This window comes from Phalacrocorax aristotelis, chromosome 1 (genome assembly GCF_949628215.1).
Source record: "Phalacrocorax aristotelis chromosome 1, bGulAri2.1, whole genome shotgun sequence".
Taxonomy (NCBI): domain Eukaryota; kingdom Metazoa; phylum Chordata; class Aves; order Suliformes; family Phalacrocoracidae; genus Phalacrocorax; species Phalacrocorax aristotelis.
The window spans coordinates 138,187,613-139,031,951 of record NC_134276.1 but is presented as its reverse complement, the minus strand read 5'-3'; the positions used below and the strand labels follow the sequence as shown (position 1 = coordinate 139,031,951).

At 41.2% G+C, this 844,339-nt stretch overlaps 7 protein-coding genes and 4 long non-coding RNA genes across 12 annotated transcripts; 7 read left to right on the top strand and 4 right to left on the bottom strand.

Moving 5' to 3' along the window:
- Positions 1 to 6,913: 6,913 nt before the first annotated feature.
- On the bottom strand, positions 6,914 to 19,088 carry GPR19 (G protein-coupled receptor 19). Its single transcript, XM_075081976.1, has 2 exons — positions 18,852 to 19,088; positions 6,914 to 8,308 (listed from the first exon to the last, which is right to left on the bottom strand). The coding sequence occupies exon 2, from the start codon at positions 8,286 to 8,288 to the stop codon at positions 7,044 to 7,046; it is 1,245 nt and encodes a 414-aa protein (XP_074938077.1). The 5' UTR covers positions 8,289 to 8,308; positions 18,852 to 19,088; the 3' UTR covers positions 6,914 to 7,043.
- Positions 19,089 to 29,758: 10,670 nt separating this feature from the next.
- Positions 29,759 to 37,704, top strand: LOC142065638 (uncharacterized). Its single transcript, XR_012663462.1, has 4 exons — positions 29,759 to 29,855; positions 34,561 to 34,654; positions 35,236 to 37,052; positions 37,550 to 37,704. It is a non-coding gene; the product is annotated as an uncharacterized LOC142065638 (long non-coding RNA).
- Positions 37,705 to 40,655: 2,951 nt separating this feature from the next.
- On the top strand, positions 40,656 to 54,881 carry LOC142065633 (uncharacterized). The gene is made up of 3 exons (XR_012663461.1): positions 40,656 to 50,696; positions 51,109 to 51,258; positions 52,861 to 54,881. It is a non-coding gene; the product is annotated as an uncharacterized LOC142065633 (long non-coding RNA).
- Positions 54,882 to 58,691: 3,810 nt separating this feature from the next.
- LOC142065628 (cyclin-dependent kinase inhibitor 1-like) lies at positions 58,692 to 67,728 on the bottom strand. Of its 2 annotated transcripts, XM_075111940.1 has the most exons (4): positions 67,593 to 67,699; positions 66,205 to 66,417; positions 63,157 to 63,599; positions 58,692 to 59,083 (listed from the first exon to the last, which is right to left on the bottom strand). In XM_075111940.1, exons 2-4 carry the CDS (start codon positions 66,207 to 66,209, stop codon positions 59,016 to 59,018), a joined length of 516 nt encoding a protein of 171 aa, XP_074968041.1. In that variant the 5' UTR covers positions 66,210 to 66,417; positions 67,593 to 67,699; the 3' UTR covers positions 58,692 to 59,015. The 2 variants fall into 2 exon arrangements, with proteins under 2 accessions (XP_074968041.1, XP_074968030.1); XM_075111929.1 differs by lacking the exon at positions 66,205 to 66,417 and having other exon boundaries at positions 67,593 to 67,728.
- A 60,489-nt stretch (positions 67,729 to 128,217) lies between these two features.
- Positions 128,218 to 132,601, top strand: CDKN1B (cyclin dependent kinase inhibitor 1B). Its single transcript, XM_075111908.1, has 3 exons — positions 128,218 to 129,270; positions 129,876 to 130,006; positions 131,315 to 132,601. The coding sequence occupies exons 1-2, from the start codon at positions 128,796 to 128,798 to the stop codon at positions 129,995 to 129,997; spliced, it is 597 nt and encodes a 198-aa protein (XP_074968009.1). The 5' UTR covers positions 128,218 to 128,795; the 3' UTR covers positions 129,998 to 130,006; positions 131,315 to 132,601.
- Positions 132,602 to 135,191: 2,590 nt separating this feature from the next.
- Positions 135,192 to 136,980, top strand: LOC142065623 (uncharacterized). Its single transcript, XR_012663458.1, has 2 exons — positions 135,192 to 135,900; positions 135,986 to 136,980. It is a non-coding gene; the product is annotated as an uncharacterized LOC142065623 (long non-coding RNA).
- Positions 136,981 to 191,282: 54,302 nt separating this feature from the next.
- On the bottom strand, positions 191,283 to 707,506 carry LOC142065609 (potassium voltage-gated channel subfamily KQT member 1-like). The gene is made up of 17 exons (XM_075111896.1): positions 707,419 to 707,506; positions 705,302 to 705,870; positions 677,381 to 677,471; positions 655,837 to 655,963; positions 649,825 to 649,903; positions 646,868 to 646,964; positions 641,919 to 642,059; positions 634,886 to 634,996; positions 633,730 to 633,825; positions 632,717 to 632,845; positions 630,105 to 630,267; positions 601,438 to 601,552; positions 408,307 to 408,382; positions 404,695 to 404,789; positions 403,662 to 403,702; positions 394,688 to 394,749; positions 191,283 to 192,595 (listed from the first exon to the last, which is right to left on the bottom strand). Exons 2-17 carry the CDS (start codon positions 705,682 to 705,684, stop codon positions 192,440 to 192,442), a joined length of 1,962 nt encoding a protein of 653 aa, XP_074967997.1. The 5' UTR covers positions 705,685 to 705,870; positions 707,419 to 707,506; the 3' UTR covers positions 191,283 to 192,439.
- A 10,160-nt stretch (positions 707,507 to 717,666) lies between these two features.
- MRPS35 (mitochondrial ribosomal protein S35) lies at positions 717,667 to 743,387 on the top strand. The gene is made up of 8 exons (XM_075111871.1): positions 717,667 to 718,287; positions 719,753 to 719,796; positions 721,013 to 721,180; positions 721,588 to 721,648; positions 724,847 to 724,986; positions 729,637 to 729,746; positions 731,471 to 731,540; positions 742,884 to 743,387. The coding sequence occupies exons 1-8, from the start codon at positions 718,134 to 718,136 to the stop codon at positions 743,160 to 743,162; spliced, it is 1,026 nt and encodes a 341-aa protein (XP_074967972.1). The 5' UTR covers positions 717,667 to 718,133; the 3' UTR covers positions 743,163 to 743,387.
- A 7,971-nt stretch (positions 743,388 to 751,358) lies between these two features.
- Positions 751,359 to 758,904, bottom strand: MANSC4 (MANSC domain containing 4). Its single transcript, XM_075111883.1, has 3 exons — positions 758,615 to 758,904; positions 753,784 to 753,913; positions 751,359 to 752,773 (listed from the first exon to the last, which is right to left on the bottom strand). Exons 1-3 carry the CDS (start codon positions 758,841 to 758,843, stop codon positions 752,080 to 752,082), a joined length of 1,053 nt encoding a protein of 350 aa, XP_074967984.1. The 5' UTR covers positions 758,844 to 758,904; the 3' UTR covers positions 751,359 to 752,079.
- Positions 758,905 to 769,254: 10,350 nt separating this feature from the next.
- On the top strand, positions 769,255 to 784,251 carry KLHL42 (kelch like family member 42). Its single transcript, XM_075111857.1, has 3 exons — positions 769,255 to 770,516; positions 777,745 to 777,938; positions 781,864 to 784,251. The coding sequence occupies exons 1-3, from the start codon at positions 769,624 to 769,626 to the stop codon at positions 782,313 to 782,315; spliced, it is 1,539 nt and encodes a 512-aa protein (XP_074967958.1). The 5' UTR covers positions 769,255 to 769,623; the 3' UTR covers positions 782,316 to 784,251.
- Positions 784,252 to 807,903: 23,652 nt separating this feature from the next.
- LOC142052172 (uncharacterized) lies at positions 807,904 to 821,501 on the top strand. Its single transcript, XR_012658748.1, has 5 exons — positions 807,904 to 809,479; positions 811,625 to 811,844; positions 812,014 to 812,101; positions 818,887 to 818,967; positions 820,917 to 821,501. It is a non-coding gene; the product is annotated as an uncharacterized LOC142052172 (long non-coding RNA).
- The last annotated feature ends 22,838 nt before the right edge of the window (positions 821,502 to 844,339 follow it).

Here is an 844,339-nt window from a genome sequence, read left to right as displayed (position 1 = left end):
ACGATGACGTCAAATACCTGAAATATAGTACTCAAATATATTTTAAAAGTGTTCAGTAGTATGAATAGATTTTTTTTTAATGGAGGAAAGAGATAATTATTTCCCTTGAAGACAAAACTCCAAATGCTTTGTTACCCTGATAGGAATTTCTCGTGACAGTTGACATGATCAACAAGCAGGAAATGGTCCTTGAAGACACAACTAGGTAACTTGGCCATCAAAACCAATGTCTGGCTGTCAGAAGCTGGCTAGTAATAGTGTTAGGAGTTGTGGGTGGCAGCCCCTGCCACTTGTCGGGGGTGATGAACAGTGGTGCAGAGTAGTGGTGAAAAGGCAACGTGTCTATCGTTGCACCCAGGACTGGAGCGCTCTCGTGGGATGTAGAGAGGTGCTGTTGTAGGTTCAAGAGCAATCTGTGGAGAGCCACCCCTTTCCATACCACTCTTCATTGAAGAGTTTTGGAATAGCTCTTTATATGTCTGTTTTCTGGCCTATACTGTGGTGGCTGCCTTCTGTTGGTGTCCTACGGTTATGCACGGTTTAGCTCGAAAACTCAGTGCTTTCTGCCATAGGCTGGTGCTGACAGCACAGCTCCTGGTATGAGGGCCAAGGGCCACATCCCCAAAAGCCCTCTTCTTAAGGGAAAAATTTGCAACCTCAAGCCTTCATTCTGAGAAAGATGCCCTGGATTGACAAGAAAGACTAATTCAATAACATGGCAAGAGCTGTTTCAGAGTCTGCAGAAAGCCTGACAGCAAATCAGCTCCCAGCAGTGCTGTGAGTTAATTAGAAACTTGGGGCTACTCCTGCTGCATTTATAGGTAACTGGTAAATAATCTGAAATCTTGATAACTCTGGATATCACTGAATCATGTTCCTTCCTGTTTTTGGATCAATATGGAGAGGGACATATGGCAGTGGAGAGGGTAAATCTCCAGGGCTGAAAAGAAGTGCTGTAGTGCCTTTGGAAATAAGATGGGGTAATTACATCCATCCATATGTGGCCTCTGCTGTCTAGCTCTACAGTGCCTCAAAAAAATTGGAGTTCCTTGGTTGGTCCCTCCTCCCCAAACCATGGAAACAAAAGCACCTCTTACTCTTACTTGTAGATGCACTAGAAAAGCTAGTGTCTGGCTAGGCATGAGATGAGGACAAATTAAATTATTTGGTGATGTAATTTTTTTTTTCCCTAATCCTCTGCAAATGTAGGACCAAACCAAGACCTGGTCTAAAATGGAACACACAGGAATTACTGCTATCTGAATTTTATCCAGAGACTGGTTTCATGAGAAGACTGAAAGAAGACTTTCTGTGTGTTAGCAGCAGTGTAGAACAAATCTGTGTTTTAGTTCAGACTGCTCACCAGAAGGTGACATTTATGTAACAATCTTCCAGTAGGTGTGTTATGTTTTACTAGAAGCCAGTTCAAATAAAGCCAATGTAATCTATAATGGCCTATTCCACAACACTTGCTAGGATGAAAAGAGCCAACTAATAAAGACATATTAACTTACAGAATCACTTAGGGGGCTAATAACCCTTCTTTTGAGCATATGGGTCTGGCTTTAATAAATGTTAAATCTGCTTTTTGTTCTTTTAAACAGGAAGGATCTGATATTGAGAAAGGCTGAGCACTCAGAATTTCAGCTAAAATCGGTGGCGTGTGTTCAACACCTTGGAAAACCAACTCCTAAATCAATGTCAATTAATTCTGAATTCAAACTGGTTGAGCTGACAGTTGACTGGAAAAACTCGGGGGATTCTTAACTGGGCATATGGAAACTCTTAAGTCCAATTATGGGTGATAGCCACCTCTCTATCACCTCCAGGAAGCTGGCTGGAAAATAAGTTCAAGTAGTGTGTGTCTCTGCTTCTTACTACCCCCCATCCCTCAACTGGAAATGTTAAAAATATGTTTAACCAAAAATCCAGCTTTCTGCTGAAATAAAAAGAGGGGAGGGGGAGGGGGCATAATAATTTGACAATTTGTAGTAGCAATTCTCAAGTGCAGGCTACTTAATACCAAAAGTAAACAGCAGTGATAGAATTTCCACTTAATGGGTGTCTGCATAAATGGTAAAAAAAAAAGTTTAATGTTTGGCACTGTATCATAGAAATAGAAAACATAGAAAACATTTGAGAGTAAAGGGCAGGTGGGCTAGAGATCCAGGAGTCCTCCCTCGCAGAACTGCCCCTTTGCAGATGGGGTTGAGATATGTTTGTGAACAGGGAGGTTTTGTTTGCTCAGTGCCAAACCTGCCCTAATAACTTCTGCCCATGTCTGCACACCGGTTTCTTCCTCACTACAGACATGCTCACGGACATGCACATGTACCCATGCAGGAGCAGTGGTCAGCATCCCCGGCACCTAAGCAGCCTTTCTGGGTCCAGGGGTGTCTGCCTCAAGAACTGTGTGAAACTCCAGGGGCAGCCGCTGGCTATTTCCACGTTAAATTGTGTTTCTTCAAGGTGCCTTTTTCTGAGCGGCGTTGCTTGCTTTAGGCCTAAAATTCCCTCACCCCTCATTCATTTTGTTTTTGTGTTAGATACATCACTAAAACGATCTGTTGGCAATGAGGATCTGTGAGGGAGCGCGGAGAGATTTGTTTATTTTGATCAGGCAAATCCCCAAGGGTTTCCCATGTCTTGCTTGGATAAGGCATGATCTTCCTCCTGTGTCTCTGGCACCTCTGGGGCTTTGGCAGGCAGGGAGGTACCTGGCAGTTGGTGCTATCAAACCCATCCATCACTTTCTTACAATGATGGAAGGAGTGTAAAAGGTTTCTCCTTGCTCTGGTGCCAGGTCAGCACTTGTCAGTTTCCAAAGTCAACTCTAAGCATGGAGCCACTGCCATTTCAACTGTCAAGCTGCCAAATACTTTCCATCTTCAGCATTGTTGTACCATGGTGTCTTCTTCAGCTCTTACAGCAAAAGCACCAAACTGCCAGTGGCTGGGGATCGCCTGAAGGGCTGGAGCTGTCAGGGCAGCTGGGAGAGCAGGGGAGCAGCCTTTCCTCAGGCACCTCTCCCAGAAGCACAGTCTTCACCAAGACATGAAACAGGTCACAGCTGATGGGATAAGGGCTAGAGAGGATTTGCAGGACTTAGGAAAAAGGGAAAGGAAGGAGCTAGGATCAGCCCCAATGTACAGGCATATCACTGCTCCTTTCACTTGTGCAGTGTGGTGAAGACTGGCTTTTCAGACCAAGGGTTCTGTCAGCTAGCTGGCAATTTAAGCAGTGGGTTTCTTTTGATTGTTCTGGAATTTTTTTTTAACCATACTGAAAGCAGCATCATATGGAAGTAGAAATCAGGAACGTTTATCAGTGTAACTGCATAAATGGACAGCTGTACAGGCAAATTACTCCAAGTTCAAACGCAGCTTATGTTACTAAGAATGTGTTTTTACCAGAATAGTTTCGGATAAAAGAAGCTATACAAGCAGAGTCACGCTTACTCTGACACAGCTGTGACTGGGCTTTTACTGATATGGAAAGGTAGTTTAAGAAAGGCAGCCTCCAGACTTCACGCGTAGTCGTGAGGCTGGTTAGGCCCATGGTTTCAGGGCAGAACTGCCAGCTGTTTCAGCCCAGGGACGTTGTGTCCCTAGCTGTTATGTCGTGAAGTCCTGGACTTTTCCTGCCAGCTTGTATAGTTTTACGGCTTCTTGGAGGTGGGGAAATGCAGTTGAGTTCACAAGAGGGAAAATTGCACAGAAATCTGTGGTTTCACACCTGCTGGTATGTTCTTTGGGTTTTGTATGTGAAATGACGTCTGGCAGACTGCAGGAGTGCAGCATGGTGCTAGCGCCTTAGGGGTGGACTGCCTCTCTCCTTCCCGTCCTTGTCAGCAATGGAGCAAGCCTGAAGGCAGCAGCCCCTGCACGTGGTGGCTGCAGCAATATTTTCCTTCATGATCTGTAATGGTCTCAGACCTGCTCCTTACCAGAGGGCTGGAAGCTGGCTGTGCACAGGCAACATCCACTGGAACATCTTTGGGGTCCAATTGTACAAGGACTCACTGCCTACAGCCTCTCTGAATACACCTCAACAAGACAGTGACTGTTACGGCTTGTGCTGTCTGTGATGCCCAGGTAACAAGGCTGCCTCATGCACTCCCATTCACGTAGACTTGAAGGAACCAGTGTCCTGGGTCCTTCTGGACTCAGACCTCATGGTTACCGTGGGTAACCATGACCCTGTGGTCCTCTGCGACCTTAGGACTCATCCTGTTCAGTCCTGTTTCTTTAATAAAACTACTAACCAGAAGAACAACTGTTGGGTTTCAGTCTTGCAACCCAATGTTAAGAATAACATTGCAAAGTTTACCTGGCCTGCTTACCTAGACCTGATTTTATTGTGTCAGAGGTAATTAAGTGGCAAAGAAAAACTAAGCATACAGTGATGTTTCAGGGAGAAACAACGTGCTCAGAACAGGAACCACACAAAAAATATTGTTCGTGTCTCATTTTCAAGGTCCTCTCTCCTCCCAGTTCATGGGAATTTTTGCTAATGGCAAAATATGGAGAAATATCAGATCCTTATTTAATGGGGATTTCTGAATTTGTGAAATACATACCAGAAGCGTTCCTGCAGTCAGTAAGGGTTCTTACAGCTATACTTTGTGTGGTAGAGGAGGAGGAAGGAGGTTTTCTACCATACATGCAGGAGTATTTCTCAACAAAAGAGTTTCCCCACCCACATTGCCAACATGAGGGTCTCTTCAGAGGATGTCAGCTTGGTGTTCCACCTCATGTGTGCTTCTGCTCCCTGCTGACAGGAAAGGGAGATGCTCAAGCGTGTTTAATACACCCTGTAGTACTTGCTGTTCCTGTTCTATTAACTTTCATTACTGCAGCACTTTCAGGCCCCAGGCCCCAACAGGAACCCAGCTGTGCCACATCTGCTCTGAAAGCAGAAGAAAAGGCTAATCCTCCTCTGAGGAGGTTGTGGCTGAGGATGTCTCTTCCAAACATACAGCGGGGAGCTTGAGATTTTGAAAGAGGAGCATGTGGAGGGATAGCTGACACCTGCATGCTGTCTTCTATTGCCTAGTGCAACACCCGAGATCAAAGAGTCCACAGCGCTTTTAGGATGACTTGAGTGTGAAATGCCTGCTGGTAGTCTGGACTTGAGGATGCTTGGTCATGCTCTGGCAGCTACGTCAGGGTGCTCCAAGGAGAACCTGGTCTGGAGCCGGTTGTGTGCAAGAAATTGCTGATTAGGATGAGACTCTTCAGTATAGCTGCACAGAGAGACTGGCACAGAGAGAGTGGGTGGGGATCAACTATTCACCATCTACTGACTTTGTCAGGCCTAGTTGAGAAGCAAATAGAGAATAGGAAGAAAGTGCTTAAGATCCTCAACTGAAAATAGGATAAATCCTTGATTCCCAGGCAAAACTCTCCTGAAATCCACTCAAATGGGGCCTGAGCAAGCAGTGTGGGGCTGCTTGTCCTGTCTTTGAGATTTTGTGAAGAGGCCCATTCTGAACCTGCTCTGGATTTACTGAATGGCACCACTTTTTGGGAGCTACCCTGGGAAGAGTGCTAATTCTTAGCAGCAACAGCTAGGGGTTGGAAGGAGGTGTCAGGAGACCTCTCTGTAGCTTCCCTGCTTCTTATGCTCTGTCCTCAAGCACCCGCTGATGGCTGCGTTCAGTGATAGGATACTGGGATGGACAGACCTCTGGTCTAAAACCTGTGTTACTCTCCTGTTGATGTTGTAAGAATACAAAACTAGAAACCTTCCTGGGTGACGGGTACAGCACCTGGGCTGGACCTTCCACAGATCCAGCTCAAGGGAGGACATTGATACAGCAGCTCAAGGGTAGTTCACCAAAGAAACACTAGTGCTGACCTCACTTTGTGGATAAATATTTACCTGCGATTTCTGAGGGTGTGCTACTGTTTTTTCTGGGCAATAATATGGGAATTAAGAAAATAAATCATTATTCCACAGGTAAACCAAGTCCAGTTCTTATTAAAGAGGTTGATAATGGGTGGGGGGGAAGTCTGTCTGTTTCAGGAGCCACGGTCGGTCCTTTTGGGTCCTTTTCTCCCTGCGCTGGCAGAGCAACAGCAGCAGGAGCGGGCTCCACTGCAGCCACAATGTCCTGCCAGCTTGTCTCCTGCGGGGCACCAATTGGGGACCTATTAACACATGCAGCCGTGGAGGATGCTGTCAGGCGAGCATGTGACTGCAGAGCTCCTTTTCCTGCTCCTGTTTGGGATCAACAACTACTTGCTGCAGGTGCCACAGCTGTCCCTCGGGAGGGACTCAGGCCAGGAGGCACAGTAAATTTAAGAGGTGAGGAGGCCCTGGGTGCCTGGTACAGCAGTGGCCCCTTTTGATCAGCAGGTCTTCTCCCAGGTGGTGCCCACCCCTGGCTTGCTGGTGGCCGCAGCAGGCTGGGTGTAGAAGCAGCTCGAGAGGATGGGTGGAGGGCAAGACCAAGGTGAGGACTTTGGCCATTTGCACCATGAGACCTCTGGAGGGGTGCCGCACTGAAGACGCAAAAGCATTCAGCAGTGGCCTGATGCTGACCTTTCTGGGGCAGTGGGAATATTACCACTGATGGTGGGCTCAGAATGATGCCAGCGGTGCCCACGTATGGACATCTTGCCTGTGGGGTCTGAAAAAGAAGGGAAACCCCAGGGCAAAAGTATTCCTAAGGATATAAAGAAAGGAAGTATAGATGTCTTTGCGTGGCTTTGCATTTACACAGGGCAGCCAATGTACAAGGATCAAAAAGAGCAGTGTTTTTCCTTTCCCTTTCTCCCCTACACACAGGGAGCTTGAGAGCTTTTCTGTTCTGTAAAAAAATGATGCTCGTGATTCAGGGAGAGTAGTTCCGAAAACCAGAATGTAACTGAAATGAAATAGACTGGACACATCAAAATCAAGGCATTTAATAAAATAAACCATTTTATTTTCATCCCTAAAAGTTGTGTTAAAAATATGGAACTGTAGATAGGCTCAAAACGGAGAGAAAGCTTCTTGCTCTGGGGGTACGTTGTAATTTTTCAAAGCAATGAAGGCAACTAGACAAAGGTATTTGGGGGATTGGACTGAATAGGCCAGGCAAGCTTTTTTTCCTTGGCTTCTCTGTTAAAAGCATCATAGATAGATTCTTTGGTGACAGTTTTGGCCGGAGCTGGGATTTCTGCGATCCCAACGTGATTTTTTTTGGCTATCCTGGAGCTGGTGGTGATGGTGTATGCATTGCTTCTGTAGCATTTCATGGCAGACATGCAAAAAGTTTCTTGCATGCCCCTTCTGAAGTTGGCATTATACACAGAGTAGAGGGCTGGCTTAGAGGCTGAAGAGCTGAAAGAGATCCAGGTGATGGCCAGGAAAACCAAGGAGCTCTTTCTGTAGTCTGTTTCCTGTGGGTGCCACAGCTGTACCACATAAAAAGGGAGCCAGGACAGGAGGAACACGGTGTTTAACATTAAGAACATCTTGATGGTTTTCACTTTTGTTCTTGGGACAATATTCATTGTCCTCCTGACAGTCATGCCACCGGTGCCTATTCTCCAAATGTACTTGACGACCTTCTGGTAGAAGAAGATAATGAGGATGGATGGGATCAAAAACAGCACCAAGAGGTGGATGATACCATAGATGGCTCCTTCCCAAGAATCGGGGAGAAAAAAGTTGCAGTGGTCATCACTGTTGGAGCCATAGAAGAAGAAAATGGGTGATGCAAAGGCAGCATCAAAAAGCCAAGAGGCCAGAATCATTTTCTTGGCTTTTTCTCTTGACACTTTGAAGCTCAGCGGGTAGACGATAGTGTAGAACCGATCCACACATATGGAGAGGAGCACGTATATCTGGACTCCCGGGGTGAGGTACTGTATGTACCTTATCAGCTTGCACATTACATTCCCCAGCATCCACCTGCCGTAGGTGAATTGGAGCAGCACGAAGGGCACGCTTGCCACACTGAGGAGAAGGTCTGCACAAGCCATGGAAACAACAAAGTAGTTGGTGGTGGACTGTGTCCTCCTGCTCCTGTGGATTACTAAGCAAACAAGGGAGTTTCCAAAGACAGAAACTAGCCACAGCGCTCCCAAAAGCACGCTGGCTGCTGCAATTTCCTCCGGCCTCAGTTCATAGTGCAAGACAGTGTGGTTCCTGCTTGAGCTGGGTCCTGTGGGTGACGCCATCATCTCATAGCCAGAAGTGGGGGTGGAGGTTTCAGGGTAGCTCCTGTTGTGCAGCAGGAGCAGTAAGGTAGGGAGGACAAAAGGACCGCTGCTGTTATCCATGCTGTGGGCAAACATGGCCACGACTTTTCCTCAGGCTGCATAAAGAGAGAAGAGAAAAGGCTCTATTTAACGAGACTGTGTGAAAAACCTACCTTGACCAATGAAAGACAGTACATCTAGGTAGTAGATTACTACTTGAAGTAGTGGATTTCAGAGAAAGGTTCGGAGATATATGGTGAGAGTAGCTGGTGCAGCAGAGGCCATTAAGCTGTTGTGCAGATTTTTATTAACGGCCTGACTCTTTTAGGATAGGCATTTCTGTCCTCTGAAGGATAAATGTCCCTTTCACAGATAGAGGCTGAGGTGCAGGTTCAGCAGTGCTGGTGACCTGCAGAACTGCATGGGCACAGTATAACCCCTTGGTCCCAGAAATGAGCTGCACTTCCCGGTGTCCATGGCAGTTGCAAAAAACTAGACCACCAGTGTCCCTGCTCACTTGACTTGGGATGAATCTGTCAAGTAGATAGACAAAGGAGGTGTTCCTTAGACCGAGAGGTGGAATGGGAAGCAATATCTTCCATGTTGACAGCATCTTTGCTGATAAGGATACTAGCAGCCAAACCCTGCTCCCATCCAATCATTAGCAACGTTGGTGTTAGTATCTCTAGTTTCCCTGAATCTTTTTGTTTCTGGACATAATTTTGGAAGGTAAGCGAGGCCTGGGTTTGAACGCGAAGGCAAGATTTGCCCAGTGGCAGGACTGGCACCAAGCTGGGTGGGCGCTTCTCACCATGAATCCTCCTCAGCCTTTCCAGAATGAGAAAATTTTCACGAGAGCTGGACGTTGTATAACTTAAAGAGTCTCTCCTGAACATCAATGCTGTCCCCTCACGTTACAGGTGCCTCGTTAGTCACCTGCCCCATGAAAGGTAGCATTTCCCTCTGTCACCCTGAGAACAAGGTGGCACAAGACCCTCCCCCCCAGACCTGCAGGACAGTTTTTATCAATGGCTGAGTTCTGATGTAGAAGGAAAACTCTGGGGGAGAAGGAGGGAAATGCCCTCAGGCAGCTGGGAGGTAGGAGGAGCTTTTTGACTTCCAGCAGTTGAGCCTAGTGTGTTGGTTGAACTGTCACTAGACACAACTGCTGTCAGCTGTTGAGGATCTCTATGCTCTGGAGAAAATCCGGGGAGAGGGTCAGTGTCCTTACCTTGGTCAAGGACCTCCCAAGCAGCAAGTCTGACTCTTCAGAGCTCAACCTGTGGAGTGTAGCTTATCCTCCACTGACCTGAGTGCTCTGCAGGTCTGTGGGTGACCCGAGGGGCAGCTGAAGGGTTGCCATGAGCAACTGACAACAACAGAACAGAGTAACAGGCTGCCCAGGGAGCGTGTGGAGTCTCCTTCCCTGGTGACATTCAAAACCCGCCTGGATGCTGTCCTGTGCCCCCTGTTCTAGGTGTCCCCGCTCAAGCAGGGGGGTTAGACAAGATGATCTCCAGAGGTCTCTTCCAACCCCTACCAGTCTGTGACTCTGTAACACACCACATTGAACCTCTGCCCCCAGCTCTGCCACGAGGAGGCCCTTGCTCAGCTCTGGGAAGGGACCAGTCACCTTGCCTTGGCCTTGGGGTGTGTCAAATTTCTGAGCTCAGGAGTTCTCTGTTGGCATGAGCTGTGGGTTTGCAGGGGTGCAGGCGTTGCCAGATGAGGCCAAGCCCTGTTCTTAAATGTGAATGTCTCAGCTCACATTCCCCCACTCGCTCCTTTTTCCATTCAAGTAGGTCCCCTTCTTTGTTTCCCGGAGCCTTGTGGCCCTTCGTCCTTGCCATCACCTGCACAGACATTGCCTTGCCTGGGCATTGATAGCACGGCCTTCCTGGCTCTGAGGCCGGGTAGTGAATGTCACCAAATTGGTGAGGCCGAGGCAAAAAGAAGAGGTTAGGACTGGGTTTAAAGGGGATTATGGCTCTGTTAGCTGCCAAACAGCTCCCCGTTCCAGATGGACAGTAGTTGAACCTGGGAGCTCTCAGTGTTTACCTCTCTAAAGTAGCACAGAGCAGGCATCCATCGTGGACTCCCATTGCTGTCTACACCACCCCTCCTTTAATGCTAACACAGTCTGTAATCTGTCTATGTTTGAGACGGTGTTTTTCACGTGCCTGGATGCTTGAGTGACCTTTGTATTTCTGAGCAAGCACCAAAACAGAGCTTCTGAGATGAAATTGTAGCTGGTCTTTTGTTTTGGGTTTGGTACACAGCTCAGTATGTGATAGCTATGACCTCCTGTTTTAACGAGGAGTGAGACAAGAATGGCTATCTTGCTCAACAGTGCTTGCAGTCTTGGATTTAGCTACATGGTTGGGTTGGTCCTAGGCTATCACCGGGATAAAATGTAAAAATGCTTAATATTAGTGCCTATGTATGTAGAAACACTGTGCAGGGGTCTGATGCTCCGAAAAGTGTCCTGTCAATCATGGTGTTGACATACAAAGCCTCTTACTCATTAGAAATATAAAGTCTGTTTCTGTGGGTATATTTTGTGAATGCTTAACTGCAGAATCTTTATACTGTGCAAGATAAAGCTGGATCTAATTAATGACCAGAAGATCAAAAAGTTCTTCCTAGAAGCCAGATGTATAAGTTCAAAAAGCCACCACCATCCTCCTGCGCTTTCCAAGTGATCCAAATTCCCAGCTTTGCTTTCTGTGTGGGGTTTTTTTTTCAGTGTTTTGCTGATGCATTTTGCTCTGTCTACTCTAACTCTGCATCTATTGCCAATTGCTTTCTCCTTGCTGCCTCCTTGGAGGGGAGCCTGAAAGCGCAAAGCTGCTAGATGAATTTGGGAACTTGCTCCTTGCGCTGTTTTGCATGTCATCTTCTATAATGCAATGCAAAAAAATAGTCAGATGTGGAAGAGGAAAATTGCCTTATGTGGTTAGGGATTTTTTTTTCCTCTCTAGCTTTTTAGACCCTGTACTCATTAGTTGTGCTTAAGATAACATCGCGTGTTTCACATGGACAGGCTTGGTGTAGAGTCAGCTCCACAGCACAGACATAAATTTAGTTTGCTTGAAAGTGCAGTGTGTTTGACCATGTGGCACAGCTGCACGGACACAGCCAGTCTGCGTAGCCACAGCCGGGCTGCCACAGGACCCTGCTGTGCCTCTCCTCCGTGCCTTGCACTGTGCCCAGCCGCGGGCTCTGCATCATTGGAAAGTGGGTCAATGTGTGAATCCCCAATGCTGCTCCCAAAGTAGCTCACCTTATTTAGCAGCCCTTGCATGCAGGTAGTGTCTGGGAGCCGAACACATGGCTCAGGTTAAGTAGGACTCATAGCTGAAGCAGTCTGAGGCTAGTAACAAGTGGGTTTGTTTCAGCGGGGTGTGTTAAGCTAAGAATTTTGCATGGCACCCTCCTGTCAAAGTAACATTCAGAGACATCGGTAGTGAGACCCAGAAGTGGGTGTCATGGTGGTTGAGTTGTCAACTGCCTGCAAGGGGCACCATCTGCCCCTCGTCCTGTCTTCTGCTGGAGGGCTGTGCAGTGCTGCCCAGCCTGGCCTTTGCTGTCCCTTCATCCTTAGCTGCTTTCCCTCAAAATTTTCTTAGTAGTACATGATTCCTGGTGTCTCAGACAAGTCCTGTTTGCCTTTCCCCACCCTCTGTCGGGTAGATCTGCTCCTTTGGAGATACCGTGCCATCATCAGCCGTCTGCAGGGTATTTGGGCTGCTGTCTCCGGCAGAGTGGCAGGATTAATTGACAGTACAACCTGCTAAATTACATGTTAGAATTATCTGTAATAGATTAGTACATGTGGAGCCTATTAACCAGATAGAAAAGAAGATTATGGGCTAATTTTCTTCCTTAACTTCCCTTCTTGCCATGCAGAAGTATGTGCCATTTAAAAACAGCCAACTGCACAAATTAAGCTCAGTAGAAGAATAACCAGATGAAATCCCTTGACTGATATTGAAGAGTAGTGGAAGTCAGGTACAAGAATGAACTGACCTTTAAAGTATTCAGACTTGCTAACACTGTTCTCATGATATTTCTCCTGGTAAGCCAAATCTGCTGTCCATGCCTTTTCAGACCTGAGACATTTAGTTATGCAGGTGAGTAAACCCAAAAATAATTACAGGGTTGTAGCACTCAATTAGTACTTTTTTCTGTTGCATTTTGCCTAGAAGTCAGCCCAACCACTGTTTACCAGAGAACGCAGGTAATCTGCAAACAGAGTCATAGAACCATTTAGGTTGTAAAAGACCCTTAAGATCATCAAGTCCAACACTAAACCATGTCCCTAAGCACCACATCTACACATCTTTTAAATACCTACAGGGATGGTAAAACAAAAGTGGCACCAAACACAGGTGCAAGTAATACTACATTTTGTGATTCTTTCTTCATTAGAAAAATCCAAAGTCCTTCAGCCCACTGCCCACAAGATCCAGGTGAAAATATAAGTGCAATAATAGGGACTTTAACTACCCTGAGCATAGGGTTGCTCTGGTTGAACAGCAATTACTTGTTTTATTTTTTTAAAAAGTAAATGCTTTCTGATTAACCAATGTGCTCTGAGAGTCCGGCATTCCTAGTCATAGAGAATTTTTTAATTTTTCCTTCTAATGGACCAGAAGCTGATCTCTGTTCAACCCTATTTTTCCTAGGTGGCACTGAGATCAGGATTGTGCCTTGATTTAGCACTAAGAACTTCAGTGTCTATGGTCTGGCATATCTTTTTCTTCTGTGAGCAAGTCTGTTTTTTATAGTGGAGACTTAAACCTCTGCATTATGAGTAATGCTCCTAATGGCAACATGAGCGTGAAAAGCTCAGCATACGCACCTCTCTGTATGGGTCTAGGATGAAAATAACTAGAGATTCTGTATCTTGCTACATTATGACTCTCCAGTTCCCATGTCCCTGTTTGCTGCATCATTCACTGAAATATGATTTAAGTGTTAGTGAACTGTTCAATCTGCAAATATCAGATCCATAAGAAAATAGCGATGAGCTCTTTAGTCTCCCTCTGCCTTGCAGGTCAATAAGCAGGTATTAGAAACACAAAAAGTAAAAATTACATACAGCAAATATGTGAGGCCTAATGACATTTTCATTTAACAAAAATGCTTTTGTTGGATTTTCGCTTCAAACCTATACAACACTGAGCTGAGTGAAAGGACACCTCCTAGGAATTGTGAGTATCCATGGATGCAGCAATGCCAAAAATCTCGCTTTTTCTTTTGAACATTTCAGAATCCTTTTAGGACTTTGTATTTAAGTCCTTCAAGGACTTCCTGTATTTCTGTTTAAACCCCTAAATTTTGTGCATTTGCTTGGAAAAAAAAAGGGCATGTGAAATGACTCATAATCATCAAAGAGGGATTTCCTGGTGCCACAGTTCTTATTTTATGGACCTCAATTTGCAGTTTGAAGACCCAAACACTCCATTCTCAGGGACATCTCTTTGGGTTGATAACAAGGGAAACATATTCTTACTAACTCTCCAAAACAGATCTGTTAGAGAAGAAGTACTTGATCCACGAGAACTTCATAAAATCACTGCCATGTTTACTTTGCTGTTGCATAAAGCCCATATGGCATATTTACTATGTGCTTGCATGTTTGTTGTCCTGTCTAGAAATGTAGTGTCCATTGCAATTTGGAAGAGTAAAACCTAATAAGATTCACAAAGGAATGCAATAAATGGCTTTTAAAATGTTTAATCAAAAGAATAATATTTTTCCCAAACAACTGTTTTTAAGGATTTAAAAGCTAGCTAAAGAAACAGGTAATCGTACATTGCTTAACCTAGCACTAGCAGAAGGTCTTTTTTTATTGAACATATTTTACCTCTCTTCATCATAACTGCAAAACAATAGGCAAGCTTTGGCCCAGCAAATTATTTCGAAGACATTAGACTGGTCATTTACTCCATAAGCTTCCCTCTCTGAAGAATATCTCAGGAATAGCTGCCAGACTGGAAGAAGAATGCTTCATCTAACTGAGTTTAATCAACATTAGAAGTGGTGGTAAATTGAACGAGAATAGGAGGGCTTTTGTCAGAGTGTAAGATGCTAGAAGGTGACATTCATCCCTGCTTAAATTCAAATTAACTCCCCTGTGCGTGCATCGTCTCAATTTCGTAATCCTTCTATAGAAGACCACAGAGTCTTTTAACCTCTCTGTGTTTCTTGCTATGCAGAGATGTCTGGGTACATATTGAGGCCATTTAGTACTTCTGCTTCCAGTGGAGGAATGCGGATACACATGCTTTTGTAAGCACACGGATTCCCTGCCAGTTCTTTTCTCTGGTCTAGTGCTCATAAAAATGCTCAGCTATTCTCCCTGTTCCTCTTACGAAGCCTTTCTATTATCTGGGCGGCTCTTCTAAGCAAAGCCTGAAAATCTCTTGGGGTGAAGTGTGTTCTTCCTCGCTCTCTTCATTCCAGTGCATGGGGATAGAAGACATCTGCCACTCTTTAATCAGGAGAATGAAATGCTTTGAATGCAATAAAACTTTTAAGATCCATACCCATATTTCATACATTGCTGCCTGCTCCCTGGCTCTACCCGGCTGGTGGAGATTCCTGTTCTGCAGCATGGGTAGCTAAAGATGACTTGACTAGAAGTGTGGATAGGCTCTTTCATGGATGAAGCTCTCAGTGCCAGTGTGGTCTCAGATCAACTTATCGTAAAAGCTTCTGAATTGGACAGATGATGTAAGTCAATGTACGTTATTGTATCTTGTATCAGCATCTGAGAGCCTAGCCTGTATTGCAGTGTGGGGGCCATGGGAGTAGGAAATATGGAAGGTATCAAATAAAGGAAGGAAATGCTCTTAATTTCCAGACATCTAAAGGATATATGGTACACTCGGCTACTGCATGAGCATGAGTCTAAACAAAATTTTTCTGCTGTATGCTTGAGGAAAGTAAGGGCAGCTATACAGTGTCTTTGTCATCAACCTTTGTTGACTCTTCATGTTCTTTCCTGCTTATTTTAACGAGGTATTAAAGATGAGAACAAGGACATAGTAGTGCAACACTTGCTGAGATTGGGGACAATTTATATTTCTTGTAGTGATTGCTTGAGGAGGAATCCTTTTTCAGCTTTACCCTATTAACTGAGCTTAGTAAGTGGTGAGCCACGCAATAACTAACTAGGCCAAGAACAAGGTCCATCTATTGCTTCTGGGTCTATCAGCTCACATCTGGAGTAACTACCCTGGCTGCAGACCTGTAGCACTGGGTCTGAGGCCTGGCCTAGGGTAAATCCATGGGGCATGATTTTGATGAACATTCAGGGTTCAAAACCACGGGTTCTCTGTTGGCAGTGGGAAGGAGTCCTTACAGTAACCATGGCTTCCACTTGTACCCAACACCATGCTCTGGTTCAGGGACAGATAGTGATAAAATATGAGCTAGATTTGTGCTCACCACTACCCAGTTAGACACCCTCACCTCATCAGCATCTGCAGAGTGAGGGACCAGCTGTAACTCTCTTCAACTACAGCTTATGCTGAAGCACGCATGCGGTTTGCAACCCTCAGATCTGTAGAGAGGATGACCTTTCTGAAGAGATAGGCAGGGTCACCTACAGTGCGAAATCAATCTTCCAGTGGCTGTTGGGTAGGGTCATCCGTAAGGCCCAGGGAGGACACAGCCTTCCTTCCACAGACCTGGGCTGTGCTGAATGAATTGCTGGGTTTGCCATGATCTTTGGACAGCCTGATTCTCCCATCTGTCTCCTCTGCTCTTGCCCATGGCCTAGTCTGGCTAATCATAGGAGACACATAGATCATGGTGCTCTGGCTACTACCTCGTGAGCATAATTAGCACAACACACTCTTCACAAAGGTACACAGTGGTTATGAGTCTCCTGTTACAGATGTAACTCTTCTCTGCCAAAGGAAAGACCCACAGAGTTTTAAGTGTCTCAGAGCTTTATTCTATCCTCCTGCTGCTGTGACTAGTAGGCAAAACTCTAGATTAGCACTGATCTAAAAATGATGGCAGAACTCAGATCTATGCCCAGTGTGACTGTGGGGGCATGAAAAAGTGGGAGCAAGGAGGAGAGGGACTGACCTAATTTCCAACTCTGCTGTCAAAATAGGTTCCACCTACTGGAGTTGTTCAAGAGCGTGGAGAAGCTTGAAATATACCTTTGCAGGCTGCCTACCTTCGTTAATGGGGACTGAGACTGTCCTTAAATATGGCTAGGCTGGACCCTTCCCTGATTCAGAGGTAAAAATAGATGATCTCTCCCACACACTTACATTAATTTTTGGCAACACCAGACCCTGCCCACAACACAGCACGCTCTTCTGCTTGACGTGAGGAACACAGACCTTACCAGGGCTGGTTTGCCATGGTGGGTGTTGACAGATAAGCTGTGGTGAATCTCTTGCTTGGCTGATTTCTCTGCCCATCTCTTGGAAATTCTCACCCTCTCCCTGCCGAGTATCCTCTCCCCCGCAAGGAAAACATGCCAGCAGCTTCAGTGAGAACTCCAGCAGCTTAGCTCACCCTCTCACTAGCAGTGAGCAAAGGTTCTCCTCCTAGGAGAACCTTAGGGTTGGTTTTTTGTTTGTTGCCACTATATGAAAACGTCATACAGAAATGAATTTTTGATATTAAATCTTGTAAGAGCTGCTTTCTCAGCACACAAGAAGTTAATATGGTAACAGGATCTTTGCACTGGGATGTGAGAATGCCTGTCAGATGGCTCTTGATGCTTTTCAGTAACACAGATCTAGTGCTCACATGACACGGGTCACCTGTGCCAGGCATAGTGACAGCGAGTGGGGTGGCACTGGTGGCTAATAATCACACCAGGGATATTGTTGCTAGAGATTGGAAGATGCTTCCAGGATGACTTGTTAGATAGGGATAAGAGGAGGAGACCTGAATGAGCAGTAGGAGAACATTCCCATGAGCCTCCATCAGAGGTTGTGGCCATTAGTGAAAGCATTTCGTAGTCTTCCTATAGTAACTTTCTTGGAGAAGCTGGGAGGGCTGAAGGCCATTCAAAGCCCATAGTCAGGCTGGAAATGCCTGACACAGAGATAATTACTGGAAGGGATCTCCCAGCTGAGCTAGGCTCAGGGAGGACAAAAGCAAGCTAGACAAAGCCACTGAGACAAGATGCTGGCCTGCTGATAACTCCACAATTGGAGATGTCTTCTTGGGCAAGGTGCCAGTTACAAGAACTGTGTTGGCTGCCTGTTCAGAGGGAGAGCCTAGGGAATAATGGGAGCTGCTGGAATGGAGACGTCCCAAACACATAAGCACTGTGTCATGTTTTGGTGCTGGGACAACTGTGTTTGTGGTGGGGAGTGGGGGAGCAGACTCTACTTGAGGGTATTGGGGGTTATTCTGCATTGTCTAGTTGAAATTGCTCTCTAAATTGTTAAATACCTGAGGGAGGATGCCTTGTGGGGCTGAAAAGGAAAATGCAGAGGGAGATTATATGGTGTGACCCAGATGGGAAAACTGGACTGCACAGCTCTTGCAAACAGAGACTTCACAGGAGAACTGCGGCGGAGTAAGACTCTGCAAGCTCTTACTTTAAGCTAAGGAGCAGAGCTCCCCAAACGTGTCTAAGGTATAGAAATTCCTCCCCTACTGACTCATCTGAGACCAGGATGTTTAAAATAAACTCATAAATCAAGCTTCCAAAAATCCGTATTTAGACACCCAAATAAAGATTAGCTTTTAAAGATGCCTATGGGTTGGCATCCAATTTTTCTGCAAACCAAGCCACTTGTTTAAGTGATTAACAGTGGCTTTGACAACAAATCTTCAAGAACCACATTTGAAAACCTTTGCCAGAAGGAATTGGCTATGAATCCTGCCTCATACACACAAATGGTCTTTTGAAAGCAGAAGGCAGTTTAACTTCTCCACTACTCTATGGAGCCAACATACTGTTTGACATGCTGGAAGCCAGCTTGATAAATGAAAAATATTGCTATGCATTCTTAGAGAGTATGTGCCTGAATTAGCAAAAACAGAATAGCCTTCTTGCCTCTGCCGGCTACAGATAAGCAAAGATTACTACACCTGTGGTGTTTCCCTAAGTAGCTGCATCCAGGCACCCACACAGAAAAAGGGAGACAATGCTTTCAGGAAGGATGATTTCAAATTAATGACTGAAAAATATAAAAGCAGCTGTTTTAGTGCAATTGCACAAGGAAGGAAGAAGCTGTTTGAATGTATCCAGAGAGAAAAAAACCCCGATGGGTAGATTGGTCTGCTCCATCTCAGTAAAAGTAATTTTCTGCTTCCATTGAACTGATGATACTGGGGGGATTGTTTTAAGACAAATAAGTGGCATAATTTAAAAACAATGAATATAGATAGACAGAATGTATATTTGTGCAGAAAATACAGATAGTTATTCTGCCGTAGTTCTACACACCTCTCTGCTTTCAGCAGAATCAGCTTAAAATTCAAGCCCCGCAGAGCATTGGTTTCTGAGGAATGAGTCCTCCTTGCTAAAACCCAAGGATTTTAAATGCACGTAAGTAAACACACAGGAGATAATTTATTGGAAAAGATCACGTCGCTTGTCTCTGCAAAGAGAACTATCCCTTTAGCCACAGCACTGTTCCGCACGGCAACTATCCATCCACATACCTGCTCCAAAGCATAATCCCAGAGGCGCCGGTCTCGTCCTTTCTCTGTTTGTAATCCCAAGTGAAGGCATCCCTGGGAAGGCGCCAACCACGCTGGAAACCACGCCGTATATTCACATCTGTAGCCGCCTCTGCCCGGATATTTGTCAATCTGGCTGAGGGGGAGGGATGGGGTATTCTACCCCTCTTCTTTGACGGAGGAAAAAATGACGTTTCGCAGCGTTGGCTGCTGCCACCAGTTTCTTTCTGTGTCATGTGGGATGCGGATCATGTGGCTGTCCCTCTCCAGGACCCAGCCGCCCCGGGTCCTCCCCTCCCCTCCTCCCCGCGCCCCGCGGGATGCCCGTCCCACGCCCCGCCGGGGACCGGCAGCACCACGGACAGCGGCGCCGCGCCCGCCCGCCCCCCGCAGCCCCGACGGGGCGGGCACCGGCTGCACCCCCCAAAACCCCGCCGGCGGCGGGGCCGCCCTCGCCCCCGGCCCGCTGCAGGGCCCCGGGGGTAGGAGCCCCGGGGGCAGGGGGGGCGGCCCGGGGGGCTGGGGAGGGGAGGCCCGGGGGCGGCCCCGGGGATAGTGGAGGGAGGCCCCGGGGGGCAGGGCCGCCCCTCGGCCTGCTGCGGGGTTCGGCTGCCGGCGCTGACGTCCTGGTTGCTATGGCGAGGTGCGGCTGCTACAGAGGATGCTTTTCTTCCAGGATGGTCGCCATGGGACCCTGCCAATTGAAAGAAACGGAGCGAATGAATAAGGGGAAGGAGGTGGAGAGAATATTTAATTAGCTTCCTCTGGGAATGTGTGGGGTTTTTTTTAGTTTTTTTATTTTTTTTTTCAAATTCCCATGTAGATACTGAAGCTCGTTAAGAAAAAAAGATAAATCAGACTGCCTGGTCCCCCGATTTAGCATTGGGCACTTTTTCCTGTTTGTTTGTTTTATGGGGAATGGCACTGACACTATTTCCTTATGTTCTCCGCCACATACACTTTATTAAGCATGGCAGAGTAAAAACAGCACTCCCCAAATCTCAGTGAGCAGTCTCTCACAAACATTGGTCCCACAGAAGTATAATGGCTCCATAAATTATATTACACTGTGAGTTTAAGGAAGGAATGTATCATTTTACTCCTGACAAACTTTCTGCCTGTGAGCTAACCAAGAAAATTGTTTGGCACATGGATTTCTGCTATATCAGGATTTCTCATTAGGTGCATGGGTAAACTGAACCAACAAAGGGGGATGCAAAGGCTGGGTATTATCCTTTAATTTCCCCTCATTTTTCAGTGGAGAACCCCAAGTATATTTTTATAATGTTTTCCTAGATGTCTTTAGAGCAGTAGAGGAAAAGTACAGTTACTTACTGAAAGCTACTTTCGAGGAAGACCATGGAAATAAACAATATTATTTTTTCAAGTAATTACTGCAGTGTAGTTTCATTTCTTATAGTTTATATTTTTAAGCTACGTTACATGCAGTGGAGCAGGTATCCTGGGAATCAAGTCAGAAATATGGAATAGCTTCTCTAATAAAGAATGGCTTGAATAGACTAGGACTGTTTTGCCTGGTTAGAAATGGGTAAGGCGTGAGCAGATTTGATGGAGTGAATGACATGGAGAGTGTGAATAGACTGTCCATCTTCTGACAGAACTTGGAAGAGGGCATCAGATGAAGGAACCTGGTTCAGAACATGCAGAAGTGGGGGTTTCATCGAAGTGTGGGTGTAGCTCTATGGGGCTCCTTGCCAATAGATGTTGTGGGTGGAGAATTTCATGTCAGTTTGAACAAATGCTTGGAAAAGTGCTAAATAGATCTAAACTATCCTAAATCAACAAGCCGCATCACTTTCAGAAAATCATCTGAGCTCAGAACTGTTGGAGGTTGGGAGAACTCTTGGAGAAAGTATTGTGCTGAGGTTCAGTGAAACTTATCTTTATAACCAAGACAATAACTTCATAAACTTCGGGGTGGGAGTAGGATTTTCCAACTACCTCTGCAATATATCCTTGCCGAGGTAGAGGATGGCTATGGTAATGGCAACTTGACCGTACACCAGCTTCATTTCCAGGTATCTCACACTGTGTATTTCAAACTTTGCTGATTTTTCCCAGCACGTTTCCTTTTTTTCCTCTTTTTCTCCCTGTGATTATCCATGTCAGAGAAAGATAATCTTACTTTTTGTCTTCTTTCAAACTTGGTTTCACTGACACTGAAGGAGTGTGAAGGAAGGTCACCTAACACCTGTGTTGATGAAGTGTTGAACAGGGACATGGAAACTGCTGGACTGACTTGCACAATTGTTCCTCTAGTTTAGGGATGCAGCCTTTGGCAGTGGTAAATGCACAATGTTTTGGAAAAAGGCATGAAAACCTGACAGTTGTTTTAGGAGTTCACTCTCTCTTTCTTGCCACATAGACATAAGGATCAGGGCTTGAAATATGTAGTGACATTAGTTTCTCATGAGCTTAGCTCGCATTATCTACTCTAGTGGCTGCTGAATTAATCAAGCCTTTATAAAATCCAGGTACATCAGGGATGAGGATGTACACCTCATTCAGCATTTCCAGGCAGTTGTTGTTCTTATTTGTAGCCTTGTTTCTCTGGTAAGATCTAAGTGTTTCTCAAGTTTGTCCTAAGTGACCCAGGTTATCCCAAATTTGATGTCAATGGTTGCCGGAGCCACAGCTGCTGTTGATCATTTAGAAGTGCTTTTGCAGGGCAAAGAAATTTTTGCTCAATGTCAATCTGTTTTGAATTGTGCATTTGTTTGACCAAAGCTAGAAGTAAATCTCAGATCCGTTTTTTGACACCTGTTGTGTTCCTGGTATTAAAGAATCTTTTATTCCTGTTGATGAATCCAGCAACAAACCTGGACAGACGCGGGTTCCCCAACTGACACCTTACTGGGGGTAAAAAGGGACTCTGTGCACTCAGTGCTAGAAAGTTTGCTTTAGTGAGTGCGGGGAGGCAGGAAAATAAACCATACAAAGAGATATGAGGTAATAGGTGTAAATCAAAATACATGGCATATTGTGCCTTCTGTGTATAGGGACCATTATGCCTGAGGTACACCACGTGGTGCATATGGAGTGTGTTTGTAGGATCAGGCAGTGGGAAAGCAGTTGTGATTTACACATGGGGCCAAACTCTGATCCATCATGAGACTTTCCATTTCATTTAGCAGGACCAGGCTCTGGAGCTCAGTAGACAAAGGTCACTAGCCCTGGGGGGCTGAAGGCAGCTGAAGTTGCACAAAAAAAAGTCAGTCTGAAATTCCTGCCTTGGTTGATGTCTCAGACAGGCAGTCTGGGATACATCATTTAACCTCTCTGGGCCAATTCTGCTCAGGAGCACTGCAGTAGCTTCAGGGTGACTCCACTGAAGCCACGTGGCAAAGCCCAACCTATTACCAGTTAAACGTATCTCCACTGGCTGCCCTAGAGCTGAACCTGGCTCAGGGATGTGAGACCTCAGTCCAGTACATGAATGACTCCACGTTCTCTAATGATGCTGCATTTCAGCCTGGTTTTGCCTGAGGGATGGACGAGTGACTTGGTATACCTCAGACAGGATCCCTCAGGGCTTTTGTGAATTGTGCCCCTAAAGGGTAGACCATCAAGGCTTGGATTTACGTTGGTTTTGTTTATTGTTTTCACTTGTTTAAATCCCAACAGTAGTTCAGAGAGTAGTGAGAAATGTCCCACAGCCTTGCATAGGTGTGCTTAAGCCCCCATAAGGTTCCTCAGCACAGACACACGAAGAGAAAGTGAAATTCTGGGCTAACAAGCTCTGGGTACATCTTATCTCTGCTTGGTGTGGGAAATAGTAAATTGCCCAGAGGAAATACAACTTGCTTTTACTTCTGTTCAGAAAAGTGGGGGAATGTCTGGGTTTCTGTTTAATCAAAGCTTAATATGAACTAGTTTTCTTTGTTTCCTCCCTAAGCATTTAATGCAAAGCAGCATTTGCTGGTCCTTGAAGTTAATATATTGTATTTTGCAGTCTAATAGCTGACATCTCATGTGACCTACATGTACCAAGTGCAGCTAGGATGAGTCAGGTTTCTGTGTCTGTGGCTGCCGTATCTTCTGCGTTCTTAAATTAATCCATATATTTGAAACAGGGGAGGACTGATGCTGAAGCCTTCATTCAGAAGCAGTGGTAAGATCTGTACCTGCTTTGAAGAGGAACTAATTTCCCTGGAGACACTGATCCTGTGCCTCTTATTTAGTGACAGTTTCCAATCACGTGGTGATGTCAAAGTTGGGTCAGCAGGATTGAGACGTTCCCAGGCATTCCCAGGCAATGCCAGTCAGGGAATCCTTAAACGAGGGACAGCACTGTAAAGGATGCTATGGCAAGCACAGGAAGCGTGGATAATCCAGTGCAAAGGAAAATGGAGTCACAATTTATTATTTTAATCTGATACACACTCCTGAATTTGAACATGATTTTTTATTTCCCCAAGACTGAATGGGAGATTTTTTTTTTGATTGTTTGGGTACCTACCTTCTACTTAGCAGAGCAAAAAAAGAGGTTTTACTTTCCTGCTGCAGATTAATTTTTTTTCTTTGAATTAGTGGAAAAGAGGTGATAGAAATGATCTATTGTAGACACAGTGAGTCAAAGAATCAGAGGTTAGTTTGGGGGCCTTGCGTAGACCAGAACTGGTGATGTAAGGTTGTCTTAAGCCAAACCAAATCAAACAAAACCAACAGCCCCCACTGAACCCCAAATCTATGAACTGCTTTGTTCCGCTTACCTTCAGGTAAGAAGAGTGGGCCTTGCAGGCTCTTCTTGGAAGATCTATCCCCATTATAAGGCAGGATTGGTTTCTCACAATGTTAACCCGGCTTTATAGCAGCATCATTTTGTTGGGCTGCAGAAATGTGAATTGGCTATATAACAACACTGTAAAATGTAATACTCCTCCTGAGAGCAAGCCTAATTTTATGGGGATATGGGAGGGGTGAGGAGGAGGTGGTCTTTAGCTGCTCTGGTACATGCTGTGGCTGCACACGCCCTTAGTCAGATCAGGGTCATGTCCAACCCCGAATGTGTGCTAAAGATTGGCACAACAGCACAGGTGTCTGCCCAGTTCAGTGTCATGGGCAGGTGCCCAAGGAGGACAGGTATTTAAACAAATAACCTCACTACAGAGCTGTCTCTTACAACACACAGACCCACTGGAGCTACAAAAGTATCCCCCCACATCCTGCTAAACAGTAGCCCTTAGTCCTCAGCATCTTTCACCCAGTGAAGTCTTTTGCATAAGCTTTTACCCAGTGATCCAAAAATTAACTAGGCATTCAGGAGACGAAGCCTTACGGGCAGGCAATGAAGGTAATTAGTTCCTTCAGTGCTGAAGTGCCTCCTGAAAATGAGTTGGCAGCTTTGCTTCCAACATAGGCTTACTATTTGAAGAGAGTAATGCTTAAATATATTTCCAAAATCTGGGCCAAATTCTGATGAGCTCTATCTTATGCTTGGGGAAACAGAAGGAAAAGGAAGTGAAATCGTAGATGTTGGTAGAGCTGTGAACTGAACCCTTGTCAACCTGGTCAATACAGAAACCATGCTTCTCACTTGGCCTAGGCAAATAAAGAAATAGGAGCTTTTACTTATGTGAATAATTACTAACATGAACTTCTGGAGTTTCCCCAGGAAGAAAATCTACACTGGAAAGATTCCTCATAAAAACACTCCCATAAGCATTTTTACATGTTCACATTTAACGCATTGGCTATTTTCAGACATGTTTTGTAACATCCTTGCCTTGTTATAGTCAGTGGCTTGTCTCTGCTTCAGTGAAGGAGGGCCAGGGGCTTCCCTACTCAGCTTGAACCCACATGAGGCCCCAATCCCCAATGACCTTCACATCTTACATACTTCTTTCTCATGCTTCCTTTTTAAACATGTAGACACTTGCCTGTGCTATGGTGGAGTTCGTTTAGCAAATCCAGTATATATTCTATATGCTCTAATTATCCTTGTTCACAGACCTCTCGTCAAGCCTGGCTAGCAACAATGTCTGGAAAATCAGGTCCATCTGTTCTCTCCAAAAGCTTCAATCAAAATGGCTTTAGCAAGGAAGCGCTACACACCCAAGAAGTGCTACAGGAACGCTTGCTTGCAGCCTGATGGCAGTCTCATTAAAATCAATAAAAAGATTCCCACTGACTTCAGTAGGGAAATAATTTCCTACCTTGGAATTGTCTGCTTGAGTTACGCAAAGGAAGAAAGGTCAGGCTTTATCTTAAAGTTATTTATATAAATAACTTATTAAAGGGTTAATAACTGATCACTCAATTCTTACAGACCCCAAAAGGTCAAAGGGTTGCTTACAACAACTGATAAAGCACCCTTGACTGATGTTCTCACAGCACCCATGATAAATGCTGCTGATATGCACATCATGCTTATCCATCAGTCTGCTATGAACTACTGAGCAATGCCGTATCGTTATAAATCTCGACTAGCACAACAAGTAACTTCTGTGTCAGAGGGCTGTGCACAAATTTTGGAAACTCAAGTCACTTTTGATGTCTGCAGAGTACTTGGTGGGTGGATTGAATGTTACTTCAGTTGTGAAGTATATTTCTGGGAGAATGTGAGATAGGAAGCCTTGTAACTGGAGCATAATGTGTTATTAGCAAGTCAACTTCTTTTCTGGCTTAGCTTTACCATTATTAAAAATCAAAAACAAAAACCAAAACCAAACAGTAACTGATTTAAAAAAAAATATATCAAAGGAATGACAAGCCCCAAGAATGGACACTGGGTCTTGCCAGATATTGGCTGCTGTTTCCCCTCACCTCTGAATTTGCTCCTAAAAATAAGCACGATGTTATTATGTATGTCTGTTATAAAAATGGCCGTAATCTGTCACTTACTAGGGACAGCAGATTTTCTTACTTGAACAGATATGGTAATTCCTTTTCCCCCACTGTGCAATAAACTCCGAGGTTATTTGTGAAGCAGTCCAGCCCTTAGCTTGAATCCTATCCTGCTGGGAAGAGCCTAAATGGAGTGACCCCTTTGAAGTGTCAGCAGTGGCGCTACTGGGCTTAGGCCCTTTGTCTTCCCTGGGCGAAGCACTGGCTGCATACCAAATCCCAGTGTCAAAGGGAGAATGGGGACACTGCTGATGCAGGATGCTGGGGGTGACTGGGAGGACACCAGCTGTGACTCTGTGCCAAGCTTGGTGGCAGTGAGGCTTCTGGAAGTGGTGGTAACCAGGATGACCCCTTCTGCTTTGTGGAACACGAGATGGATTTGGCAGGGAGACACTTGTGCCAGGATGCATATTCCTCTCTGAAACATCAGCTCAGCACCCAGTTCATTAATCCTTCCTGGGACAGGTTCAGGTTTTACTCCTTGAGCCACTTTCTGAAGGCTGTTAGGAGCTGGGAGAGCTCACAGAAGTGTGCAGCTCTTAGGAACAGCTCTAGCGGTGCCCTGGCAGCTCTTAACTTGCTTTGGAGAAGGATGGAGAAGGATGAACTTTACAGGGACTTCCACCTCTCCCCTATTTCCCCAACTGATTTTCACAGTCATGGCAGAGAAAATTCTTATATGCGTAAAACTGTATGAGAGAGAAATGTACTCCAAAGAGACCCAAAAAACAGTGGCCACAGGTGATTATTGTTATTTACTGTCTATAGTCAGCGTGCTTTTGGGACAGTGGTGTGCAAAGGGACCTGTTCTTTGTCCCAGCCTCCTGGCTGAGAGGGCTGCACCATGGTGAACTTGACTGGAGTGGTTTGTAAACCAGAAAAGAGGTGTTGCCTCCGCGCACCACAAATCTGCCAGGGCTGCACGTACACTTTCTTAGTGACACTCCGTCGTAACTTTTCACGCTTTCACCAAGGCAAAAACCAACAACAGTTTTGCTTCATTACGCTTTAAAAATGCTCCGTCCCTGAAGGATGAACTTGTCTGAGATCCCACAGCTGGCGCTTCGGAAAGCAGATCAATGCTGCCCTCCTGCGGCCCCGGGCTCTCCGTGCCGGGAGGAAGGCGCAGATGTCCATCAGCCTCTCCAGGTTTTTCTGCTCTGCGGGGAGAAGAGAGAGCCACCAGGCAGTCGGATTTCCACACTGGGGTTATTCACACGTCTTCCTATTCTCACACCTAAAGTAGGTGCCTGAGTGTGAAGCCCCACCTAGTAAATCAAAGAATAGTAGCATCTTAACAGGGCTGTTCATCATTGCCCTTTGGAGGAACTTGCCTTCTTCCCTTGAGTAGGTGGTGAACTCAAGACTGCCAATGCAGAGGCAGGAGCCTGAATAGCTGTGGTGCCAGCACCCTTTCTGGGCAATGACAGCACTAACCACAACCAGGCTTCCCTGAATCCCATTTTTTTTATCTGCAGTGCCTATTTAGGACTTCTCAGTGACCGGATATAGAAGGTGGTAGCTCTTCAAGAGGCCTTTCTGTCTCATTTATCTTTCTTGTTTCACACAGATACACTCATTTCTTGTACTAAGAATCTCCGGGCAACTGCTGATGACCTGTGTCTGCTGGGCACTGAGGGCTAAAGATTCCTGCACTGCTATAACAAGACCTCTATTAGGGACGATTTTTAGTGGAGGAATGTAGAGACAACAGCAGTTGCAGATTAAAGATGTGTGCTATGTCGGGTGACAGCTGGCAAGCTGGGGAGGTGGTGATGCATTAAACAGGGCTAAATTCGGTACTAAGTTTGTCTGGAGTAACTGCCCTTAAATAAGTACAGTAGCTTTGGACTGATTCTGTTTTATCAGAGAGCAAAAGTTGGCCTTGCAAATATGTGAAAAAGTACAACAGATGAAGAGTTTCAGGAAAAATTCAGTCAAGGCAGACTGAAATCCAACAGCTCCAATCAACCCTTTCTCCTCTTTTCTCATGGCATTTCTGGGGCTGGCTTCTTCCACTACGTTTCTCTATTTTTAGAGGTGGCTATGGATTTGATTTATAAAAGATGCTCAGACTCTGCTCTCATTTACACGTTGTATGGCTGCCTGTTTCAATGGAGTTCAGCTCTACTTGCTCTTATGTAGGCAAGAGAAAAAAAATATCACAACTGGGCTTCTTGTAGATGAGCATCAGGTGAACAAAGAGACATGCCTGCTTCAACAGAAACCTTGAATACCGTGGACAGAAAGACACCGGGATGACTTCTGTCCTCATAAGCAAATCCTGCTAACATCACTGGATCATGGGAATGCACATTTGAGGGCAGAACTTGTCGTCTCTTACGTCTTCCCCTCCCCCAACTTTGTAGTGGGGAAGGGGAGCCAAGAGTAACGAGGAATCACTACAGAGGGCAAGACTGTTATTGCAGGAGCAGGTTTTCTATTTTTTGACTTGATTTTAATGCTTATCAGATGTGAAGTTCATAGGAAGAATAATGAAGCCCAAGTGAGGTATTATTTATGCTGAGAAATGGCTGGGCATGTAAGTATGTCGGTGCTGAGGGACCATACTTGTAGCAGATTAAAATGTTTTATATACAGTTAGGATTATAGTTAAGGCTGGTTTAGGGTTGCCACCTTTGAAATAAAAATGGCATGTTAGCCACATGGCCACTGTGCATGATCTGTATGTGTGCATTGGCTTTAAAAGCAGTGAACAAATCTGTAACGCCCCAGCTCGCTGCTGGCAACCTTGTGCTGGGGCCATGAAATTAATTACTTGCCTCACCTCAGCAAGCCAGGTCTCACACTGCCCCGTCCTCCAGGGTCTGCATATTCTAGTGAAATTCAGCATGTGTTTCATGATGATGGTGCTATTTGTCTTCTTCCAAACCAGCATCATTCAGAAAAATATCTGCTGATATCACTGTCCCCAGCCTTGGTTTGCAAATTAACCAAAGTTTCACTGAAATTGATGGTGCTGCGCTGGTCTGTGCTAGCTGGTGCTCTGTAGCAATGAAGGTATGGGAATTTAAAAATTCTCAGGAAAGGAAAATTGAGTCAGATGTCTCCCCTGTTGTTAATACTGTCTGACCTTTTTTGCTGTGCATCCTCCTGAGTGTGATTTTGCATGTAAGCACTTCAGGGAAGAGGAGAGGAAGGAAGTATCCTTAATGGGCTCTTTTGTGAAATGAATTAGATTAGGTGACTGGGTGTTTTGCTGTAGAAGACTGTCGATTTAACACTGCAGACATTACTCTTTTAAAGTGTTTAGCCCTCCCTTAAACGATGAATTTATCTTAGAAAGGATTAAAAGGTAAGTATCCATTTATACCTTTTTTCCTTTGCCCCTGCATGGCCTAAATTCCTGGGTCAGGCTTTTACTGCAACCCTGAGAGTGCTAAAACCTCTCTTCCTATCTTTTAAAACAAATGCAGCCACAGGGTATCAGTAGCGGGGCAATAGGAAACTGCCATGTATTGTGAGACATGAGTTAATGTAGTAAGAGCTGGCAAAGCTGTCCTCTCACAGGCGGGGCGCTGGCTTGCTAGCAAAAGCACACCTGGCTATGGCACATACTGGTGCACAGCTGTCTCTTGGGGTTACCTTTCATGAGAGTTGCCTCTGGGTCATAGTGCTTATACCTGAGTGAGAGTTCTGCTCATTTAAGATTGAATCTTACCTTTCCACTTACACTGGATGGTATATTTTTCTGTAAGGTAACATGCTTGAAATCAGTATAGATGCATGTGGTCTGTTAGTTGCGAGTCTCCATAGATAGGAATGAGGAATAATTTTTTATTGGAAGGGTTTGACTGAAAATGTCTGTAGTGCTTCTGACATGACATAGGTTGGTCCCAAGACACCAAACGGTTGGGCTACCAAAATGTTGGGAATCAAAGAGAGATGGGCTCCTGGATGCTAATGTAAAGACACAGTCTTTGTAACACCAGATGCTACTTAAATGGTCTGTGTGTCAGTCATTATGCATAAAGTATAACAGCGCTTTTCCTATCTTACAGGGATGCTGAATCACTCCAACGTATGCACCCACTACCAGTGACTTGTGAACAACATCTTTGGCTGCGGTGCCTGGGAGCAGGGCATGGCTCTCATGAGGTAAGTAACTGGTGGTGGGACAGTGGTGTGAAGGGGAAAGGACTGTAACAGAGGTGTCTATGGGGGCCTTCAGGAAGAGGAGGACAGGCATGGAGGTCCTGCTGTTACAGAAGGGCAAGGATCTGTGTGTATATCAGCATGTCAGTCTTTCATGACTGTTTTAATTTGGACCCTGTGAGGCTGAACATGTGAGGTGCTCAGAGGTGGGAAGTGCTTCATTGCCAGCATTTGGCTCTGCTTGGCCCCTTGGCAGCCAGAAGCCATGTCCATCCTCTCCTTCTCTCCCTCCTTTCTTCACACAGTCATAGAATGGTTGAGGTTGGAAGGGACCTCTGGAGGTCAGCTGGTTTAACCCCCCTGCTAAAGCAAAGCCGCCTCGAGCAGGCTTCCCAGGGCTGTGTCCAGTCAAGTTTTCCTTATGTCCAAGGATGGAGACTCCAGAGCCTCCCCGGGCAACCTGGTATTGCCTCCTGCCCTCCTTCCCCAGCCCCTGTGCACTCCTTGCTTCAGTCAGTAGGTGTCAGTGAGCTCCAGCCAATGCTCCCAGGGCCACCAGCCTCTCTGCCTCCCGGGCATCCTGCGCGGAGAAAACCCTGGTGAAATCCAGAGGAAATATATGGCAAAAAGATGAGTGGAGGGGGGAGTGCAAGGACAGTAATGTGACACAGAGATGGAGCTTTGAGGAATTTCTCCTCGGTGAGTCACAGTAGCCTCATCGACACTGGCTGTGCTGTGGAAGGGAATTCTGTGACTGGTTAAAACATACAGAGCTCCTATATTTTTTAGTACTATGGACAAGACCACCCCCCCCCACCGCCAACCCCCAGCCCCCGTGTTTTAGACAAATTAATCCTGACTTTGCAAATAGAGTCTCGGGCATATGGCTTCATCTCATGGGCCTTGGTTTGCCTGGCTGTAAAATGAAGCTGCTAATAATGGCCCACTGGTGTCCCAGGGCTACGACACAAGTTACTTGTTTCACACCTGACTCAAAAAATTAAAATGTGGTAGGAATGGAGATATTATGCCCTGGGATGGGGCTGTTTGTCCACAATTAAGCATTGTTCTTACCTTCTTTGGATTGCCTTGCAAAAATGACAACTTTGCCAGCTTGTAAGGACAGCTGATATGTATAGTTAGGGAACAATGCTGCTTTTTATAAATGAGCTGTGAAGCCCATGGTGACTATCTTTTGAGATCTAGACTAAGTAATTGAATGGGTGCAAGTGTAATCAATTTGCCTTGCATAGCTGCTCTGCTCTGCTCTGGAGGTGGGTGCATGCAGCAGGGTGATCGATGTGTTTCGGTTGTGCAAAACCCAGTTTCTGAGGTCGTGAGTTAATGAAATGTCAGTGGCAGTGACAGATCAAGTAAGAGGTAGATGGGATTTTGTATCTGGCCCTGCCAGTGCTCTCCATGTTACTGGTGGGGAATCACGCTCAGCTGTGGCCGCCAGGAGATGAGCTCTGCGGTCTGGGCTAAAAGGAGCATTGAGAGCTTCTCAGCTCCTGCTCTCCAGGCAGGAGACAACTTTTGTATATGGTGAGTGAGGTGTTGTGACATGACATTCAAGCTAGTTACCCAAAGAGAACTGAACACAACTCAGCTTCTTTTTAACAACTTGCAGGAAGCCAAGGTCTGGCAGCCCTGGGAACAGGAGGTCTAAACACTCATTCAGTCTTTTGAATTAGGCATCACAGAAATATGTCTCTTACAGATGCCATGGTAGGTGGTCTAACTACAGACTTTAATCCTCCTGTGCCTCAGCTCCCTCTTTTTTAAGACACAGATAGGGATACTTTGCAGCCGTGCTGGCAGTATAAATATCTCAGGGACTGTGATATTTTCTGATATCTTGTTACTGTGGTGGCAAAACATATAGGCAGAACGTTACTATTTACTATTGACTTTCCAGTGCTGGCTTCTTAAACAAGAGAGTATATGTTTTGGAAACAGAGTGAAGGAGGGCTAAAGACAGAGGGGACTTGCTCAGCCTGGCTGTGGAGCATGAAATGGACAAAGAGGCTGCTCCCAATCTGCCTCTCTGGTTATGGAGCCATGTTGATGGATTTTTGGGGGAAACTTGTCCAGCTTACAGACAGGTGCTGCTACAGCACCAAGCTTTGAAGGTCTGGAGCTGAGGAACAGAGGTATCAGGAAGCCTGTCAAAAAATACCAGGAATTGTCATGTGCTGAAATAGCCTTTATAAAATAATAAAACATAGCATCTTCTGGAGATGTATCTTGACATTGCTGAGCATGACAGATGAGTATGGGACACAAAAACTTTGGGGTACTACAGCAGTGTTCTTACTGGCAACAGTGCTTTGGAGCTTTACTGTACTGTACTGTACCCTGTAGAAAGCATGTGATTAATCCACTTAACTTGTGGGCACCAAAAGCTTGACTTCAGTAAAGAAAGGATCTAATATGGGTTGGTCTTAATGCCTCAAGTGGATTTCCTGGCAACCCTAGGCATGAGATTTTTCTTACAGAGATTAGTTAGATTACTTGGCAAAAATGGAAATCAGAAGACCTGGTTACGGTTAAAGGAAGAAACAATGGAAGGGGTGATGTAACTGCAAGATTTTTCTTGGGGGGTGGGAAGATAAGAATGTATTCTGGGAGGTGGAAGACTGGAAGACAGGTATATATTTTTTTTTATATATATATATATTAGTGAGGAGAAAGGTCTGTGCTTTGAAAAGCCATGATATGAGAGGGAGGTAAATGGAGGATATGTAGAAATAGAAGGCTCTGAGACCGGGAGAGTACAGTTTTGAAGAAGATGTGTAGCAAAGTGAGGAGTAATGTAGCAGTGAGAAAAAACATGTCTACATATACAACAGGTGATTCTTAGTTTTTATTTAACATTTTCCTGGGATAACATGGGAAAAATCATAAAGGTGGTCCAAAATGAAACTGCCAGTTTATACAATGTTTCAGCTTCCAGCTGGGACAACACTTGTTTTGTCCTGCATCTGATAGAGAAGCCTCCAAAATCTGCCTTGAAACTGAGGTATCGTTTTATCCCTGTCCTGGTAATAGCATCTCTGTGGTTAACTGGAGGAGTGTTTGAGCAGTTGCTGGCAGTTCCTCAGCCCAGATGCTGAGGCTGACTGAGCTAGCATCCTTCAGCGAAACTGCACCAATGATTTTTAATAAGAGTTTGGAGACATGTAAGTGTTCATGGTATAGTATATACGCATGCACATACACATTTATCTGAAGAAAATTTTCCTCTGGAGTTGGTGCTGTCCTTTTCTGCACCTCCATCTCCTTCTCCAGTGGTGGAGCCGGGCAAGAGGTACTTCTCTGGCTCCTTCGTGGCCTGCCACCTGCCTAGAGGGTGAGATGAAGGTACAGGAGGTGTGAAGATTTTGGAAACCACCTCTCTATGCTGGATCCAGCAGACATCAGTTGTGGGGCAGGCTCAGCAGAGGGAGCCTTGGGTTCAGTTCTGGAGCTAAGGAAGAGACCAGACTTAATGCAGTTCAGAAAGCAAAGGTTGCTTTCCTTCTCCTTCATCTAGGACTCTGGTCTTGCTGCTCGGCCTGGGAATGGATAGGCAACATCACACGGTTCCCCTATGTGTGTGTATGTCTGAATATTTTGTGTTGCACATGCAGTTTACGAAGCACTTAGAGCCTGCCCCTGCGACACTGTGCTCCAAAACTCAGCTCTCCCACCACATCCCTGAGGTAGCTGTCATTCATCTGGCAAAAGGAAGCGACGGAGGAGGAGAGTTCCTTATAGAAGCAGTCTGCATTGTCCAGACTTGTTTGCTATTCAGTGTAGTTATAGTACTTTGAAACTGTCCAAATATCCTGCTGCCTGGCATTGGCTTCTCCACTGAAGAGCTGTGGTGTGCTGGCTGGGGAGGGGTGTGTGTCCCTTATACGGCAGCTCCCGAAAGGCCTCCTTGTGTTAAATATTAACTTATGGTTGCTGATCTTGCAGGTCATTTTACTGTATCTCCAGCTCTCTTGACACACAAGGAGAATATTTGGAGTGTAACGTAAATTTTCTATGCATGGCTGTTTCACTGTTAACTTTTTTGATTGAAAACTCAAGCCTTTGGCTTAATGAGTATTTTTAGAAAACGCCTGCTTTCCTAATAAAATATTTTTGGTCAAAACCTAACATCTTTTAACTTCCGTCTGAAAGGCTTTCATTTTTGTGACAGTCATTGTGTGAAAACATTTGCTCCAAAAGTTAACAGGTTTGGTTTTTTTTTCAACAACAGTTAGGATTTTATTTTGGAAACTTCCTGTTTTCCAAAGGGTTTTGTGTTTGAGCAGCCCATGTGCCCAGCCCTGATTCAACAAAAGCCATTCGTTTGCCTGGCCAAGAGGCAGAGGAGAAGATGGACAGCAGTGGTGCCTTTGTGGCTGCTCATTGTTCAGGACAGTAACTGGTAAACAAAGATGGCTTTAAAACAAAACCAGCAAAGATCGATTTTTTAATGACATATGTTGTCACCTGCTTCTTCATCCCAGAACTGCAAGGTCTTAAATATTTTCAGGTAGAGGTTGAGGGGTTTTTGTCACTTATGTGTCCATGACTTAACTGAGATGAAGCAGTTATTAAAAAGCTGTGTCAGCAGTGGGCAGGAGGTGAAGCTCTAGCCCAAGGCATCAGACATGACATTCCTGTGAGCCTCCTTTCTGCTTTCCTCAATTCTTACCTCTTTTTCTCTTTGCAGTGAATGAGGAGTCTGTCCCCTACAGGGTCCCAAATCGAGTTTTGATGCAGTAACCTTGCAACTTGAGCTAAAACTGGTTTGCCTGTTCCAGCAGGTAAGTGTGAAGAAAACAAGCCCTATTAGAAAATGTATTGGCCTGACTATGATTTTAAACACAGTTTGGCAGGTAATTTGATTCTCTTTAAAACACACCAGCTAGTAAAGACAAGCTTTAAAAGGGACTTGAGATTAATCTCAGCAAATTAACATGGTTTTAACATGTCCCTTTCCATCATTTATAAAGACCTGTTGGAGAACAGGCAATAGTGCTCTCTTATGGTGCTGGAGCACATGGGGCACTTCCCAGTCTCTGTCACCATCCCCTCTTGCAGAAACACAGAGTAATAAACCCATGGGACAGCTTGTGAGCCTCTATCTCATGTACAGATATGACCTAATTGAATAGGGGAGAGTTTCCACCCTTAAGTGAAAGCATCCATGCAAGTATGGCTGTTTTGATGGATTGATCTCCTTGCAGAGGTTTCACCCTTGATCAGCGCAAGTTACAGGCATGACCATCTCGGGCAACTGCTGTCCTGGGAGTAACCCACTCCAAAGCGCGGGTGGGAGGAAAGAGGGACCTTGAAGCCCCTGCCTGGTTTCCTCTAGAGTAATCCAATTTTGTTTTCCTCACAGGCATACCAGATGTCCTCACCTGACCATGGCAGTTTTCTGCATTTGAACTGGCCGAGCCTGTGGGCTAAAACCTGCATGGGTACTTTTACCTGGGCTGGCAGGTGGCTCATCCCCCAGACAGAGATGACTTTGTGGTGTTGCTTCCTGAATACGAAGAACTACCATGGACTTTTCCTACATAACATTTAAAGCCAGCACACTGAGTAAGGGTGTATGAGAAACAAGAAATACAGAGGGGTTGTTTAGATAAACAGCAGTGAACAGCATTTTTCCAAAGTGCCTCCCAGGTGACATGCTCCTTTGGCAGAGGAGCCAGCTGAGGCAAGGTACATCTCCGTCAGCCCTTCACACACCTGTGCTTCTCCTGCTCTTCTACCAATCCAGCTGACACGCAGCACAGGGATGCCTTTGAATTTCACCCATGCGAGTCCAAAAAATAAAGTTCTGTATGACTGACTTGGACAAATGTGCACCCTTGACTTGACCGCTGATGACTTACATATCCCCCTCATATGCCTGCACTGATGGGCAGACCCCCTGGGGCACTGTTGGCGTGCTGGTTGGCAGCACAGAGGCATCTGTTTAAGAGCGTGGTGCAGATGCATCATAGTTTATTTCTTGTAACAAACAACCGCAGACCTGTGTAGCATTTAATTAAGGCACACTAGCAAATTCTTCAAACAAAGAAGACCCTACAGGCAATGCCTGCAACAGATGGTGCTCAGTGTACCCAGTTAGGCCAGGGTTCAACCAGAGCTGGCGCAGAACCTGTATAGCCCTACTGCTTTGATGTGAAAAGCACACTAAGTGATGTGAGCTTGGGTCCAGGGCTATGGTAGTATGGTTATCCAGCTCCCAAACTGACCCATAAATGATAGTCATGTAGATGAGTTGCTGTTGGAAATCCTTGAGCTGCAGGAGATCAAATCACCTTCTGGTTCATGGAAAGTGTGAAGATGTGACCAACATTTCTAGGAGAAAGACAGGAGCATTTCAAGGTGAATAGCAGTGCATAACACCAGCTCAAATGCATTTCTTTAGCCACTCTGACTACCAAGGGTGAATAGGATGGGCTTGAACCAGGGAAATCAATATCCTCAGCTGCCTGCAGCAAGAGCAGCCCCACTGGGCACCCCGGAGGTCTGGCAGGGCTCTTTTTCAGCTCCCTACCTTGGTAGGGAGGGCCTAATGCTTTTGCTTAACCGATGTTCATAGTGTGCATCCCAGCTGGCTGAGGCCTGAGTGTACTGTGGGAGTATTTCACGGCATCAGCAAGGGAAAGGGGAACAGCTGGGAGGTGGATGCCACCTCTAAGGAGTGGTGGAGGGAAGCTGTGAGCTCTTGAGGGTGTTTGGCCAAGAGCCTGGTGGCTGCATTAAGTGTAGCCCTTGGTAGGCCATTTATCATAAACTGTGCAACCAGCCACTGATCAACAGCAATTACTGTTTTACAGCTTCCAAACAATGTTAGTTGCAGGCTGTGTTTGCTGTCATAATGTAAAAACCAGGCAGTTATAGGATGAAAAAAATACAGTCTTTGCAGGGATTTTGTGCTTTTCTTTTAAAGTTAACAGGTGTTCCTGGTCACCCTGCAAAACCACAGTGAAAATATCTGCATACCACTGAAATGAAGCAACTCCAAACCAACCCCTGTGAAGAAAATCCCATCCTCTGCTTTTGTTTTGTAGAAATGAATGGGCAAAAAAAGCTTCAACTATGGTTTTTCATAATGATAGAGCGGGAGCTTTCACCACCGTCCCAGTTTTGGACTGCATCTGACGCAGGCTCATGGAGACAGGGGACTGTTATTCGAGCTGTGTGAGTAATCTACAGCAAGTAACTGAATGGAAGTGTTTGGCCTTTTTTTCTGTTTGCAAACTATCTATGAGCCTGGCTGGATGTTCCTGAATGTGTTTGTTGTTTGAAATAATACTGTCCATAATTTATGTGAATAATCATTTATTTGTAGCTTGCCTACGAGCGTTTAGATAGTCAAAATGTCATTTCTGTTCCATGGTTACATGAGTGCAACTCTGAGATTTCCACCATGAGTACCCACAGCCAGTGGGTGGTAAATTCAGTTTCTGTAAAAACCTACTGAAGTATTTTCAGGAAATGTATGATCATCTGCAATATTGGGGCGGGGTGGGAAGAAGGGAGGGGAATGCAGTTAAATAACAGTTCTTTGTAAAGCATTAAAAAGTATTTCCTATGATTCTTTTTATGGCTAAATGGATAATTTAAGTTTTTATGGTTTGTAGTTGGGAACCACTCAATGAGAAATAAGTTTGCTTAGAAGATTTCTACTGACCCAGACACAGTTTCCTGGCCCTACAGCTCCAAAGGGGTGTCTGCGTGCCTTAGGACAGATCTGAACCACCTCCAGACTCCAGAAGCTGTATACTGAAATACTCAGGTCTCTGATTGTCAGAGGACTGCTCAAAGGTGAGAAGATGAGCTCGCCATTTGGTTTCTGAGCAGGGCTATCCCTGACATAAAGAATCACCCCAGCTGTCGGGTTGATGGTGTCCTCATCAGAGCCTGCTGCCTCATTTCTTCCCCCAGCCACAGGTTTGGGCACTCGCACTGCTGGCACGCCACTCAGCTCAGCTCAGCACAAATGACCGCAGCTCACTGCTGCTTCTTGCCAAGCTTTCAAGAGAAGAAAGTGTACCCTTTCTAGGAGGAACCCAGTGTACCAGGGACATTCCCTGTGTACTCATAGGGTCAAGGCAAAGACAAAGCAAAGGTCTCGCCTATGTGCCCTGCAAGCTACCAGATCTTGTGGGATGCACCCAGATCAGCTGGGCAGCCAAGTGGCTGTGGGGTTTTGTAACGTCATTGCCCTCCAAAAAGTTGGTATATACTCAGTGCCTAGAGCACTCCAACCTCTGCCCTGTTGCAGCCACTTGGCCAGTAGCATCTAAGCCAGGTCTCTGACAGCCAAGCTCTGCTGGCAGCTCCGCGAGGAGTTCCTGTGGCAGCAGTGCTGGACCATGGCCCATCTGCCCAGGCAGGACTAAGGGAGCTTACAGAGACTGGGATGGGCTAGGAATAGCTCTTGTGTTTGTTTTCATCCATAGCCTTTCAGTTACCTGGCATGGTTGGATGGTTTTGTGATAAGGACATCTTGAAGGATAAATTGCATAGGCGTATTAAGGAAGAAATAGTCAATACTATACCTGGACTAAGTGCCTCCACTCCCATTTGACATTTATTTTCAAGCAAAGAAGTAATAGTTTGCAAACAAAACAGTGTTTGAATCCATTTTGGATGTCTGAAAAATTTTCTGCTTCAATTTCTTTAATACAGGCTTGTTGTTTACCCATTGCATTCGGAAAGTAACATACTACAGAAAATTATTTTTTCTGCAAATATTTCCCAGCTCCTGAACCCTCTGTTTCCAAACAACTCTTCTCTGAACTACTGTGTGTGGGTAGGCATTTTCAAAATACTAGATCTCTTTTGGCACATCAAAGAGCAGTGTGGACTGCCAGCTTTCTATATCTGTCATGAAAACGCTACGCAGATCAGTTCTCAGAACTGAGGCTGCCCTCTGTCTTGCATGCCAGATATCCCCAGAGCAATACTTTCTGATAATTTATAACTTTCTCAAATGCTGTAATGTTCAATCAGTTTCACTTAAAATTTTCATTGCCATCTCATTATCTGTGGGCTGCTTAAGAAGCTAATGGACAGCAGGAGATCAGTAAATAATGGTTAAATCTGAAGTAGTGTGGACAAAGGTGTGGACTTGGTTTCAGGAGGTGAAACAGGCTGTGACCTTGTACAACTCACTTTTTACTCTTTCTGTTCCCAGCCTTTGTCTTTACCACTTAAAGCATAAAACTGTTGGGTTTCCTACAACAGATGAAGAAAAGAAAATTAAGCTTATTGGAATGGGAGGGGGAAGAAAAAAAATCCTGTTCTTTCTTTCACCCTTCCTGCTCTTTCCCCAGCATTTTGCTGGGCCCTTTCCTCCTCTTTCTTTGTCCAGCATCCCCTTCTGTTCTACATCTCATTGGGACTCCTTTACTGCCCCTCTCTTCCTCCTATACCTTTGTCTTGTTTTTCCTTTCCCAGGAAGGTTTTAGTGGAGGGGAGTAATCTGAGGTAGAAAGTATCTGCCCATGGACCTGTGACCAGTACAGGCTGAAAGGAGAGTTGCACTGCAGATGAGGCGCTTTTTTTGTGGAAAATGAAAACAAAAATAACTTTTTCTCATATTATTGACATTTTTCAGAGGGTGTTGCCATTGGTAGAGTGAACTAAAGCCAGAATTTAGGCTTTGGCTATTGAAATGTTTTGACAAAAATTTGCCAACCTCTAATTTATTTTTTTAATTCTCCAATTAAGGAAAAAAAAAAGATTATTTAAAAGAATCTTTCCCACACAGCTCCCACTCCCCCTGATTTTTTTTGTTTTTTTGGTCAAAGAACCAATTTTCCACTTGCACTAACTCAAGACAATCCTTTTGTTTCAGAACCTGCATTGCAATAACATTTAAAAAGGAGTCCAGAACTGGCTGATTTAATGCTTCACTCGTGACCGTTTGTACTCTTTTCATTTCACTTTACCTTTTTTGAGCTGCATTTGATGGGAAGTGTTTTATATGCTAACGTATCCCAGGCAGTCCACAATTGTCCTTTAATGTTGTGCCCTATCACTGAGCTGTAGCTAGCCAAGATACATCGTGTTGTCACCCCATTTCACAGCCAGCTAATAGCTGATGTATACATCATGTCTACAGCTACTGTGTGATCTGGACTGGCAGAGGAAAAAATCTTTTAAAATTATTCCCAGCCAGGTAGTCTGAATGACCACCTCTCGTTTAGGGCTCTATATGTTGTGTGTGGAGGGTAACAGAGGGTTGGGATTGATTTAGGCCTGAAGAAAAAATAGCATGAAAGGATGGTAGCAACATCCTTGACCACAAAACCAGTGTTTAAGTGGTGGGCAGATTCCCCAGACTTCACTCATTCCCCTCCTGCAAAGGAAATTAATTAATGTAACTTACTTACCTTCTGGTCTTTAAGTTATAAAAGGGCTTGGGGCCATGTTTAAAAGTGGATGCTGTAAAGGGTCTTGGTGGTCAGATGTCTCTCATGAAGTTGTTGAAAAGGCCTGGAGGGGACCCTTGGACACAGCGTTTCTGTGAGGGGGGGAAGATTTATTTAAAACCAGCATTGACTTGCACCGTAGACACGCTGCTGGTGTACAGCCCATCTGCCTCTGTTTGCCTTGCTTTATCACATTGTAAGTTGTGCTGGGCAGGCTCCCTTAGGCCATGTGCTCACACCTGGCCTGATTCGCATCTTTGGGCTCTACCTCAGCCTTAAAATACAGAGGTGATGCACATTCCTCAAGAAAGATAAAGGACATTGGTTCTGGGGAGGGTGGGATGCAGCTTTCTTGGTTGTAACCCTAAGGGATTTGGGGAGACCTGAAATGGTGCACAGCCCGAGACTGGGAAGCACAAGGATGCAGCAAGGATTGAGCAGGGTCTCCCTAGCAGCATGCTTTTAATAGCTGGTGATATTTAACAGCTGTTTTATCAAACTGGACTGAAACACCTCCAGCACAGTCCTCTCTACCCCAGTGGGTTAGAAAGAGTGCTTGAATGGAGCTGGAGAGAGGTTACAAAGCTTTACCCAGTTCTTAAGGCATTAAGTCACCTCCATTTTGAGCAAGGACAATTACACCTGTGTTGTTTTTATTAAGAAATGAATGGCAAAGACTGAACTGTCTGGTTGTCTTTAATGCTCTATGGCACTAAGTTGTAAGACCTTGTTTGTGATGATGCCACAATTAGGTCACCAGTAAGGTTAAATTCCACTTCTTGGGCGTGACAGAGACTTGGCCTGAGATGAGTACAGGGTCTGTCAGCATTCATAAAAAGGAGTTAATGATGCGGCAGGCAAAGTGGATATCTGCCTGCTTCCTTTTCCTTAATTAAGGGCAGTTGGTCACAGTGGGGCAACTCAGGCCAGGCTAGGAGGGTTAGCTACAGAATAAGGTTTGACTCTAATCCCTGCTGAGACTGACTGTGTTCCTTTCACAGTGGGTATAAAAGACCTAAGGAGATTTTGCGTGTATTCTAAAAATGTTGTCCATCCTTGCATTCTTAGGGTTTTGTGGTGTGATCTGGAAATATAATAAAAAGAGGCTCTGGGTGGCTTTGTGCTCCTGTGACTCTGAAGCAGCATTTAAACCCTACCTGATTCCAGTGTACTGTCACTGACTCTTGCAACATCATAAACTTTCTTAATATAAATCTAAAGATCAGAAACTTGTGTCTTAAGTTGTCACTGATTAGTTAGAGACACAGTCCTGGAGCAGAGTTTGAACAGGTGGACAGGATGGTCAAGACCAGGATGTTCAATAGTCCTTATGACTCTGTCTCCAGACTTTCTCTTCAGAGCCTGTCCCAGCATGGTTGTTCATCAAGTGGTCACTTAGGAAGTGCCCAGCATGGGAAGAATCAGGCTTAACTGCTCATGTTGCAATCTTCCCAGAGGATGTGTTTACACCTGGACAACAAGCTTTGTTATCCTTCTGGTCAAGATGAGTATTCACATTAGTGTCTGACAAGCAGGAGGGAGGGAATTCAGGAGAAGAAACATCTTCATCCAAGTCCAAAAGGCAAGGCTTTGTCTATGTAAGTGTGATCAGTTGCTCAGTGTTTGTTATTACTGAACAGCTAAATAAAAGGAGGAGTGCATTTTAACTTGTCCCCTCCCTCCTGAGAGCAGATGTAGGGATAAATCAGTACAGTTGGATGTGATGACAAACCAGAGGGCCAAGAAGGCATCAATGATATGAGACATGTTTACACAGCAAAGGAAGAGGTGTGATTTCCACATGTGCCAGCCTGAGCTATGAGAGCAGGGAAGGGATGGGCATTGGGCTTTGGTGTGTGGTTGGGATGGGAGTCAGCAGTCTTTCAAAGTATTGTGCTCTGTGCGGTTGCCTGAACTAAAGACTGCATGGCTCACCTTCACTCTCAGGGTTAACCATAAACTAGATAGGTTAGGCTATACAGACAAGATTTTATGTGTCTGCAGTCATATCTCCTATACCATCAGTTTTCAACTGCAGAGACAAGAAATCAAGGGCTGAAATGCTCTTCTTGAAGACCATCTCGATACTCTATGTTGGCATTTCATGACTGCAGAAACACTGCTGGGCTTGGCAGGACTGGCTTAAAACCAGCACTGCTTTAGGGCAGGATGAAGGTTCACTGACCAAATAGTGTGGAGGAAATCTTGGCTGTGCTTTAATTTATTGTCTTGCATTGCTAGTAAAGCTAGGTGCATAAATCATAATGATTAATAAATCTGTTAATCCTCCTTTTTTCCTATTTGCAAACTGTCTGAGCAATTTTCTCATCTGCATTTGTTATTCAGAATTTTTCACTGAGTAATTTCTGGAGAGAATTCTTGTGTTTTTATCTTGTCTGGGAAGTTATGTTGTATCTGACATTGGAGCTGTTTTCATTAGAGACATAAATCTTTCTTTTGTTGTTTCAGAATCACATTTCCCATGCTACCATTTGCAGTTACAGATATGAAACTTGCTTTCTTTGACGGCTCTTCAACATCCATTTATCATTGGCTCTTTCAGCTGCTGTTGAAATGCTAGTAAACTGTATCACCCTTACATTTGGGACTAAACACCATACACAGAAGCATGAATGTACTTGCACAGAAATTAAAAGAGTGAATGAGCTCACTCTTACTTCAACTTCACTTCTGTGAAGTTTCCTTTTATTGATAGAGTTGCTAAAATTTGTGCATATAGTCTGTATTTTGTCTGAGTACCAAATATTTACAACAGAAAGGTGAGGCCATCCGTGGGCTGTGTATGTCAAAGGCATGTGTCAAAGCATGTAGCATTACCATCACCCTTGCTATTTGCTCACCAGACACTAATGCGTCAATCCCTAATCAAAGTGGCCTGTACAGGCACAGAGTAGACCTGACAGACTTCTCCACTGACTAGAAAAGGCAGAAAGAAATAATTCATTACGGCAGTGATCCTTCAAATGGGGCATATGTAATACAGTCATTTGAGCAATACTGGCCCAGGTTCAGCAGGAGTAGTGGGGAACGAGGCTAACTGGACATCTGGTCCCCAGCTGGATGGCAGATGCTCCTTAGGGGCATCCCAGGAGACTGAGTCCCTGGAGATGGAGAGAAGGGAAAGCAGGTACCCATCTTTCTAGGCCAGTGCTCTAACCAACAGGGGTGTAAAAAGGAAGAGGGCAGGAAGGTGAATGTGGACCACTACTCTGTTCTGTACTTTAAAAGAAAGTGTTGGCCACGACGGCCTTTTGGAAGGAGGAGAATCCTGAAAAATATGCTCTGAGAATGGTTACTAGGTCAAGAGCCTCAGGGAAAAGAGGAGGAGAAATATTTTGTTCCTTGATCGTAACTCAGACACTAAGCTGCTCAGACGTCTCTGGGCATGCAGAAATGGAGATTACTTGTCTCTGGGATCAGGCTCCAGCTGAGAAAACGTTTCTCCAGGACACAGTTTTTGGAATTGGGTGCCCAAATTCCACTGAGGTCTCACTGGCTACAGCCTCTTTGACCTTGTCTGATGTAAGTGTAAGGCTTTGGAGCATGCTGCTCCAATGTGAGCAGAGCATTTTCTGTCATGAAAGGAGAGGCTGGGACAGAAAAACTGTTCACAGGAAAATGTCTTAGTGCAGGAATTTTACCACTGTTGCTGGGATAGTATATTTTAGTGTTGTAATAAAGGGGAAATTTTCTGACAAGCTTGAAGTCTAGAGCATTCACCTTGAATTAAGCAAAGGGTGGCAGTTGGTGGAATAAGAATATCTGAACTCAAAAGCAAGCCAATGCATGCATGCAAAAACATTTGGCAATTGTTTAGTGGAACAACGACAGCCTTAATAGCGCAGCATTAGGCAGAGGGCCAAGAGGCAAAAATATTTGTAAATAGGGTTTGCTAATTTTTTCCACTGGCAAACATAGCAAAAGAGGGAGGGGGGAATTAGTGCTCTGAAGAGTCAGGCCTGGGAGCACAGGTCTCTCTAGGTTTATGAACAGAATCCTGCTGTAATCCACATCCCAAATGCAAATAAGTTTCTCTGTGTGTGTCTGTGTATGCGTGTCTGCGTGTGTGCGCAGCAGAGGGATATAAAGAAGATGTGGTAAGGAGGCATTCCTCCAGTTCAGGAACAGGAGCTGCAGGATAATCAAAAATACAGAAGGAATCTTGCTCCTCCTCAGAAGGATGCCAAGGCCTAATCATGAAACCAATGCTGGGAGGTGATGCTGAATATTTCTGCTTATGGACCTGGCCTTTTGGAGGCTCTATCATATTGTTGATGTTTGGGAGCTGTCAGAGTGGTTGCATCTGTATCCCAGATCTCCTCCCTCCCCTTCACAGCTTCCTCCTGCTGTGACTGTACAAAGGAGTTGTCATCTTAGACATGTACTCTGAAGCACACTGAGATAAGATGATTTGGGAGATCTGTAGCAGAACCAGTCAGCAGCTGGGCCTACATTTACTCTCTTTCATGTTACTTGGAGTTGTCTCTTCCTCAACCCCTTTTCATTTAGAAAGAAAATACCCTGAGCAGATCCTATCTCTTCTGCGGCTGTTGCTGCTGCTCATACCTACATGGTGAACATGAGCTATGTGCTGCTGACAGAGGAATAGATGGAAGTCATGGGGGATGTCACTTCTGTAGAAATCAGTTTTTGATTACAAAATAGCAGATATCTTCTTCCAGTTTGTTTCTGGTCACAAACAGAAGTGAGTTTCACAGGAGTGAAAATTTTGGAAGGGCAGTCATTCTTCTCCTTTCTGACATTTGTGCATCAGATGATAAGACCTACCTTTGAGCCCACATTTTGCTCCTTGCCACAGTAAGAATAAACTTGACTGTGATACAAATTTACTGCAGCAAAGAGCAGGCCATAAGGATTTTTTTGAACTTACGCAATGGATGAATTGAATGACCTCCTCATACTGTTAATGTTTCTTCTTGACCTTGAAGCACAGTAACTCATCTCTCTCATCTGCACACATTTCATTATCCAAACAGGTGATACTTGTATCACAGTTGGATTTAAGCTGAAGGCTTTTGAGGTTCCCTTTTGAGGCAAAGCTTATCTATTTCAGATTGGCTTCAGCTTAGCCAAAACTGAAGCTTTGAATAATTTGTATCTAAATAGTGAAAAAAGGAGTCTTGCAACACACACTGTTCATGTGAATAATAGAAACCCTTACAAAAACCCAAAGGTGATTAATGATAAACCTCCTGTTAACATTTACCTGACAAAAAGAAATAAAAAGGCATATTAGAGGTGACAAGAAGGAACTAATGGGTGTTTTACACAAGTAATGTCAGAATTTCGGCAGTACTCTCTAAATCACTGACTGCCATTCTTCCTCCCTCTGAAATAATCTGAGCATGTATAAACTAAAAAAAGAAATGTTCAAGGGAGAGCTTGCACACCTAACAGCTTTTTCAGAGGGGACTGGGAGCAGAGTAAACACAAAATGTGTTAAGCTAAAGTTATCTCACGATAGGTAATAATATCCTGCTGGCATATTTAGTTTTTCTACAGAATGTTTTGCACGTCGAAGTTCTTACTTCCATGAGAGATAAGAAAATATGTGACTGTGTAGAAAAGCTTTGGGTGTCCATCCTATTTAAAACCAAACAATGTGCTGCTTCCTCACTGATGTACAGAAACGAGGAGTGGGTTCTTAGGACAATCAATCCTCTGAAATATTTTTTCACAGTCAGTTTGGTGAAGAGTCAAGCACAGATTTTTATGTCTCCTTTTTAACTTCTCTGCTGCATGCCTGGAGACTTCATGTTTTGCCCATCTGGTTGTGGGAGGTTGAACCAAATTCTCCCTCCAGGTCACTGATGCTGCGCTGCAGCTAACTACGTAGGTGAGCATGCAGCACCTTTGCGCTTTCCTGATTTTGGAGGGGATCTGGGAGCCATGCAGGAACTGTGCACGATAGCTGAAACACCTATGGTCTCCACCAGACGCCTCCTGATCCTCCTTTGACACGTTAGCCCTGGGCCAGTGAGGTGGTGATGTAGAATCAGTAGCAAGCCATCAAGTTTGGTCTGGGGGCTCTGCAGCCCATGTTTGCCTGAAGACTTGGGCTGCAGAAGCCTAGAACTTGGTCCTAGGAGTTAAAGAAGCCGTACTTATTTATTAATGCATTTAATAAATATTGAAAGAGCAAAAGGTCATGGGCTGACTCTCATGCGAAAGTTTTGCTCTTTGCAGAGTACAGAAGGTTGCTTACAGCGAGATTGAGAAGCAAGCCCCCCAGCTCACTGCTTTTGTGGCTTGTGACTGAATCCCACTAAAAACAACTTGTGATTTATTTCAGCTGCATAATAATATTACAAAGTAATAAAAATAAAGGCATATTTAATGATGTCCTTCCATTAAATGGTATGCCCTGGCTGTCTACCAATGGCTCTGCAGACCTACTGGCGCCTGTGTCAAGACTCTTTCTTTCACTGTGGGGAGAGACATTAAATACCACGATAGAGTCCTATGTACCACCAGGTTATGCTGCAGAATTCATTTCCATTAGGCAAGTAATTTTTTCCTTTTCTTGGCCATTGCAACTTTGTTATGCTAATAAATACGCTTGTGTAGTGGGACCCAATTTAAACAAAGACTTGACATAGTAACTTTGCTGGACACATCCAGAATGGGACATCTGGGTCTCATCACAGCCAAAGGTCTCTTCTCTCACCCTCTCATCTTCACAACATATCAGTGCTCTCAAGCACAGCTCTCTCGAAGTCTCCAGTATGCATTTGTTATTTTCATTATTAGCTGAAAAAAATCAGGCAATCCCTGTTCAGAAGGGGAAAGGAAGAAGGGTTTTCAGTTGCGCAGGGAACTGGAGAAAAAATGAGGAGGAGAGGAATTACAATGGTAGGACAAAAATCATTTATTGACATCTTCCTTCTCAAAGGATTCAGAAGCATTTTACAAACTGGATACAGATCAGTGCTCCAAAAAACAAAATGCTGCTATCTCTTGGGCAAAAGTACAGTGGCCATGCTTGTCCTCCTAGTGTACAATGCAATGCGTGTGGTGGATACTACCCCATACAGCAGTTCAGCAGAGGAGGGCTGAGCAGGCAGCATTACAGTCCACTGAGTCTCAAAAGCCTGTTTCTGTGAAAAGTGCAATGGTACTTGTTTGTTAGGATCTTCATTTTCTGCCCTTGCTGTGCTATTTGGGATAGGCTGGAAGTTGCTCTCAAGCAGCCAAACTGAAGTGAGCAGCTTTTCCCCATATGTACTACCACGTGCTGATTTGCTGCAGAAAAAAACCTGGAATTGCACGTGCTTTCACCCCACATCAGACCACACCACATCAGACCACACCACACCACACCACACCACACACCACACCACATCACATCACATCACATCATACCACACCACACCACACCACATCACATCACATCACACCACATCACATCAATCACAGCTGCTGTGTCCACCTTGGATAATACCCAGTAAACCGCAGTAAAGCTGCTCATGCTGCAGGGTCGGTCTACTTAACCCGCCTGCCACGTTCCTATCTAGGGACAGTGCAAGCAGCTAGGGAGATGCTGGAGTGCCTGGAGGTCAGAAACAAAGTGTTTGAGGGTAGTGGTGCTGCACTTCTCCTGCTTGAATAAATGCCAAATATTCTGAGGAGAGAGGCAGGGAAGAGGGCAGGCGAGGCAGCTGGATTCAGACACAAAACCTCAGCAGAGCTTCCAGGGTCTGGAGCTGCCATCAGGGGCTTGCAGTGTAGATGTTGTGCAGTGTGAGATTAAAGCTAACAACCAGGAGCAATACTGCCATGAAGGTCCTTAGTGCTATGTAAAGGGCTCGGTTCATCTCTGGCGCAGGGATCGTTTCCCACATAACGAATTACCAGCACCACTTTCTGTAGCGCTTGTGTTTTCCTTGACAGTTTCCCATCCAAGGATCCAGCAATGTTGACCTTGGTTAATTATTCCCAGAGGGAACATATACGCACAGCATCCTCCCACATGAAGCTGTTCTGCCAGATGAATCCCAACCTGTTCCAGAGGTGGAGGAAAAGGAACATGGGGGCAGAGAGAACAGCTCTGCCCACTTGCCGCTCTCTCTGAATGACCCTTTCCTGTATCATCTTGATTTCCCCATCAGACCTCGAACTATGATGCTCTATTTACTTGGCTGAAGAGCCAAATGAGTTTGGCATCTATCACTCTTCCATTTACAAATTAGTGGCCAATGCTGGATGTATTTATTTTTTTTATTCTCTTCTTGTAAGATACTGTTTGTTTAGTCACAGAAACAAAGCATGAATGATTACAGCAAGGTTTCTGCCAAGCATTTTTTATGCACTCCAGAGTGCCCCTTCTCATGCCATGATTGGATCCACTCATCAGTTGTGGAGACGTTTTGAGAGGGGGAAAAAATGTTCTTCAACGTGCTACTGTCTTCTGGCCCTTCTGCTCAGCGATGTTCCTGAGCGACAAGAATGTAACTTGGCTAGGCCAGGAAGCAAAGCCTCATGGCAGGCAGCCTAGGCTGCCTCTCCTAACAAACCCAAAGTGTTTACTGAATCTGTGCGCTTAACTGAGACTTCATGCTCTGTTGCTTGATTTCTCGTGACAGCTCACTATTAAATTAATCTGACATATTAGCCCAATGAGAATTTAATAACATATTACATAATTATTACATATTCTATAAAATAAATTATAAATGGACATACTATGTCATACAGAATTAACATGTTTTACACCAGCTTCCTTTGCAGCCATCCCCCAGTCACAGTGGTCTTGGTAAAGGGCTAAAATGGTAATAACGAAAACATGCTGAAGTAAAATGTTTAACAGTTGATTTTTCCTTATACCTCATAAATAAGGAAGGAGAAGGAGACGGAGAAGGAGAAGGAGAAGGAGAAGGAGGAGGAGAAGGAGAAGGAGAAGGAGAAGGAGGAGAGCCCAGCATTTTTCCCTTCCCACTTTGCATTTTACTGAAATTGCAGGTCTAGCCAGTTCTGTGACAAAAATACAAACAAACTCTGGAGAGCTGGGGGTGTCTGACTTAAGGAGATTGGCTGGCTAGGTGCAGGGCCTAACCTTTAATCTGCCTTGATCGCTCCTCCAGGATCTCTTTCAAAAGCTCTTTTTCTTCACTCTAATGTTCTGCCAATCATAATTTGTATTTCTGAACGCATGAAAGAACTGTTTCCTGTCTCCGGTGGAAAGAGGGAGGGAAAAAAAAGTATTTAAAGTCAAAACGAAATTTTTCTTTTAAAGCCTACTACAGGAAAACAAAAGTCGTTTCCATTACGGGCACAGTTCAGGCGTCTCTTTAAAAGCAGTCACACACAGGAGGTGTTAACAAGCCATGTGCATGGGGTTACATTCTGTTTTCCATTCAAGTGTCAGCTTCGCTAGCTTGCAATCGGAGGCAAATCAGTGATCCATGGCTGAGCACATCAGAAAGGTATGATGTAACGGGCTCTGCGCTCAATCCATCCTTCACACGGGCAGCAGAGCCCCGTCCCATCGAGTTAATCATTGACATGAGACATGAAAGAATCGCCTGGGCACTGACGCGGGAGGGGTCTCGGGAGGGGAGCACGTAACCCCCCCCAAGCTGAAGAGGTGGAAATTTTTCTCTCTTACCCGGCCACCGAAGTCTTGAGGAGGTGCTTGGCACTGCTGGGAAAAAGGCTCTTTGATGAGAATTGGATGCCAGCTCCCTGTTTGGAGGTGCTGGTTTATGTGTAGCAGCTCCCCACCACCACTCGGCTAATCTCTATTACATATCTACAGACAAAACAGCTACTTGGCATTGTGTTGCGGATGTCTGCAACTTTTGCCAGGACGTTGAACAGAGGCCAGGAACTTGGGTGGAGACAGGAGCCAGAAGGTCATCTGGGGTTGCTGCTCTTTGTTAGAGCTAAATAACGTTGCGAATGTATTAAGCCCCTTTCCATGCACTGATTTTTTTTTTTTTTCAATGCCTTCAATAGTCTTTTTTTTTTTTTTAACTGCACTGGATTCATGTACAAATATGCAAGGCAGAGCAGTTTGCTCATTTGCACTTAGCATGAAACCCTAAGTTTGAGGGTTTTTTAAAGAAAAAAGCACCAACATACTCACTGCAAGGGTTTGCTCTGTGAGAACAAGAACTTGGGTGCTTTGTCATTTCCTCTCTTTCAGACACTGATCAGACACTCACCTTCACGAAACTATCAGACAATCTCATTACTGTTCCCTAAGAGGAGAAGTTTAAAAGAACAACAAAAAAAAAAAGCTGGAGGTGGGCTGAAGCAAATTGTGGCATCTGGAATTGCAAAGTTGCTGCTGGATCCTACACCCCTGCTGAGCGCTGGTCACGCTGATGGAACACCCTGGTGGGGACTGAAAAATGCACGAGTAAGATTTGCACTTTATACAGCTGATGTTGTTGAATGAGTTCTGTGGCTGCATGGATGAATCTGCTTATTCTGACTTGAAAGATGTCAAAGTTTACATATATATTATTGAGTTGTTAGTGTGGATTTCCTCCATAAAACAGGCTGCAGATGAAAGCAGGTTAATACCTCAGTGACGTAAATTATGGTTTCTTCCCATGTCAAATTACAGCAAAATAGTTACAGACTGACATGGAGACAGTAAACAATTTGTTTTCAGGAAAGTCGTGTTATATTCTTCTTTTTGACACCATGGGAAGTGTATGGCTGGGTGAACACATGGAGTTCAGGGATTTGTGGCAGGTATTCTCTTCACTGGTGAGGCTGATGCTTCTGTGGCTGTAGACAAGTGACTGCTTCTTTTTTTTATTCAGGTATTCTTTTGTCCATGAACACATACTGTCTATTGAAATCTATCCATCCCCTGCTCCACTGCCTAGGGTACAAAAGCCATTGGGAGATGTGTTGTTGAGATTGACATCACCAGGCTTTTGGTGCTGGGAGACAACCCTATTCTGCTCCAGGTAGGACAATTTAGAGGTGAGCATCCTTATTTTGTTTTTCCTTCTGCCCATGTTTGTTGGCCAGTCTTTTCCCTGACAGATAGTGTGCAGTAAGACAGGAAAATCACAGCATGGCCCTACAACTTCACAGGTATTCTCCACAGTCACCTCTGCTGAGCATGGCCTGATGCGTTTGGGATGGGATGCAATCAAATGCCACTGGCCACCAGAAAATCTCACATTACCTCAGGTGTTTCCCAAGTTGCGTTCTGTGATGGATGCCCTCCTGGTCCTTGGCAGTGCTGGGCTAGCTTGTGACACATCCGTTGTAAGGCCCCTCTCTCAGGAAGAGCTTTGTGTTGCTTCCTTGGTATGTAAAAGGCAACGCCAGTGTACGTGTTACCCATCTGCTGCTCCAGTTCAGCCCTGGAACAGGACTCTTTCTATCAGGCAAAAAAGTCCTTGTGTATAAGATGCAAATACATATGTATCTCTAGATATTTATATATAGATATATGGATACGTATACATAATAAATAATAACATGTATAAACATTGTATTAATTAAATAATAAATACGTAGGTTTATCTATTTTTTCCCCAGACTCTTGCCGATGGAAGGTGTTGTAACATAAAATATTTTACTCATGGCTATGTTTATCCAGATATGGCACTGTTTTCCAGAGACATTATCTAATTCTGACATCTGAGAGACTCTTAGAATAAGATTTTGTGGTAACCACAAATAACAAAGGCAGAAAGATTGTGGAAAGGTAAAAAGGCTGATCTTCATTTGCAGCAGGGAAGTTAAAAATTCCCTGCAGTCTCAATCCTATGTCCCAACCCCTTTATGCTGCTTCGCTGTTTAGTAGGGCTTCTTTTTTTTTTTTTAAAGGACAAGACAAATTGTCTAGCCGCAAGAATTTAAACAATGCTTTTAATCTGAGTGAAGAAATGTGCTTGTACTGCTTGGCTGCCTTTAAAGTCTACTATTGCAATATCTCAGCAAAAGGTGCATTCATAGAAGGGGGAGCTGTAGCTTAATGAAGCTGCACTGTAAAGCTTATTTATCTCCACTGCACTAGATTTACAGTTCTCAATAATCCCCTTGCCATTTTTTTCGGCTGAGAAACCCTCAGAGGTGGTGCCTGCCATGGAGGCAGGGGGAGGTACACTGCTCTCCTGGCCCAAGCAGCACTGTCCCCACCATCCTGCAGCCAGACAAGCTAGCTGATAATTGATGTCGGTTTTGAAGTAACCTGTGTTTTAAGAAAAATGAAATTTCACTGCAGCTTTTGATTCTGAAACCACGAGGAAATGCACTGAACTGCACATTTTTCTTGAACAGAAATAAAATTTTACTCCCCAAGGGCTGGTGAGATCTTGATGCTCTTTTTACATGGTTCAAGCACCTAACATGAGCCTCCCCACCCTTTGTCTCCACCTCTATCTTTCCTCTCTTAGACCAACATACTATTTCACAGGGCCTTGATATTGCTAGTGAGATTTTGTGTGCACGTGTCTGTATGGCCACGATGCGGTGTACAAGTGAGTTGTATAAAAGGTTGTATAAAACCCTATGTAAGGACAAAGACTCAGACAGTGTGTCTTATTTCCCTTTAGGGGACACAGCACCAGATGCTGCTGCTGACAACAGCATCCCTGTGCTGCTTCGGGACCCAGCCTAGTGCCCCAACAGACTGGTGGGAGCAAAAGGGAGTCACCGGCGTTTCCCATTAACTTCTGGAGTTCCCTGCTTTCCTCAACATACCAAAATGTGCGTCTCAGGGTTCTCAGCTGTATGAAGAATTGGATATGTGGCTTGTAAGGTCAGAAAGGTTGGCTGTTCCTGGGTACACACGTTTTCTTAATGCACGTTTGGGAGGGTCAATGCACTGTGTCAGCAAAAACAGCTCCGCACACAGATATACATCCACATATTGGAAAGAAGGGAGACAGATGGTCTCTATTACCCCATGTAACCAAACGCAGGATGCAGATGATCCAAAACAATTAGAACGGGAGTTTTTCTATCAGAGTTTTGAAGAGATTTCATTCATCACATACTTAGTGGCATGGCTCCAGCTCCAAGGATATATCTGGGATGGGAATTTAAAAATATTCATAATAAAGTTTTTCTGCTCAGTATCATGTTATGATTTCGAAGTGTAAAATGCCTTGACTCTTTAAAACCAGAAGCAAGAGTTATGCACCACCCTGATCCTGTGAGTTTCCCTCTTCCAATGGGATCACAAGAGTGTTTCTCCACTTTCTTCATGCCAAGGACCACCTAAATTTTTAGGAAAATGAGTCAGCAGACCAGTTATATTACCGCTGCCACAACGTTTTCATTTACAGCAGCAAAACACCAGGCTGATATTTGCACATCTGTGTATTTTCTCCATTTTGCCTACTTGCTGCTATACTGTGAGAATGTGCCTGGTTTTCATTTTTGAAAATAGTTTTAATCGGTATGTGGATCCTCTCCTAAAGTTTCAGGGACCACTAGAGGTCCCCAGCCAGTGCTGCAAAACACTTGCCCAGGGCACCCCTTTCCAATCGCCAGTTTACCTTGGCCCACTGGCATTGCAGCAGGATGAATTACCGTCTTTGGCCTCTTGCTGATGTAACTGAGCGGGAAGAAATGTCACGTTCGTACCAAGCTGGGGAAAATATTCATTTAGCAGGTGCGTACGTGTTGGTTTTATCCCCTGACTGCTGAAGCTGCTCAGTGCTTTGGAATTCTCCTTGCCTTTAAGGAGGGGTTAATGGGCAGAGTGAAGGTTATTATCCTATAAACACAGATGATCACATGAACCTGCCACTTCTCAGCACCTCCTTATAAGAGAAAGGGATGAGTTTGGAAAAGATCATCTAGAAGAGGGACCTAGAGAATCAGACCTTTAAATCCATATTTAGTTCCTGAGCTGATTTTTCTTCAGAAGTGCTGCTCCTAAGTAACTCCTCCAGTTCAGTAGAAGTCATTGTAATGAAAAAGTCTGTGTGTATGGATGCCATATATTTTAAATCACTTCATCTCCTGTTAAAGCACAGCCACTTCTGGGTAACAACACGGCAGATGTTTAATATGTCATGTCACAGCAGCTCTCCATAGCAGATTTCAGCAGGACAGGAAGAATGCCATGAAACTGCAAGAAGGATTTAGTTAGGCGAGACACAATTACCAAAGTTGGACTATGTCCAGGACACTGGGGCAAACCCTCCTGCCTTTGCAAATTTGATTTTAACAACTTTAATTTTAAACACCTGATAGTCGTATTTCTTGCCAAAGGAACAGATTGCCAAAGGAAAGTAAGAGAGGCAGCATTTCCTAAGCAAAAAAAAAAAAAAAAAACTCTCAGAAAATGAAGAAAGGGGAAAAAAAAAGTTTCCTCCTATATGGTTTGTGACACCTCAGTGGGAAACCATGAAATATCCGCTGCAGAAACACATTTTCTGGGCTGTAGGTCATCTCAGCTTATATTACCCCACAGCCTTGAGCCAGTATTTTGTGCGTGGAAGTGATGAATTGTAGAACGTGGAACAGCACAAGGGGATCAGCCTACAAAGGCCAGGTCAGAGCAGTGCAGAAAGAAAACAAGAACATGCCTAAAAAGAAGAAAATTCGATTTCTTTTGCTATTAAAACATTTATGCACCAGAATTTATTGATGACATTGCAAATATCCACATCCAACAACCTAATGGTTCAACACACCGGCTTGCTTATGTGGAATTCAGCTGCATCTATGGCATTGCAACAAAACAAGCAAAGCCAAATGAATACCTGAAAGAAAGTACCTTGTATAACACAGACCCTCTGATAGATAGCTTCTCCAGGAAACCAATACTACCCTACAGAAGGGTACTTCAGAGTAGTTTGCAGAAGAGTTGCTTTAAGTAGAAAAAAGCTGTACTTGCATCAACCTGAAAATAACTGGAAGTACATGGAGAATCTCTTTTCCTCGCTTTTTCACCCAAGTGAAACAAGCTTCTCCAGTTGCTGCTGCAAGGAATTTAATGAAATAATTCATAACCGAGAGATTATTTCCATGTTTGTATGAAACATAAAACAAGCATTCTGGGACTTGCTCTGTACCATTTTCAGCTCAGGTTGTGTTGCACGTGGGACACATTTATCTCAGATGGAAAAAGTCTGAGCTACTGATTTCCCTAATGTATAGGCGGGTCACACCATGGTTATCAGCGGAAGCTAGGTTGTGGCTGTTGAGTAGTATATGGCCCTGAGTCACGCATGCAGCTTCTATTCAAAAAAGGGGAAGGAAGGAGGGCTCAGGTAGATGTAATTGTACCTACTTACCAGCATACTGAGGTTACAGGACGCTGCGGGTTCCTGATGCAGTCTCCCTTCTGCTGTGTACTCCTTACACAGCCACACAAGACCTTAAACCAGTTCTGCTACCCTGTCTTTAATGCCTGAACACATCCCCTTGCTTCTCATTATGATAAAGTGCTGTTTTGGGGTTTGATGGGCATCCACAGACCCCTGTAGCCCATCAAACTCACAGGTCAGCAAATAAGCCCTGAATGGCTTTGTTAGAGGATTAAATTTGGTATGTTCAACACACTGTTTATGCCCAGGGAATGAAGCAGACCAAAGCTTCAGTGTACTGCTTTTTCAATCAGGTCTGCTGCCTCATTTAAAGAATGGGAATATTTTAGACCCACCTACTATTAAAAAATATTATTATTACGGCTTTGCTACATACTGACATATCCCTTTGTGCATACTGTTTTAAACAAGAAAGTGCAATTCACAAGTTGAACATAAAGAACATAATGAAATAGTCCGTGTTTCACTGTTTCCTCATCAGCACGATAATGAAACACAGATATGCTTTATCTACCCTGGTGATGATGAAGCTCAGACACTAATCAGAGGTTTGTTGTTATTTTTGGCTGTCACACACACAAAAATACAGCGGAAACCATTTTTCTTTATCTTTTAAAACCCATGCATGTAGAAAGGAGGCAATGGCTTTACACAGTTATCTGCTTATCCATTTATTCTGTAAAATAAAAGGAGTAGTGCAAAACATCTCAGCCTCACTTCTCCTCTGGTGTAAATTAAGGTGGTTCCAGCACCCTGTACACCAGGGCAGGATTAGGCCCTCTGGTACAAATATATGAATTTCCCATTTCAAACACTGGTATGAAAACAGTATTTCTCTTTCCTCTGCCGCCTTCTGCGTTACCGTGTTACCTTCATCTCCAGTGTCCTGTCATTTCAGAAAACATTAACAAATCTGTAATCAGCAAGCAGAAAGAACCCACCTTGTCTATCAGCAGAAAACTCTTTTCTATCCTAGCATTGAGCTCCCAGTCACAATCACAGCTAATTAAGATGCTATAAACACGGACAGGCCGAATGCTCAGCCATGATCTCCACCCTTCAGTGTGAATATACTGAAATTCCACTCTAAGGCCAGTATCTGCATTGGTATCCAAAACCTGTTATTGATAATTTAAACAATTGTTTTACGAATTTCTATGACATTATAGCATCCTGATTACAAAACATTTAAGGCAGATACTTCCTTTTAAATGTACGCTTGAGCTCTGAGCTGCTTTAGAATTAATATGAAAAAAAAACCCAAAATCCTTTCTTGTTTATTTGTGACAGCAGTACATGGACAGTCATTATTTCTCCCAATAAAGAGAAGCACCCGTTCTCCCCTTAAAAGAAAAAGACCCTGCTACTTCACGATAGCCTCATGCATGGCAGACTTTAGGGCTTTTATGGACAGCTCGTGCAATCCTGGTCAGAAAGTAATTCTGCAAGTAACCATGCTACAAACCAAAAAGGTACACAGTGCCAGTGGTCTGCTTTAAAATCACAAACACATGGAGAGACAGTTGTGCAATTTTTCTTAATTAGAGAAAATCAAGACACTTTAAGAAAGAAAAATAGATTAGAATGTTTGAATCACAAGCAAAGTAAAAGTAAAACTAAACATACAAAAAGCCCAGTCCCACACCTTTATGCTACATCTCAACAGGCTGAAAAGTGTGTAACAGACTGGCCAGGCCCATAAACACACTGAAGACACTGCAAGCAGCAGTTGACAGGTTGGCCATCATCTTGCTTCCTTTGGGTAAAACTCCCTTTGACATCAGCTGGAGCAAGGCTGGTTCCTAACCCCTGTATGTAGCTGGAAACAGGGTCTGACCCTGCAATTCGCTGAGCATCTTTATCTCAGCATGCAGAAACACAGTAGAATCACTGCCTTGTGCCATGTGGGGGAAAATCAACTATTATTTATGTCTAAACACTTATAGCTCTTAACAGGAAAAAAAGAAACACACTAAACCCTCCTGATGTTGATGTAAAGCAGGGTATACGACTTGCTCGCACCACCTCTCATGCATACACCTGACACGCACATGAGCATGCTCATTTTTACCCAAGAAACACCTTGGTTTGTTTAGATTTGAGACAAAAAGCAGCAGTCCATCATCTCACGTCATTCTGAAAACCTGACATTTACAGAGCTCTTTCCAAATGAGCTCATTAAATACGGCATGCATCTTAAGGCCATATGCAGCAGCATAATTTAGAGCGTATATTTTATAGGTTTCTTTTTCTGGTTTATCTGCTGATTATTATGTGCTTAAAACCTCAATTATCCCAACTAGTTAGGGGAACAAGAAAGGGAAATAAAAAGTAGGTGACGGAAAAGTATATGTTAATAAATGCCATAGAAAAGCAATCCATACAACACCAAGGTTGTTGTATGTGTAATACTTCAGTGTTACTAATGCCCTTTCTCTTCTTATAGAAAGATGAGTAGTATGAATAAAAAGCACAAAACTGCAACTAAGCCATCTCCCTCATTGTTACTATGTTCTTACAAGCAGCAGGCATTTTAAAACACTGCAGACAAAAGCACAGCAGATTTTATCTTCCTTTTCACTGTACAAATTCACAGACCTAGATGGAACAGCGCAACCCAAAATAAAGGCTGGAGCTGGCCCAGCTGGTAACAGGAATGACTTGAAAGATACAAAAATATATCTGAAAATTTCTTTCCATAACATATAAGTTTAACTACCTAATGTTTAACTACCTAATCCTCGGGGTGGGGGGGGTGGGGGGGCGGGCAGAACTACAGAGTAAAATGGCTGCTTATATAAATGCAAATAATTGCAAATAATTTCAGCTTTCTCCATTTACATCCCAACAATATGTATGTTTGGTGCCCAAGTGCTGTTACTTATGCCCTGAATAGTTTCAAGCACAAAATTCTGTATCATAAAAAAAGTCACAGAAAGGGCTGGGAATTTTTTTTAGTGTGCCAGGCCTGTAAAACTGAGACGGTGAAACTCAGTGAGCCGACCCTGCTAAAACCAAAAAAGAGGGTACGTAAAGATGTGACAGTATCAAAGACCTCATCCATACAGTCACTTGTCCAAGCACACTATTACACATATACAGTTGTTTTAACTGTTTACTGCTTTCTCATGTACAGTGATTTTTTTAATGCACGTTAAACCGCTAGCGTTAGCCAACTTCTGTAGTGTCCAGAATTGCTTACCAGTGATTTTTAAGGCCAGCAATTTCTCATCAAAGTGATTCCAGTCGATTTGGCCTGACCCCATCCCAATGAAAGTATTTTCTGTTTTTACTGCTGCTGTCAGGAATACATCTCTGTGGGATGCCCCTAAGTGTCCGCTGCCTGCACACCTGGTTTTTGAAGGTGGAGGAAGCTTGGCAGATGTTTCCAGCCTCTCTGGTGCAGAGCAATCCTCTCCTTGCTTTCAAGAAGTTGACTCCTTTGCAGCAGCTTGCATATTCGCTTTGACTTGCTTCTTTGCCAAGTAGTAATCTGGAGAACAACACATATAAAGAATTAGCGCTACAACACTGAGAACGGCTGCTTTTCAAGAAATCTCTCAAATCTCTTTTTTGTGTTGAAGAAGTCATTTAGACTTCCCTGTGTCTCGTGAATAACAAAATTAATACCTTTAGCATGTTCCACATAAAGCTATGTAATACCAAGTAAAACAAAGGAAATGCAGTGGCTTTTATCCAGTTGAGATCAAAAGACTTTGTACCCTCTTATGCAAGCTGAGCAATGTGACATTTCACTCCAAATTTTAGATCCATGGCTGCAGTGCTTTCTAGGCGGAAATAGGGGTTTTTTTTCCTCCTTAAAAATAACGAAAAAATACTCTGCAAAATCAGATCTGAAGAACTATATATGTGGGACGCTTTTTTTCTGCTTACTAGATCAAACTGTGGGTTCATGGAGGACTGCATAAAACCTTGCACTACCACTGAATTTTAACTTTATTTGCTCAGAGAGTCAGCACCGTGGTCATGGGGAGAACACCCATTACAATTTCTAACATACAGGTGGCTGAATCTTTGTTTCAGGTGCAAATGTAGATCAACCTTAACTACAGAACCATGATTCAGAAACCATAGGAGCTTCCCTATAAGTTCCTTCTCTGCCTCCCAGCCTTGCACAAAAAACACATACTTTTTTTTCAGGTAAATAAGGCAGAATTCTTAGTTGAAATGGAAGCTAGATGCTTATTTAGAGTTCGTGGGATTTACCTGGCGTAAATTGTCTGTATTCATAGTAACAAATTCACTCCAATTTCTGTTGAGGATGTGGGCTCCATGCTATTTAAACCTCAGCTTTCTATATAGTCAAATTGGCAACACCTATTGAGTCCTAGCAGCATAAAGTCTTGCATTAATTTCAACGCAGAACATAATCAGTGGGATGACCGGAATTCTGTAGGCTTTCACAGCCAAGTTCATGCAAGGGGATTCCTGCAGCCCACTTCCTGAAGGACACGTCTGCATGGCACCATGGCACAGTGCGATGGAACGCAGTGGTACCTGAGCTAGCCCTAAGTTAAACTTCTGGAGTAGAACGTGATCCCAAGGAGAATATATTTTCCCAGGCAGGAGCATACACTGCTAACTCAGTAGAAAAGCAAATCCCACTATTACTATAACCTACTGTAATCTCTCAGTGGAACAGCAGAGGAAAGGAATAGCAGTAAGAAAAACAAGCTTATATTGCCAAATGTAATCCTTACTACTTATTTCTTCCATTTAAAAGACTTCTATATAGCTATCCTCCATTTTATTTTGGGAAAAGAAATGTATTAGGAATTATGCTTATTAGATTAAATTCAGAAAAGACAAAAAGTCAGTATTCCCATTTATGCCTGTGAAGTTTAGCAAGACCCCAACTGCTCAGATGCCCACATAATGGAGCCTAGTTTCAAAACTGATAGAGGTACTTAAAAGCCAGGGAGATGCAGATTCCCCAGAGCCACATTCAGATGGCCTCCATCTAAGCTACTGAACAGAGTCCAAGGAAATTGGCTGGTTTGCCTAAGGGACCCTAAAGACCACCTGCACTGGCATAATTAAGGTACTGAGGAGGATGCTGCCTGCAGCCTGTCAGTCAGAAAGCCTGGCCACAGGGACCTAGGACAGAAAGATTTCTGTTGCTTAAATATACCTACCTAAATACCTGATTTCCTTTCCACCCCATTTTCTCCCCAGCCATCTTGCGTGAGCTATCTCCTTCAGTAGTAGGACCAGCTAGTGAAAACATAAGGTTGTTACCAGTTCTCTCTCTTGGCATTTCGCTAGGAGGCAAGGATGTATGAATGCCTCCCAGGAGAGCCAAGGTCTAAGTGTATCAGACTGAGGCAAGCCAAAAAGTTTGGAAGAAAAAAAGAAAAAGGAGAAAGTGAAAAAGGCTTTTAGCCTGTATCTGAGCTGCTTTTAAACTTGAGGCTCACCCAGAAACAGAGCAGAACCACACTGGGTCCACAGTGAAAAAAAGAGAATGGAGACGGAGTAAGTCTACATAAAAGGGTTGGGAGATAGAATGGAAAATCTACTTTCATACTAGTTATCTCTCTGTGTATCTAAGGAGTCTAAGCAGGCAAACCTCTGCTCCTTCCACTCTGGAGGTGCCAATGCCCACAAAACCCCATGGTTGGTTTTTAATATATTGATACTTATTTAATGGGCCACAGCTGTCTTTGAAAGGCTAAATTATATGCACATTGCTGGATCTTAACGTAAAGCATCACAGGGGTGTTGTTGACTACAGCAGAAAACAGATAACTGGGTTCAAATCCAACCTCGGGTTCAAATCCAACCTCAGGTGCAAATCCAACCTCCTAAACTAGCCTTTCATTACAGGATAGCAGAAGATGAGAGAAGGGGTGGAACCATGGGGTCAGACCATATCAGCGGGCATCTCTTTTTCCCTGGCTCAGTTTTGCCTCAATTACTTCAGTAGTGCCCAGAGGGACAAGGCTGCTACAAGAGGAAAACTTCCAGTGCATCCTTTAGCTGGCAGCAAGATGTGTGTGTGTGCGCACGCCTGTGAGAGAAGGATTGAGAGATGGACTGATCTCCAAGCCTCACCGAGAGAGGAGAGTGCAAATGATTCTCCTGGCCCATCTCACACACCTAGATTCCTTGGGGAGAAGGGTACTGTTGTTAGACTAAAGTGTTTTCTCTTATAAAAACACATGTGGGAAAGTGCAGCGTGCATCGCGGTATTTTGGTTTCCACATCCCCTGATGAAATGTTTCTTGCCTGGGGAAAACAAAACAGAAGAAAAATATCCCCTGGAAATATCTGCATAATTTACTCCCACACACCTTGTGAGAGATTTACAATTGAACAGCAGTTCTCTCAAAACATCACAACATTGTGCTCTGAATTACACTTCTGTACTCCTACCTGTAAATTATACTGTTAATTAGTTAATGGCTGTAAAGTGCTTTGGAGAAGAAAAGAGCACTCATTAAATATCATTGTTCTGTACTCCAGTGTGCAATGTTCCACTGTTCGTTAATCTCCAACCTCTTCCTGAACCTCTCACTAGCAATTAAGTTATATACACTCAAATAGCAAATTGGTCTATTGTTTGACTTAACTGAGATCAACATCACCATTCAGAAAGTGTTTCCTGAAACTTTAGCTTCAATTATCTTCTAGGAAATTTCAAGCTGGTGTCTCACATCAAATTCCCAAAAGAAAATCCTTGTTCTACATCTTGAAAACCTCAGTCTTGGATAAACCAAAACCCCAATACAGACAAGGGAAATCTAATATATGGGATTAGATTTTTCAAACAAACTCAAATCCCATTGAGAAGAGAAAATGAGGGGCCAGATGTTCAGAAGAGCTTAGCATGCAGGATGCTGAGAACTTTGAAAAACTTAAAGCTCTTTTATGGGTGCTGAAACCCACTCCTTTGTACATCTGGCAGCAAGTCCTGATGAGAGGCATTGGAAAACCCAGCCCCTCCTGCCACCTGGCCAAGTTTAAGATCAATTTGCCCTTAAAATTCCTGGATGCCTTCACTGAGTATGATATCCAAGCTGAAGTTAGCAGGAGACCTGGCTGCTCTCTCTGGTTTCTGGTCTTCCTCCTAGGGCTCAGCTGGCTGAATGGCTTTCCATATTGCACTTGGGAAAGGGTGCACATGGCCAAACTTAAAAGCAAGCAAAAAGCCAGAAACTCCCATTCGATGGGCAACCCTGTTTTCCTGTTGGGTTCCTGCTTGAGAAATCACCTCAGTACTTTTCTTAGACTGCCTTTTTAAATGTCTAACTCTCCTAACCATCCCAACCACCCTTCTGCAAGAAGTGGTTGTTATCTTACTGCTCTGTGACAAGCCCTAAACAGAGCCCCTGAGGGCCAGGAGAGGGGTTGTGGCACAGCACCTTTGAAAAACACAAGCCCCAATACCCATCAATTTAGGGTGTGCCTTCCTCCTCCTGTAGATGCTTCTTTGAAAAGTTGCACTTTCTTAAAGCAAGACTGGTTTACGGGCCCACCAGAGAATTTCTAAGCAGTTGCTGGGACCAGGCTTGATCATCTGAGCCACACCAGGGTCTCACACACCTGTCAAAGACGTCTGTCGTCTTTTCTTCCCTTCCAAGATCCTCTTGCCCCCTGTTTTCTTGGAAGTCTTGGGTTTCTCAGTAAGCGCCACCTGGGCAAAGTGGCGATCCTTGTCCCCCATGCCCAGGGGGCAGTTCAAGTGCTGCAGTGGTCTCCGAGCATCTCCTACCATGCAGCTGTGGTAGAAGGTGGGCGCCTCATGGCCCTTGAGCTCCTCCCACTGCAGGAGCCCCTCCACTGGCATGTCCTGGAGGAAATCGAAGTTCCACTTCTGCTGGGCACCCTCGATGCTGTTGCGCAGCATGTGCTGGAAGTCCTGCCGCAGCTGCTCATGGTCTACAGGGCCAAAGAGGTTCCTCCGGGCATGGGTCATCTTCCCCAGGCTCTGCTCCATCCTTTCTCCCTGGTGCTGCTCTCTGGCGAGTGTATACAGCAGTGACTCCCTGCCAAGGACAGAGAGACCATCAGCTACCCTCTGCATGCTCAGTTTAGTGGGCACTGCACACTCTTTCAGGGGTGTGTGGCAGTAAACCTAGATACTTTTAATCCCACTACAGGAAATCTTGGCCTATTTTGAAAGAAATTTATCCCAATTTCTAGCCCAGAGTGAGAATTCCCATCTAGAGGATGTGTCTATAGAAGTATGGGGAAGTGTGAAAAGCCCCCACCTCTTCTGTGCACCCCTATTTCAGAGTACACTGAGTGAGGGCTTGCTCTAGGGGACAGAGATGCACGAGGAAGTGGACAACATCCCCTGAGGCAGTGCACCAAAATACAGAGAGCACAGAAGTGGTACTTGGAAAAAACGGCCGCGTGTATCACCTTAAACAAGGCAAAGGGCCTGAGAAAGAGAACTTCCATGACAATGAAGGGTGATGGCAATCAGTGAAGTACAGAAGACATGTTTGATTTTACAGTGAAGGTAGTATCTCTTTCCTGACTACTCTTACCATTTGTTTTGCAGTGTCAGCCAAGTTGGCAGCTAAAGATGATTAGAGCAATCACCGGTTTCTTGCCTGACATTTTCATTCCCTTTTCTTGAAGCAACTGCCTGAGAAATGGTCCCGGTCCCACACAAAAACACTGCCTTTCCTACAATGGCAAATCCCAGTCAGGCACCAGTACGTTGACTCCCCATTTGGCAGGCTGGCATAGGGACAGAAGAGGTGGGGTTTGCACCCTCCTCTGGAAGGTAAGGTGGAGACACGGCAAGACAGAAAATAGGGCATTTTGCAGATTTCATAGGCCAGAAGGGCATAAATATACCAAACATATTCACCCACTAATTCCTGCACCAGGTCTTTAATTTATCTAAGAGCTTGAAAATAGACCTTAAAGGTCATTCAATTCTTCTTCCGGATCCACAAAATTCAGCCCCTCTCACAAGCTCTGATGTGTGGCAGTGGACAGGCTGAAAAAAAAACCTCACAGAAACACCAGCAAACAGCCAAATTTTGGATTTGTTGCACTACTGAATTCTGAAGGGCATAAAGAGTTTGGGGACAGAGCTGAGAGAGGTCAACTCTTCATTTGGCTACAGACCATGCAGATAGTCAGAGCAGCAGAGCTCCTGCAGAACCTCAAGCTTCAGGCTTGGCCTCCAACATCCCAAAGGGTGCTTCAGCCGCAACAGACACAAACCCAGATGTGACTGGTATAATCACCCCCCCCGCATTATCTTTGCAGCGTTGTATCTAATCCACGTGAACTCTGAGCATCCCTCACAATCACACCCCAAGTGCCTACTCTGAAAATGTCACTTGGTGGCTCCAGTATCAAGAGCTTGTCAGCAACGGAGCAGTGTTGGCACTTAGATGGCCCTGCACATAGACTGCCACAGAAAACCCAGATACTGAGGGATGCGGCTACCTCCTCCTAGGTGAAAGCTGAGTGTCAGTTCTGCAGCTGATAACACACCTGAGCAGCAGAGGTCCAAAGAGGTGGACTGGCTCCTGCACCTGTTCATCAATCTTATTCCTTGCCCTCAGCAGCTCTGAACCAGTGTCCCCCAAATGCATGGCCCACAGCCACAGTTCACTGAACCAGAGAGCGCCAGGCCTGGGCTGCCCTTCTGGTGCATGATTGATTTCCAAATGTTGGGTGTGGTTCTCTGGAGGCTGATGTCTCCCATGGAGCTCCAGGAAGGGAAACAGAGTAGCCCTGTTTGGTCTCGGACATCATCTGGGGCTGATCATTAGGACTGATGGGACTACAGTGCCTCCTGGGCCCCAGCCAGGTTGCTCCGGTGGTACCACACCATGCCGTGTGGTTACACCAGTGCGTTTGGCACCACGTGGTTACACCAGCGTGTTTGTCGTGAGCCTTCAGCACTCAGCTGCCAACGACAGCAAAGCTGGCAGTTGCCCACCAGATGCTCCTCGCTCCCCGCACGACCTAGGAATGGTAGGAAAGCACTTTTCCTGAGGAAAAGCAGCTGAGAGCACAACAACAAGGATAATCCTCTAGGTGGCATCCAGAATCCCCAAACACAAAATTTTTCCTAGGGTTGCACAGAGCCTCACCCTTAGCTGTCACCATAGTTAACAGCAATCACACTTCCACTGCGTCTTTATCTGGTGCCAAGCCCTCAGCAGCTTAAACTGAGCTCACTCAAAGGCAATCAGGTCTTAGGAAAAGGCAAAAGGTCTTAGGAAAGGACACACAGCGCTTTGCAGGAATATTCCTCTTTCTTAGAAACCTTCCTCATACGTATAAGGAACCGACTGTTTGGTATCAGTGAACCAGCGTTAGGAAGAAAGAGGGTATTTAACAAACAACTATGGCCTTTCCTAATAGCATATTTTAATATCACACAGGAAAGAATTAGGAAAGACTCTGCCTTGCTCTGCTAATGATTATGGCTATTCCAGTGCAGCCTGCGAATCCAGTGCCTTGTCTTTAAGACTGTCTAATTCCAGGTGTTTCAAAGGAAGATAAAAAGTCAGCAGAGAGGATAATTATAGAATAACCTTTCCCTATGGAAAGTTTCCTCCTAATGCTTTTAATTATGTCATGAATCACAAATGTTTCTAACTCTTCTAAACTTACATCATGTGTATATACTGCCTGTTGCCGTTTCCATTATTTATGGTCGCATCCAGGGTGAAATCCTGGCCCTACTGAAGTCAGTGCAAGTTAACCGCATCAGAACCAGGATGCGGCCCCTCGCTTTTTCCAGGACTCCTTCCAGGTCTTGGCTCCAAAGCTGCACCGTCACTATTCCCACAGCTTAGTCTGAGTTGCATGGGTGTATTAAAACACCTGTAAAACGAGACCAAAATGTTTCTGAAATGCAAAAACATTATTGGAGGGTCCTTTCTTTCTTAAGCCATGATTTCTGTGCCACCTGAGCGCAAGCTGTGAGCCCCATTCTGTCAAGCTCATACCTATCCATACACGTGTCCCTACTGAGCCAAGACGATACAGGACAAATGCTGAAGGCTGGAGTTCTGCACCAGCAGCGGCCACTTCTGTTATCTCTCCAGTCCTGTGCTAGCTCTAACGAGTTGAGAAAAGAAACACAAACTTCCTAGGCAGATAAGTGCTTGCTTCTTGCATCAAACTTTCAGAGCATCAGAGGAACGTTATCTCACATTTCTGTATTTGCAATGTATGCATGAGTTAAAAAGAAAAAAGACAACAAGCAAGGGAATTAATGCTGTGGATATTTCATTTTCATTCTTTCAGTGAAGGTCTGTTTCCTAAACAATTCTGATACTGAAAGTTGCTAGTTGCTACACATCTCATTTTCAGATGCACAGCTTGCTTGTGGCAGGTGCTCAGGTACCTTTAACTCATCCTTTTCTAAAACCATAGCTGGAAAAAAGGTCTCTCCGTCCCTTCGGGTGCAAAGGGACCCACAGCCCCTGTCCCTGCCTTTAAATCCTTGCACCTCTTCTCTGCCTCCCCAGGCGCCGGCTGCCCTGGCAGCGCAGCCACCGTCTGTCCCCGGCACACACCCCCGTTGTGCGGAGGCGAAAGGGGTGGGGGGGGTGCGTATGTTGGGTGGGTGGGGGGTGTAGGTGTGCCTGCAAGAACGGGATTTATTAGTCGTAACCGTCAACAACAGATACCGAGTGCCCCGGCGGCGCCCATCGCGGTGCTGCCCCCGGCGGGGATCGGTCCCGGGCGGGCCCGCCCCGCGCACGGCGGAGGGGAACCGGGGGTGGGGGGGGGGACACGAAGGAGCCGTTCCCAGCAGCGGGGCTCTCCCCGGGGCCGGGGCTGGCAAGTCCCCGCCGTGCGCCGCCGGGAGGCTGCGGGGAGGGTGCTCCGCCCCTCGAGGCCGTCCTCCGTGCAACCGCGCCCCGCGTCTTGCTTACACCCCCGGAACCGGGGGCGGTGCGCACCCAACACCGAGCGGGACCAGCAATGTCGCCCTACGGGGCTGTCCCGCTCCCCCCCGGCCCCGGGCCTCCCGGCCGGAGATCACTTACATGCAGGGCGTCCCGAGTGCCGCCTCCCTGGCGGCAGCGGGGAGCGACGGGAGGCGGCCGGGCCGGGCGCCGCTGCCGCGGGGGGCCGCCGGGCTCATGGCGCGGCCCCGCCCCCGCCTCACGTGCCGCCGGGGCGGGGCGGGCGCCCCTCTCGGCGGCGGCGGCGCACGTGGCGCCGCAACGTGACGCGGCCGACGCGCGGCGGTCGCCGGGGGCGCGGGCGGCTGTGGCCGTCCCGCCGGCGGGGCGCGGAGCGGTGCTGCCAGGCCTGCGCCTCCGGGGGTGGGTGCAGAGAGCGGGGCTCCGGCCCCGGAGCCCGTCCCGCGGGCCCAGAGCGTTCCGAGGGACAGTCGGTCGTGGTCGTGGTCGTGGTCGTGGTCGGGGGGGGGGGGGGGGCACGACAGGTGCCCGAAGGACTGCCCCGCGTGAGGTGGCGGCGGTAGGGCAGCAGCACGGGCCGCTTGGCAGGGGTTTGGTGTTGAGCAGTTTGACAGCATCCCCTCCGTGGCAGATGGGGAGGTGCTGGGAGGATTTTGGCGGCGGCTGGGCTGGGGGCTGTTGAGGGTGTGGGCAGGCCGAGGCGCTACGGGGGCACCCTGAGCCCCATCAGGTGCGGGCGCCTAAGCCTAAGCTTGGGTGGGTGTAGGTGATGATGACTTTCGGTGCGTGCGTGGGTGGAGTTCATGTTCTGCATCAGTGGAGGTATGAAGAAAGTACCACGGTGGTGAATAGATCCTTGACAGTCGCGGCCAGATTTGGTCACATACATTTAGATAACATCTTAATCAACACTATATTTTCCTGACTTTTAGTAATCTTTCACATTTCTACGGAAATAAAGGGTTTCCATGTTTCAATTTCTCAGTTGCTCTCAGAAGACTTGTGAGGCAGGCTAAATAATCCTTGTGTGGGAAGGTAGGTCTCTATTACTTATTCAAATTTTCAGGTTATGATACCCAGGCAGAAGTGGGCAGGGGTTTTGTTAGAGTTGGGGGAACTCCATCTTTGGAGTTTCCATTTCTGAATTTGAAAGGCCTGCTTGTTTTTATTCTTCTGGGTTTCAAGGGCAGGAAGACAGGGAAGAACTGGAGAAGAGCTACAGTTTTCTTTAGTTTCTTTACAAACCAGGCAGAAAATAACATTTACAATCAGAAAGATAAAGATTTGGGCTGAGAAAGGGATAAAAACATTAATTCTATGAGAACATGACTGTTGTTAAATTCAGGCAGCGAGGCCCCTTTCCTCATCTTCCTCCACCGTAATGTATAAGATTTACACCGTGCTTTCATATTTCACCCCTGAGCATTATCCCTGCCAAGGCAATGCCAAAACTTTGTTCTATATCTCTCCTTTCAAAACTATCTTTAAACTCTTGTGGGGGAAACTGGACACGGCATTTTGCATTTCCATGTGCATCGTGACTGTCCCCAGGGCGGGACAGCTCTTGCAGCCAAAGCCAGCAGCGAGGAGGGGGGCAGAGCAGAGCCTGGTGATGTTCCTTCACATCTCCTTGCCACCCGCTGGTAGCACTGGCCACATCATCACCTTGTCTGCCTTTGGCTGAGGAGCTGGTGTGCTTAACCATGTGGTGTGGGGACCATGTTGAGCCTTTCCTACCAGAGGAAGCCACAGCTTTTTCCAGGCTCCATATAACTCTCCCTCAAGTCCCTCACAGCATCCTTACATGCCCCAACTTGCTGTCCCGCGTGCCCTTGGTGCACACCCAAACCCACCGACGGTGAACCATTGTACCCCAACATGGGGAACGACTGCACTGGGACAGTGTGATGGGAGATGGAGCATCAGGGGCCAGTGGAGGGCTGAAATCCCCGCTTCTGCCATCTCACCTGTGGAATGGGGAGATACTTTCTGCTCCATTTTCACTGCAGGTGCTCCTGCACTAGTCCAGAATTTCTGTGTTGAGGCTGCAAAAGGAGAGCTTTCTTTTTTAAGGTTTAACGGCAATTTCAGACGTTAAGAAAACCCGCCTCTGTCTATGTTGTTACATCTTGCAAAGTGTTTTTGGTTGTCCTTCATCTCTCAAGAAAGCCTTGCATTTTAGGCAATTTTTTCTTCAGATTGTTCCTTTGTCAAATCACAAACGATGAAACCGTGTGTTTTGCTGGCAACATTTGTTTTTATTGTAGTGGAGGTAATTTCCTACGGAAGTAGCAATACCATTTGTGTTAGGGCTCAGTCTGTTTCCCAGAAAACTGAACTGCTTGGAAACAGAATTATGGTTTTTCATACTGGATTTTGGGGGAGGAGGCGGGGAGGGGGGGAGCTCAAATTAATAATACAGTTTCTGGCATAGCTGTGTGTAATCATGTCCCTTATCTTAGGCACGTGGATATATTTGTGCCAAATGCTGTGAATCATCTTTTTAGCAGTTTCCAATCACGATCTGAGGTTTCATAAGATTATAAAGGCAATTTGTGTTTAAGCATCACCTCATCCTCAGGGTTCTGCTTTTGGTTTGCAACGTGCTTTTTACAGCAGATTACTCCCCGAAGGATTATTCTCCGAGTTAGGTTTGCCATCCATTCTGTATTCTGAGATCACTCGTGCTTTGATGTCTCTCGCTCTCAACATGATACGCAGTTACCGCCTTACAATTCATTGATTGCGGAAGACAACAGGATGACGCAAGGGCTTGCAGCAGAAAGAAGGCCATATCTATGTGTCTCCCAGTCATCTACTGGCTGCATCCTCCATATCCTTCGATCCATCGGGATCGGCGCTTTGAGATGTGACCCTGCCTTTGTAGTTCTAGATGGGAATAGTAGGTTAAGAAAGTCAGGAGCGCCAACACAGTAGATCTTTTCAAAGCTTATTTTTCTCTCAGTTGTGGTTTTGTAGAGTTCTGCAACTTCCTATTTTGGTGCATACCAATAAGATTTAAATAATAAAAAAATACAGTGTTTGTGTTCCTGGACATTGTGTGACAGCTTAAATGAAAAACTGAATTAAAATGAAGTGGGTTTGGTGGGAAAGGACTGTTAACTGAAGACAAGTGTGATAAATGTGAAGAGTGAGAGCTACGTTATTATTGTATCGGTTCTGGTCTCTGTGCAAAGCTAAGGGCTTGTATTTTCCGTAACTTGCAGTCTTCATGAAGTGCCAGTGACCCAAAAGACAAATTGCTGCACCACAACGCCAATGCTCTCTAATAGTGTGTGCCTTGAAAAATGTAATGAGTTCCTATTTTCAATTAACTCTATAAGTGAAAAGATAAATGGAGGCAGAAGAATCACTGCTCCGTTATCTATTCACCTGTTCACTGGAGATTAATTTTCAAATAGGCTTAGGAGTATTGACTATAACAAAAATCCCAGACATAAACACAGGAAAAATTAAGGGCTAGACAATCTTTCACACTCCATTTATCCTCTTACACTGCATTTAAAATTCAGTCACAGAAACTAGACCCTGTAAGATTTTGAGGACGTAGGAAAACTCTAGACTTTTTCCTCCCTCTCCACCCCAGAAAACAGGTCTTCCATTAGTTTTCATATCTGTAATGTTCCTCACCTGCTGAAACAAAGCTACTTTTACTTTCTGAAGAGAGAAAGATATTGTGTGTCATTTGGTTAGCATATAGAAAATACAGCTAAGTATATTTCTTAGCAAGTATACCCTATATTAGAGGTGGAGCAGTTACATGGCCTTTTGCCTGTTGACATATCCCTGAGCGGGGAGAGCAAGAACAAATATTGAAAAAGAAAGCATATGTATAAAACAAAGAAGGAGGTTACTGCTATAAATACCAAAAATACTCACGCAGATGTAACCTAGACGCTAGTGCAGGGAAAGCCGATACTGTGTGGAGGAAGGGAAAAATGGTTGGTTGTATGAAAAGGTGGTAAATGCAAAAGCATAGCTAGGAGCCTCTGTTTTGGGAGGGAGGTGGGGAGAGTCGTCTCTGCAGAGAGGAAAAAGAGGGTGGTTACTGTGGGTGCTCTTTGTGAAGAGAAGTGGTGGTGTAGGTGGCTTCAGCTCAGGGGGGAGTGACTGCCCATGAGATGGTCAGGACCCCTGAATTGCGGTTTGAGGTCCCCAGAGCTGCATGGGTGAGACAACCCTGTGCTCTACCTGGATTCAGTATTGCATGATGGAGGATGAGGAGGGCTGGCAGAGCAGGAGAAAAAGAGAAAGGATGGGTTTCCTATAGAGAAGTGTGGTATGAGCTGGCTGGTTGCTCTGTCGGCTCAGCACCCCAATCCTGCCAGTGTAGCACGGGCAGCTCAGGGGAGCGGTGATGTCCATCCTCACCCCTCCACGTTGGTGGAGAGGAGCTGGAGAAGGACTGGGATGGTCTATCTGCAAGAAGTTAAGGACAATGCGCTACCTTCCAGAGATGCTGACCCTCCAGGGCGGGTTTTCTGGGCACTGGCAGGATGCGGCAAAGCAGAATCTAGGTGAAAGACGTCAACCCAAATTGACATCTCTTACCCTCCTATGCTTCTTTGCTGGTGCTGCGCTTGTTGCTTCCTGGTGCCCTCCCACGCAGTCTTGCAGGTTGGGAGAGCCGGGGGGGAGTTCATACACCAACGGGAAAGGCAAGCAGAGAGTGCTGCCCATCACGAACCTGCTCGGCGCTCTCTGGTAGGACAGCTGAGAATCAGGCAAATGAAGGCAAAGGTGTGGGAGAATATGCTGTTCACTTCTGGCCGTGGGCACAGGGCTTACCTGTGACTGTGAGTGAAGTGGGTGCTTGGAGCTGTCCTGTGGCACCCCTCAATCAAATTTTGGCACTCAGTCTTTGGGCAGCAAAATTCAGTCATGCCTGCCGTTTGGCCAGTTTTTTCTCAAGTGACAAGCAGCAAGACTGCAAAATGAAGCTCTGTAAATCAGTAGTGTACTTCTGGAGAGGAGTTCTTGAGCTGTATGTTGTAATGTCATCTGCCTTTATTCACTCCCATGCAGAGGTGTCAAAGGAGTAAGCAGGAGATGGAAACACAGCACTCCTGGGTCTTTGCTTTTCTTCTCTTTCTCTTTTTGGGCAGCAGGTGCTATAGCTGATCTAAATCTAGGAATTACCTGTTACGTATACCATGCAATGTCGTAGCCATTGTCAGACCAAAGGGCATGTGCATCAGGAGCATATACGGTACCCAAAGAGGCGTGGGTGCCAATATCACCTGTTGCTCCTCAAAGCTGGTGGATACTGAGCCGCATGCTTAAAAGTGATTAGGGGTGGACTGCCAGACAAGCGGCCTGATCACTTAGGCCTTGTTTCTTCAGGAGACCAGGATAAAATGGGAATAGGGGAATGATGTCAGCTATAGTTTGCATGTTTTGTTCCTTTCTTAAAAATGTTTTTATTTTTAACCTGTATTTTCAATATTGTAATCCAGAATTTAACCCATTATTTAGGGTAGAAGCTACTGTGTGATGTTCCCAATGAGTTCTGGATGGTCTCACAGACCCAGGAGATATAGAGAAAATGAATTTATGTAAACTGGTTTCATAAAGAAAGCTTTTGGGATGTCTGCAAGTCTAATCATTACGGACATCCAAAGAGTCAGCACGTTTCTCACTAAACTGCAAAGGTCACTTTGGGACCAACAGCATCAAGTGGTAGAATGAAAGAAACTTTGCCGGACAGGTTTGGTCCCATGCTTGTGCTGTAGTGAAAGGTGGCCCACAGCTTCTGTCTGTTTCCAATCCCGCAGCCAAATTTGCCCGGAGAAGTTGTGGATACCCCATCCCTTGAACTGTTCAAGGTCAGGTTGGCTGGGGCAGGCTGATCTAGTAAAGGATGTCCCTGCCCGTGGCAGGGCGGTTGGACTAGATGATCTTCAAAGGTCCTTTCCAACCCAAACACTTCTGTGATTCTAAATATGACAGTATGTTTTTGCCTTTTTTTTCTACTTTCCCAAAACTGGTAGGAGCCGTAAGGATGTGGGAAGATCAAAGGGTTTCTGTAATTTTCTGTCAGAGGGACGCCAGTGCAACCAATGCTCTGCAAGTGTCAGAAGTGATGTACCTGCTTCTTAAGGATTTGAGTCCTTTGCCCACTCTCTTGTCCAGTGAGACGAGACACATGTGCTCTGTGGTGAGACTGAAACTATACATGCCTTGCCTGACCAGCTGGGTGCTGCCAGATCAGAGTACATGACTGAGCTCTGTTTGCCTTCTGCACTGGCACTTTAATTTGGTGTATTTCCTTTATTCAGCTGCCAGTTTTCACAAACTTGTGAAAACATCATTTGCTTTGATATTTCTTCCCTTCTACCAAACATGCCAACAGATTCTGAAGCTGTGACGGGAGGTTTGACAACAGGGTGGATGAGGATAAATCTTATTCGCTTTGGAGAGCAGGCAAAAATGGAAGCTGATTAAGAATGTGACAAATGCAGCATGTTATGGCTGTTATCTGCTCCCCATGCCTCCATTTTCTGATTCATCTTGTATATATGTATACGTGGGCATGAAGCCGTGAAAAATAGGATGGAAGTTAGAGTGTCTCAGTGTCTCTAATGTTTATCTGGGAGGCCTATGAGATCTGAGGAGCACAAGGTGGCTGAGGTCTCCCTACTGGGGACACGAGTGGTCATGGTTATCCTAGATTTACTGCTTACTCTCACAAACTGGGGTATGAACTTCTAGTGTATGACTCATTCCTGGTTACCTCTAGTCCATAAGTGCTAGTTTGCTTCCTGGCTTGGCTTTAGCATGGGCCAGATTGCACACTCTGAGGTGGTGCCCTGCTGTGGTTTGGGGGACCACGTGCCAAGGGTTGTTTCCGATTGGCACTGTGGATAGGAGTGTGTGAAGTTTGGTGCCTTCCATGCAACAGTTCTTCGGCCCTATCTCAATAGGCTTTTCACCCTCAAACACCTGTATGTGCTCTCATGCTACGCTGCAGGACGTGCAGCAGTTGCCACTTTGAACTGAAAAATTAATAAATCAGATCTTAAGAGTACCATATAGGGCTTAATGGGTACCTGGGGCCAAACGCTACACTGCGGGGATGCAAGAAGCATGTGCTGCTTGGCTTTGCAATCAGAGAATGGTCCCTGACCCTGTTTCACTTATCATTGTAGATTTTGCCTGTTGTCTCTTTTGTTAGCAATAAATGTGGGCTGCACATACTCCAAACTTCATTCAAAGCAAAATGAGGCTGTTCAACTATGATCATGGATTTGTAAGTCCAAAGCATGCTTCAGCAGAGAGTTACCTGTAGTAGCATAAAAAAGCCTATCTAAACGTTAATCAGTATATTTTTTTGGCAACTTCAACAGCTAAATAATTTTTCGGTTAAATAATAATTAAGGTGCTGCACAGGGCAATTTAGGCCAGCACTAATTATTTGAGTGCAGTTTTAAACCCTCAGCGATAAGAGTGCTTGGTGCCAGTGCCCTTTGGGGAGAAGTTGACTCATCATGAGGAAGGTGTGCTGGGCTGCAAGTTGCCTCTGGAAAGGCATTTACATGGGTAGGACTTCATGGTAGGCCTACATGAGAGAGCCTTGTGTGGGCTCTAAGTCAGACGTGAGCTGTGCATCTGTGTTAGCATGGTGCGGTGCAAACCAGAGGTGGTGGACGATGTCTTGCAGCAGAGTTTGTGCAGGGTGACCTGGCACCGGAGGTTTTTCACAGCTGTCTGAAAACTACAGAGAACAACTTGAGTTTTTAAGTATGGTGCAGATTCCCGAGGAAGAAATGAGCTTGACATGGAGTGGTGAACCTAGTCCCCTCCATCCTCTCCTCTGACCTAAAACTCTGGGAAATTTTCTCATTGTAGTTATTATCTAGTAATTACATGTTTTCCTACTTACTACACTTGGTGCCAAAAAGGCAAGGATCAGTGTTTGTTACACTGTAGAAAATATTCGTTAAAAATATGATGTCTTCCCCAGCATGGGGCCTGGGTTCAAAGTTGTTGGTCAGCGTTTGTGGCTCTTCTCACACGTCTGTCATTATGTCTGCAGTTAATAGCTGGTTGTATTTTAACAGAGTAGATGTGGTATCTCTCATGTATTGAGTTTCTGCTAAAAGGGCTCTTTACTATGTGGGATGGAGCAAAATGTGCCATATCAACATAGGAGACAGCCTAAACCCAGGAAAGGCCGTAGCTCAGAGACTGTACTGCACTCTGTCATTCACCATGACTTGCATTAAACCTCTGAGTGGCTTCGGAATGAAACTTAATTCCCCAAAGCTGGCGTGGATGGGATGGGTTGGCACAAAGGGGACTGGATGGGGAGAAGTACATGGTGAATAGGCGACCTGCTATTTCATACAAGCTAGGGACTGCGAGAGACAGAAGAGATCCAACATGACAGACCAACCTTTCCAATGTGGTGGTCTGCCTGGTGCCTTCAGCTGGGGACCACAGGGGCCGGCTTGGATGGTCACCTGGCATCGTCTGAGGCCTGAGAGTGAGGGAGGGAGCTCACAGTGCAGAACTTTGTTCTGGTTTGTGATTTTTTTTTTTTACCTGGTGATGGCACTCATTTTTGCTCAGTCGGAAGAGCAAACGTTTCTGTAACCTCCCTACCATCAAAGTTGCCCCAGGTCTCTCAAGTCTTTGAAAAAAGACCTGATACTCAGGGATGCATTGGGGCTTGAATTGGGCCAGTACTGACATCACTGGGAGAGGCTTTGGGCTAGCTCTGCTCAGTTTTGAAAAATCCCACCTTCAGTTTTGACCCAGCAGATTTTCCAGCAGTTTTGCTCATGCTCAGGACCAGGCGGGGGGCGTGGGGTGGCTGCTTTTGGTCACCGAGCTGCTTCCGTGGCTATGGCGGCTAGAGGGAGATCACAAGGGCTTGACGTCTGTGTGCCTCAGCACAGTGCCTGATGGGCAGCAGGTGAAAGAGCGGAGCTTTCCTCCCTGTGTAATGCTACGCAATTAGGTGCGCAGTGGGTGTTTTATGCCTTCCCCTGGAGCATCTGGCACTGATCACTGTCGGAGACAGGATGCTGGGCTGGATGAAGCATCGGTCTGCCCCGGTGTTGCAATGCCGACATTGCTGTCTCCCTGGTGGGCTAGCGTCCTGTGATATCCTTCCAGCTGGTAATGTGCCCAGGACAGAGTTTTAGCACCATCCACCACTCTAGCTGCTTGCAGCCTTGGTGTAGCATTACCAAAAATAAAGCTGTTTGAATGAAACAAGTGTTTGGAAACGAGCTGTCTCTCTCCCGCTCTCTTTCTTTCTCCCCCTGAGGGTGGCAGAGCATGCAGGAGCAGAGGGAGGAGAGGAACTTGGCAAACACTGACCAGGGCACAAGCCCTCCCTCTTTTCCCTTCTCCTCCTCCTTGGGGAAACACAAATGAACGCTTATGCTGCACAGAACATGCTTACCAAAAAAACACCCTAATGGCTTCATCTGCAAAAAGAGCCCTCAGGATCAGTTTCCCATCCCTTTACCCATCGCCTGACACATTGAAAGAGAAGAGTGTCAGGAGCCAAACACAACATTAATCAGATTAGGACCTTTCATGGGACTTCTTTATTTTTACTTCGGTTCCCCTGTTTCAGTTACTTACCTCATTTCTCCTGAACACCAGGGGCAATAGCCAAGACAATGGTCTGTAACATCCTTCACAGGGTAGATATTCTAGTCTCCAGCCCAAATGTTTAATCCTATTTCTGGTTAGCCCCGAGCTGAAGTGGTTAGCCAGCTGGCTGGACATCTCTTTGCACAGCTTATACTTTCATCAGGGGCTGAAGTGAGCCTGTACCGTCAAGCGAGGTGGCAGATTTTTTTATTCTGTTTTCACATTATGTGCTCTGAAACAGCTCAGCTGGGACAAGTTTAGTTTGGGGGCATGTGCATTGCTGCAGAAGTGTCAAGGAAGATTAAAAACAGGCACAGAAGTTTGACCCTTAGACTAACCCCCAGAAAATGCTAGGAGGGGAGCTCGTCTTGATGCTAGGTAGAAGGAGGTTAGAAACTGAGTGAAGACACCGTCTGCTGCCTTTTCATTCCTACTGTGTGTCTGGAGGTTACAGGCTGGGTATACGTGCTCTGTAGTAGAAGAGAGAAGCATAAGCCAATTTTTCCCCAAACAGAAAAAAAAAGGCACAACATTCAGCTAACTGTTCAGGCTGGAAAAGGTGATGGCAATGGTGGTGGAATCAGTTAATTAGCACAGGTATGCAATGGAAATGCCATACTGATGCTTCTTTCAGTGTTGTCCCTGAGCTCCCTGACCAACTGAGCAGAAGAGATGGATGGAAAATTATATCAGCATCATTTAGTTGAAAGGTGATGGGTGGGAGAAGGGAGTAAGGGGAGGTTAGACTAGCCTGCTAGCATTTCAAGTGTATTAAGGCAGAGGTAAAGCAGGGAGTGTTTCACATGGCACATCATGAGTAACGAGGAGCCAAAGACTGGGATATAGGACATGTAAAAGGAAAGTTTAGTCTCAGTTTCAGGAAAGATGTTCTGTCAGCTGTTACATTGTTGACTAGTTTCCCTGGGGAAATCACAAGGACAGGATTTTTTAAAACCACATGGTAAAAAAAATTCACAAGCAAAACCAGTGCCAAACTGGCCCCTGCATGAACAACCAAGGTCGCTTCCCTTCTTTTCTGCCCTCTGTGGTTCTTGCTCCCCAGCTAATTCCTCCCTGTTAACCCTTGTTTATATGAACAGCCACAGTGTCTCAGATGCCTGTTAACATGGCCTGTCTGCTCCCACTTGTCCCGCTTTCCTCCTGCTCTCTACTCTCCATTCTCCTTCCTACACTTGCTATCTTGTCCTCTCCCAGCCTGCTGCCTGCACCCATGGACTGAGCTGGGTCTCCTCCTGCTTCTGGTTCCATCTCTCCCCCAAATTTTTGTGAGCAGGGAGGACTGTGGTGTGCCATGTTCCCACAGTAGTGGGTCACTATCCAGGAGACACATTTTTTCATCCCTACAGCTCCATGCACCTGGCTAAGACTGGGGAAGACTGTTATCCACATTTTGCTTATATGAGGAAGCTGAGAGGCAGCCAAGAGAAGAGGTTTACTTGAAGTGGCACGCTCAGGCCAGGAATAGGCTGACTCAGTTCTCTGGTATCCCATCCCAAATCCTTTCCACTGGCCCATGGTTCCCGCACTCCTGTCTGACCTATCCGTCAGGAAAGTCCGTAATGTGAGAGCACTCCCAGCATGTGAGACAGTACAGAGGAAAAAACATCATACAGAGGGAGATTAGACTTAGGTGCGATGCTGGAAACTTCCCATTTGCCTCTGGATTAAGCATTTAAACCATTGTTGCCCTTTCTTTCAACAAATAAACAAGACAGATGTAGCATTATTTACCAAGTAAGGAAGTCTCTGTAAAACATTCCCCAGATTTGAAGTAATCAAGTTTTTCAATGGAATATAAAAAGAAAAAAAATTGGCACACAGCATCTTCTCTTAAGTCTAGGCAAGAGGCACACATTTATTTCCAGTAGCAGCACACTGCGTACTGACTGTAACTAGGTGAGAATGCTAAACAGACCCAGTTTCCCCGCTGGCGTCTGAAAACAGGGATAAATTCCTCCGCAGACAAAAGACAGATGGTGTGGGCATTGCTAAAATCCTGGCTTCCCAGAGTCAGAAAGCTATGCAAATTCAAAGGTTCAGAGTGTGAAAGATTGTTAATTAATTATTATCTTTATTGGGATGTTGTCATGCTTTGCCAGTGGCACTGAGGTCTGGCAGAAAGCTTAGCCCTACGGGCAGGCAGAGTATTTCTGTGATGGTCTTAATTTATCCTTCACTGGATGAATAATACACTGTTTCTCATGTGGGGTGAGGGAAGTCAGGCTGTTGTTATAGAGGTAAGGGATGCAGAAAACAGACTGGAGAAAGGAGTGGGCTTTTTGACAGCTATTGTCCTGATGCACTTGACTAATTTGTGGGGAGAGCAGGGGGATGTCTGAATGCAAAATTGTTGTGGGTCTGGTATTTTAATGTTGCATGATACGCTGCCTCTGCTGTGTGAGTGCTGCATCTCTGCCCCCGTACCTCACACTGAAGGTGCTCTGGTACAGATAATTTGGGTCAGGATGGCCACACATGCCACAGCATTTCATTGTGGGCTTAGAGCTCTCCATATTCATCCCATGGCTGCTGCTCTGCTGCTGTACGGAGTGCGCTCTGGGGTCTCTCCCTCGGTGCATGGTGGGAATCCCTACCTAGAAACAAAGGGATTCTGGATTCTGAGGGACAGGCGAGGGGACACTCAAAACTTCTCGTGTGGGATCCGGCTTCTGCATGAGTGTGGCACTGTCAGAGCACAGATCAAGCACCATTGAAGGGGCCATGATGGTGAATATGAACAGGTTGTTAAAAATGAAGCTGAGTCAGTGGGCAGAGTGGAAGTCTGACTGGTGGCCAGGCTAGGGAAAAAGGCAGACCAGAGGAGGATCAGTGAAAGCAGGAGCACAGCGGGAGAGTGGGTATAGAGATAGGAGATCTGGTTGTCTTCCTGGGAAACAGAGAGTGGAAGTGTGCTTTAGCTAACTGGGGGAAAAAAAGACCTGGAACAGGGAACCAGAAATACAGAAGACACAAAACAGGACAGTGCAGGAAGGGGCTTATCTGTATCGGTCTGCAAGAAATATCTGTCCAAGGAGCACAGCCCGCTCAAACCTCAAAGGCAACCAGAGTTTCCAATTCTCCCCTGCTGACAAGTCTCTGTGAAATCCAAGGGCAGCGTGTCCCATCTGGCTGTAGTACAGGGACATCTTTTCAAGTACCTGATGCATAACTTAGGTGACAGAGGTGTCCTGGGCATCAGTCTTGCTGATAAGCCAGTATGGTTTTGCCCAACCCTACCCTACTTGCCACTTTAGACTGTCACTCACCTCTGAACTTTGTCAGCCATGGTGTTTACATATCTAGTGCTTAATGTTGCTTTTAACAATGTGCATTGTCCTTGTGCAATGACACTGTGCATTCGCTTGTGTAGCTGGTTCTTGTCTCACGCTTCTCCACAGCTCAGAGTGCATCTCAGATAGTTCAGCACTGCAGGTTCTCTCCTGTAACCAACCCCATATAGAATCTGCCTTGACCCCATTCATGCAGCATGCGTATGTGAACCCATAAACATGGATTGCTGGGACCAGTAAGCAGCAGTGCATCCTGTGAAGGGATGTGCCAGACAGTGGGTGCAGCACTGCACCACAACTGAGATGTTTGTTGCTACCTGCAGGTGTGTTCCTGTCTTTGTGATGGATATTGTCTACCTCAACTTCAGGAAGGCTTTTGACACTGCCTTCCATAAGAACCTCATAGAGAAGCCGTTGAAATATGGGCTGGATGTGCAGACAGTGAGGTGGATTGAAAACTGGCTGAATGGCCAGGCCCACAGGGTGGTGACCACACACAAGAAGTTTAGTTGGAGGCCAGTAATTAGTGGAGTACCCCAGGGGTCAGTACTGTGCCCAAATCTGTACAACATAGTTGCTGATCAGGATGATGGGGCACAGTGTACCATTAGCAAGTTTGCAGATGACACCAAACTGGGAAGAATGGCTGATATGCCAGAGGGTCGTGATGCCATCCAGAGGGACTTGGACAGGCTGGAGAAATGGGTTGGCAGGAAACTTGTTCAGTTCAGCAAGGGGAAGTGCAAAGTCCTGCACCTGGGGAGGAACATCCTCATGCACCAGTATATGCTGGGGGCTGCACAGCTGGAAAGCAGCTATGCTGAAAAGGACCTGGTGGTCCTGGTGGACAACAAGTTGAACATGAGCCAACAATGTGCTTTGGCAGCTAAGAAGGCCAATGGTATCCTGGGCTGCATTAGGAGGAGTGTTGCCAGCAGGTTGAGGGAGGTGATCCTTTCTGTTTGTTCTGTGTGAGGTCACAACTGGAGTGCTATGTCTAGTTCTGGGCTCCCCGGTACAAGACATGGACATACTAGAAACAGTCCAGCTAAGGGGCACTAAAATGATGAAGGGACTGGAGCATCTTTTGAATAGTGCCCAAGGACAGGAAAAGGGGCAATGGGCACAGGTTGGAACACAGGAAGTTCCACCTCAATATGAGAAAAAACTTCTTTCCTGTGGGGGTGACAGAGCAGTGGAACAGGCTGCCCAGAGAGGTGGTGGGGTCTCCTTCCCTGGAGACATTCAAAACCTGCCTGGACGCGTTCCTGCTCTAGGTGTCCCTGCTCAAGCAGGGGGGGTCCTTGCTCAAGCAAGGACAAGATGATCTCCAGAGGTCCCTTCCAACCCCTACCATTCTGTGATTCTGTGATCTCTCCAATGAGGAAAGGGTGAGAGCTGGGACTGTTTAGCCTGGGGAGGGCTGAGGGGGAACCTTATAGATGTAGCTGAATGGAGGGTGCAAAGAGGAGCCTGGCTCCATCCAGGACCAGAGGCAATGGGCACAACCTGTGACAGAGGAGGGTCCATCTGAACATAAGGAAACACTGTTTTACTGTGACAGTGACTGAGCACTGGCCCAGGTTGTCCAGAGGGGTTGTGGAGTCTCCCTTCTTGGAAATATTCAAAAGCTGTCTGGACATGGTCCTGGGCAACTGGCCCTAGGTGGCCCTGCTTGAGCAGGGGGGGTTGGACCAGACAACCTCCAGAGGTCCCTGCCAACCTCAACCAGTCTTTGATTCTGTGGTTCCTGGGGCTCCCTCTTCTTTGCACACTTCCCTCCTGCACTTTAGTTTCGTGGCATCTTTGTAGCATGACCAGCTGGCCCTCTCCTCCCTCCTTTCCCATAACTGGACATGGCAGGCTGAAGGACTTGAGAGGCTCTGAGTATTGAGGAAGACACTTGAGAGGTCTGTAGTGCAGATAGTCAAGCACCAGCAAGTGCAAATGAATGTTTCCTGTTGCTTCTTTGTGTGGTCAGCAGTGTTTCTAGAAAGGTGCGTTTGACTTCTGTGTTGACTGATAAAGCAGCATCCAATCCTGTTAAGGGGCATATCTGAAAAACATTAATCAAACAGCCCAAGGTTGACTAACAAGGGCTTCCCAAAAGGCTTCAAAGTGCACATTTTTTATTATCATAAGTGTGACATAAATATTCCTTTGATCCTCCCAGATTTGTATTGTGATTTCTCCTTTACTTGATTTGAAACGAGCCTTTCTCTCATTTCTCATTAGTTCAGTTTTTTGCTAGTCCTGATATGTTATTTTACAGCGTACCAAAGTACTGAAAATTTATATGTGGCTCCAAAATTTGTACAGATTACAGGATGGGGAAGGAGGAGGGAGAAGAAAATACATTTTTTCACCACTTCTGCTTCTAATGCTGGAGGCTTCTTTCCAGTCAAAACAAGGCAATGTCAGGTTTACTTATCTTGGGGATCTTAAACATGTTGTGCTTCAATAGCCTGCAGGCAAGAGACCTCACCCTCTTGGTGCTGTGCTGAATAGAGGCTTGAGCCTGCTGACATTCTTGGAGCCTGATGATTGTTGCTCCACTCAAGAGCCTTTACAGCATCAAAACATTGGCTCATTTGCCACCTGCTCCCTCCCAACCTATAAAGGAGGGTTGTGGGTTACTGCTATGCATCAGTTTTGTGCAATGTGACTGCTGTGTCACATGTCATAGCTGTTTTCCTAGTTCTTTCCTTCGGTGTCCTAGAAGGCTTTTCGTTAGTCATCTAGCAGGGGGGAAAAAACCTTCAACCCTCTCTATTCACATTCTCATGGTGAATTTTCCAGCCTGGATTTTTTTAAGATGTAGGCTCTGGATCTCCACTTGAATTCTTTTGCAGTCATGAACAACCAGGTCAGGAAAACATGATTTGTCAAAAACGGGGCACTTGAGCTTCCAGGTTTGTGGCTCACTTCATTTCCTGGCAGACTGCGTAGCACTCCGTCTTGGCTCCATAGTGTGAGCTGTGGCTGCTCAGCATTTCTTGAAATTTGGGTCACTTACTCTTATGGGATCGAGAAACAGATTTAGATTCCTGGTTTGTAACCCTCTAACTTTAAAGAAACTCTCTTTGTTTCTTTTGTGGAGCACCTGACAGTGAACAGTCCCTGCTATTTGTAGCAAAATCATAAGAACAGGGTGAGAACCTGGAGGTCCCCTTGAAGCTCTTTGGAAATCCAGGGTATTTAAACTGAATTCTTCTTATCTCTCTCAAAGGGATCCTCAGCTGGTCTTCTGCATGAAACCATGGAATATTAATCTCCATGCTGTTCTGCATTTATTAGACACTCACGAGTCTATGGGGCCGGATGGGATCCACCTGAGAGTACTGAGGGAGCTGGCAGAGGAGCTCGCCAAGCCACTTTCCATCATTTACCAGCAGTCCTGGTTAACAGGGGAGGGCCCAGATGACTGGATGTGATGCCCATCTACAAGAATGGCTGGAAGGAGGATCTGGGGAACTACAGGCCTGTCAGCTTGACCTTGGTACCGGGGAAGGTTATGGAGCAGTTCATCTTGAGTGAGCTCACCAAGCATGTGCAGGACAACGAGGGGATCAGGCCCAGTCAGCATGGCTTCATGAAAGGCAGGTCCTGCCTGGCCAACCTGATCTCCTTCTGTGACAGGGTGACCCGCCTAGTGGATGAGGGAAAGGCTGTGGATGTTGTCTACCTGGACTTTAGCAAAGCCTTTGACACTGTCTCCCACAGCATCCTCCTAGAGAAGCTATCGGCTTATGGCTTGGGTGGGTGTACTCTTTGATGGATAAAAAACTGGATGGATGGCTGAGCCCAGAGAATTGTGAATGGAGTTAAATCCACTTGGGGGCGAGTCACGAGTGGGGTTCCCCAGGGCTCAGTGTTGGGGCCAGTCTTGTTTAATATCTTTATCAATGATCTGGATGAGGAGATTGAGTGCACCCGCAGTAAGTTTGCAGACGACACCAAGTTGGTGGTTGGGGGTGTCGATCTGCTCAAGGGTAGGAAGGCTCTGCAGAGGGACCTGGACAGGCTAGATCATTGGGCTGGAGCCAACTGTATGAGGTTTAACAAGGCCAAGTGCCAGATCCTGCACTTTTGTCACAAAACCCCCAGGAAACACTACAGGCTTGGGGAGGAGTGGTTGGAAAACTCCCTGGCAGAGAAGGACCTGGGGTTGCTGGTCGACAGCTGGCTGAACATGAGCCAGCAGTGTGCCCAGGTGGCCAAGAAAGCCAACAGCATCCTGGCTTAGTGTCAGGAATAGCGTGGCCAGCAGGAGTAGGAAAGTGATCGTGCCCCTGTACTCAGCACTGGTGAGGCTGCACCTTGAATATTGTGTTCAGGTTTTGGCCCCTCAGTACAAGAAGGACATTGAGATGCTGGAGCGTGTCCAAAGAAGGGCAACAAAGCTGGTGAAGGGTCTGGAGAACAAGTCTTATGAGGAAAGGTTGAGGGAACTGGGGTTGTTTAGTCTGGAGGAGGCTGAGGGAAGACCTTATGGCTCTCTACAACTGCCTGAAAGGAGGTTGTAGTGAGGTGGGTGTTGGTCTCTTCTCCCAGGCCATAAGCGATAGAACGAGAGGAAATGGCTTCTAGCTGCATCAGGGGAGGTTTAGATTGGATACTAGGAAAAATTTATTCACTGAAAGAGTGGTCAGGCATTGGAACAGGCTGCCCAGAGAGGTGGTAGAGTTACCATCCCTGGAGGTATTTAAAAGACATGTAGACGTGGCACTTCATGGCATGGTTTAGGAGACATGATAGTGTTTAGCTGATGGTTGGACTTGAGGATCCGAGAGGTCTTTTCCAACCTTAATGATTCTATGATTCTATGATTCTATACTCTTATGATTCCCTAATGCTATCTTAAGAGCTGGGGCTTGACAAGGAATTGTTAGCCAAAGACTTTGCTCTTCTCTCTCTCTTTCCAGTTTTCCTCCCAGCCCATCAGTGGCCATTTTGCTGGACAAGCAGATGTGCAAGGATACAGACACCCAGGCCTGAGGCAGGTCCTAAACTCTGCCCAGATCCTTGTTTGCCTCTCTGGTGGGCTGATTCCAGACTTTTACAGATGGCTGGTCATTAGAAATATTAAGTGTAGTACAAAAGGGGAGGCTGGGCTGGGCAAATCAGGGCCCTGGTAGTCTGTGGCTCAGTAGAGTATGGGTGTCCAACTCACTTAGGCTCCTTTTGGTAGTCCCAGCTGTGGAGTTTGAATCAGCTGGAGCTCCTTAACCATATAAGGTCCTGTTTGCACTTGCTGTGATATTAGGCTATTCTGGTTATTGCTATTATTAGTGCTGTGGCCGTCCCACAAGGTGATCAGCTCATGTCTGAGTCCTAGCAGTTGGCTGACATGGCCCTCAGAGGTGGCTTGGTTTCCCACAGGGACTCCCAGAGAGGTGCTGGGGAACTGACACCACAGTCTGTGGGGGCACAGGTCTGCAAAGAAAGCAGATTCACAGCATCCTTCTTTCCTTAGTTGACTCATTTGGGTGTCACAACACAGAAGTTGAGCTACGTAGCCAGAACTAAGGGGGAGTTTGTTCTTCCTGTTGCTGTTGTGATCCTACCTTTTGACCAAAGGTACTCTGTGTCTCTGTTTCCCTATTATTTCTTACATGTAATGCTTCGGCCCCTCTTACAACCCTTTTGTGTGGTTGGGATCTCCCCTGAGTTGGTCTTGGCTTCACCAACACCATACTCAAAGCTGCTGAGGTTTCAAAATAAACAGCAAAAGGAGAGAATTAATCTCTGAGTGGCAAAATTTGCCATTGGGTTTTGATTATCTTGGAACAAGTCATCCAGGCTGCTGGTTAGCACCATCACAAATTTCCAGGTTTCCCACCACACAACCAGTGCCTTTCTCCCCTCTCTGCATCCTCCCCCATTTTCTCCTGCTTTGTGCCCTTCCCAGTCCCTCTCAGTATCCAAGGCCTGACCAGGTGGTGCCACCCTGTTGTGGCAGCAGGACGGAGGCTGGGCAGGAGTGGATTAGGGGAGAGGAAGGTGCTGAGACCTGGTGCTGCTTGCTCAGCCAGACCAAGGGGTAGAAGTAGATTAGGGAAGCCAAGTCTTGTCTGTGGCATCTGTCTTTATGCCTGTGCTGCCCTTGCACTAGCCTGGCTGTGTTTGGAGTGTGGAAGCCATATAGCTGTGTTCATGCTGCACTGTGCCCCTGGGACAGCTTGCTTGGCCTGGTGTTAGCTCATGAAAACCCTGCAGAGCACTGCTGGGGTGTCTGTGTCCTTTTGTATTTTTCATTGCCCCCTCCCTGCATGTTTGCAACTCATGTAGGCTTGTATAACCATGGCTTCAGGTTTTTATTTATTTCTAAATTTTTTTTTTACACTTTATTTATAAAACCTGTTTCAGGTTTTTATTTAGAGAAAGATTTTGAAAAGTGTCTGAACCCTTGCCTTTATAACCTCTTTGGGTGACACATGCTCTTTGTGGCAGGAGTATGGTGGCCTCGCAGTGAAGGTGTTTCCCTTCAGCCTCACCACTGCACCGCATTAGCCCCACTGTGCCCTCTCATTGCCCATGTGATTGAGTGGGGACTGTGTCTCAGGGATGAGAGTGCTCACTGTCTCTTAAAACAGGGCGTATTGTAGGGGGAAAGGGAAAGAAAACCAGTAGTACTTACTTCCTCACCCTGCTAAGCCATGGCACCACAAAATACTCACCAGGAAATTTCCCATTAAACACTTGTGATCATGCAGGGATTTGTGTAGTTGGTGCAGGAAATGAACGGCAGGTGAGCATGTCTCAGCAGGAAACCTGCCCGGCTGGTGTAATGTAAGGACAGAACGCAAAGAGGAGTCCCAGCCCGCACTGATTTTCCCTTAGAAATATGTCCAGGATGGAAAACCAGCCATCTCCACAGCACAGCTTTTTTGCTGTAGAATTCCTTTCTCCGCCTTTGAGGTGAGTGCTTAGCAATCACAGTATGTTTGAGCACAATCAGTATTTCCAAACCAAGTCTCTCGTGTTAGGCTCTGAAATCCATCTGTGAACACCCATGCAAAAGATTATCTCCTTTTTGCCTACAGTCTGAGACCAGATAAGGCAGGGGTGGAAGGAGAGGTAATTCAATAACCCAATTCAATAAGATTTTGGGGGTTTGTGTGTGGTTTTTTTTTTAATTTAAAGTAATTTTAAAGCTTTTTTTGGAAATTCAGATTTCTTCATCCCTGCATGTATGGCTTTGCCCAGTCCTGGCTCCCCTGTGATCTGCTGGTTGGCTGTGCCTGTTGTGCCTGGAGTCCTGTGCCCTGCATTGCACTGAGGGTATCTCCGCATGTCCTGGAGCAGAGCCCTTTCGACTTGTGGTAACTGCCTAAGGACAGGCTTGTCTGCTTGGCCGTGCAAAACCTCCCCCTTCGCGGGCCTGGGAGAGGTTGTTTCAGGCTGCTGCAGGTGCTGGAGTGATTTGGAGGCACGGCCGCCACCCAGGCAGACAGGGAGCTGTGCCTGGACCCTGTCCACGTTATGCGGAGCAGAGCTAGCCAGTGTGCCAGCCTGCATGCCCACTGCTGTGTGCCAGCTCTACATTCTTCCTGCGGTTAACCAATTCCTCGCCAGCGAGGCTGAACCGCAGCTGGATCCCCTCATCTCCTGTCCTCCTTCCCAGGACAAGACTTGGTACTTGTGTGCATTAGAAACTGGGATGCAAATACGCATATGAACAGAATTTACCTGCAGCTCCAGAGGATCGTATGAACCTTCATTGTAAACACAAAATTAGTATAGATAAAAAGCAGTTAGCCTCTGAGAAATAAATGGGGGCTTCAAAACATCACATTGCTTTGGCTGTAAGCCTGCAATAAATTTGCTGGTAGTTTAGGACTTGTTCCTGAAGCAATATGTAATTTCTCTGTAGCCCATGTGGCTTCCCTAGAAAGACAGCCAACTTCTACAGCATACCAGCAATGCAAGAACAGCTGGCTTTTCTCTCCCTTCTGTGTAGCAAAAAACAATAAAGCAGCCCTCTTCCTCCCCCAGCTCCCAATGGGTGGGCACTAGGAATTAGTTCAAAAGCCTCTGAGCTTGTTATTTGGCAAGGCCTTCCCTCTGCCCCTTTAGGTTTTGAGGGAATGGGAAGGAGGAGAGAGACTGCTGGTTTTGCTGAGATGGGCCCTGTGGACGGGCGCCTGCCATGCCCCCTGTGGCATTCAGTTCCAAGGGGTGTTGTCCCAACCACCCAACTACCCCACCACATCTAGTAAAGCCCCAACCTCACGAAGCGTTCCTACAAATAAGCCAACTGGAGTATGCGAGTAGTCACCCTGATTTTGAGACTTGCGTGTTTAAACACAGGCAAGCTGCTAACGTGCTGGGCGGCTTTGGGGCCCGAACAGTAAGCTGTGTCCTGCAGGATGCTACGTGATGGTGACTCCCACTGGAGCCAGCGGCATTACCGGGAGCTTAGTGCTCTGAAGGATGGGTCTCTAGAGGTTGCTTCCCACTGCTGGGTTCACTCGAGAGACCCTGTTCAGACCCACTTGCACTTCCCTGAAGCCTCTAGCTCACACTGCAGTAACCATCCAGCCTAGCTGGAGCAGTGCAATGGGGACTCATGGCCAGGGACAACAAAGCAATAGGAAGCCCCTACATATTCTAACTTTAAGCACCAATTACTATACTATCCATTAGGGATACATTTTGATAAGCTAAAGCATTTACATGACTCAGTGGTAAAACATTTATGATCTGATGCCTTGGGAAAAGAAGGAAGACAATTTCAAAGTCTGAAGAGAAAGCTAACTTTTTATTAACACCCATCTTCGGGCTAGAATTGTATTTATTATCATATTAAATGATACTACTGTGTAATACTGTAGCACATAGCTGCTTAGAAATAGCTTTAAAGAAAAAAGAGCAAGTTACAGAGCCCAAAGTACAGATGTTCACCCAGCAGAAATAATCTTTCCTATGTGGAAGTCCATTGAGTTGAACACTTTTACATCTACTGACCTTCTGACTGTCTAAATTCACTAGCACAGAATTAAATAATAGCAATACGTTAGAATGCTTAAGCAGGTATTGAACTATATTTTAATTATTGTTGTTAGAAATTTGTGGTGGAAAGTGGCATAGAACCAGACCCCATTGCCTGAAATTGGTATGGCAGCTGTGGTTGCCAACAAGGTTTTTGAGAGTTAGGCACTCAGCTGTAATTCAGTGGGTCTGTGCCCCCAGCTCCCTGGCTTTGAGGCTTTAAATAGTTCATGTGTAACGTAGTGAAGCTGTAACAGCATTTGAATTCTAGGGCCTGCACTTTAATGACCAGCAGCAAGTACAATGATAGCTATAGTGAGTAATTTAATAGATCTGCAAAGATAAGTGCATATTGTTCACTAGAGACACATTATACATGGGTGTAATATTTTATTGCTATGGGTATTTTATAAAAATAAAGGTATATTGGCATAACTCGTTTCTACTGAAGTCCAGAGACTGTTTTCCTGGACATGGAAGACAGCAGCTTTTGGCCAGTGCTGACTGCTGCTGAAAATCCTACCAGAGGGAAAACACTTGTGCACACCCGCATCCAGCCACCCATCATTGTACGGGGTACTAAAGGCTTCGCTCCACACGAGGCCATTGCAGCTGAAGCAAGAGCATACCACATGCCGCTCTGGAGTTACTTGATGGATGACAAAAGTTAATTGGGGTTTTGGCATCACATCCATGGCTGCGATTGTGTCCATGACTTCAGAATGCACTGAGGAGCTTTGAAGTTGCAGGAATTGCCTTTTTATCTGACATGACAGAATTTCCTCATGCTCAGTGGAAAAAAAAGAGGAGAGCGCAGTGGACAGATGCACAGGCTGCTTTCCTCTTAATTCCTGATTTTGAGAAAATCTAATTTCTTCTGGAAATTAGACTGTCTCATTCAGAATATCAGGTTGTTTCATATTATCTGGTAACTTTTTCTGTGCTAAGAGCTGACCTATGCTTGTCAGTTAATGATTTGGTTCTATCTGAGCCCTATTCTTTAGTAGTCTGAGTTTGTCTTTTAAGCTCTGCTGCATAAACAGCAAGCTTTTCAGGGAGGGACAGAAGGTCTAGAGTTGCTGCAGTGGTCAGTGGGGAGCTCATGGAGGAAGCCACTGTGGATTATATCCTCTCAGATCTGAAGAAAAGGGACCAAATTCAGCAGCCATGTTAGTGATGCTGGAGGGAGCAATGTGTAGGTGCCAGATCAACACGCTCCCCATACTGGCACAGAAGATGATGGTTTGGGCATAGCTCTTCTGCTGTTGCAACAGGGACAGGGCTGCGTTTTGTATGTGCTGTGGAAAAAGCATTTGATAAATGGAGGAAAAACAGGGAGGAGGAATCTATTAGCTCCTGGATGACGAGTGTGCATGACAGAAGGGGTTGGGGTAGTCAGCTGCAACTGAGAGAGGAGGGAGAGAGATGAGTAGGCAGGAGGGTTTTGGAGGATGGAAAACACATTTTGTCTTAGCTATATCAAACCTGATTTGTCAAGAAGTGTACAACGGGCAGGTAGAGGCATGGGGCTGGCACTGAGAGATGGAGATGTGATGGGGAGACCCATGCATCTGTGGCCTGTCAGCCCCAGGAGGGCAGTTAAAGCTGGGAGAGCGAGGGGGCTGACCCCAAGGGATGGTGCAGGGCTGAGGGCAGGGCTGTGCTCCTCCAGTTGTCCTCTTCCAGCCCCTCTCTTTCTACCCCTGTGTCCATTCCCTCCAGCCTGGGGGGATCACTCCTGGTGCCCCCTTCTCAGCATTTGCCTGGGTCTCCACTACCTCTGCCTGTCCCCTGCCCACCACCGATGGGGCTGGGGGCGTTTGCCCAGCAGGCAGTGCTGCTTTTCAGGGAACTCTGCCACAGCATGAGGGTTCAGATTCTGGAAGCGATGTCTAATTCCCAGGGGTGGTGACAGGAGCTCAGGTTTCTTTGGGGGTGCTGGGTCTCCCCTTTTGGATGGGCTACGGGTAAAGGGGAACAGTCTAGAGCAGCCTGAGTGATTTGTTCAAAATCTCTCCCAATCTGAAATTGAATTAGCAGGAGATCTGCATTTTGTTTTGGTTGTTAAGTAGAAACAGCTGGGGTGAAAGGATGGAGGGGAATAAAAAGAAGCTGCTTAATCAGCTTTACTTTTGGGCAACTGCTTGGATATCTCCCCACAGGGCTGGGTTCCTGCTTCCCATACGCACCTACTAGCATGTCTTCCTGGAGTTCTTATTTTTCAGTTTCAAAATGTAGGTCAGCGATAGAGTGTAAGTCACAGCACACCGAAATATGTAGGTCAGGCAAATTGTACCAAGAAAAGAAAAAAAAAAAAGAACGAAATTTTACAACTGCTTCCAGCAGGAAAAGGCCACGCTGGGAATTGGGCTTTTCAATGGGATATCCTCTCCCAATCCAAGTGCCCCGGCTGGGACACCCGGCAGTTTGCGGCCAAGAATAACAGGAGGATCAGAGAAGGGGAAGAGGGGAGAAGGGGAGGGCAGGGGGTCTGATCAGCTCATATGACCCTCTGTTAGATACTTATGAAAAGGGCTGGTACGAGCTCATTTTTCATGAGTTTTAATCCCTCCTGCTTATGATGCTGAGCCAAGGGTTTTTCTGGAGAATCTGAGTCACAAGGCTTGCAGCTGGAAAGAGAGGATTGATAGCGGCAGCTCAGCAGGCACAACCATGTCTGGAGAGCTGGGAGGGGAGCAGCAAAGCCACTGGTTTTCAACAACAGCACAGTTGTCTTTGAAGGGACAGGGCAAGAGTGGGAGGAACACACCAAAAATATTAGAAAGGGGAAGAGAGTGGTTGTCCTTATGTCACTGCTCCTGCTGCTGCTCTCAGGAGCTCCTGGAGTAGAGGATTTTTATACACAGGGTTGTACATGTGTGCGTGCATGTAGGGGAAGTCTGCTTTGTGATTTCACGGTAGGCTTAGCTGGAGGCATGTTTGGGAGCAAGGAGATCTCTTATGAAGTTTTGTGTCCCAGCTGTTTGCCTGTCTTTGGTTTTATTTGGAAATCGAGGGAAATAAGAGGACTTTTTTTTTAATGTGTTTTCCCCCTTATTCCCTTAAAAAAAAAGTATTTATGAAGGGTGGAGTAAAGAAAGAGATTTGGGGGAGAAGAGGACTTGCCAACCACTGAGGCAGACGAGCTTCTCTCCTCATCTCCAGACCACAGAGTATTTTGTAGAGAGAGGGTTTTTCACTGGAGCTTGACTGGAGTCCTGTCCCTGTGCCAAGTCTGATATCTGAGCAGGAGAAGGGAGGAGCAGGAGGGATGCTTTTGCTCTGGCTCAGCCTCGGTGCATTCCCTCATGGTATGGGCTGGGCTTCCTTTAGGCAGGAGAGCATTAAAGCTGTTTGGTATAAAACACTAGGTTCTTTCCCAATTCCAGTTGGGTTTTTGTGTCTGTCAGTCAGTACTTCATTAGCATGTTTCGTAGCAGATGCTGATGAGGGACAAGAGCTGCCTATGTCCTGTTGACACCCCTCTGCCTGCTCTTTCTGTCCGACAGTCCAGAGCCTTATTTTCTATTATCCTTTTCCCAGGATAGGTGGCAAGCAAAGGCTATTGGCATATTTAAATCTTGTGAACTCTAACAGGAGTCACCTGCGTGTCTTCAGTATGTGAATGAGAAGAACGTCTCCTCGGATGTTAATCAGAACATGTGTCTTCTCAGTTCTTACTGCAGACTGATGTGTACAGCTGGCTCCTTTCTAATTAATTTTTAATTAAGGGATCTGATGAGGGATATCTCACACTGTGCCGGGAAAGGGCAGTTACACACTGGCACAGATCTTTCTAGACTAATCTCTGTGGTGAGCCCTGCTTACAGTAAATGAGTCCCTGACAGGTACAGCACTTGGCTTCTCTAGTCATGGTTGCATTACTGTCACCTGAGCAGTTTAGACAGAAACAGGAAAGCACTGGTTGCAGCCCTGTTAGGACGTTTTCTGGTTGCTTAATTCATTTCTGCCACTTCAAGGAATTTGAATTCATATGGAGGAAGGAATTTAATTGCCTATGCCATTTTAGCTGGTTAAACAAGGTAAACTCTAGGCTGCAGCCTGCCTTCATTTCAGGGCAGGATGTGGGAATGCTGTCAGTGTTTTTTCCACCCTGCTATCCAGGCAAAGGACGCCTGGGCTGGGAGGGTGCTGCCACCTCCTCCAGCAGGTCCAGGCAATCTGGACACCTGAAGGACCAGGACTGCAAAACAGCAAGCATCTGCGCTACAGTGTAGGCAGTCATAACGGCTGGACTACACACAACAGCCTCTTGGCTCTTCCCATGAGCCTGGCTCCTGCTCCTCAGCTCCTTGCCATCCCATGCCTGCACAGCTTACCTCCCCGAAGTACCCTCAGTCCTGCAACTCAGCTGTGGTGCTGTTCTTATCCTAGATCTTCCTCTCCATCCACACCTTACTATCACCTCTGAGCTTCCCCTATAACACTCCCAGCTCTGCCCTGTAGCCCCCTGCCTCCCCTTTCCTGGGCTTTGCATGTTCTCCTCTCTCCTTCCTACTCTTTTTCCCAGTCCTGGGTGCTTCACACAGGTTAGTCCATATCCCCAAACAGAGACCTGTGCTGTTCTCCTTCCTGCACTCTCCCAGTCCCCCATGGAGGTCCCCCATGGGACCCCATGCACCTCTGTGTGACCCTGCAGGCCTCTTACACTCTCCATTTTGAGCCCATCCACACCTCTGCTAGCCCCCCTGCACCCTCACCTGCATGACATCTCCCTTGCTGTTGCCATCGGGGCCTCCCCCATGACTTGTTCAGCACAATCCATGTCTGGTCTGCTGTTTCAGCCTCTTAGTTATGTTGACACAGGGACATTATAGTTTGCCTCCCTGGCAGAGTTTCTTGGGGTAAGGAAGCAGGTAGCGTTCACATGAAGAGCATTTCCCCAGGAGTGGAATAGCCAACATGCTCCAGCTAGAGCTGCTGGAGCTGTTACTTGGGGTTTCCCACTCTTTGGTTGACCTGAAGTTCCCAGCGCTAAGAAGGATAAAGTAGTATTTTTGCCAGTCTTGGAGCTTTTAAAAGCTTTTACAACTGAAGTTTTATCCCGCTCAGGATCCTGAACCAGCAGCCTGGTTATTTCACTCCGTGTTCCTCCTGAACCTGGAGCAAAGGTAACTGTGGCTGTGGAGCTTATTGACAGATATTTTGAATGAGCTGTCCCAAATATCAAGTCTCAAGAGCTGAAGCAGAGCTTTCACTCCCAGTCGCATCCTTACATAACTAAATACCTTTAAAATGTGGACTCAAATCACTTCTGAAAGTAGGACACCTAAATCCCTGAGAGATTGTTTGGAAATGTTTACTTGTGGTCTTTGCTAGGAGTCAGTGGCTAAATGAATCTGTCCTAAGATATGCAGATCTGATTCTCCTCTCAAGTCTGTTTTACAAGTCAGGGGAAAAGTGACCTGAAGGTGATGGACTCATACTGGTGTAAAGCTAAGGTAAAATGGAGTGAACATCCAAGCCTGCATCAATTTGCTTTGAGCTCCTGGCTTTGTATTAAAAAGTATAACAAGCAGAAATATAACGGAGAAAAGAAATGCAGATTCTTAAACTCTGAAGAAGCTAACAGCAATATGGGGAAAAAACCCCAAATGGTATTATCTGAATATCCTAAAAATGCATTAGAATTGAAGCCACTGTCACCAAGTAGTTTGGTGGTGTGTATATGCATTTGTATATTCATCTGCAAATATCCGTACCTTCCAATGCTGAGTGTGAAATGATGGTGTTGCATCGAGACTGGCTGTCATGATGCTCCAACCGCTTTTTTGACAGATCATCCTGAAAGGCCTGATTTTGAACTCTTAATTTTACCCAAGTGTCTTATGAATTTCAGTGGAACCAATCATGCACTTATAAATTAACCACAAATATATGTAAGTGTTGGCAAGCTTGAAGCCTAGTCATTTGCCATAAGGAATGAAATTGGTCAGGGGAATCGTATTCAAACCAGAATTAATAACAAGGAACAGCTATTTCACATCTGCTTCATACAAAGGTAGAAGAGTCCTACAATGCAAAGTTGTGGAGAATCAAGTTGATTTGACTTTCCTGTGTTTCACTAAATCAGGGCTTCTCAGGTATCTTCAAGAGCAGCGAGGAAATACCGTAAGATCGTGTGGCAGGGGTTGTCAAGTGCCTCCGGCAGTGTGATACAAGCAGTGATGTGTCGGTAGCTGGGAATCCTACCTTCTGGTGTGGCTCTTCCCAGCATTATCTATATGTCCTATAGATAATATACTATATAACATATACACCTATATGTAGTACCATTGTCACCTGCAGTTCATACATGGCATAATGGTATAGAAAGCCCCTGTTGTGCTACACTGCCTAAATGCACGAGCCATGTCCCTGGCTGTTGGGGAATGTGTGCCAATGGGTAAATGTCATGTCTGGGATCCTCTGCGCTGAACCTAACCTCATATCCTTCAAGTGTAGTAAATACTGATTTATACTGCTGTAAAAATGTGAAGAATTGGTTTGCTCATCCAAGGGCTGAAAATTTTAAGAAAACATGGTAATTGCAGTCAGCCTGGAAACACCATGATACAAACTTTCCTACAGCATTCTAGCATTTATAAAGCAAGTTTCCAGTTTATCACTGCAAATGGCTCTAACCTCTCTGGGTTTAAAAACAGCTTAGTTTAGCAGAGTTTAGATCAGAGATCTGCTATTTTACACCAACTGCTGAGGTAACTGTCAAAGTGGTAACTTTTTTCCAAATGCCAAAGAAATTAATGTTTGGTCAGAGTCCTGAACAAAGCTTTGGGTTGATTTGACATAAACCGGGTTAACTGAAACAGTTTAAGCAGTGAGTCTTTCCTGGTCTGTCTCCTTTAAGCTGGGATGTGTTTGGAACTGCTCGTGCTGACAGATAATCAGGCAGACCTGGGGGGCTGGCAGCTTTGGCAGGGGACTGAAGAGCAGCTGCGGACAGGCTGTCATAATCTCTTTAACAAGCATGGCTGCAGCTACAAGAGAACGTGTGTACTTAGCCTAAAGGCTGCAGTTATTTAAGTATCCAAATATGTAGATGGCAGCATTGCTATACAACTAGTTGGCCTCTTCAGCTGACTAAATAATGTCAGAAAAGTGGTCTGAAATTACTCCTGACATCCATACGTAAGGTGTAAGTCATGCTTATTTCTGCAGATACACAGACTCCTCGGGAGGTGTTTGTGAGAGGGCAGAAGACGTCAAGTGAGGAGAAACTTCTGTGATTTGCAACATGTTAGTGTGTAGCCTTCACCAAGGGGTCAGGGGAACCAAAAAGCTCAGCCAGAGAGTGATGCTACAGCTACGAGCTGCTCTCATCAGGCTGAGGGAGAGTCAAGATGGAGCCCACTTCTCTCTGTTTTTTGCCTCTTAGTAAAGAGGAAAACTCAATACTTCTTTCTCAGAGCAGCAGCCCACAGCCTCCCTCTCTGCCCAGCTAGGCATACCCTTTCTCTTAAACCTCTGCTGAAACTGTCTGTTAGACAGACCTTAAATCCAAACTCTTTTCTAACTGATGCAGAGATTAATTGTTCCATAGTAGAAATATCCTATCCTTTTTACATTTTTCTGTGGCTGCCCATGCCCTTCTCTTCCTGGCTTCCCCAGGACCACTCTCACCACGGGTTGACTCTGTCCTCCTGTCCTATTATATAACCTAACCTTGCACTCCTCCTTCTCCTGTCTTCACTCCCCTCCAGACTGCAGTTTGTCGCACAGCTAAAGTGAGCAGATATCGTAAGGTGTGTGACAGCAGCTGGCTCCTGGCATCTGTGATTGCTCGGATGTTAGAAACAAGCAGCCGCTGTCCTGTGGTGCCATCCTTCTTTACATTTCTCTGCATTGACCTCAGTTGGATTCTTCTGTTTTGGTCTGTCCTGAGTATTTCCCCACCAGGAGCTCCTGGGGGTCTAACTAGTAGTTGGAAAAGAGATTGAGAGTCTGTTAGCGCAGAATGCAAAGCAAAGAATTACACCCTTCACAGTGGAAACAGTGGTGTAAGAAAAAGTACTTCTTTTAGGCTTCTCATCCTGCAATAGTCACAAGATTGACCTTGTAAAGAGTATGTCTCTATAAACACTCATTTTTTTTGACAACAGCAAGACACAGAAACTCAAATTCACTTCTTAGCTCTCAGACAAGCTAGCTCTTTCTTTTCTTCTGTTTTCCCAGCTCTGAAAGGACTGAGAAGATACAGCCCCAGCTGCCTGCCATGCAACAGGGCTACAATGTAGGTGAGAATGGCCTGAAGCGATCTGCATGACTTCAGCTTGCGTTTCTATCCAGGGAGGTTGGGTGAAGTCTCCTTTCATGTTGCTGAGATGAGATCACCGGGTATGCAAGGTGTTAATTAACAGCCGCCTTAAACAATTTTGACATTTTTCCTTTATAAGGCAACAATATTGAAACCTCCTGGGTCTAATATTTCTCATCAGTATGAAAATTAGCTAAAAATGGGCATCTATTTTTTCTCTGCTGGCAGGTGGAATAACAGGTTGAGAGTGTAGCTGACAGGATGATGCTTAGATGCCATGCAAACAAAGTTTTGCTTGGAAGGGAGTTCAGGCTGTTACACATGAGATTTTTCAGTACTGTCCTATGGGAAACATGCTAGCCCGCTTCAGGGAGAGTGGGATGGTAAGGGGATGAAAGGATCTCACCAACAAAGGTGCTAGTGCCCAGGGAAGCTGGGAGTGGGGTGGGGAACCAGCTGGGAAATGAGTCTTTAGACTAGACTTCAGCCATCCTGTTTGCCTAAAGGAGCTTGGAGGAAGATCTGGCTCTTCCATGTTATGTGTAAATTCAGTAACTGGCAGCTTGTTTGCAAGTTAAAGGGATTTCTTGGTACCGGTGAAGGGAGTGATTACATGGTATTTCATATTTTCAGAACAATTACCCATCCTTTTTGCACGCACTGTTTGTAATGTATTTTGTGTTGTTTACAGCTCATCACTCAAAAGAGAGCAAGTTCCCGAGGGATGGAAGTAGAGGGGGAAGCAAAGGGGAGAACGATGTAAATAACTAAGTATTTCATATTCTTAGTAATCTAAAAGGCTAATCCTGGGCTACTTGGGGCAGAAATCCCATGATGTGAGGGGGAGTTTTGCTTCATCAGAGAAAACAGAGTTAGGATCTTCGATTTTATGTGAATAAATATATGGGGGAACTTCCACAATCAGCAGTGGGCATCGTAGAGCTGAGCAATTTTCTCTGTCAGGAAGATAATATCTAAATGGTCTAATTATAGCTACAGTTCAGCATCAAGGGAAATCCCCACCATTACTGTTTAGTAGCTGCTGCTGCAAAGTTTCAGGATCTGAACTATGACCTGCTTGTTAATTTATGTTTACTACAAGCCTGTCAAATTACAAACTTTACTGTTGGTGGAAAAAATCTTCCCTTGCTGACCCATCCCTTCTCTATCTTGTATTGAGAAAGTCTGCATTAGTAGCAGACTGAAGCTAGCCATTTCCATGAGCGCACCGGTGGCCTTGGGAAGCTAAGGATCACAGAAATACTGATGATTTTATTCATCCACTTGACATACAGAAAGTCTTGAGAGCTTCCTGGGGCACACAGACCTCTAGGCCATGTGTATGGCAACTCATTTAATGCCTCCATTGAGCTTTTCTTGCCTTCCTCAACTCCTCTTCCATGGGTGGGTCATTTCAGTAGTAATGCCTGAGAGTTTCCAAAGTGGGGTGAGCCACCTTACAAAGATGCCCAACTGCGTCTTTCCTTCACATATGAAAGAGCGAGTAGAAGCTGGGACATGGGGCATGAGGGCAGCCGAGACACTGTGTTAACCCTAGGAGAGGCGGTGACTCCAGCTGGATGCATAAACTCTGCTGAAACCATGATGCAGGAGATGCAGTCCAGCATAGCTTCCCCATCTCCCATGTCGGGCCTGCGCTTCAGGATCTGCCACATACTGCCTTTGGCACTTGTGCTGGAGGTGGCTGACTTGTTATTGAAAAAGAGCCTTTGTTTCAGATAGTTTGCAAATAGGGTCTCTTCAGATTACTTCAATGAGGTGCTGCCCATGTCTGGAAGGTTAATTCTCTTCTTTCTGTTGCTGCTCCTGTTGGGTGTGTGCTGCGATGCTGGAGTCAGAGCACCATAGGACCGGGATGCAGCCTTCACATGCAATATGTGTATATGGAACATGGTACATACAGTAAATAATCAAAGCAGATTCTGCTGCTGTCTTGTAATCACATGGGATGGGTTCCTAGTTAACCAGGTTGTTAGCAATGTCTGATGCAACCTAGGACATCCATTAAAAAAGCTATGTTAGTCTTGTTACAGAAGAATTAACTATTTGGCTGGTATAGCTAAGAAAACAGATTTCATTTTTTGTCACACATATAAATCCTTACTGAGGCCTTTAAATGAAGTGAATTAATTCCTTCCCCTAGCTGAAAAGTTTGCATGGAGAGGATTACAAAACTGGGAAAGGAAATATGTGCCAGAGCCCCAAACGATTTAGGAGATTGTTCATGTATACAATTCAGTTTCTTACATCTTAGATTTTGATCTAAACTCCTCCACTCTGCAGCCATCTTGGCCCGGACGGAAGCATCTTTATTTGACCTGCAAATTGGGTATTGCCTTTCCAGTTTTCCCCATAAATGCCCTCTTTTTCCAGCTGAAACATTTACCCAGGTGAAATCTGAGGACTTTGGACTAAGATCTCCCGATGCCTCTGAGCTTGGTCGGAGCAGTTGTTTGCTGCACATATGCTTGTGATTTGTGCAGTGCATATTCAGTAAGTTCAGTGTGTCAGAGATCTTCTGGGTGTGCTGCTCACAGTGTGTGCACACATACCTCTCAGCACAAATGTCCAAGCCTTAATCCAAGCTGCTTAATGGCTAACTCCTGCCTGAGCTCCAGCGGATTGAAAAATGAAGCGGAGTGGCGTGGATATTTCACAAAATGCAGTACATCTTGTTTTCAAACCCATCACCAATGGCAGCCTTCTCCGACAGTTCAGTGTTAGCACGCTGGACACCAAACTGGTTCAGATTTGTTTTAAGTCCAGAGGAACATTAAGTTTCAGGAGGACATCTCTTGTTAGAGCTATGCTGCTAAGTGCTGTAACTACCAAGCTACACTGCAGTGTTAATGTGCACCGGAGGATGCCAGATTCCTGCAGAAAAAGAGCAGGTAGAGCTGGTTTGTGTAGCCTAATCCTTAAGGCAGTTGCTGGCGAGGGAAAGCCCTTGATCTGGTCTCTGCTCCTGTGTATTACTTATACTTTACCTCTTATGTACTTTCTAATAAATTTTTGGTAGGTAAAAATCGGCCATCATCTTGGGGCTGGGATGAAGAGTATAGGATTCACCAGTCACTACCCCAGAGCACTATTTCAGTTCTCAGCTCTTTGATTGTTAAATGGATGTTTTGTGTTGACATAGCTGTTTCGGAGAGGAGAAGATGCATATCCAGAAAAGCTCACAGAGGCTGGTGATTAGACCATTTCTGAAGGTGCAATAGTTTTAACCCTGCCATAAAGACAACCTGGGCATCATATCTGGGAGGTGCACCTACCATTCCTGTTAGGGTCTACTGTACTCCTCGTTAGAAAAGGCAGTGGTGGCAGATGCCTCGCTGAGTGGAGGTCCTGACCTGGCGTAAGGGTATCATGTCTGTGCTGAGCAGATGCAGCAGATCAGCCTCCCAGCCCAGGCTCTGGAGCTTGGCTGGGCTTCAGGCGGGCACCTGGGGCTGCTCAGCTGCCTGTCAGGGCCTGGGATCTCCGCTTGCTAGCCAGAGCCCGAAATGTAGATCACTGAGGAGCTCAGCTGGTAGATAGTGGGGTAGGGGAAAGGGGGGATGCAGTGGTTTAAGATCCCAGTGCCTAAATTCTGTAAGCATTTTGGCCTACCCTGTCTTTTCTGGTATAAAGATTATACTATAGCTTTCATCTATAGCAGACTATATATTTCCTGTATGGATTGTTTTATGTCTTTTGAAAGTACTTGTCCTTCTAATTATTGATTCTAGATGATCACGCTATTTATCAAATGCATTGTGTAAGCATATATATACATATGCATGTACAAGGATGCATACACCCATGCATATATATATACTTGCATGTACATTAGTGCAAACACACGTGTCTATAAATTCACATGCACATCAGTGCAAACACACATGCATGTGTACATATACATGCACGTATACATATATAGGAGTAACTGGGAGTTACCAATTTAGGTTGTATCTTTTATTACTCATCAGTGGCTGATCAGCGCAGACTGAACGCTGGGGATATCCTCAGCTGAAGACGGCTTTCTGACAACAGAAATTCCCTGCACGCTGCCAAATACAATTTCCCCGGAAAGTGTCCTGCATTTTTCACCCCAGCAATCAATAACCTGTGGCCTGCTCCTATGGAGCACGTAACCATATTAGGGTTTTGTACTTCAGTTGCATTTGTATCTGCATTGGATTTAAAGTTTGCATGACCATGTGTAATGTCCAAGCAAACACAAAAGCGAATGGTATAAGCCCCACCTGGCCAGATTCAATATTCAACGCCTGTGTGAATAATGGCATTATTGTGTCAGGCAGAGCTTACAATGGAAATTCAGAGCAGCTACAGGTGGTTTGAAATCAAACAAAGAAAAGTCCGTTTACTCAGTGAGCTTACTAAAACATGGTTGCAATTCAGTATCAGCTGATGATCAGTTCTTTTAGATAAGCAGCCATCTGTCACCCACTATGTGCTTTCAGTAAACAAGAGTCCTCTGCAGGCAGCCCATGTGCCTTGGGATTCTCCCTGGATGCCTGCTCTGCTCTTCTCTTGAGGTATGGCCCTGCTTTCAGGCTTCCTGGAGAAGACCCCACAACACGTGCTGTGTGAGGAGTCAGGAGGATGGGGACTCCCCAGCCGAGTTGCATACCAGGTTTTGGTAGTGGAATGGAAATTATTTGACTTGGTTGAATCAGGACTCCCTGCTCTTGTTTCACTGGTATATGAGAACATCCACTCCTGTATAGCAAAAGCAAAGTGTGGTTTATCAGGCATGTATACCACGGACCTAAATATCAGAACTAGATCTCCCTCTTCAAACCATGACCTGGTCATGATGCACAGTTGTGGCATCATGTGGGTATAATGGCTCAGGTGCTTCAACCAAGCATGCGCTCCTGTGCTGCTGCTGAGCCATGCCAACCACTCCGGGCATGGTGGTGGAGAACCTTTAGCTAGAGGTAGCAGTGTGTGTGGGAGTACCTTGACCTGAAGCGAAAGTGATGGCAATAGGAGCAGCTGCTGATAGGGCTGCAGTATCCCTGATAAGGAACAGGGCTGTGCTCTGCAAGACACACATCAGGGCAGCCTGCTGCCCGGCTCTTCTGTGCCTTTTCCTCCAGCCCTGCCTCTTCTCTGCAGGTCCCAGCTCTCTACAGGTCTTCTTTGTCAGTGCCAGGGGGCTAAGCCTGTAGGCAGGCCCCGCTCCCCTTGCTATCCACCTGCTTGGCAATATTCTTTTCTCCCTCTCTCCCCATAACGAGGTGCCAAAGCGGGGCAGAACTGTGAGGCAAAAGTGCTGGGGGCTGGGATGTTGTGGGGCTGGCAAAGTACTGGTTTGTCCAAGAGATGATTCAAGAGCCCTGCTTACCCAGCAAGGTGCAGCTTCCACCATGACATGAAGTTTCCCAGGGACAGATCCTGGCCCCACGAAGAGCAGACTAAGTGGGGAGCAGAGGCTTAACTGAGGGAGGGGGAAAGACTGACCACTCCTTTCAGATCCCCCCCAGATCCCCTTGGCATTTCCTCCAGAAATCCTAACAGTATTCCTGTCCTTGGGGAACACAATGCTTTCCAAGTCTTCCTGTCCTGAAGAAGTTGAACACTACAGACACTTTGCACTGCTCAGCTTTACCACGTAATGTGATATTTGTTCCATGTTGAAAGTTGTGGTACTAATTTCACCAGCCAAATGACTCAGGACTGAGCAGAATGCCTCTGTGGTAGCTGATACTGCACTCAGAATTGCTTAGCCATATCATGTTTTCAGCTGATGGATTACTGCAGACCTTTCTCCATGCTTGTTATGTGGAATTTTAGGAACACAAGAGAAAGGTGCGGCCCAACCTCTGAGGTGTCTGCAGGTAGCCCCAGCACCTTCAGCCCCTGAGACCCACCTGCCACGAGCAAACTTGGATGGCCAGTGTGGAGCTGCGCACAGCTGTGCTGCCAACATGCAGCAGTATGGCGTAGTGGATCATGAGTAAAGGGTCTTAAGGCAGCCAGTGTGTTGGACCTGCTTAGTACTGATGGATTAGGAGGTAGTGGTTGATTTTCTGGATCACAGCTCCAGCAAAACGTTTTCCTCTTGGGCTGCCTGTGCCTAGTAGCTGCTCCAGGCAAAAACAAGATCTCACCTGTTGCTGAAGACATTTCCTGTGGCGCTTGCCTTATACCTCCTATTTTGTGATCCTGTCAGTCCACTGGGGTTCCTTTAAGAGTAGAAAATAATAAGTGCAAATCCAGAAGAACCTTTCAGCAAGGCACAAGTTCTCAGACAAGTCATCTCTGTTCGGGAAGATTGGCTTTATGCTGGTGAGTGCCTCACCCCGCACACAGCACTGTACTTTGCCCCTGTTACCTCCTACTTGGTGTAGAACAGAAGCCCAAAACCTGAACGAGATGCAGGGAGATAACAGAGCCAGCGTACAGTCCTGTACGAATGGGTTGATATAAAAAGTCAGTATCTACACTGGGAATTTCCACTGGTAGAGTCACTGAAGTCCTATTGTTTGTATGGTTATATGAGAGAAGCCTCCCTGTCTGCATTTGGAACTTGCCCTAATGCAGGTGCAGTGGACTGGGGGAGACAAATCTCTTGTGCAGGCAAGAGGAAGGAAGGCTTACCTGCAGGAGCATTAAATCTGGAGAGTCACTGGTTGACCTTGGACAAGTCACTTAGACATCTGAGTTTCTGTTCCCCGTGAGTGAATGGGTAAACAGGACTGCCCTACTTCACAGGAGTGTTGTCAAGATAAATATGGCAGAGGTGTGGGGGTGGCACAGCATGCCATAGAAAGGCCTAAAATCCAGTCACCGCACAACCCTTGCGTGCATCACAGTGCTTAGCTCTCCTACAGTGTCTTTCTTGTGTGAATTCCAAATGACCTACCAGGCATCACTTACTTTAACCTTCAGAATATTTCTGTTAGTTATTAGGACCCTTGTGTAGTGAAGATAATAGCAGGGCAATGACTTTCCAAAGAAAACAGGAGTGGATTCAGTTTTCCTGACTCTCACTGCTGTCCCTTAAACACAGGAACTGCCTTTCTTAAGCTTTGAAACCTTTGGTGTTTTGTTTCTTTTTGGTTGTTTGGGGTTATTTTTTGCTTATACCTTTTGAGAAGAGGGGAAACAGCCCAGGTAGAAGGGTTAGGCTCAAAGATATTATAAAGGACAGTACAGCTTTTCACCTTTAGGACTTTACTGCAGAGCTATCTCAGGCTCAAATCTAGTTGTCCCTAACCCCAAGGTTTCCCCATATAAGCCCCCCCACCAAGTGTGACAGTACCTTCAGCCCTGTCTGGCAGGTTCAGAGAGGCTGAGTTATTACTCTCATTTGCATGTATCCTACATATATGGAAGGTAAAAGCTTAATTACTAAAACGCCTATAGTGCTGCGCTGTCTTCCTTTAGTTTTCTGCTGCATGTGCAGAAAATCAGGCATATTCCCCTCCCATATGCCATGTAAAAAATAACAGAATATCTTAGTGTATTGTAGCATGAAGAACCATGGGCCAAACCCATAGAATCTGATTGACCCTTAGAGGAGAAAGAAGATTTGGGGACCCACAAGCCTTGAAAGGCTGTTAGAGGGAACATAGTCCTGGGAGAGTCCATGCACTGCCACAGAAACACAGAATCTGAGAACTGATGAGGATGAAAGACACCTCTGGAGATCATCTGGTCCAGCTGTCCTGCTCAGAGCAGGGTCAGCAAGAGCAGCTTATTCAGGGCCATGTCCAGTTGAGTTTTGAATATCTCAAAAGTTTATTAAAGATTTTTGACTTTTTAAAGTTTAAACTTTCATGCTTGAGCAAAACTAAATTGTATTACTTGAGTTACTTTTGCAGTGAATCCCTATCTTAATTTAAATTCAGCAGAGGATGACAATGGGCAAAATAGTTTTGGTATCTGACAGCTATTAGGAGACTACCGAGTGAATGTTGTTTGGTTTAACCTGGTCTCCAGTGAATAATTGATTAGGTGGGTTGACAATCCATGGAGTGGATGGGCAGGGAAAATAAATTATAACTTCATCCTAGACTTAAAGCCCTCACCGAGGATGGCAGTGGGATGGTGAGGTGAGCTGTACTGCATTCTCCCTGGGTACCCACCTGGGAAAGGTGGAGCAGACCCTAATGATGCTCCTCACTGGCAGCTCTCTCCAGGGCTGCAGTTACACAACATGTCACAAGGAGAAGAAAAACAAATGCTTTTTATATCTCCTCACCCATCTGCACTTCCTCCTTCGGGATCAGTACTGCAAACAAAATTATCAGAAGCATCAAGTTGGCAGTATTTTTAGTAAACAGCAAGAGGCTCATGTGAAGTTGTTCCTCCTTCTCCTTGTTCTTGTCCCCTATATATACAACAGATGGGAGAGTTTTCTGAGCAGAACCTTTTGAGGTTCCTCTATTTCTGCCTTCCAGACAAAACAGCTTGACTCTAACACTTCAGGCCTAAAGCCAACTGAAGAGACAACTGCTCTTTAGGTCAAGGGAATAATTTCCCTCCTGTGTGCTAAGTGCTTCGCCAGGTTAGGATTCCTGAAGTTCCAGGGATTGCCTTGCTGTTGGGTCATGAATAGCTCAATACACAATAGCTGGCAAAGAAAGATGAGGAAAGTCACAGGGGAATACAGGAAAAAAAAATAGAAAGTGTGTTTATTAATAAGGAATGTTCCCAAAGGTTTCAAATTATCCAAGAATAGGCACACACATTCCTAAGGACAGTGCAAATGTGGGTGGCAAGATCCTCCTGCTACTGTTTGGGGAGAAATGGGGAGGGAGGTGGAAAATAAATTGGAAAGTGTATTTTCATTCAGTTTTCTGGCTTGGCTTAAGCAAGGAAACAACTATTGACTTTTATCCTGCACCATGTCAAGAGCATTGCTGCTGACATCTGAGCTCAGAGACTGGTTTGCACTTTGCCATCAGCTGAGGTCTCCTCCTCAGCCACACTGAAGGGAAAATCTGGTTGGGCCGGTTCCTGCCTGGTGCTTCAGAAATACAGACTGCGTCAGTCCCTGCAACCTCTCTCTTCCTCTCTGTTTCCCCAAATCACTTTTTATTCTGGTTTGAGTTGCCACTTAAACAGCATCTCTGGTTTTATAATCGCATCTGCACACTCAGTCATAAGGTTCCTGATGAGGACGGTCACTGCTCGTGGCTGTCCCACCTTTATGACTGATTTTCCTCACCTTGTCCTTCCCGTTCCCCCACAGTTCAGAGTGACACCTAGTGCCTGGGACAACTCCTGCAGGGCTTTGCTCCTTTTCTCCTCTCTTATGCCACAGGCACATGCTTTATAGAAAGAAGTGCCATGTTTTGACCCAGAAATGTGGTACCTGGGAAGGGCACAGCCTTGGGCTGGAGGAATTTATCAAGACAGGCTGAAGGAGGACCTTACCTTGCAGCTCATTCTCATCTACTGTCCTACATCCAGCTCCCTTTGAAGCTGATGGCGAGCTTTCCCTGATCGTAATGCGAGTCAGGCTAGTGCTTAAATAAAATATTATTTCCTTTCCCTTTTGGTCATAGTTTTCAAGGTACATCTTCCTGCATTTCACCAGAAAGGTCTTCCAGAGTGAAATCTGTTTTATTTTGCGGAGGTGGTAGGTGTACATAAATAACGAACTTAGCCTGGGCTAAATTAATTATTGCTGTTTGCTGTATTTTTCATGTTCCCTTGTTTAATTGTTTTGAATAAAGCAAAACAAAAACAAAAAGTAATTACCCAGAATTTCCCCACATTTCACAAGCTTCCTTTTTGAGTCATTGTTTGTGTGCCCTCCCTGGGAACTTGGTTCTGATCTCTTCTGTTTTCTTGATGACGTGGTCTGAAATATTTTGAAATCTGCAGTGTAATTTAAACAAGGTATGTTTCTAGCCTTGCATTTGGTATCATAATAACTTTTAAAACATGGTATCACTGAATCTCTTGGGTAAATTCTGAAATTAATTTTTAATTTGTGAATTCTAGAAATTAGCATGGGTTTTTCAGGAAGGGACTATTTTGCATTCTTTTGAGATATTCTCCATGTACACTAATTAATTTTAAAAGAAATAAAGAAAAAAAGCCCTTTTTGTATGGGCAGAGAGGGCAGGAAGAGTTGTTTAGAGACTGCTCTTCTTTATGACTTTAACCTCCAAAGTTCTCAAAAGTGCTGTGCACTATGACCCTCACTTGTTCTTCTAATGACCATCCTTACATCAAGGGGTCTTGCAAAGAGGTCTTCAAAGAACAGTTATAAGTTTATAGAAACATAGAATCATGGAATCATTTAGGGTGGAAAAGACCCTTAAGATCATCAAGTCCAACTGTAAACCCAACTCTGCCAAGTCCACCACTAGACCATGTCCCTAAGCACCACGTCTACACGTCTTTTAAATATGCCTGGGGATGGTGACTCAACTACTTCCCTGGGCAGACTGTTCCAATGCTTGACAACCCTTTCAGTGAAGAAATTTTTCCTAATATCTGATCTAAACCTCCCCTGGCGTAACTTGAGGCCGTTTCGTCTTATCCAATCACTTGATACCTGGGAGAAGAGACTGACATCCACCTTGTTACAACCTTCTTTCAGGTAGTTGTAGAGAGTGATAAGGTCTCTTGTCCTTTTCTCCAGACTAAAAAACCCCAGTTCCCTTAGCTGCTCCTCATCAAACTTGTTCATATTATGAGGCTGCCTCTTTTCATGACACAAGTACTCCCCCTTGGCCCGTGAAAGAATTAGAAAGATCTCAGCCGTTCTTCCCATTCAGGGGCTCTGCAGGTTTGTTGTGAGCAGGGTGAATAGTAACAAACACAGGTATACTTGAAAATTATTGGTCAATCCTTGCTGAGTGAGATAGAAGCAATGCTGGGAAGAGCCCACAGTTGGAAAACAGGAGATACCCTTTGGAAAGATGTCTCTGTGTAAAGCTGGCAACAGATACTCTGACCTGATAGCCCCACTGGCACAGTGCTGTGGGAAGACAGATATACCAGAAGTGTCTTTTTTCTGACAGCGTTGGGCCGTTTGTTCTCCTTACTGCACACTCCTCTCAGTGCCTTGTTTCTTTCAATTTCTTTCCTGGGTGTGTTTTTATCATTGCAGCATCTTCCATGTTTTCCTCACTTGCAGTATGTGCCGTGTGTTGGACACTGCTCTGCTTCATGCTGTCCTCTGGGCAGGGTCTTCAGTGTCCACCCTGAGCAACCAGTGAGCCTCTGGAGGGCTTCATCCCTTCCTAAGGACTTCTGACCCAACAGCTCACAGTCATTTACTGGTGTGTGTGGTTATGTTTCTGGGCCATGGAGTGTTTCTTGGTTTCTTAGATTACTTTTCTGTCATTCAAACGCATTTATCACTCTGTTACATGAGTGCCTTCAAGGGATATTGTCAGCATCAGGCTAGCAATCAACCACAAGACAAGTGGTCATGACTTCTGGCTCTTCACGAAACCTGACAAGCCTAAATTATTGCAAGTCACATTCTGCTACTTTTTTTCATACTGATTTTTCATCCTGTATGAAATTTCTCGTAGTAAAGTACATCTGAACTTGTGTAAGGAAGGCAATCTAAGAATCTTTATGAACAGCCAAATTTTATCACTTTACTGTTAATCCCCCTCATTCAGACTGACAATAAATGCATGGTGAAGTATAGATTCTGGTAAGACAAACAGACAAAAAATTAGCTTATTTTGCTCCTAATTTTTTGTATGTATTATGGGTTGGTAGAGAGAGCACTTTAGATGACACAGCCCATGACATAGAGACATAAAGTGATTTATATTCCTATCCTAAATTCCTTGGCATTAACCTATGAAGCTTTAAGAAACAAGAGTGATACTTGGTCCCAGTGAGTCAATGAGAGTTTGCTCTTTGCAACGGCATTCTTTTTATCCTGCAGTTCAGCAATAAACTGATTTTCCAAGCTTACATTTTTTTCCCCCAAATCACTTTAACGACTTCATGAGTAGGGGTGGAGGGAGTGGTGGGGGTGCTTTAATTTAATACAGATTTGTGTTCTGTTTGGCTTTTATCAGATTCACTTTGAAATGGTGCAGATGAAATATCTTACAATATCTGAGTTTTCTTTCATTAATCGTATTTTACATTCACATAAAAATGGATCTTGCACTAAGTAGTTCATGTTTATGTGCACTGTAAAATTAACTGAGTAGTCACTCTACACATAAATAAAGTGTGTGTCTGTGACACAAATTAAAAACAAATCCCAAATACTTCAGGCCCTGTCTTAGTATCTTTTTTTGGTGTGCCTAACTGTGAAAGTCTTTTTAAACATGTTAGATTTGTCGCATGTCTGGTTATAGTTCTGTTTTCTCTGCAGAAGCCTTGCTACCTAAACGGGTTGGCAGAGGGGAGATCATGTTCAGACTTAGCACAAGACCTGTAAATGCAAAATATTAAAATGAACTTAAGGTGCACTGCAGTCTGAGTATAAAGCAGTCAGGAAAGATACTCAAGGTGGCTGTATCTTACCTTGCTCTGTTGTGAAGAGAGGCAGGTGCAGATTCAGGAGGAAGGGCAAGAGGTACAGCCACAGGAGGTTCATGATCTCCTTCCTCATCTGCCCAGCCCTCATGACAGGAAGAACTCACGCACTCCCAGCAAGGCCTCTTTGGCTTCTCAGCCCCTCTGGGCCAGATTTGGAGAGGCAAAGGCCAGACAGTGCCATGCCATGCCCTTCCTGGGTCTTCCCCTCCATCCTCAGAGCTGCACTGTGCACCTGCCCTCACCACAGGTGACCAGAGGTATCCCCCAGCCCTAACGCTTGGGAGCAAGGGAAGGAAGAATGGCTCCATCTTTCAACCAGAGTCACTGTTCCTGGGGCTGTATGTGCGCTTAAAGAGTATGGCAGTAGGTGAGCGGTGCTGAGCAGGGGTTGTGGGAGCCCACCCGGGAGCTGGGTGGTCTCTTGTGTGGTCAGTCTGATTTTGATGGATTCGCCATTTGACCAAAGGACACAAGAAGGAGTGCAAATGGCAAGAAAAATTATTAGGGTACAATATGAATAATTTAAGTAAATCGGTGATCCAAATAGGCAGACTAATGGGACAAAGGTTGAAATGTTAGGTTTCTAACCACTGCCATTTTTTTCATACAGTATTTGTGAGAGAGGAGGGAAGGTCCATGAGCTATCAATTGCTTTTACAATTAAGAGTACAGGCTGTGGTCAGAAGTGGTTCATTTTGGCTTGGCTGTGAGGAACAGGGATATGTGTAAAGGGTCAGGTAAGTGGGTGTCTGCCTGTACTTGTCAGTTATCACCACTGTTATCCCCCCAGGACTGGGCATATTGCCTCCCTGCCTCTGGCTCAATACCTAGTTGAAAGCCAGCCCTTCAAGTTGCAAGTCTATGGCACGCTCTGTGACCAAAATAAGAGTGAGTTGCGCAGGAGCGCTGGGCTGAGAAGAAGGTATGTAAAAACTGAAGAGTGGCAAGGAGCAGCTTAGGCTGAACGTGCAGCGTGGATACATTATTAGTGTCATTGTGGATAAACACAGAGTGATACATATGGCAAAAAATGGTCTTGCCTCGCACAGAAAACAATAGGCTAAGCACTCGTCGCTATTACAGAGAAACACAGTTATGGACTGTAATACAGGAAACCACCTCAGGGATCAGCAGGGGTCAAAGACCTTGTCTCATTTTAGGGACCACGTCAGAAATCTTCACTCTGCCCCTGTACAAATCTGTGGCATGCCCACATCCAAGAGCAGTTCTGCTCTTCCCACCTCAGAAAAGACGTGCAGAACTGGAAGATGTTCAGAGAAGGATAACAAAGGTGACCCAAGGCATGGGAAGGCTTATAAGCAACACTTAATTAAGCCAGCTCTTTTAAGCTTCCCTAATTCTTCAGCCTGGGAGAGGATTGATTGAGGACATCTATGACAGAAGCCTGTAAATTCAAGTAAGCCTTGGATGGGGTGGTTGTTTGCTGTCTTTTCCAGTACAAAGCAAAGAAGTTCTCAAGAGAAAAGTTCAGAATAACCAAGAGCGAGTGAGCGGTTCTTCCCATCAGCTGTAGTGAAGCCCTGGGACTCCTCGCCAGCAGATGTGGGTGTTAAAAGTTTACATAGGTTCAAGTGGTGACTGAACAAGTTTGAAGAAGGGAAATCCATCCTAGGTTTTTAAACACAAAACCACCAGGGAATTCCTGAATCTCAAACCATTAGAGTTTGGGAGAATACTCTTGGGAAATAGCATTATAGGCTTGTTCTTTTCATACATTATTCACTAGGCATTTGCTTTTAGCCAGTGTCAGAGACAGGAAATTGGGCGAGATGGACCTTTCAACTGACTTTACGCTCTCAGCCTCCCTACAGTAATCATCGGCATGCCAGTGTATAAACGTTTGCTAGGAATAGGAACATTCATCACAGGAAAATCCATCAGCCTTTAAAAACCAGAGTGCCCTGTAAAATTGGTGTAGATGGTCTCTTCAGTCTTCACCACCCCAAGACAGGAGGGTAGAGTGCATGTGAGTGTTTAATCGAAGTGGAATTATGGCAGGACGAGAATGGCAGAGTTGGCAGTTGGGTATTGAAATAAATGGATGATTATTCCTTTGCACGTTTAGGTGTTTGTTTAACTGGTTCCTTTTAGCATGCAACGGGGCTTGGTGGTATGATCTCAATACCCAAACTTATAAGTTCCCTGTGGAATTCCCTTTGATAAACACCCTGATTTATCTGAGGTACTGTATTTAAAAAAGAACACAAAACATAAAGAGTAAAATATGGCATGGAAGGTGCTCTCTCAGGTCCAAGTGAATCACCTCCCCTTAGAAAAGTGTTCTGATATTAGACTTATAGCCAACACTTTTGGTCAACTTGAATGAGCTCAGACCCGAATGAGTTCAGACTCATCCTTTCCAAGTGGGAGGTTTTCATCTGCCCTGGCAAATCCTATTGGAAATCAGGAGAATCTAGTGGCCTTGTAGCAACAGCCTTGTTCCCTCTGTGAATCTTTCTGACCATTCCTTAGCTAGATACCCCTAGCTCCTGATAGTGGAGGTGGAAAGATCTAATAAGCAAGTTAAGTCTTTCTGATGTGGGATGTCCAAGAAAATGGCTGCATCAGTTCCACACTGACACCAGTGATGGTCCCAATTTCTGCCCATTGCCACCATTTCTCTCTTATGCTTTTAAGCTTTCTGGAGGCAGTGTTAAGCGAATGCATCCTTCAAACATAATATTATAAGTCTACTTGCTGTCAGTGGCAAGTTGAGCATATGCACAATTGTTTTTCTTGATACTGAACTGAAGACTTTTATTCTGGGCTTAGGTATGGATCATAGCCTATTATACAGCCCCATCACAAATCAGGAGCAGAAATTTAGGCTCCTTCTTTTACAGGTAATCTAACCTATGTGAAAGTGCTGAATAGAGAAAGCCTGAGAGCTTGGTCCAACACCCTTAACCCCTGGCAAAACTTTTATTTTGTAATGGGACTCAGAGGAGAAATTATTCTAATAGGAGGTATGAAGGTAAATTAAACTAGGGATATTAATTTGGAGTGGGTGTAAATGGGTGTGACTCTTTTGAAATGGATGAAAATGCCCTCCCTTTTACCAAGTCTAGATTTGCTCCCGTCTCCCTCTCTGCACCCCTGGAAGAGCAGGTGCCCCGCTCAGCTCAGGCTGGGAGCCTGGGTGTGTGTCCTCAGCTGCCAGTCCTGCCCTTACCCTTTCTTTTTACCAAAACAAAAACAAGCCCAGAGGAATTTAAACCTGCTGTTTTTGTTCTGTTAACAAATACCAACTGCAAACCTGTTTTTCTTGCTCTCCTGATGGAGCGGGAAAGACAGTATATGGACAGGGAACAGAAGATGAGGGGCCGCATCAAGTTGATGTTTGCACTTATGGAGGTGGAGAAGGGAGGTTGGAAGGGTTAAACAGGCCTGGTTTTGAAAGCAGTGGAGAAAAGGAGCATGATGGCAAAAATATATTAAAAATAAAACTAAAACATAAAAAACTGGCGGCAAAGATGGACTTGGGCAAAAGCATTTCATGTGAAGAGTCATGCACACATATGGGATAAATTACCAAGAAAGGGCATGGAAACAAAACATCTTAAATGTATATTTAAAAGCAAAAGAGCAAGGGGGAGAAGAGACACAGGATGTTGCTAAAGAAACTTGATGAGAGAGACGGCATAGGAGCCAGCAGGAAATCGTAGCAAAATAGCTGCCAGCAAAAGGGCCGGTGGGGCTGATGGTATTCTGTTCCTCTTGTTTGTCGAAGACCTTTGTTGTACCTTTCCTGCTGGATTTAACATGGGTGCACCGTGCAGGGTGTATGCACCCGAGGACACGGAAGGAGAAGCGTGGGGGAAATGAGGTTGGAAAATGGAAAAGAGAAGCGAAACACCTGGTCCATCATTCAGCGAATCCCTGTGGACTGCAGAGCAGGAGGAAGAAGTAAGAGGAAGGGAGCAAGTACTTTTTGCAAAATACTCCTCTTGGCTGCCTCCCAAGAACTCCTATGGGAACCTAAGGTACTTTTGGCATGTGTGGTGCTAAAACAAGCCTTATCTAGACCACAAAAATTAGAGCTGCGTTGGTTATCTGCACCCCTTAACAAGGGTAGCTGCTGTACTTGGGACTCTTCTGGTTCATATATGTTCCTCTCCCCACGTTCCTCCATGCTTCCAGTGAGGTCTTCATTGTGGCTGCAGAAACAGTGCTGAACTTAAGTTTGTCCTTGTCTACACTTGCAGCTAATTCACATTCAGCCCTGGTTTAGCCACTTCTGTTGCTGACACCTGTTGTCAGCAGTGGGTAATTTCTTTTTTTAGGACAAGCCTACATTGCCCTGGAGCTCAAAAAGGGCCTTAAATTAGACTTAATTCTATTCAGATGTAGTTAGCAGTATTTAATTAGCACAGTCCTGAAGCAAAAGTCAGTCTATTCCTTGGATCACTGGAGTGCATTCTGGATACTTTCCATATTGCTGCAGGAGTCTGACCTTTATTTTTTTTATCTTTAGCCCAAGAAATGTGCTGGGGTTTTTCAAGCACTTTCAGAGTAGGGGCCACATCTTAATAGACAGATTCCTTTGCAGATGGCTTCCTGCTTGTTTGCAATTGCAAAACTTCACTGAGGCAATTACCATGATTGCAGACATGGGAATGTGACATTAGGAAAGCATTTAATGTATTCTCAGCATCTGTTACAGTACTGCTGCAAATGGAAACCACGGGGAGATGCCAGCACTATGGGTAGGACTCAACTTGCTTAACTTTGACTGACTAGAAGTTCACATCCAGCCTGAACTAGACATATAGGTACTCTCTGTAGACAGTGAACAGACACAGGCATATCCAGAGGGTGATTCATCTACCCTGAGTTGGTGTCCAAGGGAAGAGGGATGACTTGTCCTCTGATGGTGCTCCATTTTTGGGGAGAGTGAGTAGTTTAGACTAGTGATCCCATAATATGCAGCTAAAATTAGGTAACTTGAATCCTGTCCTCTGTGACCATGTGATTTTCACAGACCACTGGAAACTGCCCCAGAAATGATGAGCCAATGTTAATTGCACCTCCATGGACCGTTAGCTGACAAACTATGAGATCTTTTCCTTGCCAGAAGAGTTCAGCTTATTCCCAGAAAGTGATGCAGGAGCTGGAAAGAAGATACTCTACAGGAATAAGAAGAAAGGGGGGTGTATCAGCAATAATAGAGACAAACCCCAGCCTTCAGATTAAAAGCCTTAGCTGTGTAAACCAAGTAGAGAAGGATGCTCTAGGAGCTATTTGTTTTAACTTTTCTGCTTTTTCATTTAGTTTCTTGCCCATTTTCTCCATTGTTTCTATGGAGATGCCTACACTACATGGCTAGAACATCATCCTCCTTGAAACCATTCTTAAATGAAGTTTCAGACAAGACTACTGAACTGCTTACCGTAGAGTCTCTTAGTTCTCCTCTGGTGAAACATTTTCATTTTGCTTGACATAATTAAGTATGAGATCAAAGAAGTATACAGAGAGAATTAATAACATCTATATACATTTTAAAAATAACTAAATTTCAGGCCCTGAACCTGAAACAACCTCAAAAGATGATGAGGAAGCCCCAGGCTGGGTGACCCAGGAGAGTTTTTTGGGTGGGTTGCAGGTGGGATCTGAAATGGGGGTGCTGTATGAGCTCCATGCTGTGGGAGAGGATACAGCTGTGATTTGAAAAGATTGATTCCTCCTGATTTCTGGAAAGGAAGAGTTTGGGCATCTTTATGGCTGTGGGTCTTGAGAGGAAATAAGCATCTATATCCCCTGCAGCCCAGAGCTGGCTGCTGAAATGGCACAGACTCACCCGACCAAGCTGGGTATCCCAATAAGGCTGGCTACTGCAATGCAGCAAGGTTTTATCTCCCTCATTTCCTCCTCCAGTGGGCTTTGAGACTTGCAGAGAGCTTGGTGTTTGCTGCAGTTTCATGGTTTCCAGGAGAGCCTGCAGCAGCCACGGGTGGTGGCTACCACAGGCCTTGAGAGTGGCAGGACTTAGGCCAGAACTTTTAATTTCAGCCTTTCCTATTAATTATCTAGTTGGATCCTCACTCAGAGTCCTGGCTTCAGCGGACCTCTTCCTTACACGTCCACCCACAGCGTGGAGGGCAGTGGGATCCAGCAACCTTGCAGCTAGTGAAAACATCTCATTTGCTTTGGGGTATCTCCCTCTCTTGTTGCATGGAAATACCAGCTTGACTGCTGTCTACAACATGGTCTGCAGAGCAGGGGCCCATGGAAGCCAGCCAGGGACTGGGAATCCCCACCATGGCTGGGCACATAGGGCCACGCATGGATGCTGCAGTGGCCAAAGGAGTTGGTGCCTTCCCCTGCTCTACCGTCTATTAACCTGTGGGTCCTGCTGACATAGTTGTTGGTGGGGTTGCACTGTGAACCAGACCTGGGAGCTACATCAAAAATCAAAAATACCCTCTCTATTCCTCCTTTATTGCTAATTTAACCTGGGGCACTTCAGTGACCTAGCTCAAACTGTGGCTTGCCAAACAGCAGCATCCACTCCACTGAGGGAGAAGGTGAAATCAGGGTGAAAATGTTCAGCTGGAAATGGTGATGGTGGAGAAAATATGACATTGAAGCAGATCCTAAGAGTTTTGGGTTTTTTAAAGTAGCTCAGGCCTAGCTTTTAAGAAGTTAGCCTGAAGCTTGAACTAATGTGATTTGTTTCAAATCAGCTGTTAGGGGCAAATGTCCTGCTTCTTTGAATTTAAAGTATCTTTGAGTACTCTAAGTACTCAAAGTACTTTAAGTACTTTCGAGCCTTTGAGTACCTCAGTCTGTCTGGCAGGGGGAATCAGGCCCCTACAGATACTCTAATGGGGGACTGCCACAGAAATCATCCTGCTCACCTTCCCTCTTCCCCAAACCCTTGTTCCTCTTCGCTATCACAAGCATTAGCATGGTTGTGTGCTGAGACAGGTTGGGGAAATAGTCCTGGGGCTACTCCTGAGCTTAGTATCTTCTTTCCTTCCTTAGGAAAGACCACTTTTCAGCCCATTTCCCTCCTCCTCAGTTGTGAAAGTGCAACTGTTCACAGAAAAGCTTCAAAATCATCTGGATTATTCCTCCCCCACAATCTTTTTTTTCTTTCTTTCTTTCTTACTTCTCAGTTTCATTTTAAAGACCTTGCTTAAAATTGAGGTAGGAACAAGTGGTCAAGGGTGGAAACCTCTTAAATTGGCTTTGTGACATTGTAGTGAAGTTGTGAAAGGGATCATGTAGCAAACTGTAATGTTTAACCATGCTCTGCCAGGGCTGGGGCCAGGAGCTCAGCTGTGGGTGGCCGGGCTTTGGGGCTGGACACCATCCCTTTGCAGCCCACCTGAAGCTGAGGAGCGGTGCGTGCCTGTCTTCAGACCACATCATGCCATCCACTTCTCCTCCAGGTTTTTGGTGAGCTCTGTCAGGCTGTGGGGCATGCTGGCTTGTGACAACTCACTTATGCAATATAGGCTGTATCTGCTGGCTGCTGCCAGATTGTGGAAATCTGCAAATAATTGCAAAGTCTGCTGGCTTAATTGTATTTTGGTGTATTTCACAGATGGGTGAAGTCTTCCAGGCCGATATTTTCCAGAGTGACTTAGCAGTCTCCCAACTTTAAGGTGCCCGGTATGAGGCACCTTAAAAGCGATGGATTTCCGCAGATTTTTTTAAGAGAAGCACCCCCAAAAAGTAATCCAAACCATCAATCACACAGAAACCCCTTGCCCCAGAGACCTTGAGATGGGGGATCTTTTATGGTAGCTTGATGTAAGCCAAACTAAATTAATAAAAATAATACAAATATCTTAACAAATCATTTGTGCAGCAGAAAATCCATTGTGAATGTGTATGTGTGCAGGCATTTATACAGAAAGTATAATGAATAAACAGATATTTGTGCATTAAGGGAAGGAGGAAAAGAAAGACATTTTATTTCATGTGAGAGTCAGCTGTTGTTGTTATTTGTTTTTTTTAATAACGTACAAAATGTTACTGTGGAACAGTGTCCCTGTGTGCTCTGGCCCTTTTCCAGGCCTAGAGCTAAGTGCTTACTGGGGAAAAGAAAGCGTCGTACTTGACTTTCTGAAGTATAGGCTGTTATTGCTTGTTAAAAGCTGAAAAGCCAAAGAGTGAAATTACTTATTAATTAAATACAAACTCCAAAAAATTGTTCAGAAATAACCAGCCCCCGGAGCCCAAGCTACAGATGCCCGATATTTGAATGTACAAAAGAAAAACAGTTTATTAGCATTATCATCAGCTTTTTCTACCAATATTTGCAGGGAGACAAGACAGCTGTAGTAGATACTGCTCTCCCTGAAAGATTCCATTAAATCACCCTTGCAAAAATAAACAATTTGAAAGAAGAAATAAATGGCTATTGTAAAATGTAGTTAGAAGAGTCCACAGACGGGGTAGTACCAACCTAAAATCGATTCAATTAAATCAAAACAATTTTCACAGGCAGAAAAATTATGTAGCTACATGATCTTGCTGTAATTATTACTGAGAACGTGACCTTGGAAGCCTGCACAATTGTAATGAAGTTAAGGTGCCCTAGTGCTAAAGTCACTCTCAAAAACAGGACTTCAGCAGCTTCGAACCAAAGCTAGTTGGCTTTGTGGAGACTACCCAGATGCTTCTCCAGATCATATGTTCAGACTGAAGTCAACGCTTTGCTTGTGTCACCGAAGTGGACCTTGGTTCCCAGTGTGAGCACTTCTCACTATTTTGCTGTGTCGATTATTTTTTTGTCTTAAAGCTCGTGGTCCTGAAGCCATGCTACTGCTAGAGAGAGAGTTTTGAATCTTTCCAGTAGAATGAGTTTCTTTTACCTGTGGATAAGGAGGAAGTCTCAAAAAGCAGAAGACATTAAAAAGAACCCCAACACTTATTCTTTTGGAAACCTCAGCATTATTAAAACCCTGAAGCGACCTTGCACCCTCAGAGGTGTGTACTCATTAGAGCCCAGCCTCCACCTTCCCACTAGGCACCCTGAGAAGGCTTATTGCCAGCCATCTTCTAGAGCATTAGAGACAGGTTTTCAAAGGTATTTAGACACCTGAATGCCTTTGAGGAGTTGGCCCTGAGTTCTCAGAAGGCTTAATTTGGCCTGGTGGGTGGCTGACTAGTGTCTTTTGATTGCTGAGTGCTGAGAGTTGGGGTTTTTGTTTCTAACTCTGGGGCTGAGCAAACCAACCACAGCAGAATGAAGCAACCCAAAGGAAGGGTCTAGCAAGGTCTAATAGTTTGCTCTGAAGACTTGCAAGGAACATGTTAGAAAGGGGTCTCCACTGGCCTGAGAAGCTTTGGCTCCTCTCAGGTTCTTAAGGCTCTCTTGAAACAACGGGGTGCTGTAGGCTCAAAGTGTTCAGACACTTACAAGGCCAGATGAGGACCTAGATTAATTTTTGGTAGTTTTGGTTCTTTTGGAAGGGCAAAGGAGTTCCGAGAGGTTGCACATGGCTTGTGAGCACTGGAGACTACCAGGAACTGAAGAACTTACTTTAGGACCTCGTTATAGAGATCGGAAGAGCAGTTACTAAGTCAGACCATAGCTTTTGTGGCTTCTGTGATTTCCCACCTGTCTGTTGCAGACTTGGGCTGGGGGGCAACAGCAGAGAAGGAGAATTGCCTGGGCCTCTCATAGTATCAGCTATGTTTTGTCATTGTCATTCAAGTAAGCTATTAAATATGGACTACAATATTTGCAATTGTAACTTTGTCCTTTGCAAACATTTTGAGTGGAAGTTGTTCTCAAGAAACCTTTGAAACTAGAGATAGCAAGGTGATAAATCCTTAAAATGATGCTTTCAGGTACTTGTCTTTGAATAGATGTCCCCTTTAGCTGCTGGCAGCCAGAACAAAGGGGATAACCAGGCACCTTGTTAGAGTCAAAAAACGCAGCAGATTAGGCCTCTGCTCTGAGAAATGCCAGAGGGAAACCCAGAACACATGCTGGTAAATACAAGGGCTTTATTTTCCCATCTTTCTCATAAGCAACTGAAATCATGGCCCCAGTGCACTTTGCAATAGGCTGGCTTCAGTGAAATAGTTTTTGCCTTTTGGCTTGCCAGCTTTCTCTACTATTTTAGGCATGACTGGTTTAGATCAGCCATGAACGGGATTAGGAGCACTGATGGCAGCCCATTGGTAATTGGGCTCATCAGGCTCTTGCCCTGGCAGGACTACAGCTGGTGTGGATGGATGCTGGTAGAGCACTTCTGGAGAGGAGCAAGGAGTTGTAAGTTTGGCTACTGGCAACTGGGCTGCAAATTCTTAGAGGGGTGAGAAAAGGGGAGGATCCTTTTGAACCTGATATGCAGGTTGCTTATGAGAAGATGAACTTGGAGACAATTCTTGGGTTGTTTTTGTCCTAAGTGGTATCTCCCAAAAGACTGCGTTTGGTTCCAGTGTGGGGTCACTGGGATGACGTTTCTTTTGTCTTGAAGAGCTTGTCACGTACTTCATAATGATTTTCTTGTTGCCAGATGCTTGCAGAATCCACTTTCAATTTTTCTCTGTAACAACATCATGTTACTGTAGGTTAATGCCCTGGCTTTTGTATCCTGGTGCTGTACAATTCCCTTGCTGGGTTGAATAACACAAACAAGATGTGGTAAGCTTGAAATGTAATGGGTACTGTTATATTTGTAATTACCCTGGCACCTAGAGACCTTGAATGAGATTGAAGTCTCCCTGTACCCAGTACTGTACAAACACAGCGTTTCCAACAGCTTAAAGTCTAAACAGATAGGAAAAGCGTGAGGGGAGAAATGTAGGTGCCAAGAGTTGCAGCCATGTGCATAACATGACCCAGGGAAGCCAGAACCAGAACTCAGATCTGAAGCCCTGATAGTAATCAGTTACTTAATGCCATCATTTTGCTATGCGAGGTGGGTCATCTCCCTTAAAGGGTTTAAAAAGTAGCCAGACCAGTTCCTCTGTTTATATAAGGAAGATGTTTGTAGACCTCTTGATCCTAAAGCAATTAATATAGGCCTGGGGGGGGGGGAAGAAAAATAAGAAAAAAAAAGCTGGTCTAGATTCTCATGTAAATGGCACCCAGAATGCCTAAAATTGTTACAGATGCCGATGTTTTTGTGTCGGGTTATTTTTTCGGTGAGCGGCCTCTTTGTGGTCAATTTTAAGCATCACATTTACATAGTTCTGTATTTCTGAAAAAGCCTATTGCATAAAGTTGGGATCCTACCAAATGAAAACAAAACACAACACTAACGAAAAATAACAAGCTCTTCCAACAATGTCCAGTAACTGAGTTAGAGGTTAGTGCTGCATTTTGGAAAAAAAAAAAAAAACTCCAGGCACCATATGATTTCATGCACTAAAAACTTTAAACATTTCAGAGGAACATAACATATGACATAGGGTGTTTTTATTTAATGAATGGCTTTAAGAAATGGGGCCAGTGTCCCTTCTCACAGATGAACTTCTTGTGCCAAGAGCGTTGCTGTACAATGTGTCATCACTTGGGAACCTAAAGAATTGTACTTGAGAAAACATTGCTACAAAATATCATCCCCTTCCCAGAAAGGTTCACTTCAGGCTTTGTAGAAAAACAGAACAACTCATTTCCACTGAATATAATTCATCTGCTGAGAAACTTTCTTAAAGGTGTAGATCGTGGAGCAAGTGGCTGGAAAACTGTTTAATCTCATAGTAACAATAATAGTTCATCATTGTTATTACTACTAGCTCTTGCATCGTACTTTCTAAACTTAGCAGGCTTTATAAATACGAAGCAGTTAATCCTCACTGTACCCTGGGGAGGGGGTAAAGTCTTGTTGGATGCTTTATGGGGTCTGTGCAGAGGCGCACTCCTGGAGCTGGAGCTCCATGAAGTATTTCACAGAATCACAGAACGGTAGGGGTTGGAAGTGACCTCTGGAGATCATCTCGTCCAACCCCCCTGCTTGAGCAGGGACACCTAGAGCAGGGGACACAGCGCTGCCTCCAGGCAGGTTTTGAATATTTCCAGAGAAGGGGACCCCACAACCTCTCTGGGCAGCCTGTTCCACTGCTCTGTCACCCTCACAGTAAAGAAGGTTTTCCTCATATTGAGGTGGAACTTCCTGTGTTCTGATTTGTGCCCATGGCCCCTTGTCCTGTTGTTGGGCACCACTGAAAAGAGTCCGGCCCCATCCTCTTGATACCTGCCCTTCAAGTATTTATAAGCATTGCTAAGATCCCCTCTGAGTCTCCTCCAGGCTGAACAAACCCAGGTCTCTCAGCCTTTCCTCATAAGAGAGATGCTCCAGTCCCCTGATGAAATTTGTAGCTCTCCTCTGCACTGTCTCCAGTAGTTCCCTGTCTTTCTTGGACTGAGGTGCCCAGAACTGGACACAGGACTCCAGATGTGACCTCCCTAGGGGGGAGTAGAAGGGGAGGAAAACCTCCCTTGACCTGCTGGCCACACTGCTTTTAATGCATCCCAGGGTACCCTTGGCCTTCTTGGCCACGAGGGCACATTGCTGGCTCAGGGTCAGCTCACTGTTCACCAGCACTCCCAGGTCCTTCTCAGCAGAGCTGCTTTCCAGTAGTTCAGCCTCCAGCCTGTTACTGGTGGATGGGGTTGTTCCTCCCCAGGTGCAGGACCTTGCACTTGCTCTTGTTGAATTTCATGCGGTTCCCCTCGGCCCAGCCCTCCAGCCTGTCCAGGTCTTGCCAAATGGCAGCACAGCTTTCTGGTGTATCAGCCGCTCCTCCCAGCTTGGTATCATCAGCAAACTTGCTGAGTGTACCCTTGGTCCAAGTCATTGATGAATTGATGAATTTCGCCTGAGCGGGGCTTGTCTTCAGCCTGAGGTACAGCTGCCACCAAGGCAAGGACCTTTTGTTTTACCAGAAAGGTCAACCACACAGTGAACTAGAGGGCTTTGTCCAATTTACTTGTGCTTGAAAATATTTTATATGGTTAGCACTGTGATTGGGGGGAAAAAAGGGAAAGGGAAAGGAAAGGTGTTTAGCTGCCACAAGAAGCCTCTAGTTAAGATTCTTATGTCCAAAATTTGCTGCTCTAACAAAGTGGCAAGGGATATGTGATTAATTAAATGGGAAGTCTTACACAGATGGAGTTTTACTAGCTTGAAAATGCTTTTGTTCATATGGTGTGTTTTGTTTGGGAAAATTAGGCCAGTTTACAGCAAGTAATTGTTTTACTAATTTAAGCCCCATCTCCACAATGGGGCTAGGATGGCTCAACATAAGTGTGTGTGCATGTGTGTTTATTTTTTGGGACTGCATATGAACATCCTCTTCTTGTCCCTGGTGTGAAATGGAAGGGCTGATTACCCAGAAGGGTGAATTGCTGCTAGCTGTAGGAGACTCCCAGCCCCACCTGCATCAAGGGCAGTTTAAGCTCTCTCTCATCTTGTACTTCAGGCAAAATGAAAAAAAAAAACCCCCCAAAAAAAGTGGTCTGAGCCATAGCAGGAGATTCTTCCCTGAGATAAAATCAGGTTCCTTTAGAAGGACTGCTCCTTTAGCAAGTTGAGGGAAGGGTGGTGACAAGTGGAGAGCTCCAGAGAAAGAAGAATGAGTAACTTTGAGTGCTAATAATTTAACCTGCATCTTCCACAGACATAACTGTATAACCTGCCCTATGGCACGGTGAGAAGGTCCAACCCCTTGTGCTACTGCAGAGAAGGCAGTTCTGGCAGGTTACCTGCTTTTTAAAACAAATCCCAATAAGGACACCTCTAAGCTGTACCTGCAGCCAGCACCCTCTCAAGGGCTCAAAATCCCCTGAACTGGTTGTCACACCTTGACCCCATCCAAGGATTCTACAGGTGTGTGATGGGGCCCACATCCCTGGGCACAACTGCTCTCCACCTGCAGCAAGGGAAACAGAGAGCAGAGCCTGCAAAAGTGCAGGGCAGTAGGGATGAAAGTGGGGATCCTGCCTGTGGAGGCAGCCCGGGGCAAGGGGGATGCTGTCAGGAGGGAGGCCAGGTCCTGGTGCTGGCCTGATCTCTGTCCTTAGGCTCCCTCTAGAGTTTACATCAAATGAGCAAAAGGTCTTAAACTCCGCTTGGGCCTGTACCCTCTCTCCCGGGCGTGTGCAGCACACCTGCCTCCTGCCCGCACTGAGCCCTCCTGCCTGCAGCAAGGGGGTTGCAGGCAGGGCAGGCAGCAGGAGCGACTCCATGGCAGGGGTGCTGCCTGCTGAGCTGCTGCACCCTACCCCTGCAGTGAGTCAGGCAGAGTGGGGCTGGGGCCTCCTAGCCCCACTTCAGCACTGCTCCAGTGCTGGGCACTGCTGGATGACATCCCAGGGCCTTCATAAGCTAAAATGGCGCGGGCCTCCCTCCCCTCTGACAGCCTCTGCGGCTGATCCTCCCTGGGCCCTAATCCTGCCCAGAAGAGAAGGGCTCCTGTTAAGAACATTATGAGTATCCACACTGCACTCAGGTGAATTCTTGGGGCCTGCGCCTTAAACCTCATCATGGCCTCACCCCACATCTCTTGAGAAATTTAGCGTTTTGCCTGAAAAACTGGAGGTGTGGGGAAACAGCATCAACTCAGCAACAGCTGAGGTGGGTGAGAAGCAAACTTCCTCAAGCCTCTGACTTTCAGATGGGTCATGCCATGCCCCTGCTTCCTTCATCCTCAACTCTGGAAGATGCATTCTTTGGGAGCAGCTCAGGTATTATTCCCATTTCCCCCGGTATTTGCAAGGGAATATTGAAAATCCCAGACAACCCAGATGCTTTACATGTGCAGTTTAGATGTGCTTTGCTGGTTCACTTGACAACCTTATAAAGCACTGGGGAAGGAGGGTGGCCAAAATGAGGATGGGAAGCTTGCCTAAGTGGTTCTGGAGGAAAGAAAAACAGCGAGCAGCTCTGCCAGTGGAAAAGCCCAAACAAGAGAGCAGAGCGGGGTACTGGGAAGAGAGGGGACAGGGTGTTCAGAAGCCATTAGAGGAGCCAGGACATTCCTCGCACAAACCTCCCTATAAACACTCCTCCCTCCTTCGCGGTTCCCTCCTCCAAGTTTTGGTTGGGGTTTGGGCTTTTTTTTTCTGTTGTTGTTTGTTTTCTTTTCTTTCTCCAACCCTCTCTTCCGATCTTTGACTGGCTGCATCTTCAGCTTAAACGGCAACAGAGCCGAGGAAAAACTGGCTATTGCAGGCAAGAGCTTTGGGGTCGCTCTCAGAGCTCGCCCCCCTCCTTATCCTCATCCCCACCCCGCTGCGCGGCCGCGCAAACCCGCGCAACGCCTCCCCTCTGCCGCCCCGCTGCTGTGCCCCGCTTTCGCAAGACGATGGCGCTCTGATCTTTCCAGATCCTTACTCCAGAGCCCGCTAGTACTGGTTTTTTTTTTGGTTAGGTTTTTGTGTTGTGTTTTTTTTTTTTTTTTTTTTTTTCCACGTTTCGCTGCTACTACGGGCGGGCGCCTGCCTCTCTCACGATTTGCTGCAGCCATCGGGGGTGCCTGACTGTAAACAAAACACTTTAGATCATGGCAAGGTCGCTGCAGACACAGCCTTTTTCTCCTTTGCAGCCGCAGCGATTTAAGGTGGATTGCCGAGACCGCATGAAGTGTGTGTGGGGGGGGGAAGCCGAAAGGGTCGCGCTCCGTCCCCGCGGCCGCGGATGCTCCAGGGATGCGGATGCTCCCCCCACCCCGTCTTTAACTATTCCTTTTCAATATACTTGTACAGCATCCAGGGGGTTAGTCCCAGGCCCTTGTGCTAGAGGAGGTATAAACAGAACAAAACAGAAAAACAAGGTGGTTTCTGTCCTACAGTAACTTGTTTCTTCTTTTCCAAAGGCTGCAGATAAATCAGTGCTCTTTTCTACTGCAGCTGCGTTCCTGTTGCTGTTTACCTGCAGGGCATGCAGTCTTTTCCAGTATTTGGACCCCACGATATTTTTCCCCTGGTATGTGTTTCTACTCTGGTACAATGTCGTAATCCTCCCGACAAGGGGTTTGCCTTTCTTTTGTGGACTCAGGAGACAAGCAGTGACTACTGAAGGGCAGAGACTGGGAGATCCTCATCTAAGGAGTCACAGGTGGGACATTCAGCAGGTTACCATCAGGCAGGCTGCCATCAGCGGGGTGAGCCCTGGGCATCTTCGGTGAGCCCCCAGACATATTTTGCAGACCACTTTCTTAGCCTACAAAGACTCTCTTGTGTAGATCGATAAAACAAGCCAAGTGTCCCACACCTGACAGAGAAAGTGGAGCTAAGTTTGAAATGGCGCTTCCTTGCTAGTGGCTACGGAAGTCAAAGACAGGAAAGCCTGGAGAAACGAAGATGAAATCCTGCAAATAAAGCAGATGAATAGGCCCCGCTTTTCCAGCTGACACAGTTTTATCGTGGTCTTGCAACCTCAAAAAAAAGTCCCAGCTCCTGCAGACATGAGAATGTCAGCTTTAATTTTCTGTACATGAATTGCTAGGACTTGCAGTTGCTGATAAGAGTTGGAAAACAACTTCTGAGTGCTGAAAAACCCACCGAACAAATAAAAACAACATGGCTAATATTTTATTTCACCTTTGTGATTTTTAAGCCAATCTCATTTGTATTCTTCTTTTTCTGCCTGCCTGCATCATTTTTTTGAACTCGGGTCTGGTAATACTGAGATTACTCGGGTGAGTGGTGTTAGTGGAGGCCGGAGGCTACTACCTCAGGGCTGATGAAGACAAGTAGTCTGCTGTGGCCTGGGCTTGAGTGCTGTGTAATGGTTTTGTCCCCTCTCCAGTGTGTGCAGAGTTCAGTGTATCAGTTCACAAGAGCAACTGCAGCAAAGGTTTCAGTGGCCCATCAAAGCCATAGACCCCGAACCAGAGTTAGTCTGTGTGTGCAAGTACAGCACAGGGTAAAAGCTCCATGCCCTCAAGGCCAAATCAGTTGACTCTTCTTTTAGCCACTTAAACCCAGTTGGGTCGACACCCTGCCTTGTTGAGATGGCTTGTCACTGGTGTGCCCCCCCCCCCCCGAGGCAAAATTTGGAGGGGGTTACTCTGCTTGCAGAGGAGACCTGGCCAGACAGATTGGTGTGAAGAGCCTCCAGCTCTCCAAAGATTCAGGCCCTGGATCTGGGCTCCCGGAAAAGTCAAAAACTTCAGCACCTGAGAGCACCCGCAGTGTCCTGCTGTCCTGCAGGGCATTGAGGGGGCTGCCCTACATAGGGAGGGAAGATGGCTGTGGAAAGGGCCAGAGACAAGGAGGGTAGAGAGGAGGACACCGTGTCGCTCCTATCTCCACCGTACCTGCTGTGTCTATCCAAGGAAGTTGCTTAGAAAATCCCTGGCTCTGACTCTCGGCTCATCTAATCTTCCAAGCACACAAACAGGACAAACCCAAAAACTTTTGTTTTTTTCCCCTGCTTGCTGAGATCTGAAATCGTTGCAGAGGGTTTTTTTTAGAGCCATTTATTCACCTAGTCGTTTCTCTGCCGAGCAAGCAGCAAGAGATGATCCTCCCCTTCCCTGGGAGCCACCAGCCTGCCTCTGCAGCCAGCGGGGTCAGGGTGCTGGAGGGTCAGGGTGCCGATCTCCCCTAAATGTCCCAGGGGGACAGCTCCCCCACCCTCCTAGCCCCGAGCTTGCCCCCAACCCCGGACCTCAGGGGGCCGCATCGCCAGAGCCCAACCCTGGAAAATCGGACCGGTGGGAGACTCCTGTCACAGCAGTGAGTCAAAATGTATCCAACTGCCACCATTACTCAAGCCTCGCGGGCAAGCAACGGGATGGAGGGGGGTGATTATTCTGGGGGGCGGTGGGCACAAATCCCGCCGGGCCGGGGTTTTGCGGAGGGAGGCGGCGAGCGGGGAGCGCGGTGGTTTCCCACCCCTCTCGCTGCCATCGCTCCCGCTCCCCGTCCTCCGCGGCAGGACTCGGCTCGGCTCGGCTCGGCTCGGTTAGGCTGGGCTGGGCTAGGCTGGGCTGGGCTGGGCTGGGCTGGGCTGGGCTGGGAGGGGCGGCAGCCCGGCCCAGGCCACCTTTAGAGCCGGCGGCGGCGGCGAGGTAGGGCCGGGCCGACGGGGCGGCGCCCGCCGCCGTAACCAATGGCTCGGCCGGGCTGTTTAAATAGACTCGTCCTGTCAATCATTTTGTTCTTCGGCAGCCTCCCTTCAATCGCCATATTGGGCAACCGAGAAAAGGGCTCGTCTCCTCTTGTTTTTTTTCCCCCGTCTCGCTTTTACTACGCGGCGGCGGTGCAAGCGGCGGGAGCATCACCATCACCGGCGGCGGGGCAGCGCGGAGCAGGGGCCGCGGAGGGCAGCGCCGCTCCCGCCTGCGCGCTCCCGCCTGCGCGCTCCCCCCGCGCAGCGCTCCTCTACCCGCCCGGGGCTCCCCGGCGGCGGCGGCTCTCGGGGCTCACCCCCGGGACGGCGCTTATGCGAGGGCGCCTCCTCGCCCCTTCTCCGCGGGCCGAGGGCGAGCGGGGCCGAGGCGGGGCCGGAGAGCGGGGCAGCGCGGAGAGGAGGCGCGGAGCGAAGCCGCCGAGCGCCGAGAAATAAAAGGCGGAGAGGAGGAGGCGGCGGCGGCGGCGGCTGGCGGGGGGGAGAGCAGCGAGCAAAACAACCGCCGTCAGAAGAAAGAGGGTGGGGGGAGATGTCAAACGTCCGTATTTCTAATGGGAGCCCTACCCTGGAGCGCATGGAAGCCAGGCAGTCGGAGTACCCGAAGCCGTCAGCTTGCAGGAACCTCTTCGGGCCGGTGAATCACGAAGAGTTAAACAGGGACTTGAAGAAGCACCGCCAGGAGATGGAGGAGGCATGCCAGAGGAAGTGGAATTTCGATTTCCAGAATCACAAGCCGCTGGAAGGCAGGTACGAGTGGCAAGCCGTGGAGAAGGGGAGCTCGCCCGACTTCTACTTCAGACCCCCCAGGCTACTGAAAGCTGTCTGCAAGTCCGCCGGCCGCCAGAGCTTGGATGTAAACGGGAATTGCCAAACCGTGGTTTTTGTCGGTTCTCAGGGAATCTCAGAGGACACTCACTGTGTAGATCAAAAGACTGATGTTTCTGAAAATCAGACGGACTTTGCAGAGCAGTGCACTGGGCAGAGGAAAAGACCTGCCACCGACGGTAACGTATCCTCGCGAAAGCGGCGGCGCCTCTCTCTCCGCCGGCCCCGCTGGGGTGGGCGCCGGGGGCTCTCGGCCCCTTTCGCCCCTGCCACGCGTGACCGGACCGCGGTGGGCTGTGCCCCGCACGGCACCGGCTCGGTGTACCCCTCCACCCCCTCCCCGCGCTTCCTTTCGTCTAAAAAAGCCCGGGTGCTGTTTGCGGTCCCGGGGGAGGGGGGTCCCGCGTGAAATGGGAGCCGGGAGATGGTTTGCAAGGAAAAGCCCTCAAACGCAGGTCATCCCCCCGCGTCCCCTCGTCGCCGCTCTGCGGGGACCCGGCCTCCTGCCCAGGTGGGAGGAGGTTCGAAACGCTCACGAGAAGCACAAGACGGACAGGGATTTTAGCCGAAAACAGGAAACTTGGATCTCTTACCGAGAGAAAAGCCCATCTCCCCTCCCTCTGCCCGCTTTCACGTAGCCGATAGCTGACACGGGGATCCGGGAATAATCGCCCCCGGCCTCGTCTGCCTCCCCCCCCCCCCCCGATGGCAAGTAAACATCTGGAAGAAAAAAATTTTAATATCACTCTTTCCCCCCCACCTCGTTTTAATTTTCCCCTCCTAGATTCCTCTCCTCAAAATAAAAGAGCCAATACAACAGAAGAAGAGGTTTCAGAAGACTCCCCCAGTGCCAGTTCAGTGGAGCAAACACCCAAGAAATCAAGTCCAAGACGACAACAGACGTAAACCGTTTAGGTAGGTTCCCTTTAGGGTCTGGCATTAGGATGCAAATGAGGGAGAGAAAGGGTGGCCGAGAGGGTATCCCCCTTCTGTAAGGGGGGGGGGGGGGCTTCGGGCCCCTCAAGGCTTGCTGCGGGGTCTTTTCCCCGAGGAAGGCTGTCTTTCCCCGAGCGCTCGGGGATGAGTCTGTGGTGGAGGGTGAGGGTGGGACCAGCGGGGCTTGAAGAGAACAAGGGCGAAGCGCCGCGCCGGGCCCCGCAGTGTCCCCGGGCCGGGGCGGGGGGGGCTCCCGCCCCCCCCCCCCGCGGTGGGACGGGGACCGGCCCTGCTTTCCCTCCCTCCTTCGGGACCGGCACCGGGGCCAGGGAAGGCCCTTTCCCAAGGACCGTGCGGGTGGAGGGACGGCGTTTCAAACGCAGCTTGTGCATTATGTCAGATGACAAGGGGTTTCGGTGGGCTTCCAGTGTCCGTCCGTCCGCCCCCCACCCCCCAGATGCACCTACAATGTCGGCGGTGCCGTCGCACGTCGCGGCCGCCTCCCACCCCGAGAGAAATAAGTCAAGAGGCTGGGGCTAAGGGGAGTCCGGGCACTTTCTTTAAAATCCGAGCTAGGCAAGATTGGGTGTTTTCTTTTTTCTTTCTTCTGCCGCCCCCCCCCCCCCCCCCCCGGTTGTTTTGGTTTGGTTTTAGGCGCTGGCAAAGGGAAGAGAGCGGGTTAATGGGAGCTGGGTTGTGCTTTTTTTTTTTGCCTTTTTTTTTCCTCCCCTTCTTGTTGTTGTTTTGTTTTAAGGCGAGGGCTAGGGCGGAGGGAGTTGGTAAATTGCGCCGGCGGTTTGGGAGCCGAGGTTAGAAACGAGGTTTACAAACACGATTTGCGATTGTGCAGAAAGAGATTAAGCTGTAAAGCAGAAGTTGCAACAAATTAGTCCCGCTGGGGCGAGCCGTGGAGGAGCACGTCAGCATGCGTGGCTATGCAAATGCCGCTACTACCGCCCGCTTGTTTTGGGGGGGCGGGGGGACTGGGGGGGCAGCGGGCCGAGCCCCGGGCCGCAGAGGAGGGGTCCCGCCCCACTCCCCCCTTTTTACCCCCCGAGGGGCGAAGTGGGGGCGGGGAAGGGGGGGGCCTGGCGGCGCCTTCCCGGGCGTCCCGTTCCCGGCGGCCCCGCCCGGGCAGGGCCCGCCCGCCCCGGGGATGCGGTGTCGGTTTGAACCGGTTGCGCCGCGGATCGCGTTTCTTTCCGACGTTTTCTAATCGCTTTCTCTCCCTCCCCGTCTTCTTCTCCTCCCCCCGCCCCCCCCCCCCCCCCCACCTTCCCGTTGCAGAGCGGAGGATGTGCGTGTCCTCTCCTTCATCGGGTGCGGCGGGGGGCGATGAAGCGAGGAAGATGTAAAGTTGTAGTGGAAACTAGAATACATATCGCCGATCTCCGTGGGATGGAGGTCCTGTACAAGCACTGAAAAAACAACAGCGACAAAACAAAAACAGCAGCAACAGCAACAAAAAAAAAAAAAAGGCAAACAATAACACTAAAATTTTAGGCACTCTTAAAAGACCTGCCTCTAAAAGCATTGGATGTAGCATTGTGCAATTAGGTGTTTCCTTATTTGCTTCATTGTACTACCTGTGTATATAGTTTTTACCTTATGTAGCACATAAACCTTGTTGGGAGGGGGGAGGGAGTGGAAGAGGGTGGCCGATTGAAACTTGCTTTCACAATCTAGCAAGCAAAGAAATGTATGAAGAGAAGCAGTGTAGGTTTTTTATTACTTAAAGATGTATTGTCCCTTTAAGTGGGTCCACTGTGTTTTTCTTCTTTTTTTTTTTTTTTTTTTTTTTTAATGTACCATCGTGGTAACCCTGCTCCAAGCAGATTATTACAGGCCTCTTGTGAAATTTCTTCCTACTGCATTAAGCTGATGAGGTGGGAGCTGTGATGATTCCGTTATGTAGCAGCAAAAGTTCCCCCCCACACCTCAAATCCATATACTAGATTTGAATGCCTGTAAAAGTCGTGTAAAATCATCCTGTTGTTACGTTGCCTAATTTTCCTGGTTTGTTTTTTTGTTGTTTTGGTTTTTGTTGTTTTGGTTTTTTACCCTAATCTGAAGGGCTTTTGCTCTGAATCTTGAATATTGTTTTGTGATCTGACCCACTGCCCAAAGTGTTTGTGTGTGTGGGAAAAGGGATACTACATCTTTAAACAGTATTTCTACATTGCCTGTGTACCTGTATGTAAAAATAAAAAAAGTTTGAAGTGTACCTGTGTACATAACTCTGTAAAGACACTGAGAAATTATACTAACTTATTTATGTTAAAAGATTTTTTTTAATCTAGAAGACAATATTTTTTCCCCATAAAGCCAAATGGCCTGTTTTTGTGCATTTGTAAATGCTCTATTTGGTAGACTTTTTAGGGTTTTTTTTGTTTGGTTTTTTTTGCCCGGGTTTTTTTTTTCCTTTTTCTGATAATTAATATGGCTGTGCTTAAAGGATTGCAGACTGAGCCAATTTAATATTTTTTTTGTAAATGTTTGGAAAAAAGAAAAATCCAGATTGATATTGTTTCACATCAAGCAATCAATAAAGAAAACTGCCATATATAAGAAATATGTTCTTCATTAGTGTGTGTTTCAACCTCCCTCAGCCTGGCACAGGAGGAAATAAGGCTCCTTCAAGAATTAACAGCGAGTTTCCTTTGGGTATCTCTTCCTGTGTCTCCAGCGCAGGTGAAAGTGAGGAATGCAGCTCCTGCTCTTCAACCTTAGTGCCACGCTATCGTTTCTCCTTCCTGATAACTGGGAATGATGCGCCCTTTTAATGTAAAGAAGTGTGGAATTTCCTCTGTTATAATTTTTTTTTTTTTGTGGGTTTTTTTTGGGGCGGGGGAGGGGGGAGAAAAAACGTAGCTCGAGGGATTTCTCGCACTTGCTCGTTTGACTTGTAAGGCTTAAAACCCGAGCCTAAATCAGCACCCTCCTGGGCCGGACCGCTGCCAGTTCTTGACCAGAGAGCCGCCAAATCTCCGGGTTTGCCCCCTCCCAACTCCCCGGGACTGCTCGGGGAAGGCGCCGGTAACTTCCCCCCCCACACACACCCGGCGGCTTTGCGTGGAAACCCGGTGTATCTTCTCCCGCGGCGGCGTTTATGGCTAACAAAGATGGCGCCTCGCACACCCCTGTCCCAGCAGATGCTGGTGCAGGCACCGGCGGGGCAGCGGGCCCACCCCGCCACCCCCGACATCGGGGACCCGGGAGGGGCCGCCCCGCCGCGGCGTTACCCCCCCCCCCCCCCCCCGCCCAGTGCGCAGCGGCCTGGCGGGGACACGCGGAGGTCCGTCACGGGTGGGGAGACGGAATAGGAGTGGGAGGGCGCGGAGCCCTGGGCTGCTGATAGCCGTGTTGGGGGGCCGGGGGGGAGGCACGACTGTTCTGTTCCGCAGCCCCTCCATCGACGCGCCCCGGGGCGGGGTGCGGACGTGCCCCCTCGCTACCCTCCGTCCCCCCACCCGGGGCGATGCGGGAGGAGACGCGTTTTCATCCCTAGGGCTTACGAGAAATAAATAAATACGTAAATGACTGAAACGAGGGCGGGCGGGGGCGGGGGGCACAACACTGGGCGAGTCTCACAAAGCGCTCGCCCCGTCTCCCCCGCCCCCCCCCCCCCCGCGGTGCAACGCGATCCTGTTGTTTATCCCGGCCGCGCCTGGGTTCGCCCTCTAAAACCTCCCCGAAAACAGGGGTTTATGCTGGCCTGGCGCTGGGGGGTGGGGAAGGGGAGCGACACCCCCCGCCACCCCTGCGCCTCAACCTCGGCCCCCCTAGTCGGGCAGATGGCACCCCGGGGCCGGGGAACGGGAGCGGGCACGGTCAGTGTTTGCTATGGACTTTTCCTCCTCCGGCTGCAAAGGATCGCTGAACACCCTGCCTTCCGCCGTTCCCCAGTACGCTCCGGTATCCCGCCCCCCCTCCCCCAATTTGACGCCAGGCCGCCCCGGGATGGGGGTGTGTGTTGCGGGAGGTGTGTGCAATTCAGGCCGGTAAACCTGGAAAACCCTCGCCAAAATTTAAATTGGATTTATTTTTTTTTTTCCCCAGCACGAACAAAGTGATCACGATGGAAAATAAACAGCGGCGCCTCCCCGAGCCGGCCTATCCCCGCGGCCGGGGCGGGCGAAGCCTCCCCTCCCGCAGCCGCCGCGGGGCGGGGGGACGCGGGGAGGGGCCGGGGGGACCGGGGTTTGGATTTGCCCTCTCGGCGCTCACCCCGCTCCCGCGAGAGCGGCTGCAAAAGAAACCACCTTATTATTTTACATATATATACGTATATTCTTTTCTTGCCGGGGCAGGCGCGGCCGACCCGCCGCTCTCACCCGCGGCCGCGCCCGCCCCGATCGCCCCCCACCCCGGCTCCCCGCCCCCTCCCCGGGCCGCCGCCGGGGGCCTGCGCGGATCCGGCAGCGGAGAGGGGGGGGCGAGCCCCCCACCGCCCTGCCGGAGGGGGGGGCACGCTCAAGCCCGCCCCGCGGCCCCTTCCCGGGGCGGTGGGAGCGGCGGTGGGGAGAAGGGGGGTGCGTTATCCGACCGCCCCCCCCCCCCCACCGGCGTCGGGGCTTGTTGTTGCGGCGGGTCCCGGCGTCGGCGGAGCCCCGCGGGGAGAAGCGGCCCGCAGCGCCCGCGCCGTGGGGGGGTGGTTTAAGGCGGCGCGAGGCTGGGCCGGGCCGCGCCTCTGGCCTGCGCGGCGGGAAGAATTTTTAAAATTTTATTCCCTCCCCCTTCCTCCTCCTCCTCCTCCTCCTCGTCGCAGCGTTTCCTCCTCGGGCGGCGGGAGGCAACCTTGCCTCGCTCCTTCCCTCCGTCTGGCGCCGATCCCCGCGCCCGGAGGGGACGGGGGGGGGCGAGAAGAGGGCGTGGGGGTGGACGGCCGCGCTTGGTGCGCGCGGGGGGGTGGGGGTGGGGGTGGTGGTGGGTGGGTTGGCCCCGCCCCGCCCCGGCGCTGCACGGCGGGGCCCGCCCCGACTGATGCAATAGGCGCGGCCGCCCCGCGGGGCGCGCGGGCAGCCGCGGGAGCGCGCGCGGGGGGCCTCCCTCCGTCTCTCCCGCCGCCGGTCACACGTACACGCAGATGCGCGCGCGCATCCGCGCGCCCCTCCCCCCATCGCCAGCTGGCGCGCGGGCGCCATGCTCGCGCTCAGGGGTAGGCGCGCCGTCCACCCGCGCGCACGGGCGCGCGCGGTCGCCCGCGCTTCCCCAGGCGTGTGGGCACGCACATACCTGCATGCACGCACGCACGCACCCCGCGCGCACCCGCGTGCAGGGCGGCGCGGTGCCGCGGTGAGGAGGGGTGCGAGTCCTTCCCGCTCGCGGGGGGGCTGCGGTGCCGGGCCGGGGCCCGCCCCCACCCCACCGCGGGGCGCGACCCCAAGGCAGCGACACGGGGACCGCGGCAAAGGGGTCGTCGGTCCCAGCGTCCCCGCGTGCCGTGCCTGACGCGGGGTGGGGGCCGGCTGCCGCCCGTCCCCGTGGGCTCGCGGCCCGCCCCGGGGCGACAGGGGGTGGGTCACGGGGCGGGTGGGCCCGTGTAGCGTTCCGTGCCGCGTGGGCCTGGCACGCGGGTGTCGCCGCGCGGGCGGCTACGGGGCCCCCCCGACGGTGGGTGCCAGGGGTGGGGCAGCCGGGCAGAGCCGCAGGTGTCCCCTCTGCAGCCCCCGCTTCGCTGATTTTAAAAGTTCCGCGTTGGTTTTCTCCTGCTCTTACGTCACGCCGGGCGCTGGGCTGCCCCTCGCGGCGTGCGCAGGGTTGGGGGGCCCGGCCTCCCGCCGCTGGGCGCCCCCTGGGAAAGGGGAGAGCCCCACGGGGAAGCGGGATGTGGGACACACGGGGCACACGCTGGGCGGTGGGGACTGCACGAGGTCCGCTCGCCCTTCCGCGCGCCGCGTGTTCCCGTGGCGGAGGAGGAGGAGGAGGAGGAGGAGGGTATGACCGGTGCCGTTGCAGGAATATTCTGGACGTGAGTCTGGCCGTTTTTCACGAGGGACGTTTGGCTGGAAGAGACGGTGCTCACAATGTGGTGTCCTCGAAGTCGGCATTGACACCCACCGCGTTTGGGATGCGGAACGAGCCCGCTCGGCCTCGAACGGGGGGGTCAGCGGGAAGATGGGAGTTTTCCGACGTCCGAACCCATCCCTGCGCATGCGAGTGGGTGCAGCTGGAAGAGCCTGAAGAAACACTGAATTTCGTCATTCGCAAAAGGATACCTTCCACTTCAGAAATGTCAACGTGTTTTGTTTCAACACCTTCTTAGGGTGTTTTGATGTTTTCAACTTTTTGTTTTAAAATAACTTTTTTTAAAAAATTTAAAAAGCAGTCTACTATTTTCTCATTTGTTATTTCTTTTTCTTAAATACTCACCAAAACAAAATGTTGACAGTATAATGGCTTTACCAAAGTGCCTGATCTGCAGTAAAATAATTAGATTACATTGTACAAATGTTTTGCTCTGTCCCCAAATGAGATCTTTTCTGCTTTGATTTTACTGGAAAAACCTCGAACACGTTTACACTCTTTTTTAATTTTTATTTTTTACTCCACCTCTGATATTTCATTAACTTACTGAGCTGAAAAAAGCCATTTTTCACACCGGGCGGGTAGTATCTGCACTTGGGGTTTGCTGGGTTTTACCCAATCTTGGCCACCTCCTCCATCCAGGGAGCTTGTGTGCCTCTCCTCTCCCTGCCTGCTTTCTGCCTCGCCCACATCGGGCATTACAAGGTTCAAAATTAGGCAAAAACATAGAGGGAAACGTGTTTTTCTTATTTTTTTTTATTATTAAAATAAAAGTCTTAATTTGCTTTACTTAAAAGGCAAGCAAATGTATCATTTCCTGTAATAGAAAATCAATGATGATAATATAAATAGAAAAATAATACGGTAATATATAAGGACCACACAAAAAGTGCAACTGCCTAAAAATAAACCAGCGTTAGACTATCCTTTCTTTGTCTGCTTCTCCCTGAAGAGAACAAACCAAAACTGACGGCAGCTACAAAAATCCCCCTGAAGAAGGTTACTAGCGGTGCAAAACAAGCGCTAATAAATGAGAAGTGAAGGAGCGCTGCTCGCCGCGGAGCTCTGCCCCCTCTCCTCTCCCCTTGTCTTCTCCCTGCTCCGTGGGTGCGGGGGCACAGGGGCAGCAGCCCAGGTGCGGCGAGGTGCCTGGGCGTCCCCGGGACTCCCTGGGAGAAGAAAGCAAGAGGAAAAAGCCTCCGCTTAGCAACGTGGACAAAAAATGTCGCTGAGTTGAAAACGAAGTTGGGAGCTGGCCTGCGCCCAGCTCTGCCGTTGCAGGGTGCTCTGTGGTAGACGGGGACCTTTGTCACTTGTTACAGGGTCAGCTTCCAGCCCCAAGCTGCCACTGCAGCTTGTGAACAGCATCCCGGCCGCAGAGGGTTTACAGCCTGCAGCTCCCTGCACGGGAGCAGCGGTGTGGAAGTGCGGTAAGGTTCAGAGGAGTGGGCAGGTGGAAAGGACAGGGGCGAAACGCAGAGGTGCTGTCCTGCAGTCGGCATGCTTCCTCAAGTGGCTTTCCTTTTGCAGGGCACCTTCAGCTTCTCTAGGCCTAATCCGCAGTCAAGATGTGATCAAACTGAACTTGCCTTCTTTCTCAAGGAGCAGACGCGTGTTCACATATGTCTGTCTCCAACTGAGATATACTTGAGTTAAACAGATGCAGCTGGTTTGCCTTTTTTTTTGCTGCCCCGCCTCCCCCCCCCTCCCCCGCCAAGGGTACAGCTCTGCCTCCTGCCCATTCCCCACTGCTCCCGCATTCTGCCGTCCCTGGGGAACGGGGTTTGGGATAACCCCTCTGGACTCCCACTCTTCCCCAGCTGGGTCTGGCTGTGTGCACCCTCCCTGTCTTAATAAACCTTGCTATTCGGCAGGTTCTCTGTAAGCAAGGGGCACAAGCAGTTTGCTATTGAGGTGCTATAGGATCCCACGGGAGTCACCTCCCAGGGCTCTGGGGGTAGATCTTCGGCTCTGCGTTTCGTAGAAGGGAGCATTGCAGCTGCAGCTAACACATTATGTGGTGGGTTGTTGCAGCCAGTGACACCGGTCTTGGTGCCACTGCAGCAGAAGACACCAGTTCAATGGCCCAGCTAAGCCAAGCTGACCTGAGCGAGTGCTCGTGGCAGGCTGCGCTGGCGGGGGGGTGCTGCCTCTCGGCAGCTTGGCACCTGCCAGCCGGCGCTTGGGTGGAAGCACGGAGCAACACACCTTGTGGTTTAGTGTTCCCTATCCACAAGACAGGCTGTGCCAGTTCAGGCTTTTATACCTGGCCATCCTACTGCGCCTGCAGCTGTTTGGAGGAGCCAGCAGGCAGGAACATTAGTTTCATTCCAATTTTATCCTTGGCCTCACATCTGAGACTTCAAGCAAGGATTCCAGTCGTGGGCAGGCGCCCCATTTTGTGTGCTCCAGACGCTACTCCCACAAAGACCAAGCAGTCTTTTACATGGAGGCCAAAACCAACCTGGTTGCCTGATAAAGCCTTTCTGTCATGGCTGGCTCTACCCAGATTGAAACCAGGGACCTGCAAGTGTAGAAAGGGCTCCCTCTCACCCTCCTACCTGGGCAGGCTGGAAGAGCTCTGCAAGCAGGAAGCTGTGCCCCAGTAAGCACAGTTGCAGCTGTGGTCCTCACTTTCCTTGGAGAGAGAAGCTGGAGGTCTGGGACTGACCATACCGTAGATTTTTGCTGCCAGATGCAAAGCCTGAAATCAATGCTGTAAGCTTGGTCACCTGGTAGACCACAAACTTTTTTTTTTTTTTTTTCCTGGAGCGGTAAATTGTTCCCATCCGAGCTGCCGGTTTCCTGCTGTACTTATTTTATTCTGGTTGGGGACCAGGGATTAGAAGGGAGGACACATGTGCATGCAGTCAAATATAGATAGATATTTATTTATTTTTATTAGTTGGATTAGTGGAAGAGAGACCTCTACTGGCTCAGCTCGAAGAACTGCTGAGGTACCTCGGCCGCACGGCCGGCCACAGCCAAGGTCTGCTGCCAGTGTGATTTCTTGCTCGCTTTCACTTCACCTACTTTGGAAGTTTCCTCCTAGGTCACAGGCATTTGCCAAGGAAAGCTAAGAAGCAACCTTTCATGCTTTCCTTTCTTTTTTAAAAAACCCAACATGTAGGGAGTCACTCGGTTGCACCTGCTAGCAAATGAATTTGTGACAGTGCTCAATGTAGCAAGTAAAGTAGCTTATTTCCTTTAGGAGGGGATGAACCTTGGGCACTGAAGCATGGCAGAGAATTAGGGGCTTGTCAGTACTAGAGGACAAGGCAGCAGGGTCTTTTCATCCACTCCATTGATTTCAGGTGCCTTGTATCTCTTTCTGTTCTTCCTCCCAGCTGGCTGTGTAGTACTGCAATGAGGATGGCTTCCGAAACCATCTCCCTTGGCTCAGTGCTGTTTAGCATCTTGCCTCTGCGGTCAGGCAGCTGGGTAGATGTTGACTCCTACCTGGGCCGTACCTGGGGTCAATAATCAGTGGATGTGTATCTGGGCTGGGGAAATGTTAATATGTGGATTTTGTTTCTAGCAAAGCTATCTTTATCTCAATGCAAGTAATGCAGAAGAGGGTTTAGTGTTTGTGAACAGGTGGAGCTGGGTGAGCCATGGTTGTTTGTGGAATGTAAGGCCTTTAAGTCCTGAGCTGCCAGTCTGGCTGAAAGCAATGGAGGCAGCAGCTTCACAGATGAGTCTTTACTGCTCAAAGGACTTAGGCATCCCCTTCTTTCCTCATCCAGCCCACTCATTCCTGCCCCTGGCATTGCTAGTAAAGTTACATGAGGAACTGCATCAGGGAATGGATCTGGCAGAGATTTCCCACCTTCCCTTCTTTGTTTTTTTTTTTTTTTTTTTTTTAAGCTGGATCCATTTCTGGTCTAGTTCATCACGTGGCTGCACTAACAAACCGACCAGCACAGTGGGTGGCAATGAGCAAGCTGGCAGCGCTACCATGAAATCGCAGACTGCGAGCTGTTAGTGTCTTCCTTGTGATTTGCAGTAAAACAAAAAATAAAATGCTGTGTGGGATAACTGCCATCCATCCTACAGTGATGAGGCTTGCTAGAAGGTGATGGGCAATCTCTGGTACTGCAGCCAAGGGCTCTGCCTTCCAGCTTTCATTTCACATCTCTGGCCATCAGAATCAGCTCCACAAATGACCTGAGAGCTGCTTAGCTAGGGAAACAGAGGTTAGTGCTGATGGTCTGAAGTTTCCAGATTGTCTGCCAGTGGATCTCCATCATGGAGGTATTACAGAGAGAGACTGTGGAGACACATTTCTTTATTTTTTGTAGGAAAGTGACCTGGTGCACTGGATGCAAAGACAGAGGAAGGTGCAACAGTGGCTTGTGGAGCTGCAGGCCCTGTGTTCTTAATTGCCATCCCTGTGAAATCCTAACTTTCAGTGAGAAGCTCCTGTGATTGCTCCTGTCCCATGGCCATGCCCATGCCTCACTTGGCCCATGGATTGCTGTCGGTCTGTCTCCAGCTGTCACCCTCATCTGTGGTCTTGCATGGTGTAGGATCTTGGTAAAGGAGGGGGGGCACCACAGCCAGGCAGCCTTTTAGAAGCCCCTGAGCTGATGGACCTGTGAGAAGGTACAAGCTCTAGCTGTTACCTGGTGGACAGCTCTTCCCCCTGCATATCTTGGACAGCTCGATGTAGTAGGTGCTCTCACTGAACATTTCCTGACAGTTCTCTGTAGCAAAAGCACTTGCTTTCTTTCAAAAGACACTGGAAAAAGAAGTTGCTGTGTAGCTACCTTTTATGCCCTTTCCTTCCACCCTCCCTGTCTCTTCCCCTTTTACCGCTCACTGAGCAGTGAAAGCACCCACTGTTTTCCAGACATCAATTACCTCTTCTGCCTGGGGGGACCAAAGTTTCTTTTCTCTCTGGAGAGTGTTCTGGGTATTGGATTCTTGGCTTGCCTGGGTCCTGCTGTCCTCGTGAGCAGCTCCATCCTCCAAAAAAAGAGTGAAAGATTCACTGTGTGTTGTCCAGAAGTGTTTTGGGCAGGAGCTGGAACATGGGTCTCCTTGTTCCGAGATGAGTGTCCCAGATGCTAAGTACAGAAGCCTGTGGGTTTTTGTTTTTTTTTTTTTTCCTTTTTTTTCTTTCATCGTTCCTCTCTCTTTCCAGATCTTTGAGATCCCAGTGGAAAGAAAAGCTTGACAGACCTGATCAGTTCAGGTCCTAGGAGGTGCAAGGCTCCAAGCCCAGCTAAACTCACAGTGGCAAGTTAAGCCCTCTGCTTTGCTCATTTAAAATCTAACCTAAAAGCATGCCCCGGCTTTCTAGATCTTGCTGCACCTCACTCTCCCCTGATGCCGTTTACTTCCCTGTCTAATCTGTATTTGTCCCGCCTCATTTATTTGAAATAGCTCTCAGTGCCACCACATCGTGTCCTACCTGTCACTTTCACCTTAGAAGTGTGGTTCTGGTCTGAAAACAACAATGCTGATGGTATTTTACTTAGCTAATCTCTTTAGCACAAATAAGAAAGAGGGTCTCTGGGTTCTTTTCTTGGGCAACAATGGCGCAGTTTGCATGTCCCTCATTCATACCTAGTGGTTAGCGAGGGTGTGGCAGAGGGCTTTGCTGGCTGACCAGGTTGTATGGGTGGTTTAATGGGATTTAAGGAATCACTGCTACTTCTGGCCCATGTTTCTGATCTGAATGGCTTGGAATAGGAGAGCTACATGAAGCTCATGGCTTCTGTCTCTAAGTTCCAGGTGCTAGGTGGCTTGAACATCTATCTGTAAAGATTCTGAATTCCAGTCTGAGGATCATATTCAACCCCCTTGCTTTTCAGATAGAATCATAGGATCACAGAATAGTTTGGGTTGGAAAGAACCTTTAAATGTCATCTAGTCTAACCCCCCTGCCATGAGCAGGGACATCTTTCACTAGATCAAGGTGCTCAGACCTGCCCCCGTCCAACCTGACCTTGAATATTTCCGGGGATGGGGCATCAACAGGCTCTCTGGGCAACCTGTTCCAGTGTTTCACCACCCTCATCATAAACATTTTCAAATCCAGGGGAACTTGTAGGCTTGTCTGTCCAGGAGACAGAGGGTTTCTCAAGGGGCAGTCCAAGACCAAATGACAGAAATTCACCCAAGGAGAATCACAGACTTACTTCCTTCTGCTCTCCATTTAATGTATGCTTCCTGGTGCTGATTTCTCCAGCAAACATCCAGAAACACCTTAAAATAAAATGTGAAAGTAAAACAAGCCACTGAACACACAGATCTTTGCTGGGCAAGAGGATGAGAGTGAGCGAGCAAACCACATGTGACAGATATTAGGCATGTTACTGAATGCAATTCTGGAAGCTGCTCAGATGCTGTGGTCAGGTGGGTGGTATTACAAACCTATCTGGGCTAGAAAAGAGAAACATTTTTATAGTAAATGAAACATATCTGGTAAAGAAAGCACTAAGGGGTAATAAACATGCAGCAGAGAACTGCTGTTTGGGGAATTGCTTTTTGAGGTGAAGCTGTGGTGGCATGGTGCTTTGTAAGTAAATGCCCCATCACTTTAGAGTTAGGAAGGACAGGATGTGCTCGTGGCGGCTCTACTGAGTCAGGAAACAGGCACATGAAAGACAGAACTGCTCTACTTCAGAGTACAAACTGGGTACTACTACCACAACCACCTGCTTTTAACTGAACAGCCAGATACTTCTGAGTGGTTTTTTTTTTCCCAGTCACTGGACGTCCTGCACAGGCTTTGCATGAAACCCTGAATGAGCGTTGTCACTTTGAGTAAGAGTGCTTTGTGCTTGCCTTTCAGTTTGTCTCTTCATCTGCTAAACAGTTCAGTGCACTGGGTTCCTGTTTCTGCAAACTGTGTGCTTTTTTTAAAAGAAAAAATAAAAAGGTGAGCCAATGTTTTTCAACTGTGGAGAAATTATGGAGGATAAAACTGGTACACAAGTTGGTATTTTGTCTGAGGAGATGAAAAACTCTAATGTTCTGGAAATCCCTTGGCTGTTAGGCCTTCCCTGGTACAATCTCGGTGCTGAGGATGCTGTCATGCTCTCTGGGAAAGCTCTGTAAACCAAAAATGGTCTCTGTTCCCCCTGGCCCATTGGCAGCCTGATCAGAATGCCTCGATCTGAGTCTGTGAACCTTTGTGGTGATGAGACTCTTCATTAGGGCACTTATTTGCAGAATACAGGTCCTAATTTAGGTATACCATAAGAAAGGGTAGGAGAGTACAGGGAGAGAGATGGTGGGACTGTATGAATTTGAAGTCTCTGATGAAATGCAATATTTTCTTTTTGAACAGAGAACAAAACCAGGGTGAGGAAATTAAAAGAACACATATGAAACACATAATTTCTTTTTGTTTTGTGTTGTTTTTGAAGCCTGATAAATGTAAATTTTCCTCATATATGACAAACCCTTTTTGGGTCATGTGAGGCAGTGCACAGGATGGTGGAGTTTTTCCAGGCTGCCAGTATCTATCTCTCTCTGGAGATAGATACTTTATTGTCACATATGACCTTTCAGTAATACATGATGGTAACCCAGGGTGGCAATCTCAAAATACCAAAAGAAACTGGGGATACCTGAATTATGCTGAAGAATCTGAACACCTTTTTCTGCTTTTTTTACACCAGCCACAAAGAATTACAGCATTTCTTGGGTCAAATGATGGGCAAAAAATCAGTTTTTACTTTTTCATTAGTACCCCACCAAAGGTTGGATGCCTTTACAGGGTTGCTCAAAATTGACAGATGGCCATTGGTATTTTCTGTGGGATCTCAGTGGAGGTAAATAACACTCAATTTTTAGTCTACACTGAAATGGATTAGAAATGACAAATGGGCTTTTCCAAAGAAACTGTAAAGGTTTTTCTTCTTTAAGAAAATTTACAACCAACCTGCCCCCCACCCCCTTCCTCAAATTTGGGTTGCTTATCTCTGCAATCTGGGCCAGGGCCCCTCTGAAGACTTGCAGGAGCCAAGGCTGGGGGAGCCACTGATTCTCCACTTCACTGCAATTTGTTGCCTCTTTGAAGAGCAGCTGTTGCCTTTGAAGTGAACTTTTCTGGGCAAATGAGTATCAACAGATAGGGTGAGATTTTGGCTGCTGAAGGGCAGCAGCAAGTTCCCTTCACAGAGGGAACTCTCCTGGCAGAAGTCTTGCAAGATGGAGGTTCAGCTGCTCCACCAGCCACTTCTCACTGAAAATACACAACAAGTGGGGATGAAGCAGAAGCATAAGAGAGCTGCTCTGTGTTAACCTCCTCCTGGCCTGAAGTCCTGGGGAAGGGTCAACCTTGCTGCTCTCCTCAATCTTTTTGCTACCCCTCTGAGCTGATCTGGAGCTCAGGTAAAGGCAGAGTTTCAAGTCCAGGCTAATCTGCCTCCAGCATAGGATGTGGTGGCATGTTGCGTAGGTTTTGTCTGTGTTAGAGAGAGCTTATTAGGCAGGGCTGAGTCATTCCAGAGAAGCACTGAGTCCTGCAAATGCTCAGATGTCTTTTTATTATCCTTCTGCCACCTTTTGTTCCTAGTCTTTCTTTTCCTCATCCAGTAAGTCTTTTTATTCTCTGCAATATGTCCATATTTTCTCTACGCTCTTCATTCAACCCGCAACTGACCCCTGAATCCAAAACCGCTCTTGCTTGCGGTTTGTGCTAATGTTCAGGGCTGTTCCCTGTCACTCCTGAAGATCTAGCATGTGTCCTTTGTGCACCTGAGTGGCTGCCCCTGGCTGGGAGGGAGGTGGCACCATCGCTGCAGGTAAATCTACTAGAGACAGGGAGCCAGAGCCTGACCAGTCACGTCAGGTGCCTAAGTCCCAAATGTCTGTCCTTAAAACTGTCATCTGTCACCCATATCTGAAGGTGCCTCAAGTTCATCAGTAACTACTTCATGTATGATGATACTGAGGTGTCAAAGTCTGCCCAGAAGTACTGAGTGTGGCCGACTCGTTCCCGTGGGATCCTCCTGGAGGTATCCCTCTGTGTTACTCCTGGGAGATGCTGGACCAGGTAGGCCTGCTGCCTGCACCAAGCTATTGGAGACTCGTAGGGTGCTGCTGCTGCTGGCCTCCTCCTTAAAGAGCGCATGCAGGACTGGCTGGCTGCCTGCAAGGAGATGTCTGTCTACAGGCCTTAATGCTGAAGCAGGCAAGGTGACAGGCATACCTTTCTCATGAGGATTTATCTTTTACCCAGGCCAGGCACCTTCATCTTCCCTGTATTTGGGCTTTGCAGCTGCCACTGTAGGATGTTATTCCCCTTACGACTTAACGCGAGAGTCTAGGTACCTGGTTCAGCCATTGCAAATACTACTAGGGGGACAAAGAATGAGAATTCAGACACTCGGGCAGGGAAAGTGTCACTCTATTATTTAGTTTGGTAGGAGCATAAATTAATGAAAATATGGCTCTATAATATAAACTTTCAGGCAGGTTTGGGTATGGATGTATATGGCCATATATCATACACTTTGCTGTGTATGACAGCCCTTGGGAAAGTGAAACCTGGAACCTGCTGGGTGGCTTTACAGATTTTTGGGTTTGCTTTGTACAGGGCAATTGCTAAAACAGACTAGTTTGTGGATGTCAGGCAGTTCACACTACTGTGTTTTTATGCAGTGTTTCACAAGCACTAGACTAACAGAGAAACAAAGCAGTCTTCATGACCACTCAAATTTGTCTTGACTAAGCACACCATTGCTGAATAAAGTATATACGTATTGTTTTCAGACAGCTGTAATCCCTCTGCAGACTTTAGGGTAATTTAATCTCTTGACATGACTGTGCAACTCCTGTTATTTTTAGGCACATACATTAAGAGAAGAAAAGGTCCATTTAATCTGAAAACATATTAGCAAGTTTTCCTGCTTTCACAAATCTTAACCAGGTACCACAGGGAATAAACTGAAAGTCGTTAACATATGATTGCTATTTGATGGCCAGAATGAAGCAGTTTCATATCCACTCCTTACTGGCAGACACTGCAAAGCCAGTTGCTACTCTTGAAGGTCATATCAGCAAAGATTGAAAACTCATTGCAAATTGTGCAAAATCATACCCAGTTTCTTTGCTGACAGCAGCTGTCTGTAATCTGTATGTTCAGTGGACTGCTGGGCATGTGGGTGAGCTGGTGGGAATAAGGGAAGGGTCTGAAGTCCTCTCACATCGATGACGAAGGTGTTGTGTTAGTGCTCTCCCAGCTGCTGCCTGAGGATGCTGAACTTGGCTGGCTCCCACCCCTGGTGTTGCAGTCAGAGAATTGTCACTGCCTGCCCTCCTGCTCTCCCCCTCCTCCTCCTCCCAGCCTTCCAAGTCGCTCAGGACAAGTGACAATGGAGCCTGTCAGGCTACATGATGAAACTGGTGGCTGTGAACATGGTTCAGATGCTGGAGCTCAGGCTCTAAATCTCCCCTTTGGCACAGCAAGGAGCTCTTGTATGGAACACCGTGGTACTTGTGCAAAGCTGCTTCCTTCCCCACCTGTAAAGGAGAGATGGGGTTACTAAAATCAAAGCAGTTTCCTGAAGGAGTTGAGAATTTAGTTTCCTTCTCAATATTCCTAGAAGCGTTATCCAACAGGCATTGGGACATGTGATGAAAACCAAGAAGGGTGTTGTTCAGGCCTTGCCTGACTCTTTTGGGCTTAGCTTGGGTGGGAAGGTGAGGTTATGCATGGCAGGCTTAGCTCATGACTGCCCTTTTTGAGAATGAATGGGGGAGGGCAAAGGTGAGGGACAAAGTAAGAAAAAACCTTAAACTGCTATGTTTCATGGGGTGGACTGTTGCATCTACCAGGATATTGTTGATTGTTTGTTGAAAAGCCTTGCTAGCTGTGTTTGCTTTGGATACCACAAGTCACTGGGTCATGACAGGGACTGTGAGTCACTCTCCCCCTCGCAATGGAAAACATGGATTCATCACTGCGGTGCTGCGCTTCTTGCTCAGGCACACAGCAGGAAGGGCTGTGCTTTGGGAAAAGTGAAGGTGGCATAAGGCAGGAACAGTGGAGGCCTTCCCCTCCAAAGGGTGTAGGAAAGTGTTTCTGAAGTGCGTTTTGCTCTTCAGGCATCCATCCTTGGTTCTGGGGAGAGCTTTGTTGGAGCCTCGAAAAAGTGGTGTGCTGAAGTTCTTGAATTCTTGTGTGCTTGTGTTGCTGTGGATACAGGGCTCTATTTTTGTGCCTCCTGCCTAAGTTTTGACTGCATGTAGCAGTGCCTTAAATGCATTTTCAGGATCTGGGGTCCTGAGTAGCTCAAAGCATTGAAGTCGCATCTTCTGCAGTGTCCACAGGGGCTTAGAGCAGGCTGGTTGTGATGACGTTCCCTCTGCTGCCTCTTTGGCAGAACAAAACCAGGTGGTGGTTTTGTTCAGTTTATAGAGGAGTGATGCCTTTGTCAGTTAGAGAAGTTGCAGCTCCCTTCCTCTGGCTCACGTGGAGAAGCCCTCTGTAGAAGAGAAGAATAATGCCAATAGCCATTGGAGGCACTGGAGAGCTAGCACGCAGGTCAGCATGGACCTGCACTGCCAGGATACTAGTACTGATTTTGGCCCTGAATGCATAGAGCACACAAACCACCTTTGTCGCTTGGTTTTCCTTGGAGCACTCCAGATTTAACCCTTCATTTTCTTTCTGCTGGAAGCGTAGACCTGCGATGGCTCCAGACGCAAGCGTGGGTAAAGACTGTCACTGGGCATGCCTAGCAGGGGAGAAGAACCTCTGCGTTGGTGGTAAGCCATTAACTCCTTCCTTTACATCAGGGACAAGAAATTCTTCCCTTGCTGAGGGACAAATAAGCCTTTTGAGCACCTTTGGTCTGCCGCACATTAACACATGCCTTAGTGTTACGCAGTAAATGGTAGAATAATAAGAATACTGCGGTTACAGGCCATCTGAAATGAAGTTGTGGGCTGTACCTGTCCCCATGGGCTGCAGGCTCCTGTCTCCTGTGAAAGGGCATGGGGCTAGTAAAGAGGCTGTGTGTGGTAAGAGAATAGGTGTATTTAAGGAAATGGGGTTTAAATGAGAATTTAATTACTTGTTTTTGGCCTCATATCTGAGTCAGAATAACATGAAAACCTGAAATTAAGCACTTGTTGCATTCCAATACAGGAAAGAATGCCTCCAGTATTTGAAAATAATTCGAAGATAAATAGAATTAATATTTAACATATAAAAGAGGCGGCTAATGTTTTGACAGACAAGCCTCATCTTCAGAGCCAAGAACGTGCATTACCTAAAGGAGGAAAATCCTCATTTGTACTGAAGGTTGCCAGGAGTCATAATTAAAGAACAAAATTAGTAGAGGCGAGGATGGAATGAAGAGTAAAAAGATTGCTGCTTCTTAGATAACCATGCAGGCATTGCAGAAGGAGCACATAGAGTTTTGGTGATTTTTTTTCTCTTGATCTGTCCCTATGTCCATCAAAACATTCACTGCAGGTTCCCTTACATTAAAAATAAAATTAGAAATGTCCCACTGAGCAAGTTGTTCTGCCATAGGTAGAGATAGGCCTGCTTGCCCTCTATCGTGTAGAGTCTCTGATGTCTAATTAGGGGTGAGGTGTTTTTTTGCTAGTTTAGCAAGTCCGTCACTAGGGGCATCATTAAAATTTTTTTTCTCTCCTTTGCTACCCGCTTGCACAAAGCGTGAGGGTTCGTACTAACTTGGATACAACTGCCCCTCTGTCACATTTGATGGAAATTTCCTAAGAAGTTGAAAAGCTCCTGGGAGGGTGAAAGGGAAGGGCAGATAACTGGAGACATATGGACCCACCCACGCACTGTATGGTTGCATAAGGCTCATTGCTGCAGGAAACTAGCCTGAAATTGTGCAGAGATTGGACCCGTTTGTAGGAGATTTGTTGTTCTGATATTATTAATGCGGCACACCGGCAACAGTTACCCAGATGTTCCCAAAAGGCAGGGAAGAGCAGATAACAGCAGTGCCACGGCCAGAGAAACGGTTAACGGGGAAAGGAAAAATTGAGGTATTTTTCTGTTGGAGAAAAACAGTGTCTCACTTGGATATATAAAACACACAGCCTTCTCCACCTTATACGCCTTTCATAGCGGCAAATGTGTAAATCTTTTCTTCCAGAAAGGAATCCAGATGCTCACTTTAATTTGAGTGAAGATAAAATGGCCAAATTTTCTCTGCCTGGAACATCTGCAGAAATGCCACTGAGGGATTTTGGCTTGCTGTTTTAGATAGAAAATTGCAGAAGTCGTCCCAATATTTTCCTCTTTCGAGGTTGGACCAAAAATACATTCAGCAGTCATAAGCTGTGGCATATTAATAGAAAGATTTTCTCTATAAAATGTCCATTACTCCTAGATGCAGGTTTATACTACGTAAGCCACCATTTCAAAGGCTAAGGTCACCACCAAACATATCAGCCCACCGGGATATTGTAACACAGAAATTACAGAATCAATAGCACATGTTTTCCTCCTTTCTTTACCAATTAATGGATTTTTAAATTAGAGAGCTTGGATTATATTGTTTCAATCATGCTGGACGGGAACACCTGTCAGAGGAAGATGAAGCAAAAAAACTGTTTTCAAATAATCAGTAGAAGGCTAGTGTTTAAGATACATCAATTCTTTCCTGCGTAGCATTCAGCAAGTGCACAGGAGCACCAGCTGTAGTTACGGTTCTGCTTCATGCCTTTTGACAATATTATTAATTCTTTAGAAAAAAATGAATGTATGTACTACCAGAAGATATCCCAGCTTTTTTTTTTACTTCATCTCAGATTTGTAACATGCTTCCGTGCCAATGTACTTCCCCTCATAAAACCACCTCATTATCCTTTACCTCCTCCGTTCTTCTTGCAGATTCTGATTAGAGCATTCTTCTAATTTTGAATGGGACTAAGGCCAGAAGATGAGATAGTGCGTGATTTATATCAGTTGATGCGATATTTCCTGCTCTTGCCATGATGTTTTTGTATAAATTAGGTATTTCTTTGTCAAGATAATGGGAGTTTGCACCTGGCTCTGCTCTTCACACTAATTATTCTTCCTATCTATTTACTTACTAAAGTATAGATATTTTGGGCTGAATTGTGAAACTCAGTGGTCACTTGTAAGGATAGTCCCATTGAACTGTAGGCATACTTACTTGAATAGGGGCTTATCAGTGCAGCTTGGCTTAATTTCTGTTTGCTTGCAATAAATATCCAGAGCAGCATAAGCAATATTTCATGACGTTGATACCTGAACAGATCACATGAAAACACATTTTTAAAAGTGCACAGGAAAGATTCAAGCTTGTGCTTGACTCTCATTTTCATTCTGGAATTTCTTATTTGTTGTAGGCTTGGCTTTGTCACCTTCACTTTCTGCTTAGGATTTCTTGGATATACAGTTAACGTTCTTAAATTAGAAAAAGCAAAAGAGAAACTAAACTCCCCAAAGCGAACCATTTCTGGGTTTGTGTTATGTGAAGGACCTTCCCAACTCCCAGAATGATTTGCCAGCAATTTTCCCAGAACATATTTCTTTAAGGCAGCCAGAGAGATATCAGGGGCAGATTTCTCTGGGCTAGCCTCTCTCTGGAGCAATCCCTTGAAGGAAACCTACAACCCCGTAGGTTTTGCTATCAGCCGAGGTGAAACTCAGGGAACAGTTCTCATTCCAGAGGGACACATACGCTTAAGGAATAGTCCCATTCTTTTTTTTGAGTTCTTGTAGCAATGGTTGACCACCATTAATGGATGATATGCCGTACAATGCTTGACAAAAGCAGAGGACAAGCATATGAGTAGGAAGGAGGTTAATGGGCTTGGAGGCATTGCTTCTCTAGCAAAGGCTGGTTGGCAGCAACTGGCCTAGAGCTAGAAGCTTTTAGAGAACCCAGAGCTTGGGAAGACAGTCCCCTCATAGTTTGTCCGTCATTTCCCCCCATCCTGATTCAAATAAGACTTCTCCCTTCTTTCCATCATGGTCCAGGCTCATGGGTGAACCCCACTAGTGGAGTTTTCAAACTCTGAAAAGTCTCCCCTGAGCCTCTGGGAAGCTTATAATATGGCTGATTTAGACAAAATCACACAGGGGCAGCAGGAGGCCTGGTTTTGACTGCACAAATGCCATATTCCTTTTCCAGTGTGCAGAGCCATTGCAGGATCTCCCAAATAGCTCTTTTCATACGTATAGTCTGTAAAAGGGGCAAAATATGTTTTTCCCCTAGGCTTGTGCTGAGAAGTGACTGACTGAACCATTTTGCTGAAGATTTCCCAAAAACCACTTAGCCTGGGGCAGACAGCATTTATGGAGAAAATCCAGCCCAAACAGCTGAAATTTGGCAAAGTTGAATGCAAACTGGAACACATTCTTCTCATGGAGAAGTGTTGGGTGACCTCTGATAAGCAGAGTTCCCTGCTCCACCTAGCTGAGACACACAGGCAAAGTATGCAGTTTACCATCTGTACTTGTCAGCTTGGGTGTATGTACTCCAAACAGCAAATTTTATGTATAAAAATATACACCCTTCTCTATATACATGCTTCATAGCTCCCTGCTATGCAGGATTCCTGGCTGAAGATCAGTTGCATCACTCCCCTGATGTCATCCTGGCATATACTACCTCCAGCATTCTTCTCTGCCCGGGTGAACAGTATAGTCCAAGACTGTTTTTTCTCTCTTCCCCCCGCCCTCCGTGGTTGGTTGCTGCCACTGCAGAAAATCAAAGGCAGCCTCTCACATTTGTCTCTGTTTTTCATTTTGTTTTGCTACAGAAGTTAAAAAGAAAAGCTTTGGAAGGGCTTTCTTCAGCACAAGTGAGGAAGCAGCTGTTTACCATGAAAAAAACCCATAAGTTTGTTCTTCCTGAGCTAGGAAATAGCTGCCGTCGCCACCACTATGGTTTCTTTAGACATTTCTTGTGGCCTGGGAGATGACTTGCTCTGACACTGTGGCACACAAGGCTAGAGGACACACTGGGGTGGGGATGGGAGACTAGGCAAAGTCATGTGGCTGTGACTCACTGGAAGTTATTTTTCAAAACCTTTACTGAGACCGTATGTCCAAGAGTCCGTGCCAAGCCCTGTAAGAAATCTACCCTGTGTTATAGTTTCCTTGAAAGAAGAATGGAAGGAGCAAATGCTGTGGGAATGTTGGTCAGCAAAGCCTGTGAAGCTGGTGGCTATGCCACGAGGGTGGGACATTTTGCTGTTTGTGCAAAAGTCAAGAGAGCAAAACCACTGTAATCCACTATCAGTGTTGGCACACAGTTGAAAACTGCCTGTGTCCTTTTTTCTACATAAATGGTACTCGGCAAAGGCACCACAGGTGACCCTTGCACTGCATGTGCAGAGGCAGAAGGTCCCTGCAGGAGGTTTGGCAGGACAAAGGACTTTGGCAAGTCATTCTGGGAAATGGGCTTTACAAACATTTCCTCCTCTTTGCACAAGCAGAAACACAACTACACAGGAAGGGTTGCTCTCGTTTCCCAATTCATGCCCGCTTGCTTCCCCATCTGGGCATCAGTGCTGACGGGCTCCCACGCCTCTCTGCCCGTTGTCAGTGGGCTGTGGCGGTGTTACATGAGGGAGTGTTGAGCAGGCACCGACACAGAGGATATGTAAGAAGGTTGATCGTAGCAGTAACTGGATCTCATGGTGTTAGCCCATGATTGTGAGAGACAGGCATATCAGGAGTGAAAGGCAGATCAGACCTTTTTGGTGCCTGAGGCATTCACTTGCTGTGATTTTGTGACAGGCATTGCTTCGCTTCATGTGCTCATCCTCATGACAGTACTTTGAGGTCTTTATGTATAATGCAGGAGTACCATAAAACATAACCATTTGCCCCAGGGCATCGGGAGCCAGTTGCTTGCAATACTTCCAGGTCTGGTGAGGAGGATCTTGCCTTCCCTCACCATGGTCAGAGCATACTCTGTAGTATGGCCCCCACCCCAGCTGCCCAGGTTGGTCCCATCAGCCCTGCCTAGGACGACATGGCCTCTTTACTTGTCCTGGTCAAGTGTTACTGTAGAAGAATACTGGGCAGGGAGGCTGGGGCAGGAGGTACATACCTGCACTTGACATGTGTGGCCTAGTGTCATGGGTCTCCAAGCGTGTGTGGGACTGTGAAATCTGCATCAAGAGACGTGTAGGCATTTAAGGCATCTCCATATATCATGTTCTGCATGTGACCTCCATTCGGTGGTGCTTTGTGGCCTTGTATGGCAATGGGGAAGTCAGGGACCTGTCAGCCATGGTGGTGTGGGACCAGCTCTGAGGGCCAAAGACCTGTTGCCTGTAGGTTATTTTTGAGGCTGTGGAAGAAGTGTGTTGCTGGACAAGGATTTGAGGGCCAGTCTCATCTGCCCTAGGCTGGTGTTTTACCTGTAGCCTATTCTTCCTTCTTTCTTACAAGCAAGAAGCCTCTGCATGCAGTAGGGTATGACAGAAAGGGGGATACAAGCACACGTCTCAGAGACATGATTTGGTATAGTCTGATTTAGTAACTCCACCCCTGCCACACATGGAAGCAGGAAAACAAAGAGAACCAGCTGTTGTTTTATCTCGCTTTTCTTCTGCTCTGCCCATGGCTTTTCTCAGAAGATGCTCCCTGCACACCAGGCTCAGCAGAGGCAGCAGGTGCATTTCACCTTGAGGTCTAGTTACCTACCAAGTGGGAAAAACACTTGCCATTTTCCACTGAAAATGAGGTAGCAGTGCTAGACAGTGACTGCCACAAAAGTGTCATTGAGGGGCCTGGGATTGCTGTCCCTGCCGCACTTGGGTAGCACACAGCAGTGAAGACCACCTGTGGAGTGGTGTAAATCAGCCAGGCCCATGTAACCAACGTGAGCTGTGCTAGCTTACACCAGCTCAAAGTCCACCCCTGGAAGCAGCCACCCTGTAGCGCACACTCTAACATCCTTCAAGCAATCACTTGCACAAGGTATGGAAACATGCCATGTGAGGACTGTAGATACCTGCAAGCAGCATGGCTGGCATGACACTTCGTTTCATTTTCCAATTCATTTCCCTCTTAGCAAGGAAATCTTTCTCTTGAAACTGAAGTTTCACAATGAATGTACATTTACTGAGATAAGGTTTGTGGGAGAATTTTATTTCATATACTGCTGAAAATGCAGCTAGCTGAGCATATTTCTGAGTATTTCCTTTCTCTCTTCAGTGGGGGCAAGGGGGTGAAGTGTTAGATGTGGAAAAAACCCATAATGTAGTTACTTTCCCGCTGCCTCCCCCCCCCCTTCCCCCACCAGTCCTGGCAACAAGTCCTTGAAGGATGCAGAAATAACTGCATGCCAAGGGAACCCAGGAGACCAGGTTTGGGAAACCTAACCCAGAAGCCTTTTCTGGAGAAAGGAGAGAATACAGGAAGAAAAGGCTTTTACATAGGAAGTAACAAATTAGCAGGACCAGAAGACTGTCTGGAGGGAGGAAGCCGGGGGTGGGGGGGTGGGGGGGTGGGGTGGCTGGTGCATTTACAGGCTGCTCTAACAAGGTGCCGAACTTCCCAGGAAGCTGTCTGGGGCTAACCAGTGATCCCGCTGCAGCCATGCCTCCGGCTTGGAGACAGCCTGGGTGCACAAGGGATGATGCCCATTCCCTGCGGGCAGTTCACACTATCCTTCACTGGCTGGCCAGTTTACATCGCTGGGTAATTGGGAAGTGAAGTAGTTTCCTCCTTAGTTTCCCCTCCCCATGCGCCAGCAGCAAGGGTGGAAGTAGGGTGCTGGAGTCCTTCCTTTCTTCTTGGGGCTGGGATCCTGGACCTGTGGGCTCGGGCTGAGCCTCTACGGCCCTGGATGGAGAAGTAGCTGGGGACAAATGAGGAAGCGGTGGGTTGAGCAAAAACCTTGCACTACAGAAATCTTTTTTCCAGAAAACCGGGGAAGGGGGTGGGGCAGGGGCGGCAGGGCACCAGACGCCCCATTGCAGCAGCAATGTGTTTTCATTGTGATGCAAATGTTTTCATGTAATTTGGTTCAGGTTCAGGTTCACCCAGTTCTTGTGGCTAGAGCTGAAACCAGGATGTCTTCACTTTTGCTCACAGCTCTCAATGCTCTCCTCTCTTGCTGCGATCCCAGAGCTTGTTTTGCAACTTCCCTGGCTTCTTCCCTGTGTCTAGAGAGGTGCTGTTTGGTGGAGAACATCACCAACCTTAATCAGCTATGCAGTTGCCGTGCTCATCTCCCCCTCTCTGGTGGCTTTTTTTTCTCCAAATGGCTTTTTTTTCTCCAGAAAGTGCTGGTGAGATGTGTCTGGGAGCACATGGGTGTGCTATGATGCTATGAGGTTTTGAAAACTGGTTTAATTCAATCAGAGTCGCTCACACTAAAGTTAGGCTGACACTGTCTGTGGTGTCTGCAACCGTAGAAACCAGCCCCACAGAACCAGACTGAAATCGCTGAGACGCTGCCCTGTACACCAGTCCAGACAGCGTTGAAAATAGCAGCTTTACTTCTGGGAAACACGATGTACAGATGTGAACAGGAAATTTACTGCCTTCTTGCACAAAACTTGACTTCTCCTCACCCCCTGCTTGCAGTGAACCATAATGTTTAAGTCACCTCACTGTTATCCTGCGTGGGGTCTTTGTTCCTCACCTCTTCCACTTATGTTGACCTAGGTCTGCTTCTCTTGCTGCACAGACGGCATTAAACTCTGGGGCACAGGACAAAGGCAGGGCTTGGTCACTTCTCACCTGCCTCCTTTGGAGGGGCTAACTTTTGCTGCTGTCTAATGTGGATTAGTGGAGCTCCCCTCCAGTTCTGGGCCATGGGCAGTCACCTTAGTTGCTCTCTTCTAAATATAATTCTGTTCTGCTTTGTCCAGATTATAATGCTCCCTGGAATTCATTTTAAATGCAGGGCAGGGTCAGGGAGGCTTCAGGGGAGGCTCAGATGCTGTTAGGGCTAGGGCTGTTCTAAATGCGCTTCAGGCCCATTTTGTGGAATTGGCTGTTAAAATCATAGCAGTTTCCTGAACTGGCTATTAAAAAAATCACCTTCAGCAAGCTGAGGTCCCAGCAGCTCCTGCTGTCTCCCCTGGTACCCAGTCTCCCAGGCTGGACTCTGTGCATGACTCCCCTTCCCACCCACACCAGCTCAGACCTAAAAATCTCTGTCCCCATCAGTGGAGGGCCCAGTCCATGCTAGTTTTCCATCCTGGCCCTATCCTTCGTGCTTCATGGCTCTGGTGCTGACTGTGCTGGCTGCTCAACCTCATCAAGCCACTTTGGTACATTGAGGGGGGATGGCGCACAGTGGAAGGGGTGAAAATCTCGAAGTCTTGCATTTCAGAATCACCTCTTGCTTTGAAGGATCTGATCCTGCTTTATGGACTTCACACTCCTGTAAGGCAATTCGGTTTCCTTGCACTTAAATGCAGCTGCTTCCAGTGTGAACTATGGCAGCTGCTTTACACTGCACAGGAGAACGCTTTGGCAAAGGAGACCTAATACTTGTGCTTGGCTGAATCTGCGGAGGTAATTTAGGTAGAGGGAATGTAATTATTGGAGTTTGGCCAGGACACTGGGAGAAAACACCTGTACTCTTGTGACATGTGCCATGAGATAATCATTTGCAGCAAAGGAAAGTGTACACAGTAAAGCAGTAGCATTAGGTAGGTATTCTGGATGTGTGGCATGATGAGTAACATTCTGCCCTCTCCATCTGTAGTGAATGGGGTTTTAATTCTTCATACGTGACAATTGCATGAGCCAACCATTTCCTTTAACAGGCACTCACAGAAAGAGGTAGTGGTCTACTCTAATTTTGTAGGGTCCATGGGGAAGCTGTTGGTAAGTTCTCCTGAAATAACTCTGGTTTCCTGGGCTTTGGTTTCACATGTAATTAGAGAAAAAAGCAAAACTGGAATCTTAGATCTGTACAGCCTGAAACAGTAGGGGTGGAGGAACAGAGTTTCTTCATTAGGACTGGCTCTCTTCCACCCCATCCCAGCTGAGACCCTAGGAGGTAAGGGGCTGAGTTTGGGTTTTGAGGTGGGAGTGTTCAAGATCCTGAGGTTCCAGTGGATGTGGTGCAAGACAAGCTGGACCCCTGGCCAACCTGAGGCTGAAGTCATGACAACAGCTTCATTGGTTTCTCTTGTTTTGTGTCATCCCCAGCCCTTAAGCAGTCTCAAACCCAAATGATGTGAGAACTTTACGTTGTTGACCATCTTGGGCCCTTCACAGTTATTTTAAGGTCCGTTAGAGGTAAGGTTATAAGCTCATCAGAGAGGAAAACAATTAATTTTCATGCTGTATTTTGGCAGTGGCCAGCCTAAGAGGTGGTGAGATCTGTAACCTAACTCATGTGGATGTGACCCATATCACAGTACCAATGATAAATGACTGTAGCTGATATTGATCCCAAATTTGACAGGATTAGCTTTGCCTGACAGAATTAATTCTTGGAGCTGGACTTCTTCTCAAGGTGAACAGTAACATTAAATGATCTTTTAATAAGTTTAAAAAAACAGAAGGAAAACTCCTCCAGGCTCACTGCTGCCACTAAGAAAGCACTTAGCTTTTGGACTGGACCACAGAATTGCTGTGAGAATGAGCAACTGACTTTTTCTTATGGCAGAGGAAGTGCTGTTACTCAGAGGGCATGAGGATGCTACAGAAAGTGGCACTAGTTCTTGGAAACAGCACTACTGTTTTTTTTCCCCCAACAAATTGGAAAATTCAGGGGGATTTCCAAAGAGGAGAATTGTGGCTGTAAAGAATGGTGGCTGTTCCAAACAGATAAATCAATCTCCGAACACAGTGATCCTCAAGAGGTATCATGCTATTTTCACCCAGCTATTAGAGAGATAACTATTAACCCCAATGAGAAGGTTAAGAGGAAGTTCTTATGATAAAATATTTACAAACAGGAAAACCCCATGGACTGTCTTCTTAGTGCCTAAAGAAAAGTCCAATTCTGCTGGAGAGAGGTGAAAAGCATTCCTTAAAACAGGGGATGAGTCGTCAGGTTTGGTCCATTTTCTTCCCTTCAGCTCTTGAGACCTTCAAGTGTCAGGTGAGTAGGGGGCATCAGGAAGGGAGTCAGGGTGCAGGATCCCTGCTGCATGTGGAGACGTGACCCCATTGCTCTGTGCTGTCAGCTCACAACTGGTTGATTTTATCTTTGTTCCCTCTTAGGGCAACCTTGTCTAATGCCTGAAACACCCCAGAGGGGCAGGAAAGCAAGTGCGTTCTTCATGTTTGTCTAGAAAACGCTGAGCCATAGCAGCTCGGACCTTCAACGTTTCTTGGAAGCTGCTTTCTGTTTCCAAGACTGCTTGTTCTTGGTGATCTGCTACATATCTCTGAGGCACACATCTCCTGTGCTGTATGTAAATCTGCAGCAATACATCCTAGATTCCTGTAAGTTCATACGCCCCCCCCCCATTTGATTAATAGAAACCCTGAGTTCCTTTTTTAGCTTCCTCTGCTGACCACAACTCACGTCATGAGTTAAGTCCCGCCTGCCATGCTGCCTGCCAGTGTGTGTGCATATGGTCTGCAGAACATGAATGCAGCAAACCACTTCACAGCATTGTTGTTTTCTTTTGCGTCTTTTTTTTTCTTCTCTCAGTGGAAACTATTAAAGACTGACAGCCTTTGCTAATAAAATTCACACAGCTGCTGTTGCTGCAGATGAAATCCTAACACCACAATAGGGATTTCCAGGCATGGATGCCCCCTTGCAAAGTGCATTGAAGAGGGCAACACATTTCCAGAGCACGGAAAGCCATTGCAAAGACACGTCACTGTGTGTTTAGCCACCAAACCTGCGAATGAACTAGGCTGTAAGGCTGTTCTGTGCAATCAGTGCAGGCTTGCCATTTCTTCCCTCACCCCTATGCTGCCACTGAAGCTGCCCTTCCCCCAAGCACAGCTATGGTTTGGAGAAGTCAGATTCAGATGCCAATCCTGTCCTGAAGGTGGAGGTAATAGAGTTCACCAGAGGCTCACATTTGGCCTGTCAAGAGCTGGCCATTTGTCTCCTAACCTTCCAGTTGCCTGATAATGAGATATTGTAATGAGAGTGCTGACACTACAGCGTGGTTCTGCTACAGGGCAAAGGCAAGGGGGAAGACGACCTCCATTCTTGCTTTCCCCCTTCTCCTAAACAGAGTCAAAAATGCTGTTTAAAAAACCACATAGACATAAAAATTAGTTCACAGGTTCAACTGTGGATCCATCCAGAATGAGTGTTTGGGAGGAGTGGCTGGTCATACTAGAAAAAGAACATTTTCTGTTGGATCCAGCCATGTCAGGCTTGATAGTCTTTGTAGAGTGGCAGGCACCTCCTCTTATGCAGGAGTGTTTAAAGGGCAGAAGAAAGGTTGATTTCCATGGAAGTCTCAATTTCTGGATTCTCTTCCCCTTTTCAGTACAAGCCGACGTTTATCTGTAGGTTTCCAGAGGGCAAGTCACTTCTGAATTAGTACCTCTTGGTGCAAATATAGCCTGAGTAGCAACAGTAGAAACTTCATGTTATTCTGTCAGGGTACCCAAGCTGTCAATGTGCAGACATACCTGTAAGATTACCAAGCCACAGGACTTTCAGTTTTTGTGTGTAATAATTTGTGCCAATTGCAGTAGGGCTTCCTTTAGGTGGCTGCTGGTACTAAAAGAGTTGGGGCAGGAAGGTCTCTGTGGGAATGAGAGAAGCTGTTGCCCTATTTCAGGCCCACCAGAGCTTTTGCAGAGCCTCCCAGAACTTCACCATGGCTGGTGGACTGCTTGTTGCCCCAGGTGTGAGACATGGTCTGGCTGAGCCGCAAGGCAGGTCTGGATTTATGCTGGGTGCCCACTGCTTCTCGTGGCTTGCATTTTACTTTATCCTGGTGCCCAAAACCTTATTTCACCTGCTAGTGATGGAGCAAGAATGAGCAAAGGCCATTTGTAGTAACAACCTGGTTTTGGCAAATCAAGAGAAATGTGCTGCTTTGGTCTAGCATTTACCTGGGCCTGGTAATAGGTGTGAAAGTGTGAGGCGGTGTTGTCTTTCCTGATATTTTGCCTGCTTTTAGTGTTCTGGGGCTAAGAGCCCCTCCAGTCACCCTCTGGAGACAGCACCTGCCAAAGAGGCTGTACGCACTCTCTGCTGAGCCATTCAAAGCCCTTCAGAGTTGTCTTCTGGTTTTTCCCCCCCTAGTTTAATGCAGGTGGTTTACATGTCTCATTTTGCCAGAGGTGCCTATTTGCAAGAATAATTATTCGTTTGGAGCGTATTTGTAATTTTCTTCATAGTGCCCCTTTTCAGAAGAGTGCGGCACTCTGATGCAACTGGTGGAGCGTGTCTTGGCATCACTTAGGGGAAGGGATAGTCTTTAAAACACGTCCCTAGTCCTAAATATTTGTGCTGTTAAAAAATAACTCTAGGGAAAGAAATAAATATCCCCTCTTTCTCCTCAGTAGTGTTTCCTAATTATTTCAAAATCTGCTCCCAGAGCATTTTGCTCTGGTTGTTAGAAACCACACGTTCAGAAAGATGCTGCTGCTTAGGCTTAAGGCTTCTGCTCCTGAAACCCAGAAATGGGGTGTGCCAACTGGGGTCTGAGAGCGTGATCCTGCAGCTCTTGTTCACACAAAGATTTTAGTCTTGCACCTGTACAGGGTGCAGTGCAAACTCCTATCCCATTCAAGCATGATTTGAACAGGGCCTTATTCAAAGCTTGGCCTTTCACTGGGTTTATGGGTGAAGGGAAAAGAGGACTAAGTGAAAAGAAGTATTCATTGACTTCAGTGGGAGTAGGCTGTCTTGCTTGGCCAAAGAGTACTTGTTCCCCTAATGATCACCTGACTACTTGTGAAGTTCATTACCTGAGTTTGAGCTGGTCTGGATAGATCCTGTCACCATCTTCCATCCTTAGCACAAAAACCTCACGTATGACTTCAGAGCAGCTGTTATTTATTTACTTATTTATTTATGAGTGTGTTGGCCTGGTTCAGTAAAATTGGTTATTAAAAATTATAGCTGGCTCTAAGGTTGCCTGTTCAAAATTGCTCCCTGCAAGCACTGCCACTGCTGCTTTTTCACCAAGGAGATGGCCCACATTTTCTTCTCTTGGTGAATGGTTCCTCTGCTCCCCTAGCCTGCTCTGGTCTGAATGCAGAATTCTCTCCTCCAGCCTCCAGTCCCAGCTCCAGCACTCTGGGGCCATCGCAGGTTACTAGCCCAGCCTGCCCATGCCCAAGACCCTGACAGACCTGGATGTTTTGATTTCTAGGGCCCAGTTTCTGTTTTCCAAAGGACAGAGGGCTGCTCAGATCAAAACATCCAAGCTGAATGGAGAGATCTGCCACTTCTTAGGCCTCACTCTCCTATTGAAGAAGAGGGCAGAGGTTTATTGCATCTTCTTTTTAGCCTTTCAGACACAAGCTTCAGGCTGCTGACAAAGTGCTATTTGGCTTACAGCTAACCTGACAGAGCCCTGTATCTCTTATTTACAGCTGTACTCCTAATTAGTTAGCAACAAAAATACATAATAAAATACAGCTTGTACTCAGACGGTTTTTGGCTAAAGCTAGGCTGAGCTATAGTAAGGTAAAAAACCTCAAGACTCTAAGCCATGCTGAAGGTAAATCCCACAGAATACAGAAAATTGCCTCCACCCTGGGAAAATGAGAAATTTTAAGGTGTTCTCTGTGCAGAAAGCTCTGAAGGTAACACATCAGAGCCAAGATTAGACAAATACTCATAATGTGCACATAATGAAGCCTCTGGATATTGAACAGGCTGGAGCTTGAATCTTGCCCACTGTGGCAATGCCTGACTAAAATATATAGTTGTGATGGTGAAGTCAGAGAATGCTTTATTTTTAAAATACTACTTTAAGAGGAGATGTACATGTTTTACCATGTTTAAAAATAAATGCATGTGATATATCACCCTTGGTTTTACTGTTCTTCTATTTGTTTTGCTGCGTGTTTTCTAGGAGGGTGTAGTGAGTGCAGACGGACCCAAATGCTCATGCATGCTAACCTCACACTTCTGTTTTGTTTGGAGACCCACAGTAGGTTTCTGCTGGTAACATTCCAGACGTGTCCTATGGCTAGATATGTGCAATACAGCACAGGGCTGTGAGCATTCCTACCCATTTCTACTAAAACAGCTTTCTCCCATCTTGCTTGCTGTGAGTTGGCTTTCAGGACATATCAGACCTTGTTTTTGCCAACATGAAGTGCCCTCTTGAGTTTTATCCCATAGCCTCGCTGGGAGGGTGTTCATGGAGGCTGTCAGAAATCTGGTGTCGAGTCCTACTTCTGCCTCAGGGGACTTTGGCCAGTCTGCCTGGTGAATGTGGTGACACTTGGGCTTTTGGGTGCTTAAGCTGGTGCCTTGTGAGTCTGGCCCATGTTGCTGAGTCCAGCTCACCACCTTAAGAACAAATACCTTATTTCTGCTTGAGGCCCTGCAGAACATTGTCTAGGAGTTCGTGGGATGTGGTGATGTATTGTGGTCTCTTTTCTTCTTAATTAAAAAAAAAAAATTCTTTTTTTTTATTCAAGGATTTTCCAAAGTACAAGGAAAATAACCTTTTTTATTTTTTTCTTAGTTCTCTGGTGTGCTTAAGTGAGTCATGCTGATAGAGGAGCTCAAGGCCAGTGCCATATCAGATGCTTGCACTCAACATGAATGCTGCATGTCAATGCAACTTGTTGCTATGAATGAGACATATCCCCCCTTACAGGTGAGAAAAAAAAAAAGGTCATGAATATTCAGAAAAAAATATTTAAAAATCTTCTGCTGGCTAGATTTTTCCTGTAGCTGTTAAATGCAAGGACTCTTTTTTCTTTAGAAGTGACTATACTTCCTGAGCAGGGCCTCCAGGCACACCCCCATACAGATAATCATGCAGAGAGCTGGGATTGTTTGAGGTCTCCAGGTAGGAGAATCTTTTGCTTGGAAGATGCTGGGGCCAGGGCAGTCCAGCCGGACAGCAATCAGAAGTCATTTCCACCTGATGGCAAGCTCTGCAAGCCTGTGTGAAATAGCTTGGTTCTTCACAGATCGTTTTCTGTAGATTCAGTTTTCACACTGTGAAAGCTACAGTCAGTAATAGCAGTGTTTAGCACAGTTTGAGTTCTGGCTGGACCTGAAAGCAGAGCTTGCTGTCTTGCCTAAACCAGTGTTGGGCTGACAGAGTGCCTTTAGGGATGTCCTTTCTGGTGCAGAAGACAGCAGTAGTGTCAGACCAGAATCAGATGACATACTTGTGCCTGCCACAGTCTAACTCCAGCCTGCTCTGGCAGAGGAATAAAGATCAGCCTTGAGGGACTCCAATGCACCAACTTCCCTGTTTTATGTTTAGAGGAAAAAAAGAAAAGGACTCTCTGTGAAGTCTGGTGAAGTTGGCTGTTTCAGGACTAGCAGAAATGCTGCCCCCCCGTCCCCTTTTGAGCTTTAGCAGTTGCTGCGATTAGGGCAGAGATTTCACCCCTGATCTGGACAAGGTGCTGTGTAGGTATGAACACTGCCAAAACCAAAGCAAAGTTGCATGTAACTCGCTTTCCTCTGGATGAGGCCCAAGGGAGCAGGTGTGCTGTGAGGATGAGGAGATCTGTATGGGGAAAACCCCCCACTTACAGAGGAATAATACATGAGGAAATTAGAAAGTGAACAGAAGATTAATTACATTACAAGAAAGTTAGAAAAATGGCAAACCCAAAAGCAATTGGAGTATTTTTTCCTCCTTCTTTACAACAGCTATGTCACTATCTCTCCTTTCCTTCTCCACAGCAGTGTGTCCTCTGTGAGAGCTTCAGTGGCAGGCATCACATTTGAGGCAAAAAGACAGCTATCAAAGAGAAAGCCTAGAAATATCCTCTACAGACTATAAGATTTCAAAGGCAATGGAGAAAAGATGGTCCCCAGACCAGGCGATCAGGCATGGCTGGGCCAGGCCACCCAGGGAGCACATCCAAACTCCCTGCAGCTGGCCCAGAGCTGCCTCCAGTAGCTGCTTCCAAAAAGATGTATGAAAAAGGTGCAGACCTGATGTACCCATCCCACAGAGTGACTGCTTGTCCTAACAGGGATGCTTCTTGCAAGGTTTAGTTTTCCCCACCGATGTGGAGAAGCAGCAGCAGCTGGGCACAGGCATTTCTGCCTTTTGTCAGCCTCAGGCAGACATCGGCACTGAAGACCTTGTCCTGTGAGCTGGTGGTGATGCAGTATTCGTTAGAAATGGGAGGCTTTCAGGAAGGAGATGTTAAAAAAAATGGAGAAAACAACTTAAAACCCTAGTGGGAAAGGTTGCAGGAAGAAGCAGGGTCTTCCCCTGGGGAAACTTGCTTTGCCCTTTATAGTTTATAAGGCACGTTAGAGTGTTTCCTCTGCTGTAGCCCATTGACTGACTGCAGAAAATGCCCTCTCCTGCAGTGTAATGTGTCTATCCCCCTCGCAGCCCTCCCTGACCCTTCCCTGCCATCCTGCAAGTCCCCCACTCATGCACAGTGAGTATTCTGCATGGTTTTGGCCACTCTCCTTTCTGCTGTTTACCTGTGAACCTCTCCTTCTGCTGATTGCTACTGCCACCACCTCCCCTCTCTCTTTGCAGGAGGGCCCATAGCCACAGCCATAAGCATCTGCAAAGCAATGGCTGGTTCTTCCCCTCCTCTGCCCTTGGATTTGTGGGGTGTTAGTGTTTCCCATATCTCTGTGTGACCCAGGATGCCCAAGCGAATGAGGGGACATTGAGCCGGGACATTACCCACCTGGAGGGTTTGCACAGGTCCACAGTGCTGGCATGAGCTCCAGCTGCCAAAGCCATGCCACAATGCTATCTTTCCATCCCCTTCCACATTAGCTAATGTCCTGAGGCTTTGAAATCTGAGTCCAAACCATCGGTTATTGAGTACTGCTCCTGCTACAGCTGCTACTCCCGCCCCTTCCCCAGTCTTTTATTTCTTCTTCCTGGCATGAGCTTAGGTGGGCATGCATGACTTACGAGTTTTAATTTCCTGTGGGAAACATTTCTTATGGCCTGCAGGTAGGTGCTTTGTTATTTTTCCTCCCCTCCGCTGCCTCCCCCGTTTGGTCTTTCCTTACCTTTAGAGATTTTCTGTGCCCCTAACTGCCCCTTTTGAGATCCCGAACTCCTTTGAATCTCATTTATTCTGGGATGTAACTTGGCTGGTTTCAGTGGTGTTAGTGCTCATTCACATCTTGGATAAATGAGAGGAAAATGAAGAGTCTGTTTGCTGTGTTTTCCTTGGTAAGTGTAAAACAGCTTGTCCGTATTTGCAATAGGGAAACATTCAGTACCAGTGCATCCTTGCACACAGTCGTGCATTTAGTGGTCCATCTGCTATGGGAGACTCTAGATGGAGGGAGGGAGGTGAAATGACCTGACCAGTGAAAACTTCTAAATTATTATCTCCTGCTGAAGAAGAAAATAGGCTGTGGCTTGTGCCACCTGTGTCACAGATGACAGAGGCAGGGATGCACACACGACAGTGGTGCCACTGCCGGCCATCAGCAGGGCAGGATTGACATGATGAATGCAAGAGGGGTGACAGCACTCTGAGACTTGTGTTCTCCCAGCTTTGCACCAAGCCTGCAGGCTCAGGGATCAACAGGAGTGGAAGCTAGCTGTAAAAATAACTCTTTGGTGTTTTGCAGTCTCTGCTTTCATTTCATCCCTGTGCTCAGAGTCTTTTAGTTGGTTTGGACAGTCGATTTCCCCAATAGGCTGAGTCTTGACCTTCCAGAGGGGTCAGGGACAGTAAGCTGTAATGTGTCACTGGGCTGCAGTTACCAAAGGGGCAATCAATGGACACGTGGGCATGTGCGTGTATGTGTGTGCACTGCATGTTTGTATATCTGTGTGATTAAAAGAGAGGCATATGTATATATATACATACATACAGACACATCTATAAATATATATACATAGCTTGAGCTTTGAAATACATCTTTTCCCCACCCAAATTTTTCCATCTGGGATCCCAAATTATAATCCTTTTTCATTTCACTCCAACCCACAGATTCCCTTGGCCCTTAGGATGTAGGGTAGGACTTCAGAAAACCATCCTTCCCCAGGACTCTCATGGTCCACAAGTCCTTTAAACATCACTTGTAAAGAGAATTTGTAACCATGGCCATCTTCAACATGTGTCCTGCTGCCCGCAGAGTCCTTTCCAGCTGTCAGAAAGCTGAGCATGTGGGTGCTTAGGAGTCTTGATCTGTCTATCAGAGCCCTGACACTGACCCTGCAGCTATACTGATTGATTCTCCTGGCTCACCTCAGCATAGCACTGAGAAACCATGGCAGGTCTGTGCCACAGCCCGCACTGCTGGGGAGTGGTGGAAAAGGAGAACACAGCTCAGCAAGCAGCTCTGGCAACCTGCGGGGATGGGAGAGTCCAGCAGTGCAGCTGCTGAGGAGGTGAGAAGGGCAACATGTGTTGAACCTAACTGATGTTAAATCTGTTTCTTTATGCAGTCCTCTTCCTGACATCCCATATATTTAGCTGTATGGTGTTTTTTTTTAAGAACAGTTTGGAAACACCTGGCCTAGGTTGAGTAAAAGGCTTAAATGGCTGAGATTTCTAACCATTCACAGAACTCAGTACTTTGCATTAGGAAGAAATATGGAGGTTTTACTGAAAACTGAAGCTTTCCTTTTTCTTTTAAATTCTTCCTTGCTCATTTATTAACTGCCTCTGGCTTGGGTACCTGCACAGCCCCAAGTTGTGCTGTGCAGATGCTGTCTGTGCTCAGCAGCCCCATAAAAAACCTGATTTTCAAATGAGCCCGAGTGTCTGAGCAGGTTCCACTGGCTTCACCTTATTATCACAGGGCTCCTGCTCCAGTTAGACCCACCAACATCAAAGGCACTGCACAGATTCACACCAGATAAAAGCCTGGCCCACCCCTCTTGGGATACGCCCATTCCCTGCCCACATAATGCAGCTTTCCCACCTGGCCGGCTGTGGGGTACGGGGTAGGGTGGGACCACTGCTCAGCATGGCAGCCTTTGCCCCCATTCCCTCCCTGCTGGAGGCACCTAGAGACTCAAACGCTGCCTTCGCCCCGGGCCATGTCTACAAAGGCAATTTCACTTGCTGCCTTTTCCTTTACAGGCAGCAGCTGCTGATGCTGCCGTGGGTGCAGAGGTATGGGCCCGCTTGGCTGCCATTGCTCCTGCCAATGCTCTCTCTGCTGGGGGCCATCTGTGCAATAAATGACAAATACTGTGGACAGGCATAGTGGGATCTTTTTCTGCACCCATACAGTGTACAGGGACTTTTTGGACAGTAGCACTTTGCCTAGAGATCTGCAGGAATCCAGCATGAAGCATCTGAGTTCCTCTTTGTTCAGGCCCATTTTTTAACCTGTGGGGCAGATAATTCCCACAGTCCCAGTCCCTGGCTGTCTTGCATCCTCCCCATCTTCTGGAGTGAGGTGACTCGCTCTGCTGCTGGCTAAGCTGTAGTTGTTTTGGGGAAAACTGACAGCTTTGCTCTCTGGGTCTCCTTTCCTGGGCACAGGGCTTGCCTGGATGCAGTCTCCTAATTTTATTTAAGTAAATTGGTTTTAAAAGCCTGGACTGGTTTCCTGTGAAATGAAATCTCGAAAAAGAGTGGCTGCACCTTTTCCAAAAAGGCCCTGCTGTCAGCAAAATTCAGCTTGGAGTAGTGGGGCAGCATCTCTGTGTGGTATAACAGACTGCTGGAAAGGTACGAGCTTGCACAGCTTAGTTTATATAAATTGAACAGCATGTGCCAGCAAACTGCAGCCACACGAGAGAGCCCAAAAGGTTTGAAGTGTTGCAGAACAAAGCTACTTTTATGATTTATACACTTGCCAGACAACCATCAAATTCTTTGCTGAAACTGGAGCTTCCCTGGTAGCACCACGAGGGCTGGCTGGCCTGCGAGGAATTCTTGGCATCGGAGCAGCTGTCCCAGAGTGGTACAAAGGGCTTTGCCAGTGTGAGATGGAGCTATCAATAGGTTGTCTATCAGGGCAGGCAACAAATGGGCCACTGGTCTTGGCTTCCTCCGCCTCATCAGCCCCAGTGTATGTGATATACAGTGGTAACAACCCCTAGACAACTGTCATAACATTTCTGCACAAGGTGTGGTAGCCACTGAGAGCGGCCCCTGTGCTTCATAATGAGCTCTTGATAATCTGCTTGTGCAGAGCCAAGCGGCTGGAGCAAAGGGAGAAGCCTATGGGGTGAGATGCCCCTGTGCAGGCAGGCTTTGGGCTGCCCACGGGGTATGGCATGCACAGGGAGCAGGCGAGAGCTGGCCCCATGGGGCAGGACACTGGTGGCCACTGTTTCTGGTAGGGCAGGGCCAGCTGGTGTGTGGAGCGGTTGGTAGCGGCAGGGCATTCCTGTGGTCTGCCCCCTGGGAGCTGTAATCCAGGGACATGGTCTGGGAGTCAGGTGCTTACATGGTTTTGGTCATGTTGAAAGTTGTGTCAAGCTCTTAGCTTTGTTATACTTCTGTTTTCCTGAGTGCCCAATGAGGAGTCTCTTAGCTGTTACCTTGCTGAGGTGCTGTTTCCTCCTTTGTAAAGTTAGGATGATAGTATTTAATTGCTTTATAGCCAGATGAAGAATATTTTTGAAGGCAACAGGAAAGGTGAGGACTCGTGAAATTTTTCCCATTGAGTGAACTTTGGCCACCATGCCTACCTGGGTGTATGGCTTAATGGTAGGGGCTTATGTGTCAGTGCTTCATGGAGAGGGGTAAGAAACACTAGTTAGAGCCTTCAGCCCAAGGTCTCTTTGCTAGTGCTAAGCTTGTATGTGCTGAGACATTATTTATTTAGAGAACAGCTCTTATTGCTGCTGTTTTGCCAGAAAACATCCTCTGGTTTCCGCTGGCCTCTGAGCCTGCAGCATTAGAGATTATTTTCCACATTTGTTTGCACATTGCTGTCATTAATGCTTCCAGCAGAAGTCTGTGGGCACTAAAATGAGGAGGCAGGGCATGAAATCAATGGCGGGCAGGCAGAAGGATGTGGCGTGTGAAAGCCCTGCAGGAATGCATTTGAATATCACCATAGAAAATATTTCGGAGGTTTTGCAAATGTAAAGGTAGACAGCCATCGTGGGGGCTATCCCATTAGCTACTGTGGGTTGGCTGTTCAGATGGAAGTATTTCACCTGTAGTAAAGAGGCTGTGTCTGCTTGAAAAGTTTTACAGGGTGGGACTCCAACTGCAGGCTGACAGTATCCAGGTATCTCCTATACCCAGCAAACTGTCACTGGAGAGCACCAGACAAGTGCACAATGATGCTAATTTTACTTTGGGCATGGGCTTTAGTAAGCCTGGCCAGTTCCTTCCTCTAGTTTATTCCTACAAAGTGCTTGTCATCTGGGATTTCTGTATCAGCTGGAATGACTTTTTTTGCAGGACTGTGATGACAGTGATGCTCTGTAGTGGACAGGGGAGGGGGGGAAACCCATTCCAGAACAGAAACATGTCAGGTTGTTTTGGTATGGGGTGAAGCAGGGGGCTGGTCCCATTGAAATAATGGATTTTGGCTCAGACTCCCAGTTCTTCTGTTTTTAGGGAGAGGCAAAGAGGGAGGCCAGTTAACACATAGTTAAAGAATGGGTTCTTCCCATTGGGAACCCTTGGTTTTGCCCTCCTCACCCTGTTTATTCACAGGCAGCTGACTTGTCTTCTTCTTGGCTTTTTCTCTTCTCCCAGCTAATGCGGACTGGCCATCTCTTCCATTTAAACAAAATCCAGCAGTATTTTGATGCCAGGGAAAATACCAAAATGTTGCTCTGAAAGCCACAAAGGGTTCAATTATTTCCTGGAGACGATATGAAGCCTATTGAATTGCAAGAGATGGTTATCGGCTCTTACTTGTGGAGGAAAAGGGCTGGGAGTGAGTGGAACAGAAATCATTGTGCAGGCAGCTTTTGCCTGTGAAAGTCGTCCAGCTCATTTCATAAAATGAGGTTAAGCACAGAGTGCAGGAAGAGAAGAGGGGGACTGAAAATCTTGGCACTTTCTTATCCTTATCTCTTCTGCTCTGCACTGGGCCTGGGCTCCAGGGACTAATGGCTGTGTAAAACAGGAGCACACTCAGCTCTGGGGAGTGGGAGAGGCAGGGATGTCTCCTGTAGTACTCCACTGCTCCTCCTGGAAACCAGCAGCCTCTCAGTAGGGCAAAATGTGTTGACTGCAGGGATGAGAGGGAGCTAATTAGCTGTCTGGGCGTTTTATTAGGCGGAGGAGAAATGGCTGTTCTAGGAGAATAAGAGAGGAGGGCACCAGGAAGTAATTTTTGTGCCACTTTTTTTAGCCCACCTGCGTATTTTCCATAAGAGCTGAATTTTCTGATGGGAAGTGGGAGATATGTCTGGGACACCATTGGGGAATAATAAGTTCACCTAGCATGGGTTATACTGATGTGCCTGGTAGTAAACAGGAGGCATGTGGAAGCATGTGTGCATAATGCCTGTAGTACCGGACTGTCTTTGTGTGGGATTTCAAAATAGTTCAGAGACTTAATTGTGGTAAAAAAAAAAAAAGTAATCTTCGGTGTGTGGTATTGAGGAGCTGGAAGAAAGTGCGGTCTGCTCTTTGAGACAGACTCCTTAGCAAAGGCTGGGGAAGGAGAGTTGCATTCGTTTCACCAGTTAAAGCACCTGTATTTTGGCTATTCAGTCACAAAGTAGCTTCCCTCCTAGGCATTCAGGTTTTATAAATGGCATTTTTACAGTCAGCCAAAAATAGCATTTGTTAGGTAGCCCAGTAACAGAGTCTGGTACAAAGAGATCATAGCTTCTACAGAGAAGCCCAGATAAGAAACAGCTGATTCCAGAAGCATTGCCTGAGATAATCCTATTACAGCAGACAGTGGCCTCTCCAGGTCTCTTTAAGTTTGCTGCTGTTTTGTATTTTAAACAGGCAGGATTTTCAGCTTGCTGCATGGGAAGATACCTTTCTTTTTTAAGGAAGGAGGTGTAAAGCTGACTTTTGTGGTACATGTGCATAAGTACTTCTGTGTTGTAGCAGCTGTTGTGGTCACAGCAGGGTTAAGGAGAAAGAGGAAGGTTCCTTTGTGTGCCAATAGGTGGGGGTTTGAGCTCATTTTTCAAATTAAGAGTAAGTAAGGAGAGAAAGCAATACCCTGATAAAGAGTCCAATATGGTGGGAGAGTCCAAGAACAAGAGATGCTGGCTTGGCTCAGCCTCAAGGAGTTGTTCTTGCAGAGGAATGTGTGCAGGGTTGGAAAACAAAGCACGCCTCCACTCCCAGCATGGCTCTGAGGCCTGAAGAACTGCCCAAAGCAGTCAATGTCCCGGCCCAGAGGAGATGAAGCACTGATGCCGAAAGGGCTGGCTGCCCACGCTTACCCTCCATCACTTTTAGCGTTGCCCCAGTCCTGCAGAGAAACCCTCAGCTTTACTGTTCAGAAAACAGTGGCATCAGGTAATCCTGTCAATGTCAGCCCAGGGGGAAGCTTTTTAAACAAAACAGACACGTGTGTCCCAGTCTAGCCCTTGGTGAATACTGTAAGATGGTATTTCTCTTACCATACTCCCAGCACACTGCTGAGCTTGGCCACCAGACTGTAAGTCCATTGAGGTGTCCATGGTCATACTGAATCAGACGGGGTCCTGTCTCTAGGGTGCCAGGCTGAGGGGTCTGGTAAAATCCCTTCACATTATTTTGACCACCCACTGGAGATGGGTCTTCAGGAGCATCCCCAGGCTCTGGAGGTAGCTTTGTGCAGAAGCGTAATCTCCCCTGAAACCAGTACACTCTTCTGGCTATGTGGTTGCACATGCTTCTTTGTCTTGAAAGTTTGTAACATAATATCTGCAATTGTAGACATTTGTGTAAAGCCAATGTTTTAAGTTGGTCCATCACTCTGGTTTGGGTTAGCTAGAGCTAGCTCTAAGCACAGGTTTTCCTCCCCAGTCTGATCCAGTCCCCTGGATGTTTTTGTGAGAGGTCCCCAAGTGTCCGGACCTGCACTGTGGATTGTTAGTGGCAGTTTTAGGCTTGGGATGTATCTTTAAGCATTTTGTTGTTCACCAGAGAAAGCAGGGCATTTCTTGATTATGGAGATATCCATTCTTCATTTATCTTCCTACTTCAAGGCTTAATACAGCGAATGCTGAAAATGTATCAGTTGGTCTTCCAGCTGCCTGCCTCCCCACCCTCACTTCCTCCAGCTATTTGCTTTGAGTTATTTGCTCAGGATTTGTTTTCCCTCTGACTTTACAAGTTTGCCTTGCGCAGCAAAAAAACCTGCTATTTTGTTCTCTCTGGTATTTGGCAGGAAAACAAAAAGAGCACAAAGAAGAAAAGGATAATAATTGTTTTCTTCCCTGATGATTTAGCACACAAGTGGTCTTTTTAGTGCTACTCTTGCTGCTGTGTTAAAGCATCTTCCTTTCTTAGGCACACCAAGAGCTGCTGTGGAGAGAAGAAAACGGTGTCTCTTAACTGTGCTTTCCTGGGGCTGGCAGTGGGCTCTAAGCTGAGACCTGCCCATCCGCCTGGTGCTCGCTAGCGAGGCTCCCTCACATGTTATTTTGAACCAGGTGATGGAACTGGACAGAGCAGCTTTTGTGCAGAGTTTTGCAAAACTTGTCTCTTTGCTCTTCTACTCCAGTGGAAGTTGAAACAGGTGTGCTGGAGCCACTGTACTCATTGCATTTTTGTCTTTTTTTGTGGTTCATTTTCTCATGCGTTATTTATTTTATGACACTCCTTATCTCAGTTTGGGGGGTAACCTTCCTCTCCTCAGGACATACGTAACAGTTAGTGAAAGATCTCCAGTGGCTTCTTCCAAATAACTGGGGAAGGACTGGATTGAAAGCAGGGTTGGTAGTTCGTCCAGAAATGTATCCGAGCAGTTTGAGCCTGTAATTTGGGATGCATACTTTCTGGTTTTGGCCATGAGACTAGCCTCTCTCATGATATTTTTGTTTTCTCCTTCCACCCCCAGCTGAGAACAGGAGATGCACAGGGCACACCGGACGACAAGGCAATCCAGCAAGGCCAGTGAGATGAACTCTCCTAAGGGACTCTTCTGAGGGCTAGAAAGAAGCAGCCTGGGGGTACAGGCTATTTGCTTTCCTTTCTTTCTCTAATGCTTTCAGTCATTCCCTATCCCCTCCTGCTTGCATGAGAGAAAATGAAGAATCCCTCACCTTCCTCTTACTGCACAGCGGGTGGAAGAGACTTGCTCACAGACTGAAAGAAGAAGCAGGAAGAGGAAAATAAACAGCTGAGTCATTACTGCAAAAAAAAAAAAATCCTTCAGGAAAGGGGAGGACTGGAAGGGGCTGGCTATGAAACTTCAAGAGAAACCACAAATGTGGCAGTGGACATTTACAAAGGCAGTCCCTCTCCATCTGCGGAGAGAGAGCTACAATGGCTCCTACAGAGGACATGGTGGGTACCAGGCATCTCTTACCCAGGGACAGTGGCAGCATTCAGCAGGTTCCAGCTGCTGAGAAATATGTGGAAATTACATGCTGTAAGTCAGCTAAACAAACAAGGAGGAAAAATGGCTGAGTCAGAAAAAGTGGAGAATTAAGTTCAAATGCATTATTAACTGGAAAACTGCTTAACACAGCTGGAGATCCTATGGGCATGGGTAAACAAAAATATGAGGAAAGAACCAATTAAAGCACTAATTAGTCCTTTTAGGAAGTTGTCCAGGCCCATTAATGATAACCCTTAATTGTAAATCATGGAAGAGACAACTTATCTGTATTGCTGCTGCTGCTGCCTTGAGCATTAGTCCTCTGTGTGTGTGTCTTGCATTTTTGTGTCTATACACAAATCATCAACTTAAGAAACTACACACTTACCAGTGGCAAGTGCAGGTTAATGAAAAATTAGGGACTTGGTCTTCCAACTACCCTGTGGGTGGTTCACCGAAGAATGATGTACTGGGATAGAATTTATGCAGGTCCATTTTCTGAAAGGAGAGACTACCAAGTCTTCCCTTTCATTCCCGCAGCAGCAGAAATAAAGCAGCAGTGCTGGAGCCGGAACTGTTTGCAAGAGCTAAGCATTAAGTATTAATAACCAAGTAATTATCATACCAATAACTATAATGAAAAACACAAGGTAGTGTTTCCAGAAGATTATGCTTTGCAGAGATGGAAAGAGGTTTCGTTCAGCCCATTGCCCTGCCTCTAAGAATATAGTTTCCAGGCTGAGGAATTCAGCAATTACTGAACTGAACGTTCACTTGATCTTGGCCTCTGCAGCTCTGCCTTCACCAATAAAAGCAACTGTGGAATGAATAGGGTGAGGGAAAACGCCCATGTGCTTGCAAATAAGAACACCAGCCTCCTTGATTTCTATGTGGAGCTGTTTTTCTTTTCATATGCATCTAGAAGAAACCTTCACGTGTTTGTGTCTGGGACTATAAGGGCCTTCTGAAAATAATAGTTTTTCAAAGTATGGTAAATCTGAATAAGTATGTGCAAAGGGTCACTTCTCCTTCTTCTCAGAGACAATAAAACATCCACAACAAACAGATATATTATGAGGACACCAGACCCCTCTTATATGTTGGTGAAAATTATTTCAGACCATCATGTTGGCCCTCTGTGTTTTCCCAAATCTCAGATTCCTCAGTGTTCTCTGACGCAATAGGTTTTATACTCCAGAAACAAAAACAGGTTTGGGTTCCCATCCAAGCTGCTGGGCAGATTTTCATCAGTGCATGAACTAAAATGCATGTGGACCTTTGCATGCTCCCAGTTAGTTTGCAAACTCCAAGACAGGCAAGCAGCACCTTGCTTTAAATAGCTATACTGTCTGGAGTCCTGCTGTGAGAAAGTGAAAGGGACGCTTCGTTCATCTGATGATTGAGGCTTATTTGCCTCTTTTCGTGACAGTACAGCTGGTCTTCTAGGTCCTTCTGACATGTGAACCCCAAGCTAAACTGCACTGCATGTGCTTCAGTAGCCAAGTTGGCCACCCAAAGCCATGAAGTCTAGAGGTGTGCTTCAAAATAGTTTTCTTATGTTGCGTGGTGTCTTGAACTTTGTATCAAGTTCTGTGGAGTCCACCAGGACAAGAATTTTAGCCTGGATCTCACAGCTCTTTTGAGAGCTTTTTTGAATACATCTTTGCATTAATGTATTTGAAAAATCCTAAATATAAAAATGTTGCAAGTTTTGAAGCATAGCTACGAAGATGCATTTTTCACTACAAATTGGGAAGAAATATTGAATCCTCAGACTTTCCTCATATCTGATTTTTTTTTACCTGCTCCTTGATGTCTCCTCTGTAACACGCCCCTCACCTGGAATGACCATTACTGAGTAGAGCAGTCCTGACAGGGTTGCAATAATGGCCTTGCCTGGGAGCAACAGCTCCTGTTTTTGCTTTGCTCTACATCCACGTGCAAGGGAGCTAGACTCCTTATTCTGAACGTCCAGTTGAAACCAGGTGGAATAAGTCATCTCTCGAGAAGCGTCTGTCTGTCACTGGTGACTAAGACTGAGTGCTTAATTTAGAGCAGATGCTCAGCTTTTAAATAGATGGCTCAAATTAGGTGAGGCAAATCCCACCCAGAAGGAAAGTTTCTGATCAGCTGAAGCTTCTGCAGCACTATGGAAATGTGTGTTAAATTTTCCATTTTTGAGATTTTAAAAAATGTTGGGAAAATCAAATACCAAATGACTGTACAAATTATAATAGCCTGAAACAACCTTGCAAACCACTGGATCATTGAACAAAACATCTTATAGCTCCTATGTGGTGGAGATTCCTCTATTTGCTTTCGTTTCAAGATGCAGCTGCAATAACAAGGCATATGTGATTTTAATGTGACACCATAATCTGTCAACCCTGAGAACTAGGGAGCAGGCCCATATAAGATAACTAGCTCAACCTCACAATGATAAACATGTCAAGATACAAAAATCAGTTCTTCCCTTACAAATGAAAGAAAGATGTCATGTAACTGGAGATGTCATGCTATGCTGGGATGAGCAACATTCCCACAATTAATCATACCAAATACATTATGTAGTAGTTGTTGCTTGAAGACAAAGGAGGAATAAATACTCGTGTAAACATGCCAAATACGAACTCTCCACAGATGTTGATTGCTGTTCCATATTTAGCACAAAGCACAGCAGTACGTGGAAGATAAGCTCTACATCCAAGCAGAATGATAGCTCGGAAAAGGGCTTATGACTCTGTGGAGGCTGCAGGTAACATGGCTGGTGTCTTTTCTAGGGTCCTTAGGAAACTGGACATTAGGAGCTCCCCTATTGACAGGAAAAGAAAGTTTTTCATTTTCTTGAATTAGGACTGCATTTGGGGCTCTGGTGAACAAGAGATGTTTGGCTGACAATACAGTGGCTTAGAAACTGAAGGCGAGTTCAAAAGTTCCTAACAACACTTCCAAACAAGAACTTTGTGAATACAATGCAAAAGCGACCATGCATATTTGCTGGAATAAAAACCCGAATTAGCTTCAAGCTGGGTTTGTGATTCCTCCCTGACTTGTATGTTTACTTTTCATTAATATTGATTCCTTCTGACCTTCAAGTGCCTCTTCTTCATTGTACGTGCTCCACAGTGAATAGCTTACTGGCAATAATATTAATAGCAGCAGAAAATGTTAACAACAGAGACTACTTGCATGGAGAAATGTCACCTTGTGAATAATTTTTTTTTTCATCAGAAAGCCTCATTTGGGGACCAAAAATGATATACCGTGTGTCCTTGTATAGTGAAACTGACTGATATTGCATGAATTTTGATACCATAACAAATGGCTGACAAGCAGTGCAGAGACATACGATCCATCCTGAAAACGGCTCAGACATGAGATCGATGCATAAGATTAGGAAGCCATAACCTCTAGGTGACCCATATGGAAATGAGAGCAAGGCTAAATTCAGTGAGTAAAATGCTTGCTTAGGGCTAGCTGAGATGAAGAGGTTTTGCATTCATTTAATTTTTGCCTTCGATTTTTTTACTGCTTCTCTGTGATTTCCTTGTCAGCAGCAAAGCTTCCGTTCCCATCACCAGCAGTGATTTGGGAGCACGGTTGGAGAGTGCTCTGAAGACATTTCTTCCTTGGCATCTGCCAGGGTGTCTGTAGCTGTGTTGGTCCCTTCCAGTCCTTGGCCTCAGCTGCCCCTAGCACCTAGTAGCTGCCTCCCTCTGTCCTCATGGGAGAGACAGCTAGCCAATGGCAAAGGTTGCTTCATCCTCTGTTTCTGAAGCACAAAGGGATGCACTGCCTTTGGGGGCTGACGTTCTCCCCTAGGCGCAATCAGAACCTAGAGATCCAGCCTCCTGCCCTAGACACACTGCATACCTAGAGTTACCTGTAATATATCCAGGCCTTGATATTCCTTAGCTAACTGATTTCTGCTCTACAGGCTGGCCTGTTCAGTAAGTGAAATTATCCTAGAAGGAAAAAATGACTTTTGCTCTATGTTTTCCATGGGGACCTCTTGTAGAATAAGGAGCGTGGAACAGCTTACTGAGAAATAGCTGTACCAGGAGTCCCTCTGTCCTTCTTCCCAGGGTGAAATTTGGTTTTGTTTTTGTTTTAGTACTATGGAAAAAAATCCTCTTTCCATAAGAAGCAGCTAAACACAGAAATCTTTTGCAGTCCCCTCATAAAGCTGTAATAAAATTTGCATGAGAGAAGAATTTCTGCTTGTTTATTTGGTGCCCTTTATACCCCCTACTGCCTAGAGCTAGCACATCTGACAGCAATGATGGGCTGTGGATATGGGAATAACAGTGCTGTGAAATCTTCCCCAAAACGACAGTACTTGTGGTCTGATTTGTAAATGCAAATACCACAGTGATGGATTTGTAAATACAAATGCAACGGTATGTCATAGAAACTGACTATAGGATTTTAAAAAATTGAAGCTTAAGGTTAGACTCTTGTTGAACATGGAAATCCATACTAGGTGTGATTTTTTTTTTTTTGGAAGGTGTCAGGCCAAGAGACAAAGTATGATGGATGCCCCACTTCCTCGGGCTCCTCAGAAGAATCCTCACCCTCGGCTACAATAGCAGCTACTGTGAACTCAGGCGTTTAAAAATCATATCGCTGAAGATGTGGATGGAAGGCTGAGATTTTCCAGAGCCTTTAAGAAGTGGTCTACTAGGCTCTTAGATTCCTGTGTTATTAAGATACTTTTGAAGCTTTTACCCAGGAGAGAATAACTTTAGACACCCACTTTTGAGAATCTTAGCCAGAGGGAAAACAAACCACTGATAAAAGTTAGACAGAGTCTGTGTTTTGGAAATCTTCCCACAGTTATTTACACATCTGTGTATTATCTTGTATTGGTCACTGGTTTTTGTATGTGTATGTGTGGTTTGTTTGGGTGTTTTGGTTTTTTTTTACAGTGCACCACCTACCACAAACCTCAATTCAAATACAACCCAAACAACCAGGCAGTCACTAGCATGTTGGGACCCTATCCAGGGTGCACGTTTTGTAGAGGATGAGCACATATAATTATGGATGTTGTGCAGATGCACAACAGGCTGTCAAACTCTACCTGGCTCAGTTCTTATTGCATGGCAAGTCCACAGATGCTCTTTGAATACTGAAGGTGATGTGGTGAGTGCTCAGTAACAGAGACACCGAAGACAGCGAAGAAATCTGCTATTGCAGAGAAACTTGACTTTGACCTTTCCCCATAACTAAGCTTCTTTTTTTTTTTCTTCCTTTACATTCTTTCAAGAATTGTGAGGCCCCAGAGACTTGAGGGAAAATTCATACAGCTCAGGTCATTTTACCAGTCTGTGCAGCCGTTCAGTCAGTAATAAACACTCTAGCAGGGCAATGATTATTGGACTAGTAGGGGGCATTCTAGCCAGCAAGCCACATGAAAATGATAGACAGTTGCTGAAATCAAGAGAACTACAAAGCAAAGGAACAAAAGCATAAGTAAGTGAATCATTAGGCTGGGCTCAGAGACGTGACATACCAAGTGCTGTGCCTCCTATAAATTTGGTGAGTTGATGATTTACCATAGCAGGGCTTTTCAGTAAAGAAAATGAAAACTTCAGGAGGGCTCTTCAGTTCCAAGAAACAGCACCAAGAGAAACATACCCTTTGTGTCACAACAGCTGACTTGGTATTAAAAGCATTGATACCAGTGAATGAGCCTGGAAGAGGCTTCAGACTCTCTCATTCCTATTAGGGTTTAAAAGCACTGGTGCCAGATCCTGCAGTTCTTGCTCAAGCAAAGCTCCCATTGATGTGTTCTTAATCTGGAAAAAGTCAACATGGTTATTTATGGAGCTGTAGTGCCTAGGGGCTCTAATAAAAACTGTGCTAGACGTTGTACCTATATTTAGTAGCAGCCAGTTCATGTCTCATAGAACTTGTGGTCTGCATAGACAAGACTGATAAAGCAGATATAGGGTAGGAATTGCTGTTATTCCTGTTTTACAGATGGGGAGTGAGGGTTAGAGATTGCAGGGGGATTTTCAAAGCCACATTGTGATGTTGGATATTTATTTCCCATGCATTTTAAAGGGAACTGGACGTACAGATGCCTTGGTTGTGTTGAAAGGCTCAGCCAAACACAGGCATCCCAGTTTTGGCGGGATGACGGGAAGTCTGCGAGGGATGTGTAATTAGTTTAGATCTAGACATTCCAGGCCAGTCTGCTACGCCAAGGACATCCATTTTTGGAGAGAGTTTGCCTCAAGTTAGGGCTGCAGAATCCTGACCAATGGATAATGGCTGCCATCAATGTATGGATATAAGAACAAATAGGTAGAAAACAGATGGAGGCAAATGGAAACCCACAGAACCTTGATTGCTCTGACACCTCCTTTGTCTTTGGTGCATGTGGCTGCTGCTTCTTGCCTTTTGTGGAAGCCACTCAAAACCCACCAAGACTTGACTGCATGCAACTGGATAGCTAAATCCAGGCTGGTTAGCTGTAGAGAATGCTTTTAAGTGAAATTTGGCAGCTGTGCCCACAGCATCTAGGTCCATAGAAACCTAACCTGTCACAGGAATTTCCTGGCCAATGACAACCACCATGTTTTGGAAAGGGACCAACAAGGCAGAGGAGATCAGAAAGGGTTCAGAAAAAAGCTCACCAAGTGATCTGAAGCCTAGGAAATCTGCCTTACGTTGAGAGTTGTCAGAAGCTCTGTGTGTTTTACTCAAGGGAAGACTGCAAAGTGATTCAGTAGGAATGTCTGTATGGGCAGTGACTTTTGGAAAGAAGCAAGGTGATTTTTTTCTTAATTTATCTGACCCATCCCTATAAGATTCTGTGACCAAAAAGTGCCCCGGTCAAATTTGGGATAGGAAAAGGACACAAAATCTTATTTATTTTGAGAAAGCTTAATTTTGCCAATAGAACAATGAAGGGATCTGCAGTGAATTCTCCATTACTGAAAGATTTGACAGCAAACTTGAAACTTTTCTCAAAGCTGTAGCCTTAGCCAGGCAGAAGTGTACAGTTTGATCCAGGAGTTACTTTGTGCAGAGCAAAGGACAATGTTGTGTAAGAGTGAGGCAAGGTGGTCACTGCACTTTTAAACTTACTAGCTGGGAAAGTCAAATAGAAAAGGAATTTTATTGATACTGCCTAAAAAATTCCTGTAGTATTTCTTTTAAGGTTGCATATTTCTCGTCTTCATACAAAAGACTGCTTGGATTGGAGCTCTTGCAGTCTTGCAAATTTATTAGCCAGCCATTTCAGGCTAATGAAATCAGTCAACGTAATGGATACAACGCATACTTAAGTATAATCAGATTAAGAATGCAGGCTCTCTCCTAACTTTGGATGAGATCTGGAGGGGCCCCAAACAGGATTGTCTAATGTATTCAAGGTCACCGCAGGGCCCGATTTTCAAAAGCACTTAGTATGTGGCCATCCCTCTTGTGATATTTGTGTCCCAGCACAGGCCAGCATCCCCTGTGCTATGCTCTTTGGGAAAGGTGGTCTCATTCCCGGTCATAAGCCCTTAAGAAAGTGGTCCCATGATATACAGATGCTCTTTCCCAACGGGATTCAGCTCTTAGCAAAAATGTTGTGACTTAAGTCAGACAGTACTGTGCTTGCTTTTACTTGAATTTCCACATTTGAAGCTCTAGGTCTTTAAAGACTCATTCATTTCTAGTTCTAGATTGAATGGAAGTTTGTTTATATGTAAGTATTATATTTTTAAAAATCAGATAAAAATAAAAGCAGAATAATAGTAATAATAGAAGTCTGAGTTAGCCAAAAAGGGGATCAGATGCATATGACTGAAAGTAATGAATTATACTGGCTTGTGGATACAGAGCCACTGAATTTCCGTTTTACTGTGCATTTCACTGCTCCAAAAACATCCACTCTCTTTAGTGGATGAGCCCTTGATCTTAGACAAAATGAAAAGACTGTAACTTGTCCTTTTAATTCCTTTTTTCCCCTCTCCTAATGGATTATCTGGAAGATAGAAGAAGGGCAAAGGTTTACTGCAGGAAGAGAGGGGGGAAAAAAAAAACCAACAACCCCCAAAATACCCATCCAGCATCCCATGAATATCGAGGGACACGCAGGGACGCCGTGCACTGTCAGCTGCTGGGTTCCCCTCTGTTTGCCTCCTCCCCACCTGTTCCCAGGCCCCTCTGCAAGTGTGAGATGGGATTTCAGCAAGCAGCGTCCTGGGGGGGCGAGCTGGGGGTGGGGTGGGTTGGTGGGAGGCAAAGCACGGCCGGGGGGCTGACACATCCAGTATGAAATGTCCAGGTGCAGAGAGCAGGAAAAAAAAATAAAAAAAAAAAGAAGAAGAAGAAGAAAAAGAAAAGGCTCTCGTGCACGCACACACAAATCAATAAAAAGTGTAATGCATCTTTCTTTAATTAAATCCCACCCTTGAATTTGCCGGGCAGCCCGGTCCGGCGGCGACCTCTGCCCCCCTCTGTTTTGTTGACTGGCACAGCTGTTAGTAAATCACCTGCTGGTGCGGCTCTCCGGGGCTTTAAAGGTCATCTGTCAGCGGCTGCTGGGGAGAGATAAAGAAGAAAAACAGAACCAAAAGTCTAAAAAAAAAAAAAAGCACTTTATGAAAGCAAAGCCATTTGAGTGCTTTGTGTGCAACCTTTCCACTGTTTACCTTGCTGACACCTGGGAGTAGGGGGACTTTTAATTCATCCAATTCCCCCTACTCTTTTGTATGCATTTTTCCAAGTTTCCTGTTACTTTTATAATCCTTTTGTTTTAAGCTTTTCTTTCCTGCAGGGGAATCCATGACCCTGCTTCAGCAGCACTGCTGAGCCCCTGAGAACTGCACCCCCTGACGGGGGCGGTGATGCTGCTTGGTGGCGGGGAGTAGGGGATCCCCTGCCCCGTTGCCTCCCATCCCCACTCCCCTGCCCCCTGGCACCCGGTGCAGTGCTACAACATGGCTGGATGTGCAGGACGGTGGTGGTGAGAAGCACACAGAGCACGTTTCCCCTCTTGCTGGTGTTTGGCTGGCTGAGCTCAAGGCCATCTCACTGCCTCAATGCCACCCCCCTTTGCTTGGGAGCTGCTTTTAAGCTAAGGGGCTCTCCCCATTGGTGGTCACCTGAGCTATGCTGCAGCTGCATTGCAGCCATGGCTATGCCATGTACCCCACTGACAGTGAGCCTGACCTTCCTGGACTTCCCACCTTGACCTCCCTCCTCCTTCACCACTGTGGACTTGGCAGGTGATTTGGACTCTTGGTAGAACCCGCTTTGCTGGTCTTGCTTGAGTCCTGTGGGACCGGGTCCTCGTTGGTGAGACCATGGCCTCTGCTGGCCTTGTTATCACCCCAGGCATCTCCCCTCCTCACACAGAGCAGCCAGCTTTCATATCGCCTCACTCCCTGTTCCAGGTTACTTTAGGAGAAGCCAGAAGAAGCTATGCAACTTCAGCCTACTGTTTCATTTCCAGTGACCTGTGGCTCCAGGGCTGCAGTGTTTCTCCAAAGCAGTCATGTAGATAGGGACTGCTTATTGAAGGCCAAACACATTACTTCACCCAAACTGGGAGAGTGGGTTGTGTGGAGGGGGTGTACATGGAGCAGTTCTGTCCCAGAACATGAAAAGGCATGATTATCATTTAGGTGATTCCTTGCCACAAACCACTCCTTCAGATATTTATGCTTGAAGGGGTAAGCTGGTCTTATGCTTATTCAGTAGTTCTGCTGTCACCTTAATTTTCAGTTTCATGTAAAATGATGTATTTTTACAAAACAGGTAAATGCGCAAGACCCAGATAATTTGGGAGCTTTTTTTCCCACTTTGTAATTACTGATGTATTTTCAATAATTTTCCATTTTAATTCAGCACTGACCACTGACCACCTTCTTGGACTTTCATCCCAAGTCAGGCAGAATGTGCAGGTTCTGGTGCAATTTCAGTTTTTTTGCTTTAGGTTCATTAATGTATTAAACTCAAAGGGATCTTAGGGATCTGAGAACCCACGCAAAGCAATGCCATTCACAAAATTGATCACAGTCATTGGGCACCTCGATCATGTCTGTCTCTGTTTCCAAACCCACACGTTTTCTGTGGAATAAAAAGTACTATCTGCCATTGTAATATATGGGTTTTGCAGGCTCCAGTAAGGTTGGTGAAACTAGGTCTTCTTTTAGCCTACCAACTGTTTATTTAGACACATAGTAAGAGAGATCAAGCCAAATTCATCTGTGGTGTAAGTCCATTGACCTGGCTAGATTCATACTTGCATTGAATTTAACCTGCTTTGACCACAGAGCCATCAAGTGCATAAGCTCTCAGTGGTCTGTGTCTCTGCAGCAATGTTCATTCTTGTCCCTAATGCTCTCTCTTGTAAACCCTGCGGAGAGGAATGCCTGTAGGCTGTCAGCTGCAGCCCTGTGGACTAGATCTTGGCTGATGCTGAAGTTTATTGCTATTGCTTTTCTAATGCAATAGCTTTCCTAATCTGGAAGACTGGTTTAACTGAACTGTTGTGTGGGGAATAACATGATAACAGAGAGGAGAGGAAGCATCAGGACAGTAAAAGGAACATATGTGGCTCTGAGGATGGAGACTTTGTTGATCTCTTACAGCACTCTGCTAGTCTCTGACCAAAGCAGTAGCCTCCTGGGAGTTGGCCAACAGGGTTGCTGGAATCCAAGAGTGATGACACCCATGGTGTAGCCAAACTGAAGAATTTGGCACAGTATTGATGTGTCACAGGAGCTGTCCCTAGCTCTTCTTGGCCTCCTGACCTGCTATCAAACAAAGGGAAACTTGTACTTACAGTACCAACCATTAGAAGTAGAAAAGAGAAAAAAAAATCAGTAGTTGGCAGGATCATTTGTTTAGCTTGGAAGGAAGGAGCTGTTTAGTATTTCAGAAAGGGGAAAATTCTCAGCAGAGAAAACAAAAAGAATGAGGACACTCAATCAGGCAGTTGCTCTTCTGCTGCAGGAATAGTGCACGGGTGCTTCCCCTTCCCCCACACCTTGATGATACAAAACAGCCCCTCCACCATGAACACTAAGCTACTTGAAGGGCTCAAACGAGTAGGCGTGGGATCGCTCTATCTCTGCATCAGAAATGGTAAGAGATTCTCTCCATAAGGAGGACTGGGGTCATTTGGATCAAAGCTCAGGAACTACTTGCAAAGTCTCCCAGGTCACCAAACTTCAGGAGCAGAGTAGCTTCATGTTACACTGTAGGGTGATGACAAAGGGCAAGCTGTAGGCAGAGAGGAACCAACGCACTGTCTTTGCCTGTCAGAGACGAGTGAACTACTAGCTGGGCTAGCCTTAAGCAAATCATTGCTCACTTGACAAAGCAGAGATCAGGAGATGAGGCGAGAACCCACTCCTGTTCCTTCTGCTGCTCAGCAACTCTGAACACCTTGGCAGCAAATGGTACTTGTGGACATCCAGTGCTGTGCTGGTGTAAACATTTCCATCTCTCAAGGCATGCTTTATTGAGTGTTTCTTTCATCTTTTGGCAAAGAAAATGACCTCTTAGACCTTTTTGGTCAGGGTTGTCTATAACCTGTGAGTCAGCCAGAGGCTGTTTCTTTTGGAATACCAGGGACTTTGCTTCTCTGTAGCTCGGTCCTTAGGTAAAGTAGGTATAAAATGCTACTAGGCTATTTGACTATGTTTAGGCTTTCCTAACAACAGATGTGACAACCTAAGGTACACAGCAATAAAGAAGAAAAGCTCTATTTTAGCTATGCATAAGAAATGCTTGACAGGTATTTCTGAAATGTGAATATTCTTTCCCCTTTATGGCTGAGGTAAGTCTCAGGCAAATGCTTAGCAGGCATTGTTCTTGAAAATTATGATTTATTGGTTAAACAAAGACCAAACTTTGCTAGCCTGATTGGACAGATGAGCTACAGCAGTTACATTAATCACAGAGTTCAAAAATCCTCTTCCCTTTAGTGCTCGTGTCGTGTCTATCCCTTCCATGCAGTTCCATCCACCCCAGGGGGAGATCAAATAACATCATCAAGATGAGTTAAAATTCTGTTCACAAACCCACATGTACCAAATCCAAACCCCGAGACGAATGGGTGCTCAGCCAGGAATCTAAGCAGAGACATTGTACTTTTACGGAGTCATTCGGGAGCCAGTGTAAACCATAATAAGGGCTGAACACAACATAATGAGTATTTTGGCCAAACAGCTCATTGTAGGGAAGATGCTCTTTGCTGTTTTACTCTTTCGTGTCTGACAGACACTGTTTATTTTATGATGAGGAAAATGCAGGAGAGAGCACATGCACATCCCCAGCACCAACAACATGAATATAACCCAGAGCTTGGGGTTCTCTGGAGGTTAGGAAAGCATGAGGTGTGCAGTGGGAAACAGGATAATGACCATTAACAAGCGATTCAGAAAGTGACTTAGACCTTTTTCTCTCTTTTAGTGTTTAATATTTCCAGCTAGTTTTGAAGGTCCCTTGATTAAGAGGTTGCTTTGACTAAGAAAAGAGGTTGCTCTTCAGGCAGGCTGAGAGGAACTCAAACCTTTTTCTACCACCGAGACAGAATTGTACCATCTTGTTTAGTTTTCCTGGCTGGGCTCTGCTCAAGGTAGAAATCATGCCTGAGAGAGATCTGCATCCTGGCCCTTCACCATGCTTTTCTTAGGCCATTACAAGGATTTTACCATATACTCCTTCAGAATACTAAATAATGCAACTTTGCTGGTTGAGATTCTTCACCCTACAGCATTTTATTCCCTAAAACATGCTTTTATTTTTAGACACAGTTGATCAGACCATTTGGAAGAGAGTTGAACGAGCCCTGCCATTTAGGGCACATCCTAATACACATCCTAAATGTATTTATGAGTACAGACCCATCAGAACTTAGGTTTGAAACATCAGCAAGAAGAGAAAACTGTGCGAGGTACTGAAAAGAGGCACCAAAATACTCCTGCTTATTATCCTTAGCTACTGAGCTGGGAGCCAAGTCATGGCTCTACAGAGATGAAAGGGACTTTCAGCACAAGCTCCTCTGGTAATGCCAGGGCAAGGCAGGTGGATGGGAAACCTTCAGGACTACTAAATGGGCCCAAATCTGAAATGGAGAGCTGTGGCTGCAGTCTTTCTTACTTTTTACTCTCCAGAGATGGAGAGAGTCTTCCAGATGTGGCAGCAGACTTCTGATATGTGTCCTGTATCAGCTGTTTTGGGGGCACAGTTACCTTTTCGCAGGAATGAAAGCCCCCAGTTGATGAAAGCTGAACTTTTCATCTCCCTCACTGCTGCAGCCTTTTCCGTACACGGGACTTTAATCCCACACATCCCTTCAGAAATATTGTCATTAAAGATGTGGGTATACATTTTGAGATAAGATTGGCTCATGATAATATTACTGACTGTGTAATTATGGAAATGAGAAAATAATCCCCTCAGGCTTTATTGTAATGACTTTTAAGCATCTTGCATCATCATAGGCAGACAGCAGGCTTCAGGATGCCATGCATTATTAAAAGGAATGTGGAAAATCTTGTTTTGGTTGGTGTCGATGTCTCTAGTAAGGGAGGACCCCATGTTTCTTCACAGTGAAATAGGATCAGGTATAAAAACATGTCAGCTTTTTGAAAATAAATAGCTAATCTATACTTTTGTCTTTTGATGCATCGGTAAACTGTGTTCCTGACAGCCACCCCTGCAGATACTGTGGCCTTGAGAGACCTTGGCCGCCTGGTCTGTGTCTCTGTTTTGAATCAAAAGACAATGTGGGTTGGTTGCAGATCTGGATGCATGGTGCAGATAACTTCACTGGACCATGTTAATTCATGGTATTATTGTTATTTTACTGATGCAGAAGAGTTGCTGTAGGAATGAGCTTGCTGAATATACTCTTTGGTCAGCAGCTGTGTGTGTGCTGGACTCCCATCATGGAGAAATAAATAGGATGAACATCAGAACACTGCTGAAGCATTATAGCCTACTCAGTGCACTAGTATTAGCAGAAATGGAGATGAAAACACACACATGGGCTTCCCTAGGAATACTTTCTGTAATTTTACCTTATTTTAGAACCACTGCTGAGGGGGACCACTTGTTATCAGAGTCATTTTTAAAAAGGGTAATAAGGAGGACCCTGGGAACTACTGACCAGTCAGCCTCACCTCAGTGCCCAGTAAGATCATGGAACAGATCCTCCTGGAGGTTATGTCAAAGTATATGGAAGACAAAGAGGTGATTATAGACAGCCAACATGGCTTCAGCAAGGGCAAGTTGTGCCTGACTAAATCCAATGGCCTTCTATGTTGGAGTGACTGCATCAGTTGACAAGGGGAGAGCAACTGATGTCATCTACCTGGACTTCTGTAAGGCCTTTGGTACAGTCCCCCCCAACATTCTTACCTCTAAACTGGAGAGGTATGGGTTTGATGGATGGACTACTAGATGGATAAGGACTTGGCTGGATGGTTGCATCTAGTTTCAGTTAGCAGCTCAATGTCGAAATGGAAACCAGTGACAAGTGGTGTCCCTAAAGGGTCTCTCCTGAGACCAATACTATTTAACATCTTCATTAATGACATAGCCAGTGGGCTTGAGTGCACCCTCAGCATGTTTGCGAATTACACCAAGATGAGTGGTGCAGTTGATACACTTGAGGGAAGGTATGACATCCAGAGGGACCTTGACAGGTTTGAGGAGTGGGCCCATATGAACATCATGAAGTTCAACAAGGCCAAGTGCAAGGTCCTCCACCTGGGTCAGAGAAATCCCCAATACCAGTACAGATTAGAGGATGAATTGATTGAGAGTAGCCCCGTGGAGAAGGACTCGGGGATACTGGTGGATGAAAAATTGGATATGAGCCAGCAATGTGTGCTCGCAGCCCAGAAAGCCAATCCTATCATGCATCAAAAGAAGAATGGCCAGTAGGTCAAGGCAGATGATTCTGCCCTTCTACTCCACTCTCATGACACCCCACTTGGAGTACTCTGTCCAATTCTGGGACCCCCAGCACAAGAAGGACATGAACCTGTGAAAGTAGTTCCAGAGGAGTGCTGCAAAAATTGTCAGAGGGTTGGAATACCTCTCCTGTGAAGAAAGGCTGAGAGAATTGGGGTTGTTCAGCCTGGAGGAGAGAAGGTTCTGGGGAGACCTTACTGAGGCCTTTCAATACTAAAAGGAGGCCTATAAGACAGACAGAGAAGACTTTTTACCAGGGACTGTAGCGCCAGGACAAGGGGCAGTGGTTTTAAACTGAAAGATGGTAGATTTAGATTGGATATAAGGAAGACTTTTTTTTACGATGGGGGGTGGTGAGACACTGAAGAGGTTGCCCAGAGAAACTGTGGATGCCCCAACCTTGGAGGTGTTCAAAATCAGGTTGGACAGGGCTTTGAACAACCTGATCTAGCGAAAGATGATCCTGCCCATGGCAGGGGGTGTGAACTAGATGATCTTTAAGGTCCCTTCCAACCCAAACCATTCTGTGATTCTATGATTCTATGATACTCACAATTTTCAAAAAGATAACGCACAAGCGGAATTCTTCTTGTAAGTCCACCTTTGCTCTTTTCCTTTTAATAAACCTGTAGAGAAGTTAGTGTTTTGGACAAGACCTTTACTAACAATCTTCCAACTAGGATTTCACATAACTAGTTAAATGATGGCATACGTAGCAGTCAAACTTTCTTTTGCAGCCATGCTGCATGTTTATTCCCCGGAGGACTCCAGCATGTAACTGTAATCTCAGGCAAGTCAGGCAGGTGGATCAAGGCAGTCAACTGTGGGAGCACATAATCTTAATGAAGAATTTACTTTCTTTGCAATCACATACAAGACAAATTATGACAAGTTTCTTTTAGAAGGAACTGTTCTAGAAGTCACTTTTGGTGGTGTTTCTCCAAGAAATCCATGCTGCAGTTAGAGATAGAAGTAAGCAAATCTGACCGTTCTGCACCTGATGGTTTTCTGATATTGTTCCTTGATGGACTAGATCACCTCATGACTTCATAGGACTTGTGATTGCAAGATCCAAAACCTCAAGGTTTTGGCGTTTCCCGAAGCTCATCCCTATGCTTCTTCCCTGCTCTTTTCATTTCATTGCTGCATTCACAATAACCTAGATCTGATGCTGTTGCTACCTGCTTAGTGGATGGTGAGGCTGGACAAAAACCCATTGAGTAGAAGTCAGTTCATGCCTTGGGAAATCATAGGTTGTTGCTGAATGTTTGCTGATAACACATCTTGGTAGGGGGGCACTCAATATACTTACGACATACAAATGTATTGATATGCAGTCTGTTCACTGTGCAAAACCATCTCTGCTCAGAAGAAGGGTCAGGTAGTATTACCAGATGGTCTCATCAGTGCTACTCCTGAATACTTTACCCCTGGGCAATCAGAAAGATTTTGCTAGATGGCAACTCTTGTCTTAGCTGTGGGTGTGGAGATTTGCTTATGTAAAGCTAAGCTATGTTGCTTTTATTTTTTTACCATTAATCTCATCATATCGTGTGAAAATGGGTGTCTCCCACCATCCTTCTTCCTTCCTCACTGCAATTTGTTCAGGCCACACCCTTATCTCTCCATTGTGGCAATAGTGATGGTCGCAGTCACATGTTGATGGTGCTGTCTGAACATGTTATGCCACTCTGCTGTGTTCACAGTGGCCAGCCATAAACCGGGTGGCTGGCCAGCACTGCTGGATTTTCAAACCCTTAAAGGCTCAGGATCTGGGGAAAATTTGGCTTGTGGTTAAAAAAAGACACATGCACACACACTTGCACATATTCTTTTTTTCTGAAGGGCCCACTGTGGGCCTCTTTATCCTTTCCTCCCATCCACTCATCCCTTCTGACACTCTCTGTAGGTGAGACCACTTTTATTTTGTTTAAATGAATTTTCCAGGGAAGGGTTTTTATTGTGTTTTCCAGGCACTTCAGAGCTGTAGGTGTTACTGTATGTACAGTGCCTTAACACTTCTATTGAGAGTCATTGGTAAGTAAAATACCATTGCGTTCCTTGGTCCACAAAACAGTGACCAGGCATACCCATCACACGAACATCTACAGTGTACCAGAAGGAAGTTTCACCTTGTTTTGGACATAGAAGTCCCTGAGCCCTTCTGCTGAAAGCTGCATTATTTTTCTTCTGATACTCTGTGGCAAAAGGATCTCCAGGGAGGTTTATTTACCTGTGGCTGATGAAATGGCACTTACCTTTGGTGTCCAGTTGCCCGTTTAGCTCTGAGTGGCCAGAGTTAATGAGCTTATATGAAGGACCATTGCAGAAGCTCATGACCCTGACTGGAAGCCAGGAGCAACTCAATGCTCTGACAATGATTACTTACCATTTTCCCATGTTACATGCTGTATTTGGTCATGTTCAGTAACTCTGTAGTAATCACACATGATGGAATGGCAGCTTGTCAGCTGATTTAATTAAAACCACATTGCTTTTTTTTTTTTATTGCCTCTCACATCATTAATATTCTGTCTAAGACGCGCCTGCAATCTAAAGATTGGAATCAGTCTCATTGTGCTCTTTCCAAGCTTGAATTCCCAGACACACAAACCTGGGAAAGAGTTTTAAAGGGACAGGTAATAGTTAGAAACTAATTTGATTACATTGAAATGGACCAGTCATTGGTCCAAATAAATGCTTATTAAGGGACCAGTCTTTCAGGTTGCTTTTAAATGCAGTGCAGGCTTTGCTTCCATGGCTATGAGTGGGAATAGAATATATTTAGGATTTCCCAGGAATCAGGTCTTTGCTCTGCAGGCTTCTGCTCATTCAAATGGTTGGTTATGCAAATATATTAAAAAGACTTAAGTAAATAACACTGCACCCTTATAAGCTTGGTTTATTATTTACATATTTAGCAACAGAGTCGTATTGTCCCTTTTCTGGAGTGCCTGGCAAGGTCCATTTCAGAGTGAGAGCATAGCAGCCAGATATGCATTCGACATTACAAAGAAAAAAAAATCTATCATTTAAGATTATATACAGCAGTTTATTTAAACAGTGATTAACTTTCATCAGCAGTATGCGTATTTTTGTTTTCTTTAAGAAACCCTGCCATTCTCAATCACAGCTGCACTCCTCCTGCAGCTCCCTGTTACTCACTGACTTGAACGAAGCTTTACAGATATTTCACAGCCAATTACCATCCAGGTTTATTATGTTAAAATTAAGGCAACTGGAGTCAACAACCACTGCTGAATGAAGGTAAAAGCTTGAGAACATTTTGCATAACAGTCATCAGCGTAGCTGATAGCTATTACAGTGTTCTTGTGCAGTAAGCCTACGCAGATACTATCTCTCTTGCCTGTCTGTTCCAACATGCATCTCATCTCATTTGCAACCCTTTGCTTTAATTAGCTGAAGCCTTTGCTTCAGTCTTTCATATGTCAACCAGCCTGTGTACACTTCCATATTTTTAATCAGTAGCCTGTTGTCTTTACTTTGTCATTCGCACTAGCATATAAATCTGCCCTTCTTATGATCCTCACTGCTTGGTAGAAGTCAAAACATGCTGTTTAATTTTCCTGTTCACTGATTTCCATTTGTTTCATGTTCAAATGCTGGCTCTTTTCCCCCTTTTGGGCATGCTGTGAGCATTAAACTTAGTGATTAAATGCCAAAAAACCAGTCCTTTTCCCCTTCCATGCCCACAAATGGGTCATCCTAATCCTTACTTGGATGCTTACCTCAACAGCGTGCCCTGCGCGTGTGCAGTCAGCCTAAATGGGGCTAGCTGCCTGGGACCACCATAGGCTGACAAAGATTAGCTAACAATGGCTAATAAAACAGGTGCAAAACTTATGTGCTCTCTTAGGGTTGTGACTGGCTTTAGCTGCTTCTTCTCATTTTTTAATTTAATCTACTACAGCAGAATATTTTGTTTCACCCATGACACAGCTGAATCCTGGGACACCAAGACTTAAAAATAACCAGATGTAAAAGAATAGGAGGGTGGCATCTGGCTGTCCTCTGGCTTTCAGATTTTCTGGTTCACTGGGGGGGAATCTGAGGCTGTCTGTAGCTGTCTGACAGGTGTGGTGGCTGGCCCTGACATTTGTGCCAGTGGCTGATCCCCGAACTGAGCCTGGAGCGTGTTCAGGATGTCGTCTAGCTTCTGGTCCATCTGCATGACCTGTTAAGGAATCAGAAAGCAGACGAGGTGTCAAATGGTTGCACATGCTTCTGGTGAGAGGCTCTCTCTGGCCAAAAGCTCTGGGAGGATAAAGCCTGGCAGGGAGCATTAGTGTTTGAGGACCACTAGTTTCTTTGAGTTTTGTCTAGCCTGCTGCTCTAGGAAGGTTGAATGAAGCTACAGTCACAGGGAAGGGTGTAAAGCTATGTGAAGTGGCAGTAGAATGACAGGACATTGGTGGCCCGAGCACTTGACCGCTTGAGTCAGCCATTTTGTCTCCCAGCCTTTTCCCGGGGTTGCCAGCTTCTCTCGGTGATGATGCATCCTGCAAATATCTGCCCTGAAACTCTCTTTTGCTCTTTGGTTTATCGTGAGTGTTTTTTCCCACTACCTCTCCCAGTGCTTCACCACCCTTAGTTGTAGGACATCATGCTTTCCATTACTGTCTTGGGAAATGAAGCAGCTCCCCTCCCTTCACACTGTAAATAGATGCCTCTGTGATACATGTTACAGTCAGAGATCCTACCAGATATGGTGTTTATTCCCATGCATTGTTAAGAGGATAGCCTACTAAAAACCACATAATAACACCAATGACTTCATTAAAAAAAAGAACAACAGTTCTATAGGAAGCTTGACATGCTAATCCCTCCTCTCATTTCTTTTCTTTCCAGCTGAAATTTCTAAGGCATAGTCCTAAGGCAGAGGAGTCTTCTCTAGTTATTTTTTAAGCAGGGAAAGGCAAATCTGGATTTTTAAAGGGATGCTGCTTTTATATTTTCCACTGCTTTTTGAAATCTTGGCCTCTATCGAGGAGCCCCCAAGCAGGCATTATCCTGTTGTTCTGGTAAGGCTTGCCATCACTGCAAATGGCATCCTGCTCACCTTAGCATCAGCCAGTGGGATGGGCTGAGGACTGTTGACTGCTCTAGTTTGCTGTAAAGGCAAAACTGTGGCCAGCATCCTGTAAGCAACTGGGATCACTTCTAAGGATGCTTGAATACAGTGCAGCTTTGTGTAACAGATGAGCCCAAGAAAAATGAGCATTTTGAAGAACATTGGATGGTTCACTTTACAGTTATCTGCTGTGAAACTCTGAGCCTCTGAAAACTGTGATCTGTCCCAGTGGGTCTAATAAACTGATAGCAAACCTTTTAAAGTGATATCAGATCTAAACAGAGCTTTCAATAAGAAGGGAGTCAGAGAGAATGAGAGAATGAGAGAGAGAAGGATTCCAGCCTTTTTCTGTGCAATGATAACTTTGGAAATAGCCATTGGCAGCATGGACTGAAAGTTTAGCAGGATGAGATTGCTTTACAAACCAAAGCAAAGAAAGTCACCTTATCCACTTTCCCCTCCTCTGCCTTTTCTCACTCCAAGTGTCTGCTCCCCTGGGGGCCCCCCAAACGTCAAGGTACCAGGAGATTATTCAAGTTATATCATTTTGGCAACTGCTATTATTCTCTCCTATATACAACCTGCTGTGGGAAGGAGGAGTGGAGTATCTCTCCTACCTCATGAAGGAAGAGATGTGCTCATCTCTCTTTCATTTCTACTTTCATGACTACTGTCTTCTAGTAGAAAAGTCCCTCTTCCTGTCTCTTCTTTGGTGTGGGTGCGGGTTATCTGAGGCAATATTTTCAAGCAGCAAGGAAGGAGCATTTAGGGTAAGGGTTAGATAGTATAGCCCTTCACTACGATTTGTTCCTGAGTGCTTTCAGCTGCATGGCTGGTGCTGCCTGAGCAGTGACAAGGGTGGGCAGGGCAGGGTGTGTGGGCATGGGAGGATGGGGGCTGCTCATTGCAGCCCTGCCGGGTGCAGGGTGGTCGGTGCCAAGCCTGCCTTGGGATGAGTCACTGTCAAACAGCAACTTGAGTAAATATTGACACTCTTTAGTTGAGGGGAAGGTACCCTGGGAGAAGCTGTGTCCGACGGATGTGCAGGCACCACCCGGCCAGCCGGACCCCATGCCACCAGTAGTATCTTTGCCTTTTCCCTTATCTAATATGCTGCTAGGAAAGAGCAGTCGATGCTGCTGTGGAAGGTCTCTCTCTGTGGTGTGGTCACCAAGAGAAGCACTGACAGTGCTCTCATCTTGGGCACAACAGCTGCATATTCTGCTCAGCACTAAATTGGTTGGAAGTCTGGAAGCCACTAGTGATTTAAGGGTTAAGCAGCATGGAATTAATTTAAAAACCACAGCCTTTATTTTCTCCTCCATTCTTGAAAAGCCTGTTTGGCTGATGCTGGTAATGACTCAACAGAATCTTTCTTAAGCAGAAATGTTGCGCAGAGCAGAAACTAAAGCAGAACTAATACATTACAGTAGGGTAAAGAGAGGTGTAGGCAGGGAAATGGGATCAGGCAGATGAAAGACCTTTTGGGGCTTTCTTTTGTGAGGCTTTGTTGATTTTGATCTGCACACTTGATCTTAGATAAGCTACGCCTGCATATGCCATAATTTAAACTCGCTGTATTTCTCTGTATTTTGCCAACTCAGTGAAAGAATGTGATGGGGAATAATTTTATGCACTTTTCTTTCCAGGAGAGGAGGAGGGTGGAGAACGTAAATATTCATTTGTAGGGAGGGAAAAAGAGAAATTCATATATACGGGAGTAGATTACACTACACTTCCGTCACACCTTCCACTCAAGGATCTGCAAATATTTCTGAACATTAATAAACATAGCTGCTCATTTCTCCTGTGTCAGCTGTATATATGGGAGGGTTTTAATGGCCATTTTTGAGATTAGAAGCAGGACCCTGAAAAATTAAGTGACCCGTAAGAAGATCTCTTCTAATCCTTAGCTTTGTTGTATTTTATACACAGGATCAAGACACCACTTTCTGGCTTCAGATGCTCTAAAATATGTCTCACTTTGAACATGCAACTACGCTGGTAAAACTTTAGTCAGAAAGACAAATTCTTAAGTACCTTGTCGAATCGGAGCCTATTAAAAAGGGGTCAAATTTGGAGGCTGGTTAACTGTGATTAAGGAGTGACAAAAGGAGAGTTGTGGGCACTTCGAGGCTTGACTGAAGTCAGTAGGATGACTTGCAGGGTCAGAAGACTTTTCACATATATGAAGGTTTTTCACAAGAAAGTCCTGGTTTTAAGTTTCTCCAAACCCACCTAGCAGCAATTACTTTCCTTAAGCCCAAACGGAACAAGCTGCCGGTTTTGAGTAACACATCCAGGCAAGCACACGGGCAAAGGGTTAAATTGAGCAACATGTTTTTCGGCTGAGTAAAGTGAGAAGCCATCCAGGGCTGGCTGCAGAGTTTCCAGAGAGATATGATATGCCCCTCACAGGCTCGGTGGAGACAGGTGAGTTTGGCAGCTGTCCACGGGCAAATGGCAACAAAACTTCTGTTCTCCCACATCACAAAAGCACTCTGGAGACGATCTATAAAATTGTTAAAATGCTTTTATATCCTTTCAACTGCCCTGTAGAAAGGAGACTTGCAAAAGCAGTTTAAAATATTACACTGTTGTTATTGGGGCTATGAGGTGAGCTGAAGGAGTGTTGAAATGTACATTCATTTTAACATCCCCCTGTGAAAAGGCGCTGGACTCCATGGTGACATGCAGGACTGGCAGTCAAAGAAAATGTCTTCCAACCAGCTCCAGTGAGTCACAGCAAGCCCTGAAGGGGAACTGGGTCAGTCAACGTGTGGGACGCAGGGTGTCCCTGCCCTTCACCTTGAGCACCAGGTTTGCTTTTAATCCCCATGTGCTATTTGAGGTTGGTTTTGACCCTCTGTGAAAGCTGGTGTCTCAACTGTTTATCTAAATACCCCGGTTTACCTCAGCGAGCTCCTGCTGCAGAAGTGCCTTGTGTAGAAGGGGATCCTAGGAATGACAGCAGCATGGAGAGGGAAGGCTGGATCATGCTGGGGATTTGCCACATGCTGGACAGATTCCTAACTCCCCTGAGAGCTTTTTTCTGACATGTTTTGCACACACACCCACCATAAACAAAATGCATGTGCGGAAAACTCAGCTGGAGTAGCCACATAGTGTCCCCCAAATCCTCTCACTTTAAGCCAGAAAAACATCCCTCCCCTCAAGTTGTGCCTATCTTTTTAATATGACTTCTGGAGGCTGGGAAAGCCAGTATCAATTATGTGCACAACACACTGACTTGAACTATTTCCAGAGGAGTAGCTGAATGGGAAGATGGTCTGCTGGAGCACTGAAGTAAATCTGTAAACCCACAAGCATGCTCATATGTTGCTAAGTAGGTGGAGCTTTGTATCAAAAGCTAAATCCCATAAATCAAATAAAGTTGCTGTCACCTCCTTAAGGCTCTCCTCTCTCCCTGCCTGTAGTAGTCCTACACAAACTGATCAAAATGGCGGAGCTGTACAGCCTTTGCGCAGTTGTCTGCAACATGTCTGGGCTGCTGGTACCGGGATGCAGCACAAAATGGAAGAGGGAGAGAAGGCAGCCCAGAGTCGTGTTACTAATCAAAATGTCACAGCGCAACAATAAGTTCTGCTTTTGGTTAAGCTGGATTGACTTTGGCTTCCTGTTTGCCTCACTCAAGTGGGGAAAACTATGAAGCTGTGCCCACAGGACAGCCCAAGGTGTCATGGCAGGGGTGGAGGACTGTAACAGCCACTGCATTGTTGAGCCCCATCCCCTGCTATCAGAGTTGCTGTACGATGCATGCTTTAGATCTAGAAGCCCCACAAGACACCCAGGCTTCCTCTCCCTGACATGTAGCCCTCATCCCATAACAAACTGTGGACCTAAGCACAGATGACCAAGAGCCACCAAAGCACAATGGGCCACAGGACGTGAGCAAGGGCATTGCCAGAGTGTCTGCAAGGTGTTATGTGATGTTTTTCATCTGCCACTGCAAAGTCAACCACATCTGGGGCCAGAGCTGCCATGGCCAGCTGCCCCATTGCATGCAAACACAACATCCCAGCTCAGGGTTTCCAAACCATCAGAGTCCTAAGCTTAGCCCAGTGAACACCCCTTTTCTGGGCTGACAGGCTTACCACCACCTAGACATGCCCCCAGGACCCTGCCATTTCCTCTGTTTCCAGCAGGTCTCTGTTTGCTGCAGGTTCTGGTTCCCAAGGTAGCTAAAATGAAGCTGGATCCACTCACTGCAGCTCTTACAAAATGGTGGGTAGGATTTATTTTGTATGGAGAGAAGAGTGTATGTGAACCTTTGTCTGGCATGAGCTACTCTACCTGCACATACTTATTTCTCAATATTCTCAGCTTGTTATCTGTGATAGGTCACCCAAGGTCCAATTCATAGGAGCAAAAGGTATTAATTTAGTACAATCAGATGTGATTTAGTTGAACTAGTGCAATCCATTTTATGGATGCTTTCATTTCTGACTCATGTAACGTACTGATTTAGCTTAAGCTCATTGTCCAGAAATTCGTGCCGTTTTCTCATGTTGACCAGGTCTGTCACATTATTTTCCTTCTCATACCAGATGGTGGACTGATTTGATTAGATCCTGTAAAGCCTATGTTTAGCTTTATATGCACATCTGGTGTTGTAGCTTCTCTCTGCCTATAGTTACACCCAATTATTCAAACATACTAATTGCCTATCGTACGGTCTGAAGTCCGAACTGTTTATTTTAGGAATTGCTTTATATTTTAGCATGTTCCTGACTGGATTTATTGCTGTCCAGAGACTGCTGATTCTGGGAAGGGAAATCTTTTCTCTACAGCACTTCATGCAAAACTGCCTCCCTTTCACCTTGTGTGTCCCCATTAGAGAAGTTTCACTGAAGTGAAATGCTGAAGCCACTGAAGCATTTTTTTGCTTCCTTTTAGCGTGGTCAGACAATGTGAATGTTGATGTAGCCTGTTGGTGGCAGTCTGTGAGGAAGCAAATGGACATGCCAGCCATAGAGACCTCAACTAGTTTGCGGAGATTTCTCCTGTGCAAGGTGCGGCTGTAGTGCAGCCTCTGTGAACCTGGTCCGACAAAGTGCTTATGGATGTGAGTGCTTGAAGCATGTGATGAGTCTTGCTGAGGTCACCAAATATTTAAGTGCTTTGATGGACTGGAGCCAGAATGGTCAACAGTTTGCAAGACTATACCTTTAGGATAAGCTTTTGGAGTCCCCTAAAGTACTTATACACACATATGCACGGAAATATATCTGCACCATTTCTTAAGTCCCTGAGGAATGATAATTGGCATCTACCATGGCATCCTTCATGACATGACTTTGGCATTAATATTAGGAGAGAACTGGTGGTTTGTCTCTCCTCTTAAAACAGCAACAACAACAAGAGGGCTTTGATAAACAGGCTCCCATTAACTGACTGTTTTTTGGATGAGTTGTAACAGATTTGGAACTGGCCTGATTCCTAAAACAATGCTGTATCTCAAAGCAACGTTGCCAGGTGGCATGTACTCAGGGAAACATCTCACTGTGGTATGTCAATGTCTTGTAGCCAATTGACAGCACTCTCTGGCCCAACACTGAGCCGTGCAGCTCCTTCTTTGTTCTGCTGAGGGTGCAACTAGCACAGAAAGACCAGCTTCAGTCAATGAGAGCTTTTGCCACTAACCTCAGAGGTCAGGTAAACAAGTAGAAGCTACACAAAGCACGCTTCCGTGACAGCCTGTTGTTCTGGCAGACCCAATTCTCCAAGAACACCAAAAAATATATAAAGCACCAGACTGTCTTGTTTGACTTATTCTGCATACCCCTTAGCAGATATTGGTTGTTTATTTTCATTCCATGAAACTTATCTAGATAAGTCCACAATTTTCCACGCCTCCCTTCCTTTATCCCAAACATCCCCACCCATTCTTAGGTCAGGTGTTACAACCTTTGGTGGCCTAGAATATAGTAATCTTTATTTTAAGTATAGCTTCATTTGTTTTGGTTTCCATCTACCTTTCCTGTTTAAATGAAAACACAAAGGTCCATCCCTCTGCACTTTGTTCCTGGGGTATTTCCTGTCAGTACCCTTTTGGAAAGCATTATATTTTTATATTTCCTATGCCATGCTTGCACTGGTGAACCTCTGCAGTAAGACCTGTGGTTTTGGTTGCTGCTTCTGGTGTAAGATGCCACTTGCTTAATTGCTAAGCAACCCTCAAGAGTTCACCCCTGGGTTTCTAAAGCAGGCCTGGTCATCACACAGATTATGTTAGCAGTGTTACTGCTTCAGGTAAGGTGTGATTTTTTTTAAAAAATGAATCCTGGCTTCCTAAGTAAATGAGGTTTAGCTGATGATGTATCTACGTATATGTTGCCACAGCAGCTTTGGAGTAAGCTGCCCAGCTTCAGACACATTTGCCAGAGAGACAGAGCCCTTACAGATAAAAAGGTTGGACAGATTTCTGAAAGTCTGGCACTTGTGCAGAAGACAGACATCCAAATTAGTGCCTCATTGAAGGAAGGGCAGAAGAGGAAGGTGAACTGTATTATTAGACCCCAGAGAATCCACACAGGATGCCCTGACCACAGGAAAAGCTTTATTCAGCTCTTGCCCCTTATTAGCCTCGGATAATCAACCACAAAATACAGAGCCACAGGAAACCAGGCAGCATAATTTCTACTGCTCCCATAAGCACTTGTTTCTAGCTGAAGAAGTTCAAGCGGTGCCACACTTTGAGTGGACACAACCATAACTTTCCACAGCTACCATTATGCAGCAGCACTTGGCTGCTGGGTGTACTGTTACTACTGAGGGAGTTTGTCCCATTTTAGCTATATGCATATGCATCTGTGTGTCTGTTTCCAGCCAGTGCTTTGAAATGTTTGGTTTTTACCCCTCATTTTCCCCCAGTAAGTAAATCAGACTTTGCAGGGCCCCCTCTCTCTTGATTTACATACATAAAATACATAAATGGTTATTTTGGTTGTTGCAGGACATTTCATTCTTCACCCTCCTCCAGATCCTGCTCAGATCCTCCCTGTAATCTTGCCATCTCTCTTTGCGACATCGCTCTTCAGCCACACCCTGGATGACGCACTGCCATTTCTCAGCTCATTATATTGTGTGGCTACAAGTCCTTCTGCAAAACCAGCGTGGAAAGAAACAACACACAAAAATAACAAAGCTAGTCCAGCCTCAAAGGTGGATATGCAGCTACTGTGAGTCACACCTTAATTTCACAATAGAGCAAACTTATGCTCCAAGATGCTGATTAATTTAATTTTTAAATCTTTAAACAATACTGGACAGAGAGAAACAAGAAAAAGAAAATGCAGTACTGAGTATTTAAATGGTGCCAAAGAAATAAATGACCTTAGCCTTTCACTAGATGGCTGTGATAAGCTCAGCATTTTAGATGGGTGTGATGAACTCAGTATTTGTGCTTCACCTAAACATTTGAAGAGGTGGAATCAAGTTTTCTACATTCTGATTGTTTTGCCTTTACTTTTGCTTTTTTTGAGCTTTATTAAATCTCCTCCATGAGAACAAAATCTAACTCCACCAGCCTCATGGCTAGATAGGCTTGACCAGTTCCTGTAATGGGGAAGACACTTTGGGCTGTGCTGCAGCTGGGTTGTTTCTTTCAGCTTAGTTGCAAGGATTACTTACTGATACTGAAATCAGTGGGCAAATTCACTTAATTCAGGTCTGCTGACCTGACATCTAGCATCTAGTTAGCACAGCTGAGGAACTGTGTATGACAAGGTAACATTTATATGCCTTATGGCAAGCATTGATACACAGCTGCTCTCCATTGACACTCACACACAAAAGCTTTACTTCAAATTATCAGTCCATCTTTTCTTATAGATTGGCAAGAAAGGCAAAGAGAGAGGGAGAGGGAGTGTTATTATTGGGAGGAGCACAGGCATTATGGTGATGGTGATCTAGATAGTAAGACATGTAGGTACTAGAAAAGTTCCAGGCAGTTCTTGTAGGACTAGACCAGGACTTCATAAACCCAAGCTCCAGTCTACTCCCTAGCACAGCCTTCTTACATTGAGGACCTGTCACTTTCTGGATGAGTCTCACCAATATTTTGTTAACCACATGAATCAAACAATCTGCCATTTCTTATCTTTCTGGCATGAAATCACATGAAATTGTGTAGGTTTGCATCTTGGTACAAAATAGAAGACAGAGACCTACAAAAACTAAGAGCAATCCAAATGTTGACTGAAATGTTGGCTGTAGGAAGGAAGTAAGTTGTATTGGCAAAAAGAACAGTCCCTGTTAGAAGAGGACAGGAGGAGAGAAGATGGTGGTGCTCCTTTGTCTTTCCCACCATTGGCTCTGTGAGGATTGAAATGGACACGGCAGAGCAAACACAGGGCTGGATGTGTGGCACGGTGGTCATGCCAGGAAAAAAAATTTAATCAGGAAACAAAAGGATGATTGTCTAGGGATCAGAGGATGTCACTGGGAGGCCACCATCTGGGCTTCTATTTTCAGCTCTGTGAAAGAATTGTCATGCCATTTTAGCCAAACCCTGTAGCAAAACTAGGGTCTTTGTGCAGATTTGTGCCGATGTCAGGAAATCAAGCCTACAACATGCCTTTCGTTGTTCCAGGTGAACTTGTGCCTGGACATTCATTTTGATGTGCCCTATTTCAGTGAAAGTGATGAAGTAAGCTTGATAGGAGCCTAAGGGTCCTGTAAGGGTCTTGGAAAATGAAAACTGTACCTTTGTACTATGCACTGTTGAAAAGGGTATATGAAAACTACTGCCCTTATTTCTTCTCTACTCTGCATAGGACAAGTCTCTAGGTTCACCTTTGTGTAACAAATTCACTGAAACTCTCACACCCTTTGAAGGATGCCGCAAGACTTGCTTAACGCATGCAACGCAATTTGAGGAAGAAGCTACAGAAGCACAACATGGGGTTATGTATTTAAATCATGAGGATTACAAAACACCATTGTTTGCTCATTAAAACACAGAAACCCAGAGCAAGTAAAATATTATCAGACAGCGCTGATTGAGGGTGTAGCAGTTCATGATTCTTACTGATTCAAACATGCTTTGCTGAAACCTTTGGTTTTAGCCTGTCTGGCTTATCTGTCATTTGATGGATTTTACTAGCTTGCTTGTGTATACCGGACCTGATTAACAGCACTGCCACACACATATTTTTAATGAATTCTTGAAAAAGTCATGGCAAGTGGGTGGACACAGGACTGTCTGGTCTGGTTTTGCAGCTGCAGTGACCTGACATTGAGGGTGCCTGTCTGTCTGTTCAGTTATACCAAGCCACAGCATTTGGTCCCAGATCAGCAAAAGCCACAGGCATAAACTCTTCAGGAAAAGCAACTACACAGCAAGAAACGGTTTGTGACTTGAGCTGAGATTGATTAGCACCTGGAAGGGTCTGAGCAATACGTGGGGTGTGACAGCATAAATCAGTGCATAAACTGGCTATAGCTACAGTAACTGTGGATGCAGAACATCGGAAGAGATTGCAGGGAGAATGAATTTGACTGGATTTGTCTTTTCTCTCCTTCCCAAGCTAGAGAATGAATTGCACACTATGTTCTGTAGCTAGAGATGTCCATAGGCATTTAAAACACTGACTGAGAATAGAAGACTGTGTAAAGCAGATTTTCCAAATCCAGAATCTCAATGGTGGACATTTTCCATTTCTTTTGTGCTTGAAAAATAACAGAGAATTTTGAAAAATCAGCATGACTACATCCCCAGGGGAGACTCGAATAAAGCATTAATTAAAGTAAAGAAAGGGAGGTGTCTTATTTGAACTCTGCTGAGCTAGATGGATTACCTATGAAAGCTGGCAGTGACAGGACAGCTGTATGAAGAAGCCTGTGGCATAAGTACCGGTGTCTTATACAAACAACAGGAGACAGGGCAGGAGACGCAAAGCCATAATTGCCAGATAGATTTCTTCCTCATGAGGCACATGCTAAGTCAGCAGAAACCTGCTTCAGTTTTCTGTTGCAAGGCACTGCACTGTTAATTAATAAAAAAAAAGCCTCGGTTATACCTACTATCGCTTTTACAGCTCTTTAGCCTTATACTTCAGGGAATACTGCTGGGGAGAAGAATATTATAGATCTTGTTCAGAGAAACAATAATTTTTCTCTTGCATGTCTCTTCTTTTTCAGATATCATTGCAGAGAAAAAGCACAGCAATAAAACGGGACAAGTATTAACATGAACATTGAGGTCTAGGAATATGAGAATGGCCTGGTGAGATTTCACTGTCCCAGCATTTAGTAAAAAAATTTAAACTAGTGCTGCAGTTTAATTACCATTTTGGGTTACTGGCTTTTTTTGAGGTTCTAGAGGTAGAACTGGGAAGCCATGGAGGTCTTCATGCCACTTTCTGCTGTGGGGGAAACCAGATCTTTTTCAGGTCGATAAGCTAAAATTCTTTAATAAAGTAGGTACTTGTTGGGACTACTGCGAACCCAACAGATTTAATTGCTTAGCTTCACATCTATTTGCTTTTACATTGCTTTTACTCACCGTGAACTGACTTTGATCTACTAACTCAATATAATCTATAATAAGTCTAAGCCGTATTTAAAAATGCCTGGGTTATTTGTTGTTATGCAGTATTTCTCATCCCTTTAGAGCAAGCGTGTTTAACTCCATATGGAACTAGTTATCAGTGAGAAGGAAAACAAGATATCTATCTTTTTGTTAATTAATACTTTAGAAAGTTTTCACTTTCATGTTTTAATGCATATTAAAAATCCCAGCTGTGACTGCGTGGTTGCCTTTCTGCACCAGCAGAGTGTAAACCAAAAATGACCATCACCATGAATCCATGACATTGAGGCTCTGGTTTTGGCTGCCTGACCACTGTGCTTGGTTTCCTTCACTGCATGCCCAGCCCTGAAATCAGGATGAAAGAGCGTGCTTAAGCCCTGCTGCTGCTGAAAGGCATCGCCCTGCCCACCCCAGCTGCACCGGCCTGCTCTCCCTGTGCCATACAGGTCCACAGTCCAGCCTTGGCTGGACTCAGCAGCAAGCCCAGGAGAGCTGTGCAGCACAGCAAAGCCTACCCATGTAGGAGAGCTGCCTCCAACCTGGATCCCAGGGCCACAGATGCCTCCCCCTCTGTGCTTAAATGACTCTTTTACTACTTGCATGTTACACAGGAACGGGGGAAAAGCAAAAGCCCAAAGTGAACTGGGGTCATATGCTGTGCTCCAGCTGAGGCACTGTGTACCCCACAAAAAAACCTAGGGTTCTTCACCCTGCTTTCCCTTACCTCTGGTATAGTCAGCTGAAATGTCCACGGTAAGGCACACAACTGCTTTTGTCTCAGAATTTGAGCTAAGGTTTTAATTACTGATAATAAGGAAGTAGATTTTCTATCCTGCAAAAAGATTTACAATAAAATAAAAAAAATTCCTCCAGACCCCCAGACCATGCCAAACCTGCGTAAAAGCAAATAATTTCTTTGCCATGAAATCTGAATTTTTCCCTTAGTTGCTAATAATTTGCAGAAGACAAAATCAGTGTGAAATACATGTCCCCACAACTTTTCATCTTTAAAACCACTGAAATACCTCCATTCAAATCTTCACTTGGTTTTACTTATTTTTCCTAAAGAGTTCATCAAAATCAATATAATTTTCTGTAATACAGCAGAACCTGCAAATTTTGTGAGGGAAGAAGCAGTTAGATGTAAAAATCTCCTGCCAGCTCTAATTCAAACACTTGTGACTTAGCATACGCCAAAAGGGCACATGGTCTTGCACGGATGGACAGCATGGGAGCCCCAGGGGCCAGCCTCGCTTGCACAGCCCAGGGAGGAGTCTGGTAGACCTGCAAGCCAGGAGGTCTCTACTCCCCTGAGGTATTATGTGCTCTGGAAGGGGCACCAGGCCATAGCTGGCACTGTGCCGAGCCCTGTAAGGACAGGTTAATTTTGGTACTCCCCTCCTCTCCTGGTAATGGCGGGAGATGTCCACCCCTCCTCTCTCCTGGCCAGGGTAGCTGACATATGTTGTACTACCTGCCTGCTGCTCTTTATCACATGCAGGGAGTGGAAGTGCCTTGATTCAAAATAATTTTGTATGATGCATTTATTGGCAGCCAGCTATTTAAAAAACTCTCCTATACCCTGCTAGCCCCAGGTGGAGCCCCACATACATCCCCTGGGTGCAGGGCTTCCCCCAGTCTGCGGAGGCTGTTATTTTCCTTGCCTCTCTGATTTAGGCCCTTGTGCATGGTGTTGCCCCAGTTACCACCCTTGGGCGATTTGGCTGCATAAACATCATCACTATTTTGGGGCTGGTGCCCTTCACTTCTATCCCCAGCCCTTACAGGAGAGACAGAGGGGAGCAAAAGCCATGCGTACAAGGGGGTACCGGTGAAAGCTTGCATATCCATGCTGCCAGCCAAAACACCATGCCTTCCCCGCAGGCTCCTGCTCATCGTTTCCCTCCCAATGGCCTCCCCTGGGAACTCAGGTGAGCAGGGCGAGGGATTACTCAGCTGCAGGCGGTTGTGGTGCTGTACCCCAGGGCAGAGCAAACACCTTGGTACAGGATTTTGGACTCAGTTCTGTTTACCCGCAGCACTCGGGCACTGCTGGCAAATGCAGCAGTCTGAAATATCATTTTAAAGCTGGCCATGGCACTCATAAGTGGATCTGCACAGGCAGCCAGGGAAGGTGAAATCCTCTTGTTAGCCACAGGGCAGCATGGTGTGGCAATTAGTATGTTAAGCAGAGCTGAGAGAGACTTTTGTAATGAAAGCGAAATCTTGGCTGGCCCCCAAAATCTGCAAAGGTTCAAGAACCTTTCAGTAAACCTGGATTGAGCCTTGGCAGATTTATAATTTCAGGGAGGAACAGTTAAAAACACCCTGGTTTGTGCACGATTTTGAGCCCAGACCTGGCCACACTTGGCTCTTCGGGGGTTTTGCTTTGGGTTTTTTGCATACAAATCCAAAACACAATGTAGACTCAGCAGGGAGGAACTGATGCAAACCAAAACTGCTGAGTTTTGCACAGCTCTAATTATAATCTCTTCACAGTCCTGGTTTTATTTATTATTGTTTGTACTGTGGTAGCAGCGCGGGGCTCCAACCAGTTTCAGGGCCGCGCTGTGGTAGGTGTTGTAAAGGCAGAAGGAGGAGGCAGGATCCCTGGCCTGAAGAGTCTATAATCTAAATAAACAAAATATATAAAGAATGAAAGAAAGACATAAAACACGTAAGCAAAGTGATTAGGGGGTGTTGGCAAGACAACTCCTTTTTCTTAGCATATACCTCACCCACACATAAAATCGTGCCTATTTACTTTATAAACTCTTTGGGGTCAGGGCTGCATTTTACAAAATGCTGAGGGGGATGGATGTGACAAATGACTGGAGCAATGGAGCTGCTGGGGGTGGCAGCAGATCGGCAGCCCCCAGGGTGGCACCTCCAGATTTCGACAATGAGGGTGGTGGTGGGAGGCAGGTGATGGGGAGACGGGTGGGGCGGGGACAGAGGAGACAGACTCCCTAGCTTGGTCAGAAAAACCATTGCATGTACCACGATGACCTCAGACAAGTCACTGGACTACTCTGTGCTGCAGTTTCCTCCAGGGTTGAGCAGGACTAAAAATATTTCCCTATATGGCATAATTCTTCCTTGATATAAACTGCTTTGAGATACTCAGGTGAAAGGTGCTAGTGGAATGCAAAGATTTATTTTTCATAAACCTCCTCACATATTCTCGTCACTGCCAAGTCAAGGCCTGAAGCCAGGAATCTTAGAGATGCATATATCTCTCTCACTATATATATATCTATATATAAAAATACATTTATGAACGAGGCCAAGGTATATTTTTTGGAAACGAAGCCTGAAGTTAGATTTCCTAAATCTATATTAAGGGACTTCAATGAACAGCCAGATTTAAAATCAGGAGAGTTACTTCTTTAAATCTAGATTCAGGAGTCTAACTATAAGTACTTACTTGAAAATGTTTAGCCACAAGCTAGCTGGAAATTTCATATCTTAAATGAAGCTTTTAATGTCTGGGTTTTTTTTCTTCTAGGATTTAGGTGACCTAAATCCTAGGTGGGCCAGTTATTTTATCCCAATTATTCACCATTCTGCAACTATTAATTAAAACAAACAGGTCTCTGAAGCTATTTCTCACAACAGGGAAGATTTATATCTGAAACCGAAGCCTGGTTTTTCACTGCGTCTATTTTCTACACTGCGTAAACATCCAAGTTTGTTATTGCAGCAATCACCAGTGCAAGCTCTCAGAGCTCCTTGCCAGGCTTGTGATATTTATTGTTTGTTAAGTCCCAGCTCCTGGAGTGAAGGGATTAGATGAGAACCTCAGCTTGCAGTTAAAAAATGATATAACTTTGTGCTGGACCACAGGGCTGGTGAGAGAAATGGGAAAACATGAGCAGAATGTACAGTCAAGGCTCCAAACATCAGAAAGGCGGGCAAAAAAGAAAACCCCACATGTATTATTATTTTTAAAGCCTAAGGACTCTTAAACCAACCTCCCCCTTATAATTTGGAAGAGTGTGTGGGGGGGGGCCTGACTCATGGCTTCTGACTGCCAAAGCATGGCCATGGTGGGGTTTACTCATTGCCTTATGGCTGCCCGGAGGTTTCTCACCAAGGGGCTGCTCACCCCTCTGCTGAGCTGCATGTGTTTGTTATCACCTGGTATTGGGCTACTGCCACTTCTTTCCTTTTAAAACAACCTCACTGAGGCATTCGTTTTTGAAAATATCCTGTGCAAGGAATTACCCAGACTTGGCAAAGAGAGACAATAGGTCAATTTCTGGCCCTTCCAAATCTGACAGAATCCCTTTAGCTTTCAAAAAAAGAAGAAAAACAGAACTATTAAAAAGTCTCAGCTGCCAAATAGTAAGTCCATAACAATGTAAAGCAAATGTAAATATTATATGATGAAATGTATTTTTTTAAAAAGCCCTCTTTTCTCAGCAGTTAGATGGGCTTTATATACAATGGGAAGATTCATTCCTGAATGTAGCTCCAGTGCATGAAACAAACCTCTGTGTATCACAGTCTAAAAGATCTGTTTTACACGAAACAGCAACTGAGGCATCACCTTTGCCTTGGGAAAAGCTCATTCAGCCTCCTGATTTATGAAGGCTGTACTTCTCACTGCTCTGCTTCCCGCCCTGCCGTGCCCACAAACCCTCTAGGGAGAGGAGAAAAATATGTCTGCAGTGAAGGAACCTAGCTATTACCAGTGTAACTAAAGGACATTAATAATGGAAAACCAATGTGAAGAACACAACAAAAACACAAGCAGGAGAAAAATGAGAATGTTTGTGTGTGGAAAAATAGCTATACAAGGTTGCGGTTTAGGACATGCAAAGATCTGGTGTGCATTGTTCATCGGGCTATGGATGGGAGGCTGGGGACGCAAGCGGGGGCCTGTAGCCGGCTCTGGCCAGACCCTGCGCCTGCCCATGCCCAAAGGCATGGGAGTGAGCATGGAGAGCAACCCTCCTCTGCTTTCTCACCACTACAGCCCCGAGGAAAGGTCCTGTTGACAACCAGGGTAATGCCATGGGTGTTCTCTACCCTGTTTCTTCTCCGCATGGTGGGATCTGGGCTAGACATACTGGTATTGGTTCTAAATGAAGTACCTGCTTACTGGAGATTGGGTGCTTGAGAGGAAGGAAAGGATGGGAAGATGATACCAAAGCTTTAAACAAAACCTCATGACTGCAGTCATAGGTGAATTGTGCTGCTCAAAGAAAGCAAAGAACAAATCACCCTTGACCTCCCCTCTACCCTTGAATGGGTCCCTGCTGCAGAAGGTGCACTTGCCAGGTGCCTGCAATAGGTCTGCAAACCAGAATAATATTCAGCTCATTGCTGCTGGGAGTTGTCCTTCCCTTGCCACCGTGGGTGCTATCCGTAGCACACGGCAATAACCTCCGTACACCAAAGGCAGGGTGGATCCCAGAAGAGGCAGGAGGGAGGGACATGGACTTTTCAGCTGGCTGAATGTACGGTCTATAGCCTTATTGCAATTTATGTGGTCTACATTCATTTACATGGGTACAATTCATGCCTCTCTTTAGGGTGCAGTTAAACCTGAGTTCTAGTTCAAGGCGAGGCTTCAGGAATCAGGACAGTTCTAGACCAGCAACAGATGCAGGCAGTTACAGCTTAGAGGAGAGATAAATCTCCTCTTGCATGAGTGAATTAATGCCAGAATACCCTGAAATCCCACTATTTACCAACAAACCTTGAATTATGAATGTTTGTGAATCTCTACTGGGGCTGGGGTTAGGCATGCAATAATGAACCAGTATCGTCCTTTCTGTTTCACACATACTTCATGAGCTGGTAGCAGGCAAATGTTGGACACACTAGTGCTGTCAGCTGCCCCAGTACACTTCAGGAACATCATTCTTTCTATTCCTGCTGTTAATTCAGCAACACACCCTGCCAATAAACCATAGCAATAGATGTCTCACAGGTCATCATGACTACAGAAGAGCAGGCTGCGTGCCAACACCAGACAACTTAGCCACTGACCACAGATGCTCTGGGATAGCAAAATTCTCATGGGTAATGGCAGCCCCTCCTGAACTGACGTCTTCTCCCACTGAGGTGTCCTGGGGCTGAAGGGATAAGGCAAGCTTCCCATACTTCTGGAGCTGCAGCTGATCAACCCAAGGTTGCAGGCTGGTACAGTCCTACCATTTTGTGCTTGCTGTTCTGGTCCAGAACGAGTCAGCCCTGGGATGTCCACAGCTAGTAAAACCTATGTCAAGTGTCTTTGCTCTGCCATGTCTCAGCCTGCATAAGCTGTTAGGCAAGGCCCACCATTGTCTTAAGGTGACAAGGTAGGGCTGAAGTGGCCTCCAGACAAATCACCACACACCCAGCGCTCGTCTCCAGGGAGATATATGAAGCTAGAACAACCGGGTACCCACTGGAAGGAAAGATGTTAAACCAGAGCTTTCTGTTTTATTACTCTTCTGCAGATGGATCAAGGGAAAAAGGCAAGTATCCCACAATAACCTGGAAAAAACCTCAGTACAATGCTCGAGTCTGTGGGATGTACCCTCACAGAAAAGCCCATCACCTAATGCAGCCCCGTTGTTGGCACAATGGTGCAATTAAACTGAAGCACCATTTAAGACTTTGGAGGCTTAGGCTCAAGAATGCCATGCCCAGACAAATTCTGCTGTAAAGGCAAAGTCAAAGTGACTTAGGCAGATTTGTAGATTAAAATGGAAACGCCCTCACTGTACTGATTACTTATGCCATTTTATTTTGTCCTTCACTTTTGAAGAGAACTGTTGTGTGAGCGAACAGAGCTTCAGTTTTCTTGTTGAAACTCCTGACGCCACTGATCCTCCACTTACATGCAAAGCAAAGCTATGTGTAAGTCATAGGGTCAATTTGTTTACCTTGCCTGTGGCAAGAGCTGGGTTCATCAGGTTAATTTCAGTAGTTGCTAAAAGGTCTTGAAATTTTTTCTGCTGTCATATGGCTTTTGCCTTTTTTTCAAAGCAGGGGGTAACCATGGACTGTTCAAAACATAATGAAGTAAACAACATTTTTGTGCATCAAGCTCATCCTGCAAATTAATTCATTTGCATTTCTAACCCTTTCAAGTGAAGCAAAGTCATACAGATGTGAGCAGTCATTTAAGGATTTTAAGGGTTATGGTTCACATCATCCAAAATTGATTCCAGGACTACTCATTCACAGAAAAGGGAAAAATGAAGGTGGACATACTGGTGTGTTGGGAAAAATGGGGGATTTTTAATTAAAAAGAATTATTTTACAGCCGCTGCTATTTGTTTAAGTTCAAAGCCTCTGGGCACTTCCATGGTCCACACTGATCTGTTGTGAATTGCTTCTTTGTTGCTGGTTCTAGCACAGTTGATTTCATATTGCTGATTCATCTAATGGGTTTGGACTACTCTTGTTATCCTTTCAGATAATGGACCATTGAGCCTGCAAACAAGTTTGCTGTCTGCTTCCATCAGCTGATTTACTTCAGATTTCTAAAACTGAGTAGTTCTAGTTTTTGGCGTTTGTGCATATAGGAAAAGTGAGAATTTCAGGAAAACCAGAGCAGCGAAATACTCTTTTGGCCAACAAGCAGCACGTCTCAAATGCTGCTAATGAGAAGCAGTCCTGACTACAGGAATGAGTTAATCCTGAGATAAGTCTCTAAATAATTTGCCATTAACCATGGCTATTGATTCTGCTGCCTGGACTTAGGTGAAATTGCTATGTAAAAGAAACACAGTGGCAATAGCAACAAAGTACAGTGTTTTCTGGCAGACTCTGCAAGCCCCTTCAATGCAGGAAGCAATAGATTATAAACAAGTTTTATTTTAATCCCTGCAGGACATATTGTGAGAGTCCAAGAACAAGACCTATTTTTCTCAAGGCCCTCCAGAGAAAAAAGTTCTTGAGATCCCAATACAATATCAAAGAGATCAGTCAGTAAAGAAAAACTATCTGTTCCTGGCAAGACATCAAAACATTTCCCACAAGTTTATAGTTGTCCAACTGATCATCAAAGAAAAGAGTTTTGGTTGGGTTGGGGACTTTTTAGTGCCAAGAGGTGTTATTGATTCTGAGACGCTTGGTATTTTCAAGTATGCCAGCCAAAGGACTGCTGAGGGAACATAAATGGTCCTTAATATGTGAAATGTGTTATCTCTGGACTATTTTATGCATAAACTGGCCTTTTTGTGAGCAAAACATTTAGTGGCATGCCCAGTGCAGGCAGCTATAGTGCATGCAGAAGCTTCTATTTGCACATCCCACCATGCAAACAAAAAGTGAGCATAAATGTATGTCCTGTGAAAAAACCTGATGTCTAATTCTTAAAAGTATAAGTCCATTAATTTCTACTGTGCTCGCCATGAACACATCACAATGGTTTATTTTCACACTTTTTTAGGTAGGGAAATACCCTCGGAAGCAATGAGAGATTCAGTGGCAGAGATAATTTGTGGTTTAGCTGTGAAAGGATCCAGGACCCAGTTTTATAATCTCTCGTTTGTAATCCCATGAAGCAGAGGAGCGGAAGACACACAGGACACGATCTTCTTCTGCCATATGCAAATGCAGAAAAAAAGCCCTACTGTATATATCTATTTAACTGAAGCTTCCACAACATTAACTGTCCCACTGGATGAAGCTAAATTTCTAGCTATGCTAGTAAACGCTCTGGGTAGAAATGCATGTTTTAGCAAAAATGCAGTGCTTTTGCTGATCTAGCTTCTGCCAAATTGATGAAGAAAATAATAGTGAAACCATGTTTATGCCCATCTCAGCGGAGCTAACCAGAGCTTATGGCAGCAGCGGTTCTGGGAAGTGCTGACCTAAGGAAGCCAGCTTTCCTGTGGCACTGATGGCTTGATATGTGGGTTTTCTCTCTCTCTTTTCTTCTGTGTTTCCATCTCCTGCCCCTCTTGCTCTGAGGTCCCCAGGCCAATGACAAAGGGCTGATTGAGCGGCAGTGGCCAGGGGACAGCTGCAGGGGAGCAGCCCTGCTCCCTGTGCTGAGTCACCAGCAGCAAGGGACAAATGTAAATACCCCGCAGGCTTGCTCGTAGCCATCATGTGGGCTGGGCTGGGAGCTGGGGTTTCAAACTGAGTGGGGATTCAAAGAAAAGAAGCCAAAAGCAGGAAGGAGTCTTCTGGCTCTAAATTAAACCTTCATTTGGAAGGTCAGCTGCAAATGCTTCAGATCTCCTAGACAGTCATGAGGTCAAGCTGTGGCTGGGAAACCATCAGCCACAGCCAAGGCTGTGCAGGAAGGCTCGAGAATTCTCTCTGCTGAAGAGTGCTCCTGCCTGTGAGAAACGCAGTGTCTCTGGGAGGACAAGCACAAGTGGCAAATATGCCTTGATGTCAGTTTAGGATTTAACGCTGATGACGCTCTAAGGCCACTTCCCTCTTCACCCACAGCCTTGCCATCCAAGCTGAGACAATTTATAGTCCATATTTACACTTCACTTGGGCTAGCACTGTGTCTACCTCTCTGAGATGACCAAAGTGGTCACCTGAATGCTGATAATCCCCCAGCCAGAAAGGCTGCAGGTCCTTCTTGCTACCTCTCACACTCCCCCCACTTCCCTCTGACCCTCCCACAAGTCATCAGGGGAGCACCTCAGTTCCCATTAGGGCAAAACAAATGCTGTCTTAGCAATATACAGATGTTAATGAAACACCATATGAAGGCTGATGCTTGCATGTGACTTTGCAGAGCTGCTGGAGTGATTGTGACACTGTGGCTAGCTCTGCAGCAAACTCATTGCCACCGCAGCTTGCCTGTTGCCCTCTCGTCTGTTCCCCATAGACCTTAGTCCTGGTCCTTGTCCTTCCTGAGCTGGAAGTGCTGATGCTAAACGCCTCTTGACTTCTACACTGCTGTAGCCAGGTGCAAGCAAGCCCCAGCGCAGCTGCAGGGGACAAGCCCACAGGAAGGCAGCTCCCAGCACAGCTGGCCGGGCCACTGAGAAGGATCGACTGCTTTGTGCATGATGAGCTTCTGAGCCACCACCTGGTACAACCTGCCCTAAATATGTCCTAGACAAAATACCGGTGGTCCCAACATTCAAAACCTGTCACTTAAAGGTCATGCTTCTGTAGAAATGATGTCCTTAGTAAGGCTGCAGCCCATCTCACTTCAGAAGAGAGGAGATTTCAGAAAAGCTCAGCTCTGACAATGGGCAATGCTTACTTGAAGCGTTGCCAAAAATTTGATGAATTATTATTTTTGCAAATCTCCTCTGCCAGAGCTGCCCCATCATCCTCTTAAATGCAAATGTTTCTGTCATCTGTCACAAAGAGTGCTGCCATTTTGCTGCAGCGGTAGGAAGCCCAGGCTGTTGAGATAGGAGCCAGAGTTTGGCAGGAGATCTGTGTGAGCAGGGAGTGAAAAAAAATCCCAAGGTGGAAACAAGCCAGCAGGAAAATTACAGTGTACTGAGAAAGCAGCAGTGCAAAATTTATGATAGCAAGAGGGCAAGCCCTTTTCAAATGTCCGCCCTTACAAGAGTAAGGTAAAGGCAGATGATTTGCTGGGAAGTTAGACTGCTTGGTGTGAAAGCCAGTTCACGGTGGTCACTGCTGTTAGGCACGGCAGAGTGCTTTGTAAAATGGCATGAAGCAAATTCCAGCTTCCAGAGCAGAGCATGTAGTTTTGCAGATTGCTCTGCATGCCGACCCTCAAAACTGATTTTAACTGTATTTCATCCTTGGTGAGTCAACCTGCATTCCTCGTGACTGAATTCCTGGGAAATCAACACCATGGAGAAATTCAGCCAGTGATTTTCACAAAACCATTTCCTATGCAAACAATGTCTTTGCAAGGGACTTAATGAGATTTTATTTTGCTGCACAGTTTTGTTTTCATGTATGCTAGTCATTTGAAATGGTAAATTACCCAGCTCTGGCTATGCAATACTAAAATAATAGAAGGGTTGAAAAATTTTTCTGTAAATGGTTTTGACTGAATTATACTGCTTACTGATTTGTTTTTAGTGAAGTAAAAGGTATTCAGAATTTTCTACTTTCCTTTTAAAAACAAAGTGCAGTTAACACCCTAAATTTCCAGCCTTTGATTTTTTTAAAGCCTTTTACTGAAAGTCTGTTTATTTTAATCAAAGACTTTTCTAAGGAGTTAAAAACTTACAAGTTTTTCTTAAAAAGGAAGAAAATGAATAGAAAATTTATAAAAATAAGGGTCCTCTCCCCACTCTGCTGTCCCATTCATAATTACCATTTTTTAAAATCAGCTCAGCAACAATGGCAAATAAAACCCTGAATCCCAAGCATCTGTGGCTTAAACCAACAACATGCCATGACAAAGCGTGCAATTACACTAGATTTGTGCACTTTTTAAACAGGCAAAATCTCTTGGCCGTCTGCCATGTTTTATAAGGCAGGAGAGGGGTCCACGGACACCTCAAGGTGACTGCTGGGGGTCTGCCCAACCTCCCACCCACCTCGATGGGTGCAGGCTCAAGTTACTCGCCCTGCCTTTCCACTCGTGCTTTTAACACTTATGGCACATATATATATGATTTTTCTCATTTGCGTGGCTTAACAATGCAACTGGTTACAGTTGTCACATTTTTCGTCACAATTAAAAATGACATTTTTATTTGTCCAACAAAATTTTGAATGTGAATTAATCCTCCCCACCCCTGACCTGCATTCTCCATAACACAAATAATGTTTAGGATTCAATTCATACTCCACCAGGCGAATATAATCAAAGTCACTGCAGGCTCTAATGCTGGGGGCGGGGGAATGAACTCAAAACCAAAGGGAAAAACCCCAAAACAAGCTACTCCCCCACTCCCCCAGCCCTCTCCTGGGACAGAACAGAGCGTTTCATACCCCATTCATCCGGTTTGGCTGCAAGGGCTGGCCTGTGGCTTTGTGTGCAGGTACAGTGACCTGCTGCTGCTGCTGCTAAACAATCTGGGGGAGCCCCTGAGATTTTGGGGATGACAATCCCCTGGGAAGAGCAGATGGATGCCTTTCCCCAGCTCAGCCTAGCGGGACGGCTCCTCTCTGCCCTCGACCCGCGGTGGTGTTGCACGTCAGTGCACACCGGGGTTTGTGTGTGTGTGTATTACTAGGGAAGTATTAAAAAAAGAGAAAAAAAAAAAGGAAACATTTTCAGGGTCTACACAGAAAACAGCGCAAGAGTTGCTAGAGCAGTGTGCATACGCTCGAGAGGAATCCCTTTCAGTTCCTCTTTTCTTCAGCTTTATTTAAAAAGGGTTTGAAGGCTGGTTTAATTACGAAAACCAGCTCTCTAGACACCAAACAAAACGGCAGCCTAGCCTAAGTTGGCACCAGGACAGATGCATATTTTGCTCACTTCTCCATGCCAATCGGCTGTAGCTCATCCAGTATGTCAATCCAAGCTGGCTGTCTGAAATCCAAGTTTAGTGGCCTGAAAATATCCCAGTCCGGCTTTGTTTCATGTGGCAAACAGCTTGCTCAGTCTATTTCTTAAATGTTCAAAACAAAAATCAAAACCCAAAAAACCCCTGTTACTACATGTTATGGTAATAGCCTCTCTTTGCGTTTTACCCCACTGCAGGATTCCCCTTTTTTCTCTGTATACACTGACCATGAAACGCTGGCAAAATGCATTGCTTTTTAAAGATAGGTTTGATTCTGCAGGACGCTGAGCTCTGGTGAATGGGTTCGGAGTTAAGACTGAAATGACAGAGCCCTGTGACAAAAATGTTGGGGGTGTTTAGCTCTTGCGGCTCTGCCAGCTCCTCTGAGCTGCCTGGCCACCTCCTAGATTCATCTAAAAGCACTAGCAGCTACCTGCAGGAGCAGGCAGGGGTCAGGGACAGCAGCTTTGCAAAGCCTGGTCTGCTCAGTCTTTCTAGAGCCTGGCGGCTTCTTGGGGTTCAGTTACCCCCCTCCTCTTATAAGGTTTTACAGGACAATGTGCGTAAGGCAAGAATAGCAAGCACTATCAGGGAGGGTTTACCGTGATTTACCATTGATGCAAATTCCCTCCCCTCCCTTTCCCCCCTCTGCCATTTTAGTACAAATAAAGGGGCCCAGGCTCCCTAGTCAGCCAGTAGGATTGGGACTGCCAAAAGAAAACAAATCCAATGCGGGGAGGCTGCCCACAAAGCACAGCTTAGTCAGTATTGCGGAGATGAGAAAAAAACAAACAGCCTCCCGAATGCCAGTGATGGAATATGGTTTCCTCGATAATTAAATTCAAGCAAGGACTCATCTCGCCTGGTTTCCTACTGGCTATTTCCTCCCGAAGGAAATTGAATGTCTCTGGAAACCTGAAATTGGGTCTTTGCTCACCAGCTTTCTAAGCAGAAGGCAAAGGCTTTCCACAGGGCACGGCTAAACCCCGTGGAGTCAATTAACAAGTCAGTCATCTAGTTTCCACCTTTCCTGATAGCTTTGCAATTGACCCAGTGTTTACTGGTATATTTAAGCGATAGTAGAAAAGAAAAAAAGGTAGTTAGATAGAATGTGAAGAGTTGAAATAAATATGTAGCTTGTGAAAAAGAGGTTAAAATTGCCAGGTAGTCCAGAGAAATCCCTAGGAAATCAAGAAATATCCCCAGCTGTCACCTTTCTTCTCCCACCTTTCTAGTGAGAAGTTATATGATGTTCAAACAAAGGAAGAGCATGCTGCCTTTTAATTATCATACTTATGTGCTTTATATGCGCACTTCACATAGTGAAAGTGCTGGGCAAATATTAACTTTGAGTCACCTGAACAAAGAAACCTGGGAGGTGTGGGGAAGCAAAGGGGAGAAGAGGCTCAGTTCCAGCTATTTACCCCATCAGCCTGATTGTAAAAAAAGGTACCGTTGACTGTGGAGGTGAATTCACCTGTGCTAACAACACTGCAAAGTCACATGCACTACACTGCTGTGTGCTTTTTGCCCCAGAGCAATCCCTTGCTTTATATTCTCACTTAGAGACCCTAAGAACAGAAACTGTATAACTGCAAGCAGCCCCTGTCCATCTTGGTCTGCAGTATCTGGGCTTTTCTGTACATGCCTTTCCTTTTCCAAACTGCAAGGCAGGGAACCGGTGTGGGTATTGTATCTACCTCAGGGCAGCAGCTCTGTTAAACTTGGCAGGTTCAGTTAAAAGTGAATTGCTAGCAACAGGTGAGCAACTGTGCCCTGCCATGCCTGCGTGCACTGATGGGGATGGAGAAGTGCAGATGCAGCATCACTTGGGTAAACCCTGTCCCATTCCCTGAAAACAGAGCATTTCTGAGACTCGGATTATCTGTCCTGCTGTCTCACCGCAGCGGGGGGAGAGGGTTGTGGGGAGCAGGAGGGGAGGGCAACCCAAGAGGCTCTGGGAGGCATCGTGCATGCGCAGCCCAGGGGACCTGCCAACCCAGCCGTCCAGCAGAGCCTGGGGCAGAGAGGGCAGGGTTAATCCTGACCACAGCTCACACTTCCCCTTTCCCCTCCCCCAGCAAGAAGAAAGCGTATTTCCTGCAAGGGGATGACTTTGCAGTGCTCTGAGCAACTCTCCCAGTGGCCAGGGGATTTTCTAGGTATCTGGGCTGGGAGGCTTCGAAAGCATGTGTTTTTCCACTGAAAAGCACTCTCAGTACCTCGTGGGTTCACAGGCAGTTTAAATTGCTCCAGTGAGGAACATGCAGATTCATCAGGCTCTGTACTATCAGATTAGAATAACAGCACTGAAGATTAGGCTCCTAAAGGGCATCTGCCTGTTTGCAGGCAGTTATCAGGAAATGCACATCACCACATATATACACATGGGTGGATTGAGAAAAATGTCTGGTGGCTGGATGAGTCTGGGGGAGCTTTTACCTCTTGGGCTAGATGGCTTGTGATACACTGCCTGCTGAAACTCACAGGCATTTTATTCCTTCACTGCTTTCCAGCAAAAAGAGCAGCGGCATCTGATAGTTGAGGAGGAGGAGGAAGAGAGGAGAAGCAGAAGAGCGAAGAAAGGAGGAGAGGAAGATGGGCGTTATTTGCCAGTGAAATCTTAGCAGAGGGACTCAGTGTTATTTCACTGGAACTGGAAATTCTCCTCCCACCTTCAGAGAGGGGCTGGCAAAGACTGAGTGAGCGGAGATGAGCCCCGGGTGAGGAGGGGGGTGTTGTGTCGCTGCCTGGCAGTCCCGCTGGCCCAGTAAGGTGTAGGCAGCCTGGGTTTGGAGGACCAGTCCTTGTCAGCAGGAGGGTGGCAATGGAACCATGTCTCATGGAGAATGATGGGACCCTCAGAGCTCAAGATGCAGACCGATCTCCAACATAGAAACCATTTAGATACTAATCGGAAACAAAGGCAAAGGTAGCTTGCTGATCTGGGTGCAGAAATATACCTTTATTTACCAAGAGGCACAGACATCCAGAGGACAGAGAGGCTTGCCAAACCGAGGCTTTTTCTTTCTCAGCAATACCTGGCAATTTTTTTTTTGTCAGGGTGTTGTCCATCCACAAAGGCTGGCCCCCTTGTCTGCTCTCACATTTCCCCTAGGATTCAAATCTTAACACCTCTAAATGTAACTTGGCTTCCTTCCTAGAAGGAGCAGGGCTATGGGAAAGGGGTTGCACAGTGGCAACACCTTGGTTTGGCATGGAGAACAAACCTGCAAACCTTTTCAAGCCCAAACACCAGGGTGATGGGCATTTGCCATTATACATGAGTATATGAAGATGATGGGCAAGCTCAGCTGTCACCCATTGCAGGTGAGACAATGAAAACTCTGTATTGGGAGTGAATAAACAGTTTACTGTGGCTGAAACTAGTAATCTGCAACCCAAAAGTTAACAGATTTTCATTAAGGTCTCCAAAACCTAGAGGGGTTTTAGTTTTATTTTTTTGCTTGCTTTTCAGGAGCGTAACAAAAAAACCCCTCATGCATTTGGAGCACTCAAGCTGTAGAGCTTTTAGACTTTTCTCTGCAATCATATGGACAAGGAAGGTCCTTCTTATTTTGAAAGAAAGCTGAGATTCTTGCACAACCGCTTCCCCCAGGAGGTTGTGCCCTAGCCCCCACCTCCAATCCCAACCCCAGTCCACCACTGAGACTTGCAATTAAGTCTGTTGGCAATATAACTGTGATGGTTGGCAACCCAGTGTCACTGGAGGAGCTTCCACTCCTGTAGCTAAAGCATTTGGGCTCCCTCTCTATTTCACATCTGCACCGATGCAGAGGGCATAGTATTCCTTCTTCGTATAATAATATCTTATTTGCACAGTAATCTCAGCTGTGGAATGGAAATGTCTTCTCTGGCCCAAATTGTGAGCTGTTAAAAATCTGGCAGATCCCATGCTAGAGGTGGCTGCACTTCAGTGGTGGGAAAAGTGATTTTCATATTGTTCTGGCACGGTTCTTGTAAACTGAACTTCTCTAACACTTCTCTCTGAGATCCCTGGGAGTTTTGCTTTCTCTAGGCCTGCAGTGCGGGGCCATCAGTTTGTAAAACACTAGAAAAATGACTGAAAGGAATGCTGTAATGAGGTTTGTTTGTTAGAGATTTTTTTTTGACCTTTATCTTTGGTTTCCCTTGAGATAATCAGAATTGACTTCTGCATCTCACAAATCTTTTTCAAAATAAGCTGTGCTCAACGGGACACAACTCAGTTATACAGTTCTGCCACTTACATGCATTTTTGATTCATTTGCATGTGCAAATGGTTATTTCATTATGATTTTCTTGTGTAATTGATAATGACTTTACTAATTAGGTGTGCCACTGGGTGCAATTTAAAATAAGATCCTTTCCAAGGCTGAAGCTGACATTCAGCATGTAGACTTCATAAACCAACTTCAGCAGCTGTTTGCCCCCATTCCTGCACCTGTGGGCACTTATTTCTGCTTGCCACATTGTAGGCCCACGTAGATGTCTGTGTGGCTACACAGGAAACTGGTAGAGGAAACTGATGCAAGTGAAAGAGAATTCAGAAAACAAAAATGGTTATTCTTCAGCAGGATCAGTCCCCTGACCTGCTTCATTGCACAGTCCCACGAACAGCTGTGCTGGCACAGTGTAGAAGATGGTGCAAAGGAGGGACAAGGTGGCCAAGGCTTCCTCTGCTGCTGCCGCCTAGGAAAACACAGCCTGAGTTGCTTCTCAGATGTTCCTGTGATTAATTTCTGGTGGTCTGTTTGCAAGGTCTTTTCCAAGGAAAGATCTCACCATCAGTGACTTAACAGCATATCAGAAGTAAGCATTAATACACCTAGGCATGTCTGAGGGCTGCATCTCAGGCAGTCCTCAGGATGATGCCCTGTTCTGGGCCCTCAACAGGGTCTGGCAGAAAAAGGGAGATGAAAACCCCATGGCAGCCCGTTTCCTCTGGCTCTTGCTTGAGCAAGTTAGACCACCAATGCCATTAAGGACAGGTTGTCCTGTAATGGTGGCACACAGTAATTTCCTAGTTGCTGTGTGAGATCCACTGCATAACCTTGCAAGATCTTTTGGGAAAGCCATTTAGTTTCATCGAGCTTCTGCACTCCATCTTGTCCCTCTTCTTATACAGTTCCAGTGAGAAGCTGAGTTTTTGCTGGTATAATAATACTAAAGAAAAAAATAAACCCAAAGGAAATTAAACCACAAACAACTATATTCAAAAAACAAAGGGTCTGGCTGGTGCCCAAGAAAACAAGGAAATTTAAAGATAAAGCAAACTGTCCCTATTTCACCCTGTTGCGCCTGAGGATGGCTGGGGTTTCCAAAGAAGGCAAGCCGCGGCATGCCCTGCTCTGCCAGGGAGCGGCCAGCAAAGGGCCAAGCCCTCCGAGCAGACGAGCCGGACTTTCTCCCCGACTCCTTAATGGGAAAGTCATGTGGCAACATTGAAACCCAGACGTTGAAATCTAAAAGCCCTCGTAGCCATGCGTGCAGCTGGGGTGGATTAGGAATAAATGAAGCCCGGACTCACTGACAGGACGTGGAATGGGGAAGACTCGAACGGGATGCACTTCCTTTGAACTCGATGATGGGTGCCTAGCTCCCTGGGACTTCTGTCCGGCCAAGGACAAGGAGTGGTGACTAGCCAACCTGCAGCAGGGGATGCTGGTCATGGTCTGGGAAGGGTAGCCTGCATGTCTAAAAGCCAATGTCTTAAAATCAGGAAGCTCTGGAGTAGCTGAGGCTTCAGGTTTGATACCTTGTCAAGTCAGAGAAAGGAAAATGGAAAGTGGCAATGCCAGAGTTCTCTGGAGGTCTCCTATCCTGCAGCACCGCCATGGCTTACACCGGTGGCCCAGCCTCCCAAACTCAAGCGAGGGCTAACAGCAGGACAACCTGCCCAAGCCAACAGAGTCACTTTTGCTCGTGCTCAGCCTGAGGTGTCTTGCAGTGCTCAGAGGGCAGGCAGGGCAGGGGGGGAAAAATTAGCAAGGAACAAAATCCCAAATAAAGCAACTCACTTTGCATGATCATTTGTTAAGCAAATACTTGCCTTGATTAGCGTATTTGCCGGTTTCATTATGACGCTTGGCAGCATGGTCTGTGCTTGCAGTCCATGTTAATGACCCCTTTCAACCTTGTAACTTCTTGGAGGAACAAGTTGTCCCTTTTAAATTTTTATTCTTCTGTGATACCGGTTTTACTACTACCACAGGCCTCCAGAAACGCTAACTCTTATAATTTCGATTCATAAGTCATTGTTAATTTAGCAAAATCTATTTTATTTATTCTTGAATACTTTGAATATCAAAGGATTTCCTCTATCCTCCTTCTGAGCCTACGTGGCCGTGGTGAATTCCTGCGCTTTTATTCACAATGAAATTAAAAGACATAGGTGGTGGCCTTGAATGTGAAGATGTGCCAAACCATTGGGAAACAATATACCATACCCCCATCCATGACATCTGCATTCCTGAGAACGCTCCTTGCAGGTGCAAGTCCTAGTATAGAGTAAAATGCACGCATCTGATTTAGATATTAATTTTGCTCACTGAAATCTCATTAAACAAATGAGCTTCCTGCTTTTTTTTTAAATTTTATTTTCTCACTGTCACTTAAGTTTAGGCTCTACTGACTCCACTGTACTCACTTGGACCCCATCAATATTTTTTACCATGAAGTGAAAGGCAAGCAATAAAGCCACTGAATAACCAATCCTTTCAAACCTGCTATGTCTTAAAGATAGAAATTGTTTCCAAGTGATTAGAACATTTTGCTGACTTTTCTTTTTAATACAGTATGCCCTTTTCTACTCCAGGAATGAGAGATGGATTCAGGTCTAAGAGCTGACTTCATTTATAACCACATTTCTTAAACACAATTGGGTGCAAAGGCTACCATCTCCTTGCAGCTCCATTGGCAGAGCCAGATGCCCTGAAATCCCAAGCTTTTTGGCAGTTTGCAGGGGAGCTGGGAACCTAGAGGCTAGCTCTGAGGGAGCATTCATTGCTTTGAAAAACCAAGCTCCCCGCTAGGTTGCCAGCCAAGAACTACTGGGGAACCTTGACTCCCAAGTGGGGTGGGAACATGGGGAGCTGAATTGGGCCTCCCACGTCCCAGCTGACAGCCTTAATTTCAGACCTGTTGATTATTCTGGGGTCCGGCTTTCTTTTTTGACATGCAACATTTCAAAAGGTCCCTCAGTTTCAACTCAACATGAATAAGGGAAATTTGTGGAAGCTTGAAACAACTTGGCAGGATGGAAAAGCTCTTTCTCACCCATCTAAAGTCTTCTGTTTTCTCCTGGATGAAAGTAGTGGTTTTCAAGCTTATCTAAATTTTTCCCAGTGGAAGTGAAGACTCCGGCACAGTAAAGTCATGAGAATAGCTTGCTTTTCTCAGTTATCTTTTGTTGAGCCTTCAGGAGTTGTACACAGACCTCCCTGTGCTGGATACTGTTGAGCGAGAGGAACAAATGCTAATATCCATTAAGGGGACTCCTATGTTCAATTCCTCCCAGGGGGACTTTTTTACTGTGCTCTTCAAATGTCTAGATAAAGTTACTGCCAGATGTTTAAAACTACACCTTTTCTTATTTTGGCCTTAATGAATAAATGTACCTACCACTACCAGGAGAATCTGCAGCACCATTTTAAAGCCTCATTATTTGAGACCCTGATGTCCAGATTCTTACCTGTTCTTACCAGCTGCTAAATATGGACACCTTTTCCATCAATTCCTAATCATATGATTCACCGAAAGAGCGCAGTGCTTCCCAAGCCATTTGGCAACTGGGCCCTACTACATATTTTTCAGTGGTCAGATCACAATGCAGGAAGCTATTAGAGAGTTTGAACTGGATATACACACAGATAACGCTGCTAAAAAGTGCTTCCTCTTGAAAGTACTTGTGTCTGGTGCCACTATTTGCTAGATAGTTTGCAGTGCAAACTTTCTTGAAGTAAGCCTCCTTCCAAGCTCAGCCTATGTATGGAAGCTGGCATGGAGTCCTTGCTGCAGACAACTCAGTAGGGAGTGCGCACAGCTGTGTATATCACATCCCAACAAACAAACTTCAGCTACTTGCTAGCTAACCAGCCTGCCAGCAAACATCTCAACTGTATTTCCCAAAAAAAGGAAGAACTAACAGGATGGGATCTTCACATCTGTTTTACCCTGACATTAATACAACTGTCAGAGAGGCACCACTCCAATGTGTAAACTCTCCGCTTTGAGACAGAGCTCCAACTCACTTCATTCGTGGCTCTGACTCACCATCATGCAGTGCTTGACTGCCTCTACAACTGGGTGATGGCTGTCTGCTTGGGATAGGATTAGGCAACCACAGGTGGCACCACCTGCTGCGAAGCCCTCCCACTTGGGTTTCCTTTGCTAATGACTCCTAGCCATTTAAAAGCCTGCTCAGTTGCTGAAGGGGAAGTGGCCAACGGTACAATGGCCCTTGTAGTTGTTCAACAGTATCACTTGACTTTATCATTGACTGGCATTTGGCATAGCATGTAGGGCTGGATGCAAATGGTGCAAGCAGTTGGCAGAGCCTCTCCGGAAAGGTGTCAGGAAGAGTTACAGGTTTATGTTGATATATAACACAGAGCATAGCTTCCTCTTTGCCACAAAATCCACCCTTCAGACGGTGATGTGAACTTCTGCATGTTCTGTCACAGCCGCTACAGGTCAATGGGGTATGGCTTCTGCTTTTCTTTATTCCTGTGATTTCCTTATTGTGCTTTCTGGTCATTTGGATGAAGTACCTAATTAAGCATGTTTCCTGTAGGAGAGCCTAGAACCTCACTAGAGCAAAGATGCTACATGCTAAAAGTGCTGCTTTGCTACCTTGACCTGCAGCCTAAGGATTTAAGCCAATGGAGTCACCTATTGATAAACTCACCAACAAGGGCCACTGTCACTGTCGTTGCTTACCACAAGTCCCAGGCCCATTTTGAGCAAGGGAACTGGCTGTGGAGTCCACCGCTCCCAGGTGACGTCTCCAGAACCTGCAGCTCTGATGTCATTAGCGTCTTCTGTGATGATAGATGGGAATTGCTTATGGTATTTCTAAAAAATAAATCCCATGTGGCGGCTAATCTAAGATCTTAGAGTTTCATTACAAACCTCACCTGTATAGTCCACCCTCTGCACCCTTTCCCCTGCAATCTCTCAGAGCATACAAGAGATGGGAACCCACTAACCAGATCCCTTGAACCCTACACCTTACCTGCCTGGCTACTCTGCAATGGAATCTTGGTGTTCAGAGGATTGCTTGGTGAGCCTTTCGGTTTTATTCTGATGCACCTTCTTTGTATTTTTAACAGGGGCTCCACTGTGTCATGCAAATGAATGCTGTATGCTTGCTTCCTGGTATGCTCCATAGGCATGTGCTGTATGGTTCGGCTTTACTACCAAATAAATTAATTACAAAAATCAAAGTGGATGTGCCATCCTTTAGCCTATGCAAAATAGGTCACTACCACAGCTATCTGTCTTCTCAGGTCAGGCCAAACTATGAGCAATGTCAGAAAGCCAGGTATCTGTAGACAGATGACAAAGAAAAGCACAAAATCTGTTCTAGTATATGACTGGTCTCATTTCTTGTACCATGCCATCCCACAGTGTCAAGATTAAACCTGGTAAACCAGGGTTAACCTCTCTGCTGCTGGTGGCAAGGGCCCTTTGGTCCATTCCATGAGGAGGTCCATAGGCAAGGTATGGAGTACAAACACCTGAGAGTCCAACCTAGCTCCAGGGAACGGAGAAGCAGGTGTCCCACAGACTTCACTTGGAACAGGACTGACTGATAAATTTCTCTATATTCATAACTTCAAACTTAATCTTCAAGAAATTCAAGTGACTTTCACCCTACAGCCACAAAGTGAGAAGACTTTTCTAGTGCACATGAGTGCACACACACAAGTGGGAAACACTGTAGATATGACTTTTGCATCTAGTCCAAGGTAAGCAAGGGTTTGAAATTTTTGGAGGGCAATGTATGTTCATTTACAAATTCCAGAGGGTTCTTAAATGCTGAATATTAAGAACTCATTGTAATGCCAAAGTCCTTGCCGCATGAGTGGTTGGGCACCATTCTTCAGAGTCCATATTTTAGACAGTTTACTTGAGATCAATTGGATTTCAGGTAAGGCAACTGAGAACAACTGAATTTTGTCAAAACCCTACCTATTGCTTTTGCATTATTACATGTTGTTTGCAGTAATGACTGCTGTGTTCCGTACAAGTCCCTTTCTAAACACAAGGACATTTTGATTTACTAGCACACTTTTCTATGTGAGTCTAGAGATAGCTTCATCTTGTGGGGCTATTTTTCAGTTTTCTTCATTCCCTGAGAGCACATCCTCCAAAGCAAATGCTCAAAACTTAAAAATCTGATGACATTAAAATGCCCAGATTCATTTACTTCTCTGAATGTCATGCAGTGGAAAGACGAGACAGATTTTCTTGCCTCTGGCCTAGTCCTCTCTTTCTGATCTGAAGATGTCGGCATGGCTAAAACATCTTGGCTTGGCATTTGTTTTATCTCTTTCTTGCAAAGATACTGTTCTGAATAGTACTTTCTTTTTTGTGGTACCAAATAGCTGGATATTAAAAGGGAAAAATACTAGTGGAAGAGACATTTGTCTTTTCTGAAGAACAACAAACAGAACTAAATGTTGATCTACAGCCTCCAGCTGTCTAGTATACTAGCTGTCTGAGGTGCAGAACAGCCATCCTTTCTGTAGCCAACGTCCCAACATTCCCATGCATTTACACACTGGCATATCAAGCAACCTTGTTCACTTCAACGCTGATTCTTCAGATTACTCAGAAGTACCAAACAGAAGTTAACGAAAATAGTGGCAGTATTTGTCGTCCTTGATTCGGCTGTTCAGTTTCTTCTGCTGGTACATACAGGTTATTGTACTTGTCTGTACTGTAGGTTTTTTAAGGGTGCCACTAAATTAAAGTTGACAACTAATGTCGATCAGGGAGCCAAGAAGAGGGAGAAAAAGTTTCTTCTATGACGTAGCAGATTTAATTGCACAGAAACATTGCATGACTTTTGAGTGCTGATATCCTTAATGCTACATTAACATATTAATGTTCTTTCTTTAATAAAAAGAGTTAAAAACAAAGCCTTCCTTAAAACCCCTGCCACCCCTTTGCTATCCTGTAGTTCAAACCATACGAAAGGGAAACTTTGAGTTATGTAGCTTAATATGGCTATGTTGCACACCTCTAATAATAATTAAAAAGAAGTCAATGAGATTAAAAAAGTTAATAACTAGTCTTTTTTTTTCTTTGTTTTTCTTTTCTTTATTTATTTAACAAGCTGACACTCTCCTGAAATGACGTGGCAATCCCTTTTCTTCTGAATGAACTTACTAGGACCATCTCTTTGATCAGAAATGGCTGCACAGGAGCTCCTGATTGTGCAAGCACCCAGTGGTTAGGGCACCCACAGAGAAGGGATCAGTTTTATCCTTTGCCTGAGGGATGGAAACTTGCATCCCTAGTGGCAACTACACTCACAGCTAGGAAAGAAATTGTGCCCTCACTGACTCCAGCTAAATGCATCTTTCATTGCTGGTAGTCATGTGGAGTAGGCTGAGCAGAAAGGCTGGGAATGACTTTACTCTCTCAGGATAACCCAGCGAGTATGACACTTGGTGGAGAGAAATGTATGCCTGATCCCCCCAGGAGCTGAAGTCAGATCTCCTGTACCTGGAGGAATATACTACTTGTTAAAGCAGGAGTCATGCTACTGCTGTCACCCTCGGGGCTCTGAAGGAAAGCCATGATGACCACAGCATTTCATACAGAGCATCACTCAATGGGCTTGCTCAGAGACTGCTGAATGAATTAGGTAATTTGTGTGAAATATGTAGAAAAATGCCATGTCTGTGGTCATGATAGGGCTTAACTGTGAGACAGGCACTGAGCAGCACAGTCCTGTCAAGATGGGGCCACTGCTGGACATACCCTGAAGCACAGATATAAGTACCTTTGCAGACTTCTGTATACAAAGCTGTGGGTGCTGGGTCTCAGTTTTGAGTGGGAGGTGCTAAAGTCTTATTTTGGCTGCCTAAAGCCTTTTATATTTCTAGATACACCTACAAAAAGCCCATTTAAATCTACAGAAATAATGTTGTTAAGGACAAGGTCAGGCTGCTAGTACTACGCTGACCAGGGCTAGTATAGACAGGGTGCTCTGTATCAATGAAGAAGTGCTTAGACAAATGCAGGAGTTCAACCACAATGTCTACACCACCACCGGCAATCGCAGCAGCAGCCCCCTTTTATTTCTAGGATGTCCATATACCCTCCTACTTTCCATACTCCCATTTCCAGTAAGCCCGTGTAACCTTCCTTCTGCACAACCCCCTGCAAACTAGACCTCTAAATGCACATCCTTATCTCTCCAGCCACAAGCACCTCATTTCTCACGCCAACCATGTTCTCACACACCTGAAGCACACAGCAACTCTCAAACCTCTGCTCTGGTCCTGCCTCTTGGACGAGGTTCATAGTATCACTCTTGGAAAGAACAGCACTAGCACTGGCAGCAGTGAACCAGATGGGTGGTGCTTGGATGCCAGAAAACATTTTATATTTGTGTGTTCCTTAAAACTTGCAAACCAGCAGTTGGATATGTTTGCTACCCTTCCCTAACCCAGCCCTAAGAAGTGGTTTATGTACATATTAATAAGATGGCAATCAAGGGATGGGACTCCCAGTGCTAATGATGAAATCGCCCCAGGATCAAATGGTACTGGTTCCAACAGTGCCCAGGAGTGCAAGGCAGCAAATGAAGAGCAATGTGTTCAACCAAAATTAAAGAGCTGATGTAGACATGCTGATATATCCAGCCATTAATACTGGATAAACTCAGTGTAATGCCTTGTAAAATCTGTTTGTCACTTCCAGATGCTCGTGCTTGTAGCTAGTTACTAAGCTTGGGGAGCTCAGATGTAAATAATTAACATCCTAGCGCTGTTAACATTCCACTTTCTTTCATTCTGATGAAGCATCACATTGTAAAGCAGACAACAATGAAAAGCATGTCCATTTTCAAACTGTTTAAATATATTAATCATACAAGTCGGGATGGATTTTAATTAATCATTTTTAAACTTGTGTGTGTGGGAGGGATTAGCTGACAGAACTGTGCAATGTCACCGCCAAAAGTCCTGGCTCTTTTAATAACTGTGTATGAAATTAGAGGAAAAAAAAATCTTCAGCTTAGTGACCAGACCAAAATATATTTTTACAGCTGCCAAGGTACTCATTGAAGATATAAACCAGAATCTAAAGGGATCCCATGTATGTGGGTGTTGCATTAAGATATCCTACTTACAACAGCTCTAACATTAGTTTTGCTGGAGGCTGAACGGTGGAAGGGGAGGGCAAGGGCTTGGCAGTGGTTGCACTCTGGCCAGCGCTGTGTTAATACATCCAAACAAAATCATTTAGGGAGGCAAGTGTCATGTCACAAGTTGCTGTTCTATTTAGCGTCTGTGTAATGGCTATAAAGGGCTGGATTCCCTCCTGTGTTCCTCAGGTGGTGGGTGAGGCTGGGGCTGGCCTGCGAGGGATGCTTCTCCTGTGAGCAAGCACAGGGGCACACTGTGGTCTCTCAGCATCTGTCTCCCCCTCCCCACCCTACCCCAGTTAGTGCCGGTCAGATGAAGGGATAGGTGAGCTCTGCTGCAGTGATGCTCTCTCTATGCTATAAAACCTTTTAAGAAGTCTTTTCTACCCCCACAGTAGAAGTCTTTCAGTTGATAAAAAAATGAGTGGGCAGTCAGGAGCTCAGGCATAGGATAAAATTAAGTCTCACCACTTCGCTGGCGGGCTGGTGCAAGTTCAGTTTCAAGGGCTACAGGGAAACAGTGCAAAATTGAAACTCAGCACAGACAGAGCTCTGCTCATGCTTTTGCTAACTGAAAGCCAAATATATAAGGCAGTACCCAAACATATGATTTGGAAGTGACTTTGGGATGGTGAGAGCTGCCAAATTACCAGCACTGGGACCTGAAGCATCTTGTAAAGATTCTGCAACACCCCTGCACTATGGGGCTTCATAGTCAGCTTATGCTGATCTCAAACTGTGACAAAACAGAAGGAGGCTGTCCTGCTTTAGACCATGACGCAGCACCCTGTGAGGTCAGTGTGTTTACAGGACAGGAGCTTTGGTGAACAGGATGGCAGACCCAGTAACAGAATAAATGTCCCCATGTCTAGCCCAGTTGATCCCAAGGAGCTGTTCTCTGAGTAATGTTCCCCCAATATTTAACAACTATCTCATTTTTGTGCAGACTGATGTTGACTGTCCTATCCCCTGCAGTCCCCATTGCAAAACAGAAGATGGCCATCACTCTTTTAGGCCACACTGATGCTGTTCAAAATGATTGAAGTCACTATTGCATGCACAGAAGAGTTACCTTCTGTCTGCTGAAATCAATGCGGGCTTTAACAGCGGAAATACTTTGAAGTGTTGAAGCTGTTTGTCTTTTAGTAGCTGGACTTGATGCATTAACCTATTGCTCACAGGTCTCTCATCAAGTGGGCATGATTTTTAGGCAGTAACATTTTGTCCAAATCCAAACTTCAGTGAAAGATGTGACTTCCTATGATCTGGCCAAACACCTCCCAACTATAGAACGAATTTTCTTTTATTGAAGCATTTTCTTTCTTAGGGGCCATATTTCCTTTTCATTCTGCCATACAAGCTCCAAGAATGATCAAAGTCTGAAATGGAATCCCAGCTGAAAGTTGTTACAAGAAACTGGAGATAATAAAACAAATATTGTAAGACCCCTAATATGAGCAGCTCTCATAAAAAATGAGCAATTGGGAAATATCTTTGCAAGTCCTCTTTTAAGTTCATTTAGTACATCTATTACACAAGCTCTGAATATCTAATGTCATAATTCTCCAAAAGTACCATAATGCTGTTTCCACTTAGAGCTTTTCAGCAAATTTTGCAAATAAACAAATGGCTTCATGACATGTATTAAATTCAAACTGAGCAAGATGAAGATACCAGAGCAAAACAAAGTACACAATAAAAGAATAATCACAGATTATAAATCACAGTTTATAAATCACAGTTTATAAATCACAATTTATAAATTGCAGATTATAAATCATAATTGTCCTTCAAAATCTCCCACCCAGACTTTTGAATTTCTTTTCTGACGCTGATGGCCTAATCCATGTTCAAATTATCACTTGGCACTTGTAATAAATTCTTACGATGAATGCAAAAAGAAGTATTAGTTTGTTCTATTAATTGTGTTAGAAAAGGCTATGCAGCATTTGAAATATAACCTTTCAGATGAATGGAAATCAAATGTAGCCCTTTTCCTTTACAGTCTATTTCTCCTACATTTAACAAAAAAGTTCAAAGAAATAAGAAACGGCTCTGGGAGGGCAACTAGTATTGTAACATATTTTACTGGAGAAAGGAATAATTTGGATTTTTTTTTTCTGCAGATTGAATCTGAAGTGCATTTCAAAAATGGTCAGGAGCCATATGTCTGAAATCTTCAAGGAATATTAAGGCTAACAGGCTAAATGTCTGCCTCTGAGATGCTCTAGAGGATGCAGATTGGCTAAATGATGTCCAGCCTTTGAAAACCTGGATATACTCCAACTTGGTGCTTGGGGAAAAGGGCCTTAATGAGACTTTGGTATCTGAGTCTATTGTTCAACAGAACATCTTGAGCTGGGTAAAAGATGGATGTAATTTGTGAGGATCTAAACCTAAGGCAGCAGCTCTTGCCCTTATATGCACTGCTTCAAAGGCTTCCTGTGAAGCCTTGAAGATCAAGAAAAAGGGAAAGATCAAGGAGAAGGGAATGAACTATCTCAGTCTGACCTGCCCTTTGGCCAAGCTGTCTGGGAAGGTGGCATGTGGGGGTTTTTAAGCCATTCTGCTATCAAACCCAGCAAGGGAGCATGAGGTCCATGGACCAATGAGTTTGGGTGGTGTTGCCTCTGCCTCTGTCGGTCTCACCAGCTGCACCATCATGGGGACTGGAGGATTTGGGAGGTTAAGTGCTGCTGCTGCTGGGGAATTGCACTCTTTTTCCCCTACCCACTAAAACGGGAAAGGTGCTTGAAGGTTTACCTCTTTTTTTTACCATCTTGACTGGAAAGGAATGCCCAACTAGTAAAAGAAAATATAGGGCAGGAATCAGGACTAAAAAATAACTTGGAGAGACTCAGTTCAGGACAAATTCCTGGAAGTCCTCAGCTCTATCAATTTGCAAACTGTGAAAGGAAACAGCAAAAAATCTCTCTGTACAAATGTAGTCCATGGCTTTTAACGCTGACAGCAGAACATCACCACTGCTGGTGGTCCCAGCTGCATTCCTGCTGCCAGGGGAAAAGAGGAAGACTGAATGGCATAAGGAAAATTTAGTGCAATCTTCTGAAAGATGATTAGTTGGAACATATTACACAGTCTTGGCAAATACCTAAAATTCCCATCAGGCTGGATTTGATGAGGGGGCCACCTTGAGACTTAACAAGTTTATGAAGTCCTAAGAGATTTTTAGAAAGCATTATTAAGCCTTGGTGAAGACAAATATGGAAACAAAAAAGGCAGCTCTGCTCATGTCTCAGGATAGTCTTGCCTCCAAGAGTACACTGTTCCCGACTACCTTAAGTGTCTTTAGATTGTGCTGTTCTTTGTTTCTATTTAGCTTCACAATTGCTCCCAAAGTGAAAAGTTCTTCAGATGAAACAGAAAAACAGATTAGCAAGTTCTACCAACTGTGCAACATCCAGCCTTCTGAATTTGGACCAAGCCAAGAAACATAATGGAAATTTTTACCGTGTATGAAAACGGTTATCGTCACAACTTCAAAGCTACTCAACCAATTTTCTGTATGGTTAATCTGCTTTTTACATTTCACTAGTATACTCAAAATATATTGTCAGTATGTCCAACCATTTCAGTAAACATGCAGTGTTTGTGTTGGCATCTAAAGCAAAATTATACATTTGCTTGTTTGCGTTTTGAAGCACGAGTAAGCTAAGCCAGTTCTCCTGATACTCAAAAATGAACAGAATGAACACTTTTGATCCAATAAAATTTGATTGAGAGAGTTATGAGAAACTAAAAAGCTGTGTTCATAGATGATAAATGGAAATTGCATTCAGTGTTCATTGCTGTGATTTGCTAGTTGCATAACCATAATAAAACATCTTTAGCTAGCTTTGATGGAAGACGCAAGACTGTTAGTCCAATGGAGTCTGTGGGAATAACAAAAAGCCTTTGTCCCAGATGGGGAATGGTCTTCAGCATCCTTTCTAGACAGTACTGGCCCTCTAAACTAAACACACCTCTAGTCTAAAATCATTTATGCAACCATGGAAAGTAATGGAAATGAAGTTGCATGACCAAAAATCCTATCCTGCCCTGAGAAACCATTCTGAGAAAGCTCACTATCTAAAGGCAGCAATTACAGAAGTCTTGTCATAAAACAAATTAAATCTGGGCTTATGGTAGCCCCAGATGTGCCAGGCCTCTTGAAAAGAAAATGAGGGAGAAGGCAGGTTCTGTTTCCTTTAGGCACAAAACAACAACAGTGAATTATCCAGTACAGAGCTGTGAATCTTCCAGACCAGTTCACTGAAAGCCAGCATGGGAGTCTCTGCTGTCTTCTACAAGGTCCCTATGGGTCTTCCTTAAATGAACAAGAAAATGAGCCTTTAGTTTCACAATCCAGATTTCCCTTCCACAAGAGGATAGTTAAGAACTGTTCAGGTCATGTAGGCTGTATTTATTTTGCATTGCTGTTACAAGGAATGCTAGCATGGAGTGGGGGCTGTTGGGGTAGGTGCTGTGCAAGCAGAGGAGAAAAGTGCTGGTGCCTGCTGCAGGGTGATGGGGCAGTGCACAGCCCTACAGCTCTGGTGATTGATGTTCTTTTGTTCTGTCAAGGAAAGCCAGCTAGGTCTTGTTAGCATTTGGCCTTAGGAAGAAAGGGTTAATTGCCCCAGGTTTTGCCAGCTGGGGAGGCGCTGAGCCAACAGAAAACTGGGAGGGAAGCAGGACAACCAGCTCTTTGGAGTGGGAGGGGAAAGAGGCTGCCAGGCCTTGCTGTTTGTGTTTGTATTTGTTTTAAGTTCTGTTTTGAAATAAAACACATTATTACACCTCTGCAGACTACTGCATTTTATAAGCCAGCCCTGAAATACAGCCTCCGATCGTGCAGAAACAAAGTCTACAAAGGCGAAAGAAGATAGGCTGTGGTCTCAGCAGCTACTTGTGCTGGCTGGAGCAAGCATAAGTATCTGCATAAAAGCAAAACTAGGAAAACATCCATTTGATATACTTTCCAAACTGCAGCTTGATTCAGTCAAGGTTCTCTTCATGCTCAGCTCTTTTGTTTCAGTCCTACTACTGCTTGTTTTTCAAATTGACTATTTGTTGCAGGAATTTTGTTTTAATTTAGCAGGCAGCTGGAGCTTATTAAACACAATTTTCCACGGTAATATTTTATATCAGTACTTGGTAACGGCACACCTGTAAACACCCTCTATAACGAGCACCTTTAGGCACCGGTGGAATCTGCCTGCTGCAGTTGGCCTGGTGGGGATGCTGGGTAACAATGGCACAGTAGCTTAAGCCCCAGCTTTCTTCAATGCATTTTTTTCCCTGCTTCCTAATCTCTCCTGACATAATGTTGAAAGTTATTACTTAGCTGCATAAAGAAAACCATCTGTCAATTATTCACCTGCTTACATGTGGGACCAGGTACCCAGAAACTGTTACTGCAAGCCAAGGCAAATGCCCAGCTTCCAAGAAAGCAGAAATCCAATTTCAGTCATCTGATTCAACTATCTAGGGTAAGTCAATAAAAATCTGTTCTCTGTCAGAAAACAACTGAGATTGCTCCAAATACCATTTTTGACATCCAAGTCACGGCTGAGTAGCCCTTAAATTTCTTTTGAGAGCTTTTGGAAAATGAGATTTTTAGCAGCTGTAAGTATATAAGTGCACATCTTGCTGAACAGATGTATGGAGATTGTTTATGCTCATCTATGAAGTGTATCCTCCTCATGTTGTGTAATAAAAATGCTAACATCTGAGCTCCAGTCAGCATCCAGAGTGCTCTTGCCATAAGTTAAAAAATGTACTGCTTCTCCATTTTCCTGGCATGAAGACTGGACTCTTCAGAAGTACTTGGTGTCTGCTGAAGTTTGGTTCTGTTGGAGTCACTATGAGTTTAACAATAACTTCAGTGGAAGTAGACTCTGAATAGAGGGCTTTGGCTATGTGTGCCTTGACTAAAATGCCCCTTTATTTCCCCTTCCATCCTGCAAATAACAGGAACTACACCAAAGGTTTTGTGGGACTGCTCAGAAAGACCGTCTGGGAAAAAAGTCACTCTTGAAGAAACTTGTGCTTCCCTCTCTCATGACTTGTAGGCAGACTTTTGCTAATGTTACTTCACACTAGTTATTTTCTGCTGTGGTTGGTAGACCCACTTGAGGTCTGTGGATTTCTTATTGGGCTCCCTGGAGCTCTGGTAATTTCTAAGGAGAGGCTAGCAGTCCTGAAATAGAGTTGTCTAGATGGCTCTTTACTGACACCCTGGATACAACCAGGACTTCTTGTTTGAGGCTTGTGTGCTTGAATTTGCGGTAGCATAGTCTTTGGTAGATACTGCCCCCCCGGGTTCACAGTATCAGAAAAGGGCAGAAACCCAGTGTTTTAGACTGCCCTTGGTTAAAATTAAAAGGTATCTTATGATAAATAGAGATTCTGCCATTTAAAAATATGGCTCATGTTGTTAACATTTTCATTTTTGTTGTGATTTCTTTTTTTTTTTCCTCCGGTAATTTCTAAGGAGAGGCTAGCAGTCCTGAAATAGAGTTGTCTAGATGGCTCTTTACTGACACCCTGTATACAAACTGGGTAAATCTGGTCAGTTTGGTGGGAGTGCCTCATCTGAGACCTACTGAAAGAAGAAAAAGCCTAATTTCCAGGCAATTTATGCTATATATTAGCAGCAATATTGCCAGACGTGGGGAGGGTTAAAACACTTGCTAATGGATAATTCCAGGCATATGTTACTCACTTTCCTGCAGAAGGACTGAAAGCTTGAGGAATATATTTTCTCTGTCTCCCCACCTCCCCCACCCCCTCCAAACTGGATGGATTAATAGAACTGTTTCCTTGAATTGCTTACTTGCAAATCATAGCAGTTATAATGTGAACATCCAGAAATAATGTGCTAAAGATTTTGTAGAAGATAAACTCGGATTACGTCTGCTGTAAATAGGATTCAGGTAGCAGTGTGTCAGCTACTGGAATAACCGCGTTCTGTCCTTAACTTTGCAGATGATCTTTTATTTCTGGGTGTTCCATCTTTTCAAGAATAAAAAGAAGAGGAAAACAAAACACACTTAATGTTGGTTATAGGGAGATCAGTTAGGTCAGTGCTGAGCATTTTTTGAAATCCCAGACAATGGAAGCTAAAATGCTTATTGTGCTGGCTGGATAGGAAAAATGTGGAACCTATGAAGCCAGAAGCAAAATGGTCAGCTTAAGGCAGCATTATCAGCAGCTGCTTTTCAGTCTTAAATGGAAAGTGCTTTTTAAGGAGGTCTGTTGGGAATACTCCTACAACTAAGTGAACCCATAACAGCGTGCTGATGATGACTAAGTAAATGGAGATGGAGGAGGAGAGTTCAATGGCTCCCAGAGGAGTTGCCATATTTCTTTCCAGGATTTCTTGGGCAGAAGTATATATCTGAGCTGTTTGTGATGCCTTCATAAATAGTATGGTCCTTGTGAGACCTAGTACGCGTGCATTGTTCCAATGTTTCGGTGTGCGCAATGAGTCCAACACACTTGGCACACCTCAGGCTCAGTGGCTGTACTCGTAACACAGGGATAAGCCCTAGCACCTGATCATTCGTACTGTTAAATTGCTACCATGGTGCTGGCTCTGTTTGGGCCAACTGTTACCCTCCCAGATAATATGTGGTATGGAAACACTTCTCTCTGTTGGAGAGTAAAATAGGATGGGTGTTGAGCCCATTGGCGTAAGTGCAGGAGGATGGGCGCCATGCAGTTTTGTTTCATATTAAAAATATGATCACTGTGTACAGACTACAAAGCTGAGCTAGGATGCCTTTTGTTGCTCTACAGGGACCTGTCTGAGATGTGCAGTGGGGAATGTCCTAGACAGTTGAACAAAATCCTCAGATTTTCCTGGGACAGAAACAGAATATTTGAAGAATTTGCTTAAAGGATATTTCAGAATTTATAACTTTCTTTCAGCAGTTTTTTGACAGTTTTGCTAGCATCCTGTGTTGCTCTTCCATACAAAATGCTGCACAGTCAATGAATCAATGAAGAAATCATTGCCTTGCTACAACTTAAGCATAAACTCTACTTACAGCTTACAGTCCAGGTATGCTCAGATGTAACCATAGAGGCCAGTGAGATCTAGATCTTCCTCTCTTTGGCTCTTAAAAGACCTCTCCCATTCAGGACAGGTTTTCTCTAAACCCATTTTGTTGACAGCTTATAATTTCTTTTCCAGAATACTTAATTTTTACCTGCAGTGGGAGCAGCTTGACGGCACAGAGGACTATTGTCAGGGGCACACATGCTGCAAATGCCATTGCAGGCAAGTCAGCCCTTTCAAAGACATTTTTAAAATATCATCTCCACAGCTTGTGTGGCCATTTGTTAAAAACAAATGGCATTTGGGGAGTCTGGAAACCAGGAGCAGCCATTAGGTGGATCTAAAATATGTGTCATCTGTTTAGTGTTGTATCCCCTTACGCACTGTCTCTTCTCAGAAGGACAGTCCCTTGAGATTTGTGAGATCAGAGGGAAACAGGAGACCCATCTGCAACCTGCTGATTAGCCAGTCATCAACAGATTATCTTGTACAAAGGGACGAGGGTAAAGGGCTGAGGCCAGCTAAGTGCATATATGGTAGTGAAAGCACCAGTGACACAAAGATGGGAAAGACCAGATGATGTGACTTCTGGGGAGGGCACCTTTAAACAGACAGAAAAAGAAGGGTGGGATTTTGGGGTGAGTCACTCTGGAATACTTGGCATTGATATCAGATCAATGGGTTCAGGCTGGTCTTGCGGTTTCCTTTCTTTCTGGGCACGGATCTCCACAAGCCAGAGGAGCTGGTGGGTGTACAGTATTTGCAACTGCTTTATTTTCTCCGGGCTAAAAATACTCCGCAAACTTTGGTTTTATTTTCCATTCCTAACAGCTGAGCCCTGGTCTGGGGGGAATGAATGTGTTATCCCACTGTGAAAACATCTAAACAGGTGGAAAGGACAAGGGAGGGTAGAAAGGGAGGGTGGAGAGTCTGATTTTAGACAGAAATCCTGTTTCCTTTCTAAAGCAGAGTGAAGGTCCTGCAGGTCATTTTAAAATGAAAACTTGTATTCCCATTCTCATTTATTTGCTTATGTGAAAGTGCCTTGTGTTGGAAGACATCAGGAAGAAAATAGTTATGGAGACACTGTCAGAGGAAAGAGAAAATTGTGGCCACTGTGCTGCTGTTTCAGTCAGACCCAAGCATTCTGCCAATAAACTTCGCTTTTCACCTGTAACTTCTGTTATGCCAGCTGGAGCCCCCCCATTCAGCTTTACCAAAATGCTTTCTTTTATCTTCTTCTGAGAAAGCTCTTTATGAAAACTATCCCAGTTCTGAGACAGCTCTGTTGAAGCATCTCACTGCTGGCTGGTGGTGCTGTTTCTGTAGCCATCCCTGTGCCTCAGCACAGAAAAGGCTATCAAATAGGCTGAATTGCACTAAATGTTATATTTTCCATTTTTCAGTATGGAAATATTTTCCATTGAGAAGCATGATCCTGCCTGGTAAGACTCTCTTTATCCAAATCCTGTCTGGATTGCAAGTAAGTCTGCAAAGGCAAGGGCTAATGTACTAATCCATTCTGGTACTGTATGTCTTTATAGAAGCTTTTTTAGAAAAGAAAAGTAAGAATAAGGGTCCAGAGACTTGTACTATACAGAATGTAATCAATAAAGTTATTCAAAGTTTTACACAAAAGCACTCACACAGATCATTAGGGCAGAAACATTAATCCACTGAGGTTTAGAAATGAGGAATTTCTTAAGTAGCACCTGAGATTTTTTTTTTTCTCCTCTCCAAGTCTGTAGGGCTTTGTGGATTGTAAATCCTGCCAAAACACTTTTTCAAATAAATATAGCACAGGCAAAATAATAAAAAGAGGAGTAAAGGGAAGCCAAGCTGAAATCTGATAAACAGCCCCAAGATTTCAGACCTTTCAGGGGTCACTGACTATTGTCCCAAAGTCTCCCCTAAGTGATGGAAGTTATAATCATAAAGAGTAGGGAGGCAAGATGGTGCTGATGAGAAGAACAAAGCCATGCTGGTTTCACCTTTCCTACACCTGAGCCTTTGGCTAGGCTTTGAATTCCCTTTGACATACCTCTTACGATTTGTACTTTTTCTGCTTATCATCTAAACAAGGGCTGGCTACACATCCCACCTGCCCTTACTGAATGACAGGTTGGGGCTATGTGAGCCCTGGATTCGCCTTGCCTGTCCAACAACAGTTTTCTATCTTTCAGCAAAGGCAGCTAGGCTAGAGGAAGGCCAATGGGTCAAGCACGAAAGGGCGGGCGCTATTCCTCTGGCAGGCAAGCGCAGCTTGGAGCCTGGGCCTGCTATCAGATTAATAACACAGATAAGTGATGAGTTGGTCCACCAGCCCAGCCTCAAGACTGTGCCTGTGCAGCTGTGCAGGCATAGCCGCAGGTTAGGCATGAGCCCCACAAGGTGCTGCAGCTGCTTTCCAGCGCTTGGCACGAGGATGGCCTGGAAGAACATCCTGGAGGTAGGTACCAGGCTGAGGTAGTTCAATGACTATCAGTGGGGTGTAGCTGTCTGACAGAATGCTCTTGGCCAGGGATTTGGCCACAGAAAGGGCTTTCCTATGTGACAATTCAGGTGACACCAGATATGAGATGTCCTGGTGAGCTGTGATTCTTCCCATATCTGAAGAATGTGTGAGATTTACAAAGAAGCAGAGGGACTGTGGGGCTCTTGCAAAAGACAGCATCGAGACCATATATTGCTCCTGTGGCACCTTCTACCACTGTTCTCATTTGTGTGTCCTCTTTGGTCCAAAGCAGAGAGGGGACTGAGAGGTGGACTAGCATGTGTGAACTGTGTAATAAATGAATGAAAGGACACATCTAGTCCATATACTATACTCATATAACACAGACTGTTACACATACCACCTATACATTTATTGCACATATTTTATTTGCAGTAATTTTGGCATCAGACTGTGTGCTGATTTAAATTGTCTGTATTATGCCTGCACAGTAGGTCTGGTGGAGCTGTGATGTATGGTCCTTCCCCTCCACCTGGCCTCTACAGTGGAAACTTAGGTATCCTGCTGTTCCAGGTCAGTGGTTTTCAAACTGCTTGGTGAGGCTGGGTGCATGATCTACAGCTGTCTTGGACAGTCATATTAACCAAGAACTTGGAGATTCATTAGTTTTATGTGAGGCTAAATTCATGGTTGGGAGTGGCTGATCTGGTTTGCTTGGGGTGCCATATCTGCTTGAGGGTAAGGAAGAACGTGTGTGAGAGCTCCTCAGCGATTGCTTCTCCTTCATGTAAGCCACTGGAGCAAAAGCAAGTTGGCAAGTGAGTGTTCCTGCCTTCAGCAGGTAAATGGAGATCGTTATGATTCATTCAGATGCCTCAACAGGCACTTTCACTAATGGCCTTTAAAATGGTTCCAGAATAAGATCAAAAAAAGTACAGGCAGAACAACTGTTTGGTTGGGTCACCACCACCAGAAATATTTTTACTTCATTCTGATTACAAATACTGACAAATACTGAAAATATTGTGATGCAGGGTCCAATGGTCTAGACAGCACCCATGAACTAGAAGTCAAGGAAATGCAGTATGGTCAAAGCCTGGTGTAACTAGTCATTCAGGGACAGACCAGAAGCAAGTGGCTGAGAGAGTGGAGTGGAGAAAGATGACTGCAGAAAGAAAACGTGAGGAGGGAAAAAATTATTTTGCTGCCTGACTGCTGGTTTCAAGGTTAAAGAGAAACGATGAAATCAAAGCGCCCATTAATTCTAACTATTCTCTCTAACTTAGTTTGCTAATGCTGCAAAACCACTGGTTCACGTTTATCTAAAACTGAAAAAGCGTAATTCAAAGCCTGTTCAAAGAGAATAATGAGATAGCCTAGAAGACCATTACCTAAAAACCAGTTACAATTATATGTTATCTGTGTGGACTCAAGTTTTTATTAGCTTGCATTTGCCCTCCAGGGCATCAGACAAAGGCCATCTATTTGTTAGGCTTTGGAGGAGAGCTAAAATCAAGCTGTTTTGGACAGGGTTGAGGGCAGGACTCCCATATCTTTCTCTGGGATTTCCTAGAGAGATGTAAGCATGCGTGACTTATGCAGTGACTTTACCCTGTGCCTGTACTGGCACCAGTGATTTGCAAATGCATGGCTAGACTTCTCTGGGGTTTGTAGCTGTTCCTGTATGGGCTGTAGCTGTAGCTCTGACTTGGCTATAAGACTTACAATCTTACCCCAGACAAATGGGCAAAATTGTTTTTTTTCAGCTGAGCAAGATTTCTGGACAGAAAAATTGGGATCAGATGTGGGGAAAGCAGGAGGGGGGCTACTGTACCTCCTGTTGGTTAAATATCACTTGCTCTCGTGTGCTGGTGGCTGCCTGATAATTTTGTCTGAGTTGCATATATAATTGCTGTCAGAGTATGGCTTGCATACAGGCAGTGTAAATACGTTAAATCCGAGTACGTTCATAATACACTGGACAGTTGAAAGTTGCTGACTCTTACTTTGTCCATCATAAGCCCAGTCTCTCGCTCTGCAGCTGTGATTTAGTAACAGGGTTCTGTTTTGCAGTCTCAGATTACTAAGACTTTGAGTACAAAATTAATTCCTTACATAACTCAGTTGAAATTAATGGATGGATTGATTGATACTGATGATTTGATGTTATTCTATTAAACTGTTTCTGCAAAGACAGAAAAATGTGTGATGGTATGTTTATTTGTGTGCTGTGGAGCAAAAATTAAGAGAGTTGATTGGACTGTTTTATGAAAAAAAGGATAATAATATCTTGGCTGTCAGTACTCTCTTGTATCTTTATTGTCTTTGATTCTTTATGGCCTTTACTAGCTTCAGTGGACTTTGGATCAGACAGTTACTAATTCATCTTCAGATCTTTATGCAAATGACAATGGCAAGTTCACTGTGTTTGTGAATTCCTTAATTTTCTTGGAAGATTTTAAGTTTACATTGTACACCAAAGACCTAATGGTAAGTTCTGAGGATACTTCTATCGATCCTATAGAAGGGTCATTTATCAACCAGCTGATGTGTTTCCTTGCCAAACTGCTAGTATGAGGAAAAGTAAGTTGTGTGTGATGCTGTGTGTAATGTTTGGCAGCCATTGGCAAACAGTGGCTTTTCATAGACACTTATAAGAAAAGAACCATGTAAAATGTCTAGCAGAGGATGATGGCTAAAGACTAAAGTAAAGGATACTCAGAGAAGGAAAAACTGTTACTTCAGTGTCTAGTGCTAACATATCACATGTGAAAAAGTTCAAGGTTCCCCTTATTTAAGCTGTTTAGAACAAGTAGTGCTGCAGGGGTGGAGCACAGGAGGAGATATAAATCTCTTTTCATGCTCTCTAAGACTTGAAGAGAGCTCTGGAAGGAGGTCCTTGCAAAAAAGGTTTTAAGAAAAAAGGTGGAGAAATAACTGCTCTAGTCTGTATTCAGATCCAAAGTTTAAGGTCCATGGTGAATGAAGGCAACTCCTCTGACAGAGCTTTGCAGGTGACATGGAATTGTGTCACCATCCTGTCACCATGCTGAGCTGAAATCTTACATGCTCTGGCTGATGTGATCAAATAAATGTTTCTTCCATTTCATTGCTGCTTCTGTGAACATATCGAGGCACAGTCTCTGGGGTGAATGTAGAATTTTGCTCATTATTATTACAGATTATTACACTTCCCATGCCAGTCACTGGAAACCTGCCTGAAAAGACATAGATCCCTGAGAAGCAACAGCCAGAACCTGGATCCCAAAATACCCCTTAAAAGGCTGCATGATGGTAAGTGCTGGGTCATTCCGAAGCACTCCCAAGCCACGACTGTTATTTTTCTGTGCTAAAAATCATTAAAAAACTCTGAGAAGGAACACAAATAACAGGGATGAAAGCCTAATCTTTGTCAGAGATCCAGACACTGACTGTATTGTAGTTTCAGCATGGGCATGTGTCTGACAAAATCAAGGAGGCAGATAAAATGGGAGCACTCAATGTGATTGTGCAAAACAGGGATTTAACCCTTTTTCAGCCTAACCAGTTTCAGCCTGGACTGAATAGTGACTGTGTATTTTGTAAAGGAGGAGTTGTTTTTATTTTTGTTTTACAAAGAGCATTCAGATCAGCTGAGTTTGAGCCAATACTGAACACAGAGCTGCCAAATTTATCATTGACCAGAAAATTTGTATGGGGCCAAAGGAGGTTGGTACAGAGAGATTAGAAGCAGATTATCAGCATGTTTTTAGCTTTATCTGTTTCTAGAAGCAAATAATTAGCCTCAGACACAACCTCAACTTTAAATAAGTTTTAAAATATAAATTATTGGTGTAAAAAGACTGATAAAAGTTTGGGAACTATTATTTCTGCCAGAAGAAATGAATTCCCAGAAGAATTAATTTCAATCAATGTGGTTTCCATAGCACTGCTACATTTTTGCCAGGAAAAGCGGATTTCATGAAACTCATTTAATTCTTGAATTAAAATCCTTGGTGTAAACTGCCTGAAGAAAAAAAGGGGGAAAAGAGACAGTTCTGATGTCAGAAATTGGCTTATTTACCTTCTGGAGCTTTGTTAGGAAACTGAGAAAATTGCTGGTAATGGCTTTTTTTTAGGAGATAAAGTGGGTTGATTCATCCTGTTTTCTGAATTGCACATGACCCAAAAACCCCAACCGGAGCACAGCTGACTGGCTCCCAGCACAGTGCTGTGAAATGTTTGCTGCGTGGCCAGGGCTTATCTCACCCAAGGAGAGATTGTCACCCAGGGAAATAAGTGTAATGTAATTGAGAAATGGCATTTGTTTGTGCTAGTGTCATGTGTGGTCCTAAATGTTGGTCGCTGGTAACTTTGGAAATGAAGGGAACACCCATGGTTTGTCAGCACTGTCCAGGTTTCCTTATGATCTTCTTGACAGACTGGATATCTGATGTCACCTCTTCCAGCTTAAACAGCCTTGTGGAAAGCATTATAAGATTCTTTGCAACGATGGGGAAAAAGTGGTCTGATTTTAAACTGGAATGTTTACATGTTTTTTCAAAGCAATGAAGATTCAAGTAGTTCCCTTAAGCTCTGTTCCCTTATGTTGCTTTGAAAGCCTCAATTACAGAAATTAAGGATGTCTCTGGAGAGCAGGGAGAAGTCCTTTTTTCATATTTGAAAACTTACAAGCATTTACTGGAAAAATTAGGTTTTAAAAATATATTGTCCAATATCTCAACAAAGGCAAAGTGATAAAGATAAATGAGAAATGAAAGAAAATTTTGGACGCTGGGCTAGACATTACAGATGATTTTTATAGGACAAAATTTTATGCTGCTGGTACTCTTACATTGAATAATAAGAAAGCAGGCCTTCTCATCTACACGATGGGCTTTTTTTGCCAAACTTGAAAACTGCTGACTATGTCCAGCCTCCTCCTTCCCTGGGAAAACATCCTGCCCATACTATGTCTCCGGCACTGTTAAGTTTTCTTCTGCTTCCCCATGCGGGGTGTCCTCACCTGGTGAAATCTACATCGCCAGCTGAACACAAACCCTTAGGAGGCCAGACCAGAAGTCAAGACTGAGATCTTTGGTACCTCTGTGCCAAGAGATCATCTCTGATCTTCCCTTTTGCCAGGGAGAGCTGAAATCACCTTAAACGTCAGACCTTGCTGCAGGGGTAGAACTGGCAGATGTGGATGGGAACACCTCTGCTGCAGGAGATCCACAACCAGGGCTTTTAATTTCCCATATGACAGTGTAGCTCCCTGTCCCCCTCTGGCAGCCGGGTCATGTTTGGTGACTTATGACCTATCTACTGCTTCTTTCCTAGGCGGTTTTAGATCCAGAAGTTACAGGTTCAGTTGTTACCAAGAAATCCAGGACCATGCTATACCAAAAAAGGGCATTCTTCTCAATAAAATGCAAGTTAAAACCCCAACTCTCGAAGTCATGTCACAAACAAGAAGCCCCATGTTTTCACAATGGTGTCTTGATTTATCTACTCAGTGCCATCACGACTCTACTTCAGGGAAGATGACAGTTACATGCTTGGTGAGGTGAGGTAAGAGCGATGTATCAGCCCCACTGGCAGCTCCTACCAGAGAGCGGCTGCTGGCCTGGCAGGGTAGCAACTTCTGCAAGCGCACGGTGCCTGCTCGGATGGCGAGAGCTAACCTCACTGCCTCAGAGCATCCTAAAGAGAGAGGGCAACTGGTGCGAGCTGCACAGATGCTCAGTGTGGCTTCCCTGAGGCATGAAAATAAAATTGAATTTCGTAGTTATGGCAAAAATGTTTACAAATCTGTGCCCGAGTTGGGGGCGAAAAAATTGACACAAGTGGGGCCTGGCGTATGCCAAATATATGAGCTGTTCTAAAAGTACGATGTGTCATGGGCTCATTATTCATCAATGCTTCATCACACTGAGTTTATGGTGGCATTAAAACTGGAGAAAAAAAGACGTCATTTACATGAAACGCTGGAGACACTCCCTCCACCCTTTGATTCCTTCAGTAAGCTGGAAGGAGGTTTGTGTGCGCATGAGAAAGTGTGTTATACAATGCCAGCCTTTATTCTCTTCTTGAATTACTCATACTGTGCAGTATGTAGCAAAAAAAAAAAATGTTTGGGGCTTATTTTGCTCTTAAGAAATAACAGTGAAACACTGAAGCAAAGCTACAATGCAAGCGAATGCACTGGTCACTTCGGGGGTTTATTTTTCTAGTGTGTTTTTTTTGAATGCTAGTATCTCTTTCTGTGCTTCACGCTGAAGTTGTTACTTTCCTATGTACACAGGACAAACCAAATTCCTTCCCCAGCCCCCTAAGTCCTGACCTCGACAAAGGAATGACTGTTGTCCCACTGCAAAATGTTCTGCAGGCTGTTAAGCAACTGAGGTGGAAAGCACCGGCCCAACGAAGGGAGCTGGCATTGGGGAGGGAGCTGGAAATTTGGACCCACAGAAGTGTAAGGGATTGGGGCAAGGTGGAGAGCTCTGCATGAAAAAACAAATCTCATTGCAATGCAGTTGTCTAGCAGAGGACTTGCAAATTCAATAGGTGACCTCCTGCCCCAGGGTGTTGTGTTGTTTTTTTTTTTTAAAACCTTCTAGTTTTCGCTCCTGAGAAAAAAAAAAAGGTATATTTTTAAATCCCAGCCACCACATAGAGTGAGGAGGAATATGGGAGGCTGAGTTCAGTGGCCTTCGAACATGGCTATTGCATTGCTGCCTCACAGCCAGGGGACCATGTTCAAAGAGCGGCATGAGACCCACTGGAAGGACACAGAAGACAAAATGGGGAAGTGTGCGCCTGCACATTTACATCTCATGCTGACGTCCACCCTAAAGAATTCAGATGGGTGTGTTTTGACTGAGTCCTCTGGCCATCAGCTAAGGTTTTAAGATCATTTGATCACTCATTTTGGAGGCTGTTTAGTTTTTCAAAGTTTATTTCCTAATATAGGCAAAACAGCAACTTCCCCCCCCCTTTTTTTTTTTCATTTTTTATGAAGAGGGGAGAGCCAAATTTTACTACCTATTGCATTATCCATCTAAGGTTTCTTCAAGCCCATGCTCAAGCCCAACATAACACAATAGACTGGACTGGCTCCAGAGGAGTTTGTTTAGTCCCATATATAATTATTACCTTGTAAACAGGATGCACCTTTAAGTTATAATTTAAATATGATAAATGGGCCAAACCCAAGAGTTTTATTATCCCAGGACACAGTTATTACCAACTTAACAGGAAACACCTGTAACTTATTGTTATAATTAGAGATGGCTGAAAAAAGGGGAAATCATTTTGTGGAAAAAAAAAGAATCATTGAAGTTATTTTCATTCTGAAAGGTTCAAATGTGTCCATTTGGGCAGAATTTTATGTACCCTTTTTGTTAAAATCATGTTTTAATGTTCTCAGTTGCAGAGGACCTCTACACTTTTCCACTGAGAATTAGTTTTTAGCTAAAGAGTACTAAAACGAAATTTAAAGCCATGTAAATTTAAAGTCTGCTTGAAACAGTGATCAGAGGTTTTGTTTAATGAAAAATGTAACAGTGTGGGCAATTTGTTGGTCAATAAGTTTTGTTCCCTGAAAGAAGACTATTTTAAACTGAAATGAGAACATGTCAAGCTTTTCTGATAATTATTTTACTGGAAAGTGTCTTAAGTTCTTTCTACCCAAAGCTTTTCAGCCCATGTGCTCTGGTGGTGGCAGCTAAGCTGCCAGGAGATTGCTGCCTCCTGTCCCTCAATGCTGCCCCTCTGTCTGGGAGTCACAGTCCCCTTTGCTACACGGGCTGTGCTGCTTTTTTGACCATGCTCAAATGCACAGCGGCCAAAGTAAACTGAGTTAGGAAAGGTCTTCTGCTTAAATGTCATAGGCACGGGTCCTCAGCCTTTGTCACCGCAGCCTGACTGTCACCCTAAGTACTCAAAGTGGAGCTGGCTTCAACCCTCAGTCCTCACTCCAAGCCTTGTTCACAGACCCTGGTTTGGAAGCTGCTCCATGTCCTGTCAGTCAGTCTCATCCCTCATCTCGAACCCCGTTCAGAGTGGGAGTCTTATGGGAGGCAAGGGTGAAGAGAGAGATCATACGTTTTTTGCAAGGGGCAGGGACTAAAGGCCCATGAAATGACTTGGCAGCCAGGACTCAGACAGCGAGGAAAGCGGTCTCAGCAGCAGAGGCGTGAACTTTACTGCAGAAGTTTTTGGGATAGCCAGAGTGCATTGGTGAAAGGTGTGTGTATCACTAGTGTAGTCACTATCCGAGGGGGCTTTCCCAGTAACCCAGAGCTGACATGTTTTTTTCAGGAAGTGTTTCATTTCAGAAAGTTCTAGAAAATAATTTGAAGGTTTTTACTTTATGGGTTTGAAACTGTTATTGTTTTACTTGATGTACTACTACTGATGTCACGAGAGCTGAAATAGACTATTTTATTTTAAAATCATGAAGGGCATAGAAATTTATAATTCTCTTTTCCAGATTAAAATGTCTACTGTGTATGCTGTATGATAGACAGGCACAATATGCGTTGTCTCAATGTTGGTTTTAAATGTTGCTGCTGCGTTAATGTCCCATTGTCAGAAGTTTTTTACATGTATAACCACAAATATGCATGCATTTTGAATGACACCATTAGTCTAAACCTTACAGGGATGAAATGAAACGTTTAATGCAAATAGTTTTCCAGTACTTGAAATAAGGTTGCATTAGATTAAGGGAGCATTTCTAAATTAATTAGCATTGAAATTGTTAATGTTAAATGTTAATGTTAAAAGGGACCATCAGTCAGAACAGATTATCATAGCAGCAAACATTTTACTTCTGACTTTCTAGTGATATAGTTTTTAGTGCTGCAAAATTTTGAGTTTAATAATACTTTTTCCAGTAGGAAAACGGGTCATAGTTGGTGAACAGTTTCATGAAAGATGGTTTAAAATAATGGCATATGCCTGTAATGGATAGTTTTGAAAGTCTGTAAGTCTCAGTAGACTTCCATAGGCCTGGGTCACTTAAATATTGGACTGGAGCTACAAAGTCAGTAGAAGTCTCTACAAATGCTAACTGACATACACTGTCTATTCAATCTTCCTAGAATAGATTCGGAAGAGTGTATTTTATAAATGTACTTTTAATATAAAATGCATTACATTAATTTAAAGCAGGATGCTGTTTGCACAACAATATTTCTCCTTTTTACAATACTAACAGAAAGACAAAGACCAGAAAGCCAACCTGACTGGAAACTGTGGTAAACAGAAATGAAATTGAGTTATCTACATCCTTTACTTCTTGCCATATTAACTTGTCATTTCCCCTAAAATTTAGATTCGCCTCCTAAATGTGCAAAGGTGAAATGTCTTATTACTTGCTCTTGTTATATTATAATTACTGGCTTTTTAGTTTTGCTACAACTAAATGGTGAATAAGAGAAGTGACTCGAACACATGCTGCTTCTCTTTTCTCTGGTACCATCAGACTTTCCCATTGTGCATGCACAAGTAGGAGAGGACATGACTGAGTAATCAAAATGAGTCACTTTCTATCTTTAGTGAAATAACCCTCTGTTCAGCATTCCCCTTTGCCAAGTAGCAGGCAGCAATTGCAAGTAGGTAATTGCACTGCTAACACATGCCAAGGCTCAGATAAGAACCAATCTGGGTACACGCAGCGTATTAACAAATTCTCCAACCACTGACTCTGCAGAATAAGATTCAGCATTTTCATCCAAGATAATATGCTCTAATTAACCAGTGCACGGTACTTTACACTAAATACAGGGCTTGAATAGAACTTTGGGAATGGGATAATGGAGGCTTATTAGGTTAATAAAGAATCATGTGTTCCAAGGCTGACTTAAAAACACGATTAGACTTCCTTTAAAATAGGCCAAAGTATTTCAGATTTAATCAGTCCCCTGGAGGTTATTGAAATTATGAAATAGGTTTGGCAATCGATAAGTGACATCATTTATGCTGTTCAGAAAATGAAAATGCTCTAAAGAAACACCAGGAGCTTTGGTGGCTAAAAGCCACCTTAATATAACCTTAGACACTGGATGTTTTTTGTCCAGCATTTGGACAGAAAACATTTTATTACAAAAGTAAGAGCCAGTCTCTGATGCTGTATAAGATTTCTATAGCAGAAGGGAAGCTATATGTTATGCCATCTAGCTTTGCTAAGATTACTTGTTGCTGTTCCCTGGGAAGACTTCTCCTCTAGGTCTTTGACTTGAATTTAGAAGCCATCCAAAATGACTTTGCTGAGAAACCTCCTTCAGACTTAAGCGGTGCAGTGTATGTACTGGGATGAGGTTCGCTGGTTCACACTAGTTAAGTCTAGACATTCAGTCGGGACGCTTTGCTCAGAACAGGCAACTTCAGCTACTTGGATGAGTTAATGGCATCTTACAAAATTCTTTCATACCATTGTGCTCCTTTCTCATCAAACTTTGGAAACATTATGTAGTTGTTTCATATAGTTCCGTGGGCCAGTTTTGGATTCTCTGGTCTACAACTTTGAGTATCATAAGTGGTCCATCATCTGTGAACCACCGCTAAAGTGGTCTCCCTACTGGCCTATCCTTAAGCCCATGTGGCATCTACCTGACATCACTGGGGTGGCTTTGGGTGGCCAAAGACGTTGGGATGCAGATGGCCAGGCACAGGGAGCTGATTTCAAAGGCCTCTGCTAGATCTTTAGGACTTCCTGCATGGACAAAAAGTCTTTGAGGATTCAGTCCCATAGAATGTTAGGAATTTACTTTCACTCATCAACTTTCTCTCAGCAACTTGAAACAGTTGCTGGACTGGTTTGACATTTGACAACGTTGTCTGAATCCTTCCTTGAGTCTTTTATTGTGACTGGATGACACAGTAGCATACACAACATTAATTGCCTTTCTGTTTGTTCTTTTTGAGGGAGCGATTTCTCTTACACATACACCCTGAAGTGCATTTGCTATGCCATCAGTCTGTGCCATTATTCCTGCTTTTTATAATTTCAAATTCCTCTTAGCTGATTACATTGCAGCTGATGAGCCAAACACCCCAGGGCCTGATCATTAGGCAAAAATCTCACCTGAAATCAAAGGGAGTCACAGCCTAGAGGGTGGGACTGTCTGTCATGAATATTAAAAAAAATCATCAAAATGCATCATGGCATCATGTATGCGTAATCAAAAAAGCCAAACGTGTTTTAGCCTTTTTAGTGGAAATAATATTTAAAATGAAAAATACCGGAAGGGTGGGAACACATCTGAGGAAAGCGTCTGCAGGTAAAATTTGGCTCATGTGGCTAGTTTGGTACATTAACAGGGGATTATTTCTAGGGCTGGAGCTGGCAGGATTTAATCTTTCCTTTGCAGATCTCAGATTAATTTGAATTTTCTCACATTTTTAAACACCAAATATTCATCCAGCTTTTTTCAGTTTTTCTTCGCTTATCACCCATCTTCCTCCATTTTAGCTGAAATTAAGCTTAACTGACCCATAACTAATACTTGGAAGACTGTAACTCTCACTACCTGCAAACAAAATATCGTAAAACAGTCCAGCCTGACAATGCACAAACTGTGCTTTTCCTAAACCTCACAGTTATTCAGTGAGTATCACAGTATTTCATCGCTAGCTTCTCTAAAAAGTGTTAGACATAGTAAGTACATAGGACTCCCACATGCTTTGCACTGAACACTGATTTTACTGCGCATCATAAAATACAACTATTTATATAGTCAGATCAGTTCTGAAACCCCCAGCTAAGAGATATGCAGAAAATATGTGCAGAACAGACAGGCAGCACCTGAATACCAGGTGAATATTATCTGTGGATCCCTGCTTATCCCATTATGAGACATAGGTCTGAACAAAGCTGTCCTTAGTCAGGAAAGGCCATTAGGAAAAATATTTATTGAATTATGTACAATTTATGGAATTATGTTAATAACTTTCAAGCCAATAAGACTTACGTTTAATCATGCAGTGAGGTCTTGCTTTATATTGGCTGTACAGAATAATTAAGATAAAGCCCATAATTGTCTATTTACCTCAAATCACAGTGGAATTCAATAAGATAAGCAAGCAAATCTTGCTTTCATGTTCTGGAAGTCTGCTTCCTGCTTTAATGTGTATGTGCACTAGGAAACAGTTACTTAGGTATGTTTAGAAGGTCATCTGTCAGCCACTTTGTACATAAAACAAACAGATGTATAATATTTACCTAGAGAGGGGGTGAGTCCACCTGGCTTTTGCTGTTTTTCAAGGCACCAGAAAACATGGAGAAATATCACTGAGAGAAAACACTGACCTTGCTCGCCTTTTTAGGCAAAAAATCAGGTTTCTGCAGCCAAGTCATGCGTATTAACAATGAAGGCAAGGAAATTTTCCCTTTCCCTTCTCATTAATATGTGCTCAGTCATGTCAAGAACAAACACTTCTTTACGTATCTCTGTGGGTTGCCTCCTTAGGTCCCTGTGTTTTGCAGAGGACACTCATGAGGGATTAAGACTTTCATGTTCAGGCCAGTGGAGTGAGGCCAGTCCTGCTCAGCCAGGTCTGGAGGGGGTAGGTGGCTACATCTCGAGGCTGAGCTCCATAAGCTGATGCTAGCCCTGATCTGCTGCTACTCAAATTCTGTTCAAGGCACCCAAAAGGCCCTGGAAGTCTGTTCTGGCCACAAACGGCCAATGTGCCACTCATTTGTCACAAAAAGGTGAAAGGAAGAATTTATCTTCTTCAATGAGTTAAACACAATTTCAGCCCTAATCCTGTCACGGTTGGGCACACGTAACTCAGCACCTGTTTCTCCGGTAGGATTTTGGTCCCTTCCTCTTCAAGAAGACCAGGCATATAGTCACGATAGGAGAAGCCAGGTGAGCTGATGAAAATGAGGTTGTGGGTACCCCAGTGATACTGCATTTGCTCACATGCTGTGTCACCACCTCATGGCTGGATACTTTCCAGGATGACTTGCTTGGGTAACATAGCTCTTGCTTCTCTGGTTGCTGTTCTTACAGCCTGCAAGCTCTGCTGGACAAGTGATCCCTGCCCAATGCCAGAAGTGGGTCTGCTGAAGGGGGCAGAGCTGTAATAAGCAGGAATGGCCCTAGCCAGGAAAGAAGACAGGCCCTCAGATGAACAGCAGTAGATGGAGAGAGGAGGGAGAGTGAAGCAGTTTGGGGCATCAGATCTGGTGGCAAGGCTAATGACACAAATTGTTTCATGTAGGGATTTGGTGTGAGCACACTGGCTGCACCTGCCCAGGGCTGCTGTGGGAAAGGCCGGCATCAGCACCCCAGGGGTGATGTCAGTTCCCTGCCCTGCGTGCCCCAGGATGCTCACAGATCCTGCCCTGCGCCCTGGGTCCCTCCTGCTCAGCTCAGTGGGTTGTCCTGATGTCAGGGTCCAGGGGCTGGGAGAGGCCCCCGTGCAGACAACACTCACAGCACACTCCTACCACCCCTCCAAAGGACAATGACAGGCTTGCATATGAACTGTGGCAGTTTCATCTCAGAGAGCCTGATCTTAGTAGGTGTAAGGAGAAATGCACTCAAACTTAATCAAGACTTTTTGAGAGGCAAGATTTTACCCTTTTCCTGTCTGTAATTCTTCATCCTGACTCTTTTCAGCTGTGGCCAAGTCAAACATCCCTAAGATCCAAGACGGCTACATTCAGCAAAGCCACACGCAGCAACTTCTTAAAGATGCAACAAGCCTTTTGCCCCCTCTTTGTTGTGTGGCTACACTTGGGACCCCTTTTGTTTTTGAAAAGGTTTAGTTCTGCACATCTGGAACTGTGCGGTGCCCCACCAGGAAAGGAATACTTTTACGGCAAGTGTAAGAATAAATATTTACCAGAATTCATCTGTAACAACAGAACAGGAAAACTATTTAAAAACAACAACAACAATAAAGAAACCAGCCAAGAAATGATGGAGTGGTTAATCCCATTGGCCAGGCTGATCTATTTTTACACTAGGAATAACAAACAGATTTGCAATGAATTGTACTTATTATTTTAAATCCAGTAGCACTGAGGGCCCCTGTTCAAGAACGCCTGTCACTGACATGGCTTGGTTTTCAATCAAAAACTAAAGCATCGTTTTTATAGCATATAATGTCAATGTTCACAAAAGAACCAAGTAGTGAGGCTTCAACCCCACTGAAGTGAATTTAAAGGGTCCCAACTGACTTACACGGGAGTTGGACCAGGCCCCATAGCAACTGCTTATTCCCAAATACAATGTATTGCTGCTGCAAGTAGAGGCAAGCTTTAGGTTTATGTGATGATGATTAGATTTTAAATTTTACATGGGGAACAGATATATATTCTTGTTTGTTTTTCAGAACTGCTTTTAAGTTTTATGATAACCTTTTACTAGGCTCTAAGCTGACACTCTATAGATTAAGGGAGGAGTGAATGCCACTGGTGCCTCTGCCTAGAAACAGACTCGGCATTAATGGGTGCCTGTGTTTGGGTTGTACCAGGGTCAGAAACAACGAAGGAGCAATTGCTCCCTGGTTAGAGCCATTTTTCTGAAACCTCTCTGCAGCGAACAAGGGCTTGAAGAAGCAGATGCCTCCCAGGAGGGAGAAGGAGCCAGGAGTTCAAATCAGCATGTAAACCTCAGAAAGGCCTTCAGAGACAGAAGTCTTAGGGAGGATGGAAGGGGAAAGGAGCATACACCTTAGAGGAGGGTCATGCTAAATCTGCAAGAATCTCATCGTGAAACTCAAAGACAGAAACAGTAAGCCATGTAAATCTGAGGTGACCTGAAATCTTGAGAAGGCACTGGTGTAATACAGAAGGAACACTAGCCAGCAATCAGGGAAGAGCAGCAGAGTGTGACTAAGAAGTGTGCCTTAATTTAACCAGATCTGTACAGCCTTTATGTTGTTTTTAAGAAAAGAATAATGCATCACAGACCTTTTACAAGTTTTAAAGAGGATCTTGTTAAAGATTGAGAATATGACACAAGAAAAGGAGGAGGAGGTGGAACGCAGTACAGAAGATCAGATGGCTACCTAGCACGTCTTCTGTTTCCAGCAGCGGCCAGCAGCAGATGTTTATGGGAGAGTATAAAACTGAGGATGTGCAACATTATTCATTTCCGTGTTTGGCCTCCCATTTTAGGTAATCAACTCTTCAGGGACTTCCTGAGCTGGATGTTCCATATGGACAGTCATGTCCTACTGATACAGCTTTCCGGCGTGAATTTGTCCACTGTCTCTTTGAACCTATTCAGATACCACTCCCCTCACTGCCTCAGGGCAATAAGCTCTGCAAAGTTACTATATGATGCCCAATAAAACATAGAGCTTTTTTTCCCCCAACCTGCTAATGTCGTTTTTGGTGCTCTGTCACTTGTGTTGTAAAACTCAGTGACTGGTGGTTAACTGCTCTGTGTCTCTTCCTATTTATGAATATAGAAACTTCTCCCATATCTCCCCTCAATCATGTCTTTTCCAGATGGAGGGCTTCTAGTCTATGCTGCTTGTGTGGTGGGACCACACACACCTTTACTTATCCTTGGTGTTCTTTGCTCATCCTTCTCTAGTTCTCCAGTCTCCTGAAGTTGGTGGGGATCAGACCTGTGTATTGTAGTCAAGTCTTCAGAAAGGGTTTTTTTAGCTACTGATGAATCTGGGGATGTTGGCAGCAGTCTGATGGCTAAGATGGCAGAACCCGGAGGCTTAGTTTATAGTTGCTTCTATAAATTCCGAGGAAGCACTTGGCAGTTTCTCAGGTTGGAAATTTTTTTTTTGGGGAAAAAATTTGCTTGGAGACCCTAGACCTCCTTGATCAAGGTCCAAAATAATATGAAATGGAGCCCTTTCCAAAGAAGCCTAAAACACAAGGATTTGTCTCCCTGGAGAACCCGTGTAGAGCATAGTGAGGATGAGAGCTGTATCATTCTCAGATTCGTATGTGTGATCCTGGAATACACACAATATTTCAGACCGCATTAAAGGCCTCTGCTCCGGTTCTTCATTCCCCTGATTCTGTGCCTAAGGGTAGCTGCTAAAGAAAGAGTTGAGGCATATTCTAGGTCTCTTGTGATGTTTTCTTTCTTTTTACTGACTTTTAAAATTTCATCTGGAGTTGTGAAGTCTATGTAATTTTGCTCAAAACACCAGTAAGATAAGAAATAGGTCATCTTGATATACCTTATTTATGGTAAATTCTTTCCTTTCTCGGTAAACTCAAATTATCTTCTCAAGGATGAGCAAGTACAATTAAGGCCCCTTGAGCCTAAAGGTATTTTTGATTTCTTCAAGAAAAAAGTGTTCATGTGAGCTGAAGATAAAAATCACCTAAGGAATATAATAACATGTATATTTGAAAAATCCCAAATTCAATCTTTGGGTGATTGTGGAAAGACCTGTAAGACATACATTCTTAAAAAAATAAGGAATTAATAATTTTCAAACTAGGTATTTAAAAATAATCCACTGGCTGCTAAACACTTTTGACTTTTTTTAATATTTGGAGCGTAGCTATTAATTTACATAAAGAAGGCCGACAATTCAAATAATGGGAATACCACTCCTTCCCCACCCTTTTCAGATGATCCAGTGCCCCAGCCCTGTTTCCATTCAATTCTCTAAATTCTAATCTAAACCATTGACCGGATGCAGTGTGGAAAAAGTATCTTGAAATAAACAGGCTTCTATATTTATACACATTCTGCTGTACTTATGATAAACCTGATCAAGAAGATGCATGTTTCTGGAAATCAAATAATTTTTCACAGAAATAAAGATTAAAATAAAAGAAAAAGGCAATTCAGTGTTACGTCAGTGGTTGAAGGACAGAGGAGGGATGTAATCTGAATTTTGCTGAAAGGTTTCATAGGCTGTGGAAGAGCTCTGCAGGAGTAAAGCACAGAAACCTGGCACTAGCCTTCCAATAGTGGCAGAAGAACAGAGGATACACAGCGAATAAGCAAAAGCTGATGTAGTCTATTGAGGCTGGCATCTTTTTTCTTGCCACACTGACATATTAATCTGTCCCACCATCCTTTCCCTCCTACCTCCTAATGCTAGCCATGTCTCAATGAGTTTACCTGTCCTCTGGGGCTATGATGGCATATAATACTTTCTCTGTTGTGATCAGCGTTAATTACATGTTTTAATTGAGCGTACGGCTGCTCTGATGAAGGACACAGCCATACTGCAAGTTGGTGAGTAGCGGACCTGGTATTTGTGGCATTTATTTCAATGTAAATCAGCTACCTGAGTCACACCTACAGGGATAGAGTAGTTCGTAGGTGCTTTTTTGCAACCGTTTCTTTAGTTTCTCATTAAAACAAAGAGAGAAGAGCACTGGAAACAAAGCTTCATTCATTGTTAACCAGAATTTTGTCAGCATTATACAATTTTTTACTCACTCTTTATCATTTCAGACCAATAGAAAACGCTGAGCGGAAGGCTTATTACCTACTAAACCTTGTCTGAAACAGGAATTCCTGGCAATATGAAAATCATCCAAGGCAAATTTTACTGGTATGATATATTTAATATCCAGATTAAGTCAGTAGACATACTGACGAGGTATAATAAAAGCACTATAATTTTAAGGCTATTGCTGGTATCTTGACAATGTGATAAATGAGATCCCGTTTCATTTTGTGCAGCAATGTAACCTTACTGACTTCAGCAACAGTTAGTTGCATGAAAAATATTGCAGGGTAGAAACTGAGCCAATGTTAATGGATTTAGCCAAAATTAAGGTTATGCAACTGTGTGGCAATGCAGATTGCCTAGAAATGGAGAGCGCCAAAGAAACATAAAACAGTAGGACACTAAATCCATGCAAATGATTTATAAGGGGACTTTATTCCGTAACGAAATTATGTACCATTAACTGAATGGCTTCTTGCTGTTCCATTAAGTCCTAACTGTGGCCTGTTGTGTCTTGGTGATAGCCAGAAATGACTCTGCTGAAGTCAGCAGAATAACCTCTCTATGTAAGTGCTCCCTTAGAGTGAAGCAAAGACAGTGTGTTTATTTCTGAGCAGGACCAACTATGACATGGTACCTTTTACATATTGCTATAATGGTTCTTTTAGAGTTTTACAGCTATAATTTTTTGGCATGCCAAAGGGGGAATATAAGTTTTGTGATTTAATTTTCCATCTTCTGGTGTACTGCTTCTTAACCAGAAAGCAAACTAGCATGTTTTCAGCTTTGAGAACAGAGACTAATTTTGCCACCTCGGATTGCAGAAAGTAAAGCGGAGTTAAAAAAAAAAGATATTGTGTGTCTGAACTTGGGAAATATAAGAGGCAATAGACACACACAGAAGCAAGTAAGGCTATGTTCTATATACAGCCATATTTAGCACTGCGGATTCCTTAAAAGAGAGAAGACAAAAGATCTCAGCTCAAACCCAAACTTCTTTAGAAGTCAGCTGTTTCGGGACCAACCTCTTGAGACCTTTCAAGAAAAAAAGAAAAACATCCCCAACCAAAGAAAATGCAGTGAGAACCAGTCTTGGACACTATAATAGCACTGCCTTGAGATAGAAAGGTACTGGGGAGAAATAAGAAAGGTCACCACTCTTAGGGCTATATTTCCATGGGGTCCCAAAATTTTAAGTTTACCTTGACTAAAGCTTAAATCACTCTCAGATGACTTCTCCTGAGGAAAAGCATGGGTTAAAAGAGAATGGGAAAGCATAAACAAGTTGAATGTCACAGCCTGGTAAATAACAACAAGTAGTGGTCCTAAAGGAATGGCTGCGGATTTCAAGGAGACATGGACTCATGCAGGATGTGAGTAAGTCCCATAGACTTCCCACTATCTTTAAGTGGGCTCCCACTGACGTTGTTGGTATCCTGTGGTGAGAGAATAGAACCAATATTTTTAGATTTGTGTACGCTACATATTTTCTGGAGTTGTTACAACGCTAGTCTATTTTTAGTGGTTCGTATATTAAGTCGAAGAGCCTTTGCGTTGTGTTGTGTCATACACAGCGTGTGAATTTCCTGGAGCTCATATGTTCCTTTGATCCTACCAGCCACAATAGCAGCAGAACTGACTCATTGGGCACAACTACTTCTTCCTTAATAGGAGCTCCACAGGTAGGCAGAAATGTGCCAGACAGGGGATGGTAATGGCCATATTGACTCTGAGTCCGGCACTGACATAATGTCCACTGCAGATGGGAGAAATCTGAGCAATATCAGAGACATTGCAGATATTTTATGTGGTTGCCTTCCGATATTCTGTAGTAATACTGTCACTGTAGCCTGAGCATATTTTGCATACTTTGCAACTATAGTAATGTCACACTATTGTAATGATAAATATCTTGCTGGTTACAGCTCTCTGTGCTTATTGCATAGATGACAATGTTTATTAGATAGACTACAAGGCCTGATGCACATTTAGAACTCATAATTGAATGTATCTTGTCTAATAAGTTGACATAGAGAGGCCATGTCTAGGTGTTTTTTTCTGGTGTATGTTTTTAGGAAAGACTGAAGGTCAGTTTTCCTTTGTAAAGTTTCTTCGACTTTCCTATTATGATTTTTATTCAAAATAACAAAAATATGATGTTCTACTAAATCCATATTTTTCTTACTGCTTTCCTTTTCAATAGTGGACACTTAATTTGTGTTGTCAGCAACACATGCTAGCTGTTAGAAAATCCAAATAAAATTATACAATGCCTCATGACAGACATACCGTTTCCCCACTCCTCATTGCTATACACACAATTCTTCATGACAGCTGTTTAAGATACAGGGTACTGACTTTCTCCATAATGCCAGTATCTTATGTGTTTTTGCGAGAAAAATAACACAGTATTACTTTTAATTTTGAAAACATGGGGTAACTAAATTCTTATGTGGAATATTTTGAGAACAGTTATGTAAGTTTAATTTTATGCATTTCAACAGAATATATACAGTACTTTATTTAAGTTAGAGAACCACACAATGTATTTTAACAGATTTTTTTCACAATTTTCTGTACTGGCTCTTTAGACCAATCCCCTCAAAATAGCGTATCTCAAAGACTTTCATTAGTTTATGAAGCAACATGACTATTGTCTGAGAGGTATTTGCTTTTCTTGTCTCTCCATTTTCTTTTTTTTCTTGTCTCTCCATCCTTCACAGGTAGAAGCCTGTGCAATAATTTTTTTTTGTGTGTGTGCGTGTGTATATATTGCACTGCAAATTTTTATTAGTGAAAGAAGAGCTGAAGAAGAGCACTTCCTTATACTTGGAGCAGAAACTGGTGACATCTGAAGTAATGCAACACACTGAACTACAGTGCACAGACAGGAGGGCAGTAAGTTACACTGGTTCAAAGTATGTTTAAGATAACATTTTGGTTGGCTTGCAACAGCCACTCTGTGGCAGCCTGCAGGCTAAGAAAGGCTGGGCCTCATTAATACTTGGATGGGAGATCTCCAGACAGCGTTAAGATTTATTTCAGAAAGCTGCATTAGTGACTTTGTAGCTGGCACTTTGAATTGGTGCTGTCTAGCATGTTCATAGGGATAGAATATTGCAAGAAAGAAATGGTTGTATTTTCAACTAATTTACACAGTCTTTACTTCAGCATGAAAGAGAAAAGGCAGATCCATGAGATAAGAGTGAGTGTTCTAGCTCTTAAAATGCACTGTTGCTAGTTGTAAGTATAGAGGAGGTTTAACTGTAGCCATTCTTGGCCAAGCCTCTGCTTGGGTTCTTTCTGCCCATGAGTGTGGTTTCACATGGGGCTTGAGGCAATCTAAAACAGCATTGCTGCTGTGACAGGACTGGACCTGCTGTCCTCCACCACTTCCAGGCACATACTCTTTACTCTGGCCTACTCTGGCTGAAAGGCAACTCCACAAAACATAGAGGTAGTGCAGAAATGACCAGATGGGTCAATGAGGTGATACAGCTGCATGATTTAATGATGATAGCACAAGGGATGTGGTGGGGAGCCATGGCTGGGAGCAAGGCAGGGCTGTTCTACTGGCCACCCTCAAACAGTCTCAGGTGATTGCTAAAGTGGTAGCCTGCAATCGCTTGGTGGTTTGATTTTGAGAAGACATTCTGCTCATCCTGTCCCAGGCCTTCCTGTGCAGGGTTATTTCCATGAGCTGTCACACCCCCTCAAAGGATGGCTGCTGAGAGAATGAGTGACAGGGCTTTGTTTATCTTCTATGGAAATGGTGCTGGCCTTCCACAAAATAAAAGACCTAAAGCTTTCAACTGCCGTTGTCTCCACAGAATCCAAATCCACTGAGAGTAAAGAGCTCTCTTAAAATCTCCTGCAGCCTCTCTAAAGGCACCACAAAGAATACATGAGGCCCTGGTGCAATGTGAATATTTAGGTTGCCACCTAATTTTTTCAAAAGATGTCAGGCTCCCCAAATGCTGCATGATGCACAGGAGCTCTCTGCTGAGAGGCTTTTTCCTCCTTTGGGTTAATTTCTAGGGGAAAGTCTGAAGTGTCCCAACCTAATACTTGTCATCACAGTATGTGTGTATCTGTGCATACGTGTATGTACATATATGTATGCATAAACATAAACATGTACACACAAACTTTTCTGGCAAAAAAATGAGGGATGAGGTGTTAATTACAGAAGAAATTCTACCACTGTATGAAATTTAAAACTTAGTGTCTTATTCAGAATATTTTATTATTATTTTTGCTCTGCTTTGATAGATGGCAACTTCAACAAAAGGGAGGAAGAAAAGCCAGAGCTGTGCACCAGCCAGTGATGGGAATGGAAACATCTCTCTGTTCCTTCCAAATGTAATCTCCAGACCAGCCTTCCCTCATGCTGCTCTTTCAGGCAGTGATACATTGGAAAGCATTTCACAGCTTCAACTGTTTTTTCTATGTACAGGAGAGATTCCTGGTCTCAGCTGTGTAAATGTTTTAACTGAGATTCATGCTTGGCTATTCAGGTCATTGCTTTCTCTTCCGGCCCACACAGGCCAAAATGCATCTATATAAGCATAAAGTGTCCAAAATCAACACCGTATTTTTCACTTGAACACACCCATGGCACGTGGCTCACTCAAAGTACAGTGTACAATGCCAAGCAGTAGATTTGTATTTGCCTGATATGAACTTAGCAAGATTTATATAAAAAGATGCAATTGCCAGTCTGACTTGGCAGAAACCCTTTTCAAAGAAGGAACCCAAGGAAACCAAACTCTCCCTTCTATCTTAAGCGAGGACTAATCTAAAGTAGGAAGTGTTCTCAAAATATGTAATTTATATTCAGAATTACAATGCATTTCTTTCTGAATTCAAGTAACCCTCTAGCTCCTTTGATGGAAGAATAGAATAATTTTCCTTCTGCTGTTTTGACTTAATTGTATCAGGGTTTTAGGCACACCTTGAAACTCAACAGCAGTTAAATGATTAAAACACCTTCAGTTATAGAAAAACCTAGATAGCTCTAGGGACAAGTTTAATCAACGCACAAATTTGCAGGGATTGTGTTCCCACATGTTCTCATTCTGCCTGCAACTCTGCAATGTCAAATGGAGAGAATGAAACCCAAGGCACACCCTCCTGTGGTGCCAAGACTCTCCTTTTGTGACAATTCCCTAGAGGTTTCTTTCTAAAATTCAGTGTAATCATAAGACTTGAGTACTATTTTTACTGAATTTATAGGAACAGGTCATGAGGTTTTTTGTGATCCAAACTTGAGGACCTTCTGAACTCAGTGCCTAGGTATTTTGTTGTTTGGTATGTCCCCTGCAGGGTGAAAAAGGCCATGTTCTCAGCACCCAGGAACTGGTTCTGGTATTTCAGTAGCTAATTCACTGCCGCAAATACTTGTTGCTTGAGACTGCAAGGCTGAGTGATTGTTGTGCATGCAGAGAAGGGCTCCCAGACAAATGTTCATGAGGCCACTGTTTGCAGCTGGTTTGGCTCATGGGTTTCCCACAGTGCTAGACTCACAGACACTTGCCTTCTGGCATACCCAAGGAAGGCAGAAGGCTTTGTTACTGTCTGAGAGTCCTTGAGAAAGAGATAGCTCTGGCCTTGGTATAGGTGCATTTACCATTTTAAGTCTAAAAGAGTGTGTACGTAATAAAAATAACATAGTTCTTCTGCAGTTGATCTTGAAAAACAGGAGGAGGAGGGCTTCCATCTTTCCCTAAACTTGGGAAAACAACAAAAAAAGTGAAGGATCTAGAACTGGAAGATTGATTCAGCTACCTTAAACTATCTCCATTTATGTATCATTCTCATTGTCACCATTGTTGCAAACTCACCCTTCTCTTTGTCAGCTGCAGTCTATGGAGGGAGGCGCTGCCTATGAGCCTCACCACACAAGGACTTTCAACAGGTCTTGCCTAGACCATAGGAATGCTCTAACTGCTGAGCTATTTCATAAGTTTCACATCATCTTTTTCCAGCTTTGTAAACCTATAGCTGTGTTCTGTCTCTGTACTTTTTTTTCAAGAGCATTTTTCTCCACAGATTTGGGTCAAAGGTGGCAATAGTTCTGGGACAACAAAACTGCCATTTTCAGTAAATCAGTTTTGGCAGAGGAAAAAAAAATCAAGTATTTCTCTGCTTTTGTTCAGGGCAAATTTTCTCTGGCCACTAGATAGCCCAAACTGCAAAGGCGTTTGTGTGCATCACCGTAAGGAAACAAACTTCCTGCAGGAGGTAGAATAACATTTATTTGTGCTGAAAAATGCTTAATCAACCTCCTCCTGAAGGACACCATTGCTTACTGTGTACCTTCCCAGCTGCATCCATTACAAGTAGATATGCCTGCTTCAGGTGTCGTTAAAGGCAGGTGATTCACATAATGGGCCAGTTTAAAAGGTGGCTCACAGAAGACAAAAATCAAAACAATACAGATGTTGAAAATATGTTTTCCATAAGTTTTTTTTCCTCCCTAAAAATGATTACAGTTTTTATGCTGACATTTTAGGGCAACTGTCATATTGCTTCAACCCCTTCACTTAAAAATTGCCTCAATGTCTTCAATTCACTATGTATTTGTAACAAGATATATTAATATGGCTTTAATGCTGGGATGGCTTCAAAGTTGTATACCAGTGCAGATTACCAGACTGAATGAAAATTACATTGTGTTTCAATGCTTGTGTTGATGAAACACAAATCATTGTAAGGCCAAATATTGTAGTGTACTCAAATTCCACTTAGTTCTACTTGATTGCTTTCTTTTAATTTCCCATAGGTACCAGTTGCCACCTCTGCTCCAGAAAGATATAGTACCAGGACAATATGAAGTAACTACAGGATAGGTTAGAGCTATATGGTTAAGTCCCTTTCACTATTTTGGCTAGCTTAAGGGAAAGCATAAAGCCACCCAATGATGCATAAAGTAGAGGCCAGCTTGAATGAACAGGATCATTTTCATAGGCCAATTTGCTTCTGTGATGACCTGAATAGGCATGCTGCCTATGTACCCACAACTAGTTACAGAAGGGTTAGAAGAAGTGAAAAAAAGCAAGTGGTGGAAGCAACTGTTGCTGCAAGATGTTCTTGCCTGGCACTAGAACTGGCTGGGGACTTGCCTAGAAATAGGCCACACACTTCCTTAGTGTAGGACCTGGAGTGAAAGAAACACCTCCAGGTATTGCAACTGGATCCCTGGACATCGTTTCATCTGGTCAGTCAATATTTTCCTGAACTGGTTGGTTTGCCATGCTGTGCCTGCTATGCTTTCTCACCTTTTGGCCTTAGCTGGGTTCACCCCATTTTCCTCATGAGGGTTAATCCATTCCTGTTTCCCCCAGACATCTCACGTTGCACTAACAAGGTATTTTAAATTCTATCTGAATGTAAAGCTTCATATTGGAGTTTCTGAAGTAGAGAAGAAATGTATTTTTTTCTAAGTTTCCAGCCACATCCTATTAGTTTCTAGTCAGTATGTGTAATTCTGTCTTATAAGAAGTGGTGTAGCAAGTCACAGTACTAGTGTTTTCCGTATGGTAGCAACCAGTGATCTATAAACACTGTGCTGGATGCTGTGGAGACACTCTTTTGTCCTAAACATTTTACAGAGCCAAGATTAGTGAAGTGTAAAAGGAAACACAAACACCCTTTTTATTGATAGGAAATAAAAACTGAAGAGTCATTCAGAGCTTTTCCCAAGTTCAGATGGGAGGCCTGTGTCACAGCTCTAGCTCCCTCAATGACAGACCCATGCTCTAGTTACCAAAACTACCCTTCTCTTATTAAATCTTTAAATGTGGTGTCATCTTCTCCAGCACAGGCCATTACCAGATGCTTCCAGTCTGAATGATATAACTAAATAAATTTTCTTGTTAGATGTGCTAAAAAAGGATGCAAATCTTGTCTGACATCCTATAATTTTATAAATATATTCTGGTAATTTTGAATTGATAACCCTTTTAGAAGCATATAGTGAAGTGGTAATCTCAGGAGGCATGACTTGGTGGTAGCAGTAATGCAAGATATTTCAAGCCTGCACCCTGCTCGTTCCTACCCGCTGAACTGCACCAGCAAAACTCTTACTGATGTCCAGCTGTGAAGGAGGTCAGGGAATTTGGTAGATGCTCTCAAAACCATTTAAAAAAATATTAAAATAAGGCAATTTATTCTCCTAGAGGTAGGAATGACAGGTGTTATACTGGAAAACCTGAAGCCATGTTGCTGCTGAACACTCTCTACTCTGAAACCTCTGATGCAGAAAGGAAATGACAGGGAATTTCATTAAATATGTGTGTTATATATCCTGACCAACACTATACCCACAAAAAATAAGTGAATATGCATCTTGAAAACGATGAAATTGAAAAAGGTAAATCAAAAAGAAAGAGAAAATTCTAAGTCTACAGTAGCCTGGAGGTACTTATATAGTGCATGTGAGTAAAATATGTTAATTAATGAGGGTCAAGATATGCTTAAGGAGGAAGAAAGAAGACTATATCTGGTACAGAAAATAACACAGCCCACTCAACAAGCATTCACACTGTAAGCCTGAAGCAAATTCTAGAACTGCTGATAAAAAAGCCCATGAGAGTTGCCAGACATCTCAGCGCAGGAGATAAATCTGAGAAAGAAAATACAGCAGCACATTGTTACATGTAAGAATATCCCAGGTCCATCTATACATACATGCTGTATCTGACAGCATCCAAGAAGAGGCAATGAAAGGGTTTGTTTTTGCTCTTATATTTTCCCAGCAAACTGTGCCCAAAGGTTGTAACCACGTTGTCAGAGCACTTGCTACACATTGCTTTTGTTAATTTGTCTACATTACCATTTTGAACCTGTTTATGCATATTGAAACTATCTTGCAACAGTAGGTTCAATATGTTAGTCACAAACATAGTATTTCCTTTGATGAAGTTGATAACTGCTGTTTTCATTTGCTGTCCTGTATTTCTTGTACAATTGTAAGGATGTAATGGCCATTGCTCCTTCTTCTTCCATACGTTACGTTTGATCTGATGGACTCTCTCCAATGCCTCTTTTCTAGGTTGAAGAGTCCTGGTCTTCTCAATCAAGTTATACAGAAACCTCCCATGTTTTTGACCATTCCTGCTCCCCAGTTGCACTTTCTTTCTAGTTCTATCATAGTCTTTCTAGAACTGCATGCAAGATCTACAGTGTGGGGTCACCAGGGATTTATGTTACAGTATAATGCAATATATCTTCTCTTCACTTTTCATTTCTCTCCCAGTAATTCCTGAATGCCTCTTTCACTGTTGGCCTCAGATGGCTTTTTTAGAGAACTGTGGAAAAGAACTCCAAATTCTCCTCTGTGAATGCTAGCTGCTCATGCAGGGACTTCCCAGTACAGAAATTCTTAGGGTTCTTTCTCCTATTATTATGTGTTATTTTGCATTTACTGACTCTGAACTCATTCTACTATTTTATTACCCTGTCAAGTGAAGCTCTTCACAGTCATTATAGTTCTGGGTACCTTAAATAATTTTGTAGTAACAGAAGACTGCCACCCATAAAATGTTAAATAATCCTAAATTAGTGGCTTTTGTTGCCAGTAATTCTCTCACAAGAGAGAAAATTCTCATTAACATTTTGCTTACATGTCTATCACATTAAGGGTATAATCAAACAATCTGTCCTTTATATAATGCAGGGAAGGAACAGATAAACAGAAAAACAGACATACTGACAGAAGAACATGTCTGTACTAAGAATGGATTTGCCTATTGCAGCTCAAGTCTGGGTGAAATGAAATCAAACGCATAGAAGAGCCAAGGGTGTGAGTCAATTATATCAGCAAGTATTAGTGAACTCCAGGGATATCTTTCTCCACCTGCCATGAATGTTCAGAGGAGCTTGATGTGTCTAGAGCCCCCAGGGCATTGCTTTGGTCCATGCATACAGAACTGCTGCCCTGAACTGAGGACTTATCACCAATCTAATGATCCTCTTTAATTTGTAAGCCTACTTGCTGGACTCTTGTATTACCATTGCATCAGACAATAAACCTTTAACTATATAGCTGTGGCAATCTGTCAGTGATTCCACTCAGAAAATATTTAAGAGACTTTGTGTATGGTGTTTGCCTCTCACTCTTTTATGTAGTTAAAATACACAAGATTTATTCTCAGTTGTTGAACCAGCCCCCCTTTCTTATCTTCCTGACAACTACTTGCAACATCTGTCAATGCTTGTTTAGGAGTGCACCAAGACAAAAAGTGTGCTAGGATAATTAGTCTATGTACTCCATTGTCAGGACGGTCTTGTCTTGGCTTTGAAAAAATATATTCAATGAGAATAAGATAAAACCATGTGACTTTTTTATGGTTTAGAAAGTATATGTTGGCAAAGGCTTGTCTCTAACAAATGCTGTTTAATCTTTAAATAACATCAGGGGAAAACCCCATCATAACTCTTTTTAACTATTGTAAGACAATAACCTACTCTACCCAAATAACATATGGCATCTTTCTCATTTCAACCTGCAGTATATATCTTTGACAGACTTCAAAAAGTCCTCATAGTCACAGGGGGACAACACCAACAGATACAGAGCTCAGGAAAGTGAAATGAAAATTCTCCAGTTGTTTCAATGGGAACAGAACTTGTCAAAAGAAGGAAAAGGATAACACAATGGAATTTCAGCTGATGGGGATAGATGGTCCTTCTGCTGCCACAGAAAGCCTAATGTATCTGCTGTCAACTGCAGAAAGATGTATTTCCTTCAGGGCTTTTTGTTTTTGGGTTGGTGGTTTTAATTTTTATTTGAATACTTGTATGTTTAGGGACAGTTCTGTTTTAATGCCTACTTAGCATTGAAAAAACAAAGGGAACTTCCTTCATTTCCAGACTGAAAGAAAATTCAATGCACATTTTATTTTATTTTTTTTTTGAAAGCAGCTCATTAAACACGGTGAAAACTAGCAATTAAAAGCACAAATACAAGCAAGCAATTATTGTTGGGCATCACAAGAGCCCCAGTCCTGCACATATTTATGTGGCAAGTTCTGGGACTGCGTACAGAAATAACTGCAACTGACAGAGGTTACATACCTGAAGCATGTCTTTATATGGAAATATTTGCATGACCTGGGTGTTAATGCACATGTTTTCACAGAAGATGACATTTTTTCATCTATCTAAGGCTTGATTAAAATCCCACTGAAGTTGATTGGAAAGGGTCCACATGCCTGTAGAAGTCAAATCAAGTCCATAAGGAAAACTCACCACCCTCAGGCATTCAGGGCTGCACCAAGTATCCATTCTTTGGGTTGTCCTGTTTGGACAAATGTGTGTCTGATGGTGCTCAGGTAGCACTATCTATAGCCTGTAATCCAGTATAAATATTTCCACACTGGGTCTAAATAACTAATGCTGGGTGTGTTAAGCAATGTAGAGAGGTTATCTGCTTATGAATAGGCTGGGGGTGGTGGGGGGAGATGTGGTGTGGGGAGAAACAAGGGGAGACCAAATCACCCATCAGTATGGAGTCACTGCAGGGCCCTTACTTTGAGAGGTGAAAGGGAAGAGGCTGCCCATCACAGCTGCATCCAACTTTTACCCACGTTTGCATTTGCAAAGGTAACTTGGACATCTCTCCCATTACAAAGCGATCTGCAACACACATTTGCCTTTACCTTGTCTTTAAAGATCCAGATTTTCCCTTTTTCAGACTGACACATACGTACAGCTCTAGACAACCTTCCCTTCTTACAGGCAAAACCCACATAAGGAAAAACCACTGCAACTCACAACATCATGCTGAAAACTTATGCTGAACATAAGAGGCAAAACTGCTAATAATTATGGTTGCTCAGTAGGTATAAAATAATTCCTCCTCCTCCCCTTCCCTCCAATACCCTGAAGAATTAAAAAGAAGCACAAACACCACAGCGTAGTTTAGATGAAAATATTACTAGTTGAATTAAATATCTTGGATATTAAATTACTTGACTTAGCCATTTTGTTAATTGACTGTAAGGGAGACTTGCTCAGTACTTGGCCAGGGCAGATTTCTGCTCAGACTTGTAATCTGGGTGGCTGTGAAACCCCTGTGTATACTTAGATGTAAATATACACAAATAAAGGCATAATCATATTATAAAATCAGTGACTAAAAGTTTCAGGCCTTTGTGACTGAATAGCATCATGGGCTATCTGAGGCACCAGAAATGTCCCTGGTATTAACATGAAATGCTACAAAGTTGAAGTTATCCTAGCCACAGCAACATTACAACTACAAGATTTAGAACATTCCTGAAAAGGCTAGTATTACTGCTGGAGTCTTCTTTTGTGACACTTGGCATGATAGCACAGTACTGCTAGAAGCAGTAAAATCATCTGTGAGAGACCATGTCAAGGAGATCCTGAGTTCAGGGTAACAGTCTTCTCTTCTCTAGAAAAGACATTTGGATCTATAACAAGTGGGGGGCCATGGGGATCATCTGACCCATTCATGCAGGTCTGAACTTCCCTTTCCAGGGTCCCCAGGGATCCAAGCTCTATGGCACTGCAAAGCATTTTGATGGGATGCCGTATGTGTCAGACTGGTTCAGGAAGCTGCTGTGCACCTAAAACTAAAAAGGAAGTATTGCTTGTGCTTATGGACAAGAGTTCAGAGAAAAGGTTTATTTTCCAGTAAATAGAATACTCTGAAATATGCTGTCAATGTGTCCGTAATAACCATGTAATAACTCCTAATAGCCTTAAAGGTCCCGTGATATATTTTGCAGTTATAATGTGAGATACATGTCTATTTTGTGAAATGATTTACAATTTAAATAATTTTATAAAATAGTCTCAAGTGTGGAAGTAAGTGACTGCATGGTTCTGTAGAAATACACGTGTACAAAAATAATGCCAAATTTTGAGAAATTAATGAAACAGTAATTTTACTAAATGACTGGCTGAAACAATCATTTTGCAAAATGACTGGAAATTTTAGTCATTTTGCAAATGACTCATTTTGCAATGTGAATAAAGCATACTATGTGTTTGCAAGTGAATTTAATGCCCAAGAAAATGAGGGACTAACAAGCAATTGCTACTCCCTGGATTCACTCCCCAGCACTCTGAACTTCTCAGACCCAGCTCTAGTAATTCATCTGTCTCTTGACCTGAGCTGTCCCTGCTAGGTTAACTGCATGCTTGCTGGTAAGATGACTTTATGTTGGATGTTCACTAAACATAAGTCTGTAACTCTGTTTTACTTCTGCTCCAAGTAAATGTAAGAGCAGCTGTCTCAGGGCTGAGAGAGTGATATGGCTCCTTGACTCATTCTGCTAATCTGACCCAAATGTATCTGCAGTTTGAAAAATTGGCAGAATGTCCAAATGCCAAAAATTCTACAACTAAATATGCAAACAATTACCAGGCTTGTGCGAATGTGTGAGTGTGCGAGCCTGTGGGTGTACATGTGCATGCCCACAGCAAATCCACACCCACAGGGACTGCCATTAATCACTCTGGGATGTTTATTCCTGGCTCACGAGGATGCATTCAAAGAACAAATATTTGGTTTTGGAGTGCATTGAATGACATTTAAAAAAAATAATAATAGTGTTTCTTGAGGGAGGAGACCCCTGACAACCACACAATGGGTTTTTCTCCTCTATGGTGTTAAAAAGGCTGATTGGTCAAAACTACTGAAGATGACTGCCAAGCTGTAAACTGTGTGGGACAGAGACCATCTCTTCTTACACATGCACACAACATGCAGAATCCAGTTTATAACCAATGGCAAAGCCTTGGTTAAGGTCTTTTCCAGCAGCAGGGTCTTTAGCCGCCAGGCCTTTCCACTTGCCCTGTCCTCAGTCATGACACCAGCTTAGATGTCTTATGCCAGCTTGCTTAGTTCGTCAATTGATGACATTATAAATACAACACAGAACACATGGTGATCACCTGAGACCATTTATACTAGAAGTTTTGATTCTTGCTATCAGGCTAGTAAAAATAAACATACATCTGAAAATGAATACACACGTTGGCATCCACTGTGCAATTCCTCTGTAGCAGCCCAAAGAAGCCAGAAGCTACTTAGTGGAGGAAAAAAGCAAAAGGCTCAGCTATGCTCAGAGATACCTGCATTGTTCTTTGGAATCAGAGTATTAAATTCTGCATTCCCCTACCTCCTCATCGCTGCCCCACTGCAGCGTATCTCTTTCTTAATCTGCATCTAGTTGGAAAGTGCTCCTCAGAGCAGCATAGATGCATATGGGAATGGGCCAAGATTTATAGTAATGGGAGCAATGAAGAGTAGCCAGAGGCAGTAATCTTTTTGGCTTAGAACAGTTGTAGCTGGAAGGAGATGTTTGGCTGCCATCTTAGTTGCTTTTGTTTTGTTATTACATAAGCCCAAACACCAGGAAAATCCAACTATTATCTATATAGGAAGGAAAAAATAATTGAAGGTAATTGTTTATGCAAGGCTGGAAAAGAAGATGAGTTCAGATTTCTGAACCCTGTGTGATTTATGGTCCATGATGCTATGGCTATATTTCTCACATCTAATGACTGGTGATTGTCTCTTCACATGGTGGCCCAGCTCCCCAGAAGAAGGGTCCTGTTATTTTACTACTGTCAGATAGTCTCACCTCCCAGTTTTGTGTGAGATATGGTCAAGGGACCAACTGAAAGAGTGACCCTCAATCTCCTCTGACTGACATAATCTTCATATTGTGGAGCTTCTCATCTGACTGCACAATCAGAGAAAAGAATCAGGCTTCAGGTACGAACTCATAGAGGTTTTCTTTCAACAAAAGATATCCTTGACTCCCAAAATATCATCCCCCTCTTCTTGTTTAGTCCTTTTCTTCTAAGTCTACACTTACATTGTACCAAAAAACCCTCCTTTTTTTTGCAATGCCAAGCCACTAGGTTCTCAGATCCTGTCAGCACTGTACTGAGTTAAAAAAAAATAATCTGGAGACTGCCTACAATCAATATCCTTTACAGAAAGTAAAATGATTAGAGCAAATCTTTAAAAAAATCTGGTGAAACTTTTGTTATCCAAACACAGCTATGACTTGGTGAGTTTTCTGAAGCAAACCTATACTTGTGTGAGACACTCTGAACTAGAACATTAGTGCTATAAAGTGCCTTCCAAATATTTATTTTTAGGGAGAGGACAATCCAGGGTTAGGGGAGATTGCCTTCATGAAAATACAGTGGATAACACACCTCAAGCGGGAGTTAAACCAAACTTGATCAACTGTGAAATCCACTTCTATTCTTCTCAGCCTGAATTGTATTTTAAAATTTTATATATCACATCCATATGTAACGTACACACACAAAACCACACATATAGATTTGAGCATAACAGTAGATAGCCCATGTGTGTATACATAAACTTCTGTGTGCATAATAGCTGCTAAATAAAGAGAACTTTTGTCTGCTGATGTTAGCACATTGAGCTGGATATGAAATAATGATGATACAGCTAAAGCTGTAAAGGAGCAATTTCTTCAGAGCAAATTTACTCAACAGCTAGAAAAATGAATATACAACATTGAACAAACTGAAAACAGTCTCAACCTTTGTTGCTTCCCAACTGCCATGACAATATTTGGAAACCACCTATGAAACATACACAAGGACTGGCATCATTTCTTGGTTTTGCTGCTTACTTTTTCCAAAAAAAGGACCTTCAGACCAATGCACCTGGAGGACACCATACGCAGTAAAATAAGGAAAAAGGGAACTACTCAGAAATACTTGTTTGCCTCCAGCGCTAACAGGACTTCTTTGGGGATGTAAAAATTCAGTAATAATGACTAGCTGCCAGGGTAACCCAAATACAATAACCAGAATCCTTTTTCTAGCCTGTTATTTTATAATTTATCATAATGTTTAAATGCTCCTTCTCTTGGCTATTAAAAAATATTATTAAATGGAAGAAAGACTCTTCAGATGGCTTTGAGTTTTAATGCGTTTCACAGAACACGCAGTCAGAGTGGAACGAAGGTGCAAAAATCCTGCCAAGGGCTCAGTGAATGGATAAAGTGTTAGAGGTGATGTGTGTTTTCAGAAGACATTAGACAGTGTAATTTCAAAATTATGACAGGACACTCCCCCCTTTTCAATCTGAAGGCCAAGCGTTAAAAGTATATGGGCACACTATGCTGGACAGACTGCATCCTTAAAGTCTTATTGAGGTAAGATGTTCAAGGCATCACATGAATGGGAAAGGGCAGATGCTCAGCTTGGGCTCCTTGAGGTCACGTATTAAACCTGAACACATGTTTCTCTTCTTTAACTAAGTACTACCCAATGTCTTTCACAGCAAATGAGTATATGTTCCGACTTGTACACATTTCAGAGTTCTTATGCATCTTGCTTAAAAGCAAGGACATGAGTCCAAAACCAGGAGTCCCTTCTCTGACACTGACAATATTAGCTAAAAGTTGATGGAGCTACACCCATTTTAACCCTGATACAGGAGGGAAATCAGAAACTGTAGGAAGGAATGTGCTTAAATCCGTATTCTGTATTTGAAAATTTGGAAGACTGGTGAGGAAGGAGCAAAGCCAAAATCTAGATGATTGAGTTTGGCAAATGGTACAAATCCCAGCTCAAACCACTTGGGAGCTTTGGACACTCAAGTTCTGCTTCCAAATCTGTTGCTTGGCCTTGAGCAAATCTTGAATCTGGGGTGGATAAATAAATCACAATACCAAGAGAATAATTTTTTAGCTTCCCTTATATGCAGTGAGATTGTTTTTATATTCAGTCATTCTTGATACCTGCCTTGCAGACAGGATTTACAGTTGTCTGTTTCTTGGAAACTCCTTTGGCTGGCCATTGCACTTGCTGTTTCCTTTCTAGCCAGCAGGGAATGCTGGTGTATGGAAGTAACTATTCCTCTCCCTGTCGTATGCACAAATGGCTCTTCCTCAGTTAGGAAAGTTTAGAAAACATTCCCTGCACAATCTGGAATTTATTTATTTCTGGAACAGAGGTGTTCAGACAAAATGCCAAACTGGTTTTCATGTACAGAGTACTCTTACCTTAGTCTACCCTGCTTCGCTAGGGTTTCTAGCAGTCTTAAAGTAGGATGTCCTAGTTTACAGCACTTGCTACTAGTGCTTCAGCCAAGAAGGATCTTCATGCTGCAGTTGTAGCAAACCTAGCTTGTCTCCAGGCTGGAAGACATACTAGTCTTTGAGTTGCCAGCCTCTGTTCTTAAACATGTAAACGGTCCAAAGATCTCTCAGAACTTAACGTGATATGACAAAGCAAAGGTATTTATGTTCCATGATTATTTTCCCTTGTCAGACCCAGTAAGGATAGCATACAGATGTACTTTAAGACCTTCAGTATTCTCAAGAGAGAAGGCCCTTTTGGCAGGCATCCTTACTTTTTCAATAAACATAAGGTTTTTCTAGGTTTTAATTTATAGCACTGAAAGTTAGTATCTTTTCCATTCTGTAGTTGATGATACTGAAAGCTGGAAGTTAATAGTACCATAAAAAAACCCTAAAGCCTTGTTTCCAAAACCTGTACACATTCTTTATACTTGTTGAATCAGAGGACATTTGGGAGCAGATTCTCCAAAGTAACCGAGCTCCAAGATAAATTTCCATGGGGACATTCTCTACTTTGCACTCAAAAACCACAATCCCCAAGCAAAATGTTGCCCCACATTTACTGCACACCCAGGAGTACTAAATCGAAATGTCTGCCAGAAGAGAGAGGAAGGATGATACTGTGTTTAGGCTGCAGTTGCAAACCTGCTGGGAGATAAAGGAGGCAGTGCAGCTGTGGCAGAGAATTTTATCTGACTTGACTTCCCAGATCATAAACCTGCTGTTCTTGAGGGGCATCCTCATCCCTTGACAACCATTCACAAGCCTCTGGCAAGCACTAGCATAGGGATCACTGCCAATATCTACAACAGCAAAGGTTATAGATTGACAGTTTGGCAAGGAGTGCAGCATGGCAGAGTTTCTGCCACCCTGGGGTTTTGTGCCTCTGCCTCACCTGTAGGTACTCCAAATGCCCAAGGAAAAGTGAACCAAATGAGTATTCAGACTCTCAAATCTTGTGCAAGATGCAATATTATGAGACAGGTGGTATGGCTGCTACACAGGCCATGTAACAGGGGAGGCAGCAGGTTGTGTGCCATCAGCAAGGACGTGCTGCAGCTGGAAGCAGAGAGCACATTGTGTCCTGGGACTCTTGAGTCTGGGGTCCCACCAGGTGTCAGGCACTCCAGCTGTAATGCCACAGGGCCATCATGCCTATCTAATATATGCATATGTACACACACCTATACAAACCACATACTAGATCCAGCCAGTGACTGAATTTTTGTAGAGTCCAACCATCAACCTGGTAACAGAAGACACTGACTGGGATGGTGAGCTATACTACAGAGCTGCACATGGATAGAATTATACCTATCCATGGTGGGACATAAGAAAAATGTCAACTGTGTGAGAGTTTTGACTTATATTTAACAGGCTGAGCTCAGACAGACAGATGAGCTTCTGCTCTTCTCTTTGAGTCTGCCACTACCTGTGGTAGGAGTGGCTGATCCACACATCAACTGCTGTGGTTCAAGCAGCTGAAGACCCTCTGAATTTAACTCAGCTGCTTTTGTGAATCAACAAGCTATGCATGAGCCTACAAAGGTCTGAGCATCTGGTGCTGTGCGCTGATCCTTACGTTGCTGGTTGGGAAAGTAGTTGCTTTAAGGGAGTAATTTCAGCTGACCCTCATCAAATTTGCAGATGACACCAAACTGGGAGGACCAGCTGATACACCAGAGTGTTGTCCTGCCATCCAGAGGGACTTGGACAGGCTGGAGAAACGGGCTGGCAGGAACTTTGTGCAGTTCAACAAGGGGAAGTGCAAAGTCCTTCACCTGGGGAGGAACAACTCCATGCACCCATAGATGCTGGGGGCTGCACAGCTGGAAAGCAGTTTTGCAGAAAAGGACCTGAGGGTCCTGGTGGACAACAAGTTGAACATGAGCCAACAATATGCTTTGGCAGCTAAGAAGGCCAAGGGTATCCTGGGCTGCATTAGGAGGGGTGTTGCCAGCCGGTTGAAGGAGGCGATCATTTCCCTTTATTCAGCATTGGTGAGGCCATGCCAGGAGTACTGTGTCCAGCTCTGGGCTCCCCAGTACAAGAAAGACATGAACATGCTAGAAACAGTCCAGCTAAGGGCCACTAAAGTGATTAAGGGACTGGAGCATCTACCCTATGAGGACAGGCTGAAAGAGCTGGGGCTGTTTAGCCGAGATAAGGGAAGTGTCATGGGGATCTTATCAATGTATATGAATACCTGGAGGTGTGTAAAGAGGACAGAGCCAGCCTCTTTTCAGAGCTGCCCAGTGACAGGACCAGAGGCAATGGGCACAACCTGAAACACAGGACAGTCCATCTGAACATCAGGAAACAATTTTTTTACTGTGAGGGTGATCAAGCACTGGCCCAGAGGGGTGGTGGAGTCTCCTTTCTTGGAAATATTTGAAAGCCATCTGGAAATGGTCCTAGGTAGCCATCACAAGATGGCCCTGGCTGAGCAAGAAGGTGGACCAGATGACCTCCTGAGGTCCCTGCCAACCTCAGCCATTCTGTGATTCTGTGATCCTGTATTACAGTGCTGCATCACATATTTTGCAAACTGCATTCTGGGTATTCTTTCACTGAAGCATTGACCCTTACAACTCAGTGTGTTCAAAATACACCTCAGCTGAATGAAATGTCATGAAAAATGCTCTCCAGTGCCACTCACAAGCTGCCAACATGTAGGAACATTTTAGTCTGGTGTTGAATGACAGCTCGCTGTTGCTGCTCCAGTGGGTAGCTCTGTCTCTCTCCACAGAGAAGTGAAGCAGACCCATGCAGGACATCCTACCTTCTCCACTGCTGATGATCAGATATGAGGCCAAATATAAAGGCCAGCTGCTAATGACAAAATATGAAGGCCAAGTGCAAGGTCCTGCACCTGGGTTGTGGCAATCCCCAATATCAGTACAGACTGGGTGATAAATTGTTTGAAAGCAGCCCTGTAGGGAAGGACTTGAGAATATTGGTGTATGTAAAATTGGATATGAGCCAGAAATGTGTGCTTACAGCCTAGAAACACTGGTCTGCATAGAAAGAAGTGTGGCCAGCAGGTTGAGGGAGGTGATTCACCCCCTCTGCTCTTGTGAGACCCCACCTGGAGGACTGCATCCAGCTCTGGGGCCCCCAGCACAAGACAGACACGGACCTGTTAGAGCATTTCCAGAGAAGGGCCACAAAAATAATCAGAGGGCTGGAACACCTCTCCTATGAGAAAAGGCTGAGAGAGTTGGGGCTGTTCAGCATGGAGAAGTCTCCTGGGAGACCTTATTGTGGCCTTTCACTATACAAAAGGGACTTATAAGAAAGAGTGAGACATGCTTTTTAACAGGGCCTGTAGTGGCAGGAAAAGGGACAATGGTTTTAAACTTAAAGAGGGTATATTTAGACTGTACATAAGGAAGAAATTTTTTTTTTTTATGATGGGGATTGGTGAGACATTGGAACAGGTTGCCCACAGAAGTTGTGGATGCCCCATCCTTGGATGTGTTCAGGGTCAGGTTGGATGGGGCTTTGAGCAACCTCATCTAGTGAAAGACGCCCCTGCCCATGGCAGGGGGGTTGAACTAGATGATTTTTAAGGGACCCTTCCAAGCCAACCATTCTATGATTCTGTCTCTTTGATATCAAAAGTTTTGCTTTGTGACTGAATAGTCATAACAAAAACTCAACCAGTTTCACTATTAGCTAAGAACCTTGCTCTTGGTTTCAGTGTTGGCTCTGCTTTTTTCTGAAACTCCTCACATTGTCTGGGAAGAAAGCCAAACAGCATTGAAAGATCTGTTTATGACAAGACAGAGCTATTTATCAGCTTTGTAACACAGGGTACCAGGACACATGCTGTCCTGATGTTTCATTCCCTGCACTGTTTCCCCTCTGACCCTCCATCCTATCACTGACAGTCCTCCCTGGGACTTCTGTAGCACCTGCCCTGCCACAGCCGCGGGGGACCAACTTTCCTACATGCGGGCTACTTTCCTCTCTTTTTGCAGACTTCCCACCAACAATGGCAGATCTGTAAGTGCTAGATATGCAGGTTTCACAGGAGCTAAGGCTGGACTCATCCTGCCACAGAGAAGCTGTGACTCAAAAGCAAAAAATATGTTTGGGTTTTTTTTAATTTCTCTGAATAGGCCACATTTGCACAGACAAGCAATGACCCAGAAAGAATATAATGATTGCTATTAAATATTGCTGTTTTTTAAACACTAAGCTCCTATCCTGATGAAGGCAGATAGGCAGAGATAAGGCTAAAGAGCAGTTCCTGTGGAACTGCGGTCTTAATTTTTATAATAGGATACTGTGGAAAGAAGTGTTGTTCTTAGAAACCTAGTTTATCTGGGAAATTTCAGCTTGCAGCTGAAATATTACTTTCATGATCCGTACATATGGATATTTATGAATGGTTCTTAAGGGATACTTTTTGTTTCCAAGCCAGTGTTTGGTGACATTTAAAATTATAATAGCAGCATTATGAGGAATAACCTGGTCCAAGAACCCTTTGGAGCCATGAGCACACGTAGCTCATCAGCATCAGCACGTAGCAATAGCTCTTCCATTCACCAGCGTGTGCAGACTCTGCACAAAATGTCATGGACGAAGCTGCACAGCGGCATTGCTACCACATTAGCTGGGCTGCCTGGGCTGCTGTTCCTCTGCTGTTTCATGTCCTCACTGAGCAGACAGCAGTCTTTTTCCATGCCTGTGGAGAGAACTCCTCTCAGAGATCATAAACCTCCCTGGTGCAGCTAAAATTTTGCAGCAGCTTTGCACCCCGATGCTCCCCTGCCCTCAGAAAAAAGTACCTTATCCAACAGCTGAGCATTGCTGACCCCCCGTGTCTAGCTTTCAGTGGGGAACACCTGAAAAGTTCAGTATCTTTTATGCCAGGTAATCAGCCTCCAGTATACTCTGCACACATCCATCAGGACCATGGCTGAGTGCCTCGTGTGTAGCTTCCAACAGTGAGACTCTCCCTATATCTTTTTTCTCTTTCCTTCTTTTTTCTTTGTCTACTTTCCAGGAACTGTCTGAAGTCTTTCCAGACTGACTTTACCCAACTTCAGCTCTGATCTGACTCTTTTCTCTTTTCTTTTCTTTTCTTTTCTTTTCTTTTCTTTTCTTTTCTTTTCTTTTCTTTTCTTTTCTTTTCTTTTCTTTTCTTTTCTTTTCTTTTCTTTTCTTTTCTTTTCTTTTCTTTTCTTTTCTTTTCTTTTCTTATTTCATTATTTAATTTCATTTCATTTCATTTCATTTCATTTTTTTTCCATGGGCAGCCTCACTTGAACCTCCCTGCAGCTTAACGGCTAAGTCTGATGACTTGCAGCATCCCCGGGGAGCTGATTCAGTCAGCCTCTGTCTGTGGGTCTCTTCAAAGAGCTCCAGCTCAGAGCTACAGCAAACTGGCAGCTTGTTCTGCTTTTAAATACATAACCGAACAAAATGAATTTCAGCTCAGGAGAGCTGGTAGGGTGGTGAGCAAAGGACTGGATTTGCGAGGGAAGTGGTGCAAGAGAGGGGAGAAGTGTCTTGAAAAATATCCTGGCAAAATCCACCGATATATTACAGGGAGTGACCTGAGGTGGGAAGTGCAATCTGCAAGGTACTGAGATTGTGAATTTTGTAATGAAATAGGGGAACTTTAAAATTTTCGTTTGGTTTTACTTGAAATTAGTTGTTTTGCTTTGGTATGTTTATCGCTTTAAAGCCCTCATACCCTTGTTTTTAACAAAGTATGGCTTGGGTTTTTTTTTAAAGGTCGTCTTGGAGTAAAAGAAAGTTTCATTTCAGGATTCATGAAACACAACAGTTCAGTTTTCCATATACAACACGTTTCCATTTTTTAAAATGTTGAATTGCTTTTTCTTGATATTTTCAAAACCCTTCCCTCATTACTTTTGCTGGGACAGATTCCTAAATTTAAGTGGATTCATGAACAGTTTTAATTTCTCCAAAACTGTGTGGTTGGATTTACTATCTGTCAAACATAGGAGCCATATGGTGCCAACAGACCTTGTGTAGAAGAGCAGTCTCATGGCTAAGCCATCACCCTGGGATTCAAGAGGCCTGGGTACAGCTTCTGACTCTGCCAACTGACTTCATGTTGGCCTTTACCCAAGGCTAAATTCTTAAAGGTATTTTGGCAGGTTTTTTTAAAAAAGGTGCCAAAAAAGGCTAGGCATCTTATACACACACTGACATAATTTCCTGATAACTACAGCTAGTGAAAACGCTGGGATGATGTAGGATGGTATAGCTTCCCTTACTCTTCTTTGCTGTGTTGTGTTATGGGGCAAACAGGGTGCAAACAGGTCACCCAGGGGAGCTGCCAGACTCTGGATCTGGCACCCAGATCAATAACAGGCAATTCTAACTCGTCCTGGATCAGCTTATTACAATTAGTTGCTACACGGCAAACTGGCAGCCCAGAGCACTAATTAAGATGATAGCATAGAAAAAAACCATGGAGCTGCAGAAGATATTACATAATTTAGAAATGTTTTGGGGAAGTGAATCCAAACCAGAGCTAAGGAAAGGCCAAAACCCCAGAGCGAGGTTTCCGTAAGTCTCCCTGGCTTGGGATCTGCTTGGGAGAGCACTGGCAATCTTCATTCCAGCCAGATTCTCCTCATTCTCCCTGAGATACTGTACTCCTGGGTCACCCTGTGGCACAAATAATTAACCCATCAGAGCAATTACTTATATCCAGATAGTTCTGGGATGGACTTTTTATACCCTAAAAATTAAAGATTGTGGTTGCTCTGAAGGAAGGCACACTCACTGTTACTGTGCAGGTGGGGAAGGTGAGGGAACTGTTAGAAAAGACATTTGTCCAGGATAACACTCAGCAGCAGTACAGGGAAGAGACTGTCACATGACACCAAAATTATTTTTTTCTCTGTTTTTGACCTTGCATTTTGGCTCTTGGTGATATTCTACACCTTTGTGAGCTCCTCAGAGCTCGAAGTGCCCTGTTGGTATGCTCCCATTGCAGAGATATAACCACAGGTACAGACACATCCAAACTATCCTAAAGCTGCCCCACTCACCACTGCAAGTGGAGTGGCAGGGGCACAAAGTTCAGGGAGCACTAAGTGTAAAGGTCTGCTGGAGGAAGAGGCAGTGGGTCTTGGACAAGGTCACAAATTTAGCTTAAAATTAGTTCAGATGCTGCAATCACATCTCTAGATTACACCTTAGGCATAACTGCTTGCACTTTACTGACTTGTTCAAAGCACTATACTGATACATATTACTATACCCATACACTACCTTATATACAGGTTTTGTGAATTCATTGTCCAAAGTGATAGCCTGACTTTTGCATTGGTATTGAACCTCATCTGCAGTTCCTGGGAATTAAAAATTAAAGGATGTGAAGAGATGATTAATATGGCTGAGCTCTGAAAAGCTGGAATTTGCAGAGCTGACAAAATGCATACCCTCTTCATGCAAAACTCCCTTGTTGAATCAGTTACACTCACTTATGAATTATCTTCATTGTTAAGAACTCTTGATGATATTTTTGCTCAATTATAGTAACCAAGATACTAAAAGTTCCCATCTTTGTAAATGACATCACATCTTTCTTAAATCAAGAACTTTAATGTGAGTCTTCCACACCTTGGGGAGATGCTGCACCAGTTTCGCCCTCCTATGGCACAAAGCTCATGCTGCGGCACGAGTAACCCGGAGATGCCCGTGCCATCTCTGCCAGGCAGAACTTGCTCTCTTCAGCAGAAATCTTTCCCTGGACTTGGTGAAATCTTCCCCAATAAAGTTGCTGCCAGTGATAAATTCCAACAAAAGATCACGTTTGTGGTAAGACAGTGTTTTATCAAGCAAAGCATCTTTTGCTGAAAAATTCTTTACCTGTTCCCGCCTTGTCACTGCCCACCCTTACAGTCCTCTGGCTCTGCGGAGGTGGGAACGGGTATGCCACAAATTCACTCCTCTGCTCCAGCTGCAACCCCCGCCTAGGGGTTACTGTACAGGTGCACATAGCTGCACCCTCCTCCAGCACAGAATGGGGGGATATTTCAGCAGGGAGGCTTATAGAGGTGCAATTCCCTGCCCAGTGCCTGTGCCTTCACTGATCTTTTTTCTCTTCACCATGCTTTACAAGCAGCAAGGTAAAGGCACTGCCCATATAAAACACTAAACTCCCATGCAGCCGTAAAAAAAAAAAAACTTAAGACATGAATTTTTAAGTGGAGTTTCCTATAAAGCATTTAAGAAAGGATCACTGGAGGATGTATCCCATGTATACACAGGAGTGCTAGGGTGCTTGAGCGTGAGTTCATAAAATAAATACCTTTGTGAACAGTGTCTGAGAAAGTGTCATCCTAAGAAACCCTCCTGGGTCAGACACTTGATGTCTTTGCTGACACTGCATCTGTTTGACCAGTTCTGTAAATAAGAAGATGAATTCTGTTTTCAGCCTGTTAACTTTTCACAAGCAGCCAGTTCTTACTGAAAATGCTCACAAACTCTCCTCCCATAAAATGAACATAACAAATGAAGCATGTCTCTACTCTGACAGGGGAGTGGACCACACTGTCATACAAAGTGTAATTTTTTAACTCCAGAAAGAATTGAGAGAAAAGCATAAGTAGAAATGAAAGACTCTGAACCGTACAGAATCATCTGCACGTGAACAATAAAAACAAGCAAGTACTGTGCGTTTTGGAAATGGGAGGTGCAAGCCTGAGGGTTGTTTGTGCATTAACTTGTCATAGTGGCTTTACAAGTGTGTGCCTGCCTGTTTATTCATGGATGCAGCAAGAACGGTGTGCTTTCCACAGCAGACTCTGTACTGCAAGAAAGAAATATAACTCACAAATAAGTAGTATTGCATGGAGACAAAACACCCATCAAAAAACTGTGGGAACTTTGGTGTCTTTATAAAACATGTTTTGATGGAGAAAGACGTGTATAACAACAAAGCCATCTTACTGGTATAAGTATTTAACATTTCTCCTAATTCCATTAACACTTTAATTCTTCCAGGAAGAAAGGCTGGCAAAGTTCATTTGGTTTTAATTAGAGGGGTGAAGTAATAGGTGGCTAGGGTTTGCAAATCAGTTGAGTTGTTTTGAGAAACCAGTTCACAAAATTTTTTTCTTATGATTTGTTCTCTTATAAAAAAACCAAGAAAACAAAAGAAAATCTATTTAAGATAAGTTCCCTACCTTAAATGAGGTTTGTGGTAAATATTAGGGATGTAAGTGGAAATTCAGGTGTACTAGGAATAATAATTTTAAAATTGTGTTTCTCTGTCTCAAGTTTACATTCAGACTTTACGACCTCTTTCCAACGCATGCCTTCAGTGCCTATTACCACAATATGCTCTTCTCAAATACAGGCCTGTTAAACTGACAGGGAAAACAAGTAGTCACCCACCCCATGATTTTCCTTAGTGTGGATTTTTCACACTGTGTGAGCTGAAAGCTGGGTTTTAGGAAGAGAGAAAGTGTTTGTTTTGCTGTTTGGGACCTAGTCGCCTGAGCAAAAAGAAGCCGAAATTCGGATTCATTGCACTGGTCACAAAGGCGGCCATAAAGTGATTTTTACTAGAGTTCAACTCTTGGTCAATGAGATTCATGTTTGCATATATATCACTGAGCCATGGGGGTCCTGCAGCAGGTGTTCTGTGGGGAAACATTCAGCACTACAGTGCCACCTGTGCCCATAAAGTCATCACCTACCACCTGAGACAGGGGCAGAAGCGCTGTGGGTCGCAGAGCCTCTGTTGTTCAGGCACCGCTGCACGGTCAGGGGTTGGGCTCTTTTGAGGGGCGAGCTGGTTGGGAAGGATTAATGGCAGAATTACTCTTTCCCCTTCTCAGGGCAACAAATGGCAGTGATACGCTTCTCTCCTCACCCCTGCCAGCCCTGCTCGGAGACAATAGACAGATTTGGCTACAGCTGGCTGGCGAGTCAACATAAAACTGAACACCTGTGGACCAAATATGCACAGCTGCAGTGTGCCAGGGCTGAAATATCTATTGTGCAAGCTATGCACGTGCTGCCTGTGAGCGCCTGTGAAATGATGCAAGTTCAAAGATGGAGCCATTGGGGGTGGGGAAAGATAGGTTCCACCAGAACCCAGTTTTCTGCTTTTACTCAAGTGCCCCCAAAAGATTTTTTGCATCAGAGAGTATTTTTAAGAGCTGTGCAATATATGGATGAAACCACTAAGAGCACTTATCAGACTATAAGCCTGAAGAATTAAATGTCTGCTGAGGACACACTTGGTCATAGTTTGCAGTGTTGTTGAATTCATTTTTTGTTTTATCTCTGTGATTCACAGAGAGTGATTCACAAGAACAATTAATTCATGTAATGGCTTATTCTGTTACTGAATAGATAAAGAAAATACTTAGGGAATTATTAAGTTGCTTCTTGTGAATTAATTTCTGTACTGTACTCTCAATATGTAAAATAACATATACCTATTATTAGCCACAGCAAGTGAGTGTAATGCAGAATCTTATGGGCAGATACTTCATGGTGCTGCTCATGTTCATGAACCATTTAGATCTGTTTAGACCTTTCTTCTTACCCAAGGTTACAGAAGCTTTAGCAAATTAAGAAGTGGCCTTTTCCAAATTTGAAATACTAAATTGTTTTAATTTGTTATCATGGATAGGAGATGACTACTTTACTGAAATTTATTTGAAGCTCTCTGAGAAAACATCACCATCCAGAAATCTCCCTTGGAGATTTCAGGTCAGGCAGAACATTGGAGGATGAGCTCTTGAATTAAGAAATGAGGATAGCAGCAGCTGCATCCTGAAAATGTAATTCCAGAATATTTATACTCGTAAAAATTACATGTTTGCTAGATGCGTGGTCCAATTTGACTGGCTAAGCACTTTGGCCTCAGACCTTCTTTTAATTTTATGTGAAGGCCACTTCAGAGACTCCTTCACCCATGTTACCAGGTGTACAAAGATATTTGCACACAAGTTTAATTACTTCTAGAGATATGCTCAGTGTTCCCAGTTCTTCTGGAGAGTCCTTAGGAAATAGGACAGTCAAAACAGGCCATCACCTCCAGAACAGTTTATTCTGTCAGCCTTTGTTCTTAGGGATGCTTGGGAATATCCAGGGAATAGGCTTGGAGGTTTGCCGGCATTCCCGTGGACCCTGTGATATCTTGCTGTGAGTGTGAGTCTTGTGCCCCAGGAAAATGCCAGAGAAAAGGCATGGGACAGATGAATTGTCTTAGTGACTACATATGTCCCATGAATGCTGACTGGACACTGTGGAACTGTTTTTATACTGTTACTTCAGACCCTTAAATAAGTTGGATGGACCAGCAACTGCTCCAGGGCACAAGCGTGAGCACAGCTATACTTTTTTCCTGGTGGAAATTGACTGTGGGTCTTCTAAATTTTTAAGTTAGTATGAAAATGAAAACAATTTTGTGGGTTTATTTCTTTTTTCATCTTTTTTTAATTTTTTTTTTTCTGGAGAAAATGTCCGTAAAGCTATTTTTCAAGGTGGAAGTTTATACTTTCGAAAAAAAAGAAATTCAGAACTTGAACTTAGCATGACAAGGTGCTTTGGAGTGTCTGTGTTTATTATGTTTTCCACATGGCAGTGTGGCATTTCTGGCTTCTGGGAAGCTGGCACTTCTGAAAACCAGACACCCTTGTTTGTCTCACAAACCAGTCAACAGCATAAGCGAAATCACTATTTAGACAATGTACCCCTACACTGATACGAATTAAACCTCTAAAATGGAGATCCTACGCCACTTTATGAAAGCTATTAAATGGGTGTTGACTTTTTTACGCTTACAGGGAAATGGATGGAGGCCACCAAACTAATTTTCCAAAGGCTACTACAAATCCTCCAGTCAGTAAAAACTTTCAGTCATCCATGGCTGGATTTGAACTGGCAACCCCTTTGTAAAAACTGCTGTATCCCTTCGTCACTCAACCAATCCCGCTCTCCTCAGTTTTTACAGTCAGCAGGTGTGTGTGTAGGAGAGACTGTGGTCTCTCATTTCATTTGTTTCTCCTAATTTATTATATGATATCAGTTAGGCAGGCTTCATAAAGTTGGAGGCCAGGAGGGACAACTAGATCATCTACCCTGACCTCCTGTGTAGCACAGACCATTAAGTTTCACCTGGACACCAGTATATTAAGGTCAAAGACGAAAGTGAGATTACAGCACTTCAGTGTGCCACAGATGGAAAACAGGAGAGATGAAAAGTCACCGCTGCTCAAGACCTCTGCAGTCTCAAAGAAGAAGAGAGTTGAGAGAATTTAAACTGATACCAGTGGACAAATCAAACTCTGTCATGTAGAAAGAAGGGGGAGTCCCCAGTTCAAAAACAATGAAGCAATAAAATCAAAAGCGAGAGCCAAACAGCAGCCAGAAACTTCTGCCAACCTGCCCCAGGGGAAAATAATATTTTAAGTCTAGATATGGTGATCAGCAGAGCCCTGGATATCACAAGAAGGAACAGCAACAGGAATGTAGGAAATAAAACTCTGCCATCACAAGATTGCTCTTTCCCTCTCCCTTCAAGCTTCTGAGGAAGGCAAAAAGGAAAAAGGCTGCCTTGCATGGCTAACATTAGAATTGCTTTTTAGAGAGGTTTGTAAGGGCACCCAAAAGATGTTGGGCATGTGACGTTGAGAAGTGATGAGTGTAATGTCATTTCAAGATGGGAAGCTAAAGCATGGGGAAAACCAATACTCAGAACAAGCTTTGACGCTAGGGCAGCTCTCTTGATCTCCGACTCTCCTGACTAGGAAACAACTGACTAACAAGGATCATGCATGGAATTAACTTGCTGTCAGGGCAGGGAACGGGGCAGCATAATAGTTTTGTTTTGTTGGTTTTATTCCATCAGGGCAAAAGCATCACTGGAGAAAAGCCACTCCAAGCTCCATAGTTTTTAACAACCTAAGAATAGGGCAAGACACAAGCATTGCAAGCAAAGACAAAGATCAAAGCAATATTTGGTGGACTTCAGTTGTTTCTTTCAACTGTGAAAAAGTTTTAGGGAGAAAACATATGAGTGGTGTCTTCTCTGGAATTATTAGGTGAAATATTAGCGTTTTTCAACATGTCAAAATTCTCAGCAATCACCTTCCTGCCAATTTTATTCTTCCATTTTCATATTAAAAGGCCACATGGCTCAGCAGCACTGTCTGTTGCTGCCAAACAGCATGGTGTGACTTCACTTCTGCAGCTGATTTTACTGATTTTAATAGGATTTCTCAAGCAAGTAAAATTGCACGCATAGTTAGGTATTTTTTCAGATTTAGATTAAGGCTTTGCCTTTGCAGAGAGTGAGTCTGTCTGTCTTACGTTTGCATTTGCCTTGTGCTTCCTTCAGTTAATCCACTGAAGGAAAAAGTCCAGTGGCACTTCAAGAAGTAAACCCACAGTATATGGGGGGTATTGAGTAAGTATATTCAAAGAAGTGAAGAGTACATATATGTTTTCTATATATATGTTGGATGGCTTGTTCATGCAGGTGTCTGAACAGTCACGTGCTAGGGAGGCGAGTCCTACCGATCAGTATGTCCACTAGCCCTGAATGATCTTTCATCCAATATTTCCAAGTTTCCCCTTCTGTCCATTTTCTGAATATCATGGATATAAGGAACAGAACTATCTCCTGTCATTGTCTATCTAACACATGTCTCTTTGCATCAACTTCACGGAAAATACACTCTTGTGGACAACATCATGGACACCATCAGCCACTAACTCTTGTATACTGAATAACTACAAGGAAGAAAAAGCCCGTATTATTAGAAGGGGTGTGTGTGTGTGTGTGTGTGAGAAACAAGAACACCAGAAAATGCTGCCATAAACTGAAGATTTTACAAGATTCTGGATCTAAGTATAAAACCAAGTTTTCTTGTGTAATGATGTCACCTGCACATACAAAGAGATTCATACAGTCCCTTTGCACCAAACCCTCCCTTCATATTTTTGTATGCACCACAGAGACTTTGGGCTCTCTCCACAAGCAACGGGAAGGAGGGAAAAAATTAATAGAGCTGTGGGGAGAGACTGGAAGGGAAAGCAAAAAATGCCGAAGGTTATTTAAAAAAAAAAACTAAAAGAGAAGGATGCAAAGTACTGGAAAAAGTGTCTAGAAGGAAAAAGTGTAGAAGTGGAAAGGAAAGAGGAAATTCAGCAAAATATGTACAAGTCAGAGACCAGCAAGCCAGGTTTTCAGCTGCAGTAAGCCAGTCAAGCTCCACTAAAGTCAGTGGAGCTGAAATGATTTCTAGCAACTGAGGATCTATCTCATTTTGTTACATTAAGGAAATAAAGAGCAGGAAATTTACTTTATAAGGAAGCTAGAACTCATGAATTAAATGTGTCTTAGCTGGCTCCCAGAAAAATTCAGCCAGAATGCTGCTAAGGCCCACTATTCTATAAATGCTATCCAATTAGACTTGTTATATTTTAGAAATCTTGGTGTTCATACACTCCGGGTGGACCCTGAGGATGCCCAAGAAGATCCAAAAGTGAAGTCTGGGGTTCTGGATGCATCCAAATACATCAGGGAATATCTGAAGGCAGATTGGGATTTGCCCACTGCGTCTACACATTCAACACGGGTCGCCCAACTTTTCCTAAGCCTTCATGTTTGAATTGCACAGTCCTTGAGTTTATCACAGCAGGCAGAGTAGGCAGCAACACATGCAGTAAATCACAGCTTCTTGTTAACAATTGCCATGCCACACCATCAGAAAGTTTTAGAGTTGCTAGCCCAGCATTGGAGGACAGGTCTATTTGATTTAACACAGAACAAATCATAAATCAAACAAAACAAACACCCATAATAAAGCCTCATGTAATGCTGCCCTTCCTGAAAAGCTGGAATAGTCAAGGCTAAAGCCAGCTGTTACTTTTGGGGTGGCTGGGATGATTCCAGAGTCCCCCTCCCACATGCAGTCTCTCTTGCTGCACTGTGGCAGCCCTCCATCCATCTGGAAACGCTCTGAAGTTCGGAGGAAGCTCGAGAGGAGCAATATACAGTGTTCCTTCTCACAGCCTAGGGAGCTGTGCCAGGGACCAAGTTCAAGACCTGAACAATGCCCTGCTTGGCTAGTCGTTTGGATAGAAAAATTAATTTACAGCCGAATTGTGGAGGAGGGGCCAAATTCCAAAGAGCACTGAAGTCTCTGGAAGCTTGGCTGAAAAATTAGTAGCACTGCCGCAGCAGCTGAGATTTCTACTTGTTGCAAACAGCAGGAAAACTTGATGGCCACGTACACAGGTAGCCCAAACTGACCTGCACATCACACTGTAAGCTGTCACTGCAGGCACCAAGTGGGAACAGTGTGCAGTGCAGCTTTTCACCATGACTACAGTGAAGGTTAGTTCTCCTTGCCAATCTCAGTGGTGGGTGTTTAAAATTAAGAAAACACTGAGATGCTAGGAGCTGTAGTGCATTATGTCTGACTGTAACATGGGGAAATGCTTCTTCACATTAAACATGAGAATGGTTGCAAGTAGGTCTTTTCCTGGAGGCTGAGTGAAAATTCTCCAGCTCCTGGAGAAGAGCCAGTATTTTTCCCAGGTAAGCAGGAGTGCCCGGTACCACCATGTACCACATCTACGTTTCCGTGTCTCACCGACTCCTTCATGCCAGCACATTTAGACAGTAGAAGGATTGCTGAATTGCTACACTCAGGAAAAAGCCTGCACCAGTCTGGAGTAAGGGGAACCCTCCAGCACTGGTTTTAGTACTTCTGAAGTCGACTGTGACACCCAGCCCTCTACAATGAGACTGTGGCCACTGTGACATGAAGCACTGGGAGCAATGGAAGCGGAAGATGTTGAAGACACTTCCCTAAAGCAAGGTGAAACGTTAATGATTTTCAGGGGGAAAACAAGAGCTGTTTTAACAACATCCCCCCACCCCCTTTGGGATTTTAGAAAGGCACAACCTTGATCACAGGCCTATTTATACTGTGTCCAGTGAATATTTCTCAAGAACTTTCACAAGCTTTATTTCACAGTTTTACCTAGATTCTCTGTTACCTTAGAGAAGATACACCTTTTGGCAATAAAATACAGCACAATACATGTTGCAAATTTAATCTGACTTTCCATGTTTTGGGATAAAAAAAAGGTTTTGAATCTGCCAAAAGTAAAAAACCCCAACACATTCTTGTCTACTAAAAATAGATCCTGCCTCACTCATTACTCCCAAAAGGTGGGAGGCTGCGCACGCAGCTATCACTTGCAAAAGGTGTGCCAAGCCTATTCAAAGGAAGTGGCTCATGAAATAAAACTTTAAAGCTAAAAAGCTAAAAATAAAACTTCAGTTCTTCTCAAGTGTCTGGCTTAATATTCTCTGTTATTCTTCTTATTCTGATGATTCTTCCTGTTATTTGTACAGCTGAGCCAACGTTTCCAGGCAATTCACAAAGTTACTCAGAAAGCTCAAGTGGGACATGAGGTATTATAAACTGTAATTTTGATTCTCATTTACACTATAGTTTAATTTATATGCAATTTTAAAGTCTCTTTACATTCAAAGAGGTGTGAAGGTGCTTTTTTGTAACAGTATCAGAGGTTTTCTATATGTATCACTATCCTATTATTACTAATTTAATTATAATGTCTCCTAATCAAGTTTTGGGGTTTTCCAGGAAGAACTCAATTCTTAATAAATTCCACAGAAATCAATGGAATAATAAAAAAAATTATTTTGGCCACTCCTGTTTTAATAATTTTTCTACCATGTGAAAGAAAACCTGAAGAGTGATATAGTGCAAATTAGGTGATTTAAAACGGGTTATTTCTGAAGCGTATATGCAGGAATGCTACCGACTTTTGTAGCCTTGCGTAAAAAAAAGTTCTCAGTGGTAGTGATTCATGGTATAATTCACTATTTAATCATATTTCTCTCAGGTAAAGATAAGATTATTAAAAGACTATTCAGCATAAAGGCAAGATATTTCTCCTTCAGAAACTGTAGGTTTTTTAAGGTCAGTCTTTTAAGTAGAAGTATAGTTGCAAAGTTAATCCAAACCCCTTCTCATTACCCATGACCCTCGCACACCTGGTTTCAGTTGACCAGAGTATCAGTTACTCTCTTGCCTTTCCTAACAATTGGGAAAAACACAGGAAAATAATGTTTAATATAATGATATATATATTCTTGTAAATAAAATAATTTCATTCCATGTAAAGTATTTTTCTACTTCAACACTGCACTGTATTTTATGCTAAAACTTTACTATAGATTAAAAAAGGGAGATACTTGAAACCGAGTAACACTTCTTTTCTGTCCAATTTTCATAAGCATCATTTTACTTCTCTGCCTTCTGCTCCATTCTTTGTCTTCCCCCCCAGCTCCACTGTTTCCTGGCTGTTGCAAGTGTACATTCTCTTAACATGAGAATCTCTCTTAGTGAAAGCTCATGAAGATTTTTCTAACTAACTATTATTATTTTCCTAGGGATAGATCAGGTCCAAGGAGCATGCCGGTACATGTGGAGGTGCCATATACTTGAAGGGAATCATAGGCTGAATTGAGCTCACCCCATATAATCCACTAACATATTCGTTGTAAGGGATGACATAATTTAAAATGGGCTTTTGGTACTTGGAGCAGGGCTGATTCAGAGCATGCTGAAATCAGTAGGAGTATCTCTACTGACTGCAGTGATCTTACGATCAAGTCCTTTAATACCATCTGTAGAAGACAATTTCAAGGCATTCCTTCCATTTAAAAAAACTCGCGAACCCTCTGGTACACAGCAAGGCTTTTAAGAAGCCTGCATATATCCAGTGGGCATGTCAGCCTACCTGCTCACTACATGTTCCAAAGCCCTGCAAATCGCCCTCAGTGGTTGTCTAAGAAATATAATAGTCATTGCAACATTTTGACAGCTGAATGCAGAGACTCCTTGAGTCAATAAAGTATTGCTGATGTGCCAGAGGCTGAAAAGCCTTTGCTTCACTTTGACTTTTTATTCCTACCAAATTGCCATTCACATTTCAGCAAAATTAAATATCCTTATGTTTAGGTGCCAGCAACTGATGGGAGCAGTAAAAGAAGTTAATTGAAAGCTATTGGCTGCAATACTTAAGCAAGATTAAAAAAAAAATGAAAAGAAAAAAATATCATGGGTTCCTAAAAGTCCTATAGCTGTGAGACAGAGTTACTTAGAACTATAAAATATAAAAAACCTCATACTCTATTCTTGGGATGTTCCATGTATTGACTCTTTTTTCCAGTTAAACTACTTTTTTTGACTTTATAGCAGTCTTTCAAAATCACAGTTTATGTCAGGTGGCTCCTGATACTGTACAGTTTACTGTTCTTACTTTTCTCTCTCTCACATGAACTAGTGCAGGGCCAGGTATTGGCCTTTAGTGTATATTGGTTTGGTATATAACCTTACCCACAGTGAGAATGTTCTTCCCTCCCAAGTATTCTTGTTTGTAGAACAGCTGATGGATCCCCTTGGAAGAAAAGGACACAGGGCCAGGCCCAGAGCTGTGCATAATCTCTATATAAGCAGCAGGCAGAGGAGGAGGGAGATATGGGGCAGCCTTGTGGGGACTGCAGCTGGGGAGAGGTACATATGGCTTTCACCAGCACTGATGCTTCCTTCTGGCTCATTGCATCTGGCATGTAGGATGGAGGCACTGGAGAAAAGCCATAGTGCTGTGGGGGGAAAATGTGAAGCACATGGGAAGAAGGAAGGAGAAACTAACTGGGTAGAAGGAAGAACAAAGTGCCTCTAGCCCCCTCCCAGTAAACTGGGAACTGTCAGGCCTTGAAGGTCCTATAATTAGCAGTGTGTAGGTGGGCTGCTGCACCCTTGTGGAGCACCTCTGAAGCTGATTGTGCCCAGCCAAGTCCAGGGTCCAAGCCCCAACTCTGCAGTCCACTAGACTAAATGTTTAACTCAGGAGAGTTAAACTCTCTATGTCCACCAGCAAAAGGTTGCAAGATCAGGTCCAAATAAAGCAATATTACCAGAAATAGTTTTAAACTACATGGGAGGAATGGGAGCAGGGAAGACTGCAGAATGGGAAGGAAAAGAAGATGGGACCTTAATCTGTGTCCAAACCCATGAAGTTCTGCAGTATCCCACAGAAGTTGAGCAGTGGGTGACGGCTTCCAGGCCTTTCTCTATTTTTTTTGCTTACTGCTGTGTGCCCCATGGCTAAGGAAGACGCTCATGCTAATGGAGCCACCTCTTGTCTCTGCTCTGTGCTTTTGCCTGCCTCTTAATACCACCTCTTTGCCACTACAGGGGATTGAAACAAAAATAATTTCTAAATCAAACTTAATTTAGTATGGATACTATTTCTTTCTTTCTTGTACTTTACTAATCACAAACTCAGCTGGAGTTGATTCTTCCTTCTTCTCTACATGTATAAGACTGTACATTTGGGCTTTTCCTGTAAGGTCCACCTTGCAGAGCCAGGCTGGTCCTTACAGGTCCTACTACTCCTAGTCTGTCTTTGACGCTAGTCAGCATCAAAATTTTCTGAGGAGAGCTCCAGAAATGCTCAGAAGGGCAGCCGTGCTCTGGGTTTTCTGTTCCTTTCGCTTCTTAGTTCTGTCTACAGAAATTACATCTCGCCACGTACTTACACTAATCCCATCTTTGAGGAGTGCTAAATTCTCACCTCAACCGCTTCCTACAGCCACAAAGCCTGTAGTCTAACTACATACCCTGTGAGAAAGTGTTTCCTTTTATCGGTTTTGAATATGCTGTTTTTCAGTTTCATTGTTTCCTTTTTCTAATATTTTTAGATAGAATCCCATTCTGAGCAAATAAATTAAGTGCCCCAAATCAGCTCTTCACTAACAACATGCACACAGACTGAAGAAAGATTTCCCTCTTTCTCCTCTGGGGCTTTCTTGGTATTTTAAGCGGTAAGTTCAAAACTGAATTTTGGGTGCCTGGTGGGTGCTTTGTGCTCATACAATCTGGACTATGTAAAAGGTAGTGGTTTTGTTGTTTGTTTTTTTTTTTTGTTTTGTTTTGTTTTGTGTTTTGTTTTGTTGGTTATTATTATTATTAATTCAGTACTTGGCTAACTGAACAGAGTAGAAACAGGTACCTGACACGGGATGCACTGATCTCACTTTTAGCCACTTCTCTGTAATATTCGGGTTTATATGAACACTGCAAATACTTGAGAGCCTCTTTGGCCTCCATACAGCGAAGACACCTAGCTAAATTGGTGGTGAAAAAACCACAAGAATTTGCAACTTTTGGAACAGAAACAGCCAGAGAAATAAGCTTTTCATGTACTGAAAGCTTTGATGCTGTCAAGCCTCAACTCACTCAGCATATGCAGCACCAGATGCATCAGCCCTGTGTTTGCATGGCCAAGTGGCTGCCCAGCTGGGTTATTTCTTATGGGCGGTTCTTCCTGGTGCTGGGCAGCCTTGCAGCGTAGCTTTAGCTCTACTTTGGGCCTTGCATGGCCACATTTTGCTCCAGATGGTTGTTACTGGAGCTGAAAAGCAGCAAACCCTAGTCGCTTATCCCTTCTGCCTGTCCCACCTTTCGCTAGGTTAGAAAATCGTGGGTGGATGGGGGTGACAAAGGACCTCTTTGCTGGCTCTGGGCCACCCTGAGGGGGATGGTTACACTGTCTTTCTGTCTGCATTGAGTGCTCCGGGCTAGGTAAAAGAGCCATAAAAACTACCCACTGAACAGATGCATGGTTTCAGAAATGTCACCTTCCTTCTCACTTCTCCCTTCCTACACAGAACTGATAAAGTCAAACCAGAGGTTAGTAAACATTGTGACAGGCACATAAAGTGTGCAGAGCTTGTGCAATGGCCACATGGCATAATTAAGCTCCTTGTGAAAGACATGTAGCATTACACATGAAAAATATTATGAACATTCTGTATTCACTGTCATAAAAATAAACATACTGTGAGTAGTTGAGCCAGTTGTGTTACCGTTATGTAGTTTGCTATTATAATCTAAGACATGTCTGTCGCCACAACTGGGGCTTGCTGCTGATGGACTTGCTAAGCTGGGCGTTGCAGAAATACTGATTTCTGTTTGATGGGTATTCAGTTTGATGGTAGTTCAAGCTTTCTTTGGACTGGGCTGCTGCTAAGCAGTTGTTGGGGTTTTTTGTTTGTTTTTAAGGAAGAATTAAAGCCTGGTTTCACTACAAATTATTAGGCAAAGCTGGTTCTGAATTCTGGGCAATGTGATCTCCAAAATCTCCCAAAAGCCACTGCAATTCCTATGTGTAATACAGGGTTTTCATTAAAATGTAATAGGTTTCTTCAACAATAGTTGCCAGAAGACGTGCAGTTTCAAGGAAGAATCATAGATCGTATGTCTCCAAGAAAGGACAGGGCAAAGAGATTTAACGCTAAAACTTTCTCCGATCTCCATGTGAGCTGGTTACCATTTTAGCTGTGATATAATCTGTTAAAACCCTATATTAAAGTATTAAGGGCACATCTCAATGAGACACCAATGGAAGTTAGCCAACTTACTACATAATTCTATTTAAAAATTATCATGAATATTTATCTAGCTGTATTCCTATAGCTCCCAAGAGTCGAAGACTATTTGATATCTTTCTGGTATATGCATTGAAATATGTCCAGTACTACACTAAGAGTTAAGATGGATAAGCTTGCTACTTTAAGGTAAATTCAGGTGTGAACTTGCAGCATTACTGTAATTGTTGTGCACATGTGGCAGCTTGTTTAGCTGTCCATATGTCAAATTACTAAAGATCAGTCTAATTAAGTGAAGCACTTTTCCAAAAAACAAATATAAACTGCATTATCCTGTATACAGAATCAGCAGCCACAATGGATTTGCAAAATTATCTAAACAGCTCATTTACAAAGAAACAAAAAGATAATTTCTTAATTCAATATAATTCCTTTCAACGAAGTTTGTTTTAAATAACGAGTTATGCTCCTTCAATTACACTGCTACCTACTTCCCTTTCTGACCCCCGCAAAGACAGGCTTAGGTCTGGATGGACTACTCTTGGGATTATGAGAGAAAAAAACCCACCTTTTATCAAGATGGGTTCCTTAAGAGACTGTACAGGAAAGGGGGACAGGAAAGAGGAATTGACCATCTGTGACAATGGAAAAGAAAAGCTTTATATTATAAATCAAGGAGCGAGGGCTGGAGGAGATATATGTGGTCTCCATACCTCATCCTAGTCCACAGGGCACACATTATAAAGAGTATTACAGTAGCTGAAAGAACAAGGAAGAACAGATGGACAGAGCATAAAGATGAGAACAACATCCAGGCAGATGATAGTAATAGGTACAGTCAATGGGAAGTAGAAATGAAATTTTGTACAGAAAGGACAGGACGTATCTTGAAATGAAGAAGCCAGAACATCTGGTGCAGGACATCAGACATATTGCAGGAGTAACCCAGACCTGGTCTAACTATGGTCGGACTAAGGGTTATGATCAAAACATAGTTGCTGGAAGTACTTGCTGTTCCACAAAAACACTTGTAATGACAAAAGCCACGAGTAACCCTGTATATTAACAGAGAGATAGCACTGATAAACGGAAACAAAACTGTGACTATCTGGTCACCATCATTTCAAATGAGAAAAAAAAATGGGCTACAGGCTGGGGTCATATTTTGGTATGAATAAAGTTCTATGTGATGCTAGTAGAGACAGAAACATTTCCAAGCATTGCACTATGTTGAGATACTGTAAAATTCCAGAAATATGTAGGAGAACAAATTCTACCAATAATGTCAGAGACCAGAGGTTCCTGGCAGGGGTACTTGACAAGTATTTTTTCACTGCTACTCTTGTGGAACGAACACAAGGAAATGTTATCTTAGATTCAGTTTTGGTGAGTACTTGAGGAAACACTAGCCAAACTATTCAGAGAAGTAACCTTAGCTTGAATGCTCATGATTCAATCCACCTTAAACTTAGGAGAAGAAAACCAAAAATAAAACTGTAATGAAGGAAAAACTTCAGTGAGCTTAGGGAAACAGTTAGTGACACAGACTGGTCTGATTATTTCTAGAATTTGAATGTGGAGGAAACCCAGACTATCTTTGAATGAAGGTACACAAAGTTATCTGGAACTTGTGTCAGACTGGTGTTTGGAGAAGGATTTCACAGCTAATCCTATCTCAAAACAGGATAGCAGAAATAATAAGAGATGCTCCTAATATGAAGAAAAGGATCCATCTTCAGAAAAGATCTGTCAAAGAAAACTACATCTTACAACTAGAGAAATGTAGGGCTATTGTGAAAACTTCCAAGTCCACTTCTTTCAGAAAATTTTACCACCTTAAAACAAATTGCAGAGAGCTCCTCACCCATATAAAGAGAAAAGAGAAAAGGGAAAATAAGTAAAAACCTTCTGTGCTTAAAAATGAAGTAGATATACAATATAAAAGAATAAACCCTTTGCCAGATTTTTCAGTAAGTACAATGGCATCAGCCACAGTGCAGGAGGGGAAATCGCGCACAGATTCGGACAGCATAAAGAACATGGATGTATTTTCTAAATTTGCATGATTACTGTGTTTCTGCCTTTCAGTATGGTATATTGGATACAGAAATGGGTTAAAGTCTTGTCTTGGGCTGAAAGACAAGAAGTCTGGAGATATTTGAACCTCCTTATTTTACTTGGATTGGGACAGACCAGCACATTACCCAATAGAAAACACTTTTCTTCAGAGAAAATGGCAGCACCATCCATTTGACATTACCTTTCAACAGTGTATACCTAGAATATGGATAAAAGGAGTCACCCAAAAGACAAGTTACTTAAGGTGAGCGTGAGAAGAGCTAGACAAGAACACACAGAGAGGCATGCACACAGTGGACCCTGGCTAGGCTGGAGTCTGCTGGAGATAGATGCTGACACTTGTTTTGGGGGTTTTCAAGGCCCACGATCAGTCCTCTGATGCATAAAGACCTTGCTAAGATGGTTTCTCACTTGAGAACTGTGTATCTTTACCAGATGGCCAACAAATGTAAATCTATGGCAGAAAAGTTTTCTGGCCTAGCCGCAACATCATTCTGACTGCTGCTCTGTCCTGAGGAGCCTGCATCAACTTGGATATCCCTCTGGTGGGGCTATGGAAACAGCATGCTGTGACAGTCACAGCAGAAGTTGTCAGCCAGCCTCATATGTACTGAAAGCTGCAGGCAACTTCAAGAGTTACCCGAGGAGGTTGATTCAGGGCTGGGGTCAAGAGAAAGAAGCGTCTTTGTCACAAATGCACAATAGGGATTACCACATCGGAGGTGAAAGCAAAAACATTCCTGTGCTCTAGTGAAAGGATTAGCTTTTGGACTGATCTCTTCAACTATTTTCATGAATGGTCTTGGCATAATGATAGGAATGCACAGGAACGCATTCATCAAAATTGTGATGAGAATTTGGGATATTGCCAGTACAGCAAAGGATCAAACTGTCATACATGAAGAACTGAACTTACTATTAGAATAAAAGAAGTGTAGTAGGTCATGCACTTATGAACTAATGATAGCTGTTTCCGGAAAAAGCTGGGAACTCTTCAGCTGGAAATAGCCCAGGAAACCTTGAAAATGCTGGTCAATACAGCATGACGGGGAGCCATGGTGTGAGGCAGCTATGAAAAAGATTTCTGTAATCCCACGATAACTATTTCCACTCAAAATAGGAAAGTGTTAGTATGGCTGTAGAGGGCAGGGGCAACTTCTTCCGGAAAACCTTGTACTGTTCTATTCACCCATGCTTAAAAGGGAGGAATTCGAAGTGGGACAAACACACACTCTCATTAACGATGCAGTTTCTATGTGATGGTGAGCTGAGCTGAGTCCCACTTGGTCTCACACCCTTTCTTGTGTTCAGGCAACTTTGTGGTGAATGACAAGAAGAGAGGAAAAAGCTTTTGATATTACTCTTATAAGAGTTGAGGATGTAGTTCTTGTAGAACATGTCATACTTAAAGTAATGTTATTTAATTTCCTTTAAAGAATTTAAATATATAAATGTATTTTTAGGGATATTTAGCTCCCATTATTTTGGTAAGAACTTCAGGTGTTCAAAATATTAAATACTAAAAAAGCATCTTAACTGGCATTTTCCCAAACCTGCTCAGCAGTTGAAACCATGGGCAAACTGTCAAAGAGCTGCACTTCCACCAAAGAACAGAAAACGCTTGGGTTTCCAGAAATGCCCTGTACCTCCCAGGCTTTCTCTTCAGATGGAGATGGAACACTGGGAAGAATTGAGTAGGGACAACCTCTGACACTCTGGCCACTTTAGACAGCTGTGTTAAGTGTGCCTTTATGCAAATCTGGCCCTTCATTACTACGAAGGCCTGCATGGGAACTCCTGGATGCTGATTTCTTATGAATATTTGGTGATTTAGTGGATCGTCTGGGTTAATAAAAGCATCAGTAGTCCTTAAGCAGGGCTCACATGATGTCTGCCTTCATATGACACACAGTCACGTGTGCACAAATAAATCATGCATCAGTGAGGCTGAATATTGCAGCACTACAGATGAGAACAGTTCAGTAAAATCTGTCCACAAAGAAGACTCGCAAGGATTTCTGCCCGGGATATTTACACTTGCATTAAGAAAAAGTGTAATAAGGTTAATGCCCAAATCCATGTAGGAACTTAAGCATTCTGAGTCCTTTGATTAGCAGTATGGGTGGGAACGGGGTGCTCATGCTCCCTACAGTATATGGAGAGCATACTGGGTTACAGCTCAGCATATTGATGTATTGAAGAGTACCAATCCTAGTTCTCTGAGCATGGTCCCTATCCCCTGGGCACTCCTTGCCTGAGTAGAGGCCATGAGGGCCCTGGTGCTAGGATGCCATTCAAAATTGCCCAAACTGTCAGGGACAATGCTGGAAGAATTCATACTCCAGATATGACTTCTCATGAAGAGCACCTCAAAAGCTGAGCAGGAGTCATTGCTACCAAACACAAATCAGGTTTGGGAGAATCTCTCTTTTATGAGATGTGAGGGTGGTAGAAGAGTTGGTCAAGAACTGGCAGGGCTGTGATCGGTACTCCTTCAATCTGCTGCCTTTGAGGATTGTCCACTGCCTCACACCATGCAAGAGCAAGGGGGCATGAAATTAAATAATTGGTTTGCAGCACAGAAAGGTGGCAGGCAGTTAGACTGTGGCCTAGCTGGACCTTTGGTCTGCTCTAGGACTGCCATTCTCATGTTCCTTTGGAGGATAATTAAGCTAACTCACCACAAAGAAACAGTCAAAACTGTCTCTATCTCCTAGCTATTCAGAGATAAACTCCTTTTCTTTCCTAGAAAAAATTAGGCTGTATGGATAAATATGAACTTCAGACAATCAATAACATTGACACATTAATGGGAGACTTTTAATAACAATTAGTATGAGTAAAACAGTCACTTATAATGACTTCTAACTTCTTCAGAGGAATACACACATGCAAAAATTTAGACAGATTTTTGTCCCTAAAAGTAGGCTCCTACAGGTAGGCTCCTAATTCCATATTTAAGCATTTAAACAAGAACCCAACTATTTCTATTTTCTTCTGCCCAGTAAGTGGTCAGCTGCAACCTGTATTAATAAAGTCTGGTCTGTACTAGTAAAGTGTGGATGATTCTTGCCCCCTTAAGAATATCCCATAGTTAAAAGAATGGTTTATATTCCTCAAACTTGGAGAACACAGAGATTTCAAAGTCTAGACAATACCTTCTAACCTGGAGATGGACAATGAGCAAGGAGGAAAAAATAGATGGACATGAGTTATATTGCAGAAAAAAAGTTAGATGTCTTTTTATCCTTTAAAGCTGATGATGACTCAGCTGTTTTCTTCTCAAGGTATGGAATAAAGCTGCTGCTTTAATACTGATTAGTTGTGTACAACTTGCTTTCTTTAGCCAGATTGCGTATGTGAATGTATCCATGGAAAATAAACCACTCCTACAAATGAAATATATGTTTATAGAGTTGATGTTATCATATGCTTCATAAGTAGCGAACCATGCGAACAAGCACTGACAAGATAAAACAAGTGTCCATAAAAATGTTTGGCCTGGGAACACTCTGCTTCTGAATTTAAAAGCTACCTATTGTCACAGCACTGGACACAAACTTTCTGAAGCAGCACCAGCCACGCTTTCAAGACCACCATTAAGCACCCATGTTAATGACTGAATTTTTCAAGACAGTGCAACTCCAGTGCAAGCACTTGAGTAAATGCTGAGCTCTTTGCAAATCCTGACAACAAGCAGGAGATGCTAGGTGTTGGGTAACTTGAAAGTCTGGCTGTGGCTTAAAAGATAAGCAAAGATCATATACAAATTTAGTCCAATTTATTGGTTTTAAACATTTGGAATCGTAGGTCTGTATGTGAACATTAGTATGCGAGCATCCAGAATACCTTCCTCCTCAGAGACATTTTGTAGGTGCAATGATGGGTGTGTAAAGAATAAAGAAAACCAGTCTGGCTTGCTTGTAGATGCTCTGTTAGATTTTTTTTTAACTCCCTTGTTTGTGCTTTTCCTACTTTCAGACTGTAACATTTAAACACTAGACAGCTCTGAAATATGCACGTTGAGTCACAGTAAAGTTACCCCACATTTGCTGACCCATGCAATTTCTTTACCTTAAGCCATTTATTGTACTTAATGGAGGCTTCTACATAGCAACTGTGATCCAAGCTGGCAAAAGTTTCAGGTGCTGGACTACATCGTGATACGATAGCCTAAGTGCCTCCCTGCTGATGTAGCTTAAAGCAGGGTTTTCTCTAACACAGAGAGAACTTTGTTTCAGAGCCCTCTCAGAGTCACTCCTGTAGATATTAAGCATGGTAGTGTAAGCCTACAGCATGCCTGAGACTCAGCTAGAGGACTACTGTATAAACAATGGTAACAGTAATGCTATATGTTAGATACAACACCTGGTACTGCAACAGGCCTATTCCCATTTTGTACGTGTAGACTAAGCAGGCTGCTGTAATCTGAGAAGAAACATCTGGTTCACAAGCTTTCACTCGTTCTTTTCTAAACTGAGAAAAGCCCCAACCCCAAGTCCCTCCAAAATCCCACCCCTTCAAATGCCCTCAGAAATGTCCAATAATTATCCGCCTTTTCCAAATTAGCAAAGTATCACTTGGTTGTGATTAAGCTCATTTCAAACCTGTTCCTCAGGAAATGTCACTATTAAATTCCAAGCAATTCTTTGGGTGAATCCACTTAGCATACAATAATAGAAAAATACATTTGTCCAGGTGCTTTCTTGGCAGAACCCGACATTCAAGCCTGTTTATTCTTTCCACTGTCTCCCAAACCCCCTTCAGATTTTGTTATTCCGCAATCCTCCAGGTTGCCCTGTCTCCTCCTCATGCAAGAGATGGCTGAAAGGAGCATGGATCAGAGCCATAAAATTATTCCAAATATGGCCTTTGTTTTCTTATTTTGCAGCTGACCCACATGCATTGTAAAACAGACTCTTTCATAACCACTACCCCATTAAAAAGATATTTAGAGCCCCAAATACTCTGCATGTAGATGTAATTTATTCTTTTGTTCACACGCTTGTTTATTAATCAACATTGTGCAAGGTGTTGTATAAAGCACAAAGCAGAACATGCTATTTTCTTCAAAGGTCTTGCAGTCTAAGCAGACAGGCAAAGATCAGAAACAAATACTACAGCCCATAAAACGCTGGAAATTATGTCCACAGCTTCCAAAGTAACTTACACTTCTGTGTATTTGATTTTAAAAATGGCTCTGTATTGTGTTTCATCATTTTCAGGGGGTGGGGATGGGATGACTGGCAGGTGCTGAAAATTAGGTGCATATAGGAAGTCTTGAGCAGAACCATGAAAAACAAATGTGCCCCAAATACTTGATCACTTTTAAAATCTTGATACTGGAATTTTTTATTTCTTTGTAGATATTTTGAGCTTCATTTGCCATTTTGATAATAGGTGTTCACAGTACTTTTATTATATGGGTTGATACCTGTAGAGTTCTCAAAAGAAATAAGCTTTATCCAGAAGCAGTTTTTATTACAAATTAGCTTCCTCTCAACCCAAAAGTCAATGCGAAAAAGGTTTACACATAGTTTTTTCACCTTTGAGTTTGAAGATGACTTTGGCAATGGCCAGAGTGTCCAATAAAAAGGAACTTGCTACAGAACACAGGAGCACACCAGTAGAGAGATACAGAGAGGAGAATAATATGATCTTATCAATCATGAAACTAGGATTTTATACTTGGGTAACAGTACAGATCTTAAAGTCTGAGCCACTGGGCTTGCCTCTTATCTGCTATATATTTTATTCTACCTCTTACCTCATTTACCACTGAATCACTTCAGAGCAACCTCTCTCTCCAGGTTACAGTTGTATCAGATTAGGACATCTGCTTCACATTGCAGAATTCATATTCATGATAGGTTTTTATTAATAATACTCTTTCCTGAATTGAATTCAAGTAATTGTATCTGGCAAGACAATACAGCATCTCTTCCTTCTGTTTTTCATTTAATTAATTTGTACTGTGGACAAAATCTTATGTGTAAAAAACCCTTTCCTCCGATAGTTTTGCATGACTAATGCAGGCAGCGCTTTGCCCTACAAAAGCAGCAATAATACAAATGACTTTTCATGCTTTCAATCCTCAGAGCAACACACAAACATGTCATATCTATTCCTTTACAATGGAAATGTGACTTTCCTGTCCTCCACGACAACTGAAAAACCACTGGACTTAAAACAACATAAGGGACCATTTTAGAACACAGGCCATTTTTAATAACATTTTTTCTTTGCTTGGTTTAAAAATCTTGTAAACTCCAAAACCAAATGGATATTTAAGGAGAGATCTATTTAGAGGAGTACTCTAAACTCCCTCTCATGTGTAAAAGTGCCCAGCCCGGTCATCCAGATGTCATGCCAGGCCTACAGCGTAAATACATGCTGATGATGCTGGAGATCCTTGGCATTTCTAATGTTGGAAATATAAGAAGAGATGATACTGGAAAGAAAATCAAAGAAAGAAATCCTCTTACAGATAGTTTTCAGACCTTCACTCTGCACAATACAACATTTAAGGGAGCACACAACCATTGAAAAAAGAGTATTTTGCAGTTTAAGCAGAAACTGTTCCGTACCATGGAAAAAACTGTGATCATTGTGCTCGAAAAGTGATTTGCTGCTTCACAGAACAGTTCTCTCCCTAATCCTTTACTAGGAAATATGTTTTCAGGGCTAGAACTACATAGAAATGTATTATGTGCACTAACAGATTGTCTGTCTACAGGCAAGCTGGACATTGTTCTTCACAGCAGAAAAAGCACAGAATTTAAAATCTGGATTCCTAAATTAAATACTCATAGTTGTTTGCTTGTCAAAATAGTTTGCTTTCCTGACAGGCTGACCAGGCAGCAGTTCCTACTGATTTTTAAAAGCTCAGGCCTCCTTCATTTAGCAACTTTGATATAAAATTAGAAAGCTAACTTTAGATACCCGGGTTGGAAAATGTTGGTGGCTGGTAAATATGATTACATGTCAGAGAGTGCAATTAAAGTTCCAAGGAAATAATTGGTATGTTATACATACCTCTATCTATCTATCGTGCTCTACTTACACACCCATACACCCCTGACTACTACCCCTAACACATGAAATTAGCACTGGGACCATGAAATACATCTGCCTTCACTTAACTCTGGCCCATTCTTTCTGAATGAAGTTAGCTACCTAAGCATACTTCTTGACTATCTACTTGCCTTGAAATTGGAAAATAAGTGATATGTCATGTTATTTTGCCCATTCTTGGTTACCTCACTGAGAAGGTCCCCACCCATCTTGGCACCATCTTTTCAAGACAGGAAGCACAAAATTGTGACCACATAGGGTAAAGGTGGTGCCCCAACAAAGCCACAAGGACTCTAAATTTAAGCCTGCCATAAAAGCTTTGAAAATGATGACACACAAAGAAGGAGAAACTATGGAGAATGAAACACCTTAATTTTGAAAAACCACAATGATCCACCCAGCACTTTTAGAGCTTTGAGCTCTGAGGAATGAATTAACCACAGAGTTTTTAACCTACCAAACACAGGCACTCATTCTTTGTAACTTTGCAGCTGTGTAAAACGGCATGGATGTGTCTTTCAAACATAGAGTGGACTCTCAACATGTCTAGGTCTGTTTAAAAAAAAACCTCAAACCCCACATTTACAGTCCAGTAGGCTGGGCACCTGCTTCAACATATGCCTGGGATTCCCAAAGGTGAACTGGTGACCATTCATTCTGGAATGCAAAATTCAGGATACCATACTGGTACCTGACTTAGAAAGCCCAGAGCACCCTTGTTCTCAATAAAACTGTTCTGCACTACTTCATCTTGAGTTTGGGTTGCCCCAGAAAAGGCATCTGAAATCAGCAGTGTAAAAATCTTGGCCTGGAGTTTGTGATTTCAAAACTCTGTGGGTTGGTCATGTTCCACAGAAAGGCGCTGACATTGTATTTACCTGTGACTGTAATTAAATCCATTTATTGCATCATATGTTATTCATTTGTATTCATTAGTCAATTAATGTTATTAATTAAGTGTTCTTTGGGCTTCACTTTCATTTGAATAACACTCTTTAAAGGACAAGCAAATGGTATGAGGTGCCTTCTCAAACATGATGGTACCCAGAACCAGTGGTGAGTGGAAAACTGTTATGTATATTAAGCTAAGCTATTCCCTGAATTAGGGAAATGCTGACTAGTGCTTCCTCTGAAGGTGTGTTTTTGGGGAAACTTTGTGTGCTGGTGAATGTGAATCTCAAATTAAATTGAAAATAAAACCCTACTCTCTGGAATCTACTTCTCCTCAAATCAGTCACAGTCTAGTCACTGCTTTCCTTGGAGCAACACTGTGTGTGTTTTAGTTTTGGATTTGGTTGGTTTTTTGCATGTGCTCAAACGACAGAGTAAAATTACAGGAATACTGGGACAGAGGAAATTCAAATGGAAATAAAACATGTGGCATGGCCAAGACACAGTTTACAGCCATCTGCAGGTTACTGCACTTGCTCTTACAGCCAGGATTTGCCAAGGAGCCTGAGGCATGTATTTGCTGAAAAAAAAACCAAGCCCACGTCCTGGAGCTGTACAAAGTATTTAAAAGTCTCAGCACAGAATCATTCAGAAGTTTGCTACAAACATCAATTCTGTGTTCCTAGCAACTCTGAATCCAAGTTTTGAGGTGATTTTGGTTATATACAAGAGGGAGCATCATTGGGCTAGGACCCAGAGGCACCCTGAACCTCAGCGATGGGGAGCAGACTCTCCCAGGGAGGTGTGCTGTGGTGTAACTGGGAGCCACAGTGCTGGTCTCATCTTCCTGCCTGCTGCACCCTCTCCCCCTGGCATGCTTTACCTCCTGCTCAGTGTAGCTCGTCTGAGGTGGGAGAGCTTTTCTTGTCCAGTCCTCTGCTGCTCAGGCAGGCCCCAGCAGGTTACTAGGTCCCTTCAAGGCAGGACCCCAACCCAATGAGTGAGCGAGGCACTTCTGGGTGAGTCAGATGCTGAGGATGACTATAACACCGGGTGTGCCTGGGGATTACAGCACACACCAGGCAGGTAGGCAAAGCTGGCCAGCAAAGCACAGTGGCTACACCCGCTGCATCAGGCCATGGGGAGGGGAAGACGCTGCGGTGCAGGTGCAATGCATGGCTTTGTGCACCAACATGCATGAAGCAGGAGCCAGATGTGTGAATCTAGCCTGGCTTGCTGTTGAACTTGACTACCTAGGCAGGAGAGAAACTCCTCTACATACTGAAAAGCACCTTAAAACTGGATTCTAATATTTTTAAAGGGCTTTTTCTTTCCATTAAGCAGTCAGCTTTATTCCTTCTGATAAGACTAACTTTGGTTTTAACACTATATGCTTTAGAGAGAGACTGGATCTAAAACTGACTGAAAAATCCAACTTTATGGAAGACAAAACTCTAGTAGATATCACAGAAAAAATTTGAGGATTTAATTCTAGCTCTCTCCATCTGCTCAAAACCTTTTCCTCAACAATTGTCACCATTTTACCGAAATAAACAGGGAAAACCCTAGTCCACAAGTTTAAAAGAGATTTTTGCATGTGTACCTGTGTATATGCCTGTTCAAACAAATGTTTTAAAGCAAATGACATTCAGGACCTACATTTATTACTGGCACGTGATGTTACTCCATCTGTCACTCTGACAACAGAAGCAGGACCTCTAATCCATTACAATCTCAAGACATCATCAATTTACTCAAATTACTTTAAAGTGCCATTTTTCATAGGAATGAGATGTGGGGGATATAATTTAGTAGTCAAGAAGGTTGAAGGAGTCTTGTGGTTGCAATCAGCCTACTACACTACGGGATTTGTCGAACTGTAGAGGAGAAGGCAAGCCCAATTCTGCCGGAGCCAGAGATAGGCTTTTGAAAAGATGGACAGGAGCATGGACAGGGCTCCCAATACAGCGATCTCATCACCAAGACACTTTATCTCTGCTTGAGATAATAAAGGGAGGACATGGTGGCTTATTTTGCTTACTTTCAAATTTGGGACACTGTTGCTTCTTTAAGGCATTTTGGTTCCCCAGGAGATGCTCACTACAGAGGCAGCTTTGTACTCCTCAGGGGACATGACAGAGAGGCAACCCACCAGAAGCCTTACAGGAGAGTGTAGTTTGCCACTGCTCCCTGCTCTGCCTCGATGCCTGACTTCACAGGAGGAAAGAAGGAGCTACAAGAGGGCACATTGCCTGGCCTTGAAAGGAGATTTCCTGTATGGAAATGTTGTGCGTAGCCTGACTTCGCTGGTTGCTAATTGAAGGGGAACATACAAATAGGCAGGCACACTCACACAGATGTTCTTAAGGGAACCTTTACACACCCCTCTTCTTTATTCTAAAAACACATTTCCACTCTTCACCTTTCAATTATGGAAAAGTTCTCATTTCTCTGACCTCAGTAAAGAAATATATTCCAAGACTGAAATGCTGAGTCTTCTCTGGTGAGGAGGGGTTAGCTGAACCTTATACACCATCCTGGAGACGGACTGTTTTTCCTCTGTGCAGTTTCTAAAGGCAGGGTATACTATTAAGAGGCTTGTCTGCAGACATAAGGGCAATAATCTGACTGGAGCCAGTCAGTCCATGACCTTAAGTGCACCATTTAAAAACCACACCTCAAGCCTTGCCCTCATTCTTACTCCACCCTCTGCAAAGCAAATCATACCACTCCAGTTTCATAACTCTGGGAGGCTATTTACCCACTTTGGGTATGTTGCCATCAGCAGCTTTTGGGTGAACTGAGTTAGACATTGTGGGATAGCTTTAAGACAAAAATCTTTCTTCTGACTTCTCTTTCAGCGTTACCTTGAGTCCCTCTCCTTGCTTTTCACATTTCCCTTTCCTAGCTTGACGGCATGGCTGAATGAGTTTGTATGGAGTTTATCAAGAATAGCATTATGACTAACATATTTTCATGGGTCGCAGAACAACTTATATCAATCCAGCTAATTAGCTGTTTTCTGTGGAACTTGTTTTTTACACGAAATATTTATTCAGTTTTCTTATCTACTGGAACTTGTGATGTGCAGACAAAGGCATACCACAAAGCGATGCGTTATGAAAACCACAAGCCACTGATCTTTATTTGTTCACAAAAACATTTAAAATTAATCTCCTAAGGGATAAAAAAGACAGAGAGCGAACTGAAAGAAGATGAAGATAAGGCAGGCTGAAAGAGACAGAACAAAGCTTTGCCCAACATCTGGATCTGGCACCTCACCCTACAGACAGATATCTAAATTCTACTTTCAGCTTTTTTGTTACATTACTGGAATTTTAGGCTGACTCTTGTCCATTTCCTGGTGGCTCCGAGATGCCACAACCTGTCTGATGACACTCATTTTTCTGCCAAGTAAATTTCTATCAGGCTTTGTCAGGCTGTCCTCTGTAACAGCCCCTCCATGCTGTTGGCAGTGGGCTGTGAATCACAGAGCGTACCTGCATGGCAGGGCTGGAGAGCTGGAAGGTCACCCAACTCACCCCTTGCCCAAGGCAGGTTAGCTGCATCCCTCTTCTGCCTGGTACATGTTTATCAAGCCTATTCTAAAAGATCTCTGCAACCCTCAGGTAATCTAGTCCAGGTCTTCATTTTCTCTCTCATTGGAAAGTGAAGAATATTTTAGCTGAATATTACTTGCCCCAGTTTATCTTGCCTAGTATGCAAATAGTGAACAGAGCACCCTTTTCCTCCTTTTAGCTGTCTTCTATGTATTAATGGCAGCATGCCCTTCCTTCAGTCTTCCCCTTTCAGACTACATTACCAAATAAAATTTATATTTTTTGCAGGCTATTTCTCTAAAACTTTTGATTATACCCTCTGCTCTCCTCTGCTTTCTCCAATATGCCAAACTACAGCACCCACGACAACACTCAAACCCTGATCTAAGGATTTACGAGTGCTAGAAGAACTAGAGTAGAATTATATCACATGTCAGTCAAGCTCTACTGCTGGTTACACATCCCAGGCTGGCATTTGACTGTGCTGAAAACCATGGTATTGCTAGCATTGTGTTCAGTCTGGATCCAGTACGTCAGTTGCAAGCTTTTCTCTGCAGAGCTGCTGCCTTGCTAATTCATTCCCATTCCTCATGCCTGCAGCTAATTACTGCTAAGTGTAGTTTCTGGCACTTGTTATTGAAATGTATCTATTTTTTCAGCTCATTCCTATATCTTATCATGATCAATTTGAATTCTAATCCTGTCCTTCAGCCCACTTGCTGTCCCTCCCAAATTCTCCCTTGCAAATGCGAGAAGTGTGTTCTCCTCCTCCAACACCAAGATCATTAATACAAACACTGCATGGTTTAGGACCTCTTTGAGCTCACCAAATAATTTTCCACTGGATACAGTTTTTCACCTAGATTTACAGCCACCCCTTCACAGACATCTCCAGGCCACATTTCCTTTGCCATGTTGATGAGAACAGTCTGCTGGACAGAGTCGAAAGACTTGCTTATCTGCTACTTGTCCTCCGGGCATACAGTTTGAAGCCAGCATCAGGCCCCATGAGTTAACATATGGGACCGAAAACCACTGCTGCTGCTATCACTCGCTTTGGGTGCTGCCCTTTAAGGAGCTCAGCCAAACCATAAAAGCAGAGCCTTTGTGTTTCAGCACACTGCAAAACAAGTCTCAGAAGGCACACATGAAATCAAACCAGTTTCTACCTTTAGGCTGGTTTTGGATTGCAAACAAGAAGCCAAAATTCAGCCCTCAGTGGACAGTGGTGTGCATTTCCCACTGTCACTGGAGGGGGGAATTATGCAAATATTTCCGGGCTGAATTTGGACACTTTGCTCTATGATGCTGAGAACTGATATGATCCTGAAAAACTCATTATCCGGCACCTGGGGCCACTGAGCTCCAATTGTTCTGGAAAAAGGATGTTTCTTGGGGTTGGCTTACATGTTCCTTCATCTGTCTCACTTTTGATTAGAAATTTTGCTACAAAAATTTAAAAATACTATTCTAAAAGAACTGCCTCCATTTGAAATGCTATAGACATTTTACTAGTTGCAGATTTTCTTTAATTTTTTTTTTTTATTTTTTTGCCCTTTACTGCAACAAAATTTCTACGGATTTTGAAAGAGATTTTGTCAGAAGGACTAATATGTTATCCAGATCTTGCAAATAAGACTTTATTATTTTGTTCAGCCCCTGGCTTGCCGTTTATCTCAGTGGAATTCCCACCTGCTTCTTCCAGGTGCTGCCAACACAGATTCGTAGGAGCTCTATTAACTTTTAAAGTGCCAGTTAACGTCGTTCTAAAAGGCCGCTTGTTTTCATCTTACTGCCATCAGTCGAAAAAAAGCAGCACTCCTCTTTTCAGCAGCTCATTAAATCTTATTAAAATACATGCCTGCAAAATAGGTAAATTAACTCCACAAATCCGCTGTGACAGTGTCCAGCCTGCCAGCCATTCTTTCCTTTTGTTTTTCCTTTTTTCTCTCTTTTCTTCCTTTCTTTTCTTTTAGTAGTGAGCTACCAAACTGGTAAGAATGGATACATAATTGCCGCTCTCTCGCTCTCTTTCCTCTCAGCTTCATTTAAGTTGAGACTTTATTAATTCATGCAAAAGAGATTTGATCCTTCACTCCCTACATAAGGGTGACTCCACTGACATTTTCCTTTATAAAGGAAATAAATAGAGGAAAATTAAGGCCTATCTTTAGGCAAAGTATTTCTGTTAAACCTAGCTAATATATGCTAAATGTTTTTAGGTAATTTCACTTTCTTTCACTTTTCTCACATATAGATAGGTATTGCATATGTGTCAGCCAGCAGAACATTCACAAAAGAGCAGCTTGCGTGTCTCTAGTTTGCAAAGAACAAATAAGAACCACTGATTTCCAAAGCAGAAGTTCTGATAAGAGTAGCTGATCAAGTGAAATACAGATGGAATAAAAGACTGCCATCTGCCTTCCTGTTTTAATTTTTGTGGTAAATTCTGAGAGCCTGTATCTCTTATTTATGCATATACACACATATGAATCATAGCCCCAGGGCGAATGGGGAGTACATGAGCATTATTAATTTGATAAAACAAAACAAAACATGAAAAGAAAAATAATTCCTTGCGTTATTTTTAAAGGGACCTTTATCTTTTGTTTGAACTTCAAACAGAGCTAATGCCAAGTAACCCAACCTTAATTTACCATGAAAGGCACTAATATCCAGTCCTTCACAGAAATGATCAACAATCAGCGTTCCCTGCAGGATCTTTGCAACAGTCAGTGGAGATTCATCATTGCTCTTTCTTAGTTCTGAATATGCTTTACAATCCATTATTCATCTTATGTCCTCTACCTCAACGGCTTCTCATCATTATCTCTGAAGAGGGAACCAAGATGAGAAACATAATTTCTACATATTCATTACTTTACAACTGTCAATGTCTCTTGTGACTCCCTTGAGCAAAAGAGCGCTCCACTCATCACTAGTTTGCTCAGACCATTCGTACCTCCTAAAATATTATTACTACCTAGCACTTGCTCAGTTAAAGTTCAGGCTTATCAGAAGAGGAGAGAAAATAATGGGGGGCACCTGGGTTCAACACCAGTGTGAGCACCAGTGCTGGCAAAAAAGCTCCACGATTGAGAGTCTTGGTCATGCTGTTGTCCAGCTCCCCACTCATACTGGCACCGCATCTAGCTCCTCTGCCATCTCCTGTCTGGACTAGGGACCTTCCTCTGGGCACAGCTATGATTTAGAGGAGCAGGGAATTGTCTCTCCATCACATAGTAGCTGCTTTCCATAACTGAATCATGGCGGGTCTGCTTGGCCTAACTTTATTTCTGTCACTGCCTATACTTCGGTTACACCAATTCCCCGATTAAAAGGAGAAAAAGACCACATCTGAGGGCAACCTTTTGCAAGCTTCTTATGAAATGGCACCCAGCAAAGTGGTAACTGAGGATGAGTAAGAAATCTGGAACTGGATTAAATACCAAGTACCTCATGGGTAACTGAGATACTGAGCTTAGTTGAAGGGAATGAACATCTCTCCCACTAGAAGAGCACAGCAGTCTGTTATTGCTTTTAATCTTTAACTTCCGAATGTAACTAAGATTACAGACCAAACTGCACAATCTTTCCTTAGATTTCAAATTAAGCAGTTCATGTTTCAAGCTATTCTCTTTGCCATGTCCGGTGCACAAAGGTCTTTCCTGGTAGCTGCTGTGGGTGGGTGTAACCAAGTAAGCAAGACGAGAAATAGGGGCTCTGGCTTACTGTGCTGTTTAAACTCCAACTTTAATTGTATCTGGTTGCCGAGATGCACGTAGCTTTTTAAAACTGTAAATAGAGGCTGGCTGCTCAAACAGTAGCTGCAGAAGCCTGCTGACAATTTCATCTGGTGACAGGAGCTAGTTTCAAAGAAGATTAGTCACTGCTATTGAGAATATTCATTGAGAACTCACTCTTTCTGACTGCAGATTACAAAGGTTTACTGGCAGTCCTGCTAACCTAAACAGACTGGGGTCGTTTTAACCATCCAGTTGCAGAAGTTCTCTAATGTCTTCTGGACCCAATTTACTACCAGCTTCTTTTAGCTGCAACAAGTTGCAGAAAGGAATACGACTCTTTTAAGACTGGTTTTAGCCAAGAAAACTATGCTAAGGAAGAGCTACATCATACATTAACTGGGATTTCCATTCAGTTCTAATTAGGCTGCATAAAAATGTCTCCAAACATATTTAACTTGTGTGCAGTGGCATAATGTTCAAGGCTTAAAATTTTAATTTATGGGTTTGGGTGAGTGCCTGATACTTCTAATGTTTAATGAATCTGTCCTCACTTGGCAAATTGCCATTGGTGATCATAGAGTTTGTGCATGCCCCTAGGTATTTATATCTGTAAAATTGATAGTGTGTGAAATGTTTTATATTTGACAAAACATGGCTGTTTTATTTTCTTCTGAAATGACATAATTACTCCTGCAGGATATGTGGTCAGTTGAAGATTTGCAATTTTTCATATTAAAGAGTTCTATATATTATTTCTGACAACCAATGTTTTATTTTTGTGACAGATTCAGAGTCTGTTTAGTTAGTGGCTGTATTTTGTTTAAGTTTCACACTGGAAACTCTCTGGGACAGAGGCTATCTTTGTGTTGTAACACAATTGAAAAAATAACTTTTAAAACTCTGTAAAAATGGGGTTTTCCATTAATTGTACAGAGATGATTTGCGAAAACACGCAAAGAAATTAAGTGAGGTGGCACAGAAGCTAGTAAGCGTAAACACAACAAAAAAATCTGTTAGTCTAAGTCTAAAAAGAAAGGAGCAAGAGACAACAAAAAGCTTGTGGATGTTAATTTGAAAAAAAAAAGGAGGAAAATCCTTTTGTTATTCAAGCAGGTCTTTTAAAATATCTTTATTTTTCCTTTCAAATACCACTGATGACATACTTAAGTAAAATTTCTACTCCCTTGCCAATAACTACTTAAAAACTACAGTGCTAAAATAAGGCAGGAGGACAAAATCAGGCAGGTATGCTTATATGAAAATGAAACCAATCTAAAGTCCTCTGGATACAGTCTGAGAGTTCAACACTGGTACAACAATAAGTCTTTTGAAGGCCTCCCAATTCAGCTACAGTTAAGAAAAATGATGGTGTTGTCAACCCCTCTGTAGTGCTCTGGCTTTTGTGAGATGGGCCACCATAAAAATTCAAAGCACCTACACTTTCAGTGTCTGCTCAGGTTCATCCAGCTGTAAAAGTAAACTTGTTCATGTCCCTTCTAACATAGTCGCACTGACAAATCTAGCGAATCCAAGAGTTATTCTCTGTGCACTAAGCAGTCTCCCTTGTATGCTCTAAGGAAGGAAAACAATAATTTAAAGGAGACACCGTTTAGAAATGGTATCTAGCAGGCTCTTTTTTTCATCAGGGCTGCTAATCCTTACACAAGGCTAGTCTGGGCTTGTCTGTGAATAATCAGCAGGTAAAAGGGCTAACTTGTTCAGATGCTAATGTACAGCAACAGTGAGTTACATTACAGAAAATACCAGCTCAGTGTCCACAGCGCCTGTTATTTTTGCTATGCTGAATCTCCTGTGTGAAACAGAGCAGAAAATAATAGGTAGTGTCCCTCACTTGTTGTCCTCTTAAGAGTGTCAGGAAAGGTCTTATAAATCAAAGGTTTAGAGCTGGTTTTTGTAACAACTCTGTTTGCCTTCCTCTTTAATACACTACTTCCTAAGTATGATAGAGCCCTGGATATTTTTAACAACTTCTTTCTCCTACATCTTCCTTCTCCTCCATAGCTCCCATTCTCCAGGAATCCTCCATCCTTCTGGCTGAAGGACTCTCAAATTTGCTCAGAGCCTAGCAGTCCTTTTTGGAGGTCAGTTTGAGGGAGCACTGCTGCCTGATGTGAATGAAATTCCAGCCAGCTACATAGGCTGAGCAGACTAAGCTCACTGGCCTCACATGTGTGGGCATAAAAGCTTCTCTAAAGGAACAAAGCAACATTCATCAGCTTAGATCAGTCCTGATAACACATTTTCCTATGGATTAGGACTTTTATGGAAGAAGTTTGGTTTGTTAAGATGGAGACAGTTTGCAGGGATATGGTGGCTCCAGATAAATTTTTGAAAAATCCAAGCAGGTTTTTTGACCAACATGTTTACCAGTTGGCTTGACACCCTGTCAAGGGTGCCTGTTTACTGTTGCTCTCATCCTGGCCAAATCTGTTGCATCATTTGCTACCTCTCTTCTTGGAGGTTGTTCTTAAATTTCCATTCAATAGAAGTTAGCATTTTTTTCTTTCTGTTATGACCTGCAGCAATTTTTCCTCCTAAAGTTATTTCCTTTCCCCTGCTGCAAACCTGTCTGCACCATTCTACTTTTGACTTTGTCTGAAAGTTACTTTGCATCAACCTTACTGTGCTTGTGGTCCCATATCACAGCTTATGCTTGGAGCTTTCCAGCTTCAATTTTATTTCAAAGTTCTCTGTTCCCAGAACACCTCATACTTCACTTCAGTATTTAGCAAAGGTGTAAATTCTTCCTGAACCTTTAGGATTCAGAATACCTGAAATTAAGATTGTGAACGTAACAACATCTGTCCACTAAAGTCAATATTCTGATCTAATTTGGCCTCTTTACCTTTTAAATCTTTCTTCTTACACAAGTTCAAGTATTTGAGTTAAGGTTTCACTTAGACCAACACAAAAAGGATGGGGATTATTTGGCCTAACAGCTATAAATTGTTTATTTGACCCACGGTGCCAGCTTGGTTACCTTGGCAGACTAGAGACCCATTTTGGCACTGCAAAATTTGGCACTGTAAAAATTGTATAACATTTTCAACCTCTGAGACAGTTTGACAGTTTAAGCAGAGCTCAGAGATACTGATAGCACACACAGAAAGGGAAAATTTCTAGTTGTTTCTGTTCACTCACTAAATAAATGACTTAAAACTTGAAGGCTTTTTGTCAGATCAAAATTTCACCTAAGCTAAATAATTACGTGCAAGAGGAATATAAGGGAAAGAATGTATATAAACAGACATGATTGGCATGACAGCTTGAAAGAATCCTTCAGTATGTTCACAAAAGCACATGCAGACAGAAAAACATGTGCACGTGCAGACATACGTGCATATGCACGCATACACTTCTTCAGGCTTCAACTGTCACACACATTTGTTTGAGGTTTTATGGGTCTCAGAAAATGCTACAAAATCAAATAAGAATACAGTGGAGAGATTAATATTTTTCAGATATTATTTTCCTGAAGTGATACATTCACTTTCTGAATCAACATGCTTTCATTCCCAAGGGCCTATTATGAAGAGGGGGAAGAAGGGGAAGGAAAAAAAAAAAAGTAGAGAAAAGGCAGTGAAGACTCCAGTACTACTAACTTAATTTGAAACTGTATGATAGTCAAATTGTTCACACATATTTCTGTGCAAATTAGACCAAAAAAGAAACAGCAAATACACTGGAATAAGGATTGTTTGTTAAACTCTAAAGAGTGGCTGCACTGTTGTGTCTCTCATAAACTCCTCTGACATAAAATAGCTTGTGTTCCTGGAATATTTCAGATTAGTAAGAGGTTTCACTGCTGAGCACAGCTTTTTTTTTTCTCCTCTTTTTTTTCTCTTCCCTCCCCCCTCTTTCTTTTTGAGTCTGACGATAGGATAAAACCTCAGTGATTAGCTTCGTTGCCGGCAACAAGCCTGATTCTTTAATGTAGCTGCTCTGCTCCTTAGCTTTGTTTTCATTATTATTTGCATTGTGCAGCAGATGACTAAGAGATAGTCAAAAGATCAAAGGTTTCCTTTGATGGTTTATATCACGGATCCCTGCTGTATTAAAAAGGATCTCAGGTCAGGACATTCTTGTTCACACGCAGATCTGAACAAGGGGCTGCACGGGGTGATCAAACTGGATGAAGGCTGAGCACATCCATCAAAGGGCTGACCACATTTGCCCAAACAGAAGAGGAGGTTCTACCTCCATAACCATGACATTAACTAGTGACAGATGTCTCCCCGTGGCTGCTGCTTTGATGTGTCAGGACTAAGGAGAACCAGAGAACACGGAAAGGTTACACTTTCCACATTACTCTAGAACTGTTTTATTTTTTAAAAAAAATCTTAATTCGTAACAAGCAATTTCTAATATCAAAGGGCTTTTGTTCTTTACAGGAGAACACAGATAGGCCCATCTTGCATAACCAAGCCACACGTGTGTCAGGTCACAATATGTATCTCGTACACATTGCATTTAATCTTGCAAACATTTAGAAAACAATAATAAACTAGTCATTGCAGTGCCTCTGTGAAGTAAAGTACTATCAGGCACAGAGGGAGATGGAGATATTGAGACAAAAGGAAGGCCTAGTCTACAGAAGGTGGACCGTTGCAGCTTGTCCACTGCCATATTTAAAAATCCTGGCTGCAGGCTAAAGTGATTTTATGTGTTTCTTTGTGAGAGAGGGCGATGATATTTTTATACCAATTAGGATATATCAGGCAAAGATTGCTTTTGCAGCAGGCCTGTCAAAACCTCTGCACTAAGCACGATACTTGTTTAATGAGTGTCGGCACTCCTCTCTTGCTGGATGTCTCACCAGTGTGCAGAACAGAGGGACGGTCACTCTCCTCCGTGACCCATTTGCCAGATATAGGAGCCTGCCCTGATTTGTAAAACAACTGCACAGATGCATCTTGGTCACAATTTCACAAAGCAGGGAAGAGACTGTGGCCTGAACGGTGTCAAGAGGCCTTGTATGAGGCCAAGGAAATCTCGAGCAAAAGAGAGCCTACCCCAGTGCTAGGTACGGTCATTTCCCTACCCTGCAGCCCAGAGCAACATTTCCTCCAGGACACGATTTGCATGCTGCTGGGTTTCCCTTCACGTCAATGAAGGTGCCATTTTTTCCTGCACTGAAGAGACATTTACTTGGAAGGGGTGCCCAAACAACCTACACCAGTTTCCTGAGTAAAATAGAAAAAAGCAACAACAAAACCCCACTTTTTAAACCAGGCAATTTTTGTTTACATTAGGGCTCTTGCCGGGGTAAGTGCTGTCAAAAATAACCTCATGCCTCTAAAGAATATTAATCTGTCATCAAAAGCTTAAGTGTGGACTCACCCTAAATTTTACACACCATCTCCAGCTGTCATTACTTGCAACAGCAGTATGGCTACACCTCAAGGGGTAGGATTCAGGTCTGAAAATGTCACATGAAGAGAGGTTTCTAACCTGAAGTAAGTGTTGAAGATACCTGCCTTCTGTTAGTAAGGCATCTCTCACGTAGCAGTGAGCTCATGGCACTTCCGACGAACAGTTAATTTTGCCTAGCCTACCATCTGTGTTATGATGCTACAGAGGAATCCCTGTAGACAAATTTCACTCAGATATTGAGACATCAAATGTTAAGCAAAATGAAACCCACCATAAGGCACAATGGCTTTTCACTGCGCAGCTGATGTCAGAGCTGGGATTTTTAGAAGGAATCTTAGCTTGTGGTTTTGTATTCCTTCAACAGTTCTCACTCAGATCACCCTAAATTGGTCTCCTTATCAGAAATCCACCGAGCTGATTTCATGTTCAAGTAGTATGCATCTGACAGTATCTTTGAGATGGCTTGTTCAATTGCATTACATTCCGTGCCTTTAAAAAAAACCGGTAACTCCTCCCCAACCCTTGATGTAGTCAGCTGATGCAAAACTCTGAAAATCATAGAGGAAGTTTAAATAGAAAGCCCATTGCTGCGTAGATTTGTAGGAGTACGTATAAGAAGGCAAATGTTCTTAAAAATGTGAAAAAGCAACCTTCTCCATCTATCATCAGAGCCAGCTTCTCCTACTGGACAAGGTGGGATACAAAGCAGCAGAAACCTCATGATATCTGTGTGCTTATGAAGTAAAGGAAAAATTCAACTCTTAAGCTATAGATCGCTTAAGGGAGCCTTTACACTAATATCAATATTACCTGGATTAGCCCCATAGTTACTTAACTTAAATTCCAAAAACTTGACAGGCTTATAGCCCAGGTTTTAGCTGTCCTCCTCTCCACTGAGAAACTACCAGACATCATAACACATTTTTTCCTCTCTTCTCACAACATCAGATATCCAGTTCCAGTAACAGAGAGTTATTTCTCTATCAGTTCCAGTCTTTGGCTAGTGGAAAGGGAGATGAGATTCTGTTTTGTTACCGGTGGACTTTTGCATACAGTGAGGCAATTTGAGATGAAAATGATCATGATTTGATATGAAAGGGGCATTTGCACAAAGTGCCTTGCTTTCCAAAATGATAACTTTTTTCATGCCAGTTAGGAATCGTGTTTTGAAACACTTATTCACAGCACTGAGTGCTCATGTAATAGTTTTAGTGGTGGTAGTGTAGATATTTGTAAATTGGGAAAAAAACCCCACAGTTTAGTCTTGAAGTCGTTTTTTAAAGGACTGTGTGTTGCAGGTCTCCTACTCAATTTCTCATCTAAAATGGAAGCATTTTCTTGATGACTTAATCTACTAGAAATTTTTGGATTAATATTTTCTATTTGCTGATGATGTATTATGAAAAGTAATAAGGCTTGTAAGCAGTATTCTTGTACACACTATTCTCATGAGCTGCTTTTTTTGATGAATGCAGGCGCCAGAGTTACACTGCTGCTTGCGGAGGGAATGCCTGGCAAAAATGTGAGGGCAAAAGCACATTTGTGTATGTACAGGCTATGTCCCAGCCTGTCAACGACTTGATATAACATGCAAATAGGTGCCAGTACATCTATCATTCTGTTTATTGTCTTTACTCACTTTCAGTTTGACTTCTCATACAATTCTGGCTCTAAGCAGTTGATAAACACCATTGGACTACTGGATTTTGATTCCCACCAACATCACATCTTTATCTTTTGGAAAGGTTGATGAAATACAAACAGTATAAGAAAAACTTTACTGGCAAAGGCCTCTGTGTCTTGCTACACTAGAGCAATGTACTATGGTTGCTTTGTATCTGTTGCCCAAAGTTTGTTTGAGTGACAGTCTGACAAATGGTCTTTTTAGCACTGAAACTTAAACAAGGAGTGGATTGAGTAAAATTGCAACCTGGACTGACTCAAAATGACATATCAGGACCATTTTTCAGTGGTCAGTTTCCTGATGGTTGAATTAACTGCAGTTTTATCTTTCTCTGTATTAGCTGTTTTACCTCACTTTCACCAAATTGCTTTCTTATCATCGTAAACACTACTGAATTACTGTAAACTGCCAAACTGGCAGAACTCTGCTATCCAGCCCATGGGTGCAATCACTGGATTTTCCTCTCTCAGTTGTCTATTGAATTTGAAATCAACTCAAGAGAAACAAGCCAACAAAACCATATTTTATCTTGAATTGCACAAACTGTTACATATAGCAACAACTCTATTTTCATGTGCCTGGGTATGAATTTCGTTGCCAAATATATCCCAGACAAATACATGACAGCAAAATAGCTTTGTTCAATCTTTTGGCAGGTTTAGGTGGGTTATAAAAGCAAATACATTTCTGTGCATGCCTCTCCATTCGCTTTGTTGTTCCCGAGATGACATCCAGAGGAGACTGAAGGAAAGGACTTTGACATGGATATGTTGGAGGGTCTTGCACTTGCTCTTTTCTGAGGGTCATAAGTCTCACAAGTGTGAGAGGGCAGGATATATGATTCCGCAAGTTAGGGATGAACTATGTCTTAATAATTTCCTATTTCAAGGGAAATACAAGGCAAGATCCATCAAAGGATTTCACTGGTCAGTAACATGTGAGGGAAAAAAACCCTAAAAAACAGATTGAGGAGTCCAAAGTCAGCCCCATAGCTTCTAAGGAATGCAACAAAATGTCTGAATTTTGAAAGGCCTGAAATTGTTAGCCTTTCATCCTTAATTTCTTTGCAGGAAATGGCAGGGTCGTTCAGCTCAGGAGACAGAAAACCAGTGTCTAAAATTTATCTTGCCTTCTCAGTGGCTAAAAGTCACCACTGCACTAACTTTGTGCCAGTACACATGCATTGGTTTTCTGATAATCACAGACTTTTAAGAACTAAACCCATTTGCCACTGCTGTTACTGGAACACAGAGAAAGACAGAGATGCGTCAAGACAGCCTGAAAAGCATGCTGTGATGATTTCACTGCATGCTCCTGTGCCCATCAAAACCTTTCTCCTGAAGAACTCCAGATTTTCCCAAATTGTCCCTTTCAAAGGCAAAACAAGCCATAAAAGCAACTAGAAGACCAAACTCTTTGTGTTGACTGGAAGCTGTCAGTTTTTAGGAAATAGCAGTCTGTGACCCCAGCTTCAATTCATTTCACTTGGCTTTAGCTGGAACACTGCTTCTGGCCTTTTCCCTTGTTACAGAAGCTCAGAGCTAAAAGAAAAACATGTGTCCACAGGAAAAGATCAATTTTACTTTGGTCAATAATGTACTGGGACCTGGCAGGAATAACTAAGCAGGTGTGTGTGGATATGATTCATAAGCAGCTTACAAGAAGCTATCATTAAATGTGTAATAATAACACAGTGCTAGCAAAATGAGACAAGTAGATCAGTCAAGGATACAGGATTTATAGACTAGTGCTTGTTGTAATGTCCTTGAACTATGCTTTCTAGGTTGACTCTCCAACAATCTCATATTTGTACTGGCAGTTCTGTCATATGGTGCCCACATTTTCCTGGGATCTGAAAATACAAAGTCACCATAAAACCTTGAGTAGTGAATGGGACAGGATGTTCTACACCCACAATTTGATATTTATCAGTGATCACTGGGACCAGAGAGGAAGTGGTTATTGAGAAACAGGGCTGCCTGGGCTGCTGATCTCCACTTGGATTACAGTGCTTGTGACCTGCAGAGTCTTTTTCAACAGGTTTGTGAGTCATCAGCAAACAAAAGAATTAGAAAGAGGTCTTGTTCCTGTGAGGGGCTTGTCCCCAGAGATAGCAGAGTGGGACTGTGGATCCTACACAGACTGCCTTCTTTGCAACACTTCACAATGATTCTTCCTGTTCATTTTCTAGCAGTACCTGGTTTTGAGCAACAGAAACTAAAATCCAGCTGGTATGGATCAATTGAGTGTTAGTAAAGCTGTGACCTCGGTAGACATTAATATACCTCCTTAGTAAATTTCCAGGTGTATCTCTTTATACCAGTAGAAGTTAAAACTGTGTTTAAAAATGAACCTATGTATAAGCATTCAACTTACCTGCTGTGGTTCAAGTAGGAAAGGTTTAATATCATTTGCTTAGACTGTTTTCTTTCTAAATATGTAGCCTTCTGAGCTGTCCCGTATCAGCTTTTGAAACATACAGAAAAAAAATAGCATTTTCTTATTATACTGATTTTAGGATGCAGGCATTTCATTGAGCTTCCTTGCTTTCAAAAGTGGGGGCTCTGAATGCAAGCCCCACTGAGGGGCCTGGCCACCTGGGAACAAGGTGGGCATGGTATGGTACAGCCATGCAGCCTTGGATCAGCTTGTCAGGAGGAAGTGCCCAACCCCCTTTGCCCAGGAGCTGCACTTACCCTCAGGTCCTCACCCAGGGTCTTTGCCTGAGCTGAGCTGCGCCTTTACTGTGGTGCTGCAGCTATCCCCACTCCTGATGCTTCCTGAAACCTGCTCACTTCTACTTCCCTTTCTAGTCTCAAGTGTGCAGCTAATTAAACTATGGTTGTGCTAGAATTGGACTTCAACTGCTTTGCAGAGCAATCAAATCATATACTCCACAAACTGACATTTCTGTCTGCACTGCCACGTTCGTTCAGTGACATCTCCTGATCTCTCGTGTAGGCTGCTGGTTTCAAACCTTCACTGTCAGAACTTTTTCTCCCGCTGACTTACATACTTAAGCAACTGTCCCCTCACCTGCCACCCTGAGACATTTGTTTCAACCTCCTTGTCATTCCCTGGATTGGTCCTTCTCGCCCCGCTACCCACTGTGCACAACTAATAAACCAAGAAAATCATCACAGCTTCATATCTATTTCCTTCCATGGAAGCCTCACATCCATTGGAGAAGACTGTGCATCTCTCTATTGAGACCTGAAATCAGTGAGAAAGACCACAATGTTGTTTTCTAAGGTGACTTAAATGAAAAATTAATTTCATGCTTTGAGAGTTAAAAAGAAAAAAAGCATGACCCAGCCACCCAAGTTGCAACTCTGCCAGCATACTGTGGACATACCTTCAGAAAACTTCTCTGAGGGGGGTCAACCATGTGGTGGGGGTCAAGCCACCGTAGACCCACCTGAATTCATCTGCTTATTTAACATAATGGAAATTGGACTGGATGCAGAACAAGATAAAGTGCTCTGGTCTTTATGTCATTTCTGCCATACACCTTGCATGGAGCAAGATCAAAAAGTAACTGTTGATAAGTGGGAAGGGTAGAAATAGTGGTACTATACAATTTTTAGACCCCAGTAACGTGAAAGGAAATTTTGAATTCTTCTCTTTTTCTTTTCTTTTCTGGAAAGATGTCCACATGAACGGTTCAGATAAGGATGAACATTAAAAACAATGAGAAATCTGTACCATTTAACTTGCCTGACTGGGAGAGCTGTGGCTTAAGCCAGGCATCTGGGTCTGTGCTAGACGGTTGGGATTTATGTCAGCTGTCTGGTCTAGAGCTGCACTGGGACCACAAAAGGTTCCCTGTTTTGAAGTGTGAGGACTGAAGGCTCCCCACAGCAACACGGATGGGGCTGCAGGGGTTGTGGAGAGTGGTTCCAGGCAGACCCAAAACAGAGACAGCACGTAAGAATCTATGTGGGTTATCAGAGAAAATAAAACAGCTGGAAGGATCTTAAGGGTATAAATGATTTCTAGATTACTGCAATGGCTAAACAAGTATTTTGTGACTCAAGAAAGGCTGGGAAAGACAACCAACTTCCAGAACTTGGATACCCATCTCAGGTTTTGGGTAAAACTCTCCCCAGAATAAGGAGCCATCATAATACATATTCATTTCAATATGCACATCTCCCTCTAACAGGCAGAGTCTCTAGAGCTTCTTTGAAAAAACCCAGGGTTATAAGGTTAATTCCCTTAAAAAAGCTTTTGTTAAAGAAAAAGGAGAAGATCCTGTAGGATCTAAAAGACAAGCTATGATTTGGCCAGAAGTTCCAAGTATCAGAAAAGTACATTTTCTCAACGATGCATGTGTGGCAGCCTCCAGTTTAACCACATCTTTGGCAGCCCTAGCTAACCTATGAAAGCATATTCATCCCTTGGATATGATAGCGGGGTTTCCCGGAGAAGGATAGAGTGATAATTCATCTGTTTGACACTAAAAAAAAAATGCCTGTATGCACTATTAGCCAAATTATTGTCCCATTTAACCGTTTCTTCATGGTTTTGGCATTTTGTGCATATTTCTTTGTCCTATGTGTATTATATCTGACTAGTTTTCAATGGGTTGGAAGTTACTTCGCTTTTCCTTTAGTACCTGTGCATCCAAAACCCAGGGAGTTTACTAACTCTTCTGCATTCTTTCATGCCTCTGTGTAGACTTTCGTGCTGCAAGTACTGAGGGCAAACCCTCTTCTAGTGTAGGAGTAACAGTCCCTGGAGACGCACTGCAGCTAATGAGGTACGGCATGTAACAGTGGCAACAGAGCCCATCTTAGATCTTGAAATACAGCCTGTGGTCTGCTGAACAGAATGCTAATTTGTTGTATGCCTGAAAAAAAATTGAATGAACTCTGTAGGATCTATCAGACACAGTGAAAGCATCACCAAAAGATAACATCTACTTTCCACAGGCTGGTTGTTAAAGCATCTCTTTTAAGGTATCCACACTTTAGGTCCCCAGCACAATGTCATGTGATGTTGTACCAATAGTCTTTGTTGGTTTCTGCATTATCTCAAGAATATCTATCTTTTTTTTTTTTTTTTTTTTCTTTTTAAATACACATCTCAAAACAGTTGTCTCAAAGCCTGGAAAATATCAGAAGTGAAAATACAAAGTTTCTCTTCCATTGTGCCTACGTAAATTCACAGACTTCTGTAGTTTCAGATTATACTTTTTTGAAGACAGTTCTTACATTTGTCTTCAGAATGACAGCTCATTATTTCCTCTCATCTCACAAGTACATTAGCCCCTGACTTAGCTACACTTTCAGGATGAGACAGGGAAAAAGTTTGGAGAAGTAAATTAAAAAATGATAGAGCAAGATTATTACTTCCGTTTATCCATCTAGAACATCCTGAGAGGATGACAAAAGGTCTTGGAAGTCCATTAATTTAAAGTTGGCAGTATTTTCTTGGTGGAAACATACATATGAATAGAGAAAAAAATACGATAAAATGATTAATTAATCACTTTTTGTAACTACCTTAAGACTTGACAAGATTTTGTGCTAGTGCAACATTTCACCTGCTTGTGAGAATCCCATGAGAAATAAAAAATGTACCAGAAGGGAGATGGTAAGCTTAGACGCAGCTGCATAGATTGTTGTATTTTGAGCAAACATGGTTCAGAAATCAATAAGGGATAAACTCTGTGACTCCTCATCCTTACTGCAGACCATAAGCCAAAATCAAAACAAAATGAACTTGATGGATGCAAAAAGTTCCACCCAGAGTGTTTTAAAACACTGGGGACAATTTCAGAGCTGTAGAGTTTTGTGGGCATCTATGCGGTGACTTTCTGGCTCAATAAATTATGCCCTATAAATAATCCAGTTTAAAACTTAAAATGCCAGCCTAATGCTATATAACCAACCTAATTTAAAAGTCTATTTGTAATAACTTTGTAACTGAGTGTTTTTTCATTAAGAAATTGATTTAAATGTGATTTATAAGCATTCTAACTCAGAGCCAACATGTTTTTATTTTGTTTGACTGAATTCATGTTAGAGGTCAACTAATTCTGATGAAATTAAAGTAACTGTAGTTTTGAGTGACAGCATCTATATGGGATCATGCAGTTTAGCTTCAATGCATTTTAATCCACTTTCATACTTCTTGTTAATTTGCATTATTTTTCCTCAGGGTCTAAGTAGGTAAACCCTAAATACAATTCTAAAGGTATTTATGCAGAATCTGTGATTTATCTCAGATTTCCCTAGAGAACTGGGGGGGTGACACAGATTCAGAACACTTACTCTCAAATCAGAGAAAGGCAGAGGAGGGAGATCTCTGTGTCTGGTTTTGGCATAGAAGAGGAGCTATGTTTTCACTGTCCTGCCTTTTATTTGCTACTAGCATTTTTTTCTCCTTGCAGCTGAAGCCCCTAACAAAAGGGAAAGAATGAAATGAGACAAAAAAGCATCTGCTCTGCATGGAATTGGGCCAGTCCAGTCAAGTTTAAAGACTCTGAATCATTTGAGGGGTATGAGACTGGCAATTTACTAATGACTACAACTTATTAAAAAGGCATGAAAAGCTCCCTAATTATATATTTGGATGCTAAGTATCCATTCTCAGCTTCAGAGACAGCATGACTTTCTCTTCCAGTCTTGTTGCAGACCACACATTAAAGAAAACAGGCATCATAAATGGTCAGGTGTTTTAGATGCTACGAACTAAAATACTGTAAAAGAGTTAACCAAACTCTTACTTGAGGCTTTAGGGTACTCTCTGGCTTAACTTTTATTGAAGGCTAAAATATTTTGGTCACCTTACAGTATATCCATTTATAAATATTTAGCAAATATCCCTGAAATTGCCATATATCCTAAATCTTTCAAAAGCAACACAGTACATTAATCCCAGCCACCTTTTCTGCCCTACCAGACTAAGATCACTGGATCATTAGTTTTAAACACCTATATTACACTGGAAAACTCAAACAAATCCTGAAAAGCTTAAGGACATGAAGTCAGACATTCAAAAGTTTGGAAGTGCCAGAGTTAATGTTGACCACAGCCTTAACTCAGCTTCCTTGTGGTATTAATTATGAGGGAGTCTTTAATTATATGATCATATGCTCTTTTTTTCCACAGGAACCCTGCCTCATTTAGCGCAAAAGTTCAACAGGGCTCATCGGATGGAAATCTATTTACAATTCCTATTGTACAAATTACTCAGTGCCTTTATTTACTGCATATCATCCAAAGCCAGCACTAAAGAGAAAATTATTCATTTCCTCACAAGTGTTTTTGTCCTCAAATAATGTATTCAACTAGCATCAGACTGCTCCACAAACATTCTTGAATTTATCTGCAAAAGACACCCTTGAAAGATTAAACTAGTGTTATTACAGGTCCCAGTCTTCCAGGGTTTACCCTTTTCCCCCTCCACCCATGAAGTAAAGCCAGTATCTTCTGGAAGTGATGGAATCATTGTGCATGCACTGTACAGCTAAATTGTACAAAACTGCACATTGCACAAAGTCCAGTATAACCTGCATGTGTTGGGTTTGCAGTGTGTGAGCAAACCACCTGCCTAGCACAGAGATACAAAACAGCTCTTTTCAGACATATCCAACCTGAGGCAGAGCACAGAGGCCCCCCTTGCAGTGCACTAATTTTCTCCATTTTACAGGAAAGGAAATGATGCAGATAATCACACTGTTGTGAGGAAAGGAGAGTCTATTTAGTGCATTGTTACTGGTTACAAAATTTAAAATCCAAAAAATCCCCACCAAGCAAGCACACAATTAAAATCAACAGCTGTCTCTGCAGCAAGCATTTAAATACAACATATGTGTAAAACCCAAGCAAAATAAAGCTGATACTGTATTTTTATATCAACAGCTCTACAGCTGTATGAATACTTACTATACACCTCTTTCTTTTGCTAAAGCAAGTGTCAGGTAACAGCAACTCCTTATGAAAACTACTAATCCTGTGTGTAAAACTCACATAAACCTGGTTCTGTTCTGTGGATGGGCATGTACTGACCGACACTTCCAAGGAAGAGGGAGAGACAAGATTTCTGTGGCCAGCCATTCACATGAGTATCACCCAAAGCACAACCAATATTTCACCACATTTGGAAACAGTATGAATGGGACCCATCTCATGTAACCTCAGCCATCTGGAATATAGGTTCTAGCTGAAGTTATCCTTCCAGATTCCTTCCATCATCAGGGGGCATGGGAGCTTCCCAGGAATGCTTCAGCCTACCTGTACTAGCTTAAATGCAGGCTATGCTACAACCAGCTAAATTGTACGAAATGCAGTCTGTACAAGTGGACGACAGTCAATTAAATTAGGATCTGAAAAGTGTTTGTTGGCTTTTTTAAAACTACAGAATAGTCAGTGCCTAAATTGCATACAATCCAGAAGAGCCCAGCTCTCCTACAGTGTGATTCCATTCATGAAGATGATGGTGACACCACCAAGGCTATTTGCTGCAGCATCATTTACCTTTAAAGTCTCCCATCAAATGCCAAGCCAGGCACACTTAAATCCTCAGATGAGGCTGCAAGCGCAATTTGAAGCAGGGTGGTTGCACTACTACTTTATTTCAGTTATAGCAAAAAAAGAAAAAAGACTTTAGCAAGGAGGTCCTGAGTAACTGAGCCTTTCCTTGCCACAGGAGTGGCCACATTACATAAAACCAACAAAATCTGATACAATACTGAAAAAAGATTACTCTACACAGGAATAAAATCACTCAATGTCATAACCTCTTCCCTCAACACACACATCTCTAAGGATTCCTACAGCCTCTTCCACAGAGGCATCTTGGGAGATGGAAAAGGAAGAGTAGATGGGTAACTGGCAGGCAGTACTCCTAAGGATGGTTGGACTCAATGATCCTAGATTCCAACCTTAATGATTCTATGATTCTAATTCTGTCAGAAAATCTGTCACTGAAGTTCAAGCATTTTGCACACAGTCTGCAGACATTTTCAGTTTTCCCAGAAAATCTAGACCTTGGCAGCCATAGAAGACACATGACACAGAGGTGGAGCAATGAGATGGGGCTGAGTTCCAGCTTAGCACCTCCGAGTAGAGAGGGGTCAAATAAAAAAACCCAAAATCATTCACGTACGGCCAGGCACAATCTAAAGACCACACTCATTTTCTGGAGAATGCTTCAATAAACTTGAATGAAAGCCATATACTATTAAACCAACAGAGGCATAAACATGAAGTTCTGTTTCAGCTGATAGAAGGACAATGAAGGAATAATAGTACAACTCACAAGTGTTGTAGGGAAAAAGGCTAAAGATTATGAAGGTATTTTTATTCTTGGCTGACACTTCTATCAACCCAAGCCAAAAATCACAAGAAAAAGAATAGCTGCTTTCCTTTATCCACATAAAAGGATTCTGTGCTGAGCAGCACTTAAGAAAAATGATCAGATTGTGATTATATAACCCTAGCGTGAACTTGGTGACCAGTATAGTCATGTCAAATTAGGATGCATTATTCAAGCAGCAGGAAAGGATGAAAGTGTTTACCATCAGATATAAAAACCCCTGCGTTTCCCTTTCTTCTAACCTGTTCTCTGCTTTTTCCTTTGCTGGCTATGTTGGTGGGCTGGCTCACCAACTCTGTACCAGCTCTCCTTCAAAAACAGAGAAATTATCAGTAACAGATGGTGATAGTATCTAAAAAGAAAAGGAAAGACACCCAGCCATTATTTCTCCCACCTGCTTTTACCAGAATCTTCCACCTTCTCCCCCGTCAGGAAGCTGGCTTATTTCTTGCTCCTCTTGTCCCCGGACCTCTACCTGTTCTTTCCTCTTTTCCTTTATAACAGGGTCCCCATTCTGATTTTTTGCCAGAGGCTCTTCACCTGACCCCATTCTCTCCTTATCATACTTTTTAAACTTATTTTCATTAAAATGCATAGGATTGTGCCCATCAATATCTAGACCACACCTTGCCACTTGTTTTTTTTTTTTTGTTAATCAGACTCTAAAAAATTAAAAGGCAATGAAATGGAAGAAATAAATGACATTGAGTTGCACGGATGAAACATAAGATGAGGCTAAAGCTGTCATAAGCAATATAAGTTTTTAGATGCATTTTAACTATGTCTAATTAGTATAATACAAAGCAACTGTTATATTACTCAGGTGTACTTTGGGCACAGCCTTTCTTACTGCCTGAAAATTACTGACCATATAATGACAGCTAGCAAGTTTAATTTCTTGATCGCTTTACAGCTTTGGAAACCAACAAAATTTAAGCCCCCAAACCCCACAAAACCAAAGTGCAGAAACCAGCTTTGGTATTACTAAATGGACCACCACAGCACTTGTTTACATCCCATATGAATTTATCTTATACAGTTTTTACCCTCCATCTGAAATTCAGAGTTAAGGTTTTGGAAAATTTAGTTAAATACTTTCAACAATATTTAATTCCTCTGTCAAGACAGTTAAGATTGCCTGTTTCCTTTTCTTAATCAGTTGTTAACAATGAAATACAGAAGAAATAGTTATCTGCCTTGACACTATGGAATTACATGTTGACATGTGCACACAGGCACATGGAGATACCAACACATACAAAGAGGAAAATTACCTTTTCACCTACCTTTTTGTAGTAGGGACTTGTCAGTAGAAATAAGCTTTTCAGGATTTGGGGAAATATGTTACTCAGACTATATGATTGCTTAATTCTAGAAGTGAGACGAAAGACTTTCCATTGCACAGACCAGCTCCCTCTTGGATGCCTTTAAAAGATTCACTGGCTTACCATTAATATATGACAGAAGTCACATAACAAATTGCATCCCTTTTGAGGATAAATAATGCAGTGAACTGGGGCCATCATCGTGTTACCAGACAGCTGAAGCCATAGTCCTGTTAAGAATATTGCAATACAACCTTAGCATTTCATTACAAATAATCTTATTTTACCTCTATTTACTTCTTGGAATCATACATCCAGAAATCAGAACCACCAAAACAGAAGGGTATTGCTGGGGATGAAACAGCATTCACTCTTCATCTCCTCTGCACTAATTCATGCACTCACCCTAACTGTCCAGCTTCCTTCTGTGTATTCTCAAGGGAAAAAAAGGGCTTTCTTCAGGGAATGATTTAGAGCACTCAGCTTAAGTTCCTGCTCAAAATGATTGTGCCCTGTCCTTGGTCTCTGGCAGGAGTCTTGGCTCTTCACTCATACACCCTCTCTGTTGGCACAGCATGCCTATTCCAAGAGGAAAAGGGACGTGTGGGGCAACAGAGTTAAAGAACATGGGGCACACAGTCATCCTGCATAGTTTTGAAAGATGGGGATGCTTACAGGCAAACCCACCCCCTCTTAAGTCTGAATATGAAATTGTTTCTTTTGAGAGGAAACCTACCTACCCCTGAATTATTCAGAATCCTTTCTGCACACCAACATTTAACATTGCAGTACATATTTCTCTTTTTAACAACAACAGTAGAAACTGGCAACTATTCCTTTAGCCAGAAACAGTCTGTCATCTGTTTGGAAGACATTTCTCCTTCATGCATGCTCTTGTGTTGTTTCCTCTCTATTCTATAGAAGCTCTTTCTGCAGCCAGCTTCAGAGGGAAATCACTCCCCACCAGTGACAGAACAGAGTGCAACACAATTTCAAGGAGCGAGCCTGAGCATTTCTAGCTGGAGAGGTAGTCCCTTATTGGCCAGGCCTAAAGAAAATCTTACGTACAATCTCACGCTTCTCCCTCCCACCTTCCTTTTTTTTTTTTTTGTTTTTGAATTTGCAATGTTTTTCTTGGCACCCCCTGAGGTTCCACCAGACTGACAGCTGAGCAGCACCTCACTAATGTATTACCTGATTACATTAACTGCTTTCACATGTGGAATTTTGCACATCCAATATTCTACCAGTGACAGTAACAAATAGGGTATTAATTAACAACACAGTGATTAGAGACTTAGGATTCCGACATCTGTAATAAATGTTCCAAAGATAGTGTCCTTGCATAGGGGAACTGTAAATCAGGGTGCTTGCAAAATGAGCTCTGCTCTTTCTCAGCTCATTGCCATTTGCTGAGTACTAACGAAGTTAACAAGGCAGAGCTGAAGCATTTGAATCAACCTTTACTTTTTCAGTGGACTTAATGAATCATGAGCAGACCATTCATATCATGTGTTTTGCAGCAATAAGGGGAAGTTGATTAAGCAGTTTACTTACCCCACAGTGTATGAAAGTCATAGTATATCAGAGGGAACCCAATCAGTTACATGAGAAATGTTTTTATTTCCGTCTCAACATCCAGTTTGATTATCTCATTATGTTTCACAACACTTTGTCTAACTTAGCAATTTGCTTTTAGACCATTTCTTTCTTCCTTTGTTGCTCACTGTTAAAAAACAGTGACAGGTCAGAGGGAAATTCCTTCTCCAATAGGCCTTCAGTTCAAAGATGAAGTTGATTAAAATGTCATATATGTAACAAGAATATTGGCATTCAGTCAAAATCTGACAAATTAGTTATGGCTTGTCTAATCCACATTCAACTATAAAACATGATTTACCAAATACCCTCACCTAACAAATGGTATTGGATTTCTTACCAAATCCCCTCCACTTGACACTCTCATAATATACAAACATACATGGATTTAATTTTTTAATTTCCTTCCTGATAGAATATTTCAACCTGTTAATGTATACACAAATCCTGGTAATCCTGAAAACTGTTTGGGCTTTATTTTCCTTTCAAATTATATTCTCTCTAATTTTTTCCAGTTTTCTTTATGTTACACACAACTTTGTGCATGGATTTACAAGAGCAGGCAAATAATGAAAATAGCACATTGTCTCAAAGAAAATAGTGGGAATAGGCAGAAGACCAAGACTGTAAAAAGATATTTTAAAAATCAAAGTTATTAACATTCTAGTGGTTCTTAAAGTTCCCTGGAGAAATGGCTAAAATGGACTCCCTATCATGCCAGTTGGCAATGGGTAGGGACACTTACAGAGAGATATTTCAGAAACTTTTGGTTTCTAGTCCTTCTACCAGGTGAAGACTGTATGAATCCTGGAATTATAATCTTATAGAAAAACAAGTGCCTTTGCAGGCAAAACTAAAGCTAGAATGCATCTGATAGGGCCACTTTTGGATTTGTGTCCTATATACAGTGGAGATATGAAACTCAATCTGTGACATTAATGGCATCAGTGGTGCTGCTTAATCCTATGGAACAGGCAGAGATTGTTTGAATGCACTTGCTAAGGTCTTGACCTTTATCTTGTTACAATAAAGTTTGCTAACCAAAGGCATCTCATTTCTCTATGTATTATATTAAACTAGATACGTATTCATTTCCTGTCAGGTGATATCAGAACCAAGAATGTGTGACAAGCAAAAAGTACCTCTTTTTTTCCCAGAAATTCTGGTCTTTTTTAGTGCTACTGATTTTCAAAGGAAAAAATAACCATCACACATCACACTATTTTTCAAGCCAAACCATGCTTGAAAACATTTTTTTTCTCTCAGGACAAACACCTTGTGCCTGATGCCGGGACCAGCTATATCCCAGAAGACATGTTCTTTTGTACAAAATGAAAAAAGACATAGTAATTTGAGCAGTCATTTGGAGAAATCTGTTTAAGGCACTAATACATTTGGACTGAAATAAGAAAGCAAGCTATGAAAATGGGTGTAGCAGAGAATGTGTCTTGCTGTAGCCATTTCTGCTGACAGCGCCCCTAGCATGTACATACCAAACCGAAGACAACGGAAGGTACTAAGAGTTAACAATTGAACTGTGACTAAACAATAGGTTTGCTGAGGAAGTTGACTAAAGTTTGAGATAAGTCCTTCTCCAAATGTCTCTTCAGCAGGCAGATGTTTAGCAACTGGAAAAATCCTAGACACAAAATAACCAGACAGGAAGCTACGGGTGAGGGAAGAAAGGGAGCGAGAAGAACAGGGGTTCTCTGTGAGGAGGGCAGAGAGGCTTGGATTACATGAAGTGCCTGCTAAAGTTAAGCTTAGCCAGAACATATCCATAGTTCAGAAGTCAAAAGAGTGCTGCAGAATAAAGATCGTGGGCAATCTATCCAAATAATGCTGTTGGGCAGGTAGAAAAATGAAGCAATCATCCTCTATAGTATGTTATTTCTATGCCACAGAGAGATAACAATAATATTTCAGAGATTTGGGCACAGCCTGTCTGCTCATCATCAGCTATGGCCAGTCAGGTGTCCCTGAAAAGGGATATTAGGCAGAGAAGCACACCTGCACTTCTGGAACAGGACATGTTTAAGCTCCTGGGGATACTTGGAGTCCAAATCAGTCTGAGCATCTAAGACAAACTGTCCTTGGCTGCAAGTGCCCATTTCCAGGAAGCGATAACACAGAGGACACTCTGCCAAGGAAATGTGCCTGAGAAGCTAAGTAAAGAACCAGTGCTAACAGCTTAATGTGCTTCAGGGGAACTGATGGCACAGGCCTGTCCTTGGTAGCACTGGGAGCACAGATTTTGAATAGCAAGCAGTGAGGCCAAGGAAGTTGAGGATCTATGAGCAGTGATAACTCAAGAAAAGTATTTGTGAGAAGCAGAAGTTCTCATTTCTTTGATTTTGATGCCAGTAGACCTGAAGATTTCTTGCCTATCCCGGTGTGAGAAATGGCTTCATGGGTGGCAGACAATATGTTGTCTATCTGAGAGACACTAATCACTGCCAGGTTCTAGCTGAGTTCCTACCTGCACCAATATTCTCTAATCTGAGAATGAAAAATATAACCTGGTATTCCTGTCCTTGACAGATCAGTCACTCCCAGCTTAGAGTACAGAGGCTTGAGACCCAACAGCATAATGAGTGGCCAAGAAAGTAGGCTATGTCAGCTCTGCATCAACATTGTCTCACTTGCTCTTCAGCAACAATAAATCACCTGTCACTGCCTCCATCTCTCTTGAACCACATGTTCCTAATGATTTTCTTCCTTTGTCTCTTCCCCCCTTTGATGGCAGTGTTAATATTTTTTTTCAATGCTCCTGTTCCATTGGTGCTTCCTTTATATACTCTCCAGCGCTTTTCTTTACTACCACCATTCACTCCTCTTTTTCCCGGTTGCTGATTGCCATTGTTGCATTCTGCTCTTCCTGACTCAACCTGCCACTGCTACTGCCAGCTCTGCAGATCTTTGTCTCAGAAAACATCCAAAATACACACAGCCCTCTTTCAAATGTTATGCTCTCTTTGCATTTGGGTCGTCTTCTGACATATAGTTCTCTTTTTTCTGGGTTGTTACATCCATTCAATGCAAAATGACTGTCATGTTAAAAAATTATCTCATCTCAGAATCTGAGCCATTTCAGGATAAAAATGAAATAAGGAAGAAAACAGCTTGAGGTCCCAGGAGTCATAGCAGGCCAACAGCTTAAACAGAAGCCTCATTTTTGCACTGTGTGCTCTTTGTTCGTCCTTAAACTCCATGGGGCAAACTCCCTGATGTGGGTGAAACACAGTACCTCATGACTGGCAGGTCAGAACATCCTCCCCAAGAGTGCACCACACCCACAGAAGTGGACAGCTGTCAAGTCACCTCTCAGAAGCAGCCCGAATAACATCTTAGATTTAGGCCAGTGTTTTCCAACTGTGTGTCATGACCCCATATGGGCTGGGGTCAAGACAGGGTTCACATAGGGTCACAGTGTTAGAAAAAGCTAAAGAAATATTTAAGCTTTGGGATTTCTGTTCAGTTTTCTCCCAGTTGGTGGGGGGGGAAGGGAAGGAGTGGAGGAGCTGCACACAAATAGATGATCCAAGGAGGCTGACTGTTTCAGAAATTCTGGCTTGAAATATTGGGTATTCTGCACTTGAGAGAAATAAAATGGTTCTGTGGCTCATGTACAGGGGGAATGCTTTCTCTATGCATTTTTTTTTCCAATTTTCTTTTTTGTAACATATTAGTTTGAAACTAGCCAGAAGCCTGGAAAGGTTTCAGTAACCTTAGAAGAGAGAGTAGCAAACAAATACAAGAGACATCAGCATGAGCATCCTGGTAATAGTACTCAGCTTTCATCAGAAGATTTTGAAAGGATTCTCAACAGTGAAAGCATTTATACTTCCAGTAAAGTAAAAGCAGGTTTTCATTATCCACGTTTAACAGTGGAGTACCTGGATAGGTGACTTGCTCTATGTCATGCAAAATTCTGTGGCAGAGTTGAAAGCTGAGTACAAAACCAAAACCTTAATTAAGTTAATGCCCTCGCCGCAGGACTATTCTGTGCTCAGAGTCCTGAAAAATGCATCTTCAATCATATCAATATCACCAGCACCTATGTAATTAGAATTGTGCAATTACAGGAGCATTGCAACAGACCTTGGGGTCATGGAAGGTGTGAGAGGGTTTAATCCAGTGGCTGATTTTTTTTGATCTTACACAAATAATACAGATACAGCCATAGATAGTGATTTGCCAATATGATTTCATCCCTAAAGGGAATACCTGTAAAATCTTGCCCACACTTGATTATAAAGATCAAATTTGGTGGCTGCTTTTCGTCCTTCAGGAGTAGGATGGCAGTCAGACAAGCAATGTCGTTATAGATATTATGGTTCCTACTAATAGCAATAGTAGTGAAATTGCCAGAGGTCTTCCTTACATAGGCCACCCTGCAGCCCCTCAGCTGGTTACTATAGCTTTTGCTAACCTGAGATAGATTGAAATATGGGAACTGACGTATGATGTTTGGGAGCCATCTTACAGCAGTGAAGCCAAGCAGGGTTTGTGAGCAGCTCCAGCATGGCCTTCCTTGTGTGCACAACCCAGAGCAAGATGTGTAGCATGGACCTTGTCTATGAGAAGACAAAACCTCCTCAGCTTGAACTTGAGTAACCTGCAATGGCAGCAAGACTTATCCGTATAGGATCAGCTCACCGTGACTGCAACTCCTTGGAGCAGAGACAACCAACACCAGAATGAGCCTGCATTGATTATGTTTTACAAGTCAAGATACTTTCAGTTAGCTGATATTTGGCACTGATTCATCAACCCAGCTGCTGGCACAATTCTGTTTTCTTGTGTAGATAAGAACTTGGCCTCACCCATTACAGACTGATTTGTTAGCTGGGAAAAGATCATGTATTGCTTTCACATCATTGCTTTAGCTATCCTTGGATAAACTGCTATGCAATTTAATAGTTGATAGTTTTCTGCCTTCAGTATTCTCTTGATATCTGCATTCTATATACTTTCCTACTTACTTTAAATATTTCCTTATTTACTTTAAAATATTTTAAAAAGTGAAAATTTGTAGTAATTTTCTTTGTGCCATTTCCTAGCGATGAAATGAAACTTGCAAGTGTCTTTGTATCTAAGAATAAGCCTTTTACAAACAAACAGATTCTCTGACTGTTTTCCCCCTTGAGTTTGGGAAGCTCACCTGTTTACAATCATCACCTCTGTTTCTGCAGGGGATGATTGGGAAGTCTGGGACTTTCAAAAATATATTTATGCATGTGCTGAGTGGGTGGAGTAGGAATGGATGCAGAATGGGAACATTTTAATTCCAGAGCCCTTAGAAAACTGTTAATAGGATGATGAAAGCTTGATCTCACAGATCTGTTACACTCTACTGGGCTACCTTGCACGCTTTCTTTGTGTATGGCAATTATTAAGTCCCATCAAAATATGTGTAAAGTTTTGACCTGCTAGAAGCAAAATTACCTTTCTTTGCCTAGACAAGTACAATGATAAAGGTGCTTAAAAATACCTGCCTAGAGACACTCTAGACTCCCTTGGCATCTAAGATCTCTTATCCTGGTAGACATTACACAGGTTGCATCAAAGACCTGTGCCCTTCTGGAAAAGAGGCTAGAGACCAGCTGAGGTGTCCTAGGGCATCTTCAATGGCACTACAAACAGTTGTTTCTGTGGTAACCAAATCCCACATATATTTTTCTTGGGGTTTTTCCTTTTTCTTTTTAATAACAGAATGAAAAATATTATGACTCTTCATTCCATCATTGTAGGCACTTGTGTGTGTGTGTACATTTATAAACAACATTAGGGCATTGCACAGCAGCAGCAGCTTAAAGAAAAATGATGGCAAGTAACACAGGCTTGCCTGGCAATAGAGAAAATCACTGGACTTCTTAACTGTTCATTTTCCAAGATCTGGATCTTTTTAAATGTGAAAGTTTGTTTAGAATGTGTAATATCAAGAGCTAGGTGTTTGAAAAGGACTTAATGTTGAGTTGTAACTAACTGTTTGTTCTGGAAGGTACTAGTAACATATATATAGGTATATAAGTATATAATTTGATGTATTTATATATATACATTACATATATTTAAATGTGGCAGCTCATCAGCAGAGTCAACTGAGTTGTACTCCTCTTCTAGAAGGGGGAGTATGGGTAAGCACAAGCTCAAAGCTTCTGTTAAATATCATACCTAGGTAGTCAAGGCAGGGAAAAGTATAGCACAGGAATATAGAGACGGCAGGGACTAAAAGTAACACTCTCAGCTCACACCACTCTCTCTTCTGTGACTATGTAGGAAATCTCTAGTGTTACTCAGCTGCACACCACTGTGCTTCAGAAATCTGCAGCCAGAACAAGAGAGAACTCCAGAGGTGCAGATCGTTACCTTCTGAGATACAGAAGCAACTTGAAGACCACTCCTAATGCTGCATGATATACAACATGGTAACAACATGTGGTTGTAGGGAGCCATGGATTGGATAAAATACATAAGACTGGATAAAATACATAATGGTTTCTAGACAGAGTAGTGAGTGGAATTACTTCAGGTTTTCTTTAGGTTTCTACGCAAAATCGTATTTTGAGGGAGATCTTGGCTCAGCACTTCTTTATTTTCCTTCTTCTGGAAGGAAAAGGCAGCTCAACTATCTTTGCTGGAATCCAAACAGGATCTAAAACAATGAATGACCAATTTTCCAGATGGGCTAATGGTTTTCTATGTTCCCTACCTACTTGATATACTCACAGGAACTGCACCAAGAAGCAGGATCCTGGTGATATCCTGGCCCCAGTGAAATCTAGGCAAAAGTTGTATAAGGCGGAGATATCAAAGGTAATCTCAAATTGTTTGAACAATGAAAGGATCTCCAAACTCAAGTATATTGTAAAATCTGACTTCATGCAGCTGTAAATGGGAGAAATAAAGAGTAGATGTACTCACTTGACAGAAGATAGAGGTTTTTTGAAAGGTCTGAGAGCCTCATTTCTGCAAAAGGCAGAACTAATACAACTAATACAATTATAAACACAGAAAAAAAGGCCTCTCAAACTGTTCTAGCCAAAGCCACACGTTTAAAATGCATTACAATGGGTGTTAGACTCAACCAGTAATTATCTGGGTCTATGCAATAAATAAATAATGACTTTAATTACAAATCTGTGATAGAACCCATGGAAGGAACAGAAGAATGATATCTGGAGCTAATTAATGCTCAAAAATTAACAAACAAGAGAAAGATAAACAGAATGAGATCATCTTGAAGTACTATGAGGAGCTAAACTGTGGTGTATTCCCTAGGCAGGGTTGAAAACAGTGACAGATCTACAGCAGTTTTCCTGGGAATGACAAGATTTTTGAAGGGCATATGAAACACATATTGCATAAACCTTCCTGATACCTAATTCCAAAGAGCTCAGTGCCAGGTATGGTGATTTAAAATCGCTCAGTTTCCTCACGTCAGCAGAATTCTCATAAATGTAGGCATGCCCAATATGTTGACTGTGTGATTTCATATAAAACCACGATTGTCCTCATGCTCCAAGACTGTAAACAAGAGTTATATAAATGGCACAATTTCATGCAATGTTTTATCTGAAGCAGCTGGCAGCTGTGGACTGACACACACCAGCACATCTATCAAGGACTCTAAGCCTTTTCAAATACAGGACCTGCATTACAGAAAATAAAACTATTTTACACCTAAAATTATCTCTGTCTTCTCAGCTCTGTCCTTTGATTAGTCTGAGCAAGCACTATGTCTTGTACTGTAAAGCATACTAGTAGGCATCATTGTGATAGCACAGCTATCAAAAGGCGTTGACCAAGTCAGGTAGTACCTGTCAGCAGTGTGTCTGTCTCTCAGCAATGAATGTGGCTCTGGTGAGAGACATTAAATTGACACCTTGCCTCTATTAATCAACAGAACAGGGAGTAAAGAGATATAGACAGCATTCATCCACAGTCTAATCTGCACCACCTCTGGCAATGACAATGCTCACCAAAGTCTCAGGGAAGTCTACCCCAATTTCAGCGACTCTTGGCTTGTTCTGCAGTCACTCAGTTGTTAAGTCCTACTGCTGGAAATGGCAACAAGGGTACCAGGTGTGAGGGTGGTTTTTCATACCGTCCTGCAGACGCAGGCCCAACAGGAACTCAAACGAAGATGTGACTGCTAAATAATTAATTTCAGATAGTATCCTCTAGCCCATTGCATTTCCATAGGCTTAATCTGACAACTAAAAGGCATTGATGCTTGAAGGTTTGTCCATTTGTTTCCAGGTACCCCAATACGCCATACTGCTTTCTCTCTCCCCCTTTTTATTCTACTTAATGTATCACCCATGGTTACAGTTAATATCTTAGCAGAGACAAGCCCAAATATTGCAGATTGCTTTAATGTTAAAGCTGGCTCCATTGTGAATGCTTGAGGTTACTAATAAAAAATTCTAAGCCAAGTAAGCCAATAAAATGTTGTTTAATTTGAGTAACCTAAAACTAAGCTCAAAACACAAAGAAGGGAGATTCCTTTCTCTCCTCCATAAAACTGTTCCACAGTTGTACTATCAAGGCAGATAAAGGGAACATATTTCAATCCCTATGTCTTTAGTCCAGCAGCTCTTATTTTTTTCTTATGGAGAAAACACAAGTGAACCTTTAATATCAGCCAAATCCAGCCATGAGGCAGCACAAGAAACTCTGGTTCATACTGCTGTCTTAGCATAACTTATAAATAAAAAATCAGATCAATTTTCCAAAGGTCAACCTCCCAACTGTCAAATCCATGGATGACAGAACCAGAAAAAGGCCTTTCCACAGAACTTTGACAAATATCAACAATAGTTAATATGAAAATATCTATTATTGTAAAGAAAATGCAATAAAACACAGGTGAGCTGGTTGTTCACTAAAATATTTCACAAGCTGTTCTTCAGACCTTGTTTATGTCTCATTTCCATGCCTGTTAGAAACTTAAAAATGAATGAGGAAGAAAGTGTGGTAAAGTTTCAGAGCATTAAAGCAAAAAAGCCCTAATGACAGCTAAGGCTGTGTGATAACTGTGCAGGCGTTGCATGGTCTGTCATGTTTTGTCCAAGACAGAACCAACACCTAACAGAAGAGGAAACTGGGGCAGCGCTGGGGAAAGCCTAGAAGTAGCAGCTATACAGAACTTAAGAGTTTCCCTGAGTTTCACTCTTTTTTCTTGTATGGCTAAACCCATAGCTGATGTAAATCACCTCCTCAGGGGAAGAGCAAGCATCACAGTACTTTAGCCTCGTGGCAGAGTCAAGCTCTTGCAGCAGAGCAAAGTGAAATTTGTATAATGCTGGTTTCACAACTCATTCTGCCACAGTGGACTTCTGGTTTTTTAAGTCAACTGATCTTTCTGTACCTTGTTTTCTGTTTGAAATATGCACAGGATAGCTTTAGCTCCTAGAAGTAAAATCAGGAAAATCTATCTGTAAGATTTCTGACACTACCTAATTCTAGGCAAGAGAAGCAGATGAGACTTGCATAAATCATCGGTAGGAATGCTGACTAGAAATGGGCCTTGGAGGGGGCTTTCTTCCTCAGGCAGAACTGCCATTTGCACAGCACAGTCTTGGCTTGACTACTTTTCTTTGGGGCTTCACATTGCTGGGCTATTACATTCCTAGTCCTGGCTCTCTTCCATAATAGAAATAGTTGATCATGCATAATTTGCAAAAGTACATCATGGTTTAGTCTTCCTGTCTACTAGGAACAGTGTTTGGCAAGCAAAAAGATCTGGAGATGAGGATCTCTGGATTGTGCGAATATGCACACATGCGCCGAAAGAGGAAGGGGCTTCAGAAAACGTCAGCGCTTGGGAGTAACTTCTGGAAAGATTTCCAGGACTTGGAATCTGTCGTGATTAAAACCAGTTGTTCTCTTTCTTATCTTCTGTCAAACTTGAGAAGTGTAATGACAGCTCTTAAAGATCGCACTCTCCAAGGATTGGGAATGCTCAGGGCGGCACGTGAGCCAGAGAGAGCGAGGGAGATAAAAAAAAATCAGGGGTGAAAGTTCCCTTCTGCATATCACAGAAATGTGGGCATGCTTTGCCAACTAACAATATAAAAATGTATCATCCTTGAATATACTTGGCTTTAGAGTGAAAATCTAAAAGGCATCTATTGATATAAACATCACAAATATCTCACTGTCCTCCAAAATGAACTTTTTTTGGCTCATACTGTGAAACGTCAGCTTAGAAAATAAGAGTGCTCTGTTGTGGTAGCCTTTGATTGTCATATGTGTATATGCATCACACACACACACACACACACTTACACACAAACAAATCTGTTTAGCGACAGCGTCCGAAACAAGGTCTTTAGAAAGGTTACCACTCCACCATATGTAGGACTTTGATTTATAGTTATATTTTTCACAGCATGACACACATTGTTGGTGGACTGAGGCTGTGATAAAATCGTAGAGGTGTAACGTTTCACTGGCTGGATGGTAAAGAGCCGAGTCAGAGAGAGTGTAATGCGAGTCGAGAGCTGCACTCCAAATGAATGAACTTGTATTGTGGATCTGGTTACAGCCGGCACACTGCCCTAATCCATCAACAGCAAGTTCACTTACAAACCAGCCTTTGTTTTTAATCCATGAGCCTTTTGGGATTCACTATAATCAAATGACCAATCAGAGGAACACATAAGAGGAAAAAAAGTTGCTACAGTGAAGTTTACTCTCAGCCACAAACTCTCCCTCAAAACCCTCCAGGTAACACAGATAACAGTATAGTGCACAGCATTAAGCTTACATGCATTAAAAACTCAGTGAGTTGAAAGTTAAGGCATGGCAAACCAGATCTTGTTACTTTCTGGGGGTGCTTCTCTGAGGCTCGAGAAGGCTTTGATTTCAAACCACGTGTGCTCGCGGCACAGACACAGATTAGTGGTGGAAGACAGCCATGGGGATTACGATTGCTACAGCTCACTTTGAGTTTTCTCTTGTTTTGAACGAATGAAAAGAACATCCTGGATTTTGCAATTAAAATGTGTCAAGCTGAAATAACATATGTTTCTTGGCAAGCGCATGATATTAAGCCTTGGGGTGTGTCTATGCATACATAAACAAATACTTTTATTTGAAAAGGTGTATGTGTGTGCTTTATTCTTTTCAGTTTAGCATAAAGTATAAACGAAGAGCAAACTTTAGGCTACTTGTACTTGCAGTAGACTAGACCAAACATCCACCACTACCCAAGAGCCCACATTAGGATGGCAGACACAGCCGTAAAAATGGAACTGGGGACAGACTGCAGCTCCCATGTTAATACGATAATAGGTTTTCTACTCTCACACTATAACTCTGGGCTACCTGGGCCACCCTATCTAGTTACTGTCCCCTGCAGTCCCTCAAGATGGACCCAGAAGACGAGGAGGTGCAATGTGGCTAACTCAGCACCATATGGCTGAGGTCTTCAATGTGTGTGTGTGCATGCGGCGGCGGGGGGCCACAGGGGTGGCAGGCGGAAGGTGGCAAGACGCACACACCATGCCATTAAAGGAGTGACAGATGGTGATGAAAGTGCCATAAAACCGTAAGCACTGACAGCTCACGGCCGCGACTGAAGCAGCTGCTGAGGTATCATGTTGTAAACAGCCCCCCGTTGGGTCACCCCCCTTGCAGTGCCTATCACAGAAACTGTCATCTCTTGCAAACGCTGTCCTGTCCTGCCACAAACCCACCTCACCCACGTCTCCCTCCGGCAGGGGATGCCATGGGGTGAAAGGCAGTTGAAGGAGAGAGATTGTGAGAGGCTTACGGTGGGACTGGAAGAAACACTTGCACGCCAGGCAATCTGAGATGAAGAAGAAAATGGGAAAACACCCACAAGGTCCCCCATGCATGGGGGAGCATGGGAAGGATGTTGGTGCCACCAAGCAGTCATTACACATTTCTTGGTAATCCTCGCCAGCCTAGTATCCCAGCAGCACAACCTGACTTTATGTGTGGAAGGTCTCACATGCAAGAGCATGTGGCCAGCTCCTTCCTAGTGATGGACCAGCTGAGGACCATAAGCCCTCGGCCTTTAAGTCTGCTGTCCAGCTACGGTGAGCTCCCAGCCTCCTTCAGAGACTTTCACCAGACCTTATGCAACCTCTTTTTACATTTCATTCCCATCATGCTAAAAAGAGCAACTTACAGTGTTTCCTCTATATTGAAACTCTGGATGGCCAGAACCTTGGAAATGAGCTCTCTGCTCTTAGGAAGCTCTGCCTTTAACCTGTAAGGAAGCTGAGATACCACAGCCTCTTCTCAGGAAAAACAATATTGGAGACCAATGCTCTTGTAAGCTCACCTCACACATCTTTTTTTTCTTTCCTTTTCATTTTTTTTTTTTTATGTACATACACACACTCGAGCAGGGCGGCTGTAACACCACATAATTTCTGCTCGAAATTCCTGAGTCCCGTTCCACTCACCTAGGTAGCTTTGGCAGAAGTGGTGAGCTTTGATGCACAGAGGGACACAGAAAGGGGACAGATCAGTTACTTCTCATGTTTGATTTTTCCATACTGTTGGTATGGCTGCCCTTAGGGTAGGGAGCCAGCAGGGCCCTCTAGGAGCATTTGGGGTCACTCCTTTCAGAGCAGCCTTGGAGACTGTCCAGCACAGAGCCCCGTGGCACAGCTACATCCTGCTGGGACTCCCACTGGGGGGCATCTCTGTGGACTGCAGTCCATGTGAGGACACTGTCCCACCATCTTTAAGTGTGTATCAGACCGAGCTGTGTCTGGTTTTGTCAGTCCAAACACAATCTCTGTGATCTCCAGCTTCCGGCAGAGAAAGTGGTGCATCCAGAGAATCTTGGGTGTCTATATTGGCTTTTTTCTGGCATTAGCTGACTGCTTAATACTAGAGCAACGCATAGGTGCAGGGTTTTACTTAACTCATCACAGTATCTACACACTCAGTGCAAGACATTTGGTCATGGCTGCTGGCCTGGAAAGCTGCCCTCTTCTGTGATGTATGGACCCCAGAAGTCTTGCTCTACAGGATCTACCTTGGAATGCTGCTGTGAAGAAATGAGGTAGTCAGCTACTGTAGCTCTGCTTGCCGGACCAAACATAGATCCATGGGACTATTTCATATTACTGTGAGCCTCCCAAATGTGCATGTGTTAGGGGTTTGGGGGTGTTAGTTTAAGGACTATGACAGCATCCCAACCCTGATTAATCCTGCATAACTTGAAACACTTAGGTACCTAATTTGCTTTGTTTTCAGTGAGAAGGCAGGAGAGTCACTCCTGTCATACATGGCCTGAACTGCCTGCAGCAGGTGCCCCTTACTAGCCCAGTTTGAGCCCTGTTGAAGACAGATACATAGAGAGTGCCTGTTTTCCTCTATGCACCGGGAAAGGAACCAGGAGCTGTGGAAACACTGTACAACAAGCAGCATAGTCTGCTGGAAAACTTTAGCTGGACAACTTGTCATATGTTCTCACCCAAATAAAAACTTAAAAATGTGCTGACTTCAAAAGAAATAGTAAGATATTGTATTTTTTAAAATATTTTTCATTTCAGGAAGTAATTTCTTACCAGCTGGGTTTTGATTTTTCTTATTTTTTATTCTTTCATGACATAGTAGGAATAATGTACTAACAACATGCCATTAAAACAGTTCAACAAGTTTATTTTAAGTCTTTTTTTCTGAAGTAAGCTTTAGTATGTAATGCTGGGGAAAACATCTTGTCTCCTTTCTTGACCCATTTGATGTAATAAATAGACTTGAAACATAGATCAAAGTACAGCTTTGGGGTGTTGGGAACTGGTCAAATGATGACCACAGATACATTTTAATGCACAATTTTATTTTGCCTCACTCCCTGCTTCTCACTCTGCTTCTTACCTATGCTGGAACTCTTGAGAAAAGTCCTTTCACCCTGGTGTGCCCTTCCTTTCCTTATATTCACTTCATCTGGACTCTGTACAGATTAGCAGTTTATTCCAGCTTCCCTTTGGAGGGAAATCTACACGTCAAGCCTGAAGTCAATTTCCATTCGTACCAGAAGGAGTTCAGCTGCAGCAAAGCCCTGTCCAAGGCACTGTCTTTTTTAGCAGCACCAATAAGCCCACGCAAATCTCCATGTGGCTGTTCCTTAGAAAGCATCCAGTATTTGGGCTCAGTCATTCAAAGCCACTTGCATCGTGTGTCAGTCTGCCAAGAGACACACTCACAGTCTTTTCACCACTGAGTCTCTTGCAATCTGCTTGAGTGTGCCTCTCTTCTCTTCTATGTCCATGTCTTCCTTTGGACAAAGGTTTTCAAACTTTGCCAGTGTATGGACCACTTTTTTTTTTTTTTGTGTGGGTGTGGACTTCTGCGTAAAGAATTTAAGTTTCCTGACTACATACTTAGCATTCACCACTAGCTTCTGTGACCACCTTATAAGTCATCTATGGAGCCACAGATCACAAGCTGAAACCCACTGTTGTGCGGTACTTAGATACTTATATCAATACTTAGTTATGAAAATGGTACTTATCTAGGAAAACATAGATAATCATGCTGCAATGTTACAAATATTCACAATTTTCAACACCTCTGCTCCCTCCTGAACCATGATGTCACTACGAGTATCTGTTTTCCTTGAAATAAGCACAGAGAAAGCTCTTATGAGTGCTGAGGGGCTTTTCCAACATGAACTGAGTACCCTTCAACACTAAAAGACTTTATAGAAAGCAGAGTAATTCCTCTACCCTTTCCCCTCATCTAGCTTCCTCTAAGTGTGTTCATTTTAAAATATCGTGCCTTTGGATTGGGTTAGGCTTCACAATACTGGAGTAGCAAATGAGAAAGCAGAAAAAAGTTTCAGTGTCACCATCACCATCAGGATATTGCAAATGGTCTGTCATCTACTGGAAAATAAGACTGAAGCTACATGGTGGCAATGAAAAGACACAGCCCGAGTGACAGTGCAGGCAGACATCAATTCTTCAAGTGTTTCCTGTCATGAATCCAGACATCTGGCAGAGAAACACTGAACACTGATTTAGTATCTTAAAAAACACATGAATATGTTACTAGAAGCTTAGACTTACAAAATGGATTTTTAAATCCCCTTTAAAAATTTGTTGGTTTTTTTTTTTTCTTAATTCATTTCTTGTTTTATTGAATCTTTTGGATTTATCATATTGTATGCTCGTGCATTGTCTGAACACATCAGATACATCATCTGCTTAGCTAGATTAGGAAAATACACATATATTTGACTTACGGTTAAATATCATCACAGAGCCTAAGAGAATGCAGCTAATTACACAAACCTGTGTTTCCTTGTGCATAGGAATAGACCCTCAGTTTGAAAAAAACCCTAATATTTTGCTAAGGTAAGAAAACTGAAATCAGATAGTGTTGGTTTATTACCATATTATAGATAAACATGGACTACTAGAACATTTTAACACTGATCCAGCCCAGCAACCCTTTACTCATACAGGCTCTGTGTGTAAGCTTAGGCCCTTAAATGGTTGAACTATTCTTAGAATTATGTGGTGAATACCCAGGAATGTTCATGGGCAGAATATTAAGGACAGAAGATGGCCCTAGCAGTGCTTGGCAAAGGGAGATGGGATTTACAGAAAACTTGTTTTGATACTATTGACTCCTAACTACTGCCTTCTGATGCTGCCCCAACATATAAAATTAGCATTAAACTTGCATTCCAGATGAATGACAGGGAATGAACAGCAACAGGGATTTGAGTTAAAGCCTATGGAACTATATTCAAGCCCCGGATCTGGCCAGGTTTAAAACCAGGCTGGATCTCTTTAGCTAGGAATTCCCTGGCTCTGAGAAGCTCTCTAGCCACTTCCTAAACAATATCCTTCCTCTTTAATTGCTTTATAGGAAACGCAACATACCTGGTCCAAGTGCTATTTGTGGCTGGCACAATTACCACTGGATGCCACAAAGATGCTTTAGAACTGCAGCCATATTACATAGACATCTGACTTTGAGGATTCTCCTTTTAAATACACTCAAGTGAACACAGGAATTCTTTACAAATCTTGCCCTACAGTTATGCTTGCTTGCTATCACCAAAGCAAGAGAGAAGCTTAGCCAAGCAAAATAAATACAGTATTTAAGGAAAAAAAAAAAAAGGAAAACAAAATACTCCTACAGCTATCCTAAAAAACTAATCCAATGTTACATTACAGTGTAAAGTGGAGCCATGTGTAAATAATTACCGCAACCGTATATTAATTTATATTGTTTAACAGCTATAAGAAGTGTCTAAGCTGCAATAGCATATCAGTGTATTTTGGGAACGGATGGCAGGTATTTATGCACTGTTGTACAGCTTTGTGACTACCAGACTGTATATTTCTACCAGAATATTATTTGTTTCCCAGTAAGAATGAGCCTTTCCTGAACTTGCTTTTAAATCATTGTAATTACCACCGCACTAAGTTAAACAATGCCTTTTGCAAGCTAGAGATGAAGAATTACTCTGTTTTTGTATTAGTGAGATACTTGACCTACCATTTTGCAGCCTTTCTGGGCTGGAACAGAGCAGCTATTAAAATAGCACCACATAAATATGCGATACTTTGAGGGCAGAATCTCAGGACTTCCTCCTCCTCCCCCCCCCCAACCCACAACAAAACCCAACCTACCAAACAAAACCACATCATCCATTTAAAAAGAGAGGGAAGGTAGGCTGCATTTTTGTGATCTGAGTAAAAGAACCAGCAACTACCACTGCTGGGAGGGGTAACGAGTGGTCTTCAGCAATCACAGCCGACAGGGTTCTCTTTACATCTCTTTAGCCCCAGAGCACCATGTAAGGGTATTGACTTAGGAGTGACACAGAGGGAATAGTGCCACCTACTGAAGTAATTATTTTTAGCACTCTAATTTCTTGACCTAGGCTCTTTTCAGCTAAGGTCTAAAGATACTGCAGCATCAATAAGGTATTCATTGTGTTAAATAGCTCCTCTTCCTCCCTAATTTTTTCAGGGACTGAAAATAGCATTGCAAAAAACCCCACAAACCCAACCCCCAGAACTCCTCCAGAACAACCAATAGACTGCCACCAAACTAATTATCGTAAAGCTGTTAATTCAAGAAATGAAACTTTGGCATGAGGGTGTCTTTAAGCCTAGGGAGACATTGAAGCTACATCAGAATTTTAGATCGGCTCTGATTCTATTTACATGAATGAAGAAACTCAAAATGATTTTGGTGGGAGCAAGTTCGCTCCGTGGTTTTCTTCCAGGCTTACTTATTTAGTGTTGGACCAATAGCCTTGAGCTACAAATTTGAAATTAGATGCTACAGGGACTGGAGACGGCTTTAAATATCCTGACCTAAAAAGCTGAGGTTACTTTTTAATATCTTTGTCTCTTTTTTTTTTTTTTTAGGTAGGATAAACACAACTTTTTCTAAAGCATGGTGATAAAAAAAAATCCCCCTTCCCCATATCAATGAACACGTATAATAATGCCAGGCTAGAGAACAGCACTTTCTCTTTTGAGCAGGTAGAAGAAATACACCAATGACCTGTACTCAGATATTGATTAGTGTTGCTACTCGCTGCCAAACAGCCATGTGGAGTCACGTTACTGGCAGCTACTTATCAGCAATGAGTGAAGTGGTCCCTACAGTTTCCCTTAACTACTGCATAGACTTAAATAGTTAATGCCTACAAAGAGTGGTGAGAGGCTTGTTAAGAATGCTCTAGGAACACAGTCACATAACAGTCATGCCATGTGCTGTAAACCGAATTTACCAGTAGAATTATTAATAAACAACCAAAGTCATAAATAGCAACAATAAAATGTTGCAATTCAAAAGTCATCTCAAGCGTCTTCTACAGAAGATCTAACCAGCTCTGGATGCTGTTTCTGCCGACCTATCAGTAATTTTATTGCTGCAAAGGCAATGCAGTGTGTCATACCATGATAGATTTGGGCTTTTCTGACATCCAGCTGCTTACTGTTATTGTTGGCTGTTGCTGAAGTACTGGAGATGATACAGGTGTTCTGTGCTAGGGAGAAATCTGGGATAAGCACAGGGTCAGGATATGTCTGCTTTGGTGAGTGAGAGCAAGCAGTCAGATGGTACAGAGAAAAAGGTCAAACAGGCTTCTTTTTGGTCTGCTTCAAGATTAATGGAGGACTATTCTATCAGACTCTTCCTAGTTAAACAGAGAGGATGATCTATAAATAGCAATCTCTGTTAGCTGCTTGGTTGGTTTTTATCTTATTTTTGCTGATCAGTTGAATGACTCCAACCTACTCAGACTGATCACTCACGCCAAAACTATTAGTATATATGTAGTTGTATGTTTCACAAGCTTAAAGCTAGTACCCATGTCTAGCTCTTAGTTATGAGTCATCCATGGTCTACAGATGGGCAAACTGAGGTGTTGACCAACTCACCATTGCTTCATCTTTAGATGAATAAATTTGTCCAAGGCTATATGTTAAGTCTGGGAGAGAGCCTTAGTCAGGACACAAGTGCTTCTCAATCTGAGAAGAATGTTTGAATGCAATTGAGCCGACAGGATAGTTCCTGCTAAACACAAACTCAGGTGAGTGGTATCTCTTTCCAGTATCAAGGAAGCAATACAAAGCTAATCCCATGCCTCTGTTTTTATAAAAATACTTGACAAATATAATGAGTAAATAAACAGCTGCCTCTGAGTTATTTACAGTGCTGTTAACTGGTATTTAGGCTTCAAAATTGATCACCAGAGTCAACAAAGGGTTGAACAAACATATCCGTGGTTAAGTATTTGTATTGAGATTAAGTACACATATACGACTGTGAACGCATGTGTTCAGCCAAACTATTGAGCTTAATTATGAAGAGACATCAGACTGCATCAAATGGTTGTTAGTTAAAAAGCAAACAAATTGTTCATGCAACTAACTCGTACTTGTCCTCATCTCCTTGAATCTAATCTAAATGCTTATTTGAGACTCTTATCAATACTTTATATATAGTTTTGACCTGATCATTTTTAATGAGTTGCTTTTGGTTTCTCCATTTTAAATTCTTCCCCCTCTACCAGTGGTATCTTGTCTAAGGCCTTAGTATCCTTTGAAAGGAGTAGTTCAATACCAAAGGTCCCCTCCCCACACCCCAATGCCCTGTGGAAAATAAAAAGGAAATAGTCAGTGTACATCCTTGCTGGAGCTCCGCTTGACCTCAGGCGAGTAGCATCAGGAAAAAAATCAAGGCCTTTATCTATTCCAGGCTTAATTTTTCATTTTGCAAATAAATTTAACACCAGAAGTGCTTCAGGGGCTCAATTTGCTCCTCTGCAGGAGTGCAGAATGCAAGTGAGCATGTGTTCTCATGGGTGGATACTACAACTTTTCAGTAGGGAACTGAATAAACAACTGAGCCAGAAATAACCCAGTGGTAAACCCAAATGAAGGCAAACAGTTTGTCTTTTGCATTTCTGTTTACCTTTTTAAACTGCCTTTTTCAAAACCTTCAGGGAGCCATAACAACCTGAGATCTGTTTTTTTCACAGTACATCCACCATCCAGGAACAGAAATACCAGGAGAAGATCAATTCTTGCAGTATTGGGCTTTACAAATCACTCCCCTTAGACATTTCAAAATGACTCTGAAAACAAGTCAGTCCAAATGTGAATTTGTGCACCTCTTGGCATATGAAGCTTTTACACATAAGGCAGTATCTTGTTTGGAACAAACAGGTGTATTACACCATTAGGAAACTTGGAGCAACATTGCACTAGAAAACTTTTTTATTCCTTTCCATCTGCCCTCAGAGAGATACATGATTTGGGTCAAGTGGGGGTTAGAAGGGCAGATTCTCCACTAGGTTAATCTAGATTCCCAAACTCCAATGACTTTGTGGTAAAGGCAGACAGAGTGTGAAGAGGAAATGCCTGCTTGCCTTCTGCCTACATCTGCCAAACAGCAAGCAAACAGCCCTGGCAGGCTTCGGTGCCTGCACCTCCTTTGTAGTCTCCTGACACCACCTGGGGTCCAGTCTAGATTGTCAGCAACCAATGTTTACTTCCTTCTGGTAGATTTTTACATAGTCTACTTGAAAAGCTTTTGCAATCCAGGTTTGACTAGTGTCCCTCTGGAGTTAGTAACAAAATGTACCTCCTACTGCTTATTATGGCTTTGGACTACAGCAGGAGCTGGTCAGGGGCAGAATGTGGTTTTCCTGTGCTGCAAGACAGCAGCCTGTGTAGAGGGCAGGGGGTCAGTCCTACTGACATTTCCTACTCTGTGGGTATCACTAACTCTGTTAGTACCCCTGGTACTAACATGGTAACCTTGCTGGCTGTCTCACCACTGAGGCCAGGCGCTGGACCCTTCCCATGCAGCCTTCCCAGGGAGCAGAGCAAGAGGGTGGGGAAGCTCACAGTGCCTGAGTCAGTTCTATTTCTGAAAAAGAAAAAAAAGCACCTCATTTTCTGCGGCTGCTAGTCTAGTACCTTTTGTCAGCACTGAACTTTCATGGGATGAAAAAAGAGATTAAAACCAAAATAATTCTTCTGCTCTGGGTAAGAGATTTCAGGTGCAGGGGTTTGTGTCCCGAATAACAAGCTACTTGACTAGAGGCTGCTTTTTAACAATGCCATGTTCTTATATTCAAAAAAAAACCCAAGCTGCATGCACTGTAGCTACACACCCTGTTTCACTCCGGGTCTATTTTAACAGGGTTTTAAAGCTATTTCACCTGAGTGCCTGCTGATTAGCATGCTGAGTTTTTTAAACCAATCCATTGAATTCACTTCCTTTCTGCGTCCCCTGTGCCCATTCACCTATAGAAATATATAGACAAACAAGGCCACAGGTGCAGAAAATTGGGCCTTTCCTGCTGTTTATTACAATGTTGACCTCAGGGATCTGCTGAGGGGTGGTGGGGAGAAGGAAAGAAAGAGAAGAAATACACGCTTTGCAATAGGATACTGCTAAAATCCTACCTTCCTTTTCTTGCAAAGTTATAAAGAAAGCCTCCTAGCTGCCAACAAACACAGACATCAAATTATTAGGAGGTGGAGGGGAGGCAAGGCTGTTTCTTTCGCATCTGTGAAGGGATTTTGGATGAATTGCTGCCACCAGAAAGCCTGCTCTTCCCTCAGCCCCCCTCCTTCTCAGCAGTTTGCCTTCTGGTTATTCTCGGGCACAAGAATTTGCTCTGCCCTGTGGTCACCCAGCCTGCTGCCTGGTTTCAGTCACACAAGCATGGGAAGAAAGGGCCACCTGCTTGCCATATCAGTGAGGTGGCTTGTGCTGAAAAGGCAAGCCTGGAGAGGTCTCCTCTTGAAAACACATGGCCCCTGTCCAAAACTGGACTGCCCCATGCTAGTGACTGCGCTGCCTGAGGGCAGCCCTTGTTCCCCTCCAGGAGCAGAGGTCCCCAGATGAAGTGACCTTTGCCCACAGGAAGAGTTTAAACCTTTCTTGATGTAAACTGGAACAACTGCTGAGCGGGTCAGATGTTAAAAATCACTTTGCTGACTGGATAGGTACGGTGAGTGGGTTAATGCCACCTAGTACTTACCCGGGGGTCACCCTTTACTTTGTTCAAAGCTAAGGCAAAGCAGCACACAGGAGCTGCAGCTGGAGATGGATGTGCTGGAATGTGTGTACAAAAGTTTAGCTTCCTTCTCTGTCTATGTAGGTGTTTTGGGACAATTTCAATGGCCTAAAAATTCTGCTTGATCTCAGTGGATTACATGAATGCTTCTGGTAAGGGCTAGACCCTGACTGAAAGAGCCTACAGTTGATTTAAAAATCAGAGACCATGGATGGGAGAAAGGATGCAGTATTCCCAAAATTATTAATGTGGATTTGATGTGCAGAGAGAATCAGCAGCTTGTTAGAGGTGGACCAAAAGTCCTTCTCACCTGCAAACTGGACTCATTTCTACTCAGTTCCAGTTCAGTGCCTTAATCAGATGACTGCTTTTCCTCAAAGCAAAGTGCTTCTCCTCAGGCTTACACAGATTTAGATTGAAATTGCCAAGGCTGTTTAGGTGCTTAGGCCCTCTGGAAACCAATGTGTGTCTGGTCAGACTGACTTGGAGGTAAAGGCTACTGCTTTGGTTAGTGAAGATAGGCACTCTGTGTTTTGCTGTACATCTAAGGTACAAAGCTGACCTACAGCAAGTAACCCACTCCCCCAAAGCCTGCTCTGAATTTAATCCGTCCTGTTTTCATAGGCACTTTAAAACATGTATGAAGGTTTAGAACAGGGGGACACTTTTTATGTGCCTATTTAGGAATATCAATGGGGGTTAATTTATTTTGTTGAATTTGGTGCCAAAAAAACCCTCTGAGAAACCTGGACTGTAAATCCTAAGCCGAAGCACTTTGAAGCACATTGCAAAATCTGACCAAAGAAGTCCAGATAGCAGCTTGTGTAAGCCTTGCGTAAGGCTGGTTTTTGGTGGGCAGTGATGACTATGTCATGGCTATGATGATCTCAGCTCCTGAGTCACAAGCAGAGCTTTCTCATTGGTTGCTAACTGATATTACACTTTATCAGTAATAATTGGGAAAGACTGAGAGCATGGCCCTGCACTTTTATGACTTCTTTCCTCTCTCAGCACCATATTTCAGGGCATGACTAGTCACAGGGCCTTTGGCCTGATGCTTTACTATCCTGCCAGCAGCCTGCAGTACAGCCATTCCACAGAAACGCTTACCTAATCCTTTGCCTTTAATAACTGGGACCGAAAATGCTAGATAACAAACTCAGTTAACACAACCAAGGACAGCTGGCAGAGGATGGGTTTCAAACAGTTTGAACTCCCTTGGGGCAATGTAGAGGCACCCACCTTAATACTCATGATGGCTGGACCAGAAAACTAACCTACTCTCATTCAAGGTGCACAGTCTCCTATTACAATGCCTGTGGAGACTGATGTCTATATTCTTTGTCAAGGGCAGACCTACACCTCTGTTTGAGTCCAGCTTCACCTAAGGACACAAGCTGGTGGTGAAGCACAACCATAGGGTGAGCTTGATGGAGTACTGAAGACAGAAAAGGAATGACCTACTGGGGCCACCGAGGGACCATAGCACTGGGTGACCACAGAGGCCCTGCTAAGAGCTGTCACAAGGATGGATGACATCTGTGGGCATTTTGAATTCAGGTTATCCTTATTTTGTGCGAAATGCTTCCCACCACATCATGGGCATCTATTTCCAAGGCACTCTGCAGCCACAGATAAATGCCTGCAAGATATTTTCATTTCCATTTGTTTCCTTTTCCTGACGTATGTCTTAGAATACAGGTCCCGAAATTTTAAGACTAACAATGTCAGTATGCCATAGGTGGTGTCAATTACTACTTTATGCCTTCCTGGCCTTGGAGATACTCACATATTAAGAGATGTGTTTAAAATCCAGTAAAATACATAAAAGTTGTAAGAGTTCCCCTCCGTCCCCTCATGTTCACTTTGATGAGCTAACCAAAAACCATAGTTTGTCCCTGAGTCTGAGTTATGAATTTAGATCATATTAATTAACAAACCTCAGGCTGTGAAAATTAAGCAAGTCTTTTCGGTAATATAGACAGGACTTAACGTTGACTCCCGATATGAAATTCAGCTTAGCCTTTTTTCATGTAAAACCAACTTTCTGCATTTCTCTTTTTCATTTGTTCAATTTTCTGAATTGGAATCATTACTGTAACTGAAAAAAGCATGTTAAAAAACCAGTTATTACAAATAAACAACCTGGAACTTTCATTCTAGAATTCATCACTTCATAAACCGTACATCATAAATCCAGCCATTCTGGGCCAAACACATGCTCCATGTAACCCAGTATTCTGTCTGTTACCATGATTAATAGCGGAAAGCATAAAAGAAGATAAAATTGATCTTTTCCCCTGCTGTACCCTCCCACCTTCTAGTAATCAGTGGTTTACAGGCCTAAAATGTTGTGTTGTAATAACAGAAATGTAATGCTTCCAATAAATCAAAATAAAATTGCTGTTCACTTACATTAAGCCACTCAGTCTGATTTTATTACAGTATCTGTTTTTCAAAATTTTGTTTAATTTTTAGAAGCAAATGTATATCTTTATTCCCACTCCAGAGAAGTAAGATGGAAATATTCCATTCAAATTACAGTACCCAGGAAGAAGGAAGCTGGAAAAGAATCCTTAACTAGAGACATGACCCAGTCCATCAAAGTGGGGGGACCTGTCAATTTGCTCCCATCCTGCCATGCAGAAACTACCTGGACGTTAGAATCTTTTATCCCCCCCCCCCCCCCCTTTTTTCCCTGAGGGTCTCTCTGGGTTGTTTAACATTCTTTCCTTACTCTCCTTCCTTCTTGCTCCTTGTTATTAATTGTATTTTTTATTCCCACTGCCTCTCTTCTCAGTTACTTCTTAAGAGAATGGAAATACAAACCCAAATTAAAACTTCAAACCTATAGATACACATTCGATTAGAAAATATGCAGGGATTACCCTCACCCCAAGTCCTTTTTAAATGCTTCTGTAAACAAACATGCCTGTTTAAAGAGTTTGTTTCTCTATCAATCTGTGAAAAGTTAATACAATTTTGTGCCATTTTTGTTTTAGAAACAGCCCTGTAAAAATACCATATGGTCCACAGAGGCCTGCCCTTATAACCCCAATAAATACAAATCACCGTAGAACTTATCATTGTAACTTCAAATATGTAGCTAATGTTGTAATCTCAAAAATCCTTCACAAAAAGAAAACAAACCAGCTCCTTTTAAACCTCTGACTTGTTCCTCTTGACTTCAGCTATTTGTTCAATGTTTCAAGAACACTAAATAAATGTGCCGGAAATACTTATCATTTCTGAGTCACCCCCTTGCTATTCTGGATCCCAGACTCTTCACTTTAGTGACTATCTTACAAAGATTGATGTGATTCATTCTTTTTGTTTCTTTCATTTCAGTTTTGTCTTCAGCATATGTCTGGAGGGTCTCCTATTATCAATGCTGCCTAATTCTGGCTAATGTTTCTTGATAATTCATTTCTCATCTTCCTATCACAGGCTCTTTCAGCCATTCTGTTTTGTACCTTTTCTAACCCTGAAACATTAGTATTATTAATGGCACACAACACTGTATATTATATCCAGCTTATGCCTGGTGTCAGGGTAGTTTTTCCTGTTATTTATATTCTGTGTATATACACCTATCAACAAAGTTTAAATGATATATGTTGCAGAAGAACATTACCTTACCTCACCTCCTCTGTAATATATGGCAATTAATTTGTCCTTCACTGCTTATTTATATATATGTATTTCAGTCAACCAGAATCTTCCTTAATTCCTTGTGATTTATAATAAAACAGAATAATAAGCTTCAAGCAAAAAATCTGTTCTCTGAATGCAAAAAAAAAGGTACTCTGGGTATTATGGATACAGTGGGAAATGTGATCAAACTGTATCATTTTATTATTTATCAACAGTAAAGTTGGGTGATACGCACTTGACTAGTGAGTATCTAGAGCTGTCTTCATGTCAGGAGACACAGTGGAAAGCAGCCTGATTTCCAATATCACATTAAACTCTGGTTGTGAACAACTGCTCTTTCAGAGATGCTCAAGAGTTTAGTTTTAAAAGTGAGAAGCAGTTTTGGTGCCTCCCTTTCTGAGGTATCTGAATGGTGTCTTATTTTCAGAACATATTTTTTCCTGTCAAGGAGTTCCAACGTAGAAATGTCAAAATAAAAAGCAGCAAAAATCAAATAGTTGCTTTTGAATAATTTCAGTCTTCACGGCTCCTCTCTCTTCTTGACGTTTGGGTGGATGGCAAAGAAAACCAATACTGTACATGGTATTTTCAAGGACAGGATCTTGGTCCTACTCTTTTTCTGGTTTTAATTCTCCTTTTGGAGTGGATCAGCAACAGTAGAAATCAAACAACAGTAGCATAACAAGCTATGCCTTGCTCTTCCCAAGGACCAACTGACTCCTGCCTCTCTTTTAGGCTTGTCTTTACCCTTGCACCTCTTCAACTGTTGGATTTGTTTCAGAGAGACAAAACAACATAAATGTAACAAAATTTGCACGAAAAATGCTTGTGCTTCTTTTCCCTTCATTTCCAGGGAGTGCTGCACTAGCACCACGAATGACAGAAAAAACAACACTGACATGCATTTGAGAATCTGTTTTGTGAGTGCTTCTGCCCTCATCCAGCTGAAAAATGGAAACAGTGCCAGATGATTCGGTGAATAAATGCCATTTTAAAAAAGGGCTCTTTGGGATCAACCCACACAATAAACAGTTCTAAAAGCTGGCTGTAGGATAAATCAGAAGACTGTATATACATATAAAGAAATCACACGAGTAGGAAATGATCAGAGTAGTTCATTGCAATGCTACAGGCTGCAAGATTCAGTCTCTGGAGGCTTTTGGGAGAATTCCTGGGTAGTCTGAATGCTACATGCCTCTCTCTGCACCTCCATCATGTTACTCGTGCAAAAAGCACGCCCACACTGATGTTCAGCGTGAAAAAATGCTGTGCCAAAGATTGTGTAAGTGCTGAGGGAAGGACTGGTGAGGCTTGCTTAATACTACTTTTGTCTCTGTTCTTGGAGCTGTCCTGAGTAGAGCTCTTAAGGCATGACGCAGCCCAGACTCCTAACCTTAATGTGTTAAATACATTGTCCACTTTGAATTGTTCACTTAGCTCCAGCAAATGCCTTGTATTTTTTCCTGTCTGAGTACAATTAAAATTGCAGGATATTTGCCAGACAGGCTGAGGCTCTTTCACCACTCTAAGCATCCCTTTGCAGTATTGTGAAGAAAGATCAAACAAATTCACTCTTAGTTTCACCTATAAATTATGTATTTTAACTGGCTTTACAGGTCTGTTTGGAGGTAGCTTAATACACAGACACATGTAGCAAGCCATACAATATCTGTGTCAGACTGCAGTCACTCACAAAGAAATCATAAAGGAAAACGGGGCTACAGTGAATGAAATTACCAGTGAGCTAAATATGGCATATGATAACAAATAAAACTAACATAAAATAAGAAATGGCTACTCAAGAATAGGAAAAAACCCCGTTCCTCATGCCCTCTTGTATGCCCTCATGTCATGCAAGTCTTAATGTTTTTTACAGGTGGCATACCACCAGGTATGCATAGGAATACATGAGAACAACAAACATGCAGCTTTCTTGCAAACTAACTGCAGATGTCTCTAATTATCAAAATCTGACATACAGCTGATTATATTCCAGGGAGTCTCTTGAGTAAGGACGTCTAAAAAAGCCTCTTTGTGTTCACTTCATTTATGGATCCAAAAACAGCTACCTAGGGTAAAGATGTCCTGGACACAGAAAATAAATAGATAAATAAAGAAAGAAAGAAAGAAGGAAAGAAAAATTAATTTGTGCAGAGGCGAGAACAATATGCTTCGTAAAGGTATCAGTTCTGAAAGCATTTAAGAAGTTATTTCCCTGGTAAGTTCATACTCAAATTTTTGTACACTGATATTTGTGACCTTGTGCAAAAGAAAAAGACCCTAACTATCCTATATACATCTATTCAATTGTAGCCTATTGTAAGAAACAGAAGCAGAACATAAACAATTTATATTTTACCAATAGAATCCCTGAGACAAAGTGGATAATACCTTTTTAAATACATTACAGGATGCAACTTGCATTATTTTTTCTCACCATATACCTACCTCCTCTCCTGACTTTCAGGACAAAAATTTGAAAGATCACTTTTGCCCTACCAGCTTATGACCAAGTGCGCTCCTTAGTCAAAAAGTACTGCGAAACCTTTTCTGTTGGTGCTGAATTGCAGCTATGTTATTTAGTGTAGTTCCTGTCCTGTTCTTTTCTCAATATACATTTCTTTGCTCACAACTTGGCCTGTACTGTTTCTATTAAATTAGAAGCAGTTTTGGTTTCTCTGAAACTAAATCCTCTAGTGCTATAAAGCAGTGTGCCTACATATGACAACAAATACAGTAGGGGCCCTACTATTTGAAAGGTTTTTTTTAACATAACACCCTAAAGTCACTGTTAATGCGTTTTATGAAAAGTCCATTTAGAAAACATATGAAATTGGCAATTCAGGAAAAAAAAAAGTTGTCTGGACAATTTACTTGCATCAAATCCCACTCTAACAGGTGCAAAGCATTAACTCAGTATCTTTTTATAGATTCCCATATGGGTGAGCAAGTCCCAGAATAGTTTTGTATCTGCCTGCATTTGCACTTTCAACACATTCTTTTTAGTTGTCTGCTTACTCCTCTCTGGGTTTGTTTTCTGAAAACTACCTCAGCAAAACAGGCAAGAATTTAAGAGCAGGGATTTTTCCCCCCTTACATTTTTTGGAAACTGTAATTTTAGCACTTGCATATGTGAACTTATGTGACACAACTGCACCTGTACACAAGCAAGAAACTAAAACATGTAAATTAGTCTGCCCAAGAAAGTACAATTCACCAACACAGCTCGGACAGAAAATCCTTCAGAGTGACTGCACAGATTTTAAGTTATCTGTCAAATAACACAAACATCTTAGAAAATGACAATTAAGAACTATTTTGTGTTCTGGAAACCCGAGGAATTTCTTCTGTTTTTTAAAAACCATATCTTCAGATCTATCGCTTATTTGTTAAAAGAAAATCCCCCACGATACGGCTGCGAGGCGTGTCTACAAAAGGAAGTTTAGTGCCCCTTCCCCAGCTTCCTCTTCCTCTATACATTCCTGGTCTCTGTTTTCCTATAAGCTGCTCTCTTCTCTCTCGAAAGACCCTCTGCCTCTGCCTCTGATATCACCTGGACTTATATATTACAGAAGGGTACCTTTGATTACTCCTCTAGCAGATTATCTGTGCAAGTTACCGTTTCGCCAGTCACAACTGAGATTACTATGGCAGCAGACAGTACTTATCTATGATTAAAAATAGGATTTGTTTCTGTAGAAGTTGTCCTAATACATACTTTTGGTGGGAATGAAAAATTCTGGCCCTGCAAAGCCTTCATGTGACAAGGGCACCCCAAAGCCAGTGAGAATGGCGCGTGCGAACAGCTCGCAGGGTCAGGCGCGCATGTGGCTGCTACCGGCTTGGGGTTGCTGCAAGTCAAAGTCCATCCTGAAGTACTTAGCAGGGACGGTGTTAAGCAGCTCTATTTCAAGGTCCTGTCGTGAAAGCATCTCAAACTTTTGTATGTTTGTGACCATGTTTACAGGCTAGTGGAAATATATCGGCTGGACATATCAGTGCGCTGCTGAAGGAAACGGCTTCCTGTGCACTTCTCATGCCTCTCGCCACTCCTGCTGGCTCCTGGGGATTGCCTGGTTATTCCTCATGTGTGTGGTTGTGGCTGGGGGGACTGGTCCTGTACCCATCAGGATAGGTGCTGTACAGATAAAGAACAAAAAGGCTATTTCTTAATCTGAAGAGTTAATTGTCTGGTATTTTTATCTGCTTGGCTAGTCCCTTGAATCTTTATACCGTAGTGTCGCAGTAAAGTGAATGCTAAATTTATGACATTACAATCGTCAGTAGCGAAGCAGACAGCTAAACTGTCCGATGGGAGTAAGGAGAAGGTGAATATGGAGAGAAAGGAAAAGAGCTCCACAGTAGAGCTTGCCTCTCATTCCCAAACGCGAACCTTAAAAGCAACACGGTATTTCTTGGCTTGTCAAAAAAAAAAAAAATTTGTGCAAACCAGGACTGAGCTTCAGGTGAAATGCCTTCGTTCCCTGCCAGCTGGAAGGAGAAGTTATTCGGAGGGAAGATAAGGAAGTGATAATCTGCTGCTTGTATACAATCCATGAACGACTACTTTCTTTAACAAAGAAAAACCCCACATGTGAGTAATATTCCCTTTGCCTAAGGATTCCATATACTGTAACTATTTGTTTGCCTTTTTTTTTTTTTTAACAACTCCCTTTTCTGCTCCTTGTGCTGTGCAGTAAATGCCACCACTAATGAGATAATATCAGCATGTTTGAGAGCAGACTGACCCTGCTGTTTTCAAACAGTTTCAACTTCTCGACAGTCAGGAGCCTGCCTAATGTTTTGTGGCTGCCTCTGGTCATTGACATGGTACAAACTGCCTTATCTCCCTGTGGGAGGGAGGTCATTGCCAAACCCACGGCTACTTGATGGGGGAAGAAGGCAGTCTACAGTGATTCAAACACATAGCCTGAGCCAAGCAGAGGGCTTATAACAAATAGCCAAAAATAGCTCCAGTCTGAATGTGTTTCAGTTTTTCTCTGTATGTCAACAGATGACATGCATTGTCACGGCACTGTGTATGATTCAAGAGGCTCACTTTAGTATTTTACAGTAAAAACCCATTGTTTAGGATTTCTGCAACTTGGGCGCTTTCTCAGAGATCCTTCTCTACTTTTTGAAAAGCCCTTCCAATGACCCTTTTTTCTGTCAATGCAGAGCTCAGCTCACAAATGAATTGTTCTATTTTTATCTCCAATATTGCACTTCCTTCCAGAGTGCTCGTAGGACGATGCCGTGCATTTGGCCACCAGCTCTTGCCAAGTTCCCCAACGACTCCCTCACCGGGCCCAGGATTAGCAGGAAAGTGTAGAGAGTAGCAGTTCAAGCAGTGTTATCCCTCTCCCCTCTCCCCATTAGGACTGCTGGTGTAGAGCATTTATTTGTGAGATCGGATAGCCACCAAACTAGGGTAATGTCTGTGAAGCTGACTGTTTGGGATGTCACACAAATGAGCCCAGGAGAATTTGTGGCTTATGGATGCAGGGAGCACTGAATCTATTGCACACGTAAACTAGAGCTGGCCTATGTTTCCCAGGAAACCAGTTTATCCAGAGCTCCTCCGACTTTGCCTACACTTGGCAAGGTTCATCTGCCTGTGACTTCCCAGCTCCATATGTGAGCAGTATGACTCAAATGCCAAATTTCTTCCCAGGATCTACCTTTAACATGACTTTCTAGAGCATCGGGCAAGGTCTCAGATACATATTGCCCACCCCCTCATCGGGCTGCTTCTGGTGCTGCTCAGCCCCTCAGCTCTTTATGGGAACAGAGGGTCCCACTGTAGGACTCTTCAGAGAGCACAGGGACCTTCAGCATGAGTTAGGATGGCACAATAAGACCCTCCTTCTTGCATTTTGTCATGTGTTAGTAGAGTGCCTTGCTGCATAACTGGGGCTCTGATGTACTCTGCTGTACATTGAAGCAATATGCTAGAGTAAAAGTTGCTTCTGACCTCCGTATAAGGGAGATATTGACATTATGGACAACAAAAGCAGATCAAAACTTGTTGCAACTGTCAACTTTTGTATATGGCATCAGACCATGGACACTACTATATTGTTTAAGGCTGAAGTCTGCTCTTCCATTTAACTTCTTCCATTTAACTCACCTGGAGGTATACATTATTACCCAGGGACATACACTGATCACATGTACAAGAATTTTTAATCTCTTAGTCTATCTGGAAAGCTTGGACTACAAAATTGCACCTTAACTGATTTTTTCCCTCCCTTGTTACATTTCAGTTGGTTTTCCCAGGAGCTGAATACCTATGACGTTCACTGCTTCAGCAACTGGAAACTAGTTATGAATGGAAACATTTATTATGAAAATAACAAAACAAAACAACAAAAGCAACTATTCACACCAAATTACATGGAGTTTATAGAATAGGGTTATCATCACTGCAAAGGATGCGTGCTTTGCAAGCACCAAGAATTTCACGTGTGCCATGCCTGCAGCAGTTAAAGGAAGGGACCCTCACTTTATAGATACAGCACTGGGGTACAGAGAAATTAACAGACCTGCTCATGGTATTCTTCTCTCTTTCTAGATCTCTCTCTAGTCATAATCCACCTGCTTTGACCAAAAGTCATTAATTTTCTCTTATGACACTAATTCAAAGGAATTATTATGCATCATTCAAAGGAAGAGAAACAAGCCAGTGCGAGGCCACAGGATGGGTGTGGAACAGGGCGGTGGTGTCAAGGACTAGGGGAGTGCAGGTCCAAATCACTGCTCCGGTGCTGACCCTGTTTGCCTGCAGGCCAGTCACTTGGGGTTGCTAGAAAATGGGGATCATAGTAATCCTGTACCTCACCACCTCTTGTAAGGGTGCTTAGAGCTAAAATAAAGGGTGCAGGTACATGTTCACACCACAGCCCTGGCTATCTCTGCTGGTGTTTCCTGGCACACCCATCCCTGGGACTGAGGCTCCTCGTGCTGGTGCAGGACACCTGCGAAGTGGGACTCTGAGAGGAAGCCTAAGGCTGTGTGTTTCCTGCTGGGGAGGAACAGCAAAACAGTTTTGAGTCAGCTGTGGGCAGGGAGTTGCCTGTTTGTAGCACCGCACCAGTAGCTGCTGCTCGGTGGTTCACAGTGCTCATGGCCTTGCTGGGGAAACCCTACCAGCAGCTCCAGCCCACCATGGCAGAGAGGCACTTTCTGCTCTCCAGGGAGGGAGAGCTCCATCTTTGCAATATTTTTACCTTGCTCTTTGCCAAGCATATATTGTTGCCTTGGGGAGTGGTGCTTTAGTTCCCCCTTTCCCACTGGTGTTGCTTTTCTTGAATCTCGTAATTTAGGGTCAGGCTCAAGAAAATATCTGCCTACCTGTTACAGTGGAGAAACTCAAGCCCTGAATAAAAGACTAAATATAGGACCAGGAGTCCTCTGTGCTGAAATTTACTGAATCCCCCATAATCTACAGCAAAAAAACCCAAACATTAAATTGTCATGAGCAAAAAAGCAGTATTGTCAATTCACATTTCTCAGGGACTCAGATGAAACCCATGTCTCAGCGCAGACAGATGTACACCCAGGATGACTGCATTCTTCCTTTGGGTAACGTTCAAATGTTTTCTTTTCACTAGTGTGTCCTGTGCAGAGATCTTGCTGAAGGGACACTGATTTTTAAAAAGCCAACATTTTATTTTGAAAGTTTTCTTCTTTTCTCCATCTTTGTACCAAAAATAGATTGTTTCCCTCCACAAAAGTAAGTGGGAAATACCACAAAGAGTAATAAGGCACAACAACCTTTTCAGTATGACTGGCAAAGAGTAGTCTTTACTGCTCTTCAGAGGTACAGTAGTACCAGCTGATGAGATGATTGCAACCCATAAGAAAATAACAGCCTAGGCAGAAATTTATCCTCCTGTTTAAAGAATTCAAGTAAACCACTCTCATAAATAGCTTTTAAATCACATTTATGTTAACAAAATGACAAGTTTATGTCAAATCTCAAGTCAGAGCTCATCACAAATAAACAGGAGGAATTTAAAAAACCCCATCAGTAGAATCAAGGCTGAAATAACATGATGGCAGAGACCTAAATAAATGTACTTCACAATACATTCTTCTTTGAAAGAGAGAGAAAGAGAGCAAGAGAGAGTGCAAACTACGCATTTAATGTGTTCTTAAGCAACTGTAACAGCATAGTAAGAGCCTGTATTTTTTCTGGCACAGCCCTCTGTCATAATCCCATTGCATACTTTCAGATGTATTTTTAAATTGTTCAGCTTCTGTCAACAGATTCATTCAGGGCTGTGCTATTTAAAAGGTGAATGCAAAACTCACAGAGCTTGTGACGTCCGCTCTGACTGACACATCTATAATGAAGGATCACTAAATGACCCCTTTCCAAGTGAAAAGAAAATTAGAAATAACTGATACCAAAAAAGGAAGACAGTCCCTGTATTTATCCCCAGCATGCCAAGATGGTACCAAATATACTTTAAGACTCATTTCCATTAAAAAGATACTGACCAAAAAAAATTAAAAAAGTGTTTACCTTGCCTGACTTTGCATGGGTAAACATTCCTGCATCCAATGTAAGGAGCTATATTTAGAAATGTATCCTTACCAGGAAACTAAGTAGGCTTCAGTGAAACTAAAAAAGTCCCAGGCCTAACTCTGTCACCAGTGAGATGGATGAATTCAATAGAAGCTCCACCTGCCTTGCTGAGCTCAAAGCCAGACCCAGAAACAGCACCCGCTCTCATCCCCACTGTGGGGTAAATCCTCCCTTCCAGGCTGCACAGATAGAGGAGGGCTTCTAAAGCCATATGAAGCCATACCAATTATTTTAAAAGGAACAGCATTATTGAAAAAATGTTATACAAGCAGTGGTAAACCTCAGTGGTTTGGGTTTCAGACAACAGAAAATCCCTTTGACAAGTAGTAAACACACTAAAAATAGTACTTGCTTCTTTTAAAAGTTGGCTTAAAATCGTTCTCTTTGCTTTTTGTATTTTGTTTTGCAGTTTCATATGAAGGTGCCCAGAAATCTTTCACCAGCAATAAAAATGATGAAGGTCTTATTCTGCAGCCTGGTGTGGAGCCTAATGCAAATAGAGAAGATCATACGACTACTAAGTGAGGACCACATCTCAAGAGCAAAAGTCTGGCCTGTGAGGAGTGCCTACATCTCATAGTGAGATTTTGATGCACCAAACGTATCTGGAAACAGAGAAATACTAACTTTAATGCCCTGAGCAACCAAGACGTAAAGGATAAGGATTACTTAGACTACAATGCTCTTTAACTCATCTCAGCAGTAACTTGTCCAGGACAGGCTGTGACCATATTCTGAATTACTTCCATCTGGTTAAATACTGCCATCCCCCGGGCACCCTTCCCCTCCACGTCTCAGCTACCACTGTGAAGACATCAGTCTCTGCTAAATAGAGAGAGAAAGTGTCTCTCTTTCTACACCAGGCATGAGGAATAGGACTGATCTCATCTCCTCTACACTTTAGATAGACATCTAGACTCCCTTAGCAGTCAATGGAGAGAAACGAGTACTTCCTGTGTCAGACATGTGCTTTAGGATGAATTATACCTCAAAAATTTGACTTTTTTCTACACTGACAATACAGGGAGGTAGCTCAGACTTAAATTTACATTTGATAAATTCTATCCTATGTTGGCTAATTCCCTGCCTTGCTCCATTAGAGGATGCCATCTGCAAAATCACTATAATCTGGATTTATTAGGTGCTCAGGTTGTGTATGAAAACAACACCTGTCCTGTATCAACTGTAGAAGCCTAGCCAAGTCACTTCACTGGCTTTTCTGGGTGTAAAACTTACCTCACCTTGCTCCTTCAGCTTTGGTGGTAAGGGAAAAACTGTTCCTCTCTTGAGGCGACTGATCACACATTTGCAATAGCCCCCAAAATCTAGCTTCTGGGTAGTTGTAGTAGAAAACTCGGTTTCTACACCTCCCTTCTGCTGCCAGTGGCTTAAAGGAACATGACTTGTGCACTCTTTAAAATACTCCTTTCTTTGCATCCTGCTACCCCCGGCTTTCAGGCCCAGATGGCGATCCCCAGAAGAATGAATGGCCCTTTTTCCTCACCAGGCTTGGCAATCTCCAGCCATCTTCGAGACTAGGAGAACTGTTATAAAGTGCAGGTTAATGTATGCTTCTGAAAAACTTTTCTCATTTGGAACATATATTAGTAAGTACATTTACTTAAATTTCCTATATGTTTCAAAGTTTGGCATAAGTTGCCCTCATTTTCCTTTCACTTTGAAGTTTTTTTTTTTTTTTTAATAAATTCTGTAATTTTGAGAAGAGTTTCCGTTTCATTTTGACTTAGCAGGCATTCCACCACAGCAAGGGATTCTGTGATCCTAATCTTCTAATTTAGTTACTGAGTATCTCCAAAGTATACTTGTATTTCATTGCTGTATCTCCAGTATAGCTATAGCTATACTTAGTTACCCCGTATCTAAAATCTGATGTGTTCTTTAGTTTTCAGTTCATTAGGGTTCCCTTTAGCTTTTCTACAGAAACAAAAGCAATGTTTCCACAGTCATAAAAGTAGTCGCTGGGGGGACAAAAAGCCTTTGAACATTTGGCACAGTAGTTTGTTTTTTAATATTCTCCTTGTGCATAAATTTAAAAGAAAAATATACTGTTTATAGGAGCCTTCAGCTAAGAAAGTAAACAAAGCTTCTTTTAAATGTGCAGCTCCTCAGGCAGCTATAATGAAGATTACGGAACAAGGATGAGAACATACTAACGTTATATTTACTGTGCAGTGGGCAATCATACATTTTGAATAAACAACGGAATTACCATAAAAGCCAAGATCAGCGCCTCTATGGGATGCCTGGTGTCATGGTCTGACTTTCCCTGAACGCTGAAAATACTTTGGAAATAACACTGGTTTCAACTACTGCATGCGATGGCTGTAAAATACAAAACCTCAAGCAGCCATTTTATATGAATTTTCACCCCAAAACAGAAAATCTGAAGAAATCTGTCTAGAAACAAACCATTACCCTTCTTAACCAAGACTGATCAGTCCTATGTGACACGTTTGCCTGCCGAATTTCATTCAAATTTCCTTTACATTTTGTATGAACAGACACAGACTTTTGTTATCCAAGATACCAAAAGTGGCATGGAAAGATAAGAACTGAAGGGGAATAAAACATGAAAATAATTGCAATGGATTTTAGATTTCTGAAGGAAAAACTTGGAATGAATGCTAGATATGCTCTATTGGAGGCTCTCCACTATTTTACTAATTAGTACTTTATTTATACAAAATCTCACAACATATCTGTTGGAAATATATTCTTTTTTAATGCATTGTCATTAGCTTGAAAAGAAGAAATGACACAGAAAACTGGGTATACAGCTCTGACCTTCTATCTTTCTGTCTGGGTGTCACAAATTGTGAGCCAGAGAGTCAGAGTCCCACTTGTCTTGCCTCTCTTTGGAGTCCATTAGTCTTCCATCCCTCCCCACCAGCTTACTTATTAGGGTATAAATTAGATACAGGTTTCCTTTCCCTAGACCAGAGTCCCAGGGTCTCCCACCTTCTCCCTGAGTACTCTAAGCCCTGAAGTTATCTTCAAAACATGTACGTTGCCTCCCCCAGTTATGCCTTGAAAGAAAACGGCCCTGGCTGTTTTTTAGTATTGAGCTTAGAGTTGTTGCTTTGTGGGAGGTATTCTCCAAGGACTCTGCTGGCACAGACCACAGGGGCTTGAGGGATGGGGAAGCCTCTTCCTCCATGAATCCCAAGTGATTTTAGGCATATGAGAGATACCTAGATGTTCAGCCTGGCTGAGGCAGCACTGCTGTCAGCTATATACAGTAGCAGAATTTTGGGCATCTGAGTAAATTCTCATAATCAAATCTAGATGCTCTTGGTAAAATGTTTGGTCTGCCCTATTGGGTTACGTACTTACCTCTGCAGACCTTATGGTCTGGATGAATTGAACTCACCGTTAGCCCTAGACCATTGCCCTTTTTCAGATGGGGATGTTGAATGACTTGCCTATAGAAGAAAAGGTGAGGGACAGAAGCAGTAGAGGAAATCATTGTCTCCTGCTGCCAGCTTTCTGAATGACTACTGGTGTGTAGCTTTTGTCATGTATTCTCCTTCATAAGGAAATAAGGAAGGGCCCATGCTGAGACATCTGAATGTATATCTTCTGGTGGAGTAACATACTAGCCTTAAAGTTGTTTCAACTTTCCTCCTCATCTAGCAGTTACTGAAGCACAAACATGTAATCATGGGAAATGCTATAATTAACCATAAATCTCTGGTCCACACAAAAAGGGTACAGAGCTTTCATTTCTATGTGACTGAAAGGCTGGAACAAGAGCACAACTATTAGAGAATCTACCTTTGAGTCAATTTCTGTCAGTGTGCTGTGCTTGCTTTTTTTGGTCTAACCCACAAATTTGTACCTGTATGGTTAGCCAAAAACTGTACATTATTTACCAACATCAGCATTAAAACTCAAGGATCTGGCAATGCTCCACCTTGGAACTAAAGAGCTGATGCTGTATGCTTACCTTAAGAAACATCACCATTATGGCTGAGAACACTGCTCTTTGTATAACTCCACATATATGAAGTTGAGATCAGGTAGAGATTTCTTGAAGTTTTTTACTTTTTCATCCATGAAATTGTTTTGGGCTTGTGTGAAATTGAGTATTCTCAAACACAAGGCCTGATTTTGCAAAGCATTTCGCACCTCATTTCCCAGTGAGGTATCTACTGAGGTTACTTTAAAGCCCTCCTTTGCCATAGCATATGAACAATCGAATATTTTGAAGAAAATATAACAATAACAGTATCATTTTCTTCCTGCATGTTTTACCACAGGCAGACTGCAGGAGAAATGCTGATTGTAGCAAAGCTCTGGTTTTGCTATAATTCAAGTGGAAAAGCCCTAAAATTTAGGCTGAAACATGGCTGATTTTTAAGTCCCTTAAAAAAAAACTTGAGGCTTACTTATTTAGCTCACACTGCAATTTGCTAGCATCATGGACAAGGCTGAAATAATCTGAGTAGGGTGCTCCCAAAATCCAGTCTTCACTCCAAATGAATTCACCTCTTGTCCTGCCTTCAAAGGGGCAGATTTGACTTGTGTTGTGATTATGCTGAATGTTCCTGGGTTTCAAATCATGGCTCCCCTGTTCCTTACCTGACCTCATTCATTCCAGCTGTTGGAAAATTAATGATAAAACTGTTATGGGAGACACTTAGTGTTTGAACATCCTCAGTCTAAATCAGGTTGCAGTGTATATAAACACAACACGGGGGTAAGGTTTCCAGCCAGCCTTTTGCGACAGATCCTGCGTGGTTCCAGTGACCTTGGAAGGTGAGCTGCAGCCAGTCCCAGAAAGCTCAATAAAAGCATAAGTGATGAACCTCAGGCAGAGAGCTACAACCAACTCCTGCTCAGGAAGCTGGGGTTTTGCTGGGGAGAAGTAATACATTTGAAAGACGAAAGTAAAGTACACGTGTGAATGCTCACTGGAAGACTGTTGGGGTGGGGGAATTGTGAGGAGGAGGCAGTGTACAGGGTGGTGTAAAAATACAGAGGAAAGTAGCCCTAGGGAGGGATTTTTGGGGTTGGAAAGCAGGAACGCAAAAGAGGTGGTGGGAGAGAAACTGGAGGAAGACAAAGTGGCTGGCAAACTCAGCAAGTGCAAGAAGCCTGCCAGTGGTGCATTCTCCCCTTGTAAGCATGCTAAGATCTAAGAGAGATGACAGGGAAAAGGGAAACTGTCTGAACTCCGAGAAATACTGAGATAAGAGATACATTGCTCCTGCATCAGGCAGAGCGCTGACTGCAATGAAAGGGAAGGAATGGCTAAAGTATCTTTTTCTATATTCTATTAAAATACTCCTCTGACCTTGTTTAAAATGCAGGAAATTTGCTGTCAAAAACCCAAAGCAAAACAAAACCAAATGCAGATTCAAGCTCACCTGCTGATAGCACATGCAGTCATGGAGCATCAGGCTCAGTAAAACCTACTGCAGTGACCTCATCTGGTGAGCATGCTGGTAATTCCCAGGGACTGTGACTTTCCAGGGGGTCACAGTTAAGGTTCTGTTGGTATGTGCCAGGACTCATCATTTTCTGTTTTCTCAGAGGTTTGAGTTTTGCTGAGCAAGGCATTTTGGAAAGGCATGTGAAACCACCAGGCAATTTTAACTGTGTTAACAAAGTTTTTTTTGGTCATTGAATTAGCTTATAGAGGACTTGTTTTACCTGTGTCAGACTGTGTGCTGGAGAGGAGTTGCAGAGGGTAAACTGTATTTCTGAGGGAAACTCTCTTGGGCTGAAGCACTCTGTGGAATACTAGAAATTGAACTGTGTGATAAAGATAGTTTACAGAAGAGTTCAAGGTGGGTGAGTGCAACTGCAGGTTTCTGTACCTGTCCATCCATTCTTCCATTTGGTTTTGTGGAGGAGGAGAAATCCATAGATAGAGAGGATCTCAGAACTGTCTTGACCATAGTTTTATACATAGAAATCTTAGATATTCACTGTGAACTCAGGCTAGCTGCATATTTTCTGAACAGGAAATTTACAGATATTATATCCCCCAGACGCCCATAAGCTTCGCATGAGTATGTCATCTTTAGAGGAGCATGAAGAATCATTGGCTAAACTTATCTGCAACCTGGTTAACAATTTTGTTAAAATGGCCTAGTCAGTTGTCTTTTTGATTAGGGCATGGTCCTCAAATACAAAAAGTCTGACCCAGCAAAATCTTTTTAAACGGAATCTTTTTTTTTTTTTTTTTTTTTTGTTTCAGACAGTCTTCTGGATTACAAAAAAAAACAAAGAGCTGTTTTGATTATACTGGTCTGGTTCTACTTTAGGGAGTTGCTTTAGCTGCTGAGCTATATACTACCTTGACTGGAGTTCCTTCACCCTTCACCACACTTTTACATTCATTGCTCTGTTCTTCAGAGACAGCTTTCAGTTACAGAGTGTGAAGTTGAGGTACCTTGTCTTTGACAGGCATATCCTGAACTTATGAGAAATTTTAGTCTCATGGCATTTACAGGCCTCTTTTTTTTGTCTTGTGGGCATTTTTTTCAAAGAGAAACAGGATCCCACATCTGGGTCAGATAAAAAGATGTCTCACGGAGAGGTGATGGCACTGTTAGTGGACAGTTGTAAGGGATGACCTGGCTGTGGCAGAAATTTCATTCTAAATCCATCATGTGGCAGCTAGGCTGATGGTCCGAGGCATGGAGAGGCATGAGACATATGTCTGATTTTGAGAAAATGCTAAATAATGTGCTCTAGCTACCCATAAACTATCTAATCCTGCAAAACTCTTCTACCTGATTATCTATGTGACACTGACTTCCACAGATGAGAGTATGTTTATTTGGGGAAATAAAGAATATCCTTAAGCTGCCTTTAACTTTCCTTCTTATTTCTTTGGATAACCCACTCAATCTGTAAAAGCATACAACTAATTACCTAAATGTATTTGATTTGATGGTATTATTTGTTTGGGTTTTTTTAAAGATCATTTAATTATGCTTCCAGGCACAAGAGTCTACTTCTCAAAAAACATGAAATTCAGTCTTGCTGCTGTCCCCTAACCAAGCTAGAAATCCAAGTTACAGAAATAAGCTCTTCAGCTATAGAGGCATAGGAACAGAAAAAGTACTCGTGTGAAATCATGCCACAAAATTTCTTACAACCGGACATATACAAGTAAAAATTAAGCAACTTTTACAGTAATATACACACCGAATAAATCAGAAAATGAACTAGAAATGGAACTTGACTTACTACAGAAAGTAGATACTCTATGTCTCTATATATTTATAGCTACACACCTAGAATATATATTTAGCAAAATTATGTCTTACCAGAAGAAAGTGCTGACAGTCATCTCAACTTGAGATGTCTATTAAAAACTCAGAGAGAGAGAGAGAAAGAAAGCACAGTTCTGACAAAGTACTGAGCACAAGATTTCTCAACTGCTTTTGCCATGTTGTCCATGAGGTTAAGATCCTGGGATTATGTGTATTTATAGTGTTGGTTTACTATAATGAAAAATGTTACTCTTTGGGTGAATCAGAGTATTTTTCACTTACGCCAGCCACATGTACAGACAATTAGCGCAAAAAAAAAAAAAAAAGTTTGGGAACTTTACCTCCACCCAGTTCTCATCAAATCTTAACATATCATTTTTGTTTTTTCCTGCAGATGGTTAAGGAGAGACAAGTGTCCTTTCTTTGCAGTTCCTGCCTGTTACACTGTACTGCCTCAGTCCTATTTCTTTTCCTCAGTAGGAAAAACTTGTAATACTCTTCAGCACTAATACATCTCCACTGGCTGCATCAGTAATGGAATCTGAAACCCAAGAAGGTGAAGACTTGTGTTACACAACACTGCACACCATGCATGCTACCAGACTTGCACTGGGGAGGGGAACATGCAGCCATATTTTTTCCAGGACGTGCCTCTGCCAGAAAATGACACCATGCTAGGACACACGAAGAAATAAAGCAACAAACAGTCTTTGGAGCTTGGTTACAGACAAGGTGGCTAGGTTGCATCCCGTTTGATGTCAGCTATGTGAAAGCTGGATGTCTAATTTAAACCAGTCATCTGGGCTTTTTCTACAGTTAATAGAAAGAGAGGTACCTCAAAGGGAGACCTGCCTTATTAATTTCTGGATAGGCTGAACAGCATTTCCAAGGAAACACTCATGCTCAATCAACCAGTTTAACTGAGACTTCTCACAGTTTGCTGTGAAACCTTTAACAGCCGTTTGCAGGAGCTCAGCTCCGTCAGCTGTGGCCAGGAGCCTCCACAGACCAGCCAGGCTTCTCGGCTCTGACCTCACCCAGGTGAGAGCCAAGCTCTAGCCCCCAGTTGGGTTCAAACAGATGCAAACTGCTCTGTATAGGTCATTTCCCTGAAGCACATTTAAATACCTGGAAATAGTATTCAGCAGTTTTAAATATCTGTAATTTTTCAGACTGATAACATCTATCATACACACAAGATAAAACACCTACTTATCCCCAAATCTAACTTTTTGCAGTTACACCACTGAAATCTGAAGAGTTAGCTCTATGCATGCAAAAAGGCTAAACAGTCATTTTGCAAATATACCTGATCTCCCTACACCCTTTGCAAACACAAAAGTTATTTTCCAGGGGCTGTCATATTCACTAAACACTTAAATTTCAAGCTACTTCTTTTGGCAAAGGTCAGTAATAGCCAAAATGTTTGCACGCAACAGCATAATTTCTCCCAAGATTTGGAGTCTGCCTTTGGAAAGGGCAACAATTTTTCCCCTCTGTATAAGGGACACTTCTGAAAATTTGGGGTCAAACAGATTTGTTACTATGATCAAAGCTGAAACTGGCAATTCTGACAGCTTTATTGAGCAGAATGTATCTTGCTACTAGCAAAGGGTTTTATGGGTGAAATTAGAATCTCAGAAAATATGCCTTTATGCAGCCCATAAAGGAGAGAGTCCAAACGAAAATACTCCTTTGATATTAAACACACATAAAGCCTTATGCTGCTTGCTGCGTGATGGCCTGAAGACCATAGAGAAGATAAAAATCAACAGCTGGAAAGCATCCTGTCTTCCTGCAAGGCTCTCCATCCTACATAAGCATGGTCAGGAAAGGGACTAAGGTGATGCTTTATTAAAACCCCTAGAAAACATAGAAGATACTGTTGGAAGGTAATTCTGCTGTTTGCAGCAGTCATTTACACTCCCTGTTTCCCTTCTGCTTGGAGAATGAAGAATACAGCTGCAGCAGAAGTGTTGGCTGAACTGTGGCACCTCGAGAAGCTGTGGGGTCATTTAAGAATGAGGAACAAAATATTGGAATTTTCTGGAGAAAATGTTAGTGAGATGGCCAGGAGCCAGCACAGAGGCTTCTCAAGTTGGACACTCAGTTACCCCGATCTGTCCTCAGAGCCCAGGGATGCAGACTAGCCCATGTCTTTGCACAGCAAAACCATCCTAAAGATTTACCACCGACGCTATTTCAGTGTTGATGCTTTGGAGACATTTCTCTCTCTCCTGTATGCCACCCCAGAGTGGGAATATCAAAAAGTGTAGCCATCTACCTAGTAAGTTTGCAACCAGCATGAGTACAAGTTCTAAAGTGATTCAGACAGACTATATTGACACAGCCCTACTGACTACCGGACCTGAAGACCATATTTTTCCTACCCATATGTATAAATCTGGTTGAAAAAGAATTTAGTTCCCTTCTTTTATTGTCTTTTAATTCAGACACTGACAGACCAGTGAAATATCCTGTTTTGCCTTTTGATGTCATCCTTGTTGCTTGTTGGGGATCGAGATTAATGTTCTAAAGGGGCCATGGGCGCACACCACAGCCCAATGAACCAGGAACATCAGAACAAATGCCTCTGGGAAGGAAATGAATGAAACCACTGCTCAGAGAATCAATCGATATTTTCCAAGAGACAAAAAAAAAACCCCCAAAACACCAAAAAGACATCTCTCAAACAGGAAACTAAAAAGACAAGTTCATGGTATTCTGAGGTAAAAACCATGAATAGAGGGCAAGTCTGTCTTTTAGCACAAGCATCATAATGAAGAACTCTGAGTCAGAAGAGCTATCCTCTCCTCCCAATCTCTTTAAATGACAAAATTGTGTGCAAGTCAAATTCTGCAGGAAAGTACACCTGTGTTGCCATAAACTTGTAAGTAAGTGCAGAGAATTTCCTGCTTTGCTCTTGGAAACCCCGTCATTTGTCATCTAAAGAGCACATGGGAGGCTTGTTTCCCTTCCTTCTAGTTTTATGTGGGATTTGGTTGAGGTATGTACAAAATTTTCCAGGCTCTTTACACCAGAAGTCTTTGACCAAGTTCCAGCTGACTCCTTTCGTTTAAAATGCTTCCCCTCCTGTATCTGTTTGGAGTTTGCTGTGGTTTCCCTGCCTGTTCCCAGAGTTTCTGGAGAGTGCCTGGCCATAGCTTGTCATCTGGCAGACATTGGTGTGAATTCACCTGCTAGAAGAGGTATTAACCGTCTTTAGAGTTGCAGAGACTGTCATTTTTAAATGGGATTTTTTTCCAAAATCACTGGAGATTTCCATCGGAACATTAGGGTTTTTTCCATACTGGATGATTGCAATAGAAATATAATGTTCCCACACATGCTCAAATAAAGTCATCTGCCTTATGTATCCTTCTGAGCCTTCACAAAATGACACATCTTATGGCAAGCACATGAAAGAATATTTTGGCATTTATTCTTGACATGAATTCAGTTGTTGTGTGAGAAGAGCTGAGAGTTAACACCTTTGCTGAGCTGTCAGAAAACACCCCAACAACCCCCATCACAAAAATCCAACCAAGAAACCATTGTTTATTGTCCAAAATGCAGCGCTGGCAGCCACGTGCCCCCGCCAGTCATGGTTAGTTCGTTGCATGTTTTCTGAGAGATATGTACAGTGCCCCTATTCTTTAGCATTTGTCACAAAAGTTTAACATTGTTAAAAGGATGCTAGAAAATCCTTTCCTCCTTCTGGTCTCTGTCTCCATGTCACTGTTAAAGAAATCCAAATGAACACCAACATTTTTAACTGAAAAGCAAGACAAATAATAATGATAAATCTAAACCAAACCCAAAACATCAAAAAGTGAAGAAGCAAAATGTCACTACCGCATCCATAGTTTTTATTCCCAAATGGAAAGTGGCGAAAGGGGAATTTAATTACCACCATTGATATTACAGTCAACCTGCTCAAGCGCTATTTCAGCTGTATGCGGCTATGGAAGAGAAAAAAAAAGGGCATGATATACTAAATGAGATGTTAAATAATATGCATTAAACAAACCAGCTTCACACAGAGACATGCAGTCTGACAAGGGGGCCCATTTAAGCAAGCCAAAAGGTAGGGGGAAAAAAAATCAAAAGATCTGCTGCATATTTTTCCAGTTTATTTTTCCTTTTTTTTCCTCTCTGCACTAACAGTTTTTAAGAGGCCAAAGATATTCAAAGTGAAATGTCACCATTCTCACAAGCTTAAATAAACTATTTATTAGAGGTAGTCTAAGTACCCTAGAGAAATTTATTTGCCCTGGCAATAATATTTATAAATGACCTATGAAATATTATGACATTGTACCAGTAGCAGAGCAGTTTAGTTCCAATCGGCAAGTGCACTTAGAGGGGGGGAAATATTTCTTTGCAGGGCCAGCAAAGTGTGGAGGCAACGCTTGGGAGAAGATGAAAATGCCCTCAGTACAGTCTTTTCTTTGACATTGGTAATAAATAAATATAAAAGCAATAAATAAATAAATCATTCAGCTCTAAAACAGATGCAGTCATTTTACGGTCCCCATCAATTGAGTCTCTGCTGCTTGTAATGGAGAGGTCTAAATGCAACGTGGCTGAAACAGGGAACCGGGTTCCTCAGCCACAGGACGGTGAAGGCTGTGAGACTACCAGAGGGGGAACACAGGTACCTATTGAACATACAGAGGCATGGGCAGCTCTTTACATTTTTTTTTTTTTTTGACCAATGTACTGAGGCAGGAACGACAACAGAAACCCAGCAATTAGGTATTCCGACAGAACTGCTATTTTAAGAACAAAAACTTCATTAATGGTTTGGGGCTGGAGGGTGGGGAGGGTTTAAAGGTAAAACTCGTGTGTGCAGACAAATATGTAAAATTTACATATATGTAAATATATGTAATATTTAAATGCTAATAAATGCCACACTTGAACACTTCTCCCAAATGACATAGAAGCCAAAATCTGTTTTGCTGTAAACTGTGAAGCTATTTTAAAACATAGCTTATGTTGGTGATGAGATATTTGTCCTCCACTACAGGACAGATGAAAACTTAGCTTAAAAAACACCCCAACAAACAAAAACAACAACAAAAAAATGGAAAACAGCTTATATTTTAATTTTTATTCCCAGTGAAGAAAAAGTTAAAAGTAGTAACTGTGGCACAAACACAAATATCTCCTTGAGATTTAAACACAGAAACCATTTTTTGTGAGATCAACAGACGTCATGTAGAAACTATGTTTCCAAACATGAACTCACTGAAACTACAAATATAAGGTCAATCCGTTTATGCTTCTTTTAATCTACATATAATTAATTAGTTCACTTCCTCTACTGCCCTATTCTGCATTACAGTATCCCCCCATAAAATCTGTATTACTTTGTATAAATGCTATTCCACAGTACCAGACTAGCAATTGTTGTGAATGCTTATGTGTTCATTCCAAGATTTCACTGTAGGTATCTCATACATGTAAGCCATGCAGGTTGAGATTCTTAGTTTTCAGATGAATAGTAACTTTCACAGATACATTCAGTAAAATTCTACTTAGAATTCTTTATGAAAGCAAGAAGGTTGAATATGGAGAAAAGAAACAAAGGAAAATAATTTGAATGGCACCCGTACGACATGTAAAAAATTTATTTTTAAAATACCAAATCTGGTCTCTGTACAGTCCTCAATATTATATACCTAAAAGATTATATCTAAAGAAAGCTGGACCAGAAAGAAAGTACCTGTAAAGTGGATGCTGAATTCTGTGATTTCCCTCTTACCTCATGTTTGCTTTATTCCAACTCTATTGTGATTATGCTGCAGAGGCATAAGAGCGACAGAATAGTACAAAAAGCCCACAAACCCCAGCCCCTTCAGTACGTCTATCACAGGCTGTTAGACCAGTGCAGTAGATTTCAAACAACACAGTTTTAAGTTTCCTTTATGCTTTGTTTTTGACCTGGATTTTGGCTTTTTTTTTCACTGATCTCTAGTTCTTTGTACACAAAATTTTAATATACAAAAACTAGAAAGCCTTGCTGCGATGTGGTTAGAAGCAGGTCCCAACAATGTGCAGATCATGGGGTGTGTCATGATTTTCAGCTCGACAAGTACATCAAGCCTTAGCTCCTCTAGGGAGTGGCCCTGCACATGAACCTCTACAAACTTGGCCCATGTTTCCTGTTTATAACCGAATAAGGTGTCTTTTGCCTAGTTTGCAAAACAAGCACAGAACTACCCACTGCTAATCTTTAACGTGCACTTCCCAGTCACACTTCTCACACTGCACAGCTATCTGCTCTTCTGTGGTTATTTGTCAGTGCCATGTAAAGTGTAAGGAGGCGGGTATAGAAGAACTGGTTTTCTCTCCAGAAATAATGACCAGTGAAAATACAGAAAGCAAAGTATGAGACCAGGCATTCAGCATTATGGGACTGCCTACAAAATTTCATTGGGATTCTTCTTGTTTGACTCCTTGCCTTTGAGCACTTCTGCTAAACCCCTGTGAGCATTCAGGATTTTCTCTGCTTGAGGTCTAGATGCTCTCATGTAACCACAAATCAGACTATGGGACAACCCATAAGGTTGATCCCACGAGGAGGAGATGTGCAATGACCTGGTAAACTATTTTTCACCCTGTACCTGCAGCCCCAGAGCAGAAGGCTTTGCAGGAAAGGTGTCAACTGCCCACATCCAACACTCATGGATGCTGGCCATGGGAAGACATCAGCTGTGTGCTTTTGAACACCAGCATCATCCCTATTTCGGAGCTGTGCTGGTGAGTTCTGGCTACCTGCAGGTGCCTCCTGGCCAAGCTATGTGCTGGGGATGAAACAGGGAGCAGTTATGACATGGGGGGAAAATTGCTGCCCAGTATGGCACCTGCAATGCAGAACTAGGACCTTTCTCCTGCTGCTTGATGTCAAATACTGATGTCAGTGGTCAGTGATTTAGAGATCAGACCGGCAGGTCTGGAGCTCGGCAGAAGCCTCAACACAGTCCCATAAATGGACAAGACTTAGGCCAGGTTAGGGGGGAACTTGAGGTGAAGTTTCAAGAGTCCAGCTCAACATATGTGAGACTTGAGAGGTCCCTCCCTAGCCCAGACCAAGGGACAGTCAACAAAAGAGCAAAGATCTATTTGCTCTGGAAAACAACAGGCTTTTTCGGCTAAAAACATTTCAACAGATCAATAGTAATCCCCTCTCAACTTTATCTTCAAGAGATAAAATTGTGTCCCTCAGTTTCCTTCCTTTCTTCTTACCCTCCCCTCCTCCCCTCATTAATCTTAACTTGCTGCCTAGCATCCTTCACGTCTTTGTGCCGGGGCTGTGCGCAGCTAGGAGGTACATGTACACCGTTAAAACGAAGAAATGAAAAAGAATCATAAATGTAGGCTGATATATTAAAAGGTGCAATACAAGATCTATTTTGTTCATTGCTGAATCCAGCTTGGTCCACTCTCCTGCTTATTCTAGTTAAATGCACATGTCAACATATAAAAAGTTATTTCAGACTGCAGCATTTCATTACCCGAGCCAAGCCAAATGAACACAGGAATAGAAACAGCACATACGCCAAGGAAAATGAACTTTTTTTTCCTCCTACTGTGACATTTTTGGAGGCAGCCAATTATACATTAAAAAAATCATGAATGAGCAGTGTAATTTTGGAGCCATAACTTAAAGTGAAGTATTCCTTTAAATACGAAATTAATATAATCATGACATTTTAACAGTTTTTCATGGTTCTGCATTCTTCTACGAGGACTCATTCTAAGTAAACCTATATGCTATATAAAAAGACCACAATAATCTTTTCCCACTAGTAAAATTGCTACTCTTATGAGTGTTACATATATAGGAGTTTTTACATACATAAACAGAATGTGGTCACTTGTGGGATCTATAGATTACATTGGGGGCATATTAAGGGAGTAATGCATATGCCAAATTTGTTGGCGTGTTTTACAGTGTCTAGATTTTTCTATCCTGTGCTATTTTGTACATTTCCTGCCCTGACATAAATGACCTCATTAGCAAGAAATTCTAATAAGTATTCATAAGAGTTTTTTTATTTCAAAATCTGAACTTTGCTGGCTACAGCTTGCTTCTATTTTGTGACCTCCCTCTGTATGTGTAGCCCTGGAGGGGAAGGAGAGAGGAGAAAAGGAAAATAAAATGAAACAAAATTCTGCTCACACAAGGGAGTTTTCTGCTGAATGACATAACCGTTACTCCCGTCAGCCTGAGCTATGGTCAGACTGCCCAACCATCTAGCAAAATTAAGTAAATGCAGAAAAGATATTTTGGGAATTGAAAATTACCTTCCAAATACAAGCAGTTTATTTTTGCCTTCCGAGCCAAAGAAGGAGAACACACAGCAGCATATAGAGTACTCTATTCCCTACATATTAAGGTTGTGTTAGCTTTATAGCAGTTCCTGTCACCATTCAGTATCTTACCCCCCAAGGAGATATGTTTTACCACTGGATCAGAAGCCTATTTCTGCAATCCCAACTCAGGGTAAAACTGCTTTGCAACTCCAGGACCTGACCCACTTGTAGCATTCCTTACAGTTTACCCTGTAGCTGGGGCTGGAAATAAATGTTGCTCCTAACATCGGAAACACTGTTTTGTTTTTTTCCTGTGGATAGTGAGCTCAGAACATGCTACAGAAGGAGAGCTGGGAGCTCCTAGCAAAAGCTCCAGTCAGTAACAATATTCAGTATTCACAGAGAGTTGAAGGTGCTTTTTAGACTCTAAAAAATGGAGGCTGAAATGCAAAAAAATGTAAAAGATAATAAGAAAAAAAGATGTAGAGGCAAAACCTGAAAATATAGATCAGAGCTACATATATCTATGTATACACATCTGTATAACTGCACACCCAATTAACATATACAATAACCACACCCATTAAAATGCTGATTAAGGTAGAGTCATGCAAGACTGCAGGACCAGGCTCAAATGGAATCTGGCCTGAAGCATGATTTGGAGGTCAGGCTCCAAAATTCTCCAGGAAAATCTAATTTGTTTGTAGTTTCTAAATCCAGCAAGAGTGACTCCATGTTTCGCTTCCATCCTTCTCTGTCAAACTACCATTTCCCCAACCTCATGTTCCTGCCCAGACCTCATCTTCCAGCCATCTCCCCAGCCTCAAAATTGTCCGTCCCCGCACTTCACACACCCTGTTACCCTGGAGCAGTTGCCCACTGTACTACTTTAATGATGAGGGTGAATGGACAGGTCAGAGCTAAGGCGGGGGGGGGGTGGGGGGGGGGGCGAAATGCATATCCTCAGGGCATTAGTGTGGTCTTGTCTACCTAGCCATTAATTTCTGAAAATGGATATCCTGTTTATATGGTAATCATAAATTTGGCTTTATGGTGAGCATACTCTTTGGATATACTCCTTCTGCCCTTCAGAAAAAGGTTTCTCAGTGGCTTGCCCAAACTAATTTTAGGTATGTGTGGTGGTGCTGGGGAAAGACTGCTGTGCTTCAGTTTCTGGGTACTTATCAAGGACCATCCTCCTTCTATGGTACTACAGATTTTTGAAACAAAAGCAGAGGAAACAGCTATTTCTTCTGTTTGATTGCAAATACTGAGGCAAACTGAACACTGCCAAAGATGTTAATGCTCTTTGCTTGGCACCCACTAAATCTTGTTATAGGTTACAGGTTTAGCCTTTTACAGGCAAGAAGACTTGCTGCTTGTGGCTTCAGAAACTCTTCAGATACAAACAGCGACAAGTTGTGCAAAGCATGTAAAGGCTGCAGCCGCTAATCACCTTGAAAATCAGTAACAAAACTAACATTAATAGGCAGCTCATGGGAAGGCAAAGTAGGAAATTTAAAGACAGTTGATGTGTTTTGAGTTGCTACGAAAGAACATGGGCTTCTGCTGCCTCCTAGGGTATGTCTTCATGGCAGTGCCTGCTGCCTGAATGATACCTGAACTCATGTTAGACTTCCAAACCGCAGTGCAGCTGGCAATGTACTTACGGTGACGGAGGGGCCAGAGTGCTCTAGTAGTAAGCATTTACTTGGCCTTTCAGCTGGCTTTTCTGCCTCCCCTGGACGGTGTGTAGCAATATATGTCAGTGTCTGCTAGAGCTATTTACAATCCGTACAACTAGACTGTCTTAAAAAGCCTGGTATTTTAAATGCACAATATATATTTTATGTTCCTCTTATCTCTCCTTTGAGTTTTGAGGCATCAGGATTCCTGCTTTTCATGTTTATCTCCACAGTGAGGGCTAGAAATTAGCAATTTTAAGAATTCTCACATAACTGCGTGTCTCCAGATACTGAAGCCTTAGGAAACACACAGAAAAGTAGACGACCTGTGTTATTATCGCAGTTTCTACTCTTGAAGAGGCAGGGAAGCTGTATGAGCCAGGTCCTGAATCCAGATGATGATGTGATCAGACATTTAACCTGACCTGGCAGCAGACAGCATGGCTCTGTACTAGCCCACATTTTAAATGACACTGTTTTGGCCACTTTCTGTACCTGTTAAAATTGCTTTACATGCCATTATTGTATATTTCACTTCTTGAAAAAAACCCAATCCTTTTTATGCCAGTTATAGCCTCCTAATTTTGTTAGCATTTTTCAGAAGAGAAAATATGACAGAATTTTCAGTACTTCTAGTCATCAGGTTTTAAAAACACTGAGGCACAAGACACTGCCATGTTCCATGTGTGCACTTTTAACTGTGGGCTGCAGGTCTCAAACAAACACAGAACTGCCAATTTGGTACTTAATGATGCCCCTTAAACATGAGCAAAGCCTGCCAGCACATTTTTAGTTATTATTTCTTCATCTACAAGCTACATGATACTACTAGAGAAGTGTGCTAGGCCCAGAGTAGAGATGGTGGGGTGCTGCAGTGACTAAATAACCTCCTGAGGTCCCCTCCAAGCTGAACTATCCTACGATCTTAAGATATTTTATTGCACCACAACTATGGAATTGAGAACACCAGCTATGGCCTAATGCAATAGCAGATAGTTTACTTCATGGGCAGAGACAAGCATTTTAAGTTCAAAGAAGGATTAAAGGAGAGATGTTTAGGATTGCCTAGAACACAGAAGGGCAATAGACTCTTAAAGAAGCTGCATTTGAGACTGTGAGGAATACCTCTAGATGCTGAGTGATATATTTCTAGGTAAGGTATTTATACATCTCTTTGTATGATAGTATCCGAGTACCTTATAGTAACTGAAGTAGCAAAATATTTTTTTACGGGGGGGGGGACTATGCCTTGTTTGCATTTGCGCTGAGGTTCTCTGGCAGAACACCCCGGGTTTCTGAAGCCGGAGCTCAGTGTGTGAGCCAACAGACCATGCTTCCTTTCTTTCAGTCTATTCACAGTCATAGCCGTACCACACAAAGCCAGTTTAACCAGCAGAAAAACACTTGCTGATAATAAAAGAAGCACCGTTCTTCAATTACAAGACCATGTGTAAATCCCTAGATAAATTGCTTAGCTATGTAGTATTATTTAATTGTATTCTGACATTGCATAAAAATGCACTCGAGGATCAAGCTTGTAATGAACTGTGCCTGCGTGTTCAGAAGAGATCTGAGGTACTCTATGCCACTGCACCTCCTCAGACTTAGAACCCAGACCCCTTCTCCTGGTCTTGGAGGACTGCAGGGTGTAACACACACACTGACTTACATGTGTTTTACTAAAAAACACCAGTACTGAAATCACAACCAAACTTCTAAACAAGAAAAATATTAATATGATTTATCAACATTATTTACTAGTAAGAAAAGTAATTACATTGTAGAAGTGAGTATATATTACTGATCTGCTCACACTTTTCCTGCTACATAAAATTTAAAGCTATGTGCAGCAAATAACAATCTGGTGGTAAATATAGGGAGAAAAGTATTTCTCAGTTTCTTGACATTTTATATCTCTCTCCTGTACCTCATAAGACTTTATATGAAGTTCTGTGTATGAATTTACTGTTCAGTGAAAATTTTCTTCCCCATATACAGCCAACATGTCAGAGCAGGTTGCCACAGTACTCCAGTGTATCTTGGTGGGGTTTTTCTTTTATTTTTCTTCTACAGAGTGTCATCCTGTAACTTGCCTTGTACAGCAGTATTCTTCATGCTGCTTATTATCGATAATCCTTTGCAAACACCCAGAGAGAAGTTATAGCAATCTAGACTCAATGTATTCTTCTAGTCCATCCCTTAGCATCCAATACTGGCCATCGGCAGCAACAGAACAGCTCCAGGACTAAACAGATGTTTGCTCTGACTCAGCATCGCAGTTCTTGCATGAAACATAAATCCAACTGCTAGTCCAGTAATCATTTGAATCATATAAATCCGGGGTTTTCCAGTGTACTTCCCCTGATCAAGAGGAACTGGAGGTCAATATTACATGACATTCAAATAATATTAAAACTGCCCTTTAAATTACTGACCTGAAAAAATGTGGTAGGTGAAATAACCACAGTAATTCTGAAGGAAGGGGAAGGAAAATTACTCATTTTACTATAGGAAAATTTCTCTGTGTTCTCTGTGAATTCTTTGTGATGCTGGAATCTCTTTCATTCAGAAACAGAATGAAATAATGAAAATTTTAAACATATTAATTAGAAATATATCAGTTCAATGGAAATTCTCAGAAAAATCAGTGTCTTTCACCCCAATTCTGATTTTCATAAAGTCGCTCTGAAGTGGAAAATTGGAAATACTTTCTTTCAGTATACAATTTAAAATACAGTTCCACAGAGTGTGACACCTTTCCAAAAAATGTTCCATCGGAAACAAATTGTCATTTTCAGATGGAGAAACATTCCAAAGGAAAATTCTCAACTTCTCTGTAGGAAGGGCAGCACTTGCAGCATGCAGCAATAACCAACTAAGAACAGCTACAAAATCTATTTTTGAATATAGCTTCCTAGATTAAATTGTTTAACATCTGCAACAACTGAAGGCAATAAAAGCTGTTCAAATAAAATTTATTTCCATCAGAAAATATCAATTTTTAAAAATCCGAACAAGAATTTTTAAAAAGCTGTTCAAAAGAAGAGACAGGTTTAATGACTTTATAATATATAATTTTTTTTTCATTTGATCAGGATAGAAGCATTCTTTAAATACTCCATTTTCACATTTTGTTTTGGGGTCCAGGATGACTTATCATTTAGAACTTTATGTTAATTTAGAATGACCTATTAAAAATTATAGAAGGTAGAAGCAAAATACTTATAGCTGATTTGATTTCTGTTCTTTGGAAGTTCAGGTCAAGGCTCCTTGTGGGAGGATTTGACTTTTTATTTAAAAAAAAATATTGTCAACACCTCCCAGATACACTTGAGGTAAAAATATACTTTTTCACCCAGCATCATAAGCAACAGAACTAACAGAGCTTTGTTTCCTATACATTTGTGGCTGGACTCACTGGCACCTGAGAAGAGCCACACTCACACTGCAGCCTTTTCTTCTGGGAGCAGGGGGATAAACAGAGTGCCTGTCCCCTACCCTGGCACTTATTTTCTCTAAAACTTACAAGAAATCAACATCTCTATGCTCATGACCCCCTTCTCATTTTCGGTTAAAACCAGCTGTGATGCTTAGAAGGTTTTGGTGGAGAACAGGAAGAGACAGGCTCCCTCAACCACAGCCTTTTTGGTCAGTGCTGCTATTTCCAGGACCTTTTCCCTGCAAGTTAAACAGCCCAGGTGCATCAATACGGGTTAGATTTCCAACATTGTAACAGCCTGTGAAAGATGCCCTTCCCCAAAGGCTCCATTATTTACCAGGAGCCCTAAATCACTGCACTGTTTCTATCTTCCTTGGTATTCACAGTTAATCTGTGTGCTCGCCTCAAGGACTGTTAGTGTAAAGCAGAACATCTTCTGCAAGCGACTCTCCTTGTTTCTTATTAAAGGTAAGCTAGCTGCAAACTGATTCCTGGCTGCTACGCAGCACATGGCTGTGAGCCCCTCCCTCCCTTCACCCCAACATGCTCCAAGGTGTCATGGGCAGGGTTTGCTGGGTGGTTTTGGTTCCGCCAGAAGAGTTTCTGCCAAGAGAGCAGAAAAGCAACTAGATTGCACCAATTGCCTAATCACAGCAATCCTTGAGACTGCTATAAATGAGATCAAACTCTTCAAGCTGGATCCTAATCAACAGTCAGTGCAATCACTGGGGAGCAGACACTGCCATCTGCATGCTCATTTATTGGGCTTTGGAATTATTTAACGTTTGATTTATGGTGGTGAATTGCATCCTGGCAAACATTCACTATGTGAAACTCTTTGCTCCCTCACCCATTAAAAATCAGGGCCTGATCCATGTGAAAGCCTCCTGCTGAGTTTACTGTGTTTTGGATCAGGCCTCTGGGTCTCAAGACTGGCAGATAATATTCCATTTCTGTCCAACTTTCTTTCTCAAATTTAGAAGAAGCTCAAGTGTTTTCCATCAACATTTTTATATTTACTTTTGGGAGAATCTTCACAGTGGGTCAGGTTACTGTGATATAGAAAGGATGACCCACACTGACATATAAATTTTCCAAAAAATCTCAGCCTAAGGCAGACATCTGCCTTGGAGAATTTCAGCCCAGATAGCTAAAGGTTGGCAAAGATGTAAGCAACTGAAAATAGAGGTCTATAATGGAAAGTGGTGTAGAACCTTAATAATAGGAGGGTGCTACCAAGTACCACATATGATAAGGCTCCATAACAAGAACCATAAGGGAAGAATTCAGGCAGGTTTCTTTCAGATATGCTTCAGAATATATGATCTATCTCTTCTTTTCTTTTGCTTGAAAGGCATATCCAAGTTAGCTCTTATTTTTGCCTGATCCTTCAGACATTAGCATGACAACCAGGCAGCTCAAAACCAGCCTTTCCCTCTCAACTGTATTAAGCAAGGTTTATCTGAGAGGCATAAAACCATCGCTGAAAGTCAAAAGAAGTCTGGGCTGTGATAGTTCCTCTCTGCATTGAGAAGTCAGCTAGCAAAGTAGAAAACCTGCGCGGCTGAGATCTAAGCTGTTAAATCAACAATACTTGGTTTTCAGATTAAAAACCTGTGTTGACATTTCAGTACAAGAACGCATGCACAACTTCAGTTCTATGGTACCCTAAATCCCAGCACACCACGAAGATTCATTTGGACATAATAGATGAAAAACATGATTTCACTCAGATTAATTCTGAACTTTTTAAGTCTCTATTTCTGCTTTCACCTCATCTCTGTCAATTCACTCCTGTTGAGCAGGATGTGAAGACATGAGCTGGAATCTTGTTTAAAGCCATGCAAGAAATTTGCTGCAATTTACACCTGCATAAATCCTGACTAACTCCATTGGCATAAATGGAAGCACAATCTGGCTTGAAGCATCAAGCATACTTTTTTTTTTTTTAATTAGGCAACAGCTTAAAAATAAAAATCTAATGACTTCATGGGTATTGTGCAGAATCAATGGATTTGTGCTGGACTGTTCTGGAGTAAATGAGATCAGGCTTTGCCTATGTTTACTGGCATCCCATACCAAATACACATTCATAGCATCTCTCCCTGTGAACCTCCTGTCCATCTCCTTGAACTGGACATGGCACGCTCCAAGAACACATGCAACACGGAATACACCTTCTTCACAAGAGATATACTAGTAACTACAAGTCACATCAGCTATATTAGTTATTGACACACACATATCGGTGTTGAGAAAAGGTATTCCAAAAATGAGCAGTGTTCATGCATGTTTGCAAAACACAGAGGGCCAGGATGAAATGTATTTTCTATTTACAAGAAGGAATGGCCACACAACTTGGAAAGCTACTTTTAAGAACTATAATCCTGTTTTAGTAGCTAAGAAAATCCACATAACGTCCATTTGCAAAAAGCCTTCTGAAAAGCTTTATATTATGGAATGACTCAATCTTTAAGGAACTGGGGGCAAACAACCCACAAACACCTTAGTGCCAAAATATGTTTTTGTTAACAAATGCATTTGTTGGGTTTATTTCAGACATATTCTTGAAACCTCAAAAATGTAGCGCGCTCATTTTGCAACTGACTCATTGTGCACCAATTTTCAGCTTTTTCCCTTGTTTTTTTTAATGCAGTTCAGTTATGCCCATCACCCCACCCGCAAATTAGGGTTTTATAATGGAAATTCTGACAGGGCCTTCACTATGGTGGTGCTTGCAGGCACTGTCATGATAAATAATTTACTATTTAATTACTCCTGATGTAATCACAGCAGGAGTCAGATTCACTAACATCCATCTCTCCATTGTTATCCAGGAGGAATAAGATGGTAGGGAAATACCACTCTTCTCTGAGCCCATCTTTTTAGCTCCCAACTTTAAAATGAGTGTTTAAATTGGTAAAGAGAGAGTTTACCACCACAATCCAACCTCTACGTTTGTTTATGTTGGACAACACTTTTGTCCTGGCTTGCATTACTCAGATGGATAAAGCTCAGAAGGGTTCTGCTTTACTGCCCTGTTTTCCCTTAGTGTTTCTGCATTTTTTAAATGCTACCAAATGGTTGCTTTTGGCTCCCAGCATTATCACATGTTGTCTATAAGTATGGAAATAGTTATGGTAATATGAACGTAAATCATAACTGTAAATACCACATAAAGAAGACTGCCATATAATTATAAAAATACCTAATAGATTTCTTTTTCAAAGACAACACAGCTGTCCCTTCTAACCTTTCATTTGTAGATTCTTTTCTCTCCTGTTTTTATTTATAGTTTGCCATGCAGTTTGACATAGCACACCACGGTTTTTGTTTCTAATTTTGAAAAGAAAAGAAAAAGAAAGAATACTCATTTCATCATAAAGAAGCATTAGTTTACAATTTTGAAAAGAAACTAACACCAGCTCTAGCACATCATCTTGGAACCAATCTCCCTCTTAATACATTTCAAAAGAATCTGTCAATGGCTACATACCACAACTTAAAATTAAACCCTGCCGTCAAACTAAAGGAAGGGTCGGCCAAATGGCACATATCACGTGTTGGGAAATAAGCCCCATTCTTTCTCTAAACATCTCAGTGTTTTTGTGAAAAGAACCACACTACGTTATTACACTGACCACAACAAAACAAGATTTTTATACCCTACTCGGGGAAAAACAGGTTGAAAACTGTTATGGGTAAACTTACACTCTGCAACATGCCATATTAATGAAAGGAGTGAAGCCTTACACAGCACTGATGTTGCCAAAAAGGGTTTTACATATTGTCTGGAAACTGCCACTGTGCATTTTATACCTTTCTAGTCAGCTTTGCAATGCTTAAAAGCAAAGTGATACAAGTGTATTTCAACTCTGCTTTATGTTGGACTTACATGGTGCTTCATCCTACACAAACTTGTTCTTACCTCTTCCTTGTTACCTTAAACTTACATATGGAGCCCGGATAGTCACAAAAGAGAGGCTGCAGACAATGCTGCTCATGCCACATGAATGGAAGACTGTTATCTTTGAATCTTTGAAACATTTTTGCCTCAAACCTTTTATCTATCACTAAGCAACCACTTCAGAGATCTGTGCCTATGCTCTTTGACACAGCAAATCCCACATTTTAACTCAAATAGTAGCAAAAGTCTCAAGGGAATGCAGTTCATCCTAACCCTCAAAATGTGTGCTTCTCTCTCTCTCTCTCTCTCTCTAAATTTATAAAAAGAGTAATTATGGCTTTATGCAGGACAACGCACAGCTCTGAATGGGTGAATTACATTCTGATTCACTTTCAGAGAAACAACTAAAATGAACTGGAAAATGCTGGTAGGAAAGATCAGTCTGGGCTAGAGGTGTACTAATAGCTTCTTGATACAGATTTTTAAGCAGATGAAATGTTCAAATCCACATTGCTTTTTTATCAGTCTACACCAACTGGCCTTTGTCCAAAAATGTGTCATTTTATCAGATGTGTCGCTCAGCTGGGGGGCTGCCATGACTATACTGGGCGACTGAATGTTAAAATAATTTCTCCAGGGGAAAGAGGCTGATCCCAAAGGTTTTCTAGTTCCAAGGGGGCGATCATTTTTCACCACCCACTGAAGCCTGATGTCAGACATGCCCTTGCTTCATTTATTCTCATCAGAGGTTGAAACCCAGCTTGTCCTTCCTGACTCCAATATTGTTTCACAATTGGGCACATAGCAGCTACTACACAGTGAACTGTTAAAGCAGGAGAGCCCATGAGACATGGGAAAATAGTTTAGGGGAAGCTGTTTGACAGCAGGATGCGGTCGTTTCTATTGTCCCACTAAAATAGAGATATCTGGGAAGCTTAACTTTGTTTTCACTATGTAAACACATGTATTTTAGCCTAATGTGCCAAAAAGATGCAAATAAAAAGAAAAAACAAACCACCAAATCCATACCACCGAAACCCCGAACAAACCAACACAACAAATGTTTGCCCTATTTGTGCACTGTGTCTACTTTCTTAGCAGGAATATGAGACTGAAGCCCTGTACACTTAAAAGAATGTTAATTTGTACTGAAAGAACAAATGCCCTGGGTTTCATCAGGCTCTGGGTTTTTAGTTTGCATTTGTAGTTTGGTCTGAGAACAAAAGGGAAGCTGCAATGATTGAATGTCTTTTATAGAATCATCTTATGAAAATATCTTGACATATTTTTATTCCCTTCTATGTATTTTCTCCAGAACAATACGTAGAGAGATAGAAATCACCAGTTCCCATACAATATGTGGTCAGTTAAAGCACTACAGTTTAACTCTTCAAACAAAATAGCAGCTAGGTCTTGCCCACACTAATGGCTTGCACTTGTGCCAACTATATTTAGATTATGCTTAAATGAAGTTACGATGGCTATACCATTGGGTTTTTTTAACTTGCATGACTGTTGTTCCGAGAACATTGTTGTGAATCCCTGCTACAGGCTGGTTGCCACGTGCTTACAATAGACATTTAACATGAGAGGGCGAAACCATGTGGCTTCATCCTCTCTAAGCATTTACATTGCGGCAGTATGGATGAAAATGAAAACCTCTGTGAATCAGAGAGAGTTTAGTTTGCTAGTGGGTTTAAGCTGTAAAGGCAGAGCATAAGCAGATATCTGCAACAGAAATCATTCACTGCAGCATTTACTGCATCCACTGGCATCTCCTGTAACGTTCCTCTTCTTACACCAAGTTACCTCTGCAGTACGCTAATTAAGGATTTGAAATAAAAAGTTATCAAATCCACTGCATATTGTGCTAAAGATGAACCAATGACAGACATATTAATAACTTTGTGACACTCTCTTCTTCACAAATATAGAGCAGTCAGGAGACCATGAACAACTGCTTCCAGAGTATTCACGATGCTAGCAATATTTCTCACGCAATATAATCTGTTATTACAAATACTTTTATTGCTAAATTCTCAAGTCTGTATTGTGGGTTTCTCTATATATGCATATTCAAAAATCTGAATGAACTAATGATGTGAATTTACAGAATATACAGGGGCTGGAGAGCAATATAACCCTTTCAAAGTGAATTAAGGTAATCTGAACAAAAGCCATTTTCACTTTGAATGACTGTGCCTGCAAAAGGAACCAATCCACTTTAAAAGTTAACTCAGATAGTTTGTCTTTATCTGTGAGGCTGATTCTCTGACATGGTCTGATAAAGCTAAAAGTCAAAGAAAATCTGTCCTTTGACATCATAGCATCATATATTTCCAGTGTTGTCCTAGCAATGCTCATTAGATATTAGGAATTGTATTAGTTTGATTTTGGGTTTTTTTGGCAAGATGCACAGTTGTTAAGAATAATGACAGTTTCCTTCCTCTTTCCTTCTCACCTCACTTCCCCAGAAAAAAAGTGAAAAGAAAATTTGCATGACAAATTTGGGTAAAAAGAGGATACGAATAGACAACAGATATGTTAAAAGCAAATGGACTTTTGTCCCAAATGTTACATCATACCACATACCAAAGCTACTGCGCTGCTACCGTCCACAGAAAGCACACTGTTCTAGGGACACCAGTTTTTAGGGGTAGGTAAGACAGCTGACCAAAAATCTATTAGAGAAACAGATTCCTAGTTTTAAGCAAACTTCTGGTTTTTTTAATCATTTGAGTGGGAAAACCTCTTGAGGATGTTTGGAATAGGTCTAAAACAATAGAGCCTCACTGAGTTTTAGCCTTTAGGCGTACTTCTAAGCAACTCTAATTAATAACAAAGATGAACATATTCTTGGAAAGAAGACAGCAGGGGAGGGGCAGAATGGATGCAAAGATGACTGCAGAGGGGAAAAATGCAGTAAACATTAAAGAACCTCAAGATTATTGACTGAGATATCAACTGTTGCTATTTACAAAGACTCCTGATACTAGCCTTTATGTTTAACTCACTAATTTTTGTATGACAAACACCTTGTCAGTTCACAGTACTTATCTACAAGGTGTGTGATTTGGCTTCGACATGAAAGTAGTCTCTTAAAATCCAGAACCAAATCTGTCTGGCAGGTAAATGGTTAATGCTGAACAACATGTACATGATACTTCATCAACTCCCTTACAAAAATTAGGATATTATTCTTTATTATGGTGGTGCCCTGTAATTCTAAAGTAAATCGTGCCAAGATACCATCTTGCACATCTGTAGATCAGATATCATTACTGAGAAAAAAAAAAGCTTTCAAGCACTTACCTTGTCCTCTAGCCGGATCAGTCTGGCTCCTACAGTGTAGTATCCTTTGTCTACCCCTTTTTCTAAATAAAGAAGAATAAAAATGGAACATTCATTAGGTGGAGAATAAGCCCAAACTAAGAATTATTTCTATGGTATTTAAAGCAAAAATGAAACCGGTAATAGTAGGGTAGTATAAATAACATGAACATAATAAGAAAGAATTTCTTCATGGTATACAGAAATGAAAGAGGGTGGTTAGAGAGAATGGAATTAGTTTGTCTAATTGACAAGATTAAGTTAGTCTAAAGGGCAACCTGGACCTTGGTAGAGGTAGTCTGTGGACACGAAGGACTATAGATACTGTCTGAGGTAACTTGATTCTTTGTTTAATTATCTTAATTAACTGCATGTAGTTAGATGGAACAGGCATGCTCCTTTGGCATACCCCTCATTTTGAATATTATTGACATGAGAAATATACACCTTCTATACATAAAGAAGCCAGAATAGTTTTCAGCTGAGGTTGTAGATGTAGGAGGCAGCACTACCCAGGGTTTTGAGGGCTGGAATGGCAGACATCTACCTCCTCTCTATAAATAAGTGATGCTTGGAACAGCCTTTGCATCTTGATCCTCATTTTCCTTCCTAGCCTTCATGACACCTGGTTATTAAAATCCAGTTACACAACTTGTTTCACTCACACACTGCAAATGGTGGGATTAGGAGCCAAGTTTGAAAACTGTGTAGAGTGGGGTCTATTCTTTGTGTTTATGTGGTCAATTGCAAAGGAATGCCATAGTTTTAGGGTGTTATTTCACAAGGAATGAAGCACAGAACCACATGTATTCTGAGCTGGGAGAAAATATTCACAGGAAAAAAGCCACTCCCTAATACTGAAGTAACTTAGAAGCCTATGTCAATAGAAATTGGACACATTTTTCTCTACTAAACTATATTTCCAATACAGGGCTGGAGTAATTACTCCGTGTTTGTTCCATAAATTTTTCCACTTTTATGAGCGGTTGAGCTATTTAAGTCAATTTTGCTTAGGGCATGAGCACAATGTGAAGGTCTTACTGGAAGGCAGGCTGAGATGTGAATTTACAGTGCCTCACCATCCCCAGTAACTGCCTGTATGTGTACTCATTCTGCAGGGAACTCACATTCTTTACATCTCAGTGGATGGTACTTGCTTTACCATTACCATTAGCAGTGTGTATGTTTGCTAATGTAATATGTTTAGTGATGTATTTGCACCAAAGCTCATCTCAGGGTAACTTGTACTGTATGTACCACAACCTTAGAGAAAGACTTTAGCAAAAGGCAATGCTGGCAAGAGCATCTTCTTGCTTTCCTTCTCCTCTACAGACCACCTAGAATATTAAAAAGGTCTTGGACCCTTGGCAGCTCTGCACAGGCATTAGAAAGGAGAAGAGTGTCATCAGAGAACCTGCAGGAGTAAATACCGTAAGGCGAGAAATTCAAAGATTGTTCAAGGGCCAGAAAATAAATGACACAGCTTAGCTCATACATGTGTGCTGTTCATCATTTATTACCTCACAACCACAGAAACCTCTTAAAATATAAGTGGACGAGGCTCCAGTTTACCTATGTATTCATCTCTGCCTAAAATGAAATAATTGACTCTCCAGTCTACTTTCTAGTTAGTAAATCTGTAGACACTTACCTTTCAAAGATACATCAGAAAAAACCATGCCTTTCAGGATTTCTAAATTGAGATGATTTGAACAGCAGTGGCTAAGTAGTGTTTTTGTTTAGGTCTAAAACCAAAAATCCCCCAAACCTGAAGAATATTCCAATAAGCTTTATTTAAAAAAAAATAAATTCCTCACCAGCTCTAATTACATCAATATAATCACCGAGACATCCCAAAACAATCAAACCAAGTTAATAATGTTTCCTATTTTAGTTATTCTCAAATGTGGTATGGAACAGAAAGCAAGAAAATAGGAAGCAGATAAGCAGTAAGAAGCTATTTTGTGGCATGTGGCACTCCTATCAGATGAAGTGAAAAGAATGATATACATACATATATCTGTGTCATGTCCACCCCTTTATTGGCAAGTAGGCTGTATAAGTCACAAAAGGCTGCAGTCTCTCCCATTTCTTATTAGCCTCCACTTAAAACAGCATTCAGTTCTAATTTACAAGCATTTTCCTCTAATAAAGAACATCTTTAAAAGTAAATGGGGTGTGTATACAATGTGCAGAGCATTGTAGTAAGAAGGGTGTGCAGAAGTTGAGATAACATTGCTCTAGTACATTTGCATTCTATCTCATGTTCATGCTTTCTCTCTTGCATTTCTTCAAGATATATGATTTTAGACTTCCCACATTAGATTATTTGGTTTTACATAGTTGAAAAAAGATTGCACGGCTAACTATTAATCTGAAATGTCTTAATTTTTACATTCTTAGCTTTGCAATCCAAAACAACTTTCTTTTGGTACTGAGTTCTGTCTGTGCTTTGTGTTGATCTGCAATAAAACAGATAGACCGGCTAAGCGTTCCAGTAACAGTGTACATACATGTGAAAGATTCAGACACAAAGGAAACATGTATGACTACCATGAAAGGAGGCACAATTAATTATAACTGGATGAAAATACATATGGACAAATTTTAGCTCAGAAGAAAAAGGCGTATCTTTAAACAAGCTTATATCTCATGGTTGGATACAAAACCATCATTTTACATACTTAGACTTGAATATGAAAAAACACTAGTATATAAGCAATAGGCATTATACTTCAGGAGACAATAATTCTTGGATCATCTAGTCCATTTCTCACCTTTATTAATATACAAATTTCTTCCCTGAAAGTCTTTGCCTTCCTGAGTATACATACCATACTACTTTCAAAACAACATGATCCTGTATTTATTTCCTAGTATTTTCACAAAGATGGCCCTTCTCTTTTTCTAGTGAACAACAAGAGCTGCCTCCTGTAAAAAAAATTGAAAATTTTTATGTATTCCCCAAGAGAAAACAAGAAAGGCCATCCCCAACCTTTTCCCCAAATGGAAGCATATGATCTAAATGACATATTACTTGTCATTCAAGTGTGTTTTCTTTTGCAAAAAACAGCAATTACCATCTGAAATGAGCAAAGCAAATGAGGTATAGCACCATAATCTTAATTTTTTTACTCAGTGTGCTCCATCTCATCAGAATATACCAAACTTTTAAGAAAATATATTATTTTTTGTTAGAAAAATACTTATGGGGAGCATTAGGACAGTGAATAAATTGCAGACAGATGGTCTGAAAATTATAAAAGCTGGAAATGATCTACTCTGTTTTTACAGAGTAAGAGTCCTTGATTCTTACTTTTATGGTGTATACACCTAGAAGGGAACTATCAAACATTTAAAAATTTATCTGAAAGCCAGCAATTCTTTTAAGCAGAAAATGAAAAATTTGAGCATTGTGACACCTAGGATACTCCAGATTGCTAAAGGCACCTCAAAACCTTGGCAAATTATGTGAAGTTCACTGCTGGGACTACAGAAAACAGAACAGCACAAGAAATACCACTACCTTCTTTTGCCTAACTCAATGCAACTACAGCCTTCTGGATCTGTATTTGTTCCACTTTTGTAAAAGTGCTATGTAGGGAAAACTGTGATAAGCTTACGGCAAGATCTAGATTCTTAGGTTTATAAACCAGGTGTGCTTCTGAAAATGCAAGTCAGGATTGCCCTTTTAAACCCTGGATCCATAAGATCGAAAATAACGAAGTTGCCCTAGGCATCATGACTTTTGACTTCAGTCTCTTTTCTTGTCAGCCAGAGCCTTTTACAACTGATAGGTTGTAAAGGTTGTAAAGACATAGTCCTAGATCAGGCCCTTGTGATTTCCCTTGGACAACCTAAAGAAAATTAAAAGAGTAAACTACCAAAATATTTTAGTTTAGGAGGCTGTACTGCAACACAGAAAACTCTGTGATAAAGCTAACTGCTGAAGGTTCTACAGTATAGATTGAAAGTAGACATTTCTGGCTTTTTCATGTTGCAAAAACCTAGCTGCAGTGAGCAACTTGCCAGGTAAAAGATGCACAATCACCTTCCAACAAATAAAGCCACGTTAAACAAAAGGCCCGTCTACCTACCTGCTTCATTTATCCAGCCTCTGAGATGACACAATTTACTTAAGTGATTCATGAGGAATAATACAATCAAGTTATTAGAGAGAAGCCATATACACTGAATCTGGTATGAACTACATCCCACTTCTGCCCTTCCTCCAGAAAGTACTGATGGCAGGATTTAGACACACTATCATTACACTATGTATAAAACAATTAATATACCAAATCCAAAATGAAATGCAAGCTTATATATTAGCTTTTTATTAAGAATGTGTTCAACACTGTTCAGAGGACCTGATGAACAATAAATTAGCTGCAGTTTCCAAGCCCTCGAAGTAGGATATGTGTGGTATTTCTGCTGGCTCTTTGCATTGAGGTAGATCAACCTCAGTAATGAAATGAACTTTCAGAGACAAGATTGTGAAGACCTGATGGCTACAGAAAATGTCCTAAGTGTTTTTTTTTTTTTACCATGTTCCCATGGATTTTGTCTCCAGGAACTGTGGAATAAATAACTTCCTGCAGGAATATGGCTACCTCTCTTTTCAAATATTAATTGATTTTAAAAGGTAAAAAATAAACTAAGCGTATTTATTATGCTTTAAATGATATTGTGACCCAATTTCTTGTTAACAGCTGGGAAGGAAATAGCATCAGGAAGCTTAGGGGACATTTAATGGGGAAAAAAGCAAACAATGGAACTGTCAAAATTTTACAAGAAAGCCTTTTTTCTCCAGGGATTCCCACCTGTGTTATGCACACCCAAGAGGTTCAAATGAACTGTGGATAAACATCAGCCTTTTGCGTACTTTTCTGAGTCCAAACACTGGATCTTTTGTTTTACCTTGGCATTATTCTTCACCTTTGCCCCTGAAGTCTCAAAAAATTGCATTCAAAAGCAATTAACTCCATCATGTGTACTGAAGGTCAAGTATTACCCTCTTCTTATTTGCGTAAGTATCTGCTTTGTTAATTAAATAAATTTTATTAACATGTGCTTTGTCTCTATATCAACACTTTCAATTATTAAGGGTTTTATTTACTATTACAGGAATCTTTGTTTCATCTTACAAAATTGTGTTACCTGGAACACTGAGAGGACTTTCAATGAAACTAAGACACAGTCTTCTGGGTATACTTATAAAAATGGGATTCAAGTCTTTGGAAAATTTATTCATTATCTTAATGTTTTTAAATACACTCCTGATACTAGGAGTTCCAAAGAAAGCTAGTAAAGTCCAAGACCAAAACAAGCAGAAGAGGGAGATTCCTCACAATATGTGTATGTGAAACTTAAATCACAAAAATTCTTGGCACAAAATACCATGGATGTTAAAAGTTTAAAAGGGAAACTAGGCAAGTTTGTTGAGGACAAACCAGTTAGGACTACTAAATACACAGAAACTATGTCAGGAAGTCTCTGATCTGCAAATGGCTGAAAGCTTACAGGAAGGTTAGAGGCTTATGCATGCCCTTTTTTTATACATTTCCCAAAGCACCTTGCTTTTGGCTCCGTCGGAGTCAGGACTGGTCTGACCCAGCATGGCTTTTATTCTGTTCTTGTATCCTTATCTTGTTTTAACACAGCTTTTAGTGCTTTTTATCTCTGAGAAACTAACTTGAAAAATAACAATAATTGCTTCCAGTTAATTCAGATTCTGAACCTTTTATGACATCATTCACTTTTGAAAGGTAATAATACTATAGACACACTGCAATTACTTCATATAATATTATCAAAGTTGAGAACGGAGTTTCAGTTACAGCCTAATCCAAAACCCACCGAGGCCACTGGAAAGACTCCCATCCATTTCAATGGGCTTGGAATAAGACCTTAAGATTCTTTCAATGGAAGCATAATAAAACAGGAAAAAAAAAAAAAGGAGCTGGAAAGAAAAATTCTTCTCATATTTTTCTCCTTGGCGGTTTAATTTTCTTTGCATTGTCATTTCTCTTTTGCTTGTCATCAATACAAAAATAACACAGTCGGAGGAAACACCCATATTGTTTACATATGAGATTTTTAGCAATGCCTTTGAACTGGAAAAATATCATACTGAAAATACATTTTCCATGTCGAATAAGCCATCCATTCTGAGGTAAATTCAGGAAGAACTCTTTTTCCAAAGGAGGAGAACAGTGCAAGAGTCTGTTTCTACCCAAAACAGACCAATACTATCACCACTCATCACTGTTCAACACTTGATTATTGGTGGGTTGGATAATTGTGGGACTAATCATAAACTAACTGTATTTTTAGTTCTGCAGACCATTTATCTGGAACCACTTATCTTATTTTTGGATTGTGGAGGGTTTAGATAAAATAACTGCTAGATCAAATAACTTTTGGTTTTGGTCTTGCAAACCCATAACTGAGCTTACCAGGTTTTGCACCCCTAACAACCATTTTGCCTTTCCCAGCCAGTATTTATTCAGTCCATTTGTGGGCAGAGCCATATGTCTTTCAAGAGGTATGACTTTGTAGAGTTGGCATGCTGTGGAGGCAGACAACATTCTTTGCAGGGCCATCACGCTTTTGCATAAAAGAGCTGTCTCAAAGCAGCTATTCAGCAGAAATCTTGCAAGAAAAGACTAGCAAGGGAAGCTAGCTGCATAGACACGGATGCCATAATCTTCTCCAGAGCACCAATTAGGGCTTTCCCAAATACGGCTGAAGTCCTATGATGCTCTCCACAGCAAGACTATCCATCACGAATTCTGAAGATGAGCCCAATCCAACTTATCTTACCTCTGGAAGACAGTGGGGTTTTTTCCACATATTAAGTCAAAGCAAGAATTTTTGATAAAAAATGATAATGAATGATAAAAAGCATGTGGCAGATTTTGACTTGAACTTTTTCTCCCCTTAATCATCTAGGGCTGTATTTGCAGGCTATCTCTCCAGAACGTGGCTGGTACAGCAAGTTGCTGTGTAACCTCGTGCCTACAGCTAGATCACTCACATTGCTTCTGTCGTCCAATGTTCTAGTGTAGGCTTTGCATATGAGTTGCCCAGGACTGAATCAATCACGGACACAACCCCACGGCTCTTCCTCAGTACTATAGACTCTTTTCAACACTTGAACACTTCAAACACTTGTTCAAATCCACAGACCCACCTAAGATCCTTCCAATGGTTGCTATGACCCTTTTGGCCCAAGATTTTTTGACACTAAACTTTCTGAACATCTTCAGCTTCCCAAGCTTCTCAGAGCATTATTTCACAATTAACTTCTTTGCAGCCAACACTTCTAATTATTCCTCACCTCTGAAACAAGAAGTTGTTTCATAAAAAGCGCCTCTAACACTAGTCTTTTTGAGCACAAATTACAGTTCTAATTCGGCAATGTTACATGTGAAATAAAATAATACGTTCTTGGAGGTAAGCAAAGTTTTTCCATAAATTTAGCTTGCACATTGTGGAACGAATTCCCAAGCATAAATATTTATAGATGTATTCAAGCTGACAGATTATTTTCCTGTCGTCCAAAACCAGCCCAGCTACAGGGAAAAAGGATTGTACTACTGAGCGTTCCACAGCAACCAGATGGTAAAAATGAGTTTTGAGAGATGCTCCTCATTCTGATGGTATAAACCATTTTAACCACTGATAATACGGCATTTTTTTAAAGGCTCTAAAATAACTCTGGCACCCCCAGTTACACTTATGCCCGGAAGTGGTCAAAGTCACTTGAGGATATGAGACTTTAGCTCCTAAGTAATTTTTGAGCTTGTAGGGACAGAGAATGAGATGGGACCTATGGAAATTTGTAGTCAATCTCTTGAACTCCTTTCAGTCATTTCAATACAAGCATTCAGGTTTCTGATCTCCATAATTATCACCACAAGGTTTTCCCAGAATCCCACCCAGAATCCTGTGCATGGACAGAGATTTCCCTCCCGGCCATACATTTTCAGCTTAAATGTACACAAACATTTGTTTTTCTGTTTCCACTGTCCTTTCCTTTACGTATTTCTTTTGCCTCACAGGTAATTACTCTTCTTGCGGAATTAACAGACAACCATTTCCAGCCATTTGTTTTGCTGTGTTAAAAACAAAAAACTTCTGTTTCTCACTAATAGAATAGGTTCTCCTTTTCCCCAGTCATCCTAGTATTTGTCTGCTATTTCATTGCAGTTAGTCTTTCCTAAAGACGTGGAATCAAATTTTTGCACAATGTTGCCTTACCTGAGTTGTGTGCAAAGACACGTGTACTTCCCTGTGTGTCTGAAAGTCTCTCTCCTCATCCTAGGATCAGACTAACCTTTTCGTTGATATATCACAGCATTTTCTTACATTCAGTCGGCATTTGCTTACAATTAATTAGCAGACTAGGCCTTTCTTTTTCTCAGACATGTCAGACTGGTCACCACTATTAGCATGTAGGAGATTTTTTTTTGTTAGTTTCCCTGTGCCTGATCTTGCATTTTTTATTATTGAATTTCATACCATCATCACTCTAGCGTTCAAGGCTACCCAAGTCATTCCTGAATGATACCCTTGATCTTCATCTGAGCTTTCCAAAACTGAAATCCATAGGTTGCTCAGAAAGGAAGATAATTTTTTAAGTGGAACCAACATTTATTCTAACTCCAGCACAGAAGATTTAGAAAGAATATTTTTGTGGAAAAATTGCCATCAATATGTTTCCAACTCGTTGTACACTGATCCACATTTTTAACATGTATTCTTAATTTCCATTTACTCCACTACCACCTGAATGCAAGGTATTAATCTTTCCACAGTCGTTCCAGGGCTTATTAACAGAATTATATATTCATGCATAATTGGCTGGATTACAAATCCATATTACTTTAGCTGTGGGTATTTTCACAAACTTACGAAGCTAATAATTTTTCATAAAATGTAGTCACCATACCTGGAAGGAAAAGGCCTGGCTTTCCCAAGGAATGGTCCAATCTGAAAAGCAAACAGAGAATTACCAGCAGTGCAATTACCAAGTAACTTAGACTTTGTTGCTAGGAAAAACATAGGAGTATAATTTACATGAGAATTTACAGTAGCTTTAAACCTAAAGCAAAGCAAGTAAAAACATGAGACTAGCATCATTTTCTGCACATACAATCAGCAGTTTAGTTCTTTAGATTTTTTTTCCAAAATCATACCATATTATTATTGTTATTTTCGTGAGTACTAATGTTTTATTTCTTAGACTTTCATGTTGTAAATAAAACATAGCTATCCTGTGTCATATGTAATCTAATAACAAAGACTATACAAACAAGATGGCTTCTTAATAACATTTGCAACTATTCTTTGAATCTCATGCAGGCAGATTTAATAACTGTATATGTTGACACAGTAGATTCCATTGAACAGGATTTTTTTTTTCATTTCGTTTAAGGGCAGAGGAGTTCAGTCTGGTGTCCCAGTCCACAATGTTAATTTGTAAAGAGAAAAAGTGCTTGGTACTGAAACAGAATAGAATAGTTTTGTGGCAAAATATTTCAGCTGTGATCCCCAAACTTGGAGGAAGCATGTGCATGGAGGAATGTGGGAAGGGAAAAGTTCCAGGTAGAGAGGGGAGCACAAGTGAACCAGATTTCTCTCAACTGTAGAGAAGTACAGAGAGGGGACAGGAAAGTAAATAATTATTTGAAGTTTTCCTTTTCTAAGGAGAGGGCAGAAAAGCTCACTTCATACTACAAGCTTCACAGCATGCACCTGAATTTTTTTTTTTTTAATTTCACTTAGAGGAGGAAGAGAGGATAAAGGAGTTGTAAACTCAGTCATAAAAAGGGTTAAAAATTACTCCAAGTTAAATCCTCTAGATATTGTGCTCCCTGTTGTGCTTGCAATTTTGGACAATTACTGTTCATTAAGTACACATCTCCCCTAAAGCCAGCTGGCACCAGAGAAATCAAATATTTCATGAAGTAGACAGGGCCTACCTTCTTTGAAGTTCTTTTATCCGAACCATCATATTGAGGTGTCCTTGTGAGTACTGCTCAATCACATCGCGTACGTCATATGGTTTCCGAGCTTGCTGTGAAAGGAGTCATACATGAGACTGAAAGGTAAGTATAGTTTAAACTTGATTGTTATTTCAGACAGGCCTTCATTCTGTCTTTTATCTTCCAGAGGTCATTTGCTTGCCATTTTGCAAAGGTTGTTGCAATGACTAAAAAACATGTAGGCATTGTAGGAGTGCATATTTATTGTGGAGATGGAGCCAAATGATTCCCATTACTGTCAGTTAGAGTCATGTCTTCATGTTACTTCATACTGAGCAAAATATTAGACCTTCACAGTGTATTTAAAGAACACAAAATCATATATATATAATTTATCTAAGACTATCAGGTGCAATATTTCTTGGCTCATTCCAAAACCATATGTTATTCATAATTTCAGAGGACTGAGCCACAGAGATAGGCCCAATTCATAATATTTGGACCCAGAATCAAATTCCTCTAAAGACTAAAGATGCCTGGTGACAGAAATATTATTGCTTAAGTAACTGGGAGGACAGATGCTTTGCATAAGTCTGAAGACTGCTGCATGTAGATATTGTTTGCACTTCTTTGCCTTTAATGATACCTATGAGGTCAGAAAAAAAGGTGCAATTCAAATAAATAAAAAGGGACAGATAAAAAATGCAAGAGAGCTAAAAAACTGCCATCTGCCCAGCTTTATTCCCATTCTAATGAGAATCTAGGTGCTTCTGCCAAGCTCTGGTTTCTTGCTATATCTACTAAAGCATAAAGCGTTGTCATTATGAGAAGTGCCACACGGTAAAATTTTATCAAGTAAAATTAATGTGTGTGTGTGTCAGAATAAATGCAAACTATGTCCTTTTAAAAACACCAGCATTTTCAGAGCTATAGAAAACCCTATGGGAACTGTGGGGCAAGATGTCTCCTTTTTGGCTCTGACTCAGAAAAGTAGAAAAAATAAGAAAGGTAAACTGCAAATCTAGTAATTGGAAATTACTGAAACCAGCTCATTAGTCATCTTCTTGTCTGTTTCCACTCTGTCACAGCTTCAGCCAGAGCCATTAGCATGCACCACTGCACACATGCATTGAACACCTACAGTATGTGCTGGAGTCATGCTTGGAAGGCAGCCACAGGATCCTAGAAATTTCAAATGAAAGCATGGAACTGGAATGGAAACAAATCCTGTGAAATGAATGAAAAAGCAAAAGCTTTTAGTGATAAAATGCCTTCCTTGTGCTCAGCCGTCAGCACTTACCTGCATTATTACTTTCAGAAGAGTTCATGGCTTTGGTAGTGTGTGTGTGTGTGTACATTTGTGTGCATTTATGAGAAGAGATACTTTGTGGGGGAGGGAGGTTTCAGCTTTCAGTTTATCGCCTTTTTTTTTTTTTGCCTTCTCCAGCTTCACATTTTTGCAGACGCTGACACATCACTATTTCTGGCCAGAAAAGCAGTCTATTGTCTTCACCCAGAGAAACAGTGCCAGTATCACTCTTTAGATTGACTAGCAGGGGTGCTTTGAGAGCATTTTGGCTAAATCCTCTGTCCTCTCCTTTGGACACTCTATTTAAACACGATGCATGGCGCAGAGCCTAGATGTGCTGGGGATTTTTCCCCACCTCCCTCCCCTGTCCCCCACAGGCTACTATGTACATAATTAATTCTACTCATTCCCAGTGGAATTTCCTTTTTTCCTCAAAAGAAGTCCTCTATCTGTTGTCCCTTTTACCAAATCATCAGCTCTGAATCTTATAGCTGCAAAGTACTGTACACTGCAGTCTTCCTGAGTCCTCTCTAAAGCATAGTAAAAATATAGTTCCAACTTTCACCATTTTTCTCTCCTTTTTTCCCATAAAGCTTTAGATCTGAGCATCTTATGTCCTGCCAAACTTTGGCACAATCTCTTGTCATGTTTTTATTAGGAAATGCTAGTACAATACAACATGAGGCAGGAGGTAATGGACTTCCAGGGAGGTTTGGTAAATGCAGAACTTGAAGAACTTCTTTAACTTTCATTCTGTCCATAATCCCAAATCCTGGCCATTTGGGCTCAGGATTCTACACCCAGCGTGCTTAGAACTCCTAATACAAAACTCAAAATAGTATTACCCAGCTTTGAACTTCCAAAATCTAATTAGCATGGGGAGCCCTATAAGCTATATTTCACAGTCCCAAGAAAGAAAAAATGGAATTCCACCTCCTTCTTCCCTGTCACTAACACCAACTCCCAGAATCCTCTCCACAGACTGATCAAGTTCAGTTTTTAAGGTTTGGCATGACTGCCATTGGCTGACAGATTCAGTACATTAGGTCTCTAGTGGTTTGAAATATCCTAACTTTTATCCTTACTTATTTATGTACTGATTATATTTTTCTTTTTTCTTTTTTTTAATTTTGCCTAGTGTTGATCTCCCTGGTGTATTTACAATAAAACCCTGCTCTCCTGTTGTTTGCCGAGTTAAACAAACTAACTTCTCCTAGTCTTCTTTCATAAAGTATGGTCACCTGAAGATTCATTTCTGCTTGAGCTTGGGAAATGTATGTGCTATTCTGTCTGCCCTAATTCAGAGTCTTCCAAGTGCTGTGAGCTTATCTCAGACTTCTCTCCCTTGCAATTAAGTGCTCAGCTCTAGTCTTGCTTGAAATTTAGGTTATAGCTTTATCTTTTTAAAACCTCTTCAGAAGGATTATGAAAGTTGACTGTCTTGGACAAAAAAGCATGCACCTTCAGATGGAAATAACAAGGGCTTTGAAAATCAGGCCAGAAGTTAATTGTTCATTTCCACAGCATCACTAGCACATGGGCGATGAGAATGATGATACCAGAATCACATTCCAAACAAGTTTTATCATAACGGGCCTTAGTATACGGGCAAGATAAGACAGTTTTTCCAATGCAGCACATTTAGTTTGAAGCCTTTGTAACCTGATTGAGAACTTTAACTTAAGACTTCATAAATACAGCAAATTTCTAGAGCACAGATGCTCCACAATTTTATAAAACATGGCCTCTCTACGATGCCCCATTCTAGGAAACAAATTTGGAAATGTGAGCCACAAATGTGAAAGCAACTTTACACAGCATAGAACTCCTCAGTAAGGTCTACTGATCTGTTAGCAGTACATAGCATGCAGTTAGTTGAACATTCTCTAACCAGTCATTAGATGATCAGTATAGAGAGTAACAGTATTTTAGTAGACACTCCAACAGAGTCTTTTCTTCACTTCTAGTAGATGGGTAAGTAGTTTATATATTGGTCAGTGTAGTAAAACAAGCAAACAGAACCCCAACAAAACAAATGCAGTAAAAAAGAGAAGTGAAAAAAACCTACACAGACTCCATAAATTCAGAAAGTTTTTGTATTGTAATACACCCATTGGTAGTTGATAGTTTTGCTCATGCTATGAAAAAAATCCACATCCTCTCAGTATGAGGCCGAGAGCCTAAACACTACCTTTGACTTATTACAACCACATGCACAAAGACAAGTTCACTCTCAGAGCACCTGCAATGTCATATACTTAAGCTTACAAATTGTACTTATGGTTAATGGTGCTGCTTACCTGAAATTTTCTTCTGGCTACAAAATACTGCATTCTCCTGATGACTTTTACAGCTGTTCGATGTGCTTCAGTTAATCTGTGAAGAAAGAGAAACATAGACATACGCCAGTGGGAGGAAAAAAATAATAGGAAAAATATCTTAATGGAAGATGTTTACTCTAAGCACCAAAATCTACAAATATGTTTTATTTCCACAATGCTACAAAATAGTAGCATAACACACTGTGTGTGCATGTGTATTTTGTTCTATTGCTTTATCCTCTTGAATATTGTGGTTGTAAGTATAAAAAAATGATAAGTGAGACAATGAAAGCAGGTGTACAAAGATAATACGTGTGGAGGGGATTAGACAGGATTACTGTCAATGAATACAACTGGCATCAGTTTGAAGAATGTGAAATGTTTTTAGAACCATGACTGCATTCCTTATTTTGCATTTATTGAGTGTTTGCCCATGAGCTCTATTGCACAGAAATTAAGTCCTTTAAAAAATACTTTGAATTCTCTAGGAAGGAAAGAAAAATTGGAGTATCACATCTTAAAAATAAAATAAAATGAACAAAACACACCCTCCCAGTATACGTGTGTGTGTGCATGTGGCTGTCTGTATTGGTATTCAAACTCAAAACCGGACATATTATAACCTAGAAATACCGCTTCACCTAGAGGATACTCTATTTTTAGAACATTAATTGTGCCACTTTGCTGGCAATTAATTACCACACCCTCTTATTTATGGTGAATTTTGGAGGAGCAGAGAGGAAGAAGAAATATGGGAATTATAAGAAAAGTATTTTATTTAAGGACTGACTCCTTCCCCATAGACTTCTTCATTCATTTAAAACAACTAAACTAAAGAAAACAAAATTTTCCTTCGAAGGAAGCCACATTGTTAGGAAATCTATGTTCTATACAGACATCATCTTTGACATGTGATGATAACCCTAGGAAAGCTTGCCAGCAAGTTTCACAAGTCTCCTGAAAACACAATCTGCTGCCTCTTCCCAGTGTGTCTGACTGAGGAAAAGGAAGTATTGGCTAGGCCACCTATTTGGATGCCACAGTTTAGAGATAAAGTCTTTAAAAAGTGGAAAGATTACAGTGCATTATTTCAAAGTGAAATAAATAAAAGCTAAATGAATGGGGACTGTATTTAAGAACTAACATAATTTTTCATTCTTATAATTTCTCTTTGATAAAATTAGTGCTTCTGATTGAGTAAGAGACTACAGCCATGGGAACAGGATTTTTAAAATAAGCTTTCGGTAGCTTTTTCTCACTCTTTCAAGTCCCACTTTAATATCAAATACATGCACGAGTACGTGTGAAACTCAGGTGTTTATACTACATATATCCTCACACTTCATGTATCTATGTATATTCATGCACATATCCATACATATACACTCACACATACAAACACACAGAAGACAATGCAGGATGAGTACAATTCAAGAACCATCGTTGTACACTGTCAACAGCACTGCTAAGTATGAATCTGCATTTGTGTAAGTCCATCAAAGGGATTTCAGAAATGTCACTGACAGACTACCAGTAGTTTACCCTACAGGACCTTTATTATGGTATAAGAAAAGCTCTTGGCTTGACACCTGGGGCCCCAGCTGAGCTCCTGTGGTTGGTGGCTAGAAGGAGGACAACATTCTGCTTGTAAATGGCACATGCTTGGTAGAAAAATCTCTGTCTGTCAGCCTGCACAAGTAATATATATACTTCTATCACCAGAAAGGAATCACAATTTAAAGTGTAGTGTTTAGCCCACCTGCTTTGTGAACCAGTTAAGATAAAAGCTTGACATTATCTCCTAGCTCTAAATTATGTGAGACTTCATATATACTTAGCAGTTTTTTTTTAAAGTAACCCATACGAGATGGTTCATGCATTGTTTAAACAGCCTCAAATAGATAAGCTTAAAGAAGTCAGAGATGGAAACAAACCAAGACAGTAATTTCCTCCTATTTCCCCTCCTTCAGCAGAAAGGAGGGCTACAGAACTTTTTCCAATGTGTTATCAAGTTTAAGCATCCAAACCCCTGAGGCTGACTGTCAGAAATTGAGGCACAGTTGAACAGGTCTCATTTTTAGAGAGAGAAGTTATTTATTTGTGAAACACAGCGAAGAAAACCACCTGACTATAATTCCAAGGCACATGATACTGGCTTGTTCCAACTGGCAAAATTCACACCCATCTCACTGGGAGCAAATTTTGAAAAAGAAGTTACTGTTCAGATTTGATGGTCACTAGCATTAAACTGAGGGACAGAAATACATGAAACCTGGCTTTAATGGAAAAAAGTGTGAAAAGTTGCAAATCCACAGGCTAAGATATGTGGATGTGTTTTCTTAATTGCCTCAATAAATCCATAAAAAGCATAGCAGCTCTAAATGACAGAGAGCAGCTCTAGGTGAGTTGAACTCCCTGCTCTGTATAGTAAGCAGAGCTATCCTCCTGAGAGGGGCTTGTGGCAGCGTGGCTGACAAACATTTTTAGAGGTTTTAGCTGATTTTCATAGTTTCCTAGCACTGATGTCCAGAATGGATAATTACAGCTATCATTGGCCAGGTTACATTTATCCCTGTACTTAGCCCAATACAGTTATACTGCTAAGCCTTATATTTTAGCCCAAAACCTTGGATTAGGCAAAACCCTTTCAGCCTTGAGGGTGTCAGTCTGTTACATGCCAGACGCATACAACAGGAGAGAACAAAAGGCCAGAGATGCTTTAGGTCGTTTTAGTAATGCTCGATAGAAACGCAACATTGCTTGCAGTGAATCTACTAGATATTTTGAGACATGCAACCCATGAAGCAACAACCCAGGGAGGTTGCGGTGGACACCATACTTGCACACTCTTTCCATGTGGCATTATCTATGGACAAAAGACAAAAACAGACAGACCTTCACAGGTATTATGGTGTCTAACTCCCATGGAGGTGAAGATTTAACTACTTTCATAGATCTAGCTCCCAAATGAAATCAGCAGGACCTGAGCTCTTGCTCTAAGTAGGAACAAGGGTGGGTGGGTGACCACACCTCTTCCCCTATGAAAGCAGCCAAGTTCTCCTGCCTCTGTCCAGGAGAGGGCAGTGGCACACACACACACGGAGATGCTTTCCAGTACATTAAAAAATTATTTAAATTGTTTAAAAGCTTTACCCACATCAAGCACAAACCCTAGACCTCATAAAGATGGGGTCCACGCTGAGATGGGGTGTTACTGTTGGGTGGGTTGGTTTTTGCATATATTTTGCTCAAAAGAATATGATTAGAGTTTTATTGACAGACAATAGTGTACTTTCCGATCTTTTAATCTAAACAACAGGTAAGAAGGTTTTGTTAAAAACTTCCCTTGAAAGACTGTAAAGGAGAAAAAAATGGCATTTGAACAGAAGCGACCATGGTTTTGGAAAGTTATAAGCACACAAAAAAATTAACAATGGAAGCTTGTAACATCTGTAACTATAATGGATGTAATGAAATGTCTACTGAAATAACATACACTTGGATCCATAAATGATATTGACATCATCTATAACTACGTCTTCAAGTAGGACCCGTTTGCAAAACAGCATGTGTTCCTTACCTCTCTGTTAACTGATTGCTCAGCAGGATGCTCCATTTTAAAAGCAGTCAAACCTATCCTTAATTACAATGAGTCTTTCCTAGTTTGGCTTACGGACTCCTGGGCTGTCATATCACTGTGGTAGGGCAGGGAAAAAGAGGAGCAGGCGGAAGGCCTGGAACATATAAGTTAACAAGCAGTCCCCATCCTGATCCGATGTTGAGTAACTCTCCAGCAACTATCCTAGATGGTGAGGGGGGAAAGGGGCCCCTCTTTGCTGGCTGACTTGACCTTTCTCTCTGCAGGTATTGAGTATGCCTACGGGGCTGCAGAGCATGGCGGGATGGCTGTGTGCCAAGGAGGCACTGCAGCCCCAGGTTTGGTCCTCTGCTCGTGGCTCAGAGAACACTGTGAGAAGTCACTACTTTTAGCTTAAAACACTTGGATGCATTTAAGACTACTTTTTTTTTTTTTTTTTTTCCAGAAAGGCAGTAGCCTAAGCCAAAGCCAAACATTTTCAGTTGAAAATAATTGAACTAGAGGAAGAAAGAGCGATGATCAAATCCAAAGCAACTCCGGGAACTATCCACAGGGATATTTTTTTTATTTTATTTTTATATACCACTCTCTTGTTAAAAGCTTGTGTTGGCCAGTTCAGACCTACTCTTTTTCTTCTTCTTTTGTAAGGAGTCTGATAACTTTCAGCTTAATGTGCCTTGGAACAGCCAGGGAATATTTTAAGCAAAAAACCAGATATGGAAATGGAGCCTAAACTCAAGCAAAGTTACAACTAGTCCAGGCCATGCTGAGGCACAGCTCAAGTCTCCAAACAAGTCTGTTATCAGTGTGATGCACCTTTCAGTCCAGAAGCATTTTTTAATCATTAGAGTTCACTTCAGTGTAGAGACAAGGGGAAGGACTTTATTCAGGCTGTGCTGCAGGATGGCTGCAGATAGTGGAACGTGCATTCCAGGCTGGTTTTCTTGCTGTTTATTCAGGTGTGGTGAATTAGAAGAGTTATTCAGTGTAACGTAACTACTTTGATCATGAACTGTGGAAAATAAAGGCCACTTCAGCAAGGTCAATTATAGCTCTCTATCCCAATTTGCAAAACTAGTTTGAGGATACATGCTTCAAGCACTTGGATTACTGCTGAGCTTCATTCATTTGTTACGTTTTGATTGCTTATGTCGTGGTATAACCCCAGCAGGCAGCTAAGCCCAACACAGCCACTCACTCACTCCTCTCCGGTGAGATGGGGGAGAGAATCGGAAGAGTAAAAGTGAAAAAACTCGTGGGTTGAGATAAAAACATCCTAATAGGTAAAGCAAAATCTGCACACACAACCAAAGCAAAACACGGAATTCATTCACTACTTCCCATCTGCAGGCAGGTGTTTGGCCATCTCCAGGAAAGCAGGGCTCCATCATGTGTAACGGTTAGACGTGTTGGGAAGGCAAACACCATTGTTCCGAACATTTTCCCCCCTCCTTCCTGCAGCTTTATATGCTGAGTATGATGTCATATGGTGTGGAATATCCCTTTGGTCACAGAATCACAGAATGGTAGGGGTTGGCAGGGACCTCTGGAGATCATCTCATCCAACCCCTCTGCTTGAGCAGGGATACCTAGAGCAGTGGGCACAGGACTGGATCCAGGCAGATTTTGAATATTTCCAGAGAAGGAGACTCCAAAACCTCTCTGGGCAGCCTGCTCCAGTGCTCCGTCACCCTCAAAGTAAAGAAGTGTTTTATCATGTTTAAGTGGAACTTCCTGTGTTCTAACTTGTGCCCATTGCCCTTGTCCTGTCGTTGGGCACCACTGAAAAGAGTCTGGCCCCATCCTCTTGACACCCAGCCTTTAGATATTTATAAGCATTGCTAAGATCCCCCTTAAGTCTTCTCTGTCCAGGCTGAACAAACCCAGGTCTTTCAGCCTTTCCACATAAGACAGATGCTCCAGCCCCCGATCCTCTTCGTAGCTCTCCACTGGAACTTTGGTTTGCAGTCATAACTTTAATTTTTCTCATGTAGAATTATCTCAAATGGACTGATATTTTATTAGGTAAAATATAAAACAAGCTTTATTTGCACTGAAAGCATTACCAGAATCAATACATGAAATACAGGAAATGTTGGCATCACAGGGTACTTTTTGTCTCCATATACATGTAGCATGGGCTGCTCACTTTCAGAGGTGAGATTTTTCATTAAACTGCAGATTCCCACTGTTACTGGAGTACAATATTTAGCATCAATGAATATCAGCTATATTCAGATGTAGCTAAACTGTGTAATTATCTTGTCATATGGCTAGCAATCACCAGTAAGTTACGGGGGAGGAGAAATGTGGGAAAACAGAAATCATAAGTGACATAAAATTACTGAGTTTATTACAGACAGGTGCAGCAGTTAGCCCATATGCCGTCACACACACTATGTGGACCTTCTACTGATGGAGGCAAGTGGTGGAGAGAGATGGCTCACATCACAAGAACCATAAAGGAAAAAAATGTTATTTAATGTGTTTCAAATACTGAGGGAAGTTACAATGTCCAAATGAAAAAAAACCCATCTTCATACCAATAAGTGAAAATAAACTTAGCATTGCCTTCAGCTAAGCAAAGCCAGACAAAATGCATCGAGTTTTTTAAACCACTCAAGAGGAGGTTGCAGCTTGAATCTAACATAGAAACACCTGGAAATGTCAGGTGATGATTCTGATTCCAGAGCTCACCCCAAGCCGGGAGCAGCAGCAAGGTACAACATAAATATAACAGAAAAGGTTTCCAGTCTTGTAACATTTCATCAACGCTTTGTGAGGAACAGACACTTCTGGAGAATTTCTACCACTTACATAATAGAAATTGCATAAAATGCCATTTGCACTGAAATCTGAGACAACGTTTCAGATAATGTTTGCACAACTTTATTTTTCCCTTTATTCCTAATCACAATCCCACTTTAAACCTCCCCGATCTTTGTTCTAACCATATCCTTACCTGAACGTTTTCTTTTCAAGCCCATGTTTGTCTCAAAATTATAAGTAAATTAGGATTGGCTTCTCTCAAAACAGAGTAGCCTGGAGGCCTATTTGGCTTCACCAAGCTCTGCTGACAGCCTCCATTTATTAGGGAATGCTGCAGATTTTGCAAGTCCCTTCTCAGCAGGTATAGTCCCAGGCAAAGTAGGAAAGAGTACAGAAGTGACATGTTCGGGGCTGGCTGGGGGACTGCATTCTGGCATCTGTTTCTTTTGATGAAGACTCTGTGGCATTTGCTATCTCCATCCATCCATCCCCATATATGCTGCTGCCTCTCTGAATTCATTCCAGAATGAAATTGCCTCTGCTTCTACTTGCCTCTCTAACCTTGTCTTCCCTGAAGTGAATGAGAAAGCAAGCAGATTTCCTACAGCAGTGCTCCTAGGGATTGGGGCAGGGAAGACAGGTTGTGCAGGGACAGAGGAACAGCTCTGAGGAGAAACTGTTGGAAGAGGAAGAGCTAGGACATCATTTATAGGGAGCAAATGGCAAGACAACATATTGGCAGAGGAAACACCACTGGGAGAAGTAGCAGCGCAGGGTGTCTTCTTGATGTTGTCCATGCACAGAATAAAAAAAGTAGAAAGCTCATGCAAATAATCAGAGGTAGATGTAACCTGCTCACTGAATGTGATTTAATGAGGAAGAAAGCCCCTTGAACTTTGAGTTATTTTTCTCAACCCTAGACAGTTGGAGTTTTCAGTTACAAGTTTGTTCTGTAATATTACAAAGTGGGTTTATTGAGAAAGTGGGAGAAAAGCTCTGTGTTAGTCCCTTGCTAATTAAAATGCATAATTAAAATGAGTAATTAAGTTTACTACAGAATGCTCTTGTGTCTGGGAGCCCAACTGCCCTTGAAAAACAATTCATCTGCTGAACTGTCTCTGAGAACTAAAGTAACCATTGGTTATTTTGGTTACATCTTTCCTCTATGTTTTGTTGGCAGCAAAATAAAAGTGCCTGGTCTCTTTTCTGCCATTTTATTTCTTCCATTCTTCCTGCAGTGTCAGAACAAACAAGATTATGTCATAGGGAAGGCTTTTCAGTGTGGAAATACAAACAAAGATAGATTTTCTTTTTTTTGTTCTTTTCTCCTTTTCTTTTTTTTTTCCCCCTCCCTGAGCAAACAGCTTCTAGAAATTGCCACAGTAACTTCCTGTATTAGCACTGTACCATGACTACTACTCGTCCTGAGATAGGTGAAATGCTCTTCCCTCCACACCAATTCTCTTTTGCTTAGAAAACAGACTCCAGCCACAACGACATTCTTGGGAGGTGGACAAATGCTGACAGATAATGACATGTTTTTACCCCACATATTACAACAGTCACTGATCCTAGCAGATAAAGGTATTTTTCACTTCTCTCTTCTTAAGACTTAGTCTTTGTCAACTCACCTTTTAAAAAATGCCAACAGAACTGAATGCCTAGCTAAAATGCACGGCAGAGACAGCCACCACCAAGTCCAAACAACTTCCCAGAAAAGATTCCAGCCTTTCTGGAATCTGAATAGCCTTCACAGCGGTGCAGGGGGAACTAGAATGGTACAACCATATTCGATAGGCTCTGGTTTGCTCACTTTAAAAAGTGCCACTACCCAAATTAATGAACTTTAAGACTTCATTTTCCTCTTCACCGTATTCAGCATTTATGGGAACAACATGGTGTTGTTAATATACACCGATGACTGAACGCTGTATTTATGCCTCAATGATTTTCTGTCATGAGAATATAATGCCTGGCAAAGACTGATTCTCTGAAATACCAGTTTGTTTGGGGTCATTAATCTTAATTCCTATCTTGCCTGAATAGGAACTGGGTACCAGTCAAGTCAGGGAATAGTTCTGAGAATTAAAACTTCAATGGCTTTTGGGCTGCCCAAGGCTTTACATGTCTTCTAAAAAATAAGTAATTAATTAATCTGCACCAAGTACTTGGGAGAGGCCCTGTGCAACTGAGCAAAATTATTCGTGTGGTTTTTCAAAACAAAAAACAGTGGCTTTTGGCAGGATCTTTCCTTAGTAGCTCTTGTGATTTAGTAGTTACAGCAGGGGCTATGGAAACACAACTCCTGGGTTCTTGAATTGATTGATTTAACTGGCCTCTGTCTCTCTGAGTGATCTTGTGCAAGTCCTTTTACCTGGCTATGCTCTGGTTTACATATCAAAGAAGAAAGTACAAAACCTAAGTCATGAAAGTGTCATGAAGCTTACTTCACTGAGGATTTTAAGGCAATTTGTGGTCCTAAATGAAGATGCGTTTTATTTATAGAATGAATCAGCAGAAAAAAAAGTGACAATCTGTTTTTCCCTTAATGATGACAGAGAACAAGGGAGACTGATCTGCAGGCTTGGGGTAAACTGTCATGTCACTGTCCCCTGAGCAGAGACTATTTTCCAAAGCATTCTCCCCTCTCCACCTTCACAACCTCTGCTCCTCCTCTCCTGAGCAATCAGTTTAGGAATTAGTTCCCCATTCACCAGATACTCAGCAATGCAAGACATCCACAGCATCTGAAGCCAAACAGGATCATTAGATCATGAACGTGACCTGCTCAACAGTGCAGGGGATTGCATTTCACACAGCTGCCCTTGCCCTGAGCCAAAAACCTTGTGTAGGACTAAAGTAACTTTCCAGAAAGGCATCTGGCCTTGATATAAAGACCTTTATATACTGTTAAAAAGTGCGTTATTTTTTATTTAAATTTGTCAGTATTCAGCTTCTAGGCTCCTCTCTCCAACTGAAGCGGCAGCAATTTTAGCCTTTTCCAGCCCTGTTTTTCTCCCAGGGACCTTCAGCAGTGCCAGATGCACTCCCTCTGGCCTGGCAGGGAGACCAGGCTCTGGTGTAGGGAAGAGAGACTACTGCTTTCTGGGGAATTTCGAGGAGAGACTGAAATCCTAAAACATTTTTATCATTATTTTTCTGCCTATAGTTTAAGTCATGCTATCAGTAATTACAAAGATTCACAATGGAAATGCTTAGGCTGGCAGGAATGGAGAATGAATGGGAAGGTCTGCACGTGGAAGCATCAGAAAGGGAAAAACAGCACAAAAGGCCCTCTGAGGATAGCAGGTGCTATCAACATCACCACATATTTTTGAGCAGCTTTTGAAGATACCCAACTCAGGAACACCAAGAAACAGGTACAGTCAGGAACTGCCTCCGCCTAGACTGAAAAAGGACTCCAGCTACTAAGAGGTGATGGTGGAAAAAGACAGAACAGGGCTGGAGTTTTAAGACACCCTAGTGAGGATGCAGAGTACAGAGAATAAATCCTAATGATTGACAGGGGTGGGAGAGCAGGAGTGGTAGAAGATCCTGATCACTGTCAGCTCCCGAAGGCAAAAAAGGTTCAGTGGCACCTGGTTGCCATCCTGAGGAGATCCCAGCAGACACGATGAAGACTCAGTAGAGCATTACTTGGCCCTCCATGCAACTGCAAGAAATCCTGAGCAGCCTACCTGGATATGTGCAGCTGGGACACAGGCATGGTGGACAGACTGCTTGGGTACACACACCTTTGTATTTGTGAGTATGTGATTATGACAAAGCGAATCAGGGGAACTAGCAATTTTAAAATAAAATCACCTTGCCCTCGCCTAATGCTTGTATTGAGTTTTGGTACACATCAATCAGTTTATGCCAGCAGAAAAGATTCTTGAAGGCTAGCTCTAAAACTGACTTACTATCTGATCACCTTCAAATTTGCCTTTCAAAGGTCTTGTCGAAACCACATATATTTTCACAATGGCTTCACAAACTCCCATCAGCAAGTCACAGACCGCTTTTGAGCTCCAACACCAGTTTCTAAAAGCCCATGTGCCAATAAAGGTTATTGCCTTGCCATTAGAGGAACTGGCATTTCAAAACCAGACAAAAATAATGATCTTCCTTTTTTTAAAATTTTAGCATCCATAAACTATTTTGCAGACAGCAGTGGTCGTACTCACAGAACCACACAGGGAACTTATGTGGTCAGAGAGTTGTTATTTTTCCACACTGTATTTCACATAAGAACATGCATAAAAATCTTACAGGCCTCACTTGAGTAATACTGAAAATATGCAGTGCTTATCAATAGTTTACTGCAGAAATAAGTATCTTGCTAAAAGTTGCAAGCATCACTTGTGCAAAACTATACCGAAACCAGAAGTTTTGCTGAGCTACTTATTTCAAGAGATTTCAGTTGCTCATTGAGAAACTACTTTCTGTTCAGAGACAGTGCATTTTTTCTTTACCTTCAGGAAAAGATGCTATCTTTAGCTCAGCCAGTGGATGAACAGAAGGAAAGTGTTCGTATACCAATTGCTTGTGACTTACTATTAAAGAACAGGAAAAATTCTTTTTTCAAAGTGAGGAAATCTATGTCTTCATGCTCTGGGGAATTCTGATTTTCCTGTCTTTGTTTCCATCCTAACTCACAGGAAAAATATTTTAAAAGTCATTATGAAACAAAAGATATTTGAAAGCATTTGAACCTGAAATGATAATATGTTTCATTTTGTCCCATTTTAATACACATTTGTTTCCAAAAAGGAAATACTTTATCCTCTTATAAAATTAATGCATTTTATCTGGTTTATGCCCTTTTTCCTCCCAGCAACTGGGACTCTACCCTGAAGACATATACTCTACACTGCATAATCTAGAGAAGAATGAACCATGCCTTAGTGAAGATGTAAACTGGTTTGCAGGGTACTATTAAGAACAGTACATCCATGCTATGAATCTGAAGAAACAGCAGACCATGCTGGGCCGATCCAGTTCAAATACCGGTACGGACTTAACTTTGACAATTTTCCAGTAATCACAGTGTTCTGAACCGTTCCTGCAACAAATTAATTTTCTTTTAATGCCTTCTGTTATAAAATCAAGTTAGTGAAACACCCTCTCCCCCTCAAAGTTTTCTCATGGAAAAACTCCATTTTGAAGAACTTTTTTCCACTTGAAAGATCATCAGCTCTGTGTTCACTGAAAGTTATTAGCAAATGAAGATCTGAGAGAAGCCACAGATATCCATACAGTATTGAGTACCTATGAGGTGATGTAATTATCAGGATAATAGCTATTAGTATCAGTGCTTCAAAGTCTCAGCCTTTTGGGTTTTTATTTTTTTTGTGCTTTGTTTGGGTTTTTTTAATTGGGCCTTGAGGATGCCAGTACTGCAATCAAAAGTGTTTCTAAATCAAAAGTGTTTCTAAATCAAAAGTGTTTCTAAATAATTATGCACTCACTTGGGTGGCTAGCCACCTGAATTACTGTAATTAGAACACTTAATACAAGCAATTAATTATGTCAGCAATGCTGAAGGCTGTTTTTAAGGTCTAGATACAGAAATATGTTCAAACAACATCAACCACCCCCCACCCCCCAAAAAAAAGCGAAAAGGTATCTTTATTTTATTTGACACATTTCCACTGATTGTTCTCTGACAACAATCTGAGAACTCCTCTTGGAAGTTCTGTGTAAGAATTAAATAAAAACTGGGAATGATACTATCAAGACTCCCACTGAAGTGGAACTTACTGGTTTTTATCCAAGGAACAGACATATAGATGTCACCTCAAATTAGCTTTATCTTGCCTTTGAGCAATTGGCTTCATTCTAGATCTGAAGGAACTTACTGCAGAGATGAGGCAGCAGCTCAAGTATTCACATACTGAAGCCCAAAATTTCAGTGCTCAAAAATGTGAAATAGGTCATGATGATCTGTCTATTTGAAGATGAAATAAGGACATGTTCCTTCTCTTCCAATATATTTCTGTTATGCAGAAGTTTTCCAGTATCCTCCCATCCTCCAAGAAGTCCTCACAATATTGAACTGGCCTGATAATGAATTACAGGCTTAGTTTCCTAAAAGTTCATAAACCTATAAACTTCAACCACATTCCAGAAGAGCCTGACACAATTTATTTTTGTGCTTAGAAATTATGCAAAAAGAAATTATGCAAAATCTGAGGTTTGGCATGGATTTGAAGTCAAACCACTTGAAACGCTGTAATTTAAAGTGAATTTACTTTGACAATTACAGTTTGCCCAAACCTGAAACTCAAAGCAAACCTCAGGGCAGAAGTGTAAACCAGAGCAGATAGAAATCAACAAACATTTACAGAACACTCCATGAATCAAAGATACCTAACTTCACATGACATGAAGGAGAGGCTGACAAACCAGAAATCAGACAGGAACATTTTTTGAACACAATCTACTTCGTTCGTATTTAACAAAACAACAGTTCTTCTCTCCTACTACCAGCCTTCTCAACCATGAAGCCCCACCAATCTCAGGTTTAAGATCTTCTCCCCATCTTAAAATTCATATTATCACCACTTCAATCTTTGTCTTTCTCAAATTTTCAAGCCTCATGCTGTGAGAATTATAGACAAATAAAGCCATTTTATACTACCCCAAAACACCTTTAAATTGTTCTCAGTAGGATAATCATATGTGCCTAACAACCTGGTGAACCAGTTGAGTCTGAGTGATAGCTGATAATTTCCCTGAATTATATAGTGTCACAAGTGATAATCAACTTAACCCAATACTATCACTTATCTGAAGCAAAATACCTTTCTTCAAGGGAACAGATCCAGGCAACTAGTTCATAAATACCAGGGTGGGTTTTTTCTTCTTTTTTTATGTGGCAATTTTGGTCAAAGACCTGCACAGTTTCAAGTACAGAGTCTTTAAAGCAGCTCCTTCTCTGTTACAAACAGGGGGAGTGCTTGTCTCCCCAGCGCATCGGTGGAAATGTTCACTTTGATCCACAGCACAATGCAGTCCGCTCCGTTCCTGGCTACCAAAACTGGCCATGTACACCCTAATACCATACACTACTCAGGCCTCTCAACTTACACAGAATATGCAGAGAGCTAAGGACAGAATCAAAAGCCAATTTTTAGTATTCGCAAGGATTAATGGGAAATAAGAAAATAGCTCTTCAAAACCAGCATGCATGCATATTTGTACATTAGGATATGTCTATGCTACAGCTGTTATTAGCTCCTATGCATTGTTACTCTAAAAACCATTCATGACAAAATAAGCAATATTCTGCTCAGGACATTTATTAGAATTGAATTGCATGTTTTCAATGCATCGTGAGTTTTATAAAATAACATGTGTGATCTCACAATTATTTGCAAATTCAGAATTTAAGAAACTGGGATCTAGCAGGGAAAATATTCACAGAACCGTAAAAGATGATTTTTATCTAACAACCAACACCTAAAATACCCATCCACCTAGGATTTATTTAATGTCCTTCTTTAGATCTCTTATTTCTAACACACTCTTCCTTCTCCTATTTCTTCCTAACTTACAGGGAAGAGAGCATTGGCACCTGAGGCTCTACTATTCTTCTCTCAGCTAGGCTTGCCCCACTTTGCACGGAATAACTAAATATTCACCAAGACAAAGAATGTAATCAACTCTCCAGCCTTGTGGTTAAGGCATTCACTGGCAGATGGGAGAAGGCTGTTTAAGCCCCTGTGTCCGTGGGTGTTCCCTTTAGGAATGGAAGGGCATGAATGGGATGCTGGGTCTTGGCCTCCACACCCAGAATATTCTGTGATGTGGTGGTGGGGCATGCCTCTGGGGACGAACATGCTCAGATCCCTGAAAACTGGGGGAAGAATTGAACATAAGCCTCTCACAATGTGGATCCATCATGATATTAAATGGTAGAAGACCTTCATTTCTAGAAGCTTTGTAATCCTAATCTGCTGCTATTTTTGCATGTCTGCAGGAGAAGGAAGAGTTTTTTGAGTCAAATAAAGACTTGAATTCAACAGGAAACACATTTTGTGAAAAAAAAAAAAAATTTGAAAAATGTTCATTTTCATTCAAAATGAATATTTTTTTCAAATATTTGGATCAGAAGCTGCAACAGATAAAAAAATCAATTTTCAGCTGAGCTCTGGTGGACATATGAAGTCAAGTATCACCAAAACCAGTTTATACTAAGCAACTGCAAACTAACCATTAATCTAAATGATGTGATAAATTGTCTGTGACAGTCTTTAAATCAAGACTGCAGCATCCTTTTGAAGACTGTATTCCTGGCTGACCAGAGTGCAACACCAGTCTATGTTATATGAAGACCTAAGATGGTTTAAAAAAATAAAATGCATTCAAACATTGAGTTTGTGAACACAGTGTGGAGATGCTTCCTTCTGGCTTAGAGACTCTGGAGGAATTAATGTCTGCCTGACATGACAGAAGTGTTCAGAAATTGAAGTTTTCAGAAAGCTGCAGTGATGACATTTTCGTCCAAAGCAACTCCCACAAACTTGTGTTTCTATATGAGGCATCCTGAGGGGTCACAGCTATTACAGACTATGGAGACTCCTGAAAACTCTTTTTGTATTGCCAAGATACTGGAAATCCCCAAGAAGTTTTAAAATATATAATATCTCTGCATATTGTTTCTCAAATATCTCAGGTCACATTGTGGAACTGCAGTTTTCCATTCCTGGCAGCCACAGCATTAAACCCTGAAAGTGCTTACACACCTACACACCTCTCCTATACCTTCAAAAACAGATTTTAAATGGAAGTGGCTAGAGAACAGGAACTAGCTACCTTTCCAAATGACTGATGAGAAATACCTGCATAGGCTAAGATCCAATCAGAATTAGTGAAGGGTTTGATCCTGCAAACCCACATCAGAATAATTCTATACATGAGTTACTTCACTGAACTACGTGGGCTGCAGGCAGGTATCAAGCTATGTTCAAAATTAAGGCTTGCAAAATGGTACCTTAATTATGCAATTACAAGTGGTGTTGAGGGAAAATTCTTCAATTATTTATCTTCACTATTTCTGCCTGTCTCCAAAGTGGGACAAATGTTGTCAAGAATGTATGTTGCCAGCAGTACATACTGCTCTGTCATGCCTCAGCTGCTGAACACAGATATGATCCTGCACCTGAGTAAGGACTACAGAATCTCTCAAGGAGTAATAGGCAGCTGGCATCATCCTACAGGATTCTTACTGCTCCACCTTTTCAGCTATAACTTGCTGATCTATATTATATATATACACATTTTTTTCACAAGAAAACCAGCCATTTTGGAGACACACATATATGTATATAATTTACGATATGTATTAAGTGTATTTATTTAAGCTGAACCATTTGGTAACTTTCAGAAAATAATTAAATATGAATTAAAGTATAGGTATAGTTCTGGGTTCTGAACATAAATATGCAAAAATACAAACCTGATTTATAAGCTCAAAATAATCTCAACAGTGATTCAGCTATAGCTTTAATAGCATGAAAATTACTAATTTAAGGTCAAGAGTAATTTAGTTTTGACTGACTTGGCAATCCTTTGTTCTCTGGGTCATGTAAGTGTTGAGTAAATGATAAACCTGTAATTCTATCCTGAGGTCAAGGGACTTCAGAATTGATTTGATATATTGGTCTCCTGGAAAGTTCTTCCAAGGCCAGTACCCCTTAAACTGTGTTTATGAGTTGACTGCATTAATAACTAATAGAGTCATATAATAGTAGCAGAGGTGAAATTAACCCTTTCAAAGAAAAGTATGCTTAAATGCCAGATTTTTAAATGACGGAAAGAAAAATCAGATATATCTGTGAGAAGCCAATTTTCTACAGAGTATTAAAAAAATAACATGAATGTAAAAAGGCTTGGATACCTGATTTCAGGAGCAAAATCAGACTACGTTCATGAACATTATTTGGGATAATCCTAGGTTTGTGAAGCAAAACCTATTACTTGATATCTTACGTGGAGGGGAAATAAACAAACCAGCAACTACTCTGAGAAATTATGTCAGAAGCATAAATACATTAAAAAAAAATCAGCAACTGCTCATTTAATGAAGGCTTTGCTCTGTCCCCTAATATATGCCATTAGAAAACAGAGATGGGAAGTAAACTGAGACCTTTTCCATACAAGATTTAAGTACGCATTATAGCAGCACTTATTAATTTTGAACTTTTCAATATTTCCAAATGAAAGTCATGACACTACTAAAAAAAAAATACACTGTAAAGCCCAAACACATGGCATGGACTATTCTTTCGTCACCAGGCAAACATTAAAGTTAATGGTCCTCAAAGTGTTTAGGGTTATTTCTTTTGCTCAACGTCACAGTCCTGAACTCATTAGTAAGAAGTATATTCAGATTAGCCTGTTCAATTCTGACTTAAAAGAAACCCAACAGTAATCACAATCTGAAATCTTGAAATCATTATGAATAACCTAGTGTTACCCTCAAGCAGTCCTGTGAAAAATTAGAACTAGGCCTCCCCCACCTCCAAGACTGTAGATTTAATGTGATTATGAGTATCTCCTGGTATCTGTGGAGTACCAGGAAGTGTTTGTCCTGGACAGCCCTTGGCTATCTCCTACCCCTGCTTCCAAATTCCTAGCAAGAGCACTAACTTTGCTGTATGCTTTTTTGTATTTACAGTAATTCAGTAATTCCTGTCTAAAAATCCAACGGTTGGTTAGATTAATGATCAATAAACACACACCAAGGTTAAAGAAATATCAGCATTGGAATTAAAACTGCAACAGCTCTTACCACAATGGATGACAGTATTTGACCTGGTCACACAGTAGGAACCAATTTGCAAAGAAGGAATCATAGCTGCGTGGTAAATAACACAGGAACATACCCAAAGACCACTGAGTGCCACAGAATACACTAAAGCAGCCTTTCTTTTGCAATTTCAAGGGACCTTTGACCGGGTTTTTAATGGATATTAAAAACCCAAGCCAAAATTCAGACGGGTGTTTCACGATCAGCTTAGGTCAAGCTTTGACCATGCTTCCTGACAGGAGGCAGTCTTGCTCCCTGCGTAGTCAGCAGATCTTACTGCCTGCTTGCACCTGGGACCTCACAGCTGCACAGTGACTCATGTCAGGCCATTGGTTTGCCAGAAAACTAAACCTGAAGGGAAGGAAAAAAAGAGCATTTTCTGTTGGATAAGTTCCCTGAGCAAAATCACCTTCGCAGGGCAGGTGAGAGCAGCAGATGGTAGGGGACAGAGAGCGGAAGGAGGAAGAGGTAGTTTGAAGTAGCTCAGATGTAGACCAGTTCAAGCTGTCAAGACATGTACCCACATTCCTAGCACTCAAGGTCCACCTGCCAAGCTTGGTGACAAAGCTTTTTTGTGTCCAAAAGTGCATTTCCAGACAGGGTAATTACATAAAAAGAATACTAGCACATAACAACACCCTCCTAACTGACTGGCTAGCCCTAATCAGTATCATTTTATGAAGGCCACCACTGTTACAGGGCCTTGAGGAACCTAAGAGACCTTAGTGGTCCTGACCAGCCTCATCTGTGTCTCCTCTCATCCCTGCCCATGGGCTCTGGAGCCCCATTTCAGTCCCAACCCTGCCACCTTGCCAGAGTTATGCTGTAGGTGCATTTGTTTCTGGTCCTGTCTCCTGGATGGACCTGACCTACATTGTAGCTTTGTCCCCAGCCCCGACTCTGACCCCATTTCCTTCAGGTCTTGGGCTCCTTCCTTGCCTATGGCTGTCAGTGGACCCATCATTAGCCCCCAGATCTGCCCACTGTTTGGACCCTGAGGGTCTACCCCCTGTTGGTGAGGTCACTGGTCACTCTGGAGCCAGCCATGGGTCCCCACTCACCCTCCCTTAGGGAGCAGCCAGACTTACTGCTCTGTGACACACTATACTAGTACAACCCAATTGAGTTGTAAGATGGAAGGACAGGAAATTTTTATGGCTTGGCTTTGTTAACCCATTGTTCTTACTCTTTTTTTCATAGAGCCATGGTCCTGGTCATTCTCAGTCATCTACTAGTTATGTACTAGAGTTATGTTAAAACTCCACCAAAACTTCTTTTTTTTTTTTTTTTCTTTCCTTTAAGAAAGGCAGTTGCCTTTCCCCTCCTCAGGCTCATTAAGCCAATTCACTGCACTGACCTGGCAGAAACAGTTCATAGGTTTTGTCAGACTGCTCTTGGGCTGATGTCGCTATCTGGATTGGCTCTGAACAATATCACACGATGATCAGTAGAGGAGGGAGGAAAGAGGTGTGCAGCTGGAGCGGGACCTGCCCCTGTCAGTAGCAGTGAGATGTTATGTTGGCTCAGTCTCAAACTGACTTATTACTTCAGCTCAGTGACTCTGCACACTACAACAGGCACTTGACAGCTTGTGAAAAAACAGGTGAAGCTTGGCAGGTTTGAGAACCAAGTGCTGTGTTGTAACTGCATCTGGCAGGGAAGGAGGACAAATTAGCAGCAAAATCAGCCTGCACTGATTTGAGAATGAGGGTACTTGAACTGCCTGTCTGTAAACTCACTTAACTAAGTATTATTTACATTACATATAAATGTAAGCTAGGACTCATCTCCTTGTGTGGACTCAGGGCTGCTGGCAGGCTTCTAGGTGAACATTAGAGGAACTTAAATTCAGGTTTTGGTTTTAACAACATCAGCAGGAGGTGGGTGAAGGCTTGAACCAAGGACTCAGAGCTGGGTTTAACTTGCATTGCAAACCTCCCCTCAAATACCCAGTGAGTAGCAGCCTATGACTGTTCCCTGTAAAAAGCAAGAAGTTTGAACAGATTATGTGTGGGACAGATTTAGTGAGTAAAGGCTATCTCCTGTAACACACAGAGTTCCTATAGTTGCAGTCATTGTGACATTATCTAATCTCCATCAAACGTATCTTAGTCCTGTATTGGGGTTTCTTGGTTTATCAGTACTACAAAATAAAATTTCTGGTTTTTAACATTTATCAGTTGCATTTTAAATGAAAGCTGTTTTCTTGGAGATACTGAAAGAAACTTCTCTCTTCTCCCATTTTAGATACTATATACTGTATGGAGAGTATATGCTGTATTGTATATTTTCTATAAAAACATTACATTTTTAACTTCCCTGGGACCATGTATATAAATATTTGTACATGAAATTATACGATAGGCTTTGAAATTTATGCCTTACATTTCTGTTAATGTTCTAAAAATATTTGTTCAGGCAAATGAAATTGCAGTAAAATATTTTACTACGGATCAGTCAAAGGTTCTCACAACTTTATCTTCCTAAAAAACAATATTTCAGGCTATAAAACAGAGTTCCATTTCAGGTATCTAAAAGGTAAATTTAACCAGCTTGATTACATTAATACCAAGTAGTTTAACTTTTTTTTAAACACTGAGGTTTACGGTGAAATAAAGTCAAGATGTAAGCATTTTTTTCTTACATATATGATTTAATTATGTTTTCTAGAAACTCATACTGTTGGAGGCAAGTTGCCCAGGTGGTATATGGGGGGTTATGGGCATATTTCCTATTTCCGTTAACAATAATGAGAGCAGGGTGTGTTGCCGAGCACACAAAGCTTCAAGTATACAAATTGTTAATAAATCTGACTCCTCAGAAAACAGAAAATTAATGCTGTACTCAGAATGATGTGTGGTCCTAGATATATTTTCAAACATACTCCTTCGGGTGTCCCAACACCTTAATCACAAGCTCGGCAGCCATCTGGTGACTCCCAGTGGCTTACCACCCACCGTGGAAGCCTCCTGGAGAGCTGAATAAGAGCACCACCATTTCTGCTTGCACAAAAGTCTCTTTAATGTCAGTAATTTTGCCTCAGGAAGGTTCCAAACAGCCCCCAAATCATACGTGCAATATCAACAGTTTCCCTAGGCAGTGCACAGGGAGAAAAACCTGTGTGTCTTCATGAAAAGCTTTTTTTCTTACCCCTCTTCCTTCCCTTCCTTCTCTAAATCCCCACCAAAAGACCTATGGTCAGGTGACTTTGAATCCCTACCAGCTCACACTTAGTTTTACCACATGCTCAGCATACCTGCAGACACCTCTTTAGCAAACCTCACACCTAACTCGCAGCATTTTGTTCTGCTTGGCTGAATCCCAGATCCCAGCTCCCGCAAGAGTGCACTCCTCACCATACGTCTGCAGCTCCAGCTCCCTACCCTATTCACATTGGCTGGCCACGACCACCTCCAAATGCCAGTTGCCAAAGCTTGTTCCCTAGTCGTCTCTGCAGGTCTGCTCTGCAGAAATCCCTCACATCTGGTTGCTAATCTCCCTTCAAAGGTGTCAGTGCTGCAGACACTAAGTAGCCACCCAGTGGCAAGTGGATGTTTCAGATAATGGGTGCTGGGGGAACAGCACAGAGAAATTCATGGTCTGTGGGCATCGACTCAAATTTAGGAATTTACACCAGCAATTTACTAATCCCCATGAATCTTTCAGATGTGCCCAAATACTTTTTCCTCTCACAGCATTAGCATGTTGCCCAGCAGATGCAAGTAGTTTTTCCTAGGTAATATGAAGCCGACATATTCCCTGCACACACACCCCCAACGTATGTTAAAGGGATTTTATTTTGTTATGTTTATGCCCCTGGGAAATACTTAGTGGGGATGCATCTTTGTCAGGAGAATGTGGAGGCATAAAGATAGAAAGAGGTGCAGGGTTAAGAAGGAGGGACTACAACCACCTGACAAAGTAAACTAGACCAACTCTGAGGTAAAGAGGATAGACTGGGATAAGGAACCAGCAACAGGGAAGACACAAAAAGTATCTGGAGAAAATCCAGGGAAAGAAGCTGGGGGAGGGGAGTGAAAGCAGTTGGTAGAAAAATTTTTTATATAGTATGTGTCTGCACCTCGTCTGATGTTGGCCCACATAACAGTCCTACAACTAAAGTCTTAAATCGAGGATAAGATGCCACAGTGTCATTACTGTTAGGGTATTTTTTGGTTTATTGAACAAGGAACACATTCCAGAATTAAAAATAATTGCAAAAAGTTTTAAAAATAATATTAGGGTGGCAGCATCAGTCAAGAAAGATTAGGAAATGCCATGTGTTAGGTACCTTCACAAATGCAGTTTAAGCCTCTATGCATATACATTATAACAGGATTGCTTGAGTTGTTAGAATGAGTGAAAATATATTCAGGTATTACCTATTGCACTGTATTCTGCAGAGAATGGAGAAAGTTCACATGTTACAATGTATTCATTAATACGGTCTCCTTTACCTGATTTAGCTTGCCTTTTGCAATAAATTTCAGGTGACTGCAATTTTTGTGTTTTTGTGTAAAGAAAATACAGTCCAGTAAAATAGCGTCACAGTAGGGAAGCCTCAGTTATTTTATTAATTTAAAATATGGGTCACTGCACACCCATCAAAATAATCCTAAGCCAAACAGACTGCCCATCCTTACAGCTGAAGAAAGGTGGTAGGAAAATTAACTGCCTGGGTTGAACTAACAAAGGCAGGAGACTGAAACACTTAAAGATGGACTAACCACATAGTTCAACTACTTCAGCTTCTAGTTCAGCTTCTAGTTCAACTAGCTTCAGCTCTCAAGGAAAATCTGAAGCAACCAAGGGTGTGCCTTTCTTCATACATGGGGATACATTGCAGAGTCAGCTCCAAGAAAACTGAAAACTTTGTGTTTTAAAAGTCTGAACTAACGTGCACATGGGAAATTCAATGTAAGATGAAACTCTGGACCAAATTGACAGTGAGGCTAGCAATTTAGATAAATGTCTGTGCAACTTTCCCAGTGATCTTGGCTACTTTAGGTTTCCTCCACCCTCAAAGGCCTTATTTTTGTGCAAAAAGCTGAACACAAACTAAATGAACAACAACAGAAGTTGCAATGAACTACAGATGATATACTTTCCCAGTACATAAAAAGCCAAAAGCATTGAAGAAGCAACTTAGTACAAAGGCTTTCTATTCATGCAACATAAATTGTAGATGTTGTTTAGACATGCAGAAGTCAGGTAGATCAACTCAGAGTCCCCAGAGAAACTTAACTTCAGGGATTTGTGTTTTTTTTTTTTTTAATATATGTGTGCTCATAGTTTGCAAAGGTAAGCCATGGTATGAAATGGAGACGGATTTGTGTCAGAAATTTAGAATATAAACTTCTAACTTCCTCAGATGTTAAGGGTCAGATCCATGGTAGCAAATCAGGATAGGACACAGATACAGAAGGTAAAAGTTTCCTGAAAAATGCAACAAGACAGCCAAGTTTAGAGTTGCTGTGGAAACCCTACTGCTGGAACTTCTGAGTTTGGTGCCTTTTGACTTCTTGATCATAAGGTTTCACTAAAGGAGTGTTTGCATTGAATATATTTTCTTTTCCTTCTTTTTGCAGATGGATTTGCATGAGAATGGTATCTTGGTTTCCTGGGATTCCATCTGCTCCCACTGCTTGTTGCTCACCTGAAGCCATAATCCTCTGTGTGAGACTTCACAAATGGCTATTGTGGACATAATTAATGGCTTCAGGTGGGGAACAGTTACCAGAGTAAGATGAACTCTTCAGATAAAAAAGGTCTCATTTTCATGCAAACTTACTTGATAATAAAGAATGAGAGAGGGGAAAAAAGCGAACAGAATACATGGCAGTGACAGAAGTGTTTCTAAAGACAATGTTCTGAAGTTTTTAACTAGAAAACTTCCTGCTTACATGGGAAGCTGCCACACCAGCAACATCTCATAAGTTAGTGAATGGGGAAGACTGCAACTGGTAGACAGCATACCCTTCTCCCTCTATGTCAGGTTTATAAATCTGCTACATAGGTATGGCACCTCTTATGCAACATGTTTTCGAGTCCCTAAAGATAGGGTAAGGAACATCGGTAAGCCTACCAGAACTCAGAAATGTGAGCTGTGCCAGCGCTTTCTCTAAACTGCCAAAGAAAAATGTTGTGGGTCTACCCAGCAAGTGAAGCTGAAGGACTTGCCTTCAGTTTGCAGCTCTCTCTCAGACATTCTTTATAAACAAAAAAGGGCAAAGGAAAAACATGGGTTAAGCTGCTTGTAGGTGCTGTGTTGAAAGAACGGGTAACATTAAACTCCCTCAGAATTAGACAATGTTCTGCCAAAGCTATAAAAAAAGTGAGAATGAAGTGGCTTAGCCACCACTAAAACCAGAATTGTACAATCATCCAGGTTAGAAGTACAGTTCAATCCCTTGTTAGTACAGGGCTAATGTCAAAGTTAGGTCAGGTTGCTCAAATTTTGACAGTCTTTGGTACAGAATCTCCAGTTATCAGGTACTAGAAATACCAGAGGCCCAGCAGGCAGGCAAGCTGTTTTCCAGTATCACATAAACGAGCTGAAAATCATTAGATACATGCAAAATTATCTACAGCCTGTGCAATATCATAGCACACTACACAATCCCAGTAAAAATAACACTCTCCTTAACTCCCAGCCAGGATTCTTTTAGAGAACCAACAAAAGAGCAAATGGCATTCTCCCTGTGAACAACATAATCTTACTGGGGATGCTAAGGGATATCGAACACGGTTCAAAATCAGATAATATAAATTACTTCAGTTAGCACTGCAACTTAGATACATTCAGGTCTTTCACAGTTCAGGACATCCTAAAACAAATAACTCTTCCACCTGACCAAAATAGTACCACTGGCCACATCTGTATGCAGGGAGTTTAGAGCAAGGATAGAAGGACACATTACTCAGTCAGCAGCATTATCTGGAAATTGTGCAACAGGCACGAGCAGTGGCAAAACATTATCTTTAAGAAACAGTAATTTACAAAAGAAAGGCTTCCCTTTTGATGAAGCTGGACTTTTATGAAAAAAACGGATGCCACTTTTACAGTTTCTTAACATTAATATACAAGACCAGGGAGCAGCTCTGTGACAAGCAAATCATGAGCACACCATACACAAATGCAGGTAAGGGCAACATTGCAACCATAAATGTTCTTAAACACTTCAATCACCATATGAGAGGTGTATGTAAGAGATTTTGGCAGGGCATCAGAAAGACCAGCTTCTTTCCCAAAAACTATTAATGAACTGTTTTGTGACCTCAGGCAAAATCACTTCAGTGCTCCTTGCTTCTGCTTCCTTTCCTACTGGGTCTATTTAGACTAGGAGTGCTTTAGGGATGGGGACTGTCTCTCACTTTCTATTTACACAGTGTCTAGCACAGCGAGCCCTGATCTTGCATGAGATCTATAGAAGCTATTGCATTACAAAAAATAACTAGTAACAATGAAGATGTAACCAAATTAGACAAATATGAAAGGGATTAGATTTAGTCATGAGAAGCTTTACTGGACCTTTTACTAAAGAGTCTATTACAACGGTCAATTTTAATGCACAGTTAATACAGCAGGCAAAACCAACAATGAAAATGTATGTAAGCGAACACTTATACAAACTGAAAGTTGATGATCGACGCTGCATCTGTTAAAGGGACCTACAGTTAGCCTGTTATAGCTGATTTTTGTTATATGTGATATAGAAGATTTTAAAAATTATTTTCAAAATGGGAAGATGTTTAACAGATTTGAGAGGCAGAAAGCAGTTATCAGTGATTGTGCCTGTTAGTGACATTTCACCCGGTTGGCCCTCATAATGACACCGATAATACGGGTTTTATTAACCCTTATCTTCAAGAGGATCCCCGTTATCTTTCAAGCTCTAGTGAATTTTGCGTAATGACTCCTCACCATTATCCTGGATTTCTTTTCAAAAGGGGTTCCCATTTCAGTCCTGTATGAACTACTCATCTGCTGAAGTCCATGAGAATTTTGTTGTTGACTCCACCAGAATTTTTAGCTCCTTCCCAGGGATGCTTCTAAGAAGAAGGAAGAATCTACTGATGCCTGGAGAACCATTCATTTATTTTTATATGTCAAGGAAAAAAGCAGTCTCAGAAGGTGGTAGCAGGTAGGAAGCAAACAGATTAACTGGCCTTACTGGAAATATTTGTACTTTCTTCCTAAAATACATTTTAGGATGGTACGATTTAGTATACAAACTAATATCACTTGAAATGAGAGGTAAAGAATGTTATCTCTGGTATTTCTCTATGGGGAACATTTCTGGAGACACCTTATACCTGGAACAGTCTACTCCATTTCAAAGGCAAGGGTTTCCTCTTTAGAAGTAACCTGTGCTAATGGATGCAAACCGAGCAAGGCAGCAAAATCACTTTGATCTCTCTTTCAAAATGTTTTTGGAATTTATCCATTGCCAGGGAATGAGTTTCTTCTCCTGGAAAGTGCTGAACCCTTGTATTAATTATACCCCTTGATCAACAAAGCTAAATCTTAACATTTTAGGCTTACAATATGATTTGTATTGATACAGTACCCAAATATTCCTTTACGATCTAAATAGTCCAAAGATTTTAAGGTCCTTTTCTATTCTATTTTAATTCAGAGAGTTATCAACAGGAGGACTTCAGTCCCTAACATTAGTCACCTCTATCTCTAAGTAAGTTTTATAAACAAGAAACTGTGAAGAAACTGCACAATTAACTGGGCACAAAATTTTTAAGAATACCATACTTCATGTCAAAAGTTACAAAAAAAGTGTTTTTATGTTTGTACAATGGAGTGTATCTGAGTAGATATTTGAAATGCTGGATATCTGCAGCTTTAATACTATTAGACGATTTACCCACGGACAAAGTTCTGCATAATTTCAGTTAAAAATAACTAGAACACAGAGAGATTCAAGTCTGAAATACTTCGGACTTTTAATACAGTTTGATGAGGAAGTTTATATTCCTTACTATATGGAATTCTAAAATCTTAGGGAAACAAACTTTAAAATACCCCACTATTTGGAATTTGTTTGGTTTATATTTTTTCATTAGAACCAATTATTTTTCTTGTACTGCTGTTTTGCCTGTATTTACACAAGCCAGAACTGAAGAGCTCCATTCAGTGAGCTTTTTATCTTTGTAAAATCTCTTGGTATAAATATTTTTCCCACAGATTTAATCTAGTACGGTGAATTTTTATGGACTTAATAAAAGAACAAAAGAAATAAGGAACAATGCAAATTTCAGAGGCAACTGACAGCACATTATAATACCTTGCACTAAAACAATTGCTTTGTATCCTTTGAAAAGCCAGTGAAAATCAGATGGTATTAAAAAAATTATAGCCAACAATGCAGATGCAAGAATATGAACTGTTGAGTCTGGTCTCTTATTTTTTATGGTTTACAAAGGTCAAACTGAGCCCAAAAAGGCAAGCGCACAATATGAAGCATTGTACTAACAGTTTAAAAGGTGAGAATTCAGTTATGTTTTATCTTGGTTTTGCTTTCTAGTCTTAAAGCTATTGTTATTAGCTTGTAACCCATGTATAATAACAAATACTCATCCAAGAGATATATTAATAATAATAAATACAGGATTACACAATAATGTGATTAATCCAATAAAGAAACAAACTATAACTATCCAATACACTGTGTATAATTACTTAAAAAGAAAGTAGAGTAATTAAATTATATATTTTAAACATTACCAGATATATGACCAAGTCACATAACATACATCAGGATGAAGATCTGACTTTCCCTGTTCTTGATTCAGATTTTTGACAATAGCATTACGCAAACGCAGAGTTTGACTTCAGATCTGAATTTTGCTGAAAAGAGTAGATAGTGAGTAATGAACTGACTGAGCCCATTTTGAAGTATCACATAGACTGAGCTTTCTGATCTTGATGAATGATTTGGATGATATTTAAACTACATTTTATTATTTGATCTGGATGGATGAAGTCACATTTATTCAACCTAGACTGAATGTAACTAATAGGTCTTCTCAAAGATGTAATGTCGCCCAAGCACTGGCCAGACGACTGACTGGTAGAAGTAAACCAGCCTGTGGCTTATTTCTGAATTGTCACATTTACACCTTTGAGCTAAACACCCTATTTACCATGTTTGCTGAACAGGAAGGTAAATTCTAAGAAATGTCTACATGAATAATTAGGCACTATCAGACATGAATGTTTAAGGAATTTGTATTTGGGAAAAAAACATGGCAAAGTAAGCTCTCAGTGTTAGGACTGTAACAAAAAAAAAAAAAAAGAATATGAATAAACCAGAAAGCAATATTATATTTCTTACTGTTTCAGAAAAAATAGGAAGTAGAAACAACGTGAGGTGCAATATTTGCATTTTTTAATGACTAGAGCCAACATTTCTCAGAGAGTGGCTGAGTACCTCCTTCACAATAACTGACATCAGGAAAACAAAGACAGAAACCTCACATCTTCTGCTAGCTAATGTTGCACAAAAGGCACTATTACCAAAACACCCCCCCATCTCCAATGGGTGGGAAGTAGGACTACTACTGGATTTGCCGTTGCCCGCTGTGCATGCCACCGCTTCCCGATGTGTGCAAGGGGAAACTTGCTTGTTCTAATCAAAGACAGGACCACTAGTGCTGCGTGCACACAGTCTCCTAGCACCGACACATGTTGACTTCAACTGCAGAACGCCTTTCTACGACACTGTAGAGACACTTGACTTCCTATTGGGGAAGTGCAGCTTTCTTTCCTAACAATGGGCCAACTGGTTTTCATAACGGAGATAAACGCTCCCTGCTGTGAATTGTAATAGAAAAACATGTCAAACAACCAACAATAAAAAGAAGCACAGCCAAAAGACTGGCTTTTCCTGTTTTTATGTGCAGCACAGAGGAAACTAAGCATGTGAACCGCACTTGGCTCCTTACAAGTCAAAATATCACTTCTTTTAAATGAGAAGAGGAAAAATGCAACTCATTTCTGACCCTTTTTTCACTCTGAAGTGCAGACATGAAAACTGAACCCATTAGCACTTATTTGCCAGAGGTTATTATAAAACGTCTGAATGTGAAAGTCAGATGCTTTATTAAAAAAAGAGGAATGGTTATTCAGTTAGGAATTTTCCACCCCTTAAAAGCTGTTATAGTTATGAGTGATAAGGACATCCAACTGCCATTCTGACGATCCCATGATATTCCCTAGTTTTATGTTCTCTGCTTTTGCTGAACAAAAGATTACTTGCTTAAAACCCCCTCCTCTTCCACCCCATCATCTGTTCACTTTCGCCTGCCATGCATGATTCTCTTCTTCATTGTCTTACTTTTTCCCCGACTGCCTTTTATAGCCCGCTAGTTTGATTTTGACGTCTCATTAATTAGTTCTGCGAAATCGCACTGTAAGCCTTCAATGAAAATCATTGTTTCTACACCCTCACCTTTGTCGTGTTTGCAATGTATCTTTCCCTTTCTTGCTGTCCTCCTCACCTGCTTAAAACTGGGAGAAGCCAACAATGAGGACTTTTCAGTGAGCATGGATTATTCTGTGAATTAGTGGTTAATATTAGATCTTCGCACTTTGGGTTAGAAGTATTTAACTTCTAAGCATTACAAGGAACACCAGAGCACACACAGGAAATGTGATACCTCCAGGTCTCAAAAGACTTAACTGAACATGCCTAGACTAACTACAGAACATGGTTATTTGGATGCATCTGACTCGCTACACCTATAGAATGACTATTTGCTTGGGATCTGAGGAACTTCTAAGCCACAGGTGCTGGGAAGCTGAGCAAGTACCAGTGTGTGCCTCTTCTCTTATTTTTCTCAAAGAATTGACATCACTGGCAGGTGACCAGGCTGGATGGACTTCTGATCCTGTATGTTCTTAGGGCTTCAGCAGTCTTGTTGCTGTGAATCCTGCTGGTGAGAGATGGTGATAAAAGGGCTAAATCCTCTTAGATGCCTCTGATGTCTAGCTTTTCAGCCAGTCTGTGTGGTACCTTTTGTTAGCTGTGACTCTACTACAATAAGCCTATTGCTGTTTGATTTTAAATCAAGCATTTCAAAAAGGCAAAAATAACAGTGACTTCATCTAATGTTGCTGTTTGTGTACTACATTTTAGGTTTAACACTCCCTTGCTCCACATATAAAGCCAGCACCTCACACCTGGAAGTTGCTGTTATCTTAATCATGAACCCTAAACCTCCTAGAGTGTAAGGGATTCCTTATTCACTCACATGGCGGATGCCTGTGCTCTGGGAACAGAAGGCGCTGGACTCTGTCTGTGTTTATAAATATGACATTCTGGACAAGCGCAAATTGTAAGATTAGGAACAATAGATTAGAGAATGCAAGATGTTTGTTACTGTAATAAGGATGATTAGACTGTGGCTGGGTTGTGAGTGGAATGGGAGAGGTCACGGAAAAAGCAAGAGAGAAGAGTCAGAACAAGAGGCCTCAAATGTGTGGTTATCAGGAAGGCTGCTTCCACCCTGCTCTGGTTTCTGTTAATAAGACCACAGATTCGAACTCATCTGAGGACTCTGAAATATAAATGCATTAAGGTACATTAGCTACTATGGCTATAAAGAACCTTAGAGTCACGACATTATCAGATACGCAGGACAAAGAACAGATTCTCAGAGCAGCCGGAGAAAGCAAACAATTAGTTACAAGAATAGCCTGCCCACATGTTGTTCTTCCCTGACCTGAGCCTGATACCAAAAATTCAAAAGATATATATTAGATTTTAAGATGCTCCTAACCAAGGCAGATGCTGCAACTCACTTCCATTTGATATAGAATGAAGTATTCTACAAAGGACAGTCATACACTGTTTGTGCAGGGTGTGGTGAAAAAAAGAAATACTACTACACCTGGAAGCTTAATGATAATCAAGAACTCTGTGGCACTGGAAAAAAACCAGGAAAACGAGCAAATGCTGGAGGATCTCTTGAGCCAATATACTTGGGCTGTGGTGGGAAGGGGGAGAAAAAGGGGAAAGAATAAAGCATAATTTATAGACGGCTGAAATTCTCTCTTCAAGTAACCGCTATCAAATATTCCATATGGAATTTTAGAATTGATGTGATATTTAGAACAATATTTTTGCATCATTAGATCAAATATTAAAGACCGCAAGTATTCTGAGTAGGCCCACCTGCTCTCACAGTTATATTGATCAATATTAACTACCTTTTTGTTCACATACCAGATTCCTGACCTTTGGAATGAAAAAGAAACACACACTGTCTTTCTGAGGGTTTATATCATATCAGAGAGGCAGTGAGTGATATGCTGTAATGGTTGGATAGTTTCCATCTGCCATTAATGAAGAGAGAGAAGAGGGGTTTTTTTTTCCAGGCAGAAATGAAGACTTTTTTTTGTTCCTAGTGATTGTCAGTCCTTATTACCACATTTTACTGAATTGAGGCCAAACGCATGAGCTGTGAGTAACGGTATCAGTTGGAAGGATGTCATCATCTATACCATGAAATTTAGTTTGCAATTTTTAAATTCAGTAAATAGATGTAAACAAACACTCCTCTGCAAAGGAGTGGAAATAATCAGCTAGCTGTACTACATTATACTTGAGAACAGAAACGGAAATTTAGTGAGAATAAAGAGGAGGAGAACTGGCTAATTTGGGTTGTCAATTCTTGAATGCCTGCAAAGAGGAAAACTGAGACTTGAGATTTTTTAAACGTATCAAACTCTTAACAGACAAATTTAAGCACCTGCTTAGGACTTTTTTATTAAGAAATCTTAAAGCTGAGGGTAGTAGAGAAGTTTACCAATACAGGTTGCCCAGGAGTCCCTTTCTGCCAGAACTTGCCAGCAATGTATATGCCAGAGTTGAAATTAAGTGTGATATTGGTGCAGCCTCCACACGTGGGTATGTTCCACAGTACATGACCGATGACCATGCCACAAACACTGCTGCTGGACAAAAGAAAGAAGCGCCCTTTAACCTGCTGTGAAACTAGGCTAGGTTTATGCTCTGCAGAGCTGGTCCATGCAAGTCATGACAAGCTCTGGCTACTGAAATATAGCACTGAGGCTTAATATTGCCCATTTTAATCACTTGCATACCTCTTAGTAGCAATTAAATTTTGAGTCATGCTTGCAGAGATTTTTCTTTCCCTTCCCATGTTTGAACTACTTCACTAAACGTAGCGTAAAAACGTACCTAAAAAGATAAAAAGGAAAGAGAGAGCTCCTAGAGACAAATGAATCATGTGGAGTCACTTATTCAGGCCCAGATCTGCTCACTCCCAGATTCAAGACATGAATGACATCACTGCCTTCAATGGCACTTCTTGCAAACCTAGACTGATGTTTCATGGATAGAGGCCTAAGCCTCGTAACTATAAATTCCCTACTCATATGAATAAAAGACTTCTGAGCTAAAATAAATAAAGGATCCTGTATATTCATAAATATTTTCCTCTTTTTTATTAGACACTTTTTTAATGACTGTCTTAACTGTGAAATAGCTCTGATGATTAATACTGTCCTGAGAAGAGTGATTCCAATGGATATGACTAGTTCTGTTACAAAACATGCTTGTTAAATGTTGGAAATGACATAAAATATTTAAAAAATATGTTATAATTTTTTACAAAAGCCATGTACAATATGTGACCTTATTTTACTGCATATGTACTCCTTTTTCATTATTTCTTATTTAAAATCTCAGTCTGTCAGAGTTGTGGTTCTATACCAATCTCGTAACTGTGCAGTAACACTGTCTGTATTTTGTTTCTTTTCACAGAGGAACCACAGAAAAAATGTATTGACTATGCAGTGACACACAGTTGCCATGCCTTTGTGTTCATTCACATTAATTATCTAAGCTCTATACTATCTCCTGTTACATGTATGTTTGCATTCTACTGTTTTCATCTCAGATGTGCTAAAAAAGTGCAGAATCTGTTGATATCTGTGCTGCAGGGACTACCTACAGCCCAGGGATACAGTCTGTAGTTCAGCAAAACACTTAAGGACAAGAATAACCTCTTTGTTACTCAGCAAAGCAATTTATTTAAGTATGCAGGTGAGCATTATGCTAAAAATGAATGGAATGATTATTACTTGGTGCTGAAACTGTGTTTGATAGTGTTTCTTGCCTAGGCAATCAGGGAATTAAATGATGACCCTGTAGCTTTAGCTATAGTTAAAACTGTTGATGAAAAATTACAAAGAAAACAGAGTAGTTTTCTCAGCCCTACTTTCTTCAGAATGGTGAGCATAATAAACTGTGCTGTTACAGCAGACACAAACAATTGAACGAAAATATGTGTGTATACCATTTTGTGTGTTCAAACTCAGAGACACACTTAATATTTCAGCTATGTTTATAAAACTGGCATTTTACAGCATCAACCTGGTGATTATAAATGCATATTTAGCTTATTTAAACCAGTCCCTCGTTAACACCACATTCAATAACAGAATCCCTGTATTTAATTGCACACGTCAGTAAAAATGTGAATGCATTAGAAGTATTCCTTTTTCAGTGTTGTTAATATCTATTTCCATCAGAGATTGCCCCTCTTTTTGCTCCTCTGAACATAGGTCTGTCTCTGAAAGAAAGGTGAGCAGTCAAGTGACTTTCCATTTTCAGTCTTACTTCTATCATAGACTCATAGAATCACAGAATGCTTTGGGGTGGAAGGGACTTTTAGAGGTCATCTAGTCCAACCCCTCTGCAGTGAGCTGGGACATCTTCAACTAGATCAGGTTGCTCAGAGCCCTGTCCTACCTGGCCTTGAATGTTTCTAGGTAGTGGCCTCCACAACCTCTCTGGGCAACCTGTTCCAGCACTTCATCACCTGCATTGTAAAATATTTGTTCCTTATATCCAGTCTAAATCTACCCTCCTGTAGTTTCAAACCATTACCCCTTCTCCTGTCTGTTGCAAGAGGCCTTGCTAAAAAGATCGCCCCCATTTTTCCCATTGTGCCCCTTTAAGTACTGGAAGGCTGCTATAAGGTCTCCCCAGAGCCTTCTCTTCTCCAGGCTGAACAACCCCAATTCTCTCAGCCTGTCCTCACAGAAGAGGTGCTCCAGGCCTCGGATCATTTTTGTGGCCCTTGTCTGGACCCGCTCCAACAGGTCTGTGTCCTCCTTGTGTTGAGGGCTCCAGAGCTGGACGCAGCACTCCAGGTGGGGTCTCACCAGAGCAGAGGGGCAGAATCACCTCCCTCAACCTGCTGGCCACATTTCTTTTGATGCAGCCCAGGATACGGTTGGCTTTCTGGGCTGCAAGTGCACAATGTTGGCTTATGTCCAGCTTTTTGTCCACCAGTACCCCCAAGTCCTTCTCTGCAGGGCTGCTCTCAATCCCTTCATCCCTCAGCCTGTGTTGGAATTGGGGGTTGCAAATTGCAGGACCTTGTACTTGGCCTCGTTGAACCTCATGAAGTCCTCACAGGCCCACCTCTCCAGCTTGTCCAGGTCTCTCTGGATGACATCCCATCCTTCTGACATGTCAACTGCACCGCTCAGCTTGGTCTCATCTCCAAACTTGCTGAGGGTGCACTTAATCCCACTATCGATGTCACTGATGAAGATATTAAACAGTACTGGTCCCAGTATGGAAGCTTGAGGGACACCACTCGTCATGGGTCTCCATCTGGACATCAAGCCATTGACCACTACCCTCTGGATGCAACCATCCAACAATTCCTTATCCACCGAACAGTCCATCCATCAAATCCGTATCTCTCCAGTTTAGAGAGAAGGATATTGTGGGGGACCATGTCAAAGGCCTTACAGAAGTCCAGATAGATGACATCCTTAGCTCTTCCCTTGTCCACTGATGTAGTCACATGGTCGGTTTTGCCATCCTACATGTCAGCCCACACACTCAGTCTTCTGGGTGTGGGAGAAGTTTCCAACACCACTGTTCACCAATATTTGCACTCTGTGAGAGATTCTTTACAGGTTATTGGGATCCAATCTCACCTGCTGTATACAGTCTTAAGCCATGCTTGTTTCAGAGAGATGAGTCAAGCTGTGCCTAAGCATTCCTTCTGCAAGTATAGGATTGTACATGGGCAAAAGCGAAAGAGTCCCATGTAAAGACAGGGCTCAAATACCAGATACCCTCCAGGATAAATCTGTATGGCTCATGCCTCTTCAGAGTAGATTCAGTAATGAGCAAAAGGGATGTGACTTTTTTATTGCTGTGAGTTATCACCAGAGGGATTCTGAGAAGCAAAGGGATCTGGATGGATGTAAGTGAAGTGAGGAGGATGGGAGCATGATGGAACAGAAAGGAGGTAATCAGCCTGAAAGAAGCAGATCATGCAAAAAAGAGTTGTTTTTGTAAAGAGGAATAAGCAAGTATAGGAAAGGCAAGAAAAGCTGTAAGAAACATTATGTAGGTATTTTTATCTTGAAGGTGAAGGAATTTGCACTGAAGTCTGCAGGAAAGCAGAAGCAAGAACTTCAAGTATTTATCGCATGGTTTAAGCCATGAGAGTTGAGGGGACTGTAAATATTTTGATGAGCAAGGAGCAAAGTGAATTATAAAGAATATGTCACCATATTAGACAACTGCAGTGGGAGTACTTCTAAACCAAGTATGCTCCTTTTGACATATGGCTATGCCTAAAAAAAGGCCTGCTCCTAGAGCCCCTCACATTTTTACATGTAACGGTTCATTTGAAGTGCATCGAGGAATATCTACCACACTACCACATTTCTTCAGTTGCCACCTCAATGAAATATTTCGGTGGGACCCTGTATACTGTTATACTTAATATTGTTACAGGACCTGGAGCCCTCCTCAGCCAGAAAATTGGGCCCTTGTACTAGGGTCTAGCAAAGCATTTCAGCTAGTGGGCTGGACATTTGCAGTGCAAGGGTTTATTGTTAATGGCAGTGGGTAGGAAAGAAAGGGAGGGAAACAATTCCTCCCCGTGCACAATGCAAACCAGAAAATCTATGGAATAAAAACTCAGATACATCCCTGAAACAGGACAGATCAGACAAATCTAGTTTTTCCTCTGTATCTTTTTTTTTTAATCTAAACTTACAGAAATAATTTATTCCTAGTGCTAAGGGCACTAACTTAGTAACTTGAGATAAAATACTGTGTTTAGATTTGCTCACAAATGAGCAGAGAATATTTTACAATACCTATTCCAACAGAGTAGTAATCTCAAAAATATCTTCTCGCTGTTCTAATGATGCTGTTACTATTTTATATTTATGCTAGTTTCCTTAAAGCAGATTGTTCACAAAATATTTAATGTCCCTATTCTCATGAAACTTGGATTTCAGTATTTTAAGAATGATAGGATACAACCCCTTTTAACACCTTAATGGATAAGTAAATACCTAATATGTAGTATAATATGTAATTTTCAGTAGACATATACCAACTATGAAGTTGTAGTTCTTTTTCCTTTTTATTCCTTATTATTCACATTAAATAAAATGTTTTGGAGGTAAATGTTTGCTACTGAACAAAGACAGAATCAGTACCATCTAGGAGAGTTTACTACAAAACTTGAATATTTCCCAAACTGTTTTTATCTCAGGGGAAGGCGGTAAAGGGGCGAAGCAATTTAACCAGCTCTGGACCTAACCATACAATTCTTAACTTTATTTCTTTTTGATTACATTCTTCCCAGAAGCAAATTTCTCATTTTATTTTGATGAGCAGCTCAGGCTAATATTCACAAGCTCCTGGTATTGCTGGAAGAAAATCTTCCTACAAGAAGAGGTAAACTTTATGCTCCCTTTAACATATGTTACTGAAAAGTACAATGACCCCATTTAAGTACACGTGGGTAACCTCGTAAATAGTGCAAACACATTATTGTAAGAGTTAGCAGATTACAGCCTGATACCCAAGACCTCAGTCTGTTTATTAGCTATTGCTCTGAGCCCCGAGGGAATCTAAACAGCGACTTCTTCTCCTGTTGTCTGCAGACTTTGTGGAGTCTCTTTAGCCTGGGAGTTTGGTAAACCCAAACCTCCCAAGATCTTTTGAAAGCTCAGTTTTTCTTTGTCTTTAAATCAGCAATTATGTAACAATACAAAATCTGATCACTGTTGTATTTTGTGATATTACCTCTCTCTCCCATAAATAAAATGCCACTTTAAGACTGTGGAGGAGCAGGCTTTAGAAATAATTATCTCCTGTATTTAGGGGTAAATAGAGCACTCTTTAAAGAGGAGGAGTAATGGTATTTCAGCTAAAGCAAGGCAGGCTCTTCTGCACAACTTTCTCCCACGCATCCCTGCCTATGCCAATGACCTGTTTCACCTCCTGTTATTGCAGTCCTGGGCCTCTGCGTAACTCTGCCAAAACACCTCAGTCCTGACCTGTGACGCCCTTTGCTATTCCAGACCTGGGGCACCCAAAAGGTTCTTCCAAGACCTCCTTTCTGACCTGCACCGAGCTCCCTAAAATTTCTCTCTCCGAGCCGCAGATTTGCGCAAAGGCTGCTCCAGTGCCCTGCAGTACCTCCTGCTATCTTTGCAGTCCTGGGCCCCTCTGTAGCTCTGTAAATAAGCCTCCATCCTGACCTGCAGCAACCCTTGCTATTAGGATCCAGGGGTCTCTTCTGAGTAGAGCCTGCCAATCATTCCACACCACTGCCTAGGGGGACTGGGGGGATTTTTTTTTCTCGGTTTTTTTGGTAGTGGTGTAGGATGGAGAGAGGGAGGGAGAGGGAAAGGGCTGTTTTTAAAGCTTAATAAAATCAATGAAGAATTTAAAGAATACAGTTTAACACGTTATGAAAACAAAGGCTTTGCTCTGGTTCACTGCAGCAAAAGCACGTGAAATGACACTTTTCTACTTGTGGGAACACAACATGGACTGAATTAGAAGGAAAAAGCACATAGGAAAGGATTAGTGAGAACAAATCAAAGATCCTGATAGACAAAAGCAAAACGTAAATTTCTTTGTGTGTAACTGGAGGTGCAGCCTTGCACAGCTCAGCTCTGCTTCCTCGTGGCATTTGCTACCGATTTCCTGCGTTCAACATTTTTGCTCTCCCCCATCTTTTCATATCCTTGCTCATGTGGGCCGTAACCCAGCAAAAGCTGATGTGCACTGAGTCTCCCTGAGTTCAAGGGGATTGGTTCACATATCTAACATTACTCATGAGCAAAAAGACCCCCAAATTTTGAGGACTCAAACCATGAAGTTTTTGAGATAGAGATTTGTAAGTTTTGCCTGTAGAATTTTATACAAAAAGACGCTTCAACAGTAATACTATCCTTGAATTGTATTAATGTACAAGATGTCAAACTTTAAATGCATACATCTAATTTTAGCAATGAGATAACTCTTGTACTCTATAGTTTAGGATGGACATGTGGCTTTTTTGTAAATACAATCTTAAAATCTTAGCTCTCGATCTGGATTTTTCTCTCCTCTGATCTGTATCAGCATGTAGAATACTTATTTTGTGTCCATTTCTTACAGATGTAGCATCCTCTGTTCTTGTTTGTGAAACAATGCAGTTTTTACACACCCTCACTCTCCCCCTCCCCCGCAACTCATTCTCAATGCTTTTGGTTTCTTCATATCGCCAGGAAAATTTGTTTGCTGATAGTTGGGGTTTAGGGTGTATTTTTTTGTTTGGTATTTTGTTTTTTTCTAGGTTTTTTTTTTGTTTTTTGATTTTTTTTATCTTTAACTGTGTGTGTTGAGGAAGAGAGATGAAAGTTGTAACTTGTTTTGAGTTATTTCAGAATTCATTAAATGTACTTCCCAGATTTATGTCAAGACTGGTAGTTTGAGATTACTATGATACATTTGCTGACTGGTCTACTTGATGACTTGCTGGAAGCATCATTTCATAGTTCAGGTAACAGCTACAAATCATTAGAGACAAAAATGTTTATTCAGAAATTTCAAGGATTTCTAGGATAACTCTAGAGTCCACAACATGAAGCACTGGGTGGGAAGTCATTTTAGATGTATCAATATTGCTGGCCTGAGCAAAAAAAGAAAAACATTTCATGTCCCTGTGAAATTACTTTTTAAAATAAAACTTACATATATTTCTAAATAGTAACCTGTTCAAAATTTAAGTAAAAACATTCATGTTAGTACTGATAAAATTAATTAATCAAAATCTTAAAGAAATACTATTTTTCACTTTTAATTTGGCCAAAAGAAATGAATTCAACCTGATTTCAGGAACAATTTAAATCCAACCAAAAGACATGTAATCTGAAATATTTAATCAGACACAGCTACAGGTGATATTCCCAGTACTTAGACCGTAATTCTAGCTTTGGCCTAGGTTCAATTTGAGTTCACAGGTCATGTGCATTGAAACCTCAGGGTCCCACATAAATCATCACTGAAAAAAATGGCCTCTGTCAGTCATTACTGAACACTAATTTGTTCCACCCTCAAATCCTGCTCTGCAGTGATTGTCTGGGGAAAGCAGACAGTCATTTTCCCCATCTGCTCCACATGTGAAATTGTCTTTCCAAGTGTGATCAGACCCACGATGATCCAGTGGCACCTGAGAAGCCTCCAGTCTGTCCCAAGGAAGAATCAGAAGAGAGATGTTCATAGGACCGCCAATCACGACAGGCAGCTATATAAAGACGTATGCTCAGCCATATTCAGAAGAGGGACCTTAATAACTTCATAGTGCTGCAACTGTTTTGAACCCTGGCCATCGGTGAGGAAGGGCAACACCACAAAAACAGAACATGATACGAAAAGACAATTTTCTAGATGTGAAATTTCTGAGACTTTCTGACTATATCTTGATCAATTCTAACCTCCATGTTTCATTTTCAACTACCATATATGACAGCGTTGGGTTTTTTTGAGCAAAATATAACCCTGATTAGCTTGCATTGGGCTTTAAAAGGAAAATAGAACTGACACAGAAAGATTATTTTTTAAATGTATTGTAGGTAGGGGAAAATAAACTCATTAAAAGAACCTCAATTCTTTATTGCATAAAGCCCTAAAAAATTAAATGCAGAGACAGACACAACACATTGTCATGCATTACAAATGAATTCTGTTAAAAAGGCCTAGTTAAATGAAATACACTTACCACATCCTAAACAGTGTTTAGAGATGGCAAGAAACCAAAACAGATCTCAGACCAGATAGGAGATATTTACGGCATATATTCTGAAACACAATCCTTCAAATTCCCAGGTTTAGATTTTCATTTTACAACCAGAGGCCCAAACACGACAGAGTAACAAGGATCTAAGCTACAGCAGGAGAGCCCAGAAGGAATTCTAGCAAAGCCAGCTAACATACCTCCAGGAGGAATGGATGATTTTTAGCCCCAGTGACCTGGCTGCTGGTGTTTTGTATGCTGCTCCTCACCACAACAAGCCCAGCAACCCTGGGCACATTTAATCAACTTTCTGAGACAGTTTCAGGGAGCTGGACCCTGGGTTATATTAAATCCTTTCTGTGTGACGCAAAGAAGTATGGTTTCTCACGTTCCCTCCTCCCTTCCTCCTGTATTATCAGGTACTACCCGACCCTTAGTATGTAAACCAAAGAAAATGAATAAAATTGAACCCTGCTTTTACTCAGCCGGTTTTGATGAGGATTCTATTTGCTAGAAAACGTCCTCTGTGCCCCAAATCTTCTCATGGTGGTCTCATGAGCTTGACACTGACCGTTGATTTGCACAGCACTCACTGAAATGGCTCTACCTCATTTCTGCTGCAGGAAGAGCAGCAAACCCACAGATCACAGCAGGGACTGGAGAGAGGCTTTGCCCACTGGGAGCTGTGGTTTCTGCAGGCCGCACTACCACATTACCAAAGACAAGACCCCAAGTAACTTAATCTACTTTATGCAGATTTGATGCATTTCTAAGGTCCCAGGAATTTAGTAAATGTAAGGCTTCAATAGTGGAAAAATGTGAGCATCTCCCAAGACTTATGTTTCACAACTCACGTAAGGGGAAAACAATAAAGATATATTACTATTATAGGTGCATCTGAAGAAGAAATGTGACTTGACAGATGTTCATCACAACATTAACTTCCCAAGGTCTTAAATATCTCTTGCGTTACCTTCCAGAAGCGCACAGTGAGAATGTAGGTACAGAAATGTGCAGGCTAGTTTTTAAACAGGCTAATGATGCCTTTACTTTCCTCACCAGGGTTTGTAGCAGCTGTAACATAAACCTTATTGAGCACAATCAACATGGGAGGAGAGGATGGGGGAAGGGAAGGGGAAAATCAGTCGTGCTAGGGATTGTGTGACTAAAATAAGGTATTGAATTTCTGGTTTTCACAATGAAACACTCCAGGACAAATGAGGTGCTGAAGCAGGATTTATAATTCATTGAGTAATAGGATTTTGTACTGTTTAGCAGGATTAGGCATGTTAAAGAAAGACCTATTTATTTCACTCTGACAATGGATGAGAAAAGTGTATAGTGTTCTTTGTTGTTATTTTAAGCAATTTACAGGATTACTTAGTAATGGAGGCCCTGTGCTCCCCCTATCTGCAATGTGTCACAGTAATGGTGATACTTGTATAATTGCAGTTTTCTCCATACAGTTTCAGAATCACAGCAGTTGAGGGATCAGAGGTGTGAAGGTTGGTGGAGGGGAGGAGGGAGGGAAAGGAGGGATGTCAGGGGAGAAAAAGTAGAAACCAATTAAAACACTCCCTTATTAGGACCATGACCTCAGTGACCTCAGCCCTCCAAGTCTTTGGGACAGCATGTTCTGTGACTTAATGGTTTATTTCAGGGGTTTTTTGCTAAAATGCTGACTGTGCTTTCTCCAATGATGTCTGCCATTGTCATGGCAAGGGACTGAAATCTCTCTTGCAAAGTGGCTGGGGGGAGGAAGAAGCTGTTTTTCACTAGCACTTAGGATGGGATTTCCTGTTACAGACATTATTATTTTGTTCCTTCCTGCTCCTCTCTTAAAAGAAAAAAAAAGGCAAAACAAAAAAGCTGTACAGCTTTCTTACTTTTTACTTTCTTAATATTCTATGGTTTTTATGCAATTGTTTACTTCTGTTGGCAAATGTGGGAACAAAACTATCCAAGCCAAACATCCAAGCTACGGTTTCAGAGCAAGAGGCATGCGCAAAGAAAGCGCGACTTTTCCCAGCAGTGTTCATTCTAAAGTACATGCATGAAATAGCAGCTCGTGTCAGGAAAGCACTCAGGTCAGGGAAGAGAAGCTGAAAGCCAGATTATTCCTTGGGAATCTGAAATGCAGCTTAATTAAACCAGTATAATAGTGTTTTTCAAAACATTACAGTCTTTTTCATAACAAAGTTGTTAACCATGGCCATTTTCTTTCTCAACTTAAAACACCTAAGGCAGTTTCAAAAATGAAATCCTTTCTTTCCAGAAACTCAGATGGCCAAGCTATACCCCCAATTAATTTAAAGAATTCCTCTGAAAATCTGCAGAGGTTGCATAATGCACAGCTCTAGGTAATTTTGACCCAGAAAATAAGCCCCAGTGGCACGATCACTTTGCTCTCAAAACCCTAGAGCTCTGCTGTGTGCAACAGAACAACAAGTTTCCTTCTGGCAACCCCATTATTAACTGAAGAAACTGGGAAACTAGGTGCCTAAATTGGGATGACTTTCTATTTAACACTGAATTATAAATATAATATGCAGAAAATGAAAATCTGCTTTATATTCTTCCTAGTAGATGAAACATCAGTCTATATACAGCAGGAAAACACGGAAGATAACAACAATCTTCAAAATGTTTGCCACAAGCTCATTTACTGGACTGAGGTGTTCTCAACATTTAACTATTGATACATCTTCTGCTTGTGGAACAGAATGCCAACTGCAATGGATACCTACCTAATTTCCTTTCTACCTAAAAGAACAGGAAAACAGATTAAAAAATCCTCCAAAGAACAGAGGAAATTTTATGCATGTACCTCTTTGAAGCGGCACCTGCAGAAAGTGATTACGTTCTCATGGTCTCCACAGAAAGAACTGAATTACTCACTGGACTTGTAGCAGCAATAACAAACATCTGCAAGTTCAGTTCTTCTCACAATTTGAAAGCAGATATTAAGTATTTGACAAAGCTAATCATCATGTGGCAGAATTAATTATGAAACAGTCTCTTGAAAATTGGTCATTAGTACAGGCAGAGACGAAACAGAGGGGGGTCAATAATCTAACAAAATGGTCATTAGCAGCAGTTTAATACTTGGATTTGACTGAATTCTTGATAGGCTCCAAAACAATAGGTTACCCAGCAACGAATAATAAAAATAAGGTCATAAAAATATATTCATGCTATCTGGCAACAAACGCTAATTCAGAAGACAGGACAAATTATTTTGGACCACAGCATTGATGGTCAGAATCATATTTTCTGCTCAGAAAATGTTTTACTGAGATGTGAGACCCTCTTTCAAAGAGGAATTATGCCTCAGAGAATTCCTGGGAAGTGAATGTGGCAAATCTTAAAAGTAGTCTTTATGCTACCTGTGACATAAAAAAGTAGATGGAATATTGCAGAAAAAAGCAAATTTGGGCACTCATTCTGAATATGCTTGTTTACAAGCATGAGATTAGGCCTCTGAAGTGACTAATAAACACTTTTTCTTGTGACTTCATGGAGAGTCGCATGTTACTTCATGACTTTCTTAGAATCCCATGCCACTGGCAGCAAGGGATTATGTAAGAATTAGTGCGTTCATTAGCGGAAATGTCCAGTTCCCAGGGCTCTAGAAAAACTTGTGGGCACAACGTCTGAGATTCAAAACCTGGAATGAAATGTGGAAGAATTTAAAATTAATCATAATAATGTAACGCTTTGTGATTTTTGAGGTTTCTGGCTTGCAGTTTTGGAATCTCTTGGAATGGCAGTATTGGCTGAACTTTTGGCTGTGCTGCTCATTAGATAAAATAAAAGGTATATAAGTAAATTATGAGAGACAGAAGAGCTGCAATTATTTACTTATTTATGTTTCTGTGCATCAACTTCAAATTATATTTAGAGCCCAAACTAAAACACAGCCCCACCATGTCATATTTTGTTAAACAGTATAGTTAAAATGTCAATTTAGAAGTCGTACTATGAGATTAGATTTTTAGACTTCAGAGTTTTAATCTACTTCAACATGTGGAAAACTATTATTACTCTATGCTTGATGTTCTGAGAAATGTCCACATGTCATGCTGTTTTATATTGACCCATTTTGACCAGTGAATAAAAACAGTTAATGAGCAGACAACCAAATCCATCAAAATTATGTTTAAAAATAACCCTAAACAATTATTCACTTTAGCCCCATTTATTCTGTCAGTGGTTTGCGCTCAAAAGCAGACTGAGAGATCACATCTGAAATGTATTTCAAACCAGTTGTTCGGAAAAGTAATTATCAACGACACAGACGTGTTCCATCACCTACAAAATAACGTAAGAACTCTGTGAAATGTGCTTTGAGGAGGGGTAAGGTGATTTTACATAGAGGACTTAATCAGAAATGAGCTGATGTATGTATGTTAGGCAACTACACCGGCAATCTATTCAGTCATGGTGTTTCCTTTTATTGTGTTTTATATTATTATATCTGGAACTATGTTTTAATGCACTGATTCTTTAACTTGCATTATATTATGATACTTTGGATAGCTATTTTATTTAAAAGATAGTTTGGGTTACCAGCCCATGAAACATTGTTCCCCCTACTGATACACATATCGTCAGCAATCCAAAGCCTTACAAACCAACCTTCCCAGGATCAGAAGACAGACACTGTTAGAGGTTTTTAAATTAACTAGTTTAGAACTAATTTTTGCACCTTCTACCTTTAGGCTTGTTGAGTTGATATCACCTTTTTCAGGATTTTTTTCCCTACCACCATTTTACCTGAAATATATTTGAAAAGACAACAAAAGCTGAAGCTACAATCTAACCTATTTATGCCCAGTATTCCCAATTTCTACCCATGTATTTGCTTCATAGAATATCAAATAACGCCCAAGTCATAGTGAAAGTACAAAACAATCATGCACCACAGTGCAAAGCAGCCTAAGCTCTGGAGCCTTTTAAATCAGTGATTTTCAGCCTGTGATAACGCAAGTACTTCACTGTCCCTGAACTACTTCTAAAGAATCTGTAAAGGAAAGAAAGCCTATTATCAGCAAATTTGAACTTACTATGCAGAGCTCTGCCTCTCCACTGGAACAAAGCACCAAGCAAACAAAACCCCATACTCTCGAGTGTCTGTAAAACCATTGGGAATGAAAACTACTGTGTCAGATTAGATTTGGATCTGAAATGAAAACTAATGCATGGCTTTGCACTCTTCACCTTCCTCTGGAGACTGTAAATCTAATCCATTAAGACAAATATCGTTGAAACAAATTATATGGAGGTCTTATAAATAGTTTTTCTATTTTAGAAAAGTAGTATCTTCAGTTGCCCTAAGTCAAATCTCAGCCACAGAAGCAGATTACATTATTTTACTAGCACACAGCATGTAATCAACGTATGCAGGATTTGGCCAGAAAAGATTCTGCTATTCTTATGCAGCATGTGGTAAGATTTTTCAGTGTATCCTGGAGTAAGTAACCCACAAACCATTGTTGAGCTTAGTGAAGCTCAGTATCAAACACTTCTTTTTTAATGATAAAACAAGAATGAAATATGGTGCAAACAAATGAAGAATGACTGCAAATGTTTCAATTAGTTCTGCTTAGATAATGTAACACTCATACTCCTCTGAGCCATGAGCCCCCAAGGACTAGTTCTGATAGATACAAGTTGCAGTACTTGTTCAAAATATTTGCTAAAAAAATAGTGTTTCAGTTCTGCAGACTCAAAACACCTGTCTGTACAGTCAAAGCAAATGCATTACAAACTAAAATCTACTGCAAGGCGCCATGAGATTAAAATGCTGATTCAGGAAAGTGTCTTTAGTTGTAGGAGTAAACCAGGACAGGCTTTTGAAAAGAACATTGAACAGATCTTAGAATAAAAGGAAAATATACTTTAAATATGGATATTAGGAAGGTATTTGTTATTAAATAGCTGCTATCTTCTTTCAAAAGATGAAAAATATTAGCTTTCCACTGCTGTTACATGTGATTTAAAGCCTGACAGTGATCCAAAGGATATATAAATTCTCTATCCCACTACTGAGGAAAGGAATGAAAAGTTGTGACACAGCCATGGTAAAAGAGCATAATCACACATGTGCAATTTGCTGTGACAACATGGTAATGCGTGTCCTACATGCCGTACAGCGGAGCTGGTAGTTCTGCAACAGAGGCAGTGTTATTTTATCTTATTCAAATACTGCAATGTCAAGAAAATTGTAATAGGAAAAGACTCAGTTCTGTGATGCCTTGAACACCTTAACTCTGTCAGAGTCTGGTCTGGGTCGGCATAACTTTGATAGGCAATTAATGTCATAAAGAGTGGGCAGCCCTGGAATTGCAATAATACACTCATGAGTCAATTCCTTTTCTGTGAAACAGAGTTAATATTTACTCTCTTGTGTCGTTTATCAGATTACACTCTTTGGTTTTCCATTATGCCTACCACAATTACACCTCGGTGTCCAGTAACTCAAACAATAAACAATCTAATATGATCCCTATTAAAGGGCATGTATTTATTATACTTTTTTTTCCACTGGTTACACAGTAGAGTTTGTTTAGAAGTGAACACGTGAGTACCTATGCACAGCCGAAACAGCACTTCTCCCAAAACCCAGTGACATGTGTTTGTTCTTTCCACCCCTTGGAAACCTGAAGTAGGATATTTTTTCTAATGACAGATGACCCACAGCTTCCAGACATCAAGTTTCTTTACGATGTCAGCTTAGGTACTCAACATCATTAGTCATTTTTAAAAATGTTAGTCCTTTTCTCTGTGGCACTGGATGTAGATGAGTCCACCCAGGAAGAAATCTGATTCCTTGTTTAAATTAAATACACCGTGTTTCTGCAGTGATGACACTGAATACTGGGCTGACCTTCCTAAATGTAACAAACGCTTATCCATTTAGTAAAATGTAATGCTTTGACCTTCTTTCCCATCAGGAATCATTATTTCTTATTAGCCGACCAAGAGACATTTCTGTCAACTAGCATTTAAAGGAAAAGATTTGAAGAAAACTGCTGCACTTTTGATATGACTGGATATTATAGCCTCTAGAAAAGACAGAATGCCATACATCCCAAAAAACACACAGTTCCTACTTCACAGAGTTTATAGAGGTAACACTACAAACTGGACTGCGTGACAATGTTACTTACAAGAACAGAAAAAAAGATTTTATGACCTGAGACAAGTTTTCTGGCTTTGCCAAGGACAGCATTCATGCATCATAAAGACTGCACTCCTTCCAATGAAATAATCAACATACCTGATTCAAATGCTATAATCGCTGTTACTGCTTTCTCTTTTTTATGTGTAAATAATTGAAACTTTACGGTGGGTTTTTTTGTGGAAAGGAGGTAGTACAATTTCAAGTACCACTTTGAGGAAAAATACTGTACTATAGCGTTATAGCAGATGTAAGCTACTGTTTAAAATAATTCAATATAGAAATTTGTACCAAAGTACAGGCATTAAGAACAGGAAATAGAAAGGGTATGGTTATAAAATATCACTTTTATTGCTTCTGATTTATTCCTAACTCTGACTGTATTCTTTTTTTCCTAAAATGCAGAAAACGCTTGTGTAATTCTGGCCTATATTTCTGTTGGGGATGAATATCAGAGAGACCCATTCTTACTACTTTTCACAATGTAACTAATCTGGCTGAGGATCTATTATTTTTACTGAAATACTTACATGCATACAAGCCTTCATATAAGCATAATTGTACCACTGTAAAGGTTCCTTGTACTGTTAAAGTGGTAATTCCCTTACATGCCTATGAACGTGCACGTATCTTTAAATCTACATGAGGATTGTTTTTACTAATTTACTATATCAGCCAAGTTAAACTACTTGACCGTATGAATTGGGACCATTGTTTCCTCCAATTTCATGGTATCAAACTAAATAGTCATGGGAGTGAGAGAATGAATTCATATGTAACTTCTCAGTGACTGTTCTGAGCACTACTCTTCCACCCCTCCAGATTATTTTTACATGTGTGGTACTGCACTGAATATACCTTCCTGATACTGGGCTGCTTTTCATTTCAGGCTTTAAGCACTAGTGTTATTGTACTAAATTCAATTTATAGAGCTATGGACATGAATATTGCCAGGGCTAATGTGCCAAGCTAACAAGCAACATGTGACAGATTTTAGTCACATTGCACAGTGCAGATCTAGCAGTGAATGTGATATGAGAACCTGTACAGAATGGAAAACTGAATTTTGTATTTTGCAATTACCAGAAAGTCCAGTTGAAGAAACATCCAGCAGGAACAGAAAGATGTGGAATGATACGCTCTTTTTTTCTTATTATTTTTCTCCCGAACACTTCTAGACCTTTTTTCCTCAGCTAATGGTACAACAATAATTTTTAGAGCTGTATTTATCAGAAATGACAATTAGCACGTTGCATTCTTTTAATGCTGTCCAAACATAGTAGTAGTGAACTACTAATTTAAATGGAGCAAAAAGTTTGAGACTTTTTTGTTGGTAATTATTTTCTGGTTTTAAATAAAGCAATTATAAATGTGCGCATTGAACCTTTTGCCAGCTTTATTTTACGTGTGTGCATGGTTTGAAATGCAGTAAGAGCTCATATGGTGTCTCTGAACTGAGGAATAGCAAGAGCTCTTTGGGGGTATTACTTTAGAAACTTGCAGGGGTCATATGAACTACCCACATAGCACTAAGTGTTGTTCCACAGCAGCATCTACCAGTCCCCTTTTGGTGTGAAGACAAGGATGGATGGAACAGTGAAGCAAGAGATACAATGGGTGTATAATTCTGCCCTCCAAAATTGACTACAGAATCTTTCCAGCATTGTCCCTTATCCTAAAGGATGTATTTTCCCAATGTGCCAAAGAGCAAACTCAAAACCATGTATCCTCGGGCTATCAGTTCTACACCTGAGCACCACCTTCTTTTGACTTGGTTCAGCAAAACTAGAAACCTTTTGGCAGTCTGCTTTGCACTTCAAATAGCACAGTCTCTTTGTCTCCGTAATCTGTTTCACAGTCTGGAGGTTAGGTGCTGACAGACTTGACAAGTTAGGGTTTGCCCTGTCTGCTGATGCAGCAGGGAGCTGGTTTTGTGTGCTTAGATGTGCTATCCTGGAGATATGACCACATTTAATGTTACTCAGAAGGAATGCAGGGAGATACTTCTCTGTCACCTAAAGCCATTTAAAGCTTGGCAGATACAAACCTTCTTGCAGTTGCTTGGTTCTAAACTATTCCTTCACTGTTGCTTACATCTCCAAAACAAAGCCAGATGATCCATCCTACAAACCTGTCTTGTTACATGTGGGCACATTTTTCTGATAAGGTAAATTACAGAACAAAGGGAAATGCATTGCTTCAGCCCTCCCTCCCCCCTTTAATTATCAGTGGCTGGAGACACAATTAATTTTGGAATTAAGACTGTCTGCTTTCATAAAAACATATCCTTCCTTGTCTGGCTATGCTTCTTTTTTTTTTGCTCAAGCTATGTTAGTAATTATCTTCTGGGTCACCTCTCAGTTGTCAATAGGCTGTCTGTGTGCAGCGCTGTTTCTGCAGTGTTTATAACAACAGGCTGTTTGTGGCACAGTGTGGCACAGCCAGGAAGCTGCCTGAGTGAGGGACAAAAAGAAAAAAATCAAAATACTTCAACAGGGCTGCACAGGCTGATATTACGGGATAATTACAGATAACATACAATCTGATAACGTCTTTAAAACACAGGGCCTCCTAATAATGATAATACTTTAAGCAATTGTTTCAAGCCTCGAATGTGCCATAATTATAAAAACCAAAACCCCACCTCTGAGTTAACTAAATCCCTGGCTAAAGTGCATGCATTTCACAAGCTTCAAACAAGCTGTAGAAAATGCCATCACCACCCACCCTGCATGATTGTAAGGGAAGGCATATAGAAAATTTGGGAATGTATGGTGACACAGACATGGATAAAACTGTGTCATCTAGAATGGGGATTTCCTTTTGCTAAAATGTACTGTGTTGATAACTTTGGAGATTGGAGTTCCCCCCATAAAATCTCTGCTCAGACTGGAAGGAACCACACCTAAGGCAGGTGGTGATAGGATAATTTTGTCTTCATATGGTTGACTTTGGCCCTTGACAGTGCCTGCAAGGCTAACTGTCACAGTAGCCTGGCCCTGAAAAGAAGATCCAAAAATGAAGACTGGGACTGGAATCATAATAATCTGTTCAAGTAAACTGGTGGTGTGTTGTAAATTGGTAACATGAGATAGACTTAGCCCAGGATGCTATCAATGAAAATATAATAACCCACTACCACCAGCCAGCCAATCCCTTTCCCTCTTGTTTTAACCTCAGAAATGCCACTGCTATATCCTAATTGTGCCTCTCTGAATTATACCTTCAGTGGCAGTCTTCTACCTTTGAATCTGGACAGGGGAAGGAACATTTTCAGAAGAGATACAAAGAAAAAGCCATCTTTGTCATGCTGCAGCTAGAAGCAAATGAAAATTCGTCTTCTAGAAAATGAGCACTTGGCTGGCCTAGGAATCCTGTGCATTTCTGAGTCAGGGTTCCTGTCAGCCAGCACATGCTCTCTTACCAGACTACAGTATCAAAATATCCTTCTTCAGTTTCAGTTTGCAATACAGTGATTAAGTGTAGTTCACCTGTGTGTAATGCAAAGTTTCTAGAAATACTGGCTTGTTCAATGCTGCTCATGATTTTATAATCTTGTTTTGCATCCTTTGCGCTTCTTCATATTTGAATTTCTACAAGGCCGTCTAATGAACCACTTCAGTACTGACAGCTCCGTTTTAAAGTGATGAGTTTCTCTTTCTCTTAGATGCTTATGTGCTGCAAACAACTCAAGGGCAAGCTAAAAACATAAAGGAATATGGTAATACAAATGTATCTACCGTCCTGCTTCAGAAGGATCAGATTATTTACCTTCCATAGAACTTGTGTTTACTTTCGGAGATAATCCATGCAACAGGCACCCCCCCTTGCAAACATGGCAGGTCGAGCCATCTGACTGTGGCACCTGGAGCTTGGTACCCTAAGTGACAGCCGGCACAGAGGAATTGCCAGAATAAGGCTGGAGTGTTATGGCAATACAAGCAATAAAGCAAACAAATAATTTGCGTTCCAGCTTCCCACACCATCCTTTTAGTTGCGGAATTTCAGTCCGTTCTTGTGTTCTCAGTGATTTATGTTACTTATAGTCTGGCTATTGTCAAAGGGGAGAGCGTGTGTGTGTGCATTTGTGTACATACTGCAGTGAGAACTTCATTAAAGTTCAGCAACAGAGAGCTGAAGGTGACCTTGTGTGGCTGAAAACAAGTTTGGGGTTACCGCAGGGCAGACTGGAGTGAGCAGAGAGCACCTCCATCAGCATAACCCAGTCTGGCCTGGGTGCTGTCAGGTCCATTACCCGAAAGGTGTTATACGACTCATGGTGATTACATATAGCACTGTTCATGATAATGTAAAAACTGTAAGTAAAGTTATTGTCTTCATATGGGGTTTGATATACTGATTCTTGACTCTACATTGTGGCCAACATCTTTCAGGATAATTTTCTCTTTATTTATCCTTCCAGCTATTCATCTATTCTAATCTGCCAAAATAAACCCACTATTATTCAGTTTCCTTTAAAAAGTACACAGCTTTCAGTTCTAGCTCTAGCTAACAATAATCATATTTACCTGCATACATTAAGGAATTTTACAAAATTTGTACGTGTTATTATCTCAATTTTGCAAGTGAAAAAAGAGGTTACAAAACTTTTCCCAGAACAGGGTTAGAACAAGGTCAAATGTAGAAGTAAGCTGTCTGCCTGTCTGCATGTGATATAACCTCTTGACCACAGTAATGCTATTTTCTAAAGATACAGCAACATGTATACTGACAAGAATGTAAAAAACTCGGAACAGTATTAAGTACAACAGCAAATTCACATATCTCTGAAAAAACTCATCACAGGAAGAGTGATGACTCCCTGATCTATGAGATGTATTTTCTTTTTAAACTTTCCCACCAAGGAATGCCTATGCTGGCAAAGATGACTGATGGTGCCATTAGTACCTCTACTTATAGATCTGCCCTGTGACAAAGTCAGATTACGAAGTGATTAAAAGACTGAAAACTAATTATATTTTACAGGAACTATCTTCTGAGAACCTATTCAAATGAGAAATGTTTTAATTTTCCTCAAACAACACATGTTAAACTGCTGAAAACACTGAATATATTTTAATATTTTTTTAAAATAAAGTGGCAGACCTAACTGTAAAAGCCAAAACCAGCAAGCAGGAAGAAGGGCTAAATATATTATAGTGAGAAGGCCTAAGAAACACAGATGATTAGAAGGACATATGCCACACACAAGCTCCTGCATATAAAGCACATGCAAAAAGCTAGAAGAATTATGAAAAAATGCAGTTTCATAAGAGTCTTATGAACACTTGAAGTAATTTGTGATGGAAGAAACATTGCTACAAATGTGAGATGGAAAGAGAGATTATCCTTCAGTGTAGAGGTCTATGCAGACTCACTGAAGGAACATATAAACCAAAGGACAAAGTGTGGTGAGCACATGGTAATGTGTGTTCGGGGGAAGGGAGGCAGATGGCCAGAAATAATTTACCAAAGGCCAGCAAGAACAGACAAGTCTCAGTAGAGGATCTGGTAAATGCACATCAAACAGACATTCTGGAAGTATTGGTGAAGTTAATCCAACAGTATCTCGAGGGTAACTGTACTCTACATTTTCATTTGTGGTGGTTTTAGAACCCAACGGGCAGTGAAAACCAGGTACAGAACACATGTTTTGTAGTAAAATGCCCATGCTGTAACTGCATTGCAACACTAGTAAAAGAGCATGGGAAAATTTGAACAGGAGTTTGCCTTGAGAAGGAAAGGCTCGGGGGATCTTATCAATGTGTATACATACCTGATGGGAGGGTATAAAGAAAGTGAAGCCACAGCCTTCCCAGTGGTTACCCATGAAGGGATGAGAGACAATGGGCCCAAACTGAAATACAGGGTAGTCCATTTCGACACAAGGAAAAGCTTTTTTACTGTAAGGCTGGTTGAACATCAGCACAGGTTGCTTGAAGAGGTTGTGGAGTCTCCATCCTTGGTGATATTCACAACCCAAGTGGAGAAGGCCCTGAGCAGCCTCCCTAACTCATTCTGCTTTGAATGGAGGTTGGACTAGATTATCTTCTGAAGTTTCTTCCAGCTACAATGATTTGGTGTTGTCTGAATGAAGTGTGGATCTGAGGTAACTATTCAAATAGGAGTCTCATGAGACAGCTGAATTTGACATTTCCATAAGAAGTATCATGGAATTTTTAGGTACCCTACAAATTCAAGGACTCCATTCAGAATCTATCCAACAGGAGCATCTGAAGCAGGTTGTTTCATCCAGTAACCTAATGAATGGGGGCTGCCTTACCAAAATAAAACATTCCACCTCATTCAACCCCCAGTTTCCACAGCACTGCTCTTCTCTCCTAAGCCTATTAACCTTGCTAACAATATGACATAGTTACACTGTAAGTAATGCATAGCCCATCTGGGGTCCCCAACATAAGACAGACATGGACCTCCTTGAGAGGGTCCAAAGGAGGGCCACAAAGTTGATCAGGGGGCTGGAACATCTCCCCTATAAGGGCAGGCTGAAAGAGTTGGTGTTGTTCAGCCTGGAGAAGAGAAGGCTCTGGGGACATCTTATAGCAGCCTTCCAGTACTTAAAAGCAGCCTACAGGAAAGATGGGGAGAGGCTTTTTATCAAGCAGCGTAGTGATAGGACAAGGGTAACAGTTTTAAACTGAAAGTGGGTAGATTTAGATTAGATATTAGGAAGAAATTCTTTACTGTGACAGTGGTGAGGCACTGGAAGAGGTTGCCCAGAGAAGTTGTGGATGTGACCTCCCTGGAAGTGTTTGAGGCTAGGTTGGACGGGGCTTTGAGCAACCTCATCTAGTGGAAGGTGTCCCTGCCCATGGCAGGAGTGTTGGAACTAGATGATCTTTAAGGTCCCTTCCAACCCAAACAAGTCTGTGATTCTATGATTCTATTCTATGGCCTCTGTGGAGTCCATTGTCCCTTGACACTCACCAACCATTCAAATCAAAGCAAAGAAAGAATAACTTTTCAATAAAGGAGCATGCATAAATGTATGAAACAATGACACAATAATATAGTAAATAATTCCATCTTCCTGCCTCTCTAAAAATTGAACATTGCCATCACAAACCTTACTAAGTTTCTTTACAAAAGGCATTATTTTATAATATTTTCAGATTTATAATTTAAGCTTACTTTTTGAGGCCAGTGAGTCAGTGCTGACTTTCTGAGTTGCCATTCACCCATCTTCTTCTAACCATTTCCCTGAATTCAGCTGAACCAGGACCATCTTTGTCATTAACTTTGAAATGAAGATTCCACTTGATTTTTATGAATGTGCAGTTATAACATTGAACAAATCTTTGCCTTGAATCCCAATCTAAACTTTCTGAAGGAAAAAATATTGCAGAAATTACTAGAATACGCTGCTGTCAAAAAGCTTCTTTACCAGAATTGTGATACTCCATTTCATTTTTGATTTTGCACTTGCAATCAGTAGTAACCTTGCTTCCCAAAAACCTATCTGCAAGAAGGCAGTGGTGACATATCAAAACTACCTTGCCTTGAACTGTGCCTAACAGACAAACTAAAGATAGCTGGCATAGAGTGCAAATGGTTCTAAAAATGACATAGAGAAAAAAACTCTCTCCACATCCCTGAGTAATTGTACACACGTGTATAATTCCCGAAGTGCTTACCATTGCAATGTAATCACTTTCCAGTTGCTTTCAATGATATAGTTCTCTTGCTAATCATTCCAACCTGAAATTATTACCTTGGTGGATGGTCATTTGTCTGCTGCTATTAAAACCTTCATTTATAGCTGTAAACTACCTTCATTAACTAGAGTACTCCAACTCCCTAATGAAAACTGTGTGGTGTCTTGGTTAATCAAGTCTTACACTTTGTAGTTAAGACATTAAAGTGTAAAAAAACTGTAAAACAAATATGCAAAAAATGCATTCCGCTAGGTCAGCACTAAAAGAAAAGAAGTAAAATGAAGATTGCTTAATGAAAACAGTCATGCTTAACGTACAGCATTTTCTATTGCTTCATACCTCAAAATAAATGCAAGCTTATAAATGCCAAGCTGAAATGGAATAATGTCTTGCCTTAAAATTTGAGCATAATTAGCCCAAGGCAGAAGAAACATTTGTGCAGATTCCTCCTGCAACTGACCATTAGCTCTCATTATATCAGGCTGTCTTCTAGGCCTTGTAGCAGACCAATGGAAGACAATCAGGGAAAAGGTTTACTTCACTGAGAGTGCCTGCCAATGCAAGTCTGGATTTATTTTCATAGAACAGCACAGGTTATTTAAATTCCAGCACAGTAAGATGTCAAATGTTGACAGGGCAGGTCAAAGAAGTCAATCAAACAAAATGTAGGTGGAAATGGGCACTTTCAAAAAAAAAGAGAGAGGAAGAGTTTTACTGTGAGCAGCAATCATGGCAGCATTAAATAGTTTTGTTTTCCAAAATACTGTATTTGCTAATGTACAGAAACACATTTCACAAAGTACATTTTTTAGTGATAGAGATAGGCAGAGGAGGAAAAAAATTACTTTCACAAATAATTTCACTAAAGTATCTGACTCACCTGTGGTAACAAGGAACCACATCTAATTGCCTAAGGTGTTTCTTCTGATGAATAAAATACAATACAACAGCTCTTTTCATATGGGCAAAACTATTTGTTCTCTGTTATTCCAGTTATATACTCACAGCAATGACAGATTCTTGGAAACAGAGTTGAAAAAATGTAATCAAGTTCTATGACAACATTTAAAGCAAAGGATACTGATTTGCCTGGCTAAGCGGGACTATAAATTCCCAACCTACAAGAGAGGAAAACACTTCTGCAGCACCAAGTCCCATGCAGTGAGGAACTACCTGGACACAGGAGAGATTCTCTGTGACTGGAGGGTCTATCTACACATAACTGAAATACAGTTTCTGATATTTAAAGTGCTAGGATATATAAGTGATTTAGACTTTGAACATGAAGATCAGCTCAAAGAATGGAAGGCAAGTCCAGTGAAAGAGGCTTTAGCTCCACGGGTGTATGAAAGTATGGAAGAACAGTTACTATGCCACATCTACAGGTCCAAGCTGGAGTATCTGAGCCTTGAATACATGGAGAACAATGAGCAAAGCAATCCAGTATTTTACAAAACTCAGCAAAGTTACACAATTATCAGAGATAGGAATGAATTTCAGAGCCAAATGCAATTGCACGAGATGTGAAGGAAAAACTACAATGCAATCATTCAAGCAGCAGTTTGGCCAGGCCACCAGGATTAACACCTTCAGCTTCTGCAAATACATCATGGGAACTTTAAGCACCACAAGCACTCAGCTCTTTGTTTTCATCTCTTGGGCAAACATCCTACTTTGTGAGTCAACAGCAGAGTTTTTAATAAATCAAGTATACCTATACTGTCTTCTAGAAGACCAATAAACAAGATTTGCAATAGTTAATCCTAGATGTTATCAAAGGAGTTTCAGTTCAGTTCAATCCTTTTAATTTGCAACCTTTGGCATTCAGCCAAATAGTTGTGACTTAATAGGATCTGCAAGTTAAAATTAAAATCCTGCATGCCTGTCTGTTTCAGTTCTTATCCCACACTTCCTCTTTGGGCAAAACACTCCATTATTAGTGCTGTATCCAGAGCCTGTGTTTTGTCTCTGGTCTCCTTTAAACTTGTGGCAACCCCCATTTAACAAAGACCCAAACATACTACAGTATAGCTATTTGGGAATAGTTATATATTCTTTAAGTTTCAAAAAACTTTGGTTCAGGACATAAGAAGCAAAAATGAGACAATGCGCAGGCTCAGCAGACATAGAGACAGAGCCTTGGAGATACACGGAAGACATTGTATGCCTGAATACAATAAAAAGGACCTTAGAGGAAGCATAGGGCTGAAAGGTTCAATTTAGATAATTTTTTTTGCTTAAGATATTTAATTCCCTTAGTTCAAATTATGAATGTAGGGGATTCCGATACCTGTTCAACCAACGGATTAGAAATAATGAACTGCTGTGTTTGTATGTTATTTTTACTACATTGAAAGGAAACAATTTATGTTAAGTAGCATAGGCCAGCACTTAAAAAAAAAATACTTATATGCACTCTAACTACTGAGGACAACTCTGAAAGATGTTAGAGGTAATCATTTCAATCAGAGATCAACTGTGAATTTTTCCTTCACTCTTTTATTTACATTCCTTTTCTTCTTTCAGGGTTTTTTATTTCCTTCATCTTTTTTCTCCCTCACGTTTCTATTCAAACAAGATGGCAAAATATTTTAAACAATAAAATGTGTAGCAAATTCAGTATCTGGCAGTTCCTTGCCAATTTGTACAATGAATACACACTGTGTTTTCTACTGCATCCTCAAGGCTTTGCAGACTTGGGAATCACTCTGCATTTGTAAACCAATAAAAATAAATATACATGTACTTAAAAAAAGGATACAATTGCTCTCAGAAGAGCTTAAAACCAAAATACTTCCCTGCTTTATACTCTCCAGTAAACAAAACAAAGATCAAAGTTATAAACTGAGAAATGCTGAGACTGGTGTTTCCAGAAATTTGCTGTTGCATAGTTCTTACATACATCTGTAACATTTATCATTCCCTATGGACGCTGTAAAAGAAAAAGTTCAGCAAATGTGTTAGAAACTCCTATTTTAAGATGTTCATACTTCATATGCCTCTGTTGATAACAAAACAATAGGGGTAAGATAATAAGTATTTATCCTTGATTACTTTTCTGCTTTAGTGGAGTGCTCCCACTGTGATCTGCACAAGACATTTCACAAGACATTTATCTACAAGAGAAAGGAACAGAAAGAAATTCAGGCAGAGTGATTAAACCTGATGTCTCCTTTCTACAGACACGTGCACGGGCTTAATCAATCTGACGCCAGCAGTCTCCACTTTCACATTGCCTGCTGGCTTCATGCCTGACAGATTCCACCTACTGTACATCTTTGTAGGCAGAATAAAGATGTAAGATAAAGAAAGCAAAGTGAGCCAGCAGAGAAGACTGCATAAATTGCATGCCACTACTCTAAGCTGCATGAGGCTCTGATCCCTGCGACTCTTGCTGTCTCAGCCACCCTGCAGTGCAAAGAGTGTTCATGAAGAGTATATGTTTGCTCTTGAAAGCCAAAGCTTGCAAAAATTTAGGCTTACTTTGTTTTTTCCCAAACTGTGGATGGTAATGCTTTCAACATTAAAGGGCCTGCCTCCCCTAAGCATTGAGTTGTCCATCTACACATACTACACTAGTCAAATAGGAAACATATTGCCGTAATGGAGGTTCTTATGAAAATTTACCAATTCATCTTAAACACACTGACACAAGAGGACTTTTTTAAGCAGCACCTGTTAGGCTTGCTATATGAAAGCAATGACTGTTTCAGCCCAGAATTTTCCTAAGGGGCAAGACCTAAACAAAAACCTGTAAGTAAATCTCCAGCATTCCCTCTCCCCAGTGAAAAATGTCAACAACACTGCAATTTGAAATTCAGGAAGAAAAACAGCTGACATAATAAATTGCTCCTGGCTTTTTGTGTCCTTGCTGAGGGTAATAATGGGTTCTCCCCTAAATACAAACATCCCTTGAGGATGAAATGCTAGGACAGTAAATATTATGTTTTAAGAGGAGAAGAGGCAGACCTGTCAGCTGTCTTAAACTGAAATCTGGGGAAAAATCCCATTTCTTTCTCCTACCCATGTATAACAATATTTCAGTGCTCAAGTGAGGGGCCATATTTGTGCATAAGATGAAAAGAAAGGCACTGAAGAAAATTAAAGGCTGTGGGAAACTTTAAATAGCTCAGATAATATGTTCTGGGATCCAAAAAGCAAAGAGCTTCTAGTTTTAGATTTAAAACCTAGAAAGTTACAGTAATAAAAAAATTCCAAGAGTAAGAATAAGAGATGAGTAAGAAAATTGCAACAGTAAGAGAAATTCCAAATGTGTATCTAAAATTAAAAATTATTCCTTTATAATGACATAAATTACAGAGGTCTGTTTCATCAATTGCAATAAATCTCATTATTATCACTGTATTACAAGTCTGTTGGGGAAAAAAACAGACAACAACAGATCAGAGACCAAGCTATTAAAGGTCAGCCATGCTCCCAGTGGTATGGGCCAGTATTGGGGAATTCTAATTTGCTAAAAGTCTATGGTAAAGATTGTAATAAAATACCAAATGAGAAAAGTTCTCTTCAAATAGATATGTAATAAATTGTAAATAACTTCTGTATAGGTGTAAATTTCCCTTTTGCTTCATGGGAAGAGATGGTTATGTGAATGGCATCTAAGCTGGATGATAAACATATGGAGTGTCCTTAATTCAGGAAAATCAGGATAAAGAAAAAGGCTTGTGAGAATTATAGACCTTCACAAACAATCCTGGTATAAAAGAGATCATTCACTCAAACGCAGGAGAAGAAAGATAAGAACAACAGGGTGTCTTGACCCCAGCATTTTAATAGTGGTCATATGGAAAGAGCCAGATGGACAATCCTGTCCTAACAAAACCAAACAATAGGTTCATTTGAATTCTGTCTGTTAAGACTTTAAAAAAAGTTTAAAAGGACAACGTCAAAGCGGGTACTGTAGACCTGAAAAATAGACATCACGTCATCCATATCCCTGTGTTCTGCTCTCGTGAGCTGGCAATCAAGACGATTCTTGTAAATACAAGTATTCTTCCTGTACTCATAGTGGAGAGAGGACAGACATGCCCATAAGAATACTACATATAGACATCTTTCGTTGGGATGTCTCTCCACTGCCACAGCCAACTCAAGCATCCTCTGAGACAAAATTATCAGTGTCTTTTTAAATGTAGCTTTTTGGAGTACTAGTGTTTTTTTCTCATACTTTCAAAACTATGCCATTTTTAATAAAATATTATGATCACCCATTAGAGTTGAGTGATGTATGTTCCAGCAGTCTAAAGAAAGCATGAAGGCAAAACATTTCACCTAAAATATTCTGAATGCCAAGTGATGCTATATGTAAATAGGAAATACAGCCAGATATATTCATAGCACATGGTCTGCCAGGATATTTCCCAGGTCTCTTTTGAATCTTTTGGACACTGAGCAATTTTAAAACATAAAAAAACACCACAAAAAAAAACCCACCCACAAAAAAACCCCCACAAATAAAATCCACCAAAAAAACCCCAAACAAAACCGCAAAAAACAAACCCCATAAAAATAGGGAAATCATGCTTTCCCCTACTTTTTTTCCTAAGTCTTAGTTGACAGCTGAGTCCTACAAGTTACAAACTCCTATTTCTGCCTGAACCTGCCGTTGAGTAACAGTCCTGGATCTGAGACACTGGAATCTGTTACCCATAAAATGACTGTACTAATGATATAGATCCAATTCAGAATTGCCACAGCTGGGTCAAGAGGGAAATCACAAGCACAAAAAGCAAGAGAACTCCAAGTTTCCACTGACGTTTTCAATAATTAGATGAACAGAAAGCTAAAATCTTCAAAAACAAACAAACCCATTTCTGTTTAAAGAATGATACTGTCATCTTGTTAACAGACCTTCAAGATACTAATTGTGTGTAAGGGGGAGGAAAGATTATTTTCTTTCTAGTCAAGAATTGGGGAGTCAATATTGCTGGGGCTGCTTAGAAGTAATCATTACACTCATCCTTCTGCTTTCTTTAAGGTTTATTTCCACAGGACCACGGACTTCACAGACCTACTGCCCTTTGCACCTGAGACACGCTTTTATCCACTATACTTTTTGGTGGTCAAGCCTTTCTGTAACAGGCTCAAGACAGGATGGAAAAGGCAAAGTCCCTCCTCTGAATACCTCCAATCCCTCCTCTGTGGAATCAAGGCACTTTCACTCAGATCTGTGTCACATCACAGCAGCCAGGATTTACATCTGGCATGTCTGAAAGGTTTCTTGGGTATGAAAATCCTTCTTTAAAAAGAATGAATAAAAAGGAGGGAGAAAGAAAGCTCACTGAACAGTAGAAACAAACTACCTAAGCAAAACAGGCTCAAGGCTGAGGCATGTGATTTAATTGGGGATGTATTTAGGCTAACAGGAAATGCCACTGATAAGAAGTTAAGGACTAAATGGACTATGTCTTCTAAGGGGTTTCAAATTCTTTGATGAGCCTATAAGGCAGAAGTCCTCTAACAGTCTGTGCTGCAACCAGAGTTAATTATGGATTTATATATGTGGAGAAAAGGTTTGATAGTTATCTGTAATAAGCCTAAATTGGAGAGAGACAACCTGAGGTCAGAGAAGTTATTAGTCTGCCACAAAGAACTTGCAGTGAATCCAGGAAAATGAGAGGGGGAAGAAAAAAAAACCCACCCCGAAACACCAAACCCAATCCCCCCTCCTTCCCAAATTGAGGTAACACTGCCTTCATCACCCTCACTTCCCAGCTGACATGCAAAAATCAAGGCTTTCCCTTTCTACGGTATCTGTTAAATTTACTTTACCTTTTCCATGCAAAATACTTTAACAATCACTCTGTTACCATGCTGTCACGAAGTCACAAATAAAGTGGTCAGCTGAAAATGTAGCTGATTTCTGGAAAACAGGAATTTTTTTTGGATATCACCTTGTTCCAAAGATGAAGATGGTCTTCCTCACATACAGAGAAAAAGTGTGGTTGGAGACCCAAAGCAACTCTTCTCACCCAAGCAAACCAGCCAGTTTGCTACCTGGCTGAGCTTCTGCAGCTCTGCCAGAGGTTGGAGGTTATGGTTTCAAAGAGTTCCAGCTCTGACAGAAAAGTGCTAGAAAAGCTCTGTAGGTAGAGGACTAAATGCCAGTTTTCTATGTTGTGATAAACATGAGGTATTTAAGAATGAACAAATTATTTGCCCCGGGGCTCTCTAACTTAATTTGCTGTATGAATGTTAAATTGAATTAAAAATCTTGCTTTTCCAAACAGTTACTTTACTGCATTTTCAAAGATGCAGTTTGATCAGCTGACTTTGATTTCAGCAGAGGCCTACATTATATACATTGTACCTGCCAAACCTTCACCAAAAAAAAATATTTAAGTGCCTGTTCTAAAAGGGGAAAAAAAGTTCAGTCTTCCTGGCTTCAAATGTTTGATACTCTGCACATTCTGAAGTATCATTCACTTGCACACTGAGAGTTTTTAAATCCAAGCAGCATTCACAAATTTCACGCAAAGGCCTGAGAATACACAGATCCCAATCTGGAACCACACAACCCTTTCTGCTTACAAACTCCAACCCATCGCACCACAGGAACTAAGCGTGGGTCTGAGGCTTGCCTGATAGCACCAAGGGGTTTTCTGAGACATGCTGATGTGTCAGCCACGTGCAAGTGCATGGTTGCTTCTGTTGTAGGAGCTGCACTTGATGGAGCCCCTGCATGGATGAAAATTTTTGTCTATGAACTTTGAAGAGAGATGTGATGGGTAGTTATCAAGGGAGGAAGTTAAACGAAAATAGTAACAAAATTTCTGGGTTATTTGACCTGATATCTCCTTTGTGAGTTTGGACAACTGTTTTTAAAAGGTTGCCCAGCACAAAGCAGCGAATACCTTCAACGATACAGATGTAACAACACAGATGGTATTAAATACTCTTTTGATGTACAGCATTATTTCTGTTTCCAGATCTCACTAACTTTATTTTATGTCTGGTTTCTCCTTGAAACTCCAGTTCTTGATGTCATATAATTGCCTTTATGAAATCCTAAAAAAGGCTGAAGATCAAATAATACACATGCCTAGCAAAGTGCGTGCCACACACAGGGGGTGCCCACAGATACTAGTTACTTCTGCCCAGCCTCTCAGCTGTTAGCGTGCAGATCAGCTCTAATCCAAAAGCTCTTTGACCAATGTAAAGCTGTAAAGGACTGCACAATCCTGGCAACATGGTAGGGCTCACAGGCTGGGCTCAACACCGTTCTTGCAATCCAGTGTATTGCATGTAGAAACTGCCCTACTTTCTACCACTACTTACAGTGACGAGTGCTCAGATCACATTGTGATTTTTGTAGAGTAATATTACTGCAAAATTCTGAAGCATCAAGCTTAGGTGATCTCTGAACATTCAGGCAGTACTAGGGCCAAATTCTTTCTCTTGCCTAACTAAAGAGAAACTTGGTGAGGCAGCTTTGTGCCATGCTGAGCTTAGGGCTGTTTATGTTAACTACTGCCGCGCCATGGGAACTGGACTCCGCCTGTGTGTCCACCACTACAGAAATGTGATCACTATGACTCATTCTGTCCACTTTGTCTGTCCTGCATCTGTCCACAAGGACCTTAATTATTGCTAACTGGAAGGAGTGGTTTGGTCAGAAAGTACAGGGGAGCAGAGGATAAAGTTTTCCTTTGCAGATCCCTACTAGTTGCTCTTCAGAGTTTTCCTTTCCGAAGAGAAAAGTGGTGCTCCTCTCTTTCCCTTTTAGTGAAGGCCACGATTTCAATTTAAGTTATGAGTGGGATAAAATATATCTTTAAATAAGCAGGTGAGCAGAAATATCTGAAAAGTCTGGTTTTATGGATCAAAAGTTCCAGAGCAGTGACACTGCAAGATTATGTACTTCCATTAGAAACATGTGTGCTGAATGTTAGGCAAAATACCACCAGATACTTAAAAACAACCATTCATATTAAGGTCATTAAGCTAAACAAGGATGCTTACTAAAGACACCATTCCCAACATGAAAGAGCGGGGTTTTTTGGTGTGTTTTCATTTTCCTGTGACTAGCTGTTTATATAATGAGGGAGAACTTTTCATTTCAGGAAATATCTAGGTCTATATAAAATCTTAATCTGAGACTCATATTAAGTGTTGCTTTCATCTGTCACTAACAGTTATACCAAGTTTTGTACAAATCTATTTTTAAAACTTGTAATTCTTATAATTGATAGTATTAAATAGCATTTAAAATGCAGACAATTTAAGGCCTTTCACATTTCTCGTGAAAGATATGGTAAGAACAAATAAATATCTGCTTCAATCTTTGACTTAGAAAAATCAATGCCAATGTAGGTGTGTTCTGCTGCATTTTGGACTGTGACACTTCTTTTTTGGATGAAAGAGATGCCAGCTGGACTACAAAGGCACTTAACATATTTGTAAAGACATACGGGTTTTTTGTTCCAGGAACCAACACCATATTTTTACTGTGCTAAACACAAGCATATAAAATGTTGCTTCTGATCTTTTTGCTGGATCTCTATTTCAAAACTCACCTGAGTACTTCCAGTATCCACTTCTAACACTCAACCGCAGTAACGGAACAAGTGCAACTCAGAAGGAGGATATTTCAGCCAAACAATCTGCGCTATTTCCTGAAGCAATTAATACTTCCTTCATGATTTCTTAGTCACATAACGATCAGGCTTAGCCTTACTTAGCTTATGATACCTGATAAGCCACAGCAAATGGCACAGTAGTGATGTTAGATAAAGAAACTCTTCCTCTCTTTGTAAGTTTTTTGGTGCAATGATTTCCTTTCCTTTAATTTATCAATAGCTACATAGGAAAAGAGCAAAGAAGAGCAACAAGAAGTGTTTTGCAGCTGAGTGAGAATGGAAACTCTTAACCTCTAGCATACTGTTCTGGAAAAAGTATATACCAACTACAACCAGGCTTGTAATAAATGTACAACAGCACCAATAGAAGGAGATAGTGACTACTGTTATGGTAAACCAGAAATGCTAAAAAGTAGCATGCACAAAAAATGAGAACAGAGTAAAATTTACACATGAATTTACAGAGCTTATTTGCCTCTGTGCTACCATACACAGTTGTCTCATTTAATTCAGAAAAAAGTCAGAGTACAGCTGGTGAGTCAAGTCTCTGACCTCACTTAAAACTTCAAGCTAATCTTGTGATTATGGTATTTCCTTATGACTGTTCTAATTTGTGAGTTATGATATTATGATTTTGCTATTTAAAGCTGTCCTTTCAAAACATGTCTTTGGATTAACTATAATATATAAGCATTTGTTCAGATTTAGGAAATGCCTTTGCAAGTATAACCAAGCAGATTATTTCTTGCAGATATAAATGTTAATTAAAAAAAGTTACCTATAATCCAGCTCATCATAAGAATGAACACAAAATGACAGGCATGAAAATTGGCATAGAGAGAGAAAATTTATGATTAAGATTGCCTGGTATTTACCATTACAATATCTTAATTTTATTTCCTTGTAATTTTGCCAACTTTGCAAAAATTATACAAGAGTTTCTGAGAATTTCAGGAGAAAACAAGCATTTATGTCCATGTAACAAACAAAAGTACTTAAAAAAAGATCCCCCTGCCCAGTCAGCAACAGTGTCAGTCAAAAGATCGAATAATCTAATCTGCTTTAAAGCAAAAAGCCAATGCTTGACAGAGGCTTCACACTTCTGTCAGCAATGTTCTGTTCGCTATTCCCAAGAAATCACACAAATCTGATCCATCTATAAGTCTCTGAGAGATCTGAGTTTACAGTTGCTCAGCAGAGGTTTCTTACAGCTTGACAGTGATAAAGATAAATCAGTAGAATATTCTAGTGGATATTTTTTATGATTAAAAATACATTAATTGGCTTCTAGATAATGTTCTAGCTATTGGAACATTAGGAAATGACAGGGCTTTTATGATGCCTACAGGAGAGCCAACCACGACTTTTATTGCGAGAACTTCTCCTGGTCAAACATACCAGTTCACAGTGGCTACACAATCACTTCCCAAAATAGGCACAACCTACTTCACAGCACCTCAGTAAGTCTGAATGGCTCATATTAAGCTAACTGCTGATTTTCTTTGTTTCATAAAGGATCACTGCTTCAGAAATCCTCCAGTGAATCACAGAACAATTATTGTTTGGAAGGGATGCAGACAGGTCATCTAATCCAGCCTCCTGGTCGAAGCAGGGCCAGTTTAGACCAGATAGGTCAGAGCTGTGTTTGATCAAGTTTTGTGTATCTCCAGGGACAGAGATTCCATGCTCTCTGTGATCAGCTGTCCCGGTGTCTGCTCACCCTCATGATGAAAAAACATTTCCCTATATCTATCTAGCATTTCCCATTGCCCATCTTGGATCTGTTGCTTCCTGTTCTGTCACTTTATGGCTCTGAGATGAAGTCTTCTCTACACCCTCCCATCAGGTGGCTGTAGACAGCAATACGGTTTCCCCTGAGCCTTCTCTTCTAAAGGCTGAACAAACCCAATTCTCCAGTGTCTTACGTGTCATGTACTCCAGTCCCATAAACATCGTGGTGGTACTCGGCCACAGGAAAAGGGACCAGCATACCTCAATGCTCTCATATCTTACAAAATCATTTTTATATTGCAATTGTTTCTGTGGCATGTCTTAGTGGCATAGGTGGATCTTAGAAACACCTTTCAAAGGCATCATTATTCAGTATTACACAGTAGAAAGTACAAGCTGTAATACTGAGAACAATGCACTCACAAACAACATACGCCTCCTACATTTGAGCAGGCAACTGAGGCACACAGATCATGCAGATGAATCTTCACCCAGCATGAGATCAGAAAAACAGCACTAGCTGCAGATGGAGAATCCGTAACTTAAGGGAAACATCCTAACACAGAAGAAACTTTTACAGCACACTATGCTGTTTTGGATTTATCAGATACGGAATAGAGCTGTATATAGATACCACAACAGATATACAGGTATACAAGAATCTTTTTAGAAATAGGCAAAGAGTCTATAAAAACCCAATTATTCGCTATTGCTTGTACTCACAAAACTAACCTTCACTAATGTGGCTTAACCACACACGATCACACAGCTCAATCACATCAAAGCTTCCTGTATACGCAACCATTCCCTGCACCATATCTCAGAAATCAACAGTAATATGAGCTATCTACTAATGGCCCAGGTAGTGCACTCAGTCACAACAATACAACATATCTATTACGTTACCATTAATAATTACCTAATTTGTTTTGTGGATAGAAATCTGTATTTTAACCTTCCTATAAAATCTCATAAACAAGCAAACTTCCCTTAAGTTATTCATATTTAGCAGCTGTGCTGCTGAAGATCTTAGGAGTTCCACACATTGAGCTCTCCATGAAAAAAAAACACCAACAAACCAAAAACACAATAAAAATACCCACTGGAGAAACCATCCCTGTTTTATTCTAAAATACAAATGCAGTTCTGAAATTTAAACCAGATTTTAGTTTATGAGGAATGGAAACAAAATGGTGCTTATTAGCAGTTTGTTCACTTGTTATGATGTTACCAGCATCTCCCCAGGACAGGAATAATTAACAGTAGGACACTCATTTCCAAGTGCTCTGTACTTCAATAAAGCCTGGAGCCTTTAAAATATCCAAAATCTTCATTATTATATTCCTCTCTTTCTTCTAGGTAATTGATGTTAAGACTGTAACAAAATGATCACAGTTGCTTAATTACTGTCCAATTTTAGGAAAAAGCTTCATCAGTATTTATGCATTTTAATATTATGCTGAACCTTTTAAGATCACCTTCAACTTCATGTAATTTGCCAGCTGCAGCATGACAAATGTCACAATCAGGCCAGCATTATAACACAGAATTAGCGGTATCTATATTTGATTTTAAAATTCTCCTCTAAATACAAATTTTAATGAACATGCCAGAGCCATTTATTTTTTCATTATCAATGATTCAGAATTACAGCTTTAAAATGTTGAGGTCAAAAGACTGTGTATTGCTTCCTATAGAAATTCAAACAGAATTTTTTTCTCTAGTTACACATGACATTGACACACAATATTTCCAGCAGTCACCTTTATACAAATAGTTTTGGCCATACATTTCAATGAATTTATCTAGGCCATTAGGAGCTAGCTCATATTACTGTTAATTTCCAAGCTATAGAGTAGAGAAATGTTAGGCATTTAAGAAGCTTAAATGCTTAATAGTTTATTCTTTCACAATTCAGTATTTTGTCAATTATTGCATGCAGTTTTAATCCCTTTAGTGATACCATGCTCTTAATGAAAAATCATTTAAGCCTGTTGAACTGCATATTGAATTTTTCCTGATGGAGGTCACAATTCAGTACTCTCCTTGTACTTTTTTCTCTTTATCAAAGGTAGTCCAGCCATACAACTCCTAATGCATCTAGTTTTCACTGACTGTGCACTTCCTAGGGAATGGAATGTGAAGTATTTGGGGGTTTCTTGCCCCTGGAAGTACGATAAGAATCTCCAGTTTCCCTGCTGGAAATCAGCGAGTTTTCAAAAAGAAAGTATGATGTAAACAATATGTTACTTCTAGGGGCCTGTTCCACTGTTACATACAAGGATGCACCTTCTGTTAACAGTGTGTTAAAAGTGTGGTTCCAGCATTGCAATAGAGCAAGTTCTCTAGATTAGGCAACCTATACCTGCCACACAGCCAAAATGATGGGCACGCAACCACACAGGGCTGCAATATGAAGAACTACCCCGAAAGCTGGAAGTCAGGAGACCTCTGGAGGTTTCCAGTCCCACCTCTCATTCAAATTACATCAAGCTGCTTGGGGCCTTGCTCACTTGAGATATGAATATCTCTAGGGATGGAGTTTACACATCTTTTTGGACGCCTGCCCCAGTGCTTAATCACCCTCAAAGTGAAGAGCTTTTTCCTTCCGCGTATTTGGAAATTCCCTTGGCTGCAAGTGGTGTCTGCTGCATCTTAGTCTTTTGTTGTGCATCTCCAAGAAGTGTTTGGCTCTACATACACAGCGATTTCTCTTACTGTCCTGAACAACTGCTGGTCAGCAGTAAAAATGGCCATTTCATACCTAATGCTGTTTAAGTTACTTCAAGACAGTCAACAGATGTGTATGCTATAAAATGTGATATTCAGTGATATTTGCACTATAGTCATGAAACCCAGATGCTACAACCCATGAGGTTACCCTGGGCTGAGATTCGGAGTTGAGATCAAATCACTGGATTCAGACACTACTTGGACTGAAAGCTCATTCCCTTTAAATCAAATTTCTCAAAAGGCTATTTTTTAATAAAACAATTCTGTGAAATTAGCTTGGTTAAAAAGTAACCCTGCTTAAATGTAACTTCCTTTGACAGAGGAGTATGTGGAGGTCATATATAGATATCTCTTGCTAAACCTGTGTGTGCTTGAGGGGTGTGAACAGTAAGAGTTTCCATAGTAGTTGAAGAATGACATAACTACTTATTATGAGCATCAACAGTGTAGGCAGATACAGCAACGTCACTTTTGCATGCCTCAGAAAAGGAACTGCCAGTGTACCAGTCTGAATACAAACTAAAACTTCATTCAGAGTAAGGGATGCCAGACCCACTGTCAGCTTCATTTTAGCTGATCTTCAGTCCCTTCCATTACTGTTTACTTATTTTTAGGAAATATAAGTCTTCAGTAAGATGTCCTTTAGCTTCTTCACTTAACAGATGTATTTCTATCATTCCATCCATGTCTTGTTTTGTATACATAGTAATGAGAGGTCGTAAGTGCACTATAAAACAGAGCCATCAGGTCAGGAGGCCTTGAACAAAGGCAAATATTGCTAAAGGCAACATATCCTTAACTGCTAAGTGAGGGGAACTAGAAAAACACCACGTTGTCCTAATCAGAATATTTTTGCCTCCAACAGCTGGAACTTTTCAACTGAAGTATTACTGGAAGAGAGTGGTATAGTAATGTTTTTATCAATTTACATGGATAGCTACTCTTACAAGCCATGATTAGGCTGTTGCAGTGTAGGTGTGCTGGCAAGAGGATTAGTGGAAGCAGCTGGTATTTGGAAAAGACACATGCCTGTGGACAGCTGTTTGAGTCAGACATTTCAGTCTCTTTAGCTGGTCTATACCAGATTTGCCTTTTTTTAAAAAACAAACAAACAAACAAAAACAAACAGTGGTTTCTGTCAATGTTAAAAAAAAATCAAAATTACAGTAAACTGTGATAGTTAATTAGATCAAGCAAGAACTGACTATAATGAATGGTTAAAGCACAGTTTATCTTCAGGAATGCTTAGTTACCCTAGAAGAAAAAAAGAAAAGAATATTGTATTCTTTCTGTTTCTATCCAAGTATGTTTTCTGGAGAATCAAGCTATGTTGCTGTCTCCTACAGCAGATGCATTTTTCTTAGGAATTTAGATGTATATTTAATTTTAAACATGAGATATTTTCCAGACAATTATAAATCAGGCACCCAATCAATAATTTAAAAAACAAAAAAACCCCAAAAGATACCATTTATATATAGCATTTATAATCTTTGAAACACTGTAGCCACAGAATATCTTACCCTAAAAACACAAAAAGCAGGCAAGATTGTGATCTTCTGATCTGCAGTGCTAATCTCAGATCATGCATATACCTTCTTGTTCCTGTATAAAGGTCCAAAAGATGTTTTGCACATTTCCATCACAACTCTGAGCTATAAGTCTAAGTCTCCATTCCTAAGGCCTACCAAAAGCTGTGTTGAAGATCCATTTTGATTACATAATCTCAAAGAGCAATCCATTACTGCAAGCGTATTCTTCTTCAAATATGCGATTATGTGATTCTCTCTGGGATGAACTCGGCAGTGGAAATCAGTGTATTTAACTTCATTACTCTAGTCATGACTGAACATCTTTCTAAAGTCAGCATCAAGGTCTACTCATATGTCAAGACCACAGTATTTAGCTGTGGTTAGAGTACTATACTAAATTACTGCTTTGTGGCATAGCTGAAATTTGCTTTGACATTTTGAGAGAGAAAGATCACACCCTTATGTAGAAAACCATTTCATGATCCACTTAAGGACTTAAGATGGTTAAAATTTTTGTCCTATCATAGCCACAGATCAAATATCAAAACCACACACACTATATGAAGGAAGAAGGCCAGCAGTTTAATTAGGTTATGTTCTGAGACTGCCACTAGGATGCATGTGCAATGTGATTTCAGCTTGACCTTTTCCGAAGGAAGTCATGACACTGAACTCACTGAGAACTCACAGCGAGTTCACAACAGAAGGAAAACAGTATCAAAGTCCACTTGCTTTATTCAGCAATGCAAAGTAATGTAATTTACTGGAAGTGTTAGGAATTTTAGCAGGACAATCCTGAGAGCCCTTGTAAAAGACAGTTCTGAACTATTGGCTCTTAAGGAATCTCAGTACTGTAACAAGTTAGAAGACTAGCCAACCCACAATGATATGGCAATCATAACTCTAGACTTATTCACAAAAAATAAATTTTAGACTACATTCATATCACCTTGTGTAGGTGGTTAATTTAGGTATCACGGCAACCAAGATTTAGGCACTCAGCCCCAGCGAGGTATTTCAAAGAAATGCTCAAAACAGTCTGGAGATGTTTCATCACCTTTGACAGATAGTACCCAGGCATTTGCCACAGGGGCTGAGTCTAGCAGCTCACTCAATACCGAATGGGATATTCTTGAACTGATTACCATATCTTCTTGTATGACAAACACCTATTCTAAACATCTGCTGATTCTCACAAATTCTTAAAATAACATAAAGCCATTAGATTCTGGTAGGGGAGCCAATGCCAGAGTTTCAGCAAGTTCTGAAGATTATCATTATTGGTACTTCCACCAGCTAGCTGCACCAGTCTGGCTAGGAATACCACATGAAAGCTTTGTCCCCCTGCCAGTTATGCAGGACAGCCTGATGCTTAGATGTATGTGAAGTGGACCACAACCTACTCAGTAGAACCACTGTAGTTCATTCATTGCAGAGATACCATCCAGCAGTGACCAAGCCCTGAAGGGAAAGACGCCTGTTTTTTGTCCAGTTTCCTCCACTGTCTCTTTGGAGCTACTTATATAAGACCTGTGGGAGGTGACATTGATCTAACTGGCCCAGATCCAGCAGTGACTTAGCAGCAGCCACAGCCACAGCAACATTAAATTCACCTCTTTATTTTACTTCTGGTGTACAAAGATTTATTTATGCCTACTCATGTTTAGAATAAAATGAGACCTTTAGCATGAAAACCAAAGACAAAAAAAGAGAGAAATGTTCTATTTTTTTAAACCTTTAACTACAAACACACACCAGCAAGTTTGTTGTGTTTCTGTGATTATCCTGAGAAGCAATGTCTATGTTCCAGTATGTTTTCCCAAGCATCTGTATTGTAAAGATGCTTCCTTTGAATACACACACAGAGAGATCAGAAGGGCTGCTCCAGCATTCCCATGGGAAAGTTTAAACTTGTGAAACAAATGTTTTCATTGGCTGTGCTAAATTGCAGTTTAATTTTTTTTAAACCAAGTGCAATTTACAACCCACATTATTACTGCTATTTTGTCAAAAATATGTGTATTCAAGAGAGTAAAAATGGAATTGGTCCTAAGGGTTTGTAGTTAATGGCTGAGGGACATACAGCAGCATTGTTATTTGTTCACAGATGGATAGCTATAGCACTTAGTCTAAATGCTAGCAGTGGTTAAATGTTTAAACAAACAACTTCTAGAAGTAATTGACTGTTCAATCGCTTTTACTTCTGGATAATATCAACTCTCTCATTTCCAGTATTTTTGCCTTTTGTTCACAGACCCTGCTGGTACAGGATTCGTTCTTCTCCTTAGAAGTCCTGAGGCACTTGTATCCATTATCATCAGTCAGCCTAATAATTTTTTTTAGCTTTGATGGCAACCTATATTATCATATTAAAGTATCATCTCCATTTTGTACACCATCATGTGAATACCGGTGTTTATTCGTGTCTTTCTTAGAAAGAAAACAATATGATGCTTGAAAGGTTAACCTAATTTTTAGCCCTGTGTCCTAAGAAAATTAAAGTGATCATACATTCTGCAAAATTTTACATCTTTGTTGGTTTCCATCTTAGTATGTCTGAGATAGACTTTTAAAACCAGTTATGTTTCGTTCTAATAAACTTAATGAAAGTAAAAGGCAAAGAAGATAAAAAAGAGCCCCCATTAGTGGTGCCCCATGAACAGGAAAGACTGCAATATAAGCTCCCTTTTAATTAGACACTAGAGAATCCTGGCACACAAGAGGCTCTGTAAATATTCCAGCTGTGGGAAAAGCTTCAATTGGAACTTAGATTTTACTGGACATCAGAGAGTCTAACCATGAAACTCAAATCCATAGGAAACCAGGCTTCATTAGTTTCACTACTCACAGGCAATACGTTAATAAGTAGAGATTTATCAGAGATTAATTCTGTTTTATTCCAATTCATGTGTATATGCAAATATCAATAAATACAATCAGCACACACAGAGCCTGCAGGAGATACTGTCTGTTTGCAAGAACAAAGCACTACAAATTTGGAAACTTTGGCACTCTTCCTGATTCTTTCACCAGGCTTCAATGTGTGATCTCAGGAAAAAATCAAACATTCCCATGGGTCAGGCTTCCTTTATCCATATATGTTTATGTTTACACAGTACTTTCTGATTCCCAGCTAAAAGGTGCTCTATGAAAGAGAGGAAGTTCAGAAGTGCTGCTAATATGACGTTGCTCATTTTCCTACCAAACACACCTGACTCTCAGATGTCTGTACGATAACATTAATTGTTATTTCTAGAGTAACTTAGCTGCTTCTGCTATAGGCCTTCCCAAATACAAAACAAAACAATAACAAAAAACAAACAAACAAAGCCCCAAACAACAACAACAACAAAACCGTTTTCCCACTCAAGTCTCTTCCTCTCAGGTTTCCCCTTTGGTTGACCCGTATGCCAGAATATTTGAATCCCAAGGTCCTTCCTATCCAGCTTTGTTTGCCGCTGCTCTATGTCCACCAACTGCAGGCACACTAACCTCCAGCAGTTCACATCCTCCAAGCCCAGACTCCCTCCAGCCCATAGTCCTTAGTGTCTCAAGACCCTGGTCTCACCAAACCATGCACTTCTTGTCTACCTCTTTGACCTCTCCCAGCCTGGGAGTCCCTTGTATTTCCCTTATTCCTTGTATTTCCCTTATTCCCACCCAGTTCTTTTCCTCCCCCTTCTTCCTCCTCCTCCCATGGCAGCTGTGCCTGTTATTTCAGAATCCAGTCCAGCACACCAAGAGAGCCACCGCTGCTAGATAAGGATAGAATGCAGCTTCTTCCTCATACCATTTCCATCCTTGATAGCCACAACATCTCTATGGGAATGTGCAGCAGCCTCACAGTGCCCACTGGCATCCTTTCTGCACCTGGGGAGGCATTTAGTTCCTGACAGTCACCAAGGCAGTTGGCCCTGCTTTGTACACAGCCAGATAATGGAAGCAGACGATTTGTACCTACGGACTTTTGGTTAGCCAAAGGCCCCCTCCTAGGTGAAATGGTAGCTTTTAAACTGGCATATTCTGACAAAACAGCAGTTTAAATGAGTTCAGACACCAGCATCTTGTTTAACTAGGACTGCTGCCTTTGCTGCCATGGCCAAAAGCACTGGTTAGAAACTTTTAAGAGATGTCTAGTGGACTGAAAGCCACACTAAGCCTAAAAAGTTGCACTTCTGGCACGCTTCTTTCCAGCAATAGCTGAAATAAATGGAAGGTGCCAGCTCTCCCCATCCTGTAACTCTCTGCTATATGCAAGTAAAGGAAGACGCACATTAAATCACCTCTCAGACATCCCCAGAATGCAAAAAAATCTATAGGCTGCAGACGCATGTGCCAGAACCTCCTGGTCCTTTTTCTCCCCCTCTAGGTATCTGAAAGCATTGATTCATCAAGACACAGAGCTTCCCATTTTGGTTTCCAGACTGAGAAAGGACTCATTATATTTGACACACTTTCAGTTGACCATGCTATGTCAGCGAGAAAGGTTATCAGAGGCAAATTTATTGTCTATGCTAAAAGGCAAAGGTCACAGTGAATGCACCAGAAGACCATTATTATTTGAAGGATACATCATGTGACCCCTACATTACCTGTCAATCAAGTAATGTTTTAAATGACACAGGAATCAGGTTGTAAAAGAAAGCAAATAGTGTTTTCGGTGTTTTGCCTTAAACCATCAATTGCTCTTCAACAATGCCCTTCAAACTACAGCAGCTAAACTGAATCATACTTAGTGCCGCTGTATATTTATAATAAAATAGTGGAGTTTAACTTGGAAACAGAATATTATGGGATGGAATAAGGTTTCAAGCCTCTCTGTAGTTCCATCTGAGTCATATATACCTTACAAAAAACCCTTACAAACAAAAGAAAGGATGGAAATGTTGGTGCCGTGAACTAGAAGATTAAAGGAAAATAAGAAAGTTGGAAAGGCAACTAGATAATTTTATTTTCAAATTTAATCTGTTATGTGGAGTTCATAACTTCCTTACAGAATGTGTCCTGGATCTAAAACAAAGGCTTAACTCCTTTGCCAAATGTTTATAGATTTTTTTTTAAAAAAAGATATTATCTCTGGATTCTTAACAGTGTTGCTATAATTCAAGTCTTCTAAAGTCTACCTTAGTTGGGAGTTTAATGATCAAATGAGTAACTGAAATGCAAGCAAAGTTTAGTTCAAAAATTAAAGTCAATGTAATTGGCAAAAAGAACTTTCAGATTGTCCTTGGTGAGGGCAATTTATCAAAATGTCCTTTTTTTTATCCTTCTTTCATCACAGTCAATTATTGGAAAGAGTTCACTGGGAGGAAGAAAGTCTTTGGAGTTTGAAATGCCATATGGACTTGATTTCAGTTATTGGGCCTTGGCACCACTATACAGACGGGTAAAAACAGAAATAAGGGGGTTAAGTTCATTTTTTAATTAGCGATACAATTAATTCTCCTTCTTCTCTTCTCACAAAACACTATCCTAAAAAACTTGGGGAGAATGCAGGCACAACCAGAGTATGTGCACAAACATGGAGACACTTAATGTGGCGTGAATGTGGACTTACTCCACATGGCATTTAGCTCTGTGACACTCAACACAGTAGATCTATCACATCCCATGTCTGCCCAGTTTATTGTAGGGCTGTCACCAGTACCCCTGTTTCAAACAAGGGACTACACTTTCACTGGCTCATGTCTTAAGATAGCATGTCTCATGTTGCTTCAAATGACAAGAAGAGTTCTTCATAAAAATCAAAGAAGTTGGACTTTGGAGTGAAAGGAATGATTCTGTGATTACTTTGAAAACATACTGAATTTTAATGTTTAGATAATACTTGAGAGTAGAAATATGTGATTTTTTTTTTGCTGTGAGGTGCTTGCAGATGAACATTTAAAATTGTACCTTTTGTTGCGCTTCTTAATAAATGCAATGCTTCACAATTTTTACATTATTATTAAAGAACAAAATTATTTTAAAATGCCTGCATCTTGCAACTTGTGTGACCAACACAAGAACAAATAATCCAAATCAAAGAATAGAAGGAAAAAGAGTTCAATAAATATTGTTCTCAAACTACCAAAGGGTAATTATAATGAACCATTAAACTAACAATATTACAACAGTATCATTTTTAAACAGACTGGCAAAAGGATAAGTTACAAGATAAACCCTTGTTATTGCAACTTCTATTTTTTTTTTCTTGTTCTTTTTTTAAAGCTGTAGTCAAAATTTGCCTCTGGAGTATCTCCAGGTAAGGCAAGAGAATTACAGCAGGGGGTATATTTAAGTTTTTGGCAAGTGATCCTTTCAAAAGTCATAATGTGACAACAGGAGTTTTACAAAGCTAAATCATTTTATGTCTGGAATGCCTTTCTCTACCAATCTTTCCAACCCCAGTGAGGAGACCTACCCAACTAAAGTGTAATGCCATTTAACAGACTATAAAAGCGTAACAGTGTATTAAAAGCCACATAGACAACTTTTACTATAAAGGCAGAAAATTATACAAGAGCCAGATGAAAATAACTCTGTTAAAAAAAAAAAAAAAAAGTATTTTTAGAATTGTTTTCTTAAAGGATCTGCTGAGGCAGCTGTCCAAGAGGAATAAATTCTATATCTCAAGAATCACTGAAGCAAAGGTTTTACCCTGCCAATCAAAGCTGCGATACTCTAACCCTTTTAAAATTAATGCCATCTCAAAACTCTTAAAAAAGCAGGTCTTGGATATCTTAAAACATCTCTTTGTGCTAAAGACTTTTTTCTTAAAGGCCAATTTTAAAATCAAACCACTAGCTTTTTTTCAGGGAGCCAACATAAAGAAGGCAGAGGGGTAATTTGATCATAGCTATTCAACTCAGTGAGGTAAGTGTGCTTTCTCAGCTCTCTCCAGTGCAGTGGTGGAGCCGAGCTGCAAGCCCAACTAAGAAAGAATTACAATAAGGGAGCCTTGTGGTCACCAGGGCATATGTACTGCCTTTGAGAGGTCATCCCAGGATACACATGGGTGAAGTCCCTGCAAACTACACAGCTGGAAGAGGGATTTCTGCAGCACTGACACACAGTTTTCCATGGGAAGGGTGTGGTCAAGGATAACACCATGTTTCTTAAGTTAGCTCACTGGTTCTCGGCATAACCCTTTCAAAAAGTGGGAAGAGGCAGCAAGAGAAAACCAGCAGACTCACTCCTACTTCCCTTCCTCTGTCCTTTCAAACCCCACCTCTCTCTTGCACAGTTCTGTAACTATTCCACTATCATCATAACATCAATTTATAACCTACACCAAACAAGAAGCCAGGAAATAGGCTTAGTGGCACGTCCACTTTGTCTGCCTGTTTTACAGGCACCATCAATAGGCTTTCATAATTAACAGGAAGTGTTTCAGTGTTATGACTATGACAGAAAAAGCAAGGGTTTACCTAAAGTAACATTGGCAAAGCCACTACTAATGTAGTGCATAGTCATTTAATGAAGTAATCTCTACACCATCATGGCGTTTTTCTGTTTGCCCCGAGACTGACGTCTGACCTCAGCAGCCACCAGAGAGGAAAACAAAAAGTCCATGACAACATGGCTAAAAACATACAAAACCCAACTGTTTGTGTTGGTCTTTTATTGACAAAGGTTACACTGCAGCTGACTTCCACTACAGAAGTTATAACAACAAACCAAACATAACCTAGACACAGGCTAAATGGATGTTATGACAGAGTAATGGAACTGAATAATGACTTTAACAGTTCATCAAAATTATTCTTTCTGGCAGTGGTAATATATCTGCCCAACTCCAGGCTAATGTTATGATTTTGTATTGTTGGCTATTTGTGAATTGCCTATCATTACCGTGTGAACAAAAGCCACAGTCTTTCCAGTGTAATGGGTAAGTACCCTGCCCACTGATAGCTCTTTGTATAAAACTGATAATTGATGTGTTGAAATGTTCCCAAAGCCCTTCATTATATTTTACTGCACAGGGCCAACAGATAATCAGAGGAGAATTTTAGCAAACCCCAAGAAGCCTGCTGGGGCAGCAAGTGCTAATGTAATTTTTTACCACAATATTTATTACCACAATTTTACCGCAATAAATACACCCTCCACCCCAAGTTCCTCTGGTAAGCACATGCAGTAAAAGGAACATACAACTTCTTTTTCACACAACTCTTCTGTTGCTTTAGAATAATTAATCAAATAAAAGGTTCCAGAGCTCAGCTAATGAAAATCTGTACCCTACATTTGCTTTGGCAGTTGGACACCAATATTATGTTACTAAAGCAATTGAACTTTAATACAAAGTGAGTGAACTGAGGGAATCATGCTAAAAGATGAAAGATGAGAGGAACAAAATGGTGTTAAATTTTCACAACATGATTAGAGAGATATACTGTTTTGCCCTTCTTTTCAGGAAGGTCTGCAGATTTCTGTATCAATATGAGACCACCTGTGTGGAAATAAACGTAATGCAGAAGTGCTTACAAACTAACGTTTCATCTCCATCTTATCCAGCTATGTTTTTCTTCACAAAAGCTGCTGCTTTGACTTAACCACATGTAATTAATTTTTATTTGATATGACTTAATGAGATAATTCAGGTTACTTCCTAATCTGGATTCACTACATGTGTCATCCCAGGCATCATCATCCAAACTGCAGATTTTGTGGCATTACCATAACTACTAGGCACATGTACAATACAAGAATAGGAACTGCATTGGAAGAGTGCAATAGTAGGCTATAAAGTAAGTGGTGGATTGTTGGCTGAAGGAAAAACCTCAGCTGACTCTCTACCTCACAGCTATGCTAACCATGCTGTACAAAAAATTTAACGTCCATTGTCATTGCTCAAACTTCCTTTCTACACTGAGAAGTTTTGGTATTTCAAACCTGCATCAATATACCTTAAGGAGACTGTTGCTTGTGTCAGGTAAAGCTTATCTATTTCTTCTATCTCACACTTTTAAGGTCATCTTGGATACCAAGGAAACTGGGAAAAATTAAAATTTTGGACGGACAGTTTCTGGAGGCCAAAGGCAGTTTTACTTGTGTTTCTATCACTACCAATATTCACATATTTAAATAATTTTTAAACAAAAGCATCTATTTCAATGTATTGAGCAAACAAAGAACACTTCAGATGAGTTAGCCTCAACATTAAAAATATATTTCCCATTGACATAGAGGAGGTCCAGTTCAGATCCTATTTAGGTTAGGGTTTCTACATTTCTCATAATAAATTCCAGTTGTGTAACCCCATGATGCACTACAAAGATGACTGGTTAAAGGGAAAACTGTTATTTTATGGCAGAAATAGTCCTCTGGTCAGCTCCAAGTTCAGGAGACATAGGGAGCTTGAATTTCAGGCCTCAGAGAGAAACATGCTGGTTGGAAAATGCAGGTATAGCAAGTTGTTTTAAAATTAAGTGTTTGCAACTCATTCAACTAAATTCTAATGTGCACCAAACTGACCTGAAACAATAGACTGCAATTTGGGTTTCCTGCTATGTTTTGGCAGTTCTTCAGTCTCTCATATGGAAAAAGTGGACTTTATAGACATTGGATTTTCTACCAGACAATGATTCTCCAACAGGTCCTGTCAGTAACTGAAATGTATTCAGTATTTCAGTGTATAAAATACACTTTGTCCACCCTCACTTCCTTCCCCCCCCCAAAAAAAAAAAAAAAAAAGAAAGAAAAAGCAATACTGACATAAGTGTAAAATGCATCTAAATTACACTAGATATCACATGGCTCCCTTGGATTTCTCAGTTCTATTTTTAAGTTCCCCCATAATTTCTTCCTTTTGTTACCTAGCAGACACAGACAATGAGTGGTCCTAAACAATCATTCATCAGGCTGTGGCTTGAAGGAAATTCACCAGACATCCACACAGAATTTATTCTTCTTCTGGAAATATTTTCATTTTTCTGGACACCTCACAAAGGACAGCCCTGTATCACAGGTTAGCCTGAAAACTGGAAATACGGTTGGCCATGAAGAAACATGACCAATGAGCTAATCAGTATCAGTTTACTGTTAACCTTTGCTTGGTGGGGGTAGAGAGGATCTGGCCTTGACTAGCTCATAAACCGAGTCCAGCTCATTAATATATGTAATAACCCACAGAAAATGTGACTATGACAGTACACACACTGTTACATACATGTAGACTATTAATTCTTTTAATTTGTGGTGTAATGGGGCATTGGAAGCTCAGCTTCCCAAGCAGTAAGACAGCCTTCAAAATACGAAGCAAATGCAAATGTCACTACAAGGTTTATTTCTTGCATCCATTGATTAAATGAAGTCTGTGTAAGTAAATACCCAACTCCTAGAGCACTAGCTCTAAATCCTGCTGACAATTTGTAGCAGTGGAATTAATTGTTTCACTGCCTACAGATAACTCTGGTTGCAGGTGGAAAGATGGCAGCAATCTAGCACACAGAGGCTTAAGTAAAGAAAAAAGAAGTTATACTTCTCTTTCCCTGTGCCTCCACTTCTACATAGAGGTTTAAAGTAACTTTTGCCCAAAAACAGCAGAGAAAAAGGACGTTCACCTCATTCACATTACCAAAAATCTATCAATAGTAAAAATTATAAAATAACAGAATCAAAACAGCCTCACCTATCATGTAGGCAGTTCAAAGCACTCGCTAGCATCTCCTTAACAGTAAAATCCCTGAGCTTAACCCAGATGTCCACTACATGGCAGCTGAGTCTCTGCAACACAGTAGCTCGGAAGAGGCTGGAAGCCGAAGTTTCAGCTTGGTTGCAAAGACAGCATAACAACAAACATTTAAGATTTAGTTATTATGCCAGTATTCCAGGAAGAAGTGAAATATAAAATCCTTTAAGTAATTTTTTATCTTCTCTAAAGTGAGATTTAGGCTTCATCTCAAATTATCTTTAAAAATCTTTTTAAACTTCTTTTACTTCAACACCCTTACTAGACTTTATATCCAGCTTGCCTAACCCAAGGGAGAAATGTCCTAAGCCAATGCATTTATATGAAAATATTATGGTTGAGTAGCCCAGTTTCCCAGTGATATAAATTGGCAGTAGCAGTTGTGATTTTTGGAAATTTTAATTAAAAAAAAAAAAGTTTTATTGTGCCAAAAGACCTTAGGCATGGAATTATAAAACAGATTTAGCGGTCTGAGGAAGCGCTGGTCATATAAGTGGAAACAGCACATTATACCAGTAGAGCTTGAAAACAAGCCATTTGCAGGATAATTTCTGTACGAGTGAGATGTTTCACATTAAGAAGGGAGAGTGGAAGATTATCTTCTATCTCAAGACACTACAGCACAGGTCATTTCAAAGGCTTTCAGATACTCCTTTGAGAGGAGTACACCTGGCATTGTCCCACTGATGCCAGTACACATAGAAACAAGCAGTTACTGCATGTTAGTGCCCATGGGCAGAGAAAATGAGAAAATTATGCCCAAGGGCTTGAAAAAACATCATTGATGTGAGGTATTTTGATTACTGAGTGCCCACCTGGATACTCTCAAAACATGGCATGGCATATGAAATCAGCATATTCCTAAAGGCTGTGAAGCTTCACAACAAGGGCACATTATGACACAGAAGTATGCTTCTGAAGTAACTTGTCTTAAAGCACAGCCCTGCCTAGCAAGTAATACTCTGTAATGTGGCAGAAAGAAAAAGTTCTTTGTACAGGGTGGATATACTAAGAAAAATGAAACCCCCCCACAAAGAACAGGCAGCAGAGTGTTGAGCTGGTTCTGCCAACACTTTCCACTCATAGTGACTTCCCTACCAAATGTCTGACAGGTTTTAAAATAAAAAAAAATTAAAACAAATAATTAAAAAAAAAAGACTAACATCCATTGGAACAAAATCTGGATATCTGTGAAACAGAAACACGAAATAGCTAAGCCAGAGAGAGAGAAGCAAAAAAGGTTCTCCCCGATGCACTGTATTCTTGCTCCATTCCCAGGTTTAATGAAATCGGTGACTTTGAGTGGCAGCAAACTCTACCCATTCCCCTCTGATTACTAGGGAGATTGGTCATGACAGCATCTGCTCCTTGCTCCTCATCACAGTCTGTCTCCAGGCATAGACAAGTCTCTCTTGCCAAAACTCCCTCTTGTCATATCCCATGAGCTCTCAGACTTCAACATGCTCATTAGCTTGAAGAAACACAACACAAACCAAACCAAACAGTTCCTGTTTGCCACTAAAGAAGTAAGCTACAGTTTGCACCTCCCAGGCAGTCTTTATCTTTCTGGAACACAAGAGAGGATTCAAATGACTGTGGACTTCAGCTGTGTGAAACAGGAAGAAACCTCCCCTCTGGCAATTCAAACCACATGTTCCTAGTTGGCTAAATTGCCTTTCAATAGGGAGGAAAGCTCTTTACCATTTATTCTCTTTCCCTTATCCTTCTTCTTTTCATTTAAGGGAAGAAGAGCTTCAACAAGAGTTGAAACATTATATTTCTTTGTCATGCAAATAAATAAGTTTTTGAGGCCAAGTTGAATGCAAAGGTGCCAGGACTGCACTGGCTGGAGTAATGAATATCTTCCTCCTTCAAGTGTTCTTCCACGCACGCACCTGCTTTGTGAGATTTGGGACTCCCCTGTGTGCCAGCTGGGCAGCACCAACAAACATACAGGCAGGCAGGTTATACTCAGTACCCCAAGACATTCAGGTTGAATGTGTTATGAGTAGACAACTTCTTGCATCTGTTTTTTTTGTTTGTTTGTTTTGGTTTAGTTTTTTGGTGTGCTGTGGTTTGGTGGTTTTTGGTTCTTTTTCTTTTTTTGAGGGGGGACTGGTTGGTTGGTTGTTTTAAACTGTCCAGTCACAACACTTATTAGGAACCTGAAACTGCAGCATTGAAATAAATGGGAATTTGATCATAAGCTTCAAAGAAGACTGATTGGGACATGGTAGCTACTAGGAATTATATGTTAATACACATTCATATATAAAAGCACCTCCCTCAAGGGAGTACTGTGGCATCAAATCCAAGCCTTTCAGAAACGAGTAAACATCCCTTAAGAATATGCATTGCAATACAACCTGAGGCATTTGAAAAATACAAGTAATTCTGCAATTAAAGACTGGGTGACACACATGAGGTTGGACATAATGTGAATCTCCAACTTCTGAATTATTATATTTGAACCACTGATGCCCTTTTAATGCCAGATTTGATATGCAATAACTGTGCATTTTCCATCTCCATGCGTATGAAAACATTTGTAAAACACACACGAATAACATTAGCTTGATGCAGCTGCCCAGATTTACTGCACAAATAAAAAGTTCAAGTCATGCAGTAAGGAGATATCTGGAAGAATTTAAAACTAAAAGAATTTTTTCACTCCATGCAAGAGAATGGGTTTATGCAAAATGAGGTGTATGGAAAAAGTCTTTTTAAGAAATATAGCATTTTTATGTATTTGTACAGTGCTGACTACAATCGATACTGTAGTACAGTGCACCAATGTTAGAGCAAATAAGATTTACGGAAACAATAGAACATAACAGAAACAATAAATCGTATCTGAGTCAAATATGTTTTGTATTACACAATGTGCTCAAGCGATATAAAGTTTTCACTTCAAATACAGCATTTCCGGGCAATATGCTGAAAAGAAATGCACAGCAGTTATAAGCACATAACTACATTAAAAAATGGCTATCAGATCCCACAGCAATTCTGAGAACGAGCTGAGAATCCTGGGAGGACACACTATGCCACTACAAAAAAGACTCAAGTACAGACAATTGATTTCTCTCATGTGAGTCTCTGCAGAGCTTCTACAATGCAAAAGCTTATTTGAAAACAGAACCAAAAATGGGTTCAAGAAATACTTCTCATACAAGTTACTTGTATGAAAAAGAAATCATAATAAGGACAACTTCAAAAATGCCTAGTGAAACTGAGAAATTAGTAGGTGGCATACTGGAAGAATGACTTTGAAGTACTAAAGTGGAATATATAGAAATTCCTTTGGAATTCTTCATTGGTTTTTGCTCCCAGTCTGCAAGCAAAATTCTCAGGGACTTGGACAAAAGGTGTGACACAGGCTGCAGATGTCAGGTCCTTGTGACAGGACTGTATTGGTTCACTGAGCATCAAAAGAAACTTCTGTTTGGTGATAGCAGCTCTAGCCCTGCCATTACTTAATATAGGGAATTGGACACCCTCCCCCTATTATACAAAATGTGTGTAACAACAAAGGGTCTATCGTGTTTTCAAAAGAACTAATCCGACGTGTTAGATAACGTTACACTTAGATGCCTGTAACCTAGACTATACAGCGTGAACTTGAAGACTAAAGCATGTGGCAGTGAAATAAGCAGTTTTGACTTAGAAGTGCTGTCAGGCTAAGACACTGAGCTTATTATTCACTCGTAGTAAAGTGCCTGATTTGGCACTCATGGTACTGAAAATGTATCACCAGGTTTCATGCATATGCCTAACAAGTGGAGAAAATAATACATTATTTAAATGGGAATTCAATTCAGAAGGAAGACATCATCTACATTGATAGGGGGGGAAAAAAACCACAAAACAAACCACTGTTCCTCAGTGACAACAGGCTTTATTAGCGGCTTAACATGTGACCTTTCCAAGGCTTTTGCCTCTCTTAATCAACTTCACCTTGAAAAGGAACAGGCAGTCACACGAGAGGAAAATGTACATCATTTACTGTGCATTCAAAGGTAAAAGCATGTATTATTACAAACTAAGAAACATGAAGCTTTGAAAAGGACCCACTGCTTGCTTTTGTTCCCATATTTAGCCAAAACCAAACAACATTCAAGAGAAAGACCAACTCTCCCATGAGAATTCAACCTTTTCAATGCCTTTGGAAAGATCATGTTTGAGGGCACCCATCTGGGCCAGGGTGATATACACTGGGCACAGGACGGTGAATTGCCCAAACTCCTTTGCAATATGGCTGACCAACATGGGGAGGTATGTGATGTTCTGCAAGTCCTCACTGCTGGACTTCCTTGGGAGAATGACCACGGGGACTGCAGCAGGACAAACTGGAGGCAATGAAAGCTTCTTGGTGTCTGACCACCCACAGGTGTCTCAGCACTGTGAGCAGCAGCTGCCCAAGAAACACTGTTTGAAAGGCTCTGGCCAGAAGGGGTTTTAGCTGCTGGAGCTGCCACGAATATCACTTTGCAGCAATGACACTGCTGAGCTACCACAACCACTAATTCCTGCTGAGATAGTAGCACTTCCTGCTGAGCTATGTTCTCTTGACTGAGGTAAGTAGAAAGTATTTTTCTCCTTACTGTTAGGTCAGATGCAATGAACGTGCAAGGCTGGAAGTTGCCATTTGGAATTTGTGTGAAGTATAAATGATGAAATTTGCTTTTTATTGCAACAGAGTAAATAACTTAGGTGGAGAGGTGAAACATCTGTTTTCAAAGTGTAATACCAGTGCCGAAAATGAGACTCCAATATCCTTACACTTTGAAGAAGAAAATGGGTTTTGAGACAGTACTGATAAAAGCAATTGCCATGCCCAATTCCTGGAGACCCTCAACTTGCCATGTCATTTTGGTTTTGCTTGTATTCCCACCCTACTTGGTTTTCAGTGAACTAACCATCAATGGAAGCATATGTGGATTAGGCAAATATAAGCAGAAAAAGAGTTTACCTCTTAATTTGTGAAATCTATTTTGCATTCAAATATGTTTAATTTTATTTGGATTAAGAATTACCTAAATGAAGCAATTTGGTCCTGTAGTTTTCCAAGTTGGTTATGGTTGGCCATGGCTATGGCATGCAAACATGCTAGGTTCACATGTTATAACTGGATTAAACTGATCTTTTAGAAAACAGGAAGGTTGGACTTTTAAATTCTATTATATTTCTTAATATGTTTTAAGAGAAGGATGGTTGTTCTCTGAACGAGTTATTTTTTAAAAGCTGTCCACAATTTTCCTATTGCTTCTTTTCTTTAATGACATCATTACCCAGCCCCAAATAATTAAAAAACAAACAAACACCCCAAACCCAGAACAACATAATCACTTTCCTTCTTCCAAAACAAGGTCTTTTGTTTGGGTGCTTCCAGGCCATCAAAATTCTTTTTGCCATGGTTCTGTGGTAAAATACCACAAGCACCACCATGATTTAGCTAGCAACTCAGTATCATTCAAAGGAAAAAAGGAAAACTTCTGTCTCTGAGGTTTGACACTCCTTAAATCAAGATCTGCAAGGGAAAGTAGTTATCTTTATGCTGTGTCATTAATTTATAATATTGGTATTAAAAATTAATTTATAGTATTATTCCTGGGTAGGCATGAATTGGTGAAATACTGATGATAGATATACTCCTAGTGAAAATCAGAACAGTTCAGTGAACAGCAACTGAAGTAAATATTAAATAGTTCATTGCAGAGGATAACATTCAGTGCAGTACAATGCTATTGAATAAATTTATCTCAAATAAAATCCCTTATGCTAATCTCAGTTAATTTGCAGATCTGTTAGGCACAGAAGGTGATGTCAGTACAAATATCTAGAGCCTGAAATCTTTATTCTTTGGTGGCTATTATTAATTTGTCAGACATATCTGCTAAGTACACACTGAAAAATTAAACAACAAAATATAGAAAACAGTCAAAAGGCACTGTCTGTCTAAATATATTTACTAATGCCATTTCAAATGAGTCATGAAAGAAAAACAAATAAACACACACATTGAATCAATAAAAGTAGTTAAGGCATTTTCTTGGTTTTTTTCTAGATCACTGGTGAGAACATCATAAACCCTCTTTGATTCTTTTGAGACCATCATTCACAGCAGTACTCAAAAAGTAACAAATCATTCCCAGAGGGAAGCTCCCCTGCACATCTTTCTACACGAATTTTGCATCTTGTTTGTGTCTTCATGTAAGACAAAACTAAAGTAAAATATATTGCTAAATATGATGACAGAACTTTTTCCAAGATGTTTTGAAATCTGTTACCCGTTAATTAAGTTTCAACGTTTTTGCTGGCACCAAACTCTGGATGTTGTGCTAATATATAACTGTCATAATTTTATTTCAAGAAGCTCCAGTCAGCAATGCCACATCTAGTAGTACTGGAGGTAACATGAAATAGGTGTTATACCAAAACTAGGTTTTAAATTGTCTGACTAAAAATACTTTGCCACCAAGGAACTCAATTTTCCATATCTTTTGACAGTATATGGCAACAGCGATACTGGATAGAGAAGACCCATATAAAGACTGGGCACTTAAACTCTGGATATCAGAAATACTTACATTTTTTAAGAGTCTGGATTGAACGATACTATTTTAAAAGCCTGGGTATTTAGGGGTTTTCCTGTGTGCTAGATGGACTAAAAAGAAATAAAATAAAATAAATCCTACATTCCTTCTGCAATTCATAAGTAGACAGCTTTCTTCATTCATCACTTAAAAAATGCTAAAAGCAATTTCAGGATTTTAATGGGTTTCAAAGGAGATTTAAAGACAAATAATATATGCCACTAAACATCCAGACATACGGTAGCACAGGTTAGACACAAACAACGAGCCTGAGTTTCAGAAAGGATATTGATTTTCCAGCTTCAGTCATGAGTCAGATTGCACACTGAGAATCATTTGTTCTTGGGGTTTGATTATTGCTCAGACTGCCTTCCTTAGTGTTTCTGCTTTGGAAGTCACACGATTACTGACAGGAATGGGACACTAGCCCAGAGAGACCCCTGTTTTGAATTTGTGAGGCAAAATATCTGTATTCTTATTTGGCTGGGAGAAGAGAAGAAAGGCCAAAGTATACATTTTTAGTAGTGTTTGAATGAATATCTACTAGAAAACCCACAGCGGGGCTGCTAGGAGGGGAAGCCACAACCAGAATTCAAAGGGTATAGGTGGGTAAACAAATGAAAGGAACTCTTTCCCATTTCCTGAAATATGTAAAGCTGAGGGAGAGGAAATCAACATACTAAGAGCACAGAAGTGAGCATATGAATTTTTAATCTATGACTGATCACTGCAGTGTACCACTGCTGCTGTCACAGAAAAGGCACCGCATGAGAAGAACACGTGGAGAGACATCCAGCAGGGGTTGATGGTAGGCCTCAACTTTTTCATTCAGAACAGCTTAATGGCACAACAACTTTGAGAAACACTAGTTTAAACAGTAATCTACTCTCTCAAAAAAGATAATGTTTCACCAGCCCAGACAAAAAGTACCTATTTCTTTGCTCACCTGTCATTGTGTAGCTTTAAAATAAAACCCAAAACCCTCCGCACACAAAAACCCACAAAGCAGAATTGCATATTGCGTACACATGTCAGGAAGAGGTGGCATGATTACCAGATGTTTAGGTCCATCTTAGTAATCAGACACCATGCAGACTTGAATAATAGGTAAAAAACTATTTTCCCCATAATGACATATGCTTCCTTGAAAGACGACAGATCAGCCCAGCTTTGGTGAAAGTGATTCATCACTTTATAATGACAAAGTAGAAACCTCATGAGGAACACGCTGCTCCCCTGTTCTTTACTTTTGCATGGGTGAATAACAAAGTGGCATCAATTAATTATTAATTACAAAGATCTTTTTACATGTGGGATGGTAAATTACTGTGCTTTGCTAACAATAGTTAATTTGTTTCTGAGCAAGACTTCTGAAATATTTGAGTAATTTTCTTCATGTTATATACAAAGAAGAGAGAGTAATTGTCCAGATGTTTCCTTGGGTTTTGTTCTCTCTTTCTCACATAATAAAAATCTTTCAGCACATTTTTTTTTCCCAATAAACCCACAGTCCATCTGTTATACTTTGTTGGAGACATAAAACAGCACTACATGTGTGTTACAATCATCCTAAAAAGTAAATCTTCACCATTTTCTTTTACAAATAAGGTGAAAGATTCCATTTTTATTTGTTAGGTAATATCTTGATATGTTGCCCTTTGCCCTAAAACACTAGCTCTGTTCACTAATACATTCACCTTTGCTTCTAAAGTCACGGGCTAAAATATTCAAAATCCCAAGTCAAACAATCAAGTATTTCTGTCTCTTTCACAGCAGAAACTCTGGAAAAATACACCAGAGCAAGTCTTTAACAGTTATCTCCTATTTAAAGGAGCACAACTCCTTTAGAACAGTTCAGAACTTATCTATCTCAGGATGTCAGGAGTAAAGTGAATAACGTCAGAGTGCATTTTTATTTCTGTATGTATTACAAGAAGCATTTGTTCTGTAAACTGAGCAAGTGAAAACACTGGTTGAAACATAAGAAGTGTCAAATCCTACCTCCTAGACTGCTGCTACAAAATGACAACCCTGATGCAGAACTGATAAGGAATTTTTTAGCCGTAGCCATGGAAAATTGGAAGTTTTAAAGCTTGGTTTCCAAACATAATTTTGGGAAACAAAATTATAAAGCTATATTGACTTTTCCTTCAGTTGATAATATAAAATTAAAATAAATTCCCAGAAATCTCTTTCATCTCTAGTCCTTCAAAGTCCCACATCAAATAAAAACAGGAGAACATTTAATAAAATTGGAAGGTAAGACCACATCAAGAAGACCTATGTCAGCAGATGTGTTGTAGTCAGAACTTTCACAGATTTGAAGGAAGCCTTTATGTAACAACAACATTCTGACTAGGTGATGAGACTTGAAGTGGGTTCTAATATTTGTTGGATTATTTCAGGGCCATCAAGGTTTACTAAGTCTCAAACAGGTTTCACACAGGGCTAAGTCAAAATGGCTAACAGTTTGCAAGAGCTTTGATGAATCTTTTTCAGAGGGCATTTCAGGGTTTCCTCAAGTTGTGCAAGAATCAACAATCTTTGTTAAGCCATGTGATAAATGGAGTAACACTGTGAAGACGGCTGGTGTGAGACATCACCAGTGTTCCCCAGCTGAACAGCCTTCACCGAAAGCAAGGTACAAAGTCTGCCAAACTTAATGGCAAGAACTGCTGAAAGTAACCTGTGAAGATGTGGAGGGAAACTGCATCAGGAGACTCATGGAAGGGGGTGATGCTAGACAGGGATTTGAGGCCAAAGGTATGAATATGTACTGCATCAATTTTTGGGGCTCAGCAAAGGAAAACTTTGATAAACTTGAGTTCAAGAGAGGGTCAGTTGGAGAGGGGTGGGGAGAAGGTGTCATTTGAGAAGAAGGGAGGGAATAGGCCTCCTGCCCAAGGTCCTTAAGTCATTACCAGAAGTGGATGCTTAGAACCTAGTTTCTCCAAGAAAAAGCTGTCCAAAAGGTGTGGGGGAGGCTGACTGTAGTGACCAAAGAGAAGGTGTGAGTATCAGTAGCTGGCAAATGCATGGTGTTGGGGAAATGTCAGGAGCAGGTACTGGCCAGGAAGATGCAGAATTACTTAGCAGCTGCAGTTGATGTGGGAGACTGAATGGAAAACTTCACTGGGAGCAGACTTCTGGCAAGCTGTGGGTCAAGTAACTGGAAGAAAAAAGGCAGCAGCTATATGATATATAAGGTTCAAGGTGAGAATGAAATGGGACTACTAAGGGCCACCTCTTCAAACCTACACCTTTAACTGGGACCTTGAGTCACAGCTGGGTATAGGCACACATGTCCTGTAGGAACACATAAGAGAGAAGAATTCTGGGTACTTGATTTTTCCCCTTTTATGCTGTTGAAAATGCATGGACCTGGGCTTGCTCATCAAATGAGAAAAGCCAGCCTTTCCCATACACAAGGAATACGGTACTCTCCCTAAAATAACAAACCATGCTCATCTAAGTAAAACAAACCATATGTATTAATTAGTAAAAAATAACAAAAGATCATTTGTTTAAATGTTTATATAAACACTATTTCATGTGTGCCAAAAAGATCATAAAAATACAGTTAACTTTAAAAAGCACTTCAAAGGATAGGTAATGAGCGAGCTATAATCCATAGCCATTCTTGTCCAAGATGAAACACGGAGGTATTATAATGGCTCCTTGTTTTTCCAGCTGTTGCTTGCAGAAACTTGGAGTCTATAGACTATTTGTAAGAGGCTAGGAAGTGTCATAAAGGAAAGCAAATGCATCTATGCTGTGCATATTTGTGAAACTTCTAAAGAGGTTTGCATACTCACTGGAAAATGTTTAGAACCTGTAAACTAAAAGATGTTGAAAAACCACTACTCATGTCACCATTTTCTGGAAATCTGGTGGTAACCAGCTCTTGGAAAGTGAGAACACTGTTTCAGAAGGGCATTTGTTTTCCTGGAAAGGCATGGAGCAGCATAAGGAACAAGGCAGGAGAAGAGATTAAAAAAACTTGCTTCCTCCTTGCAAGCACCGAGCTCCTCCTTTTCTTCTTAGGAGGCAGAAATGAAGAAAGGGTGAGAAAATGAGAAAGCAGGATAAAGCTCAGCCAAAGTCCAGAGACCAAAATTCATATGTAGCTTAATGCTCAGGCTCATTCTCCTTCCTTTGGAGACTTAGCCCTTCGGACTCATCATGATGTGTTTTAAATGGCAATGTCAGCACATTATATCTACTCAAGACAACACCACAATGCAAACACTGCAACCTCATATCAAGATGCCAGACTGACCATGACCACTTTGTGTCACTCAGCATTTCTAATCAACTCAGCCAGTTGTCAATTTTTTCAAGGCTGAGTACTATTGCACATTTGAACATTAAAAAAAAAAACAACCAAACCCACAACCAAAAACCAAACCAACCAAAACACTGGCCCAGAAGTTTCAGTGAGGTATGTTATCTTTTAAAGTAACAAAGGCTATCATTCACATTCCCCCTCTTATCACTGTAAGCTAGTTATTATCTCAGCCAGCATGTGCTGAAATAAAATAATCTTCACTCACAAAGGAAAGAACAGAGAAAGAAATAAATGCATTTTTCTGATAAAGGCATTTAAAATGACAAATGTCAACTGTTAATGTCTGTACTGCTGCCCAAATTCCCAAGGTGGCACAGAAATCTTCATTTATGTATACAGACACAAGTTCAATCTTTTCATGTTATTATAGAACCAACATCATATAAAAGTTTATGAAAAAAAAGCAGCTGAAAGCTAGATATTGCCATCTCTGTAATCTCACACTGGCTTTTGGCATCTCTGAAGGGATACTGTAACACTAGCTTTTTAATAATGCTTAATAAACATTTACCAACTTCTATTATAAATGGTGGGTACCATATGCAGGTCTGGGTGCGGTCGTTCTTTATAGCAACTCACCATATGGTATCCCTATGAATGTGGCCCTGATAAAAGTAATCTATTGAACCTGAATGACTTACTCTGCTGCTGTAGTATTAAATTACTTTCCTTCCTCTTCCCCCATTCACTTGCACCAGGAGTAAAGTTGATTCACCTGTCTATCTCATGCTGCAGCTACCATGTTCTCCAGCTGCTTGTATCACCAGCATTTAATAGACTCTTACATTATTCTACTTGCATTTGGTTTGCAGAGCGTGAGCAGAGAAAGGAAAAAAATATGTGGGTTGGTGTTTAAAGGATCAAACTAAAGGACTAAATCCTATGCCCTTCTCTCAGCTGCCACTACTATAAGGAGGCTACAAAACTTTTACCTGACTAAAGATTGCTGGGTCAGAGTGAATGATTAGAATTCAATCACCACTGCATTTTTCCATTTCCTTTTGTGTGTGTAGAGCATCTGATTTTACTGAAGAGGCACAATCAGGTGCTGCATCTGCCCTGAGATCATTGAAAGTGAACAGAGAAACAAACAAATGAACTCTCCATATATGATCTATTTGTAGAGCAGGTAACCTACTCCCCTTAAATTGGAGCTTACATACAACTACATGAAAACCACCTGTTTCATGGACAGTGTCTCTAATAAAGGCTCAATTCCTGCTTTGTGTCTCCCACATTCTCCTTTCCATTGTAACAACTTGTTACCTTTGGAGCTTTCCGTCAGCCAAGATACACTACCATTGAGGCTGGTCTGGACCTACATATGTTTCTTGGGGACCATATGCCTGTACTGACTTGACTGGCTGGCTCCTATCAGACTGTTTAATAGCCACATTTTGCTTTTTGTTCTGTGGAGACCTTACCTTCAAGGTCCCTTTTCCACCAGTGGCAGACCTACACAAAACATGCAAGACCATAGTTATATGTCTGTGAGTTTTGGCTGAAATTTACCATGAGGTCAAAGTTTTGAGGAGAAAATACTAACAGACAAAACACAGTGATCTCACCTAAGACTTATTGCCCTAGGAAGGCAGGCTAAAAGATAATTATATTAATAGTGGCCCAGTATATATTACCTGGGTGTGTGTATCCTTTCCTCCCTAATTTTTCCCACTAGCTTTCTCAAAGAATGTTACCAAAAATGTTTGATATTAAAATATACACAAATAAAATAAATCACTTGATAATAAGTTTATAAATAGTTTTATCAAAATCTTTTAGAAGACAAAAGAAAATCTATCAGTCTAAAGCCTCTTCTAAACTATGAGAAAAAGCTTAAACCATAAAGAGATAAAAAAGTTCAGGTATCCAGGTACCTCAATACCATATATTATTAATAATAAAATTAACAATGTGTAATCACTGATTGCAATTACATAGACATGGTGGGATACTTCACATGACTGGAATGCTTTCATGGATGGCTACATACTTTTAAAGAAAGAGTCCAACAAGGTGAGGTGGGAGAGTTGCTCTTTATGTGAGGGAGCAACTGGAATGTATCAAGCTTTGCCTAGGGGTGGAGGAAGAACGAGTTGAGAGCTTATGGGTAAAAATTAAGGGGCAGGCAAATATAGGTGATACTTTGTGGGCATTTCCTACAGGCCATCTGATCAGAAAGAGGAAGTTGGTGAGGCATTCTACAGACAGCTGGAAGTGGCCTCATAATTGCTGGACCTGGTTCTCACAGGGGACCTCAACCACCCTGATATTTGCTGGAAAAGCAACACGGTGAGGCATGCAGTCCAGGAGGTTGCTGCAGAGCATCAAGGATAACTTTTTGACACGGGGGTGGAGGAACCAATGAGGCAAGATGTGCTGCTGAACCTTATACTAACAAACAAAGAAGGTCTGGTTGAGGATATGAGGGTTAGGGGTAGCCTTGGCTGCCGTGACCATGAGATGGTGGAGTTCAGGATCGTGTGTGGTAGAAGCAGGGCAACAAGTAGGATTACAACCCTGGACTTCAGGAGAGCTAACTTTGGCCTCTTCAAAGACCTGCTTGGAGGAATCCCATGGGTTAGGGTTCTAGAAGGTAGGGGGATCCAAAAGAGCTGGTCAATATTCAACTACCACTTCCTCCAAGCTCAAGATAGGTGTATCCCTAAAAAGGGACTGGCCACTTGGGAGGAATATAGGAATGTTGACAGGGTTTGCAGAGTTGCAATGAGGAAGTTCAAGGCCCACTTGGAACTAAATCTGGCAAGGGATGTCAAGGATAACAAGAGGGGCTTCTTCAAATACATCAGTAGTAAAAGAAAGACTGGGGAAACTGTGGGCCCGCTGCTGAATGAGGTGGGTGCCCTAGTGATGCAGGATGCAGAGAAGGCAGAGTTACTTCTTTACTTCAGTCTTTACTGCTAAGGCTGGTCCTCAGGCTTCCCAGCCCCCAGAGGAGAGAGAGAAAATCTGGAGAAAGGAAGACTTCCCCTTGATTAAGGAGTATTGGGTTAGAGATTATTTAGGCAAACTGGATCCTCACAAATCCATGGGCCCCAATGGGATGCAACCACAAGTGCTGAGGGAGCTGGTGGATGCTGTTGCTAAGCCAATCTCCATCATCTTTGGAAGGTCCTGGAAGACAGGAGAGGTGCCCAAGGACTGGAGGAAAGCAAATGTCACCCCAATCTTCAAAAAGGGAAAGGAGGACCCAGGAAACTATAGGCCAGTCAGCCTCACTTCCATCCTGGAAAGGTGATGGAACAGTTCATTCTGGAGGTCATCTATGGGCATGTAGAGGAAAAGCAGGTTATCAGAAGTAGTCAACATAAATTCACCAAGGGAAGATAATGCTTGACCAACCTGATAGCCTTCTATGATGACATGACTGGCTGGGTAGATGAAGGGAGAGCAGCGGATGTTATTTACATCAACTTCAGCAAGGCTTTTGACACTGTCACCCATAACATCCTCACAAGTAAGCTTAGGAAGTGTGGGTTAGATGAGTGGACAGTGAGGTAGATTGAGAACTGTCTGAACAGCAGAGCTCAGAGGGTCGTGATCAATGGGGCAGAGTCTGGTCAGAGGCCTGTAACTAGTGGTGTTCCCCAGGAGTCTGTGCTGGGTCCAGTCCTGTTCAACATATTCATCAATGACCTGGATGAAGGGACAGAGTGTAACCTCAGCAAGTTTGCTGATGATACCAAGCTGGGAGAAGGGGCTGATACACCAGAAGGCTGTGCTGCCATTTGGTGAGACCTGGACAGGCTGGAGAGCTGGGCCGAGGGGAACCTCATGAAATTCAACAAAACGAAGCGTAAGGTCCTCCACCTCTGGAGGAACAACCCCATGCACCAGTACAGGTTGGGGGCTGACCTGCTGGAAAGCAGCTCTGCTGAGAAGGATCTGGGAGTGCTATAGGACAGCAAGTTGACCCTGAGCCAGCAATGTGACCTTGTGGCCAAGAAGGCCAATGGTATTCTGGGGTGCATTGCAAGAAGCATGGCCAGCAAGTTGAGAAAGGTTATTCTCCTGCTCTACTCCACCCTAGTGAGGACACATCTGGAGTACTGCATCTAGTTCTGGGCTCCCCATTTCAAGAAAGACAGGGAACTGCTAGAGAAAGTCCAGCAGAGAGCTACAAATTTCATCAGGGGGTGGAGCATCTCTCTCATGAGGAAAGGTTGAAACACCTGGGTTTGTTCAGCCTGGACAAGAGAAGACTGAAGGGGGATCTTAGCAATGCTTATAAATATCTAAAGGGTGGGTGTCAAGAGGATGGGGCCAGACTCTTTTCAGTGGTGCCCAACAACAGGATAAGGGGCAATGGGCACAAGTTGGAACTCAGGAACTTCCACCTGAATATGAGGAAAAACTTCTTTACTGTGAGGGTGCAGAGCAGTGGCACAGGCTGCCCAGAGAGGTTGTGGAGTCTCCTTCCCTGGAAATATTCAAAATCTGCCTGGACACAGTCCTGTGGACCCTGCTCTAGGTGTACCTGCTCAAGCAGAGGGGTTGGACGAGATCATCTCCAGAGGTCCCTTCCAACCCCTACCATTCTGTGATCTGTGTGATACATAATAGCTGTATCATTGTTGTTCCCAGTATTTTTTTCCCTCTACCCACTAAGTCATACCATGTTCAGTCTCAGGTCCTGAACTTTTAAACATTTTAGTGTATAATTTTATCTAGCCAGAGGTTCCAATGAAATCAGTGAAGCCTTTCACAGTAGCAAATCTATGCATGTGGTTGGATGCCTGCAAGATGAGGGGCTTAGATAATGAGCATTTTATGGCAGTAACTTTGTACTATTTGGACTGCTCAGCCACTAGCATACTTTTGGGCCCTGCAAGATGTTAATCTAAGCATATATTAAAAGATACTGGGGAACCAGTGTCCAGATGACCAGGAAATTTTAGTTAACCAAATTATAAATATAAGACTTTTAGAACCATCACACCAGTCACATTACTTACAAGTCAGAACCCTTTCTCTGGTCTCTGCCTTGTTTGCATGGCTAATAACTTCTGGGCTGAGATCACTTCTTTGTACAATATGCAATATCAGTCACTAAACATAACATTAGCAAAACCAATTAGTATGTACTAGTGGAAATTATTCTGTATATACAACCTTCTTGTGAACAATTCAATAAGTATTTGATATGTGTGTCACTGATACATCATCACTCTTTTGGGTTTTAGGTTCAGAGCAAAAGATAACTTTTCGTATCTGTGCAGGTTTAATACAATAAGCTCTTGCCTAGTATGCAGACTTCAATATTTTTATAGTACACTAAAAACAAATAGTAATAAGACCTTTTTTCTTACAGATATAATATTTTTAGAGGAAAATGTCTTGCTGGACTATATAAAAGTTACAAAGAGCTGTCAGATCCCATAGAAAGGCTGCCTGCTGAATCCAATGACTTGATTGCTACTGAATTCCATGGGGCAAGATATCACATAAAGAAGTTAGCAGAAGTAATGCAGTGTGTCTGACTATTGCTTTGTATCTTAAAAAGGAAAAGAACAAGAAGAAACACAATCACGAGGCAAAAAACATGAAATGATTCCTACTGGCTGAGCAACATAACCATGCATGTACATAGATAAGAGAACAAAATACATAGCATACGGAAGACGGCAGTGAAGCTGACTGTGATCTCCAAGTGCCTGTCCCAGTATAAAAGGACTTCGAATTGTTTGCATTCGTGGTGGGCAAAGTGATACAACAAAAAGCGGCAGAAATTTTGGAAACTACCTGACAAAGGATCCTTTTTGCTGAACAAGCAGAAGCAACAGTGGGAATTTTTGCCACTTAAATTCTGCCATGTGGATGCAGGCGAAGTCTCACACTAGAAATAAAGACAAGGCATGCATGGGAAACAGAGAGGCCGCTGATGAGGGGAAAAAAGTGCTGAGCCACTGCTGTTTTAGCCAGAGCACTGACTGCAGAATTGTCCCTGGGAAGTTTGACTGCTGTTTTTGCTATCTTTATTCTGAGCAAACAGGAACTGAGTATATTGTATATTCAGGGTAATAGCTACATGATCCATGTAGGACGAACAATGCACTACAGACGCTGCACTGATTCCTCTGTTCACATGAGGAAAAGGGGCAAGGAGAGAAGTGCTATATGAGTGTTCATAGATATTAACTGCTTTCCCTGTGCTCTGCTAGCAGCACACAGTGTGACTGCTCAATTTATGCCAGTGGTACTAACATTATGGCAGGGCTCATACACAGAATAACTATGATGAAAACTGTTAGGGATGCTGCAGATTGCGTCCAGGATGTGTACTCTGGTCCCTTCAACATTCTGTGGTTTGTTAACACAATTAGACAGTTGAAAAAGAATAGGCAAGAAAGAGAGTTTCATCCACAGTAGAAATTAATTAACAGGTTATTGCATTTATTGTGGGCTTTTTCCCATGCTACAGTGCTATGTTCAGAGAATCTCCTCCACATTCCCTAATGCAGTAGGCTTTCTGCATGACTAAACTCAGAGAGATCTTTCTATCTTGCTTGGACCAAGAATTTTAGTTTTCAATTTGTCCAGCTTTAATGCAGATATGGATAAAAGAAAACACAAGAGAAAAAGAGCACTGCCTTCAAGACTTCACTACAAAGCACCAGTATGGATTAATACACATGCACAATAATAGTATAGCTGCTTGCAGCATTCATATGCATGTTGTTGATTTATCATATTAGAGATGAAAGCCAAGAACACATCAAAATCACTCGATACCGGTTTGATGTAGTGCACAGCATGAGCTAGTTTTCCCATTCTCTAGGCATTCCTTAGCAAAAGAGGAACTCCATGTAGTTTAACACCTCCTTCCTTCTCCTCTATCTTGCCTAATATGACAATGAATGAATGAAACAAATATGAAAAATCGTCTTTCCAGCCTCTCTTATTCCACTTCTAGAAATGCGGCAAAACTGAGTCATGCAGATGAAAAAAAGATTACCCCCTGGCACAGGACACCTTAGAAATTCGTCATTAAAATTAAAAGAGATTGACAGATTATCTCAGCCAGACTTTGAGGACATCCCTAGTGTCCTCTGCCAGACTTAGGAAGCTTAACTGAAGTTGCAATACAGTGACAAAGACTCAGATGTTTCTCACTCTAGTGGGAGCAACAGCTGCACTATTTGGTCCCAGACTTCTGCTCTCCCCAAATAAGGTAAGTTAGAACGGACAAAAAGATATAACTATTTTTCACTGCCCAAGACTCCAGGTCTGCAAAATCTTGAACTCCAACAGTGAGACTTGCTCAGTTCCCCAGTTAATTTTCACTGTCTTTTCATCTTTTCAGTGAAACCATGTGGCAAACTCTGCTGTGATCTACCAACCAGCTGACTTTGCCTCGGGTGAATATCAAAAGGGACAGAAGCTATGTTACGGCACTGTGGATAGAAAATATGATCCTGCGATACTGAAATAGAGGTACCAGGGCCTAGCAAGGAAAGTCCTGTCCATTGCCTGCCACGTGTCGTTTGCTACACTTCGCCTTTGAGACTTGCACACTAGGTTACAGAGGCCTGAGAGTTTGAGCTCTAAGAGAGATCTTCCTTTGATTTTGTGAGGGGTGAAACTCTGAATGCTCAAAGAGAAACTGGCCCATGCAACTCTGCACCAGAGCCCTAGCACAGGACAAGGGAATTTGAATAAGCCGTTAGTTGAATACTGAACTGCTTTTACTGTTATTCAGACATAACACAGCAGAAGACCCGATACAAAAAGCATATTCACAATAACCGGGCAGCAATCAATAACATTTATTTAAGATCAATGAATCATAAAATCCAGCAGTCTTTGGAATTCTGCCTCCCCCTGAAAGAAGTATTACACTTTGTGTCTCCCATTCAGTACATGTACTGTTTCATTGCAGCCCATTGTGCCTGCTGCACACGGTAACAACTTGTTACTGCCCGAGATGAATGGACACGCATCTTTTTTATTTATGTACTTCAAAGAAATGTAATGGTTTGAAAGGAGCACGGTATCCAAGGATTTTAGGCAACTAAACTAGCACCTAATTAAAGTTAATGAAAGAACCATCCAAAGCCAATCAAGGCCTAAAGTGGACTGTGAGAATCTAAAGGTACATGAAGATGTCCAGCACAAGCCTTTCAGCATTTTGAAACACCTGAAAGAAAAATAACATTAGCATATGTCTCCTACTTCTATCTTCTGCCCAATAGTCTCTCTCTTCTAGACGGCTATAAACTAGAAGGGGAGAAAGAGCAGTTTGGAATGGATTTGGGTAATATCACCCTCAGCTTGATGCCTGTAACTAATTCCTACCTGCTGTTTTTAAAATGGAGCTTGATGACATGCAGTCAGCTAAAAAGCATGCATGACAGCATTTTTGGCTCAATAAAGAAACTAGCTGTAGAAAAGAAAAGGGAAAAAAACCCCACGAGTAGTTTTCAACTGTATCACAGCACAGATTCAATTCACCACATCAGTCTTAGTATAAGACCAAGGGAAGAGGAAGGATGAGTCAAAAGAGGATAAGATGAGTCTGCTCTTTTCAGCAACCACATGCTTAGTTTCACGTCAATCACTTTGGATCTGCACTATCAGCATGCTTCCTAAAGCCTTTCTATTGACATAAATACAATAGTACAGCTAGACATGAAATTAAAAACAACCATCAATTGTTTTAAATAGAGAAGAAAGCTTAGTGAGAAGCGAGTTATTTAAAACATTGATTATAGGGAGAAATAAATAAGAGAAAAAATCTGTGCTGTAGTTTGCACAGCAGACCCCACTACAAAGGAAGAAACTGAATAGGAAATAAACACCTGCTGTAAAACAATTTTGTCAATTCTTCCTCTGATTACATGGTTATAAGCTTTCCTTTTCTTTTTCAAGTATAAGCCATTTGGGGTAGATTTTTTCTTTTACTGTGTGTAGATTCTTCTTTTACTGTGTGTTTCAATAATTCTTGACTCTGATAGGAGTATACCATATGACTCATGTTCTCATTATACACAAACCTCAAAAGCGTTTTTCAAAATTATTTTTTGACACCTAAACAAATTCAAAAACTGAAATGAAACTCTGAGTAAATTTAGTATAAATAAAATATAATCCTAAAAAAATCATTGTAGATGGACTTGAAATAGATTGAAGAACCCCAGAAGAGCTACTCAATATCAAAACACAGCAACTATTGTAGGAATAAATAATTCCATCATTCATTGCTAAGTGAATAATAGCCTATTAGTTGTCCATATCCCTTTTGTAAGGTTCAGAGTGGAAAAGTTTGGCTTTATTTTGAAAATTTCCATGAAACGCATTGCAGATATGTATTTTTGGTTTTTCTCTTCTTCGTTTTCACACTTTCCCACACCATACTAAATAAAATGAGTGCTACCCAGGCTGTGATCTCCCACACTTTCCCAGACCCCCATCCCTCTCCCAAATATTCAAAACTTCCACAACTAGTTTTCTTCTGCAGTACTTCTGCTGCAGGCCTACCCCTCCACATGCCTAGGAAATAATGAACAAAGAGGAATACAAACCAATTTTTGCAAAACCTGTTGGCAATACAAACAGAACACAAAGTTTCCAGGCTCAGAAGTCACAAGTCAATTTTGTGAAAGAAGTAGGAAGAGTGTTTGAATTCACATGCTCTTTTGAAAGTTCTATAAATCAGATCTACTCAATTGCTTTACCTTTTTAATTATTGGTTGAATGGAATTTACAAAAATAAACACCCAACTTCCAACCAAAGTCACAGGAAATCCATCAGTACATCCTAGTTTTCAGCCTCTCTCTAGTTTCCAATTCAGGGACAGTATGAATTTCATGGTTAAAGACAGAGGGATGGGAATGAGTAGAGTTCCACTTTACTCCTACCTTTACTAAATTCCAACTACCTGTTTATGTTACTCCTTAGCCACAGAACTTCCTAAAACTACAATATTTAAAACGCACATTAATGTTGTAGTGGCATAGAGGTACTCTACTTCAAAAATAAAACAGCCTAGTAAGCATAATAGTAAACCACAGTATACAGTTTCAAAACACACGGAGATTTATCCCATAATGTAAATGATTTACATAACAACACATATTTAAATTAAAATACACAAACATTTAAACAGATATTTAAACTTTATTTACATTATGTAAGTATTCATAATATTCAACAGAAAGCACAGATATGATGCAAATAAGCAGGAGGGATTTAGATGTACAGTAATTGCTAGTGGTATGCAGGATGCTGTATTATTTCTGTATGTTTTAAATTAGGTTTATTTAAAACAATCTGTTGTTTAATGAATATTTTTCTCTGTAGAGTAGTATTAGCATTCCCATTTGCTGACTGCTCTTTTCAGTCAGCTGAGCCAAATAAAAAAAGCAGCATTCCTTATTTATAGGTCCATATAAAGGAAATACCTCAATGCTGTATCAGCATATTGGGCAAAACCACAGGTAATGATCAGTAAACAGACCTCAGAAAAAACACTCTAAACACTCTAAAGCCAGTGAAGTATACTAAACCAGCCACAAGATTGATCTGAAGTCTTAGAAGTAGTCAGGACCTAGAAAGGCGAGAAAGCTACTAGCACTGGTGTCAGGTTCAGCACTGACAGGGGACTTGGGTTTTCTCAATGGCCATGGCAACAACACTTTGAAAATGAAACTTCTCAGAAGGCATCAGAAAGTCCACCACCGGTCACGGACATGGGTTGTAGAAGTCAATCCCTAAAAGCTTGATTCGGGAATCGATTTGGGAATCGATGCTTTAGAGGGACAAGACTTTTGCTTATTGATCTCAGCGTTTATCTTTTGAAGTTAGACCCACGCAACTACAGTCAGTTTGGCTTGTACTGCTTATTCTATCCCAAAATTTTGGGCTTGAAATTGCTCTGTGCTTTCCCCCACCAACCTCTGCACAAACACAGAAAACGTACAAGATGCAGGGGAAGCAGAAGCCTGAGAAACACCAGAAAGCACTCATTCTTCACTGGAGCAGTCCTCACAGAACAACAGAACAGGTCTGTCAAGCTGGTCAGGGATAGTGGATCGTGTTACACAGTTATATTTCTCCATTGCACTCAGGCATACTACAAATTGCTGCCTTCCACTCACCTAAGTAGGTAACCAAGAACATCTGTGGAAAATTCACAACTAAAAGCCTGAAACTAAGGTTTTTTTTGTCAGTAGCACATTATAATCAACTTCTTTCTAAATAACATTCAAGATCTGAAAGCAAATTAAAGATGCTGTTGTGATGTCACTTAAATATACCATAAGCTGAAAGAGGCACATAATTAGATTCAGAACAAACCTGTAAGTTTTGATGGTAACAGTACACCTCCCTTAAACTAAAATTTTAAATGTAAAATAACTTTCCAAAATTATTCCTTCTATTAAAATATTACAGTATTTGGCATGAAGATAGATACTTTCTGTTCTGTTACACATCACGTGAAGAATGGAAGCTGCATTTCTGTCTTGTTTTGTTTAAAGTGCCAACTATATTGCACTCTGCTCACACCTGATACACAAAGCACACTGGTTTCATACTTTTTGTATTGTGAGATGTAAAAGCATGAGCCATGGTTTTGCAAATTGCTTTGTGTTCAGAAGATCTACAGATAGTGGATACCTTTTTACAAGCTTCCAAAGACCCTCATGACACCATCGTACATCATTATAAATCTGACACAGCTCTTATTCCTCAACAAATTTAGTTTTATTTCTGAGGGGAAAGAAAACTACCTTCTGGGTCAGACTTGGCTCAAAGTGATTAGTGAACAGACACTAAATTGGCAACCTCAGTCTTGCACAGCTCCAGCAGCAAGAACTCAGAGAATAAATATGTGTGTCCTGAAGTGGTGCCAGGTCAAGCTGGGTTTAAGTTGGCATGAAAATGAGAGAGAAGTTGTACATCTAAAGGTGCTTTCTTCAAGAATAAAAGCTGAATATGACCAGTTGGATAAAAAACCTGATATATCCATTGACCAGAGCGTGAAATTACTCTGTACTAACAACAATGAAAAGTATCTTGGATACATATGAAAAAAATATTTCTTCCTCAGGACTGCAAGTGTTAAAGCAAAACTGCGTTTCACAGTTATAAGTTAAGAACACATACAGCAGACTGCTTCCAGTACCCTGGCACACACATTCAGTTATAGTATTACAAATTCCTAACTTGCCTAACATCTTCAATATATTTATGTCTTGGTTGTATCAGCAGGGTAATCATCCCTGCCTTACTAATGGCGCTGTTTAAGGAATCCTGGCATACATTTCTTTAGTAATAAGCACTTTATTTTGTCAATTACTTCACTTAAAAAAAAAATCTTAGCTCTCCAAGATTTGCTTATTTTTAGAAAGCATGAAAATTAAATTAACAACTCTACCTTATATAAATTCTTTTATCTGCTTGGAAAAAGTGCTAGTCCAAACTGTTGCACCATTTATGTGTCCCAGGTTTGCCTTCAACTGTCTGTGGTTTGCATATTTGGACTCATGATATTTTTACTGCACTTTTCTTTGTCAATGCCAACTGTAAGCTATTTTCTTTGGTCAGCTGGGTACTCTGACCAACAAATCCCCCTTCTTCTAGTACCAGCGAGATAGCTGTCAGTTAGAGGTTTGGCACGCTTAAGACTCTGCTTCACTACCCAAGATCCCAGAAAAATAAAAGATATAGAGACAGGCCCATAAATCATATGAAGAAAGAAAACATTTGTATTATACTAGGAGCCCAATAACACTGCTGAACTTAAGGATCTGGCAGCCTTTATGTTACAATTTTCAGAGGCCATAAACATTCACACTGGACTGAAACTTGGCATGAAGTGATGCCATTTGACTGATCCATATTTTAGCCTCAATTCTGTTTCTCATTCAAAGGCAGTGATGGTACATAGCACTGTCTATTCATAACAGATTTGTGAGCTTTGTGCCACTGCTACAGCAAACCCTAGTGGCTAGTTAAAAGCAGAGCTCTGGGGAAAGGAGTTGTTATACTCATGTAAGGAAAATTACTGTGATTTGCTGCAGACTTTGCCATCCTCTCTACACAAAAAACAACCCTAAACCAAACAACCTCCACACAACTTCTCTTCCCTCTAGATGGACTCACATGTAACAGCATGCGCTAAATCAAATTCTGGTCATGTCCTGTTAAGCTTTACAAAGTGCTATTTTTACCAGCCTCTGATTAACTCTAACCTACTCCATGAGGGTGGTAGTGACTATCAAGATATAGATGCCCCTCTAATATATAGTGCAGCACATGCAAACTAATAGACCCACATTACAGTTTTTGGAAAGTTAAGCAGGGATTTCTTTACAAGATGCTTGGCAGGACCCTGTTTCTACTACAATCATTCAGTGTACTTCAAAGGCACGGGAATACAGACTGCTCAACACTGCAGACTCATCACAAAATGCATAGCCTGCCTCATTTTTAACAAGTATGATTTTTCTGAAAGTGATCTTGGCTCCATTCTTTCTAACTATGAAGATTTCTGAAGCTCAGTGAGACTACGTTTTAAGGTAAAAGTGACCTCAGGGACAGCTATTCCCCAAACTTCTGATAACTAGGATTTATTCCAAAATCAAAAGTGGCAAATGATTAGTTTTTCTGCCTTTTTCTGCCAACAGACCAATTTCACCACTGTAGTCTAAAGAACAATTTCTAAAAACTAAAAAGCTTCAAGTCAAAGATAACCTTACCAAAGGCATTAGTTGGCTGTACGAAAGTCTAAACTGAGATGTTCATAAGTCTGTACAAGTCGATATACCAGGGCCATCAGATTCAACATATTGTAATCAAGATTGACATTCTACCCTGAGACCTGGAATATGGGGAAAAAGACAAATAGCTGATTATGTACCGAACAATATACTTTTACCCCAAGAGGTCTAAGACTTCCAGCTACCTCCTACCAAACAGCTCCATTTTGTCAGCTTGATGCTTCTCTGTGGTATTATCTTAACGGACTTCAAAACAAAACTAAAATTTCTATTGCTCTGTGTGAATCAGACATCTGCATTCAATATGCCAAATATGCCTTCCTGTTCTCTAGCAAGAAACCAAAACTAGATCATTAAACAAGTTGTTTACGCTTCTGAAGGTTGAGGTCAGAGATAGATCTTCACAATATACCTGCATCCAGCATTTACAGTGAAGGCGAGGCCTTTTTGACTGAGCAAATGGAATTCAGGTCATTTCACAGTGAGTTGTAGTTTAGGATTATATTGTGCACATAGTTCACCATTAAATTGATCCTTAAAAATACCTACTCTCTAATCAAGCGTAGGGGGGAAAAATCTGCAGCTGAAAAGAAGAATAATACCCTGCTTTTCCCAGAACATCTTAGTACATCATTTGGTGGCGTTAGAAGGTGGAAGAAGCAAGAAATTAATATCCAGTTAGATATCACTAGAGGTATCAAATGAGATGTGGAGGTTTGAAGAAAATTAAGAAAATACCTAAAATGCATGCATAATTCTAGGGTGTGGCTATTTGGAGTGGAAGGATGTTTCCTAGAAAGCAGAGAGAAAAAGTAGAGACATGCTAAGACAAACTTGGCTTCAGTGATAACTTTAACGTCTTCCAGGATGTCAGTCCAATGTCCTGGAAGCAACTCAGGATTAAGAGAGAACTAGTCCCAACATAAGAAAGTCTAGGTTGAGAGATAAGGCTTAAGGAACAACCTCAACAAAATATTTTAGAGAGAAAAATCACCACACTGTAATGTAAATCAGAAAGTGGCAAGCAAAAAATTACCCGTGGCTGGATGATAAGATAATTTACTACAAGACTGGTAGTTCGTTCTTGGCATAAGTAACTGAAGCCTTCATTTCACACCAATGCTACGAAATTAATGCATCAATATTAACTAATATATTAATGAAGCTTGACTAAGCTTTCATTACACTGAATAAAAATGGGTTTAGCTTGATTCAGCAACTACACATCACACATTTGCAGCCCTTCATGGACTTACCTTGGAACCTGACTTCCAAAGACAAGGTATCAACTCATAGACTGTGGCAGTAAAACCTTTGGAGACTGGTTCAAAAAAACCATATTAAGCTATAAGCTTTCTCGATCTGTCTAACCATTTGGAGTTTAAAGATGTCCCTTATGAAATGCAGGACTACACTTGTTAACTGCCAGAGCAGAAACACCTTGGGGAGGGATGAGATGGGAGATGGCAAAAAGTGCTAATACATGAAAGGAAGGTGGATTTCAGAGAGGGTTGTCATTCCTTTTTTTTCAATCTTAAGAATTTGGGTTCAGATTCTGATTGATAAAAAGCTATATTTTGAAATATTTTTTCTGCCAATAAAGAGAATGTACAATAGTATAGTTATGTATATATGTACAAAGAGAAGAATACCTCTCCCAGTACAACATATGACTCTGTGTGTGTTATGGTCTTAAGCACTTTGCAATGGACTGAAGCAAAGGTTTCAAACTTAACTTTCTATTCCCTTGCTTTTGAAAGTTTAAGCACCTATTCTTTACTTTTGCAAATTATTAATTTGCAAATTATTAATATTTACAGTTTGACTAAAGGTTAGTTTACTAATGTTGGGTTTGGTGCCAGAATTTTATAAACAGTTAAGTCCTTTGCTTGCTAACATACAAGTTACAGAATCACAGAATCCCAGGTTGGAAGGGACCTCAGGGATCATCTAGTACAACCTTTCTAGGAAGAGCACAGTCTAGACAAGATGGCCCAGCACCCTGTCCAGATGACTCCTGAAGGTGTCCAGCGTGGCCAAGTCAACCACTTCCCTGGGGAGATTATTCCAATGGGTGACTGTCCTCAGTGTGAAAAATTTCCCTCTGGTGTCCAATCAGAATCTCCCCAAGAGCAATTTGTGTCCATTCTCCCTTGACCTCTCCATGTGACTCCATGTAAAAAGGGAGTCTCCATCTTCTTTATAACTACCCCTTAAGTACTGGTATAAGGTGATGAGATCCCCTCTGTCTCTCCATTTCTCAAGGCTGAACAAACCCAGCCTATCCTCATATGGCAGGCTTCCCAGTCCTTTGATCATCTTGGTGACCCTTTCTGGACCCCTTCCAGCCTGTCCACATCCTTTTTGTAGAGCGGGGACCAGAACTGTACACAGTACTCCAGGTGTGGCCTGACAAGCGCTGAGTAGAGCGGGATGATGACTTCTTTATCTCCGCTGGCAATGCCCTTTTTGATGCAACCCAGCATCCTGTTGGCCTTCTTGGCCACAGCAGCACACCTTTCGCTCATGTTGAGCTTCCTGTCCACCAGGACCCCCAGGTCCCTTTCCACAGATCTGCTCTCCAGCCAGGTGGATCCCAGTCTGTGCTGCACTCCCAGATTATGTTTTCCCAGGTGCATGATCTTACACTTGTCCTTGTTGAACTTCATAAGGTTCTTGCTGGCCCACTCTTCCAGCCTATCCAGATCTCCCTGCAGAGCAGCTCTCCCTTCTGGAGTGTCTACTTCCCCACTCAACTTGGTGTCATCAGCAAAATTCATCAGGCTACACTTGTTCCCGTTATCCAGATCACTTATAAAGATGTTTAATAACATTGGGCCCAATATCAATCCCTGGGGGACTCCACTAGTGACAGGTTGCCAGTTTGAGAAAGATCTATTTACCACCACCCTTTGGGTGCGGCCTGTCAGCCAGTTCCCCACCCACCGCACAGACCACTTGTCTAGGCCATAACAGATCAGTTTCTTCAGGAGGAGACTGTGGGGGACCATATCAAAGGCCTTGGAGAAGTCCAGGTAAACAAAGTCCAGGTAAAAAAAGTTCAACACCTTTTTGTTGTAGAGTATGGTTTAACCGGATTAAAAAGAATAAGGCTTTCCTTCAGGAACCAAGGTTCCCTTTTATAAACCAATAATACATGACAATAGCCTTTTCACACACTGAAATCTTAGTGGAGGTTTTGTAACACCACTGTCCACAACACACAATGATGCTTCGCAATGGCTGCAGACATTCCTAACAATCTACCCTATATTTTAAGTACAATTTAAAATAAAATGTATTTTATTTGTGATTTCTACCTCATATTGAGATTCAGAACATGATTCAGACTGTGTGAAATATATCTTCCCCCATTTATTAGAAGAAACTAGACGGGAATCGAATAGTAATATATTGAACAGCTTGCCCAGAATAGTGTATGACTTACAAATAGCCATGATATATAAGAGGAGTTACATGAGTTTAAATACACCACTAAAATCTTTCATCTTAGAACTCAATAAGCAGATTACTAGAAGTTTGGGTTTTTTCCCAAACAAGGAAGCTTGAGGTAATGCCAGGGATTAACTGAAGCAAGCAGAAAATGAGGAGAATAACAGATGTGTCATGAGACATTATATGCAAATATGTAGACCTGGCCAGCCATGTGGTCATATTCTGTGGTGGCAACCCTAAGAATTAGAGGACGGGTTCCAAGGTGTCAAAGACATCTTTTTCATATTGCAAGCTACACACAAATCAGCTTGTTTCAGCTTTAAACCCAGTGCATGGGACTGGGCTGCAGAAAGCTGCAACTTCTTAGAGCTGAGGACTCAACAACAGAACTCACTGCCACTGCAGTCCCAGCTTGTCGTCTCTCCTCTGCTCCATGATGACATGTGGCATCAGAGTCAATGGCTGATGAAAGGATTCACCAGCCACCTACATATGGGTATGCAGCACCACAGAGCAGGGGAGAGTATGTCATCCTTTCATGTAAAGGTTTGAGATTACTGCTTACTCTGTTTTTTCTTACATGAGGAAAAACAGTTTGCCTTTCATACTAGAAAACTGTGATTGGATGCTGTTATTTGGAGTAACTCATTATCTGGAGCTCTGGAGAATGATTGACTGATTGTCAGAAAGGGAGATTTGAAGAAAGGTAACCATATGTTCAGAAGACAAAAGAGATTTATCATCTGTCTCCCCAAAGGAGGCCAAACTAAGGTTATTGAGTCTGCACAGAAAGTCAAATAATCGCAGTGACATAAAAACTGACTTAATTTTACAAAGGACACAGAAGACTATGCTTGTTACCCATTAAGTGAAGTAAGCTGTTACATACAAAACACTCAAAAGAAACTCTGTCTAGTTCTATAAAACAGAAGAGGATTGTAAGGTGAAATATGGACAGAAGTGTTCTAATGGCAAATCCAAAAATGTCCCCAAAATTCTAGATTGAGAGATTTAACTTTTAAAGTCTATTTCATGCCCTGCCACCTGAAACAATACTTCCATGCTAAGTCATGATTTTCAGCAAGCAAAAGACAATGAAGAAATATGAAGCTGACTGGGCTAATTCCACCTTCTAAGTTGAAATGAATAAAAAATGACCCACAAACCATCTGTAACACAGAATATTAGTCCACTAAACTGATTAGTTACTTTTTAAAAAGTCTTAGCTCTTCTTTTAATCTTGCTCCCCCTTTAAAAAGGAAAAAAAAAAAACCACAAAAAAACAAAACCCCAACCAAACAAAAACCCTTAAAACATTATTAACATATGGCATGGAAATAATCTTACTATATAAATAGACTTTAATCTTACTATATAAATAGACCTCTACATTAAAAACTAGTGAATCTAATGATTTCTCTACCAGGACATATGTTGTTAACTTAGAGTACAGTGGGGAGGGTGGGCACCAGCAAGGAAACCTCTGGCACCTAGCTACTGAAGCGAGTGGGGAAAAGGAAGGTTAAAAGAGCTGACAATAACATTCTCACCCACAAGAAAAAGAGACCGGACAGACTACATGTTTTGGCCGCTAAGAGAGGAATTAAAAATGACTTCCTAAAACAAAGGAAAAATAATATATATATATATATAGGTGTGGAAACTGTGTAGGTAATGAAATGTGTATTCCCACATACTTCAAGATACTTATTTGTCTGACCTTGAACTGTTCTAGTTTGCTCCTGCTTAGCCAAAAGAGGCAGGAAATCTTCTGGCATTAATATTTTCTTTGTGGATATTTTTGTGCACATTTCAGGAAGAAACAATACTGTAAAAACAGACTCATCATGGCAGAAAACTGGTTGAAAGTTTTTCAGCTATTCTGCAGATAGCCAACAATTTGGCACACAGTATGTATTACATTGAGTGGTGTAATGAAGCCTGATGACAGAACAAGCCTAAAAGACTAGCAGTTAGCTAGAGACTTAAATCAGTACACACCTATTGGTGAAAAACCAAGCTCCTGTTGGCTTCTGCTGAAGTTTTTACAGCTGTAGTTTGAGCTTGCTTTGGTGTTACTTAAAAACAGTTTCCTTTTGTGTGGTTTTAATTGCTATGAAACCTCCAAAATCTTGCCTACCGTGTCTATACAAATATAAAATACACCAGATATCTCTCCCCAATTACCTGTTGTCCAAACAGGCAGTAGATACCTCCTCAGGTCAGAATGGCTACATTTTCCTTTGATTTAGCCTGTTAAGTCCTTGTCTAAACCCACAGCACAGCAACTTGATACACTGTAGTGGCAGCCAGCCTCTGACCCTTGAGCCACATAGGGCGTTGAGCAGTTGAACCACCCCTCCTGGACTGGAGCTGTGGTGGCTCCTGAGTAACCCACAACCCTCATGCATTCAAAGGTGAGCTACCACTAATCTAAGACTGACATCCTGGGTGCACACCCAGCCAGTCCTGGCCAACAGTGGAGCACTGAAATCCTGGGGTGGCAAATGTAATTTCTCACCCATGAAATGCTCTTCAACACTTCCAAAGTACATGGCATGCATCATATGGTCCTCAGCTATACAAAGAATATGTGCTTGTAGTTCCAGGAAGATTGGCTTTGGCCACCGTTGGGATAAAGTAACATGTTGCACGGGAGACAACAGGTAGCAATGGGATTGCTTTTAATAAAGAAGTACTTCACAATGGAAGAAAGAATGTGGTAGAAAAATAGCAAGTGGCAAATGTTTAGGTGTTTCCATTACAATGATGTGAAACCAATACAGCCATCACTGCCATTGCAGAGAATGCAGCACACACTATGAAAGAGAATAAAAGGCAGTACTGAAAGTATACCATATACTATAGGTATTCTATTTATATTCCTCCACTAGACACCTTTTTTCCTTTTTGGACCAGCTCCCTGGAGTGTAATGCCACACATTTCTGGGAAGCTGATACTAGCACTTGCTAAGTCTTTGACAGAAAGCACTAGTCAAGAATTTACCAGGTGTCCTAGGATGCAACAAAAAAGTGTCAAAATGTAATAAAAAAAGCCAGGAGTAAAAAGTTAGGTGACAGCTAAGCATAAAAAGGAGGAGTTGTTCAGGAATGGATAAGAGTCCAGAATGGGAAAGCAGAGAAAATACATAGCTAAATTTTTTCCTTTAAAACAGGCAAACCCCCCCACTTCAGACTGATTTATTCCAACCATTTCTATTAGACAAACTGAAGCCACGTGGCTTCAGAACTGGGCCTTTTACATTTTTCAGGGTCATCATGATGAGATTCCTCCAATGTAGTTTTTGGTGGCACTTTAAAATGAGCACTGGAGGGAACGAATCAGCCTAAGAGGGGCCCCACTCTGAAACCCAGATACAGCTGGGTGGTCTGTGTCTGCCTCTGTTGTCTTAGGATGACACTGATGACTGATATGCTCCTGTGGATGGGTGGGTGGGTGTCTTACCACAGGGCTCCCAGTTGCTGGAATAAAACACAGTCTAGTCTAGCACTGGAAATAAAGCATTCATGAACTACTTCCTCACTGTATGTAACAACTCTGTCTTCAGTAAAGCCATGAGCATCTACAGCTACCTATGGCCTCCATTCATGGCAGTTCAATTGCCTTTTCTGAAAAACTGCATAAATGCACAGAATTTCAAAACATTCATGGTTAGATGATTAATAATTTCTGAACATAAGGTATCTGAGAAAGAGCAGAGAAAAAAAAACTTTACGTTTCAAAAGCCTATGCAAAAGCCAGCCAAAATCCCAATTAACAATATTTTTTGCACTAGTGTCATCCCATCTTGGACTTGGTTAGGGCTTTGGAAACATATATAATGTATCCCCTTTTCCTAAGGCAAAAGGCTTTATACAAATGGCATTTCTGATATATAGCCTCCCTCAGCCTCCTTTCAAAGATCTTCAGTTCAGTCTGTTTTAGAGCATCTCCTATGATCAGAAAGTTTCTCGTGAGATTTCTGCCAAATCCATCTTGCTATAGTGTAAGCCATATTTTAAATCCTGTCTGTCAAGGAAACTGAGTGTATATCAGTTCCTTTCCTGTTATACAAGTTTTGTGTATATTCTAAAAACGTCATAGTCACTGTCAAGCTTCCCTTCTCTAGGTAGAAGAACAGGTTTCTCACAGGTCATATTGTCTAGCTTGCTGATCATTTTCATTGCTCTCCATTAGAGTCTTTCTTAGTCTGTTCATTTTTCTCTTGAAACATGCTGCCCAAAACTGGACACAGTACTCCCACTGAGGCTTTATGGGATTACTTTATGAGTCTGGAAAGTTATGTTCCTGTTTATACATCTCAAGATGCTATTTGCTTTCTTGCAATAGCATGACATTGCTGACTAATGCTTTGCTTGTGTACTGAAATAACATCTCTACCCTTTCCTATAAAGCTGCTCCTGTTCCCCATCCTGTACCTGTGCCCTTCATCATTCTTGCATTTGAGCCTTAGCATACTGCGGTGTACTTGTCCCTAATAGTTTTAATTTTGTTTTTTTTCCTTAATAATTTTCCCTATTTTACAAGACAATTTGATCTTAACTCATAGTCTGCCCTACCCACAGCAACCTACTCTCAGAGTATGATTTCCTAAGCAGTTTTGCAGACCTACACAACAGTACCCTTCTGTGGATCACATTTCATGAGCTTATCTACGTCACAAGAGACGATGTCATATGTAAGTGGGGTTAAGATCAGGAGGTTGTATTGTTCCTTCTGTTGAAAGCAAACCACTGGGTCTTTTTCTGAAGAGGGGTGCTCTTTCCTTGATGACACTGAAACAGTTTGAATCTCAGACAGCTCTTTTCCCTCACTGATGTACAAGCCGCGCACCATTGCTCTTTGCACATTTGCATTGGATACCGGGAGAAGTGCCATTTTGACAAAGTCCTAACTCATTTTGTTGGATGCTTATTGCTATTTGTCCACTGTTGCTTTTGCAAAATTGCAATTCAGCTTTGAATGAAAGATTTTTGCACCACTAAAACTAATTAGCACTGACAGTGATGAACAATGGTTTTGTTATCACTGACATACATTTCTAACTGCATTGCCTCAATTAAACTGCTGATGTCATACACAACACTAAATAAAAGTGGCCTGAATTTCAAAGAACTGATGTAAAGACCTGGTAGGCTTATTTCAGAGCAGATGGAAATGTAACAAAAGAGTACATAAGCGTTGGCAGAAAATTGGATGGGATTCACATCACGCTGCTTTTACCCAGCAGAGTATGTATGCCTATGGCATACATAAGAAAATGATGTATTTGTTTTTCAGGAGGTAAAATAAATAGGTAATTTATTATCCCACTGCTAACACTAGGATTTTTAAGAGGTCATGCTCTCTTCTTATATATGGTCACAAAATGAATATATACATATCTGCTGGAAGCCTTTTCTAAAGTATTCTCAACAAAACAAAAACTTTTAAGAAGAATGACAAATTTTTGAGTAGTCATGCACTGGCATAGTGTGACTGCTTTGCATTCCTTTGCCCATTTCAGCAGTCAAAACCTTTTAGAATTAAAAATTTATGAAAGTAAAAGTCAGTCAGCTTTTTAAAAGAAGCCAAATGTGCTATTGTAAAGTAACTGCAACTGTGGGAATGTATTTCTGCATTCCATACTTAAAAAACATTCACTACCCAGGAAATATTACCATTTTCTTAATTAAATAAAGAAGTATGGGTATGAAAGGTAGACCCACCATTCACTTGTGCCATGTAATCATGCTTGGAATAAAAACTATACTGTAGTATGAAAGCTGTAATAAAAACAGCCACCTTTGATGACAAAACCTGAATTCTAGCAGACAGCTTCATTTCTAAAAATAGATAGCTGTATCTCCATATGCAGCACAAAGAATCCCTAGACAGAGTGTTTCTAACCAGTATTTGACCATAAAGTTTCAGATTTCAAACACCGTTCCCTTTGCTACCTCTCCGGGGTCCTTCAATTTTAATGTCAGAGCTGTCACTTGCCTACAACTGGCCACAAGGACCTTTCATTTTGCTGAAAATAAAAATGAAATCATAGCATATTTTTAACCAGTATGTACAAAGACACACTTTTGTTTTGTGAGACCTGATATTTTTGCAAGGCTGTAAACCATAGCATACCAAAGTGAAGACGACTCATTGCTAATGCTTGTTCAGGAGCCAGACAAAAATTACAGGTAAAGTAAAAAACCTAAAGAAGCTGAAGAAAAAGAGGGTTTAATTATTCCCAACACCTTCCCCTAAAATCAGTTGATTAATCAGCATTTTGTGTGTCATAAATGCAAGGAAAAAATAGAGTTCAAAACTGAAGGCATAGGTATTAAAAATTAGTTTAAACTTCAAGCCACGATCACAGTTAGGAAACTTTGAATTGTTGCACAGTGTATTGTTTTAAGAAAAGTGATTAAAGGAAATTAAAGAAGAACTTGAATGCATATTTAAAATGCAAAAGTAAAGATAAAACCACTTATGCTTTTATTTGCAAGCTCAAAACCAGAGTTACCTAGTTTTCAAGTGCATCAACTTAGTTTGCGAGTTTGTAAAAGCTTAGAAGCCTATTTAAATCAGCTTAAAATGAAAAGAAAAATTCAATTTTTCATTTTCAGGAAAAAAAAAATCCTTAAAATTTAAACAGATATACCAGGAAAAGAAATAAGCAGTCACTTTACTCTCTAGACATAGGTGCCTCTTTCATCCAGCTGGCATGCTGACTACATTCATATATTGATATATGACTTAACTGTATCACATATTAATTTAACATCGAACTGCTACAGTTGAGAGCTGGCTGAAATCACAATCGGATTCCAGACAGATGCAGTTCAAAAAAATTTAATTCAACATTTTCTGCACAACCAATGAACTCTGGCCTATTTTGACTTAAACAGCAGGTATTTGAAATTAATAATCTACTATGAAAATAGTCTTAACTGAAGGAGCAGTCAGTGGCCTTGATCTTTGGGTATTAATTTTGATTTGCATACTCAATTTTCAAATTTCCAAACTGCAGCAGAACTTTGAAGGCAGAGTTCTGTCTCTTTGTTCAGACTCTTATCCACTTCCCCTTTTGCAAACACATAATTTTACTAGAGAATTTAACACAAAAAACTCAGGAAACATCACAGTTAATTTCATCACACCATCCTAAATCTCTCTTCTTGTACATATGTAGTATAAGGCAGCCTTAATTTCACGGTCATGTATCTCAAATGCAATATGTTGGATTGGAAAGGAATGCTTTTCCTTTCTTGGCTTAGTTGCATGGATATACAGATTGCTTTTTCCCTTTTTTGTTTCCCTAAAGGACTTAGGACTGCTAATTATGGCAGATGCTAAATTACAAACTTATGCCAAGCAGCAAATGGATGTGGCACGAAATAAAGACCCCAAAAAAGTGTTACATGACTGATGGCGTTACATTAATACAGGATGGTGATGAGAGGAAGCAAACTGCTGGTATGTTATTGTGAATGTATAAATTGCTGCATGCATGTATAGCAGCTTTAAGAACATCTTATATCCAAATTCTAGTAACAAGGAAATTTTCTGTAATCAACAGCACAAGTTATAAGAACTAATCCTCAGAGATGTAAATATCCAAATGGAATTTAACTCTAAAAATAAATACAGCATCAACTTGGAGCATATTCACTTTATGAACTGTACAATGCACTACAAATGTGCAGTGGTAAAGCTTATTTTTCCAGGAATTTTAAGATTCTTTCCCATTTTACCTATCAGGCTTTTCAGACCCAGGCATATAGTTCCACAATAAATTAGTCAGGACTTACGGGGAAGGACCTGTAACAGACAGGCTTCTATTCGTTAATATTTGGCTGGGGCAGGATATATATATATGTCCTGCCTTAAATGCCATGTATTTGATTTAGCCCAAAGAAGACTTACAGAACTCACAACTCTCAACAAAGAACAGAGTTCAGCTGTCTGAATTCCTGCAATGCTGAAACTGGGGGCCAACCATAGACATGAGTAGAAGATCAGTTTAAAAGAAATTTTTAAAACCTTCATTACAAGAGGAAGGTGAACTCCTGAAACGTGCTGCTGCATGAGGCTGTGGAGGCCCAAAGTATCAGAAGGTTCAAAGACAGATTACATAAAATAGACAGATACTAAAGACACTTAAAAAAAACCCCAAACATTACTAAAAAGACAGGATGCACCTTTCTAACATTTTTAATTCAGCAGTTCTGAATGGTGGGGGAACACAAAGCCAAAGGACCACAGAAAGCGGCCAAGATAATTGTGTGCTGTCTAAATAGCTCCTATTGCTGTTGCTGTTGCTTTTGCCTTTCTCAGGAGACCATGTGAGTCTGGCTGGTCTGACCTACCAGGGAATTTCTAATGTTATGTACTCATTACTGGTATCCTTCATCAAAAAGGAGCAGAATACTGAAGGGCACCTTGGAGACTTCAGGTTTCTCTTTCTCCTTAGAGGACCAAGGCTCAATTGCCAATGACAACATGGCCTTTATCTTTTACCTGCGCTGTATGTGAGTTGTTACAAAATTATCCATTCTTCTATTGTCTCTTGATACCAGCCTTCAGAAACATTGGTGTCTTTACTCCAGGTGTGAATCAACAATGGGGTAAATGAATTTGAGCAACCCTAGTGGCCCCACCAGCAAGTCATCCAGTTTAGCTAGACGGAAGAAAAGCTGGGCAACTGCAGATCCTGATGTTGGAAGGATGGGTCCATACCCTCAACTAAAGGATGAAAATTTTTAGTGGTCTACTGGGGTACCAGATGATAGAAGAGGTTACAGCAGAAAATGCAAAAAATTAATTAGGGATTTTAAAAGATCACCTAAAAAGCATCCTTAACACCATTCACCTCTCCTTCCCCTCACCAACAGGATGTAGTAAGGCTGAAGTTGAGAAGGGGAAGGACTTAGTATCATGAGGTGTTTCTTCCTTACTGTAGAAGCTCTTGGGTGGGAAATCACATCTGACAAAACTATGAAATTTCTGGCTTCAGTCAGTTGCACATACCTGGACCTTGCCCTGCTCTGTTAGAAGATAAAGCCACAAGAGACAGGATTGCATGCACATACGGAAAAGGCAGTTCTGCAAAACTCTTGTCCTTTGAGTCTTTTCTTGATGTTCTGAATTTTAACTCCTGATTTTCCTTTGTTCACTGACTCCTAGCTACTGCTCCCCACCATGACTTTCTACACTTAATGATGAGCAAAGCAAAATAATTTTTAAGGATTAAGCACAGTAAATGTCCCAATCAACAATTCAAGAGGACATATTTGTGCACAGATTATCTCTGTGTCATGCACACATTCACTCACTTTTTTTCTGCCTCCGGCAGGTCATCATTTACTCCTGCCATTCAGTTCAGGAGAATGTTTCTTCTTCTTTATTGGAGCTGGATATGGGGATTGGGTAAGGCTAAACAATAAAAAACACTTGCAGAGGAAGCCAAGAAAATAGCAACTCTATAACTATTGTAAGAATGTGCAATCTTATGTGCAATAAAATGAAGAAAGAATAGGGGCAGAGGGAGGCAATGACCTGTACCATATGATTACCAGCTGGAAGAGAGTGTCAATCCAGAATGGTCTGTTGGAAAACAGCTTCCAACAACACTGTTGCATTGAATTTATAGTTATGTATTCAAGGCACACTTACCCTAGGAAATCATTGCAGTAACATTTAGAAAGGTCTCCTTTGGGAAAATCCTTACTGTACCCACAAATACATATTATATTATTTAAGATCACAAATATCTGTAAGCAGTGACACAAATGAGTAATTGCAGAAAGTCTCAACTGTTGCTTTTGGTATGAACACTATGAACTGAATGTAATCTAATTTCACTCCTACTGTTTTGTAATATGCTCACAGCCCTGATTAGTGCTGAGTGACCTGACATGCTTCAGCATTCGTGAAATTTCTAGTATAATGATTCACTTCTGAATGTTTCTGAGTTAGCTTTACTGCCCGTTTGACTAAAAAATACATGTATTGCTTGTGTGCAAAGCCTTTAAATAGCTTACCCTCCCTATAAACAGATTTTGAACATTTTCAAAAAGGAAACAACACTCCCCTCTTAACTGCTCACTATTCTGTTTTCTCATGATTGATTTTAAGTATTTATCAATAATTTTTTAGTGTGCTCTGCCAGTAGGTGGAAGTTCTGGCTTTCAACCTCTCTGTCTGATAAAGGAACTGAAACCAGGCCTCCTGCTTCATGGATGTTTTAATCAATAATCTATCATATAAAAAGCAGGTACCTTTTTATTCTCTTTCAATAGAAAAATGAGTATCACAGAATCTTAGGTTGGAAGGGACCTCAGGGATCATCTAGTCCAACTATCCAGTAGGCTGACTATCCTTCTGAAAACTTATCTTTTAGCATTTGATTGTAAAAGATTATTCCAGACTGTGTCTGGCTGAAAAGAAATATATTCTTGTACATCAGAGTTAGGCCCAACAGGGTCTTAGGATACAAGTTTACGCCTTGCCTTGCTCAGTCATATCTTCTTTCCAAGCGGCTGGATGTTATGAATCTTATTCTGAGCCACTAAACTTTTCCTGTTCTCCTAGGGTGAGTAAGCTGGCCATCAGCCCTAGAGCACCACCTATTTCCTCTAGAGACCAAAGCTTGGATAATTTGTCAGAAGAGGCTGCCCTCAGTACTGCCTCTGCTTTCCTCCCCAACCATTTCAAGTGGAATTCAGTCAAAACTTACTTATTTATCCACAGCATGAAATTCCTCCTTTGCATTTTTTTAAAACCAATCACTATTTCTCAAGGCACTGGTTTTCTTCACAAGGAAAAAGCAGCACTTTTTTCACCAACAATGCAAAGACACTGTCCCCCACAGGAGATACTCTCTTTGCAATATACTCTGTTGTCCAGCATTTTGTACACAACATCTACTTAGTTTCACTGGAAAATTACTTTCTGCATTATATAATCTCATTACCACAATATTTTTCATATTCTAAGTAAAAGTAACAATGAAATAAAATAAAATTGTTCAGATGAATTTTACATTTTATTTTCTTCCATCTAAATGCAGTTAAAGACTCATCCCAGAATACAAAATGGAATGTATATATACTGATAGAAAATATTTTATTCCATATATGTGGAAATCTCTGACAGCCCTCATTTATTATTCAGTAGATGAAAGAATAAAGAAGAACCTGGGAAAGGATAGGGAAAAGTATTATTACTGCACTGTTTTGTAAAATTAACTATTTCAAGCTGCTTAACCTTAGCTCAGAATACTCTGTCGGACTGGTGCTCTTATGAAGAGGAATCTGCTGCAAATTAAAATCTTGTCTGCTGCTTTTGAAAATGAAAAACTTGAGAATACTTATAAAGTGGAGCCACCTTCTTTCCCCTTTTATTGATTTGAAAATGAGTCACATTTCAAATGCTTATTCCCATGTGTCATCCAGAGAAGACCACCCAAAGTTATTACATTTTGAGCAAACTTTCAGTTCTTCAAACCTTCAGTAGTCCTCTGCACTCATCCCCTCATGACCTGGTCTATTTGGCTCTCAAACACAAGTGTTAAGCAGGACAAAAAGCCACATGCCCCAGCTTCTTTAAAAAGACAAAAGGAAAGGGAAAAAGCCCCTGTAATCTCAAGGTGCATTTCTTAAAAAAGATTGGTAAGGAAGATAAGGATTTCCACTAAAACGAACACCCCCACCCCTGAAAAAAAAAAAAAAAAAAGTAGTCCAGCATCATAAGCCCTGCTACACTGACAGAGGCTGCAGGCTTCAGCTTTAACTAATCTTAACAGGTGGTATAACTGTGATGCAGTAACCTTTCCAATTAACAGAGATCATCAGGTGACATGGGAATTAAATCTTAACGTTTAAGCGCTTGCAAAACTGCAGTTACATCTCATTCCTGGTTATTACTATTTTCAAAATACATGCACGACAACCAGGCAGTTAAGAGGAGTCAGACTTTCAAAAACACAACTAAAATACTACATTCCACTATACTGTGTTTTTGTTTCCAATAAATGTCTACAAAGTATTCCCAAACTTGCTCAGACCAAGTAAAGGATTTGTTTATGTTTTCTGCTTTCCCACTAGGACATACACTGAACTCCCAGTAAATGCATCAAAAGCCATCTCCTCTTTTTGTTGAGTTTTCTTCTTGACTCAGGTTTTCCTATTTGCTTACATTAGGGATAGCAGTTTAAAACAGATTTGGTACTTGAGAACTGTTGCACAGGGAAAACCTCTTAAAACACAGAACAAATTACTGGTTAGTAATTCCTGAAGTGCAAGTAAGTTATTCATTTGATAACACTCCTCTTTCATCTAATACATTTGTCATGTTTATACCGGCCTTTTAGTTCTAAATGCTGTTTATAGTAAGCCAAGAAACAAAGCTGTGTGCATTTTATTCCTTTAGATTCAAAGAATTTAGCAGATGGAAATTTTAAAGATTTTTGATCTGGAACATTATGTCTTCCCAAAATGGGATTGTTAGGATTTTTCTCTCTACTGTGACATGAGAAACTAGTATTTCACTACTTGCTTCAGGTAACCTAGCAGAAATCAGACAGAATCTCTATACCAGAAAACCACAGATGTTAGAAATCAAAAAGTGCTACTGTGAAACTTAAATCACAACACTGTAAATGAAGCACTGCTCACTACTGAGGACACACATCCTCATTACCCAGCTACCTTTTTTAAGTCACAGAGTTTAGAAGGGATCTCAACGTCGCAGATCTTTTGTTTCAAGTTAAAAGAAACATTTACAAAATAAAATTCAAATATAAAGCAGTCTTCCTCTCAGTTTCCAGAAAAATATGCTATTCTTATGCTAATCTTAAAACTCAGTTCACTCCAAAATCATGTATTACTCTTTAAATCTTCTTACATCAATATTATTTTTTTCTGTATCATACATGATACAGAACAAAGCAGCATACCCCACATCATTCACAGAAATCCAATTTGAATTACATCTGCTACAAGGCATAAATAATGATGGCAAGAGGCAGTATACCTTTTTCATGAGACAATTTTTGAATTTATGGGAACATGAAACAGGGTGTACACTCACTTGCAAATAAAACCTTCCTTCCTACCCTGACGGCGGATCACACAGAAAACTACACTTTTAACATACAAGGAAAGGAACATCACTGAATGTTGTAGTGGGAGCATAATAATCAATCTGGCTTTTTATTTCTTAAATGAAAATACAGGAAATAAAGGTGCAGAAGAAAATAGACTCTGAATATTTTGAGGCAGTATTTAAACAGGAGATCTTGTGATCCTGCCACAAGATCTTTAATAAACTGATATATGTAGTTCCAAATGACATCAAAAGAATGTACAAAAACTAGAAAAGGAATTGAGCAGCAAGATAGGGATGAGAATGGGTAATGGAAATTGTTTGTGTATAAAAAGTGAAAACAGAGACTAGAAAACCACACACTTCCTTACCTGGAAAGAAAGATTATGAGAGGAATATGATAGGTGTATATGAAATCATAGGCAGTCTTGAGAAAGCAGAACAGCAACAATTATTCAGTACACATACATGACATCACAGAGCAGCCAGTGAAATTGTCAAGCAATGGTTCAACAGGGTTGTGGAAGTCATTGCCATGACTGTTTTGGAGAGGCTCAAATAGAAATGGAACACAAAGGGCAAATTTCAGAAAATAGCTCCAGTAGTAACATCAACCACTATTACTCAGATACAAACTCTGGCTCTGGCAGTGAGCCATGAATTGCTAACACCAGAAGCAGTACAGGGGGAAGGATAACTTTTTACTCTCCCTGCTTCTTCTTTGTTTTCCTAGGGGCCAGTTCCTGGTCATATTTGGAGGCAGCATACTGGGTTAGCGGGGCCTTTGGTTTGATCCATTAGGACCATACCTATGTTCTTAAATAGCAAGGTTCTTTATAAGTTTAGGCCCACAACAAAATGCTCTTTTGAAACTCAAAGAAAAGGAATACCCGTTCCGCTTCCCACACCATCCATAAGCAAATCAAGTGCATGTTCTTGATAGGGAGAACACCAAGGTATGGGTGACACAGGAATGCAATAGTGCATCATGCTAAGCAGCCAAGCTTTCTCTGTGGTTTTCCTGAAGAACGGGCTTATTCAGATATGCCAGTATCAGAAAGAGCATTTAGCTTAAACATTGGCTGATCCTTGCTCCACATGCAACTGTTTAATTGGAATGAAATCTCAATCAACTGACAACCTGCTAAAACATGTTCATATTTTGTTCGACATATTTGGAAGGCTTGGCCCTCTAATGGGTTATTTAATCTATCTCTGTATAACACATTTAGGCAAGACTGATATGACTGTCCATAAACCTTTCTTCCCTAATATGTTTCATGTGTTGGTTCACATGCACACCTTCACTGTTGATGATTCCTGCTGTGAGCATAGCTAGTTTATCTGTTGCATAACTATTTTTAGTTTTTCTCAGTCTAATCTAAAATATGTCTGGTACTGAGTGGGGGGAAGAGAGTCTATATATCTACATTGGTTATAACACTTTAATTTATGAATTCCTAAGTGATCACTCAGAAAAACTGAGAATCAACTCTACAATCTATTATCACCACCAAAAATGATAATATGAAACAAGTGCTTATTACATTTTGCTTAAAATGTGATGAAAAACATGCACATTTCAATCATTGCCTGAAGAGAGTACTATTTAGATAGGACCACTAGGATGTGGCTTAGTACAACTATTAATGAAAATTCAATGCAAAAAATCATAAATCTAAACATTATCAAATACCTATCTGTTAGTCCTATGGGCAACTAATTTGCTCTCGGTTCTTGAAAATAAAATTGGATTCATGTAACCAAACTTCTGTGCCTGTCTCCACAGGCCAATAGTAGAATCCCAGTCCAATTTGTTAAATTCTTCAAGACGCATCGCTTAACAGGCCAGATAAAACAATCTGAGACACTGTTTTGAAAAATTACCGTGAACAAGTGTCTTAGATGCATGTGCTTTCAGAAAGAACACTTATCCACTTGAAGGCTTTCTTTCCTACTCCCTTGTGTAAGCTTGAAGAAAGTTTTACTCATTTGCCATCCTGTCCTATATGACAATCTCTCTGTGTCATGGCAACAGTCCTGCATTTATGGGACTGTCTGCAGTTCTGCCTGCAGGAGAAGTGCCCCTTGACCCTATGGGACAGAAAGAGATTTGTAGATCTCAGTCTTCATGGACTTTAAACTCGTTTCTACAGCTGGTTTACTGTAGAGCTAGCTTTACTTGCAAAAAAAAAAAAAATTTCTCTGAAGTCCAGTGCATGATTAATGGCCTTTAGTTTTAGCTTCTTGCCCCATGATCTCCTCCCCTCCCCTGTGCCCCACATCACTTGCTGCAGCCTAGTTTTAAAATATTCTAGAAGATTCATTTTTCCTCTACAACACAGTTGATAAAACTTTAATTCCCTCTTTTTATGTTACAGGAGAAAGCACTCGCCAAAACACACATATCGTTTTTATGTCTTACACATTCTGTATTGAGCTTCCAAGTTGGAGAAGAATAGCTTGGCATGGCTAGTGATACACATCCAAACAGAATGACAATGTGCAAGAAACTTTTCACACTTTCCAAAACCGCTTTACAACTCAATCCTTTGAAAAAACTCATCAGAAACGTCAAGTAATCACCAAACAATGTAATGCCAGAAATACCATATCAAATTTGTGGTCTTGCAGGCTTAATAAAAGTTCATTTAAATGGACAGCACTATACACTCATAAAGTAATAAAATCGACTGAAAATATAGAGAACTGAAAATGAACTGAACAGCATTTTCCACACTTGTTTATACTGAATAACTTCCATTGTTGTTTTCCAAGAAGGTCATACATAACCATGACCTCAGAATTCAGTGTAAAGCTGACATTTTAATATAGGTTGAATGGGATAAATTAACTATACATGAAATGTAATGGACTAAAAGTACTCCAAAGAGGACAATGCTTGAACTGTTTAACAACTTATCAGTCAACATTTTAACCTTTTATATTAAGGCTACCATAAATAATGCCTTATCAGCTAATGCTATATCTCTGCAACAGGCAGCGTTTTCCCATTAATATCCCTCTAAAAAATATTAGAACAATACTTATTTGGCAACTAATTTATAGATGCTAAACTTAGGTTAGATAAAAGAGGCAATGAACTACTTTACTGAGAGAAACTGAAATCTGAAATAAAGTTTTTTTAAATGCTATCATAAAAACAAAAATGATAGTAATAGAAAACCAAGACACATCATTTCAAGTCGATGTTAACTTGATGTGTACTTGGAAATGACAACTTGTGTAAAGACAAAATTATCTGTGGCAACTGATTTCACTTTATCCAAGTAGAACTGAAAAGGAATAAACTCAAGTAATCTAGCAAAAGAGCAGGCAAATTTTGATGACATGCTAAGTGGAAATTTGAAAATTTCCAAGTAAACTCAAAAATTCTAAAGCAGACTTAGTTTGGCATAGAAAAAAAATGAGCCAGTCTCTAGCTCCCTGCCAGCCACCAGCAATCTCAACCTAAAAAAAAGTCCTACTTTAAGCTTGGCAATACAAAGCATGAGGTGCCTTGTAAACACAGGTAATGTGTTGAATGGTTTGAAACACATTTCTGTCAGAACTTCATACACTTCAGCATACTAATGACAACATTCACAATAGCATTGTCATTCTGGACTTGTAAGCAAACTAATTTTGAAAAAGCTCATAATTCTCAAAGCATGGACTCCCACAACTTTCTGAAAACAGGACACTCAATACACACCTCAAGTTAAAAATCTTATAATTATAAGCAATGAAAATATTTAAACATTTGCAACTGTCTTGGCTTAAACAGACAACAATTTTGTTTTAATTACTCTATATTTTAGTCACTTTATTTACTTATCATAATATAGTGTAAGTTCAACCACACACGGTACATCAAAGACCATGTAAGAGAATCAGTTATTGCAGGACATTTCTATTTAGCCACTTAAAAGTAACTTGCTCATGTTGTAAACTCTCAGGAACCTATTTCAAGCTTGACTTGTCTGTTCCTGAAAAATTTTCTGTAACAACCCATCTGTTGTTACTTCAGAAAATCTATTACTCTGAAGCAGACGGGGGCAAGAGGGAGGAAACAGATCATCTCAGAAGGAAAAATTGCAGAGTTTCCTGGTGTTTCCCAACTTCCTTCTCAAGTAGCTGAATCAGAAATTGGAAGAGGTTTTTGCTATGTAAGAGCCTAAGTGTACAACCTTTAGTCAGAAGAACATGTTAAATCACATGTACATCAGTGGGCCATTTGTGAAAATAATTTCACCATATGAGAAAGCTCAACTGAGGAAAACATATTCTCTTACCATAACTCAAACAAAAGCTAACATTTAAATGCATAAATCCCATTTCTGAATTGGAACCTAATCAGGATAGAGGCCTAAATCATATTGTCAAAACAAGTTTTTAATAGCACTCATTTTAAAACTCAAGCAAAAATGAGTTTCTGGTTTAATGGAGAGCAGATTCTATTAAAAAAAAAAAAGAAAAAGAGGTTCTGCATAACCATTTCTTTAGTAAAATATACAAAAGTTATTTGTTTGGGTTGGCTTTAGTTTATTTACATTTTCTTCAGGAATTGACTTCAACAATCTTATACGACACATTGTTGTACAACTACTATTGAAATGGATTAGAAAAACAAATCCTTTATTATAATACTAATGTTTTCTTTGCTTCTTTCTGGATTTTTTCATGTAAGTTAGTGAAAAATGTACCACTGATATCTAAAAGCTGGTGAGTTACATATGGAAATACTTCCACACTTCAAGTTGGAAAGCGACTTCCAATTTAAACTAGTAAATTAAAAATCTAGCTCAGCCTTTCACATTCAGGAACCGTAGTGTATTGCCTGACCGAGGAGTGAAACATCAAATCATTACACACACTTATTAAGGAATGCTAAGTTCAGCATAGAGTACTCTCATTTGTACTTCCATTTATTTACAATTTTACGGTAAAATCATCAAGCGTTCCTGAATTCACTTACAGAAGGAATGTAGTAGAAAGCTAAAAATAAGAGTGCCTGCAAAGGAAGCTTATTCAGGAGTAGTTCACTGAGAATAATTCCATGGACAGATAGGAATCTCCAAGGAGCCTGTTTACTCATGCAGATTGTCCTGCTGTTATATGCAAGCAAAAGAGTTATGGAATCTGACTGAAATTCCTTTTGGAAGATATTGAGAATTAAACTATCCTGCGGTGGTAATTAGTAGACATTGAAATTTGATGGAAATGACAAGTACAACTCTGTAGACATCGTTTCTGCCTTGAAATATGAAAAAAAAAGGGAAAGTTCAGAAATAATTCTCAGTTTCAAGGAGAATGTCAACACTGTCAACATTTAACATCAGTATAATTAACTCCACATGCAGGAACTACCCAGGAAAGATCCTTGTGGAGTTGGGGGGGGAAGAAATATTCCAACGCAATTGCACCAAATCTTTGGTTGAGATAGCTGAGCGTTATTGCAAAATAAACCACATTAATCACTGCTGTGCAGAAAACTCTGTGCAATTCACTTCAGAAAATATGAGCAGTGGCTTTAAAGGTTATCTTTTACACTAAACTAAATGTTATAACAGTCTTTCCAGCCATTAGGACTCAACCTTTGGCAAGCTAATATGCAAGCACATAACATTTGCAATATGAGAGAAAAATCCCACAGAAACACTGATTTCTACAAACCCTTACCTTCTTTTTCTACACAGCTTACACACACGCCAGCCTCTGAACAGAACAAGCATATGAACTTGAGTTAACTTTAAGAAATATTCTCAAAGGTTTCCTTGTATGTTCTAATACACATTTTAGGCCTTCATAATCACAAATATGATAGTCTGATTACCAATACCCACCAATAGTACACTAGAGATGCACACTTTAGGCAAATGCTACACAGCAATCCACCTCTGCCAAAACACCACTCTCTATTTTCATATGGATTAGACAACTGTACAGTTAACCCTTTATCTGATTTCATTCCAACTGACTGTATTCATTCCCAAATCACCCATCAGCTTCCTTGGATAAAATATACATTCCCCCCAACTGTCTCTTTTTCCTCATGAAGGACAAATGAATAATCATAGAATCATAGAATCATTAAGGTTGGAAAAGACCCTTAAGATCATCAAGTCCAACCGCTAACCTATCACTGCCAAGTCCACCACTAAACCATATCCTCAAGCACCACATCTACCCTTCTTTTAAATACTTCCAAGGATGAAGACTCCACCACCTCCCTGGGCAGCCTGTTCCAATGCCTGACAACCCTTTCGGTGAAGAAGTTTTTCCTAATATCCAAACTAAACTTCCCCTGGCTCAGCTTGAGGCCATTTCCTCTCATCCTATTGCTTGTTACTAGGGAGAAGAGTCCAACCCCCGCCTCGCTACAACCTCCTTTCAGGTAGTTGTAGAGAGAGATAAGGTCTCCCCTCAGCCTCCTCTTCTCCAGACTAAACAACCCCAACTCCCTCAGCCGCTCCTCATAAGACCTGCTCTCTAGACCCTTCACCAACTTTGTTACCCTTCTCTGGACACACTCCAGCACCTCAATGTCCCTCTTGCAGTGAGGGGCCCAAAACTGCACACAGTACTCGAGGTGCAGCCTCACCAGTGCCGAATACAGGGGCACGATCACTTCCCTACTCCTGCTGGCCACACTATGCCTGATACAAGCCAGGATGCCATTGGCCTTCTTGGCCGCCTGAGCGTACTGCCAGCTCATGTTCAGCTGGCTGTCAACCAACACCTTTTCCTCTAGGGAGCTTTCCAGCCACTCCTCCCCAAGCCTGTAGCGTTGCGTGGGGTAGTTGTGACCCAAGTGCAGGACCCGGCATTTAGCCTTGTTGAATCTCATACTGTTGGCTCCGGCCCAATGATCCATCCTGTCCAGGTCCCTCTGTAGGGCCTTCATGCCCTCCAGCAGATTGACACTTCCTCCCAGCTTAGTGTCATCTGCAAAGTTACTGAGGGTGCACTCAATCCCCTCATCCAGATCATCAATGAAGATATTGAACAGGACCGGCCTCAAAACTGAGCCCTGGGGAACACCACTCATGACTGGCCGCCAACTAGATTTGACTCCATTCACCACCACTCTCTGGGCTCGGCCGTCCAGCCAGTTTTTAACCCAGGGCAGAGCACACTTGTTCAACCCGTGAGCAGCCAGCTTCTCCAGGAGAATGCTGTGGGAGACAGTGTCAAAGGCCTTACTAAAGTCCAAGTAGACAATGTCCACAGCCTTCCCCTCATCCACTAAGTGGGTCACCTTATCATAGAAGACCAGGTTAGTGAGGTATGACCTCCCTTTCATAAACCCATGCTGTCTGAGCCCGATCACCTGGTTGTCCCGCACATGCCGTGTAATGGCATTCAAGATGATCTGCTCCATGACCTTTCCCGGCACCGAGGTCAGGCTGACAGGCCTGCAGTTCCCTGGATCCTCCTTCTGACCCTTCTTGTAGAGGGGTGTCACATTTGCTAGTTTCCAGTCATCTGGGACCTCCCTGGTTGACCAGGACTGCTGATAAATGATGGAGAGTGGCTTGGCGAGCAGACAATTGTAACACAGCTACTTTAAACCATAGTGACAACCTGTAGTGATTTATTTATGCTTTAAAGACAGTTCCAATCTCTTTTACTCACAAATGCTACACACTGGGGAAAATAATACCTAATACTATAATCATTCCTACTTCTTGGCCAGTATGCATATAAAAGATGGACAACAACATCTGTATAAAGTATGTATTCAGATCAGATTAACAAAAATACTAATATTAATTAAAAGAAAAATAAAATAAAAATAAAATCAAATTAACTAAAATAAAATTAAAATAGAAAAAAATAATTAAAATAAAAATAAAATTAAAATAAGTTATTTAATGTAAATGAAAATTAAACTATTAATTAAAATTATATTAATTAAAATTAAAATACTTAATTAGATAGGAAAATTTATAATGCAAAAAAGAAACGCAAGTAAAGATAAGATGTAGGAGCGTAACAGAGGTGACAAAACTTTTTTGGAAAAAAAACTCCAGTTAAGTTATAGCTTTTTTTCCTCCATGTCTGTCTTTCAAAGATGGAAGTGTCTTCTGCCAGCATACACATCCATTCTAGGATCATGCAAAGGAAAAGCTTTTTGTGACAACAGCGCCCCTGCAGGCTCATAATGCCGCTAGGATTTGGGTGTACCGTTGATAGGAGGGGCAGCACAGGGAGGGATGAGACCTCTCCTATCCACTCCGGTTTAAGTATCCCTATGTCAGATCTCATAATGTGGGACTGTTCCCATGATGTGGACCTGCCTGGACGGGGAAGAGACAGCTTAGCTCATCATCCACATGCAGCCTGATTCATCTCCTCTCTGCAGCCCTTCATTTGGGAAGAGACAGAGAGAAACTGCAGAACTGCATAGCAGCTGGAGGGCTAAGTTGTGTCAGTGGTCCAGAAAATGAGGCTAAGCCCTCTTTTCATCCATCCTGCATCAGAATAATCTGCACTTAGACGCAAAGACAAATTGGGGACATCTGCTTGGATGTATTTCCAACATTCCAGACTAACAGGAAAAAATTTTCCCGTTGGTAAACTCTGTAACTGATAGGAATGTTATCAAGTCTAGAAACTCAAAATCTGCCTTAGAAAGAAAAAAAAAAGGACTTGTAGTGTGATGTAGGAGGACATGTAAGCTTCATTTTGAAATACACATACTTCTATGTGTAACCATCATATATTAAATATCACATAGCAATTAAATGTAATAATATTCTGTATGTTTGTTCACAGACTTATATTTTTCTTAGTTACTCAACCATCACAAGGAGGCAGGACTTTCACACAGCTATTTTTTGTTACTTATCAAAACCAGTATTAGACTAAAAGGTCTAGTTGCAGTGGTGATGGAATGTAGTATAAACCCCGAGACATCATTAAAATTGGAAAAAATCAGGTGGACTGAAGGAAAACAAAATTTCCATCCATGAGACACCACTGATCATTAGACTGTCATCAACCATGTAAAAACAGATTGACCAACACCATTCAGGGCACAAAGAGTGTGGATTAGCATAGACAGACCTTTCCCAGGCTTAATTAACCACTGCTATAATGATACAGTATGGCTTAAGAAACATTTTTGATGGAATATAAACTTCTACACTAATGTTCTGCATCTGGCACAATATCCTCTTTTGCATTCCAAGCAGCATAAATGCCCTGAGAAATCATGAGGTAAACATGTCTTCAGCATTACAAACATTCAGCTAAACTTCTGGCCACAAATCGTTTAAACTGAAAACTCAATCATTTCCAGCAATGAACACGTTAGGAAAAGTATTCTACCCTGCTACACTTCGACTATATTTACACTGGCAAGTAGGGCAGCAAAAAAGGCTTAGAACTCTAGAGAGATTTTCTGCTAGAGAACTGACGTGTACTATATGCACGTCAGGTTTTTACCTCTGGTGAGATCTAGTCTAGATTTGTGGTCTAAAGGTCTGTTCAAAGCTAGGATGCATCTTCTTGTTTATCTTGATCAAAATAAATCCATTTGCATGCTCAGACATTGCTGTGCAATACATACTAAAGTGCAGCAAATGGGGGCCATTCAAAATGCACTCCTAAACTGAATTGAAAGGCTAATGCAGAAATACCTTTTCTGGCAGACAGACAATCCCACAGACCTACAAAGCATGGGACTTGTGAAATCTGCAATGTTATTGATTGCACTCTCTCTGGGTTAGCATGTTCCTTAGGCCTCCAAACAACAAAGTCATATTTTTTAAGAATTATCAGTATTAAGCACCTGTTGACTAGTAGCTAATTCATTAATTTGGTTACATAGATCACATCCATGTACCCTAACTGGGTTTTGTCATAAGATGTATAGGGAATGGCAGCTAAGGCAGTTGCCAATAAGCTTTAAATTCACTCACTCTGTGTGACAGGTAAGCAAAGCTGCAAAAGGGTAATGAAATACCAGATGTGAAATATTCCTCTTCCTCCTAGACTTTCATGTCTCCCTGAAATGACAGGATAATGCACCACAGGCATTCCCCAAAAGCACTTGTATTTTCGGATGAGGGCTGACAACCCATTGCTCCGAGTAAGTTCAGTAACAGAGAAGCAAGCCAAGGATCCAGTCCACTTACCAGGTAGGAAGATGGTGGCTGGCTATAATACAAGTATTTATGCAATGGGAACTAAATGATTAAATTTAGCCCGTTGGGCTACAGTGTACCTGTAAGCAAGCAGAAATTCTGAAAGGAAGACTATAAAAGCCTAGGAAAAAATTGCACTCAAAGAGAAGGAAATTGTTCCATAATGAGTGATCATTAAGTTAGTCTAGGCAAATCTCCGAATTGTTTGATGAACTGAGAAGAAAATCTATGTTTTTCATAAAATACGTACTTCCCAGCTACTAATGTTAGAGAATAGCTAACTTATGAACAAGGAGTGAGAATAAGGCAGCATCAACTTGAAATATCAAGATGAACATGCCAGCTGACTTTTGTTCATACCATTTGTCATACCAATAGATGGCGGGGGGGGGGAGGGGAAGCCTCATCATCATAATCCTGTCTTTATTGAAACAGCCAGTCACAGCATGCCACTGTCCCCAGTCTCATGATACTCGTTTCCAACAAAAGGACCATGAAATTACAGAAAGAAGTTTGCAGCTCTTTCAGGGTATGTAGTAGAAAAGATAAACCTACAAGCCTTTCATCTGTAAAAGCTTCTTTTTTAATCTGGTTCAAGTCACGAAAGATACGAGCTTAGTGGTTTCAATCAAATGTTCTTATCAGTGAGGTACCATACAGCTCAGCCTAAAAGGCACAGACCAAAACCTAAAACACCAAAGTTTTTGACAGAATAACCAAAATGTCATTATTAAGTTATCTGGGGAAGCTCACATAGTGTTTTTGTATCCTACTCTGTGCTCTTGACAGTAGTTTCAGGTTCAGAGATAACTTCAGTGTCTGATGATTTAATGGCGAAGGTGTGCTCAGACACAAGTCACTTAGTATTTCCATGGGCTGTAGTTCATACTTCTGATTCAGAAGTTTATGTCAGAAGAAAATCATAGAATTCTGGTTGTCATTTTAGGTATCAGTTGCTCATTGGTCTCTACAAATGCCACCCCGCAACACCATGTAATCACGCAGCCTCTGTAACTTTAATCACAACTCTTGCAGGCACAGGATTTTGCCTATAATGATCACAACTGCAGGGCACAGGGCATTTTCTAAATTTGGAAGAAGCCTTCACAAGGCATTTTTTTTAAAGTCTACATGAACTTTTCTTGCCTGCTGTCATTTAGTGAAAACTGCTGATAGAAATAAGAATCTCTCTGAACAGTTTCTCAGAACTTTACCTAACAGTGGAAAGGGTGGTACTAGGAGACACTTCTTTTTAATTCTGAAAAATTATGTCAAAAGAAAATTAATGTATATTTATCTCAATTAACAAATGGAGTCAAATGGCAAAAGAAGCTCCTTTTTTCTGTATTCTAACTCTAAATCAAAATGAATACTAATGTAATAATACTACATCAAACACTGCGATGAATTTACACTGGCAAAGGCTTGGTTGTATGATGACAGCACTCCCCCAGTGAATAAGTGCACACTGCATTGTCCCTTCTAGAGCTCAACTTCAAAGCCCTTGAAAATCTCCTTTGAGTTTTGAACCTTCCAGATCAAAGCCTTGGAGTTCATTTATACTTTCAGGATCAGATGAAGGCAGGCAGCAAGACAGCCATGATTTAAAGGATAAATCACTTCAGAACAATGTCTGTGAACATTCTCTATGGCATTACATTTGAAACTAGGTTCAGAAAGTAATACCACACAGGCATGTATTCTGTTTCAGGAAAACTGAGGCAAAATAACACTATTTTATTTCATTTTTAACTTTCCTAGTAGAATTCACCTTTCTATTTTGCATGTTTGTTTACAGAATAATTCCCCACATAGGTCTAACAGCAATGTCTTGATGGTTCACACCCATGCCAATTTATACACAGTTTAGGATTTAATGTATCTCTGTGTGTTGCATTAGATAAAAAAGATTCCAGTGTTTCAAAACAGTGTACACAGAAATCTAAAAGAATAAGCCTCCCCCATCAAACAAACAAAGCCCTCTGGACCAAGACTATGGTTTGATGTGCATGCAGGCTAGATCAAAGCATGCCTTGTCCAATCCTGCTACATATGCATGGTTGAAAAGGACAAAAATAAGCCCTACAGCAACTCTCTTCACACTGAACAATGAAATCATAACACGAGTTCGAATATATGATACATATTAATTGCATTATTTATAGACTCTTCCGGTGTGCTTCAACATAGGAAACCAATAACAAATCCAGCATGCTGTCCAGACTCAAAAGCACTTACGTGGCTGATGAAAAGGAGTCGTCTAAGGCCTTGATTACCTCTCTTGATTGACCATATAAAAGACTCAAGCCCACGGCAGCTGTGGGTCATGGTCTTGAAGTAAGATACCCTGTAGTCTCAGCACTGTTCTAAGCAACCTGATATTAGGAAGTCTGTGGCAGAGCTGAGAAGTGCAGCCACAGCTTCAATCACAACCCCATCCTTTCCTCTTCTCTAACACAAATGCTGTGATCATCTATAGAGCTTGTGCAAAAATAAACCACTACTGCTTCTCTGTTCTTGCAATGTGTAGGTTACTTTTGTACCTCCAGAAGGCAAACTATGCAGTGATTTGTCTAATTCTTGAGACATCATTTCTCTTTCACAACTAGCAATGTTTTTCCTTCTATAAACACACTGAACAGTGTATCCTAGTGGGCACTGATCTGTAGGGAACAGCAAATGTCCAGTATGAATACTGTACTGAGACTTAATTTTGTAGAAGTCATGTTGTTGTAATTTTAAAGGCCTATTAAATCAAAACACTGTTCCTAACTGTATACACATTTACAAAATCAGTGGAAAAGAATTTTCCTTTTCTAGAGTCCCCTCTGGACACTTTGTGAACCATCTACATATAGTTGAAAATTTTCAAATGGAAACTTTTAAGTGCTAAACAACCAACATTGACAGGGTTTTCTGAGTTTCAACAAGAGTTCGGTTTTGAGTCATTTGAAAAAAAATTCATCTGGGTGGGGCTGGGCAAAGACTGCATGAGAGTTTGGGGGAGAGTCTGGAGGGAACTCTGAAGAGCTAAATCTACTAATAAGATTAAAACCTCAGCATTTTACATAGTGGTTTTAACTGGTTAAACTTCTAGACTAAAAAATAATTTAATAATGTCCAAGCATTATATTCATTAAGACTTTTTTTGTTTCTTCTTCCTGTCAATGAGGTCAAATACAATCAACTGATATGCACCTCCCAGTAACAAGAGTAAAATGCCCTGTGTGTGCCTTGAAAAAGTCAGTGCGTTCAGACAACTTTAACTTCTCCATACAGAGAAACACTGCTGTACTCACAAAAAACTGCATGTTTCTGATTTGCTTCCTGTCAAATAAAAATAAAACTTGAAAGAAGCCAAGGGACAACTGAATGGAAAAAAAATTATTTTCCTTACTGCTCACCTATTAAGTATTGCAAGCTGTTGGGTGAAAATATTATGCACAATTTGCTTCCATATAAACAAGACAAGGATTTACAGAGATTTCACCTATTGATTTGATGAACAGAAATACTGGAAACAGATGATGCTGCTGTACTGGAAAGTTTTAGGGACTTTTTGCCCGTGCTTTAATTGTATGAATTAGCCTAAGTAAAGAAACTACCCTGCCCTTACAAAGCTCGCCTTGCACAGTCTCTCAGTCACAACTACAATAGTGTGTGTACTCCATATAAATGAACTCTTTCCCTGCCCTCAGTTAAGGCTATAGAAATAAGTATGGTGAATTAGGATGGCATTTTAGAAATGTTGACGGAATCTACATAGATGGAAGCAGAGTTAGGCCAATCCTAAGTTCGCATGTCTGAATCCAAGTTCTGCTAACAGCTGATGGTAAATACTAGGATAAGGTATTGTTTTCTGGAGGAAAGCAAACAATATGTCAATCTCTAGTCACTTGAACTACCTGCTGTCTAAATAAGCATAAACACTATGAGCAGAGTCCACTTGGCTTATCAAACTTTGAATAGCTCAGCTGCTTTGACTTTATCTGGGTTTTTTTGTTGTTGTTGTTGCTTTTTTAGGTTGTCCTTTCAGGTGCAAGAATTCTGCAAGGATGCAGAAGGATTTATAAAACAGAAGCAGTACAGAAAACAAGGTACCCACAAGCAGTGGATAGCTTGTGTAGCCACTGGAAAATGGCTTTTACGTATTGCTACTGCACTCTCCAAAGTCTTCCGTTTGTAGAACACACTGTAGTCATCTAGCCAGGAGATTACAGACACACAGCTTACAAGCTCTGGTTGTGACAAAACATTTTAATTTTTAGCTAGTCAGTAAGATTTGTTGGTTAACTAAATGAAGACTGGGAGACAGTACTGAAGATATGTGGACTCCAAGAAGTAGCACAGACCCAGGAACATCTGAAAATCAAACACTTTTGTAACAAAGCAGACACAAACCCCAACTTTCCTAATGTCTTCTACTTCCACCCCTGTCATTCCTGCACAGAGCAACAATCTCTGTCGTACAGCACAGAAGCAGAAGCTGAATCATCTAGCCACAACCCTGGACTTGTTCAAACTTCCATAATTACACAATCTAGAATTTAAAACAGCTCTGAAGAAATCCTGCTCCTCAACAACATGAAATGAGGAGAAAGGAAAGGAGAGGAAACAGCAATAGGAAGAGCCATCTCTACAGTTGCCTATTTGGATTTCCTTGTGGGGAAGTCACATGTGCATGCCTGTTCACATCAACTAATGCCCGTTAAAATTTCTTCCTATGAAATGTTTACATCTTAACCAATTGCTTTCAATTAAAATTGTGGTTTAATTATTTAAATATTTTATTTTGAAGTCATCTAAACATGGATAACAAAATCTGTATAAAATATATTGGTTCAGAATTCCATGAATTCTAGAAAATAGGAATAATTAATGACTAAATACTGTAGCATGCTCAGGCAAACTTTTCCTAAAACTTAATAGGAATAGATACACGTTGACCGTTTGTCAATAATTCTTTAACAGGGAAACCTAAACTAACCAAATAAATTTTATGTCAGTCTTGGCTACAAGCCATAAAAGGAACATTCTTTTTCTTCTATACTTGCCCCTAAAAGCCTTTCCTCTTCTCAGTTGTTATGTGCATATCTATACTTTCTGTTGCCCTTCACCCATCCTGAGGACAGGTCTGAGAGTTAGAAATCCTTTGAGATGAACACTAATATTTAAAATAATAGAATACTGTCTAACAGGAAAGTGCATGCCAATCATCTGAGAAGAATGCAGAAAGTCTCTACTAAAGGCCTTATATTTTACTGCAAGAATTAAGGAAAACATTGGAACTTTATTTATGTGATGGAAAATGTCAATGTAAATCCTGAACGCATAGAAGCAAATACTGACATGCTGAATTAGAAAAAAGCAAAGTTTCAAAGCACCATATTTTTTGTTCTTTTATTTAATGCATAGAGTATCTTTTTTTGGAAACGAATGGAAAACATCAAGAATTCAAAGCCACGATCTCTGAAGAAAAAACCCAACAAAAGCAAACCAAAACCTCCTCTACGGAATCTGGTTTGGAGGCAGAAAAGCTACTACCTGACCATGAAGTCATGGCATTTATATTAATCTGTAGTTCATTCAGAATAAGTGAGAAAGAAGGTACAGTGAAGTTGTACCTATGCAGAGGCCTTTGTTGCTGAGAATGTCAAGGGAGTGGAAAGTAAGGCTAACACTTCAGTACAAGCTGTAGCCCAAGAGTAATTTTTAACTCTGATAATACTCATTTACTCAAAAGATTACCAGAAACCTCAGTATGTTTTGCTGTGTAAAATCAGGGCGCTTAATCAAGTGCTAAAACAGAATTGCATTTGTTGATAGTTTATCTACTAGAAATGGTGAAGGCTGAAGTAGTTTAAAATAGATGGAGAGCTTCCCTTTCCCTTCTCTTATGTCAACAAGGATGGGAGAAAAGAGGCACATTAGGTGGAAGGTTTTAAAGTGAAAACATCTGAAGTAGGCAAAACTCTGTCTGCTGAAAGGCAACATGACAACAGCAGCTGAATTACAAAGCACAGAATCCCCATCCTACCTACTTTCTTTTGTAGAAACCTGAACATGGGTCATGTTCCCTGTTTCTGTGCTGGGTTTTTTCCCCCTCTCTGGGTACATATACAAACTTATTTAAGAACTTCATGGATTATCTGTGTCCCTCTTTAGAGGCATTAACTTTTGCAAATTAATTTTTTCTCTCACTCACTGACCTGAGGCAGGCATGGTTGCAAAATAACAGTTTTATTGAATAACAACTTGATCTCATAACTAATAAGATGAGCTCTCACCCCTCCTGTATATTCTCTTTGCTGTTGAACCTATTCCAAGTATTGCTAACTAATTAGCTGAGCTGACCAGTGTAGCATCTCAGCTTCAGACCAGCATGCACAGACATCTGTACCAGAAGGCCAAAGAGATAAGGTCATGTAACTAGCTAGCTCAGAGCAACTTGTCCCTGCAGGGAAGACAAAAGTCTGTCGCCAGTAATGAAGAGTTTTCCATGCCTTGACCTCAGTGCTGCATGCTACTGCTGCTGCATTAATGACTTCAAAGAGGCCTTGAGATTTGAAATCAAATCCAACATAATGCTCGCGCACTGAAGACCTCCCAAAGGTCTGTGGCCTGCTATACTCATCTTCTACATTCTGCTGATTAGTCAACTCCCAAAGCCCAGCATTTCAAAAATAAAAAGTTTAGAGATCAAGGAACAACAGACCTCACAGAAACTTTACCCAGGAGGATGAAGGTGATGAACTAGTATAAAACTCCCATCTCCCAAATACCAGATAAGCAAGGTTAGAGGTGCTATAAACTCCTTGCTTTCAAATTAGAAGGGTTGTTCTGAGAAGAATACAAACATGCAAACTCAACTCCTTTATCCAACAGGTTAGTAATTATTATTCACAGATTTCAAGAAAATCTGTGTTTGGATATCATTCTGCAATAAAGCCATCTCATGTAGTAACACTCCAAGGAATGTATTTTGACATATCTAAGACCTAGAGATTTTGATGTAATATTTTATGCCAATGTTTAGTGTAAAATGGTGAATAGATACAGTAAAAAAAAAAAAAAAAAAAAAAAAGAAAAACAACAAAAAAAAGAGAAACACACCCCTCCCCCCAAAAAATCCCCCAAAAACACAAACCCAAAACCAATGGACTGAAAAGAAAGCATTGAAATCTTTTCACAGCTTTCTAAAGAGATTCCTCCTTTCTTAAAAAAGCAATATTTTTTGGTTTTTTTTTTGTGTGGGTTTTTTTTTTAATGTTGAAAAATTAGACTAGCTCTATGTCTCGTGGTAAGTTGAGAAATACTGTACCAAAAGTTTTTGGGCAAATTATTATTAATTCTTTGCAGGTCCATAACCAAAAGCTGAAACCAGAAATATGAATAATATTCCATTATGCTCCTGAGAAGTTCATTAGTAAATCAGGGATGCCTATATAGTTGATTGCAAATTAGGTAGTGGCCTTGGGTGAGTAAACAGGACAGCCATGTAAGAAGTGACTGCATTAATTCAAAGTAACTAGACATACTCCTGATGGATTCAGAATCCTAGTGAGGGCTTTTAAATATAAAGCACTGTACAGTTATCCTGTTTTGATTATGATCTTCTCTAAGCATCTACTGCTGACCACAGAAGCTGGACAGGCTTTTGGTTTATATCAGTATTGTCACTGTTCTGTTCAGGAGGACGACGTGCTACATTATTTCACTATATATGAGCCCACACACCTCCCTGGGAGCACAGAGTCCAGTTACATACATTTATGCACTGTGTTTTCCTCTTCCTACTATACATGTCTTGTTCCATTTAACAAAATTTTGCAGTGCTGCACTAAAAGATATTGACATCTGATATACAAGTGATCTGTTCTTATTTGGATTAACAATAATGTGAGAAAATCTGCATGTTAGCATTATTATACATACAACTCCACTTTAAAAATGTTTTCCAGCTTGCAAAGTCAGTTAAGAGCGGTGTTAACTACTTATGTGCAAGCACTAGTGCCATTCAAGACACTATAAGGCATCGGAAATGTTTGCACAGGGCTTACAGACAGGAGAAAAGATCGATTAGGGACTTACACCCTTCAGAAATGGCAGCCGGGAGCCAGGTGGGATACCTTAGTGTCTCAAATGACAACAGATACTTATGTTTATGTAACCAAATCCCACCCTGAATGAGAGAACTACAGAAGTTCTACATGCAAACAGATTTCTTGTGCATCTAGTCCACATACATTAATGAAACTGTAGCCAGACAATTAAAGAATGCATTCCTAGTTGCTACCAATTCAAAATAAGCAGCTCACTGAAACAAATAGTGTTGTTTCAGTCTTGCCAAGGTATACCTTTGACAAGAAAACAGGTGTCTGTCTTTTTTATTTTTGCTAAGATATTTTATATTTCATTAAATATGTCACTACAGAATTCTAAAATATTTAATGTGTTCTGAAGCATAAACAAAACATGTTACTGAATTATCAACCAGCTGTAATCATTACGGTTATGTGTGTAGTGACTGAACTAATATCACAAAGACATTTACAAATCTGGCATGCCCTGGTTTCCAAACACTTGCCTCTTCAAGTCCGTGACTTTAATGTGGTCTTTGTAATGAATATTACTTATCTTTATAGCATCAATAGTGTTCTATTTACTTCATGGACAAGTTAAGTCATGACCCCTGTCTGCTCCAGACTGTCAGTGGGAACGAGACCTGAAATATTAAATATCAAAAAGTACAGCTCTGTGCATAAAAATCCTCCTTTAACTCTGAGATAAAAACCAGACTGCATAGTTGCAGAGATCAGCTGCTAGTGAGTCATGGCTGCACAGCCAGGCCTTTTTATTACAGTTTGGTGATGTACAGACAACATGAAAAAAGAGAAAATTTTAACACTGGACAGTGACAATTAGAGTATTCTATGTATCTTGTTCGTTAAATAAAAAATATCATAGATATGCATATATACGTATATATGTGCATAGATACATACAGTTGTTGTTATTGTTTAATCCTACTTGGGAAGATAACGCTAAATATGGGCCTTTGAAAACCATGTCAAGTCCAATTTTTTCCTATTTCAAGTCTGTAATTTCTTCTGCATTGCTTTACATATTATCACCATCCTTACTAGTTCTGGATGTCTTAGCAGCTCACGTTGTAGGATATTCAAAAACTCTAGGCAAATGGCTACTGCATACCACCTGAGTGACTTCATTCTGCAGTGGTGTCTGTGGAGCCACCCTGGATGCATCCACTGATTCCCAGAGCTAATGACGTTGGCAAGTGGGAGAACAGTTCACCCTCAACCAGAGCCTGTGCTTGCCATCACAGAATCACCTGGAGTATTACCAATGACTTACACAGAAGAGGAGGCAAGTTTTCCTCCCACCTGAGAGGAAAGAGGAAAATACAGCCTATTAGTAACATCTGCAGAAGGTGGGTTTGGATTGCAGGAACATTCAGTACCATAGTCATATTCCAAGGTGTAAGAGACATTCATAGTGAAACTGTTTCACCTTTCCAACGTGTCCTTCTACACAGCTTTGTAAAAAGTACCTACTTTTCATGTTAATAGACCTTACTGTTGTTTACAAGTAGAAACAGAAGGAAGCAAAGACAGTTGAGAGCTGAGCTCTCAAAGCTCAGCCTGAATGGCTGATGAAGAGCGTGTGTGTATGCATCCACCAGTTGGCTGGGTGTCACATACGCAGGAAGTGTGCAAATAAGTAAAGAAAATAAATTAAATGTCTGACTGCGAAATGTTCCCATAAATTTCCCATACAATAGCACTTCTGTGATTAATCCTGGTGCTAAGTACAACATTTAGTACACTAAAACCAAACATATCTGCAAACAGTAGAACTCATGAAACAATGTCTTTGTTTAGAGCTGCCCCTGTGTGGATTAGCTGCACTCTAACAAGGATCACATTTACACTGTAAGCCTCTTCCTCCTTGGAGGGCAACTCCTTTGAGTTCCTCTCCACTACCTGGCTGCCAGCTTTCACAATACTTCTAGGAATTTAATACATTTCAGACTTCTAGCAAATGTGACTGAACTTGTCAATAGGTTCACAAGTTATTGGTGAGGATGGAGGGAGAAAGAGAGAAAGAGGGAGAGAAGACTGACAAAAACAGAGACACAGAGAGGATAATCTCATAAACCTCGTCTCCTTGAGAAACCATGAAAGTATGATTGATACAGTTCAACCATGATACATAAGAGCTGGATTAGAGTAATGCCTTTTTCTCATTCTTTCATATGCCACAGATATGGAATACTCATTTAAACAAAACCCTTATTATAGCTTCTGGAAAAAATATGAAATAAACGTTAGTAACTAGAATATACACATGTGGGCTGCAGAGCAGAAAAGCAGTCCACTCTCACCTTGCAGACCATATCTGTCAGCTCAACAAACACAAATGAAAATCAACTCAACTTATATGCACAGGATCAATGGAATGGTGAGTGATCTTTGCAAAGACAAAGATCAAAGAGGGGAAAAATATAAGAAAGGCCGGTGTGCACACACAAACTGTTTTCATCAAACCCCTATAATGTAGCCCATATCAAAACAGATTTTCTTAAGATGTATGACTTGGGATTATGACCCTTCCAAAGCTCCAAAATCCTGGGGGGTGAGAGAGATTCAAAATAAATTTTTTTAAAAAGTTAGCAATTTAAAATATACTATGTACATGTATTTCTATGTATGCAAAATATGGCAAAGTACTTTTCTCAGCCAGAAAAACAAATTTAAACAGGCTGAAGTTTTGGGAAAATGCTTCTTCCACATAGCAATAGAAGTAGGTAGTTTCAGCCTAAATGAAAATATTTTGCAAAGCTATAAACATTTTAAAAATGAAATTGAGAGTGAGAATTGAATCCCTCTTCACCCTAGGTATTGTTCTGTATATCATCTGTAATTATGCAGGCGTATTCAAAGACAGGTTTTCAAAAAAGCTGACAAACAACAAGAAACTGAGTACAGATAACTGGAGTTGGAAAAAGTCAAATCATACACTTCAGTGCCTAGTGAACAGAAAACAACAGATTTCTTAGAGCTGGATGCTGATAATATCTGAAAATCTGGCTTAAATAAATACATGAGAGAAAGAAGTAAGAAAGCCAAGATACCTCTATTTTGATCAAGCCAGGATTTGAAGACTGATTTTAAGAGAAGAAAGGAAAAAGACAGTTTTGATTATTACATGGGGACGTTGAGGTACTGCAGACCATTCTAAGGAAATCTTAGGCTGTCTTAATACTAGAGCTGAGTTTTGGCTTTATGTATCCAAATGTACAAACTTATCTACTTTCAAATATATTATCAAAGGAACAATTTACATTTCCAAGCATAACACTGTCATAATTTTAGATGCAGCATACCTAAGAGAGAAGGGAATATTTTGGATACAATATGTGTTAGCTTTCATCCTTAAAATACCATTCAACTATTATTGTCATTTCTAGAGTTCAAGAAAGCACATTACCTTGCATATTCCTTTGAGTAGCTTTCATTCTTGTAAAAACAACAAAAACCACCCTCCCCCCTCCACAAATGCAAACCAGCTCGAGAAACACCATTTTCATCCTGTCTATATTTTCACTTGACCAGATATACACCTTCACTTGGAGGTGTAACCACTTGTTTAGTAAATGTAAATGTAAAATACAGAATACCATGGACACAAATTTAAAAAGAGGCGTTCAATGCAGCAAGTATTCTTTTGGTGTCTGAGCGCCCTCTGCATCTTTTGAGGTGCATATTGGTTTAAATTTCTACTTTAAACATACTCCAAACTAATTTTTTTCTTCTTGCCAGCCACTCCCAGACAAAATTTTTCTTTCTCTCTTTTGAGAAGTAGTAGAAAGCAGGGAATGCATCTGCTTGCTTTACCGGGGAATGAAAGAGGTCAGTCAGCGCATGGGGCAAGAGAATGAAGGGGTGAATTTTTCTTCTCTCCTTAGCCCTTCCATACAGAGTGACATCCGTAAAGCGTCAGGTTGGGGGTGGTGGTGGTTGTGTGACACCATTATATGGCAGTGGCTGAACTTAACCCACAAACTCTCACACTGTACATTCAAACCTGGAACTGGGCAAGCTGGAGGTACAGGACAGCCAGAGCTTTCACCTCAACACACCAGCAGAAGCTGTCCGTGCAGTCAAATTGCTGGCTGTTATCACCTCCCGGGTCCTGTTTCAGACCAAATTGTGCAAGAGAACAACTACTAGCTAGTATTTGCTAGAATCTGGCTTTTTTTTTTTTCCAGGACAATTATCTACATTAAGTAATTCTCTACACTAGAAATAGAAGAGCAGAAAAGTACCTGCAGTATACATAGCTTGCAATATATTTCAGCGGTCAGCAAACTGTTTACACAAGAGGGTTGTTTGGGAGTATTTTTGTGCTACCAGAATAGCTCTACTCCAGGCCTACTTTTACTAGACAGTATTGCAGCAACTGCAGTTTCAGAAGCACTGACACACAGACAAGGATGAAAGACCATCTGCCAGTGAGGACACAGTAAATCCATAGGAAACGGCTCAGTTTTTCTTAAATGGGTTTTGGCTAGCCTTAAGGGGCCACTGATAGTGTGAGGCTTTGAGCATGCAGGGTTTCACCAAAGCTCAAGGAATAAGAAATATGAAGGTGTTGGGATCACAGAGCAACAGGGTTGCCTACTGTCAACAGTAGAACAAAATGGACAGCTGGGACGATTTTGATCTGTCTCAGTGAATCTCACACAAATTTCTAACAATGTCATTTATTCTAGGATGTGCAGCCTCCAATTCTAGAGACTGAGGAAAAGAAATAGCTACTCTGAGCTGCTTAGGATGATACACCAATTCTTCTATTCTGAGATGCATCCATATTATATATACACTGACCTAACCTCCGCAACCATCACCTCTGGAATAGAGCTTCAAAAAAAAAAAAAAAAAAATTTTGTGGTGGTTTTGTGAGAAACCATCATGAGCTGAAACCAAAAGTCTCCATAGGTATGTTCACAGCAGTTTTGATACGGGAAGTTTCTTGGCCTCAGGAAGAAATCTCTGATAAAAAAAAGAACATGTCCACTCTGATACCTTACCTGCTCTGTCATTTACTGAGCATGGGAGACCTGGGTTCAGCTGAACGCTCTGCTGACTATCGTGGAGGAACTTGGAACTCAGTTTCCCACAGTCATATGGAATAATATTCTTTGTTCAGAAGAAAAGAAATCACATAGACATTTCTCTAACCAACCATCCTACTGCACCTTTTTCAGTCACTCAAAGTTCTTTTTCCCTTTGAGTCAATCTGCTTTCTGTAATTCTTATCAATCCTAAAAGCCAAGATACACTAAAGATTCACTCTTTCCTGCAACATATCCTGTCAATCATCTGGCCTACATCCTCTGCAGATCACAGTCCATTTATTGCAAAGAGATCCCGGAACACCATCATTTACCGAAGAACACAATGTTCCATTTTGTTTCTCTAACTACATGGAAAATTAGAATCCTTTGGGTAAACCTTGCCATACTCCTCATAAAATAACATTTATGTAAAGTTAAAGGGTGACTGGAGAACTGTGTGAAAAAAATACACGTGGGGAGATATTTATTATTAACTCATTTGCAGCTACAATATGAATATAATTGCAGCAGTAGATCAGGTGCACAGAAGTCTTATCCAGCTGCTTGCACTTCCAGATTGGTTGCTTTAGAGCCTTCCTTCACGAGCAGAGTCTGGTGCTCTGCAGCTGTTCATCTGCTAGTGTATCTGGGTCACAGTTCTGCTAAGGAAACCAGACCAGGTTTTGGATTCGGATCAAGTTCTGTTGCGAACCGGAGCACACACACAGAAAGGGGGACTGGCTGTGGAAACCACAATTAAAAACTCAAACTGAGCTACTTCAACCAGTTCGGAACTAAAGGCATGACTCTGCTATGTCCCACTGGACAAAAGCACCTCAGTTCCTTCTGTTTTCCTCCCCTCCTATACTATATCTCTCTTTTGATGTGGTGGGCCTCATTTTAAACCTCATTATAAGCTCTTTGAAGCAAGAACCATGTTTTCCTATAAGTTCATAAAGCACAAGTACAGCTGAACTTGCAGGGATGTTTCCAATAACTGTTCAGTCATTTAGATAATATTCTTCCAAAATGACTGAGAGTGATGCCAGCCATGTGTTGAGCAATGCTCTCTCTACCAGTAAATAAGGAACCCAGAGGTTGCATGAAGTCAACTTCCCAGAAAGCCCACAACAATCAGATTTGGTTTGTTGGCTCCAAGGAGGCAAAGATCTAACATCTGCACTAATAAAATTGAAAAAAGCCTCCTCCTGTTTTATCTTGGAGTGCCTGTGGTCCACTTATGTTGCCACATATCAAAAGGGCAATAAACAGCAAAGCTTAGTGATTTTACTACTGCAGTACGTTATGGTGGGAGTTAACAAATAGGTAATAAGATAGGTTTCCAGTAGTAGTTTTTAGGGTACTGTTACACACAACTCAGAGCAATGGTGACCCAAGAAACATTACTAAACACATTTGCACTTTTTATTATTGTGCTTACATGGAGATTTATGTAGGGTTTTTACAAACTTAAAATGGTTGTGATAATTTATGACCACAAGATATTGCCTATAGAACAATTTTGAAACTTCTAGGTACAGACTGCCAAAAACTATAAAATCTAGTTCTGAAACCTTGAAGAAAAGAGCAAGAGGCTATTCAGTTTGTGCGTTAAACCACATCTGTGTGCAACATACAGTAGAGTACTTTAATGTTAAATGATTCCAAGATGGACAACCTGTACAAAAAAAAATAAAACTATCCCTTTCCAAACTTCTGCATCTCATGCTTTATACCACATCGCAAGGAGCCTGCTCCAGACCTATAAAGTTATTGTTTTAATAAATCCAAGAACATTTCTTTTTAGAAAACCTCCTTATTGGACACCCACATCCAACCTCCAAAATCCCTGACTGTCAGTAAGTCTTATGACAAGTCAGTAGCCTTTCCCAATTTTAAGGCAACAACTCTGTTTCTGTCATAAGCCGCACTTTCCACCATACAGCAGCACATGAAAATCAGTCTCATAATGGGTATCTGAGGCCTGGGAACCAAGATGCAACACTTTACTGAACCATAAATGAGTTAGACTGACAGGACTTTCCAATGACAACTTTCTTAAAAAACATCAAAATGGTATGTAAAAACTGCATTTTAATTCAGATCCTCCTAAACTATATCAACAAAAGGCCAACAAAGATTTACAGCTTCAGAACAAAATAAAGTGGATATATGTCATCTTGTTCTGCTATTTGCAGAGACAAGGAGGGAGGTCAATGGGAAAATATTTCTTATTCAAAGTATTAAAAACAAAACAAAAAAAAATCATAGTTAATCAGATGAGCTATTTATAAATTACAACATGTAATAAGGGGTGGCAGACATTATAGTGAAAAAAAAATTCCCTAATTTATTTTTACTCTGGTGGTCAGCAGAGCAGGGACAGTGAAAAACAGAGCGCAGCAAAGTGTGGCATTCCAACCTCATTCCTACCTTAATAGGCTTGTTGGGGCCCCCCTGTTTGCCACTGGCAAAACTCCAGAAATTACCCCACAATATATGTCTTAGCAGGCTCAGCAGGAGATCTTGCAAATAGTCTTCACCCACTCAAAGCCTTAATTTCAGCTATCCCTGCCAGACCAAAGGGGGCTGCTAGAACTATGATATTTTCAGCACATGATCTAGGGACACATCAGCTAAGCAACTAGTAGCTCTGTAAAGAAGGTACAGTTTTGAAGTTCTTCCACTTTATGGACTCTTTACTGAAGAAATGCATCTTTTCCCCTTAGAAGTGGGTAAAAAAATTTTTTTACAGCATTGGTGATTGTGTGCATGTATATACAGTGTTTACTTATGCAGAAGCCTCTCTTCTAAAAGCTTTAGAAGTAGTAAATAAATAACTAAAACCCTGCTCAATAAGCTCCTTTTTTCTTTATAAATTTAGAAAAAAGCAGCCTTTACAAGAATTAAGAAAAAAACAAACATAAATAAATGTAGCGATAGTTACTTTTCCCGAGGTTTTCAAATATTATGAATGCTTAGTTTGAGAATAAGGTGGTGTGACATTGCTTATTTGTGAAGGAACAAAATTCCATGAAGAATAATTTAATTATCAGCTTCTGGATCACAGTTGGTTAAATAGGGTAGATCATCCACTATAAAATGACTGTGTTCACTCTTTTTAGACAGCTTTTAGCCATCATGAAATCTATCTTGAGCTTCAACGCTCACAATTTTCAGTCTGGCAGATTGCTTATTCTAAAAATAGGTAAGAGATTATAAATCAAAAAGAAAAAAGTGACTTTTCAAAGTCGAATAGACATGAAGAATCTTACTGTCTACCAGACCTCACAATGTTTTAGCAAAATACTGTAACACTGAAGCAATAAAAAAGCTATTATCAACCATAAGCTGTAGGTTCTTTCCTAGAAATCAAGATTTCCTTGAGTGGAATACAAACGAAATAGAGAAGAGTGATGTGAGCAGTCCATACAGACTCTCAATGTCACTCACACATAAGAGAAAAAAACCCGCAGATTATCATCTTTACTTGATATTCATTATCACTTAATTCAGCTAATTTGTTAAGTGTCTGTATTTTGAAAGGGAAGAATAAAGAAAAAAAACCTTCCCAGGAGGGAATAAAACAGACTGCAGTTACACATGAACAGAAAAATGTTAAGTATGCTTATGAGATGATGTATATAACTATTTGCTGGTTAGTTAAATTAGAAACCAGATTCAATTCTGTATTGAACTAGAGCTTTTATATACAAAATACTTATATAAATTGCAACCAATTTAATTCCAAACTTCTGGGTTTATTGAGCCTGCACTTTGTATCTCTAAGGAAATCAAATGCAGGGAGTAAATTTGTACACATGTCCTTCCTGATCAGAAAGGAAATATTGGAGAACACTGTAGGATCCTTGTTTGACAACCCTCTGAGGAAGCAGCTGAAACTTTAGATATCATTTTACCTCCTACACATGAACACTTTGAAACAGGCCAGGCTCCACTTAGTGTAAGCAGTAATGAAAGTGCTGCTTCACTCCGCAAAATGTATGCATCAACATTATCTATTAACATAGTATTGTTTTGGCTGTTGAATTTTATTGGTGTAAAAGTTCCACCTCTGTGAAGAAAACAGAAGCAAGTTTGGCATGTAGTAAACTTCATCCAATCCGATAGACAGAAGTTATCCTGAAGTCAAAACCTTAAGCTATGCCAAGCCCCGGCTCCCCAACAAGAATGATGGGGGGCACTAAGTCGGAACATGTTTGCTTAACGCCTGTTCGCACTTAGAACAGGTTTGCTCAGCTTTGCTTACATTGATTATGTTTATCTATGTGTTTCCGAACTCCAACAAACCAGCAAGATTGTTCTGTAAACACACACAAGACAGCACTTTGCATAGCAAAGCCAACAGCATGTGAAACAGCAGAGAAAACATAATAAAGCAGAGCCACACCTTTAATACAGGCTCGGGTGTCGGTAACAAGCTGCTGCCCATAATGATGCAGTTCCAGTTCTCTCTTTTACACTCCAGTAGTGCCCTATAAAGTCTTAGCTAGTCTCACAGAACAGTAACCTCTGCTGGCAGATTGATACTACCATTTATACTGCTGTAACAGATGTGGACACAGTCCAAGTGGAAGAGACGACAGTTTCTGGCCTGCAGATCTTAAAACTTGAAGGACAAAGGGGGAGAACAAAAGGCAGGCTTAAGTGTTAAAATGTGGAATGAGCACATCCAGGGCAATGGTTAGCACATGCTCAGTTACAACCTTTCATTAAGCACAGACAGCATCATTTCTCAGATATCTTCTTATTTCACATGTAGAATGAAAGGCAGTCGGCTCAGGATGCTGGTCAGATGCATGGGGGGAAATGGGAAGATCTAACTTCTCCTGTTACTAGCCCACCACTGGGTCCACCCCTTTGCCAGGATGATGCTTGTCTTCTGAAGTCTGCAGGACTCATCACTGACTCCACATGTTCAAAGAGCATGGAAAAATGTCTTTTTTTTTTTTTTCCTCTTCCCTCCAGATCTACAGAAAAATGTATGTATTTCCTTTCAGTTTCATCACTACCGCCTGTGGTTTTATCATCACAGCTCAGACTACGATAATGTTCCGCCTAAAATAAGACATTTTATTATTGTCAGCACAAGGCACCCAGCACTGCAATTCACTCCCCCTTTAGGTGATATTAAACAAATTCCTCAGCTGCTGAATCCAGAAGCCTGAGACAGGCAAGGCTGCTGCAGCTCCATGCCAGCAGGTTCAACTACTAGGGGTGTACTACCAGTAGGCAGGCATACACATATATACAACAAATATATAGATATACTCATGGTCAGCCACACAGATCAACACAGACAGGAACACTCAGCACTCATGCAAACAGCGCCTATGGCCTTATCCTGTTCCTCGTGCTAGCTGATCAGGATGAAGGTCCATTGCAGGAAAACATACACATAGGTATACAATCTGGATCTCTCCAGTAGCTGGCTTGGAGGCCCACAGCCCACTCCAGCTGCTGGTAGAGGTCACTGTTGAACACACCACCAGATGCACAGACAAACACACTACAGATTCTTCCAGTAACTGGTGTTAGGCACTCAGTCTACTCAGTAATTGGTCCTTGGACCCTCTCATCTCCAGTTGTCACACTCACAGACGGACATACATATACACTCACTTGACCCTCAAGCCCTCATAAATGACTTGATCCCTACAGTTGCCAACTCACAGACTCTCTGGCCTCTAGTTTCCCAAGCCTAATCACTGGCTAGTCCAGGTTCATACTGGCTAGTGATTGCACATGGACCTGCAAACCCTCATTCACACCAGTTGTGGGCTCCACAGATGTACAGCCACTGTGACACGTGGTCCAACTCCAGTTACTACCTCTTTACACATGCTTGCACACAGAATAAAGAGTCCCTCAAAAAAGAGTGGAGTTTAATAAGACAGGACACGCTGTGCCGATCACACAGATGGCATGACTAGACAAGTACTGACAATCAACTGTTTACATGCGACCAGCCCCTTTTCTCTCTATTTTCCACTCCTCTTTCTCCCCAAACCACCTTGAGCTCTCCCTTTCTCCACCTTCGTTTCCTCCACTAAATATCCCATAGTAAATTTTGTACAATACCATGACGCTCTTCCCCTGCACCCTTTAATGAGTCCCACACCCCAGGCAGTGACCCCATCAGTCTGTGAGGTGACCTGGAGAGATGTTCCCATTGACTCACCTTGATGCGTCATGCCGGACCATGGGGCTGAGGGTCCTCTGTGAAAGCCCAGCATGGGGGCTTCTTCCACTGTCTGTGTTATAGGGGTGCCCTTATCTGTCATTGTGTGTGTCTGTGTGGAGATGAGCCTCTTCTCACACAACCCAACAGATACGTTTACCAGCAATATCTGCTAAATAGCTGTAAATCTCCCTCCAAAATTTTAACAGGCAAAATGTAAACTGCAGAGGGAGGGAGAAATGGTGTGGGCAGAAAGTCTGCTTTCCTTAAATTTGACTACAGCTCCAGGAAAAACATAATCCTTTCTCAAGCCCCCCAAAGTGGCTTCAGCCCCCTTGTCTGCACAGACAAAGTTAATGAGCACATTTAAAGCTTGAGCCTTACCTAGTCCTGGTGCTTGGAAATGTGCAATATGTAAAATGCCCCCAATGAATCCAGGTTTCAGTACTGAGCAGGCTGAGCCTTCTAAACCCACTGAAAAGCAAGTTGCTTTGTTTACGTAAATTTGGCTTTCAGATTTTTTTCAGCAACAATCTGGACAAATTTAAATCGGTAGATTATTCAGGCAAAGCTACAGATTCCAGTGCACAGAAAGTCTAACGTACAGTATCTCCTAACACACAACAGGCGTTCTTTAAACAGCAAACAAAGGCTAGGGGTTGTTCTGTAGAAAGAAAAACCACTGCAATAGGTCAACATTTTCTGGATAATGGGAGTCTCAATAGAATATGCAGCCACAGCTGCCTTTGTCTGTCTGTAAGTGATGTTTGAGATATCACTAGACACTGTAAAAAACGAAGAGGAATGACTGAGAGAATAGGTTGCTGGGCTGTAGCTGAGCAGCAGAGAGACTAAGTGTAGCCAGGACATTTAAAACTAGGCAAATAATTTCCAAACTCATAAGTCATAAGGTATCACAGTGTTCTAGGCAGCTAAGGCAACTAAAACGCAAGCAGAATATATAATTTTCTTGCATCCCAACAGCAAATGGGAACATAACTGAGAGAACAGCAGCTTTTACTATTGCTGACTTCCAAGTAAGCCAAATCCTTATTTCCTGAAGGATCCGTGCCTTTATTTCTCAGCAAGATGCTTGGCGCAAATGCGCTCTCCTTCCTTCCCTCCTCCCCCATCCCAGCTCCCCCATGTTCTACCAGCCAAAAAATATCCAGCAACAGGATAAGGGCAATGGGGGGGCGGGGGGGGGGGGGAAGGAGTTACAATGAAAAAACCCTCTGGACTACATTCTGTAATCAAATAGCCTCCAGGTTCTGCTCCAGGCTAGCCCATTTTTTTCTCTGGCTGTCGTCTATTCCGCCCTACAGAAAAAAGCTGTTATTGTGCTTCGCACAGGTGCATAGAAAGGCTCCTAAAGAGAACTCCCAATGAACACAAGGCATAAACAAACTCAAGTGTGGTCTTCTCTTCAAGAAAATAATTCAGCCAATGTGAAACTCCCTCCTTGTAATAAATTAGCTCCTAAGAGTATTCAAAAGCTAACCTTTGACCTCCTCCTGTATTATTCTCATGACCACCAGTGGGAGAGGAGGTCAAGTTGGTCAGTTCTTCTCACCAGTCACTGATGCCTCTTTAGCAAAGGAGGGGTGGGGGAGGAGAGAAAAGAGAAAGAAAAAGAGAGGGAGGGGGGAAAAAAATCAAATTTGCTTCTCCATTGAAACATAGGCTTAGTAAGTAAACCAAGGAGGCCCAAGCCTCCCCCGGCAGGCGTCCAATTTTACAACACATTTGTAAGTGTGCTGCTGTCTAAATATACTCAACACAGAGAAATTCCACACCATGGCTACAGCAAACGGGTCAGCACTCCGCAGCCAGCTGCTGCAGGATTTTTTGGCGTTTGGTCTGCAAACTAAAACCATGGAAAGCTAATGGAAAGGCCACAACTGGCAGCTTGTTTTGGCCGCCTTACATACTTAAGGCTCGTCTCCCGATTGAAAGCATATGAAGAAGGTTAGGGTGCTAAAAATAGAATAATTTGTTAAGTGGCACATTCCACCTACCCATGGCTGGCACATGCTAAGTTCATTCATACTCGCAAGACATTCCTTGCCAATCCGTTCTGACATTTTTCACTTAGTGGGTAGTAATTTTTAGAAAAACAATAACATGATAATATATAGTATCAGATAATCTTTGTTAATAAAACCAGACATTAATTTGCCTCCCGTGTCACATGCAGTTTCATAGGAAACCCCTCTTTTGATAGCCTGGATAGTTACAGAACTCCAGTAAATGGAGTTCTCTGGAAAGTATTCCAGCTATCTGTAGCTGGCCAGCACTTGATTTATTTTGCCAGCATATGCAGCAGGCTGGACTGTGAAAAGAAACCACTTTTATTTTTATTTGGAGTACAAAAGCTGTTCTGTAGTTTCAGTACCTCCCATTGACTGGATACTTCCCTGTCACCTCTGCACTTTGCATTGCTGAGGGGAGAGACTGGGACTCTCAGCAGAGAAATACATTGACTATTTGCCTTGTCAGAACAATATTCATTTGAAAGTCCATTTCATTGGGTCTCAGCAAAGATGAGCATTTTTATCTCTGCATTCAACAGTATATATCTACTTGACAAATCATCACCACTGTATCTTAGCTCCCCCTTGTAACTTCATGATAAAGCTTCTGAGAAACTGCTTTGCAATTGCTCTGTTAAGCTACAAACAAGCAAACACTTGTCCATAAAATAAACCTAAATGATATAATTTAATTCCATTATCATTAAAAGGATAGTACAGTTAACTGCAGATGAAAGCTGAACACAGAAAAGGTAAGAGAATAAAAAAAGCAGGAACTCTTCATGCAGACAGAATGAAAATAAATGCGGGGTTTTTTCAATATTGTTTAAGTCATAGTATAATTTATAAGGAAAATTATATTCTGGGGACAGGAAAAGATCCAGCATGCCATCTTTTATTTAAGTTTTTAGGCTGCACAAGTCTTGTAATGAGTTCACTTTAAATTTAAACAAATTTTTCTACTCTTGTTTTATACTCCACAGTTCTTCCCAGTTTTGTAGAATATCACTGTACGAGGCTAATTTATAATCTTTCACCTACAAGAGTTATAAAACTTCTGTGATTTAATGACTGAAGTGCATGATACATACTCTTTCTAAGAAATCTCTCTATGAAATTAAAGTGATATTTATCTTATATCTTAGTGAATCAAACAATCTGGTATGAAAGATTGCATTCATTCTAGCATTAAATGGTACAGCTATTGCCTATTAACTTTCAAATGTAGATTTCCATTTCTTTCTCTTTGGAAATAATGCAAGAATATAAATAGATACTGTTGACTCAGACAAGTGACTCATCCCAAACCAAATTCTGATGACTTTTCCAAGGCAGCAAAGAAAACTGATAGTAACGTCACGCAATCAGTTACCATAAATGACCCATATGAGTTGTGATGTCAATCAATTAATGTAAAAAAAATAAAACACGAGTCAAAACGCAGAGTCCAAAGCACAGAATTTTCTACTTCACTAAGGTAGGAAGTGGCAGACCTAAGATGCCAGATTAATTTTCAGAATCTGAATATTTCAGAACAAATCACAGAATCACAGGCTGGAAGGGACCCCTGGGATCATCTAGTCCAACCTTTCTAGGAAGAGCACAGTCTAGACAAGACGGCCCAGCACCCTGTCCAGCCGAATCTTAAAAGTGTCCAATGTGGCCGAGTCAACCACTTCCCTGGGGAGGCTATTCCAATGGCTGACTGTCCTCACTGTGAAAAATTTTCCTCTCATGTCCAATCGGAATCTCCCCAAGAGCAACTTGTGTCCATACAAGTCCATACATGCAGCAGGGATAATTGAAATGGGAAACTATTCCAGTGCAAGGCTACTTCTGATCTCATAGTTGCTTAATGATCTGTGTAAAACAAGCAGTGTGATCATATATCAGCTCTCAGTTGATAATTCACAATAAAACACCATTATAAGGGGCCATGCTTGTATCACGCTCTCAAACAATACAGGTTCTAAAATTTCATGAAGTCTGACATACCTCAGTTAGCCCCTAGATCAATAATTTTACAGTCAGATTTCCTACAACTTTTCCCCAGGAGCACAGCTATCTGTTTATACTAGCCATACCTAATCACAATGGCTTCTGGTTCAAGCTGAGGGACTGAAGAATAAGAGAACTGATGGAGTTTTGAGCAGTACCTTGCCAGGCTGGATGAAAGGAGGCAAGCTTTCACGCTTTCCCTCTTTCCAAGTACGTTTTGGTGTTTAGCTGCACTAAGGTACGTGGCAAAGAATGAGCACAGACATCCCTCGGCAAACACACAGTCAGATTTCAAAATGGTTTTTGTCATTTTAGAGGGGGGCTACTCGCAGTCTCAGACAAAGCTCTTCACAGAGGTCTTGGCCCCACAAGGAGGAGGAACTGGTATGAGATGATACAATGCAGAGGGCTCAGAACACGCTGCAAAGGGTAACACATTTCTCCTACACTTCAACTCCAAACAGTAGATACTCACGATGCTGAAAGCCTTCAGGACAATGTCTCTTACCAGCTGGACAAACAGTTGGTGGCACAGCACAATGATGGAATTGCACCAGACAAGGGAGAATTTGAAATCATGCACAGACCTATCTGGGCTGTGGACTGAATGTAAAAGCTACCCCATATTCACCCCTAATAAACGCACTAAGGAGAGGTACTAAGTTTCATAAAGTTCATGTGGGGAATCCTCTGTGTCTGCTGCTTCATGATAATAGATATTAAACATGCAATCTGTAAGTCTATTAATATTGTTTAATGTCACTGTAACCCAATGAGTGCCCAAACAGGACTCTTCTCCCTCAGCCCATGCTATGGCCTTCTGTGGGAACAGTGTAAGCCTAAGAGCTACGATGGAATTGTGATATTAGCCTAGTAGCTATCCCTTTTCTCTCTCACTCCACCTGAAATCTGCTCATAATATATTGCTTAAGAAAAAACAATAGTAAAAAAAGTATGTAAAAATTCTTACATTTTCACCCATTAAATTACAGGAGAAAACTGTTACCCATTCTCATACATGCAAAGAAGATGTAGTCATTCCTAAAAAGCCCACGAGTCAGAAAAGGAGTCAAATAATAAGAAAATGGAGATGAAGTGCTCTGGTAAACACACAGAAAGCTCAGGGCAGGAAAAGCCAAAGTGCTCTGCTATTTATAAGACTATTGGCAATACAAAGTGGAACAAAACTTTCCTACATTGTCACAATGAACTTTTGGGAAGCCTAGGAGTTGCCAGGCAGCCTCTCCCGTAGCCCAGCATTTTGGTTTTGGGTTCAGAACTGTTGTTCTGTGTAGCTCCAGCATGAGCACGCTGCTGCTTTCAGGGAGCTGTTTGCTTTACTAAGTGCCTTAAAAAAAATAATTGAATCTAGTATGAAAAAGCATCAGAAACATTCCTGCAATGTTTTGAAAGCATTAAAAAGCAGTCCTGCATTCAGCCTCAAGTTATTCTTGGCCGATAGTACAGTATGGGGGGGCAGGGCAGGACAGGGGAACAACCAAACCAAAAAACAGCACAATAAAGAGGTGTGCAATTACACTAGCTAACATTCAAGCAGAATGAAACTTACCCATGTGGCCTAAGAGGGCCGCCAATCTCCTCTAAGCCTCACTTCAAAACAAAATCGGAGCAGCACATAGAGATTTCATCCTACCTATTACCAAATTATTTCTCCCATATTCAGAATACAATATATTAAGTTTTTTGGGGGTTGGCGTGTGCCAAACATACAGGCGCAACATCCTGCACCGCCTGTGTTCTGTCACAGAAAGCCAGAGGATTAAGTCCTCGAAAACTGCTCAGGTTTTGTCCAGAGATGCGAGGCACAGAAGTACCGGCACAACTTGCACAAATCTGAGGGTCATTTCTAGTTCCACACTACAAAGATAGACAAATCATTTATTTAAGAGGACACAATTCCTTGTGAATCCTTCCATAGTTTCTTCTATTAATAATTAAAATAAATAGCTTTAATGTAATTTAATTTAATTTACGTTCAAATATATGGTAAACTGAATCTTCACGTGTTTCAGATAATGGTTAAAGAGATTTTGAATGGAAGTATAAAACTAAAACATTCCAAAAGGTAAATACCTTTAAAAATTCAGTTTATATTTTGACATTCATAATTATTCATGCTTTGTATTTAAATTAGGATTAAAAGTATTTTATCTTAATCTGTTTATAGAAAATAAGCTCACATGAAAAACATTCAATCCATTTGTGGATTATCCATTGTAACTTCGGCAAATTCTTACTTGATAAAGTATAGCTGTATATGATTAGTGAGTGTATTAAATTGAATCACTGAAAGTTTCTTTGTACTGGAAAATTACTCAGCATGGCTTAAAATTGAACAAAGATTTTCTGCAGTACAGAACTCATGTGGTTTTAGTCAACTTGACCTGCCTTCACGCCCATAATGTGACCAATTCAAAAAAAATAAGGAAGTCTACCTGAAAGTGATTCAACCCTATACTTTGTTATACACAATAGTATCAATCTAATTAACAGTATTTTTATTCCAATCAAAATTTTGCATAATTTTCAGATTAACTAGTTTTGCAGTGATTTTTAAAAAGAAGAAATTAATATTACAAATCCTAAATGATGCCATGGAATGCATACTCGTCACTGAAACTACTTGCCGAATTTGGGCATAGTTTTTGTTGCATTGAAGTTATGGGGTGTTTTTTTCAGTTTTTTAAGAAAGCAGTCCAGATCACTTACAGGCTAAGATTGAGCAGCAGATGTTTTTCCAAACTACAAAATTCTTCACGATTTTTATTTTGAAATTATCCAAAATTGGAATAAAATCTCCAAAAGTGTTGTGAACTGTAACTGGAAAAAAATGAGAATATTTTGTTTAAATGTTGACTTTTATCTTAATTTAAATTTGTTTACAAACTTTTAAAATGTTTAAATCAAAAATCATCAAATAAAAACTGGAATTTAGTTCTTGAGCTAAATCAAACCATTTAACAAAAAGATGCTCCTTAATTCTTTTAAATATTAACAGATTTAACAGCCTGTAAGGAAAAACAAAGTTAGCGTATGAATTATGTAGTCTATATTTTGGGGCTTATAACATGGTTTAGAAAAGCAAAATGAAGATTAGATTTGCTTCATTTAAAGCTGCTGTAAGTCACAACTGAACCATGCCGTGTTTTCATAAATACCGTTACGGATTAAATTCAACCATAAAACCAATCTTCTCCCTCCTTTCACTCAGTACAGATACTCAGATGAAGGACTGCTCTGGTGATTAAAACTGTTTTGCCTGAGACCAGTCCAGTTTGTCACACAAGGACAGATGTCCTCCTGGTCAACAAAAGGAGTTGCACATACCCACTCCTCCATCATGTAACGCAGGGGTCCATTCCTTGCCAGCTGGTCTAACTCAGAAGCTTAAATCCTTCAGTTCTGGGTAAATTCAGACCTGGTGTCACACATCTCTCTCATAATCTCAGGCAAGCTCCTTAATATCTTTGCATCTCAGACTTTGAACTACATCTCTCTTGCTTTTCAAAGAGACAGTTCTTCCTTTCTCGAATCTTTTATAATTACGTAGTCCTTTACAACAGTCTGAACTTTGAGGAAAGGACTCACTCCTCTCTCCCGGCCACATCACCAGAACTAACAGCAAGGAATTCGATTTAGTGAATGTGCAAAAACTTTTAAAAAAAATCAATTTTTCAAAATTAAACTTTTTTTTTTTAGGAAAAAAATTATTATTTATTTCTGAAATTTCCATCATACTTAGCTTTGCCGGTGTGCAATAATAGCACAGAGTTTTGCCTGAGTTTAGAAAGTTTTTCAACAGCCTCTGCAACAGGGAACCAGGGCAAATATTTTCTGCATTGAAGTGTCAGTGAAGCTGTGCACTGTCCCTGCTTATGAATGAGTTTAGAATCCAGTGAACTAGAAAACAACTGTGCCGTAACAATCTGAACTAGAAAGAAGACAAATATGCTCTATTCTGGGTGACCATACTCTCTCTATAATGTTATGCAGTGTTTAACTGCAAATATCTCTGTTACAATTAAGTATAAAGGCTGTTTTATTTTCTGAACTTCATAGGATTTTTATACATGCTTTTCTTCCACTGTGGAGTTGTTCTTTTTAGAAGTGTTTGTAGGCAATTGGTTTTAAAAGGGCTCCAGGGGGCTTTTCCCTACTGTGTTAAGCTGTTTTGATATTCTTTTACAAGCACAGTCTTAAAGTTGTTCTCCCAGATGCATTGTCTTACTAATCAGCTTTATGAGGTTCAAGGTCACCATTCAACATTAATTATTCATTGTACAATTCACAGCTGGTGATAATGCTTAAAATAGCAAATAATATGCATGATCAAAAATACACTCATAAATCATCTTCTCCATAAATCTTCAGATGAGAAGAAATAAGAAATCAAAAGAAAAAAAGATACAAGGTAAGCACAGTACTATGGAAAGCATGCATCAAGATCACCTCCAGAAACACCTCTGCCTTCCCTGTCTTTATACAGTCATTTTCCGTTCTCTCAAACTTAATTACAATGGAAAAAAGGCAGGTTGTGGACACCAGTATCAAAACAGTCCCATGTCTAAGCTAAGGCAGCCATAACAAAATCACAAAGAACAAACTGGATGTTTAAAATGCATTGTTCAAAGGTTTACAAAGTCAAAATGCTTGAGAAAAAATCTATCCTTGAATGAAAACCTCATAGCATGGAAAGATGATATAAATATCTTTCATTTATAGCAGTCCCTATATGTGTTTTAAATCTGTGCAGTGTCAATTTTAGAAAGGTTTTTTCTTCTATAGGCAAGCCAAGACTTGTCACACGTTGACAGTGGCAGGAATGATGTCATCAGCAAAAAATAAGCCTTTTTTAAAAGGGCTATTTAGATTTTGGCAAACCAGTACGGGCAAGCTGCTACAACAGTTTCTGCCTGCTCTCCACTCTGCTGTACTCATTCCTTAACTTATTAAGGATTCAAGAACAGTTGAGGCTTTGAAACAGAGCAGAACCAGAGCCAAAACCTCCTATTATAAGTCTAATTATACTCAGTTCCTCCCATACACATTCTAACAAACATAGCACTTCTCTGTGTACAATATACTTGCTTAACCGAACCTTTTTTTAATGATAGTACCATATTAAAGACCTTCTGTTTTCTTTTCTGACGTCCTGTTTTACACTTAAAATACAAAATACTTGCTGCCTCCACTCAATCACACTTCTGCAATTACTCGGTGTCTCCTGATAGTACTTCAGCAATTATTTTTATCTGCAGCTGGAATGTTTTTCTTTCCTCTGCATGTTAATTTCTCAGTTTGTTTAGATAAAATATGTTAAGCTGATTTCAGAAATATGGTTTACAAAGTGCAGGTCACTGCCAGATGTTATTTAATACTTTCAGGCTGACACTTTGTGTCCAGGAAAGTGGGTTCTGTGATGATTCTCTTGTCAATAACTGCTGAGCTGACATTTAACAAATGGATCTGATTTAACACAAATATTGGAACTGATACCTCAATTCTGGCACAAATGTATTGTTTAGGTTCTTCTCAAAACCAAGAGACAGCTCGCTTAAGCTTTTAAACACTATCAGATTCTAAATGCTTGCACTCACACGTGTGCATCAGTAAGTGTGTGCATTTACAAAACCTTATTCAGTTATCAAGTATATTCTATCCTCATTAATGATTGTTTATGATAGCTTGGGGAAAACTAAAGAAAGCTTTAACTACACACCTTACACTGGCTATGTCCCATATTTCTTTTTTTAACAACTGAATGCTTAAAGCAGAAAACCAACAAAATAGGCAGTCAAATTAGCCATAAAAATACATTTCTGAAAGAAAACAATTTTTATTTCCCACTCTGTTTTATGTAGGAATGAAGCATATGAAAACATAATTTCTCAGAGTGGACAGACAGTAATTGCTTTTAAAAAGTCATTAAGAATGTGAAATGCTATGTTGTTTTATATCCACTGTAAATCATAAAAATTCTGCATTTTAACTTGTTTCATAATTTCATCAACTTGATCTAATTTGCAGGCAAAACTAAGGTACTTCCTCCCTCCCTCTCTGAAATATACATGCTTTCAGAATTCTCTCTAGGAGACATGTAGGCAGGCTGCAAGACAGCAAATTTAAAATCTTAACTATCCAATTTTCTGTTTTTCTTTTCTTATCTAGAGTTCTGTCAGTTGTTATATGGCATCTGGTAGCATCACTGACATCCTGTGTTAGTCCTGTCAAGAAAGCAAAGCTTGCATTTTAAGCAAAAAATATGGGAAAACAATAGTTGCATCAGCATGTGTATGTTTGAATGCAAACAGTACTGATAACTCTAAAGGCTTCGTTTCAGGAGAGCACATCTCTACCTCTGGTTCCTTCCACTGCTTTTCACTTCACAGGTTTAAGAAAATCTGTTCCTCCCTTACTCAGACAGTTATACATTAGCCTGTGAATATTTCCTGACCCTTTAGCACTGGGGATCAGTTTCTCTGACATTATATCGGAAATGAAAAGGAAGCACTAAGTTGTAGCCTGCTCTTGCTAAGAATCTCTGCTCATGCAGCCGCTCAGCAAAAGTGTTTCATTAAGAAAAAAAGCTTGAAAACTTTTCTGCATTTTTTGTACATTTACAATGTATACTGGACTACGCCATGACCAATGTGCAGCTTAACCTTTCTAGTTCAGTTCTTCAGTTTTCCCTTTGATTTCTGTTGACATAAAAGGCATTAAGTATCTGACTTCAAAGAACAGCCAGAGTGGATATTTGTTGTTCAGCATGGTGGTCTTTGCTCAAATGGCCGCTTCTTTTGTGTCTCGATTTTTTTCTGTAGTTGGCTTACTATATAAACATTATGCTCTCAGCCTCCCTGTCTCACTATTCACCCTTACAAAAATTATACAAGCTTGTATAAATTATTCTGGTAGCCAAATGTAATATATCCTCAGAATATTTACAATTTCTGTAAAAATGTAAAATCACAGCATTTCCAAAATCATTTGCACTCATGTCAAACATTATTCTGAAAACTTAGAAACAATTAAGACATTATAGTTGTATTAGCAGTTATACTCTCAAATTTAGAAGAAAATGGAAAACATATAGAAGGTTAATTTCCTTTCCAAATTTTACACCAGAGGCTCTCTCCAGAAATTAAAAGAAACTCAGCTATTCTCTGATCGAATTCAATTAGCTTTGATTCTCTGATCAAATAATTTGTGTTTTTTACCATAATGATTTTCTTCTATATTTATCATCCTCATATTAATTGCATTTAGGATACACATGTCTAAAATATTGCTCCCTTGAGCAGAGCAATGAGGAAGAAAAAAAACCAGAAGCAACTTGATTGCAAAGGCTGAGGTAGAAAGCAGCAGCAACCACTGCTACTGCTAACAGAAAGCTATGGGAGTAAGCTGCCACTCATTCACATGCTGGACCAGCTAGTGTAAATTAATTCAGCACTCCCCAAAACAGAGATGTATTAATTTACACCAGTTGAGAATCTAGGACAGATTTTTGGACCACTGAATACACAACAGCAAGCAACTCCTCTGCAATAATTACGGATGAAACACTTTGGCCTGTGTTCAGGGTGAGCGCATCTCATGTATTATAAATAAGATTCCTCATGGCTCCTTTCCACAAAGACAATATAATGCACATCCACAGCACAACCAGGTAGCATCAAGCTACCTGGGACACAGTTTAAACATGACATTGTTGTGCTGCACTGCAACCAGGGTGTATATTTATAAGAGCCCCACCTCAAAGACCTGTTCTTAAGAGACAATCTGGAGGCTGTACAAAGACTTCCCTCCTCTTGCCTGACTGTAGATCCAGGACATGTTACTGATGCTATCAGTGCCTGCTCTTCCACTATATGTACGCAGCACTCTGTTGGAAAGCTGGCAGCATTGTGCATTCATCAACACCAGTAGTTTGAGTGGGTAATGCTACTTATCCTGAATTCTGACTGTAAATTTCCAGAGAACCTTACACTGAGGGATATGAAATCTTTTCACAGTTCCACTAAAAAAAAAACACTGCAGCATCACCCAGTACCACAGACCTCCTTGCACTTTTGGAGAAGGAGCACCTAGCACTTACAAAAAGTTGAAGATGAGGCACAGCTTTTTCCAGCTACCCACTTGCCAGCACACTTTCTATTGCTAAGGAACCAGAACAGGACCCAGAATGATTTACTGTTTGGAGATCGCTGGAGTGCAAGAAGGTACTTGGTTTGGTACCATCTTCTCTTCCCTGTCCTACCCTGACGCCCAGTACAGCCCCTTCCCAGATGTGATAAGTTCTTCCTGGCCTTACATCTGCAGCTGCGCTCCTCCTCCCTGCTGCTGACATGGAGAGGCTAGGTAAGCAACAGGAAAAACAAGGACTACAGTGCAACTGAACTGTGCACAACAGGGCCAGATTTTTTGGCAGAGGGCCAGTACCACGGCACCACAGTGCTACCTCTGTGAAGAATTTGGAAGTACTGTTTGGTGCTGCTTACATTTATAGGAGTATTGGCATATTTCATCAAAGAAAATGAAAGGGAAAAAAATTAAATGCTCTGGGCAGTGAAGGGACGCATTTTACTTCACTGCAGCATCTTCAGGGAATCTGGTCCACTGTTTTTATAAACAAATTTTGAATTTCCCACAGGACTTTAAGGAGTGTGAAGGGCCATGTGAAAAAATATTTGCTCTTTATGAGTTGGCTTGACTCTATCTGGTAAGAATGTTACTTAGATGACACAGGACAAATGAGGACCAAGATAATAGATTGGGGACAGACTATTTAACAGGGCCTGTAGTGGCAGGACAAGGGGCAATGGTTTTAAACTATAAAAGGGTAGATTCAGAGCAGATATAAGGAAGACATTTTTCACTATGAGGGTGGTGAGACACTGGCACAGGTTGCCCAGAGGTGTGGTAGATGCCCCATCCTCGGAAACATTCAAAGCCAGGCTGGATGGGGCTCTGAGCAACCCGATCTAGCTGAAGATGTCCCTGCTCACTGCAGGGGGGTTGGATTAGATGACCTCTAAAGGTCCTTTCCAACCCAAACCATTCTGAGATACCATGACATTGTACAAGTCTAGTCATTTCTATTGCCAGCAGTTTTAGATCAATTTAGACGCAAAATAAAAAGATACAGGTCAACTTTTGAAAATTAGAAAGGAAGGAAACTCCCTTACAATTTTTTCCACTGCTGAATGGCTGTCTCCTCAGAGCAGGGAGAAAAATAGAAAGAATGAACACAAGGGAAACTGTGCATGATGAGTGAATATGGCCCTGTATGATAGCCTCGGTGAGCTCGGAAGGCCAGAAGGACGGTATTCCCTTCCCAGGTCTTCCACTGGGTGAATTACACAAAATGCATCCCTTCTTTGTGCACCAGATTTCACCTGCAAAATGGAAATAACTTCAGCAGTCTCTTCTGTAAAGTGTTTTGAGATTTTCTGGTGGGAAAAACAAAACAAAACAAAACCAGCCAAACTTAAAAATTAGTTTCTTTATTTGAGTTTCATGAGAACAGCACTTGTAAACTCTGTGACAGTGTCATGCTGAACACTTTCTGTAGTTGGTTACAATATTAATATTCTACCTGGGCAGGGCGAACTAAAATAACAAATTATATATTTTTTTTGCACAATTTCTCTGATTTTTTCACTAATAGATCTTAAAACACTTTACATAAGAGAGTTGATATTATTTCAATTTAGACTATTTAGATTATGCTGCCCTCAGCTTTGGGTAAACAGAAAGCTCAGGCTAAGCAACAAATCAGTGTCAAAGTCAGGAATAGAACCCAGGAACTTAGCAGCCTTTTTCTATGCTCTAACCAGAAGAGGAAATAATTCTTAAACTGAAAATTAACATGATTTTTCCCTACTCCCCTTTAGGAATCAAAGCAGTAAAACAGGCTTGTGTTTGGCCATGGGAACTTTTTACTGCTCCAAGTCAGTTTTACAGCAGTATTTGCTAGCTGCAACAGGTCTATAAAAAGGTAATACTCAACACCATGTCCTATATTGCTTTGTTTGTTGAATTTTAAATGCAGTATTTGTATCCACAATAGCATAATAGAGAAGAAAGTAGAAAAACAAATTGAAATTTAGATGGGTGAAGAGAGTTATTACCTACTACCTACGTAGAGTAGGGCACATCAAGAATAAAGTCAAGGTGAAAACACAAGTTCACTCTCCAGTGAAAACATTTCCTAAAGAGGATGTGCAGTGGTCTGTATACAGCATTTGAGTGATCTATTGCATGAATCAGTGTACAGATTTTGTAAGTGTGTGCAGGTGAACCTATCAGGTACAGAAGGTTTATCATTCACTCCAAAGGGATACATTCTGATCTATGCACCCTTTAGAAACAAGAAAGAAAAACTGGGGTCTTGTTTTTCTTGCCTGCTTTTCTGCCACTGTCACTTCACTACAGTAATTAAGAAAAACACAGAAAATGTAAACTCTAGGATAAAAATCTTCCCTTCCTCCATTCATTCTTTTTTTTTTTTTTTTCCTGGAGGCTTTTTATCAGTTTGTACAGAATCATGTCCCACAAAATGAGTTGGTTTATTGAGTAATATTATAACTGTTCTAATTACTGAAGGAAGTGAAAAGTCACCAAAACAAACATATTCAGTCTGCTAATTTTACTTGCAGTTTCTGAAGTGACATAATGCAGCTTCTTTTTAAAGCTTTCTTGAAAAAACAGCAATTTCCTGTGTTTATTTTGTCTTCTCTTATTTCAGAAAAGTCTCTCTGATTTGTGCCAGCAGATGTGATCTTCATGATAGAAAGATTTTTACCAACAAGGAGTTTTAGTTGGTATGATCACTGGAGAAATAAAGCCCTTTGAGTATTACTGCCTTCATAGATTTTTAAACAAATATTGTCACGGGCCTTTCAAGTGATTGTCATTTAGGGTTTTAAAAAAGAATAAACTCAACATTTAGTTACTAGGACCATTGTATAACAACTTGTGATCTACTTTATGCCTTAAAGTTCTGCCTTAAACTCAATCCATTTTATTCAGCTGAGTAGAATGGAAACTCATATGGTATTTGTTATCTTTCAAGAACTGTGACAATCTGTTGTAGGACTTTTTTATGTTTTAAAATTACAATAGCAGTGAGAGTAGAACGTTTACGTGCTCATCTTATTAAAAAAGCATTTCATGGCCAGCATGGAAGCCAAGTGGACTAGACTGTAGATTTCACTGTGCTTTTTCACTGCTTTGACTTTAAGTCAGAATATGCATATTTATAAATGAAACAGCTATTTTTAAAAAAAATGGACTCTTGGCCAGAGGGTACAGCCATCTACCGGTTAAAAGACATTTCAGGGACAAATTTTAAATAAACTGCAACAATCAAGTTACAAGCAATGGGGAGAGAAGTAGGGGATTATAGATATATAAGGACCTGTCAAGTTGCATGGTTTGCCAAAAGCACTATTTTGTGATGTAATATAAAGATTTGTCCTATAAGCATTAAATTCTGAAAAAAAAACAGTTTTATTTGCAGCGGGGACAAGAACAGGAGGGAGGAGGAAAACTTTCTAGAATTCAACTCAAAACAAAAACTGAAAGTGTCAGAATTTCATGTAAAAAATGTCACTGTCTCACTATGTCAGAAACAAGCAAGCAATAATATGAGGAAAAGGCAGCTGGTACAGACCAAAGATTTAGTCACACATGGGTCATAGAAAATATCAAAATCTTCTGACATAGCCTTCTTGTGGATACACAGTGTACTGTACTCTATACTTTTCTCAATCCTCAGCAAACGCTAGAATAGGATTTGCTACAAGTCTTCCGCAGAAATTTTCTTTACCTAACAAAGCCAATATGAAGATCATGGCATAGGCTGACTATGCACAGAACGGTGCCTGAGTATCACAGAACACCTTTCATGGTCTGTTTTTACTAGAGTTCTTAAATATGCTACTATTTGCTTACTAAAAATGCTATGCAAAAAAAAAAGAAATGCTCTGAATAATCTATTCATATGATCCCATTGGTGATACACAGAACACATTTTTTTAAAGCCTTTATAAACCAGACTACCAAGTTCATGCTCAAGAAAGCAAAAAAATCTGAAGGGATCTTTAACAGACAGTTGCACAGAGGGCGAGAGGAAGAAATGGCCTCAGTATAAAACCGTCGTCCCATAGGAATGCTCCCAAGAAGACAATATTCTTCAGCCACAGCAGTAAGCATGAACTCAGGTCTCTGTCAAGTATCAGTTGTTAACACTGTACAGCTCCTGCTAGCTGAAGAACAACCAATCAAATAACATTTAAGACATGAAGTCATGAATAAGGAAAAGACAAAACAGTTCATAAGAAATCAAAGCTCACGTATAAGAGTAACTAATATATTTGAAATCATAACGACAGCCAATTTATTGCATTAACTGAGCTCTGAACTTTCTTTCATCAATCTGTCTCTAAAAACAGATTTATTCCATTTTTCCTACTCTATGGTATGTAAACCCTACCAATACTGAGAGAGAATGAAAGATTAGTAGATTACTCATATTTAGTACACCCAGTTTTATAACATAAGAAAGGCTATGCTTTCACCCTGCCTAAGACAGACACACCATCCTGGTTATCCCTTTAGCCTGTGTACACGCTCACTGAATACAGAGCTTCACTGTGAAAATTCTCAAGTTTCTGAGCTAAGATTTTTTTTCCAAAATTCACATGAGCTTGAAAGAGAACACCCTCACAACCAGATAATTTGAAGAGGTAAAATTAATGCATAAAAGAAACTTCCCTATGCTTATTTGCCACTAGCAAGAAACCAGAAATAGAGATTCTACACACAGTGCTCCTGTATTATTCTGATTCCCACAAGAAACTCCACATTGTTTTCCCTTTTTTGTTTATAAAGTTACAGTTAACTTGAGTGTCGCCTGCTCGAGAGAAAACACGCTGTTCATTTATTACAAGGATCAAGCAACATAAATCTGCAGATGCTGCACTTACCACCCACAGACTTCTGAAACATGCATACAGGTAAGCTCTCATTACACCAGTGCCTACTGTTTAGGAAGCACAACAGCACTGACAGTTTTACAGTACATAACAAGGCCCACGGCCACTACATAAAGTCTGTCAGGAAAACACGTTCAAATTCTAACAATATAGTCTTTAGGGAGGAAGAGTCCCATTTGATCTGAACAGTCATTCTAAAGCCTTCAAATGCCTATATTTTCTATGATCGCTAAATACAGAGCATAATTTACTTCACTTATTGTTTGGCTCCCTGCTTTTTGAATAGACCGGTAGCCAGTTACTGACTATTTTTGCTCAGAAGTTCACTCGACCCTTTCTGAAGAAAATGTAAGGAAGTCATGCCTAGAATTATTTGTAACCATTGTGGTCTACAGAGTCAAATTGCCTTCTCTGCACACAAGCTCAGTACCTCTCTGCATTGTCTGCCTCTGCTCCTAAAGCACTGTCGCCTCTCCCTCAGAGAAGTACTCAAAATGGTCTTCCTGTGAGACTCCTGCCCACAAAGAGCTAGGCTTTATCAAACCATGCACCAGCACCAATTCCATATTGCTACTTTCAAAAGTAAGAAAAAGAGAGGAAAACGGGAAAATAGAGAAGGTGGGAAAATAGAGGGGAAAAAGGAAAAGGCATTTGTCTCACAGCCACACAAAACTGCAAAATGCACAACTTCTGCAAAACCTGACATGGGAAACTTGTCTGGGAACACTATGCTTTCACACAAAGGCGGCAGGTTCAGAATTAACTTAAACGCAGGTTTGCCATGAAAGCTTTACAAATCTTCAGACGCCAATATATTCTGCAAAGTTCCATACAAACACCTTAACATGCTTGAGTTCACCTGAAATTCATCATACGCTAACAGGAGAAAAATCCTATCCATGGAAAAAAAAATAAGAAATATGCACATACTCGAACTTCAAAACAAAGCAACAATTTGAGCTTACACACAGACACCCTGAACTGCAGTAAACAGAAACCAGTAGTGATAGTGGTTGAACGTCTGGTGAAATATGGGAGCTGAAGGGATTTGTAATTTAAAGAGAAGTTAACACTGCACGTTGTTTTCTAATAGCTTCTGGTTCAAGACTCATGCAATATCTCTGTTTTTAATACCAACCATCTGTACTAAACTTGAAATGTATCAGAGCTGCATATCTTTAAGATACAGAAAAAACAAATTATGTAACTACTGGTCACCAGCCCAATGTCCTTTCTGCCTTATAGGAAACACAAGTTTCTGTTACTGGGAAGATACCCAAACTGTAACATTTTGATTGCTGATGCAAAGAAGGAAATAATTTTCTGCAGTCACATTAGAAAATATTAAATCATTGACAAATACCTTGGAAAACCTGCTGTGCCTTAATTTATATTTGCAAGAGCTAAAAGAAAGAAGTAATAAGAGTTCTGGTGCGTCTCAGACTTCTACTCGTATAAACAGAGCTTGCTCCTGCCTATTGCTTATTAGTCTAAAAGTTGTTCAACTTTCAGTGCAGAGGTGAGAGAAAGAAAAATTCTACCTCTGCAAAACTCATGGACTCAAACTAAAAATAAACCCATTTCTCCCTTCTCCCTGAAATCCTTTTCTGCTTTTGTTTGTTTGTTCTGGATTTTATCAGTCTCTTTTTCATGCTGGCGAATCATGTCTCTGACACAGCTGATTCCATTTATCTATCCTGGGAGAAAACAAAAGCTAAAAATAACTCTTTTGGGGTTTCTGCTGGGTTTTGCACGAGAAGGGACTGAGTATGTTCATTCCAAGCTTGTGCGTCAATGTTTTGCTTTATCTTCGCCGGGGTTGATATTTAACTAGTACCATGTTAGAAAAAGAAAAAAAGAAAGCTTTCTGCTGTCCATAAAATTCCAAGTTGGCTAAAATTTAACAACATCTGTGGCAAATGAAAAAAAAAACTTTCTTAACATACAAGTTAATACTACAGTATTATATTTGCAAGTGGGAGCTTTTTTCCCAAAAGCGCTTTGCCATTTCTTGTAACCACCAACAATAAAATGCACAGGTTCTATCAGGCTGCAGTATTTATGCTTAAAAAAAATTTTTTTTCTACTTTGAAAGACTCTAATGATTTAAAAGTAGTTCCTAACTTTAAAATATCATTGCAACCAATAATCAGTCTCATACAGTGAAAGACACTTCATTTGGGCTGGGCTGGAAATCTTGCAGGAACATTTCTATGATCCCAGCGCTTCTTTCTCCCATTTGTGTTAGACATACCTGAGTCGCTCACTGTGAACACAGCCACAGGAGAAGTGTTTTGATGTCTGTGGCTTATTCTGTGAAGTGCAGTGGGTGTCACTATTTCTGGGCACTGGGAATTTTTTGGGCTAAGTATAGTATGTGTGCAGAGGGAAATTTCAGGTCAGTATTGCATTTCATTAATTTCATTCATGTAATTCTAACCATAAAAACAAGAAATTGATCGTTGGGTTATCTGCTTATGCAGCAACTGGGTTCAAGACAGATTTTCAGAAGAACTCACACTAGTTATAACCAAAACTCAGATTTTCAGAAAACTCTCAGCACCTGGCATGATTAGGGATGAGCACTTCAGGCTCTTTTCTCTACATGCAAGTGCCCTGAGAAGTTAAGTTCTTGAAAACCAAGCTCAGCCTTTAGTCTGAAAGATACACATTCAAAATGAAATACACATTGCATGCACCAGTAAAGGTCATATTCTTCTACCACATCTTAAAGAGAAAATGTGGTGGTTAAAGTAAAAAGAACAAAGAACCATTAACAAAATCTTCAGATGGTTTATGAATGCTAGTATGAGTCACTGGAGCGTGACTGAGATGTACAGAGAGTCAAGATGAGTAACAGTACCAGGAGCTTAGCCCCAGCGCATCAGGCGACTGACCTTTTAACCTAGTTTTGTCTGTTCCATGCTAACTGCTCATCCCAAGCACCCTTTGCTTTTGCTTAGGGGGAGGCAGTGGTGCAGGCAAAATAAACCTCTTTAGGGCCTGCAAACTCAGCACAGGAAGATGAGGACACTTGGGCAGGTAGCTACATTGTCCTTTTTGGTACTACTGAAGCGCTGCCAGCAGTACACAGACTTCTGGTTTCAAGTCACCTCACAACATGATCCAAATCACAGCTGTTGGCTAGCTTGTTTGTAAAAGAGAAATGAAGGATCAGTGTGACTGAAAATCTATATACATAAAAGAAAAAAATCCCTGCAGACTTTTAAACATATTTGGGGAATGCAGTGGAAATACGTATCAGGAAAAAATGATGCTACATTTAAAAAGAGACTCTAATTATCTTTTTCAACATTTAGCAAGATTAGTGACTGTGACATACACAGCAACTTGCCAAAAGAAAGCAGATAAGCTCTAAGGAATCCAGCAAGAAACATAGATTTCCCTAGCACCAGAGTGGTCCACAGTTAAGAGGTATGACTTTAGGGAATCACTAAAAGTGGTATTTAAAAAGAAGGTGGTTAGAAGAAAAACAAATAAATCTGACAACTGCCAGTAGTATCATAATTGAAGTAATAATATTCATTTTCCAGATCTTTCAGAAAATTCAGACTGAAAGCCATAGGCAATGGACCACAGCAAATCAAGCATATCAGCTTAGAACTTAGGAAATAGTACTGGGGTGGCAGCATTTGTACGTTCTACAAATGAAATATTGAGAGCTCTCTGTGCTAAATACAGCTAAAGTCAAAGTCACAAAGTATGAAGGGATTTCTGAAAACAATATTCATCAAACAACAAAAAGTTACTTCTGTAAGTCCCTTGGCAAAACTGCCCGTGATATCACTACATTCCAGGCTTCTTACGCTGACTGAGCTGGAAGCATTTAAGTTCATGAACTCCAGCCTCTCATAGACACTCCTAGTACAGTTATTCTAACTGGGGCCACAGTGTGCTTTTCAGAATGTTCCACACCTAACCTTGAAGTGAATGTGTGCATCTCCTTGAGAAGGAATAGCTTGTTCTTCCTCCATCTCCCAGTAATGCAATTGCTCTGTTCTGTATTACACGTTACAATATATGAAGCAGCAGCTTTTTCAGATGTTTCATTGAATACGAATAGAGTGGGGATGCAGTGACTACAGCTTCACTGGGTTGTGGTTGTTGTGGTTGCTCAGCTGCAAGCCATCTTGTATTTCAAGATCAAAATGAACAACAGAGGAAAAGGAAGAACAAAGTGCTACCTTGTAGAGACAGCAGTAGCAAAATATTGACAAAACATATAATTTTATCCATATCCAAGTCAGTCGCATTTACAAGGCAAGTACATTTGAAGTGTACTTGTTTAACAACACAAAACAATTTATATACAATTTCCCATTCCATTTGTTCAGACATACCTCCTTTGGGTTCAGAAAGGATTTGCTGTTGCATCACTGAATATACCTAGGCAAAATATGATATTACTCGCTTTTCCCTTATGAATCATTTCCAAGAATGACCTACAAAATTACTCTGCAAAATTTGTATACAGCTACCAAAAGCGAGAATCACTCATTTTTACTTGCAAAAGCATAGTTATTTAGAAAGGCTGATAGTTGGAAGTTTTCTTTCAAAACACTCATACCTGATCTGCAAACTCTTTGAACTTAATGTGATGCTATTTTCCTGTTATTTTTCAGCATGCACCCATATTTTAGCTGGAGAACTTTTAAAGAAGGTCTATGGAGGAGGTATAGGCACCCATCCACAGTGTAGGATTTGGAACAAACACAAGTTCTACCACAGCCATAACATACGAAACACAACTTTCCAAAGCTAGCATTGTATTCAGTTTTCAAATTAAAAATGTGTCTATGCACATACATGCAAGCAGCTTATAATTAGAAGCAAAAGTAACAAAGCCTGACACTACTCAGTGACATGCCTCCACGCCAACAACCATCTACAGATACGGGAAGTGCATGATACAATCAGTAAACATGCATGATTTTCCTCTATTGCACTGGTCAGCACCAACGCTACACAATGTCATTAAAAAATCCAAATGTTCTTTTTCATCCCTGGAGAGAGCCATGGGTGGGACTGGAGAATTTACTATTGCTGAGGTATAGTAGGGAGGAACAGGAAGAAAATAACAGTTTGTAATTCAACCTGACCTTTAAAAATACTCATTTACATCTCTTCCTTCCAGTTCTGAAATCACCAGCATCCTAAAAATGAATGCTTGTTATACTGCAGCCTCTCTCACAGTGGGAAGCAGCTGGCACAAAGGAAGTATTAATAGGGCCAGGTGGCACGTCCAAGTGGGCTGTGAAGAAATGTGGAACCGCCCAGGCCTTTTAAGATCCAAAAAAACTGTGGCAGAGCAAAACTCCATCTTAAAGCCGTGCAGAAAATAAACAGGAATTCAAGACGTAGTATTTTCTGAGGCAGAACTGAAGTACCTCGAGACTGCCTTGGAAAACAGCTTCTCTCCCACTGCTGCTTAAAAAGAAGGGATGTGGGGAAAGAGGGATATGTTCAGTCTAATAAATATGCAGATTTCTCCTTGTCACTCAGTGCACTGTTGAATGGGTCTTCTTCCTAACCCCTGGCCCTTCTCCTGCACACTTACTTCCCTTAGCCTAGGCTACTCGTCCAGTCAAACCCAGCACATCCCTATTTGTTCAGTCTCTCTTTTGAACAGTGTTTCTGTTTGGCCAAATGTCCAATTTAATGCTCTGAAATTGAACTTTTTTATTCTGCATTTTTTCTCTTTAAAATCCCCTAGTTGGTGAATTCATAATATGGTCTTATTGTTCTTGAATGCAGATATATCTGATGCAGGATACTGTAGCTGAATGTATTATTTTGTTGCTTTTTTGCCTCTCACTCCCTCAGTAGATATCAAGTCACTTCTCTTAAAATGTGCACTGTACGTAAACATCTGCTGATGTTTAAGTGAAAACACAACAAGATGCTTTGGGGCACATGTTTCAAATGCAACTGCTTATTTTCATGTTACTATCCTTAAACAGAACTTTCTAAATAAGGAACAGGAAAATACATCAGCCTGAATTTCACATGCTTTTGTACACTATCTCAGTAGCATCCATTAATCAGTGTATTTCGACCTGGTTCAGCTACAGTCATAGGCAAATAAAAGGCTGGCCATACCATTAATGTGCCCATATGGAAAGTGAAAGAGGGCCAAGAGTTTGGAAAGTTGAAGTTAAGAAAGATAGTTCCATAAACCTTGCAAGCCTACATAGAAAAAAAAAAAATCTGTCTTCATTATATTCTCAAAGTAAGGAACTGTACCAAGATAATGAAGGATTTCTTTCCTCCCTGTATATTCTCAGCCTCTTCTACTGGGTCTTTTGCACATATTTAAACAGATAAGCAGCCTGGTAAATATCTGGTGCTGTGAAAAAGTGGAAGCAGAGAAGCAGAGGGAAGAGCCAGACAAACATTTTTGGAGGCAGCACAATCTTAGATCACTTTAAATTGATTGTGAAACCACAGCCATGAAAGTGAGAAACAGTCAGGATTTCTGTAACATATCAGTAAGACAACCTGGAAAGGAGCTAGTGAAAGAAAATTAAGTACTTGGTGAAAAACAGAGGGATCTATTAGCTAATTTAAGAAAAAGTCTTGATTGCAGGTTCACGGTTTAAATATTGCTTCTACTTCTTGAAGTGTGGTTTTTGCGGGGTTTGGTTTTGTTTTGTATTTAAATGACTACATCAAAGTTCCCAATGATTTGCTGCCTTAAGTTATTCAAGCGATTTTGGAGACTCCCCAACAAGATAGCTCTTTTACCCAGAGGAAGCAGTTTTCTTGAGCCACGCCTTCCACAAAACTAGACCCAGAGAAAGCTTCACATATCATTTTTTCTTCTGAAGGATAAAAAGGACAGAGAAAAACTGATCCATCCTTCTAATATGTGTTCTGTAAGAAACCTGTGTGAGCTCAAAAAAAGGCAAAACCCCAAATATAAGCACACCTGGGGCTTTCTATTATTCTTTGTCCAAAGTGTCCAACGTTTCATGTATCTCTACCGTAATTCACTTGTAATTGCACTCCCTACTCCTTTTGTTTATTGAAACTCAATAGAATTTTCTTGAAAACCTGTTCTGTTACCATTTACTAAATAGCTGATTTTTAACAGGTCATTTTACTTCCCTTTTCTATTCCCATTTTAGTCCTCTTGCATCATGTTTCTTAATTCAGTTCTAAAAAGAAAGAAGCAATATTAAAAAGTATTTGGAAGGTACACTGGCCTGTGGTTTATTTCAACAGTTATCATTGTTAATTAAAAAAAAATCCAGGGGAAGAGTAAGCTTCTGCTCCAGAGGACAGAGCAGTCTGCATTATCAATGTTCCTTTGCAATGGAAAGAATTCTTCTTCACACAGATAAATGGCCATTTATATATGATTGGTAAAAAAGTGCTTGTCTGCATTTTCTCAGGAGTATTACCTACTGATTTTTTAAAAAGTGTAATTTTTCATCTGAAAACCTCAGAGTACGTTGCAGGACTCTGGGAGCTTGCAACAGTCTCACTCCAATTATGAGGTACGTACTCTGTACTTCTATGAATGGATAAAATGAGGCAGAGGCTCAATTTCCCAACCATGGGATAATCAAACTCAGTAGTAGAATGAAGACCAGAAAGCATGCTATGCTTTTACAAGTGCTACAAGAATTGTTGCGCTTCTCAAAGTATTTGACACGATCATATGATAGGGCTTGTCTAAATGAGCATGGTAAGGTTGGACATAGAGAAAAAACATTAACCATTGTGAGAGACTGTAAGAATTTACATTCTTCCTTTAGCATGGCTAAGGTAACTACACAGTGTAGCTGAGAATCTCACTAATTAGCTTAATTTTTCGTTAAGGAACTTACAGAATTAAGCACAGATACAGAATGCATGCAGGGCATTTCTTGGTACAGGAAAAGGAGAAAAGCACAAACAAAACCAGACTCAACGTTTCAGTCAGGTGGCCATATGTTCCTTTATTTCACAAAGTTCAGATCTCATTTTTGTCGGCAAATCAACAACAAACTTCTTTTCTACCGTCATTCACTTGACTTTTTGCCAATGCATTAAAGCATTTTTTCCCCAAAGGAAAACACATCCCCAGCATCATTTACTACTCCCCCTAAAAATACTTTACAGCACAGCATTACATGCATACTTTTGACAATTGTGCTTTTTGAAAACATCTTTCTCTGTAGAAGTTAGACAATGAAAGGTTTTTCATGCCAGAGAGATACTGTTTTAAATACGTGCTACTGACTAAGAACAGACAGTTAAGATAATGTTCATTTCTTGTCTTTATAATCATAAAACATTTTACTGTATATAGGTACAAGCCTGGGTAAGCCCACAGTCATCTAGTCTTGTAACCCCCAAACCCCCAAAAACATCATAATACATCAGTGTCTGAAAGTTCTTTTGACTCTTACCTACCAACAGAAAAGTAGAAAAACTAATTTTATAACACTTTCTTATGCAAGAGGGTTTTTTCTTTTCCTGTTGTCTCAAACTAATAATTCCTTTAGCCAAAATTTAACATTGCTTTAGATGTAAAACATTTTTGCAGATGATTGTCATTAAGGAACATTAGAAAAGTCAGGTTATTAAAGTTAAAAAATAAAATGCTAAGGGTCCTATAGCTATGATTAATATCAGAACAATTTTTACCATCCTTTGTGTTACAGACAGAAATTCCCTTTCACTTGTTCCACAGATATGCAAAATGGCATGTACAAAAGACGAAAGACATGGGATCTGCAGAAAATGCAGGTTGACAGAACATTACAACAAACACGATAAGTATTCCTTGGCTAAGTAGTGAACAAGCACTGTGTTTATATGTCCATAATCATTTGAAGGAAACGAAGATAAGGTCTGTTAGTTTGTTATTCAAAACTAACAGATGGATTTTAAGACAGGGAAGATTGAAGTTGATTGTCAGAATATTTCCTTGATGGAAAAGTGTGTTCACAGGTCTCATACTCAGTATCATGGAGGATTATAAAATTTATATACTCCAGTAATATCAAAGGAGAAACTACACAACCCCAAACCTGTTTCCCATTTGTGATTTGGACTTTGTGGACTGTATTTGTACGAAAGGTGTCTTTCCATGGGTTGTTGTGCAGCAGTCCCAATCCCTTTGCACAGTGAGTCCTCTTTGAAGTCATGCTTTTGTAGCAGACACAGGCTAACACATGACCCTTAGAGCCTGCCTACATATGAACTGCAACCAAATAGCTCATGGACCGCAGTTCACAGTCGCTCAACACAAGCTCATGTGTAAACACCACGGTATACAACCCATTTAATAATTTGGGTCCAGAGCCTGCACAGAGAAGTTACTCCACTGCACTCTGAGAATAGCTCAAGCTAATATCCCGTGTCAAGGAGTTCCTCAGATTTCTCCCTGCCTCCAAAGACTTTTATTGCTGGCTGCAGCAGCAACACTACAGATTTCACCTGCCAGAGCACAACTGGTTGCTAGTCCAAAACAGGCCAGCTGTGTTTACATAAAAGAACTCAAAATGACTGTAAACAAAAAGACCTTGAACTTAAATTCTTTCCTTCATTTTCCTACCTTCCAATAAACTGAGGCATTTTAAAACAGGTAGATAAGGAGGCTGTGGCTACTACTGTGAAGGATATTTCTGAAATAAAGATGAAGTCATCCACCTGAATTGTCAGACAATTCTATATTATTTCTTTGTTACCAGACAGGGATACTGAAACCAATGAACAAAGAGAAACTCCTTACCCAGGGAGAAGTCTAACTGTTGTCAAACTTTTATATTAACCTTGCTCTGAGAGTGCTAGAAGAAAAGCCACCTCAGACAAGTAGTGAACAGAACAGTGTTGTCTTGAATAGCAAATTCTATAATGAGCTCATGCCTCTCCTGTTTGTGAAGGAGATAAACACTTACTGAGCAAGGAACAGGCAAAGATAACGTTGGTCATAGGTCCTGTTTTAAATTTTCATGCATTAAAGCATCACAATTCCTCTGCTGAAATCAGGGATTTTAGAAATGTTCATCACTGTGGCTTAAATGATACAACTCAAAAAGATGACAAGTTTGTGATACTATGAGGATTTTGTTTTTTTAATTGCTATCATTTTATTGTGTAATATTTATATGAGATAAAGACTGAAAGGGTAAGGTAAGGGCATATATTTTGGGTTTTGTTATTTCCAATTTAGTTATAGAGGCCTGAGATATAGGCTGTGGCAAAGTCTTTAATCCAAACATCAAAAAGACGTTTTGAGCACTAGAGGGCCCAGAAAACTTTACAATATACCTATGAAAATCCCAAAATAATTTTTAAAAGTTTTACATTCATCTGCTGGGACATTTGTTTCTCATGTCAAATAAAGCAACTAGTAAAATCTGCTAAACCATGGCTAGGTGTTTATCTATTGAAGGTGAAGAAAGCTGCCCTTGCAAACAAGCACTTAAATTTTATTTTACCCTAGGCCACCCACAGTGTGTTTACTCATCACACACACAGACTTGCTGTAAAGTAAGCAGGAGGATAATTCTGACAATTTTCAGGATTTAATACTATGCATGAGTAATAAAATTAAATTCAGAGTCCAAGTAAATATTCAGGGGTTCAAGCACACAGGTTGGTTAAGAGCTTTCACAATTAAGAAAACAAACACCAAAAGACATCTAAAAAGGTGTAACATAATATCACAGAAAAAACCTGACCTCTGTAACACAGGCATAGACTCTGTTTCACAGAAGTCCAATAGCTACCTAAGTAATTATGCCTCTAAACTTATGTTTAACCAACGACATACAAGGCTGACTGCTCATTGTAGCAAGTGAGTAAATTTGAAGGAAATGGGGATAACACCCGAATCTTAGCTTATCAATTACATCTCCACGGCGGGGACCTGCTGTGATGTTGCTGAAGAGATGTGTTGACAATGAAAGATAAAGAAGATAAAGACTTTATTCCCAGTTTTCCAGATGCAAGACGTTCTTCCTGGGAAAAGTTTAAGGCCCTCTGAGGATGCATAAACTCAGATTCTTGACCAGCTAGAGGGAGCAAACTCAGGTGTTTGATCATTTAAAAGGAAGTCAGAGCTCAATGAAGGCTACTTCTCAGCAGAGAGAGCAAGATCAAATTTTGTTGTCCAGGGCTTTCCCCAGACTTAGGCACACACACACTACTCCTACTGCACAAAGAAGAGGAGGAGAAGCTGGAGAGATTAATGAGATGTTGAGGTGGTTATGGATGATAAAGGGAGCCGAGAGGAGGCAGAGTAAGCTCTGAAGTGGTCAGCAAGATGTGCAAGGGAGCTCTTGGTAAGAGTGAGGGTCCTTTAACTTTCATCCAGACTGCTGGTTTTTTCCCTGCATCTATTTTCCTCTCTTTTGAGGCACGAGCTCCCCATCTCCTGTCCACCTCTCTATCACAATCGACAGAACCTGCACTCGCGACCTAACACAGCACCTAACTGATCCCTCATCCTCAGGAACAGCCATTATACCTGTGCCTCCAGTGTTGCTAGGGGAAAAGGGGGAAACAGGAGAAGAGAGCACTGGCTTAGCCCATTCCTGCTGCTGAGACATCAAAGCTCATGTCACAAAGCAATTTTCCCTCACTGACAGCAGCAGCACTGTATAGAAGCAGCAGGGATAACTAGCTTAATAAATTGTACCTTATTTTATTTAGAGTTGACCTTGGGTTTCCCTGCAAGAGAAAGGGTCAAAACCCTCAAGGTACCATAGCAGTTCCTTGGCTAGCAAGTTCTCCTCAGTGCATGTTTAAACTTAACACTAACAGGCTCATTTTCTATATTAAAACTTAAGCAGATCTTGTCAGGTGGATAACATGAGATTAACAGAAGCCTTTCACTCAAAGATACACATACAAGGTGATGCATACAAAACAAATTGAAACTGTTCCTACATTAAAAAAAACCAACCAAACAAAAAACCCACTTAATTCTTTGTCAAGATGAGAAAGCATATGAACTTCCACAAATAATGAAATTCTGAGATGAAGTTGTCTAAAATTTGCATTTTGTGCAGCCGCAGCTGAGAAAGCGTAAGAAAAGAACTAAATACAGGAAGAGTACATGCTTTGTTTATCTGAAATCCCTGGTGAATGCTGAAATTTCCACACATTTCAGTTTAGAAATAATTTTTTTTAAAATAACAAAATAGCTATGTAAGCACAGAAACATGTGGAAACCTCTAGCAAAGCTGCGTCCAAGAAAACAAATACCAATTACATTGTACTATTGGATTTGCAGTACTGTAGGGACAAGTCACCGAACCTATTGGAGGGAACCCTTCAGTAGCAACTGCTGAAGTAAGAGAAACCAGCACAAGAACTGCTTTATTAGCTCTTTGAGATTTGTTTTCAAATATATTTTAATACTAATGAGCATCACATATATTGTAGACAGCTGACTAAATAAAAAGGCCATCAAGATTATCTATTCTTGCTAGTCCTTGGGTGCAGGCAGTCTAACTAACGTAAACCAGAAGAGATAAGTATCAGTAACTTATGAAAAATGCCATTACGGCATGCTAGAAGCAAAACAGCCATGTGAAATGAGAGGAACAGAACTCAATATAGCGTGCAATGACTGTAAGCTTCAGTGCCCACATACTAAGCTTTCTGTACTGTAATGGTCTGATACATTCATTTTGACCCAGAGACCAGAGATAAATTGTCTTAGCAATACAAACAAACAGCTAAGCAATTAGGGCAAAGTTTTTGGAGAACATAGTGATAACATCTAAAAGCATTGTTGGGTGATGGGGAAAAACAGCCCTGGAGATAGGGAGTTTAATCTGAAGTAAGGAGAGAGTATAATTGCTTCTCCAAATTACAATGCACTAAAAAAAAAAAAAAAAAAGACAGACAAGCAACTGGCACTGGTATTTGTCTGGCATCTATTTCAGTGTATCCAACCTAAAAAATAACTGTCATTGTCCCATTTGGAGTTGATCAAGTTTTGCCTATGAAAAGAAAGATTTTACTTGTGCAGCTGTTGAAGTGTCAGAGCTGAGAAATCCATGAGGAACCACCAGGTTATAAAAAATTTCTATCACTTAAATTTCCTTAAAGTAACTTATTAAAATAGTTTCCAAGCACTGAGGTTAACACAGTAGTCAAATGTCCAAAGCAACAATTTTATCTATCAGATTTTACGTACCAGCCCTAAACACAGATGTATATTAGTTGCAATGCAGGACATTGCTGCAACAATGTCTATTACCCCTAGGCACAGAAGCAGACATAACTAGTATTTAACCTAAACTGTGCGTCGATTTAGCTATGAGTATTTGGTTACTGCTTTAAAACTTTGTGCAAAATGTTATCTATATAAAACCAAAGTGCTATCTACATTAAGAAATAAGTGAAACATGAGACCTAAAATACATTCTTTCAATTTGGATTGAGTGACCCAAGAAAACAGCCATAGCAGATATAAAATAATCTCTTGAAGTAACACTAATTTTGTTGTTGTGAACAATTATTGTCTTGTCTAAAACCCTAATCGTTTTATTAGATGGAGATGCCTGCTTATTACAAAATACCTAAATTTGATTTTAGTGAAAAATTTGCCATATGGCGGAGATAAATGCATATTGTCTTTTACTGAAGCTGAATGCCCAGTGATCTCATAGTGTTCACCTAAGGAATGACATTGGTACCGTTTTTAAATGCATAATGAAATGAATTTGCATACAGCAAGTTTTTTACTAAAGAAAAATCTTACATGGAAAAACAAGTTCTTTGAAATACATTTAAAAAGTCAGTAAGACATTTTGAAAGATACATAATTTAAACATTTGTAAGAGATGTGGTTTTGGAGCTGCCATAAATGATCCATAGTCTTAACTCCATATAACAGAAGGAGCTCACATCACAGAACAGACCTCAGTCACGTCATCTGAACTCTGATGTCATTTAATGCATTGAAAGTAAGCATATTGTGTACTATGTTGCAGTATACAAAAATCTATAAAAGCTACCTGAATGAACAATTATTTATATTTCAATAAGGAAAAATACTTTTTAGTTCAAACCCCAGTATGAAACATCATAACTAAATTATGCCATTTTAATTTGTGATCAATATATTATTTTACAGGCTATTTCTAAAGTTTTTAAATAGATTTTTCATAATATAATTAATTATGAAATACCAAAGAAATCACCCATAAATAGCATTCTTTAACTACACAACTCTTCTCCACATCTGTAATAAAATGTTCTTTCCTATCTCTTTCTCTTCCTCTAACCTGTTAATCACAACCTATCAATTAACAACACTGAGCTCCCTTAAATTTCACTTCCTGTTTCTGCATTTTTCTCTGTCTGATACAGCCCTAGAAAAAATCTCCTACAGCCCTCCTTGTCTGTAGGAGGAACATGTTAGACAGCCAACATCATGTCTTAAGTAGGCAGGCTATAGAGATGAAAAGTCACTCTTTCAACTATAAGGCAGGATTCTGGCTTGCAATGATATGCTGTCAGCATAGTGCTCAGAAGCATATCAGTATAACACTCAGATATTAGCAAGGTAAATTTTATACCCCCTGCCTTAGAAAGAATATTAGGGTCTTTTATCCCAGCCCTCCCCTCCCCTGCCACAACTTGAATTCCTAGGAAAACAAATTGTGTCTTCATGCCTTCAAGCTTTCCTTCACTCTTTTTTCCCCCCTAATGCTTAACCACTCCCCATCAGCAGGGGTGGGCTTTTGATTTGGTAGGTGGGCTACCTTACTTTGTCGCAAGAGCAGCCCAGGGAAGCAACTGCAGAAGGAAAAAGGAAGGACAACTGGTATATGCAATTTCTAAAGTATTTTTTCTGTTGAATGCTGCCAATACAAAACACACACTGTGATGTGGCTTGTGGATGGAGCTAGACCAAATCAGGAATGACCTATGTATTTCAGTTGCAGACACCATGAAATCCTGTCACTGTGCTTTTCCTTTCCCTCAAAATACTTTACACAAATGGACACAGTGAACGCAATGAAGTGCCTGTTACTGGAATAGGTATAGGCATATGACTCATACACATCAAATTTAGTCTCACGTAAAAAACATTAAAGTTGAAACTATTGCAAAACCACAAGATCAAGGTGAAAAGAAAATGGATGCTCTTTTATTTCTACCTATGTCATGTTATGGTAAAGGACAAACTCACACTTTGTGCATTGCAATTATCATGTTTTTTTCCACTGATTTCCAGCAAAAAACCCCATACTTCAATTTACATCTTTCAAATTTCATCACGGATGCATGTAAATGCAGTTATCAAATTGTCAAGTGTCATGGAGCTCGATAGGCACAATTTTGTGAGTTGTAATATGAATCTTTAACTGAAAACCTCAACAAATTCTGAGGCCCAAACAAAGCCTTTATAAAATGATTCCTCCCTTTACTAGTTTCATCCCCACGCAGACAAACAATACTGAAAGCTATGAACCCAGCCTACCTCTTCACACCCTTTTCAATAACTAATGAAAAAGTTGCCTTATTTCCATTCTCTAACTTGCTACCAAGACAAATAATAATTTCTGGGTAAAACAAAGCCACAAATGAGAGTTTTTTACTTTGGTCTTAAAAGAGAGGCATTCTTTGCAAACAGTTCCTTATACAAGACCGATATTTGCAGCCATACATCCCAGAGTCATCTCACCCCCTTCATGAAAAATTCCATCCCTACCTTGAAATTCTGTGAAATTATTAGAAAGCTCATTAAGAAAAGTTTACTCATATGAAATGTCATGTTTTTGTAGAAGCTTCTGTTCCAAAACAACCTTATATTTCAGACTTTTCCATCAGATCTGAATCATTTGTTGCACAGAGGCTTACGTGAGATATGCACTTAGTTACATTCTGACAACCTTCAGTGTGCCGTTACAATAGTCTGTTTTCCAGAAAAGAAAGTATAAGTACTATACCAAGTTGAGCCTTTGGGGGCTGGTTAAGTTTCTCATTAAACTGACGTTCAAGCACATGTAGCATTTTTCCTTATCGTGGCACCTTCCCAATTTAACACTGGGGAAATTCAGATGCTTGTAAATTAAGTTTATAAGGAAGTTTGTTGAAATGACAAATCAGATTTTGAAAAGTGAAATGGGAGTTTGTGTGTCTCATTGCGTTATAGTGCAGTGCCCTCCACTGGCTAAATGTCCTCACTTAAAAATAGAAGAGCAAAAATTCTCTGAAAAACTACTCTTGAGGCTAAAAACCAAAAAATACTCCAAAAAACCCAGAAGTGGTGTCAAATTCTTAGAAAAGGTTACCACATAATGGCACCAATTTATACTAATACCAGCCTTGCTTTCATTTTACATGGTAGTAAAAATACTTTGGGTGCTGAAATAAATCCTGAAGCATCCTTTTTAAAGAGTTCAAAATTAGAAGTGACAAAATGAAAAGAGGCAGTACTAAAAAGTGTAACTTAAAACGAGGCCTTATAATGGTAAAAAGCATACAACCAGATCAGTAATTACTACTGTCTGTTGAATTTTCACTATTTTACTTTTTTCAGTTCAGAAATGGCAGACCCTCATCTAAATTTCTCTTTGAAGCAATTAATAGTGCTTTTGAGTGCAGTGGACAGAAGTAGCTGCATCAGTACTACCTATATTATATGTACCTAAGAGTGAGGATTAATAAGCACCAAGAGCCAATAACACAATGCCCTCCCTTCATGTTACTGTGGGTTGCCCACTTATTAGTTTTTCATCTCTCCATCTCACTTCATTTTATGTTTGTTTCAAAAATATGGATGAAATGTAAATGTGGGGGTGGTAGGCAAACATCTTCAAGAATATTTTGTACTCCGACTGACCTTGCTGCTGTCATTTGGCCAACCCGCTCCTCTTGGGTGATGTTACCTCTTATAATACCATTCCCTTCACTAGCTAGTCAATGTCCAGTATTGCTTCACAACTTTCTCCAATACCTGTATTAGCTCAGCGACAACATGGGCAATATTTACATGATACAAGTGCCTGATCATGCTTTCAAAAATTAAGAACGACAGAATTTTAAAATAATCCATGAACATGTGCAAAAGTACAACAAGGGGTACAATAGATGTAGCTAATGATTAAGGACCCTAGCTGCCCCATCTTAGTAATAAAAGTGTTATTAATGAGCTTTCAGTAGACTTAATAATCCTACACAAGATTACTATCTAATTACTAGATCTAATGATACCCAGTGTGATAGATTTGCTGGTAATAAGGTGAACAATTTCATTAGTAAGACTAAAAGGAATAAAATATAGGAGGAAGTTATGCTAAAAATACAAAGATAAGTGGTGTTTGCACAGATACACAGTAGCTGCACGCTGTTGGATTTTCAAGCAGAGCCAAAGAAGGACACAAAAATATTCTTAAGGCCCTGACAGAACCTCCACTGCCATCTACAGATGGAGGGAACAACTGGAAGACTGAAATAAAGCTGAAAAGTGGATTTAACATCCCTTTTTCAAGTGCTGACTGATAACTTTAAAAGGGGCATACAGCACCTTTTTAACTGAGCACATCTATTGGAAGCTTTAAGATCTAGCACAAGCTTTACAGCTTGATCTATTCACTTTGTATAAAATTTCTGTGTTAGCAGGCAATGGAAGAAACTAGTCATATTTCTTCCCTGCCAATCCTATGATAAACTACCTCCACTAGAAAAAAAGAAAACCCAACACTGTTCCTAAACTTGTTTTTAAGGAGAAAAGCTTGATGCCAAGACTAACCATGAAGCATCTTCCTTACTATAGTTGCACGGATTACTAACAACGGTAGGATTTTCCACTCCAGTTGAACAGCATTGCTAAGTGTCCCTCTCCAGTCTCTGTAGTTCTGGTGAAGTGGGGAGCAGCTTCCAGGTAGCCCAGACGAGTAAAAACAACAAACAGGAATAACATCTTTGCCTCATTAAGCCTCAGTCCTCACAGAAGGTTCTGTTCCTCACTGAAGATTGATTTGTTATACTCCTTTAGTATCAGGAGTATGATGAAAGAGAACAAGGCATTCAGTCACCCTCAGAGTCTCAGTTTCCCGTGTTACATTGTAGGCCATGAGGTCTTGCAGCCACTGCCTTACCTCAGACCTATCTTTTCATTCCTCCTCAGAGTTCTTATATAGCTTATGGCAATCAACCATTTCCCCCCCCCCTTTTTTTTTTTTTTTGATAAAAAGCAGATATTCCCACTTCCTTTCATTGTGCAATAGCCACATAGTAATGCTGGGTCATTCTGCTAATAATTTTGCAGATAAGATCTCCCTTGTACAACCTAAGAGCTGTTTTTCATACTATGAGCTTGAAAGAAAAAAATTAGAGGTGAGAATGGTGGATATCTGGTTGCTTGCTGTCCTGGTTTCAGCTGGGATAGAGTTAATTTTCTTCCTAGTAGCTGGTATAGTGCTGTGCTTTGGATTTAGTAGGAGAATAATGTTGATAACACACTGATGTTTTAGTCATTGCTAAGTAGTGCTTATACTAAATCAAGGACTTTTCAGCTTCACATGCTCTACCAACTGAGAAGGCAGGAGATGCCCAGGACGCTGGGAGGGGGCACAGCCAGGACAGCTGAGCCAAACCGGCCAAAGGGATATTCCATACCATATGATGTCATGCTCAGTATAGAAACTAGGGGAAAGCTGGCCGGGGGGGGGCTGCTGCTCAGGCACTGGCTGGGCATCAGCTGGCAGGTGGTGAGAACTGCATCGTACATTGCTTTCTTTGTATACTCTTCCATTATTATTATTACTATTTTATTTCAATTATTAACCTGTCTTCATCTTAACCCATGAGTTTTTCCAGTTTTGCTCTTATAATTCTCTCCTCCATCCCACTGAAGGGGGGGAGTGAGCAGATGGCTGTGTGGTGCTTAATTGCCGGGTGGGGTTAAACCACAACACTTCTACATTCATATCTCCATGTTTCTATTACATCATTTTAAGACCTCAAAATGAAATAGCCATTTTCACAGTCATGTTACACACCGATTATTACACAGGAATGTGGCAGGAGTACATAAATGCTTTCTAAAATTTTGCATATAATTCTTTTAGCCAGAATTGTATTAAACACACAGTTCCTTAACTCTGTTGCAGACAGGGCCTCAGAAAGAAGAGCAACTGTTGGTCTCACTCTGAACCCATGAAAAGTAATTAAGACCCCACTTTCCTGTGGGGAACAGGTGTAGCTATCACTTCCCTGGCAGCCTGTTCCAGCTGAAGAGTTATTACTACAGCTGTTCAGCTGACAGCAATTACCATGGACGATGGTCATTGTATGTGGATCTCACCTTCTAAAGGTTTCCTCCCAAGAGAGCTGACGTGATGACTGCTGAACTGCAGCATTACACTGCTTTCTGCTAAAAGACCAACTGACATTTACCTTTACATGACCTTAGTGAGCTACAAAACGCGTTCTCAACCACAGTTGCTTAACCGTGCTGACATATAGAATTTCTAACTTTTGCTTTTCCTTACAGTGAAAAGAGCTTTAAACACCACAGTTTTAAACCACAGAACTCTGAAAAACAAAAACAGGATGTCTGTTTCTAAAGCTGGTGCTGTGTGTATTTTTCCTGAGACTGTGCTATCTGGGACCAGGTTGGTGTAATCTTTCAATACAGTCTATCGGCCAGATTCTCTCTTTCCTGCTGGAAGGTTAACTCTGGTGTGTATGACAGAAAATATTTTCATGGCCAAGGGTTGCTGTCATCACAATCTGTGTAACAATAGGACCAGTGGGAGATTAAAAAAAAATAAGGCTTAAGGTTACATTCAGTGGTGTCCTTTACTCTTGCAAAGCTCCAGTGCAGCCAGAAAGAATCCAGAAAGAGGCAAACACGATTTGCACAATTCAGCATAGGAACAATCATAATAAAAAAGAAAATCACATATAGTAGATGCTCTCCCTTCTCACAGAAGATGCTCCCTGCTCCTTAGTCATGCATACCAAGTCTCTGAAGGTGGAAGAACATTTGCTCCTTCCTTTCCAGAATCTCTTTGCCCCCTTCGATGATCAACAGGCACTGGATTTATTGCATACAACAACTCCAGTTTGTGACAAGGGTACAAGTTAATACCCCCCGGCCTCCTCCAGGTTATTGTGGTTTGAAACTTGAAATCATGGGCCAACAGATATGACTCCTCTGTAAATACAGGAGCATAGCAAAAGAAAATTAAAAGAAGCAAGCAAAGGAACAAGTAGAGGATTCAAGGCCATCTGAAATGGGATGCCTCACCAACTTCCACACCAACTCCAAAACCTCATGTCACCAGTCTCCCTACATGCTGGGGAGGGCTGTCAATTGCCACAGCCTTACAGCTGCATGTCCCTTAATCAGGGGTAACTTACAGGGCCTCTGTAGTCCTATAACCATTCCATGTAGGCAGCTCTCTCCCTTCCAAGATCCTTCATGCTACACTGTATTCCGTTCATACAAATTTTGCTTCAGTTTACACAGGACCTCAACAAGCTGCTCACTTGTGCCCATCATTTTAGCTGCTCTTGTTTCTTCTTCTTCAGCAAGAGTGGATTTTGATACTGCAAGAGTATGTTAGTGCAGGTCCACAGGACTTGTAGTTGACTATCTTACTTGTCAGTCAGTTAAGCCACGTACCCATCCCCAAAGGCTGTGTCACCTAACACAGGTAAAGCACATCTCAACTATAATTTCTGATTTGAAACAGCTGCTGGTAGTGACTGGCCTTAAATGTTCAGAACTAGGAAGAAGAATGAAAAAATCCACTAAGCTTTGCTCTCATTCTGATGTGTATTTCTCCTTTCTTCCTTTTATCACTTACCACACTTATACACACTTTGAGAGGTTTTATTTGCATTTTTGTTCCTTATGGACACAGCTTGAGAATTAGCAAGCTTACAGACCTCAACAGCATCAGCTCTTTCCTCTAAGACCTTGTAATACATATGACAGGCTGCATCAGACAAATAAATAGTCCTGCCAACAATGGATAGGAGACAAGACTTAACAAAAAAAAACCAAAAAAAACCAAACCAAACAAAAAAAAAACAAAAAACCAAACAACACACCAGAAACCACAGCCCGCCACTTGCTTAACCAGTGCCATTTGGAGTAATCTCTTTCCTCTTTCATTAGTAAATAATTTGTCACAGAGATACAGGAATTTGCCATGTATTATATTTACAAGCAGGCCTAATTCTATACTAGGTCCTCTGTCCTTCTGTCAACATCTGTGTGCATACATTAGGAAATTAGGAAGAAAGAGGGGCTTCAAGACAACATCACGGAGAAAGAAGTGGTACTATGCTGAATCAAACTGGATGAAGGATCCATCTTCAAATTGCTTGATTTTACACCTTCCACTGAAAAAATCAGGTGATATAAAGAAAGTGCAGAGTGGTTAGAAAGAAAGAGAAAAGTGATAAAAATGAAATTTCCATTCCAGCTCTAGAAGTAACATTCTCAAGATTTAGACCTTCCCTAATGTATAACTTAATTTAGATACTGTTACCAATGTATTAACCACTGAAACCTGGGCAGAGCTGCAGCCCACTGAGCTAGTTTGCTTTCTTAAATAGTAGTATCACCAGTTTCCAGCCAGCCTGATAGATTTTGCTGAGTAACCACTTTAGTTACTGTGAGACTAATGCACACATGCAGACTGTGCAACAGAGGTTTGTCCAAGGTAGCATGGCTCCGGGGTAGGAACTCTATTCTCCTGGGACAATATCTGCCTTCCCACACAATGAAGGGAGTCTCAAAGACCGTATGGCCAAAAGTAAAGGTTACTGCCACAAGCAAACAGCCCTCCTATCACACGTCTCGCATAGAGAATTTCAGAAGAATCTACTGGTCCCATTACAGAAAAAAAAAAATCCTCAAAACATTACAGTTGTAGACCTGACTTCTCCTGTTTAATAATCAACACAGCAGCTTACAAAGTTTAAAAAATGACCAGTTACTGGCTTTGGAATAAAGGTATAGCATGAGATTGATTTTGTAACTCATAAGGCTTGTTGAGGGCACGGAAAACTTTGCCTTTTGGCAGCTTGACAAAGTTAAGCTTGACTTCACAAAGAAGTGCTCCATATGAAACTGTCATCATCAGAGCATACTATCATTAAGTGTTATGTGAAAGCCATGTTTTTGCTTACTTTGCAAACTGAGAAGGTTCATTGCATATTTACACACCTTTGGCTGAATTCTACTCTTAGAAGAATTTTTGTCTAATTCATTGAGTGCTCTACGATGAAGATTTGTCGCACTGGTTATCAAATGCATATTATTCCCAAATGAGGTAAAACCACTTTCCATTACATGGTTCACTCTAAAGCCAGGGGAGGAGAACGGAATCTAACTGGTGCATAACTCCACAGCATGAAACAACATCTATGTGAACAAGCAGAATATCTCTATTCTAACCAGGTAAGCACACAGAATAAAATTGGAGCTTTTACCTGGGGCAGGGAATATATATTTCCCCATCACAAATTCCAAGACACACTAGTGTATGGGATACATTACTAAGAGCAAAGCAAAAGGCATGCTGTTTTGGAAAGCTCGCACACCAAAGCAAGTATAGCGTACATGAAGACTGTTAATACACATGAAGCACATAATACACATTAATACACATGAAGCACACATGAAGAGTGTTAATACTGCTGAAAGACAAGACAAATATTCATGCTAAGTATATCTAATATTCATGAGAAGGCATATGCATATCAGCCAAACACAGTGTTAATATCTTATTGTTTGAATTAGAAATGGCAATTTACAGCCAAGATAGATAAATACATAATGTTCTGTGCTTGTCCAATGAAGTTCATAATTTGAATAATGAGATACTATGTTTCTACTCAAGAATCAGGACAACTCTTAAATGAATGCATCCTACTATGTAGAATTACACACATATAAGATTATCGGTGATAAAGGTAAAAATTGGCATGCTTGACTTCAGAAGCGTAAAACTACACAAAGTGATGTTTTGACTCTGTTTTTACATAGTACCTTTATAACATTATATTACATCTATAACTTTTGACCTTATGTTTTCTGTACATTTGAAGTTCATGACAAATATTCAGAAGCTAAAATTGATACATTTGTTATATATAATGGGAAGGGAATGGAATAATCATTAATTTAGCAATATTTATTTGCAAACGTATTGTTTATATGTACCTGACATCCACATCACGAGGATTTCATGAATTTATAATATACTACTTTAAACCCTGTAGAATATTACTTCAAATACTCACCATATTTTAATTTTTTTCGTTTGTATATTTGATTAGCTTTCTGCTATTCCTTTTCTTACTTTCCACACAGGAGAGGAATGCATTTAAATTTTAATATGAGCTGGAAACACAGACACAGTTTGCAAAGTGTACTATAGAGCATAACATAAAATACCACTATTTTTCATGCACTAAATAGCACAAATAAGATTAGAACCATTTCATTCCAAATGCAAATCCTGTGCTGGCACTGTGCTCCTTAAAAAAACAAAACAAAACAAAAAAAAACCACAAAAACAAACCAAAACAATTTGAATGGAACAATTTATAATTCTCTGATTTGAAGCAAGGCCAAAAAAATAGCATGTTGGGAAAATACAAGCACCAGGACATCCTGTATAAAAGCATAGTATAGTTACTATAGATTTAGTAGACATATCAGCTGTATGAGTTATCTGGACAGAAAGTAACCATATGATGTGAAATAAAACATCTAAAAAGCAATCACACTATAGATTGGAACCACATTGCTTTCAAATTCATCCTGAACACTATCATCTATATTTTTCCCTGTCTGAAGGCAAGTGACAGTTTTTGTTCTTCTTTTCAGTCTTGGCTATTTATCAAAGGGTTTTTCCAATGACAATTCCACATTTCCTTTTGCAAGAGGGAACTCCGGTGAGTTTTCCACCAACATTAACATAACATCCAAACAACTAGTTAGACCTTCATGAGCTTGTGCCAGCTGTACTGTACTTTTAGGCCATATATCCCTACTAACTCAAGAGTTCTATTCACCAGCACTATTTGTATCAGTTTCTGCATTTACGATAATGCCTTAGTGTAACACCTGGATGCTCTGGTCCATCCAGACCTTGCTGTATGCTTTAATGCTCTGCTTCACATTTGAAATTTACTCCTGATTCCCCATCCCCAACACTGGTATTGTACGTTACAGGACAAAAGCATGAAAGGTTACTCAAAGATCCTGTCAAAACACAATATGGAGATGTCCTGCATGAAGATACTATTACGCTTATTTCAAGAAATAGGCATTTGCTAAACCAAATACAAGCAATGTAAGAGATCATTCAACAATTCCAGTGAACTCACTGATAACGGGCACTTTCTGTACTGGTCAATCCAGACACCTTCAGTATCTCTAATAATTTTGCTTTCATATTTTTGGAACATCATTTCCTTATAAGCGTACCTACTTTGTCAAAATATTATACATAATGTAGCCTATTTTCAGACTGTATCTATAAATGACTATTTTATTTACATTTCCAGTTAGTTCATACCGTATCCATATTAGGAGTGCTTTAGAGCTCAAACTCATTTAGAATTCCACAAAATCTAAACCTACCTGTAAAACTAAATCTCAGGAGCTATGTCAGCTGCCTTAAAAAGTAAAACATCAACAACACTGAGACTGCAAAACACCCGTCACAAAGCAATGCTTCTCTTTCCAAGTGTCTGACTACTTCCATTCAACTTAAAGCTCAACTTGCATTTTGTAGAAACATTCACATATGGTTGAATAAGATCAAACTCATAATCACTTCAGATGCAGCCAGCCAAAGAATAATACTTTTATTCAGTGTCAAGTCTCCCTCACTTTTAATGAGCATTTATATTTTCAATTACAAAGCTGATGTTCTACTTACTGTGCCACATCAGATACCGCTGGCAGTGGCAATGCTTCCGATATAAGGTCAATGTCATCAGTGAAGCTGTCGGCCCATGACATCTCTTGGGTATTCCCTTCTAAACATCTTCTCACTGCACAAATAATTAAAAGAAATTGTAATACATTAGGGAGACAACATATACAAGCTCTTCCCCCCTTGCTTAAGGTACTGAGCAGTAGGTTAAAGAAATGGTTCTTATATGAGACGTAGATTTCTCTTTTTGTCAGAATCAGTGAAGTCGATGCTTATAACATATGCCATACAAAAATATATACGTGCATAATACATAGTTCAAATACACGGGAACCTCTTAGAAGAAAGACTTTTATTCAGGACTGTCTCCTCGTAAGCAGAAATTCACTACATCCACAACTTCAATGTGGGCATGACAATGGACAGAAACAACCTGACTTTCATTTCCTCGGTTAATACTATTCGATAGGTATACTTCAATTTCTCGAAAACCCTTCTTCAAAAATTTATTGATATTATCATGTAAACGGCACTTTTGTTTCAAGTATTCTGTTTGGTCACTATATTGATCAGTGTTCAAAAATTCTCTCACAGACTAGGGAAGAGCCTCAGGTGTTTGAATGCAGTCAGCTCAGCAGGGTAACCATGATGGATACAAAGCTGTACGGTACCTCAGCTTACGTTCCAAGCATAAGAAAGCTACAAATTTCATTACAGATTGGGAAGACATATGATGGCCAGTGAAGGAGTTCACTCACAGACTGTAAAACCCAGAAAAGCCCAGCTAGCCTTGTAACTGATGAAAACAGATTGATTATGCTTTAAAAAGTTTTAGCCCCAATACTCATTTCCATCAAGTATAGGGCTGACTTCTTCCACTATAAATATGAAGTATATATGTACCTGCCTTTCTGAGTTCAGTTGCATCAATATCCATAAGCAATTTCTGCTTCAATGTCTTTTCAATATCTATTCCTATATTTGTTTTGTTCAAAAGCTATGAAGTAAATCTAGTTAAAATTGCTGTGATCTGAAATAGCAGGTTTTTCATGACTACTAGTGTTCCTAGCAATTTCTAAGGAAGCTCCCTATCTATTTTAGTTCTGATCATTCTTAAAAGCTTGCTACATACAGTTATGAGCTGGCAGAGTTGGAAAATGGATAGGATGATGCATATAAATTCAAGGGAGAAAAGAAGATAAATGTTTACAGGGGGTTGGGAATCACTAAAACCAAGTGTCAAACAAAAGTAAAAGACTGAGACACTTGCATATGCTGTGATGGGTAAGAATAAAAAACAAGCCACGCGACAAAAAGAAATGGGCCGGCAGGTTGAGGGAGTTTACCCTCCCCCTCTACTCTGGCCTAGTGAGACCACATCTGGACTACTGTGTTCAGTTCTGCGCCCCCCACTTTAAGAAGGGGAAAGAACTGCTTGAGCAAGTCCAGCAGAGAGCTACCAAGATGATCAGGGGACTGAAGCATCTCCCTTATGAGGAAAGGCTGAGAGACCTGGGTTTGTTCAGCCTGTTGAACAGAAGACTGAGTGGGGATTTCATCAATACTTATAAATATCTGGAGGGTGGGTGTCAGGACAATGGGACTAGACACTTTTCAGTGGTGCCCAACGACAGGACAAGGGGCCATGGGCACAAGTTGGAACACAGGAAGATCCACTTAAACATGAGAAAAAAATTCTTTACTGTGAGGGTGCCAGAGCAGTGGAACAGGCTGCCCAGAGAGGTTGTGGAGTCTCCTTCCCTGGAGACATTCAAAACCCACCTGGATGTGTTTCTGTGCCCCCTGCTCAAGCAGGGGGTTGGATGAGATCGTCTTCAGAGGTCCCTTCCAACCCCCACCATTCTATGATTCTGTGAAAGCTTGCTTCCTAGAAACTAAAGTTTTGAAGTCTCAAGCTAATTCTACAGCACCCCTTTAGCTGGACTACATTCAAGCTAAATACAACATCTGAGTTTACTATTGGAACAGCCATAGCATAAATGGCAAGGAGTGAAAATGAAGTCTCTGGAATATAATTATGAAATGGCATAACTGAACATAGAGTCAGCCAAAGGCAGAGTTAAATCACTGTGCCCACGTAAGGCATAATCAAATTAAAAGGAAAACATTGTATTGCTAGCAATTCCTACTGCACCATGGACTGCTGAAATGGTACAGGAAGGACTTAGTTAATTCATGGGGGTTTGCCTCCTTTATAGCACAAGATAGATATTAAAATTACTGCAATGCATTTATCATGATAAGAAGTAGGATTCTATTTTATTTCTGTCATTTTAAAAGTTTGGTCCATACTGCCTTATCAAGCTTATCTCTGTCTTATCACACTGCTGTTTGCAAGCTGCATCCATGGGTTCTTAAAAAAAAACAAGAAACAAACCCTAAGTTTACATTTGCTTGCCAATTCCTTTTCTGAGAAACATTCACTTCTACAATGGCTCTTTGTTCCATTATAACATGCTTCTTATGAGAAAAGACACACAACAGTAGCATGCCAGTTGTGAAACCTTCACTTTCTCATTATCCTCATTCGTGGATGCTGTGCTAGGCACTGCAGAGCAGCTCTGCTGTTACTCCAGGGTCTGCCTAGAACCCCTCCTTCTCTTGACCATGGAGCTTCTGCAGAGACATGTACAATATAATCCTGGGCTTAATGGCCTCATCTAGTGCCTGGCTACCTATGTAAGTACCGCAAGCTTCTGTTCCCTCTTTAGGTAGGGTAAAAGCATGCAAGTTTTCTGTTTGGTGAAGACTTTGTTACGATTAGCTGTGTCATTCTCATCCCACAAGTAGTACACAGGTTTAATTTCTACAGGCATTTTGAAAAAGGCAATGATGTGATTATGTACTTTATACAAACAGAAGTTGTGTAACATATACTCCATAGTTCATTTTACTAGCTGAATTAAAGATGTGCACTTTGTTCCATAAAACTAAGTATTTGGGTCATGCCTCAAAGATTGTCTCCCTGCTTCCCCCCCTCCCCTCCCACACTTCCCCTGTGGTCAGATCTGTGGACAGAATAATTTTTGCCAGTTTGGTTACAGACTAGATTTATCATAAAAACCTGCCTCTAGTGTACACACGAATTAAGAGAAAGAGAAGCTTCTCCTACAAGTGCTGCTCTTAAGCATCAAGTTAAAACAGAAATCACAGCTCTAAAGCTCTTAATATTTGGGGTGGTGATATTATAAGATCCCCTACTACTCTCAGAGCCACTTGACTCCATTTAGAGTCAGTTCAGGTTTGTGTTTTGTGAAGTATTGAGCCACCACAACAGAACAGCTGTTTCATAATTGTAACCCTCATAATAAAAGTTATTAAATACTAAATCCCTTTATGCTTTCATCACCCGTTAATTCTGTGTGTTCCTACTTTAAATCATTAATCTGTTAAAATAACGTTTTCTGGCCCACACGTCCAAACTTTAATATCAACAGTAAATGCAAGTAACATGTCCTCTGTTCTAAGCATTTCCTATCCTTAAGGTGACTGTCAGGGTTGTGAGTGGTCATCATCTTATTTGAAACGCTTTTTTTCTGGAACCAACTCAGTTTCTGAAGTTAACTGTCACTTTTCCTGAGTGGACTTCCAAAAACTCATTTAGACAGCAATGTTCAGTCATAAATCAAAATAGCCCAAATCACACAAAAAAGAACAAAAATATTTTTCAATGTCAAGAAGTCATAAGCTTCTGAGCAATGAAGTAATTAATAATAATCATTCATTATAATGCTTTAATTTTGTGAAAATGTTGAGCATTAAAATACATTTAACGCATGGCAGCGATGCTTTACAGAAATAAAACTCAAAGTTGTAAGTTACAGCTACTACATATGAAAAGTTTGTAACAGCTTTAGCTCGACCCAGAACAACTATATCTCCCCTCTCTATATTTATTGTAATAAGCTTTTCTTTTCCAAACTGACTTTACAGGAATCAATGCCTAATTTTTGGTGTTGCAAAGTAGCAAGAAGGGGAGACAAAGAAATATGAAGAGGAAAAGAGAAGAGAAGACATCCTTCATTTCCATGTGCTACTACTCACAATATGAAGCTGTACCTATTAGGTTATAAAATCATAGAATCATAGAATCGTTATTTCTGAGCATGAACAGTTGGAAGCAGTAAGCTGAAAACACAAAATTGTAACTACCACAGTACAACAAATACCAGTGAATGCCATACACCTATGAATCCGTGAAACAGATCAACTCATTAAATGAAAGGGCAAAAGGAAAGCTAAGTTTCATATACTTCTATTTTTTCCTGCAGTGTCATTTTCTAAAATGGAGAGAATATACATTAAACACATCCAAACATAACCCAGAGATATTTTTGTAATGCTGCTTAGCTTTATCTAACCTTAGATTCCTTATCTGTATTACACTAACTTCTGTCTTCGCAGTATGGTGGGAAAGTGAATACCCAATTTACAACTGCAATTAGAAAATATGATTGCATATGGTTCTTATTATCATGGTCATCCTCAAATAGGCAATGCCTACCAGTATCAGGACAAAATAACCAGGAAAACTTTGCACTATTTTCAGATAAAGAACGTTAAAAAAAAGAAACAACAGATCTCTTCTATTGCAAATAATTCCAACTTAGTATTTTTATTAGGCTTTTTTTTCATATTCACCAAAAAAACCCTCAAAAAAATTTAAAGATAATTCAAACCATTCCCATGCAGTCTACTTTACACAAGTCTGCAGAGACTTGCAGTGCCTGCTTACATTATATAGAAGGATACCTGCTGTTGCTGCTCCTAAGAATACAAACACCAAAGAACATGAATGAAAGCAGATATCTGGCAAATTAAACTGGGAAAACACAGCCATATGGATAGAAACAGACAGCAAATTTGAGACAACATAAAACAGTTCCTGTTGTATTAATATCTATTCCTTAAATTGTTAAGTAATAGATTGTGTGAAGACAATACCAAGTACCTGGTGACAAGGGAGAGCTCACAGAGCAGATGGATAAAGATGACCAGGAAAGATGTAGAGCTGCGTGTAAAAACGCAGGCCGGAGAAGGGCCAGATGGGACATAAAGGGTAAGCTAAACCAGCCTTCAACCAAAGCAGTAAAAAGATTAACATGTAGAGAACACTGACGAGGATACGTTCTCCTCTACCCGATGAAAGTAAGGATGGGGACTTTTCTGTTTGTCTCAGGGTTTTGCTTGTTTGGTTGGTTGTTTTTAAAACAGAACATTATAAAAAACAGGCTTAAGAGACCAAAAGTAAATTCCAGTCTGTTCCTTCAGTGCCACTTTTAATCACTTTCACCCATTTCAGTTATTATTCTTCTTTTTTTAGGACATGGACTTCGTAATCGTGCTACAAAAATTATCCTATGTAGTCAACTCTTAATAAAATAATCTGTAAGAGAAAAGTAACAAGATAGCATTTTGTGAGATGCGATTTTATCACTAGAAGATGCTTAGCAAGAACTTAGTATGAACAGTAAACTGACAAAAGAAACAGTAAAACCATAACTAGCTTCCTGATAATATACACAATTAAAATGGAAATATACTTTCATTGTTTTTTTAACAGAATTAATTTGGAATGGACCTATCAAAATTATTATGACACCTAGCCCACTTTAAGATACAATAAAACTTCTCTGTGTTAACAAAATCAAATGAAGTATTAAAATAAAGAACCAATTTCATCTGTAAATTTAACTACATGTTTAACAAAGGGAAACAAAGCAAGTTTATCAGCTTATTTACAGTGCGACCACTTGACCATGGTTGCTTTTTTTAAAGGTGCCTGAACCCAGTTTCCACCATGAGACACATTCAGTAAAATTCCATACACACTTGAAAATAAAAATCTGCTCTATGTGCTTCATTGACAGAACATTTCCATGTTAAAGTATTTGCACAGCAATTATAACTTTAAAAGACTATGTGCACAATATGCACTCTGGGTGACATAGCACTAGGAAAAAAGGAAAACCTCTTAATTTTTGTTCATTCCTACTCTGTAACACATCTAAGCCAAAAACCTCTGCTTTCTTTACAGTCAATGGAGAAAGGGAAAAGGTGGCATCTCTGAAGAATGACTACCAGTTATTCAATCATGTTGGAAGCATATGTCAAAATGTATCACCAGCATAGACTGAATAATTTCTTTATTAAAGAAATATTAAAGAATTAAGTATTAAATAAATATTATGAGAGCTTATCTTCATTACTATCGTGGAGCTAAAGTGTCAGGAGTGTACTCAGTACTAGTCTAAATAAAGAGCTATTTTCATTTTAGTTTCCTGTAAAAAAGTCAAAATCCTGAGCACTTGAAGCTAAGATTTTAAATCCTTACTAGGTACTCAAATGAAAGCCATCTGCAAATGCAAAATACTCAGATTGTCCCATACACAAGAGCTACAAGTACCCAGTACAGTTAAAAAAGCCAAGCCACTTTATGTACCTAATTTTAGCCATCTAAATTTATTGTCATTAGAGACATGGCTGTTACTGCAATTCTTGTACATTCTCCCCAAGTTTGACTTTGCTGTCAGAAGACCTGCAGAATCAGAGCACAATGAATTAAACAGTAGTTTGCTAGCAGAACAGAAGTAAAAGAGCATCTGAAAAAGTGAATTGAGGAATAAGAATAAATTTGTATTCATTGCAAACATATTGCTAAGTATATGCATAAAGTGCCATGCGCTATTGCTGCTGTACTTAGTTACATGTTTGGCTGCAAGTGTTTTAGATAAACTTCAACATCTGGTTTCCTGTGTATCTGATTTGAAACAATCAGCACTCAAAATGCACTAATGCTGACTTTATTTGTTGTACATTCTTTTGTTTAGATAAGCCTGCAGGCCAAATTACATACTGACTTACACCCCATGGAAGCATAATCGCTCATTACATGTCTAGCAGGACAGCACGGAGATGTAAATGAATGCCAAGACATAATTAAAAAACAATGGCATATAGTACTGGAAAGCATGCAGAGAGAAAACAATGAAACATAATTTTGAATGCATTCAAAGATGCTGTTACCTACCCGACTGCCTGAACATCCTTGTAAGACCTAGCAAACAAGAATGACGCAACTTATTCACACACAAAAAAAATCCCACCAAAAATTTTCTAAAGCACCGTACATATAGATCTACTTCAGAGAAAGTACATTCAGCACAAGATCAACCTCTTCTCCTTAAATGTAACATATTGGCTTAGACTATGTAGCTGATTAATTTGTGTGAAATAACTTGCAGAGTGAGCAAACGTCCATACCACTGAACCTGTGTAATGTTTGGTGTTAACTGACAAGCAGGTTTGTTGATAGATTCAGAAAAGTGGTCAGGGACCAATTGCACAAAGAGTTGTAAGTACCTCCTCATGCACAGATATGACCTGTCAGAGGAGAATCAGAGATTAAGGGAGCATAGTAGAGAAGCATGCAGTGTTGGTGCCACTTGCTATCTGCTCAGATAGCCAGCTATGATTTCCATTGTGCTTGGTTCAGTCCCTTTCAAAAGCACTAACTTAAAGAAAGGATTTTCCTTGGCCTATTTAATTTGAGCAAATTAGTTATTTTTTAATTTAGTTTAATGAAAACATGGAGCTAAGTGACATAGAAGAGCTACTAATCTAGTTATTTTAACTTTTACATTTCTGTTTGCATTATGACCAGGACTGTTTTTCAGTTTTCCTCATGGGAATGACCCACAATAGAAAGCTAGAGGAAGCTGTTTTCAGTTCCTTGTCAGAAAAGCAATTTAAAATTTGTTTGAAAAAATAGATTTTATTTTTTTTTTTTAAACAGTGCTAAATGCAGCTAGCTTCCTTTCCTGATCCTCTTTCTCTGCAGGTTTACTAGCTTAATACTACACAGTCTTGCATTAAACATTTCAGTAACTGGGCAAATCTGCAGTCACAGCTTTCTGCAGAGTAGCTCCAATTCCGCCATAGTAGTTTCCTGTTTGCCACTACCACTTGGTGGCTGAAACAGCACAGAATTAGTTGCTGACATACGTTGTCAGCAGTGACCTACTTCCGCATTCTTCAGGCTCAAATGCTGCCACAACTAGTCCAGGAGGAATGTAAACTGAACACCTTTGGGAAAGCAGCTAACAAATCACCTTGTATTCAAGTGATCTCAAGACAACAGCGTTTCTCAATATTCTACAGAAAAACGTTTTGACTCATTTCAACTTTGAGAAGTATCTCCTCTTCTCTTAACTGAAGCCTCATTCTGTTTCTTTTGCTTACCTGAGATAATCCCTGTGCCCACGGATATTTTGAACATCTTTTCAGAGTTGGAGATACCATCTACAGCTTGTAAATGTGTTCAGAGATCAGCTCTCTGTGACTAAATTCAAGTCACCAACACTAACGCATTTGACTTTTTAAGGCTAGCAACGCTTGGCTGTTAGTTCAGTTATGTTGAATAACAAAACATACAGTAAGAACAGTCAAGAAAAATATGACAAAAATAGCTTCAAAACTGATCCTTCTCCACTGCTTGTTTTTTTGTTTTTTTTTAAAGGACAAGAAGAACTTGACCTTAAAATGAAACAATTAATAGCCAGTGAAATGTAATTTGGCAGCTTGTTAGCTCTACAGGGAGAGCTCTTAACACATACAAACTCTTAGAATTACACATAGGGAATGTATCATGTAATATAAATATATAGAGTTACTTTCCATTATGGGATTCAGAACTGCCATTATAGTGAAAATGTTTATTTTAAAAAGGAAGTACAGTTTTAAGCATGGCTATTAAAGAAAATAAACCAGTCTGAAAACGTTTTTATTTTTCATGATTGTTAATGGTCAAAGCATACAAATTGCAGTGACAGTAAAATTAGAAACATCTTCTGAACTGTTGTCAATATTTTGACTCACAAGGACACAAAACCCCATTATTGTAATTACAGTGAAATATGCCACTGTTATTTGCTGGTCTAATGCAGTTCTTTGCATCATGCAACTAAATCCTTGTAGGACAACTTCCCATTGACTAGCAGTTAATCGTGAATCCAAGACATACGACGTTGTTATCAATCCACTTATTCTGTAGTGACTGAAAAAATGATGTAAATTAAAGTAGATCTTAATACTAGAGGAAATAATTGCCATATTTGTCCTAAAACTCAAAGAAGGTTCAGAAAAATAATCTGTAGCCATTGACTGCACTAAATCAAAACTATTCCTACCTAAAGGTCCAGCTGTCATTTTATTGTGTATTCCAGGTGAAAAGAAACAACATTTTATGGGAGTTCTCCCTTCTTATTTTAAATACATTTGCTCTGAATACTTATTTGCTAAATGTTGATTGTGAAGATTTTTAGGTAGAGCAGTAATTTGAGTAAAAGTCTAAATTACAACTATTAAAGAAGGAATTCAAAATCACCATTGTTATGTGTATCCAAGATTACACAAATTTTGAATAACAGATCTTCAGATCACAGAATTTGAACTGTAACATCTTATGAGAACAAAACCCCCTCAGAAGTCATGTTCCTACAAATACTGCAAACTGACTGATTGTGTTTTATTTAAAATTTAATTTGTGAGGTCTTCAACCACATACTTCAGAGCTCAACCGCTATGTGCATTCACTATTAATGCTACAGTCCCACTTTCTTATACGGCTTATTCAAAATTTCCATTAGAAGATATTTAGAATTTTTTTTAAGTTCCTCTTAAATTTATTTTAATTACAAATAAGACGCGGAGCTTTTGCTGCTACAACTAAAATATGATCTTATTCCAATTTTTTGAGACTTGAATTATTAGCTTTGGGAGACCCAGCATAGTTAGTATTCTACATTCCCAATAGCAACCAAAAATTGTACATGACAAGGGAACAATGATGTTTATAACTGACTTACAACTCTAAGTTGACACATGCCCTCATTCAGAGGCCAAAGTCTTTCTTTACTGATGACATTGTAGAAACACATTTAAATGTGTCCTGTAGCTCTTGAGATTTAGGGTGCCCTTGATTCTCCTCTGGCAGCAGGCCATGATTTTGCTTGAAAAATCACAGTGACAGTGAGAACCCCTGACAGATGTAATGAGACATACAGCTCTACTGCATGTCTCGTCCTTCCCTCCACCAAAGGACCTCCGTGTAAGAGGGTGAAAAAGTTCACTCTTCAGCACACCTGGCCCTTCTCAGTTTGACTGACCTGTTCTCCCCATAAAACGCATCTCCATGGAGCAAAGAGCATTCCTCTAAGAGATGTGTAACAAAGCCCTGAAAAGCAGAGAACAGAGATCGCTGCTAGTGCTGAGATTGCTGAATACAACAGTCAGTACATTATGAACTAGATGTAGATTCTGCCAATCTGTACGAATGCTGGATTTGAGGAGTGACTTGACTGGGATCAGCGTCTTCAGAGAAAGCAGATTACACAAATCACAACAGATTTGTGATAACAACAGATATTTTCTTACCTACCAGTCCCATCACAAGGCTTTCGTTCCATCTGTGCTTCAAGATATTGATCTTCGTTACATTGCTGAGGACTGAGACACAAATTCATCTTCGCCATGTGTGAAAGTGACATGGCTCAATTATCAGTTACTGACAATCTCATGATTTAGAGTCTCCATTTTTATTTTTATGTGTACACACAGCTACAAAACCCTAACAAGGGCAGCGGGGGTGGGGGCGGAGGGGGAGACAGACCACATGCAACAAAAAACAACTTGCTGCTGTCTTTCCAACCAAATATTTTTAGTTTGACTAAAAAAAATAATTGCAAGTGCAATTTGTCTTCTAAACATCAGTAAAGGTTTCAGGCACATTGTCAAGAGGACAGAAACTGCAAATGTGATGAGGACAATCTTAATCTTTGTGACACTGACTGACTAAAGAAGCTTTGCTATTTGTTGGTAGGCAAACCATAGACTACCCTTGGAAGATATTCCCTTCAGTTTTCTGTGGCCTGAAAGATTCAGATACCATTCAGTGTCTTAACTCAGCTGAAGAAGCCAAACAGTGATTCCCAACCTCCATTCTCTGTTTTATAACACACGCTAGGATCATATGATAACAGTAATAAAAGTATCTCTAGAATAACTTAATTAGAGCCCTTGGGTAATATTTTTCAGCTAGTAAAAACTCAAAAAAAAAAAAAGAATTCAACTTAATTTTCTGTGAGTAAACTGCCAAATATATGTTTAGCTGGAATAAGAGATTGCTCAAGACTGAACTTCTCTTGTTAAAAAAAAAATCTGCCCAGCAAACATTTGAATCAGAAACAGTTCTGTAAGACATTTTTGACAGCTAAAGAATACTGTTTCCTTTTGAAAGAATATACTTGACAGTTTCATCACCACCTCAGAAGGTTCTCCCTGAATCACTTCAGCTTGGTTTTCCTCACAGTAGATTTCACAAGCCCGTGCTGTTGCCTATGTGCTAAGAAGGACCTTTGAGGAAAGCACTGTATTACTATGCCTGTGTCCACTGGATAAAGCCAAGAGCACACCTGACTTGAGTCTGTATTCTGAGCATGGCTACTAGGTCATTGACGTAGGGAGGGGAGGTTTTGAAGACAAGAAAAGGCACTTTGTTCCAAAACCATTTTTATTGCAGGTTAGAATGGAATGGGTAATTCTGTCTCTATCTTTGCCTTGGGCAAACCCCAGATATACAGGCTACATCAAGAATATTTAAGACTTCAAGTGTTCATTCAGCAATGGCTTGAAATAACCAATTCACTTCAGCCATTAAACGTGGACAAAATGGATGATTCAGTATATATATCTTTGGTAAGTATAAGTGGAGGGATAACAGGATTCCATGGTGATTCAAATACAAACATATACATACCATCCTGGAATGGTTTGCACCTTTGAATAACTACCAAAATGGACAAAACAGCTGGATTCTCCTAACATCAGATAACAACAGATCAGGACAAAGAACTGTATTATGCACTGCCTTGTCTCCAGCAGAGGTGAAGAGCAGATGCAGAACAGCTTGACAAATATACAGTGCTAGCTTCAGAGAACTTCCTGTGGTCTACATCTGTGGGACTTTCCAAGTCTAAGGTGGTATCCAAGAATTCTTGATGCGTTTTCTTATTCAGTAAATTCATTCATGTGGAGTTGAGAATATATCAAAATTTGTTTCCACTGATTTTAGTAGAGATCTGAATGTGCACTTGCTCAGTGAATAAAAAATTCATGCAGTGGCCTCAAACACTGTTAATACTGCTATGGGGGAAAAAAATGCAACACTAGCGAAGCACCATGTCAAAACCTTAGAAAGGTAGGATACAAGTAAAATTAATTTTATTTCAATAATCTTTCGAGCAAAGTATTACAGACTCTGGAAATACCAAAGGTATAGCCCAAGAGACAAACTACTTCTTTTGAGAGGATAATATGAAGACTTATTACAATTCTAAAGCATTAAGACCCAAGATTTTCACCGTCATTTGACATCATAAAGGCTACTGACTTGTTGTGCACAAGGCTCTTGGAGATTTGCTTTCAGACCAGTTGGGAGAAATTAATACCTTGCTCCTCATCACCCGCCTTCCTTTTCATGGACACTCTTGCACAGTTATTTCCTTGTTCTGAGCATTGACTAAGCTTTTCTACTGGGGACACCCCCCAACAAAACCATGCCTTATTAGTTGGCTTTCAAGCTATAAATGCTTTAGCATTCTCTTATCCAGATTTGGATATGGTCTTTTTATTTTTTTCCATCTGAGAACAGATTTAAATCTGTTGAAGCTTGAAGGCACAGGTGAAGGGAAGATTTTGCTGCTTGGTTCAAAGTACTGACCATTTCTGGCCTTGCAAATGTTATTATGATGATGATGTTTGCTAGCATGGCACAGAAGCACCCCCTTGAAAAGGACCTGCTTCTCTTACACCCAGATCTAACCATCACTCATCTGATATTACAAGGGATTCACAACTAAAACCGTAGCTCTCTCCTGTTCCACTCCAGGGTCCTTATAGATTGGCAGTCAGTACAACATACTCAGTGCTTTCAGTTCAACAGGTTAAATGAAAGCTGGCAGCATAGACACAACTCAGCAGCATTATTTACCCTGAAGCAGTTCAGTTGCAAAAGCAACTGCTTAGATGAGATCACCAAAATCAAAGAGAGCTGTTCTACAATTCCTTCATTTTTCATGGCTAAGACCTTGATTCCTTTGGAGATAGTCTCACGGAAAAAAGTCACATTTCAGCATTTGAGACGGGACACATCTGCACTACACAAGGGAGGATGTGCAAATCTCTTACCTCCCTGCAGCATAGTTTCTTCAGGTGGTTGGCAGAGAAGCTGACAAGATAAACATTGGAAAAATCTCTCAGGCAATTCTCTCTCATGTAGAGAAGAATTGCATGACCCAGTTGCAGTAGCATCTAAATGAAAGGAGGGAGATAGAAGACTGTCAATGAGTGACTGCATCCCATGAAGTGGGAACACACTAAGATCCATTCAATGCTGGGGAAGGGAGATACAGAGGTGAAGGAGGTAGAATAGTTGAGCAGAGATCTTAATAAGCCTTGTACTATTTAAAATAATTTCATTCAGAAAACAACAAACTTGCTCAAATCAACCTGTTTTTAGAGATTGCTACTGATGCAGACTTTATGGACCCCAAACTAAACTGCCTTATTCTCCTTTGTAAGAGAAGTTCAAGAAGTACTTTTCTCCTCGGACTATTTCCACTCCACCCAGTCCACACCCGAGTTTGGCATATACTAACACATTTATTTATCTAGCAAAGAACATCTTCACCCCTTTAAGGAGACTCAAGCAGTCTGTAAACATAAATTGAGAATCTTTACCGTGCAAAGGAATTCCCCTTGCTAAGGCGAGTTTGTGTTTAGTTTTACACGTACTTTCTGCTCATCAGGCTAAGTTCATTCCTGTAAACCTTAAGCTGCTGGGCCCCCATGTACACCAAAATCTAGTGCACACTCCCTCTCTCTCTCTTCTACAAGGTTACAGAAACAGCAGCCAATCTGAGCCCTTCAAATAAACAGCAAGAGAAACTTGTAGACCTCTATCTAGGGCTGCCGGCACACACTTGCTTCATGATGGCTCACTCAGCACAAACTAATCTAGGATAGATTCAGGTCAACCTGACCTGAAATGGATCTTAATTGAGTTAGTACAACCAGGTCTACAGTATCCCATTGCCATGGTCTGATTCACCCCATTAAAAACAGAATGAAAAAGCCACTAGCAACAAATACTGGCATTATACTGCTTAAGATTTTTTTTAAAAACTGGAATCAAGTTCTGTAACTCAGCATAATCTAATACTTAAAGGAACACAAATGGATCCAAAGGGTCAGAACACGGTCGCAGTTTACGTACCCATGAGGCAAATTCAGAACCAGGCTGTGTGCAAGCCAGAATTCCTGGAAATAGTTATCAGAATTGTATTGCAGATGCTTTCCCCATAATTCATCTTATTCAAAGATGAAAAAAATAGTCTTCTCCTTTTACAGAGGAGTTTAAGTCCATGCCAACTACACACAGTTCTCCTGTTGGTGAGATCACATGCCACAGACTATAGGAAGAATAAAAAGAGGAAACCCAGGAGGTTTTTCCCTTGATGTTGGATTGCCACTCCTGGAAGATGCTTAATACAAAAATAATACATTATTAAAACAATACATAAGTTAAAAAGCCATCAGTGGTGCTTTATATTTCCAAGCTGGGTATTTTTCTGCTGCACTGGGTAGCACTGATCACATCTGTATTTTCTTCATAATACAAGGAAGGAGGGTGCCACATAGGAGTCTTACCCACATTAGCATGGAAGGAAAAGCAAGAGGACTAATAGAGGGCACGAAGCAGAGAGGAAGGGATGTCTAAGGTGATTCATCACCCTTCCCCCCACCTCTGTGGGCCTTACCCCAGAGGAATTCCCATATAAATTATTGCCAAGTCGGCTGGGATATTCACTGCAAATTTCTCTGCAGGAGAAGACTAAGAAGGAAGAGGTTTTCCCAGAGATACATTTGTTCATTTATGGTTCCCAAAGTGGTTCGTTTAAATATAAATGTTCTCCTGCAAGTGAGCAGGATTTATATTGGAAAAGAGTATATATTCCAGTTTTGCCAACTTCCCCTGTAAAGAAGGAATATATTGTCCACGCACAGCATTGCTTAAATGCATCAGTTATTTTTCCATATATCTCCCACTGAGTGGCTTTTTAAGAATGCTTAGTATTTCACCCAATATTACTATCCAACTCAGTGATTCCTTTTGTTTTATTTAACAGAAAAGTCAGCTGAAAAGCAGATATCTATAGCTCACTATAAAAGTCCAACACCCCAATTCTGCAAGAAGGAGTAAGAATTTTAAGCAAAACCACTCATAGATCATAGGCAGAAGCTTTTTACATCCTCCAAGTGTGCTCGTAATTCAATATCACATTCTATCAAAAAAAGTAAAGGTCAAATTGCTTCATCAGTTGTAGTCAGCAACCCAATTTTAATCAATACAAATAATCAGTCTTACTCACTTAGAAATTTATTAACTCTGATCAATAGATTTCATACAACAGCTGCACAAAATCAATGAACAACACAACCTATACAGAACATTGCAAATGTTTGCTCATTAGGAAATTACTGTTGCTTCCTCTTTTCTTTCCAAAAGATAACAATATTGCAAAAGATTGTTTAGCCAAGTATTCTAATGCTAAAGGTACACCAGTTGTATGTACACAGCAGATTACTGGACACTCGAAATTGAAGGGGAATCAGTTCCAGATGTTTTCCACTGATTAAGTTCAGCCCAAGCAAGGTTAAGTAAATGACAAGCAGCTGCCTTGTTATTTTTTCTTTTCCCAGTAGTCATGAAAAATACTCTTAGGAGTTCTGACTATCCCTAACTGGTAGACACAGGGTGCAGCACCTATTTTCCTAGGTTGTCATGATTAACAGAGACTGGGGACAGTCTTCAGAACAACTAGTTCTTTTCACCTCCAGTCTGTCATATCTTAGGCAGATCAGAATTAGCAGGAAGAAGCTCAACAATAAAAAAACCCATCATCTCTCTCTCTGAAGTGCCTCAATTATGTACATCCCTAAGACACAGTCACTCTCATTGCATATACTACTTTCCACTAGACTTAGATTAAATAAACCAGGAAAATGTTAAAGTGCCACTGGATCAGATCATGGCTCAGTGCAATCCTGGCATCACCCTAATGACCCATCACTCCACTCCAAACAGAACAGCAAAGTACGTTGGTTCTCAGACATAACACTCATAGGAAGAGCAGAAAGAAAAATCTTAGCCAGCAATATTTATCCAGGAAACTACAGGCCAGTCAGCCTGACCTCAGTACCGGGGAAGATTATGGAGCAGTTCATCTAGAGTGCACTCACTAGGCATCTGCAGGACAACCAGGGGATCAGGCCCATCTGATCTCCTTCTATGGCCAGGTGATCCACCTCATAGATGAGGGAAAGACTGTGGATGTTGTCTACCTAGACTGCAATACTATCTCCTACAGCATCCTCCTAGAGAAGCTGGCAGCTCATGGCTTAGACAGGTATACTCTTCGCTGGGTAAAAAACTGGCTAGATGACTGAGCCCAGAGAGTTGTAGTGAATGGAGTTAGCAGCTGGTCACAAGCAGTATCCCCCAGGGCTCAGTTTTGGGGCCAGACTTGTTTAATGTCTTTATCAATGATCTGGATAAGGGGACTGAGCACACCCTCAGTAAGCTTGCAGATTACACCAAACCGGGCATGAGAGTTGATCTGCTCAAGGCTAGGAAGGCTCTGCAGAGGGATCTGGACAGGCTGGATCAATGGGTGAAGGCCAACTGTATGAGGCTTAACAAGGCCAAGTGCCAGGTCCTGCACTTTGGTCACAACAATCCCAAGCAACACTACAAGCCTGGGGAAGAGTGGCTGGAAAGCTGCCCAGCAGAAAAGGACCTCTGGGTGTGCTGATTGACAGGCAGCTGAATATAAGCCAACAGTGTGTCCAGGTGGCCAAGACAGCCAACAGCATCCTGGCTTGTATCAGAAAGAGCATGGCCAGCAGGGGTAGGAAATGATCGTGCCCCTGTACCACCTTGAATATTGTGTTCAGTTTTGCACCCCTCAGTACAAGAAAGACACTGAGGTGCTGAAGCACATCCAGAGAAGGGCAAAGCAGCTAGTGAAGGGTCTAGAGAACAAGTCTTATGAGGAGCAGCTGAGGGAGCTGGGGTTGTTTAGTCTGGAGAAAAGGAGGTTCTCTACAACTACCTGAAAGGAGGTTATAGTGAAGTCAGTGTTGGTCTTTTTTCCCCAAATAGCTGCTAGTGATAGGATGAGAGAAAATGGCCTCAAGTTGCATCAGGAGAGGTTTGGGTCAGATATTAGGAAATATTTCTTTACTGAAAGAGCGGTCAGGCATTGGAAAAGGCTGCCCAGGGAAGTAGTGGAGTCACCATCCCTGGAGGTGTTAAAAAAAACAAAACATGTAGACATAGCACTGTTTAGCAGGCATGGTAGTGTTGGGTTGATGGTTGGACTTGATGATCCTAGAGGTCTTTTCCAACCTTAATGATTCCATGATGATAGATGCAGCAAGTACGAATTCAAAGTTATTCAAATGTAAAGAGTCACAACATAAGAGCAAACAAGACCACTTTAAATATGGGGATTGCCTAGCTATATCTAGCTAGACCTCTGAGGAGTTCTTGAGCCTATACCTGCAAAAACAAAAATATCATTGACTGGAATGCATCAGTTTTCACGAAGTATGGAGGTTGAAACAAAGCTTTATTTCTTAGACTTCTCTCCTATTTATACTCAAACATACTGAGGGGTTTTTAACACCTGATAGGACTAAACTGACAGAAAGGTGTAGAAGTCCCTTGTGCATGTATCTTAAGGCAAGTTGACAGGCCAGATATTCCATCACAGCACTTATTTTGAGTGGCGCATGGAAGCATTTCCAAAGCACAGAAGTAAAAGCAAAGATTCCCATGGATTTGTGGTTGGGAAAATTTGAAAAGAACACCATGCATCCCTGTATATCAAAATTATTTTCTAAGCATTGTCTGAGAATGCAAATAGCATAATATGTAAAGATACATTAAGCAAACTAAAGTGGTTTAGAAAGTGGTTAAGGCCTGGGTACCTAAACAGGGAGTAAAACCAAAAGAGAGAACACTTAAAATTTTCTTCTCCATTTTTAAAGTAATGATCAGTGTTGCATATATATATACACACACACACACACACACACACCCCAACCCCACCACCACCCCACAGACCAAAAGAACCAGAATTTATTTTATTTCTAGTTCTGGAATCTTTTCAGCTTTCCCAGTGTCATACAAGGTAAAATATCTAAAATACATGCTTTTCAGGCCAAATTAACTCATGTACTCAAAATGAAAACTGTATTTAAATGAGTAGCAAAAGCAGATTTACTACTCAGCCATTTAAGTAGAACCAGTTAACAAAAGCCTTTGCTTTTTTTTTTTTTTAAACACAGTGCCCTGATCTCCCACAGTAATGTTTTGTTATTCCCATCAGAAAGAACAAATCTTTGTGGCTAAAAAGTAGCTTTACATTCTGGATTAAATCACGTCTTATTTTCCTCACAGAGCATTCACTACATTTTCTGCAAAAATCAGCTTCTCTTCCTGCAAAAGCTGACATTCCTGAGTACCACTCCTCCTTGTTTATGCTAACAATAAACAAACATGTAGGCCTATGTTTAATCCTGCATTGACTAATAGCATTCTTCACTTCTGTAATGCTGTGTCAGTCTAAAAAACACTTCATAAACAATTAGGACTCAATATCTCTGTAACAGAGACAAGACTTATATTCATTTAACAGATGACGCAACTGAAGCACAGTGAGCTAATTGTCTGCCCAAGGTCACATAGCAAATCAGTAACAGAGCTAGGAACAGAATCCAGGAACACTGACTCATGCAGTGCTCCCTCCTCAACAGGAGATGAGCCTTTTACATACAGCCTCAACACCAAAATGGTGTTTCCATTGCAATTTAACAGCCCACTACTACATGCTGGAGCCTTGCTATCATCTTCCATTCTCATTTTAACAGTCTCTATCTGCCTCTGCCTCTTTTGTGGAAAAGGTTGAGGCAGAAACTGACAATCCTTGGCTTTTTACAGAACCAGTATATACACACACAAGAAGGAAAAGCAAGAAGTTGCCCTTATTCCCATTTATACAATGAAGTACCTGCATCTCACCTTCAGTGAGAAGGCTCTGAGGTGGCTCAAAAAGGCCTTCACTTCCAAATAGTCACTAGTGAACTGCAATGGAAAACCTCATAGTACTATAATTGTTCTGCATGTCACCACTGGCCTGCATGCTAGTTGGGTCCCCCCCACACTTTCCTCAACCACTAGATCACATGGAGATGTACCTTGCATTTTGAAATTAAGTTTTTCTGTTTGAAGTTTGGTCTTTAGCATGTTAGACCACATATTCTGTATTCTGGGCTGCACTGGAGTGTGACTGTTGCTACCTCACTGAAACGTTTAACAAAAAGATGAGATTCTAAAGTAGCAGTAGTGAGAAAAATCCAAGTTGTGTGGCACATAATTATCTGTGCTTTTAAAGGTAAGTTTCATAGACTGTTTCCCTGGGTAACCTCCATTTATATCTTAGTTTCCCATTCCTTGATGTACAATCTGCATTATAGTTATTAATATTAATAAGTTGCTTGACTAATTAGAACGGGATTAGAAAATTGTGGTCTTAACCGGAGTTCAAGCCCTCCATAAAAAGGCAAACCTTAAATCCCAGATTGCCTTCCCACCCTTTCAAGGTTGCCCTCACTTCCCCAAAATAATTTGGATCATACGACCTCAGGCAGGACAGGTGCTGCAGCGCTGTACTGGAAAAGGCTCTGCCTACAAGGGCTTATTTGAGCACAACGCATTGGCCAGTGCTATGAGGGGGTTATCTTTTCCATACTGTGGCATCATGTTCCATAAACAGCTGGTTAATAGACCAGAAATCATGTCAAGCAGCTGCCTTTGTACTTGATATCAAAAGTGTGGAGACAGGTCACTGTAGTGAATTAGTGAGATACAGGACTAGTGGGGGAACATGACGCAGAAGCCAATTGCATGAGTATTGCTGCCTCTGCGGGAGGCTCACAGGCTGTCTTCCAAAGTGCTCTCAGCCACTTCTGAGTTGATACCAACTGTGTATTAAATAAAAACTCCACTCTAGTCCATGATCTGACCCACTGACGGGCTTATTTGATAGCACCAGGCTCAGAAACATTTCTAAACTTATTTCTCAGCTAGACAGTGAACCACCGGTAAATATATGTTAAGTATCATATTCCAACAAGTTTTCATCCCTCTTACAGTAGCCTAAGCTAATTTTCTAGGCCCTAATCCAGATGCTGTGTTTATGCATATATAAGGATGAGACAGGAAAGTGACTAAAATCAGTACTTAAGAGAGAGGCAGAAGACAGTTTATCTACAATGCACGTTGACACATCACCCCACATGAAAAAGACCCCACATGATCTGACATTATTGCTCTTGACCAATTCATGTTCACTGTCACTTACTTCCTTCCTACTGTCAGGGTGGGTTTTTTGTGTTTTGTTTTTTTTTTTTTTTTTTTAAATAATTTGTTTGACCACTCCAGCATTCTTCTAGGAGACAGACTTTCCTGGAAATGGAAATGACTCCTTTTCTCTACCTTTCAGGGCATGCACTGTGTGCCCTTTTATAGACCCACACATATCACCAGCCTCCTACCAGTCCTGTTAGTGGCTTTCAGGTTGCTTCTGATCACTGCCTTACTCCTCAGCTATTTGACTTTAGTGTATCTTTCCCAATCTTTTCTCTTCTGTTCTGACTTGATTTTCTCCTCACTAAATCATTAGCCAAATAATAGCAAGTGACAATGTCTAGTGTTAGTTTTAGTAAATTCAGTGTTAATTTTCAGTGAAAAGAAAAAAGCATTAACTATTTCCTGACATCATTACTGTCTTTACACCATGCTTAATAATTAGGCCAAAACTCCATTCTGCATAGATTTTTTTTCTCAAGGTTAGGTCATTAAAAAAAGCTCACAACTTGCCCAGATTGTTCCTATCTTTCCTACGTTTTGGATAAGTAAGTGACAGCTTAGGATATTAATGTGAATTCACTACGGAGCTCCGATGTCTCCTGAATTCTTCCACATTGTCCTGAATTAGCACTGCTAGTAACAGGGTCTAAATTTTATACTGAGTTTGTAGGACCTAAGGAATGAGGCTTCTCAGGCCTGCTCTGTCCAGACTATTCCTGCCCTGACTTTAAATGATTTAGCTGTGACAGCAATTTCTCTAATTGACCAGGTGTCTATAACTTGTTTTACTTATGTTTATCTTTGTGTTGTACAACCAGAGTTTCATATCTACAGTAGTAACAGCAGTTATTCTAGTAGAATGAGATATTTACAACTAAATATTGACAGAGTTTATAGAAATACAGGCCATTTAGCATATCAGAGGCCTTGAAAAATAGAAACACAGGATGCAGTGTATAGGAGTACAGGCATGAGATAAGAGATGGGGCATAGGCTTGGCACTGGAGACTCCACAGCTGTAAACAATTCACTAACGGTCAGAGAAAAATGCAGTCCTGGAACAGGACAAAACTGGCTTTAAAGGTAATAGAGAACAAAGAAACAATATCTCACACACATAAAAGGGGAACATAAACAGTAAATTCAGATGAAACCTGGAGCTTCACACCAATGGAAAAAAATACATAAAGGTATGTTCAGAAACATTTGTAAGTGACCCCAAGTGGATCCCAGGAGATTCTCCTCCCTGTGAAGGGCACTAGATTTCAACAACTCGTTGTACCACTTCCCCTTCTTCCCCTGCAGCAAATGAAACCTTAATACCCAGAGGAGCATAAATGCCAGGAAAACAGGTAGAAATTAAGATGTAGAATCATAGAATGCTTTGAGTTGGAAGGGTCCATTAGAAATCATTTAGTCCAACCCCCCTGCAGTGAGCAGGGACATCTTCAACTAGATCAGGTTGCTCAGAGCCCTGTCCTACCTGACCTTGAATGTTTCTAGGTAGTGGCCTCCACTACCTCTGGGCAACCCGTTCCAGCACCTCGCCACCCACATTGTAAAAAATTTTTCCTTATATCCAGTCTAAATCTACCCTCCTGTAGTTTCAAATCATTACCCCTTGTCCTGTCACAACAGGCCTTGCTAAAAAGATTGCCCCCATCCTTCCCATTGTGCCCCTTTAAGTACTGGAAGGCCTCAATAAGATCTCCCCACAGCCTTCTCTTCTCCAGGCTGAACCACATCAACTCTCTCAGCCTGTCCTCACAGGCAATGTGCTCCAGCCCTCAGATCATTTTTGTGACGCTCCTCTGGACACGCTCCAATATGTGTGTTACAGTTTTAGTTGACTTTTACTGGTATTGCAACTTTTTAAAAAAAAAAACATGCAAAAAACCCACTGCATTTGATTTTTTTTTCCCCTCACAATTAGATATGGGCTAATAGTGATTAGCTCTCAAGAGTTCGGTTATACTAGCACTGAATTTAGTTTTACTTTTATGTGTGCTTCCTCTTGCTTATAAAGACGACTTTGAGCATAACACTTCTTAGTCTTGCTTCCTACCATATTTTATCTATTAACCCTGAGTCTCCATTCTTGAAGTCCAATAACTCTATTTCACACCTCTCTTCTTCCCAAGGTTGGCTAAGTCTATCATTTTATGGTTACTCTCCAACACATCTTTCATATTTTTAATCAAAACTCTAGCAAGTACAACTCAAAGGTAGAACAGTCTCTGCTCTACTTGCACCCTCCGCCCTCTGTACCAAGGCTACTGAAGACCTAGCTGAATAATATGTTTTTCCAATCCATTCCTTCAGAAACAGAAGTCAGGGAAGAACCCCCAAGGTCCTGTATTGTGAGAAGATTCTGGTTGCTCAAACATAAAAGAAAAACTGATTTCCTGTCTTTATAGTCAACAGCTGAATTCTCCCTTGACACCATATGATAGGGCCTTAGATTTTCTTCCTTCCTTCTATTGCCCAGAGACTTAGACAGCAAGACTCTCACAATGTATATTCTGGATCCAAAAGTAAAAATTATCACTGCCATATCAGTACCATGGAATACCTTAAAATTGTACAATTTATTAGGTCAATTTAATCTCACTTTAAAAAGCTGTCTCTATTTTATTATTAGGCAACATATTGACTCAAATACAATTTATTTGCTTATCTGTCTTTCTACATTTTTAAGGTTTTAACAGTTACCTGATATATTGATTTTTGGCAACAGAACATCCTATTCTGGGGTATGCCCTCCTTTGCAACTCGTTACTTTTTCCCCACTACTGTGCTGATAGTGTCTTTTTCTGGTACTAATAGTCAACTTTACTACAAACACCACTGCCACTAGTCCATGGTGGACTAGACTTCTGTTGTTCATTCATTCTGGGGCAGTTTTTAATTTGTTTTTAACTCTATAGCACAAACTTGTCATTCACCATGTGCTTATCCTAAGCCAACATCATCATAAAGCCTCCCTACCATGCAGAGAAATTTTCTTTTGATACTGAAAAGCTAAATTCAGTTTTACATCATAACTGTCGGTAGTTGGAACTTTTTCGACTAAATGAAGCTTCATCTAAATGTACTGTCTTTGATGAAGCAAAAATGTTTTCTGGATAAAAATGTCTAAGCTCAGTTTTACTGATATTACTAATCAGAAAAAGTTTGAGGGAGCTATAAATGCCTTCTCTTACTACACACTCCCATGGTCTCTGGGACCATCTGGTACCAAGTCCCTGCTCAAGACCAGTGTGACCAGTGATCTAAACTCTAATCTTAAATCAGGCAGAACATGGAGTTGAATAAATGCAGAACAAAAATAAATTTTTAAACCTCAAAAGCTGCCAAATTTAATCATAAGTAAGAGTGAGTTTGGCAGAGGCAGCTGTTCTTTTCCTCTCAGCCTCCATCTCCCCTTACACCACCCCCAACTCCCAGTTCTACCATCCACTTCAGTCATGCAAGATAAACCACAGAATTCAGTTAGAAGTTCTCACTCAGGGCAGCCAGGACTGAAACAGACTGAAAACTTTCTGGTAGAGGCATACAGCTATGTTTCCACAATTCTTACTCACATGCAAGTACCATTAGTACCTACAGGTCCTGAACTGACTGACAAATTTAAAAGTTAAACAGCCCTATGCTGAATATAGATTGTCACTGCAAAACCACCAGCACTCTGCTAAACTCACCTTCTTAAGAGCATGACATTTTTCAGAAGCATGGTATCTGGATATTCTCTTATGCTGATTTGGAGCACATCTTTATATTTATGCTTTTCTAACTTACTGACAGTTATGCAGGCCCACAAAAGCTTTGGTGTGTGCTTTATTCTGTTAGTTTTAGCCACATGTTTTTTCTCACCTTTCAGTTAGCTTGTCAGCACTAGAATCTATGAATCCACTTCATTTAAAATGTTTGCTTCTTTATACATACTGCAGATTGTAATCCATCTACGCCAGTGAGGGAAAGCAGTGCTTTTTGCCCAATGGAAACGCAACCAGTTTCCAGGAACAACCAAGACAATACTAGATAGATGAATTCTGGAATGTCAGCACCCAAACTAGCATTACAGACAGAATAAATCAACTTTAACAGTATTACACACTTTTATATAAGAGGGCTTACAGAAGTGTTCTGGGGGTCATTGAAAATTTGAGTTCTCTCACCCCTCCTTGTGGAAAGTTATTTGCATGCAGTTTTGCTTTACACTGGGTGGGGGGGAATATGTCAGCATACAAGAAACTCCAAAAAGCAAAAAGAAAAGCACAGTGATAAACAGGGAATTTTGTTTTTACCGCAGTGGAGATTTATCGCTGTGAGAGTCTTGTGACTTTGACAAATTTTACAATAATAAGTTGAGTATACCATCTACAATAACTGACAGAATAATAAACTCCATCTGCTGGAGATGTCCCAGGAGGCTGACCTTCAAGGTCCGAAAGCTTTCACATTTTTATAATTTTTTCCTCCCTAATAAAAAGAATTATGAAACAGCTATTCAGTTCATTTGGGGAAGCATACATTGCAGTGAATAGCTATTATTTGAAGATGGAACTCAAGTGCATGTAAAAGATTTCAGTTACATTCGAATGTTATTTGTTTTTCTTCTATTTGGATCAGTCTTTATGACCTGCCACTCACTATCATACACAAAGAGTATATACACAATGGTTGACAGAAGTACAGGTAAAGATCAATTTCAAGACTATAAAGAACAATTATGGCTATAATCTCAGGTGAGGATGAAATCACTGAGGGTTTTAAATCACTCCATGAAAAAATTAAACCATACACCCTGGAACGAAAGAGTTCCTCAGTAGAAGCAATAGCTATCTGTGAGAAGAATACACTTCACTAGAATATCTTCAGCATCAGTTATTTTCCTGATTTGTTTTTCTTAAATTTATGTTTGCTTTAGTTGTTCCTTTTTACTTTCTTTTTAAGCAGCTTGCTCATTCTGTGATGTTTGACTTCAAACAATTAAATTATTGCAGAAGACTTTTGACCTTTCAATTTCTGCAAGGATGGTCAAGTTCTTAGGATTACAGAGCACTCTTAGTCACACCCAAAACCCCATGCATGGTACAAAACTAAGTCATGAACTGTTTTCCTTTTAGGTTATCAAGTGTTTCAGATTCCATCATTTATGGTATGTAAATATTTAGTTTCTATATTATGCACTAATACATGGTTTTTATTACATATACACAAGTATCTCAGAAACCTTAATTTTGATCATATCTATAAGGCTTCCCTTTTCCTCAAACCTTCTTCATATAGAAGACAAAAGGATTTTTGCCTAGCTTTGAAAGATATGCCTCCCAAGCAAGTTTTGATCGAGCCAAGAGGATGCTGGATGGACATGGATACATGAACAGGATATCATAAAAAAAAAAAAATCTTATTTTCATGAAAATCTGTGTTCACACAATGGTGTTCCCAAATTAAGGTAAGTATCTCCTTTATCAAATAAACTAACTTAATTTCAGTCTATTTCTGCCCAGAAAAGGGAATTTTCCTAGTGGGATTTTATTCTGTTGCCTGCACCTGCCAAGCATTTGTTTCAGGTCTCCCTAGAGACTCTCTCACATCTGATTGGAGCAGCAGACTAGAAGAGCTGTTTTAAAGCAACAGCTCTGCTCCTCCTAGGTCAGGCCTATAAAAAGTGATCTAATTCAACATCGAAGTTTGCCATCATCTGTAAAACATCCAGCCCCCACAGCCAATGAATAAAATATTACACTATAGCAACACTGAAATAGAAGCTGGCACAGCCCTTTTCAATTGCTTTTTTAATTATTAATTTCTCTGCCTTTTCTACTTTCAGGTTTTTGAGAGGAAAAAGATATCCCCATTTACAGCCTTGAAGACTAGTACTTCCACTTCCCAAGAACAGAAGCCTATTAATTTTGGCAATGAAGATTTCGCTGAGAGGAATCAGGTTTAACGTTTGAGAGGTGTAAAGAAAGTTCAGTCAGTAGAGCAATCAAGTTCACATTCCTGGAAGCTTTGCAACAGAAGGAATGAATCGGGGGGGGATCAAATTAGGTGTGACTTACTTCTGACACTGGCTAAGGCAAAAATGCACAAGAAAATGAATAACAGGTAAAACTTAATTGGTAAGGCAATAATATGCATTGCTGTCTCAGAACAAGAATAAATTAGACCAGCTGTAGTAAAAGTACAAGAAAATATTTTCAGAAAAAAAGTGGAAAAAATTCTTTCATTTTCCTCTGTTGCCAAGGTGTCAGGCAGAAAAAGATACAGGTTTGTCTCTTCAGTCTCTTTCCTCTGATGCAGAGCTTTGCTCAGACTAACTATGAACATTTAACATAGCTTAGGTGAATAAATGTGCACAGGCAAGTCCTAAATACAGACAACATCTTAACTGTCTTCAGTAATGTTACAAGTTACACAACACAGTCCTGCTTCTGTCCATCACTCACTGATACCACAATATCAAAATACACTCAGCAAAATCCACTATTACCTGGTCAGCAAGGGAATCTCCACAGCTCTAATAACAATATACTATGTTCATTGTCAGCATGTTTACGAGATAGGTAGTTAAAGCTGCAACTTTATAAATAAAATCACACCCTCTACCTCCTTTCCCAGAAGCCTATAAATGCACTGGAAATGCCCCAAAACACAACCAGTTAAAATACCACCATTGCTAAAAAGCACACTGACCTGAAAGTAACAGATACAAGATTATAAAACATAAGGAAAAACATGAGGTGTAAAGAAAACCTCCATCAGTGGAAGAAAACTCTTCCTCCCACAATGGTAGTTCATTCTTATCAGTTGCATGAAGTAGAGGCCTGAAGGTCTTTCTAAATCCCTGTGGAAGCCTGATACTCCTACCCCTTACAAACATGCCTCAGCGTGCCACAGCTCAGATCCCTGCTATTCCACATCTGACCAACTGCTCTAGTACGGATGACATAGGTTGCGTTCACAACACAACCTGGCAACTCTAAAGTCAGAGCAACCCATTGGAACCCCTACCTTTATGTTCAATACACAAGACATTATTTATTCCCCCTAGGGGCAAAAATATTCAAGCTATTTTTTACTAAAGAAACCATCACATCAAGACTACAGCCATACTTTCTCCAGGCTGAAATAACGCGTCAGCTTCAATGACACGTAAGAGTAGCAATTTTATAGAGAGTTGTTGTTCAGGCTTATCAAAAACAGATGAAAACCTAAGTCAAAACATCACATAACATACCTCTGACTAGGGACAACATCTTTAGATACCTCAGTTAACTTGGCAAGGCTTTACATGCCTCTAGGTATGGAACATAACTCCTCAGACTCTAAGGAAACAGTCTCCCCTTGAGCTAAAGATTTAGCAGATCCAGAACTAGCACAAGTTTCCCTAACCCCATTAGACAAAGGAAATCGACACAAAGGTGGAAAAATTAGCTTTCAAAAAACCTCACTTTATAGTAAACAATACTATGTCATATCCACATTTCTACTACAAACTTCATTTTAAAAATAGTTTTACAAACAAACCCAGTATCTAAGCTCAGCAGTGAAATTCAGCCAGTTTCCAGGTTGAAATATTACAGCCACTTATAGCAACACAATATTTTACATGAAGCAAGATAAAACCCCTTTGGTTGACATAGGCATAAAAATATTTATCTGTTCCTATCACAATTTATTTGCACAATGTTTAAGAGGGTGCTGTAAAAAAAGATATTTTTCCTGTTCTATTTTCTTTCCTTCAGGCTCTAGGCGAGGTAAAGTTTAAAGGTGGGGTAGATCTGAGGAAGCTTTCCATCCATCTCTGAGATAATTCAAAAAGCGCAACCAACAGTATATCCAGCATCTTAATTGAGGTCACTTTGGTAAACAAAGGAGGCTCTTTCGATGTTCACACCACATGAATCTAATGATTTCCTTTAATTTGTGTCCCCTGATTTTGTTATGTAATTGTTCTTGGTTTGAGACATCTTGCTTTACTGATTAAAGTTACTTTTCATGGAAATTTTCCCTTCATCAGTTCAATTCACTTTAACATTGTCTTTTAAAAATGCTAACCTGTACATAAGCGAAAGTAAATTACCTCCTGGTTCATCAATGTAGAAAGACACATCTCTCTTGTCTGCTTGTTCATCAACGTGATCACAAGTAATTTGTGGAATTGACAAGGCATTCTCTCCTGGGTTTATTACTGGTGCAGAACCATTACCACAGCCTAGTTTCCCTTTTCTTTTGTATCTTCTAGCCTGTAGTAGTAGAAATAGGATGATATCAGAAGATACTATCAAAAACAGAAAAGTACACGTGAACCTCACTATACATTAAATTCATTTGAGGTTGTGTTTGGTGGTGTGTGGCGTATTTTTTTGGTTGTTGGTTTTGTGGTGTTTTTGGTTTGTTGTTGTTGGTTTTTTTTTTTTAAACAGAATACAATTGAAATTCAGTTAAAGTTTTCAAAGTGCCCAATTCTGAATTATCAATTTAAATCTGGTAAGAATTTGATTCTCAGGAGACTAGCACATTCTGAAAATCAGGTCTCAAGTAAAATTTCTCAAACTTGGTCCAAAACACTAATCACTTAAGTATACAACAGCTTGGCTGTAATATCTTTCTAAAGCTCTAATTAAACATAGCCATAGACTTTGAATTATGGGTTAAGCACTGTACAGCCTTTTTAACTAAAAAAAATTCCACCTTTTACCAAAAAGGCTGAATTAGGCATACCAGGAGAAAAGAAATCCTGCCTCCAAATTTGAGGTTCTCCCAATTTTAGGAGCCAGAGAGGCAACCTAAGAAACACCCTACAACTGGTACATAAGAACAAAAAAATGAAGGTTTGAATTCACCTGGTTCCAAGCAAGGCTGGTCTTGATCTACCTTTGCAACTAGAAGTGACCAACATAACAGCCACTCATACACTAGCTACATGGCCTGTGCTATCTGCCTCCTGGAGGCTGCCACCACCTAGTTATAGAAATACTACTTCTCACAACACAGCATTTATTTCTAGTCTTCATGACTACCTACCCTTTGGCTCTAGTCCCACCTGGTTCTACTACTCACACACCTCAAAACACGTAAAAGGCAGAATTTAATTTGCCTGATGATCCAGGAATCTTCTGACAAGGAGCTGAAATCTAGGGCTACTGCACTCAATTCTGCAAGATACTCCAGCCTCCTGATGTGACCACTAAGGAGTTGGCAAAGATAAACATCAGAGGGAACAAGTAATCACACATGTCAACCAAACAGCTACAGGCTCAATATATTCACAAATGGGACAATGCTACTTGGTCTAAGTAAAACCAATTCTTATTTTATTATGGTTCACATTCAGTCTTTTGGAATTCATTCTTCTATTCAGCTCTGCAGCAATTAAACAGGAGCATGCATGAAAGATGGCAGAAATGGGCACTTATGGTAGACAGTGGATGAACTACTATGCATTAAAGTGCTTCTAAAGGCAAAGATTATGGGCTTTCATAGCAGTAAAACTAGGTATTCCCTGGACAACAAACTGCTATAACACACACAAGATAATCAATATACATTCAAGTCTTTAAAATAAGAGGCTAGGTAGAGAAAAAATGAACTAGTCTCCTTTGAGAAGAGAGGATGATCCATTGGTAAGGTATGATAGAACCATAACCATGTTCTTGAATTAGGTTTAACAGTTCACAGGGAAATTCAGGTTTAATAATATGTTAGGGAAATCCCTAGAGAAAACAGAGGGAAAATACTATGGGTGCCAGAAACTGTCTATTTTTTCCAGCTCCCCCACCATGGATTGCTTGCTGTTCAGCAACACATACTACCCAGCCTTACCTCTTTCCTTCCATTTCTTCTGCCTCTCACTATGAAGAGGCTAGTCTCATGGCAAAGTTACACTCTGCTCAACAGCAAGTAGATCGCACTGCTATAACACCAAAACATACACCTGCACACAGATCATGCTGATACAGCTTTCTATACATGCTGTGGAGAAATCATACTGCAATTCTCTGCTGGGCAGAAGACACCAGTGCGATTTCACTGCCTAAAACCAGGCCTCTAACATCACTTTAGAAACCCTGGGTATCTGAGCCAGACCTGCTGCAGACCTGGGCCTTTCCAGAAGGGGTGCTGAAGGCTAGACAAGCTTGCCAGTGAAACTACATAGCTGTGTTAGGCAGTCCCACTTGTGTGGGCAAACATTATTCCACCTTACTGCAGCCACAGCTCAGGAATTTGCCCAAGTTTCTAGTCACAGCCCCAAATAAAAATACCATGGAGAGAAGTATTTGAGCAAGAAAATCATAGATACTGTCAGACACATGTTGGATGTGAACATAAATTTATAAACTAGCTTCCTCCTTCCTCCATGTGTGAACTACTATGCAAAATGGGAAAGTGTCATCACTGACTTACACTACCCTTCGAGAAGGTAGAGGAGACTTCAAAGGGGATAAAAATCAATGGAGAATTGGCACCTGTCTGACCACCAGGGCAAATTTAAAATTAGAAGACATTTGTTCCTCAGGAATATTTTAGGGATAGCTAAACCAATCATGCTCTGGCATGAGGAAAACAATCAAATGTCCCATTACAAATGCCTTTCAGCTCTCCAAATTCTTTGGAGACTTTGTAAAGATTTTGTCAAGTTATCCCAATCGCATTAAAAGCGAGAACAGAAGAGAGTCCTGCCAACTCTGTTACCTGTTTTCTCAGACTAGGGCTAGATGGCGCTGGTGGTTTTTTGGGATTTTGCACCGGCGATGTAGCATAGATCTTCCATGTTGCTGTAGAACTGCAGGATTTCTCTGCTGCATAGCACCGCCACAGAGTCTATAATAAAACCCAAACCAATAATCCCAGTGAATAAGCAATCACTGTTGTCCTGCAGGACAGGCAAATCAGATTTCACTGCAAACCAAACTGACAGCAAAATCTCCAATGTAAGCATGCTGCAGAGGGTTCTGACTGCAATCACTGTGCTATACCACACAACACCATGCCTAATAAAATACTCTCTTCCCTGTGTATAATTGTGGTGAGTGTAATTTGCACAGGAAACACACGCTTAGCACACAGTGATTGTAAGTATGCTCTTTGTAGCATTCTCCCTAAGAGCTGGTGTCTAACCCTGCCCACAGTGAAAAAAAAACCAAAACACAAAAGCAAACAAAACACCAAACAACCCTCATTAAAGCAAACCCCCATAAGCATCAAAGAATACTGCTGTTTCCCTTTTGCTGCAGTGTGCCACATTTTAGTATTTGTGCACCATGCTACTGCATTCTTTATATTGTCATATAGAATGCTATGCTGGGACCTTTTTCTAAACTGAGGTGTGTGTATACATGTACATACATCCGTCACCTCAGGATTTGGAAGACTCATAAGACATAAGGGAATGTAAAAAGGATTGTAACAAAGTTTGGTTTGTTTGGTTGTTTTTTTTAACACTATTTCATCAAATGACTTGCTGCATCCAGTTAGTGTCATTATGCCTGTGACTATCAGGTTTGTAGAGCCTCCTATGCTCACTCATAAGAGGGGAGACACAAAATTATCTAATTCTCTCTAGAAACTGAAGTGGATCTAAAAGGCAAAGTGGTTGAAACACAAGTTTAGATTTATAGTGAAGCCTAGTAACTGTGATTCTCAGTACTCTACTAGGTCACACTCCCTCTCCAATACTCTAAGTATTTTACTATTAGGGGCCTTACCTGAATTAGAGAAGCTGCAGCTGGGATTTGTCTATTGAAGTGTTTCTGACGTTGCTTCTGCTGTACTTTCAGGGCAAAACCAGAACCCAGAATACCCTAAATATAACCAAAATTACTAGTCAGACTCTAATATGGTTTCACATACCTAAACCAAATACTTTAGCATATGAAATAAACAGACATTTTATAAGAGATTTTACTAGAAAAATAAAAGTTCTGAATTTTCAGGTGTCCAGTGACAGAACTATACTCATTGCAACAACAACAAAAAACCTGAAATTGAAGTTACATAATGCCAATATCAACATGCTCAATAAACAGCATGCGTTTATTGCTGTGTCCTACAGGTAACATTAGTTAGAGGCAATCACAGAGGGAGACAGTTCCAAAGGCAACCTTACACAATGGTGGGAGAAGCAAATGCGAACATCACATGACTGATCTACAGCTATTCTTTGTCCTTGTTTTTAATCCTTGCCACAAAAAAAAACCAAACAACCCACAACTAAAGCCAGAACCCTGTTTTATTTTCCAGGCAAATTAGGAAATCAAAAAAAAAAAGCCAAAGATATACTTTCTAATTTCAACATTTCTGTTAAAACTGGTAGTTACAGATTAAACACTTGGTCTAATTGTTTTGATGTTGTCGTCTTTATTTTTCCCACCGTTCATTTATTTGAAGATCCAAAAAGCCCAAAGATGCTTTATAGTATCATGTAGGAAATCAGATGCAGTTTCCTAGACCTCTGCTTTGTGGCAGTATTCATCTCCTCACAGGACCGCAAATTATTCTTATATAATCAAAGTAGCAGAAAAAAAGGAAGTTTCACCTTTGGCACCAACATGCTGATAAAGAAAAAACGCTCTCTTGCTCTTTACCTCAGAGAACAGCTTCAGTTCTCCAATTAGTGAAAGTTATTCTTACCTCCTTTCTAGGCCACTTCTATCTAAAATGACTGCAATAAAGATATGGCAGTTTCATTCGTGTGTGTGTACGCACAGAGACACACCAACACACACTTGAGGATGTGTGCGTGCACATTCCGAAGCAACACCCAATCCCATTATTTCCTATCAAAGGCACCAATTTAAAACTACTGAGGTGTGAACCCAAGTCAAACAGACACTTCAATAAAGTGATTCAAGTTCTGCTTACCGCTGGTAGAGCAAAGAAAGATACAGCAAATACTGAAAAACAGGAAGCTATTGTCTTTCCAATCCATGTCCGAGGGACTTTATCTCCATAACCAATCGTTGTGACTGTTACCTAGGCCAAAAACAAACATCTGATTCACTACAATGCATACCATTTTTTTCCCCCAAAAAACAGGAATAAAAGAAAGAAAAAAGTAGAGAAGTATTAGTCGATACATATGGATCAACCGCATTGGGATTTGTGCATAGGAAAACCACATGACTACGCTAATCGTTGCGGATTTATCATGTTTTTACATTCTCCAGCAGGCATTCACAACCGGCCACTATTGTAGATGTAACAGTAGTTTGCACCCAGGATGACTGTTCGCACAGTTCATAGCCGGCTGCTTCCAGCCTCCCAAAACTGCAAGGATTGGCCCTGTGGGCTTGAAACCATAGGCTTGCAGTTTTTCTCCTTTTGCTTTTAAAACGTAGTTCCACAGAAGTGAGAAGAAAGCCTTGAAAGTGCTGACTTGCACAAAACCAATGCACAGATGTCTGCCAAATTTTACAGTCAGAGACACTTGCTGTGGCAGGGTAAGCTAGCAGGAAGGGGACAAAACTAACATTATCCCAGCTGAATCTTCATAGCAAGAAAAGGAACACACAACCATTCCAGAACACAATATCTCTCAAAATAAATACGCCAGTAGACCAAGAACTAAATACAGCTGAGCACCATTTTCTCCCCCTCCCTGCACAAATACAGTTCCTTGCCACTCAAAATTGTGTTTAAGCCACAGGATGCATCATCTTACTGTACCTGCTCATTGCTTATTAGGGATGTAGCAAGGGCCAGGTACTCCTTAAGGGATAGGGAGCCCAAATTCAAAGGAAATAACATAGCTAGCAGGGCAGTGCCTCCCTAGTCAACACCCCACAGAGCACACAAGAGAAGCAGATACAGAAAAAATAGCTGGGTCCAACCAAGAGTCCAGATCATAAGGCAATATAACAGCAATGAGGCAGGCCCAACATGAAGCTAAGAATTTCACCCACAGGTCAGGAGCAGAATATAGCTCTACAGGAATAGAGCAAAGCCAAGATATCAGCCCATCAGTTGAAGTCAGGATCAGAGGACTCCACAGCCAGACATAGCCACAGTTAAGCTAGATACCACTTCTCTCCCAGCAGAGTGCTGAGCTTAAATAGAGCCCCTGGGTGTGGTTGGAGGCCACAGGTGATGGTGGTCAGAGTCATTAGGCCAGTTAGTGCCCTCAGAGCTGTGACAATAGCTGCCCCTCTCAGCAGGGCTTGCCCTCACACAGGTCTGGGATCAGTATGGACTTGTTGTAGAGGGACTAAATCACTCTGCGTGTGTCAGGCTACCCTGAAAAGACACAGAGGCAAGGAGGGCTTGAGTGGGACAGAGGTTTTGGACTGTTCCTGATGAGCCCCAGCAGACTAGAAGAGAATTCAGTAGAAGCCCAGTGGTTAGTAAAGGGTTGGTACTGTGAAGGAATCAAAGCCCAGGTGAAGGCTGGTCCATCAGAAGGGTTGTAATGTAACAAGAGTCAGCTGCTCCCCAAGGGCAGGTGATCCCAAGAAGGGATTGCAAGGCAAGCCAAGGGAATCCTACAGCTGGCTAGACAGGGGTCTCACCACCCTGGGCCCACTCCCAACAGCAGGGTAGACTCATAGACAGTGGCTATGTCCAATGAAGAATCTAAATCATACAGCCTTATCAAGGTGATGAGGTAAGTCTGAGGCCAAGTGTGGAAGTCAGCTCATAGATTGAGATGCAGATCAGCAGACTGTGGCTGAGCTGGAGACCAAATCTCCTCCAGCACAGCTTAAGCAGGAAGTAAGTGTCCAGGGCTGAGCCTAAATAGAAACCCTGGTCTGTGGGTGTTGGGGTGGCTCCAGGTATGGCTGGTCAGGGCCACTAACGCTTTTTAGCATACTCAGAGTCCTGCCACTGCCATAAAATGGTACAAGAAAGATGACTTGCATGCCTGAGAAGTGGAAAGCTTCTAGTGAGGAAATGAAGACTTCTACCACTAATATGGGGAAAGCTTTATATAGAAAAAATTACTCTCTTTGGGAGCACCAGCCCTAAACCTAGTCTCACTCCCTTCACTTTGCCTTGAATGGTAGCATAAATACAGCCAAAACAGACTTAAAAGAATATGTAAAATTACACTGACTACAAAAGAGGATGTTGAAATACTGCCTTTTATGGGAAAAGTTGCTGACAATTACTTACATATTATGCAAAAATAGGCTTCTCAGAAGAAACCATCAGCAATAAAGGTATAGGAAGAATATATTTCCTCCTTCTCTTAGAGCAGTTCTACAGAGAGCTGGAAGGAAGATTTGCAGAGGAAAAAAAATGACCAACTACTATCAAACTGAGTTTTTCCAAGTTAAAAAAAAATCAGGCTTATGTTTATTCATCATTAATTTATCACTTGATGAAGTTAACTTTATAGTATCTATATCCTTTAATGAATATTGTTATTTTGAACTGCAACCTACTCTCAGCAGGAGCTCTGTCTTGCCATGTGTTTGTCAAGATTTAATATGGCTTGCTCATGAAGTGTCTCAGGTGCTGTGTACCACCAGCAGTACAAACAGATGAGTCTTCCAGCCCCCAAAATTAAACCAGACCCCCCAAAATTAAACTTTGAAATGTAGTATGTGTTAGTGGGGAGTGGAGGAAGTTAAAGCAGTGTTTCTTCAATGGCTCTTCAGCTCCTCAGTGCACCCAGATGACCCCTTAAAGTCTGGGATTTTTCCTTCCTTTTCCTCTCTTTTTTCTTATGAAAGGCTTCTTGTTTTTTGGTTTTTTTTTTTCCTAGTTCTCCAGCACTCAGGACTTAAAAACAAACTGCAGTAATGTTGAGCTGCCTTAGCGTTACTATGGAAGACAGCATGAAAGCTGTAACCACAGAAAAGATGATTTTCCATCTCCACAGCAGGCATTTGGCTGGCTGATTCCTGCAGGTGCCTGAACATGTCTCAGAAAGTTTCTCCCTGGCTACCTTAACAGGGTTCCTTCTTGGTAATCTAATTAGTGCATTGAAGTATGTGGAAAGGATTATAAATAATGTAATTCTCTGGCTTTCTTAATCACAACCAGAATCTTTTTCTACTTGTATATCTAAAAGATATTAGTTATCTGCTCGGAGAATACTTAATAGCTAGGCTTTGGAAAATGACATCTCTTTCACAACACAGATTTACTATGGCACATTCCAGCTGGTACGCACATGCTCTAACACAGGCTCTGAAAACATATATACACACTTCAAAAAAGGAAGAACTCTAATTTAGTAGAAGTCAACAGAGCTTCTAACATGCTTTAAGATACGCAGGTGTCCTGAAGTTTGAAGAGTCAGAACTGCACACCTCAAAAAACATATTAAATATAAATGGGTTCAAACTGCTACCTCTGGCATGGAAATTTGCTACTGGAAATTCTGAGCAATTGATCCCAAGTACCTCTGCCAGTTAACACCAATCTACTGGAGCGACTGTTTAACTCAAGCTCAGTGGTACAGTTTGCAGCAAAAACAATAAGCCCTACCAACACCAAGAGATGACCGTGGAAAGGCCAACAAAAGAGATGCCTCCTACATCTCCTCCTTCCCTCAGGAAAAAATGCCCAAAGGACAGAACTGCTGTGACATGGGTTCCAATTCTGGCAAACTGACAAGTGCTGTTTGAAATGCTTTTGCATGTGCTCTAACATGCTATAACTTCTGAAAGTGGCTTCATATAAAATACCACAGGCCTTTGATATGTCTTTGCAGTTTAATCTGTGTGCCTGCCAAATCTAGGTGAAACAACCTTGCATTTAGCTGGAGCGGGTGAATGTAGTTAGCATTTAATTCCAGCCCTCATTCATTCTTTATTTTCCCTTTTCTTCGCATTTAAACCTTTCAGGTCATTTGTATCAAGTTCAGCAAGCTTGCACTTTCTACTCAAAGCAAAATGTTACCCATAATACACTCTGTGGTTTTTGTCAGACACATAAGACTTTCAAATACTTGCTACCAAGACTTTTTCCTATAGTTCAGTTTTGAAAGGCAAAAGTGAAATCAAATTTCACTCCCTAGTAACTCCACATCTGTGTTTCTATGTTACAGAAGATTTGAAAAGAAAAAGAAACTGATTCACTTTGTCCTTTGTCACTGTTCCCAGCTGTGAACTGCACCTGCACCGTGACTCACTAATGCTGAGGAGGCCTAGACGTCTGAAAAGCTTAAACAACAATTTAAACAGTGTTCCTCATGTGCCTCACACAGCTAGAGAAAGACAAAGCTGATTTTATCTTGCTATTACAAGTTTTGGAAAACAACAACAAAACCCATTGAATACTTTGCAAGGCATATACATACACTTTGAAATACAGATTCCAATTCATCTATCTCAACAAGGTAAAGCAATGTACGTTTTAAACGTATCTGTTGGTCTTCATAACTGAACTCCTTTTAAATTTCTTAAGTCCAAAATATTAACAAAATATGCTTGTATAAACACATTCTGACTGTTTTGACCTTAATTTTTTACTCTTTACTCAAATCAAGGCTGTAGCTTCTAGCATTTAAAAATATTTGGTAATCCATATCTAAACATCCAATGCAAGTCATAAAGCAAGCTCTGGATAAGTAAAGCCAGAAGAATAAAAAGGAAGGAAAGATAGGAAAAGTACACAGGCTTCACATGGAAGTTTATTACATGCAGGAATAACCCATGCATTAACATATATGGGCAGAACTGGATGCTAAAAACCATAGCTAGTTCTCAAACTGATTGCTGAAAATCCTTTTTTGTTTTCCACTGTACCTTGCTCCCCTCAGTTTGATACGGGGTTCTTCTTCCCTCCCATTCAGATCTGAATTTGGGCATTTCTGGCCTTTTGCACTTACAAGCCTAGGTATCATGGTATGAAACATCAAAGACATTGTGCAGAGCAAACATGCATCACCATCCCTTAATGACTACATATTAAATTAAGACCTCCTTATTAATAAACTATATGCTTTCCATTTCTTTCACTGGTGTCCTTCTAATTCATATGGTGCTACAAACCCCTCTGGAACATCACTATACTAGAAAAATGGATGAGATATTTACCATAGATTTGGCTGAACAAGCGTAAACTTTCATGGGAGCCCCAATGCTGCTGAACTTCCCACAAGCAGCCCACTTCTAATTAGATTTACTTCACAGACTACTCAGCTAGACCATTAGTAAAACCAGAAACGGTAGCTGCGTTCCACTCCATTCAGTCATTTGTACACTGGTATTTGAGCTGAACTGCTCAAATAATAGCAGAATAAGCAAGCCTGTGTGCTGGTTTGTTTTCTTGAAGTAGACATGGGTTATCTTTCATAATGTCAATTACACCCTAACTGTTTTACTTTTGCTTTTAAAATATAGCACAATCTGTGCTTCTGGGACATTTATCCTTTTCCTCCACTAGCTAGAGGTTATATATATATGTGTGTGTGTATGTGCAACCACGAGGTTTTATGTTCTGAAAATTTTATCATACGTCTATTGAGGACTTTAACAATTGATTGTTGATTGGGCTAGTTCATGGTTTCATTTCTTCCCAGCACATTAGATAATCGGGTCCATCTGGCCATTTAGTGGATTTTTCTTTTTTACTAGATTCTTCTTGGTTTGTACTGTTTGGCACAGCCATAGACGATACTCTGCAAACGAAATGAATACCTGACAACACGATGACAGGAATTTAATGTTTAAAAGATTTTTATACTGAATGAGTTAAAAAGTGATAACTCAGGCTACAGGTAATATACTCTGTATTTCTGTATACTTCATTGAGGTAGAGGCTTACGTAGCACCTAAGTTAAGGATTAGAAACATATATCTATTAGGAGCTTTTTGTCTGCCCTCCCAGACTTACTCACCAGTTTATTTGGATGCAGGTAAACAATTGGTTTATGGCCCAATAACGATATGAGTATTTTTCAAGTCTATCATATAAGAATAAACGCAGTTTATTGTGTTTCAAATCACTCTTGAAATATATCCTTCTCTCTCTGGAAGTTGATGGCTCTGCATCTGTTCTAGTCCTCTCATTTTTCTCTGCCACTAACACTGATGTGATGGATCTCCTCGGGTTTGTTCTAATGAGACAACCAACTCATAAAATATCTGAGGTTCTTTAGTAGGGAAAAGGGACCACAAGAGAAGAGATGGTTCGTGCAACAGCTAATAAAGAAGGAAAGCATGAGTCACCGTGAGAAAAATGATGAGAAGAGCCATATGAAAGGAGTGTAAAAACGCTCTGGTCTCTTATTCTTTTTATAGCTATCCATTCCTTTTTCAGCTGATTCTGGGCATGCACACAATAGTTACCACAACACTCTCAAAATCCAGTTCCCCCCTTAATGATATTTTTTTCTTCATTTCACCAAAGATTTGCACTGACCCTGACTGATGATTGATATCCAAAGTAGCTGATGAGGCTGAGAAGCTTTGCCAGCTGCTTTTGATGGAGCTATTTTCCTTTACAGTGAGTCATGGAATTATTAAAAAAAAAAACCAGGAACCTGTAACCTGCATCAAGGTCTGCATTATTACTGACAGAGTGAGCTTTACACAAAAGATCCAAAAAAAATAGAGTCATTAACTTCCACAAACAGAATATACTTTTAAAGTTATGCACCTTTCGCAGATAACTATGTAGAGTTTAAAAGAACTGGTATAGGTTTTGGAGGGTATTTATATTCTTTTTGAAATGTGGATTTCATTGTGGACTTTTTGTATCTGTAAACATTCAATGTCCTTTGCTAAGGACTTGCCGTAATGCTTTCACAGCGAAGTTTAATACCAAAATAATTAAATTATATTTATTGTATTTTTTCTTGTATCTTTTTTTAAAGGTTGTCAAGCTTCCCTACAGAAATACGTTCTGCAAAGAAAGACATGCCAGATTTTTTAAAAAGATCACAACTTCAACAGAAAATCCTGTGCACTAAGTCTGTGCACACATTTTCTTGGTAAAGACTTACCACACCCCACCAAAGGGCATCAGCGTAGCTGGAGAAACCTGTCTTTCCATCCTCATCAACTGTATCCTTCTCAGCAAGATAAACAAAATAGGATGAAAAAATTAATCCCAAGAATCCAATGTACAAAGTGGTTATGAGTTCCTATTAAAAGAGAAAGGAAACAAGCCCGTAAGGTTTACAACATATATATTCTATCATTGTAAAACGTCAATATCTGGGGGTTTTTTTCATCACAGTAGAAAAATTAATAAGTCAGATTTCAAGTACGAAATTTGCTTCCAGTAAAACAGTGGTAGTTCAGTGACTTGTTTTCTATTTGTATCAGACTAAAGAATTCAAGAAGCCATCATTTATACAAGATCATTTGGACAGCTAAATGTAGAGTTGGACATCTCTCCTTTCCTAGGTCTTGTGAATGGGAACCATTCCATTTAACTGTCCACTCAAAATACCAAATGTTAATACATTTTAAGAATAGTAAACCAGCTTTAGAAATTCACTTTATGAACAGTATGCTAAAATAACAGTTAAGAAATAACAAACATGTCTTGTGATTATGACCATACCTAAGAAATGAACTTGTGTATCTAATACATAGATTGTTTAAGACTGAATATTGATGCCTTAACAGTTCCACGTTAAGACAAAATAAAATCTCAAGGTGCAATGTCTACCTCAGTCCTGAAAAACAAAGACTGTTTGAGGACAGGCCAGTTTATTAGAAGAGACTTTTGTTAGGGCATGATACAGTGCTTGTGGATGTACCAGTTTCTCTATAAATTTTTGGATAGGAAAGTTGTATTAGAACTGATGTGACTTACAGGATTGTTCCAGTTTTCAGGAAAATTGTACTTGCTCATTTCAACAAGCCAAAATATGTGGTATCACAGATACAAAAATGTGTAAAGCTTATAAAAGCAGCACTACAACATAATCAAAAGAGATATTCACCTACCCATTAGGAAAATCCAATACCTAATTATGAGGCAAAATAGCTTATTTTAGTTACTTAAAGTTTACAATGCTTAAATAGTTAACACATTATTCCTTTATTTTCTCTGCACATATTTAGCCATCTTTATTATGAAACATTATAGTACTACATCTTCATTAGTATCTTCCTTAAATTCTTGATAGAGTTATTTTTCTTTCCTTGGATCCAAACCAATGCAGGAATTAAAATATTCCCATAAAATAAATTAAATTAAATTTAAAATTGAGACCTGTCTAAGAAGGATTGCCTCTACTTATAAACTATGTCAGGTTTTCAGATTTTCTGTAACACTCTATCCATGTTTCTTAAACCATTTTTTAGGGAAGTTTAGGTTTTCACATCAAACTGCCTTAAGACTTTTTTTTTTATTATTTCTTTCTGGTAGCTAGTAACTGCATTCAGTAGCAGGAACTATATCTTCCTTCTGCTATATCACCAATTAAAATCTAGGTTCAGCAAGTTATTAATCAGGCTTGGCACAAAGCAAAGTAGGGTTTTTTTCTAATCATTTAGTAATGACCCAAGTAATGAATTTTGCTATTATTCAGTTTTGCCCATGGGCAAGCCTTTTAATCTAAGCCTTAACTATTTGCAGGCCTGTTGATGAACAAGGCAGCTGAAAGAGGAAATAAAACTTGGATTTTCAGTAGTTCAGGTTTCTACGCTGATCATCATTCTTTCCTCATCTTTTTCTCTAATGATAATAGTACACTCTGTATTTGTAGATATGACTTCATTGCTCTGAAAAGTTCCTTGTGTTTACATTTGTAGTTGACTATTTGCATTTCTTTATTTTTTCACAACTTTTTGGTTTGCCTACATAATATTTTTTCAATGCAAGATGGAACTCTTTAACAGCTGAGACTCTAAGTTCAGTGATCCATAGAAAACTACAGCAGAAATGGAGACTAAGTCTTGTTGCCTGCTTACAAAAAAAACACTCTGCTTTCATCTCTAGTAGATTTGTGACTTCCTTCCACATCAACAGAAATCTTTTAGTTACACTTGGCATGTTGCTTACATCTCAAATACTAATAGATTTTACATGTTATTGAGAAATGGCCATCACGGCTTTCCTCTAATTTTGTCTCAGAGGAGAGAATTAGAGTGTGGATGACAATTGGCATACTTCTGTGTTAAGTGCTGTCTTTTTGAGAAGTGGGCAGAAAAATATGCTTTCTAGAAGTGCTATGCATAGACTTATATGATCCTTTCAAAGTGGTTGAATATCAAGAGAACTAATCGCCTTATTTCACCATTAGCACCAGTCCTATTCATCTAAAGACTGAACTCTTTTTAAGTAAAGCCCAGACAAAAATGTAATTGCCTTAGACTTTTTTTAAATGTCACTCGATGTTACATATGTATAGAGAGACAAAATACTACATGCTTATATTTAATGGTTAATAACAATGACAACAATCTAATACATACTACATTTAAGAGAGCACAGAAAATTTTAAAATAATACATGCTTCAAGAAATATGGATATATTGGTGTCAACCAATTTCAAATAGTATGAACTGACACATGATCTCAAAGCAAAGAGCATTTTGCAGAAGTCAGGCCTTAAACTTCATATTTACATAGTTTTTTAATAAATAAGAGCTTAAGAATAGAATGCTGCCTAAAACAAATTACTTTTCAGCAAGGACTTTCAGCTACATATATGCAAAGGAAACATCAAGAACAAAAAACAAATATGCACAAAGGTAAATTTTAAAATTGAGACACTTAAGTCAACACATATTTTTAATGTATACAGATTTATATTTTCAGTTACAATAAGGACCACACAATATAAAATTCAACACTTAGGAAAAATACAAGAAAATCCCAAATCCATGACTCCTCAGTAACTTCTTCCTCAGAGCAGAAGACCTCACAAACCAAGGTGAGGAATAAGTAAAACTAATTGAGAGGCTTACAAGCTGGAGGTAGATTGGCTAACTCAGTTTTTCAGTAAGCTGCATGATTTTTCCATGTCTTTCCATCACCACATGTGATATTGACTCATGTTTTGTTGCTTTTGGCGAGAAATGCCTGTATAAGCTCAACCTGCTGAAAATAGAAGAGCATCATAGCCAAATTGGGCCTGAGTGAGCTAATACAGCTATATGTAAAATTCCAAAACACATGGAAATCATTGGTGACAACTTTAGTAAGCTCTTCTGGGCCCACAGAGGTCCAAGTGTTATTTTCACAGGTCACAAAAAGTGAATTTATTTTCTCATATTGTTTAAGGGTTTAGGGTCCCATTTTTTCTGAAAGAGTACCAAATTCACCAAATAAATTAGGACCTTGTACTTTGCCTCTAAAGAAAAGCAACTGAGGTGTTTTGGGTTTGCTTGTGTTTTGTTTTGGGTTTTTGTTTTTTTTGAACAAAAAATTCTTTAAGAGACTGGACAGGAATAAAGGTTCCATTTTCCCTTCCATTTGGTACCATGCTAGGGTTTCAGCTATACTTGTCCAATGTCAATACAGAACTGTATGTTTGAATTTTTTTTTTAATTAATGTGTTAGTGGGTGATCTGCTTTGACAAGTACTACAGATCTGTAGAGTTTTATATATCATCATAATCACCTCTTTGGATTAGCAGAACTTCAGGTGCATTTATTCATAAATTCACTTCTCTGAGGATATTTTTTTCCTTTTAAATCATTGAACTTATTTATGTTTGTGACATTTAAGACTTAAGTGTTATATTCTGGAGATAACACTCCAAATTCTTTCCAGATTCTTGACTAAAACTCTGAACACGCACAGGAAAATATTCTCTCAAAAACCTCTTTCAGTAAGGTTAGCAAATGTTAAGAAACTGTATCTAGATATCGGCTCTGCCCTAGCTAGATATCCAGGCAATGTGACCATAATAAATGAAGACCACACAGACTTCAAGCATTAAAAGTCATCCTGTTGTACCTGCTGCACAGCCATCATGACATTAAATTTCCTACAGTACTGGGGGGGGGGGGGAGGGGGGGGGGGTGTAAACTAAAGGGAAGAAAAGTAACTTCTAGTATTAAATTAATCTCTTGGATTAAGTACCTCCCACTCTCTGTCCCTGAACAACAGTTTTCTAAATAGCAAATGAAACAATGTCTGTGTGGAAATCTGTTTGTCAATATGTGGAGAACAAATCTACACTCATGAAGAGTGAGTTAGAGAGACACCCTTACAAGTCTGCTGTAAAGATTCATAGCACAGTATTAGCCCTCCACAGTATGGTATGATATACAAGATTTAAAGGCTAATGATAAAAGTTTATTTGTATATTCATAAAGCGAAGGTGGCTTTCCATCAAGAGAGTACATGAAGCCCCAAAAAGAAGCCTTCAGCTAGAATTTTTTAAAAGTCAGCACTAAAACATTTAAGTTTTTCCTGCTTAATGAACTTTTATACAGAATAACTGTTTCAAAGCTTTAATGGACATGTAACTATTTACAGCCAAGTTTACCTTTTTTACTACACCCTTGAAAAAGTAACTATTCTTGCATAGTATCATAAAATAGTATTTTTATTTAAAGAATGGATTAGAAAACTCTTAATTCAGGTGGAGAAAATAGTGTTATTTAAATAATTGACCTGTTCTATCAGGGCTTTTCCACTAGTATTTGTTTTTCCACAGAACAACCAAGCTAGGAATACATCTCCTGTGAAGGCAGTGTACAGTATTTGCAATATGAAAGGCAGCCCACATAACTGCATCTAATAAATTATGTTGAAGGATAACATCAAAGAGTACAACAGTTATTTTCCAGAAAAATACTGATGCTGACCTGAAGTAAAGAATAGTGTTCCCATTTTAAAAGTAGAAATAAACATGATGGAGTTTTAAGGCATTTTTTCTCTTGTAACAGTAACTGTTCTTTTAAACCAGGCTACGATTTGAAGACTGTGAAAAGAATATACTAAAGAAAACAAAATTCTGGGGATCTTTAAAGATCTAGTACCTGGCGATGTATGAAAACAACTGAACCTAACAGTCGCCAGGTGCCACCCTGTCGATCTACATGAAGCATGCGAAGTATCTGGAGAAACCGGATCCCCCTGTAAGAAAAATAGGACATTAAATAAAACTAATGATTGAGAACAATGCTGATCTATCTATACATAGTTGACTATGTTCACTAACATACTGCCAAATTAGAGAACTGTGATAGCATTGCCCCTGGCTAGGGTTGCATCTTAGACTTGAGGCATCTCAGTAGACAGTATGTTTAGATCACATTTCATTATATTCAGGTAGATTCAGAAATATTGACTAGGACAACAATTAGTTAAAAGAAAAAAAAAAGTCTAACATATATGCTTTCAAAATCAGAGGAAACTTGCATATTTTACCTGATTATGATTCTCAAATGCTTCTTTTCCAAGCAAAACCAGTGCTTCAAGATTTGATAACATAAATAGGAGCAAACCTTTTTCTCTATTTGCCAAAAGCAGAATGTGACTCAAACATGGTATTACTGAAGTACTTTTTGTGTAAGTTGTGTAGAAATCATCTAATTGGAAATAGGTACAGTCGTATGTGATTTTAGGAAAATAACTGAATCATAAACCCCAAATATTTTCAACTAAAGAAAGATAATGATCCATATAGTTCTTCAGCAGAATTTATTCAATGGAAATATTTCATTCTAGTCATCCTTTTGACAATGAACTTTCTTTGCCTACACTCATCTTACTATCTTATCACTGAAACAAAACAGTAAAGAGCAGGAAAGGATGAATGTTGAATTCATCCATCTGAAAATTTTTTGCTAAAAGTATCATTAGCTCTTTTTAGCTATCCTTAAAATTATGTTGTTGGTGGTTTTGTTTTTTAATTCAATCTTCTTATTTCAGTTCCACTGTGGCTGCATTTTTCTGGGCTACACCAACAGGCAGGAAACTCAGCATGATGCCATCCTTCAGTCACTGGTGTTACACAGTCTGGGAAGGCATACTGTCTTCTGAAAGACCCAACTTTTCCTTTATTCAGAGAGCAGCTTTTCTGAGCTTTCACAGCTGACAGTCAATCAAACGCTTGACATTTTTTTGGAAAGCACACAATAATCCTGACTATGAAATCACATATCAGTGATTCAGTATATTAACACCATGTTTTGTTATTTCTTTGATATGTCATTGAAACAGTAATTTTAATTAGCTGGAAACTTTAAAATAACCGCTTAAAACCTGTTAATGAAAACATGAGTGTAGGAAGAATTACAAGACTACCAAATGCACGAGCACCAATAGGCGTATGTAATGTAATAGCTCATTGGATCCTTATGTCAGGAGGGGAGACATCTACATGTAGCTCCCCTGTACAGTTATGAGACACACCTCTTGATGTCTTGACCTAATGGCAGTTCTTGATTTTCTTGTCTCTGTTGTATCTGAGATGGTTACGCCTATGTTACTGCCAAGTGCTGACATGCATGTTATAGACTGGCAGTTTTACAAATAAAGATTTGAAAAACAAGAGAGTGAACAAGGAACTCCAGATACACAGCCTCTGAACATGCACAACCCATTTCCTCTGAAAAGAACAAAGAAATTGGTTGGAAAGAAGACTGTTTTTATCAATCTAGTGAACTTAAAACAGTAAGGACAGAAAGCTGTTGGGCTCTGCTGTGAACTCCACAGTCCTGCTAGGTTTCAGTCTCACTGGTCAAAATGTCAGCCTGTCATACCTGGTGGGTCTGGAGCTTGCAGCTTCGTTCTACAAGAAAACAACATAAGCATACATGCACCCATGCTTTCTGGGATTGCTGGGATTTAAGGGAGGTCCAAAGAGGACCATAACAGTATACCTTAAAAGCAAAGGCACTCACATCACAGTTCTGAGGAAACGTGATGGGATTAAGACTTGCCTGACCCAGATGGTTTTTCAATGGGGCAATAACAACACTGCGGAGACATGGGTTAAGCTTCTCTGGCAGAAAGCATTCTAAATTGTAGGACAGTGACTGTGTAATTTAATACCGGGAAAAGCTGTGCTGAGCCCAAAGCCACCTTGTTTCACATATAAACACACAGCAGGCCTTTTCATTAAAGTTCTTCATACAGTTCTAGATAAATTCGACAAAAATCTTTGACATTTGCACATTCAGCCTCCTCTTCTCATATATAAGCTGTTACATCACATTCATGCTGGCTATGTGAGTCTTTATCATGTAACGATTAATGATCTTTGGTAATAGTTACCTTAAAAATACCTTATATATGTAATTCCCTCCAGTGTTTGTCTACACAGCTAGACAGTTTAGACAGTACTATACCTTCTCACTTCCCAGTGATTAGACTGCATTAGAAATCAGAGGCTTGTAACAAAACATGCAGCACATATTGCAAGTTAAGTTAGAAGGAGTGGGAAGTACACCTACTCTGCTTATCGTTCCTTTCTTCTGTTTACCCACTTTACTTCCCAAAACAAGCTTGCAGTACTTGATGCAAGCTGAGCAAACACTGCAGACACCAAATGTTTCTGGTTCATGTATGGTATGAGTTACTTGTGCCAAACAAATCCACCAAAGTATAATTACTCTTTAAACAAAGTAATTACTCATACTCAAAATGTACCAAGTTAAGTGCTGTCTGGATTACTTCTTAAATAAACCAATGTTCTGTAATACTCTCTTGTCTCAGAGAGAGAGCTGTTTGATGCTTTATATAGTACTTAATGTTTCTTTAGTTTTTTCCTCTTGGCTTCAGCATTCCCACCATTCTTCATATGCCTTGTTTCTGCACTCTTGTTTCCCAACCAGTGACCAAGCACAATAACACCCAGTCTTCCACTGTCCAGTGTTTCAATACTAAAAATTTTCCTATATGAGGAAAATTACATGTACATCTAATTTGGAAATTGGATATACATCTAACTCTGTGGTTGTGAAGAGCTACAGTCACTAGAAGAACATACCTTATTGCAGAGGTGGCAAACACCTGTCCGTTAGATCCTATGCTGAGAACAATAATTGAGGCTACTACCACAATTAGATCTGTGAAAAAAAAAAAAAAGGTAAGAATGTATTAAATGTTAGCTCCCAGCACTGAAACACATGACAAATACAGACTGAGGAAAGCACTTTAAAAAAAGAAATTAAGTTAGCTGAAATTTGGTGTGCAGTAAGTTAAGGTAACAGTTTCACTTCAAAAAAACAACTATTACAGTTTCTTCCATGGTGAATTTAATAATGGAAATTTTAAAGATCCTGACAGATCAGGCAGCTTGCCACAAAAACAACAAAGGCAAAGGCATATGTACACCCTAGAAATGAATCCACATTTTTGCTCAAGGCTCTTGATTTAAGATGGAAAGTAAGGGTTTGCTTCGATCCATAATGAAATGCATGAAGTAGCAAAAACATACGCACACACATACACTTAGTTTTAAAATTGGATCAGAGCTGTAAAGCCAAGCTTTCAAAGTTTAGGAAACTGTCAGAACAAAGGTTGCCTAAAAAGAATCAGAGTTGTTGGTTTACTTTGTGATACAGCCTTTAATTGTATGAAAAAATAATTGTTTCCAGAGTTCCATTTTTTCTCCACTACTCCGCAGCATGCACAGTTCCAGAATTATACAATACACATGATGGATTGTGTTCACAGTGCCAGCATCCTTTATTTTCTCTTATCCTAGTTCAGTGAACAGGTCTATTGCTTTTAATTATTGAACCCTACTCTAACATAATTCCAAGAAGACATTTTTCTAATTTCCTCATGGGTGTTTCTGTGGTAATCCTCTTTAGAGCATCTAAATGCTTCATTTTCAAATTCAAACCAGAAAATAAAGGATAGTATTATAAATGGGTAGCAAATGTAGACAAAACGAGGAAAAGTTTTGGTAAATTTTCCTTGCCAGTTTTAAACAGGCAGCACTTTATTCTTCAGAGCACTTAACGTTATATAGCACTTCAAAAAAAAAAAAACAGTGCCTGCTGACTTCACTTGCAGCTGTGAGAGCTCAGAACCTCTGTAACCTGACTTCAAAGTCTTCATTTGGACATCTAGAAAATGAGGCACACTTGTGAAAACTGATTTAAATTACTGCCACAGAGTTTCCATGTGATGCCTAGGCAAGATGCAGGACAGACTCCAACTTCAGAGGCAAAAGTTGCCTTCAACAAGGGTAACGTTTTTCCTCTCCTTTAAATATTCTCCTGCCTCATTCACAACCATGTAGTTGCTGCAACAAATATTGCAGCAGTTCTACAACCAACAGTATCCTTCACTCTCTGACTTGGATTCATTTCCAGTATTAGTCTGATTTTTGCTGTAAAAGCAAGATTCTTCCCCAAGGGATAGTGCTCAATCAGTTTAAAGACTGTACTACAATAATTGTACATTTATGAAAAATGAAAATAAATATAGGGAGGGATAAGTTAAGGCTACATAAAAGTCTTCCATTTTGGGATAAGCTTAACTTTTGACCTGACCTTCCAAATATTTATGCTGCTCCTTTATCATGTATGTGTGTGAACATACATTTGTAAACACTCAGAAATTAGGGAGGGTTTTCTTCCCATCACATAATAATATAGATCTTTGTCCTTAAGCAAATGATGTACCCGATGTCCTTATTAAATTATCAGACATTTACATATCCATCCAATGACCAGCACTGAAAGAGGAAAAGACTGACATTTACGAAATTAGTTTCAATCAGGTAGTGACAGTGACATAGATTTTTCATTTGTACTTTTCACTTTTCTGAGGGTGTGTTCTACATGGTAAAGATATTTCTTTTTTTCCCAAAAAAATTTTCTTCTCTCTCTGCTTCTTCCCTGTTCCTAGTTTTCATGCCAGTTTCCAATCTTTAGGCTTCTCATACTAATCCCAGTTTACTGGTTCAAACAATCCTATTTTACACGCTACATCTTCAGCATATCCTTCTGCCTTTACACTGCCCCCTTTCAATTCCATGTATTTTCAGCCCCTACTTTTTTTCTTCAACCTCCTGTCTGTCAGTCTCTTTATATGTCCTTCTCCCAGACCCTTACATCAGCATCCATCCTCCTGTCATTTCACTGAGCTGTATTCCTCCTACCTCACCACTTCATCTCAGCATTTGAGCCTGGTATTTTATCTTTCCATGTGCTCTGGACAGTTTCAGAAAGAGCACTATAAAATCAAAATCAAAAGATTTTCCACTTCCAGGCCCAGCACTGCTGCTCAGAGAAACCTGAAATTTGAATTGTGCAGGCTTACTGCAGATTGAATCTTTGAAGGATATAAAAGCATTCTCTAGCAGGGCATTTTAAGCACAAAGAAGCTAAGCTACCAGTTTTTCAGAGACTTGTTAGTCAGTCAGCTTGGAGTTGATTTTCAGTGACAAACAAAAAACTAGTTTTTCATTAAGTTTCAAGTATCTGCTTCAAAGTGTGGAAGTGCTAGTACTTCTCTGTAAGAAATAACCAGAATTGTCTTTTTTTTTCAGGAACAGCTTAAACATTTTGCATGAAATGTCTCCACAAGAGTCAAACTGAAGCAGACACTTGGCATGGAAAATATCAGGATAAACAGCCAACATTTGTTTAAATAACTTTTTCAACTCTAACAAGCATTAGCACTTACATTACTATTTAAGTTAGTTTTTAAAAAAGAAAGTGTCAGGAAGCCTTGGTAATTAAAAAATTGAATTCCAGTAATTTATAAACAGTGATATGTGGATATCCTTCTCAAACATTCTAGCTACTTACATGTTTGCAAACATGGCTGTACATACCCATGAGGTGCAGAGAGACAAAAATGACACAGTATCTTCTATATAATAAGTGCACTACATATGTAGACAACAGACCTACATAAATCACATTCCCTGCAACTTAGCATGTGTAGTACACAGATTTGAAAACCTCATCCACTGCTAGTTCACTGTCCCTATGGCTTACTCTTATGTTCTGAATCCTTGAGAAAATCCAAACAGCTGCCATTTTTATCTAAAAAATAAGCTTGCCAGTGAAATATTACTTAGTTATGCGTAAACTTCAGCACAGCAGATAGTAACACCTTTAATGCATCTTACCTGAGTACTGCTTTCTTCGAGCAAATTGCTGGCTTGTTTCCAATGTTCTCACAAGTTTATTTTCTAGTATGCAATTCTCAGCTTTTTGTTTAAAAGCAATGAATCCTTTCCAAATTTGAAACAGTAAAAATATTTGCATTTGTATTTTAATTTTTAGTTGCTGCAGTATTTTACAGGATGTAAATAGCCCTCAGCTTGCAGGTGTGTTCTCAGTAGTCTGGAGATAACATGACGTCCATAAGGACTTAAATTAAACAGATTATATGCACGTATTTGAATTTTATTTACACTGCATTCTTTCTTGCTGAACTTTTGTCTTCTATCAGCACTTCATAAATGAGGTTTATATAAGGTAACTAGAGCTTTACATACCAGGTGCTGATGCTTTTTCAGAGCTGTATACATAACCAATTAAAGGTGATTATAAATAAAGTTCTATTGTTCTTTACTTAAAGGCAATATGAGATGGACACACATATGTGGACTCAGGTCTTTATACCAGTAACTTATGCTCCCCTTATGTCTTTCAAACTGCATGCTGTCAAAACCAGGAGAAACAAAAGTCAATTCATAAATTGGTTCTTTGTGACATTTTCTGCAACAATAACAAAAGGATAAAAAAGGTCATGAAAGGATATTCTCTTGATTTTGCCTGGGTACTTGCCTTTCATAAAACCCTAATTAGGCTGGGATTTTCAGAAGCATTTAGCTCGTAACCTAACCTGACTGAAATAGTAAGTAATGGAAGTGTTAAATCAATATTTAGGAAAGGTATAACTATTACTGCTGCTGCCATAGTATGTGAGCACCACACACTCTTTAAACATGCTCATTCTGCGAACTAGAGAATGAAGAAGCATGGAGAGAGAAAGTGATTTTTCTAGGGATTCTTAGTATGCTGAGAATGAATTCAATCTATGTCTCCTTGACAGGTTCTTTAATTACAGAATTGTCTTTTCTCAATTACATGTAATCATCTGTAATCTGTCTGCAAAGAGGAGAAAAATTAGGCTAACTTTAGTAAATCTACCTAAGAAATAAAAAACTTTGATTGACGAGGTAGAGAAGTTGCATCATTTCCCATTTTAGATAAGATTTTAAAAGACCATTTACGAAACAGTGTGTTCTATCTTAACATTTTCCTTAACATACTCTTACAGTATATAAATATGTATAGTATGAATAGTATGTTAATGTACTATTTTATGCTGCATGGAATGCAATAACATTAAAAAAGTTTATAAAAGAAAGTAAAAACCAGGCTTGACAACTAAATCTCTTTCTGGTAATAAGCATCAAAATTTTATTTTCAATTAGAGAGGGGAAAAGAGGAAAGAGAATGGGACAAATTTAAAAAGTTCAAAATTGCTACCCAAGTTGAATTTTCTAAGAATGAATCCAAATTTCAGTGTGGACAAAACCCAATAAAAGAAATCTCTGATATCGAAGACATTTCAATGATATTTTCTGACTTTAAAAAAGTCTTTTGTATTAATGGAAAAGTAAAATGAATACGTAATTTTTTACATTCCATTATAATCCTTTAATTTCTTTTCCTAGTGTTTGTATTCTTTTCGTATTGATTTGAAAATGATAGGATGAGTCAGTGTGATTCTATCTTTCATAGCAAATATATTTCCCAAGTTTAGCTATTTGGATTAGTGCAGGCACAGTTCCACCTGCATTTGATGTATAAAAACAAATCTTGACTTTAAATGTATTGCATTCTTAGGGGAATTTTAAATGCAAAAACAGTATTGATACCTTTGAATGCATAACTAGCTGTAGTACTTCTTAGCTTTTCTTAACAAAAAACAGAGTATCTTCACCAAGGGCTATACAAACATTACAGTTTACTGTGGTAGATTCACAATACCAGTATACAGAACCACTGTCAAGTGGAAATCACAGTTTAATGGGACTGCCACATTTTCTCCTGCACCTCTGTACTCTAATATACCTACCTTAGAAGCATTTCTTAATTGAAAGAGAAGTCAAGAACATGTTTAGCAGAAAAAAAAGTTACCTATAGACTTCATGGTTAGACAATGAAACCAGATCAGCTCTAGAAGCAGCTGAAGAATTTGTTTGTATGTAATGAAACACTTCTTTCTCAATAACCCAAAACTGAGTACAGTAGAATAACATAGAATATGTTGTTTCCTGAGTTTTTGCACCAAGGTTCATAATGTTGCAGATAGTTAAGGAAACTTCAGCTCATTCTCTCCCCTTTTCACCTCTCCCACTTTGCTCTATTTAAAACTCAATGAGTTGATGTTTGAGTAACATAAAATTCACAGCTCTACTGGAATCTATATAAAATCACAGGCTTAAAACAGAAATGCTGATTTTGTGGTCTACTACAATTCTGTCAGAACACCACCTTTAATTAATCCCTCACTGTTCCAGAGATTCTGTTAGTCACCTCTCCCCCTAAACTCTCTCCTACTCCGGAGATACTACCCACAGTAGTCCCTCAAACCATCTATAGCTGCTTTAGTATTATCCAGGGGAATTTTTCCTGAGTTACACTTTGCACATTTCCATGTTGTTTCAAATTTGTTCTCACCTTTGTTTGTTTTCTACAGCAGACCTAAGGAAGGATTTTGTGTTCAAAATCTTGTCAGTTTTCTCCAATTACACAAGTATATTTAGAAAAGTTTTCTTCACTTTACAGTTTTGCCTTTCTTAAGCTGATGTCCGCCTGTGTCTCACAGCTGTATTTTAAATTTTCAGTTCTAGCAATCCAAAAGAAGAAACAATTGCATAGGTTCACAAAGCCGATAAATGCTTGAGTGACAGATATAGCTCAGAACTGCAATACGGTCGCTGCAGTAGTTGACATCTTTACTTTAAAATGGATGATAACAGCAAAGTTAAGAAAAAAGAAAAGAGTTTAAATCTTACCGATAATTGATATTGGCTTTCTGGCAAACCGTATTCTTCCCTGGAAGCCAACATACTTACTCCTGCAGCCTGCAGACCACAATCGGACCACATATTCAGCACCAAAAAACACAATCAGAACTATTTCCTATCAGAATTAAAAGGACAAAATATAATTTTTTTCATTAAAAGACAGACTACAGTTTGCACATCTAATTTATTCCTATGACTAATACAAATAAATATGTTGAGTTGAAAGATGTAATAAAAGGATTGTGCCTAATCTGTTCACTTTTTATATGCACATGTCAGCCAGTACCTAAAAGGGAAATATAATCTGTTCCTGAATGTGATCTGCATGAATAAAAGGATGGTTTAAACTCCATTCCATCACTCTATCATGGGGAAAACCACATTATTCTTTTCTTTCTTTCCAAAACTTAAAATTTTTAAAAATAAGGCATGGAGGGAAGATACAAGCATATCATTCCTAATACTAACCAGTATATGGAACATTTCTAGATCATGAAGCAGAATTTGTAAACATAAAACCAGAAAGTGTATTGTCAGACTTTCTATATTCAAAATAGAACCACAGAATCATAGAATATCTCAAGTTGGAAGGGACTCACGAGGATCATAAAGTCCAACTCCCTGCTCCTCACAGGACTATCTGAAACTAAATCATTTGACTAAGAGCATCGTCCAGACAGTCCTTGAACTCTGTCTGGCTTGGTGCTCCCTGGGGAGCCCGTTCCAGTGACCGACCACCCTCTCAATGAAGAACCTTTTCCTAATGTCCAATCTGAACTTCCCCTGACACAGCTTCGCTCCATTTCCTCATGTCCTATTGCTGCTCACCAGAGGGAGGAGATCAGCACCTCCCCCTCCGCTGCCTCTTTTAAGGAAGTTGTATGCTGTGATGAGGTCACCCCTCAACCTTCTCTTCTCCCAGCTGAACAAATCAAATGACCTCAGCCACTCCTTGTACATCTTGCCCTCGAGGCCTTTCACCATCTTGGTTACCCTCCTCTAGGCACACTCTAATGGCATTATGTCATCCTTCTACTGAGGCATCCAAACTGCTCAAGGCGGGGCTGCACCAGTGCAGTGTGGAGTGGGACAATCAACTCCCTTGACCAGCAGCTATGTGGTGCTTCATGCACCCCAGGACATGGTTGGCCCTTTTGGCTGCCAGGGCACACTGTTGACTCAACTTGCCATCAACCCAAACCCTCAGGTCTCTTTCCATGGGGCTGCTCTTCAGCTTCTTGTCCCTCAATTTGTATGTCAAACCTGGAGTACCCAGTCCCAGGAGAAGAATTCAGAACTTGTTCTTGTTAAATTTCATATGGTTAGTTATTGCCCAGCTCCCTAGTCTATCTAGTTCTTTCTGTAAGGCCTCTGTACTCTCAAGGGAGCCCACAGCTCCTCCTAGTTTAGCATCATCGGCAATTACTGCATCCAGATTACTGCATCCAGATCATTTACAAAAACATTAAAGAGCAGGCCCTAAAAATTGAGCCCTGGGGAACCCTGCTGGTGACCGGCCACCAGTCTGATGCAACCCCATTTACTATAACCCTTTGAGCCCAACCCATCAGCCAACTGTTCACCCAACATATCATGGACTTGTATAGCTCTGTGCTGGACAGTTTATCCAGAAGGATAGGAAGACCTGGACAGGCTGGAGAGCTGAGCTGAGGAGAACCTAATGTAATTCAACATAAGCAAGCGTAAGGTCCTCCACCTCTGGAGGAACAACCCCATGCACCAGTACAGGTTGGGGGCTGACCTGCTGGAAAGCAGATCTGCTGAGAAGGATCTGGGAGTGCTGTAGGACAGCAAGTTGACCCTGAGCCAGCAATGCGACCTTGTGGCCAAGAAGGCCAACGGTATCCTGGGGTGCATTGCAAGAAGCATGGCCAGCAAGTTGAGAAAGGTTATTCTCCTGCTCTACTCCACCCTAGTGAGGACACATCTGGAGTACTGCATCTAGTTCTGGGCTCCCCATTTCAAGAAAGACAGGGAACTACTGGAGAAAGTCCAGCAGAGAGCTACAAATTTCATCAGGGGACTGGAGCATCTCTCTTTTGAGGAAAGGTTGAGACACCTGGGTTTGTTCAGCCTGGACAAGAGAAGACTGAGGGGGGATCTTAGCAATGCTTATAAATATCTGAAGAGGGGGTGTCAAGAAGATGGGGCCAGACTCTTTTCAGTGGTGCCCAACGACAGGACAAGGGGCAATGGGCACAAGTTGGAACTCAGGAACTTCCACCTGAATATGAGGAAAAACCTTTTTACTTTGAGGGTGACAGAGCAGTGGAACAGGCTGCCCAGAGAGCTTGTGGAGTCTCCTTCCCTGGAGACATTCAAAACCCACCTGGACATGGTGCTGTGCCCCCTGCTCTAGGTGTACCTGCTCAAGCAGGGGGCTTGGACAAGATGATTGGCAGAGGTCCCTTCCAACCCCTACCATTCTGTGAAGGATACTGTGAGAGACATTATCAAAAGCTTTGCTACAATCCAAAACTACCACATCTACTGACTTCCTTTGGTCAGCTACAGGTGATCTTGCATAAAAGGAAATTAAGTTTGTTAAGCAGGACCTTCTCCTCATGAACCTGTGCTGGCTATGACTAATGATTGCATTGTCTCTCAAGTGCTTTTCAGTAACTCTCAGAATAACCTTCTCCTTAATTTTACCAGGCACTTTAGTGAGCCTGACAGGCCTGTAATTACAAGAGTCTTCCTTCTTACTCTTCTTGAAAACTGGGACAACATTTGCCAGCTTCTGGTTAACTGGGACCTCTACAGACTCCCAAGACCATTGAAAAATAATGGAAAGAGGTCCCCCGATGACATTGGCCAGCTCTTTCAGTACCCTGGGATGAATCTCATCAGGCCCTATAGATTTATGCTAGTGCAGCAAGTCTCAAACAAGCTCAGGGTCAGCTGGGAGTTTATCATCCCCCCAGTGATGTTCTTCCAACACAGGGCTCTGGGGTTCCCAGGGCCCATCATTAAATGTTTCCACTTTGTCTATGTCCCTATTTGTGAGGTGACCAACCTTGTCAAGCAATGTCCCAATACTATCTCTGATGCTCCTTTTGCTATTAACATATTTTAAAAATCCCTTTTTGTTGTCCTTCACAGCGCTGGCCAGTTTGAGCTCTAATTGAGCTTTGGCCATACAAATTTTCTCCCTACCATGGTGAACAGCATCTCTGTAGTCCTCCTGCATCACCTGGCTTCCAATGTCCATACACTTTCCTTTTCTGCTTAAGTTCTAGAAGACCCCTGCTCAGCCAAGCCAGCCTTCTGCCCTGCTTGCTTGACTTCTGACACTTAGGAATTTCCTTCTCCTGTGCTCTTAAGAGATGGCTTTTAAAAAGTGACCAGCGTTTACGGACCCCAATACCTTCAAAAGCAGATTCCCAGGGTACCTTACTAAATAGCTGCTTCAGCAGTCCAAAGTCTGCTCTCCTCATATCCAGGATCAGAGTTTTGCTGGAATTTTTTATCCTATCACCAACTTTTGAAATTCAACTATTTCATGGTCACTGTGACCAAGACAGCCACTAATCACCACCTCACCCAGAAGTCCCTCTCTGTTTACAAACAGCAAATCTAGGAGGGCACCTTTCCTAGTCAGCTGCCTGCACCAAGAAGTTATCTTCAACATGCTTCAGAAATTTCCTGCATCAGTTTGTGTCTGCTGTATGATATTCCCAGTTGATGTCTGGGAAGTTGAAATCACCTATAAAGACAAAGGCAGTTGATATAGAGGTATCTGTGAATTCCTTGTAGAATAGTTCTTCAGTGTCATTGTTCTGGCTGGGCGGTCAACGGTAGACTTCCACAACAATATCAGCTTGATTTGCTCTCCAACTCATCCTTACCCAGAGGCTCTCAACAGTGTCACCACCAACTGTAAGCACCATACAACCCAACCCCTCCCTTACATACAGAGCCACCCTCCCACCTCACCTGCCCTGCCTATCCCTCCTGAAAATCCTATAACCATCCATTATGGCATCCCAGTAACAGGACTCATCCCACCAGGTTTCACTTATGCCAACGATGTAGTAGCTCTGTGACTGGGCCAAAGCTTCTAGCTCCTCTTGTTTATTCCTCATGCAGTGCACATTTGTATAGAGACATTTCAAATATGCTCCAGTGTACTCAGCACACTGTGAGGCAGACTGAAGGACCTCGCTAGCACACTGTCCCTCAAACACTGGCGTGCCATGCCCAGGCTTATCTCTAGCAAGTATGGTTTTAGCCTTTTTCCCCTTCAAATCTAGTTTAAAGCTCTTTCAATGAGCTCTGCTAACTCCTGCACAAAGATCTTTTTCCTCATTTGAGACAGGAGTACCCCATCTGTCACCAGCAGGCCTGATGTTGTGTAGACAGACCCATGACCAAAAAAACCCAAAATTCTGCTGGTGACCCCAGGCTCAAAGCCAGGTATTGATCTTCTGGGTCTTCCTGTTTCTTCCCTCATCATTCCCTACAACTGGAAGGATAGAGAACACTACTTGTGCTCCTGATCTCTTAACCAGCCGTCCCAAGGCCCTGAAGTCTCCCTTGATTGCCCTTGGACTTCTTATTGCAAATTCTTTGCTGCTTACATGAAAAATCAATAATGGATTTTTGGATCTGAGAGCCATACCAGGGTAGGAAGTCTCTTCACATCTTTAACCCGGGCCCCAGGGAGGCAGCAGACTTCCCTAAGAAGTGGGTCTGGTCTGTATATTGGGCACATCCTGCAGCCTGACATCTGGGAGGCAGCATGTTGCCATTGGAGCTCTGTCTGAGAAGCTGTGTCAGTTGTGGCAGGTGCACAGTTCAGAGAGGACACAGCCTTCTGCCAGGTGGATACCATTGCTGCCCACTTGAACCAGCAGAGCTACAGCACCCTTCCTGTGTGCTAACTTTCCCACCATGCCCTGTTTGCCTCTCCTGGTCACTAGCACTCCCCAGGGATTTCTTTTCTTTACAGCGGAAGGGGAGCTTGGACCCACCCAGGTCTTGTCAGCTGCTGTCCCCCAAGCTGCAGGCTCCTGGAAGGTCTCTCTGCTCCCACTGTTGTTCCCCTGGCTCAGGACCCCTCCCTGTGCACCACGCTAGAGCATTCTACTGCACATTGCGCTGGCACTGGAGCTGCTCGCCTCAGTGACTGAGGTGAGCAGTATATACACAGTGTGTAAAATAAATGACTTATCTATATTTTAGCATTGCTTCCTTCTGTAGCACTATATTGTAAAGCACTCGTGCGTAACCAAGGATCAGTATACTTTCACATACTTCTAAAGAAAGCAGATGAGTAAAGATCACAACACGGACAGATTTGTTGAGATCTTTGATCCTTCCTTCCTTGTTTTCCTCTGCCATCGCAATATGCTAGCACAACCAAAATACAGCTTCTAGGCTTTGTTCCAACCCAAACTGTATCCAGTAACTCAGAGTCACCAAACACCTACTACATAAATTACAGCTTTGGAAAATATTTGTATTTTAACTTGAACATGCTTGCAATCTGCACCTGGGGAATTCTAAAGCACCCAAAGAGTAAACACACTTAAATCACAATTTTCACAGTATTTCACAATTATTCAACAATACCAGCATGTCTTTAAAACTGACATTCTGAATGGTTGAAAAGACACCAAAGTATTTCAAATCTGAAAAACAGATAAGAAAAACTCGACACTACTATGCAAAGCTTCACGTCAATTTTGATTTTTTAACAAAGTTAGGTTAACATCTCTGTATTCACTTCTACCTCCTTGTTTTGCCTGGAATGAGAACCAAGAAAATATGCACAGTCTTCCTCTGTTTTCATGGCACTTTTAGCCTGACTAAAACCAAGGATTAGTAGAAAGCTAAGGAAGTTTACAGCACAGTTTCAAGGCAGAAGCACAAGAAAATACACAGCAAATCAGCTCCACAAGTTTGATTTTTTAAATTAATGTATTAGACTTCTAAATTTGTGCTCTGTCTGAAACCTAAATGCAAACATTTATTCAAGCATAATAGTCAAGGCACAATTCAAGAACAATCTTCAAATGAAAACAATTCTTGCATTTCAGGAATCTTGCAAAATGCTCTCTTGCTTATTACATTATCTACATTTTTAGCAGGTTCCTGATATCATCACTCAGTAGCATTTGATTTTGAGTCTCTTATTAAGGATGTCTTATTTCCACCAAAGGAAGCAGAACACTGTCTATACGAACCTAATAGACCTACTGGAGGAACAGCATTGAAGCTTTGCAGTAGACTGTGAAGTCATGAGCACTTCTTTCTATAATTAGGCAGAAAGCTAGTACAAAAGCTTGAACTGAAAGAGAATTTCTGAAGCAAACAGCTCCATGTCCTTATCTTCAGACTAAAATGGCTGAGCTACACTGAGTTCCACCTCAGAAATAAGTGTTCACAGTCTTAGAGGAAGAAACACAATTAGAAAGCGTAACTTACGTGTTTTTGCTGACAATGTTAGTAACTTAACCCTTTGGTAAGGGAAGATATCCATAGCAATTCAAATTAAAACAAACGTGGCATCCAACCACATCAAAAGCATGCTTCTGCCACTCAGTGGCAGTTTATTCAATGTCGGTCCTAGCAAACAACACTGATGGCATTGGAAGAATCATTTCTACAGAAACTGCATATCAGAATCACTGGGTCAGTTAGATAAAAAATTGTGTAGAAAGGAGACAAGCTGATAAGTGCTGAGGAAGCAAAAACTTCGTAGACTTAGGTTATTCCATAATGATCCTCTGAGGGTACTTTTAAAAGCTATAATTAAAACTATTATCTGGCCTCAGGGCATTTAATTCTCAAGGCAAGTTCCAGAACTTATGATTTTATTTCAGCTACCAACAAGAACCTGAGTTGTGTTCAGGAAACCCTGCTGAATTCAAAAAGGTTGCACCATCGATGGAAAGGAAAAATAAATTGTTGACAGGAAGCAGGAAGAAGGAGGAATCTAATTCTTTAATAAATTTGAAACTAATTACTGGTCTCAGTTCATTTTGTCCTGGACAGGCGTCCACATTACCAAAACCACAGCAATTAACACATTTGTTGGCAGCGTCGGACAGGCCAAAGACCAAAAAAGCATGGAAACTGGACAAACATCACAGCTCTATAGGTGGTCCCTCCAAGAAAAAAAAAAAAAAAAAAAGAAAAGAAGGAAGATTATGAAACTTACACTGTTGTTATGTATACTTCTAATGAAAGATAGAAGACATCTATTTCCAGGGCTGTCAAGCCTGATCAAGCTTCACCTCACTAAGTTCACCTTTAAAAAAGCCCTGACCTACATCCTTTTCCTCCTATATACATAAGCACTTTTCAGAACCTGAAATTTATTGCCTCACATCTACCTTCTGGTAAAGAAAAAAACCCAGCAATTTTCTGGAAAGCCAGAAAAAATACTTGTTCTCACCGAAATGGCAGTAAACGATGGTGGCGAGTTGTGGATAGAATATGAACCAGAAAAAATCTGAAAAAAAAAAAATTTCAAAAAAAATATCTGCAAACTAAATAGTATGCCAAATATGCTTCTGATGATTGACATCCATCTGTATGCCAGTTTGAGATCTTTCTCTAGCTTCTGAAATTTTCCAGAACGCTTGTTTTCAAAATGGGATTATACTCACAAGGGTCCCGCAAAACTCTTTTATTTAGGCTCCCAGCAGTATTTTTCCCCTTCTCCTGCAAGTGGCGAAGGAAGAAATACATGATGGAGGATTCTCAGCAGATTTCATAAACCTGGAAAGCCATTTGGCATCAACAGAAAGCCGGGGATGAACTCCTTTAATGAAATCAGAACCAAAAGTAGCACGTAGGAACAAACTATTACCTAAACAAAATAAAAGCCACATCAGGCTTGATCAAAATAGAGCTAATAAATACCCTTGGCTACTCTATCTAGCAATCAGCATTGAGTGACAGCCTTCTGTTGTTCTCAGCAACCCTTCTCTGAACTCCTATGAGGAAAGAAAGGGAAAGTAAAGCTGCATATCCCTTGAACAGAACAGCTGTCACAAACTATCAGGGCTTTTCCCATATCCCATCGAAGAATCATGAGACAGGTGTGGAAAAACACGGAGCCTCATCCTTTGTCTAGGGTACTGGACCTGCTCCAGAGGCACAGCCAGAGGCGCACTGTATTGACAAATATACCAGTGGAGAGGGTTTTTAGGCAGCACTGCAACCAGAATTATCTTCCAGGAAGCAGGGTAAGGAAACAACAGTACGGACCAGATTCTTCACACTCATGTTAGTCTCTTCCTGTTTTGTTAGTGGTAAAGGATACTCTTGGCAGTTCAAATTGCCACAGTAATGCCAGGGAAAGCATTTAACATGCAGTTACTGCCCATCCACCGTAAAGAACTGACATGTACTGTAATTACAGATTTTAGACTGGGCTTGTACTACCTAATATCTTTGCTAAAGTCAGTAGCAGCATTCCATTATTCTGTGCTAGTCCCTGTTGTCTGGGGGGAAAAAGCCAAAACAGACACCTATGATAGTCTTTGCCCACTCAGGTGGAAGCCCTTAAACTAATTTCATCTTTGTTTTTTTAATTTTCCTTTTTCTTAAGTCTAGCCACTGCATAGGTCTTTCTTCCCCCCCATCTCAAATAAATAATAAAATAATACATAATAATTTTTATGCTATTCTTAGTATAACTCCATTCTATTATTTTTTTTAAATATGAAAAAATAAACGTAAAGGGAAATATGTATGCAAATAACCTCCATCCATATCTAATTCAATCAGTCAAATAAGAAAATCTCATGGAAAAGCCATCAACTTTTACCCAAGAATGCCATTGATGAACAAATAAAAAAAAGCTCACATTAACACAGAATATCAACATTTTATACAGGAGCATGTGTAAATGAAATATATAGCCTGGAATTTACAATATGTTCCAGTACGGTTATGGATAACTGCACAGGGGAAGCAGGAGAAGGGAAGGAGTTCGGCTGGAGTGATTAAAGTGCACACATGAAAAAGACGAGTATTTTTTCAGCTGCAGCTGTGTTTTAGGTGGAGAGCACACACAAGGCTCTCTTCACTTTTTTTTTATTGGAATATTTAGGTGCTCGGGTAAAAGGAGGAAGTGGGATGGCTAAATGAATAGTGTGTGCTCACGAAGATTCAATCAAGGAATGGCAGCTCTAAACAATGAAGCCTCAGAAGCAGGCATAAAGGTTTAATAGTCCAAATGTTTGCACACGTGTACTTATGTCCAAAATTTAATCTGATAACCTGTCTTCAAGGTTTTCCACTCCTTAGAGTTGAAAATGTCAGTTTAGGAACCTGTTTAGCTTAATAGTTACTCAAATGATATAAAAACCTACTGATACTGAAAATACTTATTTCCTACCATCATGCTTGCTTTTATAAAGATGCCAGGCATCATATGTGAAAATATAATATCCAGTATGTAGAAGAAAAGACGCTAAACACTGCTAAGAGTCCTATAGAATCATTAGCTTATTTAGACTTAGATCTTTTAGATCAAATGAATGCACTTAATGTTTAAAAGTCTGTTGTATGGATATAAAAAGATTTGTTTAACATTTCTCAAAAAAATATTTCCATGCATGTCTGATAAATATGCTGAATTGGCTGACTCCATACCAGAAGTATCTTTATCTTTCAGTGTATTGACATTTGCTATTTCCTGTGCAGAATGAAGTTGTACACTACCGAGGGAAGCACATGGTGCTCTAGTCACATTACCTGTGACAACTACCATTCAAGTGAGTTGGGTGAGTCAGAGAGGAATATTTACTTTTTAATTCTGTTTAGGCAGGCAACAATTTTTCTACATAGAAAATTAACTACAGCCTCAATTATTTTTGAGTAGGACTGTTTTCTAGAATTGCTTAATTCAGAAAGATACCACTAAGGCAAACACAATCAAATAGTCAATCAAGAAATTAGTGCCTGAAATTCTTGATTTCTTTATAGGTCCACCAGTACCCCACAGGAACTTTCCAGTTCCCCAACAGTGTGTCTTGAAGCCTGACCTGAAGGGACCACCTCTGCTAGGAGGGGAAGTGGAATCTATCCAATGTGAATATCCACTTTGGAATTGTAAATAATCCTATCCATGTTTCTTAACCTTTTGATTTGGGAGGGTCCCAAAATTTCAAGGACAGGAATTAGAAAAATCCTGCATGTACCTCTCCACCTTCCTCTCACTCCCAAGTAAGAAATGTTTCTCTAGTCTCTTGGGCCACATTCTGAAACCACTTTGTACAGAAAAGTCTGTAGAGCTAGAGTAAGAAGTGAGTAAATTTGACTAAGGGCATTATGAGTTGGCCCTTTGTTAATTCGTCTCAGCCATACTTGCTACACAAGCTGTGTGCTGAATAGCACACAGCAATAATCCAAAACAACATGTTCTACGCTGCATTTGGGCAATCTACAAAGTAATATAACCCACAAGAATAATTGTATTGTAATTCACATGGAGAAGCTTGATAGTTACATTTGATTCCAGAAAGACCATGACAACTCAGCAAGATCACTTAGCAGACAACTTAAGCTTATGGAATGTGTTGAAAGACTTGTGGACTCAAATTTTTTCCAAATACGTTTAATGTATGAAACAATATTCCATACCTATTTCAAAAATTTCATATTTTAATAATATAATATTCCTGATCTATTTTTTCATCTTCCCACAGACCAACAAGAAACTCAGAAAGCAACAGGGATTGCCCCCTCTTGTTATCTCTCTCCCAGGTTTTCTAGGAATGAAAGAATAGAGGAAAAGCTTTTGAGTTGTGGCTTTTTTTATTCAGATGTATTTCATACTAACGTAGCCTGACTCTTCCATAGTATAAAAGAAATCTTGTATTTTTCTACTGAAGTAGTTTACCTGTGCCTTCACGGGTTTGGACCTCATTAACAGGCAATGTACACTACACAAATATCACAAAATGCCACTACATATTATGGGACCTACTCTGAATACCATAACCTGTAAGAAATCCGTTATCATCTGTAAGAAATGATCTGGTGAGGCTAGCAGGAGAAGTACCTGTGAACTTCATGTATTAGACTATCAACATATCACTTTATTGAACAGACCTGGAGAAGGGCCTAAGTGCCAGATTTAGAGTTATAAATTGGCACAAAACCAGGAAATGGATAAAAATTCCACCATTTTTACTTTCTAACACTCATTACTTTGATGGGATGGAGAAAATGCCTTCAAACCTATTAGAATATATACACTTCACCATAAATCATAGAGAAGACTAAATTAAGTTTACATACCATGCAGCCTTGTTCTGCTAACAGATTAAAGATGACACAGCATTTTATGACACGACTGCATAGCTTAAATGGGAGAAGGGACAAAAGCAGAGACAAAAATAAAGGAACAGGAGAGCTCGTCCACTGTAGACAGGAAGAGTGAGTCCTCTTTTAAAAACACACACTTTGAAAATGGTGTCTTCAACTCACCACTTTCAAAAAAAAAAAAAGCCATCCTGAGGTCCAGTTCAGAAACAGAGCAGTTAAGTACACTCATGCCTTAGCCGGCTTAAGTAAGCCACCTATCACTTGGTACTCTGAAGTTTGGGGTACTCTGAGAAGCTTAGCTTATATATACAGCAGGAGGATGTGTTCATGGTGTATGATATAGAAGAAATCATTATATAAAGCCAAAACCGAGCAGTGACTTCAGGAGAGACACAGAACAACGTGACCCATCTGCAGCCTAGAACTCATGATTTCATGAGACCCACCCCTTAAGCCCTGACTCCTAAATACAGCCACAGCATGAGCCTCTCTTCCGAAAAGCTTAAGCAGCAGCTGGTGTGGGAGCTCCTAATCTTACATCTTGGCCTTTCCTACAACATTTGCAAACAGAAGAATATTAATAAAAGCTACATGCTAAATGTAGTCACTACATGAGGATCACTAGCAACCAAGCAGTGTGAGAGGGCAGTGAAGGCCTACAATAGAGACAAGTGAGGACCCTGAAAACAGAGTCTTTAAAGGTATTGTGTACCCTCTAGTATTGTACTACTATGAACTACAGTTGTTAATGTGTTTGGAAGATACGCTGTTCTTTTCTCCAGCAAAGAAATATATCAGAGGAAAACAGATGCATAAAGTCTGTCTCACAACGGAAGAGGTACCACAGGAGCTGAGCTCATCTAGAAAAACCACTGGAATCAAGGATCCAGCCCTGCTGAAAGATGGAAAGTGATCGCAGCTCAAACATCAAGACTATCCACCTTGTTTGTGGCTCTCCTGCAGAAAGCTTCTAGTACAGCACATGCCCTTTAAAGTCTTATCCCCTAAGCCCCAGAAAACAACAGCACCCATCAGGAGAATATTACTAGAATCTAATGAAACCCAGCGAAAGAAAAAGACAACTCAGAAGTGCTTTACCTATCTTAATATATAATAGTTTTGTAAGAAAGTCTTCCTATTTTGCATTGAAAACAGACCACAATCAGAGATACAATGCTGAAATAACTGAGGTTTTGGTCCAATCCGGTATATCAATTCCTACACAGATTTGCCTTTACCACTTAGCCTGAAAACGTTGCAGTGATTTCACATTTGGATTATGTGCTCTGAATTGGAAAGCACAATAAGATAAACAATATATTTCCTATCCCTCCTTCTTTTCAATTGCAATGCTGCAATGTTAAATACATCATGGCACACAAGTAGAAATTAAATTAACAAAGTTGAATCAATATGCTTTATAGCAAAAACATTCTATTTTCTCAAAGTCAAGAACACTGTTCGTATTCTTAAATTAAAAAGATAATGAACATCAAGATTTAAAACAGTGAAAAATTTCCCCTTAACCTACAACACTGTCCTTACACAAATTGAAGATTTATTGTGTTCTGTTATTCAGAGTGTGTAAAAACATCATGTGTATGATAAAAATAAAATTTTATTCTCGTTTTTAGAACAGCACAGTTATTGAAATTACTCCCACGAGCTAAGAAACTCTCTCTTTGCAAGGTCTTTTACAATAAAAATAAAAATCTCTTTTGTAAACTACCATGGTGACCTCTCCTGGTAGAAAAATATATGACCTCTAACCATGAAAACAATCAGATTCATCCTCAAAGGAGGAACTACACCTGGCCCATTTTATAGTTTATTTTTTAATGCCATATCCTTAAAGATCTAGATGCCATTTACAAATCAAAACTGACACAAACTACTGCATCATTAAGAAAACATTACGGCCTCTTGCTGTATAGGTAAAAGCCTATACAAGAGGCTTTGGCAACTTTTAAAAAATAATTTTTCAATAGAATTATCTTAGAGTAAGATAAAATTATAACTGTATTTATTAGGGAATTAAAATCTGGGACAAAGTGAAAGGATAAAAGGTTACCTAAATGTGACACAATGAAGGAAGCCTGAAAAAATAGATGGACAAGCTTATGCAGTGTTTGCTAAAACCCAGTATTTTTTCCTTTTCTGGCACAATTTTTTAAATAAAACCAATAATTTCCATGGGGACTTTAAGTAAAAATATTCCTAAACACCTTTTTTTTATTTTTACTCTCAGTAACTGAGCTACTGTGGTCTTGGACAATTTCAAGGTTTGCCTATGGTCACGCAAAAAGTCTGTGCTAATATAACAGCAGCTTTCTGAGAATAGCTCAAGACATTCTTTGTTTTGAACAATCACCCAACAGTACTAAGTAGTGAAATTATATAATTTGTTGTATAATATGCACACCTGAAAGAAAGCTTTATACATCAAGAATCAGACACGCACATGTAAATTTGATGACCTCCCAAAGAACGTGGCTGAAGAAGCATAACTTTAAACACTACAGTAAATAAGATTTTAGAGGACCCTTCTTAGAACAAGGAGTGTAAAAGGAGGACTTACATACAAGTTACAAATATTAAAAGTAAAAAAAAAAAAACAGTTAGGCAAGCAGAACTTTTGTAATGAAAGACATCATAAGCAATCAGCAATGATTTAATTGATCTGTTGAACTCACAGGGAAACTTTTAACAAGTGAACGCAAAGAGAAGTAAAATGGTTAGAACGCTGAGAAATATGGTCAATGGAAGAAGAGCTGACTTCTGACACAAATCCAAGGTAATGATAAAAGTGCATATATTTATTTTACGGACAAGTAGATTAAAACCAACTCTAATATTTAAAGTCTTCTTCTTTTAATTATTTATTACAAAACTATCTGTAAATATATCAGTGAAGAGTTGAAGTGTGAAATTACTTAAAGCAGATAGGATTTCAAATTAAAAAAGAAATAATACTATGCCTGTTTTCTTAATTTCTCAGATTATGCATTTTGAAAGGACATTATAAAAAGAATAACAAGCAACAGGTAAGCATGACGGAACAAAAAGACAGCTGTCAGGTTTTGCCTTCTTCAAGATGAACACAGTTCAAGAGCCAGAAGAGTGTCAGAAGTGCATGCAGACGCAGCTCTGTAGATCAGGCAGGAATCACAAACTCATTCTGCACTCAGTCACATGGTATTTAAGGAGCACTTACAGAAACCATTGGGAAGGTAGCAGATAAACACAAGTAATAATTAGGAGTCAATTCTATCAAAGACAGAAAGTGAACAGTGTTGACTCAAGATTAAGTATTGACTGTAGGAAATTCCATAATCGCTGTTCTTGACTTGCATTTGGAAGAAGCTATTAAAAAGGCAAGTGAACCCTGAAAAATATCTCCATGAGTGCCAAAAGTGTCTAGAGGGTAACTAAATTGGAACATGGACACACACACATACACATGACAGCTATTTAACAGGTTTTTTCTTCCCTGTTTTTACCAGAAGTATTATTACACTTTTCAAAAGGATTTTTAAACCAGTTCCAAAATTCGGATGCTCACATGCCTGTTCAGAACAGGCTTTTTACCGTGTGGTCCACAAAAGGCAAGAAAGCCACACTCCCTCCCCTACCCTCAAATTGTTACTCTTTGAACATACCATACACCCTGGTTACCCACCCTCTGGTACTCAGGCATGGCATGATAATTTGTGAGGCTGTATCTCAAGTTCATAAACACCATCCTGGGCAGGATTATTTCAGAAACTTGTTTTTAGTATACAATAGAATTCTCTCTTTTGAGCAGTCCCCGTTACAGAACTTCTCATAGTCACCCCTCATAGTGCTCTTTTGGCTCAGTGTGCTGCTCAGTTTTGCCAATTTGTTCTGGTGATAAAAATGGAAGATTTCTTAAAAGAGTACCTGCTCCAATATTTAGGGCACGAGATACTTGTTGTGGTTTAACCCCAGACAGCAATTAAGCACCACACGCTACCCCGCAGTGGGATGGGGAGAGAATTGGAGGGTAAAAGTGATAAAACTCATGGGTTGAAGTAAAGACAGTTCAATAGGTAAAGCAAAAGCTGCACACACAAGCAAAGCAAAACAAGGAATTAATTCACTACTTCTCGTCAGCAGGCAGGTGTTCAGCCATCTCCAGGGAAGCAGGGCTCCATCACACGTAACGGTTACTTGGGAAGACAAATGCCATCACATCATTCTTCTTCCCCCAGCTTTATATGCTGAGCATGACATCATATGATGTGGAATACCCCTTTGGTCATTTGGGGTCAGCTGTCCCAGCTGTGTCCCAACCCAGCTTCTTGTGCACCCCCAGCTACTCGCTGTTGTGGTGGGATGAGAGGCAGAAAAGGCCAGGACTCTGTGTGAGCACTGCTCAGCAGTAATTAAAGCATCCCTGTGTTATCAACACTGTTTTCAGCACAAAACCAAAACATAGCGCCAAACCAGTTACTATGAAGAAAATTAACTCTATCCCAGACAAAACCAGCACATACTGGAAGAAATGCACAGGGACATCAGACAGTGGACTTAAAAAAAGACATGGCAAACTTCTTCAGAAGTCAGGTATAAAGCCCTTAGTGCGTTAAATCATTATCTGACAACAGGCCACTGAAGATGACATCATGGTGGAAGTTTGTCACAGACCACGTGATCAGGATAAGAAGTACAAGTAAAAAGTAGTTGGCGATATAATTATCAACGACAATGCCTTGGATGTAGCATCCAAGAAATAATGCCATTCAAGATGCTGAATGGAGTACAGACCCTAACTTAGGATAGCAAACTTTCAATTGTTCAGGGAACAGACAGGTTGGAGACATGGGAGGCAGCTCTGAAGGGTCAACAGACTCAGGATAGCTAGCAGGTCTTTAAAGACAACCTCCTCCAAACACACAGAAGCGATAAAAGCTAACAACAGGAGAACACAGAAAGAGATTATCCCCCTTTACTTAGCACTCATTAGATTGCACCCGGAATACTGCACCTGTTTTTTTCCACCACTACAAGAAAGACTTTGATAAAGTGGAGCAAGTTCCACATAGGGCCATCGAGGTTGTCACAGTTTTGGACCACATGCACTTTGAGGAGAGGCGGAGGGAACTGTACTTGTTCACCCTGGAGAAATGAATGCATGGGGGACTTCTGAGCTGCCTTTCAATACATACAAGGAGGTTCTGAGAAGATGGAGCCAGGTTCTTAACAGCAGTGCATGGCAGGAAGACTGCCCTGAAAAGCTACACAGTCTCCATCCTGTGAGATTTTCAAAACCTGATGGGATAATGCCCTGAGAAAACTGGTCTGATCCCATCACTGACCCTGTTTTCAGCAGGATGTTGGACTAGAGAACTCCTGAGGTCCCTTCCAACCTGAATTATTCTGTAAGTGTATGAAAAGAAGAAACGACCACGGCACATGGTCCCAGAGTTCTGTGAGATCCAGCATTTGCATACTGCAACAAGTGGAGATGCTATGCCCTCCCATTATGCATTCTGTAACTAGAGTGGCTGCAATTATTTTGGAAAACCGTATTTGCCCTTCCTGCTTGGAAAATTCCAACATCTACAGGAGCTGAAGAGAGGGGAAGACAGTGTAAGTTTAGAAGGCAGATCATGACGTAGTAGTGCCTTAAGTGCTGCAAACACTTTATTCACAACTGTGGCCTGTTCCATTGTCCTTGTTTCCCCAGACATTGTACAAGAACTTCCTCATGCAGCAGATCATAAATACTGATGGATAGACAAGTGAAAAAGCTCCCAACAGTATAGATCCAGGACCGATGGCAGCAGGGGAAACTAAAGATTCCTTTTCGTACCACACTACATGCAGCAATCTGAATAAAAAAAGCCCTGCAAGTGTATTTAAGCTTTGTGGACTGTGAAATAACATGTACATTGTTCTTCTACCTAGAAGTCTTGTGATCCATTTCAAACACTATCTGAAACTCTAAGCTTCTCTCTGCAAGTATAAAAAATCCAGGAGGAATTATGTTCTTCACTACATATTCTGTTGGTGTTTATCAGCATGATTCATTGTGACAATGTTACTGTCACTTCCCTCATTTGCTGGCTTGCTAAATAGTAAGAGGAAAAAAAGAAACAACCAGGAATTAACAAAGATCATAAAATGTATGTATATCGTAAAATTAAATTAGATTATCTCAGACAGAGCTGGAAAAAAGCCTCCCAAGAGCGGCAGTGAATACACAAAATACTTGCTAGTACGAGAACAAAAACCTGCTTCAAATGACAGCATTTGCAAGTTCAACACAAGCAATTTCACCAGTCCTACTACCATGGAAGTAAACTGGCTTTACCACAGTGACGGTCAGGTGGAGATTTACTTGTTGTCTTTTCTTCATAAATGCAACTCTACATCTTTCAGTGAGTATGAGAAGACTATATATGATTGCCAGAATACTGCACTTTGTTCATCGCTTAATATGGCTTAAGAAGTTTCCTTTAAGGCCAAGCAAGGACATCAAATAAAGCAATTTACAGCATTTGGGGAGGCATAGCATCAGCCTGTATCAGAAGCTGTGGCTATGCAATATCTTCAATAGTCTCAAAGATGACAGATTGGCCTTAACATTCAAATGCAGGGCCAAAGAGTCGTATTATTTTCCTCCAGAATTCACTTGAATTTTCAGAGACTTGAAAACATATTCTTGGGGGGTGGGGGCAAGCGAGGAAGGATTTGAGGCTTTTTTTACTTTAAGTTCCAGCAACTGCTTCTTCAGCCCCCTTTTCCCATTGAAACTACAAACACTACTTTAGAGGGCCTCCTTGATATGATATTCTCTCCTTGGTATATTCACATAGCTTGTCTGAATGATGATAGGTTTCACACTTGACAAGAAACTATCTTACACTGCCCAGATGTATTGAGAACGTTAAAAAATTAAGTCTTTAAAACACAGGGCTTCAGTGGTTTAGGACACATCTGCAGTTACATCTGTTCCTAATGTGCCGTATCTACCTCAGTCACTGTCGTGGTTCAGCCTCAGACGGCAACTAAACACCACGCAGCCGCTCGCTCACTCCCCCCACCCCTGTGGGATGGGGGATCAGAAGAGCAAAAGCACAAAAAAAACCCTTGTGGGTTGAGATAAGAACAGTTTAATAATTACAGTAAAATAATAATTATAATATTTATTATGATAATAATAACAATAATGATAATATAATAAAGGGAAAAATAAAAAATGGAAAAAAAAAACAGAAACACAAACAATACAGCCACTCACCACCTGGCGATCAACACTGCCTGTCCCCAAGCCGTGATTGCTGCCTCCCTCCCCCAGCCAGCTCCTCCCAGTTAACATACTGGGCATGACATTACATGATATGGAATACCCCTTTGGCCAGTTTGAATCCCCTCTCTTAGCTGTGCCCCCTCGCCTCCCGGCTTCTTGTGCACCTGGCAGAGCATGGGAAGCTATAAAAGTCCTTGACTAGTACAAGCACTACCCAGAAACAACCAAAACACGGGTGTGTTATCAACATTGTTTTCATTCTAAGTCCAAAGCACAGCACTATGCCAGCTGCAGTGAAGAAAATTAACTCTATGCCAGCTAAAACCATGACAGTCACACATATTACCCAAAATTGTATTTGGCACATCATCTCACCCTCTCTTAGAAAATACAGAAACATGTAAGTGTCTACAAGTATCAAATGGTATCCTTCTTGTCAGGCCTTACCAACTTTCAACATTACAATTTTGAAGTTGATCCTTCCCAACTGTTAATTTACCTCAACATAATGAAAAGCAGTTTTTCCACAAGTGGGAAAATACCACAAGCATCGCATACTTGTATTTATTTGCTACTGACACACTAACAGGGCTATACAAAGAATTACAGGTTCCTTCAATCAGGAGAGAAAGAAATCAATTTCATTTTGAACCTGATCCAATAGATGATTTGGTCTAATTTTGTTTCTCACCATCCTGGCAGTCTCCACTGTTCTCAAACACTTTCAAGAGAGCAGAGTGGCACGGAAGGCAGAATACATGGGCATTTGATTCTATATTTTGGTGGGAGAAACTCTCTCTGGATACATGAACAGTCAACTAGGGTATGAACCAGATCAGAGTAATGACCTACTACAGAGTAAAAAGAGCATTGATCTCCAGGCTTCTGCAGGTTAGCATTCTCCTGGGTAAAATGGGAGATGCAGTTTGAAATTCCTTCAGGTAAAGGTAGGGAGAAGTGCTCCAAGCAGGAGTCTAACCATTTAGCTGCTAGAAACAGAAACCCCACAACTCTATGAAAAAGAACCAATTTAATTAGCTCTAAAAGCAATCTTTCAAGTGTTGTAATTGATGTTACTTTATTTCAGAGCAAACTCTAAGACTCTCAGTTCTGAGACAAATGCTTTCTAGGCAAGTGAATCTACAGTAGTCAGCAGAACAGCTCACCTCCGTGCTGGCTGTTTCTAGGAAGGAAGATAAGGAAACAGTAGGAAGGAGAATTCAAGAGAGGTATCCTCCAGGGTAAGTTTGTAACACAAGGTGGCCAAGAAATTGCTCCAGCACTGCCACTGACTATGCATGATTCATTTCTTAGATGATAACATCACTTAAAAATATCTAGCTATGCTATGTGGGTACTACATGAACCACACATCTGTCTTCACCAAGTATCTTTTGTTCAACAGTATGTGTCTGCACATGCACATACCATCTACACAAAAACAATCAGCTAGGCATTGAATCTTTGCCACTATTATTGTTTTGGGTGGTGGTTATACTGAGCTATAATCACTCTACATCTTTCAGTGAGTATGAGAAGACTATATATGATTGGCAGAATATAGCACTTTGTCACTTATTATGGCTTAAAGGCCAAGCAACATTTGTTAGAGGATTAACATTAATCGAAACCCAAAAATAACTCAGGGATCCTAATGATGGCTTCATTAATTGCATGCAAAAGCTGCATACACTAGCATAATCTAAGCCATGGGAAAACAGATAACTGATTTTTATTTTCAGATCAGATGGAAAAAACAAACTCCATCACACTAGAAGTCACCACTTCACAAAAAGAAATTACAGTAAGAATACTGAGATTATCACAAATTGAGATCAGAGGATTTGAATGTCTAAAATACAGATATTGTGAGCAACTGTTTAAAAGTGACTTACTCCATTTTTATCATGGATGTTTTATCTCCATTCTTAAATTTCTACAGGTGAAGAGGAGCAGGGGGGAACAGAGAAGGAACATTGTCTTGAGTCCTCTTGCAAATGATTTGTACTTTTATTTCCCACATACTTCAAGTTGATGCTCAAAAATATTGTACATATGTTGCAACAGTCTATAGGTGGCTGGTGGATGTGATTTCACATTTTTAGGAGACTTATTAGCTCAGGACCGGTAACACAGTTCAGGTACATTTCATCTGTAAGTAAGTTAGCCACTCAGTCCGGTGATAAAAAAAAATAGTTCCCTGCCTACTGTGAAAACAATAAGCAACCTCTGTATACCTCCAAGTGAGCAGATTTTTCTATCACAACACCTGCTGTTTAAATTACTACTTAAGATCCTAATAGCAAGAAAAGGATATTAGATAAGCAACACAATGTCTTTACGGTTTTGCAAAATACCAAGTACAAAAACTCATTTATGCTTAAGAACCTGACACCCTGGTGGTTTGCTAAGAGCCACAACAGTTAACACGCACCAGCTTCAAAGCCAAATCACTGATGCACAGAAGCGTGATAAAAGCTCTTCCTTCCTGTTCTATATATTGGCAAACTAGTCTGACAGAAATCACTTACCCCCAAGATTCAGATAGTTCTGAGCGACATGGTTCTTGGCCAATTTTTTACCTTAAGACTTAAAAGAGATATATTTTAAAAATACATTCCTGCCTATAGAATATCCTGTTCCACACTGCACAAGACTGACAACCACCAGTTGTCCACTATAAATGCTACAGAGTAGGGTTTCACACCTTATGAAAAGCAAGTATATAAAAAACGTTAATCTGTCAATTACTCTCATAGTTTACAGATCTAGAAAATAATCATGGCCATTAAACTATGACCTTCTTTTAATGAAAGCAGGTACTATTTTAAATGTCCTGGCAGCACACTTTGCATGCGGATTTTAACAGTTACCTCCCTTGTTCACCTAAAGCCATTTAGATTAAGTCAAACTGCTTAGAGTTTTTCCAAAAAAAAGTTCACTTACCATCCAGAAAAGGGTTCCAGTGGCAAATTCAGAATAATGCTCTATAGTAGATAGTACACTGAATATTAAACAAATCAGCACCAAGAGAAAGCTGTAAAAAGAAAGCAGTGCTTAATGAGTCATCATATTGAACCGTAAATCTAGATCTAGTTTTAGCTCTCTCATTCACACAACTTTTTTTCATCACAGGTACTTTGTGTTTAATCAGTTAATTCTTCCTAGTCAAGTGAATATCATCATTTTGCATTCAATAACCTTTAAGAAACATGGAACAAAAATGACAGGAATGCTGAGCACCATAAAATCAATAGGTAAAATTCACATTATCAAGTATAATTTCCCATAGAAGCTTGTCATACTTACTATTTCCTGTTTCACTGGTTGCTTATGTGCTGCAGTAGAAAGATATCATAACTGATAATGCATTAAAGTAGAATTAGAGATATGATTGGAGTGAGGAACAGTACCTTAATGAAAAATGTTGCATTAAATGCATTCCATAAATTCAAAACATACATAAATACAGAAGAAACAGCTACTACCACAGTATTTCTAGTATCACCATTCAAATCAAGAAAAAAGTTCAGAAGTCTCAAAATATATACTCCTGCCCCTTAAAATAGTTTTTAAAAAAATTGAAAAGTAATGAGAATTGGAAAACAAAATGTGTAATTAAATCCTAGCTGATTAAATGCTCAAATGCTGGCAGAATATCCATTACTTTGATGTGTACTATGTCTTGGCAGTCTTTCCACCATTGATAATATGTTAAACATTTAAACAATTGGTGAAAATAAATTATGTATAAAGCACTCAGATGGACAGACCAGAAAGGCAGAGATCTGATGTATTTGCACTACAGTTTTCACCATGTCTTAAGGTCATGCAGAAAACAAGAAAAGAAAACTGACATTTCTTCCACTAACAGCCCAAGACATTCCCTCTCGTGTACCAGCTCTTCCAGCTGTCATTTTCTCTGATTCCATGCCAAGAGGTTGTATCTAAACCCCTATACTCCCAAACCAGCAATTAAAACCTTAATAGTCCTGCATAAGATAAGACATTTTTCCAATGAGAAACCCTTCTGAAGAAGATAAACACTACTGACAATGCTAGCTCAAGAAATTCAAAGCAAACGATTGACTAACAGCCCTGATGGCCGTACTATTAAAATTGTGAGATTTCAGCAAACAGAAATAAACACACTAACTACACCTAGCGTGCTTTTGGTAGGTTTTACATGAAAAATATAGGAGGAAGAGATTACCAGGAAGGGGAAAAATTAATGTTCAACCTAGAGACTAGTGACAAGATTAACTCCGTAGGATTCTGTCCAGGGACTTTCCCTCATCAACACTTTTATCAGCGTTACAGAAGAGGAGATGAAATACACCTCATCAAGTCCACACACAACACCAAACCAGAGGTTCAGTCAATAAACCTGAGGGCAGAGCCATTGCTTAGATGTGCCTGAACAGGGTAAGAAACAATCTTACAAGGGTCTCATAAAACTCAACATGAAAAAACATCAAGTGCTGCACATAGTATGGGGCAGGCCCAAACCCACACTGGATGAAGACCGCCCATATTTTGGGCTGCATCCCCTGTAGCTCTGCCAGAATGTGAAGGGCAGTGATGGTCCCTTTTGTTGGACTACACGTGGGGTGGTGCACACAGATGGGGCCACAGAGTACAGCACAGAGGTCACACACCAGAGGGAGCTTGGTGGAAGGGAAAAGCAGCATGGGGACAACCCTGATCCAGCATGGGCAGGGACAGGTGCCACCACCCTAATGGCAGAGGAAGCCCTGCCCCTACTGCCCACACTGTGTCCCACTTGCCCCAAAGTCCTGTACATCTTCCAGTCATCTTGTCTGTCCCCTTCACCTGTTTCTGCCCCCAGGGATAGCCATTTTGTAAAACACAGTACACCACTTTTTCACAGACTGCCCTGTGACTGGCTGATAGGACCACTTGCCCTTTCCTGTCTACACCAGAAAGGCATCAGAGCAGGATGCTCCTGCCTAAGTTAGACCTGTAGACCCACATCTTTTATGTCATACCCCACATGTTTTCACATGTTTTCATACTTCTCGATGATTGGATGGTTGCCATTTTTTTAAAACTGTCATACCCACATGATCTCAGACCACCCACTGACTGGCTGGTCACTTCCTTTGGACCAGGAAGTACCCATATTAAAATATATATATACACTTTTGTATATACATAGGTTTCTATATATAGAAATAGATACACAAAATATATAGACTATAGAATTGTGGTGGGTTGACCTTGGCCAGCTGCCAGATGCCCACTGAGCCACTCTCTCACTCCCCCTTTCTTGAGAGGACAAGGGGAAAAAATAAGATTAAAAGGCTTGTGAGTCAAGATAAAGACAGGGAGATCACTTACCAGCTACTGTCACAGGCAAAACAGATCCAACTTGGGGAAAATCAATTTAAATTATTGACAGTTAAAATAGATTTGGATAGTGAGAAACAAGGAAAACTAAAACATCTCCCCCACACCTTTCCTTTCCCTGGCTCAGCTCCTCTCCTTCATTGCCAGCTCCTCTACTTGCCTCCCTCACATACAGCTCGAGCAGCACAGGGGGATGGGGAATGGGGGGTTGTAGTCAGGCCATAACATTTTGTCTCTACCCCTCTTTCCTCCTCCTCACCCTGTTCCCCTGCTCCAGTGCAGGTCTTTCCACAGGCTGCAGTCCTTCAGGATAAACCTGCTCCAGCATGGTTTCTCCAGGGGCTGCAGGGAAATCTCTGCTCTGGAACCCAGAGCACCTCCTCCCCCTCCTCCTGCTCCCCTCACCTCAGTGTTTGCAGGGCTGTTTTTCCACACTTTTTTTCCTGTCACCTCACAGCCTGTGCTGTGTTTTTGGCCTTTTCTAAATGGGTTCTCCCAGAGGCGCTCCACCTGTGGCTGAGGGGCTCAGCTGTGCCCTGCAGTGGGTCTGCTAGAGCCAGCTGGAACTGGCTGTGTCTGGCACAGGGCAGCCCCGGCCCCTCCTCACAGAGGCTGCCCTGCAGCCCACCCTGCCAGTGCCTGGGCACCAGCACCCAGTACAAGAATATAAAATATGCAATATAGAATATAGAAAATAAATATAAGTATACATTAAATACAGATATAAGTGAGTACACAAATAGGCATAATATATTACTTATTTACTCATAGATGCACTTTATATACATATACACTACAGAGTATATGTATTTATATCCATGTATATATAGCATATATACACATATGTAGATAAATTATATATAAGATATATATCAGGAAAAGCATATATATATAATGTATAAAGCATGCTTTATCAAGAGCTAATTAAATGAATAATTAATATTTAAATGTGAATAGAAAGTTAACTAACCCAAGTAAAAGGTAGGTTCAGGGCCCCCTGTTTTACAAGGCAGCTGAACAAGCACTAACATGTATCAGCTGGGGGAAGACCACAAGGGTAGGGGGTACGAGCATGCTGGGGGACAGGAACAAGTTGGAACATGCTGGTACAAGACTGGAGACAAAGCTACCTACAACATAGATTCAGGTTTAGCACTTGCAGAGAACTACTTGTGCACAGAAACACCCAGAATACACATTTGTCTCAGATGGACGGTAGACTGAGCCAATATTTATACAGTACATTCAAACCATGACTAGAACCAGGGAAAAACGAAGAATGCTACTATCAATGGGCACACAAGGGCTGTTCAGCTTTCCTCTTCCTCTTGTAGGAATGCTTCAGAGTTTTAGACAGCCTCAGGATACCCAGGAATACTGAACAGAGGATAACAAACACTGAAAACAATTCTCATTCACATAACTGGTACGCTTGGTCCAGTCATTCACACCCTGCAAGTCAATTGCATGTAAGTGTTAACACAGGCAAAGAGAGACAGTTGTTTCTTGGCTGCCACACAGACAACAGCTGACTTTCTTCAAGCCTAAAACTGGATTTGAAGGTAAAAAACCCGTCCTGCTTAATATCTAAAGTCAAAGGGAAAGCATGATACAAGAGAAACTGAAGCAAATAAACTTCTTACTGGAAAGATTACATTAAAAAAAAAAAAAAAAGGATAAAACCCCCATCTTTTTTACGTGATTGTTTCTCAAAACCAACATAGAGTCCAAATTCAACGTATGACCCTTTTTAATAAAACTGGATATTGAACATTACTGTTAGAAGAAGGGCTTCCAGGGGTGGTGGGTGACTGCCACAGGGATCGTTGTGTCCCTTCCTGCTCAGCAAGTGCTTCTGGCAGCTGTGAGTCAGATGGGTGACTGTGAGAGAGGAGAAAGGACACACAGAGGAGACAGAGCAAGGTGGGAAAAACTGTAAGAGACAAATAAGCTTCCCTCTTCTGAGCAGCAGCAGCCCTGTAGCCCATCTAAGACAACTCACCCGAGACAAGCTGATGGTTTTGGATGAGCTGGAGGAGTACCACTGCCATAACATGTCACCATGGCTGAGGTCCCCCCAAGAAGACAAAGCAATGGACGACCCTGCAAGACAGCCATCACCTCTCGTCCCCACCAGCCTGCACCCAGCTCCCTCAGGAAGCCCACCATACTTAGTCAATATCTACTTTCAGGGCTGAACATACTGTGCAGCACTGGCAAAGGCCCTCCGATGGCTCTTGTCCACTGCCAGAACTGCAACAGGGATTTCACATGGATGACAGCTATTGCTCCTACCCCTCCTGCATCCCTTTAGGGGTCATTCAGGAAGGACAATGTACCTAGCACAGGCTTTGGACACTCGCTGGGAACCATGATCTTCTCACCTGACTTTTCTTCCCTAGCACCTCTTGCTAATTTCTCCCTTTCTCTCCATCAACTAATGACAACTCCATCTCTTTAGTGTTGTCCCCCTGCACAGGTTTCTGACACCTGTTTGCACTTTAAAGTTGTCTACCAATTATTTACTGTTACAGTATAATTACTCTGTAGTTACTGAAGAGTTAGTCAAAGTACACATACTTTGTAGTGACTGTTTTTTATAAAGTGGAAGACCAAATCTGCTCAGGACAATTCTGTGTGATGCTCATCTCAGGAATTTGTGTGATTATATTCTCTTCTTAGGTTATTCTTAACTATTTCTGTCAGCTACAGGTGTGCAAGTCGTTTATTTGAACTCTTAGTCTCCTTTCAGACCTTGTTTAAGCGATGAATAGCAAATGGTACATCTCTAATACGCTGAAACAGTAGCTACCTTGGTGAGACAGTTTACACTGGCAGCCCAGGCACTTCATGTGTAAGTTTTGTTTCTAGAGAAACAATTAAGGTTGTGGCTTTTCGTAAATCAGTACTGTGAAACAGAAGGGGAAAAGATCATCTATATAGCTCTATTTTTAAAATTATTTTGCTGATGAACTTGCAAAGATGATGGCTCCTCTGTGTTTACTCTGAACTGTGAGCTCTGCTGGGATAAGAATGGCTATCCACTGCTTTGTCTTTTGTGTCAGGTATTACTGTAAAGTAGATTTTCAGATGCTATTTAGGTAAGCGTCATACCATAACATTGTAAGATGATAACTAAAACCAAAATAGCACTAATGCTTATCATGTAAGTTTGGGGTTTCCACAGAAGTAAAGGACTAACCAGTCTAAATTATTTGATTGGCAAAACTTAGGGATTCAGAAATGAACCCTTGAAAATCAGACATGCAATTCCACTATGCATGCTACAGGAAACAGGAAGCAATAATAAATGGCATTCTTTCCAGCTTTGTAAATCGTAACTCACAAGGAATTAGACAGAATGCTGATGTTTATTATAACACTTAAAGGTAATTATCTATGGTACTTTTTTGTTTTCATGACCTTAACAAATATTTTAAATCGTTTTTCTTTATCTAGCCGATTTATTTCAATACAAATAAAAATTTAGGATTTGAAACAGTACACCTATCGAACAGAAAACAGAAAATGGATTTCCCTTTTTTTCTTTTAAAAAATATAATGGGAATATAACAGAAAATGAACTGTATAAATTGGGTAAAGTTCATGTGAAGGATGACTTTATCATGCCATATCATAGAAGAATGACTAAGAAAACCAGTTTCATAAACTGCAATGTTTGTGAGCTTTTCTTGCAGGCAGCTTTTATTTCCAGTGCTCAGTTGCTACTACAAATGACAGTAAATACGCGGTCAGTTCCCAGTCTATCTTGTCTGGAGCTGCCCATGGATCCTGTTATGAGCACCCTGCTCTGTCCACTCTACTTGGGTGCTGTGGATTAAAACAGGCATCCTGTTGGTGAGGACACTGTCCCTGCTTATGGTGGGGTCAGCCTCTCCTCCTGGTTTGTTCCCTCTCACGGAGTACCCTGGACCTTTCTGCACCCTGACAAACCCACAGGAAAGAGCAGCAGAAAGAGATCGTTAGGCAGAGTCAGAGGAAGAAACGGTCACATATCACCTCAACCTCTCACAATGCTCACCATTTTTGTGGAAGAGTTTTGATGGATTGAGTGTAACCTGTGCTGAATATACAGAAAGTTGAGACCAAAGATTAAGAAGGGTGAGGGTTTAATGTGCTTGATTGTTTGTGGTGGTCTCCTTTTTCCAATAACTGAATCAATGATCAGAAGTTTGTGGTGTTTGGCAACAAAACCCTCAGAATTCCCTGGCTTGAGATCGCTCTGCCTGTGACTCCAGGCTCCTAGCCAGATTGTTTGGGTGTTGACTGGGGAGGTGGAAGATGTGGGTATAAATCTACTCAGTCTTGGAAGGGCTTATAAGCCCAAGCACATGTTTTAGCTCCAAAGCAGAAGCAGCAGGAGCGAAGTAGAAAGACTGGGCCAAACACAGGGGAATGATTTTAGGCACCTAATTGTAAGGAGGCGGTTTCAGATTATAAAACCTGTTCTTACCTAGGCATACGGTTCAGGGCTGTTGGTTCTATTCCGAGGGTCTGACATCTTCATCTACTGGTAGAATTAATAAATAAAAATTATACTGCATTGATTTCCAAAGGGGAGTTTTTAAAATTTCAGTATTTTTTCTGAAAATTGCTCTAAGGAGACTAAGACACCTAAAGAAGCAAGCTTTTTGAGGTTCCTACCTAACCCCTCAAGGGTCAACCATCTCCTAGATGCCTTCAGTAAACATCTCCTGATGCCTAGCCACTATCTGGTTGTCTTGAACTCTATTCCTGAGCATGCCCTGCATTAGCCCTGTCTTAGCTGAGAGCCAGCAGCACTGTGTAAAAGAACAAGCCAAACCTGTGCTGCCAGGAGTAAAGGAGACAAGAAGCCCACAGGAAAACATGTTTATCATGCTTACTGAAAAGTAAAATCTGATTTCTCTGAGTCTCTCATATTCAGGAATCTGTTTCACAACTTTTGATGGTGTTAACAGAGGAAAATATGTTCACGGTGGGCATCTTAATGATTTCTAGTTCTTCATTAATGTCAAATACCCTGGGCTGAAATGTCTTTAGAAAAAATAAGGCTGAAAGGGAAAAGAGATACAGATAACACATCTTAGTCATGGCTAGCAGTGCTTTTAGCACAGGACAGATCTTAGCCACGTTCTCGTGATTTGCTAGTTACAAAGCGCATCACCGAATCCTGCTACTTCTTTCACTTCGACATACACAAGCTGCTGAGCATATTATTCAGCAGTTTTACTTCCAGCCCCAAATGTTCGTCTCTTTGAAAATGGTGGTATGTTACGGGGGTACAGAGAAGACCTGTCCAAGTAATAATAAAACTAATACACAGCTTTAATGAGCTGCTACACCGACCAAAGATAAACCAGCCAGCAGAGGGAGCAAAAGCCCCACTTTCTTCCCGCAGGCAGTATTACTGGAAAGTGATACTCCAAAAAGAGAAAACGAGAGAAAAGAGTTGAGAAGAGACACTGAAACTCAAGCCAGCCTTCGTCAAATGTAAAAGAGCAAGCTGATAAGGAGTTTACAGCATAAGTGTATTGCCAGTGTCCAACACTAGAAGCACCTAGGCATGGGACTATGCAAATCTTTAGCCTTCCTTAACACAGTAGCACTGCTTTCCATGTAAAGACAATGCAGATATAAAAGTATAAAACCTGCAGGGTTATAAGAGTCTCCTTTTCTTCTTACATTTAATATGAGAGGAGTACATTAGTACACAGAAACCCTCACAGACACTGAGTCCCCCTGTTGGTGCTGTACTCTATCAGGCAGATTCTTTACCCAGACAGCTTTTACTTCCAATTAGCAATCCCAGTCACAGGTAAATAGAGAAAGACACAAAGAGGTGAACAGACTTATCCATACCTCAGGATAGTGTCAGAAGCATACAGAACTTGGATCTCCTGAAGCTCAGACCATCCTCCAGTCAATAGCCATGGGAACACAGGAACTACGCTGGTCCCCGAGATAACCACACCAAATAACTCAAGCATGAATTTACCAAGCAATTCTTGAAACTAGCCAGTCTCTTTGTTCTCATCTTTTTCATGAGACTGATGTTCCACTCCTACAATTGTTACAGATCTTACTGCTAGGCAAAATGCATGTATAAATCTACGGAAAGCTTCCTCTGAGTATAGCCCCTCAATTTCTTCCAGATCCCTGCCATTTCAGTTACCTTCTTTCAAAATCCCTTTGTCTTCTTTTGCTGCCCTCACTACTAATAAATAAAAAAGCCAGGGGTAATTCACATCCTAAATATTGTCTATCAGGATACTGAGGATGACATTGCACCTTACACCTTTCCTCCTTTTCCACTCTAAGTTAAGCTAAGAGAAGAATTGGATATTCTTACAGACGCTGCAGATATTGCCACTACATCTCCAACCACAACTCCTACTAGGCCTCAGAAAAAGTAACCAAATTTGTAGACCTCCAAAAAAAAAAGACGTTTACGAAAAAATTGAGAAAAGGGTGATGAAAAGTGCCAAGATGCATGTGCATAAGGATGCATAAGGGAGGACGGTTGGTTCCATTTACTAAGGGACCAAAAACTCTCCAATGGCTGCCAATACAGCCTTCAAATTTTGTAACTCCCAGGTAATTGTTGTTTCCCTCCTGTACCTATGTGCTGAGACTCCCTCTCTCTCTTTTTCCATTTCCAAAACACACGTTAAAACTATTCAAAGGACCCTTTAAATTCACTTAATTTATAGCACTACATATTCTGGCCAGTGAGTGTCACTCCTTCCCAGTGAATAAAAAAGGCATCATTTTGCTGGCACAGGATAGGCTGGGCATTCTACGGATAAAGTATCATGTCCTCATATAAAATGCATTTATTTGAAATGTAGTATTGCTGCTGCTGACTTTTGGTCATAAAAGATCAAGACTTGTTTTTTGCAAGAGGGGAAGGGTTAGCTTCAGAGCACCTGGACATATTCCAGTTTCAATAATCTTCTTTCCAAATCCAAATCATAATGTAAAACACTCCTGGTAATGTCAAACAGAAATTTTTTCTCTTTGTACACTACACTATTGACAACTTCAGGCACTGACGTGCCCACATCTAGTGACCATGCTTGCCACTTCTGTCAAGAGCATGACACAACAGAATGATACCTACAAAGCATATGAAAGTTCAAGCTATCGGTGAAGATACACTTGAGACTGGCATTAAGAGCAAGGCAGGCAAGGACGGTATTAGCTCTAAGCAGTACTGGGCTACCATACAGTGTTATTCCAAGACAGCTCAAAGTAGAGGCAGATGGGGTTGAGACTCTTGACCTTGATTCCAAAAAATAAGAAATTATTACAGCCTGTTTATTGGAACCTGGAAGAATAACAAGCCTGACACAGAAATGTTGGGTAAGGTCAGAAAGCCTGATATTTCAGACTGAATGTCAGAAAGCACAACAATTAACACCATGATGAGGAAATGAGTGGTTTCTTTGTCCAAGTGATAAAAAGCCATGCTAAGCAGGGTCAAAAGCAACTGAACCATAAGCATGAGGGCAGCTCACACAAGGTGAGCACAGATAAAGTTGCAGTGAGGACAAAGTCAAAGATAACCATAAACTAATGAGTGAATAAAGGGCATCAAGTTCCTCACAATTACCAAGAGCAAGAACAGCAAAAACAACAAAAAAACCCACCAACCAACCAAAAAACTCAAAAAATAAGAAAGCTTGGTTCAAAAGCGGTTCACCTCATCAACCAGTAACCCATGACCTGATAGTAAAGTTCTTGTTCCAGTAATCTCTAACCACAACAAAGCTCTGGCACAGAAACAATAGATTTAGAAAAGAAGACTGTACAATAATTTGTATGGAATTAGAGACACGTGCTGCAGGTATCAGTCTGTTGCACAGCTCAGCAGGAAATTGCAGTGGCAGAATACTTGCAAGTAGTTTGTCACAGAAGAGAGCTGTGTTTTATTAAAAAAAAAAAAGTTCTTATTGAGCCCACCTTGGCTGAAAGATACAGCCATCAAGTGTGCTCAGTTGTAAATCCTAAACCAATCTCAGTGATTTTTCCTTTTTATGTGATGGGAAGACCGTATTTATTTTCCAGCTAGGCAATTTATGTGGGGAGTAAAAAAAAAGTGTTACTAGATTTTAAAACTGCTAATAATTACCCAGACAATTGTCAAGGTCCTGTGGGCACTGATCTCGGCCTGTCCCAGTCCCCAGGGAGAGGCCCGATGCCTGGGGCTGGGACAGCCCTGGCTGCCCCTTGTCCTGCCCTGCTCCCTGGCTGGTGGTGTGCGATGGGTTCTGGCTGCAAGGTCCTGCCCTTCTGGTCCTGGGGAGCCCCCCGTGCTTCCCAGGCCCTGGAGAGCTGCTGGCCCCCACAGAGCCCCGACAGCATCCAACCATTCCTCGCCAGGCAGGGGAGGACTAACTGCTTCCACTGATCCCCTTTCTGCACTGTAACATTGTGTTACTGCTTCCACATGACGCTTTCAAATTGCACTGAAACAGGTACTTTTGTAGTATTGTTTTTAAATCCACTGTCCTATACTGAAGCCTTTCAGTGAGATACGAAACTGTGCTTACTGAATGCTCACCTGCTGTTTTAGGCTGCAGCTGCTATTTATTACACCAAAGGTGAATTCAGTTTTCCTAAGTGAGTAACAACGAAATACTACAAAAGTGAAGGCATGATCTGGGGTTGATTGTGTCCTCCTAGTTCCAAAATATCTCATGGATTAATGAGGAGCCTCTTCCTAGGTAGCCTGGTAGAATCTGCGCTATTAGATGTCAAAACCTAGATATCACTTTTCACAACTGTGATTTTACCATAATGTAGGTTAGTCTAAGGTTTTTCTTGCTGAACAGCTGTTTTAATTATTGACTACACCAACTGTATTAGTACTTAAGGATCTAGTTGTTTGGGTTTTTTTTAATCTGAAGAGTATATTTAACCCTTTCTAATAAAAAAAAATAGAAACAAGGAGAGAAACACACACAGGAGAGAAAAGCCTTACATTGCAATCTTACAGAAGTCTTTATAAAAATACTGCTTCTTTAGCTACCACTGGATTAAAGGATTTCTAGAACAGGTTGTAGCCCCAGCAGGAATGGGTTTTCCTTCACACAAAAACCTCTGTGACTGCAGCATGTCTACCTCTTGAGCTGAACTAGGGAACATATTACCAGCAGATCACCCAGACTCCTAAAGACCATTTTGCTTCCTGATGTATTAGTGAGAGAAAGCACGGATCCCACAATCTGACCCAGTGTTGCCAATACTGCATGACTGCTAACATGTGATTGATTATTCATTCAAAATGAGAATATTTTGCGGCGTGAGAGACAGACAAATATGTTATAAATCAAGCCTGGCTTAAGAAGATTCTTAAGAAATTAAGGGTGGGGCTCAGACTGAAGAAAGCAGCTGGGCACTGTCCAGCTCTTAGTTCATTATGATGGGAAAAAAGGCAAGAAGGAAAAGGAAGAGGTATGCCAGTTTTAGTTTTTGTAACCTGTTTAAGATGGTCTGCTTATACACAAGGAAAGGGTTCCCACTGTAACGAATTTCCATTCAGAACTATTATCTGATGCTTTTTACAGCTTTCTAAGCATGTAATATACAGTTGGTCAAAGGACTGGAGTGCTGTATTTTCCTCTATATTAAGGGAGGGTAATTCCTGGCAAAGGGCTATGATGGAGGATTGCAGGGGGAAGCTAATGTGTAAAAGGGTCATGGCAAAATAAAATATCTGACTGAAGTGCCTCAAGCTGTTGATTGGGGTTTTGCTCACTTGATATTTTCTTGTGTTTCTTTTGTCTTGTTTTGATGATAAAGATTCTTTTCTGTTCATGGTGTGTTTTCTCATCTCCATAGGTTTTGCAACTAAAATGGTTATTCTCTACAGAGATGGCAAATTGTGGACACCATTTCAGATGCCAAACAAGAGACAACAGGAACCTGTCTTGCAGGTAATAATTTAATTACATTACTTTAATTTCTGTTATAACCATAAATGGTGATCACTCCTAAAAATTACTGTAGGATAAGTTATTGAATTTAATATTGCAAATAAAACATATTTTATTCCTTGAATTTTTTATTGATACTGAAGGATCACAAACATTTAACAACACTTGAAGGGCTCTTTATCTCTTATTTTTGAGTTTTTAGAGTTAAAACAGTGAAAGATAAAGATATATATAATCAAATTTAAACGCCATTCTGTTAATATAATATTGATTCTAGGAATCAGTACACTAAGAAAGAGGTAAAACAGGTTTGGATTTTTATTTTGGATATCAAGACAAAATAACTGTAAAAATCCCAAAATAGAACCATTGAAAGTGTTATTACTTGTCCATAATTTGGGCGATGAAAACAAACACACTCAAATATATCAAAATAAAGTTAAGCTTCTTACTAGTATAGGCATCTTGAAAAGCAGATGGCATTTATTGCTTTCTGTATCCAAAGGTCAATTTTCATGCTTATGAGAGCTCATACTCAAATCAAATGCTGTGTATTTTTTATATACCATAAAAGATAAAAGTGATAATTACCTGTTGGCTTCCTGACGTGTTCAAAAAAATTAAAAATTAATAAGTCTTTTGTCTGTAGGTTGCCATGACTATTTCAGAAGCTGTAAAACATGCTGATTCCATGACAGCAGAATTTGCTCCTGACTTCAGCTCTGCCCCATAATCTTCCACTTGAAAACATAACCTTAAAAATAATATACTACATATTGCCATTGTCCATCTGAATCTACAGAGAACCCAAAACAGCAGAAAGAACACATCAGGCGTCTGAGGGCACCAACAGGCTCCAATTGCCCTGAGGTCCATGACCCATGAAGATGAACCCAGTATATTAGGTCTTCCTGCTAATGCCTCACCACCCACTTTCCCCCAGCAATCCATTCCTGTCCTGCACATATGGTACAAGCGCATCCAGAACAACATGGGAAGCAGATTTTGATTACTAGATTAGTTTGTGGAAATCTTCAGTACCACATCAACTGGCAGGGCTACGGACCAGATTAGTATTCCTGGAAACCGGCAGTCAACATGCATGAAGCTAAAACAAGTGCTTTTTACAAATCTCCCTCCAAAACCAGACCTTTGCAAAGTGCAGGGACACATCTTGACAAGAAGACGATTGCTCTTAGGGCTCCGAGTGCATCAACAGACTCTATTTGCTATGGTCAGCCTCTTAGTACACTCAGTGCCCTGGAAGTAATGTGTGATTACTTCCCAAATTCACCTCAGGGTGTGTTTACACAAATGTTACTGGAGCTGAACCAGGTACACCTGGGCTTGCTTTGAACTGGCTAGCCTGGGAACCGCAGAGTCCCTCAGCACAGGTTAGCTGCCTAAAATGCTATGTGTGCTTTCTGGTCTGCTGTGGTAGCAGTATCTGGTCTAGCTAGTTTAAAGTGAGTGCATATATGCTGCCGTGTCCTGGATCAACATGTCCTCACAGACCAGCTCAGGAAACCTGCAGCCCAATAGCTGTGCAATCTTGTCAGATGTTAAACAAAGCAGCATTTCCACTCTTGAGTTTCTCTTTACACCTAGCACCTCCCTCCACATCTCCTGCTGCTACCTGCCTGCAGCTGCATCCCGCTCTGTACCTTCCTTACCACCATCTGACCAGCACATTTCTTGCACTTTGTATCACCCCTGTTGTCCCACAAAACCATACAGAGGAGCCAGAGCTATACATCAGGTTGAAGGGAAAGCTGGCAGAACAGAGCAACAGTGAGGGCTAAGGGAGCCCACAAGACCATATACTTATGCAGAGTATAAGCTTCCTCCTTGCTCTTTGCAGGGCAAACAGAGAGTCTGGGCCAGCACTCACATGATAGCAGGATGACTTTCATGACCTCAGTGGTACTAGCTTGAGAAAAGGAGAAAAGCAGGATGCAAGCCTGAAAAATAATCCCTAACTGTATGGAAATGAATAGCTTCAGCAACAGTGCCATTTCTGCAGCTGTGTTCCACAGTCCTTTGTGTGTGGAACAAACCACTCTGCATTGACAAAAACTATATTTTATCGTCTGTTACATTTCAGGTATCACTGGGAAATACTGTACAAGTTTATTTACATTTCATTCTTTCCAAAAATAACATGAAGAAAAGAATTGTTCAGTAGGCATATACAGCATTAGTTATTACACAGAAGATCCAGAATACAGAAACAAATATTTTTTTCTACTGTGGATAATCTCAGTAAAAAGCTCTGTCTTTCCAGTACTATCTATCAGCTGAAAGTAGTGAACAAACCAAGACTCTCAGTCCTACTGCTCATGCATGCACTTAACGTGGCAATTTTCTGTCGGCTTCCTCCCGGCTCTATGACTGTATTATTCCATCCAGTTTTGAGTCCCAGAACAGGCTCTTCTGAGTGCAAGAGATGTCTTAAACCAAAGCCTTCCCAATACCAAGAGCTCCTTTCTGATCACAACTCCCCAGATGCTCGAAACCTCCCCCACTAGCAAAGCTTGACATTCCAAACACATCATTTCTTTTTTCCAAGCAATCCCAAACAGAGGACCTAGACCTGCGACACTCCAATAATCTTGCTGTACAGTCCGTGGGCTGCTGCAGTCTGTCATCTCCATGAGGATAGAAAAGCCTGCTGAAGTGAGAGGAAATGGCAAGTACCTAATTACCATGCCTCACAACCAACATGAAAGTAGATCTTCCCATTCTTTACTTGAAGTGTTTAGAAATTGAACCTGAAACAGTTAAGGGATAGTTTCTGGCATTATCAGCCAGAGTCAGATAGACAGAAGATAGCAACAGTAAGAGGAACATTTTAAGGTAGATATAAAAACATATACAACAACCAAAATGGTACTATTCCAGACAGTGATCTTACAGTATAAAATTTCCTTTTCACTTAACACAGGTAGCAGTTCATGAGTGGACACAACCTCAGTGTGAAGGAGCTCAGACCGCTCTCCCCTCTCACTGGATACGTGTGTCCTGGAGGGGGAAGGCAGGAAAGGGCTGGACCCGAGACCCTTGTGATGCCACACAGGACCCATGGTTTACACAGAAGTCCCTGAGACAGGATTTAGCCACTGCTGGCGGTGCCCCTGCCATAGCAGTGGAGCTGTTTATACTCTCAGTGCACATCACAGGCTGTTGGAAAGAAGCCATGGGGTTAAGATAGGTAAGTGGTATCTGTGTTATGACAAAAGTGCTGGAGACAAGTAGCGGAAACAAAGGTCAAGTCCTCCCTGCACCCCAAGTAAATCCACTCCCATAGAAACAGCAAACCTTTTGCACCTTTTTCTCTAATACAGTGGAACAGCACTTCCTTCTCCCTCTGATATCTTTAAAACAGCAGTCAGCATGTGCTGCCTTCATATTTTTTTAAGGTTACTCTCTCTGTCATTGAGCCGCGCACCAGAATGTAGGTTAGTTTTGACAAGTCTAACCTTAAAGATAAATGGCTTAGTTAATTGCCAACTGATCTGCAGAATCCAACAAGCTACAGGTCTGTTGCCTGTTAGGCAATCAGGAAACCTCCTTACAGATTTTTCCTAACAGCCTCTGGGATGCTAAACATAGCTCTAATCAATGACCTTTTTAAACGTACTGAAGAAAAAAAAACCTTGGGTGAGCGCCAAATTCCCTATAAAGAGCAAAACAACAGTTGACTATGTAGTACCACATACAAACCTTTAGAAAGACTCACCACTAAATACCACTGTTTTTTCTTTAGGTCTCACATCAAGTTTTGGTTTGAGAAACAAGCTGTTCCTCAAAATGCAATGGCAAAGTCTACCACTGTTAACTTGTCAACAAGTAATAACTAGATCCTGGGTCTCCCTAAATATTTCTGATTAGATTTCTGGGATACTTATAGGTAGGGTAAGTGGATGGGTGTGAGTTTAACATCATTGGCTTGGGTGAAGGTATTTAAAGCTTGTCATGTGACAATTTCCCTTTTTCCACCAGCTGCCAGTTTGGCTTTCTCATGTTCCCTGTTATATCCATGCTCTCTCCTGCAAAGGGCAGTTCCCTGTGCTGCAAGGGGGTGAATGCAGGTTGCGACTGTTTACTTGCTTGCAAGTAGTTATTTACATCAACAGAGAACAGTCTCACTTGTTGGAGGCTGTTCAGTTCCTAAACAGAAGGACCTGATAAGGAGGAGACATAAATAATTACCAACTAATAGAGTTGGTCTACTCTTTCCTATCCTAAAAGAACTGAGGTGTTACTTTCTGGTATTTTGTAGTCCTCTTTGAGTCTTCCTGTGATTCCTGAGGATGTCAAGCCATAGTTTGAGCTATTATTTCAGCAAATACTGTCTTCCTTTTCTACCATATATATAGCTGCTAAAAATAGAGAAGTATTTCCTCTCAAAACATCTGCCTTTCTTCTCCTTCCATTTTTTACTTCTCTGAAGACAGAAACTTACCCCCATCACCTATTTGCAGACTTTTCCTTGCTCTCTCTTTAAAAATAAGAAAAAAAAGTTTTGCTTATCAGAGGAAAGAGGATTATGTTAGCATTTCTCATTTGGTTTTGGATCCTCACTTAACACAGTTCACACCAACAGAAGATGGAGGTGCCATGCTTTCCCAAGGAGATCTTACTAATGTACATTAAATTTTAGTATTTCTTGATTTCTCTTAAATTCCTTTAGCCTCATGCACACACAAAAAATTCAACTGCTTTTTCATCAATGTTTTTAAACTATCATCCTTAAATCTGTTTCATGCGTTAACAAATTTAACTAGGCAGTACTGGTGCATTGGACAGTTGATCAACCAGGGTTAAAGGTTACAAATAAGTGCCTCTCTGTGTCCTGATCTTCCTAAACATTGCTTCATTTTGGAGAGTAGCTAGTGCAACTGTAACATGTCTCTTTTGTTATTGTAGCCAGGGACAAATTCTGTTTAACAGATTAATTGGCCATGAGCATGCTCTACTGAAGCCTACAAGCACTTGGAACTAGTAAGTTAACTACAACACTGAGAGCAAAATGATGTCAAGTACTTTACCAAGGGTGAACTCTTTCAAGGTTGTGCTATAATAATCTCATTTTCCATGAAGACCAGCCTAATGAAAGCTCTTAAAGCTTTCATTAAGCTTTACGTTTTGCATCAAATAATGCCATTTCTAGCAAAGACTGTGTATGTGTTTTTTTGTGTTTATCTAATGCAGATAAGCGTACTTGAATTGTTGATAAATGAGATGCTTGTGGGAATGTTATCTCCTGAACAACAAAGGGATGGGTGAGGAGAGGAAAAACTTATAGACTGCTAGACAGAGATATACTCCTTGGCAACCAGATACAAAATAGTAGCTTCGTGGCCTTTTGGGCTTGCCAAACTTAATTGACTCTGCAAAGTTCCATTTAGAGAAGAAAACATTTTTTGAAAAATGTGAGCTCCATAGTGAAAGAAAATCAACAAAATTATAGGCAAGCTATTGAAACATGTGCTCTGTAGTATTTAGATGCCTTGATCATGGGTCACCAATGTTTTTAACAAAACCAGGCATGTCTTTTCCATGCTGTGCTTCTTCATCAAAACTGAGTTGCTGTGACTTACTTAACTGTATGAAATCCTTCCAGCTAGATAATTGTAAATGGCTTATATAAGTCTCCAGTTTAAATTATACCCTAAACCTCTTTTATTATTTCTTTGATAATTTTTTATCCTATTTACTGTTTGCTCCAACAAGATGTGAAGCCAAAATGTTCTGTTCTACTAACACACTAGGACAGAATAAATCCAATTGCTTCAGCTGGAGTTAAATTACAAGAAAAAGAGATGTCCAAATAAATCTATGTTCAACTATATGCATTGGAGCTTCAGCTTTTTTCTTGATGATAGACCTCAGAGTTGTCCAGCAGAGACTGATAGCTTTAAGACAGCCTGTTGTTAGGGAGAACAAATGAGTTTAGCCAGCAGAGTTCTTTGAGGGGCTCCAGAAGCATGGGTTGCTTTTTATTTTAAGTGGTCATTTTGTGGCAGGAAAATTAAGGAGACCATTTCATTTTTTTTGTGCTGTAAAAGTGCAAGATATTCTCATTCCTGAGTGCATGAAGCACTTCACTTTCTTCTAAATGGGATTATACTGTTTTATGCTGAATAGCCATGTGCTTCTATAAAACATTCCTGCAAGTCTGAATAAAACCTCATTCCTGGTGCTTACATATTTTTGTTATCCAAAGGAGTTTCTGACTAAGTCATAAAAAGAAGGTTGTCCATGTGTCTCTGTAGGCAAGTTTTGGTGTTCCTCAGTTCTCTCATAGATCTACTTCCAGGCTTCTGAAGCTTGATGTTTCATCGAAAGGTCTTGCACTTATACATATGTGATCATACACAAATTAGAGTTGGTTGGAAATTTTGGTAAAGGAACATTTTTTCTGTTGAAAATACCAATATGTTAAAATTAGAAAGTCGTCTGGGAATGTGTTGGTTTCAGCAGAACTGGAGAAGGAGATCAGACAGGTTTTAATGGGAAGCTTGGCTAGCTTTTGACTCTACTAACAGGCAGCCTGCCTGGCAGGGAGTTTGGGCATATCTGACTTTCTGTTTTGCCTCAGAATAAAATATTTTCAGGGATTTGAAGCCTTCATCCAAAGGAAAATTCCACCTATAACATGGGTATACTGAAGATATCTGTTTTCAGTTTTTTCTTTGCCTCATTCCAGGTTGCATCCAGAAATGCCTGATAGCCCAATTGCATACAGCATGAAATTGTCCAGCTGGATCCAATCAGGAGTAACTAGATAATATTTCTACAACACCTAGAAAATTAAAACAATAATTTATAAACACACACTACTATTCTATATTTTTCTTGAGACCTTTCACCTGCATACGTATAAATTATTGTAAACCAGTTTGAATCAATAGCTAATACCAAGGCTGTTCGAATCACCGCATGAGCCACGCATCATACAAAAGTATCTCCCACTTCACCTCAGCTTTCTGAATCAACTGCCTAAAGCTATGTTACTTCTAAAGCATCCACAGCTCCTGTTAGTAATGAGCACTTCACATTTTCAAAGCATTTGACAGCATAACATATTTGCTGCTCTTTAAAGCGCACTAAGATTTGGATTTTGCCTTTTCTCTGAGTTTAGTTGGCACTAGTCCAGAACTGACAAATTACATTCATGCATCCATTACAATTGACAGAAGCACTGATCTTACAGAAACCTTTTTTCAGTGCCCTGCCATTCCTAGGATTTAACCTACCCAATTCAATTGGGTGCCTGTATCTTCCACTAACATCTGTGCTGCTATGTTTGTCTGTCTTGCCCTTATCTCCATATAACTTGTTACCAGAATGTCTGGACGTCCTGTCCTTCCCCGGGCACAAGAATCAAGCTTCCATTTTTATTCTGATCACTAAGACTTTCTAGAAGAGACCTAACCAGTTCTTTAAATGTTGACTAAACAGTTCATCATCGTGACTTTATGTCAGTGTTCATGATTCTGATACGTTTATCATCAAGCTTGACTGTGAGACAAAAAAAAAAAGTCAGTAGGTTTCAGCATGAGATCTGTGACACATCTCCACAGGGACAGGAAATTACTACCACCATTTACAAAGTAATATCAACTTCTCTGTAGTACTCACGTTAATTAATGTTTCTTAGATTCAGTTCCAAAAAAAAAAGGAAAGAATAAATGCATATAATGATGCTGTGCAAATACATCCAGTAATAAGTTAATGCCAGCTTGATTATCATGAAGACATCTGAAACACTTTTCTTCTTGAAATTAACACCATGTGGAGTTCGCAGGTTAATGAGCAATTGTGATGTTAACAGCAAGGAGTATCTTTTTATTTTGCTGGTTTCTCTAAAAACAGAGCATTTTTCCACAAAAGTGTAACCAAATTCCACCAACAGCACCATATCAACACCATACTACAGTGTTTTTTTTCACTGTGGAAACAAATGGTTTCGCTATAGAAACAACATTAGCCTGTGGGGACATTAACGCATACTCATTGCACAGCCTATTAGAAAATTGAGCTTCAAGAATAAGATGGATTTAATTTATGACGGAAAAAGTCATCAATATTTCAAAAAATGAAAATAAAACTTACGTAGCCTGTGGCTTTGTGCCCTGTGGTTAGGTTATTTTGTGCCTAAAGTGAAGTATGCTCAGATCAAAGTTCTTCTCAGGAACTTTTGTAATATCTCTCTCCTGAAAAGACTCTTTGGTGCCAAACAACCTAATTGAGCTCTAAGTGAATTGTTTTCATCTTTACGGTTATTCATTTGTCTCTCCTCTACCAAAATGCTTATTTTAACAAAACATGAAGAAACTTAATATCTCTGACATGTCTCATCCTCTGTCAATATTAGTTGGAATTTGCCAGCTGGCTCAAAAGTTTTTAGTAAGGCACTTTCAGACAGACGCGCTCAGACAGTGTGGTTGCATAAACCTCATTTCCTTAGGAAAAGAGCCTAAAAATTTATAACTGTCCCCAAGTATTTTTAGAACAGCCCAATCTTAGGACTTTACCGAATCCTAAAGATAATTCTGTTTAATATTAGTGCACCTCCACTAGCAACTTAAACCATTCTACCATATCATCTTGTTGAACATGCAAACGTAAGCAGTAAGAATCACAGAATCACAGGTTGGAAGGGACCCCTGGGATCATCTAGTCCAACCTTTCTAGGAAGAGCACAGTCTAGACAAGATGGCCCAGCACCCTGTCCAGCCAACTCTTGAAAGAGTTCAGTGTGGCCGAGTCAACCACTTCCCTGGGGAGATTATTCCAGTGGTTGACTGTTCTCACTGTGAAAAATTTCCCTCTCGTGTCCAATCGGAACCTCCCCAAGAGCAACTTGTGTCCATTCCCTTGAGTTTCTTCCCTTTAATACTGCTCATCTTTTGGTATCTGAAGTTTATCATCATAGACAAAACATCAGCTGAGTACAGCTGTCTATAGCTAGTATATACATGAAAAGTAGCTACTGTCGTTTTGAATTCGAAAACTTGTTGGTTCAATTTCTGTATAAAAAGTCCAAATAAGTAACTGTTATGCTAGCATGACACACCCTGAACACAATAATAGTAATAATAAAAAGCCCTAACTTACCCTTATGAAAGCACACCATGTCCAGACTTAAGCTTTGACATCAAGGTCAAAACCAGAATCTCAAAAGCAGTCATATGCTTATAATTTCTCTGAACTTCAGTTGTTGCTCATGTTGGCCATATTACAATCACATCATTAGAAAAAGCAAAATATATGCTCGCATTCCAGAGGTAATTGTGGGAAGGACAGAAACGGCAATTTGACGGTTCCTTTGAGATAAACAGTTTTAAATAATGGGCTATAGGCTCCATTTATACATAAAAACAGAAGCAGAACACTAACTTACTTGCTATACATATTTAGTTTCACTAACTGAGAGCTGCTATACTCGAAGAACCAGAACATATGCAGGCAAGTGCCCCACAGTCATTAAAAGGAACCACTAGACCCTTATATTTTTGCCTTTTAATGTTCTTTACATCAGCAGCAGTTGAATGCCAAACAAAAATGGAATATCAGCCAGAATGGTGGCTCTTCTTCAATTGCATTAACAGAACACGATGACAGCATTTCTTACATGAAGTTGAGGGAAGTAATAAAAAAAAATAATCAAGAAAGCAAAGTTTGAAGACAAACAAGAATAAGAGAAAATTGCAATTTTTAATTTGCCCAATAATCTGAACCCCCTTCTTTTTGTATTATTCATGGTGACATAGCCTTTGGTATATAGAATATTTTCTAAAGGAAAAAAACCTCTTAGCTGGCCAGCCACTATTTTACAAACACGTTCCTGATCTTCTGTGCTTTCCTCCCAAAGTTATAAGTTAGCAACATTATTGATATTGTTCATATTTTTGTAAGGAGCGTGCACTTTTAAATTACTCAGTAGCAATTCCTTACATGAGTTCTTTTCAACAAGCTGCCAGGAAGAAGTATGTGTGTGCGTGTGCATGTGTGCCTCTCTACAAAGAAGCTGTGGGAGTCAGCATGAAGGAGAAGAGGTGTAACAAAGAAAACTTAGGATGTGTTTTCATATGCAACTGAGCCAACACCACAGTTCTCTGGTGGCAAAAAGGAGACCTCTCCCTCATCCCATCCCAGTCTTGGCCAACTGGTAAGTACTGGTTCCAGCACCATCAAACCATTTGCTGACATGATGTAACTCCTTAAGATATCAAAAGCTACTCACTTTCTTGCTGGGCTAGATTTCTGCCATTACAGTGAGCTGACTTAGCTTAGGAGGGCTACAGTGAGTGCCAGAAGCAGCATATATTATGCAGGAGAAATCTGTGGCCAGGCGAGAAGGTAAGGGTAGGTGGAAGAGGGAACCTTACCCTTTGGGTATGGTAAACTATTATGTCAGGTCTTGCGAAGCCTTACTCTAAGGATGACATTCTCCTTATCTTTCCCGTGCAGTCAGAGAGAGAGACAGTATCCTCTAGGAATGATTCAGAGCAATAGCCATTATTCTCTCTGAGTCACCATTTGGAGGAGTTGTTTCCCCATAAATCATAAAGGAACGTGGAGAGCAGAATTTGTTGCTAGGCAAACTCTGCGTTTGTGAAATGTTTTGTGGTCAAACCAGGTGGTCTGTAGTACTCACCAGATGATTTACACTGTTACTTTGCAATTATTCCATACTATTTTATATTAAACTTAACAGGTGATTATAGAGTCATAGAATCATTAAGATTGGAAGAGATCTTTATGATCAAGTCCAACCATCAACCCAACACCACCATGCCTCCTAAACCATGTCCCGAAGTGCCATGTCTACACATTTTTTACCATCCCTGGAGGTGTTTGATGCCCCCACCTCTCTGGGCAGCCTGTTCCAATGCTTCACTGCTCCACTAGGAGTGCTAAGACAGCAATAAATGCTGAATGTGTATTACTAACCTGATGGAAGACCATCCACTTTTTCCTACTGGGCTAGGTTTCTGCTGGCTTCATAAGTTGAACTGGCTCTGTGATCCAAGGATATCCAAGGACAAGTAGAGCTGGGAAGAGCAAGCTGAGTGGATAAGGCAGATAAGGCGAGCAGAACTGGACATGGTCTGCTAGCAATGGGCCATTAGATTGGCTCACCTCATCCCATGGGAAGTTATGGGGTATAAAAATTGGTCTAACTTTTAAATGAGAACAAGGACTAACACTCATTTAACAAGTGGCCAAACCAGCACAAAATAACCTGGAACAGCTAGAAGTTCTCACTTATACTTTCACAGTGTTACAGGACAAGAAAGTGGCAGGCCTGAGAACACAATTTAAGAGTCCCTCTCATGGGCCTCCCTCTTGCCTTAGACTTGCCTCCCTTTTCAACCAGCCTGTGGTTTCTCTGCTGACTGCCAGCAAGCCTTCCAGCTGCGCTAAGTCCAGCAGTGATGCTGACATCCGTTCACTAAGAACTGGACTGAGACCAACAGCTCCTTTTGTATCTCCCTACAGTCATTACTTCTTCACTGTTGACTTGGATGAGATTCAAACCAGTTGCCTACGGGTGAAAGGTTCCTTCTCCTGTCATGAATTCCACTCCCTCTTTCGCCTAGCTTCCAGCTGTCATCTCCTACCCCTTCTTCTTCCCAGTAGCCCTCTCTGAGCTTCTTGACCATTTACAGCTATCCTGCAGTTCCAGCTCCTTGTGCCTATCCAGCCTTCTGATCTCCAAAAGCTCCAAGTCCTTGTTTCATTGTCCTTCATGCTTAAGACTGCTTCAATTTGTTCTTGAGCTAGGCTGCTCCTGTATTGCTTTTCCTCCAGTTTCAGCATCACTGGCACCAGTCTCGGTTGCTATGACAACCCAATCTAGCCTCCTGTCTCTTGGTCCCAGGTTCTCCTCTGTCCCTGTTTCACCAGACTCAGTGTAGCCATTTGTTCTGCTTCCTCACTTCTTAATCCAAGCACTACCCACCCAGGTTCTCCCTAAGCTTCTGGCTTTTAAATAAAAAGCCAGCTACCCAGCCAGGAGCAGCTGAAAAGACCAAAATTAGAAGTCGTTGGATGTTCCAGAGAAATGGAAAACATAGGAAAAGGAGGTTGGACTGCGGTGAGTAAAAACAGGGTGTATCTGAGGGGAAAAGGTACTATGGATCCTCCTTGCTTGCTGAGCTACATGGCCAGCTAGACTCAGTACAAACTCAGTTGTTTGGGACCTGAGCCGGTGCAGCTGTGCAGCACAGGGCTCCCCTGTGCAGCAGACACAGCCTTAGGCTGACACAAGGTGGCCTCCATCACTCACACTCAGAACAAATTAACACATGACAGCAAGCAGTTACCTCTTCTCCCTGAACACAAGTGAAACCATACTGCTCTCCTATTATCAGTCACCATTTGTGTGTGTGAGTGCACACGGGTGCACATATAGCGATCCTTTTCTTTCAATAGGCTTGAGTTGGAGTTGCACCTTCCTACTTCTGGTTCTGTGCCTCTGCAAACATGGCAGAAAAGCCAGACCGCCTCTATCCTTTGCCTATGGCAAAAGTGGTCTGCAAAGACTTGGCAGCGTAACATTCCCCACCAAAATTACATCCTGGCACTTTGAGTACAGACATTGGATTCTGGTTTTGGTTTATGATCACTGCTACCTAGTGTCTAAATGGGGGTCAATAACCTTGTTATCAGGAAAACTGTCTGGCTTCACCTCTCCCGTTCCGTTCACATGTACGCGAACACAATAAATATTTTAGCCAAATGAAAACAATATTCTAGACTATAATTGAGCCATTCCAGTTGTAATTAAACATATGTATGTTTCATAAATGTAAACTCATCACACAAATAAGGTTCCACTTACAACTAAACGATTTAAATGTGTGGATTTGCCAAGTAACTTCATTACTATACATAACTCATCACCAATACATATTGTACTACTTATTCAAAAGATAAAATATGAGGATTATATCCTAATATATTGACATGTGGGTGTGATTTAAACAAGTGCATAGTTGAGTTTAGAAATAAAATTCAAGCCAGGCACACACTTGTTTTTCTGGACTGAGGACCTTATGGCAAACAGCTGGACTCTAACATATATTGATATCCAATACCTTGAGGATCTTCCATAGCCACAAGAACTGGTTTGTTAGGGTCAATGTATTGCTATTGCATGCTACAGCTGTTTCTGAAGCCCTCACCCCTTTCTAACTTGTCCTCTACCCTGCTCTTGGGGATTTCAGGAGTTAAGTATTTCACAGTTAAATATTTCACAGTATTTCCAGTAAGGATGAAAATTACCTAAGTGAAAACATTTTCAGGACTGGGAGGGAGAATTCTCAAGCAAACACACTCACCGCTTCAAACATTTTGTTTTGAAACCACTATTTCAGCCTTGAATAACTCCACTGAAATAACATTCATTCTAGATTTAATTAGGCAAAAATAATTCCCTTTTCAAACAAACATTATAGAGTTCCTTAAGTTTACTCCCTTAAAAGACACTTGAAGTATCAGGCACACTACAGATGTTTCATGAGACAAGAGTATCTTGGTAATTTCAGAATGCAGGAGGAAGGTTACCTCCTGGAGCACTTGCTGTTCCCTCGCCTGGCCTGTTTTCTTGAGAGTTAGGTTTTCTAGCAGAACCAGCTCCAGATCAGGACTCCAGTCCCTCTTGGATAGAAACCTCCCGCAAGTGTGTATATGAGTTATGTGATCTTTGTGGCATATGAAGGACAAAAGGACAATGAAGGGACGCTGCACATCCAGCTCTGCCAGGCTACACAAATATCAGCTACATACTTGGAAGATTGGATTTGTTATGAAAATTGTCATCAGATCAGCTCTATACAAATTACCCCAAACCCACAGATATAACGTAGGAAACTTTTTAAAAAACAAATTACAGCTTGACTTCATGATAAAGTTAATTATATTTTAGATTAGGACTTAGTTGCTTTAACAATATTTAACTTAAATGATACTTAATGTTGTATAGTATGTTCTTTCCAAAACAGAAACTTGTTATATAAATGAACACATCATGTAATTCGTGGGATAATTATTAGGACAAATATATTCTTAGGACAAAATGCTGGCCAAAAACTATGTTAAAAATTTTGCTTTCAATAACTTATAAAAACTTATAAAAAGAGGTCAGTTTACACATTCTTTCATTTAAGTTAGGAACCCTTGTACTGTTAAAAAAAAAAAGTTTTCTGTTAGTAATACTAATATTTTCTCTAGTTTTCTAGTATGGCAGGTGTGTGTATATATATAGAATTGGTTTTTTTTAATTTAAATACTCATTGCTTAAAGGTCAAACTTAGTCTGAGATAAAAGCAACACAGATGAAACAAATGCATTTTAGCAAGATTAATAGGTCCTAACCTCAAATAGGCTTAAATCATAACTATTCACATTTTTTTTAATCTACACAAGTTACATCTGTTTAAGCCTTAGGAATTACTATATGCTATAAGCATGAAAGAGGCCCTATCCCTTTACTTGGCAAAATTTCATGAATCAAAAAATCATTTTTAAAAAATCCATATATGATTTTGAGGGATGAAAGGAAGCAAATATTAGTAAAACCATCTAGTTTACGCGAGATAGAAGCATTATGAATCATTCTTATAATTACCATATCTTTCACTAAGCAGTTCCTGACTGCAGTAACCGATAATATTTTTTCCAAAACACAGCCAGGCCATAGAAAAATTCACCTGAGACAAACAGAATAATTTCAAAACTATTTCTTCAGGACATATGCTAATTTTACAATAAAAGCAAAGACTGTTGGCTCTATTTGCATTCACTATAACCAGCAAAACTTCTTGCCTCAGCGAGGGCACAATTGGACCCTTTCTGCAGCTATGATGACAAATTACGAGTCTTTTAAGCAGCATTCAAAATAGTAATTGAGGTCCTGCTAAACTTGACAGATACCGTAAGCAGCTCAGAGAAAACAGTAGCAGCAGTACCAATATATTAAACACTGTTTTACAAGGGTAAATGTAAGCCTTAATTTCCTCCTTGCATGCACTACATACGTGGCATAATGAAAAATTTTTTGCTAAATTTGTACTTGTGTTCATGACTGTAAATGAATTCAAATTAGTCATGTTATGATTATATGCTTGTCCAAGAAATTACTTGGTTTGCTACTTCAGCATCAGCAAAATGGACTTCTAAGAAGTGACATAGCTGATTGCAGCTGAAGCTTCCACAACTCATGCTAAAGACTGCAGTGTCTGAAGGTGGAACAATGTAAAGCAGCTAAGGCAGCAATAAAAACTTTCATGAGCATATAGGACTTCCCCTTAGAAATATCAAATATGGAGTGTCTGTCTTTGAAGACAAATATCGAGTGAAGGATAAAAAGCCCTCCTCTGGAAATGTTAACGGACACAGCGGCTGATCCTTTGAGAAAATGGCTTCTCCATTGCTTTCAATGGGATTACTCATACAACAGATTTTCAGCCTGGGAGCTCAGGTACTATGATTTCTGGCTGATTAAGCAGACAGATTACGTGAAAATGTAGGTACTTACACAGTAAAATGATAGATAAAACACTTCCATCCACTGGGCCTCTCCAGGAAGTTGTAGACATCTCCCTGCGTACTAGTTTTAGTTAGATAATGGCTATGGAAACATTTTGTTGTACAGGCTCTGCGGACTTCGCTTTCTGTCAAGGCTGCAGTATTTGTGCCTTTCTCAGGTTTACGGGGAATCCCAGATCCGTTATTCACCAGGGTTTCTGAATCCAGTGCCACAGAAGAATACTGCATATTGCTTAGGCTCCCCTGGACTTCCAGCAATGCTGCGGATTTCCTATTTCCATTTGGACTGCTAAGCCGGGAAGTGGAGCCTCGAACCTGTCCACTGCGGTTATACCCTGGGTGCCCAGCAGTGTCTCTGCTATCACAGGACATTCTGTATCAACACTCAGGTATTACTAATCCTGTTTAATATTTAAAATCATAAAGAAAGTATTGTAAGTCCTCCCTGCCCACGGTGTTCTCCAGCAGCTGATAAGATGACTTTCTGCTATTATCACGGAGCTTCTCTGTGACACAAGTGTGAACTGTCAGCCTGTCACCTGCTGTCACTCACAGCCTCTGAAATTAAATCAGAGAAATGTATTAGACAATGACACATGCTAGGCACCAGAAGTAACAGGAGGCTGGGAAAGGAGAGAGGTTAAGACTTGTGGAGGATAAAAGAAAATTATGATTCAAAGTTACATTTGTTAAGAAGGAAGCCTAAAACTATTTAAATAGTGCAACACTAGCACAGCAGCAGAGTTGTCTTGAGAGCTGATCCTACGTATTATTTTAAGCTGAAAGTGTCCTGATTAGAAATGCAACTTTGAAGACTTCCTGAAGTTGATAAACTTGCTGTTGCCTGTTTGAGGTTTTGAACTTCAGCACCTACACCTCAAGAGATCTTCTCTAGAGCATTGATGTTACACAAAGATTTTTAAGACTTGAATAAATTATTCCAGTCACCTCATGGGATCTGATCTTGCAGTCAAGGGTACTGAGGAACAATTTATCTGTAGTGTAAAAAGGAGGATGCCATTAATGATAATTGCCCCTGGGAGGTTAATATTGTTACAGGGGAGAAGGTCAAAGACTCCTGGCCTGATTTGTTTTCTTCAAGCCATTTCATGTTTGCTGCTAACTTTCCTACTCTCAAGCAAGTACCTACAAAAAAAATAGAATAGAAATTAAGGCTTTTATAGATCATTAGATATTTTATGGGCAGACTTAAATTGCTGCTAATACACAGATACATAGCAATATTAATCATTTTGTGGAACTGAGAGCAGCTGTCTTTCTGAAGTGTCATTTTTTGTACTGCCTCATTTCTTACACACTACCATGAAAATATGAGAACATTAAAAGTATCATGAGAGGTGACTTTAGCTTCAAAGTATTGCTGATGTTAGTCAAAATTATGTCTGTAATGTCATATTGTCATGTACTGTGTTATCCACAGCATAAATCTCACTTACCCAGGAGTTGCATCTGACTGCTCCTCCGTCAGAAGAGACTCACACCCACATTTTGAGTTACTTTAGCCTCAGCAGAACAGCATAATTCAGAGAGGGAGAATTTCAGCATTTACTTCTTCTTTCTAAATAAAGCTTATTTTTTGCTGTTACTTAAAGATCCTCGCATGTAGCGGATGAACTACCACTGCAGTATATCTGAAGAGAGCCCTCTAATTATTCCACAAAATATTTGTATGGACTAGTAGACTTGTTACAATGTACTCATTTCTTAACATGGTCATGGTGAGGTGGACTGATGCATTTCTACATTAGTCCTATAGCAGATAGAGAAATAATTCCTTTCCCTCATCAGTTCTCGTAACACTGAAAAGCTGTAGAGACCAAACAATAAAGTTAAAACAGAGCCCTTCATCCAAGCCCATCTACACTACGAACATAAGAAACACCTATCAAAGTACACTTCCTCCACATCATTCATTTTCGGGTGCTGAAGCTACCTATGGAAGTGCTTGTAGCAAAGGTTGGCTACCCACCAGCTACAAACAAAGCTACTTGAAACACATTTGCTAGCCTGCTTAATCAAAACAGGGGATCCCACACAGTCAGCCATAAAGCACAGAAAAACCTGAAACCAGCTGGCAAACAGTACCTACTTTCTCTTGTCCTTCTATTCCTCTTTGCTGCTCCCTCAGCTTCACACAGCAGGCTCCCTGGGTAGGTGTAGGGAAAGAAGCTGCTGCCTAACTCTGCCCTCAACTTATCAAGTCCCACCCTGAATAAAGCAAGGTCCCTCCCTTTTATCTGCCTTATATGGCTGCCCTTGCAAAAGACAGGGAAAGAACTGGGGAACAGTTTGAGGATTTCAGAGAGGAGTTACTTGTGCTTCTTCCTGTTGTCAAAACCAGCAATCACAAGCAACAGCTTAATTTTGCTGAATATCATCCTCCCTTCCCTCCCAGTCCTTTTCTTGTCTGCATACACTTAATTGCAATGGGTTAAGAATGGCATTTCCTTACTTCACATCATTTAAAAAATTGAATTAGGTGTTGCTTGTAGCTAGCTGGAAGCCCTGCAGCAGGCTTTGATATTAAGTAAGCCTAAACAGGCAGCTTCAGTTGTTTGTTTTTTTTCCATCAAAGTTTTGACAAAACCAAAAGCAGCACTTCATTATGTTATATTAAGTAATGGAAAATCAGAGTTCTCTATTGTTGCTGCCTTTGTGAACTACTGCTCTTTTTGGTTTCTTTGTGGGTTTTTTTTTTAAAAAAACTAATTGGGAGAGAATCCCAAACATAACCATTCCAGCATCAAATTCTTCATTTTGTTGTTGAGCTTTCTAATCAGGAAGGAGAAAGTGAATACTACTATTTCTCTCTTTTTCTCCCTTTCATTACAGAAAATAGAATATTGTCTGGAATGCCAGCATTCTGAATGAGTTGTTTTACACAGTCATGTGGCCACGAATGAAACAGAATTAACCATTTCACTTTTTGTTCTGGCAGTGGGGGAATGTTGCCATTTTATATGGTCTTCAATTTTATCATCATTGTGCATGGAGCTGAGGCCTCTCATTCCTTTGAAAGATTAAGCCAGAAAGTTACTTTCTTAGTTTCCCAGTTATATTTCCATACCACTGGAAAACTAAGAAAAATTGTTCTTAGTCCCATCATTTTTCTGATAAATATAATCTGGTCAATCTTACATTTTTAGTTCTCTAAAAATCAGCCCCTCCCCTCTGGAATGTTGTCCTTGGATGCTGTGTGACTCTCTGTTTATACTGTAAACAGAATTGAATACAGTATTGCAGATAGTGCTGTAGGTGAACCATTGAGACGGAATAATACCTGGCTGGAGTCATAGCACTCCTTCTCCAAGATTTTGCTCATGCTCATTCCTTGAAATGCTTTCTGCATCAATTAATACCTTCTCTGCCGTATTAACTTTGCCAGACAGTAACTTCCTAAATGCAAAAATTCTTGTCTGTTCTCACCTCTGACCTCTCCTGAAAATAATTCGCCATGCTCCAAACAACTAGCTGAAGTATGTAGTAAAAAAGCATTTCAAAACAACAAAAAAAAATTAACAGTAATTATCTTGGATATTTTAGGTTTTAAAATCAGTTTACCTAGAGGAAAATGTAGTACCCAGCTTTATTGCAAACAGAAACATAACATAATACCAGTGGGCCTGAAACCACTGCAGAAATAGAACTCATAGCATCTGATTCCTACTTCTCGATAAAGGAAAAGACAATGATTTTGTGTTAAGATTTTCTTAGACTGAACTGTGGAAAACATGAACACATTCCTTCACACCCCTCCCTTATGTAGTATAACATCTTTGGGTCTAACCCTCAAAAGGAAATTAGTCACCTAACTAATTTCTGACTTATGTGAAATGGAAATGCATGATTTCAGGAATGTCTAACTGCTGAATTTTTCACTGGTAAAGTTCTATATGCATAGAATGCCCTTCAAATGCATATATACGGAAGTGTGGCTTTCATGACTGGGCTCACTTCTCATCGCATCTTTAATCCTGATATGCCTGATGCGTCCCAAATGCTCAAAGCGTATCTACCCCACACTGACAGCACTGTATGTGGCATTAGGCACAGCAAGCTTGATGATTTATAAACAAAAGGCCAGGATGGGGAGGCACAGGGGAATGTCTGGTTTTGAGATGCAGCTTTGAGCCCTTTTCGACAAGGAAACACTTCTCAGGAGACTGCCCTAAAACCACGACCAAACTCATTTTCCATTGATAGCACCATCACTGTCTCCTCCAGGGTTTATATTTTAGAATAAAAATGTTAATCAGTCATGCAAGAAACATAAAGGAATAATATGGAACCTACATGCTAGAAAAGATTTTGGATGGTGAATAATAGATGAGACTTGAGAAACATTCCCACACTCCTCCGTTCACTTCAAATTGCATTCTCGGGACCTAGACTTTCTGCAGGCCATGCTCTTAAACATCTACTTCAGGTCTGCAAATTCCACTTCCAGAACAGGTCGCCTAAACATTAAGCCCAATGCTCAGTGCCATGTACCATTCTGGCTTAACTACAGAATCTCTTTTTAGCAATAATGATGCTGGTGCACAAATTCATCATGGTGTGTGGCTTGATCTGGTTGTGCTAAGGCTGCCTGTAAGGGGCAAAGTGCCAATCCCTGCTTCCTGCTTGAGCTTCCCAGCCTGGTGAGCCAACGGTCTTACAAGGGACTGTAAACCAAGGTTTACTGTGGGTAATTAGGGATCTTGGAACAGGGTATAGGCTTAAGCCCCAAGTTCACACTAACAGTACTTTCAGCACTTTTTATTTCTGAGCTGCAGACTGAAGACGTGGTAAAATCTTTCTTGCAAATACATTATAGTTCAGTTGTCTGAAGAGCATTTTGCAATCCATGTAACGTGCACCATGAACACCATCATTCTTCTTTGCAAGGACATGCTGAAGATAAATTAAGATTATCAGGACTTGTGCACTATGATATGGGATAGCAGACTGTGACACTGGGCTTCCGCTCATTCCCAAAAACTTGACATATAAAGTATATTGTAGCATTTTATTACATGGGGAATGAGCTAAAAGTGCTAATTGCCTTTTATGCATGTAGGCACTGATCCATTATTTTAGTATTAATATAGATAGCCTAGAAGGTTGACTGCTTGACCCAGAGCAGCATTTAACAATTGTGTAAATCTCTCAATTCCATGATGGAACTGCTGTAGGAAATTAAGATTGATTCCTTCAGTTATGCAGATTTTTCTCTCTCTGTTCAAAATGAAAATAAAATGTGTTACTCTACAGAAAATGCAATTTCTTCAAGAAATGCCTGAAATTAGTAACAGCTGTGATGTGAAGAAAATGTCAGTCTCCTACAAGCTAAGACAGATCATATACTTGAAAACATGGTTGTTATGCTGACTCTAATTAAACATATTCTATCCATCTGGTGGAAAAATTAATTAATTAATTTACATTACCATTATAGGGGGAACTAGTAGCAACTTCCAGATCAGTTTGTCTGTCCCCACCAAACCCATCCCTGTCTTTTTTTTTTTTTTTTTTTTTTAATTTCATCAAAATTGCAAGTATATGCTCTGGAATTTTTGTTTGGAAGTCTCTGTCTAAATCTGGTTTTGACTGTTTGGTTAAAAAGCTGTTCAGCAACCTTTGACTGTGAAGACAGCAAAAAATAGGTAGCTCTTTTAAAATAAAAACCACTCAGACATATAGCAATCCTAAACTGAAACCAACTATACATGTCACCTTTTGTTTATTCTGTTTCATTAATCTTTTCTGTTAGCCCAACCATCCACCGTATCCAGGCAAATTCTGCTGTTTTGTGCAATGAAAAGGGAAGAAGTGCTGGTTGCAGTGGCGGGTACAATAATGCTATTAAATGTTAAATGCTAAAGCACTGGGTAACATGCCAAAGACGCAACCCAAAGGAAAGGGTGAGAAGTATATCAATGTAAAGTATCCTTTGAGAACAAGTGTGCCTTCATTTCAAGGACGCGCTTTTCAGCCTGGAAATAGTAAGAGCGCTGTACACCCCCAGTGGCATTGCCCACAGTCACAGTTCCTGTGACTGTCCTTGGCCTATAGGAATGACAAGAGGGGGAAATCGTAACAGCTTGTGCTTGAAAGCACACTTTGATGGATTCCCTTCCAGAGCACGTCCGACGGCGCGCACTGGATTCAGCACCCTGGAGAGTGCGAGGAGATGCCGCCCAGCCAGCCCCCACCTCCCCGCCCCAGCCCCTGCACACTCTGAAAATTAATATAACCACCGATTAATATAACCTTAACTAAAATGGAACCTTAATCATGTTAAACTCCCACAGAAATGTACAAAGAATTTGGTGTGCATAAGAGCTCCCAGATTGCGTCCCTACATGCGAGCAAGGTGCGTGTGTAAGGTTTTCTTCAGGTAGTTGTGGTAAAAGAAGGGAATTCCTGTTTTCAAAATGGCTCTTCAGATTAGGTTACTTGGGAAACTGGGCCAGCATCTGGACCAACAGTTGTGCGCTCCCGCCCTTATTTCTATTTACTTTCAAATTGGTGATTTACATCATTAAAGAGCTATGGGCTAGAGTGTCCTTATACGAGGTGGGTGCCTCTGTGGGATGTTGAATGTTACTATGGGAAGCACCTCTGATGCAAAGAAATGTGTGTGTGAACAAGGTATAAGGACAGCACGGGACAGCACAGGTAGCAGTACTGTGAGTGCTCCCAAATGTTGTAAATGCTTAAATGTTTTGTGTGGTTTGTTACTTCTAAATATGCCACTATTTATGAATACTAAAAACTGAAATGGAAATTCTGAAAACTTGTTCTTTAATTTGGTGCTATCTGAAGCCCACTCAGGGCTATGTGTGAAATCACCACCTTGTTAGAGAAGTCAGGCAGGAGGTGGACATGAGCCATTCAGACGAGATGAGGTGAGACCCCCCCATCTCTTCAGGCCATATCAGCCAGTTTGCCACCTGCCCCCCACAATCTGCCGCAACAGGCAGCTGCCTGTTCCACTCAGCTTTCAACCAAGTTTAGCAGCAGTAAATCCATTCAAAGGCCAGCTGGGGCACCTATGACAGCAGTGTGTGGTGCCTTACAAGGTCTCTGTCCAGGAGGAATACATACAACCAAACAGTTAAGCTTTTCACTCACTGAAATGAAACCCAGGCATGAAATGTCACCTGTCTCCCTTTGGACTAATATTATCAACAGGTTGTCTTTTAAGTGAACATGTCCAAAGCAGACTTAAAAACTTCAGAGGTCGTTGGTTGTAAAGAGCAGATAAATCCTTATATTATGAAGATATGAGAAGAGTGAATGCCTCCTAAGGTTATATATTTTACCTCTTTATCTTGCCCAATTTATAATTGCTATATGGTTCAGGATGAGGTGAAATGAGCAACAGAAAGAATTATTTTTATTCATCGTTAACTCTGCTTTTGTGCAATTTCTCCTGTATGTAACCAGTTAAGTAAAACATCTAAGTCAACACTGTCCTTATTGCACAAAATTAATAACTTTAGTTATTAATTGCCCTAAAGACCTTAGGTATTAATTACCCTTAGACCAGCATCTTATTTCTAGGCAAGATTTTCTATTCCTTGAAAGAAGGAACATGGTGGTGGGAATGAATCTATCTGCCCATTTGTTCCCACACAAAACATCAGAATTTTCAGAATCTTTATTTCTGAGTTTTTCTCTCATTTTTATGAGTTCTGCTGGGTGAACACTCATCTCTTAATAAATGCACACATTTTCATTTTTTTTCTACTTCACTTTCAGCAAGGATGTCATTTGTTCAGCTTATCTTTTTGTGTGTATGAAAAATTTCAGATAAGCAAATAATTTGTATGGCTTAACTATCGTTCCACAATATTTCAGAATAAATTTCACTTTTCCATGAAGAATATATACTCTGTGCCTCAGTCTCTTAGCTTAGTATCCTGTTGCTACTTTATATTGTCTCCCACTACAAGGAGTGGGGAGATAAAAGCTGGAGAATCAGGGCAAAGAGTTGACAAAGGAGTATGTTTTCCTCTGTAGGAAGGAACTGTGAAAAGTATTCAATTCCATGAATTCTGTGCCACAGTTCAGCCAAGTTTCAAGTGCACTAATTTCTGCTATATAGATGCTCTGCCAGTGACGCTGTGAACCATATGTGCTATGGAAGCGTACGTCACTCTCATTTGCATAGAGCAGTGATCTGTTCGGTTAACAATTGTATGGTAAAGCCAATGTTAGGCCCAGCAAAACAAGATCTGATATTCAAGAGCTCGAGAGATCCACAGCAGAAAGAAAGTAACTCTGGGATGTCATGGCTTCAGGCATTATTGTTCGTGACCTCACTGGGCACAGCAATAATCACACAATGTGATGAAACAAATGTGACAAAGTATGCAACCTTGCCAATAATACTGTTATTTCAGTAGGCTTTTGGAAAGAAGGGAATTGTTAAATTGAAATATTGAGAATAAGGAGAAGTTTGTATCCTGAGAGCACATTTTCTAACTTGGCATTATATGCTGATTATGTTTACTGAAACCCAGCATCATAGGGTCCTTTTCCTGTTTGCCGTTTTAGGCGCTACTGTAAAACAACCAATAATTATAACACATTCCATGAAAGTTAGTTTTTACAATGCTGAGGCCAAATTCTACCGATCTCATGTTATTCTACCTGGTGTGCAGTTTAAGGTGTGCTTGGTCTTTAAGTTTAGTACTCTTTACTAGGTCAACAGAATTCTTAAACTGACTATAATCATAGTATACCTTCATAGAAACCCATACTATTTTAATACCTTGATAAATAAGACTAAAAATACTAAATAAATTGTATGAACTAAACCATAGTGCTATCACACAGAGCAAGGTAGCTGTTGATACGCTTATGTTGCATAAAAGGAAGGCAAAAATCAGTGCTTGAAATATCGTATCTATTCTCACTGATGAAGAGGTATCAGAGATCAGTCATAGAGAGCATTCACATAGTAAGAGACAATATAAATTCTTGTCCAGTGAACCTCAACTGTTACTTGATTCCTATCTTCAATTATATTAAGTGTCCTAGCATTGTTTTACTGCGTTTGTTTAAATTGTTAGTGATGCATCGGAGGAGAAGGAGTTATTGGTACTGAGGTTGTAACAGAAAACCATTTAAAAGTGGATCTTATTACATGTATATTTGAAAAGATTGATCAAAATATGACTACTGCTTCAGGAGAGCCTTTTTACATAGGAGCTGTGTGTTAAAACTAATGAGAGTTTGGAAAGATGACAGTGATCCTTCAGGGATAAGTGGAGTTGAATATTTTTACATTTACATGTATGAGTTTAAAAAGTCAATTAAGACATTCTGTTAATTTCAGTTAAAGATTACTGTAAAGCTTTTTTTCTGTATCCTATAGGCTCTTTTATACAACATTTAATGGCTTATCAAGCTGATATTAGAGAGAAGTAAACTAAATTGAAGTTCTTAATGAAACGGGTCCACATTACTGTCTCTTTCTATACTAATCTGGAGTCTGAGGCAGTAATTATTCTGAAATGATCTTTCACTCTTCAATTTTAAAAATAACATTATTCTCTCAAGTATTATGGAGCTAATAATTATGAGGAAAATGGACTTATGTCCTCAGAGAGAAATAAGCAAAAAGAATAGAGGAAATACTGAAGAACTAAAATATCTTGCCATGCAAACACCATAAAATTTAAATCCAGAAAAGAATATGTTATTTTAAACACTTTCCTTTGCACCTACTAATAACAGTGCTGGCAGGTTTTTCTCTGCCTTTTTTTTTTTTTTTTTTTTTGCTAAGAAATCAGCTCTGACTGTGTGGGTTGGATTTTTTTAGGCATACATCCATTGGAGAAGCCAGACAAGATGGAACGGAGAAAGAGTCATGATGGAAGATTTTGAGCAAACCTTGGTGGCTGCAGAGATCCTTCTCATTCTATTGCCTTTCTTAGCCTATTCATATAATTCTCTATCACTGTAGCATCAGCAGTTTACAAACAAGTGATAACACGTGGTGATGTATCAGCTGAATATGACGAGGTCAGCAAAGACGCTCTGGATCTGAGGCACTTCAGGCCAGTTTTGTCCACCTTTTGGAAATCTGGGACTGAGTCAAAAATACTTAAACAAACAAATCTGTGATAAGACACAATTTGATCTGTTTAGAAGCAGCTGTAGAAAAGAGGCTGCCTCGACAGTAAGTATTCTGAAGGAGTCTGGGACTCTTGAGAGCTGTTTATTCTAGCAACTACAACATCCCATAAATGTTTCTTTACAAAAACCCTTCTGAAGTAGACAACTGGATGTTCACTTTCTTGAGTCAAATCTAACATGAGCAGCAGTGTGTTGAACATGGAGCATTCTGCTGAAAGCTGACATTTAAACAATAATTGTGACTAACTAGATTCTTTTTAGGAAAAGAATGAAAAATCTGAAGAGGACTTTAAAATAAATTAATAACTTTTGATACTGCAACCCAACACGTGCAAGTGACCCATGCTGAAGTCATGAAACAGGAACTTCTAGCTAACACATCACACCTGCAGCCGGATCTTGTTCTGTTACCAGCTCTACATGCTTTCAACAACAAAAGACCTCTTCTTATGTTACCCTAATGTGGAAAATAAGATAAAACTCAGTGTCTACTAAGAAAGAACATTCTAGTGACACTACACATCAGAACTTCAGAAAGTCAGTAAGACTGCCTAAGTCATCGCTTAGTATCTGTAAAATTCACTAAATAAATTAAGCATTAATATTTATCAAACTTTACATATTAACACCATTCTCCATTTTGGGTTCATGTGCTTAAACTGACTTGCAAGGTTTCTGTCATGAGGAAATAGATAGGAGTGTAGGTGCATGTAAATATAGAGTGTTTCTCTCAACCTTGACAATGACACATCACCGTGAAGGCAATAAGGTGTGCCTGGCAAATACTCTGAAAATGAAGATGCAATAACATATGGTTTTTAATTGGAAATGAAGTTATTATGTACAAGTGATATTTCTGAACATGATATTCAGTGCAATTTTATATATCCCATGCACAGAGCAAGAAGAATATATACTTTCTGTCTCCAGAGGTGTGTCTGGGCATCCTATTACTAGTAACATTTAATTTTGTATCTCAGGATAGATTCAAACTCTCTGGGCACTCACGCCCAAATACTCACTTGAATGCCTAGCTGTTTTTGATCTCTGGACAATTTAGCTTCAAAATTAACTTCTTAAGAATTTAAAGATTTACAGAATTCAATTAATTAATCTTAGTTTGGAGTAATTATCAGACACCACTATTAAGAATTTCAGCACATCTTGTTTTGTCCTTTTTTCCACCTGCTGTGAACAATGGGATGATTATTCCATAATACAAGATTTGTAAAATTAACAAAAATCTTAGAGAAAGTCTATAACTGAAAGGTATATATTGTAATTAGAATTAGCAATTAAGCCCTATCCATCATTCCTAAGAGTGCATTCTGACCAACAGTTGTGTTAAAGTGGACTAAGTCATTGTGAGATGCTATAATAATACTGAAAAGGTAAATTATGAGTATTTTGTAATTTGAGACAAATAGATTACAGCCAGCAACTGTGACTATGGCCAGGGATACAAGTATCTTGCTACAAAAAAACCTAACAGATCTGGACCTATCAGGTTCTGGGAAGCAGTAAAAAGCTGAAATTTAAGAAAAGCAGCACTATCTAGTCCAGATTTTCACACATGACAAGAACCCATTTGATTTTTGCTGAAGAATCCCACAGAGCTTTGCTTACGGGGGTTGCTGAAAGACCCTGTCCCTGTTCTGGGGCTACAAAGAGCACATAGGGAGGGAGAAGTCACATTTTTACGTGCGAAAGGAATATACTGACTTTGGGAAAAAGCCACCTGCAGAAATGCCCATTCCACTGATATTCCTAAGAAAATGGAATTTTTGGAACTGTCTGCTAAAGATGTAACAATGAACTATGTGAGCCTGGCAGAAGAGAGGTCGAGGGCCAGAGACAGAAACTGAGAGATAGGGAAGCACTTGTTTTACGACTATATTCTTGAGGAAGGCTGAGAGTCTGATCAAGGCAAACATCCCGCCTCAGAAGCCATTGAAAACGGGGTGATAGTCAAGGACAACAACTAATTGGGATATAGGTAGGAACTAAAAGTGCCCAGTAGGCAAACTATCCTTGTTACAATACTAAAAATCAGATCCCTAGGCCAGGAGAGAGCCCCCTCCACCCCAAGTCCCTTAATCCATGAGCACGCGTGGTAAATTAAAAGTGATCTGTACTGTTACATCGAAGGGAGAAAGTAGTTAACCAATTATTAACAGAGGCGTGTGAATATTAGCTCTGATTGACACATTTAACAGCATAAATGCCATGTAGTTTCTCACTGCAGGGCGCTAACTTTGTGGGTTACCACCTAGCACCGATCTTTGCACAAAAATGATTTGAATGAAATAACTTCGCTGTGTGTGTAGCTTGGCGTTTTGCACACCGGGCGAACGAACCCGCTCTTCGGGGTAACACCACCACCACGGTCGTGCTCCCCAGGCCCGCGGACCGGTGACACAAGCTAAGATGGCGGAAGCACGACGCAGGAGCAAGGCACTTTAGACGCACCATCCTCCACCCGCTCCCGCCCTCCGGCCCCCTCCCAGGGGCAGCGAGGTCACTGCCGGGGTTTTGTCCTGCCCCCGCGTGGCCTCAGTCGGCTCCGCGCCTCCCCTCGCTCGGGGAACCGCGGCTATTCGCCTTTCCAACTGGTTTGGCCCGAGCCGCCTTCCGTCCGGCAGGGAGGTGCTTTGAGGCTGCTCGCGAAGATGGCGCCCGTCGGCGCGGCGGTGGTGGCCGGCTCCGGTCCCTGGGCCGTGCTCTCCCGCTGCTGCGGGAGGGTCGCGGTGCCCCGTCTCTTCGGGGGCGCGGCTTATTCGTCCCTGCCCGCGGCGAGCAGCGGGGCAGGTCAGCAGAGGGAAGGTGAGGGCGGCCCGGGCGGCTCCGCGGTGGTGGCGGGGCAGGCGTGCAGCCCTCCGGGGCGCGGGGCTGGGGCTGCGCCTGGCCCGGGCCGGGCTGGGAGCGTGGGCCCACGGCCCTTCTCCCTTCCCGGCTTCAGGCGGCTCTGAAAAAGATGTTTTGTTTTGCAGCTGTTTGCTGGAGAGCTTTTGGTAAAAAGAATAATTTAAAAAATAAATTTTAAAAAGTCCTTTATGGTGTAGGGTACAGGTTTTAGCCGTGTAGATACTATAAGTCGTCTGAAGAAAGAAGTGAGCAAACTGGTGTTTGCTAGACAGATTTTCAGCTGAGGGGTAACAGTGGTACAATGAACCTGCGGTGTTTTCCCTCATTCCAAATGAGAATTTCATCGTTTCCTAAGGAGTGTGTACTCGTGTTAAACATCTTATGTCGTGCCTGGCCTCAAGGTGAGCTGTTCAGGCCCTTCTGAGTGCAAAGGGAAACTGTTGGTCAGGGTTGTACCAACATTTTTCCAAAGCCTGGGTGGGTGTTTGGCAAATACAGATTCAGGAGGTGGGGGGTTGAAAGTGATTATATTCAGAGTTTGGGGAGGTTGAGGAAATGCAGGCAAGAAAGTGAAGATCTCTGATTAGATTGAAAAATGTAGTAGTATTTGGTATCTTTATGGATCCCTATGAGTCCCACACTACAACTCCAACTGAAGTCGTCTGGCTAAAAAGTTGAGCTAAATGGTGGCTCAGGCCTGCTAGAAGGGAGTAAACTCTTTCACTTCCTGTTGCATCTTCTCTGGGACTGCTCAATAAGCCAGATCAACATGGTGAAGTGGCAGAAAACAAACCTGTCGGTTTGTTCCTCATCTCCACCTCAAGAAGAAAAACAGTTTGATGTGCTAACTGTTTATACAGAGGTTAGATGAGCTTGAGAGTGGCACAGAACAGGGCGTGAAGATGGGCTGTCAGAAGGAAAGAGCGGAACCATGGGATTCTCCTTTTGGTAGTAGCGAACTGTTGGTGTGCTAGTGAAAAGTGGTGTGCTAAACTAAAGGTTTAGCTGTCTCATGCTACTGGTGGAGTGTGATTTGTAACTTAATGGCTGTGAGGGAGAAAGAAAAGTTACGAAGGCAAAAGTGTTCTTTCACTCATCTCATTTTTCTTTCCTCCTCCACCAAGCCAGAATAACATGCTAGCAAAATGCATTTAGGTGTGGAACCACTAAATTATTGTTAACATGTTTCTAGGACAGACCCAGACAAAATTACTTCCAAGCTTTTTAAAATCTTGTTTCAAAATATAAATGAGCAGTTTGCAATATAAGTATCTTACCTTCCCCTTCTTCCACATAAAGACTGGGAAGTATTAGTGTATATTGTCTTCATAAAAGAAAAAAAAGCAAATAGGGTTAGGCTACATTTTTTTTCCCACAAAACCATATAATAGTTTATATTGAAAAATGTTTCTCTCTCTTTCAGCTTCAATAAGGAGGAGAGGCAGAACACCGCAGTTCGTAAGATCAGTAAGTACTGAAACTATTTGCAGTTAACTCAGAGGTGTTTGAGAAAGTTTTCTAAGCTACATGTCTTAACAGTTTGTACAGGAACCCTTTTTGTAGTCAAAACCTGGTGAAACAATCCATTGTGACTCTTCCAGAACCAGCAGCTAGCTTCTTTAATCTCCCAGCTGTTTTCAGACTGTTTTCTCATAATGGCAAAAACAATAACAAGCTAACAGTTGGCTTGTATTGACACCATGTACTGCAGGTCTTAAAAGTAACTTACAGTTGCATTTGAAATAAAACTAGGCATTTTAATGTTGTTTTCAGAATGAGTTTACAGGATTCGTAGTGGTTGCTTTCTGGCGTAATTAAAAAGGCTGATATTGTGCATAAGTGAAATCGTTCTTGCATACTAGAATTAAAACTATATCTGAACATTTAATCACTGAGGATTTTCTTATTTATTCTGCACATAAATTTCAAAAGTATTATGTTATGTGTTATGATTTTTAAAGGCAAATAGTAAAAGTGGACCTGGGATGTATTAAATTTTTGTTTAACTTCCAAGAGCAGATTTAATGATACAGCAAAGCAGTCAGACCAGCAGACTGCGTATATCCGTTTGTCTTTTACCCTTCTAAATTCAAAGTTAAGGTTTGGGGGAAAGAAACCTTAATTTTTTTTAAGAGCATTTGACTGAAACCTTTGTCAGTTATTGGAGGATATAAACTATTTCTGCAATATAATACATTGTTCCTATACTGGAATTTCTATAGCAAGTAATTTCAGAGTTGTTAACATCTTTATTTCAGTATGAACTTGTTTAGACCTTCAGAATTCCAGAATTTTAAAACTTATTTTCCCTCTCCCCGCCCCCCGGCCCCCCCCCCAAATGATTAGGCACTTTAGGAGGTAGTGTCACAGTAAATACTGGTTTTATTCCCCTTCCTCCCCCCTGCTGATTTATCATGATGCAAGAAGATGGTAAGTTCTTCTTTCTAAGCATTTCTGAAATAAAATGCAATTGAAGATTGGGAAAGGCCTGTCACCCAAGCTGTGAGAGGCTATCTTTTAAAAATTATTTTACAAATTAGCACTAACTTTTGATGTAGAGGTGTCTTGAAATTTCTGGCTGTGGGAGTTTATTCCTGAAATAACTTGTTGTGTGTGTTGCTCCTGCTTTGTCTCACAAAACAGCATTATCTCCCATCAAACTTTATAATTTTCAATTTATTAGCATGCACCTCCCAGAACTGAGAGGATGAGTGTTGATCAGGACTGGAGCAGTGTTTATCCAACAGCAGCTTCATTTAAACCTGCCTCTGTGCCTCTCCCAATTCGAATGGGTTACCCAGTGAAGAGAGGAGTACCTCCACCAAAAGAAGGCAACTTAGAACTTATAAAGGTAAGATGCATTCTGCTGGTGTTTGGTAACTTTTCTAATTATTGTTCACTAGGACTGCACTGATTTGATTGGAATATTTGTATTGGATACTGTTTCCTATTATTAAATAGGGTAATGTTCTATTCAATTTCTAAATTAAATGGTAACAGCTATGAATATAAATTACAAATGAACAAAATCAGGAGACTTTTTTAGGATTATCATGCCTGTGACTTTTGTAATGGGGCTTAAATTAAGTCTCTTGCTAACTCAGACTTGACAAGAGTCTTCTTATCTGAATATTTTATTAAGTGTATTGTAATACCTTAACAAATGTTAAAAGTGGTAATCAGATTTCAGTAAAGCCCCTTTATTTATGAACAGACAAAAAGCTATTATTCTGGTAACTCTTAATATGTCTCTTTCAGATTCCCAATTTTTTGCATCTTACTCCTCCTGCAATTAAGAAACACTGTGCAGCTCTTAAAGGTGAGGTTTATTTTGGTTTTGTCGGGTATTTCTTTTTTCCGTTTTTAAAAAGCATCTCTCTCAGAGATTTAAGATAATAGAAAATGTAACTGTGTGTGATCCATCTCTGAAGCTTACTATTTGTCAGGCTTTGGCTGGTATTGTATGCTTTCTTGTTGCTGCATTGAGTCATACAGCTGGTAGGCAAACATGTCTTAGGGGGTTTTCAGCACACAAGTAAGGCTTTAATTTTACCTTTCCATTAGGCCCTGCTTGTACTGGAGAATTTATAGTTTAGTGTCTTAAGGAAGATGGGTGATGAATGTGACTCGGTTCTCAGAAGATTATCTGTGATTAAGCCAGGGTTTAATCAGTAGCCATTTTGGCATGCATTTAAAAAAATGCTGTTAACAAATGAAACAGACTGTGAGAGAAAAGTCTGCTGGGGAGGTACAGGATTTAATGAAGACCAAGAGCATCTGCCAGCCAGCAAGCCAATAAGGAGAACCTAATGTGGAGGTTAACCCAAAGCAGAGGCATGAAGGGACAGGGAGGAGATCGAATCATAGAATAATTTAGGTTGGAAAAGACCCTTAAGATTATCAAGTCCAACTGTTAACCTAACACTGCCAAGTCCACCACTAAACCATGTCCCTAAGCAGCACACCTACATGTTTTTTAAACACATCCAGGGATGGTGACTCAACTGCTTCCTTGAGCAGTCTGTTCCAATGGTTGAAAACCCTTTTGGTGGAGGGATTTTTCCTCCTAGCCCACCTAAACCTTCGCTGGTGCAACTTGGGGCTGTTTTCTCTTGTCCTATTGCTTGTTACTTGCAGAAGAGATGGACACCCACCTCGCTACAACCTCCTTTCAGGTAGTTATAGTGATAAGGTGTCCCCTCAGCCTGTATGATAAGAGTTAAGAGGCCTGTCTTGAGTTGCCTGTAGACAGATGTATGCAGCATAGTAAACAGGAGGAATTAGAAGTCTGAGGAGTCACAGAAATGCAGAGAGAAAGCTTACACTACTGAGGAGCAGGAAGGAATGATGTGGAGGAGAAGCTGACCTGTACCCAGAAGAACAGCTCAGATGCAGAGCTTTGCTATGAGATGGATAGCAAGCTGATTGAGAGTTAAGAGTAGGGATCAGAGGAGAAGCCAAAAAGGTTGTGGTAGTCGACATCTGCCACAGACTGGCTGGTTAAGAAGAGGAAGTGGATGGACAACTGAAGAAAGCCTCACAACTGCAAGCTTTGGTTTTCATGGGGAACTGCAGCCATCTCACTATCTGCTGAATGGGTGGGATGGAAGCAATGTAGGAGATTTCTGGAGTGTGTTGCAGATAATTTCTTGATGCAGATGCTGGACTGTGGGAAGGTGTTGTGTTGCACGTGTTACTTCCCAAGTATGGAAGAACTGGTTGGAGATGTCAAGGTTGCTGGCTGCCTTGGTTGTGAAAAGAAGATTGTGGAGGTCAAGATCTTGAGAGAAGTGAGAAGTGCAAGTAGTGTATTAAAGGCAATTTCTCGATGCAGATGATCGGTGAGTTGACTAGGAGGCTGCTCTGTTGAATTTCTTCAGAAACAAGGAAGAACTGGTCAAGTATGTGAAGGTTAGGGGCATCCTTGGTAAGAGTTGTCATGAAACTGTGGTGTTGAAAATCCTGAGAGAAGTGAGGAAGACAGACAGTGGAACTAGGGCCTGGACTTCAGAAGAGTGATTTTGGTTTATTCAGGAATGTGTGTGGCAGATCTACAGGGTACTCTCCTGCGGAGCAAAGTGGCCCACGAAAGCTGCTGGATGTTTACATTCAACTTCCTTAAAAGAGCAAGAATGGTGTATTCCAATGCACAGAAAGTTGAGCAAGTATGGCAGAAGGACAGCATGGGTGTGCAGGGAACTCCTGAGTGACCTGAGATGCAAAAAGGAAGTACACAAGCTGGAAGCAGGTAAAGACTACTCAGGAGGAAAAGAAGATTTTGGCTTGGCCATCTTCAAGAAGGGCAAGAAATAAGATGCAGAGAACTGCAGGTCAGTCAGCCTCGCCACATTCACTGGAAGATTATGAAGCAAACCTTCCTGGAAGCCAGTTCCAAGCTTGTAAAAATATGTTTTTTAACACCCTGGATAATGGCAGAGAGCACAGCATCAGCATGTCTTCAGATAATAACAAATTGTGAGGGGAACTGGACAGCAGAGCTCCTGTTCAGAGGGATGTCAACAGGCAGGAAAAAGTCTGCTGCAAGGACCCTTATAAAGTTAAACAAAGGCAACTGTGAAGTCCAGCATCTGGGATGGAATAACCTGTGCAGCAGTACCGGGGGTGGTGGGAAGGGGCAAACAGGTAGAAAAAGGCTTTGCAGAAAAGGCCATGGGGAGCCCGGTGGGTATTTGAAAGATGAACATGAGTCAGCAGTGTGCCCTTGTGACAAGGAAGGCTAGCTGAATACTGGGTTATATTAATGAGTGTAGCCACCACATTTAGGAAGTGAATTCTTTCCCCTGGAGTAGTGCATCCAGTTCTGGTGTCCCCAGTGCAAGAAGGATGTGGACCTGTTAGAGGAGGGCCCCACAAATGACCAGAGGGCTGGAAGACCCCTCCTGTGAAGAAAGACTGAGAAAGTTGGGGTTGTTGAGCCTGGGGAGACATTATTGTGGCCTTTAAATATATAAAGGGGACTTATAAGACAGGCAGAGACTTTTTACCAGGGCCTGTAGTGACAGGACAAGGGGCAACAGTTTTAAACTGGAAAAGGGTAGATATTTAGATTGGATATAAGGATGACATTTTTTATGATGAGGGTGGTGGGAGACTGGAAGACCTTGCCCTGAAAAGCTGTGGATGCCCCAACATTGAAAGTGTTCAAGATCAGGTTGGATGGGGATTTGAGGAGCCTGATCTAGTGAAAGATGTCCCTGCCCATGGTGGGGGGCGTGGACTTAGGTGGTCTTTGAAGGTCCTGTCCAACTCAAACTGTTCTGTGATTCTATTTGGTGATTGTGAGACTGCATCTGGAGTACCGTATCCTGTTTAGGGGAACCCAGTACGAAAACAGACATTGAAGTACTGGAGCAAGTCTGGTAGAGACTGTGCTGTTACTTAAATGAGTACAGTTTCTATAAATAGTACTTAAAAAAGATATATAGCAATAAATTTTTACAAAAAGAAAAAAAACCCTAATGGTTACTACTTGGAGTGTTTTCTCTTTATTACATAGATTTCTGCACTGAATGGCCAAGTGCTTTGGACAGTGATGAGAAATGTGAACAGCATTTTCCTATTGAAGTTGAAACAGTAGATTATGTTTCTGCAGGGACATCTATTCGTAATCCCAAAGCAAGAGTTGTGACCTTAAGAGTAAGTAATATTTTTTGTAAACAGCCTTTGTTTCAAAAACCCAAATGCTTGGCTTTCTTTTAAAAATACGTGCAAATGTGGTATAAGGAAATAAGGGAAATGGTTTACTGAATGTCTTAATAGAAAGCAGTGGGTTTCCTTAAGTATATTGCAGCATGTTAGAACTGGGGTTGTAACATTATGGACGTGTAGTTATAAATGAAGACTAAGCTCCTATATAAATAAAATAGTATACTTTCTGAAGAATCTACTTATAGAAAAGGCTGTAAGTGCCTTTTGTCTACTCGAGACACTGCTCGGCGTCTTGCTTAGGCTCTCTTCAATGCTTATTTATAGACCCTAGAAGTACACAAGGATTGAAAGCTAGGCCATGTGAATGCGGCACTTTTAATAAGTACTGAGTTGGCAAGCCTCTAGGCATCGGTGTGTATGCAGTAAGGGCAGCAGCCTTCTGATCATAGGGTCATGGGTTACTTGAGGTTGAAGGGGAGCTCAGGCGTTTTCTGGTCTGACCTGCTCAAAGTTAGTAAGGTATGAGATCAGACCGGGTTATTTGGGACTTTATCCAGTTGGGTTTTGAATGCCTTCAGGGTTGGAGATTACACAGCCTCTCTGGACAGTGCTTGCCTGTCCTCATGGTAGTGAAGTTAGGAGGATTGTGCTGCAGCTTTTGAACATGCCTTTTGAGATGAGATTTGAGCCTGTCTTAAAAGCAGCATCAGCAGTGGGATCAGTGATAGTTGTGTTTTACTCTGCCAGTATACAAGTTAAAATATCGTGTGATATCACATGCTCATAACACCTATACAGCATCTAATCACAGCAGCTTTGAACGGTAGGATTCATTTAGTCTGTAGGAGTCTCTGCTTTCCCTTTATGTTGCAAAACCTTTTGGCCTTAAATCTATTTTGGTCTGTCATTGACTTAAATATACATTTCACGCCACTGTTAGCAGTAACGTCACCATCCCCTTACAGTCATTGCATACTAGGGTTTAGCCTTTTGTCTCCTAATTCAGACCCATGGTCAAGAGAAAGTTTTCCTAAATTTGTATAAATTAGAAATAAAAGGAAATGGAGTTTATCTGTGAGAATAGAAGCCCCTGACATCATGCTGGGTTGCAAACATGTGCAGGAGGAGGCGGCACACATTGGACCCCCCTTGCTCCCATATTCAGTTATCTCACATGGTGTAGTACTGACATTTGCAGGTCAGCGCCAGGCATAGTGTCAGAGGTAGAGGGAAGAGCTCAGCTGCTCAAACAGCCTTGAATTTCCTCCCAGCAAAAACAGCAGGTGGTTAGCGTATGTACATTTCTTGCTTTGTATATAATGTAAAACATTACAACATATAATTATCTTCTGTTAGGTGTGGCTGCTGAAACACAAGCTGTTGGACTAGATCAGCTATGCTGCAGTGGAGAGGATAATTCAAAATGATATACAAATAAGCATGTCTGTATTATCCTATCTAAATCTGTCCATTAATGTTAACTGGCCTTGGTACTTGTGAGGTGTTATGTGGATGTGTATTACACATGTATGTTAAAAAAAGGAGAGGTTGGAGGGGGAGACAAAAATGGAACAATTATCCATATGCTTTTTCAGTTACTGGTGTTCTGATCGCAGACTTCATTAATAAATTCTATCTCTGATTAATCATCTGACAACAAAATCTGCCTAGGGAGGGGGAAGGGAAGATTTAAAGGCGAAAGCAGATGGTGCTGGGTCAGGTAGTGGTTGAGTTTATATCAATGAGAGAGCATTACTGTGCGCTGTGTTACAGAGTATGATAAACTCTCTGGATCTTCATGATTAGATTTGCTTTTTTAAATATTGTTTAAAAGTTAAACCTTTTTAACCTTAATTTAAAAAAATATGCTTTTTTTTCTACCAGGTATCATACTGGACACGCTAATTTTTCATCTCTTGTAGCCTAATGCCAGTATTTCTTGTGATGACATTTATCCTAGTCTATCCCCAAGCTGAATTGTCCACATTGTGCCAGACAACACAGCGCTACAGGATGTAAAATGAGACTTTTTAATCAATAATCGACTGCTGTTCTTAACAGAGCTCTAACTTTTCTAAAATTCAACATAAAATAATCTGCAGCGTTCCAGCAAACAGTTAAACTGTTCAATTTTTATCCCATTTTGAAGCAAATAGCCGTATAAATATTTGTCACTTTAAAGTGACTTTGGATTAGTAGGAACAACATACTTTTTGTGATCCCCTAATATAGGAAACTGACCAGATAGCTTTTTAGTTTTTATAGGAAAAGCAACTCGTGGAATAAAATCATAGCTTTCTAACAGTAAGTTTCAGATGATAAAACTATGGTAATGCCACCCTTTTAAGACAGTGCAAAAAGTACTACTCCATGGAATCGTTTTGCATTGTTGGTTAAAACAAGCTACTGCTGGACATCTGGACTGGAGTATCCCCTTAAGTTCAGATAGTCATGGCCATAAAGTGCTTACGTGCACTAGCAGTTGTATGCTTGCTGGAGAGTTATGTCTGAAACTCTTTATCGTTTGGAGCATTTTTTCTTTCTATGAGTGTTAGAGAAAGACAGTGTTAAAATGTGTTTTACAAAAAGGTGTTTCGCGTCAATTTGGGTGAGCATTGCCAGGCAGCAGTAAGGGTAGGCTGTTCTGCAAGGGAAGACGATCCAGGGGCGATGAGGCAGGCAGGGCCAGTGACCTCCCCAAAAAGGGGGTAGCTACTGTCTGAGCAGGGTGAGCAGGACGGGTCTGGTAATAGTAACATCATCCAACAGCCCAGTAATCACCTGACAAGTTCATAATGATAAGGCAAGTTTGAGGTCAAAAGTGGGAAGGCAAGTCAGCAGATCAAGATTAGGTCTGGTGACAGTAACTAGGATCAGGCAACAGTCTGGTGATTGTCAAGCTAATCCATAGAGATTCAGTAGGTGAGGTCAAGCCAGGAAGTCAAGGATGTGTGTTGGGGTTGGGACAGCGTGGGCCATGGCTAGGCACAGACATAGCTGCATTATGGCTCAGACAGAGATCGAGACCGAGTGCCTCAGCTTAGATGTAGCTTCTCAGTAAAAGTGGAGCATTCCCACCTTCTCATAGCTCCCCTTTTTTTTTTTTTTTTTTTTCTTTTATCACCACTGATTGAAGGCTATGTGGCTGCACTGTATGGAAGGGCGCTGTATGCTAAGGTAGCTTTGACCCTTAGAAGGGGTTGCTGTGTGCGTAGGGACCCTGGAAGTATCGTGACTTCAAAAGTTATTGTTCATGGTCATTTTAGGCTGTGCTAAGAATAGAGCTTTATTTTTGTAGCTTAACCTTTGCCTTAAAGACTAGATGCACCTAATAGGGCTGTTAGAATTAGACTTGACAAATTGTGAGCTAGGGGACAAAGCTAGGTGAGATCCTGCTCACCGGTATTACAGGCATGCATAGTAAATGAGTTTGTAATTCCTTTAACAGAAGACATTTTTCATATAATCTGTGGAGTAGTGAATGATAGTTTTTTTCCAGATTAGAAGTTTCACTGATGAAACTCTGTTGTCACCTCCCTTGTATTTAGGTTTAGTACTTCAGTTTTGTATTTTTAGTAGTATAGGTTTTTCTTTTCAGGTAGTACTTTCTTTCCTGATATTTCAGAGCTTCTAATTTGTTTGGTCCTTCAGTTTTTGTTAGTTTTTCTGATGCAGGTTTCTTGATTATTTTTTTTTTTGAATGGTTCTTTAGTACACCAGTGACACAGTAGAAAAAAATATGGAGGAAAAATGAACAGTGGACAAATTAGTAACAGACTACTGTTATGTCTTCATGTTTTTAATATTCCTCAGCAACTCTCACTTAATAGAAACTTTTGTTTCCAACACCATATATCTTTAAAGTGTTAAGGTGCACAGCCTTCGTATTTGCTACTGTGTAAACAGATAGCTAAAACCAGCTTGCTTTACTTTTCATACACATTATTGTATATCAGAACTAGCTTCAGACTAACTCTTAATTTTTTTTTTTTAAATTAATATTAGTTATTTGTTGTTTATCTTCTGTTTGTGTGTTTTCTGGTATTGAAACAGAAGACAAGCCATTCACACTGATAGGTTATGTGAGATCAGACAGTTCTGGTCCATTATATTGTTAACTGTGTACATCGTTGCATACTTCTATAAATCTCCCAGTAGTGACTTTGAGAATTCTGACTTGATGTCTCTCTAATTAATAGCTTTCCTCCTCTTCTGGATGCTTGTCATAAATGACTTCTATATATCTTAGTATTAACCTTACTTTTAACCTTTGAAAAAAACAAAATCAAAAAAAAGATTGTTTTCCATATGAAATATGGAAATATTCGTATGGAAATACAGCTACAAATGAAACTGACAGGTCTTTTTTCCTCTGAAAAAAAGTTTGAGTAGGAATATTTTCCGCCCAGCCCCTCTGGTATTTGGATGAAAAGGGATTTATTGTTTGAATATTCAGATTATACTTGCTTGTGGTAAGACTTCTGACATGTTACAATCAGAAGAAATTCTGCAAATGCATACTTAGTAGCTATCCTTTTAACTCTTGATAAAAGATGTGATTAACTATCTCAAAATATTTTCAGGGCACAGAGGTGAATTTATCTAAGTAATTAAAGGTGTTTTCTCTTGTACTTGAAGGTTAAACTTTCTAACCTGAATTTGGATGAGCATGCAAAGAAGAAGCTCATTAAACTTGTGGGAGAACGCTACTGTAAGGATACAGATATACTCACAATTACAACAGACAGGTATGGTTACAAGAAGGAAAAAAATGCCTGTAGCAATGGTCACAGTATAGAAAGGGCTGGGTGTCTTCCAGTAATATTAATTATCGTCTTAGTAAATTATTATATTCTTAAGGCTAAAATAAGACTTAAAATAAACATACTAGTACTCCTGTTATTAACTGTTAAAATTGTAATGGATAAATCACCTAAGGTCAAACGTAGTATTTGTTAAATATTGCTGGTTATTAAAGCTCTGTGTTTAGGAGTCTCATTTGTTATTTTAAAGTAGTTGTCATGTTTCCCAAATGGGTTCTGTTAGTTTTAACAACGATCTGAAGAGTTCAGGCTAGAAAAATGGGGATATTGGTGACCAGTCATTTTTCAGTGTTTTGATGTTTAGATATAAACAAATCACTGTAATTTACAGTCATGTTCAGAAGGGTGCATGGGAGAAACATGTGTTCTGTATTGAATTTTGAAGAGTTTAACAGAATACATATGTATTCCTAAATTCACAATACACTTTAATTCACAGCTACTTTCAGTGGTAGGAAAAACATTATTGGTAATATTTTCTGTGTTTTTATTAGAATCCATTTTCCCCTGTTAAATTTCCTGTCCTTCAGTAGGAAATACTGTTTTATTTCTACATAAAATAAATACAAAATGGATAAAATTGTGCATATCTCTTTTGATGAGACTTGGAAATCTGGATACTTTACTGGGACCACTTGTGCTACCAACAGTTTTCATTTCCCGAGCAAGAGTTATTTTGTGGCTAAAACATTAAGATAGTTGAAAGGAGCTTACCCATTAAAGCATCTATGAGTGGTCTCATGCTGTGCTCCACAAGAAACTCTCAATATGCCTGTTGATATTTCACTTTTGTTTTAGTAAATTCTAAGGCGTAAGCTCTGAGCAGTACCTATTTATCTAATACAGTATTTCCCAGGCTGGTATTTAGATTACTTTTAAATTGAGGCTCTTTCACTATGAAAGAAATGAGAGTCAAAAGCTTGAGTCCTTTTAAAGTTTATTTGCTAGAATAGTCATAGTCCATAGTCATTTTAGAGTGTCTTAGATGTAGTCTCACATGATTCAGTTTGTTCTGCATTAAAAAGGGGGTGAAGGAGCCTGCAGTAAGAGGTGAGTGTGAGAAAGAGACAGGAGGTTATGGGTGATCAGCATGAGGAAGAGATTAATGTCATTAAATTCCCAGCAGGTTTTGATGACTAGTTTTAAGAAATACACTGGTTTTGCAGGACTGTGTCTTACTGGTAATCCTGTTTTGACTTACAGCTAAATTGTCTTAAACTTCTCGTGTTAAATTGTTGGCCAGATCTTCTGTTCTGAACAGCATTTCATGGCTGTCTTTACCAGTCATCCTTTTCTCTTCAGGTCTGGGGGAAAAATAAATAAGGTTTGAAGGGAGTTTAAAGTATGTTGGATTCCCCTTTGACACAGATGGCAAAGAATTTTTTAATGCTTCCTGAATATCTGTAAATTCTTGCCTTATATATGTTTTCCTACGGATTGCAGATGCTCATTCTTCCATGTTCTTAATATTCACGCTTTCATGATGTTCACTGTATGTAATTCAGAACTGGGTGTGAATCAAACACACATTCCCCTAAGATTGCCTACATTAGAAATTAGAAATTTTGATGTTAAGTTTAACATTTTATTCAAAAGGATATTACAGTGGCTTGATTTAAAAAAGACTAGCTTTGTTCATGGATTTTCAGGTGTCCGCTAAGAAGACAGAACTATGATTATGGCATACACCTCCTCACAGTTTTGTACCATGAATCTTGGGTAAGCAATTGTGAATAACTTGCGCTCCTCATAATTTACTTTAAGCTGCATGCAGTCATGGAACTTTTTATAAGTTATCTTAGATTCTTTCCTTCTTCCACCTCACTTTTCTTCAAATTCAACCAAGATAAGATGCTTAGGTTTGAATCTTATTCCCCAGTCAACTTAAAGCGCATTTCTTTAACTTCACAAATGCTATTCTGATGTTCGTATACCTAGTTTGCCTCTTTTCAGAAGTTCTCTAGTTTTTGACCTTATTAAGAGATTCTTTCCTAATACATTGTTTCTCATGACAATGAGCCGAAAACCGACGCTGTGACTAGCAGAAAACGCCTTAATTCTCAGGATTCCTAAACGTACATTTAGTTTGGCAGCATGCTGGGCTGCCTATGCACAGTATTGAAATACGAATTGAGTGCATCCAGAGAAATGGTGTATTCTGTGATTATCACCTGTATCTCTGCATTTTTAACAGTGGGGCATGTATGAAGGTGGCAACAAGTCTGTTCCAAAAAAGGAGAGGGGTATGTTACTGGCTTTAAAGCTACGAAAAATAACGTACAGCTCAATATCTACATTTTGCCTGATTCCAAACTCTTATCTGCTACTTAGAAATTGTCTTTTCTTGGCCTTTTCCTGGGCTGGGTTAAACCCATGGCTGTAATTTGGAAGTATTCTGCTTCTTAAATGCTCTCTACAAATCTTGACTCAAGCTGGAAGGAGTGAGGACTTAGGCTGCTTTTCTGAGTTCCCTGTTGCTAAGGCAAGGGACATTGTCCCCATCTTCTGTTAGCTTTAGGATTTCATTCATCAGAGTTCATGTCTGGAAAAATATATAAAATTATTTTAACTCTTTAGATAAATATTTCTACCAAAGCAAGTGTAATGTAAACTTTTCTGTAGTCATTCAGTAAATGGCATATTTGGAATTCTTCCCAGTAGTTTGTTTAAATGTTTATACATGTGTAATATCCAATGCAAACCTACTAAAGATACTATTCCAATGTACTGATAATTTACTACAATTCTTAAGTAGTCCTCTATATATAACAACATGCCTTTAGACCACAGATCTTCCTTTTACAGTGAATTCTTCAGACTTATCTCCTATATTTTTGTGGTTAATCATGTTGGTCTAAGTATTGCCTTCAACAATTTTACAGTCATTTCTTACAGAAGACAAGTTAGCAGTCTGAAATGAATTTGTTGTTGAAAACCCATAGTTATGTTTTGGATAACTTAACCTTGTTTAAATGTAATATGTTATTAGTCACATTGAGACAGATACTGATGATGGCGTCTTTCACTATGTTTCCATAGATGTACTCTTTTAAATAAGCTGTAGCTGATTAGCTACCAAAATTCACATTTACTGTTTTAGTTGTTCTATAGTATTTAAATCTCCATATTTAGCATTTTTATGAATTTCAGCGATCTTGACTTTGATCATTGCAGTGATGATGTAAAAAACATCATAAGGAGGATGAGCTGTACTTCCCTTTCACTGGAAGTTGCCTTGAAGGATACATTTTGTAATTGTAGCATGCATCAACCTAAATTCAGCTTATACTAAATCTTAAATAGATTTACTTTAGATTTCAAGTGCTTTGTACACATGGATATTTTTCTTCCCAACAGCATTACATTGCATTACAAAAATAAGTGACAGATTGGTTTCCAGTTAATATTGGAAACAAGACAGTTTTAGCAATGACAAGAGCTAGACTCTGCTTACTTTTAATTCCAGATGAACACCACATCTGTCCTTTGCTGTAGCATTACTTAGTGATGGAAGACAGGGCTAAACAATGTTGCTACATGAGTGTTCAGTGCATATTGAATATGCACAAGTCTCTTGCCCTTTTATTACCTTTCAACTTCCATGTTAATATTTGATGAGTTCATCAACCAGTAGTAACTGTCTTTGATTTCCATGAAAAATTAATGGTCTCCAGAGACATGGTTTGTTTTTTTTGTGACATGTTTTGTTTTGTTTTTCCCATGATCAGTGGTAAAGCCTTTTAATAACTTGCTGAAAGATAGTTTGAATATGTTTTGTAAACCACAAGCAAACAATGCATGGTTACTTTTAGTTTGCATGCACTTCAATATCGGAGGGGGGTGGACAGGGACTGGCCTTCCATGTAAACAGTAACATCAATCCTGTTTACAGAACTAATTGCAAGATTTGATGACTTTCACAGCAGAATAGTGCCATGCTGTTTTCGTGCATGTGTTTGATGGAATTCAATAAAAAGATGAGGGCAGCATTCCATTCTTGCTCAATGAAGGGAAAGCTGGCTGCATGTAAATTTTGCCCTGAATCCTGAAAACTTTGCCTACGATCTCTCTAAATATGCCATAACTCTAACTTATGTTCCTACCTGGATTTCTGAATTTTGTTAACCAGCAAGTATGTGAATATATAAAAGGAAAAATTGTATGCAGATACACATCAGGAAAGGTAATTTCAAGTGTAATTATATTTTAATGGCCAATGATGCATTATTTTTTTTATTACAGTTTACGAAACAGAGCATCTAAGTAGTTTAGGAATCTGAAACCTTTTTGAAAGAATGACTGTTGTTTGTGGTTTTGTTGGGTATGTCATGAAGTATATGCTGTGCTGTGAAGCTCCACTGTGTAGAGATGCATTTCTAGCAGAAGGTTATTCTTAAAGTAATGAGTATGAAGAATTTAATTCTGGCTTGTCTGTCTCTTTGTATGCATGGTTGGTTAGAAGACAAAATTTATCATTGTCTCAACAGTAGCTTCTGTATTACAAATTTTCGTGTTTGCTTTTCCAGTCTTGGCTTCAATAAAACACAGGGCATCCACAGCTCACCAATTCTATTGCTATTGCAATTAGAGGGCTCAGGTGGAATTAGTTTGCAAGAATCCTTGTTGTAATGGAGTTACAGTTGAAATACACAAGTGTGTACAGACAAAATAGAAAGGAAAGGGGGGGTAGGATTACCAACAATCGGTACAGGTATTGCTTTGCCTCAAGGCTCTGAATATATTGTTAAGAATGGATTTCTCTCTTGGATTGTGATGTGGGGAAGAGAGTTTGTTTGTATTTAAATAAATGAATAAAAGGTTATCCAAATAAAATTTGGCAAACTGGTTTCTGAGAGGTATCCCAGCCAAAGCGAGGGAAGTGTGTTGATAGGTTAATGCACTGACTGGCATTAAAAAAAAAGTCTCCTCTAACCTGCAAGCAATCAATGGACGATAGAAGAAGACAGATTAGCCGAACTGTGAAAGGTTTTGAGGCTATGTTGGAGCATTGAAACTGGAGTTGAGAAGCTTTCAGAGAAGTTCAGGTGATTTTTATAATCGTGTGTAAGAGCTCCCTTTTTTGAATGCATGGAGAAATAAGAAAAAGGGAAGAAATTAAAAGGAAGGAGCAACTTGATTGTTTTTTTAATTTATTTTTTTGTGGAAGGAGTAAATGAATGTCTGTTTTGGTTTGGTTTTGTGAGTGTTAGAGGGGAAGAAACAGAGTTACCATACTGTGATGGGGAGGGAAAGGGGAAAAGAATCATCACACTGTTGATAGATGGTCAGAATAAAGAGTTAAGATGAAGAAGCTGGCAAGGGTGGCAGGAGTGCAAAAAGGTACATTCATGACTTGGGAATGGAGAGTGTAGCTGAAGCTATTTGATTACTTGTAGAAGTGGGATACTACTGGGTAGCCTCTTAGGCTACATAACTGCTATGAATTGGTAGTTAAAAAGTAGTATTGTATTTGAAACTGTACTGTCTTTCCTGTCTTCTTGTGTTCACACAAGTGCCATTAATGCACTTGACCACACCAAATCCTGCAAAAGTTGAGGATAGTCAGGGCCTCTCAGGATTGTGTTAGATTTACCAAAACACAGTGCAATGTTACCAGTTGGTATATGACTTGTATTCAAATAAATCCCCTTTATTTTGAAGACAGAAAAGTGATGACTTTCTTTCATCCTCTAGAATGCATTCCTGTAGCAGATCATGCTACCCGTGCTTTTGGCAAAGGGAATCTATAGTGCTTGTTTTTTTTCTGACAGAAAAAAAGTCTCAATTGTTTGTTTTCAATAGAGGATGTGAAGGAAGAGAGGAGGAAAACCATTAATTCATCCTCTGGTTCTTGATATGTGCTCTGTTATCACAGGTTCAAATGAGATACACTGTAAAGCAGAACTGTGGGAAGCTGTTCAGAATATTGGCAGCATATTGGTGGATTGATAGTAATTGTTTGGTAAGGCAGCATGCTGTTTCTCGAAACGAATCTGAACAGCGGGAGCAGTATTCATTAGGGGTCTACATATTGCGTTCTTGGTTCAATCTATTTGAATTACAGATGATGGCTGCCAAATGGATTACATAATGAGGCTGCCAAAATCTAACGGAGAGCTCCATTTGTTGTAGTCTTTGTTACAGAGGTGCATAGGAAGCAAGGAGTGTGCCTTAAGATCCCAGACTGATGCATTTGGCACCTTAGTCTTGATAAAGACAGATAGATATCAGCTCACGAGTTCACTTATCTTTAAAACATTCAGATTTTAAAACTTAATGTTCATTTATTATTTTGACATACTTGGAGATTTTTTGCTTCCTGTTTAATAGTTCTCTGGTTATTAATCAAATATTTGTATTTTATTAGCTATTAGAATGTATTCAGTAGATATGTGACTTGTACCATCTGGTAAGAATTGAACTTGCCTTCTTTGGACTTTATCTGTGATTCCTTTCAAATTATCCCCCAGGATTGTGCCTGCATTGAATTAATCAATGAAAGGGTGAGATATATTAGGTAGATTGTTAAACAGTAGTTCAATCCGTTGTATTCCTGCTACCTTTAAACATGGCACGTGAATGCTGTAACATCTCTGTAAATCTAAATGTATTTTTATAGTATTAAGTGTTTTTTAAAGAGTAAGGGTTTGCTGCCCTCAAGTGGTTAAAAAGTCCATAGACTGATTTCTTCCACAGTCAGCTCAGAGTAATAGTTGATCACTAAAAAGTGAAGCTCTGAGTTGAAAGCAGGAAGGAGAAACAAGTGGAGCAGGAAGCTAACTTTCCACTAAGCAAAATCATTCATAGTCATTATAAAGGGGAGGAGTCTAAAAAAGATAGTGAGAAGGAAATAACTTAGTTGTTTTAAACCAGTCAAGACTACAAAAAGGTGCAGCATTTTTCTTGCTCCGATTCCACATGATTTTAAACATACACAAATGCAAGATGATGGCGAGTGGAGGATCTTATTCTGCATTATACAGCTGAGATCTTGAAAGATTAGTGAAAAGTCACCCTTACATTATCTGTTCTCCAGTGTGTTTCTTAACGTAAAAGGTCTAATCTGACATACTAAGAATAACAGCAGAGCAATGCTGGGCACACTTTTGAAACTTGTCTTGCTTTTTCTGGTTATGTAGTTATGGGAGTCTAATAAAAAAGATTCAAGACTTAAAAGGAACAGTGACTAAGAAGGAATATAGAAACAGGCATACGTGGAAAGTGGCTATTCGATATGTGCAGTGATAGCTAAAGGGTCTTCTGGGTGCATCTCTGCATTGTAGGTGCTAATAGTACTTAAAATGAAAGGACAGGGAAGTTGAAGCATAAAGGCAAGGGAAGGAAAAAAATGAAGAACAGACAGAGTGATACTAGAGGCTTAACTAGAATTTATCTATGAACCCCAGGGCTGTGTAGTTTGAATGAATTTGAGGCAAGTGTCCCACATTGCTTTTGCATTCCTTTTTAAGTAGAGCATTCAACTGCAAGCCACTGGTGGGGTGGGAAGTCTGTGTATGCATGCAGCTGAATGAATATTTTATATAACCATTGGTGATAATCCTGAAATCCATTGTATGGCTTTTCTGTAGACTTTGGTTAGCACTGAAATGGTATTGTCCTTTTTTCATCTACACTCATTTTAACCCATTACAAGTAAGCATAACTTTTATCACTTCAGATTGTGCCAGTAGAACTTTGTAATGGTAGAATTTTGCCATTTCATAGTAGGAGTTTACCTTGTAATAGCCTAATATGTGTAAGGATATGAATCCACTTTTGGAGCCGGGCTCTGGCTACTTAAGTTTCAAAAGTATACTTTATCCTCATAAGTCTGAACACTCAGGATGTTATGACACATGGGTTGTAGGATTAAAACAGGAGGTGGAGTGAGATACTCTCTGAAGTCTTGCTGAAACTCTCTGCATAGGCAGAAGAAAATTCAAGATTGAATGAACTGAACAGGAGGGCCATAGTCTAGTTATTAAAGCATGTGCCTGGATGAGACAGATTTAGAGCGCCGGGCACCTTTCAGTTTAACTGAAGACTGCTTAGTGTCTGTCAAAGTCTCCTGACTTTGAGATCTTAGAATAAGGGAGTGTGATATAACTGCCCTTCTTACAATAGTGTTCTTTCTCAGTATGTCATTATTTATGGTTTAAGTAACACAAACAGGCTGGAGAAAGGGTGATCTCTCAATGTTGTAATATATACTTTGTTTTGAAATGTGTATTTCATGGTGTGCTCGCCTGTGCTCAAAGTCTAACAACTTGAAAGAGTCTTTGTCATTAATGTGAGTCAGAAAAGACAAAGCTAAGTGGCATAGTAGATGTTAAATTTAATAAACTTTCTCTGAAGATCTGAATTCAAACACTTCAAGGGGAGAGGTTTGCTGAAAGGAATTGTGTATTGCAGTGAAAGAAGGTTAAACTTTTTTGTACCACTTGCTTGGAACCACAAAGGATGAATGTTCAGGCAGAATGTTGAATTAAAAATTGTCTTTGTACTGTTTCAGACTGTAGCAGGCTTTTTGCAATACCTTGTGTTTAAACCCTATGTTTCTAGGTGCTAACTCTTGCTAAAGGCTCCTTTTTAATGCCTAAATATAATTTTTATAGTGTTTAATTTTCAGTCTAAATGTTGTAGTGAAATTAAGTTTTAGGGGGGATAGATACTAACACAACAGAAAATCATCAAAGATTTGGACCCCTAATACCACGAATCTTTCTTGATGAGGCCAGAATCTTGTCTAATATGCATTCAAAGATGAAACTGATTTAGGTAAACACCTTTCAGAAGCCTGGGTTTTCCAGAAAATATATGCAGCCACTTCAGCCCAGACAAATTAGGTGTTGTCCTTATTTTTGAAAGAGGTGATCTAGATGATGGTGACTGCTGAGCACTCTTAAATTAGTGACAGAACCAGAGATTAAGCCTGTGGGTATAAATAAGAGTGAGAGCATCTCTTGGATCCAATACTATTTTTGAGGCAAAGTTCTGTTTGTTTTTTTTTTCTTGTTCTTATTTTCTGTTTTACATTTGTACCTTACTGGAATATTCAGTCCTCACAGTCTTTCTCCTGATTATCCTTGATGCCCTAGAGGTCTTATCTGCCCTGTCCCATTGCTGTGTCCTAGAAAGTAATGTTCTACTCATTCAGAAGAAGGTACTTTAACCTATTCTGCGTCACCAAGGAGTTAAGATTTTTTTGTATCCAATCTCATCAGATACAAATGTTTTGCTTATTTACAAATCTGTGTTGATATTTCTTTAAGTTGCTAACTAAACAGTACAGTTCAAAGGTATAATATATCCAAAGGGATAGTAAGTACGTACTTGTTTTAGCAACTCCTCTTTGGCTTGAAGGTACCCAATAATTTGGAAAATGCTAGTATACCTGTCATTTATTACCTGAAAATCTGTGATTATTGTACCACACAGAGTGTCCCTTATTTCAGTGTAGCACTAAGAAATAGGTCTATTTATTCCAGGCTATACAGAGTTTGAACCTTAACTTGCAACTTAAATAACTTTCCTTCCTCTCTGGAAAAATCCCGCTAAAATACTTGGTCTTTGCTAGACAGCATTATATTTTAAACTGTTCAAACCATTGACAAGAAAATTGACTAACATGAGTCATGTTTCTAATTGCCTTGAAGATTTCTGTGTGCCACATACAAATTTTAGTTAAAATGTCTTCCCCAAAAAAAACCACCAGAGAACTGACAATTCTAATCCTGGCTGTGACAGCAAAGTTATGAAATTTAAACTGGCAAAAAAACCAAGAAAAATGATGAAGTGCTTTTCTTTTTTTTTCTGTATTTAAGGGTACAATATATATTGAAGCTTTTTGTTAATGACTTCTATGTAAAAAGAAATTTCACTAGCCTGAGTACTATTTTAGTATTTATACTGGGTCAGCACTTCAGATTAAGCACTCTAAAGGCTTGTAAACCTCCCAAAATACTGGCTTAAATGGTCACATAAAATACTGGCTTAGAAACAAATCCTTATTCTGTTTATAGCATTAAAAAATAATTCTATATGTTTGCATTAGGAGGTATAAAAAGAAGTCTGTCTTTTGTGCCTCTTCTTTAGTAATAGATTTATGTCCTTCGACTTTATATGAAAAGTTGCTTTCTTGTGATTTTTTTTTTTTTTTTGTTGTTGGTAGTTCTGATTGGAAGTTTTGGTAAGAGAAACAGTTGAAATTATCAGCTGAGTGCATTTTTAGCCAGCCTGGTTAATACTTACTGAGATTCTGTCTTATGGCTGGTAGAATGAAACAATCATTTTTAGTGAATTCATTGAAGAAACATACGTTCTTGATTTTTAACCTTGTTCACTAGGTGGGGATTCTAGAAAAAAGTTACACAATGCTGCACTTGTATTCCAGTTTTCATGGTTTTATTCTCATTTGTAAGACTTACTGCAGGGTTTACCAACACTTTAAATTTGCAGGTGGCAAAAAATAATCAACTAACAAAACTCTGAGGGATGAAGTCCTCATTTTTAAAGTTTCTTTCATTGTCTCATTAGTTTTCTTCATAACACTTTAAACTGAGGCTACGATACATGTAACATCTCCGCTATTCAGAGTTCATGGGTGCAAATATAATTCCAGATTCACTTTTAGTCTTGCAATAAATCTGGCTGGAAAGGTATTTTAAGTTTCATTTAATACAGCTAATTTGCAAAAATCTGGTTTCTGTTCAGTTTCCTGTTTATGATGTATGCCTTGACCTGTGTAGAGCAGGATAACTTTTCATTTTGAGGCACGGCCACCAACATTGCAGCAATGGATACCAGCTTCTTGTAGCAGGGCTGAGGAATGGATTTTGAAATCTTCCCCTGCTGTCAAATCCCTTCCTGCCTCCCTCCCCCTCAGAAGTCAGATTTTATTTTAAAATCTATTTTGACACACCATTCTGCTGGGAAGGTTTCCAAGAAAGAAAGACTTAAGAGTTTCTTTGGCCTCCTTTAAAATCTTCTTGCTCTGTATAGCTCAAAAGAGATAGAGAAATCTTAATCTGTTTATCAACGTGCATCTCTGAAATCCTGTAATTTAATGTGTGCGGAGAAGGATTTTCCTGAAGAGATAAATGTTAATAGCTGTAATTAGTTCTTTTTGTCTCTGCTATAACTTAAAGGTGTTTAAAAGCCTCACAATGATCTTTTGTTTGAACTTCAAACATGAGTTCGGTCCAGGGGCAATACCCATATTCCCTTACTCTTGCGAAACCCTATCCCTGTGAGAGAAGCTTTTGCTTTAAAATTCTTTTGGAGTTTAGGAAAAAAAATGTATTGGAAAGCCATTATGCAGATAAACAAGGGGTATTAAAAACAGGATGGTGTCGTTAATTTAAAACGATGTAAATCTCCACATTGAATTGCAGTATTTTTCAAACATACAAGGAATACTTTACTATACCCACTTGTTCCAGAACTATTTTAGCAATACAGGCTACAGTATGTCCTTTTTTTTCCCTCCCTCTAGAAGTTGAATGAGTTTCTTTTACTTCTGTGTTGTATTGTGCCCAGGTTTTAATGTCAGTCATGTGAGCCTTTTAGCAGTGGTAATCACTGTTTCTGATTAAACATTTGGACTCGGAGATTTGAAAGACAAGAGATTCCATTTACCAGGTGCAGGGTGCAGCATTTGTTAAAGTATTTTTTAATTCAGATAGGCAGACCCAAGCTCACAGGGGTGGGGGGGGTGGGGGGAAATAATCTTGGGTCTTAATTAAAGGTTATTATATATTCTGGTTTGACTGCAACAACCTTGTTGCCAGTGGACAGAATACTGTAAAATAAACAAATGAAAAACCAACCAACCCACCCCTCCTCCACCCCCAAAAACCCCCATACCAACCCTCCCATGATTGCCAGGTTTATTTGGATTCTGCATGGCATAGCTAAAATTTATTGAGGAGCCCTTGCTGGCAAGGGATTAAAAAAAAATTCCATATGTTGTAAATGCTTTACTCTAAAGTTTCTTTGAACTTACTCCCAGAGAAATAAGTTTTATTTAGACATGATTTCTACAACAAGTGTAAGAATAATATGACTGCCAAAAATACTTCAAATTGTGGTTCTTATATAGGTGAAAAATATAAGGATGCTAAGTATTGTTGACATCAGTAAAGCACTAAATAATTACAAATATACAAGTAAATTTACAATCTACAATGTATTAAAATACAAATATATCTGCAAAGCGTATGTATTTACAAAAGTACAATAAAAATTAAATGCACAAAAATAGCAGGTTATAACATTTGAAATATTCCTTCAACAGTCTGTGATGCTAGAGGAAGGCCTGCTGAATCGGAGAAATACTCAAATGCAAAATTTATAGAGAACAACTGCACAACCCACTTATTTACAGGCACTGGGACGGTGCCTTCTGTCCGTGTTCAGCTTTTGATCCTGTCTAACCTTGCAACACCAATTAGGTAAAAGTTAGCACCTTGTGGATAGATATTCTTTTGAGGAGCAATTTGTTTTGCAGGAAGGGGAAATGGATTAATTTGTGGTGCTTTTCCTTATGAGTCACAATTAAAACATTTCCTAAATGGTGAAGGATTGCTGTCTCTCATCAGGGTTACATGGTATGAGCTGTCTCACTTTGTGCCTTACAGCCAATGTAAGCATACCAAAATCATATGCTAGGGACATAATAGCTAGGTGACTACTTCCAAAGCTTGAGTGCTTAAAGTTATTTAAAATTATTACTTTTACAAAGCTCTTTGTTATTCATTATGTATAGTCCATAAGCTTTTCTTCCCATTCTGACTTGTCTAGTTATCTCTGCCAGGTAAATAAAGAACTTAATAAGTGGGAAGAAAGAAACTCATTCTGCACAGAAAATGTACGGTATATAGGCATCTTTTGAACTCTGTTTGAGGCTTGAGTTGCAAGCCTTGGACTTCAGAGGAGGGGAAATATCTTCCATGACAGGAGTACTTTTTAAAGCAAATAAGTATGAGAGAGAAATTTCTTCAAATTCTTGTAGCTTTGTTTCAGTCTTGAGTAGTTTTTAAGGCAATGTATATTTTCTTTCAGAAAACTGAGATGTGGGAGAGCGAGAAGACTGAGGAAGACATGGAAGAGTATATCTGGGAAAATAGCTGCTCTCAGAAAAATGCCTTGGATACACTGCTTCGAATAAAAGCCTCAGAGAATGTCAGTAATGTAACTAAGGAAGAGCTTCTTGCATCTGAAGTGGTTAAGAATTACAGAAACTCTGTAATTGCACTAAAAAATGAAGGTGAAACAGAAAATAACATGTCTCAGTATAAGGAATCCGTGAAGAAACTGTTGAATATACAAACATTACCGTGAGAGCAGACTCTGCAGGTACATCTGATTATTATGGAAATATTAAACTACTGTGTTAATATTTCTATATGATGTGGATTATTCAGAACTTTAACCAAAAATATGAAGCCTGATAAGTTAATTTCAATAGTAATCAGATCCTTCTTTACTGTTGGATTTTCTTGTAAGCATAATTTTCCTGTCCATGAATCATGTTCTCTGAATAAAGCATGTTTTGAGTCATATTGACCTGAACATTCTATTCTGTGCTTTCTTAGCTTGGAGATCCTGGTTCTGTTCTCTACTTAATCATATTCTGACTTCTCACACAACTTCTTTTGGCATATAACTTAGAGAAACAATGTCAAAAACAATGAAATGACTTAAGCTCCAAGTTCCATTAATTAAGAGTCTGAAAGTTAAGAGCTCTAAACTTTCTAAATGCTTTTCAAATGCGACTCAGTAGTTTAACTTTTGGGGAGGTTTTGAAGCAAACTGAGCAGTGTCAGGTTGTCAGCTCTCATCATGAGGACTAGCAAATACCCTAAGTAAAAATACCTGTCTCTAAAATCAAAGAATAAAATAAGGTAGAAAATGGGATGGTAGTGGAAAGGTGGACTAGCAGTTATTTGCAGGATACCAAATTACATGGGAAAAGTAGAATTATGAGAGTTGCTGGAAGTGAGAGCTGGTGAGTAGTGAGGCATGTATATAGCTTAAATAGGAATGGACTGAGTCTTGGTACCCTGAGGCCTGCAGAGTTCTCTTGAATGCGCCTAGGCTTTTCAAGGGAAAAAATGTTTGCAGCATCCAGCTTACTGCTGTGAGCACAGAGAATGAAATTACATGGATGTTTATCTTATATTTGGTAGTTTGTATTAGAAAGGAACTGATTTGAAACACTGGAATCATGGGCAACTTTTATTGCCTTCTTATGGTTAAGAAAAACACCACCTTAAAAATATCAGCTGGAAAGGACATAAATAACTATTTGTGTTTTTATTGTACCTTCCTGGTTTAGTAAGATATCATCTTTGAGAGAAAGTGTTAATTTTCTGGAAGGGGCAGAGGGAGTTTTCATTCATCAGACTTACAGCATAAGAACACTGAAAACTGAAGAGGTATTGATTTCTGCAGAGTATTCTGTGTGGCTCAACTCACTGCTAGGATTTCTCATTGTCTGTTTTGTGTTTACCTACAGCCAAAGGGTATATGTATTCCCATTTCCAAAACATTGTCAGTTTTGGAGGGATTATCCTTAGGTAGAGATTTTTTTCATACAGCAGGAGATTGAGTTTAATGCAGCTTTTTACTTCTTATAAGAATTTGCCAGAGCTGCAGCTAAGATTGAAAATGCTTGTCCTGTAATCCAATTTTGCACTTACCAACTTGATTATTTAGTGGTCCTTCCTCTTAGATTTGTATTAATGTGAAGTTTTAGCAGAAGCTTAATATGGGGAAAGTTTTCACTGTTACCAGGTTGTTCCTTTCTTCAGGGATAATGAGGGTAATATTTTAAATTCTCATTTTCTCATTTGAAAAGTACATCTGTGTAATTCCTAATCTCTTTTGAACAGCCATGAAACCAAAATTACTGAGGAAGTAACTACAGTTTGACTCAGAGAATGGTATGGATGGTGGAATTGTGTCTGGCTTTATTCCAAAGGCCGTTTGGTTCTAGTAGGTACACAGAAGAAATTTGTTTCCTTAATTAGCTTTGTCAGAGCTTGCATAAAGACTAGCATACTAGCAAGCATATGTAACTAACATCCATTTTGCAGTGGCATGTCTTGTACCAGACTGTCAGGAGTAATGCCCTTAAGTGTTTTAAGGAACCTAAAACCCCATAAGCTTGCATTTCTCCATAAAATTGTCCTTACCTACTTAGGATGTACAAGCACCTGATAAAATCCTCTTTGCAGCAGGGGACAATTCAGTTTTCCTTTGCTCTTCATAGACCTTAAATGGACCTAAGCAGAATACTGTATGAAAGTTGTAGCTAAAATAAGTTTGACTTTACTAATAATAATGGCTGATAGAAAGAACAGCGCAGCAAGGGAAATGAATTATTTTCATTCTATTACATCAGCATTTCATTAGCTTCACAGCTGATTCATGGAAAACCTAAAATGCGCAGGCTTCTGGAGTTCCCTCTGAAGTGTTCAAGCCTAGCCCATATACGTTCTATGTTTCAAGAAATACAGGCAGGAGAAAAGGTGGCAGTCTCCCAAGTACCAGGACACTCAAATGTCTCTACCGACAATAGATTATACCTACTGACCAAGAACAATGTTGGGACTAATTCACTGTGGTCCCTCACCACATTCAACACTTACCATCAGAAATTAATTCTCAAAGATAACAGTTTTCTAGTAGTATCTGGCTTAATGACCATATGGCTCTACAACACTTGGCCAGCTGGCCTGAGAAATCTACAGGATAGACCTCCAACCTTGGTTTTCAGCGTTGTCTTGACTTCCTCTCCTTGCTAAGAAACATAAGAGCAAAATTAAAAACCTTTATAATCCTGTAAGTGCCCAACCAAGCTGCTAGAAGCAAGGGCAATATAAAATTTAGAGTTACACTTGTGATTTTTTTACTAACGGTTTATATGTTACAGTACAGAGCTTGTGTAATGCATTGGACTGGATCAAAGGTAGCCTGGATTATATTTTGAGCTCTTTGTCATCTTGGATGTTTTTCTTTCTATTTTACTGCTTCTCCCTCCAAACTGTTTGTGTTTGAGGATGGCAGTGTTTCTCTCTGATTATACAGAATATCTAGGATACTGGGATCTTAACTCCAGTGGGAATCTTCCCAACCACATGTTTTTATGAATTAAACTACACATCTTTATTCTCCTATATAAAACTCTTGCAGACCGTCTCACTGGAAACCTGCACTGAAGTTCAAAAACTGTGAAGAGTTAAAGAGTAATAAACTACCAGGTTAAGCAGCTCTACAGCACAGTAATAAGTACATCCTTAGCAATGTTCACTTATTAATGTGTGATGTACATTAGAATGTAAATGCAGGACTCTAGGGTGGGTGTCCCTCTATACATACCTCTCTGTGTGTACATTCTTCTGTACATGGAAGTGCTTATGTTACTTTTAAATAGAAATGTAGATCAATAACACTTAAATCAAGAAGCACGCTACACCCCCCAGTGCATAGATTTGGAAGGAAAGAGGAGCAAAAAACCGTATATAATATCTAGAGGCATTGGTGTCTCCATAGGCAATTCTTTTACTGGTATTTACTGGCCAAGAAGAACATGGAGCTACTTCATGACAGCCCTGACCTCAGGCAACCCCATCCATCATAGATTGAAACTTGAGCAGGAAGGCTACTATATATGCTTCTTTGCGGTCATTGTTCTAACCTCCAAGTAGCAGATGTCTCATTTCAAATCCAAACACTTGCCCCCACAAACTGGAAAAGTAAGTTCCTTACGGCATGGAAAAATAAGCTGTCTCCAATGGAAAAAAACTCACACAAATTAAGTTCTTGGCCATCTGGAATAGTTGTGATGCATAGTTTTGCTGGTGCTGTTGAGGAGACTAACCTTTCTTTTATCTCCCATATAAACATTCCAAAGAAAGGTTGAGATCTAGAGCTTGGTCAAACTGGAAAAGAACTTGCTTTGTCAGTATTCTGGCTGGTTTTTTGCATCTAGAAACTGCTGTAATCACTGGCATAAGATGTCTTTAGTAAACAGTGTGCTAAGAGTTGTGAAGTGAAATGTTCAAAGTGTTGCTTAAATAGTTGCTTGAGGTTGTTTGTCTATGTTCTGTCACACTTTTGCCCTTTAAAGAAGGGCTGTTGGACTCTAAGCATAACCACTTGCTCAGATTAGACTAGAAGGCCTGTCCAGAGACATAATCCAGTCTTTGGCAAGGAGAGTAGATGGTACAACTACTTGTAACCTCACCAAGACCTAAGACCTGAATGTGACTGGCTGTGTGTGAAGAGTTGGTAAATCTCTACAGATAATCTTGTGATCTTCAGGGAACTAACTTACACTCCTGACTGACACTTTTTGTCATGTTTTCATGCATAGCGTCGCTACAGGCATGAGTAAGGGATAAAAGGACAGTTGCCTAAAAAGAGATGTGCTGTCTGGACAAACTGTCTTTCTACCATTTCTTGTTTTCTCTCACACTTAAAATGTATGTATTTTCTTGTGACTCTCCTAGTCTGTAATAAAATAGTTCTGCCACTGTGCTTTATATAACCCTTTTCCTGCCCATTTTTTTTTCTCTATATGCTAAGAAACTAAGAATAGTCTGCAGAACATGATCTTGTATGTTCTACATTCCATCCTGCCCTAGAAATGTTTGTGCATGGGACACAGATTTTCACTTCTGTCTTGTTTGCTTTTTCTGGTGAGTATTGGGGTCCTCGTTCCATTATATTATTCTACACAACATAAGCTGTTAAGTGCAGTGTACAGTCACTAATCTGAAGATGAGGAAACCACGGACACCAAGGATGACTTACTTCCTGCAGATCACACAACTGATAGATCAGATAGAAGTTACTTTTCTGAGAGGAAAAGGATGTGAAAAAACACCTGGTTTAAAATAAAGAGTATATTACCTATGACTTATTTCTAATAAAACTAAGGCCTTCTTGCAGAGATTAGTGTTTCTGGCATGTTGGCATGTATCGTGTCCAGTGAAAAGATTTCTTTGCTAGTCTTTTCATTTGTAGGTATACAACATCCCTGATGTAAAAATAGCAAGTTCTCACTTCTTCAGTAGTTTATTACCTTTTTTTAAAAAAAGTCTGCTAGTAGTATCCATCCCTTATGACTCGCTTTTCTCCTTTTCTCTTGATTCAAGCTGCAATGGAGGATCTTTTATAGCAAAGGAAGAGTTCGACAGGCTGGAAGAAGCCTGGCACTATTGACTTTACAGCACTCCAGACTGTTAGCAGATGTTTTGTGAGGCGTTTATTTAGCAGCCCAGACTGAATAGGAAAAGTCAGGGTAAGAATAGATCTTAAGGACTTGGGGAATGAAAATAGTGCAAGTCTCATGAAATAAAGGTATTCCAATATGTTAGAACCCGTCTCAATTTGCAATTAAATTGCATAATATTTATCTGAAAACAGCAATATCTTACGGGAAGAAGAGAGAAGGGGAGTCCCATGTTCACCTTTGCATCTGACATTTCCTGTCTTGAATGTTACCTATTATCATACGGGTACTGCAAGATACCAGTACTGCAAGAACTATGTTGCCTTAGATATGTAATGATCTTACTTATGTGTCTTCAAGTTTAGCAATATATTATAAATGTATATTATCGATTTAAGCATCTTCCCCTCTTTTATATGCAGGATTAAATAATGAGTTGAATCAGAAATGTGTTCTCAGTATGATAAATTAATAAGTAAAGGGCACTGTGTTACAATACTGCTGCCTCAAACTGTTAAACAGTTCTGCAAATCTTATTATGTGAAGCAGGGAGAAAGAGGTGTTATTCACTCTCTTTTCTTTAAAACCTGGAAAATGGAAAAAATAAAACATTAAAATTTTTTTAAAAAATCCAAAGTATGAAATAACTAACACAAAATGCATGTGCCTGTAACTGAAGTTAACTAATATTCAGCAATGCTTGGCAGAACTCTAGGCTAAGAAAAGTGAAACACGTTATCCAGCTGAAACTATGGGGAAATTTTTAGTAAACAGAATGTCATTTTTCTACCTGAATCGGACTAAGCTGCCTGCATGTAAATTCTGTATGCTAAAAATTTCATGCACTTATGTAGCAATAATAGTTTTAGTGTGTTCCCTGATTTTCAGGATAAATTATATTTGGAATTCAGTGCTGCAATGTCTTGAAAATAAAGTTTGTGCAGTTTGAAATGCCGTAATTTCTCAAGTAACACCTTCTCTTTGTCTGGGAGCTATTGAGACTATAATGTGAACACAGCAGAATTTGAATGGCTCTGTTTAGCCTGAAGAAGGGCATCACAGCATGCAGATGTAGTTCTCTGCCAAAGTATTTTTCTGAGTCTAGGTTTAGGCTTTTTAACTGTTATTCACATAAAAACGCAAAGTTCTTCAAAGTGCAGTTTTTGCTGAGCCCTTCTTTTGCAGCGAACATATGCTTCACCATTTTGATTGCTTTGACCATTTCAAACAAAGAGACAATTTCATAAGATATTGAGGTATTACTGCATTGCACTGGATGTTTATTCATGTGGTAGCAAATAGACAAGCAGAAAGGTGACAAGCTGGATATCAGATCTGCTTTTGATGTATCTTTCCGTTTTAGATGTAAGTTGGTTTTAAAATGTGTTTTGCTTGGTTGCATGATTTTAAAAATTGTGGGGCAAAAAAAAAAAATGTAAAAAGCACTTTCATTGCAAATTGATGTGACAATGCTGGCTGAAGTGTTCTGTGGGAGAGTGCTGTGATAAAATGTCATCAGTACTGAGTGAGATGAAAAGTACCACAACTTGACTTGGAGCATGTGGTTAATCAGTTTGTTTGTTTAATATATTTGATCAGGTTGTAATGGATTTGTGAAGCTTCTGAATGTTATCTGTGGTAGAGCTCAAAATATGAACTTTGCAAACTTTTCATTTTCTGTTTAAGACTTTGTAGATGGCAATCAGTTATGCCTGCTTGTGTCCTTAACAGAAAGGTGCTTCACTGAGCCATAAACATTTCCTTTAGAATTTAATTAGAAGACCACTGTGCAAAGAGAATCCTGAACCACTTGGCCTGCTGCTCCTAGTCTAAAGAAGGTCATACTGACAATATCAGTGCACATCGCCATTTCCAGTGTAAGCTGTGGCAAAAGGATATAAAGCACATCACAGTAATCTACATTGAGAAACCAAGTTCCTCCTCTGACATACACGTGCCTTTGTTTCATAATGAAAGGAATCAGAACTGAGACTTTTCCATGTTGGGGTCAGATCCATGAAGATTACGCTAAGATGGTGAGCACATGAGAAATATGTTCTTTATTTACAATATTACCGCATTCATCCTTTGATTTGATATATAGAGTATACTGGTTCCTTTCTCCTGGTTCCTTTCTCCTAGTTGCTTTCCTTTTGGTGTTAAAAACCTGGAAAAGAATATATGTGAACTTCCTCTAACTCAGAAGAGCCCTTGGGGTCTCATTGTTCTCAGCTGAAATTTTTAGTGATAGTTAAACTACGTGCTAGATTCAGGAATTAGAAAAGTGCGATTTGGTGCTAAAAGCTTGTTGAAAATTAAAGTGCATCATACAGTGGGTATATCTCTAGGGTTTGTATCACTTTACGTATAAGCATGGAACTGCCCTTAAAAACAAACCGTACCTAATTCTAATCTTTCCAGCTAAAATAGAAGGAATTTTTGTGTTATTTCAACTGATTAAATAACCCCACTCCTTTAAAATGTTTTTATCCTGCGTCAGTCTCTCTTCTATTACATACAAATTAACATACAAGGTCAATCAAATACTATAAACAAGGGGGTTTTTAAATTCCAGTTTTCTAAGGTACAGTGCTGGTCAATACGGGTTAAAATATCATTTTAGAGAGGTCTTTTCCTCTGAAACCAACCTGCTCAACAGTAATTAGGTATTCATGTGGCCTCACAACCTCATCACTGTAGTCTTTGAACATTGCATGAATCTTACCGGTTTTAGAATAATTTTCTGCCACATAGATACCTGAGAATCGGTTTTATTTGTTATTGTTTCCTTTTATAACATTTACACTTGTCTGGGAGATAGAAACTTCTTACAGCAAGTGAAGAAAACTAGAAACTCTTGAGACGTCCACAGGTTTAAAAGAAGAAGAACAACCCCGGTTACTGTTGAAAATGTTTGCTTTACTAAACAGACTTCCTGAGTAAGGTAAGGCAAGGACATACCTTGTTACCTTGTTGATCTAGTGGCTTGATTTATGTTCAGGCGGAGCACTTTTATGAATAGAGTATACAGGATGAGGAAACAAAAAAAAGGATTTTTTATTATAAAGCTAACTCCTAAAGTTTTCAAAACATTTTGTCTATTCCTGTGCAACATACATTAAATGACTGTTCAAATTTTAAAAAGCTGATGACGTAAAGGATAAATATGAGTAGGCAAGAAAAAGCAAGTCAAGGTGGACGACGCAGATCGATGCTAACTGCAAGGCATGAAGAAACGTTAGCCATGTTTGTGTTTTCTTTAGCCAGTAGCAGAATGGATTTGTCAATGCATTGCAGAGCAAGTAAGTTTACAAAAGCAGCCAAAGTTTGAAGGTGCTTCTGGAGGGGCTTGAAAAACATTTGAAATTATTGTTATTGGAAAAGTGAAGTGAGAAGTGGGGGGAAAGTAAAGCATAAAGATTGAATGATCAGAAATTTGGATATGAGTTAGTGGAATTCAGCAGTTTTGGCGACTTGGGTTGGTTTTGGTGTTTTTCTTTGAAGAAGTAAAGAGTGCTGGCAAAATTGTTTTGTCTCAGTATTAGGGATAAATGGGGAAAAACGTCAGTTTTTATGGAAACAACTACATCTGAGGCAATTAAAGGATGATTAGAGTTAAATGCTTTTATGATACTCTAAACTTTCAGTCAGTTTTACTGATTGCACTTACACTTAATTTTCTCAAGTGAGTTCAAAGCCGGGAAAGAATATGTACAGCTGCAGTGAATCTGCTCTTAAATTAGGGGAAGTGTATACTGTTTGTTAGGCATTAGTCTGGGTCAGATTATGAACCAAAATGTGCTCTAACACCTCTAAGCATTCAGTGGGAGCTATAAGTGTGTACTTCTTACCCAAAGAGGGGAATTGTGTTTCATCTGTTGAGAATTAGATTAAAATTGAAAGATTCTGAAACCATCAGTGAAAAAATTATCTTTGATTCTATAAAAGAAACGAGCTGGTATATATAACTCATTTTTAAAAAGCTGTTTGTTCCGAAACAAGGATGGTGACAATATTTTACAAATTATCTTTAACAGTAGTGTATTTTATGAATTGTCTCAACACTGTTCTTCTTCTCCTTATGGGCTTATACTGACCTTTCCTATTTCTGCAACGCCCTGCTGTGAAAGCAACAGTACAACAGCAAAGGAAGATGAGAGAAGAGCAAAGAACAACAGGAATCAACCAGACCCCCAGAGCTACAGCTTCCCATGCAGGTGCCTCATTATCTGAAGTATAATTCCTACCACTATAGCCTTTGGTTTCATTTAAGTGTTGTTTACTGCTGTTTAGACGAGGAGGAGTGGGCATGTGGGATAATACCTCAGCAGACTTGGAAATCAAAGTTGAGGGTACAGTCTTTTTGTCTGAGCTGGTGATTGACCTAGTGCTTACTGAAGTTATGCTTGTCCTCTTAGCAAAATGATCATCCAGTGGAAAAGTTTCTGCCCTGGAATAAGTGGTAATTTCAGGTTTTTTGACCATCAGGCTTGTACTGGAGGTGTAAGTGTTTGCTGTCAAGCCGTGACTAGCGGTAGAAGATGGAGCTTGGAGTAGAAGAGAACTTGGCGTGGCATTATGACTCTGGCATCTTTCCCACTTGGTGGCCTTTGTGCTCTTTTGCCTTTCAAATGTATTCAGTGAGGAGTGAGTATTTGACTCTCTGGATGTCAGTTTTCCAAAAATAAGAAGATCTGGATCAATCCCGGTTAAATCATAAACAATGTTAGTTTATGTGATAAAAGCTCATCTGCACACCCACAAAAGGAGCACGCGGAGACAATGGCAGGTCAGGGAGCCCAAATAATACCCATCAGCACCTTCTGGACTGGGGGTGTCACTGCCTAGGGTTATGGGACACCTTATGGGATGCAAGGGAAGTGCTTTTGGGATTGTACAGGCCTTACTATGGGATGCTTCAGGAAGGAACCAAAGGTGAGGAAAGGGAGGGATCTAGGCTACTGGGGAGCAGGAGAGTGCCAGCCAGCTCTGTGTGTGTGCGTGACAGTCTGCACCAGCAGCTGGAGGGGGGCTGCGCCCTCGGGGCTCGTACGTCTGGGTGCCAGCAACAGGAGGCGGGTCCAGGAGCAGCTACTGGGCAGACCAAGCATCCGAGCAGGGAGCCCAGCTGCTAGGGGGATTCACATTGCAGGTATGCATATATATATGTATCTATATATCTTTACTAGCCGACCTCTCCATCCTGTGCAGCCAGAGGAAGCAGGATGTGGCTCTTGGTGCTGCCTGTGTTCATGTGTCTCCTTTAGGCATATGTCTGTGTAACCTGTGTGGCTGGCTGTGTATATATGTATACTTGTGGTATGTATGTGTGCGCTTTGGCACAATTAGGCACAATTCCCAATGTGCCTAATGGGAACACATTTTCAGCCTTGCTCCTGGTTGGATCTGGGCACATGGAGCAGTGGGAGCCTCGCCTCTTATATCTGGTGTGGTATTTTCCCCAAGCATAGTATTAATCAGGTACTCAGAGCATGAATCTTGAACGCAGGATGAATCTTCAAGGTCCTTTCTCAAATACTGAATGGAAGAAAGGGAGAAAGTATTCCTAGAAATAGGTACGTTAATGAAAAAGGAAAAAAGTCTTACGCTTTTTAGCATTACATGTTACTTCAGATCTTTTAGCACAGCACCTGACCTAGTATAACATTTCCTATAGTTGCTGTTTTCAGCCTTTATAAATGAAATGCTTAGTTACCTGTTGTGATGTTGTACAAAATGACATTGATTCTAGCCTTTAGTATACAACTTTCCAATGCTGGGCAAGACACGTGTAGGCAATTCATATTCTCATGAATAGCTCCATGGTAGAACACTGCCAGATTGCAGGAAACTGTAATACAAAAACAACGAAGTTGAGCTTATCAGCGTAATGAACATCGCATTTTTCATGTTATTACATTATTTAACATTAGAAGATCATTAATACTGGGCAGCTCCATAGTACTTTAAATCCATGGTTCTCTCATTACCGTGCAAACTAATCAAGCAAACTAAGCACCTTGTCAGTAAAGTAGAGCCACTTCTAACTATATTATTATTATTTTAAGAAGAATAGAATAGCCATCTGATTTCTAATGTGCCTCTGATACAATAAAAGCAATGCTTTAGCTTGTAGTCCTCCTACCAGTTGCCTTCCTTCACGTCTCAGCTACAGTGAGTGGACTGTTTCTAAAAGTAAAGTTAGCAAGGAAGACAACTTTGAGACGTTTCCTCTTGTGTAATATACATGTCTACTTGAAACTGGGCTGCAACCATTCATTTCACCCAGTATTAAAAAAAACGTCCTGAACTACAATGAGTAAGTGACACCCTGCGCCACTGCCCAGTTGTTTTCCTTGTTTGCCTTTGGGCTATTTTATTTCTGTGAATAGGGTGACTTAGACAATTCTTTATTTATGTTTGGAGGTTCAGTTCTATCTTCTCATATCAGAAATCATACTTCAGGGTGAAAGTAATAATGAAAAAATGGCTGAACAACTTGTCACTGAAACCCTATTTTCAGAAATATATAGATGCCCGAATTCTACTGGTTTAAGATTTAGATTGAAAATATATGCTGCATTACTTATGGTTAGTCACACTGTATAAAAAGCAGGAAAGATTCTGCTTTCACAGTCTTACAGGACATCAAAATCTCAAGTCAAAATATCAAGTGAAAAGTTAATTTTATTTTATCCTTATCCTTAGTTAATTTTATTTTATCCTGCTTGGAGCAGGATCAATGTTAGGTTGTGTTTTAGTTGTACAAAATTTGGAGGTTTTATTTATTTTATTTTACCTGCCTTGAATGTAACCTCGATATCTGAGCTAATATAGCTAACTGCAATTAAAAAAAGTATTGGCAGGGCAAGGGACAAATTCAGTAGCAGAAAATACTGTAAATTTTGAAACAGCTAAGGAGAATTTTTCTGATACTGATTCTGACTTTCAAGTTTTGCGCTTCAGAAAATTGTAGCGTACCTTCTGAGTCTAAAAGAGCTTTTAAGATAAGATCTTTATTTGTTAATGTAACTGGAACACGTGAATTAATAGGGCTGAAGAGCTGCTTCAGGCAAACAATTCTAAAATAATCCTATGATTTTTTTTAAAATATTGGAAAAAGCATTTTAGTTACAGTATATTTATGTAACAACCTTATGAAAAAGCTTTATTTTACAAAAATCCTTAGGAAGCTACCCAGCTTTATAAATGTATTGTATTTACTTAGGTATTTATTCCAAACATTTTCCTTATATCTGTGAGTAATGAAAATAATTTGTAATACTTCTGCAGTGAACAACAGAAGAAAATCATGCAACTCTTCCTATTTTATGTGTAGTTAAAAAAACAATAAAATCCCTAACCTATCTACAAATGGGAAAAGGAAGAAAATACACTAAACCCATGCTTACTGTCTTTTCTGTATTACTTGTATTTTTTCAGTCAGTAGGCTCAGTACTGCATCATAGATTAACACAGTAAACATACACCTTGAAAATAGTTTTCTCCATCATCATGAACTTATCTGTCCTGAGAGAAACATTACTTTCAAAAAATGTATACAAATGATTAAATAAAAAATTTGCAACGAAAATGCACTCTCTCTGTCTGAACAATACAAATCAGCAGCTCTATGGAAGAAAAAATCATGGCAGAAGTGCTGTTACGGAATTGTCTTGTGTTTTGTAGTTACTTATGTATAACGGTCGAGGTTGTCTGCCTAGCTGAAATGAAAACAGTAATATTTGCATGTAAAACTGAGATCCTAAACTGTAATGACAGCAAGGTAAAGCTAAATCAAAGATGATAATCACCAATTTTTCTCTCACTGATAGAATTTTCATGTCCTGTATCTACCTCTAGTTTTCCTTTGTCAGCTTCCAGCTATTTGTCATAGGAACTTGAGGGTGGAGTAGATATTTATGAAAGCAAGGCTGGTGCAAAGACACTTATGATTATCAAAACAATAGCACGACATAACTTGTGGGAGACAGAATTATAATCTTGCAGGGTTTATATGAAGCTCTGGCTTTATTATATACCAATTGGTCTACTTTTTTCTTCAAAAAATTAGAAACATTTTGTAGTGATAGAGAAGCATGTTTCGTAGAACCATAGAATGGTTTGGTTGGAAGGGTCCTTAAAGATCATCTAGTCCAACTTCCCTGCCATGAGCAGGAACATCTTCAAAGCCCCATCCAACCTGGCCTAGAACACTTCCAGGGATGGGGCATCCACAGCTTCTCTGGGCAACCTGTTCCTGTGCCTCACCACTCTCACAGTGAAGAATTTCTTCCTTATACCTAATCTAAATCTACCTGCTCTCAGTTTAGAGCCATTACCCCATGTCCTATCACTACATTTAGCCAGCACATAACTACTTTGATATATTTCCTGAGGCCTACAGGCATATCCACAGTTGATATATAAAAAACATCGGCTTCTACAGATAAAGGAATTTAAAATCCAGTGAGTATTTTTAAGAAAATAATTCTGAATATAGAAGTAGTTTTAGGCGTTAGTAAACATTTTTCATCATTTTTAGCATAAGTTAACTGTTCAAAAGACAAAGCCCTTCAAATATTTCTGTGAAATATCTATGTAGTACTTGCTTTTCTGTGTTATCTTTTGTTCAAGGTTTCTTAAACACTCTGCAAACACTAACGAAGTGGTATTATTGAAGTTGTTTGAAAATTCACAATTTTCAGATGTTTGTTCACATTGATGATTTTTCTTCCAACAGAAAACTGTTCCTCACTTGCATCACATGTAGCAGTATGTACCCTTGTGTCCAGACCCAGGTATACAATGTTCTAGATTTTGTCAAAGAATGGATGTTTTGTGCTAATAGTATACTTTGTTTTCCAGTGTGACACATGAATACTATGCAAGTTTCTGATATAGAGACTATCTTATTTAAGAATATATAAGACACCCGAAAATACATGTGTGTGTTTGAAGGGAGGAATGAAATCTTCGAAACATTTCCAATCTTCCAAGTTTGTGCAGAGTTCTGTTGTCATTAGAAATTCTGGGGTTTAGCACCACATCATTATAAATGTTTTTAAAATTTTAGTGATTACTTTGCCAGCTCTATGAAAATGTCATTAAATAGTAGAAAAAAGTGTCTCATCTGAAGAATTCAGCTTCTGTGAATATATTGTCTTTAGGATCTGTGATGGATTTTATTGCATAAAATCAGGTAAGAAAAATGAGTCACAAACCTATTTTTTGTAAGGAAGGATAGTTCTTTGGTCAGGAAAAATAAAGTCATGCTATAGGATTTTTTGCATTGGTTTGATGAGATATAAAGAAAATGTTTTATTGCTTGTTTTTAAATTATTTTGAAATTTCTTTTTATCTTGTAAGATTAGCTTTCAGTAACTGTGCTATTATTGAGGATCCAGCAAAGAAGTTTCTCTTTCCAAACTTCTTATCAGCATTTCTTGAAATCTTAATTAGGACATCTATTAGCAATAGTATTTGTGGTAGTGACTACATCTGTCTCTTTGGGATTGTAAGGAAACCACAAGCTGATTTAAAGCATATCTTTGAAATGCCATCTAATGTCTCTATTTTAGTTAAGATTGTAACAAATCTGTGCTTGACTATGTAACATGATAAAAATGAGATTCCAAGTTGTCATTACTTATCTCTGTAGGGTATCCAATTCCATTTCTGTGAGAAAAAGTTTGTTGTCCAAATAGGAGAAACAGTGCTGAACTCTGTATGTTCTTTCCTCACAATATTTAAGACAGAAGTTGACTATTCCTAGCAATGCTGCTGGCAGTTACATTAGTTACATCAGAGTCAGGTTTTCAGGGTTGTATTTTTGCGCATAATTAAAAATTTCATCAGAATTTATGTTGACTGTTTTTAGTAACTGGTACCTCATTTTCATCCTCCATATCCAAAAACCTTTCAAGTCTTGTGAGTTCTGCTATCAAAATTAGGCACCACAGACACACTCCTAAAATATACTCCTATAGTGTACCAATGCCGTGTGATACTGTGAAAGTATAGTCTTGAGCTTAAGTCAAGCAATGATTTTTCTTATTTTTATTCTGGGTCTGAGTTTACAAGGCTAGGGAAAAGGGGTTGCCAGCTGTAACTTTATTGTTCATATTTACGTTACATTTGGTTTGCACCAGAAACATGCTGTAACCTCAGAACAAGAGAGTGCTCTCTCCAAGAAAATGAATATTCTTGGATTTCAGAGAAATCCAACTTGGTTGTTCACTCCCCTTTACCACTCACCATGTCCTAGTCTAATACCGTACTCCATGAAGAAAAGTCATGTTGAAATCAGTGTTCCTAGTGTGGTCTTCTAAAAAATCCAGATTATCTCGTTCCTTTCTATAGGACTGAAGATGGGGGAACAGTTACAATGTACCTTTGCTTTCCTGCCTCAAAAAATACATATATCCCATTTTTTGCATTATTTTTTCTTCAAATAAAGGAATGTCTATATAAAAATTACGCAGAATGTCTTTCCTCATACATCATGATGCAAATTTTAGTTTATGCCACAATCTTGGTAATAAACACTCACCGTTCCTCAGAAGGCAGCAGGTTCTGCTGCACTGTTGGGGTGAGACTTCTGCATAAATCTTCAGCACCTGGGCTCCTCTCTTCTGTGATTCCTGCAGGTCAATCAGAAGACCTGGGAAGCGTCGGATCCAGCAGTTTTTGTAAAACGTGGTGGGTGAGCAGAGCGAGTCTGACTCCACAGCCAAACCGAGGACCAGCAGCACTTCTGCTATTGCCACCAGCAGAACCATCTCCTCAATGTAATGGGCTTAGTCAGCACGCTCTCTCCTCCACAGATGCACTAAAGTTTGGACCAGCATTTTAAGAGACAATCTCTTGGGTGGTGAGGATACTGCCAATTCTGCCAGGGACATGAGCCAGGGGATGTTTTTTCCAAACAATTCCCATGACGCTGTTTGGGCTGCTGCTGGAAGGAAGCAGCCATTTTATGAGCTACATATGATTACAAAAGTTATTACTGTTCTCTAACTTAATTATTTGGAGACAGTTTTTGAGAGGCAACACACACAGGTTGCTTTTAGTCATTCAGAGAATTGTTTCTGTGGTCCCAAGTTTGTGTTTCTTGTCTTTCTAACACCAAACTAGGCAGACAGCCCTAATACATGATGAATAATGGTAAGCTCAGCATATTGTTTCACCTCAGCTCTGAGAGTATGGGGTACAGTCACTTGAGAGCAGGTAGGTCTGCCACTTTGTTCAGGCACACTGTTACACTCAACACAGAAAAACAGCTCAGTTTAGTTTCGTAACACTTTTTGAATTATCTGGTGGCTGCAAATCTAGTTCCCTTCTTTACCAACAAACTGGACTATCTAATTCTGTCTGCCAGCCAGAGGTGGAAATTTGTTCCTCTTCTCTACTCTGTTTTGGTTGCAAGAACAATACAACTTTATTTGCAAAGATCTAGGAGTAGATGAATACGACTGGGGAAGGCTGTGACCTACATTCATCTCTGCATTAGGTAGGTAATCAAAGTCCTGCCCCTAATCTTCCATATGTTTAAGAACATTGAACTATCTGTATGGGTTCTTCCGCTTATGTTTAAGCTTGGAAAAGGCATGTGTGAGCACAAGAGAGAAAAATATAGTTGGCATATAGGGAGGCAATTCTTCAAGCACCTGGTCCAAAACCTGAAACTCCCAAGAGTTTTGTTTCTTAAAAGGACCCAGTCTGATCCCTGATTCCCACTTCTGTATACTTTTCATACAGAAAGGCTTTAAAATACTGTAATGCATGAGTTCATTTAAACTCAGTGGACTGTACTGTGAAGTTGAGAGAATTAAGTAGAAATACAGTTTTCTGCAATAAAAATAGTGTGTTGAATATATAAAAATATTTTAGATGGCATTTTTTTCCCTCAAGATTGGAATCAAGGAATTTCCCAGTCTTACATGAAGTGTAGATCAGTGACATGGTGCAGGGGGGAAGCCTCAAATTCATTTTAATTCTTTAGTCATTATAGCTGGTGTTTGTTTTGCAAAACAAGGCCCCCTGTTTGGAAATGAGCTGATGTATACAATTTTGTTCCTTACAGAGCTCCTTAGAAGGTAATAGAGCTCAGAGCAGGTTAACTCCTGTTGATCCAATAGCAAGACCAGGCACTTATTTATTCAGCGGAACTACTGACTATAATTAGGAGGATTCCTAATTATATATATAATTATAAATACGTGGTTGTATACAGATTGCATGTCTGCTGTGGGGAATACATGAATCAAGTTGTAAGAAAGAGCATAAGTGGGTAATTCTTTAAGCTTCTGTCCTGAAAACCAGCTCTTTGTACTTGTGTAGTTTTATTTAGTTTTGGTAGTTTGATGTGCTTTATTTTTATTTTCATCTCTCTGTGAAAATCACTACTTAAAACCTTAAGTATGTTTCAGTACACCTGGTAGTTTGCATTCAGTAGATAGCATGAGGACATTTTTACGCATTTATCTACCTACCATTGCCACGAGCACTGTTGACGGTATTTTTCTAATATTTTTGTTCCAGCTTTCCAAATATTCCAAGGCATCCCTTGTTATGGGCCACACACAGAATTTTGAAAGATATGCCAGTATATTTTGGCATTACCTCCAGTATTTAGTATGAATTTTGGATCTATTTTGTTCTGTAAGACTTGCATGCAAAAATGTTGATTCATGATTGCTTTCCTCACTGCTACTCTTCCCATATCTCCAAGAAGAGAAATCTAGAAAATTATGAGTAGCTTGGGGAAGCATGGAACAAGAAGATTAAACTGATACAAACCAGATATTTATATTGGATAAAGCATAATATGTCTTTAGTCCATTGAAATAAATAGAATAGAATGAACAAAAATTTAGATATAATAGTTAGCTTTAATAGTATATGCATTTGTAGTTACATGAAAATTACACTCTCTCAGCTCCTCTGTTTTCATACGTTTGATGCCTTGCAAAGTGTATGTGTAAATAACAGATATGTTTATTTCTTCCTAAGGACTAGCCCTTTGACCTACTTCAGTTAGATGGACTGAAATACCGTACGATTTTTTCAATTTCAGTGGGGCTCTGTCCAGACACTAAGATAAAGTGAGAGACTGGGCGTGAACACACCTGAGCATCTAAGCATCTTTCAGACCATTCAGTAAGTCTTTCTCTGTTTTGAATAAAATAACAAATTCTTAAGTACCTGGTACTTCCACTACTCACTGCTCACTGTGCATAATGTTTAATTATGTATTTGTAAAATTGGGCTTGGGTAACTAGTCATGTTTTGTACAGATCTATATGTTTTCAATGTATATTTTAAATCTCTGTTTTGTTTGCCACTGTTTGTCAAGAGACATGTTGCTAGTCTTTCACAGAATGTTCATGTTTTTATTCTGTTCTGTTCTGCGCTTCAACCAAGCCGCCTTTTTTCAATTACTTGTCATTCTTTCTCCTTTCACTGTTTCTGAATAAATTATAAGAGCAGGAATAGCTGCAGGGAAACTTTTTTATTTAATAAAATATAAAGAGATTGAAATAAATAAATAAGTGGCTGCTTTAGGCAATTTCCTTTAAAAACCGAAAAGTTCTCTCTCTTCAATTTCAGAGTCTTCTGCCAGCTTCCCCATAATTTCACTTCAATTTTTCTATGGGAAATGCATATATATAATTTAATGCTGAAGTCTTAAATCACAAACATTTTGCAAGAACGAAATAGGAAATACCCGAGTCTTACCTGCAAACCAGTGACCGACTGTTCCATGTGCTCTGCAAGGAGGGATCAAGAGACTTTTACTGTTAGTAAGGAGCCTCTGGCCAGTATCAGTCCTGCACTTCATATTATTAAGTAATTCTTTTCATCAGCCTTCTCAAATTTCTTCCTGGAAAACAAAATGCAGTTGCCTGTTTTCTGTGAGAACATGGATGTCTTTACAGACCTTTCAGTAAGAGATATAAACGTACCTGCCACAAAGGAAGAGAATGATCCTTTTAATGATTCTTGTTATAAATAGAAACAGTACCTGAAGTTTTCCACCTGGGCTGGCAGTGATAATGGCACAATCCAAGAGCTCCCTAGCACAAAGGATTCATCATCAGGCATTAACTCTTTTTTTGCCAAATATAAACAAAAGCGTATGAAGTAACAGATATATATTGATATATATATTGATATTTGGAACTATAGTTAGCTTGTATGGAATATGTGGTTCTAGTACTTAGAATATGTAAAGCCCAGAAAGGTCTACATAGTACAGGAAAGCATTCCCAAAAAGGTCTAAAAATGCCAAGGGTTTGATTCTGTATTCAGATCAGCCTGTCTAAAACTACACTGCATGTTGGCTTTGTTCATGGGTCATCTGTTGCCCACACTGTTATTGTCCCGTGGTTCTCTACTGAATGTCTTGAAGTTTCCTGTCAGCCCTGAGGGGGGAGGACAGACAGTGTCCTGGGTCAAGCTGAAGTTTAGGGGTTTAAACTGTTCGAACAGCTATGGGAGACAGTGGTTCTGGTTGCTATGTCCCAGCCAAGTCTAGTGCCTCTCTTTGATAGTTTCTCCTTTCTTCTTCTCTGTCAGTGGTGGTTAAGCCGGTATTATCAGAGAGGGACACATCCCTCATGTAAATGCAGACTAGACAAGAGGAGACAGCTGGGTCTCCTGTCTGTGTCTTCTCTTTCCCAAGCAGATTATCGGAGAGAAAGGAGAGATGCTTCCTGAGGCCCAGATGTGGCAAAGTAACACTCCTTGATGCTGCCAGGATGATGCGGAAGTACGCAGCGAGTGATTGCTGCTAGCGCAGGCCCAGCCTGTCTCAGGCGTGTGTAAAGCACTTCTCTGCCACACTTAGAGTCAAACATGTTAGTTTAAGTCATCGGTGTTTTAGACTGTCTCTGACAGAGCAGTTGAAAGATGACAACTGCCAGCTGAGAAGCAGCCTGAAGTTTCCCATGTGAGTGCTGCTGCCTATGTCCTCATTTGAACATCAGTAAGCTTATTTAATCAAATGTGCAGCATAATCCCATGCAATGTCAGCCCTAATAATCTCTGCTGAAGCCAGTAGAGCCCTGTGCCTGTGTTGCGCTCCGTGTCAATAAACTTAATTGCAGGCCTGTGTTGAAACCATCTTTACCTCATTTTTCTTAGATACGTACATGTGTTTTCCCTTTATTACAGCAGTGTTAAGGTCAAAATTTTACCTAAGCTAAGTATTTTGATAGTGCCAGAATGTGTCACTGTAACTCTAATATGTATAAAAGTTATAAAATACTAATGTATTGAATCATGAAATAATGAAATGCACGTACTTTGAAAAAATATCAAAGCAAATCTTTTTGACATTACTGAAATACTGTGCTCGCTTTCTCCTTTAAAATTTCCTTGAAATCAAAACATTCTTGCAAAATGTCCTAAGTCCAACAAAACAGCATTTTTTGAGAGAACTGTTTTGTCAAAAACAGCTATTAGTGGTCAGATTTCGGTTTGGAGCAATAGATCAGATTTTTAATGAATATGACCTTCTCCAGGGTTTGGGACAGTTGGGTCCAAGACTCTGGTTTCAGCCGCATCCCAGCAACATGGTAAAAAGAGGTGAAATATTACAGTTTCTGTTCCTGGGACTTTGTGCAAACCATTTTTTAAAACTTGTGTCAAAGGGGCTGCCAGGCCCTGAGATTCTCTCAGAGCTTGGCTTCAAACTAATTCTGGTAAAACCTCTGCACAAAGGCTGGAGTCTATGTGTTCAAACAAAAAGCAACAGAAGTCTTAGCCAGATTAGATTTATACATATATAAATCTACTGGCATACATATAAACTTGAGCCAAGGTTTATGACAAAAGGCACAATGTTTAGCAAACACTCGAATGAATGCTGATTTATGACAGAACTGGAAACTAGACAAAGGGGATGGAGTTTCGATATTGTGATGAATTTTATACAGATGGGTACTTAGTGAAAGTCTTCCATGTGGGTTACCATTCATCTTACCTAGTTATTATATATTAAAATTCAGCTCTGCCTGTCTGCACCAGAATTTAAAAATACATGCTATTTTAAAAGCACTCGGTTTACTCTCATCTAGACAGAACTACACAAGAAAATTCTGGCTGGGGATGCACGATGCAGTTATGCAGAACAAACATCCCTAACAGGAGATTCAGCAGCAGGCAGAGCACTCCAGCAGCCTGATCCCTGCTCAGGTTTTGTCAGGGAACACTCATTTCACCTGAGAGAGTTTCAAGGAAGATTTTTACTGACTCTGTGGCATAAAAAATTGGAACAGATTGAACACCATTGTAACAATTTACACGCTCATGCCTCCATTCTGCTGTCTGGTGACTGAACTTTCTCGTGATTCACAGAGAATGCCCACTAGCACACAGACCATGGGAACAGCCTTTTTGCTGCCCAGAGAGAGCTCAGTACTACACACTTCAGTATTAATCACTCATTAAATTTGACTAAAGCAGGGATAAGTTAAGTACTTGATAATAAGTCATCAGTATTTGGAAAAAATACCACTCCAAGTATTTTTTCAGTAGTGTTACAACATATATTTGTTGCAAGGAATAAATATTAAATAGTACCTCAAAAGCAGAAAAATTAAAGAGAAAATAATGGGGAATAAAGTCTAAACAAGTGCTATTGGAAATAGGAGTGCTCTCTTTTTTTGGAATAGCATTGCTAATGGCATTGGGTAAGAAGTGCTTTTTTTGGCCCTGAATCTGAAAAATGAAATTACCTTTATTTAGCAGCTCATCCTTCACAAATGATAGAGACTTCAGTTGAAATAAAATTATGCTCCAGTCAGTTCCTCTCAGAAATGCCAAGATCCTTTAGAACGCTGATATTTTTAATGCTGAAATACTGCAGGATATTTCCTATGTTCCACAGACGCTTTCTTTGTATCCTGTGACAAGGAAAATACTAAACAATGGCAGCAGTTGATGAATCATTTCTAAAAGACTAATTCCTCTCTTGAGTAATTCCACTATTACTCAATACACAGTTCCCTGGCAGTACAGTACAATTCCCTGGCTTCTCAGAGGGAAGAATGTGGCACTTTATATTTTATATTAGATAGCATGTATATTTTAAATATCCCCTGATTTGGTTCCAGTTCACGTTTTAGACTAATAAGGCTGAAAGGAATTCAATTTTTCCTTTGTTTTTTGCCCTCATTGTGGTCCTTTCCTTAGAGCACTCAGGTCAGTGTTGTTTTCTGGTTCTCATGTATTATTCAGAGTCTCTGTGTTGAATCAAGGGAAGGTTTGCCTAAAACAAACACAAAACCACTGCAGTCTTCCTTTAGGCACTGTACTGGTGCTTAAGGGTTTGATTCTTCTCTGCTGCAGATTTTTTGTGTGATCTTGGGTTAGACCCACAAAGAAATTCAAGCTATATTTCATGTATATGTAAACCAGGTTTCCTGCCAAGAAAAGCATTTGTCATTCTGATTCCCAGTCACTGGCACTTCTGTTACCCCTCTTTGCTGTGTCTTGTGACCTTACCAGACTGGAGACCCATCCAGCTTACCGCACAAAGCCACTGAGTGGTTCACGGAGGAAAAACAAGTGGCCATGGTTTTCTAAGTAAATCTAAGCAGTGTTAAATACTTGAAGTGCATCTAAAGTGTAAGCAGTCTTCACTCTTAGCGTGCAGAGTGGGCTTGCACCAGCCCTATACACGTGCCTTGCCAGTCAGGAGGCATGAGCCGAGCTCCATGAAAAACAGAAAGAGTGCTACTTCTGTCTAGTTGTCTCTGGCTTTGCTTTTCCTATCTCTGTAGCAGTAGCTTCTCCTGACTCTCGGTGTTTCTTTGCTTTTGCTAAGCTAGAAAAGTCAGAGGGCTATAGAAATGTATGCCCAGGCAGAGAAAGGGCCAGAAGCTTAGGTTTTCTGTATCATGGTTGAATGGTCTATTACAATGTAGCTGCTGTATAAAAGAGCTTCTTCAAATTTCCAAGTCTTTCTAAAAGAAAAGAGTGATCCCTCTTCAGCCTTGGAAATAATTCAGGCATTAACTACAAGAAAATAGTTCAGGCACCAAGCACAGGAAAAAGTGTCTAGACTGTGAATCCCAAGCAGAAATGGCCATCTCAACTCCAGAAAGCCCTTATTGACACTCTTTGGTGCCTTCCTACTCCATTTGTTGGCACTTAGGAATCCTTTTCCTTGAGATAAATTTGTCTGTCAGACACTGGAGAGACACACCTGAAGTATCTAAAACAGTCTTGAAGATTTTGCTCCAGAAGCCAGACTCTAAAAGCTGGATATTGAAAAGCTGAGCACAGTTACCCTTGTCTTCCTCTCGGTGTAAATATCTTGCTCTTCGGGGTGTGTTCTTTTACCATGCACTCATTTAACACCTACCATGATGCAAACTTGTTTTCATGTTGTTTCCTGCATCATAATGTTCTTGAAGAGTGACAGATGGTCTTTCATATTGGTTTCAAAGATCATTAAAGTCTTTTATGGCTCTTAACTGCAGCTTTTGACTTTGTAGCTCTAGCACTAGAGTTCCATTAACTCTGGAAAATACATTTCTTACTCTCTTAAGATCAACCAAGATGATTGTTGGTGAAACAGCATGACCTTTTCTTTGACTCCAGTATAATAATATGTGTTATTGATCTTAACATAAAGCAATACAGCTGTAGACTGGGAGAGAGACAAAATTACCTGTACAAATATGGAACAAAAAGGTAGTCCTTGCCTTGGTGCATTTTGCAGTGTAAGTACTATATAAGCACACCATACAGACTAACTGATTAGTGCAGTAAAAAAAACCAAGGGAACTGCCCTGTCAGCATGTTCTGACTTAACAAAATTGCCCAGTCTTAAGCCTGGATAAAGCACAGATAGCTGACGATTGGCCTAGTAAAAATATTTGGTTCAGGAAACAGATTTAGACTTTTTACAAAAGTGGCCATTCAACAAAGAGTATTGCTGACCTCTTGTGCATATGGCAGCGTCTAATGAAAGCTATAGAAGTCAGTGCTCTTGAAAGTTTGCTGGAAGGAAGGAAATACTTATTGGTACATGACAGAACTGATCCAGTTTATTAAAAACCTCATGGACCATGAGGAAGATGGACCTGAAATCCTTGGCAGAGTGGCAGGTACAGGCATATATATGCAACAGAAGAAATATTCCATCTGTCCAGGCTGCGGTGTCAACACTTTGAGGGAACAGAACTTATCCTAACAGACTACATGGAAAAAATCACTCACCAGTTAGGAGCTAACTTACCAATACATCAAAGTTACAAGACTCCAAAACAGATGTCTAAAGATGGCAATCATACCACCATGTTGGCAATCATACTGTATTCCAGCAGGGGAGCTTAATGGCCACGACAAACACAAGCTCTCTGTTTACATCTGAAGTATGAAAGATTACAATTGCTTGAGATATCTGCGTATTGGAATTACAGTACAAGAAGGAAATATGGGTTGGACCCCTGCTGAAGTGCTAAGACACTTGTGCGTGATGATCTTTTCAAGGCTGAACCTGAGGCAGAGAAAAAAACAGCCAGTGCTCGGACTCAAGCTCAGCTAGGTGTAAGAAAGTCAAAAAGCCAAATGATGCAGCACTTCATCAATAACAGAAGACAGGAAAGTGGGATTTGAAAGCTGATTAAATACTGAGTGAGAATGAAAGGAACACAAAACAAGCCAACAGTGAAACTCATTAGTAGGAAAGAGAAAATGAGAGGTGATAGTGACCTCGCTGGGGACTGAACTGAGGCTGCTGAACAGAGCTCTTTGGAACTGGCTGGGATCCTGTATAAAAGGATTTCAGGACATGAAATGGGCCCCTCAGAAACAAGATGATGAAAATGTTTTGAAGTGAGGTGCAAAACAAAAATGTACAGAAATCTACCCCACCTCAGTAAATGCTTTTATAAAAGCCAGCAGAAAGGAATACTTGTAACTCTGAGATTAACATTCATGTCATCTATATGGGCTAGAGTTAAGAAGCCGAAGATCAACAGAACAGTGAGAGAGGATTACTTCATGGAGGAAATGCTAAAAAGCAAACAAACCTGTCTTCCTTTATAGAAAAAAGGAAGGGAAGGAAGGGAGGGAAGGAAGGAAGGGAGGGCGGGAAGGAAGGAAGGGAGGGAAGGAAGGGAGGGAAGGAAGGGAGGAAGGGAGGGAAGGAAGGGAGGGAGGGAGGGAGGGAAGGAAGGAAGGAAGGAAGGAAGGGAGGGAGGGAGGGAGGGAGGGAGGAAGCCTAATACCACTCAGAAGAGTTTTAATAGTTGGGGGAAATGATCCCTTCTAAGCAGTGGAAATACGGAGTTGTCTGAAAACTGAGCAATCTGCATTAACTGGAGATGAGTCACATTACTGCTAATGGGAAAAATTTTCTATGGTCTGCAATACACGGTGAAAGAAATAACTTTATAAAGATAAAAAAAATATTTTAAAAGTCTTTATATTAAGCATCATCACATAAGAATACACAGGATGGCAGACTTCCTCAACTGTTTCAGCCAGCCGGTGCTTTTTGTAAAAAAAAGACTGTCACTATGTTTCAAGAATGTAACAAGGCAAACACAAAACAGTCACTTTATCCACGCCCAAGATGCTGGTTATTAGTTTGCTCTTTTCCTGGTCATGTCAAACTCAGGGCCCTGGTATGTAGATCACTGTGATGAATATATATATATATTCATAATGTCCTATTCCAGGAACTTAGTTTAAATAGAAAATACAGAGTAGGAGAACAGGTTATATAGTATGTTTACAGGCCAAACCAGGCGCTGAGACCCTGGGGGACTTGTGCAGGCGGAATCGGGAAGGTCTCGGCAGACTTATGTCCGGTACTCGCCGTTCCCAAATCCTGCTGCCGCACTAGTGCAGGCTGATCCCTTCTGTTGTCGTTGTCAGTGGATGCCGCAGCATCGCGCTGGCGTAGCGCTCCCGCATCCTCTCCGGCTACGCACGAATACATGTACACGCACCATATTTGTTTGCCTGCCTGCGTGGTTCGAGAATATTCCCCCGCTCCAGGGCTGCAGAAGGACATTTATGGCAAGGGGTTAGAGCAGCCGGCTGGGGCAGCGCCGGAGGGGGAGGCGGGGGAATCGCCGCGCCCTCCGCCTGTCCCTGCACCCCGGGGCCGGGCACTCGGCCGTGTCCCCCCTCCCCAGCACAGGGGCGGGAGGGGTGGCTGGGAGGGGGTGGCCGGGTTCCCGATGGGCGCTGGTGGCCCCGGCGGGCAGCCGGGCAGCGCGGAGAGGCCCGGCCGCCGCCTCAGCGCTCAACATTGCCTTTTTAGGGCTTTTTTCCTCTCCTCTCTGGTTTTTTTTTTTCCCCTTGCAGGGACGGAGGAGCGGCGGTGGCCGGCGGGGCCCGCCTCCCTCCCGCCTCCCCCGGCGGGGCCCGGCCCGGCCCGGCCCGGCCCGGCGCGGCCCGACCCGATCCGGCCCCGCTCCGCCCCTCCCACCCCGGTAGCGCCGCCGGGGCGGAGGAGGAGGAGGAGGAGGAGGAGGAGCCCGCCCGCAGCCGGCAGCGGCCGGGCTGAAGCACAGCCAGGGGAGGGGGTGAGCGATGTCCCTGGCGGAGCGGCGGCAGCAGGAGGAGGAGGAGGGGGAAGGGGAAGAAGGGGATGGGGCCGGTGCGGGGGAGGAGGTGGTGCAGATCCGGCTGGGGGACAAGTGCTACCCGGTGTGCAAGAGGAAGCTGATCGAGCAGAGTGACTATTTCCGAGCCCTGTACCGCTCGGGCATGCGGGAAGCAGGGCAGGGCCAGGAGGAGCAGCTGCTGCGCGGGGGGCTGAGCGCTCTGGGGCTGGAGCTGGTGCTGGACTTCATCAACACCTCCTGCCTGGCCAGGCTGGAGCAGGAGGAGGGGGGCGATGAGGAGCCCCCTTTGCTGGAGGAGCTGGTGGAGGCCGCTTCCTACCTGCAGGTCACCCCCTTGCTCCGCCTGCTCCTCTCCCAGGTGAGGCTGGGCAACTGCTTCGAGCTGCACCGCCTGGCTCAGGTCTACGGTCTCCAGGACTTGCACGATGCCTGTCTAGACTTCATGGCTGCCCATTACCATCAGGTGCTGCGGAGGCCCGATGCCCAGCCACATCTCCTCCTGCCCCATGCTCTCCAGCAGCACTTGAAGGAGAGGCGGATGAGGGGCACCGCCACCCTCGTGGCCATTGGGGACTTCATGGGTGCCTCCTCCCTGGGTCTGCCTCCGGGCTGTCACCCTCAGGTGGAAGCCCCCTGGTCTATGCTGAGGTATGATGAGGAAGCGCAGAGGTGGCTGCCCCTGGCCAACAACCTCCCCCCTGATCTGGTGAACGTTCGAGGCTATGGGTCAGCGATGCTGGACAACTACCTGTTCATCGTTGGGGGCTACAGGATCACCAGCCAGGAGATTTCAGCTGCCCATTGTTACAACCCTTGCCTAAATGAATGGAGTCAGCTGGCCTCAATGAACCAGAAGAGGTAACCCCTGCTCCCTGAAATACATGTGTATCCATGTATATTGTCAAAATAGACCCTGTTGAGTCACGTGGTGTTGACTGGACTCAGTGTTACGAGAAGTGATTCAGACCTGTCTCTCTGCTTGGAATCACTCGTGTCTCTGGCATCATGTGGTGGGAAGGACCACAGCGCTTGGTGATGGCTTGGCAGTGTGCCACCGGTTAGGCCTGGCAAGCCTTGTCTTTACTGGCAACAGTCATTCCACTGCAGCACAATGCTGCTGCCTCTCTCATGCTGAGGGGCCCCCTCCGTCTGGCCCGGGGAGCTGCTGTGGCAAGGGAAGGGTGAGGAGGATGAGGCTTTGTTGCATAAATGCTGGTGGTTAAGGCCCCAGTTGTGGGAGAACATGAGCTAGGAGTCAGCAGAGGAGGACTGTGCTATAGCTCCATGCTATAGCAGCATGTGTGATCATTCACCTCGTTGTGAAATTGTGGTGGGCTCCCACTTTTCATTTAAATTGCAGTATACAAGGAGCTGTAATAGAAATCCTCCCTAAAATAACAAAGATTTAAAAACAAAACAAAAAAAGAGATAAAATTCTTCTCTTTCTTTGTGGGATTATCTTAACTCTAATAATGTATGTGACAAGAATTTGTCTATCAGAGCTAGAGATGGCTGAAAAATTTTAGTTGGAGCAGTTTTTCATTGTTTTGTACTTTCATAAAAATCTGAGTGTTTGGTAGGCCTGCATTTCAGCGAAATGTTCACCAGAGAAGTGTCAGGAAGATTGTGAGAAATTTCTCACTTCATGAGAACGTTTTGATCTGGGAGGCATTGAGCATTTTGACAATTTTGCTTTTCCCAGTATCCTTTTGAATTTTTTGTTTGACATTTATGTTTAAATTGGTATTCAGAAACACTTGTATAATTCACATTTGGAAGAATAATAGGGAGCTAGCCTTGAGGGAGACCCAAGAAGAGAGGCCATCTCCTTGGCCAAGGTTGTGGCTGCTCTACCTTCATCATGCTGCAGAGTTATCAAGACAAAAACTTTTACTTATTGAAACAAAATGTTTCTGTTATCTGAAGTGAGCTTCCTCATTGTTTCCATTTTAGAAAAAGCGTTCAAATTTTATCTTCTTTGTAACCAGTAAGGAGGTCAAAATTCACTGTAGAATGGAAATTCTCTTCTCCTTCCAGTAAATTCAAGGAGCACCCAGGGACCCCAACCATTGGCATAAATGCTTTGCATCTGCGTAGTAAAACTACAGTCTCTATTCCAGTCTCCATTTAGCTCTTGCCAACTAAAACCCCTCAAAACATGGGCTTGACTTAAAATTAGTTCTTTCCCGTTTCACTTTTTTTTTCTTTCACTTCCTGTGTTGTGAGAATTTCACTGACATGATTGCCTCCATAATCGGTCATCGGAATTGATCAGAAGTAATACTTTTCAGCATTTCTGGCTTCTTGAATAGGTGTTGTGAAAAATTTGATCTGTAAAATGAGTGTTTATCTTTTAAACACTGCAAACACCTATACTTGCAGACATATTTCTTAGAGTCTAAGCCTCTACGCAGTCTTCACCAAGGCGCCTGCGGGAACTGAGGCGTTTTAGCCGGCCTCGCTTCGGCAGTCTTGCCTATGTGAGCATGATTGAGAGCACAGGAGCCTTGGCAGGAAAAGATGATGGGGTCAGCCCACGCAGCGTCTCCTATGGAAATTAACTTAAACATAGGAATCCCACGTTGATCAAGTTACGAGGGTTTGGCATTGGTTTGTGTGATGTGTATAGCAAGAGAGATGTTATTATGTGCGATGATTCTGCAGCATGGTGAATGAGGGATTTATAAAAAAATGTTTTTTCAAAGCCCTTTTTTCACCTTATGACCTGACTGTTGAAACTCTAGATCAGCTTTTTTCCCCTCCACACTTTCCCTTTTTTCTCAGGTATATCATCATTATATCTGAAATAAACACATGGATATTTTCTCCTTGTATTACTATTTTCAACTGCACTGCCATACCAACTTACTCTTGAAGCCCACCACAGGTGACAGCAAGGTATTCCTTAGCATAGAATTTCACATTGGCAGAAAAGTAGTACGTGAATGGATATTTTTGGAATAGTCTCTATTCTTACATTTCATGGTAGTTATTTCAGGTCGAAAAGAACCCAAAATTACGTCTGCCTCTAGACTTGCAAGTGAGTAAGTATGTTGCTCTCTGAATGATAAGCAGGGGAAGTGTCTTCTGGTTTTTTGGTTTTTTGTTTGGTTTTTTTTTTTTAATGGAAACTCTGCTGACCCCTTCACAAAACATGCTTTGATCTTCATGGAGTCTCGACTGTGAAGTTAGTAATTATTATTTTTTCTATCTGACATAACATTTCAGCTCTTTGATGACCAGCTTGACATTTAGTGTCCAGAACACAGGGAGGGATGGCCTATGCCATAGGAGCCAAGAGCAGGGAAATTTTTAGTATCTCAGTGAGTTTGCATTCAACAGGAACAGCAGTGATGCCTGTCTGCCACACAGATAGGCTGCAATTCGAACTGCACTTTGCTCGGTGTTGTATTTTTAGTTTGTTATGCTGTATTAAAATAAGCAGGGCAGTTGCCTAGCATGCTGCTTAGGAATTACAGTCATGTGACTGTCTGCTAAATGAATTTATGTCAGCCGATATAATTATACCGCATGAATGAATTTTTTACATACTTTGAGGGAGGATTCTAGTTCCCGTTGAAGTCGGTTTGACTTTAGATGACATTTTAAAAGTATCTGGATCTGGTCTATATGAATGGATGCATATCTTAGCCTCGAGAAGGCTGAGGAGTTATGGAAATAATTGTGCTGATTTGCTGTTAATATAAGAAGTTTTCTCCCCTCAACAAACCTTGTAAATTCTATGATAGTTTTATCTTTAATTATTTCCATTATTATAATATAGAATCCCAGGATGCTGGGATTCTCTACAATCCATAGATCAAATAGTCCTAACTTACTTCTAAGTAGAAGATAAAAGTTGCCAGATGTATACTGAATACTTAGCAGTCATTCTGCTTTAGGTTATAGCTGCTAGCTTTCTTTCTAGATGTAGAGGTCTTATTACTGTAGTTTCAAATTTGTTCATAGTTGGTAGTTCCTATGTAGTAGTCTTGTGATGCCCACATAAGCCTGAGAAAGTGTTATCCCCTATTTATGCATACACAAGGGAGATAAAATAATATGCTCAGGCTCATGTAGGAAGCCTGTGAGTAAGCCTGGAATTTCTCATCATCTGAGGGCTAAATCTGGTCACAAATAGTCCATAACAGATCACGGTTTCTAGATCTTTAATTCTAGAGGTATTGTTGTACTTGGAACAGTGTCTTCAGAGGAGCTACCAGGGCTTTTTTTGTGGAAGAAACTTCACATAAATGTTGCCCAAGACCACTTGTGGTCTTTGGGGACAGGAAGGTAACAAGGCACTTTGGGGACTGTTCAAGTAGTGCCCTTCAATACCTTTCCATACTTTTCTTTAAATTGATGCTGTCAGTTGAAATTTACTGTTTTAAAATAATATACTCATAGGATTTCTATTGTGTGTGCCAGTTACAGCTGTATATTCCACTTTTATTTTCCTTCAGAACACTCATGGCAGGTAAATCTTCCAGGCTTGGAAGACCCTTGTAAGCCCCTGGCTGGGATTATACACATGCATGTGGAACATGGTTTTTGTGAGCAATCTGTGCCTGAACTGCTGCCACTCTGAGGACTCTTAAAGGAATATAGGAGAGGGTTCTCCTGGGGAATGGTAGTGGTTTATGAGACCTTTTCTTTCCACATTTCTAACCTTTTTTTTCACTCAAAATTCCTCTGCGTTGGGGGAAAATAGACTTTTCAAATATTTCTAACTTAGAAATATTCATGTTACATTTATCGCAAATATATCACTCACTTCCAACGCTAAAGGTTGGATGCAGTGTGGTCTGCAGACTCATATAAGAAATGGGGAAAAAAAGAAATGTGGTCCATGCGAAAAGTGTCAAATGCTTTGGAATTGCCTTCATAACTGTGCCTTCATGATTCTTCATCTCTGTTATAAATGCTTTAACTCTAGAATAAGGAAGTCATCTGATTTGTGGGAAATTTTAAGGTTATAGTTGATCATTTGGGAGGAAGGAACCACAGGTTGGTTAGTTCAACCCTCCTGCTCTACAGCAGGACGAAGCTTACTTTGCAAATACATGTCTAACTTGTTCTTGAAACCCTCTAGCAATGTAGATTCCAATCTCCTTCCTCCGAGGTGAGGTATCTCGCTCCCATGTTTACCTACCCCTCTGATCAGGAAGTCCTTGGTAATATCTATGCTAACATTTTCTTGTTGTTTACTAAATGAATGCTATCTGTCAGTAAACAAGAAGAAAGTGGCTATAAAGAGGACAGCAAGCATTCATAGTGGTCTCCTACAGATACATCTGTGGCTGTTAATGCAATCCATAACAATGTAGGGTTTTTTTGCAAGTTGTTGAATGCTGTCTTGTATTCAGAAAGCTATGCACTCTCATCCCCAGATCCTATGCATTTGTGCATTAATTTTTCTTCCCTCATAGAGTACTTTGCACTTGTCTTTATGTTGTACTTTGTACTGTGGTAAAACCCCACAGCTCACTCTTGCTTGTGTTCCTGGGCTTCCTTTCAGGGCAAATGAGGGGCATCAGAAGACAGCTCATACCCCATGTTGTCCCAACAAGAAGGGTATGCACTAGGCCTGGCATTTGGAAAGTACTTGTGATCCCCCGAGTTTAGATAACTCACCAAAGTGAGTGGAGTTACGTCGCAGTTGAATCTAACAGACTGTTCAGCTCTGTTGTTTCCAAGCTGTAGTCCATGGAACAGTTGTTAGTTGTGGAGAGCTGGCTGGTTGCTCAATGTTTGCTTTCCTTGATTCCAGCTGCTCCAACACATTAAAAAAGTATAAAAATACACTAAATATTTCCTAATGTTCACTCTCCATAAAAACACCTGCTGTTATTGGCATGGAAAGGTGAACGACAGAGGTTTTTCATAACATGTTGAGCCATTGTCCAAACTTTCATATAAAGTCTGCTGAGGGATGCTACTTTTGATTAAAATGAACCTTATAATTAATGTGTTCCATAAATCTGAGATATTTCCACTATATGTCATCCATTTTAACAAGTGTTGGAAGTGGTTAAATGACTGACACAAATGTACGTGGTCTCCTTCTAGAATAACTGAAGTTGAAAGTTGTGCCTTACATCTTTCACGGGATAGTTTTCCCTGTGCTGCAAGAAGCAACTCAGTGATACAAAGGCCATCAAGCAAAAACTATAAATTACCTCCATTCAGATAAAATAGTAAGAGACTACAATTAGAGGGTAACTAGAGAAGCATGTGTGAATTAGGAAACCTGAATTTTTTAATGTTCTGACTGTACACACTTGTTTAGTTTATTCATGTCCTCTGTGGCAGAGCTTTTAATGTGTTTATAAAGTGGCTAGAAGATCTTAGAATAGGGAAATGCTACCTGTGTGCGTGTGAACTCATTTTATAAGCAAAAAATCCTGTGCCATCATAGGCACAGAGTTAGAGACTTTCTAGCATACTTTAGATTTTAAAGAATCACTTGGAAAAAGCATTTACATTTTGTGGTTTTGTTCCTCTGTTAATTTGTGGATTTGGTTTTTTTAACACCACAACTTTTAGAGCAGGTACGTTGCTTTGAAAATCATAATGCTTTACAAGTAGTTATCTTCATTTCATACCTGCTATTGATTGCCATATTATTCTGGATTCTCTAAGATGGAAAACATAATTGCTGTAGAGAGGAGATGAACAGAGTGACCTAATTGTAAATGTCAGAAAAAAAAAAAAAGAATAAAAAGCAATTAATTCCTTCAAAGGAGCATTTTAGTTTCCAAAGCTATATCAGGATGACAAGAAAAAAATGACTCCATCTGGAAACAAATTCTTTTTCCAAATATATTTAATAAAAAGAAATTGAAGGGCAGTCTGCTGCTAAGCAGAGTTCATTTTGTCCAGACAAAATCCTGCAAAACTACTTAGCGGTAAGTTTTGAATCTTGGATTCCTGCAGAGTGAAACTCACTTTACTGCTCAGCAGGCCAATGCAAGTCTAAAGCACCACTTTAGTTTTACAGACATAACGTAGTTCCCTATTTGGCTTTACGCTGAGCTAGTGCACTCCTGCGACTTTTGTGCATTTAGTTAATTGGGACGTTGGATGGTAAAATCTCAGTTTGGCTCAGCAGTAGGCAAGGAACAATCTTTCTAGGCAATGAGAATGTTTCTGAAGAGAGGAAGAGCTCATCTTTGATTAGACCAGCTTCCATAGCTGGAAGGCATAGCTGAGCATGCAAGCCCTCTAACTTCAAGCCCTCCAGTTTCTTCCTACAGACTTGCACCTTTCACATCCATAGACCATTTGTTTCTGCCTATATTATCTTAAAACTGTAAGCTGTAAGGCTTCTTGTGCTTCAGTAATTAGAAAGTTGCCCTTTGCCACGTGTAAAATATAACAGCACAATTGCACAAAATAGGAAACAAAAGAACAGGGCACTGCCTGTGGAGTGCATTGTATTTTGTTCGACTATGGGTGGAACATTAATTTACAGATACATCTTCAGTGGGGTAGAGGATGTATTTAGTTATTTAATGCTGAATAAGGTACAGGAGATTCTCTCTTCCTTCTTTTGCAGAACGTGATTCAATGTGTATCGCTTTAAATTTCTGTTTACTAGGCTTATTAAAGAGATTCTATATTACAGACCAAGATGAGTACACATTCTTAGGCATTCATCAAGTCTTGTTTGAAATTTCTGCAATTTTAACTAAAATGTCCTTGACAGTGTGTATATATGTTTTTCTCTACTAAATGTGCTTTGCTAAAAGCCTAGTAAAAATGAGATGTCTACTGAACACATAAGTTAACTAAACATTTAGAGCTCAAACTGTGACAGATTGAAATCCAAAATAAGATATTCTTCAGTCTCAGCGTCAACACCGTTAACATCCAGAATATCACTGGTTGCTGTCCTAAGTAATTACAGTGTAATTACAGAATTTTGGCCTTGCACAGAAGGGTTTAGATGCTGTAATATATGAAGTGATGGTACAAGTTGTAAGTGATGATAGATATGTTGGAGCCTGGATAGGAAGAACTTTCTCACCTATATATTTCTGTACATCTCTCTAACCTATTTCAATGTTGCAATCTTTTCTTTCAGGTCCAATTTTAAGCTTTTGGCTGTAAATGGAAAGCTCTATGCCATCGGTGGTCAATCCCTTTCCAACGTGGAGTGCTACAACCCAGAAAACGACTGGTGGAATTTCGTAGCATCCATGCCAAGCCCTCTTGCAGAATTCTCAGCTTGTGAGTGCAAGGGCAAGATCTATGTTATCGGAGGATACACTACACGAGGTAGACAGCTTGCTTTTACTTTTTTTTAACCTGATTGCTTCTAAGGCCCAGATACTTTTCTTTTCTTTTTCAGGAAATCTTTTGAACTGGTGTAGAAAGCTGCATAATACTTACTAAAACATGTAGAAAAAAATCACTGGTAGAAAATAATTGGCAAATGAAAAAAAGAAATTAGCTCTGTCATAAAGGAATCAGATTTATTTCTCTTTTTTTGTTGTTTTTTGGTGGGGGTGCACCTATATGGACCTGGGGCTCTGTTATTCTGAGGTAACAGACTGATGAGTAATTCAGCACCCAGCTTAGCCCTCCCTTTTTTTAGATTTTGATCATACAGTAGAAAGAGGGGTCCAACAGATACACTTTGTTTAATTTTTAAATACCTGTTTTAGATAATCAGAAGGAAAAATATGAAGAAAATATCTGCCTGTATTAGTATTTCTCATGTACGAATAGATGTCATGATCCTTTCACTATAGCATTTCAGTGTTTCACAGGCAAATTCAAGCTATAGGCAAGATTTTCATTGCTGAAATAACTTAATTGAATAATTAATCAAAAGCTTAAGCAAGACCCAAGATTTTTTACTTGCTTCCTTTCTGTACCCTGTTTTCTGAGGATACTGTACAGAGGGAAGGATTTGAAGCTGAATTCTCAGCTGACAATTTCTTTTTCTTTATCCAGTGGAAAAGCAAGCCACTTAAAAAGAGCTCCCATTTGTTTATTCCTTAAGCACATAGTGCCATTCTTTGGGAGTAATACCATTTTCTCAGAGATCTAGAAGTAATTTTTTTTTCATGCCAAATGTTTAGTATTTACCAGGATTTGCTAAATTTAAACTCCTATCTCTAGGCCTTTGCTGACTTCATTTGACCACAGTAGTTTTAAACATTTTTCCAAACGTAGAATAAAATTAGAAGAGATATAAGCTTTTACAGAGAGTGCTGCAATCAAAGCCAAACTGACATTATAACAAACTGTCCCTTCTAGTGCCTGAGCAGATTTTGGCTCTGAACCATTATAAGGTTTATAAAAGACACGCACCCCTCATGGTCCTTGTGGTAATGATAAACTTCAAAAGCATTTTGTCTGGTCCATTCTGACCCAGAACCTGGTGGCTTCACTGAGGAAAACAAAAGATATTGGACTGCTTGTGTCCACATGGAGGGCCATGCTGTGGTGTGCTCTGTAGTCCCAGCCATCTGGTTGTCTCCACTAACGGATCTGTTGGGATGCATTGCGCTCCCTGATGTCCAGCGGTCGGACTGAAGGATGTCTGGCACACACCACTTGCTGTGCTGAAAAGACAGACCCAAAAGGAAACACCCTTTGAGACAAGAAAGCAGAGAACAAGGAGAAGGGGCTGAAACAGACAGTAATGGGAAGTAATGGGAAGACCAGAGTTAGGATTTTTGTCATTTTTATCTAGAGGAAGAGAAAGAAGTGTTAAGAAGAAAAAGCTCTGATTTGGTTAATAGTGCTACTAGATTACGGGAGTGCCAGCTTTTCTTCTACAGCCTCTGCACTTTGCAAGTTCCTTTTCTGGTGCTTGTGCTGTTCTTTCTTCAGGCTGTCTGCTCCTGGTGTCATGGATAGGAAGATCAGCATGTTGCTGATGCAGATCCTATTCCCTTAAAATTCATTAAGAAAGCATATGTAGTCAGGATTGCTGCTCTGTGTCAAGCTCCTTATTCAGTACTTACTACCTGTGGTTTCAACTGAAGAAGAAGAGTCAGTGAGTTACCTCTGGCTTCTTCCACACCTCAGGGGATTGCCACTGACCATCAGGCCTCAATCTTTTCTTAGGTCTGTTCCTAAAGGCCATTTTTTAATTGAAACGGGATAGTAAAACAGTATAAAGTTGTGAGCAGTGGATAACTAGCACATTTAGGCTTATGTTTAAATCCAAGACTGTTCAGAACAACAAATGCCTGTGCTTGTTATAAATAAGGACCCTTTCCTCAGTGAGGGTCTAGAATCAGTTTTTCTGTGACACCTTGGCTTAGGACAGCTATTGGACTTAGAAAGCAGAATTGCTGCAATTACACGGGTGATTTACCTTCCAAGTTGTGCAGATGTTGGAGGGAGTTAAGGCATAACTATCTGAGAGGTGCTGAAGTTAATTTGGTGTTTCACTGCTTTCACTAAATAAAACACATGCAGCAATTAATATTTTTTTTTCAGTATTTCTGCATATGCCTCAGTGAGACTGTAATTTTGGTGTAGTTTTTGTAGGTTTTGTGAATTTTTTTTTGTCTGTGTAGAGCCTTCTCCTGAGACTACACTTTCCAAAAGATAGTAGGAACTGGAATTTCCCATTATAAATTATAATGACACTTCTTGAATAAAGAGCTTCCTTCCAGTTCTCAGCTCTGACTTGTGAACCTAGCTCTTAATAGGCACTCTGTATCAGGAGGTGTAATGTTCATGTTTTGTATTGGGTTTTTTTTTGTTTGCGTGAATATAAAAGACCTAGGCTCTGAACTGAGCAAATGAAGACCATATCACAATAGACTTTCATTTCATATGCTCGCTCTCAAACCATAGCACTTTTTACCTGGGAAGATTACTGCTATAGGTAGATGTAGAAACTTAATTACTAGAAATGTTGGGATTTTTTCCCCACTAATGAGTGAGAGAAAGATACATTGTTTGTAGACAAAGATAATTTATATGCAGAGCTTTGATCAGCAATTTCATAAAGCATTGCCATATTCTTCCTCTTTTTCCCTTTATTTCATGTGGATTAAGTGTTCAGGAAGACAATGTACTGTAATAAGCAATGACTGAAAGTCATTAGAGTGCAAGCAAATGCTATAGCAGCACCTCCCTAATCATGTTGCTAATGCACTTCATTCATGACAATCCGGTTATATTTATGGCTATTTATACTTGTGCTCTTACATAACTTGTCAGTATGTCACCGTCTCCTGCTCCACTTGGGAGCTCATCTGGAGGTCATCATGCAGGATAGGCTTGTAATATGGAGCAGATTTCATTAAAAGACTAGGCTAGAGTCTGCAAACCTGTTGCTGCTTGTCACTTGAGTTTGAATTTAAGCTCAGGTCTCCAGAGATTGCAACTGAGTTTACTAGCTAGTGAGTCCTGTGCATTCTGTGTTAATTTAGTGAAGCCTTGGACACAGCCAGGCTCTCCACTGCACCATAAATCAGGGTGGTATTGTAACAGTTTCATAGAATAACAGCATTGCAAACACATGCATCCACTGAATTGTGACTGAAGTGTAGATACGCTTCGGCTCTTTTCTGTGCCTCTGCCTGGTGCTGGAGGATGGAGTTCCTGGTTCTTAAGATGATTTTGACAATGTGTGTTTCTCTTTTTACGAGGTACTGAACATATGCCCTTAGGTCATCCATGCCATTTGCTGGAATGTAGCTAGCTTTATGAATTTTATTCCATGAAACTTTGATCTATGGAATGAAATGCAAAGTATCAAAGTTAAGCTTGGATGATAAATCATCACTTGACAGTCATTAATGAAGCATACTGTGTTCATGATAATTTGATTCATCTGTGGTCACTGTTGGAGAGCAGAATATGCTCCATTTTCCTTTTCATAAGAAGTTCTTGCATATCAATCAGAGACAAAATTAAAAGCATAAGTTAAAAAAGGTAGGGATTATTCTGCTAAAATCTGCATCCCCAGATCATTTGCATTATGTAATATCCCAGAAGCAGCTTAGTTTTTCCCCTGCAAAGGAACAGAATGTTCAAACTTTATTGTCAGGGACAAAGACTTGCAGTTCTCAATAATCAATATTTCTTCCCTGGTCTGCTATGCTTTTGCACTGTAATATGTTAGCAATCTGTAATAATGGCTGATACACTTTGGAGGGAGGAAGAATCCTCCTTCATAAGTGCCTTCTAATATATTTATTTATTTGTAAATATTTCTCCTCTGTTTCAGATAGGAATATGAACATTTTGCAGTACTGTCCCACTTCCGATTCCTGGACCAACTTTGAACTTTGTGATGTCCATGTTCGCAAACAACAGATGCTATCTGTTGAAGAAACTATATATCTGGTAGGGGGTTGTATTCATGAACTTGGACCAAACCAAAAATCCAGCCAAAGTGAGGACGTGTTAACTGTGCAGTCTTACAACGTTGCTACCAAAGAATGGCTCTACCTCAAGGAGAACACATCAAAATCGGGTCTTAACTTGACTTGCACTCTCCACAATGATGGAGTCTATATATTGAGTAGGGATATTACTTTATCTACAAGCTTGGAGCACCGTGTTTTTCTTAAGTATAATATATTTACGGACAGTTGGGAGTCACTGAGACGCTTTCCAGCCTTTGGACAAAACATGCTGATCTGTTCTATGTATTTGCGTGATGTGCGAGAAGTGTAAGAGTATCAGGTTTTTCTTTTCGGCTCATTGATCATTCTTGGAAGAAACATTGCTCCCTCTAAATAATACTGGTTTCAGAATATTATGTGGTTGCATAACGTATTCTCTTCTTTAACAAAGTTGCAAAATCCAATATTAAGAGAAATCCTTCCAGAAACAGTTTTAGGATTTAAGTTTAAAAAATTTACTGGTTTGGATTTTAATTTCATCAGGTATTGTATACCAGGAGTATACACGATAAAAGTGGAAATAATTCAATAAAGTAAATAAGTCTAAGGAAAATCACAAAAAGAATGATTTCTTTTAAAATGCAGTTTTTAATCAAACTGTGTCCTGTCATATGCATAATGTTTAAAATTGTTTATACTATCACATTTTTTTCTCTTTTATGGTAAGATGGTAAGAATAAGCGAGATTCTCAAAGATGCCAGCAGTTGGGGTACTATAAAGAAATAAGAACTTCCCCTGAATCATTTGTAGTGAAATGCTTTGCCAGGGACTGGGAGGAATTGCCTAGAGGCTTACGGTTGCTGGTTGGATACTAAATGCTCCTTTCATGGAAGTCGGCAGCATTTATTGTTATCATTAAGATAGAGGTAAAAAGACTGTAAATTCAAGTTGGGAGCTTTACTCATCTTCAGAAAGGTTTTAAGTTTTAGTTGCATTGTTGTATTCTGGTGTACTGAGTCTTAAAGATCAAATTATAGTTGGCAACAAGCTGCATGTTAGGAAGATGTGCATGAGCACATGCGACGGTGATTCTGCACCAGGCACATCCTGTTCAATAACAGTCGTGCAGGACATCCATCGCTTGCTATGGAAGAGTTGATTCATGTAAATGACTTCCTGCCAACACCACCCAAAGCAGGTGCACATGAGTGTTGGCTCTTTCTTGTATTACCAGGATCTTGATAGAGATTACCTCAAATTTGCCATCCAAAGTTGTTAGTTTCTACAAAGAGCATGGTAAGGTGGTCACCATGAGTACTCCTTTGTGGGGATTCAAGAATAGATACTCTGGGAGCTTCTCCCAGTTCCTGCCTATTGCTTGAGACAATTATAAATATGATTGGCTTTTTGTAGCTGACAAGTTCCTAAGTGTTTTCTGAAGGCACCTGCCCAGGTTTGGAATGTGTGTCCTCGCGACAAGAAAAGGAGAAGGTCTTGGTCACCATGGGAAGGTTTCACTGCAGCTGCCTTTAGGGAAGAGGTAACCAGATTAGACATGTGCTAAACACATTGCAGGGATGCTGTTTCTGCACCAGCTATTTCTCCACATAAGAATACAAGAGATTTAATTCATCTGAACAGGTTCCTAGTATGTGGAGTTGTCTTCTTTTCTTTAACTTGGAGTTCGGGAATATGAATCTTCTTTTGAAGATAGGTGCCTATCGAACAGGGGAGGAGGAAGCAGTAATGTTTCCCTTATGGTTCTTTTAACTCCCTGCTCCTCCATGGATTTGCATGAAGTCGGTGCAGACTAAAAGAGCTGTCAGACTTGAAATGCCTTAGCAATTACCTCTCACACATTCAGTGCTTAGGTGCGTAATTTTGGTGCTTCTGATCATGCATAGCAACCCAAACAGAAAATTCCAGGAAACGCTTTGGTCCAGAATGAGGGCTTTTGGGTTTGAACACTTTTAGGAGACAGGTATTTTGGATTACCAAGATTTACCTTTTGGGTGGAATTTTTGCAGCCTGGCAGAGTATGTTATGCTTAGGCCCAAACTAGTGTCTATAATTCAGCTGTGTGTGTGAATTTAATGAGTTATGCCTGTGATTATTCTTTTGAAAACACAATGCACTGAGCAGTGGTTCTCTTCTGACAGCAGTATCAGGCCAAACCATGGCTCTTCTGCAATGAAGAAATAAAGTGACTTTCATAAGATTATTCTTTCAGAAATGTTTTAGAATAAATATAAGCAGTGTGACAGTATCTGGTGATAAATTATCTCAGTCACGCTATTTTGCCTGCTTTACTTCATTTCTTTTCAGTTCCAGATTCAGTACCTTACAGTCACCTTTAAGTCAACTCAGGTCAATACCGGTGGAGGGAGACGCATCTGAGTTGCGGCATTCTCTTGCCTGGCAAATCGACTGTGAAAACCCATCACTCCCAGATTTGCAGGTGTGGTATATCTAATCAAGTCCTTTCAAACCCGTTAATTTCTTAGTGCAGTCATCATTCCAAAAGCTATGACATAATCTTTTAGGTGTGATCCCTCTTTATCACATGAGGCCTTTCCACACTGGGTTTATCTACACATTGGTTTTAGCTTTCAGTGATCAAGTGGAAAATCTGGAGAACCTGCTCAAATGTAGAAGAGAAAGACGGCTCAGACTGTAAATAATCAGACCCTTTTGTCAATCCACAGTGCAAATTCCTCATATACTGATGTCTAACAGTACTACAGTCACAAATCAAAACTGGTGTTGAATTTAGTGGGAGCACCAGTCTCTGATAATCTAAATGGACTGTATTACTACAGGCTGAAATAAATATCATTTTCTTAGACAAAGTTCATTACAGAAAAGCATGTAATGAGGGTGGATCCTATACCTCAAGAAAAAACCCAAACACTGTAATGACTGTCCCATGCCTCTCTCATTTTCTTTCTATCACATTAATATTTCACATAAGGCACTGTTGGGCAGCTTCTGCATTTTGGAGCAAGGAAAACTGTCTGAGAGTCATTAACAGAAAATAATTTAAAAGCTGCTTTTTAGCCAATGGAGATATTGTTCAGTGATTCAGTGTGCTCTCTTTTCTTTGATGGTGGGTGGAAAAAGGTCCTTAACTTAAGGACGAAGAAGCTGCTTCTGAATGACAACAATACAAGTGTAGGCTGAAGGGCCTTACAGTCTGATTGACTGGAAATTCCTGTGTCATCCTGGTATTGCTTCTAACTTACCGTGTGGGCTTGGAGAGATCACTCCACCTTCTTGCATCTTCATCCCCAGACGTAACATGTGAGTAGGAATGTTCTTCCTGTGGGAACACAAACAGTTTCTCTGGTGTAGTAGTGTAGTGTTTGTAAGACACCTTGAGCATGTGAAGAAGTACGTATATTCTCATTGTGTAACTGTTTACTTGGTTATTAAAACTGCTTCATGGCAAGTGACAGGATAGAAGACGGGCAGTAACGTCATTTTTGTGTCTGCTAATTACCTTTATTTGGAACGGATAGCTATTTCCAGTCAGGTTTTTTTTTGTTTGGGTTTTTTTTTTCTTTTTCCCCAGTACCTAATATTGCCTGTAGTTCATCTAAGTTTCTTAGTCTTGGTGTTCTCAAGTCTGTATCCAAATTCAAAGCTGCTGCTTTCCTGCTGGGTCTGGGTTACCTAGTGCTTACATATCCACTATTCATTTTCTCTGTCTCATGGACTGATTCCATCTGATACTGACCAGCAAAAGCTGACCATGGAAGAGGATGATCCCAAGTCGAAAGAAAGAACAACAGAGAGAACAGCCTCCAAAGTCCTGAGGGAGTGGTAAATGGAAAACTCTGGGAACTTTAGTTTCTTCTCGTAAAATAGAGAAGCGTTTAAGACAGTTGCTCACATCAAGGCTAAGAGAGCACATAATGGTTTCTTCCTTTCCGGGAATGGTTTGTGGTTTTCAATGTGAAATAAGAGTTGTGTGGGGCTTAAGTTTAATCTCCCTGGCTGGTTTCCATAGGTTTCCCTTACTGCCCTGTCGGCTGACCTTTCTTGGGCTTAGTATCTGTGTTTTCCATTCTTTGAGGATTTTGCCTTTCTATATCAATGTTCAGCCTGCTTTGCTGAAATCATATGGTAGCAATCTGTTGGTCTTTTCTATTTGTTAGTCTACTTTTCACACTGATCTGTGTCTGTCAATCACCATGATGAAAAAGTAAAGTAATATGAATTCAGGTTGTACATCTTCATTTATTCAATTTTGGGGTCTCGGAAGAGAAGCCTACGAAGCTACAAATATTTTGTTTCATTTAATCCTCATTTTAGTGAGAAATGATGCTACAGACATTCAGTTTGTGGTAATTGATCTGCGTCAGTAATGTGGTAGGGAACGGAACGCACAGAGTGTAATGACAACATTTAGCACATAATGTGCTCAAAGCCCTACACAAGCAGAGATTACTCATCCCTATCATCCTGAAAGGTAAGATATATACTGTAAACAGTGTTAAAGCAGAGACAATCCTTGGAGTATCTGTCAGTATTACCAATGAATTTCTAAGAGGTTACCTAGAGTCTTCCTCAGAGGGCAGAAATCATCAGCAGCATCCATGGTACCTTATATTGGTTTTGCATTTACAATAATGACCAAAGGGTGGCTCCCCATCCCCACAGTAAGTCCTCGGAACCAGAACAAATGCTGTAAGATACAGAAAGTTTAACTGTCTTTCTCTACAGTATGAATGCCGCTAGTTTCATAGTATGTTTTCTATCTAATCAACTCAGAGTCTATTTCAGTGTATTCTCTGTCTTTTTTTTTTTTTTCCCAGAAAGGAGAGTGCTGTTTGGAAAAGGAATCTGGATTTTGTGAACTGATAGGGATCATGCATTCACAGCTTTAAAATTGCTATCCCAATTATATATGGTATATGGGGTTTTTTCTAAAAGCATTGACATTACCAGTAAACTTATGTTGTTGTGTCCTGTGAATATCAGTATTTTCTAAAGTAAGTTTCTTTCAGCTTCTTTATTGTAATTAGAAGAGTGAAACATGTTTTATTTCTGAAATAAAAACTGTCCTTATAAAAGAAAAGGAATCACGGCAATTACTGTATTTTTCTGGTGGAAGGCAGGTTACAGTGTCCAGTTTTAGAGTATCCAGTTATATGATGTGCTGCACATCTTCAGCTCATGTGCTTCAGTAGGAAAGGTGTTCAGCACCTGAGCAAAGATATTTCCTGTTTGTTGGTGCTCATACCATTACTTAAGTTTCAGCAGTGAATGCAAACTCTCTGAATCCTCCTTCCTTTCTGTTTTTCAGTTGAATTTTATGATTATTTGATCTTTTCCTGCTTTTCCACTCTCTGATATTTTCCAGATGTTTTTAAGGGTGTGCCTTGTGATAAGACACCCTTAATAAATAATTTTCAGAAATTGAAGTAGTTTACTCTGACTCACCATCTTTTGCCTATGAAGATTTTACCCAGCTACAGCTCAATCATTTTTGTGCCAGCATGCTGCTCTAATGGTGCCCTACATTTGCCCTGATCACCATATTATCCTCTATGAGCACCCCAGACTAGCAGAATTCTTGAATGATGCTCAGCTAAATGTATAATAGCTTATGTTGTACTACAAGCCCCAAATTCCTTTCCCAGAACAAACCTTTAACACACCGCTTCTGCTATACAGTAACTCAGCTTTGACTTATGAGATGCTGTCAGTCTACAAATCACTGCAGAAATCAGATTTCTGATGCAACTGTCAACCTCCTCTATGCTGGAAGCTGCTTGTCTCTTTTGGAGTTATACCCAACCCTTCTTGTTCAAGTTTCCTATAAACAAGTGCAAGTCAAGTGATAAAGACCCCTACTGTAGGGAAATCCTGGCAATATTACACTTCAAAATGAAAATTAACTGCTACATAGTTTTTGATCTTCCCATTCCTCCCCTTCGTGATACCCCATCAACTTACCCAAGGATACATAGGTCCATCCATGTCTGCTGTGTGATGTTTTTTTCCTCAGATAATGTTTTCCTAGGAAAGATACCTTTTTTTGTCCATTCACCTTCTATAATTAGGAAAACTTAAAATCCTCTTTCCAAGAATCTTCCTAATATTAAGTTCTTGGATCTTCAAAATTACTTAACCTATAAACTTTCTGGTTTGCTTTTCTTGGTCGTGCTTTGAAAAATTGTTCTGTAGTTCTTGAGTACTTTCTTGTACTTAATATTCACAATATAAGGGATTTACACAGTTTAAGGGTAGGGAAATATCTGTAGCTCTTCAAGGATGTGGCTTCATCTATGTAAGGTTTGAAATGTAAAAAGTGGCATTGCTTATTCTCCTTTGTAACTTAGATTAATTTCAAGATTTACACTATTCACTGAGGTTAAAAAACTTGTAACTGAACAGTGTTTTGAGAGGAGATGTTAGAAGGGCTCTGTTTTCATCTTTGGATATTGTTATTACAATTTTCTTTTTCTACAAGGGATGATATATATGTTTGGTATACCTTTTTAGTTGGTTGTAAGGGAAATTTTGCCCTTTTACAGGTAAGGCCTTGATTTACTGTGAAGACCAGAGCTGTGTCATTTGAGAATGTCTGTTTTGCAGTTGTAAATTATTGATTGATGATAACTGCTCTAAGCCCATAAAAACATGATTTTGGGTGGTAGAGGCAAAGATAAAGTCAGAAAACAGATGCTTAGAAACAACCATTCTCTAACCTCCAGGCATAAGCAATTTTTAAATGCAGAAGCAGGGAGAAGTTTTAAAGGGTTTTAAAATAATAACTCCCTTTTCCCTCTTCCCATCTCTCCCCCTGCAACTCAAACCCTTTCAACCACAATAATTTGTGGCAAGGCATCTGGGCGTTCGGAAGAAAATGTTAGTGGTGAGGTAGGAATGTACTGCTTGGGCAGGTGATCCCTTATCAGAACTGCTACTTGGCAGACCAAGAAACCTTCCTTCAGCTGTTCTGGATGACACTCTGACTGACATTTATGACTCTCTAATGACATGTTATCTGCTAACGTATGTATAATGATAGGTGAGGGAGGGAGCAGAATCACAGAAGCTCTATTGTGTACCTAATAGCAAATGCACAATAGGCTTGTAGAGAAACTTTTTTTTTAACAGGGCCTGATCCAAAGCCTTTTGATGTTAATAAAAAGAACTAGCTTTGAATTAGGCACATATTTCAGTGAATTAGTTAATTCTGAAAGAATTTGAAAAGATGTTAACTGTACAATTGGCTGATGAAAGAAGAGGCATAGACTGAAGACTTGGAGAATCTTGTTACAGTGTGATCTCTGGTATGCCCCACCTGTGTTTTTTGTGTTGAATTTCAATGTGAAGTTGTCCATCCCTGTTAACAAAAGTCTTTCAAATATAGTGGCTCTGAAATAGTCAGGAGAATAACGTTTTCCTAAGAATAACTGGGGAAAGGTGAACATCTCTGCAATTATGCCTCTGGGGAGTCACTGAGAAAACATTGCTGATACGTCATGTCTCTGAACAGCAAAGCATGTTTGTGTGTCCTGGCCTACATTTTCTTGTACCAAGAAACGGGGTATGGAGGATTGAAATGCTTTATTTTAATTCATGGTGCTATGAGATTTTGTTTCTTCCGTTCTTTCTTTCCACAACGTCCCCTCAAAAAAAAAAAAAAAAAAAAATTATATATAGGTATTTGGATCCCTCTCTTACATGTTATAATAATTCCATACCCCAAAAAATGCAGGGTGTGGACATGTGGAACAGACAGGCATCATTCCAGTTCTACGTTGTCAATATATATAAATACAAAAGGTTTGTTTGCACAAGGATTGGAACTTTGACTGATATTCCATGCAAGGTGAAACAGCTCCAGGAACTGTTTGAAAGCAAACTACCTCAAGGCTATACCTTTATAGGAAAGATAAAGGTGTGTTCCAAGTAGTGAGTTGAAATGCCTGAAGAGGATGGACTTGAACCCAAATCTCCTATGACTTGGCAAATTTCCAGGTAAACATAGGCCCTTCTCTCTTCAGTTTGTATGTGTAACTGTGTTTTGTTATTTGCCTGAGCCAAAAATTTTTGCAGGCTTCATTTGAGATAACCAAACTGTGGGTTGTTTTTTTTTTTTCAGAAAACAAAATATTTACCCAAAGCTATCTACATATAACACCCCCAAACTAGGATGTTCAAGCTTGCATTTCCTATGTATTAATTCCCTTGGGTTTTTTCTAAATCTGTTTCAGCTATTGGACTATTCAAATGAATCTTACTAATACCGTATCCTCTGAGTATTTGCAAAGCAGCTCATGTAACAAGAGTGTCTTTCTGACCATTAACCTGGTATAATTGTACCTATGTACGGGGAATTGGGCATGGGCTTTAATTAATCAGGTGTTCCAGATTAGTTGTAAAGACTGCCTCTGATTTTGAGGAGTGACTGTTGTTGACCAGGGTGGCCATAATGCCCCTAGAAAATCCCCTTTCTCAGCAGCATAATGTAATAGTAATTCTGACATTGTTTCCTTCTGGATTTTCAGTTGATCCATCCACCCTCCAATGCCTTCAAATCAGTGATCTTCTGCCAGCTGTGTTGCATAAAAAGTTCCACTCTCTATATGGTCCCTGAAGTCCAAAATAAACATAAAGGAACATAAACTCTTTCACCCCTCCTCGGCCCAGCACTCAGTGGACTCCTCACCTCTCCAATGGTCAATAGAAGCTTAAAAAAAAAAAAAATAAGGCAAATACTTTCATCTCACCTGAGATCAGAGACCCCTAAGTCATTGGCAGCCAGAAAAACCACTCATTTTCTGCCAGGCCTTCTTCACCAAAGGGAGGCTTTAATTGGGAACAGGCCTCTCAGTTAGTTACCATTAATAGCTGGATACTCACCCTGTCAAGATCTTCCCTGCCAGTCTAACACCTACTTCCTTCAGGTGCAGTAGGGTGGGACATATTAGGAACTCAGCAGCCCATTAATTCTTTCCTGATTTCTGTGGGAGGTCTTAACAGAAGTTCAAGATTTTCTTCAGAGGCAGCAAGTTTAGGATTTGAGTTCCACCCTTCTTAGCAAGCATGGACCGTGCATAGTAATACTAAAATCTACCTGTCTTTTTACCAGAATTAAAATGCTCTTGTGCTTTAAAAATAAATGAAGGCAAAGGTCAAGACAATGTACTGGTGCAATGAAAATGTGAACTGGGGTACAGAGTACACTAGTAATTGCAGTGTTAACAGGTATGTACAGCAATGGCAAAACAGTAGACATAGACTTAGAAAAAAGGGGCAAAGTTTTTTCATCATCCTCTACAATGCCTTAGGCATTGGGGCATTAAATTTCAGGCACTTCAGAATGGACTCTGATGTTTTGTAAGTTCTATACTTAAGTGCTTTCTGAAAGTGTTTCTAAATAGGCATCTAGAGGATATAGTCAATTGCTCTGAGCCTTTTCTGTAAATTTTACTAATCAGCTGTCTGTATCTTCCTCTTCTGAATGCTTTGCAACTTTGAAAGCACTGTTTGCTCAACAGAACAAATTAAATTGGGTAGGCTTCCCTCAAGCCATGTTATCTGGACAGAAATAGCGAGGCACTTGCCTCACTTCCAGTGTGGAAGTGCAGTTCTTCCAGTTCACATCTCCGCAGCTTTTGTACAATGTATTCTAGATAAGAGATTGCAAAATATATTGTATTTGTACTGTCCATTAAGAGTTATTGAACAGTGATCAGTAAACAAGAATAGCATGATGCAGGAAAACCACTCAGTGTTCATTTAGTTAAGCATTAAGCTAAGCAACAGAGGGAGTGCATACTCAGAGAAAGAGACGGAGAAACAGAAGTATCTGGATACAAAGGGTTTACATCTGTACAACAAAGTGATAAAGAGACTTTTGGGTTTGGATGCACACTGCTTTTGTGCAAGTGTCTGTCTACCCATCCACCCATTTTTGAACGTCCTTTAAGCTGGAGTTTGTTTTATCAAATTCTGGGAGATGTCTTTTCTTTTTTCCTTTTTTCACCCTTTGTTTTCCTCTTCCATCTCTTGTGTTTTCTGTGGCAGGGAAATTCCTTGCATGTTATAGGTCATTTTGGGAAGAGGGGGCAGCCTTGCGCTTCTATTTCTCCATTATTTTCTGACAGCAGTAGCTGTTAGGGAATATCTAGGACCCAAAGTTTTTAACTGCACTTTTTAGCATTATTCACTTAAAACTGCCGTTCTGTTGGAAGGAATCATCTATTAATTTGTGACTCAAATCTGCAGAACAAATATTGGTTTTGATGTCATGTGTTATGATGCTGATGGAATCCCAGAATTGCCAAAAGCTGTGAAAATTATTTAGCTGATAGTTTGCTACCAAGACCTGGCAGGCCTGTAGAATATTGAAGAGGTTTTTTTTTTTTGTGGCCTCAGAAAAGCCATTTCTCATCACAGGTCTCCATGTTTTGCGGACGAGCTATATGAATAAGGAGCCAGAACAGAGTACCCACAGCAGACATCTCAGGCTGAACCATATTGATTTGCACAACAGACTGTTTTTTAAAGCAGTAAGAGGTGGCTGGATGGGGGAGGCAAAGATGTATTTCCTTTCCTATAACCCTGTAAGTGGTTCACAGTGGATTTGTTCCAGGTAGTTGATAGTTTAATCTGTGCTGGGTCAAATGGGTTGCATAGCGTTCAGAGTTTTTTGATATGAAGAAATGTTACTCAGCAGGCTCAAATAACAATTAATCAGTCTCACTGGAAGCAGCCCAGTGAAGTTAGGAGTGAAAGCTCCATCTTCTGCATGCGTTTCAACCAGTTCTCCTTAGCCATGGCACCGGGGTACCTTTTGTGTCAGAGTCTGTGATATCTTCAGCTGTCCAGCTGGTAAGAGTCTGTAGAAAGGTTGTGGTTTCATTGCATTTGGTCTCTGTGTAGGTGTACACATTCATCCAGGCCCTTGCTCCAGAAATCATTCTTACACTGTTATCTCTGCAAAGCTTTTTCTTCAACTTTACGGGAAGTTTAATCTAGACGAGATCCATTTCCATATAGTCACTCTCACTCAAGCTGATTTTGAATGCCCGATTACAAACTTAACACTTCCAGCACATAAAAATACAGTGAAGCTAAAACAATCTTATCATTTGAAATATAAAAACTTATAAAGTCTCAAATTTTATGTCAATCTACACCCCAGGTAAGATGGATTTAATGAATTCCTAATGATGCATGTACTCCACCCCACACAAACTTACAATTCCAAATGTGGTTTTGACACAAATCCCCATTCATCAGATGTTACAAAAATGTCATACTTTGCATTTTTAAGAACATTTTTAAAAGTAAAACTTATACACCTAGGATAAACTCGATGCACTAATTCCACAGTTTTAGTGTACTGCTTTTGAGAAACATACCATGCATTCTATAAACATTTATCATACAATACATTTCCTTTAGTAAATATTTAAGTAGCTATGTAACCTGTTCCAACGCAGATGTAGACTTCCCCATGGTTGGGGGGGAGAAGATGATGTTGCTAGGTGTTGCTATACTAAGTGCTATACCAAGTGCACAACCTGCTTTTGCAATAACAGTGCGTCTGTTATCTAGAATAAATACATGGTTTTGACTCTGTTAAAAGATTGTTTGTATGAAATAAAAAGCTTCAAAGAGTGGAGGCTTATTTTAATTGTATGTTTGTGCAGCTCTTGATCATGATGGAAATCTCTCAGGTTTTTCAGTAATAGTAATTATTCCCTGTTCAAGGAAAGAGCCAAACTGCACTAAAACATACCAGCAGGGTTGGAAGGCGCAGATTTGCTGAACAGAGTATGACCTGGCCTCTCAAATCCTGTGTTCCCAGGGGTATGTGTTATTGGCACTTTTGGCACTTGCATTAGCAATGTTGTGACTGTGTCCTAAGTTTAACTGTATGTCTGTTCTCCCTGTCCTACGCTTCCATTTCATCTTATATTTAAAGGTAGAACTCTGATTTTTCTCAACTAAAGGTACACATATTCCATGAAATGTGTTTATAGCTGGACTGTACAGTCTTCAAAGGAAATTCAGAGAAGGTCAGTTCTTGTTAGCTGTGGAAGATGGGAGATCAACTTTGCTTTCCCCTCTAGTCAAAATATTCCAGAGACTAGGATCACTTACAAAAATACGATGCGTTTGCCTGTGGCTTTATTGTGATGTCATTATAGGCCTGCGATAACAGCACTCCAGTAAGACACAATAATAACACACATCAGTGTTGTCACACTCTGTTTAACTTTTAAGTTTATTCTGCTTTTGCCTCCAGCACTTCTACTGTCTGATGCTTTATGGTTTGAAAGCATTCCCAACAGGCCAAGAGCAACGGGCTCTGGCATCCCTGGCGCTCTGTGTTCCCTTACTTGCTCACTGGCAAAGTCCCTTTAATGTGAAGTTAATCACGTTTTTTGAACTATTTATGACAACAAATTGGATATGAAATAATAAATATTGGCAGCTCTTTTCAATAATAAATGTACCCCAGAACTGACACGAGGTCCTCTCAGTTTCTTGAAGAAAGGACTTCTCTGTATAACCTGTTAAAGCAAGTTGTCCGTGAGTGAGCACATTAAGAAATTCTCCTCACATCTTCCAGGGCGCTCAGGCTCTTTTTTGCAATAGAGAGCTTGAGAAGCTTTGCTTTATTTTTTCAAATTTAGAAAAACTTTCAAGATAGATAAAAATATCACCACCTTGACTAATTATTTGATGTCTAGTTACAGTGTGTGGTCAACTGGGGCAGCAGGGGAAAAGTGTCTTCACCTTCTTGCTTCAATTTTGAAAGAGATTATTTCTTTCTGTCTCCTTCCCTGATGGTTACAGAAATTTACTGTTAACACATACCCACTGACAAAAACACTCAGATACAGTGTGAAGAGCACTATCAATGCCAAACAAATATAAATGAAACAAGATCGGTGTTATTTTTTAAAGTAGAAATTTGGGCTCTTACACAGCTCAAAGGGCTTGCCTACTCTAGAAAACTCTGTGGTGCTTAAACAGCTGGAGAATGTGCTTAATTCCAGGCTATTTTGTCTCCTAACTCATGTTTTCATAATTTTCTTATGAAGATGATAATTAAAATAAATTGCTGCAAACAACATCTCCTGCCACCACTACCTTGTATTGAAGTTGTGATATTATTTGGCAGAGTTTAACTTCCAGTGCATAAGCATATTTTTTAAAGCAGGCAAATATTGTCTCACAGAGGGATGTGAGTTGGCTGAAGTTTATGTTAAATATCAATTTGGAACATGCCCCAAATTCTGATCTTCTTACTGTTTAGGGGACTTTTTTTTCCCTCACTGGCATTTTAAACACATTTCAAATTATCCCTAAATCCAGATAATACAAAAGCATTTATGATAGCTGTACAAACGGTACATCCTGCAATAGCCTATTCAAGATTTTAACCTTGAGGTATAGTGTGGTTTAGATTCTGTTAAGATATGGATGTAAGGACATATTTTATCTTAATAAAAGGATAGGCTTCTCTTTGTTTTGCTGCTTTTGTATCATTGGGACAGTAACACATATTAAAAAAAAAAGATTGATGAATGGATATTGAAGAACAGTGCAGATGAAATGAAAGGTATCCCAAGTGTCATCATGATAGATTCTCAAGTAGATACGTAGCTCTAGGCTATATAGTGGAAGACAGCACGCTGAGAAGGTAGCAGCAGCTTCATTAGAGAGGCTCTTTGGGTGTTTCTGCAACTCAGCAAGGACATCACGGGACTTTTGTGCAGGAAAAGAACTAGCTAGGTGTAGCTGAAAGTAACCACCGTGACTGGGATCAAATGGAGAATAAGCTGTGTAAGAAGAATCAGATGGTGTTGCTGATAAAGTGCTGACTGGCAGGATGTTCTGTTTTGATTGTGGCATGGATTTGAAATGATAAGCTGATGACCAAGCTATGCCTGAACCACAGGCAGCATCAAGACAGTGGTACTGTCATAAGTGGTACTTTTGGGAGCCAGCAAAAGGAGTCACATATAGGAAGAGGAGTAACATGAAGAGTCAGATTTATCAATTCCTGGATCTCTAAAGATTTGCAAAGATATAACAGGGTTTGTGAGAAGAAATGACTTGTGATATATGATCCTGCACCGGGCAGGATGACCGGTGAAGGAGAACAGAAGGATGTAAAAGGAAGTTCATGGAGATATATTCTGAGATTATTCTTTCTGTGTTATGGAAAGTGATAGCTATAAACATCCTTTTGCAGTGAGGATTGCATGATTGCTTTGGAGTCATCCCTGACTGCCACTGTTCTCACATCGTCATGATTCAGTTCAGATTTGGAAAGTGCCAGGCTGCTAGCACAAGAAAGGGCGTGATGCTGGGGCATGACTGGGTGCTTGAGAGTGTGGTCTGCAGAAGCCAGGGTTGCTGCCAGAATTGTGTACGTGCAACCACAGCCTGTGGTCTGACAGTATCAAGATTTTGGTGTCAGTCCTGGCTTACAGCCCTCACCGCACGTTCCTGCCTCTGCCACAGCACACTACCCGCTTGGTTGTGCCAATAAATCACTTGCACAACCATGCTATAAACCTGGTCAGCGAATCTTAACAAGAAACTGTAAAGAGAAAGGGGCATATGAAGGGGCTGATGATTTGAAAGATGGCTAGCTAGTTTTGTCAGAAGTTGTAGCTCTCTGAGATAAAGTCTGGCAGCAAAACTAGCTCGAAGTTTTTCACCTCTCCACTTTTCCCACCTTACAACTCTTCTGTACTCATTCTGTGGTGCCCTGTCCCCTCAGTTGTGTCAGCACAGCTGTTTATGCAGCCAAGCCTGCCAGCTGGACTGCAGGATTTCTTAATACTCTGGATGTAGAAAAAAACAATAATGAAATGAAAGTTGACATTTGCTAATGGCTCCCTGTTGGAACAAAAGACGTTGGTCTCTCCTACCAAACCACATGATAATTTGAGATCTTTGTCCTATCAGTTCAGGCGGTGCAGAGAAGCCCTACCTTGCACCTGCTCCTGACTTAAGTTTCAGGATCCTGTCTGTCTGCTGGCGGACCTTTCCCTCCCATTTCTCACCCCCACACAGCAGAAGTGGGATGGCTTGCTGCTGTTGTGGTACCAAGGGACAGTATCGAGATTCCTAAACTGCAGCTGGGGCATCAGTCACAGCAGAGACAGTGCAATAGGTGAGGAGTGTGCTTCGTTAGTGTTTGTGAGTCAGGCACTGAGTATACCATGGGTTTACCCAGTTAAAGCTTGGGTGTTTAGTTGGCTAGTGTCCTGCTTTGCTTCCATTGACTTGAGTGGGGCAGCTCCCATGGGCAGAGCTGGTACAGGTGGGGGTCCTACCCCTTGTGCCACCCACTGCTCGATTCAATTGCCTGGTTCAGTGTCTTGTTTTTCTCGCTCCAGCTTTCCGCCTCCAGTTTTATGCTTTCTCTGAAGGCAGTGCTGCAGTCTGCCCCACACATTTCCAGGTTTATTCCTGGTTGCAGTTGGTCTCACCAAGTAGGAAAGTATGAATTTGCAACCTTGTGGTTATTTTTATATAAGAATGTCTTAATACATGGTGGATGTTTGAGTCTAGCTTTCGATGTTTTTCAAACGATGTCTGTATTTTGATTTTTAATTTGCCTCTGAGCAAGACTGTCTACAAACACTGGACAAATCTGCCTATCTGGGACCTGGAAGGGGTCCCTGGAGAAAGCACTTCAAGTCATTTATTCAGCATTGGCTGCTTTTACATTTGGCTTGAAGTCTGACAACTTTCCACCAGACCTGCAGCATAGTAAAGCACATCCTCTCTATGACAGCAGTAGAGCCAAGGAACTAGCAGGTTGCAGGAGTGAATGCTATAAAACAGATGTTATTAGTGGGCTTCACCAAGGGTGGGAGGCTGAGTACAGTAGCCCTATTACAGCCTCCAAGGTGGGCCACAAGATTGCTGTCTTAAGAGCAAGCTGTGCCTGCAGTATTTGGCTCAGCATCGCATCCTGAAAATTCCAGTGCTGAGAAGCACTTTTGCGCTATGAGTAAACTGTAAGCTAGATTTGAAAGGAAAGATTTTGATTAAAATCAGCATTTCAGAGCCTTCAGCTGGCAGCTGCTGTGGTGTTAAGGATGGACATGGTTGGAGACTCCTGCGGTAAAGAGGCCCCATGTCTGAGTGTTTAAAACCAGGTTCCATCCAGTTGTGATGGTGGTTTTTAACAGTCAGAGGAAAAAAAATATTGCTGCATATTTACACATAGGGACAGATTCTGCTCCCATTAAAACCAATGGCAGAGTTCCCGTTGATTTCCATGGGTGCCTGCCTCAAAATGTTTGAACAGTAAATATATTCTTCTGGGTGGGAAACCAGGATAGAAATCCCTCTCACAGCCTGCTCCCAGCATTGTAAATGTCAGGGTTTTTCAGCGCTAGGCTCAGAAACGCTACTTCTAATTTTAAAATCCTTTTAAACTTCAACCGCCATCTGTGGCCTTACTTCACAGTTGTCAATCAGAATCAACAGCCAGTATTATATTAGTTTGTATTTACCTCTATTCTCCCTGTATGTGGAATTATTTAATTTTTATAAACATCAAATATATCAGAGTAATTGAGAAATGTAATATTAGATACAAGCATTTTCCCCCCGAGTGCTTTTAATCAAATAATAAATCTTGATGTGCTTTAGTTTCATTGACACTAGATGAGCTGATCTGGTATGGATTTTTTTAGTGATATGGTTTATGCTCTATGTACATTTCCCAAAGTGTGTGTGTGGTTGTGGGTATGTGTTTTTTGTCTCTCTCCTCATCTCTGTCTTAGCTGAAAGCTTTAGAAGTCCTTGGTCATTTGGGATTTTTAGGGATATAGCATACAAAATTTATAGAAAACAACTTATAGATAAAAAAATCCCTAGCTTCCCCCTAGAAATTTGAGACAAAAGCCTTTCTTTAACATTTCTGAAAGTTCCTTAATGCAGAGCATTCCTTCATAAGCTGTTGGCTTTGTTTAAAACCTGTAATGTATATATAGATTTCTGTTTCCAATAGTTTTCAGAGTTGTGTACAGTCAACTCAAATTATACAGAGCCAAAACTTCTGGCAAATTACTGTCAACCTGTATCAACATTTGCATCAATAACATTTGGTATCACTTGATGGATGGTGTACATCCAAGCTTCGAAAATGGGTATGGCGTCTGTGTGTTCGACGTGCTGTTAACCGTGCTGTCTACTGAAGGCTGCTCCTTTTTGGCTGTCAGTGCTTCCTAAGGATACGATTGCATGATGGACAACCTGCATGTCCCAAACTTCTTGGTCCAAGTAAACTATAGATTTCTTCTGTCTTCTGACATGTGCAGTAAAAGAGCACAACGACTGTCCAGAAAGGAGGGAGAAACACATGAGCAATGGTCTTTGATTACCAAAGTAATCAGAGAGAAAAAAAAAAAAGATAAAAAGAAAAAGAGAGAGAGGGGAATAAAAAAGAAATAAAAAGGAGAGGAAGAATCAGAGAAATAAAAGGGAAATATAAAATGCAAGTAATAACTTCAGCTGATGTACTTATGCTTCTAATACTGCTCAGGTATCAACCCGTTCTTAAGCCACACACAGCTGATAGTAAATTGCACCACCTTGGAAATGTTAGCCTTGGAAATAGTTTTAAAAATGCTCCTCACACTTTTTTTTTTTTTTTTTTGGTGCTAATGGAATGTTAAACAAAGTTTTGAGCCTGTGCAGGCATTCTTAAGTAGCCTATGCCCATTACTTGTAGAGTAAAATCAGTCAAACACCTATGTAAAGCCAAGAGTTCACAAGCCTTTCCTGGTTCACTGCAATGAATTTGGCTACTAGATCTTATGTGTAATGGAGCCGCTCTGATAAAATAACCAGATTGTTGGGGTGTACCTATGTTTGCAAGTTGTTCTTCTCTTGTGAAAAAGGAGCGGCACTTTTGCTGAAAGGTAATAGATCATATGGAAATCTCCCAAAAGGCAAGGGTGAAGAACAGAAGAAATCATAGCAGAGGAGCAGAGGCTTTCACTGCCCACTGTGTCTTCTAGGTCAGCTTTTACCCATGTTGGGACAGCTGGGTTGGGTACAAGGATGATAGCAGCTGAAGTGGAGACAGACAAAGCCGTTTGTCTGAGTTTTTTGTGTCCCAAAGGGGAGAGGGTTCCCCCTGTGGGTGCTTATGCACTCCTGCCCTGCTCATTCACAAGAGAGAGTCCAGTCCCCACTTGCTTTCTCAACACAGATGGGAAGGAAAGCTTGTCATGAGTTTCTCTGCAACTCCAGTGCTTTTACAATGAAATGGTGAAGTAAAGAAAGAACTCATTTTATTATGCATAAGCAATGACCTACTAATTATGCACTTTGTGTTAGAGATGGCCCGTTTTATGGTTCAGCTTGTGAGAACAGTGTCTTCAAATTTTTTTTAATATTTTGCAGAGTCACATTCAGATTTTCTTCTGTCAGTAACTCTGCATGCTGTCAGTAAAAATAACAAGATAACCTAGAAGGAAGAAAAGCTCACATTTACTTCCTTACTTTGGCACAAATTACTCACTAGTCAGAATTTTTGAATCTCTTCACCTTTCTGAGGTAAATAAATTGAGTGCCGTGCGTCTTAATATGTATGGGTCTTTCATATAAGATGTTAAAAACTGCATTGTGTAGATAATAGGTCCATTGATGAGGGACCAGACTTGGAATTGGCTGGGCTCTCTTGTAGGTTCTCTCTCTGAGTGGCTGTGTGGGGTTAAGAAAGTTGCTGAGCCTTGGATCCCCCATCTGTGACAGCCTCTCTCCCAGTAAAGCACTACATACGGAGGGTGTCAATGACTGAGAGACCTATTCTCCTATATCACTGTACAAGAAAATTTTGGGGTTTTTTTTGTTTGCTTCTAATTTTCTTGGGTCTTTCTTTTTTTCCCCTGACTCTCCTTTTCTCTGCTCTGCAGTGTCTGCTGATATCTAATGCAGAGTGTTTTTCAATGGTGTCTCATCAGTGTATTGGTTTATAAGTGTTCTGTACTGATTTCCTACTGTCCTTGTTACTGTGGGTGGTGGTTGCTTGGTGTGAGATCCACTGAAATGACAATCCGTATACCAGTGTGAAGCAGTCTGCTGCTGCTTTGTTGTGGTTGACATTTTGATAGCTAAAAATAAATAAAAAAAAGTGTGTGTGTTAAACTGTACAAACCATTTTTGATTTGGTTTGCTGGGATACTGAAAATGTGATCCAGTTTTAGGACTGCCTGAAATGTTTTACTTTTAACTCCATTTTATCAAATTCTGCCTATTTTAAAACTGACAAAGATTGTTTTGAAATAAAACTTTGAAATGTTTCAATTAGTGTCAGTGCAAAATATTTCAGCTTTCCTACATTTTAATAATTTTTTAGTGATATTTGTGAAATTCAGCACAACTTCATGAATGGTTTCAGCCTTCCCAGAACTACATAGCTATTTGCCAAAAAGCAAAGAAATCAATCTACTTGGTTGTATTTATAAATAAGAACTTTAAGAATTCATCGTTGTTTTACAAAGCTTATTTTGCAGATCTGTCTCTTGCTGAATAAATAGGATTAGTTTTCAGTTTTGCAGTGTGTCTGTTCAAAATAACAAAAAAAAAAAATAATCCTGAATGTTTCTCATAGTTTTGCATTTGTTCTCAGCTGTGGTAATGACATGTCATGCTATTTGTTGTCTGTGGTGATATGGACATTTTCAACGCTTCTGTACGGTCCTTCATAAGTGACAGGGCTTTAGACTTATATAACATAGGTTCAAGTTCTTCTTCCCTGTTTTCTCTTTCTCAAGCATTTAACTCTCCTGACTGTGCCCACAGAATGGCGACAATGCTGCAAGGTCACCAGGGAACACTAAAAAAATCTCCTAAGGAAAGGCAATTGGATTAATACTATGGATTAGAATATATTTGTGCTTGACTCCAATATCTTTATTAACACTGGTGTTGATAACATGGCTTTTAATAGCTTTTATATGCATAAATGCAGCATGGAATGAAGCAAATAGGTCATTAATCCCTTAAAAGTACAATTTAATGCAATGCTTCATGACAGGAAGTGAACAGGATAATAAAACCTTTACTGTTTTAAGCCACACTTAATATTTTTATGGCACAGTTGGCTTGACAAAATACTCTTTGTGAGTCATCACTTCAAAACAAGGTCCTGGGGACCAATTAAAGTTGTGTCTGCAGCCCTCATGCATAACTGCATGTAAGCGTGAGGTATTTCAAAATATCTCTTTCAAGTAATAAGAGTTGTACCACGATGAAGTAAAAGGGACCTTTTGCTTCAAGCTTTTTAATTTAATATGCCCATGTGTGGAGGCACCACTGGGGAATGAGAAATTGATTTTCATTCCTTGCATAGATGCTACAGTCAAATGGTCCATGGAATTTGTCTTCCAAAAATTATATCCTTGACAAACAAACAATAGCAAGAAAGGTTGTCCTTGGTTTCAAGCTTTATCTTGAAACAGACCAAGATGTCCCTATTACGGCTGATTAAAAAATAGCACACATAAGAGTAATTGCTGTGCATCCAGTTTGCAATTCCTGGGCCAACAGAACTGAACGGATTAAGGACAAGTGTGAAGATTGGAGAACTTTCTATTCTAATTTAATCTATGCCAATAACTTGCTGTTTCACCAGGCAAGGTTTTTAACCTCCCTTGTGTTGATTTCCACTTTGAATGAATTGAAAATATGTCTGTGTTGTTCTGGGGTTGCTGGTATTACCACATACCTAATATGGATGTTCTCATCTGAATGGCATAGTGAGCATTTCTGAGTGAATTGTGTAGGTTTTTGGAGATTCAGCTTGGGTAGAAACTCCTTCTAACTAACGTGATGGCTTTCTTACTGCAACAAGTTACAGCCACATTTTTCGTTGCTTAAGGATCACCTGGATAGAATCCCATTGATTACTCTGCAAAGAGTAGGCATGTAACGATAATTTGTTGTTGGAGGAATGAGAAAGGAAATCTATTATCTTCATGTAAGAGGAGAATAAACATTAAATGAGCTGTGTTTTCTGACAGAGACCATGTGGTCATGGAAAAATCACTTTCTGCTATACTAGGATGTAATGTGTTCATTGTGCTGCTTCTGCAAATAAAGTAGCAAGGGCTAATCTGTTCTTGAACAGGCTTATAATAAGATATTGGTTGTTCTTGCAACAAATATTGCTGATAGACAAAAAATCGGGGAGAACAGGCAGAAAGTGACATAGTGGATCAGAAGACACAACAAAATCTGTATTTCCTGGATCCTATTCTAGAGTTGTGTTTGCAGGACTGTAATATCACAGACACTATTTTTTCTTTTTAAAAAAATCTACAGTACCAGCAAAAAAAATCAAAATCCAAATATTGAGTTGCTTCAAGATCTAGCCATCTCTCCCCACCAGACAGTAATTTCTTAGCCACTGACATCTATTCTGCTTTCTTTCAGAATTTCCTTGGATTTTGATTGAGCAGTTTGTTTGTGCATTGGGTTGGTGAATCAGGACTGAAGAACTGACTTACTACTGTAACAGATCATAGGATTTTTGTGTGTTAGTATCCTGACAAGTTTGTAAGAAATGTGCTGTGGAGAAGGAATAGAGGTGCAAGGAAAGGTTACTTGCATGAGCAGTAAAAATTTGAAATGCAGATGCAAATGACAGAGCTCACATGAGAATATTTAGATTTGTTTATTTGTTTTTCTATGTAGGAAGCATTTTTGCAAGAGTGTTTCTATGAACAACCAACTTTATTTTTCTCACCTTTTTCCTCCTCACACTTCCTGATTATCTGTCCCTTCCATCTCTTTATCCTGTATCTCTGTATAATGCCCTAGAAACATCTTGGGAGCTTGAAAGTAGACAGCTTTGGTTTAGCAATGGCTCATATGCAGATTCCTGAATCCAGGGAGGTTCAACCCGTGGGAAAGTTTCAAGTCCCATCTTAGGACTAAGCTCCAAGTATTGTTAAATGGCTGAGGTTAGAAATAGTGGGAAAAGAGTAAATAGATGCAGAGCTGCAAGTCAAATCTTTACACCCTTTCTTTTCCCTCTCCCCACAACCTTGCCTCATGCACTGTTGTTATATGAGTCAGTCTGTTTCTCCCTCTGCAACCCCCCTCTAAGTGGGAAAGTGGATCTATAAAAACTAATAGAAATGAGAGAAAAAAAAAAACCCAACCAACTCTTGATCTTCAGCCTCAGAGACTTTGACTGAGAGCCAAATATTTCAAACAGCAGCCCTTTCATAACCGGGAGAGCTAGTGCTAGATCTGTTGGGTATGCAGTGTGACCACATAACGCTCAGCACATGTCAACATAACTGATAACCAAATTGTACCTCTCAACCTCCCATACAGCATAACTTTGGCAGGCTGCCAGTCTCTCAGTCCTAATTAACATGCTGCCATGCTATGACTGGAAGGTTAAAGCCACAGCTTTATTTACTGCACAATTAATGGGTAAACATGACTTAATCATAACTTAAACATTTAGCATTTATGAGAAAATTTTAAAATCCTTTTAGGAGACCCTTTGACCTCAAATCTCCAAGCAGTCCTCGTGTAATGTGGAATTAACCGCCTGTTCCACCAAGGGACATTGGGGCACTATAGATTTCCATCGCTGAACAAATCAAAACCAAGATCAACTTAAGAGACATTCCTCTGTGTGAGTCTGAGTCATCAGTCTCATCCCAGTGGCAGGATTCTTCTGGGCTAAATCTGCACCTGATGGCATTGGAACACTGACCTCAGCAAGGATCCCCAAGTAGGAGGAGACCTCTTTATTGTTCTGGGATCTCAGTAACTCCACTGTGGCCCATGCTGACCCCTCAGCTTTCATCAAAATGCAGCAACTTAGTCCTGGTCCTGCAGAGACCTAGGCATGTGCTTAACTTTACATCTTGTGAAGTATGTTCATTTTAATAAACTAACCACTCATAAAGTTTGGCATCCATATACTGTTTGTTTATCATGTTTGGAGCTTTAGATGATATCTGGCTTACTCAGTTTTTAAGTACCTTAGAAACCACCAATATACAGTGAGTTCAGCAGCAAATATCTTTTTGCTTAAGAGAACTGGTGCCAAAGTACCCAATTTACGGTTTGTCTCTTTCCCAAATAGACATGTAATCCTGTCAAGTAGATTAGATATTATACCAGATATTACACCAGCAATCTTAATCTCTGTGGAACCACCGCAGTGCAAAAGGGAATTGTGTTGTAGCATGCTGGCCCACCAGCAGCACCTGTTCCATGTGGGACCATTCACATGCTCAGAGTTAGGCAGCCATTCCTCATCGCCAGAATGAAGTAATTTACATATCAGTAGGTGTACAGGCACCATATTTTGATAACACACCACCACCACCACCTATAGATGTACAGCCATCTTGCAGGTATGTGCTTAGAAATATTTCCCTAAAAAGGATGAGAGGGGAAAAAAGTTCTCTTCTGAAAGCAGAATGACTTGTTTTAAACAGGTACCATATATTGAAGTTTATTACTCTTCAATATGGCAATATTTTACAATATTGTGCAGAGAAACACAGGCAATTGTCTACCATGAAGAATACTAACCCTCTTCTACCTGAACTGCTGATCTTCTAATATCACCTTTGTTATCAGCAGACTGTTTCTGCCATTGCAGTAAATGCTGAGCTGGCATTTTTACCTCTCCTGCACCTGATTCGGGCTGCAACGTGGAGAATCTTTGGCAGGAAAGGAGGTGAATTAAAGAAGGAAGTTGCCAATATCAACCGGAGTGGGTCCGCAAAGAATTTTAAACACCCATTTAGATGTATTAATGTATTTTGCAACCCATAAATTGTGGGACAGAATAAAACTAATCAAGAGAGAAAGAAAATTGTTTCTATGTTGTTGCTGGAAAATGTGATTTATTAAAAGCCTTGGTGCTGTGGCTAATACCTGATTTTTCATATTCATATATATTTCTCCTAGGTACCAAAAATGCCACACATTCTACCATGTGAGACTTATGTTAAGGACACGTGAGAAGAAAAGTGGCTGACTAGGTGGTGCTTCCAGTGCAGTGTGAGGAAAGAGAGTAGAGTACAGTTGATTGTGAACTGTCAGAAAAGTCCCTGGCTACACAGTTTAGATGGGCAGAATTGAGCAAAGTGGTCCCTGCATGTAGGGTGCATTCCTTCCCCATCCACCTCCTGGATCCTTTGAGCTTCTCCCAACCCTTTAAGAGGGGTTTTCTCTGCTAAATCAGACCATGGTAGAGGCTGATATAGTGTGGGAGGAATTGCAGGATAAAGGAAGTTTTGTGGATCCGGGACTGGCCAATTCATTGGCAAAATTCCTGTGCCCTCCTGCTCTATTCCTGTCGCTGCCCGTGGTTTGTTTAGTTTACCACCTGTTTGGGTATGTCCTGTGACTGCAAGAAGGTAGCCATTGTGCATTACACTTCTTCGGATCTGCATTCAGCTAGTGATGCAAGACTGTCTTGTAGGAATGAGATTCACTGAAGAATTAGGAGTCTAATCTATTTCCAGCCCTGCCATCGATTTGTGTGCACTGAGAGGGAAGCCAGTTACTCTGACTTCCATGCTCTTCAGCTTTTCTGTCCATACAATGGGGCTTATAGTGCTTATCAAGGAAACATGAGTGACTTGTAGTCTTCGCTGTGTTTGGAGAAAGCTTTAGTTTCTTGGATTCGAGGTCCCATTGGAAGTGTCAAGTAGTATTAATGTAAAGAGAATATGGTGGTTTTTTGCTTCCTGTTAATGTGTTATTCACTTCTTGGCTTCAGGAATAATGTGCACATCCTCATGTGTGTCTGTGCCAATGCTCAGTATTGTGTGTGCCAAGATACGTTGCAGTGCCTGTATTTACTATGTACAGCCTACATACCGCCTTTGTGAGTAAGTATGGCAGCAATGTAGTAAGGGAAGGGGGGGAGTATCTGTGTGTCTGTATATAAGATCATATATTTGTACAAAGTGTGTCTGTGGGCTTCAGAGACTGAGGGGAGTCTGTGGTTCAGACAGTCTGCCTGTTTTTTTTCTTTTTTTTTTACTATGAAGGCAGCAAAATATGTTGATATGGATTTTTTTACAGGAGCTTTTTGTGTTTTGAATTAATACATTTCCTTCACATCAGATCTTGCCAAACATCGTTTACTTACTAGTACTGTGAAAGCAGGTTACCCAAAGGCAGCACCATTCCCCGTTGTTTTCTCTTCTTCCAAACTGCTCAGAGACATGCTGTAATAAGACTCCTATTTAAAAACAATAGAATATCAGCATGAGTAAAAAAGTTGAGCAAAAATGCCTGTGCATATGTTGTATGTGTGCTTAAGTGTTTAGCTGACCTATTGCCAATGTTGTGAGTTTATATAGCAGGAATACTGCCACTGATATGCTCTGTGTAACTGTGACCCAGTAACTTCATTTGTGAATTGTGTTCAGTGTGATATTTCTGTTCAATATTCCCGCTGCTAAAAGGAGGCTTTAATCATTGTGCATATCAGAGAAAGAGAGAAGCTTCATACAGACTAGTCTACAATGAATTACAGAATTTTCATTCATGAGAATAATGTTTGTGATTTTTTCTCCCAGAAATGAAACGCCTGCCTGCAGTAAGAAAGTACAATACAAAGGAAGTGAACTCTTCCTGACTGCTGGAGGTTGCAAATAATGACCTCTTCCCCGCCCCACCCACCACCCTTTTTTTCTTTTTTTTTTGTTGTTACCAACTAGCAAGATTTCTCAGTGGAAATAAACTATTTAGTCTATGTATAGATCGTTCATCAGAAGGATTGAAACACATTCTTCACAAGCATGCTGAACATACCCAGCCATTAATAACAACATTTTTAGTGGTGAATAAAACAAAGGATATTCTACGTTGCCAGTAGGGAAATTGATTTATCTTGCTTTGGTTGGTTGTCTGCATTAAGAAATATCACACATATTCAAAGTGTTTTGCATAGCTAGTGTCTTGTGTTTTGCCATACCAAAACCTCTGCTAGACTATATTTTGACATCCTTTTCTTGACCTCATGTCAGCAAGGAAACAACTACTTTCAGTGAAGTATGTTTAGCCAACTAACATATATACTTTGTATAGCTATATGTATATACACATGAATATACAGGTATAGTTATGCATGTGTTTAGATATTTTAATGAATTAGACCAAAAGACTTATTTGCTTCTCCAAAAAGGACCATATTGAAGTGTGCATACACTGACTTTGTAGATAATTTTCAAGGACAAATTATTGGCACATAGGAAGAGTTGCTGCTTCAGATAACTTGCCCTACTGGACCTTATCTTTTCCCACTGAAATCCGTGCCTTTAAGATAATTAAAACTAGATTTATGGACTTACAAGAGAACTTGAGACTGGTACAGCCGAAGCACAACCTCTACTAGTGGAATTCAGTTTGCCAACAAGGCTGGTTGGCACAATCTCAGGTAAGTTTAACTCAATTGATTAAAAAAAAAAAAAGAAAAGCAGTCCATGATACAGCCATAGAGGCAGGATATAATGCATGTTATGCTACTAGACACACTTAAAACTGCCTTTCAGAGCTGTGTGGACATATCCAATGTGCATTGTTAGGCTAATGGTGAAGATTCCACTCTAAGTATTTATAAATTTTCAGACTACATCTTGAAAGGCAGAAAGTACTTCAGTTACATCCTGAAAATGAAATTTAAAAGACTTATAACACTAAATTTGTCAATGTCCAGATTTGGCTTCCGGTTTTTGTATTTGTTTGTTGTTGTTGTTTTTCTTAAACTTATTGAGATCAATGATACATACAAGCAAAATTTAGAAATTCCTTACTGTGGCTGATTTTGAGTTCTTTGAGCAGAAAAAGTCTGATCAGAACATACATGGAAAAATTTTTTGTGTGGCTTTTTTTGTTTTCAGTGCTAACATAAATAAACTGTTTAACTGATTTTGTATAAACTTTCCAAAAAAAACTCAAGCATGGAAAATTTCAGCCCAAAATGGAGTTTATTTGAGAAAATTACAAGCAACAGAAAAAGAGGGTTAGAATGGAAATCTGAACTCCTCATTAACTAGACTTAAGCGCCAACTTAAATGCCAGGGTTTTTTTCTGTTAATATTTGGTTTAAAGTTACATACAGGTTTGGAAGAGCTTAGCTCTTTTTAACCCCTTTTTTATTGCTGTCACTGACTTAGTTTTGTTTCAAAGTGATGGCATGGGTTCAGGACTCAATAGCTATCTTCACCACAGCAGGAGGCATACTTTTTAACTTTTTCTTCCAGATCATCACTGGAGACTGTGTTCACGTATCCTTAAATTCCACCTAAATCCTTCTCCCTAGTATTTACTATTGGCTGGCTCTAAATATTTAGTGGCACAAACAACTAGGGATCCTTAGGCTAAGGTGGGTCTTCAGCTGTTGGATTATGGCTTCTGGTTTCCATTACAGATCTGTGGCAGCGTGAAGAGAAGGCAGGAGATCTACCTAATGCAGCAAAAAGGTATGCATAAAACTCAGTAAAATACAATGCAGTCGAAACAATGGCGTACCGTGTTTTTAATCCTTTGCTGGGGCAGAAACCTGCACAATCTCTGAAAATGTTGGCAAATAATTTTTTGAGCATGTCTTACTTTTTATCTGGCAATCTCAGTCCCTTTAGGAAAGTGAAGAGATGGATGTTATTTGACTGCTTTTACTCTTGATCTATCTAAAGATGGAGATTGCTGTGGTCTAATGGATAGGACCTGCATCTAACTCCTTAGCAAGCAGCTAACTTCGTTCCTGGCTCTGGTGCAAATTCCCTATGTAACCTCTGGCAAACTTTCTCTTCCTCTGCTCCTTCCTTTGGAAAATTCCTCTGAATTCAGGGGGGCATTTTGTTGGGGGAATGCAGGATGAGGAGTTGCTTTACCAGATTTGGAGTCTCTTTTGCTTCTTGAAGGTTAGCCAATTCAGTTCTGAGACCAACAATGAATGTCTCCATTGCAGTTCTTAAGAGAATTGTCTCTTTTTCCAATGATGTAAATTTTGTTTACATTTTATGCTTTCTACTTTTAAAAACCTCCCTGGTCTGTCTTTCTTCCCAATTTTTTAGTCCAAAAGATCTTTATTAGATATACAGAAGTAGGAATCCAAGTATGTATTAAAAGCAATTATAAGAACTCCTGATTTTAAAAGTGCCTATTGCAAATATTTAGAAAACATTCAAGTGGTCAGTGATATTACACTGAGTGTGGGAGTGTGCACTTCTCTTATTTTTAAGTTATGAAAATGATTAACTTTTCTATAACTGTGGGGAAGCAACTGACAACCCAGGCACCTGGAAGAGCAGGGCTGCAACTCTGGTACTGCAGCTCCAAAACAGAGATCCCTGTCACTCAAAAGAAGACAGTTAGAACACTTCTGTCAAGCACTGCCAGTCTTCAGAAACATGCACGCAAACTAAATGGCAAGGTGCCTACACACTAAGGCCATAATCAGGCAGCCTAAATCCCACGAGTGCCAGTGCATAGTTTTTCCTATCGGCTGTTTTTCAATGTCTCCACCCTTAGTTTATTTCAGTCCCCTGAACCACACTTCAGAGGCCTTCAGAGGTGCTTGGCTTTCTCCACTGTGTAAGCATAGGGACTTCAGTAGGTTATAGACTGGCTGATTGTGGTTTTCAGGGCCTAGTCATGTTCTCACTAAATGATATCAAAGCCTTTATTGTCATCACTGAAAGCTGAAGTGGACTCTGGTCTGTCCATAGCACAGTTATTTTTACTTAAAATTTACAGAACCATAAGCTATTGATCGACATTTCTTGTAAATTCAGATTCTTTAGACAGACAACTCCACCACTGGTTAAACATATTTCTAGACTTCTGACAATGATCTGAAAATTTCAGCCATTTCTTCACTAGCATACCTTTCTTCAAGGAGATTTGATTACGCAGAAAGCTTGAAAGCGTTGTAACAAGCTGCATTTTGTTGTTTCCATTTTTCAGTAACATGGACAAAAATACAATCTAATGAGCAAAACATTTATTTTGGTACAGGATTCTTCCTGCTGCTTAATGCTTTTTCCTTCTGCTTTTTTTCTAGAGTACACGGGTTTTCACATTGGCAGGATGTGTATAGACATGAGCTGAATATATATTTAATCTCAAATTCGGCAGCATGCACTAAATTATTGAACAACAATGCCTGCACAAAGGCAAAATTATGTCAGCCCAGCAGGGACTTATGATAAGGTAGTTACTGACTTTCTTGAGTGGACTTGGGTCTGCTTTCAAATGCTTTCAGCATTTTCTGAAGTAGCAATACTTCTGATATGAACACTTAGTTTGTACAGAATTGACAACTCACACTACAGCCTTTCTTGTGAAGAAGATGCAACCCCTCCATAATTAAAATACATTTTTGATGTATTTTTTTCCAAGTAATAATAACTGCTTGAACATGCTCAGAGCTGTCACAGCATGTCATGATAGTTAAGTAACCTGTATTAGGAAATGAAGCGGCAATTCAGTGCTGTGAGACTTATGCTGATTATGGTGGACCTGGAATAAAAGCAAAGATACAAGCTCAGTCTAACTATTCAATGCTTAGACACTTACATGGCTAAAAGCAGGTCCCTTCCTTATGTTCCTTTTTTTCCCTGCAGGAAGCCATCAGGCTAATGTTTGGTAGCAGGGCGCTGTTTGCAACCAGGAGAAAGGCTTTGTGTATGGCTACACTCAGAAATGCTCACAAATTCCAGCTAGCACAATATCGTCTGTGATTGGCACTGCGTAACATCTACGTTTGAGATATTTCTGTGCTCTGACCAGAAAAATCCCAGTTGAATCCAACTCTTGATCTTCATGGAGGGACCCCTCACAAAGGTACTCCATCCACTTCTAGGTCCACCTGGACACACACCTTCTTTGGTGCTGATTTATGCAACCAGATATATTCACTCCACTGCGGGTATTTCCTTCCGGTGACGAGATTAGCTCAGAGTGGCAGAGAGCTTCTTTTCTTTCTCACAGTTTCTTCCTCTTTGCTTTCCAGGAGATGCTGATGTTGTCTGTCAGCTTGGAGCTTCATCCTCCCATCAGTTAGTTACCAGTCCTGCTGCTACATCAGCCTCTTGCGGATGGTGAGCCCTTGCGTCATAGTGACTGAAAGGCAGAAAGGAAAGGGGTGACCTTGCAGAGGTGACCTTGCTCGAGAATGAGGTGGGATCTGGCAATAAAGCTCTATGGATGGTTTCAAATATTTAAGCTGGGGCTAGGGTCTGTGCTATAGGTCAAGGAGCAGGGAATGGCTCAATGTCCCTTCTTTTTCTCCCTCTAATTCCTAGCCCTCTGCTCCAAAGCTACGCTGCTCTGAGAGGCCAAGAAGTTGAGTCTACTGATTTTGCAAATAGTATTGTCCTCCCACACGAATACTCTCGAGTTTTGGCTTGGGAGGGTGGGAAGCTGTGGTGAAAGCGCTTTGACCTTCACAAGCTTTTAGCAGCACAGTTTTTGCTCATTCCTTCATTGCCCTCAATCTTTCCCAGATGAGTGGACATGCCCCAAGGCACAATTACAGATGGTCTGCAGAGAAGGAACGCAGTCAAACAGAAAGAATATTCACAAAAAGTAACCAAGCTTTTAGGCTTATTTAATTATATCTTCCACTTCTTAAAAGGGACTAGATTTTTAAAAGCTTTTGGCTTATTAAAAATCCAGTCATCTAAAAATCCTGGTAGGTGTCTGCCTGCTTATTCTGGTGCTTAATTACTTTTTAAAATCTGGTCATCAGCGCTTTCTTTCCATACAGATTTTTGGGCAATTTTTCCTGTGTTGGAACCATTACCAGCCATTGTTTTTCTGTCACCTGTAAGAGAAGGATATGTCCACTGTTAGTAACTCCCAGATAACCTCCCAGAAAGTAATAAGTAAAGATGTAACGATACATGGTTAAAACATGGCTACAATATTGCTGTTACCGTGGGTGATCAAATGCCTGAAACCAAAATGTAAGATGCCTGTTTTTCCTAGTGAGGCTCTGAAGCTGATACTCCATCAGTGTAGGAATGAAGCCAAGTAATATGACAAGTGAAATGTTGTGGTTCTGGGAATTTCTAGCAGGCTTATGGCTCACATGTGTATTTCATGTGAAAGCATGTTATGTGCCTGTCCTGGCTGATCTTGTATACAGCTGTTGAACAAAAGTATGTGAAAGAAAGCTTGCATGCAAATCTCTCTTCTATGTGTGCCAAATAGAGGTGTTTTATTTTCAGTCCAGGAGATGTTAATTATTGGGGCTGGGCAAGGAAGTACTTTCAGCAAAGGACTTTTGCTCTAAGGAATGGCAGGTTTTCCCACTTAGAAAAATTAAATTTTAATGTCTTTTGATTCTAGAGTTTATAGGGCAATTTGTAGCGTATATTACTGCTAAACAGTGATAGAACTGCTATCAGAAAGCTAGGTGCCAACAAAGAAAACAGCATTCTTTTCTAAAAGAAAGAGAGGCTAAAAGTTTTGTAAGGTGTATTAGAGTTTTGTTTGCATATATCATTTTATTAGGGTAGAAAGAGGTAATAATAGGGTCATCACCAGAAGAAAAACAATTCAGCCTTTAATTGGTGTACACTCTTTTTAGTTGTTGCAATGCGCTTTCATTACCTGAAATTTAGCATGCCAGTCATGATAATTGATATTCTACTCTCTGCCTGTAAACTTGTTCTTTCCTCTGTCATCAACATTTCTCAGAAGTGAGTCACTGAAAACTGCAAAGACACATTCAGACACTGCAATTTATTACTGACTTTGCTTATAAGGAATCTCTGATCCTTGATGTGATATAGATTATATATAGAATTGCAAATGTAATATTCAAGAGACTGCCAGAGTTTCTGTGTCTGTGCAGCTTCAGACCATCAAAGTGGCCTGAACCCTTGAACTCTTAATAGTGAAAGCATGAATCCTGTTAGATGGAAAGAAAGAGCTAGACTTGTAAGGAGGAAGTTTATAGTTCAAGCTTTTTTGCTGATCACGCAACAATGGTCAAAAAAAGATGGGAATAAGACACTGTCAAAATGGGGATCATGCTGCTTCTTTGAGCTTCTGCAAAAGTCAGAAAGTACTGACTTCGGAGATTGGAACTATTGCTGATCCATGACTGGTTGATTTAAGGGAGAGCAGGTGATGTTTTGAAACCCCTTGAAAAACATCTGTGCTTACACTGGCTTCAAATGCTGACAAAAGAGTTGCGAAGCTGTTTTTATAGTAAGTTTGAGGAAGGAAGTCAGAAATAATGGATAAGGAAGAACAAACCGGTGGATTTGATAGTTTGGTGACCTTCCTTAAAAAATAAATAATCCCTTATAATTATTTTGAGTTGTTATCAGCTCAAGGATTATTCCTTGATCACTTGAACATTGAGAAGCTGTAGTTTCTTATGTTTAATTCACCATGGCTTCCCACCTGCACGATTTTCCGATTTTTTGAAGTCAAGAGATAAACATAGTTCAAGAATGGCTCAGTTGTGCTGATCAGAGAGATGGGTTAAGATGATGTTTCTCACAGCCAACAAATGTGACAGTCTGTTTTTATATGGAGCCAATTTTAAGAAATCTTACTTGAGAAAACAGAAAGAACTGAAAAGAAGTTTCGTCCGTGACATTTCCTTCTTTCTCCCCCTAAATTTGTGCTATATAAATACTCACTGAAATAATTTCTTGGAGTGACCTTGAATGGATTCTCAACCTTTGATGAATTGCTTTCAGGTTTTATTTCTGAGGAGTTTGCACAATTGAAGAAAAAAACATATTCCTAGGGGATTCCCTAGGAAGATCTGTCTGTCTTGTTATGGGATACGTTTCTTGTACTGTCACAAGATGAAATGAGGGGCTCCCCTGACAAATATAAAAGTTATGTGACAACCCATCTATTTTTAGATGATTTAAATCAGTGAAGAGGGAAAAACATTTGTTTCCAAGACTGTAATTTTCCAGATGACACCATTTTATTGCACGGTGCCATACCATGAGAAAGAGAATTCTTGTGGCTTTTGAACTGGAAATCCTGTAGGAATGCTATTTCTGGCATTTATTTGCTGTGAAGCCAGGCACACATGGAGAGCAGACAGACTGACCAGATACAGTTTGTGGTATTAAGGCATTCAGAAAAGTCCCTGCCGCACAGCCCTTTTCCTGTATATGAAGTGTTGAGTGAAGTTGAAAAATTATCAATGAAGATCAAATCTGAAAGCCATGATCTGATCAGACAGCCAGACTTTCAAGTTATTAACGTATTCCTTCCTCTTGCAAAAACACTGTTTTGAAAATTCAGCTTTTCTGTCTTCGTACATTGATGCTTATAAAATAATTCATGATAGTGAACAAGATTCTGATACAAAGTGGGGGTGAAGTTTGAATGCACACTTTAATGAAAAACTAAATGCAGTCACTCCAGTTTAACTGGGAAGATATTTTTTTAATTTACCTGGCTACCATGTGTGAGCATACAGAAAAAAACACTGACTGAAAAATGGACACAAGAGTAGACAGCTTAGGCCCATCCTTTGGTAACCTTCTAAAGTGGGCAGTCATAGTGAATTCAGTATGGCTACTCATGCAAGAAGTTTTTGCATGGGTAAGTGTTTATGGGAAGTTGCTCTGTATAGCTTAAGAATATGTATCTTCAGATACTTCATGTATTCTGTTAAATAGAGCAGGCTGAATTTTTCCTTTAAAAAAAAAATGGATGTATGCTTTGAAATTTTTCTTGAATATAGTTGTGTCTCTCCACAGCTTCTCTCATAGGAACAGTTCTAAAATGATAGTCTTCCTGAACAGAGCAAAAACCCTAATAAATATGGTGCATTCCTCTTTAAAAAGTATATTTATTTAGTAAGTTTAGAAACCACTCTGAGGTTAGGTTACAGCTATTGGGATTAGAGGGCGTCTCGTGGGCAGTTCAGACATCAAGCTATAGGTCCGTGGAGCGAAGCTGAGCTGTTTCTAGCCTGATGTCTGAATTATGAATTAGGTTCATTCTAATTCCAATGGGGTAAACCTCAGAGCAGTTTATATACTTATGGCTAAGTGCTCCTAAAATACAGGCTATTTATTTAAAACATACATGTAAAATGTAATATCTAAAAAAGATGTCCGGCCTAGCAATGCTGGAGGACAGCAACCCAGCCAAATAAAATCTGAATTCCAGCTTTGGAACCCTACAGAAGGGGATGGCACAGCTGGCTTTATGCCACACACTGATACTCCCAGCTAGGCTAGATCCCCACTTGGCTTAGGGTGAATTGGAACAGCCACAAGACTAAATTAATTTGCCTCAGCCCAAGGCACTTGCCTCTTCCTCAGCCATGCCTGTCATGCAGAGGCTGGGAGAGCTTTGGGTCATGATGCCCTCCCTTGGCCATTCAGGAAAGTTCCTTAGGCCAAGAATGCTATGCAGGGCTGGCTCCTCTTGCTTTCTATCACTAGAGTTGTGCAAAGAAACCTGAATCTACTTTTTAGTCTAGCTGGATATTTGGGGAGTAGAATGGAGCTGGAGGGTTGGACAGAAAGCACAGGATTTATTAATAGCATCAGCAGCTACTTCCATCTGGAACCACCCTGATCTCTGAGCTCATTCTAGCAGCAGTGCCAGCTGGTGAACCTCTCACCTTAATCATATGTCTTTGACCCCTGCTGCTAGCAGTCAGGTAGCTGTGCCAAGCTGCAGTCTACAGCTGGCTTTTTCACAGGATGCTTCTGACTGGCTGCCTTGTGGGGAAGAGCGGTCAGTGAAGGTTTCTGCAGGAGGCTAAGCCATCCCTTCCTCTATTCATTTTGTTCAAGCTACTAGAAAATCTAAAGGAGACACAGCATCTGAGGTTATTTTCCTGGGATAGGAGTGGAACAGAAACTACCCGTTATTTTAGGAGAGCTGAGCTGGCTCCATCACTATACAAAAAAAATGAGTTGGTTTACACTCTAGTTCTCTCTTCCCTACTCGCCATCCTCCTTTAATTTCCATTCCAGGAAATAAATGGGACAAAATACCTCTCAAGTAATTACTTCTGCCTTGGCATTGAGTGAGGTGTAGAGAAATCTTCTGGAAAATACCATTCCCAGGTTTGGTCAGAAGGTGAAGATCTGTTGCAGATGCAGAAGCAGCAGATGTGTAGTGGACACAAAGGGCAGATTTCTTTGGGCATTGAGGAATTGTCATAGGGTTGAAGGAGTGTGTAACTAATTCATGTGGGGATCCTGAGGCCAAAGATCACTTTATACAAATTTGCAGGAGTTGACAAAACTAAATGTCACAAGCAAGTTAGTGGAAGTTAAAATCTGAACATGGACAAAACCCATTGCTGCTGTTTTGTGTTTTCAAAGAAACTAAATCTCACCATTTTCTGTGGCAGCAGAGTGCTTACTCATAGTTATTGGATGCTTGAGGCAGACCATGTAGCACTAAATATGTGTGATTGTAATGAGAATATTGGAATAATCCCTCTCCCTCGGCTGCCTAAATCAATTCAGAGATGCTTGGGAGACAATACTTCCTCTGGCATAACTGAAATTTGGGCTGGGCTTCACTTGGTACAGGAACAAGAAGTGGAGTGCTTTCAGTGGACTGTTGGGTTATCAGCAAATTTCCCATGTCATTGATAAGCATGAAGGTAACTGTAATGAAGGGTTTTCAAGAGTGAAATAAAAACAATGAAAGATCTGAATAGTGGATCTCCACCTAGCCCTGCTGCTGTCCTTTGGCCTGTGATTCTAATTATCATCCCCCTCTGGGCATTGTCACATGTTTATATTGTCAACAACCTTTCCCTGGGCAGTAGCATTCAACAGCAAGATCATACTAAAGCTTTTTATTCAGGTGCGCTCCAAGTACAGGAGAAAGATCACATCTAGAATTGCTTGACTTTTTGTGTGCTCTCTACCAAAAGTATTTAGGCAATAAGATTTGGTCAGATTAATGTGTCTTCTTGTTTCACTTTGTTTTGATAGGCTACTCATCTTTCCTCTGAGCTATCTAGATTAGCCTCTGGGTTACTTCAGAGGTGGTAGAGCAGTTCCTTGAGGTATGATGGCACTACAGAACAGACTTGATGGCTTGGCAAGGGGTCAGATGTCGTGCCTGCAATGTGTCAGAACCAGCTGCGTGCCTGGAATGTTATTTTCTTTGCTGATGACCAATACACATAGCCAGAGGAAAAATTATCCAGGAAAGCGTCATAGGAGAATATGCATCAGTCAGTAAAAGCAGAATTACAGAAAAAAAAAATATCCTGTTGTAACAGATTAAGTATCTATCAAGTGACAACAGCAGTTTATTTTCCTCAAGCAAAAGTAATGGATGTTGTTAGACATAATCCTACCCTCATGTGTTTTAATTCTGATGGCACTTTTATTAAGGACAGTCACCAAAATGAAAAAGTGCACACTCTAATGGAAACAATGTTATAAGGTTGACAGCGTTTCTACAAGGTAGGTTGACACGTAAATTAGCTAACAAGGCTTGAAAGAAGATGGAAAAAAAAAAAGAGAAGGAAAGAAAAAGATTTGCTATGAGTCAGTGTTTTTACTATTTGATGAGTGTTTTGCAGTCTCTGTTTTCACAGCCAATTAAGATACAAGGAGTAAGAGAATTAGGTCTTGTTTGTTTTATTCTACCTTCCCAGTCTGTTGACTGGCTAATCAAGAAAGCTCCATGCCCAGGTGGGAGTTCATACCCACTTGCAATTTCTCTTTTCCTCCACGTTTTACTTGAAAATGTACTTTGTTAAACTTGCAACTTACCCTACACCCTTGAAACAAAACAGGCAAGTGCAATGGTTTCAAGCTTCCATGTTTCTAGGCCCCTTGGTGTTGATATTGTATACGTTGCTTATCTCTACAGAAGAGAATATGACAACACACTTATTTATTCCATGCAGGTGACCAAAATCACATCTGTATGCTGCTACATGGATTGCCAGTATGACCAGACTTGCTTGTATACCTCCTTAATTTCATTGGTAAGGAGAAAACCTTTAACTAATGAAATATTTGCAGGTTATTAAAATCACCCAGCAGGCTAATGAGGCTTACAGAGTGCTTCTATGTGATTCCTAGTATATTTTCTCAACCCAAGCAAAACCAAAGTTGTGTAACTCCAGGAACACTTGAGGGAAAAGACCCTCATGCTTTAAAGAAGCACATTTCTTTTCTGCTGTCTTCTTGCTCCTGCTGGAGAAAGTATTACTTTTGTACTAGCCCACACTATCAGCAGATTAATTTGCAAGCCCCTTGCAAAAAATGGCATGCTGTAAATAAAGCTGCTTATTTGCAAACTGAATTTTTGGTTCATCATAAGTCATTTAGGCTATGTTATATTTCAAGTCTGTGGATTTAAAAAACCAAGAGACTTCAAGGTTAGAGATCATTCTGGAGAGCTCAGCTGAAGTGACTGAAATGTAATTTTCTGACTCTGCTTATGAGAATTTCTTTGCCTGTATTATATGGTGCAAGGAGTAGGATTTCATTCTCTGTCTTCAAGGAAGGGGGAGGAAGTCATATGGAAGAACTAGATAAGGGTATTCACACACACACCAAAAAAAAAAAAAAAAGCCAAAAAAAAAAGGGCATAACCATGAGCATGTTTGTTGGAATGAAGTTCTTTCAGGTTCTCTCATGACAGACTTTCAGTCTCCTCCATGCAAAAACTTAATATGACAGGTAGACCAAGATGATATAGTTTTGGGGTGATGAATCTAAAATGGAAACCACCTCTATAAGAAATAACAGAAAAAACCTCTGATACCTCTGTCAGCATGTCTAATGTTTTGAGACAGTCCGGAAGACATTTCATAAAACAAGCTTCCATGGCTCATTGCTTTATGTTGGTTACTCATATTTTCCCTTTGTAGTAATGTTTTTCTAAATGCATTTCATTCAACACAGTGTTTCTCTGGCAACAAATGGCAGCTCATTGTTGAATAGCTAGCATTGCTTTGATGATTTTATTACTTCAGTGCCCATTTGCACAGCAAAAACCTCTACAGAACTAACACAGCCAGTTCCTTGTGTCAAAATTTTAAGCAGGTTGAGCTTTAAAAGTGCACAGCTTTCAACAGTAGAAAGATGAGCGCTTCATCCCATTAAAGTGTTTGATGTTCAAGAATGGTTCTTTACTTGTATAGTGGCGAGGCCAAGGAAAACTAAAAGACCTTGTAAAATATTTTCACACACACGTACAAAGACACCTTGGGACAGCTAAGAGCTGTCTACTTAGGGCACTAGTGTGGGTTGGCGGAGGATGACTTAGCAGAGGTTTAAATTCAATTTTTTATGTCCCAGCTGACAGCCCCAATCAGTAGGCTATCATCTACACTGAAATTATTTGGTCAGCCTCTTGTGTGTCTCATATCATTTTCCTCCTTCCCAGGCAGTCTAATCTCTGACACACGGTAAGAGGATTTCAATGTTAATTTTTTTGCACAAAGAAAAAAGAAGTTCTACTAAGCTTTAAAATGTAGTAATTTGAATCTGTTTCAGCCTCCCCCCAGGTCCTGACTATATATATACATATCTGTATATATGTATGTTAGGCTGGCTAGGCCTAACACTCCACTGGAGTTCTCTTCTCTGCATTACTGAGACTTAGATACAGTTTATTTTGGATGATTGCTGGCAGTGCGTCTATTGGAAGATCTGTAGCTTAGCCTTTCTGTCATCTCAGAGCAGTCCCACTTACTTAAATAAATATTTTTTCAGTGAAACAAGGTTTTGACCTATATTCCAGATGAGTGTTAAATTACTGAAACTAAACTTTACAGAAAATTCCATTCAAAATTTAGAAGTGATTTCATGATACAAGGTTATTCTAAATTAACCATTAAGAGTTCTGGTTTAATGGAACTGGTAGTTTTGACATTAAAATGCATGGTAAAAAACAATACTAATGGATGTTTGTGTTTTTCTGCAGAGTCACACGACGTGAATATCCTGACCTGAGCAAAGAAGGAGCAGGAGTTGTGCTGAAGAACTTGACATACTTAGCATCACTAAGTTTTTAAACCACTATTGCAATGCTCTTTCTTAGCCAAATAGGTCCAGCTGTATTAATTATGGAGGGAGCTAATTCGTCTCTAAAAGAAAAATACATTTATGACAATATCCTAACTTGTTTTTGAGAGAGGGAATAAACTTCTGGATTTCATTAAAGTGAGGTTTCTTCCAATATATCACTGTGCTCCCACCAAACCAAGTTATAAAATTGCTCTGGGAACAAGGGTAGGCCACTTAAGAAAACCTGGCCTCACATTCCTTGTCATTTCTCACATCCATCCAAGATGGTTGGAACATCAACTCTTACTTCCATAGTTTAAGAATATCCTTGCCATTTGGAGCTTTTGGTTACGTGGCCAGCTATCATTCTACTAGGATGAGAGCTGACTGGGTTGTAATTAACTGGACACTTCCATTTATCTCTTCATGCTGGATCAACATGGTAAAATGAAGACTACATGTTTAAAGCACTTGAAAGGCAGTAAACTTTAAAGTGGCATCTAATCAACCTGTGGAATTTGTTGCTGTGGGACATGGAGGCAAACAGTTTGAGAGTCAGGGTAGGATTAAACATTTGAATAGGAATAATACCTGCAGTTAACTTGCGAGGTTAAAGTATTATGAGGTTTATCAGTTCTTTTGCTTCTGGGCATAAACTGCCATCTCAGTTTGTGAAAGAACTTGTTTCTGCTCTTGCTTATTGCTCCGAGCCGTTCACTGGATGCTTTCACAGGGTGTGGGGCACCGGAGTAAGTTGGTGCTGGAGGGGAGGACAGCAAACTGGAACAGTCAATAGCCTTTCTGTGGAGCAGGGGCTGCTGCACTAGTTTTGATCCCCCTGCTTCTGAGGGATTCCACAGCCCATGTGGGAGGCAAGCAGCACAGCCAGTGGGCTGCCTTATATTAAATCTTGTTCACAGAAAATTGTCAAGGCTGGGAAGTGATTTATCTTCCAGTCACTGCATGGCCACTTTTCCATACAAAATAGAAGCCCTCCATTATGTATGTGTGTCTTCTGACACATGAGTATACTGAAAGGAATTAAACTGTCTCACCATTTGGTCTGAGATGACACTTACCTGCACATTCTCTTTCTGTCTTTTTGGTAAAGAAAAGGTAGAAGAAGGTGGCTTGAACATTCCTGCCTTTTTAAAACTTTTTTCCGTAATGTCTCTTCACAGACAGAGATTATACATATGCATGTTATGGCTAGAAGTAAATTCACCAGTATTAACTACAGCAGCAGGTGTTTGGGGGATTGTTCACCTCTAGAATATTTGCACAACACCATTTAAACAATTAGCTGTTTGCCCTGAAGGACTGGGGTTTATAAAATGGAACACTTTACAGCAAGGGTGGTTCTGACTGGAAATGGCACCAGCTAGTTGAGAGGTTTTGTTCTCAGTCTTGAAGATTAAAACTTTAAATGCCTGGTTTTACTGAAGCAGAACTTTGGATTTAGACTGCAAAACTATGTTTAGGCTGCAGGACAGCAGAGACAGTACTGTTGGCAAAGATGTTACAATTGAAAACTGGGTTAAGAGTGGGTCTCTTCAGACAGAGATACAGTGTCTTCAGATAGGCTTGCAGGAGCATCTGATGGTCTTATCTCACAGAGTTTTGCAAATAAGGAGAACATTCTGACTGCTTTGAATGATTAATGTAACCATGAGTGTTGCTAAGAGGTCTAGCTGAAACCAAACAAAAGCAAGCAATGTTTTCCCTCCGGTTGGCTTCAAGGATCCAGTCAAGGTGTTAGATATGCTGACCTCAAAGATCAGGATAAAGTGTTGGGGAACCCAATTTAAATGCTTCTTTTATTTCCAGACTTCTGCAAATTTCTGTACTCCATTCATAGCTTTATTCTTAAAGCAGGCCAAGTGTTGAAGACACCATGTAATATGCTGTATCTCTCCTATTGATCTGGGTGTCTACAGAGGGACACTAAGTTTGTTTATGTGCACTACTGGATTGCTGGGCGGAGGTAGCTGGACAAGCACTAGCTATCTGCATGACAACTACAGTCTGGAAATTTAATATATGGATCTATTGACCCTACCAATCCCTTGAGGGACCATCCCTTTAAGACTCTATGTGCTGAGGTGGGTTTGGCAATGGGACAGAGCACTACTAGATTACTAAAGTACAGTAATTCCCTCGTGTTATAAGCTCTGTTTCCAAGTTAGTGCAGCAAGGGGCTTGAATGCACCAAAAGCCCTTAGTTGCCCTGACCAGCATTACCCAGGGCCTCCATCCATGCAGCCCCTACCCATTGGTCCATGAGCTCCACCAAACTCAGTTCTGGGCCCCCAGCGTGCCTGAGTGATACTGTGGATATGCCTGTCTCTTGCTGTCCTGAGTTGCTGACTGGATTTCCAGGATGGAGGCCAGGCCTGGGTTGTAGCCCTGTTTCTGATCCTGTCTCTGGTCTGAGCTACAATGTTGATAGTCTTGTCTCTGGTTCTGTCTCCCCCTGTCTTGACTAGATGACTTGACTTCCCGGAAGGACCCCAGACCATGCAGGTAACCTTGTCTCCAGCTCTGTCTCCAGAGACTGTTTTGTTATGCAGTAAACATGGAATAATCCAAAGTTCATTTGGCATTATGCTGTAGCTGTGAAGATATTACCTGGGATAGTCAAAGTCAGAGAGGAAGGGAGAAACAATTGCAGCTGTGGTGATGTGCTGGATAATGTACTGTAGACTAATTTACTCATTGTGAACCACCCAATGGCATCCAGCTTCATTGTGCCTATTCCTCTTGTTCAGACCTGTAGCTAAAAAATGTCCTGATTCTAGTTCTGTGCCAGAAGGGCAGCTTATAAACCCTTCTCAGACAACATACAACCTCCTTCTTCCTTCCTGTGAAACCTCCTGGGGCTTAGCATGTGCGGGGGTGGTGGAAAAAGGGAGGGAGAAGAGGAGGAAGGGTGAGAGGAGCAAATATCCATTGCCAGCCATTCCCAATGGAGAAAAAGGTTGTGATAGTAAATGATGGATTTTATGGCAGAGAGGAAATGCCTTCATCCCATGAGCTGTGGCTGCTTACAAGCACCCTGGCCAGGGTTCTGGCTACCTGAGGAGAAGGGGGGAGGTCCCTGCTGATTGTATTTGGCCAGATGAGAAGTCTGCAAGTTGGGAGGTGTTGTCCCTGGTGGATGTAAAATACTTACAGGTGCTTCCTGCCGCCTGGCTCCAGCTCCAGCTCTTATGCTGGGAGGCAGGACGGCTGTGAGCAGATGATGTAGCTGTGTCTGGAAGTTCTCAGGTGGCAGATCACCCCTTAGAGACTGTCACAGCAAACATGGATCAGCACAGTGAGCTGAGTCCAGAGCTGTGGAACATTGGGAGCTATAACAGGCTGTACTTTTCTCACCTGGAAAAAAAGGACACAGGCAAGGAATGGTTGCAGGTTTTTGTTTGTGGAATTTCTTGCCGTTGTACTTTCATGTATTTTGAGCCTTGTCTTGAACTGAAACTTTTTGACACTTGTTTGGAGGCATGCCAAGGGATGGTCTAAAAGCTCTACAGGAAAGATCTGTGTCATTATAGCTCTTATGAAGCCCAAAGAAAAAGAGGCTTATACCAAATCTAGCAAAGTTTGTAAACAGAACTGTAACCCTTTTGCAAGGAAGACATTTTCTCTCAGCCATCAGGGCACTTTTTCTCAGTTTTCTTTTTCATTCTATTTATAGCCTGCTCTAGTTTAATTTTTCTTGGCCATCAGACAAGCAAGCAAGTCTTTTCTCTGCTGATCTTAAGGTGGCGTTTGTTTATATGTATACAAGATCTGTAATTACATAGCAGTGTGATTCCCCACAAAACACCCCCCAGCCTCCACGCCCCAGATTCATATAGGACTTCTTTTCTGCAAGGCCAAACATACTTTTAGAGTTTCTAGACAAAGCTATTTTGTGTATATATGATTTTCTCTCCCATCTCAACCCTTCCCTCACAAAAAAGAAAAAGGAGTGGGGGAAAAAAAAAAAGAAGACAGGGCAGCTGGGAAATATTAGACTAGAGGGCAGATCGCATTTCAAAACATTGTGATCTAAAAATAACAATTCTGATTTCCCCTTCCCTCTCTTCATCCCCCCCTTCCCCTTCTTCTCAATGTAATTCATTTTGTCTAAAAAAAATTCCCATCCTGCGAATATATGAACCGTGTAACACTTCAGTGAGATTTATTTTATTTGCAACACACAGTTATGATTTAAAAAATTGGGAACTGGGATAAAAGCAAGCCTGCAACTATTGTGACTTGTGCAACTTGATGTAATACTGTACGTACATGCACACACATGCATGTGTGGTAACAGGAATAATAAGGCTAGAATTCCTGTCCATTTCAGGTTATCTCAGGGATCAGATATTTTTATGGATTTCACATTAATTATTAAATATTTTGGCTTTGCAGGCTTACTTCTATCTCTCAAAGGACAGTTCCTACTGAAGTTGTGGGTCTGCCTTTCTTGTATGTAGATCAGAGGTTTTCAGTTGTGTGAATTAGATTGGAGGGTTCGGGTTGTTGGTTTGTTTGGGGTTTTTTTAACTTTCATTGGTGTTTTCAAAAGCAAAGAAGAATTTTGCACCTATTTGAGTGCCACTCTGCTGCAGGTAAAGAATGTAACAGCTTGTGAGAGCACAGCGAGAGCCAATAATAATTTGACTGACATGTCTTGGCACTGAAGTGCCTATTAAAACTCACTCTGTCCTTTCAAGATGGAGATTTTAATGCTGGGCACTTGTTTGAGCTGAAAATTCACTCTCTTTATAGATCCAAAGAGCCTACACCCATGAAAGATTCTCAGAAGGATCTAATATTTCTATTGATGACAGAATAAATCCTTCAGTGTCACGAAGTTTCCAAACCATGGAAGTTTCCAAGCCCAGTACATACTGCAAACATGTTTCCATATGTAACACACTGTACTTTTCCATACAGGATCCCAAAGATTCCTTGGAAAACCACAGAGGGCAGCCAATTATGATAACCTGGTAACAGTTTTAGGAAAAAAATATATCTACTTTTGAGCACTTATACAAAATATAGCAATTCTCAGCAGGGGTTAACTGTGGATTCTAGGGATAACAAGGTTCATCATGGGAACAAATGTCTTCAGGTGGGCATGATTTCAATGACAAATAAGCCAGCTCTGTTGGAAAAGTTTGACAATATATATACTCTTTTTTCACAGAAAGGCAACTTCTTTGTTTTTATGTAAGATATGCACCCTTTTAAAGCCAGTTCCAAAGTAAAATCACTGATATTCTCTCCATGGATTTGAGAGAGTTCCAGTAGGTGGGAGGTTAGCTCTCCTACCTACACTGCCAGTAACCAGAAAAGGTTTTTTTAAAGAGCTGTTTATTACATGGTATGGTAGAACAAAATTTTTCAATACAACCCCCTGTCTCCCTGTCTCCTGCAGCTTGCAGTGCTAACACAGGTTTGTGGTCCCTGCTGGAGTCTGCCTGGATTTTAAGGCAGGATTTTAAATACACTTTTGTTTGTTTCCCTCTTTACACACAATGCAATAGAAGCGTGCATTAATATTTAGAAAATTCTGCATGTGTGAGACACCATGACATTTGCTTGACACAGACTCCCATGTTGACTTTCTGCACAATTAAAGATATTTTGCCAGAGAAGGTACTGTCCATGCATATACTGCATGGGTATTATAAAGAGATCGATATCCCTAGTACTCTTACTGTTTTCATTATCTGCTCTGTGGCTATAGCTTTTACCTGTTAATGAACATCATCTTCACCTTAATGGTGAGTCCTAAGGTTTCTACAAGTTCTTTCCAATCCAATATCAGCAAGGATGAATAAATCCATTTAATCCTGGTATCTACACCACCACTGTGCTTTTTCTTCCAGAATCTGGAGACATGTAGAAATTTGGGGTGAGATCTTGCCTTCCTGGATCACTCTCTGCTACAAACCTCCTGAAACAGAGATGAAATGGCGCTATGGTAAACAGTCAGCTCCTTGTAGATCACCAGAAAATTGGCGCCTCACAGCTGTGCAATAGCTTTATTCCTCTCCTTGCTGAGAAGAAAAGTGAAATTATTTAGGAGAGTCCAATTTTAGCATCCAGTTTTAGGAACTGCACCAAACTGGCTAAGTTAGCTGTGTCCCTGGATTCCTTGTCATCCTTGACAAGGATGACGGGGTTCTCCTGAGGCTGATGCAAGATAGTTATCTATCTCCAGCATCACCTGTAGAAGGACCCCAGGAGAGCTGGGCTCTGCATAGCCTACTTGCTTCCCATTTGCTTCTCACAATGGGAGATGATGGGGGGGGCTGTAACTCTGAATCACAAATGGTCGGGCATGAGAGACAACACAGACAAACCTCTTTGAGTAGGGAACCTCAATTTTCTACAGTCCCCCAGCCTGCCAAAATCCACATTTATGGAGCAGAGAAGACCAATTGTCCTCCCACAGCAGCCCACAGGCGCAGCAGTAGCCAAATACAAGCTACCTCTCAGCTCTGCAATTTGCAGTGCTGTAAAATATCTATTTAAAGAAGCGTGAAAGAGTCTTCGTGATCTCCATGAATTTGATTAATCTTTCACATTGTTTTAGTTCTAGTTGCACTCTGGCATTTCTGCATGTTTGTGCCACAAGAAAAACCATTTTTTCCTAAAACAATAATAATAACTTTTGAAATTCAATGCACCTAAACAAGCTTCCCTTGAGGAAAATATCTTACTTTTTCTTTCCACCACACAATTTAACAAAGATTTACAAACAAGTATGTATACTGTATACTGTGCAGATTTTTTTTGGATTAGAAATCTTGCTTTTTAGGCATGTAGCTTTTAAAATGCTTCTTTGAATGAGCAAAAAGTGCATTTATATAAGGAAAGCAGGAAAATATAATATAATGACAGTGAGGCTGAATTAGGAAAAAGCCTTTTTCAGATGCCACAGATAACGTGAAGCTTATAAGGGATTTGTTTCAAAGAAGTCAGACCATATTCCTCCTATAATAACCTGAACTTCAGGCTGTTTTGTCCTGTGGAGGTCTGTGGCGTCTCAGGTGTTCCAGCTCAGTCACCTCACACTGTGGTTATAACTGTCCCACTAATAGTCCTTTGACAGTTTCACGGGGTACGTGAGAATATATCCTAAGGTATGTTTTCAGGAAAGGTGTTAGAAATCTATTAGCATACTGTTGTCCCACTGCATTTCCATTGCATGACAACTTTTTTTGCATTGGTGGTCATTCCATTGTTGTGTTGGGAAGAATCTCTGAGGTTTGATTGGTGTGAATGAGGGCAAAACTTGAGCTTCATCATGTCTGAAACTCCAGTTATCTCTCATTTAACTTTATTGTAAAATTAGTAGAAGTTGTGTGAGTCTGCAGCCAGCAGTGCTCTGAGAACTGCATCTCCCGTGCTTCAAGTATGAAAGGTGTCCCTGGTTGCAGTATAAAAGACCATATCCGAACTGGCCACACTGGGCTCCATCAATATAATTAATGATGCCAAGAACATAATCTATCCCATTTGAAGCTAGACAACTAAAATGGGTCTCTAAAAGTGCCACTTGCTCTTCATTGTTTGTCAAGGGAGCTCAGAGTGACTCATTTAGCTATAGAATGAAATCTACGTTGTAGAGATCGAAAGTGAGGGGAGATCAGCCCCACCTGAGCTCTGCTGCCATTGGTAGGGACAGTGAACGTGAATTGCAAAAATCAGCTTCTATGTCTCTCCCTAATATAGAGCATATGCTAGCAAAAATAGAGTTGATAGCATTTATTGTGACAGCTGATGATGATTTGACTTCTTCCATTAAATAGATGACTCATCTACAATTTGTTTTTAGGTTGTCTAGATTATGTGTACTTAAAGTCCTTTGGGGATTTTAATTCTGCATTTCATCTGTGACAAGGAAAAGGGCAGGCATGTTGAGCATATGAAGATGCAAAAAGGAAACCTTGAGGTTTCCCAGGCTCTGTGAAACAGTCAGATTCCTTAAGAAACAAGGCGATACAGATATATAAACTCTTTGTCGGTGTCAGGGTTCTGTTTTCTAAAGCAGCGGTAGGAATACACAGGTGGCATTTCTAGCACTGTTACTGAGATAGAAGCAGCTACAGAGTGAGCCTGTTGGGATCACTCTGACTTCCTGAGGAGAGAGAAAGAATATGTATGCTTTCTGATAGAATCAGGTGGTGGAAGAAGACTTCCTCAAGACATGCCAATTTTAGGATCAGAAATCAGTAGTGAAACTCACCAAATGACAGCCAGCATGCAAACCTTTATCTTTGCTTAAACACCTGTTGGTTATTCAGACATGAGCTATATCCTGGGTGCTGAGTTCTCCTCAGTGTTATTTCTGTGGTTTCAAAAATTTCACCTTTCCTGCAGCAGTGTGTGCTAGTGGCTGGAGCACATCTCTCCACTGTCTCTCCAGAGACGTACCTCTCTTTAGGAAAAAAAAAAAAAAAAAAAAAAAAGAGAGAAGAAAAACACTGAACCTTCTTTCTTCCACACTAAAAGACCTTTGTCCCAAACCACACATGTAGATTTTAAACAGAAAATAATATGAAAGCACAGTGCTTCCTTTATAGCAGACCTTATGTGCCTTATGCAGTTTTCTGAGTTCCTGTGTCCATGGATTTATGATGTGCTCTACACTTTCCACATTCTCAGTGTTGTTTTCCCACATTTGAAGGAGAAATGATCAAGAGATTTGTGCTGGAGTGAAATTTATTCTGTCTTAAGCTGTGTAAAGGTTCCAAATTCACCACAGCATGGAAAATAGAAATGCTGTAAGCATCTTGGGCCCTTCCCAGGCATGCAGACACCGTGCCTTCTGTAGAAATGAACATTACATTCTTGTAATTACTGTTCTTGTCAGAACTGCTTTTGCCTCTAATAGATCAGGTAAATATGAACTGAGCATATGTTATAGTGCCCAGGGGGCTGTTTTTGCATGGGAAAATAGCCCCCAACCCAAAGAAAAGTTACAGTCCCCTGCAGAGGGAGGAGGTTGAGTGGCCTTTCTGGTAATTTAGAGTGAATTGCAGGGGTGGACCATCAGCCCTCCAAGGGGATCCTTTGTTTTGGTGGAGGAGAGCTGGAATTTAGTATTTTTAAAACCATTTTAGGACTGTCGTAAACAGGGCCACACCATCCAGTTTCCTCTGTGCGTGCTGGAAAACTGTGAGTTACCATCAAGTCTCAGCTGCTGAAGCCCCTGTCCCGCTGTGTAGACGCCCTAGTAAGACCCACAGTTCCGCAGCAGTTACTAATAGCAGCACTGCCAGACTTGCCCCCATGCTGCTTAGCAAGGAACCGCCTCACAACCTTCTCAGTAACCTTGAGTATTCCTTGGAAATGTTGGTCATTACATCCATGGTCCTGTCCCCCATGTTGAGGACTACCCTAATTCTGCTAAAATTCCTCAGTGGTTTGCCAACTGCCCTTTCCATAGAACAAACAAAGAAAAACCCCAAGGGAAAGTAAAGAATTAATTTCTTCTTACTCCAAGATTAACAAAACAGACAGAAATTAAATAAAACCACCCTTAAAATTACTCTTTCCTTAGATTGCCTACTAACCAGCTAACCAGCTTTCAAGACACTTACATAGCTGGGATCCATCCTTACTCAAGATTCCTGGGCATTACTTATATAGAAAGGAATTGAGGCTTGATGAAGAACTTCTCCTTATATATCTATCTGGTCCTTGAGCAAGTAGCTGCAGCTTGAGAAGCCTTTTGTAATTCATAACTTAATTAGGTTGCCAATTTTTAACAGTGCTATTAAAAGATTACTGACCTCCCCTGCCTAATTTTAGAAATATTGATGTCTCTTTGGCATGGCTAGGTAGATCTATTTTCTGATCAGAGATTAAACATAACTTATTAATGACTGTGCTGGTGCTTAACAGACTACAGGTCTATTTATAGTAATGAAGGCAATCTTCCTGCCTGGAATTGTCGAACACATGGTAATGTTCAAACATTTGTATATGACCAGTGTACATAAAAGCCTATACTTTGAAGAAACATATAAACTGATAATGATATTTCATTCTCTTTTCTGTGTTTGTATAATATGCGTAACTCATTATAATCTCTCAAATCCGGTCAGAACGTGACAGTAATCAATCAAATCTGAGGTGAGAACTGGTCTGGGGAATAAACATGACTTACTTTGGCTTGGAGGGATATTGTTATTTGCAGCCTAATGGTTTCCCCATTCCATTCCTTTTCCTTTTTTTTATTCTACAGGGATTTTTAGACTACAGTCACTGGCAGCTGCAGCGAAGAGCATTCGGTTTAATATTATCTAGCCGATTGTAGGCAAGTGCTAGGCCAGTGCCTCTTTGGCTACATACTCCATCATGAAAGATTAAGCTTCCTTGATCTACCCATCAGCAGAACTATACATGACAGATTAATTGCCTGAGTGTAGTGGAGTCTGATGATATAAAATATTTAATTTTTAATATTATTTTTATTCTAACACATATTAAAGCTAATAAACTGTTGAGATACTGAAGAAACTTCTATTCCAAATATGGTTTTTCAGTGTCAGCTGGTGATCGTGTTAACTGATAAACATTTCTTACTGTGTCTTACTGCGCCCTAATGTTTCCCTAAAACAAAACAAAGCCTGAAAACCAGACCATCACAGAGTGTTAAACCAAGGCCTCTACAGCCCACTTACATCCCACTTAAGCATTGGTTTTCCAAATCTAACCTTAATAGAACAACTCACAGTGTCAAAGGTAAAGGCATCACTCTTGTGAACTGCATTTGCTTTGATCCTTGCTAAGCAATGAGCTGTGCCAGGCCATGCTCGAATTGTCAGTCAACACAGGCTCTGCTCTATTGCTCTCAAACTGAGCAGCGGTATGTTTCTCTCTCCCGATCTCTTGCTTCCAAGGCCAGAAGAAGCTGCAGAGACAGCACATTTGGCTCCCTCCGGAAGGATGTTAGTGCTTTGTTTGGTTTGAATCTCTCACCTCACCCCCTAGCCAATGAACAATCATCATGGGCAGACTCTGAAGGGAATTTTCTCGAGGTCTTCTTGAAGGAAAGATGATGCCAATGATCTGGCAAGGGAGGGCCAGTCATGCCTCAGAAACCAACATGGCTCTACCACACCTACCCACAAAAAAAAAATATGAATGGTAAAATTAGGGTTGGAAATAAGTAGTGCAGTGCTATGACCACAAGTACAGCACAAAAGAGAGCCAGAGAAACTGGCATGGTAACAAAATGTGCTGGAATCTGCGCAGAAGGAAAAGAGACCTTGGAACAAATCAGAAAGGTAAGATCAACTGGAAAAAACCGTGCTGCATTACCAGTTATTCTAGTCCCTTACAGTAGATGGCACTGTGGAATTTCCATGGGCCACTACGCTTTACGAGACTGAAGCAGGACGAATTGAAAAATCTCTTTTCCTCTTCAAGGGATGTGATCAAGGACATTAGAAGTAAAAATTAACCTAATAAGAATTCCTAGAAAATAAGATAGAAAATGTGTACTTTAAAAAAAACAAACAACGACAACATAAACACAGAAAACATTAAATGGAAGTAGCCTTAAAAGCAGAAATTGAGTGGGAAGCAGGTTTTTTTGTCTATCATGTAGGCTCTAAAGACACTATATGGGTCTCAGTGATTTGTATATGGACCAGAAAACTAATGTATTGTAATTCAGATCAAAAGATAAATAATAGATTCAGAAAGTATCATAAAAAAAAGAAGGTCCTTGCTTCATTTTGACTAACTATTTTTGAATGGTAGAGGCAGGCAAAGCTGGGCAAAACTACCCCATGATGGCTTTCCAGTTGGACCACAACGCTCCAGTCTTGGGCCTGTGAGGTTCTGGAGTCCAAGAAAACATCATCTGCAAGGTAGTAGGGCCTTGAAAAGTACAGTTTAGATAGCTAAGACAGAGCTGGCAGCACTACCTGTTGGTGTAAGACCCCACTTTTAGTGGAATTTGAATTTATTGTATTGCAATAATTTCAACTGACATCTTCCACACCACTGGTCTGGCTCAATGCACGTGATTATTTCTGAGTTTATTGTATCTACAGTGACTAGTAGACAAAGGGAATAAGGGAGCTGTGTGAGGCTGGCTTTTTCATAATACCTGATGCCCAACAGAGTGCCTTATTTTGGTATGTCATGGCAATAATTCCCCTTACAAATACTCCTTTGAATGCATGAATGCTATAATTGTGCATGCAAATAAAGGATATGTAATTGCCCTGGCATTTTCAAAAACTAAGTTTCAATGCAGAGTTTTAATTTGCCTAGTGTAATCTATCCGGTTTTAAAGGCCTGTACAACAGATTTCCTGCAACACCCATAAGAATCTTTTCTGCAGCTTAATCTTTTTTTTGATTGCCATTATTTTTTCCTTACTGTGTTTATGAAGATAAAATGTCACCTTAAAAAATTAATCCTATTTTTGTTTTAACTGGTTTGACATCAGAGTTGATATGTTTGCTAGTGGAGAACATAATCTCTACTACAAAGAACTTGGCATGTCAGAGCAGTCGGCATGACACTTTTATGTACAGCTGCATGTGCACAGGATTCCACTTCTGACAAAATGGAAGAGCTTTATGAGGAAGATACAGGGCCTTTTTTATCAGTCTTATGATAAATTAATGAATTATTGTGGTAAGGCCTTTCAGAGTTGGAGTTTTCAAAAGCATGCAGTTGATAAGCGTACTCCAGCTCCTGCTATTTTGTGTATAGCACAGAAGGCAACAGAGGAACAACAGGTCCTAAGACTTTTGGCTGGATCATTTAAGCCTTGGATGCCCTGGCTGAATACAATTTAAAAACAAAAAAAGAAGCAAGGGAGAAAACTCAGTGTCCCTTTGCAAAACTCATCTTCTACTTGAACAAGTGCAGTTGGAAAAGGATGAATAGACTGATCATTGCTTTTTAAGGAAACCATCATCTGTCTGTCTGAAATCTCTCTCCATGCTGTAATAGCTATTAACAGCATCTCTTACTGTAAACGCTATTTTTCCATTATTATTTCTCGTTCGTATATTTTGTATATATAGAAGTTTTAGTGTATAATTAGCTCTAGTGTATCCTGAGATACTCAACCACTTTTTCGGGCTAGTTATGTGACCAGGCAATTGATGAAGCAATAGAAAGATTTCTTTCTCCCCATTCCTCTTTTTTGTAAGGAATGTTCACCACAGGACCAAGGGCAACTCCTTTGGCAAGTTTGCCTGTGCTTTCTGAATATTTATTTAGTATCATTGTTTAGTACTGAATTCTCTGATTAATCTTCAGTGACAGTAACTTCAAGAAAAAAATTACACAGCTTCAAAAAGCATGTGGGCAAATTCATGGCAGAAAAATCTACTAAGACTATTAAGTACAAAACCAGAAAGTCCCTAAACTGCAAATTGCTGGAAGTTGGAAGAGTGTTCCAAGGAAGTATCACTGTATCTTTTGCTTATAATTTTCCCTGGGCATCTGCTCTTGGCCAGCATTGGAGACAGGGTACTGAGCCAGACGGATCTTTGGTCTGACTCAGTACTGTTACAATTTTACGGAAGTGTCATGAGAAAGACTCGACAGATGCAGGGATGCAGGTGAAGAAGTGCTTTTTTTTTTTCATAAGTCTTATTTTTCCTTTTCTTTCTTTTCTTTTCTTCTTTCTTTTACTTTTGGTATGTTTGGGTTTTTTTTTCCCAAGTAATTAATATGCTATGTTTTGCTGTGAGAAGCCATTTAGATTCAGTCATTGTTTTGCCAGAGCTAGCCTTTGCAAATTCAGCCTAACTGCAAATGTTGTGGGGAAAGAGAAATCTCTCTATCCCTGGAGGAATTAAAGCTCTCAGTGAGAATTCACTGGTCTGATCCTTTGTATAACCACAGTGTTGTTGCTGAGCTCCTGCTCTCTATTAGCCTCCCGTGCAGTCTAGGGTTTAACTTGGCAGAACTCAAGGTTTTCAGAGAAATTGGTTCAGCTCTTTAACCATCACGTTTACCAGCCCACATGCGAAATCCCTAAATATCAAAAGTCACGGATACTTTGAAAGCACATGAAAATCCATGACTCACATGACAGCTGTGACAAAAATGCAGTCTTATTGCTGTTTTGTTTATGGTCTTTCAGCCAATTTCGTGTCTGACAGAATAGAAGATCAAGTCAATTTTTGAAATGAATGAGTGAAGTTCAATAGCAATACATTGAAATCTTTGCTAAAACTCAAATAGAGTTTCCACTGTGTTTGCTTCACTTGTAGATCTTTTAAATCACAGAATTTAAAAAAAAATATTGTTTGCCTGAAAATACTTTATTTTCATATTTGTTGAATCTACTTGTGCTTTTAAGAGTTCTTTTTGCACATCTGGTGCTCAGGCATTTATACATATATATTTTAATAGTCTTTCTTTTAAATACATTCATATGAATGTCAGCCACTGCTAAAAGGGAGAAGTCTTCAATCAGTTGTGTGATGGTGGATTAAAAGAAAATTGCAAGGGCTGTCAACATTTGTAAAAAGCTTGAGAATATGTCAGTTCATTAACAAATTCAACAGTCAAAGGTTTTGAGATCTCACCCAGTTATTGAATGGTCAATTTAATTTGGCATAAACCTATGCAGCAAAAGGGGTATGTCTGCCATCCTCCCTTCCATTGCACCCCTGGCTACTGCTTTTTTCTGCCTCTCCTGCGCTGGTGCTAGCACTACTCTTCAGCCTGATCTTTCTGCCACATGGCTGCATAAACTCTAGCTGTGGAACAAGTACGAGTGTGCGCAGGACTGTTCATCTGATGCAGCACAAACCAGTTTCTCATTAAAGTGGGCATGTAACCATGGCCCTGGTCCTCTGCTCCTCCATCAAGTATTGTGTGCTGAATGGTTTATCTGGGTTGTTTTTGTTTCAGCTGAGGAAGGTTATACAGGGAAGGAGGCAGACTTTAAAATATGAATGGGAACCAGCCTCATAGTCCCTGCCCTAAGCTGAGGTTAAGCTGAAGTCTCCAGTTGCCCTCATAGACAGCAGGTAGCTGTGGAGTACATGCAGCACAAGCACTTAAATGGCTGCCAAAGAGCATTATTTGGACAATAATCTGAGCCTGACAAGGCCAGTCGCAGCTGTTATCAGGAAAGGGGATGAGGGCAGACAGTGAAGGCCTCCTAGTATGTGCTGTACTGGGAGGTTATAGATGTGGGCCGTCACCTTCTCTCTTCTCCCTGACTTTTGCTAATTGTTAATAAATGCTCACCAGGGAAGAGAAAGGAGTGACGACCTCTAGGCAGGTTTATCAGCCACAGGAAAGCAAGGACTGTAAGGAAGAGGAGGCCTGTCCAGACACCAGTGCTAATTCAGTACCAAGCAGGAGCTGCCGCTGTCGTCACCTTGCACCAAACAGAAGTGCTGTCTCTTGCAAAGGAAGGCTGAAACATGGTTCCTGGTGGTAACTCAGAATCTTTCCACCTGTGTCACCTCCAGCTTGGGCTAACAACTTTGTTTTGAACTCCTCATCTGGTAGCAGTGACATGACTATATCTTACCCAGAAACAAAGGTTAGATATACTGGGCATTCAAACGCAGACCAAAGCTGAAGCTTTTGAATGCTCCCTAAGCTCAAAGAAATGCATACATTAAAAAAAATTATAAGACAGGTGGTCAAATGAAAGCCTACATGCTCCTGTGAAATAGGTCTGCTGGCAGAATCATCCAAGCTCACAGAGGATTAAATTACTCTGTTGAGCTCAGTCTTAACAATAACAACAAGCCATGATCATCCCCCGCCTCTGAACAAGGGCCAGTTAATAGTTTCTCATGAGTAGGGGCATAAAAGGCAGTTATGACCTTGGAGGCATGAACATGGTCTACAGCAAGCTTTCAGCAAGGCAAGTGACAGAACCCTTTTGGATGAATGAATTGATTAAAATGTGGTGGTCTGGAAAGCACAAAAACTGCTTTCCCTTTAAAGGGGAAAACTTGACATCAGAAGATACTTAGCCAGAAACAAACTAGGAGCCATACCTGTTACTCCTGACTGACCTACCAGCCTCTAAACGCTGAGGATGCTTTTCTGAGCATTTGCAGTTTAGTTCTAATTACAGGCTGAAATTATATTTCCTAACTGTTAATTGGTGACATCCTTCCTTCCTTCCTCCCTCCCTGTTTAAATAACACTATTGATCTTACAGTGTTTTCCGTTACCTTTCCCAGTTACTTCAAAGTATAGATATTAGCAGTTCAGTCTGTTCACTAGATAGCTTGCTTCTACAACCAATAATGGCTTCTGTATGGTGCCTTCAAGGAACAGGTGATGGGTATGTTTTCTCGTCATTTTTATATTTACGCTTGCTTTTTGCCATGTTTTCCAACTTTACCATTTACTTGTCATACTCTTATTACAGAGGGGTTTGAAATGTCATTTTGGACATTTCACCTCCAATAGTAATGCTTCTTAACTTCTGGTTTTTAAATTTATTTTCTTCCTTTTTTGGATTGCTGTAGTTTTCTTCCTCTTATGACTTTTTTTTCCCCCTCATTTTCTTTCTTGGTGAAATGTTCTTACCTGCAAGAGAAATGAAGGCAGAATGCAATTTTTCTGTTTCCATTACAATGTATTTTAGAATCACATCTTTGACCAATTCCTCCTGAAGACCTGTTGGCTGGTTTTTGGTTTAGACTTCTTTTTTGGAGAAATTGTAACCTGTTGGACCTTAATTATGACTCCAAGATTCTCCAGCTGCCTTGGATTTCACTGTTTCCTCTTGCTATATTTCTTCCACTACTCCACCTCTTCTTTGCCTCCAGCTCTTCTGCTCTTCTTCTGATGAACTGAATTAAAACTTTCACTAGCAGAAATTATGGTGTGCAGCTGTGCACACCATTTGCTGATTCCAGATTCTTTCCCTCTGTTTATGCTTTCCACACAGATTGTTGCTGCCACTGGAAAAACAAATTAAATAAGACTGGCACCCGGCTTACTGGTGAGACTAGCAGTAAACAAGCTGGGGAATGTTGGAGCTGCGTGATAGCCTTAAGAAAATGAAATTAAATAAAAAGTCCAGCTGCAATGAACCATTTAGCACAAATGCCTAGAAAGTATCATGAAGGTGAGGTGTCCCAAAGGTGGATGACTGCAGGTTGATTTTTATTGAGCCTAATAAGCTTTGGTGTCTTTCTCCGGGTTAGGGAGCTAACAGGTTGACTTGGAGGCCCTGGGAAGGATAACTTACTCTTTCTAAAAGGCCAGCATTTCTAGTAAAGTATTTATTTCCATTCTCCTATTCTCAGCAAACCGTTTTGCTTGCTTATTAGTTAATGATTATGGACAATAAGGGGAAACATTCCCTACTTGGTGTTAAGATACACATATGGGTCTGCTGAAATATTTCAAGTCTGGAACCTAACTGGCAAAATGTTGGATGTCTTCCAACGTGTGTCGCCAGCTGCATGTGAATATGCATCCCTGAAATGCTAGCATTTGGCAGCCATCAAGATCTGCAAATATTAAAGTATTCATTCTTGGATCTACCTATATGTTTATAACTTGCCTCCCCCAACTGTGTGTGAGAGTCCAAAACCAAAGAATCCCCAAATACCCTTTATATGCTCTCTGGCTTTCACTTCCACACACATTCGTACGTGCATGTGCATGTATGCGTAGTTATTAGTCAAAAATACATGCAGACATATACAAAAAACAAGGCAAAAAAAGGAAAGCTGCTCTTGAAGGGACACCATTTGCAGATGTAACATTTACAGCTTCATTTTTGTTCTTTTATTTGATAGCAGATACTTCACTTTTCTCCTGCTTTTATATGGTATTCTGTGCTGAATATGAAGTTACCAGAAACTTGCGGAGGGCACCAGGGTGGATTAAGGGCACAGCAGAAATTGGTCTGAGGGAGAGACTATCAGGTGGAAAGGAAGCTGCAGGCTAAAGAGGGGGCCTCTGAAGGGCAAAAACCCCCCTTGTATAGCTTTTTTGGATTCTTATGCCAAATGGACTTGCAAACCTCTTCTCCTGTGGGTCCAGCCAAGTGATTTCAGCCATTGCAAGTGATGATTGCTGTGCATACTTCTGTCACAGAGGCAGCAGGCATCGCTAGAGAAATGTGGGATTTAACAGCTGGCGGGAGGAAGGGTGGAAAAAGCAGAAAATGACCCCCTACATTTGAAAGGCGTGATGTTTCTTGCCTCGTCCTTCTCACCCCCACCACGCTTCCTTCCCTCCCTCCTACACACACATTAATAAAGTGAATAAGGATTTCAAGCTATGCGTTTCTTGGAAATAGGTTGGAGAGCCAGTGGCGCTGTAACTGATGTGTGATTCTCCTTTTAGGAACGAGTCCCATGTGCTGCGTACAGGGCTGGGGTGCAAAAGCCTCACTGCCAGCCAAGGCAGAGGCGAAGCATTTGCAGCTTTTGGTTAAAGTTCCCTCGGAACTGGGAAAAGCAGTATTTGTGAAAGCAAAATGGTATTATATATGTAAGACATAACGTAACTATTTTTTACGAAAGCTTCTATTCAGCATGGTGCGGAACTGGGAGGCTCTGAGCAGGGCAGGACACTTCACAGTCAGATTGAAGACAGTAAACGCATACAGGAGATAAAAGTTTGAAATTCTTTGGAGGGAAACCTGGTCAGAATTCAGGCTTTTGATGTGGACACAAGCCTCATCTCCTGCCTTGCTTCTGCAGACAGTGCCTCCAAGTTCCAGTAAAGTCAGGCTGGAGATGCAGTCTCTTCTCTCACCCTTTCAGCTGCCACCACCTCAAACGGGTGGCTGGTGCATTGGAGGTCCTGCTTTCATCTGACTCATTCTCCTTTTCTGTCACAGTGACCTCCAGTGGTTCTCTTCATTTATGTCCGGCATGCTGTGTCCTGCTAAAGAAATTGCGCTAATTCTTTCCTTTTTTTTCTTTTATTTTAAACATCCACAGAACAAAACCTTTTGAAGGGAAGAAATGAGAACACACCAGTTTTTTAATCAGATTATTATTGTTGCTCATGTGGGCACTGGATTCCTCCTCAACGAACGTGCAGGAAAGGCATGCATCTGTGAGACTGGTGAAATAATTAGCTGGTAAAACAGAACCATTATTTGTGACTATTAAATGAATGAGTAAAACTGTTCTGAGATCTGCCAAAATGTTCACATAGAAAAATCAGACTGCTCAAGGGGAGGGAGGGGGTGAGAGGCTTGGAAAAACTGATTTGCTCAAGTTTGAAGCAGGTCAGGGAAGACTGGGGGAGGGGAAGGGACTAACTTCATCTCTGAGGTGGTCCCACTTTCAAGAACCTTGTGAGCCCTCTTTCTGGAAGTGGTTCTCTTTATACATTCAGACTTGGCTGGCAGTGGTCACCTTGCTTGGCCTTCCCTTATTTAAAGAAACAGCTGCATATGTCAGTGTTTTTGTTGCTATTACTTTGTACCTTGTGCCAGAGGCTCTGAAGCTATGAGCCTGCTCACCTTATATGTACAGCATATAAATCTGTACTCCAAAGAGCGCCAATGGGACAGTCCTGGAGGACAGGAATGAAAAGGAAGGGCATGAGAGGCTAGGACTGAAACACCTCTGTACGCAAAGAAGAGACATACCATTATAGACTAGAAGAGGAATTGTGTTGAAAACGAGTCAAATACTGTCAAATTCTGAGGGGCCTTTGGGAGTATTTTTTATGCAGGCAAAAATACCAGTGAAGTCAATGGAAGGTTTGCCTGATTAAGGGCAGTTGAATATAGCCTTGGAGCACCCCTCCCTCCGCCTGCCCAAGCCCAACAAAAAGAAAAAAAAACCAGAAGTCTGGGTGTTAAAGAAAATGACCATGAATTAATTCCTAGTCTGTTGTTGAAGACGGTATCAGGAAAAATTTACACACAAACCTAATTCCTTGGAATTGCCTGCAGTGTTCACTTTTGTTCTGAGATAGCTGTGCATCTCGTCTGCTGTGAGATCCTCCTCATTCTTGCTAGCCCTGTCTAGTGACAGAAAGGAAAATATTGGTGAAGTGCAGGATGACTCCCAAGAATCCACCGTGAGATCAACCCCTGGATTATGTACTAGCTACTGATATTTTTTTCCAGTTGGATGAAGAGCCTGCCCTTGGACAAGCTGAGTCTGCCTGTGCACGACGCAGATGATGAGCGGGTGAGCGCAGCCTGCAGCACAACGTCTGATGCGTGTGCGCTGGTCCCAGGGATAGCTCCTGCTAACACCAACAAAAGCTCTGTGGGGTGGTTGTAGTGTGCCCAGACAAGCGTGCCTTTCACAATACCTAACAGATACTGTATATACCACTGTATATTGTTCCATATCATCCTACCTAGGCTCTGACAAATTAGACCACATCGCAGACCGCTGTTTCCCAGCTTCAGGCGACTTGTCGGTGTGCTCTTTTTCCTCTTAGTGTGTTAAAATCACCTAGGATGAGCTGCACATTTTCCTGAAGTCTTTTTTTTGGAGAATTTTAATTTGATCTTTGTAGTTGTTTTTCATTATGCATGCATATGTTCTTACTACAATGCTGTTTAAATAATAACATGCACAGCAGATTGTTCATGTAAGCATGTTCTAAATTTACTGGTGATTTTGGACTGTGAGACTAACTCTTGTTATGTCTGTCTCTGTTGCTCTCTGGCTGCTGGCTTTTTTTATAAGTGTAACTATTAATGGTCCCAGTGGGTTGATCTTTGCCTGATAAAAACATCTCTTAAATGGACTAAATATAAATGACGGATCATCTGTCGTTAGAGCTGCTCCTAACTCCAAGTATTTGCCCCATGTCATCTTATCATTATCTGAATAACTCAAATACAGTCATAGTGATTGTGATATATTTATTTAAAGTTTTCTTTCTCCTGCCAATAGCGAGCCTCTGAAACTGAGCAAAGCTGAGAGCTCTGGATCTGCTTAGCCCTTCGGAGTCCTGACGTGAGAGTAAATGCAATGTAAAAAAAAAATAAAAATCAGTGAATATCAGCTGCATTTCATTAATGTAGATAGCATTTTCTGTATCTCATATCATGATCTGCTGTTTCAAATATAAACAAATCTACTCTGTCCTGTAAGGAACTTCCTGTAGCCATTTCACAACAGCTAGGCTACTTGAGAAGAGGCCTTTTAAAGAACAGCATATCTGTATCTTTCACACTTAAAAAAACCCCAAAATTTTGTCAAGTGTTTATACTGGGGTCAATTACTCACTGCCACCAAAGTGATTGTCACTAATGCTGTCCTGTGCTGCCCGGTTGAGAAGTGGGCCTTCAGATCTTCCCAGCCGCTGCTGCTGGCTCTGCCCTCTTCTTCTCAGGAGTACATCAGTTTTGCTGTGTGCAGCTGATAGATTCTATATCTAGCAAACATGTAGGATCTCTCTGTGATTGATGCTGGCAATACAGAGCACTTGTGTATGAGAAAAACCCCTCTGTGTTCAACAGGACCATGCAATCCTTGCTTATTGATTGATTGTGAGCAATCATGTGGGACTCATATTGGTGTATGAGACTCAAGCTGCTTGAGGTTGTAAAGCAATCCTGTCAACCCAAGGTTACATTAAGTTAATTTCTCAGTATAGTTAATGAGTTACAAGGAGACTTGTCCTTCATCTCATGTGATTTCGTATGTGTGAGTGGAATGTCATCACTACACAATGAGAAAACTCATCATTATCCCCAAAAGCATGATAAGTCCATTTTGTCTTATAAAAAAAATTTATTAAGTCTATGTGCTTTCCTGGTAAATCTCTCTTGGTTATTATTGGAACAGGAACTGGAGCAATGCAAAAGGTAGAAAGGAAAAGAATCTATTTACAGACACTTCTTGCCTGCTGGCATTGAAAATCGTAGACATTTTCTGCAGGTACAGCAAAATCTTCCCTGTTTTGTCTCAGAATTGCAAAAGCAGACTGGCCTAAAAGCCTGACTGAGGAATTGGTTACTAATACCCCCCAGTTCTCGTGCTGACGGAACACCGCTCCTATGAGCCCCAGCCTGGATGAAAGAAGCCTTGGGGCAGTCTGCATTTCACACTGAGGGTTGTTCTGGTTGCAGGACTGAACCATTGACAAAGAGGTACGCAGTCACTTTTTCTTATTGGGAAAAGAATCAGTCTTATTAGGACAAGAGTTTAGCTGCACCGAGTCATTTACTCTGAAGTGTTTGTGTATTTCCATGTCCTTTCAGCTACTAGAGGGTGAAAGAGGGCAAAAATAAGTTTCTGAACACAGGTAAAGTGATTAACAATGTCAAAACTTGAAACGTATCAGAGTAGGTCTTCTTCACTCCTCCAGTGTAGTGACAAAATGGAAAATTTGGATACATGCTGGAAAACGGAAAACTCAGGTTACAAGGTGGGATAATTTTTCCTTTTGTTGTGCCCTAATTTTCTTTTTGAGTGATCCAGGTCTTATAAAATGTAGTTTTAATGGCATTAATCCACACAAGTCTCTCCCGCCCCTAACATGCTTGTACATGCACAGTCACGGTAAGAAAGGCCGTTCCAATATCTTGCTGCTAATGAAGGATTTTCATTAGTGCATATGTAGAACTTATAGTTCCACTGGGAAAAAAAAAATCTCTTCAAATTTTCTCAAGTTTTTCTTAAGGGAAGCTTGTCCACACTACATAGATTTATCTTAAACATGCTTTTTAAAGTCCAAACATGTACTCTAGTGTAGCAGTGTACCCAGTAAGGTGCAGAGGATGCTCACCTGCATTGTCAGAGAACAGGATCCAGCTGTTGGAAAAGGACAGTCCATGGCTTATGCATTGCAAACCACTCTGTTGGATCACTGACTTATTCGGAAGGACAGGCATGGAGAAGGTTAGATCATAGATACTTTCCACAGTAAGCTAGTTAACATTAACTATAGGAAAAAATTATTTTTGTGGAGAAGAGTCCAGGAAACCAATTAAAAGAGAGGACTCTAGGGGTTATATAGTAAAAGAATTGTATGGGAAGTTGTGTGCATAACTTCCACTGAAATTAATGTCTAGAGGGGCATCGTCGTGGATGGGTGATGAGAAACTGTCTTTAAGCACAGTCACCTTTATCTGATTGACTACTGAAACCTACGACTTACTATCTGATGACTGTATTTGTAGCCTGAGTGAAAGAACTGGGATGACCAACCATGAAAAAAAAACCCAAACCCCCAACAAAACCCAGGGGCAGTGGCGGGGGAGGGCAGGCTATACAATAATGTTTTGCCTTTCTGTACCAAGCTTTCAGTAGAGCTCAGAACATTTAGAAAACTGGGCAAGTCTGATCCCATTTTGAATAATAACTGGGATAAAGAAGTAAAACGACTTCTCCAAGGAGTCCCAGTGCTCCTATTGTTAAAATTGCG

What these genes read in the sequence shown, in the direction of transcription:
- GPR19 (XM_075081976.1), bottom strand. Translation starts at nt 8,288, where the DNA reads ATGTTTGCCCACAGCATGGATAACAGCAGCGGTCCTTTTGTCCTCCCT.
- LOC142065628 (XM_075111929.1), bottom strand. Translation starts at nt 67,690, where the DNA reads ATGAGCCCGGCGGCCCCCCGCGGCAGCGGCGCCCGGCCCGGCCGCCTC. An exon ending in GCACTCGGGACGCCCTGCAT is followed by an intron (nt 63,600 to 67,592) that starts GTAAGTGATCTC and finishes TGTCCTTGGCAG; the next exon opens with GGAGTCACTGCTGTATACAC. An exon ending in ACGACAGACGTCTTTGACAG is followed by an intron (nt 59,084 to 63,156) that starts GTGTGTGAGACC and finishes GTTGTTCTCCAG; the next exon opens with ATTACTACTTGGCAAAGAAG.
- CDKN1B (XM_075111908.1), top strand. Translation starts at nt 128,796, where the DNA reads ATGTCAAACGTCCGTATTTCTAATGGGAGCCCTACCCTGGAGCGCATG. An exon ending in GAAAAGACCTGCCACCGACG is followed by an intron (nt 129,271 to 129,875) that starts GTAACGTATCCT and finishes TTCCCCTCCTAG; the next exon opens with ATTCCTCTCCTCAAAATAAA.
- LOC142065609 (XM_075111896.1), bottom strand. Translation starts at nt 705,684, where the DNA reads ATGTCCTGTGATAGCAGAGACACTGCTGGGCACCCAGGGTATAACCGC. An exon ending in ATAAAAGAACTTCAAAGAAG is followed by an intron (nt 403,703 to 404,694) that starts GTAGGCCCTGTC and finishes TTTGCTTTTCAG; the next exon opens with ATTGGACCATTCCTTGGGAA. An exon ending in TGATCCGGCTAGAGGACAAG is followed by an intron (nt 192,596 to 394,687) that starts GTAAGTGCTTGA and finishes ATTCCTTAACAG; the next exon opens with GTCATGCAGATGGACCAGAA.
- MRPS35 (XM_075111871.1), top strand. Translation starts at nt 718,134, where the DNA reads ATGGCGCCCGTCGGCGCGGCGGTGGTGGCCGGCTCCGGTCCCTGGGCC. An exon ending in GGCAGGTCAGCAGAGGGAAG is followed by an intron (nt 718,288 to 719,752) that starts GTGAGGGCGGCC and finishes TCTCTCTTTCAG; the next exon opens with CTTCAATAAGGAGGAGAGGC. An exon ending in CTCACAATTACAACAGACAG is followed by an intron (nt 729,747 to 731,470) that starts GTATGGTTACAA and finishes ATGGATTTTCAG; the next exon opens with GTGTCCGCTAAGAAGACAGA.
- MANSC4 (XM_075111883.1), bottom strand. Translation starts at nt 758,843, where the DNA reads ATGGTTCTGCTGGTGGCAATAGCAGAAGTGCTGCTGGTCCTCGGTTTG. An exon ending in CTGCTGCCTTCTGAGGAACG is followed by an intron (nt 753,914 to 758,614) that starts GTGAGTGTTTAT and finishes TTTGTATTACAG; the next exon opens with TTTCCTGCAATCTGGCAGTG. An exon ending in GTCATTTTGTACAACATCAC is followed by an intron (nt 752,774 to 753,783) that starts AACAGGTAACTA and finishes TGTTTATGATTT; the next exon opens with AACCGGGATTGATCCAGATC.
- KLHL42 (XM_075111857.1), top strand. Translation starts at nt 769,624, where the DNA reads ATGTCCCTGGCGGAGCGGCGGCAGCAGGAGGAGGAGGAGGGGGAAGGG. An exon ending in GCCTCAATGAACCAGAAGAG is followed by an intron (nt 770,517 to 777,744) that starts GTAACCCCTGCT and finishes CTTTTCTTTCAG; the next exon opens with GTCCAATTTTAAGCTTTTGG. An exon ending in CGGAGGATACACTACACGAG is followed by an intron (nt 777,939 to 781,863) that starts GTAGACAGCTTG and finishes CCTCTGTTTCAG; the next exon opens with ATAGGAATATGAACATTTTG.